Here is a 1,153,433-nt window from a genome sequence, read left to right as displayed (position 1 = left end):
GGGGTGCCAGATGGGAATTTATGGTTCAGCATGGGTATGGGTATTGGGGTGCCTGGGGTAATTTTAAGGTTCAGGGTGCGTTTGGGGGACAAGGGGGAAATTTATGGTTCAGCATGGGTATGGTTTTTGGGGTGCCAGGGGTAATTTAAGGTTCAGGGCGGGTATGCGTTTTGGGGCTCCAGGGGGGTGATTTTAGGGTTCAGGGTGGTATTGTTTTTTGGGGTGCCAGGGGGTAATTTTAGGGTGTGGGGTGGGTATGGGTTTTGGGGTGCCAGGGGTAATTATAGATTTCAGGGAGGGTATGGGTTTTAGGGTGTGAGGGGGCTAATTTTAGGGTTCAGCGTGGGTATGTGTTTTGGTGTGCCAGGGGTAATTTTAAGATTCAGGGCGAGTATGGGTTTTGGGGGGCAATGCATCAAACTAACAAAAATGTGTGCTTTAATTGTTGTCCAGTTTCAAATGCAGAATTCACCACATTTTTTCTCAGCTTGACCTGAGCATTAACCGATCCTGATTATCTGCCATTTTAGCTCCGCCCCATTGATTTACATTAGCCACGCCCCTTCATCTGCCATGTCAGCCCCCCCCCCGAAATTTAGACCTAGTTGCGCCCCTGTTCTCACCCGTACAAAAATAATAACTTTTGAGAAGCTTTCCGACACACAGCGTTCCCATGAACTCTGAATTCGACCTTCAGTTTTGATCAACAAAAACTGCAATAAGCGTTGGGACTCTATTTCCCCGTTCAAGCAATAATTCTTTTGAATTGGATATTTTTTAATATTGACCCTTTTTTGGCACGATCAATTCTTTGCTTAACGTAAAAACTATTCTTAGAGAACAGAAGCTTCAACTTCTATTTCTAAACACATCTAGAGACATAACAACTTACATCAGCCTCTAGCACATTCATTGCGATGCATTTATATGTGATGATTTATCTCGCCCTTCTTCTGTTTCAGAGATATTTCATGTGTAATTCTTTTTTGCATAATCGTTCATTGATTTCATATGCAATAATTTTTGAATGATTTCTATGCTTCAAAAACGTACAGTGCCTAAAATTTCACGTATTACAATATACGCCTATTTCGAATGCATTTATGTATTTTGGGGTGGGCAATGTTACACATGCATCTAATTGCTCTAGTTTTAGTAATTTGATGGACATGAAAACGTGGAGTGGGTGTTGCGTGTTTATCTAGGTTCCTGATCGATACTGTGACCTTATGCCCCTATTCGGCTATAAATCCATTTATTCCCTATATTGGCATAACCGTTCAAGTGCGATATTCAGAAAGTCATCTCTGGCCTCACACGAACAGAGCCACATTCCAGCATAGTTCTCTGCCACTTCCTTTGCAACCAATTAGTGCAATGACAGAGCAGAAGTCACTATCTGATATTCCTAGATTAACACTCTGAGTTCTTAAACAAGATAAAAACTCAGCAAACCTGGAAATGCCCGCTTGCTGTGTTTTGATTAGTAATGGAACTCTAATGAGCAACTGATAGCTATCACTTCCTAGTGACATCTTTAATTGACGTCTTATGTCCAACAAACTTGCGTCAAACCAGGCACCTGTCAGGTATAAATATTACCAACGTTGCCTTAAGCAATTGCTCGTTGCCTGTTGCTAGCTGTCTGCAAGACCCCGTGTTGGTGAAGCTAGCACCCTGTCGCTGCAGCCTGCTGCTCCGCTGCTGTTGGTGAAGCTACTGATACCATTATCGCTGCTAAAGCGCGAACGATGGTGTGGTGAGCTTAGGAGCTGAACAGCCGTCCCTCTGCGAAGAGCCCAGCAGATTCCAAGCTGCCCGCGGACGCTGTCCCCCCTCCTTCCTCGACGCGCTGAAGAGAGACGCTGCATTTCTTCTGCTGAGAAATCCAGCTCCAGCGTTTCCGGTCTGCCCTCGCGGGTGACTGGGATACCGAGTGCCCCCTGAAGGAAATACCAGACTTCCATCATTCTATTCAGAGGTATGGTGTTGACTAAACCCTTAGATGAGAATTCTTGAAGCAAACCTTGGCAAAACCAACTTAACTTACAGCTACTTACTTGCTCCCCTTCCACGTGTTAGGCTTAGGTCAGGCACACTGGGGTAGGCGTAGTTAGAAGCACCAGTTGAGTATTTTAGCCTAATGTATATATGACTGTATATATGTTTTATTACTTTTAAATCATTGTATGGCTAAGAAACTATATCAATGCTTTTACAGTATCATTTCGCAATCCTTATCTTACTGTACGTACTTTTTATAATAACAAGTCTTGCAATTGTGGCAATACATTTCTCTTGTACGAGAAGAAAGACTGTTCAATAAATGTTAACCCTTTATTGACAAACGCCCGTCTCTCTATTCTCTACATATTGTGAAAGTAAACTGCACTAACCTAACTGAGTGAAATACATGTCTATTGTTTCACACGACCCTAGAGATCGACTCTTGATCTGAGGAGCAAAGTTGTCATGTTGCACGGTTGTTGGAAAGCTGAATCCTTTCTTGTCTGTGCCAAGGAAGCTGATCACTTCCTATGCAGAGAAGGAAGTTTCCAGTGACCTCTGAGCTAGTTGGTAACACACCCAATTAAGTTTAGCATAGTCAGTGGAGGCCTGGAATATCCGCAGTTCCACGTCGATACTACTGTTTTTGTTATTCCAATGCACAGGGCCTAGTGGGAAACTAGGAACTACACTACAATCCAACACCGTTTTTTAGCTCACTGCACCATCCCAGCTCAGAACCTGGCTATATGCAAATTAGTCTGTTCCTGTCCCATTGCATGATGGGAACAGGGCAAACCAAACTACCAAGCCAATTCTTACACTGGGAAGGAAACAAGCTACCGGGGACCGGTTTCTGGCATTTCAGCCGTCGTCGGCCCGGCTTGCTTGAATCCTGATGGTGCAATGAGCAAGGGACTCACATCTGAGTATACCCTTCCACGCTTAGGGTGGACAAAATATTTAACAACAAGGGGTGGTGATGGACAGAGTCTCTGAATTAAGCAGAATACTCGCACCCAGTCAAGAGATCAGGGCTAGATCCAACACCGTTTTTTAGCTCACTGCACCATCCCAGCTCAGAACCTGGCTATATGCAAATTAGTCTGTTCCTGTCCCAGTGCATGATGGGAACAGGGCAAACCAAACTACCAAGCCAATTCTTACACTGCGAAGGAAACAAGCTACCGGGGACCGGTTTCTGGCATTTCAGCCGTCGTCGGCCCGGCTTGCTTGAATCCTGATGGTGCAATGAGCAAGGGACTCACATCAGAGTATACCCTTCCACGCTTAGGGTGGACAAAATATTTAACAACAAGGGGTGGTGATGGACAGAGTCTCTGAATTAAGCAGAATACTCTCACCCAGTCAAGGGATCAGGGCTAGATCCAACACCGTTTTTTAGCTCACTGCACCATCCCAGCTCAGAACCTGGCTATATGCAAATTAGTCTGTTCCTGTCCCAGTGCATGATGGGAACAGGGCAAACCAAACTACCAAGCCAATTCTTACACTGGGAAGGAAACAAGCTACCGGGGACCGGTTTCTGGCATTTCAGCCGTCGTCGGCCCGGCTTGCTTGAATCTTGATGGTGCAATGAGATAGGGACTCACATCTGAGTATACCCTTCCACGCTTAGGGTGGACAAAATATTTACCAACAAGGGGTGGTGATAGACAGAGTCTCTGAATTAAGCAGAATACTCACACCCAGTCAAGAGATCAGGGCTAGATCCAACACCGTTTTTTAGCTCACTGCACCATCCCAGCTCAGAACCTGGCTATATGCAAATTAGTCTGTTCCTGTCCCAGTGCATGATGGGAACAGGGCAAACCAAACTACCAAGCCAATTCTTACACTGGGAAGGAAACAAGCTACCAGGGACCGGTTTCTAGCATTTCAGCCGTTGTCCGCCCGGCTTGCTTGAATCCTGATGGTGCAATGAGCAAGGGACACACATCTGAGTATACCCTTCCACGCTTAGGGTGGACAAAATATTTAACAACAAGGGGTGGTGATGGACAGAGTCTCTGAATTAAGCAGAATACTCTCACCCAGTCAAGAGATCAGGGCTAGATCAAACACCGTTTTTTAGCTCACTGCACCATCCCAGCTCAGAACCTGGCTATATGCAAATTAGTCTGTTCCTGTCCCAATGCATGATGGGAACAGGGCAAACCAAACTACCAAGCCAATTCTTACACTGGGAAGGAAACAAGCTACCGGGGACCGGTTTCTGGCATTTCAGCCGTCGCCGGCCCGGCTTGCTTGAATCTTGATGGTGCAATGAGCAAGGGACTCACATCTGAGTATACCCTTCCACGCTTAGGGTGGACAAAATATTTAACAACAAGGGGTGGTGATGGACAAAGTCTCTGAATTAAGCAGAAAACTTAAGGTGATCATTTTGTTATACGCGTAATTGCCACATACAATTCATTGTTAGCATTTCAGTCAATTGAAATCTAGCCCAAGTGGGCGTTTTATGCTAATCGCTGGTTGCGCATTCAGCCAGCAGATTCATGTGTGAGTTGTGAATAAACCATTTCAATTCAATCTTGCGCCAGCGTATTCAATACCAACCGACTCTGAAACCCCATTAAACTCCAATCAGGAGAGGAGACCACGTAAGGGCTTTCAGGACTTTTATGCTAAATTGTACGCTGAGGAGAATAAAGATCCGATTGACATAATCGAGAATGATATCTCCAGATATTTGAACGAGATTAATCTTCAAACACTTTCCACAAACTCTATCGATATATTAGAACTAACTCCTACTTGGGAAGAGATACAGAAATCTCTTAAGTCCCTCCCCGATTGCAAACCTATGTTTTTTTCAGTGAATTTCAAAGGTTTTTTAAATGCTAATTTTAAAATGTATCAATTATTGTCTTTTTCGTGTTATTATACGTATGTTCTATATTTTTAACAATACTTAAATTTTAATTTTGATTTATGTATTATTATATACTATATTTTGATTTTTTAAATAATTCTGGCCTTTTTTTGTGTTTTAAAGGTGCGCGCACGGTGTTCGCATGCATGCGCGCATGCTGTTCGCACGCATGTGCGCACGTTGCACGCACTCCGCGAAAACATTTTCATTCCAAAAAGTAATTTCTGTAAATGTAATGTGCATAATAACCCGAGACATTCTGTGACATAACTGTAAAAATAGTATTTTTGACTTTTAAGAACCGTATATTAGCTTTAAAACCATTTACAAAAATCGGGTAAAACGTCATTCATATGCTACTCGTGCGTGCCCCGGTCGTGCAATGTGCGCGCACCCTGCGCGCACGTAAAGTCATGTGACTTGAAAACAACACTTTTGATTGGTTTATAGTCGTTTCTTTTCCAAATCTTCAAAAACACCACTCTCTTCCCTCACAATCTGTTTCACTTTCCTGGGAGAAGAATCTACAGTGTTTTCTTCGTGCTTTGAAAATGGCAGAACAGCAATCTTCAGACTTTGATGTGGAGTTTTTGCCTGAACAGCCTAAAGAAAAGAAAACAAAAGAGTCTTTTGTATGGAAGTTTTTTACTTACCCAGAATGCCAAAAAAGGTAAATACCTCCAAGGTTACTTGTAAAATCTGTGGCACCATCCTTTCAAGAGGTGATGCCACTAAACATTATTTGTTCAGCATTGCGAGTATGACTTGTAATCTCAAAAATCTACATCCCAACAACTATGCTCGGGATTCTATACAACACATCAGGGACAATCCTGCAGCTGCTGTCCCCAGCACATCTTCAACTGCTCCAGATATCCGACAGGATTTTGCGTTCTTACACATACGTTGCAACTGTTGCAACAAAGTTTTATGCTATGGAGAGCAAAGCATTGATTTAATTGTGCAAAGAAGAGGCAGCACAGATGCTCCCGCCGTAAAAAAAAATCTTTTATTATTATTGTTCCTGTCCCTGTTGAGCAGTTTTTGGTTACCTGTTCACTTTTTTGTTACAGAAAATCCCCCAAAAATATAAAATTGTTAAAAAAACACAAAAAAATGTAAAACAAAAAAAAACAGTTCTTCTAAGAACTAACTTCACTTCTCCAAGAAGAGCTATATTTCTTATATACTGTGTCATATGATTGTGTACTGTATAAATGAATGACTGAAATGACTGAGTGATGGGGAGGAGGGGACTGAGGGAATGAGTGAGGAAAGGGGAGTATGGTGAGTGAGGAAAGGGGAGTCAAAGAGTGACTGAAAGAAGGGGACTAAGGGTAGGTGAGTGAGGTAAGGGGAGTAAAGAGTAAGGGAAGTAAGGAAAGGAGATTGAGGGAGGGGGTGTGAGAGAAGGGGAGCGGGGAGGGAGACAGGGAAGGGGAGTAAGGGATGGCGAGGGGGAAGTAGAGCAGGGTAAGGAGAGTGAAGGTAAGGGAAGTGGAGTGACGGTGAGGGAAGGGGTTTGAGGATGAGAAAAAGGGGGTAAGGGAAAGTGAGAGAATGGGAGTGAGGAAGACAGAAGGGAGTGAGGGGATGGAGGGAGTTAGGGAAGGGGAGTGAGCGAAGAGGAGTAAGGAATGGAGTGAGGGAAGCGAGGGGGAGTGAGGGAAAGGGAGCGGGAAAGGGAAGAGGTGTGAGATACAGACAGGAGGAAGTGGAGTGGAGGAAGGGGAGTGACGGTGAGTGAAGGGCAGTGACAGTTAGGGAAGGGGGATGAGGGTGAGGGAAGGGGAATGAGGGAGAAGGAAGAAAATTAAGAGAAAGGGAAAGTGAGTGGGAGAGTGTAGGAGTGATAGAAAGAGAGAGGAAAGGAGATTAAGGGTAAGGGAGAGAGAGGGAGAGCAAGGAACTGAGAAGGAGTGAGGCAGTGAGAGTGAGGGAGACAGGGAGAGAAACATGGATAAAAAAGTGAGGGAGGGAGTGAACGAAGGGGATTAAGTGAGGAAAAAGGAGTGAAGGAAGGGGAGTGAGGGAAGGGGAGTGAGGGAAAAGTAGTGAGAGTGAGTGAAAGGCAGTAACAGTGAGAGAAGGGGTATGAGGGTGAGGAAAAGGGAATGAGAGAGAAGGAAGGAGATTAAGAGAGAGGAAAGGGGACTGAAGGATAAAGTAGGATCGAAGGAAACAGAAAGGGAATGAGAGGAAGGGTGAGGGAGAGAGAGGGAGAGAGTAAGAGAGAAAGAGAGGGAGAGCGAGTGACTGAGAGGGAGTGAGGCCGTTAGACTGAGTGAGACAGAGGGAGAGAGAAATGAGTGAAGGGGAGTAGGGGAGTAAACAAAAGGGAGTGAGGAAAGGGAAGTGAGGGAAGGGGACTGATGGATGGAGTGAGGGAAAGAGAGTGAGGTGGAGTGAGGGAATGGGAGCAGGAGAAAGGGAATGAGAGTGAGGCACAGAGAGGAGAACATAAAGTGAGGGAAGAGGAGTGAGATTGAGTGAAGGGCAGTGACAGTGAGGGAAGGGCTATGAGGGTAAGGGAAGGGGAGTGAGGGAAAAAGAAGCACATTAAGAGAGAGGAAAAAGGAGTGACTGAGTGAGATGGATTTATGGAAAGAGAGAGGAAAGAAAAGAAAAAGTGGTGGAGAGAGAGGGAGACAGTGAGAGAGAGAAAGAGAGGGAAAGTGAGGGACAGTGAGGGAGTGAGGCAGTTATAGTGACAGAGACAGAGGAAGAAACTTAGAGACGGATGGAGGAAAGGGGAGTGAGGGAGGGAATAAAGGAAGGGGAGTGAGAGAAGGGGAGTGAGTGAAGGCGATCGAGGGATGGTGTGAAGGAAAGAGGGGGGGAGTGAGAAGAGAGTGAGGGATAGAGCAAGATAAGGGTAGTGATGGAGGAAGAAAGGAAAGAGAAGTGAGAGACAGGGAGGGGAAAGAGGGAGCAGGAGAAGGTGAGTGAGGGTGAGGGAAGGGTACTGATGGTGAGAGAAGGAGTGTAAAGGTGAATGAAGGGGAGTAAGGAGAGTGAGAGAAGGGGAGTAAGAAGAGTAAAGGAAGGGGAGTAAGGGAGAGAGTAAAGAAAGGGAAAGAGGGAAAGAGAAGTAAGAGAGTGATGAAAAAGTAGTTTTGGTTTGTCATACTTACCTTATAAGTAATGACAAGTTAATACTACATTTTTTATAAATATAGTATCTGTGGAAGAGAAGAAAAATTGAGTTATAATATATATTTCACAATACAAAATAATTTGTACAATATGTTATGTATCTTATTTTGCTGTTCTCAGAATATATTGAATTTCACTGAAAACAGTGAGTTCAATAGTACTCATCATATAACAGTGGGCAAAAAAAAGACAACCAATAAGATTGTCTTTAAACAACCCATTCAACATTTTCATTAATACTGTAAAGATTAGAAAAAAACATATCTTAAATGTTTTTTTCGAACAGCAATTTCTTACGTAAATATAGGACATCTCCAACAATCACAAAGTAACAAAACATTATTACTTCTTTTTTATACACTCTAAATAAAGTTATGTACAAACATATGCTAACAACATTTACCCGAAATAGTCATTTTTTGATCCAGATACTTTTCCGCATGGCCAAATAGTATGTGTAAAATCCTCAGTTTAGAAGTTACTTAATAGTACTCTTAAGCTTCTCTTTCCCAACCTTCTGAATCAAAAGCACCAACATCTTTTGTACCATCTAACAATGGTTATACCTCCACCCGATGCTATTGATCATGCAATGGAACCTTAAACAACTAGCATACTATCAGAATCTCAACATAATCTGGTATGCCGATGACACTCTGCTCATCCTTTATCTTAGGAAAGGAGCTGTATACCATTAAAAGAAACCTCTACAAGGGAATAAAAAATGTCACCAACATCGACAACAACTACAACAAATCTAAAACACCTCTGCCTCACTGATGATCAACATCTCCTGTGATAGCCACATCGCCCACTATCTGATACACTTACACTACCTCTACGTCAACTACAATAATTTTTTTAACTTGATTACCCTCACTCACAAAGTACATTTCAACACCAGACTACCCTTTCTTAATAGCAGTAATTTTCCAAGCCCAAATATTTTCCCTAAAATTTTGGTTGTAAAAACACTAGGTAAGAATTTGGTAAGTCATAAGGCAAACGTTGTTTAAAAATCAATTGAGTATCATTACAATGAGTCCAGCCTATTGTACATTTTAAATAAGCTGTGTAATGTCCTGATGTTGTAGAAGGACCATCATGGAAAATAATTGCTACAGTTACAAAAGTTTTTCCTGATATTGATAGTTGAGAAGGCACAATTTATTTTATTAAAGTTGTCAGTTTTCTTCCATCAGGTCTGCATCGTTGCAGCATTACAATTACATACTGTCCATATCTTTGTATAAATAATGTTGATAACATTTGTGAGCTACATTGGGTACAGACCATGTTTTGATTTGCTTTTCTAACTAGATTATTAAAAGACACTGATTTGCAGTCTGGTAAAGTCAAATATATAAATCTTTCAGTGTCTATGTTAGTACTACTTGAGAACGAACAATTGTCACAGTCATGTTGCCATTTATAACAAATGCCAAAAAGATCTTTAATATCTATACCTTCATCTTGCAATACAACAAGCATATACATTAGAAATTCCTGACACTCTTGCTGAATATTCTGTGAAAATTGATTTAAACCAGAACATATGTCTAAAATATTTCGAATATCAGAAACACTTTCTATTTTAGTTTGATCACTACTACATTTCTCAAACACAGAATTCAACAAAGAACAAAATCTTTTGTCCCGATTTTCAACAATTTGTTGTTGTAAAGTTTCAAGAAAAAAAACAACATTAACCACTACATTAACATAGCAGTTGACACCAGAACTGTTTTCAAACTGAAAACCAACAACCTCTTCAATAGTATCCTTTTTCTTTTTCCTTACTATCACTGGTTCATCTAGTTTTTTTCTTTTCTCTACAACCTCGCTACAATTTTACTCATATCTTCTTTCTCGACCTACCACACACTTTTCAAATAAAGGATATTGAGGTAAATTGGGAGTATGTTCTCTTCTTAACCTATAATACTCTTTTACACAATTTACATCTGCACTAATCTTTGTCTCATCAAAATCAATAAAGTATAATCCAGATAAAGTTCTGACTTGAGATAAAGCAACATATGCCATACCCTCTTTAAACACAGTACTTTCAATATTCACCAAAGCACTATCTACACTTAAACCTTGCGATATATGAATAGTCACCGCACTTTCTGGTGTCTTCATGTGTAACTGTTTTAAATACTGGTTGTCCTTTCACAGGAGTTAGTTGTAGTAGATCTCCAAAAACTATGACGTGTTTGCCTCCAAAAAAACACATCATACTCTTTTTTAAGGATTTGTTGCATTCTTAAATGCACAAAGGCAAGCATTAAATTTGATACCATGCTTACCTCATCAATAATGAGAAGTTTGATTATTTTTTCAAGACTCTAGAAACTTCACAACAAGCTTCTCCAGATAGCTTGTGGTATTCTAATTTATTTTCATGCTCTACTGGCAGCATCAATAAACGATGTAAAGTAATCCCTTTAATGTTATGGTCTGCCAACCCAGTTGGAGCAGTAACAACACAAGAGAGTGACAACTCAGTTCTTTTCTGTGGATACGTTGCAATTCCTTTAATTAGAAAACTTTTTCCAGTTCCTGCTTCTCCACTCACATACAGTCGGACAGGTTTAAATGACGTACATGAGCACTCTTTTTTCTCATGATATAAACCATTCTCAATCTGCTCTGTCACTTGATCATATATTTGTTTTTGCTCAACATTTAGTTGTTTTTCCAATTCTTCTAAGTGTATTACATCCTCTTGAGCTTGTTGCATTGCTCTTTCCACCTCATCCATGGCAGTTACTGCTTCATTTTGGATAATTGGTTCTCCTAGTGGACCCCGACTCAACGAAGCAGAACTTTGACTGTCTTGAGAACTGTCTCTAGCAATCTCTGCTGCAATTGTAGTTTCTTGCTGTATTTCGTCGTTCAACATTTTCAGATAATTAGTAAAAACCGGACATTCTATAGTATTTTTTGTTGCGTTGAATGAATCTTCATAACTGTGAAAATCTCCTAGTAGTTTCAGTTCTGTACACCATGCCTTAAAGAGTTGCAAAAGAGCTAAATAGAAAAATTACCTTTTGTCAGGAGTTTCGCAACTCAGTTTTCGGTGATTATTCAAATGTCCTTTTCTTTGTTTCACTAAACATCCTTCAGATCCAATCACAGCATATACTCCTTTATTGTTATCTTCTGTAATATTCCTCTTAAAAGTATAGCTTTGCAGTACTTCATAAAGACAAACGTTCTCAAGATGATTACTTCTATTTGGATAGTATGTATCCAACATATTTGTCTTCAAAATATGTGTACTGTCTGTTTCTCTCTCTGCTAAATACTCAATTTCTTGTACATATTTCAAAACTCGGTTACGTGTTCTTGCAAGACCTAAGCTCACCCAAATGATTGTTCTAGATTTGGAGTATAGAGTGGACTTGCAGATGATAAGCGATCTGAACATTCATCAATCAATCAATCATGTCACTTGTATAGCGCGCTACTCACCCGGAAGGGTCTCAAGGCGCTTGGGGGAAGGGGGCCGCTACTGCTCGAACAGCCAGGTCTTGAGTTGTCTCCTGAAGGCGAGGTGGTCCTGGGTCAGCCGAAGGTGGATGGGGAGGGAGTTCCATGTCTTGGCCACCAGGTAGGAGAAGGATCTGCCTCCGGCGGTGGCTCTTCGGATGCGTGGTACGGCGGCGAGGGCGAGGCTAGCGGATCGTAGCTGGCGGGTGGGCGTGTGGAAGGTCAGGTGGTCGTTGAGGAACTTGTGGCCCAGGTTGTGGAGAGACTTGTGTGCGTGGGTGAGGAGCCTGAACGTGATCCTCTTGTTGATGGGGAGCCAGTGCAGGTTCCTCAGGTGGCCGGAGATGTGGCAGCGTCGAGGGATGTCTAGGATGAGTTGGGCAGAGGCGTTCTGGATGCGTTGTAGTCTTTTCTGTAGCTTGGCTGTGGTTCCGGCGTAGAGGGTGTTTCCGTAGTCTAGCCGGCTGGTAACGAGGGCCTGGGTGACCTTCTTCCTGGTTTCGGTCGGGATCCATCGGAAGATCTTGCGGAGCATGCGGAGGGTGTGAAAGCATAAAGAGGAGACGGCGTTGACTTGTCTGGTCATGAAGAGGGAGGAGTCCAGGATGAAGCCCAGGTTGCGTGCATGGTCTGTCGGCATGGGGGCGGTGCCCAGGGCAGGGGGCCACCAGGAGTCGTCCCAGGCGGAGGGTGATGGTCCAAGGATGAGGACTTCCGTCTTGTCTGAGTTCAGTTTCAAGCGGCTGTTCTTCATCCACTCGGCGACGTCTTTCATCCATTCATGGAGGCTGGTTCTGGTGGTGTCGGAAACTCTGGTGAGGGAGAGGATCAGCTGGGTGTCGTCGGCGTAGGAGATGATGTTGGGTTGTGTCGGCGTGCGATGGCTGCGAGGGGTCTCATGTAGACGTTGAAGAGGGTGGAGCTGAGTGATGATCCTTGCGGGACGCCGCAGAGGACTTTGGTGGCCTCGGAATGAAACGGGGGAGGCGGACTCTCTGTGTTCTTCCAGCTAGGAATGAGATGATCCACTTCAGTGCCTTCTCTTGGATGCCGGTGATGCTGAGGCGCTGGACTAGGGTGCAGTGGCAGACAGTGTCGAACGCGGCAGAGAGGTCCAGGAGGATGAGTGCTGTTTCCCCGTTGTCGAGAAGGGCTCGGATGTCGTCCGTGGCTGCGATGAGGGCGGTCTCGGTGCTGTGGTTGGCTCTGAAACCGGACTGCGAGGGGTCGAGGGATCCGTTCGTCTCAAGGAAGGTGGCAAGCTGTCTGTTGGCGATCTTCTCGATGACTTTGGCAGGAAAAGGGAGGAGCGAGATGGGGTGGAAGTTCTTGAGGTCGCTGGGGTCCGCTGTTGGTTTCTTCAGTAGGGCGCTGAGCTCGGCATGCTCCCATTTCTCGATGAGACAACATCTTCAAACTGTAGCTGTACAATTTCTTACTGGGGCTCTTTTCATGAGAAATTTCTTCACATATTTCCTTTAGTACCGTCTTATCAGATTTAGTAATGTAAGACGTTACATATCAAGCTACAGCAATGGAGTTGTCTGCAACATATTGAATATCCATGTTAGCATTGCACATGGACAAAATGACTAGGTTATAGTCATTTATGTATTTTGACTCTTCATTTCTTCTTAAGTTGTAGGTATTTTTCGGTGATTTTCTTGTGACAGTATGTCGCAAAGAAGATATAAAATTGTTCACTTTTCCTTTTGATATTACTGGACGTGGAAATCCAAAACTACATTTTGTGTAGAACTTATCCTTAGATTTGTACTTTCGGTGCCAGTATTTTCCACAACGATGGGTTTGAAACCGTAAGAATTGATGTCTTAAATTCTTTTGTTCTGTACTTTTTGGTACGGCACATGTAGAATATTGTTCAATAAAACTCATCACTGTATCATCTGAATCTGTTCCAAATTTGGGGGCATCTTTGATCCATAGCATAATATGTATGTGAGGAGCACCTCTTCCTTGATACTCCTTTCTCCAAACAAAATCCAGAACCTCTCCAAGAGGAGGATTTTTTTTGTTTGTGTTAAAAGACATCATAGCTTCAAATCTATTATTGAAATACCTTCATACATTAACTGGATCCAAAGAGCACTGTTCTCCAGGTGTCTTGTATTCTATATTTTCTATGTTTGCATTTGCCTCTCGAAGAAATTGAAGTAAATCTTCCCAAGCATACTCAGCACAGCTTAGAGTAAGGAACCATGTAGGAGTTCCTAAGTTTCTTAGCATACATTTCAATTCCCCATGACGACGGCACCAATACTCATTAGTACCACGCTAACATGCCATGAGATTAATTAGCTGAGATTCCAAAACTGTATCTTTCTGTTGGAATTTATCCATAAAGTCCTTTGCCGAAACATTTTGCAGATGTACTCCACTTTTTAGTGTATGGTTCACTGCATAAGAAAGTCCAGACAAGTCACTCTCAAACAGAAGATGAAACAAATATGGAATACATTGGCGAAACCTTGGATCTTCTGCATATAATCTTGATGTCCGGTATTCAGATGCAGGAATCTGCACAGGTCGGTCATCATATCGTCCAGCTTTGCCTGTTGGAAATAACTGAGGGAAACAAAGAGCTTCCAAGCTTTCTTCCCATACACTAAGGGGACTTCCTTTCGCTTCTTTCATTTGGAATAACTCAATAGTATTCCCCATCACTTCTTTAGAGTGAAGTGGATGCACACTATAATGTTCATGAATTTCTTCAGTTCTGGACACATCCACTTTTTCAATTTGTCCACTTGACAAATCACTGTCCTCTTCTACAGTTGTTTCCTCTTCTCCTACATATACATTTTTATAGTATTGATTATTTTTTTACCAAATACAACGTTGCCTTTTTCACTTTCCTAACATTCACTAATTCTTGCCAGATCTTCTTGCTCTTCGTAGGAACGCCATTAACTAGAATAACTAGAGGTTCCTCTTCCACATTTTCTAAACCAATTGTTTCAATATTTTTCTTTAAATCTAGAGGCAAATATACAACTCTTCCCTTTAATCCTCTCTGTAAATCTGAAGGAGGCAATTTCCCTGTCTTAGGCTCCATGCGAACAATAGCCTGAAATGGATGCACACATTCAATAAGAATAGACTCATAACTATTTAAACCCACCAGTTCAGATGGAATATTTTCCAACTCAAGATTATTATGTACAGCTCTAGCAGGCATTTTGTTTTCATTTAATATATTATAACAATATTTACAAATACGTTGATCAGAACCAAAATCAAAACAATTCTCTACCAACAAATAAGATGCAAATTCCTTCTACTGATTATTATTCTCCTTTTCACTTTTTAAATATAGATCAACTAACCTGGTCTGATTTTTATAATGAATTTGTCTACAACAAATAAAATAAAAGTTTGACCTTTCACCTGAAATGACCTTAAACCTTGTAATTTCTTGCTCAAAATTTTCTGTACTAAAATTCTGTACATTTTCTTCCACATTTCCTTCTATTAATGTATCAGTTTCTGCACTGTCTTCTTCAGGACCAAAGTAACTAACCTCAATTTCTTCACAAATGTTGATTACATCTAATACAGATCCATGCAAAAGAGCACTGTTTAACTGTTTTAGCTTAAGTGCTGGACTTTTTGCATAATACAACCTTCTCACTAATTTCCTCACTTGAGTATGATGCACGGCTAACATCTTTTCTCTCACTCTGCAAGGGTCTAATTCTTGCAACATCTTAATCTTTTGTTTAACACTTTTCTTAGTATATAAGTATATAAGTATGGGCGGAAAATCCGTTACGCTCGCGGATTTTGCGGATTTTCGGTAAATTCGCAATCCGCGAGATTTGCGAATTTCCCGCAAAATCCGCCTATTCGCACGCAGCGGATTTTTTTTTTCTTGGTGATACAATTTTGCGGCTCGCGGCGTTTATCATCGTTTGCCGAGTTGTTTTTCTCGATATTTTGCGAGTGCTGCGCCATTTTGGATCTTGTTGTGGGATCCCGCGGGAATTTGGCAAGCGCGATTACGTAATCGCGGCTTGCCAACTTTTGCAGCGAGCGTTTGTCAACGCGAGTACGCCGAGATCACGTCTCGCGGTACTTCGCAATTGCGAGCTTTGAGATGCGGCGAGCAGCAACAATCTCGCACACGCGAAAATATAAAATTTGCAATTCTGCACAAGAAATCCACCAGCAAGCAGCATAAACCTTCTTGAAATGATGATTTTTATCTGAATAACTCCTTAGGTTGACATTTGCCTGCACTTTTTTAGCGAGGAGTCCATTTTGGGAAGGGGGGGAGGGGGGTGGGAGGAAGGAAGTGCCCCACAGTCTTCAACTTCCTGTTCCTGTCCAGCAGGCTCCTCCCAGTGCTTTGTCCATCTCCTGGTCACTTTTCATTTGGATCTGGAGCTGGAAGGATTACTTTTTGTGGATGCTGCTGGATAATTGGATTTGAGGCCTTTTTGACTTTCTTTGGATCACTTTTGGATTAGAAATGTTACAAGTAAGTTTGTTTGGAGCATTACAGTTGCTGCAACTACAATTTTGGAATTTTCGATTTTTGGGCTGTTTTGGGGCCTTTTGCCCAGGGGTACTCAGTGGTGGGTGGACTGAGTCTTTCTGTGGGGTGTCTTGAACTTAAACATCATGGAGGGCATGGATGGATTGGGATTGTGCAGATTTTTCAGTGATTTTCGTTTTTTGGGGCTGTACTTGTGGCCTTTTCACCAGGGGTATTTGAGTCTAGCATGGGCCTAGTCTTTCTGTGGGGTGTCTTGAACTTAAACATCATGGAGGGCATGGATGGAATGGGATTGTGCTGATTTTTCAGTTATTTTCATTTTTTGGGGCTGTACTTGTGGCCTTTTCACCAGGGGTATTGAGTCTAGCATGGGCCTAGTCTTTTTGTGGGGTGTCTTGAACTTAAACATCATGGAGGGCATGGATGGAATGGGATTGTGCTGATTTTTCAGTGATTTTCGATTTTGGGGGGTGTTCATGGGGAGGGACAGGCCATGTGGCTGGGGGCCATTTTGAGTGCTGCTACGGGCCCTGGCCATGTGCAGGGAGGCAAGTGGCCATTTTGAATGTAGGTATTGTTGTTAGGCCTGCAACCATTTTGCCTACTTTTCAACCTTTATGCCCAGGGGTAGTGAGTCTTGCATGGGCCTAGTCTTTCTGTGGGGTGTCTTGAATTTAAACATCATGGAGGGCATGGATGGAATGGGATTGTGCTGATTTTTCAGTGATTTTCGTTTTTGGGGGCTGTACTTGTGGCCTTTTCACCAGGGGTATTGAGTCTAGCATGGGCCTAGTCTTTTTGTTGGGCGTCTTGAACTTAAACATCATGGATGGCATGGATGGAATGGGATTGTGCTGATTTTTCAGTGTTTTTCGATTTTTGGGGGTGTTCATGGGGAGGGACAGGCCATGTGGCTGGGGGCCATTTTGAGTGCTGCTACAGGCCCTGGCCATGTGCTGGGAGGCAAGTGGCCATTTTGAATGCAGGCATTGTTGTTAGGCCTGCAACCATTTTGCCTACTTTTCAACCTTTATGCCCAGGGGTAGTGAGTCTTGCATGGGCCTAGTCTTTCTGTGGGGTGTCTTGAATTTAAACATCATGGAGGGCATGGATGGAATGGGATTGTGCAGATTTTTCAGTGATTTTCGTTTTTGGAGGCTGTACTTGTGGCCTTTTCACCAGGGGTATTTGAGTCTAGCATGGGCTTAGTCTTTCTGTGGGGTGTCTTGAACTTAAACATCATGTAGGGCATGGATGGAATGGGATTGTGCTGATTTTGCAGTGTTTTTCGATTTTTGGGGGTGTTCATGGGGAGGGACAGGCCATGTGGCTGGGGGCCATTTTGAGTGCTGCTACAGGCCCTGGCCATGTGCTGGGAGGCAAGTGGCCATTTTGAATGTAGGCATTGTTGTTAGGCCTGCAACCATTTTGCCTAATTTTCAACCTTTATGCCCAGGGGTAGTGAGTCTTGCATGGGCCTAGTCTTTATGTAGGTTGTCTTGAATTTAAACATCATGGAGGGCATGGATGGAATGGGATTGTGCTGATTTTTCAGTGATTTTCGGTTTTGGGGGCTGTACTTGTGGCCTTTTCACCAGGGGTATTGAGTCTAGCATGGGCCTAGTCTTTTTGTTGGGTGTCTTGAACTTAAACATCATGGATGGCATGGATGGAATGGGATTGTGCTGATTTTTCAGTGTTTTTCGATTTTTGGGGGTGTTCATGGGGAGGGACAGGCCATGTGGCTGGGGGCCATTTTGAGTGCTGCTACAGGCCCTGGCCATGTGCTGGGAGGCAAGTGGCCATTTTGAATGCAGGCATTGTTGTTAGGCCTGCAACCATTTTGCCTACTTTTCAACCTTTATGCCCAGGGGTAGTGAGTCTTGCATGGGCCTAGTCTTTCTGTGGGGTGTCTTGAATTTAAACATCATGGAGGGCATGGATGGAATGGGATTGTGCTGATTTTTCAGTGATTTTCGTTTTTTGGGGCTGTACTTGTGGCCTTTTCACCAGGGGTATTGAGTCTTGCATGGGCCTAGTCTTTCTGTGGGGTGTCTTGAACTTAAACATCATGGAGGGCATGGATGGAATGGGATTGTGCTGATTTTGCAGTGTTTTTTGATTTTTGGGGGTGTTCATGGGGAGGGACACGCCATGTGGCTGGGGCCATTTTGAGTGCTGCTACAGGCCCTGGCCATGTGCTGGGAGGCAAGTAGCCATTTTGAATGTAGGCATTGTTGTTAGGCCTGCAACCATTTTGCCTACCTTTCAACCTTTATGCCCACGGGTAGTGAGTCTTGCATGGGCCTAGTCTTTCTGTGGGGTGTCTTGAACTTAAACATCATGGAGGGCATGGATGGAATGGGATTGTGCTGATTTTTCAGTGATTTTCGTTTTTTGGGGCTGTACTTGTGGCCTTTTCACCAGGGGTATTGAGTCTAGCATGGGCCTAGTCTTTTTGTGGGGTGTCTTGAACTTAAACATCATGGAGGGCATGGATGGAATGGGATTGTGCTGATTTTTCAGTGTTTTTCGATTTTTGGGGGTGTTCATGGGGAGGGACAGGCCATGTGGCTGGGGGCCATTTTGAGTGCTGCTACAGGCCCTGGCCATGTGCAGGGAGGCAAGTGGCCATTTTGAATGCAGGCATTGTTGTTAGGCCAGCAACCATTTTGCCTACTTTTCAACCTTTATGCCCAGGGGTAGTGAGTCTTGCATGGGCCTAGTCTTTCTGTGGGGTGTCTTGAATTTAAACATCACGGAGGGCATGGATGGAATGGGATTGTGCTGATTTTTCAGTGATTTTCGTTTTTGGGGGCTGTACTTGTGGCCTGTTCACCAGGGGTATTGAGTCTAGCATGGGCCTAGTATTTTTGTGGGGTGTCTTGAACTTAAACATCATGGATGGCATGGATGGAATGGGATTGTGCTGATTTTTCAGTGTTTTTCGATTTTTGGGGGTGTTCATGGGGAGGGACAGGCCATGTGGCTGGGGGCCATTTTGAGTGCTGCTACAGGCCCTGGCCATGTGCAGGGAGGCAAGTGGCCATTTTGAATGCAGGCATTGTTGTTAGGCCTGCAACCATTTTGCCTACTTTTCAACCTTTATGCCCAGGGGTAGTGAGTCTTGCATGGCCCTAGTCTTTCTGTGGGGTGTCTTGAATTTAAACATCATGGAGGGCATGGATGGAATGGGATTGTGCAGATTTTTCAGTGATTTTCGTTTTTGGGGGCTGTACTTGTGGCCTTTTCACAAGGGGTATTTGAGTCTAGCATGGGCCTAGTCTTTCTGTGGGGTGTCTTGAACTTAAACATCATGGAGGGCATGGATGGAATGGGATTGTGCTGATTTTTCAGTGATTTTCGTTTTTGGGGGCTGTACTTGTGGCCTTTTCACCAGGGGTATTTGAGTCTAGCATGGGCCTAGTCTTTCTGTGGGGTGTCTTGAACTTAAACATCATGGAGGGCATGGATGGAATGGGATGGTGCTGATTTTTCTGGGTTTTTTTTCGATTTTTTTGGGTGTATAACTGAACTGATGTTCCTCTGTCTTCCATTGTTTTTAGGTGCACAAGACTCAAGAGAACCACCAGTGCCAGGAAGAAGTCCTGCAGCGGTGTGTGTGTGCAGCATAACGTCACGTCTGGCCTCAGACAACTCTACAATTCGTGCAACTGCGGCCTGCTGTCTGACCTGCTCTGAAGAAGATGGCCCCAAAAAAAGGTCTCCGTAGCTCCTCTAGCAAGAAAGTTGCTAGTAAGGAGCAGAAGAAGCAAGTTACCAAGGAGGCTGGTGTGCCAACCGTCACGTTTTTTGGGAGCAAAAAAAAAAGTACGCCTGCAGCAGCAGGATCTGCTGGGGACCAAGCTGGGAGCAGCACCCCCGCTCCATTGGGTTCAGTGCCTCCACCACCACGCCAACTTAAGTCAAAGCCCTTGAGTGCTTCAGAGGCAGTCAGTGTACTTCTCCAATCACCATCGACCAGTGATGTTGGCTCATCGCAAGAAAGTAGCAGCAATGTCCCTGAATCAACACAGGTTGTTGTAACTCATCTGACAAGTGTTGAACAACCACAGCCGCAACAACAACATGTGCAAGTAGTACAAGCCCAAGTACATGTGGAAGGAGAGGCAACGCAAGGAGATGCGCAAGCAGAGGTGCATGGAGGGTCCCAAGTGCCCTCAATAGTTGTTCCTCCCGAAGTAGGGGCACATCAGGAAATTGACAATCAGATCGAGGTATCATTTGAGGAAGCCACTCCTCCTGATGATCATTCATTGTCTTTCACATCCCTAGCAAGGAAAAGATCAAGGGGGGTGTCTACATCTTCTTCAAGCCCACCTCCTAATGATGATCTGGATGACGATTGGGTACCACCACGGCAGCCTGAGAGTGAGGCACACCATGATCTGACTAAGATACCTAAGCGTAAAAGGAAGGTCGTCGAAAAACTCATAGCTATGGAGTGTGATGAGGCTCCACAAGAAGTGACGCATACTGCTGCTGATGAAGCCTCTCATGACGACGACCCAGTCATCATAAAGGTCACTGCAGCCCCAGCGGGCATGCAGCAAAGAGACATTTTGACCCTATCCCGAGAAGCTGCTGAGCGTGATGATGATGTCGACGAGGAGTCAATGGAAACACAACAATCATTGGATTTGGAGTTAACTAGTACACCAACACCTACCGCTTCCATATTTCTTCCTCGCAAGAAGGGACTTCCATCCACCTCGACCTCAATTAGTGGTGGTGAAAGTGCAAAACGTACTGAAGTTTGGCAATCCACATCCTCCACTTCATCTGGCATTAGCAGCAGGACCACCACCACCAGTATCGCCGCCTCCTCCGGCCCCCAAAGACATTTCAAGTCTCCAGTTTGGGACTTCTTTAGTGTTTGCCCAAGAATGGAAAACGTAGCCATTCGTAGCATTTGTAAGCTTCGAGTTAGTCGTGGTAAGTTTGGTACCAACTATGGTACCGGAGGCCAGAGAGGTCATCTTAGGAGAGCGCACCCTGTCCAATGATTTGCGCACCTAGAGGCGGTCAAGGAAGCCCGAATTGCACGTAATGAAAACATTGATTTTTCATCTGATGATGACGAGGAGGAAGAAGACGATTCAAACACTTCACTTACACCCAGTACCCCTGTCAGCAGCACACCCCATGTGAGCCACACTAAGAGTGTGGGAGAGAGTGAGACATCAATGCGGAAAAGTTCATCAGCGAGCGTAACTGGGTCGAAGATATCATCATCATCCCGTAAATCCTTGGTCCAGGGCAACATTAAAAAGATGTTGTTTACAGAAGCGCAATATGAACGCAACCACCCACTGACGCGTCTGTATAACACTAAGCTGGCTAAAAGGCTAGCTCTGGACCTTCTCCCTTTTTCTTTTGTAGAAGGGGTTGGTTTTCTAGAATTAGTGGCAGCGCTCTGCCCTAAATGGAAGGTTCCTAGCCGGTTCTATTTTGCCTGATTTGCGGTTCCAGCACTACATGGTGGATGACGATTGGGTACCACCACGGCAGCCTGAGAGTGAGGCACACCATGATCTGACTAAGATACCTAAGCGTAAAAGGAAGGTCGTCGAAAAACTCATAGCTATGGAGTGTGATGAGGCTCCACAAGAAGTGACGCATACTGCTGCTGATGAAGCCTCTCATGACGACGACCCAGTCATCATAAAGGTCACTGCAGCCCCAGCGGGCATGCAGCAAAGAGACATTTTGACCCTATCCCGAGAAGCTGCTGAGCGTGATGATGATGTCGACGAGGAGTCAATGGAAACACAACAATCATTGGATTTGGAGTTAACTAGTACACCAACACCTACCGCTTCCATATTTCTTCCTCGCAAGAAGGGACTTCCATCCACCTCGACCTCAATTAGTGGTGGTGAAAGTGCAAAACGTACTGAAGTTTGGCAATCCACATCCTCCACTTCATCTGGCATTAGCAGCAGGACCACCACCACCAGTATCGCCGCCTCCTCCGGCCCCCAAAGACATTTCAAGTCTCCAGTTTGGGACTTCTTTAGTGTTTGCCCAAGAATGGAAAACGTAGCCATTCGTAGCATTTGTAAGCTTCGAGTTAGTCGTGGTAAGTTTGGTACCAACTATGGTACCGGAGGCCAGAGAGGTCATCTTAGGAGAGCGCACCCTGTCCAATGATTTGCGCACCTAGAGGCGGTCAAGGAAGCCCGAATTGCACGTAATGAAAACATTGATTTTTCATCTGATGATGACGAGGAGGAAGAAGACGATTCAAACACTTCACTTACACCCAGTACCCCTGTCAGCAGCACACCCCATGTGAGCCACACTAAGAGTGTGGGAGAGAGTGAGACATCAATGCGGAAAAGTTCATCAGCGAGCGTAACTGGGTCGAAGATATCATCATCATCCCGTAAATCCTTGGTCCAGGGCAACATTAAAAAGATGTTGTTTACAGAAGCGCAATATGAACGCAACCACCCACTGACGCGTCTGTATAACACTAAGCTGGCTAAAAGGCTAGCTCTGGACCTTCTCCCTTTTTCTTTTGTAGAAGGGGTTGGTTTTCTAGAATTAGTGGCAGCGCTCTGCCCTAAATGGAAGGTTCCTAGCCGGTTCTATTTTGCCTGATTTGCGGTTCCAGCACTACATGAAGATGTTCTGAAGGTGATTGGGGCAGCTTTGTACAAGAGTGCTGTTCACACTATACATCTGACAACAGACATGTGGACCAGTGGCGCAGGCGCTGATTACATGTGCATCACTGCACACTGGGTCTCTTTTTCAGGGGCTAAAGCAAAGCTAAACGCAGGTGTTGACGCGGACATTGTTTTTAAAGCTGCTCGGAAACATGCAACACTAGCCATGTTTGGTTTGGAGAAACGTCACACAGCAGAAAACATTTTGGATGTCTTTAACACAAAGGTCCTTAAGTGGCTGTCCCCCAAAAAACGCCAGGTTGGTTATGTTTCCACGGACAATGGCGCCAATATAGTTAAGGCCATGAGGCTGGGTCAGTATTTCAGAGTGCCGTGTTTGGCGCACTGTATAAACCTGGTTGTCCAAAAATTCTTGGGTAATAAAGACAGTGCAGCGTACAGAGTATTGGACACCTGCCGAAAAATGTGCAACCATTTCAGCCATTCTTTTAAGGCCCGGAAGCAGCTGAGGAGCCTGCTATATCAACGTCAAATGCCAGTGAAAGCACTCATCCAGGAGGTGGTAACACGTTGGAACTCAACCTTCTACATGCTTGAGCGTCTGTATGAGCAGTATACGGTACTCGATCAATATTTCTTAACAGAGGGTACAGCTCAGGAGGACCTGAGGATGGGTGCGGCGCAATGGAACATAGTTCAAAGCCTGACACGCATGCTTCGTCCTTTTGAGTTCTTCACGCGTGTCAGCAAGGAGGACTGTAATTTGGGAAAAGCTATTCCATTGTTGTACATGCTGGAGCACCAACTGAAGGAGGTGTGTTCTGTGTTTGAAAAAGATGTAAAAAACCAAGACTCTTTTGTTCTGGCTAAGAAATTATTAGAGCTCCTACAAGGTGATGAACGTCTTAAAATGATCCACTCAGAACAGCATTACATTTGTGCTACTATTCTGGATCCACGCTACAAAAAGGCGCTGGCAGGCCAAGCATTCTTTCCTTTTGATGATGAACATGTTCCAAAGTACAAACGTTGGCTAGCCTTGTCAGCCAAGAGGTTTGAAAGAGAACGGCAGAAAATTGAAGGAAATGGCAGTACATCAGCATCAGCAGGCCATCCCCAGTCAAAACAATCCACTTCTGCACCTGTGGCTGTGGCACAAGTGACCTCTCAGCCGTTAAAGACACCGGCAACCGGATCATCTGCACCAGACACAACAGAAACATTGGAGGCTGAAGAGGATTGGCTAGCTCGGCTTGGGTTTGGTTCTCAAAAGGTCAGAGGCACAGCAACAGCTAAGCAAAGTGGAGGAACCTTGGATGAGGACCTTGAGTCGATGGTGAAGGACTATCTGAATGACTCAACAGAGGTCTATATTAATGCTGACCCATTGGCGTATTAGCATGGGAAACAAAGAATTGTGGCCACAGCTCACCAACCTGGCTTTAATCTACTTGTCTTGCCCACTCGCAAGCGTGTCTTCTGAACGTGTTTTCAGTGCTGCTGGTGGCATTGTAACTTCCAAACGGAGCCGCCTCTCGCCCAAAAATGTGGAGAGGTTAACAATGATCAAGATGAATCAGCACCTCATACCACCAGATTTCAGAGTACGAGAAAGCGCGCCGGATGAAGACGAGGTGGCCAGCAACATAGATGAGGGAATTTCTACTCTGTCAGGTGACACTGAGCTCACCCTGCCTGAATTCGCAGAGTTTGTTGACGAAGCCTTATTCTTATTCCTGGACCGTGATACCGAGCCCTGAAAATGAGACAACGAATCAATAACTTTCTTTTTCGTCCTTATTCACTTTTATTCCTGTGTGTCTGTCTTTCTTTGTTGTGCACAGTTAATATATTTCAAACTTTAATCAGAAAATCACAAAAACAAGCCCATCAGCAGAACTGTCTTCACTTGTTTGCTAATTGATTTGAAGGTGCCACAGTCTGCATTCCTCTGGTTCACAAGTTCAGAAGAACATGCTCCTCTATCCTCCTCCTCCAGACCCCTATTTCCATCAAAGCAGAGGGCTGGTTTACGCCCAATGAAGAAAGACTCAGCACTTGTTGGGGTGTTGTTCTACCTCTTTGCAGGTGAGTTGACGGCTCTGGGACCATTGTTGGGAAGCTCTAATACCGGATAAAAGTGGTTTGGACCAAATCCGTGGCGCAATTTTTTTAGTGTTTTTGCTGACTTGCTTGCCTTTGAGGTGCTCTTAGGGGGGGGTTCCGTCTGTTTGTGGGTGAGTTTCGGGGTCTGTCAGCACTGCTGGGACACTCTAATCTTGATTGCATTTGCTTTTCAGGAAATCCGTGGTGTTAACCCCGACTTATGGCCTAGCTACGCAGCGCGTTTGGACCGAAGGCCGAGAAATATTGTAAGTAGGAGATGTTGCTTTTGGCCTGTTTGGGGGTGTTATGCTTTTTGGCGGGTGGGTTGGCGGGTCTTGGGGCATTCCTGGGAAGGTCTAATACCGGGTAGAAGTGGTTGGGACAAAATCCACGGCGATTTTTTTTGTTGCTATTTCTGACATTTTGCTCAATGTAGTGTTTTCGGGGGCCTGTTTGGGGGGCTTTCTGGTGTTTGTGGGTGAGTTTCGGGGTCTGGGAGCACTGCTGGGACACTCTAATCTTGATTGCATTTGCTTTTCAGGAAATCCGTGGTGGCAAACCGGACCTATGGCCTAGCTACGCAGCGCGTTTGGACCGAAGGCCGAGAAATATTGTAAGTAGGAGATGTTGCTTTTGGCCTGTTTGGGGGTGTTATGCTTTTTGGCGGGTGGGTTGGCGGGTCTTGGGACATTCCTGGGAAGGTCTAATACCGGGTAGAAGTGGTTGGGACAAAATCCAGGCCGATTTTTTTTTGTGCTATTTCTGACATTTTGCTCAATGTAGCGTTTTCGGGGGCCTGTTTGGGGGGCTTCCTGGTGTTTGTGGGTGAGTTTCGGGGTCTGGGAGCACTGCTGGGACACTCTAATCTTGATTGCATTTGCTTTTCAGGAAATCCGTGGTGGCAAACCGGACCTATGGCCTAGCTACGCAGCGCGTTTGGACCGAAGGCCGAGAAATATTGCAAGTAGATGTTGATTTGGGCCTGTTTGGGGGTGTTATGCTTTTTGGCGGGTGGGTTGGCGGGTCTTGGGGCATTCCTGGAAAGGTCTAATACCGGATAGAAATGGTTGGGACAAATCCACGCCGTTTTTTTTGTTGCTATTTCTGACATTTTGCTCAATGTAGCGTTTTCGGGGCCTGTTTGGGGGGCTTCCTGGTGTTTGTGGGTGAGTTTCGGGGTCTGGGCGCACTGCTGGCTATATATACTTTACTTTGCAAGAGGTTTGAAGCAAATCCATGGTGGCAGAGGGGAGTTAGGGCCTAGCTGCAGAGCGCGCGCAGAGTGATTTGGGAAATTTGGAAAAAAATGACGGTCCCCATTTTTGTACTTTTGCTCTTTGGCTGTTTGGGGGCTTCTACTCGTTTTCTCCTGGGTTGACGGCTCTGGGGCCATTGCTGGGAAGCTCTAATACCGGATAAAAGTGGTTTGGACAAAATCCACGCCGATTTTTTGTTGTTGCTATTTCTGACATTTTGCTCAATGTAGCGTTTTCGGGGGCCTGTTTGGGGGGCTTCCTGGTGTTTGTGGGTGAGTTTCGGGGTCTGGGAGCACTGCTGGGACACTCTAATCTTGATTGCATTTGCTTTTCAGGAAATCCGTGGTGGCAAACCGGACCTATGGCCTAGCTACGCAGCGCGTTTGGACCGAAGGCCGAGAAATATTGCAAGTATGAGATTTTGCTTTGGCCTGTTTGGGGGTGTTATGCTTTTTGGCGGGTGGGTTGGCGGGTCTTGGGGCATTCCTGGGAAGGTCTAATACCGGGTAGAAGTGGTTGGGACAAAATCCTCGCGGAAAAGCCGTTTGGCACTTTTTGTAACTTAGGGTTCGTTAGGGTTAGCCCTAGCAGCAGGATTGCATGTGTTTCGGGGTGTTCTAGATTTTTGCAAGTGAGTTCTGGGGTCTTAGAGCACTCGTGAGAATGTGTAATTTTGGTTGCAAGTCATTTGAAGAAAATCCATGGTGGGAAAGGGGGGATTTGGCATAGTTAAAGAAAGCCTTTGCCACTATTCTTAACTTAGGGTTCGTTAGGGTTAGCAGTATTTCTATTGCATGTGTTTGGGTGGGGGGGTTTTCGAGTCTTGGAGCGATGCTGGCTATGGATACTTTTGCTTGGTTGCTTGCAAGTGGTTTGAATGCAATCCACGGTGGGTCAGGGGGTACTTGGGCCTACTTTTACTTTCAAAGTACGTTTTGTCACCAGTTTTCTGCTAGGCCTCGTTTTTTGAGATTTGATTGGGGGTCTTCTACATTTTTGCGACTGGCTTTAGTAAGGGTCTGGGTGGGAGCACTGCTGGGAAGATCTAATTTTGTTCTAAAACACAGTTTACAGTACACCTAGCTTGAGGGGAAAGATCCGCTACATTAATTTGCCCATACTTATTTATCCTTCAAAAGGTGACTCAGACAGAGTACGCACTTTCAAAAATATTGTACTGTCTACTAGGAAAATCAAAGTGTGACTTTTTGCACTCCACAGCCTACATACCTTATATTTATTTATCAGTGGTGTTGTAATATTATATCACTTCCTGTTTTTCGTTGAATATTTACAGGCCGGGTTTCAGTCTGTGCAATGGGGAAAAAAGGATGGAGTCAGGCTTCACATTAGCGAGCCACAATTCAGCATCAGGCAGGCAGTGGACAGGGTGTCTTCTGGTCACCAACATTGATGGACGAAGCGTCAGCTGCAATGGAGGAGTGCCGCTAATGAGAGGATTTTTTTTCTGCATGCAACTTACTTACCAAATTCAACAGGACAACTACAACAACATACAGATACAGTATCCTTTGTGTTTTTCTCTGACTGTGACTGCATTTCTTGGATCTCTCTCTGCTTCTAAATTGATCCCTTAACACATCACTTAGTCCACTCCACTATCACATCTGCACCACACATAGTCATTTGTAAGTGCTCCTACGTAATTCGCAAGTCGCAGCACGACCTAGCCCGTAGAGGACTGGGATGGCCCCAATGATGAAGCATGTCACCAAGGGGCAACCCTGGTGAGTGAGGGGACACCTAGAAAAAGAGCAATTTCTCCTTTTCAATCTACTATACCTTCCAGACCAACCCCATTGAGTGTTGTGAATGGATTTATAGTGACCAGCAAGGCATTCAGGTATCTGGCAACAGAGACCTTATGTTGAATATAGTTATCAATAATTCCACACACGCCCTGTACTGTCGCATTCTTTCTTCCACAGTTGTCGAAAGTACTACTTACTTTTCACTGACATGCATGCAGTAGTGCATGCACTTTCAAAGATTGATGGATAGGTTTGTACCCAAAGATTTGTTTATGTTCACAATTGTTTGTCCATGCTGTGCTATTTTTTCTTGTCTCCAACAACCTTTCCCAAAAACCCCCATACCCATCCATTTTTCAAACCCTAACCCTCTTCCCCCGGGCTATGTGGTTTTGATTGATGTGTGACTAAATTACAGCAATAAATCCACACACTTGCTGGGGAGGATAAGGTGATAGCAACAGGCTGGTGAAGAAATCCGAGGATATATTCTTACTCTGCTTGACAAAGACCCATGGCTAATGTCAAAGAACTTCAACCAAATTAGTTATACTTTACCATTTGTTAGGCTACAATGTGGCACTGTTCTAGTGTACTTCTGTCACCTGCTATATTCTCTATTGTACCGTTGTATTGCTCAGGAGGACAAACCAGATTTCATTTTCTTTTTTTTCATAGGCATGCAACTGCCACTGTGTCACACCACTAGTACCACCGCTATGAGGAAATTTTATCCGCCCAGGATTGCCAACCTTATTCGCTGTTTCCCGTGGAGCCAGCCCTGGGCCTAGCCCTACTTGCAAACAGAAATTACAGGTAAGATAGGCGTTTGGTTGGAGGTAGTATAATGGAGTATTAGGAGAGACGAGAGATTGGATTGACGGTAGTACTACTAAAGTCCTAGGACTATTCAGGAAAACAAACTTACTGTTAAACCCCCACCCACCAGACTCAAAAGCAGTAAAAAACAGGTATGGTCAGATAACGTTTCAAAAAGTATATTTTTATAGCCCTAACAAAATAATCTCCCGCAAGACCCTCCCTAACCCCAACGATTGTCCTTCAAAAGTCCCCAAAAAACCCAACTCCCAATTCCCACCCCCCAAAGGTCTCTAAAAAAAAGGGGAAAGGGACACTATGGCAGGGTGCTTTTGGGTTTAGCAGCCAGGGCATCATGCTCCTTGCGGAGGGTGGCAAGTTCGAAGCGGAGGCCCTCCACCGAGTTCTTATAGTTATGGACCTCCTGCTCCAGGTAGGACAGTCTGAGGGATAAGCGGCGCCGGTGTGCCTTGCAAATCCTGTGAGGGGCAGCTGCTTTCTTTACTGCTTGGCGGTGGCGTTTGGCTTTGGTAGCCCGGCTCCGTACCGCTGGAGCACTGTGCTGGCTGGCAGCCCGCACGGAGGAGGATGCAGCTGTCCCAGTGGACGTTGTTGTTGTACCAGACTGCGTCTCCTCCTCCTCCAGGGCCACCAGCCGTCGATATTCAGCGACAGTGGCATCCAGCCTCCGTTGACGGGCCATTCGAGCCAGCTCCTTCCTCCTTGATGGTGTCTTGGATTTGGAAGGAGTAACTACATGAAGAAAGAAAGACATAGTCTGTAACCAATGCTCCTTAAGATTAACACAAAATGATTGAGCAGAAAGTTGTCACAGTACAAGTAGCAAATTGAAAGCACAGTACATAACTATTGAGGACAGTATCTATGTAACCTCTGACTTCTTCATCCTTGCTCTAACATTAGTGGGAGTTTAAGGAACAAATTCTACGAGCACTATGGACTTCCATTACAGTCGACTATGACAGTACACCACTCTTATTCTTCTTCTTCTCTCTTGTTTAGGAAAATTGGTACGTTATCTTATGCAAGCCGGCATAATGCCAGCGCAGTGAACTTGCACCCGAGAAAAACAGACGCACACCATGGTGAGTGAGACAGACTTGCGTTACTGTACCGGTCCAGTACATGCAGGTGGTGAAGCTCTTACTTTTCTATTACGGGTGGCACTGAGAATACTCTGTTAAAAGGGATACTGCTTAATTAATTTAGCTTTCACCCTACAATGCAAATGAGTATTAGAAAAGGAAAATGAAGAAGCTAAATTATCTGATTATCTATCACTTCACATGGGATGTATTTGATGACATATGGGATGACTTTAGGTGCTTTGCTTATTATTGAGTGAACAGTGATACCCCCACACATGAATGACGTACTACTACTAAACTAAAGTTATTAAGAGAGGTAGGGAGTGTCCACCGTAATAACCGGATATATGCTGTGCTTGCAGTTGCAATACAAACTACTGCTACTATTCATGGTAGTATTTGGACAACGTTACAACTTCTTTTCCTTGCCTTTCCTACACTAGAACGGACGTGCGGGTGCGGTGTTACATGCTCTTCAAAGTAACACGTAGTTCATCCAGTGACTGTCTACTCTCTCTAGATACACATATGCTATCTAATAGTCAGATAGTACCATGAATGATCCAGGCATCCATCCATTCAAAGTATATGCAGTTTCTGTCTCACCCACCCAGGCTGTTCTCCTTCCACCCATCCTTGCTTCATCATTCACCCACCCATGCACCATACCATATTCTTTCCTTGCCAGCCACCTCGGGGACCAAGCAAACACATATCATTCTTCTTTGCCAGTCATCATTACATTTCTCGTCCTTCCACACTTACTTACACCCTTCTTTCGCTTTCCGTTCATCCCATCCATCAAGTTCACCTCAGATCTGATTGGGATTCTACTCGCCAAAAACTTCACAGCTAAGTCGAAGTACATTTAGAGGAGGCTACTACCTGGTTTATTTATAATACACCCGTGCAGAAAGCACACTCTGCAGTCTTCAATCTTAATGACTAAGGAATGTATAGCTTACCTCTGCCCGCCACCACCGTGTGAACCCTCACAGGCATGTCCTTGTCCGGCACTTGCAGCGCCTCCTCCCCAGAGTTGTCCTCCTCGTCCAATGCCACCACCACCTCCGCGCTGGCCCCGTCTCCAGATGTTCCACATACAAAGTACATTTAATAATGTTAGAATACACCACTCACTACTATATAATATTTGGTCTAGGAGTGTTATGGCAGAGTTTTTGGCTTTATTTAGCAGTGATATAGATCATTAATCTTGCTCGCATCTAGTATAGGTATTCTTAGCCTGTGTTGGCCCTTTTAAGCCCTTTTTCCAGACCTAGAAGAGGATAGCTGCTTAATATGCCTTTATTCTTGACTTTAACCTGTCTATTGCCTATTGGCTTTGACATATTAGACACATTGGTATGGTTTATGTAGGTATTCTGACAGAGCTAAGGAGCATTTCACCCCTTTCAGGCCTACAGGCCTAGAGCTAGAGGGACTCCATCTTGATGAAGCTGAGAGGCTTTTCAGGGCAAAGGCAAAGTTTATAGTTAAGGCTGTTGTTCGCTTGGAGAGAACCGGTTCAGGCTGGCCCTTATCGAAGGAATGTATTTTTCCCCACTCCGAAGACACAACTTCAGGCTGGCCAGCTGGGAACGTGTCCTTGGTACGGGGAGGTACAAGAATTTGGTGGGCGGCAGGTTACTGGCCGTAACTTTCCATGAAAGGACAAGCTTCCATATTAGCGAGCTACAGGAGAGGAGGAGTGTTCATTCCAGCTTGTGTGCAGTTCAGTTCAGTTTTGGAGTGCAGTGCAGCGTGGTGCTCAGAACAGCTTGGAGCACAGAACAGCTTGCAGAGAGAGAGAGGATGTCTGCTGGAGCTGCAGAATAGAGTGCAGTTCTTAAATGGAGAAAGAAGGCAGACGATTGCTGAAGATGAGGAGAGAGAAAGCAGTGCAGAGAGCATCAAAGAAGGCTGTCAGCTGGAGCAATTGGACCAGAGGCGTGGTGATGTGGTGAAGGAGGGAGAGACAGAGAGAGCCCTAATCCCACCAGAGGCAGAGAGAGAGCCCTAATCCCACCAGAGGCAGAGAGAGAAATCTTCCTTCTAATAGGTGAGGTAGTCTGAACCAATCACACTTACATCTTAATCTTATCTTTATTCCCTAGGCTTTTGCATAGCTAATCTTTTCCCTTTCAGCAGAGTGTTCCTGTTCTCTTTCAGCGGTGTGTTCTACCTATAGTCTTTGTCAGTTCTGTGTAAAGGTTTATATTGTACTACTAATAAATGACCCCATTAATTAGTGATGCCTGAGTTCTTTTATGATAAAGTTATCCTGGCTTCAAGCCAGTTGCTGTTGAGCCACTGATGGATCAAAAAGGGGGGTAGGAGCGCTTAAATCAAGAGATAACTCAGTCACCTAGTGTGTATTTCCTATTCTTGCTCACTGAAGGTAAATGTATCTCCTAGGTGATTACTAGGCACGTGAATGGATGAGTAATCCCAATCAGGTAAGTGGTGATCACATAAATAGGGAGTGAGTGGACCTATGATGCCAAGAATAGGGGACGCATTATATTAATTGGCTAACTCCTAATATTATTGTAGTAGCAGACCCTTAGTGAAGAGACTTCCCAATATATATATATATGTATAGGTGTTCATAGGAATGTGGTCGTCGTTGATATGCGGCGTTAGTGAGAACACTGGGTGGGAGACCAGTGTAGATACCCACTAGATTGTGGCTTGAGTAAGTGAGAGCACTAGGTGGTCGAACTAGTGTGTAGTTTCGCAGGATTGCGAACAGTTTGGAAAAGGGAGCATTGGGTTCTGCAGGCCCATGTGTAGTCGCACCGGATTGTGCGCAATATCTGCCCTAGGGTAGACCGGTCTGGGTCTGAGTGGCCGCGAGACCAACTGATGTGAATAAGTGTGTTGTAGGGTATGGATATCCCTAGTAATCAGTGAGTATTCTTGGTATCCCTATAGATTTAGTGGTGTTCTCAATAATATGAGCTTGTATATTGCGAGTTCCCCATCTTCAGGTAGGTACCAGGTGCCTGGATAGGTGGTCCTGAGGAGGGAAGGTGAGTACGTTCTGGCTGGGTTGGAGGGGCCCCTGGGGGCTGATCCCACCTACTCAGAAAATCCAGCCATTACATTTTGGCGTAGTCGGACAGTTTACGAAGCCTGTGTGCCTGGCCATGTGCTTAGATTGTTTCCCATGTGTTGTGAGTGAGTGCCATGAACGCCATAACATCTGGCGTAGTCGAACGGTTTACCTATCCTGTGTGATCTGGCCATGTGCTTAGATTGTTTCCCATGTGTTCTGAGGGAGTGCCCTGAACGCCGGTTCCATCTGGCGTAATGTTGCAGTTTATGTAGCCTGTTAGACCTATAGGCTTGAACAGTGGCAGCGTGAGGAGATTGCATTACATCATGGCATTTGGCTTATTCAGGGTGGAAGGAATGGTTTTCATCTTGGTGTTTAAACTGTCAGAGTTGAAGGATGGCATTACATGAGGAAGCCAGTTACATCTTTGTGATGGTCCAATTGTATAAATGTGTGTAAAAAGTGCTTTTAAATTGCCCATTAAATTGCTTGCTGCATCTGCTTATGCTGTGCAATGTGAAATGTGTTCATTTTAATATGATCTGTGGAGTTCTTTGAATATAGCTCCTTGTAAATATGACTTGTGAATAGCGCCATATTATTGTGGCTTATGAGGTGCATGTTCTCATGTTGATCTGCTGTGTTGCTTGTGAATGGTGCTTTGATATATTCCTTGTGAAAAGCGTGTCGTTTTTTGAGTTTGTTTACTGTCTTGTAAATATGGCTTTTGAATAGCGCCATTTTAATGTGGTTTGTGAGGTGCATGTTCTTATGTTGATTTGCTGTGTTCCTTGTGCATTGCGCCTTGGAAATGTTGTTTGTGAAAAGCTTGTCTTGTAAATATGGCTTGTGAATAGCGCCATGTGGTCATGGCTTGGACAGGGCATGTTCTCATTACGTTTGGCAGGAGAGAGCTGGATCTCTCTCGGGTGCTTGGGGATAACGTTTTTGAAAATATGTGTACGTGTCATCTGTAAACGTGAAGAAATGTGATCATGATTTTCCCATGTATCCATGGACGTTGGGAAATGATTGTGCTTGAGCTGCCAAAGGGTTAATATCTTGAGTTGAGATGGCAGTCTTTATTTTTTTTTTATTTTTTTTTTTTTACATGCTGTCAACATGCATGGTTATCTGACCTGACTATAAAAGTCAGTAGATTATTTTAAGGATTATTTGATGGTTTGATTTTGACTTTTTTTTTGATTCCTTGGTCTGCCTATGTGTTTTGTCAGTTTCTTGACGGAAAGGTACCATCTTGTGCTTTGCAAAGGGTTTTGTTCATTTCACATTCTTTTTGAAATGCGTCTACGAATTTGTGTGGGTTTGCCTTGGAACTGATGTGGTTATAAATCAACCAGTCGGATTATGGAGAAAGCTGTGTTCTTTTAAAATGAGTGAAATGTTAAAAAGATGGCCCGTTAGAGTGCACGCTACGGAGCTGTTTTCATTAATTATTTCTTTGAGGGTTTCCATCTAGACAGGAATGTGCTGCTTGCAGTGCTCACAGGTTCAGGATAATAAATCTTGCCCGACAGTGCGTGGTAACATGTGCTTTTAATTAGTGGAATGCAACCATGTGCCTTTGAAAAAAATGTTAAAATGTAACATTATTATTTTCCCAAATGTGAATTAAAATGTATGCTTTTTTAAATGTGTCAGCAAAACATTACATTAAAATACAATGTTGAAATGTATCTGCATTTTATGTTGTTTTCCCAAATGCAGAATGTATAATTTTGTGTGCAAAACTGAGTTGCCCCTTTCTAAATAAGTGCCCATATTTTAAATGTCTTGCCTTTAGCTGAATTAGTTAGACAAAAGTCTTTTTAAACAACTGGAGCTTTTTTAATTGGCAGTACACTGTAACAGAATTGTTTTTTTTTTTTAAATGTTAGCTTCCGTTAGTTTGAGAATCAGGCCTGAGAACAGCCAAAAGGAATTTGTTTGTCGACCTTGGCAGACCAGCTGGTTTGTGCAGACGAGTTTTTTTCTTTTCCCTTCATTCTGCTGGTTTCGATCACGTCCCTGTTCGTTATGATTGGCTACAATCCAATTTTCTTCCGCGGACGGCTTGTTTATTTAAGGGTGGGGCTGGTTTAGAGAGGCTCATCATATGGCAGTGTTCCAAAGTAGCGTCATACTGTAGCCTGGCTCCTGCTCTGAAGGGAGGGGGCTGGCTTGATGAGGATTAGGGTATGTTAGGCCCTGCTGATAATGTTATTAAAAGTTAAATTTTGAATGTTTTTCATTAATTAGGATATTTTCTTTTCAATAATGAAAGGCACCCGGGGTGCTTTTTAAATGGAAAATTTTATTTTGCAAGAATAATGATACTTGTTCTCTTGTTCCTAGGATTGCTGTGGTTGTGGTTCTGCGTGGGTCCGTCCCCCTTCCACTTCCTTTTCTTGTTTTAGCTTTTTACTTTCATGTTATTATTTTAGTTTATTATTTTTGGATGATGGAATCAGACCAGACCAGACCAGACCGGGTGATGGATGGCCGCATTGGAGGAAGTGTCCGGATACCGAAGATGCAGGGTGGTGGCCTACACTGAATAATTTGGACTGTGTTACTAATTCCTTGGCCTGCGTTTTTTTATTGACATCATTACGAGCAGGCCCCACTTTAAAAAAAAAAAAAACAGAATAACACAAATATGTTTTATTTGGGACAGAATTATACATGTATTTTGATGCATAATCCCTTGGACAAGCAGGCCCCACTTTTAAAGCAAAAAACATGTCACCTATTATAGTTTTTCTGTTTTCTTCAAAACAGTTTTTGCCAATGAAGGACTTTTTTGAATGGTGGCGCACACATGTATTCCACTGTATGATTTAAGCTTGATGTTACACCAGCTATCTTGTAGAAATGGGGTTGTTGTTTTGTTTTTTACTGTTCTTATATTTTCACCTTGATTGATCAAAGGGTGGTTACCTCACATTTTGGATTGTTCTGGGAGGTGTGTCTTTTAGTATGATTATGTGTTAATGTTTATCCAGACCTTGCAACAGTTTGTCATGTCTACTTCTCAGATTTCACTTTAAATTGACAAATGTCAGTAGGTAGGCCTCATTTAGGAACATTGTTATTTTCATCCCACAAACAAGCCCCTACACCAATAGTTTCATGAGTCATCATTAGCTTAAGTTGCCTATAGTAGGTAGGGCTCATTTAGGCCCTTTCTTGTTTTCTCATTAGAAGTTGAAACACATTTAGTTCTTAAGTTGACAATAGTAGGTAGGCCTCATTTAGCCTTAAGTTGTCCGAAGTAGGCCCCATTTAGGCCCCTTGCTGTTTTCATTCAACACATAAGTCCCTATATCACTAGATTTTACCAGTTATCACTAGGAGTTGAGGCACATTTAGTTTGAGGATGCTTTGGTTAGTTTCTGTTGTTATCAGATCCAATCTCAGATATGTTTCAGCATTCAAGTCAAGGGTGCTTTGATTTGTTTTTAGGTTTCTATTCCCTACAATTGAGTTTCAGGTGGAATTTCCTTAAGTTGTCATTGTTTTTAGGGAGTTTTTTAGGTTTTGATTTGTTGATAGATTGTGTTGATGTTTGTTTATCTGGATGTTATTGTTTGTAAGATGTTCGCAAGATAGGGATCTAAGGGTGGATGGCAGAGTATTTAGCAGTGATATAGATCTTAATCTTGCTCACATCTAGGATGTGTATTTTTAGCCTATGTTGGATAGATTATGTTGATGTTTGTTTAGATGGTTGTTGTTGTTTATTGATGCTCGCAAGATAAGGATCTAGGGGTGCAATGTTATGGCAGAGTTTTTGGCTTTATTTAGCAGTGATATAGATCATTAATCTTGCTCGCATCTAGTATAGGTATTCTTAGCCTGTGTTGGCCCTTTTAAGCCCTTTTTCCAGACCTAGAAGAGGATAGCTGCTTAATATGCCTTTATTCTTGACTTTAACCTGTCTATTGCCTATTGGCTTTGACATATTAGACACATTGGTATGGTTTATGTAGGTATTCTGACAGAGCTAAGGAGCATTTCACCCCTTTCAGGCCTACAGGCCTAGAGCTAGAGGGACTCCATCTTGATGAAGCTGAGAGGCTTTTCAGGGCAAAGGCAAAGTTTATAGTTAAGGCTGTTGTTCGCTTGGAGAGAACCGGTTCAGGCTGGCCCTTATCGAAGGAATGTATTTTTCCCCACTCCGAAGACACAACTTCAGGCTGGCCAGCTGGGAACGTGTCCTTGGTACGGGGAGGTACAAGAATTTGGTGGGCGGCAGGTTACTGGCCGTAACTTTCCATGAAAGGACAAGCTTCCATATTAGCGAGCTACAGGAGAGGAGGAGTGTTCATTCCAGCTTGTGTGCAGTTCAGTTCAGTTTTGGAGTGCAGTGCAGCGTGGTGCTCAGAACAGCTTGGAGCACAGAACAGCTTGCAGAGAGAGAGAGGATGTCTGCTGGAGCTGCAGAATAGAGTGCAGTTCTTAAATGGAGAAAGAAGGCAGACGATTGCTGAAGATGAGGAGAGAGAAAGCAGTGCAGAGAGCATCAAAGAAGGCTGTCAGCTGGAGCAATTGGACCAGAGGCGTGGTGATGTGGTGAAGGAGGGAGAGACAGAGAGAGCCCTAATCCCACCAGAGGCAGAGAGAGAGCCCTAATCCCACCAGAGGCAGAGAGAGAAATCTTCCTTCTAATAGGTGAGGTAGTCTGAACCAATCACACTTACATCTTAATCTTATCTTTATTCCCTAGGCTTTTGCATAGCTAATCTTTTCCCTTTCAGCAGAGTGTTCCTGTTCTCTTTCAGCGGTGTGTTCTACCTATAGTCTTTGTCAGTTCTGTGTAAAGGTTTATATTGTACTACTAATAAATGACCCCATTAATTAGTGATGCCTGAGTTCTTTTATGATAAAGTTATCCTGGCTTCAAGCCAGTTGCTGTTGAGCCACTGATGGATCAAAAAGGGGGGTAGGAGCGCTTAAATCAAGAGATAACTCAGTCACCTAGTGTGTATTTCCTATTCTTGCTCACTGAAGGTAAATGTATCTCCTAGGTGATTACTAGGCACGTGAATGGATGAGTAATCCCAATCAGGTAAGTGGTGATCACATAAATAGGGAGTGAGTGGACCTATGATGCCAAGAATAGGGGACGCATTATATTAATTGGCTAACTCCTAATATTATTGTAGTAGCAGACCCTTAGTGAAGAGACTTCCCAATATATATATATATGTATAGGTGTTCATAGGAATGTGGTCGTCGTTGATATGCGGCGTTAGTGAGAACACTGGGTGGGAGACCAGTGTAGATACCCACTAGATTGTGGCTTGAGTAAGTGAGAGCACTAGGTGGTCGAACTAGTGTGTAGTTTCGCAGGATTGCGAACAGTTTGGAAAAGGGAGCATTGGGTTCTGCAGGCCCATGTGTAGTCGCACCGGATTGTGCGCAATATCTGCCCTAGGGTAGACCGGTCTGGGTCTGAGTGGCCGCGAGACCAACTGATGTGAATAAGTGTGTTGTAGGGTATGGATATCCCTAGTAATCAGTGAGTATTCTTAGTATCCCTATAGATTTAGTGGTGTTCTCAATAATATGAGCTTGTATATTGCGAGTTCCCCATCTTCAGGTAGGTACCAGGTGCCTGGATAGGTGGTCCTGAGGAGGGAAGGTGAGTACGTTCTGGCTGGGTTGGAGGGGCCCCTGGGGGCTGATCCCACCTACTCAGAAAATCCAGCCATTACATTTTGGCGTAGTCGGACAGTTTACGAAGCCTGTGTGCCTGGCCATGTGCTTAGATTGTTTCCCATGTGTTGTGAGTGAGTGCCATGAACGCCATAACATCTGGCGTAGTCGAACGGTTTACCTATCCTGTGTGATCTGGCCATGTGCTTAGATTGTTTCCCATGTGTTCTGAGGGAGTGCCCTGAACGCCGGTTCCATCTGGCGTAATGTTGCAGTTTATGTAGCCTGTTAGACCTATAGGCTTGAACAGTGGCAGCGTGAGGAGATTGCATTACATCATGGCATTTGGCTTATTCAGGGTGGAAGGAATGGTTTTCATCTTGGTGTTTAAACTGTCAGAGTTGAAGGATGGCATTACATGAGGAAGCCAGTTACATCTTTGTGATGGTCCAATTGTATAAATGTGTGTAAAAAGTGCTTTTAAATTGCCCATTAAATTGCTTGCTGCATCTGCTTATGCTGTGCAATGTGAAATGTGTTCATTTTAATATGATCTGTGGAGTTCTTTGAATATAGCTCCTTGTAAATATGACTTGTGAATAGCGCCATATTATTGTGGCTTATGAGGTGCATGTTCTCATGTTGATCTGCTGTGTTGCTTGTGAATGGTGCTTTGATATATTCCTTGTGAAAAGCGTGTCGTTTTTTGAGTTTGTTTACTGTCTTGTAAATATGGCTTTTGAATAGCGCCATTTTAATGTGGTTTGTGAGGTGCATGTTCTTATGTTGATTTGCTGTGTTCCTTGTGCATTGCGCCTTGGAAATGTTGTTTGTGAAAAGCTTGTCTTGTAAATATGGCTTGTGAATAGCGCCATGTGGTCATGGCTTGGACAGGGCATGTTCTCATTACGTTTGGCAGGAGAGAGCTGGATCTCTCTCGGGTGCTTGGGGATAAAGTTTTTGAAAATATGTGTACGTGTCATCTGTAAACGTGAAGAAATGTGATCATGATTTTCCCATGTATCCATGGACGTTGGGAAATGATTGTGCTTGAGCTGCCAAAGGGTTAATATCTTGAGTTGAGATGGCAGTCTTTATTTTTTTTTATTTATTTTTTTTTACATGCTGTCAACATGCATGGTTATCTGACCTGACTATAAAAGTCAGTAGATTATTTTAAGGATTATTTGATGGTTTGATTTTGACTTTTTTTTTGATTCCTTGGTCTGCCTATGTGTTTTGTCAGTTTCTTGACGGAAAGGTACCATCTTGTGCTTTGCAAAGGGTTTTGTTCATTTCACATTCTTTTTGAAATGCGTCTACGAATTTGTGTGGGTTTGCCTTGGAACTGATGTGGTTATAAATCAACCAGTCGGATTATGGAGAAAGCTGCGTTCTTTTAAAATGAGTGAAATGTTAAAAAGATGGCCCGTTAGAGTGCACGCTACGGAGCTGTTTTCATTAATTATTTCTTTGAGGGTTTCCATCTAGACAGGAATGTGCTGCTTGCAGTGCTCACAGGTTCAGGATAATAAATCTTGCCCGACAGTGCGTGGTAACATGTGCTTTTAATTAGTGGAATGCAACCATGTGCCTTTGAAAAAAATGTTAAAATGTAACATTATTATTTTCCCAAATGTGAATTAAAATGTATGCTTTTTTAAATGTGTCAGCAAAACATTACATTAAAATACAATGTTGAAATGTATCTGCATTTTATGTTGTTTTCCCAAATGCAGAATGTATAATTTTGTGTGCAAAACTGAGTTGCCCCTTTCTAAATAAGTGCCCATATTTTAAATGTCTTGCCTTTAGCTGAATTAGTTAGACAAAAGTCTTTTTAAACAACTGGAGCTTTTTTAATTGGCAGTACACTGTAACAGAATTGGTTTTTTTTTTTAAATGTTAGCTTCCGTTAGTTTGAGAATCAGGCCTGAGAACAGCCAAAAGGAATTTGTTTGTCGACCTTGGCAGACCAGCTGGTTTGTGCAGACGAGTTTTTTTCTTTTCCCTTCATTCTGCTGGTTTCGATCACGTCCCTGTTCGTTATGATTGGCTACAATCCAATTTTCTTCCGCGGACGGCTTGTTTATTTAAGGGTGGGGCTGGTTTAGAGAGGCTCATCATATGGCAGTGTTCCAAAGTAGCGTCATACTGTAGCCTGGCTCCTGCTCTGAAGGGAGGGGGCTGGCTTGATGAGGATTAGGGTATGTTAGGCCCTGCTGATAATGTTATTAAAAGTTAAATTTTGAATGTTTTTCATTAATTAGGATATTTTCTTTTCAATAATGAAAGGCACCCGGGGTGCTTTTTAAATGGAAAATTTTATTTTGCAAGAATAATGATACTTGTTCTCTTGTTCCTAGGATTGCTGTGGTTGTGGTTCTGCGTGGGTCCGTCCCCCTTCCACTTCCTTTTCTTGTTTTAGCTTTTTACTTTCATGTTATTATTTTAGTTTATTATTTTTGGATGATGGAATCAGACCAGACCAGACCAGACCGGGTGATGGATGGCCGCATTGGAGGAAGTGTCCGGATACCGAAGATGCAGGGTGGTGGCCTACACTGAATAATTTGGACTGTGTTACTAATTCCTTGGCCTGCGTCTTTTTATTGACATCATTACCAGCAGGCCCCACTTTAAAAAAAAAAAAAAACAGAATAACACAAATATGTTTTATTTGGGACAGAATTATACATGTATTTTGATGCATAATCCCTTGGACAAGCAGGCCCCACTTTTAAAGCAAAAAACATGTCACCTATTATAGTTTTTCTGTTTTCTTCAAAACAGTTTTTGCCAATGAAGGACTTTTTTGAATGGTGGCGCACACATGTATTCCACTGTATGATTTAAGCTTGATGTTACACCAGCTATCTTGTAGAAATGGGGTTGTTGTTTTGTTTTTTACTGTTCTTATATTTTCACCTTGATTGATCAAAGGGTGGTTACCTCACATTTTGGATTGTTCTGGGAGGTGTGTCTTTTAGTATGATTATGTGTTAATGTTTATCCAGACCTTGCAACAGTTTGTCATGTCTACTTCTCAGATTTCACTTTAAATTGACAAATGTCAGTAGGTAGGCCTCATTTAGGAACATTGTTATTTTCATCCCACAAACAAGCCCCTACACCAATAGTTTCATGAGTCATCATTAGCTTAAGTTGCCTATAGTAGGTAGGGCTCATTTAGGCCCTTTCTTGTTTTCTCATTAGAAGTTGAAACACATTTAGTTCTTAAGTTGACAATAGTAGGTAGGCCTCATTTAGCCTTAAGTTGTCCGAAGTAGGCCCCATTTAGGCCCCTTGCTGTTTTCATTCAACACATAAGTCCCTATATCACTAGATTTTACCAGTTATCACTAGGAGTTGAGGCACATTTAGTTTGAGGATGCTTTGGTTAGTTTCTGTTGTTATCAGATCCAATCTCAGATATGTTTCAGCATTCAAGTCAAGGGTGCTTTGATTTGTTTTTAGGTTTCTATTCCCTACAATTGAGTTTCAGGTGGAATTTCCTTAAGTTGTCATTGTTTTTAGGGAGTTTTTTAGGTTTTGATTTGTTGATAGATTGTGTTGATGTTTGTTTATCTGGATGTTATTGTTTGTAAGATGTTCGCAAGATAGGGATCTAAGGGTGGATGGCAGAGTATTTAGCAGTGATATAGATCTTAATCTTGCTCACATCTAGGATGTGTATTTTTAGCCTATGTTGGATAGATTATGTTGATGTTTGTTTAGATGGTTGTTGTTGTTTATTGATGCTCGCAAGATAAGGATCTAGGGGTGCAATGTTATGGCAGAGTTTTTGGCTTTATTTAGCAGTGATATAGATCATTAATCTTGCTCGCATCTAGTATAGGTATTCTTAGCCTGTGTTGGCCCTTTTAAGCCCTTTTTCCAGACCTAGAAGAGGATAGCTGCTTAATATGCCTTTATTCTTGACTTTAACCTGTCTATTGCCTATTGGCTTTGACATATTAGACACATTGGTATGGTTTATGTAGGTATTCTGACAGAGCTAAGGAGCATTTCACCCCTTTCAGGCCTACAGGCCTAGAGCTAGAGGGACTCCATCTTGATGAAGCTGAGAGGCTTTTCAGGGCAAAGGCAAAGTTTATAGTTAAGGCTGTTGTTCGCTTGGAGAGAACCGGTTCAGGCTGGCCCTTATCGAAGGAATGTATTTTTCCCCACTCCGAAGACACAACTTCAGGCTGGCCAGCTGGGAACGTGTCCTTGGTACGGGGAGGTACAAGAATTTGGTGGGCGGCAGGTTACTGGCCGTAACTTTCCATGAAAGGACAAGCTTCCATATTAGCGAGCTACAGGAGAGGAGGAGTGTTCATTCCAGCTTGTGTGCAGTTCAGTTCAGTTTTGGAGTGCAGTGCAGCGTGGTGCTCAGAACAGCTTGGAGCACAGAACAGCTTGCAGAGAGAGAGAGGATGTCTGCTGGAGCTGCAGAATAGAGTGCAGTTCTTAAATGGAGAAAGAAGGCAGACGATTGCTGAAGATGAGGAGAGAGAAAGCAGTGCAGAGAGCATCAAAGAAGGCTGTCAGCTGGAGCAATTGGACCAGAGGCGTGGTGATGTGGTGAAGGAGGGAGAGACAGAGAGAGCCCTAATCCCACCAGAGGCAGAGAGAGAGCCCTAATCCCACCAGAGGCAGAGAGAGAAATCTTCCTTCTAATAGGTGAGGTAGTCTGAACCAATCACACTTACATCTTAATCTTATCTTTATTCCCTAGGCTTTTGCATAGCTAATCTTTTCCCTTTCAGCGGAGTGTTCCTGTTCTCTTTCAGCGGTGTGTTCTACCTATAGTCTTTGTCAGTTCTGTGTAAAGGTTTATATTGTACTACTAATAAATGACCCCATTAATTAGTGATGCCTGAGTTCTTTTATGATAAAGTTATCCTGGCTTCAAGCCAGTTGCTGTTGAGCCACTGATGGATCAAAAAGGGGGGTAGGAGCGCTTAAATCAAGAGATAACTCAGTCACCTAGTGTGTATTTCCTATTCTTGCTCACTGAAGGTAAATGTATCTCCTAGGTGATTACTAGGCACGTGAATGGATGAGTAATCCCAATCAGGTAAGTGGTGATCACATAAATAGGAAGTGAGTGGACCTATGATGCCAAGAATAGGGGACGCATGATATTAATTGGCTAACTCCTAATATTATTGTAGTAGCAGACCCTTAGTGAAGAGACTTCCCAATATATATATATATATGTATAGGTGTTCATAGGAATGTGGTCGTCGTTGATATGCGGCGTTAGTGAGAACACTGGGTGGGAGACCAGTGTAGATACCCACTAGATTGTGGCTTGAGTAAGTGAGAGCACTAGGTGGTCGAACTAGTGTGTAGTTTCGCAGGATTGCGAACAGTTTGGAAAAGGGAGCATTGGGTTCTGCAGGCCCATGTGTAGTCGCACCGGATTGTGCGCAATATCTGCCCTAGGGTAGACCGGTCTGGGTCTGAGTGGCCGCGAGACCAACTGATGTAAATAAGTGTGGTGTAGGGTATGGATATCCCTAGTAATCAGTGAGTATTCTTAGTATCCCTATAGATTTAGTGGTGTTCTCAATAATATGAGCTTGTATATTGCGAGTTCCCCATCTTCAGGTAGGTACCAGGTGCCTGGATAGGTGGTCCTGAGGAGGGAAGGTGAGTACGTTCTGGCTGGGTTGGAGGGGCCCCTGGGGGCTGATCCCACCTACTCAGAAAATCCAGCCATTACAAGGAGGAAGGAAATAATGTGAAAATAACAGTATACAATTTAATAATTTATGACTGTGTATTCTAAAGTAAAAATGTCCCTTTTTCCAGGGAAGGCTGTTGTCTTGCTGCACTTTTTGGCACAACTGATGAATGTTTGCTTTTTACTTTTTAACACGCACCACTTTTTCTCCTAACAGACAGAAGCTTGACTTCTAAGAACACGAGCAGGATCAAGTTCAAACCAGGTGAGAGCTCGGCTCGACCACAAGAAATGTGTCCAATTAATCGTCAGCACTAAGCACTTTTCCATTTTCAGTTACACGTTCACTTTTATGACAAACTTGATTTTAATAAATGTGTTTACTTTTAATAAAGCTTTTAAACTTAAATAGACTCTGTGGTTTTTGGTCCTCCAGACTAGAGTGGATGAGCTAAAGGTTTTGGAATTTTTGCAAGCATGAGTCCGTGCCTCTGCCATCGGTGACTTTGGGAGCTAAATGACTCTGCCACACTATCTAGTCAGTAAGGAGATTGGGGGTTCAACTACAAAGTCTGTTATCACTGAGGTATGTGGAAAGTCTAACAGAACCTATTATAATTGATAAGCTAAGCAATGCATTATTTAGTGTCCATAGTTCTGTTTGTGCAGATTTGTCCCTGCAACAGTAGTAGAATGGATTGTCCTCCTATCGAAACCAAAAGTAAAGTAGTATCTTATTCTTTCTTGGTGGTCATTCACCTTTTTATTGTTGGCAATGGTCAAAGCATAAACATTTAGAATACTTGAAAAGACATTATGGACAATCCCAGAGGACTGCACTCAGTGCATAGAGCTATTGCTGACTAGAATGGGAGTCCAATGGAAATGCCAAATGTGCAATCTTAGTTAGCTACACAGACAGACTAATAAGAATAATCTAGTAATACCACACGGAGTCATAGTCGAGGCAGGATAAGAATTTAGATCCTGTCTACAAGAAGATCAAAGACGATTTAGAAAAAATCGAATGAGGAACGCTAGGAAAAAATAAGTACTCTATATTAAAATTAAAACTTACTGGGGCCAGCAAAGGAGCCCTCGCCTGCCCGGTCCTGGCCTGCATCGTCAACAGCACCCTCCTCCTCCTCCTCCTGTGTCCTCCTCTTGCCCCTGGGGGAAGCTGATGTACAACATGAAAGAAAGAAAAACAGAAAACATGGATGATATTTCTCAACCAAATCAAACATTTCAAAAGAACTAACAAAATATTTTTGCGAAATAGCAAATAGGGAACGACTCCACGGGATATATTATTGACCAATCTCATGTGGTCGACTACGTTATTACTTTAGTATTGCTTGATTTGCGGACCGTCGAATTGGAAACTACCCTATGTACCTCACTAAACAAAGTACTAAAAAGGTTTGCCTAGGATTGGCAGGCAGCAGTCCGCAGCACGCAAAGTGACAGCCAAAGTCCATCGTGATTGAAGATCAGCGACAACACTAAAGTTTCCTACTACATTAACCAGTCATTAAAATACTCAAACTATTAATCCACCACCACTATTTCTTCTTATCACCATGTGTACAAAGGAAGGACTGGACTTGAGTCTGTAGGGGCTGATTTAGAAGCCCCTTGCGGCTCTTTTGCTCCATTGTTGCGTGACTTTTGTGACGCAGCGACAGCACAAAAGAGGTGCAATGGTGTGGCGTATATCAACAACGTGACGCATATGGGAGATGAATCACGTTGTAAAGCCCTGCACCAATAGGGGGCGTTCCGGCGCAAGGGAGGGCGTTCCTGCGCAGGAACGCATCCTAAAAGTGGCTGAGGGAAATCTACAAGATTTCAATCAGTCACTTTGATGACAATGATGCGTGACTCAAACCCTGCGCCTGCTTGAAGCAGACGTACGGCTTGACGCAGCATGACAATGATGCGTGACTCAAACCCTGCGCCTGCTTGAAGCAGACGTACGGCTTGACGCAGCATTGGGGAGAAAGTGCACCCCAGAGCATTGATGGAGCTGCACCATCGTTGCGACGCAACTCCAGCCCAGCAATGCGCCGCCTTTACGGCACAGATGCGTAACGCTTTGGTGACGTTTTGGGCCCATGGTGCGCCGCATTGTAAATATGGCGCACCATGGGTGATGGTGGCGTGACGCACAATTACTGGCGCATCCCTGCTACTTTGCAGGGATGCGCCGGTAATTAAAAATCAGAACCTTAGTGTGTAGCTTTACGCAGTTCTTTAAACTACACTCATACATAATTTCACAGGCCAATGAAATGAACACAAAATCTAAAACAAATAAGCATAGTAGCGACACTACTGAGAAGAAGGAGAGCAGTGTACCTGAAATGCACAGAAGATTTTGAAATATAATTTACCTACAATGTAATGAGCAGCATTATTGCTCTTGGTAAAAAACAAAAATTTGCAATATAATAACACAGCAGGAGAAAACATAGTAGTAAAGAAATAGCTACTACTACTCACCAAGCCCGGGGATCTCAAGGCCAAGGAGGTCGAGCAGATCTCGCTCACGGGTCAGGACATCCGTCCAGCGGTGGGTGGCCTGGTTGTAGGTGCGCCAGAACCGAGAGTGGTGGTAAATGGCCTGGCACACCTTCTCCCACCGCTTCTGGCGCTCCCGGACCCCGTACCCGGCACTGATCTTGCCACCTCCCATGATGGTCCTGGGGAGGCGGCGCTGAACATAAAAAATGAGTTGGCCCAACTCCTCCGGGGTAAAGATCTCCCTGGGTATGACCTCCTCCCCCCTCAAACGCCCACACGGGAGCCGGACACGGGGTGCGGGACCCTTCCCCTTCTCGGGATGCTTCCCGGCTCCCTTCACCATGGTCTGGGCGGAAAGGAATAAAGAAAATAGAATAGGGAAGAGAAGAAAAGAAAAGAGTTTAAAAAAGTAGTTTAAAATTAACCAAAAGTAGCAGTAAACACAAAAATATAGGGCTAGAAAAATAGAGGGATAGATAATAAGTAAAATAGATAAAAAAAACTTCAAACAAGCAAAGGATGGCAGAGATTGACAGAGGATACAAAGACCATGCCCAGAACCATAGCAATGAATGAGAAACAAGATGGCCGCGCCCGTTCATGACCGCGTGGGTAAGTTCGCGCGAGATTTTCCTTGCGAACACGCGCGAAACTGTACTGGCAAGCCGCAGACTTTGCGAGATTACACTTCGCGCCCGGAAACGGAAATACGTCAGGCAAACAAGATGGCCGCGCCCTTGAACGACCGCGAGGGTAACTTCGCGCCTTGCGCTACGAGCGGCTCGCAAAAACGCACAAAACCTTGCCAACTAACACGCCGCAAAAAAACAAATTGCATATTCGCACAAATTTGCGGCTTCCTGATCCGATCTCGTGCATGTTCGCGCCCCGCGAATCCCGCGAAATTGCAGAAAAACAAGTTTTTCAAAACTGAAAGCACTCAGCAGGGGCAAGAGTTCAAACTCATCATTAGTAACAATTCCCTGTAGTGCCTTCTGACTGGGGCCCCTCCAGAATTCAGTTGCTAGTTGCAACAATTGTATGACCCTGCTCTGACCCTCACAGCAGGCTCATAGAATAGCTACAAGTAGGCCACAAAGGTCCTGGGAAAAAAAATGCACTGCAACAGAAAGCAAATTACAGATAAGGAAGCAGGTGCCAGACTGGAATTTTAAAACAGTGACACATTAATAAACTAACCCCAAATTAATTCATGTCAGTTGAAGCAGGGCTGGTGTGCTTGCGTTTCCCCCCATAATCTACAGTGATGATGAACCAGAGGGTGGCATTGATGTAACAGAGGGTTGCAGTGGTGAAACAGAGGGTGCTGGGAACCTGTGATGATGAACCAGACGTAGAAACAACATAATCGCGACCGTTGCGTGCCGAAATGTAAGTTCGCAATTGCGAACTGGTACGAAACCCTTGCGAACTGGCAGAAATCCTTGCGAACACAAAAAAAAAAATCCGCAAATTCACTAGAATTCGCGGATTTTGCGGATTGCGAGTTCGTAAATCCGCAAAATTCGCGAACGCGAGATTCGCAAAATTCACCCATACTTATTAGTATACTTACGTAAGAAATTGCGAAAAAAATCAATTGAATCCTGTCGTACACTAAAAATACTACTACAATTCCAAGTGTACACTGGACCCTTAGGACGTCTCCCTAAAACTTCATCAGCTAACACCTGTTCTGCATTTCTAGGGACAATTTTCTCTTTTTCAATCGGACAACCATTCTTAACCTCATAAGCCCAACCACTGGTGTCAACTGCATGCAACAAATCATTACTCTGAAGGTAACTCTCTTTTCTATTTTTTCGTCTTTTACTATACACAATTTCTTTACCACATAGTTTCCCATCATTTTTCTTTTTTGTCTGGTTTTTGTTTGTAGTTACAGATAAAAAAATTCTCCAGATTCTCCACACTTTTTTAGTTTGTGTTATTTTCCTTATAAAATTCTTTGTTGTCTTACCAGGAGCTTTCTTCTTTTTCTCCAAACATTGTTGATTAGATAAATCTTGTACTTGTTTATATGTTTTTCTTTTCTCAGTCTTTGAAGGCATGATGGTTTTTCTTTCTGTAGATAATTAAGATCTGTTTTGAAGAAAAAAAATGTTACATTTTTTTTTACAATTATAGACCACTACTAGCATACTACATAGCAACTAGAAGCACTATATATAGTAAAGTCTGGTTCACTCCATAAGTAAGTTTAAGGCACAGCAGCAGTGTTCGGGTAGTGTAGGAAATAATGCAGGGAGTATTGTTTCAGGGTTTAGGGCAGTGCAGTGGTGTTTCAACATTATAGGGGCATTCGCTGAGAATGGTGTTTCAGGGTTTAGAGCAGTGCAGTAAGGTTGAAAGAGTAGCAGGTTTTGCTAGGGATGGTTTTTCAGGGTTTAGGACAGTGCAGTGGCGTTAGGGCAGTGTAGGGGATCATGGTGGGTCTGGTATTTCTGAGTTTAAAGCACTGTAGTTATGTTTGTGCAGTGTATGGTATCATGCTGGGGCTAGGAACATAAAGCACAGCGTGCACTAAAGCCTAACTCACTCCATGAGTACATGTATTCCCATGTCTGCAAACACATGCACCGAGCAACTGATTCTGTCACAATATTCCCAAAAACACACTGACTCACATTCTGATTCTACACAAATAAAAATATCCCTTGCAATTCACTGAAATGATTACTACGTGCTACTGAGAGAGTTGCTATGGCATTTCTACAGCACACCCAGGATCTTTACTACACAGCATGGAGACAATTTGGGAATTAAGAGGCCTGGCACACATACTGCATAGGACTTTCTAGCACTACATGTCCTAAAGCCTGACTCACTTCATGAGTACATGTATTCCCATATTTTTAAACACATCAACTAAGCAAATTATTCTGCCACAATTTTCTGAAAGGAATACTGACTCACAGTGTGATCTTAGACAAATGACAGTTCCCCTTGCAATTCAGTAAAATGATTACTACAGTGAAAGAGAGTCTTGCTGGGAGTGCTTTTTCAGGGTTTAGAAAACTACAGTAGTATTCACCCAGTGTAGGGGGTAAAGCAGGCGGTGTTTTTTCAGAGTTTAAGGCACAGCAGCAGTGTTCGGGCAGTGTAGGAGATCATGCAGGGAGTGGTGTTTCAGGGTTTAGGGCAGTGCAGTGGTGTTTCAACATTATAGGGGCATTCATTGAGAATGGTGTTTCAGGGTTTAGAGCGGTGCAGTAGTGTTGAAAGAGTTTAGCAGGTTTTGCTAGGGATGGTGTTTCAGGGTTTAGGACAGTGCAGTGGTGTTAGGGCATTGTAGGGGGTCATGGTGGGTCTGGTATTTCTAAGTTTAGAGCACTGTAGTTATATTTGGGCAGTGTATGGTATCATGCAGGGCTAGGAATATAAAGCACAGCATGTCCTAAAGCCTAACTCACTCCATGAGTACATGTATTCCTATGTCTGCAAACAAGCTAGCAAGCAAGTGATTATGTCACAATATTCCCAAAAACACACTGACTCACATTCTGATTCTACACAAATAAAAATACCCCTTGCAATTCACTGAAATGATTACTACATGCTACAGAGAGAGTTGCTATGGCATTTCTACAGCCCACCCAGGATCTGTACTACACAGCACGGAGACTATTTGGGAATTAAGAGGCCTGACACACATACTGCATAGGACTTTTTAGCACTACATGTCCTAAAGCCTGACTCACTTCATGAGTACATGTATTCCCATATTTTCAACTAAGCAAAATGTTCTGCCACAATTTCCTGAAATGAATACTGACTCACATGGTGATCTTAGACAAATGACAATATCCCTTGCATTTCAGTAAAATGATTACTACGGTAAAAGAGGGTCTTGCTGGGAGTGCTGTGTCAGGGTTTAGAAAACTACAGTAGTATTCACCCAGTGTAGGGGGTATAGCAGGGGGAGTTTTGTCAGAGTTTTAGGCACAGCAGCAGTGTTCGGGCAGTGTAGGAGATCATGCAGGGAGTGCTGTTTCAGAGTTTAGCGCAGTGCAGTGGTGTTTCAACATTATAGGGGCATTCGTTTAGAATGGTGTTTCAGAGTTTAGAGTGGTGCAGTAGTATTGATGGTGGGACTGGTATTTCTGAGTTTAGAGCACTGTAGATATATTTGGGCAGTGTATGGTATCATGCATGGGCTAGGAATATAAAGCACAGCATGTCCTAAAGCCTACCTCACTCCATGAGTACATGTATTCCCATGTCTGCAAACACATGCACCGAGCAAGTGATTCTGTCACAATATTCCCAAAAACACACTGACTCACATTCTGATTCTACACAAATAAAAATATCCCTTGCAATTCACTGAAATGATTACTACATGCTACGGAGAGAGTTGCTATGGCATTTCTACAGCCCACCCAGGATCTTTACTACACAGCATGAAGACTATTTGGGAATTAAGAGGCCTGACACACATACTGCATAGGACTTTCTAGCACTACATGTCCTAAAGCCTGACTCACTTCATGAGTACATGTATTCCCATATTTTTAAACACATCAACTAAGAAAATGATTCTGCCACAATTTTCTCAAATGAATACTGACTCACAGTGTGATCTTAGACAAATGACAGTATCCCTTGCAATTCACTGAAATGATTACTATCTGCTACTGAAAGATTTTCTATGGCATTTGTGCAGCACACCCAGAATGTTTACTAGACTGCAAGGAGACTATCTGAGAATTCTATCCCTGATATACAAGTGTGTAAGTGGTTAGACCACTTCATGTACACAATCTACATTTTTAACAACAGCACTGTACTGCATCTCCTCAAACACATTAACATACCAAATGCTCCTATCACAATGTTTTTCCCAAAGCAGACAAATTCAGAATCAGTCTATACAAATAAACTCCTGCTTTCACATTAGAAACATTTTACTTATTAACTTAAAGTGCACAACATAGATCCCCTTACAAATTTACAACTCACCTTTAAAAATGCTTTTGTAGATTTAGAACAGTGTCAATCATACACCAGATGATTTTCTTAAGCAGAATCTTTGAATTGTGTACCAGTCACTGGAACCATAGAATAGCGTTGCTTCCCTCTCATTTTCCACACATATTCATGTAGATAACCAATGAAAATTCTTCCCACACAAATTCAAAACCAAACTAACATTTTAATTGGTTATACATTTCTACACTTTCAAACTCACATAATGTTAAACCTTCCACCACTGCTCTCTCTGCCTGTTACCGTGGTAACACTCCATAGAACACCTAACTGCACACACAGGTGAAAAGTTAATCACAAAATGTTGCAAACCAAACGAGCAAGGGTGTTTGATTTCTCAATATGCCAGCTTATCTCCTGTGCAATGTTCCTTTCAATGACTTTTTCTCAACCATTAGCATTTCTCCTTTTAAAAAAACAGTAGCATGCACCTTCGTTTTCAATGTTGAATTTTCAGAAACCACCAATCATTTCTTTTTTCAAGTGCACTAAATCTCATTTACATTTTTTTTCTAAACTCCTACTTTTCAAACTGCCATTTCATTTCCAGAGCCCATCTGAGTACAACCAGATCTCCCTTCAAAATTCTTAGAGTGTGGGTTTTAGTACACAGCTTTATTTCCTGGACTGAAAGGTATGCAGCAATAGATTCTTTTTCAACCTTGATTTACCAAATGTGGATATTTTGTGGATTGGCCAGAGAGGATTGAGATGTCACCAATTGATGCCATTGGTAAATTCCTTTTTGCATCTCCCACACCCTGACCTCATAATTGTGCACTGTGGTGGCAATGACCTAGGCACTTTGACTGGGGTAGGTCTGGAAATGCTTTTAAAGGACACCTTCGGGTAATTGATGTCACTTTTAGCATAAACTGCCTTTGTATATTCTAATATATGTCAAAGGCAAAAATGGAACTGGTCCAACTAATATTGTCCACAGATTGAGAAAGCAATGAAACATGTGAATAAGTCTGTTTAGCTTTCCTCAGAGACTAGGGAAGGGGTTCTATATACCACAACAACTTGCGTTACAACATGCAAGGCATTTATAGAGGAGACGGTGTACATTTCACAGATGAGGGGAACAGAGTCTTCCTCTTGAACTTTAGACACTGCATCAGTACTTACTTGTAGGTACAAAAAACACTCAATGAACACAACGGCTCTTTTTAGAGCCAACCAACATCTAAACACTCAAACTTGTTATTTACCTGTATTTTTTTTGTCTTTTTTTTGCCGACGTACGCGCACAGTGCGCGTACAGGTGCGTGCACCTTGAGCGGACCCCGCGATTTAAAAAAAATATGTTTTTTTGGCCTTCGGGGTCCTTCAAGGACCCCCTGAGAAGGCCTAGGTGGTCAGGGAGTCTCTACCCTGCTCCCTTTTCACGTTCTCCACTTTTGTTTTAGGCTCTCTTCTGCCTCGGAGACACAAAATGGCGGCCAACACTTCCTGGTTTTGACCGATTGGAATTTTGACAGACGTCTAACAGCAAATCAGAATTCCATTCGCGCACAACCGATACGCGCAAGGTGCTCGCAGGGTGCGCGCTCCTAGATATATATATATTTTTTTCTTTTGATTTTCTCAGGAACTACTGGAGGGATTAAGCAAAAGCATGATCTGCAAATCAGACTCTACCATTTTGCCAAATTTCTTGTAATTCCGTTCAGCAATTCGGGCTGTAGCCGTGTCTAATCGTCCTATGGAAAATAACATGGGGAAAACAAGTTTCAGGGAAGGAGTGGAGCAGACAGGGCCATCTTCTTTGAGAAATTCATGAAGATTCATCAACCGGCGCCAAAGTTATTCCCAATAGAATGTTGCGGATTTCCTATGGAAACTAGGGGCCAGATGTAGGTAAAATAGATTTACCGATTTTTAATTACCGAATTTTACCAATTCGGTAATTAAAAATCGGTAAATCTAAGGGGTGGATATGTAGGTATTCCAGATGTGCTGGAATACCGATTCGGAAGAATTCGGTATTTACCGATTCGGTAAATACCGAATCGGTAATGCCCATTAATTCCTATGGGCTTTGAAGCCCATAGGAATGAATGGGCATTACCGATTCGGTATTTACCGAATCGGTAAATACCGATTTTCACAAGGGTGCAGGCGGTGTCACTTTGACACCCTCTGGCACCCCCAAAACAGGCTCGGGTGCCATGTGGCAGGCATACATGCCCTAAGGGCAGGTCTGCCTGTCACATGGCATAGGTGTGCATGCACACATGTGCATGCACACCGGAATCGGTATTTTACCATCAAATTGTATTTGATGGTAAAATACCAATTCGGTAAGGACTCTGAAGAGTCCCACCTACATCTGGGTGCCTCAGATTCTGTAAAATTACCGAATTTTTATTTTACGGAATCAGTAAAATTACCAAATCGGTAATTTTACCGATTCGGTAAAATAATGCCCCCTACATACCTGTCACCCATTTACCGATTGGTAACGGCCAAAATCGGCCGTTACCGCTTGGTAAATGGCCTCAAACGGCCACCTACTTCTGGCCCTAGGTCCTAACTATAACTACCTACTGGCCACCACCAGTAGTTTATATATATATATATATATATATATTACCTACTGGAGGTCACCAGTAGGTAGTTATAGTTAGGATCTACTTTCCATAGGAAATCTGCAACATTCTATTGGGAATAACTTTGGCGCCGGTGGACGAATCTTCGTGAATTTCTCAAAGTTCGTGGCCCGCTCCGCTCCACTCCTTCCCTGAAAATGTGGGGGGTATTCGTCAAGCGGGGGCCGAGATAAAAGGGGGGTCCCAAAACGTGTTTTCCCCATGTTAATTTCCATAGGGCGGTCAAACTCACTTTTAGCCCAAACGGCTGAATGGATTTGCACCAAACTTGGCAAAATTGTAGGGACTGGTAGCCCGATGTGCCTTTGCTATGTCTCAAGATATGCGCTCCAGTGGATTTTGAGTAATTTAGGTTAAAAGAAATATATATATCTATGGCCATGCCCCGGTACGCGCACCGGGGAGCGCAGCGGGAGCGACACGCGAGGTGCACACGGAAAGCTGATTGGCTCTCGGGTGTCTGTAAACATTCGAAACAGTCCGGACCGGCCGCCATCTTGTGTCTCGGTAGGATAGAGACACAAGAGGTGGAAAAAAAAAAGGGGGAAAATGACCATAAGGGGGCAAGGTAGACCCCCCTGACCTCCTGGGTTTGATGTGGGGGCTATAAAAGGGCCCCGCGGAGCAATATATATATATATATTTTTTATTTGCGCGGGGGGAGCGCCCGGTACGCGCACCGGGGAGCGGACCGGGGAGCGGCCCTTGGAAAAAGAAGAATGACAGAGTTTTTAAAAAATGTAGCCTTTTTTTTATAAATTGGAGGTAGTTCTAAAAAGGACAGTTTTTTTTCTTCTGTTTGTTGTTTTATATTTTTTTTATTGTTTTTTTGAAAAATTTTTACTTTTTTGGGATTTTCTGAACAGTTTTATATTTTTTTTGTATTTTTCATGGGGAGAAACGAAAAAACAGGGAATTGAAAATGGCTCAACTGGAGCAAAAAAAAAAAAAGACAAAATTAGTGTTTTTTGGGGCATTTGTGGTTGTCCCCAGCAAGGACGATGAGCTTTATGCTCAGTTCGTAGGTAGAGTGTGGTCTCTTGAACACAAAGGACGCGCACTTTCAACTAGTACCACAATTGGTTTTATCTTTCATTCAGTTGTTTTAGTTACGTGTTTCAAAGGAAAAGTTTTCACACATTTTTGTGTTCATGGTTATTATTTTTATTCATGAAGCATTCTTTTTAGAAATTGTTGTCATATCCAATACGAAGTTCATTTGCAAACAATAGTAATTAGCGACTTTACATTATGCCCAATGCATTTCGGGTTTTCAAGGAAAACCCTTCGTCAGGGGCCTGTGGCAAACGAAAAACATACAAGACCTTAGCATTCAAAAAGAAAATCGTGAGATTCAAGCAAAACATTGTAATTCATTACTAGCATCTTCATAAACTGTATGGTATTACATAGCATCAATCATTAGTCCAATAATATGAAAAAACAGATTTCGTGTAATCAAAAGGAACAGAGGTGGAGAAAAAGGGACGGAAATGAGAGTGACAGGCTTTACCTAATGGACGCAAAGCTCAACGGGAAACTGTGAAGAGGAACTGCGTGGTAACTTACGGTTTAGTAACAGTCGCGGGACTCTCAGTCAAGAATTCCGAACGCGGAAGCGAGCGGGTACTGGGTTAGCCTATCGGGTGGGGTTTTGTAGTGTGGTGTAGTGACGGGGTCACGTGCTGATGGGATTGCGGAAGTAAACATAACTTTCAAAAAGAATGTAGTGAAAAAATATAGCGTGAAAAATGAATATATAAAAATTATGATTCTGGACACGTTCCAAACTCGAACGTAAAATTCTAAACATAAGTGTTGTAGGAAGACACAAAGTCTGACAATGAGAGTTTTTGAAAGGTTAATTTCAAGGTCATTTATTTTACAAACCTCCACAAACTTATTTATTGCAGTCTGGAGACCCACCTGTGTTTTTGCCAAAATCAGAGTATCATCGGCAAAAATTAAAAGGGGGAACCTAGTCCCACCCAAAACTGGCGCATCTGTCGGGGTAGATGAAAGAAACTGCACTACTTGGTTAATAAAGAGTAGAAACAAGGTTGGTGCCAAGACACAACCTTGTCGTACTCCACGGGTCACTGGGAAGGGCTCCGTCGCCTGGCCCTGGCTGCCCCATCTAACTCTGGCAAAGTTAGATTCATGTAGCCTGATGGTAAGCTCAAGCAATTCGGGCGGCATTCCCATTCTCCTTAGGGCTACCCACATCTTCTCTCTGGGGACCAAGTCGAAAGCAGATTTAAGATCCACGAACGCTGCGTATATAGTGCCTTCGCCTAAATGCACTGTCTTCCAATAGATCATAATACATCTGAGCACTTGGTCGACAGTGCTTATACTGGCCCTGAAGCCAGCTTGCAGCGGGGATAGGATATTTTCTTCACTCATCCAGAACTGAATTCTACCCAGCAACATTCTAGCAATTACTTTCTGCAGGGCATCGATAAGACTTATAGGGCGGTAGTTCCCCGTGAGGGTCTTATCACCTTTTTTAAATACAGGGAGGATTTCAGCCCCTTTCCAGGAGTCTGGTACTCTAGCGCCTCTGGCGATAGCATTAGCTAGAGTGGTTATATAAGGAACCTAATTTTCTATATCATGCTTAAAGAGATCCGCAGGGACGCAGTCCATACCAGGTGCTTTGCCAGTTTGGACCTGCTTTAATGCAATCTCTATCTCGTTTTCTTTAAAAACTATGCTCTCACAAATAGCTACAGGAGTAGGAGGCAGGTTACTCTCCCCTACATTGGGCCTTCCTGCCACCATGCCACAGAACTGGGCCGAAAAATATTCAACCCAGTCCTCGGCTGAAACATGGTTAACTGGGGTTTGCAAGTCCCATGACCCTCCCCACTTCACTACCTGCCAAAATTTAAGCTGGTTGGTGGACAGGTTAGCCTCATAAATTTCCAGCCAGCGTTGGTCATCCCATGCTGTCCTTGCTTGCTTTAGTACTTTCTTGTATTTGGCCCTCTCTATTTTGATGTCCAATGTTACCCTGGTTTTAATAACAGCTATCAAAGAACTGTGTGCCTCATGGCAGATCTTGTCATACCATTTGGCACCCAGGGATTTCCTATCAGTTTTCGACAAGCCACCCGGTTTTATAAAGAAGGATTTGAGTTTAGCAAAAAGGGACTCATGGATTGAGCTAATTTGCTCCAATGACCCCACATTATCCAGTAGTGGCTTCACTTTTTTAGTCGCTGCTGCTACTTCTAGTGATATTCTTTCAATGGTGCCAGGAACTTCCAAAACCCGGCCCCAGCGTACCCTACGACAGTCGTTAGTGAGGACTGCCTCGGCTATGATATAATTTGTTACATTTTTTCTGAGCAAGCCGCCATCCACTTTCAGGTTTATTGATAGGGGATTGTGATCACTTTCTGGTCTATCGATTATTTCCATATCCCCTAGTAGGCTCCAAAACTCCATTTTAATTAGGAAATAATCTATGCGGCTGGTACTGTAGCCGTTATCAAAAGTGGCGTTTTACACCTTATCAGATATAGACCTCCCATTTACTGCCCTCAAGTCCCACTCCAAACATAAACCGAGCCACTGCAAAACGGCCTCAGTAACCTTTTTGGTTGGTGATATGGCCAGGCTGGGAATATTCCATAGCTGGTCTGCCTTGCCATAGCAACTGTCTTCCAAAGTAGGTAGAGGTTCAAACGTGCAGTTTAAATCCCCTGCCACTGTTACGCACTTGTCTCTACCAATATTATTCAATAGGAGTTCTAAGTCCTCAATAATTCCGGGACTCTTACCTCCTGGTTGACCCCTTGCATATATATTAATTAAATACAAGTCCCAATAATTTGCCCTGCTAAGTTTAAGTCCCTGTAAGTCGGCATTTGGGACAGATAACTCATGGGTCCTATAGCATAGTGATTGTTTAATCCACATAACAAGCCCCCCAGACGGGCAACCCTTTGGCCCTTTATGTGCTGTTTTATAAAAGTTCAAATAACCAAGACGAAAAACTGCGTCAATTGACCAACTTTCTTGAAATACAACAATATCAAATTGCTCTATAAAGGCCCCCCATTCTGTCAGGTCCATTTTCCCCTTCAGCCCCGCAATGTTCCAGGATAATATCCTAAGTGTATTTACAAGAACTACTGGTGTCTCATCAAGTGAAGCAACATTCCCCCCACTTTTCTCATATAGTAAAGAGCTACTTATGCATTCATCTACCGAATTTGTTGCATTAGGGCTGTTTCTTATCTGATCTCCCAAAAAAGCTTCTACGTTATTTCTTGGGCTTTCGGTGCTACTGTCCATCACCTGAGTGCATAAGGAATGAGGGGACATTACTCCAATGGACAATCTGGGCACCCTATTATCGTGTTCCGCTAACCCCCTATTAAGTCAGTCGACACCGTCCAGCCCACATAATGGTGCAAAGCGATTCGAGAGTTGGGGCAAAAACATAGGGTAAGTAGCCACTTCTGGGGGATGTCTTCCTCTAAATCTAATGTTTTGGTTAGGATGGTTTTGTCGGGGATAATCTCTCACTAAACTAAGTTTAGGGTAGAAATAGTGCAGGGACACAGTTTGGACATCACCCACTCTTCTGAATCTTGGTTCCCTGCAGATAAAATCCGCTACCCATGGCTCCCTAAAACTAATGACAACACAGTCCCCTTCAAGGTCTTTTTTACTAAATCCCACCCAGTAACTCTCCTGACATTAAGGATTTCTGTTTTAGACATTGGTGGAAGAGGTCGGTTCTTATTTAACCAAAAATTTACTTTATTATGTAATTCTCTATGAGTTTCCACCTTTCCCTCTCCCAATGGAGCCACTCCAGTTAGAATTACAGTATAGGGCAGTGACTCGGGAGGGAGATTCACACATTGTTTTCTAGGCGGAACAGTTTTCCTGGCCTGAGTGTTTTGATCTATTGGGCGGGTAGGTTTGGGTAAACCTCTGGAGGTGGGCTGTGAATTGTTAACTAAATCTACCTTACGTGATATAGTCATCTCAGAAGTCTGCTTATATTTATCGGTGGCAGGCTTCTGCTGGGGGCTCTCAAGGAAGAAGATACAGGTTTGGCCGTTTTCCACTTGTCCCCATTAGTCAACGCTTTTTGCTGTGCGTACGTTAGTTCAGACCCCTCGGGGGTAGTAGATTGTTGTAACTTTTTCAAAATGCCCACATTTTCCCTTACTAAGGTTTCCATGAGGTCCATTTTAACGTTTAATAGCCTAGTCCGTTCAAATAGGGGCAAAAGAAGAGATTTAATCAACACCTCGATTTTATCCAAAAGGATACCTTCTGCATCATTTTCTGTGTTTTTGTTATTCACTGGGGGGTTTGAAAGCTGGACTGATGTGCTGTTTGGGGGAGAAATTGTGTTATTGGTTCTCTGAACCTTTTTGTTGCCCCCCTTCTGTGACGAATCTTCCCGTTTCCTTTTATAGATTTATGTGTGTTTGTGTTCTCCAAGTTTGGAGGTCGGGTTTCGGACTCAGGGCTTAAAACAATGCTAGAGGAAGCCGAAACATCGGTCTCAATATTGGCTAAGTTGTGGTATAAAGAACTACCTTCCGATGTGGAATCTAGGACGATTTTATCAGCACCCCCCTCCAACTCCAACTCCTGGTCAACAGGCGCAGTATCTGTAGCTGTAACATTACTGACAGTGGAATCCAATTGTGTTAGGGGAACCGGGGAAACAGCCTCACGAATTTTCCCCAGTGAAGAGCGCTTACCCGTGACTAAGTCAAGCGATAAGCGTTTTTCTGCGAGTTCAATTTCTTTTTCTAGAATACATGTAGTACGTTAAAAAAAATTGATCAATGGTGCCTGTGAAAACTCCATTTGTGGTGGATACTTGGACCTGTCTTTCCTTACCAGAACGTAGGGGCATTATGTTAATGTATACTTGCCCACGCTTCTGGCAGACAGAATAATAATGAAACAATATACAATATAACAAACAACCACTATGTACCCAAAGTTTATACCGATGAACATAGAAGTGAAGTGAAAGGGGGGTGGCCCGACCCGACCTCGACCGGCCTCGGACGGCCACAGACGGCCCCACCCTTGTCCCGGGCTTCTCCCGGTCGCTCCCGCGCAGCGGGACTGGTAAAGTGCTGTTATAAGGTTGGAGCCTGAGGGGAGGCGCAGGCAGGGAGAGCGGCCCAGGTGCTGCAAATTCGGGCTGGCGGGCGGGCGCTCCTGGGAGTTGGAGTCCTGAGCCCGCTGCACGCTCGCAGCCCTGCCTACAAACCCTCTTCCTTGAAACAAGGTCCAAAGTACTCCAAATCCAATGACTTCTGATCCGGCGATGCACCCCCCGCGAGCAGTAGCAGGGAAAATCCTAGGTCCACAGCAGATACGATGAAAATTACAGCAGAGCGTCCCGAGTTGTTTGAGAGGGCTGGGCTTTTTAAACTCGTTCAGTGGAGAGGCGCAGACAGGGAGAGCGGCCCAGGTGCTGCAAATTCGGGCTGGCGGGCGGGCGCTCCTGGGAGTTGGAGTCCCGAGCCCGCTGCACGCTCGTAGCCCTGCCTATAAACCCTCTTCCTTGAAACAAGGTCCAAAGTACTCCAAATCCGATGACTTCTGATCCGGCGATGCACCCCCGAGCAGTAGCAGGGAAAATCCTAGGTCCACGGCAGATATGATAAAAATTACAGCAGAGCCCCCCTAGAAAGTTCTATGCCACAGATTAGGCAAGTCACCTTTTTTCTTCCCCTCTGGGATCGAAAAAAACTCCCATACAATGTGTGGTCTTGGTTGGTATGGGGTAATGTGTTCTTCAAGCCATCTTCTCCTCCCCTCCTCCTCCTCCTCCTCCTCTTCCTCCTCTTGTTGACCACCAATGTAATCTTGTGGTGGTCCTCTTGGTGGTTGTGGTGGTGGTGGTGGTGCAGATGCTCCAGCTGCTGCTGCTACTGTAGCAATTTCAAAGTACAAAATATACCTCAAAGATTGCAAAACAGGTCTTCCTAAGTCAAAGGACAAAGTCAGAATAAGGAAAAAAAGTGGGGTCTTTTATCATTTGAAAAAAAAAAAGGCCTGAACCAATGAGAAGTGTTATTTTCAGGTCACAAGACCAGGGATTTCATCATTATGAAACCAAAACTGTTCTGCACCAATAAAAAGTGTTATTTTCAGGTCACATGACCGACGAGCTAACGCGACGCGCCCCCGGCAACGCCCGGGTGCGCGCCCCGGGTTGCGTCGCGTAAGCGCGTCAGATGATTATGTTGCGCGATCGTATTCGCTCGAGTGCTTCCGGGTGCGCTTACGCCGTGTGTATCATGCGGACGCGGCTACGCGATACGTCACGATCATGTTTTCGTTCGCGACATTGGCGCTAACGGGACGCTTCCCGGTTCGCGCACCGGGGCGCTTCAAAAGACTACGCTCTCCGGAGCGCTCACCGGGGCGCGCCCCGGGAGCGCTCCAGGGTTAAAAAAAAAAAATTGTTATAAATACAAATAAAATATAGGATTCATTCATTTTAAAAAATATTACATTTCATAGCTATAGACATTTGCTATTAACAACATTTTGAAATTCAAAGAAAAAAACATAGGTTTGGGGCCTTATATATAGTTAGGAATTAGCATTTAAAAAACCTATGAATTTCACTGAAAAAACCATAGGTTTCACACAAGTTATAGTAAGGAATTAGCAATTAAAAAACCTATGAAATTCACTGAAAAAACCATAGGTTTCACATCCGTTATAGTTAGGAATTAGCATTTAAAAAACCTATTAAATTCACTGAAAAAACCATAGGTTTCACACCAGTTATAGTTAGCTGGAAATTTTACTGACATAAAGCCATTGAAATTCCACGTTATAGTTAGTTGGACTAGCTATAACTTGCGCGCCTGCAATGCACTGGTGATGACGTCACATATTACATCACTCATGACATGGTCAGTGACATCACTCATGACATCACTGATGACACCATCCTTGTGACAGAGTGACAGACCTCCTTTCAGTGTAATGTAATCCTTAAAACACATATTCGAAAATAGAAATTAACATTTTCAAAAAAATGGAGATACCCATACCAGTTACAACAACCAATTCAGTAATTCCACCATCTATATACACATTCTCTCATTCACCAACAGTTCTATATAGTCACTCATACATATACTCACTCATCATATGTAGTGATACACTTATACATCCTGTTACACACCGACAGTCATCCAAAAGTTACTCACACACATACTCACACATGCAAATAAACTATTGAACATCCATTTATTTTCCTATACAACTATACACACACTCCCACCTTACTTCTAAGGAAAATTACACATACTTACTCTCTTAAACAATCACTTATAGAAACACATACTTGTTTAAACAGGAACTCTTACAATCTCTCACTCTCACATATACTCACTTATATACATTAATACTCACATATACTAGATTAAAACATATGTCGTTACTGATAAAGACACTAGTGAGACAGTTATTCACTCACTAACACACATATATACACACACATCCACCCATGCATTCCTGCACATATGCTTTCTTCAAAAGACATAGAAACAGTGAGTCAATCATTGATGCATCTATGTGCTAAGTAACACCCCCACCAAACCATACAGACACTCATACTGATACTAAAAAAAACATCTAATAACCCATATACACACACATGTAGCTACTCACCAACCCATGCAGCCACTTATACACAAAGTGAAACACTGATACAAACATTTTAATATTTAAACAATACTCGCTAACAATAAGCCAGTTAACCACTGCTGATGAAGTCACATATTACATCATTCATGACATGATCAGTGACATCACTGATGAGATCACTGATGACATCTCAAATGACATCACTGATGACATCATCCAGTGAATGTGGTTTGCTTTGATATTTAAATATGTATTATAAATACACTACTTTGCATTGAAGAATGAGTGGATATATAAATATAAATGTGTGAATGGTGGATTTAGTAACAGTGTAATTGATTGTTTCCTTGACTAATTTGTAGAGTCTCACTATATATAATGTGTAGTTACTGCACTGTGTGAAAGTCTTTATTGCTTTGTCTTAATTGCTATGTTAAAGTCTATATTTGTTATTGGTTTCTTAACTGAGTATTTGTATGGGTAAATGAATGTCTATGTGGTTTGGTGGGGGGTGTGTGATTGCCCAAAAATGTGTGAATAGTTCATTCAGTAGGTATATGAGGTTAAGACTACATGTTATAACAGTTTTTTCAGTGAGTGTACATGTTAATGGGTGTGGTGGTGATGAAAAATTTCTCACAATGGTACATCTCCATTAAACTTGAAAAAAAGCAGTGTATATTACAATTATATCTAATTAGGTGAGCCTAAGACTTAGTGATTGTATGAGTCACTGTATGGATAACTGTATATTTCTAATAGTGATTTTATAACACACTAAGTGTGAGTTACTATCTATATGAATAGATGAAGTGGTGTTTGTATAAGTGTGTAGGTGAGTAAATGTAAGTATGATCCATTGTTTGCATAAGTCAGTAAGATGTCTTTATAAGTGAATACAATGTGTGCTGGTGTGTAATGTTGAAATAGGTGAGATAGTGTTCTGTTAATTATTCACTGCATATAACACTGAATCTATAGGTAAGTGATTAGATGTGTGTATAGATCTATGAATCACTGAGTGGATGTTTAGAAATTTCTATTGGGGTGTCAATGGTTTCAAATATGGCACTTTCTATTTTACATTGAGTGATGAAATATTATACTAGTGTGTAATGAGGTGTATTTCATTGTCACATGGATGATGTCATCAGTGATGTCATTTGAGATGTCATCAGTGATGTCATCAGTGATGTCACTGACGATGTCATGAATGATGTAATATGTGACATCATCAGCAGTGGATTGCGGGCGCATGAGTTATAGTGAGTACAACTAACTATAACGGGGGAATTTCAATGGTTTTGTATGAGTAAAATGTCCAGTTAACTATAACTGGTGTGAAACCTATCTATGGTTTTTTCAGTGAATTTCAAAGGTTTTTTAAATGCTAATTCCTAATTATAACGTGTGTGAAACCTATGTTTTTTTTGTGAATTTCAAAGGTTTTTTAAATGCTAATTCCTAACTATAACGTGTGTGAAACCTATGGTATTTTTCAGTGAATTTCAAAGTTTTTTTAAATGCTAATTTTTAAATGTATCAATTATTGTCTTTTTTTTGTTATTATACAAATGTTCTATATTTTTAACAATACTTACATTTAAATTTTGATTTATGTATTATTATTTACTAATTTTTGATTTTTTAAATAATTCTGGCCTTTTTTTGTGTTTTAAAGGTGCGTGAACGGTGTTCGCATGCATGCACGCATGGAGTTCGCACGCATGCGCACCCGATGTTCGCATGCATGCGCGCACGTTGCACGCACTCTGCGAAAAAAAATTCATTCCAAAAAGTCATTTCTGTAAATGTAATGTACATAATAACCCTAGACATTCTGTGACATAACTGTAAAAATAGTATTTTTGACTTTTAAGAACTGTATATTAGCTTTAAAAGCATTTACGAAAATCTGATAAAACGTCATTCATATGCTACTCATGCGTGCCCCAGTCGTGCAACGTGCGCGCACCCTGCGCGCACGTAAAGTCATGTGACTTGAAAATAACACTTTTGGGTTTATAGTAGTTTCTTTTTCAAATCTTTAAAAACCCCACCCACTTCCCTCACAATGTGTTTCACTTTCCTGGGAGAAGCATCTACAGTGTTATCTTTGTGCTTTGAAAATGGCAGAACAGCAATCTTCAGACTCTGATGTGGAGTTTTTGCCTGAACAGCCTAAACAAAAGAGTCTTTTGTATGGAAGTTTTTACTTACCCAGAAGGCCAAAAAAAGGTAAATGCCTCCAAGGTTACTTGTAAAATCTGTGGCACCATCCTTTCTAGAGGTGATGCCTCCAAACATTATTCATTCAGCATTGCGAGTATGACTCGTCATCTCAAAAATCTACTTCCCAACAACTATTCTTGGGCATCTACACTGGATATTGGATATTGGATAGGTATTTATATAGCGCAAACGTTCGCTCCGGAAGGAGCATCATGGCGCTGACAAACCAATGACCAAATCACAAAGAAGGTAGTGGGGGGCTAGATGGCTGCTTTGGTCCAGTCATCAGAAAGATTAAAAATCCACGTTTTGAGATGTTTCCTAAACGGCTTTTCAAGCGTCTGAAGTCTGAGATGCCTTGGCATGCTGTTCCAGGCTCTGATAGCCAGGGAACTAAGTGTTTTACCGCCTTTAGACTTCAGATTGAATTTGGAGGGGGTCATGAGGTTTTCTTGCGAGGATCTGAGAGAGCGGCCCGGTGTGTAGTGGGGGAAACGGCTTGACAAATATGTTGGACCGGATTTGTTGAAGGCTCGGAAAGCTACAATGAGAATTTTAAAGAGTATTCTCTTATGCAAGGGGAGCCAATGTAAGGATTTAAGAGCAGAGGAGATTGAGGATTTGCGTGGGAGTTTAAGGACAAGGCGCGCAGCAGTGTGTAGGACGCCTTGAAGTTTCAGTCGGGTGGACTTTTTGGTCCCTGCCAGGAGGCTGTTACAGCAGTCCACTCGAGAAAGTATGAGGGCTACCGCGATGGTCTTTCTGGAGTCGAGCGGGAGGAAGTCAAAGAACTTTCTCAGGGACTTTATGATGCCGAAGCATTTACCTGCTACGGTCGTGGCGTGGGTATCGAAAGAGAGATCGGAATCAAAAATAACTCCGAGGTTTCTGGCTGATGAAACTGTCTGAGGTGGGGCAGCGGAATTATCGGGCCACCACAGGGCGGGGCAAAAAGAAGCGTTCTTACCAATGGGCAGGATCTCAGTTTTATTCGAGTTGCAGCAGAGGTGGTTGGCGTCCATCCATTGAAAGACCGCTGTGAGACAGTGCTTAAGATTGAGTTCGGCCGTGTTTGAATTGTCGTCGATAGGGATGACAAGCTGGGTATCGTCGGCATAAGACGTGACGGTTATGCCGAACGATTCTATGAGGGTAAGCAGAGGGATGAGATATATATTAAAAAGGAGGGGACTCAGAATGGAGCCCTGAGGAACTCCACAGGAGACCATTTTTTCTTTTGAATGGAAGGGACCCAGTGTGACAGTTTGAGACCTGTTGCAAAGGAAAGAACTAATCCAGGCTAGGGCCGAGTTTGTAACGCCGATGTCCTTGAGTCTGTTAAGCAGAATGGAGTGAGAAATGGTATCGAATGCTGCCGTGAGGTCAAGAAGGATTAGGATGGCCTTCTTCCTTTGATCTTGGAGGGTTTTAATGGTATCGGTCAGCTCGATCAAGGCGGTTTCGGTAGAATGTTTAGACCGGAAACCGGATTGTTGGGGGTGAAGGAGGTTGTGAGTGTCAAGAAAGGACTTGAGCTCCTTGTGGACTAACTGTTCAGTTATTTTGCCTAGTGCAGGTAATAAGGTGATGGGCCGGAGGTTAGTTAGGTCGGAGGGGGGTTTGTTTGCCTTTTTCATGAGAGGTTTAACCACCCCTTTTTTCCAAGAGAGGGGAACAGAACCAGTTTTGAGGGAGAGGTTGACTATTTCATTAATGATAGGATTGACTTCATCAATGATGATATGGAGGATCTTGGGGGGACAAGGGTCAGAGGGGGAGCCCGATTTGCATGACAGGATCGCTTCTCTGGTCTGAGTCAAGGTCACCGGGGTAAAGTGGTAGAGACTGTTAGCAATTGGGCGAGGTTGGTTTAGATCCAAGATTGAGTGCACAGGGGGGGAGGGGGGAAGGTTTTATGGATGGAGGAGATTTTTTCATCAAAGTAGTCAGAAATCTTGTCACACAGCTCTTGGGAAGGGGGGATTTCTGGTTGAAGAGCTTTAGGTTTGGTGAAAGATTTTACTATGGAAAAGAGGGTTTTTTGTTTTTGACTGGCCTCTTTAATGGCGTTTACATAGTATGTTCTTTTTGCTGATTTGATTGTTGAAAGATAATTTTTCCTCTGTAGGATGTAGTAGTTACGATCAACACTGTCGTAAGATCTACGCCATTTGCGTTCAGCTTTCCTGCAGAGTAGGTGAGCGGCTGTTAGATCAGGCGTGTACCAGGGGGCTTTAATTTTCGATTTCTTTAGGGTATTGCCTTTGTTATTCGGAGGGCATCGTTTTGAGATTTCGTGAGAGAGCCAGTTGTTGAGACATACTGCATCAGTATCGATGTTACCAGAGGAGGAAGGGGTAGTGGTAGGAGAGAAGGGATAGGAACTGAAACTTTTCTCAACAGTTTTCCAATTAATAGAGTGAATGGGTTGGCGAGTGCGTTTTATGCAGGTAGGCGGAGGATCGCATGAAATGTGAAAGGGGATCAAACAGTGGTCAGTCCATATTTGGGGGGTGGGGGACAAGGTGGTGATGGACGGGAAATTGGAACAGACACCATCCAAAGTGTGACCAAGGGAATGAGTAGGCAATTTAACGGTTTGTTGCAGCTTAAAGATGTCTAGTGTCTGCAGAAAATTTCTAGTAAGGGGGTCGAAAGATTTTTCGAGATGTAGATTAAAGTCGCCTAAGAGGGTGAAATGGGGGTAGCGGAGTAAGAAGTGTCCGAGGGCTTCGTGAAGGGAGTCAAGGAACTTCGCGGCATTGCCGGGTGGGCGGTAGATCAAACCCCCGGAGAAGGAAAGGGTTTGACTAAGTTTAATGGAGAAACCTAGCCCCTCTGTATCCGTGAGAGGGTCGAGGCAGAAGGTGTGGCAGCTAAAGGAGTTCCTCAGGATGAATGCAACACCTCCTCCTCTACCTTTCTGTCTGTCCTGTCTGTGAAAGGAGTAGCCAGGGGGGAGGGCGATGGCTATGTCTGGGTTACTGTCTTCAGTAAGCCAGGTCTCGGTGATAAAGAGACAATCTAGGTCATGGTCAATGATGAGGTCGTGGATATCCTGACTATGTTTACACAATGACCTAGCATTTACCAAACCGCCTGTAAAGTGCGGACTGTTGGGGGAGGTTGGCTGTTTGGAGGCGAAGTTGAGAGTCCAGCGACAATTGTTACAGCTGGTGGAGCCGAATACATTAGCAAGATCAAGCTTGCAGGGGCAGTCAGATCTACCTTGGAGTTTGAGGAGGACGTTGGGAGCATACCTGATGGTTGGAGTAATTTGGGCAGGGGTTCCTGCGCCTGGCGCGGTCTTGGCGCGGACGGGCGCAGACGGGCTTGCCTTAGGTGCGCCTTCGGCGGGCAAACGGCGCTCCCGCTGCGCTCGTCCGCTGCGCGTCCTATGCATGCACATTTGTAGAGAAAGGAATGGGGCGTGGCCTAAAAAGGGGGCGGAGTCAGCGCGCACGCCGCTGGCGATGGCGGCTGCTGGCAGAGAGCAGAGAGGGGCGCGACCAGCTAGAAATCAGCTGTGCGCACGGTGAGTGTGAGCGCTAATTAGTGCCTTGTTATTTTAAAAACACATAGGATTTAGTGACACCACACAGAGCAACAAATGAAGGAAAATGAGCAGTTTTAAAACAAAAGAGTACCTCCAGCTCCCGGCTTCCGCCTCAGGACTGGGTCAAAGGTTTACTGGCTGTCGCTTGTAGTCAGCGGGTTAAGTACGCTGATCAGGGGGCGTGGCCTAAAAAGGGGGCGGAGTCAGCGCGCACGCCGCTGGCGATGGCGGCTGCTGGCAGAGAGCAGAGAGGGGCGCGACCAGCTAGAAATCAGCTGTGCGCACGGTGAGTGTGAGCGCTAATTAGTGCCTTGTTATTTTAAAAACACATAGGATTTAGTGACACCACACAGAGCAACAAATGAAGGAAAATGAGCAGTTTTAAAACAAAAGAGTACCTCCAGCTCCCGGCTTCCGCCTCAGGACTGGGTCAAAGGTTTACACAACACGTGTATCAACAAGGAGAGAGGGCATCTACACAACACATCAGGAACAATCCTGCAGCTGCTGTCCCCAGCACATCTTCTACGGGCGCATCTCCATCTTCAACTGCTCCAGATATCCGGCCGGATTTTGCGGACTTACACATGCGTTGCAACTATTGCAACAAAGTTTTATGATATGGAGAGCAAAGCATTGATTTAATTGTGGCAAAGAAGAGGCAGCACAGATGCTCCCGCCGTAAAAATGTTTCTTTTATTATTTTTGTTCCTGTTCCTGTTGAGCAGTTTTTGTTTACCTGTTTGCTTTTTTGTTACAGAAAATCCCCCAAAAATATAAAATTGTTCAAAAAACACAATTTTTTCTTTTTTTAAAGAGAAAAAAAACGTTCTTCTAATAACTAACTTCACTTCTCCAAGAAGAGCTATATTTCTTATATACTGTGTCATACTTTTTTTGAATTAATGTGTAGTGTATAAATGAATGACTGAAATGACTGAGTGAATGGGAGGAGGGGACTGAGGGAATGAGTGAGGACAGGAGAGCATGGTGAGACCGGAAAGGGGAGTCAAAGAGTGACTGAAAGAAGGGGACTAAGGGTAGTAGAGTGAGGTAAGGGGAGTAAAAGAGTAAGGGAAGGGCAGTAAGGAAAGGGGAGTGAGAGAGGGGGAGTGAGAGAAGGCGAGCGGGGGACGGAGACAGGGAAGGGGTGTAAGGGACGGAGAAGGAGAGTAGAGCAGGGTAAGGGGAGTGAAGGTAAGGGAAGTGGAGTGACGGTGAGAGAAGGGGTATGAGGATGAGAAAAAGAGGGTGTCTGACTTCTCAATATACCAGCTTATCCTGTGCAATGTTCCTTTCAATGATTTTTTCCCAACCATTAGCATTTCTCCTTTTAAAAAACAGCAGTAGCATGCACCGTAGTTTTCAATGTTAAATTTTCAGAAACCACCAATCATTTCTATTTTTTCAAGTGCACTGAATCTCATCTACATTTTTTTTAAACTCCTACTTTTCAAACTGCCATTTCATTTCCAGAGCCCATCTGAGTACAACCAGATCTCCCTTCAAAATGCTTAGAGTGTGGATTGTAGGACACAGCTATATTTTCTGGAATGAAAGGTATGCAGCAAATAGATGCTTTCTCAACCTTGATTTACCAAATGTGGATATTATGTGGATTGGCCAGAGAGGATTGAGATGTCACCAATTGATGCCATTGGTAAAATCCTTTTTGCATCTCCCACACCCTGACCTCATAATCGTGCACTGTGTTGGTGATGACCTAGGCACTTTGACTGGGGTAGGTCTGGAAATGCTTTTAAAGGACACCTTTGGGCAATTGATGTCACTTTTTCCACAAACTGCCTTTGTATATTCTAATATATGCCAAAGGCAAAAATGGAACTGGTCCAACCAATATTGTCCGCAGATTGAGAAAGCAAGGAAACATGTGAATAAGTCTGTTTCTGCTTTCCTCAGAGACTATGGTATGGGTTCTATATACCACAACAACTTGCGTTACAACATGCAAGGCATTTATAGAGGAGACAGTGTACATTTCACAGATAAGGGGAACAGAGTCTTCCTCTTGAACTTTAGACTCTTCATCGGTACTTACTTGTAGGTAAAAAAAAACACTCAATGAACACAACGGCTCTATTTAGAGCCAACCAACATCTAAACCCTCAAACTTGTTATTTACCTGTATTTTTTTTGCCGACGTACGCGCACCGTGCGCGTATGAGTGCGTGCACCGTGCGCGCACTCTGCGATTTTTTCAACAAAAATATTTTTTTTTTTGCCCTTCGGGTCCTTCAGGGACCCCCTGAGAAGGCCTAGGGGGTCAGGGGGTCTCTACCCTGCCCCCTTTTCACGTTCTCCACTTTTGTTTTTGGCTCTCTTATGCCTCGGAGACACAAAATGGCGGCCAACACTTCCTGGTTTCGACCGATTGGAATGTTGACAGACGTCTAACAGCAAATCAGAATTCCGCTCGCGCACACCCGATACGCGCACCATACGCACATGGGTACGCGCACGGTGCATGCTCCTAGATATATGTATTTTTTTCTTTTGATTTTCTCAGGAACTACTGGAGGGATTTAACGCCATTTAAGCAAAAGCGTGATTTGCGAATCAGACTCTACCATTTTGACAAATTTCTGGTAATTGCGTTCAGCAGTTCGGGCTGTTGCCGTGTGTAACGACTGGATTTTTGGGCCAGATGGGATCAGCTCCTGAGAGCCCCTCCAACCCAGCCAGAACGTAACCACCTCCCTCCTCAGGACCATCTATCCAGGCACCTGGGTACCTACCTGAGGATGGGGAACTCGCAATATACAAGCTCATATCATCAGAAACACCACTAAATCTATAGGGATACTAAGAATAGTCACTGATTACTAAGGACATCCATGCCCTACACCACACTCATACCTCATAGTCTCGCGACCACATGGGTCCAGACTAATCTACCCTGGGGCAGTTCTGATTATCTACCATTACACACTGATTACCCTCAGTGCTCACTCGACACGCAATCTGGCGTGCCATACACACTGAGCTGCAGCCTGAGTGCTCACTCACTTACAATCCGATCTGCAATCCGGCAGATCTAAACACTGGTCTCCTTCCCAGTGCTCTCATTTACACACGATCTACAATCCGGCAGATCTAAACACTGGTCTCCTTCCCAGTGCTCTCATTAACGCCACTTACCAATGACGACCACTTTACTATGAATATCTTCAGCTCTCTGTCTCTATGTTGGGAAGTCTCTCTCACTATTCACTAAGGGTTTGCTACTACAATAATATTATGGGATGGCCAAATTACCTGGTATAAACTTTATCCCTTAGTTGCAGGTCTCCTATTTCCCTAATTATTCAACTATCACTTACCTGATCAGGGGTAACATCTGTTCAAACAGTAATACCTGACTAGGAGACAAGGTTACCTCCACTGTATGGGGACAAAAGATATACACACTATGTGATTGAGTTATTCCATGATTTAAGCGCTCCTACTCCCTTTTGATCCGTCAGTTGCTCAACAGCAACTGGTTAGAAGAAAGGCTAGCTTTATCATAAAAATAAGTCATACGCACTAGTTCACTAAGAACTGGGGTCTCTTTATTTTAACAATGATGAAATACACATACACAAATCTGCGGGGTCTCTATGACTAACAGGAACTTTAACACACCGCTGAAAGAAAAGGATTAGATATACAGGGACAATGTCATCTGTGGGGACAGGAACTTGTAACACACCGCTGAAAGAAAAGGATTAGACATACAATAGCCTAGGGAATAAGGACAAGATTAAGGTGTAAGTGTAAAGGGGACTAGTTTAGACTACCTCACCTATTAGAAGGAAGATTTATCTCTGACTCTGGTGGGATCAGGGCTCTCTCTGTCTCTCCCTCCGTCACCACAGCTACACGCCTCTGGTTCAATTGCTCCAGCTGACAGCCTTAGCTCCTCCATCTGCTTTGATGCTCTCTGACAAACTGGCAGTCCCAGCTGATAGTCACTGCTCTCTCTTCATCTTCAGCAATCATCTGCCTTCTTTCTCCATTCCAGAACTGCACTGCATTCTGCAGCTCCAGCAGACATCCTGCTCTCTCCTCTGCAAGAACCAAACTGAACTGACCACTCCTCCTCTCCTGCAGTTCGCAAATATGGATTCCTCTCCCCTCATGGAAATTTCCAACAGAGGGCTGCCTCCCACCGAATTCCTGTGCCAGCTCCAGAGCTCTTTGCGCAACCACAGTGGCCAGCTGCTTGTTACGTCTGGGCCCAAGAGACAAACACATTCTTCCGATAAGAAGCAGTCCTGACTGGTTTCCCCCTAGCAGTCAACAGCCTTAACTATAAACTTTACCTTTACCCCTGAAGCCTCTCAGCTCCATCAAAATGGAGTCCCTCTAGTTCTGGACCTTTTAGGCCTGAGAAGGATGAAATAACCCTTAGCTCTGTCAGAGTACCTACATAAACCATACCAATGTGTAATATAAAGTCAGGACCACAGGATCCAACCTCTACTATAAGCAAAAATGACAGGCCAAAGCCAATAGGCAATAGATGGCCTCTTCTAGATCTGAAAGAAAGGGCTTAAAAGGGCCAACACAAGCTAGGAATACATATCCTAGATGTGAGCAAGATTAAAGTCTTTATCACTCCCAAAATAGGGCCAAAAAGCCTGTCAATTCACTGTGTCTAATCATCCTATGGAAAATAATATGGGGAAAACACGTTTTGAGACCCCCTTTTTTCTCAGCCCCCACTTGACAAATCCACCCAAAACTGTCAGGGAAGGAGCGGAGCAGAGCGGGCCATCTTCTTTAGAAATTCGCGAAGATTCATCAACCAGCGCCAAAGTTATTCCCAATAGAATGTTGCGGATTTCCTACGGAAACTAGGTCCTAACTATAACTACCTACTGGCGATCGCCAGTAGGTAATATATATATATATTTGTACACACTCGCTGGTCACTGGCACACAATCATGTACACACTCACAAACTTGCTCACACACTTATATATCCAGTCACATATCCACCCAGATATTCATGCATTCACTCACATACCCAATCAGGTACGTATGCACCCACTTATAGACTCATTCAGAGAGTGATGCACACATGTACAGATCCACTCAAAGACTCATGCACCTACTTAGAGACCTACTCATGCGTACAGTCTCACACTGGCTTTGAGATGTTTATACCTATTCACTCGCCCACCTGGACACTCATGCATCTGCTCACAGACCCACTCAGATACTCGTGCACCCACTTAAAGACTCCCTTAGAGAGTCACACACCCATGTACAGACCCACTCAGAACCACACACCCACTTACAGACCTCTCACACATTCACATATGTTCTCACAGACCCACTGAGACACTCATATACCCACTTACAGATCCACTCAGACACTCATACAATCAATCAATCAATCAATGCCATTTGTAGAGCGCACTACCTACCCGTAGGGTCTCGAGGCGCTTGGGGGGGGGGGGTGCCGCTACTGCTCGAACAGCCAGGTCTTGAGCTTCTTCCTGAAGGAGAGGTGGTCTTGGGTCAGGCGCAGGTCGGCCGGGAGGGAGTTCCAGGTCTTGGCGGCCAGGTAGGAGAAGGACCTTCCTCCTGTAGTGGCTCTGCGGATGCGTGGGACGGCGGCGAGGGCGTGGCTGGCGGAGCGGAGGTGGCGTTTGGGAGCGTAGAAGTTGATTCGGTTGTTGAGGTAGCTCGGACCTTGGTTGTGGAGAGCTTTGTGTGCGTGGGTAAGGAGGCGGAAGGTGATTCTCTTGTTGACCGGGAGCCAGTGCAGGTCTCTTAGGTGTCCGGAGATGTGGCTGTGTCGTGGGATGTCGAGGATGAGTCTGGCTGAGGCGTTCTGGATGCGCTGGAGTCTCTTCTGGATCTTGGCGGTGGTTCCGGCGTAGAGTGCGTTGCCGTAGTCCAGTCGGCTGGTAACGAGGGCCTAGGTGACGGTCTTCCTGGTCTCTGTGGGGATCCACCAGAAGATCTTCCGAAGCATGCGCAGGATGTTGAAGCACGACGAGGAGACGGCGTTGACTTGCCTGGCCATGGAGAGGGAGGAGTCCAGGATGAAACCCAGGTTGCGTGCGTGGTCCGTCGGTTTGGGTGCGGTGCCCAGGGCGGGGGGCCACCAGGAGTCGTCCCAGGCGGAGGGCGAGGAGCCCAGGATGAGGACCTCTGTCTTATCTGAGTTCAGTTTCAGGCGGCTCGTCGTCATCCACTCGGCTACCTCTCTCATCCCTTCGTGCAGGTTGGCTCTGGCGGCGGCTGGGTCATTGGTCAGGGAGAGGATCAGCTGGGTGTCATCGGCGTAGGAAATTATGTTGAGGTTGTGTTGGCGTGCGATGGCCGCGAGGGGGCTCATGTAGACGTTGAAGTGAGTCGGGCTCAGTGAGGATCCTTGAGGGACGCCGCAGATGACTTTGGTGGCCTCTGACTTGTACGGTGGTAGGCGGACTCTTTGTGTTCTTCCGTCGAGAAAGGAGACGATCCATTCCAGCGCCTTCTCCTGGATTCCGACGTTGCTGAGGCGCTGCACTAGGGTGCAGTGGCAGACCGTGTCGAAAGCCGCGGAGAGGTCTAGGAGGATGAGGGCCGCTGTTTCTCCGTTGTCCATCAGGGCTCGGATGTCGTCAGTGGCGGCGATGAGGGCGGTCTCGGTGCTGTGGTTGGCACGGAATCCGGACTGCGATGGGTCGAGGGATCCATTCGTCTCGAGGAAGGCGGCCAGCTGTTTGTTGACGGTCTTCTCGATGACTTTGGCTGGGAACGGGAGGAGAGAGATGGGGCGGTAATTCTTGAGTTCGGTGGGGTCTGCCGTAGGTTTCTTGAGTAGAGCGCTGAGTTCAGCGTGCTTCCAGCTCTCGGGGAAGGTGGCGGTGTCGAATGAGGAGTTGATGATGTCCCGCAGGTGGGGTGCGATGACAGCGTCGGCTTTGTTGAAGACGTGGTGAGGGCAGGGGTCGGTCGGAGATCCGGAGTGGACGGAGTTCATCGTGTGGACGGTGTCTTCGGTGTTGACTGGGGTCCAGGCGTGGAGGGTGGTGGTGGGCGGTGTTGCTGCGGTCGTGGCGTGCGTCGGTTGAGTGCTGAAGCTGTAGTGTATGTCCGCGATCTTGTTGTGGAAGTAGGAGGCGAGGGAGTTGCAGAGGTCTTGCGATGGGGTGATGTCGTTGTTTCCGGCGTTGGGGTTGGAGAGCTCTTTCACAATGTTGAAGAGTTCCTTGCAGTTGTGTGCGTTGTTGTCCAGTCGGTTCTTGAAAGCCGTTTTCTTGGCGATGCGGATCAGTTGGTGGTGTTTCCGGGTGGCGAGCTTGAGGGTGGTCCTGTTGTCCGGCGTGGGTTCCTTTCTCCAGGCTTTCTCAAGGGCTCTGCAGTTCTTCTTGGAGCTCTTGAGTTCGTCGGTGAACCATGGGGCTCTCTTACTGCCGGGTCTGCTGGGCGGGATCCTCAGAGGGGCGAGTTCGTCTGCGCATTTGCTGATCCACTTTGAGAGGTTGACGGCGGCCTGGCTGGGGTTCGCTGAGCTGGTCGGGGGGTGCTGGCTCAGGGAAGCGGTGAGCTGGTCGGCTGTGATCTTGTTCCAGCTTCTTCGGGCAACCTGTTGCTGGTGGTGGTGGATCGTCGTTCTTCTGAAGGTGAAGTGGATGCATCTGTGATCCGTCCAGTGGAGTTCTGTGGCGTGGCTGAAGGCGATGTCTTTGCTGGATGAGAAGATGGCGTCGAGTGTGTGTCCGGCGAGGTGGGTGGGGGTGGACATCAGCTGCTTGAGTCCAAGGTTGGCGAGGTTGTCGAGCATGGTGCTGGTGTTGCAGTCGTTGTTGTTCTCCAGGTGGAAGTTGAAGTCCCCCAGGAGGATGTAGTCAGCGGAGGGGAGGGCGTGCGGGCTGACGAAGTCGGCGATGTCCTCGCTGAATTGAGTGCATGGTCCCGGAGGTCGGTAGATCAGGGTGCCTCTGAGGGTGGTCTTCGGGTCGGTGTGGATCTGGAAATGCAGGTGTTCGGCGGAGGGTGGGGTGTTGTCGGTGCTGGTCGTGATGCGGATGGTGTTCTTGTGGATGATGGCGATGCCTCCTCCCACCTGGTTGGAGTTGCGGTCCCTCCGGGTGATCTTGTAACCTTCTGGGATGGCGATGGCGATGTCGGGCGCTGAGGAGGCGTTCATCCAGGTCTCCGTGATGAAGGCAACGTCAGGAGCTATGGTGTCGAGGAGGTTCCAGAGTTCGATGGCGTGTCTGTGGACGGAGCGGGTGTTGAGCAGGATGCACTTGAGGTGGTTGCTGCTGGTGTTCGGCATGGGAGGTGCTGGTGTCGGGCAGGTCCGGATGCAGGTGAACTTGCAGGCGTTGCAGCTGAAGGGTCCGTGGACGCGTCGTGGGGTGGCTCTGCAGCATCCCGGGGCTCGGCCGGTGTTGAGTGCGATGAGGGTGAAGGCGTTGTACGTCAGGCGGGTCCGTCGGGGTACTTGTGGGCCAGGGGACCTGGCACTGGGCGCGGTCCAGGCGCGGACGGGCATAGACGGGCTTACCTTTGGCGCGCCTTCGGCGCACAATCGGCGCGCCCGCTGCGAGTGACCGCTGCGCGTGACCGCTGCGCGTTCGCATGGTCGCCATATATGGCGAAGTGCGCGGGTGGGCGGAGCAGCTGGGAGGCGGGAGCGGGGAGGGAACAGAAGGAAAAAAGGGGCGGGGTCAGCGGTGATGGCGGGAAGCGGGGAGCGGGGAGGGAAGACGGAGGGCGGGTAAAAACGGGCAATACGGCGGAAAACAACAGTTATGGCATACACAATTACATACAATTACAATTCCACAATAACAACTAGCAACAGTACAAACAGCACCAGGGGCACAGGGAGAAGAGCGCTAAGCACGGACCCCGCCGCTCGAAGGAGGGGGCGTGGTCACGAAGCGGCAGTCGGGCAGCGAGGCACACTGAAGGGGGAGGCACACGCAGCAGCTGGTGGCCGTGCGGCGCGGGAGTGTCCCAGGGCTAGGACACCCACACTCACATCCATACAGTCACTCCCTCACTCAGTCACAGACCCTCTCAGAGACTTACTGACTCAATCAGTCACTCATACACTCAGAATCCCAATCAGATATACACACACACACTCACCTTGACTCAAGGTTCGTGCATCCACTTACAGCCCCACCAAAACACTCACAGTCCAAGTCAAAGACCCACTCAGACACTCATGCATGTGCCAATTCACTCACCCACTCAGAGACTTATGCTCTCACTCACAGACCTATTGGGACCCTCCTACACCCACTCACAGATCAACTCAGACACTCATACATCTACTCACGGACCCACTAAAGTACTCATACACCCATATAGTCACTCATACAGCTACTAATAGACCCCCTCAAAGACTTGCACCCAGTCAGTTTTACGCTCAGAGATTCAAGTACGCACTCATGGTCACACTCAGAGACCCATGCACCCACTGACAGAACCACTCAGACACTCACGCTTCCAGTCATAGGCCTAATGAGCGACTCATGTATTCACTCACAGATCTACTCAGACATTCATGCACCCACTCACTCAGAAACCAACGTAGACAATCATGTATCCACTCCCAGATCCAGTGAGTCAGATACTTACTTACAAATGGACAAAGGCACTCATGTACTTACTCACAGATTGAGAGAGAGACTTACCCAACCCATCACAAACCCATTGTGACACTGATGTACCTATTCATAGATGTACTGAGGCAGTCATGCATTTTGTTATAGAAGTATTGATAGGCTGATGGACAGTCTCACAGATGCTCTCAAATACTTATACAGTGAATGAGAGACTTAGTGATACAGGGATGCATGCATTCATAGATTACACTGAAAAAGTTTTTTACTGTCTTATAGAGCTATTTCGGGAGTTGTAACTGCTATTATACAGTCATTTAGATAGTAATGTGTTTAGTGTGTTGGTTCTAATCCATTTTTCAGTTATAAGTTTTAAATGTGGTGGCGGCTATTGAATGTCAGCATTTGTTTTGTTATTTCGTGACATATTCGCAGTGACCGCAGCTACTAATATCATTGCATCACCCTGTGTCAACGCAAATACAGAAATTTGGTTTAAAAGATTGTTTTTATACAAACTCTGCAAAAATATGACTTTAAACAGTGCATTAATAAACCCCTAGTGGCTAAAATACTGTAAAATGTGTGCATATATGTATTTTGTACCCCCTAAAAAAGGTGTGATCATCGCGGTTACCGGATTCATCACGACTCTCGGTGTAAATGTGAAAGTTGAGTTTAAGAAGAAGAAGAACAACAACAAACAAAGGTGGAAAGGGTCTAAGGGGGATATGAGATTAAAGACCTGAAGACACCCTACCCCTATTGAACTAATGAAAACACACCAAGGGGTGCTAAGGTCTATAGTGGCCAAAAAATGTCTAAGGTGTACTCAATGGATAGAAGTATAGAAGTATAGACTGTAAGTATGGGATAGCAGAGCAAAAGTAAACCCATCAGCCCACCTATTGGCGGAACTTCATCATCTGGGATTTTGAAAAAACAGCCTGGTATCCACTAGGTGTCTCACCTAGAGGGAAATGTGAGTACAACTACTAGTGTATGGTACACCAGTGATGGAAATCTGGGTAGCAGTGTGTGAAGGGCTGTGGGAAGTGAGAAAAGTTGCAGTGTTAAAATCATATGTGCTATTTAGAAAGTGGTGAGATAAAATTGACTAGCATGGTGCCTAATAAACCTTTATTCAGACGGTCACCATGGTGACAAGAGTAAAAGCAGAGTGTGAATGGATGAGAACAAATATTACCATCCTTAGATGAATCAATCGGTCGACATGTTTCAGCCTAGAAAGGCTTTCTTCAGGACCTAATACAACACTACTGCAACTGTGATAGTGAAAAAGTATCTTAATAAATGCACGTACCATGCCAAAAACAATAACCTACCAGCCCTGTGTGTAAATATTGGTAGGAGATGAAGTCATGGTGTGTAGAAACCATCCGCTCCTGTAACACAAAGACAGTATGTACAAACAAACAAGTACCCATATTGTAAGTACTGACAATATCATGTGAATGATGAGACATAAAGACCACTGAGACATTGCTCTATTATTGTTAATTGATTAGTTGATTAATCACTCACCCAAAATTTTGCTTGGGGATGGCCTCACCTCGCCTGGCGCTCGCTCAGGTCAATGAGGCCCCGCTCTAATAAGAAATGAAAAAGGAGAAACACCACCATAACCACCAATTATGCTGGAAGCCAATTCCTTTCTTAGACCACTCGGTGTTTAAAAAGGCAAAAGTAGCAGAACTTTAGTATTCGCTGACCAAATTTCCAATGTTAAGATGTTTATAGGATGAAAATCTTTAAATTTCAAAGGACAGCTTACCTATAAGCTAGTTATGCAAACTAGTCCAGTACATAGGCTCACTATTCAGTTTCATAATGAGCAGGCAAGGACGGAAGGAGTGTCAAATCCGCACATGCCTACAACAAATAAGTTCAAGGAGCTATATATGATGTTAATTCTCAAGTTTATTGCAAGAGTATATATATAGCTACAAACATAAAGTAGAGAAATGACAAGCATTCCAAATAGTATAAAGTATAAAGTCACTCATAGAATCAAATTAACCTCGCTGGGAACGACAGCAAGATAGCAGCGAAAGAGCTCTTACACACTCACCTATCCGTCGGTACCTCAATTCCCTACTGAGTCGAGGGGAAGTAACTCGACGGACAGGGAGGTCTATCTAAATATCGGAGCGGCGGACCCAATAGTAAACATTAATTAACTCGGGTCATCTCTGAGAATGAAGAGCTAGTGCCCGCCTCACTGGTGGAACGATATGTGCAGGGACTGCAATATAAGTCAGGTAGTGTGATAGGGTGATAGCGTATTTAGGCAGTGCTGGTTGGTCGGTGCACTAGCCAATGGTATCAAGGGTCATGTCTTAAACAACCCAGCATTGTCGTCAGTGACATACAACAATGTTGTTGTTGATATATAGCAGTTGGAATATACATCATAATGTGGCATCTAACATCACGTCTTCTGTAAAAAAGAGTGAAAAAATACGAAGGCTTCGGTATGAGCCAGACAGCGCATCTGGAAGAGACTAAAAGATGATAGGTTGGAACCCCGGCCTATAGTATCGAGCAATATGTCTCTTCCTCCAATAGAAAAGCCCCGGCAACGTCCCGTGTTTACTGGAGTTACCTCTATCTATAGCACTCTATTCGCGTTTAAATTGTAGGAAAGGTCTTGGCTTTTGTAAAACAAAAAAGATTAAATAGGATTAAATATGTGTACATCTAAGTGTCCGGAGAGCACTTGACGATGCTAGTCTGAAAAACAAGGTGTTGGTCTGAAAAACAAACAAGACCGAATCCTAGGCTAGTCCGGTCGGGTGAACAGATGGTCAGTGATTGGTCGAAAACGTGTATCTGTCAGCCTCATTGGCCACAGCGCCAGCCAATAAAGACGCAAGTTTGGCCATAATCAGCAATAGAAAACTCAGATCGTGGTAATGAGCAAAACGCCACACTCGAGTCCGTAGTCCAATATCCGATAACAGACCGTGCATAGAATATCGAGACCGGGTGTTTCGAAAAAAACGAACACATATGTGATGTTCATACACACAAAGGGCGGAATTGCCGTACATGTAAGGTGGGGTTTTTCGTGTAAAAAACACATCCAAAGAGGCATAGAATGTACTAGCAGGTAGAAGTGAACTGCTTGGAAGTACTAGTACTCTTATTATATTAAATGTGTGTACACTCTCACTCAGGGACGGTTCGGCGTACAATTAGAAAGATGTAAATAAAGTGGAGAATGTCAAGACATGTGAGACTTGTAGCCTGATAGACAACTAAATTAATTATTATGACCGTTGTCTATGGGGGATTAACAGGCAGTCTACTAGACTCTCTAGATATGAAAGCATGGGATTTCATCGTTCAGCCCTCCCGTCACGCAATTCAGCTTGAAAATCCACTTCTGTTCCTTGACAAACAGATAGAGTGAAACATCACTGATGTGTGGTGGAATGAAAGGTTTTTCAATCACTATCCACTTCAAGTCATCAACATTGTGTTTCATAGTGAGAAAGTGGTTTGTTAGACGTGTTGCCTGGCGGTTGCACCTGATGGTGCTCTTGTGTTCCAGTATCCTGAGCTTAACCTTTCTCGTGGTCATCCCTATATAGCGGAGTGAACAAGGGCAAGAAATCATATATATAACCCTTTCACTGTTACAATTGGTGTGATGTTTCAAAATCCAGGGACGTGCTGTGCCAATGTCCACTGTTAGGGTTTTCTCAGTTTGGGGACATACAGAACAGCAGCCGCAGGGATAGTGACCCTGAACTGGTGGAAGATTCCATAGGGTGTTGGTGGACTCCTGTGGAAACGTTCGCGGTCTGGTATTTACCAAGCCATCACGAAGATTTTGATTCCGCCTGAAGGCAAACATTGGGCAGGGTATTGAAACTCCAGCAGTATTTAAAATCCGCCAATGTTTTCTGATTATTTTTTGTACTTGAGTCGAAGCTGTACTAAAGGTGGTTACAAAAGTTAAGTTCTCCAGAGGAGGTTTTTTGACTGGTGGGGCAAGTAGGGCGTCGCAGTGATTATTGGAAGCCCTCTTTCTTGCCTTGCGTATGATGGAATAAGGGTAGTTCCGCTTCCTCAACTTGATGCTCAGATCTTTCGATAGGTCAACGTTGTCACACATTTCAGTACAATTTCTACGTACCCTAAGGAACTGGCCAAAAGGCAAGTTTTCCCGAAGGGAACGTGGGTGGTGAATTTGGAATTGGAGCAACAAATTTCGTTCCATGGGTTTGCGATAAAGTCTGCTGGCCAAATGGCCATCTTTTGGAAAAATAAGTAAATCCAAAAAGGGGAGCTCTGTCTTACTGTATTCAAGAGTGAATTTAAGGAATTGATTTTGGGCATTAAGCCAGGTCTGGAATGCAAGTATCGATGTAGTATCCCCGCGCGATATCACCAGGATATCGTCGATATATCTTTTCCACGATATCATTTGTGTGGGAAAAGGGTTATTGTGATCCAATATCGACTGTGTCTCAAACTGGTGAACATAGAGATTCACCAAACTGGGGGCGAAAACGCTCCCCATTGAGGTACCAGATGTTTGCAGGTATAGTGAGTCCTCAAACTGGAAGAAATTCTCGGTCATGGCCATCCTGGCCAGCTCCATGATAAAATTGGCCGGGGTTATACTTGCAAGATCTTAAGATTCTAGCAGATTTCTTACTGTGAGCAAAGTTTCTTCCTGAGGAATACTGGTATAGAGCGATTCCACATCGAAACTGACCAATAGGTCAGTTTCGATATTGAAATCAGCCTCAGGCAAAAGGCTCAATACGTCCTTTGTATCTTGTAGATAAGTGGGCATAGCGCTCACCAAAGGTCTCAAGAAAAAATCCACAAAAGAAGAAAGAGGCTCTAGTAGGGATCCAATGCCAGATATGATTGGTCGCCCAGGAGGAGGTCTAGTTGGGTTGTGAATTTTGGGTAGGGCGTAAAAATATGGAGTCACTGGATGGATGGAAATAAGAAATGAAGCTTCTTGTGGTGTGATCCAGCCCTCCGCATTGGCTTCCTCTACTAGGTTCTTAATCTCAGCTGTAAGTCTGGTAGTGGGATCTTCAGTTAGTAAGGTGTAGGAGTTGGAATCACTTAACTGTCTTAAGCATTCTGCTCGATAGGAGGTGGTATTGAGAATCACGATCGCTCCCCCCTTGTCGGCTGGTTTGATAGTAATAAGGCTGTCTTTGGACAAGGTGTTTACTGCCAATCTTTCAGCCTTGGATAAATTCTGAAAAGTGTCATGCTTTGATAGATTCAAAGAACTGATCTCATGAGTCACTGCTTTCTCAAAGGCACCAACCATTAGAGGTACTTGTTGAGGTAGCGGGGTGAAGGTAGATTTCTTCCTCAGACTGGTGTTCACATCTTGCTGTTCGTGATCTGCACTTTGATCCGAAAAATAAAAGTGCAATCGCACTTTTCTGAAGAATTTTTAAATTTCAGTTCTTAGTTGGAAAGCGTCACCACTGTAGGTAGGGACAAAACCAAGTCCTTTATTTAGAACTCGGTGCTCTGTGGGATTAAGTGTGCACAAGCTTAAGTTAACTACCAAGTCATCCGTACTGCCTGGGGTGATCATTGTTGGCCCCGTCGATTGCGAGGTGGGGCAGGTACCTGCTCGTCTGCCCACTGTACTGTCAACTGTCCCCTCCGTCTGCCTCGATTCCAGCCACGGCCCTGCCCTAAAAAAGCCTGGCCGTCAAAGAATGGTTGAGGTTGAGGATGGTATTGTGCCATGGGGTATGGAAATTGTGGATAGCCCCATGGTGCTGGGGGCCACGAGGGACCTCGTTGAAAACGATTACCTTGTCTTGCCCTTCTGCGGTTTGGCCGATTGCATTGACCTCTTCCTCTCAACTGTGTTGTATCACCCGTGCCTGGATCTGATGTATTTGAATCAGAATCTGAGGAGGATGTAGAATAATTGGATCCATACCTTTTTCCTTTTTTAGTAAAAGCAGGTGGTGTATAATTGTCACTGGTATATGGATACATTTTCTCAAAAGAAAATTTGTGCAAACAGTTTAAACAGTTTCTTAGAAAAATTACTAGAAAAAATGTGTGCAAATATGTTTCTAAAGCAGTGATATGGTTAGTAATGCGTATATTGTAATAGAATGAATTTTTTAAGTTAACATTTTTTAATGTGGTGGAGGTTGTTGAATGTCTGCTTTTGTTTTGTGACTTTGCGACGTCATCGCGTTCATCACAACATTATTGTGGATTTCGAGGATTAAAAAAATAATTTCTTGACAAGAAAATTAACAATATTTTGGCTTCTTGGCTGGCTCAAAAAGAGCCTTTGGTTTTTTTTGTTGTTTTTTTGTTGTCCTCATTTGCCACCTAGGTTTTGTTTTTATGGTGAGATCAAGAAGTATGCAAGCGAGATGCTGTCTCAGTTTTTAGTATCTGGCAGGGACCTATCTGGACTATCGAATCTCAACCCTCAGCAATACCGCTTCAACCACCTGTGATCACCAAACAGAAACCAATAGAAAAGTGGAAATTGCTGCCACAATGGATCGGTTGATAACCGGAATCCGGCCACGCCCCGATTTGGGTCTTGGTAGCGTAATCATTGGACCCGGGGAAAAAAAAAAAACCCAGACACTCAATGAGCCCAATTCAGTAGCTGCCAAAACGCTCTTTTGTTTGAGTTACCAGACCTACCCAGGTCTAATTAGGAAACCATCAGTGCAGAGGTGTACCAGTCATCAATGGTCGGAGGTAGAGGGTCTTTCCATTTTCTACATATCTCCCTTCTGGCAAGCAAGATAGAATAAAAAACTAATTTCTTTGCCAAACTTTGGACCCCATCCAAGATACCAAAAATCACAAGAGGGAGGTCAAGAACTATATTCGAGTCCAGAGATGATGACAGAGTTCTTCTTATGGCCTCCCAAAATCGGGACAAGTAGGGGCATTCGAAGAACATATGGGAGCCAGAAGCAGCCACCAGGCCACACTTAGGACATGCCACTACGCTCCCCTGAGTGAATTTCGAAAGCCTAAGAGGGGAATAATAAGCTCTATGGATTGTAAAGAGGTGGTTTCTGCGTAGCCAAGCCGGTTTAATAACATCCCATAACATTCTGCATGATGAACTCCAAAGATCTTGTAGATTACGATCGCTCATAAGTGGAGACCAAAGCTCGTCTGGTAGTGAAAAAACGCCATCCATTTCTTCCAGGATCAAATTATACCATGATGAAATTTCCTTCCTGACGGGAGGTTTGTCTACCAAAAGAGATATTAGATAGCTATGCCCTCCTAGGGGAAGTTTGTTTGCTCGGGTTGGCCAGGAAGTATATCCACGGGACCAGCTGGATATTTGCATATACTTAAACCTAGCGAAATTTGGGCCAACAGTGTTTCTCAGGCACTCCCAAGGGAGCGATTCCTCATCCAAAAATAAATCGCCCCATACTACTACTCCAGCTTCTTTAATCGGGACCGCAAGACTGTCCCTCAACCAAACCGGCCTCTCAGGAAGCTCCCATAGCTGGGTCCTACTACCGTAGTACCCTATTTTAATAGCTTTGGTTAGCTGTGCCCCCATTTTAGCCATCCCCTGTAAGATCTTCAATTTGATTTTTTTGAAGAACTTAGGGTTCCCAAATTTAAACAAAAAACCTGATTGACTGACACCCTCTTCTTTAAGCAAAGTGGAGTACAAAAACCCTACCCCATACTCAAATGGATTCTTTAAGAGCATTCTGGCATGGGACAGCTGGAACGCCCATGTATACGTCTGGAGGTCTGGGGCTACGCCTCCTTAGCTTCTTCCAGGAGATCCTCGGAAGATTCTTACTCCAAATGAAAGAACTAATGTCAGCCTGTAGTTTTTTTATTAAGGATGGATAAAAGTATAACAGAATAGTATTAAATAAAAAGGAAATCTTGGGTAGAATAGACATTTCGATTAAATTAGCCCTTCCCAGTAACGATAAGGGGAGTTGTGCCCATAACTGCAGCAGTTTACGGCATTCCTTTGCAACAGCTACAAAGTTTATATTGGCAATCTGATTAATGTCCTTAACAATATTAAGGCCTAGATATCGCATCTTATTACCAGGACGAATTGCAATACTAAGTGGAATCTGATCTACATTCCATACCATCATCTCCGTCTTGGAGGGATTGACCTCATACCCGGAGACCTCCCCAAATTCTGAAGCCACCTTGAGAACTGCCGGGAGCGCCGTATGTAGCTCTGACGTAAACACAAGAATATTGTCGGCGTACAGGGCCACCTTTCTCTCCCATCCTTCATACATGAACGATCTGATGTTCACATTGTCCCTTAAGCACTGGGCAAATGGTTCAATTTAGAAGTCGAATAACAATGGGGAGAGAGGGCAGCCCTGCCGTGTTCCCCTCGAGATGTTCAGTGGCTCAGTTAGAGCACCGTTAACCAAAATACAGGCGTTGGGGCTCCGATATAAAAGGCCAATTGCCCGCCGCAGTCTCCCACCAATATTGAACTTTGCCAAGGCCTCCGACAGGTATACCCAGTTGACCCTGTCGAAGGCCTTGGTAGCATCCAACGTAAGGACCGCTAAGGGAAGGGACCCCAGTAGAGCTATATCAATCGCCCCAATCAGATCATAAGTTGGTTCGTATAACTGTCGACCCTTCACGAAACCCTTCTGGTCAGAATGTAAGATCTCAGGGGCCACGACTGCGAGTCTCTTGGTGAGTACTGTGGCGAAGATTTTGTAATCCACATTAAGGATCGATATAGGTCTATACGAACCACATGATGTGGGCAGCTTCCCTGGCTTTAAAATCAACGTTATAGAGGCACTATCCCAGGATACTGGAGGACGAGTACCATCCTGTAAGATTTGATTAAATAGTACTGTCAGGAAGAAGACTAGTTCTTGCTCCAATACTCTGTAGATTTCGGCTGGCAGACCATCTGGCCCCACCGCCTTCCCCTTCTTCGCATTTTGGATGGCCTTTCTGACTTCTTCCTCTGAGATTTTACTAACAAGGAACTCACTCTGCTCAGTAGATAGAGCCGGAAGGAAGGACGATTTGTTTCAGCCATTCCTTGATATGCTCAGGGTGAGAGATTTTATCCTCCTGATAGATGGATTGAAAAAACTCTTTAAAGGTCTGTCTTATATCAGAGTCTGAGGACAGTGGAACATTATTGACCATAATCGAATCTATGTTATTACGGACCTGGTCTGTTTTGGCTTTCCATGCCAATAATTCGCCTGCACCTTCACCATATTGAATGTGGGCGATCTTACTGGCCTACCATCTTTCTTGAATTTGCTGATTTAAGACTGAACTTAGTTGGCCTTTTAAAGAAAGTAACTTGCTATGGAGAGGCGCCAGAATAGCATCCGGTGAAGCCAAATTGGCATCAATATTGAGCTGAGTTTTAACTATATCTGCTTCGACAGAGGCCACCGCCTCCCTATACTCCCTCCTTCTATGGGACACCTAATATGTAATGAGACCTCTCAAAAATGCTTTTATAGAGTCCCATACAACTCCATTGTCGGCCGAACCCACATTTACCTTAAGGAAATGCTGAACTTCGATTTTAAGGAACAAGACTTCATCGGCATGAGAGAGTAAGGAGCGATCAAAAGTCCAACTCCTAGCTGGTACATTGAGAGACAATGAAAGCTCCAACACCACAGCCGAATGGTCAGATAAGTGTATAGGAAGATATTGAATATTCTTTACAGCTTCAACTAAAATATGGCTTATTAACACAAAATCAATCCGAGATTGATGGTGGTACTTGTAGTTTCTAAATGAAACACCCTGCTGTCTACCTGACCTTTCCCTCCAAATGCCCACATACCCGAACTGTTTCATTGCATTAAGCAAGAAAGCCCTGGATTTTGAGGGGATCCGGGAGCGATTGTTTTGTGACTTGTCCAGAATTGGATTGAGTACAATATTAAAATCCCCAGCAAATAGGGGGGTCGTCTTGATTCAGGCCATAATAACCCACAAATGTAAGTTGGACACCCGATATAATAAGTAAGGCGATAACCCATCTGCCACCTGAGTCCACCTTTAAAGATATACCATCTTGATTTTAACTGTCTTTTAAAAATCAGGGACACACCCCTATTGTTCGTAGATTGGGAAGTAGAGAATGCAAAGTCAAGCCACCTATTTTTCTTTACCAACACATCTATTTCAGACTGGATCAAGTGGGTCTCCTGGAGGATAATGACCTGTGCGTCCGTATCTCGAAGATACTGAAACAACTTTCTTGCCCTAGGTTTAATCCGTAGGCCATTAATATTCCAGGAAAATACTTTTAAATTCGCCATAGAGAAAGACCCAGACCATGACTTTTCCCAGATAGGTGCAAAGGATGCCGTTATACTGTTCTAACCAAAACAGGCTCAACTGCGAGTCATAGAGCACCAACTGATCGTTACAATAAGAAAAAATACTAAAATGACAAATGAGGGACTTTTTTTTTAGCCCCACCCTAACCCCCCCCTCTTACCCCGCACCCTCCCCACCTCCCATGGAGATCCCTTGGTGTATCTAACCAGAACAAATCCAGTAGATGGCACCCCACTACAAACCCCCGCTAGTCCACCCGAAACCTAAACCTAAACCAAAACCAAAATTAGTACCCTCGTGACCTACTTATGTTTGAAAACTACAATGTGTATATAATTGTATTTTTTTTGTAGATTATCTTTATTACTTGTGATTTTTTTTTCCCGTTCTTATCCTTATTTTCTACATCTTCCTTCAATAGCTATATTCCTCCTCTCTGCATGCCTCTTCTTTATGCTATTCACTGCATATAGTATGAGTCACTCACTAATAGGTGGCCATAAGGGGAAGAAAAAAGAGGAAAAGACCCAACCCTAATTTCTAACTAGGTCCCAGTCAGCTTTACCTATACAGCAGAAGCCTTATTGCCCAGCTCCAACAAAAGCTCATCAGCCGCCTGAACTGTCCTGATATTAAACATTTTGTTATTATGCATCACTTTTAACCCTTTAATTGCTGCCGTCGGCCATTGGCCGACGGCAGCACTACCTCCCCAGTGCTGCCGTCGGCCAATGGCCGACGCGGCCCCGCCCGCGCATGGAAAAGCCGCGGTTAACGGGTTAATGCAGCAGGAAACGTCAGCTGTGCTGTTGCTCCTAACTTCCTAAAGGCCTCTAAGCGCCTACCAAACTCCCACTGCTTCTCAAGTGTAACCCAGATCCGACCTTATAAGGAAAGAGAACCCCTTCCCCGATAGGGACTTCTCTTTCAGGGCCAGATTAAGAATTTGCTCCTTAAGGGCATACGTGTGGAAATTGACCAGAATTTTGCGAGGTTTAGACCTTTGTGGATTCCGTCTAAAAGGATCTCTGTGGACCCTATGAATGTCAGTGGCCTGCTCCTCCAATGAACGATCTAGGCTTAGCGAGTCTTGCAATATATGAGTGACAAACTGTTTAAGCTCTGATCCTTTTGACCCTTCGGGCACATTAAGAATACAAATGTTGCTTCGTCTAGCATTGTTCTCCAACACCTCCATCCTATCCAAAAGGGCCTGATCTTCTTTCCTAAGTTTGACAATATCCTCCTCAACTTTATCCACATGGAGAGACAACACTGCCATATTTTCTTCCAATTTCCCAGTTCTTGATGCCAGACCATCAATTTTACTATCAAGGGATTCGCAGTATTTCCTTATTTCAGCCTGATTAACAGAGGACTCTTCAAATCCCCTTTTTATGTCCTGAGACAGAGTGGAAAACATTGCCAACAAGGTCGCGGCTGAAATGCCAGAGGTAGAGTCCCCTAACAGCGGAATAGAGGAGGTTAGCAAAGCACCCTGCTGTATGGTATCCAGGAGCGGGCACTCTTCCTCGTCATCCCCCCTCTCTGATTCCAATTTATCTGTAGGATCCTTAGCCCCTCCTACTGCCAACCCTTCATTGCTGCTTTCAAAAATCAAAGGATCTACCCCAAGGCTAACAGGTAATCTTTGCTCTAACTGCGCTCCCACCTCCAGAGACTTTGCCACACCCGAGCTGCTGGAAGCCCTCTCATCCTGTGTCTCAGATTCTAGCATTACCGGTGAGCTATCTGCTGCGAGATGAAAAACTACAGTCTCGGGGGACTGGGCAGGCTCAGGAGTACCAAGAGGGGGTAGTGTAGGTGCCGGGATGGAGGCTAAAGCAGAGTCCGGGAACGGGGTCAAGGCAATAGCAGGGGCGTGGTTGGGGGCTAAGACTAAGGCTGTATTATCTGCCGCAGCAACTGCCCCATTATTAAGGGCAGCCATACCCTGGGTTTCTGAGAGGTGCAACATCTGAGGTATAGCCTTAAAGTACGAACATAAAGATGGCGTAATTTTGGAACCTACTTCTAATTAAGTATTAAGATTTTTCTTAGCCTTAGCCTTTATTATAATGCCATTTGAGCGTGTGCGTTTAGACTTGACCTCTGTTGAAAGGAAAGAAGAGGGTTCCTTAACATTTAAGGGTGCAAATTTATTTGAGGTGACACCCACTTGTGTCTTAACCGGCGTCTTCTCCCTTTTCCGAGTGTTATCCCCCTTAGCTTTACCTTTAATCCGGTGGGGGAAAGGTTTGAGACTGACTGTTCCATCGGCACTCTCCTTGCCGCTCCCGGATCCCTCCGTGACCTCCTCCCCCGCCACTGTCTCGAAGGGAACTCCTCACCACATTGATCCCTCACAGAGACACTGCAGGAAGCGCGCACTAGATTGCGTGCCCTCCTGCCCCTCCTCAGCTCCAGGGCGGCTGAGGACCACTGCCGCAGAACCAGCGGAAAGCCAACGTAGCCTGGTGGATTACAAGCCGCCTCGGCTCCACTGCAAGATTCGGCACCGATTACGCTGACAAACACCGCTGAAACACCGCCAAGACATCCAGGCATAGAGACTGAAGAAAGACTCCCGTCCGGGGGATACAACGAGGAGATCAGAAAAATGCTCAAATATACCGCTTATCCTCTGAAACGTAGCTTTTTAAGAGTAATCCTCATGATCCGACCGTTGTAGGGTGTATATGCTCATAAGCACTCAGTCGCATCACGGAGCACCAGGGCAGCTCAGCCGTCTGCCGCCATGTTCTCCTCCAGCTGCTCTATACCGAAAAGAGCCTTTGTGTTGATAGTGTGTATAAGACAGCTACAGATAAGAGTTGGTAACTACAGGAGTTGTGGAGCAGAATAGATGTATTAGTATTGGTAATTTTGTAAAAGAGATTAGAAAGTTTAACGCAGTTTCTACAGTGCAACCAAACTGAGTTTGAATATGTTGTCGACGCACTCACTACTTAAATCAAAGTCGTAATGTTGATTTGTACATTAAAACTGAAAAGGATAATAATATTAAGTGGCAAAAATTTGCTGTTTATTTAATTGTAGATGGATGATTTGGCTTGTCCACCCGACAATGATGCTATAATAAGTTAGAGGTAAACAAAAGGCCTGCTGGGGAAGTATACAACAACTTTGAAATAGTACCTGTTCCAGAAGTCTGTATGAAATACTTCAACATCATTTATACAGAAATAATGTCAGTGAAAACATAGAAGAATGAAAATTTACTGACAATGGATGTGAAGGATGTTTGGACAGACATAACAAAGGAAGTTTAATCAACCATTGAAAGCTAAGTTGCCAAACTACAGACAAAAGAGTTTTTTTTCTATTTAGCCTTGTCAAGTTGTTCAAGCCATGGTGAGTTGAAAGCGAGCGAGCTACTTGGAGAATTTGACTGTTATGAAGACTCATTCAATGTTGTGAAAGATGGCATTGAATTCTCTGTGTTTCCAGTGTATCTTCAAATGTTGAGAGATGAGACTGAACAAGGAGAAACAATTGCGGCTGAGATAGCAAGAGATAGGTCTCAGAGCAGTGACAGTTCAGCATCTGGAAGTCAAGACCCTTTTGGACAGCCAATCATTCAAAATGAGCTGCGATAGCCATGACCGAAGTGGAGAATGCACTGCTGGAAGCAAGACAGGAAGTAGAACAACTAATGCAGCAATAATATACAGATTAGAAGACATTTTTGATGAAGTAAAAGGTAAAATAGAACATGGATTTCTGCATGAGAAAAAGAGTGTGCTTGTTCTACATATAAACCAGTTCTATTGCACATAAATGGTTAAGCTGGAACTGGGAAAAGGTTTTTGATTAAAGTACTGACATGTTATCTACAGAAGACAACAGGTTGCAATTTGTCATGTATAGTTACAGTACCAACAGGTTTAACTGCACATAATATTAAAGGAGCTACGCTTCATCGATTATTAATGCTGCCTGTTGAACACAGCAAAATTAGAATACAACAAATTCTCAGGTGATGCTTGTCATGCAGTGGCAAGAGTATTAAATAAATTAAAGCTACTAATTATTGATTAATCCAGCATGGTATGTAACCTAATGCTAGCATTTATCCATTTAAGAATGCAGCAAATATTATAAACTGGCTACGACGTGCTTTTTGGAGGAAAACACTAAGGGCCTTATTACGAAGTCAGGCAAACTCACGTCCGCCCGACACCATTGCAGAGTCAGGACCGGCCAAGCTCAGGTCGGCAGTCCTGACCGCAGCATTACAATGCTACCACACATAGTGCGGTAACATTCTCCCATTTCTCTATGGGAGACTGTGCTGCAGCTGTAAACCGCCATAGCACAAGCTCCCATAGAGAACTGGGAGAATCTGTTCAACCCTGCACCATGTGGCAGCTACCTCTAGGTGCCCACCACATGGTGCCGGGAAAAACAGGGGGGTACCATAGATGCCTTCTTGGATCCAAACTAGAGGCCGTAGAGAGAAGGGGGCCTTCTCTCTACGACAGGCTTGTTGTCAGAAAGCCCGACATGGAAAGCCTGTTGGAAACCGACTTCATAATCTCTACGGCGGAAACGCCATCCATAGGGATTATGACCAGGCGTCCAATTGGCCGATTGGCTCCTTTAGCCTCTCGTAATCGAGCCAGAATGACCGGCCGGTTTTACTTTATACCGCCAGCATCGTAATGCAGCAGTCAACTTGTGAAACCCGCAATGAGACTCAGAAAGCCTCCGACCTGTGGTCAGAAGTTTTCCGAGCTTCATCGTAATGAGGCCCTTAATAGTCTTTTGAGACCGGCCACAACTAACTCTAGTCAAAGGACAACCTGTATTCAAGACAATACTACATAATTAAACTAGTAATTCACTAGGAAGTATTGGAAATGTAAACATTTGGAAAAACTTTGAATATAAAGAGTTAATCAGATATGCAATATGGAGATGTAGTAAAGGACGTTAGAGTGGGAGTTCTCACAAATGAAGGACAGAGAGCAATACCAACCTGTCTCATCAAAAATCTGTTTCCAACTGTTTCAGCTGCATAAGTAATGCATAATTCTGTTAAGGAATAGAAGTCTATTATTTGTTTGATGCCAATTCTTGAGGAGTGTAGTAAATTCAATGAACAATTATTGCAACTGGAAAAGAAGAGATAATCGAAATTGGAGCAAATGATAAAATGGAACATCAAGGCGTTACAACAATGCTACTAACAGCAATACTGCAATCAAAATTGGATAGTTTGGACAAGACTGTGTCATAAAAACTGCAGGATTAGAAAATCAGTTAGGTATCTGTAAAAATTGTCACATAATCTTACGTCATAATTTAAATGTTAAGGAAGGGCTAGTGAATGGCGCAATGGGTAAAAGTTATGAAATGTATTAATTATCGAAACAGAAATGACATGGGATACTTAGCCATAAAAATTGATGATGGTGAAGTTAAGCAGATTAGTAGATGCATTGTACATTTCCTACTCATGAAAGACTTGTATGTCCAGTGAAAGCAGTTCTTTAGCGTATGCAGTAAATATCCACAAATCACTAGGTTTAAGTGTAGATACAGCTCGCATTAATATTGTAGTAGTATATTCAAAGAGGGAATGTCATATGTTGCTTTGTCATGAATGAGAACATTATCTGGTTTATTTCTGATTGATTTGATGAGAAGAAAGTAAGTACTAATGTGAGCTGGGTAAGGGAGTGTAATCGGTTAAGAGCTCTATATGCTCCTCATTTAGGCCAGTATCCTGTGTTTGAAAAGCCAATAATATGTCCAAAGTGCTACCCATGAAGTCCTCCAATAATGCAGGCACTCCCCTGCACTCGTGCAATCACTCAGGTACTACCCAGGTACTCCTCCAATTACCCAGGCACTACCCATGCATTCATGAAATTACTTAGGCACTACCCATGTACTACCATGTACTCATCCATGTACTCACGGACTACTCCTGCAGTTATGCATTCACCCAAGCAGTACTGATGCACTTTTTCAATCACCCTGGTACTATGCATCTACTTATTGAACCACCTAGGCAGTACCTATGCACTCATGCAATCTCACAGGCACTACCCGTTCACTCCTCCATTCAATCAGGCAGTACACATGCAGTCCTCCAATCACTCAGGCACTACCCATGCATGCACTCATTCAATCATTCAGGTACTACCCATGCACTCATCCATGTACTCCGGCAGTACCCTTGCACTTATGCAATCACCCAGGTACTACCCATGCACTCCTCATATCATCCAGGCACTACCCATGCACTCCGCCATGTACCCAGGCACTACCCATGTACTCCTGCAATCCCCCAGGCACTACTCATTCATTCCTCCAATCACCCAGATACTACCCATGCACTCATGCAATCACTCAGGCACTACTCATGCATTCATCTATATATGTAGGCACTACCCCTGCACTCATGCCATCACTGAGGCAGTGCACATGCACTCCTCCAATCATCCATGCATTACCCATGCACTCATAGAATCAGCCGCACACTACCCATGCACTTCTCCAAACACAAAGACTATACCCCTGCACTCAATGAATCACCCAAGCACTATCCATGCAGTCCTCCAATCATGCATGCGCTCCCCCTGCACTCATGCAATCACCCAGGTACTACCCAAGCACTCCTTCAATCACCCAGGCACTCCCCATGCACTCCTCCAATCACCTAGGCACTAACCATGCACTCCTCCAAACAGACAGGCACTACCCCTGCTCTCATGCAATCACCCAAGCACTACCCATGTAGTCCTCCAATCATGCAGACACCCCCTGCACTCATGCAATCACTCAGGTACTACCAATGCACTCCTCCAATCACTCATGCACTACCGATGCACTCATGCAATAACTCAGGCACTATCCATGCACTCATCTATGCACTCAGGCACTACCCCTGTACTCATGTAATCACTTCAGCAGTACACATGCATTCCTCCAATCACCCAGGCACTACCCATGTAGTCCTTCAATCATGTAGGCCCTTCCCCGTACTCCTCCAATTACCCAGGCACTATCCTTGCAGTCATCCAATCACCCAGGAACTACCCATGCACTCCTTCATGCACTGAGGCACTATGTATGCACTCCTTCTATCACCCAGTCACTACATCTGCACTCATGCAATCACTCAGACACTACCCATGCACTCCATCAATGACCCAGGCAGTACCCATGCACTCATCCATGCACTCAGGCACTACGCATGCACTTGTGCAATCTCACAGGCTCTACCCATGCACTCCTCCATTCACTCAGGCAGTATACATGCACTCCTCCAATCATCGAGGCACTGCCCATGCACTGATTCAATCATCCAGGCAGTACCCATGCACTCATCCATGCACTCAGGCAGTACCCCTGCACTCATGCACTCACCCAGGTACTACCCATGCACTCCTCGTATCACCCAAGCACTACCCATGCACTCATCCATGTACCCAGCCATTACCGACACACTCCTCCAATCACCCAGGCACTACCCATGCACTTGTCCATGCACCCAGCCACTACTCATGCACTATTCCAATCAGCCAGACACTATCCATGCACTCCTCAAATCACCCTGGTACTACTCATGCAATCACTCAGGCACTACCTATGCACTCATCTAATAATCCAGGCATTACCCCTGCACTCAAGCAATCACCCAGGCACTACCAATGCTCTCCTCTAATCACTCAGGCACTACCTGTGCACTACTCCAATCTCCCACACATTACCCCTGCACCCATGCAAACTCCTAGGCACTACCCATTCACTCCTCCAACCACCCAGGCAATACTCATGCAACCACCCAGGTGCTACCCATGCACTCCTCCAACCACCCAGGCAATACTCATGCAACCACCCAGGTGCTACCCATGCACTCCTCCAATCACCCAGGCACTACCCATGCAGTCATGCAATCAATCAGGTACTACCCATGCACCCATCCATGCACTCAGGCATTACCCCTGCACTCATGCAATCACTCAGGCAGTACACATGCACTCCTCCAATCACCCAGGCACTACCCATGCACTCATGCAATCACTCACTCACTACCCATGCACTCCTACATATATTACACTTGCCGCAATTCATACACATAGATGTTTGTCTATTTTTAACCAAATAGGCGATTCTAACAAGAACCATTTTTTTCTACTTTTTTTCTTGATTTTTTTTTTAGGGGAACGCTTTTTAATATTTTATTGGTGTTTTCTTTAAAAAAAATTGAAAACATCAACAGAATGAACTTGGAAAACTTTTCAAAAACATTTTGCAATTAAAAACTCATTAAAAAAAATGTAACAACAGTGGTTTTTCACAGCAACCACAATAGCATCAATAGATTGCTCTCTGTAACTAAGAATTTTTTTGCATTTCTTGCACCGCTGCTCAAGTCCAGCAAACTCAGGTATTATTTGGGCTCTTTGGGTTGTAGTTGCAGAACCTGACAAGGTGCTAGGCCCTGTGACTTGATCATCTTGCAAACTTTGTTTTTGTAGCTCGCAACAATGTTGCTCTTGCGCAAGACAACGTGAATGCATTGTCTGCAGGTGTTTTAGCATAGATGTCGTGCCACAGGAGTATATATCTTTTTCAGATCTACGAGAGAGGACCTTTTCACATATAGTGCTGCAGGGGCTCTTAGAAGGAGCAAAACAACTGCAAGCCCTAGTTAACATTCAAATGGTTCTTTACAGAGATGTGAAACGTTCAGGTGCGGCTGTGTGTGTATCTGGAATCTATGTTACCTTGGGCTGCCACACCAGATGGGAGGAGGGGGGCTGAAGTGCTGTGAATTTAATGGGGGTTGCGCGCTCTTTCTTCACTTTCTTTCAACTGTGAATTATAGTTTTGTAAATATTTTTGATATACTGAATGAATGGTATATTAAATATGTTTAAAACAGACAGTAATTATTTGAGTGATTTGGAAGCATTTCCATGTATTATGTAAAGTTGGTTTGGAGATTAAAAAATTGTATTAGCAGAGACACAGATAATGCAGGTAGAGAGAGAAATGGCAGATTACATATGATACTGTCGTCATAAAGTGCTAATGCTTAAGGTATTCATAAAATTTCTGTCGGAGGATAAAATTACAGTGTGGTTTGTGGCCGAGGGCTGCACTTGTGGGGGTGGGGTGAGAGGGAGAGGGGGCCGAGTACAATAAAATGAGAACTTGTGACCATGAGGTTGTAGACAGGTTCGTGCAGGATATGCCTTCATACATTGAGGTAGCAGACCGAGTATACATAGATCTCTCTCCCTCCTGCTGTCTGACTCTATCTTTATCTCCCTCCTGCTTTCCGTCTCTGTTGGCTTGTGTTATCTTAGTGTGTGTCTGTCTGTCTGTGTCTGCCTTCAGTCCGGGCAGAGGAAGTTTACTCTGCAGGCACACACAGATAGTCGCATCAAAGTACTTGGCAGGTTTTCAAAAAACTATTCATATAATTGAGATGCTTTTTTGAAGCGCTAGTGAATGTCTACTTTCACAATTACCGCTCGCGCGGCTCCACAGAGCAGAGGGTTTGTCGTATTTCACTTTTTAGTGCCTTTGCTTTTCCACTCTGTTCTCTGGTGGCTGGCGGAGAAGTGTTTGTTATAGTGGAGATGAAAGGGTGATAAGTAGTGAAATACGACATAGCGTCTGGTCTGTAGAAGCGGGGGAGCAGTGATTATCAGTGTGAGTGAAGCGCAACTGCGGCGGTGCTTGGTAACAGTAATAAATTATTTTCTTACCAGAGGTACGATTGTTTGCATTGTCCGCGACCCGCTAAGAAAGGCTTGACGGGCTGTCACAGGCCTGCGGGTTGCAGTATGAGTAACTCAGGTCGACAAAAGAAAACATGAACTTAGTACAGCTGAGGTTACGTGAAACACATGAATACACTTTCAGTATATAATAATTTCAGTTCAGAATATGGATTAAAAGGGAGAACGTGTATATTTGAAATGTTTATTCAGTAATGCAATGCTTTCAAGCGAAGTTTCTTATCTAATACGAGTAAAGATATTGTAAGAAACAAAGTAATCGGGATAGTCACTAGTCCATAGAATACAAACGGTGCAAGCATAGTATGATGTAAAATGAATACAGTTTACCAAAACTTATTCTACACCCTCCTGAGGAAGTATATTAAATTTTAATAAATTTAAGAAGGTGTCTTGACTTTAAGTTCAGCAACCATATATGAAAATGCTAGTGGTTAGACATCACCTCATTAACAATCAGCTCTCTGCATGCGAAGCACTATCAACTTTGTGTTATGCTATTGTGTAAGGAAATAAAAAACGCGCCAAAAGCGACAAGTTGGCTGGAGCTGCATGTATGTTATCTGTTGGAACGTTCGAAAATCAGTGTTGAGAACAACTACTGTATTGACATATCTTTTGAAGGTTTCAGTACTCGATGTGAGATACAGCTCAAAAAGCAAGGCTAATTAGTGTAATAACATATTTTTCTCGTATGAATCCAAAATATTTCAGTAGATGGAAAACTAAAGCAGCAGATGTGTGTCAGGCGCAAATAAGCAGCAGAAAGGGAAAATGGCGTTTAAACTTATAAAAAACTCATGCTAACTTTACACATTAATCAGGGCACATGTAGTATATATTACCCTGCTTTGCTCCGAGTACGTTTCAAATAAGATAAGATAAGATAAGCAACTGAATTGTTGAAATTAGAGTTTAATGAAAAGTTTAGTTTGAAATCGAGTAGGTGAGGAAAAAAAATTTAGTCCACATAAAACACGAAATTCTGACCAGCACGAAATTGTAATGTCCACTGTTAGTAAAGCCAATAGGTCTGTTTATCTAAAAAAAGAAGTCCAAAAAAACGTGAAAAAGATAGGGAGGGAAAAAGAAATTTAGACGTCAATGGCTTGCATAAGAGTCATCCAACAACTGAGTAGGCGAAATAAGCAGCTACCGCTTCTAAAAGGAAGTCACTGTTATCATCCGAAAACAAGTCAGCCATCCAATTGAAAAGAGGAAAAGAACATACATGCTCTTCAATTACCGGAGCCTCTAGTACCATCAGAGGACAACTCGGTGGGTGTTCAATGTAGCTGTGTGCCAAAAAATCTTGCGCCGCTGCAAATACATTCCAGTGACCCAGAACTCCATGTATCGCTGCAAAGGCCATAATCCCTCCGTCGGAACAAAGCTGTTCATGATCAATTAACGGATTCATGAGATGATTGTAATTCACTTCAGGAGATACCAAGTTGCAGAGACATATGTCCAGGGCCCACATGAAATCACAGCTCAGGCAATTAAATACAGGCTGCACACAGGTGAAGTAGGAAAATCGAAATGATAATCCATATGATGCACTCAAAGTCGCGAGTGGCAGGATGCCATAGTAGTCAAGCATCCTCTGGCGAAACAGTTCTAAGTGCTGCGGCTCGTTTGCGAAGACAGGACGGACATCCATTTTGTAATAAACAAAATAGGAACACAAAAGCAGCTGCCACTGGTAGTAGAATAGGAAGTCCACAAAAATAGGTCGGCGACTATGGAGTGAAGAGTAGCAGAATGACTTCAAATAATTTCTGGCAAAGAAGTCACTAAACCATTGCTTAGTAGTTATAAAAAAATAGGCCTGCCCTGAAGTGGAGGATGCGTTAAAGATTATGGGAGTCACCTCAGCAAATTGTAAAGGAAGGTCACTATTTCATAAGGTATGCACTTCTCTGCGAATGTTAGCTAACTGAAAGAGATATGTTTGTGAACAGATGCTAGGGTAACTTGTTTTTGTGACAATAAGGCTCTTGTTCATGTCTTGTGATTGAACTTTGAATTCAAGGCCGGAATTCGCGGCCAGATGGAAACATCAAGGTTTCCATGCGGGGGTGGATAAACTACATTCTTACAGGGAAGCATATGCAGAGTGACTATTAAAGCGTAAGCTTTGTCGTTTAAAAACTCATAACAGTTCTCATTGCGTGAAAATAAATAACCACTGTTGAACAATAAGGTAAAAGTCGGCATTATAGCAGGCACTGGTGTATCTTTGAAAACACATGCAACATTACAGCGGTTCTAGTTAAATAAGTCATGCAATTGGAAGTGCCTGGATGTGAACGACTAATCCATGTTTCAGTACACTCATCTCTATACAGATATAGGGGCAGATTAACATGCTCCGTGCGCCACTTTTGCGTCACTTTTCCCATGTTAAAAGTGACGCTAAAGTGGCGTAAGGGGCTTGTAAATCTGTCCGACATTTTTTTGCCGTCTCTAAGGCATTTGTAAGTGAAAGGGAGCGACTTGGTTTTATGCCAGTAGGAGGTAATGAGCCGCTCGTATCTATTTATGTGAAAAAAATTTATGGAATTTGAACACTGAAAAAACGCGAAAGATAGACTAATTAATTAGTGCATTAGCCATGTTGCAGCTGCAGCTTCTGATACTAAAAAGGGAAAAGTGTCTAGGCGTTGAATGTGAAACACCAAAAAAGAAGCGTGTGTCATGGAAAGCAAACGTGGTTTGAAAGTGAAATGTAAAGGTCTAAAGAGAGAGGAGATATTAAGATAGTTTCAGGGCTTTAAGTTGGCCGGGTCTCTTCAGGTCTCAGCACAGGCAGTTTCTTAACGGTAGGCTCGCTGTCTATCGGGCTCCACTTTTGAGCCCTGGCATAGGCAGACTGTTTTTTTTTGCCGGCCTGTAGTGACAGCCTGCTGTTGCAGTAGTGCAAGAAAAAGTGGCACAGAAAAAACAGAGGCCAATACAGACACGTTCAGAAACTGTAGGTAGATTATGTGTTGTATTGATATTTTTGACACTGCCTAGTTGTGAGTAGAGAAGTGACGCAATGAAATCATGGTAGGTGAGTCTAGTAAAGGAAGAGAGATCCTTTAAAGAGAGTTATTTTTAGTGTGGATTTCACTTCTTTTAATGAAAGGCAGGTACAAGAATATTGTTGTGGTGTTACCCGGACGGTAAGTTGAAGTTTTCAGAAAATTATTGAGAGGTCATAATTTATGTTTACTTAACTTGTGCAGCTATGAATCTGTGTCAAAGGTAATAGTCCTATGTTGCTGTAGGTATGATGTTACCTGTTGTACCATACCTTCATGCAATGATATGGAGGGCAAAATTTACAGTGTGGTTTGTGGCCGAGGGCTGCACTGGTGGGTGAGAGGTCAGAGGGGAAAGGGTTGGGGCTAAAGGGAAACAAAGAGTTGTGACTATGAGGTTATGCAGAAGTTCCTGCAAGAGATACGTTCATGCACTAAGTTAGTTGAGTCAGCATACATATATCTGTGTTGCTGCTTTCCTTTTCCCAACATACTGTTTTTGTGCTGCTTACTTCATATATTTTAGTGTGTCCGGCTCGCCCTTTGTATCTCTGTCTATTGTGCAGTTTTTCTCCATGTTGCCTACCCTCTGATTTCTACCCTTCCTGTCTCTCATACATTTTGTTTTTTTTCAGTTCTTGTTCTCCCTCACTCTGTGTCGTATTCTTTCTGTTTGGCTTGCTCTTCCTCTCTTTGTTGTCCTTTTTAGTATTTTTTTCCCTTCTGTCATTCTTTTCCTTTCTGGCCTGAATCCACTCTTGCCTTCCCTCTCCCTTGTGATATCTCTCTCCTTCCCGTGCTCGTTTTGTATCTATCTCTGTCTCCTGCTCTCACTTTTTGTGCTGCATTGTCTCTATGGTGATGTATATCTCTCTCCCTCCTATTCACCCTCCTTCTCTCCATCTCTCTTTCTCTTCTGCTCTGCTTGTCTATCTCTGTGTTCCTTATGCTCTCTCTCTTCCTTTTGTACTGTTTGCCTGCTCTCCTCTCTGTCCCTGTGCCTCCTGCCGTTTGTCTCCTTTGTGCCCTGTCTGTTGTTTCTACTCTGTGACTCCTTGTCCATGTTAATCTTTTTCTTTTTTGTACCTTCCCTCTCTTTCTTGACTTTTCTCTGCTCCTGTTATTTTTCTGTCTCTCCATTTGTGCTTTCAATGCTGGTCTGTCTCTGCATGTTCCTCTCTCTGCTACTGTCTCTCTCTCTCCTGTGCTCTGTATCCCTCCTGTCCTGTGTCTCTTTTCTGCTCTACATCTGTCTCCATCTCTGTCATTAGTTTTGTGCAACCAGTGATTGTTAAAATGTAGGAAAGAAAACAAATCACTATAATTAGCAGAATCTAAATATAAAACTTGAAAGCAAATTATTCACCCAAAACTATTTAAAAAGAGGCTTTAATCACAGTGTGATGTTGGTGTTCCATGGTGATTTATTTTGGCAAGTAAGATGGGTAACAGATATGCTAAGTAAGATTGTCTAGCAGTGCAAATCATAAATATTGTATGTAGTATCCTGGAAATGTGTGGGAGATTACACTGTAAATGAAGTTTGATTTAAAATAACTCTCTGTGTTAAAAATTTGGTTATTTGATGTGTTTAAAAAACAATTATTGAATTTAGTTAGGCATTAGGATATCCAATGGTAGAGAATCTTAGGGAATATATCTGTTAGGCTTGTTGGTTGCTACAATGGGTGTATGCTGTGTAATAAATATGTCTGTAATATGTTAATTACATTTCAGTATTTCTCTTTTTTATAGTGTTTGGTGCTGAAAAGCAACAACCTGTCTTCTACTTGATAGACTTTTCAACAATCACATTCTTTTTTTCAGGTGAGTTGGTATTTTTTAAAGGCAATTTTTTTGGGTGCAGATTAAAATAGTAAGCAAGATTTTTTAGAATATTTGCAAAGTTTCTCTTTTGCTGGATGATTTTATCTTCTATTTTTGCCATGTCTGTATCTGGTAGCACTAGATATGTATATTGACATAGTTTTCCACTGTCTGTTGACACTATCTTTTTATGGGCCTGGTCCATGTGTTCTTTTCTATGCAGCTCTCGTTCATCTATCCTTTGATTGTAAGAGTTTGCTGTTTGCGTGGATTAATTCTTGCAAAGTCTTCATTATTTCTCTAAGTCATGCTGTATCATCTGTGTGCAGTCGTTTTTCTTCATTTACAGAGGTGTATTGTGATATGGCTGTTGCTGTGATGGGCATCTTTTCTGCATATCTGTGACTGTACTATCTGTCTGCACCATTTTACATGCATTTGCAGAGGTCTATTATGATGAGGTTCCTCATGGTTAGCATGAAATTTTGTATATGCTATGAAAATCACATACTGAGTATGCTGTTGAAAAATAAAAGCAACTGTCTCTGTGGGAAGTAGTAATCTGTTAAGTGAATGTTATGATTTCTACATTGTGAGCCTCCCCTTCAGACTGTATATAGTTTGAATAGCAGTTTGTACTGGTGAACTCAGAAAATGGATCCCTAAAAATACATTGCAAAGTTTATCAACAGTTTTAATATCCAGAAAACCTAAAAACAAATTTCACAGTAAGATGTCTTTTTACAGCAGTAATTATTTAAAAAAATAAAAAGGAATAGTGTTAATGTCTAGGCTCATACAGCCTGATTCATCAAAGACCCGTTTTGCGAGTCTTTAATAGCGATTCATAAGGAATCGCTATTACAGACTCGCAAAACGGGATTCATGTAGGAATCGCAAAAAAAATGCGATTCCTACACATTCCTTATTTGCGATTAGCAAATTGCTAATCGCAAACTTAGAAAAATGCTTTTAAAATCATTTTTCTAAGTTTTCGCTATTTACCACGAGGTTTGACCTCGCGGTAAATAGCGGCCCGAAATTGCGATTTCGCAATTTGAAAATGGATGATGAATTGCATTTAAGGAATCTCAAATAGAGATTCCTTAAATGTGATTCCTCGCAAATTTGCGAATTCGCTATTACCGATTTTTGCATTTGGGATGATGAATCCCAAATGCAAATATTGCGCTCGCAAAGGGCCAGATTCTGAGAATACATGTTTTCATGAAGTGTATAAGAGATTATAATCCAAAAAATTTAAAGCACTAGGATCAACTACAGTGCTTGAAAATCAGTGTACTGTTTGTATGCCTGAAAAATTTGAATCTGAAAATGCGTCTATAATGCTGACACAGCTATGGACTGTCATAAATTTAGACCCAACATTCACTATAGGATTTCCTACTCTGTTCAGAGACTGTTTCTTTGTCTTTATTCTACTTATAAAATGAACCATTGTTTATAATTTGTATGTTATATGCTAGTAGAGGTCTATAATATTTGTTATCTTTTTTCTTAACAGATTGTCATTTTTATCAGAAACATAAATCAGTATGCCGACCAGAAATGAAAATAGAAAGCTGTATAAACGGACATACCATTTGAAGAGGAAAGAATTAGAATAATTATCTAATCAACAAAGGACAGAAGAAAAGCAAGGATTTCATAAAAAAGTTGTGTCAAAGGAAAAGTACATTGGATAATCTTCAAAAGGAAAAACAGTTATCAGTATCTACAAGGAGAAATGCGAGAAAAAAGCAAAATGTTTCTGAAATCAGCAGTGAGGAAAATATGTACAGTAAAAGACGTACTAATCAGTTTGCGGAAATCAGGAAGCGTATGTTTTATAACAGAGTAGTTTTGAATTTATTAAAAAAGGAAAAAGTTTCTAAAAGGAAATCTGCTTTTTTTAAGACGAAAAAATATATAGAGGATGTTGTTGAGCGCGCGCTTGAGACAAATTTTTTTAATTTATTTTAGTAATTAATAGAATAAATACACTGAATAAGGCAATCAGAGTTTTAAAAGCTAAGAGTTTTCAAAACTCCTCGAAGCACATGTTACCAGTTGCCTCTCTAATTTTATTGAGTCCTATTGCTACTTGGAACCTAATCAGGCCGGCTTCAGGCCTTCATTCTCTATTGAAGCCGTCATCCTAGCTGTCCTCGACACGCTGAGGAGAAATGCCGACTCAGGGACCCCCCCAAGCCTTCGTCCTCCTGGACCTCTCGGCCGCGTTCGACACGGTTGACCACAACATCTTGCTCAACCGTGTCGAACAGGCTGGCATCCAGGATTCTGCCCTCAGCTGGATCCGGTCTTTCTTGTCTGACAGAACGCAAGACGTCCGGCTGGGCCCCTACACAGCATCCAAGACCTCCACAACCTGCAGAGTCCCACAGGGCTCCTCCCTGTCACCTTTACTGTACAATCTGTACATCCGGCCCCTACTCCTCTCACTCCGTAACTGGGACATTACAGTTTATAACTATGCCGACGATCTGCAGATCATTTTTCCACTCAACTCCCCCAACGCGATAGACAACTTTAACTCGGCCATGCTTCATATCCAAGATTGGATGAATTCCAACCAATTGAAGCTGAACCCCGGGAAAACTGAGCTTCTTCTCCCGGGCTCCAGCCTCTCCTTCTGGGGAACCCAGTTCTGGCCTACCGAACTGGGCCTCCCACCGACCCCCTCCACCTCTGTAAAAAGCCTCGGCATAATTATCGACGCCAAACTCTCCCTCCGACCCCATATCGGCTCTGTGATTTCATCCTGCTCCTTCCAACTCAGAAAGATCCAGAAGGTCAGCCACCTGCTTTCCCCGCCTGCCCTGATTCAAGTTATCATGTCTCTTGTGCTCTCCCGCTTGGACTTTTCAAACGGCATTTATCACGGACTTCCCAAAACCCTCCTCCACCGCCTTCAGGTGGTCCAAAACCAGGCAGCCCGGATCATTTTTAAATCTCCAAAATGGCAATCTGCCAAACCCCTGATGCACAAACTCCACTGGCTACTAATTGAACAAAGGGTGGCCTTCAAGTTGGGCTGCCTCACGTTCAAAGCCCTCAACTGCCCCAGCCCTGCCTTCCTGACTTCCCTTATCACTCCCTACTGTCCAAACCGCAATCTTCGCTCTGCTCATCTTAAATCACTTGTCACACCCAAAACTAGAACCAACAAATTTGGTGGATGAAGGTTTGCCTTTTTGGCTCCGAAGCTCTGGAACTCCCTTCCCCTGATCATCAAATCAAGCAGCTCCCTCCTTCATTTTAGGAAGCTGCTCAAAACTTTTCTCTTTCCCCGTCCCTGCTAACCCTGCATGAAACCTCAGTCTGTGAACCTTTGTCCTATAGCGCCAGGAAACTCATGGTATCAGCGCGCTTTACAAATTCCATTTAATAATAATAATAACAATAAGAGTAAATGGAAGAGACACATAAATAGAAGTCATTTTTGTAAAGTGTTTTCTGGGAAATGGATGCATACTTCAACTTCTGAGCCATTTTTTAATGAAGAGAGTTACTTTCAAAGTAACGATTTGTTGCATGTAGTTGACACCAGTGGTCGAGCATATGAGGTGAAGGATGGTTGTGCTATTGAGAAAGAGAAAATTGTGGTTAGAAATGCAGAAGAGGTGATAGCTGGGTAAGTTTTAGAGGGACGTCCTAATGTTCCTGTTTACAGTTGGAATTGTAGTAGTATTTGCAGTGTACAACAGGATTCAATTGATTTCTTTCGCAATTTCTTACGTAAGTACACTAAGGAAAGTCTAAAAAAAAAAATTGTAATGTTGCAAGAATTAGACCATTGCAGAGTGAGAGAAAAACTAGGTCTGCAAGGCCATTCTCTGGCTTGTCTTTCTAAAGAAATATGCCAGAGTGTGTTTCATCACTTCAGGATGTTAGCAGTGCATCATACGAAAATGAGAAAATTAGTGAGAAAGTTGTATTATGCAAAAAGTCCAGCACTTAAACAGTTAAATAGTGCTCTTTTGCATGGATGTGAATTAGATGTTAAGAAGATTTGTGCAGAAATTGAGTTAAGTTATTTTGGTCCAGATGAAGACAATGCAGAAACTGATATAGTTATAGAAGGAAATGTGTTAGAAAATGTCGGAAATTTTAATACTGAAAATTTTGAACAGGAAATAACAAAGTTTAAGGTCATTGCAGGTGAAAAACCAAATTTTCCTTGTGTGTGTTGTCGACGCATTCATTACAAAAATCAAACTGGGTTAGTTGATTTATATTTAAAAAGTAAAGATGGAAATAATAGTCAGTGGAAAGATTTTGCGACTTATTTGTTGGTAGAAAACTATTTTGATTTGGGTTTTGAGCAACGTATTTGTAAGTATTGTAATAATAAATTAAATGAAAATAGAATGTCTGCTAGAGCTGTACATAATAATCTTGAGTTGATAACTATTCCATCCGAACTGATGGATTTAAATACTTTTGAGACTATTCTGATTCAATGTGTACATCTTTTTCAGGCTATTGTTTGTATGGAGCCTAAGACTGGCAAATTAAATCCTTCAGATTTACAAAGAGGATTAAAGGGTAGAGTTGTATATTTGCCACTTGATTTAAAAAAAAATATGGAGACAATTGGTGTTGAAAATGTAGAAGAGGAACCTCTAGTTATTCTAGTTAATGGTGTACCTACAAAGAGTAAGAAAATCTGGCAAGATTTAGTGCATGTTAGAAAAGTCAAAAAGGCAACTTTGTATTTAGTCAAAAACAATAAATACTATAAAAATGTATACGTAGAAGAAGAGGAAGTAAGTGAAGAAGAGGACAATGATTTGTCTATTGGACAAATTGAAAAAGTCGACTTATCCAGAAGTGAAGAAATTTATGAACATTACAGTGTTCATCCACTGCATTCCAAAGAAGCAATAGGGAATGCTATTGAATTATTTCAGATGAAAAAAGCAAAAGGAAGTGCTATTAGTGTATGGGAAGAAAGTTTGGAAGGTCGTTGTTTCCCACAGTTGTTCCCTACAGGTGAAGGTACACGATATGATGATCGACCTATGCAGATTCCTGCATCTGAGTACCGGACAACAAGATTATATGCAGAAGATCCGAGATTTCATCAATGTATTCCATATTTGTTTCATCTTCTGTTTGAGAGTGACTTATCTGGTCTTTCTTATGCAGTAAACCATATCTTAAAAAGTGGAGTGCATCTGCAATATGTTTCAGCAAAGGAATTTATGGATAAAGTGCAACAGAAAGACAGTGTTTTGAATTCACACCTAATTAATTTAATGGCATGTCAGCGTGGTACTAATGAGTATTGGTACCGTCGTCATGGAGATTTGAAATACATGCTTAGAAACTTAGGAGCACCTACATGGTTTTTAACTCTAAGCTGTGCAGAGTATGCTTGGGAAGATTTACTTGAATTTCTTCGGGAGGTGAATGCAAACATGGAAAATATAAACTACAAGACACCTGGAAAACTGTGTTCGTTGGATCCGGTTAATGTTTGCAGATATTTTAATCATAGATTTGAAGCTATGATGTCTTTTATTACAAACAAGAAAAATCCACCTCTTGGTGAAGTTCTGGATTTCTTTTGGAGAAAAGAGTATCAAGCGAGAGGTGCTCCTCATATTCATATGCTATTATGGATCAAGGATGCTCCCAAATTTGGAACAGACTCGGATGAGACTGTACTGTCTTTTATTGAACAATATGCCACTTGTGACATACCTAATAGTACAACTGATAAGGACTTAAGAGGAAAAGTGTTACGCTTTCAAAGCCATCGTTGTGGAAAATATTGTCGGCAAAAATTCAAATCAAAGAATAAATTCTACACAAAATGTCGTTTTGGATTTGCACGACCGGTACTTTCAAAAGGAAGAGTCAACAATTTTATGTCTTCTTTGCGACATAATATCACAAGAAGATCACCTAAAAATACCTATAATTTAAAAAAGAGGTGAAGAGTCCAAATATATAAATGACTATAACCCAGTCATTTTGTCCATGTGGAATGCTAACATAGATATACAATATGTTGCAGACAACTCTATTGCTGTGGTTCGATATGTAACGTCTTACATCACCAAATCTGAAAAGACGGAACTGAAGGAGATGTGGGAAGACATTTTTCATGAAAAGAGCCTAAGCAAGAAATTGTATAGGTACAGTTTAAAGATGTTATCTCATCGAGAAATTGGAGCATATGAATGTTGTGATCGATTATCATCAGCAAGTCTTTATGCAAAATCAAGAACTATTCTGTGGGTGAGTTTGGGTCTTGCAGGAACACGAAACCGTGTTCTGAAACCTGTGCAAGAAATTGAATATTTAGCACAGAAAGAACCAAACAGTACAGACATTCTGAAAACAAATATGTTGGATACATACTATCCAAATAGAAGTACTCTGCTTGAAAACATTTGTGTTTATGAAATACTTCAAAACTACAGTTTTAAAAGGAATATTACAGAGAATATTGATAAAGGTGTACACGCTGTAATTGGACATGAAGGATGTCTGGTCAAACAAAGAAAAGGACACTTGATTAATCACCGAAAACTGAGTTGCGAAACACCTGACAAAAGAGAATTGTACTATTTAGCTCTTTTGCAACTCTTTAAACTATGGCGTACAGAAGAGGAACTACTTGGTGACTTTGATAGTTATGAAGATTCATTTAACGCATCTAAAAGTAGTATAGAATGTCCTGTTTTCAGTAATTGTCTCCAAATGTTGAATGACGAAATAGAGCAAGAAGCAACAATTGCAGCGGAGATTGCTAGAGACAGTTCACAAGATAGTCAAAGTTTGGCTTTGTTAAGTCAAGATCCACTGGGACAACCAATTATCCAAAATGAAGCAGCCACTGCCATGGATGAGGTGGAAAGAGCAATGCAGCAAGGTCAAGAGGAAGTAATAAACTTAGAAAAATTGGAGAAGCAACTTAATCTTGAGCAAAGACAGATATAGGATGAAGTGACAGAGCACATTGAGCATGGCTTTCGTCATGAGAAAAAAGAATGCTCATGTATGTCATTTGAACCTATTCGACTATATGTAAGTGGAGAAGCTGGAACTGGTAAAAGTTTCCTAATTAAAGGAATTACTACATATCTACAGCAAAGAACTCAGTCAACACTGTCTTATGTTGTTACTGCTCCAACTGGATTGGCAGCACATAATATTAAAGGTATTACTTTACATCGTTTACTGATGCTGTCAGTTGAACATGAAAATAAATTACAATATCACAAGCTATCTGGAGAAGCTTGTAGTGAAGTTTCTAGAGTCCTTAAAAAATGAAACTTCTCATTATTGATGAGGTAAGCATGGTATCCAATTTAATGCTTGCTTTTGTGCATTTAAGAATGCAACAGATACTTAAAACAGAGTATGATGTGTTATTTGGAGGCAAACAAGTCATAGTTTTTGGAGATCTTCTGCAGCTAACTCCTGTGAAAGGACAACCTGTATTTGAAACTGTTACGCATGAAGAGACCAGAAAGTGCCTGGGCAGTATTGGAAATGTTAATATATGGTCACATTTCAAATATACTGAACTGATTCAAAATATGCGACAGGCAAAGGATACTAAATATGGATATATTCTGCAAGATATAAGGATTGGAAAACTAACTGAAGATGCGAAAGAAACTCTACAAGCACGATTACTTTCCAAGTTGTTTCCTAATGAAGATAATGTACCTGAGAAAATATATAGTAAAGAGGTAGCAGATAAGTCAGTCATATGCTTGAGGCCAACTCTCAAAGAATGTTCGGTTTTCAATGACAAAATGTTGAAGTTAGAAAATCAAGAAATTAAAAAACTGGAAGCTAGAGATAAAACAGAGCATGAAGGTAGTACTATTGTTTTGTCTCAAAAGTAGAAGTTAAAATTGGATTCTCTTCAGAAATCTAAATCTAAAACTGCTGGCTTAGAAAAGAATCAGTATGTATGTTTAAATTGTCGGATTATTTTACGGAGAAATTTACATGTAGAAAGAGGTTTGGTGAATGGAGCAATGGGTAATGTTGTTGGTTTTGTGAATTACCCAAATAGAGATGAGATTGAGTTTTTAAGAATCAAATTTGATGGAATTGAGGAAGTTCAACAATTCAGTCGGTGTTCAACTCGTTTTTTGCTTTTGAAAGACTTATATGTCCGTCGGAAGCAATTTCCAATTTGTTTGGCATATGCAGTGACTATTCACAAATCTCAAGGTTTAAGTGTAGATTGTGCTTTGTTAAATATTGGAAGCACTGTATTCAAAGAGGGTATGGCGTATGTTGCTTTATCTCGAGTTAGAACTTTATGTGGACTTTATCTAATTGATTTTGATGAGACAAAGATTAGTGCAGATTTAAATTGTGTGAAGGAGTATACTAGGTTAAGAAGAGAATATGCTCCAAGTTTACCTCAATATCCTTTAATTCAAAAGTGTATGGTTGGTCAGAAAAGGAGAAATGAGGAAAAATGTACTGAAGTAGTAGAGAAACGAAGAAAAAAAGATGTGGCTGTCATTGGTAGCAGTAAGAAAAAGGTTAGTATTGTAGAGATTGTTGGATTTAAATTTGAAAACAGGTCTGGTGTCAACTGCTATGCAAATGTAGTGGTTAATGTTGTTTTTTTTCAAAAAAATTTACAGCAACAGATTGTTGAAAATTGGGAGCAAACATTTTGTTGTTCGTTAAATTCTGTCTTCGAAAAATGTAGCAGTGGTAATAGTGAAGTAGCAAGTGTTTCAGAACTAAGGAATGTTTTAGACATATGTGCAGGACTAAATCAATTTTCTCAGAATATTCAGCAAGATTGTCAGGAATTTATTATGTATATGCTTACAGTTTTGGAAGATGAAGGTGTAGATATTGATAGTCTGTTTGGCCTTTCTTATAAATGGGAACATAATTGCGATAATTGTTCATTTTCAAGTAGTACTGATATACACCCTGAAAGATTTATATATTTAACATTACCAGACTGTAATGCAGTGTCCTTTAATAAACTAGTTAAAGATGCGCATCAGAACATGGTCTTCTCTCAATGTAATTCTGAAATGTTATCAACATTATTTATCCACAGATATGGACAGTATGTAATTTTAATGTTTCAACGATGCAGAGCTAATGGGAGTAAATTGTCAACTTTAATTAAAAATTTTGTGGCTTCTCAAATATCTATTTCTAGAAGAACATTTGTAACTGTAGCCATTATTTTTCATGAAGGGCCTTCAACATCATCAGGACATTACACAGCTTATTTGAAGTCTCCAACAGGCTGGACGCTCTGCAATGATAGTCAATTGACTTTTAAGAAACGTTTGCCTTTTGACTTAACTAATTCTTATCTGCTATTTTTGCAACCATAATTTCAATAAAATTACTTGGTGTAGGAAGATTAATACTGTAAAGATATGAAACTCTGTTGTTTAGAAATATCATGTGACTGAGGGTGTGCAAATCTAGAAATGAACTTGTATTTGGCATAGTGATAGTATCAGGTATAAGTTTACTTAATGTTTGATGGTACAGAACACGTTGGAATTTTTACTCGAAAGGTTGAGGAAAGAAAGGATAAGACTATGATTAAGTAATTTGAGAAAATAACTACTTAACTCATAATATTTTGACACGCGGAAAAGTATGAGACAACAAAATGTGTACTTGAGATAAATGTTTTTAGAACATACTTGGACGGAAGTTTGTTGAGAGGTATTTAAAAAATAACGAATTAACTGATACTATTTGGCCACGCGGAAAAGTATGAGAGAAGAAAATGTGTACTTGAGATAAATGTTTAAGAACATACTTGCATGGAACTTTGTTGAGAGGTATTTAAAAATAAGTAGTATGGTTTAATTAGTTTGTAACTGTGGAAGATGTACTGTGCTTTCTCAAGAAATTGCGAATTAGAGAAAAACATTTAAGACATGTTTTTTCAGGTATTTATATTATGTATAGAGATCTTGTACGGGTTTTTTAAACACAATCATTTAGATTGTGGTTTTTTCCCCGCTGTTACATGATGATTACTATTGAAATCACTGTTTATAGTGAAAATCAATATATTCTGAGGACAGCAAAAATAAACAATGTAATATGTTGTCTAAATTATTTTGTTACATTGGATTTAGAAATATGTATTATAACAGATTTGTTTATTGTCTTCCACAGATATTACATTTATAAGGTAAGTACAACTAATAACATCCGAGAGTTTCCTCTGCCTCTCTCTTATCCTTATTCCTTTGATCCCCTTCCTTTGTCAGTGCTGTTTAGTCACTCTTATTCCCTTTAAATTATCCACATTTTGGGGGCGTGGCCAAGATGGCGGGCTGAGAGGACGCACTCGCCGTGAGCTCCCGAGCCCCTGGAAACCCTGCACCGCTCAACGCCGCTGATCTCCCCCAGATCGAGCGGAAAACGCACCCGGTGCTCCCCGTGGTGGTGTAGAATAGCCTGCGAGCCCTGGCTGCCCTGCCGCGGCGGCGGTTTTGCTCGAGAGCCGGCCGAAGCGGTGGCCGCCGAGAGACCTGCAGGAGGCCCGAGAGTCGCAAGACTTGAGGACTTGGTGTTCCGGCGTGGTGGTCCTGCGACTAAGGGCGGGCTGCCAATTTGCACGCGACCCGGCGCCCAGTTGGGGGCCGAGTCGGCTTTCATCAGCGGAGCGGAGCTGCGTAGACGGAGGAAGCGGAGGCGGAGCCGGCCTACAGCAACTACGCAAGTCCCGGGATCGGGAGGGCCTGCGCCACGTGGCCAATCCGGGTCCCCGCCTCTGGGCGCTGCGGAGTGGGGTTGGGCTTTCGGCGCACTTGAACGCTTTGGCGACCTCCGGCTCCGGCTGCCGCGCGCCTTGCGAGCCTAGCCCTTTACTGTGCGCCCTCCGTGTGGACCCGCGAGGGGGGCCTGCCAGGATCCCCGGGCGTTAGCTCCCTGGCCTGGTACGGGTGGCCATTTTGAAGAGTGCGGAGCGGCTGCCCGGCCTCGTACGAGGGCTCCTTGCTTGACGCGCTTCCACCCCGGTGGCTGTGTGTCCGGCCGGCCTCTGCTGCTCACCGGATCCGACCTGTGGCGCCTACTCACCGAAGCTGCAGACCCCGGTGCTTCCCACCTTTCCGTGATGTCGAACGCCAGGGGGCAGAGGAGAGGCAACCGAACTTTGCCGGACATGCTGGGACGCGGCGCCCCGAGACAGGTCAGGACCCAGCCCGCCCCGAGCCCCCCAACCAACTCAAGGGGCGCCGATGGTGGAGAACCCCCGGTGACTCGGTCGTTCCTGGAGTCCCTATTCAGCTCCTTGAGGGAGGACTTTCAGGCCTTGAAGCAGGAGGTAGCCGGGGAGGTTCGGGAGGTCCGAAGAGAGGTGGACTCCCTGGGAGAACGAGTCAACACGGTGGGGGCGGCTGGCCATTCCAGAGACGAGGAGATCACCCATTTGCAACAGGAGGTCCTGCGGCTGCGGGACCAACAGATCGAGCTACAGGCCCACGCCGAGGACCTTGAAAACCGGTCCAGGCGGAACAACATCAGGGTCCGGGGTGTTCCGTCCAACGAGGAAGGTGAGGACGTGGCTGCCTATTTGGGAGCCCTGTTCCGCAAAATCCTGGGAGAGTCCGAAGACTTCCAGATTTGGATCGACAGGGCGCACAGGGTCGGCCGCCCTCGCAGAGCTACGGCGCCTCCCCCGGACATTTTGGCTTTCCTGCCGGACTTCCCCTTGAAAGAGCGGATTCTCCGCGAGGCGCGGCGGCAGCAGCCTTTCCGCTTCAGAGATCACCCGGTGGCCCTCTATCAGGATTTATCCACGATCACATTGCAGAAGAGGAAGACCTTTAAGATCGCCACGGACTTCCTAAGGGAGCACGAAACGCAGTACTCGTGGGGGCATCCCTTCCGTTTGATTTTTCGATGGAATGGTACATTGCACCAGCTCCGGTCCCTCCAGGATGTCTGCGGGGTACTGGGGATCACTGCGTCGGACACGGACACCCCGGCGCCTCGCTGCAGGCGGAGCACTCGAGACGGCTGGCAACTGGTCGGGGAGAGGCGATCCCCTCCACCTGCGAGGCCTGACTCGCCCACGATTCGAGCGGAAATGTCCAGCGCCATCCAGGAGGCCTCCAGGACAACGTCGAACAGCGATGTGGCCTTGACGGCCTGAACTTACTCCGGGGGGAGTCTACATTAGCCCATCTTCATCGCAGGTGCGGGGGTTCTGGGGGTGGGGGGTGGCGGGGGTGCTGGTGGTGGTGGCTGGACGTCCACTAGAACGACTTTCCACGGCCTTGTCCGCTAAGGACCAGACTGGGACAATGAAATTTTTTGAGTGGTTTGGGGATTGGGGGGTGGGAAGGGGAGTTGGACGGGGAAGTTCGGGGTCTGGGGGTTTGCCGGGGGGGAGGAAGGGAGGAGTGTGGAGTTGGGAGTTGGGTGGTCCGGGGGGAGAGGGTTCACACAGTTGGGGAGTTTTGGGGCTTGGGGACTGTACTGTGCCGTGGGGTGGTTTGCTTTCTCTGTGCAATGGAGCCGCTTGCTACGGCCTCTGCGTTCTGTTCGGTGGCCCTCGCCCGCCTTCATGTGCGTTTCTGGTGTTCCTCTCATTGATGGCTCTTAAAATTGTTACTTTGAATGTGAAGGGGCTGAACAATCCGGTCAAACGACGAGCTGTACTGTCTCTGTTAGAGGATTCCCAGGCCGACATCTGCCTACTGCAGGAGACCCACCTGCTGGCCAAGGATTGTCCCAGGCTGCACACCCCTAAGTTCCCCACGCAGCTCTTCTCTTCCAGTGCCTCCAAAACAGCAGGGGGGCGCTCCTGATATCCAGAAGGTTCAGGGGGGAAGTTTTGCAGAAGGTAGCGGAGCAGAAAGGGAGGCTCTTGGCGGATAGGATCAAGGTAGGGGGTTTAGTGTTTACTATAGGCTCCATATACGACCCCAATGACCATCAGGACCAGTTTCTACACAGGGCACTGGAAGATGTGGCATCCACGCCTGACAGGCACATTGTCCTTGGGGGGGACCTGAATGTGGTCTTTGACGCATCTCTGGACAGGTCGGTGCAGAGGCGCCAACAATCGGGGGAGCTTTCGGGCTCGGTTCGTACTCGATTGGAGGAGCTTGATATGCACGACATGTGGCGCCGTCTCCACCACGCAACCCGCGCATACTCCTACTTCTCCCACGCCCATAAGTCATACGTGAGGCTGGATCATCTTTTAGTGACGGGCCCGATGTTTGAACTGGCCTCGTGCGCCGACATGGGGGTCCTATCTCTCTCCGACCATGCACCAGTGGAGGGCACCTTCCGTCTGCCTCCAATGGCGCACTCGAGGGGGGTCTGGCGTCTCAGGGACACTTTACTGCATAGGCAATCGATGGTGAAACAGATCCGTGCATCCATAGCGGACTTTCAGCACGTTAACGACAACGACGACACCACTCGCGCGACGCAATGGGCTGCCCTGAAAGCTGTGCTCCGTGGCGAATTTATCGCCATCTCCTCGGCGGAGAACAAAGATCATCAGCTCATGAGGGACGAGCTGACCCGCCAGTTGCGGGAGCTAGAGCAGGTGCATCATCGGACAGGTGCCCCCCGGGTCTGGAGGCAATTGAAGGCCGCCAGGAAACTCATGTCCGCACTTGACACGGACAGAGCGGAGTACGCAGTGCTTCGCTTGAAGCACAAGTACTACACCTGCGGGGACAGGTGCGGCCGGCTTCTGGCGCATAAGCTCAGGGTGCAACACCAACAGCACCGGGTGAAGGAGTTAGTTGCCCCCGCTGTAGGGTCAGTCACGGAGGACGGACAGATCGCGGATGTTTTCCGTGATTACTACGCTGATCTCTACGCCGGCGTTCCCCCTCCGCGCGGGCTGAAACGGAATACCTAGAGTCGGTGTCGCTCCCGTCACTGACGCCGGATCAGGCCCAATATCTGGAGCGGGAGATTCGGATTGAGGAGGTGGTCACGGCGATCTCCCGGCTCAAGAACGGGAAGGCCCCGGGACCTGACGGTTTTATCCCTCTCTTCTACAAAACCTTTTGCCAGGAACTCGCGCCACTTTTGACGCGCCTCTTTAATACGTTCTCGGAGCCGGGTGCTATCCCCCCAGAATTCCTTCAGGTTACGGTGTCTGTGATTCCGAAACCGGGCAAGGACCGAACTGCCTGCGGGTCCTACCGCCCGATCTCACTCTTAAACACGGACCTGAAGATTTTCACCAGCATTCTGGCGGCACGTCTGGCACTCCACCTCCCGGGCATGGTTGACCCGGATCAGGCCGGGTTTGCACCAGGCCGGCAGACCGTCGATAATACAAAAAGGGTGACCCATATCCTGGAGAAGGCCTCACGGATACCCGGGGAACGCATGCTCCTCTCCATCGACGCGGAGAAGGCGTTTGACAGAGTGCAGTGGCCTTATTTGGAGAAGGTCCTGGGCAAATTTGGCATCGGCGAGAAGTTCAGGCACCTGGTATTCAATTGCTATCGCTTCCCATCCGCGGTAGTGCGGGTGAACGGGTGCAGCTCCCGGCACTTCCCCATAGAGCGTGGTACCAGGCAAGGGTGCCCACTGTCCCCTTTGCTTTTCGCTCTTTATATGGAGCCGTTCGCGCAAAGGGTTCGCCAGAATCCCGACGTCATAGGTGTCCGGATGGGAGAGTTCCATCATGCTCTCAGTCTCTATGCCGACGATGTAATCCTGACACTCGACGATCCGCGGAGATCTTTACCTGCATGTATAGCAGAGCTGGACCTCTTTGCGACAGTAGCGGGCTTCAAGGTGAACCTTGGAAAGTCTGCGGCCCTTGACATTTCGCTGTCTAACGCCACCAGGGCTGACTTACAGAGGCTATTCCCTCTGAGCTGGTCTGGGGAACGGATTCCGTATTTGGGGATTCTTCTGGCACCCTCTCTCCCCGCTATGGTCACGGCCAACTACGCGGCTTTCAGTGCGAAGATCAAGGAGGAACTGACCCGTTGGGATAGGGGCACGCTGTTGCTGCTGGGCAGAGTAGCCGCAGTGAAGATGACCCTCCTGCCACAGGTCTTGTACCTGTTTCGGGCGCTCCCGTTACAACCCCCCCAAGGGATGGCTAGCGGAGACTCAGTCTGCTATCACACGCTTCGTATGGCAGGGCCGTAAGCCTAGGATCAAAAGAACCATTGCCACACTGGCGCCGGAGTCTGGTGGCCTGGGGATACCGGACCTGCAGAAGTACTTTCAGGCTGCTCAGTTGCGTTATTTGGTGGAGTGGAGCCGGTGGGAGTCGGACAAACACTGGCTGTTTCAAGACCAGGCGGTGGCGGGCAGAACGCTACAGGAGGTACCCTTCCTGAAGAAGGCCCACCGCCCTCCTAACCTCTATGCCTCCTTCATGACACGGGTCCCGCTCCATGTGTGGGACTCTGTAGCCATCAAGCACGACCTCACCACTTTTCCCTCTCCCTTCACGCCAATAGTTAGTAACCCGGACTTTGGCCCGGGTATGGAGCCGGGAGCCTATGACCATTGGCGAGCGGCCCGCTGCTTCGCTCTGTTTCATCTGTATGGCCCGGAGGGTGTCGTTTCCTTCCAGGACTTGCGACGGGATTATGGCCTCCCCGAGACGGAACGAATGCGATATATGCAGGCGCGTCACTGGGCGCTTCAGCCTCAGGTGCGAGCGACTGCGGATCAAACGATCATGGCATATGAGCGTTGGCTAGTGACTCGCTCCTCGGACGCCAAGCTTATTTCTGACTTGTACAGGATGTTGCAGCCTCCCCCCTTTCACATCTACAACCCAGGGAGGGAGCGGTGGGAACGGGAACTTGGCCGAGTGCTCAGCCACACTGAATGGGACCATATCTCCTACCGAGCGCGTCACTCCGCCTATCACACCGGACTCACGGAGACCTTCACCAAAATCACAACTTATTGGTATCGCACCCCTGAGAAATTGCATGACATGGACCACTCGATACCCGGGACATGCTGGCGCAACTACGGCCAGATTGGCACACTCACTCATGTACTGTGGGACTGTCCCCTGCTGGCTCCTTACTGGGAAGAGGTCCTTAATGAGGTTGACAAGTGCTTTGGGATAGAATTACCCCGCCTCCCCGCCTATGTCCTACTAGGCTTGCCGAATGGTTTAATGTACCCTCTGCGATCTAAGAGAGGTAGACAGACAGCGATAGCCCTGGGGTCAGCAGTACAGAACATACTCATACACTGGCGCACTACCACGCTTCCCAATGTTGTCGGTTGGTTACACAGATTGTGGTATGTCCTGGGCATGGAGAAGTTGTCCCTGGTGGTGGCGGGGGACTTGGACACTTTTGAGGAGCTGTGGGCGCCATTCCATACTTTGTTAAGTTCAGAATTCAAGGAAATCACTTGCACTAGGTTTCTTAGACTGCTACGGCTGACGCCACCGCCAGATCCGCCTGATTAGGTGGCCCATGTAGGCAACTGATGGAAGGAGGGGGCCCCAAGCTGCCACAGGGAAAGAGCGAGTGGTTGACGGCACAGTACAGGGGGTGGGGGGGGCTCGGGAGGTTGGGGGGGCAGTTGGTCGGGGGGTGGGAAGGAGTGGTTCCCCTTTTTTCTTTTTCCCCCTTTGTTCCCACCCACAGGTGCGCTGGCTGTGAGACTCTGGCACGAATGTGCCCGCCGCATTGAAAGTACTGCCTTTAAGCATCTATTGTATTGTGCACATTAGCTTTTAGATGCACCTGTGGTTGTTTGTCTGTTATGTTGTTTCCTTCTTTTTCCCTGCTGCAATAAAATACTTTAAACCTAAATTATCCACATTTTGCGTTGTTTAATTTTCTATCCTGTTTCTCTTACATCTTTTCTGTCACTATTTCATTCAGTGTATCTATCTCTTCAGTTTGTTACTTCCATTGTCTCATGGTGACTTACCTTTATTGACCCTGTATCACCTTTGTTTCTTGAATCTTAATTCCTTTGTTTTACCGTACCTTAATATTTGTTCCCTTACTCTGCTTTCATTAATTATGCTCAATTCCTAAACTTAAATCTATAGTTTACTTCCCTTACCCTACTTCATTTCTATTTATCTGTCTCTTGCAGTCCTTGTCTCTTCTACCCCGTTCATCTTCTGTTACTCACCCTTTTTCACTCTGTTTCTCTTACTGTTCTTCCTTTATTTTATATATCTCCTTAAGACATTCCCGTACTCTTAGTCTGTTTCTTTAAGAGACTGTTTATTTCATGTACTATCACTGATCATACTCTCATTTTCTCTCTCACTTTACTTTGGTTTAGACAGTCATTCCTTCAGTGCTATTATCTTTTTCAATTAATTATCTTACTCATTGATTTATATACTACACATTCTGTCTCTGTCTCTCACCCTCCCTCAGTCTTTTTTTCTTTCACTTTCTGTTTCATTCACTTCTACTTTGTTTTGTTTTATGAAATGTACATTATAACCTTATTTTTACTTTTCTTCCACAGATATTATGTTTTTAAAGAAATTTAGTTTTACTTTGTTACTATTTCTTAGGTAAGTATAAAAAAACAAACTTTTCCATCACTGTGTTATTTCTTTGTCTATCCTGGTCATACCAGTGTCATCTTTTATGTGAGCACTTCCACGCAGGATTGGCTGCACTGTCACAAGCAGCGCCTTAAAAGTGATTTTATGAAATCAGCAACATTTCACTGAGTCAGTTCACCAACGCTGATATATGAAAACATCGGAGGTAAATGATGTGTGTTAAAGAACTTTGGGGCATATTATCAAAGGGGTTTATCTCCGTTTTTTTGGCTTTAAAAAACAAAAAAGCAGAGATAAAATTATCTCGCTATTACCTAGCTGTTGCAAACACCAGTTAGCGACATCTAGTAGGAGATAGCGACCATCTTGGGCCCCACTTTGCTTGTCAGTGATATTTATCAGTAATGACATGCAAAGTGGGCGTGCCAAGATGTTAGCGACTGGAAACAGTTGGTAACATTGCTATCTCCAATTATCCACTTTTGGAGATATTTGCGCTAAGCGTGAACATCTCCAAAAGCTAACACCTGCCTCTGAGCAGTTCTTAGCTATGTTACTCAATGGTAGGTGGATAACATGACTAAGAGCAATAGCTTGATAATGCATGAATGTCGCTGACTTTACAGCAATAATCATGCATTTCGACCGATTTTTAATGCTTAGCACAGTGGTTCCCAAACCTTTTTGAACTGTGGCTCCTTTGACCTAATCTGCAGTTGGCCGTGGCTCCCCACCATTTTTTTTACCGGTGGGTGGCTGGTATGTACCTCCTGTTATCTTCCTTAAAGTAATTGGGACCCATTCTTTCACTTATCCAACCATCCGTTCACGCATTCTGCCTTCCGCTGTCTCATCTATCCACCCTTTCACTTCACTCATCTATCCATCCTTTTGTCCATGTACCCCCATTCACTAACTTATCAATGCTTACATTCACTGTTTCACTCATCCATCCATTCACCATTTCACTTATCAATTAATCCATCCACCCATTCACTTGCCCATCATCTACCCTTTCATTCATCCATTCATCTATCCTTTCACACACCCATCCACCAATTCACTCACCCATCAGGTGCCCTTTCACTCTTCTTTCCATCCTTTAACACACCCATCCATTCTTTTACCCATCCATCCACCGTTCGTCCCATACATCCATCTATTTACCTTTTCTCTCATCCATACTTCCACTCATTCGCTTATCTATCCATCCTTTCTTTCATTATCAATCCATTCACCTTTTATTCATCCATTTATCCTTTCAGTAATCCATCCAACGATTCGGACATTGCATACTTATTTACTCACCCACCTTTTCACATTATGAGCTGAGCCTTTGTCTGCAGAGTTGCAGGGAGAACAGGCCTATCAAGAATGAACTACAGCAAGGGGTGGGGTGCGGTGAGGGAGAGTTCACTATGCTGCTGCACATAGGCAGACTGAAAACGTAGAAGTCATGAGTCACACATGATGTACAGTGCCAGGATGTGAGGTTATTGTTAAATGGTGTTGTTTCCAGGGCTTTAAGAGGTGTTAAAAAAATGGGGGGGTCTCTTCAAAGGGGGTGTTGGATGTAATTCAGAGGGCAGTTTAAAACACGTAGGCTAAAAATTTGCGCTTAGCATAGTATTGCGTCCAACTGGTGTTATGTTGTTTCTGTCATTCAATGCAGATATATAACATAGCAAGTATTTTTTCACCAACAACAAGCCATGACTATTGGATTTGTCAATGGTTGCTAGTTTCTAAAAATAAAAAAGCAGCAACCATGGCATTGTTGAATATAATATTGTAAATACTTATGTTAAAAAATGATGAGACGTTAACCTGTTCTTTTAAACTTATTTCACAGGCTTCTTTAAATGAAGTGTTCTCTAACATTGTAGCGTGGGCGTTTTACTTTTTTATACCTAACACAATCCCTTCTGTACGCTGAGGCAGGAGGAGCGCCACATGCTTGACATCCTTGAGTGCCCTATTCAAATTCAGTAAGTGTCAATCAGCTCGATGCAGAACTTCAATGGGCGGGAGGGGCTGCTCCTGTGCTCCTGTAGGAGTGCGAGGCCGCTCCAGCAGTGGGAGTGAGGCCTCTCAGAGGGGAGCAGCGCTGCCCCCTGTGATGGCCACAATTACAGATAACAGGGTAGGGACGTCCGTGGAATTTACGGACGGTTAGTCACCCTAGACTGTGCGTGGCGCCCCTGGCACCTCATTACGGCGCACTGGGAAGCCGCGGTGCACAGTTTGGGAACTACAGACTTAGGAGATAAACCTTCATAATAGCAAGGCTCCTAAGCGATAAAAATCGCCGCTGCTCGGCGATAAAAATATCGTCGCTAAACCAACATAGCGATAATTATCGCTAGTTGTTGGGAATATGCCCCGAAGATCGCACAGTTGACTTTCGCCGGCTATCGCCAGAATTTTCCGCGGTGTTAGTGCGTTAATATCAATGCGAACACATATGTGACAGTAAATCCTGTAACAGCCGGTGGCAGTTAACATTACCGCGTGAAAACAAGCTTTAGTTTTACGCACTAATGTGTGTCTTGTAATTAGGGGATGGGGTGGATTCAGTTTTATTTTCCACACCCCCATGTTAACGCTGCCGAATGCTTGATCAGAGCAGGCTTTGGCAGTCCTACGATAAACAAGTCTATTCCACCTCTTTTTCTCACAACGCCTGTCTTCGTGATCGGGTCTTTTCTCCTCCAACCACATTTACCATGTGGTTTGATGTACACCCACTTTGCATGTCATTAACTTTCAGTGCGGCAGACATGCAAAGTGTTCTTACGGCAGGAGTTGTTTTGCCGTTTTCAATAAGGTGCTGGGGAATATTTACAAGGATAGGCAAAACAATATCGCCGCTTTTATCTGCAGAAAACTGCAGATATAGCGGAGATAACGTCCTTGATAATATGCTCTATGAATTGCAATCGAACCTAATGTTAGATATAAAGAGATCTAACATAGATTTCGATTGCAATTCATAGAACATATTATGAAGGCCATTATTGTCGTTTTATCGGCAGTGTCCTGCCGATGAAACCGACGATAATGTATGACGTCTCCTTCATAATATGCCCCGAGTATCGTTGCTTTTTTGCATAATACTCCTGAAAAAAAGCGTTGATACTTCAGCTTGTGAATAGTGCACTTTTTGGTACAATCAGTTAGTTCTGAAAAAAACTTTTTTTTTTTTTGTAATTTATTTTTGAGAAGTTTTATATTGTTTTTGATTTTTAAAACTGGAACCGAAATTTTGAACTGTAAAACTGTGAAACAGGAACAAAATAAATTGAAAAAAATCATCTTCTTTCGAAGCATTGATGATCATTATTTCTTTTTTCAATAAGAGTGAGGCTCTGCTCTCCGTACACAATAATTTCTGAACACAAGTTGCATTTCATATGCACCGATGAGAAATATGGTCTCAAGTCCATCTGTGCACTGGATGGTGATGCAGGTCGTCCTCCACTGATGTGCTGGCCACAGCTAATGGTAGTTGTGTTGCCAGAGCTCTTGTAGATGCCTGTGCAAATTTCTCAGGATGCACTTGTCTCACATGCCTCATCATCGTATGTATGGAAAAGAAATACTTTTTCGAAAGATTTCCTCTTGAAAGAACTGCGTTACATATTGTGCAAGTAACCTTGGGCGCATTCACTTTTTTTGTTCCTTAGGAAAAGTAAAAAATTGCCAGATGAAAGATTCCTTCCTTTTTGTTAAAGGTAGCCGATAATTTTCTTCAGATTCAGACGATGAATTCTGTGCGGCAGCCATTTCACCAAAGTCTTCGGAAAGATGTAAAACGTTCCTCTCCCTTCAGAGTAAAAAAGATAGTGAGGGAAGTGGGTGGGGTCCGGGAAAATTCCAGAACAGAAACTACTATGAACCAATTGGAAGTGTTGTTTCGAGTCACATGACTTGACATGCGCGCATTAGGACGTATACGCGGTGACAGTACCCGGTCTTGTACGTCATTTGGAAGTATCGGTCTAATTTACTGAAGTTTGAAAACGTGAAAAGGTGGAAAGGTAAACACACCCTGATCTAGTACACCTTCTCAGGGGGCTCCAAGAAGAACATTGTTAAAGTATAAAACCTTTTTTATTCTTAAAAAAATACCGGGGTGCGCGCACCCGGTCGCGCACGAAAGTTTAAAAAGGCGTTCGGCTCCATGTAGTGAAAAGTTTCAAAACGTTAAAAAGAAGGCAAGGTACAGTCTCCTTGACCTACTACAACTTCTCTGGGGGGTCTATGAAGAAACTCAATGGGTCGAAAAATCCAATGTTTTCCCGAAATATAGCGGGGTGCGCGCACCCGGTCGCGCACAAAAGTTTACAAAGGCTGTAAAAGGGTGCAAAGACAACCAGTGACCAAAGACCCTTTTGTGTTGCCCGGCGGTGTCGCCTCAATGACCCACCAATATTAATCAATGAAGAAGCAGGCGCTGGAGACTGAAAGGCAGGAAACGAGGGTTTATTCTCTCCGGAGGAGAACACATCAATTCGGACAGCAAGTATCGTCACGAGGTGCTCTAACCGCATCTCTGAGGCCTGGCCTCTTATACACAGGTTTATGATCTTCATTGCACGTAACACATTCTTGCAACACTTTGATATGTGAAAGAACATCCTCGGAATCTCCCCTTCAGGCCCGTTCCCACATACATTTACAGTTGAATTCCCCACCCCGGTCACAACAGGTGATGATTATCGCGCAGCTGGACATTCCGCCGATTCACGGAATGTCTGGAGTTTGATCAGATCTCATAGAGTGGGGGCCTTTGATCGGCTCGAGGGTCTTTTGATGGGGAGGGGAGGTTTCCTACTGTACGGGGTAATAAACAGTATCCGCAGGGCCAGGTGGTGGCTTGGGAACAAGGAAGACAGACGGGCACAGGAAAAAGGGGGGTTTGCATCAAAGGGCCTGAGACTATGAAAGGAATGAAGGGAGGTGTCGCGCTGGGAACAGGATGGGATTCTGAGGCAGATCTGTGCTGAAGAGGGGTTTATGACCCAAGGCATGTGAGAGCGAGGGGGTTGTCAGCGTGCGGGGGATGCCTGCGAGGTCAGGAGAGTGAGAGAGAGAGACGTGCTGGCTATCAGCGAGGGACAGGGAGGCCATGGTGCTTAAAATGGCTGCCGCCTACGCGCACGAATGAGCTTGAAAGGGGCAAGATGGCGCCGATAATGTTGACGTTTGCAGTCTAATCTTTAACAGTCCTCCCTTTTCAACATATCTTAGCCAATTTGCTTACTCAATGTCAATCTTCATCAAATTCCTAACCTCGGCATCATATAATGCTCTCATACGTTCGTTTCCAAAGTCCACAGTCTTAGGGCAAATACAATTCACGCATAATGTACACAGGGGTGGCAGACATTGAATTCCTAAGCATATTACAACTACAGGAATCAGGATAATGGTGAATAGTCTCCAGCCCCAGTTCTTAAAGGTGTTCCAGAACCAACCACCAAGCGACCATTCTTCTTGTTCTTGGTGGACTTTTGAAGAGAGTCTATGAAGATGTTCGATGGCTTTGTACACTGAGGGTGAGTTGTCCGGTATGTACGTACAGCAGCTGGACCCAATAATGCGGCATGCTCCACCACGGTCCGCAAGAACCACATCTAGGACAAGGCGGTTCTGGAGGGCCACCAAGCGGACCGCTTGAAGTTCGGCGGTGTTGTTAGCAAGGATACCAGCCGTGATGTTCATTGTTGTCTCAACTGCTTGAGTCAGATGTCGGATGGCACGGCTGTTTGCCATCGGGCCCCAGAGGGGGACAAGTCCCTTCATAGCATCGAGGAACTGCGCTCCTGTTGAGTCGGCTTGTTCAATGTCCTTGGCTCGTTTTTGTCTGTGATGATTTGCTGGTGCCACATAAGTCGGAGGAAGGATGAAGGAAATGAAACAGGTGCCCCCCCAGCCTTTGGGGAGCCAGGTGTAAGCCTTCGTGCCGCAGACGAAATACATGTTTGGGGATGCCACAAAGGAAGGTGGGTCGGTGGAGTCCAGAGTTCTGGTAAACCGGCAAGCACTGTGGCCTACCAGCTGAGTCCCAAGCCCTTCTATGCACATGTGGCCTGTGACGTTGATGACTGACAGGGCCACAGTCAGAGTGGCAGCCGTTCGTTTTCGCAGGTAGGAGAAGGTGGTTCTGGTTGGATTATTGAACACCTGCATTTCAATTTGCTCTTTAGCAGGAATGTCCAAGTGGATTGTGTTGTTGGTGGTCTGCGGGCAGAAGTGTGTCTTTGTTCTGTTCCGCCAGACCCCGTGGTAGAAATGCGTTACGGTTTTGCTGGAGGTGACATTGTCCTTAAAGCTTTCTTGCAGAAGGATCAGCCAAGCAAGACAGGAGCCGTGAACTGAGAAAGGGGAAGGGATGAATGGTATTGAGTGTCCAGTGGCGTGGGGTAGCAACCCACAGATCCAACAGTTGGTGGCATTGGTGGCAAGGTTGTGCTGGTGAAGTAGTTGTACGAAAGAGTTATTCCAAAATTCCTTTCGCCTCTCTCTGAGTTGGGGAGAGAGCGAAATCAAATAATGTTCCTTCATGGTGGTAGGCTGAGCAGTAGTCAGGAATGTTTCGTGAGCAGGTGTGTTTTCTTCCACAATCCAGAGTGTGGTCATGAGGAGAAAGCAGAAAAGGATTGTGATGAAGAGTGCAATTGTCTTTGAGCTGTGGAGTCTGTCTGCTCTTGGGTTTCTGTAGTGGGTATTTCCTGTTGCTTCCATCATCTTCTTATCTGGTGCTTCCATCATCTTCTTATCTGGCGCTTCCATCATCTTCAAGGTGCTTGGTGATGGGTAGAACCACAGACTTCGTTTAGCTTCTTTCCCGGTAACCTTTGGTTGTGTGTAGGTCACCGTTCTGAGAGTCAACTTAGTCCGTGGCCTACTTAGCCGAAGCTCCCTCCTTTCGGCGCAGGAAATACCCTTCTCTGGATGGCACAGTGGGATCAGAGAATTTTGAGAGTTCAAGTGCTTCGGTATCAGGATAGCAGGCTAGTGGCGGTCGGTCCTTGTTCAGGAGCTCTTCTTGGTTGTCGATGTGTTCTGTCGTGGCCAGGGTCGAGGAGATCTTCTTACAGTGGTGTGCATGCACCCAGTTGCGTTTTCCCTCCACTCGAAGTGCTGTTCGGGTGGTGATGAGGACTTGCCAGGGGCCCGTCCACCGGGGTTCCAGACTCTTGGCACGCTGGAAGTTCCGGATCAGAACGAACTCCCCAGGTTGGATGGTGTGTCCGGGACCCCTGGAAGCGTCAGGGATGGCATGCAGCACCTGTTGATTGATAACAGACAGTGTTTTATTCAACTGGCATAAGTAATCAGACATTAGGACGTCCGGGACGTCATGAATGGAAGTTGGTTTCGGTGCAGACCAGACATTCATAGGCCGGCCGAATATAACCTCGTATGGTGTCAAGTGGTGTTTGGTAGGAGTGGAACGCATTGAGAGCAAGGCCAGTGGGAGTGCGTCTGGCCATTTCAGTCCTGTGGTAGCCACTATTTTGGCCAATTTAAGTTTCAGTGTGGCATTATGTCGTTCAACTAGTCCAGCAGATTGGGGGTGGAAGACTGCGTGGAACTTTTGTTTTACCCCCAACCCCTTCAAGATAAGTTGGATAACTTCGGCTACGAAGTGGGGGCCGTTGTCGCTCCACAAAATTCGACAAAGGCCGTAACGGGGGAAAAACTCCTTTAATAGTACTTTTGCAGTGGCCGTAGCAGTGTTGTCACGGGTTGGGTATGCTTCCACCCATTTGCTAAATGCGCATACCACAACAAGTACGTATTTCAGGCCTTGGCATCTGTCTAGTTGAATATAGTCCATCTGCAGGACTTCAAATGGGTGACTTGGGACCCCAAACCCTCCCCGGGGTACTGCAGTTCCTTTCCCGGGGTTGTGTTGGAGGCATATCATGCATTGTTGGACCAGACGTTTGGCGGAGTCTGAAATTTTATCATTGTGCCAAACTCTGGAGACAAGTTCAATCATGGGGGCTGATCCTATGTGAGCAGGGGAGTGTGCCATAGTCAGTATGGGAATCAGGTACGAGTCAGGTAGCAGCCATTTGTTTGCGTCTTTTGTCCGCCAGCAGCCTTCGTCATCTTTTAATCCCACCCGTGTCCATTCAGTGAGTTTGTTTTGTGTGCTAGCCATTTGAATGTCTCTAATAGTATCCCTAGCGTCAGCCCATTTTTCTGCTTGTGACCTGGTCACGTACATATGTGTTGTCGTCCTACTTTCAGCTGTCGTTCGGGCAGTGATGTCAGCTTGTGCATTTCCCTGTCCTATAATATCTGTCACCCTTTTGTGTGCCTGGCACTTGATGACTGCAAGCCTTTTGGGGAGAAGGACGGCTTCGATCAAGGCGGAGACTAGATCCCCGTGCAAAATGGGGGTGCTGTGTGAGGTCAAGAATCCCCTCTCCCTCCAAAGGAGCTCAAAATGGTGAACCACCCCAAAGGCATACTGGCTGTCGGTGTAAATGTTCGCTGTGGTTCCTGCTGCTAAATGCAGGCTCGTGTTAGGGCAATCAGTTCCGCTGCCTGGGCAGATCGTTGCGTGATGCGGGCTGTCTCGACTACAGTTTGAGCCGTGGTGACTGCATAGGCAGCTGAAGTGGTGCCATCGGGGAGTTTGATGCAAGAACCGTCCACCCACAGCTCTCCGTCAGGGTCGGGAAAAGCCGTGTCTCTGAGGTCAACCCTACTTCTAGTCTGTTCGTCCGTAAGAGTCACGCAGTCATGTACAGGGTGCACATTGGGATCGTTCTCTGGTAAGGGTAACAGAGTTGCCGGGTTCAGTGTGGTGCATCTTTTCAGGGTGATATGGGGTGCGAGCAAAGTCAGTTCGTATCCAGTCAGTCGTGCACTCGTCAGGTGTTGCGTCTTGGTTTGGTTTAGGAGGGTGTCAACTGCATGGGGTACCAATACTGTGAGGGAATTCGAGAGCACGATCCCCTCACTCTGTCGGATAGAGATCGCAGCAGCAGCTACAGCTCGAAGGCAGGCAGGCAGGGCTCTGGCTACAGGGTCAAGAGTGGCAGAGAAGTAAGCGCACGGTCGTTGCTTTGAGCCGATGGACTGGGTCAGGACAGATAAAGCACACCCCTCCCTTTCATGAGTGTAAAGGGAGAAGGGCTTTGTATAATCGGGGGTACCTAACACAGGGGCCGAACAGAGGGCATCTCGTAGTTGCGCGAAGGAGGTCTGACACTCAGAGGCCCAAGGGAGTGGGAAAGGGAAGTCCTTAGCTAGCAGTGAAAGCAGTGGTTTTACTATGAGGCTAAAGTTGGGTAACCACTGTCGGCAGAAGGAGGTGAGGCCTAGTAAGGAGCGAACCTGTTTCTGAGTCTTAGGGATAGGAGTTTCGAGAATGGTTTGGATCCGGTCAGGAGTCAGTTTCCTTCCGTCTTTGGACAAAAGGTGGCCTAGGTAAGTGACCTGGGGTTGGCAGAATTGCAACTTCTTCTTGGAGACCTTGTGGCCATTTTCTGCAAGGAAGGGCAGGAGTTGAATGGTGACTGTGACAGCTAATGGAGCGGTGTCGGCTGCCAAAAGGATGTCATCGACATATTGCACTAACACCACTCCATCGGGTAACTGGACTTGATCCAGTTGTCTCTTGAGGGCTTGGCTGTAGATGCTAGGGCTTTCTGTGTAGCCCTGGGGTGCTCGGCAGAACCTATATGAGCGGGCCTTTAGGGTGAAACCGAAGAGATATCAGCTGTCTGGGTGGATGGGGATGGAAAAGAATGCGTTTTTGAGGTCAATGACAGTGAAGGTGGTGGCAGTGGAGGGAATCAAGGTCAGGATGGTGGTGATGTCCGAGACCACAGGGTACTGGGGTACCACCACTTTGTTGATCTCTCGAAGGTCAATGATAAAGCGGTATGCTTTCTCATCTCCTTCTCCCTGCTTCTTGATGATGGGCAAGATTGGGCTGTTGCAAACGTTCTAACCACTTCCTCTACCACTCCTGCGTCTATCAGTGACTGAATAATCTCTACCAATGCCTTCTCGCCCTCGGGCGATATCCGATATTGTGGAAGTTTTGGGAGTGTTGCGTCTGGTCGGACAGTAATGTGCACTGGGTCAATCATCATGCGCCCTACGTCCGAGTCCGTTTTGGCCCACAGATACGGAGGCAGTGTGTCAAGCAGGGAAGTGTCAGCGTTGGTGATGGAAAACATGTGTCTGGGAGGGCAATGTCTAAGCAGAACGGGATTGTCGTAAAGAAAAACTCGGACTCCGTCTTGGGAACATCTAATTGTCGCTCTGAAGTGTTTCAATAAGTCAAGTCCCATAATTGCGTCAGGGCTATTGGAGGAAAGCAAAAACATGGTGTCAGTGGTGTTGCTTTCTAAGTCGAAGAGGATCGGGGCGGACAAAGGGTTAGTGGAGGGCGTTCCATCGAAACCTGTCGATGTTATCAGTGAGCCAGAAAAGGGTGCCCTTGGAATCAGTCGTTTTGATAACGCGCTACGTGTTGCGCCAGTGTCTACCAGAAATGGAGACTTTGTACCCAGGACCTTAGCAGTGACGTAAGGGCCTTGCTGGTCAACATAGAGCTCGACTGGATCCCTCCCTTGCCCCGGGCAGTCCTATGCAAAGTCGTGGACGTCATCGTAGTCAGATTGCTGGCATTGGTTCTGTCTGGGTCGGTCAAATGTATTTGGTCTGCCTGATCTATCGTTAGTCGTGTCATTTGGGGGCCCTCGCTGTTGTCCCCTATTTCTCGGTCCGCTTGCTATGTCTCTGGGGTCTTTATTTTTGATTATTTCCAACAGAACTGGGCACTGAGATTTCCAATGGCCCGTTCCTTTACAGAAAGCACACTGGTCCTCTCTAATGTCTGTACGTCCGACATGGGGAGTGAAAGTGCGGTCCCTGGGAGGTGTAGTCTTAGGGACGTTCGTCTGATAGCTTCCCCGGTTTTGGTCTCGTCCTATAGTCACCCCTTGCAGTTGGGCAATCATCACCCTCTCTTTTAAGTCCTTCTTCTTTTTCTCTGTTGCCCTGTCGTTTTCATTTTTCTGATGTTCATAATATTGGGCCATCTGGAGGATAGCCGTAGGTTTGGAGGCCGCCCAACTACTCTCGCTGGCCTGTAGTTTCTGGGAGACCTCTGGTGTCAGACCCTTAACGTAATTCTGGACAAACAGATGGTGTCCGGTTGCAGTGGTCAAGTCCTGGCCGCTGTAATCGGAGAACACCGTTTCGAACCGGGAGAAGTAGTCTGATACATCCTCCTGAGGTTTCTGGCGGCAGGCCGTTACTATCGACCAGTCCACTTTCTTTTCTGGGATCAGGGTTTTTAATTTCTGTACGATTTTATCTGGGAGGTCTAAAATGGCTTTCAAAGGCTTTTGTCCGGGTTCTCGTTGTCTATCTATGCCATCGAGTTGTGACCAGTTATGTCCAAACAGCTCAGAGTGGTCGACTTTCCGGATTTGTTTCCACACATCAGCTGGTAGACATAACCCGAAAAACAAGTCGATGTCAGCCAGGGTCATAATCGTTGATCCTAGGGCTGTACCCAACTCAGTATAGAAGGCAGTGGGGTTTTTACGTAGGTCAGGCAGAGATTTTCGGAATGTCAGAATCTCTTGCCGGTCCCATGGTTGGTAGACCCAATTGTACACTACCCTTCCTTTTGCATCTTTGTTGTTTGCGTCATCGTGAGTCCCTTCACCTCGTGGAGGAACCCAGTAAGGGGCAGCCTCTCGTATCGGCATCATGGCGTTAGATTGTTCAGTTTGTGGTTTGGTCACTACGGATGCCGTGGGTTCGATTGTCGGTTTCCGTTCAGTGAGGTGGCGGAAAACCTCAAGCGTACGCGTAAGGAGGTCCGTCACATCACTCTCACTCTCATCCCCGATATCGACCTTCCGGTACAGAGTCGTTAGGCCCTGGGGACCTTTGTCTCGATATCGGTCCTCTTATGCGTTCAAGACGTGGTAACACAGTTGTACAGTAAAGTGTCGTCTGTGACTCCCTGTATAAGAGTTAAACACATCCGTGATGGACTCTTCATCTTCCCCCTTCTCTACCAGTATCCTTGCTATCTTGTCAACCCCTGCTCGCTCATTTTTGCTTAGTCTGTGTGTTCTTGCAGAACCAACCCTTCGGGCCTCGGGGTCGCCTAACGTTGTCGTTTGCGTAGCATCTAATGCAAGGAGTTCGGCCGGCACAGAGGCCATGGGGGCCGAAGCTGTGGCGCTACTCTCGCTTGTACCTGGGGGTGGTGGGTGCTGTGCTAAGGGTTGGGAAGGGGCATATGGAGGGGGCATGTAGATGATCGGAGGACCTAGCAGCAGATCATCGTTGGCTCGTTGTTTCGAGGGTAATTCAGGGTAGAGTGTGGAGGGCGTTCTAACCGGACACTGGCTTGACGTTTCTATTTCTAGTTTCTGTTTGGCTTCCTCTCTTTCTTTTATCTCTTTTTCTAGTTTCTGAGCCGCTAGGTGGGCTGCATTCCGCAGCTCCTTTCCCAACCTACTCTCAGTTCTCTTTTTACGTTGTTCAGTTTCTTTGCGCCACATGCCGAAGCTATCAAGCATAGTGGGCGTCGTCTTGTTTTTACCAAGGGCTGTTTCTAGTGCGTTTATTTTATCGTCATCAAAGGATCCTATCAGTGGCCACTGATTTTCTCGATCCTTTTTCGTATATTTATGCCACAGCTTGCTATAGGCTATAGCGATCAATCCATGCTTCATGAACATGTCCTTATTAGGGGTGCCTTCCAGCGGAGCCGGATGGTTCATCTCTAATAAGCGGTCTGGGCTAAACAGGCTACTAACCAGTGGGGAGAAGACAGGCATGACGGATTACAATGGGGATAATAGTCAGCACTACCTATCTTATCACTGCGTGCAAAGACTGGACAGAATATTTCTATTCTACGTTGTTTGCAGGCAGTGAATACCTCAAGAACCAATAGCGGGCAATCAGTGTTTGGTCAATAAATAAAAAATAGAAAATGGTCAATGGGGAGAATAAGTAGGCCCGCAAAGGTCTGCGTCACCTACCCTTTCACTATCTGCAAAGAGGGGACCTACTCTTTCCTGTTTGCAGACAGAGAATCTCCAGAAAACGATCCGTAACAGTTAATCAATGGGGAGGGGCAATTGATCAGTGGGGGAGAAAGATAGGTCCAACGGACGCGTACCTATCCTTCACTGTTTGTAAAGGGAGAGCCTGTTGTTTCTCCGTTTGCAGACAGCGAATCTCCAAATAAATTAACAAAAAGTAATACTAGTATTTTTCATCAATTATCAATCATTTCGCAATTTGTCGTGTTTACACGACCTTACCCGGACCGCATGGACAGTTTCTTGTCTTCCGAATCCAGCGCCCGATCGTCCTCTTCTCTTCGTACTCCTCGTGGCACTCCTGATGGTTCCCAGTCAGGACCGTAGATCACTCGAGAGAGGTCCGTTCGGAACCAGTGAAGTTCGGATGATCGGCTGTCAGACGAGGGTCTATCGGACAGGGTACCTTCCGATCGTTGCAGTCGTTCACTCTGTCATCAGGACCTCTCCCACTGGATCCACAAGTCGCTGATGGGCCCCACGCTTGGGACGCCAATTGTAAAAGGGTGCAAAGACAACCAGTGACCAAAGACCCTTTTGTGTTGCCCGGCGGTGTCGCCTCAATGACCCACCAATATTAATCAATGAAGAAGCAGGCGCTGGAGACTGAAAAGCAGGAAACGAGGGTTTATTCTCTCCGGAGGAGAACACATCAATTCGGACAGCAAGTATCGTCACGAGGTGCTCTAACCGCATCTCTGACGCCTGGCCTCTTATACACAGGTTTATGATCTTTATTGCACGTAACACATTCTTGCAACACTTTGATATGTGAAAGAACATCCTCGGAATCTCCCCTTCAGGCCCGTTCCCACATACATTTACAGTTGAATTCCCCACCCCGGTCACAACAGGTGATGATTATCGCGCAGCTGGACATTCCGCCGATTCACGGAATGTGTGGAGTTTGATCGGATCTCATAGAGTGGGGGCCTTTGATCGGCTCGAGGGTCTTTTGATGGGGAGGGGAGGTTTCCTACTGTACGGGGTAATAAACAGTATCCACAGGGCCAGGTGGTGGCTTGGGAACAAGGAAGACAACGGGCACAGGAAAAAGGGGGGTTTGCATCAAAGGGCCTGAGACTATGAAAGGAATGAAGGGAGGTGTCGCGCTGGGAACAGGATGGGATTCTGAGGCAGATCTGTGCTGAAGAGGGGTTTATGACCCAAGGCATGTGAGAGCGAGGGGGTTGTCAGCGTGCGGGGGATGCCTGCGAGGTCAGGAGAGAGAGAGAGAGAGACGCGCTGGCTATCAGCGAGGGACAGGGAGGCCATGGTGCACGAATGAGCTTGAAAGGGGCAAGATGGCGCCGATAATGTTGACGTTTGCAGTCTAATCTTTAACAGTGCGTTCTCCTCCATTTACTGACAAATTTCAAAACGTTCAAAATAAGGCAAGGTAGAGACTCCCTAATCCACTAGAGCTTTACAAGGAGTCCCTAAACAACTCTGCCAGTCAAGAAAACTGTTTTTTTCAGATAAAAACATTTGCTGAAATTTATTGATAAAACTATAGGTTGCAGTCACGATATAGTTAACAATTAGCATTTAAAAAACCTATGAAATTCACTGAAAAAACCATAGGTTTTAAACACGTTAAAGTTAGGAAGTTGCATTTAAAAAACCTATGAAATTCACTGAAAAAACCATAGGTTTTACACACTTTATAGTTAGGAAATAGCATTTACAAAACCTATGAAATTCACTGAAAAAACCATAGGTTTAACACATGTTATAGTTAGCTGGACATTTCACTCATATAAAACCATTGAAATTCCTCCATTATAGTTACTTCATCTAACTATAACTCGCGCGCCCACAATGTACTGCTGATGACTTCACATATTACATCACTTATGACATGGTCAGTGACATCACTCATGACATCACTGATAACATCTAAAATGACATCACCTATGACATCATTTTTGTAGAAGAGTGACAGACCTTTACTCACCCTAATATAATCTTTATTACACATACTCAAAAATAGAAAATAATATTTTAAATACAATAAGCATACCAATGCCACTTAGAACACACCTATTTAGTAATTTGAAAACATATATACACAATCACTTATTCATCAACAGACATATACAGTCACTCACATATTAAATACAGTGACTCATATATGTATTCAGTCATCATATGTTCTTATACATTGATACATCCAAATCATCCTGTTACACACTGACACTCAACCAAAGAGTTACTCACACATAACGTATATGTATTAATTTAAAACATATGTTCTTAGTCAGAAAAACACTATTAAAAACGTAATTTATTCACTTACACATTAATATATACATTCATACAGAAAACAAAGAAATGATAACCTATATATCTACTACCCACATACAGTTATTCACCTATACAGTGTAGGACATATGCTGCCTACAACATATAGAAACAGTATGTCATTCATGCATGTATGCAGTATGTAAGATCTCCTAATGTGGCATATTAACGCTTAGACACTCAGAAACTCTAACTAATAATCAAACAAACAATAACCTATATAGACATAATGTATCAGTCATATAGCTACTCACCAACACATGCAGCCACTTAAACAGAAACTGACAGACTGACACAGATATGTATATATTTAAACATTACTCATTAACCCATGTACTCATTAAGATATACTTAATCAGTCAGTTATACAATCTATTTTTCACCAAAAAAGCAACCATTTATACACTTATATACTCAATTCTTGTTCCACCAACCTTCAGATATGCATATATGAAATATATTTAATTTTCAGAACTAACCCATTTAATAGATGATGTCATCAGTGATGTAATATGTGAAGTCATCAGCAGTGCATTGCGGGTGCGCGAGTTATAGTTAGCTGAAGTAACTATAACGGGGGAATTTCAATGGTTTTATATGAGTGAAATGTCCAGCTAACTATAACATGTGTCAAACCTATGGTATTTTCATGGAATTTCATAGGTTTTGTATTTGCTATTTCCTAACTATAACGTGTGTAAAACCTATGGTTTTTTTAGTGAATATATATATATATATATATATATATATTACCTACTGGCTATCGCCAGTAGGTATATATAGTTAGGATTAATTCCCTATGGGATTTCTGAAAATTCTATGTCTAATAACTTTGGCGTTTGTGGACGGAATCGGCTGAAATTTTCAGGAAAATGGCACATTTTGTTTCTGAGCAGCCCCTGAAAATTTGGTGGGGTTTCGTCAAGGGGGGGCTGAGAAAAAAGGGGGGTCCCAAAACGCGTTTTTTGCATTGAGTTTTCCATAGGGCGGTTGGACTCACTTTTAGCTCGAACGGCTGAATGGATTTGCACGAAACTTGGCAAAATTGTAGGGACTGTTAGCCCGATGTGCCTTTGCTAGGTCTCAATATATGTGCTTCAGTGGATTTTGAGAAATTAACGTTTAAATCAAGATATATATCTGTAACAGCGCTCCGGGCAGCGATCCGGTCCGCTTACTTTTCGCGTTTCGGAACTTTGCGTGCAGAAAGCTGATTGGCTCTCCGGTGTCTGTCAACATTCTAAACAGTCCGGAGCGGCCGCCATCTTGTCTCTCGGTAGGATCGAGAGAGAAGAAGAGGTGAAAAATGAAAGGGGAATTTAATGAAAGGGGGCAAGGTATCCCCCTCTTGACCCCCTAGGAATGTTGTTGGGGTTATTAAAGGGTCCCGTGGGGAAAAGAAAAAAAAAATGATTTTTCACGGTAGAAGCGCTTCACGGGCCGCGAACTGGGCCGCAAACTGGTAGCGAAACGGGAATTCGCCATTTTGTGCTTCGTTTTAATTGTTTAGAGATAAAAATTATCGCCGCACATCGGCCACAATGCATGAGTATCGTTGAAAAGTCAGCGATATTCATGTATTATCCAGCAAATGCTCTTAGCCGTGTTATCCACCTTCCATTGGATAACATGGTTAAAAACTGCTCTGTGCGTGAGCTTTTTTTTTTTTTTTTTGTTGCGTGACGTTTGTTAACGTTCGATTCGATGGAAATCAGGAAGTGTTGACCACCATTTTGTCACTGCGAGTAAATATTTTGTTATAAATGAATCCTTATTGAAAAACATTGTCTGCGCCATCTTGCCTTTTTGTCCAATGCCACAATTTTGTCGTGCACGGCAGCCATTTTAGATGCCTTGACCAGGCCCACTCTCTGCACGCCGCCGATCCTCAGCATGGCTTCCCACCCTCGCAAGCATCTCCCCCACGCACTGGTCATCCCCGCTCTGTCTCTCATGCATGGGCCATATACTTCCCCCCATCTGCGCTGCTCTTCTCTGAGAATCACACCCTGTGCCCTCCCGACACCTCTCTTTCACCCTATTCACTACCGCACCCTCTGACACTCCTCTTCCTCTGTGTCCGATTGTCCAGGCCGGACCTAGGCTATCACCTACCCCTGCGGATGTAGTTTATGGTCCCAGCTGTAGAGAATTCAGACATGCCAACCCTCCCGATTCAGGCGTGTGACTACTGATTTCAGTGCTAGTCTCCCGCCTCCCGATTTCTGCAAGCAAAAACTCGGGGGCATATTACCAACATCTAGCGATAATTTTTGTCTCTTATTTGTTTAGAGACAAAAATTATCGCCGCACATCGGCGATTTTTATCGCAGATAAACCTTGCTATTATCGCAGAAAAGTCAGCGATATTCATGTATTATCGAGCAAATGCTCTTAGCCATGTTATCCACCTCCCACTGGATAACATGGCTAAGAACTGCTCAGGGCAGGTGTTAGATTTTGGAGATATTCGCGCTTAGCGCGAATATCTCCAAAAGTTGGTAATAGGAGATAGCGATGTTAGGGACTGTTTCCAGTCGCTAACATCTTGGCACGCCCGCTTTGCATGTCATTAGTGATAAGTATCACTGACAAGCAAAGCGGGGCCCAAGATGGTCGCTATCTCCTTTTAGCTGTCACTAACTGGTGTTAGCGACAGCTTGGTAATAGGGAGATATTTTTATCTCCGCTTTCTTGGCTTTTAAAGCCAAAAAAGCGGAGATAAACCCCCTTGATAATATGCCCCACGATTCCTTGGGGGTTTCATCTGACAGGGCTTGGTATTGTGTTACATGGTAATTTTTCCAGGAAACGTCAGAGGGTCGATGCAGGGGTTCTAGAAGAGGTGATAAACCATTTAAGCCTCATGAACAAGCGCATGGTCTTTTAAAGATTTGTGAAGTACTCGGGGCGGCGGTGTGTGTGTGCCCTCTTTCAGGAGCGGGCGGGGGGGCACTGCCAGCAACTTGCCAGGTCAGGTAGTGTTCAACACGTGCATCACCCTTTCTCTGCCTGCTATTGCGCTCCATGCTTCGGAAAGGTAAGAAAAAGAACGTGCATTTGAGTTTGAAATGTCCGATCCTGCAGCAGCACACTTCCAAAGCCCACACATGACAATAACCCGATTCAAGGCCCCATTCACCCGTTTTAAAAAAAATAGATAACACTCCAACAAAGTAAGATTATAAAACTTTATTAACTATTAACTATAACGAACGGAACAAAAACTAAAAACATTTAAACATTTTTCAACACAAAAAGCAACAATGGTTAGAAGCTGTCTTTTGTGCGAATAGTTCCAAGGCAGCACAACGTGCAGAGTTCTGGACGGCACCCAGGTGATGTCGCCTGGGTGCCGCACTGGTTTTGGGATCCTACAATGCAGCACAGAAAAACAGCGTGGGGCGTCCCGGGTGGTGCGGGGGGAGGCCTCGTCAGTAGCGGTCTGTTGTGCGAATAGTCCCAAGGCAGCAGAACGCGTTGAGATGTTGATGGGACTGTGTCCAGTGTCACATGGCTGACACAACATGTACGACAGGCACCCAGGTGATGTCCAGTAAACTGCCGCACTGGTTTTGGTATCCTACAATGCTGCTCCGAAAATTGGCGTGCGGCGGCCCGGGGGTGGGGGAGGCGGCGTGAACGGGCCTCCCCAGGTGGCGGCCATCTAGCTGAGTTGCGCTCGCTCTTGCGGCTACAGCGTCTCGCTCACCATGTTGTTGAGTTGCTTCCACTCTTGCAGTGCAGCGATAGGCGGCTGCCACATGGCTCTTAAAATGGCGGACGGCTCCTCGGTTTTGGGCCTGGTCCACTGAAATGGCCCTGGGACACCTTGGAACTCGGACGCTTGCCTGCTAGGGCTTGGGCTCCATTCTCGAAAAGCGTCCCCTCAGCCGTGAAGATTCTACAAAAGTTTTGGGGGCCCCCGACTCCCGCAGGCTTCCGGTGGGGAGCGGCTGCCATGATTGCTCGCGGAATGACCACGACGGAGCCACGAGATGGTGGTGCTCTCATGCTGACGCCAGTTTCAGTCTGAATGATCCAGAAACAAGGTGGGGCTTTCATCGTTTGGGAAAAAAAAATGTTCTAAACCAATGAAAAGTGTTATTTTTAGGTCATATGACCAAGCCTTCCATCTTTAGGAAACCAAAAGTAAAATGAACCAATGAAAAGTTTTATAAACAAGTCACATGACCTGTTATGCGGCATAGGGCTACAAAAAGCGTAGAAAATCCGTTGGCACGTGAGGCGGCGTCAGTAGCGGACCGATGTGCGAATAGGCCGAAGGCAGCACAACGCGCCGAGATCCGCATGGCACCGAGGTGGTGTCCAGCAAATTGCCGCACTGGTGTGGCCATCCTACAATGCAGCGCCGAAAGACGGCGTGTCCAGCTGAGTTGCGGTCACTGTTGCGGTACAGTGACTCGAACGCGCCGAGATCCGGATGGCACCGAGGTGGTGTCCAGCAAATTGCCGCACTGGTGTGGCCATCCTACAATGCTGCGCCGAAAGACGGCGTGTCCAGCTGAATTGCGGTCACTGTTGCGGTACAGTGACTCGAACGCGCCGAGATCCGGATGGCACCGAGGTGGTGTCCAGCAAATTGCCGCACTGGTGTGGCCATCCTACAATGCTGCGCCGAAAGACGGCGTGTCCAGCTGAGTTGCGGTCACTGTTGCGGTACAGTGAGTCGAACGCGCCGAGATCTGGATGGCCCCGATGTTGTGTCCAGCAAGTTGCCGCACTGGTGTGGCCATCCTACAATGCTGCGCCGAAAGTCGGCGTGGGGTGCCCCGTTGGCTTATGAGGTGATGTCAGTAGTGGACCGATGTGTGAATAGGTCGGAACCAGCACAAGGCGCCAAGATCCGAACGGCAAGTCCTGGATGTTGAGTGCCTCAGTTGAGAGTTCTGAGCAGTGCTTGTAAGACTATCTGAAGTTTATTATAAGAATCAGAGTAAGTTGAAGACTGTCTGAAGCTTATTTGCACCTTTTGCAGCTTCACTATTGCCCAAGGTGGTGTTCAGCGGAACTTTTTTCCTTTTCCTTTCTGCTTCTTTTCCTACAATCCGTTTCATCTGAAGACACGACCAGGTCCCTGAATGTGTGTAGGGGGACGCTATTGAGTGAATGAAAATGGCGGCTTGTCCAGCTGAATTGCGGTCACTGTTGCGGTACAGTGAGTCGAACGCGCCGAGATCCAGGACCGATGTGTGAATAGGTCGGAACCAGCACAAGGCGCCAAGATTCGAATGGCAAGTCCTGGATGTTGAGTGCCTCAGTTGAGATTTCTGAGCAGTGCTTGTAAGATTGTCTGAAGCTTATTTGCATCTGCTGCAGCTTCACTATTGCCCTTGTGTGGCCAAAGGTCGCACATGACATAGGCGGCCGGCTCCCGAGGTCCGGCGGAACTTTTTGCCTTTTCCTTTCTGCTTCTTTTCCTACAATCCGTTTCATCTGAAGACACGACCAGGTCCCTGAATGTGTGCAGGGGGACGCTATTGATTGAATGAAAATGGCGGCTTGACACAAAGCTGACTCAAGCGTTACTGTTGATGCTATACAGACAAAAATTGGTTTTCAGTTTGTACATTCTTCATGTTTTTTTTTTCCATCCAAGTCTGATTAAGAGTTTGTAGAAAAATGGCTTCAGATTTTCCACATACTACTCTTCAACATTCTTCCTAAATGTAACAATGTGAAACTCACTAGGAGAACGGCTGTTTCTGTTTCCTTTCAAAATGCTGGCAACAATATTTTCTGAATGGAAGACACCATCTTGTAGCATAAAGGGCCGAAAGGGGTTCTGGTCTGGCCGATGGTTGGTGGAGACATTTTGACTATATCTTGGACCTGCCCGGCCTCGCCCAAAATGGCGCCGGTATAAATGGGACTCGTAACTCCTTGCCCGCAAATGTATATCTAGAAAATGTTATTGTAAGTGGCCCTGTCCTATTTTAATTACAAAATGTATGTCCACCGATTCCGCAACTGTTAGACACCTTAGTTCTTGCAACCTAATGGCCCGCTCGTTACGTTCCTCTACAGTGTAAATGTCTCCTCATCATATACGATTTCAGTTTGCTCCGTGGCCGGCCCACGTGGTTATAGGCCCGTATTTGTATACTGACATTTTCACAATAAAGGTTTTTAAAACAAAACACGGTAGTAGTATTTACATTGGTAAAGTTTTTACTTTTAGTCACTGTTTTCGAATCAGTAAAAGGCAAGTGAAATAAAGCAGTCCAATTACATGACGGATAAAAGGTATAATATGTAGGAACGCAGTAAAGATAAATGGTCAAGGGCAGTTGTGTTTTTCATGTCTGCAACATAAAGTGATCGATAAGAATCTGATAATCAGGCGTATCGGCGACTAAGACAGCAGGCCGAATCTCTTTTACTCAACGGTTCCGTCATGGAAGGAAGAAACGCCCTTTTTCTCGAAAAAGGAATATATTTTACTTGCAAGACAGTTGTAAATTTTCCGGGAAAGTACATTAGCCTGGAATATTATAACATATGTTTGAAAAAAAAATATTCGAAAACAATAAAAAGCGTAATTTTTAGGTCATATGACCAAGCTTTTCATCATTAAATTAACAAAAGTAAAATGAACCAATGAAAAGTTTTATTAACAAGTCACATGACCTGTTATGCTTACGTTACGCGCTGCGCGCTGCGCCTCGGATCACTTCCGGGTGCGCTAACGCGGCGTGTCATATAACGCATTACGCGACAACGTAGGTCAAGAATATAGTCAAAATGTCTCCACCAACCAGCGTTCAGAACACAACCCCTTTCAGCAGTCCAAAAAGTTCTGTTAAATGACAACAGAGGGGACAGGCAACAAGAACCATCAGTCAAAGAGGGGAGGGCAAGTTCTTCTCTTCCGGGTCATGTTGGGGCGCTACCGGAACTGATCGAATTGGTAGTCTACAGTGTTTCTGAATGTTTCAGACTAAAGCTGGCGTCAGCATGAGACCACTACCATCTCGTAGCTCCGTCGTGGCCATTCCACGAGCAATCATGGCAGTCGCTCCCCATCAGAAGCCTGCGGGAGTCGGAGGCCCCCAAGACTTTTGTAGAATCTTCACGGCTGAGGGGACGCTTTTCGAGAATGGGACCCAAGCCCTATCAGGGAAGCGTCCGAGTTCCAATGTGTCCCAGGGCCATTTTAGTGGACCAGGCCCAAAACCGAAGAGCCGGCCGCCATTTTGAGAGCCATGTGGCAGCCGCCTATCGCTGCACCGCAAGAGCGGGAGCAACTCAACTACATGGTGAGCGAGACGCTGTAGTCGCAAGAGCGGGCGGTAAACAGCTGAATGGCGGAAGAGGTACAGTGTAGCAAAAGCGGGCGGAATGGCAACTAAAACGGTAAAGGGGCGCCCCACAACAGCTTGTCTTCAGGTGAAACGGATTGTGGGACAAGGTCCAGAATTGAAGAGTCATCAAAAGGCAAAAAGTTCCGCCGGACCCCGGGAGCCGGCCGCCTATGTCGGGGGCGATCTCAGGCTACACCAGTGCTATAAGACTTGGGGAGGGTGTCGGAGCCAAGCGTCTTATCCGAGTCCATGGCCATCACACCGCCCCTCAGGGCCTCCGTCAAGCTGTTTAGGAAGGTAACATATCACATTGTTTTCTAATGCAGTCAGGTCCACAAACGACACTCACTTACTTTGAGAATAGTGAAGCTGCAGTAGGTGGAAATAAGCTTCAGACAGTGTTACAAGCACTGCTCAGAACTCTTAACTATGGCACCCAACATCCAGAACTTATGCTATTTGAGAATGGCAGTGACATCGAAGCAACTCAGGGACCAAAACCATTAACGTACTTTCACGTATGAAAATCTTACTTGGGGAGGGGGCAGGAGCGAAGCGCCCCCTCCCAGTCAGCGCCACCACACCGTATGTTGAAAATTTGAAGCCATCGTTCTACAAAGTCAACCAAACTTGGATTGAAAAATCTAGAAAAATGTACAAACTGAAAACCAGTTTTGGTCTGCTTAGCATCAGTAGCAACGCTTGAGTCAGCTTTGTGTCAAGCCGCCATTTTGATTCAACAAAGCACAGGCATTGAAAAAGGCTCAAACTCAGAACTCTGAACTATGGCACCCAACATCCAGGAGCTTGCCATCCGGATCTTGGAGCCTTGTGCTGCTTTCGATCTATTCACACATCGGTCCACTACTGACATCATCTTATAAACCAACGTTATGTAAATAGTTTTTTAATAAAATGTTTTACCCTGTTTCTTTGCTGGTGTGTTGTCTATATTTTTAATATTTGCATAGGGTTTGTCATTATTTTGTGCGGGATGGGTGATGGAGCCGAGCTGTCTTGCAGCCCTCATGGTGTGGAGCTCAGTTCATCTCACTATTTTCGTATTTCTCATGAAGGGTTGTTCCTAATATTTCTATTTTAGCGAGGTCAAAAAGAGATCCAATTAGTGGCCTACTGATTTTGCTCGATTACTTTTATTTTTTTACACGATTTTTCACTATCTGCAAAGACTAAACAGAGTATTGCGACTTTGTGCTTGTTTGTAAATAGAGAATGATCCAAAGAGAACCAATTCTAAAACAGTAAATGCTTGGACAACAGTCAATCAAATGGAGAGACAAGCAGGCACGACGGATTACAACGGGGGCAAAGGCTTGCGTTAACTACCGTTCACTATCTGCAAAGAGAGAGTACTACTAAGACAAAAGAGGGGAGGGGGGGGTGCAGCGTTCAAAGCACATCAGCGTGCATAAATACGAAAATGTTTTTATCTATCACGTACTTGACATTTTAAAGCTTTTCATATTTGCTATTAAAAAACCAATGAAATTTACAGAAAAAACCATAGGTTATAGTGGATATATAGTTAGGAATTTGCATTTACAAAACCTTGAAAATTCAATGAAAAAACCATTGGTTTTAGGCCATATATAGTTAGGGATTTGCATTTACAAAACCTTATTTTACTCGCATAAAACCATTGAAATTCCATATATAGTTATAAGCGCTAACTATATATCGCGCACCCGCAATCCACTGCTGATGATGTCACATATTACATCATTCATGACATGGTTAGTGACATCACTGATGACATCACTGATGACATCTCAAATGACATCACTGATGACATCACTGAAAACATCTCATTTGACATGACTGATAACATCACTGATGATATCATTCATGTGATAATACGATGAACCTCTTCAGACTCTAATATAACCTTAGATACAATCAGTGTAAACAGACACTCACAGACTGTCACTCATCCATGGAGTTACTCACACACCTAGTCAGTCATGCAAAGAATCAATCACACCTCCATTTCCTCAACTATACAGTTATACAAACTTTACTTATTCAAACATATACTAACACATATTTACTCTATTATACAATCCCTGATACAAGTTCACAATGATCCATACAGCCACTCACACATTCACTGGCTCTTATGCACAGTTATTTATATATGTCAACTCTCACATGTACTGTGTTTTACATATGTACTTACTTTGACATGTAGCACTGAGATATCAATTCACTCACCAATGCACTCATGCACACAGTCAACCGCCCATACAGCTGTTTCCACATGCACTTTTGAAACCATACATCTAGTGAATCAACTGCTCACACATCTATGCACAGAGTCATACACCTCCCAGCCACCCACACACACACTCAGTATCCAATACAAATACTTGGGCAACCAATCAATAACCCATATAGTTACTCATATAGCTACTTATCAACACATGCAACAGTTTACAGAACAACAGACATAATGATGCACAAATTAAGACAGTTTAGTCACTAACCCATGCACTCAGTGAGACACATTTAATCACTCACTCATACAGTCAGTCATGCACCTACTAAATCCTTCATCCAGACACTTATATATCCACTCATTCTTCAATATGTAAGAGATATTTTAACTTTACAGAAACATACAGTCACTGGATGTTGTCATCAGTGATGTCATCAGTGATGTCATTTGAGATGTCATCAGTGATGTCATCAGTGATGTCACTAACCATGTCATGAATGATGTAATATGTGACATCATCAGCAGTGGATTGCGGGTGCGCAATATATAGTTAGCGCTTATAACTATATATGGAATTTCAATGGTTTTATGCGAGTAAAATAAGGTTTTGTAAATGCAAATCCCTAACTATATATGGCCTAAAACCAATGGTTTTTTCATTGAATTTTCAAGGTTTTGTAAATGCAAATTCCTAACTATATATCCACTATAACCTATGTTTTTTTCTGTGAATATATATATATGTATATATATATATATATATATATATATATATATATATATATATATATATATATATATATATATATATATATATATATATATATATATATATGTATGTATGAATGGAAAAGTTCAGTTCAAATTCCTCCCAGCTATTCAGCTGTTTAAACAAAGACCAACGAGTCCCAAAGTTTTTGGCAAAAGGGTTTATATCTGCAAACTCAGCAGCGCAGTAGATGACGCGTTTCGGGCAAAAGCCCTTGATCACATCAGATTTAAATTCCCACAATGCCCTCTTTAAATGATGTGAATACATCATGTGACTAGTGAAACTAGATAACATACTACTAGTAAAACTACTTGTTTGAAAAGGGGTACATGGTTGTATTATTAGGTTGTTCCTATGTCTTTGATACATTTTAATAACCAAGTTAACATAATACCTGCATGAATGCTGGTTAATTCAAAATTAGCTTATAGTCCAATATGAGTTATACTCCATAAAGTGCATATTATTTCCTTGCTGTTTGTATGTGCAAAATATCGCCACTCATAAATACATTACTATAAATATAAATATGAATATAAATAAACATATAAATATCATAGTACAAAATTTCATATAGATTAAAAGTAATAATGTACATACTTAAAAATCTCATATAAAATCAGTATTATATTGTGGTACAAATTATGGTACCACCTCAATGTGCAAAATAGTCGCATTTGTAAACATAACTACAGATGTGCAAATCATGCCAATAAATAGGAGGCTCATTGGACCTAAACCTTTAAGTTCATAATTTAGTTCTATGAACATGTTTTTCAGTGTATCAAACTGGGGACATCTATGTTTGATGGCAACCCCTATATTATAGTAGTACATGTTCTACCTAAGGAAAAAAAATGTTTTCTTTTCATATTAAAGTGAAAAGTGCAACCAGTATAGTTCAGGAATAGTAATACTTTTATCCTAGAACTATAAACCGTGATAAGAAAAAGAAGAAACAGGGAAGGGAGTGAAGTTTATTTAAATCAAATGACGGACTAAATTAAAACACTGTGAGTGATTAGGACGGGGGACGGTCATACCAATAGGAGCTAAATTTGTAATATTATAAAGTTTGTGGGGTCAGAGTAAACAGAAGACCTTCAACATGATAGACAGGAAGTTTACAGAAAATGATAAAGGTCTTCCGTAGTATTTAATCTGATTGGTACCTTAGTGTCTAGCTCAAGGATCATTCTAGACTCCAATTGCCGGAGCAATTTGTCCCTGTGACCTCCCCTTCTGGGTCTTGGAACTGAGGTCAGGACAAAGTAGCTAGGACACTGCAAATCATTTGCATGTACACTTTTAAAGTGTCTTGCCACGGGATATGAACTGTCGTTATTTACGATTGCACGTAAATGCTGCAATATTCTGGCGTGCACCGGAAGCCTGGTACTACCCACGTATCTCAGGCCACAGGTACATGCCAGAACATAAACAGCATACTCTGTTTTGCAACCGTAGTTCCCTCTGATTGGCAATGGAACAGGGCTGAATGGAGTAGTGTAAGTCTGGGTGTTAACCCCAAACTTGCATGCCCTGCAACTGGTACACTTGTAAAACCCCAATTTAGGTGGAAGACAGGATTTCTTTTTTGGTAGTTCTGGAAATGGGTTAGACACATGCGTACGTAAGGAGGGTCCCCTCCGAAACGTAATATTGGGAGAGTCCGGCAGTTGTGGTGATAAAACTGCATCCGTCAAAAGTATCGGCCAGCTTTTTGTGAGAATTGATCTAATCTTTCTCTCCTGCTGGCTAAATGCAGTTATGAACCTAATGGAAGATTCAGCCGAATCTTCCTTGCCTTCTGATGGTGAGTTCACTGGTTTAAATAGTGACTCCCTCTCTCTTTAGTTCATTTTGTCTACCGCTCTCTTTAAAATAGTGTCCTTGTATCCCCTGGCTCTGAATCTGACCAATGCCTCTAAGATACACACTGACAGCTCTTCCTCGCTACTGCAGATTCTTTTTAAACGCAGTAATTCCCCGTACGGAATGTTGTCTATGACATGACGGGGATGGGCACTTGAGGCATGGAGGGTTGTGTTCCCTGATGTGTCCTTTCTGTGTAGGGTGGTTGCGATTTTTCCTGCTTTATGAAAGACCTTTACATCTAAAAAATTCACAGATTCCTTGCTAATGTGATGAGTGAATTTAAGATTTTCCTGGTTATTATTCAATCTACAGATGAATTCTTTCACACTCGCTTCATCTCCCTTCCAGATTAAAAACACATTGTCTATAAAACGAACCCACATCCCTACATGTTTTGAGAACATAGCATGGTGTTCTCCCATGAGGACCCGCTTCTCCCACCAGCCAACGTGCAAGCACGCATAGCTGGGGGAAAAGCAGGCCCCCATGGCCACACCTCTCTTTTGCACAAAGATCTCTCTACCAAACATAAAATAGTTATTATAAAGACTCCATGTTACAAATTCGATTATCATCTTGTTATGGTTGTAACATTCCACTGGCCTGGTGCTTAAAAAATACCCCAACGCTTTGAGTCCTGTTTGGTGGTCTATACTGGTATAAAGTCCTTCAATATCTAAAGTTACCAGCAAGCTGTCTTGTGTCCAAGCCATGTCCTTTAGTTTTTGTAAGAAATGCCCTGTGTCCCTTATGTATGTTGGTAGACCTGAAACAAGGGACTGTAGGAAATAGTCAGTATATTGGGCCAAATGTTCCGCTACACTGTCTATGGCCGATATTATTGGCCGACCTGGGACTGGTATTTTACCTTTGTGGACCTTAGGTATTAAGTAAAACCTAGGCATCACCGGCTCTTCGACATTGAGAAATTTGAATTCCTCTAAAGAGATCTGTCCTTCTCTTTTGTATTTATAAAGAAGTTTTTGCAGTTTCTCTTTTGCTTGGTCATACCTTTTCAAATTTGTCTTTTGATAGCATACTTCATCCGACAGTTGTCGATTGGCTTCCTCAATATATTGGGTTTGGGGCCAGATGACGATATTACCCCCCTTATCGGATGTACAGACAATAATTTGATGGTCATTTCTTAGTTTGGTAATCAGTGCCCAGTATTGTTTTTCCTTAGATTCCTTGGTTCTTTTACGGTGTTTCACCTGGTGGTAAAGTTTTTTCAGATCTGCCGTTACTACTTCATGAAAAGAGTCAATCGCATCTTTTGGCATAGTTGGAATAAAATTTGAGGCGGGTTTAAATGGGCTCGCCCCTGCTCCCATTTGGTGTATTTCCGCTTCCCTCAATTCTTGCTGGGTTGAGGGACTGGCATCATTATTGCTGGTGGGGTCCCCTAATTGATGTAGGGTAAGAAGTCCTCTAACATCACGGGCTTCTAATCCTGCTAAAGGGGCACTTGTTTTTGTAATTCCAGTCTCTTGTAATCCTTCCTTGATGTTAATGAATTTCCGCAGTTTAAGTTTGCGGATGTATCGGAACACATCCATTCGGGTTGAAGTGTAATTGAAATCTGTTATGGGGCAGTATGAAAGACCCAAGCTCAAGAGTTGTTGTTCCGCCGTTGTTAATACTACCGTGGATAAATTAATTATAGTATTATCCTTTGTTTTATTCACTTCTTGTTGCGCCAGTACTGCTTTTTCTTTTTGTTGTTGTTTTGATTTCCACTTTTTCCGGCGCTCTTTGCGGCGTCTGTTGATCCTTGCCCTTTTTGTGGCTGAGCTACTTGGGCTTTGACTCTGGTTCTTCCTAAAGGATTGTGGTGGCAGGATTTGGATATATCGAGGGTCTGGCGACCCTGTCGAACGCCCGCTGCACAAGCGGCGGAAGCACGCCATCCTTGCATTTTTTTATATATATATATATATATGTACATATATATATATATATATATATATATCTCACCGAATCTCCTCCTCTCACAAAGAAGCAGAGGCCACACAGGGGAGACAGTGGAAGCTCTCTTTAATGAATCTGCGGCATTATGCATTTCGGCCAGGCGGCCTTCCTCAGATGCCCTGCAATGTTCAGGCGACTGCAACAAACACTACTTATATGTCCTGCTGGCCCTTATTGGTCAGAGTTCGCCCTGCCCCCTTAAAATGGTCATGTGCTCACCACTCGCCGCCGGTAAGGACTACGAGTCCCAGAATCCCCTTCTCTGGTTCGTGTTGCACGGGGACAATTCCATGTGGTTAGGCAAAGTTCAGGCAGTTCGTGATATGCTGACAATCCATTTCCCGTGACTGTAGATCAAAGGAAGCTTCCTCCGGTCCCCAAACGTTCTTGCCATCCAGCGTTCAGTGTCCACAGGGTTGGGGAAGATATGACAGTTCGATCTCCCCTCCGTGAAGTCACGGACTTGTTACAGCTGCCCTTGTGATGTCTGTGCTGTGTGGCGCGATCCGGGTCTCCCAATAACTTGGACAAAGAAAAAACTTGCCGGAGCACGTTTTATCACCAGTATGACCCGGGCCAACCTTGAAGAACGGGACCTCTGTAGCGCGTTCCTGGCATCCGCGCGTGATATCTCACCGAATCTCCTCCTCTCACAAAGAAGCAGAGGCCACACAGGGGAGACAGTGGAAGCTCTCTTTAATGAATCTGCGGCATTATGCATTTCGGCCTGGCGGCCTTCCTCAGATGCCCTGCAATGTTCAGGTGACTGCAACAAACACTACTTATATGTCCTGCTGGCCCTTATTGGTCAGAGTTCGCCCTGCCCCCTTAAAATGGTCATGTGCTCACCACTCGCCGCCGGTAAGGACTACGAGTCCCAGAATCCCCTTCTCTGGTTCGTGTTGCACGGGGACAATTCCATGTGGTTAGGCAAAGTTCAGGCAGTTCGTGATATGCTGACAATCCATTTCCCGTGACTGTAGATCAAAGGAAGCTTCCTCCGGTCCCCAAACGTTCTTGCCATCCAGCGTTCAGTGTCCACAGGGTTGGGGAAGATATGACAGTTCGATCTCCCCTCCGTGAAGTCACGGACTTGTTACAGCTGCCCTTGTGATGTCTGTGCTGTGTGGCGCGATCCGGGTCTCCCAATAACTTGGACAAAGAAAAAACTTGCCGGAGCACGTTTTATCACCAGTATGACCCGGGCCAACCTTGAAGAACGGGACCTCTGTAGCGCGTTCCTGGCATCCGCGCGTGATATCTCACCGAATCTCCTCCTCTCACAAAGAAGCAGAGGCCACACAGGGGAGACAGTGGAAGCTCTCTTTAATGAATCTGCGGCATTATGCATTTCGGCCTGGCGGCCTTCCTCAGATGCCCTGCAATGTTCAGGCGACTGCAACAAACACTACTTATATGTCCTGCTGGCCCTTATTGGTCAGAGTTCGCCCTGCCCCCTTAAAATGGTCATGTGCTCACCACTCGCCGCCGGTAAGGACTACGAGTCCCAGAATCCCCTTCTCTGGTTCGTGTTGCACGGGGACAATTCCATGTGGTTAGGCAAAGTTCAGGCAGTTCGTGATATGCTGACAATCCATTTCCCGTGACTGTAGATCAAAGGAAGCTTCCTCCGGTCCCCAAACGTTCTTGCCATCCAGCGTTCAGTGTCCACAGGGTTGGGGAAGATATGACAGTTCGATCTCCCCTCCGTGAAGTCACGGACTTGTTACAGCTGCCCTTGTGATGTCTGTGCTGTGTGGCGCGATCCGGGTCTCCCAATAACTTGGACAAAGAAAAAACTTGCCGGAGCACGTTTTATCACCAGTATGACCCGGGCCAACCTTGAAGAACGGGACCTCTGTAGCGCGTTCCTGGCATCCGCGCGTGATATCTCACCGAATCTCCTCCTCTCACAAAGAAGCAGAGGCCACACAGGGGAGACAGTGGAAGCTCTCTTTAATGAATCTGCGGCATTATGCATTTCGGCCTGGCGGCCTTCCTCAGATGCCCTGCAATGTTCAGGCGACTGCAACAAACACTACTTATATGTCCTGCTGGCCCTTATTGGTCAGAGTTCGCCCTGCCCCCTTAAAATGGTCATGTGCTCACCACTCGCCGCCGGTAAGGACTACGAGTCCCAGAATCCCCTTCTCTGGTTCGTGTTGCACGGGGACAATTCCATGTGGTTAGGCAAAGTTCAGGCAGTTCGTGATATGCTGACAATCCATTTCCCGTGACTGTAGATCAAAGGAAGCTTCCTCCGGTCCCCAAACGTTCTTGCCATCCAGCGTTCAGTGTCCACAGGGTTGGGGAAGATATGACAGTTCGATCTCCCCTCCGTGAAGTCACGGACTTGTTACAGCTGCCCTTGTGATGTCTGTGCTGTGTGGAGCGATCCGGGTCTCCCAATAACTTGGACAAAGAAAAAACTTGCCGGAGCACGTTTTATCACCAGTATGACCCGGGCCAACCTTGAAGAACGGGACCTCTGTAGCGCGTTCCTGGCATCCGCGCGTGATATCTCACCAAATCTCCTCCTCTCACAAAGAAGCAGAGGCCACACAGGGGAGACAGTGGAAGCTCTCTTTAATGAATCTGCGGCATTATGCATTTCGGCCTGGCGGCCTTCCTCAGATGCCCTGCAATGTTCAGGCGACTGCAACAAACACTACTTATATGTCCTGCTGGCCCTTATTGGTCAGAGTTCGCCCTGCCCCCTTAAAATGGTCATGTGCTCACCACTCGCCGCCGGTAAGGACTACGAGTCCCAGAATCCCCTTCTCTGGTTCGTGTTGCATGGGGACAATTCCATGTGGTTAGGCAAAGTTCAGGCAGTTCGTGATATGCTGACAATCCATTTCCCGTGACTGTAGATCAAAGGAAGCTTCCTCCGGTCCCCAAACGTTCTTGCCATCCAGCGTTCAGTGTCCACAGGGTTGGGGAAGATATGACAGTTTTCGATCTCCCCTCCGTGAAGTCACGGACTTGTTACAGCTGCCCTTGTGATGTCTGTGCTGTGTGGCGCGATCCGGGTCTCCCAATAACTTGGACAAAGAAAAAACTTGCCGGAGCACGTTTTATCACCAGTATGACCCGGGCCAACCTTGAAGAACGGGACCTCTGTAGCGCGTTCCTGGCATCCGCGCGTGATATCTCACCGAATCTCCTCCTCTCACAAAGAAGCAGAGGCCACACAGGGGAGACAGTGGAAGCGCTCTTTAATGAATCTGCGGCATTATGCATTTCGGCCTGGCGGCCTTCCTCAGATGCCCTGCAATGTTCAGGCGACTGCAACAAACACTACTTATATGTCCTTATATGTATATATATATATATATATATATATATATATATATATATATATATATATATATATATATATATATATATATATATATATATATATATTGTCGCTCCAGGTTGTCCACCTCTTGAGTAGCACACGAGCAGCAGCTTAATTGTAATGTAAATGCTATTTCCTAACTATAACGTGTGTAAAACCTATGGTTTTTTCAGTGAATATATATATATATATATATATATCTATATATCTATATATATATATATATATATATATATATATATATCTATATATATATATATATATATATATATATATATATATATATATATATATATATATATATATATATATATATATATATCCAAATCCTGGCACCACAATCCTTTAGGAAGAACCAGAGTCAAAGCCCAAGTAGATTTTCAAGTGCTTAAAGATTTATTTTTGGCAGAAAAACAACCCTACGCGTTTCGAGGTACGCCTACCTCTTGCTCACGGGTGGAGTGTAATTCAAAGCGCCAAACTTTTAAAGTGACAGAATCATGTTTGCACATATCACGTGGTAATTGACATGAAGACAGACTAACGTGGTTACTTTGTTGCTACTGCTTTACATTTTGTTACAGCACGTATTTAGAAGTGACATATTTGGCCCATAAACAATGCGATAATTCCTATGTTCATTATGATGCCTCAAATTAAGATTAAACAATCAATATATATTTCAACCAAGACTGATAATGTCTCACACTTGGCGAATATGATGTTATTGAGATCAGTGTCATTCAAAAGTCTTTGCCAGCCAAACATTAAAGCCTTCAAGATACTCATGTGTATTCTACACCATAGCGATCCGATCTGGCAATTTTTTAAACCATGATTCATGGTTGCAACAAAGTCTGTAACGCCCCAGTGGGCATAAACAGTAGGAAATGATGTGCAGATCTTATTTAACACATTCTTCATCGAGCCCCAGTGGGCAGGCATCCATAATCTGTAACAAAAGGAAAACGTGTATATTTCAGTATTAGTGTCTTTAATAACAAATATTAATGTGATTTGCTTGTGCAAAAAAATAACTCAGTTAAAAGTTCGCAGATATTCTCAGCAGGTGGTGACAAGTGATTATTTAAAAAAGCGCACATTGATGTGTTTCAAATGCAGGCACAATATGCAAAAACAGTTCACAAAATTGAAGAATATATCATTGCATTCAATCATATAGATGTATTGCTAACTCTTCTCCGAGGTTATGGCCCCCTGGTTGGATTGTGTTGTACTTAATTATGTATTTGGACTCCAGTTTTCTCAAGTCTAGCCATCTGTTGCCGCTGTTTTTTTACGAAATAGTGAACTGATAAGTACACCCTCTTTAACTGTCAAATTGCCAGATCGGATCGCTATGGTGTAGAATACACATGAGTATCTTGAAGGCTTTAATGTTTGGCTGGCAAAGACTTTTGAATGACACTGATCTCAATAACAACATATTCGCCAAGTGTGAGACATTATCAGTCTTGGTTGAAATATATATTGATTGTTTAATCTTAATTTGAGGCATCATAATGAACATAGGAATTATCGCATTGTTTATGGGCCAAATATGTCACTTCTAAATACGTGCTGTAACAAAATGTAAAGCAGTAGCAACAAAGTAACCACGTTAGTCTGTCTTCATGTCAATTACCACGTGATATGTGCAAACATGATTCTGTCACTTTAAAAGTTTGGCGCTTTGAATTACACTCCACCCCTGAGCAAGAGGTAGGTGTACCTCGAAACGCGTAGGGTTGTTTTTCTGCCAAAAATAAATCTTTAAGCACTTGAAAATCTACTTGGGCTTTGACTCTGGTTCTTCCTAAAGGATTGTGGTGCCAGGATTTGGATATATCGAGGGTCTGGCGACCCTGTCGAACGCCCGCTGCACAAGCGGCGGAAGCACGCCATCCTTGCATTTTTTTATATATATATATATATATATATATATATATATATATATATATATATATATATATATATATATATATATATATATATATATATGTATATTGTCGCTCCAGGTTGTCCACCTCTTGAGTAGCACACGAGCAGCAGCTTAATTTATGTGTAGGTGAGGAGGGGGATCGGCTTGCAGATGCCGCTCCGTAATGGATCTGCCCGACGCGTTTTGAAGCTCCATCTGCTTCTCTTCAGGGGCTTTAACGGAAGCGGTGTGCGCACCCGCTGACGCACTTCTCCAATTTCCATATGACACACCCGCCGATGGGAGGCTCCAATGAGACTGTGCATTATGGGAAGTGTGGTGCGGAAAGCACACAATCAAGTCCTGTATGGACCCCACAAGTGGGCCCGTCCTCGATCCCATGTACGGCTGCTGTTTCACTTCCGTGACCCCCAAGGGTAACGGGGCGGTGCATACTCCGCGGCTGGACTGCCGCGTGTAAATTGTCGCTCCAGGTTGTCCACCTCTTGAGTAGTATATATATATATATATATATATATATATATATATATATACAAACAAAGATCCAAGCCGAAGAAAGAATCATAGGGACATAGTGGGGATCCAGGTAGGTGATTTAATATCAATAAAGCATAGGCATGACGCGTTTTATCTTAGATGACTTCTTCAGATGCCTGCTACCAAACAGAGTTTGCTGCCACTGCTCTGTAAGTACTCCCATATGTTCTACCATTGGTGGTTGTCCTGGTAGGGCGGAACAGAGTCACTCAGGATAATGTAGCTGCTTCGGCAAACTACAGATCCCAGCATGCCCCTCTCACAGCATGCCGGGGGAATTCTGCTCTCATTCCCTTGTTTCCAATTGTTGGGTCCTAGACATCATTATGAACACGGTGCAGAACCAGTGGCAATCTCGGCTTGCAGATGAAAAACTACCCGCTGGGTCCCTAAAAACACCTCAGCCGCAAGTATCCATGCTGGGGCAGTCCTGGAACTTCGGATAACGTGACCCTTGGTTTCTCCGTGTGATTACACGAACTGCTAGCTGAAACTGAGCTGTTCCTCAGTGCAGGTGCGGTGAAACAGAGAACTTCCAGTACCCTGGATATACCAAGTAGCAAGGGTGGAATGGTGCCCTGATTGTCTCTGTCCGCTTTGCAAGGCGGGTCCTCTAGCGCGTCACGGGGCGACGCGCTCAATATGCAAATAAAGATCCAAGCCGAAGAAAGAATCAGAGGGACACAGCGGGGATCCAGGTAGGTGATTTAATATCAGTAAAGCATAGGAATGACGCGTTTCGTCTTAAATTACTTCTTCAGATGCCTACTACCAAACAGAGTTTGCTGCCACTGCTCTGTAAGTACTCCCATATGTTCTACCATTGGTGGTTGTCCTGGTAGGGAGGAACAGAGTCACTCAGGATAATGTAGCTGCATCGGCAAACTGCAGATCCCAACATGCCCCTCTCACAGCATGCCGGGTGGAATTCTGCTCTCATTCCCTTGTTTCCAATTGTTGGGTCCTGGACATCATTATGAACACGGTGCAGAACCAGTGGCAAACTCGGCTTGCAAATGAAAAACCACCCGCTGGGTCCCCAAAAACACCTCAGCTGCAAGTATCCACGCTGGGGCAGTCCTGGAACTTCGGATACCGTGACCCTTGGTTTCTCTGTGTGATTACACGAACTGCTAGCTGCAGCGGAGCTGTTCCTCAGTGCAGGTGCAGTGGAACAGAGAACTTCCAGTACCCTGGATATACGAAGTTGCAAGGATGCAATGGTGCCCTGATTGTCTCTGTCCACTTTGCAAGGCGGGTCCCTCTAGCGCGTCATGGGCCGACGCGCTAAATATGCAAACAAAGATCCAAGCCGAAGAAAGAATCAGCGGGACACAGTGGGGATCCAGGTAGGAGATTTAATATAAGTAAAGCATAGGCATGACGCGTTTCGTCTTCAATGACTTCTTCAGATGCCTGCTACCAAACAGAGTTTGCAGCCACTGTCTGTAAGGACTCCCATATGTTCTACCATCGGTGGTTGTCCTGGTAGGGCGGAACAGAGTCACTCAGGATAATGTAGCTGCGCCAGCAAACTCCCACCATGCCCCTCTCAAAGCATGCCGGGTGGAATTCTGCTCTCATTCCGTTGTTTCCAATTGTTGGGTCCTGGACATCATTATGAACACGGTGCAGAACCAGTGGCAAACTTGGCTTGCAGATGAAAAACCACCCGCTGGGTCCCCAAAAACGCCTCAGCCGCAAGTATCCACGCTGGGGCAGTCCTGGAACTTCGGATACAGTGACCCTTGGTTTCTCTATGTGATTACTAAACTGCTAGCTACAGCGGAGCTGTTCCTCAGTGCAGGTGCGGTGGAACAGAGAACTTCCCATGAGGCACAGGGTCCAACTGATTTGCATATGGCCATGTCTGAACCTGGGTGGCAGAGTGGGCTAAAGAACGGTGATGGATTAAACCCAGATCTGTTGACTGAGTGTGAGTGTTTGATTGGTTCAGATGCTCCTTCCATCACCACCCCCTTTTGTACCGCTTTGTATGCCATAAGTTGGCAGGGTATGCTCAGTCGTGAGTCCCTTGCTCACTTTGCCACTGGATTCAAGCAAGCCTGGCTGAAGACGGCTGTAATGCCAGAAACCGGTCCTAGGAAGCTTGTTTCCGGTCCAGGGAAGGCATGGCTTGGCATTTCGGGCTGGACTGTTCCCATGAGGCACAGGGTCAGACTGATTTGCATATGGCCATGTCTGAACTGGGGTGGCAGAGTGGGCTAAAGAACGGTGATGGATTAAACCCAGATCTGTTGACTGGGTGTGAGTGTTTGATTGGTTCAGATGCTCCGTCCATCACCACCCCCTTTTGTACCGCTTTGTTCGCCATAAGTTGGCAAGGTATGCTCAGACGTGAGTCCCTTGCTCACTTTGTCACTGGATTCAAGCAAGCCTGTCTGAAGACGGATGTAATGCCAGAAACCGGTCCTAGGAAGCTTGTTTCCGGTCCAGGGAAGGCATGGCTTGGCAGTTCGGGCTGGACTGTTCCCATGAGGCACAGGGTCAGACTGATTTGCATATGGCCATGTCTGAACTGGGGTGACAGAGTGGGCTAAAGAACGGTGATGGATTAAACACAGATCTGTTGGCTGGGTGTGAGTGTTTGATTGGTTCAGATGCTCTGTCCATCACCACCCCCTTTTGTACCGCTTTGTTCGCCATAAGTTGGCAGGGTACACTCAGACATGAGTCCCTTGCTCACCTTGCCACTGGATTCAAGCAAGCCTGGCTGAAGGCGGCTGTAATGCCAGAAACCGGTCCTGGGAAGCTTGTTTCCGGTCCAGGGAAGGCATGGCTGGGGAATTGTATGTTAACAACATTGACATGCGAACCTAAGACCCTCCCCCCCACTCAAAGGGAACCAGAGCCAATGTTGATGGTTCTAGCAGCTGCCTGCGACTAGGACTTGGTGAAATTGTTTGTTAGGACCTGTTCTGCAGACAACAGCCGACATTTTGAATTTGTCATGCTGGCTTCTGTGTCTCACAGACCCTCCACCCATGGCACATTAATGGTGACCCATTGTCTATACCTGGAAGTATTTGAATACATGTGGGCTTTTGACACTATTTCTCTATCACCCAGGGAAACAAGTGTCACATCTGCCTGTCCCTAAACATAACTGGGACTACCTCCTTCCCTACCACATACTTGACAACCCTTGTGTCTGCCCACAGGTAGAGGGGTGTGCCCTTATGGGACATTTGGTGTCGCCCTTGTTGTGTCCATATTAGTAGCACTCTGTACATTGGGGTGCAACCATCCTTGTATTATGGTTAAGGAACTCATTTTCAGAATCAGACTGGAACTGGTTACCTCTACTCCCATGGGAATTATTTTTGGGGCCTTTTGAGAAATCCTCGCTTTTAGTTTTTTTCTCCTCCCACTTACTTCTGTTGAAAACCCTGACCACCTATGTGGGTGTCACCCCCCATATACCTTCTTGGAGACTCTGGTGCTATCCCAAAGGTCCGCCTCCTCAGCAAGCTATCTGAGGAAAGTACCTTATGGGACATTTGGTTGTCTAACAGGGCTTGAATGAGGGGACCGTGCTGTATTTTGGCCCCATGGGATGTCAGAAAACCTCTCTCTTGCCAGAGGACACCGAAGTCGTGAACGACTCCGAATGCGTACTGTGAATCTGTGTATATGTTTACTTTCAGGTTCTTGGCTCGTATACAGGCTTGGGTCAGAGCAATGAGCTCTGCTGCTTGGGCTGACAGGGTGTCAATTCGATGTGTTTCTATGACTTCAGTATCAGTGGTCACTGCATATGCGGCCACTAACTCTCCTGTGCTTGTTCTCATACATGAAACATCCACATAAAGTGTCAGGTCTGGGTCGGGCAATGCAATGTCTGTCAAGTCTTGTCTTGGTTTCGTCACTGTGTTAACTACTTCCACACCGTCATGTGGTACAGGGTCTGCTGTGCTTGAAGGTAAAAGTGTTGCAGGGTTCAATATATTACAACGTCTGATCTCTATGTGTGGCTGAAACAATGTCAGTTCGTATTCTGTCAGTCTTGCTATGGTCAGGTGTTGTGTCTGTGTCCGGTTCAGGAGAACTTCCACTGAGTGTGGAACCTGTACTGTCAGGGGATGTCCTAACACTATGGAATCGCTTTGTCTGATTGCTAGAGCTGTTGCTGCAACAGATTTTAGGCACGCAGGCAGAGCCTGGGCCACTGGGTCCAGTGTACTAGAAAAGTAAGCACAAGACTTGTGTTTTCCTGCCTGATCTTGTGTGAGAACAGATAATGCTGTGCCATCGCGTTCAGTGACAAAAAGTGTAAAAGGTTTACTGTAATATGGTGTCGCTAGAACAGGTGCTTGACATAGAGCTTTCTTCAGTTCATCAAAAGCAAGTGTATGTTCCTGAGTCCAGGGGAGGACAGTCGCAGTCGCTGCCTCCTGTGTAGTTAACTGTATGAGTGGTTTGGCTAGATGTGCGTACTGAGGAATCCATTGTCCTGTGGAACCCTGCTGGATCTTTATCATGACAGGGCAGTAATTTTTTCATTTCCAACAATTCCATTTTCGTTAAGGGCGTGTAAACGTATACTCGTTCAATCTCACCCCCTGTAGTTCTAACGGGATGAACCTCTCGTAGGGGATTCTGTCTGTCTATGTAAAATGTCTTTCTTTCTCAGTGAGGGGCAGGAATCATGTGTGGGGTCAGGAAAGTCAAGTATTTATGTCGTTGATCTAGAATGACATTAATTAATTCGGTGCCCAGGCCTCTCCATCTTTCTAGGAGTAAATCGTCCAATAATTTATACAAGGGACCTGGATCAGAATGCTGACTCTCGTACAGTGTGATGAGATGTTGAATTATGTACATACCAGCTAGACGCTGTTCTTCTGGGGGAAGACTCAAAAATGTTTGTGCTACTATATCATCCTTATATATGTTAGAATTACAAGCCCATTGAACTGCTGACCGGGCTAGTTCCTGTTCGTGTATAGTACTAAGTTCGCTACTCCCTACTCGTTTTTTCAGTGCATGTTCAGTGGCTTGGAATATGTGTTCAAGGGAATATCGTTCTGGTATTGGAGAGAGGGAACATTTCTTGTATTCTAGGCGTATGGGTCTATCAAACGGTCTTGCCCTTCCTACGTAATGTATTTTACTTGTGTCCTCTGTTTCTATATCATCGTCCTCTGAGACTTCGTCGTCCCCTTTCTCGGCTTCCCTCTCGGCTTGTTCTCTCTTGTGTATCTCAAGAATTTCTTTACGAATTTTCTTGTACATTGCTTCTACACAACTCTGTTTATCATGTTTACCGATCGCTATGTTGTCACTCCAAGTTATCATACCTTTAGTTACTTCTTCATTTGGCTGGTCCCGTTCCCTGATCAAACAATTAATCAAAAACTGTAAGAGCATACGTTGTAGCTCCACTTTTCTATGTGCCATGGCCTCGTGTATACTTTCAGGTCCCTCCCCCGTTCTGATGAAGTGGTATATTTTATCTAAGTGGCCTCTCATGTCTGGTAAAGTAATCAAATAGTCTGCAACGCGTCTTAATCGTATTGAGTATATGAGCATTGGACCCTCACCTGGTACTGGATCATATATACAATCAGTAAGGAACTGTCTAAGGGTTGCGTATGTCGCTGGTTTTGGCGTGTGTTGTAGTGCTAAATCTCGTAGTGATGATCGTTTTAATGGTGGTGGGGTGGAGGGGCCTCCTCCCGCTGCTCCTAGACTTGAGTCGCCTAGGCTTGAATCGGCTTTTACTGGCAGCGCTGTCGCTGTCAGCGTTGTCGCTGGTAATGCGAGTTGATCTTGTACTACGGGTGCTGTGTGAAAAGGATTGGTAGAGTCGGTGGCAGGAGGATTAGGAGGAGGATTAGTAGGAGGTGTATTTACATTTACATATTCTGGAGCAGCGTTATCTAAATAGGAGGAAAGAAAAATGTCCGCTGCGGTCTGTTTATGACTACGGAGTTTAGTCGGGATCAGTGGTGGCGGCAAGTTACTGGGTACTTCCAGGGTCACTTTAGGTAGGCCCTCGGCGAGGAGGGGATACAAGCCTGTAATAAGGGCATTTCTTTGTCTGTCTAATTGTTCTGCTTTTACCCGTTCACCTTCTTCTAGTAGTTCCTTTTCTTTGGCTTTTTCTGATGCTTCCCTACTTCTCTCTGCCTTCTGAATTTCTTTCTCTGTTCTTCTATGCGCTTCCTTACGCCACAACTCTATGGCATTTTTCTGGGATTGTCTAGCTTTCTTTTTCCACAGCGCTTCCTCTACTCTCATGATGCAATCAGCATCCCATGTCCCTGAGACAGGCCATCTATATTTCTCTTCCAGACCCTTCGTGTAATCTACCCATAAATCTAAGTACAGTATGGCATCTAGGCCATGTTTGTGATACATAAAATGTCCGGGAGTGTCCCTAGGCGGGACAGGAACTGCCTCTTCGAGTATCCCTTTCCTGGTTCCTATCTGACGTAATTTCGAAAACAGCGGCATGTTTAAACTAGCTTGAACGAAAACACAATAGGCACAATAATAGACTGCAAACAATCATTCATACCACGACATTAAAACACGACACGACATTAAAACATTAGAAACAGACACTAACTAGTACATAGAATAACACAATTTAAAAAATCCTAAAATACATAACTATACTGGATGCACTGCTAGAACAGTACAGTCATACCGGTCTCATAAAGAGACATGTCATACCGCATCCACCTAAATGGACACGTCTTTACCGGGTCTGTGTACCCAGACCCGTCTTGACCGGGCTCAAATAAATGAACCCGTCTATATGCGTTCCCAACAACGGTACTCACCGGGAAGCAAAACTGAAGGCCTCGGAAACTCGATACAGGACTAGACTGCTACGGCTTCTTGCTGCGGAACAGGTGGGCCTCTGGATACCTCAGACCTTGCTCTCTCGTCTTCAGCTCTGGTCGGGATGGTCCGCAATCCTCACCGCCTCGTGCGGATGCCTGGTCGCAGTCTCCGTCTCCTCCGGGAAGCACCCCTTACATCGGATACATCGCATACATCGCATCGCGCTGACATTGCAACGCGGCAATTACATCGTGCCCGTCATTACCTTGCATGTCATTAGGACGCATGCAAGTACATCGCATTAGCTGATACATCGTTAGCGATGACATCGAATTGACTGGGAAGCGAGCGAATAACATGACAGTGTTATTTTAAGCATCCTTACTTACCAAAAAAGCAGCGTAAAAACGGTGCATATTTGGAAATATGATTACAAAACAATGTTTATTTAAGCATCATTAGAAGAATGTTTATTTAAGCACAATGCCATAAACTGACGTGCAACAGAGGGTAATTTCAATAGACATTAAAAACGCCGAGCATAAACAGAAACAAGCAAAGCGGTGCATATTTGGAAATGTGTTTATTTAAAAACGATGTTTATTTGTTTTTTTAAGCATCATTGACATCGCATTCATATTTAAGCATCATTGTAAAGAACACTGACGGAGGTAATTTCCAATAACAATGTTTATTTAAGCATCATTAGAAGAATGTTTATTTAAGCAATATGCGCACAAGCAATATGCGCACAATCACATAAACTTACTTACCAAAAAAGCGTAAAGCGAGCACATTAAAAACGGGAAGCAGCGAGCACATGAAAAACGGGAAGCATAAACAGAAACAAGCAAAGCGGTGCATATTTGGAAATATGTTTATTTCAATAAGCAAAACATCAACGTCAGTCACTGCAACAACATGTGGTCTAACGGAAACATAGACTGACTTTGGTGCTGACAGACACGGTTCGTGCCTGCAATCCTCCACTCATAACAACATTATATACTTCTTTTTTTTCATATACTTATTTTTTACAACAAAATTTGATGGGAACTTTATTTATCACGCACATTCCACCTCCTTTTTTGAAGATGCGGTTCGGGTCAAGGTGTGCGACATCCCCTCATATCAGTATATCTGGTGGGTGCATGGGTGGCATGGGTGGATGGATGGGTGGATGGGTGGATGGATGGATGGGTGGGTGGGTGGGATGGGTGGATGGATGGTAGTGGATTGGATGGATGGGTCAGTGGATGGATGGATGGATGGGTGGGTGGGTGGGTGGATGGATGGATTGGTGGGTAGATGGATGGATGGGTGGGTGGGATGGGTGGATGGATGGATGGATGGATGGATGGATGCATGGGTTGGTGGTCACATGGGTGGGTGGATGGGTGGATGGGTGGATGGATGGATGGATGGATGCATGGGTTGGTGGTGACATGGGTGGGTTGTGACATGGGTGGGTGGATGGATGAGTGGGTGGATGGGTGGGTGGATGGATGCATGGGTTGGTGGTGACATGGGTGGGTGGATGGATTGGTGGATGGATGGATGGATGGATGGATGCATAGGTTGGTGGTGACATGGGTGGGTGGGTGGATGGATGGGTGGGTGGATGGGTGGATGGATGGATGGATGGATGCATGGGTTAGTGGTGACATGGGTGGGTGGATGGGTGGGTGGATGGATGGATGGGTGGGTGGATGGGTGGATGGATGGATGGATGCATGGGTTGGTGGTGACATGGGTGGGTGGATGGATGGGTGTGTGGATGGGTGGGTGGATGGATGGATGGGTGGGTGGATGGGTGGATGGATGGATGGGTGGATGCATGGGTTGGTGGTGACATGGGTGGGTGGATGGATGGGTGGGTGGGTGGATGGATGGGTGCATGGATGGATGGGTGGGTGGGTGGATGGGTGGATGGATGGATGCATGGGTTGATGGTGACATGGGTGGGTGGACGGATAGGTGGGTGGATGGGTGGATGGATGGATGGATAGGTGGGTGGATGGGTGGATGGATGGATGGATGGATGCATGGGTTGGTGGTGACATAGGTGGGTGGATGGATGGGTGGGTGGGTGGATGGATGGGTGGATGGATGGATGGATGCATGGGTTGGTGGTGACATGGGTGGGTGGATGGATGGGTGGGTCGGTGGATGGGTGGGTGGATGGATGGATGGGTGGCTGGGATGGGTGGATGGGTGGGTGGGATGGGTGGATGGATGGATGGGTGGGTGGATGGTTGGTGGGTGGATGGTTGGCCAAAATACGTTAATGTTCCCCTCCTTGACCCAGGCTCACAACCGCATCCACAGGTTCTGTTCACAGTCACACGTGTTAAGCTGGGCGAGTGTCAACAAAGGCTGCTACTATGGCCCACCTTTCTAAAGGCCCCATCATTAGAGCATCCTCTCCAGCCAAATATTTGAACCTAAGCAGACCTTCATCTTCGTCCCAACATGGGGATGTGTGACAGATCAATGTCTAATAGAGCCCCTGGGGTGTTTCAGTGTCCTGGCTATTTGAACTTTCCAGGTGTGTTATTTCCTTCAGTTAAAAGTGGGTGAAGGATAGGATAACTGGTTTCTTGTACAAGTGGCACAAATTTACTGTCAATCCATGAATACTGTAAATAAAATCAGGTTCAGGCATTTTCCCCTCCAGGTAACAAAATGTAGTTGATTGATCAGGTGGAACTATAATCTGTAAGAAAGAGCAGACAGAAGTCACATGCACATTTGGCACTTTGTAAGTTATATATGCTCCTGGTAGGGAAGAAAAAAGGTGTCTGGCGGATAACTTTCACTCGTACAAAAAGAGAAAGCTGGTTGATGAGGAGTTAGAACTCTCACGGAAGAGGAGGGAGATGAGTTTACCTTGCACACGTACTAGTTGTAACCAACATTATAGAGGTGAGGAAGAAGAAGACCTCCAGACAATAGTCAAGATAAGGACCCTTGGGTGCCACAACAACCCTTCAAAATTAAATGTTTTTGTCATTGCAGGTCCTATGTTAAATGGCTGGCTTAGATCAGCAGGATGCCTACTTCACAATTCTGAAATGTACACTACTTCTGCAGTTCTTTTCTTTGACTTCTTCCCCTAAGGAGGGTGGAAACTGTATTTCACTTCCATCTGTCTACTACCCTGTGCTGCTTCATCAAATGCTGATCCCCATAGTGTCTTTCTTCACACCAGTGGGTGAGCCCGATTTTGTGTCTCAGCGATATCTTGTAGATGTCTCAGCATTGGATGCCTCTCATGAGTCAGCTGGATATGGCAGTGAGAATCTTCTGACAAGACTGAAGTGATGTTAGCTGAAGACAGAGAGAAGGTGTAGTATTTGACCCTGTGGCTGGAGGAGAAATTACAGTCCTGTCCTAAACCACTCCAAGTGGTGCGCAACCTTGGTTTAATGTTTGACTCACCTGTCTGTTTTGTTATCGAAACACTGCCCTCACATCGGCCTCTTTATTTCAACTTAACCAACTATTTATGGTTTTGTTGTGCTTCACATTACCTCGCCATAGCATAGCTGTGACTGCCTTGGTTGTCTCATGGCTAGATTAGGGAAGGCACTTCTGACTGAGCGTTCATAAAGGCTTGTGCCTCACCTACAGGCAAGCCAGAAGATGAAGATCATTACCGACCTACTATCCATCATTCTCTCTCTCCCGAATCAAGAGGTACTGTAATGGCAGATACCCTAAGTGAAATGCCTTCCCTATGGAACTGAGCAATACATTGAACTACTTTATTTTTCAGAAAAAGCTGAAAGCCTGATTATTATGAAAGTATACTTCAGCTTCAACACCCACTTTCTCCTTCTTGGTTTTCATACTATGGAACCAGCTGTGTCACGGTATCATTTGTGAGGTGCATGTCAGACACTCATACAGAATTCAAACAAAATAAAAAATTACTCGGTCTCGATTTTCCTGTGAATTTTAAAAATCTCTTTATCCCTGTGGACTTTCTGGGCTTCATTACTAACAACAACAGGGCTACAATTCTAAAACTCAGGGAAAACATCCAAAACTTAAATTCGATCTTCTCATCGCACATTGCCAATAATAATAGGTCTATGTACCTCCTTGGTTCAGGAAACATTTCCAAACATAATTCTGATTTCAAAGCATGCTGAAGCAGCTGCTGGAGTCACATCAAATGCTAATAGTGTTGCTTCCCTCGATATTGTAAAAGCAAAAGGTGTTATTGATGATCCTGCTCAGCCTGGGCTCATGTGTGCCTGCAATAAACCAGGATCCCATTAACACCTCATTGACACCCCTGGAGTAGAGGCCGACAGCATGTGTGGTGAGAAATAACCAGAAGTGCGAGGCAGTGATGTGATGGAGCTCATCAGATGTTGATCCCACTCAAGAGGCCAAGTTCCACCTTATTTTGTTGGGTGCAGAGATTACTAAAGGAGGTCAGGGTACAAACCGTCTTTGGTGGACCATGTTTCACAAAGATTGAAAGCACTGCCTGTGTGAGAAAGCTGAGAAGTGAAAACGCAAAATGATATAATAATCTGTCACTCCTGGAGATGGGTCAACAGAGTACCACAAATGAATTTTATCTAGGAACTCCCCAGCTGTCTACGTTAGTGAGGAACTGCTGTGCACAATTTGTGTGGTTTTGTTGGATTTTATTGTTCAGAGATATTTATTAGTTTGAAGTATAAAAAAATACAATGAATACAGTACAAAAAATATTACCATAACCTTAAGGAATGAGAGAAATTACATGTGAAATATGTGAACATCAACTCACTTCAATATTTTGAACCATATCAATCATTAATTAGAAATGGTCTGGAACTGTGCGATACCACGGAATGAAGTGGTGACGGTAACCGGGGCCCCTCTTGAGAACACATCGCGTTGTCATGTCGCGTGATGTTAAATCGCCGATGTGACACGCGATCCAATGGAATTGCCGCATTTGCGGCGCAAATGCTTGCGACGAAATAATGGCCGCTGTAACGGCCGATGCGATGTCGTGGCTGCGATGTAAAGTGCCGCGATGCGATTGCGCGCAATGGTTTGTCATACAACCGTCTCCTCCGTGGGCCTGAGGGAGTTAGCAGGAAAACCCGCGGATGTGCACAGAATGGGTACGTCACGGCTGTAGAAGGGGTCAGGGGGCTGCGCTTACATCGCCGGCGCGTGGGGAAGGGGACTAGTCCGTATTCGGGCGCCAGAATTATGTGGTAAATAAAATTACCTGGACATTTTCTATACATTAATAACAATAAGGATAGCTCATATAATGAGAGGCAGAGTCCGTGCTATCTGAGTCAAAAGGGCTTTATTTCAATGGCTCGAGCCAGGGGAGAATGTGGTTCCATCACCACTAAGGTTCAGGAAGGGATATCTAACGTTTTATTAACATCACACATTATATATAGTAAAACCACATAATTGCAATGAATGCGGTAGGCGTAACACTCCAGGCGGAGCAAGTGAAAAGAGAGAGATAAGAACACATAGGCGTAAAAGAAGGCGTGTAAAGAGGCGTACACGTGGGTGTTCACTTGATGAGTCATAGGAGTGTCATAGGTGGGTGGATGCATAGAGGAGATCTGCAGGGTCAGCAGAAACCGTTACCCTACATGTGCGCGCAACTGATCGTGACGTGAAATTGATGAGTAACTGGGGAGAGCTGGGGGGTTGACTTTAGCACTAGAAGAGGAGCCTGGAGTCTGAGATGTCAGAACGACCTGCACTTTTGGCATATCTGATATCTTGTGTTTGGAGGATGTATTGTCTGAAGTAAAGGTCTCTCGAGCAGAAGTCGCTCATCACTAACTGCTAGTGTGTGCATATATTTCTTCGTGCATTGCGTGGGGGCCATGGGCCTACTATAGCAATGGGTTCAGTAAATCACTTGCATGGAGACAGGAAGGCTAGGCCCTATGCTCTGCAGGCGGAAAGTGTTTATCTATTTCACTAGACTGGAATGTGTTTTTGCGGAGGCTGAGCAGATAACTGTAGGCAAAATACCGTCTTGGCAGGCAGGCAGGCCAGGCCGGGCACCTCTCAGCTGGGCAAGGAGTAAGGGAGAGGTCAGGGATGCATACCTAAACTACAGCTTTCAGAGACAGAAGAGGCTCGGAGCCTGAATTCAGGGCCTGGCTCGGCTGGGCCACAAAAACGTGTGCTTCGCGATATTTAAACGTGTACCATGTAAATGCATTGGCAACGTAGGCCTTAGTGTAGAATTAACGTTTCATTCATGGAAGGCCTAATAACTGACATGCTAACATTAGACGAAAATGCAGGGGCATCATTATGAGATGTAAAGGAAGGGAATTACATGATAACATGGACATACATGGGACATAGGTACGTGGATAGGGTGCGCCTCTTTACACGCCTTCTTTTACGCCTATGTGTTCTTATCTCTCTCTTTTCACTTGCTCCGCCTGGAGTGTTACGCCTACCGTATTCTTTGCAATTATGTGGTTTTACTATATATAATGTGTGATGTTAATAAAACGTTAGATATCCCTTCCTGAACCTTAGTGGTGATGGAACCAGATTCTCCCCTGGCTCGAGCCATTGAAATAAAGCCCTTTTGACTCAGATAGCACGGACTCTGCCTCTCATTATATGAGCTATCCTTATTGTTATTAATGTATAGAAAAATGTCCAGGTAATTTTATTTACCACAGAAGGCATGGCTGGGGAATTGTATGTTAACAACATTGACATGCGAACCTAAGACCCTCCCCCCACTCAAAGGGAACCAGAGCCAATGTTGATGGTTCTAGCAGCTGCCTGCGACTAGGACTTGGTGAAATTGTTTGTTAGGACCTGTTCTGCAGACAACAGCTGACATTTTGAATTTGTCATGCTGGCTTCTGTGTCTCACAGACCCGCCACCCATGGCACATTAATGGTGACCCATTGTCTATACCTGGAAGTATTTGAATACATGTGTGCTTTTGACACTATTTCTCTATCACCCAGGGAAACAAGTGTCACATCTGCCTGTCCCTAAACATAACTGGGACTACCTCCTTCCCTACCATATACTTGACAACCCTTGTGTCTGCCCACAGGTAGAGGGATGTGCCCTTATGGGACATTTGGTGTCGCCCTTGTTGTGTCCATATTAGTAGCACTCTATACATTGGGGTGCAACCATCCTTGTATTATGGTTAAGGAACTCATTTTTAGAATCAGACTGGAAATGGTTACCTCTACTCCCATGGGAATTATTTCTGGGGCCTTTTGAGAAATCCTCGCTTTTAGTTTTTTTCTCCTCCCACTTACTTCTGTTGAAAACCCTGACCACCTATGTGGGTGTCACCCCCCATATACCTTCTTGGAGACTCTGGTGCTATCCCAAAGGTCCGCCTCCTCAGCAAGCTATCTGAGGAAAGTCAACTTACTGCCAACTTAGGGGCCGATCACGATGGCGGACGGACTGGAGTCCGTCCGCCATCGTGGTGGTGACCGGGACCATCTGCAATACATGCGGCGGTTCCACACACCACATTAGGATGTGACTGCCATCATGGTGGTCGCATCTTGCTTTTTTAACATTGCAGCAGCTCCTGCTGACAGCAGCACCCGCCTCAATGTTAAAGATGCATGTTATGCATTACAGTGCACTATGTGGCAGGCGCCACACAGTGCCTGCCACTTAGTGCACCGAAATGTAGGGGGTACCATGGGTACCCCCCCAGTGGTACTCCTAGTGCACATACACCCCCCATTGGGGGCCTGCAATGGGCCCCGAGCAGGATCTCCACCAGCCTTTTCATGACGGTGTCGCTGTCATGGAAAGGCTGGCTCACAGCCTGCATCACAACATGGTGAACGGTGTCTGCTAGGCACCACCACCTATTTTATGCATGCAGACCTCTCCGCCAGGCAATCGGTCTGATTGCCTGTGGCGGTTCTGTGGCGAACAGTCTTTCCGTCCGCCATGGTCGCAGTCTGGATCCCCCGCCATCGTAATGTGGCGGGGGAAATTAGCGGTCTGATGGCGGAAGGACCGCCACCGCATGGCTGGGGGTGGCAGTCCTTTCGCAGTCGGAATGACCCCCTAAGTGCAGGGGCAACAATGGAAAACTGTTGGAAACTAGGTTTCTGTTGTAGTAGCCCCCTCCTTTTTGCCTTGTATTTGATCAACTTTGACTGATGTGTACTGGGTTCCTGCTAACCAGGTACCCTGTACCAGTATTCTTTCCCTAAAAATTTACAATTATTTCCCCCAATTAGCAAAACATTTAGCACTCTTATAAGTCCCTAGTAAGTGGTACCCCTGGTACCTGGGGCCTGAGGTACTAAAGAGGGTCCATAAGAGCTAAAGCATGAATTATGCCAACCTAAAGAACCCCTCACCTAGCAAGTCTGCCATTGCAGCCTGTGTGTCTTGGTGCAGACAAAAGTGAAAGTAGGGTTGTGTATTAATACCCAGGTATTAATTACTAGGTGTTTATATATATATTCAAATAGTTTTATCATTACACAGAAATCTTTTTTTAAGTGCTGCAACACACGGTTATGGACGAGATGCAAGGGAAAAAGGGGTAATGGGTGGGGAAGTGTATCAATACCCAGATGTCACTTTAAACACCTACAAATTAATTACTGGGGGTTTAAATATATTATAATGTGATTTCATCTTAATACTTACATTTTTTGAAGGTCTTGTAAAACTCACATTTAGGGATGAGATGAAAGGAAATTAGGAAATATTAATGCCAGAGTATTCATTTTAAAAGCTGTGTATTAATAGGCTTTAAACTAAAGCTGGGTGGAGTTCGCAGAGTTATGCTACAAAGTGACAAAATAAATCTGCAGCGATACGCAGAGTTCCGTGAGCGGCGGAGAGCGTTAGGGTCATGCCGTGCTCAGTGATTTTGGGTGCCAGGTGTTTGCCCCTCTCTGTAACATCATTGCGAACAGCACCATGAACAGCGCAAGAGGGTGCAGCTTCCCTTCTGCTGCTCGAGTAGATTTTCTACTCGAGCTGCAGCTTCTCAGCGAGAAGGGAAGATTTCTCAACGCGAGTGGTCACGATCTGCCGCGACCACTCGCATTGAGAAATCTGACCGTCCGTGTTGTGTAATCACGCCTGGAGGTTGATTTTCCTCGCTCGAGCTTGCCAACTAGACCTTGGCGGCACAAGCGAGGAAAAATTCTTGCTGGAAGGTGGATTTTCCTCGTTCGCCAACTTGACCTTGATGAGCACAAATGAAGAAAGAAAAACTCTGCAAACGGAGCGGAGTTCACCAATCAGGGTTACTTTAAACTGTATTTATAAATTTAAATATTTTTTTAAGTACTACAACACTCGCCATTAGGGACCGAATGCAATAAAAATAGGGGTAATGGGTAGAGCAGTGTATGCATACCATGGTATTAATTTAAATACCAGAGTATTAATATTACTAGGTCTTTACATATATTTACATTTACTTTTATCATTAAACTTAAATTATTTTGCAAAAGTACTTCTACACTCAGCTTTAGGAACTGGATGTAGGAGATACAGTGGTAATGGGTGGGGTAGTGTACTAATATCGAGGCATTATTTTGAATACTAGTGTATTAATTTTGCGGATATATCTCAATTAAATATTATATATAAATAAATATCATATATAAATATTGTTTGAAACTGCTTCAAAACTCACCTTTGGGGCGGGATGTTAGGCACATAGGAGTAATGGATGATTAAGGGTATTAATACCAAAGTATTCATTTTAATACGGGAGTATTTATTAGTAAGTGTTAACATGAACTTAAATTTAATTTTATCATTAAATTTACACTTTTTTTAACTGTAGCACTCCCCTTTAGGGAAAGCATGCAAAGTAATGGGCAGGGAATTAATTGTAATACCTGTGCACTTATTTTGGGAAATTAAAATATATTTAAATGTAATATTATGTATAAATATTTTTTTGAACCGGCTCCAACACTCACCATTAGCGAACTGGTGTAAAGTATTTATGGGTAATCAGCGATGTGATGGATTAATACCCATGTATTATTTGTAATGCCAGAGTATCGATTCCTAGATTAAAATGTAATTTTTTTAAACTACTACTACACTCACCATTAGGGAAGTGATGCAAGGTATATAGGGGTGATGGATGGGTAAGTGGATTAATAACCTGGTATTCATTTTAGTTCCAGTCTATTAATTTTTGGAAATTAAATATATTTAAATGTAATATTATTTATAAATGTAAATATTCTTGGAACTTGCTCCAATACACCCTGCAGGAACGTAATGTTTGGTATATATTGGTAATGGGTGGGACAGTACATTAATACCCATGTGTTACATTTAATACCTAAGTGTTAAGTACTAGCTGTATAAAAACACATTTATCATTCCAATTAAATATTTTTTTAAAGTGCTGCTACAATCACCTTTAGGGACAGGATGCAAGGTATATGGGGTAATGGGCGAGGTAGTGTATTAATAACTAGGTGATAATTTTAATGTCAGAGTATTCATTTTTACAAACAAACTGAAATTTATTTTAACACTGTAAAATAAACACAACCATGAGATTTTAAGCAGACATTTTAAAAGACACATATTTCAATTTTAGATCACAATTATTATGAATAAATGATTACTATGATACACTTTATTTTATAGAAAACTCCATGTTTTTATCATTTTAAAATTAATTTACAAATAGTTGAAAAAGTGACAATTTGGAAAAATAGAAATAAATATATGTTTTTTTCAGAAAAAAAACAAGATTTTTTGGCAATAAATAACATTTTCTAACAATCTGTTGGAAGTTGTTTCCCATGGTTTTACATTAGTTCCAACAGTGAAAATTGTCATTTTTCACTTGGAACACAATGTCAGACTCTCTTTCTCAGCTCTCACCTCCTTTGCGCCGGGAAACCCTTTGTGGGTATCTGTGCGCATTATAAGTGCAAAAAATAAATAAATAAATAAATAAATTTCTCAGGGATGACGAGGAAATGGACCTTGTCCTTGCATATAGATAATGATACACTCAAGAAAGTATGAAGTAAAACCACCATAATATATTTTTCAAAAAGTGTGCTACAATAGGTAGACAACTATAAAATAAAACTTTTACTAATGAAACCAGAACTGTGAGCACCACAAATATTTCTATTATTGTTAACACATTGAGGCCGATTATGATGTGGCCCGTACAGGCTGCATCATAATAGGCATCTTAGTTTCCTTTCCGACTGCCTCATTTGGATGGAGAGAGTCGTAAAGGATACCAGCCGGTCATTCTGGCAGGGTTCCGACAGGCTTGGAGAGCCCATCTGCCAGTTGGAAGCCGGCTATTAATCTCAAGGGCGGGCCTTTCCACCCTTGACATTACAATGTTAAGCTGAATTTATAGAGCGCACTGACGCCGGAGGTTTCCTGGCACTAAAATTGAGTTTGGGGTAGGACTGAAAGCTAGTAAGAGATCGAGAAGAGCCAGGCCTTTAAGCTCTTTCTGAAACTCAGCAAGGTGTCAGAGGTTTTGATATGTAGGGGGATGGAGTTCCATAGCTTGGGTGCCAGGAAGCTGAATCTCCGGACACCCAGTCTTTTTAACTTGATCGCTGGGATGGTGAGAAGGTGGAGATGGGCAGAACGGAGGTTGCGAGTCGGACAGTGTGGAGTAATGAGGGATTTCAGGAAGGCCGGGCATTTGGTGTGCCGGGCTTTGTAGATTAGGCATCCAATTTTGAAGGCAGCCCTTTGTTCAATGGGCAGCCAGTGCAGCTTGGCCAGGAGGGGTCTAGCAGATTGCCATTTAGGGACTTTACAGATGAGTCTTGCTGCCTGGTTCTGCACCATCTGGAGGCGGTGAAGCAGGGACCTGGGTAGGCCCCAGTGAAGGGAGTTGGAGAAGTCGAGGCAGGAGAGGACGAGGGAAATGACGATTTGCACCAGGGCCTCGTGGGAAAGCAGATGAGAAATTTTTCGGATTTTACGTATCTGGAACATGCTGGCAGAGATGATGGCTCCGACGTGGGTTTTAAGGGAGAGGTCATTGTCAATGGTGACGCCCAGACTTTTTACTGCACTTGACGGAGTAGGGGCAGTGCCCAGCTCGACTGGCCAGAATTGAGGTCCCCAGTGTGCCGAGCTAGTGCCAGGCAGGATGAGTTCCGTTTTTTCCGGATTTAATTTAAGCTGGTTAGAGATCATCCACTGTTGGATGTGCAGCATTACTGCCTGGAAGTTAGATGCGGCATCCGGGGTGTCTAAAGGAAAGATAATCTGCATGTCGTCTGCGTAATTGAGGACAGTGCAGTTCCAGTTACTGAGTGAGTGAATTAACGGGCGGATGTATAAATTAAAAAGTAAGGGAGAGAGGGAGGATCCCTGGGGAACTCCACAGGTGGTGGGTACCTGGGTTGCAGTGAAGGGGCCTAGATGGACTGTTTGCACTCTGCCAGAAAGGAAGGACTTAATCCAATCCCGTGCAGTGCCCTGGATGCCTGCTTGTCCGACACAGTGGAGAAGGATGTCATGGTCCACCGTGTCGAACGCGGCTGAGAGATCCAGAAGGACAAGTGCCTGTGGGGACCCCCTGTCGGCATTCTCCCGAAGAGTGTCAATGACTTTTAGGATAACTGCCTCGGTAGAGTGAGCTGGCCTGAAGCCTGCCTGGTTAGGTACCAGGAAACCAGAGCTTTCTATAAATGCCGACAAGCAAGTTGTCACATGGGCCTCCAGCAGTTTAGAGGTGTAAGGTAGAAGGGAGATGGGCCTTTAATTGGCAGAATTGGCAGGGTCGGCTCCGGCTTTTTTTAGGAGGGGAACCAGTATGGCCTGTTTTAACGTAGAGGGGACCGTACCAGTACCTAGGGAGGTGTTCAGGAGGGGAAGGATGCTGTCGGGTAAAGCTGAGAAGACTGCCCTAAGGACCGGGGGGGCAACAGTCCTTGGGAGAACCCGATTTAATGCGAGTAGTGAGCTCAGTAAGAGTACTGGAAGTGATAGCTGGGAACTGAGAAAAGGTGCAGGGGTTGAGAGGGGAAGAGTCAGAGGAACTAGAGGGAGTGGAAGGAGAGATGGCGTTCTTGATGTCAGCGATTTTCTGAATGAAATAAGTATTAAGCGCATTACAAGTGTCTTGGGTTGGAGCCTGGGAGGGAAGTAGATCGGAAGAGAAATCATTCATGATTTTAAAGATTTCTTTGGATTTGTTACAGGCTGAGTCGATTCTTTCAGAGATGTGTGAGGCCTTAGCTTTAATAATAGCATTTTTATATTTGTTGCGGGCCCTCACGTACTCTGTGCGGTTCTCCGTGGAGTAACCCCGTCTCCATTTGCGTTCAAGGTGGCGTAACTTCAATTTTTGAGCTTTAAGTTCCTCCGAGAACCAGCGATGGGAATTGCCATACCTAATGTGAGCGAATCTGGTGAGGGGGGCAAATTTTTAGCTGGCCGCTTGCAGCCAGGTGGTAATTACATCTTCCATAGAGTCGATATCAGATGCTAGGTTAATGGTGGGACGGGTGTTGGCTACACAGTCGAGAAACCCCTGGGAGTCATAGGAGTTCCATTTACGACATTGTCCACCAGGAAGGGTAGGGGCCTTAATGCTCCCTTTGATGGTGATGGTAACCTCTATCAGGTGATGATCTGACCAGAGACAGGGGGAGATATTAGGGCGAGACAGAGCAAGGTTGTGGGTCCAGACGTGATCAAGAATGTGGCCTTTGATGTGGGTAGGTAAGGTGATGTGTTGTCTAAGGTTTAGACTGGTCAGGGTTTCAAAAAGCTCCGTAGCATGAGGCCCTGCAAGGTCGTTGTCGTACCAGTAATTGAAGTCGCCAAATATGGCGATTCTCGAGTTGTGAGTGAGCAGGTCAGCTACCTGTTCACTCAAGGATAAAGGAAAGGATGGCATCGAGAGGGGGGGACGATAGAGTAATACAAGTGCGAGAGCACCACCTTCAGTTTCTAGGCTGATAACTATGTTATCTGTCCCAGGTAAGGTAAGTGAAGCGGAAGTGAGAAATCTGAATTTTTTATGAATAATAGCCACTACACCGCCTCCAGGGCGGTTCAAAGGGCGATTGACATTGAGGATGTAATAGTCTGGTGGAAGGGCGGCTAGGATGTCCAGATGGGAGTCCGGGGTGAGCCATGTCTCGGTCAGTAGCAAAGCATCGGGTCTATCCGTAGTGAGCAGGAGGAATAGGTCGAGCTGGTGTTTCACCATGGAGCGAGTGTTGAGATAAAGCACTCGGTGATGTGTATCAGTGCTTGATGCCTGTGGGAGCGCTGTAGAGTGGGGGTGGCTGGTCCTGTGGACAGTTCGGGTATGGGGTCCCGGTGGAAATTTAGAGATGTCCAGCAGCGCAGTGCGTTCAGACACACCTGGCGGTAGCAGAGGGGTAGGATGCTGCAATTCCCTGAGGAAAAAACAGAACAAGGTGGCTGAACAGGATTATTCACAAAACCATGGGGAATGGTTTTGTGAATAATCCTGTCCAGCCACCTTGTTCTGTTTTTTCCTCTTGTTGAGATCCGGGCTGGTCAGATGTAGGATCCGATACCTTCACTGTTTCACAGCAATTCCCTGAGTGCAGTTGCTGAGTAGGAGATGAATTGGCCAGGGTTCCTGGCCCCTGGGCCCGGGCGGGCGCAGACGGGCGAAGACGGGCTTGCTTTGGCGCGCCTTCGGCGGGCCGCCGGCGCGCCCGCTGCGCCCGTCCGCTGCGCCTCCAGGGTAAGAGCTCCATTTTGTAGTGGCCTAGGGCGGGAGGGTGGGAGGGGCCTAGCGCTAGACTGGTGTCCCTGTCCCAGCTCCTCACGCAAGATGGCGACCCCCCAGGCAGCGTCCAATCGGCTGCTGGAGGTAAGGTCAGGCAGGGATGGCAACTCAATCAGCCCTGAGATAACCGAGAAAGTTCCGGTTATGGGGAGCAATATAACCGCTAGAGGTGCGGCGATATGAAGGCAGATCGGGGACAATTAAATCAATGAGTCGAGCTAGTTGTGCAAACAAGTTTTAAAATACTGCGAGTATAAAAACAGCACAGCAATTAGACAGAGTCCCGGCTTTCCACCTCAGGACGAGTTTAACATTCACCTACACACACAATTTCAATCATTGAGGTGAGGGAGTGAGAGCTTTTTGTAGTTGCCGAGGGCGGGAGGGTGGGAGGGGCCTAGCGCTAGACTGGTGTCCCTGTCCCAGCTCCTCACGCAAGATGGCGACCCCCCAGGCAGCATCCAATCAGCTGCTGGAGGTAAGGTCAGGCAGGGATGGCAACTCAATCAGCCCTGAGATAACCGAGAAAGTTACGGTTATGGGGAGCAATATAACCGCTAGAGGTGCGGCGATATGAAGGCAGATCGGGGAAAATTAAATCAATGAGTCGAGCTAGTTGTGCAAACAAGTTTTAAAATACTGCGAATATAAAAACAGCACAGCAATTAGACAGAGTCCCGGCTTTCCGCTTCAGGACGAGTTTAACATTCACCTACACACACAATTTCAATCATTGAGGTGAGGGAGTGAGAGCTTTTTGTAGTGGCCGAGGGCGGGAGGGTGGGAGGGGCCTAGCGCTAGACTGGTGTCCCTGTCCCAGCTCCTCACGCAAGATGGCGACCCCCCAGGCAGCGTCCAATCGGCTGCTGGAGGTAAGTTCAGGCAGGGATGGCAACTCAATCAGCCCTGAGATAAACGAGAAAGTTCCGGTTATGGGGAGCAATATAACCGCTAGAGGTGCGGCGATATGAAGGCAGATCGGGGACAATTAAATCAATGAGTCGAGCTAGTTGTGCAAACAAGTTTTAAAATACGGCGAGTATAAAAACAGCACAGCAATTAGACAGAGTCCCAGCTTTCCGCCTCAGGACGAGTTTAACATTCACCTACACACACAATTTCAATCATCGTTTCCGACATGGTTACCATGACAGCCTGTCCGACATGGAAACCATGTTGTAAAGCGTGCATGGGGGCCCTCAGCAGGACCTTTGGTGCACGACCTCCGGTTGGATGTTGATCCCTGCACCTTGTGGCAGGCACTTTGAGGTGCATGCCACGGGGTCCAGGAATTAATCGCACCTCCCATTTCACTAAGAAAGCATGCATTATGGCTGTAATGCATGCTCCCATAATAAAATATAGGAATGCAACCAAACAGTTTTTGGTTGCATCTTAATGCGGCAGTCGGTACCACCGACTGGGTGTCAGTCGGTCCCAGTACCGAGTTGGTGTCAGGCGGAAGGAATTCCACCTGACATCGAAATCAGGCCTTTTAAGGTAATAGCTGCTATGTATCATAAAAATCTTTTTCTGAACACTGAGAGCACAATGGGGTTATACCTCTAGATTTAATACTCATAAGATTAATAACTACATTGAAAGCCTTATTGCTCTAGTAAGATTGCCTCTTATGTTTGAATGCATTGTAAATGTATCCATCTGAAAAATTCATTAAATAGTACCTGATGGAAAAGAAAACAAATGAAAAGATTATGTTAGTAACTTTGCATATTATGCAGAACAATAGCTTTAGCTTTGCGAACTTAGACATGTTTAGGAGTGTTTTTTTAACTGCCTGTAAGAAAGTGCCATGTTTTGCCTGGTATCTGATGCAACCTTGACTGAAGAGTCATGGGTTCCTGCTACCCAGGTCCCCAGTACCAGTGTTATTTAAAAAACAAAGTAAATACCTACTTGTTTCACAATTGGCATGGCCCTTAACACCTCTGTAAGTCCCTAGTAAGTAGTACCCATTGCAGTCTGTGTGAAATAGTGCACTTCAAGACGAAAACTCTGCGTGCCATATCCTCTAATGCTGCATGGTAACATTTGTAAGACACCCCTACAGCAGGCCTTACAGACTTAAGGCAGGGTGCATTATATTTCATGTGAGGACATATCAGCATGGGCAGATGTGCCCCTGCCAGTACAAGTGAACAGAGATCTGCAGTTAAGTAACAAGCATTTATATTAATTTTAGTTACAGTAGTGAATGTATGACATATGGGGACTGGTTTGAGGTTGGATTTAGTAATGGGCCTTAAATTGGGTTAATGATGATCTCAATGTGGATGAGTGATGATTGTTTGCCCCCCCCCCCCCAGCACAGTATGTTTGATAGGTGCATGGTTGTAGGAGGACTGAAGGGAGAGCATATCCCTGTTGGATAAGTGACTGGCTACTCACTGGGGTCGGTCTAGATTTGGTTTGCAGCTCCACTTGGATTGAGGGGACCTTGTGTCAGCAGGGCTGTTGGCAATAGGGCATTTGAAGGTGGTAGAGTTCTGGTTTCAGTAGTTCTTTTATTGATTCTTACCTTCATGATCCAGTTTAGAAGCCATGTGTAGTAGTTTTTGGATGTCAGCCCTCAGACATAATTCTGTTTTAGGTTATCGAGCATTAACCAGAGTAGAGGTGCTGTCCGGTTGATTAGATGTATGAGAGTTTTTGGAGGGTGAGTGAAGATATTATCAATTTAGGGTAGTTATTCATTTTTATACTTATTAACTTCCCACCCTTCAACCCTACAAACCTCTCAACTTGCTACAACACCATACATGACAATTAGCAAATAAATTTAAATTATAAATAACTAAAAATTACAAACCATATTAATAAAATTAACAATTATACAGTTAACACAATTAAAATATAAACTAAAAGACATTAAAAAATATACTTTTACAGCTATAATATTATAAACGATATTAACTCAGATATTTTTGACGATATAATATACCCGGCAGTTTTTATTTTTGTAAACAATGGGCCAGATGTATCAAGCCTTTTTGCGTTCCCAAACGGGCTGATTTGCGGAATCTGCCCATTTATGAATGCAAAAATTGCTTTTCCGCTGTAACCAACCTAATTTTGCGATTCAGTAACCTGTTACCGAATTGCAAAATAAGTTTGCGATTCGGTATTAGGAAGGTGCGTGTTTAGGGCATCCCTTCCTAATACCGAATTGCATTGGTATGTAGGAATGTTTTGTGACCGCAATTGCGGTAGCAATACAGTCGCATTTTACCACCTACTTCAAGTAGGTGATAACCCATCTTGCAAATGGGAAGGGTTCCTCAAGGGACCCCTTTCCCTTTGTGAATGTTTGTCAAACCATTTTTAAGAGCAAGCAGTTGTCCCACGGACCACTGCCTGCTCTTACTAAAAAAAAACTAAAACTTTTCATTTTTCGTTTTGCAAAGCCTCTTGTTTTCCTTTAAGGAAAACGGGATGCTTTACAAAAAAAAAGATTGATTTATTTGAAAGCAATCACGGACATGGTGGTCTGCTGATCTCAGCAGGTCACCATCCCCGTGATTTTTGCAATTCCTATGGGGTTGCAAATTGCAACCTACATCATTATTATTCATAAGGTAGGTCATTTGCGAACCCCTAGGAATCACAAATGGTGTACTATACACCTTCATACATTGCATTTTGCTATTTGAAAATCAATATTTGTAGAGCTCAATATTTTGGATTCAATATTTTGTCCAAATACCGATTGAATGATGGGATGAGTACAGTGATGTTAGTGTAAATAGTAATGGTAGTTTAAGCATTGTATACAGATGAGGGTGCTATAGCAAGTTTGAGACCATGCAGAATCTTCTTGGTGGAGGTGACCTTGAGTACGGAGGATAGGGTTTTTTCCATTGGGCTTGACAGATGGTAAAAAATTATTAGATCTTATATTACCAATCCCTTATTTTTAGCAGAAATAGGAATCTAGGAAGAGTGTTTTTCTATTCAATTTGAGCATTTTAGTTAGTTATATTTTGCCGCGTTTCTGGTTAAATTAGGTGGAAAAATGATTCTGAACGAGTCGTGCCCAGCGGGAGATAGTAGGGGGTTCGACATAATGATGCAGGATGATTCCATGGGGAGGTCACTGAGCAGGGAGGAGCTATAGTGATGAGTAAGGGAGTAGTTGTAGGACCCTAATGGAAGAGGACTTGTTCCAAGATGTCTGCCCCTGAGTAGGGAGTGTATTCCTCTTTCTGTTTCTTTTAATGTCTATCCAAAGATTAGTGCGATGCTAGATCCTGGTAAATGCCAGTGAGGACTGAGCTCATGATCGTCCTTCTGGAATGAGCATAACACATTGGGCAAGGCTGAGCAATAAGGCATTAGAGATCTTGGCAAGGAAGGGTGATGCTGTGTTACCTATTTGGCACCAGTTTGGGGAGCCTTGGCACGGCTGCATACTGCCTTTCGAACATCAGCAGTCTAAGTCCTCAGCAGGGTCGACACCATAAGGGATCATCATGACCCATATCGGCTCCCTCATGCAAAGCGTAGCCCCACAGATGGTTATATTGAGCTATGAATTTCTCTCAGAGGAGTCACAGAAGGAAGGACCTGGGGCATTGCTGGTCTGGCGCCAATAGGATCGCAGATGCTAACATTTAACATCTGATCAACAAAGAGAGGGACACAAGGGCTTTTGGAAATGTCCAGCATATATGCCCAAGCCTATAGTGGAAGAGGAGGGTATACAGTTCCTTAGGTGAGTCAAGAGAGATACACTATATATCATTGTCACTGTGAGGCCTCAGATGATACGCGGAGGAGAAATCCTCCTTTTAGAACTAGGGCCCTCACACACCCAGCCTGCTAGGTGTCATGCTTCATCATATGGGCCTGCTCCTCGTCGGGTCATCGCTGCAATACCTGACGGGCACCCATAGAAGGGCTCTTTAGTGGAGATATTTTCTTTCTTGCCGTTTGGTTGGGTGGGGGTGAGGGACCTAAGAAGTGTAGATGTGGTGTAGTGAAAGTGAATAAAACAGATTGGGGAGTCCAAAAATGGCTTTTATTCAAGTTGGCTCTCAATCTGGTTAAAAAAGGGGAAGGAGTGGCGACTATCTGAAGTTATGGTTCAGGATAACTGCACTCTACTCTCAAACGGTCAACATGTTTCTTGCCAACATAGTCAGGGGAATCAGTGGCAATTCATGAGGACCTAGTGAAAAACTAGCTACACACCATGGAAGGTGCAAAATCTATCTAACACGTGTAAATTCTGTGGGTAAAAAGCTGCAAAGGATGACCTAAAGACAAGACAAATGTTAAAAACCACGGCAATGTCAATTGCAGCATAATAATTGTGACAACATATCTCTCTCTCAGTAACCATTTAGCAGTGACCCTTAATGTGTGCAAAAGTGGCAATACTAACACACAATAAGTGGTGTAAGGTGATACCGACATGTGGTGAGAGAACCACTCCAAGAGTGAGCCTTTACCAGAGACTATGGGCCACCCAGGCACTGGTGTTGCACTCTTTTGGATAGATAGATATAAGGCATCTTGGATTCTTTAGTAATGATAGTGGCAAGGAACGAAGTGGGGGTTTCAGTGATAGGAGTGTAATACCTTGCGTTGTTGAGTTGGCGTTGGCACTCAATGTCATAATCAGTAGTGGACAAGATCACTGTCGCCCCTCCCTTGTCAGCCTGCTTAATGGTAATGCTGGTGTCATCTTCAAGGGATCTGGCTGCTACTAGTTCAAGTGTTGAGAGGTTATGGAACAGGGTCCTCCTAGAGGTCTCTGACAGATCTTTGAGTGCTGCTTGCTCAAAAGCCAATTTTTCAGGAGGAATCATGCTTTTTTTAGGTGTGAAGGTAGATGGATTCCGTAACCCAGTGTCCTCTAGAATGATCTGGGGTTTGTCTTGAAAGAATGCTTTTAGACGGATTTTCCTGAAGACATTTTGTATCTCACAGTTGTCCCGGACTTTGTCAACACTGGGAATAGGGACATAACCTAGTCCTTTTTCTAGTACTGCCTTTTCCATCTGTGAGAGTGACCTATGTGAAAGGTTCACCACTAATGTATCATTCCCCTGGTCCTGCCTATGTTCTCTATTGTGTGTGGTGGTTGTTCTTGCCACTGAACTTGTTTCTGTATCCCTCTTTTTCACCTTGTTCCTCTGCCCCAGCCTCTGTCTAAGAAAGGAGGGTTACTTGCAGGGAAGAATTGGGGCTGACCTTGAGGGTAGAAGGTGATTTGTCAGAAAGGGGGGAGGGGAGGTAGGTAGGTACATTATAGTTGGGGTAGGCTGGGCGAAAGCCCCTTCTTTGGTTATTGCTGCCCCAGCTGCCAGTGCTTGAGTCACTGTTGGAGGAGCCTCTTCTGTTAGTATCTGAGCCCTCATCAGAGGAGTAACTGTTCTTAACTGATGTATTATCAGTTTTAAGATAGGGATATACCTTTTCCTTTTCGAATCTCTGTATATCTTTCTGTAGTTTAGCTATCTTTCGTTTCATTAGGTATTCTTTGTTATCTGCAATCTCATTGTTTATTTCAGCCAATTTGGATTTAAAAACGGATGTCTGAATAGTGACTTTAAGTGCGCTTTCTGCATTCTGTATCCTGACCAGTAAGGCATACGCTATCCTCTTTGCGGTATTGATGATTAATACAAGCAGGTCCCCAGTGCATTTCCATGCAACTAGAGATCACTCTTTTTTGAATATCGCCTCCTCCAGGAACAACCTGGGGAAAATATTAACTATGAGACCGGTAGGAGCAATGTTTGCTTGTAGGTACTCAGTCATCATTGCTCCATGAAGGGTGATTTTTAACCATTCCCTTTTCATAGTTGTTAGCAATGTCCAGTCTTCTGATTGGGTACCTGAGGCCGCACCGCCTTCCGCCCCTAGGAGGGAAGGCATCCTCAAAATCTCCGCTACCATCATAAAAGCTGAGTCCCTGGCTGTCCTGCATTTGGTAGGGGGTGCAGGGGTATGATCTACAAGAGACAGTAGGTGTGGTAAAAAGTATAAAAATGGGCCAAAAAAGGCAGATTGCCTCTCTGGTAACCTAATAATAAGTCCCACAGGGGCTACCCGTGCATACAATTGATCAATAAAGAGGGGGACAGAAGGGCTTTTGGAAAGGACCAGCATACATGCCCAAGCCTATTCTGGAAGAAGAGGGTCTGCAGTTCCTTAGGTGAGTCAAGAGAAGTATGGAGAGATACACTATATATCATTGTCACTGCGAGGTCTCCAATGATCCGCCAGGGCAGAAAGCCTCCTTTCGAAATTAGAGTCCTCACACACCCAGCCTGCTAGGTGTCATGCTTCATCATATGGGCCTGCTCCTCGTCGGGCTGGCGCGGCAAAACCCGAGGGGCACCAATAGAGGGGCACTTTAGCTGAGATCTTTTGTTCATTGCCATTTGGTGCAGTGGGGGTGAGGGACCTAAGAAGTGTAGCTGTGGTGTAGTGAAAGTGAAAATAACAGGTTGGGGAGTCCAAGAAATGGTTTATTCAAGTTGGCTCTCCACCTGGTTAAAAAAGGGGAAGGAGTGGCAACTATCTGAAGTTTTGGTTCAGGATAATTGCACTCTACTCTCAAAGGGTTGGCATATTTCTTGCCAAAATAGTCAGGCGAATCAGTGGCAATTCATCAGAATCTAGTGAAAACTATCTACACACCGTGGAAGGTAAAAAACCTACCTACCACGCTGCAAACTATGACCTAAAGACAAAACAAATTTTAAAAACCACAGCAATGTCAATGGCAGTATAACAATCGTGACAACATATCTCTCTCTCAGTATCTATTTAGTAGTGACCCTTAATGTGTGCAAAAGTGGCAATACAAACACACAAGAAGTGGTACAAGGTGATATCGACATGTGGTGAGAGAACCCCGCAATGTGGAGCTCTCTATTTAAAAATGTAAATTAAAATTATCAAAGAGGAATTAGCGGTAGCTACGAGTGGCAGAGGCCGGTGGGACGCATAGGGACGAACCTAAATATTCTAAGAGTTTCGCCTCAACAGTATCCGGTAGGTGTTGGAGACACATAAAGTATTGTGCCCTAGGGAAACATGTGGAATTGGGTATCTATCAGGTATAGGATGCTGAATACACAAAGTAACTTGACACCCCTGAAACAATAGCACGTTGCAGGTAAGCATGGGCGGAAAATCCGTTTCGCTCGCGGATTTTGCGGATTTTCGGTAAATTCGCAATCCGCGAGATTCGCGAATCTCCCGCAAAATCCGCAAATCCGCGAGCAGCGTATTTTATGGCTTGCTCGCACTGTTCGCGTGAGTTCGCGGCTTCCCAGTACAACTTCGCGCCCCGCGAATAAGCGCTAAATTGCAGAAATACGATCTTAGCAAAACTGAAACTACTTACCAGGTTCAAAAGTTCAGGCTCATCATTAGTAGCCATTTCCTGTAGTGCTTCCTGAGGGGCCCCTCCAGAGTTCAGTTGCCAGTTGCAACTATTATGTGACCCTGCTCTGAACCTCAGAATAGTTACACATATGCCACAAAGGTCCTGAATTACAGCTAAGGGAGACAAGCAGGAGCCAGGCTGGAAGTTCAAATCCATTATTCAGCCCCTAATTCATTATTGTCAGTTGGGGCAGGGCAGGTGTTGTAAATAATTTTGCAACAATGAAAGCACTTAGCAAGTGCAAAAGATCACTAATCAGGAAGCACTAAGGAAGCAGATATTCTGTGACACATTAATCAGCCCCAAATTAATTCAGGTCACTTGAGGCAGGGAAGGTGTGCTTTGCTTTGCCACAATAATGTACACTGACTGGACAACCAGAGGGTGCTGTGATGAAACAGAGGGTGGCATGGGTGGGCCAGAGGGTGGCATGAGTAGTCAGAGAGTGGCAGTGGTGACAGAGAGTGGCAGTGATGAAGAAGAGTGTCCCAAACAGGCTGGACACGTAGAAACAACAAGTTCATAAAACTTGCGACCCGACAGGTAAGTTCGCGTTTGCGAAATTGTACCAAACCATCGCGAACTGGCAGAAACCCGTGTGAACACAAAAAAAAAAATCCGCAAATTCGCGAGAATTCGCGGATTTCGCGGATTGCGAGTTCGCAAATCCACAAAATTCGCGAACGCGAGATTCGCAAAATTCGCCCATGCTTAGTTGCAGGTAAGAAGTCAGGAGAGCGCTGTCTGCTCTGGTGCACGTATTTCGGCATAGAGCAGGATAAAGGCCCCCCGGAGGCCCGAGCTACTAAGGGGCACGACACCGCCCACACCCGCCTGGCACCCGACTGGCGGACTGGGCCCTGCCACGCTCATGTGCTCACTAACGGCACTGCGGTAGCCCAGCTCCATGTCAGAAGGCGTGTCTGACATCACAGTCAGTTGCTTCACTAACTGAGAGCCTACCTTCCACGTCGCTGGAGGTCGGGTCGGATCTGCTCCTAAATCCAGGCATACTCACCATGAGTCCAACGATGTAGTCAGAAAGACCTGCCCCTCTTTGCCGGAACCGGGTGGTGGACTGCTGTCTCACTGAGACGCAGATATACTCACTGGTTAATGGTTAGCGGAGTGGCAGGCATCCGACACGCCTCAGCTTTGGCAGGTAGCTGATGCTTCAAAACCGGAAGTGGTTAATGTTGTGAAAATGGTGGTTATCTTGTAGTGTGCAAATAACCCTGTTCAGGTAATGTAATGAAATCACTACAGTTGACACTGGTTGGTCAATGGAGGCTGGTGGGGAAATAACCACTGGGATGCCTTTGAGATGCCATATCAAAAAAGGTAAAACAGTTGCATTACAGAAGGAGTAGTGCCGTTAAGCACAATGGTGGCTCCTGTGCAAGGTATGTGTAAAACTGGTGGTGCGTCATGGTCAAGAGGTCTGGTATACAGATCGGTCCTATATAACACCTAGTGATACAGTGATAGCCCATATGTGGCGTGTTATATCGACTGGAACGGTGTCTGGACACTAAGTGTGATGCTGAACACCTGTCTAATCAAGTTTTAGAAAGAGACCTCCAGGGAATGTCATCATTTAGTCAGTGTCTGTCAGTGGAGAGTCGGTGTACCCATCTCTGTTCTAGCTTGAACAATGCTCTCTTTACAGTTTGAGGGTGGGCCTCAAGTACCAACCAACGAAGGGCGTCTAGGGAAGTGTTGAATTCCTTGAAATGTGTGTACATCTTAGTGGTTACCTGTTGGCACGGAATATTGCTCTTATGCTCATAGATGTGCGTTTTGACCATCCTCATGTTGTTGCCTATGTACTTCATGTTGCAAGGGCAGGTTACCAGGTTGATGCAGTGGGTGGTATTGCAGTTAGTATATCTCCTCAGTTTCCATAAGAAGGTGTCCGAAAGGGTCATCTCTTTCGTGGGTGTGGTCTGATGACATACTGCGGATGAGCCACCAGGGTATAATGGCCCTTGACTGGCGGCAGATCCGAAAGAGATCTTTGTTCATTAATGCCCTGAGTCTTAGGCCTTGTGTGCACAAGAATGTATTCAAGATTTTGTGTTTGTTTAAAAGCGAACCTGGGTATTGGCATATGTAGGAGGATGTATGTCATTAATCGCATACTAATACCACACGTGCCATTACAATGCGGGTATTACTACACAATGTCAATGACAACGACATGTACTGCCCTTGAACTTTGACTGACTGACCATGCCAACGTCTACCAGACCAAGCTCGTAATCTTATGAGCTTAATCACCACGTGACACCCAACCCCTACAGCGCCAACAAGAACATACACTGATTCCTCTCACATGCGCTGTCCATGACAATGCCAACGAGTTAGAACCTTCCAAGTCACATGACAATGAACCGTATCCCCGTAATGTCATCCCTGTATCCCAGCTCTTTAGTAACATTCACTTACTCCACTGTAAGCTCAGCAACGTGCATGCGCTTATGTGTTTAACTACTTTGAGAAACCCAACCCTAGTGCGCTTGCGCCAGAACACACAGATGGCTCGGCAAACACAGCGAGTCTGCACTGTTTTCCATTTTCACCAAGCTACAGGTGAAATCATTTAACGGGCTATTTAAACCCAGCTAGCAACCCGACCCAGTCACTTGGGACACCGCAGAAGGACAACAGGTCCAAGGAGGATCCAGACCGACAATTTCGTGAGTAACCCCATTGCTACAGCGACGATTTGGGTAAGCAGTAGGCTCTTTCTCCCCACAGGTCTGATGCTAATTTCTCCCCTTCTCCCCCCTTCCCGAATGAAAATTCAGGGTCTCTTTCTCTGCCAGGTGACCCAAGGAGGCTTTAACAGCAACAAGCCAGTGTGAGAATAATGCAAAATACTTTCTTGTACCTCACCTCACAAGTTTTCGCTGTTTAGCCCACCACAAAACAACCGGTTTACGCTAAAACCCACCTCTGCCATACTTCTAGTATGACCACGTTTTAGTCGAATTTAGGTCGTGCACACACCTTAGAATTCGGCATTATGTTGTGTTTCTAGCTAAAAATGCTAATTGACTCTACCCTGTACGTTTGTCTGTGTCTTATATGTTATGTGTACGGTAAAGCAAGAGGGAATCCCCCTCTAACACATACCGCACCTTAGCGAGTGCGACACATTCTTTCCACAAACACTACCACTTAAATTAAGTATTATTTATTTCACATCACATACTCTTTGGTCCTGAGGAAAGCCAGTTTAAAAGACAAAGGCCTGGCTGAAACATGTAGACCACACAGGACGTAGGAGGACATAATCCATACTCCAGCACGTCCGTCTGCCTTTTAGAAGCTAACAGGGGCCAGTGATTAAAATCTTTCTTTACCCTTGGGTACTGGGACCCACTGTATAGCTTTTAACTTTCACTTAACTCACCCAAAACACTGCACACTCAGCAATTATACCAGCTCCGCTGTAACCAGGCGTCGCAGCAGACCCGGGACACATTCGGTGTCACTGTGGTGGGCCCGATGATGAAGCATGCCACCAACTAGGTTGGTGGGTGAGGGCTTCATGATCAAACCAAATGGTTTGCCCACAAACGTTTCTCTGTTGAGTCACCTCTCACAACTAAGCTAGTCCTTGTTGATAATTACAATGACAACAACATGCCATTACATCGCAAAATTTTAACACGAGTATGCCTTTACCACGCATGCCATTACAATGCAAAGGCATGCGTGGTAAAGCTATACTCATGGTTAAAGTTTGCAAGGTAAGTGACAACCCTACCCCTACACAACCCTCCCCAGACCCCCAGTCCTCTCCCTACAATAACACTACACTACCCTGCACGACCCCTCCGACACTACCCTAAAACACCACACTACAACACTACCCTTAACCCTAAAACACTACACTACACAAACACTACAACACTACCCTAAACCCTAAAACACTACACTACACAAGCACTACAACACTACCCTAATTCCTAAAACACTACTCAAACACTACAACACTATCCTAAATCCTAATGCACTACACTACTCAAACACTACAACACTACCCTAAACCCTTAAACAATACACTACAACACTACCCTAAACCACTAACCTACACAAACACTACAACACAACCCTAAACCGTAAAACACTACCCTACACAAACACTACAACACTACCCTACCCTAAAATACTACTCAAACACTACAACACTAGCCTAAAAATTACGATCAGGACCGCGTTGGAATTATCACTGGTTCCCCGGTGAGTCCAGCCTCCTGCCTCTTAAACCTATTCATATGCTCATTACCACTTTTGCGCTTTTTTTACGATACGCGTAATTTGTATAGATTTCAACCATCCCCGCACCTTTCTTCCCTCTCCCACAGATACTGCTTTCAGCCCACTCATACAGGTATGCCCTGCACCTTCCTGTTTTGGTCAGTCTCTTCCATTTCATGCTCCAGTGCTGCTATCTACACATTCTCCTTTCCAGTACCGACCACCATTTACGATAGTCGCCTTGCTGTCTATCTTATTTTGTCAATACCCCTGCTGTTCACCCACTATTCTGGGCATTTTATTCTCTATTTGTCAGCTTGCATGCTTCTCGATAGCCTGACCGCCGTAGATTAGCACTTAATCTATATGTTTCCGTTTCTTTTTCAGCAAACTCCTTCCTGTGTCCCAATCAGCGCTGTCACCTTTTCTTTGCTTTTTTCTTTCTCCGTTCTCTGCATCCCGTCACACTCTCTTTACATTTTTGTGCCCAACTCAAACTTAAGGTGGAATACTGCTGTTCACTATGTTGACACTGCAATCATCAGGAACTACATTACTTTATCATGATACGCTTATCCTCAAAGAGAATTGTTAGGACATGTTTTGATTTCCCAAGGTACCCTGCTCTTCGCATATTCCACGTCATCACAGGGCATTTGGATACAGTGATATCAACCCATACGCTATTCATTTATGCTTGTTTAAATTATGAAACAGTATGTTGGGAGACAATCAATCAACAAATGTGAAACTGGCCTTAAACACTATTAAGAGATACATATCCAGTTCCTATTTATCTCCTAAGGTACCCCACCAATCGCCGTTTCCTTGATACTAGTAGTATTTGTTCTCCATTTAACATATTGCTTCTGAATAAGAGATGGTTAATACTTGAATGACTTTGCATGTTAATGTGTTTAGGGACACTATACACCACGCACCACCTCCTTACAGTTGATAAATGGATTGATGACTCGTTTTCCTTTATCTTCCCCTTTTTCTCCCCAGGTCGAATTCTACCATGTAAATTTCATACTTGATGTATTCGTGATTTTCAGCATGTTATTTCCTTCCCACATAACACACACTAAGCATGGGCGGATTTTGCGGATCCACAATCCGCGATTTGCGGATTCGCCTATCCGCAATATCCACGAATTTGCGGATTCGCGGATTTTGCGGATTTTTTTAATGGGGGGGTCTTCTGTGCGAGTTCAAGTGCCTCTCGCGAAAGTCAAGGATACAAAGGCCTCTATCCAGCATCACATCTGATTTTGGACGGTAGATTTGGGAAGAAGGCACACCTGCCCAGCCTCGACGACGATCACGATTGTTTTTGGGCTGATGAATGAGTCACTGAATTTGAGCTTCAACTAGTTCCAGCGACCATGTGTGTGTTACTATGCAATCGCACCGATGTGCGCGGGGTCCCTTGAGTGAACTGTCCATCCATTATCTTCCTGTAACTATTTTAGGATGGCGCCGGCAAGCTGCCAGCGCCATACTAAAATAGTTGCTAAATTAGCTTCACTAATAGATAAAATAAAGCAGGTGCTCGAGCACCTGCTTTATTTTATCTTTTAGTGCTTCCTGTGCTTCCTGTAGAAGCTAACTTTGTAACTATTTTAGGATGGTGCAGGCAGCTTGCCGGCGCCTTCCTAAAATAGTTACAACAACAACTTCAAGCTTTAAGGCTTGAACTTTTGACCCCCGAATCCGGATTCGCGGATTTTCGGTAAATTCGCGGAAGTTCGCGGATTGCGGATTTACCAAAAATCCACGAAATCCGCAAGAGGAATGTATTTTGCGCTCACGCTTAACACACACCATGTGTTTTTTTCTTGTGTCGCTGCATTTGTTTGAATTGTAAGAATTTAAGTATTAGCAGCTCACCACCACACTGAAAACACTCACTTTGGATTTTTGTCTCACTCGGGTGCTCTCTCCTTTTAGGCACACACCAGTTCTACCCCCGTTCACCTTCTCTGGTTTCCACGTCTCTTCTATTGGCCCTGCAGCCAATCACCTCGTTCCATCACACCCTTCCACACTGGCCCTCTTTAGCCTTCCCCATTAGCAATTTCCCTTATTCACCCCCCCCCATTCCTTTTGTTTCACACTTTACTTTATCTCCCCAGCCCTGAAGAGTCACGGGTCTACCCCGGTATAGACGAAACACGTGTTGGCTGGTTTCTTGTGAAATAAAAATTCCCCTGTTGGTCAAGGGAGCTTCTCACCAAATTAATAAAAAAGAAATAAGATAATAACACTGGAGTTCGATCTTATCCTTTCATTGAACGACACAAGACATTACCTAACAACTATTTTAGGTTGTGTGCGCTTGACTTTGCTTGCACTACCCTACACAAACACTACAACACTACCCTATCCTAAAACACTACGCAAACACTACAACACTACCCTAAACCCTAAAACACTACACTACACAAACACTACAACACAACCCTAAACCCTAAAACACTACCCTACACAAACACTACAACACTACCATACCCTAAAACACTACTCAAACACTACAACACTAACCTAAACCCTAAAGCATTACACTACTACACTACCCTAAACCCTAAAAAACTACACTACTACACTACCCTAAATCCTAAAACACTCCACTATACAAACACTACAACAGTACACTACTCCCACCCCTACACTACCATAAACTCTAAAACACTACAACACTACTACCCTAAAGCACTACGCACACTACTTCCACCCCTACACTACCCTAAACCCTAAAGCACTACGACACTACCCATACTACTCCCACCCCTACACTACCCGTAACCCTAAAACACTACCCCTAGTACGACCCCCTACACTACCCAAACACCACTACACTACCCTAAACTCTAAAACACTACGACACTACAACACTACCCTAAACCACTACCCACAGTACTCCCTCCCCTACACTACCCCTAACCCTAAAACACTACGACACTACCCTAAACCACTACCCACACTACTCCCACCCCAAGCACAATCAGCCTTACCTCGTTCCAGCGTCCCCGTCTCTGCTCCCGGTTCTTGCTTCCTGCTTCACGGCGGTGCACGTCGTTGTGAGTAAACAGCCTCAGTTTCCTCACAACGACATGGATAGCCAATACATTACACGCATTGTAAAAGCGCATGCGATGTAATGTATGCGTAGTTTTTACTACGCATTGTAACATCGCATGCGTTGTAACGCATTCGATGTAATAGCAACGCGCAGTGAAAGTTGCGTTGTGATGGCTGTTATCCCTGTTGGGTCCCGGTGGTCAGAATCCCCCAGTGTTTTTAATGATGCCTTTGATGCGGGTGGAGTCTGCTGTAAAAGAAGTTATGCATGTAAGGGCATCTATAGGCTCTTTCGGGGTCATTTCCAACAATGCCTCATGGGGATTATTTCTAGCTCTCTTCATGGAGCTCATGACATGACGTGTGGGTATTCCCTCTGTCTTAGATTGGTTGCTAGGGATTGAGCCTCAGTCTTGTAGTCCACTATAGAACTACAATTTCTCCTAATGTGCAAAAATTGCCCAAAAGGCAAGTTATATTTGAGGGCTCTTGGGTGATGGCTAATGTACAGTAACACACTGTTTCTGTCCGTGGGCTCTTTGTAAAGGGTGGTGGACTGCTGTCTCACCCGGTTCTTGGTTAGTGGAGTGGCAGGCGTCCGACACGCCTCAGTTGTGGCAGGTAGCTGATGTATCAAGACCGGATGTGGTTAATGTTGTGAAAGTGGCGGCATCTTGTAGTGTTCAAATAACCCCGATCAGGTAATTAAATGGAAACACTACCGTGGGCACGGGTGGCTCAATGGAGGCTGGTGGGCAAATAAACACTGGGATGCCTTTGAGATGCCATATCAAAAAAGGTTACATTACAGATGGAGCAGTGCTGCCAAGCACAATGGTGCCTCATGTGCAAGGTATGTGTAAAACGGAGGGCGCGTCATGGTGAAGGGGTCATTCAACATCATTATAAATCGGGTTCCAGGAAAGATGAGAAACAGGGATCACCATGTACTGGGCCCAATAATGTTCCAAACTACCATGAATGGTGCTGTGTGACAGAGCTGCAAAGCTAAGTGTCGGTCTAAGGCAGGCAGGAGATGGCAGACCACATCTGCTCACTGCACATAGGGCCATCGACTGGTGGATTCTAGGACCTCATCAGTGATCTGTAAAGTAGGGGGGTGTCGGGAAACCACCTATGCTCAGGCAGTCGGAATAAACAGAAGTGTCGCTGGGGGTGGCAGCCAAGACTCCGGGGCTCTCTGGTTCATCCCTTCGGGGGTCCAATTCAGACCTCTCAATGGATGCCGTGGAGAGATTATCGACAATAAGGTACTGTTGTACAGATAATCTATTAAACTGCTGAGGAGTTAGTAGTTGGGTGATGAAAGTGTCAGGGTACAGAAGCCTGACTTAATGGGGATTTAATCTAAAAAGGTCATCCAGAACCCATGAACCTTGGTAAGGCTCAACCTTGTGGTGGCCATCTTACCCCACATCAGACCTTGAAGATGCTGCCTCTGCTGTCTACAGCTCCACCGGGCAGGATCTCCTAATCCACCTTGGAAAGATCCTTGAGGCTCTGCAGAGTGCAGGCATCACTATTAAGGTAAGCAAGTGCCAAATAGGGCAGGGCTCTTTTGTATACTTAGGCTACCCTTTCTGTGACCAACACTTGTTGAAAGTCCAGTCAGGACTCCAACGACAGCACCGACATTCAGTCGACAAGGGACATTAGCACCACAGAGGCCAGCACCAAGAGTGGCCCAGCTGTTCTGTTTTATTTCCTCTTACTGGTCCTGACTGACCCCAGTGCGTGCCTTGACAGACGAGTTTCAACTGACTAAAAACCTGCGCCACCTGAGCTGTTGGGCCCTCAAAAAATGACTGCTTCCCCATGCACCCAGGACCCTCACAATACAACCCCCCCCCCCCCCACCCCCTTTGTAGGGAGCTTCCGGACTTGTCCCCAAGTCTCCCCTTGCAGACTATTTCCAGGTGGCCACTCTTCCTTTCTAACATGTATTGCACAAGGTTACCAAAGCATCCAGCTTTTCTGCACCCACACTCACCAGGGCATATATGACCAACCTGCTGGCGAAACTTTGATCCTGGTCTCTCTACCATGTCACGACAAAAAGCGGTCACACAGAAATGCATTGCAAGTATCTGTAGGCAGTAAATATTCTTTCTCCCATAGGAAAGCATTAGGCATAAAGACGCATTGTATTGTGTTTGACTTACTTGCTAAAATTGATAACGTAAAAAAGGCCTTATCTTTATACGTGTGGTAAACAACTTTATATAAAAATGTGAGTTATTTTTCTAAACTGGTCTCAGATATATTTATGAATATATGTCTCATTTATTGCCTCTGTTAGTACAAAAAAAATTCTTAGCACTATCCTCTGATTACCCTAAACTGATCGCCCACACTGCCACAAGATAGAGCATGTAGTGTTCATCATTGGAGCCCTGTAGAGCAATAAGCGTCATCTTCACTCTACACAGACAGTGTACCTTACTTTGTTGCACTATACAGAGATCCAGCTTCCAACAATGCCACATCAAAACATGTATTGACTTGTAGATTAATAAACCCTCTTCACCAGGAGGAGAGAGCATGTCCGACATCAAAAGCACCAGCTGTGCCGCATCCAGCGCCGACCGACGTCTGTGTGGCACCTCCTCTGAGTCAATCAGAATAATCACCCCTTCTTCAATGGTGGTTTCCCATGTAATTTTCTGAGAACAATTTCTTGATTTGATGAAAAGAGAAAACCATGAGTAGACATTGTGTCCATGACTTGAGAGGAGCACTGAAGGGCTGGAAGTGTTTCATTTTGTACAAAGGATAAAGACCTGCCCTGGACAGCGATCATGACCTCTTCTATGGTGTGTCGTCAACCCCCAAGTAGTTATCCCGATGTCCTGGAACCCATCATTGTTTGGCTGTACTTTTGCTACCATGCCTGAAAACCTGAAACTTGAAATGTTTTCATGATCTGAACCCTTGAATGACCATGAAAAACCTACGAAGTACATTTGTAACTATTATTAGTCTTACTGTACCACTAATATACATCAACATGAAGTTTTTGAATTTGCTCCTTAATGCATAGGAGAAAAACTGTTACAAAATATAGATAAATTGATTGGCAATGCTCAGCCAATCCGAAGCGTATCAGGGAGGAACCTGTTGTGCCCCCAGCTATTTCATGCATACTGCACCAAAGGCAAGCCCGTCAGCGCCCATTCCGCGCCGGGATGCTGCCAGGTGCCAGGAACCTTGCTCATTTGACCATCCATAGGATAACTTATTTACTCAAGGAGTTATTGATGTTGCGCAGGGTAAATCATGTGTGTAAACCTCATTGCTGGCCTCTTTTGAGGGTTCTTGGCTGGACTGTCAATGTTGTTTCAGTTTCAGTTTATTTATTTTGCAGAGTTACTTAAAACCATTGCAATACAGGCAAAAATAAAACCATATATAAAATATTTGACCACAGTAATAAAATGTCATTATAATGGAAATGTGAAACACTACTGTTGCTTACAAGTTAAAAAATACTGATTTAGACATGCAGGAGCAACCTATGTAAGTTACCCAGTCACCTGCATCGATTGTGCTCCCCTGCGAAAATTAATAGTCCAAAGACTCCAATGCCCAAAAACTTTAGTGTCAGTTTGACATTTTTGCCTGGGCCGCTTCGAGAAATCTAACTAGTCTAGTGTTCAATTGTGGTGATGCTGGGTCAAAGCCGACTAAAACTGCCTGCCTCCTTGTCCGAATCCCCCTTTGATTTAAGGGGATTTTTAACAGTTGCCTCCTTTCTTGCAGCATATCGGTGCAAGAACAAATGGGGTGGATGTTGTCCCCTGGCCGTTTTTACACAGACTGCATACTGTTAATGTCTGCACCTTTTTCCAAGGTGGAAGATGCTGCGTGCCTGGCATCACTCCGAGTCATAGCTTTAGAAATTTTAATTTCACTGTTTTTGAATAGCCCAAGTTAAAGTATTGTTGCGGGGATAGGGTCTTGTACGTTTTCAAAGTCATCCAAGCATGCGCTCTGGCAGAAAAGCAGCTTTGTCCTCCACCAGTGACTGTTTTTTCAACAACTTCCACACTCATTTTTTTTAAATTGAATGGTGACACTGTGTACCCCATAAGGGCGATAAGTCTGTGTTTGCCAGTGCCTCCTGAAGGTACAGTCTTGCGGGCGAATTCTCCCTCTGTTGGAGATCTTGCCTCAGCAGGTGTTTTAATGTGTTAGGGTTTGGTATTCTGATTTTATTCCAACAGTTGATGTATATCTGGCCCAGGTTTGCTTTATCAGGCCAAACTCCAGTCGGAGTTGCGCCGGGGAGGTATAATTCGGGAGGCTGAACATAGTTCTGTATGCTTTTACAAGCGTTTTGTCCAGAAGATTGGTATCTCTCCCACGCAGTGCTTCGCTACCATGGGTAATACTAGGTAGGATTTTGGCCCGTGCTACCACTAAAAGAGGGCTCAGCGTAGGGCCCAGTAGTTTGGCTGATAGACTTTACATGGTTAAGGCAAGGATCATCCCTTTCCTTTTGATCTCTTCTTGTTGATGTGTAAATGATCCTTCTTTATTTAAGTAGACTCCCAGATACATATAAGTCTCCGCTGGTTCAATGTGTTTGTCGCCCAGATGCTATAGGTAGCTCTTTTTTCGTTTGCTGTTAATTGTCATGGTCCTGGATTTAGGTTTATTGAGAGGCTATTTTCTTCTACGTAGACTTGCAGACCATTAAGAAGATGTTGCAAGCCAACTACTGTATGGCTAAGTAGGACCATGTCGTCCGCGTATAGTAGATTGTACCATGAGGTGCCCCCTAGTCTGGGCGCGTGGGAATTACAGGTGTTAAGTGTCTGTGTTAAGTCTGCCATGAATAAGTTTAATAAGATAGGGGACAGCACGCAGCCCTCTTTAAGTCCTTTCTTTGTTTTAACTTTTCTTGAGAGATGGGACCCTGATCCTAATTTGACCTGTACCCAGGTATCGGTATGTAAAAGCATTATTATTGATAGAAGGGTGTTTAGGATGCCCCATCTGGCTAGCTTAGTCAACAATTTGAACCTCTCCATGTTGTCAAACGCGGCACTGAAGTCGATGAAACAGACATGCAACTGTGTTTTCCTCATTTTTGTCATGTCCGTTATCAAAGATATTGCCATGATGCTGGATATCGTGCCGTATTTTTTTCAGAATCCTTTCTGATTTAGCAGGATTATTTCATTATTTTCTGCTCAAGTTGTCAATTCCTCCAGCAGTGTTCCCGCAAAGTATTTGGCCTGATTATCGATCAGTGCTACTAACCAATAATTGGCTGGCAGGACCTTGCTGCCACTTTTATGGATCGGAATGATCGTTGAACCTTTCCATGAATCTGGGATAGTGCCTGGTCGTCTTCCAGGAATAGTGGATGAAGTATTTCTGCCCAATCTTCTGGCCTTTCTTTAAACACTGCTAGTGGAATTCCATTTGGGCCCAGCGCTCCTTCCTTTCCTCCCTTTCTGATCTGTTTCCTGATTATTAGCTGATCAGTGACGAGTGGACTTTCCTCATCATGATGGATTAAGTTGGGCGAATTTAGTGTGTCATTTGCACTTAATCGGATAGCAAAAACAACAGTTGATGGACAGAATGCAGAACAATGTCATACATTCACCACAGTACAGAGATCCTGACCTAAATCCATTGTTTTCTTGCTCATGACACCACCCCAGTTCAGACAAGGTAATATGCAAATCAGCCTTGACCCTGTGCCTCATGGGAACATTCCAGCCCGAACTGCCAAGCCATGTCTTCCCTAGACCAGGATCAAGCACACTAGGACCGGTTTCTGGCTATTAGCCATCTTCAGCCAGGAAAGCTTGACTCCAGTGGTGTGGAGAGCACAGGACTCACGTCTGAGCATACCCGTCCCACTCGGGGTGACGAATGCAAAAACAATAGTTGATGGACAGAATGCAGAACAATGTCATACATTCACCCCAGTACAGAGATCAGGGCCTAAATCCATCGTTTTTTTGCTCACCACACCAACCCAGTTCAGACATGGCCATATGCAAATCAGCCTTGACCCTTTGCCCCATGGTCTCGTGCTCACTACGCCACTGGAGTCAAGCTATCCTGGATGAAGACGGCTGATAGCCAGAAACTAGTCCTAGGATGCTTGATTCCGGTCCAGGTAAGACATGGCTTGGCAGTTCAGGCTGGACTGTTCCCATGAGGCACAGGGTCAAGACTGATTTGCATATGGACATGTCTGAACTGGGGTAGCTTGGGGGGCAAAATACCAATGAATTCAACCCAGATCTGTGACTGGGGTTGAATGTTTTGCCATTGTGCAACATTCCGTCCATCATCTTGTGTGTTTTACTGTTCACCCTATGTGTGAAGGGTATGCCCAGATGTGGGTCCCCTGCTCACTACGCCACTGGAGTCAATCTATCCTTGCTGAAGACGGCTGATAGCCAGAAACCGGTCCTAGGATGCTTGATTCCGGTCCAGGGAAGATGTGGCTTGGCAGTTCGGGATGGACAGTTCCCATGAGGCACAGGGTCAAGACTGATTTGCATATGGCCATGTCTGAACTGGGGTGGCTTGGTGGGCAAAATAACAATGGATTCAACCCAGATCTGTGACTGGGGGTGAATGTTTTGCCAATGTGCAACATTCCGTCCATCATCTTGTGTGTTTTGCTGTTCACCCTATGTGTGAAGAGTATGCCCAGACGTGGGTCCCATGCTCACTAAACCACTGGAGTCAAGCTATCCTGGCTGAAGACAACTGAAAGCCTGAAACCGGTCTTCGGATGCTTGATTCCGGTCCGGGAAAGATATGGCTTGGCAGTTCGGGCTGGACTGTTCCCATGAGGCACAGGGTCAAGACTGATTTGCATATGGACATGTCTGAACTGGGGTGGCTTGTGGGCAAAATAACAATGGATTCAACCCAGATCTGTGACTGGGGGTGAATGTTTTGCCATTGTGCAACATTCCGTCCATCATTTTGTGTGTTTTGCTGTTCACCCTATGTGGGAAGGGTATGCCTAGACGTGGGTCCCGTACTCACTAAACCACTGGAGTCAAGCTATCCTGGCTGAAGACGGCTGATAGCCAGAAACCGGTCCTAGGATGCTTGATTCCGGTCCAAGGAAGATATGGCTTGGCAGTTCAGGCTGGACTGTTCCCATGGGGCACAGGGTCAAGACTGATTTGCATATGGCCATGTCTGAACTGGGGTGGCATGGTGGGCAAAATAACAATGGATTCAACCCAGATCTGAGACTGGGGGTGAATGTTTTGCCATTGTGCAACATTCGGTCCATCATCTTGTTTGTTTTGTTGTTCACCCTATGTGGGAAGGGTATGCCCAGACGTGGGTCCTGTGCTCACTAAACCACTGGAGTCAAGCTATCCTGGCTGAAGACGGCTGATAGCCAGAAACCGGTCATAGGATGCCTGATTCTGGTCCAGGGAGACATGGCTTGGCAGTTCAGGCTGGACTGTTCCCATGAGGCACAGGGTCACAGGACCATTTGCATATGGCCATGTCTGAACTAGGGTGGCTTGGTGAGCAAAATAACGATGGTGTCAACCCAGATCTGTGACTGGGGTGAATATTTTACCATTGTGCAACATTCCATCCATCATCTTGTTTGTTTTGTTGTTCACCCTATGTGGCAAGGGTATGCCCAGACATGGGTCCCGTGCTCACTACGCCACTGGAGTCAAGCTATCCTGGCTGAAGACAACTGATAGCCAGAAACCTGTCCTAGGATGCTTGATTCCGGTCCAGGGAAGACTTGGCTTGGCAGTTCGGTCTGGACTGTTCCCATGAGGCACAGGTTCAAGGCTGATTTGCCTATATGGCCATGTCTGAACTGGGGTGGCTTGGATGGCAAAACAACGATGGATTCAACCCGGATCTGTGACTGGGGGTGAATGTTTTGCCATTGTGCAACATTCCGTCCATCATCTTGTGTGTTTTGCTGTTCACCCTATGTGGGAAGGATATGGCCAGACTTGGGTCCCGTGCTCACTAAACCACTGGAGTCAAGCTATCCTGTCTGAAGACGGCTGATAGCCAGAAACCGGTCCTAGGATGCTTGATTCCGGTCCAGGCAAGACATGGCTTGGTAGTTCAGGCTGGACTGTTCCCATGAGGCACAGGGTCAAGACTGATTTGCATATGGCCATGTCTGAACTGGGGTGGCTTGGTGGGCAAAATAACAATGGATTCAACCCAGATCTGAGACTGGGGGTGAATGTTTTGCCATTGTGCAACATTCGGTCCATCATCTTGTTTGTTTTGTTGTTCACCCTATGTGGGAAGGGTATGCCCAGACGTGGGTCCTGTGCTCACTAAACCACTGGAGTCAAGCTATCCTGGCTGAAGACGGCTGATAGCCAGAAACCGGTCCTAGGATGCCTGATTCTGGTCCAGGGAGACATGGCTTGGCAGTTCGGGCTGGACTGTTCCCATGAGGCACAGGGTCACATGGCCATTTGCATATGGCCATGTCTGAACTGGGGTGGCTTGGTGAGCAAAATAACGATGGTGTCAACCCAGATCTGTGACTGGGGTGAATATTTTACCATTGTGCAACATTCCGTCCATCATCTTGTTTGTTTTGTTGTTCACCCTATGTGGCAAGGGTATGCCCAGACATGGGTCCCGTGCTCACTACGCCACTGGAGTCAAGCTATCCTGGCTGAAGACAACTGATAGCCAGAAACCTGTCCTAGGATGCTTGATTCCGGTCCAGGGAAGACTTGGCTTGGCAGTTCGGTCTGGACTGTTCCCATGAGGCACAGGTTCAAGGCTGATTTGCATATGGCGATGTCTGAACTGGGGTGGCTTGGATGGCAAAACAACGATGGATTCAACCCGGATCTGTGACTGGGGGTGAATGTTTTGCCATTGTGCAACATTCCGTCCATCATCTTGTGTGTTTTGCTGTTCACCCTATGTGGGAATGTTATGGCCAGACTTGGGTCCCGTGCTCACTAAACCACTGGAGTCAAGCTATCCTGTCTGAAGACGGCTGATAGCCAGAAACCGGTCCTAGGATGCTTTATTCCGGTCCAGGCAAGACATGGCTTGGTAGTTCAGGCTGGAATGTTCCCATGAGGCACAGGGTCAAGACTGATTTGCATATGGTGGCGTGGTGGGCAAAATAACAATGGATTCAACCCAGATCTGAGACTGGGGGTGAATGTTTTGCCATTGTGCAACATTCGGTCCATCATCTTGTTTGTTTTGTTGTTCACCCTATGTGGGAAGGGTATGCCCAGACGTGGGTCCTGTGCTCACTAAACCACTGGAGTCAAGCTATCCTGGCTGAAGACGGCTGATAGCCAGAAACCGGTCCTAGGATGCCTGATTCTGGTCCAGGGAGACATGGCTTGGCAGTTCGGGCTGGACTGTTCCCATGAGGCACAGGGTCACATGGCCATTTGCATATGGCCATGTCTGAACTGGGGTGGCTTGGTCAGCAAAATAACGATGGATTAAACCCAGATCTGTAACTGGGGAGAATATTTTGCCATTGTGCAACATTCCATCCATCATATTGTGTGTTTTGTTGTTCGCCCTATGTGGCAAGGGTATGCCCAGACGTGGGTTCTGTGCTCATTACGCCATTGGAGTCAAGCTATCCTGGCTGAAGACAACTGATAGCCAGAAACCGGTCCTACGATGCTTGACTCTGGTCCAGGGAAGACATGGCTTGGCAGTTCGGGCAGGACTGTTCCATGAGGCACAGGGTCAAGACTGATTTGCAAATGGCATGTCTGAACTGGGGTGGCTTGGTGGGTAAAATAACGATGGATTCAACCCAGATCTGTGACTGGGGGTGAATGTTTTGCCATTGTGCAACATTCCGTCCATCATCTTGTGTGTTTTGCTGTTCACCCTATGTGGGAAGGGTATGGCTTGACGTGGGTCCCGTGCTCACTAAACCACTGGAGTCAAGCTATCCTGTCTGAAGACGGCTGATAGCCAGAAACCGGTCCTAGGATGCTTGATTCCGGTCCAGGGAAGACATGGCTTGGCAGTTCAGGCTGGACTGTTCCCATGAGGCACAGGGTCAAGACTGATTTGCATATGGTGGCTTGGTGGGCAAAATAACAATGGATTCAACCCAGATCTGAGACTGGGGGGGAATGTTTTGCCATTGTGCAACATTCGGTCCATCATCTTGTTTGTTTTGTTGTTCACCCTATGTGGGAAGGGTATGCCCAGACGTGGGTCCTGTGCTCACTAAACCACTGGAGTCAAGCTATCCTGGCTGAAGACGGCTGATAGCCAGAAACCGGTCCTAGGATGCCTGATTCTGGTCCAGGGAGACATGGCTTGGCAGTTCGGGCTGGACTGTTCCCATGAGGCACAGGGTCACATGGCCATTTGCATATGGCCATGTCTGAACTGGGGTGGCTTGGTCTGCAAAATAACGATGGATTAAACCCAGATCTGTAACTGGGGAGAATATTTTGCCATTGTGCAACATTCCATCCATCATATTGTGTGTTTTGTTGTTCGCCCTATGTGGCAAGGGTATGCCCAGACGTGGGTTCTGTGCTCATTACGCCATTGGAGTCAAGCTATCCTGGCTGAAGACAACTGATAGCCAGAAACCGGTCCTACGATGCTTGACTCTGGTCCAGGGAAGACATGGCTTGGCAGTTCGGGCAGGACTGTTCCATGAGGCACAGGGTCAAGACTGATTTGCAAATGGCATGTCTGAACTGGGGTGGCTTGGTGGGTAAAATAACGATGGATTCAACCCAGATCTGTGACTGGGGGTGAATGTTTTGCCATTGTGCAACATTCCGTCCATCATCTTGTGTGTTTTGCTGTTCACCCTATGTGGGAAGGGTATGGCTTGACGTGGGTCCCGTGCTCACTAAACCACTGGAGTCAAGCTATCCTGTCTGAGGACGGCTGATAGCCAGAAACCGGTCCTAGGATGCTTGATTCCGGTCCAGGGAAGACATGGCTTGGCAGTTCAGGCTGGACTGTTCCCATGAGGCACAGGGTCAAGACTGATTTGCATATGGTGGCTTGGTGGGCAAAATAACAATGGATTCAACCCAGATCTGAGACTGGGGGTGAATGTTTTGCCATTGTGCAACATTCGGTCCATCATCTTGTTTGTTTTGTTGTTCACCCTATGTGGGAAGGGTATGCCCAGACGTGGGTCCTGTGCTCACTAAACCACTGGAGTCAAGCTATCCTGGCTGAAGACGGCTGATAGCCAGAAACCGGTCCTAGGATGCCTGATTCTGGTCCAGGGAGACATGGCTTGGCAGTTCGGGCTGGACTGTTCCCATGAGGCACAGGGTCACATGGCCATTTGCATATGGCCATGTCTGAACTGGGGTGGCTTGGTCTGCAAAATAACGATGGATTAAACCCAGATCTGTAACTGGGGAGAATATTTTGCCATTGTGCAACATTCCATCCATCATATTGTGTGTTTTGTTGTTCGCCCTATGTGGCAAGGGTATGCCCAGACGTGGGTTCTGTGCTCATTACGCCATTGGAGTCAAGCTATCCTGGCTGAAGACAACTGATAGCCAGAAACCGGTCCTACGATGCTTGACTCTGGTCCAGGGAAGACATGGCTTGGCAGTTCGGGCAGGACTGTTCCATGAGGCACAGGGTCAAGACTGATTTGCAAATGGCATGTCTGAACTGGGGTGGCTTGGTGGGTAAAATAACGATGGATTCAACCCAGATCTGTGACTGGGGGTGAATGTTTTGCCATTGTGCAATATTCCGTCCATCATCTTGTGTGTTTTGCTGTTCACCCTATGTGGGAAGGGTATGGCTTGACGTGGGTCCCGTGCTCACTAAACCACTGGAGTCAAGCTATCCTGTCTGAAGACGGCTGATAGCCAGAAACTGGTCCTAGGATGCTTGATTCCGGTCCAGGGAAGACATGGCTTGGCAGTTCAGGCTGGACTGTTCCCATGAGGCACAGGGTCAAGACTGATTTGCATATGGCCATGTCTGAACTGAGGTGGCTTGGTGAGCAAAATAACGATGGATTAAACCCATATCTGGGACTGGGGGTGAATGTTTTGCCATTGTGCAACATTCCATCCATCATCTTGTGTGTTTTGCTTAATCGGATAGCGGCGGCGGAGCTGTCAGGGAAATTGTTGTTGCCTCTTTCCCTTCTTCTGATGTTTGTATAATGTCCGTCCGTGTCTGCTCTGCTCTACTCCGGTGTGGGCTGATTGTTGCTTTGGCTATTAAAGTGGGAGTTTAAGTAGCTTGCCCAGGTTTCCGCTATAATGTAGGAAGTAAGTATCCCATAATGCAGGTGTATGATAGTATTTACTGTTTTCCAGAAACGATCCATTGCATTATGCTTTATATTGTGCAAGAGTTTTTCCCAGAAGACCTGTTCGTTGTTATTGTTAATATTCCACTTTAGCTTCTTTAGTTGAGTTCTTTGTTGCCGCAGGGATAAGAGGAGCAGTGTGTTCCCTAGTTTGTGGCGTAGAGATCTTGTAGGTACGTTTATCATTCTCTTAAGTGCTTTTATTTGCACTCTTTGAACCTTGGTTATCTTTTTCTCTTATGTCTGCACCGGAAACCTCCTTGTTTTTTATATCCGTAACCTTTAAGTTGCTGAGGTTAGTTGTGAAGCATTCCCAGGTTTGTATCAGGTTCTTTCCAAGCAGTTGAACGAATAAAAGATTGATTGCCTTGTCTGTTAAGGATCCTATGCTTTCTGTCGTAAACTTGATCCTCTTGTAATTCGTTGTATAACTTGAGCCTAGATGGGGAGCAGGATGAATGCTAGTCGGAGCAATTGACGCTAGAAAGGTCTCTTGTGGACGGTGGTCGCTGTCCCCTTTGTCGCCCATTCTAAAGCCTGTTAAGTGGTGAAACAACGAGAGGATGACAAACGTGTAATCTAAAAGCGAGCTTATTAGTTCAGTATGGCAGCTTGCCACTGGAGGAGTATGACCGTCTGTTCTTCCATTGAGAGTCCTAAGATTTAGGTGTTCTAGTTCTTCCAGAAGGAGTCTGTTTACCCTGTTAGGCCTCCCATGCGTAAAGGATCCTTGTGTTGGTAAATTGTAATTTAACGATTCGAGGCAGACTTCCTTTGCTTTGGATTATCCCGTTAGATATAGATTCAAGTCCATCGATAGTATAAGATTTGGGGTTTTGGCGCTGCCTCGATAGGAAGTTATTTGATCTGTTAACTTTACTGAGTTGATTGCTATCCGTTTTGTGTGGATGTATACTTTAAACAGCGTTACTTCCTTTTGTGCCCAGGGAAAGAGTGAGTTTGACTGCTAAAGCTACATCTGTTTCCAGGCCAGTTGCCACTGCTTTTGATATGGATTTTGTTGAAATATAGGTTGCCAGCCCCCTGAAGAATGGCCCATTTTGCTATCCTTAACGGCCGGACAGTCAAAGCAAAGTAACCCGTGTATGTATAGTGTTTCCATGAGCCATGTTTCCTGTAGCATAATAATATCAAAGTTATTAAGATATTGCAGGAATTCTGTGTCTTGAATTTTTGACGCTGGGCTGTTAACGTTTCATGAGCAGAGACCTGTCGCTGGTTCTTTTTGTCTATTGTTGCCAGGGTCTATATGGTTATTTTGCCATTGAGTTGCTGTGGCAAGTTTTATGGTTCTTGTAATTATATCAGCGTTCCAGGAGTTTCGTCTGCGTGTCATTTCAGCCCTAGAAGATCCATGTTGTATGACTTGGTTGAAAGCCCTTCTCGGCGCTGAGTGGCCAAGTGCCCCTCTTAGTACAGAGGTTGAGGGCCTTGAGCATTCTTTGGCACCTGACCTTGGGCTCGAGTTTAGTAGTGGTGTTGGGTAGGCTGGAGGTTGGTAGGGGCTGATTTAGATGCGCCAGTCTTTTTAGGTGATATGGTGACTTAGTACTCTCTGGGCTAATGCGGCTGATTTCCATAATGCCCTTGTTATTTCTGGCTTGGCTGGATTATCTGCAGTGAGAAACTATTGCGAGTAGGTCTGTTGTATTCAGGTCTGCTAAAGTGGGTATGGCCCGAAGTAATTTTAGAACGATGTCTCTGTTCAGCAAATCGTGGCATCCTTTTGTAATATACTCTGGTTTGAGCAATGTGTATCTCGGGGCCAATGGCGGATCATTTGGGGGATAGGTTGTGATTTTGAGTGGCCATGTCCATTTTGCAGCGGGGTTTTGTTGTGTTAGCTGATGAGGCTCATTCTGATCTAATTGCACAACTGCACGATTGGCATTAAAATCTTTTTCCATGTTTGTTGTTGAAGTTGAGATTCCTGGTTGTTGCCAGGGGAGAGAAGCCTGAGGTTGTTGTTCTGGGGCTATCCTTTCTTCCTTCCCCTCCGTTGAGGTTGCCACTATCTGAGTTGTGCAGATCATTCTCATTGCTGTTTCATAATTTCCAGCTCGAGGGATGGTGGGAAGTTGCCCAGTTTCCTGCCGGGTAGGCTCCTGGTTACTATCTTTTGCTAGGGCCGTAATTGTATGATGATCGGCAAGCCCAGCATGCCAATTTGAGTTAGATCTGGTGGTTTGTAGAAAAGGTTTGGGAAATGAACTGTTGCCAGCTTTGTCCCTTTCAGACCCAGTGGCCACCTCAGCTTGCTTCAAAGACCTTTCCTCTGTTCCTGCTAGAGGCCCTCCATGGTTATAGGAACAGGAGGGTGCTGCTATGACTTGATGGATTTTTGTGTGAGACAGATTATCTTGCGTGTCCCCTTCCTTTAAAGCAATGATTGGACTCAGGCATTGTTTACTGAAAATTCTTTAAAACTGGTGGCGTTGTTTGGTATTCATTTTTGTCTCAACTGGAGTAACTGAAGCTGTCTTTGAAAGATCGCTGCTGCTGCCGATGGTGCTCGCTCTTTCTTGTGTGTCGGTTTTAGTGTTTTTACAGAACTGCTTTAAATTACTGTCCGCTGTCGGGAGTGCGGTGAAGTCGTCAGTGGGGAACTAACACTGGTAGAGCAGGTTGATTTGTTCTTCAACACATTGAGCGCAGTGGAAAGCATTGTCGGAAGAGTTGCTAGCTTGTCCACAATCTGGCTACACCCACATTGGAGTTATGTCTTTGTTTGTGCCCTTCTTATTAGTGCATTGAGTTCCCCCAGTTTTTCATCAATCCCTGATGTAAACACTGCCAGAGTGTTTAATAGTGAAAGCTGTATGTCCGTTGTGTCTGATTGGTATTGTAGTGTCTCCACTGACAGTTGCTTGTTTTTTTAGGAGGGAGGCCCAGAGGCTCCCATCCTGCAGATTTGTGTCCCCCGCTCCTTTGAGCCCACTTCCTTCTTTCCCCACGAGGGCTGATTGTCCGATAAAGGCGGGTGCAGGTGCTTTATCTTCTCCGTGAGAGGACCTGTCTGTTGGTCTGGGGAGTATGCTGCCAGCTTGTCCTCTCATTCCTCTGTTCCTAAATAGGATAAAACTGCCCTACCTTTATCCTGCTTCGGAGATTTTAGGTTGGCTGGCGGGCGTGTCATCTTATGACTGACTTGGCTGATGGCGCTAAGGTCACACTTAGCTGTATTAGTCAAATCTCCATTAGATATGTTTAAATCCTGGGATCCAATGGCGAATCCTTTGGCTGCCCATGGGGAGTGATGTTTGGCCAGCTTATCTTCTAGGCTGGATGCATCTGACCCGGACTGCTTGCTCCAGTTGATCTGTTGTCCTTTTTCCTTTGCCAGTGAGTGGCCTCCTCCTGTTAGGGTCGGCAGTGCATGTGCAGTCAGAGGTGCTCCTTATGTTATGATTGGAGTTGTTGCAATTATTGAGTTAGCTGCTGTTATTAAATTCTGAGCTTCTGCTTGCGGAGATTTCTGAAATTTCTGAGATCCTAGTGAGCCTATTGGACTATCAATGCATTTTTCAGCCCCTGCATAGGTCTGACACCTAGTCAAACACATCTTACACTAAAGCCAACGTCTGCAGCATTAACTGCCTGTCGCTGGTGAAACACCATGCGAAAATTTTCCACTTATCATCTCAAAGCTCTCTGGACATTCTGTTTCTAACAGAAACATGGCTTTCTAAAGACTCAGCTGCCATCGCTGCTTTGGCACTGCCCCCAGGCTTTGTGATGAAGAATGTAGACAGAGGGGGGGCGCAGGGGTGTATTGCTGTAATTCATAAAGACTGCTATACATGCACTCTGACCACTGCGCCCATTCAAGATTGTTAAAGCGCTATTTTTAAAATTGCTCTTTTGAGTAATTTTAGGGTCTTGGGCTTATTGATCTAATCCCCCCCAGAGTCCCACAAAATCTTTAGGGGGGCTCATTAATGCAGTAAGTAGCCTGACCCTACAGTCTGCCAACTTTACTATTATAGGTGATCTGAATTTACATCTGGATTCTAACACGAACCCTGATATTGATAAATTTTTGAATGATTTAGCTGCTTGCCAATTAAATCAATTGGTCTGTGGACCTTCGCACAAGACAGGACACTTGCTTGACCCTGTGCTTACCAACATTCAGCTAGCTGAGAATCCCACAGTAGCTCCAATGCTTTGGACTGTCCACCATCTAATAGTCTTCTCATTGTATTATAACAGCTTTAAAAATCTTTACCAGTCTAGAGCCATATATAAACGCCCCTGGCAGAAATTAGACCGTCAGTTCTTCCATAAAATTGTGGGGATGTCTCAGCCTACTCGTTCTTCGGATGTCGAATTGGCTTATGCTGACTTTGAAAAATGGGTTAATCAGGCATTATATAGGTGCATCCCTGCCAAACGGACTCATCCTTAGAAAGGCCATTCTCAGGAGTGGTTTGATTAATCTCTTGCTAAGGCCAGGAAGAATTGCAAAAAGCTTGAACGTCACTGGAGATGCTCATATTGCTCTATTGCCAAATCCGAATACATAGCCATGAGGAAAGCCTATCATAAACTGATCTGCAAAACCTGTGCTGCTTTCTTTCCTGATAAGATCAACTCTAGCAATAACCCCTCGAAAGCTATCTTCTCTCTACTAAAGGATATGGTGAAGGCCCCAGTGTTGAATGATAGTTCCATCACTTCTAATGACCAGTGTGAGGTGATGGTCACCTATTTTATTAATAAAGTGGTGGGCATCTATGATAGTTTCCGTGGGAACTGCGAAACTTCTGCGACACTGGAAGCAGAGTCTGTAGGTAGGTGGTTTAACTCTTTGGATACCCTCCCTTCCATGACCTTAGATGATCTTAAGGCCTTGATTACAAAGATTAAATCCGGGTCTCCTGCTGACCCTATTTAGCCTGATCTTGTAGTAAAATATTTGGACCGTCTGTTCCGGGATTGCCTGGAAATTATTAATCTTTGCCTATCCAATGCCCAGATCCCTAAAACCTGTAAGCATGCAAAGGTTATCCCTCTCCTGAAGAAACCCATATTGGATGCCATTTTTCTTCAAAATTGCAGAATCATATGTGAACAGCATTCTGATGCAGTATTTGGAATCTAATTCTATACTAGATCCCTCCCAGAATGGCTTCCATCCCAAACATAGTACAGAATCAGCTTTATTAGCTGTTGCAGAAGAACTTAGAGCCTCCATGGATGAGGGCAACTTGACTTCACTCATCCTGCTTGACCTTAGCGTGGCCTTCGATACAGTCTCACAAAGTTTTTTGCTCCATCGGCTACGTGAGATTGGTATCGGAGGCAGTGCCCTCTACTGGCTCTCTTCTTTTCTGAGTGACAGGTCAATTCAGGTCATTGCCCCTCCATTTCATTCATTGAAGTGATCTGTGCACAATGGAGTCCCACAGGGGTCGACTTTGAGTCCAAAATTATTTAACATTTATGTTCGTCCGCTGGCCAGCCCCTGTAACATACAGATGGTATCCTATGCGGACGATATGCAACTAATTTTTGCTTGTACCAAAGACTCCAGTCAAGACATGATTACATTTCAGGAGGATCTGGCAGCTATAGCTAGGTGGATGGAGGCAAATTGTCTCCAACTAAATTATTCCAAAACAGAGATTCTATTCCTCGGCAAAGATCCACATCGTTGGGGCAACAACTGGTGGCCATCCCCCCATGCAACAAACCACGGTGAAAAATCTTGGCGTAAGGATGGATACTGCACTCTCGTTTGAGGAAAATGCTAAGTCTGTGGCAGTGACCTTTTTTGGTATTCTGCGCGGACTCAGGCCCATTTTGGGTCTGTTGGACCCTCAAACACACCAACTAGTTATTCCAGCCACAATCATGTCTAGGTTAGATTATTGCAACAGCCTCCTGTTAGGGGCTTATAAATCTGTGATAAATAGGCTTCAACGTACTATGAATGCGGCAGCTCACAATCTATTTGCTCTACCAAAGTACAGTTCAGTTTCATGGGTATTGCTGCGTCTCCACTGGCTTCCCGTGGAGCAGAGTTAGGTTCAAAGCACTTTTTGTTATTCATAAAGTTCTGACGGGCTCCGGCCCAGTGATCCTCAATGACTTGGGCTACCACTATGTTCCATCCCGTGCTCTGCAGACCTTAATCTGATGCATGTGCCTCGCTTCTATAGAGCCAAAACTAGAGGCCGTTCCTTCAGGGTGTTGGCTCCTACCCTATGGAACGCATTGCCTCTCGCTATTAGGAGGATTTCTAATAATCTGATGTTTAGAAAGACAGTAAAGTGGCGTGGCTAAGATGGGGAGCATGTAAGACGTGACTCACTTGTCTCCCCGCTCCTGTCGACCTTCCCTTTTGGCCTGTGGATCCTTTGCGCTGAGTAAATCCCACATTTGTGACCATAAGGTAAAGGAGGGATTTTTGTCCTTCACATTTAGTATCAGTCTTGTTTGTGACAATTAATCCACAATTTAAAGGCACTAGATTACACACACTTGTGTGTTTTGCTGTTCACCCTATGTGGGAAGGATATGCCCAGACGTGGGTCCCGTGCTCACTAAGCCACTGGAGTCAAGCTATCCTGGCTGAAGACGGCTGATAGCCTGAAACCGGCCCTAGGATGCTTGATGCCGGTCCAGGGAAGACATGGTTTGGCACTTCAGGCTGGACTGTTCCCCTGAGGCACAGGGTCAAGACTGATTTGCATATGGCCGTGTCTGAACTGGGGTGGCTTGGTGAGCAAAATAACGATGGATTAAACCCAGATCTGTGACTGGGGGTGAATGTTTTGCCATTGGGCAACATTAAATCCATCATCTTGTGTGTTTTGCTGTTCACCCTATGTGGGAAGGGTATGCCCAGACGTGGGTCCCATGCTCACTATGCCACTGGAGTCAAGCTATCCTGGCTGAAGACGGCTGATAGCCAGAAACAGGTCCTAGGATGCTTGATTCCGGTCCAGGGAAGACATGGCTTGGCAGTTTGGGCTGGACTGTTCCCATGAGGCACAGGGTCAAGACTGATTTGTATATGGCCATGTCTGAACTGGGGCGGCTTGGTGAGCAAATAACGATGGATTAAACCCAGATCTGTGACTGGGGGTGAATGTTTTTCCATTGTGCAACATTCCGTCCATCATCCTGTGTGTTTTGCTGTTCACCCTATGTGGGAAGGGTATGCCCAGACGTGGGTCCCGTGCTCACTAAGCTACTGGCTTCAAGCTATACTGGCTGAAGACGGCTGATAGCTAGAAACCGGCCCTAGGATGCTTGATTCCGGTCCAGGGAAGACATGTCTTGGCAGTTCAGGCTGGACTGTTCCCATGAGGCACAGGGTCAAGACTGATTTGCATATGGCCATGTCTGAACTGGGGTGGCTTGGTGAGAAAAATAACGATGGATTAAACCCAGATCTGTGACTGGGGGTGAATGTTTTGCCATTGTGCAACATTCCGTCCATCATCTTGTGTGTTTTACTACATTACACACATACACAGACTGTGGAGGAACTGATGAACTGCCATTACAATTTTTCTGGACAATAATCAGTCAAGCCGTTAGCATTTGTCTATGTGTATGTTTATGGGCATGCAAAATAGCCACTGAACAAATCTTTCCCCCTGAGAAAACGCCATACATTTCTTTTTCTTTCGGCTGCTGGAGGCCTGTTTGGGGGGCCATAAAACTGCTCTGGAAAGTTCATATTGTGCAAGGAACTTGTATATTACTGGGTACAATTGGATTTCAGGGAGTTCTTGGATTACATTTATTGGTAAATTTATTGGTTGTATTTTGTGGTTAGAGTAGGGCTAGAGTGTGTTAGAGTAGAATAGAGTGGAGAACCACTGTAACGAATGGGGAAGTGTAGGTCAGCTGGCCCTGCTGGTTCCGTAGTAACCTACGGGCCGTATCGGTAGTGGATAAAGAGATAGAACTGGTGAATAGGCGCTTACCAAGATCTCTTATAACCTCCCATCTCTCTCACCCTTTAGGTAGAATTGGTCCTGTGGAAAATAGTGTTGACCTACTTGATAGTTCGGGAATACTGGACCTAGAATTACCAGACAGTGTGTCCAGTCATTTTCCCGAGCAACAGATACCTCTTCATCCCACTAACATAACTATGACTGCCGGGAGGCAAGTGCAATCTCGACAAATAGTGTTGAGGAGGTGAAAACGCTGGTCTCCCTTTAAGTTAATCTATTAATAGACCAGCTACTTGTGAGAGGCCAGGAGGGGTGGAGTACGTTAACCAAGGGTCGGGCGTAAAAAGAAAAGGTCAGTGTAGGAGAGTAGGGTCTGCTATCCTATGGTCACCCAAAATTTTTGCTTTTTGCTTCACTGGTTTATGACTTAATGTGGCTGTGGGCCTGCTAATCAGACCCACAGCCTGCTGTTCTCTCTCTAAATTAATGCCAATGCACTCTAGGTGCATTACGAATTGGATCTGGTTCACCTTATAGGCCCTTGTAACAGTGTACCCCAGGTACCCAGGGCATAGGTGTTTCCAAGGCCTACCAGGGGCTGCAGCATGTATTGTGCCACCCCTGGCCTGCCCTCCATATTTGACACAACTGGCTGATCAACCAGCTGGGGTAAGTTGGTGTAATCACCTCTTACTTAGATATAGTATACCTGTATCTAACCTATCTGGACACATGTTAACCTATCAGCCATTCCTATGGAAGGCCTCAACAATCCTGGAAACAAAACAAGTGATGGACAGAATGTGGATCAATGTCACACATTCACCCCAGTCCAAAGATCTGGGCCCAAATCCATCGTTTTTTTGCACTCCACACCACCCTGGGTTAGACAATGGCGATATGCAAATCAGCTCTGACCCTGTGCCCCATGGGAACAGTACAGTCCGAACTACAAAAGCCATGTCCTTCCCAGAACGGAATCAAGCATCCGAGGACCGGACCGGTTTCGAGGTAACACCTCTCATCAGCCCGGCTAGCTTAACTCCAGTGGTGTGGAGTGCCTGGGACCCACGTCTGAGCATCCCCAGCGCACTTATGGCGGTAATTGCAAACAAAACAAGTGATGGACAGAATGTGGATCAATGTCACACATTCACCCCAGTCCAAAGATCTGGGCCCAAATCCATCGTTTTTTTGCACTCCACACCACCCTGGGTTAGACAATGGCGATATGCAAATCAGCTCTGACCCTGTGCCCCATGGGAACAGTCCAGTCCGAACTACAAAAGCCATGTCCTTCCCAGAACGGAATCAAGCATCCGAGGACCGGACCGGTTTCGAGGTAACAAAACATGTCGAGTAAGGTGTCATTGGACTTGGAATCCTACCCCCTCGCCAATTCTGGCGACGGCGGTAGCATTCCACGCTTCTAGAGGGACACGACATGTACATAACCTGAACCCCGGTTAAAGTTAACTCGAGCCTCAGCATCACCAAATGGATGCTGCCACCACAGACACAAGTCTGACCTCCTGCTGCTGGGAGTCCTTCCAGCGAGGGAGGCTTGGACAAAGGGTTTCCTGCCTTGGGAGGTGCGAGCACCACCCCAGACAGGATTTTGTGTATTGGGTAGGACAGGGCTGAATAGAATGAGACATGCCTGGGGCACACAAGGTGTCCCTGTGCATAAGCCAGTCCAAACCGTGGCTAGGGCTTTCCAGCCCCAGTCCTGGTGCGGAGCTGGACAAAGGAAAGGGGGTGTAACCACCCCCCTTCTTGGTCCTACCCAGAGGAGGGACCTAGCAGGTGATCCGGCCCCAGATTTGGAATAAGAGTAGAAGCTGTGTCCCAAGACTTCAGATCATCCTGAACTCGACTTTAAACTAAGAAGAAAACTGGACTTCGACATTCTGCTGCACAGAAGACTGAAGAGCATCTCCCTTGTGGCCAAGGAGTGACCACCCTGTGAATACAGGCACCATCCAGCAACTCGACGTCTGCTTTGCTGCCGCCTTCTGCCGGAGCCCGAGACCAGAGCCCAACAAGACCCAGATTCCCAGACATCTCAGAGCCCGATCCACAGTCCCTGAAAAGAAGAGACCCGTGGAGGCACCGAGAGACGTGGGACCAGCCATCTTGGAAGATTCACGAGAAGCTGACTGCGCAGCACCCGAGGCACCCTCGATGCTGTGCTTTGGGGTTTGAGAAGCCCCACCACCGAGCAGCATCTGCACCGAAGATCAGCCCCCCAGCATCTCCACAATCTGCGTGGGGCCCTTTTGCATTTTGCCACTTGACGCGCCATCTCGGTCACTAGCCACGTGGCTAGCAGCCATCTTGGTGACGAAACCTACAATCAACACTGCTGGTCTGGTTGCTGCAGACTGGCCCTCACTTCCCTGAAAAGGAGCACCCGCTCTGACCTTGCTGGTCCGAGTGAGAAGCTTGCATCGTTTCCTGCATGGCTTGCATTAGCCAAGGACTGTTTGCTCCGATCAAGAAGACAACACCGCCATCAGCTAGAGCCTTTGTGGGACAGCTCATGACCGATGTCTGGACATCCTCGACCTCTTCGTGTCCACGTGGCTGCAGAGACAATCTTCACTTCTTTGTCTGTTTGCACCCGACATTGCCTGGTTCAACGGTAGTCACTCACTAGTGACTTTGAACATTGTCCCCTCTGCTTTCAGGTCTTCACCTCTTCAGATCCACCCTTGGATCCACCAGAACTCTCCATGACGACCCGCCTGCAGCATCTTCATCTACAGGCTCCATAGACCAGCGCGACCAAAACCCGACACACTTTGAGACATATGCACCCGCTTCCTGTGGTTGAGGTAACCCTGGCACTCCGGTGCTCCTGTGTAGCAATACACCTCTAGTGTCTATGTTCCAAGTTGCTAGGTTCTAGGTCATCCGGAAGGTTCCCTTTTCAGTAACTTTGTAACTTTTACGCACCATTGTCTTTGCATTGGTGCATGTGTGTGCTTTAAGCTCTGCACCCGAGTCCCGCGGGCCTTTCCCGACTTAGTCACTGCTAGTCCCGAACAGCTCCAGTGATTCCCTAGGCCTACTTCCTTTCCGATTGGTGGTACTTATACCACTATTTTAGTATATGGTTTAGGTGGCCCCTAGGGCTCATCCATATTGTGCAGCTTTTGTATATTTAAACAGTGTTTTGTTTTAACACATTTGCTTCTGCTCTCATAAAGAGTATAAGGGATACTTGTAGTAAATAAATATATATATATTTTCAATATATATCTGTGTGGTGTCCTTTCATTTGGTATTCAAGGGGATTGTATATGGTAAAACAGCTTGCTTCACATGCCTTTACAGAGTTTAGCCTAAGACTGCTTTGTCCACGCTACCTCTAGGATAGCTGGTCTATAAGGTTGACTTACAACCAATCATCATAAGGGTTGCTTGGTATGGTACAAGGTGATCACTAGAACTAGTGAGCATCATATACCTGGCCAACTTCTCACATTGGTGAGCAGCGGTTGGGATTTGAGCTTGCTGTTGTTTTACCATTACAATCTTTGAAAATATCATCTGAAAGATCACACAGGTACCTGCTAGGTACATATGAAACAAGACTAGTATACTTAAGTTCTACTGAACTTTGTTGTTGTAGCGGATAGGGAGTAGCACACCCTGACTACAACTACTAGATAGGTTTAGTAGGTAAACACCAGTGTAGGTAGATTGCAACATATCCACCCATACTAGAGCAATGTCTGGAGCAGAGGGGTCCACTGGTCCTGCCCCTGTTGAGAGTGACCCTCCAAAGGCACCATCCAAATTTGCTATGTTAAACTTTAAAGAATTAAGGCAGCTTTGTGCCGTAAGAGGTCTCAGGATGGGTCCAACCCCTACCACAGACCACCTTAGAGAGCTTTTAGACCAGTCTGAAGCTCTAAAGACCTCTAAAGCAGACCCCACAGGGAATGTGGAAGGAGGCTCTCCCACTGAAGATGATAATACTGACACCCCTGTCCCTGTTGTCCAGATAGATGAGGAAGACCAGATCACTGGAGATACTCAGCCTGAGGATGAGGAGGAGGAAGAGACAGAAGGGGAGAGCAGTGATTCTGATGATGTTAGAAATAGTCAGGTGCAAGCCAGCAGGGTTAGCCAGGCTAACTTAAGCCTATTTGGGACTGAGTCAGGGGTGAACCCACTCAGACCCCCAAGTGGACTTAACCAGGAGCAAAGGAGGAGAAGGAATCACTCAGGTGAATCCAACACCTCCCAAGCTTCTAGAGGTTCTCATGGTCACTCCAGAAGGGGGATGACTAGCCTTTAGAGAAGGGAACATGAGGCCGACATGAGAGAGGCTGAGCTTAGGATCCAGAAGCGAGAACTAGAAGTTGCCCTGGCCCAAGAGAAACTTGCTAGAGCAAGCCTAGAGAGAGTGGATTAGGATCCACTGGTGGCAGCATTATCCCTAAGGATAAAGACAGGTCCTATGACAATAGAAACCTGAGTAAGATTGTGCCCCCCTACAAAGCTGGGGATGACATCCACAAATGGATGACTGCACTTGAGAGAGCCTGCAGAGTACAACAGATCCCTCAGGAACAGTGGGCAGCAATCTTGTGGCTCTCCTTTGAAGGTAGAGGCCGAGACAGACTCCTCACAGTTAGTGATGGGGATTCTAGAAACTACCTGGTCCTGAAGAGTGCTCTGATAGATGGGTTAGGCTTAACCACTGAACAGTACAGGTTAATGTTCAGAGAGACCCAGAATACACAGACTCAGGACTGGTCTGAAATTGTTGAAAGTGCTACTAAGGCTCTGGAGGGCTGGTTGCTGGGAAGTAAGGTTACAGACTATACAGGATTGTATAATTTAATTATGAGAGAACAAATCTTAAATAATTGTCAGAACCAGCAGTTGCATCAACACCTGATTGACTCAGATCTGACCTCTCCCCGAGAATTGGGAAAGAAGGCAGACAAATGGGTTAGAACCAGGGTTAAGCAAAAAAAACAGAACCAGAACCAGGGTGGTGACCAAAAGAAAACAGACCAGAAGGGTGTGGAGCAGAAAGCTAAAGACCAGAAGTTTTCAACAGGGCCCCAAACTAATACTGAGTGTGGGTCCCAAACTTCCAAGAAGAAGAAGAAAGAAGGTCCAAGAAAACCCTGGTGTAGTACATGAACACTGCAGCCCCTAAGGCACCTGCACCCACTAGTACAGTCAGCAGTGTTGGTCCACAAACTAAGGGGGTAGTGGGTATCACCTTGGGAACTGAGGGAGAGTCTGGCCTAGTCAGAACCCCTACACAGGCTGTTCTGATTTGTGATGGGGACATAGATTTGCCCCCTACTGTAAGCCCCAGTAATCTGGGCAAGTACAGACAGACACCTTTGATTAACTACTTCGATGCTGATGACGGAACCGCTCCGTCATCAGCTGCGGTTGGGCTGTGCTGATGACGGAGCGGTTCCGTCATGGCCCGGCCGCCGCGCCTGCGCGGCGCTGATTTCGCGCCTGCGCTGCGCATTATATTAGGCGGGCGGGGCCATGACGGAACCGCTCCGTCACGAGCACAGCCCAACCACGGCAGGTGACGGAGCGGTTCTGTCACCAGCATGCGGCCGCCACGTGGCCGCCCCGCCCTCTTAGCGCTGCGGCGGAATAGCCGCCGCAGCGATGGGGTTAATGAAAACGTGGCTCTAGCATACAGGGACACATGTGCCAGTGTCACTATGGTGACACCTAGCTTTGTGGACCCTGGACAATACATACCAGGTGATAATTACCTGGTGACCAATGCCAGCAATGTCACTACTACACATAGTGTGGCAATGGTTAATTTCTCCTGGGGAGGGGTAACTGGCCTAAAAAGAGTTGTGGTTAGTGCAGATCTCCCAGTTGAATGTTTGTTGGGCAATGACCTGGAGAGCTCTCTATGGTCTGAAGTTGAGTACAGGACTCATGCAGAGATGTTAGGGATATCATCACATGTCCTTGCTGTGACTAGATCACAGGCCAAAAAGTGCTGCTCTAAACCTCAGGTCTTGGATCCTGGAACAATGGACCAAGCACCTTCAAAGAAGAAGAACAGGAGGGTAAAGGCTGTGCCTTCCCACCTGCCTACAAGTGAGGATCAGCCTTCCCAGGAAGATGATCTTGAGACCCCTGAAGGAACTGTCCCTGAAGAACTTGAACTTGATCAGGTTGAGTTTCTGGGGACAGGGGGACCTTCTATGGCAGACTTGGGGCAGGCTCAGTTAACCTGTCCTTCCCTTGAACCCCTCAGACAGCAGGCTGCTGCTGAGGCTGCTGGGAATGCTCAAGGTACCCATAGAGTATATTGGGATGATGGGCTCCTTTATTCAGAGGGTAGAGACCCCAAGCCTGGTACAACCAGGAGGTTGGTTATACCTCTGCAATTTAGGGGCTTCCTTCTAACCTTGGCCCATGATATTCCCTTAGGAGGACACCTAGGCCAGAATAAGACTTGGGACGGGCTTGTCCCTCACTTTCACTGGCCTCACATGTCTGAATACACCAAGGAGTTTTGTCGCTCCTGTGTAACCTGCCAAGCCAGTGGTGAAGCAGGTGGCACCACAAAGGCCCCCCTCATACCACTACCTGTGGTGGGGGTTCCCTTTGAAAGAGTGGGGACTGATATTGTAGGTCCAATGGATCCCCCTACAGAATCTGGGCACAGATTCATACTGGTGGTGGTGGACCATGCTACCAGGTACCCAGAGGCAATTCCCCTTAGGACCACAACAGCTCCTGTTGTGGCCAGGGCCTTACTTGGAGTTTTCTCCAAAGTGGGGTTTCCTAAGGAGGTAGTATCTGATAGAGGTACCAACTTCATGTCAGGATACTTAACAGCTATGTGGAAGGAATGTGGTGTCAACTACAAGTTTACCACTCCTTATCATCCACAATGTAATGGGCTTGTTGAAAGATTTAACAAGACCCTAAAGGTTATGATCAAAGGATTACCTGAAAAGCTCAGGCGGAGATGGGACATCCTTCTACCCTGCCTTCTGTTTGCTTACCGAGAGGTCCCACAAAAAAGGGTTGGCTTCAGCCCCTTTGAATTGTTGTTTGGGCACCCTGTAAGAGGACCCCTATGTCTGGTGAAGGAAGGATGGGAGTTACCTCTCAAAAAGCCTAAACAAGACATAGTGGACTATGTACTTGGTCTTCGCTCCAGGATGGCTGAGTATATGGAGAAGGCATCCAAAAACCTTGAGGCCAGCCAAGAATTACAAAAAGCTTGGCATGACCAAAAGGCTGTCTTGACTGAGTACCAGCCTGGACAGAAAGTATGTGTGTTGGAGCCAGTGGCCCCAGCAGCACTCCAAGACAAATGGTCTGGACCCCATACTATTGTTGAAAAGAAGGGAGAGGTTACCTACTTGGGGGACCTAGGAACTCCCAGGAGCCCCCACAGGGTGCTCCATGTCAACAGATTGAAGGCATGTGTTGACAGGGCAGACATGGGCTTGCTCATGGCTACAGATGAGGGGCAGGAGGAAGAGAGTGACCCTCTCCCAGACCTGTTAACTCAGAACCCTGAAGATGGCTCAGTTGATGGTGTGGCCTTAGATGGCAGCCTCACTGAACATCAGCAACATGACTGCAGACAAGTTTTACAGTCATATAGACATATCTTCTCCTTGACACCAAGTCAGACTAACTGGTGTACCCATGTGGTGGTCAGTCTTCCTGTGAAAAGCAAGATTTACCGGCAACCTGACCATGTCAGGGATGAAGGACCGGAATTTTGAACCCAGCGGCGTCAGGGAAAACGCCCGATGCCTTCGAGTTCCCCTGCCTTTGCAAACAGAGACACAGGACGCTTCTTGATGACGTCAAAGACCAAAGTTTATTGGCTGCAACCAGGAACAGAGGTCTACGAAGCACACACGGGTGGTTCGCTAGAGACTGCACAATTTCAATGAGCGGAGCATGGTCTTTTATGCCAAAAATCACATTCCAGGCTAGCATCGATTACATACAAACTAACCAATCAATTGGTGACATTGCAAACATATCGCATAATGACAATCCCACTTTCCGTTGTCCAGCCCACCAGAAATGACCAAGCACATTCCAATTTCTTGTTCGATCAGGCCGGACAAACCCATCATAAAACCTCAACCCAAATCAGTGATCATGTCGTAAAGGAAGGAGCAGAAACAGATTGGAAGCAAGATAGAAAGGTGGGTGCAGTGTACTGTAAACTTAGGCATGTCCTGCTCTTTGATCCTTATCTGACCAGCTGTTTAACAAGGAACTGGCTCAGCGAGGTCAGCCTCAGGCAAGGGAGTCAGTTCGGCCAGGTCATTCAGAAGTCAGCTAAGACGTACGTGTCCCAAGGACTCGCTTGGCCGTAATCATCGGCCTATGTGAGGGCAACCACACAAAATGGCTGCCGTTCACAAAATGGAACCCGAAGGTTCAAACGAAATCCCTAAATACATAGTGTTCTCATTGATCGATAAATGCGAAAACACTCGTACATACCGCACTCATGATTTGCGGTCCGCTGACACCAAGATCGTCTATTTCCGACAACCCTTATTGAACGGGTTCGGAACCACCGAACCTCAGACCCTCAAACTACGGAACCACAGGGACTGTATAAAGACTGAGGTGCAAAAGGTGCTGGAATTCGGTGTTATTGAGCCTTCAGAGAGCCCCTGGGCTAGCCCAGTGGTTCTGGTCCCCAAACCTCACACCAAAGATGGCAAGAGAGAGAGGAGGTTCTGTGTGGATTACAGAGGACTCAATGCTGTCACCAGGACAGATGCACACCCTATTCCAAGGTCAGATGAGCTCATAGACAAGTTGGCTTCTGCCAAATATTTGAGCACATTTGATCTGACAGCTGGCTACTGGCAAATCAGGTTAGCTGAGGAGTCTAAGGCCAAAACTGCATTTTCTACCCCAGGAGGACATTACCAATTTGTGGTGATGCCCTTTGGTTTGAAAAATGCAGGCTGCCACCTTCCAAAGGTTGGTGAATCAAGTCCTTACTGGGTTGGATGACGTTTGTGCAGCTTATCTTGATGATATTGCTGTCTTCAGCTCCACCTGGGAGGATCACCTGGTCCACCTGAAGGAAGTGCTGTTCTCTCTCTAAATTAATGCCAATGCACTCTAGGTGCATTACAAATTGGATCTGGTTCACCTTATAGGCCCCTGGAACAGTGTACCCCAGGTACCCAGGGCATAGGGGTTTCCAAGGCCTACCAGGGTCTGAAGCATGTATTATGCCACCCCTGGCCTGCCCTCCATATTTTACACAACTGGCTGATCAACCAGCTGGGGTAAGTTGGTGTAATCACCTCTTACTTGGATATAGTATACCTATATCTAACCTATCTGGACACATGTTAACCTATAAGCGACTCCTATGGAAGGCCTTGACAATCCTGGAGGCAGAGTGCTTGGTTTCATGTGAGATGGTGCTCTGGCATGAGCTGAGCCTGTTTGCAGCTGTCGGGAACAACTCCCTTAGCTGTTCCGGGATATTGCCATACCATATACATGCATATAGTGCATTATAATCCTCGCGGTTACTTGCTAACTTTGGTTTGGCTTTATCAAAACATGTCGAGTAAGGTGTCATACGACTTGGAATCCTACCCCCTCGCCAATTCTGGCGACGGGGGTAGCAATCCACCCTTCTAGAGGGACACGACATGTACATAACCTGAACCCTGGTTAAAGTTAACTCGAGCATCAGCATCACAAAATGGATGCTGCCACCACAGACACAAGTCTGACCTCCTGCTGCTGGGAGTCCTTCCAGCGAGGGAGGCTTGGACAAAGAGTTTCCTGCCTTGGGAGGTGCAAGCACCACTCCAGACAGGATTTTGTGTATTGGGTAGGACAGGGCTGAATAGAATGAGACATAACTGGGGCACACAAGGTGTCCCTGTGCATAAGCCAGTCCAAACCGGTGCTGGGGCTTTCCAGCCCCAGTCCTAGCGCGGAGCTGGACAAAGGAAAGGGGGTGTAACCACCCCCCTTCCTGGTCCCACCCAGAGGAGGGACCTAACAGGTGATCCGGCCCCAGATTTGGAATAAGAGTAGAAGCTGTGTCCCAAGACTTCAGATCATCCTGAACTCGACTTTAAACTAAGAAGAAAACTGGACTTCGACATTCTGCTGCACAGAAGACTGATGAGCATTTCCCTTGTGGCCAAGGAGGGACCACCCTGTGAATACAGGCACCATCCAGCAACTCGATGTCTGCTTTGCCGCCGCCGGAGCCCGAGCCCAGAGCCCAACAAGACCCAGATTCCCAGACATCTCAGAGCCCAATCCACAGTCCCTGAAAAGAAGAGACCCGTGGAGGCACCGAGAGATGTGGGACCGGCCATCTTGGAAGAGTCACAAGAAGCTGACTGCGCAGCACCCGAGGCACCCTCGATGCTGTGCTTTGGGGTTTGAGAAGCCCCACCACCGAGCAGCATCTGCACCGAAGATCAGCCCCCCAGCATCTCCACAATCTGCGTGGGGCCCTTTTCCATTTTGCCACTCGACGCACTATCCCAGTCACTAGCCACGTGGCTAGCGGGCATCTTGGCGACGAAACCTACAATCAACACCACTGGTCTGGTTGCTCCAGAGTGGCCCTTGCTCCCCTGAAAAGGAGCACCCGCTCTGACCTTGCTGGTCCGAGTGAGAAGCTTGCATTGATTCCTGCATGGCTTGCATTAGCCAAGGCCTGTTTGCTCCGATCAAGAAGCCGACACCGCCATCAGCTAGAGCCTTTGTGGGACAGCTCGTGACCGACGCCTGGACATCCTCGACCTCTTCGTGTCTACGTGGCTGCAGAGACAATCTCCACTTCTTCGCCTGTTTGCACCCGACATCGCCTGGTTCCATCCTGGTTCCACGGTAGTCACTGGCTAGTGACTTTGAACATTTTCCACTCTGCTTTCAGGTCTTCCCCTCTTCAGATCCACCCTTGGATCCACCGGAACTCTCCACGACGACCCGCCTGCAGCATCTTCATCTACAGGCTTCATAGACCAGCGTGATGAAACCCGACACACTTTGAGACATATGCACCTGCTTCCTGTAGGTGAGGTAACCCTGGCACTCCGGTACTCCTGTGTAGCAATACATCTCTAGTGTCTATGTTCCAAGTTGCTAGGTTCTAGGTCATCCGAAAGGTTCCCTTTTCAATAACTTTGTAACTTTTACGTACCATTGACTTTGCATTGGTGCATGTGGGTGCTTTAAGCGCTGCACCCAAGTCCCGCTGGCCTTTCCCGACTTAGTCACTGCTAGTCCCGAACAGCTCCAGCGATTCCCAAGGCCCTAGGCCTACTTCCTTTCCGGTTGGTGGTACTTATACCACTATTTTAGTATATGGTTTAGGTGGCCCCTGGGGCTCATCCATATTGTGCAGCTTTTGTATATTTAAACAGTGTTTTGTTTTAACGAATTTGCTTCTGTGCTCATAAAGATTACAGGGGATACTTGTAGTAAATAAATATATATATATTTTCAATATATATCTGTGTGGTGTCCTTTCATTTGGTATTCAAGGGGATTGTATATGGTAAAACAGCTTGCTTCACATGCCTTTACAGAGTTTAGCCTAAGACTGCTTTGTCCACGCTACCTCTAGGATAGCTGGTCTATAAGGTTGACTTACAACCAATCATCATAAGGGTTGCTTGGCATGGTACAAGGTGATCACTAGAAGTAGTGAGCATCATATACCAGGCCAACTTCTCACAGTCAGCTACTTGGAGGGAAGGCAAAAAGGGTAAGGGTGGAACCACATCCCAAGAATACACCAGTAACCCAGGGATTGACTAACAAAGATACAAAGTGATTTCTTGAATCCTTGCAGAATATGCTTAAAGACATTATGGATATCAAGTTAGGCCCAATCATCCAGCGGTTGGCCTCGATTGAAACTAGTATCTCTAAATTTACAAATAGTACCCCAAGGGGGGTGGAGATAGATTCTCTGATAGCTCCCTTAATCTGGGATGGTTCAAATTCAGCAACCCCATATACAATTGGTAAGGATAATGCAACCCTCCATCAAGGCAGCCGAGAAATAAAGTACGCTCCCAAATGGCCTCGTATAATGCTATTGACCCAGGTACAACTTCAGGTTCAGATGAAAGTTCAGGTGCTCGAAGTCAATAAGAGAGCAATATAAATGAGAATCAAAATTCAAAAGTACAAAATGGTGCCTTGAAGAATTCTCTGTACAGCTTGCCTGATATTCACTTACCACCAGAGTCAACCCCATACGTGGTGGTATTGGGAAATGTGCCGACCCTTCCTGAGGGTGGGAGGGAGGATTATACCCAATTGAAAAACAAGGTATTGCACTGGCTAACATACAATACGGCACTTGGTACAAGGGCAGAGAGATACACAAATATGTTAATGTTAATGTTAGTGAGTTTTCTAAAGCGCGCAAATTCCCTGGGGTGTCTTGGCGCTGAACTGGAACGCAAACCCTGAGGAGAGTTGGAAGGGGGTGGGAGTTAGTTTGAAAATAACCAAGTTTTCAATTCTTTTCTGAAGGAGAGGAGAGCGTTTGCCTCCCTCATGTGTGCAGGGAGTGTATTCCATAACTTGGCCATGCAGTAGGCATTACTACGCCCTCCCCAACTCGCAGTTCGGATCCTTGGTACCAGGATTAATCTGGCACTAGTAGATCTTAACTGTCTGCCTGGGTGGTACCATGAGAAGAGGTTTCTCAAAGGTGCCTGTCCTATCCTATTCACTGCTTTATATACAAGGCAGAGTACCTTAAACTTAATACGTTGCACCACAGCCAACCAATGGAGCTTCTGGATCTCCTCTTTGGTTGATTGGTATTTAGGTATGTTAAGTAAAAGCCTGGCTGAAGCATTCTGCACCATCTGAAGTTTTTTCAGATATTGTTTCTGTAGCCCAAGGTATAGGCCATTACAATAATCTAATTTTGAGAGCACCAAGATTGCTACAACTGTTTTGCTAAGATAATTGGGAATGTAAGGCATTACCTTCTTAAGTTTCCTTAGGAGATAGAAAGAGGCTGAGACTGTGGTGTTAGTTTGTTGAGAGTAGGAGATTTTGCTGACTATCAGCACTCCAAGATTTTTGGCCTTCTCTGCTGGATTTGGGGGCTGTCCAATTTCGGCCAGGCACCATAGTCCATCCCATTTTTGTTGAAGATTACCAAAGGTCGCCACTTCGGTTTTGTCCGAGTTCAGCTTTAGACAATGTCTTCCCATCCAGTAACTGATTTCCCTAATGCATTTTTGAAACTGCATTGCCGGGTATAATGTGTTTTAGTATGCCGCGACCACAATCTGGGTGTCTTCGTCAATTTGAAACCGAACTGTTGTATTAAGGGTGCTAGTTCTGATACGTAAACATTATACAAAGATGTACTTAGCGAAAAGCCCTGAGGGATCCTGCATGGCAATACGTATGGAGTTGCCTGAAACTGATCGAGGGACACTGTCTGTTTTCTACTCTTCAAGAACGATGATATCAAGGAAAGAGCATGGTCCTTGACCCCTATGTGTTCAAGACGTTGAAGCAATGTATCATGGTGCACGGTATCAAAGGCTGCTGACAAATCAAGGAGAATCAGCACAGCGGCGGCGCCCCTGTCCATCACTGCTCTGATCTCCTCGGTGGCCTTGATAAGAGATTTCTCTGTGCTATACCCTGGACGGAAACCAAACTGAGAAGGGTCAAGTAGTTAATTTCTTGAATGAACTGTGTAAGTTGGATGTTCATTATTTTCTCCACCATCTTTGCGGGGAAGCGGGCCTAGCAATCGGGCCATAGTTGCTGGTTATGGATGTATCTAGATATATTTCAAAACTGCTGGGAAAATGCCTGATAGAAACATATACCTGAATATGTTTGTTAATATTGGACTTACCTCTCCTGCTAAGTTTTTCAAAACTGCCCGGGGGCAGGGGTCTAATGGTGATCCTGATTTAATTTCCTGAATAAGTATTCCCAACAACTCACTAGATACTTGTGGGAAAGATAAAATCTTTTGGGTCTCAGTGATGGGGGGCACTTCGACTGACTTATTGGGGGTGGTAGAGAAGATGTTATATATATTGTTGACTTTATTCCTAAATGCACTGGCAATGGCATCCCATAAGGATTGACTGCTCTCTGATGATGAACTATTGAGTATGGTCATGAGCTTCTGTACCACCCGAAATAGCTCTTTTGCTGAATTTTTGGAATGTTCTATCTGTTGGGTAAAGAAGATCCATTTTTCGGTAGCTAGTAAGGTTTTGTAGTTGGCTAGTGCGTGTTTATAACTATTTTTTTCTTCTGCTTCGTAATTCACTCTCCAGCGCCTTTCCAGTCTGCATCATTTTTGTTTCTCTTGTTGCAGACCTTCCATAAACCATAGAGCTGAGGGTTGGTTACGATTCCCAGTGTTTTTACAGTTCGGCACTGTCACCATAAAGGCGTTATTGAGCCAATCTGTGTATTCCTGAACAGCCTGATCCACCTGTTTGCTCAAGCTTGGTTGTGCCTCTTCCAGTTGGAGTTCAAGCCTGATGATGTCTAACTTGTTCCATGCTTTGTAGGTTTTTCCTGTGCTTTAGCAACCCTGGCTTCTGGTGGGGTTTGGGAAGGATAATCAAATATGATTAAGGAAAGGTCTGACCAGACGATTGGATGCATATCGTTCACTATCATCCCTGGTACAGAAGAAAAAATACCATCAAAGGTAGGCCCTGCCACATGCGTGGGTTTGTGTACCAGTTGTGTGAGTCCCAACATGCCTAGAGTTTCAGTGAACATTGCTGGGTAAACCTCTTTGTAGAGAGGTAAGGTTCTAAGAGTGAGTCTAAATTAGTGATGAAATTTGTTCTAGAACCAGGAGGATGGTAAACTAGAGTGCCCTTAAAGATGTTTTTTGGGTTTGATTCTAACGAGAAGTTCAACCCTTTGTAGTGAGGATTATACGCTAGGGAGGAAGTGGCTCTCAGATGTTCATGGAAAATGACCGCAAGCCCGCCCCCCTCGCTTAATGGGTCTATCAAGTCTAGATGAGACAAAGCCCTGAGGGACTGCGCCCACAAAATCAGGATAAGACGCTGGGTCTGCCCATGTTTCTGTGAGGAATAACACATCCAAATTATATTGCAGGATGGTATCTGCAATTTCAACATTATGCTTTGCAAGTAATCTTACATTAATTAGACCACAGTGTATCTCTGTCCATCTGTGAGTCTGTATCTTTTTGAATTTTGGCCTTGTGTTAGCTGGAAAGCCTATTTTCATCATATGTTGATCAGGGAGCGTGAAACCACAGGAGCATATAAACTGATAGGGCCACAATCCTTTGTCCGTGATACATCTAGTGCATATAATATGGTGCGAAGGGTTAAATGGGTGGGTAGCTCTCGCAAATCCTTCAATGGTGACTGTGTCATCATTAATTTTAACCAACCCCACTTTGCATAAAGGATCTTGTTTTCCACTACTATTAACTCACCACATGTCGATAAATCGTCGATTATGGCCCTAACCCTAGGTTTTTTCTACAAACCCCATCCCATGGGGGAAACCTTCAGGCAAACACTCTAAATGGCCCAGATAACACTATCCTCAAGGAACGTGGGGCCAGATGTAGGTCGGCAAATACCGGTCGGTAACGGCCGATTTCGGCCGTTACGACCGGTATTTACAAATGGAGATGTAGGGCCTTAAAATGTACAGAATCGGTATATTTACCGAATCGGTAAAGTTACCGATTCGGTAATATACCGATTCCGTAAATTTACCGAATCGGTAAATCAATATGTAGGTGGCACAGAAAACAGTGCCACAGGCCCTTACCGATTCGTTATTTACCATGTAATTCTATTGCATGGTAAATAACGAATACCTGTGTACATGCACATCTGTGCATGTACGCCTGTTCCATGTGGCACAGAGACATGCCCTAAGGGCATGTATGTGTGTCACATGGCACACAGTCAAAATCAGGGGTGCAACAGGGTGTCAAAGTGACACCCTGTCACCCTTGCAAAATCGGTAATTTTACCGAATCGGTATTTACCGAATCTTACCGATTCGGTATTTTTACTGAACTTTTTACCTGCGTAGCAATTACCGAATAGTAAATACCGAATCGGTAAAATTCGGTATTTACCATTCGGTAATTTGCTATTACCTACATCTAGGCCGTGGTCATTAACCGGGCACCAGACATAAATTACTGGAATAATTCTGGACATGGTCCGTGGGATCCACCAATGTCCTGGTGTCCTAATTTTGAGTTAGCTAATCGTTTTGCTCCCCTGACAACCTTAGATGCCTGTGATTGACTTAGCCCTGAGCCTGTGCCATTGAATCAATTGACAATTACGTTACGACCGGTATTTACAAATGGAGATGTAGGGCCTTAAAATGTACAGAATCGGTATATTTACCGAATCGGTAAAGTTACCGATTCGGTAAAATACCGATTCCGTAAATTTACCGAATCGGTAAATCAATATGTAGGTGGCACAGAAAACAGTGCCACAGGCCCTTACCGATTCGTTATTTACCATGTAATTCTATTGCATGGTAAATAACGAATACCTGTGTACATGCACATCTGTGCATGTACGCCTGTTCCATGTGGCACAGAGACATGCCCTAAGGGCATGTATGTGTGTCACATGGCACACAGTCAAAATCAGGGGTGCAACAGGGTGTCAAAGTGACACCCTGTCACCCTTGCAAAATCGGTAATTTTACCGAATCGGTAATTACCGAATCGGTACTTACCGAATCTTACCGATTCGGTATTTTTACTGAATTTTTTACCTGCGTAGCAATTACCGAATAGTAAATACCGAATCGGTAAAATTCGGTATTTACCATTCGGTAGTTTGCTATTACCTACATCTTACTGGAATAATTCTGGACATGGTCCGTGGGATCCACCAATGTCCTGGTGTCCTAATTTTGAGTTAGCTAATCGTTTTGCTCCCCTGACAACCTTAGATGCCTGTGATTGACTTAGCCCTGAGCCTGTGCCATTGAATCAATTGACAATACATAACTTGATCTTAGTTTCTTTGAACATACCAGGTGTAAATACGAAATTAAATACTAACGTATGGCCAGAATTTAAAAAAAAACTCCCAAATTATTTGTGTACAGGAATCCTGGCACACCAAACCCTTCCATATTGATGGCTTTTCAATAATCGATACACAAGCAATACCCTCGCGAAATGGAAGGGCAAAGGGCGGCTTAGCAGTTTTACTTTTGGTTACATGCCCGTTAACCCCTGCATGCTGATGACGGCCTGGAGCCGTCATGACACACAGTGCTCGTGTGCCAATAACGGCTCCCGGCCGTCAGGACCGCACCCGCGATCGGAATGTGCCGCACAGGTGCAGAATCGCGGCAGCATGCAAGGGGTTAAACCTAAAGAAAGCTTATATCAACTCACCCTATTTCCAATTGTTGTTGTTCTACTCTAATGATTCTCAGTGCTTTGTGGTAATTCATTTTTAGAATAATGTTTTCGACAACACAAGAGACCAAGTAATTACATCACTAGAGAAAGAGCTTGATATCTTCTTGAACCAGGTTAAGAGTGATTGCGTAGATGGGATGTGGTGGTGTAGATGGGAAATTATGTGGATATGCATCTAGGGATGGCGGAAGTTATACACATTTTCTACATAATGCTTACGGTGAAACAACAAATAGGACAATTAATAAATATAACCTAGAAGTGGTGGATCAGTCGCTATTGGAGGGCTTTTTGGAGTTCCCAAACTTCGTAGGGCATGATCAATGCTCAATTATTGACCACATATTAATCTTGGCACATGGCCAAAATCAAATAGTAAAAATGGAGGTTAAAAAGACCTGTCTAAGCGACCACTATCCATTAATTCTAACTGTCAGACTATATGAAATATCCCAGGCAGGGCCATGCCTAGCACCAACCATAACAACACAGGGAGAAAATGGCATTTCGATTAAATGGTCTGGTATAAATCCTAATGTATTTGTGGAGAAATTACTGTCCGATTGTAATAATGATACAGAAATATGTAATAGGGAGGATTCAACAAACAAGCGGATCATTAGGGCTTTCTGTAACATTACTTCTGTAATTTACCTGGGATTAAAAAAAAGAGAAATAAGAAAAGGAAGAAAACAGTTAGCTTGTTTGACTTGGAGTGTACGGAAGCAAACCAGCAATTAAGAAATGCTCTGAAAATGAAACCTAGAGACAAAGAACAGGTCAAAAACCGTAGGATGATATATAAGCAGACCATGGATAGGAGAAAGGGGGAGATCCAAAATGAGGCGTGGGAAAAACTGATGCAGGCTGCAGCTACAAGGGATTCATCACTTTTTAGGAAAACAATAAATCACCCCTACTTTAAAGATATCTGTGCCATAAAAATTGAAAGTTTAGTACAGCCCCAAGACTTGAAAAGTCACTCCACAAAAGTTTTTAATACAGATATGGAACTTTGCATTTTATCATTAAATAGTGGTCCCAATGGGACGTCGGAACAAACGGATATAAATGAGAATTTTATAACTATTGACACCCCCTATATGGATCCTATTACTCTTGAAAAGGTTACGCTGGCCCTGGAAAAAAGTGCAAACGGAAAGCAGCCGGAGTTGATGGGGTCCATACAGATATTTTTAAATTTAAGATACGTTTTTGGGCCCCTATACTACAAAAAATATTTAATACTATCTCTGAGGGCCTGATACGAGAACATGGACTGAAAGTATTATTGTCCCGATATTTAAGAAGGGTAACACGAGTGATGCAAAATATTATCGCCTGATTTCTCTCCTTGATAGAACTTCTAAGTTGATGGGCAGGATACTTTTGGAAAGGCTGGAACTGTGGATAGGTGAACAAAATATTCTTACTGAAACAAAATACGGCTTCCGCAAGAAATAGGGACAATAGAACAATGCATCAACTTGCATGTGCTGATTGGCAAATACACGATTGCAAAAAAGGGCCACTTACATCTTTGCTTTCTTGACCTCACCAGCGCTTTTGATTTGGCTAATCATTCTAAGCTGTGGCAAACACTAATTCATATGGGCGCACCAAATGAAATTGTTGTATATATCTCACAAATTTATAGTCGCTTGAGCGCCAGAGTACGCCATGGGCTAGATGGAGAGGGTACAACAAGCTTTAGGGTAACCCGGGGCATCAGACAGGGATGCGTGCTTGCCCCTCTTCTTTTTTCACTGTACATTAATGGGGTTAACGAGGAGATACAATAATGTATTTCCGACGCACCAAAAGTTGGTAAACGTTGCATTCCAAATTTTACTTTATGCGGATGGCGCAGTTCTTTTATCAAGAACTGCAAACGGGTTTCAGCTTCTCATAGAAAAATTTGCAGAATTCATGTCATAAAAAGATTTGGTGCTAAATCTGAAAAAAACATTAACAATGGTGTGTGGGCAAGGAAGAGTAAAAACAAAGGTTCGTCATGTAAATAATGTCCCTATTGAATCAACAAACTCTTTTGTATACTTAGGCCTGTTTTTTACAGCGAGTGGATGCTGGAGAGCCCACATCGAACAATGTAAACAAAAAATCACTAGAACGATCAAAGCTCTTTTTAGATTTTCCACAAAGATGGGCAACAAACCAATCCGAGACAATATGACACTATACAAGAGTAAGTGTATTAGTGGTACGTGCTTTGGTGCAGCCCTATGGAAGGAGACACATGGTACGGGCCTTCAAATTCAAGAAAATGCTTTTTTCCAAAGGCTGTTAGCGGTACCTAACTCAACCCCTACCTATAGTGTTAACAGAGAATTGGGGGCTGCGTACATCTGTGATTTGATAAGTACCATAAGCTTAAATACTTGGCACATGATATGGGGTAAAGAAGGCACGAAGTTTACAGAGGATGTCATAAAGGACTCCATTGCACTAGACTATGGGAAGAAAATCCCATGGCTGATATATATAAAAAAAACTCCTAAATGAATGTACCAAACATTGATCTGGATAACCAAATACAAGAGTATGACAAAAAAATTTTGAAGACTAATTTGATCCACTCACATACATGGTTGAGGGAAGTCAATGCTAATACGAAATCTATGGCAAAGGAGTATTATGATAGAACCTTAGGGACGTGGGAAAAAAATTATTTAATACTGGTCACAAAAATAACACATAGATTCTACCTTACAAGATTACGTATGGGACTGGCCCATTTATTAATAGCTTTTCCAAAAATGGGAAAGTGGAATCGCAATTTGCCAAAGTGCCCACATGACAGTATATCAAACTAAACAAACTTTACATTTCATCCTTTTTGTGTGATTTTTATAGAAGGATTAGGAAAGATTATTTACGCCCTCTGTTCTGAAGAGAGAGGCTATTTTCATATAAACTTGCCTTTGAATATATATATGTGGTCTAGCAAACCTAAAAGTATGAAGTGCAGTGGTGGTTTTTATCCAGGAGGCAATTAAAATAAGACATAGAAATGCCACTTGGAGGCTTTTTTATATGAGGAAATTGGGTCGCAAAATGATGTATGATGAATAATGGGAATAAAGCTGATAATCTGATTTTTAGACTGATATCATGTGGGAAAATATTTGTAATTTGGTGGTTATTGCACAATGACACTTTACATTCTTTACGACTATTGATCTCTGGGACTGTTTTATTTAAAAAAAATGTGTTTGGTCACTCTTACTATAGTCTCCTGTATAGTACTGTACTAAAACTAGAAAACTGTATATATTATGTAAATGGCATAGTTCGAAGACTGTACCTGTAGGTTTTTAATTTAGATCTGTTATTTTAAATGAATTTTATGGATTTTATGATGTGCTCATGATTTTAGTATACTTTTTGTTTTTAAACCCAAAAAAGTTTTTTGACTTTGACTTTGACAGGGCAGAACACGTGGCAGTTAGGGTGAACACGCTAATTACATTGGGGGTGACCGCACTGGCTGCCTCCTGGCCAATAGGCTTAGGGCCCAAAGACAGCAGACAAGGGTCTCCTCTCTACAGGGGAATGGACAGAGGGAGTTCACTGGGGACCAGGAGATAGCGTGCACCTTCAGGGAGTTTTATGAAAATCTGTACATAGCTGACACCACATCTGAACACGAAACCACAGATTATCTTCAGTCCGTTACTATGACCACACTAACCCCAGACGAGGCAGCGGCACTGTATGCCCCCATACGAGTCGAGGAAGTGGTCACAGTAATATCGTGTCTCAAGGTGCTCAAGTCCCCCGTCCCAGACGGGTTTCCTGCTCTTTTTTATAAGACCTATTGCCATATTCTAGCCCCGATGTTGACGAGACTGTTCAATTCTTTTGGGAGTGCAAACCCGATCCCCAAAACGATGTCAGTGGCAGCCATTTAAGCATGGGCGAATTTTGCAAATCTCGCGTTTGCGAATTTTGTGGATTTGCGAACTCGCAATCCACAAAATCCGCGAATTCTCGCGAATTTGCGGATTTTTTTTTTGTGTTCGCGCGGGTTTCTGCCAGTTCGCGAGGGTTTTGTACAATTTCGCAAAACGCGAACTTACCTGTCGGGTCGCAAGTTTCGCGAACTTGTTGTTTCTACGTGTCCAGCCTGTTTGGGACACTCTTCTTCATCACTGCCACTCTTTGTCACCACTGCCACTCTCTGACTACTCATGCCACCCTCTGGCCCACCCATGCCACCCTCTGTTTCATCACAGCACCCTCTGGTTGTCCAGTCAGTGTACATTATTGTGGCAACGCAAGCACACCTTCCCTGCCTCAAGTGACCTGAATTAATTTGGGGCTGATTAATGTGTCACAGAATATTTTTTTAGCTGGCACCTGCTTCCTTAGTGCTTCCTGATTAGTGATCTTTTGCACTTGCTAAGTGCTTTCATTGTTGCAAAATTAGTTACAACACCTGCCCTGCCCCAACTGACAATAATGAATTAGGGGCTGATTAATGGATTTGAACTTCCAGCCTGGCTCCTGCTTGTCTCCCTTAGCTGTAATTCAGGACCTTTGTGGCATATGTGTAACTATTCTGAGGTTCAGAGCAGGGTCACATAATAGTTGCAACTGGCAACTGAACTCTGGAGGGGCCCCTCAGGAAGCACTACAGGAAATGGCTACTAATGATGAGCCTGAACTTTTGAACCTGGTAAGTAGTTTCAGTTTTGCTAAAATCGTATTTCTGCAATTTAGCGCTTATTCGCGGGGCGCGAAGTTGTACTGCGAAGCCGCGAACTCACGCGAACAGTGCAAGCAAAATCCGCTGCTCGCGGATTTGCGGATTTTGCGGGAGATTCGCGAATCTCACGGATTGCGAATTTACCGAAAATCCGCAAAATCCGCGAGCGAAACGGATTTTCCGCCCATGCTTACAGCCATTGTGGTTCTGCCTAATCCGGGTAATGTTAGGCAACAATGTGGCTCATATCGCCCCTATATCTTTACTCAATTTAGATTTTAAATGTTTTACCTGAATACTCGCTACACAACTAGGCCCCTGCATGCTACATCTGATCGAGCCAGACCAGGCAGGATTTATTCAATCCCGCCAATGCGCAGATAATAGAAAGTGGGTACTCCACCTTATAGACAAGGCCCATCAAACACAAATGGACGCACTTTTGTTGACAGTCGATGCCGAAAAAGCGTTTGATCTGGTGGATTAGGGCGTCCTTAGTCATATGATGTCCAAGGTCAGTTTGGGAGAGAAATTCAGGGAGTGGGTGAGCTGCTGCTACAACAGACCATCAGTGTCCATTAGAGCAAACAGCATCTCCTCACGACCATTTGCCATTAAAAGGGGCACAAGGTGGGGTTGCTTGTTATCCCCCTTGTTGTTCATCCTCCATATTGAGCCCCTGGCACAAAGGGTTAGGGACAACCCTAACATTAGAGGGATTCCATTTGGGGGAGGAAACACATCCGATCAGAATATATGCAGACAATGTGATTGCTGAGTTGATGGAACCAAAGGAATCACTCCCTGCATTTTTGGAAGAATTGGACTTATTCTGCAGTGCTTCAGGTTTCCAGGTTAATGTCGGAAAACTGCTGATATTGAATTTAAACCCAGCATCTGCCACTCTCAACCCCAGGGAGGGATGGCTATCCGGAATTCAAATAGTGGATTCTATTTCATACTTGGGCCTGGATTTAGAGGCAGCAGTGCTCCAAACGACTCAGCTGAACTACGTCAGGCAAGCCAGGCGATCGAAAAAAGATCTGGGCGCCTGGAGTAAACGCCAGCTGTTGCTACTTGAGAGAATAGTGGCGGTCAAAATGTCCCTTTTACCAAAGGCACTCTACCTGTTCCAAACCCTGCCGGTATTGCCTCCCCCAGGAGCGATTGCCTCACTACAACGGGACATTAATCAGTTTGTCTGGGTAGGGGCACAACCACGGATGAGTAAGGTTTTAGGACACATGCGGCCCGAAGTTGGAGGATTGGGAATACCAGACCTCCTCAGCTATTATAAGGCAGCACAGTTGAGGTATCTAGTGGAATGGGCATGGCCAGAATCTGAAAAAAGATGGCTTTTTCAGAATAGAGCACTTGCTGGGATTCCTCTCTGGAAGGTCCCCTTTTTAAAGAAGGCCCAACGCCCAAGCGGATTGATGGGGTCACCAATTACTAAATCCGTGATGACAGTTTGAGAGTGGGTGGCAACAGCAAAGAACCTTACTACCTTTCCATCTCCCCTGACTTCCTGTCGCTCGATGGGTCATCTATTTGACATATCAGGAATACATCCATTTTCTCAAATGGAGCTTAAGTATGGAATTCCCGAATCCGAGAGATTGAGATACCTGCAATTGCGACATTGGGTGCTTCAGAAGGGAGTTAGGGAGCAAGGGGCTCGCCAACTGACCAAATATGAAAAGTGGCTAATTACCAAACTTACCGATAAAGGACTGATATCCTACATGTATGACATGATTAGACATAGCCCACAACCACAGGCCACACTGTGTCAAGGGAGGTGGGGGAAAGAACTGGGTGGGGAACTTACGCAGAAAGATTGGGAAGGAATATATTGTTGAGCAAAACACACAGCTCAGAATGTAACCAGCATAGAAAGCACCATGAAAATAGCCACTTATTGGTATCCCACACCTATGCGCCTACATAGAGGTAATCCACAATGGAACCCTACTTGCTGGCGTGGCTGGGACAACGAGGGAACATTGTTACACATTTTGTAGGATTGCCCATTGTTGTCTAACTATAGGACTAAAGTTCTCGTTGAGATAGACAACTTTTTTGACACACAGATCCAGAGGCTTCCTGTTTGTGTCATCTTGGGCCTCTCCAACCCGGTCACATTCCCACTTAAAAGCATGAGAGGATGCCAGATGGGGTTGGCATTGGGGGCAGCGTTGCAAAATATACTGCCACATTAGGGTTCCTCCATCCCTCCCACACATACAGGCTGGCTTCATAGGCTCTGGCATATTTAATGGATGGAACAAATTTCGGCTACCCTGAATAACACCAATGACTCTTTTTAGAAGGTATGGAGCCCATTCCTAACACTGCTCTCGTCTGAGTTCAATGAAATTACCCAGCCCAAATATCTAAGAGGGTTGCGCCTTTCGAACTTATGGAAAGTACAAACATGATCTCTCATTGTTTAATAAGTGATGTAACATATGCAGAATTCGGACTAGCTCAAAGCATTACAGAGACTACCGGTGGGGGGGAGGTTTACGTATTTGGTTTATTACAGAGGCAGAACTTTCACTGGTGTTTTCTACCTATTGTTGTACAACGGATTTATCTATGGCAATCCCTGTGCTGGTGATGTGCTTCTTTCTGTTCCAGGACTGTATGTGCATTGTACCTCTTATTGCATTGTATTATTTAGGCCTCTGTATTGTTTTCTAATTTTGAAAATGCTAATAAACACATTTAAACATAGAAAGCATAGATAGCAGTAAAGACATGGCTGTTCCAGTAACTTTTCATCTTGCTCTTTTTCTTCTCCTGCACTTCAGCGCTGGGACGTCTCTTCGCTGGGACAGCCATGCACTCTACAAATCGCATACCATAACATAAAATGTAATGTGAAAACACTGTACATTGTGTACTGAGTATGCCAACTACTGTGTTGAAATTTGTAATTCCACCCCTCTCCATACCACACCACACAATGGAATACCAACTCCACTCCACTAGCATAAAACCACTCACTATATTATACACAGTGCCACTCTACCTGGTTCTATGACAAAATATTGACCCCACATATATCGAGGGACATAACTATTGAGTCTAAAATATCTAAAAGAATAATATTGTTTGCCTATACTTATACTGACAAAAATATTGAAAAAAAATATCGTTGTACACTAATATCGATTACACAAATAGCTTTTTTAACTTATATATATTTAAAAATAGTAAACAATAAATATATTTACATATAACAGTAATAAAACATCATTTAAATATATTTAAATAATTTAAAAGTATATATAAATATTTTACTTAATTTAAAAAACACACATAAGTATGTATATTTAATTACACATACATAATATCAAACTATTATGAAAATAATAATGTTAAATTATATTATAATTTACTTATTTTTTTAAAGTTAATTTTATACATATACACACACACATAAAACATATACACAAACAACTGAACACCATAACACAAACTGATTTTTTTCTAAAATATACCAATTTAACTAAACATAATAAATAAACATCATATAAAAATTACAATTCACTAAAACTATATTACACATCACAAACATTAATTAAAAATAATATGATTTAAAATACACAAACAAATTATATGGCCTTATTCTGAGTCTGGTGGTCCACGAACCGCCAGGCTCACTGTGGCGGTCTCCCAACCATCCTATTACGACTAGGGCTGTCAGGCCGAAATATGCTTGGCAGGACCGCAGCATATTACGAGTTTCCTCACCGCTACACTTTTCATGGAACTGAGGCCGCCATGAAAAGTGTAGCTGTGAGGAAAAAGTGCCTCACGCCATGTGGATGCACACAGATGGGCATAATATGCGCCACCCTATGTGCATGGCCTGCAGCAGTCCATGCCGTGCAGGTACTGATTTTGACATTCCCCTTGCTGTGCCTATTTCATAGCCACCGCCATGGGAAGGCCAAAAAAAGCCAGACAGACATGAGAAAACTCCTGATCTGGTGTGCGGTTCCTACACAGGCTTGGTGGTACGGAAGCGGGGTGGTCCTGCACCCCCAAACTAAGAAAAAGGCCTATAACAATATAACCAAAAATATAAAATTGTAGGAATAATACATATACTATTCCCTCTAAAATCTCTGCAACAGTTGAGAAATTGTTGGCGTAAGGAGGGCCAAAATTTGCTATTCCCACTTCGGTCAAAGCAACAGTAGGAAAGCGTTGCAGTGACTGGAGTGGGAATAGTACATTCTACCCCTCCTTAATCCAACAGTAGGGAAAGGGTTGGACTCAGAAAGGGTAACACTTACTATTCCCACTCCAGTTGGTGCAACAGTAGGGAAAGTGTGTCATTGCAGAGGGGTTCAATATACTATTCTCACACCAGCCTGTGCAAAAGTAGGGAAAGTGTTTGATTGAAGAGGGATAAAACTTACCATTCCCACTGTATGTGCAACAGTAGAGAAAGCGCTGGATAGGGGAGGGGTAACATTTACTATTCCCCATACAGTCTCTGCAACAGTAGAGAGAGAGTAGTTCAATTCAAACAAATACAATATTTTAACAAATACATTAAATAACAACAAATATAAATATTTAAATCGAAAATATATATATAATTCTTTTAATGAAAAAATTACATAGTTATTAAAAAATGTATTAAATATTTTACATGGAGGAAAAATACCACACTATATTTTCACAGTTATAACAAACACATTTGCTATCTAAAATTAAAAAAATGGCAATCAATACATAACAAAAACATTTTTTAAACAATAGCTTTTGTTACATTTATTACTTAAATAAGTTCCTACCCAATACTGTTATATTCGATATCGGTACCCTAATGTAGGTCCAGGGAACATTGTACACTTTCCCTACATCAGCTCCCGTCATTTCATATGATCGAGCCTTTTAAGGACAGACATATCTCCAAATAAGGAAAGACTGCCTTGTATGGACAGAACGCCTTATAAGGTCTGCAGCCTTTTATGGACATAAACTTTCCCCTAGTTCATGACGAGGGTGGGTTTTGCCCGATCGATACTGCTAAGGCGTCATCCTTAGCACATATGAATAATTAATGAGTACACTTTCCAGGAGGTACACTTCACCTCTCCCACCGACACACAATGTTTAATCGCCAAACATCATCCTCATACTGAACAATGGGTAACACATGCACATAGACTGTATAAATACAGCACCTCTTGCTAAAAGTAAGCAGGAGGGAAGCGAGACTTCAAGGCCGACACACTGACCAGAGACGCTGGGGCTCCAGCATGACATTGCTCCAGCTGACAGCGGTCTGACAATCCCTCGGGCATAGGTGGAAAAGGATGAGGCTAGCTTGAACCCCGCCCATTATGTGCAATATTAACTTCTGTTCGTTTATTCAGATGCGATTCTTGTAGTAACGCAATATGTACACTGTGCCTCTCTAAATATGCAAAGAATTGACAAATTTTTGGGGGAGTATTGAGCCCACGTATATTCCAAGTTATACAGTTATACGTCTCACCCATCAAGTAGTTTTGACAATATAAGGTGTACTTAAGGATAAGACATTCTGCATTTTGTAGGTTCTGTGTCTAGACCTTTGCTACTCTCCATGCGTCCAATCACAAATACAAGAACATGAATAACAATGAAACAGAAGGCAGCCCCAAATTGCCAAAGCCATGCTCCTACAATACAACCAACTCAGCACCATAAATTAAAAAGAAAAAAAGGAGGAAAAGAAAAAGAACGTCCAACATGGTCAAACGGGTTTTACCCATCGGGGGACGTAGCAGCACATACCACTCCCAGGTGAGATAGGGAGGGGGCCGCCTTCACGAAGCAGTGTGTTCCAATATGTAGAACAAATATTGAAGTCCAGTATAGCTGACAAACAAAATTGGCAGAGTGGCCGCTGGCCAATAACAACATTTCAACAATGCAGCCGTATCCTCTAAGTGCATGTAGCCTAAACTACCAGATCGCGTTCGATCTGCAAAGAGCGAAAACAATAAAAGAACCACAGTGGTCGCAACCATTCCGTATGTATGAAACCCATCCGGTAGAAACAGAACAATTATTACTTGCAGCAATATGTAACTCCACATGAACCCTGGTTCATGCGACACCACCCAAAAAGGGTCCAATCAAGCCAGACCATCTGGCAAACAGGCCTCACATGAACAACATCAGACATACGCGCCATATTGCGTGGTCACCACAGCATCTTGAAATGCAAAAGCACAGCTATTAAAAGTGAGGGTATTATTCATCAATGTCTGAGGTCTGATCATGTGTTCTCTATCCACGCTTCTGGGATCTGGCAAAACCCATTGCCAGCTTAGGGTTCACAAAGATCTTTCCCTTGCCCTCCGTGCCCTTTATGTAGTCGCAAAAAACACAGTTGATGGACAGAATGTAGAACAATGTCATACATTCACCCCAGTACAAGGATCTGGGCCTAAATCCATCGTTTTTTTGCACTCCACACCACCCTGGGTTAGACACTGGCTATATGCAAATCAGCTCTGACCCTGTGCCTCATGGGAACAGTCCAGTCCGAACTACCAAGCCATGTCTTTCCCAGACCGGAATCAAGCATCCAAGGACCGGTTTCTGGCTATCAGCCTTCATCAGCCTCGATAGCTTGACTCCAGTGGTGTGGAGAGCCTGGGACTCACGTCTGAGTATACCCAGCACACTCGGGGTGAAAATTGCAAAAAACACAGTTGATGGACAGAATGTAGAACAATGTCATACATTCACCCCAGTACAAGGATCTGGGCCTAAATCCATCGTTTTTTTGCGCTCCACACCACCCTGGGTTAGACACTGGCTATATGCAAATCAGCTCTGACCCTGTGCCTCAAGGGAACAGTCCAGTCCGAACTACCAAGCCATGTCTTTCCCAGACCGGAATCAAGCATCCAAGGACCGGTTTCTGGCTATCAGCCTTCATCGGCCTCGATAGCTTGACTCCAGTGGTGTGGAGAGCCTGGGACTCACGTCTGAGTATACCCAGCACACTCGGGGTGAAAATTGCAAAAAACACAGTTGATGGACAGAATGTAGAACAATGTCATACATTCACCCCAGTACAAGGATCTGGGCCTAAATCCATCGTTTTTTTGCACTCCACACCACCCTGGGTTAGACACTGGCTATATGCAAATCAGCTCTGACCCTGTGCCTCATGGGAACAGTCCAGTCTGAACTACCAAGCCATGTCTTTCCCAGACCGGAATCAAGCATCCAAGGACCGGTTTCTGGCTATCAGCCTTCATCAGCCTTGATAGCTTGACTCCAGTGGTGTGGAGAGCCTGGGACTCACGTCTGAGTATACCCAGCACACTCGGGGTGAAAATTGCAAAAAACACAGTTGATGGACAGAATGTAGAACAATGTCATACATTCACCCCAGTACAAGGATCTGGGCCTAAATCCATCGTTTTTTTGCGCTCCACACCACCCTGGGTTAGACACTGGCTATATGCAAATCAGCTCTGACCCTGTGCCTCAAGGGAACAGTCCAGTCCGAACTACCAAGCCATGTCTTTCCCAGACCGGAATCAAGCATCCAAGGACCGGTTTCTGGCTATCAGCCTTCATCGGCCTCGATAGCTTGACTCCAGTGGTGTGGAGAGCCTGGGACTCACGTCTGAGTATACCCAGCACACTCGGGGTGAAAATTGCAAAAAACACAGTTGATGGACAGAATGTAGAACAATGTCATACATTCACCCCAGTACAAGGATCTGGGCCTAAATCCATCGTTTTTTTGCACTCCACACCACCCTGGGTTAGACACTGGCTATATGCAAATCAGCTCTGACCCTGTGCCTCATGGGAACAGTCCAGTCTGAACTACCAAGCCATGTCTTTCCCAGACCGGAATCAAGCATCCAAGGACCGGTTTCTGGCTATCAGCCTTCATCAGCCTTGATAGCTTGACTCCAGTGGTGTGGAGAGCCTGGGACTCACGTCTGAGTATACCCAGCACACTCGGGGTGAAAATTTAAAAAAACACAGTTGATGGACAGAATGTAGAACAATGTCATACATTCACCCCAGTACAAGGATCTGGGCCTAAATCCATCGTTTTTTTGCACTCCACACCACCCTGGGTTAGACACTGGCTATATGCAAATCAGCTCTGACCCTGTGCCTCATGGGAACAGTCCAGTCCGAACTACCAAGCCATGTCTTTCCCAGACCGGAATCAAGCATCCAAGGACCGGTTTCTGGCTATCAGCCTTCATCAGCCTCGATAGCTTGACTCCAGTGGTGTGGAGAGCCTGGGACTCACGTCTGAGTATACCCAGCACACTCGGGGTGAAAATTGCACGTGAGTCCCAGGCTCTCCACAGTCGGAATGGACTGTTCCCATGAGGCACAGGGTCAGAGCTGATTTGCATATACCCAGTGTCTAACCCAGGGTGGTGTGGAGTGCAAAAAAACGATGGATTTAGGCCCAGATCCTTGTACTGGGGTGAATGTATGACATTGTTCTACATTCTGTCCATCAACTGTGTTTTTTGCAACTTTATGTAGTCGAGCAGGGTACAGCATAGTGTATGGGATTTGCTCCTTCATTAACAGTTTCTTGACCCCTTGAAACTCTTTGCGCACTGCTTGAACTGTGGCTGTAAAGTCTGGGTAGAACGACAATACATTGCCTTGATAGCTGATGGTGCCTTTCTGACGGGTGAAACGCAATTCTGCGTCTCGATCCCTGAAATTCAGCAAGCGGGCAATGATAGGCTTGGGTGGTGCACCTGGTGGTGGGCACGCTGCCGAAGATCTATGAGCACGCTCAACAAAGCTTTTCAGAGCCACAAATATCACAAAAAATATTCTCCGCATATTCTTCTAGTCTTCCCACATTTGTAGACTCTGGTAAACCTAAAAGTCCCACATTATTGCGCCTAGAGCGCGCGTAAATGTCCTCATTTTTGTCGCGAATCAGTGACAGAATTTTTTCAATGTCGGTAGTTTTGGCAGCTACTTGTTGCAGGCCATTCTCAGCGTCTGTAATCCGCTGTTCCGCCTCGCTAATCCTGACTGCCTGCTTGTCTAGTTTGGAGGAGATGTGATCCATGCAGTCGTTCAATGCTTCTATTTTACCATCAATAGACTGCAGGCTGGCTTGAAAAGCAGATAATGTTTTTTCTAGGGCGGATGGGGCCTGCGCAGCAGTATCTAGCTCTGAATCAGAAGCCATGGTAAGCCGTGGTCTGCGAGGATTTACCACCCCTGCCCAGTTCAAAAATCAGGCACGGTTGGTTTTTGTCTGGGTTGCCCATATTGACTAGTTGCGACTGGCTATGAGGCGCAAACCGCGAGCGGGGGCCCCATGGATATACAAGTGGATCTCTCCCCATCAGCGTCGAGTAATCAGATGCCTTTTACCTATAAATTGTCACTTTCAGTAGAGTTTGTATGCCTGGCAGTGTGCTGCGCACTTAGTTGCTGTATAGAGACCCGTGGCACTTTTCCACCATTTACGATCGATGCCTACTTTGCACATTAACCCCCAGCCACTCTTGTGATCCCTGCGCTGCTAATAGAAGCCACTCACCGGTGTGCTGGAGTTCCATTTTCAAACATGTGGAGCACCACCTTGCATGCAATATGTCCAGGGAGAGTGTCCCGACATGAGGCCCTGACCGCAGCCGCCTCCGCTCAGGCCGATGCACACACAGCACCCATGCACAGGTCGGGACGTTCAACTGACTCCTCCACGGTGGTCGGTGGTCACGCAGTGCGCAGCGTGCTTACCGGTGAGTAGCTCACCCACAACCCCGACTGCAGTCTCCGACACCGCCTCCCTCAGTGCAGTGGTATCCACAAATTCGTTTCTCCATCCATCGGGCATTTATTCATATAGCCGCGGGGCCGCCATCTTGAATGTGGTCTCTCACTGCAATGTCCACCGCTGTGCACAACGTTCACCTTCTGCGCCCACAGACAGCATATGCCGGTTGCTCAGGTGATCCGCAAGCCCCTCCACCTGGAAAATAACGCCAATGGTCACATATGGAGCAGGATAATGTGAGGATGATAGTGGCGGCCGGCAGAGCTACACTACAGTGCGGCCATTTTGCCGCGCGAAAAGCCACGCCCCTCTTCACAAGTATTCTTGCCGCACAACTGGGTCCCCTTATGCCAGGTATCATTGACCCTGACCAGGCGGGGTTCATTCATCACAGACAATGCAGGGACAAAACAAAAGGAATCTTACACAAGATCAACACGGCCGACCACTAGGACATACAGGCCCTCTTCCTCACGGTCGATGCTGAGAAAGCATTCAACGGTGTAAACTGGCACTACTCAAAGCAGACTCTCTCTCACTTTGGTATGGAGCTATCGCTTCTGAACCTGCGTGGCAAGCTGTTACAGCTCATCCATGGAGACAGTCAGAGTGAATGGCATTACCCAATCACCTTTCCCCATTAGCAGGGGCACCAGGCAAAGATGCCCCTGGTCACCCCATATATTTGCCCTCTTTATGGAGCCCCTAGCCCTACAGATTTGAGATAACACGGAGATCTCTGGAATTCCATTTGGAGAGAAAAGGCACACAATCAGCCTCTATGCAGAAAATGTATTGGCCTCTTTTGTCAACCCTAGTACATCCCTCCCGGCCTTTCTCGAGGACCTATCCACGTTTAGCTTGGCCTCTGGGCTTTGCATTAACGTAAACAAATCACAGGCCCTCGCCCTATCAACTACTCGTAATCGTTTGTCCCATCTCAAAAAACGGTTTGCTATACAGTAGGCCACAGGTTCGCTGCCCTACGGAGGGATCCAACTTTCTCCCACGACATCGCAAACCATCACCATAAATTTCAGCAATCTCCTTCGACAAACGAGAGATTTAATTGGCTGGAAACGCCATCATCTCTCTTTACTATGGTGTATCTCTGCCATCAACTTGACCATCCTACCGAGGATCCTGTATCTCTTTCAAGCGCTAATAGTCAACCCCCCCCAGGGGGATGCTCACCACCTTGCAGAGGGAATTGAATGGTTTTGTGTGGCTTGGAGTCTGACCTCAAATGAGCAGGGAACTGAGCTATCTCGGCCCTGATGAGGGGGGACTGGGGATGCCCAATCTGCAGCTTTGCTTCAAGCTACGCCGGTGCGCTACATGGTGGAGTAGAGTAGGGACAAGTCTGAAAAGCACTGGCTTATCTTCCCCATTGAAAGTACCATTTCTCAAGAGAGAGAATAGGCCATGCAGCCTACAAAAGTCTCCCATTACGAAGACAACTATTGAAGTGTGGGACTGAGTAGCATGCAGGCGATAGCTCACCATATTCCCCTCCCCCATGACACCCCTGTTCGACAATGGTGACTTCTCTCCGGGAATGAAAGGGGGGTCTTTCGAGGCCTGGCATCAGACACCATGCTGTGCGGCAGGCCATTTATTTGATGAGGATGGGATCATCCCCTTCCAACAATTACGCCAACAATACAATCTTCCTGAAAATGAAAGACTTCATTACCTCCAAATATGGCACTGGCTCCTACACCCTTCTAACCTCCCTCTGGTTGTTAGACATCTCACACCATATGATAAATTGCTGGTTACCAAAACCACGGATAGATGTTTGATCTCCCAGCTTTACACCTTATTGCGCCAGCCCGCTCCACAGCAGACCACACCGAAACAAAGACGGTGGAAAGGAGAACTAGGGAGGGAGCTATCTTCCACAGAGTGGTGTGAGATCTACTAGAGGGCATGTCACACAGCCCGGAACACACCTAGCATAGAGACTGCTACCAAAATAGCCACGTACTGGTACCGGACACCAGTGCGCCTTAACAGAGGCAACCTGGAGCGGAGTCCAGACTCCTGGAAGAGGTGTGGTACCGCCGCAGGAATGCTGCTTCACTTGCTCTGGGACTGCCCGGCCCTCACAGCATAGTGGACTCAGATTTTAAATGACATTGATCTACACTTCGATATCCAGATACCCCGGTTCCCCGCCTACACGATCCTGGGCCTGCCGAACCCGCGAACCTACCCACTCAAATCTTGCATGGATCGGCAGATAGGGCTGATACTGAGATCTACACTTCAGAACATTGTCACGCATTGGGGGACTCAAAACATACCCACACAACAGGGATGGTTACACAGATTATGGTACACCCTGGGGATGGAGAGGTTGTCCACCACCCTCACGACTTCTAAGACATTTTACAGGGAAATATGGCCTCCATTTATTTTCCTACGATCCACAGAATTCAGAGAGCTCACCTGTCCCAAATATGTGCGCACTCTCTGACTAGCCAAACTCATCCCATACCCGACTCCGGGAAATGGGTAGGAGACCAGGATGTTCTCCATAACCGCTGATACATTTTGCACTTTTTACAAGTACTGGAGGGGGGTAGTGGGAGGGGGGAGGATCTTTGGGGTGGTTTTCAGTTTAGTTTATTTGTTTGTTTCTTTAAAACACCCGCATAATGAGTACTGTGATGCTCCTTTGTTTGGTTCACACTGGTGACGTGAGTAGAATGTACTGTCGCTTACACGCTGGGCTAATATTTTCTTGATGCATGTGAGTAAGAAAGAGTTAAACCATAAAAACTAGTTTATGAATGGACATTACTCTTTCTATTGGTACAGCACAGCATTACATGCTGCAAACTACCAATGTAGTTAGGTGGGTGCTGGGCAGGTGTTTTTAGGTCGAGCTGATGTGGCATTCATGCGAAGCATGAATGCATCAGCTCGACAACTTATGCTGCCCGTATTTAGGAAAGTGGACAGCAATCAGACGCGCGCTTTCCCATTGTCAGATTTCACCTCAGGAGCGCGCGTCTGAGCTGCGCTTGCGCGGAGCAAAGCCCTTGCTCACACACAGACACAGGCAGCCCCCACCCCTCTGCATGCACGCACGCACACACACACACAGGCGCGCGCATGCACACGCAGGCACACGGCACACATACAGGCACACGGCACACTATCCCCCACCTCGCATTCTCTCTCAATCACACACAGTCACGCATGCGCACACACATTCCCTTGCGCGCACACGCGCGCACACACTCCCCCCCTTCCCTCCCCTCCCCTCCCCCACAGGCATACACACAGGCACGCACGGACTTCACATCAGCCCTGGGCCCCACTCACCGACTGCGCTCTTCCGGCGGGGCTCCTCTCGCGCTCCGCTCCTCACGGCGCGTCTCCTCTTCTAAATCGGGGCTCCCTCAGGTCAGAAGAGCTCCGCAACAAGTGCCACACTCCTCCTTCTCCCCGGCCCCCTCCTGGGGACCCGGGCTACCCCGGACCGGCAGGGCGCTCCATGCGCCGGCAGCTCGCGGACCTCGGGAGGCGGGACTTCCAGTCGGCCGCGAGCAGATTGGCCGGCCGGCCAAGAGCTTCCGGGTCGACGCGGGCAGCGCGGCGGCACCCTATAATATGAACTTGTCCTAGAAAGTGTTTACATTTCGCCTATGCAAAAACAACAGGTGATGGACCGAATGAGGATCAATGTCACACATTCAACCCAGTCAAAAGATCTGGGTCCTAATCCATCGTTTTTTTGCACTCCACACCACCCTGGGTTAGACAATGGCGATATGCAAATCAGCTCTGACCCTGTGCCCCATGGGAACAGTCCAGTCCGAACTACAAATTTCGCCTATGAACACGGGATCAGGAAACAAAACCCTGGCATACTTAAAGAAACTGGAATAGGCGGGAAAACAAGTCCTCCTTTGAAATGAAAATGGTTTGTTTTAGTTTCACAGAAACACTGGTGAAAGCAGAAACTATATCAGACTTTCTTCTCAAAGCTGTACTTATTTCAAGAGGGCACACGAAGAATCCCAAACATGTTGCGTCTCTTGGGTTTGTTTTAAATACAGAAACGCCACCTGATAAGACACTTGAACGTGATATAGATGAACAGTAACATACTCCTTAGAGTTACTTGGAAAGACCCACTGTGTGAACACAGAAACCCCACCAAAACTGAAATAAAGGTTTACAAAAGAAACAGTATTTTGATTGCTAGGCTTCCTGCGTGTTGGTGCTTCTGTTTACAAGGAGATGGCTGCTTTAACCTCATCTTTGATCACCATCAGCCTCACTATTAAACTACCGGGCATGTATCCCAGCTTGAATTATTTTCGTGGCACTTCTCTTCTCTCTGTAGTCTGTCTTCAGCCTCTATTACTCTAGTTGAGCCCTCCCTGGCTATCGACTTTTGGCCTGTGACCTCATCCCAGGCAACTATTGGTTCTTAGGTCCTCCCATATGTGTTAGTTGGGAGCTTTGCCCCATCCCCCATCAGTCGACATAGCCACCCCAGCTGTTTAGCTTTTTCCACAGTCCTTCATTTTGGCTTGAGTTGTTCCCATTGTTTGGGTTGCTGCTGTTAAGCTTCTCCCACTGTTGATTAATTGTGGTGGACTGTTGCCTTATTTTTTTTTTTTTGGTGAGGGGGGCTCAGCTGCACAACCATTCAACAACAACTGGTTCAAATATGTTCTCTCAATGTTTCAAGCTTTTTTACAAATGTCACAAAAAAATGTTTAATATTTCACTTCTGTTCTTGGATTTTCGTCACAATAAAATACACTGAACATAATCTTCACAAAAGTTATTTACAAAAGTTTAAGGTATTGCCATTAAAAATTACAATAACTTTTATTTAAGTATTGATTATAAAAAAATAAATAAAAGCCATTGTTATTTGTAATATCAATACATCTAAGTCACGTAAATACAAAACATGTTGCATTACAAATGCTATAGGTGTCACATTTGCAAAAGATATAACTATTGGCATTGTAAATGACAAAGCTATTAATTTTGCTATTTTCAAAACCAACACATAAATAAAAAATGTGTCATTTACAATACCAATAGCTCAAACTTTCCTAATGCGAGACCTATTGCATTGCAAATGCTTGTTATTTAGTAGGGGGTGAACACATGTGCCTCTGGGTCATGTAATTGAGTTGAGTGGGTGCATAATATGAAAGCCGAAAACCAGGGATCAATCCTGGCTTCCGTACTTAAACACATGGTGTGAAGAGGGCCATTATTTTATTTTGCAAAACCTGTTTTATCTTGATATCAGATTTGACAGCACCGTTCAATACGTAAGTTAAGGATTCACACTGTACACGTGCAATATCATGTAACAACATAACAATTTTGCATATAATTGATAAACCTGTATTTAAAAAGTAAAAAAAAATAAAACAAACTATTATTATTCTTACATGGTGTTTGTGAGATTGTTTAGATTTAATCAATTTTAAGGCCACATCCCGTTCAAAGGGTATTACTACAGAGACAGATAACAGATTAAAGGAGGGCTGAAACAGATAAGCTCCACAGAAGGCTGTCAACTGATGAATATAAGAGTTAAGGAGGGAGGCAGATGAACAGAACAGTTGCTTGAGTGGTAGTGCCAGTGAAGCTTGCTTGTAATCAAACAGGCAGGATAGCAGACAGACATACATGCACAAATATATATGTTTATTTGGAACTGCCAATGCAGAATGCCATGTCAGGCAAACAAGGCAGCAACGCAGCAAAGCCTGATCCAAGTTTAACAGGAAGTTATATTACTGTGTCTGCAATAATGATGCTGTTAAAATAACAGTAAAAGGCAATTTCTCACAGATGCATATGCTCTTGTCTATAGGGAAATCATACGGTAGCCTGGCAGGATGCTCGTCTGGGGAAAAGTTAGTCAATCATGGAGTGGTTAAGATCACCATACGCTTTTAGGAAACCCCTTTCACTGCATGCTGCCTGCCATTTTAAACATAGTCCATCTTCAATTCTGTATTTCATCCTACATAAATGAAACATCACCTGTGTCTTTCCCTACCACCTTTGGATCCTGGCATTAATAACCAAAGTTAGTGGATTTGACACACACGAAAAAAAAGATACTTGTGAGAAGGCCAACAATATCTGGGTTAGTGATTTGACAGTGGACATTATTAGGTATACATGGAATTCGGAGTTATCGATTAGGGGGTTGACATTGGGGAATTGGGGGGGGGTCGTGGGTAAGCAGTAATGTGGAACTTGAAGAAAACAATAAAAATAGACCACCATGCACTGGTTGGATAACAATAGACAGTATTTGGTACAGTGGGTCCTAGACATATTACTCATGGTCTACGGTGAGACTCCATCAGCTGCTTCAGCCTGCCATGCTCAGACCTCAAACACCAAGAAACACAAAGCAGCAACACAATGTAAAATAGGCAAGAGACACAAATCATCAACTCCTTAATGTAAAAAGGGCAAGACAAAATGTGATGTACAAAGTTGAAAATACTATGCATGTTTATGAAATGAGGTTGTGTAAATTTAAAAAAATACGTCATCTATTTCATGTAGCTTCTCCCTCCCACGCTCAACCCTAAAAAAACGAGCAACCCTTAAGGTCCAAGTTATTCAAGAGGACCTGGTTTGGGCACAGAGAGTATGGTATCCAGAATTCCTGGGATTGAGCATCTGTCCTCTGATCAGGCTGCCTTCTCGAGGGGGCCTGCTATCGCAATAGCAGGGCTGGATTCACCACTCGGGCCTTTACACCTTCCATGTTCATGCATGGAGATTGAGCGGAGATGGCTGAACACTTGATCTTACTCCAGAGGTGGTTGATGTCATCTTGACAGCCAGGCATCCCTCGACTAAAACTGTATAAGCCTGTTGTTGGGACAGATTTATCACTTGGTGCGGTACTCCAATCAGTTGGAGAAGTGTGGCTCACTGGTTAGAGGAGGCATACCTTGAAGCAGAGGTCAGACCCGGGACCAGGGTTCAATTCCCGACGCGGCAGGGTCTGGAGCCCAATTGTCCACGGCCTCGATAATTCTCACTTCGGTGCCCACTCTAATCACGGGTTCACACTCTGCAACTCTGGGCATTAAGCTTGCTTAATCTCCACAACGGCCCCCCCCCGCGGTGGGATGCCTGGCTTTTACCTTGGGGATGCCTAGTATAGGTTATCTCACAGGGAAAAGCCAGGACGGGTTCCCAATGCAAATGCCGAGATGCCCTAGGGTAAGTCGAGCGCTATATAAGAACATACATACATACATACTCCAATCCAAGAGAGTGCTGACCTTCTACAAAGATCATACCAAAGATCACCAGGTGGGTCATCCACTCTTTGTGGAGTTCACTAGAGTGAAAATAGGCAAGGCTGCACAGAAGAGAACAATCTCCAATTGGATTGTGCTCTGCGTTAAGATCTGCAACGCACAGGCCAAAAAGCAACCTCCGAAAGGACTGTGTTCATTCCACCAGAGACAAAGGTACTGCCACTGCATTAGCACACAGAGTCCCTTTCCTGGAGATTTGCCAGATGGCTATGTGGGCGTCCCACCATAAATTCACAAAGCATAACTGACTGGACAGTCAGATTCGCCAAGAGATGGCGTTTTGCCTGCTAGGTCCTGCAAGACTTTTGACCACCTGCTTAAAGGTGATAGAGCGCGCAGGTCACCCAACTAGAATTTATACAGATACTCCCCTGGGTCCATAATTTCCAAAATCATATACTTTAACCATTGTTTGGGTAACTCACGCTCTACTACCAGTATATTATGATTTCTATTACTGATTCCTATACCAGTATCCTACAAATCTTTGACACTAGATACCTTTACACAATGGATCAGGGGGGTGAGTCAAAAGTAAGGCACTCAAATATCATAACATTTGCAATTATATAATAACCACAGAGTCAGGGTAGGTTTAATCACTTTATCTAATCATCATCATCACCATATGTCATGAGCCAAAGGTTGAAAGTGATAAGACTATCAATAACTAAAATCAGAAATAGCTTATAGCTATGAATAAGATAAAGTATGCTAAGCATTTAAAACTTAAAGTAAAGGGAAGGAAAAATAAGGAACATGCTAATTTTAGAAAACCAATCTTTTCATATCTTGATTAAAGGAGGATAAAGAAAGGGAACATACTAAACCAAAAGACTTTTGCAATACACTAACAGTTTGAAAAAAGAGAAATACAACTATGTAATTCGAGAATTTGGTTTCAGCACAGTTAAACTATAGGGAAGGTAAGAGTTGGAACATTCTATAGATTCAACTTATTTCCTGAAGGGAGGGTGAGAAAAGGGAACATATACTATATAGAAACAATTTTAGCATTGACTAAAGTTGGGTTGAAAATTGAAACATGCTAATGGTCAGTAATACATGGATATCTCATTTACCCAGGGACGGGAAAGAAAAGGAACATATGCAATCAAGCTTTGCAAATTCAGCATGGGGAGAAGAGGAATGCAAATTTATCTACAAACCCACACAGACTTATATTTACCTAGGATAGAGTGAAGGCCAACCTTGGCCACGGGTCAGATGGAAAAGACAGGAGGAACCCCAAGGACTTCAGTCCCAGTAGGCGAGCAGGTGCCGCTCATGGACAATCAGGACAGGATAACCCCAGGATTTGGATCAGGACCGGTTCACCAAAGGTTAAGACCAACACCCGCAGATTCTGTTGCAACGCCTGCGCTACTCCCTCTCTGCAAGGAATCTGCCAAAACCCCGATTGGGTTATAAATTTTATCAGAAAAGTGCTTCGCCAGCACTTTCACTTCCCAAAAACCCCGATTGGGTTCTCGAACCTCCCAACAGAGTGCTCCGCAGCTCTCTGCTTTCATTCACCTATTGAGTGCGTTGGGTCAGTGACAGGTCAGCTATTCAGACAAGTCGGACAATTTCTCTAGCTAAACCTACGCTAATTATACAGTTTTTCAGGTCAGTGTACCACCCCCCAATGTTGCAAGTGTAAGGATCCCCAATTTTGATTGGGCAAAGGAGGAGGACAGGTCATCACACCACCTATTTTCTAAACTTTCTCAGGCTCTTTATTCAGATTCTGTTCACGCCCCTTAAATTCCAGGTTCTCATGACATATGCCTTTGGTTAACTATGGTGAATATAGCATTGAATACAATTGTAACAATGTTCAGTACAGTTCAGCTTCTTCTAGCTGGGTCACAGTTCGGGTTCCCAAGCACATCTTGGCTGTTGCTGCCATCTGGCTGGGTTCCAATGCTGCGAAGTTCATTTTCCCTCCTTGTCTGTCATGCGTAGAAGGGACTTCCAAAATGAAGTAGTAAGCACCTCCCAGGCCCAAAGAGTACGATACATGAAAAGTAAAAGGAAACAATTTAGAACATAGTAATAAATGATTACACTGTATACCATGAATCTCTATACTATACCCATTACTTCAATATAAACTATAGCATTAGTATTAAGCAAAATGAACAGCTTAGCGAAAGCAGCAATGCAAGCTTCTCGCATGTGAAAAAATATAACAACCATTTTAGCACTAGTGCGCAGATGCGAAAGGGTTCCCTCCTGAACAGCGAGCACGTCATGTCACATGGGTATGACTGACGCATGCGCAGTAGAAATTCCCGCGTAGCAGCAGCCATTTTATATGCAAGAGTATTAGGATTAGAAAACACATAAGCAAGCTTCACTCGGACACCCAAATGGGGAAAGAATAAGGGACAAATTAGTAAGACAAACATGTTGATTACATAGTTAGGGTTATTCGAGGTTCATGTGTATGATCAAATAGCTTTACGTGCGAATCCTTGCTCCATCAAAGGGACTGCTTTGGTATGGATTCAAAAGGTGAAAAACCTGCTGAAAGATGTCTATTAGAAAAACAAGTTACCTACCTTCGGGAAAGCTCTTTTTGGCTGAGACTATCTAGCTGCAGATTCCTCACCTACCTTTCCTGTTCTGCAGTTGGACTCTATCCATTAGAAAGATCCAAGTCTCGGAATCTGGACACTGGTCACACTAAATTACTTTTGAGTTCTGTGTCTGGAGAAGTGGACAGTCTCATAAGCAATTGATGTCAGTATGCAGAGTGACCTCTATATAGGGTCAAAACGCCACAGGAGTATAACCCATAGACCAAGTTGAGATCTGGGTGAGTACAAGAAAATTATCAACACTATCTCAACTGGATTCAGTAGAAATTGGTATATATGTATGTACCATACATTACACAGAGGGAACAAAAGAGAGAGACTCCAAATTATTTGTTGAATGTGCTCATGGCATCATATATTTTGAAACAAGAGTTAAACATGACAGTTATATCAGCACTGCTTTAGCATAAATGCATAGGCAACCCTAAAGGACTTAGTGCACGTTGTGCTCGTGACTAGAGGTGACGGCGCAAGTGACAAGTGAAGAACATAGCGTGAAAAAGTGATTCAAATATATAGAAGATGATTCGTTCAATACAATGATTTTCTTGAATGAATTAAACACGATTCAGAGCAATTCCATGAACCAGAGAAGGATGTGCACCATAAGTTGCACTGGTAAAAATGAACTTGGCAATTTCTCCAATACTAGGGCCTACAAAACTGGTTTTATAAGTATCCTGCTGATATCTGCAGGATCCCCCACTCCTGGAAAACCTAGGAAAGACTTTAGGTGTTTTGACTATATCAAAATATTGCAGATCCTCATTTTACAGAGCTCCTAGCACAAAAGTCGATTTTGGGAAGCACTTTACTGCAATGTGGAGAGTAAAATGTGCAGTTTCACTAACCCCGGGCATATAAAACCTTTTTATAAGGCTTCTCCTTATAAGTACCTGACCCCCCACCCCTTGATCCCCAGGCCCAAACAGTGTCGTTTTTTCATTTTCAAGTTCCCCAAACACGAAAGTCGAGTTTGGACACATTTTGCATTTTAAACCAGTCCTGCAACACAGGGCTGCTTTTGAACTGACCTCGGGCTCCAGCAGTGCACACATGCAAGTACAGAAAAGGCTGCTTGCCTGTAAACTGCCCTGCCCTATTTTATACTAGGGACTTAAAAGGTAGTTTCAATCCCCCTGCCCTATATGTACTAGGGCCTTAGAGGGGAGGTCATACCAATCATTCCAGCAGAAGCCAATGGAGAAACCTTTAATACCTGGCAAATTATGTTGACGATGCCGAACCAAAATACCTCACCTTTCAAATAAATAGCAGACATTTTCATCCATTTTGCGATTTCTTTGTTATATCTCGGACATTGTCATTTAACACTTTTTAACTGTGACTGGCTGGCTTTAAAGCTGCCACTGCCCACAAAAGAGACTTAACTAGTCTCTTTCTGTGATTTCTGCTCAATGTGGATGAGGACATTTAAGACTTAAAATAATTTCCTAAAGAGTAGCACAGAAAACCCAAATCGACAAATTCTCACCCACTAATTCATCCCAAGTAGTGCATGGTTAAATGCATAGGTGTCTTGTAAGAGGTTAAAATAGGAAATATAGTTTCCAAAAATGTATCGATTTTATTATCATTAACACCATGGGTGAAGATACAACTGCCCTGTATAGATTTATAAACTGCAGGGATTTAAAATTATCAGAGAATATGTAATCCACATACCTATTAATCTGGTTTCAGTCCTGAGTCTGACCATGCTACAACTGCAGTGAACTGAAAATTGACAGATTGATTACAACGTAAGTCACAATTTTGAAAACGATTGTGTAGGTGCACTATACTGCTCAGTGGTGCTACAAGTAAACCAGTAGCACCAACCCAGCTTCACCTGGGAGAAGTTCATTCGAAAAAATAAAATAAAGTATCTATAACAAAGGTGGGCCAAAACAAGTACAGAAAACCAGAAGAGTAAGTAGGCAGCTCAAATCAGAGAGAGAGAGAGAGAGAGAGATGTAGAAAATGCTTACATCTCCAAATAAAGAATGAAAATTATCTATACTGGACAGTCTGGGAAACTTATGGTGCCCTTCATTCTTTCAGGCCTCCATTCAGGGTGTGGCCTAAAATATGTACGGCTTCAATTTGCACCAGTATTCTGGAGATGATTTAAATGAGCAGCATTATTATTTAAATATTGTGTTGTTGCAGCATTTCTGAGTGAAGCAGTTTGTGGGACATTTAATATGGCCTGCACTTTAAGACAACACAGAACACCAGTAATACTTATGCAGCTGCTCCGTTAATTTATTGTCCTTCCAGATGTACCAGTAGGTCTTCCATCTATCATCATGTTATAAGCAGGCCAATGGAATTATGCGGAAGGAGGTGACCAAATTATGCGGCAGGTTTTAGTAAAATATGCCGCAAGAATGGCAAATTATGCAGAATATTGAGGCACATTGTGTAACAGTATTACTCCATTATTTTCTCATTTCTAAAACTCGGTAACACTGGCTGTTGGCTGTACCTCATTAGTGCCATTTTAATACATGGATATAGCAATAAACAAGAAAAATGTGACAAGTCCAGCTTTGTGTAGGGCCTTTCGCTACAAGTCAACAAGTGTTGCTGCAGTATTAGTAACTTTTGAACCTTTTGAGCCACACGCAATTTTTTGGGGTTACAATCTGCATATTATGCAGCAGATAGTATGTGTCAAACGCTGCTAATATATAACTACACGAAAACCGCTGTTGCCACACAATCGCTTAATTCCAGCAGCCCTGGTTATAAGAGACCAACCATCCAAACTGGTGTTTGTTCTTGCCATTGGTAGAATCAAAAGATTAAATGATACATCCATGGTTAGCATAAATCGGAAAAGCAGATTTAAAATGGGCTAGACTTAAAGTGATAAACCACCCGTGTGAGCAGACAGGGTGATAAACAACCTTGAAACAAGAAGACATAAAACACACTGTATGATGCCAACACACAAATGTGAGAAAGTTCACTGCAGCTCATCCTTGTCCAATTTATTGTACCCTTTTCCAGTATCCATGCAATGAACTTGGGTAACTTTTTAAAACCAAAATGCAACGTTCACTCCAATGCAAAGCTAGCACTTCTCATCTCAGAGTAAAACTGTTTAAACTTACACAGACGCCACACACAGAGCTCTGTTTAAACAAATCTGATTACATGGCTGAATACCATATTCAGGGACCATTGTTTAAGATAAAGTTGTATGGCAGGGTTCCCTTGCATCCATGTCCCGGCAAAACCTTCACAAGTTTACTGTCCTCTCTACCCCATGCTACTTCGCTCCTATGCACGTCACTCAATACCTACTTGGTACCCCATCAAGACAAAAACGCTTGCAAAATCTACTCTCAAGGAAACTGTGGTTTCAGGCCTAATAACATTACAGTAAAAGTTAAACAATTACTTCCTGAACACTGCAAAAGGGGGTGGGGTCGCACACCACTCACTCACCAGCGGGATCGCCCCTAAGGACTATGGTCAGTGTAGTTTAGTATTCCGCAATGTATCTTTCTTCGCCATCCCTGGACACGTCTTTCGGGGTATTTACCCCTCATCAGCAGGGAATAGGCCATCTTCTTATCTTCTGGGGTTGCCGGTGGCTGCCAAATATTGCCAGGTCTAGTACCACACAGGCGCGCAGGTGCGGGGTCCCAGGCTCGTCAGCCCAACAGCTCGAGGGAGCTTTAAACATTTCAAAAGGGGGTGGGGTCGCACACCACTCACTCACCAGCGGGATCGCCCCTAAGGACTATGGTCAGTGTAGTTTAGTATTCCGCGATGTATCTTTCTTCGCCATCCCTGGACACGTGTTTCGGGGTATTTACCCCTCATCAGCAGGGAATAGGCCATCTTCTTATCTTCTGGGGTTGCCGGTGGCTGCCAAATATTGCCAGGTCTAGTACCACACAGGCGCGCAGGTGCGGGGTCCCAGGCTCGTCAGCCCAACAGCTCGAGGGAGCTTTAAACATTTCAAAAGGGGGTGGGGTCGCACACCACTCACTCACCAGCGGGATCGCCCCTAAGGACTATGGTCAGTGTAGTTTAGTATTCCGCGATGTATCTTTCTTCGCCATCCCTGGACACGTGTTTCGGGGTATTTACCCCTCATCAGCAGGGAATAGGCCATCTTCTTATCTTCTGGGGTTGCCGGTGGCTGCCAAATATTGCCAGGTCTAGTACCACACAGGCGCGCAGGTGCGGGGTCCCAGGCTCGTCAGCCCAACAGCTCGAGGGAGCTTTAAACATTTCAAAAGGGGGTGGGGTCGCACACCACTCACTCACCAGCGGGATCGCCCCTAAGGACTATGGTCAGTGTAGTTTAGTATTCCGCGATGTATCTTTCTTCGCCATCCCTGGACACGTGTTTCGGGGTATTTACCCCTCATCAGCAGGGAATAGGCCATCTTCTTATCTTCTGGGGTTGCCGGTGGCTGCCAAATATTGCCAGGTCTAGTACCACACAGGTGCGCAGGTGCGGGGTCCCAGGCTCGTCAGCCCAACAGCTCGAGGGTGCTTTAAACATTTCAAAAGGGGGTGGGGTCGCACACCACTCACTCACCAGCGGGATCGCCCCTAAGGACTATGGTCAGTGTAGTTTAGTATTCCGCGATGTATCTTTCTTCGCCATCCCTGGACACGTGTTTCGGGGTATTTACCCCTCATCAGCAGGGAATAGGCCATCTTCTTATCTTCTGGGGTTGCCGGTGGCTGCCAAATATTGCCAGGTCTAGTACCACACAGGCGCGCAGGTGCGGGGTCCGAGGCTCGTCAGCCCAACAGCTCGAGGGAGCTTTAAACATTTCAAAAGGGGGTGGGGTCGCACACCACTCACTCACCAGCGGGATCGCCCCTAAGGACTATGGTCAGTGTAGTTTAGTATTCTGCGATGTATCTTTCTTCGCCATCCCTGGACACGTGTTTCGGGGTATTTACCCCTCATCAGCAGGGAATAGGCCATCTTCTTATCTTCTGGGGTTGCCGGTGGCTGCCAAATATTGCCAGGTCTAGTACCACACAGGCGCGCAGGTGCGGGGTCCCAGGCTCGTCAGCCCAACAGCTCGAGGGAGCTTTAAACATTTCAAAAGGGGGTGGGGTCGCACACCACTCACTCACCAGCGGGATCGCCCCTAAGGACTATGGTCAGTGTAGTTTAGTATTCCGCGATGTATCTTTCTTCGCCATCCCTGGACACGTGTTTCGGGGTATTTACCCCTCATCAGCAGGGAATAGGCCATCTTCTTATCTTCTGGGGTTGCCGGTGGCTGCCAAATATTGCCAGGTCTAGTACCACACAGGCGCGCAGGTGCGGGGTCCCAGGCTCGTCAGCCCAACAGCTCGAGGGAGCTTTAAACATTTCAAAAGGGGGTAGGGTCGCACACCACTCACTCACCAGCGGGATCGCCCCTAAGGACTATGGTCAGTGTAGTTTAGTATTCCGCGATGTATCTTTCTTCGCCATCCCTGGACACGTGTTTCGGGGTATTTACCCCTCATCAGCAGAGAATGGGCCATCTTCTTATCTTCTGGGGTTGCCGGTGGCTGCCAAATATTGCCAGGTCTAGTACCACACAGGCGCGCAGGTGCGGGGTCCCAGGCTCGTCAACCCAACAGCTCGAGGGAGCTTTAAACATTTCAAAAGGGGGTGGGGTCGCACACCACTCACTCACCAGCGGGATCGCCCCTAAGGACTATGGTCAGTGTAGTTTAGTATTCCGCGATGTATCTTTCTTCGCCATCCCTGGACACGTGTTTCGGGGTATTTACCCCTCATCAGCAGGGAATAGGCCATCTTCTTATCTTCTGGGGTTGCCGGTGGCTGCCAAATATTGCCAGGTCTAGTACCACACAGGCGCGCAGGTGCGGGGTCCGAGGCTCGTCAGCCCAACAGCTCGAGGGAGCTTTAAACATTTCAAAAGGGGGTGGGGTCGCACACCACTCACTCACCAGCGGGATCGCCCCTAAGGACTATGGTCAGTGTAGTTTAGTATTCCGCGATGTATCTTTCTTCGCCATCCCTGGACACGTGTTTCGGGGTATTTACCCCTCATCAGCAGGGAATAGGCCATCTTCTTATCTTCTGGGGTTGCCGGTGGCTGCCAAATATTGCCAGGTCTAGTACCACACAGGCGCGCAGGTGCGGGGTCCCAGGCTCGTCAGCCCAACAGCTCGAGGGAGCTTTAAACATTTCAAAAGGGGGTGGGGTCGCACACCACTCACTCACCAGCGGGATCGCCCCTAAGGACTATGGTCAGTGTAGTTTAGTATTCCGCGATGTATCTTTCTTCGCCATCCCTGGACACGTGTTTCGGGGTATTTACCCCTCATCAGCAGGGAATAGGCCATCTTCTTATCTTCTGGGGTTGCCGGTGGCTGCCAAATATTGCCAGGTCTAGTACCACACAGGCGCGCAGGTGCGGGGTCCCAGGCTCGTCAGCCCAACAGCTCGAGGGAGCTTTAAACATTTCAAAAAGGGGTAGGGTCGCACACCACTCACTCACCAGCGGGATCGACCCTAAGGACTATGGTCAGTGTAGTTTAGTATTCCGCGATGTATCTTTCTTTGCCATCCCTGGACACGTGTTTCGGGGTATTTACCCCTCATCAGCAGGGAATAGGCCATCTTCTTATCTTCTGGGGTTGCCGGTGGCTGCCAAATATTGCCAGGTCTAGTACCACACAGGCGCGCAGGTGCGGGGTCCCAGGCTCGTCAGCCCAACAGCTCGAGGGAGCTTTAAACATTTCAAAAGGGGGTGGGGTCGCACACCACTCACTCACCAGCGGGATCGCCCCTAAGGACTATGGTCAGTGTAGTTTAGTATTCCGCGATGTATCTTTCTTCGCCATCCCTGGACACGTGTTTCGGGGTATTTACCCCTCTTCAGCAGGGAATAGGCCATCTTCTTATCTTCTGGGGTTGCCGGTGGCTGCCAAATATTGCCAGGTCTAGTACCACACAGGCGCGCAGGTGCGGGGTCCCAGGCTCGTCAGCCCAACAGCTCGAGGGAGCTTTAAACATTTCAAAAGGGGGTGGGGTCGCACACCACTCACTCACCAGCGGGATCGCCCCTAAGGACTATGGTCAGTGTAGTTTAGTATTCCGCGATGTATCTTTCTTCGCCATCCCTGGACACGTGTTTCGGGGTATTTACCCCTCATCAGCAGGGAATAGGCCATCTTCTTATCTTCTGGGGTTGCCGGTGGCTGCCAAATATTGCCAGGTCTAGTACCACACAGGCGCGCAGGTGCGGGGTCCCAGGCTCGTCAGCCCAACAGCTCGAGGGAGCTTTAAACATTTCAAAAGGGGGTGGGGTCGCACACCACTCACTCACCAGCGGGATCGCCCCTAAGGACTATGGTCAGTGTAGTTTAGTATTCCGCGATGTATCTTTCTTCGCCATCCCTGGACACGTGTTTCGGGGTATTTACCCCTCATCAGCAGGGAATAGGCCATCTTCTTATCTTCTGGGGTTGCCGGTGGCTGCCAAATATTGCCAGGTCTAGTACCACACAGGCGCGCAGGTGCGGGGTCCCAGGCTCGTCAGCCCAACAGCTCGAGGGAGCTTTAAACATTTCAAAAGGGGGTGGGGTCGCACACCACTCACTCACCAGCGGGATCGCCCCTAAGGACTATGGTCAGTGTAGTTTAGTATTCCGCGATGTATCTTTCTTCGCCATCCCTGGACACGTGCTTCGGGGTATTTACCCCTCATCAGCAGGGAATAGGCCATCTTCTTATCTTCTGGGGTTGCCGGTGGCTGCCAAATATTGCCAGGTCTAGTACCACACAGGTGCGCAGGTGCGGGGTCCCAGGCTCGTCAGCCCAACAGCTCGAGGGAGCTTTAAACATTTCAAAAGGGGGTGGGGTCGCACACCACTCACTCACCAGCGGGATCGCCCCTAAGGACTATGGTCAGTGTAGTTTAGTATTCCGCGATGTATCTTTCTTCGCCATCCCTGGACACGTGTTTCGGGGTATTTACCCCTCATCAGCAGGGAATAGGCCATCTTCTTATCTTCTGGGGTTGCCGGTGGCTGCCAAATATTGCCAGGTCTAGTACCACACAGGCCCGCAGGTGCGGGGTCCGAGGCTCGTCAGCCCAACGGCTCGAGGGAGCTTTAAACATTTCAAAAGGGGGTGGGGTCGCACACCACTCACTCACCAGCGGGATCGCCCCTAAGGACTATGGTCAGTGTAGTTTAATATTCCGCAATGTATCTTTCTTCGCCATCCCTGGACACGTGTTTCGGGGTATTTACCCCTCATCAGCAGGGAATAGGCCATCTTCTTATCTTCTGGGGTTGCCGGTGGCTGCCAAATATTGCCAGGTCTAGTACCACACAGGCGCGCAGGTGCGGGGTCCCAGGCTCGTCAGCCCAACAGCTCGAGGGAGCTTTAAACATTTCAAAAGGGGGTGGGGTCGCACACCACTCACTCACCAGCGGGATCGCCCCTAAGGACTATGGTCAGTGTAGTTTAGTATTCCGCGATGTATCTTTCTTCGCCATCCCTGGACACGTGTTTCGGGGTATTTACCCCTCATCAGCAGGGAATAGGCCAACTTCTTATCTTCTGGGGTTGCCGGTGGCTGCCAAATATTGCCAGGTCTAGTACCACACAGGCGCGCAGGTGCGGGGTCCCAGGCTCGTCAGCCCAACAGCTCGAGGGAGCTTTAAACATTTCAAAAGGGGGTGGGGTCGCACACCACTCACTCACCAGCGGGATCGCCCCTAAGGACTATGGTCAGTGTAGTTTAGTATTCCGCGATGTATCTTTCTTCGCCATCCCTGGACACGTGTTTCGGGGTATTTACCCCTCATCAGCAGGGAATAGGCCATCTTCTTATCTTCTGGGGTTGCCGGTGGCTGCCAAATATTGCCAGGTCTAGTACCACACAGGCGCGCAGGTGCGGGGTCCCAGGCTCGTCAGCCCAACAGCTCGAGGGAGCTTTAAACATTTCAAAAGGGGGTAGGGTCGCACACCACTCACTCACCAGCGGGATCGCCCCTAAGGACTATGGTCAGTGTAGTTTAGTATTCCGCGATGTATCTTTCTTCGCCATCCCTGGACACGTGTTTCGGGGTATTTACCCCTCATCAGCAGAGAATAGGCCATCTTCTTATCTTCTGGGGTTGCCGGTGGCTGCCAAATATTGCCAGGTCTAGTACCACACAGGCGCGCAGGTGCGGGGTCCCAGGCTCGTCAGCCCAACAGCTCGAGGGAGCTTTAAACATTTCAAAAGGGGGTGGGGTCGCACACCACTCACTCACCAGCGGGATCGCCCCTAAGGACTATGGTCAGTGTAGTTTAGTATTCCGCGATGTATCTTTCTTCGCCATCCCTGGACACGTGTTTCGGGGTATTTACCCCTCATCAGCAGGGAATATGCCATCTTCTTATCTTCTGGGGTTGCCGGTGGCTGCCAAATATTGCCAGGTCTAGTACCACACAGGCGCGCAGGTGCGGGGTCCGAGGCTCGTCAGCCCAACAGCTCGAGGGAGCTTTAAACATTTCAAAAGGGGGTGGGGTTGCACACCACTCACTCACCAGCGGGATCGCCCCTAAGGACTATGGTCAGTGTAGTTTAGTATTCCGCGATGTATCTTTCTTCGCCATCCCTGGACACGTGTTTTGGGGTATTTACCCCTCACCAGCAGGGAATAGGCCATCTTCTTATCTTCTGGGGTTGCCGGTGGCTGCCAAATATTGCCAGGTCTAGTACCACACAGGCGCGCAGGTGCGGGGTCCCAGGCTCGTCAGCCCAACAGCTCGAGGGAGCTTTAAACATTTCAAAAGGGGGTGGGGTCGCACACCACTCACTCACCAGCGGGATCGCCCCTAAGGACTATGGTCAGTGTAGTTTAGTATTCCGCGATGTATTTTTCTTCGCCATCCCTGGACACGTGTTTCGGGGTATTTACCCCTCATCAGCAGGGAATAGGCCATCTTCTTATCTTCTGGGGTTGCCGGTGGCTGCCAAATATTGCCAGGTCTAGTACCACACAGGCGCGCAGGTGCGGGGTCCCAGGCTCGTCAGCCCAACAGCTCGAGGGAGCTTTAAACATTTCAAAAGGGGGTGGGGTCGCACACCACTCACTCACCAGCGGGATCGCCCCTAAGGACTATGGTCAGTGTAGTTTAGTATTCCGCGATGTATCTTTCTTCGCCATCCCTGGACACGTCTTTCGGGGTATTTACCCCTCATCAGCAGGGAATAGGCCATCTTCTTATCTTCTGGGGTTGCCGGTGGCTGCCAAATATTGCCAGGTCTAGTACCACACAGGCGCGCAGGTGCGGGGTCCCAGGCTCGTCAGCCCAACAGCTCGAGGGAGCTTTAAACATTTCAAAAGGGGGTGGGGTCGCACACCACTCACTCACCAGCGGGATCGCCCCTAAGGACTATGGTCAGTGTAGTTTAGTATTCCGCGATGTATCTTTCTTCGCCATCCCTGGACACGTCTTTCGGGGTATTTACCCCTCATCAGCAGGGAATAGGCCATCTTCTTATCTTCTGGGGTTGCCGGTGGCTGCCAAATATTGCCAGGTCTAGTACCACACAGGCGCGCAGGTGCGGGGTCCCAGGCTCGTCAGCCCAACAGCTCGAGGGAGCTTTAAACATTTCAAAAGGGGGTGGGGTCGCACACCACTCACTCACCAGCGGGATCGCCCCTAAGGACTATGGTCAGTGTAGTTTAGTATTCCGCGATGTATCTTTCTTCGCCATCCCTGGACACGTCTTTCGGGGTATTTACCCCTCATCAGCAGGGAATAGGCCATCTTCTTATCTTCTGGGGTTGCCGGTGGCTGCCAAATATTGCCAGGTCTAGTACCACACAGGCGCGCAGGTGCGGGGTCCCAGGCTCGTCAGCCCAACAGCTCGAGGGAGCTTTAAACATTTCAAAAGGGGGTGGGGTCGCACACCACTCACTCACCAGCGGGATCGCCCCTAAGGACTATGGTCAGTGTAGTTTAGTATTCCGCGATGTATCTTTCTTCGCCATCCCTGGACACGTGTTTCGGGGTATTTACCCCTCATCAGCAGGGAATAGGCCATCTTCTTATCTTCTGGGGTTGCCGGTGGCTGCCAAATATTGCCAGGTCTAGTACCACACAGGCGCGCAGGTGCGGGGTCCCAGGCTCGTCAGCCCAACAGCTCGAGGGAGCTTTAAACATTTCAAAAGGGGGTGGGGTCGCACACCACTCACTCACCAGCGGGATCGCCCCTAAGGACTATGGTCAGTGTAGTTTAGTATTCCGCGATGTATCTTTCTTCGCCATCCCTGGACACGTGTTTCGGGGTATTTACCCCTCTTCAGCAGGGAATAGGCCATCTTCTAATCTTCTGGGGTTGCCGGTGGCTGCCAAATATTGCCAGGTCTAGTACCACACAGGCGCGCAGGTGTGGGGTCCCAGGCTCGTCAGCCCAACAGCTCGAGGGAGCTTTAAACATTTCAAAAGGGGGTGGGGTCGCACACCACTCACTCACCAGCGGGATCGCCCCTAAGGACTATGGTCAGTGTAGTTTAGTATTCCGCGATGTATCTTTCTTCGCCATCCCTGGACACGTCTTTCGGGGTATTTACCCCTCATCAGCAGGGAATAGGCTATCTTCTTATCTTCTGGGGTTGCCGGTGGCTGCCAAATATTGCCAGGTCTAGTACCACACAGGCGCGCAGGTGCGGGGTCCCAAGCGCGTCAGCCCAACAGCTCGAGGGAGCTTTAAACATTTCAAAAGGGGGTGGGGTCGCACACCACTCACTCACCAGCGGGATCGCCCCTAAGGACTATGGTCAGTGTAGTTTAGTATTCCGCGATGTATCTTTCTTCGCCATCCCTGGACACGTCTTTCGGGGTATTTACCCCTCATCAGCAGGGAATAGGCCATCTTCTTATCTTCTGGGGTTGCCGGTGGCTGCCAAATATTGCCAGGTCTAGTACCACACAGGCGCGCAGGTGCGGGGTCCCAGGCTCGTCAGCCCAACAGCTCGAGGGAGCTTTAAACATTTCAAAAGGGGGTGGGGTCGCACACCACTCACTCACCAGAGGGATCGCCCCTAAGGACTATGGTCAGTGTAGTTTAGTATTCCGTGATGTATCTTTCTTCGCCATCCCTGGACACGTGTTTCGGGGTATTTACCCCTCATCAGCAGGGAATAGGCCATCTTCTTATCTTCTGGGGTTGCCGGTGGCTGCCAAATATTGCCAGGTCTAGTACCACACAGGCGCGCAGGTGCGGGGTCCCAGGCTCGTCAGCCCAACAGCTCGAGGGAGCTTTAAACATTTCAAAAGGGGGTGGGGTCGCACACCACTCACTCACCAGCGGGATCGCCCCTAAGGACTATGGTCAGTGTAGTTTAGTATTCCGCGATGTATCTTTCTTCGCCATCCCTGGACACGTGTTTCGGGGTATTTACCCCTCATCAGCAGGGAATAGGCCATCTTCTTATCTTCTGGGGTTGCCGGTGGCTGCCAAATATTGCCAGGTCTAGTACCACACAGGCGCGCAGGTGCGGGGTCCCAGGCTCGTCAGCCCAACAGCTCGAGGGAGCTTTAAACATTTCAAAAGGGGGTGGGGTCGCACACCACTCACTCACCAGCGGGATCGCCCCTAAGGACTATGGTCAGTGTAGTTTAGTATTCCGCGATGTATCTTTCTTCGCAATCCCTGGACACGTCTTTCGGGGTATTTACCCCTCTTCAGCAGGGAATAGGCCATCTTCTTATCTTCTGGGGTTGCCGGTGGCTGCCAAATATTGCCAGGTCTAGTACCACACAGGCGCGCAGGTGCGGGGTCCCAGGCTCGTCAGCCCAACAGCTCGAGGGAGCTTTAAACATTTCAAAAGGGGGTGGGGTCGCACACCACTCACTCACCAGCGGGATTGCCCCTAAGGACTATGGTCAGTGTAGTTTAGTATTCCGCGATGTACCTTTCTTCGCCATCCCTGGACACGTGTTTCGGGGTATTTACCCCTCATCAGCAGGGAATAGGCCAACTTCTTATCTTCTGGGGTTGCCGGTGGCTGCCAAATATTGCCAGGTCTAGTACCACACAGGCGCGCAGGTGCGGGGTCCCAGGCTCGTCAGCCCAACAGCTCGAGGGAGCTTTAAACATTTCAAAAGGGGGTGGGGTCGCACACCACTCACTCACCAGCGGGATCGCCCCTAAGGACTATGGTCAGTGTAGTTTAGTATTCCGCGATGTATCTTTCTTCGCCATCCCTGGACACGTGTTTCGGGGTATTTACCCCTCATCAGCAGGGAATAGGCCATCTTCTTATCTTCTGGGGTTGCCGGTGGCTGCCAAATATTGCCAGGTCTAGTACCACACAGGCGCGCAGGTGCGGGGTCCCAGGCTCGTCAGCCCAACAGCTCGAGGGAGCTTTAAACATTTCAAAAGGGGGTAGGGTCGCACACCACTCACTCACCAGCGGGATCGCCCCTAAGGACTATGGTCAGTGTAGTTTAGTATTCCGCGATGTATCTTTCTTCGCCATCCCTGGACACGTGTTTCGGGGTATTTACCCCTCATCAGCAGAGAATAGGCCATCTTCTTATCTTCTGGGGTTGCCGGTGGCTGCCAAATATTGCCAGGTCTAGTACCACACAGGCGCGCAGGTGCGGGGTCCCAGGCTCGTCAGCCCAACAGCTCGAGGGAGCTTTAAACATTTCAAAAGGGGGTGGGGTCGCACACCACTCACTCACCAGCGGTATCGTCCCTAAGGACTATGGTCAGTGTAGTTTAGTATTCCGCGATGTATCTTTCTTCGCCATCCCTGGACACGTGTTTCGGGGTATTTACCCCTCATCAGCAGGGAATAGGCCATCTTCTTATCTTCTGGGGTTGCCGGTGGCTGCCAAATATTGCCAGGTCTAGTACCACACAGGCGCGCAGGTGCGGGGTCCGAGGCTCGTCAGCCCAACAGCTCGAGGGAGCTTTAAACATTTCAAAAGGGGGTGGGGTCACACACCACTCACTCACCAGCGGGATCGCCCCTAAGGACGATGGTCAGTGTAGTTTAGTATTCCGCGATGTATCTTTCTTCGCCATCCCTGGACACGTGTTTCGGGGTATTTACCCCTCATCAGCAGGGAATAGGCCATCTTCTTATCTTCTGGGGTTGCCGGTGGCTGCCAAATATTGCCAGGTCTAGTACCACACAGGTGCGCAGGTGCGGGGTCCCAGGCTCGTCAGCCCAACAGCTCGAGGGCGCTTTAAACATTTCAAAAGGGGGTGGGGTCGCACACCACTCACTCACCAGCGGGATCGCCCCTAAGGACTATGGTCAGTGTAGTTTAGTATTCCGCGATGTATCTTTCTTCGCCATCCCTGGACACGTGTTTCGGGGTATTTACCCCTCATCAGCAGGGAATAGGCCATCTTCTTATCTTCTGGGGTTGCCGGTGGCTGCCAAATATTGCCAGGTCTAGTACCACACAGGTGCGCAGATTGGGGTACCGTGGGACGTCAGGAATCCCCTCTCCCTCCACAGGAGCCCAAAATGGTGGACCACTCCGAAGGCATACTGGCTGTCCGTATATACGTTCGCGGTGGTCCCTGCGGCTATGATGCATGCTCGGGTGAGGGCTATCAGCTCTGCTGCCTGGGCAGATCGTTGTGTGATGCAGGCTGTCTCAACTACTGTTTGGGCTGTCGTTACTGCATAGGCAGCTGAAGTGGTGCCATCTGGGAGTTTGATGCATGAGCCGTCTACCCATAGCTCTCCATCGGGGTCAGGAAAAGCAGTGTCTCGGAGGTCAACCCTACTCCTAGTCTGTTCGTCTGTGAGGGTCACACAGTCGTGTAGGGGAGGAACGTCGGGGTCGTTTTCGGGCAGTGGTAACAATGTGGCAGGATTCAGAGTCGTGCATCTCTTTAGTGTGATGTGGGGTGCAAGCAGAGTCAACTCGTACCCTGTCAGTCGTGCGCTAGTCAGGTGTTGGGTCTTTGTCTGGTTCAAAAGGGTGTCAACTGCATGGGGCACTAATACAGTGAGGGAGTTGGAAAGTACGATTCCCTCGCTCTGACGGATGGAGACAGCAGCGGCAGCTACTGCTCGGAGGCAGGCAGGTAAGGCTCTGGCTACAGGATCAAGAGTGGCGGAGAAGTAGGCACAAGGGCGCTGCTTAGGGCCAATCGATTGAGTCAGGACAGACAATGCGCATCTCTCCCTTTCGTGGGTGAAGAGGGAGAAGGGTTTGGAGTAATCCGGCGTTCCGAGGACGGGTGCTGAGCAGAGTGCATCCCGTAATTCCTTAAAGGAGGCTTGACACTCAGTGGTCCAAGGAAGCGGGGAGGGGACATCTTTGGTCAGCAGGGCAAGTAATGGTTTCACAATGAGGCTGTAATTAGGCAACCACTGTCTGCAAAAAGAGGTTAGGCCAACCAAAGAGCGGACCTGCTTTTGTGTTTTTGGGATGGGGGTGTCTAGGATGGTTTGGATTCGGTCAGGGGTAAGTTTCCTACCTTCCTTGGACAGAAGATGGCCTAGGTAAGTTACTTGTGGCTGGCAGAACTGTAGCTTCTTTTTGGAGACTTTATGGCCATTTTCTGCAAGGAAGTGTAGGAGTTGGACGGTGGCTGTCGTTGCAAGCGGGGTGGTGTCGGCCGCCAAAAGGATATCATCGACATATTGGATCAACACCACTCCCTCTGGTAGCTGGAAGGCATCCAGCTGTCTTTTGAGAGCCTGGCTGTAAATGCTGGGACTTTCAGTGTACCCCTGGGGAGCTCTACAAAATCGGTACGAGCGAGATTTTAAGGTGAAGCCAAAAAGATAACGGCTGTCTGGATGGATGGGGATAGAGAAAAATGCGTTTTTAAGGTCGATAACAGAGAAGGTGGTGGCAGTGGACGGGATGAGGGTCAGAATGGTGGTGATATCAGAGACCACAGGATATTGGGGTACAACCACTTTGTTAATCTCTCGTAAGTCGATGATGAAGCGGTACGCTTTCTCATCTCCTTCACCTTGCTTCTTAACAATAGGTAGGATTGGGCTGTTGCAGACGTTGCTAACCACTTCTTCAACCACTCCTGCATCTACCAGAGACTGAATGATCGCTACCAGTGCCTTCTCACCCTCTGGGGATATCCGATATTGCGGGAGTTTCGGGAGCATAGCGTCCTGTCGTACAGTTATGTGAATAGGGTCAATCATCATTCGCCCCACATCAGAGTCATTTTTGGCCCACAGGTACGGAGGCAGGGTGTCAAGCAGAGACAGGTCAGCGTTAGTTATGCAGCACATGTGTCGTGGGGGACGGGATCTGGGCATGTCTGGGTTGTCGTACAGAATGACTCGTATTCCATCTGGGGAACACCTAATGGTAGCTCGAAAATGTTTCAGTAAGTCAATGCCCATAATGGCGTCAGGGGAGTTGGAGGAGAGTAGAAATGTCGCGTCAGCAGTGTTGCTTTCTAGGTCAAAGGTAATAGGTACGGACAGGGGGTTAGTGGAGGGCGTCCCATCGAATCCTATCGACGTTATGTGTGAGCCAGACAAGGGTGCCCTTGGAATCAGTCGTTTTGATAACACACTACGTGTCGCCCCAGTGTCTACCAAGAATGGAGACTCTGTACCCAAGACCTTAGCGGTGACATAAGGACCTTGCTGGTCAACACAGAGCTCGACTGGATCCCTCCCTTGCCCCTGGCAGTCCTATGCAAAATCGGGGGCATTTTCACCTTCGGATAGCTGATATTGATTCTGTCGGGGACGGTCAAATGTATTCAGTCTTCCTGATCTGTCATTGTTAGTGTCGTTGGAGTTCCCTCGTCCCTGTACTCTATTCCTCGGACCACCTGCCACATCCCTGGAATCCCTATTTCTATTAATCTCTAGCAAAACCGGACACTGGGTTTTCCAATGGCCGAACCCTTTGCAGAAGGCGCATTGGTCATTGCTAATGTCTCTTCGTCCAGTGTGAGATGTCGGGGTGTGATCCTTAGGAGGTAGATCTCTGGGGGCGTTTGATTGGTAGTTCCCCCTTTGATGTTCCCGTCCTAGCGCTATACCCTGTATCTGGGCTATCATTACCCTTTCCTTCAAATCTTTCTTCTTTTTCTCGGACGCCCTATCATTCTCATTCTTTTGGTGCTCGTAATACTGAGCCATCTGAAGGATAGCTGCGGGTTTGGAGGCCCCCCAACTACTCTCACTCGTCTGTAGTTTTTGGGAGACTTCTTGAGTCAGTCCTTTTACATAATTTTGCACAAACAGGTGCTGTCCGGTTGCGGTGGTCATGTCCTGGCCACTGTAGTCGGAGAACACTGTCTCAAATCGGGAGAAGTATTCTGACACATCTTCCTGGGGTTTCTGTCGACAGGCCGTGACTATCGACCAGTCTACTTTTCTTTCCGGGACCAGTGTTTTTAATTTCTGAACTATTTTATCTGGGAGTTCCAGTATGTCCTTCACTGGTTTACTCCCTGGCTCTCGCTGTCTGTCTAGTTTACCGAGTTGGTCCCAGGTATGTCCGAACAGATCCGTGTGGTCAGACTTCCGGATTTGCTTCCACACGTCAGCTGGCAGACATAGCCCAAAGAACAAGTCAATATCTGCTATAGTCATTATTGTCGAACCCAAGGCTGTACCCAATTCGGTATAAAATGCTGTCGGGTTCTTTCTTAAGTCGGGCAGGGTTTGCTTAAAGGTTAGGATATCTTGTCGGTCCCATGGTTGGTATACCCAATTGTACACAACCCTCCCCTTCGCATTTTCATTATTAATATCATCGCTCGTTCCCTGGCCCCGTGGCGGGATCCAGTAAGGAGCCGCTTCTCTGATAGGCATCATAGTATTGGCTACTTCTGCCGAGGTTGTTTCAGGGACCGTAACCTTGGCTTCTGGTTTCTGTTCTGTAAGGTGGCGGAAGACCTCAAGCATCTGCATGAAGAGTTCCGTCGCCTCACGTTCAGTCCCATCTCCAACATCAATTTTCCTATACAGTGTTGTTAATTTAGCGGGTCCCTTACTCTGATACCTATCTTCATACGCGTTCAGGGTGTAGTAGCTGAATCGCAGGATGAAATGCCGTCTGTGACTGTCGGCATGTGAATTATATACGCTCATTGTATAATCTTCGCTCTCCCTTCGTTCTACTAATGTTTTTGCTATTTTGTCGATCCCATCCCGCTCATCTTTGCTCAACCTATTTAGTCTGGCCGATGATTGTTTGCTAGACTCGGGGTCGTCTGATGAGGTTGTTAATGTGGCTGGTGCAAAGGCCGTGAGGGCTGGTGCACTAGCGCTGAGATCGCTTTCGCTCACACTCGGAGCGTGAAAGCTTTGTCGGCAGGGGGCATATGGAGGGGGCATGTAGATGGTTGGGGGACCTAGTAGTAGCTCGTCGTTCGCTCGTTGTTTGGAGGGCAATTCAGGGTAGAGCGCAGAGGGGGTCCTAACAGGACATTGGCCTGTCGACCCTGATTCTTGGTTTTGCATAGTATCTTTCCTTTCTTTTATTTTTTCTTCTAGTTGCTTTGCAGCTAGGTGGGCTGCTTTTCGTAATTCCTTCCCTATTTTTGCTTCTTCTCTTTTCTTTCGTTGTTCCGTTTCTTTGCGCCACATGCCGATACTGTCGAGCATAGTGGGCGTGGTCTTATTCTTCTGGAGCGCTATTTCTAATGTTTTTATTTTATTTTCGTCAAAGGAACCTATCAGTGGCCACTGACTTTCAAGGTTCTTTTTCGTATATTTATGCCATAGTTTAGTGTAAGCTATAGCGACTAGTCCATACTTAGTGAACATGTCCTTATTAGGGGTGCCCTCCAGTGGAGCTGGATGGTTCATCTCTAATAAGCGGTCCGGGCTAAACAGGCTACCAACCAGTGGGGAGAAGACAGGCATGACGGATTACAACGGGGACAAAAGTCTGCACTACCTATCTTATCACGGCGGACAAAGACTAGACAGAATATTTCTATTCTACGTTGTTTGGAGGCCGTGAATACCTCAAAAGAACCAATACCGAATAATCGGCCAATCAAACAATCCAGTGGGGAGAATAAGTGGGCACGAAAAATTATCGTTACCCACTCTTTCTCTACCTGCAAAGAGAGGCCTTGTTCTTCCCTGTTTGCAGACAAAGAATCTCCAGACAATAATCCACGAACGATAGTTCGGGAAACAGTGGGGGAGGAAGATAGGTACGACGGATTACAATGGGGACAAAAGTCTGCGTTACCTATCCTTCACTGCTTGCAAAGAGAGAGCCTGTTTGTTTTTCCCCGTTTGCAGACAGTGAATCTCCAGAGGGTTTCAACAAAGCGTAATACTAGTATTATCCAAACAAAAACAATTTCCTCAATTCGTCGTGTTTACACGACCTTACCCGGACCGCATGGACGGTTTCCTGTCCTCTGGATCCAGCGCCCGATCGTCCTCTCTCCTTCGTGTTGTTCGCGGCACTCCTGATGGTTCCCAGTCAGGACCGTAGATCACTCGAGAGAGGTCTGTTCAGAACTAGTGAAGGTCGGATGATCGGCTGTCAGACGAGGGTCTATCGGACACGAGCTCTTCCCGATCGTTGCAGTCGTTCACTCTGTCATCGGGACCTCTCCCACTGGATCCACGTGTCGCTGATGGGCCCCACGTTGGGCTCCAATTTGTAGAAAAAGGTAGGGCTAGGACCTTTCTCAAGATTTGCCCGGCGCTAACCGCCCTTGTACCATTCGAGTTTACCAAGCAACGAGGCAGGCGCCGGAGACCAGAAGGCAGGAAACAGAAGTTTATTCCGACGGAGCAGAACACATCAGATCAGACAACAAGGTATCATGTCGAGGTGCTCTAACAGCCTCTCGGAGGCCTGGCCTCTTATACACTGGTTTATGGCATGTGACCTTCTTTTAATACAATCTGATCTTTGTGAGGCAAGAAAAAGACATCCCCGTAATCCTAGTGTCAATCCCACCCCCATATACCTTCACAATAGAGGTTCTCAACCTGCTGATAAGAGGAGGGGACCATCACGCAGCTGAGTGTTCCGTCGAGTCTTAGGATGTGTGCGCCTGATCATATCACAGGGGGTGGGGAGGCCTGGATCAATAGAGGGCCCTTTGAAGGAGAGTGACCTCATACAATAAAGGGTAGTAAATGATATCTCCCGGCTTAGGCAATGGCCTCGGACCTGTGTGGACAGTCGGACACGGGGTGAGGGGCTATCAATGGAGTGGTATTCATGCCGCGTGGACAATCCAGCGCAGGAGGGAGGTTTGTCAACAGAGGGGCATTCATGGGAGGAGAGGAGGTGTTGGTCAGGCGCTGGCGTGACTCCCAAGGACAGGGTCATGCAGAAGGGTCATGCTCATAAGGAGGAGGAGGGAGGGGGAGCCAGGGTGCGCGGAAGATGCTTGCTGGGTCAGAGGGATGTGCTGGCGATCGATCGTGGACAGGGAGACCAGGATATCTAAAGGAAAATGGCTGCCATGCACGTAGTACATAGGTGACCTAGAATAGCCGCCGTGCATGTAGTACATAGGTGACAAGCTGGCGCAGATAATGTTCAGATCGCAAATTTAAAATTCCACAAGTGTAGTTTAGTATTCCGCGATGTATCTTTCTTCGCCATCCCTGGACACGTGTTTCGGGGTATTTACCCCTCATCAGCAGGGAATAGGCCATCTTCTTATCTTCTGGGGTTGCCGGTGGCTGCCAAATATTGCCAGGTCTAGTACCACACAGGCGCGCAGGTGCGGGGTCCCAGGCTCGTCAGCCCAACAGCTCGAGGGAGCTTTAAACATTTCAAAAGGGGGTAGGGTCGCACACCACTCACTCACCAGCGGGATCGCCCCTGAGGACTATGGTCAGTGTAGTTTAGTATTCCGCGATGTATCTTTCTTCGCCATCCCTGGACACATGTTTCGGGGTATTTACCCCTCATCAGCAGGGAATAGGCCATCTTCTTATCTTCTGGGGTTGCCGGTGGCTGCCAAATATTGCCAGGTCTAGTACCACACAGGCGCGCAGGTGCGGGGTCCCAGGCTCGTCAGCCCAACAGCTCGAGGGAGCTTTAAACATTTCAAAAGGGGGTGGGGTCGCACACCACTCACTCACCAGCGGGATCGCCCCTAAGGACTATGGTCAGTGTAGTTTAGTATTCCGCGATGTATCTTTCTTCGCCATCCCTGGACACGTGTTTCGGGGTATTTACCCCTCATCAGCAGGGAATAGGCCATCGTCTTATCTTCTGGGGTTGCCGGTGGCTGCCAAATATTGCCAGGTCTAGTACCACACAGGCGCGCAGGTGCGGGGTCCCAGGCTCGTCAGCCCAACAGCTCGAGGGAGCTTTAAACATTTCAAAAGGGGGTGGGGTCGCACACCACTCACTCACCAGCGGGATCGCCCCTAAGGACTATGGTCAGTGTAGTTTAGTATTCCGCGATGTATCTTTCTTCGCCATCCCTGGACACGTCTTTCGGGGTATTTACCCCTCATCAGCAGGGAATAGGCCATCTTCTTATCTTCTGGGGTTGCCGGTGGCTGCCAAATATTGCCAGGTCTAGTACCACACAGGCGCGCAGGTGCGGGGTCCCAGGCTCGTCAGCCCAACAGCTCGAGGGAGCTTTAAACATTTCAAAAGGGGGTGGGGTCGCACACCACTCACTCACCAGCGGGATCGCCCCTAAGGACTATGGTCAGTGTAGTTTAGTATTCTGCGATGTATCTTTCTTCGCCATCCCTGGACACGTCTTTCGGGGTATTTACCCCTCATCAGCAGGGAATAGGCCATCTTCTTATCTTCTGGGGTTGCCGGTGGCTGCCAAATATTGCCAGGTCTAGTACCACACAGGCGCGCAGGTGCGGGGTCCCAGGCTCGTCAGCCCAACAGCTCGAGGGAGCTTTAAACATTTCAAAAGGGGGTGGGGTCGCACACCACTCACTCACCAGTGGGATCGCCCCTAAGGACTATGGTCAGTGTAGTTTAGTATTCCGCGATGTATCTTTCTTCGCCATCCCTGGACACGTGTTTCGGGGTATTTACCCCTCATCAGCAGGGAATAGGCCATCTTCTTATCTTCTGGGGTTGCCGGTGGCTGCCAAATATTGCCAGGTCTAGTACCACACAGGCGCGCAGGTGCGGGGTCCCAGGCTCGTCAGCCCAACAGCTCGAGGGAGCTTTAAACATTTCAAAAGGGGGTGGGGTCGCACACCACTCACTCACCAGCGGGATCGCCCCTAAGGACTATGGTCAGTGTAGTTTAGTATTCCGCGATGTATCTTTCTTCGCCATCCCTGGACACGTGTTTCGGGGTATTTACCCCTCATCAGCAGGGAATAGGCCATCTTCTTATCTTCTGGGGTTGCCGGTGGCTGCCAAATATTGCCAGGTCTAGTACCACACAGGCGCGCAGGTGCGGGGTCCCAGGCTCGTCAGCCCAACAGCTCGAGGGAGCTTTAAACATTTCAAAAGGGGGTAGGGTCGCACACCACTCACTCACCAGCGGGATCGCCCCTAAGGACTATGGTCAGTGTAGTTTAGTATTCCGCGATGTATCTTTCTTCGCCATCCCTGGACACGTGTTTCGGGGTATTTACCCCTCATCAGCAGAGAATAGGCCATCTTCTTATCTTCTGGGGTTGCCGGTGGCTGCCAAATATTGCCAGGTCTAGTACCACACAGGCGCGCAGGTGCGGGGTCCCAGGCTCGTCAGCCCAACAGCTCGAGGGAGCTTTAAACATTTCAAAAGGGGGTGGGGTCGCACACCACTCACTCACCAGCGGGATCGCCCCTAAGGACTATGGTCAGTGTAGTTTAGTATTCCGCGATGTATCTTTCTTCGCCATCCCTGGACACGTGTTTCGGGGTATTTACCCCTCATCAGCAGGGAATAGGCCATCTTCTTATCTTCTGGGGTTGCCGGTGGCTGCCAAATATTGCCAGGTCTAGTACCACACAGGCGCGCAGGTGTGGGGTCCCAGGCTCGTCAGCCCAACAGCTCGAGGGAGCTTTAAACATTTCAAAAGGGGGTAGGGTCGCACACCACTCACTCACCAGCGGGATCGCCCCTGAGGACTATGGTCAGTGTAGTTTAGTATTCCGCGATGTATCTTTCTTCGCCATCCCTGGACACGTGTTTCGGGGTATTTACCCCTCCTCAGCAGGGAATAGGCCATCTTCTTATCTTCTGGGGTTGCCGGTGGCTGCCAAATATTGCCAGGTCTAGTACCACACAGGCGCGCAGGTGCGGGGTCCCAGGCTCGTCAGCCCAACAGCTCGAGGGAGCTTTAAACATTTCAAAAGGGGGTGGGGTCGCACACCACTCACTCACCAGCGGGATCGCCCCTAAGGACTATGGTCAGTGTAGTTTAGTATTCCGCGATGTATCTTTCTTCGCCATCCCTGGACACGTGTTTCGGGGTATTTACCCCTCATCAGCAGGGAATAGGCCATCTTCTTATCTTCTGGGGTTGCCGGTGGCTGCCAAATATTGCCAGGTCTAGTACCACACAGGCGCGCAGGTGCGGGGTCCCAGGCTCGTCAGCCCAACAGCTCGAGGGAGCTTTAAACATTTCAAAAGGGGGTGGGGTCGCACACCACTCACTCACCAGCGGGATCGCCCCTAAGGACTATGGTCAGTGTAGTTTAGTATTCCGCGATGTATCTTTCTTCGCCATCCCTGGACACGTCTTTCGGGGTATTTACCCCTCATCAGCAGGGAATAGGCCATCTTCTTATCTTCTGGGGTTGCCGGTGGCTGCCAAATATTGCCAGGTCTAGTACCACACAGGCGCGCAGGTGCGGGGTCCCAGGCTCGTCAGCCCAACAGCTCGAGGGAGCTTTAAACATTTCAAAAGGGGGTGGGGTCGCACACCACTCACTCACCAGCGGGATCGCCCCTAAGGACTATGGTCAGTGTAGTTTAGTATTCTGCGATGTATCTTTCTTCGCCATCCCTGGACACGTCTTTCGGGGTATTTACCCCTCATCAGCAGGGAATAGGCCATCTTCTTATCTTCTGGGGTTGCCGGTGGCTGCCAAATATTGCCAGGTCTAGTACCACACAGGCGCGCAGGTGCGGGGTCCCAGGCTCGTCAGCCCAACAGCTCGAGGGAGCTTTAAACATTTCAAAAGGGGGTGGGGTCGCACACCACTCACTCACCAGCGGGATCGCCCCTAAGGACTATGGTCAGTGTAGTTTAGTATTCCGCGATGTATCTTTCTTCGCCATCCCTGGACACGTGTTTCGGGGTATTTACCCCTCATCAGCAGGGAATAGGCCATCTTCTTATCTTCTGGGGTTGCCGGTGGCTGCCAAATATTGCCAGGTCTAGTACCACACAGGCGCGCAGGTGCGGGGTCCCAGGCTCGTCAGCCCAACAGCTCGAGGGAGCTTTAAACATTTCAAAAGGGGGTGGGGTCGCACACCACTCACTCACCAGCGGGATCGCCCCTAAGGACTATGGTCAGTGTAGTTTAGTATTCCGCGATGTATCTTTCTTCGCCATCCCTGGACACGTGTTTCGGGGTATTTACCCCTCATCAGCAGGGAATAGGCCATCTTCTTATCTTCTGGAGTTGCCGGTGGCTGCCAAATATTGCCAGGTCTAGTACCACACAGGCGCGCAGGTGCGGGGTCCCAGGCTCGTCAGCCCAACAGCTCGAGGGAGCTTTAAACATTTCAAAAGGGGGTAGGGTCGCACACCACTCACTCACCAGCGGGATCGCCCCTAAGGACTATGGTCAGTGTAGTTTAGTATTCCGCGATGTATCTTTCTTCGCCATCCCTGGACACGTGTTTCGGGGTATTTACCCCTCATCAGCAGAGAATAGGCCATCTTCTTATCTTCTGGGGTTGCCGGTGGCTGCCAAATATTGCCAGGTCTAGTACCACACAGGCGCGCAGGTGCGGGGTCCCAGGCTCGTCAGCCCAACAGCTCGAGGGAGCTTTAAACATTTCAAAAGGGGGTGGGGTCGCACACCACTCACTCACCAGCGGGATCGCCCCTAAGGACTATGGTCAGTGTAGTTTAGTATTCCGCGATGTATCTTTCTTCGCCATCCCTGGACACGTGTTTCGGGGTATTTACCCCTCATCAGCAGGGAATAGGCCATCTTCTTATCTTCTGGGGTTGCCGGTGGCTGCCAAATATTGCCAGGTCTAGTACCACACAGGCGCGCAGGTGCGGGGTCCGAGGCTCGTCAGCCCAACAGCTCGAGGGAGCTTTAAACATTTCAAAAGGGGGTGGGGTCGCACACCACTCACTCACCAGCGGGATCGCCCCTAAGGACTATGGTCAGTGTAGTTTAGTATTCCGCGATGTATCTTTCTTCGCCATCCCTGGACACGTGTTTCGGGGTATTTACCCCTCATCAGCAGGGAATAGGCCATCTTCTTATCTTCTGGGGTTGCCGGTGGCTGCCAAATATTGCCAGGTCTAGTACCACACAGGCGCGCAGGTGCGGGGTCCCAGGCTCGTCAGCCCAACAGCTCGAGGGTGCTTTAAACATTTCAAAAGGGGGTGGGGTCGCACACCACTCACTCACCAGCGGGATCGCCCCTAAGGACTATGGTCAGTGTAGTTTAGTATTCCGCGATGTATCTTTCTTCGCCATCCCTGGACACGTGTTTCGGGGTATTTACCCCTCATCAGCAGGGAATAGGCCATCTTCTTATCTTCTGGGGTTGCCGGTGGCTGCCAAATATTGCCAGGTCTAGTACCACACAGGCGCGCAGGTGCGGGGTCCCAGGCTCGTCAGCCCAACAGCTCGAGGGAGCTTTAAACATTTCAAAAGGGGGTAGGGTCGCACACCACTCACTCACCAGCGGGATCACCCCTGAGGACTATGGTCAGTGTAGTTTAGTATTCCGCGATGTATCTTTCTTCACCATCCCTGGACACGTGTTTCGGGGTATTTACCCCTCATCAGCAGGGAATAGGCCATCTTCTTATCTTCTGGGGTTGCCGGTGGCTGCCAAATATTGCCAGGTCTAGTACCACACAGGCGCGCAGGTGCGGGGTCCCAGGCTCGTCAGCCCAACAGCTCGAGGGAGCTTTAAACATTTCAAAAGGGGGTGGGGTCGCACACCACTCACTCACCAGCGGGATCGCCCCTAAGGACTATGGTCAGTGTAGTTTAGTATTCCGCGATGTATCTTTCTTCGCCATCCCTGGACACGTGTTTCGGGGTATTTACCCCTCATCAGCAGGGAATAGGCCATCTTCTTATCTTCTGGGGTTGCCGGTGGCTGCCAAATATTGCCAGGTCTAGTACCACACAGGCGCGCAGGTGCGGGGTCCCAGGCTCGTCAGCCCAACAGCTCGAGGGAGCTTTAAACATTTCAAAAGGGGGTGGGGTCGCACACCACTCACTCACCAGCGGGATCGCCCCTAAGGACTATGGTCAGTGTAGTTTAGTATTCCGCGATGTATCTTTCTTCGCCATCCCTGGACACGTCTTTCGGGGTATTTACCCCTAATCAGCAGGGAATAGGCCATCTTCTTATCTTCTGGGGTTGCCGGTGGCTGCCAAATATTGGCAGGTCTAGTACCACACAGGCGCGCAGGTGCGGGGTCCCAGGCTCGGCAGCCCAACAGCTCGAGGGAGCTTTAAACATTTCAAAAGGGGGTGGGGTCGCACACCACTCACTCACCAGCGGGATCGCCCCTAAGGACTATGGTCAGTGTAGTTTAGTATTCTGCGATGTATCTTTCTTCGCCATCCCTGGACACGTCTTTCGGGGTATTTACCCCTCATCAGCAGGGAATAGGCCATCTTCTTATCTTCTGGGGTTGCCGGTGGCTGCCAAATATTGCCAGGTCTAGTACCACACAGGCGCGCAGGTGCGGGGTCCCAGGCTCGTCAGCCCAACAGCTCGAGGGAGCTTTAAACATTTCAAAAGGGGGTGGGGTCGCACACCACTCACTCACCAGCGGGATCGCCCCTAAGGACTATGGTCAGTGTAGTTTAGTATTCCGCGATGTATCTTTCTTCGCCATCCCTGGACACGTGTTTCGGGGTATTTACCCCTCATCAGCAGGGAATAGGCCATCTTCTTATCTTCTGGGGTTGCCGGTGGCTGCCAAATATTGCCAGGTCTAGTACGACACAGGCGCGCAGGTGCGGGGTCCCAGGCTCGTCAGCCCAACAGCTCGAGGGAGCTTTAAACATTTCAAAAGGGGGTGGGGTCGCACACCACTCACTCACCAGCGGGATCGCCCCTAAGGACTATGGTCAGTGTAGTTTAGTATTCCGCGATGTATCTTTCTTCGCCATCCCTGGACACGTGTTTCGGGGTATTTACCCCTCATCAGCAGGGAATAGGCCATCTTCTTATCTTCTGGGGTTGCCGGTGGCTGCCAAATATTGCCAGGTCTAGTACCACACAGGCGCGCAGGTGCGGGGTCCCAGGCTCGTCAGCCCAACAGCTCGAGGGAGCTTTAAACATTTCAAAAGGGGGTAGGGTCGCACACCACTCACTCACCAGCGGGATCGCCCCTAAGGACTATGGTCAGTGTAGTTTAGTATTCCGCGATGTATCTTTCTTCGCCATCCCTGGACACGTGTTTCGGGGTATTTACCCCTCATCAGCAGAGAATAGGCCATCTTCTTATCTTCTGGGGTTGCCGGTGGCTGCCAAATATTGCCAGGTCTAGTACCACACAGGCGCGCAGGTGCGGGGTCCCAGGCTCGTCAGCCCAACAGCTCGAGGGAGCTTTAAACATTTCAAAAGGGGGTGGGGTCGCACACCACTCACTCACCAGCGGGATCGCCCCTAAGGACTATGGTCAGTGTAGTTTAGTATTCCGCGATGTATCTTTCTTCGCCATCCCTGGACACGTGTTTCGGGGTATTTACCCCTCATCAGTAGGGAATAGGCCATCTTCTTATCTTCTGGGGTTGCCGGTGGCTGCCAAATATTGCCAGGTCTAGTACCACACAGGCGCGCAGGTGCGGGGTCCCAGGCTCGTCAGCCCAACAGCTCGAGGGAGCTTTAAACATTTCAAAAGGGGGTAGGGTCGCACACCACTCACTCACCAGCGGGATCGCCCCTGAGGACTATGGTCAGTGTAGTTTAGTATTCCGCGATGTATCTTTCTTCGCCATCCCTGGACACGTGTTTCGGGGTATTTACCCCTCATCAGCAGGGAATAGGCCATCTTCTTATCTTCTGGGGTTGCCGGTGGCTGCCAAATATTGCCAGGTCTAGTACCACACAGGCGCGCAGGTGCGGGGTCCCAGGCTCGTCAGCCCAACAGCTCGAGGGAGCTTTAAACATTTCAAAAGGGGGTGGGGTCGCACACCACTCACTCACCAGCGGGATCGCCCCTAAGGACTATGGTCAGTGTAGTTTAGTATTCCGCGATGTATCTTTCTTCGCCATCCCTGGACACGTCTTTCGGGGTATTTACCCCTCATCAGCAGGGAATAGGCCATCTTCTTATCTTCTGGGGTTGCCGGTGGCTGCCAAATATTGCCAGGTCTAGTACCACACAGGCGCGCAGGTGCGGGGTCCCAGGCTCGTCAGCCCAACAGCTCGAGGGAGCTTTAAACATTTCAAAAGGGGGTGGGGTCGCACACCACTCACTCACCAGCGGGATCGCCCCTAAGGACTATGGTCAGTGTAGTTTAGTATTCCGCGATGTATCTTTCTTCGCCATCCCTGGACACGTCTTTCGGGGTATTTACCCCTCATCAGCAGGGAATAGGCCATCTTCTTATCTTCTGGGGTTGCCGGTGGCTGCCAAATATTGCCAGGTCTAGTACCACACAGGCGCGCAGGTGCGGGGTCCCAGGCTCGTCAGCCCAACAGCTCGAGGGTGCTTTAAACATTTCAAAAGGGGGTGGGGTCGCACACCACTCACTCACCAGCGGGATCGCCCCTAAGGACTATGGTCAGTGTAGTTTAGTATTCCGCGATGTATCTTTCTTCGCCATCCCTGGACACGTGTTTCGGGGTATTTACCCCTCATCAGCAGGGAATAGGCCATCTTCTTATCTTCTGGGGTTGCCGGTGGCTGCCAAATATTGCCAGGTCTAGTACCACACAGGTGCGCAGGTGCGGGGTCCCAGGCTCGTCAGCCCAACAGCTCGAGGGAGCTTTAAACATTTCAAAAGGGGGTAGGGTCGCACACCACTCACTCACCAGCGGGATCACCCCTGAGGACTATGGTCAGTGTAGTTTAGTATTCCGCGATGTATCTTTCTTCGCCATCCCTGGACACGTGTTTCGGGGTATTTACCCCTCATCAGCAGGGAATAGGCCATCTTCTTATCTTCTGGGGTTGCCGGTGGCTGCCAAATATTGCCAGGTCTAGTACCACACAGGCGCGCAGGTGCGGGGTCCCAGGCTCGTCAGCCCAACAGCTCGAGGGAGCTTTAAACATTTCAAAAGGGGGTGGGGTCGCACACCACTCACTCACCAGCGGGATCGCCCCTAAGGACTATGGTCAGTGTAGTTTAGTATTCCGCGATGTATCTTTCTTCGCCATCCCTGGACACGTGTTTCGGGGTATTTACCCCTCATCAGCAGGGAATAGGCCATCTTCTTATCTTCTGGGGTTGCCGGTGGCTGCCAAATATTGCCAGGTCTAGTACCACACAGGCGCGCAGGTGCGGGGTCCCAGGCTCGTCAGCCCAACAGCTCGAGGGAGCTTTAAACATTTCAAAAGGGGGTGGGGTCGCACACCACTCACTCACCAGCGGGATCGCCCCTAAGGACTATGGTCAGTGTAGTTTAGTATTCCGCGATGTATCTTTCTTCGCCATCCCTGGACACGTCTTTCGGGGTATTTACCCCTAATCAGCAGGGAATAGGCCATCTTCTTATCTTCTGGGGTTGCCGGTGGCTGCCAAATATTGGCAGGTCTAGTACCACACAGGCGCGCAGGTGCGGGGTCCCAGGCTCGGCAGCCCAACAGCTCGAGGGAGCTTTAAACATTTCAAAAGGGGGTAGGGTCGCACACCACTCACTCACCAGCGGGATCGCCCCTAAGGACTATGGTCAGTGTAGTTTAGTATTCTGCGATGTATCTTTCTTCGCCATCCCTGGACACGTCTTTCGGGGTATTTACCCCTCATCAGCAGGGAATAGGCCATCTTCTTATCTTCTGGGGTTGCCGGTGGCTGCCAAATATTGCCAGGTCTAGTACCACACAGGCGCGCAGGTGCGGGGTCCCAGGCTCGTCAGCCCAACAGCTCGAGGGAGCTTTAAACATTTCAAAAGGGGGTGGGGTCGCACACCACTCACTCACCAGCGGGATCGCCCCTAAGGACTATGGTCAGTGTAGTTTAGTATTCCGCGATGTATCTTTCTTCGCCATCCCTGGACACGTGTTTCGGGGTATTTACCCCTCATCAGCAGGGAATAGGCCATCTTCTTATCTTCTGGGGTTGCCGGTGGCTGCCAAATATTGCCAGGTCTAGTACGACACAGGCGCGCAGGTGCGGGGTCCCAGGCTCGTCAGCCCAACAGCTCGAGGGAGCTTTAAACATTTCAAAAGGGGGTGGGGTCGCACACCACTCACTCACCAGCGGGATCGCCCCTAAGGACTATGGTCAGTGTAGTTTAGTATTCCGCGATGTATCTTTCTTCGCCATCCCTGGACACGTGTTTCGGGGTATTTACCCCTCATCAGCAGGGAATAGGCCATCTTCTTATCTTCTGGGGTTGCCGGTGGCTGCCAAATATTGCCAGGTCTAGTACCACACAGGCGCGCAGGTGCGGGGTCCCAGGCTCGTCAGCCCAACAGCTCGAGGGAGCTTTAAACATTTCAAAAGGGGGTAGGGTCGCACACCACTCACTCACCAGCGGGATCGCCCCTAAGGACTATGGTCAGTGTAGTTTAGTATTCCGCGATGTATCTTTCTTCGCCATCCCTGGACACGTGTTTCGGGGTATTTACCCCTCATCAGCAGAGAATAGGCCATCTTCTTATCTTCTGGGGTTGCCGGTGGCTGCCAAATATTGCCAGGTCTAGTACCACACAGGCGCGCAGGTGCGGGGTCCCAGGCTCGTCAGCCCAACAGCTCGAGGGAGCTTTAAACATTTCAAAAGGGGGTGGGGTCGCACACCACTCACTCACCAGCGGGATCGCCCCTAAGGACTATGGTCAGTGTAGTTTAGTATTCCGCGATGTATCTTTCTTCGCCATCCCTGGACACGTGTTTCGGGGTATTTACCCCTCATCAGTAGGGAATAGGCCATCTTCTTATCTTCTGGGGTTGCCGGTGGCTGCCAAATATTGCCAGGTCTAGTACCACACAGGCGCGCAGGTGCGGGGTCCCAGGCTCGTCAGCCCAACAGCTCGAGGGAGCTTTAAACATTTCAAAAGGGGGTAGGGTCGCACACCACTCACTCACCAGCGGGATCGCCCCTGAGGACTATGGTCAGTGTAGTTTAGTATTCCGCGATGTATCTTTCTTCGCCATCCCTGGACACGTGTTTCGGGGTATTTACCCCTCATCAGCAGGGAATAGGCCATCTTCTTATCTTCTGGGGTTGCCGGTGGCTGCCAAATATTGCCAGGTCTAGTACCACACAGGCGCGCAGGTGCGGGGTCCCAGGCTCGTCAGCCCAACAGCTCGAGGGAGCTTTAAACATTTCAAAAGGGGGTGGGGTCGCACACCACTCACTCACCAGCGGGATCGCCCCTAAGGACTATGGTCAGTGTAGTTTAGTATTCCGCGATGTATCTTTCTTCGCCATCCCTGGACACGTGTTTCGGGGTATTTACCCCTCATCAGCAGGGAATAGGCCATCTTCTTATCTTCTGGGGTTGCCGGTGGCTGCCAAATATTGCCAGGTCTAGTACCACACAGGCGCGCAGGTGCGGGGTCCCAGGCTCGTCAGCCCAACAGCTCGAGGGAGCTTTAAACATTTCAAAAGGGGGTGGGGTCGCACACCACTCACTCACCAGCGGGATCGCCCCTAAGGACTATGGTCAGTGTAGTTTAGTATTCCGCGATGTATCTTTCTTCGCCATCCCTGGACACGTCTTTCGGGGTATTTACCCCTCATCAGCAGGGAATAGGCCATCTTCTTATCTTCTGGGGTTGCCGGTGGCTGCCAAATATTGCCAGGTCTAGTACCACACAGGCGCGCAGGTGCGGGGTCCCAGGCTCGTCAGCCCAACAGCTCGAGGGAGCTTTAAACATTTCAAAAGGGGGTGGGGTCGCACACCACTCACTCACCAGCGGGATCGCCCCTAAGGACTATGGTCAGTGTAGTTTAGTATTCTGCGATGTATCTTTCTTCGCCATCCCTGGACACGTCTTTCGGGGTATTTACCCCTCATCAGCAGGGAATAGGCCATCTTCTTATCTTCTGGGGTTGCCGGTGGCTGCCAAATATTGCCAGGTCTAGTACCACACAGGCGCGCAGGTGCGGGGTCCCAGGCTCGTCAGCCCAACAGCTCGAGGGAGCTTTAAACATTTCAAAAGGGGGTGGGGTCGCACACCACTCACTCACCAGCGGGATCGCCCCTAAGGACTATGGTCAGTGTAGTTTAGTATTCCGCGATGTATCTTTCTTCGCCATCCCTGGACACGTGTTTCGGGGTTTTTACCCCTCATCAGCAGGGAATAGGCCATCTTCTTATCTTCTGGGGTTGCCGGTGGCTGCCAAATATTGCCAGGTCTAGTACCACACAGGCGCGCAGGTGCGGGGTCCCAGGCTCGTCAGCCCAACAGCTCGAGGGAGCTTTAAACATTTCAAAAGGGGGTGGGGTCGCACACCACTCACTCACCAGCGGGATCGCCCCTAAGGACTATGGTCAGTGTAGTTTAGTATTCCGCGATGTATCTTTCTTCGCCATCCCTGGACACGTGTTTCGGGGTATTTACCCCTCATCAGCAGGGAATAGGCCATCTTCTTATCTTCTGGAGTTGCCGGTGGCTGCCAAATATTGCCAGGTCTAGTACCACACAGGCGCGCAGGTGCGGGGTCCCAGGCTCGTCAGCCCAACAGCTCGAGGGAGCTTTAAACATTTCAAAAGGGGGTAGGGTCGCACACCACTCACTCACCAGCGGGATCGCCCCTAAGGACTATGGTCAGTGTAGTTTAGTATTCCGCGATGTATCTTTCTTCGCCATCCCTGGACACGTGTTTCGGGGTATTTACCCCTCATCAGCAGAGAATAGGCCATCTTCTTATCTTCTGGGGTTGCCGGTGGCTGCCAAATATTGCCAGGTCTAGTACCACACAGGCGCGCAGGTGCGGGGTCCCAGGCTCGTCAGCCCAACAGCTCGAGGGAGCTTTAAACATTTCAAAAGGGGGTGGGGTCGCACACCACTCACTCACCAGCGGGATCACCCCTAAGGACTATGGTCAGTGTAGTTTAGTATTCCGCGATGTATCTTTCTTCGCCATCCCTGGACACGTGTTTCGGGGTATTTACCCCTCATCAGCAGGGAATAGGCCATCTTCTTATCTTCTGGGGTTGCCGGTGGCTGCCAAATATTGCCAGGTCTAGTACCACACAGGCGCGCAGGTGCGGGGTCCGAGGCTCGTCAGCCCAACAGCTCGAGGGAGCTTTAAACATTTCAAAAGGGGGTGGGGTCGCACACCACTCACTCACCAGCGGGATCGCCCCTAAGGACTATGGTCAGTGTAGTTTAGTATTCCGCGATGTATCTTTCTTCGCCATCCCTGGACACGTGTTTCGGGGTATTTACCCCTCATCAGCAGGGAATAGGCCATCTTCTTATCTTCTGGGGTTGCCGGTGGCTGCCAAATATTGCCAGGTCTAGTACCACACAGGTGCTCAGGTGCGGGGTCCCAGGCTCGTCAGCCCAACAGCTCGAGGGAGCTTTAAACATTTCAAAAGGGGGTGGGGTCGCACACCACTCACTCACCAGCGGGATCGCCCCTAAGGACTATGGTCAGTGTAGTTTAGTATTCTGCGATGTATCTTTCCTCGCCATCCATGGACACGTGTTTCGGGGTATTTACCCCTCATCAGCAGGGAATAGGCCATCTTCTTATCTTCTGGGGTTGCCGGTGGCTGCCAAATATTGCCAGGTCTAGTACCACACAGGCGCGCAGGTGCGGGGTCCCAGGCTCGTCAGCCCAACAGCTCGATGGTGCTTTAAACATTTCAAAAGGGGGTGGGGTCGCACACCACTCACTCACCAGCGGGATCGCCCCTAAGGACTATGGTCAGTGTAGTTTAGTATTCCGCGATGTATCTTTCTTCGCCATCCCTGGACACGTGTTTCGGGGTATTTACCCCTCATCAGCAGGGAATAGGCCATCTTCTTATCTTCTGGGGTTGCCGGTGGCTGCCAAATATTGCCAGGTCTAGTACCACACAGGCGCGCAGGTGCGGGGTCCCAGGCTCGTCAGCCCAACAGCTCGAGGGAGCTTTAAACATTTCAAAAGGGGGTAGGGTCGCACACCACTCACTCACCAGCGGGATCGCCCCTGAGGACTATGGTCAGTGTAGTTTAGTATTCCGCGATGTATCTTTCTTCGCCATCCCTCGACACGTGTTTCGGGGTATTTACCCCTCATCAGCAGGGAATAGGCCATCTTCTTATCTTCTGGGGTTGCCGGTGGCTGCCAAATATTGCCAGGTCTAGTACCACACAGGCGCGCAGGTGCGGGGTCCCAGGCTCGTCAGCCCAACAGCTCGAGGGAGCTTTAAACATTTCAAAAGGGGGTGGGGTCGCACACCACTCACTCACCAGCGGGATCGCCCCTAAGGACTATGGTCAGTGTAGTTTAGTATTCCGCGATGTATCTTTCTTCGCCATCCCTGGACACGTGTTTCGGGGTATTTACCCCTCATCAGCAGGGAATAGGCCATCTTCTTATCTTCTGGGGTTGCCGGTGGCTGCCAAATATTGCCAGGTCTAGTACCACACAGGCGCGCAGGTGCGGGGTCCCAGGCTCGTCAGCCCAACAGCTCGAGGGAGCTTTAAACATTTCAAAAGGGGGTGGGGTCGCACACCACTCACTCACCAGCGGGATCGCCCCTAAGGACTATGGTCAGTGTAGTTTAGTATTCCGCGATGTATCTTTCTTCGCCATCCCTGGACACGTCTTTCGGGGTATTTACCCCTAATCAGCAGGGAATAGGCCATCTTCTTATCTTCTGGGGTTGCCGGTGGCTGCCAAATATTGCCAGGTCTAGTACCACACAGGCGCGCAGGTGCGGGGTCCCAGGCTCTGCAGCCCAACAGCTCGAGGGAGCTTTAAACATTTCAAAAGGGGGTGGGGTCGCACACCACTCACTCACCAGCGGGATCGCCCCTAAGGACTATGGTCAGTGTAGTTTAGTATTCTGCGATGTATCTTTCTTCGCCATCCCTGGACACGTCTTTCGGGGTATTTACCCCTCATCAGCAGGGAATAGGCCATCTTCTTATCTTCTGGGGTTGCCGGTGGCTGCCAAATATTGCCAGGTCTAGTACCACACAGGCGCGCAGGTGCGGGGTCCCAGGCTCGTCAGCCCAACAGCTCGAGGGAGCTTTAAACATTTCAAAAGGGGGTGGGGTCGCACACCACTCACTCACCAGCGGGATCGCCCCTAAGGACTATGGTCAGTGTAGTTTAGTATTCCGCGATGTATCTTTCTTCGCCATCCCTGGACACGTGTTTCGGGGTATTTACCCCTCATCAGCAGGGAATAGGCCATCTTCTTATCTTCTGGGGTTGCCGGTGGCGGCCAAATATTGCCAGGTCTAGTACCACACAGGCGCGCAGGTGCGGGGTCCCAGGCTCGTCAGCCCAACAGCTCGAGGGAGCTTTAAACATTTCAAAAGGGGGTGGGGTCGCACACCACTCACTCACCAGCGGGATCGCCCCTAAGGACTATGGTCAGTGTAGTTTAGTATTCCGCGATGTATCTTTCTTCGCCATCCCTGGACACGTGTTTCGGGGTATTTACCCCTCATCAGCAGGGAATAGGCCATCTTCTTATCTTCTGGGGTTGCCGGTGGCTGCCAAATATTGCCAGGTCTAGTACCACACAGGCGCGCAGGTGCGGGGTCCCAGGCTCGTCAGCCCAACAGCTCGAGGGAGCTTTAAACATTTCAAAAGGGGGTGGGGTCGCACACCACTCACTCACCAGCGGGATCGCCCCTAAGGACTATGGTCAGTGTAGTTTAGTATTCCGCGATGTATCTTTCTTCGCCATCCCTGGACACGTGTTTCGGGGTATTTACCCCTCTTCAGCAGGGAATAGGCCATCTTCTTATCTTCTGGGGTTGCCGGTGGCTGCCAAATATTGCCAGGTCTAGTACCACACAGGCGCGCAGGTGCGGGGTCCCAGGCTCGTCAGCCCAACAGCTCGAGGGAGCTTTAAACATTTCAAAAGGGGGTGGGGTCGCACACCACTCACTCACCAGCGGGATCGCCCCTAAGGACTATGGTCAGTGTAGTTTAGTATTCCGCGATGTATCTTTCTTCGCCATCCCTGGACACGTGTTTCGGGGTATTTACCCCTCATCAGCAGCCAATAGGCCATCTTCTTATCTTCTGGGGTTGCCGGTGGCTGCCAAATGTTGCCAGGTCTAGTACCACACAGGCGCGCAGGTGCGGGGTCCCAGGCTCGTCAGCCCAACAGCTCGAGGGAGCTTTAAACATTTCAAAAGGGGGTGGGGTCGCACACCACTCACTCACCAGCGGGATCGCCCCTAAGGACTATGGTCAGTGTAGTTTAGTATTCCGCGATGTATCTTTCTTCGCCATCCCTGGACACGTGTTTCGGGGTATTTACCCCTCATCAGCAGGGAATAGGCCATCTTCTTATCTTCTGGGGTTGCCGGTGGCTGCCAAATATTGCCAGGTCTAGTACCACACAGGCGCGCAGGTGCGGGGTCCCAGGCTCGTCAGCCCAACAGCTCGAGGGAGCTTTAAACATTTCAAAAGGGGGTGGGGTCGCACACCACTCACTCACCAGCGGGATCGCCCCTAAGGAGTATGGTCAGTGTAGTTTAGTATTCCGCGATGTATCTTTCTTCGCCATCCCTGGACACGTGTTTGGGGGTATTTACCCCTCTTCAGCAGGGAATAGGCCATCTTCTTATCTTCTGGGGTTGCCGGTGGCTGCCAAATATTGCCAGGTCTAGTACCACACAGGCGCGCAGGTGCGGGGTCCCAGGCTCGTCAGCCCAACAGCTCGAGGGAGCTTTAAACATTTCAAAAGGGGGTGGGGTCGCACACCACTCACTCACCAGCGGGATTGCCCCTAAGGACTATGGTCAGTGTAGTTTAGTATTCCGCGATGTACCTTTCTTCGCCATCCCTGGACACGTGTTTCGGGGTATTTACCCCTCATCAGCAGGGAATAGGCCATCTTCTTATCTTCTGGGGTTGCCGGTGGCTGCCAAATATTGCCAGGTCTAGTACCACACAGGCGCGCAGGTGCGGGGTCCCAGGCTCGTCAGCCCAACAGCTCGAGGGAGCTTTAAACATTTCAAAAGGGGGTGGGGTCGCACACCACTCACTCACCAGCGGGATCGCCCCTAAGGACTATGGTCAGTGTAGTTTAGTATTCCACGATGTATCTTTCTTCGCCATCCCTGGACACGTGTTTCGGGGTATTTACCCCTCATCAGCAGGGAATAGGCCATCTTCTTATCTTCTGGGGTAGCCGGTGGCTGCCAAATATTGCCAGGTCTAGTACCACACAGGCGCGCAGGTGCGGGGTCCCAGGCTCGTCAGCCCAACAGCTCGAGGGAGCTTTAAACATTTCAAAAGGGGGTGGGGTCGCACACCACTCACTCACCAGCGGGATCGCCCCTAAGGACTATGGTCAGTGTAGTTTAGTATTCCGCGATGTATCTTTCTTCGCCATCCCTGGACACGTGTTTCGGGGTATTTACCCCTCATCAGCAGGGAATAGGCCATCTTCTTATCTTCTGGGGTTGCCGGTGGCTGCCAAATATTGCCAGGTCTAGTACCACACAGGCGCGCAGGTGCGGGGTCCCAGGCTCGTCAGCCCAACAGCTCAAGGGAGCTTTAAACATTTCAAAAGGGGGTGGGGTCGCACACCACTCACTCACCAGCGGGATCGCCCCTAAGGACTATGGTCAGTGTAGTTTAGTATTCCGCGATGTATCTTTCTTCGCCATCCCTGGACACGTGTTTCAGGGTATTTACCCCTCATCAGCAGGGATTAGGCCATCTTCTTATCTTCTGGGGTTGCCGGTGGCTGCCAAATATTGCCAGGTCTCGTACCACACAGGCGCGCAGGTGCGGGGTCCCAGGCTCGTCAGCCCAACAGCTCGAGGGAGCTTTAAACATTTCAAAAGGGGGTGGGGTCGCACACCACTCACTCACCAGCGGAATCGCCCCTAAGGACTATGGTCAGTGTAGTTTAGTATTCCGCGATGTATCTTTCTTCGCCATCCCTGGTGTTAGACGGACCGGGAGGGTCGGCCGAGGATAGAGGGAGAGGTCTCCGGGGAGAGCCGTCTCCAGCGATCGTACAGACAAGTAACTTCCCCCCCACAGACGTACACCACACAGGATAAGGTTCAACGATACTTTATAAGCAATTCTTTAAGTACGGTAAAATGGTACAAGGAGGTCTGGACTCAGGGGTCCCCTCGGTTCTGGTCTCTGGATTGGGAAAAGGGTAGCGGGACAGTCTTGTTACCAATCTGGTAGATGAAATAGCTCACAATCCTTGAGCTCGGCGTTCTAGATGATCGGGCCGCGGCGGAGCCAGCAGGTCCCGGGGTGCTTGAAGGTAGCGACGGTCCGCGGCGGAGCCAGCAATTCCCGATGAAGGTGGTGATTACAAACGGTCCGCGGCCACGCCAGCAGGTCCCGACGACGATGAAGGTTTCAGAAGGTTGCGGCAGCGCCAGCAGGCAGGACGATAGTTCGCAAGGCAGGGCTACGGCAGCGCCAGTAGTCCGTCAAGGATGAGTTCTTCACTGCGTCTCTCGACTCCAGGATACAACTGCCTTCCTGCTCTGGAGCTGCCCCAGTTATAGGTCTGGCCCCCTTTGATGTCCGGACCCTCGCACTTGGAGGTCGGGAGGTCCGGGATGAGGGAGTCCAGACACCCAGCAGGGGGGTGGAGCCAGCGCCTGGGGGAGCTGGGGGCGATCGACACCTGGCGGGGGAGAGCCATCGACACCTCTTTCTCCCATTGACCTGCCAAGTAGTCCGCTCACCTCCTGGGTGGATGGTGGTGCTGGGATGTCGGGGCCCGGCCAGGCCCAGGGTTAGGGTCGATCGGAGGCCACGCGGCCTCGTGGTGCTGTGTCCAAGATGGCGCCCAGGCCGGGCGAGAGGGCCGGTAGGGAATCGGGCCCATGAGGTGGAGATGTTCAGGGGCAGGGGTCCCATAGGAGACGGGAAACGGGTAGTTGTTGCGTGTAACACCTGAGGAGCCGGGCTCGGGCCTGGTCGTGCGGGGAGGGTCCAAGCCCTTCATGGGGCCTGTCCAACATGCGTCCCCCCCAGCTGAAGGCGGGGAGAGTCACCCATCCTCTTGGGGACTCTCCTCGTCGAGGCGGAAAAAGCGTGACAGGCCATCTGCGTTGGCGTGGTCTTGCCCGGGTCGATGTTCCACAGTGAAGTCCATCCCCTGCAGGGAGATGGACCAACGTAGTAGTTTCGGGTTTTCCCCCCGCATCTGCATTAGCCACTGCAGGGGCCGATGATCAGTCTGTACCCGGAAGTGGGTGCCGAAGAGATAGGGCCGGAGCTTTTTGAGGGCCCACACCACGGCGAAGGCCTCCCTCTCGATGGTGCTCCAGCGTTGTTCTCGGGCCAGGAGTCGCCTGCTGATGAAAGCCACTGGCTGGTCCAGTCCTTCGGGGTTCAACTGGGAAAGGACTGCCCCAATGCCATGGTCGGAGGCATCCGTCTGGACGATAAATTCCCGACTGTAGTCGGGGGCCTGGAGCACAGGGGCGGAGCACATGGCGGCCTTCAGCTTCTCGAAGGCCGCTTGACAGTCTGGGGTCCAGTTGACCTTCTTTGGTTGGTTTTTGGATGTGAGTTCCGTGAGGGGCCCCACAATGCTGCCATAGTCTCTCACGAACCGCCGGTAGTAGCCTGTGAGTCCCAAAAAGGCGCGGACCTCGGTCTGGGTGATGGGGGGCTGCCAAGACTGGATGGCAGCGATCTTGAGTTGCAGAGGGGCCACCAGACCGCTTCCCACCTGGTGCCCGAGATAGGTCACGGACCCCTGGCCAATTTGGCATTTGCTGGCCTTGATCGTGAGGCCAGCTCGTTGGAGGGCCTGTAGCACCTCTCGGAGGTGGTGGAGGTGGTCGGACCAGTGGTGGCTGTACACAGCGATATCGTCCAGGTAGGCGGCGCTGAATTCTTCAAGCCCCGCCAGGACCTGGTTAACTAGCCGCTGAAACGTTGCTGGGGCATTCTTCATGCCGAATGGCATGACCTTGAAGTGATAGTGGCCATCAGGGGTGGAGAATGCAGATCGTTCTTGGGCCCGGGGTGTGAGACCGATCTGCCAGTAGCCCGCCGTCAGGTCGAAGATGCTGAGGTAGCGGGCAGCTCCCATGCGGTCGATTAGTTCATCTGCCCGGGGGATGGGGTGTGCGTCTGTTCTGGTGACCGCATTCAAGCCCCGGTAGTCGACGCAGAACCGGAGTTCCGGCGTGGTGCCGGGGGCGGCCGCTTTGGGGACCAGTACCACTGGGCTGGCCCAGGGGCTGTTGGAGGGCTCGATGACCCCGAGCGTGAGCATCCTGGCCACCTCCTCTTGGATGCAGGCCCGTACCCGATCTGGTACGCGGTAGGCCCGATGGCGGATAGGAGGACTGTCTCCAGTGTCCACGTCGTGTACGCACCAGGGGGTGACCCCTGGGGTGAGGGAGAACAGGGTGGCGAACTGCAGCAGGAGGTCTCGGCATCCTTGGCGCTGTTCCAGGGTGAGGGCCTCCGAGAGTCGGACCCCGTCCACGGAGCCGTCCTTCTCCCGAGTCCGTAGGAGGTCAGGGAGGGGTTCGGAGTCCTCCTCGGCTCCATTGTCTGTTGCCATCAGGAGGCTGAGTTCTGAACGCACAAAATGGGGTTTCAGCCTATTAGCGTGGAGGACCCGGAGAGGGTTCCGTGAAGATTCCATATCGATGAGATAGGTGACAGGGCTCTTGCGCTCGATTACTTTGAAGGGCCCCGTCCACTTGTCTTGCAGGGCGCATGGTTCGGTGGGGGACATTACCCATACTTGTTGGCCGGGTTCAAATTCGATGGAGGAGGCATTTTGATCGTACCACCTTTTCATGTCCTCCTGACTGGCCTCCAAGTTTGCTTTTGCCATCTCTCTGAATCGTCTGGTCTGGTTGCCGAGGGTTAGGAGGTACTTGAATGCATCTGGAAGGTTCTTTAGAGGGGGCATTTCCCAGCCTTCTTTGACTAGGCTGAGCGGCCCTCGTACCGGGTGTCCATACAAGAGTTCAAACGGGCTGAAGCTGAGGGACTTCTGGGGGACTTCTCGGTAGGCAAAGAGAAGGCACGGTAGTAGCACATCCCACTGGCGACAGAGGGGCTCTTCCAACCCCCCAATCATCCCTTTGAGCGTGCGGTTGAACCGCTCAACGAGTCCGTTTCCTTGAGGGTGATAGGGGGTCGTGAATCGGTAGGTGACCCCACACTGTTGCCAGAGGGACTTCATGTATTTTGAAATAAAGTTTGTGCCCCGGTCGCTGACGACTTCTCGGGGGAAGCCCACACGGGAGAAGATCCCCATCAGGGCCCGGCCGACTACCGGGGCTGTCACAGTTCGCAGGGGTACAGCCTCGGGGTAGCGGGTGGCGTGGTCCACCAGTACTAGGATGAACCGATGTCCTTGTGCTGTACGGGGGTCCAGGGGCCCCACAATGTCTATCCCCACCCTCTCGAACGGGGTGGTGACCACTGGAAAAGGTTGCAGGGGGGCTTTCAGCTTGCGGCCGCTCTTCCCACTGGCCTGGCACGTGGGGCAAGATCGGCAGTGCTGGAGTACATCGTTCCTCATCTTGGGCCAGAAAAAGTGGGTCACCAGGCGACTGTAGGTTTTATCCTGACCCAGGTGGCCAGCCAGGGGGACATCGTGGGCCAGGTTTAGCAAGAAGTCTCTAAAGCGGAGGGGCACCACTAGCACTCGACTGGCCCCTAACTCCGCGATTCTCTGTTCGTTGTACAACAGGTCATTGTCCCAATAGACCCAATGGGTTCCGGAGGTATCCCCTGCGCTCTGAGCGAGGGCTTGTTGGCGGAGTCCCTCGAGGGAGGGACAGGTCTTCTGCTCTTGGCGAAACTGTTCCTGGGTGGGCCCCCCCTCTTGACGCCACTGATCCAGGCCGGGAAGGTCCTGAGGCTGAACGAGCCCCTCTGGAGTTTGTTCTGGGGGGACGGCACGGTCGGTGTCTTCTACTGGAGCGACCGGGGGAGGAGGTGCCGGCCATCCAGGTTCTTCGGGTCGGGGGATGACACGGGCAGCCATGGACCGGGTGGTTACGCACGCCCAGTCCGGGATGCCCAACATCCCCAGGTGCTCTCTCCTCTCTACGGCGGCCCACGGGGAACTTTCAAGATCATTCCCCAGGAGACAGTCTACGGGGGCGTCATCTCGGACCGTCACTTTCAACATGCCGGAGACTCCTCCCCACTCGAAGGGGACGCAAGCCATCCGACACAGACTCTCCGAATTGTCGGCTGAGCGGACAGGGCAGAGAATGTTCGGCAGGATCTGTTCTGGGGTCACCAGGTGACAGCGGACGGCTGTTACACTGGCCCCGGTGTCACGTAGGGCTTCGGCCCGGCGTCCATTAATGTTCACCCATTGACTGTACTTCCGGGTGTTGGCGGGTAGGGGGACCCGCGGGACCATGTCTCTTCCCCCTAGGCATGCTAGAACCATGGCGGCTGGTTCCCATTCTTGGTGTTCTTGCTCACATTCCTCATGTTCTTCGGAGATTTGTTCTTCCCCCAGGGCGGCGGCAGCCATCTGGCGGGGTCTCGGAGTCTGGCTCTGTGGACAATTTGGGTCGTTTGCGTAGTGGCCGACTCGCTGGCATCGGTGACACGTGACATTGGCTCTGTATTCCCGGCCGCGCCGGGGTGTTGCCCCGGTTGGCCGGGGGTGGGGTGCTGGTAGCGGGGGCGGCCGGGGCGTTGTCTCTTCCTCGTCCTTGGCCCCCTCCTCCTCCTCGGGGACGGTGCTGACCGTGGTGGTTCCAGTTCTGTTCATGGGACCCATTTCGGCCCACTCAGGTGATTTCCCACCGGTCAGCCTCGGCGGCGAGTTGCCGTGGATCAGTCAATTTACTGTCGAGGAGGTGCTGCCTGAGCTCGACGAAGCAGTTGTTTGATAGATGCTCCCATACCATGAGATTGAAGAGTTGCTCGTAAGTCGTTACGTTGCTTCCCTTGATCCAACCCTCGAAGGCCCGGCTGAAATAGTTCACGTATTCCACCCAAGTTGTACCCGGGATCCGGGTGCAGTCTCGGAACCTCTGGCGGTACATTTCGGGTGTGAGCCCATAGCGGGTGAGGAGGGCAGCTTTCATGTGGTCATAGGAGGTCATCAGATGGTCTGGGAGCTGTAGCAGGGCATCGCGGCCTTCATTGAGGAACCTCCCCCATAGACCGGCTCCCCAGTCGCTTCGATCGATCCGGTGGGAGGTCATAGCGATCTCATAGGCCTTGAACCATTGCTGTATGTCGTCATCTCGGAAATATTCTCGAACGACATCCTTGGGGATGTGTACCTTTTTTTCTGTTGCCCCCGGGGTGCGCGGTTGCTCGGGCACCCCTAATTCTTTGTTCTGCTTGCGTAAGTCTATCTCAGCTAGTTTGCGCTCATGTTCATACGCCAGTCTCTTCTCCTCGAGCTCTCTTTGTCTCTGTTTCTCTTCCCGTTCTTCTCGGAGCCGCAGATGTTCCAGGTTCAGTTTTTGTTCGGCTAACTTGAGTTCGCCATCCATTTTGAGCCGGGCCATTTCTAGTTCATGTAATCGGGTTCTTTCTCGTTCTTCGATCTCATCTTGCGAGAGACCCGTTCTTCGGTCCTCGGGAGCCGTGGTGTCTTTTTCTGCTGCTGCGACATTTTGGTCCGGGGGTCTGACGGCCCCGGTTTCTGCCCAAGACTCAATGGCGTGCTTGAAATCGTCTTTAGTACTCAGACCGGTGGTAGCAATACCTAGTTCAATGCAGAATTGTTTCAACTCACGATGGCTGTATTCTTCCAATTTCTCCATCTGGAATTTCTCGGTGGATCCGCTTTCTTTGGTTGTCATTGTGATTTCGTCGTGGGGTGAGCTACTCTCTGTACGATTACGCGGTGATTCGGATCGCACCGCTGGCCACCAATGTTAGACGGACCGGGAGGGTCGGCCGAGGATAGAGGGAGAGGTCCCCGGGGAGAGCCGTCTCCAGCGATCGTACAGACAAGTAACTTCCCCCCCACAGACGTACACCACACAGGATAAGGTTCAACGATACTTTATAAGCAATTCTTTAAGTACGGTAAAATGGTACAAGGAGGTCTGGACTCAGGGGTCCCCTCGATTCTGGTCTCTGGATTGGGAAAAGGGTAGCGGGACAGTCTTGTTACCAATCTGGTAGATGAAATAGCTCACAATCCTCGAGCTCGGCGTTCTAGATGATCGGGCCGCGGCGGAGCCAGCAGGTCCCGGGGTGCTTGAAGGTAGCGACGGTCCGCGGCGGAGCCAGCAGGTCCCGATGAAGGTGGTGATTACAAACGGTCCGCGGCCACGCCAGCAGGTCCCGACGACGATGAAGGTTTCAGAAGGTTGCGGCACCGCCAGCAGGCAGGACGATAGTTCGCAAGGCATGGCTACGGCAGCGCCAGTAGTCTGTCAAGGATGAGTTCTTCACTGCGTCTCTCGACTCCAGGATACAACTGCCTTCCTGCTCTGGAGCTGCCCCAGTTATAGGTCTGGCCCCCTTTGATGTCCGGACCCTCGCACTTGGAGGTCGGGAGGTCCGGGATGAGGGAGTCCAGACACCCAGCAGGGGGGTGGAGCCAGCGCCTGGGAGAGCTGGGGGCGATCGGCACCTGGCGGGGGAGAGCCATCGACACCTCTTTCTCCCATTGACCTGCCAAGTAGTCCGCTCACCTCCTGGGTGGATGGTGGTGCCGGGATGTCGGGGCCTGGCCAGGCCCAGGGTTAGGGTCGATCGGAGGCCACGCGACCTCGTGGTGCTGTGTCCAAGATGGCGCCCAGGCCGGGCGAGAGGGCCGGTAGGGAATCGGGCCCATGAGGTGGAGATGTTCAGGGGCAGGGGTCCCATAGGAGACGGGAAACGGGTAGTTGTTGCGTGTAACACCTGAGGAGCCGGGCTCGGGCCTGGTCGTGCGGGGAGGGAGCAAGCCCTTCATGGGGCCTGTCCAACACCTGGACACGTGTTTCGGGGTATTTACCCCTCATCAGCAAGGAATAGGCCATCTTCTTATCTTCTGGGGGTGCCGGTGGCTGCCAAATATTGCCAGGTCTAGTACCACACAGCCGCGCAGGTGCGGGGTCCCAGGCTCGTCAGCCCAACAGCTCGAGGGAGCTTTAAACATTTCAAAAGGGGGTGGGGTCGCACACCACTCACTCACCAGCGGGATCGCCCCTAAGGACTATGGTCAGTGTAGTTTAGTATTCCGCGATGTATCTTTCTTCGCCATCCCTGGACACGTGTTTCGGGGTATTTACCCCTCATCAGCAGGGAATAGGCCATCTTCTTATCTTCTGGGGTTGCCGGTGGCTGCCAAATATTGCCAGGTCTAGTACCACACAGGCGCGCAGGTGCGGGGTCCCAGGCTCGTCAGCCCAACAGCTCGAGGGAGCTTTAAACATTTCAAAAGGGGGTGGGGTCGCACACCACTCACTCACCAGCGGGATCGCCCCTAAGGACTATGGTCAGTGTAGTTTAGTATTCCGCGATGTATCTTTCTTCGCCATCCCTGGACACGTGTTTCGGGGTATTTACCCCTCATCAGCAGGGAATAGGCCATCTTCTTATCTTCTGGGGTTGCCGGTGGCTGCCAAATATTGCCAGGTCTAGTACCACACAGGCGCGCAGGTGCGGGGTCCCAGGATCGTCAGCCCAACAGCTCGAGGGAGCTTTAAACATTTCAAAAGGGGGTGGGGTCGCACACCACTCACTCACCAGCGGGATCGCCCCTAAGGACTATGGTCAGTGTAGTTTTGTATTCCGCGATGTATCTTTCTTCGCCATCCCTGGACACGTGTTTCGGGGAATTTACCCCTCATCAGCAGGGAATAGGCCATCTTCTTATCTTCTGGGGTTGCCGGTGGCTGCCAAATATTGCCAGGTCTAGTACCACACAGGCGCGCAGGTGCGGGGTCCCAGGCTCGTCAGCCCAACAGCTCGAGGGAGCTTTAAACATTTCAAAAGGGGGTGGGGTCGCACACCACTCACTCACCAGCGGGATCGCCCCTAAGGACTATGGTCAGTGTAGTTTAGTATTCCGCGATGTATCTTTCTTCGCCATCCCTGGACACGTGTTTCGGGGTATTTACCCCTCATCAGCAGGGAATAGGCCATCTTCTTATCTTCTGGGGTTGCCGGTGGCTGCCAAATATTGCCAGGTCTAGTACCACACAGGCGCGCAGTTGCGGGGTCCCAGGCTCGTCAGCCCAACAGCTCGAGGGAGCTTTAAACATTTCAAAAGGGGGTGGGGTCGCACACCACTCACTCACCAGCGGGATCGCCCCTAAGGACTATGGTCAGTGTAGTTTAGTATTCCGCGATGTATCTTTCTTCGCCATCCCTGGACACGTGTTTCGGGGTATTTACCCCTCATCAGCAGGGAATAGGCCATCTTCTTATCTTCTGGGGTTGCCGGTGGCTGCCAAATATTGCCAGGTCTAGTACCACAAAGGCGCGCAGGTGCGGGGTCCCAGGCTCGTCAGCCCAACAGCTCGAGGGAGCTTTAAACATTTCAAAAGGGGGTGGGGTCGCACACCACTCACTCACCAGCGGGATCGCCCCTAAGGACTATGGTCAGTGTAGTTTAGTATTCCGCGATGTATCTTTCTTCGCCATCCCTGGACACGTGTTTCGGGGTATTTACCCCTCATCAGCAGGGAATAGGCCATCTTCTTATCTTCTGGGGTTGCCGGTGGCTGCCAAATATTGCCAGGTCTAGTACCACACAGGCGCGCAGGTGCGGGGTCCCAGGCTTGCCAGCCCAACAGCTCGAGGGAGCTTTAAACATTTCAAAAGGAGGTGGGGTCGCACACCACTCACTCACCAGCGGGATCGCCCCTAAGGACTATGGTCAGTGTAGTTTAGTATTCCGCGACGTATCTTTCTTCGCCATCCCTGGACACGTGTTTCGGGGGATTTATCCCTCATCAGCAGGGAATAGGCCATCTTCTTATCTTCTGGGGTTGCCGGTGGCTGCCAAATATTGCCAGGTCTAGTACCACACAGGCGCGCAGGTGCGGGGTCCCAGGCTCGTCAGCCCAACAGCTCGAGGGAGCTTTAAACATTTCAAAAGGGGGTGGGGTCGCACACCACTCACTCACCAGCGGGATAGCCCCTAAGGACTATGGTCAGTGTAGTTTAGTATTCCGCGATGTATCTTTCTTCGCCATCCCTTGACACGTGTTTCGGGGTATTTACCCCTCATCAGCAGGGAATAGGCCATCTTCTTATCTTCTGGGGTTGCCGGTGGCTGCCAAATATTGCCAGGTCTAGTACCACACAGGCGCGCAGGTGCGGGGTCCCAGGCTCGTCAGCCCAACAGCTCGAGGGAGCTTTAAACATTTCAAAAGGGGGTGGGGTCGCACACCACTCACTCATCAGCGGGATCGCCCCTAAGGACTATGGTCAGTGTAGTTTAGAATTCCGCGATATTCCGCCATCGGCGACCCCAGAACACTGCCTATCCCTGCTGACGAGGGTTGAAAACCCGAAACACGTGTCCAGGGATGGCGAAGACAGCGAAGATAGCAAGATCGAAAGATGATGCAACGCGAACACTCTACTACAATGACCAGAGTCCTTAGGGGCAACTTCCGCCGGTGTGTGAGTAGTGTGCGACCCCACCCCCTTTTTGTAACTTAAAGCTCCCTTGAGCAGCGGGCTGACGAGCCTGGGATCCCGCACCTACGCGCCGGAGTGGTACTATACCTGGCAGATATTGGCAGCCATCGGCGACCCCAGAACACTGCCTATCCCTGCTGACGAGGGTTGAAAACCCGAAACACGTGTCCAGGGATGGCGAAGGCAGCGAAGATAGCAAGATCGAAAGATGATGCATCGCGAACACTCTACTACAATGACCAGAGTCCTTAGGGGCAACTTCCGCCGGTGTGTGAGTAGTGTGCGACCCCACCCCCTTTTTGTAACTTAAAGCTCCCTTGAGCAGCGGGCTGATGAGCCTGGGATCCCGCACCTACGCGCCGGAGTGGTACTATACCTGGCAGATATTGGCAGCCATCAGCGACCCCAGAACACTGCCTATCCCTGCTGATGAGGTTGAAAACCCGAAACACGTGTCCAGGGATGGCAAAGACAGCGAAGATAGCAAGATCGAAAGATGATGCATCGCGAACACTCTACTACAATGACCAGAGTCCTTAGGGGCAACTTCCGCCGGTGTGTGAGTAGTGTGCGACCCCACCCCCTTTTTGTAACTTAAAGCTCCCTTGAGCAGCGGGCTGACGAGCCTGGGATCCCACACCTACGCGCCGGAGTGGTACTATACCTGGCAGATATTGGCAGCCATCGGCGACCCCAGAACACTGTCTATCCCTGCTGACGAGGGTTGAAAACCCGAAATACGTGTTCAGGGATGGCGAAGACAGCGAAGATAGCAAGATCGAAAGATGATGCATCGCGAACACTCTACTACAATGACCAGAGTCCTTAGGGGCAACTTCCGCCGGTGTGTGAGTAGTGTGCGACCCCACCCCCTTTTTGTAACTTAAAGCTCCCTTGAGCAGCGGGCTGACGAGCCTGGGATCCCGCACCTACGCGCCGGAGTGGTACTATACCTGGCAGATATTGGCAGCCATCGGCGACCCCAGAACACTGCCTATCCCTGCTGACGAGGGTTGAAAACCCGAAACACGTGTCCAGGGATGGCGAAGACAGCGAAGATAGCAAGATCGAAAGATGATGCATCGCAAACACTCTACTACAATGACCAGAGTCCTTAGGGGCAACTTCCGCCGGTGTGTGAGTAGTGTGCGACCCCACCCCCTTTTTGTAACTTAAAGCTCCCTTGAGCAGCGGGCTGACGAGCCTGGGATCCCGCCCCTACGCGCCGGAGTGGTACTATACCTGGCAGATATTGGCAGCCATCGGCGACCCCAGAACACTGCCTATCCCTGCTGACGAGGGTTGAAAACCCGAAACACGTGTCCAGGGATGGCGAAGACAGCGAAGATAGCAAGATCGAAAGATGATGCATCGCGAACACTCTACTACAATGACCAGAGTCCTTAGGGGCAACTTCCGCCGGTGTGTGAGTAGTGTGCGACCCCACCCCCTTTTTGTAACTTAAAGCTCCCTTGAGCAGCGGGCTGATGAGCCTGGGATCCCGCACCTACGCGCCGGAGTGGTACTATACCTGGCAGATATTGGCAGCCATCGGCGACCCCAGAACACTGCCTATCCCTGCTGATGAGGGTTGAAAACCCGAAACACGTGTCCAGGGATGGCGAAGACAGTGAAGATAGCAAGATCGAAAGATGATGCATTGCGAACACTCTACTACAATGACCAGAGTCCTTAGGGGCAACTTCCGCCGGTGTGTGAGTAGTGTGCGACCCCACCCCCTTTTTGTAACTTAAAGCTCCCTTGAGCAGCGGGCTGACGAGCCTGGGATCCCGCACCTACGCGCCGGAGTGGTACTATACCTGGCAGATATTGGCAGCCATCGGCGATCCCAGAACACTGCCTATCCCTGCTGACGAGGGTTGAAAACTCGAAACACGTGTCCAGGGATGGCGAAGACAGCGAAGATAGCAAGATCGAAAGATGATGCATCGCGAACACTCTACTACAATGACCAGAGTCCTTAGGGGCAACTTCCGCCGGTGTGTGAGTAGTGTGCGACCCCACCCCCTTTTTGTAACTTAAAGCTCCCTTGAGCAGCGGGCTGATGAGCCTGGGATCCCGCACCTACGCGCCGGAGTGGTACTATACCTGGCAGATATTGGCAGCCATCGGCGACCCCAGAACACTGCCTATCCCTGCTGACGAGGGTTGAAAACCCGAAACACGTGTCCAGGGATGGCGAAGACAGCGAAGATAGCAAGATCGAAAGATGATGCATCGCGAACACTCTACTACAATGACCAGAGTCCTTAGGGGCAACTTCCGCCGGTGTGTGAGTAGTGTGCGACCCCACCCCCTTTTTGTAACTTAAAGCTCCCTTGAGCAGCGGGCTGACGAGCCTGGGATCCCGCACCTACGCGCCGGAGTGGTACTATACCTGGCAGATATTGGCAGCCATCGGCGACCCCAGAACACTGCCTATCCCTGCTGACGAGGGTTGAAAACCCGAAACACGTGTCCAGGGATGGCGAAGACAGCGAAGATAGCAAGATCGAAAGATGATGCATCGCGAACACTCTACTACAATGACCAGAGTCCTTAGGGGCAACTTCCGCCGGTGTGTGAGTAGTGTGCGACCCCACCCCCTGTTTGTAACTTAAAGCTCCCTTGAGCAGCGGGCTGACGAGCCTGGGATCCCGCACCTACGCGCCGGAGTGGTACTATACCTGGCAGATATTGGCAGCCATCGGCGACCCCAGAACACTGCCTATTCCTGCTGACGAGGGTTGAAAACCCGAAACACGTGTCCAGGGATGGCGAAGACAGCGAAGATAGCAAGATCGAAAGATGATGCATCGCGAACACTCTACTACAATGACCAGAGTCCTTAGGGGCAACTTCCACCGGTGTGTGAGTAGTGTGCGACCCCACCCCCTTTTTGTACTTCCTGAACACTGTACTGTATGGAATAAACCAAAAATTCCCCAATCCTCTTTACAATTTGATTTGATTGGTAAATGTGTACAGCGCACGAATGCCCGGGGGCGTCTTGGCGCTAGAGTTGGTAGTCCAAGGGGTCCTGTTAAAATATACTGGCTGCCTAATTAGTAAAGAAGCAAAATGTCCAGGAATGCATCATTTCAATTATAATTTCAATGTTATATATGTCACATGCGTGAACACTTAATTATAGTGCCCGTAGGGATTCACAAACAACAATCCAATTGTATCAAAAATATAGATTATTTTAATTTTCAATGATTAGATAGCTTTCTTTGACAATAAAAGTCTGGCAACAAAAACTACTACCAAAATGGTTATAAAAGGTACTGTGGTAGTAAAAGAACACCTTTCGCATATAATGTGGGTAAACAATAGAACCACATACAAGTGAACTAACACAATGAAATTCACAGATTATATTTAGGTGAATTTTACAATTTTTTGCAAAAAAGGCGTGCGTCGACATTTCGGTCCTCGTTGGTCACACCGATCCATAGGACCATCTTCAGGACAGAATAGTTGCACAGGAATATCTAATATAAACATAATAACACAAGCATAAATCAAACCCTAGGGTACAAGGAGAATTATGCAGTCAGCCCAACGCAAAAAGACAACACAGTGAAAACAGCATGACCAGCTTCATGCAGAAAGCTATATCGAACCAAAATCAAAGGTCAGAAACCCAGACAACCAACACCAAGTGGAACTACCATAGATCAAGTCCCCAAAAGCATGCCTGAACCGAGTGCTATTTATCCAAGACCTAATTCTAAGAGTGTACAAAAAATCTAAGAGTGTACAATAAATCCAAAATAAAATTACTCACATGTCCATTTACTAGGACCAACTGATAATCTAATGAGAAATATATAAAGCAATAACACCATAATTAGTCGATGGTGCTGAATAGTACTACAGGCACCGTGTACTAGTTAGAGTGTTACTCAAGGTAAATACACGCCAGACTGGTCGCTCTAAATAACAATAAAGATAATAAAGAGGAACTTCGTTAGCACGTAGTGCTGTACGCTATAACACCATAATTTAGCAATACACCCAAACGTGAGACATTGTTTTAAACTTACGTATCAGAAAGCCACCATATAACCTGTGGGAAATTACGAATCCACATTAATGACACATTGGGGTATACAATGTATAATATTGTGTCAAAAACTACATAACATGGAGTGTACTTACTTTAGCAGCAAACAACAACCGGTAAAACTCAGTCCGTGTTGATCCGGGTACACAGTCTCGGAATCACTAACCCGATACACAAGCCGTGATTAAGACGCCGTTTGTTAATGACATCACACAGTCAACTAACGTGGCGGCCATCTTAGAATGGACCACAAGATGACAGAAACCCATCCACGTATAAGGTTATATGCAAGAATCCGATAAGTTATACAAAAATAAATAAACAAAATGAAATAAAGATATCCACATGTAAGGTTTTATGCAAGAACCAAATAAAATGTACACAAATAAAAATAAATATAGCAACGACTAATGTATGGACAACAAAAGTCATCAAATCAAGCCAGGCACTTAACCCCTTCGATGCTTGTGACAAGGTCAACTCGTCATGGGTGTTACCTGCGCTGTGCTTATGATGAGTTGACCTTGTCACAAACAATGGGATTTTGAAAATTGCAGCGCAGCACGGGAATACACAGTAGCAATGATGTGGTTAAGATAGTACAACAGTTAGTCTACATAACTGTCCACATGATACTAGTTGGGACACACAGCCGTGTGTATAGCTGGATAAGTAAACCAACCAAGGTTATCAATACAGTTTAAAAAGGTAAAGAACCCTCATGTGAGCATGGCAGCTCAACAAAACCATGTAGCTAAGACTCTTCCAGCCATCCTAATGAAAGGTAATCTAGAGGTGCACCAAATTGTCATGGATTAACTGAGAGTGGCCAAAGTATGCCATTCAATAAAGGCATTCAACCCATTGTCAACAGTATTACACAACCAAATCCATTTATTCTCCTTTTGAGTGAGCAACTTGTCCACATTTTGTCTTCTCCTTGTACCCTTTACAACCTCAATGACAAACCACTTCATATCAGAAGGCCCATGTGACATGCTGTTATAATGTTCAACAAGCGGAGCAGTACTCACATTGCACCTAATACGCGATTGATGTTGTGTGATGCGTTTTATTATCTCTTGTGTTGTCTTGCCAATGTAGTTAAGGGCACAAGGGCACTGGATGCAGTAGACTACATTTTTTGTCATGCAATTAGAATGATGTTTCAATGTTATTTGCCTCCCATTTATGCAGCAAGTCTTTATGACCTGAGTGGTTGCACATGTCATACATCCACCACATGGAAAATGTCCCACGATAGGTCCTAAGCCCTAAAGGGTGGTTAAGGTATTGATCTTAGGCTCGACGTAGGCTTTTACAAGATGGTTACGCAGGTTTCTGCCCCTCTTAAATGCAAAGCGCGGGATAGATAATTGCGGCTCTACTTTTCTAATCAGATGCCAATTGCGTCTGATGATTTTCGTGATTTGTGTTGATTCTGTACCATAGGTCATGACACATGTGATGGGTTGTGTACTGTCAGTGTTCCTGCTGTCAATTTTAGTTTTTTGCAATAAGGCTTGCCGATCATAAAACCATGCACGCTTCATGGCATGTTTAACCAGTCGAAATGGGTACGATCGCATTACAAGTTTTTCTTGTAATATCTTGGCCTCTCTGAAATAATCCTCCCTTTTGGTACAATTCCTCCGAATACGGCGAAACTGACCAAAAGGGAGATTATCGCGTAGATTACGGGGGTGGTGGCTACTGTACTTTAAAAGGGTATTCATTGCCGTGGGTTTTGTATACAGATTCATGGCTAGAACCCCTTCATCATGTGTGATCTTTAAATCCAAAAAATTGACAACATCAGGACTGTTTTCCAAAGTGAACTGCAAATTAGCTTCATTCTGATTTAGCCAAGAATGGAACTCCTCTAATTTGTCTTGAGTTCCCTGCCAGACTATGCATACATCATCGATGTATCGAAGGTATCTGCAAAGATTGGAAAGGAAAGGATTGTTGTTATAAATTACTCTTTCCTCGAAATCAGCCACAAACAGATTCGCTATATTGGGGGCAAAAATTGCGCCCATTGCCACGCCCTTCAGTTGCACGTAAAAGTCATTATTAAAGAGAAAATAATTCTCTTCCAAAGCAATTTTCGCACATTCTGTGATAAACCATGTAGGGACTTGGTGAGGCCGTGTGCGCGTCTCTAATGTGTTGAAAATCACTTGTAGGGCTTCTCCTTGGGGTATGCTAGTGTAGAGACTTTCGATGTCCATCGTAGCCAAGATGTTACATGAAAGGCTAAAATGGACACCTTCAAGTTTTATAATTACGTCTCTACTGTCTTGAGTGAATGACTTGGTTTCACACACAAATGGTTTTAGGAAATAGTCAACGTATTCTGCCAGTGGTTGAAGCACCGACTGGCAGCCCGCCACAAAGGTCTTCCCGGCGGTTGTTGGCTGTTTTTGTGTATTTTTGGTGGTAGCGTATAAAACGCTGGAATGCTCAAGTCATCTTTATTTAGGTATTCGAATTCTTTTTTACTAAGCCATTGCCCCTCGTAGCCCACAGTTGTCAATGTCAGAATTAGTTTGCGGATTCTAGGGGTTGGTGTTTGTGAATCCCTATGGCCACTATAATTAAGTGTTCACACATGTGACATATATAACTTTGAAATTATAATTGAAATGATTCCTTCCTGGACATTTTGCTTCTATTGTTTAGGATACCCAGTCCCGGGAGGATTATTGGGTGGCTCTGTTCTATTGCTAATTAGTAAAGAGCCTTGTTTCTAGTGCCCTTCTAAAAGACATAAGCGACGTGCTGCTCTTTATAGCGATGGAAAGAAGGTTCCAGGTTTTAACTGTCCCTAGGAGGAAGCTTCTTCCACTCCACCAAAGCTGCTTGAACTTCGGTGTTTGTAACAGTTTTGAATGGCCTGATCTTAGACTTCTGGCCGGCACATACCAGTTTAGATTAGTCCTCAAAAACTGAGGCCCTATGCCGTATAGAGCTTTATAGGCCAGACACTGTGATTTGAATTGAATCCTTTTGTCCACAGGCATCCAATGGAGGGCTCTCAATCTGTGTGAGATTGGCTCATACCTGGGAATATGCAGTACTAATCTGGCTGCTGCATTCTGCAGTCACTGCAGTTTTAGTAAGTAATTGATTTGGATCGCCATATGTAAGGCCTTGCCATAGTCCAATCTGGATAGGGCCAGTGCAGTAACTAGTGTTTTTAGTGCATCAGGGGGGGATAAATGGACTAATACTTCTTATCATTTAGAAAATTTACCAGATGGTGGAGGATAATTTGTTAATCTGACTAATAAATGCCAGATTGTCATCGAAGATGAACCCCAGATTTTTTACCTTTGGCACTGGTATTGGGCAGTCGACCAAACTGGCAGGCCACCATTTTACAAATAAACATTCAAGTAACTAGCAAAATATGCACGAGGTATCAAGCCTTAGCTCGAGGAAATATATAACGAGGTACATCTGAATACTGCTATTAAATGGAATGTGTAATGTACTGTCTTGCAAAGTTTACTAGACACCCCACGGAGCACATGTGGCTGGCTGAGTGTTATATCTGATCTGATGTGGAAAGCATTATTGATGCATTGTACAAGTGACTCAAGGGGGCATAGCGCCTAGCAGAAGGATGAAAGAGGTGTAGGAGATCTCACTGCAATAAGCTGTTGGCTAGGATTAAGTCAGCATGTCACTTATTGTTCTGTGCCATAGAAAGCCATAAACACAGAACTCTCTTTTGAGCAAGACGCAGAGGTGGCTCCTCTGCAATGGCGGAGGAGTGCCATCCCCCTGCCAGGGAGCCAGCAAATGAAAAATAATGTGATGTTGTAGCATCTTTTTATTTTTCATTTGCTAGCTCTGAGTGCTATAGGGAAGGGTGGGGCTGAGGCCTGGGAGGGGTAAGGACGAGTGCTATTTGCACCCCCTAAGTGCTCATGTGTGTGTTAGCCAGACATCACAGGCTGGCAAAACACACATGCGCACTTAGGTTTCTCCAACCTGGCTACATTGAACAGCCAGGCTGGAGAAACCTCACAGACTCCCTGGTCTGAGCGGAGCATCTTTCCAGCCCGCTCAGGCCAATCACTGCGCTGCTCTGCAGCATGGGGATTTGAGGTGAGTCTGTCCCAGGGGCTGCTGGGAGCAGGAAGAGGACAGGAGGCGCGACGCGGGCAGGGGCCGGCGACTTCAAGTAAGTTCTTTTTATTTAAATATATTCTTACTAACCCCCAACCCACGCGCCGCCCCGCGCTCCCCCTCCACCCGCACCCCTGCCCTTTGTTTGTGGCAGCCACCACTGGCAAGAAGCAAAGACTGGAGATTGAAAAAAAATTTAACAAACATATCTGCCATTTATCAAAAATGCATAATGTGTCTTACCAAAGATAAGTGCACATTCAGAGTGCTGATAAAGCGCTCTCCTTGTTCTTGTTTAAACATGGTACTCTGAGGCCCTTAAGAACCCACTACAAATAACACAGGGACCCCTTCAGTCCCAGACACTCCCGTCCTCTTATCTTATGTGAAAAAGATAGCAGGACTCTCAGAATAAGTCCAGAATCAAAGACTACCTGCTCCATATCGCAACCGAACCTTAAACTCACAAATGTTGCTAAGCGCCCCTTAGCCCTACCATGTGGGAAGGCCATGGCACCTGCCTGAAAACAGTTAATGTACAGATTTAAGGCAACCATACGAATATGATAGTGCTACTAGATAAGCATTAAGAATCTGAAAGAACCAATGCAACAAAGACTGTTTATCAAAAATACAAAATTATCATTTATTACATTCTTAACAATTAGGTGACCTGTAGTATTCATAGATTCACTTTCATGTCCTTCAATCAAACTCACATACACACTAAATGCAGGTTAAAAACATTATTGGAATGGTACACAAAAATGGTAAGTTGACACAATGTATAAGAAATAGATTCAATTGAAAACTAAATGGCACAAATTCAAATGACTGGTGGTGTACTACGCGTGTTTCGGAACACCAAGGGTGCCTTCATCAGGAAGAGGGCCACAGTAGAACATATGATGCATCTACTATTGGTGGTTACATACTAACCAGTCGTGTTTAAGGGTCAATAGAAACAATACAATTCTTGATATGTAATCACAATTGCCCAAAACTTTGGTTAGGATGAGAAAGCAAAGAAAACACTGTCGATATATCATTCAGTGTTAATTTATGTTTGTCCTCTGTGTTTTCCAAAAATATGCTGTATGCCTGGCTTGGCAATGGGGATAGTAATTCGTCGTGACTGATGAAGACAGACTAACATGGTGATGTACAAAATGCAATGAATGATTATTACATCTTTAATTCCATTGTTTGCTATAATTCGATACGTTTGAGACGGCTGGGTAAATATCGTTATGGATGAAATGCAAGGATTGATTTCGGCCCGTGTGGAGCCACCGGAAATGGGGTTCCTACTCTCAGCTAGTCTGCCTGGAAACTAGACCAGCCTGAAAACATTACACCAAATGATAAAGGACAACCCCTCCTGGTCTCCTGGAAGCGCACAATCTCAAAAGATTGGCACAAATCTGGACACTTCTCATCTGCTAACAATGACCTCAATACTGCAACGTTCCAGGTCAAATTACTCGTAATCAAATCAAATTCCTTGTAGGTTGAAATTACTCTTGGAGGACTTCTGAGGGACCCTATCCTGTTTCAGCATCTTTATTATACTTGTTTCCTCGGACTCACCCTTTCTCACAAACTGCCTGATGATGATCCATCTCTTCACAATTTGGTCAATCAATATCTGCTAAGGCATCAAATGAATTATATGTAGGAATAGAAAAAGAAGCCCAAGTAGCACACCCCTATCCGCCATTGTGAATGTCATTGCTGCACTCCACCCTAATTGTTTGCAAGCTTAAGTGGGGCCCAATTGGCTTGAGGGTTAGACCAAATATGGAGAGTTAAAATTAACAATGATGCAATCCCATTTGCAATCCACCGGCCCAGTGTCAATCCAACCTACCCTTCCTGACATCAAAATGTTCTTACCCAGTGTGGGCGGGGAACTTCTATGCCGACCCAGCCAGATGATGTTTTTGCTGAACAGCTCTTCATAGGACTCCTTTCGTCTTTCCTTTAGCTAGGGACCCCTGAAAGAATAATTACATATGGACATGCCAGAGGAGATAGACCTATTACTTGCATCAGGAAGTTCCTTCCTTTCACCATTCAATCCAGCTCTTTCCCCCGACCTTTCTAGTATGACTTCATGGTTGGTTTCTTTGACCCTGCCCTGAGGATGTGGTTTAACTTGGATGTTTTTGCTATTTAAGTCCACCATTGCAGTACCTTGATTATGGTTTGTGATGGGGATAAATGAGCTGCGAGGGGGATGTCTCCTCAGATTTTGCTCTAATATTCCTGAGCAACCTGACACATTAGTTGCATCCTTATCTAAGCGAGGCTAGACCAATTCCGACTCACCCTTCATGTTTTTAAGTTCCAGTAAGGCGCGGTCTAGATCAAACAATCCAGACCATATTGGGCGCAATTCCTACTGCAGAAGAGGTGGCATTTTCTCCAAAATCCCTCAAACTAAAAACATTTAACCCCCAAGTCATCCTTATTGGGATCCATCCCCATCTGGGAAGGGTCACTCTCTGTTAAGGCTGGGACAATATTTGAGCCCTTTCATATCTGAGTGCCCTGGATAACTTTTTTGCTAATTTTAGGTTTAGTGGATCGCTTAGAATGCTTTGAATCCCTAAAGATGGGAGCTCTCTGATGAGTATGGGCTTAGTGACAATGGAATAGAATCAGAAGTTTGCGCCTGGGACACAAATTGAAATTATCATGACTAATTTGTGCAGGAGTTGAGGTACAAGAAGAAACACGGACGTTACTTTTAGTGCTTAGCCCCACAGCTGTCGAGAGGGACAGTCTTCTTTACGTATGATCTATTTCCGAGTTGATAGCCATCATTGCATGCTGTAACATTTTATCAAGTGAAGTAGGAGCAGGGGCAGAATGAACCGTATTCAACCCCCCACCTAATAACGTCTTACCCATCTTGTCACTTGAAGCTGTTTGAATCTCAGGAATCCAAAAACTGTGCTCAGGATTTCAAACAATCAAGAACCCAATGAGCTAAGCAAGGTGGCCCAGCCCAGCCTCCTCCAAGAATAGACGGGCACAGAGGGGCCCTTTCTTGGCCTCTTTATTGCCAATTTTATGTTTCTCCAACAGCTTGCTGCTCACGTCATGGCCGGAGAAACTGGGGATGTGGTACCCACCCTAGCGATGCAACTGTATTGCTTCGCCCTCCCAAATAATAGAGAATACCGCCCTCCCACACGGAGGCTGAAACATGACGAAGCAATAAAAACAAACCTTATTTGGAAAGGGATTTCACTCCTATAAAATTAAACACATCAAAAGACTGTTTTCAGAATAGGGCATGGGGTTTTATTTGTGCAACACTCTAACAAAAACGCTTTCCCAGACGGCAAATGAACAACATTCAAATGTATATAGATATATATGTATGTGCAATCAATAATGTCACACTTATAAATATGCAAGTGTAACTGTTAAATGTGTGGATAATAATATGAAATGAAATGCAAGCAGATAACAATATGGAACGAAATACAAGCAAATAATACTGGCCGTCCGCTGCAGAAATCAGAAAGACATATGCACTAAATACATCAGATGATTACAATCACTGAAGACTTGGATGTGCACACAGACACTCACACGTCACTTTGAAAACACCTCAGATGATTATAACCACTGGAGACTTGAATGTGCACACAGACACTCACATATCACAAAGTCAATACTCAAAGAATAAAACACCTCACCGGCGGCAAACACTGTATCTTAGCCCAATCCAGACTGGGGGATTCACAGCTGGGGTTAAGAACCTCAGCAAACTAGGTTCCTGCACTGAAGACGCATCCGTCGTTCAGGCCCAAATCCCAGTTTCCAAGTCAACAAACCCCAGCTTTATAATCTTAAAGCACACTAGAAGGTTCCGAGAGGCCCTCCTCAGCGCCAAGGAAACTTACTGGAGTTGGCCACTCTCCATGCAAGCATTCCAGAGGAAAATGGCTTCTCACGTTCCTTCTGCGCTCTGACGTGTTCCAGATTTTATCTCAACAAAGCTTACGAAAGTCTCCAGCAGTACAGTCAACAATCTCCAAAAGCAAAACAACCTTGAACGTGAATAACTCAAACAACCTCAATAATCTGGGGGCCTGCCTGTGCACAAAGCTCAAGCTACACAGAGTCAGAATTCAAGATGGCATGAAGTCATGTCAAAGCCAATAGTAAGAACTTCAAAATACTTCCCGATGTATAACACAATGCACATTTGTGCACCACTTCCTATAGCACTGCACACTTCCTCTCCCAATGTACACCATAATTCAAATTTGAGCACCACTGCTTATATTCAATTCAATTCAAAGAAACTTTATTTCGGTTAGTTTTAACCATAAAAGCACATAGTGATACATAAGCAGTTTTTAAACAATTCATTGGTAATTATATATGCTAAAATACATCGTCTAAAATTCAGAGGGGAGAAGACAATATGTTAAAACTATAAAACTTTAAATTATTTTCAAGTGTTTAAAAATTAAGATAGCGTTTGCTGAACCAGTTAATTCTCGAGTCACTACAAATATATACATATGAGCCATGCTTAGGTAAGCAGTTTCCTTCGGGTAATCCACATAGAAAACAAAAACTTGGTTACAGCGGACACTATCACTGGATTTGTATCAGACTTAAAAATCCTGAAGAAAGCTAGATAATTCCTGATGCCCAAGTTGTTGCACAGCTGTATTATCCACTTTCTCCGTATGGATGAGTAGGCTGGACAGAAGAAGGTGACGTGGAGAATTGTTTCATCTTCTGTTCTAGGTGTACAGGACCCCCCGTCCACCTATCAGTCATAGAGTAAAGGGGCAGTGTTCCAAATCTAAACTGTAAGTACAGCTTCTTTGCTAGAGTGGGTTGGATTACGTCTATTTCTGGTTCAAAGCTGTAGAGTGACTTATGATTCAGGAAGACGCCAGTCAAGCTCGTTGGTGTAACTGAGCAGAACGTCTTCCTGAGGTTAAAGTCCTTTATAGTGTTGGACAATGTTTTCTTGGAAATAGCTGAGCAGGACGCCTCAGGGTTTGACCATAGGTTTTCGTATCCAATCAGAGCGAAGACTGGCTGAAAAACGCAGCCATGGAATCTTACCTGCTCCTGAGGAAGCCAGCACCACCTTTAGTTCCTCCTTGTAGCTTTCCAGCTCAGGGGTGCTCCACAGCCTCCTCCAATAAAGGAGTGGGCGTGAGGCGATGGCATCAGCGATGGAGCTAATATTCAAATCCAGCCTGAGTGGAACAAGTGGAGTGTTTCTGGGCAAGGTTAAAATTTGCCTAATAAAATTATTTTCTGTAGTGGTTAGCTCTGTAGAAGGGACGTGCCCCCAAAGTTCCGCCCCGTAAAGGGATGATGATCTTGCTTGAACTTTAAAAATTTCGAGTGGGGCACTAACAATTTTGTAAGCACAGTTTTTTTGGACTTTTAAGATCCCCCCAGTTGTCTGAATTAATTTTAAGTTGGCCTTGGCCATTTGTGCGCCCCGCCCCATTCTATCGTTTAGGGTTAAACATAAATAGTCAAAAGTTCGGACTCTTTCTAGTGGTCTACCTTCCATCATAGGATGGGGACAATTAGTGGTATTGGCATTAAATACGATATACTTAGTCTTATCAATGTTGACTGCCAGATTTCTTTGGTTACAAAATTTGGTGAACTGATTTAAGACCCTCTGCATGCCCATGGGGGATTTTGAAAGCAGCAAGGTATCGTCTGCAAACATTAGTGTGGGAAATCTCTGTGAGGCCAATTTCGGGGAATCGTTGTCTTTAATGGATAGTAGATCTTCTATAAGCCTGTTGAGTAAGAGGGAAAAGAGGGTTGGGGCAAGCACACATCCCTGCCTGACCCCCTTTTCAACCGGAAAGGGCCCAATTAGTTGACTGTACTTTCCAAAACGTACTCTGGCAAAAGTGCCGTTGTGGAGGAGTTTAAATTGGTAGCATAGATATGGTGGTACCCCCATGGATAGTAAAATAGACCAAAGTTGGTTTCGATCCACCAAGTCGAATGCTGACTTTAGGTCCACGAACGGTAAGTATAAGCTTCCCCGGTCCAGAACAACGTGCTTCCAGTAAAGGACCTGGAGCCGAAATATTTGATCGGTTGTGGATGTTTTGGCCCTCGACCCTGCCTGAGGGGGGGTCAAAATGTTGTTATCATTGACCACTGCTTATAACACTGCACTTCAAGACCAAGAAGTGCATTCCACATCTCTCTCTCTCTCATGCTTTCAAATGCACATCCAACATGTTCTGTTCCTGGCAAGGCTGTTCTAATCTGTGAAAGCTTTCTCACTAATTAAAACTACAATTAGACATGAAAGAAATCTTCAAGGAAAAAGGCATATGCAGGGAATATGATGTTGTCCATTCAAAAAAGGAGTAAAAAAAAACACCAAGTGTCAATTAAAATAATGGTAGTCAAAAGTCATCATGTGGTTTCAATACATGTGAGTGTCTCTAGCACTACAGCGACCAAAGTCACTGCAGCAGGAATACAGCATGGAAAAATACTCTGTGGCAGTGAACGAGGGCCCAGTTCTGTGGGACGCCTCTGGCAATTATATGGTACTCTGATGCCTAGGGGCTCACATCACCGCTTAGGAAGCTGGGAGATGTGGTACCCACCCCAACAATGCTGCCAAACTTCCAGCAACAGGAAAACAGCAGGGCAAAACACTCTATGGCAGTGAGCAAGGGTCCAGCGCTGCGGGACGCCTCTGTCGATTTTGTGGCACTCCCGTGCCTAGTGGCTCACGTACATTATTTCATAAAATCAGGAGATAAACCACTGTGGGATGTTCTAGTACACTCTTGTGTGTGCCAATGTATGTCTCCCACGCACTCCATGCACAAATCCCTTAGAGCAGCAACCTCAAACAAATTATTCAGATTTTCTCAAAGCACCTTTGACAAAGTCACAATCATCTCTACCTCTTTTTACCATTTCCATGGTTCCTCTCTGAGCCTGGGAAGTTCTTTGTAAATAAAAGAAGATCAAATTTACTCCAAGGCACATGCATATAAGCTCCTCCATGCACTTATCTCAAAGGGCAGTCACTTCAGCCTCAGACACACTCAGACTCGCATCTCCTTCATCTCTGCCTACTGTCTTTTTCTTTTGTACTCCAGCCCCTTCTGTGTTTGACCACTTGCCCTTCAATCTCTTTAGTTTTCCACATTACTTTGTGCATTTTATAATTTTTTTAATATGCACCTTTAAACTTAGTACACTCATGTCTTTGATCTCCTCATTGGTCATGACCTTTCTGAATTTGTGTTTGCTTGTGTTTCTTCTTATTTAGATTAATATTGTATTCCGCAGCCAATTCTGCCAATTTCTTATGCACCTCATGGGCCTCCCTAGGAACTTCTTTGTTGAGATATCACAACTCTACCTCATTGTAAGTGTTCAATATCTCTGGATCAATTGTACCCTTCAAGACCTGTTTGAATTCTACTCTTCATTTTAATGCATACATTTCTTTCAGTGCTGGCTCTCTCTGGTGAGGCTTTGATTTTATGTCTGCAACAGCAGCAACTGTAGGTGCCACAGTTGCACTGGTGGATGGACCTGACATAAATGGAGATGCTTCTTCTGAAGGTGCACTTGGCCAATAGATACACTTTGATTCTCAGTTGAACTGGGGCTCTGATCCTCCTGTGTCTGGCCTGTGTGGTGCTGATGACTCAGGAGGAGGCACAACCTGATATGGTGGTGATCTTGAAGTTATTAAATCATCTAAGAACTCTTCCTCTTCATCCTCATCTGATTCTGTGTCTCTTTCAGCCTGTTTTCCTTTAGTCGGGGTCTCTTTTTTTCCGTTACCTCTCTTGCATTCTCTTGCACAATAGTGTGGTAAACACCCACACCATCAATCTTACCTTCACTTCATGCTTGCTCAATTGAGTTCCACTTTCCAACTAGCCAATTAGTCATAGGGAGGCATACCTTCAGGTGATGTTTTTTAGGTCGAGGACCGTAGGCTGCGCTTGCGCAGTCTCAGTCAGAGATTTAATGATTCTTAGTAGGGGGGCTTGAACCCGCCCCTCTTTTCCATTGGCTGGCCTCGTAAATGCTGGCCAGCCATTGGAGGAGAGGGGCGTCACTCCCTTTAAGCCCCATCTTTTTCGGATTCGGGGGCGTGTTTTTTGCGTTCTTTCTATCTGTGACGTCATCCGTCACTCAACAAAAAACACGCTTATATTCCGAAAATGTCAGAGCCCCTTGCATCCATCCGCTTGCTTCGTTGGCCATTCTTCTTCATTTTAGGTTAAATTTGAATAGTCTGTAGTGTACACACTGCTGGGCACACTCCAAAACGGTAGCTTGCAAATCGAGCCGCAATTACTCAATGGAATACAAACTTTGCCTATGCCGTCAGGACGAATTGCTGCGAAGAACGCCGAAAAGTTGCGTCGCTATCTGGGAACCAAACACTATACAGTCGTATTTCTGCATTCCACTTCTTATCAAATATGCTGCTGAGGAGTGTAGTCCCATGCAATGTCACGTGAATGCCAAGGATGACAGATGCACGGTTCGCTTCCGGTCACGTGGGTAGTCAGAATGTTGGGAGTGTATTGGTAGTCTCCGATGTCGCACGCACCTTAACCTTCTGTGATGCGCGTGCGCGGTGTTCCAGTTGTTGGTGGCTGTCTCTTGCTCTGCTCCACCCCGGGAACTGCTTAGACGGGCTGCCGCCATCTTCGGAGAGGATTGTAGGGACCGCATGCAGGTAGTGGACTGCTCGTCTTTGCGGTAGTGGCGCTCGCTTACTTTGCTGCTCCTTTCAAGAGCCAAGGAAGGTAAACAAACCATATCAGCTGGCTGTAAGGGACGCTCATCCTTGCGGTAGTGGTGCTCGCTTACTTTGCTGTTCCTTTCAAGTGCCAAGGAAAGTAAACAAACCATATCAGCTGGCTGTAGACAGCAATTTTTGAGAGGCAGTGGAGTCTGCGCTTCGGCGTTGAGTTTTGACAAAGCAGCCTATGTATGTAAGAACAACAAAATCGGCTTCTTGAAGAGCCCCTTATTTTAGTGGATGCACAAGGCAGTGGAAGAGGGTAGTAGATGCTCAGGAGAGGATACGTGTTATTTTACGGCTTTGGTTTTCAGTCACTACAAAGAAATCACACGAGTTTAGGTAGTTAAGAAACACTAAAACCCTGAGCTTTCTAAGTACTTTGTTTGTCGTATGCAAAGCTGCCATTTCGCAGTCACTGGGGTGTGCTGCTCCCTTGTGTGTGTGGCGCTCTGTGTGTGTGTGGCACTCTGTGTGTGTGGGGGCTCTGTGTGTGTGTGGGGGGCTCTGTGTGTGTGTGGGGCTCTGTGTGTGTGTGTGTGTGTGTGTGTGTGTGGCTCGCTGTTTGTGCATGTGTGGAGCTCTATGTGTGTGTGTGGGGCTCTGTGTGTGTGTGGGGGGGCTCTGTGTGTGGGGCTCTGTGTGTGTGTGTGGGGGGCTCTGTGAGTGTGTGGGGGGCTCTGTGTGTGTGGGGGGGCTTTGTGTGTGTGTGGGGGGGCCTCTGTGTGTGTGTGTGGGGCTCTGTGTGTGTGTGGGGGGCTCTGTGTGTGTGTGTGGGGCTCTGTGTGTGTGTGGCTCTCTGTGTGTGTGTGGCTCTCTGTGTGTGTGTGGCTTTCTGTGTGTGTGGCTCGGTGTCCGCGAATACTCTCTACTACTCTCTAATGCTCACATATTGCCATTGTAAATGACAATACCATTTATTTATGTTTTTTTTTAAAAATGAAAAAAATGTCATGAGCAATGCCAATAGCTCTACCTTTATTAACGCCGAGTCCATTGCATTGTAAATGCTTGTTTCCCCTTACAGGATAAGGAGTCACAACTTTGTAAACAACTACCCAATCTCGGTGTGGCACCAAATGCCACGATCATGGACCACAGCATGACACACAACACAACTCACTTTGTGATTATGCACATGAATAAGTAATAACAATAGCCTTTGTCTGCTTTACTTAAACTGGGAAACGAAAATTCTATCTTTTATAAAGAAATCGCACAAACAGAAAAAGCTGGTTCTTGACCAGTGGTAGCCTACTTCCAGTTAATATGTTTACTCCTATACATTAAGAAGTAAACAATGCCAACTAAAATGAATACACATTCACTATTAGTCATTTAGTAAAACTCTATTGTGGTGTGAATGTGGCCTCGCACAATTGACACCTCATCTTAGCAGGCAAGTACCAACACTAACTTTATATATAAAGATCTTGGAACTTCTACGAAATCCAAAAAACAAACTTTAAACCTTAGCAACAAGCGTATGAATAGCAATAAATGTATCCAAAAACATGAATGAACAGTCGCAATTTCTTGATCAATGTAAAGCCCTCTTGGACACAGCTTGGACATTGCATATACACACCTCAGAAATAAGGCAAAAAGCATACATGTTCGCAATTTCAAGCAATTAATCCATGAATCACTATACATGCATTCAATTAGCAAGTGTGAACACCTGCAAATAACACAGCACCTTCATTGCAACCCCAAATATGATTTTGACATCATAGACATAGTTTAAAATTAAGCCCAAAGCATCAAAATCCCAATAATCAATGTCCCTGCAGTTCCACAAATCAAAGTTGCATAACCAAAGTGCTCACAACCTGCATCTCCATACATTTTGCATTGACATCAAAACCCAAACTACAAAACCCACAATGCATTGCTCAAAAGGTGAAATACAATGCTTTCAACAACACGCTCTAACATGATGCATACTCCTCCTTCTACTCATTTCTCCTTAATTCACAGATCAGTTTTAGGAACACCGGAATGCTGCATTAATCCGAACAGGACCTTTGGAGTTCAAGTGTGTAGAGAAATCAGAGACATTTTTGTAACGGAAGCTGAACCATAAATGCTCTTCCAAATTGAGTTAACCTATCCAGATCCAGGAATACCCATCCAAGTCAAGTCTGTACCATCCTCTGCTACTTGATGATTTATGTAGCACTTTTACCCTGGTTTTCAATCTTCAGGGCTACTGATGAACCGGGAGCAGTTTGAATTCCCCTTAGTATTTTGTTGCTCCACAAATGGACTTTGTACATTTGTAAATTCAATATCAAATAACATTTCAGAATCTAATGTAAAGCACATTTCGTTTAACAACAAAGACTGACAAGTATTAAAATGAAAACGATGAATGTTTATTAAAGGTTTAAAGGTAGTAAAGACATTAAAATCAATGCAAATAGTCAGTCAGACAATCCTTTGTCACATAAAAGTATGAAGCTCAGAATAAAATGCAAATCATGAAATAGCTAGTGAATAGGCTATAAATCAGATACAGTCCGACAGAGTATTGCCTGCTAAAGAGCAAGCGAAATAGTACCCAACATCTTCTGGCTCATTTTATAGGATAAAGTACAGTAAGCTGTATACATTTGACGTAAATGTGCAAACGGCCAGATACCCCTCCCAGTCATATTAAAGAAAGAATAATACTGTTTGAAATCACGTGTCAGCACTATCCCACAGCCTTTTGCAATTTAGTTCCCATTCCCAGTTCTCCTGTGACACTTTATGATTAGTACAAGACCTGCTACAAATCAAAGTTCATTTCTTATGAAAATCAAATGTGGCCCTGATGGGTGAAATCTTGAGATAGCATTCACTTGTTAACACAGCATGAGAATGAAGCATGAGTACATGAGAGAATGGCATAGTGTTTCAAAACATTTGCAATTTAAAAAATGTGTGCTGAGTGCATGTTGGGGAAAGGACAGAGAGATTACTGCACATAGGAAAATATTAGCAAAAGGCAGCAACAATCATTTTGAAATCGAGGCCTACATTATTAATGTTAATGTTCAAATAAACATAGTTACTCAGCGAAATATCTCACATTTGTTAGGCTAATCATACCCTGTTAACAGAGTTATGCATTTTTTTTAAAGCCGCTACTCCAAATACGGGTCCCAGGATTCAAAGAAAAAACCTTGACTGGAGCATGTCATGCATGGATCTGGGAAACTTGGTACCTATGCCTAAGTTTACCAGGCTCACAAGTTGTTGTTTGCGACTTACATGGCTGCTGAAAAAAAACTGCAAGCAAGGGAATGCATATTCATTCCTTAATAGAACTGAAAATTCTTCTTCAACAATCCTAGAGAATTTTTGATTCTCTTGTATTCATTATCTATGACGTATTAAGTAACATGGGGTGCCTGGTAGTATTGATGGAGCAAGGATTCACACATTAAGCGACTTGCTTGTAATCATGAACCTCGAATAACCCTAATTAACTAATCAACCTGTTTGTGTCATTAACTTGCTCCTTGAAATGACATTGTGGGTGTCCCAGTGAAGCTTGCCTATGTGTTTACTAATAGTAATACACTTGCCATTAAAATGGTCGCTGCTAAGTGGGAAATTAGTCTGCGCATGCGTCGGTCAAACCCATGTGACGTGACGTACTCGTAGTTCTGGTGGGAATTTGTTGCTCATGCGCAATACAGCTGATATGCCCGCTTTGTGTTCTCACATGCTCTGAGCTTGCATTGCCGCTTTTGCAAAGTTGTTTGTTCTGCACTTACTCATAACGCTATAGTTATTATAAAGTTAGGGATATAGTATAGCCATTCATGGTATACAGTGTAATCTTTTATTATGGTGTTCTAAATTGTTTTCGCTTGCTTTTCATGTACCGTATTCTTTGGGCCTGGGAGGTGCTTACTACCCCTTTTTGGAAGCCCGTATGGTATCAGTCACGTGATGGGGGAAAAGAAAATCATGCAGCAGTGGAACCCAGCCAGCTGGCAGCCACGGCCAAGATGCTCCTGGGAACCTGAACTCCAGCCTAGCTGAAGAAGCTGAACTGTACTAGAATTTGTTACATTTATAATAACTGCTGTATACCCCATTGTTCACTGTAAAACATATGTCAAGGGAAGCTGGAATTTAAGGGGTGGGTACGAAAACTGAATATTAAGCCTGAGAAAGTCTAAAATCTAGGTGGTGGACCTCATCCAGCACGGTCGCTCCCCCCATGCTCCCTGATCCCAGCTCCTGTTGACGATCTGGCCGGCTGGTGGTACCGCTTCGAGACTACAGAGCTGTAACTGCTTATTTATTTAATTTTGCCTCGCGTTGTGTTTATTTATTTAATTCCGCCTCGCGCTGCATTTATTTATTTAATTCCGCCTCGCGCTGCATTTATTTATTTAATTCCGCCTCGCGCTGTGTCTGTTTAATTAATTCCGCCTCGCGCTGCATTTATTTATTTATTTCAGCCTCGCGCTGTGTTTGTTTATTGAATTTAGCCTTTAGCCCCCGGTGCCCTGTGACCCTCCATCTTGTTGTGTGTCCCCTGGCCCGCCCCTCCTCCCTGCTACCGCCTCCCAGCTGCTGACCCTCCCACCCACGAACAGAGTGCTCCCTACCTGCATTTAATTAATTAATTCCGCCTCGCGCTGCATTTATTTATTTATTTCAGCCTCGCGCTGTGTTTGTTTATTGAATTTAGCCTTTAGCCCCCGGTGCCCTGTGACCCTCCATCTTGTTGTGTGTCCCCTGGCCCGCCCCTCCTCCCTGCTACCGCCTCCCAGCTGCTGACCCTCCCACGCTCCGCCCCCTCCACCATCCATTTATGGCCAATGCCCCCACGCGCAGCGTCCACGCGCTACGGCCGCGCCGAAGGTGCGCCAAAGGTAAGCCCGTCTACGCCCGTCCGCGCCTGGACCGCGCCCAGTGCCAGACCCCCTGCCCCTCGCGCTGCCCAGCCCTCCCGCATTACCTACGATGCCGCCTCCCTCCTAGCCCTTAACCCTGGTCGCGGCCCCAACTGCGTCCAAGCCGCTCCCGGACACACCCATGGACGTTTCTCTTGCTACTCCTGCAAATTCAGCGGCACCGACAACATCCCCGCTACAACCAAACCACAGATTCCCGACCCCAATCACCTACAATGCATCCTGCTCAACACCCGATCGGTCCACAGGCACGCCATTGACCTATGGAACCTACTAGACACCATCTCTCCAGACGTCGCCTTCCTAACGGAAACATGGATGAACGCTTCCTCCGCACCAAACATCACCATTGCCATCCCTGAAGACTATAAGATCACTCGCAAAGACCGTACCAGCCACACAGGAGGAGGAATCGCTATCGTCCATAAGAAATCCATCCGCATCTCAACCAGCTCTGACGCCAACCTCGCCAACTCTGAACACCTTCACTTCCAGATCCACATCGACCCCAAAACAACACTCAGAGGCACTCTCCTCTACAGACCACCAGGACCCCGCGCAAAATTCAGTGAAGACATCACAGACTTCATCTCTCCACACGCGCTCCCCTCCAAAGACTATATTCTTCTAGGAGACCTCAACTTTCACATTGAAAAGATCAACGACCGCAACACCGCCACCCTCGTGGACAACATCGCCAACCTCGGACTTAAACAACTAGTCACTTCACCCACCCACATCGCAGGGCACACACTCGACCCCATCTTCACATCCAGCAATCATGTCTCCTTCAGCCACACTACGGAGCTCCTTTGGACCGACCACAGCTGCGTTCACTTCACCTACAACAAGCCAAAACCCATCAACCGCTCCCAACCTACCCTGCAAAGAAACTGGAACAAAATCACCACGGACCAAATCTCCGCATCGCTCCTTCGAAACTCCCCAGCCCTCTCTTCTAACGTCAACGAAGCTGCCGCCAACCTCACCCTATTGTTATCCAACACCGCCGACACCTTAGCTCCACTGAAAAAAACGTCAAAGCAAACCTGGCAGCAAGAAAGCCTCTTGGTTCAACGATGATCTCAAGAAGTCCAAGAAAATCTGCCGCTCCCTTGAAAAGGCCTGGAAAAAAGACCCAACCACCAGCACCAAGGACGCCTTCAAAAGCGCCACCCGCATACACCACCAACTGATCCGAAAAGCCAAGAAAACAGCATTCAAGGATCGACTAGATAACAACGCCCACAACAGCAAGGAACTTTTCAACATCGTCAAGGAATTTTCCAATCCCTCGGCCAACTCCAACGACATCACCCCCTCTCAAACCCTCTGCGACTCCCTAGCCTCTTTTTTCCACAACAAGATTGCAGACATCCACAACAGCTTTAACAACCAACCCGGAATCCAATCCACCCCACCACCTGCTGATCACCTTCCCCCCGTGAACACCCTTAACGCCTGGAACCCAATCTCCACTGAAGACACCATCCGCCTGATGAATTCCATCCACTCAGGATCCCCCACAGACCCATGTCCTCACCACATCTTCAACAAAGCAGACTCTGTCATAGCACCGCACCTCCGAGACGTCATCAACTTCTCCTTCAACTCCGCTACCTTCCCAGAAGACTGGAAACACGCTGAACTCACCGCCCTTCTGAAAAAACCCACAGCGGACCCCACCGAACTCAAAAATTACCGCCCCATCTCACTTCTTCCATTCCCGGCCAAAGTCATCGAGAAAGCCGTCAACAACCAGCTCGCCGCCTTCCTCGAAGCCAATAAATCCCTCGACCCCTCACAATCTGGCTTCCGAGCAAAACACAGCACTGAGACCGCCCTCATCGCAGCAACAGACGACATTCGAACTCTACTGGACAATGGAGACACAGTCGCCCTCATCCTCCTCGACCTCTCTGCAGCATTCGATACAGTCTGCCACAACACCCTTCTACAACGCCTCAATAACATCGGAATTCAAGGAAAAGCACTTGAATGGATCACCTCGTTCCTCACCGGAAGAACCCAGAGAGTCCGCCTTCCTCCTTTCAAGTCCGAGGCCTCTGAAGTCATCTGCGGCGTACCTCAAGGATCCTCACTCAGTCCCACACTCTTCAACGTTTACATGAGCCCCCTCGCGGCCATCGCACGCCAACACAACCTCAACATCATCTCTTACGCGGACGACACTCAACTGATCCTTTCCCTCACCAATGATCCCAACACCGCCAAAACTAACCTACACGAAGGAATGAAAGAAGTTGCCGAATGGATGAAACAAAGCCGTCTGAAACTGAACTCAGACAAAACAGAAGTCCTCATCTTAGGTACATCCCCCTCCGCTTGGGACGACTCCTGGTGGCCGGAAGCCCTCGGAAAAGCACCCATCCCGACAGACCACGCACAGAACCTTGGAGTCATCCTGGATTCTTCACTCTCAATGAACAGACAAGTCAGCGCCGTATCCTCTTCCTGTTTCAACATTCTTCGCATGCTCAGAAAAACATTTCGCTGGATCCCCTCCGAAACTAGGAAAACAGTCACCCACGCTCTGGTCACGAGCCGACTGGACTACGGAAACACCCTCTACGCAGGTACCACCGCTAAACTCCAGAAGAAACTCCAACGAATCCAAAACGCCTCAGCCAGGCTCATATTAGACATCCCACGCAACAAACACATCTCTGGTCACCTTAAAGACCTCCACTGGCTACCCGTCAATAAGAGAATCACTTTCCGACTGCTTACCCACGCACACAAATCACTCTACGATATCGGACCAGATTGCCTCAACTCTCGACTGTCCTTCTACACCCCCTCCCGCCAACTTCGTTCTTCCAGCCAAGCCCTCGCCACTGTACCCCGCATCAACAAGACCACCATGGGAGGCAGATCCTTTTCATACCTGGCTGCTAAAACATGGAACTCACTCCCCGCTTACCTTCGCCTCACCCAGAACCACCTAGCGTTCAGAAAGCAGCTTAAAACATGGATATTTGACAAATAATCCTCCTCCCCTTCTCAAGCGCCTTGAAACCCTCTGGGTATGTAGTGCGCTATACAAATTTGTTGACTTGACTTGACTTGACTCAACCTCCTCCTTTGTCCAATCAAAATTGGGGATCCTTACACTTGCAACATTGGTGGGTGGTACACTGACCCGAAAAACAGTATAACTAGCCTAGGTTTAGCTAGAGAAATTGTCCGAATAGCTGACCTGTCACTGGCCCAACGCACTCTATAGGTGACTGAACTCAGAGAGCTGAGAAGCACTCTGTTGGGAGTTTCGAGAAACCCATTCGGGGTTTATGCAGACTTAAAGTGCTGGCGAAGCACTTTGCTGGGAGTTTCGAGAACCCAATCGAGGTTATTGGCAGATTCCTTTCAGAGAGGGAGTAGCGCAGGTGTTGCAACCGAAGCTGCAGGTGTTGGTCGTACCCTTTGGTGAACCCGGTCCTGATCCAAATTCTGGGGTTATCCTGTCCTGACTGTCCAAAAGCTGTACCTGCTCGCCTACTGGCATCTAAGTCCTTGAGGGTCCTTTCCCGTCTTTCCAAACTGACCCGTTGCCAGGGTTGGTTTTCACTCTATCGTAGGTAAATATAAAGTCTGTGTGGGTGATTGTTTATCTAAACTTGCATTCCTAACGTCTCAAATAATTGTAAAGCATAATTGCATATGTTCCTTTTCTCCCCTGCCCCTTTATAAATAAACTTCACGCATTTCTTGTCTATTAGCATGTTCCACTTTTCTACCTACCTTTTAGTCAAATGCTAAATTGTTTTCTTATATAGTTTGTGTTCCATTCTTACCCCCCTATAGAGAATAAGCACATCTGGATAAATCAAATTGCATAAGTTTCATTTCCTCTGAACCGTTAGGGAATTTCGAAAGTCTACTTTCATTAGCATGTTCCCTTTCTTTACCCGCCTTTAGTAGAGTTGTGAAAGTCTGTTGATCCAAAATAGCATGTTCCCTATTTTCTCCTTCCCTTCATTTTTCGATTTCTAAATGATTGGTATTCTCTGCCTTATCCATAGCTATACGCTATTTCTAATTCTAGTTATAGACAGTCTTATCTGTGTGAACTTATTGCTCATGACATATGATGATGATAATGATTAGATAAAGGTTTTCAAAACTTCTTGAGTCTGTGGTTATTATAAAGAGTGCAAATATTTTCAATTGTATTTTGTATTGTGTTGTCTACTTATTTTACAGCTAGCTCCTTGATCCATTGTGGTCTTAGGTACCTGTGACGAGGATTGGTAAGTCAGGTACATTAGAAATAAATAGAAAGGAATAGGGTTACTGGTAGTAGAGTGTAGGTTACCCGATTAAATAAAAGTGTAATAAATATATTTTGGGCCCAAGTGCATATTTGGTAATAAAATTAGTCGGGTGACCCGCGCGCTCTATCAGTATGAGGACGCAGCTCTCGATAGTTGTTGGGCATTGATCTTTGTGGAAATGAAGCAAAATGGTTTTTGTGCATTTAAAACTGTATCGATCACATCAGTTGCTAAAAACATACACTTTAAGCCTTTCGTTTAAATACAGAAGTTTCATGCGTTAACATAAACAGTAAGCTTAACACTCGTTTTTATAGGTAGAGCTTTCTCAATGAAATGCTGTAAATCACACAGCTCGTATTCCAATAGCACTGTCTGCGGGAATGTTTTATTTACTCTTCATCTTTCACAATGTTACCACTTTATTGAAACTCTGTATCCTTTTCTCTCTCGGGATTCTTGAGCTGCTTGTCCTTCGTCGCTTTCAACAGCATCTTGTCGCGTCCAGTTCTATTCCGAGTCCTTCCTTTATGGCTGTGTCGTGGCAACCACACTCGGTGATAACCCGTGGCTAGGGCCTGGTTACTTTTCCCTGCAGTGATCACCGCGAAAGTTGTTGCACAGCTGGGTGACAGCTTGAGATGCGCGAAGGTGCCCAGGGATGTGTTTCACTATGAACAGCCAACAGGAAGAAGCAGACAGGACCATATATGTGGGCAACTTAGACTGCAAAGTAAAGGAGGAAACGCTGTTCGAGCTCTTCCTGCAGGTTCAGTAGTATTTTGAAGGGTTAAAAAGGGTCGCGGGTAGTAGAATTCTTAAGTATTTTCATGCTGTGCACGAGTAGCTTTACCTTATCTTTCCCTACGTTCGTGTTGTCTTTTACCCGCAGAGCTCTTTTAGTACTACATATACCAACATGCAATAGGAAAGGAAACTTGAGGTCTGTGGCCGGTCATATGTTACCCATTACATATCCTTTTCAACCCCCTCTCTCCCCCCCCAACTTTGAACAAAAGCGAAATATTTTAGGTTGCTCCTGTGCTGGTTTTAATATTGTGCTGGTTTTAATATCATGCATCAATGGAAGTTGTGTGCAAATTATTAGTGGAAACGTTTTTGACTTTGGTGTCACGCTTATCTTCCAATGGGACAACCGAGTAATTGTATTGTATACAGCAGGACTAAGACCTTTAGCGGCCCTAAGCTCAAAAAATATTTTGGTGTGTTCATATAGATCTCATTCAAATTATAACTCATAGTAAACCGTAAAATACAATTTTTATTTTTCTAAATGAAACAAAACTTACATTAAGATGGAAAATAATGTTTATTTTTGTTCCGCTTATAGTTAGGTTCAGCTGCACATTTTGCAGTTTTGCACAATATGACCCATGGTAAATACGGCAGTGGAAAATGTCTGTGGTGCCCCCCTTTCGCTTGATGCTCTAAGCACGGGCTATTTTTGTTTAGTGGTAAATCCAGCCGTGGAATATAGTGAAGGCCTTTAGTGTAGTTAGTCAAGCAGTTGCGAATTACTGCATGAGGTGATGTAACTCTTACGTGGTAACATGAGACCCTATGGCAGGGGCCTCCAAACCGGTCCTGGAGGGCCAGATCCATGCCAGATTTTTAAAATTACTGCATGTATCTCAATGGGGATATCCAAAAAATCTTGCATGGATCCGGCCCTCCAGGACCGCTTTGGAGACCCCTGCCCTATGGTCAATGTCATGCTATGGGAGATGGGTTTGGTTGCCTATGTGAAATGTCAGGGTTACTAGTCACTTAACCGGGCAGAGGTGCATACTGAAAACTAAAATCTTTCAAATTGGTTAGAGTGGGTCTCCCTCTGCCGTAGACTCTAAGAGGCTCTCTATTGAAAGCTAAAGAACACAGTGGGTTTAAGCTCTGGTGGTTTATAATCCAGTAAATACTGTTGAAGTAGCACACATATTCACAATCTGAAATGGACAGGGATTCTATCCAAGTCAGCATGTAAACAGTTAAGTTGACATGGGGCCAGTTGCAGTTTTGGTTTCCAGGTAATGGCACTACAGGTGGACCAGTAGTATTTAATAACATAGCGTGGGAGTACTTACTGGTTCCTTGAGTGAGTATTTTTACCCTTTCATGGCGCTAATTGGTGTCTCGCATTGGTGTGATTTTTGCTTCTCTGTAATTATAGCAAAGGCTACTGTTGGATTTGGGGGTCTCTAGTTGGCACAGGTAGGTACTTGTGACAAATAAGGACCCTTGCCTGTAGTCAGGATAAGGTGATTACGCTCCTAAAATAACCCCTGCTCACCCCCTTGGTAGCTTGGCAGGAGCAGACAGGCTTATCTCAGAGGCAGTGTGTTAAGCATTTGTGACCACATACAGTAACCAAGTTACAATACTACAAATGGACACCACACAGGTTTTGTATAAAAAAATAAGTATAATTTATATAGAGTTACCACAAGACCATAAACGACAAAAATACACAATACTGTTACTTTAAGATGGTAGATTTAGCTTAGTTCAGTTCAGTTCTTAAGATGCAACACTTTGCGTCAATGTACTGTACGATGCGTTGCGCTTCCACAACAAGCAATGTTGCAGCGATGGAAATGCAGTGAAGTTCGTGTGCAAAGAAATAAAGATGACTCTCTTTCCTTGATGTGACATGCTTCCTGGGGGATGCGACGTCTGCGGCAACGTTGGTCCTCTTCTCCGGCGATGCGAGATACTTTACAAGATGCGAGCCGTGACTGGCCCTGCGACAAGCTTCTCAGCGATGCAGCGGCGTCTGTGGCGACGTCGATCCTCTCTACTGGCGATGCGAGTTGCTTCCACAACGATGCGGGCCGCGACAGGCCCTGCGACACGCTTCTCAGAGATGCGGCGGCGTGTGCGGCAACGTCGGTCCTTCTCTCTTGTGACATGCTTCCTGGTGATGCGTCTGCGGCGACGTCGATTCTCTTCTCCAGTGATGCCGGGCGCTTCGTGTTGTGCAGCGGCGGTTCTGGGACACGCTTCTCGAACTTGAGTCGCGCTTCCAGCTCCTTGCAACACGCAAATCCCCCACAAAGTCCAGCACAGCTGCAGGCACTTCAGGAAGACTTTTAGGAAGCTGGTTTGTGAAGTCTGTTGTCCCTGAGACTTCAGGAGGAGGCAAGCTGTTTTCCAAACCCTTGGAGATCCTTCACAAGTTGAAAGTAAAGCACACACAGTTCTTTCTCCTTTCTTTGGCAGTCTGGCAACCACTGCAGGTCAATCCTCCAAGCAGCACTTCAGCTCAGGGATATTCTCTCCTCAGTTTCTTCAGGTTCCTCTCCTCAGCAAAGGTTTCTTCTTGTAGTCCAAAGTTATCGAATTTCATGGAATCAGGGTCCCAATACTTATAACCCAAAATCCTTTGTTCTCTGAGGGGAGAGGGGCCTTTGCCCAGTCCAAACCAGTTCTGAAGCACTCTGTTCACCAGACTTTTCCTTTCCTTTCACAGTGCAGGGCAGGCACATCAGACGCCCACAGGAGGTGGAGCCAGCATTGTGGAAGGCAAGTACAGTCCTGGAGCACTTTGTTTACAGGGCTCCTTCTCTTCTTTCAGTGCAGGGCAGAGACATCAGCCACTCCCCAGGGGGTGGAGCCAGCATTGTGGAAGGCAGGCACAGCCCTATTCAAGGTCCAGGTGCAACTCCTCCCTCCCATCTAGATGCAGATCTCTCTATTCACCACTGGGATGACTCATCCTGTCTCTTGGAATCCCCCAGCCCTGTTACTCACAAAACACGACAAAGGAATACACAAACTAGCAGAGGCAGGCTTGAAAGGTTAGGCAATCAAATACCTACTTTCTAAAAGTGGTATTTGCAAACACAGAATGTTAAAACCAACTTCACTAAAAGATGTATTTTATCATTCTGAGTTCAGGCATACTAAACTCGAATTTCTACCATGTTCTCTGAGACAGTTAGGATTATAAACATGTAATAATCTAACAGCCCTTTCTGGCCTATGGAGAACAGGTAGCCTTGCAATAGTGAAAAACGAAAATGGCTGTAATTCACTATTAGGACATGCCACACACATCAGGGCTTGTCCTACCTTATACTTACAATGCATCATGCCCTTGGGTTTACCATAGGGGTGACTGATATAAAGAAAAGGGAAGGCTTAGGGATCGGTAAGTGGGTGCACTTGCCCCATCAGCATGACAGTACCAGACTTCACGCAGGCTTTGCAATGGCAGACCTTGGACACATTTTTCAAGGCTGCTTCTGTGGGTGGCACAACCAGTACTGCAGGCCCATTAGCAGCCTTTGTATTTACATGCCCTGGGCACACTCGGTGCACTGTACAAGTGCTCTGACAAGTAAACCAAATAGCCAAACATGGAACCACTGATTAATACATCAATTTACAACCGGGAGCACTTGCACTGTGGCAGATAAACTTGAAGGGAGGGTTTTTAGATCAGGGATTATTCCAGGCGCTCAGCTTATATACGTAATGTGGTGTACTTCTGAAAAGGGTGGTGTGTATTGTGCTGCTAGGCAAGGTGATAAGCCCTATAACCCCTTGATTTAGTGCAGGCTAAACCTACACAAAACAAACAAAGACCAAGCGCCTAGGCACACAAAAAAGACAATCACATCAATGTAGACACTGGTGTACATAAAACACAGCGTATTCTCCAGATGGAAGGAGCAATCTTGAACAGATATTAATAGATGGGTCAGTGTTTTATTTCTTTGCCAGACTCTATATACAGCGAACAAGCCAGCCGACACGTGTTTCGTCGCGTCAAGGAGAATTACTCAGCAACTTCTTCAGGGCTGTACACACACAAATTTGGTCTGGGTAGTCGCTCAGCCGGTGATAAATCTAAACCGGCTGGGCTAAATCAATCCAGGCAATGTGGTATATCCAGGTTCATCAGTGTGAGAGTAAAAACAAATCTAAACAACAAGGGCTCTACCTTAGATGCAATCGCATAAATAATGGGACCCTCTCTATATTTAAGTTAATGACCAGGGAAAAGAGAGAAAAACATCAATATAAACGTACAGAGATTCCCCCGTGGTCAATTCTTCCTTACATGACAAAGTTCATCGAATTAATCTGTTAACCTTCTTAATGACATAGGTAAGGCAACATCAATACTTTCATTTTATATAGTTTATTTATTTTCATTTTCTATAGTGTATCAAAAGATATATATATATTTTTTCTTTTTGAAATCATTTCTTGTGTATACATCAAGTTCATAAATATCAATTACAATTCAGTTCATTTAAAATTTTAGTGCAAAATACCATGATCTTAACAGTGTTACTAAAGTTTCAATCATTTATATAATACAAAACAATACACCCTTCCTATCACACATCAACCAACAAACACACTTACACATTCATACATTCTTCACATTTATTCCAATCCCAACAAAAAAACTGATTCTAAGGTTGAGGTGACACAGATGTAATTTGTGTCTTGTCCACGCCAGGTCTACGCGCGTTTCCGTGGGTTAAGACAACCTTCCTCAGGACCAGATGAGAAAGAGTTTTATTCTCTCTTCCACATGTGTGTGCAGGGTACCTGAAATTACAAACAAAATTTAATGTACCTATGACTTGGCCTAGAATAGAGGGACAGATGATTTAATCGCCAACGCTTAGTTTAACAATTACATTTATACATTAGCTGTGAAACACCACATTACACCAAGGATAGCTGATTGTGGGGCTAAGTGCTTATTTTGAAAGTTTATCAAGCTTTTTCTTTATTGCGGATAGAAGCAGACCGCGTTTAACTCGCAGGCATTTTCCTGGCCAATGCTGGTTCTCTGCTCATTGAAGCACCAAGTGGCACGATCCTGTTAAATTATTGGACATACTTGTAGCCACGCACGATATACTCCACTGTGTACATTCTTACAGTGAGTACCCGGCTGGGTCCACTGTGAGTACGCTTAATCTTTTCCTCTCACGTATGGTTGGCACCCACTCCACCACGAGCCCATGATTGAATGCTCTAAGATGTCCCACACCGTCCCTGTCCTGACGAAACCCTCCATCCTGTAAAGGGTCGAAACGCCGTCGACGCTCATTGGGAATGAACCTTTTAAACAATGCCTATGAATTGAATAGCCATTGTATATATTATTGAATATTGTTTGTATGGTCGTTCTCCCATTTCCTTGTAAATACACCTCTGTTGAAACCATGTACTTAATTGTCACTTGCTGTCACTTTTAGTGTGCTTTCACCACTCTTTCGGTTCACACTTTACACCTGGGACTACTTTTTCAAAAAGCTTTCACATTAATGTAAATTATAATATAAGGTTAACTATATATTCTTTGAAATTGTGTAAGAATAACAACTGATGGTTTTTGAAATCGGTGTTATGAGTTTTTGTTTTTCCTTCTTGCACCCTCGAACCTTCATACTATTATCAGACATTGTTCAGTAAGTATCGAATATACTGTCAATTGTTCCACTGGAACCAATGTTCTTTTGATATAAAAATGTTTCCATGCTTTCGGCACTGTGCCTTCCTCAAGGGATTGGCGACAAATCTGATGCATCCAAGGGAACAGCTGCATTGCAGATTCCGGTAGTTGGCTGGCTACCCCACGTTGGTGAACTGGTGCAGGAGAAGATTGAGAACAAGAAAGAATTCGGTCCCTCATATTGTTCTCCAGTTGCTGTGCTTGGCGTGGAGGGTACAAGAACAGTCAGTTTACCTCCACTTCCTGGGCGGAAGGAAAACTGGTACATCTCAATTGACAATGTCAAACTACACAGAGTGGCCGATTCTTCTTGGTATGTCACCTGCGGTCGTTTGTCCAGCTATGCTGCGAAACTTTTGGCTCCAACACCTGTGGCCGGACCTGATATTGCCATTGAGATTCCTACAGTTGCAGATCCTTTATTGAATCCTCCAGCTGATAGTCCAGTCCGTGAGACTGAATACACTTATCCTGCTGATTTGTCCATGCCTGATTTAAAGACCTGTGTCGCTAAACGATCACAGTTTTCATTTGACAGTACCTCTACCACATCAAAATCTAAAGTTTCGATTTTTGCTGTATGGTTTAAGAAACATTTTTTAATTCCTCTCTGGATTTACATTTGGCTGGTGCTTTTTTCAATTTTTTTATTCATGTTCATTGGATTTGTGGTGTATTTTTTTGAATGGACACTATGTTAAAGAAAGATCTTCAATTAGAATGATTGATGGAACTTTGGCACCCCACTCCTCATCACACAGAATGAAAAGAGACCAGACATTTGTTAACATCACTGCTTGGCAGGTCATAGATGGGATTGTATTGGATGCTGTAAAATTCCACATACATGGACCCACAGAGGTTATTAATGTCCCTAATGTACTTTGTGTATCTATGGGGGATGTGGTTAAGCAGAACATTTGCTCTGATGATTGGGACGTCCAAGCCGTAGAGGCTCTATTTTCTGATTTGAAATATTATGCTGCCTTTGATGCTGAAGATTTGTACCTAGATTCTGCTAATTATTCCGATTTATATTGTTATCAGCACTATGGAAATCTCTTTCTACATAAGGCTAACACATTTAGAAACGTGGGTAATTACACTCAATGGGAACACTGTCCTGCTCCTGTTGAAGGCAGCTCCAAAACACTTTTGAAATGTTTTTCCTATTTCACTGATTTTGATCAAACAAACCCTGAGGCATTTTATTTTAAATTGACTGAGAAGTCCTCTTCCAAAGTTAGACTTACCCACACGAAATTGCTTTATTCAAAGTCCTTTATTGACCAATTGGCTGTTGGGGGCTATGAATTGTGGAAAGATACAATTGATCTTAAATCTGCTTTTGGTTCTAAAAATTGGCAAGTGCAAGTCACTGAGGCTTTGCATCGTGCATGTCCCATCCCGAACCATATGTTGTTTCTGAACGCTACTATTTCACAAACCACATGCTTTGGATTGGCTACGTCTAAAAAAGTTAAAGGCTCCCTTTTTTCCTGATTTGGGTGAATACCCCCATTGGAATAATTACACTAGTAGTTCCCTTAGTGATTTACAGGCCCTGTTGCAAAACTCGTCCTTTAATATTACTGGTCTGAATCCCGAAGGCTGGCTGCTGTGACAAAAAAGTGCAGACTCCTGCCAGCATCGTTTTCTAGGTTTGACCCCTAGTTATATTGTGGTTAGAATAGATCCCCGTTTTCTGAGTGACCATACTGTCACTATCAATTCTCTAGGCAAGCTATGCCAGAGCTGGCTCCAGCACTCCACCTTAGCATCAGCGAAATTGCATTTGTCCAATTATCTGACACTGTTGACCTGAATGACTTTGTGAAAGGTCCTGCACAGGGCAGGTCCAAAAGGTGGATTTATGCTATGAGGTCTGGAAACTATCACAAATTGAAGCTGCTTCTAGACTGAGAGCTATTGATAAAGCTAATTTAGAAAAGTGCTTGCAGTCGTAGACCATAGCATTAACAGACTTTCATCCCGAATTTACACATTAGATAATATTGTTTCTTCTGTTGTTGATATTGTGCAAGAAGATGTCGCAGTTTTGTACCATGGCCAAAATCAATTGCGTTCTGTTATGCAGTTTGCATGGACTTTACAAGCGTTAAAATCTGGAATAGTGCCTTGGGATTACATGAACACGACCTCGTTATTTATGCCTTTTAATTTGACTGTTAAACAACAATTTATGTCAATGAAATATGCCACATTTTCTCTGTTGCATATTGAAAAGTTGGAACCATTACCATTTTCTGTGATCGAATCAAATTCTGCTGTTTGGATTACAAATGGGTTAATAACTCTCCCTTTCCCTCTGTTTAAATGTGAAGCCTGCATGAGACATTATGCCATAGGCAGATTTGAACCCCTAGGTAGTGCATTTCTCCATGAAGTTTGGAATCTTCCGTTTACATATAGATGTGTGAGGGAGGGTAAAGAAGTTTATTTGAGAGGGAAAGATTGCACATCTACACCCGATCACTCATTAGTCTGTAGAAATATACAATTGCACGGTTCGTGCAACCTGAATGCGCCAAATTTGGCTTGTATTTTAAAAGGCATGCCTGGTCCGGCTATCATACCTACTTTCACATTGTTAGCAAACGGTAGTTATTTGTTATTAAATAATGAAGATTGCTGTGGAATGCTTGCGGGAATTCCTTACATCGTTACAGTTTCCCAACGTGTTGTTTGCTGTAAGAATGCCTGTGTCCTCCTCCACATGGGAGGCCCGATGTATCCATCTGACCTTCTATTCCGACCTTGAAAGCAGAGTTCAACAAGATGAGTCGAATAAGGGCTCTATTGTCCCAAAAAGAAGTTGCCCTTACTTCTGCACGTTAAACATTTGTCCTTCACGTCGCTAACATACAAACTGAGGTGCATGCCTTATTAAATATGGACCTGCCCCTGCATTTTGGTGCTTTGATTCACACAATCTTTAATGCCTCATCCACTACATGCTTGGCTCACTTTTTTAAAGTAGTAAGTTATGGCCTTGTAACTTTGTTCCAAACTATATTTGGTGTGATGCTGGAATCTTTTTCATTCTGTTCTTTCCAGCCTGTTTAGTGGTTTCCCGTTAGTTCTCGCTTCGGGAGCCAGCGTGCTACTGTTGGTTTTCTTGCTGAAAAATGGTTGCAAATCCTGTGCCACTCGACAACCAGCTCCGGCTGCTGCAGCTTTGTAACCGGATGCTTGAATACTATGGATAGCTACCTCTGGCTACTTTGAGTGTGGCGTACGGTTTATCCTTCCTTTTTTTTTTTACTTTACATGTGTACAGCCAGTTTACCACTGCCTGGATTGCAATTTTGAGTGAGCCCTGGATTTGTGTCTATGCAATACTGTGTCTCCTAACCCGGATTATGATTTACTAATGAGCCCCTTAGTTGCTCATGAACTAGACTGTGCTGGAGTTGTAACTCCAACGAATCCAAAATGCCTCAGCCAGGATCATATTAGACATCCCGCGTAACGAACACATCTCTAATCACCTGAAAAACCTCCACTGGCTGCCCGTCAATAATAGGATCACTTTCCGACTTCTAACCCACGCACACAAATCTCTCTACGATATCGGACCAGAATGCCTCAACTCACGACTGTCCTTCTACACCCCCTCCCGCCAACTACGCTCTTCCAACCATGCCCTCGCCACTGTACCTCGCATCAACAAGACCACCATGGGAGGTAGATCCTTCTCATACCTAGCAGCTAAAACATGGAACTCACTCCCCACTTACCTTCGCCTTACCCAGAACCACCTAGCATTCAGAAAACAACTCAAAACGTGGTTATTTGACAAGTAATCCTCCTTCCCTCCCTAAGCGCCTTGAGACCCTCTGGGTATGTAGTGCGCTATATAAATTCTTTGACTTGACTTGACTTGATTATGGCCTTCGCGGCAGCACTTGGGGTCTTAGGCAATTGGGATATATGGACTGCTGCCCTTGACTTTTTAACACACAGTTATCTATCAGACCACCCGAGTTGTCCTCTGATGGGAGTAGAGGCTCCGGCTGTTGAAGAACATGTGTGTTCCTTTCCATTCAAAAATTGGATGGCTGAAATGTTCACGGATGGTAACAACGACTTCCTGTTGGAGGCAGTTGCGACATACTGTGCATACACGTTGTTGGACTGAAGCGGCACTCTTTCTGCTTCATAGACACGTACTGGATTTGTGGCTTCAAACAATATATTCTTTCTCTCCACTTTCTTATATGTCAGAGTCACCAAGAGAGTTTTTACAAATTTTTTTTAATGAATTTTGTTTTGGATTTCTACTCCCAATTGACATGTTTGGCAAATTTACTGAACTTGGATCTGTCTCATTCGAACTTGAACTCTGTGTTATATAATGTTTGCCCCCTTTATTGTGCGTTCTCCAATCAAGGGAGGGTGTAGTGAGGCCTGAACCTAGTTGTGTTCCCTGTAATGTTAGCATGAGCTTATTAGAAGTTTAAATGCCATTTTACCTTTCTGCCGCTTTTGCACACAACACTACATATAATTGTTGTTGTAAGTTAGGCTGCGTGAAATGCTTTACATGAGAGAGGCTTGTTTTCGACATCCCTAGACTTACATTGTGGCCTTAGTCTGCACAGTGAGTGCTGAAGCAGTCAAGGTTATCATAACATAGAAACTGTTGTTCGCACTGATCGGCTAATGGTCTTAGACACAACAAATGGCAGCTGCAGGCCAGCCGAGATCCTGGCGCCTTTATCACACTGCAGTCATGATTTTACACACTAGGAAGATTTTCGGTTTCCAGAAATGCAGAGAGCATTGGCTGATCCCGATGTGATACACACTTGCTGAGCTGAGAGGTAATGGGGTCCCCCAAGCAAGCTCAAGAGACCTTCTTTAATTTATAAAACATAGGGGCATATGTAGGTAAATTACATTTTGCGATTCTCAAATAGCGATTTTTAAGGAATATCTATTTGAGAATTGCAAAATGGAATGTAGGTAAAAAATCACAATTTCTTTGCGAATTGCTAAAATTCCTTAATTGCGATTTAGCAAATTGTGAATCTCAATTAAGGAATGAATGTTCCATTCATTCCTATGGGCAAAGAGGCCCATAGGAATGAATGCGGATACATTCTCAAATTGCGATTTTTCTCATAGAAAATCACAATTCGAGAATCGCAATTCCAAGGGTGCCAGAGTGTCCAAAGGACACCTGTTGCACCCCTGGAATGCGCATGTAAGTACATGTGGCGCACGTACATGCCCTAAGTCCCTGTACATGCCCTAAGGCATGTCTGTGTGCCACATGGCACTTTGAATTTTAAAAACATTTTATTTTACAGGAATTCGCAAAATACCATCTACTTGGAGTAGGTGGTATTTTGAGATTCTGTAAGCCCAAATCGCTATTTAAAATGCACCCCTACATAGCATTTCGGAATTCGCAAAATTGCGATTCCTTAAATGCTTGAGCAAAATAAGGAATCGCAATTTTTGCGATTCCTTATTTTACTGTGTGCCACCCACATACCAAAACGCCGTTTGCGAATCGCAAACGCCTACCTACATATACCCCATAGTTCCTATCTGGGGGGAGGGTGATTCACTAGGTGCTATTATACCTGTTTTCACCATCAGTGTAATATGATTTTTCCTTTTGTGTTTCATGGAATTGTAACAATGCTGCTCACATTATTTTTAATAATGTGTCTGCTTATGTTACCAAAGATACTGCACCTTGGAGCACGTTGTTAAAATAAATATTTTAACTATACTCGTGTCTCTTTTTAGGGCGAGCCTGGAATTAGCATCCGAAGGATGCGTCCAGGTGGAGAACTATAGCTAGCTGACTCGGGGGAATGAAGGACAAGAAAGTGCCACGCGCTTCTCTCCGGCTGGATTTCACTGCGTGCACGCGCACCCACACTCACGCATGCGCACATACACAGCCACACGCATACATAGCACTCACGCATGCGCACATACACAGCCACACGCATACACAGACACACACCCCCCCACCCCCCCCCGTCGCCGCCGCACCTACACACACACTAGCGCACCTACACGCACACACAGAGACTGCCCCACACACACACACACCAGCGCACACAGACACACGCGCGTACACCCCCCCCCCTCCCCTCCCCTCCCACTCACCTGGCTCTTTCGGCGTGTTCCGTGTCCCCTCTGCAGCGCTGGTCGGGCACTCACCGGGCGGGCGGGACTTCCTGCCGGATTGCAGGCCCCGCCCCCGTCTCGGCCAAAAGTGCCTGACTTCCGGTTTTCACGGAGCAGGGCTGCGGCTGTGATTTCCTTCGGGGGCAAGATCTGACGGAGCACTCCACCCCCCCCCCCCCCTCCAGGTCACCGCTTGCTTGTCTTTTGGGGAGTAGAAGTTGTTTCAAGTGATTTCACTTTGTTACCTGGCATCTGCCTCGTTGCGTGAGCATCGCGCACGTACCAGAAGTTCACCTCACATATGCAGCCATGTCAGGAGTTCTTCGAATGTATGGCAGTACCCAGCAGGAGCGTAGGAATCCCGAGCACATTAAACCTCCAGTAGAAGTTGTTTCAAGTGATTTCACTTTGTTACCTGGCATCTGCCTCGTTGCGTGAGCATCGCGCACGTACCAGAAGTTCACCTCACATATGCAGCCATGTCAGGAGTTCTTCGAATGTATGGCAGTACCCAGCAGGAGCGTAGGAATCCCGAGCACATTAAACCTCCAACGCGGCTTACACAGCTCGCACAAATTATCGGTGTGATTTTAAATGAATATACAGTTTTCAAATCCAACTCAAACACAGAGTTATTTTTTCATAAATGGTTGAAAAATGCACTGACCGCCGCGTGAATACAAAAGCCACAACAAATATTCGTCTTCTTTTGGCAATGCGATCCACAATTAGTCCACGAGATTTAGAATAATTCATAGTCCAGACGGTAGTAAACTCCAGATAAACAGTAAACATTTTAAATTCTAGCTGTCCGTTGGCCGCCTGGGCAGCCTGGACGAGCGTCTAGGGCTTGTGTTGCTGCTGTTTACCTTCCCAGATATAGATAGGAAGTTAATTATTCAACCGAGGCGTAAGGCATTCTAGAGCTTGGCGTGATCTGCAAGGCTGCCCCCAACAGCATCCCCCTGGAACCCCTGCTTTCAAAACGGACACGCTATGCTTGCACCTTAAATAAAACAAATGCTTTTTTTTAATCTCCTATTTATTTTGTATCCCTTGGCTCCCTTAACTCAACATAATTATTGTTTCTTGTTGTGTTCTGAGGAGGCGCGCGCTGTGCTCCTGCTGAGGTCGGGCACTGGCTGTGGGGCATCCATTCTGGTTTTAAAACTCCCCCTTCACTCGTCCTCTCTTTTCCTTTCACTCCCTCCCCTCTAAAGAACCGACACGGTGCACAGTTTACTTTATCTGGCAATCATTTGTGTTGCTTATGTTTTATCTCGGGATCCCCGCCACTGGTTTTATTTATTTATTGTCCCACTCTGGAACAGACCGTGCACGACTCCCGCCCTGTCCTCCCATCGCCCGCCTAACTGCACCCCAACCCAAAGGGCCTCGGAAGGATGCAAGGCCCCTGCATGACGACCACCCAATTCATGCAAATCTCCCTTCCTGCAAGCCACCACCCCTTGAGTACTTTGGCCAAAGTTGCCGAAATGTGCCCCCACCCTCTTTTGCTGCCACACTCGAGCGTGCTTTTATCCCCCTCTACTTTCTACCTCAGTAAACCCTGGCTGGTGTAGGGACACACTGGCACGCATGCACTTCTAAGTACGTGCAGCTTGTGACTGAAGACACACAGCATGTAAGTATTCACGACACAGGGCTAATGGCCAGCTCAATAAGCGCTGCTGCTCGGCCGCCCAGCACGGCTAATACAAACCATCCCCTTCCCCCCAACACCCCAATTGTACCAGCACCCCCATCTACAACCACGTGGTGCCAGGGTGCATTGAAACATCACAGCACTGCATCGTTGCCCCATCTGCTTGCACCTCAAAGCTCACGGCTGTGGGGCATCCATTCTGGTTTTAAAACGCCCCCTTCAGTCGTCCTCTCTTTTCCTTTCACTCCCTCCCCTCTAAAGAACCGACAAAATGCGCAGTTTACTTTATCTGGCATGCATTTGCGTTGCTTATGTTTTGTATCGGGATCCCCGCCACTGGTTTTATTTATTTTTTGGCCCACTCTGAAACAGACAGTGCACGACTCCCGCCCTGTCCTCCCATCGCCCGCCGAACTGCACCCCAACCCAAACGGCCTCGAAAGGATGAGAGGCCCCTGCAGCGACCACCCTCTTACTGCAATGTCTCTCCTGCAAGCAGCCCCCCCTCCCGCGCACCGCCCCCCCATTCCTCCACCTCCATTAAAACTCTGCATCCCAGGACGCCACCCCCCACCAACGCCCCTCCTGTACCCATCCCCTTTCTGCCTCCTCCCGAGCCATACGAACCCCGTGGAACAGCATACCCTCTACACCTGGTCCCCCTGGCCACGCTCCCTCCATGCCTTCATTTATTTTATTCTATTTATTGCCGAGGATAATTGTCTATGCGGCACCCCTGCATCCGTTGCCCTTGGCCATCCCGCATCCTCCACTGCAATCCCCCCTTCCCAACAGCGCCTAACCCCACGCCATGTGTGTGTGTGTGTAAATGGGGGGTGGGGTCCCACCGCCCGCAGAACTACACTCCAACCAGCCCCAGAAGGATGAAAGGCCTCTGCATGACGACCACCAAATTAATGCAAATCTCCCTTCCTGCAAGCCACCCCCCCTTGCTCCTGCGCACCACGTCTCTAACCACTCTACTGCCCTCATTCTACCGCTCTACCGCCCTCACTCTACCACCCTCACTCTACCACCCTCACTCTACCGCTCTACTGCCCTCACGCCCTCAATCTACCGCCCTCACTCTACTGCCCTCATGCCCTCGCTCTACCACTCTACCGCCCTCACACCCTCACTATTCTGCCCTCACTCTACTTCTCTACTGCCCTCACTCTACTGCCCTCACACCTTCACTCTACCGCACTCACTCTACCACTCTACCGCCCTCACTCTACTGCACTCACTCTACCGCCTTGAATCTACCGCCCTGACTCTACCACTCTACTGCCCTCACTCTACCACTCTACTGCCCTCACTCTACCACTCTACCACCCTCACTCTACCTCTCTACCGCCCTCGCTCTACCACTCTACCGCCCTCTCTCTACCGCCCTAACTCTACCACTCTACCGCCCTCACTCTACCGCCCTCACTCTACCGCCCTCACTCTACCGCCCTCACTCTACCACTCTACCGCCCTCACTCTACCGCCCTCACTCTACCGCCCTCACTCTACCTCCCTCACTCTACCTCCCTCACTCTACCTCCCTCACTCTACCTCCCTCACTCTACCACCCTCACGCCACCACTCTACCGCCCTCAATCTACCGCCCTCAATCTACCGCCCTCAATCTACCGCCCTCAATCTACCGCCCTCACTCTACCTCCCTCACGCCCTCACTCTACCACCCTCTCCACCACCCTCACACCCTCACTCTACCGCCCTCAATCTACCACTCTACTGCTGTCATGCCCCGACTCTCTACGCCCTCTCTACTGCCCTCACGCCTTCACTCTACCGCCCTCACTCTACCACACTCACTCTTCCGCCCTCACTCTACCACTCTACCGCCCTCACTCTACCACTCTACCGCCCTCATGCCCTCACTCTACCGCCCACACTTTACCACTCTACCGCCCTCACTCTACCAGCCACACTATACCGCCCTCACTCTACCACCCTCACTCTACCACTCTAATGCCCTCGCTCTACCGCCCTCGCTCTACCGCCCTCACTCTACCACCCTCACTCTACCGCCCTCACTCTACCGCCCTCAGTATCACCAGCTGAGCGGTGAGCTTCACAATATTATTTGGTTGATGTGACTATGTTTTCCTTATTGCTGTAGATTTTGACATATGACATTACATTGGTAGGTTTTTCCTCTCATTCTGTCATTTGTTGATAGACCTTCTGGTGCAACACAGCCACATATAGGTATGTGCAATCCTTCTCAAACGGTCACATAAAATGGCGTCATCACAACCTGCACGCAGTATGAGTGAGTCGGACACAGTTAATGAGCACCCGCAACATGGGAGACTATATGATTTGTCATATACAATGGCAAAATAGATACTGTCACTAAAACGAGGGTAATACAGACCCTCTCTTAGACTCACTGGATCACCAGCACTCTCTTAAGATGACGTTATAGGAGCACTATCGACACAAATGTGTTGGGCTGCACATGTCCACAACATTGTTAATATACTTATGTCTCACAAAGTGGAAGCTGAGAGAATCTTTTGTAATAAATATAATAGCATCTTTATGTTTACTGTTCGCATATTAGATGCTCCATTGCCATCTATTTGTGTTTTTCAGCCCTGAGGATTCGCAATAGCGATGAAACACGTGTCGGCTGGCTGTTTCACTCAATAAAGGACTCCACCGGACTACTCTCCCACTGGAGATTCCTACATCTCTCTGTCGCTTTGTACATCACTTATTTGTCTGAATGTCACTGAACATTGTTTTACTCCTGAGTGCATTGGGTATACTTGTAATTCATGTTATTTGGTAGTTTTCTACCAAACATTGAGTGGTTCTAGGGCTCTCCACTCACCCAGTTGCACCACCTTACTTGCCAAGTCATTATCGGTGTATTCACTTTAGGTTGTGCACCCAGTGTCCTTTTTCTGACTAAAAGCCTCCTGTTTTTTCATCTACCAGCCACACTATACCGACCTCACTCTACCACCCTCACTCTACCACTATAATGCCCTCGCTCTACCGCCCTCGCTCTACCGCCCTCGCTCTACCGCCCTCACTCTACCGCCCTCACTCTACCGCCCTCACTCTACCGCCCTCACTCTACCGCCCTCACTCTACCGCCCTCACTCTACCGCCCTCACTCTACCGCCCTCACTCTACCGCTCAACCGCCCTCACTCTACCGCTCAACCGCCCTCACTCTACCACTCGACCACCCTCACTCACTCTAACGCCCTCACTCACTCTATGTATCTATCGCCCTCCCTCACTCTATCTGTCTATCGCCTTACCTCCACATTCTCTAACTCCCTGTTCTCTTCTCCTGTGATGATCTTTCTGCTATCTTTCATCCGCCTCCTTCTCTAACTCCCTTTTCTTTTCTCCTGTGCTGATCTGCTGTTCTTTCACCCCGCCTCCTTCTCTAACTCCCTGTTCTCTTCTCCTGTGCTAATATGCTCCCACTTCCTTCCTTAACTCCCTGTTCTCTTCTCCTGTGCCGATCTGCTGCTCTCTTCCACATCACCTCCTTATTTAACTCCCTGTTCTCTTCTCCTGTACTGATCTGCGGTTCTTTTCCACCGCCTCCTTCTGTGACTCCCGGTTCTCTTCTCCTGTGCCGATCTGCTGTTCTCTTCCACCCCGCCTCCTTCTTTAACTTCCTGTTCTCTTCTCATGTGCTGATCTGCTGCTCTCATCCACCCACCTCCTTCTTTAACTACCTGTTCTCTTCTCTTGTGCTGATCTGCTGTGTTCTTCCACCCCACCTCCTTCTCTACCTCCCTGTTCTCTTCTCCCGTGCTGTTCTGCCGCTCTCTTCCACCCCACCACCTTCTCTAACTCCCTGTTCTCTTCTTCTGTGCTGATCTGTTCCTCTTTTCCACCCACCTCCTTCTCTAACTCCCTATTCGCTTCTCTTGTGCTGATCAGCTGCTCTCTTCCACCCTGCCTCCTTCTCTAACTCCCTGTTCTCTTCTCCTGTGCCGATCTGCTGTTCTCTTCCACCCGCCTCCTTCTTTAACTCCCTGTTATCTTCTCTTGTGCTGATTTGCTGCTCTTTTCCACCGCCTCCTTTTTAAACTCCCTGTTCTCTTCTGCTGATCTGCTGCTCTCTTCCACCCGCCTCATTCTTTAACTTCCTGTTCTCTTCTCCTGTGCTGATCTGCTGCTCTCTTCCACCCGCCTCCTTCTTTAAATCCCTGTGTTCTTCTCCTGCTGATCTGCTGCTCTCTTCCACCCGCCTCTCTCTCTAACTCCCTGTTCTCTTCTCCTGTGCCGATCTGCTGTTCTCTTCCACTCGCCTCCTTCTTTAACTTCCTGCTGATCTGCTGCTCTCTTCCACCCCACCTCCTTCTTTAACTCCATGTTCTTTTCTCCCGTGCTGATCACTGCTCTCTTTCACCCCGCCCGCCCCCTTCTCCAACTCCCTGTTCTCTTCTCCCATGCTGATCTGCTGCTCTCTTCCACCCACCTCCTTCTTTAACTTCCTGTTCTCTTCTGCTGTGCTGATCTGCTGCTCTCTTCCACAGTATTTAAAAAAAATAAAAGCCATTGTTATTTGTAATATCGATACATCTAAGTCACGTAAATACAAAACATGTTGCATTACAAATGCTATAGGTGACACATTTGCAAAAGTTAAAAGTATTGGCATTGTAAATGACAAAGCCATTAATTTCGCTATTTTCAAAACCAACACATAAATAAAAGATTTGTCATCTACAAGACCAATAGCTCAAACTTTCCTAATGCGAGACCTATTGCATTGCAAATGCTTGTTTACTTCTGTTGTGGACTGGTTTGAGAGTATAACGAATGAGTGTATTCACTTCTCACCATTCCTGAGTTTATCCTAGGGCGCATGTTCTGGGTTGTCTAATCATTGGTTGCTTTGCTATAGGACGAAGAGCTAATGTGACACTGATGCTAGCTGGTTGGGGTTTTCTAGGCACTAAGGTGAGTTTTTGGTACAACAAAAGAGGAGATTTCCGGTCAAATAGATGTGTGTGCTGTACTAGAAACTAAAGAAAAAGTGGGATCATATGGCAACCACAAGAAATAACACTAGGCTGAGAAACTCCAATCAGCCCACCCTTATGGCGGAATATCATCATGTGGGATACAGATAGTAAATCCAAACCTCACCCAACCCATCAGTCGATGGAGCAGAGATGGATATCTGAGGTGGAACTCTAGCCACAGTGTTGTTCAAGTGGTGCTGATGATGTGCAGTGCTGTGAGGATGTGTGTGAAAATCTAAAATTGGCTACTAGTGCAAGAAATCTAGTTTGATAAAGATTGTCCTAGTGTCAAAATTAAATTACGCCTAATAGTCTGAAAATATAACTATATTCTGGCGCTGTGCAAGGAGGTCAACATGTTTCAGCCGAGTGGAACATACTGTCCGGCTTTCTTCGGGACCCAGAATGAATAGCTACTGCAAATAGTGAAAAATAAGAAAAAAGGAAAAGTGTTACTGTGCATAAAAATGTTCAATTACTCCTACCAGGAACTTGGGTCCCCAATGTAATCTGGTGGGAATTAATCAGTTGTCCTTTCCTAGAAGGGAAAGGAGACAGTGCACAAAGTACATGGTAAGGTTGCATACATATATCCCAAAATGGCATAAAGAGGCAGTACAGACAACACACACAAAAACGAAGAGAAACCTTTCTTCGTTATACAGAAGGCTATAGTCCTTCTGTTTCTCAAATTCTATTCGATTAGATAGTTTTATTGGATATCTTACTCACCCAGCATTATGTGAGAGATAACCTCACCTCGCCCGGCAACCGCTCGGGAATATGAGGCCCCGCTCTGTTGTGCAAAAATGAGAAAATAAGGACACAGTCAATACCTTGTTTGTTGTGTCCAGCTAAATTGCTATATCATTTTTACTTTAAAATACCCAGTTGTTACTTTAAGACCTACCCTCTATGATCAAGGGGGCTGAACCTTAGCAATGAGGTCACTAGTGGCATAAAATGATCTGCCTCCTTAACGATCAGAAATTTAAATTCAAAATGATAGAAATCGCTATGCCTCTATGTTCGTAGAAATGAAGAGCAAATTTGCTCAAAAAATAGCTGGCTGGAAACCTCGAAGCTTTCTTCGTGTAAGCCAATATCTTCGAGAAAGCCCCGGACCTACTTATCCGTCGGTACCCCTCTCTGACATCCGAGAGGAAGTGGAGGTACCGTAGGGCACGTCGTCGCGCTCTTTATAGTGCGCTTGATTAGATAATAGCCCCAATTAAGATGTTAATTGATGGTCAATGATCGCAGCGCAGCTAACGATGCGTTCGCGTGGAAATAGGGCCACTGATTTATCCGCGCATGCGCTATGGTTCTGTTCGTTTGCGCATGCGCGCCTGTCGTCCAGAATAAGCACTAATCTTGCGCTATTGCGTATAAGCTTAAAGTGATATTGACAATGTCTTAAACACGCTGTATACAGCATTCAATTGCTAAAAAAACTGCGGAATTCAAGCGAAGTCCCCGTTCTTCATATTGCTAGTCACACGAGAATATATATAAGCCTCGTATGTTGTAATCAAGCTTGTCTACATACGAGACACTATTTTGGCATTTACCGTGAGACTACAAAGGCACAACCGCCCTGATCTAACTGCACATGTGCTACGGTCCTGGTCGTTTGCGCTTGTGCGAAAGTCGTAAGCACTGATCTTGCGCTCATGCATATAAGCTAACAGTGATATTAACACATAACGCTGTATTGGACACACTAAATGCCGCATTCAGTTGCAAAGGAATTGCGGAACTAAAGCAGATACCCGTTCCTTACATTGCTAGTCACATGAGAATGCATTTACAGTCTTGTGTGGTGTAAGCACACGTGTCTACATAGGGGACACTATTTTGGCATTTCATTCACCTGGATACCAACAGTGTGTTTATAAAAAGGCCTAATGTCTGGGCCTAGAGCACGCCGATGTAGTGCTGTATGCAGGGAAACATTGGTGCGGATGTGAGGGCCTGAGAGGCGGGACTCCACAGGTACTAGTATGAACAAGATCCATAAGAGGACTCCTCGGGATCATTGCACCTAACAATGTCAACTGCCCCAAGCAACTGCACGGTTACTAGAACTGCATGAGTCCTAACTTTACAGTACTTTCCTCCGAGCGAGGGGAACATGAGCTGCTGTTGGTGATGGACTTGGTACTACTCTTACAAGCAGTGCTTACCATCCTCAGGAGAGTACCGGGTCCATGCTTGGCCGTACTCGTGCAGCACTGTGGCAACCTTCTGCCAGGATGGGGAATGGGTCATTTTATTTTTCAGCAATGCTTTGAAGCCGGAAGGTGAGGGGTTGGAGTTGACGCACTGCTGTCACTCGCGACTTTGCTAGCGGGTCTGGCTGATGCGAAGAACATAGCGCAATCTTTCCTCACTGGTGTTCGGGTGGCGCCAACTCTGGTGCAAGTGATGCAAAGCACACTCTGTGCTGAGCCCCAGCTGGTGATCAGGCATCGCTGACTCTGGTTCACATGATGTGAAGCACACTACGCGCTGATCCCAGGTGGTGATCGAGTAGTGCAGACTTTCACAAACACAGAGAACTTGATCTCACAAGATAGGTGAAGGTTCTCCCAGAATGGGCCTCCGTAATAGTGAAGGAAAAGCACAGCAAAGTCTTTGATGGCCATTAGACTGCGACAACAGGGGGCAAGCCACCAAGCCTTAGGAGAACTATATAGTTTCAAGGGTATAGAGACTGTCCAGTCCTTCTCGCTCCAGGCAAGAAGCAACAGGCCAACACAGCAAAGCTAGTAGCAAAGTGGCAGTACCTCCTACAGCAATGCACACAGCAAGCATTAGGCCAACATAGCAATGCAGTTGCAGAGTGGCAGTCCCTCCTGTCAGCGCAGCAGGCCTTCTTCCTGGCAGAATGTCCTTGGTTCCATTAGAGTTCTGAGTATATGGTGTCAGAGGTCCAGTGCTTATTCCTAAATGTGCCTTTGTTGTTGGGGAGACATCACAGAGGCCTTTGAAGATCGCAAAGTCCTTGCCTTTCTTGGCCTGACTCCAAACGCACCACAGGGAGGCATACCGCTCTTTGTGTAGGGACAGGCACAGACCTATTCAGGTGCAAGTGTCAGCTCCTCCCTCCCAGTCTACCTCAGGAAGGCCCATCAGCTTGGTGATAGACCATCAGGATGTAAATGTCACACCGAAACTCTCTTGGGTGAATGTCTAGAGGAATATACAAAGCCCAGCTGTCACCCTGACCCAGACTGTGTATTCAGACACAGGCAGAGGCATAGTATGGTTAAAGTAAGAAAATGGCAACTTTCTAAAAGTGGCATTTTCTGAAATTAAATGTAAAAACGAACTTTACTAAAAAAAATGTGTTTTTTAAATTGAGAGTCCAGAGACGCCACTTTCCAATTTTCTATCTGCTCCATCCCGATGGGATGGAGTTTTAAGTCAATCGCATTGTTAACCTATGGGAGAGATAGGCGTGGCAGTAGTGAAAAACTGATTTCACAGTTTTTCGCTATCAAAGTACATGTCCTACTTGTTAAATACACTGCATCCTTCCCTTGGGACTTTCTAGGGCCTACCTTAAGGGTTACTTATATGTTCTAAAAGGGAGGGTGTGGGCCTGGCAAGTAGTTTAACTTGCCAGGTAGAAATGGCAGTTTATAAAGGCGCACAGACAGGCTCTGCAATGTCAGTCCGGAGCCATGATTAAGGGACTACTGAGTGGGTGGCGCAATTAGTGCTGCAGGCCCACTAGTAGCATTTAATTTACATTCCCTGGGCACATATAGTGCACTTTACTAGATAATTACAAGTAAATTAAATATGCCAAATGTAGATAGGCCAATCTTACTATGTTTACAGTACAGAGTATATACACTTTAGCACTGGTTAGCAGTGGTAAAGTGCCCAGAATCCGAACGCCAGAAAAAATGAAGTCAGCAAAGGAGGAGGTCTGGAGGCAGAAAGTCTGGGGAAATCACACCAAGAATGCCAGCTCTAACATACATACATCGCACTGTAGAAGGTAGCAAAAAGCTCAGCCAGTGCACAGCTTTCAAAAGCAAAAGGAACAAACGATGGATGGAATGCTGAACAATGCAAACATTCACCCCTCCAGTCACAAAGATCTGGGTTTCATCCATTGTTCTTTTGCTCACCACCCCACCCCACTTTGGACCCAGCCATATGCAAATCATTCTTGACCCTGTTCCTTCTGGGAACAGTCCAGCCCAAACTGCCAAGCCTGGTCCTTCCTTGACCGGAAACAAGCATCCTGGAAACGGTTTCTGGGCATCACCCCTCATCTGCCAAGCTAGTTTGAATCCAGTGGTGCAGTGAGCATGGGACCCATGTCTGGGCATACCCTTCCCACTTAGGGCAACGAAAGGAACACCTGATGGGCAGAATGCTGCCCAAACCAGTCCCCGTATGCTCACATTTAAGCCCAAATTTCAGAAAAAGAAAGTTGCAGCCATTATTGCAAAATATGCCACTAACTCCGAGAACCCTCCTCCAGAACAGCAGTTGGGCGCTGACTCTCATTAGAGCAGCAGAAGTCACCATAGTACAGCAGAATCTCCAGAAGTTTCTGGCAGAGAGAGCAACTGATACGGTCATTACAGTTGAAAATCCCAGATAGGTGTATAGTCCTCCAGATAGTTTATATGAGTTGAATACAAAAAAAGTGAGGGTGACATATAGTGCACAAGTAGAGCAATTTTCCGGGAGAATTTAGCTTTTTCTTAGAACATCTTTTTAGTGCCTCTTACTTTTTGACATCCCCACAGGGTGATGATGTCATACTTCCTTCACCTTTCCTTGAAGAAGTCAAACAGGCTTATGCAACAGAAGGGGCTCTTGCACATGCCCCGGCTTAATACTGCATTTGTGTTGTTTGGGATATGGACTCTTCTTATCACATAATACCTATAAGGTCAAGCCCGCAAGTGGAACCACAACACTCCATAAAACTGGATGCAAAAGCACCTGTTCGAGAAATACTCCACCAGTTGGAGTACCAGGGACTAATTGAGCTCTGTGTCTTTTAGATGAATAATCCCTTTTTCCTGTTTTAAAAACAGATCATTCATATTCTATAGTTTTCGACCATAGACATTTAAATAGTCATGCACTTAATTTTGGTATCTAAAATACACACAGTACATTACCAATTAACAATATAGTCCGTAAAAATTACAAAACAACCTTGGATATATCCAGTGGTTTTTACTGCCAAAATCTATCTCCTGAAAGCAGAGATTGGACAGCGTTTTATACTCTTGGATTTAAGTGCTGCTTTACTCATTTAGCAATGGGCTATAAGAACAGTCCAGGATTGTTTGCTGCCCGTATTATGTAAATTCTGTATGATATTGACCTGGATGCTTTATCCTATGTAATGGATTGCATAATTGTAGGATTCATTGCCTTTGGCTACTAGTTCAACTTTAAGAAATCTCATATCTCATTTCTAAGTGTCCTTTTCTTAGAATATGAACTTGCACACTAGGGTATAAGCCTTGCCTCTCACTTTTTGGAGAAATGTGCAGAAATGCAACCTCCAAATCCGTTACAGAAACTACAATCCTTGTTCGGATTCCTTAATTATGGCAGAACATTCATTCCTGAATATGCCCAGCCATTAAATCATTACATGAATTAAATCACTCTGATTGTTTTAGTTCGCTAATGACACACAGAAACACTCAGATCCTTACAATCTGACTTACTTGCTACACGTCACCTACATACACATGTGAATACTACTAACCTAGTCATCCGGGTCTTGCCGGCGGCACTTGGGTGCACTGATATTACCTTTAAAGAAGGTGAAACTGTGCCGATGACTTATAAATAGTAGTTGAGACTGCTACTATTGCTGCAATTACTCATTCTCAAACAAGAATAGATTACGATATCTTGACTGCCGTTAACCCCTTGCATGCTGATGACGAACCCCAGCCGTCATGCACTACGGTGCTCCCGTGCTGATGACGGCTGGGGTTCGTCATGGCCCGCCCCTGTTCATTTGTTTACCGCACAGCGGCGGAAACGGGCCAGCAGCGAAGGGGTTAATGCTAATATTGAGGGCATCCCATACCTAGTAAATATACATACCACTTAAATGAACAAAATATCCCTTTTGTAACTATTCCAGGAGTTGGCAATTGATTGATTCCCGACCAAAACCACAGACTAGCTTTAGTGATAGCTGCGCATGAAGGTGTTACCTCTGCGCAAGCTGGTTTGGCGGCCACACATCCTTGCTACTGCATTGTTATTGGTGGCACAGCTTATACCAACAGGCCAAAAAATATGTATCCTTTGTTGCGGCATTTGTCCACAAATTAAAGCCTCCACTGTGACCCACCCACTGCAAAAACCTGTTCATTTTTAATAAGCCTTTTGGTATTTTTTTTAAATCATTTTAGTCCTCCTATTTCAGATACTACATTCAAATGTATTTTATTTGCAGTGTATTCTTGTGCCAGATTCCTCTGGGTTTGGCAACAGTGTTCGGCTCACCCCAGCACTGTTATTAAAGACATGCCTGTCTTTATCAGGACACATGCATGCGGTACATTTCTACTCAGACCAGAGCCTGGATTTTGCTTATAAATCTTATCTGGATACTACGGCTTCTCTGGGTGTACAGGTGCATTATTCTTCTCCATATAGGCCAGAGGGCAATTCTGAATATCAGGGCCTGGAGTAACCAAAACCTGCACGATGCACAACATAAGTCCCTGAGGCTTCAAAGTTTCACAGATTTAAAACATTATTATTCATGCTTGTAAACTAATTCAAACACAAGTGAAAAGCAACAAACTTGTATTATTCATAATTCTGATAATACAATGTAAATCACGACCAAATTAAATCAGTCCTTTTTGATCCATGATGCAGTGTCTTTCAAACACATAATTTCCATATACCAAGAACTTAAAACACAAAGTTGAAAAATACATCCTAATGCATTTCTGGTTGAACCAACCCTTCTTCAGGGGACCTTCATAACAATAATGTAGTGTAGGTGATGTTTTAAGAAGTCCTCCGTGTGAACCTACAACAAAACATAAGCAATTAAAAAAATATCAGAAGTTGTAAATAAAAAACATAATTCTTTAGGATTTGCACAAGACTGGTAAAAGGTGCTCCCAGTTTCATTTTCAGTAAGTAAGGTTCTCCCAAAATGATGCATGCCGAATGTGATTTTGTGAGACGGGTAGTCACTCCATTCCTCAATCGTTAAGAAAAAGACAAGGGGAGCTGATAAACAAGATACCAAGATTAAACGCGTTTATCACCCAGTGAGATTGAACCAGGACAGCATGACATTCTTACCCGGATGAAAATGAACCTTAGTAACAAGGTCTCTCTGAAAAAGAACAACAAGTACGACAAACATGTGAGACCCAATACAAATCGGTCTAAAGTGGTAAACAGACGCTTGAGTGTGTAGTGCTGAGGTTTACCAACAAGACATGAATCAAAGCCCCATTGCTGCAAAACATGAGGCAGAGCGAGACAACAGTTATCCGACTTCAATACTGATTAGTTGCGATAAAAGTTTGACAAGGAAAGCGAACTAAGGATGCTCACCTATATGTCTATCTACGGATCTCCTCTTCTACTTCCGACTCTTGCGGCCATCCGCGTGCGTGATGTCGAGCATACGTCTGATGCCGCTTAAGAAGCGAAATTCAGCCTAATGAGCCTGAAAAAACAGGGTAACTTTATTGTTTGCCTGACCGTGAACAAATGTAGAAGAAATTATTGCTGATCACAAGTCACTGCAATTGCGGATCTAAAAGAGTAAGGCTGTACGTACTCTGTATGGAGACCAGTGAACCTATACCCTAGCGGAGAGTATCAACACATTGAATTGTGACAACATAAAATATATGCTGGCGAACAGCCGTCTGGTGTATGTGGTCAAAAATTATAAACCATCAGCAATGGGTGCATTACCGAAGTATAAAACATTAATAGAGACCCAAAACGAAAGTGTGGTGACAATTATGTGATAAGAGTGCTAATAAAAAGCTAATGGGCGAGCTGGTGCATAATCGTTCCTGCAGACGAGCAAAAGTGCAGTAGTGAATGTTGAACACAAAAACACTAATGCGATGGAAATAAACAAGAGAAATGTGCAGGTGCAAATCATGTACAAGCTGGTATAGTGATGCAATTGATTCCAAAGTAGAAAAGTACAGACACATTTACATGGTTACGTCAAGTATTTTCATAAGAAGCATAACAGTTCGTAATGATCCTGTAGACCTCCCGGAATGACCTTACCCAAACATTTGATCCAAAAGTTCTCTCTACGAGCCAAAGCTGTGTGGTAATCTATACCTCGAGTCAGATCTATTTTTTCAAGAATGGTAAATCTTATCTGGGGAATGGTGTGTGATGTGTTCACCCAGTGAGCGGCTAAACAAGAATTAAGGTTTCTGTTGCGAATCATGCTTTCATGTTCAATTATGCGTGTTTTTATCTTCCTTGATGTTCTGCTCACATAAACAAGCCAACATGGGCATTGGATAGCATAAATGACGCCTTAAGTGTTGCAGTCTGATATATGTCTTAATGGAATTTTTTCCCGGTGTGAGGGTGAGCGAAAGTGTTACCACACTGTCCACAATTCCAACATTTTCTCATTCCTTTGTGATTCTGTGTTTCAGAAAGGTGTCTGGGTTTGAGTATTTCCCTCAAGTTCTTGGATCAGTTGTGCGGGAACACAGGTTTTTCTTGAAACTATGTGGCAAAGTCAACTTCCTGTTCAATGATTTTCCAACGTTTTCTGATAATGGTTTTGATTTTAGGGGATTGCACTGAATGCTTAAAAACAAAGACCTCACGTGTACTTGTGAGTTTACTCGTCTTTCGTAACAGCTCTTCACGTTTTTTCTGTGCTACTGTGTTTTATCGCTTCTGTCAGCATGTCCTCTGGATAACCTCTCTCCTTATATCTGTCGAATTGTTCCTTTATCAGTAGATCGCTCTGTTTGTTCTGTTATTATTCTTTTGATTCTAATAAATTGCGACACCGGTAGGTGTTTCTTGAGAGAAAATGGATGCACGCTTGAAAAATGTAACGTGTTCTTTACATCAGTGAGTTTTCTGTACACCGCTGTTGTCAAGTCTGTCTCAGTCTTTTGAATTTCAATGTCTAAAAATGAATTTTTTTAGACTGGATGTTATGGGTAAACTGTATTCTGGGATTGCAAAGACTCAGTTCATGAATACATTCTTCCAATGCTTGTTGGGTTCCTCTACAGATGACTAGTATATCATCTATGTAACGTAGAAATGTTATTGTGTTTTCACACCATCTTGGGTCCTGTAAAATTTGCGTGTCCTCGAAATGCGCCATGAAGGTGTTGGCATAAGACGGTGCCCCGGGAAATCCCATAGATGTACCTGTTTTTTGCTAATAGTGGTCTCCACACAGAGTACGTACAGCCTTACTCTTTTAGATCTGCAATCATTTTTTCTACATTTGTTCACTGTCAGGCGTACAATATAGTTTCCCCGTTTTTTCAGGCTCATTAGGCTGAATTTTGCTTCTTAAGCGTCAAAGACATACGCTCGTCGTCACGCACGCGGATAGCGGCGAGAGTTGGAAGTAGAGGAGGAGATCCGTAGATAGACGTTTAGGTGAGCATCCTTAGCTCGCTTCCCTTGTCAAACTTTTATCGCAACTAATCAGTATTGAAGTCGGATAACTGTTGTCTCTCTATGCCTCATGTTTTCCAGCAACAAGACTTTGATTGTCTTGTTGGTAAGCCTCGGCACTACACACTCAACCGTCTGTTTACCCATTTTAGACCCATTTGTATTGGGTCTCACATGTTTGTGGTACTTTTTGTGCTTTTTCATAGAAACCTTGTTACTAAGGTTAATTTTCATCCTGGTCAGTGTCATGCTGTCCCGGTTCAATCTCACTGGGTGATAAATGCGTTTAATCTTGGTATCTTGTTTATCAGCTCCCCTTGTCTTTTTATTAATGATTGAGGAATGGAGTGACTACCCGTCTCACATTATCACATTCGGCTTGGTGCATGCGGCATTTTGGGAGCACCTTTCACCAGACTCGTGCAAATCATAAAGAATGATGTTTTGAAGGGCGCTAGAGAGCGCGCAAGCAGTATGGCCGCACTACTGTGAGGCTCCTGCTTCCTGGGATCAATATCCTTTTATTTATCCTCTGTAAATAAAAGGAAAAAATCGCGGAAACTTCGGAAAACAATAGGTCTAGTTTCCCTACCAACTCGGTGTGAAGCGGGAAGCAATCGGAGACCTACAGCCTTCTAGCTGCACATCGACAGCTATGACCGCGCTAGGCACCGTAACAGAGGAGAGCCGCGGTCCGGCTGCCACGGACAGGAAACACCGAGGCCTTCCACGCGGCTGCTAGGCCGCGCTTCCCACTATCGCCAGAAGAGGGGTACTCGGGGCCGTAGAGCGGTGCCCCATACATGGCGGCATAAGTCTAGTGTGCGAGACCGGCAGAAGAAGGTGAGAGCCCCCGAGGATGCCGTGGGCAACGAGACCCCGTCACAAGAGACCACTGCCGGGAAAAGAATGACTGTATTTGCGCAAGTAGGCCATTACTGGGGAATGCGCAGGCTGAACACCATAAGCGGCAATTAGTGCTGGGGGCTTGAATACCACGATCAGGTAATCGGAAGCCCTGAGGATCTGCAGCGTCGAGCCAGGTGTCGTGAGGGGGGAGAGGCTAGTGCTACGAGGGACCGCATACCCGGAGCGAGCTGGAATTCGAACCCCCCCCCACCCCTCATCACCCCCTCCCCCCCCTCCCCACCCCCCTTGGCGTGGCATTGTGTATGGGCCATAGTGAGACGATTAGGAAGTGAGAGGCACCGAGGGTGGTACTGCCGACCAAATGAAAAATGGGAATGTAGAAGGCACCTCTGAGGACTATAAATAACATTTGCGGAGCGGTGGGAAACGCGGTGCAACAAGTGACCACCCCCCCCCGCTGGAGACCGTAGCCTGTGGTGGTGGCATTGAGGAACCTAGTGACTGCCGGTGGACGTGGAAGCCCCCCCATTGCGAGCTGCGAGTTCTGCTACAAGGTCGAGTGCACTGCGGATGTGGTATCCAAGGAGGATCAGAGAACAGTGATTGCACCTGTCACGCCAAGGAAGGATATAGGAGGTGGGCCACATAACCGCAACAGGGCTGCGAGGGTGCATAACGGCTGCAGTGCAGGTGTGCAGAATAGCGACGGGGAGCAGCAGCCCTCCTGCTAGGAAGCCTTGCGCAAAGCACAGGGGCACGACACGCATACACGAAGTGACTGCAAACAAGTTGGAGCTGGCATCGCCACACTAAAGGGTAACGGGAGACCCTGCTTGGGACTATCTGGAGTGCCCACCCCGGGGCCCACACTTTTATTGAACTATGGGCAGACCTGATGCCAGGCAGCCTAAATTAAACTTTGATGCAGGGAAAAAAGGAAATAAACCTGCCTCAGAGGATCATGAGTTGCAATAGGGGGGTTCACCCAATAAAGTCACTGGGACCTGGGTACGTATATTGCTGAGAGAGAGGGGTCCCAGTAAACAGACAGAGAAATATTCACAAACCATCAAGAAAAATCAATTGACAACAGTCTGCTAACATTGTTTTTATTTACAATGTAGCTGAGCCACTTATTCTGGCAATTGAAGTAACATTTGTAACTTTTATAAAGTGCCCAGAAAAAAGGGGAAGGGGAAATAGTGCAGTGAGTGTAGGAAGGGTAAGTGACATAAAAACAAAGCCAAAGGCTACAATCAAAGATTCTTAGGCTAATTCTAATTGTCAATGACCATAAGTTCAAAATCATTATTACAACATAGCATGCTTCATTTATCATTATTACAACATAGCATGCTTCATCATGTTGTAATAATGTTTTTGAACTTATGGTCATTGACAATTTGAATTAGCCTAAGAATCTTTGATTGATTGTAGCCTTTGGCTTTCTTTTTATGTCACTTACCCTTCCTACACTCACTGCACTATTTCCCCTTCCCCTTTTTTGTGGGCACTTTATAAAAGTTACAAATGTTACTTCAATTGCCTGAATAAGTGGCTCAGCTACATTGTAAATAAAAACAATGTTAGCAGACTGTTGCCAGAGGATCATGAGCAGGAGACTGTGGCACAAACCAGTGGAAGTCCTAACTCACAGGCGTTCGACATAAATAACATTTTGCAAGAGATCCGTCAAGGGTTTGCAACAGTGGTGGACAAGGTAGACCGAATGTCGTCCAGGATGGATGCAATCGCACGCAAGTTGGACGGACACGAAGACCGTATCAAAAAGATGGAACGTCGCATATCTGATGTCGATGTCACTGCCGGCATACGACGAAGCTCACAAGAATGGACAAACTCCTGTGCACAATAGCAGCCAAGAATAAAGACTTGGAAACGCCGCAATAACATCCGCATCATAGGAATACCGAAGTCGACGAACACTGGTCATATGGAGGACTATATTGAGAAGTTGCTGCTGGCAACTATTGGCCGGGATGCATTTTCCTCGCAGTTCATAATAGAAAGAGCGCACAGATCACTCTGGCCGAGACCAGCGCCTGGTCACCCACTGCGTCCCATCATTGCAAGATTACTGAATTACCGTTATCGGGATGTGGCCCTCAGGGCAGCACGGAACAAACAGTTGTTGACATAAGATGGGAACACCTTCTCCATATACCCAGATTTTACACCTTATATACAGGAGGAGAGGCGCAAGTTTATGGACGTAAAGCGGAAACTGCGAACGGCTCAAATTGATAATGCACTCCTGTATCCAGCAAAACTCAGAGTGACGCATCAAGGGAAACAAAGTTTTTTCACGAATCCGCAACAAGTGGAAGACTTTCTCCGATTGGTGAAGAGGGCGAACAGGGGAGGAGGTGGCCAGGAGGTACCACAGCGACAGGATCGGGGTGATGACGATGAGGATATGGAATAAATGCTATTCAGGGATGCTCTTATAAATGATAGTGTGGACTCTGGCGGTCTGGTTTATCACAAAGCTTGAACTGTCTAACCGGAGGTGAGACCTTTCCAATTGACTCATTTTCATGTAAATTATCGAATCCCAGGCTCCGTTCCCCCAAGCCGGGGCCTGCCGTAACATCACGGTGAGGCTTGAGGGGAGCGGAGAGACTGCGTGGCTGTCTGGTTGTGTACCCCAAAGGGTATTCCTCCACGAAGGACCATTATACATTGGGTGAAAGGGTTTTGACATGGTGGTTAATGCTGCTGGGAGGTGGGGAGGGGGTGTGGGTTATGGATTCTGGCAAGTTTCGGTTGCTTCAGTGGGTGGGGGAGGGAGGGCACTGAGTTTGAATGTTTGAATATACGTTTGGGGATGGGTAGCGGGAATGGTTGGAAGGTACACATGATGGTCATGCTCTATGACTGTTTATTCTTCACAGGTAGTTATAGATTTGGTTTTTGGTGGAATTGGTGTGCACATTGCATGGTCACTATCATTATATGTGTGGCGCGTCTAGGGACTGGGCGTCGCTATTGTATGGAGAATTACAGGGATAGTAATCTCCCGGGCCCATGCACTCTGCTGCTGTGGATGAGCTGAATGTTATTACATGGAATGTGAGGGGGTTGGGAGATCCGCTCAAGAAGCGCCAAGTGCTTTCTTATCTGGACAGGCACCAGGCCCATATGGCGTTATTACAGGAGACTCACTTTAACCCGCAACACACCAACACCTTTGCTAGTAAATGGGCGGAGCACAGGGTATTCTCCTCCTATTCCTCGTATGCGAGAGGCACAGCTATTCTTATAAAAAAGCGTACGCCATTCACATTAGCAGGAGCAAGGTGGGATACACCGGGGAGATATTGCCTACTCTGGGGAAGATTGGGACTGATTCGGTCACTCTAGCCAGTTGCTATGGACCAAATATAGATGATCCATGGTTCTATACAGAGTTATGGGCCAAAATAATAGACATTGGGTCCAATCACATAATTGGGGTGGCGACTTTAATGTTGCACGCAATCCAGATGTTGATGGATCGCACCCTGCCCCCCATCACTATACCAAGGCACGTACTGTAGTACACACCACACTCCTGGAGTACAATTTAATAGATGCCTGGAGACATTTGCATCCCCACGACCTGGAGGGTACCCATTTTACTGCGCATGCAGCATCGTGGGCGTGCCTAGATTAAATATATTCCTTTCTGTGGGACTGTGCTCTGCGATCTCAAGGGTGCAACACCTGGCCAGGACTTACTCAGACCACGCACCTGTAAAGCTTACCTTGTCCTCTGCGGATTTTGGCCCATCGCGGAATAGCTGGAGATTGCAACCTACCATATTACTGGACACTGTGTTCCAGGAGGAGCTTAGGGAGGAGGTGCAGGATTTTTTTGCACGAAACAAGGATTCTGTTGACAATGTAGAGATTATATGGGAGGCGTTTAAGGTCACATTGAGAGGTTTTTGCATGGGGAAAGGGGCTGGTGTACTTAAAGACATTGTGAACACTCTGCATACACTTGAGACTGAGTTAAAATCGTTGGAGACGTCACTGGCTCTCAAACCAGATGGTGTTATTCAATCGAAGTTTAGGGAGAAGCTTACAGAGTATACAGATGTGGCCCGTAGAGAATTGCAATTTCGGGGGAGGCAGTGGACAGCCCGCCGATCTGGCGAGGAGGCGAGCCCGGGTAAGGCACTCGCTGAAACAATTAGACGTGCACGGGGCTCCAATGTGGTGCTGGAGTTGGAAGGGTTGGATGGGCTGATGTACAGGGACACTACAAACATACGGAATGCCTTCACAGCACATTATACTAAATTATACACAACTACACTGACGGATGAGCTTGATTTAGATACCTACTTGGGAGATGTTTCCTTGGGGTGGCTGAGTGACGTGCAGCGACAATTTTTAAGTGCCCCGTTTGAACTAGATGAGGTGAGGGAGGCAATTATGCATATGCAATCCGGGAAAGCCACAGGGACAGACGGCATTCCAGTAGAGTTTTATAAAACTTACATAGACCTGATTGCCCCCATACTACGGGAAGTATATGAGGATGCGCTGGAAGTGGGACATCTCCCTCCCTCTATGAGAGAAGCCCTCATCACCTCTCTATTAAAACCGGGAAAGCCACCACAGCAATGTGATTCTTATAGGCCCCTGTCACTGCTCAACTGTGATGTGAAAATCCTTGCTAAGCTCATAGCCACGCGTCTCAATCTCCTTATGGAAAACTTAATCTTGCCCGACCAGTCGGGCTTTGTACCCGGTAGAGCGACGTCCCACAACCTGAGAACATTTTTTACGGTCATGAATAATGTCTCGTCGGAACTACCTTTGGCTGCTATTTTTTTAGACACCACAAAGGCTTTCAATTCTATTGAATGGGACTTAGTCTTTGGAGTGATGTCGCACATGGGATTTCGTCCCATTTTTCTCTCCTGGATAAAACTATTATACTGCTCACCAGTGGCCAAGGTAACCATTAATGGTAAAGTTTCCCAGGGGTTTTTGGTTACAAGAGGCACGAGGCAGAGCTGCCCCCTGTCACCATTACGTTTCGCGATAGCTGTGGAACCGCTGGCGGCAAAACTACGACAACATCATAAGGATAAAGCATTGCGGTGCAATATGAGACCGATATTGGTCTCTCTATACCCTGATGATATCGCGCTCTATATTCGTGATCCCCAGCAGAACCTGAGCCCCGTCCTTAGGGAATTCATAATTTTTGGGGGACTCTTGGGTGTTCAAATAAATTGGAGCAAATCTTGTATTTTTTCCCTTACTGATGCGACAACTAGATTTCCACTGGATTACCCGATAGCATGGTGTGAGGATGAGCTGAAATACTTAGGTATTCGCATAACAAGAGATGGAGACGACTGATGCGTCTTAATTCTGGGACCGCTATGGTCCGCAGCACTGATAACATATCACGTTGGATCCCTCTCCCCCTATCCATGGCGGGGCGAGCGTCTCTGATTTAACATGGTGATATTACCCCAACTACTTTACCTATTTCTAAATATCCCGTATCATCCCGGAGCATATTTCTTTAAACAGTTGCGGTCCTAACTAACACGCTTGGTGTGTGGGGGGAAATAACCTGAGGCTCCAGTGGAGTGTTCTCACTAGGCCGTATTCCAAAGGGGGGTTTGGCATCCCTAATTTCGAATTATACTACTGCAGCACGCAGGCGCATTACGCATATTTTTGGGTACACCAACCACAATATATACCTCAGGTGGCTGCGGACCATTGGCTTGCTCTGCCGGTTCCAATTGACGGTGCACTGTATGCACCACTTACTGGTAGAGACAAGACACCAACTACAGTGACTTGCACGGTTGCTGCTTGGGCACATATAGGCAAGATATTAGATGTGCCTATGCTTTACTCACCACTTCTGCCGCTAGTGTATCACCCGACCATGCCCCTCCTCCAGGAGGCTCTTTTCCATAGGTTTCTGGAACCCACAGAGATTAGGACCTGGGGGGACTTATAGCATGAGGGAAAATTTCGCACACTGGAACACATATTTCAGGGTATACAGCAGACGCCACTAGACACCTTCCTGTACATTCGCCTCTGACAGGGACTCCGCTCTATTACCCCAGATTTTCCTACAGAGCCCCAGGCCCTAGCATCGCTACAGCTGATACTTCAGGACGCAACAACCAAGCGTCTGGTATCTGTCATGTATAGGACAGTGCACGCGCAGAGAGAGGAGACAGCTGCACCAGCAAGGACTAGATGGAACCACGAACTGGGCATAGAACTGACGGACAGGCAGTGGGAATTCTGCTCACAACAGACTGAACTGGTCTCGGCAAGTAGTAGACTTAGATTGATTCACTATAAGTTCCTTCACAGACTATACTACACTCCAGCTCATATGCACAGATACAAACTAAGGGACACTGACACATGTGACCGATGCCGAGCCCCTGGAGTCTACTTCTTACACCTTGCTTGGGAGTGTGCTGGAGTGCAGTTATACTGGTTGCAGGTTTTTGCTGCACTATCCAAAATGATAAATGTCCACGTAGAGCCTTCACCAGTGCTTGCCCTGTTGGGTTACGTTGAACCGTTACAGGCGGTGCACCGCAAATTTGTAGCCCTGGCACTGTTACTGGCCAAGAGGAGAGTGGCATGTAGATGGGGCAGAGGAAGAGCTCCCAAATTCAAGGTGTGGATTGACGACCTAATTTAATGTCAAGAACAACTTGCGATTTATGCAGAGATTCTACCTGTAGCGTCCAGACCTGGTGATATATGGGCCCCGTTGCAGTGCTATTTACTGTCCCACACTCGGACGAGCCCCCGGAGGGATGCAGGACCTGAACCCATAACGTAGAACACTGTGATTACACGCTTACACTGTACATGGGGTTGCATGGAGGAATGAGGTGCTGGGGTAGTGAGTGGATGAGGAGCTACTTGCAGACCTTTGCGGTGCTCCACTATGCTTGCGTGGAAATGGAGCAAGACCCCTAATGTATTGTGAGAGGCAATACTATATGTTTCTTGTTTTACTTCTGCTTATGACCCCTAATTGTCAGACTTGATCTCGTACATACCCCCTAGATATTTTGCTTTAACAATGCCATCTGGTTCTTTATGCCTATGTTGTACAGGAAGACTTTTGAACCATAGGGAACTTGTTGACCACTATTTTGATGGACTGAAATCATTTGCAACTGCCTAATGACATATACTGTATCTGATGTTGACTTGTACAAATTGTGTATGAGTACATGTGTAGCATGTTGAGTTTAAGAAAATCAATAAAAATAATAAAAAAAATGATCATTTGTATTTACAACTTCTGATATTTTATTAATTGCTTATGTTTTGTTGTAGTTCCACACTGAAGACTTCTCAAAAGATCACCTCGACTACATTGTTGTTGACTCAACCCAAAATGCATTGGGATTTATTTTTCAACTTCGTGTGTTAAGTTCTTGTTATATGGAAATTATGTGTTTGAAAGACACTGCATCATGGATCAAAAAGGACTGATTTAAGTTGGTTGTTATTTACATTGTATTGTCAGAATTATGAATAATACAAGTTTGTTGCTTTTCACTTGTGTTTGAATTTGGTTACAAGCATGAATAATAATGTTTTAAATCTGCTAAAATGTGAAGCCTTAAGGACTTATGTTGTGCATCGCACAGGTTTTGTTTACCCCAGGCCTTGATATTCAGTTGTTCTTAGTGAGGGGTTGGGGCTATACCCAATAACGGGATAGCACGCAGAAACATTTTTTGATAAAGAGTTAGAATTGTTCAAGCTTTTCACAAACATTACCAATATAGGTCCACCCAAACACAAAGCAGTGTTTAAGGCAGTTCTTAACAGCTATAGTATTAGGCACAGAGCATAGTTGGATCTACCATCTTTATGGTGTTCAGAGAGTTTTGAACAACCTCCCTAAAACATCTATGGGTGGCCAGACCCAATGTCGGGCCCTTTCTGGCGTCAACATGTACATTCCCCACTTTGTCAGCCCAGACATTGTGGCACAAGCCACACCCTTTGTCGTGACAAGCAGTTCAAGACATCTATCACTGCAGCAATCGAGGAGAAACCTGTACCTCTCGGCTGGATTCCTAGAATTGGGGGCTATATAGAAAGAAAGTGGCGTGGAAGCATTCGGACCATCATTCTGAGCACCAGTGCCAGTCCTTGGCATTCAAAGTACGAGAAGTGTAAGCTTGCCACTCCTTCCTGGTTCCAAAGACAATCGGCTTATCTCTATTAATCATATTGTTACATCATGTGGCTGATTGTTAAGGGTAGGCCACAGGAGCCATTGGTAGTTCCTTAACTCCTCTTGCTACTATACAGGAAATTCCTCTACAGCTAGTGAGCTCCACGGAAGAGATTTCACCCCAGCTGATTAATGGCCACTTTCTTCCTGAACGCTCTGCTACAGAACTGGCCGACAGGGTTCTGGCCTCCACTCTACTTCACATAAGCTAAAAAGAGGCTCGTCCCTCGTGAACATTTCAGATGTTTTACTACCAGTTGGAATTTTTGTGATAAAGTTCCTTATGGCCTATTCGGCCCTAAGGAGATCCTGCAGATACCATATGTGCGAAAAGTTTCTATGGGGGATGTAATAGTAAATGGGTTACATTCTGATGATTGAGATGTTAAAACAGTAAACTCCATGCTGTCTGATCTGGAGTATTATATTGTTTTTGAACCAGGGAACTTGTACTTAAACTATGATAACTATGCTGAAATTCTCTGGTATCATTATTATGAACATCATTATTTGCCTCCAGCTTATGTTCAATGCGCACTTTTTAATTACACACAATAGGAACATTGGCCAACTCCCCCACATGGGAAAGCTAAAGCATACTAAGATAAATTTACATATTATACAAGATATGACTCGTCAGGCCTACCATTCTTTGATTTCACACTTGTCGGTGCACCACCAAAAAAAAACATGCTTACACAAACTAAACTCATATATTCGTACTTATTTGTTACATAGTTGGCTATTAAGGGCTTTGATTATTGGAAGGATACATGAAGTCAATTTGGGGTACCAAACCTTGACAACTTCAGGGGACGGAATATGTTTTCAAGTCTGTTTAATCTCATCCCAAATGTGTTTTACAGACCACATGTCTCGGATTTACTAAGATTAAAGAAATGAATGCACCCTCTATTCCTTCCATCACCCAGCTTGAGAATTGGCAAACGGTCCATGAATCACGCTAAGAACAGCTCAACAGTATGTTGCAAAATGGTGCATTTAATGCCACACTTTCAGATCCTCATAGGTGGTTATTGTGGCCGCTGGAAATAAATGGTTGTCAAGCATTTTTTATGAATTCCATACCAAGGTTTAAAGCTAGCAGACGTGACCCTTGTTATTCCTAATCGCTACACTCACAACCTATTCAATGGGGAAGTTTTGTCAACAATGGTTAGAGCACTCTACACTATCTGCAGCGTAACAACATCTTTCTCTCCTATTGGAGGACATGGACCTATCCGATTTTCTATTTGGTCCTCAGTGTACACGTTCAAAAAAGATTAATTTATACTACATATATTGAAATTTGGAAATTGTTACAAATGGAAGCTGCTGCACGTTTAAGACCAATTGATCAAAATAATTTGGATAAGTGCTTGCTGTTGATAATGGTAATAATACGTTGTCTTCTTGCATTTACAATCTGAATAACATTGTGTCATCTGTTATCGATATCATGCAAACTTACATGTCTACCGTTTACCATGCAAAGAATCTGCTTAGGTCCAACATGCAGTTTAGCTGGATCTTTCAGACCCTTAAAAATGGTTGTGTCTCTTGGTGTTACCTTAATTCCAGCGACCTATTCATACCTTTCAATCTAAAACATAAACAACGGCTCATGTCGAAAAATACGCAACCTACAAAATGTTACATCTTGAGAAGAAACACCTTTGGCTGTATGGTAATACATGGCATTGCCATTGTCAACATTTCAATTCACAGCTTCCATGGAACATTTCCCTGTCGATAGATATGAGCCCCTAGGAGGCAGATTCAATAATGAATTATGGTCACTCCCATTTTCTTACCACTGTAAACGTGCCATCAAAGAGGTCTTTATTACTGGAAAGGACTGCAATTCAACTGGTGGACATTCACTCATCTTTAAACAAATTACCAATCCCCCTGCATGCAATGTTTTGGTAAACAAGAAACTGGTGTGGGAGCACACTGCTTCACCTCCCAGCAGAGTCGCCCCTGGGCATCATGGTAGATGCAGTTCAGATCGACAAGCGAGTACACTTGGAAAGTCTTGAGTGTTTCACCAGGTGGGTGCAGATTAGTGCTGGCCATCTCTGGACACGTGTTTCTGGATTATTATCCGTCATCAGCAGAGATTAGGCAAAATTATTTGGGGTTGCTGAGCAGGCTGCCGTATTCTTGGAACGCAGTATCTCTCCAGGCGCGCAGGTGCCTCTCCACGAGCTCGTCAGCTCAAAGCGGCTCGAGGGAGCCTTTAAGTAAGAAACTGGTGTGGGAGCACACTGCTTCACCTCCCAGCAGAGTCGCCCCTGGGCATCATGGTAGATGCAGTTCAGATCGACAAGCGAGTACACTTGGAAAGTCTTGAGTGTTTCACCAGGTGGGTGCAGATTAGTGCTGGCCATCTCTGGACACGTGTTTCTGGATTATTATCCGTCATCAGCAGAGATTAGGGGATACAGGGATGGCGAAGACAGCGAAGATAGCAAGATCGAAAGATGATGCATCGCGAACACTCTACTACAATGACCAGAGTCCTCAGGGGCAACTTCCGCCAGTGTGTGAGTAGTGTGCGACCCCACCCCTCTTTGTTTTGGTAAAAAATTTCACCTGTAATCTCCAAGGCATACCAGCCACTTTACTCCCACTAATTACAGTTGTTTCAAATGGAAGTTATTTAAGGTTAAATGAGCAAGACTGCTGCGGGATGCACCCTGGGATTCCATACATTTCATCAGTTTCCCAGATAGTGACCTGCTGTAACAACATCCTCTTTCACCCCACGCCCCCTCAAGGGGATGTAGATAGTTAATTGCGGCCTTCCATTCCAACTTTGAAGGCTGATTTGTAACATGCTAAGCAGGATCAAAGTGCTTTTGTTTAAAAAGGGAGTTGCATCTACTAGAGAAAACTTTGAATTACAAGTCAAAAGGGTATTCAGTGAGTACAGTCCTTGTGAAACACTAACCTCTCATTACAGCGAGTAAGTCCATTGCATTTTTAATGCATCCAATGCTGTCAGCCTTTCACACTTTTTTACAGTTGTGGGTTTTAACTTAGTCAGTTCTTTCTTTCGAATCACTTTTTGGAGTAATGCCAGCTTTTATTTATTCCCTCTTTTCATTTTGGTGTTATTTTCGTTTCTCCACAATGAATGTTGAACTTCAAGGGCTTGTGTGTGCTTGCTTCCTGATTGAAGTCTTAGGATCATCAAAGACTTCACCTACAACACCTGGACTCCATTGTTGGGAGTCCTGAACCTGCCATGTGGTGCCTATGCCAGTTCTGGGCCACTGGAGGTATTTGCTGCGCTGCAACTAAAAGAAAATTGAAATAAGCAACCAGGATGTCTGGGGGGGTTGTTTTGATTAGAGTTGTGATAATCCTTAGACCATTAATTCCAAAGTGTTTAAGCTTTATTTCCCTTATTTTTGATATTCCAACAGACATTCATAAATAAATAGAGCATGTCTTTTCAAAGAAACGCCACATTAGTAAATCGCACAATTCAAAAATGTTTGATATAGAACTATATTCAACATTTCCATAGTTCAAAACATTTTTTTTGTGAGAAATAAGAATAATAATTGGAACGTTTTTGCAAACAAATAATAACAAATCAGTATTCACACCCTGAAATTAAACCAGTCCTACATTCATATTAACTAACGCTGGGCAAAGCAATACGCTAAGTTTGCATAGTTTGCAAAGCTTGCGCCACTACGCGAACTGCACGTAGCACAGTGCAAACATGCGTAGCGTAGTGCAGTGGTAATTTTTGCTTGCTCGCGGTCCTCAATGTCAAGTTGGCGACCACAAGCAAGCAAAATGACATCCCCGCGAGACTTTTTCCTCGGTCAGGATCAGCACCATCAAGTTGCCGATCGCGAGCATGGAAAATAAACCTCCCGGCGAGATTCTCAACGCGGGGAGGTCAGGTTTTTCATTGCGAGTGGTCACGTATGCTCGCGACCGCTCAGAATGAGAAACTACCAGTCCGCATTGAGAAAGCTGCTGCTCGAGTAAAAATCTACTCGAGCGGCAGAAAACTACAGCTCGCACTGTGCAAGATGCCGTTTTCAATGATAGCACAGTTCCGGATGCTTGTCCACACTGTGCAATCATTGAAAACGGCATCTTGCACAGTGCGAACAGGCTACTATGCAGTTCGCGTAGTGTAATGCGTAGCTCGCGTAGTTAAGCGTAGCGCTACTTCGTGAACTACGCTCAGTCCTAATATTAACACCAGACGGACAGTTACTCATTTTCAAAACACACGTTTCCTGTCCTGCCTGTGAGAGGATGGGGATACCTAACCTACTGGTGGGTGTTGTCAGAAGCTACTGAAGGAAATATTATTCAACATTCCTAATGACACACCCCATCAACTGTCCCCCATACTCAAAGCCAACGCATTTCGAATCCCTAACATATCCAGGATTCTCTTCAGGACTTGGACTTGAACTTGGTATTTTGGCTCTTAATTGTGGTGTGGGGTTGTTCCACAGGAACTGATGTCCAGAAACGTTGATTCAAATCTTATATTGTGATCAAAGCTTCAAATGTATGTGACGTGTGGGACAACTCAGTGTTGTCAGTCCATTATCTTAAAATTGAAAAAAGCCATAATTGATGCGGACGCTTTTAAACAACAGCTGTTCCCAAATTGTATCTGTTTCCTGTAATTCTTTCTCTATACTGTGGGAAATATCAATCCAAATGCTACTCTGCTTCCAAACCGGCAGCAACTGCAAGAAAAGCATTCCTGATGCAGTCACTGCCACCGCCTACACTAAGTGAGCACCAACCTTGATTACACCACAGCGCTGGTTCCATCAATTGCGTCATATCTAGCTTCCAGTTACAATGCTTTTTAAGTCGATGAGACGAGGCAGTGGCCAGAGATGCCACCAACATTGTGACTGACCATGACATAAACTGACCCTTGCAATTTAGATCTTCTACCAACTGATGTGCATATTTATGCCTGTTGCTCCAAGAAATCTCTCTGGTGCCTCTGTAGGCTCCTGTCAACTTGTTTATTGTTTGCATTTCTTGGACATTGACATATGTCATTGAAGCAGTCACCGGCACCAGGTGTCGCTGAGTTTCAAGATTGTAATGAGTACTTGAAAGGTCGGCTGAACCAGTCGTTTTAAATATGTACAGAACAGTGACTTGGTTCCTGTATGCATGTCATGCTGTATATGAAACCAACAATGCCAATAAAATTGGTTTGCAATGAAACATAGACAAGTAGTTGGCTCTAGAGCTTGTTGATGTGTACCAGCTTTTCCAGCTCTCTTCCATGGCATAGATAAACTTAAGGACAGACAAATCATGTTACACTGACATGAAACTGTCAAGCCTGTGACTCAACACTTTTTAGTTTCCATTTAGCATGCTAAAGCAAGTTGAGGAATAGAGCTATGTAACCTTCCCAAGCAAAACATTATCTAACCTCCAGAAGGGGCACTTCTGTGGGTCTTGCCCAGTGTTTCTGTACCCAAATGACAAACTGAAGGCAAACCAAACCTAACTGTTCAGGACACATGGCACCAGAAAGTCATGAAGTAACAGTTAAACGGAGCCTACATGTTCTATCATTTGGATTTGAATGAAGAGTATCTATCCCCAAGATGAACTATAAGAAGATCAGTTATACAGCAAGTTTTAGCACTGCGTTCTGTTTTGATACAAGTGTCTCATTTTCGGCATCTCATCTCTTCCTGAAGTGTTAAAGGAAGAAATTAGGCATGTTATCCAAGGAATACCCAACTGCCTTAACTAAGTTAGCAATGCCCTATACTTCGTCAAGTTAAGTGAAGAAGACAGCTAAACCTTTATTGAAAGTCTGCCAAGCCCTTCACAACACCCATCTCAAACTTAAAAAGGCAAAATTACACTTTTGACAAACTCTTTGAAATTCTATGTCCACATCTTTTCACAACAAAACGGGCAGCCTGCCCCAAACAAGATCTCTGCCCTATCACTGCCCCCTCTGCCAGAAAAGTTATCTTTCCTTCCTTCATTCCTGTGATTAGCCAGTTACTGCTCATGGTAAACACATGATTTTGTAGCAGGCGGTGCACCGTTGCCAGATTTGACACAAAAGTAGGGTGTTCTTAAATAGCCCAAGAAATGCCAACTCCATTTTAAAGCATTCGTGCTAAATTCACAGAAGCTGAGAACTTTGACGTTTCTCTAACCACTGAATTGGTGATTGATGCTAGACGTACTGGTCTAAGAGCCATTTTGACACAGAAACACTGACCCTAAAGCCCTATGACTAGTATTTGCTTATGCCAGTGATAGCCTAATGGACCTGGAACAGGTCTATAAGGGAAGACTTGTAGTATGGTCCTGCAGGCACTTGTATCTGCTCTTTATGGGAACTCCTTTACTGTTATCACAAAAAGTTACTCACTGTATTTACGAACTCCAGCATTAAAATGCCATTCAGGAGAGAGAGATGAGCAATTTGTTGACAAGATTTAAAGTTTAAAAAATATCATTGCCTTAGTAAGAACAAAAACCACCCTGACTTTGTTTCCAGGTTTACTCTCGCCATTTCACAGAGCACATCGGTGGCTGTGAAATACCTTTGCAGTCAAAACCAAGTGCACTGAGGAAAAGAGATGTAATCCAAGCGTCACTGAATAATCCTATGCTGTGTGCAGTAGCTCACTTTCTTGAAACACCAAGATAGAGGATTCTAGCATGCGCATACAAATCACATTGAGAAAGCTATCTTCAAGACCTCAAGGCTTTTTCTGCATGTTAGGAATGGATTTCCTTAACAACATTACAAAGGACTAATACTAAGATGAGCATACTTGATTATTCCTTACTCTCAACAAGATCACAAGGTTGATCTGACGTACTAAGTAATCGCAGCATGGTAGCCACCAAGACAATGTAATGAGAAAGTGTGGTTCCCTTTGCTCAATGAACTGTTGGAAAAGAAAGTATGCCAGGGTCAGTCTAGACAAAGGTTTTTCAGTGGAACCTTGACAAATGTTGGAATTTCAACTAACCTGTGGAATGATGTAGCAATCTATTTCTTTGAGCGTGTTGCAACAGGACAATACCTACCGTAGCCTCTTATTAGTTCTCATGCTTTTCTGAAGTGATTGTTGTTTTAAGAACCATGTCTGATGTGGTCATCCTAGAACTAGACAATATTGTCTCTGTTTTTTGCATTTCATCAGTAGTGACAAAGTCAGACAATGGTCACATCTTTTGTGAAGTAGAGTTTAATGATTTTGCCGCAGGACTGGAGATTAAGCATTGGACAATAACACCGCTTTGGCCTCAAACTAAGTGGTTAGTTTCCCATTTCGAGGCTACCTTCAAAAAAGTGCTTCAGATCGCCATGGACACGCACTAGCTAATCTCTCCAACTTTTTGTCAGACTCTGTATGATTGAAGAAACACTCCTTATGGAACGATATGTGTTTCACTAGCTGAACTCTTGTTTGGAAGAAACATTTGCATGAAAATGCCACCTCTTACAACTTGATCCTCAGATAACATTGGGAGTGCAACTCAGAAAGAGAATAGGGTACTATACGTTAACAGGCTGTCTACCTCTCCCTTCAAATATTTACCAATGAAGATGCTTCTGAAATCTAAAGAAACCCACAACGGTGGCTTCGACGCCCCCAGCCTCTGTTGTTAAGGACACTAAAGGATTTATTATCCTATTTAGGTGAGACCATCATACCATCACTCACAGCTCTTTCTCTTTTTTAACCATGACTGGTGATCCCTTTGAACTCTTGCCTGTTGAAGAATGGCCCACTCCTTATGACAGTTGTGAGTAAAACTGAGTTGCTGACTTGCACACTGAGTGGGGCCGATGCTGATTCTGCTAATTAAATGTTGTTCAATATTATACTCTTCTCCCATTTTAGAAACTCTCCCTTTTTCTGCTTCCTCGCTTGCTTTTTCTTCTGTTCATTATGGCTCTTGTTACATCATGCTATGTTTGCTACCCATCTCTTCCAATTGCTTTTGTCGGGCAAGAAGAAATGTTAAGGCTCCTGCCTCATTACTTTTATGGACTGATTGAAATTTACTTATAAGTTATGGCGAGAAGTTTTAACTTGGCCTTTCTTATCTGACTATTGCGTCATATGCAGTGCATGACAATGTGATTCTGATGTGCAAATAAGAGGAGATATGTCAGGAAGGTCCATAGGATGAGGAATTAGATTATTGTTGCTGTTGGTACTCTGAAAAGGATTCTGCACCTGCCAATCAGACCAGACTTTTCTGACATAGTTTGATAAGAATAGTAACACTAAATGTTTAAGACTACAGAACTGTTAAATACACAGATTCTTGTGGTTATGAATACTGGTCTTTGACTACCAATGTATCCCAGCAGCAACTTCCATTGTAAAATAGCCAGATCTACTGTTGTTTCAATGTTTGTTGTTAAATGACCCTGCATACCCAGTTGATAAAGGCCTTTACTTGTTCTTAATCACGTCAGTCCCTTTTAAACCTAGGAACAGTGCCCACTTGAAAAAGCATCAAGAGCACATTTTTGAGAGTTATATGTACCTCATAACCATCAGTCTTGTATTCAGCTACTTCTGGGTCAGAAAGTGCTGTTAGTCAGTTGCAAGGAGGAACTTGCAAGAAGGAACTTGCAAGATGGAGAGCATCATAGGAGTCAGGCTCTGAATTAAACACAGTATATTTGTTGTTTAGCTGGGAAGAAGTGCCCATTGTGAGATTGATTGTTACTGTAAGGTATGTAGCTTATCTTTAATGTACATTTTATTTTAAAACAATGCATTGAGAAATCACGGTCTCCTTTACCTTGGAACTTCTTTCAGGCTGGACCTTTAACCAAAGTAAGAATATGCAAGGATAAAGAGGGAAAGCCCAAGTCATTTGGATTTGTCTGCTTTAAGCACCGCGACTCTGTGACATATGCTATAGCCCTTCTCAATGAAATACGCTTGTATGGACGACCCATTAAGCTTCAATACCAAATTGGTAAGCTTTAATTATGACTGGAAGAAATGTGTATGTAACATACAAGGTCTTATGAACAAAGACTTGCATGTAATGTTTTAACATATTAAATGAGAAGACTAAAAGGAATATGAAAATGTGAGCAGGTATCAATTACGTATTTGCAATAATGTCACATTGGGCTTAATAAAATATTAATACAACTTCCTAAATGGTTAAAGTTTTTTCACAGATTTGAATTACAACAAGACATTGCATAGGGACTATACAATTTAAATAGACCTACTCACCCCAGGAGTACTTGGATATCTACCTAAACAGAGGCTTAGAAGGTATGAGTTAGACCATATCATACTATTAATGTAGAAAATGGCCACACAATTTTAAAATTGGTCCAAACTGGTGTGTAATTTACAGATAATTGTGAGGAACATAACACCTATGCTTAATTTTTGTATTCAGACTAATTTCTCTACCACTACCAATAGATCTGTTACAGCAGATTGAAAACAACATTAAGACTTTATTAAAGGGATACGAATGAGGTTGAATGCCGTACATTTGCACATGTCTAATGCAGCTGGCGGACTGTAGCTCCCACATATAGAGTTATACCGGCTGGCTTATCAGTTGTCCAATGCAAAATATGGTTGTAAGACACATGGGAAAACTCTGGCATGGGTAAATACTGTGCAACATATTTTGAAATCAAAAGGTGACCTAAATGGCGTATATACAAACCAACTGCATATACAGGCAGACCATAACACAATATTACATTCCTCTCATTACTCCTGGAATAAGGCACACAAAATGTTGAAAGTATCGGGGTCCATACATGCAGAAGCTCTGATATGGAAAATGCAACACTGTGGATTAGTGACAAGGAAAGTGGATGGTCCGTATGGAAAGAGTGGAGAATTAATCTCGTAGGCTTTAGTAAGTAATCTAATTGAACTTCACTTTACTTCTTTGACAAAATTCTCTCTAATTTTATCACTTCACTTTACTTCTTTGACAAAATTCTCTCTAATTTTATCACTGTATTAGACCGATGTTAAAGATGAACAAGAACACACTAACTGAATCCCCTATTTTCAGAAATAGTTATACATTTTCTAGAGACCATGCTAAAGCATAGTATGCTTTGTGGAAAATAAGGTTAGCAATCGACAGAAAAAGATGCTAAGGAACTAATAATGGAGAAACACAACAAATGCATCTGTGAGGCAAGGCTAAAACGTAGCTACTTTAAAGCCCTCTAGTGAAGGTATTGGTTACAAACCAGACTGTTCGAAGCACATGTCACCAAACTCCAAGTGCTGGAGATTTGAAACCATGAACTCTGACATTGTATAAATAATATGGCAATCCAAGACACTTGATTTTTAGTGGATTTCTGTTTGGAACTCAATGACCATGGGCATTAATGGTGCTGAACTCTAACTACTAAATGATATGTCCGATCTACCCTTATCGAACCACTATGTGAAACGATGGCTTGCCACTGCTTTATTAATAGCTAAGAATGGTCTACCTTGCTACTGGAAGACCACAAATATGAATCGCATAAAAAATGGTTGGAGCACCTGTATATGATGGTCACATATGAAAAAAACACATATAAAGCAAATGAACAATTTCCCCAACTTGAAAAAATATAGGGGAGATATGTAGTCCCTGAATGATTCCTTACCAGCCGATTGTAAATGGTGGCTTTCTATTTGCTTTGGCATTCAAACTGTATGATCGCCTTTTTAATAGATTTTTTAGATTAGATTTTATAATTAACTTTTATATGCATACATTGTGACACTATTGCCATAGTTTCTTATGATTGGATAGCATTTTATTCTACATATATCTGAGGAGTGGGTGTCATGTGTCTTAGTTGGGCGTTGGGAGAGAAACTTCCATTTCTTTTTTATTTCACACAATGACTTTTGAGACCCATTTGCGTGCGTGAAATGCAAATGTGTGTCACAATACACACACACCCTAGACACTTAGAAAACGCATAGTAGGAGTATGCTATCTAGATATTGTTTTGTATGCTCTCCTATATACATTGTTTTAGCAAGATGTGGAACTGTTCATTCTATTCACTATCATTATATTGCTAATTAGACTTATCTGCTTCTGTCTATTGAACATTGCAGCACATAGGTTGTATACAAGAATCATGATGGTTCAATAAATACTGATAAATGCCTTCTGTGTATTACTTTTATAATTCTTTGTAGAAAGAGAACATGAGTGACTGAGCAAAAGGATTCTAGATCTGTTGCCATGATCCCTGGGTAGGCTCAAGGTTCTCAAGTTCTGTGTTTGCCAAGCCCATTGCTATCTGTCTACATCTAGGGGGTATATGGTGACATTGAGAGCTAGCTGGTCTCTAGGACTACATATCTTGTGGGGGTGCATGAAATCAGTCTGGTACCATCCCTATGTTTATTTTGCCCAGCACATGGACAGTTCCTTTGGGGAAGTGGGTAACTACACAACAGAAGTATACTCCTATGGTAGATTGTGACATAAAAGACTAAAGTCTGAAAGTAAAATCTTTGACCAGGACGAACCTGGTTGGTGTATTCGAACTGCATTCGATTGTGGTCCACGTCCAATTGCGCCTGGGTTCCCGTCTAGCATGACCATTGACTATCATTGGCACTTGATGCTTCATGGCACTTTTCCTACTTAAAACTTTAAAAATGAATATCTCTATTTTCCCCTCATTGGAAATTTTTTTTGTGTGTCATTTGATTATAACTAGTTGGAGTCACCCAGATTAAAAAAAAAAGAAGCTTACTATAGACCAGGCTTTCGCCTCCGTATTTCAAGATGAGGGGCAACCTGTTCAGTTGTTTTTGAAGTACTGTACAGGTAAAACTGGCCTGGTAATTTGAGTGAGAACTAAAATCGTTGAACCCGCACAACTTTTACCCATGGATTTTTCGACACTAAACATTCCCTTATTTTTTTTTTATTTTTTTTTTATTTTTTTTTTGTCCTCATTTGCCATTACCCCCATGCAAGAAGCCACCAACCACCACTGTGTGTCGATATAGCCAAGCCCCCAGATTGAGATTAGAGCTCGGGCCAAGACACAGAAAACGTATTGGCGGTAGAAGGGAACCAGCACAGAACAGGGCGACCTGCAATACTCCATCAAGGTGTATTACCACCTGTTGGACCTCGATGTAACCGAGGGGGGCCCTTGCCATAGGTCCATGGAGCAGAAAAAAAGGCATAATCATAGGACCCGGGAAAAAAAAAAGAAATCCTACCTCCATTGTATTTGATGTTTGATGTTTGATGTTTGTTGGTTTTTGTATAGCGCACATACACTCCATGGAGCATCTTGGCGCTGCTGATTTCACTGCAAAGATGAAATATTTGGGGATGGTAGCTGAGCTATAGATGTCCTTAGATTAGAGTCTTACATTTTGCATCAGATAATCCGTAAATCCATGTTTTTAGAAGTTTTTTATAGATTTTTTCTGATGGTGATGCTCTAAGTTTAGCTGGAAGGGCATTCCAGGCCTTGGCGCCTAGGACTGCTAGGGATTTGCCACCCTTGGTGGTCAGTCGAAACTTGGGTATGGTCATTAGATTAGCAGTGGCTGATCTAAGTTCCCTATTTGGGAGGTATCTGTGAAATTTGGTTGACAGATATTTGGGTCCGCATTTATGAAAGCCTCTGTATGTGATCAGAAGGACTTTGAATAGTATCCGTTTTTGGATGGGGAGCCAGTGCAACGCATTCAGAGCAGCTGATGTGGATGATCTCCTAGGCCATCTTAAGACAAGCCGGGCCGCCGCATTTTGAATCATTTGCAGTTTGTGCAGGGTAGATTTAGCTGCTCCTGCGTACAAACTGTTGCAGTAATCGATTCTCAATGTTATGAGAGCGATTGCAACCGTACGGCGGGCGGCCAGTGGGAGGTAGTCAAAAAAATTTCTGAGGCCCTTGATTATGTTGAAACAGATACCGGCTACTTCTTTGGATTGCTGTTTAAAGGACAGCATATCGTCAAATTTTATACCTAAGTTGCGTGTGGCACTGATGGTATTGGGAGGGGCTTCTGCGTCTGATGGCCAGCATGTAAGAGGGGAAAAGATGTTATTTTTCCCGAAGGGCAGGATCTGTTTTCGCAGAGTTGCACTTTAGATGGTTATTGTGCATCCATCCAAAAGTCGCAGTTAGGCAGTCTTTCAGTATCTGTTCAGCCTTTCCTGTATCTTCATCTAAGACCAGGACCAATTGGGTATCGTCTGCATATGCAACCGTGGTTACATTATGCGTGGCAATTAGGTTGATCAGGGGTGCCATGTACAGATTGAACAAGGTTGGGCTCAAGCTAGAGCCCTGGGGCACCACTGACCTAACCTCCTTCTCCTCTGAGTAGAAGTGTCCCAATTTGGTTATTTGTTTTCTGTGGAGCAGAAAATTTGTGAACCATTTCAACACTGTGCCCCCAATGCCTGCCTCAGCTAGGCGATGTAGTAATATGGTGTGGGACACCGTGTCGAATGCTGCAGATAAATCCAGGAGAATCAGGACTGCCTTCTTCCCCTGGTCAAGAGCCGCTCTAATGGTTTCTGTCGTTGACAGGAGTGCTGTTTCTGTAGAGTGATTGGCTCTGAAACCTGCCTGGTTTGGGTGTAATATATTGTTTGTTTCCAGAAATGATGAGAGTTGTTTATTTACCAGGGTTTCGGCACATTTACATAACGCTGGGAGTTGTGAGATGGGTCTCAGATTAGTTAAGACGGATGGATCGTGTAGTGGTTTTTTTTGTAGGGGTTTTACTATCGCCCTCTTCCATGTGCTGGGGATTTCCCCCGACTGGAGTGAGGCGTTTATGATGGAATTAATCATGGGGTTGACCTCACTTTTGATTTCATGGACTAGTGCCGGAGGGCAGGGATCCAGTGGTGATCCTGATTTAATTTTTGACATAGTATGGGATGTCTCATGCAGATCGATTGTAGTAAAAGAATTCCATCTAATTTTATCTGGGCTGGTTTCTACAGCTGAATTGTCGGTGTTTTCACTTCAGGAAAGTGTTTTATGATGTTAACTATTTTTTGTTCAAAATAATCTGCGATTTCATTGCAGAAACTCTGTGATGGAGGTATTTCCTGTGACAAAAACCCTGGATCTCGGAAACTCTTTACCACATGAAAGATCTCTTTTTGGTTATTCTGAGATGTATCTATTTTGTTAGTGAAATAGTTTATTTTATTTTGTTTGATTTGAGCATGATATTTTCGTCTGGCTGTTTTATACTTGTCTTGGTCCTCTTTTTTTATAATATTTACGCCATGTACGTTCTAGCTTGCGTACTGCGCGTAGTGTCTCTTTGAGGTCTTTAGTATACCAGGGGGCAGAGACTTTCCGTTGTTTAGGTTTTGATTTGGTTGCTCCTCCCGAGGTTATTTTCTCCCCTATTTTTCTCATCCATTTTTCATAGTTGAGATTATCCGAAAACACATTCTCAGTGGTCAGAGGTTTGTTTTCTTTAACCCATATGGGTAGATCCGGATATTCGATTATTTTTGTCCAACAGGGAGTTGGTTTCTGAGGTCTGGGTCCATTTGGTTGGGTTCTGTTGGCTTCCCTTGTTGTAAGGTGAAATGGTATAAAGCTATGGTCAGTCCACGTCTGAAGCAAAGGGTTAGTACCTTGATAGTCTCAAGGTTAGAGCAGACACAGTCTAAGGTATGGCCAGCTATATGTGTGGGAGCTTTCGTGAGAATCTTAAGTCCAAGCACCTGCATGATATCTTTAAAGCATTGTGCATTTGGGTCTGTCATATTATCAAGGTGAATGTTTATGTCTCCCAGTAGTGTGAAATTAGCTGCTTTAAGCGTCAAAGCAGTAATTACCTCCCCCATGCTATTCAGAAAATTGTCCATTGGTCCTGGGGGGCGGTAGATTAGTGCTCCAGAGAACATGAAGGAGTCATGGGCCTGTATATTGAAGGCTAAACTTTCTGCACCTTTAATATCCTGTAACTCGGAGATGCTGCATGTGAGTGTCTCACGGTGTATTATAGCAATTCCCCCTCCTCTATGTATCGGTCTGTCGAGTTTTTGTATGTTATAACCAGGTGGTAGTGCGCAGGTAATATCAGGATTTGACCATTCTCTTAACCATGTTTCTGTGATCATAAGGCAATCCAGATTGTTCTCTGCGAGTAGGTCATATATGTGCAGGGCATTTTTGCACATGGATCGTGCATTTATTAGTCCACCTGTAATAGTTTTATATATACTTTTAGGGGAGGTCTTAACATAAGGTTGTAATGTGAGTTTACACTTCATACATATAATAGGTCCTTGCCATTTAGAAACCTCTATGAAATGGTTGCATTGTTTAGAGGTGTGATTAAGAGACAGAAGTTTATCTCTGGTTACCTGTTCAGATGGCATTTTGAGCAGGTACAGCAGCCCCCAGCCCGTCCTTAGCACGGACGGGCGCAGACGGGCTGGACTTTGGCTCGACTTCGGCGCGCTTCCGGCACGCCCGCTGATCGCGTCCGCTGCGCGGAGGGATCACCGTATGCTTTTATACACGAGGCTGGGAAGTCTAGAGCGCTGGGGCAGTGACTACGCCCAATATGTCTGCCAAGAATGCTGCCTCTCACTCAGCACCTTAGTCGGCTGGGTTTGGGGCAATTCTAGTGTGTTTTGGCTGTCTGAGTACAGCGTTTTTCAAAGGACAGTGCTCCTGGTGAATTTACAAGCACATGTAGCGGAGCAAATTATATTTTTAAAAATAAAACGAACACTTTTAAAAACGGGCAAACAATTCTAAATAAAAGTATTGTATCTGGGTTTTGTATCGCGCCAACTCACTGACAGGTCTCAAAGCGCATCTGACCAAGTACAGGAACAAGAAACAAGATGGAAGAGAGTGGAAATATCGACCTATCTTACGGGGATGTAAACGCGTCCTTGAAAAGTAAGGTTTTCAGGGATTTCCTAAAGCGAAGGAGATTAGATTCTCTACGAAGCACCTCCGGTAGCTTGTTCCAGATGGTGGGAGCTTGGACTGAAAAAGATCTGCCTCCTTTAGTTGCCAGTTTAAATCGTGGGCAGGATAGCAGGAAGGAGTCAGAGGATTGCAGGGCGCGCTTAGGTTCATACATTTCAAGCCTGTCTTTTATATAGGCTGGCGCCTGTCCATGAATTGCTCTATGGCAGATGCACATGCTCTTAAATTCGACTCTTTGCTTCATAGGGAGCCAAAGTAGTCTATAAAGCAAGGGGGAGGCGTGAGTCCGCCTGGGTACTCCGAATATCAGACGGGCTGCGTCATTCAAGATGACCTGAAGACGATTGATGGAATTTTTTAGGAGACCTAGGTATAACGTGTTACCGTAGTCGATTCTGGACACTATTGTGGCTGAAACAATAGTTCGAAGCATGTTCATTGAGAGTAGGGGGACGAGCTTACGTAGCTGCCTGATCAGGTTGGTACAGGAGCCAACCACAGCGGACACTTGGTTGGTCATCGAGAGTTCCTGATCGATTTTCATACCAAGGCTCTTTACACTGGGGCACGGTTTTGGGGTAGGTCCAAGTTCTTGTGGCCAGAACAAATCGTTCCAGGGGGAAGTAGAGGTTGAAACTACAAGGACTTCCGTTTTGTCTGGATTGATTTTTAATAGGTTGGACGACATCCAATTTACTGTGAACCGTAGTATATTTTGGGCCATGGACTGAGCCGATGTTGTGTTGTCGATACTCAGCAGCAGCTGAGTATCATCGGCGTAGTTAAAAACTTTACAGCCCATGTTTGCCAAGGATTCTATCAGTGGCTGTAGGTATAGATTAAATAAAAGTGGAGAAAGCGCGGACCCTTGCGGAACTCCACAAACTAAGGCGCCCACTTCGGAGACTTGATCTGCTAGCTGGATCCTCTGCGTCCTCCCTGATAGAAAGGCCGTTAGCCATTGGAGAGCTTGTTCTCTTATCCCAGACCTGGCTAGTCTGTCCAGGAGCAGTGCATGGCTGACCGTATCAAACGCCGCTGAAAGGTCTAATAATATCAGGGCGCTTGGTTTTTTACTGTCAGCCATGCATCTGAGCTCATCCACTGACAGCATTACTAGTTCCGTGCTATGGTGGGCACGAAACCCAGCTTGCCACTCCTGGAGATGATGGTGAGATTCCAGAAGGGGTGACAATGATTTTAACACATGCTGTTCTAGTACTTTTGATAGAAATGGCAGCTGGGAAATTGGCCTGTAGTTCTTCAGGCTAGTTGGATCTGCCCCAGGTTTTTTTATCAGGGGTCTGACGCGTGCCTCTTTAAAGGTGGTTGGTAGTGATCCAGTAGCTAAAGAATTGTTTAGGAGGTCTAGAATCTGAACCTCTAGAATCGGAATTGCTAGTCGAAAAATATCGGGCGGGCAGGGGTCGGCGGGGGAACCTGACTTGGTAGATGCTACTAGTTGTCTTAGGGTGGTGGAGTCAATTTCAGGAAATCTAGTGATGATAGGGGTTGAGGGGTTTAATGGGGGCAATGGCGTGGTGTGTATATTTAAATTGTCTTTCTTGATATCTGACAGTATAGTCGCTACTTTTTCAAGAAAGTATCCTTGAAAAGTGTCACAATCAATCAATGTATCTGCCTTTTCCTCCTTCTTGCTTAGCTCTTTCAGTATTTGGAAGGTTTCTTTCTGGATGTTTGTGGCATTGGTCATGCGTGTTTTATAATAGTCCTTCTTGGCTAAGACGATAAGCTTATTATACAGTTGAAACGATGTTCTGTATAATTCCCGATCAGTGTCCTTTTTGGATTTCCTCCAGCATCTTTCAAGATAGCGGAGCTTTCGTTTTTGATCTCGTAGGCTTTGGGTAAACCAGGGGGCTCCTTTTTCTGCACCCTTTATTTTTTGTGTTTTTTCAGGGGCTATCTCATCAATTGATTGCCTGAGGGTGGTTATTACCGTGTCATAGTTTAGATCTAGGTCAGTACCATCTAATGGGATTATGGATTTCTGTTTACATTTGGACAGGGCTTTGGTCAGGGTTTCAGGGTTGACTTTTTTCCATTGGCGCACTTTTTTAGTTTTTAATGGGAGTTTAGCCTGAGGATTGTTTTGTGGTATATCATACAGGATTAGGTGGTGGTCCGACCAGATACAGGGTGTAATATTTGTGAGGACCGTCTTTGGTATAGAGGACCAAATGAGGTCAAGAATGTGACCTTTTATGTGGGTTGGGGCTTCCACTAATTGTGCCAGTCCAATAGCGGTCATGGAAGTCTGCAGTTTCTGAGCTGATAAATCTTTATCCCTTTTATCCCAGTGAACATTAAAATCATCAGTCACCAGAATGTTTTTGTAACGTGTGCATAGATCCGATATTATAGGGAAAAAGAGATCGTTGAACATTGGAGTACTTTGGGGTGGGCAATAGACTGTTAAGATGATAAAACAGGAATTGTTCATGGTGATTTTTATCCCCAATAGATCAACGGCATTTATGGTCTCAGCTAGGATTTTGGTCACTGTGAGCTGTTTTTTAAAGATCGTTGCTACACCACCGCCTCGGGCCCCATCTGGTCGGTTATGCCAGATCATATCATACCCGCTAGGGAGAGCGGGTATGATGTCCGGGGAAGAGGTATCACTCAACCAGGTTTCGGTGAGTGTCAAAATGTCCATGGTCTCGTCCTGTAAAAGGGTGAAAATTTCCAGGTGGTGTTTCTGTAAAGACCTAGTATTGAGGGTAGCTAGCTTTAGAGGGGGTGAGAGGCTAAAATTCTTAGGGCTGGGGATATAGAGGATATTGTTTTCCTTGAGAGCGACACATATGGTAGGAGACAGACTGTACCTGTCAGAGTTCAGTGCTAGAAGCTCATTTGTGGTGTAAGTGATACGTGTGCCAGAGCCCCTAAGCCCTGAGCCCGATCGAGCGCGGACGGGCGCAGATGGGCAGGACTCTGGCACGACTCCGGCGCAGGTCCGGCGCGTCCCCTGTTCGCGTCCGCTGCGCGGAGCCATCACTGTCTGTTTTTATAGCGCTGTCAATCGCGTCACCAGCCCAGCCCGGCCCAAGATGGCCGCCAAAACCGGCGCCCTGCCCTCGGCATCAACACTCAGCCGAGAGCAGGACCGGAGCTACAGGGAGGGGGTGAGAATGAATCTAAGGCGCTACTAAGCGCAGGGGGTCTCAGCACACCTATTTAGCTCAGGTGTGAGCGGATAAAAAAACGAGTGCAAGACAAGTAAAATCAGCATTTAAAATTCAAGGAAAGATAGGAGACCTTCCGGCTTCCGCCTCAGGAGGGAGAAAATGCGTGCTTGTGTCGGTATTACCTTTTGTACCAAAAGATCCCAAAAAGCAAGTTTTTTACTGCTACAAGATCTGTCCAAGTCCACCCTGGAAACTTCATATAGGGACGTCAACCACCCCGCATATGTTGGAGGTGTTACAACCACTGAGAACCTGCAAATCTGTCTCCTTGCCATGAGAGTTGCATAGAAAAGAAAAGATCTGGCCTGCCTGTAGATGTTTTCATCAGTCCCAAAGATGATTAGGGGAAGAGTAATGCTAAGTGAGGTTTTAAGAATAGAGCACAGGGCATCCTTCACTTTCTCCCAAAAATGACTAATGGCGGTGGCAGTCTTTAAACATATGCACATCCGAAGCTTCGGGCAGGTCACATTTATTACACTTTTTTCCTGGCTGGAATTTTGCTAGCTTCTGGGGGGAGAGATATGCTCGATGTAAAGTAAACAGGTGGTTTCCCCTCAGCCTTGCTGGTTTCACAATCTTGTGTAAAAGGCTGAATGAATCCAACCACTTGTGCTCACATTGGGCGCCCACCTCCCCTCCCCATAACTGCTCGGGAAGTTTTAACTCTCCATCTATCTCTTCCAGGATCGCCCAATACCAACAAGAGACCTCCTTGCCTCCCCCTGTCCTTGTCACCAATAGATTTTCCAAGTTTCTGATTTTACCCAGGGGGACCCCCTTCCTACTCAGCGCCTGAGCCCAGCTAGTCAGTTGCATATGATTGAATCTGGAGAGGCCTGGCCCAACTCTCTCCCGCAGCTCCTCCCAAGATACCATTGAGCCACCTGCCAGCAAGTCTCCCCATTTCAAGATTTCAGCATCCTTTATCGGGCTGCCAGTCTGTCTTTAAGACAAGGTGGAGTACCTGGCGAGTCCCACAAAGGTGCTAAATTGGAAAAATAGCTAAGCCCTATATGTTTCCTAATTATATACCAGCTTCTGGCCAATGATTAGAGAATTTTTAATTTTACTTTAAAAAAAAAATTCTGGTCCCCAAACTTGAAAAGAAAGCCGTCAGCTGGAAGATCGGCGCCTTCTAGCATGGCTCAGAACATCTCTCCCCTAGAGCTATCTGATGGTATTTTTAAAAGCATTCTAGAGTAAGATAACTGAAACGCCCAGGCATAGTATTGCAGGTCTGGTAGCGTTAGCCCTCCCTTTTCCCTCCTTCTCCTCAATTTCTTCCAGGCCAATCTAGTGGCTCCATACTTCCAGATAAAGGAATTTATCTCTTGTTGGCATTTAGCTATTTGCTTAATATCTAAAGCCAGAGGGATGGAATTAAACCGAAAAGTGTATTTGGACAGGATAGACATTTTTACTAAATTTGTATTCCCAAAGATGGATAAAGGGAGGTGATTCCATGCCTTTAGCTGTTTCTGACATTCTTTGTATACTCGCTCCAGATTATGAGCGGCCGTTTTACTAACATCTTGGATGATTCTAATACCAAGATACCGCATGGAGGTTGCAACCTCCAAATGTGTGCTGGTAGTGTTTCAGGCCATGATTTCTGTTTTGTTAGCATTTATCTCATATCCGGAAATCTTGCCAAACTCCTCTGCCCTCTTGATCACTATAGGAAAAGCCAGGTCTAAGTCAGATGTCAATATGAGAATATAATCTGCAAATAGAGCTACCCGCTTATCCCACCCTTCAAAGCTAAATGATGGTATGTTAGCCTCCTCTCTAAGAATCTGAGCGAAGGGCTCGATATAGATATTAAAGAGGAGGGGGGAAAGCAGGCAGCCCTGCCTTGTTCCCCTTGTAATTTTGAAGGGCTCTGTGTTGTGTTCCTTTAAGTATCGTGTTCTCGTGTAGTAGCACGAGGAATGTTTTGTTTAGAATTATTACTCGTGCCATAGCTTCAGGATTGTAGGTTGCATTGCATGCTTATTTTTTTTTTATTTATTTTTTTTAAAACCTTTATTTGAAAAATCAAGGCACACAGCTATTTAGCCTTACATCCCGGTGGCTAGGCAGCAATCTTGGAAGAAGGATATGTGGTGTACACAGTACATATTGCAAAATCGTATCCGGTTTAATTTTATGTTGTGATAACGATAAACCGACAAAGTAACAAATCTAAAGAAACACCAAAACCAGTGTGAATAGGCAAGGAAGAAGTACAGAAATGCGACATTACCCAACGCAGGAGAAGGCAGGGCCATATGCCCATAGGGTGTAATTAAGCAGTACAAATTGGACGACAACGGGGGGAAAGAGAACCAGGATGACAATGAAGTGACAAGTACGTTGGAAATAAGGGCTAGGGGGAGATTCGTATATCCAATGGGGCAGTGTCGGGAGGTAGACAGATATCACCCCTATATTCATTCCAGGCCCCCCAGACCGTACTCCACTTCCTGGGCTTGCCCCTGGCCACATACACCGTTTTCTCGCGAACCATACACCAATCCATGTTGGTCTTCTACAATTCCACAGAGGGGGGCGACGGGGCTCTCCACTTCTGAGCGATGTCACGTTTCGCCACCATACTCCCCAGGGTGACCCATTGGGTTTGAGCGTTGTTGTAGTCTGTGGGGCCCCACACATTCAGCAGACAACGCCGGGCCTCCGCCGGCAAATCCACACCAGTCGCCTCACGCATCACCGCATGGACACGCCTCCAATAAGAAGCTATGGCATGGCATTCCCAAATAATGTGCATGAATGTGGCCAGTTCTCCACATCCACGCCTACAAAGACCATCCACTGAAAGTCCCATATGAATCAACCGGGGGCCGGTTACATACACTCTATGAAGAATTTTCAATTGGACCAGGCGTAATCTAGCTGGGATTGCCACTTCCATGGGAGAAGACACCGCACACTGCCAATCCTCATCGTCCAATTCGACTCCATCACGCACCCACTGGTCCCTCACACTCAACAGAAGATCCGTTCGGACATTAATCAATTTTTTGTAGACCAATGAAATGGCACTGTCCGGCATATAACCATCCAAGACCCTGTCTTCCAATGGGGACGATTCAGGGACTTTCTCACCCACCGGCAACACCGCCGTAAGGGCGTGTCGCAGCTGGGCATATCTAAAGAATGCCGTCCAGCTGAAACTCCGTTTGTAAAGCGGCGAAAGACTTTATTTCGCCCCTAGCCATCATGTCCTCCACCTTAGAAATGCCAATAAGGTCCCACCGATCAAACCCCTTAGTGTGCCTCAGTTTGCCCAGTAGGTCTGAGTCATAAAGCGGAGTGGCCAATGTAAGCCTTCCCTGCCACCCCTGCGCCTTCGTGATAGCCCTCCATATATGCACGGCTGTCCTAGTGGGACCTGTCATTCCTCCATCCAGAGATCTCGAATATAGCGCTCTGTAGTAGTTCCCACCGTTGAGGAGCCACCGATCCATGGCATACCCAGGGCTATCAGCCGGTCCATAGAAACCATGATTAAGGGCGGCCAACTGGGAGGCCCAGCAGTACCGTCGGATATCCGGCAGGGCGGTGCCGCCATCGTACCAGGGGAGCGTCAATTTGGTTATAGCAATGCGTGGCCTACCTTCCCAGAGGAGGGTTCGCTGCAAACCTTCAACCTCTCTAAAATACCCAGAGGGGACTGGGTCCTGAGTGTTCTGGAGCGCATACAAGAATCTGGGCAGAGACATCACCTTAAACAATGCCGCACGTCCGAGTAGGGAAAGTGGCAGCTTGCGCCACCCCTCCACGTCGCCCCGAAGGCGTGCAAGAGGGGAAAGCAAGTTATTTGCATACCGTGTCCGGGCATCGGTGGAAATATAAATGCCCAGGTATTTAAACCCCTGCCTCGCGATCTGTATGGCGCAGCCCCTGGGAAGACGCGGAGTCTCACCACTCAATACGTAAAGGTGAGATTTGGACCAGTTAATAACCAGGCCAGAGTATCTGCCGAAAGTATGCAGCACGTCGCAAGCCACAATCAGGGATTTACAGGGAGAGGTGAGGTAGAGCAAAATGTTGTCCGCGTATAAAGACAAGCGGTCCTCGAAGCCAGACGACCACTTCATCCCACTAATGTCAGGGTGGGTCCGTAACCAAGCGGCAAGGGGCTCAAGCGCCAATGCAAATAGCAGAGGTGACAGGGGGCAACCCTGCCTGGTACCTCTTCACAAGGCAAAAGATGCGGACACTCGGCCATTGACCGTGGCGTTGGCCAATGGATTAGCGTATAGGAGCCTGACCCATCTGATAAATTCAGGGCCAAACCCAAACTTCGTCAGCACCGCCCACAGGTAATTCCATTCCAGGGGGTCGAAAGCCATTGTCGCGTCCAAAGAGGCCAAGATGGACGGCTCCCGGAGCGTACCGACCCTTGCCATGACCGCATGGAGTCTCCTAAGGTTGAGGGCAGTGTTGCGATGAGGAATAAAGCCCGATTGGTCCGGGTGGACCAAATCGGTAATTGCACCCACCAACCGATTGGCCAATAATTTAGCCAGGATCTTAGGCTCAGCGTTCAACAAGGAGATTGGGCGATATGACCGGCAAAGGTCTCTGGGTTTCCCGTCCTTGTGGATGACCACAATGGTGGCCAATCGTTGGTCCCGGGGGAGTTCACCCATCTCTCGTGCCTCAAGGAACATGTTCCGCAAAGGCAAAGCAATGGTGTCAGCCTTAATTTTATAAAGCTCCACCGGGAGGCCATTGGGACCGGGAGCCTTGCCAGACCTTAGAGAGCGTATCGCAAGCGCGACCTCGTCCGCCGTTATACCCCTATCCATGTCGTCGCGTTCGGTGTCCGACAAACACGGGAGGTCAATCCCTTCAAGGAGGGCGGCAGAGTCTGCCTCGGTCATATCAGAAGCCGAGGTATACACGGACTCAAAATAATCGGCGAAGACCGTGACTATAGCACTGGGGTCAGTGACAGCCAGACCGTCTCCCCCAGCACCTCAGGAACCACCCGGGAGGCCATCTCCTTCTTGTCAAGCCACGCAATAAGCTTGCCTGCCTTGTCCCTGACGTCATAGAGGCATGTTTATTTTCAATGTACTTTCCAGCTCCTTCGGTTGTTCCTTGGTCAGTTTGAGCAGTTCGCTGCGCTGCTGCTGAAGGAAGGACTGGAAGGATGCTGCTTGCTGGATTGATGTTCACTTTCAATAAATACTTTAATCGTATGGATTTGGAGTATTACTTAACAAAGTGGCGACGAGGGGACATCAATCTACATGAAGAACCCATTATTTTAATGTTATTTAAATTTCGTGTTTCACGTAATTGATTTTCAACCTTTCTGACTTTCCCGGCTCGACCAACTGATCTTGATTTTCAACCCTTCGCATATTTGAATGGTCGGATTGCTTTGCGGTAAGACTTTTCCATATTTTTGGATGTTTTACTTACGTCGCGCCTGAGGTGCATCTTTTAATCTTCAGGGCGCGCGCCGACTAATCACTCGCAACGCTCCAGGTCGTTTGGAATGTGGTGATCTGTGACGCTCCTTCATTGTGTACGCTCAGCGCTCCTGCGCGATTGCGTATATACGCGAGGTCACGTAAGGGATCAATATGTGCCGCCATCTTGGATTTTACAGCGATCATAGGAAAATAGTCGGAGAAGCAGTCGGAAAGGGTCAGAGCCTTTAAGTCAGAAGTAGCCATCCATTAATTCGGTTATTTTCTGAATATTCAAAGCGCATTTGGGAGCAGGTATTTCTTCAGTCAAGTACAATTACGGTACAATATTTTTATTTCAGTGGTTTTCTTCAGTGACTATTATTTGTACCTGAATTTCTTATTGTGTTTTGTCATTTTACTTTGATTTCAACCTGGCATCACAACAAAATTACACAATTCAACCCCCTCAACCATTTTGGTGCTCTGTAGTTGAGCCAACAATGAAATGGCTAGAATGGAAAGCTTAATTTGTGAATTTCATGAAGGCTATTGATTTGGATGGTAAAATATCTGCAGAGAGGAAATTATATATATATATATATATATATATATATATATATATATATATATATCACCACCCCCTTTTGTACCGCTTTTGGCCGCCATAAGTGTGGCAGAGTATGCTCAGACGTGAGTCCCTTGCTCACTTTGCCAATGGATTCAAGCAAACCGGGCTGAAGATGGCTGGAATGCCAGAAACCGGTCATCGGAAGCTTGTTTCCGGTCCAGGGAAGACATGGCTTGGCAGTTCGGGCTGGACTGTTCCCATGAGGCACAGGGTCAGACTGATTTTCATATAGCCATGTCTGAACTGGGGTGGCAGAGTGGGCTAAAGAACGGTGATGGATTAAACCCAGATCTTTTGACTGGGTGTGAGTGTTTGATTGATTCAGATGCTCCGTCCATCACCACCCCCTTTTGTACCGCTTTTGGCCGCCATAAGTGTGGCAGGGTATGCTCAGACTTGAGTCCCTTGCTCACTTTGCCAATGGATTCAAGCAAGCCGGGCTGAAGACGGCTGGAATGCCAGAAACCGGTCATCGGAAGCTTGTTTCCGGTCCAGGGAAGACATGGCTTGGCAGTTCGGGCTGGACTGTTCCCATGAGGCACAGGGTCAGACTGATTTGCATATAGCCATGTCTGAACTGGGGTGGCAGAGTGGGCTAAAGAACGGTGATGGATTAAATCCAGATCTTTTGACTGGGTGTGAGTGTTTGATTGATTCAGATGCTCCGTCCATCACCACCCACTTTTGTACCGCCCAGGAAGATAAGCTTGATACCATCGTACATGAGCAAATTGGTTCACTGTCCACAGGCCTAAACTTGCTTTGTGCGGACCATGCCAAAACAGTGGATATTGTTAAGGAACAGGGGGCAACTCTGGCTTATTTGGTGCCCAAAGAGAAGCAGATGGACTCTGACGTTAAACCGCTCCAGACGCAGGTGGCCACCTTGATGGACAGGGTGGAGGACGCGGAAGGCAGGGCGCGCAGAAATAATGTCCGCGTCATTGTCCTTCCGGAACGAAACGAGGAGCCGGACTCGGTTGCGTTTATGGAACAATGGTTCAAGGACAACATCACGACTGAGAGCTTGTTTCGCAATATTGCATAGAAAGGGCGTACAGAATCCCAACAGGTCGCCCGAGGCCCGGAGTCCCCCCGAGGATCCTGATTGTTAAATTTTTGAACTTTCGCGATCGTGACATCTTGCTGTAGAAAGCTAGAACGGCCGCACCGATCAACTTTGAAAACACCCGGATCTCGCTATTCCCGGATTACACCGTGATGGTACAAAAACAGAGCGCTTCCTTCCTGGCAGTGAAACGACGTCTCCGGGATTTACAACTCCAATATGCACTCCTGTTTCCTGCTAGTCTCAAAATCATACACAACCAGAAATCTTATTTCTTTGAGAGCCCGGGCGATGTCGAGGACTGGCTGGAAGTAATGGAACTTATTAGTGCAGAGGAGCGGACCCTACTGGCAGAGGAAAGGCCGAGTTCATTGGCGGCCCCTTCGCCCAGGCATAGAGACCGGAAACAACAGAGGGCCGAAGACACCGTGAGGGTCACTTCGCATCAAGCCCAACAGACCCAGCAGCGGGCGGTGCTGGCCACAGCAACTTTCACGAATGCGGCGAGATCGCCACATCACTCCTCATCGGCTGCAGAGGACACTATTGGTTCGGACTCCTAGGATAGTGTGGCCCTGTTTCCCTAGGCAACGCCACAACTGATAGTGAACTTGTATGGTTGATGAACTCACTCACGTATCGTAGACCTCTTTTTTTCCTATTTGTTCTGTTTCTTGTGGTACATTATGCTATGTCTGCGCTGCTCCCCCGCCCCACACGGCATGTGTTTGTTTTGTTTTTTTCCCTTTTATTCTCCTGTTAAGAGGCGATCAGATTATGCTCTTGTGTGGTAGAAGCTCGTTTTAGCAATTGTTTCTTTCGAACTTCCATGAGTAAGGCAATGCCACAACCCCCCATATGACGAAGGCGTGCTGAAAGTTTCTTGTATTTCCTGCTGGATATGTTTCTTTGCATTATTCATTTATTGCAGATTTTCCTAATTATGTTAGACCAGTTTGCGGGAGTTGTGGTCCAATGCTAGTTCTTGGTTGGACCTAGTATTATGGGGGTAGAGCTGGGTCGCGGTCTACGATGGATTGCTATTCTGAAGCTAGACAACTGTAGTTGTATGCTGTGCCATTTATGTCTGTTCTATCTATTGTTTACATGCATACACCGGGAAGGGATAAACTCATCACGTGGAACGTAAGGGGGATGGGTACGACTCATAAGAGGCACAGGATTCATGCACAATTACAGCGCTGCAAGGCACATATAGTCCATATCCAGGAATCACATTTGTTAGAATGCGAGGTTGCAAAGCTTAAAAAGAAGTGGAGGGGTCAAGTGTTTTCCACTGGGTATTCCAACTATGCTCGGGGTGCCACGATTTGGTCAGACACGGTGTACCCTTTATCGCACAAGATCAACGAATCAATAAAAACAGCAGACATGCATTTGTAAAGGGGGTTCTGGATGGCCACTTGGTAGTGCTAGACACTTTTTATGCCCCCAACTATGAGCAGGACCAATTCTGGCCCACACTGAGCCCTTGCTGGTTGGGAAGAATACCCCTGGCTCCTGGGTGGCGACTGCAATGTAGTCCTGGATGTGGTACTGGATAGATCACCCCCCCCACTGCAGGGCACCACGGTTCTGAAACGGGCAGATGCTTTCTCCAACTGGTTGCTGGGATGGGACCTCAGAGATGTGTGGCGAATGGGATACCCCTTTGATAGGGAATACTCCTACTATTCGAGGGTGCACGATCTCCATACGAGAATAGACCGATTCCTCTACACTGGTAGGGTAGCCATGCAAGTACTAGACTCCACTTTTCTTCCAAAGACGCTCTCTGACCACAACCCCCTGGAAACCACTATCACATGGGGCAGGGTCCCTACACCAGTCCCTACCTGGCGGCTCTGTCCGCAACTGCTGGAAGACCAGGTTTTCCGTCGTACCCTCTCCGATACTGCAGTCCATTACTTCGCGGAAAACAGCCATACTGCTTCTAATGCACTAATAGAATGGGACGCGTTCAAGGTGGTGGTGAGGGGCAGGGCCATAGGTACAACAGTAGGGGCACGTCAGGAGCTTCATAAGTCGCTTGTTGAGGTGGAAGATCGTATGGGCACTCTGGAAAGGGCCGTACTCTCAGACGAGGGACAAAAGGAGACCCTGCAGGAGGCACGCATACGGCACACGGAACTACTGGAGTCACTGATAGTGATAGATCATACAGCGTTTACACAGCGTATACATAGCGAGTCGGACAGAGCAGGAGCCTTGCTGGCCCGAATATTGCGCGACGCTCCCCCTTCTGTGGTAATTCCCCGTATTGTGACAGCTACGGGCAATGTGCTCACTGCGCAAGGAGACATAAACACAGTGTTCCGGGATTATTATGCCACCTTGTATGGTCCTCCGGCTGACCAGGTAGCCACGCACATAGAAGACTTTCTGTCGGAGGTAACATACCCGACGATTCCGGAACCGACCCGTAAGAGTCTGACAGGTCATATTGCCGCACATGAGATCAAACAAGCTATGAAAGACCTGCCTCGCAACAAAACGCCTGGTGTTGACGGTCTACCCATAGAGTTCTATGATGCATATGCGGAAACACTGGTGCCGCAGCTGGCGACTCTCTACAGGGGGTTATGGAAAAGGGGCTCGCTACCTCTCACGTCGGCGCAAGCCCTGGTTATCGCGCTTCCAAAACCGGGTCAGGATCTCACCGATATGGCAAATTATCGCCCGCTGTCGTTATTAACCAGTACTAGGAAAAACAGGGGGGGGGGGTCGTGCCCAAATTAACCTCATGTACATGAGCACATGACATCAAAAAGATGTATATAAATACAGAGAGGCACAGAGGGATCGATTCAGTATTTATTTATAATCCAGGTTAAATTAAAAGCCTTGATATATCCAAAAATGAATTTTATGAAGTATAGAATACACAAATTCAGATCACATATATAGCTATATCAAACAACTAGGTGGAGCACAAAAAACAAGCAACAAATGAATATATACAACGAGAGTACCTTCACTTGTACTCAAACTTTCCATATAATACAACATATACATCACATATATATATTTACAGTCAAATTGCACAACATATACATCACATATATATATTTGCACTCAAATTGCACAAAGAACACAGCCCTACAAAAGACAAAAAAACAAAAAATATTTAAAAAAACACTTATATGTCTATGCGCGCATTCCTGAATTTCAATGCTACACTACCAGGTAGTCCTATGTATCAGCGCCTAGGGAAACTAATTACCCCAACATGATTATTTCAACTGGCGCTTATGCTGTAGTATAGCACAAATTAACAATTGAAACGGACTCCTCCACAGAATGTCTGTCATTATTAACCAGGGAATATAACATTTTGAGTAAGGTACTTGCGAACAAATAGTCCCCCACTTATCAAAATTGATACACAGCGACGAGACTGATTTTTTACCTGCCCGGAGTACATCTCTCAACATCAGAAAGCTGCACTATTCATTGACTGAAGCCCCACGGACCTGCCCAGATGCAGGCTGTATTTCCATGGATTTACGTCAAGCGTTTGATTCCATACAGTGGGAGTACATGTTTCGGGCGCTGAGGAAATTCAGGATTCCGGAGGATTACATTAAATGGGTGCGTATACTATATGATGCCCCTACGGCACACACCAGAACAGGAGGTCATATCTCGGCGGCCTATACTATTCATAAGGGCACACGCCAGGGGTGCCCGTTGTCCCCCCTCCTCTTTATCTTTGCACTCGAACCTCTGGCCATACAGCTGCGCCGCGATTTTGCAGAGCAGGGAATCCGATTGGGTAACACTACACACTTATTCTCGGCATACGCCGATGACATTTTGTTATAAATGTCTGACCTCCGTTCGCCATTAGCTCCGATATTTGCAAAGTTCCGCAGATTTGAACGCGTATCAGGGTTGGCTTTAAACACCTCTAAATCACATGCATTTTTCTTTACGGACAGGGACAACATTGAAGACCTGGACATTGGGGACTCTCTGATTCAGGTCACTCCCATGACCTTCCGCTATCTGGGCGTTCAAATATACCGGACACCTGCGGATATGCTGGATGGTAACCTGCATAAGGCAATTAGGGTGTTGAAAGCAAATATTGCATTCTAGACAGCATTACCATTATCTGTCCCGGGTAGGGCTGCTATAGCGAAAATGGTTGTCTTGCCCCGTTTGATTTACTATTTTATGAACCTACCTATATTGGTTCCACAGCGCACTTTTGCATTACTGAACATGCTATTAACCGATCGCATCTGGGGTACGGGCAGGAAACGCATTAGCCTTAAAAAACTTCAGGTTGGCACTACGGCGGGCGGTTTGGGAGTGCCGGACTATCGTGCCTATTACTATGTGTGTCAACTGCACTGGTGGTCCTACTGGACGGCTGGACATAACCTACAAGAAATTGACTTCACTCCAGCTGATGTTGATAATGGTAGGTTGCACGTCCTTTTATTGCCGGGAGCTAGGACTCCTGAGATCCCCCCCCCCCTTATTGCAGATGGCCTTACGTTGCTGGAAGGCGGCGCTCAGGTATACGCACCTGGGTGGCAACTACTCTGGGAACACCCCATTGCTGGGGATTCCCCTGGCCAGAGGCAGACTGACAAAGCACACTTTGTCCCCCTGGTTAGAGGTGGGTGTGAGTACAGTGGCTGACCTGTTCGGTGACGAAGCGCTAATGGACCATAACACATTTGTACAGTGCACCGGTGCCCCTGCTTCCCTGTTCCTTACACATACGGCATTGATCAGATTTGTTAATAAATATTGGGCCCCTCAGAGAGCACCTTGCCCTGACAATGAACTGATCAAGATGGTGTATTATATGGGAGGTGGGAGACACTTGGTGAATTGGTTATACACTGGCATTAGCCACACATACGAGAGTCCCCCTACATGCATTGAAGGCTCAATGGGAGGTGGAATTGGGAAGAGAACTCTCGAACAGGGACTGGGCCATTATGCTAGAACACCCCAGAAAAATCCCTAGGAATGCTCGATTTAAGTTTATACAGACGATGATTTTTCACCGAGCAGATCTCACTCCACATAGGCTGGATAGAATGTTTCCCCAGACTCAACACCACTTCCCGCGCTGCCTGATGGGGGGGGCAGGATTCCAACACATGGTATGGGACTGCCCTAAACTGAGAACCTACTGGGAATCAGTGAGGCACTTACTGGATTCTTCCACACACATTGCTCTCACTGATACAGCGGCGGAATGCATACTAGGGCTTCATGCCCGGATCACCACTAACGAGGTGCAATACCGCTTTATAAATTTGGCGTGTATAATAGCCATTCGAAACATAACTAGGAAGTGGAAATCCCGTAGTCCCCAGGAAGCACATACCTGGCAGGGGGAGGTGCACCGTTGGGCCGCAGCAGAGGGCGCAACACTCCGCAGAGAAGAATCCAGGGGACTAAGGAAGACACCGATCTCCCTCGACTGGGAGGTGATGTTGGAAGGTCTGCGAGCGCAAGAAGTGGCATTGTTTTGAGTGATGTTGCGACTGCCCTGAAGAGTTCTTACGGCGGCTAAAGGGTATACCGCACATTTACCTTGTGGCGTGCTAGTGAGAGTTCTCCTACTCTGTTCACCTTTATGACAATGCCCGCCCTTTAGTAGTTCCGGCAGCATTTCTCTATTAGCAGCATCGACCGCGACCTTGGGGTGGGGGGTAGTTGGGGGTTTTGTAGGGGGCTGTTCACCTTTTGTTTTTTCCTCCCTTTTTCTCTTTTTCATTTTCTCCTTTCTCCCTCCCCTCCCCCCCTTTTTATGGAACCCTATTTTCCTTCCAGTGATGACTCAGTTGAAGGTATGTTTAGTATAACTCTGTCCTGCACTATGCTTCCCCCTATATTACTCATCACGGCTGACTGTGACAGGATATAGTTTATTGTATTTGTAGGGAAGCCTTGTTCCTTGACTCATGAAACCTGTTATCACTATTGTACTACAAATGGGTGTATTATGTCATCAGCAGTTTTTGTAATGCATGGACTCTTTACGATGTGGAAACCAATAAAAGAATGTTACAACAAAAAAAAACCTCTAAACACTCTGAAACCTCTTATGGCCGAGCCGCTTATACGAACATCTCCATGGCATAGCATTGCCATTGATATAATGGGACCTATTGGATCTCAGAACAAATATGTGGTTTCTGTTATTGATCTATATTCAAGGTGTCCCATTTTGAGGGTGTTTTGAGAAAATCAATTCTGAGATTGCTGTACAGTGTTTGGACGATATTGTTGTTGAAGAGGGGCTTCCTGCACTTTTGGTAAGTGATAACGGGGTGCAATTTACTTCTAGATGTACTAAAGAGTATTTTGAGAGAGTAGGGATAAGGCACTGTACCACTTCTCTCTATAACCCAAGTGGAAATGGAATGATTGAACGTTTTAATAGGCTTTTAAAGAACGCTATACAGTCTGCCATTAGTAATAATTGCAATTGGGAGGAACAACTGTTTAAAACTGTCTGGATGTACAGAACTACTCCGCATGAATCCGGATTGGTTGTTTAATAATAATCAGCCTAGCGTATCTATGGACATGGTAAGGTCCAGAATTGAAAGCAAACATCTGAAAATCAAAGAAGTTTATGATTTGAAACATAACACCAAATTTTGTGACATCAGTGTCGGTTCATGGGTTAAGGTTAAGAAACCTTGGAAGGTAAAGAAAGGTGAGTCAATTCTCGGAACCTTTAAAGATCACTAAGATTTTCCGTAATGCTGTACAACTGAGTGATGGTAAGGTATGGAATCTGAAACGTATTGCTGTACTTAAGAGTGATATTCACTTATATAATAACCATGACAATTCAGGTTTGTCAAGAAGCTCATCTCAATATTTCTATATTGATGATGATGTTGCTCCTATTGACAATAGGGGTTCTGCAAATGCTATGGATAACTCTTGTGATATTGATTGTTCTCAGAGTAATCCTAGTGGTGTTGATCATCCTACCGAGGTGTCTCTGGATATTGGCGTGTGAGAACATCCTGCTGAGGATCCTTCCTCTGGGAAGAGCAGGATGGGTGACACAGGGGTCGGTACTGAGATTTCTGAAATGGTGGATGCAGCAATATTACTAATGGTGTCTCTGGGAATAGTAATGTGGTTAATGACCGCACAGTTCGTACTCGTACCAAACCAAAATGGTTAAAAGATTTTATTTGTGATAATGAGTCATCTTAATTTTATCTTATTGTGTTTTTGTTTTGTTATTTTGTATTATAAGGAGGAAGATGTGTTGTGTTCCTTTAAGTATCGTGTTCTCGTGCAGTAGCACGAGGGATGTTTTGTTCAGAATTATTACTCATGCCGTAGCATGAGGATTGTAGGTTGCATTGCATGTTTATTTTGAATGTACATTCCAGCTCCTACGGTTGTTCCATGGTCAGTTTGAGCAGTTCGCTGCGCTGCTGCTGAAGGAAGGACTTGAAGGAAGCTGCTCCCTGGATTGATGTTCACTTTCAATAAATACTTTAATCGTATGGATTTGGAGTATTACTTCACACTCTGTCAAGGAGTTATTTACAGAAAGCCTAGCAGTCGGAGCTTTGTATATAAGCGATATCATGCAGCAGAAATTATCAGGCAAGTTAAATTTCCTCATGACCGCGGCCAAATAGGCCCAATTGAACCTATCAAAGGCCTTCGTCGCGTCCAGCGTAAGGGCGGCCAGAGGGAGAGAGAAAGTAGTAGCGATATTGATAGCCCCTACTAGATCTTGCGTGTGGTCTGCTAGGTGTCTGCCTTTAATAAAGCCCTTTTGACCTTCATGTATAATCGAGCTTGCCAACCCCCCAACCTAGCAGCCATAATAGCAGTGAAGATTTTATAATCGCTGTTTAGGAGCGAAATTGGGCGAAATGACCCACATTCTTTCAGATCTTTCTCTGGCTTAGGAATTAGGACCACCGTAGCGTCGTTCCCAGACTTTGGAGGATCCTTTCCCCCCAAGAGAATGCTATTAAAGACAGTAGCCAAGCCTGGGGCGATCTCAACACTAAGGGCCCGGTAACGTTCCCCGGGTAGACCGTCGGGGCCGGCCGCCTTCTCCCGCTTCACTTGCCCTATTACCCTGCTAATCTCTTCCGCAGAGATCTCTCCATCCAAAGTCTTGCTTTGCTCCGGTGAAAGCTTTGGAGTGGAAATTGATTCTAGCCAGGCATCTCTCGCTACCTTATCCTCACACGCATCCTCTTTGTAAATGGCCTGAAAAAAGTCCTGGAACGTACATCCTATTTCCGATTTTGTGAGCCGAGGAGCTGCTTCCCCCTCCACCCTAATCTCCCTAATATAATTTCGAGCTTGGTCGGCTTTGGTTTTCCAGGTGAGGATTTTACCAGCCGCCTCCCCAAACTCGAAATGAGAGTTTTTGCTTGCCTCCCACCTCCTAGCAACCCTTGCCTGTAATAGATTTTTTTGTTGAGATTTTAGTAAACCAAGTCTTTCTTGATCCGCACCCGAGCCAATATGTGCGCCCAATTTGTTTTCAATACCTTTCATTTCAACCTCCAATTCTCAATACTTTCCCTAAACTTCTTTCTTCTGTACGACGATCGACTTGTAATGCAACCCCTACAAAAAGCTTTCAATGCATCCCACACAGTGGGAACATCAGCTGTATCTAAATTGGCCTCCAAAAAATGCTGGGTCTCTGATCGGAGAAAGATGGCTTCATTCTCCTCTAGTAAGATGGTACGATCAAAAGACCAGTTTGTTAGTGGCCTGATTTTAGAGTAAATGAAATGGCTGAATGATCGAAAAGATGTGAGGGGAGATAGGTAATGTCCATCAGTAAGTCTTTAAGACTATAGCTGAATAGAGCAAAGTCGATCCTTGACAGATGTTTATATTTGAAGTTTCTGAAAGAAACCCCCAGCTTAGCCCCTGCCCTTTCCCTCCAAATATCTGCGAGGCCTAGTTGAGTCATTATTGTTAGAAGGCCTTGCCTAGATTTAGAAAGGACGCAGGCTCTAGAGTTAGCAGATTCATCCAATTTTGGGTTCAGCACGATATTAAAATCACCAGCCCAGATTACGGGGTCGTGAAAGGCTACTAAGTGGTCGCGTATAGTATTCATATAGGAGGGATCATCCTGGTTTGGGCCGTAGTACCCAACCAGGGTATATGGAAGGCCATCCAGCACAACCCTTAACAGGAGCCACCTACCGCTCTTGTCTTCCCTATACTCCACGATTTGTGCTTTGGCCTGCTTCTTAAAAATCCAAAGGACCCCTCTGATATGTGCTGATTGGTCTGTACCCAAAAAAATGTCTATCAATTTTTCTTTTCTTAAAATCTCTACTGTTTCAGATTTAAGGAGGTGTGACTCCTGTATGACTATGACCTGTGCCGGGTAGTCCCTCAAATATTGAATTTTTTTTACTCTTCTACCCCTAGTGCGCAGGCCATTGACATTCCAGGATAAAAATGTTATCTGCGTCATTCTGTAACAACCCCCTTCACTGCCCCATCCAGATTCCCTGAGGCTCTGTTATCTTTTTTTTTTTTATTCTTTTTAGCGCATAACATTAAAGGTATCTGGCCTTGGTAACTCAACCCCCAGTCGGTGCACAAATCTATTTAGTTTAGAATATTACGAGGGCTCAGACCCATGTGGATTTTTTTCCTTTTTACCCCTACCACCCTGTGTGACACCCCCCCCCCCGGGAAAACCCCACCCAACTTACACTGGACTGATGTATCGCCAGTTTTGCATCCTCTAGCCCCCTCCCCTTCCTCCTCTTCCCCCTCTACTGCCAAACTGAGTCGCAAGTTGTGCTTAGATGATTCCAATTGATTTCCCCCCCTGTGTCCCATCAATGCCCTTTTACCATCCCCCTACTTTCTTATTTTAGTTTTTAATTCATTTTTTTTTCTTTTCTTTATCTTTTTTTATTCCAAATATTATAATTATTTCCTTTTTTTTATTTTTCTACTCTTAACACTTAGTACAACCTTTTATTCTTTAAACACTGGGGACTATACTGTTAATTCTTCTTTTACCTCACTCACTAGCAGGGAGTGTCAGCTCGTATCCCCTAAGGGTTTCCTGCCCCCCCCCCGTGTAAGATCCCTTAACGATTCCAACATCTCGTCAGCCTCAAGAGGAAATTTAAGATTATACATCTTGTTATTATACATAACTTGCAAGAAGGCAGGAAACCTCATCTGCACTGTCGCACCCAAGGCTCTGAATTTTTCCATCCTTTGCCCTAGTTCCCGCTGCCGATCCAAGGTGGTCTTTGATAGATCTGAGCGGGCCTTTTAGCGTCTTATCTTTTAGGGCCAAGTTTAGGATTTTTTCCTTAAGTGCGTAGGTAAGAAAGTTGACCAGGATTTTTCTGGGCTTAGCCTTGCCAGGCTTTAGACAAAATGCGTCCCTATGAATCCTTTGGATGTCTTTCTCCAGGGTGTCCAGCGTCTCCTCCAAATTTAGTGTGTTCTTTACTAGGCCCACAATGAAAGACTTGATATTACTCCTCTCTTTCCCCTCAGGAATCTTCAGGAGTCGGAGGTTGTTTCTCCTAGAATAGTTCTCCAAGGACTCCACCCTCTCCCGAATCGCATCCCCTTCTCTTCTCAGAGATTGGTTTTTTAATTCAGCAGATCCTAAATTTGCCTTCAGCTCCTCCACAGATCCTTCAAGGGACTCTGTCCTTTCATTCAGGCGATCTACTTTCCTTTCCAGGACATCATATGCAGCCCTAATCTCGGTTTGGTTCTCTGCGGAAACCATAAATCCCTGCCTTATGTCTGCCTTCAAGGAGGTTAGCAACGTCTCAATCGAGGAACAGACCCCCCCGCCACCCCCACCCCCCAGAACCACCAGCTTCTGGAGGTACAGGGATTTCTAACATTGGAACCTCACCTGACTCACATAACTCAATCAAAACAGGTACCGGGGTCGCAGCTACATCCGGGGGTACTATGGTATCAGGAGCCTGAAAATCCTGTGCATACTGAAGGCTGGCTACCTCGGCTGACTCGACTACCTCAACTGACCCAACTGCCTCCGCCATCTGGACTGTGCTTTCTGACTTATCTGCCTTGTCTACGGGAGAGCCCGTGCGGGCCAGAGGTGAAGCTGACATATGAGAGGCTTTATTCATGATAAACTGCCTGCTTGAATCTAAGTGCCCAGAGAGGTTTGCTTGAACAGAGGGGTTACTTTGATGGGATTGATGAATATTCAAAACCTGGGGCAGTACTTTGAAAAATGAGCGCAGGGAGGGAGTAATGCGAGATGATTGAATATCTCCTTGTCCCTTCTTAGCAGCTGCTCTTTGAAGCCTATTCGACTCAGTGACAGTAACACCCCCACATCTCCTGGGGCGTCTGCCTTAAGCTGCTCTTCTCAACTACCGCAGCTGACTCAGCTACAGCTCCTGCCCCCCTTACAGAAGCCCCCTTTCGCTACCACACTCTATCAGTGAAGCTTGGGGACAATGGCTACTCTTACTGCCCCTACCCCTTACTCATTTTGATTTACTTTTGGCAATTTTCTTTCCTCTATTCAAATTTGGGCTCTTAATCTTATTTGGCATGCACCCGTCTCCTGTTTCAGACTCAACCCGACCTGGCCCACACTCGCCGTTACTCACGGAGTCTCCAGCCTCTCCAGCCTCTCCATCTGTCTCCTCCTGACTGGCTTCAACGCCGACGGTAGCACACTCCTCCGCCGCCGCCGGAAACGCTGCAGAAGCAGAAGGAGCCGGGGAAGCAGCCGCTATGGGGAAGAAGGCGCATATACCCAGTGCTCCCGCAGCCTTGCCTCGGTCCTCGCCGCTTGCACTAATGCCTCCAGCACCCCCCCCGGAGGAGACCGCGGGCCGCCGCTCTGGGCAACTTCTCAGCACCACGGCTGCACACTGCCAATGCTGCGGCAGGGAGAGTCTGTGAGCGGGAGCGGGAACCTGACCCATTCCCCTGAAGCACATCCGCGGGCAGACTGGAGCACAGCAAGGTATGCTTAATTAAGCACTGTTTTCCTCGCGCATCATCTGTTTAGAGAGGCAGCATCGAGCAGGGGAGAAAGGTGGAGGGGTCTGCCGAGGGCACGCGCTGCCGCTCAACACGCGGGCGCCATGTTCTCCAACAACATCCCCTTATTAAACTCACACTCTAGCAGCTAAATATGTTTTTGGGATATTTCTTGTAGATTCCTCAAACAGGCCCAAGGTTTTTGAAGTTAAAAAAAATACCTGTGAACTAATCAGGCTAGCCATAGTTACAAAGTTTCCATCTCAGATTTTGTATAATATATGGGCTGTTCACATGTTGTAGAGTGTTTTTAAATGCCATTTTGCGATTCATATTAGTGCTTGTGCTCATCATTGTGGTAGAATACATTAACATAAGCAAAAACGGAAAGTGAAGACTAACCTTAACAATATTTTTTTATTTTTGTTTTCAGGAAGCTCACACTTGACAGACCAGACTAGTCCTTACCAGGGTATAGGGAACAGCACAAGCCAAGACCCTTCCATCTACAGGTATATGTTAACTTCGAGGCTAGCCTTTCTATACAATTCAGCTTGAAACTATTTTTAAGAACCATGCTATTAAATTACCACCCAAAAATGTCCTACTGACTTTACCTTTCAGTTGAATAGCACTTGTTAGTTGATTCCTTCATATTGATTGAATTCTGGACACTCATTCATACATAGTTCATATGTACAAACAGAAGTATTTGATATCGACAGAGATTAAACTATATCGCCTGTTTGAAAAGTATAAATATTTCTGGGAAGGGATGATTTGTTATTAGTGATAAGTTTGTGTATTTTAGTACTCTTAAGTTTATTGTGGAATACAAGAAATAGAACTCCAGGATGAGCCAAACGTTGCAGTAAGTAACAGGTTTATCAGTGAACACCTCACCCATCAACTGCCTCAGTGCAACTGCTAAAATGAACGCTGTACACATTCCAAGCTATACATTCTCATCCATACTGTTCCCTTTCAGAACAGAGAAGTTATAGCATCAGACTCCTCTCTTTTTAATAACTTGAAGCTAATACATGTTTAAACTAAATGCACATATTATATACCAACTTGAACCAGTAATTTATATACAGAATATTCCTATCTCATAACCAAACAGAACAAATGCATGTGACTAATTTCCTATTAATTTGTAACATAGTCTTAAAGGTATCCTTTTCCAATATTGTTTTCTTTGATTCACTGTTTAAATCATTGGTTATGGGAGGGTTCATTCCTGCCTTCTGATGACATCTCACATCTGTCATATAAGTTTCATTCTTCTGAGAATCTAGAAACTCAACTCCACTTTAGTCCCAGATCCTTCCATCTGCTGTCTTCAGCGTATTCCTGAATAACTTGATAACGTTTTGAGCTTTTGCAAACATTGAACACTTTACATGGCCAACAGTAGCTATAATTTTGATGTTTTTCTTCACCTCAAAATTTCTCTTTAATTGTTTTTGAATCCCTATCACCCGATCTGTTCTTTCTTCAGTCTCATTAAACTTGTTGACACCTTTGTTCCAATCCAACCATCTGGGTCATAAAATGGTGTTAGATCTTCTTTTAAATAGTTCAAAAGGGCTCTTCCCCATTGATGAATGAAGAGAATGGAAAGGGGCGACCACTCGGTCCCCCCGAACGTATGGTTGGGTGCCCCGATCCTCCCGGAAAACCATTTTGGGCGGGGGGCGTGTCTCGGCTGGTATGCCCGAAGCGGCGTAGCCGGGGCGCGCCTTTTCCCGCCCAAGAGGGGTTGTCTAGACACCTACACCGATGACCACGCCCAGTAGGCGTACCGGAGGAGGGTACACGCCCTCCCGCAGAAGAATAAATAGAGCGGGAATCCGAAGAAGCGTCCTCTTGTTCCTGTGCTCTGAAGGCTGCACCCACTCGTTGCTCGTGAGCCCTCGACGGAACAAGCAGCAATTTTGAGAACTTGTAATCTTGTGGTTTCTCTTTCAGTTATTTGGAGTTCGAAGAGTTCAGGACCTCGTTGATCGACTAGGAGCGGATACTCGAAACCATGGCTGGCAAGAAAGCAGAAAAGGGTTCCGAGACGGATAAGGTGCTACGCCTGTTGTCGAACCGGATGGCTTGCATGGACCGGAAACTCGGACAAGTCCAATCGATCGGTCGAGGTTTGGCGGAGGTCAAGAAATAACTAGCTGCACTGAGCAATCCCGGTAACCCTAAGAAGGTAATAGGCCCGGCCTTGCCTGGAATCGTCCCCGAGGGTAGAGGGAAGCGGGTCAAGAAGAGGGCGGTTTCAGGGGAGGGTCCGGTCCCAGAGGTACCCTTAACCGCCCCTATCGCACCGGCAGACAACCCGGTACCAATCCCAGATGCGGGTCAGCCGATCCCGGTAGTGATTACCCCCGCTAACGATGAGGAAATGCCTCCCGAATTGGCCACCCAGTTGGCTGCATGGCTCAGTAGAAAGGCAGGAGGGGCAGTGGCACCTGGAGACACGGCCGAAGAGGCCAAGCTACTAATCCAGCAATTGCGGCAGTCGAGAGAGGCCGCAAAGGCGAATGTTCCTCTTGTTTCCCCACAGGTGGCACCAGTGGGACCTGCAGTTGGTCACGAGAAAACGGCGGGAACAACGACCGAACCGGGTAAGCTCACTTTGCCAATGGTGGGGGAGGGTTCATTACCCTCAAGGCGGGAAAAGGTGGCACAGCACATCCCTATGGCCACAAAAGAGTTAATATGGGGAGACAAATATGTCAATATGTTTTCATTATTAACTGACCATCGCGAGATGGAATATGCTAAAACCCAGAAATATTTGTGGCACCCGAGCGTGTGGCGCGCCAAGATGGCGGAATTCAGGGTGGATGAGACGGTAACAAATTGGGTTAAGGCCTTTTCTATATTTACTGCAGTTATGGGGGAACGTAAACCCGAGGTGTTAACTGAACTGTCTTGCTATCAAAATCGTATTATGGATTTTTATGCAATGTACGAGGGAGAGGAATGGAAAGGTTATGACATGAAATTCCGAAAAGCAAAAGAATATGATGCTTCTCTGACATGGGACTTCCTCGACTCGGTGTCATGGCACAAGCAGCTCCTGCCAGGGGCGACAGGTACATCCTCGCCGGGCGGGAGTGGGTCGGGGGTCGTCCGCCAAAAGCCCGCGGTGCCCTTTCGAGCGGGCGCCGGTGGGGATCACCAGCAGAAAAACGGCGGGAATGACGGCAAGCGGGGGGTCTGTTGGGGCTTCAATCGAGGCAACTGTAACAGACCGCAAGGAACATGTAGGTTCAAGCATGTGTGTGCGGGCTGTGGGAATTCCTCACACCCGGAGAGTTCATGTAGATCAAAGAATAGCGGGACAGGAGGAAAAGGAGGGTCCAAGCAGGAATAAGGTAGAACGTTGTGACCAATTGCCTACACACGTTGATCTCATGGCTATGACTCCTTGGTTGAACAAATACCCTGATCATGTCTCCGCTGGGGTGTTGAGGAAGGGATTCTTACACGGCTTCCACATCCCGGCGGGGGATTTTCGAGGGGACTCCTTTTGTAAAAACCAGTTATCGGTGCAACACAACCCAAGTGTGGTAGAGAAGAAAATTGCGAAAGAAGTCGGCTTAGGGCGAGAGGCAGGGCCTTTTCATCGCCCGCCGGTGGCGGAATTCATCTGTTCCCCGTTAGGGGTTGTCCCGAAGAAAGACCCAGGGGAGTTTAGGCTTATTCATAACCTGTCTGCTCCAAGGGGTTCCTCGGTGAACGAGGCCATTAACCCAGAAGCTTGTTCGGTGCGGTACGCATCGTTCGATGAGGCCGTGGCCATGCTGAATCGCCTGGGCCCCGGGGCGCTGATGGCGAAATCTGATATCGAGTCGGCGTTCCGGTTGCTCCCGGTACACCCGCAGGATCAGCGTCTGCTAGGTTTTGCATTCCAAGGGAGTTATTACATGGATAAATGCATGCCTATGGGTTGCTCCATTTCTTGTGCCTATTTTGAAATGTTCAGTTGTTTTTTAGAATGGGCATTCACCGAGGCCACAGGGCATAGGCATGTTGTGCACTATCTTGATGACTTCCTGTTCTTGGGAGCAGCCGGCGATACGAAATGTGCGCAGGCGCTGCACGACTTCTGCATCCTCATGAGGGAGTTTGGAGTCCCATTGGCACCAGGTAAGACGGTTGGACCATCTACTTCACTGGAGTTTCTGGGAATTGAGCTCGATTCTGTGGAGGGATGTTTCCGTTTGCCGATGGCAAAGGTGGCCAAGTTTAGGGCTTCCTTGAAGCTATGCCTGGGTAAGGAGAAAGTGACCCTGCACCAGTTGCAACAAACAGTGGGCCAGCTTAACTTTGCCTTGAGAGTGATACCAATGGCCTGCCCCTTCTCACGCTCTATTGCACAAGCTATGGTTGGTCTCAAAGAAGGACACCACCGTACGAGACTGTCTGCAGAGGTTCGCCAGGATATGCGCATTTGGTTGGCATTTCTGGCGGACTTCAACGGTCGAGTCGTGTGGAACAAGCCGCCAGCGTCTTCAGATGAACTAGGTCTGTGGACTGACTCAGCGGGGAGTGTGGGATTTGGCGCCATCTTTGGTAATCGATGGTCGGCGCAAACATGGCCGACGTGGTGGCACTCCAGCGGTCTCACAGGTAACATTGGGTTCCTGGAGCTATTCCCCATTTGGGTTGCTCTGATGGCATGGCCAGACGATTTCAGGGACCGCTCAGTGGTGTTTTGGTCAGATAATATGATTGTTGTCGAATGCATTAACCAACAGGCAGCACGCTGCAAATGGATCTTGAGATTGTTGAAAGAAGTTGTGCTGCTTTGCATGAGACTGAATGTACAGTTCAGGGCGAAACATGTGCCGGGTGTACTGAATCATGCGGCTGATGCACTCTCTCGTTCACATATGCAGGCGTTCAGGGGTTATTTACCTACAGCGGACCTAGCGGCGGCACCATTCCCCGAAGCACTTTGGCTAATCGGTGCCCCGGATTACAAGACCTCGTGGCAGCAAGCTTAGCCCCCAGGACAAGGACTGCATACGAAGGAGCGTTTCGTTCCTATTGCACGTTTTTGGGTCCGACAGGGAATCGGAACTGGGGTCAGGAGGAATCCTTCCTGGGGTTCCTGGTAGCACTGCACAGAGAAGGCCGATCAGCGGCAACGGCCAATAGGCATAGGGCGGCCATTTCATTCATGGCGCGGGTGCATGGCATAAAAGACCCAACGGGTTCCTTTTTAGTGAAGAAAGCCCTTCACGGCTAGCAGCGCCTCGAGGGTCGCAAGCAAGACGCAAGGCGCCCGATTGGCTTAGATAGGCTGTCTCTACTTGTAGCGAAACTAGACGAGACATGCTCCTGCCATTTCGAAGCAGTTCTGTTCCGGGCAGCTTTCGCATTAGCGTTCCATGGGGCTATGCGGGTGAGCGAACTGGTCGCAAGGAATAAGAAAGACGTTGAGGGAGGCTTGTGCAGGGATCACGTCCAAATGAGGGGTGATTCGATGGTGGTCGCGATAGCCAGGTCCAAGACCGACCAAGGGGCTATGGGAAATAGTGTTGTCATGCAGCGCGCGCGAGGGTCCCCACGTGCCCGATAAAGTGTATAGAGGAATACTTGGCACTAAGGGCGGCTACATGGGGGGGGGGAAGTTTGCTGAGCCACAAGGATGGCACCCCACTGACGAGGTTTCAGTTCCAGAGGGTGCTAGCACTGACAATCGCTGCTGCGGGCATGGACCCGTGCGATTTTGGGACCCACTCCTTTAGGATAGGGGCTGCTACTGAGGCTACAGCCAGGGGTCAGAGTGCGGATGAAGTGAAACAGTTGGGACGATGGTCCTCGAATTGCTTCAAAAGATATGTGCGATTGCACATGTTGTAAAGATCAATTGACATGCACTCACGCTTCTTGTCTTTTGTTTTAATTACAGTTTCGCGAGCCTGTCACGCGGGGCGGAATTCGCAGTCGACCCAGTACCAGGAGACCAGCGGTCATGGATCACCGTCTAGAGAGAGAGTGGTATGGGTCGTGGGCCACTCATACGTGAGGCGGCCGGGGACGTATTCAATATTTACAACAAGGGGTGGTGAGGGACAGAGTCTCTGAATTAAGCAGAAAGCTCTCACCCAGTCAAGAGATCAGGGCTAGATCCAACACCGTTTTTTAGCTCACTGCACCATCCCAGTTTCAGAACCTGGCTGTATGCAAATTAGTCTGTTCCTGTCCCAGTGCATGATGGGAACAGGGCAAACCAAACTACAAAAGCCAATTCTTACACTGGGAAGGAAACAAGCTCCCGGGGACCGGTTTCTGGCATTACAGCCGTCTTCGGCCCGGTTTGCTTGAATCCTGATGGTGCAATGAGCAAGGGTCTCACATCTGAGAATACCCTTCCACGCTTAGGGTGGACAAAAATATTTACAAGGGGTGGTGAGGGACAGAGTCTCTGAATTAAGCAGAAAGCTCTCACCCAGTCAAGAGATCAGGGCTAGATCCAACACCGTTTTTTAGCTCACTGCACCATCCCAGTTTCAGAACCTGGCTGTATGCAAATTAGTCTGTTCCTGTCCCAGTGCATGATGGGAACAGGGCAAACCAAACTACAAAAGCCAATTCTTACACTGGGAAGGAAACAAGCTCCCGGGGACCGGTTTCTGGCATTACAGCTGTCTTCGGCCCGGTTTGCTTGAATCCTGATGGTGCAATGAGCAAGGGTCTCACATCTGAGAATACCCTTCCACGCTTAGGGTGGACAAAAATATTTACAACAAGGGGTGGTGAGGGACAGAGTCTCTGAATTAAGCAGAAAGCTCTCACCCAGTCAAGAGATCAGGGCTAGATCCAACACCGTTTTTTAGCTCACTGCACCATCCCAGTTTCAGAACCTGGCTGTATGCAAATTAGTCTGTTCCTGTCCCAGTGCATGATGGGAACAGGGCAAACCAAACTACAAAAGCCAATTCTTACACTGGGAAGGAAACAAGCTCCCGGGGACCGGTTTCTGGCATTACAGCCGTCTTCGGCCCGGTTTGCTTGAATCCTGATGGTGCAATGAGCAAGGGTCTCACATCTGAGAATACCCTTCCACGCTTAGGGTGGACAAAAATATTTACAACAAGGGGTGGTGAGGGACAGAGTCTCTGAATTAAGCAGAAAGCTCTCACCCAGTCAAGAGATCAGGGCTAGATCCAACACCGTTTTTTAGCTCACTGCACCATCCCAGTTTCAGAACCTGGCTGTATGCAAATTAGTCTGTTCCTGTCCCAGTGCATGATGGGAACAGGGCAAACCAAACTACTGGGTAAGAGTGGTCTGTTTAATTCAGACACTCTGTTCATCACCACCCCCTTTTCTAAATCGTTTTTGGCCACTATAGGTGTGGCAGGGTATACTCAGACATGAGTCCCTTTCTCACTGCTCCATCAGGATTCAAGCAAGCCGGGCCGAAGAAGGCTGAAATGCCAGAAACCGGTCCCCGGTAGCTTGTCTCCTTTCTGGTGAAGAATTGGCTTGGTAGTTTAGTCTGCCCTGTTCCCATGATGCACTGGGCCAGGGACAGACTGATTTGCATATAGCCAGGTTCTGAGCTGGGATGGGGCAGTGAGATAAATAACGGTGATGGATCAAGCCCTGATCTTTGGACTGGGTAAGAGTGGTCTGTTTAATTCAGACACTCTGTTCATCACCACCCCCTTTTCTAAATCGTTTTTGGCCACTATAGGTGTGGCAGGGTATACTCAGACATGAGTCCCTTTCTCACTGCTCCATCAGGATTCAAGCAAGCCGGGCCGAAGAAGGCTGAAATGCCAGAAACCGGTCCCCGGTAGCTTGTCTCCTTTCTGGTGAAGAATTGGCTTGGTAGTTTAGTCTGCCCTGTTCCCATGATGCACTGGGCCAGGGACAGACTGATTTGCATATAGCCAGGTTCTGAGCTGGGATGGGGCAGTGAGATAAATAACGGTGATGGATCAAGCCCTGATCTTTGGACTGGGTAAGAGTGGTCTGTTTAATTCAGACACTCTGTTCATCACCACCCCCTTTTCTAAATCGTTTTTGGCCACTATAGGTGTGGCAGGGTATACTCAGACATGAGTCCCTTTCTCACTGCTCCATCAGGATTCAAGCAAGCCGGGCCGAAGAAGGCTGAAATGCCAGAAACCGGTCCCCGGTAGCTTGTCTCCTTTCTGGTGAAGAATTGGCTTGGTAGTTTAGTCTGCCCTGTTCCCATGATGCACTGGGCCAGGGACAGACTGATTTGCATATAGCCAGGTTCTGAGCTGGGATGGGGCAGTGAGATAAATAACGGTGATGGATCAAGCCCTGATCTTTGGACTGGGTAAGAGTGGTCTGTTTAATTCAGACACTCTGTTCATCACCACCCTGTTACATCCTGTCTTTCCTTTTCTTATTAATTATTTATTTATGCTTGTATGACATCACTCTGTTCTACTGATGTCTTCCCTGCATGTTATGTTATGATTCCAACCTCACCTGTATTCTAGAAGGTTTAAGTGTAATGAAGCAGTTGTACCTTGGATTTTGATCTGTGTACTTGCTGATGCTGTGCTGGACATTAAACCTACTCATTTTCTACAAATGCTTCCTGATTGATTTCAACATATTTTGGCGACGAGGGAAAAAAACATTCTACACTCCTGTCATCTCACCAGCACAGGTACAGAGTGTCTATTTTAAAAAAAAAAACTTTCTTCTAAATGTGCTCTGATTGCACCAGCGGCAGCTTTTAAGTTACAAAACTTATCATATGCGCTTTAATAGCACCTGCGGCTGTATTATTTTATTATTGTTGTGGATTACCCTGGATTTCACCTATTTTTACTATTCCTGTGCTCGTCCTGTCTTCCTGAAGAAAAAGACAACGTTTTGACTACATCGTGTTTCTTTGAAACTATTATCTGCGCACTCCTTCAAACCCCGTGTTCCTGTGACTTTCCCACCGCTAACTACTTAATTTTGTACCTTTCGTATATTTTTGAACGGTCACCGCCATCTGCATCATTCAATTCCTGCACGAGCAGCGCTGCCATCGCTCGCAAGCAGCTGTTCTCCTCGAGTCTTCTTGTGATCCGTTACCAAGGATACGAGTTGTTTACAAGACATTACCTCGCACGCTTTCCTACGCGAGTTATTTCATCGTCTTCATAACAACGCGTCGTCACGCATATGCGCAGCGCGTCATAACGTCGGCGGCCATTTTGTGTTGCCTAGGATACAGAAACCAACATTACACGGAGCTCCGACTACGAGGCACAATTTACTGTTATTTCGAATATTTTGGACACAGATTTTCACACGGCAAGATTACTAACTAATATTTCATTCACATTTTAACTTATTTTAGCTTATTACATAGGAACAGGATTTTTCTTTTATTTTTTTATTTTTCATATATCGTTTTCTTACAGCCTATTTATAATGCTTCATTTTATCTGATATTGTTAATTGAAGTACTTTAGCTGCTTTTACAAATTGTTTTATTATCTATTATTACATTTAAGTATGCAGTTCGACCCCCCAGCGAAATTTCTACAAACTAAGGGTGACCCTCCTATGCCATGGGTAAGATGGAAGGAGGAGTTTATTACATATATGAAGGCAATTGATGGGGAACGCATGGGAGCAGAAAGGAAGAAAAGTATTTTCCTTCATTGTTTAGGATCAGAAGGTCAGGTTATCTTTAGGTCTTTACCTCAAGTTACAGTACAAAACGATGGTAGTGGTGACAATTTAAATGTGTATAACGAAGCCTTATTACGTATAGAGAAAAGATTTAAACCTGTCACCAGCATTGCCCTTAATCGATTTAAATTTTATACAAGAGAACAAAAGTCTGATGAAAACTTTGATGATTTCCTTACAGGTTTGAGATCACTATCTATACATTGTAATTTTGGGATGTTAACAGATGAAATGATCAGAGATCAAATCATAGTGCATGTTAAAAATAAAAAAATACAGGAGAGATTGTGGGTGTTGGGTAATCCCACGTTAGCTGAGGCCATTTCAGAAGCTAAAGCTTTAGAACAATCTGAGAAATGGATGGAGGTTGTTAAAGATAATGCTAGTAAGAAAGCTACAGAAGAGGAAATATGCAATGTTAAACTCAGGAACGATAATCATATGCAACAAACCTATCAACGTCCTCAACCTTCACGTTTTCAACAAAATTACAGAGGAGGTTTCAATAGAAATTTTCAGGGAACTTTTGGTAGTACGTCTGTGTGTTATAGATGTGGAAATAGATCACATTTGGCTTCCTTCCCTGGATGTCCTGCTCTCAATAAGGAATGTAGAAATTGTGGTAGAATGGGACATTTCACCAGTGTTTGCAAAGACGTCAAACGAAATACCACACCCTCTAAGGGAGCAGTTTCTGTTCTCACTTGTAATGAAACCACTCACAATAGCAATTCACAAGATTCATTACAGGTAACAGACATGATAGACAAGGGTTTTGTTGTCTCAATAATTGATATGGTTCCGGCGCACATTAAAAAATCACCAAATGCTGATTTCATTGTATGTCAAGTTAAGTTATCCTTAATGGTAGACTCAGGATCACCATGGACTATTATGACAGAACAGTATTTGTTTGAAAAGTTAAGTGACCATCTTAGTATTAGTAAGTTAGAACAACCAGACATTATGGCTGTTAGTTTTGAAGGACACCATATCGAAGTTGAAGGTTATTTTGAAGTGTCCATACATTTTAAGCACAGATCTGCTGACATAAAGCTTTACATTGCAAAAAAAGGTGTTAATGTCCTGGGTTGGCGTGACCAATATAAGCTAGGTATTATACTTAATCCAAGAGCTAAGGAACCAGTTATGTTATGTGATGATGCACTTTATAACGAAGTAGCCACAGTGGAAGATAATTTTAAGATTGATGGTGAAGAACAAAAACTTGTCAACTCTTTTAAAAATGTTTTTTGTGACAAATTGGGGAGGTTAAAGAGTTTCTCACACAAGATCGTTTTAAAAGACAATGCTATACCGGTGAAACAAAAAATAAGGGGTGTACCTATTAGTGTGAGACAAGAACTAAAAGACATGTTAAAAGAATTGTCAGATGAGGGAATAATTGAAACTATTGAGTCAGCGGAGTGGGTTTCCCCCATAGTTTTAGTCCGCAAGCCTGATCAAAAATTAAGAGTGTGTGTAGACCTCAGGGCCCTAAATGCTAATATTGTCATAGACTGTCACCCTTTACCCAATATCAACGAAGTAGTATCAATGTTTGAAGGTGCAAAAATATTTTCAACGTTAGATTTGCGTTCAGCGTACCATCAGATTGAACTTAAAGAGGAATCTAAGAAACTGACAGCATTTATTACACCATTTGGTTTATATCAATACACTAGAATGCCTTTTGGGCTGGCGTCAGCCGCGTCAGTTTTCCAAAGAGTCATGTTTATGATTTTCAGAGATTTAGATGAATACGTTAAGTGCTTTCAGGACGATATTCTGATTTTTTCAAGGAATGAAAATGACCATGTAGGACATCTCTATGAAGTTTGCAAAAGGTTAGAAGATCATGGTCTTACCTTAAAAGCCCACAAATGTAAACTGTTCCAACGTTCAGTTGAATATCTAGGACATACCTTATCTGGAGATGGAATTATTCCCAAGAAAAATAATGTTGATGCCATACTCAAAGCACCATCACCTGTTAATAGAGATCAATTACTGTCATTCACAGGAATGTGTGAATACTATAGCAAATTTGTGCAAGGTTTTGCTACCAAAATGGAACCGCTGCGAAGTTTGTTGAGACAGAATGTGATGTATGTCTGGTCTAAGGAACAACAGGAGGCTTTTGAGTTAATAAAAAGGGATATTGTCAATGCCCCCACGTTGAAACCTTTCAGGATGAAGAAAGAATGTGTTATAACTGTAGATGCGAGTCTATATGGACTAGGGGGTGTTCTGTCACAGAGAGAAGGAAAAGAGGAGTGGAACGTAGCCTTTGCTTCTCGCACACTAAATGACTGTGAAAGGAGGTATGCAGTGATCGAGAGGGAGCTTCTTGCATGTGTGTGGGCTGTTGAACATTTTCGTTTGTATGTCTGGGGCTGTAGATTTATTCTGCGAACGGATCATAAGCCGTTAGTTAATATTCTATCTACTGGTGGTGGATGGAATTCGACTGCCAGAATTGCAAGATTGTCATCCAAGTTACAGGAGTATAATTTCAGTACGGAATATGTCCCAGGAAAAAAAAATGTCACCGCGGATTTTCTTTCTCGACTTCCATGTAAACAAGATGGTGTTGATGTCATTAGAGAGTTTGATTTTTCTGTATCTATTACTGATGTATTGGGTGATCAGTTTCAAGAGATTACTGAGGAGATGTGGAATAAGTGCATTAGTGAAGACGATAAGTGGAGCACCCTCAAAAAATTTGTGATGGAGGGTTGGCCCAAGAAAAATGTGATTATGGAGGAGTTATTGCCTTTTGCTAAGGTTGCAGATGAGTTGGAAATGGAGAATGATTTTTTGTTTAAAGCTGGCAAATGTGTTCCACCGCAGGGTATACATGACATGATTCTCAAATTGGCTCACAAGACACACCCAGGTATATCGTCCATGAAGAGATTGATAAGGACCTTTTTTTGGTGGCCAGGAATGGATGCGTTCATTGACAGAACTTTAAGGGAATGTACTGAGTGTATATCTAGTGAAAAGATGCTTAGAACTAATGTTCCACCTTTAAAGGTGACAAAATGGCCAGAGGTGCCTTGGAAAAAATTAGCTTTCGACATTGCGGGACCTTTCAAGAACTTACCAGAGAATTCACGTTTTGCATTGGTGTTAATTGATTTCCATTCAAAGTGGCCAGAGGTGAAGTTTGTTCCCTCTGCCACCACTAATGCTGTTATTTTGTTTTTCAAGGAGATTTTTGCTCGAGAAGGCTGCCCTTCTATTCTTGTAACGGACAATGGTGTCCAGTTGAAATCATTAGAGATGGAAAACTTTCTGAAGGGACATGGTATTGTGCACAAATGTACATCTTTGTATGAACCGCATGAAAATGGTCAAGTAGAAAGGTTCAATAGGGTGTTGAAATCTTATGTTGCTGATGTCATTAATACACGTGGAGAATGGTTGAGTGAGTTGAGAGAGAGGTTGTGGGTTTATCGAATTACGCCTCATTCCACGACTGGAATTAGTCCTTTCAAATTATTGAAGGGTAGAGATCCAGCCTCCAAAATTTGTCCATGGTGGCTTATGGATAAATGTCAAGACAAATTATCAACTAGGGAATGTGTACATGATACGGCTAAAAGAGTCGAAGAGAAACAGAACAAGACCATGTGTTGGTACAACAAAAAATGGAATGTCAAAATGCATGATTTTGTTGTAGGGGATTGGGTGCGAATTAAGAAACCTGGTTTAATGACTAAAGGTTCCTCTAAGTTTGGTAGACCTATACAAGTAAAAAAAGTGTTCTCTAATTCTGTTATTACTCAGGATGGTAAGTTATGGAACACTAAAAGAATTGCAAAATGTAACCATGCTGCTCATGGTGCCTGTGCTAAGAATTTACCGTGTTCTGATATTTCAGGGCAGGGTAATCAAGACACCATCGCCTCAAGGATCAAACGTGATGTGCGGGTTACCAATAGACCTTTGAAATATAGAGATAAGAAAAGGAAAGACAGGATGTAACACATCCCCCTTTTCCATAACAAAGATACACTAAACATAGTCTCTATATTTCAAAGGTCTATTGTTTAATTCAGACACTCTGTTCATCACCACCCCCTTTTCTAAATCGTTTTTGGCCACTATAGGTGTGGCAGGGTATACTCAGACATGACTCCCTTTCTCACTGCTCCATCAGGATTCAAGCAAGCCGGGCCGAAGAAGGCTGAAATGCCAGAAACCGGTCCCCGGTAGCTTGTCTCCTTTCTGGTGAAGAATTGGCTTGGTAGTTTAGTCTGCCCTGTTCCCATGATGCACTGGGCCAGGGACAGACTGATTTGCATATAGCCAGGTTCTGAGCTGGGATGGGGCAGTGAGATAAATAACGGTGATGGATCAAGCCCTGATCTTTGGACTGGGTAAGAGTGGTCTGTTTAATTCAGACACTCTGTTCATCACCACCCCCTTTTCTAAATCGTTTTTGGCCACTATAGGTGTGGCAGGGTATACTCAGACATGAGTCCCTTTCTCACTGCTCCATCAGGATTCAAGCAAGCCGGGCCGAAGAAGGCTGAAATGCCAGAAACCGGTCCCCGGCAGCTTGTCTCCTTTCTGGTGAAGAATTGGCTTGGTAGTTTAGTCTGCCCTGTTCCCATGATGCACTGGGCCAGGGACAGACTGATTTGCATATAGCCAGGTTCTGAGCTGGGATGGGGCAGTGAGATAAATAACGGTGATGGATCAAGCCCTGATCTTTGGACTGGGTAAGAGTGGTCTGTTTAATTCAGACACTCTGTTCATCACCACCCCCTTTTCTAAATCGTTTTTGGCCACTATAGGTGTGGCAGGGTATACTCAGACATGAGTCCCTTTCTCACTGCTCCATCAGGATTCAAGCAAGCCGGGCCGAAGAAGGCTGAAATGCCAGAAACCGGTCCCCGGTAGCTTGTCTCCTTTCTGGTGAAGAATTGGCTTGGTAGTTTAGTCTGCCCTGTTCCCATGATGCACTGGGCCAGGGACAGACTGATTTGCATATAGCCAGGTTCTGAGCTGGGATGGGGCAGTGAGATAAATAACGGTGCTGGATCAAGCCCTGATCTTTGGACTGGGTAAGAGTGGTCTGTTTAATTCAGACACTCTGTTCATCACCACCCCCTTTTCTAAATCGTTTTTGGCCACTATGGGTGTGGCAGGGTATACTCAGACATGAGTCCCTTTCTCTCTGCTCCATCAGGATTCAAGCAAGCCGGGCCGAAGAAGGCTGAAATGCCAGAAACCGGTCCCCGGTAGCTTGTCTCCTTTCTGGTGAAGAATTGGCTTGGTAGTTTAGTCTGCCCTGTTCCCATGATGCACTGGGCCAGGGACAGACTGATTTGCATATAGCCAGGTTCTGAGCTGGGATGGGGCAGTGAGATAAATAACGGTGATGGATCAAGCCCTGATCTTTGGACTGGGTAAGAGTGGTCTGTTTAATTCAGACACTCTGTTCATCACCACCCCCTTTTCTAAATCGTTTTTGGCCACTATAGGTGTGGCAGGGTATACTCAGACATGAGTCCCTTTCTCACTGCTCCATCAGGATTCAAGCAAGCCGGGCCGAAGAAGACTGAAATGCTAGAAACCGGTCCCCGGTAGCTTGTCTCCTTTCTGGTGAAGAATTGGCTTGGTAGTTTAGTCTGCCCTGTTCCCATGATGCACTGGGCCAGGGACAGACTGATTTGCATATAGCCAGGTTCTGAGCTGGGATGGGGCAGTGAGATAAATAACGGTGATGGATCAAGCCCTGATCTTTGGACTGGGTAAGAGTGGTCTGTTTAATTCAGACACTCTGTTCATCACCACCCCCTTTTCTAAATCGTGGACGTATTCAAAGCAGGTGACGTGACTCACGCAGCTGGGGAATACGGGTACGGAGTGGCCTTCCACGGGAAGAGCGGGCTCTGTTTTGACCAATTCGAGTCATATGTTGAGGGTCTCTTAGGGCGGCAAAGGTCACCGCCATCTGTAGTCATAGTACACCTGGGGGGCAATGACTTGGTGACATTGGGTAGACGAGTGTTGTTTGAACAAATTTTGTCTGCTGTTAGCTGGTTGGCTAAAAGAGTCCCGGGGTGCACGATTGCCTGGTCCCACATGATTCCCAGGAAGGTATGGCGGGGGGACCTTTCGGTGTCAGCACTGAACCATTCGGTGAAGAGGGTTAACAAAAAAAATGGTAGATTGTTTCGCTCTTCGCAGTTGCATAGCATTCCTCATGGGTGTATTCGGGGTGATCACATGTATCTAAATGATGGGGTTCACCTATCCCGGGAGGGGAATGATTTACTCATAGGAGACTTTGTAGCATGGCTAAGGGGTTTGAGGAAGCATGACCTTTAGGAGGAGTTGGGGGGGCCGGATAGTCGGTCAACTATCCGGCCTGTGGCGGTAAGGTCATGATCGGTGAGCAGTAATTTCAAGGTCCCTAGAGGGGGGCGCCACCCAGAATGGATGGGAGCGCCCGGGGGGAGGCGGCCATTGGCCCCTCCCACGGGGAGGCGGCACCCACTAAGGATGGGTCGCCTAAGGGGAGACGGCCATAGGCCCCTCCCAGGGGAGGAGGCGGCTATATGCCCCTCCTACTAATTTCCCGGGGGCCGGATATCGGCAACGGCAGATAGAGTGTGGGGATGGGGGGGGAGTCCACGCTGTCCTTCCTACAGGTACCTCACACGGGAACTCGGACGACCTTTAAGATGGCGTCGAGTGAAAAGGGGCCCCCACCACGACAAGGAAAGTTACAGTTGGCAATGAGGGTAGAGTCCTCTGCGCATGCGCCACTCACACCGTGAGGGCGAGAGCCCTTAATGCTAGGATGTACAATTTTAATTTAGAATGTATGCATTTGCAGGATGTTAGACTCGGCTAGGAAACCTTTGTATTAGAGATCTGTTAAGGTTAGCCAAAGAACATGTCTTCATCGAAATGTAATAAATGTAAAATTGTACGTGATTATAAAACTTTTATTTAATGTTTTAAATTTTGTTTCATATTTTAATAAATACGGCCGGGAGGGTGACTCCCTCCCGCCTTCCAAAAGTTCAAGCCTGCGTCCGACTTCCCATCCTTGGGGATTGTGTTGGGAGGGGGTGACGGGCATCCCGGCCATATGGAAAGGGGCGACCACTCGGTCCCCCCGAACGTATGGTTGGGTGCCCCGATCCTCCCGGGAAACCATTTTGGGCGGGGGGCGTGTCTCGGCTGGTATGCCCGAAGCGGCGTAGCCGGGGCGCGCCTTTTCCCGCCCAAGAGGGGTTGTCCTAGACACCTACACCGATGACCACGCCCAGTAGGCGTACCGGAGGAGGGTACACGCCCTCCCGCAGAACAATAAATAGAGCGGGAATCCGAAGAAGCGTCCTCTTGTTCCTGTGCTCTGAAGGCTGCACCCACTTGTTGCTCGTGAGCCCTCGACGGAAATAGTTCAAAAGGGCTCTTCCCCATTGATGAATGAAGAGAAGTGATATGCTGTGATTTTTTTGTTGTAGTTCTATCGAATGAAGAGAATTACTCCTGGCTAATTGAATATTTTCCTAGAGTTTAATTAAATCTCCCAATAGCTCTGTTTGTTTCAGGAAGATAAATTTAACTCTTTTTTATGACAAATGCCACAAGATACAAAATATGCACTTATTTCTTTTGAGCAAAATCGAAGTCCGTTACCAGACAAAATAAACTTCAGAAGGATCTCTCTTTGGAGTATTTCTTTAAAATCTTTTAAAATACTAGCAGATGAAATGTCTCGAACATTGCTGATTTCAATCCATCAACACTACTAAATAAGCATGAGAAAAAGAGCAAATGTGTGTTGACGGTCACAAGGGTGAGCCCGATGCCTTGCGGCTAGCACGCTACAGCCCCACCCCCTCATTAGGTCACATGAACATCGAGCCGCCTTCCGCAAAATCACTTCTGTGTCAGGATTGCCGGAATTGGCACCCTAGACGCGATGAGGTCGGGTGCATGATTTTTTGGCAGAGCATCTCCAGCCCTCTATGCTGCCAGGACCAAACCCATGCTGCTTGGACAGATCATGATGGGGAGCAGAGGAAGCAGGTGAAGCAGCCAGGTGCCTTGCCTAGGTAAGGAGTTCTCCTGTGCTTGAGAAATCATCGCAGTCGACCATCCCTGCCCTGCTGAAGGTGCCTCAATAGGCCATCCCATTTTCTTTTTTTCTAAAATGATAGCAGCCGCCAGCCTAGTCAGTATAAAATCTACAGGCTTTAAAAAGCCTAAACAGCCATTCACTCCCGGATAACTATGGTCAACAAAGGGTTAATTTAAGATCACCCCCAGTTAGTTGAGTGGACAAAGGCATGTTGCAAATAGTTTTGAGGGGTGCAGGAGTTGCTCTGCTTTGAGTCCATTTTTGGTAAATAGGAGGGCAAAGAGGAAAGCTGCACAAACATGTATCCGTTGTGGTAAGGAGGGAGAAGAAGTCGGCAAAGAAAGGGGGTGTAGTGGATAAATGGAGCAGCTCTCCCCAGCCCTGTCGACAAGTAAGTCCTCTCCTCCTGCTCTGGGTTACATCAGGATCCGCCTTAGATCCAGCTGCCACCGGGGGTGACTCGGTGTCTGAATCTGTCTCAACTCTTGAGTCTGGAAGTACTCGGATGATGTTCAGAATAGATTACCATGGCACTACTACCAGTCCACAACATACCAGGGGTAGAGGAAAGTTGGTAATAGCCTCAGTGGGCACCGGACCAGGGGCGGTCACTGGACAAGGGGCAAGCGTGGCAGAGAAGACCTAGAAGGACTATCCCTTATTTGTGAGAAATTATAAACCATCATTGGAGGAAGTAAGCAATCTGTCAGAGGAACAGGGTATAGGTAAGGAAATTGTTTGTGCCCCCACGGTTAGCACAGCAATGGCTCCAATGTTGAATGTAACAGCACGAAGTGCAGAGTCAAATTTGGAGTCGGAAGTCGTAAAAATTCCAGCCCTCTCCCAAGTTACAGATATTCCAGGACCCATGAGTTTACTTCAGGAAGACACACCTCAAAACCCTCAGGGGATGGAGAACGCTAGTGATGTGGCTCAAATTTAACAGCAAGTCAATGAAGCTCGGCAATCTAGTTGTAGCCATTCCTCGAAGCATCAGTTCCAGCAGCTTTTTTAAACTATTCTAGCTGAGATCAGAGAATGCAAAAATTCACAGGCCCAGGAAATGACTTCAGTCCACTTAAGTATAGATAGAATTGAGGATATGGTACAACAAATTCCATAGCGAATTAAAGAACAGGAGCAGCGAGTGTCTGATATGGAGGACCACTCCTCTAGCTGGGATAATGAGATTGCTACTCTTCGAAAGAAACTACAGGGTGGAAATCGATAAAATGGAGAACTATGCGATACGTTCTAATCTCTGCTTTACAGGGATTATAGAAGATAACAAACATCTAAACAGTCAATCTAACCCTCTTCTATTTATGGAAACCATGATTAAAGAACATATTCTCCAGAATCAACATAGACATAATGTTTTCTTAAAGGAAGCTGTGGCTATGGCTTTTTAAGATCTCGCAGCCAACAATCTCCTAACGAACACCTTCAATTTCTTGGTGTTGTTGAGGCTGTTGTACCTAGGTACTTTTTAGAGTACTATATCTTTGTAACCGCTTTTTTTTCTTATTATTTTTTCCCCTAAATTAGAATCTGGCCCATTTGCTAGGGGTGTATATCAGGTCCTGCTTTTCGTTTCTAATCAGTGTTTTTTTGTACACCACATAAGGAGGAGTTCTAGTATGATGTTAAGAAAGTGGTAAGAATATGTATTACTGCTAGACTGCAGCATTTCTATGTCCTTAACCAGATAAAAAGTGAATAGCTCCGATATGAAGTAATCCACTGATAAGTACTACCTAAATGGCAGGCGCAAATTAGGTGGCGTCTTTTTTGTTTGCTCAAGCACTTTTTTGTAATTGTCTGCACTTCGACTTTTGCACTTTATGTTTTTTTGCACTTTTATACTTTTGCACTTTGTAGAGAGCAGTATCTTTTCTCTGCCATAGACCAGTATTCGGTCATCAACCAGCGGCTGCTTTGTAGCTTCATCTTCTAGACTGAAAGTAGATTTTTTAGTTGCTTTAAAAAAAAAAATCTTGAACAACACTTTAGGCCAAGTTATAGTTTATTGATAAGAAAGTGGTAAGAATGTATAGTATAGTATTGCTAGATTGCAGCATTTTTATGCATTGCTTATATATATTTTTGCTCTTTGACTTTCACACTTTATGTACTTTTGTGCTTTATATACTTCTGCATTTTAGAAACAGCAGCATCTTTTCTATAGTCCCAAATTCAGTCATAGATAAACAGCTGCATTTTAACTCCATCATAGAGATTAAAACTAGGTTTCTTACCTGCTTTTGTTTTCTTTTGTGTACAGTGCATGAGAAGAAGTTATAGTACGTTGTTAAGAAAGTGGTAAGAATGTACAATACTACTAGATTGCAGCATTGTTATGCACTTCTGCGCTTATATCTATTTTTGGACTTTGTAGACAGCAGCACTTTGACTTTTGCACTTTGTGTACTTTTACGCTTTATATACTTTTGCATTTTGGAAACAGCAGCATCCTTTTTATAGAACCAAATTCGGTCATAGATCAATAGCTGCATTGTAGCTCCATCTTATAGATTGAAACTAGGTTTCGTTCCTGCATTTTTTTTCTTTTGTGTACAGTGTGTAACGAGTCAGTTATTGTATGATGTTAAGAAGGTGGTAAGAATGTTTAATACTACTAGATTGCAGCATGTTTATGTCCTCGGACAGCTAAAATGACAATACTATCTATATGATAGACACTAATCAGTATCTGTCTTTGTCTGCAAAAGCATGTTTTTCAAATTGTCAGCACTTTGACTTTTGCACTTTATGCCAATGCACAGATGGGTAATAGCTAGCTGGCATGATTAGAACCATGAGTCACCTTGAGGCACAAGCACATAGCACTTTAAGGCGACCTCAATGATGGTGAAAAGTGATAATTAAAACTTACAGAAGGGGTTGGGATCACAAGCATGTGGGCATGCGCCAGGTTAAGTCACAAATGTTTTTGGGGGCGGGCTGAGGAGGAGAGTTAAGGGCTATTCCTCCTCTTTGTATGGGGCAAGGGAGGGGGCCAGGAGCGGGCGGGATGGGTACTTGAGGGTTGCAGGTAAAAAAGAGCAAGCTGAAAGCAGGTTGGGAAGGGGTAAGCTTTAAGAGCATGAGTAGAAGTCTAGGGTAATTGCTAAGCCCGGCAATGTTGGAACGAAGGGTTAAGGATCAAGTTCAGGGACCCAACGGTTGGAAGGTTATTTCAAAGGCAACAAGGGGGTCAGGAACAAAAATTGCATAATGAGTGGTGGTAGGTTCAAACTAGGGAAACCGCACAAAGGATAAAGATAATCTCATGTAATGAAAATGGTCTCTTAAATGCGCGTAAAAGTCGGTCACTGTTAAAATGGCTAGTATCTTTCTCTCCTGAGGTACTATTTCTGCAGGAAATGCATTTTAAGTCTGTTACCCCCAAATTTTCATTGCCAAGGAAGTTTTCTCATGTGTATTTTGCTTCAGCCAATGTGGAAGCTCAGGGAGTAGGTATTTTTTTTGCAAATACGTTGGACTGGGAGGTGAGAGGGGATGAGGAAGTGAGATAGATCTGGATTGATGTCAAAGTTGCTGGGGTCCTACTTAGTTTTTTTAACTATTATGGCTCAGTTTACAATAATACTAAAGCCTTACTACATATCTATGATCTGCTAATAAATGCTCAAGGTTCTGTAGTTATGGGGGGGTACTTCAACTTTATACAAGATTTAAGATTAAATACCTCAAATAAGACCAAGCAACAATTAAAACCAAAGGCCTCGAATTTTATTAAGATCATAAAGAAGGACTTTGCCTACCTAGATCCATGGTGACCAGATTACATGGGCCTCTCCCCATATACATATAACTCTGCAAGGTTTAAAACACCTTCATGCTTGAATTCTACCTGGTGGGTAAGCTCTTAGGAAGAGGAGAGTCGAAGATTATTACCAATTCTTTTGCAGACCACTCTATAGTCTCCCTAGTCATAATAGCAGCGACACCTCAAAAGAAAATCTCAGATGGTAGTTCAATAAATATCTGCATATGAACCACATTTGGATTGCAGAAATGCATACATTTATACAGCAGAATAGCATTAATACTGCCCCAAGTTTTATGGTATGGGAAGCTTTTAAGGCCTCTTTTCGGGGTCAGGTTATCTCTTATGAGCTAGGCTGAATAAGCAGAGGGCACAGAGATAGAAATGTTACAAAACATGGTAGAACGAGACAGGAATAAATGTAATTTTGCAATATCAAGAGACTATGATAAGGCATTGAAGCAAGAATTGGTGAGAGCAAAGGATCAATTAAGAATATTTTTGATTCTAGAAGATATTACGGGGAGTAAGGCATGTCAACAGAAAACATACAAAGAAAGCCAGCATGTAAGTAAAGTTTTAGCATGGTCTTCTAAAATGCAGCAGAACAGTCAAATGATTACACTAACAAGAGACCCTCTCTTTGCAAGCACAGTGGAAAATAAGAACAAGATAGCAGAAATATTTATTTGTCATTTTAAACAAATCTAGGCTGAATTTCAGATTATTGACCCACAGCAGATAGATCACTAGGGATAATAGTATAGCCTTGAATAAGCCCATAGATCCTGCAGAACACACGGAAACACTGAAAGTTATGGCTAGTGCTAAGGCTAGTGCGAGCGACGGTATTCTTGTGGAAATATATACCGTGTTTTTACAGAGCTTTCCCCATTTTTAACATTGCTGTTCAACCAAATTAGGGAGGGGATCCCTATTACCAAAAGATTTAAGTGGCAGTGGTGATGAGTATTCTTTAAAAAAATAAAGAACCATGTGACCTTAATTCATATCACCCAATAAGCTCATTGAATTAAGATTATAAGCTTTTTATGAAAGTCTGGGCAAATAGGATTGCTCCAAGTGCTCAACAAGTGGTCCATGCTGATTAAACAGATTTCTTGCCAGTCAGATCAATGGCTGCTAATACCCTATTTTTGTTGCAGGCCATAGACTATTTTTCAGTCAACAAGGACCAGGCTGCAATTTTAATGATGGACGCAGAAAAGCTGTTTGAACTTTTTGACTGGCAGACCCTATTTTATATTTTGGGGAAGTTTGGTTTCCCATCCCAATTGATAACAATGTTAAGGGAAGTAACTAAGGGGGCTGAAGCAAAGATAATTATTAATACAGAGCAGGTGGGTGAGGTTGAGATTAGACGGGGCATCCATCAGGGTTGCCCATTATTCCAACTCCTGTTCTATCTCTTTTTATTGAGCCACTTGCAATTAAAATCCATTCTAACACTTCAATATTAGCCCCTATAAGGGGGATGGTAAAAATGTAACGTTTTGTGGATGATATAATTTTATACCTTAAAGCAGTGTGTGCAAATATACAGACAGTGCTGGATGGAAATCAGACTTTCACAGTTTTAGGTGGGTACAAAGTCAACCAGTCGAAATCATAGCTGCTGTTGTTTAACCCTGCAGATGCCCACCTCCCATCAGGGATGCAGATTTCACCACAAAGGCCCTTAAGATATCTTGGGTTATATGTAACAAGCGATTATACACAGTTGTTCCTCCTAAACAATGTGAATACCCTCACAAAAGGAGTGCTGGATACATACTTTAGGAAATTAGATACAATTATTTGCCATTTTTTGTAGGCAAAAAAACAAGCGTGTGTAAAACTTTCCACCGTCAACTAGATACAGAGGACGGAGGATTAGCACTACCAACTTTCCTACATATCACCAGGCAGCTTTGGTCAATCAGTCAATACAATTAGCAGCAACTCCTTCAAAGTATGATCATTTTCTTTTCAATCATATGTTAAAAGAAAGCACAATTAAACTACATGCTTTTCTTCAGACAATAAAACTGCCTAAGAAAACAATATATCATGTTTTAACGACAATAGTTTCAAGTACCCATTTATTTTTCAAGGCAATCAATGTTCCAGTATCCCATGCACTTTCTTCTTTCCAAGACTGCCTGTTCTGGGGTCTGCAGTACTCTCGAGGGACCCTCCAGTCCTGGAGCGATCTAGGCTTTCGAAAGCTAGGGGTCTTTTACAATCTCAACAACTTGATAACATGGGAACTGCTATTACAGCAATTGTGGAGCCAAATTTAAGCACTATGGCTTAGTGATATCCAAATGACCAGTTTCCTCAAAAATAATTATATGATGATTAATGATACAGCGAGAACCATATTAAGATGTATCGATGATAAGGTAGTGGGTGGTATAGGAAACTAGTACTGCCTGATTCGTCAAAGTATGAATATTAAATGTGTGGGGACGTTGCTTTGTTGTGTGGCGTTTTTAGGCTCCGATTGCATTTTCCCGATTCATGCCCTTGTATAGGTACAATTCTCGTTGCCCTTATATAGGCATAGCAATCAAGCCCTTATTTAGGCATAGCCATGCTAACCAAATTACAGGCAGGGCTACTTCCATCCGTTCACCAAACGTCACAACGGTTTCTTCGAAAACCGGCTTAAGCACTTAGAGAACTTCCCCTTGCTTGAATATTGATTTCTCTTAAGAACTCAGTTTCTTTACAATGAACAACTATTCCCCAGGGGTTCATTTAGGACATTCATATGCCTGACTTTACGTCAAACTATGGCATTCCTAAACACATTCAAGGTATGAATATACCTTCACTTGCTATAGCAAGATACGGTGGTTTGGAGCAGTTTGAAGACCTACTTGCCCGACGAAGCTCGCTACAGCAAGTGCCGAAGAAAGCGGACTCTCCAGCTGACGTACTGATCAGGAAGCTGCCTTTCTCCTGCCGAGAATCCAGCTCCAGTGTTTCTGGCTCCCCTTTCGGGGTGTTGGTAAATTGAGCCCCTGAGACAGAGATACCAGATCTCCTTCATTCTAACAAGGTATGGAGCTAATTAGAACCTAGAGAAACCTTTGGTAGATTCTTGGCAAAACTAAACCTATGCTAAACAAGACTTACTTCTTCCCTGGTACTAGACTTAGACTTAGGTTAGGTACATTGGGGTAGGCGTATTTTAGAAGCACCAGTTGAGTATTTTAGTCTGTTATTTATGTATGTATTTTTATATGGCTTAGAAACCATACAATGCTCTTACAGTATTATTTCATATTACTGTTTACGCTGTACGCATTATACTTTGCATTCTGCATAACAATTGTAACAGTTCACTTCTCTTGCATGAGAAAGAAGACTGTTCAATAAACCCTTTTTTATTGAAAACGCCTGTCTCTCTATTTCTCTGCAACTCTGTTGAAATGAAGCATGCACGATTGACTAAGTGAAATACTTATCTATTGTTTCCACTACTCCGAGAGATATATTCTTATTCTTGGGAAACAAAGTTGTCATGTTTATACGGTTGTCAGAAACTAATCCCTTCTTGTGTATAGAAAGTTTCTAGTGACCTCTGAGTTAGCTGGCACACACACAATTAAGTTTAGTATATTAGATAGAGACCTAGTTGACCTAAGCCCTACGTCAAATCTATAGGATATATTATTCCAATGCGCAGAGCCTATTGGGAATATAGGAACTACATTACATGGCGCCCAACGTTTGGTAAGGCACTAATTTAATGCTAGATACTAAAGTAACTCAGTCGTGCTTTTCTTAGAGACCCCTTTTTCCATAATACTCCAGTAGACGTATGGAGTTGGTAAAGGGATAATATCCGCCATAGCGGAGTAGGACATAAATCCTATGTATTCGTTTTTGGCTTTTTCTACGTTGAAGCATACAGTGTTCCAAAATATTGTGCGCCTTATCTTTGTTTCCTTGAAACTTGCTTTGCAAACTTTCAGTCAACAAAATGTCCCTCGATAATAATACAGAGTTCGGTGGAGCTACAGGCGACAACGCCGTACAATCTTTACAGGTCTCCAAGAGACCGACGAAGATGCTATAAGCATTCCTGAAAATTTAAGGAAAGCCATCACTATAAAACTCATACGAAAGGGCCTCTCAGCAAGAGGTGGTAGGGTCGTTTTTGTGATAGAGGCACATGAATATCATCAGACAGAGGTATTCTATTCATGGATAATCTACCCTGAAGCAGATCCAAGAAAAAAAGTGTTTCACTTTTTCACAAAGAAGATAAACCACCAGAGGAAAACATTCCTTTCGAGGATATAGAAATTCCACTAACATACCAAGAGCATGCGCTCTGGTTTAAAGGCGCCCTAAAACATATAAATCACATTACCAGGCTTGGTCCACTAGGTAGACAAGGAGCAACAGTGGAGGCAAACAGAAAAAAATGGAGGAGAGACTCAAGCCAATGATGCCAGGTCTAACAAACACCACTAGATAAGTTGTTTGATGTTCTCCATGTATAAGCCCCAAAATATCAGTTGACACATCTTCCCAAGGATGACTTGGCAACTTTCTACATACATGGGGCATTTAATTAGATTTTCATATTTTGTTACTAAGTGTGCATTCTACACACTACCCAAAATCTGTTTAATTTCCTTAATCCATTCCTAGCCACCAAAAATTGGTTGGCAAACATTTCTTGGTGTTATACTATCCCCAGATGTTCTACATGTGCTTGCTATATGAGTCTTATCCTCAAACTAGTAGGTGGAACAACATGTCTCTGTTTATGGACAGCTCATAATTTAATAAAGACCAATTTTTTCCATGTTCTCAAACGTACCACTTTGTAATGCTTTCATAACTTCTGTTTTAGTTAACTCATTGATGAAATTACTATTCCATCCATCTTCTGTTATTACATACATTATCTCGCATGCATTCTCCTCTTCTTCTTCTCCCACATCTTCCATACAATAATCTTGACTCTTGAGCAGGAAAGACAATCTGTTGATAAATGTTTTACCCCTGGAATATACTCTACAGAGAAAACAATTTCCTGAAGAGCTATGAGCCATCACTTGATTTTTGTTGATATAAAATATATTTCTTTCTACTTGAAAACCTCTACCAAAGGCTTGTGATCAGTGTTGACACCAAACACTGTGATCCATATGTAATAATGGAACTTCTTTAAAGCCGAAAAATTGTTAAAGTTTCCCTTTCTATTATGGAATAATTTTTCTCAGATTCAAGAAAGACCTGGAGGAACAAGCAATCAATCTTTTGGTGCCTTAACATCGTTGATGCTAACTCTAAAGAGTTTGGGGTAGTTTTAATCCAGTCATAATGCATGTCTCTTCACCTGGGATATAAAGACTGTAAACAGGGTGCATGTCTTAACTCCGGAGTCCAACTCTAATTGATATGAAGAGCTCCGCTCCTATTATTTGCCTTTCTTTAACAAAGATCTTAAGTTCATGGATTATTTTTCTGCTAGTTTTTTATGAATCTTCCATCATATTCCACCTTCCCAAGCAAAGAACTTATTCCTTCTTTAGACTTTGGTTCTTTTCATTTTATTATAGTGTTTACCATTTCCAGTTTGGATTTAACTCCTTCACTCGTTATAGATGCCCTATATACCTGCTCAGTTCATAATCTTTATTTCGATCATACGGATCATAAAAGACATTCACGATATATCTGAAGTAAAAACGAAGAAAACCATTTGAAAAAGTGAGACGTTCATTAAGGCCTCAGCGATTATCATTACACAATAGCATACAAATGGTTTGTGTGAGATCAGAAAAGATATAAAAATTATCAGTAAAAAAGTAACTCATAAAACCATTGTGTACTTAGTCTTCTTATATTACAATTGAATTTGCAGATAACTCAATTTTATGTAAAAAAATAGTCATGACGATAAAAGAAAATAATATTCCTAGCCTTTGGAACAAGGGGAGGGATACGCATGGGAGTTTATGTAACTATAACTATCAAATGCGTAAATTCCTAAACAGGACTAAGTCACTACAATTAGCCATTGCTACGGCTCACCCGTTCGTAACTATGACTAGGTGTTGGGCTGATTTTTACCAGGGGGTTGTCTGGGGCAGCTTCTTTTCTTACTGTGAGCTACTACTTTGCATTGCCGCCAACATCTTAAGGAATTTGGCGTGGATTCACCATATCCAACTTAAAAATTTGGCGATGGTTATCAGCCAGAGCTTATTGGTATTTAACTTCATTAGTCTTAGCACTAGACCTTGTGCCCAGATGAATACATAAAGGTTTTAACCATTTGACCCGAGGATCCTTATAAGTGGGACATGCAAAAGGATGTGTGGGACTATCTCCAACTGTTCTATACATAAATGGCATTTGCTCTCTGTGGTGTGCCCTATATAACTGACTTCATTCACCCCAAATCGACCTTTATCCTTCTTCAACGTCAAACCAGCTTAGATTAATCTCCTCAGTACTAACTAAACTCTAGTATCATGTTTTTTCATGGCGTTACCAAAAACTAACACATCATCCTGGTGCACTGTACACCACTTATATCCTTTAAAACTCAGTAATTATATGCCTGTAGCCTGAGGCAGCTGACACCAGGCCAAAAGGCATTCTAATAAATTCAAAAGTTCCCATGGGCTTTCTAAAAGCTGTGAATTCTTGCGACATTCTATCTATATCAACTTGGTGATACGCAGAGGTGAGATCAAGCGTTATGAAAACTTTTGGCCCCCCCAAATTTGAAATCATTTCTTCTCCGTTTGGAAGAGGAAATTTGCACACTACTACTTCTCGATTTAATGCTCTCAGTTCTATACATAAACTCAAATCTCCATTTTGTTTTTTAGCCACAACTATGGGTGCCATCCACTCAGTAGTTCCACAACTATCTAGGACACCTGACTCTAACTATCTTCTCAAATCACTATCTACCTACCCGTTTCTTTAGCCCCAAAGGAATTTGTCTTACTTTAGGAGTAACTGGGATCACACCCTTCTTTAATCTTTTGCGATATTTATAACCTTTCATCCTTTCATACAGCCAAAGAAATTATTAAATAAATCATTAAATTCGGGCACTAAATCACCTGCTTTTGTGTTCAGCGACTTGAATTTGTACCTGTGGTTTGGCATCGGGGTTAAGAATCACACCTAACAAACTCTGATGTGGACAACCAAATAGATCATACCCTTTCTTGGAAACTTCTTGCTGAATATCCTTGCATCCATCAAAGCTACAGCGGAGGTCGCTCCTTTTCCTACCTCGCTGCCAAGACTTTGAACAATCTTCCCCTTTATCTCCAAACAGCATCCTCACTCACAGGATTTAGAAATGGGCTCAAAACATGGCTCTTCGACCGATAGCAGCAGGAACACAGCACCTGAATACCCTCATAGGTGATTAGACGTGCTCTATAAGTCCTTACTGATTGATTGATTGAATCTCCTTCCCAACTCAAGGCATGATTCAAAACTCCCCAACATTTTTATGAGCTCTTCTCCATACCCTACCTAAGAGAACCACATCCCTTATACGCAACTTAGTGGGTTTTCCAAAATACATTCATATGTTTTTCTCGAAATGACAGTAAGGTGTGAACTTGAGTCAAATCTCACGGGTAACACTACTTCATCTTCCTTCGCCAGCTCACTGGGATGCTCCTCACTTTCTCTAGACTCACCGACTTGCAATACAATTTCTTTTGAAAACTCTTTAATTTCTTTCCTCTGATCTTTCTATATTCTACTTCTGCAACGATTTGAAAAACAACCCATTCTTCCACAGATATTGCAATATAAATTCAATACCTGGCACTCGTTTGCATTTACCCTGTGGCCACGTCCACCACATTTAAAACATTCTCCAGTGAACTTCATGCGTGTGTCTTTTACAGGTTCTTTCCTTCTGACTTCACATAAGACTTCCTCAAGTTTTTCAGTCACCATACTAAGTTTATCTTTGGAATTGTGTAATCAGACACACATTTAAGCATTTGTTCTACTTTTTGGGATATCATGATTACTTCCTCTAAAGGCGGTTCATCTTTTAACCAAAGCTATTCCCTGATTTTATCACTTACACATTTCAACACAAATTGGTCCTGGATCCTTTCTTCCACTGTTGCCCCAAACTTCTACTTTGCTGCCAATTGCCTGAGAGTGGTGATATATTCCTCAACCATCTCTTCTTCATCTTGAGTCCGTAACCCAAATTGATACATCTCCATATAGTACTTACCTTTGTAAGATGTAAATCCATTTTTAATACACATGACTCCTATTTATTCAAATCCCTTTGATCATTTGCATTTAACACTGGTATATTTTTCAAAATGTCCAGCCAATCACCTCCTAGAAAATGCATCAGTAAGGAGTACTTCTGTTCCACACTCAAACTTGTTCCACATGCCCTGGCATACTGCCCAAGCATCTTTGTCCATTTGCTCCACCTCACCAGTGGTTCCCCAAGACTACTTAAAAAGAATGGAGATGGAGTAATGTTCTGCATTTTCTTTTGAGGTAACACTCCTATAGGTTGTGGTTTTTAGGTTTGGGGGTTCTCTCTCTTCCAGAGTTAAAAACCAACACTGTATTTAACTGATCTTATATATAATATGTTCGTTTCTCATAGAACATCAACCCTCAAAACCATTGAACCACAAAACCAAAACTCATTATTTCACACCATATACTAAAGTAAATCTAAATATTACAAAATGTTTCCCAGCTTCTTCAAATTGAGTGTGCCTACAACTGTAGATAGGCTTTTAAAGACAATGGTAATCGCCTCAGATGTGCCCATCACCGGGAATTCTTCAACACCTTCTCCTCATCGGTTCAGGCCATCACTTAATTTATGTGATGTCAAATTATTTCTTTCTCTTCTCTGTTTTTGCAATAGACTTCCAGGTATATTATCCCAACTTGCCGGAATGGCTGACTGATGTGCTTGATGTTGCTTTCAGTAGTCAATAGAGCTTGTTAATATGCGTCAGACTCCTGTTGTCTCTATGTGTAGTAGAGCTTGTTACATGAACGTGACGTGTCACCAATGCTGCACAAGCCTGTTGTTTCTACAAGCGGTGGAGAATGCGACGATGAATGACCAATCCTCCCCACCAACGTGAGGGATGGAATCGCTGGCGCAGCCAGGCCTAAGCGCATTTTGTTTCACGGTGGAACACAAACGCAGTTCAGCACTCACCATCTTTACGGCTTAAATCGGCCTGTATGAACACCTACAACTCCTGCAGCACTCTTCGACACTCCTTGGACTTTGAAAAATATACTTGCATGCAATCTTTTCACCCCCCTGTGATATAATTTTCTCTGCAACACTTTTTTTTCCAAAGTCTCCTCTTACTCAACAGATCTCAATGTTGAGGTGTTTTCCATAATACATCACATGGGTTCCTCATTTGCCAGTGTGGAATTCAAGAAATGCCACTCCAGAAGGAGCTAAACATTGCCGTAAGTATCTGATTTGCTTGTGCAAAGCTCATCTATCAACTGTCTTAGTACAACTGCTAAAACGAACACTGTACACATTCCAAGTTACACATTCTAATCATATTGCTCCCTTTTAGAACATAGAAGATATTGATACCTTTATAGTAGGTAGTGTTACAGAGATGATCACTTCACTTGCAAATTAGATTTTTCATCCATATATCATATAGAATTCACTGTGAGGTTGAAGAAGATACAATCTTTTAGGAGGAAGGTGGGAGGAAAAGTAGGCTGAAGGTAGCCTGCCTTCACACTTCTTCTTTCCATCAGCTTGCATTCTGCTGAACAATGTGTCAAGGATGGAGTGTCCTGTTCGTGTTTGAGTGTGAACTCCTGGAGACCTGCAAAGAGTTTTAGTTTCAAAACCACTGCTTATTTCTCAAAGGACTGAATTAACAGTTAAAGGAGCTGACTATGTTTTCATAGATGGGTTCTCTAAAAACTGCTGCAATATTTACTTGTGTTTGATCCGCTCATACTAGGCATAGTGCTGCATCACCTGCAGCTTTTTAAGAATTGCCTCCAGCAAATCAGATTCCTGTTCATATTTACAATGTGGTTCTGACCTTCATAACTTTGAAAAGGGAGTCCTGTTTAACCCCTTCGATGCTGATGACGAGCTCAGCTCGTCATCAGCCACGGTGGTCGTGTGCTGATGACGAGCTGAGCTCGTCATGTAACATCGATATTTACACTTTTCAGCACAGCGGAAAAATAACCACCGCAGCGATGCGGTTAAGGACAGGAACATCTGATTTGCTCCTCCAGTATGAAAAAACTGATTGTCTTTAAAAACAACAACAAAAAAGTGCATATTTTAACCTTGGCAGGTTATCCTTGTTTGCCTGGATAGTTTGGTATGGGGACCCTGAGGCAAGACTTCTATGTCTGTGTCGGCCGGTTTAACATGTTCATTTTTGGGATCTCAGACTCAAATATGTTTAGGACGGGTTTGCCAAAAAAGTGCCAAATCTTCACACATAGGAGAACTCCTTAATGGATACATATTTACTACTTTTTAGATCCTACAAACATTGGCAGTAGTAGCCTTGGAAAAGTAGGACAGTCTCAGGTTCCAGAGATATGATTATAGACTCCAGGCCATGGAGGGCCATTATCAGCACCATGCCCCCTGTGGGACTTACCTCCTGTGACATGACATCATCCCTGCTGTTCGTGTGCATGTGTGATCTCACTGGACCCACCAAGGATATAGCCCTTAACCATACCCCTCCTGGCTCCAAAACACCAATTGCAATACGAAACATTGAATTTATATGATCACCTGTGTCCCGCACCTTATGCTACATAGGTATGACCACCAGACCAGTGAAAATCAGGATCATGGAACACCGCCGTGGAATTTGCTTCAAAAAGACCACAATTATGATGAGTGCCCTGAGCTTTAACCACACGTGATGATGTGCGGTGGACCATTCTAGAAGCACTCCCCTATGTGAGCAAACAGTCCATATTTAGGAAGGAACAAAACAAAATTTCTGTTTGGCCACCCATTTAATTGCCCTGAATGTTGACATATTCTGGAGTGAAGTGGGCAACTCATCCGCAACCTGCCTTCCTTGACCCTTGGGCCCATGCCTGGCATGCCTACACACCCCTTGTGACTGAGGACCTCCCTAGTCCTGTTATGTTATGTTATGTTACTATTTGTTTTGTAGAGCGCTCAGCTGCTCCAAAGAGCGTCCTGTGGCCTACCTCCCCCCGTTTGCTCATGTGTTTGGTAATGAACCTTGAAATGTTTTCATTGAGTTATTTGGGCCCCCCACCTCTGGCATTACCATGCGTGAGATCAACAATTGGCTTTAATATTGACTTATCCTGGCTATCTGCATCCAGAGTACATGCCTCCTTTGAGGTGATGCCCTCTAAATGTCTGCTATGTCAGGAAGCAGTACCTCTATTGGTATGACTTCTTCCAGTGCACTATATAGGGGACAAGCACCTGTTGCCTACCAATGCAGCCACTCCCCCACCTACCCGAGCAAGCTCTTGGATACATTAAGAATCTTCATCCTTTGCCCCGTTCCAAGATGGCATCCACACTTAGTGGTATCTTCCCCAGAGATTTGAACATATCACTTCGGTCACTGCATTCCCAGTGCCTCTATTAATGTGATGCCCCATGTCTAGTTTTTAAGCTGCACCCTTTTTTGGCATGCATACATTCAGTGCACTATGTGCGACACATCACCAGTTGCCTACCTGTGCAGCCATCGCTAAATTGGTATTTTATCCATGTTGTGATTTCTACAGCTCCTCAGTTGTGTGTCACTTGCTTTGTTTATTGTGTGCCTGTCATGCCATTCTGCACCTACACCGATATGCACTGTGGCATGATTTTATCCCACTTCTTATACTTATTAAAGTTGTGCTAGTGAACACCAGTTATGTATCTTCATCATATATTACTGTACTGATGTACATTTCTTTGTTGTTCTTGTTTGGATTTCAGACATTCCCAAGTATACTTTACTGTGAGGATTTGGTTGTGTGATTAGGATCATTTTTGCTAATGCTACACATATCCCCATCACAAGTAGTTTAGGTTTTATTTGTCGGTCCTGAAGAATTGCACAGCTCCACAGCGACACTTGAGGCAAGAAACATATTGACCTACACATACAAACTATTTTATGAGCTGGATAGGACCATTACTTCCACATTCAGCAACCCATTGCCTTTTAATCATAACAAGTGAACTCACTGATTAAACTTAATTAGGTATCTCTTAGTAATAATAAAATTCATAATTAACATTGTACCAATCTACACCTAGAGACCTAGAGCACCCCCACCCTACACTCACATCGGCATCTCGGGCTCAAAAGAACTCTGGCTATGAACCCCACTAGGGGCCCATTGGGCATTGCAGTACCGGCCCCATGGCAGATGCCGTTTGATGAAGCATGACACCCATTTGGTGTGCGAGGGCTCTTTCTTCTGAGCAGTTAGATCCACTGGTCTGTTGTTTCGGCTTCCCTGACCTAGAATTTCTTTCACCCCCTCCCCTTCCCGCAGGAACTGCATGCCTTTTGTATTACATAGTCTCAGGGTCCTGGGCATACTACTGAAAATCAAGCACCCAAAATGTGATGGAACAAATGCTTGCAAATAGTAAAACTACTGGCAAACACTCAGAGTAGTATTTCAAACCAATGTTTTTCATTTTGGATTTAGCAGACAGAATAAAGACTGACAGGGTGGGGGAGGTCCTTGCTGCCTTTACTTCACCCACAAAATGTAGAGATGTCCATCAGTCCAGCGGATATCTCTGTACATTGGCAGAAGCTGCCTTCATGGCCATTCCTTTCAATGTAGCAGATGTTTTAATGGGCAAATATGTCAAACATGACAGCTGGGCATCAAACCTTTCCAGAGGTTTTCATTTTTCAAAAACAAATTCCCAAAGGAGGACTTTGTTTCTGAAGAAAAAAAGTAATGCCCCTTACACCATGGAGTTTACTTCCATGGTGGGTGAGGAGCCTTTTTCTTTTTTTGACTGTCCCTCACTTCCAGGATATACATGGCCATGATGGACAGGAAAAAACTAACAAAAAAAAGCCATCTGACCATCCATACCTAATAGAGTGGACCGACTTCAAACAACACCTATTCTTTGGGCAGCTGGGGGAAGATTTACACTGATGGGGTACATTTTGCACATAATCCACAAAAAACTTGTGAATCGCTAGACTCAAAATTTGGCAGGCGACCCTTGAGTTCCGCAGACAGGCTCCATCACCATTGCAATGGAATACCTGTCTGCTAAACTCTAAATTAGCCACCGAATGCAAATCAGTACTTACCTGCTCCTCATGGTAACAGTCCATCCCAAACCTTTGTTACCTCTCACATTCACCCTGTGGCCGATTGCTTTTTAATTGGGAACTTTAAGATTCACGCCCCCCTTAATGACACTGACTAACCTACACCTCTGCCTTGCCCAAAAGTGGGAATACATCCTTCTGAGATTATATCGCAGAGATCAAAGTTATTTCAATTAGCACCACACAAACCGTTCACATCAGATCCTCTTTGGTCTATTTGCAATTCAGGAATCCAGATAAGCCTGTAAAGCTGCAATATTTTTTATGTTTGGAAGTTGGAAATTAAAATGATTTCTGAGGTAGTGAAAATGCAATGTTTATTAAATATTTATAAGTAAAAAATGTAAGTAGTACTAGTTTTGAACCATGAGTATTCTTTGAAGTAGCCAATGCTTTCCTGGTTCGTACACATTCTTATCAATAGAATTGTGTTTTAAACCTTAAAACCCCTTCTCTGAGTATATCCCTGCAACAGTCTGCCTTCTTGAAGCATGCCACAGTTTAATTTGCTGATTTGTGCATATCTATCTGTAAACATTGCGTGATTCGTGCAGTTGCTCGAAATTGTTTGTCTTGGGGGGTACTCGACTAATGTCAAGTTTTATTGCACAGTTACTTAAAACTATTTGCAATATAACAAAGTACAAAAAGGAAATAATTTATTGACTATTATGACCAATTTCTTTCCATGGGAAAACAGGTAAAGTATGGAGATAATATAAAAGTTAATAAATTAATTGTGTTTAAAACATTATGACGGAAGTGTCCCTTCGTTTGTGCGCAGCGAGTCTGTTTTCATGCAGTTAACTTGATAATTTTCTTTAACAAGTCTGGAACGCACATCCTTCATATATCTCCCGATTCTAGCCAGGTCGGTTGGTAAGGTGCAAGAATATAGAGCCACGACGGCTTCTTTTACTGTTCGGATACCTTTACGTAACCATATTGGCTTTAGTAGCTTTTGTCGAGATTGTAGCAGACCCGAGCAGCAGCACAGCAGATGTAGTAATGATTCTGTTTTAAAATTTCAGATTCTGCACCTGATTTGTTGTTCAAGTGCTTTCAAACCCGGATTTAGTTATTTTATTGGGAGAAGTACTAGTCTGGCCCTTTGAATGTTTTTAGGGCCTTTCTCCCCAGTGCTTGTAGAAGATATCGCTGGGATGTGTGCGCCATGTATGTTGCAATCAGCCCAGAGTGACCTCTTCCACTTTCAAAATGAGCTAGGTCAGTTTCTCTTGACAGTTGGGAACATTGTTTATTAATTGCCCTTTTGATAATCGGGTAGGTTATGCCTTCCTGGCCCAATTTTGTGTTGCCAAATCTAAAAGTTCTACTGCTTCCTGCAGATAGGCCTGCCATGGGTTAGGAGGACCATCATAAATGGGTTTTAGCATCAATGAGGAAGGTACAGGAATAAGTAATAATGTGTATGTGCACTGCTGAGTAATAAATGCCAATACAATTTGTTTAAAATATATAAATAAACTAATAAATGGGTTTTAGCATGCTCTTCAGGTTTCCATCCGGAGCATTGAGTACTAGATGGTGATATTTTGCATGCGCTCCTAGGTATTCTTTACTCTGTTGCACCGGGCCGAATTCCAGACGAATCCCGCTGTTGCGGGTGTATTTCGGTAGTTTAAATATGAGTTTGTATGCCCGGCATTGTGCTTTTTCCATCATTGTGCTCATTTTGCCTTGGAATGCCTGCTGGGCATAAGCCGCGACTGCCCTCATTTTAGATTGGAACATCTTTTTAATTGGGATAGTGGTTGGCTCTGCATTTTCTCATGTAGCTTGCACAAAGCACAGATTTTGGAATCCACTATAGATTTCATTTTTTGTAAATGCACAGTGGCTTTGCCTGAGTCGCACAGCCAGCACCAAAGGTAATTGTAACACTTTGAAACAGTTATTGTCTCTTTGACCACATGCCATTTAAGGAGTGTTTTTTTTATACAACTCCCAAAAATCAATACTTTGGTCTTTTCTGGATTTATCGTTAGTTCATTGATCAGGTTGTAGGCATTTAGAGCATCAAGACCCCTTTGTAATCCTGTTTTGTGTGATCCATCACCGCTTGGTAATCCGAGTTTTGTAGAATTTGAATTTTGTTGACACCCATTTTTGGGACTGCGAGTTTGGCATTTTGGAGCCTCTTGCCCAGGTCTGTTGTATATAAGTTAAAAAGTGTTTGGGGCAAGTACACATCCCTGTTTTAGTCCCCGACTTGTAAAACACTTTTTTGTTGTAATGTTGTTTACTAATTTTACTTTGATCCAGGTATTGCTGTATAATGAGATAATGGCATTAAGGAGGACAGGTGGAATTTGCAAATTATGCAATTTGGACCAAAGCTTACAACGTTGCACCTCCTCAAAAGCTGCTGAATAGTATATAAAACAGGCATAGACTGGTTTCTTATCTTTGACGTTGGCTTGCTGACCTAGATATGATACGGTCGTGATGTTATCGATTGTCGAACAGCCTTTGCGGAAACCTGTATGATAGGCTGGAAGGATTTTGTTCTCTTCAAAACATCTGGTTAGTTCTGTCAACAGGGTATTTGCGTAAACTTTCCCTTCGATGTCCAGCCAGGCTATTAGTCTGTAGTTCTTTGGTTCTGTGTTGTCGCCCTTCTCGTATATGGGTTGTAAGATAGACCCGCGCCACGAGTCTGGCACCTTGCCCTGTAGTCAGCATTTGATGAATAAGTCTGAAAGGACTCGTCCCCCAGTATGTTTGATCTTCCCTAAACATCGTGACTAGCAGGACATTAGGTCCTGGTGCCCCATCTTTCCTTATCTTTTTAACTTCTTTTTCAACAGCTGTTATGTCTTGGTGGCTCGTGGCTACGTTTGTGGGTTCCGCATCGTTGTTTATGCTCTCTATGAAGACGTCCATGGTACTTCCGAGCTCATTGCAACCTTCCTTTTCCATGAAGATTGCTGACACGTGTCTAACCCAAGCGTCGGCGTGTACGCGTTACTCCGGACTACTTTATTGTTATCCAACTATGTATTGCCAAAGTTGTCGATGTTTGTAAGGTTTTGTTAGCTCATGGATTTTGATCAATTCTTCATCTAGCCTGTTTTGTTTGAGCGTCCATAGCAATTGTTAACGCACTTTGTGCAGTTCGTTGCACTTGTCCCAGCGTATTTTTTTCGAACCTCTGATCTTATGTGCTCTTTTTGCCTTGTTTAGGTTGTGAGTTATATCCCTCTGTTTTTTGTTATTATACATAGATTGTGTAGTGGTCTTCTCCTTAGGATTAGGCTCAGCTTTCTTCAAACATGTTCTCAGGGCAGGGGTCCACTCTGACCAATTTTCCCTATTGGGCACAACACCCATGTTGTTCCCTGTGCGGTTTTCTTTCCAGGGCTAAGAGCTGTCTTTCCTTGCGTTTTTCTTTTCCTTTTTGTTGCAGGGAAGGACGCTCTTCCTGACATCATGTTTTGCCTTTTTTATTTTTTTTATTCTACTTTCCCTTTTTTGTTTTATTACTTAATTGTTTTAATTATTTGTTTGTTTGATTGTTTGTTTAATTGGCGCCCTATCTCAAAGACCAAGTCGGAAGTAGAATTTCAGAATTCCACGAATAGCGACGAGACGGCAACCCAAGCTCCAAGGGCTAACTCCTGTTGGTAAAGTAGAAGCACTGCTGGGGAAGTTCTCCCATGCCTAACCAGGTATCGCACCAAGGCTGCGCCCGCCCCCGCTCCTCTTGCTCATTTACTTGCTGTAGTGCTGCAAACATTTTCCTGGCGTTTTCCTAGCCGTTTTTCTGGACCAAGCCCAGGTCCTGAATGGCTCTCTCAGCATTCTCAGCACTCTCCTTCAGCTTGGTCGCTCTCCCTAGCCCTCGCTCCGCCACTGAGTACAGGCAAGAAGGTGAAGCAGGAGTCAATGGTCTGCAGCGCTAGGTGCTAGCGGGGATGTCAAGCCGCAAGCCTTCCGCCTTCTGCCGTGACGCATGGCCGCTCGACCACCCGCTACAAACACTTGCTGCAATCTCATTCTGCAAGGGAGCAGCAATGCTGGTGATCTTGATGGCGGCCGCGGCAGCAAGGACAGCTGCAGCAGAACCACGGCTGAGCAGCTGAGCTGACGAAGGGCTGAAGTGCTAAAAAAGCAGCAGAAGGACAAAGAGGGCCGCGGGCGAAAGGCAACGGTGCCAACCGCAACTGCGGTGAGTAGAAACTCCTCCTCTTCTGTCCACTACTCTATAGGTACTTGTTAGAACTGGGGGTCTCTAGTTGGCAGAGGTAAGTACCACTGTCCAAATAGGGACCCTTGCTTCTAGTCAGGGTAAGGAGGAAACCCTCTGAGATAACCCCTGCTCACCCTCTAGGTAGCTTGGCATGAGCAGTCAAGGCTAATCAGAAGGCAATGTGTAAAGTGTTTGTACCAACACTCACAGTAACACAGTGAAAACACCACAAACTGACTCCACAACAGTTTAGAAAAATAAAGGTATTTAATCTAAACTACACAAGACCAAAACGACAAAAATCCATCATACACAGTTCAAGAATATGGTTGCAAAAGAGTTTTTTAGGTTGCGATAAAATAATCCACAGTTGCATGAAAAGTTCACAGTTGCGACACGTTTAGCCAACAGTACCTATAGTTGCGGCAAAGTTCCAAAAGCAGAAGCTGGTGCGGTGGAAAACAAGCGATGCGTTGCTCCTGAGACCTTGGGAAGGTGATGCGACAACCCTGCTGCGGCAGCGGGCGGGTTGCAACGAATCCGGTCTGTATGGGGTGAAAGGCCACTTATATGGATTCCGGTGCCTAGGTTCCGTAGGAAGTTTGTTCTTGCAAAGGCACGATGCAACAATCTCGTAGGGGCTGCGACGATGCGCGATCCAGCAGCGATCTCGCAGCTCCTCGATGCGATGGCTCTGCGACGATGTTCGCAGTGACGTGATGCGGTCCGCAAGCAAGCGGTGCGGCGATCTCACCCAGCGACGACAGTCTCTGTGATGACACTCGCAGCAATAGTAGTCTTCCCGCACCGGTCTGGTGCGTCCCGCAAACGAAGGATGCAACGACTCTGGCAGCAGCAACAGGCGCTGCGACGATCTCGGCCTTCGTAGGGGCGGGAATTTCCTTGCACTGTCGGGGATGCGCTCCGCAGCGAGCGATGCAATAACTTTTCTGTAGTAAAGTCTTTAAATCTTGGTTTCCAGCTTCCCAGCACAGGTACAACTTCCAGAGGCACCACACATGGGCCACGCACTCCAGGAAGGACAGAACTCTCTCACTAGAGCTCAGGGGAAGCTGGGGTGAAGTCCTTTTGTTCCTGGGACTTCAAAACAGGGAGCCAGCTCTTCTCAGGCCCTTGGAGAATCCTACAAGCAAGGGGGACACATCACAAAGCAAAGTCCTTCCCCTTTCCTTGTCAGCAAAGCAACAGCAGGGCAATCCAGCAGAGCAACAGCTGGACAATCTTCCTTCTTCAGTTTCAGCTTTCTCCTTGGCAGAGGTTCCTTCTTGATTCCACGATGATCTAATTTTCTGTTGTCAGAAGTCCTGTACTTATACCCCTAAAAGTCTTTGTTCTCTTTGTGCAAGAGGCCCCGAACCCAGTCTGAACCAGTTCTGGGTGTTCCTTGAGCACTTTGTTTTCTTGGCTTCTCCTTTTCTTTCAGAGTGAGGGGCAGGGTCGTCAGCCGCCCACAGGAGGTGGAGCCAGCATTGTGGAAGGCAGGCACAGCCCTATTCAGGCCCAGGTGCTATCTCCTCCCACCACTCAAGTTGCAAATGCAGTCATTCAGCCTAGGGCTGACTCAGCCAGCCTCCTGGGGAATCCCCAGCCCCTGTCACTCTCAAACCAGCCAGTCAATACACAAACAGGCCAAGGCACACAGAAAGGTCAGATTAGAGAACAGCAACTTGCTGTTCTCAAACACAGGACTTAAAAACAACCTTTCCTAAAAGATGCGTTATTAAATTCTGAGTTCAGGTATACCAGACTTTTATGTCCTATCTTGTTCCTATGGGAAGATATGCTGGTAGCCACTGGAGCCAGAATCCCCCATGTTAGCCTATAGAGCAAGATAGCCTTACAATAGTGAAAAACGAAAATGGCTGTAATTCACTACCAGAGCATGTCACCTGCACCAGTACATGCTCTACCTTTCACATACACTGCACCCTGCCTAGGGGGGTACCTAGGGCCTTCCATAGGGGCGACAAATATGCACAAAAAGGGAAGGGTTAGGCCTGGTCAGTGGCATTTCTATTTAGCCGTACTAACCCATCTTAACCCTATAAATATAACCTGTACCCCAAAACCCAAACCTATCCCTAAACCCTAAAAATACCCCTGTACCCCAAAACTCAATCCTAGGCCTGAAACCTATAAATACCCCTGTACCTCAAAACCCAAACCTACCCCTGAACCCTAAAAATACCCCTGTACCCCAAACCCAAACATAGCCCTGAACCCTAAAAATACCACTGTACCCCAAAACCCAAACCTACCCCTGAACCCTAAAAATACCCCTGTACCCCAAACCCAAACATAGCCTGAACCCTAAAAATACCACTGTACCCCAAAACCCAAACCTACCCCTGAACCCTAAAATACCCCTGTTCTCCAAAACCCAAAGCTAGCCCTGAACCCTTAAAATACCCCTGTACCCCAAAACCCATACCTACCCCTGAACCCTAAAACTAACCCTGTACCCCAAAACCCAAACCTACCCCTGAACCCTAAAATACCCCTGTACCCCAAAACCCAAACCTAGCCCTGAACCATTAAAATACCCCTGTACCCCAAGACCCAAACCTACCCCTGAACCCTAAAAATACCCCTATACCCCAAAACCCAAACCTATATCTGAACCCTTAAAATACCCAACCACCCCAAAACATACACCTCAGTACAACAAAACATATACCCCTATACCCATACTTACCTTATCCAAACATAAAAAAACATGCTTTTACCATTCATGCATTTACAACAAATTTCGTTGTAAATGTATGCGTGGTAAAAGCATATAAAATGTAATGCCATGCGTTATAATGGCATTGCGGAGTCATGGTACTTTCGTAATGAAAGTATGCGGAGTGATGGTATACGGAAAGAAAGTTGCGGAATAATGGGTGTTTACCCTCCCCCGGTAAGTACATTAGTGGCACGGCAGCCCACATCTCCAGCAACATACTCATATTTTTTCACCACCCATTTGAAATGCACAGGTCTCTCTCATTGATGGCCAGCACCGACATACACTTTTAGACACACCTCCCGCCACAAGTTCTAGAATTGCGAACTTTAGAGCTGGGGAGCTAAGTTCGAATCTCCGCATCAGCTCAACATCCTGTGATTCCAGGCAAATCGCTTTGTCTCCCCGTGCCTACCATAAATTAATGTGTTCTTCTGTAATGTAAATTGTGCTCATGCCATGTTGTCGAGTTCGCGCTATAAAATATTGCAAGGAAAAATAAAGTAGGGAAACTAGAGTTCACAAACTACTGAACGCGCACTCTTAAGTGCATCAGCAGTGCACTGTGAATCGGAGCGTTTCACAGGCCTGGCACAGATAAGAAATGCTATCAAAAACAAAATCCTACAAAACAATATACTACTGGCCGGCAGCAATTCATACCCGTACAACGTCGGTACGGGCTGCTAGTATATATATATATATATAATAGCAACAGTCTGCCGGTTACCCAACATCAACCACAGGGCTTGAAAAGAACAAGCAAATTGTAGGACCCAATATATTTTAGTGGCCAGTTGAGGATTGGATGGTCCACTAAAACCAGGGTTGAGGAAACATACAAGATGTACCCAAATATCTACACTTTAATCAATCTTCAAAATACTGCAGTCAAAGATAGATGGTTGAACTATAGGAGAGACTAAGGGGGATTGATAAAGCTTCAGCCGAACGGAGACATCAGACCCCCCCCCTTTCTCAGCAACACACTACTTATTACAACTAGCACAAGTAAGGAGCCTACAATGTATTCATGACAAATGTTCACAAGTTAAAACAGGGTGATATAGAAGAAGAGGACTCTCTAAAGAACAAAATGATACATTGGATTATGCGGAAATGTTTATCCATTATAAGACCAGACATAATTAAAGCTGAACGTCTTCGGTCTAAAGCTGGGAATCTGGATGACGTACAACTAACTCTCCAATTTAATGCATTGTAGATGGCTTAATTGCCCTGGACCTACGCACACACTCTTCAATAAAATCTAGACTAAGGTTTAAGTTACACAAAACTACCCATGAGAAGAACAATAAACAAGACACCAATCAGGAGCCATGCTGCCCTGTACATTCCTGTCCGGATACTGACAACCTGGAAACAATAGACTGGCTGGCTAGGTGGGATAATATTAATGATAAGAGTAGATCCATGCAAAACAACTTAGAAATTTTGAGTTTCCCTATAGTGGCTGACCAACTGGAGACACAAGAAACCCATGTACCCAATAGAACTCCATCTGGTACCAAAGTCAAACATTCTCTTGACCCGAATCTTGAGGTATCTCCACAATATGTTATGATGATATCTTGGGATGTAGCTGGGTTAAAATAAAAATGTTTAGACCCGTATTGGCAGAAATATATAGGAAAATTCGACCTCTGCCTATTCCAAGAAATTTGGGTAATGGCATCCCCTCACAAATCTGGGTACAGGACATTTAGTGTTGGTGCGATACCTTAAAATAAAAAGAGAGATCTTTGGGTGGGTTGGTAAAATGGGTAAAGATCAACCTAAACATAACCATAGAGGTTATGAGTATTGCTTCTCCAGATATTCTAGGGCTGAAATTGAAAATAGAATGTACTTGGGTGTTTATAATACCTATATTAGACAGAATACTTTATATAGAATCACCACTGGTTCATCTCTTAGATGGGGTTTTTGAACTTATAGAGCCAGATACATTCACTTTCTGGGGTTGGGGGGGTACTTTAATTGCAGATGTGAACCCAAATCAAGGTTATAAACAATCATTGAGGCCAAAGACCTGGCTAGAGGAATTGCTCCTCTAAATACAAACTCCTTGGTGTCGTGCTCAACAGCGGCCATACAACTAGTCCACTTTACTATAGAACGAGGGCTGAGGGCAAGTAATGGTCGGTGCCCCGCAGATAGCCGAAGCTCCCATTACTTTAAAAGGGGTACAACCAAATCTAGAATAGACTATGGGCCAAATGTACAAAGATTTGGAATTGTGACTCGCAAATTGCGAAAAATATCAAGTCGCAATTTGCTAGCCACAATTCTAAATATACAACAGTGTCAGAGGCACTGTTAGCGATTCCAAATAGAGTAGCAAAATGTGAGGCTCATCACTATTGATGAGGCACTCACATTTTGCGACCCCATTGAGAATGGCTGGCCCTCCCAGGGATGGTGGCCTGCTGGGATCAGCAGACCACAATGTCTGGGACTGCTTTTAAATAATACAGCTTTTTTAAAAGAAAACGGGATGCATTTAAAAAAAAATAATAATCATCTAACGTTTTCATTTTAATTTTTAAGGGCCCTCAAATATTTTCGCATGCATTTGCAAAGGGGTCCCCTGGGGTCCCCATCCCATTTGCGACGGCATTACCACTTACTTCAAGTAGATGCTAAATTGGGACTGTTTTGAGACCACAATTGCGGTCGCAAAACAGTCACACATAGGGCTCAGAGTCGCAATTAGGAAGGGATGCCCTTGAAACGCCCCTTCCTGATTGCGAGTCACAAACAATATTTAGCAAGTCGCAAATAAATTGCCACTCACTAAATAGCTTTTGTACATGGCCCTGTAGGGTTTTTCCATGCGCAAACGGGTCGCAGACCAGTTTGTGCATGCAAAAACGGGTCCTACATCTGGCCCTATATTATGGTGAGCACAGCCTACTGAGGATACATAAATGAATTTAAGGTGGACAATAGAGAAGAAAGTGATCGCCTTCCACTATGTTTATCTATGACAGGGAGACTGATTGGCACATATAACGCTGACATAGGACATATGCCCTCACAATTGTTGGTCAGTAACAACTATAACATAATGAAGAGGGCAGGAGTGGGAAAATATTTAATGACCTTGCATTGTCGCAGTCCCTATGACTATATACCAAACAATGTGCAACAATGGGTCAACATAGGAGTGCAGCAAACTATGTGACTATGCGTGAAAAGGGAACACTATCCCTGAATCCCAAGTATCCTTGGTGGAAAAAGTGTTCCCATCAGATACCCGTCCTGTACCGCCCTACATCACTTGGGATCCTTCACCCGAAGGAAGTGGAAAAAACCACTTGGGATTAGGTAGAGTGTAACCTAATCAAAATTGTGAAGTGTGTGGGTTTGAACTGAGTGTAGGTATCAGGGGGTACAAAGAATTAATTAACTTATAGCAGTGCATGAAGTGCTCAATGTGGCAACTGAGAGTGTATAAATTAATATTGGGTTGTGGGAGTGGAAAAAATGAAGTTTAATAAAGTCCTACCCACACCCAAGGTTAAAAAACAGTGCAAGTAGTGGTAACAAATAACTACTAAGATGGTAACTAGGTCGACATGTTTCTGCAGTAAATTGGTTCAAGAGATACCAGTCTGCTTCTTCAGGACCTTCTTATTGTTTAAATGCAACTGCTGTTTTCGAATTATAAGTGTGTAAAAAGAATCATATCACCCAAATTGAGGGGAATGCGTTCTCCACCTCACCCGGCAACAGCTCAGGTACAAATGGAGCACCGCTCTGTCCGTCGGTACTCCTCGCCTTCCTCTAGGCTGACTTGTGGGAGGTGACCCACAAGTCAGCCTAGAGGAAGGCGAGGAGTACCGACGGACAGAGCGGTGCTCCATTTGTACCTGAGCTGTTGCCGGGTGAGGTGGAGAACGCATTCCCCTCAATTTGGGTGATATGATTCTTTTTACACACTTATAATTCGAAAACAGCAGTTGCATTTAAACAATAAGAAGGTCCTGAAGAAGCAGACTGGTATCTCTTGAACCAATTTACTGCAGAAACATGTCGACCTAGTTACCATCTTAGTAGTTATTTGTTACCACTACTTGCACTGTTTTTTAACCTTGGGTGTGGGTAGGACTTTATTAAACTTCATTTTTTCCACTCCCACAACCCAATATTAATTTATACACTCTTAGTTGCCACATTGAGCACTTCATGCACTGCTATAAGTTAATTAATTCTTTGTACCCCCTGATACCTACACTCAGTTCAAACCCACACACTTCACAATTTTGATTAGGTTACACTCTACCTAATCCCAAGTGGTTTTTTCCACTTCCTTCGGGTGAAGGATCCCAAGTGATGTAGGGCGGTACAGGACGGGTATCTGATGGGAACACTTTTTCCACCAAGGATACTTGGGATTCAGGGATAGTGTTCCCTTTTCACGCATAGTCACATAGTTTGCTGCACTCCTATGTTGACCCATTGTTGCACATTGTTTGGTATATGGTCAGTAACAACTCCAAAGCAGTCAAATGGTCCACTATTATTGATAAAACTGAGCCCCTCGCCTGCATCTATAATGTTGTCTGTGATGCCCTTACCCCCTATAGTGATGTACGCCTGGACTCTTTACCCATAGCACAAGTTCACCATTGTTTGGCTGACAGCTTAAAGGCTTTTCTGTCAAAGCCCCAAATAACCAGCTCACAATCCAGGAATTAAGATCAAGTCCACCACCCCTTGTTACAACTAGGAACTCTCTTTAGATAAAGGAGGACTACTAGTGGTCTTAATACTAAGAATATGGTGCAAATTAGTAAATTTAGGATAGAATATAAATAAAAGGGTACAAAAGAGAGCCTCAAAGAGCTGGGATGATACTATTGGGCTTGCACTGCAGCTAGAACAAAAGATCAGTTCTCCTTTGGAGAATAATTGAACATGGACACAAAAAGAGCAGGACTTACACTGAACATTACCTAGACCCAAGCACTTGGTACGGACACTTTTCTTATCTGTATTCAAGGACCTCTGTGCCTTGTGTTAATGTTTCTTTCCCATAACTTATTAATGCTACCCTTCAGTTTAGCAAAGAAGAGACTAGAATGGCTATGGACACTATCAAATTTAGAAAAGCTCCAGAACCAGCCAAAATACCGGGTTTTTTCTTGAAGCATGATCCAGAAATATGGGTACCATATGTTAATCTTTTAAGTAACGCAGTGGCATCAGGGGCACCTATTCCAGAAACTAGGAAGGGGCAGAAATTGCCCCCATCCACAAGAAGGGCAGTAAAGACGATCTGGCCAATTATAGCCCCATAAGCCTAATAGACACCCTCCATAAAGTTTATGTGAAACAGGTGCTGAACAAATTAAATGAGTGGATAGTAGAGAAAGATATCCTCTCACCATGTCAGGCGGGCTTCAGGACTAAGACAATTAGGATAGATCAGGACTTTAGACTATCATGCATAGCTTGGAAGTACATCAAACTAAAGGCTGGGCACTTGTATGTTGCATTTATAGATTTGAAAACTGTGTTTAATTTGATACCAAGAGAACTCCCGTGGGAATCTTTACGATGGGGAGTACCACAGGAGATCCTGATATAGATAGTCCAGCTCCACGAAGATATCGCTGTCAAAGTGCATTTGTGGGATTGGGGGAGTGGGACTCAGAGACTATTCCTGTTATGAGAGGAGTGAGACAGGGCTGTGTTCTGGCCCCCCCCCCTCTGTTTCTATTATATGTGAATGACTTAGTCTAGTACTTATAAAATTGCATGCTTGACTCGCCGAAGTTAAGAGGGGCCCACATATGTGCATTTATGTTTGCAGATGATAGTTCTTGCTGTCCCTTGGCTACAAAGATTATTAAAGAGTTTTAGCCATTACTGCAGATCCAAAGGACTCAAAGTAAACACCAGCAAGACTAAATAAAATCAGACCACAAAAATGTGTAAAAAATGAAATAGTGCTAGATTGCATGCAGTTAGAGCTTGTAACTAACTTTACTTACCTTGACATAATTGACTCAAAATTGTCATGGAAACTATATATAAATGAGGCTAAGACAGTCCTACTCCAAAAAATCATACCAATTGTAAAAAAAAAAAAACAAGCCACTGAGATCAAGGCAATTTCCCCGGCATTGGTGGTCTATAGACATAGAGCCCAAGCAGCAGCTCTTTATGGGTCTGAACTATGGGGCGGGGAAGACCTGAATCCATTAATCGTTGGGGAAAATGAAGTGATCCTAACATCTCTTCCCCAAAATACTCCTTTGATCCCCTTGTTTTATAACATTGGCATCAAAAGGTTGGAGCATTATGCCACACTGAGACCTCTGCTATACTGGACTAGAGTTTGGGTTTACAGAAGAATTAAAATCATACAGACAAGGTTTGTGAGAGTTATTGGAATGTGATGGCCATCTTACTTTTCCTTTGTTTAGCCACCTGCGAAACTGGTTTCTCAAGTTGGGTTTGAATAGATTCTGGACAGATCCTAGCTTGCTGACTGCAGATTCGAAAAATGATCTAAAGTGCATATATTGGTATTTTATTTTGAACAAGGCCACATTGGATTAATCCATGGGACAACTCACCACACAATTCCTCTCTTTTAAATTGACACCAAGTTTTAAACCTCTCTTGGATGAAATTCCACGTGAAGTAGCTAATACCTTCTATTTGAAATTTCGTTATGAAACTCTCCTGATTAAGTCATTTATAGTCAAGTGGTCATCTGACCAAGCAGCAGGGAAGGAATCTAAATGCACCTTATGCTCGTTAGGTGCTGAAGGAGATATTGCACATATTTTATTTTTCTGCCACAGAATATGATAGCTTCAGAAGGAAATGGATAAAGCCACTGTGCATGTGGTTGATACCTAGGAAAGTTTTGGAGGCCCTAAGAATACTGGAAACAGATAGCACATGATTAATTGTATTTGGTGTTAGTAGATTTGTACTTACCATGAGCTATTTAAAAAGAGAGGATTACAATTTTAATGTTTGTCGATTATACTGGGTCAGACTGATTTGCATATGGCCATGTCTGAACTGGGGTGGTGTGGAGTGCAAAAAAACGATGGATTTAGTCCCAGATCTCTGTACTGGGGTGAATGTATGACATTGGTCTGCATTCTGTCCATCAACTGTGGTTTTTGCATTTGTCACCCAGAGTGGGACGGGTATGCTCAGACGTTAGTTCCATGCACTCCACACCACTGGATTCAAGCAAGCCGGGCTGAAGGCTGCTGGAATGCCAGAAACCGGTCCTCGGAAGCTGGTTTCCGGTCCAGGGAAGGCATGGCTTGGCAGTTCGGGCTGGACTGTTCCCATGAGGCACAGGGTCAGACTGATTTGCATATGGCCATGTCTGAACTGGGGTGGTGTGGAGTGCAAAAAACGATGGATTTAGGCCCAGATCTCTGTACTGGGGTGAATGTATGACATTGTTCTGCATTCTGTCCATCAACTGTGGTTTTTGCAATTGTAGATTATACTGTGTCATATTGATTGACCGTTTTATATTAATATTATATTTTCATATAATGCTGAAATTAGTTGTTTTACAAATGGTTTTAAATAATTTTAAACTCTTGATGACATACCACTGCCTCCATCTTACTCTTCTGTTCACATGCATGGATAGTAATTCTTGGTTGTCAAAATATCATGCTACCCAGAGCCAGCAATTCAGCTGCTGACTGTTACTAATAGAATTACATCTGGGCAGTCATAGAGAAGAATTGCATTTCACATGTTTCGACCTTCAGATAGTTCTGAGCTCTCATGTTTGGCACCAACTATATGGTTCCAGCAGATCTCAAGCCAATCAAGTGTTTAATGGCAATGAACAGTGACGATCTCAAAGTACTGGGATGGCCTGTCTCCTTACAAAGACTTTGCTTCACTGTGAAACACAGACTTAAACTTCAGCACACAAAGACAGATAAATTTGGACATCTTCAATGTTGGAGTAGGGTTCCACATAGACAGATCTTGGCGAGGCATCTGTTGAAATAGGATTAACCCCCTGCATGGTGAAGTGAACATGCTGTTTCTCCCCCGAGTACTCCTGGTGCACAATATCAGAATTATTTTGGACCTAGTGCACAGACCAATCGTGTGCATGTTGTGACCCAGACAATCCTGTTTAGTGAGACCCACAGCTTGGCACTGCGTTCCAGAGAAGTGCACCATGCATACCCCTGAGCTGACAGGAGACTCCTGTCGGTTTCCTGGAAAATCTATATTAAGAGGTGGTAGCAACGTACCCCAATGTATCTTGTGCTATGTTGTCCCCAGTACAACATAGCACAAGATGGAGATTGTGGTATAGCCTCCCCAGACAAGGAAATGTATTGCTGCTATTCCTAGGTTAGAAGGAATAGCCCAGAATCTCAAGTGTGGGAGGGTGAAGGCAGGGCTATTTTACAAATGAAACCGTAACTATTCAGTGGAGGACCTGCCATAGAGATCTCTTGTTGAGTACTGCCATGAAGTCTAATAGTCGGTAGGGGGAGGTGTTCATTCTTTTCAGATGTAAATGGAATCTTTCAGGCATGGCCTACCCATTTGCCTTCCCCTAAGTGCTACTTCCAAAAGAGCTATTGACACTCATAAGTAAAGCTTCAAACTTCATTGAGCTGCTGTTGCGGGCGCTTCAGTTGGAGACACCCCTTTGAGTTACCTGATGAGAAGAGCTGCACTGCAGATAAAGACTTCAAAAACACAAAGAAGAGGACTGCCCCAAACTACATTGTGGGCTTTGATAGTGAGATCCATATTCTATATCTGCAAAATAACTATAAAAATGTGAACTAAACCCATTGGGTTCCACTGCATTTAGTGACCTATGAGGTGTAGGATTGCAGAGAGGGAACTTTGGATCTGCCTGTGAGCATTGGAGATCCTGGCCTGCTGAGAGAGGGGAAGGATCGCTTGACAAATGCAGAGAGACAAGTGGCAGGAAGAAGCCCAGACACTGGGGCCAAGAGTGTTGGGACAGACCCAGAAATCACAAAAGTCCATCGGGAGTGTAAGTGGTGCTAACCTTACTTTGCAGTGAATCTCCCAGCCTTATAAAACCTAAGCTCAGGTCACCCATTGTTAGAACTGGAATCTTTGCAGTGGGTTTCACTTGTATTTTTTGTCTTTGCCTCCTGTGATTTTGCTGTGTATTGGACTTCGTTTTGCTGGTCTAGATGCTTTGGGCACTTTGCCACTGCTGTTCAGTGCCAAAGTGCAAGTGCGCTCTGTAAATTCTTCTAATGGCTTGGGGATTCCATGATTGGCATAGTTGATTTACTATTCACTCCCTTGTACAGTGTACTGCATGTGATCAGGGCCTGTAAGTCAAATGCTGCTAGGAGGCCTGCAGCACTGATTGTGCCACCCACATAAGCAGCATGTAAATGTAACTCGGATCTGCCACTGCAGTGTCTGTGAACAGTTTGGTTCTGCCATGTCGACGTGGCAAGTGCACCCACTTGCCAGGCCCTAACCTTCCCTTTTCTTACTTGTGAGTCACCACCAAGATAGACCCATGGTACCCCTGTCGGCAGGGTGCAATGGGTGTGAAAGGTAGGTCATGCCCTGATGTGTGCAGCATGTCCTGATAGTAAAATAATGTCAATTTAATTTTTCACTATTGAAAGGCTATTTGTCCCATAGGATAGAATGGGAGTTCATTTATAACATCTTATACATCCAATTTCCCATTGGGACAAGATGGGAAGATAAAGTTTAGTATGCCTGAACTCAAAATGTAAAGATGCATCTTTTAGTGAGGATGATTCTTACATTCTGTGTTTGAAAAAAACACTTTTAGAAAGTAGGTATTTTCTTGCTTAGCCTTCCTGTGTACCTCTGCTGGTTTGTGGATTCCCTGTCTGGCTTTGGAGTGGCAGGGCTGGGGATGTGCATTCTGTTCAGACAGCCACTTGGGGGTAGGGGGTGTTTGGGTGTGTCCTGCCTTTTCAGGGTGAGTCAGAGCTGGGCTGATTAGACCCAGGATGCATTCAAATTGGGGGGGGGGGAGACATTTCTTTCAAACCTGAATGGGCCTGGTCTGCCTTTGACAATGCTGTCTCCACCTCCTGCCAGGAAGTGGACAGACTGGTTTTGGCTGGGCAAAGAGCTTCTCTGCTACCAGAGAATGAAGGATTTTGTACTATAGACTGGGGTCCAGATCCATGAACCTTAGAACATTTTTGCAATTCAAGAGCAACCTTTGCCAAGGAAAAGAGCTGGAGAAACGGATAAGTACTGCCCCTTTTTTGTGTGTTTTCTGGGGTTGGCCTGCAGTAGCTGTTTCTGCCAAAGAAAGGACAAGGACTTTGCTGTGTCACCTGCTTGAGGAAGATCTCAAAGGGCTTGAAGTAGAGCTTGCCACCTGTTTTTGAAGTCTCAGGGATACAAAGACTTCACCCCCAGCTCCCCTGATCTTCCTTGCTGAGAGTTCTGACCTGCCAGGAGGTGCCTGCCGCTGTTCTGTGCCTCTGGAGATTGTTCCTGTTGATGGGAGCTGGAAAAGCAATGCAACTAAGAGAAGCGCTACGCATCCGCACTTGTTTCAGATGCATCGCCGAAGAAACTGACGCAGCGCATGCCCGCAGCTCAAGAAATCGCCACATCAAGTGCACTGATCTGCGAAGGCTGAGATCACCGCACTGATACCGACGCGGGCCGTACTATGTGGCTGCACTAACCATTGCAATTTCCCGAAGCTGACACGCATCGCATCGCGGCACCAGGTCTGTCGCATCGCTGAGGGACGTGGTAAGACACCGACTCATCACCTCCACACACAGTAAGAAACTAATGCATCACCTCCTTTCTGATAAGGAACCGACGCATCACCTCCCCTGCGCAGCAGTAAGGAACTGACGCATCACCTCCCCCAGAGCAAGGAACCGATGTATTACCTTCCCTGTGTGTAAGGAACCTACGCATCCCCTTCCCTGCGACCCTTTCTGTTTGTGCGCGTGGCGCATCCAAGGTACTTTGTGTGAAAAGTGTTGCATCTGCAATTTGCTTTGAACAGAACTGTTTCTACCTTTTGAAAGACCTATTTTGATTACTGTATTGTGAATTTATGTTGTTTTGGTCTTGTTTTGGTTTAGATAAAGATAACTTATTTTCCGAAAGTGGTGAGGTGTCCATTTGTAGTGATTTCACTGTATTACTGTATGTGTGCAAAAATGCTTTACACACTGCCTCTGAGATAAAGCTGTCTGCTCGTGCCAAGCTACCAAGAGGGTGAGCAGGGGTTATCTGAAAAGTGTATCCCCCTTACCGTAACTAGGAAGAAGGGTCCCTACTTGCACAAAAAGGTGCAAACCATTGTCAGAGACCCCCATTTTGAACACCCGTTTATCCTGCAAGTCATGCGATTGCTATTGTGACAATCCACATAAGTGTTCTGAAGCTGCAAGCGATCATCACCTGGGGTTTCCTGCAGCTTGAGAAGATGAACTTACCCATATACATACGTGCACTGTAGCATTTTAATAAATAACTATTTACTATGTGGCTTTGATATCAGTTTGAAGACCACTAAAATCTAGAGATGTTTACATATGTTTTAAGTGTGCTGTGGGTATGTACCCCCATATTTTACAGTTGACATTTACTGAACTTTTATTAAAGCTTAGCTTCATTCTGAGGGTGGCACTACAAAATGAGGAGGTTTAAAACAAGTGAAGTCCTCCCCTCTTGGTGTTGCTTGTATCACACTGTTGAGGACTTCCCACAAGAAGACCCTGGTAACTGTTCATTAGTCATTATCTTTGAGTTCCTGTTTTATTACATGTTCTCCTGCTTATTCCCTTGCATTGAGAGAAAATAAATATGTGTAACAATTGTCTAGATTTTAGAATTACATGCTCCAGCTGATCAAGGGTGAAACTCTGGTTCATTGAAACAGTAATTTCCTTGCATGGTTTCTGATTATTCGAAAGCCATTTAGTTTTTTTACACGTTAGTTTAATGGTATCTCGATGTTGTCTTTTCTTTTAAAACCTGCCTAGCAACCATTGACTGAGATACTTAGTTATAAGCGCCTGATACAATCCCTCTGCCAAAAAAAAGATGTTCTACACATTAATCCACTTACACACCAGTAGTAGAATCCCTAGATAGATCCAAGGCAGCTGCCGAGCAGCACACTTACTTACTTAGAGAACCCGAAGAAGTTGGGGGAGCCCCTGCAGCCAACTGAAGACCTCTGGACATGTGCTCATTGCATCTGAACATAAAATTCCAAGTAGGGCCAGGAACCATTGAACTCTCAATCAATCAATCAATCATTTGTAATGCACCCTACATACCCGTGAGGGCTGAGGGTGAGGGGGGGGGAGGCTGCTACTGATCAAAGAGCCAGGTCTTGAGTGAAGGTCAGCAGGTCTTGGGTGTGTCGTAGGCTCAGCGGTAGGGTGTTCCATGTTTTGGCTGTGAGGTGGGAGAAGGATCTCCCGTCAGTGGTAGTTCTTGGGATGCGCGGAACGGTGGCAAGTGCGAGGTCTGCGGATCGTAGCTGGCGGTTGGGATGTAGAAGGAGAGTCGGCTGTTGAGGTAGGCAGAGCCAGTATTGTGGAGTGCCTTGTGTGCGTGGATGAGGAGTTGAAGGATATCATTTTGTTGACGGGGAGCCAGTGCAGATTTCTCAGGTGGGGGGTGATGTGGCTGTGGCGTGGTATGTCGAGGATCAGTCGTGCCGAGGCGTTTTGGATGCGTTGTAGTTATTTGATGAGTTTGGTCGGGGCTCCCTCGTAGAGGGCGTTTCCGTAGTCCGTCTCACTAGTGCTTCATGCTATGAAAGAAAATGGGTTGGGACTAAGTCATAACTTTAAAGACTCGGTTCTACAGCATTTATAAGGCTAGACCTATGGTTCACAACCATGTTTGTGCATTCCATAGAGATCCTGCACCTGCGCTGTTAAATCTGATACGTTTCTTTGTAGATATTTCCATAGTAAATGTGAGCCTGGAAATTCTCTTGGTGCAGGCCTTCCCAACAACAAAATCCAAAGGCTAGAAAGGATGAAAATTAAGCTTCTCTCAACCCCTCCGATCAGTTCACTGGCTTCTAATCTTGACCTCTCCATCCCTGAAATCAGTATGACATTTTCTCCCTGCTACACAGATGCTTAAGCATGAAACCCCCAAGTAACTAAAGGACAGGAATAAACACACTTACCCACATCTTGCATTCCCCACTTTAGCCTCTTGAACTTTGCTATTAACAATAAAAAAGGGCAGAGACGAGTGCTTCTCCTCACTTGGCCTCTCATAATCTGCAATAGACCACCACTGATGATCATCATTTGGTCGGCACTTTAAGCCCATCTTTCTTTGAGACCACACCTTTTTCACTCAGACTTCAATTTCTGCTGCACCTCCATGGTCAATTTCTGCTGCGTCTGCTTTATAAATCATGCATTTTACCACTTGTAAACTGACAGCAAGATTCTTGCTGCCACAGTAGTGCCTAGCATTTTTTTGTTCGCATATTTGAAAGCGTTGAAGGTATTGGTTGCACCAAATAAGCAGTTGAGTGACTGCAGTACATGAATTAGGTGTCAGTAAAGGCTGTGATAATACGTTGTTAAAAATATGGTTTATGGAAGTCTTGCTAACAATTAAAAATACAAGTGGCAATCTGTTAATGAGACAGCATGATTGTGGTCAGACAGGACAGATTTACCATTTGTTAAGTGTTCGGGTGGTGTTTTCGCGAGAGTGAGACTCCAGTGCATACTGGTACTTGCAGTATTTAACATCACTATTAGTAATAATGGAGCCCAGTGAAACCTCAATGTATCGTGCTAAGTGCAATCTTTCATACAGCAGTCTTTAACCAATCTTCTTAATTTGATGTAAGTATCACTTGCACATAAGCAATCAACCACTTATTTGTACAATCCTAATCTAAATGTACTACTAACCCCTAAACACTATCTATTCTATGCACATATCCTCAAATACATTCCCATGGTGAACATAGCTGCTACTTAACCATGCACATCACCCTTATGGCTATGGCATTATTAACAACAAATCACCAACCCTTCAAATCACCAAACACAACAGCAGCAGTATTGCTACTGTCCAAAAAAACATCCACATCTAGACCTCAAAATTCTCTAACCCAAAAACATTACCTCCAATTCCACTGAAAGCTTCAACCAGAATACCCACACACCCAGTATACCCTCATGCTTCTGTTCCTCCTTCCATACTAGATTACACCTCCCCCTCAAGCCCCTGTCACATCAAGTTATGAGATACAACAACTAAAATGCTTACTCTTCAAAACAATATCCAAAAGCAATAACCGCTTCAACATTTGATCTACTCCCCAGACCTCACCTTCATTACAGAAACCTGAATCACTGAAGATGCCACATCCCACAGACATTCTACTTGAATTTGGCATCTTCATCAAAAACTGTATTTGGAAAATTGGAGGATGCCTATCAGTCATCGATAAAAAAAAAAAAAACCTGTAACAATAGGACATATTAAAAACTTCACCATTGACGGCTGAAAATCCATGCTGACAAGATATCACTCCTCTCCAACTCTCACATATTCCTTCTTATTTGTTCATCTTGATATATAGACCACAACTTAGCAAAGTAAACTTTAAAGATGAAACAGTTACCAAGAGCCATCTGAAATACCCAAACCCTCTCATTGTAAGAGACCTCAACATGCGGTTTGGCCAGAACAAAATTACCCACAACCAACCTTGAGGTCTCCAGCAAATTGTTCCTTGCCTACCTAACATTGCTGGGCGGATGTTGGATGTCCTATTTTCTCCCCAGTGACAGGCCACAGTGACAGATGGCTCCCCTAGTAAGCTGGAGTGACAGTAGCTTTATTACATACAGGATCATCACAACTATCATCAAAAACAACAGCTCTTCAAAGGCTCTAACAAACACTCATCCATACAAAAGGAAGAAAATAGACCTCCAAACACTCACCTTGCACCTTGAAAGAGCCCCAATAAAATGCAAACTCAAGACCTACGCACTTTCTACAATTGAATCTCCACGGCATTAGACACACCAATACAACATCAATAGTTAACCACAAACAAAGTGATTAGCAAATACATCAAAGGGATGAAAACAGAACTTATTGCAACGCAAATGGAGAAAATCCAAAGATGAAAAATACAACCTCCTATTACGCCAGTATCGCCAAGCCTACAGAAAATCCATTTGAGCCACGAAAGGAAAACACTGGTCCACATGAATAGTTGAAGCAGACTTTCCCTCTAAGGAACTCTATAAGATTCTAGAAGAATTCTGCAATCCAGTGGACTAAATTACAAAAACACTATAATTTGAAGCCACCTTCAACAGAATCACCTTGGTATTGATCTGAAAAATGTAAAAGAAAATTACTTTAAGGAGACCCAAATAAAATCATCCCAACATTTGACCCAGTTGGCATAAAAAGAAACCATATCAAATTTTCACAGCTAAATGCTTTAAATCAGAAATAGGAGTCTCTCAACATTATTATTGCATGCAGCCAATCAGGATCACCTTCAGACCAGGTACCTCCATAAATTGTTAAAGGTAGCCTTAGCAGAACCGGTGTAGGGGTGGTACCTAGAACCTTACTCAACAAGTTCTTGGACTAGGTTTGTTCCTACCTGAACTGAAAACCTCCGGAATTAGACCACTCCTCAAAAAGAAAACCTTGCTGCATAAGACCCAGCAAACTATAAACCAATAACAAATTGCCCATTCATAGGTACAATGTTAGAAAGAGCAGTGTTCACCAAACTTTCAAAATTTATGAAGAAAATGCCTTGATGTCAGACCAGGAATCCGCTTCAGAACAGGCATATCCATTTAAGATGACCTAAAATTCGCAGTGCACAATAATGCACTGGCTTCCCTAATGCTTTTGGACTGTTCAGTCAGTGGGTTTTGCCCACCATACTCTACTCAAAGACCATCATATCGGGACTTGTGAATATGCCCTAAAAGGGATTGCTTCTTAGCTCAGAGACAGATAATTGTCTTTCAGTGATCCATCATACTCTCAGGTTCAGGTTTTAAAGTCTTTATTTCGATATCAAAATCATAAAAGACAACATTTAAATCATATTTAAGACATTTAGGATTATAAACAGCATAGTAATGGTCATTTATAATGACATTTTTAAAATAGCAGCACCATTAACATAAAAAGTTATTAAACATTCAAAAAGTACAAAGACAAACCTGACCATAGCATATTTAAAAGTTAAAAAAAGAATATGCAAAAACATTCCTCATATAATATACATTTTCCTGAGTTAAGTTAAAAAGAAATGGTTAAGCTTTTATGAACAAATTGAGAAGCCCTATTGAAGGTTTTGTCTGCTTCTTGCCCTAATGGCCCAAGCCGACCCTAGGAATTTGGCTGTGCTCACCACAATCACCTCTGAGGTATTGGTTTTTAGAACCCAGATAGCCTCTGAAGACCTTCTAAAAGGGAGGCGCTGAAACAGGGGTTTTAACCATTTTGTTTGTAGCACTAAATAGATAGGGCAGGCAAACAAAAATGACCCTCGGTTTCTTTGTGACTTGGACACCAACTACTAAATTCAGTTGCGCCATTCACCCATTTTTTTGTGAAGGAATTCAATGGCAAAGCTCCTACCCGAAACTGATGGTAAAGTTTCTTGTCCAGCGGTTTGGTGATGATATCCCAATAGGTCTCACGGGAGGGATCCAATTTAATGGTCCGAAACCTTCCCGTTAGACCAACGGAGCTGGAAGCCGTTACTAGCAATTGACGGACCGAGGCCCAGTATAATGCCTTGAATTCCTGTTTGGAGGGAAAGGCGTTGGTACTTGGAGATATCCACAGGTGTTCCAGTCCCATTTCAACCAGGATGGTTTTTACCGTTTTCAGCCAAGTGATTCTCCCAGATCCCCAGATTGACCTAACTTCAGCCAATTCTTTGGCAAAAAGAGTAAGGTCGGGGGATGTCCATATACGCCTCCAAAAGGCCACCAGTCTAAATCTTGCCATCTCATTAATTGAATTGCATCCCAGATCTAGGCATAGGGGTATGGAAGGGGATGATTGGGGTAGCCCAATCAGGCTCCTTAAAAACTTACACTGGATTCTGAATAGGCTAGAGAGATCCTAGTATCCCCAGAGATCAGCTCCATATAGAAATGCGGTGTTGATCTTAGTATCATAGATCTTTAACGCTGGGGTGACCCGTTTTGTAATTGATCTCCTTTGCTCATTCAAAAGACAGCCGGTAAGTCGGGCAAATTTAAGCTGTTGGGCACCAACCTGATCTTTCCATCCCAGACGACGGTCCAAGGTAACCCCCAGGTACGTCATGGTCTCAACTTGTTCCAAGTTGACTCCACTCATACTTACGGAGCTCCGGACAAAATGCCTCCTATTAAGGACCATAAACTTGGTTTTGCCCACATTTACCTTAAGGTCATTGATGGCACAGAACTCCTCGAAGCGGTCCAGCGCCCGCTGCAGACCACTACGTGTTTTTGAGAGGAGTAGGGTGTCGTCGGCAAAGATAAGCATTGGAAACCTTGTCCCTGCTAGCAAAGGGGCGTCAGTGGGAGTGTCTGCAAAGAATTTGACCACTTGATCAATGAATAGCAGGAAGAGTGTTGGCGCCAGGACACATCCCTGACGAACACCACGGGTCACGGGGAAGGGTTTCGTCACTTGTCCCTGGCCTCCCCACCTCACCCTTGCATAGTTGTCCTCATGCATTTTAACTATCAGATCAAGTAGTTCCCTTTGTAAACCTAAGTCCCTCAGGACGCACCACAATTTATCCCTCGGCACTAGATCGAAAGTGGGCTTCAGATCGATAAATGCGGCAAAGATGGTTCCACCGCCGAGCAAGACCACCTTCCAGTAGATCAGACAAAATCTGAACACCTGGTCGATGGTGCTCGTACCTGATCTGAAGCCCGCTTGCATGGGAGATAGTATGTCCTCTAGTTCAATCCAGCCTTGAACTCTACTCAAAACCATGCGTGCAATGATTTTTTGGAGGGAGTCGATAAGACTAATCGGGCGATAATTGCCCGGATTAGACCTATCGCCTTTTTTGTGGATTGGGAGTATCTCCGCACCCTTCCGCAACTTAGGGATTCTTGCCCCTTTAGCTATTGCATTTGCGATCTTTGTTATGTATTGCACCCATAGGGCGGGGTTGGCTTTGAACAGATCAGCAGGGATTAAATCCATCCCTGGTGCTTTCCCCCGCTGAGTCAAGCCAAGTGCTAGCTCTACCTCGGTTTCCGAGAAAATGAGTTTCTCCCCACAAATAGGTGGCGAGGGCACCTCATCCAATTTAGAAGGGGGTTCAGAGGTTTCAGCACTAAATTGGGCCGAATAATGGGTCACCCAAGCTTCAGGGGGTACATGGTTTGTGGGAATGCGTGAATCAGAGTCCTTGCCCCATTTCACTAAATCCCAGAACTTGGTCAGATTATTCGAAGTGGAGGCATCCAAAAGATCGGGCCAGTACATATCCTCCCACTCCCGTTTAGCTTCCCACTGAATTTTCTTATATTGCACCCTAGCTGCCTTAACAGCACACATGTTCCGGGACTTAACCGCTTTGACAAGGTGTCTATGGGCCTCCCTGCACTTTTTATTGTACCATTTCTGACGGGGGCGTTTTGTTTGGCGGTTCCCTTCTGGTCTGGTAGAGAAAGAAGGAGCTTAACCTGATTAAAACAACACTCATGAAGATCGATGACAGTGTTTTCAGAGCTACTCCCAGCGAATCATCAAGCATTATTTCATTAAACATGTTAGAGACCACAGTCTCAACGCTCACCTGTAAAGTCTCGTCCCCCGCTAGCCTGTACCATTTTAACCTCCTTCGGTCATTAGTCAGAATAACGTCCCCTATCCGGGCGGTGTCTGGTTCCTTCAATCTCTTCATTCCCGGCAGCCTTAGTTTAAGTGTCAGGGGGTTATGATCACTTTCTGGGCGGGGTACCACTTCCATATCTACCAACAGAGGCCAGTGTTCCAGCTTTAACAAGAAATAATCAATCCGGCTTTTCCTTAGTCCATTGTCAAAGGTGTAGTTGGCACCTAAATCTGATCTTGTGCGACCATTTATAGCCCTTAGCCCCCGGGTAAGACACAGAGCCATCCAGTTCAGGGCTGCCTCAGTCGCTTTAACAGTTTTATTTAGCATCAAATCTGGAATATTCCAAGCTGCGTCTTCTACGGAGCCCCAGCTGTCCCCGGCTACGTAAAGCGGCTCAAAAGTACAATTTAAATCTCCTGCCAGGAGGATGAAGTTTTCTCTGCCCAGTCCAGCAAGATAATGGTCCACTACATCCAACACAACAGGGCAGCGACCCCCAGGAAAACCTCGTGCATATATATTAATAACAATCAGGTCCCGATGGCCATCTTTGCTCAGTTTAATTACCAGGAGGTCCGGGTTGTCTACAAGTATCTCAGTTGGGTGATATCCTGATGACTGCTTCACCCAAATCAGCAAACCCCCTGAAGCTCGCCCTTTACCAACCCTGATAGCTGGTTTGAAAAAGTTTACAAAACCTGCCCTATGAATTGGATCAGGTGCCCAAGTTTCCTGTAGCAGAATAATATCAAATTTGTCCACAAACTCCAACCAGTCTTCTGAGTGCATGCGTCCCATAACCCCTGCAATATTCCAGGACACTATGTTAAATATTTCAGATGAGGGAGCTGCTAGGAGGATCATTGATGCTGATACAGCCGGGGTCGCTAATATACACCCTGTTCTTACACTATTCTCATTGCTGTCAACATTATCCAAGGTTTCCCCCACCCGCATAACCTCTATTGAGTCATCAGCAGCTGTTACAGCATGTTCCTCGGTTGCTGGTGCCCCCTGAGTTGCTTCTACCTTATTTGTAAAGGGAGCGACCCCCTGACTTGGCATCGCTTCCACATACCCACGGTCTACAGCAGACTTAATTTTTCTATTCCCTATAAAAAGTCAGTCTATGGCCTCAAGGTCGGAAAGGGGCCCAAAATGGTTACAAGTGGGGGATATTGCTGGGGGTGTGGTGTTCTTGCTATAGGGTACCTCCTAACTGGGGGTCTCCTGTGAGTGGGGCCTAATGGAAAGTTACTCTGTCTTTGGGGGTAGAAATATGCAAGCCCCAGAGTTTGTACATCCCCCTGCCTAGCAAACCTGGCTTCCCTTCGAATAGTGTCCACCACCCAAGGATCCTTAAACAATATTAATATACAGTCACCCTCCAAGTCTTTGGTGCCGTATCCCACCCAATCGACTCTCCATACAAACAGAATTTCAGTGGGAGATGATGGTGGCAGGGGACGGTTTTTATTCAACCAGAATATCACCTTATTGCGTAAATCCCCATATGACTCCTTAGTACCTGCTTTTAACGGGGCAACACCAGTTAATACTATTGTGCATTGGGTTGCCTCCGTGGGTAGGTCAGCGCGGGGAATGGTATACCTAATTTGTTTCCTACCAATTGGGGTTTTGGTGCTCCGGTGATTAGCTGTTTGCCCTGGGGGTGGCTGTAAGGAAGTGCTAGCGTTGGGTTTTGCTGGATCAACAGACCGAGCTACTTGGGACCTATCTGGGTGAGGATTGTCAGTGACCTTCTTTTTAAGAGCCTGTGACAAGGTGCCCTCAGCTACCGTGCTGAGATTATCTCTAGGTCTCCCCCCCGCTAACGATTTCTTGTTAGCTACCCCTGTTGGTACTGGGTTGGTGGGTTTACTAATGGTAGCATAGTTTGAAGATTTTGTCTTAGATACCGGCTGTGTTAGAACCCCTCCCGCTGGACTGGAAGTAGTTAACTTTTGTAGCAAGCTCAGATTTGTGCTCACTACTGTCTCCAGAGCATCTATTTTGGAGGTCATCAGCCTAGTACGCTCCAAAACAGGGAGCAGGAGGGTTTTAATCATAGCTTCCATTTTTACCAGTAAGACTTCATCACTATTGAGGCACATTGGGCAGGGATTATATGACCACAGGGTAGTTAAGGCAGGGCATAGCACACTAGGGAATGCAGGAGGTATTTGTGAGTCAGGGGGATGCGCAAGAGCGGAGGCAACATTACTGGGTGGATCATTAAGTTTGGGCATCTTATGATCTCTCCCTCCCTGATGACTCGAATCCTGTTTTCTTTTTCGGGATGTTGTTCCTAATCCCAAGGGATCATCCTCTACTATGAGGTTCGAGACAGCATTAGTAGGTGAGTGTAAAGTTTCCAAACTAAAGTCGTTTTCCCCACTATTCTGACTTTGATCCCCACCACTTGACTGAGTATCGTCCAAGATTTGGTCAACATTAACCAAAGAAGCTGAAGGGCCCACCCCCTCGCCATCCATGTGAACTATTGCCTCAGTAGTAACAGAGTATACACAATTTGTTGCTGCATGAGCAGCAGGACTGGTAATTGTTGCCATCCCACCCACCGAAGAGCGCTTACCGCTAACAAGGTCTAGGGAGAGACGTTTTTCCACCATCGCTATTTCTTTTTCCAATATCCCTGTTGCTCGGGTGATAAAGGCATCCAGTGGGCCCGAGACAACTCCCTTCATTGTTTGAATTTGGACTGTACGATCTTTGCCTGATCTTAAAGTCCTGTTACCAACTACTTATGCCTGTTTTAACTATAGTATATCTCCCACAGTGATGGTATGGAGTACTAGTGACTCTATAGAACTCACACGGTGTGAGTAAAGTATCTTCTACCGAATCACAATTTACCGGGGGTTCGTTCCTTAATTTGAGAGTAAGTGAGGTCAGGCAGAGGTGGAGGGCCCAGCCCGACCTCAACCGTCCTCGAACGGCCTCAAAAGGCCCGCTCTTTGCCCGGTCTTCGCCCCGAGCTCCGTCCCGCTGCGCGAGAAAGCGAGACTGCATATATCCTCCCAGGCGGATGGGCATTGCCGCTGCGGGAAGAGGCTACAGGTGTTGTAGATCGCCTCGCAGTCCCGCAGCGGTGTGGGCGGGTCCGGTTCAAGCAGCAGCCGTGGAGCGGGTGCCGCGACAGGAGGACAACAAGGCAGAAGCCGGCAAAGTTCCAACACAAGATGCGCCCAGTCAGGTAAGGAAAGCAGCAGAGCCCCAGCACTGAGTAGCACCCGCGCAGCGGGTGCTGCGAAATTTTATCAGGGAGCCAGGTGGGGGGGCGTTGCCGCTGCGGGAAGAGGCTACAGGTGTTGTAGATCGCCTCGCAGTCCCGCAGCGGTGTGGGCGGTGTGGTCAGGTCCGGTTCAAGCAGCAGCCGTGGAGCGGGTGCCGCGACCGGAGGACAACAAGGCAGAAGCCGGCAAAGTTCCAACACAAGATGCGCCCAATCAGGTCAGGAAAGCAGCAGAGCCCCAGCACTGAGTAGCACCCGCGCAGCGAGTGCTGCGAAATTTTATCAGGGAGCCAGGCGGGGGGGCGTTGCCGCTGCGGGAAGAGGCTACAGGTGTTGTAGATTGCCTCGCAGTCCCGCAGCGGTGTGAGCGGTGTGGGCGGGTCCGGTTCAAGCAGCAGCCGTGGAGTGGGTGCCGCGACTGGAGGACAACAAGGCAGAAGCCGGCAAAGTTCCAACACAAGATACGCCCAGTCAGGTCAGGAAAGCAGCAGAGCCCCAGCACATTCAACATCTACCTAACTCCCTTACCAAAATGGATTGCTTCTTACCTCGGAGACAGACATTTTTGTTTCAGTGGCCCATCATACTCCCACTTTCATTCAACATCTACCTAACTCCCTTACCAAACCTCATTAAACCATTCAGCCTTTCCTGTTCAAACAATGCAGATGACACTTAAATCATTGTAAAAATGGATGGGCCAGAAGACTTCTACAAAACTAAACTTGATGACTGCCTTCATGCAATAAATACATGGATGGTGAGTTACCACCTAATGCTTAACATGGCAAAGACCGAGATCAAGACCTGTGGACAATGGCAAAAAAAGCCTACCAAACAGAGGGCCCAAGCAAATTAAGGCCCCTCCAGCAACATTATAGGGCCAGATGTACAAAGGTTTTTTGCTTGTGCAAATGGGGTTTAGACCCGTTTGTGCCAGCAAAAAAACCTGTGGGCCATGTACTAGTCCTATTTTGTGAGTCACAAATTGCAAAATAGGACTAGCAACTCGCTATTAGGAAGGGGCATTCCAAGGGCATCCATTCCTAATAGCGACTCCTTAAACTATGTAAGAATATTTTGCGACCGCAATTGCAGTTGCAAAACACTCAGAGTTTACCACCCTTCTCACAAACGGGAAGGGATCCATTTGTGAATGCATGGGAAAATCTTTTATAAGGGCTGCCCTTAAAAAATGAAACTGAAAAGTTTCTCATTTTTATTTTTTAAATGCACCCCGTTTTCCTTTAAGGAAAACGGGCTGAATTTATTTAAAATAAAAGCTGCTTTGGCTAAAACCAGTCCCAGACATGGAGGTCTGCTGATCCCAGCAGGCCACCATCCTTGGGAGTGCCAGCAATTACCAATGGGGTTGCAAGAGGCATGCAATTTGCGAGCCTATTGGGAATCCCAAACAGTGTCTCAGATACTGTTGTGCATCCCAATTAGCGAGTCGATAATTGTGAGTCTCAAATGCAACGCAATTTGCGACTCACTAATTGGGGGGTCGTACATCTGGCCCTAAGTGAAATAAGAAACTAGGGATAACAATGGATTAAGAACCATCCTTGACACTGCATCTCAACAAGGTATCAAGTAGCACCTTCTTCACAATGAGACTACTAAGTCACATCTTCCATTACCTTGGATACCAACTAGGCATGAGCGGAAAATCCGTTCCGCTCGCGGATTTCGCGGATTTTCGGTAAATCCGCGATCCGCGAATTTACTGAAAATCCGCAAGATCGGCGAGCGGCGGATTTCGGGGGCAAAAGTTCAAGTCTGTTGAACTTTTAACTATTTTAGGATGGCGTCGGCAAGCTGCCAGCGCCATCCTAAAATAGTTACTAAGTTAGCTTCAACAGGAAGCACTAATAGATAAAATAAAGCAGGTGCTCGAGCACCTGCTTTATTTTATCTATTAGTGCCCTGATGAAGCTAATTTAGTAACTATTTTAGGATGGCGCTGGCAGCTTGCTGGCGCCATCCTAAAATATTTACAGCACAGGATGATGTGTGTTTTGTCGAGGCTGGGTAGGTGTGCGCTCTCCCCATATCTATTGTCGAAAATTAGCTATGATGCTTGATGGAGGCCTTTGCATAAATGACTTACACTAGCTCAATCCCTGTGCAGTTCCTGTGACCACGAGCTTCTCTGATCCGTGCCTGTCCTTTTATACACACACACAAGAGGCATGTGAACTCGCATATGAGCCCCGTCCCTTTGGCCCCTCCACACACGCTAGTGGTGTGTGCACCGTCTTCACGCCCTTTACCCACTTGATGGACAGGTCACTTGAGGGACCCCGGCGCTCTTTGGCGTGATTGCAAAGTTAATCATCCCCCCCAAAAATGTGTGTTTTGTCGAGGCTGGGTAGGTGTGCGCTCTCCCCATATCTATCGATGCTTGATGGAGGCCTTTGCATAATTGACTTTTACGAACTCAATCTCTGTGCAGTTCCTGTGACCACGAGCTTCTCTGATTCGTGCCCGTCCTTTTATACACAGTCACACACAAGAGGCAGGTGAACTCGCACATAAGCCCCGTCCCTTTGGCCACTCCCCACACACTAGTGGTGTGTGCACCGTCCTCGCGCCCTTTACCCACTTGATGTACCGGTCACTCGAGGGACCCCGGCGCTCTTTGGTGTGATGGCAAAGTTATTATTCAGCACCCCCAAAAATGTGTGTTTTGTCGAGGCTGGGTGGGTGTGCTCTCTACCCATATCTATCGTCGATAATTAGCTTTGATGCTTGATGGAGGCCTTTGCATAATTGACTTTCACAAGCTCAATCCCTGTGCAGTTCCTGTGACCACGGGCTTCTCTGATCCGTGCCTGTCCTTTTATGCACACAAGAGGCATGTGAATTCGCATATAAGCCTCGCCCGTTTGGCCCTGCCCCTCACACTAGCGATGTGCACCGTTTTCCCGCCCGGCCATTACCCACTAAATCCGCAAAATCCCCGAATTCACAAATCCGCGGATTTTGTGGATCGCAAATTCGCAAATTCGCGAATTGCGAATTCGCAAAATTCACCCATGCCTAATACCAACAAAAACTATAAGCTATCTCATACTCATAAAGCTCTAAACTTCACTATGCCACCTGCATATACCTCAACGCAACCACACACAGAATACAACTTATCAAATATATGCTGCAAGACCTACACTACTAGATCCTCTTGCACTTGCTTAAGACAGTGTCTGCTGAGGGTATTCAAAGTCAAAGTAAAAAAACTACTTTATTCAGTGAGATTATATAACCATAAAACATGCTAATCAAGGGGAGTCAATACAAGCTGCAGCTGGTTGTCACAATTAAACAATAAAAATTAAAACATTTCATAAACATTCAGTATGACACAACGTATTATACTTCAAAAGTAATACATATACCAAGAGACCGGATGCCTAAAATGCAAAGCGCAGATATATCAAATAAATAGAAAAGTGCAAGGTGCAAAATCCTAACAGGATGCAAACATGTCATACAGGTGAGTAAAGTGCATGAAACTATTAAACCTAAAACAACAGGGTATGTAAAAGGCTATGATTAATGATCAAAGTTTTCGTATTGCAGAGCATCCAAAAAAGCATATGCGTTTCTTTTCCTTATTGCTAATAGTATAAACAGATTAACAGCATTAATAACTTTTTCATTGCATAGGCCACATATAAAGTTAAAAGCATGTTTGTAATGGAAAAGCGTGTTAGATAAAAACTGAGGTTCTAAAATAATTTTTCGAATATCTTTATAAAAGCTACAAAAACGGATAAAAATGCAACGTGGATTGAGGTGTTTTACCATCACATGGGCAATAGGGGAGTTTATGGCACCACTTTTCCCTTTTAGGGAAGGCTGTTAAATAGTGAAGCGTGCCTAATCGAAGTCGTGTTAAGTAAAATCTGTGTTGTAAATTCCTGACCTGTGTTAAGTACATTGGTACACCCATTACAGTTATCATTTCACAGTAAATAATAACACTATGCATTTGGCTAGCTTCAGCCTCCCTTACGCATTCTGCAGACTTCATGTATCTTAGCTTTAGATCTCTTTTGCTAAAATCTTGGATAACTAGAGTTCTTTCTATCAGTATCTATCTTACAGAATTTCAAAAAGGTATAGATATGCTCCAACCAAGGGATTTTCTGAGGGTATTATCCATTAACCAGTACTGTACCAGACCGTAAAGCAGCCATCACCAATTGAACAGGCGTGGAATAACTAAAAAGGTCTGCTACATAGTGCTGACAAATTGAAGTATTCTAAACTAGTCTACCGCTTCAGGTCCTGACTAACTATATACTGTGACCACTTCTTTTACATCTCACAATGACCATCAAATATGAGATGATGGTAACACATCCATCCCAGGAGTTATCCCCACAATTTCCCTTTCCAGCTATGAGTATGCAGAGGCTTAAACATGTAAACAAAATATCTCCGATTGAACAACCCAGAGCAGTGTTCAGCTAAGTGGAATAGGATCACAAGAAATACCATAAAGAAATCTGCTGTTCGCTTACTGAAAACTATAAATAGTGCATCTGTCCTTCATGCCTTTTCATCCACCTCACTTCTAAGTGTTGCATCCCATAGTATGATTACTGCACCTGAGTAGTCTTCACACATGACAAGGAAATACTTCAAAAGCAAAGACGACACCCTTCCAGGCCCACACCTTACACGGTGCAACATGCTGCCCATTTAGGCAAGCATTTCAGATCCCAGATAGAGATAATAAGCTCTATATATGTTGCAGTACAATACATGCATTATATATATGTTTCCCCGCTTTTACCAATCATCAGATGATTTTGGTTTTTGTACAGCTGCCTTGTTTGGTGCAATCTGGTGTGAACATGGTCTAATTTACTGTTGACCAGTTCTTATACTGCGGACAGCTATTACTGCCAATATACATCTATGATCTGGCCCCTTTCCTGAACTGCAGCATACGATTTGGATTATCAATGTACTTGAGCAAAAAACCAACCTACTACAATTTCATTGCAACAAACCAGTATGGGCCCCTTTCTAGACTACCTATATGATCTTAATTCATGCAGAAACAGGAATTTGCACATAAATAGCGTGGGACAAAATACCGAAGGAGTAATTTTCCCTGTTTACCTTTTGAAGAAAAGCATAGAAAATTGGGACTGGGAAAACTGATTATGGGAATCTGTGCACATGTTCCTCATTCTGAGTAGGAAATCTCTGAATCTGGTGGTAGTTCTGGACCAGGTAAATATCTCATCCTAATGGGCTAGAATTTAGACATCCCAGAGTTCTCGCAATAGTAGTACCAGTAGAAATAGTGGTGGGAAAAATACTGCCTGTTATGAGTTGAACCCTGCAGGTTCACTAAGAATTAAAGAATTACTGCTGAAATTTGGTAATTTCAGGTCATATTTCCCCTGGCAATTCCTCATTTCCCCCCATACTTTTACACTGATTTCATTTGTTTGCAGCAGCCAAAATCTCTGGGTGTAAATAAAGAAATCTGATATTCCTGCAGATGGCACCATTTCAAGGGTCTGGTTTCTACTGTTTGCTGTCAGTGTGTGATGTTCATTAGTTTGCCACAGAGTTGGTGTATAAAACTTACTTAAGGCTCCAATACAATGTCGGGACACCGTCGCGGTCTAGACCTGCTCAAACATAGGCCGTTGTTTCTGACTTTGCAATTTGGATATGACCGCCCATAGGGCAGTTTGAAACATCCATTTTACCTTGGCAGCTTGTGAGGCAGGCGAAAAAAGCCCTGAAACACAAGCTGCCCTAGTAATTTGGATGCCACATGGTGCAGGGATGTTTAGTGGGGCACCAAACTCACTTTCTGACACCCTTTCCATGTTTGAAACGCCATCATGGAAAGGCTGTTGGAACCTCAAAACTAGAGGAGTGTTCCTACAGTGGCCGTATAATTCAATAATGTGTATACATCTCTAAGTAATCATAAGAGGCAGTGACAGAGGTTAGAATGCAAACCAAGTTCATTTAGAAAAATATTTATTTATTCTTTTTTTCAAAAAAAATTTTCCTTAAATATAAATTCATCTAAATATTATTATTCAACAAAAGAAACCTTTTTTAAATTAATAGGTAATACATAGATTAATTGAGAGATTTCATAAAGGGCACAAGACAGTCATAAAAACAACAACAAATTAACAGGACCCCTGAAAAGCAATCATGCACCACACCTCACTCACGTGCTACCAATCATTCTACATTCATACCACATACAAGAATGGAGAAGGAACTGGATTCCAAATAGCAAGATGACTGTGCTAATATGGTCCAAGGGCACCAAGGTGTAATTGTTGGCCCTTGTAGCGGGTCTACGCGCGTTTCGGTGGGCGAGCCACCTTCATCAGGACCTTCTTGACCAAAAAGTGAAGATCTCAGGGGATCAAACAAGAGGGGTTTTGGCGAGTGAAAGAGATCAGCTATCACAAGATCGAGTTTTCTTTTAAGAGTTAGAGGCTAAGGTCACATAGGTTGCATCATTTCCATAATGTCAGGTCCGACGTGCTAGGTGACCCTCAAAACTTCATCTTAGTGTTTTGGAAAACAATTACTGGTTTGAAGGCGAAATGGGCAAGATGTTGACGTATCGGTGGGGATTCTAAGAGGATACTCTTATCTCATAAAGACAAGGAGAGGGTTCCAGTCCACGTAGAGGGTAAACTTTTGCGTAGATTCAAACTTTTTTAGTAAAGGTGGGTTATAACAAATGTATAGTTAATCCAGGAAAGGATTTGAAGTTGATTAGTCACCTCCGCCCTTAGTGTCCGGTTGGTAGCATCCCAGCCTCTCTGCGTGTCCGGGACCCTCCGTCCAAGGCTGTTGGAACCTGCCATTGTAATCCTGATGGTAGAACCGGGGTGGATTAGAATTTTGCTTCTCTTCTGACGGGCTCTGTGACCCCCATTGAGGAGCAGAATCCCCCAGCAGGATTCCCTCCGACCTCTTTCATCGTAATCAGGCAGTCAAAGGGAAACCCTTGATGTCTGGCAGAAAGCCTCTGACATCAACATCGAAATCAGGCTCTTTGTAGTTGTTGGATGTCTTCATAAACTTGCGTTTGGAAATCTGCAACCCCTTGGCAGCAGCACATGTTCTCTGTTAATCATAAGTAAATCTAACAAAGTATGTAGCCATTTTCCAATTGGAGAAACGTCAGATTATTTTTGTCTAGTTCACTACAATAGCATTAAAGTGAGCACATTTCTTAGCATCTGTAGTAGACGGAGTTAAAAATGTAAAACTTATTTTGCTTTTGTTTGTTTTGCTAAGCAGATGGATAGAGCATTCTGTTTTAGGTATAAGACCAATTTAAAAGTATGAAGACCGTATTATTTATACTGCCTGTTGAACCTTTAAAAGAATATTTTACATGTTCCTTGCTTCCACAGTAATGAATGGCCGTCTGACAATTTTGCGTTTCCGCCTTTCTATGGAACACAGGACGCTCCCTATTTCTACCCACCCCCTTTCTTTTTCCAAGGAGTGGTAAGTCTGTTCTCTTTACAAATGTTAAGTTTCTAAGTTGTAAACACGGTCATATGCTACAGAGAACAATACATTTCACACCTGCATACTACTGCTAAGACACTCTTAGTCGAACATGGATGTGGGCCCATTGTCCCCACACATAGAGCCGAATTCACAAAGATAACTTACACTTTGAGTAAGTTTAACGTTTTTAGTACGTTTACTACTTTTCGGTATTCACAAACTGAACTTTTGTAATAACTTGCAATTTGTAGTAAGTCCAGCGCTACACATAACCAATCACTGGTATTGCAAAACCCTTCCATTGAAAAAAGAAAATGAAGATAGGGACCCCTTAGGAAATAATGTTAATTAACAAATGAGTCAATGTTAAAAATATATAAAATAATGCATATTTATAATTTAATACTAAAATATTTAAACTATTTTGAATAGAAAAAATAACGTAACAATAACTGTTTACATTGTTCTAATGTTTACAAATGTTACATTTATTGGTACATTATTTTTTAAATTCACACAAGTTATTAAATATTTTATAATAAAATATGTACTATTTTTAGTTTTGTTACTACAAAGTGCATGTTGTGAATGCTAAAAAGTCGCAAAGTTAGTCAAAAGTACAGTTGTCAAATCAGGCCCATATAGTGCAGGGTACACTTCATTAAGATGTGTGTGTCAAAAAACCAAATAATATAGTCCATTTTCCGTATATTTTTCTCTTCATCATAGGTGAAGAAATAAAAAGGGGGAACAGTCTCTTTACACTTCAGAAATATTTAAACCAACATTTAAGTGAAATTTCTTTAGCTGGTTGAGGATTTGTTGGCTTTTATGATGACCCAACCCTTATTTTTAGATGCAGTAAACACATTTTGGAGGGACTAAGAAAAGAGGTAGTGAGCATAATGTTGTACTGGACCTGCACATCCTGGAAATATGTAAGAAAAGTAATGGTGGGGCCTATAATCATTCTTGAAGCCTCATGGCTTGTCTGCCATTAGCACATCAGGGGTCTGGAGGGGGTCTTGAGCACAGTTTTTCCAAGCACAGAAGACCTCATACCAGGTGACCCTCTTCAGTGACTTTTCTTCACCTGCCTTTCTCATTTATTTAACTAAGGGAGAGAGTTCAGGCATACATTTCGCTGCTATGATTGTGTCTGCGGCCCAGCTAAGTATCACAGGTATTGTGTTCGCATAATTACATTAAAATGTTTTACTTCAAGCCTGATATTCATCAATATGTCAATGGCGAGGTCAATTGTGTTTTCTTTAAAACTGTTACTCTGGGTGCTGATAAACTGTGTCCGACCTCTGGCTAGTTGCACCATTGCGGAAACTCTAGAACTACCCAGGTCCTACATCTAAACTTGTCTCTTGGGATTACTCTTGCCCTGCAGTTCCAAATTGGATATGTATTACTAGCTCTCTGCCGACAGACAATGTAATTTGGGGCTTGAGCTTACATTCGTGGAAAGGACATTGCAATCTATTGCATGTGTGATGGAGGTCAATGTCTGCTTCCTGGGAAGCCTAGCTAGGCTCTTGAGAGACCAGATCTGTGCAGAATGTTAGTGGCCAGGCAATTTACGCTAGTAGTGCAAATGGTCCAAATACGACGAGAACAAGAAGGGCCTATGGTAGGTAAGCAAGAGCATTTTAATGCCCCCAAACCACTTTAGTGGCTTGCCCCAGGCCACGCAGCAGCTATCGTAGTGCGCCACAAGTGTTTGCAATGAGTTGTTGTTTATTGTTGCCTCTTGTACTATTGCCAGTTATCACAGGGCACTAGTTGTGGTTAGAACATTTACCCACATCCACACTGGTGACTAGTGGCTTGCTTTGCGAGGTAATAGAAGGATAAACTGCCCGCTATGTTGTTATTGAGAGGACTACCTTTGGAATGAGGAATAAACGATGCCTGTGAATCAGAGCTTATTCTTGATATGATCATTACATTAAGTTGGCAACAAACAATTCCTGGTCCCACAATCCCTATGTCACCTGCTTTGCTTGATTGTTCTGTTTTATCGTCATTCCTGACTACCGGTCATCGCAACTAACCAGTGGTTCCATCATCTCAGCTCCAGTTTTGTCAAGTTGCCTTGATGGAGTAGTTCTTCTGCGCTACTGATAGCTCAGCCAACACCAATTTGCATTCATTGATTTCCCAGCAAACTCTTTGGATCCTTTGATTGCAACGCTCTCATAAGTCGGTGCCTGTTGATATGCCTGTCAGATGCAGTTCCTCTGCTTGCCCACCTCATTTCTTCCATTGCATATTGGCTCTGATGATGATTTGTTTGAGCTGCAGTCTGTTCAATGCTTCTTCATTAACCAGAGATATTTTTGTGTATCAGTCTGGTTACGTGATTGCTTCGTTCTACTCATTTAGCTTTTTCTAGTCCGCTTGATAGCTGTGTTTATACTAGCATTTTGTTTTTCGTTCACAGCAAATTGGTTTACTCATGCTGTTTATTTCGTACTTTACCCAAACTCTCCATTATTACAATTAGTTTAAGCAAATGATTATTCTGATGTTCTTACTGCAAAGTTGGAAAGTATTTAAAGAAATATTGAATACTGCTTTTCGTTCTTTGCACAATTTTGGGAACAGTTCCCCAGTATCACTATAGGAACCATACAAGGGAGAGCCACCTATTAAATTGTATGGATTTGTTTCTTCAATAATTATTTATGAGCTGTTGTTGCAGGGCCGGACTTGGAACCCAAAGCAGCCCTTGCAATTTTGAAGGGCCAGCCCTCCTCCCCCACCCAGGGAGAGGGCAGGAGTGGGGGATGGGAAGGGGTGCAAGTGTAAAGCACTGCTGCTTTTGTTATTGTGGGCTGATATTTCAGAAATGCTGCAAAACCGTCCCCCAGTAACAAAAATCCTGCTCTCACTTTGCAAAACTGTCTCTCACCCTTCCAGCAGCCTGGAAAAGTGCCTGATGCCCACCATGGCCAGTCCAGTCCTGTATTGATGGCTTAAGGTTTCATCCTGAAAGAAAGAAAGAAAAAATACCTGATGGAGGATGGGTTTGAAGAGCAGGCTGGATTTCAGCATTTACCCCTGTTCCTCAGTCACAAGAACCAGCCCATGTAGCAGCAGTCAAAGACCTTGATGAATTTCAGGTTGCTATCAAATACCGTGACTTGCGGTTATACTCAATCAAGCTTAGTCGTGGATATAGACAAATTATTTTCCTGGGAACAGCAACCCAATGAATCTATTGATTAGTACATTGCTGCACTTCTCCTTCTTGGGGTGCCCTTTGAGTTAATCACAGAAGCTGTTGAATTGAAAGGAGACCAGCTAACCAACAGGAGTGATGACGAGAGTACTGGAAGAATTTTTAGGCTTCAATAATCCAAGTTTGGCTGTGGCTAATGAGCTAGCCAAAAGTGTAGGATTTACTAAAATATATGCTAAAGAATTGCGCTCTGGTACTGAATTATTATCTGGTAGCAGTGTAAATGTTGATAAGCTACGAGAGTAGAAACATAGCCAGATAGCAAATACCAACAAAATTGAAAGAAGCATTTTTTTTATAGGTGCAGAAGTACTTAACATTTGGCGAATTTTATAAAAATGCTCATTCTTAAAAGTTTATTGTAAACATTGTGCTTGTACAGGACATTTTGCTTTTGTTTGTAAGGCTACTAGGAAATTTACTGTAAGTGCCATTGACACCTTAGTTTTTTAAATCTTCACAGACACCCATTGATGAATGTAACAAGTCGATTCCCAATAACGGTGACACTGATATTGCTGATCTAGATGATGATTAAATAGTGTATAGGTGTTAATGTTTCCATTGATGGTGTTCAGATAAATCTTCTAGATTCTAATTTCAAAATTTCAATAATGACACCACCTTTTTTGTAAGTAGCCTAAATATTTGGATCTGCTTATTACCTAGAGATTCACATTATAGGCCATGAGGCGTCAGGCAATGGGGGGGCGTGGCTTGGGTGCGGATGGGTGAAGCGGAGTGAGCTAAAGGTTCCGTATCTGATCCCAAAATAAATCCTGTTAATGCTCCTGAAAGTAGCGGAATTCGAGCAGCAGACTTGGGAACCCAAGGGTCGTAACACCCGGACGACACCGTGAGGCCAGGAGACCCCAGTGTAGTCCAGGAGCAGCCTGAACAGCCTGCATACTCTGAGGGCCTGTGACAACAAGATGGCGACGGAGAGGAGCCGGTGAAGACGAGCTAGACCAGCAACGCAGTAATCACGACTGCGACCGGGCCCAGCCAGGGGTGCTGACTAATCGGAGGTGCGGAGCAGTGGTTCGGACGCATTAGCGTAGCCACCGGTAAATAGAGTATGTCGACCACTGCAAGGAAACGGAGGACCCTGACGGCTGAAGTCTTTAAGATGGCGGATGGTAGCTGTCAGCAGCCGTCTGACTTGGGAACCCGAGCCGGCTGTGGGGAGAAAACGAGTGGCGTGGGCGAACTGGAGGCGGCTCTACGGCGGAGAGCTGCTCCAGTACCTGCATAGTGCCTCTGAGACCGGGAGCAAATTTGTGTTGGGTGCCCACCGGCAACTGCAACGACCAAGACCAGCTCGACAGGCCGGCGGGAGCGCGAAGAAGCCCTGAACGATACCAACTGGCCGGTGTGGAGATCGAGGTCCTGCAGGCGGCGTAACGAGGTGGCCGACCAAAGGAGACACGCGAGTCCCGGTAAGTGGGGTGGATCGGGCCTGCACTCAGCACTGCGGAGGTGGGGGCAGGTCGGTGAAGCCGCTAGGACCAGGGAAGGGATAACCACCTGAGGGGGTTGAGCATTGCGTGTATATAGCGGCGGAACGAGCATTGAGGGCTCAAGAATCACGGCGCAAGCTCCGAACGCACCACAGACAGTGAATAAACAACTAGAAGCTGGGAATCAGAGGGAAGACCCACAGGAGGCTAAGGGAAGTGCGGCACCCGAACACTGGAACGGCGGCACCCAATGCGCACTGTAGAAGGGGGAATACACTGAGGTGCACTGCGTGAGCTCTGCAGCCCTGGAGACGCGGGACAGGCTAGAATCAGAGTGCCTAATATTTTCCCAGGACTGACCAAGGGGTGTTAGTGTTTTGACTGGGTAATAGTTACGGCAGCCCATCAGTACACCCACATAAGGGTACCACCGCACTATTGAGAAGGAGCAGCCACGGCAGCTGGGGCCTACCGGTTCTGAGCCACTTGAACCTTCGCTAACAGGCACTCTAGATAGGGGTCCGTACGCTGAAAAGCGAGCGCATACTGGATAGTGGCCTACCTGAACGATTAGAATGAAACCAAAACCCAAGTCAGGGGAAGCCGCAAGGCAGGACGATAACCAAGGCGCTACCGGTGGATCGGAAGAAGCACTGCCTGAAGGTGGGCTGCGTCAATGCCTTGACATGATTCTGGAAGCCATAGCGACGATGAAAGAGACTATACATCAAGACATAGCGCAAGTTGCGACGGGATTGGGACTCCTCCGTGCGGACCACACAAAATTAGTGGACAGTGTAAAAGATAATGAATCAGCCATCCAAGAACTGAAACCAGCGCAAAATGTCATGGAAAAACAGCTAAAGGATGCATTGGGACGCCTGGTAATGCTAGAGAAGAGGGCAGAGGACTCAAAAAGTAGAAACTGCCGAAATAATATACGCGTGGTGGGCCTGCCGGAAAAAATATAGGGGGCTTACATGATTACGTACTTAGAGAACTGGCTCAGAACAGAGGTAGCCCCGGAAGGCCTCTCTAATTTCTTCACACTAAAAAGAGCACACAGAGTACCTGCTCAACAGCCGCGACCTGGCCGTCCACCAAGGCCAGTGGTGGCCAAGCTCCTCCATTACAAAGACAGGGATATACTGATCCAAAAAGCGCGGTCTGCGGGGCCCTTCAAGGTCGACAATAGCACAGTTACAATATTCCCAGATTACACCCAGGATATACAGAGATGCAGGGCCTCCTATCTAGCAGTCAAAAAGGAACTCCGGGAGGAGGGGATCCATTATTCCTTAATCTTCCCAGCAAAATTGAGTGGTGGTTACGAGGACAATCTTCCCTATGCTCCCCCGTCCGAAAAGGACATCGAATTAGCTATCAAGGGCATGCGCTCTTCTGGCGCGATGGGTCCGGATGAGGTCCCTATTTCTGTTTTAAAACATCAGAGTGAAATATGGAGTAAAATCCTTTACCCAGTGTTTAAATTTAGTTTTATTAGTGGAACAGTTCCTCCATCTTGGAAAGGGAGCATACTGGTCCCTCTTTTTAAAAAAGGGGCTAGAGACCTACCTCAAAACTACCGCCAAATCGCTCTATTAGATGCTATTGGCAAGGTCTTTGCAAAATGTCTTCTTAATTTAATTAACAATTGGGTGTCTAAGGCCGAAATTCTACCCTATGAACAAACCGGTTTTAGGCAAAGGCACGGTACCCTAGATAATCTGACTGCACTCCAGGTTATAACGGAGAAATATGTCAAGGTTTGTGGAGGGCGAGTTTATGGCGCATTTATCGATTTCTCCACAGCTTTCGACAAAGTGGATAGAACATTGCTGTGGGGAAAGTTATTCGATTTAGGGATGCCATCAACTTTTATCAGATTAGTCTGTGCATTGCATTCAGATACCTGGTGCAGAGTGTTGTTGAGTGGGGAAAGAGGACTGTCTAGAATTATCTCCACAGCTAATGGGTTAAAGCAAGGCTGCCTATTGGCTCCTTTCCTGTTTTCCCTATATATAGCTGATCTACCCCAGGTTCTTTCTGCAAGTACAGGTATTGTTCCGAACTTGGGGGGCTCCCCAATCGTATGTCTTATGTATGCTGATGACATTTTGATTCTTGACCTAACGCCTAAAGGGTTGAATAATCACCTGCATGCTTTGTACAATTATGCAGGAAAGCATCATCTGCTGATAAATATTGCAAAAAGTAAAGTGATGTGTTTGACGGGTAGGAAGAATTCTAAATATGCGAACTTTCATTGGGCCGTGGGGGGCCAAAAGTTGGAAGTAGTGCAATCTTATACTTTTCTTGGCAAAATTGTTACGAGCAACTTAAGTGAAAAAGCTCACATAGCTAATAACACCCGGAAAGCTATTGTCCAGGGAAAGAGTTTGGTTTCACTATATAAGGCCACAGGCAGAAGACATTTCTCGATACTGCTGAAGTTATATCGAGCAAAAATTCCTGCCTCTTTACTTTACGGAATGGAGTTAACATGAAAAGCTTGAGTTTCTTGAACTCCTCTGAAGGTAAAATCTTACGTAGCCTTTTATCTGTCAACACAGCTAGTTCAACAGCTGCTCTTAGACAGGAATTCGGATTACGTAGCAGCTGGGATCAAGGTCTAGCGGGGAGTGTGCGCTGGGTCTTTAGCCTGGCAAAGGGTGAGCCTGGCACATCAAGACATCTTATAAAAACTGAGCTGCTGGGAAATTTTAATGATTACTCTTTAATTCTAAAAAAATGTAGATGTGCTGTGAGCCAATTACAACTAGATGAAGCTGTTTTGTTTTCTTTATCTGCATATCAGTTGAAAACCCTCCTGAAGTCCGCATCTTGGGAATTAGGGTTTAGACTGGATAGAGAAACTCATATTTTAAAAAATGGCACTACTCCAGGTATTGATTCCTGTCTGGTGAGGAATGCGCAACCTTATGTTTTTTGGAACATTCCTCATGGAGTCAGGCGTCTATTGTTTTTACTAAGGCAGAACTTACTTCCTTTGAAATCTCTCTTATCCAGATGGTATGGTTCATCAGCCTTATGTGATCTCTGCAATATGAAAAATAAGGACTTGCTCCATGTCATCTTTGTTTGCCCAGCTCTAATGTCGCACAGGCGAAAGTGGCTAAGACCCATCTGCCTCCAATTGAATTTTCTGTCTGCTACTGCTTTTATTGCAGCTATGAACAATCCCCCTAATGAAATGTTCTATTTTAAATTGTATAACTTTTTAAAATGTTTTTTGACTCTGTATTAGGTGGTTGTCTCGACGTCCAGTTCACTCTGTATTTTTATTCATTATTCTATGTAATGTAATATCACTTATTCAAGATTTTATGGAATGTAATGCTATGTCTTTTATGTGGATCTCATGAGAGTTCCGTAATCATAAATAAAAATAAACTTGAAACTTGAGTGGTGGTAAATGGCACAACCCAGTTCTTCATGACACCGGATGAGGCATGGACGTGGCTCGAGTCAGTCAGATTAGCTTTATTCGATTTTTGATTTAAAATCATAAAAGCAACAGTATAGCATAAATAAATACATCAGATTTCATTACATATCAATTGTTAAAAACATGATTGAATTAATAAGACAAGTCGGCTAATCCATATAAAACAATTCCCTGTCAAAAGAAGCACTTAAAAAAATAAAAAGGAATCGTACATTAAGTGCAATATAGTGGGGTAGGGATCTGGGGAAAATCATCTAGTAAGCTATGGGCAATTAGATGCACGGAGTCCCCCGCCCCAAGCATTGTAGTTCTTTACTGCTGTTCTTGGTAGCTGGGTAGGTGGAATGTTCGGATAAAAGTCATGTAAGTCCCAGATACGAATTGGGCCATCCCCCTCTTTATACTTGCAGGATCGTAAATAAGGGACTATTTTCCTGTGCTTGAATCTAATTAGCACCAAGTCCCCTGGAATGGTTTTTTGCAAAGTGCCCAACCACCCCACCCTCCTAACGCTTAGGATCCCCCCATCTAGGTCAGGAGGCAGGGGTCTTTTGGTCTGTAACCAAAACATAGCCGTATGTAATAGATCTTGAGGTGTTTCAAGTTTTACGCACTTTAGTGGAGGGATCCCAGAGACAACGGTCACATAAGGGGCGGCTTCAGGGGGTAAATTAATTTGTGGCATTCTAACAGGTTCAGGTTTAGCCTCAATGTGGTTTGTTTGTACAAACGGTATAGTTTGAGAATGCACATTCCTGCGGGTATTCAGTTTGGGTTTTTCCAGGACAGTGAGGGGAATAGGAGGGTCTGATAATACTGGTTTGGTTCCTGATGGAATGTGTGTTTTTATTATCAGTTCAATGCTAGATATCCTGTCCCCCAGGTCGTTAATTTTTGCCACCAGTGGTGAAATTAGGGAGGTTAATAAATGCTCAAGCTGAGCCAATAAAGTTAGTTGAGGGGGTGGTGGGCAGTTTTCCATTTTTCCATGCTCAATATCCCCCGACACAGAGCTAAGGTTTGAGTGGGGCTGAGAGGGACTGGAGCATAGTTTTTGTGTTTTGGCTGGCTTCCCGTTGACAATAGCATCATCATTCTTTCTCTTAGGGTTGAGCCCACCCGGTAATGCTTTGGCTGGAGATTGAGGTTTATTAGAGCAAAGGGGTGGCATCTGTAGGGTGGCGGTTTCATCATATGGATTGGTGGCTATGCCTTTAGTAGGTAACAAGTCAGGAATATATTTAGTTCCACACAGGGCATTGAGCTCCTCCCAGATAGACATGGTATGATGCAAATCACCAAGGTGGATGGATGGAAATGATAAGGGAAATCACAGTACCTCTTTGGTGGAAATGACCAGGGGGGGTGGCCCGTCCTGTCCTCCTCGTGCCTCTGAGGGCCGTAGAGGGCCCGCCCTTTGCCCGGGCTTAGCCCGGCGCAGTCCCGCGCGCGTCCCGCGACGCGGAGGGAGCCTCGTCCTTTATCAGCGCCTCCGGGCGCGCAGCAACCGGAAATGACCCTCACAGGCTGCTGGGAGCTGTAGTCTGCCGGCGGCCGTGCAGGTGGAGAGCAACGGCGGCGTGCAGCACTCACAGCATGTGGGCCCCAGCAGCAGCGACGGAGTGTGCCCGGTGAGTCCCTCCTGCTCCGTGACTCTGGTCCTGGACTGTGTCCTCGAGTCATATAGAAAGGGCACAGATCGTCAAACTCAAAGACACTCCGATCCACCCAAATCCTCCCAGGTGCGCAAATCCCAACTGCTTCGGAAAAGAAATAAAAACCTGCAGAAGCAACAGCTGGTTCAGATGGCGAAGGACAGACAAGGGGAATTGGCGGCTACGACGGATATGACGGGATCACAAGGACCGACCTCGGAAGGGGGAGCAGACTCTGAGGAAGATGAAGGGAAATCCGATACAGAGATTTCAGAAACGGACAGCGGCAGAGGACCTGTGGTCACACCGGGAACGGCAGATGGAATGCTAGACGAATAACCTGTTTTGTTGCACTATGCAGATTGATGGTCCACAAGGAACTGCCTAGTATTACACTTGTGCCTGGCTCTAATGCGCTATAAATGCTGACAAAATGCCACTATATGGGATCCAGGGTAGCGGGGCTGATGCGCGGGCTGCTGCTTGTCGTCGCCAGAGCAACCTCTCACAGCCCTTAAGGCAACCTGCAGTGACTACTGTGGGATAGTATTGTGTGTATTGTTGTAAAGTTTGAAAGGGGACTAATAGCCTGATATTGGGTCCTGTTCTGGGGGGGGGGGGGTTGCGGGTGTTAATTGGGAAGTTGAGAATTGGGGTTTCAGCAGTTTCGGTGTGGGCAGGCGCGACATGAAGGAGAAAATGAGGGACAATCTCAATGGGGACATTACCCGAGTTAAAGTGTATCACATGGAACGTACATGGACTACATTCCATGTCCAGCCGCCATAAGGTGCATGCGTATTTGGTACGACGCGGGATCCAGATAGCGCTGCTTCAGGAGACCCATCTTACCAAAGCGGAGTGTACTGCCTTACAGCGGCGATGGCGAGGCCAGGTGTTTGGTACGACCTACTCTGCGTTTGCCAGAGGAGTCTTAGTGTGGGTGAGGGCGGGGGTCCCTTTCCAGGCCACGAATCATGTTGTTGACCCAGAAGGCAGGTATGTAGCAGTAGAGGGGAAATTGTATGGACGAGAAGTAGTGCTCTGTAGTGTTTATGCCCCAAATACTGATCAGGCCCGCTTCCTAGATAAAATATCAGGGGCACTAGCACACTATCTGGCTGGTCAAGTGATACTGGGGGGGATTTCAATTCAATCACGACTGGTTGATTTCCTGGTCCGTAGGCTTGCTGTGCAGAGATCGGATTGGCAACAAAGGTGGGAATTAACTGACATATGATGAGGGCACCACCCCGATGATAGGGACTATTCCTTCTTTTCAGCACTCCATGAACTACATGTTAGGATTGACACCATCTTGTGTAGCCACGCGATAGCTTCTTGGCAACACACTCAAAATACTTAGCTAGAACCATTTCTGATTACAATCTCCAACTGGTGTCCCTTAAATGGCAACGTATGAGGGCCGCGGTCCCCACCTGGCGATTGCGCCCGGGAACCCTTGAAGATCAGGTTTTCTGCACAGAAATTCAGGAGGGCATTGAACACTACTTCGCTGAGAATCGAGGAACAGCATCTACCAGAGCAGTAGAATGGGATGCATTTAAGGTAGTGGTGAGAGGGCTGTGCATTAGTAAATAATGAGCCAACTAATATGCTAGAATACTTTGTTTCAGAAATGTTATTGCAGAATAATGGGACTGAAGGCAAAGTATAAGTTGCTGAAAAATGAATTGATATTTTAGAATGACTATAACTAGGAACAATTAAAATTCGTTGAAACCTGGTGCACAGCAGCAAGTCTTACCTACCTTAGACAAGAAACATTGCATAGATTGTTGTCTTTTTTCTAGGACCCCGATCAATATTGTGACCTCATGCCCCTATACGGCTATAATCAATACATATCCCTATAATGGCATAACAATCAGAGCCATATTTCAGTAACTCGTCTCTGCAGTTCATGACAGTCCATGACACAGCAGAAGCCACTTCCTTAGATTCATAGATAGCACACCAAGTTCTTTCGACATCTTAAACCCCCAGCAACCTGGGAAAGCCCTGCTTGCTTTGTTTTGATTAGTAATAGAACTCCTGCAAGCACTGTAAGAACGACCAGTTCTTAGTGACATCTTTATTGACGTCTTATGTCCAAAAACGTACGTCAAACTCGGCACCTTTCAGGTATAAATATACCAACGTTGCCTTAAGCAAGCACACAGTGGTGGTGAATACAGGAGCAGAACAGCTGTCCCCTTGCAGAGCCCAGCAGATGCTAGAAGCCCACGGACGCTGCCCCTCCTCCTTGACGCGCTGAGAAAGAAGCTGTCTTTTCTCCTGCCGAGAAAATCCAGCTCCGGCGTTTCCAGCCTACCCTTGCGGGTGACTGGGATATCGGGTCCTGAGAGGAGATACCAGACCTCTTGCATTCTATTCCAGAGGTACTGTGCTGACTAAACCCTTAGAGAGAATTCTTGAAACAAACTCTTGGCAAAACCAACTTAACTTAAACTGCTACTTACTCCCTCCCTTGTATTAGGCTTAGGTCAGGTACACTGGGGTAGGCGTAGTTAGAAGCACCAATTGAGGTCGTTAGCCAATGTATATATGGATGTATATATTTTATTCATTTTAACTATCTTATGGCTAAGAAACCATATCAATGCTTTTACAGTATTATTTCGTAATACTCCTTTTACTGTACGCACTTTTCATAATAACAACTCTTGCAATTGTGACAATTCATTTTTTCTTGCATGAGAAGGAAGACTGCTCAATAAATAATATCTTTTATTGAAAACGCCCGTCTCTCTATTCTCTGCATCCTGGTGAAAGTAAATCTGCACAACTGACTGAGTGAAATAGCTGTCTATTGTTTCACACGACTCTAGAGATTGACTCTTATTCTGAGGAGCAAAGTTGTCATGTTTGTGCGGTTGTCGGAAGCTGAATCCCTTCTTGTCTGAGCCAGGGAAGCTGATCACTTCCTATTCAGTCAAGAAAGTTTCCAGTGACCTCTGAGCTAGCTGGAGCAAACCTAAATTAAGTCTAACATAGTCAGTAGAGACCTAGAAGACCGCAGTCCTACGTCTACTCTGCTGTTTATGTTATTCCAATGCGCAGGGCCTATAGGGAAAATAGGAACTATACTACATCGCGCCCAACGTTTGGTAAGGCGATAAAACTAACGCAAGACGTTAGAGTAACTCAGTCGTGCTTTTTCACACAGACCCTTTCTCCCCTAAATACTCCAATAGACGTCTGGAGTGGGTGAAAGGTTAAAATCCGCCGGAACTTAGTAGGAAGAGATTCCTATGTAAAGTTTCTGGTTTAGTCAACGTTGAAGGATACAGTGTTCCAAAATATTGTGCACCTAGTCTTTGTTTCCTTGGAAACCTGCTCTGCAAACCTTCATTAATACAATGTCAGAAAATGGCAATAACAACGGAACCAATGAAGTCGCGGTAGACTCGAATCAGCAGGGTCCCGATGTTACAGGAATTAATGAACCGGGTGCGATTATCATCCCGGCAAACATAAGAAAATCTATAACTTCAAAACTTATAGAAAACGGACTGACATCACGAGGTTGTACAGTCATTTTCGTGATAGAGGCACACGAATATCGGCAGACAGAGGTATTCTATTCTTGGATAAACTTTCCAGCGGCAAACGTTACAACACACGAGTTTCACTATTACAAAATAGAGGAACCACCGGAAGAGTACGCTCCTTTCGAGGAGATTGAAATCCCATTAAAATACCAAGAGCACCTGCTCTGCTTTAAAGGCGCCCTAAAACATAATGATCACATCACCAGGCTCGGTCCACTAGGTAGACCGGGAGCAATGTGGCCGGTTCTAGCCAGCTACACACCACATTCTGACATTGATAAAATGTCAAGAGAAGAACTTTTAGCACAGCTAAATTTACTGAATAAAATACATAGACAGTTAGTCCAATATGTAATGCGGACTGCAACAGTCCAAACAGCTGTTAATGTTCCACAGCTGACCCCTCATCAGGGGAATACAAATAAAATTCCACCACAGAACATACAATCAAGTCTTGGAAAAACTCCAGCAAAACGGGAACAGATTCCTTTCTGGTTAGCACAGAAAATTACTCAAATAGAGGCAGTATTCCCAAATACTACCCCTATTGAGAAACACAGAATTCTTACTATCTGCCTTCCAATGGGGGTCGCACCACATGTGGAGGACTGTGACACTTGGGGTACAGTCTTTGCTTGAATTTACACAAAAACTCATGGTGTTCCGTCCATGGCGGTAATACCGGATGTGCTGAAACAAATTCAGAATGAATACGGTCCAGAACCTGCTTTAACTCTTGGTATGAAATTACTGAAAGACTTCAAGCAGGTCTCGGCTTTATTACTAGCCAACATAAAAGGAGAAGCAGCATCTGTGGTGATCCGCCAGAAATTGAAAGAAACAGATAGAACAGATCAACCAATTGAGCTTGCCAGAATTATAGAAAAATGCTATGAAGAATTAGGTAGCGATAGTTTGGGTGGGAAACCTGTAAAACCCCAAATACTCGAAAATCCTGAAAAATTATTTATTAAAAATAATCTAAACACTCCTAAAAAGAGCTGGGATGGAAATAAACAGTCCACTCCCAAAGGAAAAGTTTTCCAGTCCAGAGGAAGGTCTCCTCGACGGAGGGAAAAAAAACTCCGACTCGAGAACAACAGTCTCCCCAGAGGGAACACTCTGAGAAAAGATACAACCTTAGAAATAGGGATAAATTGAAAAAGCCTGATAGATATCAAAGTATTGATACACGTCCCTCTCGATCTTTTTCGCAGAAATCGGAAAGAAGAGGACGGTCAGATCCAAGGGAAGAGCACACCAAGTCCAAAGACAAGGAACCTGCTCAAAGTAAAAAATTACAATTCCCAAGGAAGAAGGTAGCCAGTATTAGAGTAATCGAACATGCCAAGAATACTGAGGACACAGCTGAAAAACGGAGAGTGGGCTCAGACAATGCTAGACAGCGCAGCAGAAATCAGCATAGCTCGCAAGATCCTGATGAGTCATCTGGAGACAGTGGACACGAATAAATACATTCAGGTAGAAACTGCAGACACCAGAGTTAGCGAACCTCATAAGATATACGAAATAACACTGCGTATAGAGGGAGATAAGACTAGAAAAATAAGGGGTCTATTTTGGGATAACCTCTCAAAAGGCTATGACATCCTGTTAGCCGAGAAAGATTGGCCCCCAGAGTTTGTCAGGGAGTGCCCTCATGGCGAAGAAATGATTATGCCTGCCTTCTCAAATCACATTCCAATTCACACTAAATATATATGTGCAAGGAAATGGGCAGTAGCCCAGGCACCAGCATTATATAAGAATCATGTAGGATGGGATGAGGACTCTCCTTCTCACAAAATCCAGTTAAAAAGTCAACTGACTGCACAAACGCAGTACCCAATTAAGCAAGAAGCTAAAAAACGGGTCAGGGAGATTTTAGATCCACTTGAATACCAAGGGGTAATTGCAACATGCACCTCTCAAATGAACAATCCTTTGTTTCCTGTCTCCAAACCGGACGATTCGTATCGTCTAGTCTTGGACTACAGACACCTTAACTCATGTTGCAAAACATTTGCAGTACAAAATTCGCACAGTGCGGCACTAATGAATAACATAGTTCGCAAAAAGTACAAAACGACATTAGACATATCTAATGGGTTCTTTTGCCAAAATATTGCACCAGAAAGCAGGTACTTAACCGCTTTCTCAATAATGGGGCCACAGAAAAATTTCTGTAGGCTCCCACAGGGATTCAAGAACAGCCCAGGACTATTCTCAGCCAGAGTAACAGAGTTACTACAAATATATGATGATGAGGCATTATCTTATGTCGATGACATCTATCTCACAGACGACTTGGATACTCACTTGAAAAGGGTGAACACCATAATACTTGGGTTCGCAGCAGAGGGTTACTAATTCAACTTTAAAAAGTCGACAATTGCCCATCTAACAGTCTTATTTTTAGGATACGAATTATCAAATGAAGAAAAAAGCCTAGCGGACAACTTCTTAGAGAAATGCGCTGTACTCCAAGCACCAAAAACGCTGAAGAACTTACAATCGATTCTAGGCTTCCTGAATTTTGAAAGAACATACATTCTAAGCTACGCAGAGAGGATTAAACCTCTCTACGAATTAATTAAACCTGATTTTAAACCAATCAACTGGACTCAAAAACACACGGAAATTTTGAGATCACTGCAAACAGACATGTTAGCAAAAACAAAATTAGAAACACGTGACAATACACGCAACCTTGTAATCCGGGTCATCCCAGGAAGATGCGGATTCACGTACCTGACCTCTAATGAGAGAGAAACGGTACCAATGGCTTACAAATCACATTTGTACACACAAGCAGAAAAAACATTCAGTCTCACAGAAAATACTGTGAAGGCAGTGCAAATTGCTATAGCGAAAGAACGAGCACTAGCACAAGGCAAAAGGATCACTGTTCTCACAGCAGAATACGCCTTCGAGGCACTATTCAGCCCAGTAAACCTGCCTACAGTGTCACTCGATCCGAAATGGATACAGTGGGAAAATTCTCTTGCTGCAGAAGACGTGAAATACTATTTTGCCCCGCACATGAGAAAACTGAATGATTTAAAATATGAAAAAGAATATCCTATGCCTATCAAAATTCTCCCTCTAGAACAGTACTCCTGTATAATCTATACAGACAGATTTGTACAGCATTACAATGTAGAGGATAAATCCTACGATGCAGCCTGCGCGATTGTTAAAGGTCGCTGGCTCTGCTGTAAATTCAGACCGAAAATAACAAAAACTGAATCACTGAGAAAAAATGTTCGGCTCAGCGAGCTGAAATCAGATCTTTAAAGATGGCGCTTGAAAATGCCGAACGTGAATTCCCGACACTAATTGTGTGCGATTCGCATTTTTGCGTGAATTCTTACAATAATGATTTGCAGAGCTGGGTTCAAAATGATTATAAGGATGACACACAGGTGCCACAATCAAGCATAAAATGCTTTGGAAACAAGTAGTTCTTTTACAGAAAGAACTACAAAAGACTCTTGTGATACACACTCTTAGTCATCAACGTGATGGCGTTCACATTGCAGGGAATCCATTGGCTAATACAGCCATAGCGGAAGCATCTAAACCGGCTTCCGTAGCCACAAAAAAGCGTTCAGAAAAATACATAGACGGGGAAACCATGCTGGCAGTAAAAACTTCTTCAAAAGGCAACTGTGCAGCATTACCTGGGAACTATCCACTCAATTATACATATGTAATTGATGCAAACTCCGTTCCTTTTGCTCGAATCCCTGGAGTGGGGGATAGGGTAATTCCAAACACGAATCAGATAAAATTATTATTAGCAGATGCACACATGGGTGAAGGTCCAAGGCACAAACAGATGAAGGAATCTCTGACCGAATTACAATCCGTATACTGGTGGCCGGGGATGAGCCTGCACCATTATAAATTTGTAAAGAGCTGTCCAGACTGCGACAGAGACCGCAGTAACGAGTCAAGCGGAGTAATGCTATGGCCATTTATGAAGGTAGCATAAAGCTATCTACACATGCAATCCAGCGTCCTATTAATTGTTTAAGACTACATTCACTTTAAAAATGTGGCCCCAGTGCTCGGCTGACGCCAAAACTGTTATAAAAGATTTGCGAGTCTTTATCGGCACATACGCAATTGCCATGCTTCATTCTGACCAGGGTCCTGCTTTTAGCTCTCGAGCTTATAAGGAGGCCATGACCAGCATGGGCATTGGATTGCGATTCTCTTGTCCCTTCCATCCTGAGGGAAACAGCGTAGTGTTAAGAAAAAAACGAGACATAAAGCAATCTATAACGGAAAAGGTATTAGGTTCGGGTGATGGGTGGGTCAAACATTTAATAAATGTCCAACGTAGTCTTAACAACTTGCCAAGAAATTCTCTAAAAGGTTTCAGCCCGTACGAACTATTGTTCGGAACTAGAATGCATGTTCAGGACTTAGATAGTATTGCTTCAGCGGTAGAAGATAAGAATAAAGACTTTGACATCAAAGATCGTTTGGCTGTTTTACAGGACTTAAATGAAACGAGAAAAGCCCTGAGCAACATAAAGTTGAAACAACAGCCAACCACCACTGAAGACACACCACCTGTCCCAGCAAGACCTGTCTGGATTCCAAAGATTGGGGATCTGGTCATAGAGAAAGTAGCGGTGAAGAAGGAATTTGGGCCTTCTTACAGAAAAGCAGTACCTGTCTTAGCGATCAATGGAACAAGATCAGTAGTACTACCGCCCCTTGCTGGTAAAAAGGAGAACAGAGTTGTATCAATCGACCTGGTAAAACCACAATCATGTGGCCTATAATCAATAGCAGGCCCAGTGGACTCCCAAGAAGTAACAGAATACCCAAATTTGCAAGTATCCAAGAGGTTCAAACTGAAAGACTAATCACATTTGATAAGCCTGCAGTGAATAAAAAAGGACTATGCCGAAATGCCATGGAACTTGTGCCTCTTGAAACACAAATTGAAACAGTTCGTCATGAAACACCAGTCTACAATGATGTGGCATCAGAATGTGCTAATGAAAGCCAAATGGGAAAAACAATTCCAACAATCGACAGAACTGCATCTGGCTACTTCATCAATTTTGACAACTTTTCTAAAGATCAAAGCGACCCTGAAGTGACGCCAGAAACAAAGACTTTTGAAGAAAAAGCAACAGAACTCTTTCATCAACTCAAAGAAACCTATCTTATTTCTCCATGGTTAGAATTTTGGATTGGGCTAGGTGTATTTTTCCTCATCATGGTACTTTGTTTGGGAAAATTCATTGAGGGGAAAATACAGTTCAATGGACATAGCAAGTCAGAACATCAACTTAGTTATTAAACCTCACAAATCAGCTCACGTCGAGAAAAGAGACCTATCATCAGTAAATGTCACAGCCATTCCAATACCCGACGGGGTAGTTTGGGACAAGACAGACTATGAAATATAAGGCCCGGTCGAGATCTTGAAATATCCTCACCAGTTTAAGGTTTCATTAAGTGACTTTGTAAAACCAAGTACATTCTCTGATGATTGGGACTTTAAAAGTATAAATTATATGATGTCGGATTTAGTGTTGTCAGGAGAATTTACAGAACATGATTATTTACAAGGTTCATCTAATTATGAACAGATGTACTGTTTTTCACATTACGCAGACCACTATTTACATAAATCTGCTCAACCTAGAAATGTTTTTAAATATAACCAATGGGAACATTGTGCTACTCCACCTAAAAGCAGTTCAAAAACATTCTATGAGAAATTCCAATACTTCTCAGGGTTTAACACGAGTAATGCAGAAACATTTTATTATAAACTGTTGGATAAAACAGGGACGAAAACCATGCTGACTAATACTAAATTGATATATTCAGAAGCATTTTATGAAAAAATGATTACATTTGGTTTTGAATTCTGGAAAAATAACATTGAAACAAAAACCATCTGGGGTACAAAAGATTGGCAGGTACAAGGCATAGAAGCATTATTTCGAGCCTGCATGATCCCAGAACAAATAATGTTCTTGAATGACACAATTCAACAAACAACCTGTCTTGGTCTAGCCAAGATTAAAGACCTTAACAAACCGTCTATTCCAAAGCCAATACCTGATAATGCAACCACAGATATTGAATTAGACGTATCCCAAATTTTAAATGAAAACAGAACACATCCTGATTGGAAAAAGTGGTTAATCTGGCCTAAAGACACGAATAACTGTCAAGATAGATTCCTGAACAAAATACAGGGGTTAAAAATGTCCAGACCAGACCCTAGATACTCCCAGAGACAACATCCAGGGATAGTAACAACATACAGTGTAGGGAAACTATGCCTTGAATGGCTACAAACATCCACACTGGCACAAATTAAGCAACACTTGTCTTTACTTAAAGATGGTGCTGACTTGCGCGATTTCATTATGGGACCACACAAACAGCGTCAAAAACGTTTCATAGCGGCCAGCATATATGTGGCATACAACGAGGCTTGGAAAGAAACTCAAATTGAAACAGCTGAGAAAATACGAGAAATTGATCGTATTAATTTGGAAAAATCACTTTCTGTTGTAGACAATGGGTTAATTACTCTGTCTTCCAGAATATATTCACTGGACAGTATTGTACCATCTGCATTTGATATAATAGACCAGGACTTGCTAATGTTAAAACATGGCCAGTCCCAATTGCGTTCAATTATACAGCTAGGCTGGACGTTGCAAAATCTTCGTTCAGGCTATGTGCCATGGCGTTTAATCAACACAACGTCATTGTTTTCCATCTTTAACCTTACTGATAAACAAATCCAATTCCAATTCCAAAAATTCTTTATTTCGGCCACATGGGCCATAAAAGATGCGGTAAAAATACATACAGATAAGACACAATATATACAATAAAAACCAACTGGACCTGCAATGTTAAAAGATACAAGGTAATATGAATTAACCAGACATTTTCTTCCTTATTACCCATGCTGCCATTAAGAATTTAGACACCGCAAAGACGATGTGGCCCAGGGTGCTGGTTTTCATAATCCTGTAGGCCTGTAAATAGTTTCTGAAGCCCAGGTTCCGACACAGAGGAGCTAACCAGCGCCTCCTCGGGCTCCGATAGGCATGGCAACAGAACATTATGTGCAAGTCGTCTTCATCCTTGGCTTTACAGCATGAGCAAAGCTTGTCACCCCCTAGCGACCATTTATAAGTAAAGACTTTAGTAGGGAGCGTGCCAAACCTCCATTGCAGGAACAGTTTCCTCGCCAGAAGAGGATAGATAAAATCCATAAAAGGTTCAAAAACATAAGAATTTTTGGATACTAAGAAACGTCCCGTCAAGGTGCCACTATTGTAAGCATTGTCCATATCAGCAAGGCTTTTGTTCTTGTAGAGCTGTGCGAGGGTTTTGCGCGAAATCCTTCTACAGCCCAGAGCTGGATCATCCCATAGATCTGGCAATTTCAGGCTAGACAGTTCCGACTTGATGAATGCCAGCCAAGGGATCTTACCATTTACATCCAGCCTCATGACGTTTATAAGGTCCTGCCTGTAGTGATACAATTCCTCTGTGGACCATAACCGGTGCCAGAACTTCACAGGTTTTGACCGTAGGTCCTCAGCAATTGATGGAAGGCCCAGGTCGAGTCTTAGGGGGAGGAGTGGAGTGCCTTGCGGGAGAGCAAGTAAGCGTCTGAGGAAACAATTTTCCACCCCTGCCATGACCTTCCCAGCTTTGTGTCCCCACAGCTCACTGCCGTAAGAGGCAGCTGCCTTCACCTGGGTCCTGTACGTTTCCAGGGCCGGACTAACAGGCTTGAAGGTGGACTTGTTGGACACCCTCAAGAGTGCGCCCGATAGCTGGGAAAGTTTCAACCTGGATTTTGCTACCTGGGAGTCCCATGTCAGGTTTTCTTGAAGTGATACCCCCAGATATATAAAGGTCGAGACCCTTTCAAGGCTAGTTTCCCCCAGTTTTGGATTGGGTCTGGTTTTGGTGGGAGGGTTGAAGATCATGAACTTGGTTTTTTGCGTGTTCACCTCCAACCCATGTTGTCGACAGAAGTGGCCAAAACCATCCACAATCCTCTGGATCCCCATAGGGGATTTGGAAAGAAGGAGGGTATCATCGGCAAACATTATTGCCGGAACCCTCCTTCCTGCCAGAACCGGGGCGTCATTGTCCCCAACAGCGTCGAGATGTTGGATGACGCTGTTAATGTACAGACAGAACAGTGTCGGAGCCAACACACAGCCCTGTCTGACACCTCGGGAGACCGGGAATTTACCCGAGGGCTTGCCATCCCTCCCACACCTCACTTGCGCAAAGTTGTTCTCATGCAGCCTAATGATGATTCTAAGGAGGTGGGGGGGGAACTCCTAGCTTCTGCAGAACCTCCCATAACTTCCCCCTCGGGACTAGGTCGAAGGCTGACCTCAGGTCCACGAAGACCATGTACAATCGACCTCCCTCTAGCGTGACCGTCTTCCAATACAGGAGAAGGAGGCGAAAAATTTGGTCCATGGTCGACGTGTTCTTCCTGAAGCCAGCCTGGAGGGGGCTCATGATGTCATTATCCTCGACCCAGTCTAGGAGATGGTCCAAGATGAGGCGCGCAAAGAGCTTTTGGGACACAAACAAATCAGTTTGGCACAGAAAGGAGCAGACTATACAATCCTGAGCATCGAAAAACTTGAGAGATTACCATTGACCATGTCAGAAAGACCTGTCATTGAATGGATAATACACGGGATTATCACAATTCAGATAACAACTTTCCAATTTACAAATTGCCTTGAGTATATACCGGCAGGCCAGTATGAAAAGTTGGGTAAAGGATACATTAAGTCATCATGGAAATTACCTTATACACACACATGTTATAGTGACAACAACAAAAATGTATTTCTTAGTGGTAATGAGTGTAAACATTCACTAAGCGGTATACTTTTGTGCCAAGGTATTAACTTACATGGGGCCTGTGAGGGTACTTCAAACAACCTTTCATGCCACCAGCATAGCACACCTGCAGCACAAATAGAGCCATTCTTTAGGCAACTTTCTAACGGGAGTTACGTTCTAATAACGGATCACAGCTGTTGTGGCTTGGTGCCAGGGAAAGCATATCTCTTAAGCGTGAGTTCCATGGTCACTTGCTGTATGCAAGCATTGTATCCGAACGGCCCTGGAGACTCAGTGGCTCAGATTTGGCCTAGTTTGAATATCTCTTCTATACGAATTGATACTTTAAGCAGAATGAAGTCTGTGCTTTTGCAGACAACAGTGCCCATCTCGTCATCAAAAGAGACGTATGATATCCAAGTTGCAAGGACGGCGGCAGAGATACATGAATTTTTATCAACAAATTGCCCGGTGCATTTCACAGAAATGCTTAGCCAACTCCTAAATATGTCGAATGCCAGTGGTATCTCGAATGTATTTAAGACCGTTTTTTCGGGACTGTTAACACCATTTGAAGCGGTCCTGGGTATCTTTCCAAATTTTGTACATTCGATTTTTGGCGGCGTACCACTACTTTTGGGACTCGTAGCAGGTATTTTATTTTTGACTCTCCTGCTCCGATATGGCAAACCAAACCGCAGACATGACTGCGGCACGGATGGAAGAAACAATCCTAGTAATACGCTACCAGGACCGCATAACTAAAGTCCTTAGGATAGCCCGGCTACGAGATCTGAATATGACCTGGCTTCTTTCATTCAGACCTATATGGCAGACCTGCATCTTACCTGTGCTTCGATGTATGCTATGCGGAGAGGAATGCGTGTTAGACACCTGTCTTGCACTACCATCAGCAATACCAATGGACGTCGATACTTTGCTAAGTCCAGTAACGGCTCACGCATCGTGTTGTCCCCAGCGTTTACCAATCCTGATGACGGCATTCGTTGAGACACCTGCACTACGACTAGGTGGTGGCAGTGAAGCAAGAAATGAAAGAAACATCACCCAGGTACGACCTTCTGTGAGCATTGCTGATCCTGAAATCAATGATAGCAATCATTCTGACAACTGCCAGGTTACAGCATAATTGAACTTGGTCGAACTGTCACCTGAATATGTAGACCAATTCTTTGCGAGCCTGTCTGAAATGATGTTCTCCCCTGAATAGAAACAATAACCTTTTGGGAAACAATCCGGCACACAGCGTTCCCATGAACTCTGAATTCGGCCTTCAGCTTTGATAAACAAAAGCTACTGAGAAGCGTTTTGAACTATTTTTTTCCCCGCTCACCATGAAATTATTTTTTTCCCAAAAATTTCCAAAATATTTACCTTTGTTTCTGGCACACGTCCTTTGCTTAAAGTAGAACTATTCATAAAGAACAGAGCTTCTATTTTTAGTAGATCTAGAGACAAAAAATTTCCTTAGCCTCTAGCACATTTTACAGCAATTGTATTTATATGTGATGAAATAGTCTCGCCCTTCTTTTCTGTATTTAGAGACTTTTCATGTGTAATTCTTCGCAGAATCGTTCAAATGATTACATATGCAATATTTTTTTAATGATTACTATGCTTGATAACGTACAGTACCAATTCATTTCCATGTATTTCATATACACCATTTCAAATACAGAATGTATTTTGGGGTGGGTAGGAATTCACGTGCTTCTTATTGCTTTCGTTTTTAGTAATTTGATGGACATAAATTTGTGGAGTGGGTGTTGTGTTTTATCTAGGACCCCGATCCATATTGTAACCTCATGCCCCTATACGGCTATAATCAATACATATCCCTATAATGGCATAACGATCAGAGCCATATTTCAGTAACCCGTCTCTGCAGTTCATGACAGTCCATGACACAGCAGAAGACACTTCCTTAGATTCCTAGATAGCACACCGAGTTCTTTCGACATCTCAAACCCCCAGCAACCTGGGAAAGCCCTGCTTGCTTTGTTTTGATTAGTAATAGAACTCCTGCGAGCACTGTAAGAACGACCAGTTCTTAGTGACATCTTTATTGACGTCTTATGTCCAAAAACTTACGTCAAACTCTGCACCTTTCAGGTATAAATATACCAACATTGCCTTAAGCAAGCACACGGTGGTGGTGAATACAGGAGCAGAACAGCTGTCTCCTTGCAGAGCCCAGCAGATGCGAGAAGCCCACGGACGCTGCCCCTCCTCCTTGACGCGCTGAGAAAGACGCTGTCTTTTCTCCTGCCGAGAAAATCCAGCTCCGGCGTTTCCTGCCTACCCTTGCGGGTGACTGGGATATCGGGTCCTGAGAGGAGATACCAGACCTCCTGCATTCTATTCCAGAGGTACGGTGCTGACTAAACCCTTAGAGAGAATTCTTGAAACAAACTCTTGGCAAAACCAACTTAACTTAAATTGCTACTTACTCCCTCCCTTGTATTAGGCTTAGGTCAGGTACCCTGGGGTAGGCGTAGTTAGAAGCACCAGTTGAGGTCATTAGCCAATGTATATATGAATGTATATATTTTATTCATTTTAACTATCTTATGGCTAAGAAACCATATCCATCCTTTTACAGTAATATTTTGTAATACTCCTTTTACTGTACGCACTTTTCATAATAACAAGTCTTGCAATTGTGGCAATTAATTTCTCTTGCATGAGAAGGAAGACTGCTCAATAAATAATATCTTTTATTGAATACGCCCATCTCTCTATTCTCTGCATCCTGGTGAAAGTAAATCTGCACAACTGACTGAGTGAAATATCTGTCTATTGTTTCACACGACTCTAGAGATTGACTCTTATTCTGAGGAGCAAAGTTGTCATGTTTATGCGGTTGTCGGAAGCTGAATCCCTTCTTGTCTGAGCCAGGGAAGCTGATCGCTTCCTATTCAGTCAAGAAAGTTTCCAGTGACCTCTGAGCTAGCAGGCGCAAACCGAAATTAAGTCTAACATAGTCAGTAGGGACCTAGAAGACCGCAGTCCTACGTCTACACTGCTGTTTATGTTATTCCAATGCGCAGGGCCTATAGGGAAAATATGAACTACACTACAAGATGAGCTTGTTACTACTGAGAAAGACCTACATGTCGTTAATCATTAAGCATGGGCGAATTTTGCGAATCTCGTGTTCGTGAATTTTGCGGATTTGCGAACTCGCAATCCGCAAAAATCCGCAAATTCTCGCGAATTTGCGGATTTTTTTTGTGTTCGCGCGGGTTTCTACCAATTCGTGAGGGTTTTGTACAATTTCGCAAACGCGAACTTACCTGTCGGGTCGTAAGTTTTGCGAACTTGTTGTTTCTACGTGTCCAGCCTGTTTGGGACACTCTTCTTCATCACTGCCACCCTCTGTCACCACTGCCACTCTCTGACTACTCATGCCACCCTCTGGCGCACCCATGCCACCCTCTGTTTCATCACAGCACCCTCTGGTTGTCCAGTGTACATTATTGTGGCAAAGCAAAGCACACCTTCCCTGCCTCAAGTGACCTGAATTAATTTGGGGCTGATTAATGTGTCACAGAATATTTTTTTAGCTGGTACCTGCTTCCTTAGTGCTTCCTGATTAGTGATCTTTTGCACTTGCTAAGTGCTTTCATTGTTGCAAAATTAGTTACAACACCTGCCCTGCCCCAACTGACAATAATTTTTTAGGGGCTGATTAATGTGTCACTGTTGGATTTGAACTTCCAGCCTGGCTCCTGCTTGTCTCCCATAGCTGTAATTCAGGACCTTTGTGGCATATGTGTAACTATTCTGAGGGTCAGAGCAGGGGCACATAATAGTTGCAAGTAGGCAACAGAACTCTGGAGGGGCCCCTCAGGAAGCACTACAGGAAATGGCTACTAATGATGAGCTTGAACTTTTGAACCTGGTAAGTAGTTTCAGTTTTGCTAAGATCGTATTTCTGCAATTTAGCGCTTATTCGCGGGGCGCGAAGTTGAACTGGGAAGCCGCGAACTCACGCGAACAGTGCGAGCAAGCCATAAAATCCGCTGCTCGCGGATTTGCGGATTTCGCAGGAAATTCGCGAATCTCGTGGATTGCGAATTTACCGAAAATCCGCAAAATCCGCGAGCGGAACGGATTTTCCGCCCATACTTAGTAATCATAGACTCCTGAATGAAAGTTGCAATATTTTGGATACTTTTCATGAAGCATTTTCTATTAAGTTGGGCATTTGTAAGGAGGCACCAATACTATTAAGGAAAAGGATAATTGTATTCCTGTAAAACATCTGTGAAATGCACCTTTAGATGTGTCAAAGTATTTGTCCTCTGCCTTCAAACCTGTGGTCAATGATGATATAATTGAGCCCATCAACTCTGCATTATGTGCTGCTACCTTAGTGTCAGTATGAAATTAAAATGGGAGTTTAGGGGTTTGCTTGACCTGAAATCAGTTAATCAAGCTGTTTGGGTTGATAACATTTCATTTTCTCAGATTGAAGATTTGTGGAATAAATTGACCAATTTTTCAAATTTATCATGCAATCTACATATCAGATTGAGCTTCCTAATGATGGTTGGCACCTTATGGCTTTTATTACTGCAGCTAGTCTATACCAATATTGTCACAGGCTGTTCAGACTTGCTGCTACAAAAAAGTTTTTCTGAGGTTAGCTTCTAACCTATCTGAGAATCTAGGTGTTTGGTCGCATTTCAAGGTAATCTACTTGATCAGTTAAGACTTAACATGACCACATACTTCAGAAGGTGCTGACGACTCTGAACAAGGCTGTAGCAACCCTTAGCAAGGATAAGTATGACTTTGGAAATAAGAAATTGATTCGACTATTAGGCTATTAAGGGAATTCACCCCCCCCCCCTCCCATTACTGAATTTGGTGGATGCCATACCTCAGACTGAATCCTCAGAGAACAAACCCAAATCTTATCTTGGTTTGTGTGAATTGTACCCAACATTAATGCATGGGTTGAAAGGGAGGGAGTGGAACAGACTACATCTTTAGGCCAAATACCCCAGGCGAAAAGACAATAGTTAGGAGCCAAGACGGCTGCTTGTATGAATGTGCACAACTGTAGGGTCTAATAGATCGCTTCTGCACGAATTTTACTACCATATATGTAGGCTTTGTACAGCCACACTAAATTTACAAGAATGTATGTACGATGATATGAAATCTTTAATCAAATTTGTTAAAAAAAATAATAATGTATGCATGGGTTTGCTTGTAATTAGGTACCATTGAGGGAATTCTTAAGAAAATGTCTAAGCTGGTGTGGTTTGTCCCAAGAAGAAAGTGATAAAGGCTTGGCAGCCATTCAAGGTCAGATGGCTAGACACCAGATGTTCAGTCAAAGAAAAAGAGTTACTAACATTTAAGTGGGCTGTTATTAAATTTTGTTTCTTTGTGTGGGTCAGAGTGTTCATGCTATGCACTGATCATCACCAACTAGTTAACATTTTGAATAGAAAAGCTTAAAGAAAAACCACAGCTGTAATTGCTAGGTTGAGTACAAAATTATTAGGATATCATTTCAGTGTTAGACATTCCAGGAAATATAACCGCCATGTCAGACATTTTTCTCGCTCTTAATCTCGGTGTGAAAGTGAGGAATTTGATGATGCAATAGTGTTCTTTAGGCTGCTACTGACCTCTGTGATACCAGCAGTAAAAGGATTTAAACTGTTTCACCTTCTAAATGGTTGGAGATGTTAAACAATGATGCAAGGTTGAAGAGTTGTTTTGAAGTACTGTGTGGAAAGCTGCAAAACCCCCACACATGGACATCTCCAGGAAAAGATGCAAGGGTATTGTGGACAGGCACAAGCACTACTCGGAGGTCCCGCAAATTAATACCAGAGAAAATGTTGCCGCGCCATGTTGCAGGGATTCTGCGAAGTCACAGAACTATGATTGGGACCATGGAACCTTAGTAAGCAGGGACTTGAGTTATCCTGCTATCTTGGTACCCATGAGCCTGGCACTGACTGATTATAGTGTCTCACTTGCTACCCTTCTCACTCACAGATGAACAAGTGATTAGAGACCCTGGAACACAACACTCTTAACCCTCTCAGGAATCGTGGTGACAGGACACCACCTTTTACTCTCACACTCGTACTTGTCCGCAATAAGATCGGATCAACACAAAAAAAGTTTAAAATATTTATTTTAACTACCTTGCGCTAGTATGCCACAATAAGTAAGAAGATGCCTAAGATCTTGGACGAGCTGGCAATTTTCCTAGGTATATTCCCAATTATAGCAAGCAGGCGATCCAAAGCCTGTCAGCTTAGGGATGGCTCACAAGAGCCTTTTATCCGTCAAAGTGGGTAGAAACACACTGCTTGAACGTTACCCGCGCCATTAGCCCATAGCGTCCTGGTAGTTCTGGTTCAGTTTTTGACTCAAAGTTCATATTATTCTTCAGCAAATGTTGTCTTTCGAAATTGTATCTCTAGACACCAGTATTTCGGGATTCCTTCATCATCAGTAGAGAATATTTAGGGGTTGCTGGGGAATACTGCCTAAGTGCCCTAAAGTAATAAGCCAAACCAAAGTCCTGTTAGACTCATTCACCAACACTTATAGTTTTGCTTTGAAAGGGTGAAAACTCAATTAGTAACTTGTATCATAGTCAATGTTATTGAAAAAGGGTACAGGACGCAATATCTTCTATCATGATGACTTTCAAATTTTTAGTATAAGTTTAATATACATTTCAGTATGTATCCAAATTAGTGCAGAAGACTCTGTACTCAGACAAATGAACAAATATATATACAACATAGAACAAGACACTGACCAGATCCCATGGGTCTGTTCATTTATATTATCTCCTGACAAATCATAACCTGTTTTGAAAGTAACTTGGGGAGAGGATGTCAACATTTCAAACTGTTGGTGTTCAGGTCTTATCAGAAATGGGGTCGTCTGACTAAAGTTTCCTAGAAACCATGGAATCTTGGGACATTCAATAAGGCCTCCTGCAACCAATAGCTCTAAGAATACTGCAAGACAGAGTCTACAATGGATGCCAGGCCGCTTGGTTAGTCAGACAGTTCCTCTGGGGTAAACAAATTATTCTGAAGAAGTGCACCTTTGTATTTTGTGGAGAGAGTTGTCACACCTATACATACAAGAGTATCCCTAGACAAAGCCATCAATGAGACTCTCTAAGACACCACTGTGTATAAAAGGACCTCAGACACCACCACCATAGTACACTTCTGGACATGTGGATACTCTAAGAGGAAGGACTGCTGTGCTGCAGGACTGCCACTCTGCTGGAATGCACAGTTGTTTTGCTGTGTTGACCTGTGGACCTCTTGCCTTGGTGAGGACTAGACCTGCATCTCTTGAACCCAGAAGCAAGACTGACTCCCAGTGTTAGTTGTCTGGCCTCCGGATCTGTAGCCTCAGTGATAAAACAGGCTTCCAAACACCTTGCACCTGCCATCTGTGAATCTACTCTGCCACATAGTGACCCCTAGTCCTGGACCTTTGGAAGTGGGCCTTCGGTGCTTGCCAGAAACTATGCATCTTCTTTGCTGAGCGACACTTTAACAAGCAGAACCAATGCATTGACTTGGTTGAGTGGCACATCCCTGAACAGAACTGATGCATCGCCGCTGCAGCATGGATGGTACCCTTTGCAAAGACCGGCATCGTCTACTGCAATCCTCGGAACTGACAAATCACCCAGTGGTGCATGCCCAGCCCAGGTCCTCACATCTCTAGTCGACAACAGTTCTGACAATGATTGTGGACTCCGCATCGCTGCCCCTCAGAACCAACGCTTTGCCAACTTCCCGCCACATCCCCGATGTGGAACTGTACATCCCAGGCCCTGTTGACGGGATCCGCAGCCTCACCACATATCGGACCCGGATTATCGCTTTGGCTACACAGCGCATCTTCGACATGGATCCATGCAACCTTCTGCAAACAGGATTGAAGATAGTTCAGCGGGGCTAAATGGTTCCCTCTAGCCGGTCTGCACTCCATCATGGTTGGCCTAAACTTGTGGCTTTGTTCTGGTCTGGCACAACTGGATCTCCCCAATTGGCACTTGGTACTTTTTGGCACTTTTTTCACTACAATTGTTAAAATTAAATATCTCCAGTTCTATTCATTAGATTTTTGTCATTTTGGTATTGTTTTATTTATTAACACCTACTGTATATTTCGAAATTTCTTGTGGGCTCCTTTTGTGGTGGATTTTCACTGTTTTACTGTTTGAAGTGTTGCACGAATACTTTACATAATGTCTCTGAGTTAGGCCTGACTGCTCTGTGCCAAGCTACCAAGGAGATGAGCAGAGGTCAATTTAGGGTTTGCTTGTGACTGACAAGGGCGGTGGTTGGCGATTGACCAGGGCTTACACCTCAGTCAACCAACAACCCGAATTCTTACAGGCACTATGTACAGATCACCTGCTTTGCAGCATGCCAGTGCTCCATTTGACAGCTGCCCTGCACATACTCTAGTAAGTGTTTGATCCCGCCCTGCTAGCAGCATTTTAATATCACATGCTTACTTTGTGATTTCCTTTCAGCACACGCTATGAAGAACGGGGGGTCGTCCATGTTCAGACACATTCTGACTGTTATAATTTACTGTTATAGGGAAGAAATGTAGAAAAAGAATTAGTACTTATACACAGGAAACTTGTTCTAGGTAGACAGGGAACACAGGAAACTTGTTCTAGCTACACAAGTTTCAGCAAGTGGAAACTGTGGGACTGTGGCTTTCTCCAAAGCAAGTCCACACCTGTTGTGCCCACATAGATTTAGACCTGCTGGAGCACCCTTACCCAAGATTGTGCATAAGCATAAACCCACCTTAGAAAGAAGCTTATAATTGTTGGTTGGTATAGCACTCATCATACAACCTAATGGCAATGGCGTCACAGTTACAATGTCTGCCTGAGGTGTCCGAGACAAGAGGTGTCCAGAATAAGCTTCACACTCCTGATTTTCCCCAGGGGTCCGGTTTAGTGAAAAACACCTGCAGCAAATTAGGATGTCTCTATAATGATCTAGCAAATTACTGCAGTGGCATAAACATTCACACATCTGGAAGCTCTGGGAGACAGGGAAGTGGAGACTATGACGGCTTTTATAGCTGGGCCTGCAAGCTCAGGTCAGTGGACTCCACAACTGCTTTCGCCTCCCTGGCTATGAGTGCCAGTTAAAAGGACAGCAGTCAGGTTTTTTGTGTTTTCTGTCAATTCTGTTCCCTCTGCAGATAGTTTCCTCTTATGCAGGGCTCTTTTCCTTTGTTTCCTTGTAGTCCTGTGATAGTCTCCGGCTGGCATTCCTCAATTGCTTTGACTCATTTACTGAAGATTCTAAGGCAGAACTCCCTCTTGACTGATGCCCTCCCCCTGCCCATCTTCTTGCTACATACTAGGAGCTGGGGGGATAGTTACAGCACTTCCCTTACCCAATCTTTGTAAGCACAAATCTTTAGTTTTGGGCTTTGGAGTGAATGATTATTATTGATCTGATTGTAATGTGTTTTATACTTTCGATACAGAAACCCAAAGGTCCACTGGTTCTGTGTGAAGTCTGGTGACATGCTGAGCTGCATTGCCATCAGGGCATCACCTATGTTTCTGCTGCCTGATACCTCTTTTCCTTGCACTAGTGTTCTCTTCATGAGTGTTACAGGTCAATCTGAGATACTGTTCTCTTCATGAGTGTTACAGGTCACATCAACGGTGTCCTGTCTTACTTAGGGAGAGAGGCTGATTATCTTCTCTCCTGAGAAACCCCAACGAGCCTCAACGTATGACGATTTGCCACGCCATATCATAGTGGTCCTCATGGGGCTAGAGGTGAGTCTATTATAGGCAGTGGATCAGGCCATTGATAAAATTCAAGATGAATTAAGCACCTCCGCTTTCCAGACCAGTACTACCACCACCACTTTTATTTCCCCCACAGCTATCAGAAATATCTTGGCCCTGGGCGGTGGAATGAGTGTACTTGGGGGTGCAGGATATAGTAGCAATAGAGGAATGGCCCCATCAGAGAAATATCGTGGTGATACTCACATCTCTTCTACATTCATTCCCCATTGTAACCTACTTTTTTTTCCTGCCCACAGTATTTACGACTTGTTTAGGCAAAGTCTCTTTTTTGCCATGTGTCGGCTGCAGCTATCCCTTTGGTCAATAAATATTCTTGCTTTCAGAATTGTAGCTGGTTTCTGAAAGATTTTAAGACTATATTTAGCAAGAGGCAAGCCAAATAGGGTGCTTCTGTGGGGTTATTAACGATTAAGCAATGCCCCTGCGATTTGGTTTCAGATATCAACTGTTGGTTGAGATAGCCTGGATGGGTAAGGGAAGGTGCTGTTGCTGTCTATTATTGCATTTGAGAAGAAATAAGATTCTCCAGCTCGGGTGTAAATTGCCATAAATCTTTGAATGAATTGAGTGATTTATAGGTGTAGATAGAATCTTAACAGAAAACGTGGCACTTGGAAAAATTAAGAACATAAAAAAAATTCAGATTAATCCAAAAGAATGGAGTCCCGAATCTCCCCATGTAACATCTCAGGAGGAACCCATGCACATTGATAAATTAAGAATGAGAGACAGAGAAAAAGATAAATAGGACTGTCTCTATTGTGTAGGAGGAGGGCGCTTTTTATGTAACTGCCCAAAAAAACGAGGAAACCGCTAAGCTCAACATTGAATGGAAATAGCCCTAGTACTAATAAGTGGTTTGTTTATTAGAAGACTTCTTACTACATGGGTGTACAATTAACAACACCAATTTTCGAAAAGAAAGCTAATACAGTAAACCCTTATTAATGTAAATGAATCCAAAATAGATGTATTGGACATTTGTTCATCATAATCTAAGATATTCGATTCATATAATCATAAGGTGAGTATAATTGATCCAATCCTGTGCAGGGCTTAAGAGGTAATCCACGAACACCTTCCATTGAAAAATAATTTTTATTGATGTTAAAGAAATTCCCAATAAGCAAAGGAGCCAACATGTGTTTCATCTGTACACATCTGTACTCAGATTTTCTCAAGGCACAGAATCAATGTTGTAGGCAGAAGATACACTACACAACGGACAACTAGTGCAATTGAAAACCTGGTGTCAACTCAAAACGTTCATATATTGGGTCTGGCTTTCCCAATACACCCACTGAGGTGAAATGTACACTGGTATTCGTGATCTGCTGCTAGAAGGCCCACAGAAAATAGTCGCTAGTACAAACAGAAGTATCGCTGCAACCGTATCAGATAAACACACAGTTGCTTGTGGCCATAGAAGGCAATGGACGTATCATGGTCGGGCCTTTTGTTACTTTTTAACCACTCCACAATCATGTGCCTTACTAACGGGCATTACAGCTTGCTGATTTAGTGAAGGATACCACTGCGGTTGACATATAATAGCTTTCTTTACACTAGCGGCAATATTCTTTGGACCTTTTCGCAGTTGGTCATGAACAACCGTGTGTTTATTTGATACGGTTGCAGCGATTCTTCTTTTTGTACTAGAGACTATTTTCGGTGGACCTTCTTGCAGCAGATCACGAATACCAGCTTCCTGTTGAGAAATTTCCCGCAGCTCATATATATTCTATACAAGAAGTGTTTTTGACATGGGTTCCGGGGAACTTATAGAAAATTCCTGGGATCCATGTCATCAGAAAAAAGGGGCAAGTATTGATTCACCTGAGAAAGTTTTGAGGTTTTTGTCCAATCAAAGGACAACTTCCCGACACTTTATGATGTCACCACCCCAGAGTGTGCTGTTTGTACATGCTGCTGATCAGGCCTATTGATACTAAACCCTTCGGTGTTACCCAGGAATCTAGATTGGCAGATATTAGTGTCCAAAGACCAAACCACTCATCTCTTCCAATTGGGGTCTGATGAATTAAAAGAACCATTGCGTATCATGGGATCTAATATATCCACACTAGTGTGTTCAAATCCTTTATCTTGGCAATACCAAGACAGGAAGTTTGTTGCACTGTTTTATTCAGAAAAATCATTTGGTGTTGTATGAGGCTTGCTCAAAATAAGGCCTCAGTTCCATGACCGTGCCAATATTTTGTTCCCCATAGATTTTGTGTATATGGTGTTCTGCCAAAAGTCGAAAACCTTCTACAGACAGTTGGGAAATAAAGAAAGCAGATTATATCAGCTTGGTGTTTGTTAGCATATTTTTCTTTGCAGGGGTAGGTGCAAGCGTATAATAATAAGAGGCAGTGACTGATGTTAAAACCTGAAAAATAAGCAAACGTTTATGCAAATGTTTTTTATTTTTTATTTTTGGAAAACCTTTATTTAAAGTCAAGGCACACAGCTATTCAGCCTTACATCCCAGAGGCTAGGCAGCATTATAAGAGACGGATATATAGTGTACACAATACAGGTGGAAAAATCGTGTCAGGTTTAATTTTATAATACGGTAACAATAAACCTATAAGATAACAACCTAAAGAAACACTAAGAAAAGGTAAAGAGGCAAGGAAAAGTACGAAAGCGACAATACCCAGTTCCAGGGGGTGGGCAGGGTCATAAGCCCACAAAGTGCGACTAAACCATGTAAATTAAACGACCACGGGGGGAAAAGAGTCAGGATGTCAGTGAAATAACAAGTAGGTTGGAAGTGAGGGCTAGGGGGAAAGTCGAGCTTCCAGTGGGTCAGCGTCAGGAGGTAGGCAGATATCACCTCTATATTCATTCCATGCCCCCCAAACCGTTCTCCACCTCCTGGGCTTACCCCTGGCCACATAAACCGTCTTCTCACGGACCATGCACCAATCCATATTGGTCTTCCATAGTTCCACAGAGGGGGGCGAAGGGGCCCCACACTTCTGGGCTATGTCCCGCTTCGCCACCATATTCCCCAGGGTAACCCATTGGGTTTGAGCATTATTGTAATCTGTGGGGCCCCACACATTCAACAGGCAACGCCGGGCCTCCGCCGGCAAAGCCACACCAGTCACCGCACGCATCACCGCATGGACTCGCCTCCAATAAGAGGCTATAGCGTGGCACTCCCAGATGATGTGCATGAATGTGGCTAGTTCTCCACATCCACGCCTACAAAGACCATCCACTGAGAGTCCCATATGGATCAGTCTGGGGCCAGTCACGTAGACTCTATGGAGAATCTTCAGTTGACCAGACGTAATCTAGCTGGAATTGCCACCTCCTTAGGAGAAGACACCGCACACTGCCAGTCCTCATCATCAAGTTCCACACCATCACGCACCCATTGTTCCCTCACCCCCGACAGTAGGTCCGCGCGGACATTGATCAGTTTTTTGTAAATCAATGAAATGGCACTGTCCGGCATATGGCAGTCCAGTACCCTGTCCTCCAGCGGGGACGATTCAGGGACCTTCTCTCCCACCGGCAGCATCGCCATAATAGCGTGTCGCAATTGGGCATATCTAAAGTATTCTGTCGCCCCCAGTTGAAACTCCGTTTGTAAGGCGGCAAAAGACTTTGTCTCGCCCCTGGCCATCATGTCATCCACTTTAGAAATACCAATGAGGTCCCACCGATCAAACCCCTTTGTATGCCACAGTTTGCCCAGCAAGTCAGAGTCATAAAGCGGAGTAGCCAATGTAAGCCTGCCCTGCCACCCCTGCGCCTTCGTGACGGCCCTCCAAATATGTACAGCTGTCTTAGTGGGACCTGTCATGCCTCCATCCAGAGATCTCGAATATAGCGCTCTGTAGTACTTCCCATCGTCGAGGAGCCACCGAACCATGGCGTACCCCGTATTATCAGCCGATCCGTAGAAACCGTGGTTAAGGGCGGCCAACTGGGAGGCCCAGTAATGCCGCCGGATATCCGGCAAAGCTATACCGCCGTCGTACCAAGGGAGCGTTAATTTGGTGATAGCAATCCGCGGCCTCCCCTCCCAAAGGAGGGTCCGCTGCAACCCTTCAATCTCCCTAAAGTTCCCGGAGGGAACAGGGTCCTGTGTGTTCTGGAGCGCGTACAAGAATCTGGGCAGGGACATCATCTTAAACAACGCCGCACGCCCGAGCAGGGACAGCGGCAACTTGCGCCACCCCTCCACATCGCGCCGAAGGCGTGCAAGAGGGGGAAGCAAATTATTGGAGTATCGCGTCCGGGCATCGGTTGAAATATAAATGCCCAGGTATTTGAACCCCTGCCTCGAGATTTGTATAGCGCAACCCCTGGGAAGACGCGGAGTTTCCCCGTTCAGTACATAAAGGTGAGATTTAGACCGGGTTTATAACCAGGCCCGAATATCTACCGAAAGTATACAGAACATCACAGGCCACAATCAAGGATTTACAAGGGGAGGTGAGGTAGAGCAGAATGTCGTCCGCGTATAATGACACGTGGTCCTCAAAACCGGGTGACCACTTCATCCCACAAATATCTGGGTGGGTCCGTAACCAAGCGGCAAGAGGTTCAAGCGCCAATGCAAAAAGCAGCGGCTACAAAGGACATCCCTGTCTGGTGCCCCTTCGCAAAGCAAAAGAAGCTGACACTCGCCCGTTGACTGTGACGTTGGCCATTGGGTTAGCATATAGAAGTCTGACCCATCTGATAAATTCAGGGCCAAACCCGAACTTCATCAGTACTGCCCACAGGTAATTCCACTCAAGGGAATCAAATGCCATTGTCGCATCCAAAGAAGCCAGGACGGACGGCTCCCGGAGTGTGTTGACCCTTGCCATGACCGCATGGAGTCTCCTGAGGTTGAGGGCAGTGTTACGATGAGGTATAAAACCCGATTTGTCCGGGTGAACCAGGTCGGCAATCACACCCACCAACCGGTTGGCCAATAACTTAGCCAGGATTTTAGGCTCGGCATTCAACAGGGAGATCGGGCGATATGACCGGCAAAGGTCTCTAGGCTTCCCATCTTTATGAATGACCACAATAGTGGCCAGTCGCTGGTCCGGAGGGAGCTCGCGCGCCTCCAGGAACATGTTCCGCAAAGGCAAAGCAATGGCATCAGCCTTTATTTTGTAAAGCTCTACCGGAAGTCCGTTGGGGCCGGGAGCTTTGCCAGACCTTAAGGAGCGTATCGCCAGCGCCACCTCGTCCACTGTAATACCTCTGTCTATGTCGTCACGTTCAGTATCAGACAAGCAAGGAAGTTCAATCCCTGCAAGGAGAGAGGCAGAGTCCGCCTCAGTCATATCAGAGGCCGATGTGTATACCGACTCAAAGTAGTCGGCAAAGACCATAACTATAGCACTGGGGTCAGTGACAACCAGTCCGTCTTCACCCTTCACCTCGGGAACCACTCGGGAAGCCATCTCCTTGTCAAGCTACGCTATAAGATTGCCTGCCTTATCCCCTACATCATAGATCCTCCCCTGCTGTTCTCTGCCCATCACCTTGGCTGCGTCGGTAACAGTGGCTCGGTACTCCGCCTGCTTGAGTGAGAGAGCATGTAACAGGGCAGGCGCCGGATCGGTCTCCAACTGGGAACCAAGATCCTCAATCTCTGACTCCAGCCGCACCACATCCTCATCCCTGCGTCTGCGCGCCTCGGCTATTAAGGAAAAGGCCTCTCCTCTCAGGACAGTTTTAAAGGCCTCCCATAGAGACGAGGCCGACGTCACAGAGCCTGTATTTTCGGAAAAATAAAGGTCAATGGCTTTAGCCAGGAGGTCTCGAGTCTTGGGGTTACGGAAATACCACGGATTGACCGGCGCTACTCTAGAGGCCACTACGAAGTCAAAATCAAAGGACACCCAGACCGGGGAATGGTCCGATATGCCCCTGGCCATCAAGCGGGCCTCCGAGACGGCTGAGGCATGGCCAGCCAAAGCCAGTATGTAGTCCATCCTGGAAAGGCTGCAGTGCGCTCCCGAGTGAAAGGAGTATTGCTGCTGAGCGGGATGGAGAAGTCTCCAGCAGTCGACAAGCCCCATGGTGCCCATGGTGTTCAAAAAATCGGGAAGCCAGGAATGCGAGCTGCGAAGATCTCTGAATGGAATACGGTCTAGGGTCCCAGACCCAACTGCATTGAAGTCCCCACCAACTATAGGCAAGCCCTCCGGCAAGCCCAAAATGGCGCCCCGAGATCTTGAAAAGTCGTCGTTTGTAAGCCAGGGGGGACATAAACAGAAACCAAAACCAGGGTACGTCCCTCCCACCGGCCCGTGACTGCGACGTAGCGTCCCCTCTCGTCGACCACACTAGTCTCCACCTCAAACGGGAGAGACATGCGCACCATGATCCCCGCCCCTCGGGACCCCGAGGAGAACCCCGAGTGTGCCACCATTTTAAAGCCTTTTCTGTTGAGTGCGTGGCATGTATTGCCAATGAGATGAGTTTCTTGTAACAAAATAACATCAGGCATGCATCTTTTAAACATTTGCAACACGACCCCTCGCTTAATGCGATCACCCAGCCCATTAACATTCCAACTCAGAACATTTAGCTTCTTACCCCCCATCGTCGATGTACAGGCCCCCGCCCCCCCCCCCACAGGGATCAGCCGCTATAGCATATTCAACAGAAGAATAATCACCTTGCCATGGGAAAGAAAAGAAAAAGAAAAGACACAAGAAACAGTTATCCCAACCACCCCCCACCCTGCACCCCTGCATTAGACTAAAAAGCCCCCCCAACTAGCAGTGTGCCTGTCGCCCCAAAAAACTAATCTACGAAAAGCCCCTGGAGGAGTAAGGAGTCAGCCTATCCCCCCCCGTATCCCCTGTTCCCTGAGAAAGAATGTCAACAAAACACAATAGTCCGTGACTAACAGCCTGAGCAGACTCATCGTCCGAAGACGGTCCGAAGGGACCTCTCACTCCTGAAGATCGGGGCCACCCGACGCCCCTTCCGACTGCGCCTTGGGCGCGCTCCGGCGTTGGGGCAAAGTGTCCAGCCAGTCCCCAGCCGCTTCTGGCATGTCGAAGAACAATGCTCGGCCATCATGTTCGATACGCAGTTTCGCTGGGAATAGCATTGAGTACTTCATCCCCACCTCTCTCAGCCTACGCTTCACGCCCATGAAACTTTGCCTACGCTTCTGCACCGCTTGGGTGAAGTCTGGGAAAAATGTCGAGCGACTTGACTCTGTCGTTAGTTTTGCCGAGATCGGCCCTGATCAAATTGATCTCAATGGCCAGCGTGTCAACCTTATTTGTTAACACCTCATGTTGCTTATGCATCTCAGCCTTGATGCCCGCAATGGCTCCCATGACGTCCCGGAGGGTTGGATCTGAGTCATCCGGCGACACGTCTCGCTGCATGTCTTTAGGCCGTCCTGTGACTCCGGGCGATCCCTTTGGGAGGGCGTAGCGATCGGAGATAGTGGGTTGAGAAAGGGACGTTTTCCTGCTGACTCTAGGTTTTCCTTTGTCTGGGTCTCCTCTGCCCGCCATGTTGGGCAAGAGGGTCTCTCAATCAGGAATACTCCCCGGTCGTCGTTGAGGCCCCAAGTTGGTAGGCGTTAGCATCCGCCCCCACCGCTCATCCAACACTTCAATCTACAGGATGACCTGGCCGATGCCTCAGGACGGGGCGGCCTTCCTCTCCCCAGACTGCCACCTTGTAGCAGCGCTGCAATCGCCCACGTAATTCCGGGCTATGATGGCGTCGTCGTCCCCAACCTTCAACACGGTGTAACTTCACCTAGAAGACTCAGATCTTCGATCGGAGAACGAGTCCAGCGTCAGCAGCAGTTCAACAGCATGTTCCCACTACTGTAGGACAGGATAGGCGACAGGATTAATTCGGAGGATCTCGGAGCTCCGAGCTCACGCGGCCATCTTGGTTGCCCGCGAAGCTCCTCCTCCCTATGCAAATGTTTTTGAACTACCTTTTGGTGGTGTTTGGCAGTGTTCCCATTGAGTTTAATTGTAAACAGCACCTGGGATACTAGCTTTGTGTAAGAAATGGTGACTATAATGTTGATAACCGAACATGTCGCCAAAGTTAGATGTGCCGTCCTACAATTTGTGCAGTCTCAAGGTTCCAATCATCAGAGAAAGTACTAGAGTTGATATAATTTAACAAAATGTTAAAGGAATATGGAATTTATAACAGTTCATACACATCATACGATACCCTGTCCCATACTATTCCTTCCAGAACGAGAACTGCTTTAATGTTCACCAGGGACAGGACACTAAGCTCACGGTGCAATGATGCATGAGGTTTCAAAACCAAGTTCACAAGTTGTACTGCAGAGCGTCCTGGTAGATAATGTCTGTTCAGAAGTAGGAAAAAGACTGTTACCAAAAAAATCCAAAGGAACAGGAAAAGTAATCCAATTGTAATCGAGAGATGTAACCAAGGAGCAACAAAGCAGGTCTTTTTCAGTCAAAGATAGAGGGCATACACTCGTAGCTTGAAAGGCGATGGTGGCAGCTCAGGTTCACTTGAATCCAATGAGAAGTCATCATAATGCACGAAGTAGCCAGTTGCCGTCTGGTCTATTTTTGGCAGCTCAGCAGGTTTTGTAGAACTGGGAGATGAACCGATCTGTGGCATTTTCACATAGACGCCGTAAATTTTCCAAATTGAGATTTCTCTACTCGTTGATTGTACAGTTATACTTGTTTCAACAGGAAGAAGAAATAATTCCTTGTTGTTTACAGCTTCTCTTTGGAGAGGGAAGTCTTCCGTAGTTATTAAAGCTTCTATCTGAACTTCCTAAACGGTAGTGAGAGGTGTGCGGCAGCAACTCAGGAGCCAACGCGGCCTACTGTTGAGAATCGGCCACATAGTGTGGTTTGATCAGATCAATGGAGGTAAACCTTTTGTTTCTGTGACCGAAAGGGGCAGAAGAAGTATAGTTATAGTACATACAACAGCCAGGACAGGGACAGATACAGGTACTCTTTAAGATGGGCCAAATTCTTTCTTGTCCACAACTATTTCTGTGACCAGGTTCACAATCTTTTTGGGACTCTAGTAGCTCTTTCCGGTATGACCTTCACTTCTCCAGTGGTGGTGCGTTTTACTTGGATGCTGTTTTGAGTGCCCCGGAATTCATTGAGTTCCTGTAAAACAGCCAAACATTCATTGATGTCAGATGGTGATTCCGCCACCACTGCACTGACATTATTGAGGTCTGGTGCCCACATTCTCACACCAAACAAGAGTTCATAAGGAATACGTTCCCTCAAGGATTTTCTTGGCATGCTCTTAAGTGCCTACTAGACCCCATATAGGTGGTTGACCCAGCTGCCACCTGAGCCTAATACCCTTGCTGTCCAGGACTGCTTTGAGTCACAGTTTTTCCTCCCAACTAACACATTTTTCTCTGGATAGTAGGGGAGGAGGACAGCAAATTTCCCATGGCTTCTTTGGAAACCCAAGAGCTTAACGGCAGGCCCCGGTTAGAATGCAGTGTGCCAATTTCCAATGTCCTGATGGAGACTCTCAAATCCTTTAAAACAGTTTGAGCGTCATCGAGCGCTGCAGCCAAACCCACAGGAATTTAGAGCATTTATCCACTGTCACAAAGATGTACTTTTAAGCCCCATCTGAGTTTAAGGGGCTGCAGAGATCCAAATAAACAAATGTCGGAGGCTTGTCTGAGATCAATAGAGGTGTCTGAGGTGGACGTGCTGTTGTTGAGCTTTTCTTATTTTGACAGATGTCACATTCAGGGACAAAGTCCTTGGTCTATTTTGCTACACCTGGCCTCCAATAGCGCTGCTTCAGTCATGAGGCTGTGTGTGCTGAACCCAGCCCCTCATATGCGGCTAGTATCAATCCCAATCTGCGATCAGTGTTTGGTATTACTCTATACTCCACTCCTGGAATCTGAGCCGATGGAATGTTTTGTACATCTAACTTGCACGAGTACTTGAGCGGAAAGCGTTTCAGCAGGTGCATCTCATTGCAAGCAGCATTGACAGTCTCCATGATGTCTCTGTCTAATTTTGTACTAGAACGAGTGATTGCAGCAACAGCAGCAGTGCGGACTGTTCCCCTAGCGCCTTCATCAGCCATGGAACTCCCTTCAACGTGAACGCTAACACGTTGATGAAGCTTGTGCTTGATTGTACAACCCTTGGAATCTTGAAATCCATTCTGGCCAAATAGTAAAGGTATTCATTATTCGACTGGACACAGTGGTATGATTCGCACATGGTATGATTCGCACACTAAGTGTTGGGAATTCGGGATCCATACTTTGAAGCACCAGTATTAGGGCTTATAGTTTGGCCAGCTGCACTGTACAATCCCCTAGGGACTATGTGTGTGTGTTTTTTCAGGACGGAACTTTCCGTCATGCATGTGCCCCTTTACGATTGCGTATGCCGAAGAATATTGGCATCTTTTCCCTACGGCAGGCTGAGCAAATCAGGCAGTATGGATGATCTAATAATTATCAATCTAAAGTCATTATTTCATTCGGTCAGAAGATATTCTTGTTGGTACCGCTGGAATGCTTGTGTTTCAAATGTAGAATCAAATCTGTAGTCTACATCTGTGACAGTGAGAGAGTTAGCTCATTGAATCCATCTTGGATGTAAAGCTTTGGTGCTTGAACACTTGCTTTAGTACCGGACTCTACGGTCATTACAGAGGTAACGATAATTATTCCCTTATACTGAGCTAGTGCTCTCTCACTACCACAGTCTTTACTGTTGTGAGAATTTTCTCAAGGGGTGCAAAATGCATTTCAGCATTTGTGTACAAATGCGATTTGTATGCAATGGGTACTGTATCACCTTAATTGAAAGTGATCTAGGTGTACCCGGTGGGTCGAGCGACTATGCGGATCACCAGATTAGTTGTGTTTACACATGTGTGCAAATGTTTGGAAGCGATCATATCAGCTTGTACGGGACGTAAAATGTTTGTGTGTTCCTGTGTTCAATGGTTGATTAAAAAACATGTCTTATCAAGTCGTAGACCGGTTTTACTCTTTCTGCGCAAGTCAAAATGTATGTTCTGCCAAAATTTAGAAATCCTAAAATGGATTGTAGTCTTTTCAGAGTCATTGGAGGTTGGAGCAGGCTCACATTTTCCAAAAGAATGTGCAGCTAGGCTTTTTCCTTCACTTGACAAGAAACAGGGCATTGAGGAGGGCAGTTTTTTATTTAAATTTGTAACCCAGGTGAGCGAACCCAAGAATTATGTGGATCACTTTAGCCAAGTATGCCACTAATTCATCATCCGTCAGATAAATGTAATCTACTTAAGACAATGCCTCCTCTTCAAAATGTTAAAGTCATCTGTTAACCTGGTTGAGAAAAGGTCAGGGTTGTTCTTTATACCCTTGAGGTAAACGGAAAAATTGAAGCTGTGAAACTACCTCTGAGAGTGCTGTCCGATATCTGCTTCCAGGCGGTATATTCTGCCAGAACAATCCATTTTGGATATCTAATATTGTGTTGTATTTTTTCCACACAATGTTTTTCATTAGTGCAGTGCTATGTGCATTCTGTACTGCAAATGTCCATCTGGAAGTGTTTCAAATGTCTGTAGTCTAAGACTAGACAGTATGAATTGTACGGTTCCATTACCAGAAACAAGGGATTATTCATGGACAAGGTGCAATTTTCTACTACACCCTGGTATTCAAGATGTTCTAGGATTTCCCGAACTTGTTTTTTAGCTTTATTAGGTACTCTGTGGTTGAGGAACTGATTTTAATGGGATTTTGTCATCAGGAAACTCCTCATCCCACCCAACGCGATTGCGGTAAAATGCAGGAGCTAGCGCTAATGCCCACTTCATTGGTGTATCAATGTGTAACTGATTCTGGAATGAAGTCCGAGAAAGCAGCCTGAATACACTAAGTGGCTGAGATCAATTCAAGCATTCCATCCCTCACCTTGTTGTTTTTGCAAGGAGCATGTTTGGCTATGACAAGAACTGAACCTCTCAAATACTGGAGCCTTATAGAGATTATAGAGATTATTATGATATTGTCAATAAGAAAGGAGCGTATACATTACCTGCAAGCAGATCCTACAGTTGAACCATTCGCTTCAGGCAAAGGTGAAGATTCCTCGTGGACACATTTATCCAATGAATACCAAAGATCAGGTCCTGAAAGAATTTCCTGGGGGAAATATTAGTAAGGGATTTATAAGTCATACTACTTTTCCTGCAGGATATCCTACCTTTTTATCCTGAAGCCTGGAGTAGAGTACCAGCCTTACTTAAACTATTGTGAATTAACGATTGTATATTAAATGAGATCACTGTTTGATTGCTAGACCAACTCCAAGGTGCCATTTTGACAGAGCATGATTTAAGAGGAGCATATAATCTTTTCCACATCCACGAAGAAGATGAATGGAAAATCTTCTTCAAAAAACATTATTAGCATTTTGAATATCTACTGACGCCCTTTGCTTTCTCTAACGCCCTTGCAGCTTTCCTACACTTCATTAATTATATTTTTGGGGGATTTGCTACACTCTTTAGTAATATCCAACTGGATGACATACTCATCCTCTCCAGCTCTCTTGATAAGCGATACTTGTCATCTGAGTTCTTATTATCAGTTGGTGCTTCAATCTTTCAATCTGGCTTTGTTTTACTCGAGGGATGTTGTGTGCTGGTGATCCTGACATGACAAGATGAGACGCTACTCCCCCATTGGTGAAGGACTTCAAGGAACTTGAAAATTTTACCAATTTCTGTGTAACCCATCATTGCTTTGGTGTAGATTGGTCCTTACCTTACAAATCAGTGATGTCCTCATCCTACATCGGTCCTTGGAGAAAGTAGACCCCTTGTGTGCTGCTTGGAACAATACTCTCTGCTGTGTGTTCCTGAAGATAATTTCATTGATAAGGGAACAGGATATACAATGAAGGTTTGTGTATGATGAAACTACCATGCGCAGCAATCCACTTTCCAGTGAGGGTGTTCCTGAAGTAGGATGACCCACTTGGTAGTTTCAGACCATCCCAGTGTCCTCTATCTTGTGGCATTCATCCAGCCTTTGAGAAGACCTTCTTTTCTTGTGAAGGGCTCCTCTTGCAGATAAACATGCTTTGATCACCATATGGTGTGATGGAGTGTTAGGAGGGAATATCTGTACATACAGATTCACATATGGTGTCCATTAGTCCCTAGTTGGCTCTCCTTTTCACCCAAACCTTCTTTAATCAGTGACTATTGAAGTAATTGAGTACTAAAGGTCCTATGACTGTAGACATAATACCATGATATACAGCAAATCACGCTCCCCATGTTATTTAATGGTCCATCATAATATCTGTGCCAGAAAGCCATCAGAATGTATGCTATTGTATGCCAAGTTGCTGTCGCTATATGTCCCTCTATCATCACCAGGTTGCAATTTAATATATATATATATATAATATATGTATACATATGCCTTACAAGTGAAAATAATTGTGTCCTGTTAAACATTTTTCTGAAGCACGTGTTTCAATAAGTTAAAGTTAGGGCATTTATGATTATGGTGCAAAGGTCAGATCTCATTTCTTGAATACTGGTTCTTCAGTTAGATCAGACCCCAAGTAACTATTGCCTCACAATATAGCCTATACAATGAGATTGTGCTCCAACTCTACTTCAATAGCTAGGTTTTTAACCATAGCCCATGGAAGAACATTATGGCATAAACCACATAAGCAGAGGCATATTACATAATATGCTATGTATTACCATTGCTGAGGGTGGAGGTTGCTTTGCTCTTTTGACTCATGCCCCTCCCTATATTCAGCAGTGGGAATGAGTGGAGAAGTGTGGCTCAATGGTTAGAGCGGCAGACCTTGATGCAGAGTGCTGGCCAGGGACCAGGGTTCGATTCCCGCCTCGGCGGGATCGGGCTTAAATTCCTCTGACCGGATATTCTCGCCTCAGTGCCGAATCTAAGCATGGGCCCCACGCTACAACTGTGGGCAATAGCTTGCTTAGTCTCCACAACGGCCCCCGATACACAAGGGATGCCTGGTTTCACCATGGGATGCCCAGGAGTGGACACCTCACAAGGAAAAGCCAGGAGGGTTTCCCTTGTGGTAGGAGTACAAGCGCCGGGATGCGTACGGGTTACTGTTCGCGCTATACAAATACAACACATTTACATTTACATTTACTTGTACAGTAGAACACACTGCCGCTCCCAAAGGAGCATCCTTGTGCTAAGCTGCAATAAATGTGGCTGCATACGCTCAGTCGATCTTGGGGAGAGTGCATCAGAGAATGAGTCAATATCACAAAGCATCAGGGATGCCAAAAACTCAAGTCTTGTAATGAATAACATAATACGCCCTGCATCCTTGAGGGTTGCTCAGTAAGAGACCTTTATTCTCTTTAAGGTGGCCATGAATAGGCAGTCGGAGGCAACAACATTTCTGTAGTATGCCACTCTGAACAACAAGTGCAGCCACTCTGCTCTGCGACAGTTATGCCGAGACACATGTTCTGTGCTTATTGTGCTATACAATTCAGGCTATACCTCACTGATGAGGCATGACATTGTCAGACCTGGTTTCGAATTGCTCGTTTTCCTGTTCAGAAGGCACCTCATGTGGCCTTTTTTCAGCTGGCCTGCTCCTATTGGAGTATGATCAAGGCTTATTTGCATATGTCTGGTCAGAGTTTGAAATGGCAAAGCAAGCAAATAATTATGGTTTAAGCAGCTGCCACTGTCTGAGACTTTTGCAGGCATTCCAGCCGTCAATGTTGTGCTTTCTGAATTCTCTAAACTATCTTCATAATCTTAGAGATAATGCACTGGTACTCTGGCTACTGACCTTGCAGCTATACACATCAGTGAGCATGAAGAAAGAGGATTCTAAGTGCAACCCAGAATGATTTGTATTTCTACTCTTGCATCTCTTTATTACTCATGGGCGCCCTAGGCCAGACAAAGGAACCTACCAAAAAGTCTATTGTTTCATCTTAGTACCAGTTTACACCTGAAAACTATCATTTAAAACCAAAAGATTACTATTGTATTGGAAAGGTGTGATGTTTTTGTGTAACATTGTGTTCTGTTTCCAGTTAGAAGCCATTGTTTTGTTGAAAAGTTCAGATTATGCAGCAGATAGTGAATTATGTGGCAAGTATAGTAAATCCATAATTATGTGGAAAACGCAGCGGATGCAGAATTGCATTATTTTAGTGGCTCTATTCCTAGCTTATCAGCTCACCTTTAATTTTAGTGATCTTGCCTGCCACCACCCTGAATCGCTTTGGTCTACTTGCATTAATATTTTACTACAAAAAACTTTACATGTAAATTTGCCCCGTTTCCCTGTATGCCACATTGCATTTCACCTGCTTCTACTACATATTACTTCTTATTATGCCAATATGCAACCCTCATAGATGTCCCTCTTTCCACATTTATGCCTGAAAATCCAAATGTCCATGTAAAAATGTAAGTTTAAAATTGAAAAGCAAGCGCTGCTCACAATGTCATTGTTTTTGTGACGCCTAGCTCCAGTTAGTTACTCTAGTTTAAATATTGTGGTATTTGCAAATGTATATTTAAATTATGCACACAGTATGTTTTACTGTTGCATACTGAACAATGTTGCAAACGACCTGGGTAAATGTCAAAGACAATGGCTGAAAGGGATGGGGATATTGTTTTTCTTCATAATCCTATTTCAGTGTGGTTATTTAAACTGTTTTTCAGATACAAACGTTATCATTTTTTCTACTTTAGGCGCAAACTGGTTTTACTCCTCATTGCGGGACAGTGGCCCAACAGCCTTATCTCCAGATGGTACCACCGCCTTCTGCCATGTGGCCCACGCCCCCTTACGCAAATGCGGCTCTCGATATTGTAGGCGGGCCGACTTCTACTGTGCATCAAACCCAGAGAGGACATGAATTCCAACCACCTGCCCACAACAATCGCAAAAGGAAAAGGAAGCTGCAAGTCATTGAAAACGAAGGTGACAGCAGTGTGGAGAAGAAAAGGCGCGAGAATGCCGGAACATATCACCAAAAGCATAGGAAGTTTAAAGGAAAGAAACGCTACGGAAAATGATTAAATCCGATTTATTTTATAGTTTTCTTGTATTGCACTACTTTACCCAAAAATTTACCCCCACCCATTCTTGCTTTCTACGACTCTTCTGTGTCCTTGTTAAACGTCCAGTCTGTTTTTCCAAATTAATGCGAGCATTATGATTATTTATATATATTTTGTTTCCCAAATAAAGAATTGATTAAGCAAACACTCCGTAATTTTTAGATATTTTAATTTCAAGTCTTTACATAGTGTATAGTACCATTATACATTTGAGGGCCTACGTTTCACAATGGGTGCAGGGCCAGAGCTGTGGCTAAAACAGAACAAAATAATGTGCAGCTATTTTGTTGGCCATTGACATACAGGTGAATACATATAGAGTATAACGCATGCACCTTAAAATGAAAGGAAAACGCAAGTTGAAGTAATCGCTAGGAAATGCATTCTTTTATGTTATGAACTCAGTTGGCTAATGAGATCATTACAGATGTCGGTGTGTGTAACATGATAAACGCACAACTATTGTAGCGCAAGTGTGGCAAAAGGTTTCTGAACTCTTATTCTCCTTACAACTCTAACAGTACTGGGCCTTTTACGATTAGACAATCTCCAGCATTTCCATTTAACACAGAGGCAATAATCCTCTGATGAATCTTTCTCCACCGATAGGAGGGGTGGAAATTAGGGTCACCAAAACATCATGTTCGCTGTTAATGAGGTGACATCTAACTTACACGTTTGAAATCAGGTTTAAGTACACCACTCTCAAAACGATGCTGTAGAAATAAAATATTGAAATAGGAAAGCTCAACCTCCTAAGAAGTTGTCATACTAGAATTATGCAGACCAAAAGTGCTGCTACAGCTACACAGAATAATGGAAGCAGAGCATGATATTATGTATAGATTGCTGATTCTCCCTACAGCACATTTAAATCATGAGAAAAATAGCACAGCTTCAATGGAAGAAGCACCTAGACTCAATAAGGCTCAGACCGATATCAAATTAATTTGGTTATTATATTAAAGGTGCAAAATTCATGTCAATCAGCAGTCTTTTAAGTAATCCGGTCAAAATGATCTCAGCTTCCAATATAATGCTAAACATTTAGACCAAGCTTCAAAGAATGATTATCAAATAAATCAATTTACAGAGTTACAGAGTCCCACTACCATCAAGGGCAGAAGTATTGCTCATTTGTCTAACAGCTCACAAAGTAAAAGATGATTCTCGAAAATCATCAAAAATCGATCAGCATAACGTTCTGATCTCAAAGTAGGAAAAATCTGAGTAGTGCCTGTTCATCAAGAAGCAAAAATCAAGTGTTTTTTCGTTGCCGCTCACTTGGGGTTTCTTCTTTTATAAAGTCTCTGTAATCGTTCTAGTGATGTAGCATCGCACTTCTGTTGGAAGACTGGTATGTGCTTAGATTCACATAATGTTACCTAGGACATTTGCAACTACAAGATGGATTCCCATGCTAGTCATGAGAAACAAGGGATGTGCCCTGGACACATGTGTAATGGTGTTTAGGCTAGATGCAGAGGAGCTGGGAAGGGAGGAGGGAGAGGGCATTGGATCGGTTATTTTCCTTTTGTTTAGAATGTTTTTAAAATGGCTGTTCCTCGCTGCTGGCCTCGGGGTTGAAGGCAAACTGCTGTGCGCTATCTTACATATGCTCATCTCTCTGCCGGCCATTGGTTGTAGGCAAATAGCTGTGTAATTGGCATCACGGTCTTCAATAAACTGAATTGTTCCATAAAGTCCACATTAGCCTTACAATGGGAAAAAGGATACAACGTTTAGGCCTTTAGTAGCAGCTGGAAAGCTGGTTCCCACAAGAACATTTCACTGTGAATGTTAAATAAACATTTAGGAACATGGAGTGTTTCACATGTACTTGAACAAATAAGGCAGCAGTTTACTAAGCTGCAAAATCACCATTGCATTAGGCCAATGAATGAGTCCGCATTAGAGAAAGAGCACATTTTAAATGAAATAAGCTCTAAATTAATATCAAATATAATGCAATAAAATCGTTTTATATAGAAAATAAAGTAGAACTTTCATCAAGTATTATCACTTGAAAAAGCCTAGGTGTAACGATAGCGAACTACAATTTTCCTCCACTTTCACATGAGGATATCATTTTTAAAGTTCATATTACAAAAATCGTTTTGAACTTTTTATAAACTATAGAATCGCTAGTAATATCAGTTTAAATTTCAAGTTCCTAACTAGTATTTTCAGTTTTGCACCGACTTTTCTACATGACGCATTCTAATTGAAATCAATAGAAACACTAGGCCATTTTATCAATAGCACATTATTTCATCAGGAAATGCCAATAAACAACATTTTCATAAGTCTTCTTATGAGTGCAACTATTTTATACGTATTGGTATTGTGTTGTGTATATGTTTCTTCATTTTTCATTTCAAAGTACTCTTTTACGGTGCTTCCACTACACTTATCTCCATTTCGAGCATTACTGTGTTTAACGCGGCAAAGTACACTTTCAGCTTTTTGTGTCTTAAATCTGTAAATGTGTCATATTTTATATTTTTTTTAAACCTTGCTTCATCACTACTGAATCCTGGTTTGTGCACTGGGGAATAGTGGCATGTGTATTTATTGTGCCTCAAGGTCATACTGTGACTGTGAATATGCAACTCCTTATTTTAAAAAGTATAACTAATGTATATTTTTAGCAGTACGCAATCTGACTGTGGGACACCCCCGCGCCGCACGGCCACCAGCTGCTGCGTGTGCCCCTTGCCTGCCCTCTGCCTCGCTGCTGCCTCGTTTGCCGGTTGCCGGCTGGCGCCGCTGCGGTTGTTTTTGCCCTTGTCTTGTCTAAAATTTGTGCCTGTTTTGTATAACTTTGTTTTTTTCCTTGTTTTGTCAAGAATTTGTGCCCGTTCAGTTTAATTTTTATTTCCCCCGTGTTGTGGTTTCCTTCCTTGTTGTCCGCCGCCCTCCGCCCTCCCTTCCCGCCACCGCCGCTTTTCCCCGCCCCTTTTTCTTTTCTGTACCCTCCCCGCTCCCGCCTCCCAGCTGCTCCGCCCACCCACGCACTTCGCCTTAAATGGCGACCGTGCGAACGCGCAGTGGTCACGCGCAGCGGGCGCGCCGATTGTGCGCCGAAGGCGCGCCAAAGGTAAGCCCGTCTACGCCCGTCCGCGCCTGGACCGCGCCCAGTGCGGACCGCGCCCAGTGCCAGGACCCCTGGCCCACGAAGACCCCGACCGACCCGCCTGACGTACTCCGCCGCCACCCTCACCGCTCTCAACACCGGCCGACTCCCAGAATGCCATCAAGCCACTCCACGACGTACCCACGGACCCTTCAGCTGCCACGCCTGCAAGTTCACCTGCATCCGGACCTGCCTCGCACCAGCACCCACCAAGCCGAACACCAGCAGCACCCACCTCAAGTGCATCCTGCTCAACACCCGCTCCGTCCACAGACACGCCATCAAACTCTGGAACCTTCTAGACACCACAGCCCCTGACGTTGCCTTCCTCACGGAGACCTGGATGAACGCCTCTTCAGCTCCCGACATCGCCATCGCCATCCCAGAGGGCTACAAGATCGTCCGGAGGGACCGAAACGCCAACCAGATGGGAGGAGGCATCGCCATCATCCACAGGAGCACCATCCGTCTCACGACCAGCACCGACAACTCCCTGACCACTGCCGAACACCTGCATTTCCAGATCCACACCAACCCGAACTCCACCCTCAGAGGCACCCTGATCTACCGACCCCCTGGTCCACGCACACAATTCAGCGAGGACATCGCCGACTTCGTCAGCCCACATGCCCTCCCCTCCGCTGACTACATCCTCCTGGGAGACCTCAACTTCCATCTGGAGAACAACAACGACCGCAACACCAGCACCCTGCTCGACAACCTCGCCAACCTGGGACTCAAGCAACTGGTGTCCACCCCCACCCACCTCGCCGGACACACACTCGACGCTGTCTTCTCATCCAGCAAGGACATCGACTTCAGCCACACCACAGAGCTTCAATGGACGGACCACAGCTGCGTCCACTTCACCTTCAAGAAAACAACGACCCACCACCACCAGCAACAGGCCGCCCGCAGAAGCTGGAACAAGATCACAGCAGACCAGCTCGCCACCTCCCTGAGTCAGCACCCTCCTGCCAGCTCAGCGAACCCCAGCCAGGCCGCCGACAACCTCACGAAGTGGATCAGCAACTGCGCGGACGAACTCGCCCCTCTGAGGACCCCGCCCAGCAGACCCGGCAGCAAGAAAGCCCCATGGTTCACCGACGAACTCAAGAGCTCCAAGAAGAACTGCCGAGCCCTCGAGAGTCTGGAGAAGGGAACCGACACCGGACAACAGGACCTCCTTCAAACTTGCCACCCGGAAACACCACCAGCTGATCCGCGCCGCCAAGAAAACAGCATTCAAGGACCGGTTGGACAAGAACGCACACAACTGCAAGGAACTCTTCAACATCGTGAAAGAGCTTTCCAACCCCAGCGCAGGAAACAACGACATCACCCCATCGCAAGACCTCTGCAACTCCCTCGCTTCATACTTCCACAACAAGATCGCGGACATACACAACAGCTCCAACAACCAACCAACGCACACCATGACCGAACAACCACCCCCCACCACCACCCTCCACGCCTGGACCCCGATCAGCACCGAAGACACCATCCGCACGATGAACTCCATCCACTCCGGATCACCGACCGACCCCTGCCCTCACCACGTCTTCAACAAGGCCGACGCTGTCATCGCACCCCACCTGCGAGACATCATCAACACATCCTTCGACACCACCATCTTCCCTGAGAGCTGGAAACACGCCGAACTCAGCGCTCTACTCAAGAAACCAACAGCGGACCCCACCGACCTCAAGAATAACCGCCCCATCTCGCTCCTCCCGTTTCCAGCCAAAGTCATCGAGAAGACCGTCAACAAGCAGATGGCCGCTTTCCTCGAGACGAACGGATCCCTCGACCCCTCACAGTCCGGCTTCCGAGCCAACCACAGCACCGAGACCTCCCTCATCGCCGCCACCGATGACATCCGAGCCCTGATGGACAACGGAGAAACAGCGGCCCTCATCCTCCTAGACCTCTCCGCGGCATTCGACACGGTCTGCCACCGCACCCTAGTACGGCGCCTCAGCAACGTCGGAATCCAGGACAAGGCGCTGGAATGGATCATCTCCTTCCTCGACAGAAGAACACAGAGAGTCCGCCTACCACCGTACAAGTCAGAGGCCACCGAAGTCATCTGCGGCGTCCCCCACGGATCATCTCTGAGCCCCACCCTCTTCAACGTCTACATGAGCCCCCTCGCGGCCATCGTACGCAAACACAACCTCAGCATAATCTCCTACGCCGACGACACCCAGCTGATCCTCTCCCTGACCAACGACCCCGCCGCCGCCAGAGCCAACCTGCACGAAGGGATGAAAGAGGTAGCCGAGTGGATGACGACCAGCCGCCTGAAACTGAACTCGGACAAGACGGAGGTCCTCATCCTGGGCTCCTCTCCCTCCGCCTGGGACGACTCCTGGTGGCCTCCCGCCCTGGGCACCGCACCCAAACCGACAGACCATGCACGCAACCTGGGCTTCATCCTGGACTCCTCCCTCTCCATGACCAGGCAAGTCAACAACGTCTCCTCGGCATGCTTCAACATCCTACGCATGCTACGGAAGATCTTCTGGTGGATCCCCACCGAGACCAGGAAGACCGTCACCCAGGCCCTCGTCACCAGCCGACTGGACTACGGCAACGCCCTCTACGCCGGTACCACCGCCAAGCTCCAGAAGAGACTCCAGCGGATCCAGAACGCCTCAGCCAGACTCATCCTCGACATCCCACGAACCAGCCACATCTCCGGACATCTGAGAGACCTTCACTGGCTCCCCGTCAACAAAAGAATCACCTTCCGCCTCCTCACCCACGCACACAAAGCCCTACACGACCAAGGCCCGAGCTACCTCAACAGCCGAGTCAACTTCTACGCTCCCAAACGCCACCTCCGATCAGCCAACCACGCCCTCGCCGCCGTCCCCCGCATCCGAAGAGCGACTACAGGAGGAAGGTCCTTCTCCTACCTGGCCGCCAAGACCTGGAACTCCCTCCCTCCCAATCACCTGCGCCTGACCCAAGACCACCTCTCCTTCAGGAAGAAGCTGAAAACCTGGCTGTTCGAGCAGTAGCGGCTCCCCCCACCCCCCCACCCCCCCCCCCCCCCCCCCCCCCCCAGCGCCTTGAGACCCTACGGGTATGTAGCGCGCTTTATAAGTGTCACGGATTGACTGTACCTAGCGCATACATTTTTAAAATAAGTTTCCATTAGAATAACACTCTCCTGAGCGCAGCTGATGACACCCTCGCATTACTCCATCAATTAAAGTCATATATAACCATACGCTGCAATTTTCTCCTGACAGTATTCAGATTTCACCAGAAAGGCTTGAGGTATTCAATCAGGATAAAAAAATATGAATTCAAATGCACTTTGTCCTGACCTCCACAAAATAGAGGTTCATTCCATGTTTAATAAGACTCCTAACTCCTTGAGGGCTAAGGATGAGATGGTCACATCCTAAGCACCATTCAGGCTGGCTGTACTGAGGACGAGGCTATTTTATCCTTAGCACACTACAATTCATCGATTTTATTGATTACCTTTCTATTTTATCCAATGTTGTCAGTCAATTCTGGACTAAGATGCCTTATGTCGTTTTTTGCACTTTAAAAGTAACTACTCAACTCTTATCTTACATGTGTAGATTTCTTACTATATTTAGTAGGTGCCCTCGGGTGCTACACACAGGACAAGTGGCAATTATAGAAACAAATCAGTAATAATTATGTTTGATGGCTCGTGCCCTTTGGTAATGAAGCATTGTCATCTGAGCTCACATATCTGATCCTGACCTGCAGGGTCACTGGATGTTAGATCAGCAGTGGTGTGGTCGGGCGGCAGGCTTCCATGGTGCTCCTCCAGTCACACTGTAAGGCTTTCAGAATCTGGCAGCAGGTCTTGAGTGCCCCTGGGTTTTAGCAGTGGAATTGTTGCTCTTCTTCCTCTGATCCTGGCCCAATCCTTTTTCATGGCTGCATGTTTTCTTGGGGTGACTGGCCTTACCCTTCACCACGGTTGCCCTTCTGGCATACAGGTGGTTGTGAACAGTGACACACCGGGTGACACCCCCTTCTCACTGCACAGGACGGCAGCCCTTATCTAGTCACAGTGATGCATCAGGTCGATGGTCTTCAATTTTCTCTGTGGCTCCCACCTGGCATATAGGGGTTGCGAGCAGTTCCAATAAGGGGTCGGCGCTCCTTATGTCAAGGTGTTCAGGGCGACAGCCCTTCTCTTGAGTACCAGTGCGGGCAGGCGAATGAAACACAAGCTTGCTTCCAGCCATCAGGAGCATCCTTAAATTTCCCGCCAGCTGGGGGCAGACTTAGATCTTCATTACAATGCCAGTGGGACCAACACCAATTGCATGTCGGTGTCAGTCCCACCAACATCTGAAGCAGTGGTCAGACATCCGCATTACAATGCGGCCAGTCCGACTGCATGAGTGAGGGACCGACTGCTGCAGTTCCAATGGGCTCAAAGAGCCTGTCGACCCAGCGGTCAGAATGTAATCCCTACAATGAGGACGGTGCCTGCTCAGGCACTGCCATAGAGATTATGATGGCCCTTTCTGATGGCCTTTCAATGGCTGTCCAAACGCTATTAAAAGGCAATCGGAAACTGACTTTGGAGGCACCTAGCAGGGCTCCTTTCCCTCAGCGGCCTCTGCTATGAAGCCTGTGCCTGGCACAGGGTGCAGGAATGTTTAAAAATGCCTTTTGGCTTTGGGTCTTGTGCTGTGGCCCTCTTCTGGGCTGTAGCACAAGCCTCAATGCAAAAAGGCATGTTTCTGCCCACCTCCACGGTGGTGGCATCCTAATTTGGCAGTTGGGACCACTGACCAACTGTTGATTTGTTACTTCACCGCAACAGGAATCTGACCGGCATCGTAATTGGGCCCTTAGTGTTTTCTCATGTTTGGTCGGAAATTAAAAATGGTCATGCCAGACGGGAGCAAACACATGCTTCACTGCCGGCAGTAGAGTGGGCAGTGTAACTACTGTGTCCAGGGTTGGGCTTCCTAAGACACAGTAAGTGAGCCGGCCTCTGGAGATGGGGTCCCTGGGGCCATTTAAGGCTCAGTGAGGGGGGCTGTAAAACCCCTCCCTTTTAATGTTATGGCCTGTGGTGTGGTGTCCCCAATATCTTTTTAAGTCTTGGGTTGGGGGGTTGTGCTACCCCCTTTCCTATTTTTGCATTTGGCCCAGTGGGATGGGGCCCAAGGGGGCCTATGTAGACTCAGAGAGTTGACCCTAGCGGATGAGGTTCCGGGGGCCACCACTGGCCCCCTCTCCTTATATATACTTGGCTCTAGCGGATGGGAGACCCTTAATAGTTTGAGAACAGAGGCCCTACTGACACCCCCTCCCGATATAAATATTGAAAAGTGGCAGTAAGAATTTATTTATTATTTTACAGCGATCCCGCTGAAAATTTACCATATCTTTTTTTATTTGGCCCCAAGGTTGTCCCTCTACGTCATGCTGCCACCCGACCCCTTTATGCAATTTTTTCTTTTAAACTTCAAGACAGGGGCATAAGACCCTGAGTCCTCTAATGGCTGCCAGCAACATTTTTCTCATGTTGCTGTTAGCCAATTAGAGTGCTTGCTCCAGTGGTATCGAGATTGGCCCAGGGAGGATTTCTTCCCTTGGCCCTATCGGAATGCTTTAATAGGCACACTACCCGTGGTCCGTTTACTTTTCTTATCGCCTTCCTACTCACTCCCAAAACAGGCACGTGTCTCACCACGCGGATCGTCTGGCCTCCCATTTGGTTAGCCAGCATTTGCTTATCCAATTGGTAATTTCCAGTGAAATCAATTAATTTTAGCCCTTGGACCACCTAAGTGGACCTCCATGTGGTAAGCACTATTGTGCTTACCTCTACAGTTTTTTGTTACCTGCGGGATCTATTTTACTGCTGTGAACGATCAACAGGCATTGGTCTCAGTCATATATTATTTGTGCAAGGGACATAATACAAAGGTAGATGCTGCTCTGCAGGTTTCCAGTTAGCGCATAGATACAGAAGTTTAAAAACTGGTGAATTTAAATAAGAGGTATTAAAAACTAACAGTTTAAAAAGGCCAGAAAATAAGCATAGGTAATGTGCAAACCTCAAAATGCCATAATATTGTGTTCAAAGAGGCAAAATGGGTTAAAGGCTAAGTGTTGACATAGCTTTCTAATTCTAATAAACATCTCCTTCGTTTAACAGCCCAAAGAAATGAGGCTACACAGAAACATACAAAAGGATCATAAAGCTTCTTAAGATAGAACAGGGCGACGTAGCACTGCTTAAAACCATGCTGCATTAAAAGAGGTCTAATTATCTGGCTCTCTGCTCCTTTTAAAAATGGCAAAAGAAGGAAAGGTGAAGGTTGGACTGGGCTGATAATTGCATGGGCAGGTTGTCCGGTCACTATGAGCGTATTGTTTTGAGAGAAAGCCTGGCATTTTTTAGGATTAAATTTAAGCAGAACCTTAAAAGAATAAACCTAGGCTGCAGATTCCTTACAGCATCCAGATAAAAATATTCATCATCTGGCACTAGTGGAATCGAGTAATAGGTCTTCACAGTAGTTTTTAGCTGCTCAGACTCCTCCCTTTCAAATGCTAGCTTTGCCAAAATAGTGCCTTTAACCTCTTCTTAGGGAGCACGGTACATGAGATGGGGTTTACGTACAGCTCAGGGACTCCTAGTGAGTACAAAGTCGTTTTAACGTACTCTAACCAGGGGATCGTATGAGCTTTGTCCAGTGAGAGGCAATTTAATATGATAGTCTGGTTAAGATCCTCTGTGTCCCTATTCCATACTGAGTGCCACAGCATGATCGGTGCCACTCTCCCCATGTCAGACACATAGGGCATATACAGTTCTTAGTGAGTGACATGATTTGAGAATTAAAGAGGGAGGGAGGGAGGCCATCCTTTTTTTTTAATTCTCCAGCTTCTGTAAGGAGTCGGTTAGTGCTGTGCCCCAAACCCATGCCCCATACGTAGCTGCCGAGATTGTTTTAGCAATGTAGATCTTTGTTATTATTGTTAGGGATTTTGAACCAAGTTTTTTAACAAAACCAGCGACTGCCGCCACAGTGTGCTCCAATGTTTGGGCCCTACTACCCACCATGTGAGACCAGGTTTGTCTGAAAATCACTAGGTATGAGAAGGTCTCCACAACAGCTAATTTCTGAGTTCCAGTGTGGAACAACAGAATTTATTTGGAGGTGGTAGCCCTGACCCTAAGATAAATGTTTTTGACTCATTGGCCTTAAGGTCCATAGATGACAAAGCCTACATAGGTGTCAACTAGTGAAGTACCAGGTTTTAAAGAACCCAGCGGTGCCAGGGAGAACACCCACAGACTTAGAGTCCTTCCTGTTTCAGACTACAGAAACACAGAGTCTTCTAGGTGAAGTCAAAGATCGTATTTATTGGCTGCAGCCAGTAACAGGTATCCTAGAAGTACAACAGCATGTATGTTCTCAGGAGACTGCTCAAATTTACAAAGCCAGTCTTCTCTTTTTATACAAAATAATATGCTTCAGGCAAACATTCCTTATTTTACAGTTGACCATACACATATTTTCACTACAAAGAAAAAGCAGAGTCATGATGACAAGCCCACATTTCAGTTTGTCCAGTCCACAATAAATTACCCGGCAAGGCCCAGAACTTTCATCAGATATCGACGGACCCCCAATAAAAACGGGCACCTCCTCCTCGTAAAGCAGGTCATAAAGAAGAAACAGGGACAGGTGTGTGTAAGATTAGGCATAGTTTGTGTGCGATGAACGGTTTATGACATGTTGTGCCTTGATACTAATCTCATTCGGCCACTGGGAAAAGAACTGGCCGAACAGGTTTGGCTTCAGGCAGTGGACTCAGCTCGCCCAGGTCACAGAGGAGTCAGCGAAGGTATGCGTGTCCTTCAGATCGAATTTAGCCTTAGTCATTTGGCTATGTGAGGGCAATCACAAAATGGCAGCCGCTCACAAAATGGAACCCGAGGGTTCAGGACGAAAACTTCGAGTTCAGGGTGATTTTGTCACTCGAGCATGACGAAAATGCTTATGCATAGTATTTAAGTAATTACCGGTCTGCTAGTACCAACATCGTCATGATACGACGATGTTTATGACACGAGTCCAGAATTTTCAGTACCACAGACCTCCTTTTGCCCTTACATAGGCAATAACCTATACTCACGCTAATCTGAGTCCAGGTCTATATTCATAAAGTCATTGAGATGTTGCTGTAGCATCATCCTATTACTTAGTTCGTTTCTTGATACAGGTTTCCTTACACACGATGTAGCACAGAGGCCACATATTGCAGGAGCACACTGTATACACAGACAGAACAGGAAAAGAATGGCTAAGATCATCCCAATGACTATCAGAATCTTCCATCCCCAGGCAGATATCAGTTCCCAGAACCACCCCATCAAGGACCAGTCCCCTTCATCCACGTGAATGGATTCAGAGATCTTATGCAGTTTGGAGATGGCTTGGTATACTGTCGGAGCGTTGTCTGGGATAAAAATGCAGCAACTTGACTGGATCACTTTACATACCCCACCTCGGTCTGCAAGTATGACATCTAACGCGACTCTGTTCTGAAGAGTCATAAGGCGATCCGACTGGAGCTCAGCAGTCAAATTACTAAGGGCACCGGCAGTTTCAACTATAGTGGATTCAACCACCCTTGTCAATTGCCTTATGTTCCTGCTGTTCACCATAGGCCCCCAAAACGGCAGAAACCCCTTTACAAAATCTCCGAATTCTTGTCCTGCAGTGTCTTCTTTACTGATGACACCTCTAACTATCCTTGTCCTATGGTAATCTGTTGCGGCCGTGTAGTTGGGAGGCAACAGGAACGAGACAAAACATGTGCCCGAGAAGTCAGGGAGCAACCATGTATAGGCCCTGTCATGGCAGATAAAATAAGTACCCTTAGCTGCTAGGAACGAAGGGGAATTTCGAGATGCAAAAACATATGCTTCAGTGCAGACGCTTTTCCCTAGCTGAGCTCTGGGATTTTTGCCATTACCTTGCAGACATAGGTGACCCTGATGGGGTACAATCCAAATCGAGGAGGATCTCTTTGCTCGCTGGTTCTCACTCAAAGCAACTCCATATTTTGTTATATTCCACCTAAGGTAAGCTTGCAACTCATCTTTAGGAATCGTTCTGTACGAGTCAATTGTTCTGCTCATATTTGCAATTCCTACTACCAATGCTTTGTTGCTTGAGTTACTTTTCGTGGAACGTGGGGGATATGGTTCGATGGCAAATATGAACATCGTCTGAAACGCCCACAAAGAACCATTGTAGCTAAATGGTAAGACCAAGTATGGGATACCCTTATCTGTCGTATGCGGCATAAGACCACACACCCAGCAGTTAGTTGTGTTTACTACTAATTGGTGTAACAGTTGAACGAAAGAGTTATTAATAAACTCTAATCTTCTAGAGGACTCATGTTCAGGCAGAGGGTGAAAAGAGTGCGAGGAAACAGTAGGAGGAGGTATGGGCTGTGTAGTGGGTGCAAATGTCACCTGAAAAGGGAATAAAACATATCCTATTAAAAACATCATTACACCAGGCAACATGAAAATACAAAATATCAAAGATCTTTTCTTCGTCATCAATATACATATTTTGTCTTTAAAGTTAATTTGTTTGGCAGGTCTCTCCATCTTAAACTCCATCCTCTCTAATTTGCTGCCCGCGGTGGTAGGGTGTTCTATGCTAAAGAGTGCTTCTGTCAGTCCAGGGCAACTCCCTTAGACCGACCAGAACTGTCGACCTAACGTCTTCAGCTGCACTCCAAAGACTTGGGCAACCGCGACCCTAGCAGCAGAACTGGATGGCGGTTCGAAAAACAAAAATGAGCAAGTTTCTCAGATGAGAGAGCTGCACAATCAAAAAGTAAAAAGAAATATTTTATTTGTCCATAGTCGTAGTTCTCGGCCTCAAATTGTAACGGTTTCTTCCAGGTGCTGTCTGGTCTTGGAATAAAAGTTCAGGCTCTGTAGTGTTCAATCGACTTGACGGAGGCACAGCTTCTTGCAAAATGTTGTCGCTTTCCTGTTCAGAAATTGTTCCTTTTACACGTGCATCGCTAAAAGGTAGAAAACGAGGCACAGTCTCAGTTTCAGAGTCAGCGATCCCCTCCTGGACCACGCGGTTGTACGGAAGAGGCAGTGGGACCCTCTTACAATGAATGCCGTGGATCCAGTGTTTCTTCTCTTCCACTCGAACAGCTGATCTTGTTGAGAGAAGGACTAGATGAGGGCCGGTCCACCGGGGCTGGTCATTCTTTGTTCGCTGAAAATGTTTAATCAACACCCAGGATCCAGGATCAATCGGATGTTCTGGAGCTTCAGAGGCCTGAGGTAGAGTGTCGTGGACCTGTTAGTGTAAAACACGCAATTTAGCCGTCGATTCATGCAAATAATCAAGCAGTACAGGGTATTCGATCTCGCTAAACCTGATTGGCCTTGGCACTCCCCATATGTTGGCCGGGCGGCCGAACACCATTTCATAGGGACTAAGTCCCATTCGCGAGTGAACAGTCATTCTCATTGATAGGAGTGCCAAGGGCAGAGCGTCAGGCCATTTATGACCAGTGCTCGCTTGAATCTTGGCCAGTTTCAGTTTTAGCGTGCCATTATAGCACTCTACTAGTCCAGCTGATTGGGGGTGATTTGCAGCGTGGAATTTTTATTGAATGCCTAGCCCTTCACACACTTTCTTCATCACTCGACCCACAAATTCACTCCCATTATCACTCCAAACCATTCTCGGCATTCCAAATCTGGGGAAGAATTATTTGACAAGGGCTTTAGCTGTGGATAAGGCAGTATTGTCCTTTAAGGGATATGCTTCGACCCATCTTGAAAAGGCACAAACAACAACGAGTACGTATTTCAAATTGTTGCACCTTTCCATGTGGATGAAATCTAGCTGCAAAACCTCGAACGGATACATTGGAGGCGCAAAATGAACAGCTGGAGTTGTGGTTCCCATACCGGGGCGTATTTCAAACACACCATACAGTTCTTCACCAAGTTCTCTGCGCACTTTGGAATTCCTGCGTCCTGCCAAACCGGAGCCAACAACTTGCAAATCCCTTTTACGCTAATATGTGCCATTCCATGAGCCATTGTCACCACTGCAAGCACATACGCATCGGGTAACAACCATTTCTGATGCTCTGACAAATCAGTCCAGCAACCAGTTGCATCCAGGTTACCCGTACTTTCTCTCCAGACACTCAACTCTTTCTCTGTAGCTTCAGCTTGAATGGATTTCACGCTCTCAATCATATCTTCACACATACCAACGTCACCAACCCATCTTGCAGGGCCTGCAACATACATTCGACTCATTACATTCCTTGCAGTTTCTTTCGCAACTTCATCTGCAAACGCATTTCCACGACCAACATCATCCGTAACCTTTTTGTGTGCACTGCATTTCACATTGTAACGGCAAGGTCAGTGACTCAAGAAGCTCATTCACCAACTGACCATGCTGGATCTTAGCACCATACGAAGTCAGGAACCCACGTTCTTTCCACAATCGTCCAAAACTGTGAGCCACACCAAATGCATACTGGCAGTCCGTGTACACATTCACTCGTTTCCCTTTCGCCAACACACACGCTCTTGTAAGTGCAATCAACTCTGCTGCTTGCGCTGAATTGTGTGGGATACGTGCAGCTTCAACAATCGTATGCAAAGTCGTCACAGCATATGCTGCAGTCGTATCACCATTCGGCAACTTAAAACACGAACCATCAACCCACAAAGTACCGTCACATTCTGGAAGAGGAGTATCCCTAAGGTCTACTCTCCCTTTCGTCTCTTCTTCGGTTCTCAGAAAACAGTCATGCGGTTCTTCACTATCATCATCTGTCTCAACTGAAATCGACAACAATGTGGCTGGGTTTGACGTATTGCACCTCTTTATGTGTACATGACTCGCTAACAGTGTCAGCTCATAACCTGACAATCGAGCACTAGTTAAGTGCTGTGTCTTTATTCTGTTCAACAGAGTATCCCCTGCATGCGGGACCATCACAATTAACATGTTATTCATCACTAACCCAGCAGACTGTCGAATAGAAACAGCTGCTGCCGCAGTGGCTCTCAAGCAACTTGGCAATGCCTTAGCTACCGGGTCCAAAGTCGACGAAAAGTACGCACATGGACACTGTTTGTCTCCAAACGATTGTGTCAACACTGACAATGCACAACCTTCTTTCTCATGGACATACAATGTAAAGGGCTTACTGTAGTCGGGGGTACCCAACACAGGAGCCGAACACAATGCATCACGCAATTCGGAAAAACTTTTCTGACAATCTTCAGACCACGGGATGGGATTCGGTGTATCTTTACAAGTTAATGCCACCAAAGGTTTGGCCAATAAGGAAAAATTCGGTATCCATTGCCTACAATATGATGTAATGCCCAAGAAAGCATGCACTTCTCTCTGTGTCCTTGGCACACTCAATTTTGCAATTGCCTGAATTCTTTCTGGGGTCAGTTTCCTTCCCTCCTTCGATAAGAGATGACCTAAGTAGGTCACTTCTTGTCGACAATATTGCAGTTTTGAAAGAGAGACTTTGTGATGCAGATCACACAAATGACGCAACAACGACAATGTTGCTTCTTTACAAATCTCCTCAGTATCTGCAGCGATTAGTAAATCGTCGACGTACTGAATAAGGGTAGCGCCGTCAGGTAAAACAATTGTATCAAGCTGTGTTTTTAAAGCCTGACTGTATATTGATGGACTTTCACAGTAGCCCTGAGGAGCGTGTTTGAAGCGGAAGCTTCGGCCTCCTAAACTGAAGCCAAAAATATCCCTACTCTCCTCGGCAATCGGGATGCTGAAGAAAGCATTCTTCAAGTCAATCACCGAGAACCAAGTTGCGGAAGCTGGAATCATAGTCAATAGGGCAGTGATATCAGGGACAACTGGAAACTGTGGCACAACTATTTTATTGACCTCCCTAAGATCAATCACAAACCTGTAAACAGGTGGCTGAGAAGGATCAGTACGCTTCAAAACCGGCAAAACCGGACTATTACAAACGTTGCCCCTTGTCTCTTCAATTACATCCTTTTCAATCAGACCATAAATGATCGCTAACAACGCCTTTTCACCTTCACTAGAGATCTTGTATTGGGGAATACGTGGCATTTTAACATTGGCTTTCAATGTTACAACATATGGCGCTATTTCCAAGAGACCCACATCATTAGGTCCAGTAGCCCAAAGAATATCCGGAAGAGAAGACAATTCTGTCGGAAATTTATCCTTCGACAAATACATCGGAGAAACCACTCTCTTACCCAGTACAAAGTCGCATACAATCTTTTCAACAGATCCAATCCCAACAAATTTTCACCACAACCTGTTGTAAGAATAAGGGGTGCTTCGGATTCACAAGGTCCAACAGAAAGGGACATGGGATTAGAAATCGGGTTCCTAACCGGGGCGCCAGAAAAACCTACTAAAATGTTCATTTTGCCAGACAAAGGTGCGCCGGGGAGTTTTGAGTGCATAATAGAACTCTTTGTAGCACCAGTATCCAACAGAAAAGGCTCTGACACACCTGATGTAATCACCTCAACATAAGGTCCACTCTGATCTACTGGAACTGAAACAACTCCCTCTCTTTGTCCATGGCTGACCTAGCAATCATCACCTTCCATATTCTCATTTTCTGCATAGTAGTCATCAGCATAGTACTGAGCCGTCCTACCAAACGCGTTATTCTGCTGGTCGAAACTATTCATCGAATTCTGAGGCGGGAAGGAACGAGCGTTCTGGGGGAAATTTCCACGTCCCCTAAATCTAGGAGCTTGTTGAACACCTCGACCTCTTGCACCAGAAGCACCATTCGTACGCTGTAACAAAACCGGGCAACTACTCTTGAAATGACCCTCTTCTTTGCAATACGCACACTGATTGGGTCCATACGGTAAACGTTGTTGAGAAGACTCGTGTCTTTGCGAGTTCCTCGAATATTGCTGAGGTTGCTGATAATCGTGCTGATTACTAGTACGTGGTGGATAGGCTTGCTGTAGAAGAACTTTAGTTTTCAATTCCTTAGTCTTTTTATCCGCTTTCTCGAACTCATCTTTGCGCCTATTTTCATAGTACTGGGCCGTAGCTAAAATCTGTGCTGACGTGGAAACAGCCCAAGCACTCTCAGAATCCTTCAACTTGTTACACAGTTCAGGAAGCAAATTATGTACAAATTTGTCAACAAACAATCTCTGACCACCCTCTGTAGCCATATCCTGACCACTATGATCTACGAAAGTCTCTTAAAACCGCGTGAAAAATTCAGACACAGTCTCATCTTTCTTCTGTTTGCACGCAGACAACTTGTCCCAATTAACACGCAATTCGGTCATTAAAGTCTTCATATACCTAATAATCTTACCAGGAAGTTCTGCTACTAAAGGCTCGGGCTTAGCACCACCAACTTGTCTGCCATCAGCAGCGGCAATATTAACCCATGTGTCGCCTAATTCTTGATCATGATCCGCATGACGAATCTTTCCTCATAAAGGCTGTGTAACAACATTTCCAAACAACATGTCTATATCGGCTAAATTCATGATGCAGGAGCCTGCAGTCTGTGATAATTCTTTGTAATATCCTGCAGGATTTTTACGGGGATCAGGCAATGTCTGTTTAAGAGCCAAAACTTCAGCTTGCTTCCATGGAACATGTACCCACACACGCTGAAAATGTAGCGGAATGGCGGGATTAGCATTTGCGTCCCCTTCCCTCCAAACTGGGGGAACCTCTCTCATGGGATATTGTCTTGCCTTCTTTTCAACAGAAAAATCGGACTCAAACAACGACTGGGAAATACTCTCACTCCTAAACGATAATAATGTTGCAACTGCTTTCTTAACATCAGAACCTACAATTGTGCCTTTTGCAAACTCGAACCGTACACGATACAACTCAGACATTTTGGGTTCTAAATTATTTTCCTCCAATTCCTCGCAAAGGAAAACACATTTTCTCAAAAAACGTATCTGTTTCGATGCTTCCCATTGATGGAAGACATCCATAATAGATTCTAAGTCATATCGTATCGGGTCTGTAACCCATTTATGTGCCAAACGATCCAATATCTCTTTCTCTCTAAAATCAGGCAACTGATTGCATGCCTGTCTACGCTCTGTGGCAGGGGACATACCCAATTGTCCCAACCAAGGAGAAAAGAAACCAGAAAAGGCAGCAGTCATTCGCTGTCTGGTAGAAGGAGAAGAAGAAAGAATAAGGGAAGACAGAACAACAGTAGGAGAATCAAGAGTTGGAGCAGGAGGAGCATTAAGAACAGACGTAGAAGTAGCAGGCAAAGGCAAAGTTGGCGGCCCCTGAGGAGGCTGCGCCAAAGGAACGGTAACCAACGGAAAAGGAGCTGGTTGTGGAGGAATCACAGGTGGCACAACAATCGGAGGTTGTACGGCCATAACTAGTGGCGGAGGTGCCGTAGCATTTTGTGCATAAGGGGGCGGCGAGCTCAACATGTGTGACATTAAAGGATCTTTTTCAAGTTCTTTTGCCCCCTGTTTAATCATCTTGCTGAAGAGGCGGCAAAACTGGATAACATTTATCAATCGCCATTTTAAGTTGCCTGTGCAACTGCTCACTTGCCTGTTCTTCTTCATTATCCTTAAATTGGGTAGCAGCTTGCATTATCGAGATACCCCTTTCTCTCTTATTTCTCTTTGCTAATTTAATTTCCTTCTGTTTGGCTTCCTTACGCCATAAGCAGAAAGAGACAAACATCGCCGGCCGGGCTTTCTTCTTAAAAAGTTTAACCTCTAGATTATCCAAAATCTCTGTGTCAAAACTACCATATTGGGGCCATTTTAAAACACCATCCTTTCTGGTGTATCGGATCCATACTTTGTTATATGTGATAGGGCCTACGCCATGTTTTACATATAATTCATAGGTCGGAGTTCCAATCAGAGGAACCGGACACAAGTCCTCCAACCAGGAATCCCTATTACAACCAAGACAAAACAAATTTCCAAGTCTGCTAAGACCAGGCATCTTCGCTCTCTAGTCTAGCTTCAAACTTCAAAGGATTATCGAATACGATAGTCTCGTGAATACACGAGTCCTTCGGCTTTGGCACTTGCAAGTTCTAAATCAAAGCGATCCCATGGGAATACCAAACTAAGAACCAAACTAAGGACTGGGAGACGCTCCACTTATACTTAACTGGGGTATGGATTACGTCACCAGAAGACTCGTCTATGGTTTCGCTCTACCAATCATCAAGGGTCCAAAACAGGGCGATAGTCGGGGCAGCAGTCCTTCGTAGCAGTCGGGAGGCGGGGAACCTCGCAGCAAAGACTTTCGGACCACGTCGACATACAGGGGTCAATGAAGTGGCGGCCTTCCTCCAGAATTTTCACACGAAGCTCCTCACGAACCTCTGGCTTGGATTGGTACCGCTGGTACCGCCCCACGTTGGGCGCCAACTGAAGTACCGGGTTTTTAAGAACCCAGCGGTGCCAGGGAGAACACCCAAAGACTTCGAGTCCTTCCTGTTTCAGACTACAGAAACACAGAGTCTTCTAGGTGAAGTCAAAGATCGTATTTATTGGCTGCAGCCAGTAACAGGTATCCTAGAAGTACAACAGCATGTATGTTCTCAGGAGACTACTCAAATTTACAAAGCCAGTCTTCTCTTTTTATACAAAAAAATATGCTTCAGGCAAACATTCCTTATTTTACAGTTGACCATACACATATTGTCACTACAAAGAAAAAGCAGAGTTATGATGACAAGCCCACATTTCAGTTTGTCCAGTCCACAATAAATTAACCGGCAAGGCCCAGAACTTTCATCAGATATCGACGGACCCCCAATAAAAACGGGCACCTCCTCCTCGTAAAGCAGGTCATAAAGAAGAAACAGGGACAGGTGTGTGTAAGATTAGGCATGGTTTGTGTGCGATGAACGGTTTATGACATGTTGTGCCTTGATACTAATCTCATTCGGCCACTGGGAAAAGAACTGGCCGAACAGGTTTGGCTTCAGGCAGTGGACTCAGCTCGCCCAGGTCACAGAGGAGTCAGCGAAGGTATACGTGTCCTTCAGATCGAATTTAGCCTCAGTCATTTGGCTATGTGAGCGCAATCACAAAATGGCTGCCGCTCACAAAATGGAACCCGAGGGTTCAGGACGAAAACTTCGATTTCAGGGTGATTTCGTCACTCGAGCATGACGAAAATGCTTATGCATAGTATTTAAGTCATTACCGGTCTGCTAGTACCTAAATTGTCATGATACGACAATGTTTATGACACGAGTCCAGAATTTTCAGTACCACACTAGGCATTGCAATGCTACACCTGTCCTGGCTATCACGGCGGCGTTGGCCGCGTAAGCCAGGGTTGGTAATGTTTCAAGACTCCTGGTGCACTCCCTGTCCATTCCATAACGGACAGAGGCTGTTGCCTCTGAATACATATGCCGCATAACAACAAGCAGCCTGGGATCTATGCCCATCACGGCCATGTATATATATATATATATATATATATATATATATATATATATATATATATATATCCTTTCTTCTTTTTAGTATATTTGGAGATAATCAAGCTTAAGTTTAGACATTGGTCAATAATGTATCTACCCTTCTGGAATCCATATTATGAAGGCATCAAGACGTTGTTTTCTCTTGCCTAGTCTTCTTACTTATTAAGTAAAACACACCCCAGAAGTTTTGCAGTGGAATCCAGAAGGTAAATAGGGCGATAATTCTGGGCATTTGATTTGACCCCTTTTTTTAGATATTGGCACTATAATGCTGGTCTCCATGATGGAGGTGGGCCAGAATTGGAGATTTCGTTAAATATGTTGGTTAGCATAGGGGCCTATAGGTCTTGGTGTTCTAGGAAGAAATCGATCGGGCCTCATCTGGCCCTGGTGCTTTGGCACAGCTGCATTTAATGAGTGCAAGGGGGATTTCCTCCAGGTTAAAGGTTATAGGCTTGGGGGGGGCACTGAGGTGATGAGGCGTTCATCCTCTAGGGCAATCACGCTTCCAAAAATCTCCACAAAATGTGTCCACCATGTGTCTCCATCCACCGTCTTCCAAAAATCCCTGCTACTATTAAGGGATGCAGGTTTAGCCAGATTTTCCCATGCCTCATCTATTAGCTCGGCTTCCCGTGTTTTACAAGCTTCCTTATAGACCAATTGCAACTCCTTGATCTGTGGTTGGTTTCTGGGCAATGCTTTCAGAGCCCCACAAAGGTTCTTTAGGGCCAAGGTACAAGTCTTGTTGAACCATTGTGTTTCCGGACTTACCCTATTAGTTTTACTCTCAAACATCGCTAGTTTTGTTTCCTAAAGGATTTCATGAAATTATTAATTAGCAAGCGGCAATGGGTATATGTTTTATATTATATGTTGTACGTTAGAGAGGCTGGGACGCTCAGGCGTATATGTCCCACGGAAAACTATACAACAAGCAGCTAAGCCACGTGCGCTGGGACCCCTGTATGAACAAAAGCGTTGAGCAATACATGTTATTCGCCATATGCTGTAAATGTGAAATATACCAATAAAAATATATATTAAAAAAAAGAATATCTGATTGAGTAGCCAAGTCCAAAAAATGTGTAATCAGATTCAGTTTATTAGTCATAACTTCCTGGATAATTTTGGTCTTGTCTATATTATCCCATTTCAGCTGGTAGCCGTTTAGCCTGGCCAGAATTGGTTTTGTGGCCCTCTCCACTTGGCGGGGAGGATTTCATGTCCAGAAAACTCAAGTAATAATGCTGAATTGTCACTAAAGTTTGACGATATGGTGTCTTTGTGGTAAAGGTGTCCCTGGCAGTTAGTGGTTGCAACTATAAAATCTAGTGTGGAATTGTGCCCCGAAAGAAAGTTTTTTCCAAACCTCCCACGTCTACTTTGTTATATATTTCCAAATTCCTTGAGGTTAAGAACCTATTTAAAGTGTTCCCATAATCATGGTGCATTAAATGGACTAATGGGTCTCCCTCCATGTCAACCAAGCCACATACCGTGCCCTATGAGTTAGGGCATGTTTGAGAGTTAAAGTATAACCTAAACATATGATATGGAGTTCTTTGCACAAAAAAGACCATGTGAATTTCTCCAGTTCTATGTCCAGTGAGTCTATAACAGCCCCATGCTGTCACCAAAATTGCTATTATAGTAATTTATTAATGTCCAACACTGGTGGCGACCTCCTTCAAGGGTCAAAAGATAAAAAATACGGCGAGGGGTTTTCATTTTTAATAACCTTAATATATAGCGTGTTTGAAATTAGGGTTACTAGACCCCCTTTTGGTCTTCCAGCCAGGGAGGGAACTGCAAAGTTTTGGAAGGATCCATAACCATTTATTAATATTGGGTCCAAGTCCCACGTCTCTTGAAGACATATTAGGTCTCAGTCCTTCCATAGCGCTAACCACTTCTCCTTGTCCAGCTTTGATGCAAGGCTTGCCACATTCCACGTGGATAAATATATCCCCCTCTTTTGTTGAGCCCTCTGGTTTACTGGAGACGATGCTCCTGGGTGTTACTAGTAGTTAAATTATCATCTAGTGTCCCCTAGGTGATTTTGTTTGGCCTCCAGGGAAATGTGTGACAGAAGTGTATGAGTGCTCGTTAGTGGGGGGTTAAAAAGCCTGATTCTTCGAGTAGTCCGTCGAATGCCTCAAGATCGCAAAGGGGGGTAAATCTATTGTATGTCTCAAGTCTCTGCCTTAGTCTGAAATGTCTGAAGGGATCCCTTAATGGGAAGAAAGGAGGGCCTGGGGGATTACTCAGCAATCTCAAACTACGTGGGGGCGGGCGTGGTATGGCACTGTAAAATCTCCCTAAGGGATAAACAGAGATCTGTGTATCGATCAAAGGGAGGTCTGTAAAGGCTCTCAACAGGCTTCTTACAATGTACTGGTTGTTAAAATGAACAACAACACAGTCTCCATTGATATCTATGGGAGAAGGGCCCACCCAACCCACCCTTCTAGCCATAATTATCTGTTTATCCAAGCTAGTGCCCCACTGGCCTTGACTTTTAAGATTGATATTGAACCAATATACTTTATTCAGTAACTGCTCTGTATTTACCCTTTGGCCCCTGTTTAAAGGGGGGACATTGGCCAGAACTAAAACGTAAGAGAGCGCTGCAGGGGATAGGACTAGTGCCTACCAGCATATTCTCTGAGGTCATTGTTCTTCCCGGCCCCACCCTTCTCCACCTCCCAATGTTGGTACATTGACTTTGATAACCCGGTTGGATGTTGTGTTTTGTAGTTATACAGTGTTGATTATTTCTGTATGCGGAGGGAGAAGTGGAGGGGAGGGAATATGATGAAGTTGTAGGTGGTAACGTAGTATCTGAGCAAGGGGCCTGGGTTACCAGCCTTAAGTTTCTTTCTCTCCCATCTGAGCTCACTGCTGGATCCCCCGAAAGCCTGGGTGCGCTTTCAACTATAAGAGGGTGGGATGAACATATGAGGGCCACCTTTGGTGGAAGAAACGCGCCCATTAATAAGGAGCTCTATATTTTCCTCATTTTTACCCAGTCTACAGTTTATGCGCTTAAGTAAGGATCTGACCATCTGTCCCAATTTAAGTATCATGTCCTCACATACCCCTGACATAGAAGTTTTCCCCACAGGGAGCGCTGCAGATATTGTTGCGTCCTGGCGGGTCTTCTTTGCTCATGTGGTCCTTGTCATTCTGGGATGCTGTTTCACTGCATTCCGCTTCCTCATGACCACTGGTATAATAATCGACTCATTGGACCTGGGGGAATCTGTTTGGGGTGGCGCGATCCATATCACAGTTGCGGGCCAATTAGGGGTAGCACTGAGATCAGGCTCATCTATTAGTTGGGTCTGGGGGGGTAAAAGAGATGGTGATAGTGGCCCAGATCTTTTGCCTTCCTCAAATGATAACCAGCGCTCTGTAAGCTTAATTTTGTGTGATAGGGCACTTGCGGCCCTAACTAAGAAGGAGTCAAGAATGTTTGCGATTGTGATTGCGTCCCCTGTTACTCGTGATGCAGCTTTGCGCTTACCCATCTTTGGTGTCCCCTGCCCCAATGGTTATTTGAGGCAGCTCTGAGTCCTTATTTTTTAAGTCCCCGAGTAGCAGGAGTTAGGGGGGTGGCCCAGCCTCTTCCGGATTCACACAGGCGTGGGCGGGCCCGCCCTTGACCCGGGCGTGTCCCAGCGTGCGTTCTGTGCCATGGGTGTGCGATGTGCTATTTGAGGTGGGGAGGGTGGACAGAAGCAGGAAGCAGGAACCACTGGCTGGTGGGGATGGAAATTGTAGTCCACTCCCCGGCGGTGCCTCTCGGTGCACAGCTCTTCCCCACGGCTTCCCTTGCACTGTGGCAAGGTCCAGCTCTTCCCGCGGACCACCTCAGGTCAACAGCAAACAGGCAGGTGAGTACAAAGACTCAGGTGTGCGATGCGCTATTTGAGGTGGGGGGGGCGGGCGGAAGCAGGAAGCTGGAACCAGTGGCCGGCGGCAATGGGAATTGTAGTCCACTCCCCAGCGGTGCCTCTTAGTGCACAGCTCTTCCCCACAGCTTCCCTTGGCACAGCAGCGATGTCTAGCTCTTCCCGTGGACCCCCTCAGGTCAACAGCAAACAGGCAGGTGAGTACAAAGACTGGTGCGTGATGCGCTATTTGAGGTGGGGAGGGCGGACGGAAGCAGGAAGCAGAAACCGGTGGCCGGGGTAGATGGGAATTGTAGTCCACTCTTGGCAGTGCGTCTTGGAGCACGGCTCTTCCCCACGGCTTCCCTTGGCACGGTGGCAATGTCCAGCTCTTCCTGTGGACCCCCATAGGTCAACAGCAACATGCAGTTGAGTACAAAGACTTAGGTGCGCGATACACTATTTGAGGTGGGGAGGGAGGGCTGGCGGAAGCAGGAATCGGGGGAGATGGGAATTGTAGTCCACTCCCCGGCGGTCCCTCTCGGTGCTCGGCTCTTCCCCATGGCTTCCCTTGGCATGGCGGTAATGTCCAGCTGAGACGGCCAGTCAAACCCTCATGCGCAGTGAAGGGAGTGCACGCCACTCCCCCACCACATTGTCATCATCAGAACCCGCCCCCAAGACTAGTCAGAGTCCTGGGTGCTGGTCCAGGGGATTAAAATAAAACTATAATAAAAATGGGTTCAAAACCGGTTTTATTATCGTTTTATTTGCTGGTGATGGCGGGGTGGGGGACAGCGCTCTTCCACCCTAATGGTGTGGCCGCTGCTGTCGCAGATCCCACTAGATGGATGATCCCAACAAAGCTGAAGTAAATTTGCATTTTTTGGGAAAGGTTTGTGAAGATTTGTCAATGGGCGCAAAAGTAAGTATCAAACCAAACTAGCATTGGCAAAGTCATAGGTTTTTTCCTTTGAAAATTCTATTTGTTTTGTTGATGTTTGGTTATACATGCTACAGAGTAGTGCGAGCTGCTGTACAACATGGCTTAAAAGCCTTCTGATGTGGTCAACCCCGGCCATGTCATAGTGCTTTTTAATAAAACTTTAAGCCACATTATACAGCAGCAAGTGCTACTGTGCAACGTGTTTTAAAAATGAAAGTGCCCCAGTGTAATATAAGTGGTGCTCATGTAAAGCACCCCAATACCTTTGGGTTTTAACCTGAAAATGTCATCCACTATTCTTCTGGCTCAAACGTTTTATGCACCACCTGGGTAATCCTGGTGTAGAGGAAGAATGTTATCCTACGGTTGACGAAAGACCGCGGAGGGGCATTAAAAAGTAAGAGTAACAAGCTTGGCATCTGACTCACCCCATTGGTAACCTCTTCTAGTGTTTACATGCAGTCACTCTTCTCCACCTCTGAATCCCTTTTTTGTAGAAATAATGCAATCTGCCTGTTTATAAACTCTGACACTACAACCTCTTCCTCTACTTTCTTAATATGGACCCCACGGTCTATGATTTTAACCCCTTGCGCACTGGCTGAATTTTTTTGCTGGGCGGGCGAAATAGAGAGCGGGAGGGATTCGGGCGGCCTCTGGGGGCCATCCTGAGCACCAGAGGGGTTAAAGCTGCTTACAAGCACAGCAACATAAGCAAAACCAGACATCCAATGTCCAGAAATTTATGTTAGAGGGTTAAACATTAAGCAAGGTGGTCTTGTTGCCTCTATTGGGTCTAATGTTTGGCTGGTATTCACCCAGATAGCCATTTGGCTCAATGGTTGATTGTGCTTACTCAGATCATGCTTTCTTTAAGTTTTGTAGTACACGCAGAAAGTTTTTTGTTTGTAGTTCTTTACTTTATTGATAATTGTTTCAAGGTTTGTGGTATGAGCTGATGTCATGTTGACCCCCTTCTAAATCCCTTACTTAATCACTGTAGTTCCCCTCATGCCCCCCTACATCAGAGTGTGGCACGGATATCACTGGGTCTGGTTGATCACAGCATTCTGGGAACGGGCCAGCCTCATGTTTTGCTCAAATGACCACTGGGAATGTGAAAGGGCCTTAGCACTCAAAAGACAAGACTCATATGAACGCTTCAGACATCATGTCCTCAAGTTAAAAAACAAAAAGCCATAAGACGCAGACAACGTTGGCTGTGTCATAGCACTTAAAAAAAACCTTTAAGGCATTTTGTAAAGCAGCTATAGCTGCTGTGCCACATGTTTTAAAAATGAAAGTGTCCCTGTATAATGTAAGTGGTGCTCATTTAAAGCATTCCAAAACCTTTGGGATGAGTTTGTGCTACATTAAAGCTCCCAATAAATTAAGTAAATAAAAATGAAGGTCCCTTAAAGGAAATTAAAAAGATGTGAGGGAGGTGGGTAGTGGCCACGAGGAACGTCGGGGGCCGGGAGAAGGATGTGATAGGTTAACACCTGTGTTGTTTCAAACTACGGTGGAGGGTGGTGTGTTTACATGACAAGGCGGGCCACTCTGATACCTTTGGGTCATGTTTAAACTAAAATGCATACTTAAAGGGGGAAATATTGAGTGGAGACAGCTGACCAAGGCTACCGAAAGAAGGCACACAGGATTGGGGGTGTAGGAGCAGCAATGGGAGAAATAACCGGGGCCATGGGGAGGAAGCTGGGATAGAGGATAGATGATTTAACACAGGCTTGTTAAATGTCCTGGTGCAGGTAGATGACAAATATGAGCACTCATATGAAGGTCTTGTTCGTTAATGCTAAACAAAAGCATCTTCTGAGTTAGTTGGCAGTGGAAGCACACTGGCCAGTAGCCATTGGCTAGTGACCGGAAGGTGCACTTGGTCCAAGTTCCAGCCACGACGTGCAGATAACCTGCTGGCCAATGAGAATGAAGTAAATTGGAGCAATGTTGGAATCAATGAATGGTAAGTTCTGGTAAGTATTGGGCTGGTTCTAAGCCTCTTTTAAGATTTTGTTTACATTAAATACAAAAGACTTACCAAGCACTGGGCAGGCAAAACCTAAAAATGCCTTGTTTATGATAAGCTACCCTAACTATAACTACCCATATATAAATAATTTCTCAAATCCATCTCTCATTTGCTTACCCAAGGTATGCCAACTACTTGGACCTGGAGCAGTATAGTTCCTGGGCGACTTTCCATGACTGGACCCGTCACTAGCTTATAAAGTCTCTCTCCATAATAAAACTGTGACATTCACAATACGAATGAGACGCACAGGCCAATGTTTATTAGTTCAAAAACAGAAATGCAGAAGCTGGATCATCAATTGGGTTAGCATATAGATCATATTACAAATAACTTGACCTCTCCCATGTTTTTATTTTATATTGATTCCCTTGACAAAGCTTCCCTAGAATTGGCTCCCGTACTGTGCCGGTTCTTTTATATGCGGAAGATGCTGTTATTTTGGGACTAACGGCAAATGACAGCCAAAGCTTATTCATGGTTTTAGTGATTTTATGACCAATTTAAGTCTAAAGGTGAACTATCATATATAATGACATGCAGTCCTAAATGCACAAAATCTGAAAAACATTCTATTGGTGGGACACCAGTTGTGAAAGTATCCAATTTTAACTACCTGGGTATTTCAATTAGTGCAAAATGTTCATGAAAACCCTTCATTAATCAGGGTATATTAAAGAAGGGGTCTGACTGTGACGCAATATTTAGATTTGCAAAAAAGAAATAGGGCACAAACCGATTAAGGAAATGATCCAGTTGTGAACTAGTAAGTGCCTATCTCTTGCTGTTTATGGAGCAGGAGTGTGGGGTTTTACAGCCTCTAAGAAATTACAGACAGTAGAAAACAATTTTTTAGCCCAGACTTTTAGCTTTACCCAAATACACGTAAAGTTTTAGCTCACACACGAAAAGGGAGGTTTGGTTTTTATAGAAGAACTGATACATATAGCAGCTTTCTTTTTGTGGATAAAGCTTTGGAGCACCCAGAGGGCTGGCTTCTCCAAGGAAGTCCTGAAAGACTGTTTGAATCTTGATAATAGGAATGCCCTCCCATGGCTGGCCTATGGTTAAAAAAAAGTATTTGACTCCCTAGATTTGAATATGCTATATAACTTCCCTGAAAATATAGGATCACAGACTAAGGACATAGTGAAGAGGTGTGGATCAAATGTCTCTTGGATCAAGTACCATTATGAATTGTACGAAAATATCTAATGTCTCTGGCACTGAACCATACCTAAAATGGGTTGTCAAACCACAGCACAGGTTCTACTTGACTAGGTTGAGGCTAAATGTAATGCATCATTTAGTTGCTTTTCCTCTGGCTGGCTCATGGGTTGCCTCTTTAGGTTTCGCCTAAGTGAAAGCTGCGCAAGCAGCTTTTCACGCAGGTGAAAACCTAATGAAAACTAGAGTGGCTTGGGAATCCGCCACTCTGTTCCATTGGCTAGCTCCATTATTGGAGGCTAGCCATTGGAATAGAGATCTGTCTGTCATGGCCGGACCAGATTCGTGGGCGTTCCCGCGATTTCTTCCCTCTCCACCCTTTTCTCATCGTCATCGCGGCCGTGGGCGGGGTTTATTTTTTGTTGTTGTCCAGGTTTGTTTTGGCCATTCCGCGGCCGACCGCCAACGGAGGACGCCTTCCCGACCCACCTCCCGCTGTCTGTTCCCGCCCCCCCCACCCCCCCACCCGTCCGTGTGCTCCACGTTTTTCCTGCGGCCAGGAGGAACAATTCAGACGGAGCCTGAAGGGCTCTCAGGGCGCACATTACCGTGTATTCTACTGGCCCAGGCCGCCTACACCGAATGCCACTGGCAGCACAGTTTGCAAGGCCACTTGTCTGCACTGAGAGGAACTTACATCACTCATACAGGCCCCCCCTCCCGCTGTTCGTGTCCCCGTTCCCGCCCCCCCTCCCGTTGTCCGTTCCCGCCCCCCCTCCCGCTGTCTGTGTGCCTGCCCGCCCCCCTCCCGCTGTCCGTGTGCCTGCCCGCCAACCTCCCGCTGGAGGAGCCTCCTGTTGTTTTAAAAGAAAATAGACTTATAACGCATCTTGTGACTTTGATACTCATGTTATCTAGCCCTGAACGATGAAAGGCTGAAAGGCTGAGTCGTCATGTGTGACTCACGCGCTGTGACACAAACAACTAAAGTGTGTTAAACCACCGAGCTTTCCGCATCCCATGGTCCGAGAAATCAAATGAGTATTTCATGCTTGAAATAATTAAAGCTGAGAAAACAACTGGAAATGAAAAATTATGTGTATTAAGAACACTGCATTGGTCACGAATACGTCAGAATTATCCGGTATGTTTAGGCAATGCAGAGTGCATGGGGAGTGCAGAGTGCAGAGTGCATAGGGAGTGCAGAGTGCAGAGTGCATAGGGAGTGCAGAGTGCATAGGGAGTGCATAGGGAGTGCAGAGTGCATAGGGAGTGCAGAGTGCATAGGGAGTTCAGAGTGCATAGGGAGCGCAGAGTGCATAGGGAGCGCAGAGTGCATAGGGAGCGCAGAGTGCATAGGGAGCTCAGAGTGCATAGGGAGTGCAGAGTGCATAGGGAGTGCAGAGTGCATAGGGAGCGCAGAGTGCAGAGTGCATAGGTAGTGCAGAGTGCATAGGGAGTGCAGAGTGCATAAGGAGTGCAGAGTTCATAGGGAGTGTAGAGTGCATAGGGAGTGCGGAGTGCAGAGTGCATAGGGAATGCAGAGTGCATAGGGAGTGCAGAGTGCATAGGGAGTGCAGAGTGCATAGGGAGTGCAGAGTGCAGAGTGCATAGGGAGTGCAGAGTGCATAGGGAGTGGAGAGTGCATAGGGAGTGGAGAGTGCATAGGGAGTGCAGAGTGCATAGGGAGTGCAGAGTGCATAGGGAGTGCAGAGTTCATAGGGAGTGCAGAGTGCATAGGGAGTGCAGAGTGCATAGGGAGTGCAGAGTGCATAGGGAGTGCAGAGTGCATAGGGAGTGCAGAGTGCATAGGGAGTGCAGAGTGCACAGTGAGTGCAGAGTGAGTAGGGAGTGCTAGGGAGTGCTAGAGAGTGCAGAGTGCAGAGTGAGTAGGGGGTGCTAGGGAGTGCAGAGTGCATAGGGAGTGCAGAGTGCATAGGGAGTGCAGAGTGCATAGGGAGTGCAGAGTGAAGAGTGCATAGGGAGTGCAGAGTACATAGGGAGTGCAGAGTGCATAGGGAGTGCAGAGTGAGTAGGGAGTGCTAGAGAGTGCAGAGTGAGTAGGGAGTGCTAGGGAGTGCAAAGTGAGTAGGGAGTGCTAGGGAGTGCAGAGTGAGTAGGGAGTGCTAGGGAGTGCTAGAGAGTGCAGAGTGAGTAGGGAGTGCTAGAGAGTGCGGAGTGAGTAGGGAGTTCTGGGAGTGCTAGAGAGTGCAGAGTGAGTAGGGAGTGCTAGAGAGTGCAGAGTGACTGCAGAGAATAAGCTAATGGCAATGTAAATGACAATGCCATTTATTTATATGTTTTCATAACCAACACATAAATACAAAGTTTGTCATTTACAATGCCAATAACTCTAACTTTTCCAAAGGCGAAACCATTGCATTGTAAATGCTTGTTTTTTAAATGTCCCTGATACTGTTTGAAGTCAATCGACTGCTCACTTTATGCAATTTTGCACTGTGTATCATCCTTTAAGGGTTCGTTTTTTATGTCCTATTCTCCTGCAAAAGCACTTTAGTTTATACAAAGAAGGTTTAGAATATATTCAGTCCTTAACCTCTCCAGAAATTCGTATGGCCACACTTATTTTTATCACTGCTGCTGTGTTTTTAATATAGTCTGTATCAGTAATCTGTCGATTTGATCATTTTATCTGTTATCAATTGTGACTGTATTTAATCTCTGTGCTTTTATGGCCAACCTTTGGGCGAATAAAGCTTTTTGACTGAATGACTGAATTGGGTAAAGTTCAGAAGAAAATCCAGCATAGATTCATTTATATAGAATTGAAAAGTAAAGCTCCCAGCAGTGAAAACACGGGTCCTTTTTATAGGACTTTAGACAAAGGATTTCATACATTCACTACACAAGAACATGGCTTCCAGTATGTGCACCAATGGGGAACAAGCAAGAAGCTCCTGTTATAATACTAATGTATTAGATTTAGAGGTTCTCAGAGTCTATTCAGGTAACTTGAGTTGATACAAAGTCTATAATGCAGACTAGGACAGCTAAATTGTCCTTGATTAAGTACATCACATTCAGTAAGAAAGGTAAACCCGCAGTCCTTAAGTGCAAAGCTCACACACATTTCTTTATTACAGTAAAGAATACAGCAGCGGCAAGATGGAAGACAGCATATAATTTGCTTATGTTAGCATAAGCTTTATCTCTAATACATTAAACACCATGATTCAAAAAAGCAGCCCCCACTATCCCCACCCCCTCCCTCATTAATTCTACATCATCAAAGCTAAGACTTTATTGCAATACAGCTTTCATCAGTTTTGGATTCTTTTCTTAGAACTCCTTCATGGTATCCTCCATGGTATCAGAGAGTTTGCTTTGCTTTTCTTCAACCTTTACATCAAGTCTCTTTCACTTCTTTCCTCTTGTTACTGGCAGCTTCTCGATCCCACAATATAACCCACCATTTGATTACATTTCTTGCAGAATTCTAGAAAGAAAAGCACACATACAATGCCGATTAGTATAACCAAAAGAGGAGTTAGAAGCATTTTTAGTATTCTTCCACCTACACTTCCAAATAATTGACCTGTTTTAGGTAATGCCTTTTCTTTGATAAACGACCTTTACAACGCGGTTGTTACACCGTGTTATGTTTACATCGCTGTCATTACAATGCAAGTCGTTACGACTTGCGGTGGATGGCCCTATACACTAAGGAATAGTATTTACTGGTCCAACACCTTCCCTACTGTTATAGAGGTTGGAGTTGGAATAGTAAATCATACTATTCCTAAGTCCAGTGCCCTCCAGCACAAGTTGTTGTAACGATGTAACGTTCGGTGGTCTAACGACTGCTTTGTAACGTCACATATTCCTTTTCTTTAGACCCAAATACAGGGCCTAATCCTTCCCAGGCACCTGACTCTTCCAATTCAGTTAATTCATGCGTAACATTAGTCAACTGTTAAGGTGGTTATCTATCCTAGGGATGTAAGCACAACATTCTCTAGCATGAATTACCTTGCAAAACTGCGGCTCCCTCTGCAAGAAGCATGTCTAGTGAAAGTCTATTTTGAATAATCATAGCAAGCAATTCTATCAGTTAGTGCATATGCGGTGTTAGTGAAAAGCCTGTCACCGAGATTGATAATTTCTTGATATTTACATCATTTAAAGTAACTCTTACAGATGGTATTAGTATTCGGAAGATGTCGCTATGCATCTGTATAAAGCGGTGTCTCCTTTGTTTTATATAGCAATCAATCTGTAAATCTACTTCATTAGTGTGGTTGATTCTGGGTAAACCTAATGCTGCATAGCAACTACCTACCCAGTTTTTTGGCAGCTGAAAGTAAGCTGACTTACCACACATATTTAATACTTACCTCTAGTTTAGCAAAAGGTTCCTTTAACTAAATACCTGTGCTCACATTCGCTCTGTCAGACTACTTCAACAGTCTTGATCCCTTCTTGTCTGCTCAGCATGCACAAAGTTACTTTCTTGAAGCAGTCAACACTATCTCAAGGAGTGAATCTTGTAGATTTTCTTTAACCTTCCCCTTTTCAAATTCTGGCTTCACTCTTGTATTTTCTTTCTCTTTGCCTTGCCTTATTCTTTTGTTTAGCTCTAGTAATAGTACTCGAGTTAGTCACAGGAATAAAGAATGTCATCATATACTCACAATATCAAAGTAGAGAGGCAATGTCCCACAACTAGTCCAAAGGCTAATGGAGTGATGCTCTGAAATGTATATGCTGAACACTATAGAATTTTGGACATTTTGAAGTATACTGTATTGGAATATTTGCTGTGCCAATAGAGACTTTACCAACTGACATGCTTTAAACTGATTTATGAATAGCTACAACTACCCTATTGTCACTCCCCTATCTCAGAATCTGTCACAAGTTTTATTTCATGTCAACCAGAGGCTTAATGGCTCTATAGTCCTCTGACTATTAACCTATCTATCTATTTGTCCCCTTTGACTTTTCCAACAGCTTGCTCAAATTGAGCCCTTTTCATTTTGTCTTGAGCTCAAGGAAGTTCGTCAATATCAGACAGACACTTGTCAGATTCAATGTCGGTTTTGGCAAAGAAAGTCCAATCAGAACTCAAATACTTGCAATTTACTCCCTCTTCTTCACTTTTTTTGCTTGGCTCTGGTTGGCAATATCTTGTGGATTCAGAAGTTCATGTTCCTCTAACTTACTGTTATAATGTCTCTCTCTCTCCCTTTCCCTCCCCACTTGGTACAACTCTGCCCACCCCTTTCCCTGTTTTCTAGTGGACTCGCCCTTGAGAGACTACCTTAGAATGTTGGTGATGCACTGTCAGTTTGAGGAGAGTGGACGGCCAGTAAAGAAGTTGCTAAGTACTTACCTCCTTTCTTGGTGAATACTTCTAACACTGACGACTATGTACTGTGTAGGGGGCTGTTTTGGCCATTTCCCCTTTGTGTGCTCTCTCCATCTGCAGCCGTGGGAGTGCGCAGGGAAGAGGAAGGCAGTCAAATAACATCGAGTCTATGGAACTGACCTGCAGTGGAGGTGATACCATTGTGTGGTCCTGCCTGCCTTCCCTCACCGGTGCGATCGATGATTACTTCTTTGGTGCTCCAAATGTGGTTAGTGTGCCAATCGCTCATCTGTCATTGAGGGATATGCTCCTTGTCTTGTCTTGAAATCCCACTGTTCACCTGCTTCAGAAAACGTGTCCTGAGCCTCACCGCTCCATCACTGTTGTGAGTACAGAGATCCTGACTGCCGGACAGTTTTCCCACCCCTCCGGTTCACAGCTCATGGTTTGTTTCTTTGCCCAGCTGTCTGTATCCTGCATTTCCTAACACGCCACCGACATTTCAACAGCTGTGCACCAGAACCCTCTGGTGCTTGACAGTATTGCCATATGCTGCGAGGAGTTTGCTTGGGCAGCAGTCAGCCGACCCTTCGTTCCCCTCAGAGCAGGTGAGTCTGGTGGTGTACATCCTGTCCTCTTGTGCTGGCCAAGATTTTACTTCAGTGGAGGTGGGTTGAGGAGGTATCGTCGTCATCGGCAGCCTTCCTGTAGATTCCTCTCAGCTCAAGCTTCCTGCATGGCGTACGTTGGAGACACTAATCTCTCCTGACGTGTGCACACAGTGGCCTTCCGTGTCGGTGTGCAGGTGTCAGGCGGAGCCGCATTCCTTTCAAAATATTGAAGCCAGCTGGAGGGGCGTACTCACCTTCACTGAATTCACTGTTGGTGAGGAATCAGTGCTTTACCTCAAACTTCTACGGCTACTTCCTGGCATGTGTTATCTGGTGATTTGTGAAACATTCATATACAACCTCAAGCACTGATTTACATGCCTGGGATTAACGGGTGATAATAATCAGCCCAGTGTGGGACAGCACTCCCTTTGTGACGATTTGTATGGCGAGACGATAGACGGGTCTTCAGGTGACGTGATTGATACCTTAGTTAAGTATAAGTGGGTCGCTCCCACTCCTTTGTTTTTGGTTCCTTAGGTCTTTGATTTGGTTCTTGCAAGCGCCAAAGCTGAGGGACTCGCACATTTGCGAGACTATCGTTTTTGGTAATCCCTTGAAGTTTGAAGCTAGATTAGTGAGCGACGATGCCTGGTTTTAGCAAACTTGGAAAGATATTTTGTTGTGGTTGTAAGAGGGATTCCCGATTGGAGGACTCGTGTCCGATACCTCCGGTTGGAAATCCGACTTATGAGCTCTATTCTAAACATGGCGTGGGCCCCATTACGTATAATGAATTATGGGTCCGTTATACTAGGAAAGACATTGTCCTAAAATGGCCCCAACATGGTAGCTATGACACTGAGATTTTAAATAATTTGGAAACTGCACTATTTAGGAAGAAAGCCCGGCCAGCAATGTTTGACAGTTTAAAGATAATGAAGAAGATCAAGCGATTGAGAAGATGCATAGGCAACATAATATGGCCGTCGATAAATGTTATCCGGCTTTGCCACCTCTTCTACAAAGTGCAACGAAGGACCCCCAAAAGGATCCTTTCATGTCACATATGTTGAGATTACCACCCCCTTATGTGCAAAGTGCTACGGCACCTCCTCAACCTGTAGCTGTTCAGCCTCCTGTTGTTTCATAGCCACCAGCCCCTCTTCAGCTGGTTCCTCCTCCTCTGGCGCAGCCTTCTCTAGGGCCGCCGACTTTGCTATCAGTTCCGCCTCAAACTCCTGTGTTGTCTTCTGTACTTGCGTCTTCTTCAGCTACTACTCCTATGTTTGTTTTATCTCAGCCTGCTTTGCCTCCTGTCCTTATGACAGCTTCTCCTTCTGTTCGACGGAAAATGACTGATACTGTTGTTGGTCTTTTGTCTCCTTTCTTTGGGTCATTGAGTGTGACCCCTGTTTCAGCACCTAAACAATTACGTAGCTAGCTTCCTGGTCCCGAAGAGCGGGCAGTGTTAGATCTTATGGATCGTAGATGGGCTTCGAATGCTTCGAGATATAATCTAGAGTCAGTTATGGATGTCTTCCAGCAATGGGAAGCACCGAAGCAAAGGTATGTCTTCAATACTATGTGTACTTTCCTCCGTGAGGAATTGGAAGATAGTGAGTTGGATCAGATCCCATTGGAGTTACTTAACGTACAGTCCGAGTTTGCGAAAGGGACGATAGTGGGTCCTGATGTCAAGAAAGCAGTTGCGACGTTGCTTGCGTTTAGGAGCGAATTTCCTTTTCAGCCACTGTTTGAGCCTGATTCTTCGGTTAGGAGAAAAGTGAGACAGTACCCTATGAGAGAGGTTCCTCCGGTGTGGAAAGAGGCAGTTGTGGCTAATCCTGATCAGGGTATCTTAGCTGCACCGGCTCATTTTCAACGTGTGTGGGTACATGTCCCATGGAAGAGAGCTGATGTTTTGGCCCTTAAACAGACACTACCTGATCCTCGTAAGAATCCTGCAGGGTATTACAAGGAATTGTCACAGACAGCTGACGCATGCATCATGAATTTAGCTGACATAGACATGTTGTTTGGTAATGTGGTTCCTCAGCCTTTGTGGGCGAAGATTCACCATGAGGATCATGCGCAAGAGTTAGGTGACACCTGGGCTAATATTACTGCTGCAGATGGTCAACAGGGTGGTGGAGCTAAACCTGAGGCTTTAGTTGCGGATTTACCTGGCAGACGTATTACTCGTATGAAGACAATGATGCCTGCTATGCGAGTGAATTGGGATAAGTTAGCAGCTTGTAAGCAAAAGAAAGATGAAAGTGTGTCTGACTTCTTCACTAGGTTCGAAGAGACTTTTATAGATCACAGTGGTCAAGATATGAGAACAGAAGGTGGCCAAAGGTTGTTCGTAGATAAGTTTGTTCATAATTTGCTTCCCGAATTGTGTAATAAGTTGAAGGATTCTGAGAGTTCATGGGCTGTTTCTTCGTCGGCTCAGATTTTGGCTACTGCACAGTACTACGAGAATAGGGATAAAGATGAGAAAGACAAAGCAGAGAAAAAGACTAAAGATTTAAAGACGAAGGTTCTTTTGCAACAGGCGTATCCGCCTCGTTATAATCAGCGCGAGTCTCAGCAGCCTCAGCAATTTCAGAGAGGTTCGCAGAGACCCGAGTCTTCTTAGCAGCGAATTCCAGTTGGCCCTAATTAGTGTCCATATTGCAAGGAAGAAGAGCATTTCAAGTATAGTTGTCCGGTTCTGTTGCAGCGTACGAATGGTGCTTCTGGTGTGAGAGGTCGAGGTGTTCAGCAAGCACCTAGAGGTAGGGGACGTGGTGTGTTCCCCCCGAATGGACGTTCCTTTCCTCCACAGAATACTATGAATTGCTTTGATCAACAGAATGTTGCGTCTGGTAGGTCGACTCAGTACTATGCTGACGACTACTATGTTGAGAGTGAGAATGTTGACGTTAATGATTGCTAGGACAGCCATAGACAAAGAGAGGGAGTAATGTCGGTTCCAGTAGACCAGAGTGGACCTTATATTGCAGTAGTTACATCAGGTGTGATAGAGCCTTTTCTTTTGGATACTGGTGCAGCGAAGAGTTCTATCATGCACTCTAAACTCCCTGGCGCACCTTTGTCTGGCTTAACAAATGTTTCGGTAGGATTCTCTGGCGCCCCAGTTCGTAATCCGGTTTCTAGTCCTTTGTCTCTTTATATAGGGCCTTGTGAATTGGAAGCACCCCTCATTTTAACGACAGGTTGTGGTGAAAATTTGTTGGGTCTGGATTTGTTGAAGATATTATATGCTACATTGCATTGTTCTCCTTCTGGAGTACAGCTTACATTGGGTAAGAGAGTGATCTCTCCGATGTATTTGTCTAAAGATCGGCTTTCACTGGAATTGTGTTCTCTCCCTGATACTCTTTGGGCTAATGGTCCTAATGACGTGGGTCTTTTGGAGATTCCATCTTATGTTGTGACGCTGAAAGTGAATGCTAAATTGCCACGTATTCCACAATATAGGATTTCTAGTGATGGTGAAAGAGCTCTTTTAGCGATTATTTATGATCTGATTGAGAAAGGTGTGATTGAAGAAACGAGACATAATGTGTGTAACAGTCCTGTTTTGCCTGTTCTGAAGTGTACTGACTCTTCTCAGCCGCCTGTGTATAGGTTTGTGATTGACCTTCGAGAAGTGAATAAGATTGTTGTGCCACAGTTTCCGGTTGTTCCAGATAATACTGCTTTGTTGACTATGATTCCTGCTTCAGCTACCTGGTTTTCGGTGATAGATCTGAAGAATGCTTTCTTCAGTATCCCGATTGTCGAGGAGAGTAGAGATATTTTTGGCTTCTCTTTAGGAGGCCGAAGCTTCCGGTTTAAACGCGCTCCTCAAGGTTATTGTGAAAGTGCCTCCATCTATAGTCAGGCTTTGAAAACACAGCTTGATGCGATTGTTTTGCCTGCTGGTGCTGCTCTTCTTCAGTATGTGGATGACTTGTTAGTTGCTGCTGATGATGAGGAGACTTGTAAAGAAGCTACTCTTTCGTTGTTGCGACATTTTTCTGACCTCCTTCATAAAGTGTCACTTTCGAAGTTGCAGTATTATCGCCAAGAAGTGACCTACTTAGGTCATCTCTTGTCGGAGGGAAGAAGGTTGACCCCAGAACAAATTCAAGCGATTGCGCAAATGATTGTTCCAACCACACAGAGAGAAGTGCGTGCTTTCTTGGGTATTTCCTCGTACTGTAGGCAATGGATTCCGAATTGCTCATTACTTGGGAAACCTCTGTTAGCACTTACCCTCAAGGTTACTCCGAATCCTCTTCCTTGGTCTGACGAATGTCAGAAAAGTTTTTCCGAATTACGTGATGCATTGTGTTCGGCTCCGGTGTTGGGTACCCCCGACTACAGTAAGCCTTTCACACTCTATGTCCATGAGAGAGAGGAATGTGCATTGTCAGTCCTGACACAACAATTCGGCGATGAACAGCGTCCATGTGCATATTTCTCGTCGACTTTGGATCCGGTAGCTAGAGCGTTGCCGAGTTGTTTGAGAGCTACAGCAGCAGCAGCTGTTTCTATTCGATGGTCTGCTGGTTTGGTAATGGATTATACGTTGATTGTGATGGTTCCACATGCAGTGGATACTTTATTAAACAGGACGAAAACTCAGCACTTGACTAGTGCACGATTGTCAGGTTATGAGTTGACGCTTTTGGCGAGTCATGTGCATATAAAGCGATGCAACACGATGAATCCAGCTACGTTGTTGCAGATTTCTGTAGAGACAGATGTTCAGGAACAGCATGATTGCTTTCTCAGGACAGAGGAAGAAACGAAGGGTAGAATTGATTTGAAAGATACTCCTCTTGCAAAGTCTGATGGTACCTTATGGTTGGATGATTCATGCTTTAAACTTCCGAATGGTGATACGACTGCAGCATATGCGGTTACGACTTTGCATATGATTGTTGAAGCTGCACGTATACCACACAATTCAGCTCAAGCAGCAGAGTTGATTGCATTGACAAGAGTGTGTGTGTTGTCAAAAGGAAAGAGAGTGACTGTGTATACCGATAGCCAGTATGCGTTTGGTGTGGCCCATAGTTTTGGGCGTTTGTGGAAGGAGCGTGGGTTCCTCACTCTCATGGTACGAAGATTCAGCATGGTCAGTTGGTGAATGAACTTCTTGAGTCACTTACGTTGCCGACGCAAGTTGCGATCGTGAAATGCAGCGCACATAAGAAGGTTACCAATGACGTTGGTCGTGGTAATGCATTTGCGGAGGAAGTTGCAAAAGAGACGGCGAAAGATGTGATGAGTCGAATGTATGTTGCGGCTCCAGCGAGATGGGTTCCGGATAGAGGAATGTGCGAAGACACAATAGAGAGTGTGAAGTCAATAGAGGCCGAAGCTACTGAGAAAGAATTGAGTGTATGGAGAGAGAGTACGGGAAAGTTGGATGCGACTGGTTGTTGGGTTGAGTTGTCAGAGCATCGTCGATGGTTGTTACCTGATGCGTATGTGCTTGGAGTGGTTACGATGGCGTATGGAATGGCTCACATAAGTGTGAAAGGGATTTGTAAGTTGTTGGCTCCAGTATGGCAGAATGCTGGAATTCCTAAGTGTGCAGAGAATCTGGTTAAGAATTGCATGGTTTGTCTGATGTATAATCCTGGCAAGGGAACCCCAACTCCGGCTGGTCACTTTGCGCCTCCGACGTATCCGTTCGAGGTGTTGCAAATGGATTTTATCCAAATGGAAAGATGCAATAATTTAAAGTACGTCCTTGTGGTTGTTTGTGCCTTTTCGAGATGGGTAGAGGCATACCCCCTGAAAGATAATACAGCCTTGTCCACTGCCAAAGCCCTACTCAAGGAATATTTCCCTAGATTTGGATTGCCAAGGATGGTGTGGAGTGATAACGGAAGTGAATTTGTGGGTCAAGTCATGAAGAGAGTGTGTGAAGGTCTGGGCATTAAGCCGATATTTCATGCTGCAAATCACCCCCAATCAGCTGGTCTGGTTGAATGCTACAATGGCACTCTGAAGCTGAAATTAGCCAAGATTCAGGCGAGTTCTGGTCTCCAATGGCCCGATGCTTTGCTGTTGGCACTTTTGTCAACTAGAACTACAGTACATTCTCGAGTAGGTCTTAGTCCTTACGAGATAATTTTTGGTCGCCCGGCTAACGTATGGGGAGTGCCGAGGCCGACAAAGTTTAGCGAGATTGAACATCCTGTGCTGATTGACTATTTGTATGACTTGACGGCTAAATTGCGTGTCTTACACCAACAGGTTTACGATACACTTCCACAAGCATCTGAAGATCCAGAACACACCATTGACCCTGGTTCATGGGTGCTTGTACGCAACTTCCAGAGGACGAAGAATGATCTGCCCCGCTGGACTGGACCTTACCAGGTGCTTCTGTCAACGCGTACTGCAGAAAGGTTTCACGGCAAGAAGAACTGGATCCACGGCGTACATTGTCCAGGAGGGTGTTGTTGATTCAGAGACTGAGACTGTGCCAAGATTCGTTCCATTCAGTGACGCACGTTTGATTGGGACAAGCTCTGAGCATGAGGACAACAATATTTTGCAAGCAGCTGTGCCTCCATCTTTGAGACTAGACACCACTGAGCCCGAGTTGTTGTTTCGTGATCAGAAATTGCCTGGTAAAGGCCGCTATAATCTACGACAGAGAAACAATGGACAAATAAAAAATGAATTCTTTTTTGCTTTTGAAAACTGCGTTCTCTCATCCAAAAAGCTGTTTTTTTGCCTATTTTTCTTTTTAGAACCGCCATCCGGGTTCAGCTGTAGGGTCGTGGTATAAAGCCTTGGAGTGTCAAGCTGTGTAGACACAAGGTCGACGGTTCTGGTTTGTTCTAGGGCATTCCCTGGACTAACAGACGTACACCTGAGTGAAGAGAACCACCTGCCGCGAACAGCACGGTTAGAGGACAGAGTTTTTTGAGATCGAGAGAACTGTTGTAGAAATGAACTTTAAGAGAAAAATGTGTAGATTGATGCGTAGAAAATGTTTTTTGATAACGTGTCTTTTAATGCTACTTAGCATGACGATGTTTTTGGTGGGATATGTTGTTTTTTCTTTCCAAGTGACGTTTGCACCCACCACACAACCTATGTCTTTTCCTACTACTACTTCTTTGCATTCTTTTCATCCTTTGCCTGAACATGAATCTATTAGAAGATCAGAGTTTGTTAATAATTCTTTTGTGCAACTTCTGCATCCGCATCAGTTGGTAGTGAACACCACTAATTGTTGGGTGTGTGGGCTTATGCCTCATACTACGGATAAAGGTATCCCTTATTTGGTCTTGCCATTCAGCTATAATGGGTCTGTGTGGGCATAGAGGAGGATGTTTATTTATGCCCATGAAGTCTATCCTTTGCGTTCTATGAAAGATAGTCCGAGTAATAGTGCTCTAGTGAAGGGAATAGAGGATATGATTAGAGGTATCGATTCCTATGAGACTATTCCTAAAGATGAGACACTAGCTTATATTGGATGGAACGTGACTGGATATGGTGTTAGTCTGAGTGAAAAGCAGTGAAGGAAAAGGTAATCTCCGATTTGGATCGTACCCCATCGTGGTCATTTTTGTCTGCAAGGTAATGGCAAGAATCCGAGAGCTCAGTTAGGGAAGAGTGTTTGTACTGAGATGTATGTTTTTGCGTCCCAGACTTCCCCACCGTTTTTAGCAGCTAAGGGTACGTATTTTGTTTGCTATGATAGAGCATGTACATGGTTGCCCCCTGATTTTTCGGGAACATGTTATGTTTCATATCTGTTGCCCCCTACGTATACTGCAGCCGCAGATTACCACAGAACGAGAGTAGCTAGAGGTGTCTTCAGTAAGGAAGATACTGCAGGACAAGAAGTGGGAGACTTTCTTAAGGGTTTCCTGCCGTTTTGGGGACCTATGGCTAACAGTAGGAACATACGGCAATTGACGAGAGTGGTTCAGTCCACCATAGTTGAGACTGCCGGTGCCCTTAGCAACTTGACTGCGAGCTCAAATCGGATCGTCTTATGATGTTGCAGAATAGAGTTGCGTTAGATGTCATACTTGCAGATAGAGGAGGGGTATGCAAATTGATCCAATCGAGCTGCTGCGTTTTCATTCCAGACAATGCTCCGACTGTACCAGGCCATTTCCAAGCTACATAAGATCTCCGAGTCTGTACATGTGGACGAAGGAGATTGGTCGTTGATGGGATGGTTTTGGGGATTGTTATTCACTTGGGAGTGGAAAATTCTGATGATCATTGGGATGGCTTTAGCGATTCTTTTCCTGTTCTGTCTTTGTGCACAGTGTGCTCCAGCTATATGTGGCCTTTGTGCTACTATGTGTGCAAGGAGATCTGTCTCGAGAGAGATACTAAGTAATAGGATTATGCTCCAGCAACATCTTGATGATCTGATGAATATAGACCTAGATTCAGATTGACGTGAGTTTAGGTTATTGCCTATGTAAGGGCAAAAGGAGGGTCTGAGGTTCCGTGAATTCTGAACCGATTTTATAAAGGTCATGGTTTTGTTACGAATTTGATAGTAGCGAACCGGTACTAGCGAGTGCGGCAAGTACGAGTGTTTTCGTCATGTTAGACCGATGGATTCACTATGTACTTAGGGATTTCGTTCTGAACCCTTGGGTTCCATTTTGTGCATAGCAGCCATTTTGTGGTTGCCCTCACATAGGCCGATGACTATGGCTGAACGAGTCTTTGGTACACGTACACTTTAGCTGACTTCTGAATGACCTGAGTGAACTGACCTCGTTGCCTGAAGCTGACCTTGCTAAGCCAGTTCCTTGCCCGGTAGCTGATCAAGATTAAGGATCAGAGCATAGGACATTGTAAAGTTTGGTATGCACACACACACCCCTTATCCTACTTCTCATCTGTTTATGTTCCTTCTTTTATGGTCTATTTATGATATGGGTTCTGGTCTTTTATTATGGGTTTGTCCGGCCTGTTCGAGAAAGAATGTTGGGCTTTCCTGTGTAATTGATGGTGAGCTGGACAACTGAAAAGTGGATTTGTCGTCATGCGATACCTTTTGTAATGATGCTTATGATTGGACAAACTGTAAATAGTGGGTGTTTGTCCGGAATGTGATTTTCAGCATAAAAGACGATGTCTCACTCTACGAAAATTGAGCAGTCTCTGACAAACATACTTGTGTTGTACTTCGTGGACTTCTGTTCCTGGTTGCAGCCAATACATTTGATCTTTGACGTCACCGAGAAGTATCCTGTGTCTCTGTATTCTAAGACAGGTGAACCTGAAGACTTTGGGCGTGCCCCTGGCGCCGCTGGGTTCTAAAACCCGGTTCTTCACCTTTCTGCGTTGGTTTTTGTGCTTGGGGGTCAGAGTAACTGTTAGGGACTACATTTGTGTCATTTTTGCTGTGACCTCAGCCTACTTCCGCCCATTCTTGCCATCTAAAAAGATTTTGGCCAGCGCCTATTTCCCCTTACTGCACGATGCGGCGAGCATGAGTCAACCCCTGTCTTTCCTAAATAAGAATGGAGAGCCTGAGATGTGCTGGAAGGACTTGGTCAATTTGTTTAAATCGTAATGAATTGCCATGGGGGGGATGTTTCTCACTATGGTGAAAACAGCATATCCTTATACAGAATTTGGAGGTATAAGTCCCGAAAATGTATGAAACATTGCCTGAACCTGAAAATGAGGGAGAAGGAGGAGTAGAGGCTATAGACATTTTTGCCAGTACCGTGCTCAAACTGGAAATGCATTTTGGGGACAAAATTAACGTGGTGTTAGAATGACACAGGTTCTTCTGTAGGTCGCAAGGGAAACAAGAGACAGTAACTAATTAGATTGCAGCACTGACATGTCTAAGCCAATTATGCGATTTTGGCAACCTCACAGATTCCCTTTAAGATACCAGCTAGTACGTTTCACAAAGAACATGCGCATACAGGAACAACTGTTAGCTAAGAACCCCAGCCTCGGGGAGGCAGTTGCCATTGCTCAGTCAGTAGAACACATTGCCAAGTGCATCAAAGAAATGAAATCTTCTACTGATCTTGTAGCCAATGTACAGGACAGTGAAGAAAAAAGGGAAAAAATTGCAAAGGCATGGGGAAGGAAGCTTTGCACAACAAATCTCCAATAAATGAAAGGAATATTAATGTTTCAGGTGTGGCAGCAGCAATCACTTAGCCAACAACACCAAATGCCCAGCCAAAAGTTTCACATGTTAGAAGTGCAACAGAAGGGGTCATTTCCCAAGAGTGTGCAGAGAAGGTGACGCCAAAAATAGAGAAGGTGGGGGTAAAGGAAGTGATAAGTGTCATTCCCAATTAAAAGAAATATGTCTTTCAGCTAAAGGACATGATAGGAAGTATAAACGTAATCTATCCCAAATGCGATGTACTGCTCAATAGAAAAGCTGTCTCCATGTAGGCTGATTACTCTATTGAACCACACTGATTTTGTGAGCATGGACAGGCAAGGAGGTATCACATTAATGAATCCTGACATCTCGCCTACAGGCTACACCAAAGAACCAATACCCCTTGTTGGAATCAAAGAAATGCACATTGAGTTCAAGGGGAGGAGCACAGTGGGGAAGGTTTACATTGTGAAGACAGGATCTAATCTGTTGGGATGGCAACACCAGAAAGAGCTAGGCATAATACTGGATCCCAATAACCAAATTCAAGTGCTCTTGACAAATAACATCCAATCTGGTACTAGTAAATGTGAGTAGTTCCATGAATTATTTGTGGGAAAACTAGGCCTTCTCCATGATTTCCAGCACAAGATCAAACTCAAAACCAATGCCAGACCCACCGTGCACAAGGGAGCCTTTCGAGAAGGAATTGAACAGATTGTGCAGTATGGGACTCATACAACCTATTGAAACGTCTGAGTGGTTGGCACAAATTGTATTCGCGTCTAAGGCCCAGGTAGAAGGTATTCATTTGTGTGGGGACTTGCGGAGTCTTAACGAAAACATTTGGGTCCAATGATACCCACTTCCTAACATCAACAAAATGCTCAGTACCATGGGACAGGCGAAATACTATAGTCTCATCGATCTCTCCATGGACTTCCACCAAGTAGATGTCCACCCCGACTCTAGGCCACTCACTGCATTCATAACCCCACGTGCAGCATGCATGTTCAAAAGGATGCCGCTCGGCCTGGTATCCGCCGCAGCGGTCTTCCAGAAGATCATGCACCAAATCCTGAAGGACGTGGATCATACCATGTGCTTCAGGACGACATCCTGGTGTACGGACTAACCACTGAGGCCCACAACCAAACACTCAGGGTCGTCTTCAAGAAGTTGATGGATGCGGGGTTGACTGTGCAGAAATCCGAGTGTCAAATCCGTGTGACGTCGGTAGATTACCTTGGGCACTCCATTTCTGAGAATGGGTTTAGGGCTTATGCCAAAGCACAACTTGCTGAGTGCAAGGCTGAGAGTAACTACTCGGTCATTGAGAAGGAGGCTGTGGAATGCTTCTGGTGGTGAAACACGTTAAGTTCTTTCTTTGGGGTTTGAGTTTTACAATCTGCACTGACCACAAGCCCTTCATGTTCATATGTACTGTCAAAGGCATGGAACACAGTACACCCCGCATATGCAAATGGTTACTGGACCTTGAAAACTTCTGTTTCAAGGTGGAGTATGTCCCAGGTGGTGATAACAAAATTACAGATAATCTGTCCAGAACACCGTTGCAAGGGGAACCACCAGAGGAAATGCTAGATAGTCCTATCATGGCCATAATGGACCCTGCCCTAATGGAAGAAGAATGGGAAAAAGGCATGGAAGAAGATAGAGGGTTAGGCAGGCTAAAGGAGATAATGGTGGAAGGGTGGTCCAGCAAGCGCAGTGAAGTCGAAGAAGAGATCAGAGACTTCTGGGAAGTCAGGTTCGAACTGAGCACTATAGGAGACAAAGTGTACCGCCAGAATAGAATTGTACCTCCGGAAGGACTGAGGAAGAGAATCGTGGAATTGGCACAAGAGGGTTACCTGGGGCAGAGCATGACAAAAAACAGAAATACAGTGAATTTCTGGTTCCCCAGGATGGACACTATGGTAGAACAACAGGTGAAGGACTGTCACAGTTGTGCCAAAAGTGACAAATCTAAGTCCACATGCAAAGCCCAGTTGTCACCTGTCAAAGTACCTCTCAAACCATGGAGTAAACTTACCATGGACATATTTGTATGTTTAGAGCTAACAAAGGTCCTAAGCTTTTGGTAGATATAGTGTGTAATAATAAGCACAGACTTAAAATGAAGACTATGTATCTTTTACTCCAATGTCCAGCCGGACAAGGAGGTTTTTATTTCAAAGATTTTGGTGAATATATACAGGATTTGGGAAGTAGAGCAAGCCACAGTTAACTGGGCACAAGCCTGTACCGAGTCAGGGGGAAAAGAAAAGACAATACATGGGGGGAAGGATAGAATAACAGGCAAACAAGGTGGAGAAAAACGGTGGCTTATGGTACAATGAAATATTGCATAAGCTCAGAACCGACAGTAACTGCAACACATATTGCAATATTGAAAAGGGAAGCAGTACTGCGCAAACTGTCGACGTTACGTTTCGATCCCTGTCTCCAAAAATTAAATTGGGATCATCTTCAGGACTACAATGAATATTTTGCCTGAGTGTATTTTAAACAAGCCTGTAAGGTCGAACAGGAGAGAGGAAAAGGGGGAGAGACAAGTTATCTCAGAGGGGAATTATATACATATTTACAACATGTCAATTACATTTCTCTACGGTGCAACTTTTTCTAAAGTTAAAAAGTGCAATGGACGCAGTGCAAACTGTCACAAAAGGGCACGGGTGGCGATGTGCTCATTTTTTGTGTGTGGTTCGTTGTGGCGTGTCGAGGACCATGCGACTGAAATATGTTGATAATGCACTTGTGATGAGAGTGGAAAAAAGCGTGAAAAATACGCTTGTGATAGTGCTGGCGGCGAGGTGACTGTTGGGACTGGTGATGCGTGAATTCGGTGCAGCGTGGTTGTGATAAAAACCGGCAGTACACAAGAATCGTTTCGGCAGTAAACAGGAGTGTGCGGTAATCGAAGTGTTTGCTCAACCCTTTAATTGAGAACAGGTACAAAGGATCCCCTGAAAAGTTGCAATACTGTGAAAAACAAGTCCAATATTTGGGACACCGCATTTAGAAGGGAGTCAGATGAGTGTCCCATGAGTGTATTGAAACAATCCTTTGCATAAAATTCCTGACAACACAGACAGAAGTACAAATGTTTTTGGGCATGGTTGTTTATTGCAGTGAATGGATCCCAAACTTCTCCTAGTGGCGAAGCCTTTACTGAGGCTGACGTACACTGATATCAATGACCTGGTACCAAGGGGTGTCAAAAGTGTGGAAGCCATCCACAAGCTCAATAACCTGCTTTGCAGCGCACCTGTTCCTGGAATGGCAGGTTACACCAAAGAGTTCATTCTCTTTTACCATGAGCGAGATCAGTGTGCTTAATCTGTGTTGACCAGGATGCATGGAGAAGTCAAACGTCCAATTGGCTACTTTTCACCAACCCATGTTCCCATAGCTGCAGAATTGCCTGGTTGTCTCAAAGTGGATGCAGTGGCCAGTTTGAGTATTCAGCAAACAGAGGGTATGGCGATGGGCCATATACTATACTTCATTGAGATTCTCATGACTCACACCCACATTCACACATCCGAACAACAGCCGCTTAACCTTCTAGGTGAGAAACATTCTGGTAGTAAACAAAATATGTCTATAAGCATGTGTAATACCTAGAACCCAGCTTCTTAATTGCCAACCCCACATAGAGATGATGAGGGGGAGTTTGATCATTACTGCCTAAGAGTTATCGAGTTAAGCACAAAGCCAAGACCAGACATTCTGAATGTTCTCCTTCCTGAATCTAACCATACAATGTTTGTCGACAGCTCCTGAGAACCTCATATGCTGTATGCTCCTTAAGCGGGTCTTGGAAGTATCCTACCTGTGCCATGTAACCTCTGCACAAGTAGCAGAGTTTATTACCCTCACGCAAGCCTGTTGTATTCCAGGTGGCTCACAAGTGACCACTCACACTGACAGCCAGTATGGATTCAGTGGTGTTTGATCAGCAGTGGTTAAATACAGGGATTATGACTTCTTCTGGCTCTCCTTTTAAAAATGGTCTGTAGGTCTCAAGTTTGTTGGAAGCCCTTCGATTGCCAAGATATCACCATGGTGAAGTGTGCTGCCCACAAGAATGGAATTGATTTAATCACAAGAGGCAACAACTAGGTGGATGAGATTGCTTGATACTGCACACCTGAGTCTAGCTCCTTCCACATGGATGAGCCATGCAGTGTTGAATTCTTCCCAACTTGTCATTGAAAAATGTACACACCTTTAATGAGCTGAGGTAACTGCAACATAATGAAGAAATTGAGATCGGGATGTGAGAAAAGATGGCATGTGTGATGGATGTTAATGAAATTTGGGTATCCAATGATGGAAACCTGTGCTTCCGGATTCCATACGACCTGCTATGATTAGCCATGCATTGACCAACACAAGTGGGTAGAGATGGGATGGTGTTCACATTCAGACAATTCTGTTATAATCCACACAATTGTGCAATGGCAGAATATTTATGCACAATGGCAGATGCTATATGACTTTAGGGTTAGATAAAAGTTTTCATTGTACACCAGCAGCTCAGGCATTTTTTAAAGACCAAATGAAACTATCAAATGAAAATTGACCAAAACTTGTGCGTCCACATTACTCCAATGGCTTAAGGGACTTCCTCTGGTATTAATGAGTATTCAAAGCAAGACATGCAAACTAATAGGATTGTCTCCTAATGAGGTGTTGATAGGGAGAGCCATGCAAATTCCTACTATTCTGGCTCTTGCTCTCGTGAATTTCACAGATAATATGGTTCTGTGTTGGTCAATTAATGGCTGTCTTACATTCTGTCCAAAGATCATTTGGAATCTCAACTTCAAACTACACATCTAAGTCTACCCTTTGAAATGGTCACTATCTGCTCTCTCTGTATATGCCATTTGTAGGGATTTTCCCTCAGTCTGGGGAGTGAAATAGATCTGGCCTAGACCAGAGGACATGTACATATGTTCCTCACTGTACATCTCTCAAGGAAAAGTCCTTTAACACATTCTTATTGGCTCCTCCCTCATCACAAACTTTCTTCTACTTTGCTTTGACTCTTTCTTTCTTTGACCACAACTTCCTACATTTTTCCAGTTCACTCTAATCTCTGATATTCTCAAATAACGCCCTTACATGCATCTTAATACCCTCCTTTTTAGCAGCTTCAGTTCCTTGTCACCCATCATCTTCCTGGCATTCTTTCATAGATTCTTTCTCTGGGCAGATCAAATCCACATTCTACTGCCACTTACTCTTTTTGCAGATATGCCTTGTGCGCCACCCTTGTAGCTTCCTTACTCACGTAAAGTAATTGACTCTCATTGTAATGTCCTACAAAGTCCATCCCTACATTGCCCTTTCCAATTTTTTTTAATTCATTTTTCAATTGTGTGACATTGTCTCAGAGGAGTCTTTCCCTTTCCTTGTAAGATGATTTGTAGAGTCAAAATAGTCATGGCACCTCCTGCGACAGGAGTTGTCAAAGCCTAAACAGGGGCTGAATTTGCAGTCTTAATGCAATTTGGGAATGCTCTAGCTTTCAGTAGGGGCATAGTATCTGCTCCATTCTCTGTACCTGCCTGGGCTGCAGAGATTTGTGCCAGTGCTACATTATACAGGGGTGGTCTTATTCTCAGACGTTTGTCTATGAAACTTCCTCCTTACTCTCTACTTCTGCCTCATTTTTTGGGTTCTCTTTATCAATAGGCTTTTCCTCCTCTTTGTTTTCCACTCGCTATCAACGGGTACGTTTCTAAAGTTCGGTCACTTCCATTTCTTCTGCCCCCTATCAACCTGCATACCAATCCAGGAATAAGCATTATCACTGCCATTGAATAAAAATGTATTTCTTTTCGTTAGCAACCTGCTTCACAGCCTGAAACTGCGTGGGTCTAGGCTGGGTTCTCAAATCGTACATCCTCCTTCTCAAATGTTCTATTCTTGAAATGTGGAAAGTACTGCTCAGCGGTAATCATAATTCCCCATCCTCTGATCCCTTGCTGTATATTTGTGCCCATGCACGTGTGTAACCACCTCATTGCTGCCATTTCCCTAGTTGGTGTGCCTTTGGGTGGAATTTATTTTCCTTATTTATATCTTACCTTTTCAAAAAGGAATTCCCCATCAGTCACTCCTTGTCCCAATTTCATGCACTGTCTATGATATTGAATTCACGTTCTGCCTACCAATACCATAGCGCCTTTTTCAAAGGTCACCCTATCGCAGCGCAACTTCAATGTTCACCAGCTAGTCCCTGTGTGGCCCCTTATGATCCAAGCACCAGTGTGCTGCCAGGTTCTCCTGAATTACTTCTCCTATAGACATTGTTTGTCTGCTTCTTCTAAACAGACATTTCTACAGAGTAAGAATACTACCTACTTTTTCACCACAGCAGACTCTCATGGGAGCTTGCTGCACCTAGTGTGCTCACTCCCATGAACTAAGAAATTAAGGACCCCTGAGCTTGTTAATACACTCACACAAGACTAATGGTACGTTTCTTTCTTGGTGTGACTGATAGCGCCAAACAGTACATCTCACTTGCAGACAACAATTCAACATCTGGCACTAAAGTAACGCTTTTGAATTTTGTCATATACATAAACGATTCACACACTCATTCTCAAAAGTTGAAAAACACCGTCGATAACACACTAACTGCCATAAGCACAAGTCCAAGAGCTAGCGTCATATAGTAGTTGAATTCAAAATCCATCCATTGCGTTTCATCCCGCCCATCCGACCACAAAGCCCAGCATGCACCACTTTGTGCCTCACTTCTCATTCACTCTTTGCATGTATATAAATCCCTATTAATACTCATGTAGATCTCTCCAGAGTACCATGACAGTCACTTCGTCTTCGGGAATCAGGATTGGGTTGGGTCTGGGGCAGTTTGAATCTGAGGGCAAAACCTCCTGATCCATGAAGATGCGTTAATTGCTTTTATAGCCAATTTACCATCCCAACAGCCACAACTCAAACCATCACTCATACATGAGAACTGTGCAACAACCTCTATGACTTTTTCTACGAAATAAACACTAAGATCTATAGCAACTTTAAACACCAGTCACTCCCATCAACTTTCCTTGCCTGATATCCTCATTAACCAAAGACTACCAACAGAAAGCATGGACCCCTTTATCCATCCCGGACACAGCAGCAATAATGAAGACAGTCCACTCAGGGACAGCTATAGACCCTTGCACCACCATATCTACAACTTGGAAAGAGAAACGATCAGCGCGGCATTCACTTCCATCATTAACATCTCCCGCAAGGCAGCCACCTTCCCATATCTTTGAAAACACGCTGAAGTCACAGCCCTCCTCTAAAACCCTCAGTCCACTGCTCCCCTTCTTAGCCAAAGTCATTGAGAACACCATCAACAGACAACTCTCAGTCTTTCTAGAACTCCACAAACTGCTGGATGATTTACAATCAGGATTCCGAAATTGTCACAGCACCAAAACAGCCGTCATTGTCCACCATCCTTGACCGTGGACAGATTGCCGCCCTCCTCCTAAAGCTCTCTGCTGCTTTCTACACCGTCTCCAATCACCAGACTGCACACAGGAGGAATACAAGGGCCAGCACTTCATTGGATAGGTTCCTTACTCTCCAGAAAAACACAACAAGTAAGGCTCTCGACGTTCACATTAAAACCCAAGGATGTCATCTGCTGGGTCTCACAGGGATCATCACTCAGTACCATACTTTTTAAGATGATTAAAAACAAAAAAAGCACCTAACCTCAATAACTCCTCATTATAACATACCCTTTAATGTTGATAGAGGGATCTGTGTGCAACACTGAATGGCACCCACCATCACAATGCTAATACCCAAAAGAACTTTGAAAAGTATACATCAACGCACAGGTGCACAACACAAATTTAGGCAACAAGATAGATCCTAACTCTAATAAGACACAGGAGTAGTGTTTCTTAATTTTGATTATTTTTTATTCCAAAAGACGTGATAGGCAAGGGTTGAACAGCCGACGCGTTTCGTCCACTAGGGACTTCTTCAGGGCTGTCGTGAAAAAACAAACATATAGACATACAATTTAAAAACAAGGTCAAATGCTCTGCTGAACATTTTAAGATAGACACTGGATAAGTCACATAGACGTTTCAATTTTGTACAGTCAAGTGTTGTAGATACATCTGCATGAAAAATTCAGGAGCTACTAACAACAATCGAATCTCTGTATTTTGTACTGTATACAAAAATAGAATATACATAGAATTACATACAAAATGGTTTTTCATAAAACTTGTTTGTGATGTACTCCACTCTAGACAAGAAAGTTTACTGATTTCTATGTTTCATAAGTTCCATGGAGTTTTGTACCCAAAATATTGTTATATCGAGAAAAAGAGGGCGAAATAATTAATTAGGAATCAGATAAGACATATTTAAAGGGAAAAAATGCAACGGATGAAAGAAAGACAGTAAATATGAAGGAGAAAAAGGGGCAAAGACATGTAAAGGGCGCAAGCTTTGAAAGCGCCTTGAAGTTAACGTGTAATATTCATGGCCTATATAGACACAAAGAAACTTCAGAGTGTGTACCGGAGAGAGAGGCAAGGAAATAGTACCCCTCAAAATGGTCCTCGAAATGAAAAAAAAGGAGAAATTTACTAGATTCAGTGCTAACTGATGATAATATATACAGTGGCCTTTGGAGCGATGAGGTCCATAATGGCATCTGTGAAGGAAGGTCGGGGGCTGGGTGCCTGTAGATGTAGGGTGCCATGGAGTGTGGTGTTGAGGTTGGTCTGGATCTGAAAGTGGAGGTGTTCCATGGTCGTGGTTGGGTTGTTGGATTGTCTGGTTAGTCAGCGCATGCTTTTGTGTGCAATGGTGATACCTCCTCCTGGGTTGTCACGGCTGATCTTGTAGACGTGGGGGATGACGATGATGATGTCCGGTCCAGAGCAGGGGTTGGTCCAGGTTTCTGTGAGGAAAGAGATGTCAGGAGAGGTGGCGTCTTCTGTGGCCTGTTAGTGGTGGGACCGTACGTTGAGAAGGATGCAGTTGAGGCGGACTGGTGCACTGTCGGTCGCCTGGCAGGTGAGGAAAGCTGGTTTGATGGAATGGCTGAAGGTGCGGTTGCAGTTTCAGTAGGCAAAGACTCCATGAGTCTTCTTCGGTGATGCTAGGTGGCAGTCGACTTGTCATCCTGGGTTGAGGGTGAGAATTGTGCTTGTGTCATAGCAGTCGGGGAATCCGAGAGGCAGAGTCCCTGGAGCTGGTCATGGTTCAGGTGCAGCAGACACCAATAAGTAGTGCTGTGGGGGGCTGGACAGCTGGTAAAGAGGAAAACGCGGGAGCCGGAAAAGGACAATTGAGGGGGCTGGGCCTCGGGGTATCTGAGCAAGGGAGAGAGCAGCAAAATTCGAAAAACAGGGAATAAATCCAGAGAAAGCAATAGAAAAACAAAAGCCAGAGGCATAAGATAAAAGAAAAGCAGAGAGAAAAACGGGGAGAGGGACAGAATACAGCAACAGAGGGAAAAGAGGGCAGTCAAGAGGCAGAGCATCGACGCTCTACATCTGGACCATCATGAATGAGGTGCAGGTGGGAGCCTGCTGGTGGAGGAGGGCCTCGAACTACTGAAATCCCGGTCAGTGGCACTAGCAGCAGCAGGAGAGAATCGCAGCAGCGCCTACCAGACTGCGCTGCGCTGTGGAAGGAGCAAGTCCACTAAGGATAGTGGCCTTGACTGGACTCTGGCTTATTATGTCTCTCACATTGACAAAACTGTAAAATTCTCACAGACACAGGCCAATGTTTAAAAGTTCACTTCAAGAATATACAATAGAAATAGAGAAGCTGGATCATCAATCAGGTAAGCATATAAATCAAGTACCAAGAACCTAGTAAAGGTCAGAAGAAACTCCAGCATAAATGTGCCTTTTAAAGTGGGAAAAAGTGCAGCTCCCAACAGTGAAAACACAAGTTCTTCTATAGTACTGAGACAAAGGATTTCATACATTCACTACAAAAGAACATGGTTCCAGGAAAGGCATTAATACGGAAAAAGCAAGAAGAAACATTTTATAACAAAATACATTCTAAGAAGATTGTCTCATAATACTACTGTCTTAAATTCAGAGGTTCTCAGAATCTATTCCAGTAAAGTGAGTTGATACAAAATATGTAATGAGGACTGGGACAGCCATGTAGTCCTTGAGTGCAAGTACATCAAGGTCACTAGTGTTATGTTCCTGAAGGTCCGCCCCCGATGTCCCAAGGGCTGGACGTGTTGGTCATGTGACCTCCCTATAATAAAAAGAGGTCGAGCACGTGCGAGGGCGTTCAGAGAGAGACGCGCCGACCGAGCAAGCAAACTTATTCCCAGTGTCCGGCTGAGTTTATTCTAGGGCCACGTGTCAGGCCTAGTTAGGATTAGATGCCCCTGAGTGCAGGTCCCAGAAAGATCTCCCTAGGGCCATCCTGTCCCCATCACCCGACACAACAATTGGCGACGAGGGTGGTTGTCGATCCCTCGCTCGGGGTGTGGGTGTGTGTCCCTCTTGGGGTGAGGCGGCTGCGGGCTCTCCCACGTGCCTGCGGTGCTCGTGCCTTGCCACCACACACCCCCCCGCTCTGCTCGCCTGGAGGAACGACTCTGATCCCTGGCTCTCGACAGGTGAGCAGCGCTGGCTTGCACCTTCCTGCGGCGCACAGGAGTCTGATTGGTCGCGCGAGGTGCTCCCTCTGCGGACCCTCCACGCCCGGTGCCGCACCGTGCTGGGCTGCATGTGCGTGAATCGCACCGCGGTGCGCCTGGCGGGGCGCTCCGGTCGGCGCCCGATCCTGCTGCACTGATCGGGGTGCCTCCTCGGATCATCTCCGGGCTGCCCACGGACATACTCCTGAGCGTCCAGGGCGATGGCTACCATTCCGCCCATTGAACCGTTTGTGGTGGAGGGTGCGCCCTCCACTCTCGCACCGAAGTGGAAGGAATGGGTGGACAGGCTCTTAATATTCTTCGAAGCCACCAAGGTCCATAAGGAACAGAAGCGCGCCATGATTCTCCATCTTGGTGGCAAGGACATCCACTCCATTGCCCGAACCCTCACGGAGGCAACTCCCAAAACCCATCACACACTAATCAATGCACTCAACGCGCACTTCGAACCAATGGCCAACCAAGACTATGAACGATTCATTTTTCGACAAGCGCGGCAACTACCAGATGAGTCGCTGGACGCCTACCACTCCCGGCTAAAGAAATTAGCACTAACGTGTGGATTTCAGGACGTCACAGAAGAGATCAGAGGCCAGATAATACAGGGATGCGCCTCTGCCAAACTACGCGAGAGAATACTGGAGGAGTCGGGGAAACCTCTCCCAGACATTCTCACGCTGGGTCGCACAAAGGAGCTGTCCAAGGCCAGGGCAGCCCACATGGAAGCAGCTCTACAAGCCAACATGAAAATGGAGCCGGTTAATAAACTACAAGTCCGCCCACAGCCCAAATGGGCAAAGCGAACAACAACTCCGCAGGGCGGAGCTTCAGTGCAGTCATGTGGTTACTGTGGAGGCCCAAGACATCCGGCGCCAGAATGCCCAGCACGGGGCAAGAGATGCTCCGGTTGCGGGAAAATGAATCACTTTGAAAAAGTGTGCCGGTCCAAAAAATTCAGCAAGCCTCGCCAGACAATACATACGGTGGCTGAGCCCGAAGGCGCGGAAGGAGGACCCAGCAACAGTGATATGGACGACGACGAGGAGGAGCGATCCGTACACAAGGTGCACATGATCGGCACTGCCACCAGACGCACCAGGACACTACCACAGTGCGCCATACAGGTGGCTGATCAGGACATCATGGCGACAGTGGACACGGGCGCCTCGATAAATCTCATGAGTGCATCCCTCTACGGAGACATGGCTACTCCTCCCAGCCTCCGCTCCACTCCGATCACCGTCTTTGCCTACGGTCAGGACGTTCCCCTCCGAATCCGGGGAAAATTTAAAGCAGCGGTCCGACACGGAGACAAAATCACGCGAGCCAACATCTTCGTGTCGGAAGAAGGTCAAGGTATGCTCCTGAGTTGTCGGACGGCAGAGGACCTGGGGGTGGTTTCATTTGCGTTTGGGGTGCATGAGGAATCGGTGCAGCAACTGATTGCAGACTTTTCTGACCTATTTGAAGGGATTGGCTGTTTCAAGGGTCGGGAAATACACCTGCATGTGGACCCCACGGTTCAACCGGTGGCCATGCGACACCGTCGTGTTGCGTTCCATTTGAGACCACTGGTTGAGGAAGAACTACAGAAGCTGGAAGCAGCGGGGATAATTGAGAAGGTGTCCGGCCCCACCCCCTGGGTATCGCCCATCGTGGTCACAAGGAAGCCAAAGCAGCCTGGAGCGGTCCGGATCTGCGTGGACATGCGCCTACCCAATGCGGCCATCAAAAGGGAACGACACATCACCCCCACGATCGATGACCTGATCGGAGAGATGGCCGGGGCCAGGTGGTTCTCCAAGTTGGATCTCCGGGCGGGGTACCATCAACTGGTACTGGACAAAGAGTCCCGGAACATCACGACGTTCTCCACCCACATCGGACTGCGCAGGTACACCAGGTTGAGTTTTGGGATATCCAGCGCTGCCGAGGTTTTCCAGAATGTTATCCAGGAACTAATTGCTGGCATACCGGGGGTGATCAATGTCAGTGATGATATCATGGTGCACGCAAGAACAATCCCTGAACACAACCAACGCTTGGCGCAGGTGTTCCGCAGGCTCCGCAGTGCTGGCCTCACTCTGCACCGAGACAAATGCGAATTTCTTCAGACCAAATTAGGGTTCTTCGGATATGTGTTCTCAGCCGACGGCGTCAACCCTGATCCCGACAAGGTCAAAGACATCAAGGACGCACCTCCGCCCACCACTGTCACAGAGGTCCGAAGCTTTCTCGGGATGGTAAATTACTGTGGCCGCTTCATAAGGGACTTAGCCAACCTGACCCTCCCTCTGTGCGAATTAACCAAAGACTCCACCCCATGGAACTGGGGACCTGAGCAGGAAAGGGCATTTCAAGACATTAAGAGCGCACTTTCCAGCAACACCACATTGGCATTCTTTGACCCAAGACACTCCACTCTCATTGCAGTAGATGCCGGACCGGCGGGACTGGGGGCCGTTCTGATGCAGAGAGCCCGAGATGAGGTAGACTGGGCCCCTGTTGCTTTTGCCAGCCGGTCCCTTACGGACACAGAACAAAGATATTCCCAAATCGAGAAAGAGGCCATCGCAATACATTGGGGATGTCGGCACTTCCACTTGTACGTATATGGCAAGCCTTTCACAGTGGTGACGGACCACAAGCCGCTGTTGGCTCTGTTTTCAGGCACCTCCTCCAAGTCACCCCCTAGAATTGAAAAGTGGATCTTGCAACTGCAAAAATATAACTGCGCCATCGAGTACCAGCCAGGGGCAAGGAATCCGGCGGACTACCTATCACGACACCCTAGGCCTGCAACACCGGAGGAGATGGATGAGGCAGAAGAGACGGAGGCCTATGTACAGTGGGTCGTGGCCAGATCATGCCCGCGCCCCATATCCTTGGAAGAGGTCGTGAGCATCACGGCTCAGGATGCCTGCATACAGCGGGCCAAGGATCTGCTCCGAACGGCCAACTGGCAGAGAGCCAAGGAGAGCTGGAAAGTACTCACACCAGAGGCCCAGAAAATCATGGACAGTCTGTACCACGTGAGGGCTGAACTAAATGAAGACGCGGCGGGGTGCCTCCTGCGAGGGCATCGCCTGGTAATCCCGACGGCTTTGACAGGACGAGTGGTTCAACTGGCACACGTAGGGCACCAGGGGATGGTCAAGACGAAGGCCCGGCTGCGGACAAAGGTATGGTTCCCGCTCATGGATGACATGGTGGAGAGCGTGGTGCGAACGTGCACGGCCTGTCAAGTCACGGGCGACAGCCCCCGTGAGGCCCCCATCATTGTGGAACCCAGGCCACGAGGCCCCTGGGAGAGAGTCAGTATGGATTTTGGTAGCCTTCCGGATGGAAGACACACGCTGGTAATGATAGACGACCACTCAAAATATCCTGAGGTCGAAATTGTCACCAGCACCAGTGCAGACTGTGTTATCCCCAAAATAGAAAAAATCATTGCCACTCATGGAGCCATGAGGGAACTCAGAACAGACAATGGACCGCCATTCCAGGGTCAAGACTTTGCTGAATATCTCTCGTCTCTGGGAACACGTCACAGGCGCATCACACCGAGGTGGCCTCAAGCCAACGGGGAGGCCGAGAGATTTATGAGGACTTTGAACAAGGTCATCCGCATTGCTCATGACAAGGGGCAGTCAGTGGAAATGGCCATTTTCACGTTCCTCCGAAGTTACCGCCAGACCCCGCACTCCACAACTGGGTTAGCTCCCGCACATCTCCTCCTAGGAAGGGTAATAACTGACTCTATTCCACACCACCCCCACTGGGCACCTGCAATAATAGATGAACACGCAGTGGAGAAGAAAAGAAATTCTGCATATGACAAAATCAGTAAGAAACGCCGGGCTGTGGCCCCCCACTTCAAAAGAGGCGACATGGTGCTTATCAGAAATCGTGCAACTGGTGGCAAGTTCAAACTTAACTACGAAAAGCGACCATGGCGAGTCATTGGGGTAAGAGGCACCCGCATCACAGCCACTCGAGGACGAGACAGGGTGACTCGCAATGTGTCTCATTTCAAACTGTATCATCCTTCAAGCATTGAGCCAAGGCGCCAGCAAGGCGGCGAACAAACCGAAACTGCAACTATATTGCCGACCGGTGAATCAACATATCGGCACGAGGTTAGGCCAAGTATCGAGCATCAGGTTTCTAGCGAAGAAGTGGGAGGTGACGCGGAGGCCCTGGATGAGGCCCCAGATCCGGAGGGGGCAGACAGAGAGGCGCCAAGACACGAAGTGGAGGTTGGAACGGAACTGATGACTCATCGGGGGTCCCAACGCCAGCTACGTGACAATCCCACCCCCTCCGGCTGACTGAGAGATTACTTTACGTAAGACTGTTCCCATTTACATATACGCACGTGAGTTTTGAACTGAATGCACTGGCATCTAAAAGACGCTGAAGGCCTCGGTCCTAATGTTCCTGAGTGAGAAAAGTTATGGTTGAATTGTGTTTTAATGTTTGCAGTCGTTTTGGTTTTTTCCTTATTTTTAGGAGGAATGTTATGTTCCTGAAGGTCCGCCCCCGATGTCCCGAGGGCTGGACGTGTTGGTCATGTGACCTCCCTATAATAAAAAGAGGTCGAGCACGTGCGAGGGCGTTCAGAGAGAGACGCGCCGACCGAGCAAGCAAACTTATTCCCAGTGTCCGGCTGAGTTTATTCTAGGGCCACGTGTCAGGCCTAGTTAGGATTAGATGCCCCTGAGTGCAGGTCCCAGAAAGATCTCCCTAGGGCCATCCTGTCCCCATCACCCTACACAACAACTAGGACTGGGAAAGACTCAATCTTCAGTGGAAAGCTCACAATTCTTTATTGTAGTAAGCAGCAGTGGTCACGTGGTATATTACGACTTCATTGATAGGAGACAGCATGAATGTGGCTTACATTAGCATAAGCTCGATCTTTAATACATTAATCGCTATGATTCAGAAATATATAACGTGAGCAGCAGTGGGAAAAAGACAGCGCTGACAGACTTCCGTGTGCTGCAATGTAAACGCTTTAAAGAAACACTGTCTGGGTAAAACAAGTTCAGCTCGGAATTCTGCTGCTTCTGTCTCGGAATTCTGCTGCTTCTGTCTGCATGTGTAAGGAGGCGATTGCTTTCTGAAGACGGTCACAGTGCAGGACTGTACACACTGCCATGGGTTTTTAAATATTGCACAACGCATGGAGTGGCCGGCAGCCATGTGGTTGGGTTAATCTGCTGCCTGTCATGTATGGGCGTGAGGCAGGAGAAGGGGCGGGACAAACCAGGTGACAGTGGCACTAGGAAGCAGCACTGTGACACCTGAACACAGAGGGTAGCCACTGTTTATGATCTGGCTGTCCAAGAACCGGTTCCCCTCCCAGATGTCACGAGGCCCCGCTCCCTGCCCAGCAGCTTGTGAGCGGACTCTGCGTCCTGGGACCACTCCAGTTTGCTGTCGTTTAGGAACGAGTTTGGGAGTGCAGAGATGTTGAACGCTGTGTTCGGAAGGGACCGCTTCTCCTACGAAAGGGTGCACGCACAGGAGAAGGTAGGGGAAGAACTTTAACTATTGCAAGTTGTATTTGTGCAGCTTTCTTGGAGTGAAACTGTTTGCTGGGTGTCGGATGGCAGCATGTAACAGTGCCCGCCTCCTCGCAGCTACCTGCAATCGATATTATGGTTTCTAAGTAATCCTGTTTCTGTAAAGTTTCATTGAAATGCCGCCCCCGTGCTGTCTGTTGCTCCATGTGCGTGGTTCCCGGGCGGAGTAGGAAGACGATACAAGCAGTTCAGAGGGATGCAGCGGCTGTCTAGTTTCGAAACTCTAATAATAAGCACCGGCAGCCTCACTGTGATGCAGGCGTTTGTTTACACGCGTGACTGAGGGGAGGAGCTGAGTCATCACTCACTGCTCAGCTCTCACAGTTTTAAATCATGCTAATAAAACCCTCGCCTCTGTTAGCCAAACAGAGAATGGTATAAAATAAAGGTCTCTCATAAAGCTGCTTTAATATCATCTGTGCTTGTAGGTGACACAGCGGCTTATTTTTTAGTTGAATAATGTAAGAAATTGCATTTGCCCCCCTTTCCTCTGTTTTGGTAGTAAAAAAAAAAAAACAACCATTCATTAGGATACAGAGGGCCCCTCACACACACCTCTGGGTTCCGGTGCCACTGCGCCTGCTGCATTATTTGTATCTATATCCCTGTGGCGCATCTTTGCTCATGGCACCCGACGCAGTTGTGACTTGCTCCCGTACTTGCGTTTGCTTGGCTGAAAAGGCTGTCATGCACTATAAGGTTACGGAAGGGATTCTGAACAAGGTGCTTTGCATGTACTTTCTTGGGGCAATCTGTTGACAGAACAGCTTATGCGCAGCAATAAAGGGCATCTTATATATTTGTTGTATTAGTTTATTGGTCACTTCAGCAGTGGAAAGCAGATTTCCCTCTCTCCTGACTTAAGCTCATCTTCTGCCCCATTACACTAATGTGGGACCAGCCGCTGTTGAGCGAGAGGGTACAGCACAGACACTGACAACTTGAAATGGGAACAAGCATTTACAATGCAATGGTTTCGCCTTTGGAAAAGTTAGAGCTATTGGCATTGCTCATGACATTTCTTTTTTTTTTTTTACTTATAAATAAATGGCATTGTTATTTACATTGCAATAGGTCTCACATTTGTTGGAGTTGGAGCTACTGGCATTGTAAATGGCAATGTTTTTTATTCATGCTTTTTTGTTTGCAGTGGAGTGATTTTTTTTAAGTGCACACTATACCATATTATAAGCTTTTATAGCAACTATACAGTAAAGCTATAGCTATTTTAACGTAAAAGGGTGTAAATGGATGAATACAAATACAAAAAAGAATCTTAAACTGTATGGTGGAATGTATAGCAGGTGACAGAGACTACCGATCACAACATACGTACTTTAAGTGATTGTGGGTACCATATGTAACGAGATGCATCCATAAGATTTGAACACTTTTAAGAGGCACAGTCAAGTATTTTGGAAAAACGGCAAAGAGAAGAGCAGCAGTTAAAGCGATATAGAAATAAAGAAGAAAGAAGAAACTGTGTAGAAAATAAGAAAGAAATATCTTAATCTCGCATATATTAGCATCAGCCCTAATAAATCATCCAAGCTCCCTCTTCATTGATCTGGCCTGTTGAATTTGGGACTTTTAAGCTGCAGGGAGTGCCACTGTCCTGGGAAAAAGTGGCTTTGATACTTGATGTTAGGCTGGAACATATTGAACAGGAGAGCAGCAATAAGAGAAACCACAGGAAAGCACATGCAGCAGGTATTATCCACGACCAATGCAATACAAAGAGGAATCAAATGCTTTCTTAAAAAGAACCCGGAGCTCACCCTTTACATGACGTCTACCTCGTGTGTATCGTTAAGAAGAGATGCTAACAATATGATGTTTGGATAGTCAAGTCCAAGGATGACTAGCCTCCACCAGGGCTTTATAATTTAGGCTCCATGTGATCGCCCTCCTCAAACTATTAATGGGTCTGCATCCTATGGAGAAGTTTCTTTGTAATTGCTTACTGTATACTGGTCTCAGCAAGAGCAAGTCACAAGCATACCCTTAATGCTCAAAGTCTGCCTTGGGGCCAGCAATGATGAAAACTATGCGTTTAATCCCATGGCCCCTGGTCATCAGGAGGTTCGGGCTCTCTCTCTCAAGCAGCAGCACATTTTGTTAGTTCTTCTATTGTCCGGGCATCTGGTGTATATGTTGCACTTTATAAAATCACTAACATAAGAGAAATGATCATGAGTTCTTGAGTTCTATGTAAATGTTAGGGCCTTGTCATATTCCTACAATATGGCCTGCAGGATGACTGGGCAAATGTAAATGCCCAAGTCTTATGTTAAAGAGTTGAAAAGAAAAAACTTGACGCCTACAGCCGTGTCATTTGGTAGACATGTGTGTATCTAGTAGACAGAAATGCTCATAGGCACATGTATAAATGTAAGCGGCATGCATCCAACATTCCTAAGAGCGATCGATTAAGTAGTCTCACATCAATAGTACTTTTCTAATCTTGCAGCGGAACAGATCCTCGCCTTTTGCAAAGCTGCTGCTCAAGGTAGAGAACGCATCTATTGCCTGGGTTGCAACGCTGCCAACTCGGAGTTAGAACTAGATCACAGCCCCTAACCAGGGCGCACGGAGGACAAATACAAGGTTATAACTATTGCCACATGGTTAAAATCAATAAAACCGCCATCCTTTCACTGAGCGGCTGCTTTGGAACAAGAACAAACATTATGTTCTTGCTACTGAACACAAACAAAATGTAGCCGAGTAATTTCATGCAAGAGGCTTAAGAAATGTGCTTGTATGGAGCATAAGCCCGCAGTTTGGGTGGATCTGTAAACAATGCAGAGTGCCTTGAAGGCCTTTGGCCATTAGGAGTTAGAGAAGCGCTTGAAGGACTGGTGTGAAGCATTCCAATGCACCAGGAGCTGGCCTGCATCCAAAGGCCAGATCCTTTGCAGTTGTCAGAGCTGGGAGGGGGTGCTGCTCCCTGGAGACCATTTGCATCGACACAACAAGGGTGATGGTGGGCTATAACTTGTCAGAAACTTAAGGAAGGGATAACCTATCAAACAATAGATGCCACTTAGAAAGACTTTTTTGGGGTTTTATTCACTTCAGAGATCAGGGAAAGACTGGAGTCCATAATTACTCCCAGATTTCGTACTTAAGTTCATACTGATGGCAGTGGGTCAAACCCCTGATGCCAGGTTATTTTTGGTTTGTAATTCTCCTGTTCTCTAGTGGTTGGGATGCACATTTTGGAGGAGTTAAGTTGGTCTGAATCCACCGACTGACAGCTCGGAGGAAATGGTCAGGCCCCGAGAAGTCCATATCCACCCTATGTCACCATCTGAATTATGCATGCGTCCTTGCAGCAGGTACCGTTGAAGAACTCCGTGAGGTCCAGTCGGTTGTGAACTAGAGATTTGGGAGAACTGGTGATATGATTGAATCTTGAAATATGTCAGAGCTGAAAAGAGCCAAGGAAACAGGGGGACGACGGTGGCCCTGCTGAGCGGGCAGGAGGAGAACCAATAGCCACTGGTCTCAATAGTAGGGTCTGGTGGTGCACTCTGCTAATGATGCTGGGCACGTGCACCAATAATGCAGCCACTCCATCTCTGCCCACTGACATTCAATCCCGACGGATTCAGTGCCTCAGAACATACCACACTGCTGTTCAATATTCTACTCAGAGCCACACAAAGCAACCGTCAAATAACGCCCTTGAGCTACAACAAGGTACCCGAGCTAGAACAAAGGTACCCGAGCTAGAACAAAGTCACTGCACTGTGATAAGACCACGCACTGCAACGCACACACCGGAGGGCGATGAGCCCTGAGCCAGGCACACCCGCCACAAGCCAGTGAGCTAAAACAATCACCACCCCGTGAAGGGTACTTATTGTCGAACAAACCTAATTGTGTGTGAGAAAAAGTCCCCGCCCCAAGCTGCAGGAATCACAGACGTCACGTAGAAGAAGGCAAAGTCGCGCAGACCTAGCCCTCAGCTGAACAAGCAGGCCCGGTGCGCGCTGCAGGGGCCAACGCACCGGGCACTCTAAATGGCTTTTCTCGCCCCATCTCTCGATGGGCGTGCATAACAAGAGCCCGCCCCTGCTTCCACACATCCTTTTGTACCAGGGGAAAACCCGTTTGCCTCCACCCTCGCCCCTAGTGAAGTTACTCGGGCTGCTGGAGACTCCCCTCTCCAGGGCCAAACCTCAGTTCTCGAAGCCCCAGTCAGGTACACCTGGAGGGAGTTTGCAGCTCCCCACCCTCCCTACACGTATTCGTTCCATTGACTGCACCTCTTAATTTGCGAACGAGGTATGCAGTCGGCCATTCTGACCCAACCACCTATCGGGTCTTCCGCGTGCCCTCTGGCTCTTTTGTGATGACCGCTTCCCTCCCAATTCTACATTATAATAGAAGCCCCTCCCTCGCCCCCAGCACCGGGGCCTTCACGGGCAAACATCTGGATGGCTCTAAACAAAGAGGGGCGCAAGAGGTGGAGACATGGCCGGAAGTCATCAAATACCACAGCAGGGAACTCAAACACCACCCTGGCCATCAGAAGAGCACACACAAACACACCACTCGTCACCCAGAGCTTCTGGCAACGCCCCAAATGTACTCAAGTACCGACGGTCACTCCAGTCCATGCACATAGTTAACTCCAGAGGGAGAGACGCACGTTCCCACCCCAGGTTCGTACCAAAGGTGCCATGGGCCTTAATGCAAGCAAGGGAAGTGGACCGTGTGTCCCAAGTTTGCATGCAAAAACAGCTATATCTGGGCAGAAATATATAGTTCGTGTATTGTGCGCCTTGGAGCAAGGAAAGAAATGGGCCCCTGGCTAGGGTGACCAGATTTTTAAAGCCAAAAACCGGGACATTTTCCAAAAATAGGTGGTTTACACTTTTACTTCAACCCGGGCACACAGTGACAGTGCCCCTTAGCAGAAAATTACAGAAGAGGCAGTAAGAACACACATAAAATGCAATTTGTAAAGCCAGTAGCAGGCCTGTTAATTAAATTACTTTTTTATAACAGCTGCTAACCATCCCTGCTTTGCAAAACAAAAATATACCTCCCACTTCAGCCGACCCTCTCTACAAACTGGGACTGAACTTAATTTCTTGAAATCTGCCAGGACAGCTGGCGAAAAAAAACGGGACTGTCCGGGCAAATCCGGGACGCCTGGTGGTCAGCCTACCCATGGCTGCAGTCTGGGTTATAACATGGGAGCAATAACCGGGGTTCAGTGGGTCTCTGGGACCCCTGGTAGGTACCGCACCCGTGGAAGGTACGCCCCCGTGTCTGGGCTGTAATGGGCCCTCTTGGCGTTCGCCGGTGCCACTGCACCTACTATACTACCGATACATTCCTTCCAACTCTACAATAAGTGTGAGAGCGTTGAAAGGGGGCGGGTTGTAGTATTCTAAAAAGGCAATGATTTGGATTGGAACATTGAGAAACAGGACACAAACAACTTGTAGCACGCAGACTCCCGCGCCCTCCGAGAACGGGCGGTGCGGCCAGCAGATGCCCCATGGACAGGCAATGTTGAGGCAGAGAACAACTCACAGCCCAGGAAACACGCAGAGGTAATGCGTGACAGGCGGGAGCGCCACAACTAACCACCCCCCACGAACAGTACCTACACATAAGATGCCTTGCTCTCATAACCTGCCCCCTCGCACAGGTGGGTCTTACCCAAAGCTCTTCCCGGAACCAGGCTTATTTCCTTCTTCCAACACCTGCCCCAGTGTCTGTACTCGCACTGTCTCCTAAACGACGCAGACGTTTGCGGGGGATAGTGGGACCTAATTCCCGGTGATTCGCCTTGCCTGTACTTATCCCACATACCCAACGAGGCAGACTTTTCGTTCCACAAAACCTGTGCTTCCGGTTCTAGTGCTCACCCCCTCCACTACTTACCCCTATTTAGTGCATCATTCCGGGTTCAACCCATACCGCACCCCCCAAAAAAGTGCATACAACTCACCGTTCTCACAGCTGTGATTTGTTAAAAGCGCTTCCATCAGATCCCCTCGCGCTTCACTCTGACGGTGACTTATCTTTTTTTTTTTTTTTGGGGAGGGTTTTCCCCAGCTAGATGGAAATCCTTCCCAGTTCAAAGCCTCATTCCTGCTTTCAGACCACTAACCCCTGCCTGCTGCGCTTCCTGCATTAGGGTCATTGGCGTAGTTGAAAATGGCAGCTGCAAGCCGCTGCGGATATGCCGTACCCACAATATCATGTGCCAGTCCAGAGAGACAGGATTGCTGATGCAACAACCAAACAGGTAAACATCAAGCAATAAGAGCGTCAGGTGTGTTCGAGAGCTACCCCTGCATCTCTTGTTGCAGCTGTGAGAATCGGTCATCTTCCCCGCCGGCCCATCAGCCCTTCCATACCCCGCCTGCACACTTCATTAGAGCAAAGGTGTTCCTAAAGGCATCTCACGTACACGGATGATGGAGTTCAACTCGGGCGCAGTCACTTGCTTGGCTCGTTCAATGGCTCCCAAAACCTGCTGCTGGTGCTCTTGTGAAAGGTATGGCAACACCTGTGCGCAGATTCCATTTAATCGCTTAACGATTTCAGCCTGCTTGTGCATTTCAATGTTTAGCCGTAGGACATCTCATAGTACATAACATAGTGACGCTGCATTTCGGACTTCTCGCTGGCCAGTTTATCACACTCCAACTTCAAGCTGTGATATTGTGCTTGGAGAAGTTGGAACTCATCTTTTATCCGGTCGCAGGAGTCGGAGGTGGTGAACTTCAGCTGCTGTGGCAGGTGAGACGAGCCCGAGTGCCGGCTTTGTGGAAACATCATGTCCGTCGGGCGGTGTCCGGGAGGGGGGTCGGCGTCTCCCCGCGGCTCCCCTGGCGCTCTCCCCGGCTGGCCTCGCTCGCTGTCCCCCGCCTCCGCTCTCCGCCTCTCACTGCGGCGCAGCAGCTCCCGTAATGGCGGCAAGGAGTATTACAAGTAGGCAACGGGTACCAGGGAGTACACCACAGTACTGTAAAAACCAAAGTGAATTCCAAAGAACGGAGGATTGTCTCAGTATTGCAGAGTACGAGAAAGTATCGCTAGAGTACCAGAGGTTCGGGCCGCGGAGTGTCTCGGCTGTATCACAGAGTGCACGCATGGCGAGTAATGCCGCCGTGCAAGCAGAGCGCCACTAAGGACCAGGAAGTAGCGCTGACTGGCACGAGGCACCATGCAGGAGCGCAGTTAGAACCGCGCCGATCTCATGCTCACTAAAGTCGAGGCAGATAGCTTTGGCGCTCACTCATTCTGCGCGACGCCTTCCTTCTCCCCCCCCACTCGATTCTTCCTGTACCTGGAGTACCAGAGGAAGCTACGGGATACCACAATTTGTGAGGACACGGGGGGGGGGCGGGAGAGGACGAGGGGGGCGGGAGGGGGGCGGAAAAGGACACGGACGTCGGGAGGGAGGCGGGAACGTGCACAGGACAGGGAGGGGGGACGGCAGGAGGAGGGACACAAGGCAGGACAGCAGCAAGCACGGCCCGGCAGGACCAGATTCGGGGGCGTTCCCGGCTTTTGGCTGACGTATAATGACGTAGCCAAAAGCCAAAGATTCTCGGGAACGCCCCCAAATCTGGTCCGGCCATGACGGACGCCTCTCTGTTCCAATGGCTAGCCTCCATTTATGGAGCTAGCCAATGAAGCAGAGGGGCGTGTTCAAGTCACCCATACTAGAAACTACAGATTTCTCTGGAGGCGGAGCTTACAGCTCCATTCCCCAGCGAAACCTAAAAAGGCCGCTTTATTGAAGCAAGGTCACATTATGAACTTAAACATTCCTAGGCAATGTGCCTTACAAAACTAGCAACCTCACTATACATCAAACGTCACCTATCAATCAATCACTCAACATCTTTATTCAGTCATATTAAAAAATAACCATAAAAGCACATACAAATGGATCTATAAAAAGATGTTATTGCTAAATATTATCATTCAAAATTCCGAATATTTCTTCACAAACCTAAGCTGAGATGAAAGTGTATAAAAGATATAAAAAAAAGAGATAAAAGTATATAAAAACATTTTATATCATGGGTCTACTTACGTTGAGATTGCTAATCAAACTCAATTTACTTCATGCCACCCCCTTCCTTTTTCTCATGCAAGCCCATAAGAAAGTTGCTACAGAGAAGTAAACCAAAGGACCTGAGAGTGTTTTTAAAAAATATGGTGCTACCCTACACTGCTTAAAGCCCATATTCTTTGAAATTGTGCTGATTGTGTGGAGGGAGTCCTGGCAGACGCAATATCACCGTACCTTCACTTCCTGTGGCCCGAGTTTGGTGGCCATTTTGGGGGTAGCGCTCTAGTCTTCGGCGGACTCCGGCTGTCATAAGGGATCAGCTTGGTGCAGCCGCGACAGAAAGCTGCTAACTGAGACATGAGCAGCACGTAAGTTGATGGATGCGTGGTGACAGACTACAGCCCTTGTTATTCGAGCTGACCTGGCCATAATACCGGGAAAGGGGATATCGACACGACCCAGGGAAGCCACCAACAGCCATACCCTGCCAGACAAAACACCTCAGCCAGCACAAGGGGATAGAAGTAAGGGAGAGCTGAAAAGTGGCTTCCTCAACGTCAGATCCCTCCCCAAACATGCAACCGAGATACAACTACTAATAGAGTCCCGCAACCTGGGTGTCCTGTTTCTAACTGAAACATTGACGGTAGCTGGGCTCCAGTCAGAGCTGGGTCCGGCATGCCCAGTGGGGTACAAGGTCTTCCACAACCCCAGGCTTAAGGAACGAGGGGGGAAACTGGAGTCATTTTCAGGGAAGAACTGAACATCGCTATGTTAGACATTGACAAAGTATCTTGTGCAGAACTCCTTGGATTCTCAATAAAACATGACTCAGGTCACTGCCTTACAGGCTTGTATGCTACAGGCCACCAGGGGCCGGTAATGCCATGCAACAGCAGGAAATGATTGGAGTTATTAATAACATGACAATTACTCATAACAGATTACTAGTGTTGGGGGATTTTAACCTATGGACCAATGGCAAACTAGACACAGCTTTCCACAACATCACACAATCCTGTGCCAATTTAGGGCTAAAACAATGGGTAACCACTCCCACACACAGGGAAGGCAACATCTTAGACCTAATTTTCGCAGAAGAGGACCTTGTATCCATGGGAAAAACCCTACCAGTGGGATGGTCAGATCACTATTTAGTAACATTCAACGTCCATACTCTGAGTAACGCAAGGCCTAGGGCCAAACAGGTCAGAACCTTTATCAGCCGTGACTGGAAAGGACAATTAAAAAAAGGGGAAAGAGGGGACGCCCTTTTTCAGCTAGAAGCCCTTTTTAACCCGGAGAATGACATTACAGGGAACTATTGTTCGCTCTGTGAACATGTGACCATGAAAATTGATCAAATTGCCCCTCTGAAAGTAATCAGGAAAAGAGGCAACCCTTCCGCGCCCTGGTACACGGAAAAACTGAAAAATCTGAAAAAGGCGGAAAGACACTGGAGGAGGGACTACACAGAACAGAATAGACTACTCTGGAGGCTGTCAATAACAAAATATAAAAAAGTGATTGCCACAGCCAAAGCAGAACACTTTGCAGCCATTATTTTGAAAAGCACAAATAAGTCACAAGACATTTTTAACATAGTGAGAGAAATGTACCACCCGAATGTCGCCAGCAGCAACATCAAACCTTCCCAGGAGCTATTCGATGGTCTGGCCTCCTCCTTCCGGGATAAAATCATAAAAATAGTAGAGAGTATGGAGGACTCTCCCACATCCATAGCACAGCATCAGAGCACTGGGGACAGCGGGATTAGAGAGAAGGAAAGGATAGGCACTCACCACCAAGGGCCGTCCTGGACAAATTTGAAATACCCCAGAAAAAGAGTTTGCTCAAATAGCACTCAGTATCTCCTCTTGATCCCCGCTGGATCCTCTACCCCACAAAGTTGTAAAGGAATTGGGGGCTGAATTCTTTCCCTTACTCCGTCAACTATGTGGCCAATCCCTCTGCACAGGCATTGTCCCAATGGAATGGAAGTAGGCGGTTATTACACCCCTGCTAAAGAAACCAAATCTTGACCCCAGCTGCCACAAGAATTACCGACCCATCTCGCTCCTGCCGTATCCAATACAGATCACGGAACGGCTGGTCAATAGGTCCTATCCCTATTCCTGGAGATAAACAACATCCTAGAAGAGGAGCAATTTGGGTTTAGACCAGCCCATGGGACCGAGTCAGCTCTGTTGATGGTCCTGGACAACCTGCGAATGAGGGCGGACAGGGTTGATTCAGAAATTCTAATTCTGCTGGACCTGTCCGCCGCGTTAGACACAGTGAGCCATGACATCCTACTGACAAGGCTGGAAACCTTTGGAGTAAAAGGAACGGCGCTCAACTGGCTGCGCTCGTACCTGGCAGATAGATGACAGGCAGTGGCACTCCCTCCATACCAGTCTGAACTTGCCAAAGTCCCACATAAGGTCCCACAGGGGTCCGCCATCAGTCCCATCCTTTTTAATGCCTTACATGCAACCCCTGATGGGCATAATCAAGGCTTATGATATCAGCGTGATCAACTATGTGGATGACACGCAGCTGATGATCTCCCTCGATGGTGCCCATGCAGACTCACTTGAGACCTTTCACACCTGCATGAAGGAAATGGCAACATGGCTAAAAAGAAACTCGCTACAATTTAATAGCAGAAAAACAGAGATCATGCAATGTAAAGTGGGGAGAATTGCCAGAAGCCTGCCTGCAGACTTCTGGCCTTTGTTCTCAGATGGACCACAGACACCAGTACAAACGGTGCGGAATCTGGGGGTCAGCTGCAATGAGAACTTAAACCTGGAGACCAACGTCAATAAACAGGTGAGCAGCTGCTTCACCTTAATGCGGGGCCTCCGAAAGCTGCTGCCTCTTCTTCCAGCACAGACTAGAGCAACTGTAGTCAGGAGCACCATTCTTAGCCGCCTGGATTACTGCAACGGTCTGCTACTGGAATCTCCTGCATATCTGATTTCCAGACTTCAGAGTATCCAGGCGGCAGCAGCTAAACTGGCACTCTCACGAGCCCGCCGATCCTCCACTACTTTAGCACTGGCCGACCTACACTGGCTGCCTGTGCCTCAGAGGATCCTCTTTAAATCTCTATGTACTGTTTTTAAAGCAGTACACGGTCAGGGTCCTAAATCTCTACAAAACAAGTTCCAATGGTATGAGCCCCCACGGGCCCTTCGCTCCTCATCTACTAACCTTATCAGAATACCCAGAATCAGGAAAGCAACCCAGGGTGGCAGAGCCTTTAGCATAGCAGCAGCTCACCTCTGGAATAGCCTTCCAATTGTGATTAGGAAAACCAGTGAATTGTTGCCTTTCCGCAAAAAGGTCAAGACCTGGCTCTTCCTTAAAGTATAACTACCCTAGGAGCAACAGTATCTTCCCTCCATCCTTGCCCCTATGCTGTTCACTTCTTAGTTGCACCTTCTTCCTAAGCGCCAGGATGCCCGTAGGGTTGCAGCGCACTCTATAAATGATATAAATAAATACATAAATAAGTAGGCCTTCCGTTCACTCTCGTAGAGCCTGCAAAATAAAAACCAAATGCAGTTCGGTTTGAGGTGATACGTTATCACACGGGCACAAGCTAAGATTGGAGTGGTTATACGTTTTTTCAGGATAGCCAAGCATTAGGGGAATCAAGTTGGTGCGGAATCTTAAAGTAAGAATCAATGTTGTGAGCTGTTTATGTTGACTAGGTAAGAGAAATCTGCCTCCATTAGTGGTGGGTTAAGGTAATAAACCTGTGCTACATGTTTCACTTTATGGTATTTCCTACGCGTATATTCAGCCATCACCATAAACATAGCAATAACTTTTTGCTTGGACACCCTCTTACAGACCAGAGGATCTTTAAAAAGTTCATGAAGACCTATCTCTTTTAAAACTGTCTCCACATAGCTTAGCCACTTAGATCTTTTCCATTTATCCATCTCTATGCAGCTCTTAATTATCATGTCACCTCTAATTTTCCTACCTCCACCTCTAATTTTCCCCCACTTGTCAACCAACTTGACTGTCACTTTATCTCTACCCTACAACCTGATCCAATTGTGCTTGTCCAACGGTAAGCCCTAACTTACCACCTTCCGCAAGTATAAACTTACTGCCACCCTCCCCTTCAAACTGCTTGATCCAAACCAACAGCAATAAAACTGATTCAGCCCCTGAAAACCTGTGGGCTAACTGCCCATCCAGCATCTGCTCATCAGTGACACAAACTTATCTACCCCCTTGTTTGTGCACCTGTTTCACCATGGACCTCTAAACGAAATCCACCCCACCCCACCAAACCTTAATAAAGAGCTGTTCATATACAATAAACAAACCTCAGCCCTACCTTACTTTCCCGCTCAACCCCAACGCCAGGAGAGGGATCATGTGTATGCGACTGCTGGCACTACCAATTATGGACTTTGGGAGGACCGGGTTTTATTGTTATGCAATGGTTTTAATTAACTTATGCAATAAATAAATACAAAATAAAAAATAAATAAAGAGCAGTGGGCTCTTTGTTGAGCTACCTGCCACTGTGTTACCTAAAGACAAAATGGTGGCTGATAACCCAAAATAACCCCCTTATCTCAACATGCAGCAACATATCAGCAAGGCAACAAAGGGAGCGAACTTCCAGATCAATACTCTGAGGAAACTTAAACCCTTCTCCCAGCCAAAGACTTCCAAACCGCAGTACAAGCACTAGTCATCCCTCGAATTGAATACGGCAGCATCGCCCTCTGCGGACTCCCACTAACTACAACCGCTCCCCTGAGAGCTTCTCTAAACGCTGCAGCGAGACTCATCACTGGGTCAAAAAAGCACTCCCATATTACCCCTGACTTGAAATCCCTGAACTGGCTGCCTTTTGAAGCCAGAATACATCTGAAAATCGCCTGCATGACACACAAGGCTGTACACCTAAACTCACCTGGATACCTCGCTCAGAAACTGACAATCTCTGGCGGAGTTAGAAACACTAGAGGCACAAACAATCTTCTGCTGAAACCTCGAAGATTCCGGAAGGAAAAAACATATAAGCGCTCCTTCTCAGGAATGGCGCCTAGGATCTGGAACTCACTCCCGCCCGAAACCAAGCTTATCTCTTCCACTACACTCTTTAAAAATGAAGTAAAAGCTATCCTCATGGCTAAATACACTTGAGCTTTTATCTCAAACACTGTTAACACTCTGCATCGATTTGTACTACATGTTTGACCCCTTTGATTATTTGTATTAGCTGTCTTATTACTCACATGATTGGCTTTGTAGCCACCTGGTTGTACTGTTTGACCTATTGATTTATCTGTCTGACTATACTCCCTCATGTACTACTCTTTGTAAAGCGCACTGATATCTGCGAAGATCTTGTCCGCACTATATAAAACTTTCAAAATAAATAAATAAATAATATTTGCCAACCGCTCTTCCCTACCAATTGTAGCCCAAAGCGTGGACAGTCTGCTTGTTCTGTGTCACCTCACCCACCTCACTTGCCACATCTACACTGTTGTAAATTCTGTCTAACATGGAACATGTTTCGAGAAAAAACTGCCTACTAAAACGGGCACGTGTTTGCTCCGGTTTGTGCTCATGTATTGAGTACAGATTACGCTTGCTCATGCTTTCCCCAGGCTGTAGCCACCAGCGCTTAGCAAAATGTAAAAATATGGGCTAATGTTGGATGAAAATAGGTACATTAACCTTTAGCACATAATACTCCCATATTTTGTTCCCCATAAAGGTGAAAATTATCTGTAAAAAGTGACCCCATACCAGGGACAAATGTTACTTGTATTCAGGTTTTTTCCTCCATTTTTTTCGACGTCGTTCTAAATGAACTTCTTTTACTGAAACCTCTTATGATCAATAAACTTTTCTTTAATCTTTCTAAGTAAATAAATTATTATCTTATATAAAAATGTACGTTTTTTTAGCTAGATTTAATTTAATGTGAAGTGCAAAGTAATTGACATTATTATGATTGCACTAGAATCTTTAATTTTTTATTTTTTTACAGCATGAATCTTATCATTCAATCAATCAATCAAACATTTGTAAAGCGCTCTACTAACCCGTGAGGGTTTCAAGGCGCTGGGGGAGCAGCTACTGATCAAAAAGCTAGGTCTTGAGGCATCTCCTGAAGGTCAGCAGGTCCTGGGTCTGTCGTAGGTCGATGGTTCCATGTCTTGGCGGCGAGTTGGGAGAAGGATCTGCCGCCGGTGGTTGTTTGGTGTATGCGTGGAATGGTAGCAAGAGCGAGATCCGCAGAGCGGAGCTGGCGGTTGGGGGTGTCGAAGGTGAGTCACTTGTTGAGGTATGCTGGTCCGGTGTTGTGGAGTGTTTTGTGAGCGTGGGTGAGGAGCTTGAAGGTGATCCTCTTGTTGACGGGGAGCCAGTGCAGGTCCTTTAGGTGTGCGGTGATGTAGCTGTGGCAGGGGATGTCGAGGATGAGGCGTGTGTAGGCATTTTGTATACGTTGGAGTCTCTTCTGAAGTTTGGCCGTGGTTCACGTGTAGAGGGCGTTGCCGTATTCCAGCCTGCTGGTGATGAGGTCCTGGGTGACCGTCCTTCTGGTTTCGGTGGGGATCAATCTGTAGCTCTTGTGAAGTATACCAAGGATGTTGAAGCTGGAGGAGAAGACGGTGTTGACTTGTTGGGTCATTGACAAAGAAGAGTCCAGGATGAACCCCAGGTTGCATGCTTCGTCGGTGGGTGTCGGTGCGGTTTCCAGCGAGGTTGGCCACCAGGAGTCGTCCCAGGTGGAGCGGGTTGAGCTAAGGATGAGGACCTCAGTCTTATTCGAATTCAGTTTCAGGCAACTGCTCTTCATACATCCGGCGACAGCCTTCATCCCAGCGTGGAAGTTGGTTTTGGCGGTGGTGGGGTCTTTGGTGAGGGAGAGGATCAGTTGGGTGTCGGCATATGAGACTATGTTGAGGTCGTGTGATAGGACGATGTTGGCGAGCTGTGTCATGTAGGCGTTGAAGAGAGTCGGGCTGAGGAATGATCCTTGGGGTACACCGCATGTGATCTTGGTGGCTTTGGATCGGAATGGAGGAAGGCAGACTCTCTGGGTTCTGTCGGTGAGGAAGGAGGTGATCCAGTCCAGGGCTTTGTCGCGGACCCCCGTGTTGTAGAGGTGTTTGCGTAGGGTGTGGTGGCAGACGGTGTTGAAGGCAACCGAGAAGTCCAGGAGGATGAGGGCCGTGGTTTTGCCATTGTCCGGCCCTGATGTTGTTGGTGGCGGTGATGAGGGCGGTTTCGGTGCTGTGGTTGCTGCTGAATCCCGATTGGGATGATTACAGTTGTTCTCTTCGAGGATTTGGGTTAGTTGTCTCTTGACAATCTTCTCGATGACTTTCGCCGGGAACGGGAGCAGGGAGATGGGGTGGAAGTTCTTGAGGTCCTTTGGGTCTGCCTTGGGATTCTTGAGGAGGGCGTTGATCTCAGCGTGTTTCCAGCTCTCCGGGAAGGTGGTGGTCTCGAAGGAGCTGTTGATGATCATACGGAGTTGGGGTGCGATGATAGAGCTCGCTTTGTTGTAGATGTGGTGGGGCAGGGGTCTGATGGTGAGCCGGAGTGGATGGTGTTCATGGTCATGATGGTGTCTTCGTACGTTGACGTGGTTCCAGGAGATCATACGGCCGGTGTGACTGGGGGGCGGTGAGTCTGGGGTGTTGGCAGCTGTCAGTGAGCTCTGAGTATTAAAGCTGTCATGGATGTCTGCGATCTTGCAGTGGAAGAAGGTAACTAGAGAGTCGCAGAGGTCTTGTGATGGCTGGATGTCGTTGGAGCTGGAGCTGGGGTTGGCGAAATCGTTCACAATGTTGAAGAGCTCTTTGCTATTGTGTGCGCTGTTGTCGATGCGTTCCTTGAAGGAGGTCCTTTTGGCCATTCAAATGAGTTGATGGTGTCTGCAGCTGGCGTTCTTGAGGGCTGCATGGTTATCCGGTGTTTGCTTGTGGCGCCATTTCTTCTCTAGACTCCACAGGTCTGCTTGGATGTCTGGAGGTTGGCGGTAAACCAGATGGCTCTTCTGTCGGTGCGTCTGTGTGAGGGTTTCTTGATCGGGGCGAGAGTGTTGGCACAGTCATTGATCTATTGCTTGAGGTTGCGGGCAGCTGTGTCGGTGTGGTCCGTCTCGGGCGAGGGTGGCGATTAGCTGGTCTTCGTGACCTTGTTCCAGCTGCGGTGGGGAATTTTCTTGGCTGGTGGTTGTGTGCAGTGGTTTTCTTGAAGGAGAAGTGGATGCAGCAGTGTTTGGTCCAGTGGAGTTCGGTTGTGTGGCTGATGGAGATGTGGTTGCTGGCGAAGAAAATGGGGTCAAGTGTGTGTCCGGAAGTAGGTGGGTGTCTTGACGAGCTGTCTGAGGCCGAGGTTGGCGAGGTTGTCCAGAAGTGTGGTGGAGTTGCTGTCGTTGGTGTTCTTGAGGTGGAAGTTCAGGTCTCCGAGGAGGATGTAGTCTGTGGAGGCCAGGGCGTGCACGCTGACGCCGTCTGTGATGGAGTCGATGAACGGAGCCCAGGTGTGGAAACTAGCAGTAATCGCTGTTAGTATGAGCTGAAGCCATTTTAGTTAGCCATGTGCTTGCCATGTGCTTCTCCCGTCATCACAGTTGCCTGCCCTTGTATTTCGCTTGAGTCATCAGTTATAGTTAACTCTTGCAGCACTGAGCCAGAGCCTTGTGCATGCTCAGAAAGGCCTGTAGCTGCCAGAATGCATCTGTCTTAGTGTCACTTTCTGAAAGAACAGCTGCAACGGTACAAATCTAGCAGAGTTTTACGCTCAGCTACTCTCAGCCAACTGGTCATTCCTCGCACAAAAACGGTATCTTGGGGTGATCGACGCTTTCTGGTGGCTGCCCCGAAGCTCTGGAACACTCTACCCCTAAACATCAGGGAGAGCTCCTCCCTCCTTTAATTCCGCAAGCTCCTAAAAACTTGGCTGTTCGATCAATGATTGATACTTTCTCACGTTATCCATCACAAATAACTGGTTTTACTAGCGCCAAGACGCCTAAGGGTATATGATGCGCTTTATAAATATCAAAAATAAATAAATAAATAAATATAACTGTCAGGCTATTTCATCTGATGTAAGGGTTTTTATTACTCCTCCCACTCTGTTGACTAAGTAGTTTCCAGTTGTCCATATATGTGAATAGCTCTTCTTATGTGTACTTGTACCGCCTCTTTTTGACTCTTCATGCTTATTTAGCTATAAACTGGCCTTAAAAGGCCCATGGTTTCTGTACTCCTTGGACTACCTCCTACAGTGGTCTGTGGGTACTGTATTGATGTAGTCTTCCTCATGAGAGGTTAATAAATCTATTTTCTTTGTTATTACAGCTTTAGTGCCAATCTCTATTTTCTTAGTCTATGGACTTAAGGACAAAGAAGGGCGAACCCCTGCACCCGTGGACCCCTGAAAAGGCTCACCTCCTCACGGGCCCAGGGAGTCTGTACACAAGGGTTCCTCGGAGGGTGGTATTGGGATCAATGTGGACCCGGAAGTGCAGGTGTTCGGCGGTGCTGAGGGTGTCTTCGGTGTTGGTCGAGATTCTGAGGGTGTTTCGGTGGACGATGGCGATTCCTCCTCCCGGTCTGTTGGTGCGGTCCCTGCGGGTGATCTTGTAGCCATCCGGGATGACTATGGCAACATCGGGTGCCAATGCGGAGTTCGTTCAGATCTCTGTCAGGAGAGCGACGTCTGGGGAGGATGAGTCCAGTAGGTCCCAGAGTTCGACGGCGTGCCTGTGGACGGAGAAAGTGTTGAGCAGTATGCATCTGAGGTGGTTGTGGCCTGCCTTGGTGGGGGGGCAGGGCATGCTGGTGTATGCTGGCTGGTGAAGCTGCAGCTACGGCAGGTGAAGGGTCCGTGGGTGAGTTTCGGGCTGGCCTGGAAATAGTTCGATGATCGGCTGGTGTTGAGTTCGCTGAGGGTGTTGGCGTCATAGCAGAGTCGGGCGACATAGCATTTGTGGGGGCCAGGAGGCCTGGTCCTGGGCGTGGTCCCAGCGTGGACAGGCTTGCCTTAGGCGTGCCCGCTGTGCGTGGTTGCCATATGTAGGGGAGGGGGGCGGGAGCAGAGGCAGGGAGGCAGAAGAGGCTGGGTCAGGCAGGGCTGCAGTGGCAGGAACAGTGGAGAGGCAGAGCGACAGCAAGGGCACAATAAGCAGGCAGTAAGTACAGTTAACACGAGTATCAAAATGAAAAAACTGTGAGCACGTGGAAAACAGATGCAGGGCAATCACTAGGGTACAATCAGGCCGCAATTAGAGCGAAAAGAATACCAGTACGCAAGCGGAATCAGGGGGGAGAAATCAGGCAGTAATTAGAGGGAAAAGAATACCAGTACACAGGCAGAATCAGGGGGGAGAAATCAGGAGAGCCTACAGAGACGCTGCGGCGCAGGGCTGGCTGCTGACTCCTGGCTCGAACTCTGCACGGGTGGAGGGCTCGGCTGTGAGCACTGACGTCAACCAGGCGGCGCTGCTGGGGAGAGTGCGGGCCTTGGCCTAAGGTCAAGGAATCACCTATCAAACAGGTTACTGGTTGCTTTTTGTTTGACACCTGCGTAACATCATTTACAAAATGACTTATGGCGCATCCCCTTCACACACATGCTGCAACACTGCTTATCTATTTTTATTTACTTTCAGGACAACATTGTTTCCATTTATAACTCCCTAGAATCCAGTGGTGCTTCAAGTCCATCTGTCCAGTTCACAGTTGTTTCTGGAACGACATTGGGCTTGCAGACATTTTTAACTGGATCCAGTCTTCTCATTCGAGATCATATTATGTATTTAATAAAGGTGTTTAAAGCTGGTTCACCTCCTAGGTCTTATCCTGTTTGTATTTCATGACTGGTAGTCCCTCTTCTGGCACCTGTGATTTGCACGTTGGCTGATTTTTATTTTGCTTTGGGTCTGGTTCTCCTTGACTAGAAAAAAAATAGCCTTGCTGAAGAAGCCTTTCTTTACTGTGGCCACTTTAAGCAACTATAGACCTGTATCTTTGTTACCTTCTACCGCCAAGATAGATAGCGGAGAGAGAAGTCAATGCCAAATCTCTTATTTCACCACAAAGAATATATTGCTAGATTTGTTTTAAGCAGATTTCAGCCTTTTTTTATGATCTGGCTTAACAGTGCAGCTGTCGCCAGACCATAATATGAGCATTACTGGAGAGGGGCTTTGTCTCCGCTCACATGCTGTGAGGCAGGAGAATAATTTGATTGGGCAGAAGTTGTGTGCGTCCACAAAAAATGGCATTACCTTGATGCAGCTAAGATTGTTGTGTTTATTATACTCAGTTTATACACAGGCTAGAGGAGAATACTGAGCTGGTACATAGTAACATTACAGCTGTTGCTGACTTACCAGAAAACCGGGGTGGTAGTGCTGGGTGGATCTCCCTCGGTCTGGTCATCCTCCTGGTGGTTGAATTCTTTTGGCCATTCTCCTGTCACCTCTATACAGTGCAAAACTTGGTTGTCCACTCGATTACAAATTATCATTTACATTTCAAGTGCCCACGGTTTCTGCCACATGTTGTTTCACCTGAAAGTTGTGACTAAAATTCTTACTTTTGTGCATGACCATGTTTACTTCAACATTCTTCATCTGTTGTTGGCATGTGACTTAGTTATACTCTAGCCCTATTGTAGGGGATTATTGCTTCAACAGCCCCACCTCTCCAATTGGTCTGAAACATTGCATTACACTTTCTGTTGAAACTTCTTCCTAAATATTCTTTTTGTCTCCGAATGCTTCATTTGCTGCTGATTCACAAAATTTCTGATGCAAACTTCTAACTACTGATTCACCACTTGTACAATATTTCCTAATCGCAAGACCAAACCAGCTGGCAAAAGAGGTGCTTTAGTCATTCAAGATAAAGACAACTATCTAGAAGTAGGTCATCGGCAAGGAAATTACCAAACATACTATCGAAAATTGACTGGCGATCAAACCTGTGAGATTTAGGATAATCTTTTTATGGTAATACTAGAGTAATTTGCCTGAGGTTTGATTGGTTCAAAAGAGCTACAATTATTAAAGAAAAACTCTCCCAGCACCCCAGTACTTTATCTCCTTCAAAAGACCCTTAAAGATCACCAAAACAGGAAAATGCATAGTGTGTGGTTGTGAAGCCCTAATTGAAACAATATCTAAATACATGGACTCATTTCTCCAGCCCTTTGTACACAATGGACTTAATCAAGAAAATGGAAAGGTTCCCCTTTGACAGCACTACACAACAGCTAGTAACACTAGACAAAATTTCCTTACACACTAACATACCAGCAGAAGAAGCATTAATGCTCATAGAATTGTATCTTAAAAACATTAAAAAGCACATCACATGCCTACCAACTTCATTCTGTCTCTGGCCAGAACAACACTAAAAAATGTGTTTTTTCTTTTCAACAAATAGTTCTTCCATCAAATAAAAGAGACTGCCGTGGGATGTTCCTTTGCCCCGAGGCAGCTGTTCTATGTATGGCCCAGTTTGAACAAAAATGTATTTTCACCGTCAATCTATTTATAAACAATATCCTCATATCAAAAATCTATTGATGATATCTTCTGTATATGGACAGGCACAGATACAGAGCTCTCCTGTCAGCTAAATCACCAGTTTAGGAAATTCTGATGGTACTCTAGGAGGCTGGCATATAGACTTCAGTTTCCCCAGCTTCTGCTGCAAACACTCCAGTTCTTTCAAGGCTAGGGACGTGGGTCTAGCAGGCACTACGTAAGCCATCAAGGGCACCAGTCCCCCCAGCCCCCTTTCCCTGCAGGAGCGGTAATCAAGCTGCTTTAGCTTGCCATTAATAGCGCACAATCACCCTTGGGAGGCAGGATCCAGGACCTTCTCCCAGGGTGGCTATCCATCATGTCTTACAGATGAGTACTCAAAATCATTCAGCGTAGGTCAGTTGTACACTTTGTTTCTGCTCTGCTGAAACCTCCCTCCACATCAGGTCGAATCTCAAAGGAGGAGCTGTCCATTCTTTTGTATGAAGTTTGATCTTTACTCTCCGAAGGAGCCATCAACACTGTTCTAGATAGACTTGGAAAAAGTGGAGAGTTGCTACTTTCGCTATTTTGTTGTGCTGAAACCCATCTCGAAGCTACACGCTCTGAATGCATTCCTCCAAAAAGACAAATTCAAAATGTTCATGCCAGCCCAGATTTTGTCTGCCTGGGCTACTGGATGGTGTCCTTGAACCTGCAGCACTTGTATTTTCTTATACCCATTCTGCAGTCCAACAGACATTTTGTGCCGTTCATGGTACGGCAGGAGCATTTTCAGTTTGCTGTTCTCCTCTTCATTCTCACCAGTGCCCCTCTAGTGTGGACTTTAGTGATGACGTTGTTGGCCCCTCATCTTTGGTGGTCGGGGTTATCAGTCGTCCCCTACCTTGAGACCTAGCTGTTAAATGTTATGTTATGTTAATTGTTTTTATACCGCGCACAGATGCCCCAGCAAAGGGGCGTCCTGGCGCAATAAGAGGGTGAACACAACACAGCATTAAGAAGAGACTCAATCAAGAATTTTAAGCGAAGAGAAAAGTTTTAATGGCCCATCTAAACTGGAGATGCTCATCCAGTGCTCGAATCTCAGCGGGAAGGGAGTTCCACAACTTCGCGGCCACTACTCGAAAGGAGCGGCCGCAATTTCGACTCAGCCTGAAGCGTGGAACCACCGACAAATTCTGACCCATCGATCTCAAGGAACGTGCAGGAACATAAGGGGTCAAAAGGTTCGCCAAGATTTGAGGAGCCCTGCCTTTTAATATTTTAAAAGCAAGGCATAGCACCTTAAACTTGATCCTCTGGTCGACGGGCAGCCAGTGGAACGATTGCCGTGTACTGGAGACCGAACATCGCCTAGGCAGACCCACCACCACTCTGGCTGCAGCATTTTGCACTCGCTGCAGCCGTGTGAGTTCAGCCTGGTTAATTCCGGCCAGCAGTGCACTGGCATAATCTAGCCTCGATAATACTGAGGCCCGAACCACTAGCTGTCTGGTAGGGGCGTCGAAAAATTTGAGTATTGGATGGAGGCCCCTAATAATACCATAGCAAGAGGCTGCCACTCTCTTGGTATGGTTCGTGAAAGTAAGTGTCGGGTCCAGCCATACCCCAAGATTTTTTAATTCCAATGCAGGGGAAGGGGTCACTCCCAATTCCGAAGGCCACCAGTTGTCATTCCACCGTTCTGCCTGCTTTCCTACTACCATGACCTCTGTCTTCTTAGTATTCAATTGGAGACAGTTCAGATTCATCCAATTGGCCACGGCACGTATACCCTCACAAATCCTGAGGGCCTCCACATCAGAGTCCCCCCTCAACGTGACCGCCAGCTGCGTGTCATCCGCGTACGAGACCATTGTTAGGCCCCAGCGCTTGACTACCGCAGTCAGCGGTCTAACGTACAAGTTGAATAAGGTGGGGCTCAAAGATGATCCCTGTGGGACCCCCAGTGTTAGTGGGTACGAAGCAGATTTACCAGGTGGAATAGCGACCTGGAATGATCTATCGGTGAGGAAAGACCGGAACCAACACAAGGCGGCCCCTCTAACTCCCGCTTCTTCAAGCCGCTGCAAAAGGATCCCGTGAGAAACCGTGTCGAACGCGGCACTCAGATCTAATAAAAGGAGTGCCGCTGTCCGACCGGTATCCAGCACGGAGCGCAGATGTTCAGCCATAAACAGCAAGGCAGTTTCCGTGCTGTGGCCCGCACGGAACCCATTAAAGGCGCCTCATGACAGTCAGTAGTATACCACATACAGACAACGGCAAACCTCCTGACATTGCTGGGGTTGGCGATCAATGAGCCGCTGTCACACTTGCATATGAGTGCTCTGCAATGGAATTCGAAGTTCCTATGGCCCAGTACCAAAGATAGCTGTCTGATGCCATTCAGATTCCGGAAGAACCTGGACACGATGTGCAGTGGTGACTGCCAACCGCAGCTTGTCTTGTGACAGGCTCCTCTCCCATCCCCACTCGGAGGTGACGGTGGTGACGGATGTGTCATTGCTGGGATGCGGAGGCCATCTGGGGATGGAAATTTGAGGACTCTGGTCTCCAATGAACCCAGGCTCCATGTCCATCTGTTGGAGTTGCAGGTCATTCATCTGACATTGAAGGCCTTCCTGCCATTCATTAAGGGGTGGCTGTTATAGGTTCTCACATGCAACACCACTGCCATATGTTACTGCAACAAGCTGGGCAGAGTAGTATCCTTGATCTAGTGTCAAGAGGCTCTGAACCTCTAGAGTTGACTGAAATGTCAGGGCAATTTTCCTGATTGTAGTACTCCTGCAAGGATCTTTTAATGCCAGGGTGGACGAGCTTTGCTGGTGACAGCTGGCAGCTTATATATAGCCTCTATATCTGGAAGTGGCGCAGGGCAGCTTCCAGCAGTGGGGGGCAGCCTGGCTAGATCTTTTTGCCACTGTCGTACATGCAGTCTCTAAAGTTTTGCTTGTTCCCATTATAGCACTCTCTAGGAGATGTATTCTGGCTGGAATTAAGCACGGAACTCCTGCACGCCATCTTGCCCCTGCCTCTCTTGCCCAAAGTTCCGAAAAACATTAGGAATGGCCATGCCCAATCACCATAGTGGCTCCAGATGGAGCCAGGAGAGTATGGTACACTGAACCGCTGGGCATGAGCTTTTGCTGTCCGATCAGGCTAAAGCTTTGGGAGGATCTTCTGTTGCAGCAGCAGGGCAGGGTCCTTCACCTAAACCTGCATAATCAACACCTCCATGCATGGAGATTGAGAGGCGGCAGTTGACTGCATTTGATCTGCTACTCAAAGTTGTGGATATCATTTTTGCTGCCAGGTGCCCTTCCAAAAAGTCGATTAACGCCAGGTGCTGGGGCAAATTTGCTGTCTAGTGTGGAATCTGCAAGACAGATCCCTTACAAACCAAACTTTCATATATTTTACTGTTTGTTTTGTCTTTGGCCCAGCAAACCATGCCGTGGGCATCCTTAAAGATTATTTGTTGGCTCTTTTGGTCTTTTTGTGTTTACCGTGCCAACAGTCCCTTTTTAAATAACCTATTTCAATGAAGTTTATTTAAGGTTTTGACATAAACATGTTCCCTCCCAAAAATAGTTTGTGATGCTAGAATCAGACCTGAAATTGGTATTGACATTTCTCATGTCTATGCCCTTTGAACTGATGCGCAGTGGCTTGCTGCATCTTCTGGCCTTAAAGACTGTCTTCCTCATTGCAATTTCTATAGCTAATTGCATGAGTGATCTTTAGCACTTGTGCAATCGCCCTACACCACTTTTTTCTTGATAAACTGGTGGGGAGGATTCGGGCGGCCTTCTTTCCAAAAGGCCTGACTCCTTTTCACGTTGGATAGCCATCACTCTTCCAGACTCCATTAGTTGGTCCCCAAAAGGGCTTTAAACTTTTACATCAATCGCACCAAGGACCTCTCGTGGACGATCAACTTGTGGGGTTTTCTGTGGTGAAGAAATGGTAAGCTGTGCAGAAGAGTACTGTGTTTAGGTGGATAGTCCTCTTCTTTAAGATCTGCTACACACTGGTAAAAAAATTGGATCTCCCGAATGACTAAGAGCCCATTCTACCAGGAGTAAGGTTGCTGTCACTGCATTGGCAAGCGAAGGGCTTGTCCTTAATATCTGCCAGGCTGCAATGGGATTATTGGTGCACATGTCATGATGCACTACTGCCTTGACAACCAGGTCCGCCAAGAAGGGCATTTCACCCATTTGGTCCTACAAGACTTTTTGGTATGAGTCCACTCCGCAGACCATCCACCTTTAGAAGGTACTGCTTTTGGTACCTAGTCTAAAAGTGAGAAATCTTCTGTTAGAAGTTTCCATCAGAGGAACCTATCTATCTAACAGCACATTCATCACTGCCCTCCCACCTCCCTGTTCTATGCACTGACCCCTTTTTAACATCTAACAAGCACTGGCAATGCCAATAAGTATGGCTTTAAATGAATGTCGTAGGATAATGTGAGAAACAATGGCTCCTGTGGGCAAATGAGACTTAATTCTGATAAAGATAACCTCTGTTACCACACAGGGAGGAGAGGACACACCGCCGGGATCGTCAGTACATCAAGCAGTATCACTAAGAGCCAGCATCGACTGAGCCAAATATCCTTGACTGAATAGAAGTCCTTTTACCTACATCGCCAGCCATATCTATACCAGGAGCGCCATTGTGTGTTTCCTGTCCTGTGCCTCTCCTCCAGCACATCGATATCGAGTATCATATGGATCTGCAAACCGACTTTAAACTCGTTTGCCTGCTTACTTCACACCCTCAGCAGGGGTCCCAGCCGGGATCCCTGTAAGTTCTTTATTTCACCTACTTCACTGTGCCACACTTGCACGCTTCATAAGCAAGGCAAACCCTTAACAGGTGCCCCCCATTGAACAGTCCTGAAGAGACCTGATACCCTAATCAGGTCGAAACGTCGTCGATAGAGATAAAGGGACAGACTTTCTGCAACAGTTGTTTATACATTTCAACTGCTGTACTTAAATTGTTTATACTGATAATTAGGTTGCCTTTTTCCAACTGATATGTACACTTGAAACCTTATGTTATCTACACATTATTATGTTTCACCTTAGCAGTTTAGGTTCTTTTTTTTTGTAAAATTCCCTTGGGACACGCCATTTATTTATTTTTGACATTTTTAAAGCGCACTGTTACCCGAAGGTGTCCTGGCGCTAACTGATCGCTGGTGAGCGTGAGCAGGGCAATTAACGTGTAAAAAGCCATGTCTTAAGGGCTTTCCTGAATGAGAGCAAATCGGGGATCTGTCTGAGGCTCGAAAGGCAGCGCATTCCATGCCTTGGTTGTTCCCAGAGAAAGACTTCTACCTCCCCAGCGGACTTTCCTTACCCTAGGGACTACAGCCAGCCCCTGCTCAGCTGACCTTAGAGATAGCACTGGCTTGTACCACTGAAAGAGAGGGGTCATGCATTTGGGGCCCAGGCCGTGCAACGCCTTGAAAATCACGCAGAGTGACTTAAAAACAATTCTTTTACGAACTGGTAGCCAGTGTAACTTTACAAGGTCCTGAGCTACTGAGGCGAACTTGGGGGTACCCGTAATTAGACGTGCTGCTGCATTCTGCAGGATTTGAAGTTTATCTAATAGCCCCTGTTGGGCATTCAGCAGCAAACCGTTGCAGTAGTCTAGCCGGGACATCACCAGTCCTGTCACTACTGTCTTCTTGTGTTCCACCGGAAGAAATGGCAGGACTTTTTCGGATAGTTTTGAGCACATAATGGGTAGCTGAGGACAGTGCATTGATTTGTGGCCTGAAGGACAGAGAGTCATCCATCAGTACACCCAGGTTTTTTACCTTCGAAATCGGAGAGGGGGGAGACCCCATTTCCTCTGGCCATCAACGAGGGGACCAGAAGTTATCTCTTGACCCAAACAGCAACACTTCTGTCTTTGCAGAATTGAGCTTAAGGCAGTTTCCTGCCATCCAGTTGCTCACCTCCCGCATGTAGCATCTAAACCTATCTGCTGTGCTGTCCAATTCTCCCGGGCGCAGCGACACCACAATCTGTGTGTCGTCGGCGTAGGAAGTAAGATTGAATCCGAAGGATCTAATCACTGGAGCCAGGGTAGAGACATACACATTAAAAAGAGTCTGGCTCAAGGACAACCCCTGTGGAACTCCGCAGGGGAGCACAAATGGCTCTGATTCGAAGTCCCCCAAGGCCACCGACTGAGTCCTGCTGGATAGACAGGCTTGCAAGATTTCGAGTGCCTTTCCTTGAATCCCACTGCCCCTCAAACGGTTCACCAATAATTTGTGGTGGACCGTATCGAAGGCCGCGGATAGGTCCAGCAGGATCAGGGCGGCTCTACCCCCTGCATCCTTCACCCTACTTATGTCTTCGGCTGATTTAATCAGTGCTGATTCCATGCTATGTCCCGCCCTAAATCCATGTTGGGAAGGATCCAGCCTCTCTCCTGTCCCCAGGAAGGTGCTAAGCTGTTTGTTTAGTATGCCCTCCATGATTTTGGCTGGGAGGGGTAACCTGGCAATGGGACGAAAGTTGTTCAAGTCGGTTACGTCTAGGTTGTTTTTTTTTTAGAAGGGGCAGGATGGACGCTTGTTTCCAGCATAGGGGAAATTCACCCTTGTCCAGCATGGCATTGAACAGTGGGGGTGAGCCCCGAGGCGATGATAGAGGGAGCAAATTTGGCAATCGTGGCTGGGCAGGGGTCATGAGGGGAGCCTGATTTTATCCTCGTTAGCCAATTTGATACCTCCTCCTCACTGATGGGGGTGAAGTTCTCTAGTATATCAAATTTCCTGTTGGTCTCAGGATGTGTTTCTGGGGTAGATGTATCAGAGGCGTTGGTCATGATTTGGATGTCCAGAGAGTAGAAGATCTTCGCAACCTTACCCAGAAAGTATTTGGCTAAGTCTTCGCATAGTTGGTGACAAGGTGGTATATCTACTGGTTTGGGGGCTGCCAAGGAGGACATTGTGCAAAATAATTCCTTTGGGGAGTTGCTAGCTTCCTTAATACGTTTAGTGAAGAACTCACATTTCGCCAGGCGGATCATCTCCTTGTAAACTCTCAGCTCTGTATTGAATAGTTTTTTATCCTTCTCCCTGTAATTTTTTCGCCACGATCTTTCCAATTTTTTGCAGAGAGTTTTGTGGTCCCTGATTTGTTCTGAGAACCAAGGGGCGGAGGGGTTTGCGCGGGTAGAATGATAGATAATTGGGGGCCCTAGTTGCATACAGGCGGCCTCCAGCCCGCTCGTATAGGCTGTGGCTGCTTCCTCCACATTTCTTGTAAGGGGCAGGGAAGAGGTTTTCAAAAGGCCCTCCAATGTCTTACCATCTATGCTTTTCCATTTCCTAATCTTTTTGGGAGGAATTTTGGCCTTACTGGGTTTAGGGGGGGGGGGGGGGGGGGGGGGGGGGGCTAGGATAATGTTAAAATGGACTGCGGCGTGATCCGACCAGGAGACCGGCTGAACTGCCGTGACCTCTAGGTTGGGATGGTTGGAGAATATGCCATCTAGGGTGTGTCCTGCCCTGTGAGTTGGGCCAGAGACCTTTTGTTTTAGCTCCACCCTGTGAAGCAGTTCTAAGAGATCCTGAGTGTCCGAGTCTAAGGCATTCTCAAGGTGAAAGTTAAAATTAAAATCCCCTAGTAACGTGAAGGTATTGGCGCAGATAGCTTCTTCTAACAGGCTACTCAAAGCTGAGAGGAAAGGTGCTTTAGCCCCGGGAGGCCTGTAGAGTAGGCAGCCTCTAAGGGTTTGATGGTCGGAGAGGATGAAGTTGAAGACTAGCGCTTCGTCTAAGTCAGTTGCGCCAGGCTGAACCATCCCTCTGAGTGATTTATGGTAGATAATAGCCAGTCCTCCGCCTCTCTTCCTTTCTCTGTTCTGCGTCCATCACCTTTTTGATTGCATATGTGTTTATAATGCTACGGAAATTTTGTGTAAACTGTTGATATTATATTTTACATAAATAACTAATACATTCGCATTGTGTATATACAGCTTCCTTTTTTTGACATCTATATCAATCACCCTTATTGCCATTGTGCAATATCTTTATCAGAATTAAGTCTCATTTGCCCACAGGTGCCATTGTTTCTTGTAAAAAGCCTTCACCCAGGCTCCAAGTGAGTAGGGTTCCCTTGTTTGCTTTCCCAGTATGGTATTGTGAAGCATTACAAGGAAATGGTGTGGGAATTGATATGCATTTATGTGGAAGCAGAAAACGGTAGAATAATATTGGGGTAGGTTAAAAGGTCAGTTGACTGTTGCACTGTAAAGCCAGACTTAAAATCCATGTAGATTAAGGACTTCCCTCCTCCCACCTGTGCTCTCCCAGTGAAAAACAACATGAATGATTTAGTTATCTAAGACATTTTAATAGCATTGCAAAGTCATGTGTGTGTCCCTGAAAGTTCAATCTCAGGTAGCTGTATAAATAAACAAAAGCATCACAGCTGTGTGGTGGGCAAGCACTTTTTTGTGTGGAAGCACACTACTTCTGCATAACCAAAGCATGTACTCCTGGCTCTCAGCATGTGGGTGGAGCCAAAGCCCCTCTCCTGGTGATTCTCACATAATTGTCCAGTGGCAGTTGTACTGTGAAGCAAGGCCATAAAAAGATCTGAAATTAGAGGTCTGGACACTGGTGCCTACAATTGTGTTATGCTCCCCGTCTGATCGTGTGGAGAGTGTCAATCAAGTAACTGACATCAGAGTGCAGGGGTGGCGCTTATATGAAGCTCCGCTCTGTCGTTTCCACAGCTGTACAGGGCCAGTGTGGAGCCGCACGGCAACGCCTAGCTGTGTGCTGGACTATTGCTGAAAAATCTTTCAGATCCAGTTTGGTACCTGCGGAATATTCCAAAGGTGAGGTATCTGCAGGTAGATAGAGCATCGACCAGAAAAAGCGTTAATGAATGCAAGTAACTAGTTCTTCAGGGCATAGGCATGCAAGAGTATTTAAAAAGTACTCTCGTAGTACTACTTTCCGTACTCAGAAATGTTTCTTTGCATCAGCTTTAGAATGTTCCCAGAGGATGGGTACGCAGATGGCAATTGAGAATTTGGTGACTACCCACAAAGTAACAACTTTGCCAGTGTTCAAAACCATTATCAATGATTTATTACCCTGTCTTTTCATGCACACCCATGTGTCACATAAAAGTAGGCATTGTTCAATAGCAATCCCCATCTGAAAAGTATTTTGTTCCATTTAGAGGAAAAGGTAACACAATTACATTTAAAAATGTCTGCAATATTACTCTTCCTGATGTTCATTTGGACACACATCATGTCACATTAATCTTCTCAGACGCTTTCATGTTACTACACTTGATACTACATATGTTTAAAATGTGATTTATTGCTATACCAAAATGTTTACCGATGACATCGGCTTTGTCATTTGATTTATTGTTTTCTTCTGTTGTTATTTTTGTATGTCTATTCCGTATGTCCTTCATTTGATGTACTGTATGTATTGCTTCATTTGGAAACAACCAATCAAAACTTTTGAAAAGAAAAAAAAATGTCTGCAATATTTACTCCTGTTGAATACCTTCCCTGCTGATAATATGAAGCAGAGAGCATGGAGGATTGTTAGTGGGTGTATAAAATAAATCTACTGTTTTTGTAGATGACCCAACAAAGATATGGGAATGTTGTTAATCTCTTGAAATGAGAAAGTCCTTTAAAATTATAGGCTTAGTCTGTGATGTAAAGATTGACCATTTTTTAAAGATGTTCGGTGTTGGATTTAGCCCTTTTTGCAGGGTCATTCCTGAACTTTTTGCCTCTCTCCTATATTTTTTCTGACCTGTTGTTGGCTATTTTGTGACTCTGGGCACTTTACCACTGCTGAACAGTGCTTAAGTGCACTATTGTAAATTAATGTATGCATTAATTGGTGATTCCATGATTGACTATTTGGTTTACTTGTCAGACCCTAGTACAGTGCACTGAGTGTGCCCAGGGCGTGTAAATCCAAATGCTTCTAGTGGGCTTGCAGCACTGGTTGTGCCACCCACAGAAGCGGCCTTGTAAATATGTTTCTAAGGTCTCCCATTGCAGAGCCTGCGTGCAGTCTGGTACTGTCATGCTGACTGGGCAAGTGCATCCACTTGCCAGTCCCTAAACCTTCCCTTGACTTTATATTAGTCACCCCCATGGTAGGCCCACAGGCAGGGTGCATTGTAAGTATAAGGTAGGACAAGCCCTGATGTGTGTGGCATGTCCTAATAGTGAATTACAGCCATTTTCGTTTTTTCACTATTGCAAGGCTACCTGTTCTGCATAGGCCAGAATGGGCTGCTAGATTATTACATGTTTATAATCCTAACGGACTCGGAGAACATGGTTGAAATTCCAGTTTAGTATGGCTGGACTCAGAATAATAAAATACATCTTTTAGTGAAGTTTATTTTAATATTCTGTGTTTGCAAATACCACTTTTAGAAAGAAGGTATTTTCTTAATTAACCATTTAAGCCTGCCTCTGCTAGGTTGTGTTTTCCTTGTCTGGAGTTTGAGAGACAGGGCTGGGGGATTCCAGGAGACAGAATGAGTCAGCCCAGTGGTGAATAGTGAGATCTGCATCTAGATTGGAGGGAGGAGTTGCACCTGGGCTCTGAATAGGACTGTGCCCGCCTCCCACAGTGCTGGCTCCACCCCCTGTGGTGCGTCTGATGTCTCTGCCCTGCGCACTGAAAGAAGAGAAGGAAGACTGTCAACAAAGTGCTCCAGGGCTGTACTTGACTTCCACAATGCTGGCTCTACCTCCTGTGGGCGTCTGATGTGCCTGCCCTGCACTGTGAAAGGAAAGGAGAAGTCTGGTAAACAGAGTGCTTCAGAACTGGTTTTGACTGGGCACAGGCCCCTCTCCCCTCAGAGAACAAAGGATTTTGGGGTATAAGTATTGGGATCCTGATCCCAAGAAATTAGATCACTTCTGGACTTACAAGACAAAACCTCTGCTGAGGAGAAGGAACCTGAAGAAACTGAGGAGAGACTATTCCCAAGCTGAAGTGCTGCTTGGGGGATTGGCCTGCAGTGGTTGCCAAAGGGAGGAGAAAGAACTTTGTTGATTTTTCTTTCAACCTGTTCAAAGATCTCCAAGGGCTTGAAAGAGAGCTTGCCCCCTGACCGAAGTCCCAGGACCAGTGGACTTCACCAGCCTTTGTGAATTGCTGCTGGAAACAAGTGGCTATAGAGGCAGGGAGCTGTGACCAACTCTCACGACCGGCCCGGTGTCCTGTAGGCACCGCATCAAGCAACGTCCGCCTCTAACAACGCAAGCTCTGCACTCACCGACTCCGTCCTGACGCCGTCACCGAGCCGTAGCCTGCACCGCAACTGATGGACACGGCGACGTGCAACGCCTCGCTACACCGAATCGAACTGGTCTGACCGACGCGGTCACTGCTGCTGACTTCAAGTCCTGTGACCGCATCGGAGTTGGGCACCGCCTCGCAAGCTTCGCGACGCACCGCCCGACTCGCACCGCTGTCCGGATTGATCGACGCCAGCTCCCAAACTCCAGCTCGTTCGCTGCACCGCAAGCTGCAAGCACTGCATCGAAGCACCGTCTCGCCCTGCAACGCAAGCCTTGGATCCACCGACTCTGTCAACGGGCCGCTGCCTCCACCGCATTGAGGGACAACACGTCCTGCAATGCTTCCTTCCTGCACCGCGACGATCACCGGAACCGGCTCTCACATCCGTGCCGGCCTCCTCAAGTAAAAGGTACTGTGACTGAGTCTGTCGACATTTGAGTGGGTCCGTACCGTCGCGGTCCACTGGATTTGCTAGACTCTGTGTTATTTTCAACAACACTGTAGCCAGACCAGGCTACCGATTCGTACAGAAACCTTGATTTAAGCCTTTTAACCGGAACTCTTGAAATCTAATAGTACTGTGGATTCTTTTTGTCGTTTATTGGCCTTGTGGTAACTCTATAAAAAATATACTTATTTTTGATATAAAACCTTGTGTGGTGTCCATTTGTAGTGTTGTCACTGGGTTACTGTATGTGGTCACAAATGCTTAACTTACACCGCCTCTGAAATAAGTCTTGACTTCTCGCACCACGCTACCTAGAGGGTGAGCAGGGGTTATTTTAGGAGTGTAATCCCCCTTACTCTGACTAGAAGAGAGGGTCCCTATTTGTCACAAGTACCTACCTGTGCCAACTAGAGACCCCCAATTCTAACATTCTGGAATTTAGGCCCTTCAGATTTTGTGTGCCTGTTCTTGTTTTAGGTCGAGCAGACCTAAAAAGCAGGCGAAGCCTGCTTGTCTGCGAAGACATCTTTTGCTGGCGTGTCTGGGGGAATGTGAGACAGCGTTCAAGCACGAGCTTCGCTGTCTCAGATTCCTCCTCGAGGGCGCGCACGTCGCCGTGCTATCCCCTGCCTCGCATTCTCTCTCATTCACACACAGTCACGCATGCGCACACACATTCCCTCGGGAACACACATTCCCTCGCGCACACACGCTCACACACATACACAGCCCCGCCGCACGCGCACGCACACACACACACATGGCTCCCCGTGCCCTCACCCTCGCAGCTCAGCAACAAGGGAAGCCCCACTCATCGGCTTCCTTGGTGCGGCGGCTCTCCTCTCATCGGCAGCTGCAGGGCCCGGCAGCAGGACTCTTCCTCCCTCCTTCGGCACCGGGGCACCGGGTAGGCTCCTGCCTGCTCCGGTGCTCAAAACGGCTGCGGCTCTTCCGTGGGAGGCGGGGTAGGCTCCGCCCTCCTACTTCCTGTTTCCGGTTGTCCCGCCCGGCCTGCCTGACTTCCTGGTCTCAGGCCGGTGGCGCGAGCTCTGGACGGACTGCAGCACGCGCTCTCGCGAACATTTCACACTCAGTACCCCTCACGCACACACATGTAAAGCAGTCAGACCAATAAATAATGTAACAGCTCTCCACATGATGGAGGAGGCAGCTGGTATGAATGCAAGGCCAGGATCTGGACAGAAGCTTCCTGTGTCTGACATGCTTTTCCCTAAATCCCTGCTATATCTGCAGATTATGAGGCGAGACGCATTTAAACAACTCCACCTGGGAATCATACGAGGCAACAGAGCGGCAAGACATTTCCGTGACTCCCGTACATGCTCGGACGACTCTCTCTATTGTCTCCTATGGGTTTTTCCATGTGTTTATCTACTCTCGGGGAGATAGCGGCACAAGCCCAGGATCATGTTTATTAGTTAAGTTAAAACAGTCTTGGCTGCAGCTTAACGAGTGAAGCAGCTGAGTTCAAGGCGCCCACGTAACTCACGCGCGTCCGTCAGAGGTGCGCGTGGCGCGCTGAAGGTAGCGCGTGCCAGTCTGAGGTCACGCGGGAGCGGGGCTAGACTGTAGATGTAGATAACACAAGAGTCTAGCCGTAGCGGACAACGAGAACTATGTCACGAGGACTACTTTTAGCCAGTGCGGAGTTTTAAGCCAACTGCGCTAGGTATTCTGGGACTTGTAGGCCTGTACTAAGAATGGAAAAGAAGTATTGCTAGTCTCAGAATGCTTAGTATAGTTGTTTGAAATACTAGACTGCCTGAAAGGCACTTTGATAGCATGTTCAAGTGGTGACACCACAATTTACATCGATTATTCGTCCCAGCATGCACAACTGTGGGGCTCCTCTTCTTGCTTCACATTGCGCCACTTCTTTTATTATGTGTGATCTATCATTCAGCGGAAGTGGCATGGTTACATGGGATATACTGCAAAATTAAATAGCCGCACCCCGCCCCCCCCCCAATCAGCACACTCTCACCATAAATTAGGTGGGATTTAGAAAAATATGGGCTTTAACTGAGCGGTCGACTCGCTTCATGTCCAGTTCCATTATTTGAGGCGATTGTTTGACAAACCTTATTTGCTGTCTTCGAGGTGGCACAGGGACCGCCCTGCCTTCCCTCGTGGATCTACAGCTGTGAGGGGCTGTTTTTCTACAAAGTATGTCGAAATCACAACGCCCGATGAAGGCCGCACTACCAAAGGAGCCTGTGATGCAAATGGACTTGTAAGTACCAGCAGAACAGTTATGCGTGTGTGGGGGAGTGGGTGTGAGGGTAAGAGGTTTACTTGATATAAGGGGATGCCCACCCACGTTTTGGGTCCATGCTTCCTTGTTGGGGAGGGATGTGTGTTATGTTGGGAGTTATATGCTGGTGCGTTGTGGTGGTCCGGTTTATGCAGGAGTAAGTCATCCAGTCCTAGTTTTTTCTCTCCCATAGTGGGAATTGTAGTCCTGTTTATCCAATTATAAAATCAGAACTATAAGTCCAAGACTGCAGTGCAGGTTGCATTAGAGTGAAGGGTAGAAGCAGGGGCACTGGAATTTCATGAAAGCACCAAATTATGCAGCAAGAAAAGTCACATTACGCAGCATAATGCAACACAATTTTAATAGTATTACTTCATTATGTTTTATTGTTTACACATGGTAATACTGCCTGGGCAAACATTTTACCCCTTTATACCAATTTAACTACTGAAATAAGCCACTGAATGATGACTGTTAACCTTTGAGAAGGGGCTTCCACTCCGCTTTTGATCCGCTTGAACCGGAATATATATATATATATATATATATATATATATATATATATATATATATATATATATATATATATATATATATATATATATATATATATATATATTCGGCAGATTATGCAGCAGATGATGGGTTATATGGTAAATCCATAACTATACCTACACAATATTAAAGTGTAAAAATGATAAAAACATTAATGAAGTAAATCCATCACAAACTGTGCTGCATCATTTGCGTTATTTTTTTGGCTGCATAATTTACTTACCACCTAATTACGACTGCCGCATAATTGTGGTGGTCCTGCCTTAAAAACACGCCTACCATGCCGCCTTATTCGAACACTGTTGCAGGTTTTTTAAAGAAGGGTGATCAAAGTCGGAGAAGGCCCTCGGTCAAGGCAAGGGTCATAAGTCTTCTGCTCGTCCTATTAAGGGGAGGAAAAAGTGTTCTCTGAACCACAATTCTAGCTGCAAAAAACGGTACCCTGGATAATTTTCTGATAACCTATGTAAAAAATGTAAATAATTATTTTTGAAAATTACATGTGCATCTCTCCACTGGCTTCCTCCTACGCCGCGCAGTCGCATATTGAGGCTTACCTAGCCCTGGTTTTATCCTTTGCTTTCTGGTAATATTGTTTTTGCCAATTTAAATGCAGGACTACAGACCCCAGAATGCACCGTAACCAGACTGAATGAGCCCTTAATGTGACAATGGAGATCCACTTTATTTGTTGCTTAGGCTAGCCAACGCTTTCAGAAATGGAACAAAGCGTATCATTTATGAGATGTTAATCTATTTTTGTGTTCTATCGATTCCGCCTTGCTGAGGCCTATGGGCGTGCCAAGGTTGCCCTGCCGTTGCAGGCGTTTGTGTTCACGGAGGTGTCAACGTTAATCCTAGTTCTTTCTGTGGCTTGTTCCAGTTTTTAGGTCGAGCAGACCTAAAAAGCATGCGAAGCATGCTTTGTCTGCGAAGACATCTTTTAATGGCGTGTCTGGGGGAATGTGAGACAGCGATCTTAGTTCGAGCAGACCTAAAAAGCATGCGAAGCATGCTTTGTCTGCGAAGACATCTTTTGCTGGCGTGTCTGGGGGAATGTGAGACAGCGATTGCTCACGCGTATCGCTGTCTCAGATTCCTCCTCGAGGGCCCGCACGTCGCCGTGCTAGCCCCTGCCTCGCATTCTCTCTCATTCACACACAGTCACACATGCTCACACACATTCCCTCGCGCACACACATTCCCTCGCGCACACCCGCTCACACACATACACAGCCCCCCCTCCCCCCCGCCGCACGCGCGCGCACACACACACACATGGCTCCCCCCGCCCTCGCAGCTCAGCAACGGGGCGAAGCCCCACTCACCGGCTTCCTTGGTGCGGCGGCTCTGCTCTCATCGGCAGCTGCAGGGCCTGGCAGCAGGACTCTTCCTCCCTCCTTCGGCACCGGGGCGCAGGGTAGGCTCCTGCCTACTCCGGTGCTCAAAACCGCCGCGGCTCTTCCGTGGGAGGCGGGGTAGGCTCCCGCCCTCCTACTTCCTGTTTCCGGTTGTCCCAAGCGGCCTGCCTGACTTCCTGGTCGCAGGCTGGTGGCGCGAGCTCTGGACGGACTGCAACACGCGCTCTCGTGAACATTTCCCTGCCCTCGCAGTTGTTGTAAGGTAAGAGAAAACTGCAATCCGAGTGCTCAGCCTTTCTCTTTAAGGCCTGCTAAACGAAGTGTCTTGCCTTTGCCGGTTGAGCTGTGAGTTTAGTGACTGATCAAAATGGGTGATTTGCTAAGTGCGGGTCTGTCTTACAGAGGTAAAATAAACATTTCCTTTCAGGCTGGATAGGGAAATCGAGTGTTTTTAAAAGACAAAAGAAAGTTACATTTTGGTCAATGGTTTGAAAAAAAGGGAGCTAGTTCTGTTAATGTTTTGGACAGTTAACCTGCTATAAAGAGCAAAGCGAAGCAAACTAGTTCGGTGCAGACTCAGCCTACCACATCAATGCGTCCTTTTACTTAACACTATTACATTCTTTGTGAGCACTGAGATGTGAGTACACCTCTCAACATAGCAGACCGCAATGAATTTAGGGTTGTACCAAAGGTAGTGTGTGTGTTAGGTGTGGAAAACTCACTTGGGCTCAGGTTAATATAGGCTTTTTTTTATTTTAAGTGGCCAAGGCTTATTGCATTTGTACGTGTCACTGCGTTGGGATCTGGCGAGTCCCCTCACTGTATTTTCAAGGTAATTATCTGCAGCGCTAGGAGTACGTTACTAAGGTAGAATGTGTAAATACAAAACTGGCTGTTCGTACAAGTGCATATGCTATACATGTGTGGTCACATGCGTATAGGTGAAGTTGTATTTATGTAGGGGTTTCTGATCAGACCAACGAACATAGCTTCATTCTGTACTTTGCGTACAACAGTTTTACATGCATGCTAGTACACGGAACAACTAACAATGTGGAGTTTTCTGTACAATACAAAATTATAAACTTGTGTGTGCATGCTAGTAGCTCCTACAGTATGGAGACCATGTTTGTGTGCGCGAGGGTATATGTTTACTAAAAAAACAATTGGACACATTTGCGGTCATGCTTTTGTTACACAGTTTGTGCGTCTTGGTGCATACTTAAAAGGAAATACTTGTTTCGAGTGTGCAAACTGTGTGTGTATAACCATCAGAGTGCATTTGTTTGTTTCGGGGTATATTTTCTTGTAAGTGGCTTACGTTTCTACTAGTGTGCAATTAGGCGCGACAAGCACTTTGAAGATTGACTTTGGAGTCTGTGAAAGGCACTGGAACGACCGCACTAGACGTTCAGGATGGACATGTTTTACCTCCGGAGTTTTGATGTTCGTTTCCACCTTTTGAGTGCTGTGTGGCTGCTAGTGTCTTGATGTAGTAGCTCTCCATTGGTGGTGATCCCTGTGATGCAGTGAGTTGTTAGGTCGAGCGACCGATCTCAATGCGACATCCACCACCACATCCACTACATCCACCACCCCATCCACCACTACCAGCACCACCGCATCCACCACCGCATCCACCACAGCCACTGCATCCACCACATCCACCACATCCACCACCACATCCACCGCATCCATCACCACATCCACTGCATCCACCACCACATCCACCACATCCACCATCACCACCACATCCACCATCACATCCACCACTACTATAATATCCACCACCACCATCACATCCACCACCTCCACCACCACCACATCCACCACCACATCCACCATCACCTCCACATCCACCATGACATCCACTGCCACATCTACCACCATCACATCCACCACCGCCACATCCACCAGCACCACCACATCCACCACCGCATCCACCACCACCGCATCCACCACCACCGCATCCACCACCACTTCCACCACCACCGCATCCACCACCACCACCACCACCACCACCACCACTACCACTACACCCACCACCCCATCCACCACCAACGCATCCACCACCACCACCGCATCCACCATCACCACATCCACCACCACCGCATCCACCACCACATCCACCATCACCACCACATCCACCACCACCACCACATCCACCATTACCTCCACATCCACCATGACATCCACCGCCACATCCACCACCACCACATCCATCACCACCACCACATCCATCACCACCACCGCATCCACCACCACCACCACTCCCACCACCACTACATCCACCACCACATCCACCACCACCACATCCACCACCACCACCACATCCACCACATCCACCACCACATCCACCATCACCCCATCCACCACCACCACCACCACCACATCCACCACCACCACCACATCCACCACCACATCCACCATCACCTCCACATCCACTATGACATCCATCGCCACATCCACCACCACATTCACCACATCCACCACCGCCACATCCACCACCACCACCACATCCACCACCACTTCCACCACCACCGCATCCACCATCGCATCCACAACCACCACCACCACTACATCCACCACCACATCCACCACCGCATCCACCACCACCACTGCATCCACCACCACATACACCGCATCCACCACCACCGCATCCACCACCACATCCACCATCACCACCACATCCACCATCACATCCACCACCACCACCACATCCACCATCACCACATCCACCATCTCCTCCACATCCACCATGACATCCACCACCACCACATCCACCACATCCACAACCACCACCACACCCACCACCACTATATCCACCACCACATCCAATACAACCACCACCCCATCCACCACTACCACCACCACCGCATCCACCACCACCTCCGCATCCACCGCATCCACCACCACCACATCCACCGCATCCACCACCACATCCACCATCACATCCACCACCACCACATCCACCACCACCACATCCACCATGACATCCACATCCACCATGACATCCACGACATCCACCACCACCGCATATACCACCACCACCACACCCACCACCACTACATCCACCACCACATCCACTACAACCAACACCCCATCCACCACTACCACCACCACCGCATCCACCACCGCATCCACCACATCCACCGCATCCACCAACACATCCACCGCATCCACCAACACATCCACCGCATCTACCACCACATCCACCATCACCACCACATCCACCACCACCACCACATCCACCACCACATCTACCATCACCTCCACATCCACCGCATCCACCACCACCGCATCCACCACCACATCCACCATCACATCCACCACCACCACATCCACCACCACCACATCCACCATCACCTCCACATCCACCGACATCCACCACATCCACCACCACTGCATATACCACCACCACCACACCCACCACCACTACATCCACCACCACATCCACTACAACCAACATCCCATCCACCACTACCACCACCACCGCATCCACCACAGCCAACGCATCCACCACATCCACCAACACATCCACCGCATCCACCACCACAACCACCATCACCACCACATCCACCACCACCACCACATCCACCATCACCTCCACCACCACCACCACATCCACCATCACCTCCACATCCACCATGACCTCCACCACCACCACATCCACCACATCCACCACCACCGCATCCACCACCACCGCATCCACCACCACCACCACACCCACCACCACTACATCCGCCACCACATCCAATACAACCACCACCCCATCCACCACAACCACCACCCCATCCACCACTACCACCACCACTGCATCCACCACCACCTCCGCATCCACCGCATCCACCACCACCACATCCACCGCATTCACCACCACATCCACCATCACCACCACATCCACCATCACATCCACCATCACATCCACCACCACCACCACATCCACATCCACCATCACCTCCACATCCACCATAACATCCACCACCACATCCACCACCACCACCACATCCACATCCACCATCACCTCCACATCCACCATAACATCCACCACCACATCCAGCACCACATCCACCACCGCCACATCCACCACATCCACCACATCCACCACATCCACCACCACCATCACATCCACCACCACCACCACATCCACCACCACCTCCACATCCACCATGACATCCACCGCCACATCCACCACCATCACATCCACCACTGCCACATCCACCAGAACCACCACATCCTCCACCACTTCCACCACCACCACATCCACCACCACTTCCACCACCACCGCATCCACCACCACCGCATCCACCACCACTTCCACCACCACCGCATCCACCACCACCACCACATCCACCACCACTACATCCACAACACCATCCACCACCACCACCACCACCGCATCCACCATCACCACATCCACCACCACCGCATCCACCACCATCACCACCACATCCACCACCACCACATCCACCATTACCTCCACATCCACCATGACATCCACCGCCACATCCACCACCACCACATCCAACACCTCCGCATCCATCACCACCACCGCATCCACCACCACCACCACTCCCACCACCACCACATCCACCATCACCTCCACATCCACCATGACATCCACCGCCACATCCACCACCACATTCACCACATCCACCACCATCACATCCACCACCGCCACATCCACCACCACCACCACATCCACCACCACTTCCACCACCACCACCTCATCCACCACCACCACCGCATCCACCACCACATCCACCGCATCCACCACCACCGCATCCACCACCACATCCACCCTCACCACCACATCCACCATCACATCCACCACCACCACCGCCACCACATCCACCATCACCTCCACCACCACCACCACATCCACCATCACCTCCACATCCACCATGACATCCACCACCACCACATCCACCACATCCACCACCACCGCATCCACCACCACCGCATCCACCACCACCACCACACCCACCACCACTACATCCACCACCACATCCAATACAACCACCACCCCATCCACCACAACCACCACCCCATCCACCACTACCACCACCACTGCATCCACCACCACCTCCGCATCCACCGCATCCACCACCACCACATCCACCGCATTCACCACCACATCCACCATCACCACCACATCCACCATCACATCCACCATCACATCCACCACCACCACCACATCCACATCCACCATCACCTCCACATCCACCATAACATCCACCACCACATCCAGCACCACATCCACCACCGCCACATCCACCACATCCACCACATCCACCACATCCACCACATCCACCACATCCACCACCACCACATCCACCACCACCGCATCCACCACCACATCCAGCACCGCATCCACATCCACCACTTCCACCGCATCCACCACTTCCACCGCATCCACCACCACATCCACCACTTCCACCACATCCACCACCACATCCACCACCACATCCACCACCTCATCCACCACCTCATCCACCACCGCATCTACCACCACCACATCCACCATACCCACCACCATCACTTCCACCACCACATCCACCACATCCACAACCACCACCACCACATCCACCACCACTTTCACCACATCCACCACCACCACATCCACCACATCACCACCACCTCCACCACATCCACCACCACATCCACCCCCATATCCACCATCACCACCACCACCACCACATCCACCACCACCATATCCCCCGATCCACCACCACCACATCTATATGTATGTGGCTCTGTGTGTGTTTAGGTGCAAATGCAATGTTCTTGCATTTTCGTCACAATAAAATACACTAACATAATCTTCACAAAAGTTATTTACAAACGTTTAAGCTATTGCCATTATAAATTACAATAACTTTTATTTAAGTATTAATTATTTACAAAATTAAAAGCCATTGTTATTTGTAATATCAATACATCTAAGTCACGTAAATACAACACACATTGCATTACAAATGCTATAGGTGTCACATTTGCAAAAGTTAAAACTATTGACATTGTAACTGACAAAGCTATTAATTTTGCTACTTTCAAAACCAACACATAAATAAAAAAAGTGTCATTTACAATACCAATAGCTCAAACTTTCCTAATGCGAGACCTATTGCATTTCCAATGCTTGTTATTTAAAGCTAGTTAGGTAGCTAAAATGGGACAGTGGCAGTGCTATTTAGACAACAGATAAAGGACACAGCTTGAAAACACTCGACTTGTTAATCCTCCTTGCAGGGCCGGACTGGCCGTAGCGGGCACCGGGCAAGCCCCCAGTGCGCTGCACGGGTGGGGGACCGGTTTGGAGCCCCTGGGGGTCGTTTTTGTTACAGGAACGTTTTTGCGGCATAGCTGCAAAATCGGCCCTGTAACAAAATCGGCCGAAAACCGGCCCTGGCAAAGAGCTCGGCGGCACACACAACCCCCCAGGGGCCGAGCACTTTGCCAGGGTGATTTTGCTTCCCAGTCCGGCCCTGGCTCCTTGTGATAAGACCAGCCGCTGCCGCTCTGCGGGAAAGTTTGCTCGAGCTGTCTCCTTCACTAATCCCAACCTCTAGGTCTTGTCTATCTCTCCTACCTCCAGCGAGCTGTCTCCTTCACTAATCAGTTACGGTGTCAAATGCCTATATTTTTTAACCTGTACTTTCAATGATAATATTCAAGGAATATTTTTAGGTTAACAAGGCTTTTGCTTAAAAGCACCATTCCGCTTACAATTGATCGTAATTCACACTTTTTACTGCACCCTTTTGAGACATTGCTTATTTCATATAAATATTTTATAAGTGCCTGTTTCATATTTAGCCCTAATTTTATATCCTGTGAACTCGCATTAAAGGTACTGGAGTAATTCTTTATCATTTTTCTTTTTTTCACTGTTTTAACTCAGGCCGTGTTTAGCTGGGTTTCCATGCTCCCGTTGGATTGGTGTTAATCTTGAATTGCTTTCAGTCTTCAAAACCAACACTCGCCCTTACCTTTTCACCATTCCTTTTAAATTCTGCATATTTTATAGAAAATTAATGTTTTGAGGTTAACCAGGACACGCACCACAGCTGTTGTAGTGGACAAGCAATTGAAGCCCAAGTGATTGTGATATTCTCAGAGCAATAAAAGGCAAATGATACATTCAGCAAGTGAATTTTTTTGTGAGAATAAGAGAGCGGTATGGTATTTGGGAACAGCAGTTGTTTCATTATGTCCTGAGGAACAGTATTTCTCTGTGAATGTCCGTTCCAGTACAAAATGCCCAGCTTTGCCAAACTACTCGCAGAAATAAAGTTAGCTGTTGACATCTGTTTCTGAAGTGATTGTTTTTCACGCGCTCTGCAGGTCACCATTTGCCAGCATGCGGCCGCTAGCGCTTGCATACCTATCACTCCCCCCTCTCCTACTTCCCCTCCCACCTCCCAAACATCATAGAGCCGTGAAGACTTGTTTTAGGTCTCGTTTTATTCTTTCTAGCATGCCGCATTAACATTCGTTTTATTATATAAACAGGCACACACAAAGAGAGTTGCACAAACATAACTGCTAAGGTTGCACTACAAGTTATGTGCAGGGCTTTAATACTTCGTTGGTAGTCTTTCTTTTTTGCGTGCCGCATTAACACACGTTGCCTTACATGAAGAGTCTGGCACACACACAGAGAGTTACATAAGCATAACTGCACACATACACATATGCACAGCATCACTCCGCACCACCACTGCATTACTCAGCAACACCACATCATCACTCAGGGCCAAGAATGCATCACTCAGCACCACCACAGTGTCACTCAGTGCCACCACAGCATCACTCAGCGCCTTCACAGAATCACTCAGCGCCGTCACAGCATTACTCAGCACACAACAATATCGCTCAGGCCACCACAGCATCACTCAGCAACACCACATCATCACTCAGGGCCAAGAATGCATCACTCAACACCACCACGGCATCACTCAGCACCACCAGAGCATCACTCAGCACCACCACAGCATCACTCTGCACCACTACAGCATCACTCTGCACCACTACAGCATCACTCTGCAACACCACATCATCATTCTGCACCACCACAGCATCACTCAGCAACACCACATCATCACTCAGCAACACCACATCATCACTCGGGGCCAAGAATGCATCACTCAGCACCACCACAGCATCTCTCAGCATCACCACAGCATCACTCTGCACCACCGCAGCATCACTCTGCACCACCACAGCATCACTCTGCACCACCACAGCATCACTCTGCACCACCACAGCATCACTCTGCACCAACACAGCATCAGTCTGCACCACCACAGCATCACTCTGCACCACCACAGCATCACTCAGCAACACCACATCATCACTCAGCGCCACCACAGCGCTACTCAGCGCCACCACAGCGCTACTCAGCCCCACCACAGCATCACTCAGAGCCACCACAGCATCACTCAGAGCCACCACAGCATCACTCAGTGTCACCACAGCATCACTCAGTGTCACCACAGCATCACTCAGCACCACCACAGGATCGCTCAGCAGCATCACAGGATCGCTCAGCAGCACCACAGCATCGCTCAGTACCACCACAGCATCGCTCTGCACCACCACAGCATCACTCTGCACCACCACAGCATCACTCTGAACCACCACAGCATCACTCTGCACCACCACAGCATCACTCTGCACCACCACAGCATCACTCTGCACCACCACAGCATCACTCTGCACCACCATAGCATCACTCTGCACCACCACAGCATCACTCTGCACCACCACAGCATCACTCTGCACCACCACAGCATCACTCTGCACCACCACAGCATCACTCTGCAACACCACATCATCACTCAGGGCCAAGAATGCATCACTCAGCACCACCACAGCGTCACTCAGCGCCACCACAGCGCTACTCAGCGCCACCACAGCGTAAACTCAGCGCCACCACAGCATCACTGAGAGCCACCACAGCATCACTCAAAGCCACCACAGCATCACTCAGTGCCACCACAGCATTACTCAGCACCACCACAGGATCACTCAGCACCACCACAGGATCGCTCAGCACTACCACAGCATCGCTCAGCACCACCACAGCTTCAATAAGCACCACCACAGCATCACTCTGCACCACCACAGCACCACCAGAGCATCACCACAGCATCACTCTGCACCACCACAGCATCACTCTGCACCACAACAGCATCACTCAGCAACACCACAGCATCACTCTGCACCACAGCATCACTCTGCACCACAACAGCATCACTCAGCAACACCACAGCATCACTCAGGGTCAAGAATGCATCACTCAACACCACCACAGGATAACTCAGCCCCATTACAGCATCACTCAGCACCACCACAGTACCACCATAGCATCACTCAGCACCACCAGAGCATCACTCAGCACCATCACAGCATAACTCAGCGCAACCACAGCATCACTCAGCGCAACCACAGCATCACTCAGCGCAACCACAGCATCACTCAGCGCAACCACAGCATCACTCAGCGCAACCACAGCATCACTCAGCACCACCGCAGCATCACTGGTTCAAATATGTTCTCTCAATGTTTCAAGCTTTATTACAAATGTCACAAAAAGATGTTCATATTTCACTTCTGTTCTTAGATGTTCGTCACAATAAAATACACTGAACATAATCTTCACAAAATTTATTTACAAAAGTTTAAGCTATTGCCATTATAAATTACAATACCTTTTATTTAAGTATTAATTATTTAAAAAAATTCAAAGCCATTGTTATTTGTAATATCAATACATCTAAGTCACGTAAATACAACACATATTGCATTACAAATGCAATAGGTGTCACATTTGCGAAAGTTATAACTATTGGCATTGTAAATGACAAAAATATTAATTTCGCAATTTTCAAAACCAACACATAAATAAAAAATGTGTCATTTACAATACCAATAGCTCAAACTTTCCTAATGCGAGACCTATTGCATTGCAAATGCTTGTTTAGACTTTTGTTACAGAATGTGTGCAAAATAGTGTCAAGTCTTTTTTTAAACCAACACAATGAAATGGTAATAAATGAAAACACATTGTTAAAATGTGCAAAACGTCTGAAGTGATATGCATTGTCCTTAATCGAAGTGCCCTTTTACTATATTCGTAACTATGTAATTCTCCCATAATCTAATATATGTACGTAGCATTTGTGATAGGCGTTCAGCACCAGGAAGTGTCACAGGACACTAGATATGTCACAGCCTTTGTTCGGGGCAGCTTTGCAGGTGAACATTAGATTGTCATTCAACGCATCAAAAGTCGTCCCATTCCTGGGGTAGTGTTTGGGGAAATGACACTGTGTCTAGGGTGGAAAACATTTACTGCTCTAGCAGTGGCTTTTTAAAATAAATTATTCGCCCAGTCTAGTGACCAGGGAGTTGTTATCAACAAATAACATCTCACCTAGACAAGCTCCTTTGTTATTGTATTATTATCCAAGCTGATGGATATAATGTGCTATGGATAGCAGAAAAACAGAGAGCATGTGTCACACATACTGTTTTAACACATTGCATTTAAACATTGCAGGCCCCATTTCATACAAAAATAATTCCTCCAGTAGGTTTATTCCTATATTTGGAGTAAATGTACATATTTTGTGTGATCCTCTCACAGTTTCAGGGCTACACCTGTGAAGGTTCCACAGTTGCAGTTTTTCAGAACTACACAAATGTTTACCCATTGATGGATGACTCAACATAGATGGGGTAGTTCACACATGCGTAAGTACGTAGATAAAGTGAATTTTCACTTTAAAACTTCCTCCTTTTTTGTATTTCACAAGAAAAATATGGTTCCCCTGGTTAGATCCCTTCCCTAAGGGGGGACCCAGGGAGAGCCAGGCGCGAGCCGGTCTCTTCCTGGGTAGGTTCGCGCGAGGATCATGAAGCAGGTGGAACTGATTAGCGGAGGGGATAAAAGGGGAGACAGGCTGGCGGTTAGGAACTGCGTGGCGGGAGGCTAGAAGGGAGGTTTGTTTTGCGGCGCGTGTTTGGTGTACCTTGGTTTTCTCTGGCCACATGGAGGAAGCGGCGGAGGTCAGGAGGGCCGTGCAGATACTCTGCGAGGTAGGGCGCGTGGACCTGCTGCGGCCGGGTGTCCCGGCGGAGGCGTGGGTCGGAATGGCCCGCCCACCTCGCAAGGCTTCGGAGGGCGTCTCCAGGGCTGTGGAGGCGTGTTTATCCCCGGGCCCGGAGGAAGAGGAAGACGGAGAGGCGGCCATGCCGCCGGACGGGCCCATGCTCGTTGTGCCTGCCGATGCTGTGGAGCTCCCGCCGGGTGACCCGGGCGCCCTCCAGCAGGTATGTGACTTACCATTCTTTAGTGCTGGTCCTCGTGGGGCGCCCGGGGGGAGGCGGGGGCGTTCTGTGGGCCGGCAGGCTCCGCGCTCAGGCGGACCGGCCTCGGGGAAGTCAGGGAAGCCGCAGGCGGGCCCAAGACCGAAGCGGGGGCGGAGCCTGGATTTCCATGGGCACTCGCTGACCTCTCCCCCTGCTGTGATGCCTGTAGACTCCCCAATTACGGTGCCCCATTTGCCGGAGGGGGTTTCCCCTTACCTGTGGCTGAATGGCCAATGTTTCCTGCTCTCTCCTGCCACGCCGGGGCCTGGTCCTGCCCCCCCCGCGATTTTGGCCCCCCACATATGGGTGACGCCGCCGCTGGGCCACGCACTGCCGCGCTGCCGGCTCAACCCCCCCTGAGGCTTCCACCCCTGCCCCTGCCGTGGTTTCAGTGGGCACTGCCCCTAGCTTGCTGCCCCCCCCGGCCTCCAAGTCTGCAGCCGCCGGTGTGCCTGGCCCCCGGTCTGCCACCCCCACGCCCTTGGCTCCTGGTGAGAGGGGTTTGTTACACAAGGGGGCGCCCCTGTATCCAGGGCAAGCCTTGTTCCCGGTCCCCAGGGGGCAGCCAGGTGGCCTCCAGGGTGGTCATACGACTGGGTCGGGTGGTGTCCATGGTCTGGCGTCGGTGAGCCGTCCCTTGGGGGGAGATTGCGGTTCAGCTTTCGGGGAGCATGTTGTTGCGAACACTTCATTGTCTGGCTTGAGCGGCCGCAGTTTTCAAGCTGCGCCTCCGGCTGGGCGGCTGTTGGCAGTTTCTACGGGCCCGGGAACTGTCCCCACGGCTGTTTCCAGTGGTGGGCTTTCAAGGGAGTTATCTGGAGCGGATAACTCTTCTACAGCTTTCGGTACACACAGCTTTCAGAACATTGACTGGCAGTTTTATGATGGGGGTATTGGTGATGGGGCTATGCCCAGTGGCAGCGCGCAAGTCGCATTTTCTGATGAAGTTTTCTGTGGGAGTTTTCATGATGATGATTTGAAAGAAGGGGAATTGAGAGACAAAGATGTTGGGCTTTTGGCAGCACGGGCCCAGGGGGGTGGGTTGGGGCAACCCACTGTTTCTCGTGTTTTGCAGGCGTCTCGTGCGGACCATGCAGCAGTACGAGGGGCAGTGAGGTCTGGACCTACTCAAGGGGATCGAGTGGCTGTTCAACCGCAGGCGGAGCAGCTGCCAAGAGGTAAGGATGGGTGGTGGTCTGTGTGGCAACCCAGGGAGAGTCTCCCTGTTAAAAGTACGAGATCTATTGGTACGGGTGATGGGGTTGTGGTTGAGCGAGTCGCTCGGGCACCGAGGCTTGAGCGGCCTGTACTTTCGAATGTTTCTACTGTGCAAGTTGCAAAAGAAGTTTCTACAGCAGGGGATGGCGGGGTGGTTGCCACACGGGTCACGGAGGATAGTATCCTACCGAAAAAGTTGCCTTATTCTGGGGTGGGGATGCCCTTGGGGTCCCATTTGTCTGAGAAAACAAAGAATCTGATATGGTCTGGGGCATTTGTGGATGTTTTTCGGCTTCTACATAGGGATGTCCAGGCAAAAGAAGGGTCCAAAGAGGAGGAATTAGAATTGGCTCGGAGGCCTCGTGTTCCGAAGTCCATAGAGAATTGGACTTCGGCCTTTCTTATTTATGCCAGCGTTTATTGCCAACGTCATCCAGAGAAGGCAATAGACATGTTTAAATATGCAGATGTCATACGCAAGGCTCACAGTTATTTTGGCGGCTTTGCATGGTTGTCTTATGATGACGAATTCAGGGCGCGCATGAGCGCTTTTCCTGATCGTTCGTGGGGTGAGGTCGATTCCGAGTTATGGCTGCAATGGATGGCATCGGCAAATCCACCTGCTACGACCCACACGGCTAGCGGGCAGCTAGTGTATTATCGGCCCTTTTCAGCTCGCCCCGCTCAGTCTGGGGCGGGGGTTTGGGGCAGAGGTCAATCGGCCGCCTCTGGCACATGCTGGCATTTTAACAGGGGTTCCTGTAACAGACCAGCTTGCAGGTACAAACATGAGTGTTCGCAGTGTGGGGGGAAGCATGCGCTCACCCAGTGTTTTCCCGGACAACGATTTGGTGATCAGGGAAGAGGTTCAGGGGGTAGGGGACAGCCGCAACAGTCTGTTTACAAGGGCTCCTACTCCTATTAGGCAGGAGGTTCTCGATCTCTGGCTGGTGGATTACCCGGATTTTGAGGCTGCTAAGATTTTGTCTTGGGGTTTCAAGATCGGGTTCCGGATTGGGTATCAGGGACCCAGGGTGGGCAGGTGGTCGGACAATTTGAAGTCGGCAAAGGAGAGTCCCCATGTTGTGCGGAAAAAGCTGGATGCCGAGCTTGCGGCGGGTAGGATTGCGGGTCCTTTTGTGAATTGTCCTCTGCCTGACTTGATTGTATCACCCCTGGGAGTGGTGCCCAAGAAGGCGGAAGGGGAGTTTCGTCTTATACATCACCTGTCCTGGCCCGAGGGTGCATCCATTAATGATTTTATTGATCCAGCTGACTCAACTGTCAATTATGCTTCGGTGGACGATGCCTTACGGCTCGTGCGCACGGCTGGTGTTGGGGCTTTGCTGGCAAAGAGCGACATTCAGTCGGCTTTCCGGCTCTTGCCCATCCATCCTTGGGATTTCAGTCTGTTGGGAATGCATTTTGATGGTAGTTTCTACGTGGATCGGGTGTTGCCCATGGGATGTTCAGTGTCATGCTCCCTTTTTGAAACATTCAGTACCTTTCTGCAGTGGCGCTTCACTTTTGTTAGTGGCCACGTTTTGGTCTGTCATTACCTTGATGATTTTCTTTTCATTGGGGAAGGTCGCTCTGGGCAGTGTCAGTCGGCTTTGAACATCTTCCAGGCTCTGGCTGAGGAATTGGGTGTTCCCTTGGCGCCGGACAAGACAGAAGGTCCCTGTACGTCCCTGACTTTCTTGGGGATTGAAATTGATACTCTGTCTATGGTGGCGAGATTGCCTGAGGCTAAAGTGAAGGAAATGTCTGATTTCATACATCTGGTGTTGGGGGAGCGGAAAGTCGTTTTGCGGACGGTCCAGAAGCTTTTGGGGTACCTCAATTTTGCTTGCCGGGTTGTTCGGGCGGGCAGGACGTTCTGCAGACGTTTGGGTCTTTCCATGTCCGGCGCCAGCCTTCCCCATCACCGGGTGCGTGTCACCACCGCTGTGCGTGCCGATTTGACTGTCTGGCTTCGTTTTCTGCAGGAGTTCAATGGCGTGTCCTTGTTTTTTGCGGATGAGGACATGGTGTGGCAAGTACAGTTGTTCACTGATGCGTCGGGGGCTCACGGCTTCGGTGTATTTTGGGAAGGTCGATGGTGCGCGGCCGGCTGGCCGGCGCACTGGAAGGAACAGGGTCGCAGCATAGCGTTTCTGGAGCTCTTCCCGCTGCTGGTTGCTTTGTATCTATGGGGGGCTGAGTTTCAGAATCGCTCAGTCTTGTTCCATGTGGACAATTTGGCAGTAGTACACCTTGTCAATCACCAAAAGGCTCGCGACTTGCGGGTTTTGCGGCTCCTGCGCGCATTCATGCTGCGGTGTCTGCAATTAAATATTGTCTTTAAAGCACGGCATGTTCCTGGTACTTCTAATTGCATCGCTGACTCTTTGTCTCGCTTTCAGTGGTCCGAGTTCCGCAAGTTAGCTCCTGGGGCGGACCTGGAACCGACAGCGATCCCACAGTACGTATGGGACCTGGGGGATTGAGGGTTCACCAATTGGTGGAAAATTCTGTGGCTGACTCCACACGGCGGGGTTATGTGAAGGCCTGGAATGAGTTTCTGCAGTTCGGTAAGGATTTGATGGGTTCGACCAGGGATGGTTGGTCTGATGAACAATGCATCTTGCAGTTTGTTTTACATTTGGCGGACAAAGGCCTATCGCCCACTACTATTTCTGGCAAATTGGCTGGGGTTTCTTTTTATGGGCAGCTTTGGTGGGGGAGGGATCCGGTTGGGGGGGTGTTGGTTCGTAAAGTGTTGAAGGGTTTGGCTAGGCTTCGGGCTGGTGGTCAGCGGCTCCGGCAGCCAGTGACTTTTGAGTTGCTCCAGATGCTGTTGCCGGAATTGGAGGTGTGTTGCCATGATGCTTTTGAGTGTGCCAAATTTCGTTTGTGTTTTGTTTGGTTGTTTTTTGGGGCATTTCGGGCATCAGAGTTGCTGGAGTTAAGGGGCAGGGTAGGTATGACCAGTGGTGAGGTGGTATTGGAAAGTGACAGAGTGCGGCTGTGGCTGCGGGCATCCAAGACCGACCAGATGGGGAGGGGTAAGTGGGTGTTCCTTGGCAGGAGTGGTGTCTCTGCATGTTGCCCGGTGGGGGAATGGGAAGTGTTTGTGTCATCCCAACATTTTCTCCAGGGGCCCATATTTTGTCATGCTGATGGTAGTCCCATAGTTGCATCTCAATTGTTGGCTGTATTGCGCAAGGTTTTGTTGCGCTTGGGGAAGGATCCTGTTCCATTTGGTACCCATTCATTCAGAATTGGTGCGGCAACGGAGGCCGCTCGGTTGGGGTGGGACTGGTCCCAGATTCGTCGCATTGGTCGTTGGCGTTCCAAGTGCTGTGAAAAATATGTGAGAAAATAGTGCAATTTTGCTTGTCTAACATTTCTTTTTCTCCTAGGTCCTTGGCCATCAGTCGCTGGATCCAAACGGAGGGTGTGGATACTGGGGCACTCTTTTGTAAAACGGGCAGCTTTAGCCGCTGCCAGTCAGCTCTGTGGGAGATCACTTGGTCTAAACAGCATGACACACGAAGTCTCCTGGCATGGAACAGGGGGCATGCGCTGGAGTGGGCTTTTTCCCGCCTTGGCTGCTTTGGTTTCTCAGTGTTTGGGGGGCCCTCCGGATCTCCTGGTGCTACATTTGGGCGAGAATGATTTGGTTTCTCTCTCTGGGTTGACTTTGTTAAAACTAATGAAGCAAGACTTGGAAATCATCAAAACCACATGGGTGAGCACCATGCTGGTATGGACCGAGTTCGTGCCTCGTTTGCAATGGCGTGGGGCAAGGGACCATTCCGCCCTGGAAAAGGCTAGAAGGAAAGTGAACAGGACGATGCGACTTTTTTGTCACCATTTGGGTATCTACTGTTTGAATCATTATCATTTGAAAGTCTCTGAACATCATTTATTTTGTGAGGACGGTGTGCATCTATCTGCGTTGGGCATCTCTTTTTACCTTCTGGAACTCAGGGATTTGATTAGCAAAGTTCTTCAGGTGCAGTTGTGGTGTGCTCCTTCCTTTCCAATTTTAGGTGGGGCAGGAAAACACTAAAGGTTTTCCTGGGTGGCGGGTTTTTGCTAGTGGGGGTGGGCAGCCTGGAGCGGGTTGGCCATCCTGAAGGGTAGATAGTTGGGTAGGTCTAGGGGTAGTAGGCAGGAGTTTGTTCGGGGTTTTGGGATTTAGGTTTCGTAGGCTCACTGTAGAGTTGCGTTATGTGAATAAATAAATAATGAATGTGTTATGAAATTTATGATGCACCTGTCCTAAAATAAAGTGGCCTTTCTTGCTCCTAAAGAGGTGTGGACAATGATTTCTTGCGCGAGGGGGGACCCAGGGAGAGCCAGGCGCGAGCCGGTCTCTTCCTCGGTAGGTTCGCGCGAGGATCATGAAGCAGGTGGAACTGATTAGCGGAGGGGATAAAAGGGGAGACAGGCTGGCGGTTAGGAACTGCGTGGCGGGAGGCTAGAAGGGAGGTTTGTTTTGCTACACCCACCCTCCCTCTTTTTTATTTATTTGTGGGTTTTATTTTGCGGTGCTCTAGGCGCTGTTTCGTTTCTGTAGGTTGCCACTGTTAGGATGGGTGCCTTTGTTCTTTTGGAGGTGGGTTTTTGCTAGTGGGGGTGGGCAGCCTGGAGCGGGTTGGCCATCCTGAAGGGTAGATAGTTGGGTAGGTCTAGGGGTAGTAGGCAGGAGTTTGTTCGGGGTTTTGGGATTTAGGTTTCGTAGGCTCACTGTAGAGTTGCGTTATGTGAATAAATAAATAATGAATGTGTTATGAAATTTATGATGCACCTGTCCTAAAATAAAGTGGCCTTTCTTGCTCCTAAAGAGGTGTGGACAATGATTTCTTGCGCGAGATAGCCCTCGCTAATTCTGGGGGTATTCCCTTCATGTATCCTCCCTGGACAGCAACTCATTCCTGCACTTGACGGGAGTAAATTTACAACCATATCCATGGTGATAAATACCTTATAAAAGTTAGTGACTCATTGGAAATCCACACCCTGATTTATTCCCATGTAGAGGTATACACCCTGCTGGAGTAATTTTACGTGTAAACAATTGCTCAGGTGTGTTTAGGCTTCTGCCAGTGACCTTTGCAGCTGTCCGCCCTACGCCTGTGTTGCCCTTCTTGACTCTAGGTTGGGGTCAGGCGCACCCTACCCTTGCTGATAATTGTGTCATGGAAAATATGCAACCGCCCCAAGCCGCCTTCATCCGAGTTCCTGGCGGGTTCAGGCGCCGCCCGGGCGTTTCCTTTCCGTTTGGTAACTCCTGCGAATTAAAGCTGGTGGAGGGTAAAAAGGTTGTTGGACTCTTTTTGGAAGAGACCACTTATCGTGCTAGAGGGTATATGTCCGAGACAAGAAAGCAGTCCAGAAGCACTGCACGTAGTGTTTTTTTTGGTGTCGATTTTCACGGGCGAAACTTTGAATGGAAATTTAGTGTCGTGCTTTTCTGAAACGGTGTCAAGCTGTCCCCGCAGATGCTGAGAATGAAGGCACCCAAACAATACTCCGGTGATCGCGTGACGCAGCAACTGCAAGCTGTTATAATTAAGGCCAGGTCTATTCACGGCATTTCACAGATGAGGCTTCAGAATTTCCATTTAACGAGAAAAAAATGAAAAGCTTTTTCACTTCTACCCCAAGGAAATCCATAGCGTGTCAGACTAGTAAGCATGGAATTGAGCACCCATAGACGTGAACATCTTCCACGACATTAAGAACTTCCAGTCAGGTACATCTTAAGGATTTTGGGGGCCCTGTGCCAAACATCTTTTGGGGGCCCGTGTTGGCAACAGCTTTGGATGTATGGTCCAATTTCAGCTCTTTCGTGCCCTCTTACGCCATGTCACTGACAGTGCACAGGCACATTGTTCCACATTTTAAACGTGTTTACATCTAATATTGAGGGACAGTGACCTGTTTTTAAAAATGTAACTTAGCAGTGGCTCACTAATATAATTGCAAATAATATCAGTGACCCCCTCCCATTTCTCCTATGAGCGGGACAGTTTTTTTTTTCTAAAAGAAACTTTTTTTATGGATGTTGTTCGAAACATCACCACAACATTCCTCTGCAAAATGTCTGGATTAGAGTCCAACATATCACACTCATTGAAAATAAATGAAAGGAAGGGGTATTTAAAATAATTTGTTGAAGAATTATTCTAGGTAATTGGGGCAAGACTCTTTGCAGAACAGAGCTGGCCCGATCAGGGCCCCCCTAAAAGGCAGGGGGCCTGGGGTAGAGCCCCCTTTTTCCCATGCCTTAAAACGTCTTCCAGAGAACAGAGAGATGGGAGAAACAGAGAATAGACCGGAAGAGAGAAAAAAATCCAGCAGAAAGAAAAATATAGGCAAATAAACAACGTCAGAGAAAGACATGGAGAAATGAGGGGAGAGTGGTCAGGGAGTGACACAGGGGAATAAGGATGAAAGGGACAGGTGCAGAAAGGCAGAGCGAGTCAGTGAAAGTCACAGAAAGAGAGCTAAAGAAAGAGGCAAAGAAAGACAAGATGAGAGAGATAAACACAGAGAAAGACAGAGAAATGGCTATAGACAGAAATCAAAGACAGGGAAAGCCAAACAAAGAGAGAGACAGGGAATAAAGAGAGACCGAGAGAAAAACAGAAAGAGGGAGAGATAGGCGAGAGGGTTACTGAGAAAGACAGACGGGCGGAGAAGTCATGGATAGGGGTGGATATGGAAAACAGACAGAGAAACATAGGGAGAAATAAAAACATGAAGAAACTGAGACAGACCGGGAGATAGAGATGTGGAGAAGCACAGGGCTTTAAGTGGGCTGGGTCTCACCGGGTCAGAGCGCCTGCAGTTTCTTTAAGAGGGCCTCGAAACGGGTCTCTATCGGGCTCTGTTTTGTGCCCTGGCAGTGCTGGCACAGGCGGTCCATTTTTTTCGGACTGCAGTGACAGCAGGCACATTGATGTGCACCTGCCCACACTGCTCTTCTCACTAGTTATGGCATGACTTCATGCCAGGTGAGCGTTGTAGGGTGAGTGAAATCCTTTAAAGAGAGTCGTTTTCTCTCTGGATTTTCCTTCTCTTTTTGAAACTCAGTAGCAGAAACATCGTCGTGGTGTCAGCAGGGCTTTAAGTGGAAGCTTTTTCAATATTATATACAAGCCATAGTTGCAGTCTATTATCATATGCAGCTAACAACCATTGACAAAGCCAATAGTCCTGGCTGGTTGAAGGTATGATGTTACTTGTTGATCAAATATCTGGATGCAATGACAGAAACAGCAAAATACAAGTCGAACGGCACACTATGCTAAGCACAGATTTTTAGCTTATGTTTTTTTAAGCCACAGCCCTAATTTCATTGGTCACGCCCCTTTGAGAGACCCCCCAGTTTTTCATCCCACTTAAAGCCCTGGAGAAGCAGAAAAAGTGCAGGAGCGGCAAAGAAAGATGGGTGAAGGTTTGGAGAGAGAGGGGATGAAAGAGACAGAGACTATGAGATACACGAATCGAGACAGAAATGCATAGAGAGAGCAGTGATAGTCAGGACAGACAGACAGACGGGGTGAGAGAGAGAGAGGAAACAAGGAGTGACAGAAAGAGACGGTTGATGGAGACACTTAAACAGACATGGAGAGAGAAAGAAAGGGAAGGACGGACACTGCGTTGAATCTAGCTACCCTCCCTGCCATCAGTCTGTCTACAGCTAGCCGTCTATCAGCACCTCTTTCTACCTCGATGTCTCCCTGTCTTTATTCCTCCATCTATGTCTGCGTCGATCAGTCTATCACTACTTCGTCTTCCGTAGTCCATCCATCTAGCTCTTTATTACCTGTCTGTATTTTGTCTATTTATACTTGTACCTTCTACCGCAGTATATCTACATACAGCTACCCATTTGTGTATGTTACCTATGCTTCTACCATTCTATACCTGTCTGTCTCTGTCTCTCTCGGTCCCTTTCTCTGTCCCTATGTGTTTCCCTTGCTCTCTCCATGCCTCCTCCTTTGGCCCCCACTCTGCATCTCTAGATCCTAATCTTTTTTAAGTCAGAAGTGTCCCTGCATCCCAAAGGAAGGAGCCCGTCCTGGACCCAGTCTGACTCTGCATCTGCTGGGACCAAGATGCGCTTTCTTGGAACAGCCATGCTTTAAATGGAAATATAGAAGTGCAGTTACTCATTATTTAGAGAACCTGTATGCTTCTAGGAAGTGGCGGTACTCCCCCAATAAATGCATTGAAATTGTGCTGAGAAGTGCAGGTACTTTGTCTTTCAAGTTAAAGTAGTGCAGGTACTCAATGCCAGACAAAACCTGCCCATTTAAAGTTCCTGGGACAACCTGACTCCTGCGCCTTCGGGAGACAGCAGCCTCAGCCTTTCTGAGAAGATCAAGTTGCATCGTCCCCTCTTAGCACCTGTCATGCTGGCACCAGGGCCGGACTGGAAACCCAAAGCAGCCCTTGCAATTTTGTAGGACCAGCCCCAGGAAGACGGGATGGGGGCGGTGCAAGTATGAAGCACTGCTGCTTTTGGCACTTGGAGTAGGGGGAGGGGGGCCATATTGCAGTACCGCTGCAAAATTGACCCCCACCCTTCCAGCCTCCTGGGCAAATGCCCGATTCTTGCTACGGCCGATCTGGCCCTGGCTGGCACGAGTTGTCCAACACAGACACGCGCATATCAAAAAACTAACCTACATTTCTAGTTAACCCTGTAGTTAAATCTTATTTTTGAGCCTTGCTTGTGTGTGTTTCCAGAGTCATGTGGCAAAGTGTGCATAAACCATAAGGTCAGGGCAGAAGTCCTAAAAAACAAGTGGGGGGACTAACCAAGTTAGGCAGTATGCAAGGGACCTCATGGCATGTGCCATGACAGCGTATGATGTCATGATCTGTGACATTGCACATGGGATCACAGGAAGTAGCATCACAAGAAGTGACATCAGATATTAAGATCTCACACATAAGTATATCATGAGTACATTTAAGGGCATTATGAGATTTAACAAATTAGATTTTGTGTCTAGGTTGTGCCAAAACAGTGGTGCAATTCTGACACAAAATCTCGTCCTCAACTAATAATTTTTTTTTATTTTTAAAACCCTGCCGCAAAGAAATTTGCGATTCAGAAAAGGGGGTGGTGATGAACAGAGTGTCTGAATTAAGCAGACCACTCTTACCCAGTCCAAAGATCAGGGGTAGCTTGTTTCCTTCCCAGTATAAGAATTGGCTTGGTAGTTTGGTTTGCCCTGTTCCCATCATGCACTGGGACAGGAACAGACTAATTTGCATGTAGCCAGGTTCTGAGCTGGGATGGTGCAGTGAGCTAAAAAACGGTGATGGATCAAGCCCTGATCTTTGGACTGGGTAAGAGTGGTCTGCTTAATTCAGACACCCTGTTCATCACCACCCCCTTTTCTGAATCATTTTGTCCACCATAAGCGTGGAAGGGTATACTCAGATGTGAGTCCCTTGCTCATTGCACCATCAGGATTCAAGCCAGCCGGGCCGAAGACGGCTGAAATGCCAGAAACCTGTCCCCGGTAGCTTGTTTCCTTCCCAGTATAAGAATTGGCTTGGTAGTTTGGTTTGCCCTGTTCCCATCATGCACTGGGACAGGAACAGACTAATTTGCATGTAGCCAGGTTCTGAGCTGGGATGGTGCAGTGAGCGAAAAATCGGTGATGGATCAAGCCCTGATCTTTGGACTGGGTAAGAGTGGTCTGCTTAATTCAGACACCCTGTTCATCACCACCCCCTTTTCTGAATCATTTTGTCCACCATAAGCGTGGAAGGGTATACTCAGATGTGAGTCCCTTGCTCATTGCACCATCAGGATTCAAGCAAGCCGGGCCGAAGACGGCTGAAGTGCCAGAAACCGGTCCCCGGTAGCTTGTTTCCTTCCCAGTATAAGAATTGGCTTGGTAGTTTGGTTTGCCCTGTTCCCATCATGCACTGGGACAGGAACAGACTAATTTGCATGTAGCCAGGTTCTGAGCTGGGATGGTGCAGTGAGCTAAAAAACGGTGATGGATCAAGCCCTGATCTTTGGACTGGGTAAGAGTGGTCTGCTTAATTCAGACACCCTGTTCATCACCACCCCCTTTTCTGAATCATTTTGTCCACCATAAGCGTGGAAGGGTATACTCAGATGTGAGTCCTTTGCTCATTGCACCATCAGGATTCAAGAAGCTGGGCCGAAGACGGCTGAAATGCCAGAAACCGGTCCCCGGTAGCTTGTTTCCTTCCCAGTATAAGAATTGGCGTGGTAGTTTGGTTTGCCCTGTTCCCATCATGCACTGGGACAGGTACAGACTAATTTGCATGTAGCCAGGTTCTGAGCTGGGATGGTGCAGTGAGCTAAAAAACGGTGATGGATCAAGCCCTGATCTTTGGACTGGGTAAGAGTGGTCTGCTTAATTCAGACACCCTGTTCATCACCACCCCCTTTTCTGAATCATTTTGTCCACCATAAGCGTGGAAGGGTATACTCAGATGTGAGTCCCTTGCTCATTGCACCATCAGGATTCAAGCAAGCCGGGCCGAAGACGGCTGAAATGCCAGAAACCGGTCCCCGGTAGCTTGTTTCCTTCCCAGTATAAGAATTGGCTTGGTAGTTTGGTTTGCCCTGTTCCCATCATGCACTGGGACAGGAACAGACTAATTTGCATGTAGCCAGGTTCTGAGCTGGGATGGTGCAGTGAGCTAAAAAACGGTGATTGATCAAGCCCTGATCTTTGGACTGTGTAAGAGTGGTCTGCTTAATTCAGACACCCTGTTCATCACAACCCCCTTTTCTGAATCATTTTGTCCACCATAAGCGTGGAAGGGTATACTCAGATGTGAGTCCCTTGCTCATTGCACCATCAGGATTCAAGCAAGCCGGGCCGAAGACGGCTGAAATGCCAGAAACCGTTCCCCGCTAGCTTGTTTCCTTCCCAGTATAAGAACTGGCTTGGTAGTTTGGTTTGCCCTGTTCCCATCATGCACTGGGACAGGAACAGACTAATTTGCATGTAGCCAGGTTCTGAGCTGGGATGGTGCACTGAGCTAAAAAACGGTGATGGATCAAGCCCTGATCTTTGGACTGGGTAAGAGTGGTCTGCTTAATTCAGACACCCTGTTCATCACCACCCCCTTTTCTGAAGCAAAGATATTTGCAGCAAGGAGAAACATGGTATTAGATCCGTTCTGCTTAATTGGCTGCAAAGTCTGCATTGTAATATATTTTATGCGGTTGAGGCATCTGCTACAGAGGTGCCCATTAAATTTCAGGGAATAAAATAGTAATGGTGAGATAACTCTGGATGTTAACTCATTTGTTGGAGAGTTCTGTATTTTGTGTAGTCCCAGATTTAAATCAAAGTAGTACAGAGGGTTAATATGTCTCCTGCAAAGCACATCATGTAACATGCAGATGGCAGATTTGTATTTTAATGTGGGTTACTGCTTTTAACACAGAGATCCTTTTGTGATTTGCAGTTCATAAATTGTAATCCTTCTAATATAGCACAGTGAGCTATGAAGGACATTTGACTCCTACATCTTGTAACCGTCGCTGTCTTACGTAACACATATTGTGCATTGATTTACACACTTACATGATTTATTGTCAATGTATACTGTGGATGTTACATGAAGCGCTGGGGCACCCTACATTGGGATGACTAGTACTATCAAAGAAATTAAATAGTGCTATTTAAATTGCTATTTTGAGTAAATACTGGGACAGTCCAACACATCTGACATTCTTACAGTGCATGCACTTACTTACATAAAGGGACTGAACAAAGTCAAAAACCTTACCTATGAAGAGATAACAAGCTGTGTGCTTTTGTTTCCCCTCCATTGCATTTGCATTTAAGGGTGAGGTTCCAGGCCATGTCAAGTCAGGATACTCAAATCAAAAGGAGGTCTGATGGCCCCTTAACTTTGGCCTTTAGCTTTGGCCCAGCTGGAGGAGACAATAACAAGCACTGGTAAATGCATTAGGTTTCGCCTGTATGAATGATAATAAGTTGTTTGTGCAGGCGAAACCTAAAAACGAAGGTATCCAACTTCATATATACGAGTTGACTACTGGTACTTGGTTAAGTACCTGAGCAACATAAAACCTGAAGAACAAATGCTAAAGCATTTTTTATATTCAATGAAAAAATAACCAATAGATTGTAGCGTGTCTAGTTCTTGCAATATGGGGAGGGAGTGATGTGAAGTCTTCACACGGGCTTGTGCAGGCACATTAATATAATTGCTCAAAACAAAGTCATAAAATTGAGTTCAAGAACTTAAGCCCACATATAATGTAGAGTGAGATTAATTGAATACTCCTTGGTGGTGTCACAATGAAAATATCAGGAATGTAGCACATCTGTTTTGATGCGTGCAGCCAGGGACAGTAAACCCCCCAAAAAAAGGTTACATACAACAGCGATGGACACAGTAATTCAGCTGCGGGAACTGATAAGAGCCACCTTTTAAGATAAATGGAATGCAAGACATTTACCAAGCACAGTGCAAGCACTTTGCTCGTGAAACCACATCATAAGCACAGCGCAAGCACTGTGCAGCCGAAACTTAAAAAGTACAAAATAATGAAGTCATAATATAAAAAAATCTGCTGCCTTACATCGCATAATTTATCTTTTCTTGCCGCATAATTTACTCAACCATGCAACCCAATTTGGCCCCTCTTTTGCCACTTAATTCCAGTGGCCCTGGCTATAATTCACAGCTTAATTACTTGAACTGACCAATTCAGGTGTAGCCAAAACTTCTATTTCTGCATTTTCAGTTTGTAAAGTGAATACAAAGAAAAGTGTCCCACAACAACTTCTATTGGCTGGTAAAACTTGTCGCAACAATCATACACTGAAGTGAATGGGGGTTGGGAGCACACTGCCTCACAGTCTCAGGACATTTCACCCCTTTGCATCCTGGTAAATGCAGTACACAGTTCAAACTTACTTCAAAATGACCTGGAGTTTTTCACCAAAGTTGGTGCAGACATTGCTGTATATCTCTAGACACGTGTTTCTGGGTTGAGCCCGTCTTCAGCAGACAGCAGCAGTATTAGAGAGCAAAGAAAAATCATCTGGGGTTGCTGGAAATGCTGCCAAGTTTCTCTCAGGTCACAGTACCACTCACAGGCACACAGGTGCATCTCCAAAGCTCTTCCGCTTGCTTGCTCAAGGGAGCCTTTTGAACAGAATGGCGGTTGGGTGCACACTGCCTCACAGTCCCAGCACAGTTCGCCCCTTTGCATCCTGGTTAATGCAGTACACAGTTCAAACTTACTTCAAAATTAGCTGGAGTTTTTCACCAAAGTTGGTGCAGACATTGCTGTATAACTCTAGACACGTGATTCTGGGTTGAGCCCGTCTTCAGTAGAGAGAAGCAGTATTAGAGAGCAAAGAAAAATCATCTGGGGTTGCTGGAAATGCTGCCAAGTTTCTCTCAGGTCACAGTACCACTCACAGGCACACAGGTGCATCTCCAAAGCTCGTCAGCTTGCTGGCCCAAGGGAGCCTTTTGAACAGAATAGGGGTTGGGAGCACACTGCCTCACAGTCCCAGCACAGTTCGTCCCTTTGCATCCTGGTAAATGCAGTATACAGTTCAAACTTACTTCAAAATTAGCTGGAGTTTTTCACCAAAGTTGGTGCAGACATTGCTGTATGTCTCTAGACACGTGTGCTCCCAATTCCCCATTTACACGCCATCCACATACAAGCAGGCAAAACTCCCTGCATCTTGGTGAGCGATCCCTGGCTGCTGCCCAATCCGACGTATGTCCTGCACCTTTTACCCAGGGTCTCAAATGCACCCTGATGAGGATTCACACACAATAAAATGTATACTGGCAACCTCAGTGCTTTCCTGTGTTGATTTCAAAATAATAGTGTCTGTGCACTGATTGTGTATATCTTCTGCATTATTCCCCACAACGACGACCAGAGCTTTACCGTCCTTCGGTCTCCGCAGCAACCAGGAAAGATGCTGAAAATGGACATATGGTGTCAATGACAGAGAGGGGGCGTGGTCTGAGCGCCGACCGGGATGGCTGTGTGAGCGTGCAGCTCTGCGCCGAGTCCCGACAACTATCCTGTTATCCCTGCCCCTGGTGCCCCCGGATGTGCGGATTTGCAGCACGCGGTGTTGCTTGAGCAGAGAGAAGAGTTTGGACACCAGAGGGGCCTCGGAGACAGTGTGAGGATCCGGTCCCGGAGCGCGGAGGAGCCGGGCCGAGGACAAAGGAAAATGGCGGCGTGAGAGGATCGAGAGGCCCAGGAGCTGACGCACCCAAGCTGAGCCGGTGCTTCGGCTGCTGCCCGGCAGAGCAAGCGGAGCGGGGGTTCGACGGGGGGTGCCCTCGGCGCCGGCTTGGAGAAGTGATATCGGAACCCTAAAGTTCGGTGAGTGCGGCGCCCCTCCCCCCTCCTCGACAAGGAGGCCCAGTGAACGACGGACTGTTCCTGGACGGCAACGCCGGCGACCAGCCGCGGCCGCACACCCGGGGAGCTGGCCGAGTTCTTGAGAGCGAAAGTCGAGTGAGAGCTAGGGCGGCCCTCTCAGGTTACCACAGCACACTTGTTTGGGCGGCCGCCGTGATCGGCTCTGGAAAGCGCCCGATTGCTCGTTTGGGGGTGTGCCGCGGGCTTGTTGCTTTGGACTGGAAGTTCCCTGGGCCTCTGTTGGAGTGCGGGTGGCCCCACGCAGCACACGGCCGTGGATCATCTGTGATAGCCTGTGGAAAGAAGTGTGCTCGTTGGGTGCGGAAAATCGTAAGAGAGGACATGGACGGCCCGTGATTGTGAGTGCGGAACTCCTGTGTTAATAAACACTGGTCTCCACTGGGCGGTGTCGGTGACCGGAGGGCCTGTGTTGAGGGCACTGGGAACTGGCGTGGCCTTTGGCGGTGGCCCGGGTGGCACGCATACCGCGGTCAAGATGGCCGCTCTTGGCGGCGGGCTGAACAAGCCACAAGGACGAGACGACGCGGCCGCTTTGGTCCAAGATGGCGGAACTCAAGCCCCATTTGAGGCATCGACGCAAGAACAGAGGCTGAACCAGCGCCTCGACACCATTCTGGAGGTGATCACCACGACGAAGGAATCGCTGCACCAAGATATAGCGCAGGTTGCAACGGGGCTGGGCCTACTGATAGCAGACCATGCCAAGCTCTCGGACAGGGTGAAAGCGAATGAACAATTGCTCCAGGAGTTGTGACCAGAGGTGGTGACCGCGGAGCACAAACTGACGGATATCCTCGGCCGTTTGGCGACTCTGGAACGACGGGCGGAGGATGCTGAAAGTCGTAACCAGAGGAATACCGTGAGGGTAGTGGGTCTTCCAGAAAAAATTGAAAAAGGTGACGCTGTGTCCTATATGGAGAACTGGTTTAAGACAGTTGTGGCACCGGAGGGTCTGTCTCCCTTCTTCTCCCTGGAGAGAGCGCATAGGGTCCCAGCCAAACCGCCCTTGGAGGGCCGGCCACCTCGGCCGATGGTGGTCAAATTGCTGCACTATAAGTACCGCGATTTGCTGATACAGAGGGCACGATCCCAGTGCCCCTTCCAAGTGGAAAATAACAAAGTTGCGGTCTTTCCGGATTATACGCAGGAAGTCCAGAGAAGTAGAGCATCCTTCTTGTCAGTAAAAAAGGAACTGAGAGACGAGGGGATTCAATACTCCTTGCTCTTCCCTGCCAAATTGAGAGTGATCCTTGATGACAAGACCCACTTCTTCCAGACTCCTGATGAGGCATGGTCGTGGCTTGAACTATACCGTGCAGGGACGGATCGCGTGCACAAAAGTGGAAGGGAACGGCAGAAGCCAGTCCCGATTAGAAAATCGCAGCGCATCCGTTCCCGGAACAAACTCAAGAAGGCCGTACGAGAAGCTCAGATGGCAGCTGACAGGAAGGGAGCGTTGGCTGCAACGGCGACCATCACAGGGTCGCAGCAGGAGAGAACATCGGGGGGGATCGGAATCGGAGGAGGAGGGAGAGAAATCCGGGGGAGACGACTCGGACACGGGGAGTGCAAAAGGACCAGCGGTCACACCGCAGACTTCGGATGGACTGTTTAACGAGTGAGGCTTAGGAGAACTGAGTAACTCCGAGGTACCTGTTGGTACAGGCTCTCCTGACTTTTAATGGACTATCAGGTATGGGGTTGTAAAAGCAGTGTGGGACGAAGGCGCAGAGTGGGAGCTCTGCCCGCCCTGGTTCGGCGCTCCATCAACCTCTTGTGGCCCTTAAGGCCTTCTGTGGTGGCGACCACAGATTAGAGTAATGTGTGGAATGTTGATGGTTTGGAACGGGGCTGAAGCTGGGTTATTAGGTCCTGTCCTGGGGAGTGGAGTTTGGGGAGTTGTGTGGGGTGTTTTGAAGGGGGGCTACAACTGCTGCGATGCGGGGAACAACTGTTTGTTAGTGATACTGTGCAGAAAAATACATCATGGGGACGTTACCTAATCTAAAATGCATAACATGGAATGTCCGAGGTCTTCGAACGATGATGAAACGTCATAAAGTGCATGCCTATTTGGTGAGACGGGGCGTACAGATAGCAATGCTTCAAGAAACTGATTTGACCAAGAAGGAATGCGGGGCCTTACAGAAGAGGTGGCGGGGTCAGGTGTTTGGGACGACATACTCAGCATTTGCCAGAGGGGTACTGATATGGATCAGAGCGGGGATACCATTCCAGGTGACGAATCAGCGGGTTGATCCTGAGGATAGATATGTAGCGGTTGAGGGACAGCTTTACGGCAGGGAGGTGGTCCTGTGTAGTGTATATGCCCCCAATTCCGATCAGGCCCGCTTTTTTGAGGATTTAACGAGCTCGCTGGCCTATTTTTTGGCTGGCCTTGTCTTACTGGGGGGCGATTTTAACTCAATCACTGATGTAGAGCTGGATAGATCACATCCGCCATTGGCCGACTTCCCAGTACGCAGGCTAGCGGTTCACCGGAAGGACTGGCAGGAGAGGTGGGGACTAGTAGATGTGTGGAGGGCACAGCACCCTGAGACTAGGGATTACTCCTACTTCTCCACAATACACGAATTACATGTTAGACTAGACTCGGTACTGTGTAGTGGCCCCTTGGCAGCTGTGGTGACTCATTCTGAATATTTGACCAGGACCATTTCGGATCATAACCCCTTATTGGTGTCAGTACAGTGGCGGCAGGCGAGGTCAGCGGTTCCATCATGGCGGCTGCGGCCTGACACACTGGAGGACCTGGTGTTTAGTGACACGGTTCAACAGGGAATTGACCGCTATTTTGAGGAGAATGAAGGCTCAGCCACGTCAAGGTCAATAGAATGGGATGCGATGAAAGTAGTGGTGAGAGGTGTATGCATGGGTAGATTTTCGAATGCGAGAACAGCAGTCTTGAATGATCTTGCGAAAGCGGAAGAGGTATTGAGGGGGCTGGAGAGGCAAAGACCTGAGCGACCGGATCTACAGGAACGACTGATGGAGGCTAAGGAACTGGTGGCGACTGAGACGGAACGGCTGCGGTGCTATGATTATAAGTTGTATGCTGTAAAGGTACATGAGGAACGAGATAAAGTGGGTACGCTCCTTGCCAGGCTTGCCGATCCAGAGCCTAGGGGGTGTCCGGTCATGGATGTAAGAACAGCAGAAGGGGACGTAGTCTACTCTCAATCAGCAGTCCCGGCGCGCTTTCAGTCCTATTACATGGGATTGTATGAATGCCAACTAGAGGCAGAGGTATCGGAGATAGGCGAATACCTGGACCTGATCCCGTTACCGGTGATGGATGGTGAGGAGGCGAAAGAACTGGGGGGTCCCATAACATTGGCAGAGATTAGGGTGGCAATTAAACAGATGGCACGGAATAAAACCCCAGGGGTGGACGGCCTACCAATAGAATTTTATGCCAAATTTGTTGATATACTAGCACCTAAACTATTGGTGGTGTATTCGGAGGCAAAGCAGGTGGGGCGCTTGCCTGAATCAATAAGGGAAGCACTGGTGGTACCGCTGCTGAAGCCAGGCAGAGATGCGTTGGATGTGACGTCCTACCGACCATTGTCTATGCTGACTGTGGACTATAAGATCCTGAGTCACATCCTGGCCACCAGGTTACTGCCACACATGACCGCATTAGTACATAGGGATCAAGCGGGATTCATCCCGACTAGGAGCACTTCGATGAATATACGTCGCCTGATCCGAATTATAGATGGCGCTGGGGCCTCGGCTCTTGACCCTGTGGTGTTAGCAGTTGATGTCGAAAAAGCTTTTGACAGCCTCGAGTGGGAGTACCTAGATGAGGTGTTGCTGAAATTCGGGATCGGGGAAGGTTTTCGGAGATGGACAAGAGTGCTTTACTCGTCGGCGAGGGCACGGGTGCGACTGGGGCCGAGTGTATCTTCGGCTTACCCTGTTTGTTGGGGCACGAGACAGGGCTGCTCACTGTCCCCCCTGTTGTTCGCTTTGGCGATGGAGCCGTTGGCGGCACAGGCACGGTCAGGCGCCATGTACAATGGGGTTGCGCAAGGGTCGGAATCACATTACATATCATTATATGCTGATGATCTGTTATTGTACCTAGCGGATACTGGACAATCCCTAGAAGGTGCAGTGGATATGCTGGCTAGATTCGGGCAGCTGTCAGGCTCTAGGGTGAATTGGACTAAGACCTGTGTATTCCCTGTCCCCCACTAGCGAGAGAGGTGGTGTGGGAACCCTCCTGTTTCACCTACTTGGGGGTGCGCATTTGCCATGAGGCTGCGCACCTCTTGGAGGGGAACGTGGGGCGTTGCATTCGCGCGCTGAAGGGTTGCATGGATTTTTGGGCCTCCCTCCCCCTGTCGGTGTTGGGCCGAGTGGCATTGTTGAAGATGGTGGCACTTCCGCGGCTGCTCTATTATTTTCGAACATTACCAATATGGATCCCACAGAGGATATTTAAAGAATTGAAGATGCTGGTGACTGGCTTCCTTTGGGGTCATGGACGGCGTAGGGTGGCACTGGGTACCCTAACTAGACCCAAGTCTGAAGGGGGGATGGCCGTCCCCGATTTTGAATTATACTACCTGGCGGCACAACTCCAGATATTAACGCAAAATATTGCTAGAGAATTCAGGGGTCCTGAACACGAACGTGGGATTGGCATCCAGAGGTGTGTCTTGTCATATATAGTCATGCAACAGAAACTGGATATGAGGGATCTTACGATAGAGGAAAAGACGCTTAAATTATGTTGGCATAGGAGTTTAAAAAGAGCGAAAAGAGACCGGCCGTATGCACCGGAGATACCTTTGGGAATGCTGACCGCGCTGCCTCATGGGGGCGATTGGTCCCAGTAATTGGAATGGGAGGAGTTGGGCTTGCAGGTGGTAGAGGATCTGTATATCGATGGGACGTTGGTTCCCTATCAGACCCTACAGGAGCAATTTGGCTTACCGGATGGAACTTTTCTACTGCACGCAGCAGTGGTGGCGGCGATGCAGAGACATTGGAAGGGAGGGCTAGCAGAGCCGGAAGTGACCATGGCATGCCAATATGTGGTGATGGCCGCTGGCACTGTCAAAGCAGTGACTTGCCTCCACGCTAGAATGCTGAATGAGGGACTGGTGCCACTGCTAGCACTGAAGTCGCGATGGGAGGACAGCATAGGCAAGCCCATACCGGACACAGTTTGGAGCCATGTGCTGCGACGGACGTGGAAGGGGACGAGGAACGCACGATTTCAGCAAGTGCATTTCTTCATTGTACATAGGGCGTACCTGACCCCGGAGAGGATAAAACTGTATTTCCAGGTGCGCGACGCAATGTGCCCGAGATGCTTGGCTCCCGAGGTTGATCTGGATCATCTGTTGTGGGGTTGTCCGAAACTAGGGACGTACTGGCCGGAAGTGGGGGAGCTCCTGAATGCAGTCACAGACAGGGAGGTGGACTTTGACATGGCGGCATGCCTGCTGCTCTGGTTCCCTCATACTAAGAGGACGAAAATCACGAGTAAATTTATTGACCTGGGACTCATGTTGGCCCAGAGGGAGATAACTTGGCACTGGAAGTCCAAAGAAGGCCCATCGGTAAGGAGATGGATGAATGAGCTGCTGAAATGGTCAGGCTGTGAAAGTATTATTAGAATGCGACAGGCTACTAGAACTGGCAATGAGAAATGCTTGGACATGGCGAGGGCTTGGGAGATGGTGGTCCAAGCACTGCGTGATTACATGACGGAAAATGAAGAGGAAGAGCAATGATAACATAGGGCTCCATGCAGGTTAAGTGATTGCAAGTGACTCCTGATAGGTAGCGCGCTCCAGCGTTAGTACGGATTCTGTATGCCCGCATCAGCAGCATTTGAGGGGAGGTGGGGGGTGTTTCGGGGAATACAGTTGAGCACCGTACATAGGTTAAGAGAATCAGTAGTTAGGACACAGGGCTGATCCACGATGAGAGGGGTTCCCTATGAAAGTAGGCAAGCACCACGGAAGTATCACTAGGGGGTTACGGGAGATGGCCTTTGGAAGGGTAGGGGGGGACTACATTGGTGTGGGTAGGAAATGTTGATGGTGTCCCAGTGTGAACTTTGGGTCTTGGTGCAAGGAGGGTGGGTTGTAGGGGGGTAAAAGCGGATACTAAATGGTGCAGCCGACCAGATACCTGAGAAGGGCAGACACTGAGGCATCTTCTTGAGAACGGACGACTTGGCGCGCCGCCCAGCCTCCGGGATGTGGGCTGAATGGCTGTGTACAGTATCAATGTCACTTTAACATTCGTGATGCCAGAAGTGTAATGGTTGGCCTATTCTGAGGTCTTGTCTATAATTCTGCAATAAAAAAAAATAAAAATAAAAAATGGTGTCAATGAGAAGAATAGTGATGTGCACCGAGTACCTGGCTTTGATGAAAGCTGCCTAGACCTCTGCTCAGCTGGGGAGGGGTATGCCTCAAGTGGCCGGCCCCTGTGCATAACTTAGTGAGTTGCATCAATAGGTACCTACAGGGCTTTAAGTGGGATGAAAAAACTGGGGGGTCTCTCAAAGGGGCGTGGTCAGTGTAATTAGGGTGTGGCTTAAAATCACGTAAGCAAAACATTTGTGCTTATCATAGTGTGCCGCCCAACTTGTATTTTGCTGTTTCTGTCATTGCATCCAGATATATGACACAACAAGTAACATCATACCTACAACAAGTCAGGACTATTGGCATTGTCAATGGTTGTTAGTTGCATAAGATAAATGAGCAGCAACTACGGCTTGAATATAATATTGAGAAAGCTTCCATTTAAGCCCTGATGACCCCATGACGATGTTGCTGCTCCTGAGTTTCAAATAGAGAAGGGAAATCCAGAGTCTCTTTAAAGGATTTCCCTTTCCCTACAACGCTCACCTGACATGACGTCATGCCATAACTTCTTCAGTAGTGAGAAATGAGCACAGTGAGCACGCGCACGTCGATGTGCCTGCTGTCAACGCAGTCCGGAAAAAATGGACCACCTGTGCCAGGGCACAAAACAGAGCCCGATAGAGACCCGTTTCGAGGCCTCTTTTAAACAAGCATTGGCACAGCCAATAGGTCTCGCCTTTGAGACCTTATAAGAATTTAGTTATGCACCACAATAGCCTTACTGCAACAGCATTCCCTGTTGCATGGCTAAACACTTATAAGGTCTTCAGGGATTGGTGAAACACAAAGGAGTAATGCTGTAACTTTGACGGAGTGTCTAAACTTATTTAACTAGTTATTATTTACACCTGCAGTTTAAACGATTTACCATGGTTTTAAACAAATGACAATTTTATTCAGACACACCACCATAGTGGTAATTGATCAGCTAGTAAGAAAAATAGGCCTAGGAAAAGCTTTAATTTTCCATTTATCTAATTTTTATTAAAAGCAAACCTTTAACATGTCTGACATTTAGGCATTTATTAATTCTTTATTTAGGAAAAATCTTAATACTTTATTTCAAAAATGATCATTTTATTTTAAAGCACGGAAAATATACATTTATTTTAAAGTTCAGTGGAAAGTTTAGCAAAGAACAGATAGTTCCAAATTCATTCTCTCCTAACATCCCTAACTAACGCCCTCATCTTATCCTTCAGTCCTGCAAAGTACACAAGAATGAATTCAAAGAATCTTACATCCAGGAATCGATCTGCAATCCGACAGCACTTCGAGATGAAATCGAAAGGAGCGATACTTCAACACAAAATCAGGGGTTTTCATACACTAATTTCCTAACTTAATCTATCTAAAAAGTATCTAACATCACCAACTCGGGTTCTGATTGGACAAATTTGGGGTAGATGAGCATTTCCTCATCATTACAGCATCATGTTCACGGTGAATCAGAAAATTAATAAAGAAGCATTGTTTTAAACAGTCTCTGGCCTAGTCACATCCTAGACTGGCAACTTTGCCATTCTTTCTCACGTTCAGAACACTTGAATGTCCATGTTTTGACAACCATCCTGACTTCTAGGGCAGAGTAGCCTTGAACTTCCCATCCGAGCACAGGTAGCTCACTCTCACTTGCAGGCTTTGGGCGCATGCGCAGTCCAGCACTCGCTCGCAGTTTACCAGAGCAGCCATGTTTTCACTAGGCCTCAGAGGCCACTTTTGGAACTATCATAGAAACAAACACAAATTCATGTTAAATATGGAACTAAAGCCCTTCTGTTTACCTCCCACCTTACTAATGTTTCCCCATTAGTTATTACCTAGCAGATAAGCCACATAAATGCGTTTTATAATTACATATCCGACGACTTTCTAGCACAAAAACGTGTACAATAAGCACATTCGTTGCATTTGTTTACATCTAAGCCGTGCATTCGTTCACATCACAATAACAATACAAATTAGTTAATTATATTGCTTCATGCAGGCAAATTAGTATTCTCACGTGTGTATATGAGTGCAACTTATACTATCGTTGATTATTTTACCACATCACATCATTAGCAAATGTTAACATTATAGATCATTGACTTCACGAGGGGTACACAAAATGTTGCTTTGCCATCTCGCTCTATCACTGGCGTTGTTTTGCGCAACTTTGCTCCAACTGTGGGCTTGCATAATGATTAGTAAATTGATGCAAAGCTTTGTGTCGCGCAAGCACAAAATAGTAAATAACCCCTAAGTGTCTTTGTCAATCAACTACACACAAGACATGTTGGCTTGTTATCACTGCAAACACCCATTCATGCTCTTGCCAAATTGGCCTTCCTTCTATGCCATGAGGCATTGAGGGAAGGAAAGCTGTACTTCGTCAGCCACAATGTATTTACTTGAAGGGGTTAAACTCAAGATTAGTGCCTTTAAAACCTTGTTTTTGAAAAAGTCAAAGTGGCTGACCTTTTCATTCTCAAACAAAAATCTTGTTAAAGACTTATCCTTTCTCATTCAAGGAAAGGCACAAAAGTGAAAAAGCTGCACTGTGGAGGCAAGTATGCTTCCTCTGATGCCTGCTGCACTCAGGAAGCGCACTTGAAATTCGAAGGAGTTTGAGCAGCAGGGCAGGATATCGGGAGCTTGCGTGAGAAGCCTCCACACCCCATGCCAGAAAGAAAGCCATTCTGAGCAGTAAACCTCCCCTGCCACTAGAGATACATTTTTAAGCAACTTGCCTCCTCGATACTGTAGAACTTTACGGATTTGACCGTGGCAGTGTACATAGCTCAGTGAAAACTGAGTAAGAATGCTGCTTCACCAGGAAAGCATGTGCCCCAGGAAAAATCAGTACAAAAGGGGGTGGTGATGGACAGAGCATCTGAACCAATCAAACACTCACATTCAGTCAACAGATCTGGGTTTAATCCATCACCGTTCTTTAGCCCACTCTGCCACCCCAGTTCAGAAATGGCCATATGCAAATCAGTCTGACCCTGTGCCTCATGGGAACAGTCCAGCCCGAACTGCCAAGCCATGCCTTCCCTGGACCGGATTCAAGCTTCCTAGGACCGGTTTCTGGCATTACAGCCATCTTCAGCCAGGCTTGCTTGAATCCAGTGGCAAAGTGAGCAAGGGACTCACGTCTGAGAAAACCCCGCCAACTTATGGCAAACAAAGCGGTACAAAAGGGGGTGGTGATGGACGGAGCATCTGAACCAACCAAACACTCACACCCAGTCAACAGATCTGGGTTTAATCCATCACCGTTCTTTAGCCCACCCTGCCACCCCAGTTCAGACATGGCCATATGCAAATCAGTCTGACCCTGTGCCTGATGGGAACAGTCCAGCCCGAACTGCCAAGCCATGCCTTCCCTGGACCAGATTCAAGCTTCCTAGGACTGGTTTCTGGCATTACAGCCGTCTTCAGCCAGGCTTGCTTGAATCCAGTGGCAAAGTGAGCAAGGGACTCACGTCTGAGCATACCTTGCCAACTTATGGCAAACAAAGCGGTACAAAAGGGGGTGGTGATGGAGGGAGCATCTGAACCAATCAAACACTCACCCAGTCAACAGATCTGGGTTTAATCCATCACCGTTCTTTAGCTCACTCTGCCACCCCAGTTCAGACATGGCCATATGCAAATCAGTCTGACCCTGTGCCTCATGGGAACAGTCCAGCCCGAACTGCCAAGCCATGCCTTCCCTGGAACGGAGTCAACCTTCCTAGGACCGGTTTCTGGCATTACAGCCATCTTCAGCCAGGCTTGCTTGAATCCAGTGGCAAAGTGAGCACAGGGTCACACTGATTTGCATATGGCCATGTCTGAATGGGGTGGCAGAGTGGGCTAAAGAACGGTGATGGATTAAACCCAAATCTGTTGACACACTCAACAGGGCACACCCTCGACCCCATATTAACTGCAGGAAACTCCATCACGTTCAGCCACACCTCCGAACTCCCATGGACGGCCCACTGTTGCATCCACTTCAGTTTCAAAGCAACCATCTCCTGCAGATGTCCACACCAGATCCCGCACAGGAATTGAAACAAGATCTCTGACAACCATCTTGCTGTATCACTCAGCAGCTCCGCTCCCACTGCCACAGATGACGACCCCACCAACTCCGTCCATACCCTACACAACTGGATCACAGACTGCACAAACACCATCGCCCCCACAAGAAAACTTCCAACCCTTATGCCAAGAAAGCCAGCTGGTTCTCCACCGAACTCCGGGAATCTAGAAAAACCTGCAGGTGCCTCAAAAAGCTATGGAAGAACTCCAAAACACCAGCAGGCCATGACTACTTCAAAGCAGCCACCACCGCGCACCACAATCTCATCAGATACTCAAGGAAGAAAGCACGCCAGGACAAAATCTCCACCCATACACACAACATCAATTAACTTTTCAGCATCAACAAAGAGTTCGCACACCCAACCGACATCCCACCATTGCAGGACCTCTGTCAAAGACTCAGCGCCTTCTTCCATCACAAAATCAAGACCATCTATGGCAACTTCGATGACAAAAACCCTCACAAGGCCCTCACCCCCAATGCTCCCCGTACCACGCATCTGACACTTGGCAGATGCACCGCCCTCAGCATTACAGACACCCTAGAGTCTATGATGACCACCCACTACGGGTCCCTCACAGACCCCTGCCCCCAACACATCTACCTCAGAGCCGCAGTTGAATCATCAACCGCTTCTTCGAGACCACCTCCTACCCCAACGACTGGAAACATGCAGAGATCAACCCTCTCCTGTAAATACCCTCGGCCGACCCCACTGACCTCAAGACCTTCAGACCGATATCCTTACTCCCATACCCGGCTAAAGTCATGGAAAAAGCAGTCAACAGCCAACTCCTCCCAATCAGGCTTCTGGAAGAACCACAGCACCAAAACCAGCCTCCTCGCTGCGACAGACAACATCATCCTCTTCGTGCTCGACAGAGGAGAGACAGTGGCCCTCAGCCTCCTGGACCTCTCAGCGGCCTTCGACAGCTTCTCACATCGTACCCTAGCCCTCAGACTCCACGATGCCGGAATCCGGAACAAGGCCCTTGACTCGATCCGCTCATTCCTCTTCAGTAGACTTCCCTTTCTTCTTGGAACCCACACCAACCACCTGCGGAGTCCCTAAAGGATCCTCCATCAGCCCCACCCTGTTCAACATCTACATAGCCCTGCTCACAGACATCATCAGATCATACGCAGACAACACCCAACTCATCCTCTCCCTCTCCAATGAACCCAACATCTCTAAACACAACTTTCAAGAAGGAATAGAAGCAGTCGCCATGTGGATGAAGAACAGCTGCCTACAATTCAACACAGACAAAACCGGAGTACTCATCTTGGGCCCACACCTCGATGCCTGGAACAACACTTGGTGGCCCCCCGCCCTCAGAAACCCTCCCTTCCCCATGACCACGCACGCAACCTCGGAATCATCCTGGACTCCAAACTCAAATTAGATCACCATATCAACCCTGTCACCTCTTCTTGCTACCACACCCTCCGCCTTCTCCGTAAGACCTTCAACTGGATTCCCCTCGAACACAGGAAAACCGTCACCCACATCTCATCAGCAGCAGACTGGACTACGGCAATGCAATCTACGTCGGGATCAACAAGAACCTCATTCGCAAACTCCAATTCGCCGCCGCCAGACTAGTCCTCAACCTACCGCGCCACTGCCCCATCAGCCAACACCTACGAACACTATACTGGCTCCCTGTCGAGAAGAGATTCACCTTCAAGGTTCTCACCCACGCCCACAAGGCCCTACACTACATCGGACCCACCTACATGAACCACCGTCTCCCATTTCACGCACCCCAAAGATCCCTCCACTTAACCCAGCTCTCCCTTGCAACAGTACCACGCATCAAGAAGACCAGAACAGGAGGATGTCCTTCTCCCTCTTTGTGGCCAAGGTATGGCACTCCCTCCCTCTCCACCTACGGCTGACCCCAACACTCCCTAAGTCTCTGAAGGACCTCAAGGCGTGGCTCTTTGACGAAACATCATGGCCTTTTGAGTGTGGAAAGTGTGGATTCGGCCAGAACAATTCTATTATTAGCTTTTCTTAGTCAAGAAGATAGTGGCAATGGATTTACTACATCATGCCCTGCAGGGTGTACAGACACCGTGGTAGCATAATCATATTCACCTGGGCTACACTACCCATCAGTGTCACAGCCAGTGTCTTCCAAAACTGAACCACCGGTCTTAGCGCATCTACCACCCTACTAATATTGAGGTTCATAAAGTCTAGCTCTGTGTATGCAATCCTAATACCCAAATAGCACACATTCTCAATCTCCCTGGGTAGACCCACCACCGGCAGCCAACTCACCTGCACCTTTCTCAAAGTGCCCAGGGAGTTGATGTGTCATCCCTAGACTTCACCAAATTCAGTAATTGCGTACAACAATATGGAAACAGAATACTCCTGCTGGCGCAAATAAACTAAAGTGTTATACGCATAAAGAGAGATCACATGGTTGGTCTCTCCCACAGTGATGCCCCAAGGGCCTAGTACCTGCTGTAGTTTACTGGCCAGAGGCTCCATTGCTAATTCAAACAGCAGTGGAAACAAGGGGCAGCCCTGTTGTGTACCTCTGTACAGGGGGAACCCATCATAGACCGTCCTGTCTGTACTCACTCTTGCCCGCAGGACTGTGTCCAAGCGCTTCACCCATTGAATGTATTTGTCGCCTAGACACACTTTCAATAAAACCAACCACAAGGAACACCAGGCCACTGAATCGACTGCCTGTTCTATATCCAACTAATCCAAGGAGTACTCATCGTCTGATAGACATGGGACATGGTACACATGGGAAAGTCTTCTCAATTTACATATGGTGTTTCTTCTCTGAATGAACCCACATTGATTCATATGTATAAGTGACAGGAGATATCCCTGTAGACGGATAGTCAAGATTTTGCTAAGTATCTAAATGTCTATATTTTACATAGAGAGGAGACAGTAAGAGGAGACCACCGTCTGGTCCTTATCCATCTTAGGAATAACAACCACCGTTGCATCCCTCATGGAGGCCGGGAGCCGACCCCTTTTCAAGGCCTCATTATACAACTCAAGTAGCTTGTCTGCCAGTGTATCCACATTCCTATGATAAAATTCTGCTGGCAGTCCATCACTCCCTGGGGCCTTTGTCGTCATTAAGCCACATATAGCTGTGAGAATCTCCGCTATGTATAAGGCATCATCCAAGATCTTGCCTTTTCTCTCTGTGAAATAAGGCATCTCCACCTCTGCCAAATAAATCTGCCCGGTCCCCATTCTCACATTCGGCAATGCTGAGTATTTTGTGTAGGTGAGTTATAAATGTATCATTGATTTTTCGCTGCATGCTTGCAAACACTCCCCTGCCGTCCTTGACCGAGAATATTTGGGGTATGTTGAACTTTAGTTTTTACCAGTTGGGAAATCATCCCTCCTGCCTTATCCCCCTCCGCATGTAGCCTCTGAGGATAGGCAGTATAGGCAAACCTCTCAAGCCTCTGACAGTTATGTAGAAGGTCTCTCTTACACTGCTGCCAGTCAGGTAGTTAACTGGGATCTGCGTACAAAGCATTTCCGATATTACGCAGGTTGTCCTCGTGTCTACCTAAGGTCTGTTATACTTGTGTCTTGACTCCATATGTGGTTTTTAAGCACTGCCTACAAAGAACCACCTTCATGGCATCCTAGTCTGTGGCTCTACTCCACGCATTGCCCCAGTTTTCATCAAAATATTGTGTCAGTGTGTCGGTCACCATAGTCACAAACACAGGATCTTTGAGTGCCTCCACCCTGAGCTGCCAAAGTGGAATCGCCGGCCCTTGCCCCCCAAACGTGTAACCCACCAACAGCAAGGAGTGATTGGACAGATATTGGGACAAGTAGGACACCTCCATCACACCCTACACCAGAGTAGTTGAAATGAAGCAGTAATCCGAATGACTATAGGTCCCAACAGCATGCATAAAGCAGGAGTATGTCCTTTCTCTTGAGTGTCTGACCCTTCAAAGGTCTGCCAGCCCAAGTCCCATCAGTGGGTCCTCCATTTCCCCAGTCATCGCTGGTTTAGTATTTAATTTCGGGGGATACTGCTCAATCGCACAATTCAGGACACAGTTGCAATCACCTGCCATAATAAGATCTGCTGCAAGGTACTCCGTTGCTGCGGCTGTTAGTTGGCCATGAAAGTCCAGGCAGTCAGTATTATGAGTGTAAACATTCAGCAAACAAAGATCCATCCCATCCAGTGTCCTGAATAGGATCAGTATATCTACCTTATAACTGAGATATTAAAATGGGACCCCCGGAGCTATCCAAATCATTGGCCCCCTCGTGAATACAGAGTAGGAAATGGCATAGAGCTGTCCTCTCCATCTCTTCCGTAGCTGTGCTGTACAATTCCCCCAAATGTGTGTATCTTGTATGATGGCGATGAAAATTCCATACCTTCACGTATATGCATGCACTCTGCCCCGCTTATCCACCTGACCCAGAACTCTGACATTCCATTTCAACATTTTCAGCGCATTGCTAACCATTATATCTGGTGTTTCTGACAACCGTCTCACCCATCTCCATCCATACAACTGACTTGAAGAGTGGCACAAACTAACCACATCACATATAGCTCACAACCTACCTCCCTCCAACCCCCCAGACAGCACATACAAATTACCCACACTGCAACTAGCAGGCTGGGAGAAAGCATCCACCGCCCCAACCCTTCATACAAGAAAAGCATCCCACAAAAAAATGTGTGCTTTGCGAGAGGTTCTCCAACCAGAAGGAGCCACAAGGCCTATCAGGCACTCAAACGCCCCCCATAGACCAAGGCTCTCGCTTCTACCCTGCCAGCATGATGAACTTTTAGTATACTATTGACACATCCTAGTGCTTACATATCAACCCTGCCGGGGCTAATACTAGTGAGATTTACAGTACGGCGTATCAGTGCAGACATCATGAAAGTACAATGCAAGCAAACAGGACCAGTCTGACCTCCAAATCAAAAATTAACGAGCAAGTAGTGATCCACTTCTCCAAACCTCCAATAGTCCCCTCTCATATTCATCTCAGCATTAAGGCGGGCCCGCATCCGTGCTGTCACTGCCGGATCCAAGATCACTTCTCCGTTGCAGGAATGATTCCCTTGTGTCCAGCACCACTTCGGTGTTCATGAGGGTGTCATCAGGACACACAACAATCCAGCCTGACCACCTAGTTCTGTCCAAACTTCCTATTTGCACATTCCTCCTCCACCTCAGATATGCAGATTGTCTCACCAGATTCTGAGTGTTCCGTTTCCCACTGGAGTCGTTCTGAGGTTTATCTTCTGCAAGAGTAGCCACCCAGTCATTTGCCTCTACTGGCAAGAGAAAGAACAAAATCTTCCCCTCATTCTGCGCTCGTAGCTTTACGAGGTACATAAAGCTGTATTTCAAGGGGATGTCACTGACCCGTTTTTTAACAGACATTCATCAACCTAAGGAATTGCGATTTCTTAATAGTGGTTTTTAAGGGATCGCTATTAAGGAATCGCAATTCCTTATGCATGTAGGTTTTGCTAAAATATTAGCGATTCCTACACATTCCCTAATAGCGAATCGCAAATTATGATTTGCTATTAGCGAATGCTTTGCCTTTCATTTCTAGAGGCCCATAGGAATGAATGGGAAAGCATTCACAATTTGCGATTACCAAAGAGGTGATTGCAAATTGCAAATGCAATTTCAAGGTTGCTAGGGGGCCATAAGTCTCCCCTGATGCACCCCCAAAAACGGTATGTATGCACATGTGGCGCACACACATGCCCTAAGGGTATGTGTATGCGCCACATGGCACTTAGAAAAATGCTATTTTCTGCATTTTTCTAAGGAATTGCAAATTACCATCAACTTGAAGTTGATGGTAATTTGCGTTTCCTTAATGCAAAGTCGCATTCTGAAAATGCTTCTTGCATTGCATTTAGGGAATCGCAAATTGCGATTCACTAACTGCAAGCGCAAAAAAGGTAAACCGCTAAAAGTTGCAAACTGGCGGATTCGCAGAATCAGCCCATTTGCGATCGTTAAAAAGCTTGATGCAGGTGCCCCATAGTCCTTATGCAGGTCCTGTACTTTCTTAGTATATTCAGGAAAGAGTGAGATGTTCCTGGCTTCAAAGTGGGGTGGGCCCTGTACCTCAACATGTTGCAGGATATTATTGAGTCCTGAAAGTTGAACAGGCAGGCTATAGGGGATTTTGAGGGCGCCCCTGGGTACAGCGGAGGAGTCAATAGTAAAGAACTTACAAAAGTTTAGGGCGCAGTGTGTTTACAATCCAGACTTCAAGGAATATTTCTGTGGATTACCCTTCCACTTTTTCCGGGAACCCAATAAAGGTCAGGTTTTTCTAGCATGATCTACCCTCTGAGTCTTCAAGCTGATCCTCCAGGTGTTCTTTTACCCTGCACAGAGTCAATACCTGCTCCTTCAGGGCATTTACTTATTGATGGAATTCCGCTACATTGCCCTGGCGTGGTGACCCTCTCCGCCAATTTCCGGAGGTCGGCCCTCAGCAGGTTGACTCCTATTGCCATAGAATTGATTTTCATCATCATTTCATCACGGGTGCCCCTGATTTCAGCCATCAAATCTGCCAAAGTAGGGACCTGGTCCTGCACTGCTCCCGGCTGGCCACCTTGGCCCAAAGCAGCCTCTTCGGGGTGCAACATATGGATATAGTTCACTATTTTGTTTGGCTGTGTGAGCTTGGGATTCTTCTTCTTCACCATTTTGTGGTGCAAGTCACTACTGTATGCTCTGTAAGGGACTGCTCGGGCCACGCTGCCCGCGACAGGTGGTGAAGGGGTGTTTCATCTCTCACCTCGCAACACCCGACAGCTTGCCCCACGATGATGGCCAACTATGCCACCAGATTATCAATGACGTCCAAGTGCAGCAATGATCACGCGTGCACCAACGATGGAACGACCCCTGCGTGTCGGGCAGCAAAGAAGAACAACAATGGTGGGGGAGGCCTAATTACCCCTACCCATCCCCCGGCACGCCAGACATGACGTGTCCAGGGCCCCCTGTAAGGGTACTCCTCTTGGAGTCCCTCAGAAACAAGTGGGGGTGGGGAGGCGCCTAAATGCCACTAAGGGTTGGCCGCCCTCTGAAGTGGCCCCCTGCGGGGGCCGAGGGCAGTCGCAGTCTCCTCAGTCTGTGCAAACTGAGAAAGGGTTCACAGACATCAGGAGTCACAGATGTCTCAAGATCTTGGCTGATTTTGGTTAGCTGGCGGCAGCCTTTGCCATGAGTAGGTATTCGCCCATCTTGCTTGGTCAAGCCCCCTATGGCAGGATTTAGGAGAGAAAAAAAAGATTTCGCGATCTGAAAATGACACAAGAATTATTCTAAGCAGTATTAATTTTTTCCTCATAATAGGAAATCTGTGCCTGTTTCATGGAAGCATGAGCGGTTCTAAGAGCTAATTTATATATCTATGGACTTTTGCAACTTATAATGTCCACCTGCCATCCCAATTGCTAAATTTCAGCTTTCAAATTACTAAACATGTTAGCACTTTCTGATATACAACAATTTGTTTTCAGAAGGTGGGCATGGACTTCTAATCTTGAATATCTTTTGTATGAAGTTTGAGTTGTACAACAATGCTTTGCTGTGCTGCAATTTGAGCAGTCCTAGTTCCTGTCACTAGTGCCTTACCTTTTGCTGCTCCTCTTATCTTTGGGATGGTGCTTTCGAAGGGTCACCTTGTAACCAAACAAGAGAATAAATATGGACTTATTTAGGCGCAGATTTCTTTCACCAAGCAGTCTTATTATATTACTTGACCATGGATTCTCAAAGTACGTGCATAAATACATACAAAATTTCAATTACTTGTGCCTCCAAAGTACCATAGTGTGTGTGTAACTTTACAAATTCTAAAGCTATCTTACTGAACTCATTGATATTAAAGGCACTAAGTATCCTGGGCAGTGGTGACCACTGTGAAGGCAAACTGGGCATGGGCCAGTAATGCGGGGGGCAGCGCAGGGGAGAAAAGTAGGGAAAAGAAAATATTACATACCTGCTGGCCGCTACCTCTGTGGTCTTCTGACCCCAAGATTATTATCATTTTAGTTTTCCCCATTGCAGCCTCTTTGGGGGCGGGGCTGCTCTCAGAGCAGGGGGAGGAGTGGTTTGCACTCCCCATGTGAGCATGAGTGCTTGCCCATCCCTCTTGGGCCGCCCAAAACAGTCATGTGCACATACCCTGTTCTTAATGCAGGCTGTATTGCAGCCTGCGTGGAGAAAATACCTACCCCTTCAGCCCCTGGCTGAGTGGCGTGTCATGACTCTCAGACCATTCACAATGCTGTATTGCAGCATTGTGATGGCTGCATGGAGCTCTGGTGCTTCCTGTCTCCCCCGGGAAGCTAGAAAGAGGACATAGGAGAGGCGGCGGCTGGCCCGACTGCTGGCCGGGAGGTAAGTGATTTTTTTTTAAACCAAACCACCCCCACTCACCCTCCACTGCCCTTCCCCGCCCCACAGTTGCTTCCAGGTGGCAGCCACCACTGCTATTATCAACATGAGAACAGCGCCAGGATTGGTCTGAGCGCCTGGTTTGGCACTCACACAGGGATTGGGAGATTGTGTCTCCTCTCCACTTGGTTGTACAACTCGACTCTGGTTGGAGAAACTCAAAGTGCGCCTGTCAGTGTGGCCAGGCTGAGACAGCTCGCCAAACCCACGTGGGCACTTAGTGGCCACCATTCCTCCTCCCTGTTGCTGACTCCAGCAGGATGGCTCCACCCCTAAGATTTGGCTCAGTGACAGAGAAACAAAATAAAATAATAATAAACATATTTAATTGTCATATTCTGTGTGCACTGCTGAAAGAGCAGTGGGCTGACCCTCCTTAGCTTTAATGGAGGATCCGCCACTGATCCTGGGACCCTTCCCTTTGATGTGTGTGTGTTTGTGGTTATAAGTGTGATTCTAGCTGGAGCTCAGTGTACAGCTGATTTTCACTCTTTAGCTTCTGATGGGGATCCTGACTTTGGAGACGTTTCAGAGCTTTGGCCCTGATTTAGGGAAACATTTACAGGGAGTCTGTAATTGTCGATTAGACCTGGCATCTTTGGCGTGGTTTCCCCTGTCTTTTTGCCTCTGCCTCCTGTATTTTTGATGCTGTGCTGGATTTCGTTTTTGCTGGTTTAGATGCTTTGGGCACTTTGCCACTGCTGATCAGTGTCAAAGTGCAAGTGCTCCCTTTGTAAATTGTGTTTGTAATTGGTTATTCATGATTGGCATACTTGTATCACCTAGAAGTCCCTAGTAAAGTGCACTGAGTGTCCCAGGGCTGGTGATACAAATGCTACTAGTGGGTCTGCAGCACTGATTGTGCCACCCACATGAGTAGCTCGACAAAATGGTGTCTCAGGCCTGCTTCCGCAGTGCCTGTGTGCAGTCTGTGAACTAACTGCCTGGTAAGTGTCCCCACTGGCCAGGCCTAACCCTTCCCTTTCAGTGCACATTCACAACCCCTATGGAAGGCCCAGGGTACCCCCTTGGGCAGGGTGCAGTGTATGTGAGAGGCAGTACATATACTAGTGTAGGTAACAGATTGGTTCAGACCGGGCTCAGAACCCACCTGACAAAAGGAACAAAGACTTTTAGGGGTATAAGTACAGGACTCCAGACTACAGAAAATTAGATCATCCTGGAATCAAGAAGGAACTTCTGCCAAGGAGAAAGCTGAAACTGAAGAAGGAAGACTGTCCTGCTGTTGCTCTGCTGGACTGACCTGCTGTTGCTTTGCTGCCAAAGAGAGGGGAAGGACTTTGCTTTGTGCTGTGTCCCCTTGCTTGAAGGAATCTCCAAGGGCCTGAGAAGAGCTGGCTCCCTGTTAAGAAGTCCCAGGAACAAAAGGACTTCACCCCCGGCTTCCCTGAACTCTACTGAGAGAGTTCTGTCCTTCCTGAAGTGCTTGGCCCATGTGTGGTGCCTCTGGAAGTTGTACCTGTGTTGGGAAGCTGTAAATCAAACTTTTAAGGAACTATCTGCAAGTTTTATCGCATCCCCGGCATAGCGAGAAAATTCCCGCCGCTACGAAGACCGAGATCGTCGCAGCGCCTGGCACCGCTGCCTGAAGACGTCGCATCCTTCGTTTGCGGGAAGATTTCCATCGCTGCGAACATCGTCGCAGAGCCTGTCGCTGCTGGGTGAGATCACCGCATCACGTTGCTGCGAGAATCATCGCAGAGCCATCACATCACGGAACTGCGAGTGAAAGATCGCCGCTGAGCCGCGCATCGTCGCCCCAGAGATAGTCTCAGTCCCTAAAGATCGTCGCATCGTGCCTTTGTGAGCATTTTCCTAGGAACCTCCGCACCGGAATCCATACAAGGTATCGCCTCCCTCCCCATACAGACCGGATGCGTTGCAACACGCCCGCTAAGTCCAGCGTTGTTGTCGCATCGCCTCCCCAGGGTCTCAGGAGTGACGCATCACTTGTTTTCCACCACACCAGCTTCTGTTTTAGAACTTTGTCGCATTTAAAGGTACTGTTGGCTAAACATTACGCAACTGTGAACTTTTCACGCAACTGTGGATTATTTTATCACTAAACCTAAGAACTCTTTTGAAACCATATTCTTGAATTGTGTATGTTGGATTTTTGTCGTTTTGGTCTTGTGTAGTTTAGATTAAAAACCTTTATTTTTTTAAACTGTTGTGGAGTCAGTTTGTGGTGTTTTCACTGTCTTACTGTGAGTGTTGGTACAAATACTTTACACATTGCCTTCGATAAGCTTTAACTGCTCGTGCCAAGCTACCCAGAGGGTGAGCAGAGGTTATCTAAGAGTGTTTCCTCCTTACCCTGACTAGTCAAGTCAAGTCAAGTCAAAGAATTTATATAGCGCTCTACATACCCAGAGGGTCTCAAGGCGCTTGAGGAGGGGAGGGGAATTACTTGTCAAATATCCACGTTTTAAGTTTCTTTCTGAATGCTAGGTGATTCTGAGTAAGGCGAAGGTGAGTGGGAAGGGAGTTCCAGGTTTTAGCAACCAGGTAGGAGAAGGATCTACCTCCCATGGTGGCTTTGTTGATGCGGGGTACAGTGGCAAGGGCTTGGTTGGATGATCGTAGCTGGCGGGAGGGGGAGTAGAAGGACAGTCGAGTGTTGAAGCATTCTGGTCCGATTTCGTAGAGTGCTTTGTGTTCGTGGGTTAGGAGCCGGAAGGTGATCCTCTTATTGACGGGTAGCCAGTGGAGGTTTTTCAGGTGACCAGAGATATGTTCTTTACGCGGGATGTCTAATATGAGCCTGGCTGAGGCGTTTTGGATTCGTTGGAGTTTTTTCTGGAGTTTAGCGGTAGTGCCGGCGTATAGGGTGTTTCCGTAGTCCAGTCGGCTCGTGACCAGGGCGTGGGTGACCGTTTTCCTAGTTTCGGTGGGGATCCAACTAAATGTTTTTTTGAGCATGCGAAGAATGTTGAAGCAGGATGAAGAGACGGCGTTGACTTGTTTGTACATCGAAAGTGAGGAATCCAGGATGACGCCCAGATTCCGTGCGTGGTCTGTCGGGATGGGTGCTTTTCCAAGGGCTTCTGGCCACCAAGAATCGTCCCATGCAGAGGGGGAGGTACCTAAGATAAGGACTTCTGTTTTATCAGAGTTCAGTTTCAGACGGCTATGTTTCATCCATTCGGCGACTTCTTTCATTCCTTCGTGTAGGTTAGTTTTGGCGGTGTGAGGGTCATTGGTGAGTGATAGGATCAGTTGAGTGTCATCCGCGTAGGAGATGATGTTGAGGTTGTGTTGGCGTGCGATGGTTGCGAGGGGGCTCATGTATACGTTGAAAAGGGTGGGGCTGAGTGAGGATCCTTGTGGAACGCCGCAGATGACTTCAGTGGCCTCTGACTTGAATGGTGGAAGGCGGACTCTCTGGGTTCTTCCGGTGAGGAACGAGGTGATCCATTCTAGTGCTTTTCCTTGGATTCCGATGTTTCTGAGGCGCTGTAGAAGGGTGTTATGACAGACTGTGTCGAAGGCTGCGGAGAGGTCGAGGAGGATGAGGGCGACTGTGTCTCCATTGTCCAGTAGGGTCCGAATGTCGTCTGTTGCTGCGATGAGTGCGGTTTCAGTGCTGTGTTTGGCTCGGAAGCCGGACTGTGAGGAGTCGAGGGAGTTGTTGGCTTCGAGGAAGGCGGCGAGCTGGTTGTTGACAGCTTTCTCGATGACTTTGGCCGGGAATGGGAGGAGCGAGATGGGACGGTAGTTTTTGAGTTCGGTGGGGTCCGCTGTGGGTTTTTTCAGAAGGGCGCTGAGTTCTGCGTGTTTCCAGCTTTCCGGGAAGGTGGCGGAGTTGAGGGAGCAGTTGATGACGTCTCTGAGGTGCGGTGCTATGATGGAGTCTGCTTTGTTGAAGATGTGGTGAGGGCATGGGTCTGTGGGGGATCCTGAGTGGATGGAGTTCATCAGGCGGATAGTGTCCTCAGTGGAGATTGGGTTCCAGTCATTAAGGATGTTCGAGGGTGGTGAAGGTCCAGCGGATGGTTGGGTGGATTGGTCTCCGGGTTTGTTGTCGAAGCTGTTGTGGATGTCTGCAATTTTGTTGTGGAAGAATGAGGCTAGGGAGTCGCAGAGGGTTTGAGAGGGGGTGATGTCGTTGGAGTTGGCCGAGGGATTGGTGAATTCCTTGACGATGTTGAAAAGTTCCTTGCTGTTGTGGGCGTTGCTATCTAGTCGGTCCTTGAAGGCGGTTTTCTTGGTTTTTCGGATCAGTTGGTGGTGTGTGCGAGTGGCGTTTTTGAAGGCTTCCTTGGTGATGGTGGTTGGGTCTTTTTTCCAGGCCTTCTCCAGGGAGCGGCAGAGTTTCTTGGATTTCTTAAGATCATCGTTGAACCAGGAGGCTTTCTTGCTGCCAAGTTTGATTTGTCGTTTTTTCAGTGGTGCTAGGATGTCGGCGCTGTTGGATAACCATAGGGTGAGGTTGGTGGCGGCTTGGTCTGGGTTTGAGGAGTGGGCTGGGGCGTTTTGAAGAACCGATGAGGAGATCTGGTCGATGGTGATTTTGTTCCAGTTTCTTTGTAGAGTTGGTTGGGGGTGGTTGTTGTGTTTGGGCTTGTTGTAGGTAAAGTGGACCCAGCTGTGGTCAGTCCAGAGGAGAGCCGTAGTGTGGCTGAAGGAGACATGGTTGCAGGAGGTGAAGATAGGGTCTAGTGTGTGACCTGCGATGTGGGTGGGGGAAGTGACCAGTTGTTTAAGTCCGAGGTTGGCGAGGTTGTCCAAAAGGGTGGTGGAGTTATGGTCGTTGTTCTTTTCAAGGTGAAAATTGAGGTCTCCCAGAAGGATGTAATCTTTGGATGGGAGGGCGTGTGGGGTGATGAAATCCGTGATGTCTTCACTAAATTGTGCGCGGGGTCCTGGAGGTCTGTAAAGGAGGGTGCCTCTGAGTGTGGTTTTGGGGTCGGTGTGGATCTGGAAGTGAAGGTGTTCAGAGTTGGCGAGATTGGCGTCAGAGCTGGTTGAGATGTGGATGGATTTTTTGTGGACGATAGCGATTCCTCCTCCTGTGTGGCCGGTACGGTCCTTGCGTATGATCTTATAGTCTTCTGGGATGGCAATGGTGATGTCTGGGGCGGAAGAGGTGTTCATCCATGTTTCTGTTAGGAAGGCGACGTCCGGAGAGATGGTGTCTAGTAGATTCCATAGGTCAATGGCGTGCCTGTGGACCGAACGGGTGTTGAGCAGGATGCATTGTAGGTTGTTGGGATCAGGAGTCTGTGGGGTGATCTTAGTGGAATAGATGTGGGTGCCGCTGAATTTGCAGGAGTAGCATGAGAAAGGTCCATGGGTGTGTCCAGGAGCGGCTTGGACGCAGTTGGGGGAGCGGCCGGGGTTAAGGGCTAGGAGGGTGGGGGCATCGTAGGTAATGCGGGATGGTTGGGCAATGCGAGGGACAGGGGGTATGGCGCTGGGCGCGGTCCAGGCGCGGACGGGCGTAGACGGGCTTACCTTTGGCGCACCTTCGGCGCGAATTGGGCACGGTCGCTGCGCGTGAACGCTGCGCGCGGGAGCTACTGTCATATATGGATAGTGGAGGGGGAGGGTCGAGGGCGGCTCAGCTGGGAGGCGGGGCGGGCTCCAGAGGGCGACCACAACAAACAAAATGGAGGCGGAGGGGTCAGCAGAGCGGAGCGCTTGGGGAGAAACGCGCAATACCAGCTACAGTTGCAATAGCGCTTTAAATATGCTAAAACAGTAAAGCGGCAAGCAGGGCAGACTGCAGGCAACAATTAGGAGGCAGTAAATCAGGTAAATGCGGAGCAACGATACCACAGGTCACCAGGGAAGCAGGGGAGCGACCACTCAGCTCGAGAAGCAAGGGTCCCAATTTGGACAGTGGTACCTACCTCTGCCAACTAGAGAACCCCAGTTCTAACATTGTCAGTATGTATCCTGGCTTGGATCTTGTAACGGAGAGAGCACTCCTTTTCCAGAATCCGAATCTAGGAATCGCTCAAGTAACTGGAGTAAAATATGTTAAAATTAGCTCGTCAGGTGGCCCCCTGTGAAGAACTAGGCCAGGGACATCTTAGGAATACCTATACACTGTGACTAGTAAGAATATTCACCAAGTGGATCTGAAAAAAAAATATTCTGCAATTAGTTTTTGTTTTCTAAGAGCTCTGAGTTTAATTCCAACCTGCGTTGGACTAGAAGCAACCCTTTCCAGGAGTAGTCCAGCATTAGGTAACGTCTGGAGAAAGCAAATTAATTTACTAGCACAGGGAAGTGGCCGTGCAGATAACAATAACAAACAATATTTTACCTCAAAATATATGGTGATTTCATGTTAAGTCTGTTTAGAGGGGAATAGTTATGGTTGTTTGAAGCCCCATTACGATGGGAGGCTCTGCAAGGAAATATACTTTGTTGTTTTTAATTTACTTCACAAACAGTTCAGCTTTACATCTAAGTAGCTTTTTCGAGCACGAGGTCATGCTAAGACTCCATTTGGTTGACCCCTCTGGGGCTTGGACTCCGAGTCACTTAGGTACCTGATGACGTCTGCAGCACGGAACGCCCAGACCCATCGAGATCCATCATCCATTGTGACTGCTGCAGCGTGACTCCCCTGTATCCATAGCAACCACCTGGGACCAAACTTCATCCTCTCTGCAAAAATGCGGTCATGGCTACCGCTGTGCGCCGCCGTGGACATTACGCGACCCAAAAAAACATAATAACGCCACAGGATCAACCGTTATGGAAAAAGGTTTCCCCACCCAAGGTAAGTAGGCAAGCGCTGTCCAGGATATGGATACACCTGATTGGTTCATTTGGCGTAAGCATCGACTGCTGTAAAAGTTTGTCTCTCCTTTGTGTGTTGTTTAGAGCAAATTCAACCTTACCTGGCACATTATTTAGATGCCATTTTATGAAACAGGATCGGCACTCCTACCGACTTTGGGATGCACGTCACTATGAACACCTAGGCACCCTTAGTACCAGGACTCCTAGAGAGAGCGTGAGTTCTATACACGGGCATGCCCTTTTGTTATTCCAATCCTCGGTAGCAATCAACACTAGCCCTTGGCCACAATATCTAATGTAGATGTCACATCAGCTCACATTTTAGTATCTCGCTACTGCGTAGTTCTGTAGTAGATGAGCTCGTGCTGTAGTAACTGCGCTCATGATATTTGGTGAAATATGAAAAATCTTCGTGTATTACAAACCAAGGGCGTCCTCAGGTTAAAACTTGTCATTTAAAATGCCATTGATTAGGAAGTCTACCGTACTTATGTAGGGGATAGTTCCGGTGCTTAATTTGAGCAGGCGCTGGCACTTAAATCTCAACACCAGCACTTATGGTCCAACCATATTGTGGTCCTGTTTGAATAATTTTGAGGTGACCTCATCAGAGTGTTTACAAATTCAAAATCTTTCAAAGAATAATAATACCTTCCACCCAGGCTATCCTTGTAGCTTTGAGTGGCCTGAAATAGTCCCCATTGTCACACTTCTGAGAGTGTGATGGTTAGTAGTTGTGTTGATACAGGCATTGGTGGCACTGGCAGGCGCAGTGAGTGGCACCAGCTGCACTGGCCTCCTGAGAAGGGCCTGGCACTTACCGTTTTTAATTTTTTTATTTTTTGCTTACAAAATTAAGCACCGGATAATAGCAGCTGATACAAATTCAGTATTTGAAAATTGGTGTAGGTTCCGGGACCATGATGTAAGCATTACTTGGCATGGATGTACAGACCTGACAGAAAGACGATATACGATCCACTAACTATTGAATAAAATGCAAGTGATTCCATGATCATATCTCCCCAATAATGATTAATAGATTGAAGGGTTGCAAGGCTGTATTTCGCCAACAAGCTGAAGTAGCTTAAGAATATTAGATTGATAGAGTTTTTCAGAGCTATTTTATTTAATGTCTGCACAATATATATTTCTCATAAGTTCCTTTATCGGACAGGAGCCACGTCGCCTTTGGCTCCAGACTAGTGTTATCTTTTACATTTGTGCAAGTAAATTGATGTATTTACACCGGCTTTTAATAAAAAGGAAATATGATTTTAAAGGTCGTGTGGGATATATACTCATCATCACCAGAAATTGCATTTAAAGTTTCACCCAGACAGGCGTTTTCTGAAATATCAAAGGACATGCACAAAGAAAGCATTTCTTACAAAGAGGAAACGGGGAAGATGATGCTGATTACACAGGCTTCGTCAGATCAATCTGGAGAATAAGAACCCTTCCCTGAACACACCACCAAGTACAATTGGAGAATGCACGAGAGAATCCAAGAATTTGCTTCCACTCCTGTATTACAACCATCTGTAATCAAGCTCTTCCATTACTGCATGCTCACACCTGCAGACCCCAAGACACCAGAGACATCAGCATGACCTGCCCGTCTCAAATGCTTCTACAGAGGGAATTGCCGCGGTGCACACAGATGATGGAACCCAGGAGAAGATACACCTCAGTGTAATGCACATTCTCCTGCAAGACCAGCAGAAAAAAAGATTCATGCATAGGGCAATTCTTCGTGATTACACCCAAAGGGAGTGTCCTCGAAGGTCAAGACTCTGCAAAGACATCATCAACAGCCTGTTACACCTGGATATGTCGCACATGACACCATGAAAGAGCAATGCACCATCACCAACCTGCTATGCCTATTGCTATGCTACATCACTGGGTCCCTCCATAGAGTCACCAACGACGCCATTGGTATATCTCACCATATGCCTTCAAGGCAATATGACAAGTCAGGGATTCACTCAAACCCCATGTCACATGCCATGTTACTTTCCACGAACACAGTTGGAAGAACCACAGACAGACTTGTATAACTTGTGATTTTCACTCACTTGGAGGGCTATCGATTGCTCATACCTCGCCATCAAAAGAACATATTGATAAAGATGTGACATATACTTTGTATGTGATGTTTGACTGCCCTTCACTGCTTATTCCAAAGACTTCCTAGTTTCCTGTCATGGAACGGCAGCCCTGGATTCAGTAGAGTCTTGGCGCAAATGCAGAACAACGACTCAGATGCAGGAAATGACTACGATTAGGTGGGCTGCACACACAGGCATGCAGGGCATATCATTTCGAACCACCACCCCAAACATACCTGGTTCCAGACTTCCTCAGCAGGTAAAAGTGACTAACTTTTGAAGCAAGGTTGATGATAACCTACTGCAATCCAACCACCAGTGTACAAAGGAAATACAAGACAGTATGTGCCCACTCTACATGGAACACTATTGAGTAAGCCATTGAGTGCTCAAAAGGAGATGAATGTTCTTATGCCAGGGACTCTGCTGGAGAAAGTCCACCTACTGAAGGCAGGTGATGTGTTGTAGGTCTACCTCATGCTCCAGTACATGTCTTTCAACAGTTGAATACGTATCTTGAACAGAGAACAACCCCTGCTAGGGTGAGTACCACAACGTCTTCAGCATGGTGTGTTCAAGTAACTGCTGCAGAAGTACAGCCATATGTCTCAGTTGAACGTAGGTCATACATACGGAAAAAACACAAGCTCTTTAGATATCTTTTTTTGTGTGAATCTGTTTTACTGGATTTTAGTATTAGTACAGCTTAAGTCATATGAAATAGCAAGCAGTGTTGGGCGTCACAATCAGCATATAAGGCACAGTAGTATCATATAATATTGTTACAGTTGTTGTTTGGATAATGTACAAAGTGGTCAAGCATGTGATTGACATACATGTACAGCCTGCGCTAGAAGACAGGCGAGGGGTGAGAGACAGAACGGGAAGGAGAGTCTGAAGGCATAATGACCACATCGCTGTCCACATATTGGGTGTCTTTCGGGGCATAAATGTTGGCGAATGTCCATTGTCGCACACATGTGCGGGTACTGTCCCATGAAGCCAGTGGGAGCACTGGCGCTCAGCTGTGAATGAGTGCCAATAAAAGATTCACTATTAACAACAGGAACTAGGAACTGTGCATACAAAAGAAAAGGGGTAAAAGAGATGAAAAGGAGGAATGTACTGTGTATGCAAACAAACATGTAGCCCGCAGCCCCCCCTTTTTGCACCCATAAGCGGCATGACTCATAGCTCTCGGGTTTAGCAGCGACTGGCTGTTACTCCATGTCTAGAGTGTGTGTCGGCTGAGTGTCACAGGCAGTTAGTGTCCGCCAGTAAGAGATCGGCGTGGCGCATACGCTGTTACTACCCACAGGACTAAGTGCTGCCAAAGACTGGCGTATCAGACAGGTCTGCGGTCAGCGTGCCCGGGCAGTGTTGCAGTGCGAGGTAGATTGTGTCTCAGTATGTGGCAATGGGGACCATAATCAATCCCAGCGTCTCCTCACGTTAATAGCGAGCCTTTCCGCTTTGGCCCACGCAAGCATAGAATAAGGCCAAGCTTGTATGCGCGGAGGGTCCTGCGCTTTCCATCTTTTACTGATCAGTCATTTGGCCACTATCAGTCCCTGATCTATAAATCTGGATGTGACCTTCGTTCTAGGGGTTCAGCGAAATTTGTGCAGTAAATATGTAAGCCAAGTTAAGGGCAGCTCCCTGTCGGTGCTCTCATGCAGTAGAGCGGCCACGTCCCTCCAGGATTCCCCCACCGTGGGGCAGTCCCAAAACATGTGTAGTAGACCGGCCCCTTCTTCTCTGCACCACGGGCACGCTGCATCTCCACGGTTAAAGTATTGATTGATTGTCGCAGGGGTGAGGTATGCTCTGTGGATGATATAAAGCTGTATCTGTCTGAAGCACATGTTCCTGGGAATGCGTGTGGGGCTCTCGAGCACTCTGGCCCATTCCTTATCTGTGAGCTGGCTACCTAGGTCCACTTACTACTTGTGGCAGAGTGTGACAAGGCTGAGTGCTGCGTGAGTTCGGAGTTCGGAACCAGCATGTCAAGTGCCTGCCTCACCCCATGACATGTAGATAATGAATGGTGAGATGTGTTCGCAGCTCTGCCGTGATATCTCCCCAATTTGCCATGAGTGAGGCCACCAGCACGCGGTGAGTGAGGAATTGCCCGGGCGGTAGCCCCTCCTTCCCCATGAGGTTTGTATAGGGTGTGAGTGCCCCGTCCTGGTATAGGTCCTCCAGGGTGTGGACACCTTTGTCATGCCATTCCCTAAGTATGAGTGCCGTCAGTACTGATTGCCTGCTGGGGGTGCCTTCTAGGGGTACCGCCGGTGCATATAGGGTTACGCTGCTCGTCAGAAACAAGTTTCTGCGAAACACCTGTAGGCCACTGCAAGTAGTAGAGGCTCTGGTGGACGTGGCCGTGCCCCAGAGTGAAACAACTGGACTATGTGCTCCAGGGGGTAAGGCGGCTGCGTAGTTGCTCTATCTGTGCAGTTGTGATCGAAGAGCCACCGCACTATCCACTGCAGTTGAGAGGCAAGGTAGTAGTGTAGGGACAGGGGGCACCCCTGGCGTGTGCCTCTCAGCAAGGGGAGGGAGTCCGAGATTGAGGGGCCTATCTTGACTCTCAGTGGGGTCAGAGTAGAGGAGGTGCACTAGGTGAATGAACTCTAGGCCTAGGTCAAATTTCTCGTATCCCACAACAAGTAAGGCCGCTCCAGGGAGTCGAAGGCCTTCTCTATGTCTAACATGAGGCAGCCTGCTCTGGGCCACTCCTCTACCACATAGGTGGGCACTCAGAAGAAGCAGCATAGATTGAGGGAAGTGTTGGGTGCTGACACGAAGACGTTTTGGTCCACGTGGACCAATCCTGGAACTGCCTGAGCTAGCCTGTCAGCCAGTACCTTTGCAAGGACTTTATAGTCTGTATTGAGCAGGGCCAGCGGTCTATAGGAACCCATCTCCTCTGGATCTCTGCCCGGCTGCAGTAAGGAAGCCAGATGCGCCTCGCGCATCGAGGGGGGGAGTTGCTGCGCATCTAGGGCCGCAGCTAATTCCGTATCAAGGCACTGCACCAGTGAGATCTGGTATGTGTTTGTAATATTCGGAAGGCAACCCGTCTGGCCCCGGGGCTTTCCCCGTCGCTAGGGACTAAATAGCTGCACCAATCTCCTCCTGTGATATCTGCTCTGTTACTGTGGGTAGCTGTAAGGGGTTAAGGAAGCGCGCCAGCTCCTTTTCATTGCAGCGACATTGGGACTGGTAAAGGCGGGCGTAGTGTTGCGTTAGGGCCTCATGTATATCTCGTTGTGTGGTTAGCAACTGACTTGCAGGAGAGCGGAGCGAACCTATTGGGGTGTGTGCGTGTTCTTGCCGGATCAACCGTGCTAATAGCCTGCCTGTCCTGTCTGCAATAGTGTTGGTGCGGGTTGTGTGCACAGTGTAATTGTGGCAGCGGAGTTGCTCCATGTATTCTGCGTGCTCAGAATGGAGCGCCTCTAGGCGCCGCGAGTCACGGCCTACCCCTTCGCCTGTGTTTTCCTAGCATATCAGCTGGGCTTCACTCTGTGCAAGGGAATCAGACAATTGTATGTGTATATTCCATGTTGCCTCTACACAATGGCCCCTGATTGTCACCTTAAACGCCTCCCATTCGACTAGTGCATCGCAGCTGTACCCTCATTTAATACAAAGTATTGCAGAATCGATGTCCCCAGCGATGACCTAAAAGCATGGTCTTCCAGTGCTTGCGACTGTAGGCGCCATGTGGGGACGGTGTGGCTCCCAGTGCAGTTGTAGAAACAAGGGGTTATGATCGGAATGGGTCTGCCCTAGATACTCTGTATTCTGAATCATTGGGAGCAGCACCGGTGAGGCCACTAACCGGTCGAGGCATACATGGAGACCGTGCACTGCTGAGTAATAAAAGTACATGTGGGTGGTGGGGTTTAAAAGCTGCCACACATCATGTAGAGCCCAGTGTGTCAGCCAACCAGAGAGGGCTTGCTTGTTGGATGCCAAGAGGGTTCTGTTAAGGGGGGGGGGGGACAACCTATCTAAGTCAACATCCAATACCCAGTTAAAATCCCCCCCAGAAGCCAGGGTATCCCAGTCCATTGATGCGCTACTGTAGATATGCGGGTGAAATAGGAGGCTTGATCTGAATTGGGGGCATAAGGGGAGCGCAAAAGTATCTCTTGACCATTCAAGCGCCCGTTTCACGAACGTGTACCTTCCATCTGGATCATTGACATGTCCTCACTAATGAACGGGATTCCTGCACGAACCCTTATCAGTGTGCCTCGCGTGTGTGCTGAGTACATGGTGCCGAATACTTGGCATCTTTTACACAAGTGCTCCAACTCAGGTTTGGACATGAGTGTTTCTTGGAGCATTGCTATTCCAGCCTTACGGCGTTGCAAGTATTAAAAGATATAGCGTCGCGTAGGTGTATGCATGCCGCATATGTTCCAGGTGACTACTTGTACCTGTGTCACGTCGGATTATTGTGTCGGTCTAAGTATTGATGGATGTGCCACTGAACTACGGAGCTGTATCGTGCGTGGGGTTTCATGCTAATCGTAAAAAACCCAAAACATAAGGCAGTGAATCGAACTTTGCTAACATTTGAGGCGAACGCCCGGGTGGGAATCCATGCCTAGATGGGAGCATTGCATATCCCTCCATGACGTGGATCCGTCACCCATGTGCCAACCCACGCACGGATGTATATCTACGCTGTTTGCGCACCTTGGTGAGTGTAGCCTTTATGAGGTGCGCACGCATGTAGCAGGTCAAAGCATTAGTGGTAACTCAAGAAGTGAAAAGAGAGTCATCCACAATTCAGTCAATTGCAATCTGAGAGTCTCTACTTGTGTGTGCAACAATCCAGTCTGCTGCTGCCGTGCTCATGATTTTATCTGCGGTCTGCGGTGTGACATCTGATGGCAGCATTCCGTCTGGCTCATCAGGTCTGGCAGTTGAAGATCCGCTAGCTGTGGTGGATTCAGAGGAGTCTGCTGCACTGCTCTCCTGGTACGTGTGGGTTCCCAGCGATGCTGCCACTTCCAGGGCGTTACGGCACTCTATACGATTTTGCTCTGGGTCCGGTGCATCCACTGCCATATTTGCGTTCCCTGCTTTTCTCTGATGTCCGCGACGGCCGGGTCCTCTGCGGCTGGGCTTGGATGTTTCTTTGTTGGAGGGTCGCGCCTCCGACCACAATCCCGAGCTGTCTCCCAGGTGTTTGCAGGCGTGTCGAAGAAGCAGGCTGTTCAGCCCGCCACCACCCTGAGCCTGGCAGATAACAGCATGGAGTACGGAGGTCCAAGGCGCTTAGATGACGTTTCACATCAGTGTAGGTGCTTCTCTGCCTCCGTACCTGCGCCGTATTGTCCGGGAACAACATGACTTGATTGTCGCCCACCTGCAGATTGGAGATTTTGCGAGTTTCACGCAGTGTTGTGTAGCATTTTAGGACCCTAGTGTAATTTTCCCGATTCATGCCCTTATATAGGTATAAATCACCTTATCGTTATATAGGCATAGAAATCACAACCATAATTAGACATAGCTCAGGCAGTCCAAATACGGCATGGCTACTTCCACTAGTTCCGAAAATCCACAACGATTTCTTGGAAAACTCGGCTTCAGTAGTTAGGGACCTCCCCTTGGTTGAATATTGATTTGTCCAAGAAATCATGGAGTTTTCAAAGAACTGAGACTCTTTGATGACGTTATTATGCCCACCTTTACGTCAAACTCGGCACCTTCAAGGTATAAATATGCCCACACTTGCCCTAGCAAACACACAGTGGTTTGGAGCAGTTCGACCATCTTCTTGTCCAACACATCCTGTCACAGCAAGTGCCGAAGGAAGCCGACCCTCCAGGAGACGCACTGAGAGAGACGCTGTCTTTTCTCTTGCCGAGAAATCCAACTCCACTGTTTCCAAGCTACCCTTGCGGGTTGTTGGGAAATCGAGTCCGGAGACCGAGAGATACCACACCCCCTTCATTCTAAACCAAGGTACGGAGCTGATTAGACCCTAAGAGAAATCTTGGATAGATTCTTGGCAAAAAAAGAATACTAAACTTATGCTACACCTCACTTACTTCTTCCCTCGTACTAGACGTAGGTTAGGTACATCGGGGTAGGCGTATTTTCGAAGCACCAGTTTAGTACATTTTAGTCTTTATTTATTGATTGTTTTTTTTTGGCTTAGAAACCATACCATGCTTTTACAGTATTATTTTATAATATTCTTCTTGCTGTACGCATTATACTTAACAGCCAGTATTACGATTGTAGCAGTTCATTTCTTCTGCATGAGAAAGAAGACTGTTCAATAAATACTTTTAATGAAAACACCCATCTCTCTATTTCTCTGCACCTCTGGTGAAACGAAGCATGCACGATTGACTGAGTAAAATATCTATCTACTGTTTCCACGACACTGAAGATCAGTTTTATCTTGGGGAAACAAAGTTGTCATGTTTATGCGGTTGTCAGAAACTAATCCCTTCTTGTTCATTCGAGAACGTTTCTAGTGACCTCTGAGCTAGCTGGCACTCACAATTAAGTCTAATACATTCAATAGAGACCTAGTAGACAAAAGTCCTATGTCAAATCTATAGGATATATTATTCCAATCCGTAGAGCCTAGTGGGAACATAGGAACTACACTACATGGCGCCCAATGTTTGGTAAGACACTAATGTAACGCTAGATACTAGAGTAACTCAGTCGTGCTTTTTACAGAGACCCCTTTTTCCCCGTAAAATACTCCAATAGACATCTGGAGTGGGTAAAGGATAAAATATCCGCCATAACTGAGTAGGACGAAAATCCTATGTATTAGTTTTTGGTTTGTTCAACATTGAAGGATACAGTGTTCCAAAATATTGTGTACCTTATCTTTCAACAAGCAAATCCAACAACACATGTGTTCCACTTCTATAAGATAGAGGAACCTCCAGCGGAATACGCTCCTTTTGAGGACGTTGAAATTCCATTAACATACCAAGAGCATCAGCTCTGGTCTAAAGGCGCCCTACAACATCAAAATCACATTACCAGGCTCGGTCCACTAGGTAGACCAGGAGCAACATGGCCTGTACTAGCCAGCTATACACCACATATTGACATTGAAAGAATGACAGGTCCAGAACTGTTAGCTCAGCTAAAACAATTAATTAAAATCCAAGTTCATGATCTTCAACCCCCCAAGGCACATCCGCCTAAGCCCCACATTGAATGGAACCCCACTAGAGCGAGTCAAGACCTTTATATACCTGGGGGTGACTCTGACCGAGCACTTTACATGGGACCATCAAGTCTCTAAATCCTCCCTGAGACTTGCACAGATTATGGGTGGCGTAGGCAGACTCCAAAGAGCCTCAACCTTTAAACCTGCTACCCCTGCCCTAGAGATATACAAAATACAGGTCAGGTCTGCAGCCTTGTATGCTGCTGAACTCTGGGGACACACTAATGCATGCAATTTACTGAAAGTCGAGCAGACCTTTATGCGACATCTGTTTGGACTTCCACAAAGTACGTCCCTCGTACCACTACGCTTGGATTTGGGCCTGGAACCCATTATTGATTTGGTGGCTGCACGAACTCTGCTCTATTGGAGAAGGCTCTGGTCTGTGCCGGAGCTTGAACCCTTTAGAGCAGAATTCAATACCATTTGGGGGCAGTTAAAAAGCAAGACCATACCCTGGCTGGTACATGTTAAGGCTCTCCTCCATCAAATTGGCCTACCCCAACTTTTGGGACACACCGGAGGACAGCTGCATGAGGATGCAAAGGACTGTACTGGTGGCAGCTGTAAAATTACATAACCTCAAAATGCTGTACTGTCCTACTTCCCTGGGCAGACTGTCCACTGAGTTCCTAATAACAAAAGCCGAATACAGGACGGAGGTGTTTCTGGACCTGGTGCAGCCTCCATTAGCAAGAAAACTATATATCCAACTGAGGCACCACCACCCTCCGCGCCTGTACTCCGATCAGCACCGAAGACACCATCCGTACGATGAACTCCATCCACTCCGGATCGCCGACCGACCCCTGCCCTCACCACGTCTTCAACAAGGCCGACACTGTCATCGCACCCCACCTGCGGGACATCATCAACACCTCCTTCAACACCGCTACCTTCCCGGAGAGCTGGAAGCACGCCGAACTCAGTGCCCTACTCAAGAAGCCATCAGCCGACCCCACCGACCTCAAGAACTACCGCCCCATCTCGCTGCTCCCGTTTCCTGCAAAAGTCATCGAGAAGACCGTCAACAAGCAGCTGGCCGCCTTCCTCGAGACGAATGGCGCCCTCAACCCCTCGCAGTCTGGCTTCCGGGCCAACCACAGCACCGAGACCGCCCTGATCGCAGCCACCGATGACATCCGAGCTCTGCTCGACAACGGAGATACAGCGGCCCTCATCCTCCTAGACCCCTCTGCGGCCTTCGACACTGTCTGCCACCGTACCCTAGTACAGCACCTCAGCAACGTCGGAGTCCAGGAGAAGGCACTGAAGTGGATCATCTCCTTCCTCGCCGGAAGGACACAGAGAGTCCGCCTCCCTCCGTTCAGATCTGAAGCCACCGAAGTCATCTGCGGCGTCCCTCAAGGCTCCTCGCTCAGTCCAACCCTCTTCAACGTCTACATGAGCCCCCTCGCAGACATCGCACGCCAGCACAACCTCAAAATCATCTCCTACGCCGACGACACCCAGCTGATCCTCTCCCTCACCAACGACCCCAACACCGCCAGAGCCAACCTACACAAAGGGATGAAAGAGGTAGCCGAATGGATGAAGAACAGCCGCCTGAAACTGAACTCGGACAAGACGGAAGTCCTCATCCTGGGATCCTCACCCTCCACCTGGGACGACTCCTGGTGGGCCCCCGCCCTAGGCGGCGCACCCAAACCTACAGACCATGCACGCAACCTGGGCTTCATCCTGGACTCCTCCCTCTCCATGACCAGGCAAGTCAACGCCGTCTCCTCGTCGTGCTTCAACATCCTGCGCATGCTACGTAAGATCTTCCGGTGGATCCCCACCGAGACCAGGAAGACGGTCACCCAGGCCCTCGTCACCAGCCGCCTGGACTACCGCAACGCCCTCTATGCCGGAACCACCGCCAAACTCCAGAAGAGACTCCAGCGGATCCAGAACGCCTCAGCACGACTCATCCTGGACATCCCCCGTCGCAGCCACATCTCCGGACACCTGAGAGACCTACACTGGCTCCCGGTCAACAAGAGAATCACCTTCCGACTCCTCACCCACGCACACAAAGCCCTACACAACCAAGGCCCAGGATACATCAACAGCCGCCTCAACTTCTACGCTCCCAAACGCCAGCTTCGATCGACCGGCCACGCCCTCGCCGTCCCCCGCATCCGAAGAGCCACCACAGGGGACCGGTCCTTCTTCTACCTCGCCGCCAAGACATGGAACTCCCTCCCGACCCACCTCCGCCTTACCCAGGACCACCTCGCCTTCAGGAAGCAACACAAGACCTGGCTGTTCGAGCAGTAGCGGACCCCCCTTCCCCAAGCACCTTGAGACCCTCTGGGTGAGTAGTGCGCTAAATAAATGCTCTGATTGATTGATTGATTGATTGATTGAGACACGGCTCTCTACCAATTGGGGCATTGATATCCAGATGGGCAAAAACGACGAAGGCCAACTGCCCTGCCTGTAATTACGGCAGGGAAGACATTGTACGCATCCTCTTTTTTTGTCCAGCATATAGTGAAATTCGGAAATGCTGGATCATCCCATTATGCAAAAACCTGGGTTTCAGACATTGTGTACATGCTTGTAGAGTTTTAACTTACGACACTGCCCCTCCCATTGTTTTTGCTGTCTCCCGGTTTTTACTCGGCATGTGGCGGAGAAGAACTGTTTTTATTCACAAGAAATAATGGACTACTGCTTTTTACCTTTTACCATTTCTTTGATAACCAAAGTTTAATAACTTTTTAATCCTAATGTTTTTATGTTTTTAATTTCTGTGCTTGTATATATTTTATTGCACTTTTATGGTCTTCGACCGAAATAAAGTTATCAAAGAATTAAAATACATAGACAATTGGTACAATATGTCATGCAGACTCTAACAGTCCAACCTGCTATAAGAATTCCACAGCACACCCCTCATCAGGGGAACACAAACAAAATTACACCACAGACTATACAATCAGTCATTGGTAAGTTACCCACAAAAAGGGAACAAATTCCATTCTGGTTAGCTCAAAAAATTACTCAGATCAAGGCAGTATTTCCTGATAGTACACGTCATGAGAAACACAGGATTCTAACAATCTGTTTACCAATGGGGATCGCACCACACATTGAGGACTGTGACACTTGGGGTACAGTCTTTGCTGCAATCTACACAAAAACACATGGTGTTCCGTCCATGGCGGTGATAACAGATGTCCTGAAACAGATTCAAAATGAATACGGGGCAGAGCCTGCTTTATATCTTGGTATGAAATTACTGAAAGATTTCAAACAGGTCTCAGCTATAATATTAGCTAATATTAAAGGTGAAGCAGCATCAGTAGCAATCCGCCAAAAACTAAAAGAACTTGATGTAACTGAGCAACCATACGAACTTGCCAGAATAATAAAAAAATCCTATGAAGAACTAGGTAGAGATAGTTTGGGAGGGAAACCAGTAAAACCTGAACTAACAGAACATCCTGAAAACGTTTTTATTAAAAACAATCTCACCACTCCTAAAAAGAAGTGGGAAAATACTAAATAGACACTTCCTAAAGAGAAGCGTTCTTTAATCAAGAGGTAGGTATCCTCAAAGGGAGCCCTCTGAAAAGAGGTACAACCTCAGAAATAGGGATAATTTTAAAAAAACCTGATAGATATCAAGATACTGATACACTTTCCTCTCGTACCTTTCAGACTTCATCACAGAAATCTGAAAGAAGAGGACGATCAGAACACAAGGAAGAACGCGTGAAGTCCAAAGACGATCAACACGTTCCAAAAAATAAGAAAACTCAATTCTCCAAAAAGAAGGTAGCAAATCTTAAAACCAGACATGCCGAGGATCTTGAGGACACAACTCAAGAACAGGTAGTGGGCCCAGACAATGCTGGACATTGCAGCAGAGGCTACAATAGCTTGCAGGATCCTGAAGGATCATCTGGAGACAGTGGACTTGAATGAATGCATTCAGGTTAAACTGCAGATACCAGGGTTAGAGTACCCCATAAGTTATATGAAGTAACACTCCGGATAGAGAGGGACATAACAGAAAAATAAGAGCACTCTTTTGGGAGAAACTCTCGAAGGGTTATGACATTCTTCTGGCTGAACAAGACTGGCCACCTGAATTTGTCAGGGAGTGCCCACATGGCAAAGAGATCATTATGCCAGCCTTCTCAAAACATATTCCTATTCATAAAAACTTATGCCAGAAAATAGGCTGTGGTCCAGGCTCCAGCATTATATAAAAATAATGTGGGATGGGGACTTTCCTCACCATAAGATCCAGTTAAAAAATCAACCAATTGCTCAGAGGCAGTATCCAGTTAAGCAAGAAGCTAAAAAAACAGGTCAGGGAGATCTTAGATCAACTTGAATGCCAAGGGGTGATTGAAACATGCCCCTCGTTAATGAACAATCCTTTGTTTCCTGTCTCCAAACCAGACAATACATATCGTCTAGTTTTGGACTACAGACATTTAAACTCTTGTTGCAAAACTTTTGCAGTACAAAATGCACACAGTGCAGCACTGATAAATAACATTGTGCACAAAAATATAAAATGGCATTAGATATTTCTAATGGTTTCTTCTGTCAAAACATTGCACCAGAAAGCAGGTATTTGACTGCTTTCTCAATAATGGGGAGATAACGGCACTTCTGTCGTCTCCCCCAGGGATTCAAGAACAGTCCAGGGTTATTTTCAGCCAGAGTAACAGAGTTACTACAAACGTATGATGATGAGGCATTATCTTATGTCGATGACATCTACCTTACAGACGATGATTTGGACAGGCACTTGAACAGGGTGAACACCACAATACTTGGATTTGCCTCTGAAGGGTACAAATTCAACTTTAAAAAATCAAGAATTGCCCACCTCAATGTCCTATTCTTGGGATACGAGCTTTCAAGTGAAGGCAAAAGCCTGAGTCTGCTGCGCTTGAGGACCCTGAGTTCAGATCCTCACTGGGCACTGCGGTCCTCGACTACTTTGAGATCAATGAGGGGTCTGCAAGCAGCGTTGTGATGGAATGGGACGCACACAAAGTAGCCATCCGGGGACACTGCATGGGGGCCTCGTGGAACATACGCAAAACGCTGTCCACCCCACTCACCCGTTTGGAAAATGAGCTCCTACAGTACGAGAGGGAGGGCGAAGGGACCGGGAAACACGCACGCACATTAAGTGGCCTGGGCGCTAAACATGCAACTCTTATGGAACAGCTGCGGTGTCATAACTACGCGGCGCTCACAGCTCGAACACACGCCAGGGCGGATAGGGCTGGCTGACTACTGGCCTAGTTGATTCAAAGGGAAGGCCGGGGTTCCCCAATAGGAGCTCTTCACACGGCGGAGGGGGAGGTGGTATACACATAGCGTGAGCTACACCGTGCTCTAGTTAGACACTAGGCACAATTATACAGGGCTCGCGGAACCGGTCCCAAACACGCGCTAGAAAGCTTCCTAGAATCGGTCACCTTGCCTGCGGTCTCGGAGGAACATCAGGGCGCCCTTAATGCACCCTTCACGCTGGAGGAGGTGGGAGATGCGATTAAGGCCTACAGAGACACACTGGCGCCCTTACTCCTTCACATGTATAACAAAGCAATTGATGAGGGCTCTCTCCCCCCGTCCATGCGGGAGGCCTTCCTCGTCTCATTGCCCAAGCTGGATAGAGATCCAACGGCACTGGGCTCATACAGGCCATTGGCTATGCCCAATGTCGACTACAAAATACTAGCGGAACTGCTCGCTGAAAGGCTAGGGCTGGTGGTTCCGCATATTATACATACTGATCAAAACGGGTTTGTGCCGGCGCGGCCCACTTCTTTGAATCTTAGGCGGTTCTTTCGTATAGCGGCTGAGGCAACAAAGAAATGGCCCAGAGCGGGATGCCTGGTACTCGACCTGGAAAAGGCTTCTGACTGCCTGGAATGGGGATATCTGGCCGAGGTGTTGATGCGCTTTGAGTTCGACGCGGACCTCCTACAAATGGTCGACCTCCTCTACAAAAGCCCTGTAGTAGGCGTGAGACTGGGCCCCTATATCTCTGATGCGGTGGCAGTGGCAGGGGCACTAGGCAATTTTGTCCCCTGTCACCACTACTGTTTGCGCTAGCAATAGAGCCTCTGGCGGCGGCAATGCGGCAGACCTTGGATGCGGGAATCCCCCTCGGAGACGCAATACACCAGGTTTCGCTTTATGTGGATGACCTGCTGGTATTTGTGCGAGACGTGAACTGCATACCGGCACAGCTAGCCCAACTGTGACAGGGAGGTCGTGGCCTCTCCTACATAGGCCCCACTCTGTGGAATTCACTCCCTTCAACTTTGAAATTAAACACTAACTTTCCGTCCTTTAAAAAGACTTTAAAAACGTATTTATTTCCTGCCTGCTAACTTATCAACAAATTGACACCATCACAGTCCATGAATCCTGATTAGGTTATTTTAGTAAGAGCACAAGCGCGGAGATACCCCTCAGGGGGTCGAGGCCTGCGCTATACAAGCAAATAAATAAAATAAAATAAACTGCTGGATCGGTTCGCAGAAATCTCTGGACTTCGGGTAAAGGTGGGCAAATCATGCTTATACGCGTTTGATAGCGGGGTGGAGGACCCAGAGTACTGCCTTGGGGGCATGAGGGTTCAGTGGCAGGCTGATACTTTTAAGTATCTGGGGATCCAGATCTATTGTCAACCAGCGGACCTGTTCGACGGAAATCTGGGACGGGCGGTGACAGCGCTCAGATCTCAGATAAACATTTGGTCCACGCTTCCGTTGGCAATCACGGGCAGAGTAGCCCTTGTCAAGATGGTTATGCTTCCCAGGCTCCTCTACTACTTTGTCAATCTGCCACTATTAATCCCGGCCCCCTTCTTCTCAAAGCTCAATGCGGTACTGTGGGACTTCATCTGGGGTGCGTCCCGGCATCGGCTAGCGCTCATGAAAGTGTTTCTGCAAACTGACAAAGGAGGACTAGCCGCCCCCTGTTTTGAGCACTACTACCTGGCTGCACAACTACAATGGGTTGCCCGCTGGTTGGCCGACAGGGGTAGGGAAGACACCGCAACAATTGAACCACCGTACTCCTTGTGCCGTGTCACCAAGCTCTTTCACCCGCTGACGGCGTCTGAGAAGCCCGCTCCGCTGCTACTGGCGGTGGCATGCAAATGTTTCCGCAGAGCCATGTTCCTCACTCGAAAGGTACTTCCGTATGCGCCTGCCATTCCTTTGGAGGGCTCCCCAGGGGGTGGAGGGACTATCACGCACCCCATGCTGGAGCAGTGGAGAGAGGCCGATATTCAGAAGCTGGTCGATTTCTTCAGAGATGGAGCACTAGTAGCCTACGAGACGCTGGTATCCGAGGATGGGCTGCCTACGGGGGGTTCCTGCTGCATCGCTCCCTCGTAGCACAGATGACAGATAGATGGGGAGAAATGGCGACAGAGCCTGAACAACATTTAACCATACAATATCTGCACGTTATGGGGAGGGGCAGGCACCTGGTACGTTGGTTTGCCGCATCGCTAAGAGCTCACACAGAGATCAGTTTTGCTCCTCTCAGGGGCAAGTGGGTGCGAGACTTGGATCGGGCACTGGCTAATAAGGAATGGGAGAGAGTACTTAAAAGCCTGGTACGCATTCCCCCAACATGCGCTTCCATCAGATACAACTCTTCAATCGTCCATAGAGCCTACCTTACACCCGAGCTAATCAATAGGTACTTCCACCGCTCAGACACGCCATGCCCCAGATGTGATGAGTTGGATGCAGGACTTGTCCACCTCTTATGGAACTGCCCTAAACTGGGTCGCAACATTCCCTTTAGCTGGCCTGAGTACGTCTTACACCACTTCAAGAGGTCGACCAAAGATAAAGCATCTCCCTGCTTCTTAGATCTAGGGTTGGTGGTGGCGAAACGTCTCCTCACGAGGCGATGGAATGCGCGCGAACCGCCTGCTGCGCAGGCAAGGGTCTCTTCCCTTCAGGCATGGGCCCAGGCGGAATGGATAGCCATACGGAGGGAGGAAACGACGGGGCTCCGAAAAGAACATTGGGAGTGCATGCTCAATGCCTTGCGGCTACCGGGGGGAGCCAGCGACCCAGTCACTGAAGTGACCCAGGTACATGACCTGAGAAGCTAGCACGCAACACGGGGTGCTTAACTGTCCGGATAACCTGTCACATAACCTTACTGTGTTTAGACGCGCAAGCTTGCGACACATACTTGCCCACAGATACAGTTACGCATGGGGATGGGCGTCTGGGAGGGGGGCGGGGGGGAGGAGGATCAGTACGATTGGATGTATGTGTTTTGCCGCTACTGTTTAAGTTTTCTCTTTGTATAAATGTTAGATTAATGTCATTTCTGTGCGCAAGTCCACAGTTAAAGGATCCACCTCATAACCATGCTAATGTGCATGGCAGAGCCAGCCAATAGTCATTGACAAATTGAGGGCGCCGAATCAGGCCCTACCTGTAATAGTCAGCCCTGAGCACATATACTTCATTTATGAGACACTGCCAGTGTGGCTGCATGATTTCACTTTATATTGAATTGTGATATCTGAATACTGAACCGGCATGGCCGAAATGTCATTATAACCTGATTTTTTTCTGTATTGCATCTTGAAACATATAAAATGCTAATAAATAGATTTGACAAAAAAAAAGTGAAGGCAAAAGCCTGGCTGCAAACTTTTTAGAAAAATGTGCGCTGCTCCAACCTCCAAAAACGCTGAAAAACTTACAGTCACTTCTAGGATTCCTGAATTTCGGAAGAACTTACATTCTAAATTACGCAGAAAGGGTTAAACCTCTCTACGAACTAATCAAACCTGATTTCAAACCAACTAATTGGACTCAAAAACACACAGAAATTTTGTGTTCAGTGCAAACAGACATGTTAGCAACAACACATTAACAGACACTCAAAAACGTATGCAACCTTGTAATCCAAAACATTCCATGAAGATTCGGATTCACATACCTAACCTTTAACGAAGGTGAAAATGTACCAATAGCTTACAAATTGTAATTGTAATTGTAATTGCATTTATATAGCGCTTACTACCCCTGACGAGGCGTCAAAGCGCTTTTTCTGCGAGTAGCACGCTACTCCGGGACCCATAGAGGATTAGTGTTGAATTAGTATAGTGAAACAAGCAAGTACATTTTAAGTGGTAGATAGGTTAGTCAGTTATTTGGATATGGAATGATAGCAGAAGGATAGAGGAGGTCAAATGTTTGTATTTAAATAGCGCTTGTTGACACAAGCTATTCAGGAAGCCTACAAAGGATTATTGTTGAATTAATATGGTGAAATATGAAGTAATTTCAGTGGTGGATATTAGTCAGTTACTTGGAGTGAGAAGGATAGCGGAGGGATAAATGGGGAAGAAAGATTTGCATTCATTTAGCACTTGTTACCCCTGATGGGTGTTGAATCGCTTTTCTGGTGAGTAGCACGCCACTCCGGAACCCATAAAGGATTACTGTTGAAAATTAGTATAGTAAAACAAAAATATGAAGTAATTTGAGTAGTGGATATGTTATTCAGTTATTTGGGTAGTCTATTAGTATAGTTTAATATGGAATTTGGGAAGTGAACATGTTAGTCTGTTAATTTTTATTGAAAAGGACAGTGGAGGGATTAAAGAGTGAAAGTTTTTTTTTTTTTTAGTTCTTAGCAATAGGAGGAGGCTTTTGGTTGAGTAAAAAGGGATTTTGGAGGGGTGAACTCAGAGGAAAGAGTTTAGAAAGGTTTGTTTTAGGGGATCGGTATAGTAAAAGAGGTGTCAGATGATGCAAGGAGGGGTAGAGTAGGAGAGAGTCCAGAAAGGGTTATTTTGGCAATCATAGTAGTGGTTTGGGATAAATGAGAGAGTGGATGTAGAGGATATATTGATAGATGTATAGGATGAGAGATAGGGTAGTTCATTGGAAGGAGTAGTAGAATAAGTTTGAGATGAGTCAGAAGGTTGGGCTAGAAGATATATTGAGCGAAGTATAGGCTGAGAAATAGGGTAGTGCATTGGAAATGCTAAATTAGAAGAAAGTGATAAAAATATAGATACATAATTACATTGAAAGTATATAGATACATAAAGGAGGTAAGTATATGTAGATTAAAGATATTGATAGAGGCACAGGATGAGAAAGAGGGTAGTGCATTGGATATGGTTTTTCAGGAGAAAAGTAACAGACACACCAATCCAAGTACATGGGAGGTACATAGATGCACAATGGAAGTATGTACATGTAGACCAAAGATGATTTTTATTTATTTATTATTATTATTTTTTCTCTCAACAACATAAATATTTTACATATTTATACAAAGTTATACACAAAGATAGGTACATATCTATAGTGGAAAAAAATACTTGTATACAGAGGGATATGCTGTAAATTTCTGTTTGCGTATGGCGCTTATGTGGGGAAGAGACAAATCTTGAGTAGTTTTCTGAAGATTAGGTGGTTGTCGGTGGACCTTATGGTGGGGGTAAAGAGTTCCATAGTTTGGCTGCTTAAACAGAAGGATGTGCCACCCATGGTTTTTTTCTTGTATGGTGGGATTTTGAGGCGAGTTGTCCTTTAGAGCGGAGGTTCCTTTGTTGAATGTGTTTGGTGATTTTATTCCTGATGAAGAGTGGTCCCATTCCATGTATTGCTTTGTGGGTGATACAAAGCAGCTTTAACGTGGATCTTCTGGCAACCGGTAACCAATGCAGGGCTTTCAAGGCAGGGGATATGTGGTCTCGCGGTTTGATATGCAAGAGTAGTCTGGCAGCCGAGTTCTGAATCCGTTGTAGTCTTTTCATGGTCGTTAAAGGTGATCCGTGGTAGAGGCTATTTACGTAATCGAGTTTGGACAGAACAAGGAAGATGGTAGCTTGGACCTTGTGTGGGAATCCCAAATGAGGGAAAATTCGTCTCAACATTTTTTAAGTAGCAAAGCTTGATCTTGCTAGTTTATCCACTTGTACATTCATCGACAGCTTGGAGCCCATGGTCATTCCGAGGTTTCTTACTTCCGTCAATACTTTAGGCAGTGATCCCAGTTCATCAGGCCATGCGGCAAGCGGGTTGTAATGTTTCCAATTGCCATACTTGAGTATTTCAGTTTTTGAAGCATTCAATTTGAGATCGCTCCAGGTTATCCACTGATCCACGGCTCTGAGACAGCTGAAAATTAGTGATTTTCCAATGTCTTTGGGGCATTCCAGTTGAAGGAGTATTTGCGTGTCATCTGCATAGTTATAGCACATGAGTACTGGTAATGACTTCATGTAGATGTTGAAAAGCATGGGCGAGATGATAGATCCTTGAGGGACCCCTGCTTTTGTGGAGTATGATTTGGACGAGAAAGGCGGGGTATGGATGACATTAGTTCTGTTTCGAAGGTAGGACGCTATCCAGTCTAAAGCAGTTCCCTCTATGCTGGCTTCATAGAGCCTTTGTTTCAGAGTGTCATGGTCAACCGTGTCAAAGGCAGCTGAGAGGTCCAAGAGGAGTAGCGCAGCAACCCCGTTGCGGTCAACTGTATTCTTTAGGTCATCCCAGATGGCAAGGAGGGCAGATTCAGTCCCTCTTCCTGGACAGAATCCTGTTTGGAAGTCTGAAAGTATGTCATTCTCTTCAATGAACTGTGTCATCTGGGCGAACACTGCTCTTTCTATCAGTTTGCCCAGGAACGGTCCATTTGTAATGGGTCTGTAGTTTTCAGGTTTCAGCGGGTTCAAGTTTGTTTTCTTCAGTAAAGGGTGTAAGTATGACTTTTTGAGTTCTTCTGGAAATATTCCAGTAGTTAAGGAATCGTTGATGAATCGTCTTACTGGAGTGGCAGCAGAGGTTGTTAAAAGAATGGCTGCCGGAAGGCCTGCGTGCTTTGACCAGGTCCATCATTTCATTGTGTGAGATGTGTTGGAAGGAACGGAGAGGCTTGATTATTCTTGGATTGTTGTTTTGCACAAAGGTTAGTGTTGGTGCTTTGTTTCTGTTTTAAGTATTATTCCAATATGTCTGCTTTGTCCGTGTAATGATTTGCCAGTTTGTCTGTGAAATCTTGAGTAACAGGATGAGTTCCTTCTAGGCAATCTGGTTTGCGAAATTCATTGAGTATTTTACAGAATTCTTTATTTGCACATTTAGCATTTTGAATTCTGTCTGAATAGTACCTTTTCTTAGCTTTTTTGATAGCCGACTTGTATAACCTGTTAATTTTCTGTAGGTGAAGTTTGTCTTGTTTGGCGTTTGTTTTGAGCCAGGTACATTGCAGCTCTCTAATTTGTTGTTTTATGTCTTTTATTTCTATGTTTCTCCAAGGCGCTTTTTTCTTTTGTTCTGTTGTGTAGTTTTGAGTGATATCTGAATGCCAAAAGCTTCCTGTAGCCACTCTCATAGATTTTGAACAGAATGTATGCTTTCCATGTATCTGCCTTACAAATATCACCTATTTGAGATATTGCCCAGGAAAGTCATGGACCCCCCAATTTTACGAGTAGAGTGCACCCTAGGGGTTGTAGGCGAGGTCCATTTAGCTTTGGCATAACATGTCTGAATGCATTTAATTATCCATCTTGAAAGGCTGCACTTGGATATGGGCTTTTCTGTGTGAGGAGGCGAAAAAGCAACAGAGTTGGTATAGTTTTATGGAACTCTTTAGTTCCGTCAATATAATATATTAGAGCTCTTTTAAAATACAGGGTATAATCAGCTCTTTCAGTAACTGAATCCGGTTGCAGAAAGAAAAACGGCTAAATCAACTGACTGAGGTGGAAAGATGGAACCCCTTTTGGAAGGAATTTTAGGTTTGTTCCAAGGACCGACTGTGTAGATGTGTTCAAGATTAATGCCTGGAGCTCACTGACAAGCCTAATTGAGGTAATGGCCACTTAAAAAGCTGCTTTACAAAACAAGAGTTGTAGGGAACAGCTATGCAAAGGTTCAAATTATGGACCCATAAGTTGTGAGAGTACAATATTGAGATTCCATGCAGGTGGAACTCTAGGTGGAATTACTCTTTTAAGGCCTTCATGAATGCCTTAACTTGTACCTTGAACAATGATAAATGTTGCATGTTCTGTTGATAGGCAGCAACTGCAGCTAAATGTAGACATATGGAAGTGCAAGTGAGGCCACATGTTTGCAAATGAAAAACAGTAGAAAACAAATATTTTCCACTTCAATGTGTAATATACTCTAATTGTAGGTCTCCAAGCTTCTTTAAGAAAGGTCATACTTTCAGGGGAAAGATTAAGGAAATCAAATTCTATGAGCTCAGTTGGATTTAGGTGCCCGATTTCTCCATGGTTCTGAGTGAGGTCAGGGTTGAGGGGGAAGCTTCTTGTTGGCAACTACAGAGATTTTGAGCAAGTGGGAGCTACTAGAATGAGGGCGAGAGATGTTTGCCTGAGCCTCCGAACCAGAACTAGAAGAGGGAGGGACAGAAAAGCTTAGGTAAATAGCGCTGACCGCTCATCCATTGAGCACCGCCTTTGGATAGTGGATGTGGGAACCTGGAGGAGAAGTCTGGGCATTCTGCGTAGTCTGCAGTTATGAACAGGTCTATCTGTGGAAAATCCCACTTGTGAAAGTATGGGAGAAGGATTTGTGGGTGGAGTTCCCACTTGTGGACTTGTTGCCACATCCTTCTGAGAAGGTCGGCAAAGTGGTTGTCCATCCCTGGGAGGGGTTTAAGACAGCAGATGGATGTTGTGAAGTATTACCCAACGACAAATCATCTGATATAGGCATGATAACTGTAGACAGTGCCCCGCTTCCTACCCCTGTTTTAGTAAATAGTACATGGTTGTCATGTCTGTCCGGACCAAAACAACCTTGCCTACCAGGGGAGTTAGAAATGCTTTCAATGCTAGGTGAACAGCTTGAAGCTCGAGGGAGTTGATGAAGACTCTGGTGATTGAAATCCCAGAGACCCTGAACTGTGAGATCCTGAAGGTGAGTACCCCATCCTGTAAAGGATGCATCTCCTATGAGAATGATATGGGGAACAGGGTCGAGATGTGGCCACCCCTTTGATAGGTTCTCTGTGTTCCACAACAGCAGAGAGCGATGAGTGCGGCTGCCCACCAACACTAGATTTTGTAGCCGACCCGGTGTCTGAGACTTATGGTATGCCAGACATTCTTGCAGGGCTCGCATATGAAGTCGAGCATGAATTTAAGTTGATTTATTCATGATTGATTACTTAAAATCTTTACATGTAAACCAGTTTGGTAATGCATAGTTTTAAAACTCACAAAAAGAATAAAAGTTGACTTAAGTACTGACGCAGGGTTAATATGATGCTTTACTGTTCCTTACAGCATTACCATTTGGACTTTAAGGCTGGCTAATTGCTGCTAATTATTTCAATTGTTTGTGGCAGGGCGGCCTTGATTGTGTCAGCAAATTTCCCCAATCAGGCTAGAGTTTGTGTTGTGTTGGTGGAGAAACACAGCTAAGAGACTTCTCAGCCGTGTCTGAGGACATCGGACCTAGGACCTGCAAAGTGGAGTTAGCAGACATTGTTCACTTGCCATCTTTGGACAGCCACACAGCAGATGAAACCAGGATTCGTGTTTGTAGCTGCACAGGCGACATGCAACCGAGTCATCCCGCAGGTCCCCAGATGGATTTAAGTCTGCGATGGGCAGTGCGAGATATCTCATGTAGGTAATTTTCTTTCATGCCTGAGTTGTCAATGCTTGCTCGAAGTATGGCTGAGCTTTGACCAAGATATAGGAGGCATCCAAGGAGGCGAGGTTTGATCTATGACGTAGACTTTCCATGTCCCTTTCAAATGAGATTTTCTTGACCTGTGAGTTCACAGTTTTTTTCCAAGCTGTTACGGAGATGTAAGAGTAATGCAGATTGCAGACTTCAATTTCGAGAAGGCTTGTGGCCACTGCCAGCTGTGCCTGCCATGGGGAGCCTACCTCTTCGAAGATGGTTTTGATTCCTGCATTTAGTGACAATGCTGTGGCACGCAGGGTACTGATGTAATATTTTATTAGGTCGCCTAAGCATTTAAAATCCAGGCAAGCTAGTCCCAGCTCCAGCCTCACCCTGGCTCTCCTGACCTGCCGGGAAAGTGTTAAAAAAATGTAAGCAGAGACTTGGAAATTCGTGAGGTACTTGTTCAGTGCACTGGGGAAAACCAGGAGACCATAGTTGAGATGGGGGAACTAGTTTGGGTCTCAAAACCTTTCATATGGGTTCCACGGTTGGACTGTAAATGTTGATTTAGTCATTTCAAACTGTGGATGATCCCATCTCTCTTGCTTTTGAGTTGTTTTAAGTGGGCCCCGTGTTTGGCACAGTCTGATAGCCAGACGCCAAAATATTTGTAACTCTTACATGATTGTATTTGCAGGTTGCCAAGTTGCAGTTGAGCTGTTTTCTTTTGTGGCTATTTCCCAAAGAGGACTATCTTGGTCTTCCCTTGGTTCACCAAATGTTTGTTTTGATTGTACCTATTGAGTACTATGACGGCTGTCTGTAAACCAAACCGTGAGTGCTCCATTGCTACAATATCATCTGTGTACTGGAGGATTTGGAGCTGCACCTCCCCTATCCTCAGTGTTAAGCTGGCACCTTGCAAGGCTTTGACCAGATCTGCTGTATGAAGTTAAAAGGTTAAAAAGAAGGGGGTGAGGATACAGCCTTGTTTGAGGCAGTTGTTGGCGCGATCGTAAATTCAGACCTATGGTCACAAAAACTCAATCTCTCAGTGACTGTACAGCTCAGCGAGTTGAACTACAGGCTTTCAAGATGGCGCTGGAAGATACTGATCGTGAATTCCCCACACTAATAGTGTGCGATTAGTATCACTGCTTTCAGTCTTATAATGAATACTTGCAGAACTGGGTTCAAAACGGGTTCAAAGACGCAAAAGGTGGCACAATCAAGCATAAATTGCTTTGGGAACAAGTAGTTCTATTACAGAAAGAACTACAAAAGACTCACATGATCCATACACTGACTCATCAGCGTGATGGCGTTCATGCTGTAGGGAATTCATTGGCTGATGAAGCCGCGAAGGCAGCTGTGCAAACGGCTTCCGTTGCTGCAATCACTCATTCAAAAACAGAAATAGACGGAGAAACAATGCTAGCTGTCAATGCCACAAGCAAAGGCTGCGGTTCAGCCTTACCTCTAAACTATCCACTCGAATATACATACTTAATTGATGATTTGATTCAAGAAGCACATATGGGAGAGGGTCTGATACATCAAGAGATCTCAAAATCTCTACTAGAATTAAAAGAGATGTACTGGTGGCCAGGGATGAGCGCCCACATTTACGAATTTGGAGTTATTTGCGATGTCTGCTACAGAGATCACAGCTTAGTGCGCCACCAGATACTGGACTACAGTCTAGCCAGCCCAGTACAGACACCATTGTTAACCAGCATTAGACTTTCTACACGTAGACGTCACCATGGATGAATGCGGTCCTACAACTATTAGGACAAGATTCATTTGGATGTGGCCTCAGCGCACGGCTGATGCTCGAACTGTTATAAAAGATTTGCGAGTATTAATTGGCACATACGCAATCGGCACGCTACATTCTGACCAGGGTCATGCGTTTAGCTCTAGAGCTTTCAAGGAGGCCATGGCCAATCTGGGCGTTGCATTGCGGTACTCAAGTCCATTCCATCCTGAAGGAAATTCTGTAGTGGAAAACAAAAACTGTGACATAAAGCAATCTATAACAGCTAGGGTATTATGTTCGGGTGACGGGTGGGTCAAACATCTAATAAGTGTCCAACGTAGTCGTAATAATCTGCCAAGAAATTCTCGGGGTGAAATCACTCCTTATGAAATCCTTTTTGGTACTAGAATGATGGTCGAGGACATCGATCGTCCTACTTCAGTGGTAGAACAAAAACCCTTTGATATCAAAGACCGTTTGGCTGTTTTGCAGGACTTAAATGAAACACGAAGAAGTCTAAGCAACACCTTACAGAAGCCAACGACCACTGAAGAAAAAACACCTGTCCCAGGAAGACCTGTCTGGATTCCAAAGATTGGGGATCTGGTCAGAGAAAAAATAGCGGATAAGAAGGAATTTGGGCCTTCCTACAGAAAACCAGTACCTGTGCTAGCAATCCACGGATTCAAGAACAGTGTTACTGTCGCCCCTTGCTGGAAGAAAGGAGAACCGGTTCATGTCAATCGACCTGGTCAAACCACATCATGTGGCCGATAATAAGTAATAGGCCCAGTGGACCCCAAAGAAGTAGCAGAAGACCAAATCTTGCTACTATCCAAGAGGTTCAAACTGAAAGACTAATCACCTTTGAAGAATCTACAGTGAGAAAAGAAGGACTATGCAACAAACCCAATGAACTTGTGCCTCTTGAAACCCAAATAACAGTCAAGAAACTCCGGTCTACAACGATGTAGCATTTGACTATACTAACATGTCAAGGGACCAAGCAGCTCCAGCGATTTCAAAAAATCTGGATGCAATACCAACAATTGACAGAACTTCCTCTGGCTATTTTATCAACTTTGATAACTTTTCTGAGGATCCCAGTGAGCCCGAAACAACAACAGCTATTAAAACTTTCAAGGAACAAGTAAAAAAAACTTTGTCACGAGCTTGCATATACATATCTGGTTTCACCATGGGATGAATTTTGGATTGTGTTGGGCATACTTTTTCTACTTCTATGGCTCATTCGTGTTTTAAGTTTGGGAAAGCCGATAGATGGAAAATATAGTAAAATGGACACAAGTAAGAACATCAACTTACTCCTGAAGCCACACAAATCATCTCATCGTGAACAAAGAGACCTGTCATCAGTAAATATCACAGCCGTTCCTCTGGTGGTATAGCTTGGGCTAGAACTGATTATGGCATTTATGATCCGGTTGAGCTGTTGAAGATTCCACATCAGTTTAAGGTTTCCTTGAGTGACTTTGTTTCACCCAGCACATTTTCTGATGATTGGGACTTTGAGACTGTTAATAACATGATGGCAGACTTAGAGATGTCAGCAAAACATGAATACTTAGAAGGTTCATCAGATTATGAACAAATGTATTGTTTTAATCATTTTGGTCACCATTATTTGCACAAATCTGCGAATCCAAGAAATGTTTTAACTTATAATTAATGGGAAGTTTGTCCGACGCCACCAAAGGGTAGCTCATAAACATTTTATGAAAAATGTCCATACTTCTCAGGCTTTAATGTCCCAAATCCAGAAACTTTTTACTTTAAAATGTTAATAAGACAGGAATGAAAAGTATGTTGACTAATAATAAGCAAATGTATTCTGCGGCCTTTTATGCTCAATTGTCCACATTAGGTTTTGACTTTTGGAAAGACAACATTGAGACAAAAAACTGTCTGGGGCACAAAAGACTGGCAGGTGCAAGGTTTAGACGCCTTAATTAGAGCCTGCATAATCCCAGAACATATAATGTTTTTAAATGTAACTGTTCAACAAACATCTTGTCTTGGCCTGGCTAAGATAAAAGATTTAAACAAACCGTCCATACCAAAGCCCACACCTGATAGTAATACCACTACAGATGAGGAGGTAGACGTAAACCACATTTTAAAACAGAGCAGAACTAATCCTAAATGGAAAAAATGGTTAATCTGACCCACAGACACGAATAACTGTCAAGAAGATTCCTGAACAAAACACAAGGGTTTACAGTAACTAAGCCAGATCCAAGATATGTCCAGCAACAACATCCAGGGATAATAACAACTTGCAGAGTAGGAAAACTGTGCCTTGAGTGGCTACAAAAATCTACACTCCCAGATATAAAACAACACTTAACTTTACTTAAAGATGGCATTGATTTGAGAGAATTCTTAATGGGACCTCGCAAACCACGTCATAAACGTTTCATGTACGCCGGTATATACGCTGCTTATAATGAGGCATGGAAAGCCACCAAATGGAAACTGCAGAACGAATACGGGAAATTGATTGTATTAATTTAGAGAAAGCTCTCTCTGTAGTTGACAATGGGTTAACAACTCTGTCATCCAGAATTTATTCTTTGGACCGCATTGTATCCTCTGCCGTAGACATAATGGAACAGGACTTGCTCATGTTACAACATGGCCAGTCTCAATTGCGTTTTATAATGCTGCTAGGCTGGACATTACAAAATCTGCGTTCAGGTTATGTGCCTTGGTGTCTAATCAACACCACGTCATTGTTTACTGAATTTAACCTTACAGATAAACAAATCTCGTTGGCACAGAGGGGGGCAGACTATACGGTGCTGAGCATAGAAAAACTGGAAAGATTACCATTAACCGTTTCTGAGAAACCAGCCGTTGAATGGATAATACATGGCACCATCACGATACCAGTGACAATTTTCCAGTTTCAGTATTGCTTGAAACACATACCAGCAGACCTGTATGAAAGGTTGGGTAAAGAATACATAAAGTTGACCTGGGATTTACCATACACACACAAATGTTGGAGTGGGGGAAAGGAAGTGTTTCCTACTGCTAAAAATTGCAACAACGCACCAAGCAGAACTCTTCTATGTCAGGGCATTAATTTGCATGGCGCCTGCGATGGTTCTTCAAACAACTTATCATGCCACCTGCAGGGTTCCCCAGCAGCAGTGATAGATCCAATTTTTAGGCAGCTTTCCAATGGGAGCTTCACAATGTTGAATGATCCCAGCTGTTGTGGAATGATGCCAGGAATAGCCTATCTTGTTAGTGTGTCAGCCAGGGTCACTTGTTGTATGCAAGTATTGTTTCCTAAAACTAAGACAGACGGGAAATCGCTGCTATGGCCTTCACTGAGCATCTCTTCTATACAAATTGATACTTTAAGCGGAATGAAAGCCATTCTTTTACAAAAAACTGTGCCACTGACCTCCTCCAGAGAGACGTATGATCTACAAGTTGCAAGGTCATCTGCGGAGATACATGCATTATTATCAACGAACTGCCCAATACATTTTGCAGAAAAGTTAGGTCATATTTTAAACATGTCTGATACCAGTGGTTTTGTACATGTATTTAAGACAATATTTTCGGGACTGTTAGCGCCCTTTAAAGCAGTCCTAGGCATTTTTCCAAACTTCGTGCACTCTGTGTTCGGCGGCCTGCCTCTCATCTTGGGACTCGTAGCAGGGATACTATTTTTATTTCTCCAGCTCTGGTATGGCAAGTCCGGTCACCAGCGAAACCCAGATTACCATGGAGAAAGCTCTTCTGACAATGCAGTATCGTGAACGCATAACACAGATTCTTGGCTTGGCTCGTTTGAAAGATCTGAATACCACATGGTTCCTACTATTCAGACCAATCTGGCAAGATGCCTGCTTTGTGGAGAGGAATGCGTGTTGGATATCTGTCTAACACTTCCATCAGCAATGCCAACGGATGTTGACCCCTTACTGGGTCCGATAGCGGCTCATGTATTGTGTTGCCCCCAACGGCTACCAATCTTAATGACGGCATTCATTGAGGTCTCACTGGCAATTCCAGCTGAGGGTGAGATACATGGACCAACAGGCACACAGGTACAATATACTGCGAACATTGCTAATGCGACTGACGCTGATGCTTCTCATCTATGTATGATTGATCTACTTAATGAAGTAGTTCAACTTTCATCTACTGTGGTAGACAATTTCTTTGCCAGCCTAGACGATTTAATGTTTTCTCCTGACACCAAGGATAACTTTTGAAAATTAGCACACAGCGTTCTATGAACTCTGAATTCGACCTTCGCTTTCTCAAAACAAAGCTTCTAACTTTGGAACTGTATTTTTCTACGATTTGATTTGTCATTTTCCCATTTTTTATTTTTTGGGCACAAAGTAAATCTTCTTAAAGTAGAACTATTCTTAGAGAACAACAACTCTTTGAATACTTCCTAGAAACAATATTGACCTTATCTACAAACAAAATAGTTGATATGGGATGGTCTTGACTTTTCTTCTGTAACTAAGAGCCATTTCATAAATGTAATTTTCTTGATTCATTCGGTTAGCATTGCCAATGTCATATTATATGCTTACAATGAAAGCATTGCTTTTGAATGCGTACTGTACAAATGCTCATTTTATGTGTACATAACCATTTTCAAATGCATTTTATGTGTTTTTGGGTGGGATTGTAAACACATGCTTTAGAAATGTTTAGTGCTTAAATTTATTAATGTCGAACATAATAAAGTGGAGTGTGTGTTGTATAGCATTTAGGACCCGAGTGTAATTTTCCCGATTCATGCCCTTATATAGGTATAAATCACCATATCCTTATATAGGCATAGAAATCACAACCATATTTAGACATAGCTCATGCAGTCCAAATACGGCATGGCTACTTCCACTAGTTCTGAAAATCCACAACAATTTCTTGGAAAACTCGGCTTCAGCAGTTAGAGACTACTCCTTGCTCGAATATTGATTTTTCCAAGAACTCATGGAGTTTTCAAAGAACTGAGACTCTTTGATGACGTTATTATGTCCACCTTTACGTCAAACTCGGCACCTTCAAGGTATAAATATGCCCACACTTGCCCTAGCAAACACACAGTGGTTTGGAGCAGTTCAACTATCTACTTGCCCGACGCATCCTGCTACAGCAATTGCTGAAGAAAGCCGACCCTCCAGGAGACACACTAAGAGAGACACTGTCTTTTCTCTTGCCGAGAAATCCAGCTCCAGTGTTTCCAAGTTGCCCTTGCGGGTTGTTGGGAAATCGAGTACGGAGACAGAGAGGTACCTGACCTCCTTCATTCTAAACCAAGGTACAGAGCTGATTAGACCCTACGAGAAATCTTGGATAGATTCTTGACAAAAAAGAATGTAAATGTAAATGTACATGTATTTATATAGAGCAAATCACCCACACCGCAGGTATCTAAGCGCTTGCTTAGGGAACCCGTCCTGGTATTCCCATGTGAGATACCCTGGCAGGGTATCCACAAGGTGAAAGCCAGGCATCCCGCCGCGAGGGGCCGTTGTGGAGATTACGCAAGCTATTGCCCAGAGTCGCAGAGTGTGAACCCGTGAGTCGAGTAGGCACCGGAGCGAGAATTATCGAGTCCGTGGAATTATTGAGCCCAAGCCCCGTCGAGGCGGGGAATTGAACCCTGGTCCAGGGCCGATCTCAGCTTCCGGGTCTGCCGCCTCTAACCCCTGAGCCACACTTCTACACTTCTGCTACACCTCACTTACTTCTTCCCTCGTACTAGACTTAGGTTAGGTACTTTGGGGTAGGCGTATTTTAGAAGCTCCAGTTGAGTACTTTTAGTCTTTATTTATTTATGTATGCATTTTATGGCTTAGAAACATACTTTTACAGTATTATTTTATAATACTCTTCTTGCTGTATGCATTATACTTTACAGCCAGTATTACAATTGTAGCAGTTCATTTCTTCTGGATGAGAAAGAAGACTGTTCAAAAAATACTTTTATTGAAAATGCCTGTCTCTCTATTTCTCTGCACCTCTGGTGAAACGAAGCATGCACGATTGACTGAGTAAAATATCTATCAAATGTTTCCATGACTCTGAAGATCAGTTTTATTTTGGGGAAACAAAGTTGTCATGTTTATGCAGTTGTCGGAAACTAATCCCTTCTTGTTAATTCGAGAAAGTTTCTAGTGACCTCCTAGCTAGCACTCACAATTAAGTCTAATATATTCGATAGAGACCTAGCAGACATAAGTCCTACGTCAAATCTATAGGATATATTATTCCAATGCGAAGAGCCTATTGGGAATATAGGAACTACACTACAACAGGACTGCGTCGCAGTCCCTGTAGTTCAAACGTTTAAAGAGAAATGGCCTTGGTCGGGCTCCAGGGGGTGGTCTGTGTGCCGGCACGCGATGCACGCATTCTACTACGAAGTGCGAAGATAGTTCACCCACAGGTAAAAGATCCCTCAGGTACTGCTTCACGTAAAGTTCCGGGGTCCGGCCCTCCAGAAGGCCCACCCAGACATTGTTGCAGCTGGAGCACTCTTCAGAGTCTTCAATTCGGTCTTCCAGCTCATGCACTCTGTCCAGGATGTCCTGTAGTGCTGCAGCTTGACTTTGGGCGACAGGCTTGAGTTCCAAAAGAGAGTATTTGTGTGATTGGACTTTCTCTGCCAGCTTATGGTGATCGGCTCGCAATAAAGTGAAGTCTGTGGTGACTTTGTCAATGCGTGTCTCAAGAGATGTCCTGGTTTGGTCCAATGCAACCCCAATTTTCTCGACGGCCGCTAGCACTGAATCCAGTTTAGCTGCTAGTGCAACACCAGAGATGTTAGCGTTTGCCTCATCTCCTGGAAGCAATGAGTGCTGGTCTACGTGGCCAGTTGCTGCATATTTAAACGGAGGCGTACCATGGCGAGCTTCTGGGTGGACAGCATTGACGTCTAGAGGATGGCATGTATGTGTCTGTGTGGGCTATGGTTATGGCCCATGGTTTGAAGCACCTGCAATATCTACTGGTTACTAAATGTTGAGCGTCAAAGTGCGCCTATGGCTCACGTTGCAGCCAATGTCACGCAGCACAAGCAGCACAGGTCTTGATTAGCTGGCTGCGTCACCGGGGCAAATGTCACAAGGTGGAATCGCTGCGGAGGACGTTGGGGGATGAGCCCCTCGACACCTGGAAGATTAACGTCAAGTCTACCCGAGTGGCTACATACTGAGGGGGCTGTGGTGGCAGCTCTACCATAATGGCCGCTCGCCGAAGAGACAGTGACGAGAGCCCAATTGGGTCAGTGGTTAAAGGTTCACTCCGTGGCGTGTCTTCTATGCCATGGAGTTACTGCCACTTTGCAAATGCGTGAGTAGTAGTAGAGTTGAGAGCAGTGGCACCTTAACACAGTGTCAGTTTCCGCAGCCCGGTGCGAATTATGTACAGCTCTCTTGGGCCGTGTCCATAACAGGAGGATTAAGGCCTTAGATGTGGGGGCCTTCAACCACAGCCGGCAGCCAGGCTCACAGTCTTGAGTGCTCAGCACCGCAGCATAGTGGGGACCACGATACGAACTCCGTAATCTAGGGCAGGGCGGTCTCTTAGGGAGCTGCGCGGACAGTGTTGAGCAGCGTCATTGATGAGAGCGTGAGGCGTGTAACTGAACTGGGGCCTGCCCGGCTTCTCTGTTGGGCTGAGAGGCTACTTTGAGTACAGCAGGAGGTTCAGTAGGCCACTGCTAAATAAGGTCCATACATAGGGCCTCGGTGTGGAGGGTGGTGAAAGTAGGTTGAAGGCCCAGGATGATGCAGCGGGGAGCAGGCGGCAAGTGGCCTACCTATTGCTGAGGCAGGGTCATCAGCAGCAGCTGCAACAGCATGTTTCATACTGGCTTCAGCAGGAGGCCTCCAGGAGTGATTCCGAGGATCAGGTGCACGCCACGCCACGTAGGTAGGCCGTCTAGGAATAGACACCGGTCACAACAGCATTCTTGGGCGCAGGTGCTGCAGAGCGTAGTGTTCCCTGGCATCAGGAAGCCAGGGGTGCTCTGATGAGGCGGCCATGCATCTCCGTGGCCTGCTGGGTCGTCCCAGCAGGCAGGCAGGCTTTTACAGGTGTAGATATGAGATGCAGCATCTTCCCACCCGCTATCTCAACCGCTTCGGCTGTCGGAGTAGGCACTTCACTTTCCGCTAGTGCAGGGAGGATGAGGCGGGCCCCGCGTCCCGCTGTGCTTGGCACTGACTTCAAGAGTGTGCCATCCCGGTGTTGGTCCTCACAGCAGGTAGGCCCTTTCAGAGTCGGGCCCTAGATGTGTTGTCTTCCTGCCCGCTATCCCGGCTGCCTCAGGAACTGGAGTCGGCTAGCTGATGCCCTCCGGCATCTGTAACAGCTGACTGCAGGGTGGATGTTGGGACCTCCCTGGCGTGGACTGCGCTCTGACTGAATTGCCCATGGTGGGATAGGCCACTGGGCTACACAGTTGGGTGGCGGGGGGGGAGATTCACGAGAGGCCGTTGAGTAACTTTAAGAATGCCAGCAGGGCAGTTGAGGCAGTAGGTGCTGTCTGGGGGTCTCCGGCAACGCCACAGAGATCACGGCAGCATCAACGGTAGGCTTGCGGCAGCCAGGCCTAAGCTCCATGTTTGGGTCCCCAGCGAGTAGACCGCAGGTCACCTGGTGGTTCCGTGGCTTTCGCGCATCTGCAGCTGGAACAAGAGGTATCAGCAGGGGCAGCAGGTCAGTACTTTGCCATTCCGCGCATTCGTTGGCTTGGATGCTTCAGATGCAGGAGCCTAGTCAGGAGAATAGAGGGATGTACTTTAGAGCACTAGCTGGTTGCGTCTGCAATGTTGGCTAGCTAGCCACACCCCCACAAGCTCTTTAGATATCTTAAGGAAGTATTTCAAACCCTTTGGATTATTCTAATTACTTTCAACAGATATTCAGCCTCAGCTCCCAAGGTTGCTAGATTGCATAGCAAAGCTATTAGATCCATGCATAATGTATTAGATCCATGCACATTCCTTTAACCTGCATATGAATTCCAAGACAGCGCAGAGGACATAGCATTGCGTAGACTAATAGGAACAGAGCATCACAGACACCATGATGTGAGGGGTGGTGATAGCAGCCAGTGCACCCTATACCAGCCAGCCATCATTTATAAAGGTGACCTCCCACTCTCACTTGTCAAGTACTCCGATCAAACCACTTTTGAATACCTGGTATCTGAACTCATAGTTCAGGGGGCCCCCCTTTTTTGGCTACATAATATTTATCATCCCCCTGGTGACCCTATGTCCTTCTTAGATGAACTATCTGACCTACTTTCCCAAACCTCGATTTCCTACTCCAATAACATTTTCCTCGGAGACTTCAATATGCTTGCTGTTTTTATTCACAGATACAAATATTAATATATATATTAATTTTTTTTATATACTGATTTTGAAAGTTTCGTATACAAATGCATTTTTTTAGGACTGCCTTTCTTTTTAAGATGTATTGTAAATGGTTTTAAGTAACTGTGCAATATAAATAAATAAATATATAGGTCAAAACTATCTGACCTTCTTTCCCAAACCTCGATTTCCTTCTCCAATAACATTTTCCTCGGAGACTTCAGTATTCACTGGAACAATAATAATGACCCTGCGGTTTTAACCCTCAATGACCTCCTCGACGTTACTGACTTGATCCAACTCTGCCATTCTCCTACACACGACAAAGGAGCTACGCTAGAATCCATCATCACTAGCAAAAATGTAGCCTCCCTCTCGCACATTGTCCCCATTGATTGGTCGGACCATCACCTCATCCTTTTCACAATCAACAGCTTTACTCCTCCCCTTCCACCAAAAACCTTAACCTTAAGAAATTAACCAGCAACCTCCACCTTATTCCTCCAAGCGAACTTGAGTCTAAACTGAAAGCTAAACTTCAACTTCCTCCTCCCTCACAAAATGCTATTGATATTACTGATAACTACAACAAAACAATCATCGAGGTCCTTGACCAAATTGCACCAGCCAAATTAAAACAGCAAAAAAACATCCCTTCCAAATCCTGGTTTAATGTTGAACTCAACAAGGAGAGACATGCACTTAGAAAGTCAGAGCGCTCTTGGAGACAACACCCCTCTCCCTCTAACCTCGCCCTCCTCAGATCTGCTAGAAGTACTTACAAAAAACACATCCTTAGTGAAAAGGCCTCTTTCTTCCTCGCTCAACTTGATCGAGCTAAGAATAGACCCAGGGAATTATTCAACATTATCAAAAAACAGTCTGCTACTGCCACCCCCAAGTTGACCGCTACCACCAAAAATTGTGAAGAAATTGCAAATTTATTTTCTGAAAAAATTTCAAAGATTGACGCTTCCTTTGCTTTAACTCCCCCCCGCAAGGTGTCTCACCCCTCCTTGTCATCTCACCCTTGCCGTCTCTCTCTCATCGCCCCTCTAGATCCCTCACCCCCTCCAGATCCTGCTCATCTCCCGGTCACCCCCCAGGATCTCTTCCACCCTAGCACACAGCCTAAAAACAATGCATCCTGGCTTCATTTTAGCCCAGTTACTGAGCTAGAAGTACTCAACATCATCCAGCTGGGCCAAATCTCACCCATCCTCAAAAAAGCTACAGCTGACCCTAACAACCTTAACAATCTACGCCCCTTCTCCAATCTACCTTTTCTTTCCAAAGCCCTAGAAAAAAGCGTCCTGCCCCAACTAGACAAACACATGAACTCATTTTGCCTTCTGGATGTATCACAGTCAGGCTTCCGAAAGGGTTGTAGTACTGAAACCGCAATGCTCAACATCGTTGATGACATCCATCACTCCCTCGACAAGGGTGAGGCTTCCCTTCTCATCCTTCTTGACCTTTCGCTGCCTTCGATACTGTTAACCACTCTGCCCTACTCAATACCCTCAAAGCTCGGTTTGGCCTCAATGGTCCTGTTCTCGAATGGTTCACTTCCTTCTTCCATCACAGATCCCAACAAATCAAAATCAGCAGTTGCCTCTCTAAACCTATGCCTGTCTCCCTGGGTGTTCCCCGGGGGTCTATTCCCTCTCCTTCTCTATTCAACCTCTTCATGGAGCCCCTCACCCTCATTCTAAAGAAAGCAGGTATCAATTGCCACCTCTATGCAGACGACACCCAACTTTACTTTAAAATTGAATTCCATTCAGACATTTTGCACCTCAACAATACCCTGACTAAGATCCAACAATGGTTCCATCACAATCACTTGAAACTCAACCCTAAAAAACTGAAGTCATTCTCTTTGCCCCTAAAAATAACCGGCTCCCCATTCAACACTGGCTCTCTGACCTTAATGCTCTCAACTGCTCCCTTTCCACCTCTTGCTCAGTCAAATCTCGCGGAATTAGCATTGACCAAAACATGAGCCTTTCCCCCACATAAAACACGCTGCCAAAGGAGCTCTCTTTTCACTACTACTCCTCAAAAAAATCAAGCCCTTCATCCCTGCTGATGACTTTAAATCTGTTGTTCAATCATTGGTACTCTCCAGATTAAACTATGGCAACGCTTTGCTCTTAGGTACACCTAAAGCCCACCTAGCCCCAATCAAGTCAGTCCTTAACCTCGCGACCAGGCTTATCTCTGATTCTAAGGGGTGCGAACACATCTTCCCCATCCTCAAAGATCTCCAATGGCTCCCTTGGATAGCAGATCCATCTACAAGAACGCCTGCATTACGCATAAAGCCTTGCATCCTCAAACCCCACTGTATTTCTCCCAAAAACGTCACAAAGCTGGGTGCTCCAGAGAATTAAGAAGCACCAATGCCCTCATGCTAGTCCCTCCCTTGGCTAACAAGAAATCTACCCAAGCACGTTCTTTCTCCTGTAATGCACCCACCGTTTGGAACTCTCTCCCCAAAGATCTATGTTGCAACCCCTCATATTTCAGCTTCAAAAAAGATCTCAAACGACACCTTCTCCTCAAATATTGGGGTCCTTAATCCTGTTACCTCCCTTGTGTTTAATAACCCGGCCCTTATGTTGTCATATTCCTCTCTGATTTTTACCTGACCTGCCACCCCCACTTATCTCCCCACATCTACCACTATCCTCCTTCCCTGTTTTTACTTGTACTCACCTCATTCCCCTTCATGTTATCCTCTCTCCTTTCTCCCTCCCTAGTCCCACCGTACCCCCATACCCTCTCCCCTCTATTTGGGCCTAGCACGCTTACACAGTCATCCAATTCCCAGTTGGCTCTAAATGTTACTGCCTATATCTTTGATATGATACTTATTGTTCTTGACTTTTTGCTCTCATATTTTGCTTTTCCTTTTTGTTCAAACTTACTATTGTATTATTCGATCTTGCCCTTCTCCTGCAAAGCGCTCTGATACCCTCGGGTCTAGCCAGCGCTATATAAAACTGTTTAAATAAATAAATACAATTATCAAATCACCACCAGGAAGTCTCAGTCTAACATTGTCAGAGGTGTATAGAAAACACCACTAACAAACTAGCCATTACTTATGTCTCACTATTACTGTTGAGTGCTACCTGTAAGTTGCTCTCTTCTGTGCAAGTCAGCCTATTAAATTAGAAGATTTTGCTTGCTTTAATTAGTACATGTTTACCAAAATTGAAAAGATTGTATTGGAGATGAAAATGTGTGTATTTTTAGAACTTTGTCCAGAAGCTGATGTTCTGAGAAAAATGGTTGATTGTGCAAACTATATTTAAAGTGGCTATGAGTGATAAAACATGTAGGGTTCAGGGAATCTTACTACTCATAATATTACCTTGATGCCCGGGGCTTTGCAGCTATGGCTATTTTGTATTATGTAGAGAATGCCTTTTACATTACTGTTTAAAGTCATGAATGATGCATTAAAGGTATTACTGCTGACAATGTTGCATGGATTGGCTACTAAGGTAATTGGATCTTATATGGTCACTCATGCACAGAACTATGCGGAGGAAACCAGAACCTCTGTGTATTGTGGTGTACCGAAAACCCACCTCAGTGCCTAGAACCCCAATCCGACTAGCATCAGTGTCTCATTTGTTCTCCGTGCTACAGCGAAGCTACCAATGATTAGACAACCCAGAACAAGCGACTTAGGAACCTCTCAGGAATAGTGGGAATCAAGAACACTCTTTCATTTATATTCTCATAAAAGTCTACAACGTGAGTAATCAGAGGCACAGTATAGTTTAAAATGTTTATTTTAACTACGTGCTCTAAGATGCAGTATCTTTGCCAACATAAGTAAAACGATGCATAAAATCAATACAATCAGCATTGTTACAATTCCATAAAATACAAAGCAAGAAATCATATTATAATGATAGTGGAACCAGGTCTATAGTGCCTTGTGTACGACCCTCTCCTTTCTAGACGCTAGCTATTATAATAATAGAAGATCTCTAGGTATAAACAGGGAACCCTATACCTCCAAAATCAGGTGAAGTGAATCACATCCCAGACAGCACAGCTCTTTGTGGATGAAAAGGTTTTCTCCAAGTGTCTCTCTCATGCATGCAATGCAATATTAAAAGCACCCAAGTTTCAGTGATGTGCAGCTGTGTGCCTTTTATGTCTAGAGCGTGGGCCGATCAACCTGAATGAAAAGCATACATTGTTATTTACCCTTGAACACTGCGTACAGACTTAGGTCACAGTGTAAGTCTAGAGATGTGAAAAACAGACCGTTCTCATGTGAAGGAAAACGAGCAGTTTGTCTTCGTAAGAACAGAGGCATGTAGTGTTGTGTGCAAAACCGGCAAAATGGCGTTTGAGCAACTAACCAACCTATGTCAACATAGAAATGTGTTGAAGCAGAAGCGTAGCTTCACTACAAACATAAGTTGCTCTTGTTACAAAAAAGGTTGGAGACCCCTGTACTAACTCATATCCCTTATATGCTGGGCCTGCCCTTCTATGGATACATACTGCCACAAATTTCCTTCACACAATCATAGATTGATGCTGTACTGTCACCATCTTATCCATTACCCATATATTTTTCTAAACTGTTTGGTACTATCTTGAACTGTCATGTGGGTCATACTGATTTCACTTTCTGTGACCACTGAGAGTCATGCAGTGCCTTCCACTATCCTGCTACATTTGGTTCCGTGCCGACTCATGCCTATCCTATAGGACTCCTTGCCTGTTAAAAACTCCACTCAGTGCACTCTATCTATGTCATCACAGTCAAACCTTTCCTGGCCATACTCACTCTTACCTCATGACCTGGTTTCCTGCAATCTCTCTGTCACCGCCATAGTGCCCATTCCCTATCTGTCCTCTTCCCTCTCACAGTATTATGTCTTGCGATTCATTGGACCTGTGCCTGTCCTTGAGCCTGACTACTGACCCTCAGTATATAGGTATCGTGCATGGGGTGAAAACTGAAAGGTCTGAGACACTATGTTATTAGATAGGAGCCAAGGGGTTCACATTACGAAAGTTATGAGATGGAATGTGGTGGGGTGTGCCCTAGAAGGTCAACCTGGCTGGCGCGTAAGCCAACCCATCCCAACTGGCTACTCTTAGCATACGCCTTCTATTTATCCGGTCCGGTAGTTTCCAGCCTCCATCTAAAGTGCATGTCTGTAGCGATGAGCTTTGGAGGGACTGGCACTGCTAGCTAGGATCGCACTCAGCTTTGCTCAGCAGATGCTGCCATCGCGCCTTATGGGCCAGAGCAAGACAATAGCCTATGGCTCCGGTCTGCTATAGACTTAATTGGAGGCGGTGCCAGTTAACACAGCAAGCGCATGCTGCATGTCATCTGGACCCGGGGAGCTTGGAGAGGGTTTTATGGCAGACTAAAGGGGGGGCATACTTTGACGGGGGACCCAAGAGCCTGCACCCACGGGAATGTTGAATAACCCGGTGCTCCCATCCTCTTGGGAAGACTTCCTTACCTGTCAGCTTGGTGGGAGTTACCATGGACAGTGGGAGCAGGCCCCCAGCCACCAGAGAACTGATTACCTAGCCTACCTGGATCCTCCGTGGCTGTGGCAGCCTGGCTGGTAAGTCTGGGCTTGAGAAGGATATGGAGAGCCCCAGAGACTTTAAATGCGCCCTTCAGGGCTATAGTAATGAGTCTTACAGGAGTGGGGCATACGCTCATTGGAGTTGGACTCGCATGATACCTAAGGGAGCGGGACCCTGAACTTTGAAGACTCCCTACTCCAGGAACTTGGGAGACCTGCCTGGTGGGGGATCTTTGCTGCTGGCCTGTACATCGCAGACATAGTACAGAGGGGATAGCTTAGCAGCTACAAGGGCGTGGGTTATAAAATGTGATGTTCTCTGTTTTCGGGTGGCCGTTGCCTCGAAAAATAGAAAAACAGAATTTATATATTCTGTCTAATAAGCAAATTAGTCCTTCTTTCTTGCGTGGGCTTAGAGTACACCACTTGTATATGTATTTTCTGTGTGGCTGATTTATTAACTGCTGTAGTATTCTAGTGATTACTGATGTTGCAGGTGTAATTTTTTTACTGCTGATATGCTCCATTTTTTAAACCATTTCACAGAAATATAATACGTCCATGCTTTTTTGAGCCACTTTGGACAACTTGAAGCACACCCAGAGATGTCTCAGTTTGTCTAATCTTGCATTCCCTATGAGTGTTTGCTTTTTCCAGGATGGTGTTACTTTTTTGGTAGACCCTGGGCAGCGGGACATGCTGTATTGAGGTATGGAATAGAAGCTCCGCCAATCCCCCCCATCTTTTCAAATGACTCCTGTTACTGTCCTTTTGAAATCGTTGATTTTGATTGATAAATAGGCTTAGTAGTCCCTCCTTGGTACTGCCTTGTCTGCGTTTGTAACCTCCCAAGAGGACTGGACTTTTTACTTGTGTTTTTACACGGTCTGCTTTATTAAAGCTCTGAGCACTATTTTCTGTAATTATCCAACACTATTCCACCCAGGACGTGCTTTCATACAACGCACCATGCCGCCAGCTTTTATATTTTGAATAGTAATGCATTTATTTAATTTACAGCGTGGTCCGCTTTAACTATATCGTCCGCGCTTATTTATTTGATTTACAGTGCGTTACACTTTCCCTTTAGTGGGTGCGCTTCTTTATTTAATTTACAGCGCGGTCCACTTTCACTTTAGTGGCCACGCTCCAGAACCTTTTAGTTTATTTATTTCTTTGGGGGGGAATGCACCCCATACAGCGATTTCACTTCAATTTGTTTGCTGCGCCCCTTTCTTTAGACACTGCTCACTATAACCTGAATAAGGCAGGCAGGGTCTAAAGAAAGGGGGGCAGCCACCATTAAAGTGGGCTAGCATTTGGGAGAGTTTAAACTATTGGCATTATGAATAATGATGCCTTTTATATGTGTGTTGCATTTAAAAACATATAAAAGAAAGGCATTGTCAATGCCAATCGCTTAAACTGTCGCAAATGCGAGACCTATTCAATTGAAAATGCTTGTTTTTTTCAGGCAGCAGATTACTTTTGTCTCCCTTCCCTCATAACTTACTTTCCCTTTTCTGGTTCTACAGGGCCGCGAGGTCATATAAATGACAATTGCCCTAACAAAACATTGTCATTTTCAACACCAAGAGCTCAAACTTTCAGAAATGCGAGACTGATTGTATTGCAAATGCTTGTTCTTTATAGAAGGAAGTCTAAAATACTGCTTATCAGAGCTATTGTCGAGTGCTGATTGTTCAAAGAAAAACTTTGTAAGAATATCAATTTTGAAAGTTGCGTATGTGTGTCTTTGCTATGTTAGTATTTTATTAATTGCTATATATGAGCGGGTTAGCAATGTATTTCAGGTTTTATTTGTATATTTTTCTTCTTTACTTCTTTTCTCTTCTGAATATCTTGCATTGGCTTGTGATCAGATTTTTGAGTGCAACTCCAAATGATTTTTTGGGGAACATAATGGTTGATACACATTGTAGTAGTCTGTCTAGTGATACACTTGCTGACCTTTTGGTTCTGTTCAGCAGTGACCACCTTAATGATCGAATTATATCGGCATCTTAATTTACAGCGGCTTATAAGAGACGTTATTGTGACTGTGGTATACAGTAATGTAAATCATGAAACCTCTAAAACACAAAAGTAGAATTTGCTTTGGGCGTACACTTTTACTTACAATCATAAATGTTCTTTTTCTTTCCTTTTTTCAGAAATACAACCCAGAGAATAATATTTCTTTTTTCAACAAAGTAACATATTCGTGGTACAGCAGGTATGATTCTCCGACCTTTTTGTATTTGTTGCTCGAATATACAGTGTTTTGGTTGGGCAAGTCTGAGTAGAAATGTGGTTGCAAAATTGTCATTCTAGTCTATACAAAGATGCAACCTTAAGCGTAACATTTAATAATTTTATTTATTTTAAAACATTCGATTTACATTTTATGTTATAAATCATGAAATAAACTCTGGGAGAACTTGAAATACAATATAGGAGACACTTTCATTTGTCCTCTCTCCTAGCATGATATGCTCTGGGTAAGATTATCCCTGTTGGTGCTCTATTGTTAGACCTACTCAATGAGGCCTTGTGGTACATTGAAAGGTAATGGCTTGACTAACCACTTGCTTGAGGGCCGGTGAAATTGAGTCTGTGGAAGATGGCTGAAGTGTGTCTATGTATGTAGGTGGTATTTATCTAGTGCTAACCTAGCCAAAAGACTACGAAGATGGTAGCGGGACTTAGATCATGAATCCTGCATGTCTTTGGACCAAAGTCTTGGAGTGTTCTAGAATCAAAAGTACTGAGATTAACAGCATGGACATGGAACAAAAACATTCCTGTTGCCAAAAACGAATTAAGAATCTGTTCACACAATAATACCGGAAAACTCATATCAATACATGCCACAATTTAGTGGTATAACCCATATAACATCTATAAATAGATTTTACTGAATAAACGCTAAAAGATGATAGAAAGATTTATTGGGCTTTCTCGTTGAAGAATTTTGTATTCAAGAGATATTTCCCAAACATTTGGTTGATTTTACTTCTGCTCAATTGGCTGTTAAGTGGGGCTTGATAATTTTTTTAAACTTTATTGAGTAAACTGTAATCCAATTTTTTTGGGCCAACCAGTTTCTTTGGTTCAGAAGTTGATGGTGGCAACTGAGGTTCTTGAAATGCGTGTTCACCAGGAAGACAGCTCACAGTTTGGGTTTCCTATTATTACTGCTGATTTGTGAGTCATGTCGCACATACATAGGTTGTTTACTGTTTAGCTTACATATCCTACCTTTAGTATTATTGGAGGCAGTTCTTTGGAACATCAATAGCAGAAACAAAGGTACAGAAGTGCAATTTTATATATGATCATCTATCAGCACCTAGCTACAAAAAATCTGAAAATCTGCAAAAGCTTTTCTCAAAACAACCCATTATTACATAGAGCAAGGCACTACTTGTAAGAGTTCAAATCAAACAAGCTGTAATAAATACAGGAGCTCAGTGCTGAGATTTTGAAAAATGAAACAAACATGAGTATATTTTACAAATCTCATCAGTCACAAGGTCTAGAGCACAAAGAATGTATGGCAATTAGACAACATATTATATGAAGAAAAACTTGAGTTATTTCTGTTATCCAGTGAGAAACAACCTTAAAAAGCAATATGAAAGCTAATGGGAAAATGACCTCTCTACATATTTCAGCAATAACAAATGAGCAACTATTAATATGAAGCTTGACTAGCTATTAAGCAGTCATTTTAGCCAAGAGGACCATTTGCTTTCAAAATTTTCCCAGGGCAGCAGCTCTACAAGGCATAACTACTGGACTCCAGAATAAAATTCTGGATTTACCTTTTGAGATAATTACATGCAGATGGATTGAATGTACCTCTACATATTTTAGGACTACTTTGATTCTACATGCCAATTAGAATACTCTTCTGTGATTTAAAAAAAACATGAGCACTGTCAGCTGGGCAGTCACTGAGAAAAAAAATTTGTATTGTTTAAAGGAGACGTAACCAGAAACTTTGCAGTGAAAACATACTTTTGTTCTTCAATAAATACATTTGTTTTGGTGATTTGTTTGTTGGATATATGTATTTGTGTGAATTCCAGTGAATGTTTGGGGAGTGTTTTGATTCACTCTACCCTTTTAGAGAGTGTTAGGGGTACCGTCGCTCAAAGTTGAATGACTAGATAGGGATTCTTTCATGTTTGTGGATTAAGTATCATATCTTTAAAGTATGGAACTTTAATTAAATGTTTTGTCTCCTGTCACATTGTACTAGTGAAAAACACAAAATTCCTCAGGGTGAACAAAAACATGCACACCTACACTTTTCTCTCCAATCAAACTAATCGACCACATACACTTACATACCTATCATTCAACCAGAGCATATATCTTTGTTTGGAACAACCTGGAACCTATATAGAGAAAAACATTAAACTCCTCAACTTCAGATGTAGCACTTACATATATATAATTTTATTAAAATAACAAATTTAGACAGTTAAAAAATACAATTTCTCTATACAACGGAATTTGCAATAGGTCAAACCCCCCCTAAAGAAAATAATTTAAAAACACATTACAATCATGGATGATATACAATTCATATCCAGTAGGAAGTATAAGCCAATATGATTAAAAACATCAATATCAGTGTATAATAATGTAATAGTTGGCTCTATCTAGACAACAGCATACAAACCCGTGTCGATTTGGTTTCCTTTTGTAGACGGATATTGATATTTTTAATCGTATTCGCATCTACTTTTTACTGAATATGAATTGTATATCATCCATGATTGTAATGTGTTTTTTTATTTTTCATTTATTTTATTAATATTATTGCATTTACATGCATATCTACATGAACAATAAACCTCTCCATCAGACGATAGATTGTATATATCAACTATTACGGCATACACGACAGACGTATCACAGCCTAGAAATTTTACTATACGGCAATTGACTTTACACTCATAACTCCCCTCCCATCGCCAACCTCCTCTGATCACATTTACAATCCATCCCATGCAACCCTTCCTATGCTTACGGGCTTGCTTCGGGGGCTGAGTCAGTTTGTGGATTCTCACAGATATTTCCCGAACGTCATTCCATTGTCCCCATTTTCTGTACCATTTTTTGGGACATCCTCTATGGGTGCCCTCGTAATGTGTTTTTACATTTTTTTCTTTAGGGGGGTTTGAGCTATTGCAAATTCCATTGTATAGAGAAATTTTATTTTTTAACTGTCTACATTTGTTATTTTAATAAAATTATATATTTGTAATCTCTACATCTGAATTTGAGGGGTTTTATTTTTTTCTCAATGTAGGTTCCAGGTTGTTCCAAACAAAGATATATGCTCTAGTAGAATGATGGGTATGTAAGTGTATGTGCTCAATTAGTTTGATTGGAGAGAAAAGTGTAGGTGTGCATGTTTTTGTTCACCCAGGGGAATTTTGTGTTTTTCACTGTTATTGAGTGCTCTGTTTCCTGGGACAGCTGAGCCACCTCTCTTATTTTTCACATTGTACTAGTGTGCAGGGCTCTTGATTATCTGTAGTCCACCTATCAAATATAAGGAACTGAGTCTGGTGTGACCTCCATTCACCAGAGCCCATCCAACCTACTACTCCTCCATTGTGGACCTTTATTGATTGCTGTGGTATAAACAGTAACTTCAAGGGGTTAACATTTGAAGGGTCTCTCCTTTCCTTTTCAGAAAACAAAGAGAATTTTTGTTTGCATGTGAGTGAACATGAACAAAAGAACCAATTGATGTATGGAAATCTGGGCAATGCAAACATTCACCCCCAGTCACAAGGCTCTGGGTTTAATCCTCCATTCTTTTTCTCACCGCACCACCCCAGTGTGGACCCAGCCATATGCAAATCAGTCTTGACACTGTTCCTTGTGAGAACAGTCCTGACCGAACTGCCAAGCCAGGTCCTCCCTGGACCGGAAACAAGCATCCTGGGACCGGTTTCAGGACATCACCCTTCTGCAGCCATGCTAGCTTGATTCCAGTGGTCGCTGGGTTAAGACTGATTTGTATATGGCTGGGTTCAAAACTGGAATGGCATGGGGAGCAAAAAAACAATGGATTTAGGCCCAGATCTCTGTACTGGGGTGAATGTATGACATTGTTCTGTATTCTGTCCATTAATTGTTCTTTTTGCATGTGAGTGAACATAAAGCCATGAAGTTTTCCCGGAATATGTTATTCTGAATGTATTTCTTTTGAAGGCAGCTTAGTAGGACAGCTCCAGTATGGTACACCAACCTATTCTTTCACTTTCATGAAGAAGTTGCTGCAGAGTGAAGGATTTTGATAATTCACTGAAGAATAGTATGTTTAGAGGTTACAGAGTTTTTCACCGATGTTAGTTGAATGCCTGTGGGCATGTATAGCTAACCAATCCATCCGTTTTTTTAACACAATATTTTGGTACACTGCCTGTGGAATAAGTCAATGTTTCAGTGTTGATTATTGTAATACAAATACAATTGTTTCACACCTGATGTAGAACATACGAGAAGGCACTAAACTGACTTGCTTAAAACCGTGTTTCACACTTACAAACCACTTGTGTTCCACGGTGGTCAATCAAAAGATGCACCTAAAATATTTCATGTTTACTGCATGAACGACTGGAAGGAACATTAGGCAACATGAGTGATCTCTGTAGAGTTCATGACATCTAACAATCTGTGTAAACCAGGTGCTGAGACACTAATGTATGATTGGTCATCCTAAATTATAGCACCTGTTTTTACACCCAAAGACTCTTTCTCTATGCCCAATTTTTCTGCTCCCTCTCTTTCTTCTCTCTCACTTTCGCTCTCATTCATACTCTCTCTCTACCTTTCTTTTGAACTGTAAAAAGTACTTTGAATGCTTCATCCTGCTGGATGGCTAAGTAGAGGACTTATCTCTGACACTGATGAAAAGACCCAAGCAGGTCGTAATCCTGATGAAGAGAAAAGCTAAATTACTTGGTGAAAATATTTTTTCTTCTGGTAGTTAAGATCTGTGCTGGGCAAAGAATCATTCCAATTTTTTTACACTTAGAATCGTATTTATGTTTTCTGGACAAATGCTTTGTAACCTAGGGGCCGATTCCGATTCGGGAAACGTGACCGTATGACGATTCGTATTCGTAGCGGTTTCCGTACGAATCGTAAAACTCCGTCCGAATCACGTAGTACGATGTGTAGGCCCGAAGTACGTATGAATCGTTGCGTACCGTACAAAATTCAAGTGTAAATCCGTATGACATAGACCCGCACGGTAAACCGTACAAATCGTAAACATGCCGTATGACCCCCAAGTACGACCCGGATCGGACACGTGAATGCGATTCGTACGGTAAACGTCGTGTATAGGCAATTCGTTCCGAGAGCCACACAATAGCAGACGCCCCGTATACCTAAATTCAAGGGCTGTACGCACGTACACGTACGAGCTTCGGGGGGTACGAACCGTACCCCTACGCACCGCACACCAGCAGTCAGGGGGGGTACGCACCATACCCCTATGCACCGTACCCCCATAATCCAAGGGTGTACGCGCTGTACCCGTACGCACCGTACCCCTGCAATGATGGGGTGTACGCACCGTACACGGGGGGTCCATTCCGTACGCATTTCGACCCGAAATCTGGTTTTACGGACGTTTAAAACTCCTGTAGCAAAAGAGTCGTACGGAGTGCTATCGACACGAATCGTACTCGTCGGGTCGGAAAATGCTGCTTCGGACAGTACGGATGTAGCGTACTGCGTGTTCTGAATACGATTCGTACGGATTAATGGTTTGTACGGGCTGTGGTACGATTCGTACGGAGAACTACATTGTGTACACATCGTACGTACGGTTACGGTTCTCCCTACGATTCGTGCTGGAAAAAGGCTATGTACGACGATTCGGACGGCTTTTTCCCGAATCGGAATCGGCCCCCCAGTGTCCAATTCACAAGGCATTTATAAGTGTATGATGCAGTACCCCTCTAGTACTACTTCACGTTCTCTTAAATTATTTTGAGAATCGTCCCCAAAACATGTAATATGTTAAATAAAATATTCAGGGGCAATTCATATACATTTAGTACAAAAGACTGTGCCTCAATATTACTCGTTTTTTAGTTATACGTTACAGGGGCCGATTCACAAAGGCATTTAGGAGTTCCTCTGTACACACTCTTAACTGCCTTTGTTAATCACCCCATAGTATTTTGGAATATTGATTTCAGAAGTACAACTTGGGTGTGCAATATATGCAATTGTAGTTAGCAGCGGTGTGCCTTTGCCCGTTCTGTACTTATAATTATCAAATTGTAATGAGAGTTTGATTTCTTATCATTTTCATTTCTGGACAGAATAATAACTCTAGGTTACAAACAGCCACTGGAAAGGGAGGACCTGTTTGAACTCGATGAAAATGATTCCTCTTACACTGTATGTCCTAACTTCGAAAAGCACTGGAGGAAAGAAGTCCTTAAGCAGACGGAGTCATCAAAGGTGATGTGTGACTAGCTTTTTCTAATCTGGTTCTTCCACAGTGTTTTTATGCAAGACAATCAAAACAACATAAATTCAGTGAATGTCTAACAAACTATTGTTTATTTGCATGTAGCAACTAGATGTCAATGTATATAATAAATAAATACATTTAAATTCATTAAAATATAAAGTATCACACATAAAGTAAATTCAAACGTGCAAACTGAGTGATATACTCTGCAGCTCAGGAACAAATAGAGAACACTGAAAAAATTGCTTCTTTACTAAATATTAAATGATCTGATTTTCACAGTTGTAAGGTGCATGAGGAGAGATTTAGAGGGGGGTGAAAGGGAAGCTACACTATACATGTATTCGAAAATTAGTTATATTTCTTGTCCGATGTGGCTGAATCGGGATATGATTTGCTCAGAAAGACTGGTTAGATACAAACAATTGATGAAGAGGTATTCTTTAGGTGCAGAATCGCATAAAAACAGCACGAGTACATACATACTCGATTGTTTCTGCAAAATTCATAGCTGCAGTTGTGATACTGTGCTACACAATATTATATTGATAAGCAATATATATTTATATTTATAGTATAAATAGGTAAGTATAGGTTTTATGTGCTTAACTCCACCTAATGTTCCTAATCTTCAGAGGACTTTGATGTGGAATTAAAAATATTAAATCTGTACTTACTTATAAGTAGATACCATGTCAATATTTAAATCATCAATATTTTGACTGCAATATTTTTTTGACATTTTATTGTAGTTTTTATTGTAGTCAATATTCTGATATACAGCCGATAGAGTGCATACAATCAATTCACCTTGAAGTTATATATACACACACACAACTATCACAAGGAAACAACTTGACAGAGATTTGGTAGATGTATTTTAAAATCTTCCAGTGGTTCTGCTGGTGGAATACTGTCACTAAAAGGTCGAACTCTCAGAACTTCAAAAATTGGGAAACAATACAATGCAAATGCACAAAACTACTTATTTATATCCTTTCCCAAGTTGTGAATTTCAAGGACCCATGATATCAAGAGTCTAAGAAAGAGAAGAGATTGCATTTTAACCCAAGCAATGTGTGTAAGAGTTAGATCACTTTAACAAACCGTCCTCAACCTTTCTTCACAAACACAGGAATGTCTGAAGTAGGAGGAGATAGACAAGGTAGAGTAGAGAAAAAATGAAAAAGCAACTTAGACATGCAATTTGACATGAGAATTTTGACAATGCCTCAAATTCAGTGTATATACAAACGTCCTGCTGTAATAGTTCTGCTATTATTTAAATCACTCTAGCAACACAATAGTGCTGCCCAAAACGTTTTTTGGTCTATGTTTTTATGTTTAGTCATTTGAAGCGCAACCAGTGACATAAAGTGCATCATGGCCCTGACAGTCATCTATCTAACCAAAGCACGTATCATATTATTCACAATAAACTGGGGGGAAATGTAGATATTGCCTGAATGAAAGATGATTTTCTGTCGCACAGATAGGCAGAGAAGAGGTGTGCTCATACTCTGTTTTATGAACTCTAATGTGGATGTCAGGAAAGAAAATGTGGCACCAAGGGTCCATGTTGAGGTATAGCATTTCAGTTTCTTGCAGACGAGCCAATTCTTTATATATCATTGTTCAAGGAAGAGACACTTGAATGTGATTTTCTGTTGAGGTGGTAGATAATGACAATCCCTGAGTATGACAGATATGTTTTCTCTGCTTCCCCATCAAAATACTCAACTTGCAGCAGCATTCTGGAAGTACAGGATTTGAAGGAAAAGGGTTTCTGAATAGGTCAGCAATATCACAATTGAAAAATTTAGCACTGCCTGCCCTAGAGAGTTAAAGATCATGGGAGAGAGAGGTCTAATGAGATACACTCCCAGTTTTTCAGACTCAGTCTTTAAATCTTCATATTCATTTTTACAATTACTGTGACTGTCCGGGACTACGTGGGGAACACAGTCAGGGACTTGGGCAAGGACTGGTAACTGGGTAGAAAACTTACACAAGAAGAGGAGTACAGCGCTGCCCAGGATCATACAGGGAGTCAGAGGAGAAAAAGGGATCCAAAGGGGAAGCCTGTACAAGTGAACAAGATGGGTAAGACTCAGAAAGGAAGGGCCCTCACAAGGCAATTTAGCATTCAGAATAACTACACCCAGGACGAATGTGCAAGACATATATATGAAACATTAACAATAAAGGGGGGTATGGGGTAAAGCACTCCGGAGCTCCACACAGTAGGACTGAAGCTCAGTAAGTTTCTTACCCACAATTGCTATTACAGATACTGACTGCAAATACCCACATGTAGGATATGCATGCAAAGGCAGGGTCTGTGGAGTTTATACCTTTGGTGATGTTAAAAAGGTAACTCAAAGACAATACTCACAGTGAACAACAAACACCACCTAGGTAGTCAGCTGTGCCCACGGATCCTAGCGATCAAACAGGAACATGCAAGGCAGTAACAGCTAGGGGGTGGAACTAAACACAAGCACAATAGGCAAGGGGCTAGCAAGGAGGAGTGCTTAACAGGAAAGGAAGAAAATCACAGGGCACACTTGGCAGACAGCAGGTAACAAACATACTAGGTAACAGAAGCAAGACAGCAGAATAGAAAGACAGCAAACTAGGAACTGGAACCAAGGAATTGGGAAGAAGGGCAGGGACTGGAAAGGGATATACAGAAGGAGAGACTACAAGGGTATAATAGAATAGTGCAGGTTAAGGAATCAAGAAAACAAAGTAGCATAGAAAGCAGTGCTGGGGCAGGAACAAGAATTGAGCAAAGGTTCAGGAGTCATGGTAGCACTGCAGGCAGTTCTGGTTCAGGAACACGGAATTACTAAAGCTTCAGGAGTCAAGGTAGCACTGCAGGCAGTGCTAGTTCAGGAACAGGGAAATTACTATAGCTCAGGGGTCAATGTAGCACTGAAGGCAGTGCTAGTTCGAGGAAACATGGAATAGCTACAGCTCAGGAAACCAGGAGTTAAGAGAGCACTGCAAGCAGTGCAAACCAGGAACAAGAAATAGCTGAAGCCCAGGAACAGGAACGAAGAATAACTATAGCTCAGGAACTCAGGAAACAAGAGCACTGCAGGCAGTGCTAATTCAGGTACAAGGAATAGCTATAGCTCAGAAACTCAGAAAACAAGGTAGCACTGCAATCAGTGCATATTCAGGAGAAGGGAAACTGCTGCAGTTCAAGAACAAGAAATACTAAGGCTCAGGGGTCAAGGTAGAACTGTAGGCAGTGCTAATTGAGGAACAAGGAAAACAGCAACAGATCTGGAACAAGGCATAACTAAAGCTCAGAAAACAAGAATAGCAAAAGCTCAGGGAGCACTAGAAACAAGGATTGGTCTCACCAGTAAACAGCTACAATGATGACCAACATTGGCCTGAAGGGAGTTGGGGCTTAAAAGAGCTCACAGTAATCATATGCATCAGATGTGAGCAGGCTAGCAGCAGCCAGCCCCAGGTGAGCTGAATTCCTCCACCCATCCTTGGCGTGCAGGGGTGGAGACTAAGCAGAGAGAAGGGAATTCTAGGTAATAGAGTTTCCAGCATAAGCAGACTGGCTTCCACAAAATCCGGCATGAATTGGGAATGGATGTCAATTCCCAAATGACGTCCAAATGCCTGGAAGTCAGGAAATGCATACAGGGGAGTATCTGGAGGCATATTAGAACATTGTAAAGCCCCAAAATTCGGCCCTCTTGTGGTGGGCATGAGAGTACAGGGAGTGAATCGTGACAGTTTCACTAAACTCTGCAGAAATTACTTGTACCATGCAAGTTATCAAGAAATGTTAAGGTTATTTTCATAGATAGAGAGATCAGGTATTTCACAACAAGTAAACAGGTTTCACACATCAATTGATTATGGCTGACTTCATAAGTAGTGGGATATCCTCAAATGAATCGTCTGAGATCAAGGTTTGAATGTTCATTCTTACTTCTTACCTCATTAGCTTAGGCATTTTCCATACATTCTCTTGCATCTCTTCAAACGTATTTGAAAAGCCTCTGTTTTTTAGCACAACTTTATAAAATTTCAAGCATATGTCTGTTTTCCAATCCTTTTTTTTTAAATTTGTTTTTTATTTTTATTTATTTTTTTGTCCCGTGGTATTGAGAAAGGATTAAGCAGATACAAACACAGGTCTGAGCAAGTTATACATATGAAATTATACAGTGTTAAAAAAAAATAGATAATACATTATTACTTTGACAACCACTCCTCAAATGGTGCCCAGTTCTTAGCAGCAGTTAGGCGTCTTTTCCTTCCTCTAAACGCCTGAACAGCAGTCTCTAATTTGAACCATGCCAACATCCTGGTCTTCCAGTGAGAAAAGGTGGGAGATTCAGGATTTATCCAAAGTGATGTAATGCAAAGTCTTAACATGGCCATAGCAATAAACAGAAAAGCGTGAAGATACCTTGTTCTTTGAGTGGCCATTGAATGTTCATATCCAGTAATTATCACTTCCGCAGAAATTTTGACAGGGGTTTGAGTTATCAAAGTGAGAAACGTTTCGGCTTGAGTAATGAAAATAGATAACTCCGGACAGGCATAAAACATATGAACACAATCTGCAGAAGAAAGTTTACATCTTGCACAGAAAGAACCTTTGCCCCCAGTAACAGCTCCCCATCTAACAAGTTTGGCAGGAGTATAGTAAAGATTAAACATAGACATGTAACTTTGGGTACGCAACGTACCTGAAACCAAAACAGACCTGGCTAAAGCCAACGGGAATTTTAAATCTACAGAAGACACTCCAAATTTAATCGCCCATTTGCTGTTCTGATCGGCTAGGTCGTCTGGGAGTTGAGTTAAAAAAGCCTGATATAGATTCCCTAATCTGTTTTTTTTTTTCGCACTAGTTCTAGTTTTAGAATTTTGTCAAACATTATTGGATGTAGGGGGAGGATTTTGTCAAAAAAACTTCTGATTTGCAAATACTTAAAAAAATGGTTAGACTGCAAATTAAACTTTTCCTTCAAAAAAGAAAATGAAGCCATTTGCCCAGAGTGGGCTAAGTCACCAATTTCCTTCAAACCGCCAGATATCCACGAGCCAGCCACCCCCTCTTGAAATATTGATGGAAGTAGACCAGAAGCATTAAATGGAGTATAGTAATTGAATTTGGAAATATGAAAATGACGGCGAACTTTCTGCCAGATTGTGAATAAGGCCCAGGATAGCTTAAATTTAGTCTTTTTGAAGTAGCTTGGTTCGAGAATGCGTGTTAATACTCCATTTGTAGCATCACCTAATGCTATTGTATATATTGAAGGTGAGAGATGTGCCTTGATTTCAGCTGAATCTCCTAATAAAGGCACGGAAAAATGCTGGATCATGGCTGCATAGTAATGATATATTAAGTTCGGGACTGACCAGCCGCCCCAGTCCTGTGGGAGGCAGGTCCACTTAGCAGCCCTTCTTGGTTTCCGATAGGACCATAAAAAACGCTGACAGATCCTCTCTGCTCTAGTTAAAGTTAACTTAGAAATTAAGAGTGGGATGGATCTAAAGAGATATAAGAATTTGGGGAGAACAAACATTTTCAAAATATTGCAGCAACCAAATAATGATGAATGGAGATGATCCAATCTCTCTAGCTTATTGTGAAGTAGATCAATGATAGAGGAATAATTTATTTCCAAAATCTGATCTACATCAGCAGTAATTCGGATACCGAGATATGTTGCCTCTGTAACTATAGGAACATGAGAAATTGGTGTAGCCGCGGATTGGACAATTTGGGTCTTGGCTATATTGAGCTTATACCCTGAAATTGAGCCGAATTGAACTGCTAGAGCTTCTAGTACCGGGAATGATCCAGCGACATTATCAGTTAGTACAACAATATCATCGGCGTAAGCCAATGCCTTATATTGAGTTCCATTAACTATAATAGGAGAAATGGTCTGAGACTTTTCAATCAATGAAAGAAAAGGATCAATAAATAAAGCAAAAAGAAGAGGAGAACAGGGACATCCCTGTCTAGTACCCCTGGTAATAGAAAAATAATCAGATTCATTCCCTGAGATACGTATTTTTGCAGTTGGAGATATATAAAGGGCTTGAAGAGCTTGAATAAACTCAGAGGTATAACCCTTCCAACGCAAAACGGCCCATAAATACCCCCAGGAGACCCTGTCGAACGCCTTTTCGGCGTCTAATAGGATCACTCCGAGGGGTGAATTTGTGACCTTGGCCCAGTCTAGCAAGGCAATGACGCGCCTAATATGATCGGTCGTGTCCCTACCAGGAATAAACCCATGTTGATGCAGGGATACCAGAGGGAGAATAGTGTGGGCTAATCGACATGCTAATATCCTTGAGTAGATTTTGCTATCTGTATTGATTAGCGCTATCGGACGATATGATGCAGGACTAGGCTCATCTTTGCCCTTTTTTTTAAAAAGGACAACTGTCGACTGGCACCAAGAATCAGGAACAGACCCAGCCTGGGCAAGCCTAAAGACCTCGAGCATTTGTTGCTTAAATAAATATGCAAAGGTTTTGTAAAACTCTAGATGAATGAGGTCAGGACCAGCAGCTTTACCATTAGAGAGAGATTTCATGGCAGATTTGACTTTCTCCCAGCTTATAGGTTCTGCCAGGATTTCATTCTGCTCAGTAGTAACCTTCTGAGTATCGATTGATTGAAAAAATTGATCCAGAGTAGCTTGCTGTTGCAGAGTTATATTAGGTTCCTCTGATAAAGAATCAAATAAAAATTAACAAAAGCATTCATTACACCACTATTAGTTTCTTGGATGACCCCTGATTCATCTCTGACCCTAATAATGCGACTGGCTACTGCCCTTTGTTGTAGGCGTTTTGCTAGGACCTTACCTGAGCTCTCACCATATTCATACATAGACGTTCGAAATTGATAGTATTTGGCCGCGATATCTTTATAAAAGGGTTCTAATAAGTTAGACTTTGCTATTGCAACTAATTTCTGACTAATTACCACATCTTGCCCCATACGGATGTTAGTGCTGAGATCACGCTCTGCTTGTTGGAGATTTTCTATTCTAGTTCTGTTCTGTTTTCCAGCGATATGGAGCAAATCTCTTCGTTTCGCCACGCAGAGCAGCCTTGAATGTGTCCCAGACAATACAAACTGAGGCAATGTCAGTATTAATTTCAAAAAATTCTAAAATCCAGGGAGTAAGTTGTTCTTTATAGAGTTGATCTAAGAGAAGTTTCCTGTCATAAGTCCATGATCTAATTTGGTTGACAGGTCGCTCCCATGGGAGAATAAAAATGATAGGATTATGATCAGATATGGTCCTAGGATGGGTTTCTATCATAGCCAGACCTGCCCCTTGGGCAGAAATAAAGACTAAATCAATACGAACCATTTTATTGTGGGGTATAGAATAAAAAGTATAGCCTTCTTTATCTGGGTAATGAAAATGCCAAAGGTCTATCAAACCATGTTCAATTGCAAGTGTTCGAAGGGCCTTATATACTTGAGGCTTTCGCCCTAGATAGGTGCTATGCATTAGGATATCAGTCTGACTGGGAATATTAATGTTGAAATCGCCACAGAACAGCATTGGGTGGGGCCAGCCAGCTAGTTCCACATTTAGATTTTTGAGCACCTGAGGGTCGTCAAGATTAGAAGCATATATTGAACAAACAGAAAACAAACGTCCATTAATCAATAACTCTACAACTAGCCACCTTCCTGAATTATCTTCCTTTACCCTTTTAACCCGCCCAATCCCAGTTTTTAAAATAATAGCCACACCCCTGTTCGTGGACGTTTGACGAGTACAAGCCACTGAATCATATCCTAAGAATCTCAGATGCCCACGCCTACTCCAAGGTATATGGGTTTCCTGTAGGCAAATTAGATCTACCTTCATCACCTGTAACATTTTATGAAAGATCCTGCGTTTCTTAGGATCATTTAATCCACAAACGTTCCACGTTGCACATATCAAACTAGGACTCACCATTGAATTTAATCATGGGCAACCAGCCTTGAGGAGCTATTGGACCTTTTATAGAGGAGATTATATCAATACAGATTACTTCAGAGAGAAATGAAGAAAAAAAATTAGCATCATCCTGCTGAATGCATTTTGAAAAATCAGACCATACATTACAATAAAGAATGTCAACACCACCACCTACCACCAGCAGAACCCCAGTCGCCCCATCCCCCCCTCCCACCCCAGCTAGGCCCTCCCGCCCACCCCCCCACACCCCCCTCCCGTCACCTCCCGAACAGAGCATCAGGACCGTAGTCCTTGCGATGGTTGAAAAGGCGTACCCCACACTCTACTGATCCCGTGGTAGACCCCTGTTTTGAAAATAGTGATGACCCAATAGCACCAGTAAAGAAAGATTCAAGTTTTACATAAATCAGTTAGGTCATCTTTAGAGCTAGGCTTTAGACTGCCATGATTCCGAAAACATAGAAAGACATTAGATAAACATGAACATTGCATAAGTCAGTCTATATTGAGTCCAGAAACTCCTTAGCAGGTATCTCCGATAGAAAAAACTTAGTTTGGCCCTTAACAATGACTTTTAGTTTTGCAGGGAAGAGCAAAAAGGCCTGGGCCCCTTTAGCCTGAAATGCTGATATCAGCTGTCGGAGATGCCAGCGGCGATCAACAGTTTCTGAACAAAAATCTGGACGAACAAAAAACGGAGAATTCTTAGCAGATCGTTTTTTGTTAGGTTTGGCAAGATCAAATATGCGCTCTCGGGCAAGGAACTTATTGAAACAAACAAGAATCGCACGAGGATAGGGATTATTAGTAGCAGAGGATTGCTTTTGGATGTTAAATGGGAACCTATGGGCTCTCTGTATCTCCAAGTTCCAATCCCATTGAGTGACATCTGGGAAGGCTTCCGTGAAAAGATCCACTACAAACTGTCGGCCATCTTCACCCTTTTTTTTTTCCTCTATACCCAGAATTCGAAGGTTATTCCTTCTGGTGCGATTCTCAAGATCTGAGTGTTTCCAAAGAATGTCCTTGCGCTGTTCTTTTATCTCTATTGCCAAGTCCCTCTGAACTGCTGTAGAGTCTTCGAGAGCAGAGATCCGTTCCTCTGCTTCAGCAAGCCTTGCAGTTGTCTCCGCACTGGTTTTAATCACTCGTCGCAAGGAGTTCTGCATTTTCCGACATACACCTTGAGTACGCATATTCTCCAACCTGGTTGCCTCTCTATGCATCATGATGGTTTGATATATTGTTATTAGAGAGACCTCTTCAGGAATAGCATCAGTACTGGGGGAAATGTCCTTGTTATTTATTGAAGGCTCTTCAGTTGATTTCTGCGAGTCCTGTTCAGTAAGCTGTAGAGATAGTTTAACAGCAGGGAGCTTGCGGACTGTGTCGGTGAATGTCGGGGCGTCTGAATCCCTTGTGGCGTCACTGAGATGCCAATCAGCAGAATCACTATCATAGTCTGACCACTGTTGCTCCAAATCCTCATCTTCCTCTCCACCAGAAATTGAGTGGTCAGAGACTGAGTAGAACTTATCGGTAGTCTCACTAGTTTCAGACCCCCTTGTATCTAAAGGGCGGTCAAGATTCTAAAGCAGATAGAGCCATACTCAGGGGGGGGACTACATTACCCAGAATGCCTTGTGCAGAATTGTGAACAGGGTTAGAGGGGTCAGAATCTGGATGCTGGATCTGCCCTGATACCAATGATGAAACAATATTGTCAACTGAATCATTTGAGGGGGAAGCCTGCTGCTGATCGGAGGGTGAGGTCAGTATTAAAGTCTCAGTAACAGTCTCAGTAACAGTTATTTTAACCCCCTCCTTACCGGGCTGGGCTTCCGCAGAGTTGTCAGTCAGAGTGAGATTTGACAATGGAGTGAGGACTGGAACCGGAGTTAGCGCTGAAGCCTTCGGTTTTGTGCCGAGTCGATCAAACAGCTCCGGCAGTGTCTCACCCTTTGCAGAGGGTGATTTCTGCGCCGGCACCGAACACACCTTCTGAACCTTCTGCACTGTGAGAGGGGCCGGGAGTTTCGCACCAGTTTCCTGATTGCTCCGGGTAACGCTACGAGCCTTAAGAGCCGCGGTGGCCGCTTTCGCATGCAATTTCGACGGCATGCTGCAGGGCGTCGTTGAAGCTGAGGAATCACGGCGAAAAACGGCAGCAGGTGATTCCCGTTGTATGCGCCCCGGAGAATGAGCCGAGTAAACGAGGACCAGTATAGTGAATGGTCCGCCGGACCCACAGAAGTTTTAGAGAGAGCCTGGCTCTGAGAAAATCCAGGCGGGAGGTGAAAGCCATAAAGCACAGAGCTGCTTTCTTTAATTATGCAATTTTTGAAATGCAGAAAGCGGTGAGGCTGTCGGCACAGCTAGCCAGAGGTCCGCCACGGGTCAGGAGAGTACAACGCCAGCTCACTCGGCCGAGGTCATCTTGCTCCCGATAACCGTCTGTTTTCCAATCCTGCTTGGCATTTGTTATCCTTTCTGCCCACTCCATTTCTAATTTTTGTTTTCCATCAACAGTACTAGAGCCGTCATGTCTTTAGTGTATGTGCTTATGGCCCCTCTCCCCTTCCATGTGCTGCACAGAAAAAATACTATGTCATTTTTCACTTCTCACACCATTACCTTTGAACGATTTTCTACAATATGCATTCAGAATCCCTGTATCTGTGAGCAGAGACAGGGTGTGTGACAGATATCACCCAGCTGTCCTACTGCACCTATATTTTTTGTCTCTGCCCAGCTTGTGCAGTCTCTTTCTAAAGCGATAGATTGCATGTCCGTATTAATTGGAAGAACCCATGATTGGATGCTATTGATCACTTTGCAAGAAAACATCACAGACCAGGTGCAGTCCTTTTCCTCAAATGGCCCAAGTCTCCCTACTGGTAAGAAAGTGAATTATTTTTTGGGGTGGATGGTAGTCTACCACAAGTGATAAAATCACTAACCTGTCAAAGGTTTCAGTAATTTAAACAGGATGACAGTTCCTCATAGCTACGGTACAAAGCAGACAGGCTTTACTTGAAGAAAATATGTGAAGCATTTAAAAGTAACAAAACAGTAAAAAAGTTAAAGAAATGAAAATCTCATTCCAATTTATAAACAGAGTTTTAAAAGGGAGAAAACTTTACTAATCAAAGTGGCTCCAAAAGTACATAAATCCAAAAAATGAAACCGGAGATACGATTTTTAACAATGTAAGCGGAAAAACTGCCAAGAAAAGTATGGCTTCCAATGGATGCAATGGTCACGGTAGACCTGGGCCAATATGCAATTTCAGGGGCCAACCGCGATGTGGCCAGATACACCAAGTGATTTGGTTCCAGTGGATAGTCTGGAAGTCAAAAAGTCAAAAAATTGGACTTTGTCACTTCACTGACAGAAAGATTTGTACATTTCTGCTACATCCCAAAGCAGAAAGGGACTTTCTCACATTTTGAAAAGAAAAGTACTCCCTGCTTTAGTTGATGATGCAACTGTTACTGCTGCCATGTAACTGAAGAAAATTACAAAAAACAATTTGATGGACAGTATGTAGATCAATGTCTTACATTCACCCCAGTACAAGGATCTGGGCCTAAATCCATCGTTTTTTGCACTCCACACCACCCTGGGTTAGATAATGGCTTTATGCAAATCAGCTCTGACCCTGTGCCCCATGGGAACAGTCCAGTCCGAACTACACAGCCATATCTTTCCCAGACCGGAATCAAGCATCCGAGGACCGGACCGGTTTCGAGGTAACACCTCTCATCAGCCCGGCTAGCTTGACTCCAGTGGTGTGGAGGCTCTGGGACTCACGTCTGAGCTACCCCAGTACACTCAGGGAGAAAATGACAAAAAACAATTTGATGGACAGAATGTAGATCAATGTCTTACATTCACCCCAGTACAAGGATCTGGGCCTAAATCCATCGTTTTTTGCACTCCACACCACCCTGGGTTAGATAATGGCTTTATGCAAATCAGCTCTGACCCTGTGCCCCATGGGAACAGTCCAGTCCGAACTACACAGCCATATCTTTCCCAGACCGGAATCAAGCATCCGAGGACCGGACCGGTTTCGAGGTAACACCTCTCATCAGCCCGGCTAGCTTGACTCCAGTGGTGTGGAGGCTCTGGGACCCACGTCTGAGCTACCCCAGTACACTCAGGGAGAAAATTACAAAAAACAATTTGATGGACAGAATGTAGATCAATGTCTTACATTCACGCCAGTACAAGGATCTGGGCCTAAATCCATCGTTTTTTGCACTCCACACCACCCTGGGTTAGATAATGGCTTTATGCAAATCAGCTCTGACCCTGTGCCCCATGGGAACAGTCCAGTCCGAACTACACAGCCATATCTTTCCCAGACCGGAATCAAGCATCCGAGGACCGGACCGGTTTCGAGGTAACACCTCTCATCAGCCCGGCTAGCTTGACTCCAGTGGTGTGGAGGCTCTGGGACCCACGTCTGAGCTACCCCAGTACACTCAGGGAGAAAATTACAAAAAACAATTTGATGGACAGAATGTAGATCAATGTCTTACATTCACCCCAGTACAAGGATCTGGGCCTAAATCAATCGTTTTTTGCACTCCACACCACCCTGGGTTAGATAATGGCTTTATGCAAATCAGCTCTGACCCTGTGCCCCATGGGAACAGTCCAGTCCAAACTACACAGCCATATCTTTCCCAGACCGGAATCAAGCATCCGAGGACCGGACCGGTTTCGAGGTAACACCTCTCATCAGCCAGGCACTCCACACCACTGGAGTCAAGCTAGCCGGGCTGATGAGAGGTGTTACCTCGAAACCGGTCCGGTCCTCGGATGCTTGATTCCGTTCTGGGAAGGACATGGCTTTTGTAATTCGGACTGGACTGTTCCCATGGGGCACAGGGTCAGAGCTGATTTGCATATCGCCATTGTCTAACCCAGGGTGGTGTGGAGTGCACAAAAACGATGGATTTGGGCCCAGATCTTTGGACTGGGTTGAATGTGTGACATTGATCCACATTCGGTCCATCACCTGTTTTGTTTGCCATGTAACTGAAGGTCGGAGACCTGAAGTAAGTTAGCCCCGCTGGCGCGCTTGAGATTTCTTGTGGAAATCTTTTAAAGTCCCAATGCAGAATGCGACTTAGTCATTATTCAGAAGTTCCGAGATCTCTGAGCTGGACGAAGATAAAATCCTGTCTGATCCTGTGGCACTGCCTGTCTGATACTTTTTCTGGCGGGCCCCTTTGGAGAAAACTTTTTCCAAAGTATTCAAACTTTCTTCTTGTTCCTAGACTGCCAGTACACTTGTAAAGCCCCGAGGACCTCAGAGGAAGGCTCATAGAGGCTTTCTATGTCAGACAGAACCAACAGCGAAGTCCAATCAGTTCCAGTTTTTTCTCAACAGCTGGCCACTTCAGGAAAAAGGCCTCTTACAACTTGCTGTTTTCTGGTAGCCACTGATGAGGTCAGTCAACTGTCACCTTCTTAGTTCTGGGTACAAGTGGGAGTAGGGCTTGCTCTTCCAGGTCCCCCCACGGGCCTCAAAAGCAGGCGCATTCCCTTTTCTGTTTCTACGGGTCGAGAGAGTGTTCTAAAGATGGTTCTTTGCGTGCCTCATTTATTACTGGCTCCAGCTAGTGGGTAAGTGGAGGGCCCGAACTCCTGGTTCTTCCCTAACCAATGGGGTAAAAGTTCCCATTCCCAACACTATCCACTTATGCAGCAGTTCTATTTCCTCTCTGCAAATCTTCCCACAGTGCACCTTAATCACAAAATCCAAGATGAGGAAACCCTTCCCCCCTTTGCATAGCCTGTGTGTCCAACCAGAGGTGTGGCCAGGCTAATAAGCATTTACCCCTCTGTGGTCAGTCAAACACGGTTCTCAGGTTAGCTTTCTTTCCACTAGGTTTAGTGCCAGCCTGACCTTGGGTCAAATGCTGGTGCCTTTCTAGGTGTCTCCTGACTTCTGCTTATGACAGGGCCGGCCCCTTTGAAGTTAATTAAGTTCCTTATCCCATCCTAACTGGTTTCCTGCCAGGGGAAATAAAATATGCTTACTCCCAGGCCATTGTCACTGTGCTGAGAGCAGTTGTCACACGTCATCAAGGTCAAGCACATAATTGCCAGTTGCTGGAGAGCTAATGTAAATTTAACCTACCAGGAGCTTCAGACAGTGTAAAGTTAACTTTCTAAAAGCTAGTTTTCCTAAATACGTATTAAAAGTCCAACTTCACAATTGAATTGAGCTTTTATTAAATATTAAAAAGGTCGGTTGAACTATTTCTCTAGCTGGTCCAAAACCCAAGATACAGAATTCATAATTTAATCTGTAATCCATCGTTTTTTCATTGGACAGCCAGGGCCTTCCACAGTGAAAATAGCTTTTGATTGCTTGTCACTGCTGGGACATGGTGATATTAAAGTTCTCCATTACTTATTTTTGAATACCATGCACACTACTTTGTGGGCTACTACTCCTACATAAGTGTAACTTGTTATTATTTAAAGGAAGGTTTTTCCACTGTCAAAAGAATTACTGGTTTGGAGTGCAGGTTTAAACGGCAGCATTCAGCCTACAATGGTACGCCTAAACAGGGCCAGCCGTATCCCAGATCTGGCCCAGAAATATCTGCCGGAACCTGGTTCCAGTGGGATCCTTCTGCTTTCCAGCATTGGGCCTGAAGCCATGTTTTCCTTCTACCAACTGGGATCAAGTGGAATCCCCCTGTTATCCAGCACTAGGCCTGAAGCCAAGTTTTCATTGTTCCACTAGTGTATAGCACAATAAGTGCTACAATCCACAGCTGACATTTAATTTTCAATGACATGGGTATGGTTTCTACACCATACACCCATGGTCTTATAAGAGAATTAAGTATGCCAATCAGGTATTAGCCAGTTTCTACATGTTTTAGGAGTCAGGGCACTACAGCTCGATTCCACTCTTCCTCTCTTATGGCACCTTCATATAACTCTGACACATTAGCTACAACACATCCATCATTCATATCATCCTCCTCATCCATACAGGAAAAGACAATCAATCAGCATTAATGTTACGATTTCCAGGCACATAATTCAAAACAAAATCATAACCTTGACGTCTGTACAGCCACTTGGCAATTCTTGCTGTTTCCTTGCCTGCTCCTTTGGTTGTAAACATATCTATTAACGGTCTGTGGTTCATTCTAACTTCAAAATTGGTGCCCCACGCATAGTTCTTTTAATAGTTGACTCTCCACCAACTTGCTACTGCTTCCTTTTCTATGACTGAATATGTGGCTTCTGCTCCTTTAAGGGTTCGTAAAGCAAATGCCACTACCTATTCCCTCTGCATCAACACAGCTCCTAAACCATAAGCACTGGCATCAACCAGGGGAGAGGATGTAGCCTTGTGGTTAGAGCTGTCGACCTCGAAGCTGGGGAACCAGGTTTGAGTCTCGGCAACGATGCTCAACATCCTGTGATTCCGGGCAAATCACTTAATCTTCCAGTGCCTAACACAAATAAATGTGTCAGTCTGTAACAAAACTGATGCTCGATGTCTCTGGTCTAGTTCGCGCTATATAAAACTCTTAAAAAAAAACCACAATTATGCTATGATCTTGTGGGTCAAAGGGTTTGATTGCCACAGCCTTGACTATTTGTTCTTTGATTTTCCTAAAGGCACTCTGGCATTTGTCCGTTCATTCGGATTTGACCCTCTTCTTCATTAGTGCCCTTAACACTTGAACTTTCTCTGAAAAATGCTGTACAGATTTTTTTTTAAACACAGCGAGTCCGAGGAACCAACATGATTGTTTTTTATTACTGGCTGAAGGTGCATTTTCAATGGCATCCAATAATTTCTTCTTTGGTTTCACACCCTCACCAGATAAAGTGTGACTTAACTAGTCAACCTGTTTGACACCAAAATTACTTTTGCTATCACTCCAGGTTAACCCTGCATCCTGCAACTTCCCTAGAGTCTTGTTCAATATATAGTCATGCTCTTCCAAGCTGCACCCCAAGCTGAGATGTCATCCTGGAAAACCATGACATTAGAGAGTTTTCCTAAAATGCTGTTCATCACTCTTTGGAAAACAGCAGAAGCAGACGCCAACCCGAAAGGCATCTATATAAATTGGAATGGGCCTTCCGGTGTTATGAACGAGGTAAGGTGCTTAGATGAAGGATATAGATGGATCAGGTGATATGCACTGGACATATCAATCAAAGAGAAATACATTGCATTATTCACAGAGGACACCATCTCATTTATGTTTGGTAACGAATGACAGTCATCCCTCATATTACGATTAAGACCCCTCAAGTCGACAATCATGTGCAAATTTCCATTCCATTTGCACGCGAACACTATGGGACTGAGCCACTCAGATGAGTTCAATCATTTGTACTTTACACAGTCTGTTTAATTCCTCTTTCAATTGCTCTCTCTCAGGACATTTCTCACTTTGTACATACTGGGAATACTTCCAGGTTTCAAATAAATGCGGTGTTCAAATTGGGTAAGATTCAAAACTTTGCTATTTTGCAACTAGGTGGGCATGGGGGAAGGTGGAGAGCTGCCTAATAGTGCTGGGACTATCTGCTGAGTAGCTGTGTGCTTTATAAATGTCTGTTCATTCATTCATTCAATTGAGTGGTAAGTCGTGAAGTAATACCAGGACTCCATAAGTGCACTGCCAGCAGTGTGTGTTCCATTGAAGCTAGTAGGCATTGACATTTTTGGTCAGTTTGTCCACCCCCCTTTTAACATCAGGGTACCAACATAGCTTGGATATGGTAGATCATGCACTAGGTAGCCAGAAGGGTTAACTCTGAAGAGCACAACTACTAAGATAGTAGGTATGGTAACCCTATGGTCGGAATTCCTAAGACACTTATTTCTAAACAAGGGCAATCTTTATCTCATGTTACATTAGGAAAATATGGGTGCTGGTGTAACCTAACACTTCTCCATTGCATACAACCTTCAATCTAATGGGTTTGTGGAAAGGTTTAACAAGACACTTAAGAGCAAGAGGGGAACATTTGGGCCTTCTCCTACCTTATCTCTTGTTTGCTGATATATAAATTCAACAGAAAGTTCCTTTGAACATCTGTTTGGGCATGCAGTGCAAGGCCCACTCACTTTAAATATGGGTTGCAAGGAATTTCAGAGTCATCTCAAAAGGTTACGTAATTGGTTCAGGGAGTTGATGGTGTGATAAATGAGTCAAACGAAGACAAAGCTTCAGGCAAGTCAAGAGCTAATGAAGGAATGGTGTAACCAGAAAGTGACACTGACTGGGTATCAGGAGCATCAGTAGGTGATGGTGCTCAAGCCCATTTGACAAAGCCCCATTGCTACCTGCTGTGAGAGCCATCGCCTTACACAAAGGCTATGTCTGAGGAACTGCAACAATATTATGTCTAAAACCATTCTGAAGTGTTCAACCGTGGATCTCCAGCCCCTGCATTGAAAAAAATTATGATTGTGGGATGCAGTCCCTATGCCCCAACTTTGATCTTCTTGACTAAGGATGGGAAAGCTCTGCAGAGTTCCCAATGACTATTGTGTGACAAGGCCTGGGGTCTGTGTGACAGCCAGTCTCCCATAGATGATTGGACATCACTTGTCACCAGCCTACACCTTCTGGTGTATGACCTACGGGGCTTTTAGTGCCTAGAAGCATTTATGCCTGTTAAGATAGGAAAGGAGAATGTCTGGCTGTGAGAGGTTCCGCCAGTCTCTTTGAGCTGTTCCCGTGTGCATTACACCAAGACTTTGCATGTATGAGCACCGCCCCCTAAACTAGAAGGTTGCCATGGGTCTCATTCCAGAGAACATAAACTGTGTTGCCATTGAAGCAGAGACCAATCGATGTGAAAGGCCACAACTGCTGAGGACAGATCACTTGCCAGACACAGCAGTTGCAACCTTTTTTCCCAGTTAGTGAACTGGCACAAAGGTTGCAACTGCTGTGTCTGGCTACCCATCTGCACTCTGCCAAAAATGTCATACCTCTTTACAGGACCTCCACACTGACTCCAACCAGCAATACTTGTTTCAAATGGAGGTCATTTCTGAAGCCCCCACACTGAGAAGTTACGGTTGCAAAGAGTTGAAGCATGAACTGTGCCTAGCCACAGCACTAGACCTGCAACAACCTTCATATAAGTAAAGCAGGGCCTAGCCTGCAAATGAAATGGGGTCTAAAAGTGGTGGAGGATTAAGGCAAGACCTTAAGACTTTTTTCCGAGTGAACATCTTTTTTGAGAACTGTTCAACTGAGTTGTGCATTTAACCAGTCAGGTAAACAGAAGTAATCTGCACCTATGCATAATTAATGCCTATACTCTAATCAACCTGGGGTACAGCAGACATTAGAGATCTCCTAAAATGGGTAGAGGGTACAGAGAGGGGGTTGGAGCATTTTACTGAAGATTCTAACTGAGATCGCAGCTGGTTAATTGCAGTCGTATTTTAATGTGTAATATTTTTTTTTGCTGTGAGATTACAGTACTTACTTTTTCTTAAAAGATAAGCATTGGGCTGAACAGTACATTATTGTGCTTGTTGGTTGACTCTTGAGTGTTAAGCTCTTGCCCCCATGGCAATATGTTGTATAGGATGGTAGGAGTATTGAAATCAGTTGCAGAAGTCAAAGGTAAAAGACTTTGGATTATGAAGAGACTATATTTGAGTCATAATAATATTGGTGGTAATGATGGAAATGTGAATGAACAAAGTAATGTATTTTTGAATATTGAAGTGCAGGAAGTGGATTGTATGTTAGACCTGGAGCTCTCTGAATTGCTGGGGCTTTCTTAACTTGAGAGAGCAACAGATTCCAGGAAAATTTGAAGATTTCATCATGGGCTGATGGTTTGTGTATGTGTGTGTGGGGGGAGATGTGTGGAATATATCTGTGTGGTAGAATTCCAACCCAGGATTCAAAACATCACCCTTACCATTCACATTTCAGCTTATGCATTTTTACTGTCACATTCTCACCACCATTCTACATTCCATACTCACATTCTACCATACATCCAGACACATGCCACATCGGCACAATAGCATAGAATGTGTGAACAGTTACAATCATTACTGGAATTTTCATTGATAAGTTGTTTATTTTTAAACATTGTCTTAGCTTCTCTGTAGACGTTGGATAATTGAAAACAATTTTTTGTTTGTGGTTTTTAGTGTTTGCTGGCCCTGTTAAGCAGTTTAAAGTCTCACCACAGTGCATCCGGTGATGGTGAAATTCATGGTGTTTGCCATAAAATATTACAAGCATCCATTTTTGACATGAAATGCCATATATAATGGAGTAGAGATGTGACATGGGTAGTCACCCCATGGATAAAGTGGTTGTGATAAAAACCTTACTATCAGAAACAGAATTCCTTGTTTTATTTTCAGTGCCCTCAAAGATGTATGCACATTCAGATAGAGACTTCTAGTGAAAGATTCCTCACCTTTTTAATATTCCCTAGGTGGCAGACTGGATCCAGAAATTTTTCAGCAGTACCGTTGCAGACTGTTAGGTGGTGCCATGCGGTTCCGATCTGATTACATTCCTCTCCGATAATGATGTGCAAAGCCTATGTAGGCTCCACTTCTGCATGCTGATGCCAGTTATTTTATTCCATGTCTCCTGACACAGCTCTAGAGCTTCCTCTCGTTACTCTGAGACACTTTGCCTCAATATCTTTCACAATATTGTGCAGTCAGTAAGGGATGTCTGCCCCTAGAATTATAGGGTTTAAGCCCTGCGTGGACCTGTCTGTGATAGATCCCCATCACGTGTGGCTGGGATCGAGTCATTACTCTAATGCCTGGGGTAACTGTGAGTCGATGAACCTGAAGTTCATCCTGGACCATGAGGCAAAACTGTACATTGCTCAGCATAAGAAGACTCCATTCAGAGACCAATCTAAGTCACAGTCCAAGTCCAAGGTTCATTCCCACTCCCGGATTCGCTGAAGCCACTTGTGAGGTTGGTCTTCGTTGCGATCCAGATAGTCTGGTAACTCAAAAAAGAAGCGGGCGGGTGCATCCGTCATTCAATTAGCAGTCTGAATGCAGACGCCAACGGGAATACAATCGAGGTGTTTCTCATCCGTATCAGAGATGAGAATCACCTCAATTGTATTCCCGTTGGCGTCTGCATTCAGACTGCCAATTGAATGACGAGGCACCCGCCCGTTGTTTCACTTCCCGTGAACTCTCACCTGAAACCCAGTTTATTTAACCCGACAACGCCGGGTTGGAATTATCACCGTCTACCCGAACCAGTTAAACTTACACCGCCTACAGCCCTGAAGAGAATGATAAAACAAAACAGACGCCAGTGCTAAGAACTTCAACTGAAAGCTGACAAGCTGAAAGAAATGGTTGTTATGAATATAGCATAAACAACTGCTTAAAGAATTGCAACATATGAATTTTAATGCTTCTATTTTGATTCCTCCACTTTTTAAACACAATTTTTCGTGCATGGAAATACAAAATTATTTATGTACAAAATATATACAAAGACAATTAACACAATGAAAATTAACGCTTACACACTTCAGACATTCTTGGCCGTTCATTCACCAAAAAACATTCACACTAACAAACCAACAATAATTGGTCTCTGTATCAGTGGAATTTTAGATATAAACTCAGGGAAGAAGTCCTTTTCGTTTTTCCCAATGTCAAAATATTTGCACAATGCAAATCAATAGAGTGTCCAAATCTCTTGCTATTCACTAACAGCCGTTGTGAAAAGGATGTTTTACATAACCCGAGACCAGGTTGGTCGACGCGTTTCAAACCCCGCCAAGTACCGGGGTTCTCCTCAGGACCAAAATTGACGCTGCAACAATAGAAAGACACAACTTTAGGACTATGACCTGACATAAGAGACTGGACCCCTGTGCTAAACACTAGCATCCTCATCCTACCTTGAATCCTTGTTCAGAAAGCCAAATTCATAAAGGTTGTATCTCCAATGGAAGTGCGCGCGGGGGCTAAGAAAGGGTGAAAGAACAAACACACGCTGCATTTAGTCATTGCAATCACCCGCTTTCTGTCAACCCTACATCTACCATCTCTGCGGTGAGGCTTACCCGCTCGAGTGATGGCGTCTCAGTCGCCGAAAAACTTTTGTCTGTCCGACCTCGTTGCTAGGGACATGAGGCGGCTGGATCTGATTCCTCCGCTGCGTGGAAGAAACGGGGGTGTGTCAGATAATTTGCTATACGATCGAATAGGCCCCCTACCCTATCTCCGCCAGTGGAAGCAGTTAAGGACATACCGGTTTCAGCAGTTTAGGCACTTCAAACGGGAAGGCTGGATGCTTCACCTTCTCTCGATCCGATGTGGTGAATGGCTCGGCAGTTACTTCCTGGTTAGTCTAAAAGTCCCGCGTGGTGGTTCTGGGAAATGTAGTTCGGCTCAGAAAGTACTGATGTCATAGATTCAGCATCTTGGTTTAGCAAAATGTGGCAATGGCGGAGGGGAGCCTCCGCTAAATGAAATGGGTTTGTGAATTTCATAGAGGCAGTGTATAAATCAAAATTCACAGCGCTGACATAACATTGCGTCCAAGTCTCCTCCTCGACATGTAGCATTGGCGGAGGGGAGCCTCCGCGGAATAAAATGGGTCTAGCTGCTAGGTTTGTATATTTCAGAAATTTCATTGAGGCCCCTCAACGCTGTGTTAAATTTCATAATTAACAGCGCTACACGCTGACATAACGTTGCGTCCAAGTCCCCTCCATGTGGGTCCCTTTCTATTTTAGAAAGGACTGTCCATCTCAGGTCTGTTTGATCATGTTTTTTACTCATCCAGTGGTTGACCAATGGGGCATTCTCAATTCCTCTCCGAATTCTTGATTTGTGCTATGTTATTTGGTGTCTCACTTCCTGCGTTGTTTTACCTATGTATACCATCGGGCAAGGGCAGACAATAGCGTAGACCACATTTCGGGTCTTACAGTTAGTGAAGGTTTCGTGTTTCCAGTGGATGTTGTCAAATGTGAAAACCGAGTCTTCTATTGTCTCATCACAGCACGTACAGGTACCGCACTTATGATGTCCTTTGGTTGGAGGTAATCCAAACAGGCTTCTCAATGTTGGAGCTTTTGCAATCGGGAGGGCGGCCCTCGCAATATGGTTAGCCACGCTTTTTTCTTTTTTGTAGGCAAATAATGGAGGTGCTGTGAAATCTTCATGAAGATCTTTCAGTAAATGCCAATTAGACGTTATTAGTTTTTTATGTAGGTTTTCTGCTGGGCAAAAGGTGGTGACACAAACCAATCTTTTGACATCTGGTTTGGTTTTCTTTTCAAGAAGTATCTCTCGTGGTATCCACCATGCTCTTTTTAGGGAGTTTTTGAGCAGTTTTTTTGGGTGCCTTCTCTGGATGAGACGATCCTTTAGAAGGCCAGCGTGTTCGAAATAATCCTCTCTTCCTGAACAATTTCGGCGAATCCTGAGAAATTGTCCGAACAGAAGGTTCTGTCTCAGACTGCGTGGGTGGTTGCTAGTAAAGTGTAAGGCTTTATTCCTGTCCGTCGGTTTGCGAAATAAGGTGGTACTTAAACCTCCTTCATGAGGCTGCAATTTAACATCCAGAAATGTGATAGATTCGTTAGATGCCGTGCACGTGAACTTGATGTCATTAGTCCTTGAATCAAGCCAACCAACGAATACAGTGAGTTCTTCGTGTCCTCCTCTCCAGATGAGGAACACGTCATCAATGTATTGTATATAACTTGATATGCAATTACAGTAGGGATTGGTATTGTATATAAATTTATCTTCAAATAGTCCCATGAACATCACTGCTAACTCTGGAGCAAAGGGGCATCCCATCGCTACCCCCTTTATTTGGTAAAAAAACTCAGAGTCGAAAGTGAAGCAAAACTGGCCAAGCCTAGGATAAAATCCGTCGGGACCCTCATTGGTCTTTCCCTGGTGTCCAAGAAGACTGTCAATGTCTCAAGAGCCTGTTCTTGCGGGATTTGGGTGTAAAGTGAAACAACGTCTAGTGTGACTAGAAGTTGCCTGTTGCAGTCAAACTGGATTGTCGCTATTTTATTGAGAAAGGCCGTAGTGTCTTTTAGATGAGCTGGAATAGTTTCTATAAACGGTTTCAAAAAGAAATCAATGTACTTCGCCACTGGTTCCATGAGAGACTCGCAACCAGAAACTATGGGGCGGCCTGGCGGGTTGAATTCATCTTTGTGCATTTTGGGCAGCACGTAAAACACCGGAGTCCTGGAGTTTTTGTTTTGTAAAAATGCCAGTTCTTTCGGCCCGACGATGCCCTGTTCAAAGCCTTTTTGGATCATATCAAAAAGCTGATTCTTTATTTCCATGGTAGGGTCCTTTCCGATGCGTCTATAGCATTTGTTATCATTTAATTGCCGGTGGACTTCTGTTTTATATTTATTGATGTCCCAAATCACGATTGCTCCTCCCTTATCGGCCTGCTTAACGACCACTGTTTTGTCATTTTTTATTGCCAGTAAGGCATCTTTTTCGGCTTTTGGTAAGTTGTACTTGACAAAACATTTCTTTTTTTCTATTGAAGATATTCCTGATAGCACAGTGCGCTCAAACGTCAGTACTTCCTTAGGGATTTTAGATCCTGTTGGACAAAACGTGGATTTTCTCTTAAGGCCAGTAACCTCCTCATGTTGTTCTTCTTGTGCTTCTTGAAAAAATGTTTTTAACCGAATTTTGCGGCAAAACTCTAGTGTCTCTAGCTTCATTTTGACGAAGTCTGTCGGTCTAGATGGAACAAAATTAAGACCTTTGGTCAAAATAGCCGTTTCTGCTGTTGTCAGGGTCCTGTCAGATAAGTTAAAAATAGGTGATTTGTTTAGTTCTTGTAAAATTGCCGATGAGTCCTCATCTCCCATGGCTGGGCAAAGCGGGTTCCTCCCCTGCCTCTCTGTTGGCCTCGCCCTAAAAAAGGCATTTGGTTTTGTTGTTGTTGCTGTTGTTGTTCAGGCTGATTGCCCTTTCTGTTCTGAAGAGACCTAGTAGTACTATCAGATTTACTCCCCGACGATGAAGTTGTATCCGAAAAAGTCAAGAATTTCTGGCGTGAGCGTCCTTGATTGTCTTGTAGGAATCTTCGTGAGTCAGAGCGTGTGTAAAAGTCCTTGTTCAAATAGGGATAGACGGACTCCAAAGAAAAGTTTTTTTTGTCTAGATCAAACTTGTTGGTTTTTTGTGTTACCGTGAAATCCTTGAATTCCAAGATTTCTTTGTCAATTTTCTCCAATAGTGTTTTAGAATCGGTGATCAATTGGTTGTGCTCGATTTCTCTCTGCAGAATTGCTTTCTCCTCTAGTTCCTTTAATGATATTCTATGTGCAGTCTCAATGGTGAGGACCATCAGGTCTCTACTGCATTTGGTTTCAATTCCGCTAAAACCTTTTTTGTACTCCGGGTCATCTGTGAACACTACTGGGATGTTGCGAATTTGGAGTCCTGATGGAATGGTCCCTGACCGTAAATGCTGCAATAAAAAATGCCCGTGGAGGTCAGTCCTTATTTGCTTTTTACGTAATCGAATTAATTTGTCCGACTCGTTTTGAGTATTTGCTGTAAGACTAAGTGCTGCCGATGCAAACACAGGGGGGTCTCTTATCAGATTCTGAATGTGTTCCTCACTATACGCAAGTGTGTCCTTTTCAGCCATCACACAGTTATGCACACAATAAACACTTAAATGCACACAGAAAAGAGGTGAAAAGTAAAATAACACCACAGACTAACCCCACACACAATTGTCCATCCATGGACCGAAAGACTTACCAAAAAACTGCTACCCTGTGGCAGCTACTTCTCTGCCCAACAGGACCTCGCGAGCTAACTGCCCGCTCTAAAGTCAAAAAACACAAAGGGCCTTGACTCACAACTCAGCAAGGCTGAGCCAAACTAGAATGATTAAACAAAACAGACGCCAGTGCTGAGAACTTCAATTGAAAGCTGACAAGCTGAAAGAAATGGTTGTTATGAATATAGCATAAACAACTACTTAAAGAATTGCAACATATGAATTTTAATGCTTCTTTTTTGATTCCTCCACTTTTTAAACACAATTTTTCGTGCATGGAAATACAAAATTATTTATGTACAAAATATATACAAAGACAATTAGTCATGAGCTAACGGCTCGCTTGACGAAACACGTGTCCGCTGGTTATGTGTTTTTTTTGTCTTGATATCACCCTTCCAGAACAGGAGGGCCTAACACATCTTAAAAGAACGACCTACATGTGTCTACCTTGTCTCATTACTTAAGACTTGCGCTTCATATTCTTGGCATGATGAAAACCTGCATGATTAACTCATTATAACATGTGCACAGGACTTGTGTATTATTCAATTTGTTGGGCCCTTGCCAACTCATACAGAGGTTCTTTGGGTCTCCTCTGACCGTGTTCCACCATTCTTATTTTTGTTGTCTTTACCCATACTAACCGCTACCAGCATAGGTGCCACTTTTTCTTGTACACTCCAAAACCCTACACAGAATCTTTAGCTGAACACCTTTTACCTGCCTTCACAGGTGGTTGATGTCATTGTGGCAGTAAGGCATCCCTAAACTAAAAAAGTGTGCCTGTGTTGTTATGTTATGAAGATTTGTAGAGCGCACTATCACCCCAGAGGGTATCTGTTGTTGGTACAGATTTGTGCCTTGATGTAGTGCTTGGCAGAAAGACCCCTTTTAGGCCAAGTTATTTGATGTGTATTTGTTTGGTTTGAACCAAGCTTGGCCAGGCGCAGTTAAAGGGTACCTTTCAGCTCCTTCAGCCCTCTTTTTTAAGTCTACTGTTATGGGATTCCTGGAAGGGTTACATTTGTTTCCTCCCTCTCCCTACGACATGCCACAGTGGGACCTTAACTTGGTCCTCACCTTTCTAATGTGCACTCTATTTAGGCTGCTTCAAAACTGTCCCTTGTGAATCCTCACCTTCAAGACAGTGTTCCTCATTGCCATACATCAGCGCGGCGTGAGTGAGTTTCAAGGCCTTAGGTCAACCTGACGTATACCTTCTTCCCAGACAAAGTGGTTCTGCAAAATGATATGACGCTGTTTCACTTTGGTCAAAATATCTACTTGCCTTGTTGTATGCTCTGTATCATCCCTTTAAGAAGGAGGAGACTCCATTGCTTGGACCCCAAAATAGTCCTGAGTGTTTGTATGGAATGTTCCAAAGTCTACCGGGTGGAGGATCAGTTCTTTGTGAGGTTCACTAGAGGGAAAAAAGGCAAGGCTCTGTAGAAGAGAACCATTTCCAGCTCAATTGTGCTCTGCATTAAGATCTGCTATGCACTGGCCAAAAAGCCACTTCCAGAATGACAGTGGGTTCATTCTACCCAGGCCAAAGTTCTGCCAATGTGTTAGTTCCTGTCCTGAACATTTGCCAGGTGGCTTTGTGGGCGTCCCTCCATACGTTTACAAAACACTATTGTCTGGAGAGTTAAGTCTGACAATATGGGCACTTTGCCTGCCTAGTTCTACAAGACTTTCTGTTTTGAGTTCATTTACAGTCCTCCTCCATTTAGGTACTGCTCTATTATCTATTGAAAAGGTAAGGAACATGAAGCTAGAAGTCTCTATCAGAACAAGTTACTTACCTCTTGTAGCGCTCTTTCTGGTAGAAGTTCTATCCAGCAACAGATTCCTAACAACCCTCTCCTCCTCCAAATTCTATGATTGGACTCTATCCATTAATAAGGTCCCAAATCTAGGAATCTGCACACTGGTCATACAAATTTTCATTTAGGGTTCTTGAGTGTGAACAGTCTTGAAAAGCAACTGAAAACAGCGCACAGGAGGGGCATGTATATAGGCTATGCATGTCATTTCTAGAGCAGAACTGCGTCAGAGCAGAGCCACATGGTGCCACATACCGGCATGCAGAGGTAATGGGCATACCTTCAATTTGATACTGCTTTAGAATCTATTGAAAAGGTGATTAGTCTGCAGCTAGAAGTCTCTATCGGAAGAACAAGTTACTTACCTTTAGTAACGCACATTCTGGTAGAGGCTCTATCTAGCCGCAGATTCCTCATGACCCTCCTATCCTCCCCATTTTTATTGGACTCTATCCTTTATTAAGATCACAAGTCTAGGAATCTTTACACTGGTCACACCAATGTGCAATTGGGATTCTGCTTCTGGGGGTGTGGACAGTCTCAAAAAGCAACTGAGGTCAGGACACAGCTTATATATGCTCTGCACGTCATTCCTAAAGTGGAACGGCTCGGAGCCACACGGTGCCACCTACTGGCATGCTGAGGTACCCAGCATACCTGCATATCCGGCTCACTTAGGGTTTCACACTGAAGTACTTGGTACTTGGCTGGACTGTTTCTATTAGAGCAGAGTTGAGACAGATTTGCATATGGCTGGGTCCAAACTGAGGTGGCAGGGTGCGTCGAGCATTCCAGCCATCACTTTTTTGTATACTTCAGTGCGAGGTGCTAAGTGAGAGAAGAATGCAGAGACATGGGTCTTGTGAACACTGTGCCACTGGAATCAAGGTATACCCTACTGATAACCCTAATAATGGCGCAACTGGTCTTGGATTTCTTGTGTTCCTGTTCAGGGAAGGCCTGGCAGTTCTGGCAGGACTGTTCCTATTGGAGCAGGGTTGAATTTGATTTGTATATGGCAAGGTCCAGTAGGTCTTACTTGGTTATCTTGACAAACCAGTTATAAAATCTGTAGGTCTGATTGTTTATAATGAAAAGTTATGATAAAGGCAGCAGGTCTGACATGTTCATCGTGAAAAGCATATGTTGAGGTTGATGAAAATGTAAGGGTATATCGGTTTTACACTGCATTAAAACCTATAGATGGGCATTTTGTTCAATGAAATCTCACACTTTACCATATTAGACAGGGGTTTTGATGTTAGTTACCTGATGTGACAAACCATGTCTGTGCAAAAATTGTACTGTTAAAATCCTTGTTAAACCTTCTTAAGAGAGATAATATTTTGCTTTGCCAAATATAATTTTGTATAGTATGTCATTTTATGACTGTATGGCTGATTGTCTTGTGGAAAAGTTTCTCTCAGTACAGTACGTCTCAGCTGGTTATAATGATAAACATTGATAACAACTACAGGCCTGATTGGTTCACTAAGAAAAAATATTTCTGTTGCCAGTGGTCTGATCTGTTTACTATGAAAGGTTATGATAAACACATTAGGCCTGACGTATTAATTGTGAAAAGTATATGTTAAAATCAACAGGCATTATAGGGTGGGTTGTTGTTTCTCTGCATTAAAGCCTCCAGATGTGTATTTTGTTACATGAAATGTTATAGATTAGCTTTCTTAGGAATGATTTTGTCATTGGTTTCTGCATCGAACAAGCCCTAGAGAGAGAAGATTTGCACCACAATAATTCTTGCTAGAATCTCTTTTAGCTGTTCGCCAGCATATTGTATTAAAAGATACATACGTCATATATATAAATATGTATCCACATAGATACATAGAGAGTCTTTGGGTCAGCTCTGTTCTGCCATCGGTCTAGCTGAGTGTCATTTGCACTCTGCTTCTATTCATGACAATGAATTGTAGATGTAGATGGCCCTGAAAATTAGTGTGTTTCAGTGCCAGGTGCTGGATGGCCAGTGCTTTAATTGTCAATTTTCTCTTTTTGTAGTAACCCTTTCATTTAATTGCTTGTCCTCTTTTTATTTTAAAGTTTCTTAAGAATATACTACCGCTCTCCAGGCAGTGCTAATGGGTTGCTTGTTTGCCACTCATTGCATCTGCAGTGTGCCGCATTCACCAAGGCCCCTTTCTCTAAACCAGGAGACCATTGTGGAATACTGTTGTACATAGTGTATCATTGTTTTACCATTTTAAGATAGCGGACTTGTTGGTCAAAAGTGCGGCGGCCATGCTTTCACTTTAAAACGACCATAGACTTTTAGCAATCCCTTTGCAATAGATGACTGAGTGCCTAAACCCATCAATGACAAAAAAAAGGCACTTTCATAAGCCAGACCTATTGGCATTGCCAATGCATCACCACCCCCTTTTGTACCGATCTGCTCTGCTGTCACAGCTGGTGCTGATCAGAATTTTCCTGAATGGTAGAACTTCAATGCCTAGCAGAGGGATACTCAACATCTTTATGATTTCCAGGTGTCTCTATCAGAGCAGGCACTACTAGTGGGTGTGCTGTGCAGTGTTCTGAATGTGTGACAACAGCAATTATCAACCGTAGTGAAATCTGCCAGAAAAAGCATCACAGCCTCAGGCTATATTTGTCTTCGTAGAAGGGGTATACCCAAATATACACCATTTATTGTCTTATTCTGTGCTCCTAAATGAGCCTGATTCATTCAATAGAGGGTTCTTTGCATACAAATTTGCAAGTAGGATTACGCTTCAGTAGAATGTTTCGTTAGTTGCATGTTAGTCACATGATATTAAAGCCTGCTACCGAGGGCTATACTGGTCATTAAGGACTCTTTTATTATTGGCCAATACCTTTGTCCGAGACCTCAAACATAAGTAGAGAGTCTTTAATGAAGGCACTGCCAGAGGCTGTAATGTTACTACTACATTCATTCCTCTGAGGTAGAATGTTCTAAATAAAACAGCAAGAAGCAGAAAGGTAAACAATTATTGACCTCCTACTAACCTGATTCCTCTCTTCTGTGACCACAATTGAAATGGTGGCGTGCTACAGGAGCAGTGACTTTGCAGAGATGTTTGCACCCATAGGCATAATGATATAATGACATTCCTTCTCTTGACCAAATATGCACGAGAACAGTCGGGTACAGCCTGGTGTTGGTACACTGAATGGCCACCTGTTATTATTTTTCTCTAGGACTGACTATGGGAAGAAAAAGAATATATGTACTCAAGAAGCGTAGCAAATTATGAATGATGTGTGTGTGTGTAGGTGTGTGCGTGCACAGGAAAGAGCAACCCCAGATACAACAGATTCACCGTGGGTGTGAAGAAGCTGCAGTTGGCATTTTTTCAAACCAACGATATCGCTGCCTATAATGCTAGTACCATGTCACTTCATCCTATATGTTAAAGAGAAAACCAGTTCAATTAAAATATTTAGTTGAAACCCCATTGTACCAAAAAATAAAATGGCTTGATGGTTTGAATAAAATCTTATGGCATCACAATTAGCAAGGGTGTGATTGATTTGAAACTGTGGTTAGGAACAAAGTTTAATGTTAATGTAAAGCTTACTCCCAAAGATAAGCATGTCATTAGGGTTAAGGCCACAAAAAGGGATACAATTAGAGTTCCATTAAGGATAAAGATTAAGGTTTGAGTGAGAGTCAGTTTAGTTTTTGAATGGAAAATGGATAGATTAGGGTATCAGTTACAGTTAGACTAGAGTCAAGGTAATGATTTGGCTTAAGATTCAGAACACTCAAAATTTGAGTTTTTGGAGTATGAGTCTATTGTTAAAGGTTGTCAGTGAAGTTTAGGGGTAGGTTAAAGTCTAGGATCAGGGTTGGGCCAGCATAAGGGTAGAGTCAAAGGTAGGTTTATGGTTGAGTGCATGTTTAGATTTGGATGTGGTTAGGGTAAGGTCAGGCTTATGGTTATGAATACTTTTTTAGTGAGGTAATGCCTGGTTTGGGGTTTTGATTTGGGTTAGCAACAAATAGGTAGATTAGTGATAGAGTGAATCTATTTGATGTATTTTATTGTAAGATTTCTAAATCCCAAAAGCATCTTAGCCCTGTACAATCAAATAACACAAGAGGAACAACAGTCAAACAAGCATTGGAAATGCAATAGGTCTCGCAGCATTAGAGTTAGTGCTTTTAGAATTGTTTATGGGTTTTTTTGTAAATCTTTAGCATTTTTGTTTCCTGTAGCCAATGCTAAAGAATTAAAAAAAAAAAAGCCATAAACATTTCTAAAAGCTCTAACTCAAATGCTCCGAGACCTATTGCACTGTGTGAGGGTGAGGGGTTGAGGGTGAGTGAGGGTGAGTGAGGGTGAGGGTGGGTGAGGGTGAGTGAGGGTGAGTGAGGGGTTGAGGGTGAGTGAGGGTGAGGGGTTGAGGGTGAGTGAGAGTGAGGGTGAGTGAGGGTGAGAGTGAGGGTGAGTGAGGGTGAGTGAGGGTGAGGGTGAGTGAGGGTGAGTGAGGGTGAGGGTGAGTGAGGGTGAGGGTGAGTGAGGGTGAGGTATTGAGGGTGAGTGAGGGTAGAGGGTGAGAGAGGGTGAGGGTGAGTGAGTGTGAGGTGTTGAGGGTGAGTGAGGGTGAGGCGTTGAGGGTGAGTGTGGGTGAGGGTGAGTGAGGGTGAGGTGTTGAAGGTGAGTGAGGGTGAGTGTGGGTGAGGGTGAGGGAGGGTGAGGGGTTTAAAATGTTACTCAACAAGTGATTAAATTGCATCCTAAAGTACGTAACAGCTTTTTACTAACAGAGCCCCTTCTATCACTCAGAGTAAAATATTTATTGAAAAGTTGCAATTTGCACTTAGCACAAAAAAGTCTGTGTGCACACTTATAATAAAAGGTGCCCCTCTTTTATTATGTGCATTCCGGTGATGATAAGGTTTTTTTCAAGCACAGACAAAAAGCCAGTCCACATTTCATCAATTTGGGGCATTCTAATCTGGAAGTGCGACCCTTCTGCCTTCGTTTCGAGGGATCTGTAAAATGGGCGTGGTTCAGCCGAGGGCCAGGCACCGAGGGAGAAGCGCCTCGTGGAGTCCGCGACCGTGAACCAAGTTGAAAGGATTAACTACAGCTGGAACCGGTGACCGCCAGAAAATCAAGGAGGCGAAAGACACCGGCCGATCAGCAGCGCGGAGCCGGTAACCGAAGGGGCAAGGTAAACGCAAGCTGAAAATACAAAGCATTAATGCAGGCGAGTGTCTCACTTGAAATAACTTTAAAACACCACTAATCCAAGCTGGTTACTCGTGCCAGAATCTATCAATGAATTTTGCCTGCAGCTGCCACAAATGAAAGTTTTAATATAAAACGTGTGGAACAGTGTTCAGGACACAAAGTTGATAGCGCAGCCAGAGGGGTGTTGCGAGAACCAAAAAGCTGGGCAAACCTGCTGAGAAGAAAAAAAGGAACTAAAAACTTGAATGAAAAGCTGACCATGGAGCAGAGAGAGGCAAAACGTAATGAGGCACTGCAATCAGTTTTTGATCAGGAAACGGATGGAAAAAGCAGAACGGAAAAGAAAACAGCCCTAAAAAAGACGGAGGGAAGAGAGGGGAGGGGGGAGGAGAAATGCGACACGGCGGGAAGGGGAGGGGGCGGAGCGGGTAAAATAAACAAACAAGACGGAGGGAAGAGAGGGGAGAGGGGAGGAGAAATGCGACACGGCGGGAAGGGGAGGGGGCGGAGCGGGTAAAACAAGACGGACGTGCACGCGCTTTTAAGCTCAATGCGCATGCGCATTGAGCTTAAAAGTCACGGGCACTGCAAGGAATCGCCACGATTCCTTGCAGTGGATAAAGAGTGGATAAGCCCCCATAGTCTCGCTTGCTCGATGCGCATGCGCATCGACAGGCGAGACCTAAAAAGGCCTAAGAACGGACAATAAGTGCTAGTTATATACAGAGATCCTAAAACACACAAAATAAGAAATAAACGGCAAGCACAGCAAAACTTCAAAAGCTATTGATACTAGAAAATGAAACTAATTGTTATAATTTTTTATGGAAATATCAAAGAATCATCCAATTTTAAAGTCATTGGCGAGTAATTTCAACATTGTAGTCATACCTCTTCATAGCTAATTCTAGACAGTTTAAATCTTGATCTCCAATCTCAAAATGTCAGCATTCTCTTACGTGCTTCTGAATTTTTCACGCATTCTGCTAGATGTCTTGAAGTTGCTAGGTGAACCACTTTGAAGGCCAGACTGGCTTACTTACAGTTCACATTTATGGTTGAGCTATTCCTTTAATGTTGTGTGGCCAGTAAGGTAGCGTTCAAAATTCACACCCATGTGTGTAGAGCGCATAATTAAACTCTAACCACATCTTTGTGAGGAGTTAGAGCCATATTTGGAATCTGGAGAATGGGATCCTCCGTTAAAATGTAATGGGTATCCCATCCACCATATTACGAGTGCTTTGGGCTATAATGTACTTGTAATACAGCTGACTGGATATCTGCCACATTTGTTACAGTGTTCTATCAGTCAAATCCTAAATATGACTATCAGTTCTCAAATGGCTTCACCTTACTACACCTTCATAGCATTGCCATGCATGCCCATTGTTTCCAGACCGATTTCTATTTTACTGACAGTATCTTAAAATTAGCCCCTAATAGGTGGTTATACAAAATCAGAACTATAGAGGTATTATGACTGAACCAGCCAGTCAGCGTCCCAATCAGCGTAGCTGTGGCATACACCAATAAGACTGTAGCTGTTAGGGAGACCACCTGGCACAGAGCTAACAGAGTACAGCTAGGAGATACATAAAGTTTGCGCCACTGTCCTAAGGTCTGCTGCTAGAATGAATGGGCAGTCTTTCCCCAGGAGAAACAGCTGAAAGTTAGCTGACTTTGCTATGGTCTTTATATGAAGATCTAGTGTATCCCAGGATCAAGGATAACAAGCATTGGCATAGCCAATAAGTCTCGTCTTTGGGAACTTATAAGTGTTTAGCCATGCAGCTTATCCTGGGTGTTGTGCGCTGTAAGCTATCTCAGGAGGAGTGAAGCCAGAGAGTGTGTGACAGGGCAGAACAATGGGCAAGCAGCAGGGAGGGTGGGGGGCAGGGTCGGCAACTTCAATGGAAAAGCACTGATGCTAAGGGGACGGGGAAACAAGCAGCGACAACAGGGAATCAACAACAAGTGAGGAGAGAAAATGAGGAGCAGGGAGTACTGAGGTGTGTCGAAAAAAGAAAGGCAGAGAACCCAGGCAACACACAACAAAATGTAAATACCTGTAAATGAACTGTATTCTTTCAGCAGTTACAAAAAGCTAAACTAAAGCACAATTTTGAGTAATTCTGAAGTGTGCTGGAAACAAAACAAATCAAGACTGTCTTGTGTGATAAATAAATAAGATATTCACAGAAACCTGATTTCCAAACATTATCATTATTTGTGCGCAATATACACGGGAAAACTGTATGTCCGAGTAAAGTTAGTGGCCACTTCAATAGAATATGCAGTGTCTATAAATAACATTGCAGTACCACACAATATGCTTCTGTTGAATTCAAAAATCTCCCCTCCTCATGTCCAATAATGTTAGGTTGGTTGCGAAAGTTTGTTTTGGTTCTAAAAAGATGGCGAACCATTGGTCTCCATACATCCCTTCGAAGAAGACTGCTAAACTGTATATAATATTCGTACCAATTCTCCATTCTTTGCAAGTTTGAGAACATTGGATTCCGAGCAGGCTAATATACAAGAACCATGGCTTCACAACTAGTTTGTAGCTTTGGAGTAACTTGGATTAATGAAAATAATAAGCCATCCCAAGCACTCCTACCTCTGTCTGAATCTAAAATGGAGGCGTGCTCTTCATGTGGTTTTCGGAGTTCGTTTCACTTGCCATCAAAAAGGAACAAACTTCATAGAGGCCGGTGTCAACTAACAATGCAGATACTTCTGCGCGAAGACAAGAACTGTTGGCTAATGCGAAGCCCGGATTCTGCCTTATATGAGGGATCGCCGTTGACTAAACATATCAGCCAAACCTTACAGTAAGGGACGTGTCTGAGGTTGCTTGCAGTTGCTGACCTGCAGTTACATTGTCACATGCCATTTCCAAGACATGAAATGCCTCATAATAACTGCGCTGGAAACCACAACTCAAAGCATGCCCAGCTGCTTTGGAGAAACAGGCTCTGGCTGACAACTGAAAATTATATTTGTTTGTAAATCACCTGGAAACCAGTACCACAAACATTACACCGGGCATAAATACAATGTATCGCTGAGAAAACTCAGGGGTTTTAAACTCACACTGATTCAGAACATGCTCGCAGCTACTTGCTACAAACTGTTAGCTGATGCGAAGGTGCATAAAGCAACAATGCAAAACACGCTGTAGGGCAAGGACGGGAGTGATGCACTGTATGCAGCTCTTTAAATTGAAATAATGGCAGAGCTGAGTCCCGAGCGGAACACTGGGAGGACAGACCACCTGTGGAGTGAAGAGAAAACTCCTGACTTGGCTCATCCTGGTGTGTGTGTGGGTGTCTGTTTGGGACGAAGTTGTGGTGGGGGGCGCTGAGCACTTGGATGTTCTTGGGAACTAACTAAACAAGTACAGTGAACTTTTCATCAAGCTAGTGAAAACACAAGCAGAGGCAGGCAAGCTAGAAATAGAATGCTTACAGAGTACCATAAATAACAGAAAAAGTAGGAGCACATGTAACAGGGGCAGTCCTTATGGGAGGTTACAAAAGTCCAAAGGGATGGACTGTTAAGCAAATGCACCAAACAAAAACATGCATTTATGAAGGGCAGTAATGGGAACCAATTAAAAAGATGGGAGGTGCTTGAATCCCATATTGTAGGTACAGAACATCCCGAAGAGACACCACATTCACAGTCTAGGCGAGGCCTAAAAACCAGCAATAACACCTGGGTGAAGAGTGCCGGTGGTTGAGTGTCCATGATTAAAAAGGTAGATTACTCACTCACTTTACCTTGAACAAGTGGAGTCATTATGTTTCTGCCTTCCAGTTTTAGTCAATGCTACGACTTTTCACTGCCAATAACATCAAGAAATTGCTTTAAGTTCTTGATAATATAGATAATAAGCATAAATATAGTTTTATATCATCAGGTGGTTTTAAAAAAATATCTAAAACCAGGTTTTAAAAAGGGCGCATATTATTAAAAATTAATACATTTTTCAACCAATTTTTTTTTTTAATTCCCAATTCAATGCAAGATGTAACAAGATCTAACTTCGATTAAACTATTTTCAGCAGAAAAGGATCTCTGAAATTGAATGCCTTTAAAATCTACTGACACAAAAGGGCATAGATCTGTCTGTCCACACCAGATGTTTTGCACAAGACACCGATGGGCAAGAGAGGGAGACACAGTTGTGCAAAGTAACAAACAGAACTCTTCCACTAGTGGAGGATAGAAATCACATGCTTATGGTCAGTGAAGTGAAAAGGATACTGTAGAAGGCAAAGGGTGATCTATCTGATGGTTGGTGGAGAGCTAGAGATATCATTTCTGAGCAAGAGAAACGAAATCCTGTGAGATGAACCTGGAAGGATTCGAAGATCCACTTAAAGACTAATGATTTGTGTTTTCTTAAACAAATGCAAGTAGAGAGCAGCTCATTAAACTTAATCTTCATCGACTAGCAGTAATAATTCCATTCATCCCCTTATGCCTCTGCACTACCAGATGTTCACAGAGAATTTCAGGGCTTCCCATATAACTTTGAACTTTTCATGGTAATCTGTTACTTTGTGTTTTCACAGGCTTCAAGAAGACAACATGGACTATTCAGATACTTCCATTCCAACAAACCATCTCTGCTCATCGCTTTATGGCAAACCTTTAAGATTCTGTTGATCGAAGTTGCATTGATGAAAGTTGCCGCAGATGTTTTAGCATTCATGAGTCCTCAAATACTTAAGTAGGTCTTATTCTGTTTCTTTAACACATTGCTTTGGCATACATAGTTTTACAGCTGAAAACGATTTCTTCTTTTTAGTACTGAAACTAGCTCTAATCAATAAAATACTTTCACTGTTTTGCCAGCGACAATTGCACACTACTTGTGCTCATAAAAGATGCTGACCACGCCTACACAGTGATTATTTGCTGTAGCAGCTGTATTTTGAACTAATGTGGCATGTGCACATTTTATTTGCATTGAAGTAAGAAGTATTATGCAATATTCTGATCGTAGTAACATGGTAGTATGAAAGAAAATTGTCTGTGCGGTGGTTCTGTGTATGGACGATGATGATACCCAATTGTAGAAAAATCGGTAAGACACAGATAGTAAATGCAGCGAAAATTAAGAACCAGATCAGATCAGGGACACATTGGTGTAGACAGCTACTCACTGGTTGAAAGGCAAGAGAGGGGCAGTTGTTAAGTATGTGTATGTTTGATTTTTAGTGGTGGCTTCTGGGAGTGTACTTGGACGTCAGAAGGGATGTAGTGACTCAAGATTTGACTGGGAATTAAATAAAGTTGGAAGGGGAAAGGCTGCTTTGATTTCTATTGAGAGAATTTTCACGGACTAAGCGTCCTTGGGGAAGGTGTGCTTAGTATGTTGGTAACTGAGAGAGCTAATGGGTAGTGTGGGCTGGATGTATTTGAATGCTAATGTGTGTAGTCTGTTTTGTGTCTTGAGTATTGTACTAATATATTGTATTGCTTGCAAAAACCTGAAGTCAATGATTTTTTTTAATCTGAAGTCTGAACTGCTGAAATCAACTCTGAAACAAGGATCCAAGTACTTCACATCAACAGGTACCTCGGGCAAACTAACCTATTTAACATCTGCCTTTGAGGCAGATGTTAAAATGCAAGCATTGTCAATGTAGATAGGTACGTCTTTAAAGGAATGTTGTATGGTAATGTGAAGCACCTCAAGTAAATCACATGGCAATAGATATGTATTAGTCTGGCAGTAAAGAGCTAAAGATTAATATTGGTGTAAGTTAAAAGGACAAATCCCAAATTTTTGGAGCATACAACCACCTAAGTTGAAAAGTAGTAGTATGCATGTGATTTGAAAGATGTAAACAATTTGACACGTAGGCATTAATAGTGCCATATCAATTGTAAATGCCAACACATACAATATACATTAAATGACCCCTAATAAACGATACAACAGCTGTAACACTTGGCTGGAACCCTTTTATTACAAACAAGGAACAAAAAGACCAAATCAATAGTGTGTCTTGACAATCTTCTAAAGTATAATGCTTATGAGTCAAATCAGAACTGGAAAATGTTTCATAGACACATTAAGCATAGCCGCTACAGCCAACATGTGTTTTGCCTCGATGACTTCTTCAGGGATATCAAGCCTGGAGCAGAATCTAGGGCCAGATGTAGGTAAGTAAATTTTACCGATTCATAAATACCGAATTTTACCGATTCGGTATTTATGAATCGGTAAAATAGAAGGGGGGAGATGTAGGGAAAATCGGTAATTGGATTACCGATTCTGTAAGAATCAGTATTTACTGAATCGGTAAATACCGATTCAGTAATGCCCATTGATTCCTATGGGCATTGAAGCCCATAGGAATCAATGGGCATTACCGAATCGGTATTTACCGATTCGGTAAATACCGAATTTTGCAAGGGTGCAGGGGGTGTCACTTTGACACCCTCTAGCACTCCGATTTAAGGCATGTGTGACATGTGGCACACAGACATGCCCTAAGGGCATGTCCGTCTGTCACATGCCATAGGTGTGCATGCACACATGAGCATGCACGCCTGGAATCAGTATTTTACCACCCAATTGGATTGGGTGGTAAAATACCGAATCGGTAAGGCCTGTGGGACTCAAAAGAGTCCCACCTACATCTCACATCTACATCTACATCTTACCGATTCGGTAAATTTACCGATTCGGTAAAATAGGCCACCTACATCTAGAAAAGCCATTTACCGTTCGGTAACTGTCGACCTACATCTGGCCCCTAGTACTTTGTGAAGCTGAAAAAAATGATGCCATCCAAACATTGCATTTACATCACAACATCTCACCATATTGCAAGTCTAAAATATGCCAATCTGAAGTAAGATACAAAGTCAATGACTCAAGCTGCAAAACATCTTTCTTGCAAAGAAGTAGGTGGTACCAAAGTTCTCTGCCACAAAGCCGAGTACTATAGACCAACTGCAAAAAAAGTTCAGGCGACGATGCACTGTCAAGCGAGACCTGAAAATCTATGTAGGTTAATGACCGCCGTCTTACCATCTGTGCAGCTGCCAGAGAAAAAAAATCATACATTTCAAAGTTATTTAAGACCCTGGAAGTTCTTACTTTGGCAGCCAGATAACTAAACAAAATTAACACAGTGCATTAAGTGCAAGGGGTTTTTTGTGGAAGCATACAACTTCTGCGCAATCAAAATGTACTCCTGGCTCCCAACATGTGGGCAGAGCCAAAGCACCTCCCTAGTGATGCTCACTTGATTTTCTTGTGACAGCTGCGCTGTCAAGCCAGACTATAATGAATCTGTTTTGTTCAATCCAAGTGAGGAAAGATCTCCTACATCCAATGGTGTGCGTGTTGCAGGCAAGTTTGTGTATTCTTTTACAAAAGATAAAGATAGGTTTTAAGTTGTGTCCTGGTCCCCATATTGAATATTCAGAATGAATGAAGAAGTGAATTTTAAAGTCTGGACACAGACAAAGAATAGGTTCTGTCTCCCGTTACAACTGTTGAAGTGGCCTCTTAAGGCCAAGTTGAGTTGCTTACACGGCACCTTCTTCCAAATAGGAAAATAATGCAGTTTCATTGATATGTGATCCCATTTCCTAAACCCTTATAGTAAAGTGATCACTGAATTTTGAACCAATTGTAATATTTCAAAGATTTTCACTCCATATATAGATACAGTTGCCATAGTCAACCCTTGGTTGTATTTAGACATTGGCCACTGTCACTTGTAGGTGGGAATCATTGTTAGGCAGGAATCTTGCACACAACTTTTAGGGAGGGCAGTGGAAGAAGAGCTGTGCATGTAACTCATAGGTGGGGTACGTGAAGGCAGCATTTTGTATAGATATTGCACTGCGTGGATTCCCACAGCTAATCCGGGGCCCCAGGGATTCCACTTCTGGCGATAGAGAGCCATGGGGAATACAATCCAGGAAAATGGCATGCCGCAGAACAATATGCACAGGAAATATGGAAAGGTGGTTCTGGACAAGTTTGATAATTCTTTGCCTGATGTGCGGGCGTCTGTTTTGTCCTTATATCCTAAATTAACAATTCCTGGGTTCCTTAGAGAAATCAACTTGAACAACTATCAGACATTATGGGTGTCCCTCTCGCTGACAGTTGCCAGAAATAAAATAGATGGAGTGTGAGGGCAGTCAAGCCCTGCCTTCAATGGCTGGCTGAAAGGAATTGGACTGAGACTGCATGAACACAGAGCAGTGGACATAGTCTGAGTCAGACAGGTCTGTAAGGCAATTGGGCAGTGCCCGAAGGGCTGATCTGACAGGTAAGAGTATCAACAGTCACTCATATCTTGAAAAACACTTATACAATGAGTCTTTTCAAGTTGAAAACTGCCCCAATTTGCATAAGTGGGCAGCCTTTATAGCTATCTAGTTTGCTAATTGGGGCATTTTTATTTTGGTACCCTGCCCTATGTTTTGCTTCAGTCTAACCATGGACATATGGAGAGTTTGCCGACAGCAGTTTCATAAAATAAGGTGACCCTGAAAAAGAGTACTTCTGAATAGAATAATTCTTGAATTTTGGGTGAGTGATTATCCTTGGGGAGACTGACTTGTAGGTGGGTCGTTTAAAATAGGAATAAGAGGAGTTGGGATGAGAGAGTGAGGAATGTGATCTGTGAGTCACTTTTTTTGCATTGTTTCCAAAATGTCAAAGGGAAGTAGTATAGAAAAAAATTAAGAAATCATGGACAGGAAATTCTTCTAGAGATGACTTAATTATACTCGTGATTGCATTAGAGTGAGCTGGGGACACAATCTATAGCAACGAAAGCTGTGTATAGATAGACCTTTTATTTATAATGTGGTCCTGCTCACTTGGCTGAGGAGGAGTAAACGTAACAGCACAGAAAAAAAGTACTATTGTATTGTCGTATCTAGCATATTTAATGTCTGAAATTCCTTTTTGCATGAAGAAGTCATGTACTCTTCTTGCAGAAAACCCCACCTGCACTGTTTAGCTTTCTTGCTCATAAATGTAAAGTCACATCTTGTTGTTCTGTAGGAACTTTGTTAGATCACTCCACATTTCCTTAAAGCTGTACGGTTGCCTCTGAAATTTTGACTTTTGGAGATTATTTTGAGTACTTTGAACGGAATAAGGGATATTAGATCAGTGCTACTGATAGATCTTACTCTGCAGTTTGAACTGGGCTTCCAGTTTGAAAATATCATCAAATTCCAACTCCTAGCATCTCTGGTTGTGTGACATCTCTCATTTCCTTGACAGGTACCTGATCACTTTCTGTGAAAACCCGTCAGCAGGTGTTGGGACAGGCTATGTGTTTGCCACCTCTCTTCTCCTCGTGGCTGTTTTGCAGACCTTGGTCCATCAGATGTACCAGCGCGTTAACATGCTGACTGCTGTCAAAATTAAAACTGCTGTCGTTGGAACAATCTACCAGAAGGTGAGAACGTCATACTGCCTCTAGTTTCCTGAGCACCCTGTCAGTGTTTATGAGGAAAATGGTCACAATGGAAAAGGGACTTTGGAAATGGAATATGGAGACGGGTAGCCTAAGTCTAGCCTAATAGGGTCTGTCAGAACTCCTTTCAGAGGACCATGGGGCAAGCAGGTGTTACTGGGCCCTGCCGTGGGGCGGAGGCCTTTTACTCCTGATGTCCTGGGGCCAGGCCTGCTATGGATCCAGAGCAAATGAGCAAGTTCTTCATCAGCACATGACTCTAATGCAATAGTGTTGTTTGAGCAGTCCAAGGTTCCCTCAAAGTAAATAGAGGTGGGGAACACAAGCTCGCAGCTCAATATACATGCAGCAACAGCATTATCCAGCCAAATACTCACCTTTATGAAAAAAGAGTATTTTTATTTTACCGCTATTAACTCAAAGGGAAATACGACCTAGTTTCCTGTGTCCCACTCCCTCCTTCCTCTAGCGATAGCCGTTAATCCCCGTTCACTCTAGGCAACATCCAGGGTAAGCTCCACTAGTAGTCTGAGTCTCAAGAGTCCACTACGACTCGGTATTAAAGTCAAAAGTGTTCCAGCGTCGAAGCTTTATCTCGCAACCAAGATTCCCCGGGGCTGGCAGGCCCGAAATCAACCTTACCTGCACCTGCAGTGTCGGAGCATCAGGAGTTCTTGAGCAGGCCCTCTCTGCAGGCACTGGAGTGGCTGGTTCAGCAGAGTTCACTGCACACGGCCGAAGCAGGCTGTGCTTGATGGTTCATGAGTTCTTTACACAGGTTTGTGCAACATCAGCAATCAGAGGTTCTTCGGGGCTGCTCCTGGCAGGGTAAGTCTTTGGTGCATCGCACAGTGCGGGTAAGTAGTACGAAGGTCATAATGCTGATCCTTTGTCATGGTGTAGGTGCGTAGGGGTGCCCAGAGGAGCCTCACTCCTCTGGTGAAGATCCCGACCAGTTCACACTTCTGTCTGGTCCGCTCTGGTTTACAGGGTGACCATATCTCTACTTCACATGGTCTTCGACCCGACTGGCACAGCAGATTCTTTGATGGCAGCCCCTCCTGGCAAACGGGGTTGCTAGCTCACCGACAGCCAATGGCTATAGCACATTCCACATGGCGGTCTGCCTACGCGGGCCCTTTCCGGCATACATGGTCCCTGGTCCCTCACCGCACACAGGCTCCAGCCCGATCGGCACAACGATGATCAGAGTTCACTTTGCGCTGGCCCCTCCTGGTGTACAGGTCTGTGACTTTGCACTACACATGTCCGATGACCCATTTGGCACAGTGATATCCCCGGCTCACTTCACGGCAGCCCTCATGTAGAATTCGGGGGTCACTGACTTTTTCCTGCACAAGAGGATTGACCCAATCGGTGCAGCAGCCATCTCATCACACCTTGCAAAGGAGTACACTCGACAGGATTCCCCAACTGGACCTCGTTCTCTCAACGCTGTCCTGTTCCTCACACTGGTCTTCGCAGGCATCCAAGAAGGCGCAAGTGCTCCAAGCTCGAGGTCAGGTGGTCTTGGAGTCCCTGGGAGATTTCCCCTCACCCAGCTGGGAGACTAGCAGGCTTTGGACCCAAGTCCTGGTCACAGGCAGAAGTCTTGAAGAGCTTCTCCTCTTCTCTCAGCCCGATGGGCTGCTTGACAATTGACAATTTGGGGGGTCTCAAGCTCCCCTTCTTATACTCCATTTCCAGACACCTATTGTGATTTAGAGTCTATCTTTAACATTTTTGTTGGGGATTTGCTTCTTTTTGAAGTGCCCACTCCTCTGTCCTCTCTACCTCCTGAAAGCAGTCTTTCACAGCAGGAGCGACTCCAATGCTGGTAGCCCTACAACACAGGTCAAGAGAGTGACTAGAGTTGACACCTGGATGTCAGCCACAGTGATATGTGTATCAAAAGGTTAGCCCATGGCCAAAGCCCTAATCTTTATGATTCTCTTACCATCCCAATCTCCTTCCTGAGATGTGCTCAGGCCCCTTCCTTGTGGCCTCTCTCTGAATCAAAGGCACCTTTTGCAGTTTACTGGGTGAGTCTGGCTCACTCTTCTTCAGTGTGTCCCACCCAAGTTACAGGAATGCAGCAATACACAAATCTGTCAGACATCAAAATCCCCCGCCATCAGGGAAGAGGACAGATCCAAGTAAGGACATCTAAAAGTGTCCCAGTAAGCCTACCAACTGGAATCAGCTGAAATAAGAGCAAGTAGATAATGAACACAATGAAGAAAAAGTGAATACATGTGTTGCAACACGTCCATCATTTGCAAATGCATCCTTATGTATTATTAAAACATGAACTGACGTCACAGGAAAATATTCAACTTTATCTTTCATTGGGAACCTCCGGCTCTCAGACCTCCATCTTGGGCTAGTCCATGTCGCTTCCCTGAAACTCATTGCATCAGTTTAACACGTGAAGAAACAGTCACGTTTTAAAAACTCCATGGCTGCTATGCGTTTTCCCCCCCTGTGCTGAAGAACCAAAATACCCATTGCCCAGCTCGTCATGAGTGTACGAGGAGGCTACACCATGACGAGCCCAGCTCGTCATGAGCGTGGAAGGGGTTAACATCTTTTGCCCAGCACTGAACTCTGCAGTCCATCGCCACCATTCTTGCCTGATGCCCCATGGGGATCTCCGAACAACCTGCTGTGTGACCGTGAGTGCTGGAATACTAGTGCAGTCTATGCAGTGAGGATGCTTAACCATGGTTTGAGCTTGGTGTCAGCAACATACTGTCTAAATATTCAAGAAGTGCACTCTCTTCTCCTGGAAACATGCAATCTTCAGTACTTTCTCAGCTCAGATGTGACAGAAATCGCTTTGTTCTGCCGGGACTCGTTTTGCATCTACTTTTTTCACAAAAGGCTAGATTTGAGCAAACAACTTTGAGCATCACACGATAGAAGTCCCAGCATCAGTGACCTGAGCTCCAAGAATTCCTTCCTCAAAATCTGAATATCTCTTGTTCCAGTGAGCTATATTGCCAACACCAACCAAGGCCTCTTGGGGCTTAGCTTGCACATTGAGCCTGATCTTTTCAGAATATCCATATTAACATTTTTGTATCAGCACTTCTTTGCAACCTTCACACAGCCCCATAATAAACACTTATAATGAAGCCACTGACTCCCCAGGGTTTAACCCATTTTATTTAGACTCGAAAGAGGATTAGAAAGTCCTAAAATAAAATAACGGGCAAATACATAGCTTTTTGAGCCATCGCTTTCCATTGTGAAAGGACAGTGTTACAGTGCCATCAAAAGGAGATAGTGTGACTGGGAATATTACATGTTGTGCCGTCTTTGAATTCCATTTTTAATTAGACCAATGAAACGTATAAAAACTGTATGAGTTTTTACATTTAGAGTGAAACAACAACATGTTTAATAGTGTTTGCATACTTTGCAGATTCTGATACAAAACAATGAGATATACTTACCTCACTCATCCCAATTTTCCCCTTCAATCACTTTTTGATTTCTAGGTAGTAAGTTTCAACAATGTTATACCTACTTGTATGAGGGCCTAAGTCATTTTTCTCCTCAGTGTTTTGTTAGTTCTTGTTTACATAGTTCCACACCACTAGTGGTATAGTGCCATGAACTTGACCTCACTACCTAAATGGAGGGCCAGCAATACCTCAGGGTGTCTTGGTTTACTTCTGTGAGTGGGTTACAAGAACCACAGTGTTTTGGGAGATTTAAAATAGTGTATTAGGCCCTGTCTCCTTCTTCTACTTACCTTTTAAATTCCTCACACTTGTAATCAGCGCATTGGCTCTTCGATGGAGTATGGCCTTGTTTTGCAGTCAGTGAAAAAATTAAGTTGAGATAAAATGAGCTACATTTTCTGTTTTTTCGAAATGGGACTTAATATCACCTCTTTGACAGTACTCAAGATTAACGCAGTTAGAGTGCTGTGCAAGAAAATCGACCTCCATGTGGTTTACAACAAAAGAAATCAGAGTTGTAAAAATATCTTACAGTTATGGAGGAGGCTAGGGAGGTGCAACATTGTAAGAGTATCTAGCTTTTTCCTCTCAAACATGTCTTCCAAGACCAACATTGTGGCCTCTTCCAGATCCTACAGTAATTTGCGGCATTTTAGCATATAAAGGTTGCCTTAGAAGAATCGACTGATGGTGGAGAAGATGTTAAAGATTGGAGCAAAGGGCAGTTTTGCAACATGCACACTAAACCTTCATAGAAAGTATAATGAGGGAAGATAACCATACAAGAAAAGAGACCAGCAAAGGCTGTCTCTCGGAAGTGCGACACGTGAAGGAGACGCCTAAGGATAATATCCTCCAAGTTGATTTAGCGGGTCACAGACCAACCAGGTGTAATTGGTTGTATGTATTCTTTCAAACCTACTTGTGTGACGAACCACGTAGAGGAAGAGCACTACATAGCAGTAATCCCAAAAAAGGTTTAAACACAGTGACCAGACCATTTTGGAGTTAGAACTGTAGAAAATGGCTGTATAGAACTATGTGAAAAAGGTCCCAATGTGACAGTTCAGAAAGCCTCTAGAGTTGTATTTTAGAGCTTCATGCCACCCCCGCCAGGAAACCTCAAAGATGCTGGGAGACATTCATTTAGCTTTCAACAAATGATAATAACGGTTTTAAACGCCTCTATGTTACTTATAAATTATTATTTATTTCGGTTGTTAATGAACACATTCTGAGTAATTGAATTCCTGAGCTACTTGGGAGTACTCTTCTGAACAGTCAACTTAAATCACAGCCCAATATAACTAGAACATTTGCAGCCCCATAGTGTCATTGAGCTGCTGCAACTGGCTAACAAGATTGTTTGTGCAGTTCATTCTGGAGGGTCAGGAAGGCAGACGAGCTGTCAAGTCATTTTTACTGACAACAAAAGAGAATTAAAAAAACAAGCAATCGAGCAGGTCCTGTTGGACATGTCCAGAAAATGGCAAGTCATGATGTCTGGTCAAGAGACCCCTTGTATAATCGTAAGTGGTAGAGATACAATATTGTGGAGGCAGTGGCGGCTGGTGACATTTGAAAGTGGTGGGGCAGAAACTCGGCAGCATACTGCACCGAGAAAATTTTGAAAAAATAGTGAAAAAATGGTGCCACCTTAATACCACTGGTACAGCACCTTTTGCAAATCCACACTTGTAGTTCAGTCCCTTCTGCAGAAACATGCTGCTACGAGCCAACTAACCCCACTTGTATGACTGTCGCCTAATGTGGCCATTTTCAAAACTTGCCAGCGACTGTGAAATCTCCCCACTTGACCAAATTCTGGGATCCTATCCAAAGCATTTTAATACACTGAGCATTATTTTGATTGATTGTTAGATTAAAGTGCACCTTGGATAAATTCAGTTTGGGATGTGCTCTAAATAGAAAAAACACTCTTGCGTATCAATTACTAAACAACAAGGTTGCTCCACTTAGCACAACATTGGCTTGTGTATACTGTACATGAAGAGCTGACATATCTAGGCTCACTCAAAGCATAATGTCAGGGCATGGGGGCCCATGTTTAAAAGCTTAATTTTAATATTTGTTAATGCCGGGAGGACAAACGAATGTAAAACAGAAGCATTCAAAAATAAAAAAAACAATTTGAAATAGTATATTTTTACATGATATTTGCTGTCATTTACATGCTAAAACCTTTGATGGCGAGACTCGTTGTTTTAGCTCTTAGAAGTCAGGCCACACTAATGGCTAGGCTCGACCCCATGAATTGCTGGCTAGCCCAGTTCTAATAGCCCCCAACACACTAATATTGGACTGTTCCAATTTGCCAACATGGGGCTAAATCCCCAAACATTTCATGTTACAGGATACACAGGTGTGTACATCCACCTTTGGCATCTAATAGTTCTGGAGATAGACAGGATCATTCAGACAGTCTTCTGGTTGAGAAGGACTCCTCTAGTAGCTGTGCAAATGGCATCAGACCCGTACTATACACATGAATGCTCGATGGGCCCATCCCAGAATACTAGTATTAGTCTTTAATCCATGAATACCCCTCACCCACTGATGTGCGGCCCACCTCTCCCTTCCATCTCAGCCTCATGTACTGTTTGTACGTTTATATGCATGCCTAGTTATGCGTTTGCCCTCTGTTAAAAAGTAACTGATCACATGTCTTCTGCTGCAGCAACTTTGTTTTTGGAACCCCCAAATGCACATTACAATGAAATCCAACTGATCACAGCTTCAAAAAAACAAGCCTTTATTGCTATCAAAATTATTTCATGTACAATGCTCAAATTATCAAATTATCAAATTGCGGCTGGCAAAATTCTAGTGCTAATATGCGGCATTATACAGATGACTTTCCGAAAGAAAAAAGCAGCCGGTAGTTTGCACGCACGTTGCCTTCAACCTTTACTTAACACTGTCGGCAGAAGACAGGCACATTCATTCTGAGAATCTGACACCTTCGGGTAAAGTTCGCGCTATATAAAATCGAATAAATAAATAAATAAATGTAGGCCTCGCTTTGCTTTGGTGCACTGAGAATGTGTATGTAGCCCGCAGTGTGTTCCACTGACAATGTTCTTCACAGCCCTCAGAGAGCACGACATTCAGTGCACTGATCCTTCGTGCGGCCATCAGACAGTGCACGGCGCAAACGTTTTGAGAGCACGGTGGCCGGGGCCTATTTTCTAGTGTTTTTTTTAATAGTGCTTTGGATACCCACACACATGCTATGCCTGAGGCCTGCTGCACTAAATGGGCCTGCACTGCAGGGCGACAGGTCGGACAGGAGAGAGGTTTCTTTTATGCATCCCCCCTTTTGTTACATTGCACAGCCCAGCAAAGCCCACGCAGCCTCCCTGAAACCCTGAGCGCGTGACAGCAAGTAGTTTATCTGTGTACATTTTGACCATTTGGTATTAAATTGGTCCGCTCTGTTTTACCCGGGCACTCCTCGCCAGTGCTTAGATAGTAATTACGCAGAAAAAGTAATTGAAAAGTTGGGTATTAGCACACACAAAACGGGCGCGCAAACATGTGTGCCTATGACGCCCCCACCCCCTTATTTCCGGCAGCCTGTACATTGGATTCCAAAGACACCCTCAGTGACGGAGGCTGCCATCTGCGCCAAGGTGCTCTGTGCCCGAATGTACACCTAGAGAATGAATCCATGTAAGGATGTCTGAAGGGTAGAGGCCTGGCTGGGTGGTCCTTGACAGGATGTGCAGGTCACAGCTGATGTCAGCAGCGAACACTTAGCCTGCCGCCGTCGTGCAGGACATATAGAACATTGTTTTTTTCACAAATTAGTCCCAGGACTACAAACGTGGGAGAAAAGTGCGAAAAGGGGGGAGACATTGAGACAAGTGCAACTAGAGTGTAAAATGTGAATTCTGGGGTGGTTGTACAGTGTACATACAAGTAGTACTGTAATAAGATAATAATGTTGCACTTACATTAATTTGCCATACGATACGACGAGTGAGTCAGGACAGGAGTCAGTCACCGTCACGCACTTGGATCAACTGGTCTGTCTCAGTGGTCACCTAGTCTGGAGTTCAACGTCGTCTTCTAGAACCTTCCTTCGACTTTCAGTTGCTCACGCGCGGTCACGTCACTGTAGCTTATGGCCAATCACCTCAACTTGGCTTGATATAGCCATATGTGATTGGCCATTACTGAACTAGCAGCAAACACCCAGGCGCGGCACCCCATGATCCTGACCCCTGCTCTACTCAGCCAATCCTGGCGCAGGCTTAACAGCGCCACTGCGCCAGGATTGGACTACGAGCAGGAGAAAAACTGCCCATATTGAAACCGGGGCCCCGGGTCCCTGCCATGTCTCTCAGTGCTACAGGGGGGGGGGGGCGAGGTTTATTCGGTACTACGCATGCGCAGGCCAGTCTCAATTATGAGCACTCCTGGCTGTTACATGCGTAGCTAGTCACCCTGACCCCGCTGCAGGTGCTTACGCTCTGGCTGCCTGCCTGTGTGCGCTGTCAATCACAATCACTCTCTGCCGCAGCCCCGCCCCCCACGGCCCACTTCCATACGCAATGCCCGATTCTGCTCGTCCCGGCCCTGTAGCGCTGTGCGCTCTGATTTATTGTAAACACAAAAGGAACTTTAAATAAAAATACTCATACTGTAAATATGTTGCTGGCACCAGCGGCGGGCGTCCATGGCTAGTGGGGCAACGCCCCAACGCCCCCAATGGACGCACCGCCACTGTGTGGAGGTGTTGGATAGATAATGTCAGTTTCCAGGAATCTAATACTTGCTCTCCTAAAATGTATTTATCATAGTTGCTGTAGCACATACTACCACATACCAAAAGACAGCTCTAAAAGGCAATGGTGTCAGGGTCTCTCCAAACAGGCAGGCTTGATGGTGGCCTGCATCTCGCCAATGTCAGATGATTGTGGGCAACCCAATAACTTTTCACCTCTTTTTGTCCCACAACTAATGACTGAACTGAATGCTTGTGTAGAGGGCGGGTCCACAGAAAGAAGCAGGCTTTAGTGCCTTTGAGGTTCTCTCTGAACACCATTTGAGAGGATCCCTCAGTTGCATTCAATTAGGAGAAAATGTAATTACAACGTGCGTTCACCTGTGAAGGACTCAACATGCACTATCATTTAAAGGATGAAGGGTAGTACAATGGTGAAGGAAGTTGTGTTGGACAACTGGGTGCTTCAGCTCTCTCAAAGTCCTAGTTGTGCCTAGTAGTGCTAGTTCTAAAGGTGACTTGGTTGTGCTTCAAGACAGATCCCCATCCTATAACTCAACTTGACGAACTTCTTGACAAGTTTGTGGCTGTCAATTTCTGCAGTAATCTCACATTTTGCAGAACATGATGCCATCAAACCAGATGTCTTGAGAGTAGAATCTTTCGGCCACGTATTTCCCTGGAACACGGTATGAATTTAATAGGATCTCATTTACCGCTTACAGCATGGCTTTAGCAATATGTTAACATCTTACAAGGGTATACATCTTACTAATAGTTGTTCATAGTACACCATAACATCGATTTCTGTAAAGCTCTAATGTTTTGAGTCCCCAAAATGTGTTTGTGGGAAATCCACCTTTTTTCGTGAGGTTTCCATTTTTTTTTAAAATGTAATGGACTAAGACAGCTGGCATTTTCGAACGGGGGAAGAAAAAGGGTGCTAAATCCCCCTCCTTGCTTATGCTTTTTCTCCTAAAGCATGGTAACTAATTGGCAAACACCAACTGGGGTCCTTGAAATTTTGGTAAATCCATGGTAACTGTGGAAAACCTTTCAGGTACAAGATTGCTTATATCGTGAGAGCCCGCAACAGCTCATGCATTCTCTCTCTCTCTCTCTCTCTCTCTCTCTCTCTCTCTCTCTCGCTCTCGCTCTCTCTCTATCTCTCTCTCGCTTTCCTTCCCTCCCTCCTTTCCTTCCTCCTCCCCTCCCTCTCCCTCCCCTCTCTCTCTCTCCCTCTCTCCCTCTCTCCCTCTTAGTTATAAATCCGTTTTTTAACATTAGGCAGATCTTTGTATATATTTATGGGAAAATATTCTTCACATCGCAGCATCAGGATCCCCTCTTATAAACCAGGGGGTGGGGGATATATTAGGTCATTATCACAGTTCCATTCTGCGTTCAGTTGCTAGCAGTGAGGGCACAACATTGGTTGCATTTTTTGACTGGCAGAAAGCACCTTTTACAGCTCTAAAATATCAATCCTGCTTGAAAAAAGCTAAACCCATCTTCTCCCTGAACAAGAGATGTTTTCTTTGCAGTCTTTGAACTTGGCAAATTCTTCAAGACGGCAGTACACCACAGGGGAGCTGGTGAACCTCATGTCCTCTGATGCTCAGCAACTCATGGACCTGACTGTGAACCTCAACCTCCTCTGGTCCGCGCCCTTCCAGATTCTAATGGCCATTGCGTTCCTCTGGCAGGAGCTCGGCGCCTCCGTGCTAGCGGGTGTTGCCGTACTTGTGCTGGTCATTCCTGTCAATGCATTTGTGGCATCCAGAGTAAAGCTACTCAAGGTAAGACACTGTTCTTTAAACCCTAATATAGCTGTTTGGCAAATTTAAGTGCATGATAAAAAGGCAAGGAAATTATGTTAGCCTCTTTCAATTGGCCGCTCTGAGGTAGTGGGCAGGTGGTGGTGGAGGACTGAGAATAAAAAGTAAAGGGCAATAGATAGGCAACTTATTTTGTCCTAAATTATATGAGAGATGCCACGAGTAATGCCACATATACCTGGAATGGCTGTTGGTGGGTATGATTGAGGAGCTGTGTAGAGATTATGCTGCTTGCATTTATTTTTTGACAGTATGCATGGCTTGCCTGAAATAAAAGGTACCAGGTGATATTCAATCAGATTAGAGTCCAAGGCGGACTGTGGAGGCCGAAGCTTTTCAGAAATTGTAGCTGTAATTAGTTTAAATTAATAGGTGTGTGTATATAAGATTTTTTTGGGTGTGATCCGATGACCCAGTAAAACATAGTATGACTTTAGGAGTCCTGAAATATTGAAAGTTCATATTAAAGAAGTGTGACTGCAAAACTCTGTTTTCTGACACAAAAATAGAACATTACCATTCTCTAAATCTTTGACTTCAATAATTGAAACCTAGGGAAAGCTCATCGACAAATATTACCGAAGAAAAACGTTTTTTCTGGTTTGCAAGATCAAAGATAAATAAAGAATCCCTTCTCATACAGAAAAGGACCATGTTGGCTTCTTAAACATGGATATCAAAAGATGTTTGAAGCCATGTAGCTGTTGTATAGCTGAAGGTGTGCATTAGGCTAAGGATATAAGATAGTTCTTAAATCTGGTTGTCTGGTGAGTCAGTCTCCCGTGATGTGAGCGTGATCAGAAGAGCATAGTCGACTGGACAGAATGATGAAACAGTGTGACTGTTTAGAATGTTTTATAGAGGCCGATGAAGACAAGGAAGTTGCTATTTGTGTAAAGAAAGTAAGGACGTTGCATTTAGGAAGATTTGAAATGTAGCTGCGGTGAATGTGGGAGTTTGTACCCCAAAGTAACTCATTGCCAGTTCTTTCATTGTCGGCATCTCCGTTTAGAACATTGTAAGTACAGGCACTTTTGGGCAATGTGAGAAGCTATTGGCAGCAAATGTGAAAATCTGGCACTAATGGGTGGTGTGTTAATTATTATGTATTCTAAAAAGCTGTCTATTTAGCCGATGTGGGATGGTGGCACTAGTGTAAGAATTGGCAGTAGCAGGAAGGGTGTTGTAAACACCGTTGAGCATTGTGAGGGTCTAGCATTGTTGGTGCAATCAGTGAACTTAAAAGTGGTGAGGCATAAATACGTACCACTAATTACCCTGAACTCTTGCATGAAGCATATGAGCTTGGCTCAGATTAGAATAGTTTAGGTGTTACTCCCACCCAACAAAATATTTTTTTTAAAACAGGCCAAATTGTGCATTTTAAAGCACAATGTTTCCTTAAATTTGGTATCAATCCAAAAGTCCTGAAATAGCACCAATTTAAGCGTCCAGTATTTTAAAAGTTTACCATCCCAAGGGCTTAATTCTCACCAACCCTGTCCCCCCGAAAACTTTGAAAACATTGTGGAAAAATTGAGTATTTTTCAAAATAATATTCCAAATGATTGGGTTAAGGGCTACATATGTCGGAGGCAGTTTTTTTTATTTTCATGAAGAAGACTAGGACTTTGATCCCCAAAGATTAGCTTGTCATTTTCATTAAGCACTCACATGTACTACTGCCACTCATGGACTGGCTCTGCCTTCCATGTCTATTTATTATCATTTCATCAAAGACCATGGGTGTTTATGATTTGGCAGGCATTTACACGACTACTCTACCAGGGATATTAAGAATTATGTCCAATATTGCCACAATAAGTTAAGGATGAGCACCATTGGACTGGTAGGCACACCCCTGTCAGGGATTCTCTTAGTCAATACCTACACTTTTGCCAACAAAGTCCACAATATGTCACAGAAAGGCCCATCTGGGAAATGTTTGTTGCCCCTTTTGCTTCCTGGAGTTTCTGATGCTTCTGTGGTCCCAAGGGAACATAGCCCAGTGTGAGGGAGCATGGAGCTTTGAGCAGTAGTGTCGGGTTCTATTGACGCCCTCATCCTCTGAGATTGAAGATGGGAAGTAACATCAAGTCATGTGCTTTGCTCAGACTTGACCTTGGTTGGCTAAACCATGGGGCTACAGCAGGAACACAGAGACTGAGAGGCGGAGCACCTAATGGAGACCTGTGGTAAAGCCAAAGGAAGCACTGGGACAGATCATGGTTGCAGAGGAGCGAGGCAGATGAATAAGATTGTTGACTGCGATACACCGTGTCTCCTATTTGAGAACAAGATTTTTTTAGTCTGAGGTTGTCTGTAAAGCTCAGGAAGAGGAGCGGACCCACTGTGCAAGTGTTTGTAGTATATGGGAGAATTAGGGCCCTGTTCTAGGGGGGGAAATGAAGTGTGAGTTGCAGGCGGAATCTCATGGAGTGCCTGCAAAGACACCACAAACCAGTCTAGCAGCTGGGCAGTTCTTCCACAGTCCTACCCTTCAGATCACTGAGCAACCCAGATGTAAGGAGGGAGAGTATGCACACATATTTTGAATAGCACAGTTGTGAAAAGTAGGACAGAAGAATGCACACAAATGGATGACAAAATTAACGGGAGGGAGATAGCAAGAAATGTATCTGGAGGGAGGGCTTAAGTTCCTGAAGTATATGAAGGATCAGAACAGACTCAGAGAAAAGGTAGTTTCTTCCATATGCTGGGGATATAGTGTGGGAAGGTTTGTTTTCTCATTAATGATCTCTTTCATCAGATGTGTTCTTTGTGTGGAGTGGTCTGATTTCTCAATTTCAATGACTTTGTGAATGACGCCATGCAATTTGAACTTGATGAAAGCCAATGACAGTCCAGGAGGGTGAGGATGAGAGTGTCGTAGTTATAGTAAGTACATTGTCTGTGTTGGTGTGGGCTTGAGCATGGAGGTCATCCTTTTAGTCGGATGAGATTAGAGTCCAGGAATAGAGTGTTGCTTCTGTCAATGTGCAAGAGGATATTAATTTTAATTGTGACTCACATCATGTGATTTGGGAGGAAGTGCTTGAAACAGCTTAGGAAGCTGATATGTATCAGTATAGCCTTTGTCTTTGTGCGCTTTTTGAAAGGCAGGCAAAGATAGACGAATAATCTGAGGAACACCCCTGTTGTTACAGGACGAAGCCAGCCAATTGTATGTTAATAAGTCCATCTTTGATGTGTGGATGTTAGCTTGCCTCGGTTCTTAAGGTTTCATTTCAGGTAGACAGCTGACATCCAGGATTGAGTACGTTTCAGAGAGCCTCTTCAGTGATGTACGGTGAATATTGATGTCTCTGAAAGATTCTTCTGCAGGACATTGGTGGTTGGTTGATTTTCACACAGGCCAGTAGGACTGCAGATGTTCCAAGCAGAGATTGAAGATCTTTAGGGAAAGAAAGTGATTATAAGGGACTCTGGAGATGACAGGGAGTAACAGTGAATTGAAAAAGCTCACCTGAACAAATTGCTGTTGGTTAGAAAGGAGAGGATGTAATTGGGTACTGCTGGACTGATGCCTATATGGGCCTAAGGGAAGGTGAGTAAGATTTGATAAGTGCCTCTGACATTAAGGAGAATCAGTTAGCATAGTTCACTTTTCTCCATGATCACCAAGGCCTCATTAACTACTGGAAGTGTGGCAGCTTCCATGCTCAGTGGGGAAGGAAGTTTTATTAATATGCCTGACTAAGATTATATTTGTTGTTGCATCTTGATTCCCAAGGGCTACTGCTTCTGTAAATGACATGGATGAAGAAACATAGGTCTGTGATGGGACCCTACGTGGTGAGGTCTTCAGTGTCTAGTTCAGGTGTTCTAGTAGGAAAAGGGTTTGACATGTATTTAGGAGTTTCTGCATCTGCTGACATGGAGATGGTAATAATATCCAATGAATCCAATGAGAGCATTTGGGGGCGGAGAGGCGGGATTTTCTAAGACAGAAGGAAATTTGTAGTTGTTATTTGAATTTTTGTCTAGCGCTATCCAGATAATGACTAGGTCTTTCAATGAGAAAGGTTAAGAATTTGTGCCATATGGGATACAGGGAGCCAAAGACCTCTGAATGTCATAGAGGAGTTTTGAGTAGTCACTGTTACAGTCTATTGTGGAGAGTGTGTTGACAAAGAGGAGCTTGGGTGTTTGTGGTAGTGTTAAAGGAATACTGTTTGGCAAATTCTTTGAAGTGAGTTTAACCAGTGTTTAAATGCATTGATCAATGTGTTGCCATCATTCTCAGTGTTAGAGACGGTCTTGATGACCATTGATTTTACATGTTCAGTGTGCAGTGTTGAAAGCCAAGTGGTCTTAAGGGGGAATGCATGGTATGCCAAGTATCAGTGAGTCTTATTAGGTGTCTAGCAGGTTTGAGATATTGCGTGTACAAGAATGTGTTTCATTTTTGCCCTTCTGGGTGCAGATGGTTAAATGGGAATAAATTAATACCTGGAGGATACTGTTAATTTAGTCAAAAATGGTATCAAGGTTGTTTGCAGGCTAAGGGTGTCAATATGAAAAATTTTAAAGAACCCGCAGGTGATTGCTGGAAGTCTGAGTTGTCCTTAATGTAATGGTGGAACTGGCAAAATGTGAAACTGTAAGGGGAGGTGGTCAGTCAAGTTTAGGAGAGAAATTTTAGTAAAGCAAAAGTGAGAATAGCAGAAAGGATTTTGTCCTGTTTTTTGTTAAGTTTGTGGATGGGTGTGGTTACATTGTAGGTGATATTAAGTGAGGAAGATATATCAAGCAGATATTCCATCATAGAACACATTTTATTCAGGTTTTATTCATGGTACAGCTTGGCCTGAAGGCCCATACATGAACAAGATTCAAAACAGGTTTGCTACATACCAATTTTTTAAAAAATAAAACAGAAGATGAACCAATATAAACCTAGGCACAGATAAGGTACCCCCCAGCTTCCCTTGCTTCACCAGAATGTAAAGGTATATTGTCGGGCTCATTGAAAGTGTCTGTACTAGAAGTGGCCTCGGCCATAAGTCTGAATTTCCTGCTCGAGGAGAGATGCAGGGGACTCTACGGCTGGAAGGTCTATACCCCTACATTCCGCCCATTGTTTCCATATTTTCAGGTGCTTCTGCGGGCAACCCCATTCCTGAAATACCACCATTTCCATTCCCATACATCTGTCCATAGCTCCACTTCACGTTCCCATGGGTGGTGGAGGGGACCCCTTCCATTGTTGGGCAATATCTCGCTTGGCTAGTGTAAGCCTCAGGAATAGGAGATGCTGTTTGTATCTTTTTCCTCCGATCTTGTCTGTGCTATGAAGGAGCACTACTTTGGGATCAAACAGGAGTTGCCAGGACAGCTCCCTGGCAAGTCAAGCCATTATCCCATGCCAGAAGGGCTGGAGAGTGCTACAGCTCCATACAGTGTGAAAAAAGGTACAGGCCTCCCTATTACATATAAGGCATGTGGGAGACAATATCACCCTCATATGCCAAAGATGAGACGTAGTATAATAGGCACGATGGATGTACTTAAAATGAGTCAAGCGGTAGCGGGTTGTAATGGCAGCACTTCCAGGACTCGCCAAAGCCTCCGTCCAGTCATCATCTGAAAGATCTGTAATGTCGCCCTCCCAGGTCTTTTGTAATGCAGTGTGGCACAGCTATGCGTAACTAAGGTTTGATAAATATGTCGGATTTTGTGGGCTCCTAAGTCTCCCATTAGTAGTCGTTCTTCAAATGGGTGGAATTCCGGGAAGGCTGTAAGTGTTTTGGTGTATCGTGTCAGTGCATGCTAAAATTGTAGGTACTTATAAACCTAACTACAATTGAGGTGGAATTCCTCCTCTAATTGCTGAAAGGATTTGAGTGCTGTTTCCTTTATTACATCTCTGAGTGCGGATAGTCCGATAAGGTCCCCAAGTGCGGAACCCAGATAATGCCTCTGCTTGTCGTATATGAGTTCCCTGCCACAGGGTGGGTCATCTGTGTTAGTCGTCCCTCCCAGCCCATCTGCCGGACCACACGTCTCTATATTTTGAGGAATACCTTCGTAGCTGGGGGTAGGTGACCCAAGCAGGTCCAACTATATAACAAATCAAGCAGTGTTTGATTATCTATCACACGTCTTTCCACTGTGAATGCAGGATCTATTTGGGGTTTATACCTTCATTCATTTATGTTGAGTAGGTGAGAGGTTAAATAGTAGGCGGATACGTCCGCTGCGGCTATCTCGCCGCAATAGGTGGATTGCATGCATGTCCGCAGGGTGACCCTGACAGCCCCACCACCCCATAGGAAGTTGGTAAGGGTAGCATGGACCTGTTTGAACCAAGATTGCGAGATATTGTAGGGATAATTCTGGAGTTGATATAGAATCCGCGGAAATGATACCATCGTGAAGATGGATGACATGCAGGGGTAGGGGAAAGGGGACCAAGCCTGAACCTCATCCCAGATTTTGGGTAAGAAGGGATTTTTGTTATGTGTCCAGGTTAGTGTCGGATTTAGTGATATGAATATGTCCAGGTTTTGGAAACCCCTGATGCATGCGTCAGCTGGGACGCCAATGTCCTCTTCCCTGATCCCCACAGACTGGAAACAGTACTGATTTGGTTGGGTTAGTTCAGAATCCCAATGTTTCCCCAAACACTTTAAGTATTTGCAGTATCCATCATAGATTTATTGTGGACAGTGAACTGCTTTAAAGTCATTTGTCAGGAAGTCATAACAGATGAGAGTGGTTAAGACTGTGAGTCAAATCTCAGTGATGACGATGTCATGTCAGCGACGTGTTTGTATGAAGAAGCACATTTAAATGAATAAAAGAGTAGGTGTTTGAGGCATTTGAGTTGATGTGGATGAGTTTGAATGGAATGCTTTTGTGAGATAAATGGGATTTAGGGAGTTTTGGTTTTGTATGGTTGGTTCATCTGGTAGTGCATGCAGCAGGAATCACAATCAGAATACAATGTCAGCGGATGCAATTGAAAAAGGCTGGAAGTTGTACAAGACAAAATACAGTGACAACCCCGAAGGCTCCCTGAATGCTCTAACCATACAAACATGTGTTAAGGAAATGGCGGATTTACTCTTTTTTATTTATTTATTTATTTATTTAATGCGATTTTATATAGCTCAAACATTACCCGAAGGTGTCAGAGCGCCTTACATAAGAACCAGTTGCCATACATAAGGACTTAGGATTACATGAGTTACATAAAAGATACAAACAGAAAAAATTGCAAATGTACAAGTTGTAAAGTCACACAAGGAAGAGATAGAAACAGGAAAAAATTGCAAATGTACAAGTTGTAAAGTCACTCAAGGAAGAGATGCACATGGATAAACTCTAAGAGTCACATAGGAATGGTAGAGAGTACAAAGGTCTACTACATATACTAGTGGTTAGAGTTATCTCTATATACATATATATATATATAAATAGTGGATTTTCTCAGGTCAAGACCCCCAAAAAAACCAGGAGAGCAGAGTTCCATTAAGTGGGGTCCGAGGGGGGACGCAGTCACAGCACCAAGGGAGGGCAGTAGAATGTCTGCTGTTTCGCAAGATGGTGGACCAAGGACCAGAGCGACAACAGGAGACGGTCCCAAAATGGCGGGGCGCACATGTGTTTCCAATCCAAAAGTTACGAGAGCCAAGTCTAAAGAAAACCAGGGAGCCAAACCAACGGAGTAAGAACAAGAAGGCGAGAGGAGCCAGACAGACAAAAGGGGGGCAGGCGGTATCCGAATCACAGCCGTGCTGTCCATGTGCACAGGTCCCGGGCATCGGTGGCAACAGTGTCGAATACATTATCCTTTACATCTATTTTTGTTCTTCTCCATGTACATGTTTCTTCACTGACAGCAATGATTTGCAGTGAATAAAAACTAAATTAGTTTTCTCAAATGTAACTTTGATTGTTTTCTTTCTTTTCACATAGAAACGGCATGTGAAGAGTAAAGACCAACGTGTGAAACTTCTTAACGAAATCTTCCATGGAATTAAGGTAGGAAATATATAAAAACGTTACTGTGAACTGCCTACACATCAACATTTGACCCCACCAAAATTCAAATGTTAAATGCAACATTGCAGTCTAAAAAATTTTGGCTGCGATGTATAGGTTTGTTGATGGTTTCCAAAGTTGTCCATGGAAAATACCTGTCAAAACAGAAATTAAAATCTATGGGACATAGGTGAAATTCTTCTGTTTTGAGACCTCATTCCAAGTGTTGGTGCAGACAGAAAAGAGAGCAAGACTGTCGACTGGAGATTCTTTGCTATTACGTAAGATGGCACAGAGAAAACCAACAACATCCACATGTTGTATGTCCTGAGATGAGCCTCTTGCAATCGGTCCTTCATTAAAATGACAAGAGCTTCCTGGTTGGTGAAATCCCAGTGAAAAGTCACGTTCCTGGGTCAATTTGATAGGCTTCTGGATGACCAACCAGGGGCGGCTACACACACAGTGCCCCAGCAGCGCAGCAGACATTTGTGCATGTTTTCTTCACCCTCCGGGTATTTTAGTATTACAGGAAGGCCACAGACGCTTGTGCATACCATTCTGTAATATTGGCACACATATGGCTCTGCCGTTATCTGAAGATTGCATTCCCTCATTTGCATGGGGGTGTGGCCTCATGCAAATGAGGAAACACTTGCATCGGTGCCTGCAACATATTGTGGACGCAGGCGCAAAGAGACAGTCAGGAGGTGCAATGAATGTGCACCACAAAAGGGTGGCTCACAGATAGGGTGGCTCAGATAGCAGCCCTCTGGTGAGTAGAAAGGAGGCCCCATGTACTCCTCAGACATCCCTCTAGAGGCAGTGCAGTCCCTCACTGCACCCACCTGCAGGAGGATCTCGCTACCTCTTTTGAAATGTAGGCCAGTGCCACCGTGACTGTGAAGGACAGAGGGGCTGCTTCAAGCAACCGCTCCTCCTTTCACTAATGCTCTGCCCCCAGGGCATGCATGAGTTTGCTGTTGTGCTGGGAGCAGTGCATTGATTGTAATAGGGTACACTGTCCCTGGTTAAAGGTGCACAATGGCACAAACAGGTACAGTGTGTCCTTTACATAATGTGGGCCCAGAAGTCCTAGAGTGGCTGTGTCGAGGGACACATTAATAACTTAACAGAGGAATTCACTGGAGGGGGAACAGCCTTAAGGGAGACCTCCACAAAGTTATCTGAGACTCTAAAGTGGTAAACAGTGTTGATTTCCCCTGAGCTTACTCAGCAAAAAGAGCTGATTGAACACAGGATGGAGGTGTTCATTTGGTATTCAACATAACAAAAAGTAAAGTACAAAGGGAGACAACATGTCTTTACACAAGTTGAGGTGGCTGCAGTGTTTTTGGACCAGAGGCGGAAAGAGGCTTCTATGGAGCCAAACAGCTGAAAATACTCTTGAGTTGTGATATTTGTTCTCTTTTTTTTTTTTTATTTCAAGGAAAATAGTTTTTTCCATTGCTAGGGTAGCTGTGAACTGTGAACAATAGGGTTCAGTAGATGTGTGGAGTAACATTTGTTTCGTTGTTGATTTCTCTTCTCTCCTCTACAGTCTTTCCCACACCTCCTGCCTGGTTGTAAAGTTTTGATTTTCTTCATCCAGTGGGATTGAGCAGTGTTGGTTTCTATGTGATCCAATTAGAATATTTTTACCAACTGATAAGTATTTTGTATACACTGGTTCCTCATAAAAATCAACTTATGCGATATGTCCTCTTATTTCATTTATTTTACCTGTATATTTAGGACACATGTTCTCTCCTCGACTTGCAGCTCCAATTGAAGTTCTTGCATGTACATTTGGCTTTTCTTTGTCCAATCAGTGCGTCGTACAACCCCCAACCACCCAGTTACAGCCAACAGCTAAAACTACAGAAAGTGTTTGGAGTTGTGGCACAGTGTCCATATAACAACCTGCTCCTCATTTTATTGTTCTGCCAGACTTTGTATATTTTCTTGGCCGGGAGTGTGCATGGTAATGCTTGGAAACATGAAAGGCCACATATCTTTTGATGTGTCTCCTCATCTCCTGCATGTCCCCACTTGCGTTGTTCCACTGGTTGGTCATTCCAAATAAAATTCTATTCAAAGCCAGGTGTCACTGCATCACTTGAGTTTGCAGGTAAATGAAAGGAGCATCTATTTTGTCGCTCACTGGGTTAGGATTAAGCATGTTTCAGCAGGTCATACTGTGGCTCAACAAAAGCAACGCCTGGACAATGAAGTGATTCAAGCCATGGTCAAGGCTGCACACAAATCACATTAGTGGTGCGCTACCTTCCTAAAGTCCCCAACTAGTGTGTTGATCTGCTACAAAGAAAAGCCCCAACAACAGCACCTGGCCTGAGAATTTTATGAATGTCAATACACAAATGAGAATGGCAACGCCCCTGTATCTGGTTTCCGTGGAGCTGTGGCACACTTGTAAAGAAAATGCTGTCTTTGGGGTTTGGTTTTCCCTTACATTTGGTTATAACTTTGAATCTAACTAAGGAATTGGATTTAGGCTCCAAAACTATATATTCACTGAGCAGTGTTGCTCATCCAGTATTTAGTGTCTTCTTGAGGCATCCCTGTGCATCTCTTTATAGAAAGACTTGTACAAAATGCTAAATCGTAGGCCGTCTCCCTTTGCTTGGTAAGAAATATATCTCTATGACTGTGGACAAAGTCTCTGTGTTGAACTCTGCTAAAGAATGTGTTTAAATGCCTGCCTGGAACACTGAGAACCTGCCTTTGCAAAGCAAGAGCCTGTGAGTAACTTGAAAATCTATTAGCCAGTACTGATTTGTATGAAGCGGAGTTCTTTGACAAAAGTTCACGTGTAGCTACGTATACTGGTAGGGACTGTGCTACGATAATTGATTACATTTTTTTATCGTTAGGTCTTCTTAAGTATGTGATTTTGTATAATGCTTTACCTATGCCTTCGAGTGACCACAACCCCGTGGGGATGGAGCTAGCAAATGGTTTTTCTCTCATGAATACTTCTGTCACACCACAGGCTGCTTTACCAGTTAAAGTTAAAGATCAGGGGAGGAGGATCAAATGGGGGAAGGTAGTTCCAGGTGATTTTTTCCTCTCTATAACATCAAAGGCTGCAGATGATTTAAACATCTGTGCCAATCCTCTCTCTAGTGGGGAGGATATATTAACGTCATATGAAGGCATTTGTCGGGTAGTGGCTGAGAATCTAACGTCTAAAGGGCAGCCTGATAAAAATAGACCGGCATTGGGCTGGTTTGATCATAACTGTAGTAAAGTTCATAACCTTCTTAAAAAGGCACTTAATGCTCGTCCGAGGGATAAAGTCCTAGTGGTACAGCTCAGAAAGGAGTATTCTAGGGTAGTTCAAGCCCGAAAAAATGAATTAAAACATGAAGCTTGGGCCGAGCTCATGGATAAAGCTACCCTAAAAAATAGCGCCAAGTTTTGGTCAATTATTAATACCCCCCTGTTTTCGCGTGATCAAAACACGGTTCTGGAGACTACTTACCTTTGCCACGCCGGCAGGGGCACGGAGCAGGAGAAGCCGCCACCGCCGAGAGTCACTTTGCCTCTAAGACCCGCGCCGCCGCTCCGGGAACCACAACACCCGGCAGGCCTCGCGGCGGCGCATAAGTGACGTGCTGAGAGAGCGCCGAGGGCGCCATAAAGCAGGACATACCCCGGCAGAGCGGGGGAGACTACTTACCTTTGCCACGCCGACAGGGGCACCGAGCAGGAGAAGCAGGAGAAGCCGCCACCGCCGAGAGTCACTTTGCCTCCAAGACCCGCGCCTGCGCTCCGGGAACCACAACACCCGGCAGGCCTCGCGGCGGCGCGTAAGTGACGTGCTGAGAGAGCGCCGAGGGCGCCATAAAGCAGGACATACCCTGGCAGAGCGGGGGAGACTACTTACCTTTGCCACGCCAACAGGGGCACCGAGCAGGAGAAGCAGGAGAAGCCGCCACCGCCGAGAGTCACTTTGCCTCCAAGACCCGCGCCGCCGCTCCGGGAACCACAACACCCGGCAGGCCTCGCGGCGGCGCGTAAGTAACGTGCTGAGAGAGCGCCGAGGGCGCCATAAAGCAGGACATACCCTGGCAGAGCGGGGGAGACTACTTACCTTTGCCACGCCAACAGGGGCACCGAGCAGGAGAAGCAGGAGAAGCCGCCACCGCCGAGAGTCACTTTGCCTCCAAGACCCGCGCCGCCGCTCCGGGAACCACAACACCCGGCAGGCCTCGCGGCGGCGCGTAAGTGACGTGCTGAGAGAGCGCAGAGGGCGCCATAAAGCAGAACACACCCCCGAGTCGCGGGACGCGAGCGGGACGCCCGGGGCGAAGCCTGGGCAAAGGGCGGGCCCTCTACGGCCCTCATCGGCAGGAAGAGGCAGGAGCAGGGCCAAGAACGCTGCCCAAAAACACCCAAGTAAGTCATATACTCTCCCAAACCCCTGTATGTACTTGGGATACCACATTGACTTAAAACCCGTTGGACCTGCACTGTTGTAGAACTGTACAACTGCATGAAAAATGTCTAAATCTAAAACATCAACAGTTCCTCTCAATACCATAGACAATTACATGGTTCAGAAAGTTGCCAAAATTAATCATCACAGGAGATCATCCCTGGGTTTGAGTTATTCGCCAGTCTTGCTTATTGACAACACGCCTCTACCTACTCCAGCTCTTGATATCAGTAACGAGGTGTTTCAGACCCCTGATAACAACCCACTGACCCAGCTTCTAGTAGCCATCGCTGAACTAGCTCCTGAAAGCAGACCAGATATTGACATTATTACTCTAGAAGAGGAGGCCCCTACACCGGTCCCAACTCCTAGAGTAACAAAGGGGGGGAAAAGAATATACCTAAACGGGGTGGTCTTCGTTCAAGCAAAAATCGCCCCGATGCTTCCCCACAGGGAAATAATGGAGATGACACCAGGAGTAATGTGGGAGGAAAGGTCCATCTGGATGAAGACCAATTTAAGAAGCTGCTGAATGCCATAGATAATAAAATTAAAACTATTACCAAACCGCTCCTAAGTAAAATAGACCAGCTTACAGAAGAGGTTAATAGGCTGGGGTACTTTTGCAAAAAACATTAGAAGAAAAATCAAATACTGCTCTGTTAAAACCAGCTACAGTTGACCCAAAATCTATTCAAATTGCTCTTGGGTCAGATTTATCTGCAAATACTTTCCGGAACACTATGAGGAGGCCAGCCCAAGGGGGGGAGGGATCGAGAGACCCAGACTCAGTTATCAATAATGAGGACCTTGCAGGGCCGAGCTCTAGAGGCACAAAAGATCTTGATAACCTAGAGAAGGGGCCTGTCGAATTAATAGTGGAAGCCTCTCCATTAATATTGGTCCTAGCAAATGTCCCTCAACTAGAACCAGGGCAAGTAGAGAACATCCCTTCTTTGATAAACAAATCACACCATTAGCTATCAAAGAACATGGCTTTTAAACCGGGAGGCAGGGACCAGTTGGCACAGGAAGTAGTTAAAGCTAGAAGAGTTGAATGGATCGGGGTGGTACCAAAAAATTCAAGGGGGATTGTGTGGTGCTACACTTCTCAGACCCAGAAGTTTTGCCAAACATTCTAGCTAACATATACCCCCCTCAGCGTAGATCTACTGAAATAGTGCCATTAACGTTGGATTTCTTCTATATAAAAAAAGGAAACATTCTAAATCCAACCTTGTTGAAAACGAAATGGAACCCTGTATTAAGAAAAGCCAAAATCCCTGAAAATAAAAATAATTGGGGCATCTCGATCAAAAATAGGTTCTCAGCCCTTTCGGGCCTAAGCCAATGTGATTGACTGGAAAAATCGTGGAGCTTAGGGAAAGCTAAGGTTGTAGAGGTTAACTACGGAAACAATAGTACTCTTACGAAATCAGGAACAGATTGTTGTGAGGGTAAGGTCCCCAACCATAGAGATCATACCTTCAGTACAGTAGTGAACAATTCACCAGTTGTTCTTACCAGTACTAATGGTGAGGAAACTATTTCTCCATCCCCCTTGCCCCCCTCTAACCAAAGCACACCTCTATATGAGGGGAATAATGAAGCGAAAGTTAGCATTAAGCTCATTTCATGGAATATAGCGGGTATCCATCACAAAATAGAGACTCCCGAATGGTGCGAGTTCATTGACCGTCATGATATCATCTTGCTGCAGGAAGCATGGTCAGTGGTACCAGTTTTTCGCCAGGGCTTTTTAAATTTTCATGTACCTGCGAAAAAGAATACTAAGGGACGCCCTTCTGGGGGCCTAATTATATGGATACGCCAATCTTTGCAATGCACCATCAAGCAGAGTCATATTATTAACAGTGACCTACTTCTTATTGTGCTCACCTGGGCTGATGGTTATAATCTGGCAATATATAATATCTATGCCAGGGGAACCCAAGGGGGCACATCTTCTGATGTGATAGGTGCCCTAGAAAATGATTTAGAGACGCTACCTACGCAGCACACTATCCTGGTGGGTGGAGACCTAAACACAACATTTGAACCATTAGGCTGTGAGGATAACGATCTGGCCCAAGAGGAAGATACCAAATGGGGAATTCCCCAATTAGACCTCCCGATAGTAAAAAAGTGGACAGAAGTAGCAATACAGGTTAAAAGTTTATGCCTATCCAGAGGACTGAGGGCAGCCAATTGCCGCACCTCTTCTGACCTACAGGGTAAGCACACCTTTGATAACTTAAGATCAAGTAGCAGGATAGATTATATCCTTATAGATGTCAGAGGTTGGCATAAAGTGGTCCATATGCAGGTGATTCCAAGGTTGGAGAGCGACCACAATCCTTTGTGCCTGCTCTTCAACATGGAACAAAGTGTAAACTCAATAAACCCGGCTAGGGATCTCACGTCTCTAGACGTTGTTTCATCTAATAATCTCCATCACATTAAATGGACAACTTTGGTAGACAACCCTGAGGATAGGCAAGCCCTAGAGGGGATAGTTATTGAAGAAGTAACCAGACTACAGGCTTTTATGAATGATATAAATTTTAATTCATTGATTGAAGTGTCACAGCCAAAGTTTTTTGCTAACATACAGAAGTTATTCTTTAAAAAAACCAAGAAGAGAAAGGGAGTTAGACCACCCATTAAGAGAGGATGGTATGACCAATCCTGTAGAATAGCGAGACAAAATCTCAGTGTAGCGCTGAGATCTAAAATAGGAGTTCTAAAGGCCAGGGACGAATACAGGAAAACACAAATTAAGGCAAAAAAATTGTGGGATGAGAACATATGGTTAGACCTGAAGAAAGCATGTGCTGATAAACATCAGAAAGAGTTTTGGGCCATTTTAAAGTGGGGCTCTGGGGGAATAGCTGATTGCCCGAAAAATCATGTAGCAAAGGAGGCCTGGGTGGACTTTTTTAAACCTCAATATGCAGACAATTTAGGTTCAAAAATTGACTCCACTCCAGCAAGGGTACTATATACCCACGAACTATTCACATTGAATGATGCAAATGAGGCAATGGATGGAGTGACCAGAGGAAGGGCACCAGGAATCGATGGAATACCGGCAGACGTGTTTTTATCGGACAGGGCCAGCTGGTGTAAATACTTTGTCTGGCTTGGTAATGCCATTGCACAAGGAGCGGAAATAATACCTGTCTACAAAAAAGGGGACAAGGCTTTACCAAGCAATTACAGGCCCATCAGCCTTATCGATTGTGCTCAAAAACTGATGGGCAGGATGATATAAAACAAAATACAAGCCTGGATAGTTGATAAGGATATCCTCTCCCCGTACCAAGCTGGTTTCCGCCCTTTAACCAGCTCTGTCGACCAGGTATTCCACTTTTTAACTATGTACTGGAAAAACGTAACCTTGCTAAATGGTCCCCTGTTTGCTGTTTTCGTTGACTTGAAGTCAGCTTTTGATTTAGTTCCCCGGCAAAAACTTTGGGTTGTTTTAAGGGATCTCGGAATAAGCCCTGAATTATTGACTTTGCTTGTAAGGATGCACGAGAACAACTATGCCCAGATTAGATGGGGTGCCCAGGGAGATGTCACGGAATCTTTCCCCGTGGAGAGAGGAGTGAGACAGGGCTGCGTCCTGGCCCCCACTTTATTCTCCCTCTACATTAATGGCATAGTTGACTTTTTGAAGCAATTTCCGACGGATGCCCCACTATTAGATGGGAAGCGAGTTCCAGTACTAATGTTCGCAGATGACACCTTGCTGGTCTCGCGGACCCCAAGCGGATTACAAAAGACAATAAACGCTTTTGGTGACTTCTATCGGATCCGAGGCCTGGAAATAAATACATCAAAGACTAAATTTATGAATCTGAATCCCGCCAAGAAATTTAAGGGGAAAATGATCTACAATGGGGCTTTTCTGGAGGAAGTGGACGCTTTTACCTACCTAGGCATCTCCCTAAATGCCAACATGAACTGGAGATCCCACATGGACTAGATCGAGGATATGGTCAGACTGCGTCCCCTCCTCTATTGGAGGCATATAAAAACTACTCCTGAGTTGAGCCATTACGCAGCTGCCCTTTTGGATGTTGCTAACTCTGATATGTTTCATGAAGTACTTTGGCTTAAAGAAGTAAGGAAATTACTCCAAAAACTGCACCTTGAGCATTTGTGGACTGCAGTAGACCCAGATGACTTTCCATCAAAGACTACATTGAAAAAAATGTACTGGGACATGATAAATAATGCTGTATTGATTTCCAACCAACCATCTGTGTTGACATCCCAGTTTCTGGAAGTTAAAACTATTCCAAAACTTGAACAGTACTGGGATTTGATCACCAACCTTTAGATAGGAAATTGTATTTTCAGCTTAGAATTGGCTCCTTACCCCTCAATGCCTTCACGGTCAAATGGTCTCCTGATAATGTAAATACCTGTTTTTACTGTAAAACACATGTAGAGGACATCCCACATTTTTTATTTGTATGCCCCTTATATGCTGCCCCAAGAAGCAGATGGTTGAAGCCAGCATGTAGAAATTTGGGGACAAGGAAATATTTAGAGGCCCTTAGGATTCTAAAATCAAATTGTGCCCCCAATCTTGTAATTGCTGTAGCTAAATATATGGGGTGGGCATGGATAATACGTATGCGCACTTTAAAACTCTAATTAATTAACTGAATGACAAAACTTATATTCTTAAACTTTGTGCTGTGACTTGATTTTATAAATGTACACTTTTATTGAGTTATTCGTCAACAAAATATAAATTCTATAAAATTTAATATGTATTTTAACATTCTAGACTAGTATTTATTCTGTTTAGCTCAGGGATATATGCTTTTATGACAGTGTTGTCGAATAAAGTACTTAAACTTGGAACTTAACATCTCTGAAGAAGACTGGCTTAGCCACTTTGAAAAAATCTATGGTAGTCACATGGAGCTAGAAATCTTTGAGGGCCCTGCTTCCGATCCCCCCCTGGTGCCGGTAAGGTTTGAGACAGTAGAGGTCGTTAAAGCGATTGAGAGTACGGCGGGTCGAAAGGCCCCAGGCCCGGATGGGGTTCCTTCTGATATGTATAAGGCGAATTTTTTGTACTGGGCGAATATCCTAACAAAGATTTTTAACGCCTCAGCCATTGCAGGTTTTCCTAAATCTTGGTCCAGATCAATCATAATCCCCGTGTTTGAGAAAGGTCAGAGGGGAGACCCAAGATGTTATAGGCCCATTTCATTGTTAGACTCCTCTATTAAAATCTTAGGGAAGGTTGTCTTGGCTAGAATAACATCCTGGGCCTCTGAGAACAACATATTGACAGACGTTCAATACGGCTTTAGAGCTGGGAGGAGCACGGAGGACCAATGCCTTAATCTTCACGTTATAATATCTAAGTACACGCGGGCGAAAAGGGGATCCATATTTCTGGGTTTTATGGACCGGTCCACAGCTTTTGATCTAGTCAATAGATCAAAGCTGTGGACCATGCTTTTGAAAATGGGCCTTGATTGTTCATTGGTGCATTTCCTAGCGGAGTTGCATAAAGATCTGAATGCCTCTATTAGGATGACAACTGAGGGGAAATGTACATCGAGTTTTAGGTCCTGTAGAGGGGTGCGTCAAGGCTGTATCCTGGCTCCAATGTTGTTCACGTTGTACGTGAACTCGCTGGAGGCTAACTTATCAGTTGCTACACAGGATATTCCGAGCATGGGGGGAACGCCAATTCCGGTGCTCCTCTATGCCGACGACGCGGTTTTGTTGGCCAGGACCCCGATCGCCCTGCAAAGGCTGCTTGATTCCTTTGGGAGTTTTATGAGCAGCCTAGATTTGGTGATTAATAGTGGTAAATCCCACACAATGTCAGTGGGTTGCTCCAAAAATAAAGATAAAACCTTTTTTTGTGGCAGTGAGGTTATCTCTAGTGTTAAGGTTTTCACCTATTTGGGGGTAGTGTTTGATCATAGGGGCACCTGGACTCCACAGCTACCATCTAAATCGAACGCTGTGAGAAGTTCTGCTGCCGCAGTATTGGGGTTCGCCAAAAGATTAGGGGGGAAACCCATAGTGGCGATCTTGGCAATTTATAAAGCCAAGACAGTCTCAATTGCAAGATATGGGGCAGGAATTTGGGGGTTTGTCAAACCTGACCGTATCCAAACTGAGGAAAATAAATTTTTGCCGTCTTTGCTGGGCCTACCACCCTCCACAGCCACATATTCTTTACATCTTGAGCTGGGATTGGGTTATATCACAGACATGATAAAATTAGCACCCATCCTGTTGTGGATTAAGCTCTGGCTAAACCCGAACCTTACCCTTAATCGTAAAATCATAAAAGATTGTCTTAAACTAGATCAATTGAGGGAAATTCAGTGGTTGTCCTATGTAGAGAGCTTGGTTGTGAAGCTAGGACGCCCTGAGATTTTTTCCAGCCCAGAATCCCTGTGTAAAGCTGATCTAGTGTGGGTTAAGACTAACTTTACCAGGCTTTGTGATGCCGAGCGTGAAGCGGATGAGTTATGTAAATCTTCAGTGAGGGCTCACGTAATGGTAACCACGTCATTAGAGTTGGCTCCTTATCTGTCTGTTGTGACAAATTTCTTCCACAGATGGTTACTGACAAAATTCCGTTTCAATCAAATTTATATGGTTCTATGGGACGTGAAAGGTTGGTGCAGGCCTGAGGACTCTACTCCATGTAAATGTGATGATCTGTCCTCCCAAGATACTGCGCATTTTTTGTTTTTTTGCCCCTGGTATTCTGAGCCCCGGAAACGGTTTGTAAAGCCAATAGTGAAAGAGGTGAACTTTTCCCAGTACAAACCTGCCTTAATTTTTCTCCAAATGATGGATTCCCCTGTAATTATGTACTGTGTCGCCAGCTTTTTGGCTGCCTCTGTAAGAATCAGGAGGTCGAGACTGGAGTCTGGACACCTAATGCTGAAAGCTAATCATTTTTTACTATGTAACTGAATATTGGATTGTTGGACTCGAAGGAAAATGTAAATGTGTAATCGTTTCTTTTATTGGGCTTTTTATTGGCATTACGAATGAAATTGTATTAATTAACTTTTTAACATGTTTTTAATTACTTGTATAAATGTATTGTATACTTTTATGATTTTAACTAATCAAATAAAGTGGTTTTGACTGACTGACTGAGTAACAATACCTTATGCTGCTGTGAGGCACTCAGAGTTGCTACGTCTGACTGAGACCAGTCTCAGCCTGTCTGCCCAGCCCAAAAGGATCTGATTTTCTCAAGAAGTGCACTTCAGAAGAAGTGCACTTTAGAACAAATCTTAATGCAAAGGATTGCCAGCTTCATTGTTCTTTGATGACCTTCACCTTATGTGAGTCCTTACTTCCTGATTCCACAACCCTGAATGTTTCACTCAACAGAGACATTCACATAATAATCAACACCGACATGAGTGTTCAAGTTCAAGTTCAGGAATTTGTATTGCGCACTACTCACCCAGAGGGTCTCAAGGCGCTTGGGGGAGGGGGTGCATTATTTATCGAATAGCCAGGTTTTAAGTTCCTTTCTGAAGGAAATGTGGTTCTGTGTAAGGCGGAGGTGAGTAGGGAGAGAATTCCAGGTCTTGGCCGCCAAGTAGGAGAAGGATCTTCCTCCCATGGTGGATCTGTGGATGCGCGGAACAGCGGCGAGGGCTTGATTGGAGGATCTTAGTTGGCGGGTGGGTGTGTAGAAGGACAGTCGTGTGTTGAGGCATTCGGGTCCTAGTTTGTAGAGGGCCTTGTGTGCGTGGGTGAGGAGACGGAACGTTATTCTCTTGTTGATGGGAAGCCAGTGGAGGTCTTTCAGGTGACCGGTAATGTGAGCTTGGCGAGGGATGTCCAATATGAGTCTGGCTGATGCGTTTTGGATGCGTTGGAGTTTTTTCTGTAATTTGGCTGTGGTTCCGGCATAGAGGGTGTTTCCATAGTCCAGTCGGCTAGTGACCAGTGCGTGGGTGACATTCTTTCTTGTTTCGGTGGGGATCCAACGGAAGATTTTTTTGAGCACACGAAGTACGTTGAAGCAAGAGAAAGAGATGGCGTTGACTTGTCTGGTAATCGAGAGGGAGGAGTCTAGGATGAAGCCTAGGTTACGTGCGTAGTCTGTGGGTATGGGTGCTGTGCCCAGGGCCGATGGCCACCATGAGTCGACCCAGGCAGAGGGGGATGAACCTAGGATGAGGACTTCCATTTTGTCTGAGTTAAGTTTTAGGCGGCTGTTTTTCATCCATTCGGCTACTTCTTTCATGCCTTCATGAAGATTGGTTTTGGCGGTGTTAGGGTCTTTGGTGAGGGAAAGTATCAGCTGGGTGTCGTCGGCGTAGGAGATGATGTTAAGGTTGTGTTGTCGCGCGATGGATGTGAGGGGACTCATGTAAACGTTGAAGAGGGTTGGACTGAGTGATGATCCTTGTGGTACTCCGCAGATGACTTCGGTGGCCTCTGATTTGAATGGGGGGAGTCGGACTCTCTGGGTTCTCCCGGTGAGGAACGAAATGATCCAGGCCAAGGCTTTTCCAGTCCAAGGCTTTTCCTTGTATGCCGATGTTGCTGAGGCGTTGTATGAGGGTGCTATGACAGACTGTGTCGAAGGCGTCAGAGAGGTCGGAGAGGTCGAGTAGGATGAGGGCAACTGTTTCTCCGTTGTCCAGTAGCGTTCGGATGTTGTCTGTCGCTGCAATGAGGGCGGTTTTGGTGCTGTGTTTGGCGCGAAAGCCGGACTGTGAGGTGTCGAGGGAGTTGTTGGATTCAAGGAAGGTGGCGAGCTAGCTATTGACGGCTTTCTCAATGACTTTGGCAGGGAATGGGAGGAGGGAGATGGGGCGGTAGTTCTTAAGTTCAGAGGGGTCTGCTGTGGGTTTCTTCAGGAGGGCGCTGAGTTCGGCGTGTTTCCAGCTTTCTGGGAAGGTAGCGGAGTTGAAGGAGCAGTTGATGATATCACGGAGATGGGGTGCGATGATGGAGTCTGCTTTGTTGAAGATGTGGTGGGGACAGGGGTCGGTTGGCGAACCTGAGTGGATGGAGTTCATTAGGCGGATGGTGTCTTCAGTGGTGATCGGGTTCCAGGCACTAAGGTTGTTAGAGGGAGGTTTAGGTTCAGAGGTGGGTGGAGTGGACTGTTCTTTGGAAATGTTCTCAAAGCTGTTATGTATGTCGGCGATTTTGTTGTAGAGGAAAGAGGATAACGAATCGCAGAGGTCTTGGGAGGGAGTAATGTCGTTTGAGCCTGCGGTGGGGTTGCTAAATTCTTTGACGATGTTGAATAGTTCCTTGCTGTTATGGGCGTTGTTGTCGAGTCGATCCTTGAATGCTGATTTCTTGGTGGATCGGATCAATTGGTGGTGTTTGCGGGTGGCTGTCTTGAAGGTGGTCAAGTTGTCAGTGGTTGGGTTTTTTCTCCATGTTTTCTCGAGAGTACGGCATAGTTTCTTGGATTTCTTAAGGTCATTGTTGAACCAGGGGGCCTTTTTGCTACCCTGTTTGGTTTGGTGGTTTTTCAAGGGTGCTAATTCGTCAACGCTGTGAGTGATCCATTGTTTGAGTTTGGTGGCAGCTTGGTTTGGGTCCGATGAGAGGGCGGGAGGGTTTGGTTGAGCGATGTGAGGAGTTGGTCGGTGGTGATTTTGTTCCAGTTTCTTCGCGGAATAGGTTGTGGGGGGTTGTGGGTCGAGGTAGTTTTGTAGCTGAAGTGAACACAGCTGTGGTCCGTCAAATGGAGAGCTGTGGTGTGATCGAAGGAGATGTGCTTGCTGGAGGTGAAGTTTGGGTCGAGCGTATGTCCGGCTACATGAGTGTGGGTGTCAACAAGTTGTTTGAGTCCGAGAGTGGCCAGGTTGTCCAGAAGGGTGGTGGTGTTGCTGTCGTTTTTCTTTTCCAGGTGGAAGTTGAGGTCTCCCAGTAGAATGTAGTTCTCGGAGGTGAGGGCATGTGGGCTGATGAAGTCAGTGATGTCTTCGCTGAATTGTTTACGGGTTCCTGGTGGTCTGTAGATGAGGGTGCTTCTAAGACCCACTCATTGGACCCACAATGGTCTGTCACCCACTGAAAGCTGCTGCAGCTGAGTAGAGCTATCCGATTGCATCCCATCTACCCCCTGCTGAGGTCCTGAAGATGTGTCAATAGGCCAGAACCCCCCATGATCGTCACTGAGTCTGTGCTGCAGCTGGCACCTGTGTCCAGCACCTGCTGACCATTAGTAACTGTTCCCAAGCAGCATGAGGGAGAGCTTGCATCAACTATGAAAGTCACCTGACATTCCATGTCTCTACTACCACCAAACTACAACTATGAAGGGATACCTGTTTACACTGCAACTTCTTGCCAATTAAACAGCTTGACTAGTGAGACAGTATGGGTAGTGGTGGCTACAAATGGGGACCACAATTGCGCCACAAAGAGCAAACTTGACTGTAACGCTACTGTGCAGCACACTCTGTGTATGAAAGCATGGCCTGCTCTTGTCTATAGCTTCATACTATTTATACCTGTTTCAGCAACTTTGCTAGCAACGTGCACTTATCTGGCAGAGCACACGAGAATTTTCGTATTCCGTATTGTAAATTACACAAAATAGCATATTATGTTAATATAAATAAAATATTTTTACTTAAAAGAATAACAGTGCTTTAACATTATATTTATTGTGATCGATACATGTGGTGCCTGGATTAAGGGCCTGATTTATATTTCGGCGGACGGGTTACTCCCTCACAACGGTGACAGATATCTTGTTCACCGAAATATAAATCCCCTAGGTCATTATGGGATTTATGTGTCTGTGGATGGAATATCCGTCACCGTTGTGAGGCAGTAACCTGTCCTCCAAAATATAAATCACACCCTAAATGTTCTGTCCCACTGTACTCCTCACCATCCTCTGTAATCTGTGAATGTAACAGCAAACTTGAAACATCCTGTAGATCTGATTGATAATAGCAAAGCAGTTGGGTGCATTAAAATGTTGAGTGACTCCACTCATATATTGTGCCAAGCTCTAGTTCTGGTTTTCCCTCAGAAGATTGAACACATCTCATGAAATAGGAAGCTCAAAACATGTACTAACCACTCTGTAAGCCCCTCCCTTCTCCTTTCTAATGTCAGTTACAGCATTGTGCCCAGATAAAGCAAGAAAGCCTATTCCATCTAGACGATTGCACAATGTCTGTAAAGAAGATTACAAGTAACTCTTCAAAGAAGTCAGTGTGAGCATAGTGTGCTCTGCTATGGCAGAGATCCTATCAGAACACGTACAGTGGTTCTATGGGTACGTTTACCCAACAGACGTTCGCTCTCTGTACCAAAACCAATGTATTATTATATTATCATAATAACCAGAATAATATTTATTAGTGCAGAAGGCACAGTGCAATACGGTGGTAAGTGTGTGATCATGTATACACCAAAGTCTCATCAAGTCTTTGTTTCTATAAAGTTTATAATTGACACCAGTGTGATTGTGTTGACGTTGCGATCCTGTATAAAGAAGCAGAGGGTACTCATCAGGACAGAGCCATCAGTCCAGTAACTGAAGAACCGGATTAACCCACTTACTGGGTCTCGGTGGCGGGGGAACCGCCCAAGCCTTCCATACCCTTCATACGCAGTAAAAGGAGACACAGGATCCTTCGTCTGCAGGAGGAACCCAGATTTATTCAAATAGCCTGGGCTATGGAACAGAGTCCCAAGCTTGTCAGAAAAAAGATAGAGGAGGCTGCTGCTTTACTCCGCAGCTTACAAGCCTTTTATACTTTTTCATCTCAGTCTTTTGGCTGTTAGTTCATTGTTCAATTAGAGCAGTGTTTGCAGTTGATAACCAGATCCAGACGACGTTTGTAGATGGTGACCTGGTCAAGGCTTGGTACACAAATCATTGTTCACTCGGCTTGATCAAGGCTCAGTCTTTCAGGTCATTGTTTAATCACCTTGATCAAAGCCTGGTCTTTCAGGTCATTGTTTAATCACCCTGATCAAGGCCCAGCAGTCAGACCATTGTCCAGATAACCTGATCACGGTGTCAAGGATGTTTACCAGGCTGGGAGCAGGAGATGGAAAACAAATCATTTACACAGGGTGTGAGTGTCTCATGGCTTTCAGTTGAACTGCAAGAACAGGGGGGTTGGGTGTGCGACAGTTCCTGGGCAGAAATGCAGGCTGTAAGATGCCTGTTGTCGTGTTAGTTAGATTTTCCTCAGGCATCAGCAGAAACGACCAGGTGGGTCGTGTGGAAGTGTTTGACATGAGATGGCAATGAAAAAGCAATAGAGTCTCGGTACAAATGATGCCGATCAGAAGAACACTTTTCCTCAGACCCTCCTTTTGCCATTGAGTGGCAAATACTTTAAGAAATGTCAATGTTCATAAGGCCATCGGTTTCTTGTAGACGAACAGCGTCACCAAGGTGGCCATGAAGCATTTACTATGTCGGAGACTGACATCTAGTTTCTGGATTCGGGTGTTTTGGACGGCTGCCATTGTGCTAAGCCAGGGACCTCTAGTGGCTGTCTGTGATTGGTGGTTGCTTCACTGGACGTAGGTGCCAAGGGCCTTATGGCGTACCTTAGTCTGCACACCAGCACTACTCTCAGCCGGGAAAGATCACAGCCCTACAGCCTATAGGTACTTGGCAAAGTCAAGGGCAAGCCTTCCCTTGGGGGCGCAAGTTGTATCGGTCGGAAGTAGGGACAGTATGGTCAGGAAACAATTTTTCTTGGTGTTGAGCAGAGTTAAGGGAGGGTTCCACTCTTCCTTTGAGTATGCTGTCACTCTCTGATTCCGTGGATGTAGAATGCAGTCTGGCATCGCCGAATGGAACAAACGTCGGGACTGTTTCTGTTTCTGTTTCTGAGTCTCCTTGTCCTTCCCTCACCCACTGATCATAGGGGAGGGGCAGAGGCACACGCCTGCAGTGCGACAAATGCACAGAATTCTTCTGATCTTCTACTTTCACTGCGGTGCGGGTGGCCAGTAACACCTGACGGGGCTGTGTCCAGCGGGGCTCGAGGCTCTTAGTCCGTTGAACATTTTTCACCAAGACCCAATCCCCAGGTTGGATGATGTGTCCTGGGCCCTCGCTCTTGTCAGGTATGGCCTCATGCACCTGGTGATAAAGAGTACGAAAGGTATTAGTCAGACTGTACAGATAATCAGGCAAAACAGAGTATTCAACGTCAGACAGTTTCTTAGGCCGCGGGACACCCCATACATTGGCAGACCTCCCGCACACAATCTCATGGGGAGATAGCCCTATCCTGGTGTGGGCCATTGTTCTTGTGGACAGTAGGGCTAAGGGCAGAGCATTAACCCAAGTGACACCTATTTCGGCTACTATTTTGACCATTTTAGATTTTAGGATGCCATTGTACACGTACACTAGACCTGCTGACTGGGGGTGGTTAGCTGCATGAAATTTTTGTTTTATACCCAATGCTGTACAGACATATTCCATAATTTGAGCCGTAAAGTGGGTCCCGTTGTCACTCCAGACCAAGCGGGGCAAACCGAATCGTGGGAGGTAAATCTTTTAATAGTACTTTGGTGGTAGTGATAGCGGTGCAGTCTTTGACGGGGTAGGCCTCCACCCATCGGCTGAAGGTACAGACCACTACCAGGACATATTTAAAATTGTTACATCTGTCCATCTGGATGTAATCCATTTGGAGGACTTCAAAAGGGAAGGCAGGAGGTGAGAATCCTCCCTTAGGAGTAACTGTGCCTTTTCCTGGGTTATACATTAGGCAAATCATGCATGTTTTGACCAGTTTGTCAGCATATGCTGGTATCTTAGAGTTGTACCATGTAGGTTCCAACCATTTACATATCCCTTTTGCACTGATGTGAGCAGGACCATGGGCCATCGTAACCACTGGTAGCACGTGACTGTCCGGTAACATCCATTGTCTTTCCATAGTCGTACGGACCCAGCAACCATCAATTCCCTCCTTTGCTAATTGCTCCTTTCACACCCGTAGTTCCTCAGGAGTAGTATGGGACTGAATATCAATCATACTCTGTACGGTGTTTTCAACCATGCCCTCGTCTGCCACCCACCTAGTGGGAACTCCTACATACATTCCTTCCGTTTTCTAAGAGCTGTTTGTCTGGCCGTCTGGTCAGTCAGGGCATTGCCTTTCCCAACATCATCTGTCACTTTCTTATGGGCCTTACATTTTACAATGGCCACCTTTCTGGGGAGTGTCAGGGTGTCTAACAATCGGTGAATTAGGGGGCCATGTTGAATCTTGGTCCCATGGGAAGTAAGGAAATTCCTTTCTTTCCATAACCTCCCGAAGGTGTGGGCTACCCCGAAGCAGTATTGGCTGTCAGTATAAATATTTACGGTCATCCCTTTGCTTACCTCACAGGCTCTAGGAGGGCCACTAATTCTGCTGCTTGAGCAGAGCACTGCGGAATCTGAGCTGTTTCTACTACTCGCCTAATGTCGTGAGGGCGTAGGCGGCTGAGGTGTTACCATCTGACCCTCTGAGACATGATCCGTCCACATACAGTGTACCTTCTGGTTCTGCTATCGGGGTATCCTGTAAGTCAACCCGTCCCTTCGTCTCCTCCTCTGTCCTAAATATGCAGTCATGTGGTCTAAGTGTGCATCCTGAGTATCCAGTGGGAGTAATGTGGCGGGGTTAAGTACAGTGCAACTTTTGATGTTAATGTGGCTGGAAAAGAGTGTCAGTTCATATCCTGTTTGTCGTGCGCTAGTGAGGTACTGTGTCTTGGTTTTATTAAGGAGGGTATCTACAGGATGGGGGACCATCAGAGTCAGGGGGAGTTCATGACGATCCCGCACTCTGACCGACGATGAGGGCGGCCGCAGCGGTCACCCGTAGGCATCCTGGGAGAGCCCTTGCAACAGGATCTAAGGTGGCTGAAAAATAGGTCCATGGCAGATGGTGACCTCCGAACATCTGGGTCAAGACAGCGCATGCACAGCCGTCTGTCTCATGTACAAAAAGAAAATAATTGTTTGTTATAATCAGAAGTAGCGAGTACTGGAGCAGTACACAGAGCCCTCTTTAAACTGTCTGATATGTTTTTAGTAGTGAGGGCAAGAAGAGGTTTGATCATGGCCGAAAAATTGGAAATCCACTGTCTACAGTATGAGATGAGGCCTATGAAGGCTCGCACCTGCTTTTGTGGTTCGTGGGGCCGTCAAAGCATTGATAATGGCTACACAATAAGCGGTGAGCTGCCTTCCCTCCTTCGAGAGGAGATGACCTAAATAGGTCACCTTCTCTTGACAAAACTGAAGCTTTTTCAAAGAGACTTTGTGATTATGGAGGGCAAGGTGGCGTAACAAACAGAGAGTAGCTTCTTTACATGCTGGGGCAGAATTTGCAGCAATGAGGAGGACATCTACATATTGTAATAGTGTGGAATTATCAGGGAGTTCCAAGGAATCTAGTTGACTTTTTATGGCTTGACTTTAGTACTGGGGCTCTCGGTGAAACCTTGAGGGGCGCAACAGAATCTAAAGCTGCGCCCACCAAGGGAGAAACCAACAAAAATGTCTGCTGTCTGGATGTATAGGAATGCTGAAAAAAGCATTCTTCAGGTCTATGACAGAAAAGTGCGTGGCGTCAGAAGGGACCATTGTTAAGAGGGCTGTAATGTCGGGGACAACAGGATATTGGGAGATTGTTATTTTGTTACGGGCTCTCAGGTCAATCACAAATCTGTATATTTTAGGGGAGAGAGCATCTCCATTGTTCTTTTTAAGAACGGGAATAATGGGACTGTTACAGCAATTGCCACGTGTCTCGTCCACTACGCCCTTGTCCATTAATTCAGATATTATTGTTAAAAGGGCTATTTCTCCTTCCGCGGGCAGTCGATACTGCCAGAGGCGGGGGAGAAATGCACCTGCCTGGATGCGTACCACATGAGGGGATATGTTGAGACACCCTACATCAGTGTCTGATGATGCCCAGAGGGAGGAATGTTAAGACTGCAACTCTGGTGGGAGGGGACCTGATAGATACATATAGGAAGCTGCGGTGGGGGAAATTGTTAGGGATACACTTTGGGGACTACATGATATGGTCGCATACAGAGCTGTCAGTAAATCCATGCCCAACAAGTTTTTACTGCAACCTGTAGTAAGGACCAAGGGAGCGTCAACATGTGCATGGCCAATATAGAGAGGAAGGGGTTCAGAGACAGGGCTGGTCACAGGTGTTCCTGCAAAACCGACAGAGACATTCATATTGCCAGAAAGGGGTGCCTCCAGGACTGACAGACGTGCAATAGAAGACCTGGTGGCCCCAGTATCCAAAAGAAAACTCTGATTGTTCCCCACAACTGACATTTGAACATACGGGCCCCTTTGATCCACTGGAATTTGCACTCTGGTAATACCCCTTTCCTGGCTGTCCTATTCTTGGTAGGATCCTGTCTCATCACCTTCATCATAATCATCATTGTAATAAGTGCGTGTTGCTTCGTACCCATCAAACCTATTGGCCGGGCGCTGCCTGATGGGAGCGTCATCCCTGGGGCTGCGTTCTTTATCCTGTGGATGGGGCGGGCCATGGTCCCTAGTCGGCCTCCCCTCCCTGGGAGCGCGAGGCCGAGTCTTCCCTGATCGGATGGTTTCAGCTAACACAGGACACTCATCTATCCAATGGCCGTACCCCTTACAATAAGCACACTGATCTGTTTGGAGGGCTCCCGTACGTTGAGGGCTGGAGGGGGTAGACTGGCGAGCCCTCGGAGGGGGTTGTGGTTGAGGTCTGAAATTCCCACGGGCATCAGGATCTCAGGGAGGGTAAGCCTGCTGCAGAAGTGCCTTAGTCTTAAGATCCCTAACCTTCTTACTTTCCTTGTCTCTATCTTCATTCTCCCTATTCTCGTGATATTGTGCCATAGCCAGGATACCAGTCATAGCTTGGGCAGACCAAGTACTTTCAACTTTCTTAAGCCTGGTGGAGATCTCAGGAAGCAAGTTGCTGACAAACGTATCGACAAATACTGGGCCAGAACCTGGGGTCCGGGGATCCAAACCACTATGTCCCTTGTATTCTGTCTCAAAACGGGTATAGAAGTCAGCCACATTCTAATCTTTTCGCTGCCTACAGGCGTTTATTTTATTCCAGTTAATGACAGTTTCCGGTAAGAGTGTTTTTATAAACGTTAATATTTTACCGGGCAAAGTCAGGATGGCAGCTTCTGGTTTAGTCCCTCCTACCCTTGCTTCTTCCATAGCCGCTAGGTCAGCCCATTTACCTCCCAACCCTACTTCATGGTCAGTATGTCGAATTTTGTCCCAAATTTCAGTGGGGACAACTGTACCAAAAAGTAAATCTATATCCTCAAGAACGAGAGTACCTGCAGATATAATCTGACCTAATTCTCTGTAAAAGGCAGCCGTATTCTTCCGGGGATCTGGTAATTGTCCTTTTAACTGCATTACTTCTGACCTTTTCCAAGGAACATGAACCCAAAGCCTGCGCCAGTGTGCCTCAACAGCCCCTCGGGATTTATTTTGGGCATTGGTAAGTGCGTTAACAAAGACAGGGGCCGCCTCTCTCATTGGAATAGCTGTTTCTAGAGGGGTGTTGGGAAAAGCGGTCATATCACGGTAAGCCATTAAAGAAGACATAGTGCCAAACATCCCCTCTCCCTGAACATCGCTTCTTTTTAATTGCGACCTAAGGTCCATTAATCAGGTAGGTATCTGCATGAGCGCATTCTCAAATTTTTGCATGACCAGGGTACACATGTATTCAGCCCAGGGGGTCTGTTCCATAATCGTCTACTGGGAAAAGGTGGACCATATTTCTTTAAAGGCATAAATATTCCCGTTATTTATCCAACATTCACACTTTTGCCTCTGTAGGTCATTTTCTCGAAGGGACGAAAAGCTGACTACAGAGCGCATGGAGGCCAGTCGGGGGGAATTCAACAATTTATATAAATCCTGCTTAACTGTAGACCACGGGATAGCAGGAAAAGGGTGTGTAGGGGTAAAGCCGCAGGGGTTGGGCGGATGGAGACTTGTTGTCATTCCCGCAGCGAGGACAGGGTTAGCGGGCGTGGTCGGTGTCATAGGAAAAATCGGGAGGGATGGTGTAACAGGGAGAACAGCAAGAGGGGCAGTGGGGGCAGGAGTGGGCGGTGGCGGGGGGACATGCGGGGTGTGAGGGGGCAGGGTACATTGGAGCATATGCAGGAGGGCTTTCTAGCATGGTATCAAGCAAGGAATCACCTTCTTCTCCCCCTTCCATATGGCCCTATACTTTCTCCTCACGAGCTTGATAACATTTTTGTACCCGGGCCCCATTCTCCCTATCGGCTATTTCTACTGATTTTGTCATTTGATTTGGTAAATTTTCTCTGCCGTGGTCGGCCATTGACATATGTTCTTGTTTTCTTTCTTAAGCCTTCTGCTTTTTAGCTCTCTGCTCTATCTCTTTCCTCCAAAATCAGACAGATTCAAACATAGACGGCTGCGTTTTTCTTTTCATTAATTGTTCCTCTAGGTTGGCGATAACTTGGGAATTAAAGGAGCCATAAAGTGGCCACTGTAATTCCGCATTACTTTGTTTCGTATATTTTACCCAGAATTAGGAAAACATTATGGCAGAAAGGCCATGTTTAACATACATCGTATTGCCAAGGGTCCCTTCTGGAGGAAGCGGACAAGCCGCCTTAAGCAGGGAGTCCTGCATACACATACAACAGCATAATATCTTGAACTTACTACTGACTGGCATGCTTGAAAACAGATAATAGACACCAGCAGGTTTTAAAACTCACCTCCCTTGCTTGGCTTTTGCAAAAGTCAATAACAGCAGAATCCTACAGAACAGGCACCAGCGGGTTTTAAAAACTCACCTTGCTTGCTTGGCTTTGGCAAAAGTCAATAACAGCTTGGCTTTTGCGAAAGTCAATAACAGAATTATACAGACTTGGTGGGTGATCAGTCCACCCTTACCTTACAGGGGTAGTTCTCTTCTGCAGACGTAGGGCTGTGTCCTGCTCCAGAAATTATTTGCTAGGGGACTCCAGCGAGAACGCGGTCATGTGGCCCAGACCGGGTGGGGAGAAACAGCGGGCGAGTTGTTCGGCTTACCGGATTGCAAGAATCCCTCGGGTAGGGTACCTCCGTGGGAGTCTCTCCGTGCACCTCCTCACATCCACCGGGCCTGACCTTCGTGCTCCTGGAGTCCCTGTTCAGGCGCTATTTGAAGAACCGGATAAACCCAATTACTGGGTCTCGGCAGCGGGGGAACCGCCCAAGCCTTCCATACCCTTCATATGTAGTAAAAGGAGACACAGGAGCCTTTATCTGCAGGAGGAACCCAGACTTATTCAAATAGCCCAGGCTCTGGAACAGAGTCCCAAGCTCATCAGAAACAAGACAGAGGAGGCTGCTGCTTTACTCCGCAGCTTACACGCCTTGTATACTTTTTCATCTCAGTCTTTTGGCTGTTAGTTCATTGTTCAATCAGGGCAGTGTTTGCAGTTGATAACCAGATCCAGACGACGTTTGTAGATGGTGACCTGGTCAAGGCTTGGTACACAAATCATTGTTCACTCAGCTTGATCAAGGCTCCATCTTTCAGGTCATTGTTTAATCACCCTGATCAATGCCCACCAGTCAGACCATTGTCCAGATAACCTGATCACGGTGTCAAGGATGTTTACCAGGCTGGGAGCAGGAGATGGAAAACAAACCATTTACACAGGGTGTGAGTGTCTCATGGCTTTCTGTTGAACTGCAAGAACAAGGGGGGTTGGGTGTGCGACAGTTCCTGGGCAGAAATGCAGGCTGCAAGATGGCTGTTGTCGTGTTAGTTAGATTTTCCTCAGGCATCAGCAGAAACGACCAGATGGGTCGTGTGGAAGTGTTTGACACGAGATGGCAATGAAAAAGCAATGGAGTCTCGGTATAAATGATGCCGATCAGAAGAACACTTTTCCTCATAACCTATAATTAAAAAGAAGAGAGCTCTTAGTCTAGTCTGTACAGACTTCTCACAATAGATAACGTACCCGTGTATGTTGAAACAAACCTTAAAAAAAATGGTGTAGACAATCCTATAAGTAGTACTTGCTTCTGTCAATAGGCAAATTATTGTTGGTCTTTAGCTACAAAAATTTGTAAACCTTATCTGACTCCATATATTCTTATGGTCTGGTCCATTAAATACTTTACCATCTTATTTCTAATTTGTTAGGTTATTCCCATGTACCATTGTGTCTAGGAGCATACTGCAATAAAGCCCTTATGTTAAGAGACCTGTGTGTCCAGGTCACATACCTCCTCTACATCAATCTAATCGCCATTATTAAGTGTGCTAAATAGTATTTATACTGAGGGGCCAATACGACACTTTTGGCACCAACCCGCACTTGGTCATATGTCTCTATTCTGAACATTTTCTATTATGAGTGCCAGTGTGTTTCAGATCTATTAAACAAGATACCCTTGATCATTCCTGTAATATCTCAGGTCTAGCTAATGAGCGTGCAGATGTGTGAAATATCCTGCTCTATGTTTAAAAGCACCACAAAGTCTGATGAGTAATATTCAACAAATCGGTGCACAAGTCTATTTTACTATTTTAGTCACCTGCTCTTGTGATATCTCGATCTATGCAGAGTTTGTCATTGCCAATGAAAAATCATTAGTCGCTTAAGAAAAAAACAACTAACCAGAGCCATGTGCCTATATTTCTGTCACCCTCATTTCTAATATCTCAGATAGATCTATGCAAAGTTATCAAGGAAGTGAATTTGCTCTAGCTTGTAATATTCTCAACCAGAATTAGGATACAAATTGGATTGATAATGATGAATATACAGGTTTGCTAAAAAGATAATTCTCAAATCTGTAAATTCAATTGAAGAGTTGCACTCCCACAGTATCGACTGCAAAATATCATGCTACAAAAATACTGTCAGCAGAACATTATGAGGTCAAAAATCTGATATCATCTGCAGGCACATCGTCAGGCAAGTATTTAAGTAAATATAAGGGTAGTTTAAGGGCTAGGCTGGGGTAATGGTTAGGTTCGTGGCTAGGGTTGAGCTTGGGACTCAGTGGGACGGTTGGGTTGCAGGGCAGGAATTTAGGTTATGGTTAGGAATATGGCTGTTGTTGAGGCTCAGGGCTAGTGTTGGTGTTTAGAGATATAATTCTGGCTAGAGCTAGGTGTGCTGTTTTGTATTTATAGTATGCGCTAAGCATTTTACCATTATAGTGGTAGAACAGTTTATATGTTCACTATTTTGGACAAAATATATGTACATCATAATATTTTTGCAGATGATAATGTGTCACACAAGTATTGAAGATGGATCAGGCAGAACGTTCCAACAATGGATTTCTAAGAGGTTTTCTTGCAGTGTATTGTATATGAAAAGATTTTGAGCTTTTTTATAATTACCTTAATTTCATGACTTGCCTGGGCAGAGTTATGTTCCATAAAGGATGTTTGGATTGTGCTTTCCCATAATAGCTCCCAAATGTCTATATAAAACATATTTTTTTTTAAATTTGCCTTTCAGAGTGCTTTAATCAGTTAGTGAAGTGATTTTGTTGGTCTCTCCTTCACATTTTAAATACAAGGGCAGCAGAACCATCTTAACTGTTGATTTAAAAGTATGGAATAGTTGCCCACACATATAATAAAAGCACACTAGCTTATACCCTTTGTTTTAAATTAACCCCTTACTAGATTTGTAATTATCATGCATTTGAGCGAATTATGTAATTGTAATTATTTTAATGTTTTACTGATTTAATATTATGTTTGCCTGTTACTTGCATTTGATCAACCATCTAAATCATATGAAACTTTTGATGAAATCTTCTGTACTATATTTCACGTCTTTGATTTATTGTTGGTTATATGTCCTGTGGCCTGGCACTAGTGAGTAAATAGTTTTAATATGTACAAAACACATGATTTGTAAAGATGTCACATTAAACATCCTATTCTTTTTTACCAGGATTTAGCAATCTGACTCGGTTTACCGAAATAACTTTAAATTGAGAAGTTACTTGAACTAAATATGTAATTTTCTGCATACAATTATTTCGAAAACACCTTCTAAATTAGTGGCTTCTTTTCTTCTACTATTTAGTTCTGCTACAAGTAATGAATCTTGCATGTTGACTGGATTATTAAATAAATACATAAATATTTAAAGGTTTTTATGGAGTGCGTTGTAGTGTTAAATAGAACTGGTGTGCTATAACTCTCCTTTTAGAAACGATTTTCTTCTTCTCACATGTTACAATTTCATTAAGAAAATGATCATTATTTTTTTCTTTTTCACTTTAGATTCTGAAACTTTATGCATGGGAACCTTCATATCAGAAACGGGTTACACAAATCAGAGAGAAGGAAATGGATGTGTTAAAACTTTCTGGTTACCTCACAACATTCTCTATGCTGACATTGACCTGTATACCTTTCATGGTAAGCACCATTGTGCAGCAAATCAAAACCTTTTTCAAATGTGGATTTTATTGTGACCATTATTTCACATGTTCTCTCAAATAAATAGCCCTTTTTAATTCTTTATTAAACTATGTGTAACATATAACCATGGAAAACATAGTCTAAACGATTTAGAATGTAAAAAAAAGCAAAGAATGAAAAATGTCCTAGCTAACAAGGAGAAAAGTTATAATTATATTAAGGACACAGAGGCGAGGATTATGCATATCTTTCTCCACTTTATTAAACCAGCAGCCTTCAAAGAACATATCGATTAAAAAACAGCATTAAATACATTTCCCAGTATATATATTTACTCAACGGACTGTTATATGATTGGACAATGGTTGTTATGGAGACCCATTCTCAGGTGGTTCATGGAAAATGTAGTTAATGCTGTAAATATATATAAGTATAAGTATGACGTCCCTTCCTGTTCCTCTTCTTTACTGGAGGAAGTTAACCCTGAACGCCTGCTCTACTCGAATTTCTGATCGTTACCTACGAACCCATGTTATCCCAATGACAGATTATCTTTGCATGAATGTATCCATTACCACTTTGCTCTAAGTATGATAAACATTAGAACAAAGCTAAATTATTTTTTTCCAATATCTTAAAACATTTAGCAACCCTACTTACGGTCAACAAATTATCATAGGGAGGGCAAGGTGAAAACTCCCTGATATCTCCGAGTGGGATAATCCTCGCCTCCGTGTCCTTAATAGAATTAAAACTTTTTTTCTTGTTAGCTAATAATTTTTTAATAATATGTCAGGACCGGAGGCGAGGATTATGCTTGTTCAAAGCTTACTTGCCACCTATTCAGCTGCATCCAAAATAGGTTTGCAGTAAAACTTCTTTAAAGTTGATTCAGATGACCAGTCTGCAATGTTTATAATGTCTTCTAATCAATCACCTACCTGGACGGCCATAGACGTGATGGCCACCCTCGTGGAGTGAGCCCCAAACCTTTGTACATTGACACCAGCTTCCACCATGATCCACTTTACCCACCTGGCAATGTATGGAGAGGATACCGCTTTGAAAGGTTTCTTTAGAGCAATCTATAGCGGTTTGAAACCTACCAGTCTAATTTCGGTTGACATATCCTTGTATGCTTTAATGCATCTCACTACACACAGTTTAGGATTATCACTAAATAGGATAGGATACCAACCTGATATTCGTATTTGTCCTCTTAGAGATGGTAAATGTAACATTCCCCGGTGTGAAAACCTTAGCTGATATATACAAAGCTCTCACATCCGAAGCCTTCTAGCATGAAATCAGGCATAACAAAATACCAATTTCACAGAAAGTTCCTTGCTTGAAAGGTACTAGTTATTTTGCCAACTCATGAGGAGCCTTAGGGCCACATTAACGTCCCATGGGGCGGAATACCTGGGTTCAAGCAGTCTAATCCCTTTCATCAGTTTACATACCCAGGGATGCTCTGCAACAGGCATATTGTCAATGGCATGTCCAGCCGCGATGGCTGACCCTAAGAAGTTGACGGTACGGAATGTCCTAGCTAACAAGGAGAAAAGTTACAATTATATTAAGGACACAGAGGCGAGGATTATGCATATCTTTCTCCACTTTATTAAACCAGCAGCCTTCAAAGAACATATCGATAAAAAACAGCATTAAATACATTTCCCATGAACGACCAGAGAATGGGTCTCCATAACAACCATTGTCTAATATTATAACAGTCCGTTGAGTATATATATTTACTCAGCGGAATGTTATATGATTGGACAATGGTTGTTATGGAGACCCATTCTCAGGTGGTTCATGGGAAATGTAGTTAATGCTGTAAATATATATAAGTATAAGTATGACGTCCCTTCCTGTTCCTCTTCTTTACTGGAGGAAGTTAACCTTGAACGCCTGCTCTAATCGAACCCATGTTATCCCAATGACTTCTCTCAACAACAGATTATCTTTGCATGAATGTATCCATTACCACTTTGCTCTAAGTATGATAAACATTAGAACAAAGCTAAATTATTTTGTTCCAATATCTTAAACCATTTAGCAACCTTACTTACGGTCAACAAATTATCATAGGGAGGGCAGGGTGAAAACTCCCTGATATCTCTGAGTGGGATAATCCTCGCCTCCGTGTCCTTAATAGAATTAAAACTTATTTTCTTGTTAGCTAATAATTTTTATTATAATATGTCAGGACCGGAGGCGAGGATTATGCATGTTCAAAGCTTACTTGCCACCTATTCAGCTGCATCCAAAATAGGTTTGCAGTAAAACTTCTTAAAAGTTAATTCAGATGACCAGTCTGCAGTGTTTAGAATGTCTTCTAATCAATCACCTACCTGGATGGCCATAGACGTGATGGCCACCCTCGTGGAGTGAGCCCCAAACCGTTGTACATTGACACCAGCTTCCACCATGATCCACTTTACCCACCTGGCAATGTATGGTGAGGATACCGCTTTGAAAGGTTTCTTTAGAGCAATCTATAGCGGTTTGTCACCTACCAGTCTAATTTCGGTTGACATATCCTTGTACGCTTTAATACATCTCACTACACACAGTTTAGGATTATCACTAAATAGGATAGGATACCAACCTGGTATTCGTATTTGTCCTCTTAGAGATGGTAAATGTAACACTCCCTGGTGTGAAAACCTTAGCTGACATATCCAAAGCTCTCACATCCGAAGCCTTCTAGCATGAAATCAGGCATAACAAAATATCAATTTCACAGAAAGTTCCTTGCTTGAAAGGTACTAGTTATCTTGCCAATTCATGAGGAGCCTTAGGACCACATTAAAGTCCCATGGGGCGGAATACCTGGGTTCAAGCAGTCTAATCCCTTTCATCAGTTTACATACCCAGGGATGCTCTGCAACAGGCATATTGTCAATGGCATGTCCAGCCGCAATGGCTGACCTTAAGAAGTTGACGGTGCGGAATGCCAGGCCTGATTGCACCACTTCTGCCAGAAACGTTAGGTTATGATTAATTTAGGCCCCAATGGGATCCAGATGTCTCTAAATAAACCAAACGATACCATTGTTTCCAAGTTGATGGATACCTCTTGATGGTGTATGTAGCCTATGCTTGTTGAATGAATTTTGCAGTATCTTCTGAGAGGTGATTACCTCTTCAGCGTTGCCAGAAATCCTCCATGCCATGAGGGTGTAATGGCCCTGCAGAACTAGCGGATGATGACAACCCTGGGGGCCCTGGAGGATCAAAGAGCATCTCTATCGGGAGATCTCATGATAGTTTTATCAGTGTCAGGAACGCCTGTGATTTCCAGATTGGTGCCACTAACACCAGCAATGCTGTCTGTCAGTTTGACAGTTCAGCTAGTCCTGGAGGAAAGTGTCATCTGCTACCACTTCCAGGTCCTGATTTCAGCTCACATACCGAGGTAACTGAAAATTCAGTCTGGATGCAAAGAGTTCCAAATCGCATGGACCCCATCTGTTCATCAAGGCCAGAAAGATCTTGCGATCTACTTGCCAATCGCTGCTGTTTACGAAATTCTAGTCTGCCACCCTGTTCGAGATCCCTAGAAGGTACTCTGCCATTACCAAGATCTGTATTTGTAGGGAGTAGTGCCCGAAGTTCTTTACTAATTCGGACAGGGCTCTCGAGCGAGTACTTCCCAAGCGGTCGATGTACTAGACTGCTGACACATTGTCCATCTGCAACAGGATGCAGCAGAATATCCTGTCTCTGGTGAGTACATTTATCGCAGAGGACCTGGCCAAGAGTTCCAGGCAATTGATGTGTCACTACATTTCCTCCTCCATCCATCAGCACCCCATAGTTATGTTGCACCATCCGACTCCCCAGCCTTTGAACATGTCCGATATGGTCCCGAAAATGTCTCTGCAATTCCAGGCCTCCATATGATTTATCCACCACTGTAGTTCCGACCTGGCTTCTGATGATGGGACATCAGTTCTGAATATGTGAGGCCTCTCCTGAGGTAATGGAAAATGATTGCAATAGAATGCATGTGTTTCTGTAGACCATAACATTTGCAGAGGTTGCACTACAACTCTGTAACTCACTGGAAAATCTTCCACTAGAGTACAGGTCATTGCGCAAATTGTCTAAATTGATTAAAGCTAAATAGAGACAATCTTTGGAAGATTTGGAGACAGTGCTATTTCGCTTTCACAAGGACTCATCCATCATAAAAAGGAAAGGCATAAAATCAGCAAACATTGCAAGTTTATTCCAGAGTAGGTATGACTTTAGAACAAAGTATCACATGCTTTCTCGAGCCACAGAAGGACATTATATATACACACAATTACATATATATATATGTTATAGTTAGGTGAAAATTTCAGTGACAAGATCATGTTTTAAATGAACAAAACCACTGAAATGTACCAGTTATAGTTATCTCCGGTTACTATAACTATATGGCTTATTAGCTTCATGCCCCTGTCCCATGGGACCGCGCAGGAGCAGCCTTTTGTTTTAAAAGTCATGGGGTGCCACAGTTCCAACCTGGGTAACCCCAGACCATTATTCTTTTTCGTGGCCCACTGGCTCCCTGCTCCTGCAGGACCCAGCATTAATATGTACTTTTCTAAATTGGCGTGCCCCACTGCTTACATGTGGTACGCCACAACTGGTCCCACATTGGGAGCTGCGGCGGAGGCCCGAAGCCCCGCAGCCCTACTGGCTTCCTTGATTGCATCCATCTCAGGTGCAGCGGGAGCCACCATTGCTCATACCCCTCAGGAGCAGTTTTCTTTTGCTCCCCCTGGGTTGGAGCAGTTCAGTGCTGTTCCCTGGCCAAAAGTGTGGGTAGGGAAATGTTTTGTTCTCCCACTAAGCGGAAGCAGTTTTGTTCTTCCGCCCAGTGGAAGAACAGTTGCACTTTCCCTTCCTGTGGACATGGAAATAGATGGTGTCCCAGGGGTTGGGGACTTTGGGACACAGTCACTGAGCTGGCCCCGTGGGATGGCTCACAGAGGGGAGCAGCACAGCCACCCTTCTCTTTATTTAAAACACGGCCCCTGGGTGTAGAGCCCCCAGGACCTCCATTTGGCTTGGGGAGGGGAGCTGCATGCCCCACACCTTTATTAAAATATTGGTTCCAGGGGATAGGGCCCCCTGGGCCACTTTAGGCTCAGGGAGGGGGTCACTTTCAATTATATGTCAGCCCTGGGTGATGGAGGCTAGGGGATGGAGGCTGTGCATCCCCTCACCTACTAACGTATACGTTGTGCCGTCCTGGGGCCGAGGGACACACGGGGAGGGAGATTTATGGAAACGTGCAGAAGCTTATGCTTTTTTTTATTTTAAAATGGATTTGCAGAAACATTTAACTAAAAAACAAAGATTTGGCCCACCACCAGGCCTATGAGATCAGGGTATCCCTATCACTTCTTGGTTGATATGGAGGCAGCCAATCAGATCTCAGCAGGAGATCTGTCAAGTCCACGGATCTTCTGCAGCATGATATATAAAAAATGTTAACCTTAATTTCTCCAAACAGATTTACACCAAAGTACAAAAAGCACTCTTCCTGAAGCAAGATCAACTTTCTGCCATATTTTGTGTAGTTCCGTTCAGCAGTTTGGGCTGTAGCTGTGGCGGAAGTTACTACGGAATAATAAAGGTGGAAAACGTATTCTGGGACCCCTCCCCCTATTTTTTACCTCGCCCCCACTTGGTAGATCAACACGAAATTTTCAATCCACAAACTTGTCAAAAATTAGCAGTTTTCTGAAATGTGTAAGCTCCTTGACAGTCAATGAAACTGATGGAGCGTGCAGGTCACCCGACTATAAATTTACCATACTCATCTTGGCCCATAATCAATAACACACCTTCCTAGTCAGGCAACCTATGCGCTAACTACCAGATATTTTATCCTACTAGGTCCTATGCCATCTGACTTACCAATTCTTGTCACTACTACCTATAACCTATTGGGTCAGGAAGTTAGCATAAAAGGTAAATAACGGTAAACAGCCGTTACAACGCAACTTTTACAACGCACTACCATTACAACGCTACTTTTACAACGCAGGATCCATTACATCGCCTGCCTTTACAGCGCATGACATTACATAGCAGATGCTATTACAACGCATCCCATTACAACGTAAGTATAGGTAAGTATATAATTTTATTTGATATTTTATTTAACATTATTTAATTAATATTAAAAATAAATAAATATATTAATTTATGTATTTTTATAAAATAAATTAAATATATTAATTTAAGTAATTAAAAAAAATAAGTATGAGTATAGGGTATTTTAAGGGTTCAGGGCTAGGTTTGGGTTATGGGGTACAGGGGTATTTTTAGGGTTCAGGGCTAGGTTTGGGTTATGGGGTACAGGGGTATTTTTAGGGTTCAGGGCTAGGTTTGGGTTATTGGGTACAGGGGTATTTTTAGGGTTCAGGGCTAGGTTTGGGTAAGGGGGTACAGGGGTGTTTTTAGGGTTCAGGGCTAGGTTTGGGTTATGGGGTACAGGGGTATTTTTAGGGTTCAGGGCTAGGTTTGGGTTTTGGGGTACAGGGGTATTTTTAGGGTTCAGGGCTAGGTTTGGGTTATGGTGTACAGGGGTATTTTTAGGGTTCAGGGCTAGGTTTGGGTTATGGGGTACAGGGGTATTTTTAGGGTTCAGGGCTAGGTTTGGGTTATGGGGTACAGGGGTATTTTTAGGGTTCAGGGCTAGGTTTGGGTTATGGGGTACAGGGGTATTTTTAGGGTTCAGGGCTAGGTTTGGCTTTTGGGGTACAGGGGTATTTTTAGGGTTCAGGGCTAGGTTTGGGTTTTGGGGTACAGGGGTATTTTTAGGGTTCAGGGCTAGGATTGTGTTATGGGGTACAGGGGTATTTTTAGGGTTCAGGGCTAGGTTTGGGTTATGGGGTACAGGGGTATTTTTAGGGTTCAGTGCTAGGTTTGGGTAATGGGGTACAGGGGTATTTTTAGGGTTCAGGGCTAGGTTTGGGTTATGGGGCACAGGGGTATTTTTAGGGTTCAGGGCTAGTTTTGGGTTGTGGGGGTACAGGGGTTTTTTAAGTGTTCAGTTTTTTAAAAAACAACTTTAAATAAATTAATTAAATTAAATTAATTAAATTAAATTAATTACAATTTATTAAAAAAAAGATATACTTACCTATACTTACGTTGTAATGGCATGCGTTGTAATAGCATCTGCTATGTAATGACATGCGTTGTAAAGGCATGCGTTGTAAAGGATCCTGCGTTGTAAAAATCGCGTTGTAATGGTATGCGATGTAAAAGTATGCGTTGTAACGTCATACATCCGTAAATAACATTTGCACTCATATAATAGCCACAGACTCAGGAAAGTTTTAAACTCTTTATCTAAATTTCATCAATAATCATGATCCAAAGATTGAAAGCAATAAGACTCTCAATAACGAGTATTAGAAATAATGTATAACTATACAAAAGATATATTATGCCAATCATTTAGTAATTCTTGAAGGGAAGGTAGAACAAGGAACATGCTATTTTATCAAACCAGTCACACAAATTTCCTAAGGGTGAGTAAAGAAAAAAGAAAATACAATATAAACACATACGCAACTTTGAGCATTCAACTATGGGGAAGGTAAAAATGGAACACGCTATTAAATCACATGACGATATTGATAATTTACTAAAGGACAGGTAAGGAAAAGGAACATGCTATTCAAGATTTCTCTAAGAAGATTTTAACCGTAGGGTGGGGAAGAAAAGGAAACATATATGTATAATCAAAACTTTTGCGTATAGGGAGGGTAAAGAGAAGGAGCAAAAAATATACGATGACAAACCCACACAGATTTATATTTACCTAAAATGGTGTGAAGACCAACCCTGGCCACGGGTCAGTTGAAAGACAGAAACCCCAAAATGTGCAGTGCCAGTAGGCCAGCAGGTGCAGATCAGAATCAGGACAGGAAAAACAGATTTAGATCAGGACAGGACCACCAAAGGTTAAGACCAGCACCCGCAGTTCAGTTGCAACGCCTGTGCTACTCCCTCCCTGCAGCTAACAGTCAGAACCCCGATTGGGTTATCGATTTCACCGACAAAGTGATTCGCCAGCACTTCAGCTTCCCAGAACCCCGATTGGGTCAGCGAATCGTCTGACAGAGTGCTCTGCAGCCCTCTGCTCTTAGTCACCTATTGAGTGCGTTGGGTCAGTGACAGGTCAGCTATTCGGACAAGTTGGACAAATTAACTAGCTACTAACTACCTACTCTAGATATACCATTTTCCAGGTCAGTGTACCACCCCCTAATGTTGCAAGTGTAAGGATCCCCAATTTTGATTGGTCCAAGAAGGAGGAGAGGTCATCACACCACACCAAATTTCAGACCTTTACCGTCTCTTATTCAAATTTCGTTCCCGCCCATCAAATTTCAGGTTCTCATGAAGTTTTTATTCCACCCAACAATGGATGTTCTATTGACCAATACATTGTTTAACATTGTATAATTCTGAGTTCATAAGTGCACTTTCCCAGGAGCATCTTCTAGCCAGTCAGCTCCTTGGCTATAGTCCAAAGGTCACTGTTCCCGAGACGTGAGAATTTTGCGCAGACTCAGTTTCAAGAAAGATGGAGTACAGCAGTACAAGCCAGGCCAGTTTTCAAACTGTAACATGAAATGAAAAAGAAACAGTTTTAAAACACAGAATAAATGAATACACTGTATACCATGTATTTCTACTCTATACCCATTACTTTATAATAAACTTTAGCATTAGGATTAGGCAGAACGAACAGCTTAGCAAAAGCAGCAGTGCAAGCTTCTCGCATGTGAGAACACAGAGCAGCCATATTAGCACTAGTGCGCAGATGCGACCGATTCCCTCCAAAATAAAACTACGTCATGTCACGTGGGTATGACAGACGCATGCGCAGTAGAAACATTCGTGTAGCAGCAGCCATTTTATATGCAAGCATATTAAGGTTTAGTAAACACATAAGCAAGCTTCTCTGGGACTCCCGATTTTGATGTAAATTGTGTAAAATTAGTAAAACAAACATGTTGGTTACATAATTAACGTTATTCGAGGTTCATGAATACGAGCAAGTCGCTTCTCATGCGAATCCTTGCTCCATCAAAACAATCACTAGACCTTGGCTGGGGGACATGGTTTCTTATCATTCATAAAAATGTGAACTCCAATACAAATCCAAAGGGTGATATTGGGGCTATGAGTATTAAGTATACAGTGGGTTTTGCTCAAATGAGGATAGTTAGTACCCCATCAGGAGTTGTCAAGACACAGATGGTGCTCACCTTTGCTGAAACAGGGAGGAGATAGTGTACTTGAGCCTATTCATGATGACTGTGGGTAATATTATAGAACTGAGTTTATACTCCTCATGCAGAGAATACTCTGTCAAAATGAGCTTCAGTTGTGAGGTAGAGGGATTTTCAGAAAGTAACTTTGTCGGGTGAGCAGCTGCAGAGCCAAATAGATGAGGCTGCTGGTAAACTATGCACTGGTTTCAGCTATTGTCAGCAGCAAACTCTGCCATGGTGTGTGTATTCCATTCAGAGAGGAGTAGGAGGTGGGTAAAGAAAGGAGTCTCAGTGCTTGAGTGGTTGGATCTGCAGTCCATAGGAGTATTGGTCAGCGAGCTCACCCAAGGGATTTCCACTTGCGTTCATGTAGTATGTGGCAGAAGAATGTTGTTTGACGTATGTATAAGTCCAGGAAGGTGTCTAGTTCAAACAGTCCCCATAAACACCATTTGTAAGCATTCTACTGTGCTCACTCCCTTCCCCTTCCCCCTCACCCAATACCATAACATCTATGAGGGTGAACGGCCTAAGTGTTAGGCCTCTCAGCCAAAAGAAACAGGAGTGTCACTGAACATAATGCACAGTGGTTATCAGGTCTCCCCTTTGAGAGCACTGTCGGGAATTGGTTGTTATTGTCTCGATAATGGAAGGTCATCACGGTTTCTACCCCAAGCACAGGTTTGAGTGAGGATCTGGGCTTGTGTCACAGATGTTGTCTGTTTTTGTGTTTCTCCCACAAAGATTGCGGTCTTGTGACTCCCTCCAGAATCTCCCTTTGCAATGTTGAGGCATCTTTGTGCGGTCTGTCAGGGAAGTGTGAGGGTGACATGAAGTCTGGTGGTGTGAGGTGTCCTTGTCTGATGGAGTCTGGTCATTCAGGTATCTTTCTAGGCATTCTGGGTCTGTAAATTCCCTAGTGTAGTCTTCATTGGTTAGCAACATGGTGGCAGGCTCCAGCTGTCCATAGTGTATCTCAATTTTTTAAGCCTTGCCCTCAGTGACAGAAGGTGTTTCCTTTTATGTTGTGTCTCATTTAAGAAGTCCTGAGAGGCATATTTAAGATCTCAAAGTACAAATACCCCTTTACATTTTGCTTCTTGGAGTAGCTGCTGTCCCTTTTGGTGCCGAAGTAAGCAGACCATTATTTTCCGCGAAGTATTCAATTTAGCCGGTTCCATGCTCATACTGTGTATGTCAGTTGGAATTGTAGCAGTGTGTCAAACAACAACCCTACGAGTTCCAGAGTAAAGATCTTTAGAAAGGCCATCATGTCCTCCTTTTCCATCTTTTCCCATATTCCCAAGAAGCAAATATTGTTCCTCCAAGTAATGTCTTTTAGTTCTGTTAGCTTTGCTTGCATTTTCCAGTAGCACTCTGTTCCCAGTCTATTGCTGCAGGAATCATGTGTTCAACCTTTGCTAGTGTTTCCTACATCGCCATGTTCACAGCAAATATTGCGCTATCTATATAAATCTGAATTGCATCGTGGCAGTTCACATCAAAGTCTACGCTCGCTCGTAGAAGAAGCCGACTTCTAGGAGTGCATTATTTGCTATGAAAATTGTTTGTCAATATGAATACAAACAGACACCGACTACGTGCATGAGTGCAGATTTTACTGCAAGCTGCTACAATATTATTCAAATCTGGATCCAATCTTTTAAACAGGATATCTCTGAATCATCAAATACCTAGAAATTACAGATAAAAGATATTCTCCATTCATATTGATTTTTGAGGGTCAGTCATTGCAAACTCCTATAGTCCTGAAGATGGTCGAATAGATGACAGCCCAGTGACCGAAACGTCGACAACTACACTTATTTTCTGTATAATGTTAATATAGACAATACTCATCTGTATTATTTCTGGGTCTGCCTCATTTCTATTTTGAAAAAAGTGTACACATTTGTCACTGATAAGTATAAAAAAACAACTATTTGATATATATAACTTCCTGTTACATTGTGTATTCAATGATCTAGTACCCCTGAGTATTACTATTTGGAAATATTATAACATTTATTTTTTCACTATACACCCGTGTTCTGATATGTTATTCTTTGATATATCCATCTGATATATGCTTGTATTTTCATATTTTATTAGAGAACTAAACTATATATGAGTTGTTTGTGCACAGATAAGTTACATTATTTCATAAGAAATCAATTTTCAAGCTTAGAAAAAGAGCTTGCTTTTAGTTAAAAGTCAAAATCAGTCCAAACTAACTGAATAAACAAATCCTTTGTAGGCACATTTACCTGTTCATATTATACTACTAAGCCGTCAAGGGTTGATTGGGTTACCCATTGTATTCTATATTCACACAATCAGGGCACTAAAGGGGGGCTGGTTGAGAGTGGGGCAAACAGCACCCGTGATGGGTACCTCTGTTATGACTTTTTGATCTACTGTCCCCGTGCAGCTGCTGGTTGTGGGCTAGGGGGGGTTGTTTTTACTGCCTGACCTACCCTGGGAGATGGCCATTGGATGGAGTGGATAAATGATCCAGTGCAAAGAAGGCCTAACTGGAGTGCAAGAGAAAGAGGGTTATGTAAGTGGAAACTGTGTCAGTGGCATTAGACTTGAAGGTCCAAATGAAGGAAGAATAAATGGAGAGACCAAATGGACTTGGTGGCAAGCAGTGAGGAAGACTTTAAGCATGGGCAAATTTTGCGAATTGGCAATTCGCGAATTTGCTGATTTGCCAATTGGCAATCCGCAAAAAGCGCGAATTCGCGCGAATTTGCGGATTTTTTTATTTTTGCGTGTTCGCGAGGCGCTTTGCGTGTTCGCGGGTGTTCGCGAGGCGCTTTGCAATTTCGCAGGGTTTTTTTTTGCCTGCTTAATCACTGCCACCCTCTCGTTTTTTATGCCCATCTGCCCTCTGTACCACTCGTTTCTGTGCCCTTCTGCCCCACTCATTTTTTGTCCCCTTCTGCCCTCTGTCCCACTTTTGTGCCCTTCTGCCCTCAGCTCCACTTTGAATGGCGCCGGCAAGCTGCCAGCGCCATAAAATATAAAATAGCTAGAAATAGCTTCAACAGGAAGCACTAATAGATAAAGTAAAGCAGGTGCTCCAGTTGAAGGTCAAATTAAGTTACACAATCATTAATCACCCCAAGTTTGGGGTGATTAATGATTGTGTAACTGAATTTGACCTTCAACTGGAGCACCTGCTTTACTTTATCTATTAGAGCTTCCTGTTGAAGCTGACTTTTGTAACTATTTTAGAAAGGCTCTGGCAGCTTGCCAGCGCCATTCTAAAAGAGTTACCAAAGTCAGCTTGAACTTTTGACCCAATCCGTTCCGTTCGCGGATTTTGCGGGAAATTCGCAAATCTCGCGGATTGCGAATTTACCGAAAATCTGCGAAATTTGCAAGCGGAACGGATTTTCCGCCCATGCTTAGAAGACTTTCATGGTAAGTACCCTAAGGCATTTCTGGCCCTTGAAGGGAGGATGGTTGGAGAAGGCACAATTGGCCCGAAACCAATCCCAGGATGCTTGATTACGGCCCTGGGAAGACCTGGCTTGGCAGTTCGGCTTGGACTGTTCCCATGAGACTGATTTGTATGTGTTTTGGTCTAAACTGGGGTGGCATGGTGAGCAAAAGAACAGTGGATTTACCCTAGTTCTGTTGATTGGGGGTGAATGTTTGATTTGCTCTGCATTCCGTCCGTCATCTGTGTGTCTTTTGCACTTTATGGTTTAAATGTCTTTATTACAATTCCATCATAGCAAAGAACGTAAGCGACATTGCCTGGGGAACACAGGGTGCTTTACATATATTTATCTAACTTCCCCTGAACTCCTCCCTCCCTCCACACCTGGACTGCTTAAAACAATTGCATCGTGCTTCCCCACCCAGCCATGTCCCAACTTAGGGTTTTGGAGTGGGAATCAGAGGGGTTTCTGAGAGGCGCAATAGGCGAAAATACTTGGGGCAGGTAAATTCACTGAATTCTGACATCAGGAGAATAAGAAATGGTTTCCGTAACTTGTGAAACACTGAGCTTTGATTCAACAGTGTTAGGTTAACTCGTTCCATTCCCATAATGTACCACAGTCTATGCAGCCATCCTTGGTATGTCAGGATGTGATTTGTACCACAGTGCAACAGTATGTTCTGAAGAGACGCTATTAGCACTAGCCCGATCTGCTTGCCTCTAGGGGATTTTAGTGGGAAAGTAAGAGCATTGGAAGGCCCAGAATGATATAGGCGGGGAATCTCAGGAGTTCCTTTTCCAGATCTGTGTCAATGTTCTAAAGGACCCTTGTTCAATATGGCTCTATTTTCGGGCAGTCCCATGAAATATGCGATAAGGTGCATGGGAGGCCACAATGACGCCAACAGTCCTGGGATTTGGACGGTGCAAACTTGCGAAGTCTGATAGGGGTAAGATACCAGTATGTTTTAATCTTTGTCAGTGTTTCAATCCTTGGTATGTTACGGGCTGTGTTTCTAGCACGATAGTGGATGTCTACCCATTCCTTCTGTGTCAATTCCTGCCTGATCCCAGACTCCCAACGGAGTTGACCTGCAGTTTTAGTAGGAGTGCTCGTGGGCATAGGAATTTATATAACTGTGTGATTAAATGTGAGTGCATAGGGGTTGAGAGCAGCCAGCGTTCATAGGGTGTGAGGTGTTGTGCCCCTGGAGAGACTGTCGGTTGCATCACCCAGTGGCGTATATGTGTGTAGTGCCAACGCTCACTTTCAGAAAGCCCTAGTTCTGCACGGAGGGACTCCAACGGGATCGGGCCCTCCGTGTCAAACAAATATCTGACTGATCTACATCCTGGTTGGTTCCATTGGTGGAACGCAGAATTGTTTAGGGCCAGGTTAAAATCATTGTACCCTACTATGGGGGTCAATGGGGAGGGGAAGGAAGTAAGATCTCTTTGAGACGCTACTTTATCCCAGCTATTGCGTACTGATTTGGTGATAGAGGACAGGTAGAGGTTACTGGGTCTGGTGTTTTTAGGGAGGAAGGGGGATCCTCTATAAAGGTTGTTCCGCCAGGGCCCTTTCCATGAACAACCAGTGTTTCTCCAACTCTGTGCAGGACCATTCTACAAAAATTCTCAACTGGGTAGCCTGGTAATATCATTTTAGATCTGGGACCCATAGCCCACCTTTGAGCAGATTGAGGTAGGTGATATCTCTGCAGAGGCAAGGGCGCTTATCTGCCCAAATGAAGCAGTTTACCTTTTCTTGGAGGGTGTGGAGTGTGACCCACAGGGGTTCTGCTGTGAGGGTTTGGAACATATATAAGATCTGGGCGAGGATCATCATTTTTACAGCCGCAACCCTCCCCAGCCAAGAGAGAGAATGGTGTCGCCACTGGTGAAAGTCACCGCATATTTGGTGGGTCAGGGCGCAGTAGTTAAGAATGGCTGTTGTGAGGATCATTGGGGCAACTTGAAGTCCCAGATAAGAGAGATGTGATGGGGCCCAACAGAGAGGGAATTTTTGCTTGAGGGTGTCTATCGTTTGGGGCTGTAGGGTGAGGCTCAAAGCCTGCCTTTTGCACTTTACAGAGTAGCAGAAAAGTTTATTCTCAGGGTTACTTATTCATTGTGGATGCTGTAAAGAAAGGACTACTTGATAATTACAAGTGGACAGGCAGCCAATCATACAGGTATTCTTCCTAAAACACTCCCCATTCAATCCCTCCTCCCCAAAATGATTGCAATTTCAAACTAAGTATCACATAGCATGAAAGTCAACTTAACTAACAGCTCTTGGTTGGTTGTTCAGCACCACGTGATTTAATCAAAGCAAATAGGTGAGCAGACATGGTTGATTCCACATAGGGTGTGGGTTAAGGATATTGCATGCATCCCACTGACTAGTTTTATTGCTTTTACTCACTGCTCATGTGCCCTTGACTCATTTGACATGCTCGGTATGTAATTAAACTTCCTATTGAAAACAGACGATGACATCGGTAAACCCCTGTACAATATGGAATATTCTATTTTGTATGCTATTGAGGGTGACCACATTTACAAACATCCTGGCGACGACCTCTATAAAATGATTATGTCCCGTGTGAAGGAGGTTGAAACTAATCAGTAGCAGACAGAGAGAGGGATTAGAGGAGTGTGTGATCAATACAGGACATTTATCCAATATTTATAGAAAAGGCAGATCCCTTATATGAACTCTTAGGGACCGTTGGAATGCAAACACCCCCTTCTGGGACGTCATTTGTTGAAAAGAAGGCAAACCCTGATAAGCAGTGAACAACTCTCTGTGCTAACTAATGGGACACTGTGATCTCATGTGTGTACCTACTTTGATTTTTGTGTGATTCATTTTGTGTCTTATTTTTGTATGCCATATATTTATTCATATTCATCTTTACAGTTCGTGGAGTGCTTAGTAACTAATTTCTGAAATAACACAAAGTAATTTTGAATGCATATTTTTTTATTCCTTCTATATTAATCAAAACTTGATTTATGACAACTGGGGTGCTTTCTTTTCTGATTTTGGTCTTTGGACCATATTGGTTGAATAGGTTTGTTGTCTATGTCAGTTCCCTGCTCCTTATACAATGGCTTTTACTCTTATTCGTGTCTGTCGCTGGACGATTGGTTCTTTATTATGTTTCTTTTTAGAAGAATTGTATCCTTCCACTGCTAACATTAGGGAACTGCATTTTCATTTGTGATTCAACCTTCCATGACAGTTCATATCTTCTCTTTCTCTCTCTCCTATCTAGTCATTGCCTCTACATCCTTCACATCCTCACTTTCTTTAAAGGGTTTCCACCTCCCTCCACAGTCACTCTTTCATCATCCATCCCTCCTCATACTGCTCATGTAGTATTATTTTATTTTTTAAATAAAATTGCTTTGGTTAGAGCCCACAGATGCACACTGCTACTAGCCTGCACTTCCCTCTCAAATCCTGCCACCCCCCACCCCCCCAGAGGCCGCGCACCTCCTGCTCAACTGAAGCTCCATAACTCCTCCTTGTAACACCCTCAACGCCTTTTTATTTACATATTTATTTTAATGTAAATGTTTTTCATGCAGCCGTTCTTAGGAGCGCATGTCTGCTCTCCTTGCTCTCTTCCTTTCTGGTGCTTCTCCCTGCCATCCCTACTCTGCCTTGCTGTTTTAATTCCCAATACAACCTTTGCTCCCCAGCAAGCTCCCTGTTTTTTTTTTATATTTAATTTTTCCAGAGGGCCTTCACCCTTCTTTATCTGCTCATCTCTACCGATTATTCTCTGTTGTTCCCCCGCCCAACTTTCTGGGTTTAAAAAAATATATGTTTACTTCTTTTTCGAAAGCCATGCCAGATGGAAAATGCTACTGGGAATATTTTTTTGTAAAAAATCCTGCTGGATGGCAACAACAGTGTACCCACTTTATTTACTAGGGTTCTGTGCCACGTTTGTTCACACGTCACACCAAAAGACCCAGAGCGCTCTTGCCCATACACCTATCCCTGAAGCCCAGCACATGCATGTGATGCCCACCCTCTTCCACAGACATCCTAAGCTTTGCTAGTAGGTCCCTGCTTAAGTGCTTCTCACTACTAGTTCTACCCTTCCATGTACTTGATTGGGTGGACAAGCTTTGCCAGCAAAATAAGTGCTTGATGTAGGAATAGCCCTGCAGACTGAACCATTCTTCTCAAACAGGCCTAAATCCATCACGTCCACCACTCACAGCTGAAAACCAACCAATTAAAACAAATCTGTGGGAGCCAAAAGTAAGTTTGCGATTAGTTCTACCCAGCCACTTCTAGCAGCAATCCCTTGCATTTAACCTGCGCACCCTTGTCTAATCAGGACTTCTTGAACCAAAAATATACTTGAACATCGTTGCACAGTGACTCTCAAAACGTCACCTTAAAAGCCTGCCTCCCCAACACCCTACAAGTCACTCGCTGCCTTTCTCTCCACCCCTGGGCCCTTAACCCCTTCGATGCTGATGACGAGCTGAGCTCGTCATCAGCCACGGGTGGCGTGTGCTGATGACGAGCTGAGCTCGTCATGTAACGCGGTTTTTCGAAATAAGCCGCACAGCGCATAAATCGCTGCAGCAGCGATGCGGTTAAAGAAGCTGTGGCAGGACATAACATCGGAATTGCCATAGGAACCATAAAAGTAGGATGCTGCTGTTGGAAGTGACTACCAGATATAAAATATTAGAACATTGGAATGTTGGGAGCTCCATTGAAAACAATGGAGTGCTCCGGGCTTATAATGGCTGGTATAAGCCTTGAGCTCCAACATTCCAATGTTTCGTTGTTCACAGCTCTGGCTGTGAACAAAGGCTTCAGGGAGCCTGAGGGGATTCCAATCCCCTCACGCACCCATAAGGCTTTATTCTTTTTTGTTAGAACATTCTGCCCTCTAGTGACAGAATGTTCTAATAGCCTTATAGCCCTTCGTAGCTGGGCTATACCGGCTGTTAAACTCCCTCTCCCTTGATAAAGGCCCTCGCCTTTGGCTCGGGCCTTTAGCGCTGGGAGGGCCTTTAACAGCCGGTATAGCCCTCTACGGCGGGCTATAAGGCTATAGTACAGCTTGTGGGATAAGAACGGTACAATCACACTTTCAGAAAGTTCTAGAACAGTGCTGTGCATCACACATCTCAGATATCTTCCCCCTAAAATTCAGGACTGTTAGCAGAAGATCTTCTTAACAGCTTTAGCTCCCTCAGGGAACAGGTTTTTCTCATAGATTTTCACGTGCATTTAAATGTGACTCAGAAAAGCTCCTGAATTTATCATCGCTAGTGCAACTGCTCTTTTATATTTTTTTATTGAAACTTTGTACTTTACTTCACTGTATTCTGTTATTTAAATGAGCCGGTACTCACTTGTACTGAGCACCTGCACTTCTTTAATTTTAAGGGTAGAGTACCTGCACTTCTCAGTGGGGGTTTAATACTTTAAATCGGAGAGCGCTGGCACTTCTTGGAAGCACACAGGTACTCTCGGGCAATGAGAACCTACGCTTTTAAAATGTCATTTCAAGTATTTATGTCCCCTTGAATTGCGATGTATAGACACCCATAACAAACAGTGGGAGACAACCACAAATCCGCCGCCACCGCCGAGAGTCACACGTACCCAGTGAAGCTCGCAGACATCATCGCCATTACCGCCGCCACCGCCAAGAGTCAAGGGGCACCGGACTCCGCGCCGCCGCTCCGGGAGACTTCAAATTCCGGCAGGCCTCGCGGCGGCGCGTGCTGAGTGACGCGGTAGCGCCCTGTGAGCGCCAAAACAACAGGATAAAGGAAGGAGAACCCCGGCAGAGCGGGGGAGACAACCACAAATCCGCCGCCACCGCCGAGAGTCACACGTACCCAGTGAAGCTCGCAGACATCATCGCCATTACCGCCGCCACCGCCAAGAGTCAAGGGGCACCGGACTCCGCGCCGCCGCTCCGGGAGACTTCAAATCCCGGCAGGCCTCGCGGCGGCGCGTGCTGAGTGACGCGGTAGCGCCCTGTGAGCGCCAAAACAACAGGATAAAGGAAGGAGAACCCCGGCAGAGCGGGGGAGACAACCACAAATCCGCCGCCACCGCCGAGAGTCACACGTACCCAGTGAAGCTCGCAGACATCATCGCCATTACCGCCGCCACCGCCAAGAGTCAAGGGGCACCGGACTCCGCGCCACCGCTCCGGGAGACTTCAAATCCCGGCAGGCCTCGCGGCGGCGCGTGCTGAGTGACGCGGTAGCGCCCTATGAGCGCCAAAACAACAGGATAAAGGAAGGAGAACCCCGCGTCGCGGGACGCCCGGGGCGAAGACCGGACAAAGGGCGGGCCCTCTACGGCCCTCATCGGCAGGAGGAGGCAGGGGCAGGGCCAGAAACTCTGCACGAGGCTCACGAGGCATCCTACTGACCAAGTAAGACTGTTTTGTTGGTGATACATAGTCCCCTGTGTGTTTGAGGAGTTCTGGCTCTTTGTTACAATCATCACTATGTCTAAAAAGGGATCTGCACCACCAGCTAACACAATGGAAAACTATTTGGTGCAAACAGTGAAAAAAATTAACCTACAGAGGAGAGAATCCCTGGGATTGAGTCAGTCACCTGACCTACACTGTTTGTCCCCTTCTCTAACCCCCTCACCTGAGGACTCAGTGTCCCTGCAGACTTTCTCTGATGCTTGTTTCAACTGTCCCACCACGCAGGAATCCGGCACCTTAAATGATAATGTATTGTCTGGTCCTGAGGTTCTTATAGTGGAGCTTGGAAATAAATCTGACAGTGATGTGGATCAGGAAATTCGTGCTGCCCCTACAGATGAAGATATTTCTATCACTGAACAAACTTCTCGGTTAGACTCTGGGAAAATTAAAAACCCGCCGAGGCGGGGGGGGACTAAGATCTGGGACCAGGAGGAAGAGGGTAAACACCCCAAAAGCAACCCATAAGGAAGTTGGAGGGGGAAGTGTTAAGCCTAATGTCAGCCATGATGAGGACTTGTTTGATAGAATTGCTGACTTAATAGATATGAAAATTAAATCCATTGTTAAACCATTACTTTCTAAAATTGACAAATTACAATCTGAAGTCAAAAAGCTGGGAGGGCAGATGAACAAATTAACAGAGGGTGTTGATAATGTCATGATGTTGGTGTCAAACCTGGGCAATAATAGTAGAGAAGTTGATGATCAAGAGGGGGAGAATACAGTTGACGCATTAAACAATCCACCACCCCAGCTTCCTGATCCAAAAACTAGTGGTTCTAATACTAATAGAGGGGACGGTCCTTTAACGGTTGAGATACCCCCTGCACATGCTCAGCCAACTGACCCTCTTCAATTTATAGTTGAAGCTTCTCCTGTTGTTTTAGTACTGGCAAATGTACCACCCTTAGAAGCCGGTACTGAAGAATCCCCTTCCTCTCTGTCTAATAAAGCCTTGCAGTGGCTTACAACTAACATGAGATTAGCCCCAGGGGGGAGGACAACAGCTGGCTCAAGAGATTAAACCCGCTAAAAGGGTTCCATGGCTAGGTAATCGCCCTAAAAAATTCAAGGGGGATTGCGTGGCAGTAAGCTTCTCACATTCAGGCGTGTTACCTAACATTCTCATTAACTTACTCCCACCCCAACGTAGGCAGGGTTCTGTTGTACCATTAACTTTGAAATTCTTTTATGGTGAGCAACAGAACGTTACATACCCTAAAACACCAGCCTTTGGATGGGATTCTAATTCTGATTTAAACTATAGATGGGGTCGTGAACATCATCGCAATACTGTAAATCAATCAGCACCCCTAGTTTATCAGAATCCTTTTGCTCAACCCCTCTTACTGTCTAATCGATTTGCACCCTTATCCTTTTTGGATCATAATGACTGACTTTTGTCAGAACATTCCGGACAGACAGGGAATAGTGTGCCTGTTCTCAGCATGCTTACCTGGAACATAGCAGGTATCAAGACTAAAGTAGGTAATGCAACTTGGCTAAACTTTATATCTAAGTATGATATCATTGCTTTGCAGGAAACCTGGGAAACAAATAATAGTTTTTCTCTTGATGGCTACAGTTATTTTTGTATTCCTGCTAGCACAGCAGGAAGAGCGAAGGGAGGCCTGTTAAGCCTCTTTAAACTTGACATCAAAGGTAGCCTTAAGAAATGTGACTCAGGATCTGAGCAATGTCTTATTGTTGAATTGTCTCGTGTGGAATCTCCCAACATTTTGTTTATTAATTTTTATAATTCCAACGCTGCTGACTGTACATCACATAGTCTAGGTAGATTGGATGATTTTCTGTCAGTCTATAGCGAAGATGTTAATGCATTTGAAATCATCTTCTTAGGGGATTTTAATATACACCCTTGCTCACTTATGTGTGTTTGAATGACACAGAATCCCCTCCTAATTGTGCATTGGTTCATCTTGAACATAATAAACAGGGGGGTTGTTTAGAGAACTTCCTCGCAAGATGGAACTTATACGAATCCAGTTGTGGGGAGGGGGGGGTTAGGGCCCCTACTTTTAAGGGCTCAGACAATGGCTCTATTATCGATTATATTTTTATTTCTGCATGTTTTTTATTCAAAGTTTTAATGTATAGAACTGTGGTATCCGCCTTTAGTGATCATGATCCAGTTTCCATGGACCTAGTAGCGTCTGAACTTTTAGGGCGAAACCATGGTCCTTGTTATGAAGAAAGAAAACTTAAAGTTAAGGACCAGGGACGGAGACTGAAATGGGATAGTATAATCCCAGAACCCTTTGTTCAAGAAGTCCTTTTAGAGGCTGAGGAGGAGGTCGGAGTGTGTTTGTCCAGTGACACTAATGATGGGGAAGTGATCCTCGCATTTAGTAGCATATGTAGCAAGATAAACGGCAGGCTCTCTGTGATTAGTAAACCCAAGTCGAAACCTCTTAAAAGATGGTTTGATCACAGATGCTCAAAAGCACATTCTGCATTGCTCAATGCTTTAAAAACCGTTCCAAAAGATCGTGACCTCATCAGTAATAGTAGAGCATTATATAAAAAGGCCATTGCAGAAAGGAAAAAACAGCTTAAAGATGAAGCCTGGACACAACTCACTGATCCAGCCACATTAAAAAATAGTGGAGAATTCTGGAGGATTGTCAACCAACCCCTACTCACAGGGGAGGATAACTCCCCCCTAGAAACTAATATCCCTGATGAGGGTTGGATTAAACACTTCAGAGACATCTACTCAGACCACTATAACGCTGAAAACAGGGCACAGGAAGCGAATATCATTCCAATAGGGAATCATTTACACTTTGAAGTTGAGGAAGTATTATCTGCTATTGATTGTACCCTGAATAAAAAGGCACCGGGACCAGATGGTGTTCCTGCTGATGCCTTTAAATGCTTCCCTAACTTCTGGTCAAGATTGCTTTGCAGGGTCTTTAATGCTTTAAACCGTGACAATATCCCCAAGTCATGGAAAACATCAATAATTATTCCTGTTTTTAAAAAAGGAAATAGGCAGGATCCTGCATGCTATAGGCCAATTTCACTGATAGATTCCTCAGTTAAGATCCTAGGGAGAGTCATATTAGTGAAATTGAACGAATGGGCCTCTGAGAACAACATCTTGAGTAATGTGCAATATGGGTTTAGACCCAAAAGAAGTACCCTGGATCAGTGTCTTAATCTCCACCTGCTGATCGAGAAATACACCAGGGCTAAGGATGGGTCCATGTACCTTGGGTTCATGGACCTCTCCTCTGCGTTTGATAGGGTCAACAGAACTAAGCTCTGGCTAAAAATTACTTGACATGGGCCTAGATAGATCCATAGTTAATTTATTGGCTGACCTTCATTCTGGCCTTACAGCTAAAATCAGAGTATCCACGAATGGAAGGTGCACAGATGTTTTTGCGTCTGAAAAGGGAGTCAGACAGGGTTGTATACTGGCACCACTGTTGTTCACGTTATATGTGAACGCCCTGGAGCCTGCCCTCAGGGGCGTTACAAGCGACATCCCACGTGCAGGGGAACAGGGAATACCAGTTCTCCTTTACGCGGACGACGCGGTTCTTCTTGCACGAACTGGGGTGGGGCTTCAACGACTCCTGGATGCTTTTGAATCCTTTATGGGCTCACTTGACCTGAAAATAAACGCGAAAAAATCACAGGTTATGCTCATGGGCATGGCCTCAAGGAAACCTTTTCATAAAACCTTTTTCTGTGGGCAGGAAAAGCTTGCACGCATCTCCTCTTTTCCCTACCTGGGGATCACCTTTGACGAGAAAGGTAGCTGGGGTCCTCATGTTAAAAGCAGAGCAGCCATGCTGGCCAGGACATCTGCTGCCCTCCATGGGTTTTCTAAAAAACTGGGGGGTAGGCCAATTGCAGCTGTCAGTAAAATATACAAAGCTAAATGCATCTCAGTTGCATCATATGGTGGCTCATTGTGAGGTCATAGGGGAGTGGAACCCATACAGACAATGGAAAACAAATTTTTTAGATCTGTTTTGGGTGTCCCACAGTCAACCCCGTCCTATACCGTTCATATGGAATTGGGGGAAGGCTACATCTCAGATCTGATTAGAATAGCACCTTTAATCGCCTGGCTTAGGATGTGGCTTAATACAGAAATTCCTCTAAATCATATCATAATGAGGGACTGTTTGACCCTAGATAACGTACACAGGATTAGGTGGTTGATGTATATTAAGGATAGTTTTTCGAGGTCGGGGAGGCCTGAACTTTACTCTGTTATTGACTCTATAACATCCAAAGACATTGTTTACACCAAAGTGGCAATGAAGGAGCTCCTATCCCTGGAGAGGGAAGAAACTGAGCTGAAGAAACCCTGTGTCAGGGCCAGTTTATTGTTGGCTCTACCCAACGGTCCTGACAGTTACCTTAATGTGGTGACCCATCCCTACCACAGGTTTATTTTAACTCGTTTTCGATTTAATTTGATACATTTTAACTTGGGTTTTTACCCCGTTTGGAGTACCCCTGAAAAGGCACCGCCCTGTTCTTGCGATCATTTCTCTGAGCAAAGTACTATGCACTTTATAATGTTCTGTAGTTATTACAATGAAGCTCGGAGATTGTTTCTCGTACCTATACTCAAGGAAGCAGGATTTATTTTAGTGAGACCTGCTCTTATTTATTTGCAAATGTTACAAACTCCCAGGATTATGTTTCATGTGGCTAGCTTCCTGGTGAGAGCTATAAGAAGCAGGAATATCAGACTTAAAAACACGTCTACCTCCCTTTGTAGTATAGTCCAGCACACTAGTTAGTCTGTCTGCTGGTGACCTTTGGGTCAGCATTTTTAGAAAGCACTGTAACAGGGTTAGTAGTTGCCCATTCTAAACATTCTGTTGGGGACATCCTTAGTAATTTTTAAACCGTTTTTTTTTTAAGCCTTCTTTGCACTTTAGCACCTTGCACTTTAGCACTTTGCACTTTGTATAAATTTTATAGTTATAAAATGTAACATGGTGCATGTTGGATTTTTAACATGTTAATCCTAAATTGTTTTTAACTGTTCTTAACGTATTTGTTGTCTGTAACTTTGTGTATATATTTGCCATTTGTCTTTGTATGATATTAAGTTATCGCAATAAAGTATTTTGACTGACTGACTGACAGTGCATCTTTTGTTTAAAAAAAATATGATATCGTGTTTCAAGTTATATTGGAAGTACAATTCTTTGCTCAATACTCTTTTTGTTTTTCAGGTGTCATTGGCTACTTTTGGAGTCTATTTTTATTTCGATAAAGACAATATTTTAACTGCATCAAAGGTGTTTACAACTATTTCTTTGTTTAACATTTTGCGGCTTCCTCTATTCGACTTACCTACAGTGATTTCTGCTGTGGTCCAGGTAAGGATTTATTTACCTTTCCTCGAGACAACATGCCAACATATTAGTATTTTTAACACCGGCTTATTGATTATACCTAAATGTCAGCCAAATGTTCCTATCCCTAGTAATTTGAATCACCTGTCCTTATTTAATATTGTTAATTAACCACAATAGCACCAGGATCCTTTCTTTTCTCACTATCTCGCAATAGGAAAACGAGGTTTCGAAAGTAAAACACAATTACTTTTAAGGTTAAGATTCTACTAAGTGTGAGCATGTTGTGGAAACTCAAATCACCAATTGGTGTTCAATAGGTTTCATTAGCATGATTTGTTTGTTATCAAAGTCTCTTAACCTTCAGAACGTTATAAAAATGTAGCAGTTATAATAATAACGAATACAGTTGAAATAATACAAGGTACTTAAAGAAAATCTTTAATCTTGAATGAATAAAATGTATAGAGTGCTTCATCAGAAGCGTCGCGGCGCTGCAGTAAATGATCAATCATAATCCAGTGTCTACCAAGAAAGGGAGGTTTTCAGACCGCTTTTAAAATAATTTTCTGTTGTGGACTTTCGCGGGTTGACCGGTCACTAATTCCAGAGCTTCGCAGCCAAATAAGAAAAGGAACGCCCTTCTCTTCTGCAGCTTGCGGGTGAGAGCTGCTGGTACTCCTAGGTAAAGGGCGCTCGCACAGTCCAACCTTGAGCTGACCAAAGAGTGTACTATCATTTTGCGAGTGAAACCTGGTAGCACTTTGAGAATCTTTATTAAAGATTCTAATAGGGCAAAGCAGGAGGCCATACTAGCTTAAATGTGGGGTTTGAAAGAGAGTCCTCAATCAAATTAGATCCCCCAAATGTCTTATGTAGTTGATGGGCAAGGGGGTTCCTAAATCCATCCAAGGTTTAAGGTGAAGAAACGCAAAATACTGCAAGGAAAATGAATTTTTACTTAGAAGATGTTTACTTTTCACGCCTGCTATTGGGCTTTCTGAGGGGTTGATGGAAACTAATAAACATGTAAAGTGAGAAAAATGTCAGAGCGAAAAAAGGATGCCACAGTTAAAATAGATATAAAACAAAACTGGGTAAATGCTCACAATACCAGCTCTAATGTGATATAGAGCTTATTGACTCCTCTTTTACACCTTGCTTAGAAGGTCATTTTGCCAGTACATTATAGAAGTAAAGCAATCTAGAGGCAGTGGTTAATTTCTAAAAACATAAGTGCCCGGGCCCTCGTCAGGAGGCAGCTTGCACCAGCCCATTTCTCCTGTTAGTGTTGCCTAAAACCGAACCAACTGCTAACCATGAAAGTGTGGAGAGGATGTAACGGCCAGAACTGTCAACTTCGGTGCTGGGGAACCAAGTTTGTGTCTCTGCGTTGGCTCAACATCCTGTGATCCTGTGATTCTGTGCAAATCACTAAATCTCCCCGTAAATGAATGTGTGCTTAACTGGTGCTCATGAGAAGCGCTTGTGTTGATGATTAAGTGCCGGTGCTGAGCACCGGAAACCCACCGGCTCAAATTAGGCTCTGCCTAGAGTTTGGATGAATGGCTGCCTTCAGTGTTAGACATCTAGAAGGAGCAGTATAGAATCTCTTTAACAGACAAAAGTGATGCTGTTATCAAACAATGCTCCAACTTCCATTGCCAGACCCCCGATTGATTGAAACTTTTCAGGAGTTTCTCTCCAGAACTCATTGTAAAACTTGCGGCTTTGTAACCAACATAGTTGTAAAATTATGTTATATGATTAATAACTTGATCCTCATTACAAAACTGAAATTCATATATATTATTTGGGGACAAAATCACACAAAGTTCAGTGCAGAGGGTCTGACTCTGAGCTATAGATCCTTGGTCAGCCCCATATGAGAATTGTATTAAACTCTTTTCCAGGGATGCTTGTAGCTTTCAGCACTGTATTGCCTACTTTCGTCTCACAAGAGCTTCTTCCAGTCTTCTTCCATCCTGGTACGTTTTACCCACTGCAGAGCTCCAGGTGCACTTACAATCATTGCATCTATGTGGCCGAAGTGATCGATAAACTAAACAGCAATTTGGGTGTCGGGCCTTCCTCAGGCACAATTGGTTCCTCTGCTCACCATAACCTTAGCCAAGATAAATATAAGATAGGTAAATTAACCCTCTGGCAGCGTACTTAGAGACAATGTGTAAAGTTAACTTAGAAGTAATGTGTAAAGTATTTATGCTGCACTTCAAACAATAATACAGTAAAAACACTACACAAGAAAAACCCACACCAATTTAGAAGAATATAGGAACATTTAATACATTATTTGACACTAAAATGACAAAAATCCAATTAGTAGAACCATAGATATACAGTTTTAGAGAGTTCAAATAAGTAAAGTGCCTAAAAGCACAAAGCGCCACTCACAGTTCTGCAAGTCACAAATTCAGGATGAAGGTGATGGAGCATGGGCTGGATACAGGGACCAGGTTAGTCCAGCTAAAAGAGTTATCTTCAAAGACCAGTGCGAACAGTTCCATTTGTGGTGGAAGTGACTGCGAGGAACAGGATGAGCATCGTGGATGGTTGTCGAAGTAGCGCGAAGAGCAGGCGGGGCGTCACAGATGTTCATCACTGTAGCACAAATATCCTGTGGGGCATTGGGGATGTTTCTTGCTAGATCTTAGCGTTGGCTGTCACTGCCAGCTGTCGATGCTGTAGCGCAAAGTGCAGTTCTCACATTGCCGGGCATCGCTGGTGGTCGATGTGGTGCGAAGAGTCAGGTTCAGCCTGACGAGGAGCTAAAAAAGCCAGATGATGAAGCATGACATCCTTCAGGGTGTGTTACGGCGACTAAGAGTGGGGATGAACTTCTGCCTCTTTTCTCTCTTTCACCCCCTTTTTCTTACCTCTCCTCTATTCTAGTCTTTTCCTTCTCTTTCAAATTGGGTGACATTTCCCTACCTGACATATGTATGGCAGTCACCTGGTCAATAACACACACATCTAATAAACACTTCTGTGTGGACGTCCTCGCTAGGGAACAGTCTATGGTTGGCCTGACAATCCAAAATACCTTATTTCAGACATCTGTATCCATGGTCGGACTAGTCATACTGGGCATCTGGTGTTTCCTTAGGAGGCTGAAATAGTGGGGGTGGGTCAGTTCTGTTACTGGGGGCTGTTTTTGTAGCAGTGCAGCGGTTTTAATAGCACTTGCTTCAGAATTCCTTGTATATTCAATAGTTTTCAGGCAAAAATAAAAGTGTCACAATACCTCTGGTGATTAATGTACCTGCTGGAGAGTGATTGAAGTTTTTTCTAGTGGCAATTTGAACTCATCTAATGTTAATGTTAATTGCATTTATAACGTGCTGCTGCTACCCAAAGGTGTCCTGGCGCTAAGGTGAAGACCTACCGGAGGCACAATGATTGTATATTATGCGACCTAGTTTGTAAAGCCTTCCTAAAGGCCATCAAGTTGGTCATGTGTCTCAGATGTAATGGGAGGGTATTACAAGCCTTAGCTGTGGTGGCAATGAGACTTCTGCCACCCCAGTTAGCTTTTTTCATCTGGGGCATTATCACTAATTTAGCATCAGATGACCTGAGTGCTCTTTTTGGTGAGTACCAACGGAAGTGTTGTTTTAGAAAGTCAGGCCCTGTTCCCTGCAGAGACTAGAACACCAAACAAAAGTCCTTGAACTGGGTACACTTCCTGACTGGCAGTCAGAGAAGTTTTTTGATTGATGCTGTGATTAATGCATTCTTAGGAGTGCCCGTAAGAAGTCTGCATTCTGCAGCATTTGTAATTTAGTCATTGATCCTTCTCGTAGCTTGAGGTAATGACTTTACAATAGTCATATCTGGACATTACTAATGCAGTGACCACCGTTTGATATGTTTCTTTGGGAAGTGGGGGCATTATTTTTTTATATGATCTGAGGATGAACGAAGTAGTGGATGCCACAGAGCTCACCTGGTCCTTGAAGCTAAGTGTGTCATCAATCCAAACTCCCAGGTTCTTCACTTTCCCGGTCGGGGATGGCAGTGGTCCTAGTGAGTTACGCCAACAGTCTGGAGTCCAGAAAATAGGGTTGTTGCCGAAGAGCACAACTTCAGTTTTACTGGAGTTTAGCTTTAGACATTTCTGTGCCATCCAATTTCCCACCGCGTTCATACAGTCCTGTAGTCTGGATGCGGTGACTTGCAGCAGCTCAGGTCGTATTGCCATCACGATTTGGGTGTCATCAGCATAGGATGTCAAACTAAAGCCAAAGGATTCAATGAGGGGGCCAAGAGAGGACACATAAATGATGAAAAGCGTCGGACTTAATGAGGATCCCTTAGGGACTCCACATGGTAAGGAGAATGCTTCTGCCTCAAATTTGTCCAGTTTGACCGTTTGGGTTATTTCAGAGAGAAAGGATTCAAGGAGTTTTTAGGCCGTACCCTTAACTCCTATCTCCTCTAAGCGGTACACCAAAAAGGTGTGATGGACCGTATCAAATGCCGCCGAGACGTCCAGCATGATCAGGGCGGCCCTACCTCCTTGATCGAGAGTGGACCTGATCTCTTCCGTCGACTTGATAAGCGCCGTTTCCGTGCTGTGACCCTCTCTAAATCCATATTGAGTAGGATCTAGTGCTTGAGATCGTTTTAGAAACTGGTTAAATTGGGCATTCATATTTCTCTCTATTATTTTTGCTGGAAGGGGCAATCTAGAATTGGGTCGGAAATGGTTTGGATCCTTGGCGTCTAGGTTGGATTTCTTCAATAATGGCAGAATGGAAGCCTGTTGCCAGTCTCTCTGGAAGGATCCTTCTTTGTACATTAGGTTAAAGATAGATGTGAGTTTGCCCGCCACTGTCTATGCAGCTAATTTTAGTGTCTCTATCGGGCATGGTTCTTACGGGGATCCTGACTTCACTTTAACAAGGAGATTATAGGTATTCCCTTCAGTGAGAGGGCTGAAGCTGTTGAGTTCAAAGTGATCTTTTTTTTCATTCATTGAGCAGGTGGGAGAGTCCGGTGACTTTCTATGTGATGAGTCCTAAGAATGTTAGAAAATTACATTAACTTTATCGAAAAATAATTTGGCTATATTATTACATAATTCTTGCCTCGCTGGCATAGCTTGGGTGCTAGGATGGGCTAGGGTATTAACTGTTTTGAACAGTGCTTTGGGAAAGTTTGTGGCCTTGTGAATTTTTTCTGTGAAATACTTTTGTTTGGTGCTTTGTGGCGGCTGTTTGTATTGAGCTAGACTTGATTTGTATTCCTTTTTGTCTTCGTCTTTGTATTCCTTCCTCCAATTCCTTTCCCAGTGTTTACAAATACGTTTTTGGTCCTTAAGCTCCTGTGAGTACCAAGGTGCGGAAGAACGTTGCCTGTGGAGGTGTACCCATTTTTTGGGGGCTAGCTTATTCCCTGCCTCGTCTAGCCACTTTGTTGAAGATTTAGTTGCATGGTCAAGGTCAGTAGGAAACGGGTTAACAGTTGAGGTTAGGAAGTGGTGTAGATCCTCAGCCACTATGCTTTTCAAGGCTCTTGTTTCCAGATATTTTGGGTTTTATACCCGAGTGGTTAGGAGTGGTAAGCTTAAAGAGTACTGCTGAGTGATTGGACCATGTTAGAGGGTGGAGATTCGTGAATGATAGCTGAGGGTTATTGGAAAAGATACCATCAAGAGTATGACCAGCATGATGGGTGGGTCCAGTTTCCAGTTGTTCTAGATTTACGCCCATCATTAGATCTAGAAGATTGGCTGTGTCTGGGTCTGAGTCTAACTCAAGATGGAAGTTAAAATCGCCTAAAACTCTGTATGACGAAGTTTTTAACCCTATTTCTAATAAGTTACCAGCTTGAGTTATGAAACGCTTTCTCAGGCCTAGGGGCCTATAGATGAGGGAGCCTCCAAAGGAGTCATGATGTGTAATATAGAGACAGAATTCCAGAGCTTCACATTCCTCATTCACTAGTGGATTAAAGGATGATGTGATTGTGTTGTGGTGTATGACCGCTAGTACGTCCCCTTTCTTCTGTACTCTATTATGTGAGTAGCAGAGATAGTCAGGTGGCGTGGCTTTCACCAGATCTGGACCGGAAGCGTCGTCCGTCCAGATCTCTGTAACAAAAGCAATCATTATCCCCTCGTCCTCCAGGAAGGAGGCACATTCAGTGCTATGCTTGACCAGGGACCTAGCATTAATGAGGACACAGTTCCAGTCAGTGCCTAAGGTGACTTTACCTGTCCTTTTCTGTTCCCCCTTTAGTGCGGCCACTGGTTGAGACGTTCCTGCTGGTATTTTGATGTTACAACCAGGACAAATCTTTAAGATTTGATTAGGCCTGTGTTCCGGGTGAAAACTATAGCAGTTCTGGTCTGCTTTGTTGGAGTTAAGAGGTTTCAGGTCATCACTGGAGTAAGAGAGAGTTATGGTTTTACCTGAAGTCGTTTGGGCAGTGGGCCTGGTGCTGAGCGCAGAACGAGTGCGGACAGGCGCAGGCGCGCCTTTGGGGTGCCGGCAGCGCGTCCGCTGCGCGTTCGTGCCAGCATCTACTTAAGTACCATTAGGGACATCAGAGGACTAACCCGCTGACCGGAATACTCCCAAAATGGCGGCTGTTAGAACTGGGGGTCTCTAGTTGGCAGAGGTAGGTACCACTGTCCAAATAGGGACCCTTGCTTCTAGTCGGGGTAAAAAGGAAACACTCTTTAGATAACCTCTGCTCACCCCCTTGGTAGCTTAGCACAAGCAGTCAGGCTTATCCAAAAGCAATGTGTAAAGTATTTGTACCAACAGTCACAGTAACACAGTGAAAACACCACAAACTGACTCCACAACAGTTTTAGAAAAATAAAGGTATTTAATCTAAAACTACACAAGACCAAAACGACAAAAATCCAACAAACACAGTTCAAGAATATGGTTGCAAAAGAGTTCTTAAGGTTGCGATAAAATAATCCACAGTTGCGTGAAAAGTTCACAGTTGCATCACGTTTAGCCAACAGTACCTTTTAAATGCGGCAAAGTTCCAAAGCAGAAGCTGGTGCGGAGGAAAACAAGTGATGCGTTGCTCCTTAGACCTTGGGGAGGCGTTTGCGACAGCCCCGCTGCAGCAGCGGGCGTGTTGCGACTAATCCAGTCTGTATGGGGAGGAAGGCCACTTGTATGGATTCCAGTGCGTAGGTTCCGAAGGAAGTTTGTTCACGCAAAGATACGATGTGATGATCTCGTAGGGGCTGCGGCGATCTCTGGGGCGACGATGCGCCATCCAGCGGTGATCTCTCTCTCGCAGCTCCTCGATGCGATGGCTCAGCGACGATGTTCGCAGCGACGTGATGCGGTCCGCAAGCAAGCGGTGCGGCGATGACAGGCCCTGCGACGATGCTCCCAGCGATGGCGATCTTCCCGCAAGCAAAGGGTGCGACGTCTTAGGCAGCAGCAACAGGGGCTGCGAGGATCTCAACCTCCGTAGCAGTGGGAAATTCCTAGCACTGCCGGGGATGCACTCCGCAGCAAGCGATGCGATAACTTTTCTGTAGGAGAGTCTTTAAAAGCGTGATTTCCAGCTTCCCAACACAGGTACAACTTCCAGAGGCACCACACATGGGCCAAGCACTCCAGGAAGGACAGAGCTCTCTCAGCAGAGCTCACAGAAGCTGGGGGTGAAGTCCTTTTGTTCCTGGGACTTCAAAACATGGAGCCAGCTCTTCTCAGGCCCTTGGAGATTCCTTCAAGCAAGGGGACACAGCCCAAAGCAAAGTCCTTCCCCTCTCCTTGGCAGCAAAGCAACTGCAGGGCAATCCAGCATAGCAACAGCAGGCCTATCTTCCTTCTTCAGTTTCAGCTTTCTCCTTGGCAGAGGTTCCTTCTTGGTTCCTTGAGCACTTTGTTTTCCTGGATTCACCTTTCCTTTCAGAGAGAGGGGCGGGATCATCAGCCGCCCAGCAGGAGGTGGAGCCAGCATTGTGGAAGGCAGGCACAGCCCTATTCAGGCCCAGGTGCTAGCTCCTCCCACCACTCAAGGTGCAAATGCAGTCATTCAGCCTATGGCTGACTCAGCCAGCCTCCTGAGGAATCCCCAGCCCCTGTCACTCTCAAATCAGACAGTCAATTCGCAAACAGGCCAAGGCACACCATTTTGGGGCTACTCATATGGGTGGCACAAGCAGTGCTGGAGGCCCACTAGTAGCATTTGTCATCACCAGACCTGGCACACCCAGTGCACTTTACTAGTGACTTTTAGGTGATACATATATGCCAATCATGTGTATCCTTTCACAATAATAATTTACACAGGGAGCACTTACACTCTGGCACTGATCAGCAGTGGCAGAGTGTCCAAAGCATCTAAACCAGCAAAAACTAAATCCAGCACAGCATCAAAAATACAGGAGGTAGAGGCACACCAAAGATGCCAGGTCTAACAGCGGTGGTCCCGCGCTGTAACTGCGGGGAACTTTGAGTTGTGGACTCTCTAGCTGATGAGTTCCACAGAGTGCAAATGCGCAGATTAAAATGATCAAAGACAGCATTTTAAAAAGCCACAAGTGCAGAGTTTAAAAAACAAGTAGTACAATTTTTAGAACCAGGAACAAAGTTGGTCTCTCCCAGCTCAATCCTCAGGAGGACTTCACCTGGTGCGCTCGCGCCAGCGTCTGCTTAAGTACCGTCAGGGGCTTCAGAGGACTAGCTCACTGACCAGAATACTCCCATAATGGCAGCGGTCCCGTGTTGTAACTGCGGGGGACTTTAAGTTGTGGACTCTCTAGCTGATGAGTTCCACAGAGTGCAAATGTGCAGATTCAAATTATCAAAGACAGGATTTTAAAAAGCAACAAGTGCAGAGTTTAAAAACAAATACTTCAATTTTTAGAACCAGGATCAAAGTTGGTCTCTTCCGGCTCGAGCGCAGGAGGACTTCACTTCTAAGATACTGCAGAGGGTGAATATGCCTGCCTCAAATGAAAGATTACAGAACAGTATTTTATGTCCATAGCTCAGTGGGTTATGTCTTTTGTTACAGAGATTATTTTTTATCTTTGCAGTTCATAAGTTACAATCATAATCTAGCACAGTGAGCTTTGAAGTGTCATCAAAGAGCTGCATGCAAACTACATGGTACAGATTAGAAAATTATGTTTTTCTCCAAGTCTTTCATTATCCTAATGTTGCTAAAATGGGTATGTTTCGGTAGAAACAAACTTTTATTAGTAAAGCCAACCCTAACCACTGTTATGTTCTGAATCTTGAGTTTGTGCTTGCCCAGACCAAGCACTTTAAAAAAATGCCTACCAGCATGGATTACATGAATCCTACACCTTGTAGTCATCTTCGTTTTATCTAACATTTTCTATACACTGATTTACACATGTATGATTCATTGTCCTTGTATTTGGGTGTGATGTAAAGTTCCCCTACACTGATAGGACAGTTGATATAAAACAAAAGAAATATATGTGAGAGAGGAACTATGGAGAGATGAGGGGCACTGTTGGAGGGCAATAGTGAGGGAATAATTGAAGGGCCCCAGCATAGATTGTTAAATCCAGGTGCACTGTAAGATCATTGTGTACTATGCTTTAAAAGCTTATACAATTGATTATATAATAAAATATGTGTTGTAGAACGTGCACATTTTGCACACAATTTCTTAGGGAGAGATCCCCCCTGCCCCCCCACCCCCCCAAAAAAACACACTCCTTGTAGTGTTCAGGCTTGTTTGATGCACTCACTATGTACCGTACGAAGCTGGTCTGATTAAATTTGCCGGGGCTGATTTGGGTTCCCCATCTGGCCTTGTCTGCATCATCCACACACTAGCCACCACTTGTAGAAGGGTACTGCTTTACAGTCTATGCAGAGCACGCGTAACTTTGCAGCACAAGCTACGAATAGAAAATGTTACTTACCATGTAAGCATCTGTTCATAACGTTTAGTAATGTAGATTCTCATGCGCCCACCCTCTTCCCCGGAAGCACGAGCCAATGATCACAGATCTCATCTCTTTACTTCTTAAGGTCCCTCTTTCAATACACATGTGCACTAAGCTCCTTCTGCCCACCGCTTCATCATAGTCTCACCCGCGGTGCGAAAAACAATGCCCATGCGCATTGCCAGCTAAGAGAGGAGTTACTATATACTTTTTAACCAGAAAGACTTCTATGAAGAACAACAACTTGCAAGCATCCGAGCCCAAAACTAGATGGCAGGAGCATGCAGAGCATGTGAAACTACAGCACAGCACACACACACAGAGGTTTACAAGGTAAGTAACATTTTCCTTTCCGGCATTTACTTGAACAATTCATTCCCTCAATGCAAATAGCTAGAACATGTGGTCTGTTTAGGGCAGGACTTAACCAGTCTGCCAGGTGGAAACGGGCAGGAATCACATTAAAAATTGGTGGGCAGAAGAAGTTTCTTCACTCGAAAAAAATGTTTTCCTGTAGAGAAAAAAGAACAGAACAATGTACAAGTGTTCACATCGGAAGCGACTTCCCTGTTTACTGAACTGCACCGTGTACAATTACACATGCGAAAAGATCCCTACCTGGTCCTGTGTCTGAATTCAGAAATGTTTTCCAGCAGTGCATATAAAAGCCTACTCTTTGAAACTGGGAAACGGACTGAACCAAAGAAGGCAAGGATTACAACGGAAACCTTTTGTAAATTTGGAAAATCCTTACATCTGCACCCATAACAGTTTATACATGTATGGGTGCCTATTTCTGAACAGCCGGGCTCTTCCAGAAAGCGCTTTACCACTTTATTGTAATCGTCCCTTCAGTATTGCTCAGAGGCTTCCTTTGTATTTAGTGATATTGCATTTTAGTAATTTTACAGTTGAGTGTAGGATGCAAAATATTTCTAATAAATACAACACTGCAGATACAAAATAAACCGTATCTTATGGGAAAGTCCATTAAGACTATACGCGATCTGTTGCGCAATTAAATTAAAAACAGTTAAACATCGGAAGGCGATTTTAACATTTCTAGCGGGTTCTCTAGGGCGTTTTCATTGATCAATGAAAACGCCCTAGAGAACCCGCTAGAAATGTTAAAATCGCCTTCCGATGTTTAACTGTTTTTAATTTAATTGTGCCGCAAGTAACCTGCAGGGGGTGGAAGAGGGCTGTTTGGCACACCGGGAACTGGAATCTCTTAAGTTGCTTCTTTCTGCGGTGCGTCGGCAGCTTTATGCTTCAGCTGCCAAGGTCACAGGCTAATATCCGTGACATTTGGGCGCATCTTAATTGAAAATGTGCACTTGTAATTAATCAGCTCCAATATTAATAGGCATGGCAATTCTATGAAACTGAGCGCGGACGGATTCTATAAATATGCCGAGCCAGTTCTTGGCAGGATCTGACATTTGATATGTCTGTATGCAAGGAACACAAACTTGTCGCAAACGGCGAACAGCAGACCCAAATAACTCATGTGATATAGGGCCATATGTATAAAAGTCCTCATTTGCGATTCTCAAATAGCGATTTTTTGAGAATCGCTATTTGAGAATCGCAAAATGCTACGTATGTAGGATTTACAATACATTGTGCGAATCCTACATATTCAGGGGCGTAACACAGGCCCACGCAGCCCCTGCAGTGCGGGGGGGCCCCCAAGCTCCTGGGGGCCCCCCTCAAGTTTCGTTACGTCATTGCGGTGAGGCAGTCTGGTGGAGCGCACACTTTTCAGAGCCAAACTCTTGGGGGTGTGGCTTGTCGACGCGGGGCACTGAGGGCCACAGTCTGCCTTGACGCTTGTAGGGATTTGCGGGGCTGCAGTGAAATTTGATGCAGCCAGGAAGCGCTGCTGATCGTGGCCCTGCCTGGCTGTGCAGAGGTAAGGACGAGGCACCGTCACAACCGAGCTTGACTGTGAGGAGGGGGTCTTCCGGGGCCCATGCTGAGTGTGCTGGCAGTTGGCGCCCGTGGATGCCGCCAGTCGGCCCACGCAAACAGGCAAGGTGCTGTAGAGCGGTGGTGCCGTCATGACTCAGATGATGCTTTGCGAGGGGAGATAGATTCAGAGTACCCTCGCTGTTTAGAAAGATTCTTTCTGAATGCATTCTTTCACTATGGCGTGTTAAGCATCCAACACTGCTCGGTCATCGTGCCGCATTGAATATTCACCCCAGTGCTTTAAATAATAATCTCCTACCGAGGCAGGCCGTGTAATGGGCATTTCCGGCTGCGAAAACACAATACATGTTATATCTCGGCTGCCAGAGCGGGAAAATCCTACAGTGCAGCACTGCCATTGAGTTTGAAGGCACAGTGTCCTGGCCTTTTAGGCAACAATCCCTGCCATATTTAAATGTAAACTCATGTTTGCAGACAAATTCAAGTATACGTCTACAGCGTGAATTAGTTGGGCCTCAAACAAAGTTGATGAGCCTGTTTCGAATTTAATTACAGGACCCAGTCACGTCATCTCTGAAGAGAAGCCCTTAAATTGATAGGGGTTTCGAAATACGTTGGCACCTTTTTCACCAACAGGGGAGCAGCTAGAGTGATAAATTAATTAAGCAATTGAGGGAAATTGTATTTATTCTGTTGTTTCTCTTTTGCTTCAATTCAAAATATCCCCGTTGGGTGGTACCCTGAGTTTGTCACATAGGGTTCTCCAAACATTGTTTTGTTGTTTACTGGCAGCAATTTTAATTCATTTGAATGTGTTTAAGTGTGGTGATTTTCAATTTATCAGTGTCTTTTTTTAAAATCACCTTTGAACTGTTTTTCTACTCCATTTGTTGTCTCCACTTGTCTCTAAATTGTGAAGTGTTGTCCTTCTTATCCTTGTGTAAAATGTCAATGTAGGAAATTAATGAACAAAAAACATGATTATTAAATGACTGGATCCTCTTACTAAGGATTTTGGTCCTAGTATGTAGAACTGTTGGCAGCACGATAAATTGTCAGCTAGGAACTTCTTTTTCTATATATTTTCTGGCCCAACCTAGCTGTGTGACATAGGGCCACCCTTTTTTACATGTATATAATGACTCTCGGGGAGGCGGCAGTCGAGTGATGAAGCGGGAGGCTGCACTGGTAAAGTCGACCACATCGCCATATTGTTACGTCCATCACTTTCCTAGTCAAGGAGGATTCCTAGGCCCAAGGGATGCCAGCATTCCTGGTTGGGACACCAGTGCTCCTGGTCAGGGCGGTGCAACAACCAGTGGCTTACACGTCTTTCCCTTTGGGAGACAAACTACCTTTTGTGGAGCCAATCATGTTGTTTTATGCTTCATGTTCACATGACTGCAGGCTCAAGCAAAAGGGCCCTCAGAGCTGGCTGGGGTGGTCAACTGGAACACCCCTCCTCGGGGACATTACAGACATTAACCACAATAATATCATGAAAGTGCACCCCTTTTCTCTTTTGTTCCAATGCTTTCTCTCCTTATTGATGTCTCTTTTCCTCTCTTTTTATGTTCCAAGTTACACCCTCTGCCCCTCTCACATTTTGCTCACTGCTGCAAACGCTTTCCCGCAGGTCCAAGCACTGCTCCCATTGCCAGCAGTGGAGTGCCTGTCTTAAGTAGCGGGCCAGCAGGGTGCAGAAATCATGGAAGAGGGAGATGCCAGTCTCTCAATGCCTCAGGATGTGAACAGCTACATTTAAATGTTCATTTGAAAGTATAAGTAATTGTTATGGCTGATAACATGCTAAATGTATTTCAAAGAGTGGGCTGCAGTACAGCGACCCTCGCCTGGCTGCACTCGCTGGGATGCTGGGCTGAGACAGTGTTGGGCAGCCACTTTTAGACAATGCTAGAACTTGTCATTTTATTGGGTAAACTTATAGGGGCTTTGAGCAAACTCTCTTAATGGATTGTCTGTTATTGTATCTTCCACATTCTTTTTCTGCCAACTACAGCATTCAGCTCGATGCAACGTATCAGCCTACTTTAGCCATTGGCTAACTTCACTGTGAGTGACTGCATTCTGCCCTTTCTCATCTACACTCAAAGTAGTTTCCTTCAGTAGAAGGAACTCCTTTGGAAATGTGAGGTTTTTGAGACCAAGAAATATTTTTGGTTTTAGACAATACTTATTTCCAGATTAACAAGAGCCCCGCAGCGTCCCCTCCTCAATAACGTTTTATCCATACTGTGACAAAAACAAGCCTTAGCCGTACCAAAAGGGTAGCCAATGCTGGTTTCTCTACAAGCGTGCAGAAAGTGACACTGAATGCTGGACTGATTAAGGCATGGGGTGGCAGTATAAAGGCAGAGTGGCTGTTGCAAAATCGGTAGGTTTAACAAAGATTTAATATTTTTGGCAATGTTACTTTTTTGTAACATAATGGGATGCAAATAGTTTTATTAAAAAGCTAAATTCATTCTTGGCCAGTACAGTTTGGACCTATAGCTTTGACATTGTTAGCACAGCACCATATCCCACCGAGCCATAGCGGCATGCATTGGTCTATGAAGCAGTTTAACGTTTTGTGATTGAAATGAAATTTGATGTGTCTGTTCTGTGGGAAAGCCAGAGATCCGGTTTAGTAAATGCTTGGTCAAGTCTATTAAATCTAACTTGTGTTATGCCTTCGATCAAAGAGAATTTCAGTTCTGAAAACAACTTTAGGAATAAGTGATTCTTTTCAAAAGATACTGAATGTTTAGAACATTGCTTTGTTCTTTCTCACATCACTACACTCATACTCCTTCTTTGCCACTCTCTCCCCTTGGTCACTGGCTTATTCGATCACTCCAGTGCCAACCTCATCATCCCACTCAGACTAAACATGCTGTAAGCCCTCTGTCATCAGCGGCCCAGCCCACCTCTTTCTCAAGACGTACCTCACCTCAATCCCTAACCTAGTCTTGGACTCCAGGACTTCCAGTCGGGGACCCAATGGAATCCGTCGTCCCACACATTACACTGCAGGTTACCCCAATGTAAGGTTCCCTAAAAGTAATGAGATCGTTCTTGGAACTGCACAGCAGCACTCCTTGACATGTAGTTTCTACTAATCAGTAGGAACTGTTTGTTTACGGACTACATAAATGTAGGATGGTGCCAGACTGATCCCATGCACCCCTGCAGGATATGTTGTCCCTTGGACTAGTTTGCTCACAGTGCCACAATTAGTCATCCTAAACCTAGACAGGGAGTGACCAGTTCTGGCTACTACTGAACATGACAACCCTGTTCCCCCAGGAATAGGGGTGACAGACTAGAATGCTTTGCTCAGTCACTTGTGCTTTCTTTCAATCAGAGAAATATACAAAGAATACACAAAAGGACGTTTTCCAATATTTATTGAACCATCGTGATTCTTGTATAGAATATGTGTTCTGCAATGATTAATAGACAAAGGCAGACAAAGTTATAATGAGTATCAAAACAGTGAATAAAATGAAGGGTTCCACCATCTTGTTGAGACACCTGATATAGGCATACATATACAGTATTATAACGACCTAAAGTACTCCTACAATGCAAACCCTAACCTACGTGTTTAGGGCGTGAGTGTATGATCTGTCTAGAAACAATATATATATATATGCATCCTTGCCTCGGGCCGTGATTGTGATCAGGCTGCCTATTTTTTGTATTCCACAGATAGCTGAATTGCCATATGGATGTGATAACACATTTGTATCACCCACATAAAGGCATTGCACATAATGCCAAGGCAGTGTGATAGTGTTCTCATGAAGTTCTTTTGTGTCAGCAACGTTGGTATTTCTTAGAAATTAGCCCAAGTGTCACAAATGCAAATGTGTGTCAAAAGTCGATATGACAAAGGGAAAGCAACTTTAGGAAAGAACGTTATGAATGTAAATTGGCACTATTTCCTACCAGGCCTACATCTGGCACATGACACCCTCAATGTCCTATTAACTCTCATATTAGCCTGAAGAAACACCAGCTCACCTATTCTCAGACCACTCACTTTCCAACACTCACTTTAACCCATCCACTTTAATGGCAGTCATTTAGTCCTCGTTCTCACATCTACTTCAATGATATATTTCTTGCTCACTGTTGAATACTCGCCGCAAGGCTGTACCCTAATCCACATGACTAGCTAGACTGTATTGATTTGTAACAAAATTGCATTTATGTAGCACTTACTAGACGAGGTGTTGAAACGCTTTTTCTCCACTTGCCCCAATGACATAGTTACAAGGTACCTAAACGCAAACTGTCAAGAGACTCAAACTCTTCTGTCCTGAAGAGGTCAGTCAGCATCTCCTCCACACCCAAGCTGTAGATTTCTCCTGCTAAGGCCTCCCTTAAGGCACATATGTAAACTCACCTGTGCTTTGGGTGGAATGTCCTGTACCCCAGGGCACCTAGAAATGTACAGGCACACCTTAATACCTTCAGGAGTGACAGGACACTGTCAGTGACGTAACATTAGCACCCGTAGCCCATGCTGAGTGGGCCCCCTCTGGCACTGTCCACGGGCAGCAGGTCGCTGGCCTAAGTGCTCCTGACTAGGTCCAGATTGTGGGGGCCCTCTCCAGGTACTTTGCAGGGGGGCCCCCTCAAGTTTTGTTACGCTACTGTACATATTCCTTAATTGCGAATCTCAAATTGCGATTCACAATTAAGGAATACCTCCCCATTCCTTCCTTTGGGCCTCGAGGCCCATAGTGAAGAATGGGAAGACATTCTCAATTTGCGATTAACAATTAGAGAATGGCAAATTAAGAATGCAATTTCAAGGGTACAAGGGTGTTAAAAGGTCACCCTGTTGCACCCCTGAAATAGGCATGGGTGCACATGTGGCGCACATACATGCCGTAAGGCCATTTATGTGCTTCACATTGCACTTTGAAAAATGCAAAAAAGTGAATTTTTCAAAGAAATCGCAAATTACCACCAACTTGAAGTTGGTGGTAATTTGCGATTCCTTAAGGCTAAATTACACGTTTTTGGTGCTTCTTACATTGCATTTAAGGAATCGCAAAATTTGCGATTTCTTAAATGCAATTGCAAAATAAGGAAACACAAATTTTGTGATTCCTTATTTTGCACACAGATTTGCCTCATACCGACCACTAAGCAAAATTGCGAATTTCGGCATTTGCAATCGCAATTTTGCTTGATACATATGGCCCATAGTCATTTAATATCATTTTCAACGAAGGTCGATATGCTGCATACACTTAGTTGTACTCATTGTGGCTCGATCCACAAAATATTTTCCTTTAATTGAGTAATTGTGTCTTACTCTTGATTTAACAGTAAGATACAGTCAGTGCTTAATCTGAGCCGGTGGCTGCAGGTGGATTCCACCTGCAGCATTTTTGAGCACTAGCATTTCATTGGACTTTGACCCAGAGCGAGAATGGCACAAACAACGCAAAAGAAGGAGGAAGAGAAAGATACGAAAATACTGTGACAAAGGGAGGAAGCAGGTATAAACAATGCCTGCTAGAGTGAGAGAAGGGACAGGGACTGTTTGGATTAAAGGGGCTAGGGTGGAGTGAAGACTACGCAGCTGCAGCCTTAGTATTCAGCATCTCAACCTTCGAAGCGACGACAGACGCATTTATTCTGTTACAGATTAGGCACTGAACATACTCCTACATTGAAAGAGTAAAACAGGCTGTTCATGTGAACAACTGTTGTGTATCTGGCCAATGGCTATTTAAGCAAAATGTTCCTCTTTGAGGTCGTGCTGATTAGAAATGCCATTCTCTGTAACATGACATAATTTAAAAACAGTTTCCCACACACCCCAACATTTTTAATGATTTTGACGTGCGGCAAACTTTTTTGGAGTTGTTGAATTGAAATATCAGGAATGTGATATCTGCGGGACCATTCTGTCAAAATAATGTATTTAATAATAATGATGGGCGCCTTGTATGGATAACTCAGATTGGCTCAACCAACCAAAATGGCTGCATTCTCGATCCAGTGGCAGGTGAGTGAAGCAGGCAGTCGGCATATTAGCCTGTGCCTGGCGAGATTTAAGGCATGGGTCTTATTGCCATAGGCTCTCCGGCGTTAAAAGCAGCTAATAAACCGGCAGCGTGAAATAATGCGTTTATATATTATTATCGTAGGCAGTAATATTTAAAAAAAATATCGTCTTTACTCCTGATTATTATGGTTCAATGGTAGTATTATTTTTTTTAATTTCTATTAGTATAAGTACTATTCATTCCCATGAAAGTTATAGTTATATGTTTAGGTTATCTTTATTGTGATTATTGTTCAGAACTATAACTGTTTTTTTGCTTACACACATTGTTTTGACGTAATAGTGTATTATGTACCATTTAATAGGACGTAATCTTAGAGGAAATTCTGTTTTTCAGACGAAGGTGTCTTTGGGCCGTCTAGAATCTTTTCTTTGTGGAGAAGAACTTGATGTTGAAAACATTCAGAGGGTCTACAATGGAGGTAAGCCTGTGCAACATAGTTCGTGCCACTACATGAGAAACAATGCTCTGTCTATTATCCTGTACAATTCCGGAACCTTTATGAACTATTATTTAATCAAATACTTTACATCCTCAATTGCATGCAATTTTAACATTGTGTCTGGATAGGAATTAGACAGTTAGAGTTTTTGATTATTAGGTTGGATGAAATTCCTCTGCCTCCTCAAGCCATTTCTTTTTAGATCTTGCCTAATAGATAATACGAAAACAGCAGTTGATGGACAGAATGCAGAACAATGTCATACATTCCCCCCAGTACAGAGATCTGGGCCTAAATCCATCGTTTTTTTTGCTGACCATGCCATTCCAGTTTGAACCCAGCCATATGCAAATTAGTCTTGACCCTGTGCCCCATGGGAACAGACCAGTCCGAACTGTCAAGCCAGGTCCTCCCTGGACTGGAAACAAGCATCTTAGGACCGGTTTCGGGCTTTCAGCCCTCATCAGCCAGGATAGCTTGATTCCAGTGGCATGGAGAGCACGGGACTCACATCCGAGCATACCCGTCCCTCTCGGGGTGACAAATACAAAAACAACAGTTGATGGACAGAATGCAGAACAATGTCATACATTCATCCTAGTTCAGAGATCTGGGCCTAAATCCATTGTTTAGGGCACAGGGTCAAGACTGATTTGCATATGGCTGGGTTCAAACTGGAATGGCATGGGGAGCAAAAAATTGATGGAGTAGCCAATGGGAGCAGTCCAGTATTATTAAGATAGGAGATATGTATTCGGCCGAACAAAGACACTTGTTTTTAGATCTACAGCAAAAATATGGATTGAGTGCTGGTTTTGAGCGGTACAAAAGGGGTGGTGGTGGACGGAGCATCTGAACCAATCAAACACTCACACCCAGTCAACAGATCTGGGTTTAATCCATCACCGTTCTTTAGCCCCCTCTGCCACCCCAGTTCAGACATGGCCATATGCAAATCAGTCTGACCCTGTGTGCCTCATGGGAACAGTCCAGCCCGAACTGCCAAGCCATGCCTTCCCTGGACCAGCAACAAACTTCCGAGGACCGGTTTCTGGCATTTCAGCCGTCTTCAGCCCGGCTTGCTTAAATCCAGTGGCAAAGTGAGCAAGGGACTCACGTCTGAGCATACCCTGCCAACTTATGGCGAACAAAGCGGTACAAAAGGTGTGGTGATGGACGGAGTGCTGGTTCTGTTCACGAAATTCTTAGCCCAAATTAGTGCCGAATTGTTCTTCTTAGGTAATATCCCCCATTTGGAAGCCGTTACCCACCGGAATTGTGGAATAAAGCATATCTATAAATCTTAGTGGACTCTATGCCGGATGATTTAGAGAAGGTAGAAGACAATTGGGCTAGGAAGCTGGGCGATGGAGATACAAACATTTATAGGTGAATCGCACTAGGAAAGTAATTTTTTTATCATCTAAACTGAAAGCCCAGCACTATAAAACAATCTTCAATCTTTACGTTACTCCGGCAAAGCTATTTGGGTGGGGCAAAAGGGCAGATGATAGATGCCCCAGGTGCGCACAAGGCCTAGTTGATATGATACACATGTTTTTTAGCTGTGCAAAATTGCAAACTTTAAAGCAAGAATGGTGGCTTCTTGCAGGGGGTGTTAGGAAAGCAATTTTCTATTACGCCACTTACGTTGCTTCTGGGCTATGGCAATAAAGCAGAAGTGGAGAAGTGTGGCTCACCGGTTAGAGGAGGCAGACCCAGAAGCAGAGGTCGGCCCGGGACCAGGGTTCAATTCCCGATGCAGCCGGGATTGGAGCCCAAATGTCCACGGACCTGATAAGTCTCGCTTCGGTGCCTACTTGAATCAGGGGTTCACGCTCTGCAACTCTGGGCAATAGCTTGCTCAATCTCCACTACGGCCCCTGCGGCGGGATGCCTGGCTTTCACCTTGGGGGTGACCAGCTGGGCTATCCCACAGGGAAAAACCAGGACGGGTTCCCAAAGCAAGCGCCGAGATACCCTTTGTGGTGATACGTGCGCTATATAAGAAACTACGTTACCATTTATTTACATTAACATTGAACATGACCCACATTAACTTTGTTTTTGTCTCAGCTGCAGTAGCTCGTCTCCTTATAGTAACTAGGTGGAAGGATCCTGGTTGGCATATATAACCCAGAAACAGCCCTATATAACTGTAAGGAGAGGCACCCTAAGAAAAGGGGTCAAAAGATCTGGTCCCCCTTGACCAAGCTGTTGGGGTGGGCAGAAATACTTCTAAAAAGTTTCCTACCTCCCCCAAAATTTCTGTATTCCTTTACCCATGAATAGCATTATAGTTGTTAATACACAAACTATTCGAATGTTTATTAAATGTCAATGTGATTGCAAGGAAATTAGGGTAATTTATGGGAATAATTTTGGGATTTAGTTTTTGTTTTTTGAAAACAGATTTTATTTGTCAAATAACAAATAAGATGCAGAGCTCTGTAACCCAGAAACTTCTGCACAATAAACTTACATCATCATGGCTTTGACAGTTAAAGAAAAGAAATGGAAGGAAATGTAAATAGACGGAAACAAAAAAATAAACGAAATAAACCCAACCACCCCCCTCCCGTCATACGTAATCCTCCCCAGAATAGCACGCCATGGGCAAAGCCCCCAGACCAACATGTAAAGCATATTAATACACCATTATTTTTGTTCTACAAGTAAAGGGAGTTTAAACGAAGTTTGGTACACCTTACGTAGGGACGAGCTCCAACAGCGGACCCAGATAGTCCATCCAGTGCTTCCAAATGTTGAAATGTTTTTGCGGGCAACCCAGCGCTTTGAAAATTGGGATCTCCAACCCCATGCAGAAACCAGGCCATTCTTCCACGCAGGCAGGGAAGGCGCTACAGATGCTTTCCACAACTTTCCAATGTCTCTTTTGGCCAAGGTAAAGCCCAATAACATAAGATGACGTTTACTCCAGTATTGGAACGTTCATAGATTCCCATAGCTTGTATTATTCCCCCTCGTCGTGATGGGAGTCCCCGGTAGATAAAAAATACCATAGAAATAGGTACAAAAAAAGGAAAAGGCCTAGGCCTCATCTAATGTGTAGCATATCCACCTCTTTTTGCAAAAGAGACTAAACAGAATGAACAGCCAATCAGAACAGCCTCACCCCATAGAACCTTCCTGAGAGCCTCAGAGCCTCAGATTTTCTACCGCATGTTGTGCAAGGGTGTCTCCACTGAGCTCTGCTCAGTTTTGTTCTTCTACAACAACTTTTTTCATCTCAACTCTTCAAGAATCTTCATCATGTCTGACAAGGAGAAGAAAGCTCTTTTCAAGGCTTGTGCCACCTGCTCCAAAAAGAGACTGTATGTGGAGGACGAACATGAAGACTGTATTTATTGTTTGTTTCCGGACCATAAAACCACTGACTGCAAGATCTGTCGGACCTTCTCAACTAGGACCTTGCGGGACCGTGAGGGACTTCTGCTCACTTGGCTTCAAAAATTGCAGTCTGGTACTGTCATGCTGGCTGGGCAAGTGCACCCACTTGCCAGCCTCAAAACCTTCCCTTTGCTTCATATTAGTCACCCCTATGGTAGACCCTAGGGCAGGGTGCATTGTAAGTGTAAGGTAGGACAAGCCCTGATGTGTGTGGCATGTCCTAATAGTGAATTACAGCCAATTTAGTTTTTCACCATTGTAAGGCTACCTGTTCTCCTAGGCCAAGATGGGCTGCTGGAATTATTACATCCTATAATCCCAGCAGGTTCAGGGAACATGGTAGAAAGTCAAGTTTAGTATGCCTGAACTCAGAATAATAAAATACTTCTTTTAGTAAAGTTTATTTTAATATCCTGGGTTTGCAAATGCTACTTTTAGAAAGCTAGCATTTGCTTGCCTAACCATTTCAGCCTGCCTCTGCTAGGATGTGTATCTGCTGTCTGGGTTGTGTGAGTGACAGGGCTGGGGGATGACAGGTGGTGAATGCAAGGATTACTAATATATAAAAAAACAAGGACCCCCTGATATGGATAAAGTTCCTGGGTCAGGGTAAACAATGTAAGTAAAGTAACGCACCCAGGCAAACAATATGACTACTGGCACAAGCTAGATGGTAAATAGAACAAAATTAATAATACATAACTGAATTAGCATATAAAGTACATTTTAATAAATTTCATAAAAGATGTCATGAGTGAAATCATTGACATAATGATAAAACATGATAAAAAATTATAAGTTCATTATCACATATGCATTGGTTTTATATAAGTAAGGATGGTTTCCTGTCTACGCGTTTCGACACGTTGAAGGTGTCTTCCTCAGGACTTTACCATCAGGATGCTGTACATAAATGAACAATCTTTAAAATGTTGTCTTTATGCTAAACAGTTGATAACACTGAATACAGTTTGCCAGATTCTAGAGGCCAGTGATTTGTTCAAATTCCATGATATACTGCATACCATTGGTTAAACATACCAATGAATATCATAGAGACATGTCTACAGTTGCATTAATGAAGAAACAGAACAGTTGACATCTCATCTAACATTTGTCATGACTGAAGAACATAGAGCAGAATAATTGACATGCTTACATTTGCATAAGTGAAGAGACAGTTGACATTTCATATAACATTTGTCCAGATTCAGAACACATAAATCAAAATAATAGGAATACCTTTCAGGTAGTAATCATCGGGGTAGAAAAAGAAAGAGAAAAATGGTGTTTATTTACTCATTATACGCGGGAAGCGTGAGAGTCAGCAGGACTTCTCCCCCGGCCCGTACGTCACGCAGGGAAGCTCGTTAAAGCGTACAGCCAGTACTGTCCGTGCCCCAGTGCCTGGATAAGGCACCCACAGTGTGTAAAAGTAGTTTAAGACAAACAAGGACTACAGACAAGTAATTTACAATTGAAAAGAACACTTGCCATTGTTTCCTATCTTGTGGCCAAAGCTAAAATGTTATCAGAGGTCTTGTAATATTTTGCCTGCATAGATATATATATATATTTTTACATAAAGTATTCATATTTTGGCATAACCAATGACTTGTTCCATTTGTGGGGGGATTAATGTATTTACTGTGTGTACCTACAAATGCTTAACCATAACACCTGAAGTTTAGCCTTGGCTGCTCACGCCACGCACCTAGAGGGTGAGCAAGGGTAATTCTGAAGGGGTCATCCTGCGCCCTGGCTTAGAGGAGAGGGTCCCTGCTTGTCACAAGTGAATACTTGCGCCAACCAGAGACCCCCAAATCTAACATTGCTGGCAGCGGTGAGGATTGCGAATTTGCATTTGTGGTTAACATACAGTGAATGATTGATCACCACATGGTGAGAGCAGACCTATAACGCAGCCACAGATTTCTGTTTTTTTAATTTTGTTGAGAAATCTCCCATTTTTGAAGCCATGCCTGGCTCACTCCCTGCTGGAAGAGCACCCTCTGAGATCTATGGAATTGAAGATGTAGATTGGGAACATAGGGGACTGGAGGGCTACTCAGTAGAGCAGTTGAAAGGCTACTGTGTAAAGTTCAGGGTTCCCCACGCTGGATTCAAAAGGAAAAACCAGAACATCAAGGCACTGAGAGCCTGGAAGGAGTCAAGAGAGCCACAGAATGCGGTGGAAGTCATACCACCAGATGGCATTGTGGATCCCAGCAGAGGCCTGTCACCAGAGGAGCTGGCAGACAGGGCAGCAGACAGGGCACATGCAATGGAGATGGCAAAGTTAACTGGACAAATGGAAATGGAGAAGCAAAAATTGGCAATGGAAGCACAACAGCGCCAAATGGATCGTGACATGAGTTTGAAGGAGTTGGAGATGAAAGAGAAAAGTTTGGAAACAACTTCTTCTGGTGGCAGCACAACGCCGGTGCAGGTAGAGTCCAGGGTGTACATACCCAAAGATGTGGTTAAGGAATACTTTCAGGGGTATGACATAGGACAGTGGTTTAGGGCCTATGAAGTAGCCATGTCCTCCCACCGGTCCCTGACAAGGATTGGGGAGCGGGGTTGTGGGGGAGGTTCCTTAGCGAAGGGCAGGACACCCTCCTAGATTTGCCCCCTGAAGAACGCAATTCCTATTCCCGCATGAAAGATGCCTTAATGACCAGGTTTGGGTTAACTCCTGAAATGTATAGACAGAGGTTCATGGATTGTACTAAACTTCCTGGGAGGACGCATGTGGAATATGTAACCTTTTTCTGCAGAGCACTGGATGGTTGGGTAAAGGGTAGTAAGGTGAATGATTTTCAAGGGCTCCTTGATTTAATGGCCTAGGAGCACTTGTCGCTTAATTGTTTTCCTGATTGACAGCAGGCTGTCCAACCCGAGCAAGCTTGCTGAGGAGGCGGACCGCTGGCTCAGTACCATGGTCCACAAGTGTCCAGTGGTGGACTCAGCCAGAGGTGGGCAGGGTCCCCAGCAGAAGAGTGGGAGGGGGGACAGGGGTAAACAGAAAGGGTTCCATAAAGGCCCCCAAAGTAATCCCCAAGGGAACCAGGGGAAAGGTTCTCAGCCTCCCACACCCCCGAAGCAGACCAGGGCCCTACAGCTAGACCTGAACCAAGAGGGCCCTTCAATTGTTACAGATGTGGTGACCCGGGTCACATTGCCACTGACCCTAAGTGTCGCCTGTTTGGTAAACCAGCACCCACTGGTGCTCCACCCCAGCAAATGGCTAGTGTTAATTTTGGGGAGGAAGTAGGAGTCCCAGGAGGTGGAGATCCTGTCCAGTTACCCCTAGTCTCTTTAGGAGACAGTGAAATGGTCCCTGAGAACTACCTGCCCACTAACACTAAGAAATATGGGCAGGTGGTGACCATCAATGGTAAGAAAGCAGAGGCTCTCAGAGATACAGGAGCCAGTGTGACTGCAGTGAGGCAGCACCTGGTGTCTCAAGAGCAGGTTGTACCCCATGCCTACTGTAGGGTTGTCAATGCTGACAACTCAAAGAGTCAATGTCCAATGGCTCAAGTTCCCTTTGAGTGGGGGGGTCTCTGGTACTCTGCAGGTTGTTGTGAGAACGTCCATGCCTGTAGACTGTTTGCTAGGGAATGATCTGGAGAACTCCCCTTGGGAAAAAGAGAGAAAACAGCTCACCTGAAGATGGTGGGCCTGCCTGACTGGGCGTGCGTGACCACCCGGTCACTGGCAGCCAGTAGGGGTGCTCAAGAGATCCTGGGGCCTGAAGGAGAGGCCCAGGAACCGGCCTTGGAGAGAAGACGCAGGGGGCGCGGAAAACCAACCCCTGGAGTTCCCACGGTCCAGGAGGAAGCAGAACTTGAGAGGGATGCCCTGGAGCCTACAGGGGAACAGATTGCTGAACTGGGGGACCTGCCTGAGCTGACCCATGGGCAGCAAGAAGGAGGCCCCCCCAGGGAGGAATTCTGCAGGGAGCAGAAAGAATGCCCTTCTCTCGTGGGTATGCGGCAGCAGGCTGCAGACCAGGCCAATGGTGTTCAGTCTGGAACACATTATGTGTACTGGGAGAATGACCTCCTATATTCTGAGCCTAAGGTTGCTGAACGTGGGTCAGCCCGTGCGCTGGTGGTACCCCAGAAGTTCAGAGCCTTCCTACTGGGGCTGGCTCATGATCTGCCTTCAGCAGGACATTTGGGGATGGACAAGACCTATGACAGGCTTGTCACCCACTTTTATTGGCCCCAAATGCACAGGAGCTCAGATGCTTACTGTAGGACCTGTCAGACTTGCCAGGCAAGTGGTTGGAGCGGAGGGAAGCACAAGGCTCCTCTGCAACCCTTCCCTGTGGTCAGTACTCCATTCCAGCGAGTGGGTATTGACATTGTTGGGCCTCTGGACCCCAAGACAGCCATGGGCAACAGGTTCATCCTGGTCTTGGTGGACCATGCCACCTGGTACCCTGAAGCCATCCCTCTGAGGACAGTGACGGCCCCGTGGTGGGACGGGCACTGATGGGAATTTTCTCACGAGTGGGATTCCCTCTAGAGGTGGTGAGTGACAGGGGCACCAATTTCATATCCAAGTATATGAAATCCCTTTGGCAAGAGTGTGGTGTAACATACAAGTTCACCACCCCGTTACCACCCTCAAGGAAATGGGTTGGTTGAGAAATTCAACCGAACCCTAAAAGGCATGATCATGGGCCTGGAAGGTCCAATGAGGCGTAAGTGGGACGTCCTCTTGCCATGCCTTCTCTTTGCATACCGTGAGGTGCCACAGAAGTCCCTAGGGTTCAGCCCCTTTGAACTGCTGTATGGCCAACCAGTGAGAGGACCTCTGAGTTTGGTAAAGGAAGGCTGGGAGCAATCTCCCAGGAAACCTCCCCAGAATGTATACAGTTACATGCTGGCCTTCAGAAACTAGACCAGGCGATTCAGGCAACTTGCTGAGGCAAATCTGGAAGCCAGCCAGGAAGAGATGAAGTAGTGGTACGACCAGAATGCCACTCTGGTAGAGCTTCAACCTGGACAAAAGGTGTGGGTCTTGGCCCCAGTGGAGCCTTGTGCACTTCAGGATAAGTGGACAGGTCCATTTGAGGTTGTGGAGCGCAAGAGTCCTGTCACCTACTTGGTGGACATGCAGTCTCCCAGGAACCCTTTGAGGGTCCTACATGTTAACCGCCTTAAGCCCCACTTGGAGAGGTCCGAAGTGGGCATGCTCTTGGCAACTGATGATGGGATGGAGGAGGAGACTGAGCCTCTTCCTGACCACTTGGTAGCCTCTGAGAAAGATGGGTCAGTGGATGGAGTTCACCTCTCACCCACCCTGACGCCTGAGCAACAGGATGACTGCCGCCAATTGCTGGGGCAGTTTCCAGATCTGTTCTCCCTGGTTCCTGGTGTCACAGATCGGTGCGACCATGATGTGGACACAGGAGACAGCTTACCTGTGAGGCACAAGGCCTATAGGGTAACTGACAGGGTCAGAGCCTGCATCAAGGAGTAGGTCTCCAAAATGCTTGCTCTAGGGGTGGTTGAGTCATCCAGCAGTCCTTGGGCCAGCCCAGTGGTCTTAGTCCCAAAGGCTGCCGAGCCGGGAGCCACATCTAAACTCCGGTTCTGTGTGGACTACAGAGGACTCAATTCAGTCACCAAGACTGACGCGCACCCCATCCCCAGAGCTGATGAGCTCATTGATCGGCTAGGGGCTGCACAGTTCCTCTGCACATTTGATTTAACGTCTGGGTACTGGCAGATCGCCTTGACTGATGGGGCAAAAGAGAGGTCAGCATCCTCCACACCAGATGGGCATTTCCAGTTCCGGGTTATGCCATTTGGAATGAAGAATGCCCCTGCCACCTTCCAGAGACTGGTCAACCAGGTGTTGGCGGGACTGGCTGAGTTCAGCGCCGCCTACCTGGATGACATTGCAGTGTTCAGCAGCACATGGGAAGAACACCTGCGACAGCTCTGGGAAGTGTTGATGGCACTGCGCAAGGCAGGCCTCACGGTCAAGGCAAGCAAGTGCCAGATCGGGCAGGGCTCAGTGGTATACTTGGGACACCAAGTGGGGAGTGGCAAGGTGGCCCCCTTGCAGCCCAAGATTGAGACCATCCTGGCTTGGGAACCCCCCAAGACCCAGACTGCGGTGAGAGCGTTCCGGGGGCTCACTGGGTACTACAGGAGGTTTGTCAAGGGATATGGCACCATTGGTGCCCCCTTGACAGAGCTGACTTCTAAGAAGCAGCCCAGGAAAGTGATCTGGACTGACACCTGTCAGAAGGCTTTTGACACCCTGAAAACTGCCATGTGCACGGCGCCCGTGCTCCTGGCCCCTGATTTCTCCAAGGAATTTCTAGCGCAAACAGGCGCTTCAGAGCATGGTGTAGGGGCTGTTCTCTCACAAATGACTGAGGAGGGCTGGAACCAACCTGTAGCCTTCATCAGTAGGAGGTTACTTCCACAGGAACAGAAGTGGAGTGCAATAGAGCGAGAAGCTTTTGCTGTGGTCTGGGAATTGACAAAGCTAAGACCCTACTTGTTTGGGTCTCACTTCCGGGTTCAGACAGACCACAGGCCCCTCAGATGGTTGATGCAAATGAGGGGTGAGAACCCAAAACTGTTGAGGTGGTCCATCTCCCTACAGGGTATAGACTGCACGGTGGAACACCGCCCTGGCACAGATCACGCCAATGCTGCCGCTCTGTCCAGGTTTTTCCACCTTAGTGATGAGGAACTCCCTGGGGAAGGGTAGTTCTCCCCAAATTTCAGCTGGAGGGGACACGTGTTAGACCTGGCACCTTGGCGTGAGTCTCCCTTCCACTTTTTGCTGATGTGCCTCAGATGTTTTTGCTGGTGTTCGCTGATCAGGGCACTGCACCACGGCCAATCCGTGCCGCAGTGCAAGTGCTCCCAATGTAAAATGTATATGTGATTGATTTCCATGATTGGCTCATTGGATTTACTGTCAGTCCCCAGTAAAGTGCACCAGGAGTGCCAGGGCTTGTAAAAGCCAATACTGCTAGTGGGCCTGCAGCGCTGGTTGCGCCACCCACAGAAGCAGCCTTTGAAAAGGTGTCTAGGGTCTGCCATTGCAGAACCTGTGTGCAGTCTGGTACTGTCATGCTAGCTGGGCAAGTGCACCCACTTGCCAGCCTCAAAACCTTCCCTTTGCTTCATATTAGTCACCTCTATGTTAGGCCCTAGGGCAGGGTGCATTGTAAGTGTAAGGTAGGACAAGCCCTGATGTGTGTGGCATGTCCTAATAGTGAATTACAGCCAATTTCGTTTTTCACTATTGTAAGGCAACCTGTTCTCTTAGGCCAAGATGGGCTGCTGGAATTATTACACCCTATAATCCCAGCAGGCTCAGGGAACATGGTAGAAAGTCAAGTTTAGTATGCCTGAACTCAGAATAATAAAATGCTTCTTTTAGTAAAGTTTATTTTAATATCCTGGGTTTGCAAATGCTACTTTTAGAAAGCTAGCATTTGCTTGCCTAACCATTTCAGCCCACCTCTGCTAGGATGTGTATCTGCTGTCTGGGTTGTGTGAGTGACAGGGCTGGGGGATGACAGGTGGTGAATGCAAGGATTACACCTTAGTGGGAGGTGGGAGTGCCCCTGGACTCTGAATAGGGCTGTGCTCTGCCACTACAATGCTGGCTCCACCTCCTGGGGAGCGACTGATGACTAAGCCCGACACCTGGCCCAGGAAGAGGGAGGACTGTCAACAGAGTACTCCTGGCTGCCCCTGTCATCACAATGCTGGCTCCACCTCCTGCGGAGCGTCTGATGTGCCTGCCCCTCACACTGAAAGGAAAAGCCAGGAACAGAACAACAGAGTGCTTCAAAACTGAAATAGGCTATGCAAAGGCCCCACTGGCCTTTTTTATTATTATTAAATGGAATTTGTAGAGCGCACTGACACCATGAGTTTCCTGGCGCTATAGGACAAAGGTGATCACAAACTGAGGTTTAGTGCAGGGTTAGCAGGGTGGGGGAAAGAGAAAAGTTTTGAGCAGCTTCCTAAAATGAAAGAGGGAGCTGCTCGATTTGATGGTCAAGGGAAGGGAATTCCAGAATTTCAGTGCCAAAAGGGCGAACCTTCGTCTGCCAAATTTGTTGGTTCTGGTTTTGGGTATGACGAGTGATTTAAGATGAGCAGAACGAAGATTGCGGTTTGGACAGTAGGGAGTGATGAGGGAAGTCAAAAAAGCAGGACTGGGGCAGTGGAGGGCTTTGAACGTGAGGCAGCCCAACTTGAAGGCCACCCTTTGTTCTATGGGTAGCCAGTGTAGTTTGTGCATCAGAGGTTTGGCAGATTGCCATTTTGGAGATTTAAAGATGATCCGGGCTGCCTGGTTTTGGACCACCTGAAGGCGGTGGAGAAGGGTTTTGGGAAGTCCGTGGTAAATACAGTTGGAAAAGTCCAGGCGGGAGAGCACAAGAGACATGATAACTTGAATCAGAGCAGGCGGGGGGAGCAAGTGACTGACCTTCCGGATCTTTCTGAGTTGGAAGGAACAGGATGAAATCACGGAGCCGATATGGGGTCGAAGGGAGAGTTCGGCATCAATAGTCACGCCAAGACTTTTTACAGAGGTAGAGGGGGTCGGTGGGAGGTCCAGTTCGGTGGGCCAGGACTGGGTTCCCCAGAAAAGAGGGGCTGGAGCCCGGGAGAAGAAGCTCGGTTTTCCCGGGGTTCAGTTTCAATTGGTTGGAATTCATCCAATCTTGAACATGGAGCATGACAGAGTGAAAGTTATCTATCGCATTGGGGGAGTTGAGTGGAAAAATGATCTGCAGATCGTCGGCATAATTATAAACTGTAATGTCCCAGTTACGGAGTGAGTGGAGTAGGGGCCGGAGGTACAGATTGAACAGTAAAGGTGACAGGGAGGAGCCCTGGGGGACTCCGCATGTTGTAGGGGTCTTGGGTGCTGTGTAGGGGCCCAGCCGAACGGCTTGGGTTCTACCAGACAAAAAAGACCGGATCCAGCTGAGGGCAGAGTCCTGGATGCCAGCCTGTTCGACACGGTTGAGCAAGACGTTGTGGTCAACCGTGTCGAACGCGGCCGAGAGGTCCAGGCGGACGAGGGCCTGGGGGGTCCCTGAGTCGGCATTTCTCCTCAGCGTGTCGAGGACAGTTAGGATGACGGCTTCAGTAGAAAATGAAGGCCTGAAGCCGGCCTGATTAGGCTCCAAGTAGCAAGATGTCTCAATAAAGTTGGAGAGGCATCTAGTAACATGTGCTTCGAGGAGTTTTGAGAAATAAGGCAAAAGCGATATGGGGCGATAATTGGAGAGTTCCGCTGAGTCCGCAGTTTTTTAGTAGCGGGACTAGGATGGCCTCTTTGAAGTATCTAGGGACAGTACCTGTGCTGAGCGAGCCATTCAAGAGAGGTCGGATGCATTCAGGTAAGGAATGACATACACTTCGCAGGACTGAGGGTGGGCAGCCGTCGTTCGGGGAACCTGATTTTATCCGGGACACAAGTTGTAATAGGGAGATAGGGTTGATGGGGTGAAATTCGGTGAAGACGGAAGGGTTGTTAAAGGGAGTTTCCGGGGTGGTAATCTGAGGGGCGGTGGAGATCGATGCCTTGATTTTATTAATTTTTTCGACAAAGAAGAGGTTGAGAGCGTCACAAGTTTCTTGAGTGGGGGTCTGACCTGGAAGGGTTCTATCGTCAGATGTCAGTTCGTTCATGATTTTGAAAATTTCTTTGGATTTGTTGTCCGAAGAAGAAATTCTGTCAGAGAAATGAGTAGATTTGGCTGAAACTATTGCAATTTTATAGTCTCTGCGGGCTGAGATGTATTGTGATCTGGCTGGTTCGGAGTAGTTGCGTCTCCATGCCCTTTCTAACTGACGTACCTTCAGTTTAAGTTTTTTGAGGTCGTCCGAGAACCATCTGTGGGAGTTGTGATGTCTGGTCGGGGGAAATTTGATTATGGGGGCACATTGGTCACTGGCTGACTGCAGCCAGAGGCAAATGTCACTTTCTAATTTATCAACGTTGGTACGCGAAATGGGGACAGGGCGGGTGTCTGAGAGAGTCGCAAGAAATCCTCTGGAGTCGTAGGCATTCCATTTGCGGGATAGACCACCGGCCATCAGTGGGGTGGGGGAATTGCCACTGATCGTGAGGGTGGTGTCTATTAAGTGGTGGTCTGACCAAGTACAGGGTGAGATGGAGGGGGAGAAAGAATAAGGTTTTGGGTCCATATTTGGTCTAGAATATGGCCCTTGATATGTGTAGGCGAAGTGATTTGTTGAGACAGGTTGAGACTGGTGAGGGCCTCGAAGACCTCCGAGGCGTGGGGCTCGGCGTTGATGTCATTAAACCAGTAATTAAGGTCGCCGAAAAGGGCGAATCTGGAATGAGAAGTGAGGAGGTTGATAAACTGATCGGACAAGGTGGCCGCGAAGGAAGGCATCGGTTAGGGGGGGGCGGTAAAGAAGAAGAACAGTTAAGGCCCCGCTATCCATTTTTAGGCTGAAGATAAGATTATCTACTCCCAGGTGTGAGATGGATGGAGTAGAGTTGGAGTTAAGGCGTTTGGAGATTATGGCCGCTACCCCACCCCCAGGGCGTTTTCCTGGCTGATCGGTGCGGAAGATGTAATAGTCTGGGGGGAGGGCAGCCAGAATGTCAGGGAGTGAGTCCGCAGTCAGCCAAGTTTCAGTGAGCAGGAGGACGTCGGGTTTTTCGTTGGAGAGAAGGATGAAAATATCGGCGTGATGTTTAGCCAAGGAGCGGGTGTTTAAATAGAGAACTCTGATGGTGGTATTGCTCTTGATAGGCTGGGTAGGGGGTGCGACCAGATTGGTGGGGTGCCGATCAGGTGAGGCGATACCGGTCATGAGGATGCGTCTGATAGTAGTGGGGGAGGGTGTAAGGTTGGGAAGCTGCAGATCCCTCAGGGAGTCGGCCGAATAAGTGATGGTATGGCCGGCCTGACTGGCCCCTGGGCCTGGTCTGGCGCGGACGGGCACAGACGGGCTTCCCATTGGCGCGCTGATGGCGCGCCCGCTGCGCTCGCCCGCTGCGCTTGCCCGCTGCGCGTTCGGGGAATGCACATTGATATAGTGTGTGATGGGCGTGGCCTCGTGAGAGTGGGCGTGGCCAAGGTCTTGGCGCGAGGATGGCGTCAATGTCGATCTCAACCAGCAGCGGCGCTAATATCCGCTGCGAGGGGGAATTTGTCAGAGTGCAGCAATGAAAAGTGCCCAAAAGTAAGTTGCTTGTGAGTAAAATTACACAGAATACAATGATTTTAAAACCAAATTAGCTAGCGTTTTCTCCCGGCTGTGCCTCAGAAGTGGTCAGAGTCCTATGGCGCGCTAGTTGTCAAGGCGGTTTAAATAGGTAGGCGGAGTGGGCGTGGCCTCGTGAGAGTGGGCGTGGCCAAGGTCTTGGCGAGAGGATGGCGTCAATGTCGATCTCAACCCGCAGCAGCGCTAATATCCGCTGCGCGGGGGAATTTGTCAGAGTGCAGCAATGAAAAGTGCCCAGAAGTAAGTTGCTTGTGAGTAAAATCACACAGAATACAGTGATTTTAAAAACAAATTAGCAAGCGTTTTCTCCCGGCTGTGCCTCAGGAGTGGTCAGAGTCCTATGGCGCGCTAGTTGTCAGCGCGGTTTAAATAGGTAGGTGGAGTGGGCGTGGTCTCGTGAGAGTGGGCGTGGCCAAGGTCTTGGGACGAGGATGGCGTCAATGTCGATCTCAACCCGCAACAGCGCTAATATCCGCTGCGCGGGGGAATTTGTCAGAGTACAGCAATGAAAAGTGCCCAGAAGTAAGTTGCTTGTGAGTAAAATTACACGGAATACAATGATTTTAAAAACAAATTAGCAAGCGTTTTCTCCCGGCTGTGCCTCAGGAGTGGTCAGAGTCCTATGGCGCGCTAGTTGTCAGCGCGGTTTAAATAGGTAGGCGGAGTGGGCGTGGCCTCGTGAGAGTGGGCGTGGCCAAGGTCTTGGCGCAAGGATGACGTCAATGCCGATCTCAACCCGCAGCAGCGCTAATATCCGCTGCACAGGGGAATTTGTCAGAGTGCAGCAATGAAAAGTGCCCAGAAGTAAGTTGCTTGTGAGTAAAATTACACAGAATACAATGATTTTAAAAACAAATTAGCAAGCGTTTTCTCCCGGCTGTGCCTCAGGAGTGGTCAGAGGCCTGAAAGAACAAAATACACTGAGTATATGTATAGGAGCCCTGCTCCCAAGAAACTAGATCCTGTTTCCCACAACGAACCTCTGCCCAACTAGAAGGAAGAAGAAGAAGCTGGAAGGACTGGCCTGCTGTCTGCCTTGCTAAGGAAGGAGAGGAAGAGACCTAAAGAGGACTTTGCTGACTTGTGCTTGAAACTTTCTCCAAGGGCTTGATTGAGCTTGCCCCCTGACCTGAACCCCAGGACTAGTGGGTTATCTGTACCTTGGCTCATCTGCGATTGAGCCGTGTGTTTCCTCCCGCCGGAGGCAAGACTACGCCCCCTCCTAGAATTGTGTCACTCGGGAGCTTGCCTGCCCTTTAACCCATTGAGAGCCTCGCTCTACCCAGAGCCGCTCACTGCCCTTTGGTTCAGGCCACTCCTCTGCCACTGTTCGCTACTGAAGGACTTGGAGTGTTCGTCTGCCCCCTCCCGCCGGAATCTTGGTCTCCCCGCACATCTATAGCCTGGACGGCCGCCCGTGTGCTGTGATCACACCCGGCCGCCCGCTGTGCCCTCTGACCTCTGGAAGAGACCACGCTGCATAACCAAAGGACTCGCCACCTCTACAGCCAGTATTGGAGGTCTTCGTGCCGCGCCAGCCCTCTGGAAGCCACCCGCCGTCCACAGACCCCAAGGTACGTCGGACCTCAGAAGCGCTCTATGACGCGTCCGCCTGCCGAAGAACCTGGCCCAGGAGCGGACGTCGCGCACTTCCCAGGACAAGCTGCACACTACGGGCTCGGGCCCACAACGTTTTCTTTCCCCGTTATTCACTGTGCACCTCCACCGTGCCCGGTACGCCAATCTGCCGCCTGGACCGCTGGTAGAGTTCGGCGCGTACCCGGGACAGCTTTCCCCCCCTCTTCGCATCAGCGTGCGAGTCGCAACAGCCCAGTATGACTCGTACCCGCCTCTAACATCAGCAGCGCTGTACGCGGCGTACCACAGGAAGCGTGAGAGTCAGCAGAACTTCGCTCTCCGGCCCGTACGACGCGCAGGAAAGCTCGTTAAAGCGTTCAGCCGGTACGGTCCGTGCCCCAGTGCCTGGATAAGGTGCCCACAGTGTGTAAAAGTAGTTTATGACAAACAAGGACTACAGAGAAGTAATTTACAATTGAGAAGAACACTTGCCATTGTTTCCTATCTTGTGCCCAAAGCTAAATCGTTATCAGAGGTCTTGTAATATTTTGCCTGCATAGATATATATATATATTTTTACATAAAGTATTCATATTGACTGGTGTCCATTTGTGGGGGGATTAATGTATTTACTGTGTGTACCTATAAATGCTTAACCATAACGCCTGAAGTTTAGCCTTGGCTGCTCATGCCACGTACCTAAAGGGTGAGCAAGGGTAATTCTGAAGGGGTCATCCTGTGCCCTGACTTAGAGGAGAGGGTCCCTGCTTGTCACAAGTGAATACTTGCGCCAACCAGAGACCCCTAAATCTAACAGTTTTCTATCCCAGGAAGCTCAGTAGCTTTGGGAATGGCTATCCAAAAGAAAATATCTCTCTCGGCGGGGCATCTTCCAGGCGCCCCCAACAAGACAGCAGACACACTCAGTTGCCTCAAGTCAGTGAGCCACGAGTGGGAATTAGACCAAGACACTCTGGAAAGGATTTTCAGTCTCTGGCGCACTACGTCCAAAGATCTCTTTGCCACCCCAGAGAACAAGAAATGCCGTCTCTACGCAAGGAGGGAGCACCATTCGGGATCATTGTGGAATGCGCTTTCGATGGCCTGGTTGGGCGCATTTGTTTATGCTTTTCCTCCGATCCCACTAATTCCCAGACTTCTCAGGAAGCTCAAGGGGGAACCCTGCAGGATGATTCTAGTGGCCCCGGCGTGGCCTCACCAGTTTTGGTTTACAGAGCTTCTCCTTCTCTCCCTGGATCGTCCATTTCACCTGCGCCCAATTCCTTCTCTGCTGTCAATGTCTCAGGGCCAAGTGGTACATCTGGATCGGAGCTCGCTTCAGTTGTCAGCGAGGCTTCTGAGCACCGAGAATTTCAGAATATGAGGGGCATATTATCAAACACGGAGTTAGAATTATCGCCGCTTTAGTGGCAGAAAACTGCAGCTAAAGCAGCGATAATGGGCTTGATAATATGCCCTTGAGAATTCCAACAGAAGACCATGTTGACACCAGAACATGAGCTTCTATTGGAATTCTCAAGGGCCTATTATCAAGCCCATTATCGCCACTTTAGCTGCAGTTTTCTGACGCTAAAGCGGCGATAATTTTAACTCAGTTTCTTGATAATCTGCCCCTAAATAGCTCGCCAGAGTGTAAAGAGGCGCTAGCACAAGCCCGAGCACCAAGTAGGAATAAAACGTATAGCGTGAAATGGAAACGTTTCTGACTTTGGTGCTGGCAAGAGAACATTCATCCTTACGCTTCTGCTCCTCATCAGATTTTGCCATACATTCTGACATTGGCTAAATCAGGTCTCGCTCCCTCCTCCATCAAGGTGCACCTAGCAACCATTTCTAGATTCAGACAAACTTCTTCTGGACCTTCACTCTGGTCAGCAAGGATCGTTAAACATTTTCTGAAGGGTCTTTTTAGAGGCCTTCACCACCTCTGTGGCAGCTTAACTTAGTCCTTACTCAACTCATGAGGCCACCTTCTGAACCAATTCATAGAGCGGACCTTAAGTTCCTCTCATGGAAAGTGGCCCTCCTTCTCTCATTGACATTGGCCAGGAGGGTAGGTGAACTGCATGCTCTTACTATCAAGGAACCGTGGTTGCAGTTTAAAAAGGAAACTTTTATTCTGAGGACGAATCCCAAATTTATCCTGAAGGTCCCTTCAGACTTTCATTTGAATGAACCAGTGATTCTCAAGTCCTTCTTTCCTCGACCTACTACTCCAGCGGAGAGGGCTCTTCATCGCTGGATGTTCAAAGGTGTTTGAAATTTTGTCTCCAGCGTACCAAAGTCTTCAGAAGATATACACAGCTCTTTGTTGCTTTCAGTGCCCCTCACAGGGGTTTCCCTCTTTCACAACAGGGGGTGGCATGATGGATTGCCAGCGCGATCCAATACTGTCACTAAGCTCCTGGTAAGCCCCAAGAAGGCCGAGTCCAGGCGCAATCTAAGAGATCCATTTCTTCTTCAGCTGCTCTCTTCGCAGGAGTGCCGATCAAGGACATTTGCAGGGCAGCCACATGGAGCAGTGCCCATACTTTCACGAAGCATTACTGCTTGGACTCCTCCGCGCGTAGTGATGCCACAGTGGGACAAGCAGTCCTGAGGAATCTCTTTCAAAAAGTGGTGAGCTTTCCCTACTAACCCTCCTTCCTTTTATTGGTTTTGCACATTTTGTAACTCATGATGTTTTACTGTCTATTTTTTTATATCTTGTATCTCTGATGACTGTACACATCTTACAAGATTTATTACAATGTATTATTACACAAAATGTGCTTTCTGACTGCTCGCTATTCTGATACAAGCTATGGGAATCTATGAAAGTTCCAATACTGGATAAAGAAAACAAGTTACTTACCTGTAACTTTGGTTCTCCTGTATTGGTAACGTTCATAGATTCCCATGCGCCCACCCTCCTCTCCTGGGAAAGCTCAACCTCTAGCATCTTCTGTTATACTGTTACACAACGGCTACGAACATTTGAGGCCCTGAGCCTCTCTCAGGAAGGTTCTATGGGGTGAGGCTGTTCTGATTGGCTGTTCATTCTGTTTAGTCTCTTTTGCAAAAAGAGGTGGATATGCTACAAAATGAGATGAGGCCTGGTATTTTTATGGTATTTTTTATTTACCTGGGAATCCCATCCCGACGAGGGGGAATGATCCAAGCTATGGGAATCTATGAAAGTTGCCAATACTGGAGAACCTAAGTTACAGGTAATTAACTTGTTTTCTTATATATGTTGCCCCCCACCCCGTCCATGATATGCAGGAGTACCAACTTTGGTGAGCAGGGAAGGTCCCAAACCAATACTTCCGACAGGCAGGCCACGACATTTCTCCAAAATTTGGCGAGAGCAGAGCAGTGCCAGACTATATGCATCAGAGTTCTCTCCTCCCACTCGCACCTAAGACACACAGGGGAGGCCACCAATCCCGCCTGCCAGAATCTAACTCTTTTAAAATACACCCAGTGAAGGTACTTGAACTGGATAAAGCGCAGGCGCGCCGCTATTGCAGCCCCCCGCGGGGGGGCCAGCACCTCTGTCCAGTCTTCTTCCTACAATGAACCTGAAACACTCTCCCAGGCCTCTCTGAGCCTCTGCAGTGTAGAGGAGCTATGCATGACTAGGGATTGATACATTTTAGAGATCTTGCAGTCCTGGAGATCTCCCATAAATACCTTCACCTGGACCGGGCTAAACTCAGGAAGGGACTCCAACCCTTCCAAGCTAGGGGAGATGGCATGCCGGAAATGAACGTATCTATAAAATTGGGTTCTCGTCATCTGGAAATCCTGCTGGAGCTCTTGGAAGGACCTCAGGACCTCTCCCCGCATTACTTCCCCCAGGATAGAAATCCCAATATTATCCCAGCCAAGAAACCCAGACAGAGTAGCCAGCTGTGGCAGTCACCCACTGTTCCAAAGGGGGGGTCTCTCTCGTTAATCTACCCCACCACCCCATCCTATGAAGTGCCTGCATCCAAACCTGAAACACAACCCTCGTGGCTGGCGGCAAAGAGTTGCGCAGCGGTGCTGAATATAATACAGCATGCAAGGTAGAATCCCCCATACACCTCCCTAAACAGCGTAGGCAGGGTCCTCCCTGTCCCTGTACCACCGTTGGTTTAATACGAGCAGGTGCGAGGCCATATAATAGGATTTAATATCAGAGGCAGTCAGTCCCCCGCAATACATAGATAGAAAACACATCCGTAGCACCACTCTAGCCACACCTCCTGCCCACTGAAACGGCCCTGAGGCTGCATTAACCTGTCGGAACCATTGGGAAGGGATCGGAAATAGTTGACTTTGCAACTGATACAATAAGCATGGGAGGAAGACCATTGTTAAAGATAGCCGATCAGCCAAATATGGACAAGGGCATATGGGACCATGTCGTAAGTTCCTCCCGCATGCGAGCCCAAACCGGGGCAAGATTTCTATCCCAAGCCAAGCCAAGCGAGTCCGACAAGAATACCCATAAATATTTCACACCCTCGTAGTGACCTACACCGCCGAAGCCCAATGATATAGGCCCGCCGCTGTCCCCAGTACCCACAAGGTGGACTTGCGGGGGTCCATAAATAACCCTGATGACGCCCCAAAAATATGCATAATGCGGAACAGCCTCAGTCCTGTCCTATTGACATATGTAAGAAAGAATAACACATCGTCTGCGTATAGAGCAATACGGTCCGAAAGTCCATGTGCCTATTCAAATCCCGCCACTTGTGCATCCATCCGCACCCAGGCAGCTAAGGGTTCCATGGCCAATGCAAACAGGTATGGCGACAGAGAATAACCCTGCCTGGTGCCACATCTGATGGAAAATGTGGAGGAAGTAGAGCCAGCCATGCGCACCGAAGCGGTCAAGTCAGTGTACAGTAAATTCAGGTCAGACAGGAAAGGTGGGCCGATATTCAGGCGGCGCAGAAACGCAAACAGGTAAGCCCAGCTAAGGGAATCAAATGCCCCATCCATATCCGCCAATAATAACGCCACCTGTACTTCTGCTACCAGAGCAGGTGCTATAGCTACATGCGCACGGCGAATATTTGAGGCATGAAACCCGCCTGGATGGGATGCACCAGAGTAGTAATATGGGACCAAAGGCGATTGACCAGGGCTTCAGCCAAAATCTTCGCCTACACATTCAGCAATAAAATATGGCGATACGGGGCGTGGCTAAGGCGGCGAACATGGCGGACGTAGCCTAGGTGAGCTCCGTCCCGCCGACCAGCTATCCTGCGATAATCCTTCATCTCCTCAACCCTAAGATGCCCAAAACCACCATATTTGGCTGTCGGAACTGGCTGCGGTGCTCTGACTACACTTTGAGCGCTGTGGCCGACTGCTGGGCGGAGGCTTGGGCTCCGGAGTGGTGCGGCCTGCTGCCACGCGCAAAGCCGGGACCTCAAGTTTGGAGTCGCGGGACGGGAGTGCGGCGCGGCCGGTGTGGCGGAGGAGCGGTGGCCGGCCCCGCACTTCCGGAGCCTCTGCGGACAAGGTGTGCTGTACGACACTGCGAGGGACTGGTGCAGAGGCCGACGTTGCGGCTGCGGGGTCCCCGCTCTTCAGTGCCGGCTAGGTGAGGGGTACGACGGCAGCTGGCCGAGCCGTCTGGGCTGAGGCTGACCACCGGCGCTTCCTTTGCGGCATACTGGGGCCTTTCGGTTCAAGGACACTGTGAGGCCACTGAAGAGACTCCCCTGAGGCGGGGGGCCGAGAATCTGCCAGCCGGTCGTGGAGTGGTGACCGCGGGTGGCAGCGGGCTGGTGCACGGAGGTCGGGGCGAGCTACCCCCGCAAAATGGCTATATCCTGTGGCCTGGCCCCGCGGTGACGGCCCTCGGAGCCGTGGTGGTGGGGCCCCTGAGGTGAAACCCACAGAACGGTGCGGTCCATGCTGCCCCGGCCCTGATAGTGGCCCATCTGCCGGACTTGGGTTGGAGAGGGGAACAAACCCATCGAGGTGCCACCGGCGCGAGGAGGTGATACGACGCCGGCGGAGACGCTAACTGACCTAGGGGTGGACATCTATTCCCCGATCACTACTCCCGTGACGCCCTGGACCTAGTACCTATATCTACAGGCAGCCATGACGAGGGGTGGCAACAGTGGGCACACTTCAAAGCAAGGCCCGATAGACAAATTCACGGGGCCGCCTGGGGGTGCCGGTGCAGCCGGGGGACCACCTACATCCGTCCCTGATAATGCCGCCCTCATGGCGGCGATAACTCAGTCCAGGGACATGTTAGATGCTAAAATAGGGGCGGTCGGAGCCTAATGTTACATTATTGCGCCAGGATCTGCGCAACGCTGTGGCTCGCATTACTGAAGCGGAGACAAGACTTACTGGAGTGGAAGACGATGTTGCGACCCTAAAAAAGAAGGTGGCCAACATGGAGGGGATCCAGAGGGGCCTTGCCCTGAGGGCTGAGGATGCAGAAGGGCGTGCTTGGAGAAACAATCTACGCTTTGTGGGATTTCCGGAGGGCTGTGAGAATGGCGACATGGAGGCCTTCCTGACCCGCTGGCTGGAGGGGTGGATCCCTCCGGAATCCCTATTGCGCTGTTTTATTGTAGAACTTGCGCACCGAGCACTGACCCAGAAGCCGCCGGTGGGGGAACGCCCTAGACCTGTGATAGCCAAGCTGCTCAACTATCACGACTGCGACACGATCCTGCGGCAAGCACGCATGAAGGAACCTCTGCTGTTTGAAAACCACAAAATCCTGAATTTTCCGGACTATACCAAGTTGGTACAGCAACAACGCCAATCCTTCACCGAGGCCAAGGCGCGACTGAGAGGCCTGAATATCCAGTATGCTTTGCTTTATCCGGCCCTCCTGCGGGTGGTGTTCCAGTCCAGGACCCAATTCTTTAATACCCCAGAAGAAGTCTTTGCCTGGACGGACAAGACGGTCCGGATCAGGGTGCACACTCCCCCAGGTCGGGATTCAGACACATCCTCCACTACTGGGCCCCCTCGGACCCCACGATGGTCGCGTAGCAGAAGTAATTGGAAATCCCGTCCTAAGAAGAATCCTCCTTCGGAGACTGGGGCGGCGGGGGCCGCTGAGGCTACAGACTCTCAAGATCCGGCATCTTAGTCACCGAGATGGGTGGGGATCTTTCAACCAGGATCCGGGGAGGAGAATACGCTCTTCCTGAACATGGACAACTTTTGCGGAATGCAGTCTAAGACTTCAGCTATACAAGTAACTTTGGGGGCTTTGGGGTTTGGGGATCCGGGTTGGAGGACGACATAGGAAGGGTGGACTCAACCCCTCAGTTCGGAAGGGTTTGTAAGTGGGTTAACTGCAGTTATGGGGATCCATTGGTGGGGTGGGCAGTCTGTCTCATGTTGGGGGCAGAAGTCATGCTGCACCGCGACAGATACTTAATCGTTCCTTGAAGTATGGGGTGGGGGTGGGGGTGGGCGGGGGGGAGTTCTGGGAAGTTGGTAGATGTTGGATTGGGGGGGGGACTGCACGGTTCGGATGCGATCGAGATGGTGACCGGAAGCATACGCTGATGGCATGCGTCATGGATGCTGGCTGCGAAGGGTCTATGATGTCGAACCTGGATAGAGGGGCCGCTGGGCCTGGGGCCACACTTCGGGTCCTTAGTTGGAACCTGAGGGGATGCTAGACAAGATCAAGCAGGGAGCGATTCTGAAACAGGCCAAAAGAGCGGGGGCGGATGTTGTTATGCTGCAGGAAACGCATCTTCTGGGGACTAAAACACTATGCCTTCAGCATTTTGGTTACAGTCAGGTTTTCCATGCAGGGTTTGCCAGGGGATCCAGAAGCGTGGCCATTTTAGTACACCGCAGGGTCCCATACGTGCACTCCACTCATTGGCAAGACCCACAAGGTAGACACATGTTTATTCAAGGTACGCTTGGAGAAGAGGATGTAGTGTTTGGCTGCGTGTATGCCCCACCCCCCTTGCAGTGGTCCCTGGTTGAAAAGATCTTGACTGTGTGGGCGACTATTCCAGATGTGTTGGCTAATATTGGGGGTGATTGGAATGATGTGATTGATCAGACGCGCGACAGGTACAGGCCTGGGGGGGACAGTAGTATTCGTGCATACCAAATTGCATGATATGGTCAGAAATCTGGGTTGGGTAGACACATGGAGATATATGCATGGCACACAGCGTGAATACACCTTCCTCTCGGCGGTACACCACTCATTTTCTAGGCTGGACTACATCTTTGTCCCCCTGGCTGCTCGGGTAGAGTGGAGGCTGCGGATATTTTGCCAAGGGGGCTGTCAGACCATTCTCCAGTGGCGGTCACTATGAGCTTGCTCCGGAGGCAACAGCTTTTTCGTTGGCGCCTGTCAGTGTGGCACCTACAACTTGGGGAATACCAGGCCCATATGCGAAAAGCCATAGCGCAGTACCTGGCTGAAAATAATGGGTCGGTGGCGACTAAGGCGGCGCTCTGGGAAGCCATGAAGCCCACATTGAGAGGCATAGATATAGCGTGGTGTGTGGCGGCCAAGAAACAGCGCAGGGAGACTCTTGATCATGCGGAGGTGGCCATACGGGATTTAGAGCAGCGTAGTAGTTCGGGTGGGGAGGACCGGGTACTGGAGCAACTGCTGCTCGCGCAACAGTCCTACGCCTCGCTGCTACTTGATGAGGCGTGGCAGATGTGGCTGGCGACCCGGAGCAGGGTGTACCAATGGGGGGACAAATCTGGGACGATGTTGCACAGGCTATGTCAGGGCCAGTTTCAAACCCAGACTCCTCCGAGAATACAGGATGAATCCAGCACCCTGATAACTGATCCCAGGTCGCTCTAGGAGGGTTTTGCAACCTACTATGCCGACCTGTACTCCCCGCATGAATGCATCAGTGAAGCTTTGATAGACAAGTTTATAGCAGATTTACCGCCTAGGGCACTAGCAGACGAAGCCCGCGATAGCCTGGATAAACCATTGACTGAGGAAGAGCTAGGAACCGCTCTTGGGGAACTTAATACGGGGAAGGCCCCTGGCCCCAACGGCTTCCCCAGTGAATTCTTTAAGAAATGTCATCTCCAGTCAGGAGCCCAGTACAGAGCGGTGGTGGAGGAGGCACAGGAACTGGGATGCATGCCCCAAGACTGGAGACATGCTGAGGTGGTAGTCTTTCATAAACCTGGCCGGACCCCTGAGTACTACGCGTCGTATCGCCCGATTTCCGTATTGAACGTGGAGGCCAAGGTGTTAGCTAATGCTCTGGCCAATAGGTTGCTGCCATACATTTCCGATCTCATACATCCAGACCAAGCCGGCTTTATGCCCAAGCGGGCGACGTGGCACAATATCAGGCGGGCCAACGTTGCGGTTGCAGCAATTCAGTCCTCCGGGGTGCAAGCGGCGCTTTTTTTGGCGGACATGGACAGGGCGTTCGACTCACTCAGCTGGACGTACCTCTTCTCACTGCTGCCGCGGCTGAACCTGGGGCCGGTGTTCCTGTCCTATGTGAAACTGCTCTATACTAATCTCACGGCCTCGGTTCGGATAGCGGGGGTGGCGTCCTCGACCTTTCCCATCCGGAGGGGCACCAGACAGGGCTGTCCACTCTCGCCTTACTTATTTGCCCTAGCCATGGAACCCCTGGCTGCCTGGGTCCGCATTGACGAGCAGATGAGGGGCTTTGAGTGGACTGGCGATCTGTCTGACCGCATCGCACTTTATCCGGACAACGTATTGTTTTTCCTCACGGACCTTAATAAGTCCGGGCCCCGCCTCATGCGCATTTTACAGATCTTCGGTGAGACGTCGGGCCTGTACATGAATCCACGTAAATCCACTCTCTGGGTGTTGGGAAGGGGTCCTCCGGTCGGAGACTGGGCCGCAGAGCTCCAGCAGGCCGCAAGAGGAATTAAATATCTAGGGGTGTTTCTTACCGAAATCCCAGCAGTTGCTTGGGAACGCAATGTGGTGCCAGTCTGGGAACGGACACAGGCAGACATTAAGGTGTGGTCCCGTATGCCGTTGACCATCTATGGCAGGTCGGCCATATTTAAGATGGTGGCCCTGCCCAGGCTGCTATATCAATTGCAGAACCATCAATACCTGATTCCGCACGTGTGGTTTAAGCGCGTAAACTCGGTCCTGGGACAGTTCCTCTGGGAGGGTGGCTCCGTCAGGGTGGCGCTGCGCACGTGTTTTCGATCCACATACGGGGGGGACTGGCGACTTCGGACGTACTTTCCTATTACCAGGCGTCCCATCTTCTCGTCCTAAATGACTGGTGGTATGGGGACAGGGGAGACCCGGCCTATGTGCTGGAGAGACTACTAATGGAACCTCACACACTACACACGTTGCTATATGCGCCAAAGATGCGCAGGGCCCTGCCGACGATGACGCAGGTTGTTTTCGATGTCTGGCAGCGGGCACTGAGGTGGATGGGTTGGTGGCGAACCTTGACCGAGGAGACTCCCCTCTGGCACAATGGCCGCCTCCCGGGCCCTGCTACCCTGGAGGGATTCGCGGGTTGGAATGCTATTGGCATTTCTAGGTTGGGTGATGTTATGGCTGAAACAACGCTTAAATCGTTTCAGGAGTTCAGAGTGGAGTTTGACATGCCTAGCACGCAATTTTTCCGCTACTTGCAATTTCGCCACGCCCTGACTCCGGATCTGGAGGGCTGACTTCACTTCCTGAGTTTAGCCCGCTGGAGGCCGGAGTCTTCATTGGGGAGTTGGATTCCCAAAAAATTTCTCGCATATATCAATCCCTGATCATACATTGCTCCTCTGACTTATTTTCACTCAAGGAGAAATGGGAGGAGAATGTGGGGCCCCTGGAGGAAGAGGATTGGAATGAGGTGCTGGCGAGTTCTCGAGGCGCGGCCATCTCGATTCGCCTCCGACTAATTCAATTTAAATACTTCCACAGAGTGTACTACATACGACAGAGGCTATGGAGGGCTGGACTCATGCATCCCCAGTGTGTACCCGGTGTGGGAACGAGGAAGGTACATTCCTTCATACAGTGTGGATTTGTGGGCGCCTGGAGAGGTTCTGGAGTGGTGTCTGGAGTGGTCTGGATGAGGCGCTTGGATGGGTGCTCCCGCGCACACCGCGCTTGGGCTTACTGCATGTGCTGGAGGGAGTGGGGGGCAATCTGTACAAGAGACATTTATTACTACTGGGACCAACAATAGCCAAGCGGGGCATAGCAAGGGCCTGGAAGGACCCGCAACCCCCATCACTTCTCGCTTGGAAGAGAGGTCTGGACTTCTGTATGGGGATAGAGAGGCCCATATTCCTGGCCCGCGGCTGCCCTAGCAAGCACTACAAGATATGGAAAAGGTGGGCCGACTACAGGGGACTTTGGCTAGAGCCCCCGGTAGAGCAGGATCCGGATCCAGACCTATGAATGAGTGCGATGACCGGACGGATGCGTGTGAATGTCTTGATCGACCGAATGCCGTGTGGGGGAGGGTCCTGGGTGGGTCAGGAGGGGGTGGGTAGTTGGGGGTGGAGTTAGGGGGCATCGGGTGGGGGGACTTGTTTCTTGTGATTGTTTTGCTCATGAAAGTAATGACGGATTGCTTTATTGTACAACTTTATTGATACCTGACAGATATCTCTGGGGTACAGAGATCTGTGGCTATTTATACGATCTGTCAATAAAATCTGTTTTGAAAAAAAAATAGGGCGATACGAGGCATGTTGGTCAGGGGGTAGGCCCGGCTTGTGGAATACCACCACCTCCGCGTGTCTCTAGTCCTGACAGTGCCGGTTTCTATGAATGAGCGTCAGGTCTCCGCCCCCTTTACATTTACAGCAATTCCAAATAAGCAATGCAAAATCTGACAAAATAAAGAAAAAAAAATACAAATCTTTTTAATTAAAATAATACTCACACTCACTTGTAAGGGGCAGTGTCTGCACCACTCAGCGTCACTACGATGTGGTTTGCTGATACCACACACTGACTAGTGTGCACCACGTCACGTGACTCACAAGGCATTCGCTTTGCCCTTCTTCTTTGCCAGCTGAAAACATCACAGCCCTGAGGGCTGTGATGTCATCAGCTCGGCAAAGACTAAGCATCAAGACACAGTCTCTACCCCCATTTAACGTGGAGGTAAAGTGAGCCCCGGGCGTTTCTAATGCAAGCCCTGTATCATTAAGCCTCCTCATCAATCAGGGAGTGGAGAGTATTGTCATCACACCCTTTCCTAACTTGATCAAAAACAGGACCTCTCATGTGAGAAATGTGAGGTCGTCACAGAGATTATTTGCAGTAATATTAGTTACCATTATTGATGTCAAAACTAGAATATAACATTTCCTTCATTAACCTTCTTGCTTTCTCAAATATGCTTGAAATTCACCATTTGCCCGCTCTTCTTCAAAATGTGCTGTGCTCGCTCACCTCAAGCCACTCGTCACAAACCTTTACGCCTCACCACTTTCGACGTCTCACCATCCACCACTGAATCCCGAGGCAGACCACCCTCAGAAAGTGGGACCCCAGCCGCAGAAAGTATTTCTTGAAATACTCACACGGGAAGCCATTAGGACCTGGAGCCTTCCCAGAGTTCAGATCCCCCAAGGCGGCTCCAAAATCCTCCTCTGTAAGGGGGAGGTCAAGCTCCTCACGTGCATCACTAGATAGTGCCTTGGGCAGAAGATCATCAAGAAAACGACAGATCACGTCCTCATCAAGGCACTCCCTGGGAGCATACAGCCCGGTATAGTATGCTACAAAGCTTTCAGCAATCTCAGAGGGATGTCCAAGAGGTTTCCCATCTAGGCCGACTATACCAGGGAGAGCCTGAGGACACAATGCTCCCTGACACAACCTGCGGAGCAATTTACTAGACCTATCCTCCCTCCTGCTCCAAGTCGCCAGCCATACCTGACTGGCCTCATCCAACAAAAGGTCTGCATGCGTCCGTTGTGCTAACAATAACTGACGATGAACCTGGCCAACCCGTCCCTCCTACTACGACTCTCCAGTTCTATAATGTTAGTTCTGACTTTAAAAGGGACTCCCTACGTTCTCTGCGGGCTGCAGAGCAAAAGGAAATATCAACAACCGATATGGTGGGTTTCATTGCCTCCCACAGGGGTTCGGGACCTATTGATTATAATGATTCACTTAGTCAATTATAATCTCCTACGTTTTTAGTATAGAACAACAACAACAAGTCTGCTCTACTATACTCAGTTTTCTTAGTACAGAGTGATAAATCTCCACCACGGTAAAGGAAATGCTTTTAATTCATTAATTCAATTTTGGCAGCTCATTTTTATACGCAACATATTATTTCAAAATAGGTAAAAGCAAAGTGGTTGCCCAAGAGGATCGTGCAAAGAAAAAGGGTGATTGGAGTGTGAAATAAGTGAGCAGAAAGGAAATTCACAATGGTAGACAAGAAACATTCACATTATTTAACAAGCAATACCGGACATATGATTTGCAGTATTGAGTCCCTGGCCAAACATGAAATTCTTTTTAAATAATTGTAATCAAAACATTATTACATCCAGACATATATGCCCAAAAATGTTTGCACTATATGAAAGCTAGGGTAATTGGTCCAAGGTATATGAAGGTAGCGTCGACGTTTCGACTCGTCTTATGCCCAATCAGTGATTTGAACCTGGGGAGTGCGAGTCTTCATCAGGACGGGAAAAACAGATGGGGGCAACCAAGGGATAATGATAGCCCTATGAAACATAGAGTCGGAATTACTAACCGTGGTGGACAAGGATTAATTAAAACATAGCCCATAGGTGGGCAGGGTCTTTGCTTACCCTTCAATGGAGAACAATGGGGAGGAGTCCTTAGGTAGAACTTCCAATCAAGTCTCCTATAAAACAAATTGTACCATAAAATTTCTAGATCTAATGAATAGCATTCATTTAACCTTACCAGTGTTAAGGAAGGAATTATTTACCTTAGTGTAAGATTCTCTCCTCACTTATATTTGGAGGGCACAATACTTCATGTTTGTATCAAGACGAAGTGATACCTACAAATAATTTATGGTAATATCATTACACAAATCACCCAAGGTGTAACATAAGGGGTAAGGGATTAATTTCCAAAGTTTTACCTTGGTCAAATTTCCACTAATCGAATTCTTATTTGGGAAGCTCCTGCTGATAATGTCAGGTAGCTTCTTGAAGGAGTTCCGAGAAGTATAGATAACCAAGCCTTAGTTTATTGCTTGTACGCCGTTAGAGGTAAGCTCCTACTAATGAATTCAGGTAGCTGTTGATAGGAGACACAAAAATAAGGTCTCACTTAATATTGCGGAGAAGGACTGTCGCTCGATCCGATAAACGGAGCAAATTTCTTCCTCAAAGCTTGTGCAGAATATTACTGCATATTACTTAGAATGTTTACCTTATTGCTGAATTATCAGCCCATACGCATAGCCCAGCCTCAGTTTAGCAAGGAGGCCGCCGGTAAACGAGCCGCGCTTCCGCGTTTGGATATATTCAGCCCATCTCTTACGAGTGGTAGTAGAGAGAGGACTGGCTCTTTGATTTTGGATACCGAGTCAAGGGTTTCAATTCTAATGATATTTTACCAACGTAAATAATAATCATTAAAATAATAGAAGTGCTACTAATTTCCTGTTTATAATTTATTTTTTTTGGTGTGAAATTTAGCCACGATAGAAAGTTGCGATTTTAGAGGAAACAAATATGATTAATATATTCCAGTGATTCCCCTATTGTATGAGCGCACGATGCCTATATTCTGAAATAGCAACAAGCCGTGTTGTGGACTTATTAATTATGTATATCAGAAGTGATCGTCATAGAGATAGAAAATGGACAATTCATTTCCTATTAACTCGTATGAGCATCCAAGTGCTTTATAAAGTTCTAAGTTAGTACCCTGTTGTATATGCACACGGTGCCTGTATTTAAACATATCCTGAAGTAGAGAAAAACGCGTTGCGGACGTACCAATTGTATGCATCAAAACCCCGATCATCATAGAGGTGGAAAACGGACAACTCTTTTTCTTTTAACTTATGCGTCTGCAGTATTACATACCTTAGTATATAGTGTTAAATGGACATATCTTTACAAAACATTTTGATAATCTCATATATACATTTAGTCAAATTTACTATAGGTGCATACTATTAAGATGGTCATGCATTTACACAACTGTACATAAACATAATGATACTCTCATATAGATTCAGCTACATTTGCTGTAGGGAATGAAATCATTGATCGGTACATAGTTTTCATGATATACTGTAATCACATAAAACATTTCGGAGACATCTGTTATACACAGATCGCCTGACACCAGACAAATTCTATGTTCTGCTTGAATCCTAAATTTTCATTCATGTTCCCAACAGTGCCACTTGTTTATTTATCTCCTCAAGTTCATTAAGGCCATTATTGACTGTATTAAGAGTGTATATCCACTTACACCCTCTTCTATTTAGGGTGTTTTGTAGATCACCTCCTCGTGGGTTTGCTGTTACTTTTTCGATGGCCCACCACCTCAAGCTGTTTTCTGAGTGTTCAAATTTACTGAAATGATCTACCAGTGGGGTTCCTTGAACTTTACAGCGTATCCAACTCAAGGGCTTCAATTCTAATGATATTTTACCAACGTAAATAATAATCATTAAAATAATAGAAGTGCTACTAATTTCCTGTTTATATATTTTTTTTTTTTTGTGAAATTTAGCCACGATAGAAAGTTGTGATTTTAGAGGAAACAAATATGATTAATATATTCCAGTGATTCCCCTATTGTATGAGCGCACGATGCCTATATTCTGAAATAGCAACAAGCCGTGTTGTGGACTTATTAATTATGTATATCAGAAGCGATCGTCATAGAGATAGAAAATGGACAATTCATTTCCTATTAACTCGTATGAGCATCCAAGTGCTTTAAAAAGTTCTAAGTTAGTACCCTGTTGTATATGCACACGGTGCCTGTATTTAAACATATCCTGAAGTAGAGAAAAACGCGTTGCGGACGTACCAATTGTATGCATCAAAACCCCGATCATCATAGAGGTGGAAAACGGACAACTCTTTTTCTTTTAACTTATGGGTCTGCAGTATTCCATACCTTAGTATATAGTGTTAAATGGACATATCTTTACAAAACATTTTGATAATCTCATATATACATTTAGTCAAATTTACTATAGGTGCATACTATTGAGATGGTCATGCATTTACACAACTGTACATAAACATAATGATACTCTCATATAGATTAAGTTACATTTGCTGTAGTGAATGAAATCATTGATCGGTACATAGTTTTCATGATATACTGTAATCACATAAAATATTTCGGAGACATCTGTTATACACAGATAGCCTGACACCAGACAAATTCTATGTTCTGCTTGAATCCTAAATTTTCATTCATGTTCCCAACAGTGCCACTTGTTTATTTATCTCCTCAAGTTCATTAAGGCCCTTATTGACTGTATTAAGAGTGTATATCCACTTACACTCTCTTCTATTTAAGGTGTTATGTAGATCACCTCCTCGTGGGTTTGCTGTTACTTTTTCGATGGCCCACCACCTCAAGCTGTTTTCTGAATGTTTAAATTTACCGAAATGATCTACCAGTGGGGCTCCTTGAACTTTACAGCGTATCCAACTCATGTGTTGCAAGATTCGGCATTTTATTTTCTGTGTGGTCTGGCCCACATACAGAAAACCACATGGGCACGTGATTGCATAAATTAACCATGAGGAATTGCAGTTGGTATGCTGCGTGAGTTTATATGTCTGTTCCTTGTGGTTGAACGTGTTACCTTCTATTGTGAGGGGGCAGACTTTGCTAGAACCACATTTCCTGTGGCCGATCACTGTTGGTGTACCCCACAATGTGGATTGGCTTAAGAACTGTTGTGTGGGTAACAATGATTTTTCTAGGTGATCGCGGATGTTCCTTCCCTTACGGAATGCGTGTAGTGGTGGTGGATTCCACCCCAGTTCGCTGCTGATCAGGTGCCAATGACGGTTCACACACTTTTTAATGGCATTGCTTTTCGTATTAAACGTCGTCACACAGACTAACCTTTCCTCCTTGGATTTTTGGTTAACACAAAGTAAGTGCTCTCGGTGATTATGCCATGCCCGTTTGCGGGCCTTTTTGAGTAATCGAGTGGGATACCCACGTTCACCCAATCTCGACATCAGAAGTGCCGATTCTTCTAGGTAGTCCTCCTTCTTAAAACAATTCCGACGCAACCTTAGGAATTGCCCAAAGGGCAGGTTGTCCCTGAGGTTGCGTGGATGGTGGCTGGTGTACCTAAGGAGGGTATTTCTTTCACTACTCTTTCTATACAAAGTAGTGTATAGTCTTCCTTCCTCTGTTTTGATTTGTACGTCCAAAAAGTTGATGGACATCGCATTTGATTCCAGAGTGAAATATATATATTTTGAACATTTGTTCACCCAGCCGTGAAAGTCTGTAAGTTCTGACTGTTTTCCTTGCCAAATCAAGAGAACATCGTCAATATACCTTACCCACCTTAAAATATTATTGCGGTAAGGATTATATTGATTCAGAATGTACGTGTTCTCATATTCGCTCATATAGATAATAGCAAGATTAGGGGCAAAACTTGCCCCCATCGCTACTCAATTTGTTTGGATATAATATTCATTCTGGAATACTAAAAAATTCTTGGTCATTGCAATTTTTTATAATTGAATGATAAATTCTGTGGGTACTCTGTGTTGTGCAGTTCTCATGTTGAGTACCCGTTCCATGCAGATCAATGCCTCCTTTTGGGGAATATTGGTGTATAACGACGCAATATCCATTGCGGCTAATATACACGTATTGCAATCATATTGGAAACCCTCCACCAATTGGATTGTATGCATGGTGTCTCTGACATATGTTGGAGTTGCAATGGCTATAGGCTTTAAAAATACATCTACGTATTTACACAGGGGTTCCAATAATGACCCACACCCAGAAATTATTGGTCTTCCCATGGGGTCTTCTAATCTTTTGTGTACCTTGGGGAGGGTATATATTGTCGGCGTTCTTGGATGCTTGTTGTTTAAAAAATCATACTCATGTTTATTGATGACTCCCTGTTCTAAGGCTCCTTGGGTCAGTTTCTGAATCGAGTCACTGATGGTTTTAGTAGGATCTTTTTTCAAGTGTAAATAGTTACCTTGTATTGCCAATTGGGAGATGATTTCAGATTTATATTTCTCCAGATTTTGTACAACAATAGCCCCGCCTTTATCGGCGGGTTTTATAACGATGTTACTGTTGTTCTTTAAAGATTGTAATGCAGTCTTCTCATCACGACTTATGTTATATGGAACATATTGTCGGATAGCCAGTGTTTCAACAACGTCTCTTAACACCACTTGCTCATAGGCCAATATTTTATTATCAGTCGAGTGTGTCGGGGGGTTAAACCTTGATGGTGGTCGTAAACCACTCCCCGAAAACACTGGGTTGTGAGGGATCTTTTGAAAGTAGTGTTTGAGACGAATCTTACCAAAGAATTGTTGTAATTCAATTTTGAGGTTAAAGTCATTTGGTATTGTAGTGGGGACAAAAGACAGTCTCTTAGACAGAACCTTTTGTTCTATCGGGGACAGTTGATAATCAGATATGTTGATTATTGGGTTTTCTGGTGCATTTATTACCATTTGTATTGCTGGCGTCTCGTATTGATTTCTCCATGGGAGTTCTGTTGGAAGTGAGTTTGTTTTCTCCTACGGCCTGTTCCCCTGTTCCAAGGGCGAGTTCTCGATCCCCTGGGTCTCCCCCAGGGGCGGCCTCTCGCAGACGAACCCCACCATTGGTCCTCTTCTAAAAAAGGTTGTTGTTCTGAATAATTCTGGGGAGGATTATTGATTGATGTACCTGTGCTTGTACTAGGGCGTTCTGAGTCACTGTCTGAGCCACTGCCCACAGAGGATCCAGAGAAGGTGTTATATCTCTTGTAACCCCCTCTGCCCCTACTCGACCAACCACCTCGTTGATCTTTTTCAAAATATCCTTCTTGCAGATACGGGTACATAGTTTTTCTATATCATAATATACCCAGGTCCATACCTTACGGGTTACCCCATTTTCCTTAATGGTTCCCACAGGGGTTCAGCCCCCTCCACCGAACCCACATTGAGCTCCAGGTAGCGGTTGATGGCTTGCTCAATGTGCACCTTATAATCCTCATGCTGTAGATTCCAGACCGAGAGGCGCCATCTGAAAGGCGGCCGCGCTGGACCCATCTGTATAGTTATACTTACCAGCGAGTGAACCGACAGACCCCGCGGCAGGATGGCGGCATCCACCACTCTGCCAGTCGCTGCCAGGGGCACAAATATATAGTCAGGTGGGAGTAGGAGTCATGCACTGCCGATAGGTATGTGTAACCCTGCTCATCTCCATGTAACCGACACCAAGGGTCTACCCAATCGAGCCCCGTCACCAGGGAACGCAATTTAGTGGACTGGGGAATATCAGGGCGCCCCCCCGGCCTCCATCTGTCTCTGGCCATATAAATAACATCGATCCAGTCACCCTGCACAATAGACAGACCAGACAGCATATCCGCCCATAAAGTCAGTAGTCTTTTGACCAGACCCCAGGAAAGCGGCAGAGGGGCACATACACAACCAAGCACCACCCGGTCATCATATACAGTACCCTGGAGAAAGAGATATCTCCCCTGGGTGTCCGTCCACGTTTTAGCATGTCGGTAAGGAACCATGCAATGAATCAGGACCGCCACCCCCGTGAACCCCTTATAAATCCACAATGGAATACCTGGGAATCACCATAGCATTGGAAACAAAGCGCTTTCGTCCCCATTAGGTGCGTCTCTTGTAACATAAGGATATCAGCCTGAGTACGTTTAGCCTGTTGGAGTGTAGCCCCTCTTTTGATTTTATTTAGTGCCCGCTGTCTATCCAATGGGACTACCATTTTAGACCCTAGTATCGACTATAGGTGAAAGGATAGCCCTCTGGCGTGTATGTGATGGCTTTGTGCAGGTAGGACATAGTTTGATCAGGAAACAACAACAACCCAACAGCCCACCCCCCACCCTATACCTCAAAACCGCTGAAGTATCTGTCAAGACGGAGGTGGCCTGCGGAACCCAATGGGAGTACCCGGTCCACCCCGGACAATGGATCCACAACTTACAGCCCATTGTCAGCAAGGGTTCTCTCTGTCAGACAAAATCCAGCAGAGGTACTGGCCCTCATTCGTGCTTCTCTTGTCTGAGCAGATAATGTCCAGGTCTCTCTGGACTGAAATTTCAGTGATGCCTATGATGCCAAGCATTCTGTTTAGGCATCGACCCAGTGCGGGAGGGGTCACTGCAGGATTGAGATCGACGTCTGGACCTGGAGCGCCTGCTCCCCTTGGGCTTTGGTTTAGGTGACTTACGCACCACCTCACTGGACGAGGAATCTGATTCCCTTCTGGGCGGTGTATGTCGACGTGTCCTCACCGTCTCATCCGTCCAATGAAAGACCTCTTCCGGTGAGTCAAAAAAATGAGTATGGGACTGCTAGATAACACACAGTCTGGCGGGTACAGCAAGGCATAAGGAAGCTTGAGGTCCTGAAGGAGGGCTTTAGCTGCCAGAAATGACTGCCTCTTCTGTTAATCCGGCCTCGTATAATCAGGAAACACCAGAATACGGGCATTGTCATACATCAACGAATGCTTGGCTCTGGCCTGTTTCAGGATGACATCCAGGTCATTATAATTCAATAGCTTGGCTATGACGGGCCTCGGCCGAGCCCCCAGCGTAGACTTTTGCATCAGGGCTCTGTTGGCTTAATCCACCACAAAACATTGAGACAGGGACTCTGAGGGGGAGCCATCCCTCCAACCATTGGGTAAGAAACTGCTCCATGTCCCCCCCTCACAGCCCTTGGGAAAGCCGACAAAGTGGCTCTGCCTTCAGCATCCTCCACTCGTGTCACCAGACCCCGCTGGGCGGTCTCCCAAGAAGCTATCTTTTTTTGGAGAGTGATGACCACATCCTCCACACCAGAAATTCTGGTCTCAGCCTCCGTAATGCGCACCACAGCGTTGCGCAGATCTTGCCGAAGCAGCATCACGTCAGAGCCCATGGCCCCAATTTTAGCATCTAGGGCGTCCCTGGATTGAGTCATGGCCTCCATGAGCGCTGCATTATCCGCATGCCCCCCTGTGCTCCTCCAGGCTCAGTCACAGTAGCCCCGGGCCAGTGAACTTGTCTAATTTGCTTTGTTTGGCAGAGCCACTCCTAGCTTTATCCTTCGTCATGACGACCTCTCAGCTGTGCAACTTCCGGGACCGCCCCACTCCAGCTCGCAGTGCGATTTCTATTAGGTGGTACAGTCTCCCACACCCAACACGACGGGGGGGGGCTCTCCATTTCTTTCAATGACAACCTCAGCAAGCGGACACAGTCAGGCTCTCCACGCACACAGTGCTCAAGATCCTCCCAGTCCAGCCACAGCGTCTCTCCACCAGCTGGTATCACCAGCGCCTTATGTGGGCAGGCATCCGTGTCCAAGGGGCTAGGACCTGAGGCTCCTACCCTCCAGGACCTCACAAGCTAGTGCGGCCCCTCTGCAGTGCAAGGTACGGCAAGGGGAAAGGGCAGGGAGCGAACCCCAGACCCCCCAACTCACAGGGCCCCCAGCCACCAAGCAGCATTCACCACACAGGCCCAGGCCCTTAAGCCTTCATGCCAGGCTACTGAAGAGCGCGCCTTGCCCCCTGCGGCCCGCGCATCCCGGTCCAGCCCACGGGGCTGTGGACAATCTCTCGCACAAAATTCTGCCTCGCCCGACTGTGCCTCTGCTAACACAGCCCCTCACTGTAAGGCTGGGGGGGTGCTCCTACCAACCGCGCTTTTCTTCCAGGGGACCCCAGCAGACAGCGTCTGGTCACCACCTCCGTCCGGGTCCAGAAGTGTCCCCACAAGCATTCAGGCAGATGCCCCCTCCTGGAAGCCCCCGCTACCCGGAATGGCTGCCGATGGGAGACCTCAACAAGGGGGAGGGGCAGAAGTGCAATGCCGCTGACCGGGTGCCAGATAACAATCTCGGAGGAGACCATCAAGCACCACACTAGCCTGGGTCCAGAAATGCCCCCACACATCCGTAGGCAAATGCCCCCCCCTCGACTTGCGTAACCCGAGAAGGCCGCAGATGCAGGACCGCAGTGAGGAGGAGGAGCGGGGCCGTACCGTCGCTCCCGGGTGCCAGGTAACAATCCTAGGTAAGGCCGCCAATCACCGCACGGGCCTGGGTCCTGAAAGGCCCCCACAAGTCCACTATCCAAGCCAACTCTGCTCGGCCCGATGTAGTCGCCGGAGGCAAAACCGCAGGCAGGGGGGAGAGGGGGTCAGAACAGCAGCGCTACTCACCAGGTGTCGGAAAACGTCCCCGGACAGCCTCAACCTCCCGAAGCCCCCAGCACGGCCAAACTTCCTGGCCAGGCACTCCACGAACGCCCTCTCCCACTCCTGGAAGCCTCGGAGCCGCCGCAAGCAGTCCTCTTTGCCGCAGCTGGCATCCACGAGGCCTCACCTCAGCTACGCTCAAAAGGTAGCCCCCTCCCACGCCATGCACAAGGCGCGTTTAAATCCCCGATTTTGAATGGAGAAGCAGGATAAATGCAGGATGATTGCTAAAGACTGAGCGGAACTTGCCTAGCACACGTCCATCATGATGGATCGCTATGCCACGCCCACCTAATTTTGGGATTTTTGACCAGGTCTAGTTTCATAAGAGTAAGTAATGCACCTCTAACTTTACTGCTTGAGGATGGGCTGCCCTTGATGCTAATGGAAGCCAAAACGTCTAGTCAGAAGTCCCCTTTGGTATCCCATGTCTCCTGTAAATTAATGATATCATATGAAGAGAGAAAGTCCATAAGTTCAGGATCTCCTGATTTGCCTTCAAACCGTGCTATATTCTAGCTCAGCACCTTGAGTGCTCTGGATGTTCTGCCCTTATTTTCAATGACTGGCTCGGGCACGCCTGGGTCTGGTCTCAGTCAGTCCTATCCCTTCAGCCCCCTCAGGGGTTCAAATTGGTTACACAATGGCATGGTGTGGTTCTGCGGCTCTGGCCACCCTTTTGGGGGAAGATAAAGGAATCTTTCTAGGTTACACATCCCTCGGGCCAATTATCTCTATAAAAGAAGACAGACAAGGGGGAGCAGAGTGATAGATCCATGGGGAAAAGGAGAAATGAGGCATCTCTCAAGAAGGACCCTACTCTCAACAAGTTATTGAAGTTCATCACCATACAATCCACTATCCCTGGTTTTGGGGCTATTCCTGATCCAGCCAATTCTCCAGAGTATCATCATTTCTTCAGACAGCCTCTTTGTACGGCTGTCTTAAGCCAATGAATCACTTTATATTTTGCTTGGAAGTATGTCTTTTTCATTTTGCTTCAGGAGAGGTACATTAGCCAAAACTAAAACTTAAGGAGTACAAGCCAGAGGTAGCTGAATAGTCATCACGTTAGGGTTAGAGGTCAAAGAGATTCCAGCTAACTTTTGAGCATTTTGCCTACCTTCACTTGGTTTCTGCTGTCTTGCGTAGCCATTTAATGATGAGGATTGCCATTCCTTTCCTATGGAATGCCCAGGACAGGAAGTCCATAGAGAAGGAGATAAAGACTCAGGTTAGCGAACACCGGGGATACTGTGAGTCCCTTGGGTGAACCGCTCCTCCTGAGGTAGATTAACTGAGGCCTTAATAGTTGAGCTAGGAAACGGTGTGGGTACAGAAGGGAGGTGTGCAGAAGGGAGGCCAGGCGGTTTCAAGGGAGCCAGGTGCGTCTGCAACTGCTTGAACCCTCCAGAGCAGAGACTCTTTGAACAAGGGTGTAACCGAAATCTAGAGCCACCAGTGATTTTCATGTTCCCCTCCCTTCCCTTTTACTTTAGATGAACCTGCAGCTATTGTGGAAGGCCCTCTGTATGTTTTTGACCTCGCCCTCTCTTCCCCTTCATTTCCAGGCCCTTTTGATTTACGGAAGGATTGTCCGGAGTGAGCTGGGAGGGTCTTGATCGATAAGTGTGGAAATTGAAGAACTTGATGTACATAAACAGCATTCATTTCCCTTTTTCCCACTCCTCTCCCTGCGCGTACCATGAATACCGTAAAGCATTAACTACATCCCACTGCCAGCAAAGGCCTGTACTCCTGTGTACATGACAGCCATTTTAGGCACCCTGGCCTTTTGCCCGCCTAAGATTAGGCTCACCGGCTTCCCTCCTGCGTGTATTCGAACTCTCTCTCGTGCATAAACCATGAAACCCTCTCCCTTTTGCGCGACCCTGCCCCGAAAGGCAGCCCTTCTGCTTGACCCACGCAAAACCCCCCATTTCCCTCTTGAAAAAGCATCCTTCGCCTCAGCTGACATAACCCCCACCCCAGCTGTATCTGACTGTCCCCGTTCTCTCATGTACGGGTCATAAGACCTCTCTCTCTCTGTGCGACTCTGTCCCTGCGCGCACCCTGACCCCCTCCTTCTCCCTCACATGGACAAGTCATAAACCTTCTTCTGCAAGACCCTGTCCTTGGGAGTCACGGCCGCGCCTGACCAACACCTCCTTTCCCTCCATGAATGCCCCTCTATTGACAAAGCACTCCCTCCGCGCTCGATTGTCCACGCGGCATGAATGCCACTCCTTTGATGACCCCTTCCCCGAGTCCGACTGACCACACATGTCCGAGGCCATCGCCTGAGCCAGAGGATACCATTTACTGCACTTTATTGTATGAAGTCACTCCCCTTCAAAGGACCCACTATTGATCCTGGTCTCCCCACCCCCTGGGCTACGATCAGGCGCACACATCCTAATAATCAGCGGAACATTCAGCTGCGTCATTGCCCCCTCTCCTATCAGCAGGTCAAGGGTCCCTATTGTGAACACATGTGGGGTAGGATTGACACGAGGATTATGGGGTTATCTTTTCTTTGTTTCACAATGTCCTGCTTGTAATGCCAAGTGTTTTGCAATGTATAAAAGACGGAGCCTCAGCTCACTTGTTAGAGCACCTCCCGATGACACCTTGTTTCGTGTCTGAAATGACTGGCTCTCCTCATGAGAAATAAACTCTGTTCTTGTGATTCCTGCTCCCAGCGCCCGTCTCTTTTTTTGGTAATTATTCAGAATGGAAACTAATAGGCGACTTGCGCCAGCAGCCTGGGCATCGATAGTAATGCGGGCTCCTGTTCCACAATTGGCGTCCCAACGCGGGGTCCATCAGTGACATAGGGTCCAATGAGAGAGATCCAGACGATGAGGTGAACATCTAAATGATCGGAGTATACCTGCCTTGAGAGGGCCCTCGTCCGGCTGCCGATTGAATGAACTTCACCAATTCCGAACGGACCTCTCTCGAGTGACCTACTGTCCTGACTGGAATCCCACAGGACTGCTGCGGTAAAATCATGGAGTAAGAGAACGATCGGGCGCTGGAAGGAGGAAGGCGAAGAACTGCCCACACGGTCCGGTCCGGGTAAGGTCGCGTAAATGCGACAAATTGCGAAATGATTGTTTTGGATAATACTAGTATTACGCTTTGTTGAAACCCTCTGGAGATTCACTGTCTGCAAACGGAGAAAACAACAGGCTCTCTCTCTGCAAGCAGTGAAGGATAGGTAACGCAGACTTTTGTCCCCATTGTAATCCGTCGTGCTTATCTTCCTCCCCCACTGTTTCCCGAACTACCGTTCGTGGATTATTGTCTGGAGATTCTCTGTCTGCAAACGGGGAGGAACAAGGTCTCTCTTTGCAGGTAGAGAAAGAGTAGGTAACGATAACTTTTCGTGCCCACTTATTCTCCCCACTGATTGTTTGATTGGCCGAACATTGATTGTTCGGTATTGGTTCGTTTGAGGTATTCACCGCCTGCAAACAACGGAGAATAGAAATATTCTGCCTAGTCTTTGCCCGCCGTGATAAGATAGGTAGTGCAGACTTTTGTCCCCGTTGTAATCCGTCATGCCTATCTTCTCCCCATTGGTTGGTAGCCTGTTTAGCCCGGACCATTTATTAGAGTCGAACCATCCAGCTCCACTGGAAGGCACACCTAATAAGGACCTGTTCATTAAGTGTGGACTAGTCGCTATAGCTTATAATAGGTTATGGCATAAAAATACAAGAAAAGGAGTTGAGCGAAATCAGTAGGCCACTGAGGAGTTATCAACTTCGCTAAAAATAAAATAAGAAACGTTGGAAATAACCCGTAATAAGAAACATAAAAATGGCGAGGGAAGACAAGTTTGACAGCAGGCAAGCCACGAGGTAACTAGGTTCCGTTGCCTATTCCTGCCCTAAACATGTCTGCCTCATTGCCCACCACGCCCAAATAACGGTCACATGAAATAGATACAAATCAATAGGTACCTACCCCCATTCCGGAAACTCCCGAAGTGCCACAGGTCCGCGGATACGCCCATCCGGTAGGCGAGGCCTCGAGGCATGCGGGGCTCGCCTGGACGCAGTCGGAAGGGGAGGCTGTGGGGCGGACGGCCCAGAAAACGGTGGTGGCCTCTCCTTCTCTCCTCTTCTGCTGCCCTGCGGGCCACGGGGGGGGGCTGTCTTGCCTCAGCCACCGACCACCCCCCCCCCCCCTCTGTCTCTCGCCTGGTCCGGCCCGCGAAGAAGGCCGAAGCCAAGAACAAGAACGGCGGCGCTTACATGTAGTCCCGCCACATGTCAACGCCTGGACAAGTGCAAGTAGTCCCGCCACATGCCGACGCCTGGATAGTTACAGGTAGTCCCGCCACATGTCAAATTCCTGGAGAGTTGAAGGTAGTCCCGCCACATGTCAAGAAGGGGGGGGGCTGTCTTGCCTCAGCCACCGACCACCCCCCCCCCCCGTCTTCAATAGCCGGCACGGCCAATATCGAAACGGCGGAGCCGAGGATCGGCGAGGGGTCGCTGGAAGGGGGAGGTGGCGCGAACGAGCCTCCCCCACCTCCCTCCAGGTGGAGGCTTCCAGCGACACCCCAACGCTCTTACTTAAAGAGGGTCCACATCGAAAAGCGGTCTTTTGCCCGGGGCGGGCACATGCCCCATGCTGTCTCTCCTCAACCTTGAAGATTCTATAAGAGCCGGGGGGCCCCCGACCCCTCTGCATGGGTGCCCCCGTCCCCCCTCATTGGGACCCGCGACATCGACACACTCCTGCCGGCGCCAGCCTCAGTTTGGAAATGGCTAAAACACAGCCAAAGTACAGACTTGTTCAGTTCCGGTGGAACACCAGAATGACCCGGTAGGAAACTTGTTGTTGCCCTCCCCACTCTTTGACTGATGGTCCATTTGTTAGACTGTTACCACATTGCGAAAAACATTTTGAACTGCCAACGGAAGGTTCTGGTCCAACCATGAGTCATTGGAGACATTCTGACTATACCGGAACCTGCCTGATCTCGCCCAAAATGGCGCCGATACACGAAACGGAACTTTCGAACTCCCTGTTCACCCGGATTGCTCGAATATTGATGCTCTGAGATATGTATGCATTTTTGGACAATGAAAGTCGATAAGATGGATAGTGATTATGTGCTTATAGAAGAAAAGCAATACCGATATTGATCACGTGTTTGGACAATGAACTGATTTAGGGTGGGTACTGATTATGAATGGGAACAATGAATTGGTGTAATTTAGACAGTGAACGAGCATCTGGATAATGAATTAATTTATTTTTTGACTGAATACTCGACATGCATCATGCTTGCTCTGTGGTAAAGTTTTATACGATTTTATTGCACTGCCGCACTTTATGCAATGAACTGCCACCAACTTTGTTCTTCCTATGTACAGTTCCAATCTGCTCCGTGGCCGGTCCACTGGGTTGTAGGCCTGTATTTATACATCAACACTTTTTTTATTAAAAGTATTTTGAAAAAGAAAGCATAGTTGTAGCGGTTGCATTAATGAGTTTTGGATCTTTTTCTACTGTGAGCGAAGAATAAGTATGATGAAAGCTGAAGGTAAAAAATAGCAAGCTACATTATGCGTCACAGGCAGCTGGAAAAATGTTTTAGACGCACTTGAAGCGACACCACAGAAATGCCACCTGACCGCCACCCTTGCGAAAGGGGTTGCGACCAAGTAACTCATGTAGATACGCAGATCGTCGATAATTATCTATCTGACCTTACTGGTCCCTCTGGGCTTAAACGCCGAGATGGTAAAGAAATGCACTACGTGGAGATAGGTCGAGTATGTGGTAGGTAAAAACATTTCCGGATTTGTGCGCGCTGATGTGGTTTGAATGCTGCACCCCCCCCCCCCCCCCCTCCTTCTTCTCCTCCCTTCTGCAGGTCACGTCGGAACCTTGGCTGAAGTATGGAAGGACGATGACCGAACCACCGATGAGAAAGGGAAGAAGGGAATATGAGCATGGTCCTTATGACAATAAGTTCTTAAAAAGACGTAGACTTGACATGACTGTATCTCCTCAGAACATAGCGACTGGGAGGATGGACTGACATAGAGACTTGACGGGTACTGTATGACGAAAATTGACTCGAAATAACACGTTAAAGAATGTAACTAGACGTTTTGACTAGGTAGGGAAAGGATGAAAGAGAAGTGCACGGGTAAGGGTTACCAAGACTGCACCAATCTGGGGAATTAGAAATGTTGCTGATGTTCAAAAATTTACTGCTTCCCCCTTCTCATACTCCTATAGATCTAGCCAAGCTGTCCGACTGTTCTCCCGATCAATACTTGCCGTTGCCTCAGCCCGGAGTACTTCCCACCAAAGGAAGGAACTGAAAAATGGTTTAAGATCCAACCATGGGTAAATAGCGCAACCAGGTTAATTTCTGATCGACTGATCGAGGTGTAAGTATTGGCAATTGAGAACGCTCGAAAAGATAACAGGCGAGAGGGAAAAGGGAGGGAAAGGTAGACAGAGCTAAGCACGTAGGTAAATAGGATAGTAAAAGATAAGTAGGATATAAAAACATATAGATCTCGTTGGCCAACTATTGTTTTATGTTTTTGTTGTGAATGTCTTATGTATGTAATACATGTACTGTCTTCCTTCGTCTGAGTGTGTGTGTGTGTGTACTGTAGGGGTTTGTGTTCTTTCTTTGTTTACGTCCCTCCGTTACCTAACCCCCTACTGTTCTGTGTTGTGAACGCACCAAATGACCTATTTTTGTACACGTCTCTCTCTCTCTCTCTCTCTCTCTCTCTCTCTCTCTCTCTCTCTCTCTCTCTCTCTCTCTCTCTCTCTCTCTCTCTCTCTCTCTCTCTCTCTCTCTCTCTGTCTCTCTGTCTCTCTGTCTCTCTGTCTCTCTGTCTCTCTCTCTCTCTGTCTCTCTCTCTCTCTCTCTATGTCCTGCGTGTACCAAATGGCTCGTTTAGATTGCGGACAACTCTCACTCTATGAGAGTCTCCTTATTTCATCTTCCTTCTTATGGTAAAATCGTGCCTCACAGGCACCAGTCTGATTGGGTAATTATTGAACACGAAGGTGTTCAGCGAAATTGACCAAAACTAAAATGATTGTACCTCGCCATATTACTACCTCTCCTTTCTGCAAAATAAATGAACTCGAATTGGCTGAGAAAGAAGGGACAGGTAAGACGACTAAGGTCCCCCAATCCGGCCTTTATAGGGGAACTGTATGTCAATGGCACCTTATTTTTCTGTTCATCAGAGACGAACGCCAACGTCCAGCTTGACCCCCAATGCCCAGATTACCCCACCCCTTTTGCACCCAAGCGCGAATGCCCGAAGCGTCCCCGCCCCATTGATAGACCCCAGCTGCTGTCCCAGGTATAAACATGATGACCATGAGTCCCTCGAGAAAGACTTGTTTTACCTGACTCTCGATGATAGCGCCCCCGCCCTGTTTGATAAGGTTAGCCAGCCCTGAGGGGAAATGTTCCGAAAATGTCGAACATGATGAAATGCACAGTTGATGGGAATATTATTTTGTCCTCACTTGAATTATAAATGGGACGATGAATAAACTTGGCATGAACTCAGTAGGAATGCCGACATATGCACTACTTGGTAATAGTCCTCTGACTGTGACCGATGAGCGTATCTCCCAAACGTGTAGAATTAAGGGAGGAATTCACATGCATAAATGTCTTCGTCTGTCAGTTCTCTAAAAACTTGTTTTGTACCTATTCAAAGATTCACGATCACCGGAGGAGGAGGGTCGGACGTGGCGTACAGCCTAGCTGCAGATCTTGAGACACGTGTGACCTCAACCAAGGGTGGAGCCGCAGAGCAACAAGATACGGGACGAGACAGCAATTTCAAACGTGGAAAATGAAGCTTGATGGGCTGCCCTGAAGCCCTCCGTCTGCTAAACCACGTGTGCCTGGAGTCTCCGTCCCCCTTCTTTGGGCCCGATTAATGGGCCTGCCTGCTTGTTATCCTTTGCTCCCTTGGTCCCTTTTGTGTGTCCCAGGAACTCTGACCCAACTCCACTCTCTCTCCTATCGACTATTTGAACCACACACCCACTCTTTTCCACGTGACTTATTGCCAAAAGGAAAGCCAAAAGGAAGAACTGCATTCAACTGGGAATAGGGTGTTGCCACGGAAATATGGGTGCCGAGCATAAGGCACCGCTGAACGGAATGTTTAGGGAACAGGACTGTGGTCTAACAGCAGAGGACTGACCGCACCCTGCAACGCGTAAGGATAGACCCGAGCTGGACCTATAGCTCCACCGCCGGTGCTCCACAGCACCAACGAAAGTACACGGACTAGAGCCTACCAGTGATGGCTCACTGCTAAAAGACACTGTGACGAAGAGATCTTGTATATTGAACTAAATTCCGCCCTCAACTGCTTGGTCGAGATGTTCATTGGTCACATTTTTTAGTCAGAAACATTTATGCTATGTAGTGCTTTGAAAATGATAGGAACTCGACGAAATGCAATCTCCTATGTGCCGCATTCTGCCAAACACCTCAACTGTCCATGATTATTTGCCATATGTTAGTATTGACAACTGCTAATTCTTTGACGGCACCTGTTTATATGTACCATCATCGATTACGAAAATGAACGCTGTAATGTAAAAAGGGGCGACTGTGGAAATTGAAGAACTTGATGTACATAAACAGCATTCATTTCCCTTTTTCCCACTCCTCTCCCTGCGCGTACCATGAATACCGTAAAGCATTAACTACATCCCACTGCCAGCAAAGGCCTGTACTCCTGTGTACATGACAGCCATTTTAGGCACCCTGGCCTTTTGCCCGCCTAAGATTAGGCTCACCGGCTTCCCTCCTGCGTGTATTCGAACTCTCTCTCGTGCATAAACCATGAAACCCTCTCCCTTTTGCGCGACCCTGCCCCGAAAGGCAGCCCTTCTGCTTGACCCACTCAAAACCCCCCATTTCCCTCTTGAAAAAGCATCCTTCGCCTCAGCTGACATAACCCCCACCCCAGCTGTATCTGACTGTCCCCGTTCTCTCATGTACGGGTCATAAGACCTCTCTCTCTCTGTGCGACTCTGTCCCTGCGCGCACCCTGACCCCCTCCTTCTCCCTCACATGGACAAGTCATAAACCTTCTTCTGCAAGACCCTGTCCTTGGGAGTCACGGCCGCGCCTGACCAACACCTCCTTTCCCTCCATGAATGCCCCTCTATTGACAAAGCACTCCCTCCGCGCTCGATTGTCCACGCGGCATGAATGCCACTCCTTTGATGACCCCTTCCCCGAGTCCGACTGACCACACATGTCCGAGGCCATCGCCTGAGCCAGAGGATACCATTTACTGCACTTTATTGTATGAAGTCACTCCCCTTCAAAGGACCCACTATTGATCCTGGTCTCCCCACCCCCTGGGCTACGATCAGGCGCACACATCCTAATAATCAGCAGAACATTCAGCTGCGTCATTGCCCCCTCTCCTATCAGCAGGTCAAGGGTCCCTATTGTGAACACATGTGGGGTAGGATTGACACGAGGATTATGGGGTTATCTTTTCTTTGTTTCACAATGTCCTGCTTGTAATGCCAAGTGTTTTGCAATGTATAAAAGACGGAGCCTCAGCTCACTTGTTAGAGCACCTCCCGATGACACCTTGTTTCGTGTCTGAAATGACTGGCTCTCCTCATGAGAAATAAACTCTGTTCTTGTGATTCCTGCTCCCAGCGCCCGTCTCTTTTTTTGGTAATTATTCAGAATGGAAACTAATAGGCGACTTGCGCTAGCCATCCGGGCATTGACACTAGCATGTCGCTCTCTTTTTCTACATAAGTGTGGCATTAATCTGAGCCACAGGATGGGAGGAGGGGTTAACTAGTGTCAGGAGCTTGTTATTGTGACAGCGTGACCACATCAGTGTGAATAGCGGCGAGATCTTGCAAACATGCAATATGGCCTGAGGCCTGATGGGTTTACACAACTTGTTCTTCAGCATTAGATATCTCCTCTGATAATGCACGCACTGCAAACAAGATAGAATGGTGGTAGTCTGTCAGCATTTTCCCCTTACATTAGTTAATTGCGCTTTCCTTTTACCCATGGTTCAGTCTATTAGAGCCCGGACCCCCCAGCATGTCCTCCGCCCCAACCTTATGCAATCCCACAATCAAAACTAGCCAATCTAAGAGTGTGGGTAAAACGGCCATGTTTAATAACCTTCAAAACATTCATAAACATGACGAGACATTTTTAAAATTCACATTTAAAAATTCAAATATTCATACTTTTAATATTTACAAGTATTATAACTGTTCATAACCACTGGTTATGCAATAACTACTTACTCCAGCACCATGGGGCCCTCTGGCTCGCATCCCCTATCTGAAAACCACGCAAGGCACAAACCACCTCCGTCCTTGAGCGGTGAGCCCCCAGCCCTCGGTCCTTGTCTGTCATTTAGGGGGCCCACCCCTCTACCACCAGGCTGCCAAGGAGGATTGTGTGACCTGGCGCCCTTGCCTCCCCAGCCGGTGTCCCCATTCTCCCTGCGGAGAGGTTACCGTCTCTCCCCTCAATGCTGGCTTCAGGAGTATGTAAGCAGGCCTCCCGTTAACCCTGCAAATCAATGTTCTGTGGCCTCTTTTCCGCCATTCCCCCTCATAACCTACCCCAAAACCACTAATCTCAGGGACGGGTGGGTGGGAGATCGATTCAGCTACACTAGTCCGCTGGCCAAGAGCGGGAAAAAGAGGAAGTACAGAGGTGGACCTAGGGGCTAAATAGCCCCCCCTGGCTCCGCCCCTAATTCACTCGGCTCCGGCCAGATGTGCATCATCCGTGACCCGGAAGCAGTTGTTCTGGCCAGTAGCCAACCGGGCTACTGGACCGGACTATGGGGGTGTGGCGTGGGTCCGGGGGGCCTGGTCCTAAGGGTGCACTCGCCGAGATCTCGCGCTTTTCAAAGGCTGTGGCTTGAGAATTCATGTGAAGGAAATAGCACTCTAAATAAAGCCCCACAGGAAAACAACGAGGTTAACAATGTGAGTCTTGCCCAAATTGTGGAGGAAACCAGCATGGCCAATGTATTTGGGATGACTTTGCAGCCAGCAGATAAGGATCTGCATCCCGACGTTTTGGTAGCCAGACATGAAATTAAAATACTGTTCCCTCCCAGCCAGGGAGCAGTCGGGTAACAATCAAGCTTAATAGAGCAGGACAAGCTTACTTTAATATCCTATAGGACCCAAGGTGGGTGGCCCTGCCCTGCCTCTTCCTGGCGCTTACGGGCATGCCCTTGGCCCATGCTATGCCCAGGTGTGGCCCGCACGCTTCCAGTGCAGTGGGACTCCCATGCACTTATTTAGGGCTCATTTACCAACAGGTGGAGTCCCAGCCAAAGATTCTGGGACTCGTGGTCCTCAGCAGTCGCTGTCCACGGTGGCTCTGTCCTTGGGATACAGCAAGGTAAAGAGGGTGCCAATGAGTGCAGCCCCCAGCAGCACATGTCCAAGGCTGAAGGTAGAAGCTGGCTCCAGCATTGAGACAGCACACAATAGGCAGTGCGTCCCCCAGCACAGCAGGACTCCCTTGTGCTTACGTAGCACTGATTAGTAACAGTTTGAGTCCCAGCAAAGGACTTGTGGTCCCCAGCGGTCACAGTCCGCTCTGTCCTTGGAATACAGCGAGGTAAAGAGGTTGCCATTGAGTGCACCCCCCAGCAGCACTTGTCCAGGGCTGATGGTAGAAGCTGGCCCTAACAGTGAAACAACACACAGTAGGCAGCACAAGATATGTGGGTCATTGTGAGACACAGCAGCACCCTAACATCAGCACACGGAAAAGTGAAGCCTCTCTAAACACACAAACCTATTTCAATCTGTTTTTACTGGTTTGGAAGTCGGAAGCATCTTTCACCATCACACCCAAGTGACCTTCCCATGGAATAATTGATGCCTGCCGAAAGTGTGCAACTTTTAAGTAGGGTCCCTTTTGGAAATTCACAGAATAGCTAAAATTGGGATACTACTTTGGTCTGACTTGACCTCGCAGCTGTTGCAAGACAATTATGTGAGAATCAACAGAAGAGGGATTTTAGCTCCACTCACATGTTGGGAGCCCAAAGTACATGTTTTGATTGCGCAGAATTAGTGTGCTTCCACAAAAAAGTAGTGGCCCGCCACGCATCTGTGATCATTGTGTTTATTTATCCAGCTGCCTGAGCTTGAACGTTCAGGGGCACTCACATGACATTGTTATACTTTTATAGAGTCTTGGATAACGAGATAATTTATGGTGTTTGTCTGTAGCAGCAGCGTAGATAGAAAGAGGAAATTTAGTAACCTACATGGAATTTTAGGTCTGATTTTGCAGTGCAGCTGTCACATGACCTTATGTGATCAGCCAAACAGAGCTTTCAGACACGTACTGCGAGAGGAGCTTAGGCTTCACACACATGTTGGTCACCATGAATACTGGATTTGTGTGCTTCCACAAAAAATACTGCACTTTTTGGCTTGCGGAAATGTTTGATATGGATTGTTAACAATCTACATTAAAGCCTACAAATAATTATTTTGCTACATGGAATCTTCCAGATTACCATAGTAGGGATGGGTTTTGATGTTGGCCATTCACTCTGACAAACCCTGGGAGATTCACTGTGATGTGTTCTGTTCAAAAAGTTGTATATTGTTTTACAAGTTGTATGTTTCTGCAAAGTTGTAATTCTATAACTATATGCATGACTGTTCCCAGTTAATGTGCGCATGGCTAGCCTAGTGTTGATGACAGTGTAAAGGCTTCTTCAGTTCATTGGAAAAAAGCATGGGTATGATCGGTTTATTATGAAACATTATGACATAGCCAGTAGCCCTGACCTACTTTTTATGAAAAGGATGGATTGTTATTACACAGTGCTAAAGCCTGTAGGCAGGTACTGTGTTACATAGATGTCACAGATTATTTTAGCAGGCAAGGGTTGTAGTGTTGGTGATCTACCCAAACAAACTGCACAGGTGGAATATATGCACTGTAATATTTCATATTAAGCTATCTTAGTAGAGATTGAATTTTCCTTTGCCAACTGAATTTTTCTGTATATCTGTACATTTATCACTGAATGCCATATAGTTGCCTGGTGGAAAGTGTACACTCAACGGGCCTAAGTTGGTTATGGTGAAAAACCAATGATAAAGACTATTTGTCTCATTGTTTATTATTAAAAGTTTTGACACAAGCAGTAGGCCTGACATTGATTGTGAAAAGCTTATGTTAACTTAATGGCCTTTAAGGGTGGATTGTTATTACTCTGAATTAAAGCCTTCAGATAGATTTTGTGTTACATGACATTTCATATATTACCTTCATAGCCAGGGGTTTTGATGTCGGTTACACCAACATCAAAACTGCAAGTCTTCTGAGTACAGAAGACTTGCACTGCGAGAATCCTGGTTTAAGCCATGTTGACCCCTTAGCTACTGGGCCTTCCTCCCCACCTCCGTGTTGAGCCCCTTTTTGTCTATTTGGGGTAGTTCCCCCTAGGGCTCCATAACGTTTCTTCCACATAAGGTATCTGAGCCAATTGCATAATTTTTTCCAACATCCTGGGGAGTCTAAAGATACCCAAAGTGTGTGGATTCCCCTGGAAGGTACTGAGTAATTAGCCAAAAAATAGCTGAGGTTTAAGGTTTTTGCAAAAAATGGGGGAAAAGTGCTGCAGAAGAAAGTGCCTGTTTTTTTCATACAAATGGCATCAATGAAACAGGTAGACATGAATTAGAAAAAAAAAATGTTAACACAGTTTTGTCATTTTCCTGGGATATAGCCCATTTTTAGGTCTCGCCTAGCGATGCAGCGCATGCGCTGCAAGCGTAAGCAAGATCTATTGTTGCCGCCTAGCTCAGCGATGCAGGACAGGATGGGTGCACGCGCTCTTGCAGACATGAGCTGCGAACGTGTACAGCGGCGTTAGCAGCGTCTCTTCTCGCGCTCCCCCACGCTTTCACTTTCTTGAGTGAGGGCGCCCGAACAGCCCATGTGCATGCTCACGGCGTCTTGCGCCGATCGCTGGAGCCACCTAGGCTCTGTAAACACATGTCAGACGTTGGAGCCACACGGGGCTCGGTAAGCCAATAATGCCCCCAAGTATTTTAAAACTCAGCCCCACTCACCGGGCTACTAGGGGACTTCTCTTACCCAGCACAGAGGGGCAGGCACCGACAATGTGCCTCGCGCCCCCTCCACACCAGCTCTCCTTACAGGACTCCTCTTGCGGCGGTCTGCGGGGTTGCTGCTCGCTCCGGCTGCCTCTTTCCTTGGGCCCCCTCCTGGGACCCGGGACTCGTCTTTTCCCTTGTTAATTATTGCGGCAGTCTCATTTACAGACCCCAGGCGGTGCTGCGTCCTCCTGTCGCCATCTCACTCAGGCGCCTCTGGTGCTGTGTAACATGTCGCTATTACTAAATGAGGCCAACGGCACTTTCCAGCAGCATTAGCATATTTAGTAGCACGTAAACTGCGGTACCAGGAGCTTTTTGATTTCTCTTACGACTGACAGCTTTTGCAGGTGAGTGCCGTGGAGGACGCTACTTATTAGATGGATAGATGTGCTGTACCCTTCAGCAATGGTAACATTGTAACTTCTTTCCACTATCAGAGCGTGGCGAATAGGTCTGTATTGAGCAACTCTGTACGCCGGGCATAGTATAATTAATGTGTCCAGGCTTTCTTTTCTAACTTACCACTTTTAAAGGCAAGGGTCCGGTAAGAGGTCGCAACTTATATTGTTGTATGTGCCGTGCACTCGAGTGTGAGGTGACGTGACTAGCTTCTCTACACCAGACAAGTGTAGCACTGCATCTTATATTTACTGGATTCACATGGTGAACGTTGAAGGGCTTACAATTCACTTTCCTCTTTAAATATCTAGCAGGCTTTGGCACAGGGAAATGTGTGTTAAAATCTGAGAAGTGTGTTCAAACCAAGGGCTGTGAACTTAATCGTGTTAACCGGGCATCCCTCTCTTTCGTTTTCTCTTCTTTCTTTCAACAACAGTCAGTGTTCACGTCTCATGCTCTGCAGCTGCCTCTCCCCCCGTAAGATTGCATAATGGAGCAGCTAGGGTGTTACAGCGGTGTGTAATGTGTGCTGGCACCAGTCTGGGGAGATGTGTTCGGAATGTGTTTACAGGACGCACTCAGGGCTACTACAGATTGCAGTCCTCTCATACGTGCTCCAGAGGGTAGGGGGGTGCAGGGATGGTGGCCTCTTACTGGAGCCCCGGACCTCGCTGTATTCTTGTTCTATAATAACGGCGGTAGCCGCCACACACATCACTGGTGGGAGTAGCTGTGTCCTGTCCTTTCTCTCTTGCAGTCCTAGCTCTCCACTGCTCTCTGCCCTGTCGCCTATTTCTGCCCATCTTTTTCGCTCATGCTCTGCCCCTGTTTTTTGTCCTAGACCTCTGCCTCTCCGCCTCTATGTCCTTTCATTACAGCAAAAAAAAAGATTTCATCAATAAAAATCAGAATGGAGTCGCTCTGTGCTTCAGCCAGGAAACACATTTTAAATGAGCAAGCTCCTAAGCAGGTAAATACATCTATGATTCTCTGTTTTATCTTTTTCTCACATATGTGACAATATTCTGCTTCAAGGTCTCAAGTATACATGTTGCACCACAATACAATTTTTAATATGTACAGTCTCAAAAATGTGTCACTGTCTCCATTACCCGACTTCTACCTCTACGTAAAAACAAAGGCCGTTTTGTGCGTCTGTGCGATAACATAAATGCCTTTGCAATCTGTTTAGAAATTATTTCCCACCACATTTTAGCGCGATTCTGCTTAATCTTGCGATCAACTTGGGAAGCTGGATTCACAAATGCGATTTTATTATTCCGTTTTCATTTTTAGGGATAAAAAAAATAACTATCCTAGCTATACCTCTGTACTTTCTCGTTAATCCTGTTATCAACTACAGCCAATCATATTCAGGCACTCTGGAAATGCAAGCATTTGCAATGCAATAGGTCTCACATTTAGGCAAGTTTAAGCTCTTGACATTGTAAATAACAATGCCTTTTATTTTTGTTTTTGTTTTAAAAACATAAATAAAAGGCATTGTCATTTACAATGCCAATAGCTTAAACTCGCGTAACTGCGAGACCTGTTGCATTGCAAATGCTTGTTCCTATTTGTTGTGCTTTCAACCTCCTTCCAGTTTGTGGTAGAAACTGATGTTAAACCCATGAGGAATCCAGGAAAGCTATACATTTCTGAAAACTAGCTGAAAATCTGAATTCAGCAAGGGGTCATTTGTGTGGCTGCTTAAATGTTTTTCTAGATAAAGTTTAAATGAAAAAATATTTAAATTATGTTGAAAAAAAGACAGCCATCTGTGCCTATTTATTTATTTTTACTGAGTTTTTCATTTAGCACAAGATTGACCCAGATTTGGGTATCAGAGAGCTTTTCATAGTACCAGTTGCGTTACATGAGGACACTCATTTTTGTTAGGCACGGGAGATTAAGTGATTTGCCCAGAATCACAGGATGTTTAGCGTCATTGCAGAGACTTTAACCCAGTTCCCTAGATTCAAGGTCGACCACCCTAGTTATGTTTTCATCTGTAACTTCTTACCATGGCAGATTTTTTAAAACAATGTACTGTTATGTCCACTGGACCCTTCTGGTTACTGGAATACATAGGACTTGTAGGTTCTAAAACAGCCAGAGGTACCCAGAGCCAACAACCAAGCTGCACCTTTCGATGGTATTTCATTGTCTACAGACTATACAGCAATTCATATGGTAAAATAGAGAATGGAAAAAGAGTATGAATGCCAACTCTACATTGTTGAAATATACACCAGATACTAAGTTTTGGAGCAGTGATTGTTTGTACAGCTTTGAATTTATGGGTACCCTTACTTGCATGTGTTTCAGGGTGCATTTTGTAAAGTGTTTTTTGTGTTGCACACTTACTTATATTTGAAATGCTCAAACATAGAGATATTCAATTGTTAATAATCAATATTCTACTATTCTGTATTAAACATGTTTCCCGAGAAAAATAGTACCCTACTTGTGTGGCTGGGTCGTGTGGCTGTGACACAAAACACCCCAAAACCTGACCTTGGAGACATCTCATCATATTTCACCCAGAGGAATGCATGGTTTTTTTACAAGGTGGCTAGCTATGGATTTTGGGCATCCGCTCAGCTGGTACCTTGGGAACAATATCAAACAAGCACATTTTTGAAAACTAGATACCCGGAGGAGTCCAGGGTGGGGTGACTTGTGTGGCTCTAACCAGGTATTTTCTACTCAGAATCCTGTGAAAAGCTCAAAAGTTGCTTAAAAAATAAATTTTCCTTTCATTTCTGTGAGGAAAGGTCCTGAAATCTGCAGGCAGTTGCCAATTTCCTACAACCAAAAATTCCCCCAACTCTCTTGAGAAAAGCTGTGCCTCACTTGTGCAGGTAGGCAAAGTGCACACAACACAAAAGAGTGCCAAACGCAACGTAGACACATCACATTTTTCAACTGAAAAACGCTGTTGTTTAAAAATAAATTTGGGTAGCTGTGGATTTTGGATCCCAGCTCCGCTGGCACCTAGGGAAACCTACCAAACCAGCACATTTATGAAAACTGAACACCCAGGGAAGTCGAGGGTGGGGTGACTTTCATGTCTCTGTCCACGTTTTGTTTACCCAGAATCCACTGTAAACCTCAAACAAAACACATTTTCCTTGCATTTCTGTGTGGAAAAGTCCTGGAATCTGCAGGCAGCCACAAATTTCCTACCATCCAGCAAACCCCTAGGACTCTCAATACAAATGGTACCTCACATCTGTGGGTGGGCCGAGTGCCAGCGACAGGGAAGAGCCCACAACGTATTGTGAAGGAATCAAAATGATCTCTCACAAAACAACCTGGTTTTGCAAGTGGGCTCCTTTGTTTTTGGTCTTCGTCTCGGCAGCCATCTAGGGAAACTTAACATACCCAGACATTTCTGAAAACAGACACCCGGGGAAGTCCAGGGAAGTGTGTCTTATGTGGATACCTCAATATTTCTTGCCCAGTATCTCCTGCAAACCTCAAATTTAGCTAAAAAGTCACATTTTCCGCACATTTGTGGATGGGAAAGTTGTAGGAATACAGGGCCGTCACAAAGTTCCTACCACCCAGCATTCCCTCAGGTCTCCTGATAAAAATGCTACTTCACTTGTGTGGGTGGGCCAAGTGCCTGCGACGGGAAAGGGCCCAAAACATATTATGGAGTCATCAAATTTATCTATCACAAAATGTCAATGTCAATGTCAAAAGTTTTTGTATAGCGCCATTTTCACCGTGAGGTCTCAAGGCGCTTGCAGCATAAGAAGCAGGGGGGAGAAAAACACTGAGAGGGCGTCAAACCAGAGGGAGCAGGTTACAAGCTAGGGAAAGAGCCAAGTTTTCAAGGCTTTACGGAATTGCTGATACTCCTCAATGGAGAGAAGGTGGGGAGGCAGCTTATTCCAATGGACAGGTGCAAGGAATGAAAAGGAGCGTTGCCCATGCCTAGAAGTTCGCACCCGAAGTTGCACTAGAAGAGACTTGAGGCTAGATCTTAAGACCCGCTTGGGAGCGTACCTGTTTAGTTTTTTTTTTAAGATACCTAGGCCCCTTTTTATTCAGTGCATTATGGGTTAAGCATAAGATCTTAAATTGACTTCTTTGCCGTATGGGCAGCCAATGTAGATTTTTCAGGCATGGGGCTGACGCTGTTCTGGGTGGAAGGTCCAGCACCAATCTTGCCGCCGTGTTCTGCAGAGTTTGTAATTTTGATAGCTGTTCCTCATTCAAGCTGTGGTACATGGCATTGCCATAATCGAGATGGCTGATGATCAGGCCCTGAACCAACGGCTTTCTGGCTTCAAGCGGAAGCCATCTAAAGATCTTTCTTAATCCACGCATTATACCATAGCAGGTGCCCGTCACCTTGGCTATATGATTTTTCAAGGAAAGAGCACTGTCCAAGATAATTCCCAGATTCCGGACTACAGGCTTAGGGGTAGGACAGGTCCCCAGCTCGGAAGGCCACCATTATGTTGACCAGAATCTGTCAGCTTTACCAAACAGAATGATTTCGGTCTTGCCCGCATTAAGTTGGAGTTTGTTCGATCGTATCCAGCTACTGATCTCAACCATGCACTTCTTAAAGCGCAGGCAGGTGTCAGCAGGGTCGGCTCCGCATGTGATCAGCAGCTGCGTATCATCCGCATATGACACCGTTCCAAAGCCGTAAGATTTAATTATTTTGGCTAAGGGTCTCAGATACAGATTAAAAAGCAGCGGGCTCAAGATCGAGCCTTGAGGCACGCCTATCGTTGCTGGGCGGCTCCGGGCTGCCATGGAGTCGACTCGAACGGTGCTGAGACGACCAGTGAGGTAGTCCTCAATCCAGCCCAGTGCCTCTCCACGGACACCAATCTCCCACAGCCGGTGTATCAAAATGCCGTGGGAGATGGTGTCAAATGCCGCGGAGAGATCAAGGAGGATGAGTATAGCTGAGTCGCCCCTATCCACCGTGAGTCTGATATTATCCACAATCTCCACCACAGCGGTCTCAGTACTGTGTGCAGCCCGGAAGCCAGACTGGGAGGGATCAAGGGCTCCACTGGCTTCTATGAAGGCTGTCAGTCGATTATTCACGAGAAGTTCTAACACCTTCCCAAAGAAAGGCAGCAGCGATATAGGCCGATAGTGAGAAGGTATAGCTGGAGCGTCAGATGGCTTCTTCAGAATAGGCTTTACTTGAGCCTGCTTCCACTTAGATGGAACTACAGCTTGCTCCAAGGAGGCATTAAAGATGGCTGTAAGAGGTTCGGCTAACAAGGGCATAATTTTTGTACATAGTCGTGGCGGGAAAGGGTCCGTCGGGGAGCCAGACTTTATTCTACTAAGGCCTTCGAGAGTCTCCTTGACCGTGATCGGCATGAATTTTGTCAAGTGAGTGCCTTGACTGTTGGTCGACTCGGATTGCGGCATCGCCAAATAAACTTCTGGGATTGATTGGTCCAGATCAGAGGAGGGAAAAGCCGCATATATCAAGTTAATATTTTCCTCAAAGAAGTCTGCCATTGACTCGACCCAACTTTGGGACGGGCTGAACACTGATAGTTCCGCCCGAGGAGATGTAAATTCCTTTAATATTTTGTATAATTCTCTACTTGAATTAGCTGAGGTATTTATCCGCTGTGTTAAGTACTCCTTCTTAGCCAGTTTTATTTTTTTCATATAATCTGAGTGGAGAATCTTATATTTAGCTCTGTCCTCCATGGTTTTAGTTTTACGCCAAATTCGCTCTGTCGCTCTGCAAGCCAATTTAGCTTTCTTAAGATTATCGGTAAACCACGGAGAGGCCACCGATTTGGTTTTAACAGTGGTTTCCGGAATTACCTGGTCTAGGGTTTGTAAAATGGAAAACTCCAGGTTGTCTACCCTTTGCTCTAGCGAGAGGAACAAATTATTTTGGTACTAAAAATGAGCCAAAAATACTTCTGGGGTAAGTTTCCTCCATGGGCGGATCCGCACTCTTGAACCATTCACAGAGGTGGTCGGAATTTTACCAGGGAGGTTAAACTTTAAAAGGTAGTGATCCGTCCAAATCATAGGTAGGGGGGCGGCCATACTTAGTGTACAAGAGCTCGTAAAAATTAAATCAAGAGTGTGGCCCGCCTCATGGGTGGGGCCGCTAACTCGCTGAGACAGACCAAGGCTGTCCATCGTCCTAATTAGATGATTTATCTCAGGATCAGCGGAAAGCTCTGCATGGTAATTAAAATCGCCTAGTAAAATAAAGTTTTCTGTGGTCAGTGCGTGGGTAACTATTGTTTCTAACAGTTTATTAACAAAACCTGTTTTCGTCCCCGGGGGTCTATATGCTAATGCAATCCGCCAATTGTCTGAACCGGACAGCTGTATATTCACGATCATAATTTCAAGTATGGGACAAGACAATGATTCAAGTACCTTGATCTTAAGAGGGTGTCTGGCTGCTATTGCTAAGCCCCCACCCCTTTTGCCCACCCTGTCCCGCCTTGAGACCGAGTATTCGGGGGGAAAGGCCACCACTACCTCAGAGGTCGCCTGGTTTTGCAATGGGGCACCTGCGATTTTGGCCCGGGCTCGGCAGCCATCTAGGGAAACCTAACCAAACCCAAATATTTCTGAAAACTAGACACCCGGGAGAGTCCAGGGAGGTGTGACTTATGTGGATCCCCCAACGTTTTCTTACCCAGAGTCCCCTGCAAAACTCTAATTTAGCTAGAAAGACACATTTTCATCACATTTGTGGGTGGGAAAGTTGTAGGATCACTGGGACAGCACACACTTCCTACCACACAGCGTTCCCCGGGTCCCCCCATAAAAATGCTCCCTCACTTGTGTGGGTGGGCCAAATACACACATATAAAGGGCCTTTTGGCCCACTCTGTTCTGTTAGTCTTTCTGAGTCTCATTTACACTTTGCTTCAATCCATAAAAGTGAACTGCACAGAGTAATGCTTCAGTCTGCATCTGTCATTGGCTCTTTTACCCTGTGAATGATGGCATTTTCTGGTCATGTGTACATCCACTTGAAAATGAGTGCACTTCAGTATCATGGCTGGTTTGCCAGTCCTTTCGTTTTTAGCTTTCAACTTTTATAGTTCCCTTTTCCTTTCTTGCTTCTCGTCTTTTATTTTAATGTCTCTTAAGAGGATACTACAGCTCTTCAGGCTCTTCAGGCAGCACTAACGGGTTGCTTGCTTATCCCTCATTTCATCTGCAGTGCACCTCATTCCACATGGCCACTTCCTCTCAACCAGGGGATCATTATGGAAAGCTGTTGTCATTTGTTTACCATTCCAAAATGGCAACAATAAATGTGGTCACAGTGTATGAACTTTAAACTAATGAGGGACTAATAACAACACCTCTGCAGGACAAACGCTAGCTGCTGTGTTTAATTTTATTATTGCAAACTTTTATCCACAATGTTTAGAAGGCAGCATGTTTTCTTTTTTAATACTCTTATTCTTTTAATTTATCTTGAATATGTTATTGAGTTTCTGTCGTTGTGTAAGAGGGTGAATGGGAGTATGAGTCATTGGGTGGTTGAATGGATGCAAGAGTGCAAAAAAAAAGAGTAACAGAGCGTTTGATGACATATTGAGTCGACACCTGTCAGTGACACAAAAGGCCCTTTCATTCATAAGCCAAACCTAATAGCAGTGTCAATGCTTCTTTGTTTCTTTGGTTGGCTCACTGTTAATATTTAAGTTTTTTTAAGCGCACAGCAGCTCGACTGGAGAATTGTCAATATTTTACAGAGGAAACCTGTATATTTCAGAGGCAAATGTTTCTTTAGCCTACACAAATTCCTTGTGTGGTATGTAATGTATTAGCTCATGCATAGCATGTAAAAGTGTGCTGGTGAATTTTTAACATGGCTGTAGATGATGTAAAATGCATATACTTTCGGGTCTAGTGCTTGCTATTAGTAAGTGAAGGTCGTATTTGCCTTGTAGATGGTATATCCTATTTACACCAACTTCCATATGCATTCTTATCAGCGGATTCTTTGAAAATGACACTAAAATCTTTATTATCAAGAGTAGAGGTCTGGGAAGAAAAGATGAAGCAATCGGATTACTAAATTGGTGCTTCAGTTCTTCATATTGAATGCTGAGTGTTCAGGTGTTTCTTAAAAAGTTAACAAACACAGTCCTCTTCACCGTGTTCCACCAAAAGAAAGACAGTTCAGAACTGCAAATGCTTAAGTCCAGTTCAGTTGGCAACATGTCTTGTCCACCTGGCAAGAACTCTGGGAACGGTGAGCCTTAATAAGATAAGATCCGGTGTACAATTTTCATACGGAGAGAAATATACATGTAGGGACTGTTTTGATATCAAAGTTTAAAAAAAATGCTTACGGTAATTCACCTTTTTTATTTTTCCGATAGGTCATGCCATAGGATTTGCTGGTGCATCTTTCCGCTGGGATTGCATTGGGTCCCCTGTGATAAAAGAGTAAGCAAATACTTTTCTCCCATTACATCTCAATGTGTGGTGCACTGTGGATTATAGGGTCCATGATGCCTTTATCAGTGGTAGTTGGCATCTATGGGGAGGGGAGGTAAGTAGCACGCGCCTTATTAAAATAATATATATTAAAAAAACTTTCCTGGACTCGGTGACGTAATCACTCCGGACCTCTTCTTTTGACACAGGAACTGGAAGCAGCGACTCCCTTGGTCAATCCTAGGGCTGCTCTCACCAGCATGAGAGCAGCCCTAGGATTGGTGGGAGCGGCCTCACTCGGCACGTCACAGCACTCTGGAGGCTTTGACTTGCTCTAACCTAGCTGTCTTAAGACAAGTCAAGACTTGAGTGCGCATGTGTCGCAGGCCGTTTCAAGACGGCCGGCCAAAAAGACACGCACACTTTAAACAGTGCCATACCAGCTCACCATCCTCCCTGCTGAGTGACATACTTCTGTTATTCAGCAGTGGCCCAGCCCCCATCCTGACGCTCAGCTCTGGTCGGGGGATGAAAAATAAAATGGTAACTAATTACCATTTCTTATTCATCTCTGGGGATTTTTAAGTGCGGCGACTCTCCTCCACTCAAATGGAGGAGCCGTCCCTGGTTATACTGGCCATCTATAGAAAGAAGGGTGATCCTATGGGGGTATTCTTCAAAGCCATATACAGAAAAACCTGTCATCCCTACAGAGGCATTCTTTAAAGCATACTGGTTGCAAATATCAAACTGCACAGTTACAGAAGTGGATCCTTCAAAAGTGGCTTTCTTTTGTGTAACATGAACATAACAGATGGCCTGTCGACAATTTGTCTTATTTTCAAACAGTAGGACATGTGTTAATATTTCAGATGTACTGTTTGAAAAGAAGGTGACAGCATTATATAAAATATGGCGAATCTGGGGCACCGACTGTTGTCTCCATGAAGTGCGCACATAATAGTCATTAATTAATCAGTGGAGCATATTCTTTGGAAACAACTCAAAATTTTTTACACAAATACAAATATTCAGTGATGCAGTCTAACAGTCTTGGCATGGTTACTTCAGCCCTATGATGACAATTCAATAAGGACTTCCTCATGGCTGAAACCATGTGTTTCTGTGCTGGTGTCACTGTTCACAGGTAATGTTAGAAACAGACTCGATTAACATTGCCATAGGTAAACGTATACACGGATCACAGCTAAAAAGCTATCTGTGCTTAAACTAACCCTTTGAGAATTACACATTATGCTGGTCATGGCCATTAAAGAGTGTTGCATTGTTAAGGGTCACTAGTTGTGCCAGTGTTGGGATGTAGGGATTCCATGCTGAGTAAAAACCCTCTATTTGACTTGCAGCCCTATTACAGCGCATTTTCCCAAAAGGGCTAGGTTAATTCAGTTTTCCTGTAGCTGGAGATTTTTAGTTGCCAAACGACCTTCATTGACATATCATTCATTGTGAGTATTTTATCTTTAAAATCGAGAGTTACATTTTGATACTGAATGTATACCATTTTATGGGACAAGTGTTTATCCCGTCGACCTTGTTGGGATCTGTGACCTAAATCCTGATTCCTCCAAAACAATTGAGACATGGTCCAAATTAGATGACTGTGTTTGTGACTATCATATATAACAACTGTCCATTTTTTCAGCGAAATATCCCTCCTTAAAAATGATTCATATTTATTTCTATCCTGAAATTCCCCTCACTTCATTGAAAGGGGATTTGTAAATTAACGCAAGTTTCTTTCTTCTATAAAATCTTTTTTCGGGGTATTTCCAAATTTTAGCTTGGTGTGATTGTTTGTGGCTGATTTTCAGATTAAGAATGGCACATTCATTGGTATTTCTACCACCTAGAAAAAGTATGGAATGTTTTACTTCATTATCAAGGTGCCCTTCTCCTATTGGCCAAGTCAACTGATTGCAAATCAAAGCTATTTTTCAAAGACTTAGCCATCTCAAAATGATATTCATATACTATGTTTTTGCCAAGTTCTGACTTTCTCAGACTATTGATATTTTGAGACTGGGGGTCAAATTAAAAGTGTAATTCCCAGCTCAGAGACACATCATGTGGCGATACCCATAGTAAAACTATATCATGCAGCTGCGATTAATAGACACCTAAGTGAGACCTTACACTTAGAAACCCAGGATTCAGTAAGGAAAAAACTCTGAAGCTGTCTCTCTCTGGAAGCTCCCTCCACCTTGTAAACTGATCTGATAACCACCAAATATTACATGATTTGCCACTTTTAAATATGTTTTTAATCAGTGGCTCCCAAGTGTGCAGAAATATATGTGCAATTTTAAATTTTCATGTACTACCCAAATCCATATGTTCCTGCCGCTCTATACAGTTACCCTTATAAGACCTACACCTCGGCTACAAAAGGTGAAACAGATATCATCACAAATATGCTTAGCTACTGAAGGCATGGCCTGATATGCACCCGCCATGGTGTTTGCCTTGGGGAAACACTCATGATTACTGTTAAGTGCATGATTTGCCAAGTTAAAGGACGGCATTGTATTTAGATGGCTAATTCAGAATGTCTGCAGTTTTAAAGGAAATGTTCCGATTTGTATACTGGATTAGGGATAATATCACCAGGTGAAATAGTTACCAATACCCTCAATGCCTCCATTGTTTCCACAAATACATATTCAAAGTTGTAAATCGGAAATGGTCATAAAATGTTCAAAACTTGCTGAGTGGCTTTGGATTGCAACCACATGTGCTGGGATGTGTGACTTTGAAAACACTATGACTCAACTACACACATTATGTGCTCAGGATTTGCTTTCATGTAAATAGAAATGCAAATCGCTCGGCTTGAGGACTTTGTTGTGTTAGGATGAAGACTAGTGCAGTACCTTCAGTATTCCCCTGCCCGCATAAAACCTACTTAATCTGTTTTTGCAGGTTTCGTAGCTGCTGGGAGTTAATGTGCTATGCCTCACTAATGTATCAGTGCACTGTTACCTGGTCCTGTCTGCACTCAGCGCAAGCTATTAGGAGATAAATGAGCATGGGCTTAATGCAAACTGATGCAAGAGATAATGAAATATAGAATCCTCCTTATCAAATTAAAGTAACAAGGTGAACTTTTCTCACAGTCATTATCTGCAAGCCATATTACAGATTTCAATTAAACATGACTGTCTGAGATCTGATCCTCAATGTCATTCTGTCATCCTGGATTTATGGATACTGGCTACGGCTTGACAATATCAGTAATGAAGTTCAGCATCATCAGCTTAAAGATTGTGATGATTTTTCCCTATCCTTTTGCGTTAAGAGAGGAATCCATATTTCATTTATTAATGTATAGCCATTGGCAGCAGATTAGGACTGTAGTGCCTCAATATCCTGAAAATATTTGGGTTCCAGGTGAATCTAAAGGGCTCCATGCAGACTCCAGATGTGTGCCTTTATGAGGTGAGTAAATTCCCTCCAGAAAAAAACACTCCTTTGACCAATCCATGCAATACTTAACAATGTTGTTTGTGACACATGTAGCAAACCTCATTAGAACAGTGATTTCACAAATGACCATTGGGATTCCTCTATCAAGAAGATATCATCTGCTGTTTGTAAGGCAGAAGTGTGTTGGTAGTGCTTAGCCTAACAGCACTCCCTGCCATAGGCTTCAACATCACATCAGAAGATTTAAGATCTGACTGGATTCCTTATTGAAGCCTTTTTTTCACATTCTACATGTTAATCAGTTCTAAAGCGTAACTGGATAAGTTTCAGATATGACTCGAGTCGAACTCTCACCGTTTACCATCACATGCTGATCTCGGTCGCTCTATATTGACATATCTGCAATGTGGCAAAATGATACATCCATTGCCTTCGTATTGACACCTTCAAGCACTTTATTCAGTACACAAAGCCTTGGAGGCTGGGTAGATTCAGTCATGCAACAAACAGATTAGCCTATTAAAACCTCAATCTTTATTTCTGATCTCAGCTATGAAACCTATAACAAAAAACAGCCTTTCATTGTACTTTACCATCTGTGATACTCAGAAATATTATGCTGCACCTAGGGCTCTGTGTAATGAAGGTCCTAAGAATGGTGCCTATAGAACGTTGTACACATCTCTACTGAAATACCCAAGTACCATTGTTAATGAACCTATTCTACAAGGCAGCGTTTAAGCAAACTTTAGATGTCCAGTACTGTTTCACAAGGGTGTAGCAGGAATGCACCGTTTAATGATGAATGTCAAAGTTTGAAGATTTCCCTGTCTCACAATCTTGTGAACATCGTTTTGGACCTGTAATCCTTGGTGTGGTTTCCCCCCAACTATTTGCCTTCTATCCAGCTGTTTTTGTTATTTTGCTATTTTGCTGACCTCATTTTTGCTGGTGTTAGGACTTTGTGCACTTTACCTCTGCTAATCAGTGCTAAGGTACTTGTGTTGTATATTGGTTTACAACCAATTGGCATGATTAATGTACTTGTAAGTCACTAGTAAAGTGGTACTACATGTACCCTGGGCCAGTAAAGTAAATGTTACTAGTGGGAATGCATTACTAAGTAGCCTTTAACACATGTATTACACCTGACAGTGCATCATGTGTGCAGCTTTAAACTACCAATTCGACCTGGCAAAATAAACCTTTTGCCAAGCCCAAATCTTCCTTTCTAATACATCTAAGTCACCCCTAGGGAATGCCTAAACAGCCCAAGGGGCAGTGTGAAGTGTATTTAAAAAGTTGGGCATGTACTTTTAAGTTTTACTTGTCCTGGTAGCGAAAACCATTTAAAATTATCTGTCAGCACTGCAAGGCCTACATCTCTCATAGAAATGCATTGGGTTACCTTTTTACTTTTAATAAGTGCTAACTTTCAATTGGGAACAAGCAGGAAAGTCGAGTTTTAGGAATTGTAATTTAAAAGCCTATTTAATGGTGAGGTCGGATTTTAAGTCACAATTCTGAAAATTCCACTTTTAGAAAGTTGGCCTATTCTGGTTCTAATCATTTTATACCTGCAGTCTGTATCCTGGGTCACATGACTAAGTGTAGCTTACAGCTGATCGTTGTGTTTTGCTACCCATACAGCGGGACAAAGGGGGAATAGTTGTTGGCAGGATGGGCCATCTCTGTCTGAGCACACTCACAGAGGATTTGACATTAGTCTTTTGTGTCCCCAGATAAGTTGGGGCCAGCGCAGGGAGGCAGGAAATTCCAAGCAACTCTGGGGTGGAACCCTCCAGAACCATCACCTATTTCAAAGTGGGCACCAGGTATAAATAATGGACCCTTGGACCCAACTCTTCAGTGGACCTCTGGGCCTATGGAAGACTCAGAAGAACTGCTGCGCTGCTCTGCAAGAAGGACTGCTACTCTGTTGCCCTCCTGCCTGAGTGAGAGGACTGGACATACATCTTGAACCCTGGACCACCAGACTGACTCCAAGGGCTAGTTGGCTGGCCTCCTGATCAGAACCTCAGGGACAGAAAAGGCTCCAACCACTTTGAACCGAGCACCTGGCCTCTACTGAGAGTCCTACTTCCCAAGTGGAGATACCTCAGTCCTGGACCCTTGGAAGTGGGCCTGAAGTCGCTTTGCCAGCCCGTCTATAGTCATGTCGGCAGAACCAACACAGCATGATGCATTTCCACGCATCTCTGCTATGGAATTGCTGCACTGCAACACATCACAACCCGCAGACTCCTCAGAGGGATGTATGTCATTACAATGCAGGCTTTAACACCGCGCTACCATTACGACGCAGCCATCACAACGCAAGTCGATAAAACGACTTACGCTGGAGGTGCTGGATTTAGGAATAGTATGATTTACTATTTCAACTCCAGACCACGTAACAGTAGGGAAGGTATGGAATAGTAAATCATGCTATTCCTTAGTATATAGAGCCATCCAGCGTTGTGATGGCTGCGTCGTAATGGTAGCGCGGTGTAAAGCCCGCGTTGTAATGGCTGTTTCCCCCTCAGAGCCACCACTGTGCGACACATCCTTGATGCAGGCCTTTGCATCGCAAGCCTCTTGTCAACGGCACCCTTGACAACGAAGCAGGACTTTGCATCACAGCTTGCATCACAGCCCTTCAGCTTCCTCAGAACCACTGGTGTACGGCGCATCTTCGACGCAGGACTTCACATTGTAAACCCCTCATCGATGGCATCCAAAATGACAAAGCAGGACTCTGCATCACAGCCCTGCAGCTTCCTCTAAACCACCTCTGCACAACAAATCCTCGCTCCGCAACCAGGAATTAAGGTACTTTCTTCAGTGGGCCTAACTTGGGCCCTGTTTTTGGCCCGCGCTCCATAGCGGTCAGCCTGAACTAGTGAATTTGGACCGGATTGAGATCTTGGAGGGCAGGTTACTCCGTCACAACAGTGACGGATATCCCATCTGCCGAAATATAAATCCTATAGGATATAATGAGATTTATATTTCGGCAGGCGGGATATCCGTCACTTTTGTGATGGATAAACCCGTCCACTGAGATCTAAATCAGGCCCTTTGTCCTGGTCCAGCGCTACCAGATAACCGCAGTTGCCGCTTTGTGCTTCTAGAGATTATTGTTACTTAAAACTTTGAAATAGCATATCTCTAGTTCTACGGATGGGATTTTTGTAATTTGGTCTCAAATAATGTATTACATTGTACTCTATTACTCTAAATTGGTGTTTGATTTTTCTTTTATTGTGTTTTGTTTTTATTACTGTTTGAAGTGCTACATAAATACTTTACACATTGCTTAGGAGTTAAGCCTGACTGCTTTGTGCCAGGTTACCAGAGTGTTAAGCGCAGGTCAATTTAGGGTTTTGCTTGTGTTTCACACTTACAGAAAATGTGGTAGCTGCTTGAGTAGGATTTCACCCCCCTCAACCGGTAACCCAATATCATACACATAGTCACTGTGTCCTTCTACTCTTTTGCTGAAAATGTAACCAATGTATCTGAGCACAGTTCATTTAATATGGTATTATGCTTCATCCAAAATGAAGTAACTTTAATGCCACTTGTCCAACAATATTCTGGCCCTAAAAGATGTTACAAATCTTCAGTTTATGTTCTCTGATTAACTCACTTGCACATACAAAAAATCTAAAAATGAGGTCACTGAAAATATTAAGCACAGTAGTGTTGTGATTTTATTTTATTTCGTTGTTTGGAGCTCGAATGCCCCGAGTCGTTTTGACGCTGTTTCTAATATTAGAATACTACAGTATGCTAAAAGATGTAGGTACTAGTTGTTAAAGAGCCAGGTTTTTAAGATTTTCTAAAGAAACATAGATTGGGACTGTCTTTTAATGTTAAGGGGGTGCAAGTTCCACAGTTAGCCTTTCCTACGATGAAACTGTTCCTGCCACAGTAAGCCCTTTTAGTTCTGGAGGCCACCACAATTTAGCAGCGGCTGATCTTACATTTCTCAAAGGAGTATACCAAGTGAAGCTGTCTCTCAAATGATCTGGGCCAACATTATATAGCGGCTTAAAAACAATACATAACAATTTAAATTTGATTATTTCATCAATTGAGAGCCATGTAGTTTGACCAATCACTGGAACACCGATTGATACTTGTGGATGACCACGAGTAATCTTGCAGAGGCATTTTATGGCATCTCTAGTTTCTGCAAAATGTTTCGTGGGATATTCAGAAATAATGCATTTCCATAATCCAGTCTGGATAGAGCGAGAGCAGTCATGACTGTCTTCCGGAGGTCAGATGGAATGAAAGGACAGATCTTCTTAATCATCCTTAGGATGAAAAAGATTGTCGAAACTAGGGCATTGATCTGATCTTTGAAGGTCAGTTTATCATCAAAGATAATCCCCAGATTCCTCACCTTTCCCACAGGCGATGGCAAGGATCCCATGTCCATGGGCCAACAAATGGATGACTAGAAAGAAGTGTCATTACCCAGTAGGAGAACCTCCGTTTTCCCAGAGTTAAGTTTTAGACAATTAGTCTTCTTCCAGTCATTAATATATGTCATGCAGGTGTTGAAATGTTCAGCTGTTTCTTCTGTGTTGCTGGAAACCAAGACAATTATCTGGGTATCATCAGCGTCCGAAACAACTGAAAAGCCAAAAGATCTAATAACCCTTGTCAATGGGGTAACACATAGATGGAAAAGAGTTGGGCTCAGCAAGGAACCCTGCAGTACCCCACATGGCAGCCTGAACCGGTCTGAAGTGTATTCTTTCATCACATCAAACCCCTCTTACCTGTTCCTGTCTGATACTCCTCTGAAACCCATCCTGCGCGAACACTAGACCGTCTTTGCCTGAACAGCGCACATGCGTGGTTCAAGCTAAGTCGTTATTCGTGCAAGTCGTTGTTCGTCTTGCATGTCTCCGTAACTCGTTGTTATGGAGTTCTTCTTGAGGCTGTTTCCCATTGTTCCCTATTTGAGAGGAGAGCTTTTAAGTACTTTGAGAGCAGCGCCTTTTATTCCAAGCTCAAAGAGCCGGTCATTTAGAACATTACGATTGACCATGTCGAAGGCCGCCGAGAGATCCAATAGGATCAAGGAGGCCTTCCCACTTCCGTCTAGAATAATCTTCCGATGCTACAATCAGGGCAGTCTTTTGCTATGTGCATCTCCATTGTCAAATTGAGATGTATCCTGGCATTTATTCACATTCATGAAGGACAGAGTTCAATGTTCAGCGCCTTTTCTAAGACTTTGGATGGAAATGACAGTTTGGAGATGGGCCTATAAATACTGGGCTGCAATGGGATCAAGTTAGGACTTTTTATTAAAGGGAGAATTGAGGCCATCTTCCATTCAACCTTAAAATATCCTGTTTTAATGATTTCGTTGACTATATTAGTCAGTTGGACACTTATAATTTCAGGCACAAGGTGGACTATCGTAGGAGGACAAGGGTCTAAGAGTGAGCCTGTTTAGTGGTCTTCACTAGTTTTTAAACCTGCTCCCTATCCAAAGGGTCCTGCTAGATTGTGTCAGGTTTTAAAAGATGTTTGCTTGTACTGTAGTTAAGATTATTCACAGACCTAATTCTCTGACTAAAGAACTTGTTATAAACAATGTAATGTCTGAGTAAGTACTTAAGCATGCTGTTGTCTTCATCGAATTTTGATTGTAAAGGAACACAAAGGGTTTCTAGAAGTCCCAGAATCTGAATGTTCTTGATGTTTAGTAGTCGTAGTAGTAATACATTTATTCAGTTACATAATATAACCATAAAAGTGCACATAAAAATATGTAAAACAGGTTTAGCATAGAATCATAATAAACTTTCAGCTCTTTAAAAATATTGTACATCCATTTCCGCTCTTTAAAAATTATTGTACATCACACATAAGCAGTCAATGTAGGTTTAGAGACACTGAACGTGGCCTATTAGGAGCATCAAAGAGTTACACTAAAGGAATTAAATAATATTGGACAATTAACGTTGAGTGCAAGTTAGCAAGCTTTCATCAGAATTTAAAGTTGAAGTGGAACATATTTAGGAAATAATGGTTGATGTGTGCAAAACATCTAGGCTTCAATCAGGGTTACAGGACTCAAGTGTGGCTCCTGCAATGTAATGGCCATAGGTTAAAGTGTCATCAAATAAACAATTCATCAAAAACATAAAAAGAAACCTGTGGAAGTACACATAATACAGAGGCAAGTACTGGAGAGCACATTACATAACAGTTATGTAGCCTGCCAGCTATGAGGGTGAGCGATTAAGGGTGGGGAGTCAGCTTGAAGTTTCTAGTCCTTCGCGACCATGCCCAATTTAAGAATTTCGAGATTGCAAAGACTATTGGTTTGTGTGTCTCTCTTGTGACTAAGGATACGCAGTGCCTCTAAACAGTGGCCTAAGACCAAGTTCTGACTGATTGAGGTAATCCAGTTAAGGTATGGTGGAGTATGCTTTGGACAGAAACATTTGAAGGAGTCATAGTTTCCCTGGTCGCTGATCAGATGGGGCAAACCCCTTTCACATCTTCAATCTTCATCCATTTGGTAGTCAGCGAGTTTAAGGGAAGCAAACCAATTCTGAAGTGAAAATACAGAGCTTTGTCTGTATAGGGATTGAACCTGTTCATACATATTTCAAATTGGGGAAAACACGTAAGTATTAGAAGTTTGTCAGTCATACCCTCTGGGTGAAAATCATGCCAGACCTCCGCAAGACTGTAGTCCCAATAAAGAGACTTGATCTTGGTGCCTATGTTTCTTGACATATTTTCTGGGTCTTCACATACTTCTACCTGATGTAAACCGAGGCACAGTTATGTGTCCGCCTTGAGCTAAGGCATGGAACAGTCCTTGTCAAGCATATTTACCTCTTTGATGGCCATTCCATAATAATTTTGCTCTGGGTTGTCCACAGTCTAATCCAATACTTTCAAATGTTAAGTTGGGCAATATGGTCCACCCTCTGAATGTTCAAATCCCATCTCAATGGAAGCATAGGGGTACTTCTAGGTAAATTTAATAATGACCTTAAAAACTTGTTTTCTGATCTTAGAAAAGGACTAGTGTCACGGTAGTCCCATAATTTCACTCCATATAAAGCCCTATCCAGTGCAACTGCTCTGTAGACCTTAATAACTGGAGAAAATGCCCTACTTAAGTCAGTGTACGTCTTCAGTGTTACTGCGGACCTTTGTTGAAGCAGGGGTTTACTTTTCTCTAACTGGGGGTTCAGAGATAATTTATCTTAGAGTCTGACTCCTAAGTAGTCAAAGCTCTTGATTTGCTGATCATTTTCCCATCAACCTCCATTTTGTTTTTAAAAGTGTGGTGGAGGTTCAGAGCCATGAACTTAGTCTTGCTCGCATTTATTTCTCTGTGTTTTCAGCAAGCCCTCAACCTCTTCTATGAGGAAGTCAATCTCGTCAAGGGCACTATTCGACCTTGCATGGTTGGGCTGTTCCCTAGCCTTTTCTGTTTTAGCTAAATTATCATTAGTTTTAATTTTCCCCATTACAGACCAAACAAATCACTTTTAGCCTAAAAAGCTAATGCTTGGCAAGACAGGTTAGGACCCAGAACCCTGGTAACATAAATCAGGGGATCTGTAATGGCACAACAATCAAATTGCTATTTGCGACAAACCCATCAGGGGAAGAGGGCTTAATTCAATACTAATTTTCTGGATGACTTTTTGTCAAAAGATACCACCCTAAGCCAACTTCACATGCTAGCATTATGCCAGAGCAAATAAATCAAGTGCATAATAACGAATTGTGTTCAGTGAGTCCCAAGAGTCCAGAAAATAACACAATAGCAAAAGGCTCCTCAGCGAATAATATGTCCAAACCAGGACTATCGCACAAATCTCTGCTCCTTTGTCTGGGAAATTGCAGCGGCTCGGAGGCAGTCAGACAAGAGACAATGGAGCGACTGGCGCACAAGGACCACTCCTTGATAAAACTGGTCACATCACTTCTCCACAGCTGTCAGACAGGGAGGAAACAGTCAGGGACCAGCAAAGCATGAAACAACCAAGAGCAACCAAGAGGTTGGGAGGTAGTCTTGTAACCAAAGAAGTGCCAACAGAAAGTGGTCCACTGATACCTAAGGGCTAAGGGCCCGATTCACAGAACTAACTTAAGACAAAATCCTAAACTTACTACTTTTGGTATTCACAGAAGTTAGGATTTTGTCTTAAGTTTGTCTTAAGACAGACTTAAGACAGACTTAAGTTAGGATTTTGTCTTAAGTCTGTCTTAAGTCTGTCTTAAGACAAACTTAAGACAAAATCCTAACTTCTGTGAATACCAAAAGTAGTAAGTTTAGGATTTTGTCTTAAGTTAGTTCTGTGAATCGGGCCCTAAGAGAGGTCAAGGACTGGATACCTCCTCCCAACTAGAAATCCACTATCTTACAAGTATCCATCCAGAACTGCGCTCTAGAAATCAAAAAATCCTTACTTGGCGAACACCACAGATTGCGGAAAGGACAACAAATCTTTTTATTATTTAACCCTCACACACCCTATTGGTGTCATGTTTCATCATCGGATTCACACTGACTCCTAAAGGTCAGGGTGGGCTCGACCATATTTCAGGGAGCTCTTAGGAGATGTAGGCCAGGGGGACTTAAAGATAAAAATCCTACTCCGTTCCCCAGGTATCCCTTTTATTAGCGGGACATAGTGAATATTATAAATAGTAAGAACTGGTCTTTTTTTTAATAATGGACCTATGACCCTAATAATCTGCCAACATGTTTCAGCCCGAAAATTGACCTCAAGGGTCCAGCATACCACAGGAGCAGAGTATTCAGGTCCTACAGACTATACTAAGGAGACAAGAGTGGCGATGTATGGCACCGGTTGCCCTCACTGAAAACTTTTTCAAGTTCGAGGAACAACTATATCTGCAAGTCATTGTGACTTCCATGGGCAGTACTTTTGCTTCCAGTATTGCCTGTCTCTATATGGGTCATCTAGAGGACGAAAACATCTGGTCAAATAACCCCTTCTATAACAACATACGAAAATGGCTCAGATATATTGACAACATTTTTGTCATCTGGCATGGAGATCAAGCTAGCATTACAGAATTTGTGACGTGGATCAATAATGTCAATCCCTAGTGGAGATTCATCAGCAACAACCAGTGTGTCTCCTTGCTGGATATTAACATAATTGCCAAGGATGGCAAATTAGAGAGCAAACTGTACAAGAAACCTACAGACCAGAATAGCCTGTTACACTTCGATAGTGCACAGCCTCGCTCAGGAATTCTGCTGTGTAGGTCCCTCAGGAGTAAAGTTGACTTCATCCCTCAACAAGTAGTGCACCAGGAGGCGCATTTGCAGAGTGGTGGAGAAAGCGGGGCGTGGCCTTTGAAGACCTCTTAGCAATCCCACTGTGTGGTACTTACTGGAGGTAACAGGAGGGGTTGTTCACCCTCAAGGATGTCCTTGGGGGCCAACTACATCTCCTATTACATCTACTAAGTCCCACACAGCAGGATTGCTGAGTTCTGATAGCAGACCATGCCGCCTTTGTCCACCAGTCTGCAAATGCGCCTCCGAGCACACTCTTGGTTGGGGGATGAAGTCCCCTTTGCTGCTGGGGGTTCTTAGGGGCCAACTAGCCTACCTGTTACCTCCAGTAAGCCCCACACAATGGGATTGCTGAGAGTTGATTGCAGGCCATGCCCCTTTTTACACCACTCTGCAAATGGACTAAAGTGGACTTCATCCCACAAGCAGCAGTGCGCCAGGAGGCGCATTAGCAGAGTGGTGGAGAAAGGAGGCGTAGCCTCTGACCACCTCTCAGCAATCCAGCTGTCTGGGGTAACAGGAGAGCTAGTTGGCCCCCCAGGGACCCTCAATAGGCAAATCTTTAGTAACAGTCAAGTGACTTATCGTCCACAAAAATCTCCCATATCAGAGCACTACGCAAATACAATAAGTCACTTGACTGTTACTGAGGATTCCCGTGTTAAACATTAGTGCACCAAATAAGAATGATTTGGAAGAATACGACACCAACTTTTTTTTCATTTTTCAACATCAAAAGAAAACTGTGGTGCACCTTGAGGACTGTATTTTTTTAAATGTGTCATGTGACAGCAAGGTTTTAAGCACGCACAAACACACTTTGCATGGAACTGTTTTCACCTGTGATCAAGGCTGTAAAAGCCGAAACGCGAAAGGACATGGAAATTAATTGCTGCTGTTTTGTGGAATAAACACCATGCTTTCTGGAATTGGGCTTTAGCTTTCCTGGTGTGATTGTGATTTATATAGCTTATTATTGTTTTTGGAATCTACAGGAAGAAATGAAGCACTTTAGCAAAGTCTGTAGAGTTAGGGGAAAGTATTTGTAATATTTTATATATGTTTTAAAAGGTTTAAAGAGTACTGTGGCACTTACTCAAAAATATCTATAAAGCACCATTGTACAAATGAAATAAAAATAATGATATATGACAAAAGACACTCTACAACAAGCCACTCCAGTGTATAACCCACCACTCCACTTTACAACATGCCACTTCACGCTACAAATTGACACACCACTCCACTATACGATCTGCCACTCCACTCCCCTCCACCCTAAAACACGCTACAACATGCCACTCTATAACACACAACTCCACTCTACTCTACAACACACCGCACCACTCTCAACACTCTACTCCATGTCCCTCAACTCTACCCACTCTGACATGCTATTCCACTCCACTCCGACACTCCACTCTACGATATGCCACTACACTCTATGACATGCCACTCCATGACACTCCACTCTATGACACGCTACTCCAGTCTACAACATCCCACTCAATTTTATTCCCCATTACTCTAAGACACTCTACAACATGCCACTCTATAAGACACCACTCCACTCTATTCTATGAAACTCCACTCTTCAACACTGCACTCTATGCCACTCCACTTTTGTGCCACTTTACTAAACTGCATGAAACTCAACAATGCACCAACTCACTCCACTCTGTGATACACTACTGTACGAAATGCCACTCCACCACACAATACACCACTCTGCTCTACAACACGGCAATTCATTCTGACACGCCACACCACCTGACTGTACGACACACCACCCCATTTTACACCACAACAGTCTATGTCACTCCACTCTACGCCACAAAACACTATGCCACAACTCTCTACGACACAACACTGTACTACTCTCTGGGCGTGGCTTCGAAGCCAACCAAGATGGCAGCTTGACAGAGGAGCTTCGGCTCTCATTTACCGAAACACCCTAATATCCATTATAATCTCTGACCCAGCTGAAGCTGAAATAGTGATGTAACGCATAAGGAATCTCCGATGTTAATGGTGAGCCGTGGCGTCACTCCGGAGCATTGCTGAACCGTCAGACTGAGACACCGATCGGGGAGGGCCTACGAGCACCAGCTGCTGCGTAATGCTCGGCCTGAAGCTGTGAGGGTGCCAAGATTGGCTGTGATAGACCCCCTTCCGCCATGGAAGGAGAACAGTGAGAAGGTAGAGGATCGCCGGTGGTGAGTGCCGCCCCCACATTGACCCCCGTTACTGCCCTTTAAGAAAATACAGCCTTTGCCAGGGTCTACTGGCATGGGTCGCGGGTGAGGGGCCGATTAATAAGAATGGAAAACAAGCACGAGGGCCGTTGCATCCGACAAGAGCCGGCTAAGAGTGACAGCTCGCATCAGGGCCCCCGACTAACACAACACAAGACGAGGGGAATATCGCTCGATAGAAAAACTCAAGGGAGAAAACTGGCCTGCTCGGTGGGGCTCCTGAGTCGTGTTGAGGGAGAGACAGCTGCACACGTTTGCGAGCACGGGAACAGTTCGTAAGTGGCTGGGGGCATTGCACATATCGAACGGGGAGATTCCTAGTGCCCACCTAATGACACCACTGTAGGGGCTGAGCTGGGGATGAACCCCATGATAGTAGTAGAACAAAGACCTTGCGCCACAAAGAAAACAAAACTTCCTCGCCAGGGATAAAAGATTGAATCGTTATTGCTGCACGTCATAGATAAAATGTCCCGTTGCACAGGACGTGTGGAGAGAAGCCTACAAGCTTAGATTGAAGCACCCGGCCATTCATTAAACAAGTTTTATTCCATACTGATCGTCAAGAAAGACCAGGCTGAAGCAGTACGCTGCAACCAGTATTGGAGACGAGCAGACAAAATTAAAAACAAGTGTTCACCTCCCGTAAGGGGTACACTGAGAATTGGACAGAGAATGCTACCCCACTGAGACCACCGGGAAAGACACACATCAAGGTTGTTAAAAGCTGCATAATCATACATCTGATTTGGGAGGAAGGGGAAGCGAAAGCACAACTTGACCCTGAAACATTGCAATGCGGAATAGAGGTGCCAATACAGTGAAGTGCTCCTGGATGAGGCCCAAAGGGCAGGCTAGAGCCCCAGACTAACAAAATGGACAAATATGCAGTCCCAAAACGAGCAACAAATACCCAGGAGCAATGGACAGACGAATCCGCAGAACCCTCCCTAAGTACAATAATGGCAGCCATTGCCGATCTGAAAGGGTCGATCGAACCCAAGCTTGATGTGGTGACCCTAGATGTAAACCTCCAATCGCAGACATACATAAAATCTCTGATAAAGTCACCACAGCAGAGACAAAGGTAACAAACCTCCAGAACAGCACAAAGTGTCTTGAAGAACAGATACTGACTCTCACGAAACAACAAGAGGTCATGGCGGCGAGGCTCGAAGACCAAGAAAGGAGGGCGCGGAGAAACAACACCAGGGTGGTTGGGGTCCCAGAAGGAGCAGAGGGGCAAGCGTAGATTTATTCTTGAAAGACGTAATACTACGCCAACTAAAACCAAAGATACTCTCCAACTATTTCACTATAGAACGGGTGCACAGAGCCCCTCTCCCCAAGCCAAAACCGGGAGCACCACCAAGAACGATAATAGCATGGATCCTCAATTTTCATGACAGAAATGCCATTTTACAAGCGGCATATGCTCATGGTGACCTGCACTATGGAAATGCAATAATCAGGTTCTTCCCAGACTTCATGTTGCAGGTTAAAAGACAAAGGCAGACCTTTGAGGTGGTCAAGAGGGAACTACGTGGCAAGGAGATCAGGTACATGATGTTGTTTCAAGTAAAACTTAGAGTGATTACAGAGTGTAAGACCTGGCACTTCAATACAGCAGAGGAAGCATGGGAATGGCTGGAGGGCTGGTGAACAGTGGTGCACAACCCGCAGCGCGACCAACGAAGAGGAAAGCAGAAAGATCAGCGCCAAGCCTACAGGAAGAAAGAACAAGCGCAGCGGAAAGAAATGGATACTACAGGACAGACTGGAACCTCGCGAAAGGAGCATGGCCAAAACTATCACATATGAACTGGAGACGACCGATGTGCTAGAACACTATTGTTAGTTTTATCCTTTGTGAAAAAGGGGAAAGGTTAAGCAACTGGGGGGTGGCCTACATCTTTGGAGAAGAGAGACACTCAAAAGAATATATTGTTAGCAGCAGAAACAGTACTGAGATTTATAAGACTTAGGGGGTGGGTGTAAATGAAATTGCTAACATACATCATCAGGCATTGGCCTACCCCGTATTAGAAAATCAATTTATAGGAGCGACAGGTGCTCTGCAAGTTTGGGAAGAGGGTGGTAAGTTAAGCCCACCTGGCAGGGTAACAGGGAGGGAAAGTTACACAGCTGGGGAACGTGGCGTTGTTGTAGCCAAAATGAAACTGTTTGTAGTTTGTTACAAAATTGTCAGGATGTTAGACAACTACAGTGTTTAATACATGAGATTGTATTTTTACTAACACGCTGGCCAATATAGAATTCATCGACTCCCATGGGCCACAGAAAGTGGGGTGCTAGGGTGCTGGTGCATCGAAATACAGACCTGGAATGTCAATGGTTTGGGCATTAGAATCAAGTGTTCAATAGTACTACAATACCTGAATAGGCACCCCAGACCTGGTGCTACTGCATGAAACACATTTGAAGGGTAACCAATATAAAGCTCTGGATAGATATGGGTACAAACTGATAGCACACGCTGGATACACATTGGGGTCGAGAGGGGTGGGAATACTGATGAGGACCACTCTCCCCTTAGCAATAAAGGAGATTAAGCATGACCCACTTGCGAGATACGTAGCACGCACCAGGACTTGGGAGGGAAGGGTCCAGAACATAGTCTCGACTTACGTACCACCAGCAATGCACACAGATTCACTGTCGGTATTGGGTGCCCTGCTCATTGACCTCCCGTGGGGAGTCTTATTATTAGGCGGTGAAATGAGTGCAACCATGGAACCTGAGAGGGATAGGTAATTCAAAGCGTCTGGGAGAAGAGGGGAAGAACCCCTGGTGGCGTTTGCCAAGGCCATGGGGCTGAGGGACCTATGCAAATGCATAAACAACAAGAAAGGCAATACCTTTTACTCAGCGGTACACAACAGCTACTCTCGCCTTGACTATATCCTGACACACACAGAACATACAGGGCTGTTCCAGAATACAACTATCAAAGCGTGTGGGATCTCAGACCACTCCGCAGTGGAGGTGATCTTTCAGGGTCCGCCAAGAGCAATGGTATTGCCACCTAGAATAGAGCCATGGGTCTTTAAGAACAAAGATCTAGTTGACCAAATAAGAGAGTGGACTCACCTCCATTTTCAGGAAGACAAGGGGTTGGTAGACTCCGCTTTCAGTTTATGGGAAGCATTCAAACCAGTGATACGTAGATACATACAAGCACTGCTTGGGGGCGGAAAAAGGAAAAAAAGATCCAATGGGACACCTTGGAGGCAGAGGTGGTTTATTGATTTATTTTATTTATTTATGCAATTTGTATAGCGCGCAAATACCCTGGGGTGTCTCGGCGCTGTAAGGTAACTGAAGAGTCGCTTAGATGGGAAGCTACTGATTGAAGAGCCAAGTTTTTACTTGTTTTCGAAATGTCAAAAGGGAGGGGCTGTTTTTAATGTGGAGGGAGAGAGTAGTCTATAGTCTGGCTGTGGCAACTGTGAAACGTCTGTCTCCCCAGGAAACTTTTTTGGTGCGGGGGATGGTGAGCAGATGAGCCGAGGATGAGCGCAAGGATCTTTTGGGAGTGTATGTGCGCAATACTTTTTTTAGGAACTCCGGCCCTGTATTGTTGATAGCTTTATATGCAATACACAATGCCTTGAATTTAGTACGGCTTCTGGCAGGTAGCCAGTGCAGTTGACGAATGATAGGGGATATTGATGTGAACTTAGGAGAGCGGGAAAGAATACTTGCTGACGCATTCTGGCTAAGCTGGCAGGGGAAGAAACCAACCCACCACTCATACACCAAATTAGGCTAAAACAGCAGGAAATGAGAAATCTAGCAGATGATGCGGCTAGGTCCCTAGCATTAGCATCGCAAAGGAGGCTGTACAACCTCAGAGATAAAGCTAATAGCGTGGCTAGAAAAGAGGGACAGAGAAAGGAAATACAGGATCCCAAAGGGGTAACACAGGCAACTGGGAAAAGCATAGAAAAGGCCTTTGCTGGTTATTACAAGGAAATATATACCTCCAAGCCCTCTAGAATGAAAGATGACTGCTGAGAACTACTAGTGAATGTTTGGCTCCCTACGCTGCTGGACGGTGACAGGGACGACATGAAAAAAGACATCACAATTGAAGAAACTGAGGGGGCCATAAGTGATTTACAGGACAGGCAGGCATCAGGATCTAACGGCCCGCTGGCCGTATTGTATAGGAACAGAGCGGAGGAGTGGCGCCATATTTATTGAAGATGTTTGAGGAGGCGGAGGACAGGGGACGCTTACCAGTGAACCAGCGAACAGATATGATAGTGGTGATTCCGAAGCCGGGTAAACCCCCGGAAGAATGTAACTCGTATAGGCCCATATCCTTCTTAAACTCCGAAACTAAAATCCTAGCCAAAGTCTTGGTGAGTCATATCTTAGGGGTTATTATGACACTGATACACCTGGATCAGTTTGGCTTTATGTCACACCAGAGTACAAGATTAAGCCTTAGGTGACTGTACGGAGTGATGTACCTGGTCAAGTCCCAACCAGAAAACGACACAGTACTACTTTCCCTAGATGCACATATGGCGTTTGACTGTATCGAATGGCACTATCTACTTGCAGTCATGGAGTGATTTGGATTTGGCCCCCGATACCAATCGTAGATCAAACTACTATATACAAAACCAATTGCCAGGGTAAGGGTAAATGGCTCAGTCTCTTGCTCTTTTGCCCTGCATAGAGGGACTAGGCAAGGGTGCCCACTATTCCCCACCTGTTAGCGCTGGCACTGAAGCCACTTGCTGCCTGGGTAAGAGGAGACCCATAGATAGCGGGGATACCTTGAGATGGGAACTTGGAAGTACGCATTTCGTTATACGCAGATGATATTTTGCTATAAGCTACCAGGCCCAGTTTCACAGTAAGCAGACTGTTGCAAATATTTAGATTATTTGGTGGCTGCTCAGGGTACCAAATTAACTGGGACAAGTCTAATCTATGTACGCTTGCGGGAGGGCCAGTGATACCATTGGAGGGGGAATCAAACTGCAAATTAAAGATACATTCAAATACTTAGATATTATGATTGGGAAATCAGAAACAGAGTTCCTGGATGACAACCTAACACCCTAACTGGAACGCCTTAAAAGGGACGTGGCACACTGGAGGGCCCTGCCAATCTCGCTAATTGGAAGGACGGTGCTCTTTTAAATGATGACACTGCTGCGCATGTTGTATGTCCTACAAAATACCCCATACAAGATATCAGGCAAGTTCTTTAGGGAAGTAGATAGCGAACTAAGGAAACTCCTATGGGATGGGGGAAGCGCTAGAATAGCATTATCCAAACTGCAGAGAGGTGTCTATGAGGGAGGCTTCAACCTCCCAGATATTGAAAAATACTATTGGGCATCCCAGTTAGTGTCAGTCAACGAGTGGATCTAGGTAGATAGGGATGACCTGGCGTATCGAGTGGACCATCTGGGGATGGGGCAGAAGGGCTACCCTTGGGCATTATACTGTAAAGCTCTTACCAAACACATGCCTCTGCATACACAAACAGTGCTCAACACTTGGGGTAAAGCTAATAACTTCCTGGGATGGAAACATAGACTGACACAAAGAATCCTTCTATGGGATAGCGATATACTACTTGAAGTAGGTACTCTACAGGGGTTTCACAAATGGAAACTGATAGATATAGTCCATCTGGGAGATGTATGGAGAGATTCGGCAATAATCTCATTTTAAGACCTGCAGAAAGAATACAAATTAGCAGACTCTGAAAGATATAAATACATCCAGCTGGGACACGCACTTCGAAGACATATTAGAGAAGGGGAAAACCTCCCAGATTATAGCCCCCTAGAGGACCGGCTTTTGCTTGACCCTATCCTGGGAAAAGCGACATCCTTAATATATAGAAAGATCATTAATAACGCACCTGATCCACTGAGGACTCTGCGAGAAGCCTGGGAAACAGATATTGGGTTATTGGAAGAGGATGATTGGTCCGAAGCAATACAAAGCCCGAGGGAGGTGGTGATTAGAGCGAGATTTAGGCTGATCCAATTACGGATTCTGCATAGATCCTACTGTACAGGAGTACTACTATGTAAACTGGGAAGGGCTCCAACAGACTTGTGTGTAAGGGGTTGCAACCAAAGAAGCAAATTCTTCTATACTATTTGGGAGTGCCCGGTTACACAGGTTATGACTGATGTCCGGGGGCAAGACATTCCACTAGAGGCCAGATTACACATACAGTGTGTGACAGATGACCAGGCGTGGCAAAAATATCAAAACAATGGCTGATGATAGCAGCAATGATAGCTAAAAGAAATATCGCTAGAACATGGAGGGCAAGTCTCCTCCCAAAAATAGAGCAATGGAGGACCGACTAAGAATCGTGTAGTGCTGCCGAAAAGGTTGTCTATGAAAGCAGAGGCTACCCACGAAAATGGGGGAAAATATGGGACCGCTGGGTGGAATTCAGATGGCCTTGAGAACCTGATGCGGGAGGGGACCAAGATTTGCGGGGATAAATGAGTCAAGTACCACCTGAAAAACACTCCATCAGAGTAAGCTTAGGAATGAAAGTTGTAATATTTGAAGACAGATTTGTAATGCCTGACGCAAAGTCCTGGCGCAAAGACCCGACTACAGACAACATGACTGCCCTCAAGCACGCCACCCGCAAACACCACCAGCTGATCCACGCCACCAAGAAGACAGAATTTAAGGAATGACTAGACTACAACGCACACAACAGCAAAGAACTCTTCAGCATCGTCAAAGCGCTCTCGAGCCCCAGCGCCAGAACCAGCGCCATCACCCCCTCGCAAGAACTCTGCGACTCACTCGCCTCGTTCTTCCACAGCAAGATCGCCAACATACACAACAGCTTCGGCACACAGCCCACGCACCCAACCACCGAACCGACGCCCCCCACCACCACCCTAGGCGCCTGGACCCCGGTCAGCACCGAAGACACCATCCAAACAATGAGCACCATCCACGCCGGATCACCAACAGACCCATGCCCCCACCACGTCTTCAACAAGGCTGCCTCCGTCATCGCACCCCAACTCCGAGACGTCATCAACTGCTCCTTCAACACCGCCACCTTCCCGGAGAGCTGGAAGCATGCCGAACTCAGCGCCCTCCTGAAAAAACCATCAGCAGACCCCACCGACCTCAAGAACTACCGCCCCATCTCGCTCTTCCCGTTTCCTGCTAAAGTCATCGAGAAAACCATCAACCGACAGCTTGCCGCCCTCATCGCAGCCACTGACGACATCCGAGCCCTGCTCGACAATGGGGAAACAGCGGCCCTCATCCTCCTGGACCTCTCCGCAGCGTTCGACACTGTCTGCCACCTCACCCTAGTTCAACGCCTCAGCAACATCGGAATCCAAGAGAAGGCACTGGAGTGGATCATCTCGTTCCTCGCCGGAAGAACCCAGAGAGTCCGCCTGCCCCCGTTCAGATCCGAGGCCACTGAAGTCATCTGCGGCGTACCACAAGGATCATCACTCAGCCCCAGCCTCTTCAACATCTACATGAGCCCCCACGCGGCCATCGCACGCCAACACAACCTCAACATCATCTCCTACGCCGACGACACTCAGCTGATCCTCTCCCTCACCAACGACCGAGCCACCGCCAGAACCAACCTTCACGAAGGGATGAAAGAAGTAGCCGAGTGGATGAAGAACAGCCGTTTGTAACTCAACTCAGACAAGACGGAAGTCCTCATCCTGGGACCATCTTCCTCCGCCTGGGACGACTCCTGGTGGCCCCCTGCCCTGGGCAGCGCACCCAAACCAACGGACCATGCACGCAACCTGGGCTTCATCCTGGACTCCTCCCTCTCGATGACCAGACAAGTCAACGCTGTCTCGTCCTCGTGCTTCAACATCCTACGCATGCTCCGGAAGATCTTCCAATGGATCCCCACCGAAACCAGAAAGACGGTCACACAGGCACTCGTCACCAGCCGACTATACTACGGAAACACCCTCTACACCGAAACCACAGCCAAACTACAGAAGAGACTCCAACGCATCCAGAACGCCTCCGCACGACTCATCCTGGACATCCCCAGTCACAGCCACATCTCCGGACACCTGAGAGACCTGCACTGGCTCCCCGTCAACAAAAGAATCACGTTCCGACTCCTCACCCACGCACACAAGGCCCTCCACGACCTGGTCCCCAGGTACCTCAACAACCGCCTGACCTTCTACACTCCCACCCGCCAACTTCGTTCGACCAGCCACGCCCTTGCCGCCGTTCCACACATCCGAAGAGCCACCATGGGAGGAAGATCCTTCTCCTACCTGGCAGCCAAGACATGGAACTCCCTCCCCATCCACCTCCGTCAGACCCAAGACCACCTCTCCTTCAGGAAGAAACTCAAGACCTGGCTGTTCGAGCAGTAGCAGACCCCCCTCCCCCAAGCGCCTTGAGACCCTCCGGGTGAGTAGCGTGCTATATAAATTTCTTGATTGATTGATTAATGCAAAAACCTGTGTGGCTCAACGACAATACTCCTGTAACCGAAACACTGTAGGTTCCATTTTATAAAAGTTTAACAAAAAGACTTTTAAAAACACAAAACACTGTACTACTCTCCACTCTCTGCCTTTCCACTGTATGTCATGCCACACCACTCTGACATGCCACTTCACTGTACGCTACTATACGACACTCCACTCTACTCTGTGACAAGCCATTCCACTCTGTGACATGCCACTTCAATCTACGACAAGCCATTCCTCTCTGTGACATGCCACTCCAATCTACGACAAGTCACTCCACTGTACAACACTCCTCACCACTTCACTGTATGACACGGCACTCCGCTGTACGAATATCACTCCACTGTACGACATGCCACTCCACTCAGTGCCATGCCACGCCACTCTACACCGCCCACTCTTCAACCTTCCACTCTAAGACACTCTATGACATGACCCTCTATGACAAGGCCATCCACTGTACTCTATGACATGGAACTCCACTCTATACCACTCTGCAACACTACTTCACTCTGTTCCCCTCCACTCTACGGCACTGTACAACACTACAATACTCCACTCCACTGTGCGACATTCCACTCCAGTCTAAACAAGCCACTCCACTCTATTCCACTCCAGTGTACGCCCCACTACTCTAATACACGCCACTCTATGACATGCCACTTCAATCTATGATGCCACTCCACTCTACAACAGTTTTCTCCACTCTATGCCCCTTTACTCCACTATGACATGCCATTCCACTTCACTGTACAACAAGCTGCTCCACTCTAAGACAAACAACTCCACTCAACTAAAAAATTCCACACTCCAACATGCCACTCCACTGTACAACATGCCACTCCACTCTACACCATGCCACTCCACTCTACACCACTCTACTCTATGCCTGTCCAGTCTATGCCACTCCAATCCACTCCACTCTATGGAGCTCTATACCACAACACCCTATGACACGGTATGACACTCCACTCTACTGCACTACACTCTGGCACTGCTCCACTGTATGACATGCCTCTCCCGTGTAGGACATACCACTCCACTCTGTGGCATTCCACTTTGCGACAATTCACTTTACCCCCTTCCATTCTAAGACCCTCTCTGAAAGTCCACTCTATGACATCTTACTCCACTCTACTCTACAACGCTCCACTCTTCGTCACTCCTGTCTATGCCACTCGACTCTACTCAGTGACACTCTACTGCACTCAATGACTTTCTATTCCCCACCACTCTAATGGCACTCTACTGCACTCTATGGCACTCCACTGTACAACACTCTACTCCACTCTAAGGCACTCTGCTCCACACGATACCACTTTACAACACTCTCTGGAACCCCTAGATTTTGAGTGGGGTACAAATTATAGCATAAAGTTATAACTATAGGTTTTGAATTTTTAATGTTTGTATACAAATAATAAATTAAGTTTTCCTAACTATAACTAATCTTAAACCTTTGTCTTTTTTCATTGAAAGACCAGAGGTTAAATTAACGTTATAGTTAGGGGAATAAGTCAGTGGCAATATTAATGTTTTGAACTAAAAAACAGAAATTCACATGTTATAGTCAACCTAGCTAACTATAACGTGCGCCTCCCCATGACCTCACATATTGCATCACTCATGACATGTTCTATGACATCATTGATGACATCTGAAATTATATCATTGAGGACATCACTGGTGACATCATCCAAAGTGTGAGTTAGTTTGTCTTCTAGTTTACATAGTGGAAGGTAGCTACCATATTAGTTTCTACCTAATATTGTACAGCCTGTTTCCAGCTAATGGGTGTAAGTGTTTACAAAAAGGCATGTGCTTCTAATGCATTATAGGTGTGTACAGGCATTGTACATGTTCTAAATCTTTGCATTGAAGAGTAACTCAGTGTGCAGATAACAGTTGACGACTTGTGTCCAGTATGTTTCACACATCAAATTAGGTTCTGCAGAAAAAGTTTCCAACAGGGCAATACATAAGATAATAAGCAGAGCTAACTATCACTTGTACACTTGCCATGAACGGGTTATGACCTCACATATTACATCACTCCTGCCCTGTTCTATGACTTAATTTATGACATCGCTGATGACATGTCAAATGACAGCATTGATGACATCACTGATAACATCATCCAAGTTTCTTTTTTTTTACATATTACTCTGTAAACTAGTATGGTATTAGAGAATTGGAAGTAAGTACAAAATAGCTCAGAATAATATGAAGCATCATTAATGTCATCACAAATACAACTTCTTTAGGAGTAGCAAGCACGTGTAATGTGCAACATTAACCCTATACCATACACCTCATGGGTAGCCTAGTTCACATTACTAATCAACCCCAGATATATGGGAAACCCTCATTACACACGGTGTTCAATATGTATATAACTGTTCAGTGAAACTCACTTTGTTCCAAAATGAATGCCACACTACAGGCAGCTTTTAGCTGTATCAAACCCCTCACAGTCACCACACCTACATTGAGAAATGAATAAGGTGGTACTGTAAGAAGTGTTTACTCCATGGAGAGAGTTTTCTCTGTACCACACTGTTTGCAGATAGTGAAACTCTCATGAAAAATACACCACAGAGTATTTAAAAAGTATCTATTTAGAACATAACCGAGGTCTGAACGTGCTAAAAAAGCATACTACCTGCATCCTTCATACTGTAGGGAAATCTTTACAGATAGCCCATCTTTTGAAGCTAAACAAGCACATATATATCGGCTAGTACCTGGTGCACACAGTCTTCTATGTTTACTACGTAGAATATTTGGCCTGTTGCAAACTTTTGCTGCAGAACCAAAAAACCTGTGGTGAACATACTGGACACAAGTTGTCAACTGTCATCTGCGCACAGAGTTACTCCCTGGTACAAAGATTTATAACGTGTTCAATACTTATGCATACCTATAGTGCATTAGAAGCACAAGCAATTTGGAAACACTTACACCCATTAGCTGGACACAGGCTGAAAACAAAATTAGGTAGAAAAGTAATATGGTAGTTACCTGTGACTATGTAAACTATAAAATTAACTAGCACACTCATTGGATGATGTCAGCAGTCATGTCATCAGTGATATCATAAACGATGTCATAGAACATGTCATGAGTTATGTAATATGTGAGGTCACAAACAGTTTATGGTGGGGCTCAAGTCATAGCTCTGCTAACTATAACTGGTGAATTTCTGTGTTTTCTTTTTGTTCAAAATGTTAATTTTGTCACTGAAATATTCACCTAACTATAACACATTGAAAAAAGTATTCTTAATTTGCCCCTAGCTTTTAATCCCATGAACAGCTATGCACCAATTTTGGTAATTTCTTGGCATAGTCATCTGACTTGCAGAACTGAGAGGGGGGGGTGAAAGAAAGTTTTTTTTTCTATTTTAACTCCCAACCAATGAGTGGATTTTCTCCAAACTTAGCATGCAAGTAGAAATGTTCTCACAAACTGTGCTTTGATTCATTTGGTGCAAATGTGTTCATTAGTTTTTTAGAACTAAGCATTAGTTGAAAAAAATGCTGATCGAGCTTTAAAAGATTAACACTTTTGTTTATCTGTGCTGTTAAAAATTGCTATTCAAAAAATTGTGAATCCTGTCAATCACATTTAAATTTGTTTTCAGATGGGATTGGCTAATGAAGAGAATGTTTTTGCCATCTTGAAATTTGTGATTTTGTTTTGAATAAAATAAACAGTTTGGGGGGAAAAAAGTACACATTTTTGGTCAGTGGAAAAAAATTCTATTGCACGGGAGGAACCATGAGAGGTGAAAAGTGACTATAAAAAAACAACTAAAGTTTAGTCTATCATAGTAAAATCATGATTTTGAAGAAAATCGCGATTCCACAGTCACCATTTTATGCCTGTGTGAAAGGCAATATTTTGTGTAGAAAATCATGATGATACACAATTTTTTTTAAATAAAAATGTTAAAAAAAATAAACATACAAACCTAAGATGAACCCAATTGCACAGATCTGAAGAACTTAAACATTGGGGGTAGGCTGCCTTCAGGGGGCTGGTCTAAGCTCGGCACACAACCCCTATAGTGCCTGACCTTTTGCTGTGTGCCGTAGGGTTGGGTCTCTAAGATTGTGGTGAACGCAGGACCTGCTCTACAGAAAACAACTTCTGTTCCCAGCTGAAGGGTGCCCGTCATGCATACAACACAAATTGGCACTGGAAAAAAAGATTAACTACTTATGATGGGATGGGACTGTCCCCTGTATGGTGAACGCATGTGTATCCCTATCCTGAATGGGCATGGGGGAAACTAATATTCTGACTTTTGTATAGGCCCTGGGATCACTCTTATCTAGCAGGCATGTAGAGGCCTAGGCCTATACCTGGTAATGAGGTGTCAAGAACCTGTTCTGTGACCTGGAGGTGTGCATCAGGGATGCCCACATTGTGGGCATTGTAAAACAGTGCATGTTCGGTGTGTATCACCTAATGTGATGTGGTAACCTACCATTTTATTTGTACCTATAGCATTATTTGATGTATTCCTCTGTGTTAAGAAGAGCTGAGCCTCCCAACTCCTTTTTTTATAAAATTATGCTGTTAGGTGAAATTAGCTTTTACATGAAGCCCAGAACCTTGTACCACCATCTCTTGTGTATGTTGAGTGTATGCTGCGCAGTTAGAGCTTAGTACTTGTATGGTAATAGAACTCTTTGTGTTGTATGAGTCTGAGTCCTGGGCAGATGGGGTCCATTATGGATGCCCCATTCTTTAGCATGGAACAGATAGAGGATGACATGAGAAATGAATTGTCTGCATTCCAGAAGCTGGAGGGTGTAGACCCAGACACTGAATTGAGGGAGGATGGAGATGTGGCTAACTTTATAAATTCATTGAGGACCTTGCTAGCAGAGGACTGCTGATAGTTCTTCTTAAGCACTGACAATTGGGGGATGGTAGGTGTGAGGGGTAGAAGCGGGGGCCAAGAAAAAGGGGGGGGGGGCCAAAACGGTGATTACTCATGTTAATACCCATAGGAAAGTTTAGGAAGCGAAACAAAACAAATGGGCAAATGGAATTCCCCAAATTTGGTTCAAAGTTAGAGCTTTTCTCAGAAAGCGTGCTTTTCATTATTTGGTGCAAATCCATTCACCTATTTCAATAAATTTACGTAGGTGCTTGTAGTAATCTAGAAGAGGTTAAAAAGTTAGGTATGTCTGGACTGTGGACTGGTAATGTTCAAATATTCTGTGATTGGCCAATTTAAAGGGGACTGGTCAACCTAATTGGATGGCCACAGCCTGAACAATACATTGTGGGAGTCACTACAGGACTCAGGGACATGGTCCCCGCATCCTGAAAATAAATTAAAAATGTATATAAGGGGACAGGATAGGCATACATTGACCCCAGAGGGGAATGTGGATGGTGGCTTGAATGCTTGGCTGCAACATGGACAACATGTGGCAGCCGTTACTTGACTCCGGGACATGGCCCTTGCACTCCTAGATTGTGAAGCAAAACATGCTGCTTCCGCACCGCTGAGAATTTTTCTCCCCCTATGGCTATTAGATATGAATCAAACAAGTTGATCCAATCCTTCCAGTGTATAACTGGATCGCCGATGTCATTTAGGAAGAAGGGGGGGGGTTCATAGAAGAAGCTGCCATATGGAAAGTTAGCAGCTATAAGCACCACTGCAACAGAAAGAGGTGGAAAGGGGACCTTCGAGGTCCTTACAGATGTTAAGATAATAGAAATATAGCTTACAGAAAACAGTGGATTTAGTTATGTAGAGGGGAAGGTCGTCACCCAGAAGGGGTAGATGTACTTCGTATATGGGATGTCACACCCTACACCGTAAAACTGACGGTAGGTACTTTGGATTGTGTACCCCGGAATACCCAGATATCACTGCTTCCCATCACCTGTAACTTGTAAAAATGCACAGTGTCACACTTCACTAATAAGGCAGGTGCCCTAAGAACTGAACCCCAAGGATAAAAAGAACGCCGAGGCCTATCGTCGTGAAATCACTCATACATAGGCCGCAGCTCAAGAATTATTGTCACACCTGTAAATTAGAATCATACACAGTACGGAATAAACCACGACAGGATATTGTATGCTGCCCCACAGTTCCTGAAATATAGATTATTCTTTTTTCTCTAGAGGGGGAAAGAAAGACAAAGCATTAGGTTGCAGGGGCACTGGGAGGCAGAATGGAACGAATTTATCGTGGGAATGTCTTGCAGAGGGTGAAAGGTTAGGAGGGGAGGGCAACCAAATAACGTCTAACGGGGACTGATAGAACTGGGGGACGTAGCAGTCTTAGGCAGTCTTATATGAGACCCAGCAGTCCCCACGTCACCCAAAAACCTTCTTACAAGGGACCCACAAAGTAATGGGAGTGCGGCAGTCTATTGGCAGTCTTACTTTGAAATGAGCAGTCTCCAAAATAAACAAGAACTAAATAGGATTGTGAGAGTAGCAGTCTCGCAACCTTCTTACTTGGATACCAGTAGTTCTCACTTCTTCCTTCTTACACAGGAGTAGCTTCGCAGGCCGATAATTGCTCTCTCTCACACTCTCCGCTCCTCACACCACAATGCTGCAGCACTTGGTTCACAGCACGAACAGAAAGTAGACTGGAGATAATTGTCCTCTCACAGAAGTTCAACCCCCGCTTGAAGTCAGGATCCAGTGTATGCCTCTGCACTGTGACACAGGGATGTTCCGGAAATAGGCCCCACAGGCGGCGCTGAGGTAGTTGGTACGTCAGAACAACCGCGCCGCTCTGAGGGAGACGCTGAAGACTCGACAAGCTGACAGGATTTACCGTCGGAACAGGAACTGCGCAGGCCGGGTCATCCACACAGAGGTATGAAGTCTCCCGTAGGTTGAATCTCGGATGAGGCGACAGCCCCCAATTGCGGAGTAACTGGCAGAGTCAATTGCGCTACCACAGATTTCTAGTCAGGGACCGGGAAGTAGGACCGGTGCTGAGGCGGCTGGTGCGCCGGGAATTTGTAGAGGAATGCACTGTCGAGATTATCACTAGAAGCCCCCTTGAAAATAACCACGCTGCCCCCTGAAGGAACAGGCGCGCGGACTGGTGCACTGACGAGGGCGCTCTGAGGGGAAACTGACGGGAGGCGCTCCGATGACAGGAACTTCTAACATGTGACAGCGCGAACTGGTGCACTGACGAGGGCGCTCTGAGGGGAACCTGACTGAAGGTGCTCCGATGACAGGAACCTCTGACGTGTGACAACCGCACTCCTAGAGGAATAGCGACTGGCTCGCCGAGGCACCAAATTTGACCAAAGTACCAAGTGAACTGGGCGCAGACCCGTGATCAATCGGAGGCACCCATGACACGGTCACTCCCAAGCAACACGTAAAGAACAGCAGGCACTGTGATCCGAACCGACAGCAGGGCTACACTCCCTTTGCCCTCATTTACTCACGGCACAGATTTCGAAGGTCGCTCTGCTCAGCTGGCACCTCATAAATAATTGTAGCACCACGCCGACTGTCATTCCGCCACTTCGACAGCTGAAATATCTGTTGAGGTCACTCATAGATGGACACAAGTGGCTTTATCACGGCTTTTCCTTCAGTAAAACTCCTGAAATCACAAGATGACAGACCTTCCTGAATCCTTCGGCCACCAGTCCGTCGAACAGAAATCACCAACTGAACTTTTCACTACTTTTTCACCACGCACGAACTTCACTGCATCACTCTTGCACAGGTTGGAGAGAGCACTGAAAGGGGAGGTGACAGCTGGGCCCCCTGCGCCAGGTTCTTCCCCTCGTCGCCAGTGTTGTAATGAAGACAAATGAACCAGCTGTAAGTAAACTCTTCTTTATTGTTGTCACCCTGCTCTCCTCACTGACAGGATTAGGTCAACATTCCAAGGATGACTGGGGGGAAGGTACCAAGAGGCTGGGGCCGGGAGGGGGGATGGAACGTACCATTTGTTGAGGATAGATAAACATACACTGGTTACAACAAAAACCTTGCTTAAAAGGGTGAGAAAAAGGAGCACATTTAAAGGGTGAAACCGATTTTAGTCACAATATGAATAAATTGTTGGTGGTACCATTCTAATTTTAGAAATTTTGGTGTGTTCTAATGTGATTGTAGCCTTGTTTGTGGGAAACATGTTAATTTCATGATTTTCTGTTAAATGTTATAGAAGGTGCTCCAGAAGTTCACACGCTTTTCCTCACCCAAGTGATAATAAAGCTTGATATTCTGAGTCAAATGTGTACCTCCAAGATCAGCAGCAGTCTGTCATTTAACTCCCTAGAAATCAACTGCTGTTTCCCATAGTGTTCAATAAATAACTGGATGGCCAAATTTCTGTATTTATATAATAAACGTGTGGCACACCTTAAGCCACCTTGATGGGATCAAAACTGTAAAACATAAAGCATTTCCTTTAGATATTAATAAAAAGAAGAGGTTCTTTTCATCATAGAAAATATGGTGAGTGCCTTGGAACAGTGGTTCTTGAACCTGTGGTCTGAAGACCCCTGGGATCCACGAAGCAAACTCTGGGTCTGTGACTTCTCATAAACTTGAGTAATATTAACAGAATAATAAAATGTATATACATAAAAAAAATAAAACTGAAAATTGAACATTTTAAACCGTTCTATAAATATAAAGCTATTTGAAATTGGAGGCTAAAAATTAAGTTAGTATCTGCAGAATTATAGGATGAAGAAGTGCTAGTGTATCAGGCAAAATGTAGGATGGATGATAAATGTGGCCTCAACTGAATTTAGAAAGGCTACAACCTTCCTATTAAAATGTTATTTTTTTATAATTGTGTTTTAATTAAATTAGATATTGTATCATTTGTGCATTTGTTTGATCAATGGTTGTTTCCATTTTATTTTGTATTTTTTTCCGGTTCAAATGATTGAAAATGCTTAGGCCGGGGCCCACCGCCTCCAGTAATGACTCAGTGGGTTTCCCGGTTTACCATATTGATTCAGTGGTGGTGCTAGTAATGATTTAGTTGGAGTCCACAGTAGACAAAAGGTTAGGAACCACTGCCCTAGAAGTCAAAAATGGTGGCAAACTTTCTAGGAGTTCTCAAATATTTTCATCATCTATTTCAGCATAGCATTCAGACATGCAGACTAAAAAATACTTTCAACACCAGCAGCAGTTAACTCTCTAATGATCAGCTGTATCTGCTGCATGAGATATATATATATATATATATATATATTAACACCTGCGTGCCAAAGTAAACAATGATTCCAACTAACCGGTAGCACGCCGCTTTAAAGCTATGCATGAAAACAATCCCAACTTTCTTAAATACTTTGTGACAGATGCCGTCCCAGCATTACGCTGAGGAGGCAATAGAGAGCGCAAATTGAGGCAATTGGAGACACGCATGATTATTGAGTTTGATAGTAAGGCACCTTCGGGATTGAATACTACTGAGGACCTTCATTATTTTTTATAAGGAGTTCTCCAAATGTTCCACTGTGGTCAAGTACATCTAATGCAACTTAGGCCATGTACCAAATATGTGACTGTATGAAAGTCTTGGCTTGAAGACTACGGGTTACTGTGTATATATAAATATGAATCGCAGCCTTGCTTATATGTTTTTTACCATCTAACGTACTATTGATTTTAAAATAAGGAAGAAATACCCCAAAAAGGAATTTTTTAAGATGTGATTTTTTTTAAATTATTTATCACTCCAGCTTTTTCAGTACTGTATTAATTGATTCAGCATTTAGCACTTTATTCTTGCACGGTTTGCACATGGCATATATTTGCACAGGTTTAACAGTACTGTATTGCGAAATTAGCACTATGTTGGTAAATGATGTGGTTTTAGTCATGTCTTAGTGGATTCACTGCATATTAAGATGGTTCCAAGGCAGACGATATAAATAATATAATAAGCTACCTGTTTGAGATGATTTTTTATTCATGTATTGTAAAGAGGTTTACATAGCGGTTATAGAGATGTATTTTTTTGTGAAACTTTAATTACAGGTGTTGTTAAATGGGGCATTTAAGCCCAGTAGTGGGTCAAAATAAGAAATGACTCCATGAAAAATAACGACAACCTGTTAAGCTCATGAGTTTGATATGAGTATTGTTATTGTTATGCCCTGGTTACATAAGCCGTGAGTTGGTACCGATGTTGCCCCAATGCATTGATGCTGTAAGTTCTCATGAATGTAAAAGTTCAATATGGTATCCTTTTAATATGTATTCATACTAATTATATTTTAATTATGCCTTTTTTAATTTTTTAATAGCAGGACAGCATTGAAAATGTTTATTGAGGACAAGCATAAATATTGCCTGGGACCCACATGCATTTTACACTGAAATAGACCGAGAGTCTTTTCTTTATGTCTGGTCGGGGTCAAGTTACACTTGGAGGTGGTGCAAATATAGTAAATGTAACGCTGTTTCTACATTTGATCAAGGCCAGTTTTGCCGGTCGAAACACGTAATGACTTTGTCTGTGAGCAAATAAAATTACTTACGCCAAGTACAAGTGGAGTTCGCGCCTACTTCATCGCCATCAGGAGGTTGAGGAAGGGAATCTTTCTTGAATGCAATATATATATATATATATATATATATATATATATATACACACAAACATACATATAGATACTTCTTGAGTTCATGTGGCCAGCTGTTTCTGTTTATAGTGTTCATCTAGAACTCCAACGGATACAGTATTGTCGTTCTGTCCCCTCCTACTCCCCGACTCAGGCTGCTCCATGTTTTTGAGGCACAAACCTCCAGTGAGGCTGGTGAATAGGAGTTCCTGCTATTCAACCGCCTTCCTGCTTGCACACAAACCTGCTGTATTTTACCGAGAGTGTAATGAGAGCTGAAAGTATTTATGATGTGGAGGAGCAGGGGGCCGACTTTATTTTTTGTAAATTAATGATATGTTTTAAAGGGCTACATTTGGGACAATTATTGTTGCATTTTCCAGGGCAAAAACTTGCTTGCGCTTTAGAGACTTTCAGGTACATGCATCAATATTGCATTTTGCGATTCCTTAATTGCGAAAAATAAGGAATCGCTATCAAGGAATTGCAAAATGCAATGCATCAAGAAATTGCTAAATAAATTGAGATTTCTTAATATTCCTTAATTGCGATTCACATTTAGCGTATCGCAATTAAGGAATCCTTCCCATTGATTCCTATGGGCCAAAAGGCCCATAGGAATCAATGGGAAGGCATTAACATTTTGCGATTTTCATTTTGCGAATCGCAATTTGTTAATGCATTTCAAGGGTGCTAAGGGGAGTCCAAAGGACCCCCCCCCGGGGCCCTTGAAATGTTTTTGTAAGTGCAAGTTTCACACACACATGTCCTAAGGACATGTGTGTGTAACATGACACTTTCAAAATGCATATTTGAGCATTTTTGAAAGATTTCGCAATTTAACACGAGGTTCAACCTCGTGTTAATTTGCTCCCCCTATTTGCGAATTCGCAATTTTTCAAACATTCATGCATTACATTTAAGGAATCGCAAAAATGCCATTCCTTAAATGCAATCGCATTTTCTGAAATCGCAAAAAATAGCGATTTCTTGTACTTTTGCATTGATGCATCCCAAATAGTGATTTTGGAATCGCAAACGGCCGAATTTTGCGATTCGCACCATTTGCGACTCCAAAATCGATTGATGCATGTGGCTGTTTGTTGCGAAATATATGTTTTATGATCTAGTATGAATTCAGTTATCTTTTCAGTCATAAGTGCCATTGTTCTAGCTACTCAAAGGCTTTTTCAACACTTTTCCACTTGTTAATCGCATTTATTTCATAATTGTATCCATGTTTTACCATGGAGCTCTATGCTGATTTACTTGAATGATATATACAAGGTTTAACCAGGGTTTGTTTTTTCTAAATTCACACAGTTTGAACCTGAAGATTGCAGAAGGCTCATTAGTTGCTGTTGTGGGGCAAGTTGGATCTGGAAAATCTTCTCTTTTGTCAGCTATTCTTGGTGAAATGGAGAAGCTGGAGGGGACTGTTCAAAGAAGGGTAATGCTCATTCTGTTTTTATTTACACTTGTACATAGAGTTCCACATCCTGCCATAAATACAGCCCATTTCTCAAACTAGTATTGGTGCTCTCATCTTCTGGTACTTTGCAAATTAGGTGCCTTATGAAACAGCTGTGCATTTTCATAGTAATTATTTGTTGACAGCTAATTATAGTTCAACCAATTACACTTAAGTGGGTAAAATTATTAATCTAATTTTATTAGACAGCTAATGACTTTTCGAGTTGTGCCTTAAAACACCAAGGTCAAGCAACGAGACATTTTGATGTGAATGATGCTAGTTGACATTTAACTTTTAGCTCTTTAAAACTATGTGATGGAAGTAGTAGCATTCAGTCCATAGTCTGAAACAATTCTACTGCATAAAATGGGTAAGTCTGTTTTCCTCCTCAATTGTTCAATGATTTATAGAGCAATTGCTTGAGATTTACATTCGGAATCTAAAGTAGTAGTACAGACAGTACTTAGTCAGGAACTCCACGTCGTGAAAGATGGAGACATTTTATGGCATCCATCGAAAGACAGGAAATTATCCCCTGAAAGCTGCTGATGGTTAGTCGAATCCGGATGTTATTAAAACAGGTATTTTTTTAATTTGCAGTTTTATAAAGCGCAATCTTGACCCAAAGATATGGGAGCGTTTTACATGAACACCAGTTACATTAGACAAGGTCACAGCCATGTCTTTTTTTCGGTTCTGGGAGATTAATTGATTTGCTCACAATCACAACCAACTCCGAGAGACTAATCTGATTGCCCAGTTCCAAAGTCAGCAGCTCTGCTGGCCCTAAAACTACATCCTCTTCCCTAATATTGTTGAGTTGATTAAGGAGATTGTTGCAGAAGCATCCAGTCTTTGTGCTAGACAAGTACATTCATTTAGGAAAATATCTGATATTACTCAACAGGGAAGCAGAAATTGTAAGGGTTTAAATACCAGCATTACAAATGTAAATTTTATTTCTGGAACAGTAGAATAGATCAGTAATTCGGAAATGCAGAGTAGACTTGAATGTGAAGTAAGAAAAAGAAAAAACACAAAGCAAGAAAATGCTAATGGTAGCTAAAGGAGGTAGCAATGAAACTAATGTTTGATGCTAAATGGAGATTGAAGAAAATGACGAAAGTGAACGAATACAGCAAATTGTTGGTCCAGTACATTTAGACATTAATGATCGAAGGTGTGAGAGGGTGTGTGATTGAGACCTGTCTACCATCCTTCCTATCAAGATATGCAACATACAATGAGGTGAGACAGATCTATAAGGTATGCAGATGTTAATTAATGTAATCAACCAATTTCGACCAACGGACTAACTCTACAAGTTTGATTAAATAAAAGAACAGAAACCCTCGCCCACTGTTGTGGCAGGTTTCATCATTTAGTTTTTGCTTCTCACTCCAAACTTGGGGGATGTGTTAGGGGCCTCCATCTGATTGGGTGTTCTTAGCATAATCTTATTGTGAAAGCCCCATGCACGAGGTACTAGTGGCTGTGGTTTTAGTTGGACCTATGAAATAAAAAGTGCTTTGAGGTAGAATCATACCCTATTTATTGGTGACTCCCTTTGGCAAAGTTAAAAGAAGAGGGCTGTTAATGGCCCTTAATGTTCACCTCTTCTCCCTTAACTGTCCGTCCGTGGTTCTACAGCACTGCGTCACTACTCCCTACCATGTAAACTCTCATCAACTTCCTTCTTTGAATGTGTGCAGGAAGCCTGCTACATTATAAAAGATGATATATACTACTTATGGGTGCTCCAGGGAAAGTCATTCACTCTGAATCTTAATATATATCTGTGAAAAGAGTAATGGAGAACAGACCACAGTTTATCAGTTTCATGTAGACACCTCTGTTTTCATTGTGCAAATTTCACACACAAGTGTTTGTGTCTTGACGCCATAACCAGGCTTCGTGCAGGCTTTATGCATATCCAAATATTTTAACCCTTAAGTCAGGGAGCACACTATGAGCCTTGTAGTGAACAGTTGGAGTTTTGACCACTAGTCTATTACTTAATTGCAAACAGGCATGTCCAGTACCAAATTTAGACCTCTGGCTGAAGTGGACAGGGGGTGGCAGTTTTAGTGCAGAACTGCTTCATGTGTACTCATTTTATCGTCATTGCTAAGCGTTTGCTTTCTTACCTTTCTGTAAATTAAGTAATGCCTGCTAGCATGGCCCGGATGTCTCTTCTACCTATGTCAAGCAAGGGGAAGATCATCCCTGTGCTTCTTCTTAGAGCTCATATTTGACCAGGTGGAATGTGGTGTGTGGGAAGATGTAGCTAATGCATCATCTGGTGTTTGCACTAGACCCCATCTTTGCCCAATGCCATGTTGAATGCATATTCTCAAAATGGCTTTACTTTCCAATTGTGTTTCTTAAATGTGAATATTTGTTTGTTCGCCAATGCTCTTCTTCACTCTGTTTTATTTTTACTGCTTTCAGCTCCACCTAGGGTGTGTTGCGTTTGTTTAATAATGGACGAAAATACAAGCGTATGATACCAGTCAGGCATAATATCACAATTGTGTCAGTGTGTCCTCAGGTCATCTTTCAGAAAACAATTGCCAATAGCATGTACTGGTAATTCTGTTTGTAAAGTGGATGCTGCACTAACCTGCATTTTTTAAAGTATTTATTAGAAAAGAAAAGAGACCCACTAGGAGTGGGATGCCAAAATCTGATTTGATGCCTTAGGATGTATTTGTTTAGGCCTGTAGTTTGCAAATCTATTGTTGTTCTTTTTGAAAAAGGGTCTTCTGTGATGTTGCTGATGGTGCATTTTCTCAATCAGGATCCATTTTACACCATCCTCCATTGATTCAATGAAGTGTAGTGTGTTGCCATTTTTGTGGTGCTATGTTTGCATCAAATGTTGCTGCAGTGTTCTGCTAGCCAGGGGTTCATTTTTCTAGTAGTCATTACAATGTGTTTCAACCTGCACAGGCAGATGATCAGGTAGATGGCATGCACACTGTAGCAGTTTTGTATATGACTATTGTTCTCAATATTGACTCCACATCTTGATACGGTTTCTCAAGGGATTCTCAGCGGTATAGATTAAGTGTGTTTCAGATCAGTGTACACACAGATTTGCTAGGCTTGGAAGAGAGGAAAATGCAATGACAACAATCAACCCAAGGGTGCATTTGCCCCCCCCCCCCCAAAACTAGGTATCAACATTTATAATATATTGATCTCACTCAGTTGTCTCCCCATTCATGGCAGAACTATGTGTGTTTTTGATCAAACATAATTACTCCTATGCTACTGGCACAAAACATCCGATATTTCAGGTGGATCTTCTACCTAGGTGGCTCACTTCTCCATAAGACCTCTATATGCAATAAAATGTGTACATTGATGTAATGTTTCCCTTCTTATGCATCAAAAGTTTGGAATTTCATTACCTTTTCTTACACAATAACAATATACGTCCTTGCCCTCATTCAAGAAATGAGCTGAAACATCGCCCTCTGAGGTGTCACCTTTTCCCCACCTCTCTTCAGCTTCCTACCATCCACTTCACACACCTCTAGCACACTTTTCAAATACCCCTTACAGGTACTATGCTTCAAGAAAGGATTTAATGTGCCTGGATAAACTATCTTGCAGTTGGGTTGACTATTTTACCATACATGCCTCTCTGAATGTGTAAAACACAGGGATCACTGCTACATTGACGAACCTGATTATGGTCTTGTTTCTCTGTAGAGACACTTCTCGCCTCATATGTGGCATAGTTGTGTGTGTTTTGTTTACAATCTAGCATATATTTGCACCTAAAATACTGTATAAATGAACAAAAAATGTAGCACTCCAAGTCTTCAGTTTCTAAGATGTTTACCATTCTAGTATTTCCAATAATTTCTAACTTACTTTAGTAGTCTCTTACAGGTCTTTTGCACAAATACAATTGCTTCCTTGTTTCATGATATTGAACATTTTACATTTACAAGTCTATTACTATCATCATTCACTGTAAACCGGTTTCTGTAATTGAGTTCTGTCAAACTGCTTCCAGTTGCCTACTGAGCTGTACTGAATCTTGCCTGGCAGAAGTTTCCCTTTTTTTCCAGATAAGACTTCACAGAATAACATCAAATTGAACAGACTCTGTTGTCTTAACATAAAGGATGTGGTATACAAGTAGTAACGTTGTTTGCAGGCAATACTTTGTGGGGTGGTAACAGTATCTAGGATGTCCTATCATTCCATTCAACTATCCAAATAACATTTTTCAAAACAATTTCTGCTATTGTAGGGCTCAGTGGCATATGTTTCGCAGCAAGCCTGGATACAGAATGCATTTTTGCAGCAGAATATTCTTTTTGGCTCATCTCTGAATAAACACTTTTATGAAAAGGTAATGGAAGCCTGCGCTTTACTACCAGATCTGGAGCAATTACCAAACGGAGATCAAACTGAAATTGGAGAGCGGGTGAGAGAAATACAGTTTTTGTTGAATGATAATGTAATCAACTTTTTGTGTTCAAGGAAAATTTGGAAATTCAAATGTATTTAGTTCTAAAAGCAATTCCAGTGATGTGTTTTGTGTGGTAAATAAATTGTTCAAGTCTATTGGGGGTTCAGAGGGGGTACTTCTGAATCTGCATACTTTTGATCCTCATGGCTTTGTATTATGCACCTATGTAACAAGCGTATGCTCTGTAGGTGCGTAAATACCTTGCTTCAACATACTTGCATATGCTCTGAGAGCGAGCATCTTCAATTCATATGCAGTTTGGGATACATTGCTGATTGGAGCATTGCTCCATTGTGGAAAGTAGCCTTGAAAGCCCCTGCATAACGGGAAATGATTCTCTGTCCCGGAAGGAACGTCAAGCAGTGGTTCCGGGAAACCTTCAGGTGTACGAACTTCCACCCATAGGAAGGGACCAAAAGAGCCCTTCTCCCCAAAAATAAGTGCTTGTGTACCCCACCGGCACTCATCACCACAAATGAATGGGTAGAGCCTGAAGGCTTCAGTCAACTCTGAATGAAAATGACATAAGAAAGATTCGATCATGGCAATTTTTACTCCACAACCAGCCATATGGTTCAACTTGTAGTTGTAAATTTTTTGGGAGGCAAGAAATTATGTCCAAGGTTAATGAAAAAGGAACATCCCCGTGAACTGCGGGGATATGACTATGATAGTTTTTGACCATAGCTATACTTGCCACCAATTTCTGTTCGTGTTTATGGTGTCTTCTCTCTCAGATCCTTAATCATTTTCAACCTTCATTGATAGCTTTGCATGATCCTTTACTCTGTCATTACTTTTAATCGTGATGTGCATTTGTTTGGCAAAATTATTTTGTAAATCCAATCACTGGTTTGTACATCATGCTTTACTGATTACTTACTGTTATGTTGTTGGCTAATTGAATTTCTGAATAACCTTGTTTTCTCTTGAGTTGAAGGTTAATATTGATAATATTTCTGAGATTGTGTCAGTAATAGTACAGTGTTTGTTCTATCGTTCTTCACTGGAATCACCTCTCTCAAGAAATATTTTAAAACAAATAATATTTTTTTCTTCAAAGGGTGTAAATTTAAGCGGGGGTCAGAAGCAGCGAGTAAGTCTAGCAAGAGCTGTTTACAGTGATGCCGACATCTACTTACTGGATGACCCGCTGTCAGCTGTAGATGTTCATGTTGGGAAGCACCTTTTTGAGAAACTGATTGGACCAACAGGACTTTTAAGAAATAAGGTATGGCTAATTGACCCCCTTTTACCACTTTACAGGAAACAATACACTTTTGAACCAAAAGCAACAACATCAGGGGAGATCAAATCATTTTGAGTGAAGTGTTTAAGCTTTTGTGGTCTGGTTTGCTGACCTAAGAGCCACATTATGTATAATGTATTTTGATACACAGTTAACAATATGGATAAGGAAATGTGATTATGTGTCTGAAAGGGGGTATTATTATCATCCAGCTCAGAAGAAGCAGTGTTGTTTTGTATCAGAAATATTTGTTTTACGCTTTTGACCTCTGATCATTCACAGCATGGGATCAAAGATTAAGTGTTACTGAATTGCAAGATACACTAGTCATTATGTTTTTTGCCTTTTAACACATTTTTAGACTCGTATTCTGGTAACACACAGCCTAACAGTCCTTCCCGAAACAGACCTTATTATTGTGATGGAAGAAGGCAGAATATCAATGATGGGGACTTATGAGGAGCTGCTTTACATGAAGAAAAACTTTGCAGAGTTAATTCAAACCTACAATAAAGAAAAAGGAAGCGAGCACACTCCTGAAACTAAAGGTAGGAGAAGCAGAGCCATAAAATCTAAACAAAAAATGTAATGGGGTGACTGTGAAAGGAAAGGGATTGAGTTGGTTTGGGACTATATAAATCACAGGCCTAGATTGACTATGATTCTGTGTAGGAGTTGCGTCACTTTTATGGCACATCCATAACACACACAAAATCAATTTGGCATTTACTAAGCCATGCAAATCCATTTTGTTTGTGTTGTTTAGTAGGTCCAAAGTACACAGTGCATTGTGCTCCCTTGCATTACCTTGCATTGGATAGGCATTACATATGTGGAGCATGGGCATTACCATGCATCCACCCATATATTTTGATGCAAACCTAGATGTACAAAGACTTGTAAACCGGGTTTGCTCCATAATAGTGTGTATACTGACAGAGGCTTAATGAGGAGAAATATCTTTATTTCTCCTTGATACTTCCTGTTTCTATGTATGCTGTATTCTGCTTCTAAGGATTGTTTTTGTGCAGGAAGGGGTACCTTCCTGCACAAAAAGAATCCTGCCCATAATGCAGGCCCCTTCGCAATGTGGGGGCAAGCGTGCCTGTGTCAACACTAGGCAGCACACACCGCAGAAGCACAAGCAGAGATCAGAAGTGCTCCGTATCTTTGTAAATATGGAGCATTTCTGTTTTCTCCCTTTCACACAATGCAGAACAGCAAGTTCCCTTGCTGCACCAATTTGCGTGAAATAATGCTAAATGTGCCCACCAGAGTGGAACCTTTAAATTCTGGCTTATGAGGGAGATACCTATTGTACAACATGTTATTGAGTGGCATACCATATGCATATCATGGTGATCTTTTCTGGCACTTGGAGCACATTGTGGTGTTTAATGACAAATTAGTAGGATCCCTAGGCATCATCATGGCATTGCCAGGCATATGTAGTGAGACCTGTGGAAAATCATGACATTCAGCTGCACATGGGAACGCACAGTGGTATATCATGACATCAACAGACATACAGGAATTCCTGGGCTACCTAGGCATGTGATGCTGATCACTGGACTGCCATATGATACAGTCTTTCACCACATGCATGAAGCACATCCTTGTGTTGACAAAGGGGTGGGGTGTGGTGTCTTAGATGGCGCATACTGGAATATGGAAGATATCTCCGGCAATTCTTGACATTTACAACTTGGGTATTATGTATGTTTCCATAACATCATGTCATTCTCTGAAATAAGAGGCATACTTCGGGAACATCATAGCTTAGACTGGTATACGACAGATTCTTGTTGCACATGAGGAAATTGGGTGGTCTGTGCATGGGATGGTTTTGGAATATCACAGCATAGATTGGTGATGCAGCAGCATTGATTTGACCCCCAGAATAGTTCATCTCTATCTCTTCTATGCCCCCCCACCCACAAAGTTAATTCCATGGGACCAGGGGCTGGAAGCAAGAGGGTTGCTTTTTAAGTTTTTGTGATCTAATGGACAGGGACTGCTAAATGCATCCATTCTGCAGTTGGTGGAAGTTGCCAATGGTCAATAGATTTCTGTAGAAAGTGGTAACTTTTATTAGGACTTCACTTAATGTTTATAGTAATGGTTGCTATTCTGTGTATAGGATAGCTTCACCTGGCTATGCAGTACGTTCCAAAGGTCTCCTGTTTCTAACTATGGGCATACTTAGGAAGATGTTAACCTCTAGGGTAAGTGCTTATATACATACAAGACACCCACATACCACCTGGTGGCAGAAACAAAATGTCAGATATCGCCTATGCAAGACTTGCTTTGTTACATTACTAAAGCATCTAGGCCAAGCTGTAACCCAAACAGCGTAAGCTATCGAACCATGAAAGTCCATGAGCTTCACACCTGCTGTCATTGGTGGTAGGGATCTGAAGAGGGTTGGACTGGCTGTGGCTGGGCGAGGCAAGCAAATGCAGGGGAGCCCCTCAATGCCCTTACCTAATTGAGAGGGACTAGGAACACTTGCAGTCGAGGATGGTTCTCTGCCTGTGGACCAACTGAATGCAAAGCCCTCAACCTGTGCACTTGCTACAAAGACTAATGGATCTCTGGCTCTGTGAAGACTGTACCTCTCACAGGGCATTGTTTGTCTCTGCTATGAATTACCTGCACAGCCCTTTAAACTTGGGCATTCCTGAGCAGTAGAGGTTTTAAAGAAATCTTACTGAGAGACCTGCTGCCATGTGTCTCTGTTGAGAAGAGGGGATATTATTAGCAAGTAAGAACATTGTGAAAATCGAACAGACTAGAGGGTAGCAGGATGTAGAGTGCTAAAGAGAAAAGGGAAGCCTCGTAAAAAGCATTGATTGCAGATTTGGAGGGAGTTGGGCAGTTTGCCCAAAAGAAAATATTATGTATGCTTTCAAGGATGGAATTTATGAAATAATATAGGAAGGTATTTGTAAGAGGATAGATTGATCATGTGTACATGTAAGAGGGAAGTAATGCTGTCCAAACTGCATTGTGCCCCAGAGTAAAGGATTTCAAGCAAGGCCTGCTTGCTTGTTGTCTGACTATCTTGTTCCTGTACGATGATATAAGACCATTCTGGATCTGTAAAATCCTGGTCAGCACACAGGATCCAGGCTTCCACTTTTTTAGCAGGTCAGTGCCCAGGTTGATATTCTTTCACACTGAAATGATGTATGTAGGGACACAATAAGTCATGTTTAAATGACCTCTTTTGATATTAGTGGTAAAATGGAGCTTGAGCTTTGTTAAGACTTTTAATTGGCTAGACCAAGAAAATGTCCATATCAGGTGTAGTGTTGTTCTTAATAGGAATAGTGTCTTCAATTGGGATTGTATTTTGTAGTTTTGATGGTGATATATAATTCACAAATGTATTTCATAGAGCATTATTTGAACGTTGTGTGTCAGAATATCCATCTCAAATATAGTGTACCTTCAAAGTACCATAGACTAAATATCAACTACAATATTATCCTAGATGTAAGTGTATATGGGTAAGTATTGATTTAGTATTTCTAACTCAACCTATGCATACTTTTAAAATATATATGCATTTAATAAGGATAGATTTATGTGGAGAAAAATTTTGTGAATCTGTACTTAAATTTAGTTAGTTAACTTATCCATAATTTGGTAATCAATACTAATATTACCATATTTTGGCAACCTATTATTTTATAACCCAACATGCAGGTGCCATGCTAATCGGCACATTTGCATTTTCATTGGAATATTGCAAGCGATACATTCCGGTGGCTTCCCCAGAAGGCTTTAATTGGGTAGTAGCTGTGAAACTCCTGGGTAGGTATCGACCAGCTAGGAGCCAATCAAAAGGCAGCATTTTGGTAGCAGAAAGCTGTCTGATTTGCAATATTAGTTATTGTCCTTTAAACTCTTCGTGTACCTTTTCTTGAAGCAGTCCAGAAGCTGCACAGCACATTATAGTAAGGCCATGTATCATATTGGTACAGTAAACGTCTGAGGCTGTTCTTAACTCAGTAGGTCTGAATCTAACATCATCTGTTTTAAGATGAGATCTTCCTGCTCATTGAGAAAAAAAGCTCTGTACATATATGTCATGCTTCATTGCAAATACAGACAGAAAATGATTGGTGTATTCTTATTGTTGGCGTATTCTTAATAAGGATCGACATAGAAGTTTCTATAGATTCACGATTCATGTACCTGTCATTAACAAATCACTGTTACCAACAATCTGGGGTCCCAACGGTTACCAATAAGCTGCCGAGAGAAGCAGTTTTGATTGTGAAGGATCATGGGACATATTGCAGTTAATGTATTTTTCTATTACCTTTGTATCTGTGTACTGAAAAATAAATTTCAGCCAATAATTGTGCTGTGCTTCACTCTGCCCCCCTCTTCTACTGGGGCAAACCACAGTACCAGAGAGTGTATCTGTTCGATTGTTGATGTTAGTCAGAATAGGGGTTCTTTCTCTTAAGCTTATCTTGTTCTTTATTGTACAGATAAAGTACAGATGTGCAATTAATATGTAGTTCATCTGTGTGTATATTTTATTTTCAACACGTTTAACACACCATTGCCCATAATGACGTGCTCAACTTTTCGTACAGCAGGTGGTCTGAAAGAAGTCCAGAAAATCCCAAGCCCCTCGAAGCAACACGAAGATCCTGTGCTCGTGAAACATGGGCAAGTACCGACCACAACACACAGATCCTTAAAGAAATGTTGTAGGTTTTGCTGTTTTGGTGCCATCAACACCACACTGTATCACACCTAGAACGTAAAAATATGCTTCTTAATGAAGTCAGTAACTTGATGCGGAACAGTGTGCAAAGTAAAGTATATGTGTTTATGCATTAAATCTTTTTATGAGTCTGCGTCATCTGATGGTCTAGCAAGAAGCAGGTGACATGCTATTGGCCTCACCGTAATGTACTCACAGTACACCAAAGTGCAAAAACACCAGCAGCTTAGATTTCAAAACGGGCTTTTTACAACCTGCACAGTCCTGTTCCAATATGCACCGCTGCTCTGGTAGGTCAAAGAGAAGGAAATGGAAAATGAAGAGACAACAAACAAAAAATCAATATTTCATGTATTACGGCTATCTCCTCCTCTCATTACGGCTATCTCCTCCTCTCTCTGGAGAGGACTGCGTCTACCCTTCCACAACTAGTCCCTACGCTCAGTATTAACCTTATCACCAGAAGAAGCCTCCAAAACTATCACAAGAAATAGTCAAGGCTACAAGTTGTCCAGAATCTAAAAGTAGTTGTTCCTGGCCGAATCTGCATGCAACACATGAATCTTCTCTATATCTCTATATGGAGTCGAACCGAAAAACGTACAGATGTGGAAAGCCCACACCCCATCATTTTCCATAGCCAACAGGTTCTTTGCTCTTGGCAGAGTGCAGGCACCTTAGTCCAAGCGTATGTTTTACATACAAAGAAGTAGGTCTACATCTGCTATGGCCAAGTCAGAAGGACACAGGTTGAGTTCGGAACTCGAGATAGCGAATCTTGATTTCGGGTGAATGGCCCCAACAGATTTAACCTAAATGCTATCAAGGGAAAATTATTCATTTTTGTTGCCTTTAACTGGCCTTACTTTTTTTCCTGCTAGGTATTATGTTAAGTAACAGCCTATGTCAGCTGCTCAAACTCAGCCCATTCTGCTCCATCTTTCGCCTTGGTAGCAGGTCAGCAAAAATATTGGAAACTGAACCTAGATCTCATAACCAGGATAAAATATAGACCTTCAGCACAAATCAGTGAGTCCCTTTGTGAATATAACCAGGGTTCCTCAAGGTTCTGACATCTGAGCTCAAGAACTTTTAACTCTAGGGCAGAGTCCCTTTGTGAATAGTCCCACAGCATTCATAGCAAATGCCCCTAAACCAGCAATGCCATCCTTTTAAAAAGTGACAATTGTTTGGCTTCTTGCCAGTTCAGAAGTGATAAGTTGGTTATTTTACTTTGCAGAAAGAGTTTTCTGTAGGGCTGAGAAAAGAAACAATTATTTTTTTTTTGTTTCTGGGTTTGTTGAGTTACCGTTCTTTAAGTCACAAGCAAGATAACATTTTACAAAACTATGAAGATATTTCCTCTATTTAGCAGAGCACCGGATTCGTGCAAAAAAGGACTTTGGCCCTCAGTAAAAGCTGCCTTGTCTTTTGGGTGATATTTATTAGGCCTGATAAACTCTGGCTCCATTGGGTCCGTTGTTATCCAGATTGATAAATATCCCAGTTATAAATCTGAAAAATTAGTGTTATGTTCAGGTTCTGCTTAGCAGACCAAAACCTGCATGTTGCATAATTATTCGATATTTTTAATCCAATACGTTTCGGCAGGTGTGACCTGTCGAAATTTATCGAGGAAAACTCTAATGTTATCTGCTAAACTCCTAAGTGCTTAATTTGTAAAACAATGAGTGCCGGTGCCTTAAGCTCTGTTCACAAGCCCTCCTCGTAGGTGCTATTAAATGCTATTACTGCTCTGTCTGGGTTGAAAGTGAATGCGTCAAAATCGTGTTTATACCCGTTTGATACAACATGCCCCAACCCAAGATACACGCTTAATAATGCTTATATAGATAGCAGACAAACATATTTCAATACCTTGGGGTATGAATCTTTCATCAGCAAGAGAACCTATTTAAGACAACCTGGGTAAAGCCATGACATCAATTCACTCCCAGATGTTGTTCTGGGACACACTCCCTCTGATGGTTACAGGCCGTGTGGTCTTGATTAAAATGGTACTTTTGCCAAAGCTTCTATACTACTTCACTAACCTGCCCTTATATATACCACCACCATTCTTCCGAAACCTTGAGGGAGCAATTCGGACTTTCATCTGCGGAAACTCCCATAACAGAGTGGCCCTTCGGAGGCTCTACCTACCGACAAATCAAAGAGGACTGGCACCGTCCAATCCAGAGCAGTTTTATCTTGCTGTGCAAGTGCAATGGGTGGCCAGGTGGTTCTCCAGGCGTCAACTAACTAACACAGCGCCATCTACCCGCCCTGGTCCTTCGCGCCCTCTTCACTTTGTTTCACTCGTAATAAGGAGAAGGCGCCAACCCCGCTGCTGCTCAATGTTGCATATCTCTGCTACTGCAGGTGCTTATACATCACATGGGACACAAAACCATATGCACCTGCTGCGCTAGAGCTACTGGGCACCCCCTGAGGTTCCTCAACCATTGTAGATCTGCTGAGAGGGTTTGAGGTATTCCAGATTGTGAAAGGCGCACAGCCGGGTAACCGTAGGGTATTGTAGGGTTGTTAGGTATTAGTTTTCCAGGCAATGGGGCGGGCGGTAATCCCTCGTAACCGCTCAAAGGTGGATCAGAAATCCACACAAGTGTACAAAAACAACAGAAGCCCCTGCTCTAGGAAGAAAGTAATTGGAACTCAATGGTTTCTGTTTGGGGTAACATTAGTAATAAAAGCACATCAACAATGTTACAAAGTCAAGACCGATGTATCCAGAAAGAAATTTATAATGGAGTAGAATCCTTGTTATGGAGAATACTTTATTGTTCCTCTTGTTGTGGCCAACACGTGTTTCATCGCAGGGAAACAAGCTGCGAATCTTCAGGGCCTTTTTCGATGAAAAGCCGGGATTTAGTGATGTGGCCAAAAACCCATGTGGGCGAGAGTGTGGCGAAGGCGCTTTAAGCGCGTAGTTTAGTTCGTACCTTATTGGGCTCGTAAGTGGGCCATAACCGGGAGGAGAAAAAGATTGCAGCTGTAACATTTGAACAGCAAAGACAGGCGGGTACACCTGGTTAGATTAGTTCCCCCTCTTGTTGTTCCCGGCGCCGTTTGTCGAAGGCCAATAAGGTACGAACTAAACTACGCGCTTAAAGCGCCTTCGCCACACTCTCGCCCACATGGGTTTTTGGCCACATCACTAAATCCCGGCTTTTCATCGAAAAAAGCCCTGAAGATTCGCAGCTTGTTTCCCTGCGATGAAACACGTGTTGGCCACAACAAGAGGAACAATAAAGTATTCTCCATAACAAGGATTCTACTCCATTATAAATTTCTTTCTGGATACATCGGTCTTGACTTTGTAACATTGTTGATGTGCTTTTATTACTAATGTTACCCCAAACAGAAACCATTGAGTTCCAATTACTTTCTTCCTAGAGCAGGGGCTTCTGTTGTTTTTGTTCCTCAACCATTGTGTTTCTGGAGCAACATCACTGGGAAGAAGGGGGGAATTATGACATCAGAGACATATTGTGAAGGTGCCGTAGCTGGTTGAAAGGGATAGACTCAGTGGCGTCACTAGGGTTGGTGTCACCCAGTGCGGGTAAAAGTGTCACCCCCTCACGACTGGCGGGAAAGACAGGCAGAGGGGTGTTAACGGGTACATGTGTGAGGGAAAGGGAGGAGTAGCGAAATGATTTGACACTGCCTAACATTCCTACATTATTGTCGACATCGGAGTGCAATGGCATGGGTGGAGCTGGGGTCGTGGTTGGCGGGGGGGAGGGGGGGTTGTTATGATAAAAAAAACGTACCTTACCGCCTGGTCCAGCTCTGCGCCGCCTCAACACTCCTGACCGGTCCTGGTCTGCCGTGATTTTTCAAAGCAGGCTTCAAGCAGCCTCCCTCCCTCGCGCCAATCACAACGCTGCAATGGCAGCAGGAGACCGGGGGTTGCTGCATGAAGTAACCCTCGGCTCAACCCAGAAAACAGAACATGCGCACTATTTGCAGCTGCGCTACCCTGGGCCTACCTGCAGGCTGTCAGTCAACTCTAAACTCCTGCCGCGTAGTCCAGGCTCGCAGCGTCAGTGAGCTGCAGCCGCGTTGTCCCACTAACCACGATCACCTGGGGTGACACCAATCACCTGGTGCGTGATTACTGTCACCCCAGGTGATGGTGTCACCCCATGCCGTCCCAACCCCCCGCACCCCCATAGGGACGCCACTGGATAGACTCCAACCGGGTCAGTTCCTATTGCATCGTGCAATCATAGCAACACTGAGCAAATACTGGAGAGACATGGCCCAGGTACCCCCAATGCACTTAACGATACAATACCTACATGTCATGGGGCTCGGCCGACACCTCACAAAATGGTTTGCCACATCCTAGGCATCCCACAGCGATAGCACTGTCACCCTTGCGGCAGAGTTGGGAGGGGGATCTTCAGCATCCTTTCACAGATTATGAGTGGGCCGCTGTATTAGAAGGTCGTATTAGTGTAACGTGGAACAGGCGCTTCCGATTGATACAATATTACATACCCTGAAACACTGTGCAGAGCGTACAGTACGTGTATATTACATATAAATCACAGGAGCAAAAGTCAAAAAGTGAAATCTTGTTTTATCGCTCCGGGGTTTGTACTGGAGAAACGATTGATTACTAAAAGATTGAAGGCCCCTGAACCCCGTAAGGTGCTGGCTTGGAAACACTCCTTGCAGGTATTGGCTAAAGCGGAAAGTGTTGCGCTGCAGGAGAAGACACACTTGGCCTTTGTAAAATCCCAATTGCAACATACTGGGACTCCATGTTGTGTGATTTGCAGAAGCAAAACACTGGCATTGATGATATATTGGCACCCATAACCACCATACAACTAGAATTAGATGACACAAGTTAACATATGCAATGTAATTATTATGCACAAATTAAGTCCACGTAAGAAACGAAATTATATACAGCAAAAGAGTGGCTAAAGACTAAAAAAGCGGAGAATTGTGATGTAAATGTCTGCTTTGTTTATTAAAACTAATAAAACCGATTTTAAAAAAAGAAATCAGGAAGTGCTGACAATGTCACACAGTGCACTGCATTCCCCACTTGTCTCATTCAGTTAGAGCCGCTGTTGTGGTATTGGGACCTCTGACCCACAATAATACAGGGGTTGCAATGCAGTGCGAGTGCAAGTGCTGGAATGTAGATATGCAGTCTTGTGCAGGTCTCCATTTCAGCTTTCGCTACTTTTCACAGGCCATTGTACTCAGGTTACCATTTTATTAATAGTATTGGCATGGATGATTTGCATACCTTTGTGAAAAAATGCTTTGGCGTGCAAATGCACGGGTTTTAAGAATCCCTTTTACAACAAATATTTAGACTGTTTGCATTGCAATGCAAAAAATCCACTGTAACAAGGCTCTTTGGTGCATGAGGTCAGTGGTTTAAATGCGCAGGTACTTTCCGGTACAGAGTATCTGCACTTCATTCATTTGAAATGGTGAGTAGCTGCACTTCACACCTCTCCTGCAACACATTTAATGGGGGAGTACTGGCACTTCTCAGGAGCAAAGAGGGACTCTAAATAGCGAGTACCAGCACTTTTATAACCCCATTTAAAGCACTGCACAAGCCCCCGAGTAATAATCACTTCTCATAGGTACCCACACATAGTTTTAGTCCCATTATACATTCCAGAAGCCCAGGTTTTTGTTATTTTCGTTCAGTATCAATGCTGAGCCGCAACTTTTATATTTGAATTTAGTAGGTGCTAAATTGAAAATTGTTGGCAGATGCGTTCATCACCACCATTTACTAGCAGTGAGTGAACTGAAGGATGTGTTTTTTGTATTTGTAGTGCACCACTAAGCCAAGCAAAACAGCCAGCAATGAAAAAAGAAACAATTGCAACTGGAAATGTAAGTAGCAAAGTTATGTTTGTTCATTTAACGCATAGGTGTGTGTGTTACTCCATCAAGTAATGACACGGTGCACCCCAGAATGTGAGATTGAATCTGTGTAGCAGTTAATATTTCAAAGGGGCTTCAGTGTACTGTGAATGTCAGCTACAAGAAAGAAATACATCTAAAACATGGAAACATATTCCAGAACATCCTGCTAGTTCTTTATGTATTTTATTCAGTTCCTCCTGAACAAGCATCAGATCATAAAACCGTGTAGGGTTTTTAATCCTAATTCTGCTTTTCTCAAAAGTGGTCTCCTACATAGGACAGTTTACATAAAAGAAATTATTGCTAGAGATGGGCTTTAAATATTATATCCTGGAGATGACATGGCTACAAGCATGCAACTTCAATTACTCTCTGCTTATGTAGAGACGTGTGCACCAGAATTAGCACCCTAAAGATGGTGTTTTCTTTGCCCTCTGACAAATAGAATGCTCTGTAATCAGACCTGATGTGGGCACTCCATAGGCATAATGCTTCTGTAGATCAGTGTGCACCAGAATAGGCACCCTAACCATAATGCATCATTGAACCTCGGACAAAGAGAGTGCTCTTAGACAGACCCTATGTGGGCCCTCTATGGCTGTTCCAAGTGAAGACTTGCAGCGTTCACCCCTTTCTGCAGTTTGCATGCATGCTTAGATGTTACACTTGAAAAGCCTGAGATTGTAGTAGTCTGTTGTGGATATAATGGGTGTATTTCCTAATGCTTGAGCAGGCCTGAACTCTGCAGAAGTTGTATTTATGAGGATCAGAGTAGGATCCTCATAGAATAATTGTATACACTGCATAATCTGTTAAGCTTTTGATTAAATAACATATACTTGAGGTCCACCAATTGCCTTGTTCCTTCACAAAAGTAATCTCACAAATTGCTACGGTGGCAGAACAGATGAAAGTAAGAGTTTGACGTTGTAGGTTTCTTATTGTGCTCCTAGGATTCCGCCTGAATCAGTGCTATTCGCTGCAGGAAAGTGGATTATTATTTGGGGTGGGCAAGTGTCATTCTCAAAGGATCAGGTCACACAAATGGAATCAGATAAACCTGTACTCAGTCCCTGGTGGCAATGTGAAAGGATGCAGTCAGGCTTAAATCAAAGGCAATATGTAAAGTATTTGAGCAGTGCATGCACAGTAGGAAGAAGTCACACAAAACACTATAAAACTCCACAACCAATTTTAAAATTAAAATTAACATTTCATTAATAAAATAAAACCAAAACCACAAAGATACAAAAGGGAAACTAGAGATCTGACTTTATAAAGATTTAATTGAAAATATCACCAAAAAGAGCAAAGTGCCAATGACAGTATTCAAAAGCAGTAGACTGGGACCTAGGTGCATTTTGAGGCCACATTCAACAAACAATTAGGAAGGGGCTAAGGGCAAGTTTACCGACCGACCAGATATAAGCCCCAAACTCAATATACAACAACAAATAATATCTGGGGGTCTGGGAAGAAGTCAGTAAGTTAAGCAAGAAGGACCACTATACCAAAAACATGCAAAACAGTATCAGTGAGAAATAGTAGTTAATAAATGGCCAAGTCAGGGCTCAAGAGTATGTGGAGAAAAATATTTTTCCCATCAGAAGCCACACTGTACCGCCCTTATTGTCATCATTTGGGTTCTCCTTACCCAGGAGACATAACGGCCAGAAAGTTGTTGTCGTGACCGAAATGTGATGCGAGGGCAGAACAGAAAGGTATATTAGTGGCTAATGAAAAAAGCAGTGTATGGTGATTAGAGTGAAAGGTGAGGGGTAATGATAAAATTAGGTGAATTGGGTGGAAAAAGAATTTTATTAATATCCCCCAATCCCTAAGATTAAAAGGCAGGTGTGGGTGCAGGTTTTAAATAATAACCGCACTTTTTAGTGGTCGACATGTTTCTGCATTCACAAGAAAAGAGTTTCTAATGCATTCTTCAGGACCTCGGAATTACACTACTGCTTTGTTAATACAAATTAGATAAATAATGAAAAAATATCACCTGGAAATCCAGGCGTACTCAACCGTATACTGTTAGTGCATAGTGGTAAGGGATCCGACATGTAAAACAAACAGACAGACAAACAAAGAAACAAATGGACACCAAATGTTATTCACATTGTTCCTGTTTATAATCATACTGAAAATACAATATGTTCACTCATACTAGGACACAGTCTCAAGTATACACTCACCCATATATGTTGGTTGAGAGGCTTCACCCCACCTGGCTGCAGCGCAGGTAAAAGGAGCACCGCTCTGGAGATAATCATAAGGTATTTATATTTATAGAGCGGTTTCATAATGTGAAAGAGAAATAAAATAAAGTAAAATAGAGTTTACTTAGAGACAAGAGGTGGTCTGAACCTCTTATATATCAAGTGGTGACAGACTTCTAGGCTGCCCGCCGTGATCTATCAAAATCAGAGAGGACGAATACCAAGTATCTCACGTTGTACAAAGAATAGTGTACGTGTACAATCGAGAAAAATGCGTGGCTTTGCATAGAGACGAGTTCGCCAATGGAGAAATACTCCGAATATATGCTCGTAGCAGGGACTCTTCTTAGATGCCAGCAAGTGATTAAGAACGGTAGTTAGCTTCTCAGGGCACCACAACGTATAAAGTATTGAGATCACGGAGAGCTCTTTAGAAGCGGAGAATGCTCCGTGTGAATGTTAGCAATACGAGAGAGTACCAGCACCTTAAGAGATGCCTCGTGATTAGCGCGATGAGCGCAAAGCCTTTAGTCTCTAAAGCGGAGTAGCCATTAAAAGCAATAGCTTCTCCGTGTGCGCGTTAAGAAAATAGTCAATGCGCGTTGAGAAGTGCGCACAGCCAAGGCACGCTCACCTTTCCGTCGGTGTCTCCGGGCAGTCTTCAGTACTGCTTGGGGGCGCACCGACCGCGGATCGCGGTGATGTTTTGTAAGATTGTGAAAAGCTCCCTGAACGTCACGTGACAAGAGGTGGTCACGTGGTGTCAGGGATTCTGGGAAATGTAGTTCGCTGCGCGTTTAGTACCAGTTAGTCAGTGAAACGGGGCCCAGATATATGTTCAGATACTTCACTCTAGGTGGTACACTAAATGGGATGAACAAAGTGTGACAGAATAAGTCCCTCGTGTGTTGTTGAACATTGGTGTTTGGCAGCAGGTAAACCCACTCCGTAAGGTTTTGGAATGACACTCTACAGGGCAACAATGTTGGACAATATCGAATAGGATATCTAACATGTAGAGACAGGAGTGTGTGGCAGTTGGAAACCTTACTCCGTAGGGTATTAGCGGGTGGTGTAGGATGACACTATACAGAGCGACAATCAGAGGGACATCCAGGGTATTGGCTCATTGAGGCCCTCCTTGTCGCTGTTGAGGCGATACACCCATTTTTGTTCGATTTTAAACAAGAACCGGCTAACATCCGCACATGAGTCAGGGATGTGCGGTTGTTCAAGGACTGTCCAGTAAAAATCCTCAGGACCATGACCCTTCTCCAAAAAATGTGCTGTGAGGCGGGTGGCTTGTTTTCGACAACGCACTGTACTTTTATGTTCTTGAATGCGTGTCCGTATCTTTCTGGTCGTCATGCCGACGTACTGTAATTGACATGGACATTTAATCAAGTAAATAAGATTACTGCTGTTGCAGTTCGTAAACTTGCTTTGTATCCATGGGCGGTTGGTGCCTATGTCAATCTCAGTAGACTTGTTGGTCTGGGGACAGACGGTACAAGTCCCACACGGATGGTGTCCAACCACAGGAGGTAGGTCCCATAAGGTACCCACTTGCCTCACCTCCTTGTTACGTGGGCGTGTGTGGACTAGTTGATCTTTTAAATTGGATCCTCTCTTGTAGGCAAACATAGGCTGGGCGATGTCGTCACCTCCAGTTTTAAGAATAGACCAGTGTTTTCTTATGATTTTTTGCAACTGGTTTGATCGACTGTTGAAGGTGTTAACGAAAGCAATGCGATCTGTCTTCTCTTTGGGAGGGAGGATTTCCAGTAGGGCCTCCCTGTTGTTATTGGAGGCTCTCTTTTTGGACTGGCGGATGATTTTTTTGGACAACTTACCTTTTGGCCAGTTTCTCAGGGTCCAGAGAAACTGCTCCAACAAGGAATCTTTTGAGACACATTCGAGAAACCTGGAGGCTCAACTGAAAGAGAAACACTATCCCAAAAAAATCATCCGCCAGTCCAAAAAGAGAGCCTCCAATAAATTAAAACTGGAGGTGACGACATCGCCCAGCCTATGTTTGCCTACAAGAGAGGACCCAATTTAAAAGATCAACTAGTCCACACACGCCCACGTAACAAGGAGGTGAGGCAAGTGGGTACCTTATCGGACCTACCTCCTGTGGTTGGACACCATCCGTGTGGGACTTGTACCGTCTGTCCCCAGACCAACAAGTCTACTGAGATTGACATAGGCACCAACCGCCCATGGATACAAAGCAAGTTTACGAACTGCAACAGCAGTAATCTTATTTACTTGATTAAATGTCCATGTCAATTACAGTACGTCGGCATGACGACCAGAAAGATACGGACACGCATTCAAGAACATAAAAGTACAGTGCGTTGTCGAAAACAAGCCACCCGCCTCACAGCACATTTTTTGGAGAAGAGTCATGGTCCTGAGGATTTTTACTGGACAGTCCTTGAACAACCGCACATCCCTGACTCATGTGCGGATGTTAGCCGGTTCTTGTTTAAAATCGAACAAAAATGGGTGTATCGCCTCAACAGCGACAAGGAGGGCCTCAATGAGCCAATACCCTGGATGTCCCTCTGATTGTCGCTCTGTATAGTGTCATCCTACACCACCCGCTAATACCCTACGGAGTAAGGTTTCCAACTGCCACACACTCCTGTCTCTACATGTTAGATATCCTATTCGATATTGTCCAACATTGTTGCCCTGTAGAGTGTCATTCCAAAACCTTACGGAGTGGGTTTACCTGCTGCCAAACACCAATGTTCAACAACACACGTGGGACTTATTCTGTCACACTTTGTTCATCCCATTTAGTGTACCACCTAGAGTGAAGTATCTGAACATATATCTGGGCCCCGTTTCACTGACTAACTGGTACTAAACGCGCAGCAAACTACATTTCCCAGAATCCCTGACACCACGTGACCACCTCTTGTCACGTGACGTTCAGGGAGCTTTTCACAATCTTACAAAACATCACCGCGATCCGCGGTCGGTGCCCCCCCAAGCAGTACTGAAGACTGCCCGGAGACACCGACGGAAAGGTGAGCGTGCCTTGGCTGTGCGCACTTCTCAACGCGCATTGACTATTTTCTTAACGCGCACACGAAGAAGCTATTGCTTTTAATGGCTACTCCGCTTTAGAGACTAAAGGCTTTGCGCTCATCGCGCTAATCACGAGGCATCTCTTAAGGTGCTGGTACTCTCTCGTATTGCTAACATTCACACGGAGCATTCTCCGCTTCTAAAGAGCTCTCCGTGATCTCAATACTTTATACGTTGTGGTGCCCTGAGAAGCTAACTACCGTTCTTAATCACTTGCTGGCATCTAAGAAGAGTCCCTGCTACGAGCATATATTCGGAGTATTTCTCCATTGGCGAACTCGTCTCTATGCAAAGCCACGCATTTTTCTCGATTGTACATGTACACTATTCTTTGTACAACGTGAGATACTTGGTATTCGTCCTCTCTGATTTTGATAGATCACGGCGGGCAGCCTAGAAGTCTGTCACCACTTGATATATAAGAGGTTCAGACCACCTCTTGTCTCTAAGTAAACTCTATTTTACTTTATTTTATTTCTCTTTCACATTATGAAACCGCTCTATAAATATAAATACCTTATGATTATCTCCAGAGCGGTGCTCCTTTTACCTGCGCTGCAGCCAGGTGGGGTGAAGCCTCTCAACCAACATATATGGGTGAGTGTATACTTGAGACTACGTCCTAGTACGAGTGAACATATTGTATTTTCAGTATGATTATAAACAGGAACAATGTGAATAACATTTGGTGTCCATTTGTTTCTTTGTTTGTCTGTCTGTTTGTTTTACATGTCGGATCCCTTACCACTATGCACTAACAGTATACGGTTGAGTACGCCTGGATTTCCAGGTGATATTTTTTCATTATTTATCTAATTTGTATTAACAAAGCAGTAGTGTAATTCCGAGGTCCTGAAGAATGCATTAGAAACTCTTTTCTTGTGAATGCAGAAACATGTCGACCACTAAAAAGTGCGGTTATTATTTAAAACCTGCACCCACACCTGCCTTTTAATCTTAGGGATTGGGGGATATTAATAAAATTCTTTTTCCACCCAATTCACCTAATTTTATCATTACCCCTCACCTTTCACTCTAATCACCATACACTGCTTTTTTCATTAGCCACTAATATACCTTTCTGTTCTGCCCTCACATCACATTTCGGTCACGACAACAACTTTCTGGCCGTTATGTCTCCTGGGTAAGGAGAACCCAAATGATGACAATAAGGGCGGTACAGTGTGGCTTCTGATGGGAAAAATATTTTTCTCCACATACTCTTGAGCCCTGACTTGGCCATTTATTAACTACTATTTCTCACTGATACTGTTTTGCATGTTTTTGGTATAGTGGTCCTTCTTGCTTAACTTACTGACTTCTTCCCAGACCCCCAGATATTATTTGTTGTTGTGCATTTTGAGGCCAACAGCGATGAAGCCCAGGCCGTGTGCAATAGATGAATTGGTTAAAACGTTTTCAGGTCCCAGTGCAGAAAGAGACTGTCACTTTTTTTAAAGAAAAATCCTCTCTTAGCGGGCCGCCACTGAATTTGTAGTTGCCACAGTGGAACTGAAGGCCAGATACTTGAAGCAGGTTGATCCCACTAGAGTTCTGGTTGTTTGGTGATTTCTAGCTAAAAATTCTCTATCTCCCAATGCAGAATAGACTTAGTGATTTTTTGGGAGATGATGGGAGCTATAAGCGGAACGAAACTGAAATTCAGTCCGATACCATGGAACTCTCAGTCCGATATCTTTTCACACATGTCCCCATGATGCTCTAGAGCTCTGGAGGAAACGTTTTTAAGTTTCCAAACTTTCTACTGGTGCCCACAGGAGTACACTTGAAAGGCTCCAATGGCATTAAAGGAGGGCCCTTTACAGAAGTATACAAACCTACAGTATCTGTTACTTTTCCTTATTCCTTTCATGCATAACTCTGCATGCTCATCTTGTAAGTCAGCTTCTAATACAATTTTTGCATGAGAGAAGTGGAAAGTTTTTCTTCTCCTTCTTGTCAGTTTGAAAGATGAGAGAAAAAAATGGGGTAACTGAAAACATGGTGATTGAACACACATTTGTTAGCATTTGTTGGGTAGTGGACTCTAGGCCCACATGACAAGGAATAACGACACACACTCAGGGTATGTGGTTACTGGAACTGGCCTTGAGCACGTGCACCCGGGCCTATTTATTAGCCGGGTCATGTCACTCGTGACGCCGGAGGTGGATGGGTGTGGGTGTGTGTGTCCACTCCCATAGGGGGAGTGGTTTTTAAACCAGTGCCTGTCGAGACACTAGAATGTGTCTCGCAGGACACAACAGCATTGACAATCAAAGTTAGTCTGTTTTTCTAGACCCTGTTACTACCCACTTAGTCTCTAATTTTACGTGTATTGATGTTTTATGCAATCAGGCATGTTGTGCATGTATTAGCGTACAATAGCCCTGCCACACATGACAAGGATAATGAACACTCAAATTAGCAAACATTTATAAGCACGCATCTACCATTTTGTCATCTGAAATGTTCAACATTTTCCTAAGTTCACACATTTCTGTGAATTTACAAGCTTGTCTTCAATTTAAAGTGCTGACTGAGCATCAATTTATTAATCAAATTGTGAATAATTCTCTGTCTCTAACCCCATATCACATCACTGAGTAAGCCTTAGAGGGTCTAGTACTACAATTGTGCATTAGGTGATCAGTTTTACGACTTCATAATAGGGTGGCCCCAGGAAAATGTAAATAAACCCAAAGGATGCCTAGTTATCTCTGTTTGCTCTGTGGCCCCTGAACAAGTTCCATCCATCAGTTTAGCAGCAGTATTTTATGAGTCTGACACTAAATTCATAGTCCACACATGTATTATTTAACCATGTTCCCTGTAGCTACCCACATGCATGGATAGCATGGTAATAGGAATGATTACAGGCCGTGGGCCCATGGACTATGGCCTTCAATGATATTAAGATGCGATGTTCTACTCTACTTGTAGAAACACACAAATCACCTCAGTAAAATATACTGGTGATCTAGCCTAAATTAACACTGACTAGCCCACCCTAATGTCTGAAACTTCCCTTACTCAACCATTTGGGGATAGAATACGGAATCTGATTCGGATATGCTGGTGGTCAAATACATTATCTGCCAGAAATGAACATGTATGTTGATGACTGACAACAGGCTTTTTGTCCACCCACAAACCAATGGGCTTGTTGAAAAGTTCAACAGAACCCTAAAAGGAATGATTATGAGCCGACCAAGGCCCATGAGGCGGAAATGGGAATGTCCTCCTGCCATGTCTTTTGTTTGTCCACAGGGAGGTACCCGGAAGAGGGTTGAACTTCAGTTTGGACACTTTGTGAAAGGACATCTCTGTTTGGTAAATGAGGACTGGTTGCAAGCTCCTGGAAGAGCCCCCTAGCATGTGGTCAGCTACATGCTGTTACTCCGTAAGCAGACAGCACGTTCTGGACGCTCACCCAGAAGAATGTAGAAACCAGCCATGAGGACAAGAAAAGCTTGTATGACCAGAATGCCATTCTGGTTGAGTTTCAGCCTGGCCAAAAAGTGGGGGCGATGGAGCCCATGAGACTCTGCAAGACCACTGGTCTGGGCCTTATGAGGTGAAGAAGCACAATGCTCAAGGACCTCAATGCTCCAAGGAACCCTTTCAGGGTCCTTCATATCAATCACCTCAAGCCCTGCTTTGAGAGATCTGAGCTTACCACCATGCTCTTGGATACTTATGATGGGGTGGAAGAGGAGAGTGAACATCTCCCCAACCTCCTTTCTTCCAAGGTCAGTGAAGGGTCTCAGTCTCTCCCCTACACTGACCTAAGACCAGTAGAGAGACTGCTGCCAGTTGCTGGGGCAGTTTGTGTCTTTGTTCTCACTTACCCCACGACTCACTACCTGGTGTAGCCATGATATTGAAACTGGGGACAGCACGCCTGTGAAGAACAACATTTATAGGTTGTCCGACATGGTGAGATCCAGCATTAAAGAGGAGGTCTCCAAGATGCTTGTGTTAGGGGTTATTGAGCCCTCAAACAGCCTTCGGTCTTGCGTAATTGGTATTGGTTGCCAAGGCTGCCCCTCCAGGTGTCTCACCGGAACTTGGGTTTTGTGTGGTATACTGTGGGCTCAATGTGGTCACCAAGACTGATGCACACCTCATCTCCATAGCTGATGAGCTAATAGATTGGCTAGGAGCTGCCAGACTCCTCAGGATGGGTACTGGCAGATTGCCTTGACCTAGGGGGCCAAAGAGAGGTCTGAGTTTTCTACCTCAGAAGGGCACTTCCAGATCTGGGTAATTCCCTTTGTGTTGAAAAACGCCCCTGTGAGACTGCCCTGCCAAGTGGTGCCAAGCCAACCCTGGACCCTTGGAATTGGGTTTGAAGTGCTGTTCCAGTAGATTCCATGCAGCACCATTGAGGCAAAGGAATCAGAACCAGCGCATCTCTTCAACTGCAGACTCATCGCCACAGTTAAGAGGATTGATGCATCGCCAGTTGTGCGAGGCATTGACCCCATTTCCGACGCATCTCCAACTTGGGTTGCTCAGAGCCAACACATCACCTGCATCCTGTGGATCGTCGACGACGCATTACCTCCTCTGCTCCTCGCATCTTGTCCTTGACAATGATGCAAACAAGGTACTTTGCAGTGGCCCAAGGCTGGTCCCTGTGTCTGACCCGCTCTCCTTCGCCGTCAGCCTGTTCTTTTGGATTCGAACCAGTCAAGCGCAACCAGATAACCGAGGTTGGCGCTTTATGATCTTAAGTACTACATTCCAATTTAATCTTTAAAAATTCATAACTCAGTTTCTATTAATTTGATTTTTGTCATTTTGGTCTGGTCGTGTTTTTTAAATAAGGTGCATTTTTCTAACCTGGTGCGATATCTTTTTGTGTGGTGTTTTCACTGTTTTACTGATACACAAATACTTTACACATTGCCTCTTAAGTTAAGCCTGCCAATTCTGTGCCAAGCTAACATGGAGTGAGCACAGGTTAATTTAGGGTGTGTTTGTGACTTACCCTGACTAGGAGTGTGGTTCTTGCTTGGACAGGGTGCATACCGCTGCCAACTAGAAACCCTGTTTCTATCATTAATCAATGAAACATTTAAAATTAGAGAGAGCAAGTGAGAGAGATTTAATTAATTTAACCTTAATTGCTAGGGTTGTTATTTTAATTACCTGCCTCTATTGAGTATTATTCGAGTGTGTTGCAGTACCAATGATTGGTCATGTGTGGTGCTTGACTTGCTGGTCTGGACTGGAGTGCATATACACCTATTTTGACACCTTTAAAAAGAATATTTGATAATTGCTATTTTCTTTCACAGTTTGGGGTGTTTTTTTTTGTATTAGCATGTCCTCCCAAAGGCACTCCTTAAATTTCTCTAGCCCCCTCCCACGTATTAACCATTTCCTCGTTTCAAGCCAGTCCCCCTTCCCCTCCCACATTTACTACTATACATACATGTATGGAAATGTTTGCACACTGGGCAGAAACCTCCACACAGAAGACAGTGGAGAAGCAGAGGTCTTGAGATGTAGGTTTGTGAATTGCATTTTGATGTAATACTACAGAATGCAGTTTGTCAATCAGGCCTTTAGAGTTTTACATTAAGACAAAAATGCTTAAAAACCTTCAAAACCTACACAGGAGTATTTTTATGAATTTGTTAATAATTCTTCCTCAAGTTGGCTCCTTCTACATTGCCATGCTGTTTCATATTTTCATGTGTGGAATGTCAGTCCATAGACACTTAACAAATGTCTCTCTCGTGGTTTTTACTCTGTAGTTTTTAAACAGCAGAGTTAATGTTCACCTCTGGAGGACTGCTGTTAATTTGAAAGTGAGCATGAAGTGAGTGCTAGATTCTATCACTCCCATTTTACAAGAGCATACATCAGCTATTGTTCCTGTGGTTAGCTACCTCTGCGGTGAAGGCTCTGATAGTTAGAATTCCAAACTGTAATTCAAATACAAAGATTGTTGTGTTGCAGGCTTAGTTTTATTGAGATAGGTATCTATGTCGAAGTATAATTTTAAGGTCAGATAACTCCATAATAAGGTTGCTTTTCTGGCAAGCACACCACTAATATCTAGAGGTGGGTGGAATGTTTCATTCCACCAGCGGAATTTGGCGACTCCGTGTTCCAGCCATATTTTGAGAATCGCTGCGTAGTGGAATAATTTTCCCCATGAGGCTCCAGAAATGTAAGCTGGCTAGCAAGGTTTGGCGTCCCTCCGTTCAATTTTCTAACATGGGTGCTCGCGGTCAGAGGGCTGCTTCTCGCGTAGATTTGCTGCTGCCGACTGGATTTTCTACTCGGGCTGTAGCGCAATCAACACAAATGACCTCATGCTCTTATGCACCACATAGTGCAGTTCACACTGATTTTTCAGTAATGCTCGAGCTACCGGCGCTAAATTGCAGCGTAGGCAGCATAACATGCACATTATTATCAAGGTCAACTCCCTTCACCTTTTGCGCATCACCTTAGCATGCACCAAAGATTATTGATCATCAAAAATTCACAATCTCCCAGTGGTATTTGACATCCTCTTGCATTACAAAATACCAGGTTGTGGTGGTGGTGTTGGTGTGTTTCAGTCCAGTTTTGGTGCTTCTTGGCTGTGCTAAGCCACTTGCATCGTACATGGACACATTCATGGTTATGCCCCTGAATCTGAGTTTGTCTTGGCCTATGGGGTTTGCGTGACCTGACTGCATGCTTTGGGATTGCTAGTGGGGGTTTATTGCTGCCATACTGGCTTGAATTTGGCAATAATCTCCTATTTGATGGTATAGCTTGCCTGTTTCTGCTGTTCATTCTTGTCTACAACCAACGTAAATGATTACTACAATTTGATTTACTATTTTAGAATCTAAGCATGGACTGTGTTTTCTGCTGTACATGGTCCACACTGGTTCAGTACATATTTGCACATTTAAAGCTGTGTTTGTGCATTCCTGTTCTTTACCTAGGGTGTGATAAGTAATTATTTTCAAATCTTTTTCTCCAACAAGCTGAAATCGTCTGTCATCATGAAATATCTTCAAGCTTTCGGTTGGATGTGGGTTGGTCTCACTGTAGCAGCCTATGTGGGGCAGAATGCTGTAGCTATTGGACAAAACCTTTGGCTTAGCACATGGGTCACAGAAGCAAAGCAAATGAAAGACCCTGCAGAATGGCCTCATTTAAGGGACAGTAGGCTTGGCGTCTATGGTCTTCTGGGATGTATTCAAGGTAAGCACTTGCACATTTTTAAATTGTGTGTCATGTGGCCGATTTCAACAGGCATGTTTTTCATGAAGTAAAATATAAATAACTGAAACAGATAACTGCTGAAGACAACTAAGGTACTGAACTTGCCAACTTCCTGCTCAGATCTGTGTGATCATGGATTGACCCCGGAAAGGGCTGTGGTGAGCCTTACACCATTTTGTGTTGAAACAAAGAGTGTAGTTAAGTCTTGAGTAAAAGTGATGACTCTTCTCCAGTACGGAATCCTGATATTTATACATTACGCGTTGTGTCTTGCTCTCCCAAAAGGAGGCAAGAGAGGAGAGCCATCTCTCATGTTGTGATTAAATGTTATTGAATGAGAAACATGCCTGTTTTGATGTGGCACCCCAACCACACCACCCATTATTGGCAAACTCATCCTTGATGGTAACCCAATCAAATGTGATACACCCCCCCTGGCAGAGACATCATCATCTTGCACAAATCCACCTCACTGTTCACCATACTCAATCATCCTCCCATCTCTTTTGAATTTCTCTGCACCTAACAAACACTCCTACCGACCTCACCTATCACTTGTCACCATTTACCTTGTTACAATATGCACGTATCAGAACGTTTGAAGTCAGATTCGCTGTTAACATAATCAACACAAACAACATCTACTCCAGGGATTTTAGTTTCAATTGTCCACACCATTATGAAAGTGACTCCTTCGAGGACATCATCTGCTCTCTTTATCTCATGTCACACAAAGCTCCTGTCTTCCTAATCTACCAGAAGATTTGAATGTACAGTTTAATGAGATTCACTGGGAAATATTTGTATCAATGTAATAGTAAAGGGTAAGCACATACCGTCACATAGTGCCTTTCTGTTATCTGAATGCTTGCTTAATACAAAGTCCATCTATTGGACCTTCTGAAGGCCTGTTCTTTCTAGCTGTAAATAGGTGTGACCATCCAATTTCCAAACACATTTTATATATGCTTGAATAGGGATCTTTTCAATACTGGAAAAATATAATAAAGGTTTGATTCTCATCTCACTCTATGCACACATCCTGAAACTATGTAACTCATATAATTAACTGTATAATCTCAGAATTTGCTAGTATCATTTATACTGATATGTTCTACATCTTTGTCTTCTTCAGGCCTCCTGGTGTGCTATGGGTCTTACGTACTGACCAGGGGAACAATATGTGCCTCCCGAGCGTTGCATCATCAGATGTTAGACAGCGTCTTGCACCTTCCGCTACAGTTCTTTGAAACAACACCTATGGGCCAAGTACTTAATCGCTTTACCAAGGTATCACAGAGAAATACATTTGTAAATATGCATGCACATAAACAAAGTTCTCTTCTTTTGTGTTTATATAAAAAAAACTCTTAGATTGCCGTCTCCATCTACATCTGAGAAGCATACTGAAATGAAGAATGGGATGAGTTTTAAACTTGAACTCGTACAAATAAAATAATCTAGTGCAACACTGAAAAGCTCTCAGCATGAGATAATACTGAAATCTGCGGATAAATGTTTTCTCTCAGGTAAACTGTGTGCCTGCCATTGTCCACATCTGTTGTGAAAGGAAATCTACCAGCTCTTGAATTCAAACAGAAGTGGAAATCCAAATTGTATTGAGTTTAGCAAGGGAAATATATGCTGATTGTATGGTCAAGTGTGTGGAAAGTGCTTATGTTTTTGACTAGAAATGTGTATATATGAGCGTGCAGATCACTCAAACACACTTTCTGGGACAGAACCAGCCAGAGACAAAGTACAGAGCTGTGGCGCCAGCGATGTTTTTGAGCAGTTGGACAATGGCAGCTAGATTTAGATAGAGGAACAGGCCCCCCACTTGTATGGTGTTTACGTGCATTTTGTTGTGTCAGGTGGTGAAAGCATCAAAGATGACACTGTGATAACTCCTACTCATGGTGTGTTACTAGAACTCATTGTACCTTCTCCCTTTTTCCCTTCTACTTCCATTTCTTTGTCTTTTCCTTTTCTTTTTTTTATTTTGCTTTTCGGTTTTTCTTACCTCTCTGGACTTCCTTCTGATGTCATCAGGACAAAATAAGGAATAAGGATATACTACAGATTAGTTTGAGCGGTGAGACATATTTTTGGTGTCTTCGCTGATGGGGATATCAATGATGCCCTAAAGCTATAAAATCTGTTCACCCAGGTTTGTATTTGTTGTATTATTTTGGGGAATAACCTGACATCTGTAACTGTGTCCTTATTCGAGATACTTGCTGGATTACACAAAGCTTGGCCACGGCTATGATCTATGCTGAGTGCTCCTTCGTCAAGTACACCAAGCATATACCAGGCAAATTACGGAAAAGTATTGCGCTCTCCATAGCAGAAATGTGTCCTGATGAGTATACCCTTGTATTGTGATGAGCACAACAGAGACAGACAGCTGCAGAAGGATGTGATTTGTAACTGCAGTTCTGTGATACACTGACAGCGGAACAGGCCAGCTTTCAAGATGGGGCAGAAAAGTGTACCCGCTCAGGCTTGTACTGTGCATGACTTCATCCAACTCCATAGGAGTTGCAATTGCTTTGGGGTGTGGGGGACGGGGGGTTTGGAGTCTTTTGTGTTTGATACCATAGAGCACCCTTGGGTGGTGTACCTGTTCTTCATAAGTTCCTCTGCAGTGCACCATCAGTTCACCTACTGACAGTCTATTTCGCCCTGTGCCCGTTTTGTAATATGCAAAAACAACAGGTGATGGACAGAATGCAGAACAGTGTCATACATTCACCCCAGTACAGAGATCTGGGCCTAAATCCATCGTTTTTTTGCTGACCATGCCATTCCAGTTTGAACCCAGCCATATGCAAATCAGTCTTGACCGTGTGTCCCCTGGGTACATTCCTGCCCGAACTGCCAAGCCAGGTCCTCCCTGGACTGGAAACAAGCATCCAAGGACCGGTTTCAGGCTTTCAGCCCTCATCATTGGATAGTTAGGGCTGGACTGTTCACATGAGGCACAGGGTCAAGGCTGAATTGCATATGTCCATGTCTGAACTGGGGTGGTGTGGAGTGCAAAAAAACGATGGATTTAGGCCCAGATCTCTGTACTGGGGTGAATGTATGACAATGCTCTGCATTCTGTCCATCAACTGTTGTTTTTGCATTTGTCACCCCGAGTGGGATGGGTATGCTCAGACGCGAGTCCCATGCTCTCCACACCACTGGAGTCAAGCTATCCTGGCTGAAGACGGCTGGTAGCCAGAAACCGGTCCTAGGATGCTTGATTCCAGTCCAGGAAAGACATGGCTTGGCAGTTCGGGCTGGACTGTTTCCATGAGGCACAGGGTCAAGGCTGATTTGCATATGGCCATGTCTTAACTGGGGTGTGTGGAGTGCAAAAAAATGATGCTTTTAGGCCCAATCTCTGTACTGGGGTGAATGTATGACATTGCTCTGCATTCTGTCCATCAACTGTTGTTTTTGCGTTTTGTAATATGGCTTGGGGAGAGGGTTAAAGGCATTCCATGTTTAGTGTAGGTCCTCACTACACTGAGAATGCATGGATGTAAAATAGGGGCTGCAACATCTGTAATAAAGAGCCCCCTCTGCAATACAAAAGCCCCCCTTGGGCAGAAATAATAGTCTCAAACCACCTTTGTTCCCTGGGTGTTAATGTAATATGGACCTTTTTTTCTGATGACTGGAGCATAAGGCTCCGGTGCTTTGTTGGAGGCAGGTTATACAGGGACATCTGAATGTCTGGTAGATGTAGCTTTGATCCTACTACTTGATCGTTCATCTCTCCTTCGAAGGGCCTGTAGGAATCAAGGGGCAAGTGAATCTGTACTTTCATGCCAATTGGGGTATTTACCAGCCGCCAATAAGATAGATTGAGTAGGACTTTATTTTTAGGTCAATTTTATGAAATGATCGCTCTTCTTTTGTTTTCAGGACATATATGTAATTGATGAGCGGTTTCATTACTACCTGCGCACCTGGTTAAACTGCATGCTGGATGTGATTGGAACTCTCCTTGTGATTGTGTGTGCTACACCGCTTTTCATTGTGGCAGCTGTTCCCTTGACCATCCTTTATCTAACCATCCAGGTAAGTGACTGTAGTTACTTTTCTACAAATAAGGCATGAGTAGGTGGTCAGAGTTAAATACTGTGACAAAGACAGGTGGGAAACCTGAGTGAACATTGAAGTAGACTGAATCTGATATTTTGGAATATTACAACTGCTGACCTATATAGATTGACTGAACTTTTGAAAAATCTTAGGAGATCTGGTGACATTTCATCTTCATTATTTACAGGTCTGAACCTTATACTAAGCTGAATAATGTTTATACATGTTTGTATGGGGTACGTGTATAGCATAAACCTAGCCAAAACGCAGATGAGCATTGTAAAATTTAAAGAAAGAGTCAATGTTATGTCCTTGTAGCAGCTATTGTAAGCAGTGTATTACTACTGATGGCTACTGCTGACCCACAAAAGGTATTGTTTGGCCTTGAGGGATACAGCATCCAAGAGACTGAAAATAATTTCCCCTGTCTACTCTTAATTTCTTCCTCCACATCCAATTGTTACAAAAACTCATATTGGGACCATGTGATTGTCTTACCTTCATAAAGCAACTAGCAGAGCAGAACAAGGACACCACTGTCCTCATTACTCTGCAACATATGTATATACATATGACCCTTTTTCTAAAAGATTATTGAGACTCTGTACCTTGTTGGTTAAATCCACCAGTCTGCTGGAGCCTAAATTCAAAAGGCAGCCTAGGAACTGTTAGTGCAGGAAGCTTTTACTCTCATTACCTTAATGTCAACAGGTTGTCAAATTGTCAGCTACCCAATGAGGACCATTGATTGGTGGCCAACTTACAAATTGGTAATCAAGTTCCAGTAAATCAGTCTCAAGAATATACTATGGAAATAATGTATGGCAATTTGGTAGACCGAACCTCCTGATAATGTTTAGTCAACAAGAATCATGCAAACTAAAAGCTCTGCCGTGGCTACACAGTACAAGAGTAAAAGAACCTGATGTTCTGAAAATAATCTAGGACCGTCTCTATTATACATTTAGAAATTAGCCCAGATTCTGTAAACTAACATCAGACACACCAAGACTCAGCTTTAGAGTATTGAATTTGTGTATTAAAGATCCAAAATCGATATACATAAGCAATATTTAAAAAAGCTCCGTCATAAATCTAATGGTTGGAAATATAAAATCTAGTTAAAGTAATTTAACCCGAAATATAAGAATCCACAAGAGGATGGTTTTGGTTAGCAATACAATCTCTACCACCTACAAAGCAGGAAGTTGGTTCTCAAAGGTTGTCTAATCATTGGCAAAGAGATCAAGTTAAAGTCTAGGAGCAAATCCATGGGCAAGAGGAAATGGAGCATAATTAGGAAAGTTCAAGTCTGATATCTCACCAAACTGCTGCAAATCGTCCGGCAAACAAGTTCCTCAGCAAGATCAAAAAGCAAAGGGGTATAATAGAAATAGTTCGGCAGGCAGGTAGAAGCTAAGTGAAAGTGCCAAAGGGCAGTCTGAGCTTAGACGTAAGCTCTCCTCAAAAGGTGCAAAAAGCATCTTGCCTCTCTTCCTCCTGAATGGTGAAGTTTTATAGTACATATTTGTCATCATGACATCAATGGTCAGTCCACAATGGTCTGATCGTCATGTGATCGTTCTTCTGTCTTGCCAGGTACAAATTGTTACTCCAACATAATGTGCCCACATAAGTCATGCCGAACGGATGTCTTCATCCTCACAGGTTAATAGTCAAAGAACTTATTCATCTCGTTACATTTTATGGATATAGGAAAAAGTCACCTTTTCAACATTCCAACACAAGGGGTAAAGATCTGTCCTTGTTATCATCAGGAATGTTGCATGATCAAAATCAAATAAAGCAACATTTGAGAAATGTATCAAAGTCCATTTTACAAGGCTATGAAATAATGCACCTATGGAGAAAAACATTTTAACGTGTTTAAATTTAACATTTAATCTTTTAGTATAGCAAACTACTAATTGAAATTAGACTTCATTAAATAAATCACATTTATCATATGGAAGCTTTTTTGCAATGTTGTCAGTAATTGGTACTCTGACATATTCAACTTCAACTATGGCGTACTGCCACTATTTTAGGAAAGTAGAAACATGTAAATTAATTGTTAAAGTCATTAAAATGAAATCATTCTTGAAAGCAAATGATCTTTATACAGTTAAGCACTTGTACTGAACATTTCAGACATCTATTATGTTTCATCTAGGAATTGCACTAAAGTCGAGTTTGTTAGGACTCTGCAATTACGTCAAATATTAATGCTAAATTATCAGCATCTTACATAATATTTCTTGCTAAATAATGTAAGGTAATCGGTTACTTAAGGATCTTAAATTCACTCATTGATTAATCCAACTGTTTCTTCTTAGTCAAGCAGGCTTTTAGGTTGCTGGCTTATCAACTTTTACTAAGCTTCTGTGTCGTTTTTGTAGCCATGTGAAATGTGCACATTTATTCTCAGTGTCATAATTCAGTGTGTGTGTTGTGTAAGGCAAGATCAGCTTTTACGCTTCCTCAGAACCAAACTTGGGTGACAATATACCACAACAGAACATTTATGTCTGACGATTTTATTACACCCAGTGTCTCTGCAATAATCTCCTGTGCATCTCTGTAATGCATTGAACAATCGACATCTATATTCAGCAACCTAACACAATATCTGGGACAACAGTTAACAAAGCCATAGACAACATTCTTACTCACCCCTAATTTCAGTGTAAACAACTTCCAAGACAGCATGCACAGAAACTATGGTAATACCTTCTTGGGTGCCGAGAACTCTAGCCTTGCATCTTGATAGACCATGACAAAGTCTTTTGACCAAATCAACTGATGTCACTGTACTTTTCTATACCTTGTTCCCCACCTCAAAACATTTATTTACACCCACCTGTTTCCTTTTCACAATATTCTCCATTACCTTTCTCGAGCTTTCCTCTACTTTAAATTTGTTATAGATTGTACTTGCCTCCTCGTCCACACACTCACCTTATGTAGTTTCCTTGTTACTTTCACTTGTGAGTTACTCAGATGATATCACAAAATGGTATTTTGGCAATGAACCCCATACTTTCCCCCTTGGATAGAGAGGGACTAGGCCCCATTTTGTACAACCATACTTTTAGAGACCCGATCTCCAAAAAAACCTCTCCAGATATTCAACCACCATATCTATGGAGACCGTATGCATGCACTCAACCTCAGTTCACCTTATGTGTTTCCACCACCGCAATAGCATGCTAGTACCCGCTGTCTTACCCCTAAATTGGATCTATAAAATCCATTGTTATATTTTCCCATGCTACAAGGGACCCTCCAGCAACAACAGATTTAGCATTCCCATTTATTTCTTTATCATCACTGTTGGCCATGCAACAACATATTTTACTAACACTTCAAGTACCCAATCTAATCCTGGTCTTCAGTTTTCCATCACTCTTCCTTTGCTCAAGGCCAGGGACCTGGACACCCACACATTTGCCTTAGGTGACAGGAGGTGACAGGTGGAGAAATCCAAGAAAGTAGTTTCATTGCAGTTTTATTGCGAGATTTATCGAAAAGGACGTAAAGGTTAAATGCACAGGACTGCTGTTGAGATGCTTATATGTCTTTCAATAATGGATGTAAGCATGCTGTCAATAAAATGTGCTGTTTGTATTGTTTTCCCATAGTGCTTTTGTGAGCCATCCCTCACTCTTAATACAGAAAATCACAACTTTAAAAAAAAATGCAAGTAGTGCCATTTGTTAACTTAGTGACAGAGCGAAAATTGCATGTTTTAAACATGCTAAGCAACTTAACAGGCTGGTTGTTTTCAACTATTTCCACTTTTATAAGCTTATTTGAGGCTCTAAGTTGAGATACATGTGATTTGTAATGGGCAAAAATGATTTCAGTGGACGGGAGTACATTGATGGCATTATAGCATCAGTCACCGCAAAGTGCATTGTGGTACATGCTGTAATGTTTGTGCTCACAAATATAAGTATTTGTCATCACATATCATAGCAGCCAGTTGCGGACATCTCTGTATGCATGTCTCTTTGTATTTGCAGAGGATAGTCCTCTGGTTTGGGGATTCTTAGAGTTCTTGTTTCCGTTTCTTGGGTCAAGCACTGCTCCAAGCTCTGGTACGTTCCAAATGGTATATACTGAGGGGCCTATTACGATGTTGTCTGTTTCCATTCCGACCAGCTGATTACAATACAGCCGACTGGAATTGAAACCGACCAGTCATTCCGGCTGGCTTCTGAAAGGCTCAAGGAGCCCGTCAGGCCGTCGGACCCGGTCCGTGATCCATATGGACAACGTTTTACGCAACCTGGATTACGATGCACGGTTTCCGTCAGGCTTCCCATGCCTGGTTTTCTGAAATGGAAAGCTGGTCAGAAACGTGTTTGGGGGCCCTGCACCTTGAGGTGCGTGCCACGAGGTGCAGGGATTAACACAATATCCAATTTCTCAATGGGAGCTTGTGTTGCAGCTGTTTTAGATGTGACCCCACCATGTGCACTTGCATCGTTATTAGGTGGTTGTGACCTCTGACATGAGGTCGGCTGGTCCCGTTTCTGCCACGGTGTCTCCGACCGACATCGTAATAGTCCCCTAAGCATCTATCATCAACAGACTGCTCTGACAGCGACACATGTGCGCGCCTGTGCATCACTAATTGCATAGCTACACAATGTGCTTTAAATTGATACAAGTCAATTAGGACACATAGCAGATTTTCCGTTGAAAATGAAATAATTACACACCGCATGTTCATTATTCAAGATTATTAGGAATGTACTTTTCTCTATGTGGCATAGTTACAAATGAAACAATGGCTAGGTTAATTCATGCACAGTAATGTAGCCAAAATATCAGCTTTGGCCATCAGACAGAATTAATTGCGAAAAAACCTGCCTTTGGTCAATAACCGTTGAAGACTCTAAAATACATGTATATAAATTGATATTAAGAATTGTAAATGATTTCCCTCATTTATGATGTTAAGGTTATACTTAGATCTACTGGGGGTATAAAGTTGCTCTATAAGTGTTAACCCAAATTAAGCACTCAGGTACACTTGACTTAGAAATGGCCATGGGTCTCAGGTCGGTGCTACCATTATTACATTGACTCCTAGTAAATTTTGTAAGTAATATGTAGGCAATCCATAAAAACCTCCACAAAAAGGCCATTAAAAATATCTTCAGCAAAATAGAACAAAGTATTCTATGTGATCTTCTGATACAATAAGGACATTACCTTATATGTTGAGTTCTATTTTATGTTGCAGTAGGCCCCACATAGTCAACATGGGTAAGGGCTGTAAGTCGCCTAGGAAAGACTGATTAGGTGGTCTACTTTCAAGCATCTCACTGACAAGTGACTAACAAATGTATTTTTGATATTAGGCCCTGCCTAGCATAGTGAAGTGCCCGGTCTCTGTGACCTGATGCATTTTTTTTAACAGGATAGGTCTACCACCTAAAGTGCCACCTGCATCCAAAGCAGTATTTAAAATATGGAATGAAGCTCTATTGGAAATTTGGGGGAGGAGGAAACTGCCACAAAAACTCTGCTCTTGCCGGGAGCATTTATACCACAATTGTCACTGAACTCAAATTATTGTCAGTTCTTCAGAAACATTTGACTTTGCTGAAGACTCCATTCTTCTGCCACCTACAGCTCAGAGAAAGATTGACACCATACCTGGTTTATCTTGAAAGCCTTCCAGAATTCAGTCCTATAGAGGCAAAAATTTACAATGTTAATGCTCCCTGACAAAGCACGCATATCTATAGAACATCGTTCCTGCACATGCCAAACACATTTCCAGAACCTAAAAAACTCTGCCTCATTCACAGTTTGCAGGAGAAGATGCTCTGTCGCAATGACAATGGAGTACCCTCTACAACAAACTGAGGTTCTGTATGCCTCATTTTGAGTTGGGCAGAACGTTAGTATGTTAGCAACAGAGACTTCTCAGTCTCTGCTGCTGAACTACTCATCCAAAATATTTTATTGACCCCCACAACATGAGAGAAGCTCCCATTGTGGTGGGTTCATTGCTGTTTATTTAAAAAAAAAGCCCACTTTGGGATTTTGAAAATAAGAAAAGGTATTGGAAGTGTGCTGTATGGCACCGTCCTGTTGATGGAGCCACGCAGCCCTTGCATTGACAGGAACCTCTGTGACAGCAGTTTCTGCCAGTGTAAGTTATGTCCAATGTGGCATGGACATCTCTAAATCCAGAGTACAGTTTCCCCTTCAGGGGGACGTAGTATTAATGGATTAAAATCTGTACTCCATGATCTAAGTCCGCCTCTAAGTCTGGCAGACTACGTTAATGTTTCAAAAGGCCATAACAAGTTCATCACAATACAGGTTAATACAATTCCAATATCTAAATCATGTGAACTAAACTAGAGGACAATTTCAGGCTCATGGGCAAATAAACATCTCAGACTTGCCTTGGATGTTAGAAGGGAAGAGAAAGCTTCTTAGCTTCTAACAGGTGCCTTCACTATTAGGGTGAATGCTGCCACTACGTTAAAAGGGCTCCTGATTTACAGACCTCCAGGCCCCTACACCCGCTTCACGGATAGCTTGGTGGAGAGTATTATGGAGGCTGCATTAGGGAGAGATAAATTCCTCGTACTGGGGGATTTGAACATGCATTTGGAAGACCCACTGGATAGGAATTACAGTCACTGCAGTTTGACTTGAGAGTAAAGGCCCCCAACCATCAGCAGGGCCACCTATTAGACCCTATATTTGCAAAGTGGGGGGGCAAGTGGAGGTAAATCCCCCGTCCCGATCCCCTGGTCGGACCACTTTTTTGTGCCCTTCGTGGTGCGAATTCCGGGAGCTAGTACCAAGGATCAGCCACTCTCCAACTATCCGAGCCGGAAATGGGCGAAATTCTCACAGGCAAAGTTTAATGAAGCTTTAACTAAAGGAGGGAGGCCAGGTGGGATGGATGCAGAAACTGCTAGGAGCCCCACTTTGTTTGAACAACAATGGGCGACGCTTACAGAAAACAGCCCCTTGGTACAATGAAGATTTGCGTCGAGCAAAGGCGGAATGCAAACGTCTCGAGAGGCAGTGGAGGGTGGCCTTTCTGAGCCAGGCTAAGCAGGAGTATAAAGCTAAGAGGAAGGCCTACCATGGACTTATTAGAAGGGCAAAGGTAGCCTACTTTGCAGGGAGAATTGGAGATGCGGAAAACTCCACAAAGGAACTGTTTAAAATTTACAGGGCAATTTCCTCATCCAAATCCTCCGCTGTGCCCATGGATTGCTTAGTAGATTCTTGTAATCGGATTGCGGAATTCTTTTCTGAAAAAGTGGCCAAGATTTACTCATCCTTTCCGGGAGAAATTAAAATAGGGTCGGAGTTTTTGGAGGTGGAGAGGGAAATCAGGGGATTGTTTGCTCTTGAGAATTTTACTACCCCTCCCCCGGAGGCACTAAGACAGATCTGCAGATCGATAAGGTCGGGCTCCCCTAGGGATCCGGCCTCACCGAAGCTGCTTACACAAAGCCTAGTGATCCTGGAGCCCTACATTAGGCATCTGCTAGATGTATCCTTTAGGACACATACAGTGCCGGAAGGATGGAAACAGGCGGTAGTGCTTCCCCTTCAGAAGAAGCCTAATATCAGCTACGAGAAAATGGAGAACCTTCGCCCAATCTCACTGCTACCCTATCTGGCTAAAATGGAGGAGAAGGTCGTGAACACCCAACTGATGAAGTATGTGGAGGAAGCCAATCTGCTACACTCTACACAGTTTGGGGTCAGACCTCGCCACTCTACCGAGTCGGCTCTGCTCATGGCTGTTGAGACCATCAGACAGGGGGTGGATGAGGGCCAAACTACGGCCCTGATCCTCCTAGATCTAAGCGCAGCCTTCGACACTTTAGCACATTGCTGCAGTGTCTGAATGAGGGTGGGATCTCGGGTGCTGCGCTTAAAATGGATCCAGTCCTTCCTGACGGACCGGGGCTTCCAGGTCAGGCAGGGGGACTGCTACTCTAGAGTGGTCAACTTGGGTCAGGGCGTACCGCAGGGTTCGTCCCTGAGCCCAACTCTATTTAATCTTTATGTGTCTCCGGTAGCAAGTATAGTTGAAGGCTATGGGTTGCGTATTGTTTCCTATGCTGATGACACGCAGCTGGTCATCTCCCTGTCGTGTGCGCCTGGTCTTGCTGCGGACAGCTTCAGAGCATGTATACAGGAGCTTGCCTCTTGGATGTCGACCAACTGCCTGAGGCTGAATGGCAGCAAGACGGAGGTGCTCGTGGTGGAGGGGGGCGTCTGTATGGTCATCGGCATAGTGGCACTCCTATCTGGGTCCGGTTCCCCCACCGTGTCAGCAAGCAAAAAATCTGGGTGTATGGCTCGATGCGGAATTAACATTTGTGCCCCAGATTAGTCGGGTGGTGGGGATGTGTTTTGGGGTCCTGAAAGGCCTACGGAAGGTGTTGGAACTCCTCCCAATGGAGGCTAGACGGACACTGGTGCAAGCCCTAGTTACCGCCCGACTGGATTATGGCAATCTCCTATATCTGGGTGCTACGGTGAGGAGCCTTGACCACCTTCAGGTGATACAAAATGCTGCGGCCCGGCTGGTCCTGAGGCTGCCTAAAAGATCTGACTCAAAGGCCGCGCTGCAGACACTTCACTGGCTCCCGGTGAGGAGACAATTTGAGTTCAAGGCTCTATGTACGTGCCACCGTATTATTGGTGGCAAGGCGCCTGAGCCATTACAGAGCCTTATTACTCTTTATAAGCCGACTCGAGCCCTCAGGTCCTCTGGCTCTTGTCTACTGGTGATTCCCAAGGTTAAAAAGGCACGTATAGGGGGGCAGATCCTTCCGGCTTCTTGCAGCCAGGAGCTGGAATAAGCTACTGCTGGATCTACGACTGAAACCGTCAGAGGCAAGGTTTAGGGGAAAACTTAAAACCCATTTATTTGTGCAGTAGACTGGCTCTGTGAGCTTTGCTGAGGGCTTGCTGTTTCCACTTACTACAGCGCAGGGACATGCCGGTGCGCGTAACAAGGCGCTTTATAAGCTTCCCTATTATTATTATTACACTTGTTATGGAGTTGTAGGGTTCTTCAGAGGTACTTAGTAGTGGCAAGGACTCTGTCTGAGATCATGCTACACACTAGTACCCTTACCTTACGTATAGCTTTGTGTGGCTAATTGGAGAGCAGGCCTCAACCACTTCAGAATATTGGAGAAACAGATCTTTGATCTTAGAGGCTATCCTTGTAAAGATAAATGTCTTTGGTGTGAACACCTGAGGGAGGCATGATGGCAGTCATGCAACACGGCCAAACTTGAGCATTTCTTTCCACCGAAGCCAGCCTGGAAGTTACGTATCTAATAGCAGGCTACAGACAAAAGTACTATTCGGACATGAGTCGAGAGAACAGCACTACACATGGAGGTGAACCTGCTGGATTAAGGAAGCAAGGAGACTCACCTCTGTGCACCCATTTGTCAAGGAAGTCCGGCATCTGCTGCATGTGGTTGATGGCAGTAGGAGCCAGGTTCGCAGTGACTGGAAGAGAAGTGGGCGGGCAGACACTGTCCAATGGGATAATGGCTCTGTTAGAAATTGGGTCTTTTATTGGCAGAGGTTCGCACTCTGTCCAAGTAGGGACCGAAATCCTAGCCAGAGTAAGCTAGATATTCACCAGTGCTCAGTCTCTCGTAGCTTGGCACAGAGCAGGCAGGCTTAACTTAAGAGGCAATGATTAAAGGGGGGAAGACATCTGGGGAGAGAATGCGAGGGGATCCCAAACTAAGCATGCAGTAATATGTTTGTTGGACCCGGCCCTTTGGGCAGGTTCACCCGAGACTTTTTGCTTTTTCCTAGCCTGTTTCTGTGACCTAGTGGTGGTGATTTTAGGCCTCTGCGCACTTTTTTACTGTGGTACAGTGTAAAGTGCTTGAGCTCTCTGTGTATGTGTGGTGAGTGACCAGCCCTCCCATAGGAATGAATGGGGAATATGTATGCCCATGGTAGTTCCTGATGTGTGGGGAGTGCAGGGGCGAGTTTGGTATGAGAGAACTCGTGAGACTGAATGCTGCGAAATGGTATATGCGGCATGATTGTGTCTAGTCTAGAAGTGCCACTTTTAGAAGTTGGCATATTTGTGTAATTTGTGTCTGGCGTGTGATTGGCTGGTGAGCCTGGGTCAGGAGTGCCTGGGCCTGCTTGTGGATTGACTGTCTGGTTTGGGCGTGACAGGGGCTGGAGAGCCCAGGAGGTTGTCTGAGTCAGCCCATGGATGAAAGGCAGCCTCTGCTGCCAGGGAAGTGGGAGGAGATGGCACCTGATAGTGAAGGGCTGTGCCTGCCTGACCACAATGCTGGCTCTACCCCCCAGCTGGGCGACTGTCACCTCTGTCCCTGATACTGAAGGGACTTCCCTATAACCAGCTCTAGCTGGTTCTAACACTGCCTACACAAAGACTTCAAAGACTTTTCTGTGTATAAGAAGGGGCTGTGTCCCCTTCCAAAGTGTTCTTGTTTTGGACTTGAACCTGCCCAGCCCCTGGACCTCTGATGGACTTTGCTGGACTTAAGGACCTTTACTTGTCCCTAGCGCTTGGAGTGCTTTGCTTTCACCCCTTGCACTTTAGTTCTGCCTTTAGCGCTAGGAGCGCTGTATTTTGCTGTTGTAGCACTTGGAAGCGCTTGATTTGCTATTTCTAGCGCATGGAGCGCTTTCAATTTCCTTTAGCGCCTGGGGAGCGCTTTATTTGTTGAAGCCGGTGCCCACCCGGCATTTGCCCCGCGGCCATGCCGCTAATCTTAACTTTTTAATGTATCTCGAGGGAGCCCACCCCTCGGATAATGGTTCCCCGCCTGCCTGCCTAAGCGGGGCCGCTGCGCTGCCCGTAGCGACCCGGAAGTCCTGCCCCCGCCCGGGGACGCGTGGAGCCCCGGAGGAGAAGTGTTGGCTGGTGCGTGGTCTGGAGGGAGCCCCGAGAGACGGTGGAGCATTGCTGTGGGGGGCGCGGGGCACATTGTCAGTGCCCGCCCCCGCCGCAAGACCGGGCTGCCAGTGGAAGGAGAAGCCTTCGTCCGCCTTTCCGGTCTCCCGAATTCCGAGGGAGACCGGAGATACCCAGGGCCCGTGATTGGGGCCGCTAGAACAGCGGAGAGAGAGCCGAGGAGAAGAGGCGGAGAGTGGTGATGGCCGCCCGGGCCCCCGTGATCTGGAGGGAGCCCCGGGAAGAGAGGAGGAAGCGTTGCCTGCTGCTGGGGCTCCCGTGTGCTGAGGGAGCCCCGGGGAGAGAGAGAGAGAGCGCCGGTGAAAGAGAGCCCCTCAGCGGAAGCCTGCAAGCGGGTGAGTGAGGCCGTCGTCTCTGTTTGGGGAAGAGGGGGAGGCGTCGGGGCACATTGCCGGTGCCCGCCCCCGTGTTGCTTGCTACAAGTCGGGGGCATTTCGCCAGAGCCTGAGAGGCTCCGACCGGGGCATAGTTATTTTAAGAGCCCTGGGAAGGCTCTTGGGGGCATTGCTTGGTGTTTGAGTCCTGAGAGGCTCCAAGTGCCCACATTGTGTTGCTAGCCAAGAGAGGCTCGTGAGGGCATTTTTTTTTTAGAGCCCTGAGAGGCTCCCTGCCCCATGATGTTTAGAGCCCAGTGAGGCTTGGAGGGCACAAGTGCTTCAGAGCCTGGGTGGCTCCTACAGTTGGCACAGTTTGCGCCTAAGGGTCAGTGAGGACCCTGTCGCAGTTTCTTTGATTCCCAGCTGCCCAGCAATTAGTGGGCAGCTGCACCGTTTAGGTCTTGGGATTGCCCAGGTGCCCAGCAAGTAGTGGGCACCTGCTACGTTTAGGCTTGTGCTTGGACTGGCGCTGCTTGGCAGCGCGCCCTGACATTTGGACACAGGGCGTCTGAGCCCCAGCAAGGCCATTTGGCCTAGGGACTGCCACAGAGGGTGGCTTATGTAAGTTTTGCCCAATTGTATGGTTATTGCACCTCTGAATGTGTTTTCTTGCAACATGTGTTATTCCTGCACCTCTGAATGTTTTTAGGCATCATGTGATTTTTGCGCTATTGTATTGTTCTGGCACCTCTGAATGTTTTTAGGCATCATGTGCCTTCCTTTTCCCTGCGCTGCACCTCTGAATGTTTTAGGCATCATGTGTCTTCTTGTGCTGCACCTCTGAATGTATTTTATTGCATCATATGCTTTGTTCTTAACACTGCTGAATGTGTAGGTTTATGCATCATGTGTTTCTCTTTACTACTCCTCTGAATGTATATTTATGCATCATGGGTAATGTGTTCTTTCCTAAACCCCTAAACGCTGTGTGATACTTAGGTGGTTGTCCTTAAACCTCTGAATGTTTTAGGCATCATGTGTTTCTCTTTATTACTCCGCTGAATGTGTTTCATGCATCATGGGTAAGGTGTTCTTGTTTATACCCCTAAATGTATTTTATTCTTAGGTGGTTGTTATTTTTAGTACAGGTGGTCCTAGTGAGGTCCTGGTTCCTGTTACCAGTGGATACTGGTTGTGATCTTTTGATTATCATTTTATTCTTTATTATTCTTTATTCTGAAAGTGCTATTTCTGATTATGACAGTGGCCCATGTGGCCCTGTCTTGTACATAATCCTTTGTGAATATTGCCCGTGCCAGTTGGCACCATGTATTTTGTGTGATACTATCTGATGTGTTTTTACAATACAAAAGTTATTTTATAATAACCTTGTGTGGAGTCCCGTTTGTGGTGTGCCTAGGATGTTGTTGCTGTGGTGTGCTGGCGCAAATGCTTTACACATTGCCTCCGAGTTTAGCCTTACTGCTTGTGCCAAGCTACCAAGGGGGTGAGCAGGGGTTATCTTGGCGTGTGACTTCCTTGCCCTGACTGGAATGGTGGTTTCTGCCTGGCTTTGGCGTCAGCCTTAGCCTACCAGAAATAGCCAGTTCTAACAATGTTGTACAGTCATTTCTTATCTAAATCAGTCTTGTGTAGTAAGTCATACTACTAAGACATTGCTATAGATTATGAATGGCATGTACAAAGAAATTAAATATCTGTTCTATCAATGTCTGTGGTCTAAATTATAGATCAAAGAAGGTTTAGGTGGATGAGGAGCTGAGAACTCTGGATGTAGACATTATTTGTCTACAACAAACACATTTAGAGGGGGCAAGGAGGGATATGTTAGAGACCCTTGGGTACACTTCATTGGTGTGTACCAGGCAGTGAACCACCACGAGGGGAGTGGCAATTGTGGCTTGAAGAAACATTTATGGATAAATTAGGGAGATGGGCAATAGTGGAATGCAAGGTTGCTGAGCTGTCTTTCACTATCTGCTCCATGTATGATTCTAATCTGGATGAATTGGCAGTTGTTTAACATTTTGAAGTGGAGCTGACTTCATGGCCTACTTCTCACATATTGTGTGGGCAACTTAACATCCATTTGCATCTTACGCAGAATCTTCCTAAGCCTGGCAGGTACATGGATCAGAAACCTAGGTTGAATATTGCAGGACAAATAGCAAAGAAGGGTTTTGACTTCTAAACTCAGCAAGGCTGAGCCAAATGAAACAAAAGAACAACACACTTGCCAAAGCTGAGAAAATAATTTTTCAAAAACAGTTATAAACAAGCATACATGAAAAATAGCATGGACGCTGGCTTTTCAAATTGCAACTTTTGCTTTTAATTTTTTCAGACTATTTTAGTTTTTAGTCGTTTTTCTTTTTGTGCACGGAAAATACAAAAACATGAAGAATTATATATACAATGATATACAGACATGAAACAAACAATTTAGTATGTACAGTGATTCAAACAACCTCTCATACACCACATTCTTGGCCAACCATTCATACTATGCCACATTCATACCAGTCCCGGGTCCTCTGTGTGAATTAACACTGAACTTCATTTGTCAATTTATTACCACCTATTTGGCTTTCCTCAATTTTTTGAAAAAGAACTGTGAAGAGTGTAAATAGAACAATCAAGATCGTCTTGTATATAATCACTTTTGACACCGGGACTGGTATGAATGTGGCATAGTATGAATGGTTGGCCAAGAATGTGGTGTATGCGAGGTTGTTTGAATCACTGTACATACTAAATTGTTTGTTTCATGTCTGTATATCATTGTATATATAATTCTTCACGTTTTTGTATTTTCCGTGCACAAAAAGAAAAACGACTAAAAACTAAAATAGTCTGAAAAAATTAAAAGCAAAAGTTGCAATTTGAAAAGCCAGCGTCCATGCTATTTTTCATGTATGCTTGTTTATAACTGTTTTTGAAAAATTATTTTCTCAGCTTTGGCAAGTGTGTTGTTCTTTTGAATATTGCAGGACAGCAGCTTATGAGGAATCGTTGACCTATTGAATGCATGTAGTCAAAGCCGTGGCATGAATGCTGGTATTAACAGAGAGTCTGGAGCCCTGATGGATAAGATAGCCAAAGAAATACCTCTAGCAGGAGTACCAGACCTCCGAACAGAAGCCTGTACAGTATCGCATTTAAAACGGACTGATAAAGAGAACAGGAGAGACATCACCACCAAGATGGAGAGCCGCCCCGGAGCCTCATAGTCTCTAGGCCAAAATCGGTAGCAGTGTCCTACATAAGCCCTGAGGAAGACCTTCTTTTAATCACCCAAGTCCAAACTCGAAGGTCGAAATGCGTTGGTACATCCTTCACTCACCTTCCCATCGCACAAGGCCAAGAGCATCGCCATAGCCTAAGAAATGAAAATGTTAAAAAACAATCAGGTTAACCAACTAATAGTGTTGTAAACACCGATAAGACATTTAAAAGCGCTCTCTGACCTACACCCCCTTTCCTTATACGACACATAAAGATAGTATCGAGGATAAGTAGTTAACATCCCGGTACATGAGTAGAATGTAGTAGGAACTTTTGATTTTTTCAAATGATTTATTAGTGCACCAATGTTTTCTAATTCATGCTCTGTATATAATTAGTGCACTTTCTTGTATTGATGTATTAATATGCAAAATGAAAATGCATGTATTCAATATCCACCTCCGAGCCTCTGGCTGAATGTCTATCCCCAATACTGTCCGTAGTGTGTGATGGATGTCCCTCCAATATTTTTGTACCTGCTGACAGTTCCACAGTATGTGAATGAATGTTCCCAATTCTCCGCACCCCCTTCTGCACTCTCTGCTTTCTCCCTGTCCCATACGCACCAAGCAGGGTCTCGTTACGTAGGTCCTGTGCAGTATTTTAAGCTGTACCAATCTCAGCCTGGCCTGGATTGCCACCATGCGCGGGGAAGAGACCGCCTCCTGCCAGTCCTCGTCATCAAGCTCTAAGGCATCTCCAAGCCATTTTTCTTTGTGGGTCAATAATGGATCCGCCATACTGTTAATCAACTTCCTATATATGAGGGAACTGTTTTTTTCTGGGAGATGCTTGTCCAGCACCCTATCCTCCAGGGGGGAGACCTCCGGAAGTGTTGTATCACTAGGGATCTGAGTAAGCAATGCATGGCGGACTTGGAGGTAGCGGTAATACTCAGTGTCTGTCAATTTGTACTGGGTTTTGAGTGACGCAAATGGTTGTACAGTTCCCTCACCCCAGATGTCTTTGATCCGCGAGATCCCTAAAAGGTCCCTTATCAAAACCTTTAGATTTCCAAAGGTTCCCCAGTTTCTCTGGATTCCACAGTGGAGTGGCTAGTGTGAGTTTATCCTCCCACTTCAGGTGCCTGTTAACTGTATGCCATATCTGGACTGCATGCGCTGTCGGTCCAGTCAGTGGGAATCTACGGGGTTTGGCGTATAAAGCCCTAGTATAATCTCCCCCTGGGAGCAGCCACCTGTCCATGGTGTATTCTGGATCTTCGGGATGGCCATTGATCCCGTGGTTGATGGCAGCAAGATGAGATGCCCAATAGTATTTCTTCAGGTCGGGAAGACTAATCCTCCCGTCGTACCAGTTAAGAGTCAACTTTGCGAACTCTTTGCGGGCCTGTAGTTATCTCTGGAAACTCTCAAGTTCTTTGAAGTAGGAAGTAGGGACTGGATCAATCGTATTTTGGGGTGTGTATAGGAAGCAAGGGAGTGCCATAATTTTAAAAAGAACCGCCCTTCCCAACATGGAAAGAGGAAGAGATTCCCAGTGTGCGACACCGTTCTTTAGTCTCTGCAAGGGTGGGTCTAAATTACTGGCTAAAACCTTCTTGTACAATCTGGATTGGGCAATTTCGTGTTATGACAGGCGGGTTGCCCCAAAGGACGTACACTACTGATTTGGTCCAGTTAACATTGAAGCCAGAGTATCTTAAGAATATTGCCAGCACATCTAGGAGCTTTATCAATGATGTTCTTTGATTAGTGAAGTAAAGCAGGATGTTGTCTGCATATAGGGATATCTTGTCCTCCCTGTCCAGTGACCACCACATTCTGCGGATGGTTCGGTCCTGCCTGACCCAGGCCACCAGCGGCTCCAATGCCAACGCAAATAGGAGCGGAGAAAGGGGGCAGCCCTGCTCAGCCGAAAGTGTGTGTATTTGCAGTTATTTACTACCACTCAGGCCAACGGTCCGGAGTAAGGAGGCGGACCCAACCCGTGAACACCAGACCAAATCCCAATTTACTTAGAACCGCAAATAGATAGGGCCACTCAACCATATCAAACGCCATGGTGGCGTCCAAAGATACTAAAGCTCCCGGCTCCTGTATAGCAGGTGTTCTACTCAGCACCCCATGTAGGCGTCGCAGGTTCAGGGCTGCGTTCCCATGAGGTATAAAGTCCGACTGATGTGGGTGGACCAGGGTGGTGATTATTTTAATCAGACGTGTCGCTAGCAATTTGGTAAGGACTTTGGGTTCCACATTTAAAAGCGATATTGGCCAATAAGATGTGCAGCTGGTTCTGGGTTTGACTTCTTTATGAATGACCGCAATGTTAGCCACTCGTTGGTCATATGGGAGCATTCCCTTCTTTCTACTCTCCGTAAACATAGAGCGGATGTAGGGGGCCAGCTTATTGGACTTCAGTTTATATAGTTCAATGGGAATCCCGTTGGGCCCTGTAGCTTTACCCGAATTCACACCCCTGATAGCCTGCGCCACCTCGTCATCCGTAAGTGGGGACTCCAGGTAGTCTCTGTTTTTGTCCGAGAGCATGGGAATTCCGATATCCCCAAGCATTTCACTATTTTCTACTTCCGAGAACCTGCCGGCCGTACTATATACCTCGCGATAATATTCTGCAAACGTGTTGGCTATGATCTGCGGATCTATTATGGGACTGAAATCTTTCACCTGCACTAGTCTTGATGCCCACTCCCATCTGTCTAGCCATGCTAGCAGTTTTCCGGCCTTGTCTCCATGCTCATAAATCCTGCCCTGGACCTCTCTACTCTGCGCCCTGGCCCTATCCCTAGCAATGCTGTGAAACTCATCTTGTCTTAACCTCAGGAGGTGAGGGCCTTCTGGGGTTACCAACTGGCCCAACTTCTCTTCTGAATTTAACACGTCCTCCTCCGCTCTTTCATGTTCCGCCTGTCTTTCCCTCTTTTTCCCTGCTATCAGGGAGAGCCTTTCCCCCTGAATGACTGTTTTATAGGCCTCCCATAGAGTCTGTGCGGACTCAACGGTGCCCTCATTCTCTTGAAAGTAATTATCAGTGGCCTTGGCGATGTTCTTCCGGGTAGTCGGATCCTTCAAATACCACAGGTTAATGGGGGCTCTTCTACCAACTCTTACGCGTTTCAATTCCATTCTCAGCCATAGATGTCGTGACTCCTGGATCGCGTGGGCCTGTGCCACCGGGACAAGGATATAGTCTATGCGTGACAAACTGCGGTGTACCCCAGATATGTGCGTGAACTGTAGTCTGCCTGGGTTGTGTGTTTGCCAGCCATCCGCCAGCCCCATTGTGTCTAAAAAGTTAGGCAGCCACCTCTGAGCGGGTCGGATTGTACGAGGCGGATGTCTGTCTAGCTCCCCGGCCATCACTGCACTGAAATCTCCTCCCATTATCAGAATTCCCAGTGGAAATGTCAAGAAAATCGAGCCCAGGTCTTTGAATGTTTCCGTCTGTAGGCCCGGTGGGACATATATGGTGACATATGTAGCTATCTTCCCTTCCCATTGGCCCGAAACTCCAATATACCTACCCCTTTTGCCTGACCATGTGGCCTATATTGGGAATGGGAACAAATTCTTAATTAGTATGCCCACACCTCTCGACCCGGAGGTAAATCCCTTGTGTGCCACCAGTTTATACCCTCCTCTATGTAAGGCCATGCACTTGTTTCCTATTAGGTGCGTTTCCTGTAAAAGGACCTCATCCGGGGCATGTCTTGTGATAAATTGGTTGACCATACCTTGCTTTATTTTGTCCTCAAGTCCATTCACATTCCAACTGAGGACTCTGACCCCCAATCCCTGTTTACCGGTCATCATTATGTCTCTGAATATGTCGCTCTTGCACTGCTCTTCTCGTAGATGGTGTCAAAGCAAACAAATCAAGGAACAATTCAACGTCAAAATAAAAGAACATTACACACCCCTCTCAATTTCGGTATTCAATGCCGCTGGATCTCACTCCTGCTCCTGTACCTCCTGCCCGATCCCTGCCTCGGTCACGTGTTCCAAACCCACCGGGGGGGCGACTGTCCAGCCAGTTAGCCCCTACTTCAGGATTGTCAAAAAAAACGCTCTCCCCTCAGCCTCCACCCTCAGATGTGCCGGGAACATCATGGCGTACTGAAGTCCGTTGTCCCTCATTTTCTTCTTGATGGCGAGGAAGTACCTGCGTTGTCTCTGTACCAACTGCGTGAAATTGGGAAAGAAAGAGCGGGTGTCATTCTCATAATGCAATGGGGTTGTCACTGGGGCCGCCTGCAGGATAGCATCTCTGTCTCTAAAGTTCAGGACCCTTGCAATCATCGGGCTTGGAGGCGCCACAGGCTTTGGTCTTCCGCCCGGTACCCTATGCGCACGTTCAATTGTGAAGAATTTACCCAGTCCCTTGGGCTTGAGGTGTGATAAGATAAGTTCCTCCAAGAATAGATCAGGGGCTGGCCCTTCCGATTTCTCGGGCACACCCAAAATGCAATTGTTATTTCGTCTGGATCTCCCTTTGTAATCATCCAACTTTTGTTGGGCCGTTTCACAGAAAGACCTACGGTCTCGTGCTTCCTGCTGGAGCTGTGACACATCATCAGTGAGACTGGTCATCTTAATGTCTAGAGATTTCACTTTCTCATTGACCTTGGTAAGATCCGCTCGGATGAGATTCACCGCTATGGAGACCATGTCCAGTTTATGTTCCAGGGACTCCATTTTGTGCCCTAAAGATGACTTAACCCCGTCTATGGCAGCCATGACATCATGCAAGGTGAGGTCCGAAGTGGGCCTGATGATTCTGCCCCCATTGTTAGGGCGTGACGCGGGTCTGTCGGTGAACCTTTGGGTAGGGTATAGCGATCCAATTTGTTAGTCTGGACATGCCGCATTCCCTTGGTCATCCTCGGCTGGGTCTTGTCTGTATCCGGTTTCTTTGCCATTCGTAGGCCTGGTGATCAGGTACACCAGTTGCGCCCGTACGAGGGATCTAATTGCTATGCACAGATGCAGGGAGAATGAGGGGGGTCCTCCGAGTGGCGGGCAGCCCGGCGAGGGTGAGCAGTCCGACTGAACTCGGTACGCCCAAGGCAATCATCTGTTGCAGCGTCAAATGGGGCCGCCTCCGACCACCCCAGGTCATCCAACCAAGCTTAGGGTCTCCGTAACCCTCAACCCCACCTCAACACGCAATGAACTGCCTGTGTCTCAGAGGGATGCCAATTTGGGGGGGGAGAAAGAAACCCCCACACCACTCAGGCACCCACCAGCAGGAATAGCACGTCCACCACCTCAGCACTGGCCCCGGTGTCGCCGCCTCCCTGCAAGCTCAGCTGTGATGGTACTCCTTGTGACTCTGGATTAGGTCTCAATCTCTCCCCGGTGCCTTTGCCAGCCAGCGGTCGCAATATATGTTTTTGTTGTACTTGCCAATGCTTGATTTACCAGATGCACTGATGTTGCTTATTACTTGCCAATGAATGTGCATTTGTTCAAATCATCAAAAGAACAACATGAGGTTTATTACTAACATGATTGTGCACTCGTGTAAACTGTCAAAAGGAGGTGTGCCTCAATTCGATATCTGTGTAAACTATCACAAGACTATAGTCAGCAGGTAAGTTATTCCATGTACTTCCACTCAGCCCAGAACTTGTGCGGCAATTACAAGACATATGCAGATGTGTAGGACGCTTCTTCTGCGCCAATTTAAAACCGTGTTGTCAGACCAGCCACTTGACTTCGTTGGATTTTCACGTGTTCGCCTGGCTCCAGTGTATTTCACCGGGCTCTTATCTGTTCTTGCTCCTGTTGAGTCCCGCAGGGCTCCAGCCCATCTCCTGTCCTTCTCAGCGAAGCCACAATCATACACGCCCTGCAATCGTCAGGCAGCCGGCCGGGACCTGCAGCAATCAGTTGTCCCGAACCTCGTCTGCAGTCCGGAGCTCCATAATCCAAGGGAGGGGCGGGGGTAAACAAGAGGCAACACCCCCAATCCACCGGTGGTCCCGCAGCGCTCTGACTCCGGCGATGCAGCACGGCAAGCACGGGCGCAGCAGCATTAATTAATTAATTGTGGGTTTGTAATGCGCTAGAATCGACTCCCGAAGGAGTATCTCTGCGCAGTAGACCGCTGGGAACCCGTCCTGCCTTTCCCTGTGGGATGGTCCCTACTGGGTATCTCCAATGTGAAACCAGGCATCCCCGGCATATGTGGGGGGCCGTTGTGGAGATGAGGCAAGCTAATGCCCAGAGTTGCCGAGTGTGATCCCTGCTTAGAGTAAGCACCGAGATGAGAATTATCGAGTCCGCTGACCCTGGTCCACGATCCTGCCGCGTCGGGAATTGAACCCTGGTCCCGGGCCGTCCTCTGCTCTCGGGTCTGCCGCCTCTAACCAGTGAGCCGCACCACTCCCCTGGGCCCTTCCTCACACCCGGCCTCATGATGAGTAAGTGCACGGGGGGGGCGCTTCTCTCCACTCCGTCTACTTGCAGCGGTCTCCACTGGTGCCAGACGTGACTGCGGGCGGCACTCACCGCCCGACCGCTGACTTCCGGCCCAGGCCACCCGAGTCAATCCCCTCACAAGGATCATGCTAGCCCCCGGCTCCACTTCCCCTGACAGACCCAATTCGGCGGGGAGAGGAATGGGAGCCTGAGGGACTATCATCTGTTTATGATTTAAGGCAAAAGCTTGTTTTTTAAGAACTGTTTAACCAGAATATTTTTTAAAAACTTACATTTAAGGAATTCAAGGCTGCATCCAAAATCTGGGTACAATTTAAGCAGAGACTGAGTATAGGGCAGTACATTTATTATACTCCCTTCAGGCGATCATCTATTTTCCTAACTGCTTTACATGACAAGAGTTGTCTCATCGGGCTGCAAGCAGGGATGGTTAGATTAGGGGATCTATTCAATCAGGAACACATGTATTTGTATGAGGAACTGCAACAGAAATTTGGGTTGACTAAATTGAGTTTTGTTTAAGTATTTGCAAATTAGAGATTTTGTGTTAGTAGACGGGGATAAATTGACATTAGAGCAGGTTCCACTCATTACTTGTTCGTTCACCTAAGGAGAGTAAAGGTCAGGCTTATTTATAAATCTCTAATTGATTTAATGCCAGACGATCTAGCAGAAAACTGGGACATGAGACTAGCTGTCAAAGAGATACATTTTCAGAAATCATTGAAGGTGGGCCAGGGATATTATTATCAGCAGGATTGAAGAGCCAAAACTATAAAACAGTATTCAATTTGTATTACATACCAGCTAAGATGTCTAGTTGGGTGAAAAAGACCTGATGCTAGATGTCTCCGATGTGGCAACAATGAAGCAGATTTAGCTCATATGTTTTGTAACTATGTAAAGTTAGAGGCCCCCCTGGAAAGAATGTGTCGGTATCTGAGGTTCACACTTAATTCACAGGTCTTGAACATGCCTCAGCTGATGTTGTTTGAAATCGACATGCGATTTGCTAAGGACAAGGGACAACTATAATAACTATATTTCATCTTCACGGTTACGGCGTTGGCTCGTGTATGTAAGCTACTGTTTGGCTCAATCCAGGTCACCCTCAATATCATGATTAGTTAACCAGACTTGTCTATGCATCACTTGAAGAGTAATCTATATCTGTGTAAGGGTCGTAAGGCGAGAAAGCCTGGAACCCTGGTCTAGGCACCTGTGGCCAACTGGATAGATAGAATTGACTCAAGAGGTGCACGGTTTTACCCTGTAGGAGTACTATAATGGGGTATTTAAAATCATAGAAAATCCAGCAAGGGATAATGTGATCATGTGGAGAGCCCATCAATTAAGGAAATGTTTTATGGGCTTTTGGATTAAGTAATTCATATTTATGTGGTTGCCTCTATATACATTCATGAATGGATTGTGGGTCGAGAAAAATTAACTTTGAGTGAAGAACCTATTCCGAAAATGTAAGCCGGCATTCTATATGTAATGGTAAATGTGTTAAATCATGTGTAATAGGAATAGCAGACGGATCTTCTGCAATGTTTTATTTATGTTGTTCATAACACAAAAAGCCAATAAAATGTTTTATAAAAAAGAAAGAAGAGATACCTTATTTCCTCTAACTCTCTCCACCTCCATAGACTGCCAAATCTAAATAGGCAGAGAACCTCTAGCACTGACTTAAGTCCATTCATTAATGTCATTAATTCATCCTTGTAGATAGTGTTTGTGGGATTGAGAGAAATGTGTGATAAGACGATCATTCTATGATTCTATCCTGTGATTTGGAAAATGCACAAGAATACCAAACACCTCTTAAAATAAGTATTTAGATTTTTTGCCTAAATTCATTTCTCATAGTGATACAAATATTATTTGTTTCACACTTCGGCCAACTGTCTTTTTATGCATAAGAATATACAAACTACAGTTATTGAATCCATTTGATGGCATGAATGGGGGAATACATAAAATCTTTAAAAGGTCTTCAGGGCTTAGGCCTGGAGTTATGGGGAAATAGCTATTAGTTCAATAAAGAGAGAATGTCCTTTAGGGATTGACTAAAATGGGTAAATATTTCTTGATAGAAGTGGAATTACTCCTTTACCAAAGCAGAGAGAATAACCTATGATTTGAGTAGAGAATTAGGTCCTTTGGCATTCTAATTTGAAAATCCAACTATTCAGCCACTGCTTGATCAAAAAAATTAAAGTCAGCAAAACAGCTCCATTTCAACTACTTTACTCCTCTTCAAAATTTGAAAGTTGCTCTTACTGCGCCTTTACTGAATGAGTGTCTTGACCCATTTCTAAGATGCTCAAGCTCCTAGCTAAGGTCCACCTGATGCTGCAGACTCTTTTTGAGCCACAGCAGGCCTTGTTTCAACAGGGTATACCTTGGTTGTCTATTTAAACTGTTAGGCATGTTTATCATCAGTAGCTACTTTTTCTTAGCCAAGATACATGCTTTAAGGCTTTAGGGATAGTGGATCAGTGTTGGCTGCTTATTTTACTTTATTGTCTGTCTTGCTTCTGACTGGTTGCGGAGATGCCAAAGGCCCTCAAGCAAATTGGTGTCTGATGCCTTATTGACCAAATTTGAATGAATAACTTTTTCCTGCAGCTCTCTTGTAAAAAGCGTCAGTCTTGTTTGGAGCCCCGATTTGCTGCTACCAAAATTCTTGTCAACTCCATTATTTCATTTTCTAAGCTCCTGACTAGGCAGGATGGCAGCCTTCCCACAGTTTGCAGTTCAAGTCAAGGTGTTTAACTTACAAGAATTTCCTTGAAGCATTTATTTCCACTCCGAACTAGCTATAATTGGAGGTCAGGGACGGGTCCTTTTCAGAAAGGACTTAACTTGATCATTCTGCTACCTAATGTGTGGACCTATGAGATCACCCCCAACATTGAAATATAATTAACTGCTGGTTGCTTACAAAACATGGGGAGGGGAGGGGGGTCATTCATGTCACTTGCAAGGGCTTTCTTGTACAACTCATTATATTTCTCCCATTACTACCATACTTTTCGCGGACATATTTGTTGACTTCAGACTAAGCTTCAATATTAACATAGGCTTTTTGGAGTTTTTTGAGTTTTCTATCCTGTCTAGTGCTTCCATTCCCTCTAACATATTTCCAGTATCACTTGTAAAGTGGTGGCCTACACTGTGGGAGTCTATCCTTGTGTACCCACCTACATCACTTGCCCACTTATATAGCCTTCCTTTATTTTTCAGCAGTCCACGTGGGCCAGGGTCTCTCCTATAGTATGTGCATTGTTACGTAACTAAAATCTTTAAAACGTTCTATCATTGTTACCTTGGCTTGCATGGTGAGGCTCATAAACCTAGTCTACCTGCCAGTAGGCACTTTTCAAACGTGTCTGAGATATGATTCCTCATAATCATAGTTGGGTCCTAATCACCCTTTGACCAATCTCTCTAATAAGGAATTGCTAGGTCACATGACGTAAAAGTGAGATGGGAATCCCTGCATCTGATCATGGCTCATTTAAATTAATATTTTTATTTTGTTCTATAAGGAAAAATACTAATCAATATTAACAGAGTATCGAAATTCCTTAGCTTTCATCTTTTTAATAGTTTTTTCAATTTTTATTTAATATTCATGAAAGTTATTTTACTATGCATGCTTTTTTTGTTTTATTAGCGATATTATATTGCTAGTTCACGACAAATCCGACGACTAGACGGAGCGTCGCGGTCCCCTGTAATTTCGCACTTCGGTGAATCTCTACTAGGAGCATCGACAATCCGAGCATATGGCCATCAGGAGAGATTTATCAATCAAAACAAAGATGTCGTCAATGAAAACCTGGTGTGCTACTACAACAACGTCATATCCAACAGGTAGATATCTGCTTTATGGCTACTCAACCTACTGTGCTAATAAGATTGCATTTTACTGTTATGCTACAATGTGTTTAGGAAAATGTCAGATTCAAGTAGCTAGGCCCCTTTAGACATATGCATTCTGCACAACAGAGTTCATTATGGATGGTAGAACGTAGGCAATTATGGGGTTAGACTTTACTTGGCCATGTTTTTTGTGAAATGCTTTTGTAACTTGGCCCCAAAACATCTACAATGAGAATATGCAGGGAAAATGTATATACCTTAATATAGAGAGAAAGGTTTGTGTCCTGTTTGCACTTTTACTCTTAAGGAGTTGCCCATTTTATACATTTGCAGTACTATTTCATGTACTCAATAATGGATTTGTGAATTGGCCCTCATTTTTTAAAACAAATTGTCGGTATACAGTTGAGAGAGTCTCTCTGACAGAGTGAGGCAGTGCTATGTAATGCTCCATAGTAACATTGCCGGCCAAAGGTCAATTACAAATATATTGATTGAATTCTGGCAGCGACTTGGAGTCCATTAACTCAATACTCTGAACTATTTTTATACACATCTTTTCCAAATGGTACGTCTAAGGCTGGAAATAATCTTTGTAAGGATATGTGGATCTTGAGGAGCTAATATGGAACTTATGTGCCAATTACATCAGGTGGTCAGAATTTCCGCAGTAGTATATTTAGAAAAAGGGGTGGAGTAGATGAGAGGGCGGTTACTGGAAATATTGTGACTACTCTGCTAGTAGAAATTATGAGGGCATTTACTCACATTCCTGACATTGGTACCCTAAATAAATACGTAAAACTACTCCACAAATTTGTGTGGTGCAAGTCTGCATTTATGGAAGGAAAGTTACCCAAACCTTGTTAAAGGGAGCACAATTGGAGGGCCATTATGATAGTGTTCTAGTTGAAGGCAGATTTCCGAAAGATGAGGCGGGCATATCACTAACTGCAAAATAATCTAAACTGAGAGATGGCACAGGTGCTTTGGGAGTGATAAAATGACTTTGGGTTTGTGAGCAGACAATGCCCGAAAGATTGCACAGAAATATTGTAAGTGCAAGATCCAGAATAGGCAAATTAGTTCATAGATGATAGATGGAGGCTTGAGGGAATTGTATAAGGGCCTGTTGTATAACCTAAACAAATATGCCTGGTGTCTACTTTTGAAGGGGAAGTGGTATCTTGTAAAGTTGACTGTTTGGTAGATGACTGTGTAGTATGTAGGAGGCACACTAATGGGAGTCTAGAACAAGGCTCTTGCAGGAGTCTGGCTTGTTTGACTAGTGCTTTGATTACATTCTTGCAATAAACAAAAAAGGGGGTGCCAGTGCTGATATGAATAGTTTAAATAAACAAATGACCAAACAGAACTTGAAAAATTATTCAAGAACGGGATTTACTACTTAATAGCTTTTTTTATTTTGACATTTTTGAAAAAAGAAACTTATATTTTTTACATCATCCAGAAGAGCATATTCAAAAAGGACACATAAAAATGGGGAAACTAACTACTAATCATCAGTCATTCAATACTACAGACATATCACAGGCATTCAAAGAGCATTCAAACACTTGGGGAAAGGGACTACAAAAACATATAATACAGTCTTTAAAATATGTACAGTCTATACTACAAAAGAAACAAGAAGCCACAATCTGCAACCACAGTTTTACAATAGTAACAAAAGAATACTTTCTGTAATGTACATTCCTGTATATTAAATTAGATCCTCAAAGGAAAACTTTTTAAACTAATGGTTCTCGGTAATGTACGAGCGGCAGGGAGAAATTAGTTTAATGATCCTGTTGCTCTCGCAGACACTGTGTGGCAGGAGCCTACGCGTTTCGAATCTCACTGATTCTCTTGGGATTCTCTTCAGGGCCTCATGTAGTATCTAAACAAAAAAAGAAAATATAAAGACAGAAAGACACGTCATGACACGGATTTAAAGCGTTTAATCAAAAGTAACAAGACCAAACATCAGGAAACCTGACTAAAGTGCCCAAACACATCCCTTACAGCTTACCACTAAGTGAGAACGCCAGGTTTTAGGGAAACATCGAGGTAATAGGTGAAATCTGTTGTCTGTATCTAGAATTGGAAAAGCATACATCAGAGTCAAACGGGTTGGATTACGAAAGAATGGAGTTCTTTTTAAGGTCAAAGGATCTTTTATATCTACTTGCCTCATGTACAGATCGTGTTGGTTATTATCTTTGAGTTGGAAACCAGAAGGGAGATCAATGAGAGAAAACGCCAGGGGCAATGGAAATATCTACCTGTTTGGAGAGATAGTAAAAGTCTTTTTAGACTTGGCTCAACTTGTCATTTGTTCAAATGACAAAGTTCAAAGCGGTTCTTACCAAACAAGGAAGGTCGTCGGTATCAGTGAGATGGGCGAGATGGAATATTCATTTGCAAGAGCCGTCTAAATAAACATAAGATGGAAGTTACTGCGCCGCACGAGGTGACGTATTTGTTGAGGTAACATGGCAGCAAATAAATCTCTTACCTAAGTCAGTGTGAGTCCGATGGTCAAGAGTGTAGTGAATATCACGGAAATGGAAATAATTTGGGATCTAAAAGAATAATAAAAATTCAATCAGAAAGGGAAGAATCATAATGGCCGGTTTCGGAAGGAGCTAAAGAGTAGTATGGCTTACCGCTTTTATTTGAATTTAGACGACAGGGACGGGTGAGGATGAACACGTCATTTAATTACCTAGAGCAGGGGTTTCATACAGAAACGTTAGCAGATTAAAGAAAAAGCGTGCACTCGAACTAGAATTTCTATTTAAAGGAACAAGACTCACCGCCCTATATGCTGACGAAGGCTTTTACGTTATAGGAGCGGTCTGTCAAATACCAACGCCAAGCAGCTTACTAGAGCAACAGAAAAATACGTATTAGCATTACACTAATCTTCAAGAGCTGAATTGATTACAAAGGGCGAGGACAAAGCACTTACTTCAGGTTTTAAGACGACCGTCGGACCGCTCGCGTTCTAGTCGACACTACCCCTGGGCGCATGCGTGTAGCAGGCCAGGGCGAGGTCTTTTCAGATTTTTATAGGGCGCAAGGGCGGCGGTGCCGCCTCTTAGTCATAGTGATGCGGAGGTTAGGACAAAAGTCCAGACCGGATTAGGGAGAGGCGCTAGGAGGTCAATTGTTCTAAAAAGGGCCAGGGTGCGGTAATAGCTCATTAATGTGCATAAACACACTGAAGTGTATAATTATAGTAACCTGAAGGCATAAACCGTTTCAATTTGTTACACGCCGGAATCGCTCACGGCTCCTAAATGAGGCAAGCAGGAATGTGTGTTGACAACAAGCACACAGATTATAAATGACACAACCCGGTGGCAATTCTGCACGTTATGTAAGACGGGAGACTTGTTTACCAGGGTGGTATATTACACTGCGAGGGGTCAGCAGAAAGCTTAGCGTAGCATGTGTGAACACGCTTAAGTTTTCACAGTTTAAAGATTTCACTCAATTCATTGAGACCAGACGTTGCTGTATCAAATTTTACAATGAGGAAGGCTTCTCTGCATTCTTGGCATAGAGAACTGTGGTTTTTGGGCGGAGCTTGCAAAGGTGTTATTTGATGAAGTTGAGGTTTATAGATTAAATTAGGGTAATCACATTTTGCTGTAAAACCAAAAGCCAAGAAATCAGGCAAAGAAGTCTTGGAGAATTAAGCCTGCAGTGATGAAAAGGAGGATCAGTTGGCTTTGACTGCAAGAGATAAGGGTAAATGGATGCCCTACTTCCTGTTCCTAGACATACATGCAGGGTGGCCCTCATCACATTCTGCATTGTGACCTCATTAACAGAAGCCTCAGTTCTGGAAGTAGGAGGGGCAGTGAAATAGAGATGCTTCTGCATGACGGTCCTTCCTGAGAGCTTACTGATAATGAGTGAAGGAAGCAAAAACATGCTTGGCCTCTGGTCAGTGATACAGTCCTTGAGTATGTTTGTGCTGTCAACTTAGAAGCAGTGATAAGCCTGATTTCTTCAAAATAGTGTCATGGATCAGTTATTTAAGCAGGCAAAGATCAGGTCAACGTCCGTCTTCGAGGACACGTTTAGAAGCACTCTGCAGATACCTCAGCTAAAATATACATCAATGCCTATGAGATAGACATATTTAAAAACATGCCAACAAAAAGTCTTATTACGTACAGTGAAATTAAGCTCCTATATAACAAAATTGTGTGTGTCCAACCCTGACCGGATGATGGAGAATCGTCAATTGCCCACAAGTGGAGTGAGGCAGTGAGTGAAAAAGATCATTAAAATCTTGGGTCATTACAAAAAATTAAATGGTTCTCTTTTGGGAAATTATTTATTTTCAATTTTCATTTATTTATTAGAAATGCATTTCTGAGAAATAGTTACATAGAAATCCAGCTATCATACTATACATCACATAATTAGGAGAACATTAAAATCATCAATTAAAATGTCATCAGTATCAAAGGAATAAAGTGCTAGAAAGACTAATTATAACCAGTTCATGACATGGGACATAGGTACAGGAAATGTCTCTGGGCAAGAAGGTGCCTGCAATGCCATATTTTTGGGGAAGGCTCCAACCAGTAGCATGTTTGAAATGGTGCTGGAGCGATCAACAGAACAGAAGTAGATTGCTAGGAGGAGAGCCAGGAATAGGTGGTTGCGCGTCAGTCTTGGTGACTGAATTGAGTCCTCTGTAGTCCACACAGAACCGGAGTTCGGGTGTGGCATCCGGCGCTGCAGCCTTCTGAACCAAGACCACTGGGCTGGCCCAAGGTATGCTGGAGGACTCAATCACCCTGAGAGCAAGCATCTTTGAGACCTCCTCTTTGAAGCAGTCCCTGACCCTGTCAGTCACCCTGTAAGCCTTGTGCTTCACAGGTGGACTGTCCCCTGCATCCACATCATGGACGCACCAATCAGTAATGCTAGGGACCAGGGAAAACAGGTCAGAGAACTGTCCCAACAACTGGCGGCTGTCATTCTGTTGTTCAGGGGTCAGAGTGGGTGAGAGGTTAACTCCATCCACTGACCCATCTTGCTATCTGGCTACCAGGAGGTCAGGAAGAGGCTCAGTCTCCTCCTCCATTCCATCATCTGTGGCCAGGAGCATGCCCACTTCGGACCTCTCCAAGTGGGGCTTAAGGCGGTTGGCATGCAGGACCCTCAAGGGGTTCCTGGGAGATTGCAAGTCCACCAAATAGAAAACTGGACTCTTGCGCTCCACAACCTCAAAGGGGCCGGTCCACTTATCCTTGAGCGCCCAAGGCTCCACGGGGGCCAAGACACACACCTTCTGACCAGGCTGAAGCTCAACCAGAGTGGGATTCTGATCATACCACCACTTCATCTCCTCCTGGCTAGCTTCCAGATTTGCCTCAGCAAGTGCTCTGAAACGCCTAGTCTGGTTCCTAAAGGCCAGCATGTAACTGTATACATTCTGGGGAGGTTTCCTGGGAGATTGCTCCCAGCCTTCCTTGGCCAGATTTAGAGATCCTCTGACTGGGTGGCCATACAGGAGCTCAAAGGGGCTGAACCCTAGAGACTTCTGTGGCACCTCACGGTATGCAAAGAGAAGGCATGGCAAGAGGACGTCCCACTTAGGCCTCATGGGTTCCTCAAGACCCATAATCATGCCTTTTAGGGTCTGGTTGAATCTCTCAACCAACCCATTTCCTTGGGAGCGGTAAGTGGTGGTGAATTTGTAGGTTACACCACACTCTTGCCAAAGGGATTTCATATACTTGGATATGAAATTGGTGCTCCTGTCAGACACCACCTCTAGAGGGAATCCCACTCTGGAGGAAATTCCGATCAGTACCTGTCCCACCACGGGGGCCGTCACTGTCCTCCGAGGGATGGCTTAAGGGTACCGGGTGGCACGGTCCACCAGGACCAGGATAAACCTGTTGCCCATGGCTGCCCTGGGGTCTAGTGGCCCCACAATGTCAATTCCCACTCGCTGGAATGGGGTACTGACTATGGGGAATGGCTGTAGAGGAGCCTTTTGCTTCCTCCCACTCTTACCACTTGCCTGGCAAGTTTGGCAGGTCCTACAGTGAGCATCTGAGCTCCTACGCATTTGGGGCCAATAAAAGTGGGTGCCAATCCTTTCAAAGGTCTTGTCCTGCCCCAAATGTCCTGCCAAGGGCACATCATGAGCCAGTCCCAGTAGGAAGACCCTGACCTTCTGGGGTACCACCAGCGGATGGGCTGACCCAGGTTCAGCAACCTTAGGCTCTGACTACAGGAGGTCATTCTACCAGTAAATGAAAAGTGTACCGGACTGATCACCATTGGCCTGGTCTGCAGCCTGCTGCCGCACACCCACGAGAGAAGGGCATTCTCTCTGCTCCCTTCAGAATTCCTCCCTGGAGGGGCCTTCTTCCTGTTGCCAATGGGTCAGCCCAGGCAGGTCCCCCAGTTCGGCTATCTGTTCCCCGGTAGGCTCTAGGGCATCCCCCTCAAGGTCTGCTTCCTCCTGGGCCGTGGGAACTCCAGGGGCCGGTTTCCCACGCCTCCTGCACCCTCCCTCTAAGGCCGGTTCCTGGGCCTCTCCCTCAGGCTCCAGGACCTCTTAAACACCCCTACTGGCTGCCATTGACCGGGTGGTCACGCACGCCCAGTCGGGTAAACCCACCATCCTCAGGTGAGTTGTCTTCTCCACCTTTTCCCAAGGGGAGCTATCCAAATCATTCCCTGGCATACAGTCTACAGGAATGGCAGTCCTCAAAGCAACCTGCAGTGTACCAGAGACCCCCCACTCAAAGGGAAACTGAGCTATTGGACAACGACTCTCTGTGTTGTCAGCTTTGACAACACGGCAGTAGGCATGGGGTACAACCTGCTCTTGAGACACCCGGTGCTGCCGGACTGCAGTCACACTGGCTCCTGTGTCCCTAGGAGCCTCCACCCTCTTACCATTGACGGTCGCCCACTGCCCATACTTCTGAGTATTGGGGGGCAGTTGGTTCTCAGGGACCATCTCACTGTCTCCTAGAGAGACTAGGGTCATCTGAACGGGGTCCCACCCACCTTGGACTTCTACCTCCTCCCCATAGGCTACACTAGCCATCTGCCGGGGTGGAGCACCAGTGGGTGCTGGTTTACCAAAAAGGCGACACTTGAGATCATTGGCAAAATGACCCAGCTCACCACACTTGTAACACTTTATGGGCCCTCTTTGAACAGGGGTACCTGTCGGGCCCCGGTCTGCTTCTGGGGTGGGGGAGGTTGAGAACCTTTTCCTTGGTTCCCTTGGGGACTACTTTGGGGCCTCTTCTGAAACTCCCTCTGTTTACCCTTGTCCCTCCCACTCTTCTGCTGGGGACCCTGCCCACCCTTGGCCGAGTCTCCCACTTGACCCTAGTGCTGACCCAGCGGTCTGCCTCCTCAGCAAGCTTCCTAGGGTTAGTCAGCTTGCTATCAATCAGGTGCTGGCATAGCTCAGGAAAACAATTACTAGACAAGTGCTCCCATGCAATTAAATCAAAGAGACCTTGAAAATCATTCACTTTGCTACCCTTCACACAACCATCCAGTGCTCTGCAAAAAAAAAGTCACATATTCAACTTGGGTGCTCCCAGGAATCTTAGTGCAACCCCATAACCTCTGTCTGTACAATTCAGAAGTTAACCCATACCTTGCCATCAAAGCTTCCTTCATGTGGGGGTAGGAATTATGAACTTCAGAAGGTAAATCTAACAGTGTGTCCCGCCCCTCACTGAGGAACCGCCCCCACAACCCCGCTCCCCGATCTCTCTCAGGGACACGGTGGGAGGACATGGCTACCTCATAGGCCTTGAACCACTGCCCTATGTCATCATTCTTGAAAAATTCCTTAACCACCTCCTTCGGGATGTACACCCTTGACTCTACCTGCACTGGCGATGTGCTGCCACCAGAGGGTTTAGGTGCTCTCAGGTCCATCTCCCTCATTTTCATCTTATGCTCCATCTGAATTTTTCTTTCTTCCAGAGCCATCTTTTTGCTTTCTATCTCCAATTGCCCATTGATTTTCAATCTTGCCAACTCCATTTCGTGTGCCCTGGATTCCTTCCTGTCTGCCAGCTCCTCTGGCGACAAGACTCTGCCAAGATCAACAATGCTCTCTGGTGGTTCTACTTCCACCGCATTCTCTGGTGCCCTTGATTCTTTCCAGGCCCTCAGCGCCTTTATGAAATGGGCCTTAACTTTACATCCTGATTGGGAGATTCTGAACTTTGCGCAGAAACCCTTCAACTGCTCCATTTTGTAGCTCTCAAGTCCTTCTTCTATGTTATCCATTCCAGAGATTACAGAGGATGCCTTTTCCGCAGGGAGTGAACCAGGCATGATTTAAAATAAAATGGAGTTCTCTCAGTAAAAAAAAAACCAATAAGTTTGTGGCTGCGTTATTGGTCTGAACTCACTACGTGGTGATCAAATAATTACTGTACATCAATCATAATTGCAAATTCAAAATCCTCACCGCTGCCTCCAATGTTAGAATTGGGGGTCTCTGGTTGGCATGGGTTAGCATTTGTGACAAGCGGAGACCCTCTCCTCTAGTCAGGGCAAGGGACTTACACCTAATAATAACCCCTGCTCACTCTATAGGTAGTGTGGTGCGAGCAGACAAGGCTAAACTTCAGGGCGTTTAGTTAGTTAAGCTTTTATGACCATACACAGTAATCAAATGACCCACCACAAAGGGACACCTGTCTAGCATTTGTAAAAATAAGTAGGCTTTATGTAAATATAAATTTCTATGCAGGCTTAAAACACAACCATAATAATGTTTTTAAAAGAATCAGCCACAAGATTGATTTAGGCAAAGTGTTCTCAAAACAAGCGTGCTTTCTTCTGTGGGGTGCGTTGCGCACTTTGTCCGACTCTCACAGGTTCACAAAAAGGCAGTCTATCATAAGAAGAGTTGCGGGCCCCTGGCCCGGGTGTTCTCACCGCAGTGCGCGTTGGGGAAAACAGTACCTCTTTCGTGATGTGGAGTCCGGTTCGCAGGCGGCGTTGGCGACGTGGCGATGGTGCAGGCGGCTCTTCTTTGAGGTGGGCCCTGGCTCAGGGATGTCTCTGAATGAGACGTAGAGCGGGGGACCTCGAGGAGCGGGCAGGCAGTCCAGAGTATGTAGGCGGGGGGGGCCGTACGAGCCGTGCCTTCGGGTTGTGGTTTATGAAGGAAGGCAGGCCGCACGCACTAGGCAGCCAGTACGGTTCGCACCGGCCGCCTCTCAGTGTGCGGCGCAGCCCCAGAGATGTTAAGTGCGTTGCGAGCGGGGGTGTGCGTGTCAGAGGTACGATTCGTCCCGAGCTCGGGGAGGTACTTGGTCTTGCTTCCAGTGGTGGGGAGTAGCAGCAATACGAGCAGTGAGGCTCGTTGAGGTAAAAGTATGGCAGAGTGTGGGCGGCCCAGCGGGTCATGCACAGAGTGGCTCGAAGCTCAGAGCAGCTTACACGAGGTGGGGGAGGCCAGGCCCCAGCGGTACGGCAAGGAGGGAGGGCGAGGTGCACTGGAGATCACGGCTTTCCAGCGATGAGGAAGACCAAAGTCAGCAGCAGACAGTGAAGGCAGGATCAGAGCCCAGTGGTCCTGGGTCTCAGTACAGGGGGAAAGCTCTGTTCCAAGCCCTTGGAGTTTGTTTAAAGCACAAGTTCTACAAAGTCTTTCTCAGTCTTTTCCTCTCCTTTCTCAGCAAGGCACCCACTGCAGGCCAGTCCCCCAGGTCAGGAACAGTCTTCCTCCTTCAGCTTCTCCAGGTCCTTCTAGTCGGGCAGAGGTTCTTCGTGGTCAAACAGGATCTGATTTCTTAGGAGCAGGGCTCCAACTTTTATACCCAAAATCCTTTGTTCTTTCAGGCCAGGGAGGCCTTTGCCTAATCCAGTCCAGACCCTGAGCACTTTGTTTTGCAGACTCGGGTTTCTCCTTTCAGTGAGCAGGGCAGGGACATCGGACGCTCCGCAGGAGGTGGAGCCAGCATTGTGGTGACAAGTACAGTCCGGGAGTACTCTGTTGACAGTCTTCCCCTCTCTCTTCACAAGGTGCAGGGCAGAGACATCAGCTGCTCCCCAGGGGGCGGAGCCAGAATTGAGGTGGCAGAGCACAACCCTATTCAGATTCAAGGGGCACTCCCCCCACCCATCCTGGTGTAATCTCTCTATTCACCACCTGTCAGCCCCAGCCTGTCTCCTGGAATTCCCCAACCCTGTCACACACAGAAACTAGACAGCAGATACACATCAGAGCAGAGACGGGCTGAAATGGTTAGGCAAGCAAATACTAACTTTCTAAAAGTAGTATTTGCAAACACAGGGTATTAAAATAAACTTTATTAAAATAAGTATTTTATTATTCTGAGTTCAGGCATACTAAACTTGACTTTCTACCATGTTCTCTGAGTCTGTTAGGATTATAGAGTGTAATAATTCCAGTAGCCCATTCTGGCCTATGGAGATCAGGTAGCCTTACAATAGTGAAAAACAAAAATGTCTGTAATTCACTATTAGGACATGCCACACACATCAGTGCTTTTCCTACCTTATGCTTACAATGCACCCTGCCCTTGGGCCTACCATAGGGGTGACTAATATGCAATTAAGGGAAGGTTTAGGGACTAGCAAGTAGGTGCGCTTGCGCAGTCAGCATGACAGTACCAGACTGCACGCAGGTTCTGCAATGGCAGACCTTAGAAACATTTTAAAGAGCTGCTTCTGTGGGTGGCACAACCAGTGCTGCAGGCCCACTAGCAGCATTTGTATTTACAAGCCCTGACACTCCTGGTGCACTTTACTGGGGTCTGACAGTAAACCAAATAAGCCAAACATGGAATCCAATCAATGTATACACTTGTCATAGGGAGCACTTGCACTGTGGCACTGATTGGCAGTGGCACAGTGCCCTGAGCAGCTAACACCAGCAAAACATATGAGGTACATCAGCAAAAAGTGAAAGGAAGACTCATGCCAAGGTGCCAGGTCTAACACTATGAATCTGGAATGCTACTGACATTTTCAGTAGTAGCTCCAAAACGTCAGGAGCTACGTGAAATCTGTAGCCACCATAGTCTCTTCACATTTTACACCTTTTCACCCTAATGCTATACACGTTTGAGACTTTGTTTATTTTGGATTATGTAATCCTCCAGTGGAGCAGGATTGCAAAATGCTCATGAGTGTAGGGTTCCTTGAGGTCAGATATCTTCTGGGCTCCTTCTGCAGCTGTGAACAAAAACTAACCAGGAAATATTGCCCCATGATTTTATAAATTTCTTCAAAAGCCTGAGCACCATCTCCCAGTCCTCTAGATTTGAACATTTTCTATTTCTAGCTTCTTCAGGATGCCGGATATCCTGATCATTTTTATAACCCCCATGTGGCTAGAGCCAGCTTTCAGATTACCAGGGCACAGAAAGAAGTTGTTGACAAGCTCAACCACTCACTCCCGACTGGGTGCAGTCAATTCCAGTCCCAACAGGTACTTCCACTGTGAATCCCTTCTTTGTCCATTAGCTCTCTTGAACTAAAAAGATGCCGCTCGTAGTCGTAGTGTGTGGGCTGCGGACCTTTGATTTGGCCTGATTGTGTTGCTGGGACTTTGCTGAGACTTCTACGCCATGCCGGGCAGCGGTGTGCTGACTGGCGGGACTGCGAGTTCCAGGATCCTTTGCGGGCTGATACCTGCCGCACCTGTGAACTCTTCCCGCCCCCACCTCCACCCGCTCCGAGCACATAAACGACTCACGGACCCCGCTTCACGGGAGCCGCTCGTAGTCATAGTGTGTGGGCTGCGGACCTTTGATTTGCCCGGATTGTGTTGTTGGGACTTTGCTGAGACTTCTATGCCCTACCGGGCAGCGGGACTTATGCGGTGTGCTGACTGGCGGTACTGCGAGCTCCAGGATCCTTTGCGGGCTGATACCTGCCGCACCTGTGAACTCTCCCGCCACCACCTCCACCCGCTCTGAGCACATAAACGACTCGCGGCCCCCGCTTCACGGGTGCCGCGCGTAGTCGTAGTGTGTGGGCTGCGGGCCTTTGATTTACCCTGATTGTGTTGCTGGGACTTTGCTGAGACTTCTACGCCGTGCCGGGCAGCGGGACTTCTGCGGTGTGCTGACTGGCGGGACTGCGAGCTCCAGGATCCTTTGCGGGCTGATACCTGCCGCACCTGTAAACTCTTCCTGCCCCCCCCCCTCCACCCACTCCTCGGTTATAATCACGCTCTCAGATGCGCATCGCGGGACGCGCACAGGACCAGCCGGGCCAAGGGCGGGCCCCTTCTAGCCCGTTACAGACCGTGTGAGGCCGGACCAGGCCCCCCCTCTAACTCCTCCTGCTATATGAACTGTTCATGAACTGAATGTATGCTCCATTTCTCTTTTTATAGACTTTAGATATATTTTAAAAAAAGCTTTGAATTGGGATTGTACATCGTGCTTACGCTAGTATCATGACAACACGAGGAAGCAGGAGCAAAACAGCCGCAGGAGGGGCTCAGCTAATAGGCCCCTTAGATAATTTCATTATTAGGGCAAACTCCTTCATAGATCAAGGTATCTCCCTTATGGAACGCAGAGTGTCCCAAGACTTAGCTCTGGCAAAAAGATTTTCCATGGGCCATTTCGCGACCGCTAGAACACCTGAGCAGGTTAGGGAGTCCGGCCCGATAGAAGTTTGTGCTGGTATGCATAGCCTACAAAATGTGGTGGATTTATCAGCATCACAACTGCTATCTGACTCTCAATTAAGTTTGGAACTGGAAAAGACCCCAGAATTAGCTATGATCACCACACCAGAGGAAACAAGACAGCTGAGGGGAAGGAGGGAGGGCGCAGCACGGAAAAAAAGGGAAAAAACAAAAATAACAAAGGTCAATGAGATACGTGAGTTACCCAAAAACCAGGGGGAGAAGTCAGACCAAACTACACAGAGAGGGAAAAAAATTAGGCATACTGAGCCTCCAAACCTCGTGTCAAATGAGATCTTGTGACATGGAAGTATAGAGGCATTGGTCAACTCGGCAGGGGGAAGCAATGATAACGAGGTTGATAGCCAACTTCTAATAAAAATGGGAGAGCTATTTAAATTCTATCTTTCCCCGATGGAAACTAGACTACTGCACATTGAAAAACAGTTAGTCGAACTGACTGCCCTTTCAAAAAATCCACCAAATCACAGGCTACCAAAGTTTGGGGAAACAAACCGATCATTAATAAACCAGTAGGTTTACAAGCAAAAAAAAACAGCTGCTGCAGGGGTAAATGTAAAATCGAAAACACCTACAGTAATAGAGAAGAAGAGTGTAGAAAAGCCCAAAGAATCCACTGCGCAGACCAGGCAGGAGAATAACACCCCTAAGGCACCCGCTCCAAATTCTAATAGAGACTGGAATAGGGGAGCTTCTGATGGTAGATTTGCTGATAACCTGCCCCCTGAAGTGAGCCATTTTGTGGTGGTGATGACTGGCGTCCCGGAGTTGGTAGACCCCACAGAGGAACCTAGCTGGTCATTAAAGAATAAGGTCCAACACTGGCTCAATACGAGCCGACCGCTACCACCTTATTGGTCGAGTAAGATACTAATGGTACGTAGGGCTCCCTGGGTGGGGCATGGAAGGAAATCAATTCAGGGTGACTGCGTTCTGGTTAATTTCGAGGATCCACGTACGGTGGATGATATTTGCTCATGGGGAACCCCAGGTAAAAATTAAGGTATAGAAACCAAACAACTCTCTTTTTTTTTATCTCCCTAGGAATCGTACTGGCCCAGTCTAGGAAGGGAATTGGCATAGAGTGGGCCATCGAGACCTGGGAGTAGACTGGGAGGAGTGGGGAGGCAATCTTACTAGAAACCCTACCAGGGAGGCAGCCTACAGGGATAGTTGGAGAGGAATCCCGACTATAAATAGGTACAGCTGCCTGGAGATGGTTGATTGACCATCACCGACAAAGGGACCTTCGATTGGCTGTCGGAAGAAAGTTGACCCCACCCCCCCAGCGGTCGGCCCTTTAGCTAATGAATCGCAATCGCTAAAAGTCATTTTTGGGAATATCGCGGGCCTTCGCCCTAAGGTTGAAGATGGAAGCGACCTGAATCTTCTGCAGAAGCATAACGTAATCTGCCTCCAGGAGACATGGTCTATGACCGAACTTCATCTGATAGAATATAAAACCTATTTCACCTCAGCATTACCAGGAATCGCGGGCAGGCCCAAAGGAGGACTGACTATTTTTATAGCCAACACAATACAAAGACTGAAAATAACCGTAGTGTAGCTGGCTGTAAATAACCAGCTTCTCTGCCTCTCCTTTAGCAACAAAGAGATTATCCTTCTGCTTAATTTCTATAACAACCTTTCGGAAGGACAGGTCTTGAAGGTCTTGCTTAACCTGCGAGATAAACTCTCTCAGCTGACACAGGATCTTGGAGACAGAGTAAGTTTAAGCATTGTTTGGGGGGGGATTTTAATCTGCATCCTTTTTCACGCAGTAGTAGTAACATTTGTTGGTTGGTGGATGAATATGACAGCCCCATCGTCCATTTTAAACATTCTAGCATGGGGTCGTACCTGAATGAAGTCCTCTCAGCGTTAGGTCTCATGATAGCTAATAAAGTGGCTCCGATTTCATATCGGCTCAAACCAACATTCTTGGGGAGGGGGCATGAAACAACAGTTGACTATGTTTTACTATCGAATGTTCTGGCCAATAGAGTCATGAGTTTTGATTTGTTAGTCAACACACTAAGCGATCATTCTGCCCTCAGCTTAGAACTCCATTTAACACACTCTCAGCCTTCCTCACAGACCATACTAAGTGCGCTAAGTCAGAACACTTTGCAACTAGACAGGACCAATGGATACTCCCTAAGATGGGAGAAGGTGCACCCGGGGGTAACTACCGAAAAGGTGATAAGGGCAGCCTATCCATTTATTCTTAAATGCTTAGACTTAGCAGCCTCAGAGGAGGAAGTTTTAAGTAATTTTGCGGTAATTCTAGTAAAAATAAATGAATTACTGACAGTAAAGATCCAAAGAGATCGACCCAGGAAAGTAGGGTGGTTCAACCATAGCTGTACGGCAGCCCACACAAAACTAAAAGTAGCATTGAATAAAACCAACAGAGACCAACAGGCAATAAGTAAGCTTCGAAAAGATTATAATATTGCACGAAAGAAGAGGAAGGGTGAATTAAAACAAGCCCTGTGGGACCAAATTCATAAAAGCTCCGCAGACAAAAACAGTGAGGCTTTTTGGAGAGTGGTAAAATCCCCCTTTCTAGTAGATGACAAAAACCTCCCAAGAATAGAAGTAGCTATCGAGGAATCAGTCTGGGTGGCCCATTTCTAAAAAAAATTCCAGAAAGGTCCAACATTAACAGGGACTGATGTAGCTTCCACTAGTATCCCCCCTGCGGTTTTATACCCTATCCCACTAGAATTTGACATTTCTAAGGTGCTTCAGGCATAAAATGCTAGTAAAAATGGGAAAGCCCTGGGACCTGACAGGGTTCCCGTAGATCTATTTAAACATAATACGGATCTGTGGGCCCCAATGTTGACCAGGGTGTTTAAGGCAGTAACGGAGAAGGGCCTGTTGGATTCCTGGACCAAATCCATCATGGTTCCAATATTTAAAAAAGGAGACCGGCAGGAGGTATCCTGCTATCGCCCGATCTCACTGCTGGATTCGCTGGGCAAGGTAGTGGGCAGAGTTGTGCTTGACCGTCTCCAGCAGGGGGCTGACGATGGTGGGGTCCTCTCCGACCTTCAATTCGGGTTTCGGGAGGGCTTTGATACAACAGAACAAGCCCTGAACCTATCAATGTTGCTGGGTAAATATGTTCACGCAAAGCGGGGAAAGTTATACATGGTTTACGTTGATTTGTCTGCTGCTTTTGATTGTGTCTGTCATGTAAAGCTCTGGTCTGTTCTGTCACAAATGGGAGTTGATGCTCCTCTTGTAGATTTTTTAAGGGAGTTATACTCGAAAGCCTCTGTGAGAGTACGATTTGGCATAAAAGGCGAATTATCTGTGTCGTTTGGAGTAGAGCGTGGAGTTCGTCAAAGTTGTGTCCTGGCCCCCTTTCTGTTTTCACTGTATACAAATGTTCTGGAGGTGGCAATGTTGGGGGGGGGGGCAGGATCCACCGCAAGTATGAAAACGTCCGATTCCCGCTCTGCTCTACGCGGATGATGCTGTGATATTGGCTCATACCCCACGCGAATTACAGAAGGCTCTGGACAGGTATGCAGACTTTATGGGGAGCTTAGATTTACATATAAATATAAAAAAGACTTACGTAATGGTAGCAGGCACAGGGAAAAAAGGGGTTAAAGACATATTCCTTAGCAAACAAAAACTCGAAACTACGGCCCAGTATCCCTATTTAGGCATCATAATTGATGATAAATTGAACTGGAAAGCCGCAGTTGAGGCAAGAAAACATCTTTTTATGAGAGCTATTGTAGCACTCATAAATGTTTCCCAAAAGCTGGGCAAAAGGTCTCCGTTAGAACTGCTAATAATCTATAACCGTAAATGTCAGGCAATAGCCCTGTATGGGGCGGGAGTGTGGGGGCATGCTAACATCAGGGCCTTGCAAGTGGCAGAGAACACATTTTTGAGATTCCTATTAGCGGCACCTAAATGCTTCTCCGCGTTCGCATGCCATACGGAACTGGGGATTCCGTACTTGGTGGATTTGGTAAAAATCCAACCACTCTCACTTTGGCGACGAATTTGGTTATCTGAAAAAAATCTACTAACTAAGCAAATCATGGCAGATTGTATGTCATTAGACCACTCACTGAAAAATAGTTGGCTCTTGTATGTGAGAAATGTTCTGGTTGACTTAGGGCTAGGGACCTATTATACTACACCTGAGATGATCCGTGAAATCTCGAGGAAGAATTTGAAAGTAAGGGCACTGGGCCATTTAGAAGAATTGCGAATTGCCAATGAAGCAACGAAAGCTTCTGTTCAACATTCAATTGCGGTTCAGACTACCCTGTCAATCCAGCCATATCTAACACACGACCTTAAGGTATTTGAGCGACTTCTTTTGACGAGATTCAGGCTAAACATCTTTCATCGACTAGTTGCTTTCCCAGTGAAAAATAGCGGGGACTCAATTCTTTTACCCTGCCCTTGCGATGAAATTTCAGAGCAGACAACTATACATACCATCCTGTTTTGTAAGTTTTATCACGGCCATCGTAAGCTTTGGTTGATACCTTTGCTAAAACTGTGGGGTATCGACGATGTCGCCCAGCTATTTTGCGATTGCAGTTTTTAGATTCCGAATGTACTTGTAACCACATCGTCAAGTTTCTGAAATGTATTTTTAAACATAGAACAAATTTGTGATAAGTCTTTTATCTGTGAAATGGATGATTTTTAGAATGCCTATGTATTAGATAGTATAGTTAGGGATCCCCAATGATGTTATAGATAACTGCGTTCAAAATGAATTGTAATGAGTTCTTTTTTTTTTTAATGGTGTGTAAAATATGTTTTGCATCTGTGATGCTGCTTTTATGGTTTTCTATTTTGCAAAACGAATAAAGAAAGAATTTAATACTAAAGAACACTGGTCTTGCCCTTGAGTAGTACATCCAAAGCTTGAGTTCAAGGGAAAGCAGAATCCACTCCTAACTAATTTCCCAGACACGCCTAGTAGCAGGCTTCCTGGCGTATCTTCTTTCAAGTCCATAGGTGCTCTGATTAGCTAGGAGTGGGAACTCTAAGGGATAGTAGTGCTTCAACTCTGGTTGTTGGACATCACTGTGCCTCTCAGTGTCAGACACCCACACGTGCTCCCATCTCACTATATCATACTCACCTTTGTAACACTTTCTCTGACTTGGGATACAACTATCCATTCAAGAAGGCATAATCTAGGTGTCAGGAGACCCCAACATTATGTGGACTGTCATCCAACATATTACAGTGAGGTAACTTGAGTCCCATCAGTAGAAAACCAGCTGAAGATGGGTCTTGTATGAAGCCTGAGTAGCTTTTGTTCCATAATTTTGATCTGGAGAAATTAAATTGCTTCCTCTGCTGGAAGGCAGCCTGGCAGAATCAATTTGAGGATCACCCAGATTTCAAGCTAAAGGGTCATCTTTGGGGCAAATGTACCATTAATCTATGTTAACCAACACATTGCTTTGTTTGCTATCACAGTGCTATGGTGATTTCCTTCTGTTCTTTCCTACGCAGACTTTGAAATATTTCATTTATATTCTAAGAGCACGCCTTGGTGAAATAGCTTTGCTGCGTCAGCATTATGGAGCACGTTACAAAAAAGGGGGTTGAACCCATGCAGTTGCGGGGACCTGGGCGCTATATGGTACATATGAAAAAAGGGGAGGGGCCCTTTCAGATTCTGAATCTTTTCGGAATATTGTAATTATTACTTGCCTTTTGACTGTACTTATTTTCTTTGACTTTACACTTCCTTGAGCACCACCCTGCCCTTCCCTTTCCTTCCTCTCCCCATTTGGGGCTATTTATTAAATGTGAATGTAATTTGGTATTAGTAGATATCTGGTGTTGAAAAATAAATGACAATACCTGTAAATTCCTTTTGATATTCTTGTTTGTTAGTCTACAGTAGTGTCAGTGTGTGTAGTATACAACACGCTTCTCTTACGGGGACCCCCCTTTTTTCATATGTACCAGCATTATGGAGCAAGCAGTACTTCTGATCCCTATTAGAGCTGATGGCAAATCCATATATATCTGCAAGTACTCACCTTTACATATTACACACCCAGAATTCGTTGGCTCCAATGCACTGTTATAGGTAACTTTGTTGATGGTTAAAGTATGCTTTTTTAGCATGCCTAAGGGATTCCTTTTGACACATCGAAGGTGCTACAACAGATTACGGAGACGTCCCTCAGGCCATAGTTTGAGGGCACTCATGCTATACTTCAGGTGAAATGTGACACCTGAATTTCATGCCATTTGCATTTTCAGACTCATGTACTGCACCCTCACAATGTCCATAGGCAATATACACTAGTACATTGTTTCCAATCAAAATAAGTTCTGGATTACACTTGCAATTGTGATTTATGTTACCTTCCAGGAGTTCGTAGTCTATTCTGTTTGAAAAATAAATGACCCTAAAACTGAACCCTTTCTAATAAACTCCACAAAGGTAGAGGGGTTTAATCATTTTTTAAATATTTGTAAGTCACAGAAACAACCTGCCTCAAAAAGTTGTTGAAAATTACCTGCAAAAATCTATTGCTAAATACCACTTCAACTTTAATAAAACCCAGAATGCCTGCTATTGAAAAATTAGTATATTAATGATTATTACTATTCTCTTTTCCAGGCACTTACAAATTTTGTACCATAATAATTTCTACGCTTCTGAAAAGCGTGATTTGTAGATGTATAGGGGAATGTGTATCAACTACAGTATAGTGGTGGAATTAATGATGTGCGAAATAGAATGGGGAGACGCGCTCTGATTTTCAAAACTATTTCAGAACTGCTCTCCTTCACGAATTCTGACATGTTTTGCATAACCTTCTTTCTTTTTGTACATTTCTACATTGGCAGTTGACTTGGGGAACATAATGGACATAGCTCTATTATGTACATATTTAACAACTTCATAAATGACACTGTTTTCCAACTGAAATAAACGGGTATACATCTCTCATCCAAATATGAAACAAAAAGAAAGAAAAGGAATGAAGGAAGATGATGAATAGGGAGAAATACATGCCTGGCCAATATCTTCCCAAATATCATGGTTATAGTGTACTAATAAATTGCCTGGACTAAGGTGTGTCAATAATATCAGAATTAGGAATCAGTCCTGTCCTGTGGATAATATCATCACAAACAGTAGCAGAAACAACATTTCCTATCTAAGTTTTTTATACTCCCGGTGGTCGAATCACCCCTCCAATGCATAGATTTCCCAACCTGGCCTTCCAGTTTTTCTTGGTTCCCTCTATCTTAAGGCTGATCTCATTAACTCAGGTAGGCTCAGCGGCTGATGGAGGTTTGGCAAGAGATACATTTCCTATGTGATGTATGAAAGGGCCCAAAATCACCTTAAATTGTGTTAGTTGGTTTTGCATGGTGTATTTTTGCCTCTCGTACATAGCTAGCTTAAATATTTCTGTTAATCATTACTTGTGCGGGGGTATGTTTGAGGAGGGCCAGTGATGGAGTATACAAATTTTAGGCACCATAAGAGCGGTGTACATCTATCTCCTCCAGCCAGATGTGTTATCCTCTGTGTTATTTGTGTCATGCAAAAGGGCTAATTTGGCCGATTCTATCAAGTGACATAGACTAGTGTCATGGAGTACTTGCAGTATGTGAACTAGGTCATAATCCAGTTCTGCACAATTCCAGCTTTATTTTCCAGGCTAACCTGGCTTTTTAGAGTTTACATGGGGATCAATACCAGTTATGAAGTACTTTGAAGTATGAATCCTTCAATTCAATTCAATTATTTTTCTTTTTTTTTTCATTCTGGCTTCCTGTTAAGTGCAGTCATAATGCTCAATGAGAGCTGACCAATCTTCATCCATGTAGTCTATTGCTAGCCTCACCTGCCAATGTAACTTAATCACGGATTTCGTAGAAGATGAGAACAGTGCATCGATTAAGATCTGATATTTGTTTGAGACCGTGCCCAGAGATATCCCCTGGGTGACTATATATTTGTGGATCAGTGGTTTAGGTATTTGTTGGGATCGGGCCCAAATTGACTTCTCAAGTAGGGTTTTATTTGGCAGTATCACCAGTGGTGAGAGCGGCATCCCACATGCCTCACAGACGTGTGAAATGGTTTAAGCCTATCCTCCTTGTAGAGATCATCTATGCTTGGCATCTTGCTGGCTTTCCACTTTGCTCAATTGACCAGCCAATCTAGGCGTTCATATTGGAGCATGTATTTTCTATAGAGCACATAATAGATAAGGGCATATTAAAGTTAAACTATAGTGTAAAGATATTCGGTCACCGTCATTCAAATTTTTGATACTCACTTGAGCTCTATAACGAAACGTATTGTTTGTTAAATTACACAATTTGAAAATACCATTAGGTTTTTAGTTGCGCATTGGTAACTTCTGCTTCAGGGTTTCTTAAATTAGAAAGTACATGGAAGTAAAAGCAACCATAAGAAACAAAGAGAATTGTTTCGGGAAACATTGAGAATTCCTATGAATAAGCTAAATAATACCTCTTGGCTCATCCAATCTTTTGTTCTATATTTGTTTTTGTTTGTTTACTTTTCATTGCATTTGTATTGCATTCTCTTTTGAATTATTTGATTTTCAAGAAGACCACGGTATTCTGTTCTTTGCCACAAATATATAACAACAGTTGAAAGGCACCAGCAGATTCAATGTGACTTGATTTTAATGCATCACAGTACATGCAATACATCAAGAAAGTGCTTATGTAAAAAGCACATGCTTATCAGCTATCCATTTTTACATTTTCATTATAAATATGGTATCCCAGGTAGATGAAAGTAGGAATTGACCAATCTGGGTTTAACTTGAGTCCAACCCCACAGCTTATTTCAATTATGAGTAATGTCTTATTGAACAACCCAGTTACTTTTAGTAAGTTCCATGGCCCACGTAGACCAAATGAAACATTTAATCCAGTTTCATACTGCGAGGTAGGGTATGGATGTAAAATAACTTCATGTAAATGTTTAATTTGAGTTCTTTTTTGTGTGCTTTATAAATTGAAAAATGGAATGAAGTTTCAGCTTGTTATGGCTTTTTCTCTTTTGTGTTGTATTTGGTTATTGCAGATGGCTGGCAGTCCGACTGGAGTTTCTTGGCAACCTGATGGTGTTCTTTGCTGCTCTGTTTGCAGTTCTGACTAGAGACACAATTACCTCCAGCATAGTTGGTTTATCAGTATCGTATGCCTTGAATGTAAGTATGTAATGGGATGACTACTAATAAACAGGATGCATGAACAAAGTGAGAAAGTTGTATTGTGAATTGCCCGTTCTGTAAATTTACTAGATGGCTTACTGGTGACCTAAAAATAAGAGGGTTGTGAAGCACCACTTCTGGTGACATCTCTTGATGCTTCCCAGCCTTCTCTCAACATCTGGGACTGAATTCACTGTAGTTACACAAAACGTTGTTTAATATAACTACAGTGAATTTTCCAGCATGTATGCTGGATACATATAAAAATACAATAAGGCATTGGATATTCATAAGGGAGTTATTGATGTGGAAAAGCTGGGTTAAGGCCTGAGATCAAGCATGATCCGCATTGGACAGGAACGGACAATAGATAGCCTGAATTCTGATCTTGGTCCAGACATGGGTTCTCTACTCACTGTGCCAAAGGGTACACTCTGTACTTCTCTAATGAGCCCAAACAAGGCTGGAACAAATATAGGATTGCTTGTTTTCTTGTTCAGAGGGAATGTTTTCCACGTGATTGCCAGTGTTTTATTCTTCTGCAAGCCTTCCACTATCACCTTCAGTTTTTGTACTTTGCATGCTATCTTGCATTTAAGTAAATTGCTTCAGAACAAATAGGATGTTTTACAACATGCATTGTTTTTTTATTGTAATACAATGTTACTCCATTTTTTTTAAAGATCACTCAAACATTAAATTTCTGGGTTCGTAAAGCTTGTGAAATAGAAACGAATGGTGTCGCTATTGAGAGAGTATGCGAGTATGCAGAAATGGAGAAGGAGGTAAGCATTTTTGAAAGGCTCACACTACTTTTCAGTTTTTATGCAAATACGTTTCTTCACTAAAACACCTTATTCTTTGCAACAATTAGTGGCATTTTTACAGATTAAAATTCTTTTCTGTAGTTACCACCTATGAGAACAGCCCCTCTTACATGTGTCCTTACTCTCTAGATTTTATTAACACTTAGTGAGTACTATTTAGTTAATTATTGTCTTGCTGAAGCAGGCACGACTTGTTGCATGGGTGGCCACTGCATTTTTATTCCATTTAATGCACACCGCGCTTTAGCTTTAAACCCCCCAAGCGAAAGCGTGATATGCCGCGATTACTAAAAAAGTAAATAAATAGAAAAAAAGGAGGACTGCCACAGCATTTATTCTCCATTTATTCACTTTTTATAACAATCACGGCATGCCACGCTTTAGCTTTAAACATCTGAAGCTAACGTGCAATGTGCTGCCATTGCTACAAAAGTCAATAAACAGAAAAAAAAGTGGGCGGATGCCGCCTTTGTTTTCTATATATTTAGTTTTGTAGCAATGGCATCAGTAGTTTTAAACATCTTAAGCTAAACCGTAGCATGCCCCGATTGCTCCAAAAGTAAATAAATAGAAAAAACATTGGCCAGTTCACAACTTTTTTTTTCTATTTATTTAATTATGTAGCAATCGCGGCACTCTGTGCTTTAGCTTTAAACATCTGATGCTAAAGCACAGTGTTACACAAATGGCTTTCAGCTATCTTTTCTTGTGCATGCACAGTGTTACATCTTCCTCTGTCTGCGCGCCAAAATTTCAGTGTTTGCCTCATAGATTTGAGCGGATTTGAGCAAGACAACAGCCGCAGCAGCAGGCCAAGCTCTACTGTGCTTCCTCTATGTGCCAGTGAGCCCTGTTTCTTGGGAATTAATAAGGTGGGCCTGGTCCTGGGATAAATTGTATTCTTAATTATTGCAGGATGCAGTACCTTATATGGCTAATTGGAGGTCCACAGGGACACCTAGTGACAGGCGAAGGTACTGCACCCGTTCCTTGCTTCATGGAATTTCTTTTATCAGTTATGCTGCTGCTAGTATATTTTTTGAGAAAAAAATTTCAAACAAACATTCTCATTTGCAATGCCAATAGCTTTAAATGTAACTAATGTGAGACTTTTTGTATTGCAAATGCTTGTTCAACTGTACTATCATATTAACTTGTGTTACCAAATGTTTATTTAATTTAATTTTACTTTAGATATTTGAAAAGTGCAGACCTCACTAGTGAGGAAGGTTGGCACTTTCTATTGTTATAAGGAGATATGTGTAAGGCTAGTGTGTTTAGCCCAATCCATTGTGGGGTAATTTCAGAGTTCAGTGGTAAACATACACATAATACAAAACATTTCAGGCAAAGGTAATCTTATGTAAAAATATTCTACATGTTAACATGTAGGTTGTTATGGGTGGGTCAGTTTTAAGTTGGTGGCAATAACATGTTAAAGAGGGAGGTGTTTAGTTCTTTCGTAAGTTGTTCCTGAGTATGAAAAAAGTCTTGTATACAAAGACATTCATTCCAGACTTTTTTTTCTATAATTTGCTACAGTTATTTCCTTGTCCATACCATATGAGCCTTTTAAACCCTGAATATTGCTAGAGTAGTCCTATATTTTGTGTGAAGATAATCAGGGATATGCACCATTTCTGTGAGGTTGTCTCTGGCTTTAATGGTTATTTAAAAGGGCTTGAATTTGATAATCTCCCGTATAGAGATTCCAGTGTAATTGATTTAAAGTAATGTAATGTCATTACATTTATATAGGTTGGTGATGAAGGAGTGGAATTGCTTGTAGTACAGCTTTCAGTGGAGCCTGGGAGGCCAGCAGAAGGGCTTTGCCTGAGCAGTGGAGTCAAAGTTGTTGAGAAGTAAAAACTTTTATTTCTGTGGAGGAGATGAAATGCATACCAAGTTGTCTGCACTTCCTTTGCACATGGTGATTGAAGGAACAACTTGTGTATATTTGGAGCACCTGATATTTAGTGCAAGACAGGGGAGAAGCTATTGAGGTTTATGGTGGAGAGCCATGCCTGGCTCTGGGATTGCTGCATGCTAACATTGAGGATGAACAGTATTTTGGTCCGGTTAGCTCTGGGGACATGGCAAACACCCAAGCTGGGATGGTGTCAATGCAGGACCTCGGCCACTGGATGTTGTCATGTGGTGAAATTAAAGGTATAGTTAAGTGCCTCAACATTTTGGTGAAAGGACATGTATCATAGGATGAGAAGGATCACAAGGATTTTATGTGGAGATTTATCAAGTAGTGTGAGTATAGCCACCAGGAATTTGGCAAAGAGGATTGCCTCAAAACAGGAATCTAAAAGATTCACATTTGAAAGAATTGACATCTGGCTTTGTGAAGCAAGGTTTAACTAGCTGAGGCTTCTGGTGGCGATATCTAATCAGGGCATTTGGGCCACTATTAAAGTTAGAAAGTCAATAATATAGAAAGTTTCAAACAGGTTAAAGTATCCGTGTGTAGCATAGTAACATGGTTTGGTTATGTGTTTTTTGGTGCAAAGATGACTGCAGAGGAATCTAAGAACAGAAGGCTAGGGGTTGAGAGTGGAAAAAGTTCATACCAGCTGTTGTTCTCGGTTGTTGAGAGACAACATTTTATTGAAGTGTGTAGGTGGTGAATCTGATTTTGTAACTGTTCCTGTTGTCTTAGTCCAGATATTGTTTAGGGCTGTTGTGAGAGTTTAGAATGAAAATGAAGGCATGATGGTCAGGCCAGTCAAGGGTGTGCAGATCTAAGCATTGGAGTCCAAGGGTCTAGATTGTCTAGTGGATTAGGGAGATTGTGTGTGCATCGTAATGATGTCACAGAATTTGTGAGTGTATGCATTTTTTTTTATTGATTCCATGATCCATCTTGCTGGCAGATTGAAATTCTGGAGGTAGATGGTTATAGTGCTGAGTGTGTATACAAATTCACAGAATTATGTGATGGAATTCTATACAATTTGGTTGTTCGATAAGGTGAATTGAAATGTGCTTGGGTGGAAAGAGGGCTAGATGGATAGACAGACATCGAGATGAGGAAGCAATGACAAGATTAATATTCACCATGGTGGATTTATTGATGGTAGCGAGATTGCTGCCAGATAAGTTAATCTGCAAGCAGTTTTGCAGGGATTTTGCAGTTGTCCAGAATGAACTCACTAAGACTAGGGAGGAGTGAAAGGATATGTTTCTTTCATGAAAAGTGTCCATGTTGTTGTTTATCATTTGGTCTACTGCACGTGCTCCATGGGTTGAGGAGATGTAGAAGAGCACGAAGAGAATAGCATGCTGTAATTACCTGTAAGATAGGTGAAGACTTGCAACATCATGTGATCAGGTTTTTCATCACTGCGTGGTCTACATTTGGATTAATCCTCACATCTGGATCCTAGTGGCTAATGCTCTCAGAAGGCTAGGATATATTCACATTCTGTCTTTAACCCACAGCAAAAGAGAGAAAGAAAGGTAGGAAATAGAGAAAGAAGGAAGAAGCGAGAGATAGGAAAACAGTGACAAGGGAAGGGATGAACGAAATTCTGAAACAGTGAGATAGAGTCAGGACATGAAGGTTGATAGAAAGAGGCACACTTAGTAAAATCCAGCATTCATCATCAATGATGGTTGGCTCCCAAATATAACTTTGGGCCCCTGCACTTTATTTAATTGTTTTTAATTTTTTTTACTTTTGCAAACTAAGCAATGGAGAGGGAGAGACTCATGCTTCAAATAATTGAATGTAAATTGCATGACTTCCCGGCAAAGGATACCTAAAGAGTCATGTCCTTCAGCATTGCTTATTTATTATGTATTTATTTATTTAAAGATTTGTAGAGCGCCTGGTGACCCGGAGGCATCCCCGCGCTATAAACCTGTAAGGTTGGCTGAGAGGGGAGAGGGGAGAGGGGGAAGAAAACCTATTTATTTAGGGAAAAGCAGAGTTTTCAGCTGCTTGCAGAAGCGCAAGTAGCAGGGTTCCAAACACAAACTACGGGGGAGCAAGTTCCAGCGGGTGGCCGCCTTTACTGAGAAGCGACGACCTCCGGTACGTGCCCTCCTAAACTTGGGGATATTCGCCAGTCGTTCATTGTCCGAGCGCAGAGATCTCGAGGCTTTGTACAGGGTAACCATGTCTCCCAGGATCGAGGGGCCTTGTCCACTGAGGAGCTTGTGCGCGATGCACATAACCTTGAACTCGATCCTCTCTTGCACTGGCAGCCAGTGAGGTGCCTTAAGTGCCGGTCTGGCGGAGGATCTGGAGGAAAGACCCATCAGCATCTGAGCAGCTGCATTTTGGGTTCGTTGCAGCTTGCCCAGAGTAGCTTCACGGGCTCCTAAATAGACAGCATTGCTGTAATCCAGTCGTGCAAGAACCAGTCCTTGAACCAGGAGTTTCCTGGAAGGAGGGGGGAGCAGAGGAAGGATCTTGCGGACTGACCGCATAAGTCCGAAACAGGTACCGGCTGTTTTGGTAGCCTGGGTTTTCATGGATAGGTCTGGTTCAAGCCAGACCCCCAGACTCTTAATTTCTTTCCTGGGGGTGGGCACCTCACCCATGGTATCGGGCCAAACGGATGGTGGAATTGTTGACCATTTCTTGCCCATCAGCATAACTTCTGTTTTGGACCCGCTGAGTTTGAGTGAGGAATCGCACATCCAGAGGTGGATTTTTTGGAGGCAGTGCAGAAGGTTATCTGGGCATTGGTCTAGATGTGAGAGCGAGACGACCAGTTGCGCGTCGTCCGTGTAGCTCACAATCTTAATGCCGAAGGGGGCAACTACATCCTCCAAAGGGGCCATGTAGGCATTAAAAAGGGTTGGACTCAGTGAGGAACCCTGGGGAACCCCACTTGTCAGAGGAAGAGAGTCAGAACGGGAGCTGCCATCCCAGACCTGAAACGAGCGGCCCGACAGGAATGACTCTAACCAGGCCAGCGCTGTGCCTGAGCCAGGCAATGCTGTTGCAAGAAATTCCTTCATACACTGTCACTCATTATAAACCTATGGTCACAGCTATCTAGCTGCTTCAATGTATTTCCTGTTGGGGTGATGTGTGTTTAATATATTGTTTCAGTTTGTATGATTTTTTAGCCATGCTTTGTTGAAAAACGAAAGATGTTTTTATAAAATCTTGCATGCTTTTAAATTATAACTCCCATCAACAGAGACATTATTCTCTCTCTCATAGGCTCCCTGGATTACATCTAGAAGGCCCCCTAAATCATGGCCGGATCAAGGAATTATACAGTTCACACATTATCAGACTCGCTACAGAAGAGATCTTGATCTTGCTCTAAGAGACATCACCTTTGAATTGTGTTCTAATGAGAAGGTATTGTACGTTTAAGAGTGCATGAGCCATGTGACTGAGTACATTGTTTGCTGAAGGCAAGTCTCCCTACCTTCCAGGAGATCATGGCATAGCCAGGTTATTCACTGTCATGTAACACCCTCAGAGTATCTGAGGTTTTTTTATGGAATCACTCTTCCTTCTGGGACCTTGCAATGTTGCTCTCTGTTGCAAGAGTCAGCTTCAAAGTTTCACTTGACATGGGACCACTAAACAGATGTGTGAACAACTCGTCTCGAAAGTTAGGGCGCGACAGCCAGATAGGCAATAAAATACTTGTTGTTAAAAAGACTAGAATTAAAATCAGAAGATAACATTGAGTATTGATTGTTTTCTTTTATCTATGAATCGAGTTAGCTCCTGATCCCTATATGGAAAACACAGAGGAGAAGTCTGAATCAGTCCCTTAAAAACTTTAGGTGGCAAGTTCAAAGGACACTGTTAAGGGCAAAGTAATTTTCTTGCTTCAGTTAACTAGGTCAACAGCTTGTCCTACAGTTAACTGTACTTGGCAATAAGAGTGGACTAGAACAATTGGCACTACCTGCTTCTGCTACCGTTATTGTCAATGTCTTTGCATGACATTCACAGCTAGCTATAAACATGTAATACAAACATGCATTGGGCATGGCCCTTAGGCTAAATGAACCTGCTACAGAAATATTTTTTGTATTCCTGAATAAATGAAGCACCTTCGATATTGACAGTGTAAAAACTATTTTCTTAGATACTTTGCCAAACTTCTAGAAAGTGGGATATCATCCCATAGTGGTAAGTGAAATCCAAACAAATTGAATTTATGGTGGTGGTATTGTCAGGGAGCTCTGGAAATTAAGGGCGTGCCCTTTTTAAACTGAAAATTGTGCAGTTAGCAAACTTAAACATGAGATTATCAAGATGGTGGGGCTACATGGGTGTTTAAAGGAATTTATCAGTTTCAAATATCCCATATGAGAGTACACAAAGTGCCCCACATTTTGAAGCATGCAAGCTATGATCTTTGTGGTCGCAATTGTTTAATATAGTTCACATTAAACTGTTTAGTATTAGTACCTTTGCCCATGGAAATGTCTTTACGACCATTAACTTCGTATTAATCTCTAAACATTGATCAATCGAAAGAGAATATAAGTTAAACACAGTATATTTTGAGACATTTTTAAGTGTAATTGTACATTGGCTGTGAAATATCGGTGAAATACTCAAAATGTGATTTGGCTTAAACACGAACGTAACATATTTGCTAGAATTTGTTGATTGTGTCTAAATTAAAAATATACAGCCCGAATCATCATCGGCATGTTTTGCGAGTCTGTAATAGCGAATAATAAGGAATTGCTATTACAGACTTGCAAAACGGGATTCATGTAGGAATCGCAAAATAAAAGGCGATTCCTACACATTCCTTATTTGCGATTAGCAGTTTGCTAATCGCAAATAAGGATGCGATTCCAAGGGTGCTAGGGGTGTCCCCTGCAATGTAAATTAGACTCATGTTGCGCACACACATGTCCAAAGGACATGTGTGTGTGTAACATACAACTGAGAAAAATGCACAAAAGTGCATTTTTCTCAGTTTTCGCTATTTACCACGAAGTCTGACTTCGCGGTAAATAGCGGGAAAAAATAGCGAATTCGCAATTTTATATTGGGTCATGAATAGCATTTAAGGAATCTCAAATTGAGATTCCTTAAATGCGATCGCAATTTGAGAAATCACAATTTTTTGCGATTTCTCAAATTGCGAGTACATGACCCAATGATGAATATCAAATGCCATTTTTGCGGGTGCAAACGGCCGAATTCGGCAATTCGCACCGTTTGCGCCCGCAAAAATGCTTCATGAATCTACCTGAAAGCCCTTTCTGTTTAAAAATGTAAAATATGTTAATGTTAAAAGAAAGGCTTAAAAATGTCCAAAACAAATCACCATGGGTTTGTTGGTCTCATGCCTCCTCACTGGCATCAGCATGATGCTACTTACTGAGGAGAATGTTGTTTATCAATGCCAGCGGTCAGATTTCTGCTTCATATACTAAAATCACTATATAAGTGTTGCATGGATGTAAATATCTATAGAATAAGGCTGCATGCCCCGGACATATTTGCTTCTCTGTGAAATAAAAAACGCCCTTCTCCATAATTGATCTAAAACACATATCCTCCTGGTAAAATATGCAAACGGAATGAAACTTTTTGCATAATAGTGAATTAAGATCTGGTATTTGGCCCTCAGATCTACATCCTCATAGTACGAGTTTTCATTTCTAGCTTTTGATGCTCAGACGTGTGACCTTCATTTGGTCTAAACTGGGTAATGGTAACGTTACATACCAAAACATGTATTTTGAATAATCTAAAAAAAAACTTCAAGACTCTTCCTGAATCTCGAAAAAGTTAGAGCTGAAAATCCTCCATTGGTTCCTAGCACAAAGAGCCCAAAACGAAATCTTCTGCACTCCATATAAAGCCTACAGGGAAATCTGTCTCAAATCAGACACACAAAAGGTGACAGGAGGAATGCTTGCACTAATTCAAACCACTGGCAATCGCTCGGGGTAGCAGTCCAGTCAGTTGTTCTTTTGCCCACCCATATCACCTCAGAATAGACAAAGCCATGTGCAAACCAGGCTTGGTGCTGCTCTGGTAGGAACAGTCCAGCCCTACATGCCAAGCCTGGCCCTCTCTGATCCAGAACACAAGCATCCCTAGACCAAGTCCAGCATGATTCGCCCTCTTCAGTTGGGTGTAGTTTAGTTTCAGTGGAAGAGTGACCAAGGGACCCATGTCTGGGCATATCATGTCTGGGCATATCAAAGACCTATTAGGGGTTTACATCAAACACAGAAGCCACTGGCAATTGTTCAGGGTAGCATTCTAACCCGTTGTTCCTTTGCCCACCAAGCCATCTCAAATTAGACCCAATGATATGCAAATCAGTCATGTCCCCATAGGACACAGGGTCAGCATTGATTTGCATAAGGCAAGACTTTTCTAGAGGATCACACTGGGCGAAAAGCGGTGGATTGTGATGCTACCTAGAGTAATTGCCAGTGGTAAGACTATTTAAAGATTTCCTTTTGTGTTATTGACATCTTTCCAAAATGTGTTCAAATTCTCCCCAGTATAATCCCTAAGGCATGCTTATATAACCTGTTTTTTATGCTGAAAGTCCTAAGGAAAAATTGCATAAGATGTCTATAGATTCAACTGGAATATCACCAAAGCCCCCACTAACTTTAGTATAGCTATATCTACTACCATAACTTGCAAAGGTAGACTATAACGTTATGAAATGGGCTCAAGGCCGTATGTCAGCACAACAACTGATGAATAAAAGTATCACGGGTATGGTGAAATATAGAATCAATTCAGTACATATTACCTATTAGTAATAATTATTATATTTTGTAACAATGCTGGAAGTAAACTGATAAAGAATCTTTTAGGAATGTGGGCTTTTAGGCGGATGATTTTAAAAGTTCTATGAATTAAAAAATGTTACATATTGATTTCAATATTGTAGGTGGGCATTGTAGGAAGAACTGGAGCTGGGAAATCAACACTCACAAACGGCCTATTCAGAATTGTCGAGCGAACAGGAGGCACAATTGTTATTGATGGAATTGACATAGCAACAATCGGACTGCATGATCTCCGCAGTAAACTGAACATTATTCCCCAGGTGAGGTTAAAAACTAGAATGCATTTTTGATCTTTTTTTTATAGATCTGTATTGTACTATTCAGACTGTGAGGAATTTGACTAATTCATACTGGAGACATCATTTATAACTCTAGAAGTACTGGGAAATCAAGTGTGTGCCCTTCATTGGGATCTTACCAGAAAGATCATGCCTCTCTGTAAGACACACCATCACTGAGGCCGGAAGCTTTAGTCATTGAAGGGAGTATTACTGGAGAGGACCTGTAAAAATCACCTAAATGAAAGACCAAAGTAGACCTACCAATCTTGCTAACTGACTCTGAGAGATCTTGCTGTTATTCAGCAACTTCCAAATTCCCTCTTGGTAGTCTGAATCTTCTTGTTTAATCAATATAGAGCTACTGACTCTGATGCTATCTTGAATCTCAAAAACTCAAACACTTTGTTTGGGCAAAGTTCAGTATTTGAGATGTTGATCGGAAAGCTCAAATTATGAAGAGTTTCTATGGGCCTAGACACCTGAGAGAATACAGACTGATGATGCTTGTCCATGAATATTGTGTTGTCGATTTAGATTATTAATCACATTCCCATCACCTTGGTGAAGCATCATGATGATTAGGTTAGTCTGAAGGGGAGAGCGGTAACATTTTAGGTTCCTTTGATCCCAGATAAATGGCAGGAACCTGCAATGAGGTTGAAATATTGGGATTCTGCGGCACACTCCTTGAGGTCCAGTCGTCTTGGTTAAGGATATCTAAGTGGACCCTTTCATTTTAAAATGAAGGTAGGGATCAAGGAATTCGGTTCTTTCATCTTTTATCACCATTTTGAATCCCTAGTTTTTTTGTGACTAAAATATATTGTTCAAAAACCTGTTTGGGTGTGGTGGGGGAGGGGGCAGAGGAATGTGGGATGTGGACAGTCTTTTTGCCAATTCATCAAAGAGGAAATTCAGGGGTTACAAAGCAATACCTAAAGCTTTATCCAGAGTATTGTAAACTCTGGTACCAATCACATGGTATATATTCCCCCCAGCATTATGGTGGTGACAGCCTCATCATAAATACCCTGAGCTTCCTGCTTTACAGTCGTTGTAAGCAGATGTGAAAAGCCAAAGGAAAAGCCTAATACATGCCCTTCAGGGTCTTGTGTACTCCACAGATTTCTAGGTGGGGCCTCTCTCTGTCAGTTGCCTGAGTAAATACGCAAATTATATTAGCGCTGGGAGACTGCCTGACTGAGAAGGGCTCATAAAAAAAAAAATTTGAAATTCAGGCCTATAATGAATGTTAGTGTTGGGCTGACAGGCTGTTTTCCCCTTGTGTGGCAGTGCTGTGAATGGTAGTTTTCAAATCCTTTGTTTTCAATGTACCACTTTGGGCCAGAAGCATTTTTTGAAGGCAGCTTATGGTGGATCGTGTACATTTCACTTGAGCTGATAGGGGCGTCGAGCTGCAGAGACCACAATAAGACAGTCACTGAAGAGGACTGCAGCACCTTAACCGCATCGCTGCGGCGGCTTTTCCCGCTGTGTGCAGCGGTTTTCAAAATAGCTCGCCATCAGCGCACGGCAGGTAAGCCTCATGACGAGCTGAGCTCGTCATCAGCGCGGAAGGGGTTAAGCTTGGAATGTTCTGGAGGTTAGGCAGGCTCTGTCTAATCCTGGGATGCCACATCTTCACTCCACCCCTGCCTCAACAGTATTCTGAGACATTTAAACATGGCACCTTTAAGTGGTCTATTAAAAGACCTTCTCTGGGAACATCAACTCTGTCCCCATTAGACACAGTAGTCTGATCCATTCCCACCAAATCTTCAATGGTGAGCCACTCGTGTGTTTGGTTCCAGAGGTCTGGCCTTCCTCCTTTGTTTCCATGTGCTTGGGCTTGGCCAGACTGGGAGCAATGTGAAGAGTTAATTAGCATATGCAGATTTCCTCCCCACCCAGGAATTAGGCCAAGTACTAGAAACTAACTCTATTGTGTACGGAGACTTTGATCCTCCTGTTGGTCAGCAGAGTAACTAACTTGGCCCAGTGAGGGGGGACAAAGGCTTGGATAGAGATATAGCTGAGCAAGGGAAATATAATTATTCTCAAAGTTCGTAAGTGGTACAGTTATTACAAATGTCTCGGCAGATTTGTACTTGGTGTACATGTTTACCCTAAAATTGATACCTGACCGGTATTTCAAAGTCTAATGTAGTACATCTGTGCAGAGGCAATGCAGTGAGCGCACAGCTTTTCCAGTCAAGCACTACAATCCTACACTATGAATGCCCACTCACATTATAAGGCCTACACTAGGTCAGCACCAATCGCTGAAGGGTCCTTTCTGCAACATGCGACCTGGACGTCGATACTGTGCTGCGCTAGATGGTATTGTCACAGGGGGTGTGCGTATGTTCGTGCTCACATGTTTGTGTGTAACCTAGACAGACCTACTTAGCCTAGTTTCACAGCAGTGGCATTATCTTAAAAGGTAGACACTAATGGTTGGCACCCTCAGTCAATTTCACAGAATTTACTGTGAGTGAAACACCGTTGACGAGACTTAATCTCAGTAAAGGTTCAAAACCAGGTAGTCAGAAACAGAAGAATCCAGGGGGAATAAATGCGTAGAATTCATTTCCTATACTGGAATATTACTGATTATGACTGATATTATATTTCTGATAGCATTTATGTGTAGTAAAATCCATGCTTTAAAATATGATCTACTTGAAACACAGAGCAGATCTTTTCTAGGAGACCCACAACCCACCTTGTTCTCTGATATGAGATATGATCCTTATAACCGAATCAGAAACGTTGACTTTCTCTCATAGTCCTAATCCATTTAGGGTTCACTCTGTGTATCTGTACGAAATTAAGTTATTAGTATTCAGGATGACTCCTACCAACTGGCTAAACATAATCTGTTTAAGTTAAAACACAGATCCAAGAGAATCTCTGCTCAATCCCTGGTTGGTATAGTACGAGCAGCAGACAGATTCCATAGAGGTGCATGTTAAGTTCAAGGAGTGTCAACAACTTTAAAATCAAGAAAAACAACAGAATACAATTTCCAAACTAATGTAGAATAATAGCGAAAAACATATTGAGCAAAAACACGCCAAGATCATTAAAACAGGGTATGTGAAATTTTGAACGTTTAAGCCAAAAGCACCTAGAAAAAGTAAAATGCCATTGAAAAATGACAGTTTGCAGTGGATTAGTACCGAAGTGCAATTTCAGGCTGACGGCAGTGGAGTAGAGGTCAAATGCGCTAACTGACCAAGGTTTTACCTTTCGTGTTCGTCCAACTGAGAAAGTTCCTTCTGGTGAGTCCTGCGGCCCCTGCTCTGTGGGACACACTTCTGGGAACTAGATCTCCTGGAGGGTCTAGTTCTCTGTTGTGAGCTGGGCCCTCATGGAGGCAACATTCCTTCTGATTTTTGTGCCTCTGATGCAGGTAAACAGGAGGCCAACCACTTGACTCTTGAAAGGCAGTTCCAGTGTCTGTATTCCTACAGAAGACCTTGAGTGAGCCCTATTCGTCCACTAGTAGTTTTCTTTCGTTGAAGGCCTTCTTCTTCTATAGAAGGTTCTTAGGCCAAGGAATGGTGGTCATTGAGGTGCCAAATTTAATCTGTGTACTAGTCAAAGAAATTCTGCAATCCCAAATCCTAACTATTTTCTCGCAGTGCCCCCCTTCACCTCCTTCTGCAGAACGTACTCTTAACCATACTTCCATTTTTCCAAGCAGAGCTAGGAAATCAAGATATTAATCCCATTTAGGCCTGTTCAGAAAAATGTCCAGCAAAGCCTACATAATTAATTATCTTTTGAGTTCTGTTTTACTGTAAGAGAGCAATACGATACAGTCTGTGCTGTTCTTATGGATTAGAGCCCTACCCTCTCAGGTAAAAAGGCACACTTTGTGGCTGACCTATGATTATATCTAATAGGTTTTTCCTAATGGCTGCTGCACATTTCTCTACCATTTGTTACTGTAGTATGTCCAACCTGCAGCCTTGCCAGAGCACAGTGGTCCTCCTGGCAGACATATTCATTTTGTCATATATGTGGAAACTGCAAATACACACCGCAGCCCACATATGGCATGTAACTCTCTATACCATGTGCACTTTGTTACATGCACCTGTAAGTGTTATCCTCATATTATTGCAAACATCTACTTAGTATGATTTGATATATGGTGGCAGCTGCTGGCAAATAAAGAAAGACTGCCTCGTCCCCTACTACTTCATTATTTGCCTCTAGGTCCAGTCTCCTGTCTGAGAGGACTACTTAAGGTTGCCCACCAAAGTAGTCCTCCTGGAAATTTAAGCTGGCTGATATCATGTCCCACTGAGGATTTTGAGATAATTGCAAGGATTACTGTTCATAGATGCTTATCTGAGGCAGGAGCTCCCCCTTAACACGGGTAGTTATAAACATGCTGTTTGAGAAGCCATAGATTTGCATCACGATGCTACTCAACTGAAGGTGCCTGGAAATATAAGTTTGCTCTCCACTGTAACTCAGGGAAAATCATCTGTTATAATATGCTATGTTATATCATGTTATTATGTATAGAGAGCATTGTTACCTCTAAGGCATCCTGCTGCTGACGTAAAGGCTAATATACACAAACAGCGCAAATTAATAATATTAATAATACGGCATTTTATATAGCGCGAACAGCTACCTCACGAGGAGGTGTCCCGGCGCTGAAAAGAACACAGTTAACCAAGAGGACTGAAGTGAAGATGCCTAGTGCGGTTGGGTAAAGAGACAGGTTTTTAGCAACTGCTTGAAGCAGATTTCAGAGGAGGCTTGCTGAATTGCTGGGGGCAAGGTGTTCCACAGTGTCGCAACATTTGCAGAAAAAGTTCGACCCCCCAGCCGAGCCCTTTTCACTCGTGGGGCGGCAAGCCGAACGCGGCAGTTGGAGCGTAGCGCACGGGCCTGGGAGTATCTCGGGAGCCGAGCTTTCAAGTATTTAAGGCAGGTGCCAAACAGAGATCTAAAGGCCAACATAAGTGCCTTGAATTTGATTCTGCTGGCAACTGGTAGCCAGTGAATTGATCGAAGATACGGATAGACTGAGTGCTTAAAAGGAATCCTCATTAACAGTCTCGCAGCCGCAGTTTGGACCAGCTGAAGTTTTTGAATTAGGTATTTTGGTAAGCCCAGATAGAGGCCATTGGCGTAATCCAGCCTAGATGTCACTGTGGCATGGATTACTGTTTTTCGGCAACTCTCTGGTAGAAGTCTCAGAATCTTGCGGAGATTACTCAGCTTACTCAAGCAGCAGCCGACTACTTGTTGGATGTGCGAGGTAACGGACAGCTGTCATCCCACCGCACTCCCAGATTTTTTGCGGTTAGGCTGGGTGAGGGGGCTTGTCCCATTTCCGCTGGCCACCATAACTCTGAGGGTGGAGGGAGGCCTTTCCCAAAAAAGATCACTTCCGTTTTATTAGCATTGAGCTTTAATTTATACGTATTCATCCAACAGGCCACATCTTGGAGACAGCCCTTGAAACTCGAGAAGGACTCCTCCGACACCACTGAATACGGAAATACCAATTGGGTGTCGTCGGCGTATGAAATTGAAAATGAAGCCAGGTCTTTAAGGCCTTCCTAAAATGAAATAAGTTAAGTATCTTGCACAAGGAGGGCGTAAAGAGTTCCAAAGAAGTGCTGCATTAAGAGAAAATTACGTGCCACCTTGTCTCATTCAGTTGTATTTGGTTATGCATCAGGAGAGTGAAATCTACACGCCAATATGTGACGACTAAACTTTTGCTGAAGATAAAGGGGACCATCTCCAATAAAAACCCTGTTACATTAGGTAGCCAAAGGAGTGTTTTACGAGCAGCAGGGGTAGAGGAAGGATCGTCCATTGTAGGGCCAACTTAGTGGCAATTATCTGGAGTTGATGCAACTTCTTTAGCAGTCCAGCTCTCGATCCAAGAAACTAAGAATTGCTACAATCAAAGTGATTGAAGATTGTCAGTTTACTGACAAGCAGCTGTGTAGAAAAGGGAAAGAAAGAATTTTCTGTAGAACTTGTAAAAAAGAAGCAAGTGGAGGATAAATGATTTACCTGACTCTACAAAGTCAATTTACTATCAAAATGAAAACCTAGATTCCATTCCACTCCAGTAGGAGTCCTAGGTACGAAGGCCAAACATTAGTACGGATGCTTACTGATGGAGAACACTTCAAGCTGAACAAAATTTCAATATTATTGCCATTAAATTTAAAAAAGGTCTGAGATAGCCAGGTGACTACTGCTGGCATGCATCATGAAAACCAGTGCAGGCTTTAGACACTGTGTTATGTAAATGTAAATGTAAATGTACATGTATTTATATAGCGCAAATCACTGACCGAGGTCGGTATCTAAGCGCTTGCTTAGGGAACCCGTCCTGGTATTCCCCTGTGAGATAACCCCGGCAGGGTATCCACAAGGTGAAAGCCAGGCAACCCGCCGCGAGGGGCCGTTGTGGAGAGTAAGCAAGCTATTGCCCAGAGTCGCAGAGTGTGAACCCGTGAGTCGAGAAGGCACCGGAGCGAGAATTATCGAGTCCGTGCAATTTTTTAGCCCAAGACCCGCCGAGGCGGGGAATTGAACCCTGGTCCAGGGCCTATCTCAGCTTCCGGGTCTGCCGCCTCTAACCCCTGAGCCACACTTCTCGCACTCACAAGTAATATCATTAAATAAAGGATGGAATATTTATTTACATTGTTATGCCACCGTTTTTTACACCTGCCCTTCCCTCTGTTTCAGGAACAGCTGAAGGTAGTCGTTTGACTTGGATTCCAATGTCACTTAAATGGCAAGTTAATTGTTTGCTATGAATTCTACTAACATGCAGGGTATAATGCTAAAAAGGGACAAATGTTTTAACATTGTATTATTCAATTTTTACAACAATAACTTTGCTAACAATAATGTTGACAGTGTGGTCACTGTTCAATTTACCCTAATGATGACAGTGACTCTCTCAATTGGGATTATTTATGTGGGACTATTCCTGTTTTATGTGATTTCAGCTTAATTTCTGTTGTAAAGCGCTCCGATACCCTCAGGTCTGGTCAGCGCTATATAAAACTTCTAAATAAATAAATAAATTGTTCAGTTATGTCTGGCCTTTTATTAAGTTAAAGCCCCTTGCTTTGCTAATGGTATTATATAGCAAAGCAAATGGCTTTAACTTAATCAAAGGTGAGACCTATTACATTTCCAATGCTTGTTTTTAAAGGAGCCCCAGTTTTATTGCAAGGAGATTGAACACTCTCTCTCCTGCTTTTGTTCGAGGATGCCGAGCTCCAGATAGTTTGAAAGGCAACTTCCAGTACCTTGAAGAAGTGGGTCACTCTTGCCACACTTGCACCCCTTTCCTCCCACTGGCCACCCCGTACCCTCTTACCTTGGAAATCTGCTTCAGCCGAGCTCCGTCCCTCTGCTCATTCAACTAAATAAGTTTTTAAAAGACAAAACGGGTCATATGAAGACAGCTGGAAGTTATATCTTAAAAGGAACAATAAAAAATATATAATCCAGTGCTCTTTTTCTTAAACATTTTTTCATTGACAGTTGGGTTTAAATGTTGAAAATGTCAGTGAACACCTAGGGGTTTCAAAGCCTCCTCGGGGGTAGTAAGCGCTACATAAATGCAAATAGAAGCCAATGTTTACAATTCATAGATGTCCCACTGATGGTGTGAGCATAAAACAAACTCTCTGAGATCTCTTAGGTTTGCCAATCCGCAAAGTTTTGCTAATCTGTTCAATTTTCTTCATTTGGGATGTGACACCGGCTGGGACATTTTTATGGGTAGTTCGGGGCCCGGGGGATGTCAGTGGGTCCAACAGAGTGTCTTGTCCTTACACGTCACCTTGTATAATGGACAGAAACTTAGATGCGCTTTCCATGCACTTTGCTCATGGGTTACAACTACTATTTTATTGCTGCTTTGTATAGCGCGCACTGTCAAAGGACATGAAAGTTATATTACACAGGGTCAGATTTATTTTTTTAGAAGATTACCCAAATTTCCCGGAATCACCGGATGTGTGGAGCTGACGCCGGGACTCGAAACCTAATTCTCCAGTTTTAAAGTTGGCAACTCTGGTTGTTAGGCCTTATCTCCTCTCCTAGTCGTTCTCTTTTCTGATTTAGCCCTTCTTTGTAATCAATCAATCACCTAGGAAGACACCCCCCCAGCGTCGAGAGTCCCATAACAAACATAGATCAGCAAATAATTTAATATAACGTATGTTTCCGCCTTAAACTAGAAAGAAAGGATTGTAAATACAATGACCAAATTGCACAATGGGGTGATTCAGGCGATTTACAAATTATATTAACATAATACAATGTGTTAACAGGAAACCTTTGCTCAAATCCGGGCTTCTCCCTGTACAAACAGGTGATCTTATGCTAAACGGTTTAATTCACTGTAGCTCATTACCATGACTGTCCAATTAAAAGCACCTTTAAGTAAGTTGGGCCAGAATATGCACCATACGAACCCCCCATTCAGATAATGCTTCACACAATGCATATTTGACCCCGGTATAATAGGAACAATGGCCATATATATTTCAGAACTGACCTGAATCATGGCGCTTGGTTCACTCATGGAAACATTGCAGGGCGTGTGTGTGTGTGTGTGTGTGTGTGTGTGTGTGTGGAAGGGAGGGGGGGGTCCAAATAAACGTTCTTAAATTCATGTTTAAAAAGTTTAGATTTATTAGAAAGTTCAGTTTAAAAAGTCAATCAATGTAGTGATATAATCTTCTGTGCTCATTTGAAACAATACCTAGAGAAACTTCAGTTTTCATTTTAAGAGTGTTTATCATATGTGTACAGGACACGTTTTGCGTGGATTTATGGCTTGTTCACCTCGGGAGGTCATGTTTTACAAATGCGGCGATGGTGCTTTCATTCACATCTTTGTCTAGGTAATAGTGTGTTTACTTCCCTCAGTTCTTTGGAGTTGTGTTTTGCACAGCCGGTTAGGAACTAGCGTAATGTCACCAGCCCGAATGCTATGCTTACACGTGAGTGCTAATGTGCATTTCTTTGGGTTTAGGCTGTATCCATGTTGCCGTGGAGTTTGTGGGGGAAGGGGGGAGGAAGGGTCTTGTGACTTTATAACTCTTGCTACGTATTATAGAAATTCTGATCACACATATGTGGCCAGTGTTTGCTTTGGACATCTGGCTAGCTAAGGCTTTCCATGGCACTGGCTGCCTGGTGGCTTTCTATGGTGCATGATGTAGGCTGTGTCAGATGTCAGGTCCCCCCTCCACCTCCCCACACAGAGTAGTCTTACCAGATCCAGTGCCCTCCTGAAAGTGGCGTCCAGCAGCATGAGCTTCCAAGGTTAGCAGATGGTATCCGGCAGCGGTGTGTAGATGTAGTAGGGGGCAAGAGCCATGCAGGCTTGCAGTACAGCGTGGCTGGTCTTCATCCTTGGAGTGCAGCGCTAGCCCGCTAGGCGACGGGCTTCAAGGAGCCTCTCAGCCTCTCACCCAAAAATACATAAAATGCATTTGAAATGGTTTGTAAGCGAAAAATGAGTATTGTACTGTACGTTTTATAAGCAGTGGTCTCATTCAAACAATGCATATAGTTTACATTTGAAATGCTGACTGAATGAATCACGAAAAGTTTACATTCATGAAATGGCTCTTAATACAGAAGAGAAGGTCGAGACCATTTCATCACATATTTATACAAGACTGTACATGTGCTAGAGGTTGAGTTCAAATATTGTCTCTAGATTCTTCCTTAAAAATAGAAATCTTGTACTCTAAGAATAGTTCTACTTTAAGCAGATTACTCTGTGCCCAAAAAAATTTAAATATTTTGGGAATGAGAGAAAAAATAATTTTGTTCCAGGAAAAAATAGTTTTAGATGTTCTGTTTATCAAAACTGAAGGCCGTATTCAAAGTTCAGGGAACGCTGTGTGCTCGTGTTTTCAAAAGTTATTCTCATTGTTAGGAGAGAACATTAACTCAGATAGGCTGGCAAAGAATTTGTCTACAACAGTAGGTGAAAGTTGGACCATGTTAGAAAAAGTAGAAATAGTGCATATGTGAGATGCATTGCCGTCATCGTTGTCTAGATCAGCAATGGTCATGGAATGTTGTACCTGTGTGCCGCTTTCATCTTGTACCTCACTGCCAGCATGTTGCTGTGAGGTCTCAACGAATGCAGTCATCAGAATTGGTAGCCGCTGGGGACAGCACGTTGCATGAGCCGTTACCGAACCAAGCAAAGTATCGACATCCATGGGTACTGCTGATGGGAGTGTGAGACAGACGTCTAACACGCATTCTTCTCCGCAGAGCAGGCATCGTAGAACAGGTAGGATGCAATCTTGCCAGATTGGTCTGAATGAAAGAAACCATGTGGTATTCAGATCTCTTAGCCGAGCCAAGCCGAGGACTTTGGTAATCCTATCTCTGTACCGCATTGCCAAGATCGTTTGTTCCATGGTAACCTGGGTATTGTTTGTGACTGGACTTGCCGTATCGGAGCAGAAGGAACAAAAATAAAATTCCTGCTACAAGTCCCAAGATGAGAGGCAGCCCGCCAAACAAAGAGTGCACGGAATTCGGGAAGATGCTCAGGACTGCTTCAAAGAGTGATAATAGTCCCGAAAAAATTGTCTTAAATGCATGTGCGATGCCACTGGTATCAGACATGTTTAAGATTTGACTTAACATTTCTACGAAATGCACGGGGCAATTTGTTGATAATAATGCATGCATCTCTGCTGACGTCCTTGCGACTTGCAGATCATACGTCTCCTTGGACGAGGTCAAAAGCACAGTTGTTTGTAAAAGAATGGCTTTCATTCTGCTTAAAGTATCAATTCGAATAGAAGAGATATTCAATGAAGGCCATATTGTTGCCTCCTTGTCTGGTTTGCTGTTGGAATACAATACTTGCATACAGCAAGTGACCCTGGATGTAACACTAACGAGATAGGCCGTTCCTGGCAACATGCCACAACAGCTGTGGTCACTTAACATAACGTAACTGCTGTTGGAAAGTTGTCTGAAAAAAGGCTATATTTATGTGGCTGGGGTGCCGTGCAGGTGGCATGAAAGGTCATTTGATGAACCCTTGCAGGCTCCATGCAAGGTAATTCCTTGACACAGAAGTGTACCACTTAGTGAGTTTTTACAATTGTTACCACTAAGAAATACCTCTTTTCCCCCCCACTCCAACATCTATGTGTGTAAGGTAAATTCCAGGTTGACTTGATGTACCCTTTACCCAACTTTTCATACAGGCCTGCTGGTATGTGCTTTAGGCAATATTGAAACTGAAATGTCGTTATTGGTATTGTAATGGTACCATGTATTATCCATTCAATGACAGGCTTTTCGGAAACTGTCAATGTTAATCTTTCTAGTTTTTCAATGCTCAGCACTGTATAGTCTGCTCCTCTTTGTGCCAAAGAGATTTGTTTATCTGTAAAGTTAAATATAGAAAATAATGACGTTGTGTTGATTAGACACCATGGCACGTAGCCTGAATGGAGATTTTGTAACGTCCAGCCTAACTGTACAATAGAACGTAATTGGGACTGGCCATGTTGTAACATTAGCATATCCTGTTCTATTTTATCAATAGCAGATGATACAATGCTGTCCAAAGAATACATTCTGAAGGACAGAGTTGTTAACCCATTGTCCACTACAGACCGTGTTTTTTTCCAAATTAATACGATCAATTTCTCGTATTTTTTCGTCAGTTTCAATTTGCGTTACTTTCTAAGCTTCGTTGTAAGCAGCATATAAACCGGCGTATATGAAACGTTTTTGACGCTGTTTGCGAGGTCCCAATAACAAATCTCGCAAGTCAACGCCTTCTTTAAGTAAAGTCAAGTGTTGCTTAATTTCAGGTAGTGTGGATTTCTGTAGCCATTCGAGGCATAGCTTCCCTACACTGTATGTTGTTTTTATCCCTGGATGTTGTCTCTGGGAATATCTTGGGTCTGGCCTGTTCTGTGTGAACCCCTGTGTTTTGTTCAGTAATCTATCTTGACAGTTATTAGTCTCTGTGGGCCAGATCAACCATTTTCTCTAATCAGGATTAGTTCTGTTTTGGTGTAAAATATGGGATACGTCTATCTCCTCATCTGTAGTGCTATTACTATCAGGTATGGGCTTTGGTATAGACGGCTTGTTTAAGTCCTTTTTCTTGGCTAGGCCAAGACAGGTTGTTTGTTGAATGGTGTCATTCGGGAACATTATTTGTTCTGGGATCATGCAGGCTCTGAATGATGATTCTAAACCATGTACCTGCCAGTCTTTTGTACCCCAGACCGTTTTTGTCTCAATGTTGTCTTTCCAAAATTCAAAACCAAATGTAGACAATTGTGCATAACATTTTGCAGAATAAATTAGTTTAGTATTTGTCAACATGTTTTTCCTTCCTGTCTTATTCTTAATTTTGAAATAAAACGTTTCTGGATCTGTGTTATTAAACCCTGAGAAATATGGGAATTTCTCATAAAATGTTTTCGAGCTGCCTTTTGACGGTGTCGGACAATGTTCCCATTGATTATAAGTAAAAACATTTCGAGGATTCACAGATTTATGCAAATAGTGATGCCCATAATGATTAAAGCAATACATTTCTTCATAATCTGATGAACCTTCTAAATAATCATGTTCTGTAAATTTTGCTGACATTTCTAAATCTGACATCATGTTATTAATAGTTTCAAAGTCCCAATCATCAGAGAAAGTGCTCGGGGAGACAAAGTCACTGAAATAAACCTTGAACTGGTGTGAATACTTCAAGAGTTCAACAGGGCCATAGATGTCGTAATCAGTAGCGTCCCATGCTACACCACCAGGTATAGGAATGGCTGTGATGTTTACTGATGACAGTTCTCTTTTTTCAATGTGAGAAGATTTTGAGGCTTTAGAACCAAGTTGATTTTCTGACTTGCTGTGTCCATTGTACTGTTTTTTCCATCAATCATTCTTCCCAAGCTTAAAACTAAAATGAGCCGGAGCAGGAGGAAAAGTACACCTAGCACAATCCACAATTCAATCCATGCTGAAATCAGATATGTTTCTCCAAGTTGATGAAAGAGTTGTTATTTTTATCTTTGAAAGTTTTGTTTGCTGGTTTTTCTTCATGTTCACTACGATCTTCAGAAAAGTCATCGAAATTGATGAAATAGCCAGAGGCAGTTCTGTCAATTGTTGGAATTGCATCATGATTCTTATTCATCTTTGTAGTTGCTTCTTCCTTTGTCATATTAGTATAGTAAGAGGCTACATCATTGTAGACAGGTGTTTCTTGACGAGCTGTTGCAATTTGGGTTTCGAGAGGCATTAGTTCCATGGCTTTGTTGCATAGTCCTTTTTTATTCACTGCAGGTTTATCAAATGTGATTAGTCTCTCAGTTTGAACCTCTTGAATTGTAGCAAGGTTTGGTCTTCTGCTACTTCTTGGGAGTCCACTGGGCCTACTAGTTATTATTGGCCATATGGTTGTGGTTTTACCAGGTCGATTGATACAACTCTGTTCTCCTTTTTACCAGCAAGGGGCGGGAGTACTACTGATCTTGTTCTGTGGATTGCTAAGACAGGTACTGTTTTTCTGTAAGAAGGCCCAAATTCCTTCTTCACCACAATCTTTTCTCTGACCAGATACCCAATCTTTGGAATCCAGACAGGTCTTGCTGGGACAGGTGGTTTTTCTTCAGTGGCCGTTGGCTTTTGCTTTGTGTTACTTAGACTTCTTCTTGTTTCATTTAAGTCCTGTAAAACAGCCAAACGATCTTTGATATCAAAGGCTTTTTGTTTCACCACTGAAGTCTGACGATCAAGGTCTTCGATCAACATTCTACTACCAAACAAAAGTTCATACGGAGTGATTCCACCCAGAGAATGTCTTGGCAGATTATTAAGACTACGTTGGACACTTATTAGATGTTTGACCCACCCATCACCTGAACCTAATACCCTTGCTGTTATAGATTGCTTTATGTCACTGTTTTTTCTCTCCAGTACCGCATTACCCTCAGGATGGAAGGGACTAGAGTACCGCAATGCAATGCCCAAGCTGACCATGGCCTCCTTGTAAGCCCGAGAGCTAAAAGCAGGACCCTGGTCAGAATGTAGCGTGCCAATTGCGTATGTGCCGATAAAGACTCGCAAATCTTTTATAACTGGTCTGGTTTCAGCCGAGTGCTGGGGCCACATCCAAATGAATCTCGTCCTAGTAGTTGTGGGTCCGTATTTGTCTGTAGGGACTGCGGGTAGATAGCCTAATGCTGTCTAACAGAGGTGTCTGTATCTGGCTGGCTGCTCTGTAATCAGGTGTCTGGGGCAGTTCATTACTGCGATCTCTGTTGCAGTCTGGGCAATTACTTTTAAATTCGTAGCTGTCCAAGCTAATTCCTGGCCACCAGTACATTAATTCCCGTATGGAATCTATGATCTTTTGATGTCTTAGACCCTCTCCCATGTGTGCTTCTTGAATCAAGAAAACTCTCTGCTTCCTGTTTGGAATTACTCCTTCCCCCACTCCAGGGATTCGAGCAAAAGTATGTATTTATTAGTGAGTGGATAGTGTAGAGGTAACGCCGCATAGTTGCCATCCATTGAGGCTTTTACTGCTAGTAGCGTTTCACCATCTATTCTTTTTTTAGAATGCTTGATTGTAGCTACGGAAGCCGTTTGCACAGCTGCCTTCGCGGCTTCATCAGCCAATGAATTCCCTGCAACGTGAACGCCATCACATTGATTACTCAGTGTATGGATCACGTGAGTCTTTTGTAGTTCTTTCTGCAAAAGAACTACTTGTTCCCATAGCATTTTATGCTTTATTGTGCCACCTTTAGCGTCTTTGAATCCGTTTGGAACCCAGTTCTGCAAGTATTCATTTTAAGACTGGACGCAGTAATACGAATCGCACACTATGAGTGTGGGGAATTCGCGATCGGTATTCTCAAGCGTCATCTTGAAAGCCTGTAGTTCAGCTCGCTGAGCTGTACAGTCTCCGAGTGATTGCATTTTAGTGACCATTGGTCTAAATTTGCCTTCATGCCAGCGACCTTTAACAGACGGCAAAATTGCCTCTGGGCCCCCATACTGGAGAAAGCGGTCAAATACCTGCTTTCTGGTGCAATGTTTTGACAGAAGAAACCATTTGAAATATCTAATGTTGTTTTATAGTTTTTTGCGCACAATGTTATTCAATAGTGCTGCACTGTGTGAATTTTGTACTGCAAATGTTTTGCAACAATGTTTAAGTGTCTGTAGTCCAATACTCGACGATATGAATTGTCTGGTTTGGAGACAGGAAACAAAGGATTGTTCATTTGTGAGGGGCATGTTTCAATAACCCCCTGGTATTCAAGTTGATCTAAGATCTCCCTGACTTGTTTTTTAGCTTCTTCTTAACAAGATACTGCCTTTGTGCAGTAGGTTGATTTTTTAACTGGATTTTATGGTGACTGGATTCCTTATCCTATCCTACATGATTTTTATATAATGCAAGGGCTTGGGCCACTGCCCATTTTCTAGCATATGTGTATTTCTTATGAATTGGAATGTGATTTGAGAAGGCAGGCATAATCATTTCTTCGCCATGTGGGCACTCCCTAACAAATTCTGGTGGCCAGTCTTTCTCAGCTAGAAGGATATCATAACCTTTAGATAGCTTCTCCCGAAAGAGACCTCTTATTTTCCTAATGTTTTCCCCTTCTATACATAATGTTATTTCATATAATTTATGGGGTACACTAACTCTGGTGTCTGCAGTTTCCACCTGAATGTTCTAATTCGTGTCCACTGTCTCCAGAAGATTCATCAAGATCTTGCGAGCTATGGTCACTTCTGCTGCACTGTCTAGCATTGTCTGGGCCCATTCTCCGTTCTTGAGTTGTGTCCTCAGGATCCTCGGCATGTTTTATGTTTATGCTTGCTACCTTCTTTTTAGAAAATTGTGATTGTTTACTTTGATGAGCTGGTTCCTTATCTTTTGACTTGATTTGCTCTTCTTTATGTTCTGACTGTCCACTTCTTTCCGATTTCTGTGAGGAAGTCTGAAAAGATCGAGAGGGACGTGTATCATTATCTTGATATCTGTCAGGTTTTCTCAAATTATCCCTATTTCTGAGGTTATATCTCTTTTCAGAGGGCTCCCTTCAGGGAGACTTGTCTCTCTATTGAGGAGATCTTCCTCTGGGTTGAGAATATTTTTCTCTAGGACGAGTGTGTTTATTACTCTCCCACTTCTTGTTTGGAGTAGTGAGATTATTCTTAATAAAAGTTTTTTCTGGATTTTCTGTTAGTTTTGGTTTTAGTGGTTTCCCAACCAAACTATCTCTACCTAATTCTTCATAGCAGTTTTCAATTATTCTGGCAAGTTCAAAAGGCTGGTCTGTTATTTCTGTTTCTTTTAATTTTTGGCGGATTGCCACAGATGCTGCTTCTCCTTTTATGTTGGCTAGTAATATAGCCGAGATTTGCTTAAAGTCTTTCAGTAATTTCATACCTAGATTTAAAGCAGGCTCTGGACCATATTCATTTTGAATCTGTCTTAGTACGTCTGGTATAACCGCCATAGACGGAACACCATGTGTTTTTGTGTTGATTGAAGCAAAGACTGTTCCCCAAGTGTCACAGTCTTCCGCATGTGGTGCGATCCCCATTGGTAAACAGATTGTCACAATTCTGTGTTTTTCATGAGGTGTACTATCAGGGAATACTGCCTCTATTTGAGTAATTTTTTGAGCCAACCAGAATGGAATTTGTTCCCGTTTTGTGGGTAATTTACCAATGACTGATTGTATAGTCTGTGGTGTAATTTTGTTTGAATTCCCCTGGCGAGGGGTGTGCTGTGGAATTTTTATAGTAGGTTGGACTGTTAACGTCCGCATGACATATTGGACCAATTGTGCATGTATTTTGATTAATTGTTTTAGCTGAACTAACAGTTCTCTGTCTGACATTTCTTCAATGTCAGGATGTGGTGTATAGCTGGCTAGAACTGGCCATGTAGCTCCTGGTCTACCTAGTGGACCGAGCCTGGTAATGTGATCTTGATGTTTTAGGGCTCCATTAAACCAGAGCTGATGCTCCTGGTAAGTTAGTGGAATTTCAGCGTCCTCGAAAGGAACGTATTCCGTTAGAGGTTTCTCTGTTTTGTAGTAGTGGAACTTGTGTGTCACAGCATTTGCTGCTGGAAAAGATATCCATGAATAGAATACCTCTGTCTGCCGATATTCATGTGCCTCTATTACAAATATAACTTTACCACCTCTTGATGATACCCCATTTTCTATAAGCTTTATAGTTATGGTTTTCCTTATATTTACCGGGATGAATATAGCATCCGGGTAATTTTGTTGGAGATCTGTGTCATCTAAGACTGCTTGAGCTGCTATTCTAGCTCTCCCTTTCGTCGTCACTCTCCGGCATTTTATTGACCGAAAGTTTGCAGAGCAAGTTTCAAGGAAACAAAGAATAGGTGTACAATATTTTGGAACACTGTATCCTTCAACATTGAGCAAACCAAAAATTAATACTCCTCCTACTAAGTTTTGGCAGATATTAACCTTTCACCCACTCCAGACGTCTATTGGAGTTTTTACGGGAAAAGGGTCTGTGTGAAAAGCATGACTCAGTTACTCTAGAATCTAGCGTTAAATTATCGCCTTACCAAACGTTGGGCGCCATGTAGTGTAGTTCCTATATTCTCAATAGGCTCTGCGCATTGGAATAACATAAACAATAGTTTAGACGTAGGACTGAAGTCGACTAGGTCTCTATTGAATATGTTAGACTTAATTTGTGAATGCCAGCTAGCTCAGAGGTCACTAAAAACGTTCTCGAATACACAAGAAGGGATTAGTTCTGACACCAATATAACATGACAACTTTGTTTCCCAAGAATACGGAATATATCTCCAGAGTCGTGGAAACAATAGATGGCTATTTCACTCAGTCAATCGTGCATGCTTAGTTTCACCAGAAGTGCAGAGACTGGCGTTTTCAATAAAAAGGTTATTTATTGAGCAGTCTTCTTTCTCATGCAAGAGAAGTGAATTGCTACAATCGCAATATTTGTCATAAAGTAAAGTGCTTACAGTAAAAAGAGTATTATGAAATAACACTGTAAAAGCATTTATATGGTTTCTAAGCCATAAGATACTTAAAATGGATAAAATACATACAATGATAAAAGATGACTAAACGTACTCAACTGGTGCTTCTAAGATAAGCTTACCACGGTGTACCTAACCTAAGCCTAGTACATGGGAAGGAGTAAGTGAGTTGTAGCTTGAGTTAAAATGGTTTCTGCCAAGAATCTATTCAAGAATACTCTAAGGGTCTAATCAGCTCTGTACCTTGTTTATAGAATGTAGGAGGTCTTGTATATCTCTCTCAGGACTAGATCTCCCAGGCCCCCGCAAGGGTATTCGGGAAACACCGGAGCTGGATTTCTCGGCAAGAGAAAAGACAGCGTCTCTCTCAGTGCATCAGCTGGAGGGTCGGCTTCCTTCGGCACTCGCTACAGCAGGGCGTCGGGCAAGTAGTTAGTCGATCTGCTCCAAACCACCGTGTGTTTTGCTAGGGCAGATGCTGGTATATTTATACCTGGAGGGTGCAGAGTTTGACGTAAGGTTGGACATTATACGTCACTAAGAACACGCAGTTCTTTTAGGACTCCAGGAGTTCCAGGACAAATCAATACAGAAGCAGGGGAAAGTCCCGGACTGCTGGAGGTTTGGTCTCTCCAAGAACTCGTTGTGATTTCTAGGAATCTGTGGAAGTAGCCTTGCCGTATTTGGACTACATTGGCTGTGTCTAAATATGGTTATGATTCTGATGCCTATATAAGGATATGATGAGTTATACCTATATAAGGGCATGAATCGGGAAAATTATACTAGAGCCCTAGATTCGTCTACAACATGATGTGAGGCAATGCTGTATAACACTATAGGAATTTAGCACCATAACATTTACGAATAATACACATTCATATCTCCGGCATCCCTCCCACACAGCTGGCACTGCGCAACCCACACACATTGCATATCAGCGCTACACAACACACTCGCACTCAGAACTGCGCAGCACTACACAGCCCAGCACCATCCCAGATGGCACATCACGGAAAACACTGCACAATCACCAGACGCCCACGCACAACTCAATCACACTACACAATCACCATACACGATTAACACACACACACACACACACACACACACACACATATATATATATATATATATATATATATATATATATATATATATATATATATATATATAAATAACTTGAACTATGCTTAAACCAGCATCACGCACATCATTACCAACACAGACCACCAGGGCTGCACGGACTTTTACAAATACACACGCCATGAGCCAAGCACCACATACAAGATTACCACTACACATTGCCAGTATTAGATAAACTGTCACACCACCCACCTACAAAACAACACTCATTACGAGCAGCACAAACACATGCGCACACAACACGACAAACACACCAGCAGCAATTTATTCACTCTCCCATCACCACAACCAAGTATGCAAACACACCCACTGGTTAACACACAAAGTGCAATACTAGCAGCAGAAGAGTACTTCACCGTAGACGCAAACTAAACTAAACATGCATGTTACACACGCACATACTAGTGATTGTTACGCAGCACCTAAACTATTTAATAAAGGTACGCTTGTGTGTGCGCATTGAAGGAAACCCATCGGGCATTAAAAGGAAAACCGCCGGCAAAGATACGCTTGTGTGTGCGCGTGTTGAAGGAAACCCGTCGGGCATTAAAATGAAAACTGCCAGATGAGTGCGCATTGAAGGAAGCCCGTCGGGCATTAAAATGAAACCGCCGGATAACAAAGCGCTATGAAAGCTTACACTTATTAGCTTGAAACATACAATGCAAAGCGAAACAATTTAATAACGATACGGTTGTGTGTGCACATTTAAACGAAAGCCGCCTGGAAAAAAGCGCTGTGAAGTAAAGCTTACAGCATGCAAAATGGCTAGTTGAAGCTGCCGCGATAACAAACGCATTCTATGTCTTAAAAAAATAAAGTGCAGCAAGCTTAAAATAAACCTACTGTGTCACGTCGTCTGTAAAAGATCCAATCCCGCAGGGCGTGGATAAAAGGAGACAGGATGGCAACAATTAGGGATTGACATGCCTTCAGTGCAATCATTGCACTGCCTTTGGCATAATTCGTGACGCAAAATGACACGCACGAATCAAAACTTAAGGAGGAGCTGGGACGAGGCTTCTGGAATCGTATTGATTCCAAGAAGTCTCTTATGACGAGAGCAGCGCATGCGCTGCTTACATTAGGCTGAGACCTAAAAAGGGACAAATGTTTTAATATTGTATTATTCAATTTTTACAACAATAACTTTGATAACAATAATGTTGACAGTGTGGTCACTGTTCAATTTACCCTAATGTGGACAGTGACTCCCTCAATTGGGATTATTCAGTTATTATTGTTGGGGACTTCAATGCCAAAATTGGCTTTCAGGCTTTTATAGTTGATTTTCACTGGTCAAATGCCTCTCCGAGGGGTTTTCCTGTTTTAAAAGATAACTGTGATAAACAGGTAATCTTCTTTCTGACTTAATATTTGATAGGAATTTACTGGATGTACATGAGGATGCAACCTCGTCTGGCACTCTCAATGCTTCTTTTGTTGGCAAGGTCAGCTCAACCATTATTGTCTATGTTTTTATTACTACTGGCCTAGGTAACAATTCATCTTCTTTTGTTAGACCATCCTGTTTTAGTCGCCATAATCCTCTACTTCTATCTTTCACGCTTTCTTGGCTCAAATTATGTTCTAATGTTATGTGCATTAAGATGAGGAAGTTATGAAAGTTTGGTATTGGGTAAATCCTCTTTCCCTTACAGGGAACCTTAACTTGAGGGATCTCTATAATTGTTTAGGTTCAATTCACAACATGGATCTTTCGGTCCTTGTGGCTTTTAATTGTATTTGTGACTCAGTTAACAGGTCACTATCAACAGACACTGATCCGCCTCTGGCCAACATAATAGATGGTTCAGCAGTTCATTTACTCGGGCTAATAGCAGACTGAGACAAGCACTAACTAAGACTCCCAAAAAACATGGAACAAGTAGCTGTGCGTAGATTACAGGACGAAGAGGCTGTTAGACTCAGGAAAAATAATTAAAGGATAAGGCATAAGATGACGTTCTTGACTCCAGCGTTGACAGGGACACCTGTTCCTCTTAAAAACGTATTAATTTGTTTTTATCCTAGCAAATGATTTAATTTTAGATTTACCTATTTCAGCACATACATGAGTCAAATATTTGTTTCCTTTATGAATTTTTGGGATTTTAGCACAAATAGTTTTTTTAAACTCTTTTTATTCAGATCTTTTACATTTCATAGCAAAATGAGTATAATTCTATTTATACTGTTTTGCAGAGTATTTTTTCTTTGCCAACACAGTGCATGTCTTTATCCGAAACATGATTATTCTGGTCTGGCGCAATCATTAAAATCTTGAAAAAAAGACAGATTAGAGAGGGACAAAAATGAAAAGCCTTCGATTCACATCTCCATCAATTTCGTACTGACTATCTCCTAGATCAATGCAATATTAGGAGCATCTCTTCAGTTATTAGATGGTGACCCAATTTTACAGTGTCAGGTTGGTGGTTATACTGGGTTATTCAGGAGATATGTTTTTTATGGGTCCCAAATATCTTTCGGTCTGTACGCTAGTGGGAGTAATTCTGCATATGTTAATGTCTGTTCTTGGAGCCATTCTTTAAACTTAGGAGATCTCCCTCTACCCCATCTACAGGCCACCTTTCTTTTGACCAGCAAAAATCCTAGCGCTGCATATTTCCTGCATGCATTTGTCATTTCATCTGTGCATCCCAATATGGCAGGGATAGGCGAGGCTTCCTTTTGGAATGATATAATGTGAGCCATCCCTTAAAACACCTGTAGCCAGTATTTATTGACTGCAGTACATTCCCAGGCCAAATGCAGAAAATCTGCTGCTTCTTTTCCACGTCTGACACATTGCCATTATCTCATAAGTGGAATTAGTGAATTTTTATTGTCGTGTAGTATAATCGATGCAGAAATTTATAATAAAATATTCACAGAAATGCGGCTAGTCTGTTGGCAGCATTATTACCATTGTCTGTCCAGCAGATTGTCCCCCAGCTTTGTTTCCCATTGTGTGCGAGCTTTTGTCTGTTTTTTTGTTAAGGAGTTTTGCACCTTATAGTATAAGCGTGAGACTGTGTGTTTGGGTTCTGTAGATTGTAACATGGTATAATAGGGGTAAAATGGATGGTTCATCTGGGAATGTAGGTGTAGTTGCCCTAACACTTTGTCTTAATCTCACAGATAAGAATAAGTCCATGGGTGTGGGCTCTGTATTGCTAAAGAATTGCTCCTGTGTCCTGAATTTCCCATCAATATAGAGGTCCCCCCATGTTTGTATCCAGGGTCTATTTAACATCTGGCTGCAGCCCTGTTCTTGAGTTACCTTTAGGTCTGGGTGACCGGGAAGAGGCAGCAATGGTGAGTATATATTTGGAGTGTCTGTTTTTTCGGCGATTCGCCGCTGTGCTGTTGTGGTGCACGCCTCTGTGGTGGGGTCTGAATCTCTAACCTTAGGTTTAATTGCTATCATTCATGTTAGTGGGACTGTATCAATATTTCCCTATTCAACTGCCAGGTGTGCCATGTACGGGGGAGAGTTTGAACCAATACACTGCAAAGTGTGCTTTTGCACATAAATAATATACTTCTAAGTCTGAAACCTCAAAACCTCCTTGAACATATGGTTGTGTCAGTATCTCCCATTTCAGTCTTGGTTGTTGCTAACTGTATAAATTGTGTCTTCAGAGCAATGAAAAAAGCACAACCTGGGTTGTAGGGAATGTTGACAAATAGATAAAGTATCTTTGGGAGAATTATCATTTTTATCAACAATGTTCTACCGGCCAGTGATAAGGGCATGGCTATCCATCTCGTGATGGTGTCTGTTAATGTCGTGAGTAACAATCCATCGTTGGGTCTTATCCTCTGCCCTGTTTTTTGTAATGTTGATGCCTGGATATTTTACTTCTGCTACACACCACTCTATTGGGTGGCCTAGTTTATATAGAGAGATGCATTCAGGGGGAATATCTGGGATTTATCCCAGTTTATATGTATCCCTGAGAACTCACCAAAGGTTATGAATTCCTGTAAAATGGGATTGAGATTGGTTTGTGGGTTCCTCATATAAAGTGTAACATCATCTGCATATAAGGAGATTATGGTCTGTCATGTGGGATAATAGATAGAGCGTTCCTGATGATGTTTTCGCAGTTTGGCAGCAGTGGTTCAATAGTGAGCACCAAAAAGGGGCAAGAGAGGGCCCCTTTGTTGTGTGCCCCGCAATATAGAGAAGGAGGGGGAACGTACTTCATTTATGAGGATGCTTACTCTCGGTTGGGTATATAATGACTTTACCCCGGAAGTTTGCCAGTATGCCCATTCTTTGTAGTATACCAATTAGGTAATCCCATTCAATGGAGTCGAATGCTTTAGTAGCATCTAGAAAGACTGCTACCGCTGCAAGGTCGAGGTCTATGTCTTGCATCACAGAAAACAGGGTACAGATGATATAGGACATGGCTCGCCCATGAATAAAAACTGCCTGCTCTGGAAATACCAGAGCCACCATAAGGAGGCCTAATTTATTTGACAGAACCTTAGCAAGGATTTTGGCATTGCAGTTGATGAGGAAGAGCAGCCTATACGATTCACATTTCAGTGCTGATTGTCCTGGGTTAAGCAGTAAAGTAATCACTGCTTCCCTCATGGAGGGAGGAAGGATACCAACTTCTCTAGCCTCCTCATCTACCTGTTTGAGAATGGGAACTAGGTGACCTGCATATGTTTTATAAAATTTGGCCAGGAGGCCGTCTAGTCCAGGGGTGCGACCAGAATTCATCTGCATTAACGCTGCACAGAGGAGCAGATAGAAACACTCCATGTGCACTGTATCCAAGAGCTACATCATCAAAATAAGTTGCTAGTGCAAAAGGATGTTTTCTCTTCGCAGTGTTGTGAATATTTGTACCAGGTCTGCTGTGTCTCTATGTATCTTGCCATTGGAATCCTGAATCTCTAATACATAGTTGGAAAAGTGGGGCTTCCAAATTTGTTTAGTCAGTGCTTTCCTGGGCCTTTATCCCTCCCCATACCTATGAGCCATGAAATATTTACCACGGAACAGATATTTTCTCTATCTGCCATTTCTTTATATTGCCATCCGTTTGTTCCAGAAGTCCGCTTGAGTATCGGCGGCCAGGGAGGAGGAAAGTTTATGTTCGAGCCCTTTTAGTTCTACTTCGATCTTGTTAAGTGTGTTACGTATGTCCCGTAGCACCCTAGTTCCTTTGGATATGCAGATCCCCTGCATTGTAACATTAGAGGCCTCCCATACAGTGGCTAATTGTGTGATCGATCCAATGTTACGCTGAAAGTAGTTAGTTATGTCCTGCCCTAGTTCCACCCTGAAGGCTGTGTCTAGCAGTGTTGTTGGGTTAACTCGCCAGGCAATATGAGGCATCCTAGCCTGAGGGGACGTCAATATCATTCGTACTGGGGAGTGATCTCAATATGTTTGCGCTTGATGTTCTATTTTAATGATCATGGGGCCATCCCTTTAGAGACTATATAGTAATCGAGCCTTGACCATGTTGTGTGCACCAAAGAGTGATAGATACCATCCTTGGTTTACGGGTGAAGGTATAGCCAAGCATCTACAAGATCATGGTCCGCTATAATAACTTGCATTTGATTTTGTGCTGCTGTGACCTGTTGTACTGGGGTTCAAGTGCTGTATTGAAATCTCCTCCCCAAAGTACATATGTAGAGCCAATGGCTAATATTTTTCTCCATAGTGTAGAGAAAAAGGTGGGATCGTCTATGTTTGGCCCACAATCAAATTATTATAGGGACGAAATGTGAGCACAGGCATCCCCATATAATGCAGTATCTACCTTGTTTGTCATGGCTGGCTCCCATTGGGACGTAAGGTGTGTTTTTTTTAACAGTATTGCTGTTCCCCTAGCCCTAGCATATGTAGAGTAAGATACAAAGTAACGGTGTTCTGTCTAACGGGATGCAAAGCTAGAAGTGTTGTGTGGGCCAAAATGTGTCTCCTGTAATAGGGCTATTTGAATGTTATGCCTGTCCAAATAGCCCACAACATGTCTGCATTTGCATGGGTTACTTACCCAGACCCTGGACATTCCAAGATTGAAAACGAATTTTTGGAGCATTTATGGCTTTTATCATATCTTCAGGAGAAGGACCCGATAAGCTATGAGGTAGTAGTGTTGCACCACTATCAATGTGTATGTATGCAGCTGTGATATGTGCCGAATTTCAGATTTTACTCTACTTTTCCGTACCCCCCCACACCCCCCCATCCACAACGACAACCCAAACTTGTCGGCATTTAGTCACCCACCCTTTTCCCAACAAGCCATGCAAATTGGCTCTAACAATTAAAAAAACGTTCAGAAAATAGGGAGGGTTCTCCTTATGAGTAGCACTAGGGGGGTAACACAACTCTCCTACCCCTCCTTAGCTCAGTGAGCTAGGAGGAGGGTGCCTGGGTGTGTTAGAAGACCAAATAATCATTGTCGGCGCAAATATTTACAGAAGCATATAGTTGGCCCAACCTTATTATTCTAAGCAGGGTGCTACTGCCTAGGAGTTGGATCCTTAATGATGCAGGTAGGTGTGTAGTATTGTATCTTTGATTACTGTTTCCTCCTAGTCTGTTTTCTCTCTTGTCCCGCTTCACAGCAGTCAGGATTGGTGTTATTCCGATGTTGGTGACATAGAGTGATTGGGCGACCTTATTGGGGTCAACTCTGATGCCCTCCGTTGGGTAAGTTTCAAAAAGTATTCTACTTGTTGCGGGTTCACAAAAACCTGTTGTTTCCCCTGATAGGTGACTCCGGGTACATTAAAGCGCAGTCAATCTGTGCATTCTTGAGTTTCTTTATCGCTTGTAAAAAGTTATTTCCTGCTTCTTGAACTGCGAGTGGAAATCTGGATATAATGTGAGAGCGTCTCCTTCGAATAGTAGTTGTGACTTCTCCCTGGCCATCCGGAGTTCCATGTCTCAGTCTCAGTAATTCAGCAGACATGCAACAATGGTCCCAGCGATTGCTCCTGGGGGAGGACGCAGCCCCAGCCAGCGATGCACTCTTTCTACCACTAGTTGTGGGGGGAAAACATTAGCTCCAAAAATGTATTGCAGTAAGTGTTCAACATAGTCATCTATGCACCCCGTATTGGTGCTCTTGAGCTCCCCTAGGATTCGAATCTTGCGTCTAGAACGTTCTGCTAAATCCTGTTTTTTCGCAACAATGACCATTAACAGCTTTTCCATCTGTGTTAGTTGTTCCGTCCTGCCTCCGAGGTGTCGCTAGCTCAGAAATCCTGTGTTCTGCTTCTGTGAATCGGCTGTCATGTTTTTCGAGTTTATTTGCTATAAGGTCCATGCGGGCTGACATCGAGTCCATTTTAGTTTCTTTGGAAGTAAGACTTTGCTTCATGGTGATTAGGAACGTTTTCATGTCTTCTTCATGGCTCTGTTGTGTAGGAGCGGGTTGATCCATCTCTGTTTGCTCCGCATCTTCCTGCTGTGTTCACGGCGCCTTGTGAGACTCAAAGAATAGCTTCGTTTGTTTCCTTTCTGTTCTGCCCATGACTGATCTGCGATGCAGCATTCCCGCACGTTAGATGTCCTACCTTAAATTGGGTTTCGATGATTCGCAGCGGTGTTGGCTTTAATGAGTCTGTTGGGGTGGAGGTACGAGGTTGTGTGCTGTGGGAGTTGTGCATAACCTTTTGTTGCTTTCTTAGGCACCCTGAAGCCAACCAGTGATCATGTGCTCCCTGCGTTCCACCTCTTGTTAATTATGCGTCCTCCCCAGGAGATCGGAGCTGACTGAAATCAGAGAAAAATTGTGAATAACCTTGTGGTGCTCTCTTGCACACCCTTGAAGCCGAGAGGTAATCAAGTGCTCCCTGCGTTCCACCTCTTTTTATTTATGCATCTTCCCCACGAAACAGTGGTTGTGAGAAATCAGAAAAAAATTGGCATCGCGCATGCAGGCCCATTAAGCGCTACTCTGGCAGAACATTGTGTTTTAGTGTCCATGTCCCTGCGCAAAATGCGATGCAGGACACGGAACGAAATTCGTTTTATTAATTTAATTGGTTACTTACCTGCAATCATCCATATTCCGGTGTTTATCACCCCCCATCCTGCCCCTCCCCCGCCCCGCCTGCCTGCCCCACCGGAACTCCCACCACGGACCGAGGCTGTAGGTGTGTCCGAACGTGAACAGGTGTTTTTTGAGAAATGCTGACCCCCCCATGCCATCTCTCACCTCGTGGTTACTGCTGCCCTCTTGTGGCTCCCAGGGTGGCTCAGCCGCTGTCTGGTGCTGCAGGCTTGATTTATCTAGGACCTAGTGGCCTCTCTGCGTATCTCGATGTGTAGCGGCCACACGGAACAGTCCAAGGCTTTATTTCAGGATCTCGATGTCATCACCAGGTGCCCGCCATGGTGGGCAGTCAAAATATCGAATTTAAAATATCGACCCACATTAATATCGGGTTTTTAAAATCGTAGGGACAGAATATCGAAGTCAAGAATATCGTTGGCCAGAATATCGATTCCAAGTTAAGTAATATTGATTTTTTAAATATCGAAGTAAGTAATATGGAAGTAAGTAATATTGAAGTAAGTAATATCGTAATCAAAAATATTGTTGTTAATAATATCGATTTTTTTTGTGTTATGTATTTTAGTATGTATTTTATATGTATTTGAAACATTTTTTAATGTATTTTTTATAAATTTTAAAATAAATGTTTAGAAATTAGTAATTTTGTTAAAGTAAATTTAGCTTTTTAGTATCAGAGCGGGTTGTGGGTTTATAGGGGAATAGGGTGGGAAGTAATTTAATTATAATTAATTAATTAATATGTTTTTATTAATTGGTATTGATGATTAATTAATCGATTATTAATTGGTAATTCATTTGTATTAATTAGTTTATTATATTAAATAGAATTAATTGATTAATAATTATTATTTATTGTTATTGTTAATTAATCTATTGTTAATTAATAATTAATTGGTGATTAATTTTTATTAAGTGATTATTGATAAATTAATTATGTGATTTTCTATGTATAGTGGGTTGTGGGTTTATAGGGGAATAAGGTGGGAAATAAATTAAATTAATTAATGAGATTGTTTTTATTCCTTGGTATTTATTATTAATTAATAGTTAATTACTTATTAATTGGTAATTGTCTTTTATTAATTAGTTAATTATAGTATTTAGAATTAATGTATTAATAGTTATTATTTATTGCTATTGTTAATTAATTTATTGTTAATTAATTATTAATTTGTGATTACTTATTAATTGGTAATTTATATGTATTAATTCGTAATGCTCTAATTATATTAACGTATTATTAATTGTTATAATTGATTAATTGATAGTTACATTAATTGTGTTTTTTGTATGTGTAGTGTGTTGTGTGTTAAAGGGGGAATAGTGTGGGATGTAATTTATTGTTATTTAAGTAAATATTAATTGTAATTTATTGGTATTTATTAATATTTGTTTGTAAATTACTTATCAATATGTTCTTTTTTTATCAAAAAAATATGTAGTTGATAAGTACATTAATTTAACCCTTTCGCTATCCAGCACTTTCCCTACTGTTGCACTATCTGGAGTGGGAATAGTAATTTTTACCCCTACGCTATCCAGCGCTTTCCCTACTGTTGCACTCACTGGAGTGTGAATAGTAATTTTTACTCCCACGCTATACAATTTTTTCCCTACTGTTGCACTCACTGGAGTGGGAATAGTAACTTTTACCCCTACGCTATCCAGCGTTTTCTTACTGTTGCACTCTCTGGAGTTGAAATAGTAATTGTTACCCCTACGCTATCCACCGCTTTCCCTACTGTGGCAATATGTGGAGTAAGTATATATATTAATTTATATGTATATATTTAATTAATTTTTAAATTATTTGTATTAGTTATTATTTTTTAAATATGTTTTAATGTTTATATCTATAGTTTTGTAAATCATATTTATTTTTTACTTATTTTTCCATTATTAATAAAACATTAAAAAACTCTATTTTTAACATCGATATTTATTACAACAATATTTTTTCCCGATATTATGTAGATAGGACTTTGATATTTTTTACGTCGATATTTCTGTGGCGATATTTTTGTAGGTCGATTTTCTGTCTTTCGATATTTTGTCATACAATCGCCTGCTGTGTAGTGCGCTTCATCCATGTTCTTCTGCAGCACCTTAGCCGTGCATCGGGAAGGATTTTTATGGATTTTTCCACCCAGGCCACGGGAGCCTCACTACAGTGCGGCCATCTTGTGTTTGCTACTCCTAGCGCCCCATTTTAGCACAAATTTTACATAGACATTTGTAATGATTGCTGGTTCAAAACATGTTAAATCCAGCACATTTTCCATTTAGGGCCATCATCTTGAGAAGGTTAAAGTTTTTCTCATTTGGGCGTATGTTTTGATAGCATATCTTGCTGAAATGACCTTCGTAATTCCAGTCAAACGTTTTTTATACATCTGCTCTCTTGTGTTTAATATAGGCAGGAGGTTTTTTCCACATATGATTACCTCATAGAATGCCAAGTGCATGCCTGTTGCCTGTTATGGAGCCAAGGTTGGCGGGTATTTTAACCCCTGCTCTCTAAAAGTTGAAGAGAACAAATATTGTCGCCAACTTTTATCTGTGCCTTGAAGTTTCCACACAATTTCTTGTCACAGAGAACTTGAAATTTCCTGTTTGACAGATAGAACCCTGCTCTCTCTGCTCCTGCTATGGATCACCCTCTGTATCAATCCTAGTACCATTCATTCTGAACAGATTGATCATTAAATACCTTTATCATTGGAGCCCAATAGTACATCAGGGTGGTTATCCTACATCATATTACTTTGAACAGAATTGGGCACACCAGCATTTTTTTTTACTGTCCCGAAATGTTAACACAAAAGGAAAGATCTGGGCTAAATCTGTCTTTTATCAATCTAGAAAACATATCAGAGAGCTTTTAGAGTTATCTAAACCGTTTGTCAAATTATTTATATATTTTTTTTTTATTTATCTTTATTCAAAAATTTTCCCCCCCCCCCCCACATTTTTCTTTTACATCCAATATGTTTAAAACAATACACAGTCGTTTACACCAAGTACAGATTTGTATCAATAAACAAGTAAACAGAATGATAATAACCGAAACATCAATAAGGATGCCCAACGTGTTTCAGGCAACCTTGAACAGTAGCAACAAAAAAAAAGACCGCTAAACTACAAAATATTGCATCTAATTTCTTCTTCATGACAGCTATTAAAGTTACTGATTTTCTCAGCTGCCATCAAGGACAGTTTTCCTACATTTCCAATTCTCAATAGGTAGCCAAATCTTACTCCCTAGAGCTTTTGCCTTCCTTCCTTTTCTGTCATATATGGCCCTTTCCAGGTTGTAAGTAGATAGTAATCTTGCTACCCACGTCTGGAATAACGGTGCTGTTTTCTCCTTCCATGCTTTAGCTACAATTATCCTAAATACCGCCGTGACCATGAATAGAAATTCTGGATAGATTGTATTTACATCTAGGCTTACGCCCAGGATTATAAGCTCCTCAGTTAAATTCGTTCGTATTCCCAAAGATTTATCCAGAAACTCTTCTATCGTCAATTTTAAAGTATACAATTGTGGGCAATTTGCAAACATATGAGTTATATTAGCCTCTGTGGAATTACATCTTGGGCACGTAATTCCAGAGGAGCCGCCCCAGCTGGCTATTCTGGCTGGTGTGTAATATAGTGAATATATTGTTTTATAGTGCTGAGTTTGAAGTGTCGCTGAACATAAAATAGTTCGACCATAATCTAAAGAGGTTTGTAAGTCTGCTGGTCTTGCCTTTATCTGTTCTCTCCATTTAATGCTGTATTTTTCTCTATCATCTACCTTGTAAGCTTGGAGCTCTGCATACAACTGTCTTATTGAACAAGCCTGGCTGCTTCCCAAGTATTCCATTATCCTGCAACACTTCATCCCTCCTGCACCCCCTGTTTTAGTGTGAAAATAGCTCCTCACTTGAAGGTATTTGAAGAAGTTATTACCAGTTATGCTATACCTTTGCTGTATATTTTGATATGATAGCATTACCCCCTCTGCGTCCAGTAGGTCCCCCAGTTTCTTAATCCCTTTCACCTCCCATTCACTCATAACTGTGTCATGAAAGATTTCCCTTGGGAGATCATTGTTCATATAAAGCCTTACATACCTGTTGTATCTTCCCAATCCCAGTTTTTTCCTTACTGCTTTCCAGACTTTATAGATCGCACTCAGAGTCTTAAATTTTGTGTGCTTAAAGTATGTGAAGTCCACTGTTGTCACTAAAGCATTTTCTGCCGCTTTACCTAGGAGAGCTTCATATACATTAGCCGGGCCCTTTCTTCCCACCTCCTCCTCCTGAGCACCTCCACCTAATAATCCTTTGGAATATTGTAGAGCCGTTGCCCAATAATAAAATCTAAAATCGGGTGCTCCCCAGCCTCCCCTTTCTCGTGATAGAGTTAAAAAACGGTATGCCCTACGTGTCTTCCCCTGTGCCCAAATTAATTTATTAATCGCTGATTCTATTTTATTAAACCATATACCTTCAAAAAAGAGTGGGATTGCCCTAAATAAATATAAGAATTTTGGAAAAGTAACCATTTTAACAAAATTGATTCTACCCAAGAGAGTCAAGTGTAGATTGTTGACCCTCTCCAAATTGGTTTTAACTTTGTCTAGTATAGGTTCCATATTCAGCTCTACTAGTTTTTCCAGATCTGCCGTCACCTTAACACCCAAGTATTTTGTATCTGCAACAACTCTTGCGTCTGCAAATGCAGTATGTCTATTCAAAACTATTTGTGTTTTCCCCCTATTTATCGAATAGCCTGACACCTCTCCGAATTTTCTTGCCTCCTGTTCTATTTCAGCTAGCGACTCCTCTGGTATAGGTGTTATAACAGCCACATCGTCCGCGTAAGCAAATATTTTGTATTCTTTTTCAAACAAAGAAACTGGCTTAATCCGCCTATTTTTTGTCAGCTTTCTCAGATAGGGATCTAGATAAATAGCAAATAGTAGAGGTGAGGCTGGACATCCCTGCCTGGTTCCCCGTCTGATCTGTACTGCGTTGGAGTATGACCTATTAATGCGTATCCTAGCGCTGGGATGTTTATATAGTGCCTGGATTGCAGTTATATATCTTCGACCAATCCCAGCCCACTCCATAGCCTTCCATAGATAGACCCAGGAGACCCTGTCAAAAGCCTTCTCAGCATCCAAAAATATAGCCGCGACAGGGTCCCCTGAGGCTGCTTCAGCGTCCAGAATTGTAATCAGCTGTCTGATATGTTCGGTAGTTCCTTTGCCGGGTATAAACCCATGCTGTGTAGGGGACACCACCTTCTCTATCACCTTACTTAATCTATTCGCCAATGCCTTAGAGAATATTTTTGCATCGGCATTGAGCAGTGTGATAGGTCTGTAAGAGCCCGGCTCAGTGGGTGGTTTATCTTTTTTTAATATGACAATTATATCAGCGCCCGCCCAAGATTTAGGAACTATTCTGCCTCCCTGTGCCAAGCTGCAAATTGACCAAATGTCTTTAGCTAATACCTCCCAAAAAGTTTTATAAAATTCTACCGGGATCTGATCCTGGCCAGTTGCTTTACCAGAGGGTAAGCTAAATATTGCATCCCTTATCTCCTGTACCGTTAGCTGCATATCCAATTTTTCCCTTTCTTCTACGCTCAATCCGTCTTGTAAACCTTCCCTTAAATACTCCAGGCTTTTCATCTCTATCTCTCCGTCAATTTTGTCCTGCTCATAAAGCCTCTCGTAAAATCTCCTGAACACCTCCTGTATCTCTTCAACTTTATTAACAATTACTCCATTATCATCCTTAATTTCTTTAATCTCTCCTGCAGCTAACGTTTGCCTAGTTCTTATCGCAAGCAAGTGCCCCACCCTCTTGTTGTATTCATAGCATTTTTCTTTATTCGCTAAGTATTTTCTTGCTGTTTTATGTGCCAAGGTGGCCCCTGTTTCCGCCTTTCGCTCCTCTATAGCCACTAATATCTGGTCAATGGGCTCTTGTCTCTCTATTGTAGCTACTAGCATTTTCTCCAGCTCGATCAATGTTCTAATTTCCTCTTCCTGTCAAATTATTTATATTAGTTAAAACAACAATCAAATTGGAACCATATCTGTTTTAAGTACATGAACAGTGGGATCATTATTTGTTAACTCGATTGAGGATGGTCCTCATTCAATATTACATGGTATTTTCTAACAGCAGAAAGACACATGACAGCAATATATTTTGTCCCTGTGATATTTCTCTTTGCAGTGTACTATGCATGCCATGTTTTGCAAATTTTATTTATTTCCCCATCAGAAATTTGAAGTTTCTTGTACCTACCTGTTTTTAAGCAAGTGAATTGTGCACAATGTAGGCCAACTCTTCTGTTTTTCACAGCTGTTTAATACCCCCTATCATGTATTGGTGTCAGTCGCTTTTTTCTGCCACTATTAAGATTCGTATGAGCAGTGATTGGTAAAACTTACTGTACATTTTTTCCATCAGTTTTTGTTTTATTAATGTTTTATGTGAGAGTTTTTATTGCTTTTATGGTTTGTATTTTAAACCAAATAAGGGTAAATTGAATTATAGCATGACATCAAGAGGAGCTGATTGTGGAAGGGACTGCCTTTATTGATCCTGGCGTAGGGTCCATCTGGCTCACTAAGCAGTGGGAATGAAGAAATCCCTGTACTGCCAAACAAGGTAGTGCAATCTTCATCATTTATCCCCTGTTGTAGTTACCACAGCACCTGAACCTGTATACCCGGGTGGTAGGCCCAACCGAAGCCTGTGTAAACATTTGCTTGTGGCACGGGTGCCCCACAATGGCACTGCGTTACAACAGCATTGGGCAAAGTGTGTGTTTGGGTTAGGACCAGTCCTGTTGACCAAGTGATCTGAGAGGTGCCCCTGGGGTGCCTTTTAAAGAATTGAGGTTGTCACCTTGAGGCGCTGTGTGCCAAAGATAGTATTTGGTGACTTCCGCTCTGAGGAACAATCACCTGTGGTCATCTTATTGTCTTGCTCAAGAAGGAGCACCAGAAACTCACTGGATTGCCGTAGTGAGCCACACCATTAGCAGAGATATACTGCCAGCTGCCCAAAAAGGCCACTGGCAAAAGCCTCCACTCCTACTGCAAACCCCTGAGTGATGCACTGCATGGCCAGCTGCTGCCTAATTAACCTGAAGACTGCTGTGTGCCATCTGGATGCTTCCTGCTACCTGTGAAGGCTGGCTGCTGCTAGAGGGATAACCGTAATATAGCACTGCTCTTACAAACTGGGTGTGAGACTAAAAGGACCTAGACCTGAAAGACTGAGTGCTAAGTCCAAGTCACCGGCCTGTCCTACTTCCCTACAGATCCTGAATATTGTCTGACATTTGCCTTTTGGATACCCAGCTTCAGCTCTTCCCTGGTACTAGCTAGCCTCAACCAGAGCGGTTTGCTCACAGGTGCTCCTTTCCTGGTCAGAGGGGTCTGGGTGACAGAACAAATATTGCTGAGCAACGATTAAGGGACCTCTGACATTGTCTTGCAGTGCTGGATGGATTGTGTGCCAGCCACAATAGCCTGTACAGTTCCTGCAAGATCTTGGTGTCTGCCCCTCTGCCTTTTGATTCTCCCACTGTTTTCACCTGTGGATCAGACAGGTGTCTGCAATCCTGATGTTCTGGGATTTGTCCCACACAACTTTGGAACTAATTTCCTGTAGCAAGAACCCCCATTGTCATGAGATTGATTTGAAAGGACCGTCAAAAGCTAATCTTAAACCAGGGAATAAGTCTACCTTTTTTATGTTGAGACTGCTCACATGCGTTGTCTGCAAGACCTACTTTCATCAATAAAATAACTCTATTCCCACCTCCTGCTTACCGTTAGTTCATTCCAGTGTCACTCTTGTTTGCAGCCTCCTGTCTTGTTCCTGCAGCAGATTCCTCACTTCCGTTCACGGCTGAGAAATACTGGTAAAGTACAATGTACTTAAGCTTGCCTTCTCCAGTATTAGGGGTGTCTTTCATAGATTCACATGCTTGAATATTCCCCGTCGTCGAAGTGGGAGTCCCACGGTACATAAAATAGCAGTAATATATGCATTTATAGATGAAAAAATTACATAATCATACATATATACATATAGAGCAATAAGACATAAAGATATCATAAAGTTAAGAAAGTACCATAGAACAGAATAGGCCCATAGCAGCCTACGGGAGAATTCACTTTAGTAACATATTAGAGTCATTTTAATGGTCCACATTCCAGCCAATCAGGCTACAGCACCCTCTAGATCCTTCTCCTTAGAAGCCCAAGTCCTCAGATTTTCTACCGCACGTCGTGTGAAGGGAGTCTCCCTGAGCTCTGCTCAGTTTTTTCTTCTTCATAGCTCATTCTACTTGACAAATGTCTTCCTCTAAGAAATCTTTATTTAGACAATGTTCATCCTGTGGCAAACTGAGACTGTTTCATGAAGATCCACACAGTGAATGCATTTACTGTCTCTATCCGGACCATGAAGTCAAGAACTGTAAGTACTGCCGTACTTTATCTAATAAAACTTTAAGAGACAGAGAGGCCCGTCTCCTTCTGTGGCAACAAAGGTTGAAGACATCTGACTCAGTGGTCTCGGAGGTTGAGAGTGTCTCTTCATTTCATTCCAAGGCCTCTCAGAAGCGTGGGTCTGAGACGGAGATGCCCTCTCCATTTCTCAAGAAAAGAAGACTTGCTGAAGTCTCTAAGAATGTCTCCCCACAGGACTTTCCTCCAACGCCTACGGAACCTGGTTCTCTGGCGTCATAGTCCAAAGCCGTGCCATCATCTTTAAAACCGGGCACTGGCTCGTCGACGGGCTCGTCGACGCGTCCGTCGACGACATCGACGATGACCAAATCAGTTGATGCAGTCTCTAAGTCGACGACGACATGTTCAATGACTTCAGGAACTATGTCGACGATGTCCATCTCGTCGACGACGACCCATGAGGTGAGACCCATTGCTTCCATCATTAAGATCTCGTCGACGACTGCCAAGACCTCCTCGTCGATGAAAAAGCCTCCGTCAACTCATCCATCTTTGTCGACGCGTACATCTTCGTTGACGAAAGCTACATCATCGTCGATGGGACCCAACCTGTCGAAGGGAACCTCTTCGTCGACAGTGCCAACTCCGTCGATGGTTGCATCCTCGTCGACGGTCCCACCTTCGTCGACAAGTAAAATTCTGACGACAGCATCCTCATTGACGGTGACATCTGCGTCGACGCTACCCTCTTCGTTGACGGCGTCGTCGAAGGCGAAAAAACCTTCGTCAACGAAGAATAAAGGGAAGTCACATCCGTCAGTGGCTACGGATTCTTCATCAGTAGACCCAGCGCTGACAATTCAGCCTCCTTCAGAATCTTCTGCCGCTTCGTTGACGAGCTCGTCAACTTCACACCATCCACTGGCCACAGCCACCACTTTCACAGTGGTCACCGCTTCAATGGTTAAAAGACGGGTACCTCTTCTGCATTTAAGTCCTGTAAAGAGTGGCTCTGCTCTTTCTGAACAATTGCTTCAGTCCGCGGAGAAGGACTCTAATGATGGCTCATATGTCGATGTTGCGTTTCGACCCACGTCTAACCCTTCTGATTTAACATTAAGTGCCAGGACTATGACGAGGAGGAAGAGGAAACCAAAGATGGGGCAGATCTTTTCCCCATAGAGCATTCTGAAACACCAATAACGGAACAGATGACACAAATACCACTGTCTTTAGTTTCTAATTTGCAGCACATGCTGGATGATTATAATCGCAGGTTTCCGCCATCTAGACCTGCTTCTCCAGCTCCGCATCCTCCTCCACAACCACAAGTTTCTTTACCTACAGTAACACCCAGATCACCAGTACGCCTTCAGCAGGATACTGATAATGAGGACCAGGACCCCCAAAACACGGATCAAGATGACAACGTCCTCGCTGATTGGGATGACTCAGGGCTCAAACACCTTCTTCTCCGCCAACATCGCCAAGAGCTTCGCCTCCAGTGGACATTGGCAGCTTTCACAACTTGACGATTCGTGCTGCCAAAAGGTTTCACCTCACTTTAGAAGTCCAACAGACAGACTATTTTTATATGATTTCAAGGCCACACCATCCCGATCATCGATCACATTTGGAAGGAAGGTCTCAAACTAATGGAGCGGCCTAATTCAATCCCGGCCGTTTTACCTAGACTTGATAAAAAATATAAAGCACACTCAAACTCTCCGCATTCCTCGTTTCTCAGCCAAAGGCAGATTCCGTCATAACACAGGCGGCTCAGAAAAGGTCTCGCAATCCTGCAACACCACTCACATCTCCCCCTGATCAAGAGGGCCGCAAATTGGATTCCATCGGGAAAAAGTTTACCACTATGGCGGCCACAACAGTTAGGGCGGCTAATTCCCTAGCAATTCTTGGACGGTATGACCGCCAGATGTGGTCCGCAATTGCAGCGTTAATTCCACAATTTCCGGAGTCCGACCGCGCGGAAGCGCAAGCCATTGCGCAGGACGGAGAGAAAATCTCTTCAGCGATCATTGACTGTGCTGTCGACATCTCATCTATGGGATTCAGGCATTTGGCGGGGGCGCTGTGTTGCGACGCCAAGGATGGCTAAAGTCAACTGCTTTTCGTCCAGAGGTTCAAGCATGAGTGCTTGATCTACCCTACGATGGCGATTCGCTCTTCGGCAAACATGTCGATGATGCTCTCGAATCCGTTAAAAAGGATACGGATACGGCCAAGGCTTTAGCAACCCTCCAATATAAGAAACAGCCGTATCGGTGAACACGTGGTAGGGGCGGCAGCTCTTCCACTTTTCGTGGCTCCAGCCAATATCGTTCCTATAACGACAATAGACAACGAAATAACCAGTCTCAAAGTCGCCAGACCAATTCAAAACCATACCAGAGAAAAACCACGTATAGAGGTGGTTCCAACGCTAAGAAACAGTGACAACCCCAGCGTAAAGTACACACCGTCTGTGAAAATTGGAGGTCGGATCTCCAAGTCCATCTTGAATTGGTCAAACATCACCTCCAACCATTGGGTCCTGGATGTGATCTCAAAGGGACATACTCTAGAATGTATAACATTTCCGATCCCCCGCCCACCTACTGGTCCGCCCCCACCTCATTACAAAGAACTATTGGCTCAAGTCAAATTAATGATCAAAAAAGGGGGTGTCGAAGTGGTACCGCAGGGGCAGCAGGGCAAAGGCTTTTACTCCCGCTTCTTTTTAATCAAGAAAAAGTCGGGAGAGTGGCGCCCTATTTTGGACTTGCGGGCCCTAAACAAATTCATCACAGCAAAAACATTTCAAATGTTAACACTACTCCAAATTTTAAATTACCTCAATCCCGGAGAATTCTTCCCCACTATCGACCTCCAGGACACATATTTTCATGTGCCAATTCACCACAAACACAGAAAATATCTTTGTTTCACAGTCGGACATCTGCACTTCCAGTTCAAAGTCCTGCCGTTCGGCCTTCGCTCAGCACCAAGGGTTTTTACAAAGATCATAGCTCCGGTAGCTGCTTTTCTGCGCCTTCAGGGCATCCAATTTTACCCTTACCTAGACGACTGTCTTATAAAGGCTCCGTCATACCAGGTGGCGAATCAGCACACTCAGGTCTGCAACTCTCTTTTTCGCACCTTGGGCCTTTCAGTCAATTGCCGAAAGTCACACTTTCGTCCATCACAGCAGCGAGATTTTCTAGGAGCCTTGCTAGATTATCAACTGGCAAAGGTGTTTGTCTCCCAGGAACGACAGGACCGCATTCTCAAAATGGTACTTTCCCTGCTGTCAAAACAGTACGTTTCTGTCAGAACGTTAAAATCAATCCCGGGCATGGCCTCCTCTTGCATACATCTGATTCCACATTGCAGACTACATATGAGAGTCGTGCAAGAGGAACTAGACAAGCAGTGGAAACAGATCTCGAGGTCGTTCAACGACAAGATTCACGCCGGCATTCAATCTGCACTGCAGTGGTGGTCTCACCCTCCAAACATCTCTATGGGACGACCTTTTCAAGAGACGACTCCGACAATGACGCTCACGACAGACGCGTCATTGGAGAGTTGGGGAGCACACCTCGAATGTTTGTCCGTCAAAGGAAAGTGGACTGCGCTCTAACGTACGTGGCTCATAAATTGCCTAGAACTTCTGGCAATTTTCCTTGCCCTAAAATCTTTCCAGAGGGTAGTGCAGGGCCAATCGCTGCTGGTGTAGACAGACAACACCACCAGAATGCACTACCTCAACAAACAGGGTGGCACGACGTCTCTTCTGCCCTCCAGGCAAGCACATGAAATATGGGACTGGGCGATTCACCATCAAGTCCATCTCTCAGCGATCAATGTGCCGGGTGTCTCCAATGTCCTAGCGGACTCACTCAGCAGGTCTCTCACAGACAATCACGAGTGGGAACTCAATCAACCAACTCTAGAGTTCATCTTCCGTCAGTGGGGCCAGCCACAGATGGATCTTTTTGCGACTGCCTCCAACAGGAAATGCCAACTCTTTGCAAGTCGTCATCCCCACAGAGAGTCGAGCGGGAATGCATTTTCGATCAATTGGTGGAACAAATTCATCTACGCTTTCCCTCCACTCCCTCTAGTTCCGCGCCTGTCACACAGGATGAGGCTTCAACCCTGTCATGTCATCCTAATAGCACCCAGGTGGCCATGGCGCCCATGGTTCACGGATCTTCTCCTGTTTTCTCAGAGTGATCCAATTCCGCTTCATCCTCTGCCTCACCTCCTGACAATGAAGCAAGGGCAAATCTGCCATCCAGATCCGGCGTATCTCCAGCTACATGCCTGGAACCTGAACACAATGAGTTTGCACGTCTAAACATCGACGCAGATTGCAGAGAAGTGCTGGCTCATGCTCGTGCTCCATCCACTATTAAAACCTATCAACTAAAGTGGAAGCGTTTCTGTGTCTGGTGTCACACTAAAGCCTTGGAGCCGATGACCGCCAAGCCTGAACAAATTCTGCCTTTTTTCCTGTCACTTGCAAAATCAGGACTTTCTCATTCCACCCTTAAAGTCTTCTTGGCGGCACTCTCCCGCTTCCGTCATGATGGTTCCACGTCATTGTATTCCTCTCGAATTATCCAACAGTTTTTCAAAGGCCTTTTTTGGATGTTTCCGCCCATTCGTCGCCCTCCGCCTTCTTGGCGCTTAAATTTGGTCCTATCTCAGCTCCTCCTACCTCCTTTCGAGCCCATCCATTCAGCGGGCTTAAAATTCCTCACGTGGAAGGTTGCTCTTCTACTCGCACTAACATCCTCCAGGCGAGTAAGTGACATTCAAGCATTTACGATCCAACCTCCTTTTCTTCAGTTTTCTAAAGAAGCGGTTACACTACGCACCAACCCAAAATTTATTCCTAAGGTTCCAAGTGATTTCCATCTTAATGAACCTGTCATCCTTAAGACATTTTTCCCTATTCCTCAATCTCCTGCAGAACATTCCCTGCATTCATTGGACTTAAACCGTTGTTTGAAATTCTACATTCAGCGCACTGCGCCTTTTCGAAAATCAGATCAGCTCTTCATGGCCTATGGCCCAATCTGCAAAGGACAGCCATTTACCAAACAATCCATCACTAGGTGGATTTCCTCTGACATTGCTTTTTGCCACCAACAGGCTGGAAAGCCCCTCTCTACTCCTGTACGAGCTCACTCCACAAGGGCGGTGTCAACTTTCACAACCCTCTTTGCGGGAGTGCCTCTACGCCACATCTGCAGAGCTGCAACGTGGTCGAGCAGACACACGTTTACGAAGCACTTCTGTCTCGGATCAGCAGACACCGCAGACGCGGCTGTGGGACAAGCGGTGCTACGGAATCTTTTCCAATAAGGTGAGCCTCTGTTGCTTCCCGCCTCCAGTCATAAAGGTTTTTCTCTTGAATCATAGTATGCACAGTTGTGTTATGTACTTTGCTTATGCTACCTTTATGACTCATGTTGTGCTTTACTGATTTCTATTCTTATTCAAGCATGTGAATCTATGAAAGACACCCCTAATACTGGAGAATAACGTAAGTTACTTACCTGTAAACTGTGGTTCTCCAGTATTGGCGTCTTTCATAGATTCACATGCGACCCGCCCTTCCACCCCTCAGAGGCTCTCTTCTCCTCATGCACTCGTGATCACTTTGTGCTACGAAAATCTGAGGACTTGGGCTTCTGAGGAGAAGGTTCTAGAGGGTGCTGTAGCCTGATTAGCTGGAATGTGGACCATTAAAATGACTCTAATATGTTACTAAAGTGAATTCTCCCTTAGGCTGCTATGGGCCTATTCTGTTCTTTGGTACTTTCTTAACTTTATGATATCTTTATATCTTATTGCTCTATATGTATGATTATGTAATTTTTTCATCTATATATGCATATATTACTTCTATTTTATGTACCTTGGGACTCCCACTTCGACGACGGGTAATATTCAAGCATGTGAATCTATGAAAGACACCAATACTGGAGAACCACAGTTTACAGGTAAGTAACCTATGTTCTTCTGTATCTCCTATTTGGGAGCACTTTGTTTTCTCATGCTTTTGGCCCTTCGCTGCTTGTTTTACCGTTTGCTTCCTTCGCTACTTGTTTTCATAGCGCTGATCACATTAAGTCAAAGTCAGAGCACTTTACATTCCAGAAAGGCAATCAGATCACTCTGCTTCAATATACAAAGACAGACGTCAGCCTTAGGGTTCATTTAGAAAGTGAGCTGTACACATACTACTTGTCGTAGGGAGCAGGCAGAGATGGTAGGCAGTAACAATGTACTGGGGAGAGGGTAGATGTTAGGCCTGTTACTGAATGCCGCCGGAAAAAGACCGCTTCAGAGGGTTCTGCCTGTTTAATCTCCACTCCACCCCTTCTGTGAATGTCTTCCCTACTGCACTGCTCACACCTGTTACATTTCAGTGCTCAGATCAAGAGACCTGTGGTGTACACCTCAAGCTGAAGACACTTGGGCTATTCTTAAGGTCACAAGTCATTTTTTGGCCAACCTCTCTCACTTTTAGGCCCTTTCCTGCGAGAGTCTGAGCAATGCCACGTACAACACAGCAGAATATGCTGCTCTCCGGGAGGTTGTCTATCCACCGGTAGGGATGTCACCCAGGGCACCAGAGGTCAGGGTCTCCCTGTGCCCTCAACTCTGAGATAAAGGCCCTGAAAGCAGAGGATTTTCTGGCAGGACAGGCCACCTCCGTCCCAGAAACACTTGCCTACTGTGGCTGGCTCCACCCAGCTGGTGACTGCTCCCTGCTGCAGTTTGTCACAACACATACTATCCTTGCCCATCTGCTCCAGCGTTAGGCGCTGATAACGTTACCACAGCATAGAGGACTGCATTTTCAAAGGCGACCTGCTGAGCCTGCCTTGAAGCAGGTGTCACACCACCCTATGCTTACGATCCTTTCTTCCACCCATAGAGCTCTGCACAGGTAGCACATCATACATGAAGAAGCACCTACCAGTCTATTGGATAGCAGGCATGTATTGCCTCTCTGCGTGTATCCGTGCCAGATGTCCCTCTTTCTGTAAGCTAAGAGGTGGAACCATATCTTTGAGGGCTCCAATAGGTTGGGTCACTCTCTGGTGCTCAGGAAATTAATAAAAGCTCCACCTCACAAGCTTTTATTTTGATCCAGGAAGATGGTTTAGTGAGTTAAGTGCCTGCCACTGGCCTCTCGGCTTGTCTTCAGCGCATACATTTGAAACTGAGCAAAAGCCATCTCAAGCTTCAGCCTCTTCAAAACACTACATGGAATACCATTAAGTCGGTTAAGAATAACAGCCTTCTTTACACCGCTGGGAAGTGGCAAAAATGCAATTGATAGCTCTATAGACAACGCCTATTCTTAGACTTTTCCATTATCTGCCACTCATCCAGTGCCCAAAAGCTCTTTTGTTTGTCTGCCACTCTTAGAATGGAAGAGCTCTGCGGTTCCCCCAAACAACCATTTACCATCACTACAGTACTGGCCTTGGGCTGGTCCTGGTTTCCCTGACAACATTAACAATACAACTCCAATCCATAATACTCACACCTCACAACATAATTACAATCCACATAATACCACTCAACACCACATAATTCCACTGCACCTAATTACACACTACTCGATACCACATAAATGCACCCAACATAAATCCACTCTATTCCACATAACAATCCACATAAAAACACTCCACACCATGCCACATAATTCCACTCAACATAGTTTCAACCTGTACCACACTGGACCATGCCACACTATTCAACTCCACACAAATCCATTCCACACCAAATAATTAAAAAAACAGACATCATTGTTCCACCCCACAACACAATTCTACCCCACGACATATAATTCCAATTTACTATACATAATTCAACATCATACCAAAAAATTAAACTCCACTACATAACACTCCAGAACACAAAATACGAGTCATCATAATTACCCTTCATTACACACAATCCCCCTCTACATAATTCCAGTACACTCGAAAACATATAGCTACTATCCACATAATACAACTGCACACCCTGCCATATAATTCTACTATACAAATCCACTCTACTTCACACAATTCCATGCCACACAATGCCATAACTAACAATTCCAATCGAACCCACATAATTCTCCTAAACTCCAATCCATAACATATAGGTAAAAGACATTTACATTTACAGTGCCAATATCTCTAACACTTTCTTTTTTTTAACACACAGATCCGAGGTTTAGCTCCTACCTATTCTTCTTTTTCGTCACCAAACAGATAAAGCTATCCACACAGATCCACGCCATACAATTCAACTTCACCACAATCCACACCACATAATTCGACACTAAACACATAATACAACTCAAAAACACAATTACTCAACCCACCGCATACATCTAATCCACACCACATAATTCCACACCGTGCCATAAAATTCAACAGCACACTCTATAATTAAACTCCATTACATACCACTTACAACACAAAAGACAATTCCACGTAATTACATCCCATAACACACAATCCCACTCTACATAATTCCAATACACTCAGTACTACATATGTACTATGCATATAATGCCACAGCACATATGCCACATAATTCCACTACACAAATCCAAACCACGCCAAACCACACAATTCCATGCGACACAATTACACAACTAACTAATCCAATCCAACACACATAATTCCACTACACACAACATCCATACATTTCATAACACATAGGGAAAAGACATTGCCATCTACAATGCCATTAGGTCTAACTCAAACAAATGTGAGACAATTGCATTTTCAATGCTTGTTTTGTAAATGAACTCCGAAACATGATTCTGCTGTTGTAGGATCAGGTTTATTCCTTTATAGGTTGTCTTTTCTGTATTGTGTTTTTGCATGAGATTTCTGGTTCAGAATTGCAAAGAGTTCACCTGTGTTCTTTTGAGTTGTTTGTGAATAACTCTGTGTTTTTTAACAGTATCTTGAGTGTAGTTTGGTAGCCCTGTCTTGACCATAAATGTTTTTGTGTAATTTTGATGCTAATTAAATATGTGTATGTTTCCATTTGTTTTTCTGTTTTACATATATTTACGTTTTGAGATGTTGTTCTTTTCTGTAAAATGATAATCATTGGAGTGTTTTTCTGTTTTGTAAAATGAGAACCCTAGTTGAACATTGGGATCTTTATTGCGACTGTGATGTTTGTGTTTTACTGCACCCGCAGTTAGCCTTTACACCACCACCTTTGGGCCAGGCCATAAATGCTCAATCAGCTTACCTGGAAAGTCAAAGCATCTTTAGAGGCCATCTTTCCATCACCGCTGAGTAACTAATGTAGTAGCTAGTGTTTTGGATTGTGAGGAGGACCTGTATTCCCATATCTCATGGTGCTAGATTGTCCCAGCAACTGCAAGGGCCGGGAGTAAAGCATGAGATCAGTTATGCTAACTTTTCTGTATTCTATTGCAATTGTTCATCATTCCTAATGTAGTCAACATGCTACTTTAATTCAAGTAGGGTCTGGTATAAGTTGGTATTCATTCTTGACTCTGTGTGCTACTGTTGTCTTGCTTGCATCTTGAGGACTACTTATGTGTGATGAGGTTCCTTATTGATTAAGGCTGGCTTGCCCCAGAGACCAAATGACCATGGTCACAACCAGCCGTTCCTCATTATTTCACCTTATTCTTCATGGTGACAGTGTGCTAGCCTCCTAATGTAGGGGCATGTATGTCAAGTTTTTGGGATGTGTTGAATTCTTGATAGTTGTTCTGTGAGTAACGGGCAGAGACTAATAGTGCTTTAGTAAGCAAAGAACACCCACTTCGTCAACTGGAGAAAGGCCTACAAACGCATTTAATGCAGTTCTCAAACGACTCCCCATCCTAAAGTTAGATTCATTATGCTTGCTTTCTACTCTTGTGACTTATGGTCACTTTATTGTATGTGAGGATAGTCATGAACATCTGCAGAAAATGATAAAAGCTAAGTGAAATTTTGAAAGTATTAATTGACATTTTGTGATAATCATTTTCTTTCTTTGGCTAGGACCCAGTTTTGTTTTCGGGAACCTTACAAATGAACCTGGATCCACTTGGAAAGCATTCTGATGCAGAACTCTGGGAAGCTTTGCAAATGTGTCACTTATACACCTTTGTTCAGTCACTCCCTTTGAGACTCAATCATGAGATATCAGAAGGAGGGGAAAACCTCAGGTAAAAGTTTATTCATAAGAATGGCTAAAAGTTGTGTGTATCAAAATGAATTACTTATGACGACCAGAGAACCCTGTGTAAGATGACACCAGAATCGCTTATCAGCGGTAGCTTTGTAAAAGATAAATGAGAGGTTCATAAAAAGACAATTCAGATATTACAGGATCTATGGACCAAATCATGCAGACAATACATTGCTGAGCCGACAATTAGTGTGAAAACTAAATACACTAGGGCACAGATTTATCAAAGGATAGCTATGCCATTGCGTCATGCAGGGTGATGCAAGGGCAACGTGTCCCTTAAGTTAGATTGTGAGCCCCTCTTTGGCTTTGGAAATCTGGAATAATGCAAGGTAGTGCATGCAAGTCATTGCCTCGCATTACTCTGCACCTAGAAAGAGAAAAACGCCTCTAGGGATTGCTTTTGTGCAGGAAGGTGTCCCTTGCTTCATGCACAAGGGTGCCTGCATTGGCACTAGGTAGCACAAAGAGCACCAGAGTAGATGTAGAAAGCAGAAATGCACCATATGTTAGTAAATATGCTGCATTCCTGCTCTCTCCATTTGTCGCAACCCAGAAAGTTGTCTTGTTGCATTGGTTTGCGTCAAATATTGATAAAACTGCCCCTAGATCACAACAGGAGCTGGAGATACATCACTACATTCTGTTACTAAGCTAACTAAAGTTACATATTTTACATCATAGGAACATTATTCTGATTTCACTGATATTGACTCAAATGTATGCATTAATGCACGAACCTGCACAAAATAGCTGCTAGCTTTACTTATAGGAGGCAAGGGCACATAACAAAGGGTGGTAAGTGTGGTAGCTGCCATCAGAGAGCTGTTGCTGCTGCTTCTAGTTTGCATAGCTGGCAAGTTTTCAGATTAATTAGGTGTGACATTTTCACAGACAGAACCGTGCGGTTACGAGTGACATTCAAGACCAAATGTGTGACACTTAAAGTGACACTTTCTCACAAGCAAAATCAATCAATGAAGACAAGGGAAACACGTAAATATTAGAAATTACATCCTTTTGAGCAACAAGAAACTCTAAGAAGTTCTTGAAACTGCTGGAAAGCACTATAAATGGAAGGGCACACTAACCTGCTCATGTGTGTCGAGGAGGTCTTCCTATAATTTAACTCAGCAAGCGCCCGGGTGGTAGCAGCAATTCCTTGAGGCCTGGCTGGGCAGGCAGAAAATTGAAATAATTAAAAACATCCTGCACCAACGTGACCCTCCTCCTGCAGCACTGTGAAAGTCAGGGAGTCTGCCCATGTGGGACCCGACCTGTGAGAGCCCAGGTGCCAGTGATTTTATTGTGGTGCAGAATTACATAGAAAGTTAGTGTGATCATTAACATTGCCCCAAAATTCATTTGTGTGATTCTCCGGCTGCAGAATGTGAAGTCACCAAAAGGTCGCTGACTCTGGGGGTGGCGCCAGTTCGCTATTGGAAAACAGCAACAGCCAGCGAAGATGCCACCCCCCTGATAATTCTAGCAGTTCAACTGACGTTCTGCAGGCCACCTCACAAAGCCAATTGCAGACTGAGGCAGCTACGGGTCTCAGCTGCTAATGCAGTGAGCTGAGCCCACTGTGACTAAGTTAATAATATGTCCAGTGGAGTGCAGTCCTGGCAAGTTGTAAAGCGCGCCTCCATAAGTTATTCGTAACAAAGCCGTCCTTACCTCGGCCTCATTAAGGGCCTCATTAGGATGGCGGGTGGACTTTGCCCGCCCGCCATCCTCGTGGTAATAGGGACCACCCGCCATAAGGGCGGGGGTCCCGTGAGGGGTATTAGGATGTGCCCGCCACAGTGGCGGGCACATCCTGTATTTTTAGCATTGTGGCGGGCGATGCTCTCTGCACCGCCCCCCACAATGCTAAAAATACATTTCATCATTTGCATTTACAAAGCGGCAGGCACCGCGCAGTGCCTGCAGTTTTGTAAATGCAAATGAAGGGACGTACCACAGGTAACCCCCGTGTTCACCCCCCTACTCTCCTTAACTCTGGGGGCCCGCATGGGGCTCCCAGAGTGAAGTCCGCCTGCCTTTCCGTGGCTTTGCCTTTCCGCCGCCCGACATCGTAATGGGCCCCTAGGAGTGGTTATCCTCTTTAATGTATAGTAAGTGCAGTTTATATCATCCTCGGCAACAGTGCTACCTCCTGTCCTCAAGCTCTACTTCTTGCACATGTAGCTGTTTCGGGAATGTTCGCTAAAAGTATTTCCAAAGTTTCTGCAGTCTCTTTCGTAAACTGAAATGGGTGCGAGGTTGAGGCACACTTGTACTACTGTTAAAATACACGCTCAATATACGCAGAGATGCCCATTGTCCCTGCACCCAGTAGATATCTCCTCAAAGCCTTGAGAGGGACACAGACAATTTATGACCTCTCCCCGGAGCTGTTTACCTGGTACTTTAGTACCTCCTGCATCTTTGCAGTGGTCAGCAAAGCCATGTTGTGCAGCTGTGGCTGTGTTCTGCCGGGAATCCACTGGCATGGTCTCTGCTCTCCTCCAGATTCACGACAACGATGCTTGTGCAGTGCTGGTGTCCCAGAGCCTGCACACCACAGGGAAGGGAGAATGAGCTGCGCTGGATTTTTGAGGGGCGTGCAGGGGTTGGGACCGCCCACTGGATGGGGCATTTGACATCTTAGAGATGTACAGGAGGAAATTGGGAAAGTGCAAGAAAGTGTGAGGATCGGCACGTACGTTTTAGGAATCGTGCAAAAAACAATATAGCATGCATACAAGTGGCCAAAAAGCTCAGATTTCCCAACAGCTTGGAATGTGGGGTGGATGCCACCACCAAGTTGGCTGAATTGTGTTCGTGATTCATTCACTTTATGTTTGCAAGCTTCAACATTTTTGCTTTCTTGAAGTAGTCCCCAAAGGGCCACATAAACATGTACAGCGTAAGGAAACTGTAGTTGGCCGGTGCTCCTGAGCGAAAAACAGACATGGTTCATCAAGAGCGCCAGCCAATGAGGAGCCACAAAAGAAGACCAACACAGGAGTGAACCAAAAAACAGCAGGCAGGATTACACTCCGTATGGTGATTACAGCAGGTCAGCATGCTCACTGCTTAGGCTTGACCTAAAAATGTATCTCTAGATTTTATTATATCTTGTGTTGCCCCTATTCTCCACCAAAACTGTTGACACTATCCTATCAGCTAATCTTAGATAAAGCATCTACTCAAGAAGGGGGGCGGTGTTGTCCTAAAAAAAAATATGAGGCAATGTGCCCCTACGGAGATCAGAAAGACAGCAGCTCAATTAGCATTATCAATTAAATAAGCCTTCTTCAGAAAAGTAAAAGTGAAAAACCATGAATATTTTACAAAACATTTAAAGTTCAATACAGAATGCAAATATAATAGTTTGTCAAAATGCATAATAAATATAGAGAAGTAGCTAAAGGCTCAGTGAAATGCAGCAGAAGGTATGACTTAAGAGTGAAGCCTCAGAGTAAAAATATTTTAAGACTTAAGCAAAACTCAGATTAACAAGGGTCTGCTTCTTTAAAGTTTGCAAAGCAACTCAATGCTAATCTCCAAATTGGACTTTTTTTAAATAAAAAAATACACAGCAAACATCACGTAGTTAGCATAAAATAAACGAAATATTGATAGATCCAAACAATCATAGTACATCAGTATGCAAGATTATTGAACTAAATAAAGTAATAAATCCATATTTTACCGAATGTCAACGGATATGACGGTACAAATCGAGTTACACAAAAAAATAATGACAAGCTTATAAAAGAATAGGCTTACCGAGGCACAAACAGGGAAGGCCTTGAACACTTACACTTGGAAGGAAAGCTTCCTCCGTAGTTCCTCGAGAAAGAGCATGTCCATTGTCAAAGCAGAGTATTTCATTAGTGCACATTTTTAGGTTTCGACCTGGCGAGGGCATGCAGTGACCCTCCCAGATCGAAAACTTTTGTCAACAGTATGGATGTTCGGACCGCCTCTGTTTCCCATTGGCTAGCTCCATAAATGGAGGCTAGCCATTGGGAGACAGAGGCTGTCAATCACGTTTTCTCGGGAAAACGCGATTCGGGGGCGTTTCTGGGTCTTTTTTTAAGCCCCGCCCCTTTTGCCGTGTGTCCCGGGCCGCGCTGTGATTGGCTGCAGGCCTGGGACACCCCCATGACGTCAGCCAATCACAGCAAGGCCCGGGACCTGACTTGTTATTGGTTTGCGGTTGGTGTGTTCTCTTGCAGGCTTGCTTCTCACTAATCATAAGGTAATGCATTTCACCCTCCACCACTAAATTAGTCAGTGGGTCTAATATATTCCCCTAGGGTGCCCCACGCGACGTATGTGTCTTTTCATCATTTTCACGTTAGCGGGTCGATTCACAATGGCCTGTGTTCATTCAGCCATCTGAAAGTGTGTTGAAGTAAGTGTCAGCTATAGAACCCGTCAGTGCAGAAAGCATTCCAAGCATATATGCTCCCGCCTCGAATCTCTTCTTCTCCTCGCCCTCGGCAAGCATGGCACTCTGGCCTTAATTTCTTGTGCTGCGTCATCGGACGCAAAATCATCCACATTATAAAAGCTTTCAAGAAGGCGGTAAAGTGAAAGGAACGAAGCTATAAGCGTTATCTCATCTTTATTGTTCCCAAGGTCTGCATTTTGTCTAGCAATGAATAAGAAGTATCCGTGTGTGCGCCCTGAAACAAAAGGGCTGTTCTCCTGGCTGGTTGGCTTGAACGCCGCGTGCCCTCTTCAAGGCCGCGCTTAATTGAAGGTATGGAGAAGGACGGACACAAACGAGGCAGATTGTCACATTCTTTGCGGCGCTCTCATCTGCAGTGGCGCCCCCACCGGCAGACTGGGAGAAATGCAAGAAGCATTCATATCAAGCGTCAATACTAGCGCCGACCCGTTGCAGGACACTACAGAATTGGCGCAATGAAATAAAACTCGACATTAGGACAGTGCGCCTTCTCAGCTGAGGGGCACTGATTGTGGCAGGCAGCATTTGAGAGTACTTACTGTGGCGTACAATGTCGGCGGATCAGTGTCTTATTTCACCCCCATGACCATCTCTCGACCGTGAAGGTGCTCCATTTGGACGCTGAAAGCCTTGTCGTCGTTCTCCTACTCGCCCTCTTCAGAGCCCCACTGATTTTCTTTATAGGCGATCTGCATTCTGTGGCCAAGGGCGTAGCTATCACTGGTGCAGCAGGTGCAGTGGCACCGGGGCTCAGAGGGGCCGTGGAACCCTGATAATCGCTGTAATTCCTAACCTGACAACATTTAAAGGGTAATTTTCCTTGCTAACATCCGGGCCCTAGGTGTCCTTGATAAAGTATGGCCAGAGGCAGGGGGCATTGGGGCAATTAGGAGACGTCGTGACCAGCCGGAAGTCCTGTCAGGGTGGGGCCTTAATGTGTCGTCAGTGTAAGTGAACTGTTCACTGTTTTTTAGGACCAAATAGATTCATTACTCTACAGATACATTATCCCCTGCTTCTTTATTTAGATCATTACACTTTGATTTTCTTGTAAAAAACTCGGTCCACTGTCTCCCTCCACACACATGGTTTGAACCAGTACACAGTATTTGAAGGCTTGAGGTGTGCATTTCAGTGGACATAACCTTTGCATTCACGCAAGCTAGTTTCATGACTATTCAGCGACGCCTAACTCCAAACAAGCATTAGCAAAACCAATAGTTCTCACCTTTGTGACCAATTGAATTTGCCAATGGTTTTTAGCCATGCTGCAAAGTATTCCCAATGGTGCACAGCATGGCTAAAGTAAACATTTAAAAAAACGTTTATGCATAATGCAGCATCAATTTATAGGCTAGCGTAGCATGCATGCACAACACTAAAAAAACAAGCTCTGGCGTTGCCAATAGGTTTCGCATTTGGAAAGTTGGAGCTATTGGTTTTGTAAATGACATTTTATATTTATATATTGTTATTGACAATGCCAATAACGATATATAAATATAAAATGTCATTTACAAAAACCAATAGCTCCAACTTTCCAAAGGCCAAACCGTTGCATTGTAAATGCTTTTTAAACATGCAATGAGAGGGAAATAAAAACTCACATGGATCAAGGGTACGTTCAGATTTAAGACGGAATCAGACGTAGCTTGTGCCTAGTTTGCCAATTCACAATAAAAATGCAGTCTTGTAAAATGCATTGTTTTAGTTTTAGATGCAAAAAGTTCATGTCAAGCAAAGAATATTTATTAATCGGAAATATCTTCTTCTCATGCGTGCATCAGTACTGGATGTAATGTTGCTACTGAATGCATCTAGTGGTGAATCTGTGAGGACTGCTGAGGCAAGCATGTCCAGTGCAATTTTCTGTGAGGAATGTATCAAAGGAGTGTGAATCATAGAATCACCATCTGCATGCACAGACCAATGGTTATTGTGGGTTCAGAATAGTTGGAACTGTTTCAGAAAATAACCATTTCTGATAAATCCCCTAAATTCCAGATATTTGCTGACTAGCTGTATTTTCTTTGTGAGTGTGTTCTGGAGTGTGCATGTCTGTGCAGAGAAGGACTGCACAGCAAATTATATTTTAGGTCTCGGGCCTAGCATACACTGCGCAAGCAGTGTCGCGCACCAGAGTCCTTTTCCTGGGGTTTTGAAAATGGACCTGGAAATTTCACGCAGCTCGTGCGTCTTATTTCCTAGGTCCTTTTTCATTGGCGTTTGTGTGCGTGTGTTTTTAAAACAGTACACGCAATAGGCCATGGGCGGTCGCATAGCTCCGCCCATGGCTTATTGGTGTCTGTTACGCGCACCAAAGTCCATATATCTTCAATAATCGCTGGCAGACGCGGCCCGATAATTGATGACATATGCTGGCAGTGGCACGCGCGCCCGCCCACTGTCCCCGACATGTCCGCTTGCTCGCTGCTGTGGGCCGCTCCGGTGTTCGGTCTCTGGTACTGCTCCTCAGCCTCTGCCCCCGTCACCAAAGTGTATCAGTACACTTGTCTGGGGGTGTGGGCGGCCCCAGGCCTCGGCCAGCCAGAGTCCCTTTGCAATGAAGTTAAGACTGTGGTTATCAAGAAGCATTCATGCAAAACAAAGGCAGCGCCTCCCCAAAAGCTTGGGGCTGGGGCACAAAGGCCTTTGAAACGGACACCGCCAAACAAACACAGGCCTGTTGGTGTGTCTTTGTGTACATGTACACAGGACTGTAGAGTACACAACCTGCCCGTAATACGCCCCGGGCAAGGACAAAGGGAGGTCTCTACCATCAAGCTGTCGTTGTCAGGCGACAGGCGGAAATCTAACTAGGCGACCAGGTTTAAAGGCCTAACCAGGAAGCCATGAGCTCAGACCGTGATCAGATTACCCTGTGAAGCAGCCAGGCTACCCCTGACCCCTAGAAGCATGCCACAATGGTCATCCCATGTAAATAATTTAATAGGCTGGGGAGTACATGGAAATCTCACAGCGAGTGAGGTAATTTGCTCCCTCGGAGGCCTAGGGTTGGCACTGGCAGTGCGCAAAGGTAAACAGAGCCCTGGAGACTATCTGCGGGCACAGGCATGCCACAAACTGCAATGCAACCCGGGGAAGAACTAAAGTCACCTTTAACAACGAAATGCATTTTGGAAGATGTAGTTTTGTGTCACTTACAACTGAACAATTTGGACTCGTGCACCTGAAAACAACGATGAGTAAAAGGAAAGCTCAGGACAGGTTAAGATGTCACCAAGACATTTGTGGACTTCAGAGTGAACTCTTAACAGGGTGTGCTGGCCTCACCCCTGACCATTTGGCAGCTGTTTACGGACAATCTTAAAAGCAGCTCGTTATCCGTGCCGCTTCCAATCTGGGGCGCATGGAGGCTAGTGCCAGCTCGCAATTTTTACTATTCCCAGGGCCCATTTGGGAAGGGAATTTTACAAAACTGTTGCAGATAGAGTGCCTCAAAATTCGGACACGGTTAAAATGGCATGGTGGATTAACGCACCTGCTGATGGGTACTTGCTTTCAAGCTGCGTGTCATAATTAGCATTATTAAAATGACTCCGTGCGCAATATGTGGCAGGTGGCTGCATCCCGCTGTGCAGTAGTCCACGCGGATATTGGCAGCTCTCAGCACAGTCAGAGTCCAGCGGGTAGATGGAGGGGGGTGTGGAGTGTGTGTAAGGGGTTAAGCGGATTAGACAGGTTATTGAACAATGGTCTGTCTGACCGCTAAGTACAACCCTATCATGAGATCCGAGCTGTGCAAGCTGTTGTAGAGAAACCCACTGCTGTGTCACCACCCATAGGGGGCGCTCATACAAGCTGTGAATAACAAACACACCATGTACTGCTCGTGGGATCTTGTTAAAGTTAATGGCTTGAGCAGGAAGATTCCAGTGATGTTGAAATTAGCTACAGAACGTGTGTGAAACGTTTTTTTTGTTTGTTTAAAATGTGTGTAGTTTAGAGCGTGTTTCGGTTTGTGAAGTGTGTTTAGGGTCTTCTTGTACACTTGTATATTGAAACTTTACAATTTGCGTGTGTACTGTATGTGTGCCGTTTTGCCTGTGCACGTGTGAATGTGACATGCCTTGTTTGATAATTTGATATATCCACGTGTGAGTGCATATGTCCTTATGCGAGGCGTGCAAATCACGTGTCTATGTAATTCCTGTGTATGTAATATGTGCGAGATGCATGCATGTCCCTGGGGTAATGTGTAACATTGATGTGAAAAAACTGATACCCTGTATGTCCTTGACACATGGTGCTTCAAAGTGCCTCTGTTTCCTCTGTACATAACCCCCATCTCTTAACGGTAAAGGAGTGTATGGTCTTGGGGTGGTGAAGCTCTCGCACTTAAATACACACACTCACTGCCCGAGAGAAGATTCCAAGGGCACTTAGTGTGTTCACACCACACTTCTTAAAATTATGATTACTGCAGCATCCCACTCTAAAAATGATTCATGTTCCAATGATGGCATTTGGGAGTCAGTGACGACAGGGGAGTCTAAGTCGGAGGGCACAAGGGCCCAGAGCCTGTCTAGGTCAAATGGAAAGGGTAGCTTGCCACCCAGGTCTGTAGCCAGTCAGCACTCATCTCCCCCAGATGCATAAAGGCTATGGTAAAAGGGGTGTTGTGTCTCCTTTAAAAGAACTTTGCCCATCCCCACCCTCTCAACCACACCTGCAATTATCTGTAGCTAACAGGCTGGCTCAGGAACTGAACATTCACTGCTGCCAAATGCGGGGGCCGGAGCTAAAATCCTGGCCAGGCAGACTCGACCTTTCATGAGCTCAATGAAGGTTAACTGTGTTTATAAATCAGTTATTTAAAGCGCGTAGAAACAGGTGAGGACTAGGGGCCGCAGAAACAAATGGATTCTAAGGGCATGTGAGCCCTCTGGTCCTATGAGCAATGCCCTGCAACGTGATTTTGCAATAGCAGCCAATCTCCCTTCATCCATTAAAGAAGTGCCACAAGCGCCGTGAATCACTGACAAGAGTTAGCACCTTTAGTTGTACCTGAGACAATCTTTCATTTTTTCATTTCAAAACTTTTATTCGATTAGCACTTAGCAAAATCATAAAAAGTACATCATAAAATTACAGTACATGTTTAAATCACAATATATAATACAAATAAAAACTGATTGACTTTAAAAACTATGGATAAAAACAATTATGACAGATTGTGTACAGAAAGGCATAAAATCATGAGAACGGTAGCTCAAACTGTACAGCGAATTTTCAAACATGATTTCAAAAAACAAGCTACGCATTTAGCAGCATTTTGTGAGTCTAACGACTGCAGGGCCAGATAAGCTGGACGACAAGTTCTCAGGCCCATTGCACGAAGAAGGGGGATTATCCAGCGCTTGCTGGGTTGTTCGTAGTATCGGCAGAACAAAGTTACATGTAATGTGGACTGAGATGATATTCCATCACACGGGCATTTAATCAAATCGTGGGACCAGTTTAATTCAGTGGGGAAGGTAACAAGACGAAAGAAAGAATTAAAACGAAACCTAGTTAAAACAAATTTTTCATACTTGGATAAGAAAAAAGTTAAATATGGTTGGATACCAAGAGAGGTCTGGACCATTAAAATTTGCACATTAGTTGGTTTAATTACTTCTTGAGAAAGACGCAAATCTCTGAGATGGTTTAAACAGAGATTTTTCAGGGCACTCCTGGAGATGTCTGATGTTGAAGTGGGCTCAGAGAAGTAAGATGTGCAGTTCAAATCCTTTAGAAAATTGGAGACATAAAAGAGCCAAGGAATTTTGCTCCAACAAGCCAAGGATAAACAGTCAGTTATTAATGAACGGGTTAAATGGCATTGCGGTTTATTCCAGATACGGTGCCATAAAAGGATCGGTTGACATCTGATGTTATCTATTAAATAGTCGATGCCCAGCTCGATGTGGCAACCGTAAATTGGGGCGCTTTGAGGAAGTGCCAAGATGTATTTTAAAAACCCGTTTTGGACCTTTTGTAGATCGTCTACGGGAGCGTAGCCCCAAACACCTGCGCCGTAAGTTGCTACGCTATGACATTTAGCGTGATAAATTTTAAGCGACTCGGTTGGGGCTGGTTTGCCCAATTTACTTGAAAAGGAAACAAGAGCAGAGGTTGCTCTCTGATAGAGTAGCTTTTTACTAGACACTGCTTGTTTCCAGGATAATTGGTCATCCATTAAAATACCTAAATAGGGATATTCCCTGGCGCGTTCCAATCTGACTTGTTCTATAAAAACAGGTTTAGGGTTCTTCGCCTTGGGCCCGAAATGCATAACAAATATTTTGCTTTTATTTACTTTCAACCCCAAGGAAAGCATAAACTGGCAGTATTTGTCTAGTTGCCTTTGTAGCTGTATTAATGTTCTTGCTAAGATGACTGAGTCGTCAGCATATAATAGAGCGGGAATAGGGCGGTGGTTGATAGATGGAAAGTCCTGGCTCCCTACTAGCATGGCCGATTCCAGCCCGTTGGTATACAGATTAAATAGGAAGGAAGCCAGGACACAGCTCTGTCTGACTCCTTTGGTTACTGGGAATGAAGGAGATAGTTCGCCGCCGATCCCATATCTCACACAAGCAGTAGCATCAGAGTAAAGCTCGCGGAGAAATGTTATAAGTGGGGGATCTACCCCAATTCACTGAGAATAGACCACAGCCTAGAATGTATCACGCAGTCGAATGCTGCGCTGAGATCGACATAAACTAAATACAAATTACCTCCTTTTGCCCCTATATACTTACCTATTAGGAGGGTGAGATTCAGTGCCTGTTCAACAGTGCCAAGTCCCTCCTGGAATCCGTACTGGAGATCGGTTAGGATGTTATTCTCCGACGTCCAATCCTGGAGACGTTCCAAGATTAGACAGCCTACGGCTTTCCACAAGGAGTCCAGGAGGGAGATAGGCCTGTAACAGGCTGGATTGTTGCGTTCACCCTTTTTAAAGATGGGGAGCAGAATGGAGGAGGACCAGGAATCTATTAGGCCTATCTTTGACACTGCTGCCATTACCTGGGTGGCGAGGGGTGACCAAAGTTCTACGTTACTTACAAAGATATCAAGTGGGACTCCGTCGGGGCCGGGGGCCTTACCAGTTTTGGAGGATGATAGTGCATTAATGACTTCATTTAGATCGAAGTAGAGGTCAATGGGATATATTGAGTCCTTGACACTGTCCTTACCCGTCTGAGCCACAGTTGTAACGTCGACGGTTGAACCACCGAATATCTTTGAGAAGTGAGCCACCCACTCGTCGGCCGTCACAGCCACATTTAAGTGTTGAGAGGCTGTGGCATCAACCAAAAAGGGTGATTTAACTGTGCACCAAAACAGGGAGCTGTCTTTACGTAGACAACTCTCGTGTAATTGGGCAGTCTTTCAAAGTCCCATGAAACCATGTGGAACAACTATGCCAGAACCGCTCTGTTGATCAAGGACCCCGCCTGCATCAGCTCCTATATCTCCCCCAGCGGCGGGGGCTGCTGATCTGGCTGCTCGATCCACTCCCGGAGCTGCAGGGAGACGTGGGCTCTACCGGCCGTGGGAACCCGCGCTTGTATTACTGTGCTTGTTTTTATTTCTTTTTGAAGCTCTTATTCTGGTATTTTCCAATGTGCAGCGGTCAGGCACAGGTCAGCCCATGGCATCGCCAGAAGGCGTTTCTTTGACCAGAGGATGTGGGCCCTGCTGGATGACTGCGCCTCGGGGTCCTGGGAGGTCTGTGGTTGCTGAATTTTGGCTTAGCCAAGGATCATGTCCCGTAAGTAACCTGGCGTGCACCCAACAGGGTGGTTCGTGTTCCACCGCGACCCATATTTAAGTTACAGAGTAAAGCACAGTGCAGCAATAGTAATGTACAAGTGATTAACCAGGGTCACACATGCTTGTCAGCTGGGCAGCCAGGATTAAGATGCAAAGCCCCAGAATCCACTTTCCATAATTTAGCAGATACACTTTGTTCCACCCACCCTTTTTGTTTCATTTTAGGTTCAGTTCACGTTGTTACAGGGTGCTCGACCAGCAGTGTGTCGCGCAGTGTGTTGTTTAGTTGTATGGATTTATTTTTTGACGTAGGTTAGGCCACATTTTTTCATAAACGTCACACACATTTAAGTTTCATGTTAGCGTGTTGTGAGTTAAGTTGTCACTTTTCACCTCGTCTCCGGTCACGTGTTGTCATTCAAACATTGCAGTTTTTGCCAAAGGGCGGTGGCCTGAAGGTAGGATCTCTGGTGGGCTGGTGGACCATGCTGGTCCGCATGCTAGGGGTTGCCCATCGGGTGCAGAGAGCCCCCTGTATTAAAACAGTTTGTTGAGGTGGGACCACCTTGCACTGTCGTCTGTGTTGCGTAGTTTTAAGCAGAGAAAAATATTGTTCATTAATTAACCCCCAATGCTGTGTTGTTTTTCTTTAATCTGTTAATTTGCAAAAAATGTACCTATAATATCCCAAAATGACTCTAGCTATTTCTAGGGCGACATAATATTTATCCTTGCACCAGTCCTAGCCTGCCCATGGAAGGTGTGGTGGTAGCTGCCGGCAGTAAAGTGCTACAGCACCATATCCAAAAGACAAACAAGAACAGGCAGAAACCACTACCATCGGCCTCTTATGTCGGTTTTGATTAATAAAATCGGTCCCTACTTCCAGTAGTCCGGTTCGCGTGAAGTCATAAGCCGCTCATTATTCAAATGGGAACTATCAATTCTGTGCATTGCATCTCCCACAAAGATGACCAATATGGGATGAAGGCAACTTTTTTGAAGTAGCCTGAAAGCACCACAAGTGCTATAAAACCAGCTAACGTGACTTCACCTTTGATGCTGAAGACAGAGTCCTTTCCGCTTGTGTTTGGCAGTGTTTGGGGAATGGTGGCAGAGAACTGTCTCAGGCAGGGCACACACCGCCTGTGAACCGGAGATGGGTGAGCCATTTACAGCTGGCAGTCACTATGGTCCTCCAGCAGCTGGTTTTAATTTGCAGTCCGCACCTCTGGGAGCAAGGTCAGAAAGGGGTGGGAATAAAGTTAAAAACTGTAAACTTAAGTTTAAGCACAAGCCCATGTAGAGGATGCCTTAGCCCATTTAGCTACCAAACTATCTGTCTGTGTGTCTGTGTATCTCTGTGTGTCTCAGTCTGTGTGTATGTGTCTCAGTCTCTATGTCTGCGTGTCTGTCTCTGTGTGTGTGTCTCTCTTTATGTACACGCCTCTGTCTCTGTGTGTGCGTTTCTGTCTTGTGTGAATATCTCTGTCTGCGTGTGTTTTTTGCTGTGTGCGCGTTTCTGTATCTGTGTCTGTGTGTGCATCTCTATGTGCGTTTTTCTGTCTCTCGGTGCACATCTCTGTCTCGGTGTGCGTGTCTCTATCTCCGTGTATTTTTCTGTGTGTGCATTTGTCTCTGTAAGTACGTCTCTTCTCTGTGTGTGCATCTGCGTTTCTATGTGCGTCTCTGTCTGTGTGCGCGTCTCTATACGTGTGTCAGTTTATATGTGTGCGGGACTGTCTGTGTTTTAAATGGGGAAGGATAGAGTGGTGCCTCTCTGGACCAGACATTCTGTGTTTGTGAGCATAGCCTGGAGTATTTCAGTCAGTCAGTCATAAAATCTTTATTCGGCTACAACCAGCAATAAAAGAGTGCATCATTTCATAATAAAAATATAGTACAAGGATCCAATGTAAATGCCGTAAACAAGGAAACAACTACAAGCATAACACGCATCAGCAAACACAATACATGATTGAGTTTCACCAACAATCGCTGTGGAAAAAATAAATAAGATAAAAAGTCATTTTCCAACAATGTTTCTTATGCGAGCTGCGGAAGAACTGTATTTATAAACCATTAGGCAAGTGAATTTATCATTAGAAAGCTGAAGATGACACAGGGCGGCCCGACATTTTCTAATATCTAGGAATTTTAACAATAGTTTTAAAAAGGCGCGTCTTTCATTAGTATACAATCTACAAAAAAACATAAATTGCAATATGCTTTGAACTGATTCTGAATCGCAGGGGCATACATCTAATTTGGCATCAGAATATACATTTCGTGGATATGAAACCAACAAATGAGAGATTCCAAACCTGAACCTCAGTATTTATTGTAGCGCTTTAACCGCGGCGGCAATTCTGCCGCGGTGCTGGCGTTCTATTAAGTGGACTGGGCTTCGACGGCCGTTGGCCTTCGCAGCACTGGGGAGGGAGTGCTCCCGTTAGCCAATGGCCGACGGGAGCACAGAAGGGGTTAGAAACAAATTGGCCGGGACCCAAAAACCGTTCATTGGGCAATGCGGAGAGCTTGACGTAGGGGTAGTGTGGTTGTGCCTGCTCATAGATATCAATGGTTTTGTTCTAGCCTTCTGTTTTAATTGTAATTTATTGATAAAGTGTTTCAGTAAACCAATGTGGAGTACGTTGGTATAGTCAAGGCCTAACAACACTAGAGCAGCAGAGGTAAGGTCAGTGATGGGAGTGTGCAAGGTGGGGAAACATCTTGTGTAGGCTTTTCATTTTAAAGATGCATTTTTGTCACTCCCTTAATCTGTGGATGGAGTGAAAGGTTGTAATCAGTTGTCATACCTAGATTCTTCACTTGTGTAGAGGTGTTGGGGGACATTTCAGTTTCCGTAGACAAGACAGTGATAGAATCATAATTATGCCATGCTCCACAAGTGAGTATTTTTATGTTTGAAGATTTAACATCTGATAACTTCTGTTGCATCCAGGGCCTCTATTACACATAGTGCCCGGTTCGACAATTTGCATGTGCACCCTTCTGGGCACTGAATTACAGAGGGAGCTACAAACACTTGTGCAACCACATCTGTAATACTAAAACCACTGCCACACATGTAGTGCCGGCAGTATGTTCAGAGGGTGTTCGCTCATTTGCATGAGGGTATGGTCCCATGCCAATGAGGGAATATCTTTGTCTCTCTGCCCACGCCCTATTACAGACATGGGTGCGGGGCACACAAACAGCCCTCTGGATGTTGCAAAGGGGGTCTAATGGACACTTCAGACATCCCGCTGCAGGCGGTTGCAGTTAATCACTGCACCCACCTGTAGTGGTATCTCTCTTACGCAGGGGCGGCTCGTTCCTCTATGGCGGAGGAGCATCACCCCACTGGCCGCAGAGGCAAACAAAAAACAAAATTATCTTAATGCAGATCTTTTGTTTCGGCCTCTGGCTGAGTCTTGAGGGCAAGGCAACAGCACTGCAGCAGGGGGAGCAGTGGTAGGCCCTGCCGTCAGTGCACATGATGGTTAGGCCAGCCTTCTTAGGACAGCCAAACCGCCATGCACACTGAAATCTCTCCAACCCAGCTCCGTTGCTGGGTGGAGAGATCAGCAGGCACAGGCTCCCAATGGAGCGCAAAACAAGACCGCTCCACCCAATCCCGACATTGCTCCTATGGTGAGAGCAACCTCTGGATTGACCGCAGGAAAAGCTGGGAACTTCATCTTGTTCCCAGGGAGAAGACCGGTGTGCTGAAGACTGGCAGGTTAACTTTAAAATGTTTTATACTTTCAGCCCCTCACAATGCTCCCCCCACACTGCCCCACAACATTTCCCTTACACCAGCAGCTACTGCTCTTGCCACTTTAAGTCCAGGTGCCACTTGTACAGTGAAATATAGTGCGGCTGCCTAAACCAGCCACTCTGTATTTCACTAATGTTCTGCCCAAAGGCAGTTGTGAATTTGTGCCAGCCCAGGGGCAAGTGCATTCATTGTGATAGGGTGCACTGTCCATGTTTGTGCCCGGCACACCTGATTAAAGATGAACTGTGGTAAAAACATGGACAGTGTCCCCATAACATAATGCAGGCCCTGGTGTCTTTTGCTAACAAACACTTAATTAATCCTCCCATTTCCAGTTTACATATTAGGAAGATCTGGGTGGCGTATGTCTAATTATAGCAAATAAGCTCAAAGTGCCGACACTTTATGGGAGAAGAACAGGAGAAATAAAATAGTAAGCAGGAGAGCATTAAAACTTTATAGATAGTGACTCTGTTAGTACAACCTGTTGCTCAGAAAGGAGAAGCAGTGATGATTTGTACTCTCTTTGCTAGACGGGTATTTAATGCATTTGAGAACAGGGACTTCAATTCCAGTGTGACTCACCTATAAAAACAATAATTTATGGTTACCAGTGTTAAATCCTCATGGGAGGTAAGTAAAGAGGACCTGTAGATGGTTAGAATCTACTGTGTTCTTGATGTCATTCTTGACCAGAGTAAGCACCTATTTTGTCTCTCTAGCAGGGGCTTATCTACAGGCCCACTGCACCTCCGGTGTATCACTTTTTTTGACGCACCACGGTACAATGGGCTTGCCCATATTTGCAAGGCCATCTGAAGTCACCCTGTGTGACTTTTCATGACCTTATAAGTGTTGGTCCCTTTCACACATTACTCTAAGTTCCATGAGTGTTGCTGTAGGTGTTCCCATGCAACATTCATGGAACTTGACGCATTCCCAGATTTACATCATTGTGTACAACTAGGAATGCGTCAGAATCCTATGCCTTCCCAAGGGAGGCGTGGGAATGCTAAAATAAGGAGAAATACATTTATTTGCATTCTGCAGCATGCATAGAAAGAGGAAAATGCCATAAATTATTGTTTGTGTGCAGTGAGATGCCCTTCCTGCACAAAAGCAATCATCCCTGTATCACAGGCACCCTTGAAAAATTATGCAAGGGTGTTGTTGTTATTATGATGCTTCCCTGTGCTTTGAAAACGATGCAGCATGGCACAGCTAAATGGCTTGCATCACCGCGCTACATAATTTTCTTGTAGATGAGTTGTGCAGGGTGAAAACTGGCCTGTGTATCAGAGGTTGCTGGAGGAAATCCAAGATTTGTATGAAATATGCCCCGATGTTGAACAAATTGAGGCATTCTTCCTTCTTTCCACCTCAAAGAGGCTCTTGCAGACCAAGCTACAGGGGATAAGTATTTGCAGTCCCATGGTTTACTCAATTAGCCTTTAGAATGTGCTTCTTGTCCGCATGTTCACATATAGGCTTTGTGCATACCTCTATTCTGAGCTAACTATGACATGTGTGTAAGCACTTATGTGTGCACTAACATTACAAAAAGTAAGTATGCGTTGTAATTATTCCAGTGTTGTGAAGTCACACTACATAAGAACAAATGAACTTGAAAATTAATGTGTTCCTCTATCTGACTTCACGAATTCCTTGTTTTGTATTTCGTCCTTTGCTATTGACGGTCCACCGAAAAAGCACAATAGCACCATGCTTTCTGAGCAATATTGCTTGTATTTTTATTCTATAATGAATATGTGCCATTTGTGGTGCAACATGAATATGTGAGAGTGTCTGAAGAAAAGTAACAAGAATTCTGCTAGGCCAGTTAGTCTGTTAGCGTTCGAGAGATTGCTAAATATTTGTGGTACCATTATGACAGTGCTTTGTTTGCTAAGTAAGTCAGAGTAAAGTCATCACTTTTGGTTCATAAAGTGGTAACTATTCAATTTCATCTTCACTTTTACAGTATTTTTTCGTTTATCTTCTCGTCTACAGTGTTGGGCAGAGGCAGCTTGTCTGTCTTGCTCGCGCGTGGCTACGGAAAACAAAAATTCTAATCCTGGATGAAGCCACAGCATCCATTGATATGGAGACAGATAACTTGGTACAGACCACAATCCGAAAGGAGTTCCAGGATTGTACGGTACTAACCATAGCTCACAGGTTGCACACAATCATGGATTCCGAAAGGTATGTTGTAATGTTAACTTTGGCAGTAGAAGGTTACCGCACTTCAGAATATTCTTAATGCAGTTCACTCATCAATTGTAAAAGTCCAGAAATGCAAAACAGTTTCTTCGTGTTAGTTTATCTTACTTTCCCAATCTGGCAAGATGGGCACTGTACATATCAATGTAATTTGTTCGGTAATCCTGATGGTTCTATCTTCTAATTTCGCGTTCTCTCAATGGTGGGTAAAGCCATGCTCATTTACCCAATGGCATACAATGACCTGCACATGCCACATCCGCCTAGCCCTTAAATCGAAGGGCTTTTTACCTTCGAAGGCCCAACCCATGCTATATCAATGATGGTGATAGGAGCTGAACTTTTTTGTGCCAACGGAGCAGGAAGTCCTGCCCATGCAACTACCAAATTCCTTAATCTCAGGACATGGATGGAGATGTGCTATTACAATTTAAATTAAAAGGATGCACAAGAAAGCTTGATACAAACATTACCTAAAAATCCCCGTAGGTTTACTCTTGAAGGGCTTTGTCTTGTTGAGTGGTTTGCTAGTGATGTCTTACAATGGTGTTTCGCAGGCTGGTCTTGACAATATGAAGTGATAGTTAACGTCAGTTCAATATTTGGAGCCAGAAGGTGGTTGTGGCAGGGTCGAAGTAGAGCTAAGGCTTGGGCTAAGGCTGTCCTCAACAAATGCATCGCCTAGTTTATTTTTTTAAAGCACAATCTCTCCAGGATAATGAGTTGTTTCTTCTAAAAGTGGAATCATAAAAATGTAGGTTAGCGGGATTGATTCCTGTTCAAAGCTTGAGCAATTGCTGCACTCTCTAGACAGGACAACGTCTGGAAGGTAGGCTACAGTTACTATGCAGTGGTTATCTTGGGAGTCATTACATTATGGGACTTTAGTCACGATTTATCACCTCACTGGTACACCTTTACTTCGGAGGTATATAGTTCATTTCTAAATGTATGTAATCTTAATGCACACACACACACACACACACACACACACACACACACAGACAGATGGTATTACAATTCCTTACTAAAACAACGCTTTCTATGTTTATTAACATGAAGTAAGATGTCCATCGCTGTGTGTGAGGTGAAGTTGGACCTGCCCTGCAGCCAACTCTTTGTTGCACACGGCTTTGGCATTATGCGGCATGTGTTTGGGTGCAGGGCCTGACCTGCAGCCAGACCTCCTACTGGTGCCCAACCTCCTGCAGGCATCCAACACCTGCCATGCACGATCAGGCCTTCAGCCAAACCTCCCCTGGGTCCAACCCCCTTACAGTGCACCGCCTTCGACAATCACATGCTGGGCAAAAGGCCTAATAATCTAATCTATTTTTTTACAGAGTTAATTTGGAGAGTTTGGGCATTATACTTTTGAGTAGAATAACATTATTTTGTTGTGTTTCATCTTTTGTTTTAGATTTTTGAGGGAGACATTGTGACTCCATTTTCCCCAATTCATATTCCATTTTTCTCAGATTATGTCTCTTATGACGGTGACTGAGGGAGAATCATTTAATCGCCAAGTTTTTGTATAGGACTGTCCTGGTGAGAGGAATAATAGCATTTCCTCTATATATAAGGATATGGCTGTAGTTATGAAGAATGACCCTTGTGGCATTGTGGGCAGGTTCATTTATCATAGCTTCAGATATTTATTCAGTCTCTCTTCCATGAAACAGACACAGATCACAGTGTATTCTTGATGAGTATGTTGCTGTTGCTTTGTCACTGTAACATGTTTCGCTCGCAGCTGTGGCCTTTATGACACAAATGTGGCTGCGCCATTATTGGAGACTATATATATGTGGTGAGCATGAAACTAAAGAAAATACCTTTCCTTCTCTTCTTTTTTGTACATAATATTCTGTGTGTGTGTAGATCATCATTCATCCACATTATTATTTGTGCCATTGATAATATATATATATTTTCTATTCTCACCCAGCATAGCAGCCGCTGTGCGATTGCACTTCTAATCCAGCCTTGTCACAATATCAATCCAAATAGCGCGTGTGCTCAAGTTGAAATTTAATTCATTTCAGTTCCAGCATGTTACAAATGGAATCATGTTTGCTATGCTGGGTGAGAATCGAATACTTTACAGGGTGACCTCTATCCCTGGCTTTGCACCGCAGTTCAGGGTCCCGGTGTAATGGAGGAAGTGGTCTTGGATATATATATATGTGAGAAGTTGGCCTGATATGTAGTGTTTCCAATTCTAGAACCACTGTGTATCAGTCCAAACAAACCCCAAAGATGTCAGGTTGTAAGTCAACCTTGTTAGACAAGCTATCCTAGTGGTAGCATGGACTAAGCAGCCTTAAAGGCTTAACTTAAGAGGTCGTGTTAAGCGAGCTGTTTTACCACATACAATCCTGTAATCAAATGAAAGGACACCACACAAGTATATATTGTAAAAATATATGTATTTATTTCTAAATTACTCCCCAGTACTCTTTATGAGGAAAGGGGCACAAGCGTTAAATCAAAAGCACAGTAAAACATATAAAGTTGCACAATTATGGATGAGGGCGGGTGGCCACTCAAACCATATACTAAAAAAATGGTATAAGGAACACTTATCGAACAATGGTTAGGCCTAGGGCCTAGAGATTCGCTGGGAGCAGTCTGGACTAGCAATGCTGAAATCGGGAGTAGCCCACAGGAGACGGGTGCAGCACGGAAAGTGCGGCTCGCACCAATGCAAAGTCAATGGTGCGTAAAAGTTGGATAAAGTGAATTAAAAGATACTTCCGCTGAACCTAGAGGAACAAAACTTTAGACACAGACCCTAGAGGTGTGTACCAGTGTAAGAACACCGGCGTTGCAAAGTTACCTCACCCACAGGCCGTGGGTGCACAGGGTCGAAGTGGCGTCGGGTTCTGTCACGCAGGTTCTTGGTGCTTGAAGCTGTTGCAGCTGCAGGCGCTGTGAAGCAGAAGTGTCTGGTGCGATCCAAGGGTGGATCGAAGTTGAAAAGTACCTGAAAGCAGAGGGGACAGAGTCTGGGTCACTCAGCAGTGACCAGGGTGGAACCAGGACGGAACCAGGCAATGTCGGGCGCAATCAGGTGGTTGTCGATAGGCTTCTCTCCGCTGTCACGTGGGCTCTGGGGCATCTGCGACGTCCAGGAGCAGGTCACGATCTGTCCCACGTAGGCTCTCGCCGTCAGCACCGTCGGCTTCAAGATTGCAGCAAACAGCACTTGGCAAAAGCAATCCACGCAGAACCGGGAGATTGCTTATCACTCGAACCAGGAGGGTCAGAGTGGGGGCTCCTTTTCACAGGAGCTGGCGCAGATCTGGAGCAACCAGAAAAGCAAGTCGTATTTCAAGTTTCGTCGGCACAGGGGCCACAAGCCAGCTGGCAAGTGACCGGGCCAACGCGTCAAGCGCACACAAGCAGAAGGGCCCCACGCAGCACTCGTCGAGTGTGGAGGGGTGAGCTTTGGTGCAAGTGGAGCTCGGGGTTGGGGCTTCTCAAACCCCGGTGCACAGCTTCGAGGATCACTCGTGGGCTGCACGGTCAGCGTCTCGTGGCCTTTTCAAGATGGCGTGCCCCACGCTTCCGGTCGCCTCCACTGGTCTCAGCTCTGCAGGGACTGTGGATCGGGCAGGGAGAAGGCAGGCAAGCTTGATCTCGTCGATCTCTGTCGCTCGAGTCCCGGCGGGGACTGCAACAAAGCAAGGGTCGAGGGCTGGATGGTACCTGTTTGCACAGGGTGGTCACTCCTTGACCACAAGGGAGATTCTTCAGTCTTCTCACGTCGTGTAGAAAGTCGAAGGGTCCAGAATTCGTTTCTTATGTTTCTTCAGGATGATCTGAGTTGCATTGGCACTGCTCCCCCTCTTATTCCAATCTGAGGGGTGGATCTCCTGCTAGGTCCCTCCCCTATGGGTGGGACCAGGAAGGGGGGTGGTTACACCCCCTTTCCTTTGTCCAGGTCTCACTGGAGCTGGGGCTGGGCTGCCCCAGAACCGGTTTGACCGGATTATGCAAGGGGAAGCCTTGTGCTCCCCAGGCACTGTCTGGTTTCATTCAAACCTCCCTGCTACAATCCACTATCTCCTGTCTGGGGTGGTGTCACACCTCCCTGTGACAGGAAATCCTTTGTCCAGGCCTCCTCTGCTGAGTTTCGGTCAGCAGCAGGAGGTCAGACATGTGTCTGTGGCAGAAGCATCCATTTTGTGGATCTGAGGCTCTTTTAAAAATCAACCGCGTTTTAGCAAAAGTAACATGTGTCCCCTCTAGAGGGGTGGAATGCTACCCCCGTCGCCAGGACTGGCGAGGGGGTAGTATTCCAAATCGTATGACACCTTACACGACATGTTTTGATAAAGCCAAACCAAAGTTGACATATAACCGCGAGGATTATAATGCACTTAATAGTATATGGTTTGGCATTATCCCGGAACAGCTAAGGGAATTGGTCCCGACAGCTGCAGACAGGCTCAGCTCATGCTAGAGCACCATCTCACATTAAACCACGCACTCTGCCTTCAGGATTGTTAAGGCCTGCCATAGGAGTGGCTCACAGGTTTATATGTGTCCAGATAGGTTTAGATATAGGCATACTATATCTAAGCAAGGGGTGATTACACCACCTTGCCCCAGCTGAGTGATCAGCCAGTTGTGTCAATTTTAGATAGCCAGCCAGGGGTGGCAAACGATATGCTGCAGCCCCTGGTAGGCCTTGGATGCACCTATGCCCTGGGCACCTATAGTGCTCTGTACAGGGGCTGATAAGGTGACCCAAGCCAATCTAGTTATGCACCTAGGGTACATGGAATCCATTTTACAGAGAGAGAAGATAGCCTGGGGCCCTGATTAGCAGGGAACCAGGCCAACTAAGTCGAAAACCAGCTAAACACAAGGCAACAAATCTGGGGTAACCATAGTCAGGTAGCCACCTTCCTACATAACCCCCCCCCCTAAACGAAAGGAGATAAGGCTATCCTTGGCCAGGTAAGCCTTTATTGCCTGAGTGGCCATATAAGGAAGTACCTGCACTAGCATGGGTACCCCTTGTCTCATGGTCCACTAAGCAGTCCCTCACCCTAGGGGTATTAGAGGGTCTCCACCATAGGGAATCACTACCTTGGGTGTGTTTATGCAAAGTTAAAGGCTGGTTTGGATATGGAGTATTGAAGTGAGGCTCCACTATTTTTGGGCTCAACTTCCTCCAATTATCTTCCACCATGTGTGCCTTTCTTTCTTCAACTGAGTTGCACTGAGCTCTCAGGGTCAACCTCTGGCTACCTAAAGCTGGAGGCTGGGTCCCTCTGTTTGGCTTGCTGGAGGGACAGTTCAGGTTTGGGCCCTTTGGGTCCCAGGTTTGGCTGTGCCCAACAGAATCCATCTGTGGGAGGTCCCTAACTGTTTTTAAGGGGGCTCCCTCAGGAGTTTTTAAAGTTTTCACCTTACTAGGCCTACTAGTTTTGGTGCCCCTAATCTGTTGATGGGGGTGCTTTATTTGACAGGGGGCCCTCTGGGTCTCACTGTCCTTCTTGTCCTCTGCAGCCCTGGGCTGACTGAGGCAAGGTAGAGAGGGGCAGGTTACCTGCTCCAGACTGGGTCCCACCTGAGAAGGGTCCACTGCCATCAGAGGCTCTGTCAGGCCAGGCCTAACAACCTCTGGGGCAGTTCCTTCATCAGGGGTAAGATCAGTTCCCTGAGGAGGCTGATCCTGTCCTAATGTCTGGTGAGGGGGAGATTTCTCTTCCTCCTCCATGCTCTCAGTTTGGGTGGAGTGATCCATCATTTCAGGCTTCACAACACACATATCTGTTTGAGTTTGGGCTGTGGCCATCACAGCCCCACCAACCTTTTCAGGAGGAGACTCAGTTTGGGTTTCTGCTGTTATCATAACAGGTTTGCTATTCTGTTTTGGAAGAGCTTCTGTTAAAGATGGGGCAGAGAGTTGCTCAGCCCTACCAACCTTTTCAGGAAGGACATCTTGGATTGGGGCTATAGCCAGTACAGCCCCACTAACCTTTCCATTGGAGTTTACCATTCTAGAATGGATTTCCTGTTCAACCTCAGCCCAGGCTGAGATTTCCAAATCATTACCCAGTAGACAGTCTACAGGCAAGTTTGGTGACACTGCCACTCTCTTTGGGCCAATGACACCTCCCCAGCTGAGACTTACTACTGCCATGGGATGATTTGTTTGGATGCCATCAATGTTTGTTACCTGGTATGTGGCACCTGGTAAAAGTTGCTTAGAGGGGACTATACAGTCAGCCACCATGGTGATGCTAGCCCCTGTGTCTCTAAAAGCTTCAACTTTCAAACCATTGATGATGGGTTCTTGTCTATATTTGCTCAAGGTATTTGGGCAAACAGAGAAGTTGGCAAACCCCATGCCAGTCTCATAAACAAGATCATTTGGGGATGGGGACCTGGATAGGCCAGGGTCCCCTTGGGCTCCAAAAGTAAACCCACCCAGATTCCTGGGTGTGCTCCCACTTCCTGGGGGATTACTGCTGACAGTAACAGGAGGTGTTGGAGCTGGCTTTGGAGGTATGTTTTCTTTATTGCCATTCTTGGGACAACAGCTGTCTGTTTTGTAATGCCCAACCTGTTTACAGGCATGGCAATAAGGCTTTTTGTCAGTTGATGAAGTGTCTTGGGACCCACCCCCCTTCTTGGAGTTTTGGGTCCCTGGGGAAGTGTTTTCTTTACTTTTATTCCCACCCTTATCTTGAGGCTTGGTAGACTCCTTCTTCTGGTTATTGTCCTGATTCTTAGGCCTAATCCTGGTTCTGACCCACTTATCTGCCCTCTTTCCCAATTCTTGGGGAGAGGTCAAATCTGAGTCCACCAGGTGCTGGTGTAAGAGCTGGTTCTGACAATTACTTAGGATCTGCTCCCTCATAATCAAATTATACAATCCTGTGAAGTCATGTACTTTGCTGCCATTTAGCCAACCCTCCAGAGCCTTAGTTGCACAATCAACAAAATCAGTCCAGTCCTGAGTCTGTGTCTTCTGGGTATCTCTGAACTTTAACCTGTACTGTTCAGTGGTTAAGCCAAACCCATCTATTAGGACACTCTTCAGGACTTTGTAATTGCTGGCATCCTCATGTCTGACAGTGAGGAGCCTATCTCTCCCTTTCTCTGAAAAGGAGTACCATAAGATTGCTGCCCACTGTTCCTCAGGAACCTGCTGTACCATGCAGGCTCTCTCCAGAGCAGTCATCCATTTGTGGATGTCATCCCCTTCCTGATAGGGGGGCACAATCTTTGTCAGGTTTCTACTATCATAGGACCTGGGTTTCTCTTTAGGAACTTTGCTGCCACCAGTGGCATCTAAGCCACACAATTTTCTTTCTCTTGCTAAAGCAAGTTTAGCTTGAGCCAAGGCTACCTCTTCCCTTTCTATTTGGAGTTGGACAGCCCTCATCCTGGCCCTATGCTCTTTTCTCTGGGAGGGAGTCATCCCTCTTTGAGATTCTCTTGAGGCACTAGAAAGATGAGAGTCCCTTGATTGAGATCTCACCCTCCTGTTACCTGGGAGAATTTGGTTATGAGATCTGGAGTGGTGCTGGCCCTCTCCATTCTCATGTAGGTCTAGATTGGCCTGGTTAAGCCTGGCCACCTGTACCTGGTTTCCCCTCTGATCCTGATCTTCAGGCTCTTCTAAATCAGAGCCTTCCTCTTCCTCTTCCTCCTCCTCTACTACATCTTCAGGAAGATCCTCATTCTCAGGGGAGTTTATCCCTTCACCTGTTTCTAAGGGAGCCTGACTCACCTTATCTAAGTCATCCTTTTCTAGGAGTGCTACTAGGGAAGGAATGGTAGGGCCTCTGCCCTTTTTTAGCCCCCTGGCTGTGCACAAGGCACTCAGGTCTTTGTGGCTAAGGTTGTCATATCTGGATGTTGTCCCTATAGGATCAACTACTACAGGAGCAGAGCCTGAGGCTCTATCTGTATCAGACATGACTGCTAGTGAGGTGTAAGTGATGCACTTACCTACACTAAGTGTTTTCCTACTGTACCTTGCTAGTGAGTTGTAGTCAGGGTGTGCTAATCCCTTTAATCTACAACTACTAAGTTCAGTAGAACTTAATATGCTAAGCTTTTGATTTATATGTACCTAGAGGTACTTGATGTGATCTTTCAATTTGATAAAGATTGCAATGGTAAAACAAACAGCAAGCTCAAATCCGCACCGCTGCACACCAATGTGAGAAGTTGGCCTGATATGTAGTGTTTCCAATTCTGGAACCACTGGGTATCAGTCCAAACAAACCCCAAAGATGTCAGGTTGTAAGTCAACCTTGTTAGACAAGCTATCCTAGTGGTAGCATGGACTAAGCAGCCTTAAAGGCTTAACTTAAGAGGTCGTGTTAAGCGAGCTGTTTTACCACATACAATCCTGTAATCAAATGAAAGGACACCACACAAGTATATATTGTAAAAATATATGTATTTATTTCTAAATTACTCCCCAGTACTCTTTATGAGGAAAGGGGCACAAGCGTTAAATCAAAAGCACAGTAAAACATATAAAGTTGCACAATTATGGATGAGGGCGGGTGGCCACTCAAACCATATACTAAAAAAATGGTATAAGGAACACTTATCGAACAATGGTTAGGCCTAGGGCCTAGAGATTCGCTGGGAGCAGTCTGGACTAGCAATGCTGAAATCGGGAGTAGCTCACAGGAGACGGGTGCAGCACGGAAAGTGCGGCTCGCACCAATGCAAAGTCAATGGTGCGTAAAAGTTGGATAAAGTGAATTAAAAGATACTTCCGCTGAACCTAGAGGAACAAAACTTTAGACACAGACCCTAGAGGTGTGTACCAGTGTAAGAACACCGGCGTTGCAAAGTTACCTCACCCACAGGCCGTGGGTGCACAGGGTCGAAGTGGCGTCGGGTTCTGTCACGCAGGTTCTTGGTGCTTGAAGCTGTTGCAGCTGCAGGCGCTGTGAAGCAGAAGTGTCCGGTGCGATCCAAGGGTGGATCGAAGTTGAAAAGTACCTGAAAGCAGAGGGGACAGAGTCTGGGTCACTCAGCAGTGACCAGGGTGGAACCAGGACGGAACCAGGCAATGTCGGGCGCAATCAGGTGGTTGTCGATAGGCTTCTCTCCGCTGTCACGTGGGCTCTGGGGCATCTGCGACGTCCAGGAGCAGGTCACGATCTGTCCCACGTAGGCTCTCGCCGTCAGCACCATCGGCTTCAAGATTGCAGCAAACAGCACTTGGCAAAAGCAATCCACGCAGAACCGGGAGATTGCTTATCACTCGAACCAGGAGGGTCAGAGTGGGGGCTCCTTTTCACAGGAGCTGGCGCAGATCTGGAGCAACCAGAAAAGCAAGTCGTATTTCAAGTTTCGTCGGCACAGGGGCCACAAGCCAGCTGGCAAGTGACCGGGCCAACGCGTCGAGCACACACAAGCAGAAGGGCCCCACGCAGCACTCGTCGAGTGTGGAGGGGTGAGCTTTGGTGCAAGTGGAGCTCGGGGTTGGGGCTTCTCAAACCCCGGTGCACAGCTTCGAGGATCACTCGTGGGCTGCACGGTCAGCGTCTCGTGGCCTTTTCAAGATGGCGTGCCCCACGCTTCCGGTCGCCTCCACTGGTCTCAGCTCTGCAGGGACTGTGGATCGGGCAGGGAGAAGGCAGGCAAGCTTGATCTCGTCGATCTCTGTCGCTCGAATCCCGGCGGGGACTGCAACAAAGCAAGGGTCGAGGGCTGGATGGTACCTGTTTGCACAGGGTGGTCACTCCTTGACCACAAGGGAGATTCTTCAGTCTTCTCACGTCGTGTAGAAAGTCGAAGGGTCCAGAATTCGTTTCTTATGTTTCTTCAGGATGATCTGAGTTGCATTGGCACTGCTCCCCCTCTTATTCCAATCTGAGGGGTGGATCTCCTGCTATGTCCCTCCCCTATGGGTGGGACCAGGAAGGGGGGTGGTTACACCCCCTTTCCTTTGTCCAGGTCTCACTGGAGCTGGGGCTGGGCTGCCCCAGAACCGGTTTGACCGGATTATGCAAGGGGAAGCCTTGTGCTCCCCAGGCACTGTCTGGTTTCATTCAAACCTCCCTGCTACAATCCACTATCTCCTGTCTGGGGTGGTGTCACACCTCCCTGTGACAGGAAATCCTTTGTCCAGGCCTCCTCTGCTGAGTTTCGGTCAGCAGCAGGAGGTCAGACATGTGTCTGTGGCAGAAGCATCCATTTTGTGGATCTGAGGCTCTTTTAAAAATCAACCGCGTTTTAGCAAAAGTAACATGTCGTCCCCTCTGGAGGGGTGGAATGCTACCCCCGTCGCCAGGACTGGCGAGGGGGTAGTATTCCAAATCGTATGACACCTTACACGACATGTTTTGATAAAGCCAAACCAAAGTTGACATATAACCGCGAGGATTATAATGCACTTAATAGTATATGGTTTGGCATTATCCCGGAACAGCTAAGGGAATTGGTCCCGACAGCTGCAGACAGGCTCAGCTCATGCTAGAGCACCATCTCACATTAAACCACGCACTCTGCCTTCAGGATTGTTAAGGCCTGCCATAGGAGTGGCTCACAGGTTTATATGTGTCCAGATAGGTTTAGATATAGGCATACTATATCTAAGCAAGGGGTGATTACACCACCTTGCCCCAGCTGAGTGATCAGCCAGTTGTGTCAATTTTAGATAGCCAGCCAGGGGTGGCAAAAGATATGCTGCAGCCCCTGGTAGGCCTTGGATGCACCTATGCCCTGGGCACCTATAGTGCTCTGTACAGGGGCTGATAAGGTGACCCAAGCCAATCTAGTTATGCACCTAGGGTACATGGAATCCATTTTACAGAGAGAGCAGATAGCCTGGGGCCCTGATTAGCAGGGAACCAGGCCAACTAAGTCGAAAACCAGCTAAACACAAGGCAAAAAATCTGGGGTAACCATAGTCAGGTAGCCACCTTCCTACAATATATATATATATATATATATATATATATATATATATATATATATATATATATATATATATATATATATATATATATATATATATATATATATACATATATATATATATATATATATACATACATATACATATACATATATACTTTCCAACACGGCCCACTTTCAAGCCCCTGGGCGCTCTATGGAGGTGCGTCTGAGGTACGGCAGAGCCTCGTTGTAAATGAATTCCGTCTCCTTTCCCCGTAGGGCATTCCTCGCGAAATCCACACCATTAATGTAGTTCAAGATGTTTTATTGATAACAGCCAAGCCAGCAGCACCAACTCTACGCGTTCCGGTATCTGCAGAGACCTTGCTCACAAAACTGCTTACATGAATGGTGTGGATTTGGATTTCTCTATTTTGACTCCGGGAGTGAGCGAGGAATGCCCTACGGGGAAAGGAGACGGAATATTTATATATATATATATATATATATATTGCATTCCTGTAATCTTTATACTTTAAAGAAACATCGGTTTGCATATATCATATAAACATCAATATTTTCAGTGGCCAACTTGTGTATACCCCTTTCACACGTAACAATGTCCTAGTCTATGCCTCTCGCACTTTGGCAGATTTTTATATCGCTGACCAAATTGGTGTCTTGACACAGTATCTTATGTTATAATTCTTAAACAGGACCTGTCTGATATATGTTACTTCACATTTTTTTCAAGCATGTCTTACACCAATTTATATTGAACTAAGTCATGTGATATAAATCGAACAATTAATAAACAAAGCAACGGGAACAAAACTTCTAAGGAACCCCGAATAGAAGGTTTAGTAAGAAGTTGGAAATATCCGAAGAATGGCCCAAAGTTATGCAGGTTATATTCTGCCTTTTGTTTTTTATAAAAAGATTGTGTAAATCCTCTTCCATATTCAATCCATTACTGAATTTTTAATCTAAGTTGACGATATATATATACTTTACAGTCATCGTAGGGCTTTTACCCTGTCCCCCCCTCTCATTGAATTGGGTATAGTATCAATCACAAAATAGGACATTTGGATCACATGGATTTTGGCACAGTGCCTAGCCACTGGGTAGGTCAAATCGATCTCAGGCCAAATGCCCAGATCGTGTTTTCTGAAGTGTGGATGAGAGAAGAGAAGCGTCCTTTACTGTGATGTAGGGACGTATGCAATCAAGGGCCCTCTACAGTCTCTATCAAACGAGTCTCATATTTGAAATCAGGAAGTGGCGAATGATGAGGCAGATGCCTAAAGTGAGAAGAATCTTGCGACATGGACTTTCAAGGTCTGTGAGCTGTTACGATGTGTCCTTTACTAGTCTCAGCTTTGACAGGTTCAGCATCAAAGGAAGTATAAGATTAGCATTTTCTCTGTTGAAGCACCAATATGTGATCTCCTTAATTGAAAGTATAGTTCTGGGCATTTCAACACTTGTCAGCATATACTTTCATCTTTTGCTTATGGCACAAGTCTGTTCAACAAAGTTCACTATCTGTTGTAGATCTTCTGTTGGGCCATTGTAGTAACTTGGTTGTCATAGCTCTCCTGAACATCAGGGTGGCAGGACTTTCGTTAAATTAGGAGTTAGCCGGTAAACTCGAGGAGCAGCATGGAGAGTGGGCTTCAGATCAAGCTTTACCAATGTAGCACGCTGGATGGTCTTTTTAAGTGTGCTCATAAAGCGTTCAACAAGGCCATTTTCTTGTGGCCAAAAAGTTGTGCTTTTCTGATGCTTCAGATTGAGATGATTAAGCAAGTCTCTGAATCCTCAACTATTGAAAGGTGGGCCATTGTCAGACTTTAGAATTCAAGGAACAGCCCATATTGCAAAAACATCATATAACCTCTTGATGACTCTTTCTTGAGTGGTCATGAGAGATCTTCTACCAATGGAAAACTGGAGTATTCATCGAGAACCTCCATCAGGTGATTTCCATTGACAAGAGAACCAAAGAAATTAACAGTGATTCTCTCCCATACATGTTTTGCTAAATCCGACATGTTCAAGATATTTTGAGTTGGTGTGGAAGAGAAGCAATTTCAGAAATGATAGGCCTTCAACTCTTTTACAACACTCTCTTCAAAATGAGGAAGCCAAACTTGAATTCACAAAGCTAGTTTAGTGGCAACAGTCCAATGATGTTCTTCATTAGCCACTTCATTTACTTTTTGTCGTAGACTCTCCTGTAAGACAATTCTCAAACCTCCTAAGATAATACCTTCTGGAGTAACGGACAGTTCTTCTTTCACATTTTGAACTTCAGATATTTGCTGTCACATGTGAAAGGTCGAATGTGCTGTTTCCAGGATTGATGTGCAATAATGTCTTCAAGTATCAACAGGTTACTATCTTTGCTTGTTGGAGTAGTGAATTGTTCCAATGAAAAAGCGTCAGGTGTACTGGGCATTACGATGAAGTTTATGTAGGTTTCAGCCACTTTCGAATGGGTACCATGACAATGTACTGGCAATCATGAAAAAGTAGTCAGCAGAGATTTGATCTTTACCTGGTCGGTACATAATTAGTGTAGTCCGATTCGTGTAGTCACAAGCACCAACGTTCAATTCTAGAAGGCATCTTGACTTTAAGGTTGCCAAAGATAGTAAGCAATGGTTCATGATCTGTTGAGTGAAAGGTTATCCATATAAGAATACGTGAACCTTTTCACAAGCCACATCACTGCTAAACTTTCTTAGGTTGTGAATAGGCATGTTCAGTTTGTGACAAACGTCTGCTTGCATATACCACAATATGCCTTTGAGCTTTTGCGGGCCACTGTGCTGAGCAAGGCTTGCGCCCAACCCGACCATACTTGCATCAACAACAACCTCTGTATGAAGCTTTGGATCAAAATTGGCCAATTCAGTGGCATTCTCAATTGCAGGCTTGATTGCCTTAAAACTTAGTTCACATTTGTGTGACCAGTAAAATGAACAAAGTCACATATGTATCTGGAACAGTAACTGGCCATGCCAAAGAATTAACATAACATAGTAAGCTCTTGTGGGGGAATTGGTGGATGACAAAGCTTGTTCTTTTTTTTAAAGTATTTTTTATTGGCATGTTTAAATGTTCTACATGCATAACATTAATGGTACCACAACAATATTACAATCAATTTACGCAGTGGCCATGTTAGGGCATGGCTAAGACACACCACACAACACCCTTAAGTCAAACCCAATAATAATAGAAGCTGATACCATACTGTCCATAACCACATAGAGCATCTTGCCAGCCAATATCAAACACGTGGCTGCCACTTAAAGGTTCTGTCCATGTTCCTAGTACGTGTTTCACCAGAGTTTGTTCTCAATAATTGACATATGAGAGTGTCCACCCACGAGTCAGGATATACGTATGAAATTTGTAAGTGCCGAAATGTTACTTCATTTGTTTAACAACAACCGGGATAAAAAAAGAAAAAAAACTGATGCTAAACCAATTCAAAGTAAACAATAATGAAACAAAAGGGACTTGTGCAGAGGGGTGAAGCTTTTCACAGCATTTATAACTTGCGTGGAGGGGAGGTATAGCATAGTGTAATTTCCCAAGGGAAGGCCAGGAATGCAGGGGGATGGGGGAAGGGGGCTTCCCAATATAGTCTGTACCGCCCCACCGTGACAGTAAATTATTAGGGTACAACCCCCACTACAATGATCGATTATATACAGACCAGCTCCCAGCACTATCCAATAGAAGCAGTGGGAATCGAAGTCTAGGAGTCCTCAGGGCAAGGCCCCTGCCCGGAGTCCAAACCCTTTCCCTCCGGAAGCTGGCCCCGCCATCACCTCCCTCCATTGGCCAGCAACCAAATGCTTTCTCATGCCCTTAGATTCCACCCAGCTGAGGGCCCTGCCTTCTGCTCCAGCCCCCATGATGACGTCCCTGCTCCAGGTCTCAATCGCTGGACCCCTCTGGGATTTCCATTCCATCACTATGCGACGTTCGCCAAACCCAGATTGAGATCCAGTAGCCTGTTCCCAACTTTACGCTTTGGTGGCCTGGGGAAGAGACCCAGAAGGCACGTCTACACCATGAAAGGCAGCTCTCTGCCCAGCACAGCAGCAAGTTTACTGAGCACCGCCCCCCAAAAAAGTCACAGGCCCGGACAATCCCATGTCATGTGGCCGAAATCCGCATCAGGGTATAAGCACCGGGGGCAGCCATGGATCTCCCCCCCATAAGTTATATTCAGGTGGTGAGGTGTCATGTAAGCCATGTGTGTGCAGTGGAACTGTATGTATTTGAGACGTGTATTGTGAGAGGCCTTCTAAGGATACTGCAAAACCCTCTGCCATCCTGCATCCGTGAGGGCCCTGTCTCCAATCCTGTCCCACTTTGCCCAAAGCCTGTCGAAGGGACGTATGGACGTTGATTGCAGGGGCACATAAAACCACTTCACTAGATGCCCCGCCGTCCCAAGCGTGAACAGGGCATGCAGAATAGGGCTCCGGTTCGTTTCTCCCCTCATTCCACAGCTGGACAAACGTACGCACCAAAGCCTCGTAGCACAGGAACTGACCCGGGGTAAACCACAGTCTTCCCGAAGTCTGTCAAACGGGGGCAGGGATTTGTCCAGAAAGCGTGAAAACTGCTGCAGATCACCTTGTGGCAAGCCCACAAGGGGCAACATAGGGGTGTACTTAACTAGACGCCGGTCTCTGCCTTGACATCGCCTCCAGGCCTGGAAGGCAGTGCGCTACAGCAAGGAGAAGTAAGGGGTGGGTGTCAATGGTATCAGCAATTTCGTCACTATTAAGCTAGGGAGATAATCTGGATATAACAAGAACGTGCCATCCTCATTTACACCCTCCATCCATTGTGCCAGCCATTGCAATTGACCAGCCAACATATAATGTTCAGAATTTGGTACTCCCAGGCCTCCTTCAGATGGGGAGCATTGCAACCTTGTAAGAGACACCCTAAGGTGCCCTTCTCCCCACACCAGGTCCCGTAGCAAGGTGTTTAGGGGCAAAACCAACTGCTGGGCATGAGTACAGGCAGGTTGACAAAGAAGTACAAGAAGCGCGGGAGCATGACCATTTTAGACAGAGAGACCCAGGATATCACAGGCAATTGCAACGTACGCCAAAAGTGGACACACATACGTAACCAGCGCAGCGCTCTGCCCAGATTGCCCTCCTTTAAGTCATCGAGCAAATGGAATACATTCATGCCCAGGTACTTAAACGAATTCTGGGCCCACAGTATGCCAACCCTCAACTTGTCTGGCCTAGGGATGGGGCCCGCAATTGAGAACAGATAAGTCTTTGCTTTCTTGACCCGTAATCCTGAAAGGCCTGCGAAGTCGTCCAAAATACTTAGAGCCGTGGAGGTGCCCTCCACTGCGTCCGACAGATATAAGAGGAGGTCGTCCACATATATTGAAACCTGGTGTGTCCGCCCTCTGACATCCAGTGCAATCCCGTTGCCTCCCTGGCGAGGGGTTCAATTGCCAAGTCGAATAGGAGAGGAGAAAGGGGACACCCCTGTCTGGTACCCCAGGAGACCTTATACTCTCTAGAAATTGTTCTGGCCTTTCTAAACTTTGCAGTAGGCGCTGCGTACTGAAGCCGCATCCACTGCACCCAAGCTTCTCCCAAACCCAAGCACATCATCGAACAGGTAGTCCCACCCCACCGTGTCAAAAGCTTTTTCCAGGTCAACAAAGAGCACTGCGACCTGTGTTTTGGACGGGGACTCAGCGTGGTAGAGAACCAAGTAGAGCCTGCCCAAATTGTATGGCATGTTACGGGGTGGGATAAACCCATTCTGATCAGAGTGTATTAGCGTCTTCATGTGCGGAATAAACCTACCGGCCAGCACTTTACTGAAGATCTTAAAATCCATGTTGAGCATGGAAAGGGGCCTATACTCCTTAACCCCCGCTCCTAGCATCTTAGATTTCAGAAGGGGGATCACCAAGGCTGCTCGCGTGGAACTAGGTAACTCCCCAGCTTCAAAAGAGTCTGCATACAGCCGAACCATGTGCGGCACAAGCAAGCCAGTGAAGCGTTGGTAGAATTTGGCCAGGAGGCCATCCGACCCCGGGGTCTTGCCAAGCGTCAACGCATAGATGGCGGCGTTAATCTCCTGCAGGGTTATAGGTTCCCTCAGGTCGTCCTCCTCTAACTGAAGCAGGGGTAGAGGCTCCAGGAACTCCCTTACCACCGATCGGGGGGCCATAGTCGGGCCACATATAGTTGTTCATAGAATGCCAGGAAGGCATTGTTGATCGCATCTAGGTCACACACCACCTCCCCGGTGTCTAAGCCAATTTATGAAATGGGGGATCCCCCTAGTTCTGGCTTAATTAACCGCGTCAATAGTCAGCCCACCTTACCTTCCTCTCTCTGCACCCTCTCCAAGTTATCCCTGTGATTATAACAGAGTAGCCGCCTAATTGCTTCATTATATTTCACTCTCGCTTCCTGCAATGCGACCCGGGGTGCGTCCTCAGACCCCTTAGCGTTACCTAAGCTGCGGATGCTACCTTCCCGGTCCAGTAGTTCCCGGCCAATTCTCTATAGGCTCCCGCTGCCTGCCCCATGCAGTGACGCCACACTACCACCTTGAACGCCTCCCATTAAATCTGTACAGAGGAAGCAGTGTTGGTGTTAGTGAGGAAATATTATTCTAAAAGTGTGTGCAGTAACGTGCCGAAAGAATCATCTTCAAGTAAGGCTGGGTTCAGCCTCCAAGTGGGAATCGGGGGGCATCAACCCAGGGGTTGATGAGTCATTACCAACGGACTGTGATCCGACAGGGTACATCCAAGGTATTCAGTGTGTTTAATAGTACTATTAAAGGCAGGGGAACACAAAAACAGATCTAGTCGAGTGTGCACTTGATGTACCGCGGAGAAGAAGGTGAACTTCTGGTGGCTCTTGTGCTGTAGCCGCCACATGTCTTCATATCCCCAGTGTGTGATCCACGCACTAAACCCAAGAGCTGTATGGCGTGACTGAGACCCCATTAAGCGAGGATGTGACCGGTCTGCAACAATGTCCGCCACACAGTTAAAGTCCCCCCAAGAACCAAGTTACCCCTCAAGCTATCTGCCAATACAGCCGAGAAAGAATCCAAGAAGCCTACCTGATCCTGGTTAGGTGTGTAAATGTTTCAACCTCCAAGTCTCCCCACTTCTCAAGTGGGTTAACTGCAGGAAAGCTATATTGATGTCCATGCATCGCAGATACGATTAAATGTTATGGAGCTTTGCAATATACCCCATCCCCCCAATATTCCACGTTGGAAAACTTATTACACTTTGAGTCCCTGCCATTCCCACTTAATATCGGTAAGCAACACTGAGAAGGGGAGCCCCCCCTCAACCCCTTCACTTATCTTGTGGCCTCCCACTTCTCTACAAACATAAAAGACCAAATAACCAACCAAAAGACCCGTATGGTCGTCAACTCTCCAACCCCAGGGCAGTCCGACAACGGTCGGCCGCCCAAATATCATGTGAAACTAACAATACTAAGTGAGGCCTTAACCTAGTACAGCTCTCAACCACGGTGAGCCCAACAGAATTAGCACAGGATGGGAGTGCATCAGCCCAAGGAGTAACGAATCAACATGGGTCTAGAACTAGCCAACATCGATCAGCAGCCCACTAAGAGACCCAATCACCTAAGCCAATCAAATGCATCAAAAAATGTCATCAGCGGTATTGGGCATCACCACTGGGAGCTTCACACTGTCGCTGAGGGAAGTGTCCATTCCGGTGCCATCTGTCTCTCATGAGGAGCCGGCCACCGCCTCCAGGGCAGGACTCTGACTCCGCATGAGTTCCGCCACAGCCTGCAATGCCTCCGCTCTCTCCGTCTGTGATGAAGTTGGTTTCTTTGACATCCCCCTACAAGGTCGACACCTCGGTGTTTCCCGTGCTCCACTGCCTTCCATTCGGGGACACCAGCACTCCTATCTCGAGGAGTCTCACGTTTATAGGTATCCAGCCAGTCCCATGCATCCTTAGGGTTGTCAAAATAATAGGTGCGCCCTTCCAACATGATGCGCAGTCGGGCCGGGAACTTCAGCGAGTACTGGAGGCCCTCATCTCTCAGTGCCCTCTTGACCTCTAAGTAGGAGGCCCACTTCTGCTGCACCTCCAGCGTGTAGTCTGGGAAGAGAGAGACCCTACTGCTGTCAACAGTGAAGGGGCCATCCGCTCGGGCCCTTTGCAGGAGGAGGTCCCTGCCTCGGAAGTGGAGCAGACGGGCCACCACTAGACGCGGGGCCTCCCAGGAGCCAAAGGCTTAGCTGGCACTCAATGAGCCCTCTCCAGTGTGTAGAAGGAGGATAGGCCCTCCGGCGCCATTGTACTCCTGAGCTAGCCCTCCAGAAATGATACTGTGTCATCGCCATCCGTCCTCTCCTGCAAGCCCAGGATTCTGATGTTATTCCTTCTGTTGCGCCCTTAACATCTTCCGCTCAGCGCTCCAACCAGCTCTCCCTATCCGTGAGGACCCCCCATCTGTTGCCCCAATGCCTTGTGGCCCGGTGCCAGTTCCCCGATGGTAGACTCCGTCTCCTTGACCCTGTCCGACAGCTTCTTGTGCTCCTCCTGCAGCAGGCCGAGTCCCACCGCAACAGTGCTGATATCCTGATGTAGAGTAGCTTTTGTATCCGCTATAGCCTCCAATATTTTGCTGAACTGCTGCTGTACTGGGTCATCCGGAGGAGGATGCAACTGTTCCTTTGCACTATCCTCCGGGTCCTGCTGGAGGGCCCCGGCCTTGCGACCCCTGGGCATGCCCATTATGCCCGGTCCCTACTAGCGCAGTTGAAGGACCACTTTCCAGCACTACTGGCGGAATACAGAGCGCCCTGCAAACAAAGGCCAGCGAAGGATCGTTCCTCAACAAGGCAGTCCTCACCTCGGGCTTCCAGGCTAGTCTGTTTGGGTCCCACCCACATCTAACAAGCCCCGCACCTCAAGCTGCATCTGGCAGCCTCCGGGCGGAGACCTGAGCACAGCCGCCCACACCTCGGCCGATAGCATGAGCCAGAGGGGCCGCCCGGGATCGGCGAAGCACACCAGCACAGTCCCCCCGTGAGGTGCCACCCACGCTCTCTCACCGCTGCGCTCCTGACTTCATCTACCAATGGTAGAGAGGGATCCACCTGGCGAACTCCAGCCTCGACCGGGGCTTGCCTCCAACCACTTCTTCCTGCACCAGGCCCGGCCTCGGGGGCCTCTGGCCACCTCTTCCGTCCCCACTCTTCATGTTAATACATGGGTCCAAGGGGCAGCCGTATCGTTCTTCCTAGGGGTTGGCTCCACATCCGAAGCAGCTCCCGTGCTTGCAGATGCTGTCTCTGCCCCAATTGTTGCGGCCTCCGCCCCTCACTGCACACTGCAGGCTTAGCTCCCAGGCGTCGGCGCCCGCAGCCCTCTTTCCTCGCCTGGGCATGCACCTCGGCACACCTGTGTCCCACGAGGACTCCGTGGATATGCAGGTTGACCCCGGCTACAGAGCTCTAGAGGATAAAAGAACGGGCCGATGCAGAGCTCTCAGCTCACGCGTCCGCCATTGTCCTCGGCCAAGCCACACCCCGACAAAGCTTGTACTTTACTGGAATTCTGCATCATACCCCAATTAGAAAAGATATGGGCAAAGAATTTGAGTTTTGTTTTGTGAAACTTTCATTTCTCAGCATTCAAAATTAAACCTGCATCAGCAAGTAAACAACACACTGAATGAGCTTTATTATGCTCCTTTTGGGTATTTTGTCATCCTTGTAATTGAAAGCATTCATGGCAGGTTGTATGATACGTGGAATGACATCTTGAAAAAGCTCAGCAGCAGCTGATAACCTACTGAATGTAAATGTTTATATCTGAACAAACCAATATGGATAGAGAAGGTAATAATTTACCTACAATGTTCTTTGAGTTCCAATTGATGATTTCCCTTGTTCAGATCAAAGCAAGAGAAGAGTTTGGCTCCATTTAGCTGAGTTATCATGTTGGCAATGTGCGGACCTAGGAGTTGTTCTCTTTCAAATGCCTTGTTGGCTTGACGCATATCAACACAGATGCGTGTAGCTCCTTCACTGTCCTTTTTGCGCATTACCACTATGGGCATAACCCAAGGAGTTCAACCAGTAAATCGCTCAGTGATATAACGCTTTATTAATGTCTCAAGCTCTTTCCAACAGCTTCTTTGAGATTAAATGCAATTGGTCTATGTCTTTGAGCACCAGGATTAATGTCCTCATTGATATTAAGTTGAACTTGCATGGTCCTATATTATCCTAATACATGAAACAATGATGGGAACTGATTTACTATTTCATGACGAGCATTCATGTTGTAGTTCACAGATATGAGTCCCAAATCAGCAGCAGTATTGCAACTGAGTAAACAGACACCTCTCGCAGTTACTTAAAGTACATAAATGGGTGCTTGTTATTTTGTCTTTTTATGTTTCATGATTGCAACGAATGAACCATGACTCTCTAATTGCATTGATGCAGCCCATGTATACATTTTAATCTTTGATGGTGTGAGACGGGGCAATGGAGACAGTTCATTGAATTGCTCCTCATGCATAAATATTTATCGACTCATCACTGTCATTAATAAACATTATGGAGCAACAGTTTACTTTTAGTGTAACTCTCATACAATGTTTGAATGACTTTTATGATTTTACTCTTCGACTTTCCTTTGACCCAAATTTTTCTTTGCATGCAGTCGGTCTGACATGCGCAAGGTTTTCTGAAGTAAACATCGAAATCGCACATCCGTCTTCCTCACTGCCTCTTGTAAATGAAACTGAAGTACTCTTGCACGACGATTTATATGACGGTCAACTTTGTTTAGTGTTGATATGTCTCAACTGCTGTTGCAACTTGGCTTTGTGGGTGTGCATAGATAGTCGCTTCTGGAACTTTTGGGTATCCTTATTGTTCTCTCGGTGTGACTCACTTAGCTTTCCCTTCACTTTGCAAACCATTACAAAATGGTTCTCCGTCCCACAGCCTTTGCATACCTGTCCAAAGGCAGACATTTACCTATGTGCAGAAATGAAAATCCACATCTAAAGCACAGTTTATTTTTTCTTTAAAGACATCACTTTGTGTCCATCAGCTTTAGGTTTCTGCTTACTTTTCATGTTCATGACTGACTGACTCTGGGCACCTCTGGCCTTCATGTCAGCAGCTTGTCAATCAGCCATGCCAGCCATGGGAACTCGCTCCAGACTAAGGGTTTCTCTCAGCATCTGAATGAATCTGACAGACATCCGTCGATAACTCTGAGATTTATAGCATCATTATCATTGAATTCAATAAATGTATAGTATTTGATGAGTATATCAAGTCTGTCAAGAAAATTTATGAATGTTTCACCAGTTTTCTGTCATTCTTGACTGAAAATATATATTTTATAATAGACATTTGGCATTGGATTTAATGCTTCTTTATTACCTGTTTCACTCATTCACTGCCAAGATTTTTGAGGCATTTGACAATCTTTTTGCTATCGGTTTCTTCCAGTGCATTGATGAAATCATCAAACGCTTCTATCCACGCCGTTCATCTGTCACCAATATTTAGCTTTTTAGCAGTATCATATGGAGGCAGTGGTTTTAGGATTGCAGCAGCATCATAACCTGTCGAGAGCGGAGCTCGGTCTGGTAGTGTCTGCTGCCCGCTTCTACTAACACCTTCACCATGCACTACCACCTGCTACAACCTGGGTCGTTATGCCTGCTCTGGCTATGAGGTACAAAGGGGGGTAGTGATGGACGGAGCATCTGAACCAATCAAACACTCACACCCAGTCAACAGATCTGGGTTTAATCCATCACCGTTCTTTAGCCCACTCTGCCACCCCAGTTCAGATATGGCCATATTTAAATCAGTCTGACCCTGTGCCTCATGGGAACAGTCCAGCCCGAACTACCAAGCCATGCCTTCCCTGGACCGGAAACAAGCTTCCGAGGACCGGGTTCTGGCATTTCAGCCGTCTTCAGCCCGGCTTGCTTGAATCCAGTGGCAAAGTGAGCAAGGGACTCACGTCTGAGCATACCCTGCCAACTTATGGCCAACAAAGCGGTACAAAAGGGGGTGGTGATGGACGGAGTATCTGAACCAATCAAACTCTCACACCCAGTCAACAGATCTGGGTTAAATCCATCACCGTTCTTTAGCCCACTCTGCCACCCCAGTTCAGACATGGCCATATGCAAATCAGTCTGACCCTGTGCCTCATGGGAACAGTCCAGCCCGAACTACCAAGCCATGCCTTCCCTGGACCGGAAACAAGCTTCCGAGGACTGGTTTCTGGCATTTCAGCCGTCTTCAGCCCGGCTTGCTTGAATCCAGTGGCAAAGTGAGCGAGGGACTCACGTCTGAGCATAGCCTGCCGACTTATGGCGAACAAAGTGATACAAAAGGGGGTAGTGATGGACGGAGCATCTGAACCAATCAAACACTCACACCCAGTCAACAGATCTGGGTTTAATCCATCACCGTTCTTAAGCCCACTCTGCCACCCCAGTTCAGACATGGCCATATGCAAATCAGTCTGACCCTGTGCCTCATGGGAATAGTCCAGCCCCATCTACCAAGCCATGCCTTCCCTGGACCGGAAACAAGCTTCCGAGGACTGGTTTCTGGCATTTCAGCCTTCTTCAGCCCAGCTTGCTTGAATCCAGTGGCAAAGTGATCAAGGGACTCACGTCTGAGCATACCCTGCCAACTTATGACAAACAAAGCGGTACAAAAGGGGGTGGTGATGGACGGTGTATCTGAACCAATCAAACACTCACACCTAGTCAACAGATCTGAGTTTAATCCATCACCGTTCTTTAGCCCACTCTGCCACCCCAGTTCAGACATGGCCATATGCATATCAGTCTGACCCTGTGCTCATGGAAACAGTCCAGCCCGAACTACCAACACATGCCTTTCCTGGACCGGAAACAAGCTTCCAAGGACCGGTGTCTGGCATTTCAGCCGTCTTCAGCCTGGCTTGCTTGAATCCAGTGGCAAATTGAGCAAGGGACTCACGTCTGAGCATACCCTGCCAACTTATGCCGAACAAAGCGGTACAAAAGGGGGTGGTGATGGACGGAGCATCTGAACCAATCAAACACTCACAACCAGTCAACAGATCTGGGTTTAATCCATCACCGTTCTCTAGCCCACTCTGCCACCCCAGTGCAGACATGGCCATATGCAAATCAGTCTGACCCTGTGCCTCATGGGAACATTCCAGCCCGAACATAGCTCTGGCTATGAGGCGCTGTCTTCTTCTTTAGCTGTGAGTAGCGGTTTTGTTTCTTGCACAGGTTCTTCATCCTTCTCACCTCTTTTGCATTGTATTTGTTTTCTCCTGCCTTTAGTATTTGCATTAGAAATGTTTTCATTTTTATTTTTAAGCGTTTCCTTGCTCTCGCCATCACTGCCTTTGGCACTTCTCCATACCTGATTGTCGCTGCCTTTAGCATTGTCGTACTATAGATTTAAAGCTCAGTGTTGCGTAGTGGTGCCATACTGTTTTTCATGGCCTTACTAGCAGGTTTCTGGCCAATGATTAGTAAACATCTCTGTGAGATTTTTGTTATCTTCAAAAACGTCACACTGGCTAGAGTGGCGCTATTGACTTCACATATATCAGATGTCGACCATGGCAAACTCTCTGAAAGAAAGGTGACGATCGTTACGTGTCGGCTATCTCGTCACCAGTTGAAGCATTCTCCCCAACCTGAGTAATCATAAATGAATACACTACACATGGAGCTTGGCATTACATGTTTTCATTCCTCTGCGTGTAACTGCCAACTCAACATTCCAAACATGAACTCTATTCATCACACCCGAACACTTACATCACAGTTCTACGGAGTCCATCAGGAACCAAAAACGGGTACCAGCATCGCTAATTTACAAGACACTACATGTGATAAGGTGAAATGAGTCTTAAGGTTATGATGACTTAATCTGCAGTTTTCAAATGTATGGAATGCCTGTTTTGTATATAATAGGTATACCACCCTCATTTTTTTCTGTCAGCCTTTGACAGTAAAGTAGATGTGTGATTCGTGTAAGTAAAAAAAATATTGAGAAGTGTATTTAAGCCAGGTTTCCATTACAATGAGGAAGTAAAGGTCCAGATGGTAACTGATATGTTAAAAAAGTTTGACAATGCATAGGTACATAAGCACACTTTAGTGGCTTGATGTTTAGTGATGAGTGACAGGCTCATACATTACATGGGTGAGCCATTTCGGAAAGCTTACTGGAACTTGAAATATTGAGCAGATTTCAAGGTGAGTGGCGATTCACAACGGTCTTGTCCATCAGTCGTGGGGTGGGTTTGTAGGTGTACTTTAAGAGAATTCGGGCCATGGGAGACATTACTGACATTGTGGAGGTGGTTCCTGTTTTAGTTCAATTTGGAAGTTCGGTAGGAGTTCAGTGTGTTGAACTGACGTAGACAAGACTGAATGTTGGTTATTTTACACACTTGGATAGGAGTTTATTTCCCAGTAACTTTAGGATTGTCAATGGATCTATCTGTGATGTGGATAATTGTACATAGAGTAAGTAATTCCTGTTCCTAAGATGCTAATTTACAATTTTGAGTAATAATGTTAGGAAGGAACTCCAGAATTAAGCTGGTCTTAGGGGGTGTACCTGATTACGGGATTTTGGGATGGATGTAGAACATTGTTAGTGCAATGTGTGGAGGATTTCTGGTCATTTAACCACGTTACCACAAACTTAGAATTTCAAGAATGTCCTTTGCTTTAAGAACACATCGTATTGAAGGTCTACTGCATCATTCTCAAGACAGCACCACTAAGGAAGCCATGCTCTTAGGTTTGGAATCTGCCATCCCTAGACTGTTGGTGCTATATCCTGAACCCAAGAAATGTTAGAAGGAAAGTAACATATACACCAACTTTGTCTGTGTGTGGTCCCAGATTTAGGAATTAATTACTCCTGTCTGTCAGAGTAGAACCCTCCCTTCTGCAGTTTAAGAATGAGTGGAAAATCTTCCAGGCAATTTCTTCTTCAGCCCATCTGAATATCCCTGGCACAGAGTCATTTCTCATGTATATTAATGTGTAGACTTCATCAAGCCACCAGATTTCATGTATATGCTTAGCTATGCAATGAATGTAACTTTTCTTGTACTCTTTCTCTAATCTTGTGTAGTCAATCCTGAATACTACGTAAATTCATGGTCTTTCTACTCCATGCTCTAAATATACCCCACAAACATAACATTCAACACGTACCAAATAATTCTCTGAGCTTCTTGTCATATTGTAAAGATTAAATATGGAATCCATTGGATATTTGTCTACCAATGGTCTAAATGACATATCACCTAGACATTTTCCAGTGGTTGCTAACACAAAATAATAATTTCCCCCTACAATAAATGCCTAATACTCAAGGATACAAATGTGATGGATGTTGTTGCATAACCTTTAGTATGCACAAAATACACATGAGCGACATAATTTGCATTGTATATGTATCTTGGTGGTGCAATGTGTGCATTATGTAGCAAGGAAGGATAACAACTTTGGCTTAACAAAGGTAATAAACACAGTGCATTGCATTTGTCCAGATGTTACGATATCCTCTGCAGTGAAAGTACTCTTTTAAAATATGGTTCGAGTGTTGATATATTATTTCTTCTAAAATTATACACACGAATTGATCATTGATCAAAAATTATGAATTTAGGATGTATGTTTCTGAAAAACAGATTACTGTACATTTGTGTTTATTTTTACAGGGTACTTGTTTTGGATTCAGGAAGGATTGTTGAGTTTGATACACCACAAAAGCTATGCCAGCAGGAAGGCGTTTTTTTCAACATGGTATCAGAAGCTGGAATAAGACCAGATGCAGCCTTAACAGTTGATTAACTGAAGATGCACTAACTTGCAGTAAAAAAAGCACTGACTTTAAACTATGTATATTTCAAAGTGTATATTTGGTAAAATATGTTATTGCTAAGAGGTTAAGGCATTCCAACGAGGAGGCAGATATTTTCTGCCATCTCTAAATAAGGGCAAGGGGGATTGCACAAATATACAAAATGCCACCAAATACCTCTTGTCTTAATAGCTACGAAAACGTCCTGTTTGAAAAACGTGCACTGTTTTTAGAAAATTTCTATTTTTAACACTCCAGCGAGTAATAAAGTTTAAACAACATATGTGTGATATGTTATACCTACAAAAAGATCTTAACATATTTGCATCATGACGCAAAATGGTGGGATCGCCATTCAAATTATTTTGGTGCTCATTTTGACACTGTGATAAAGTGGTAAGATTAAGGCGTTCCTTCTAATATATAAATTTTTATGCTCTTTTGTTACTTAACGGAAATAAATCTAAATTGCATATTAGGCTAAAATAATTGGAGGCACAATTCTCCTCCTACTTTGATTATCTTTAGGAAACTGGTGGGGGGTCACCATTTTGGCGGTTTTCATTCAATTGTGTTATCATCAATTCAGTATTTCTTTCCTTTTCTGGCAGTTTCTTTGTGTTATCTTTGGGAGTACTATTGTTTAGGCTCAAGTTACTAGCTAATTTCGTTTATTTAAAAGGTGTTCAACCGACACATTTGTGACGATGTTTGATGGTTGCTTGACAAACACCTCTAAAACAATAATGCAACGGCGCCACAGCTATAACTGAAATGGAGCCTTTTCAATCGGTACTAACGTCTAGGGTGGTCGACCTTGAATGGGGCACCAGGTTGGAGTCTCGGCAATGACGTTGAACATCCTGTGATTCTGGGCAAATCACTTAATCTCCCCGTGCCTTACAAAAAAAAAATGAATGTGTCCTCATGTAATGCAACTGGTTCTCTGTAAAGCGCTCTGATACCCAATACCGGGTCAAGTTCACGATATATAAAACTCCGTAAAAAAACAAAAAAAAACTACACATTCACAAAAGTGGCCAGGAAAGATGGATGTAACTGCTAACAGTTGGCCAACATTAAATTCGTAACATTGAGGCATCCATGAGAGTCTCTGATTTGAACATTTTCTTTATCATCTATGTTCACATTACTCCATAAAACCCTTGTGTTAATGAATAGTACTCAGTGAATTTCTGGCATGCTGGCAGTGGACATGGTGCCCTGCATTTAAAAAACTGTGGGATTCTAACTTACTTCCCGTATTTTACACCCTGAGGAATAAGGAATGGTTTCTCACTTGTGATACTAGTTCTCTCTCAGGGAAATCCTCATTGAAATCATAAGCATTAAATATTCCCGCCCAAATTCGGGAACTCCGGGCCCATTTCTTTCAACGTCATATTTATTTTGTCTTATTTCGGAATTACCAGGATGCCCATGTGACATAAATGTTAAATGTTTGCAGCCTGAGAACAGGATATATTGGCAATTATATTGAATTACTTTAAAATTTGGAAGAAAAAAGGTTTAGCCTTCAAAAAGTCACTTGAAAGATTAAAAAGTGACCTTTTAAAAATGTGCTTCACAAACTCTTTTTACTTCTTTCAAAGTAGAGGAAAGGAAAATGTATGGCAATATAGTGGTAGCACTGAAAACATTGAGAATAGGACACTGAGCCTTTAAGGGCACCTTGATCTCCATTGTCCCATAATGCCTTCTATCTGGCAGTTTACTGTGTTATTTTTAGCAAATGAATTACCAGACAGAGTTATGCTTATTTTATCTCTTCCCTAGGAGAGGAGGGAGTGTAGCTTATGATTCAATAGAGATTCCTCTGCGAGATAAGCAGTAAGAAACCATCCCTTCCTCTCAGGGGATCTCCATTGATAATCATAAGCACTGAATAAATTAGCAAGATCATCCTCTATAATGCTGTGTGGGAGGAGATAAAAGGGAATAGTATAATTTAATCAAACAAATTTCTCAGCGAGGCTGCCCCCCGACTTGGACATCTGACTTCGCATCAAAATTAAGACAATATTGTCTTGTAAAGGTGTAAACAAATCTCCAAGTTTCAGTTTTGCAAATCTAAAAATTGGAATGTTTCTAAGTAATGCAACAGAGCTGTTTTACTTCTAGTGGAATGGGCTCTAGGTCTTCCAGGAAGGGTTTTGTTGGCAATTTGATAAAGATTATGCAGGAGACAGTCCATCTAGACAAAGATTGTTTCGAATTGGCAAACCCTGTCCTTAAAGGACCATAGTTCATGAAAGGTTTCTTACATCGAGTGTATGGAGAGATCTCTCTGCAGGAGAGGAGGCATTCTGAAAACATTTTGGTATTAAAATAATCTGCTTGACATGAGAATCTAAGACGACTTTATGCAGGAATTTAGTATAGGTTCTCATCACCATCTTGTTAACTATGAAAAATTGTGTAAAAGTCATGGAAACGTAGGGCCTGTATCTCACTACCTCCATGAGCAGAAGTTATGGTGACCAAGGATCACTGATGGCAATAAGAGAATTGTAGAAATTTGCCTAACCAATCGATCGATAGAGCATTGCCCAGTGTACCTACTTGGTAAAACCTCGAGGCGAAGCTTGGGCATGATTTGTTTTCTCTGTCTGCGAAAAGATCTAATTGGAGAAAACTGTAGTCTGAGAAGATATTGTGTAGTACAGAGTTGTTTAATATAGCCTTATAGCCCGCCGTAGAGGGCTATACTGGCTATTAAAGGCCCTCTCCAGCGTTAAAGGCCGGACTTTATCAAGGGAGAGGGACTTTAATAGCCGGTATAGCCCAGCTACGAAGGGCTATAAGGCATTTAGAACATTCTGTCACTAGAGGGCAGAATGTTCTAACAAAACAAAAAAAAAAGCCTTATGGGTGCGTGAGGGGACTGGAATCCCCTCAGGCTCCCTGAAGCCTTTGTTCACAGCCAGAGCTGTGAACAAAGAAACATTGGAATGTTGGAGCTCCAGGCTTGTACCAGCCATTATAAGCCCGGAGCACTCCATTGTTTTCACTGGAGCTCCCAACATTCCAATGTTCCAATACCCATTTGTGATTTGCTTGAGCGTTCTGTTTCCTGGCAGCAAGATCGCTGTAATCTTGAGACTCCTGTATATTAGCCATTTCCAGATTGTTTGTGCTTCCCGGTAAAAGGATCTGGATCTTGTCCCTCTCTGCTTGTTCAGATAATGCATGGTTGTTGTATTGTCCTTCTGAATAGGGAAATAGTTACTAGATGTACTTCCCTTAGCTCCAGAAGATTGATGCAGTACAATTGGGCCTTCTGAGACCATGTGCCTTGTATCTGAAAATGATTCATATAAGCTCTCAACCTGTAAGGAAGGCATCCGCCGCTTGGGTTGGTACATCTTGATGGAAATTCATTTGAGCGGCACCTCCATCTGAGTGATTGCTTTGCATGAGTGATTAGCATCACTTTGTCCTTCCATATTCCTGAGAGTTGATCCCATTGATCTTCCACACATTGTTGGAGAGACACATGTAAAAACATGTATTGGGGAACAGATAAATGCACAATGCCATCAATCCCAGGAAAGACTAGACTTGGCTTACTCTTGGTTGGACTATTGATTTCAGATTAGGACATTCATGAAGGATAATCTTAATTTTCCTGACGTGAGCAGCCATACCGCCATGCATTTGGACCGAAAGTAAGAACTGTGTATTGTTCCCTTTCTATAGTGATTCTTGGGAATTTCCAATGTGTTTTGGCTATCGGGATGTGAAAACAGGCATCTTGTGGATCTATTGAATATAATCTGTCCTACCTGATGGAGTTGAAGGAAGATTTGATGAAGAGCCAACATTCATAATTGTTCTTTTCTTTAGGTCTAAAATGGGTCTGTACTCACTTTGCCTTCCTTTCTTTCTCACTAAGAAGTAACAATAACAAATTACTTTTCCACCATGTTTTTCAGCAGGAGTATGGAGACTTCTTGTTGCAGCTTTTTCTTTGGAAAAGGGATGATTTCTTTGGTGGAATGGATGGTGGAGGGCACTTGAATATATATGTGAAACAGTATCCATGCTCTACAACATTCAGAACCCATTTGTCAGTGGTTACACTTTCCTACTCTTATAGATACAAAGTAATACCTCCCCCTACCAAAGTTGTTAACAAAGAGGGGGAAGAGAGGACTCATTGTTTGCCACAAGTTGGTTTGGTGGCTTGTACAGAGGATTGCTGACCTCCTCTGCCACATGACTGATAAGCCTGTAGCTGTTGCGATGATTACTGTTGTTACCCTTGAATCCAATGAGCGATTTCAACCCTTTGGTGGAAGTACAGGGGGTCATAGGGCCTGTAGGAATGCCTCCTATCTTGTCACCATTTCTCTGATTCGACAGCCTTCAGATTGTCAAGCTTGAATTTCATTTGAAACATATCATCAGCATGAGAGCTGAATAAGGTATTACCTGAGAATGGCAGGTTAAGAATTCGGTGTTCAGCTTCAGGATTTAAGCCTGTTAGTCTCAGCCAAGAAGAGCACCGAAGCTCTAGTCCATGACAATAGCCCTGTGCTGCTATAATGGAGGAATCAGCTGCAGCACTGATGACCTAGTTCAACACCATCCTGTCTTAATTGCCAATTTCTTGGAAGTCCTGATGTTTATCTCGGGGAAAATCTTCCAAGAGATCTATCATGATGCCCTAGGAGACTGGTTGCAACTTTCATAGAACTGGCAGATGTCACACAGGCTTTTTCTCCCACCGAATCCAATTTTTGCTTTCTCTGTCAGGAGGGACAGTAGATGAAGTTGTGGCATGAAGCTTCCTCGCAGACAAGACAATGGGGGCCTCATTTATGAGGTTTTGCCATAGGGCAGCGCAGCAGGCCTTCCTGTCCTTTTCCCCTGCGCCGGCGCACAATGGGCTGCTGTGTGCCAGTGCAGGCACCTTTGCACCATGGGGATGATTATTGTTGTACAGGAAGGGAAACCTTTCTGTAAAAAAATAATCACAAGAGGCTTTTTCTTCTTTCTATGTGTGCTGCGGAATGCAGCACATGTAGAAAAAGGAAAAACGAGGAGAAATAAAGATATTTCTCCTCGTTGTGCCTCCCTTACGCCACCCCTGGAGAGGTGTAAGCTTTTGGCGCTGCCTCTGATTTACGATTTCTCGTAAATCTGGGACAGTGTCAAAAGGCCATGAATGTTGCTGGGAACGCCCTCAGCAACACCCCTTGCACGACCCTTTAATGCAAAACACTGCGTTAAAGGGACTGATATTTATCAGGCAGAATTAAGCCCAAAAAAGTGGCTTAGTGCTGCCTGATAAATATCATGCAGGCTTCTGCGCCATGGAACGTCACAAAAAGTCATGTTCAAGAGGCGCAAGGAGTCTCATAAATGAGGCCCTGAGAGTCTAATATAGGATCTGAGTGAAGAAAAGATTGATCCTGATCCAGAGGTGCACATTTCTTCTATAGATGTGATGGTGCAGCCTTCATAGCATCTGGATTTATAAACAGTTTCATATTTGGTTCTAAGAGACCTGGAACCAAAGGTAGTAAAGGTCGAGCTGTAGATCTTAAATGAAGTGTCTAAAAAATTACCAGCATTGATGTTGTAATACTCGGTAAATCAATATTTAATTTATAAGGTTCCTAATAAGTACCTCCGGGAAGGTATTGATGTAATCAACAGGAGATATTCTCACTGGATAATCTGTTGAGGTTGGCAACTAAATTCCAGAAGAAGATGTAGTTTGACAAGACCGTGAGGATCTCGATTTGGATGTTGAATATCTTCTTGAAAATAAATGTCTATGAGATCTTGGACAATGACTGTGGGCTCTTGCGCTTGACCTTGACCTTGACCTTGACCCACAACTTCGAGGTCTGGTATGAACGAGAGTGAGATTTAGAGTGCCTTGGTGTCGGTGCCAGTTGTACAGGAGACTGTGTTAGCAAACAAATTAGTTAGCTGGCAGTATTGGCAGTGGAGGTACTGCTGTGATTGCTGGTTGAGGAGAAGGAGGAGGAGGAAGCTCAGGTGGAGGAGGAGTGTATTACGATGGAGCCTGTGGTGATGTTGGTGAATTTGGAATGAGCACTGGAGAGGTCAGCCTGGATAGAGAATAGGCTCATGAGTACTCTGAGTCAGACTCTAATGGAAGCATCCGTGAAAACCACTCCGCTGTCTTTGTCAGAGGAGTTGTATGATCTATCAACATTGTATGGTGTCTCTACATTAATGAAAGTGGTCTCCTCCTCCACGTAATATGAGTCATTGACGTCGAACTAGCTCCTGAGGGCGAGCAAATAGGTGCTGCACCTCTTCTTGATGTCGAACAGGGACATTGGGGCATATTAGCAAGCGGCAGCAATAATTATCGCTGACCTCTGCTAGCGTGAGGAAATCTATCGCCTACTATCGCTGGCGATAATCTCCATGGTACCGTTGTATTAACAACACTTAACGCCATGGAGATAAAAATCCCAGCGATAGCGGGGATTATCGCTGTTTTCAATAAAATATTGCTGGTTTTTCAGCGATGTTCCATTGAAAATGGCGATAACATTGCTGATAGGGCAGACATTCTTAGCCATGTAATCACCTCCCATTGGATTACATGGCCAAGTACAGGTCACAAGCAGGCGTTAGGAAAGTAGCGTTAACTGTGGTTAGCATTAGAGATGCAAAGCTGGGCGTTATTGACAAGGGCGCAAAATCAGCAAAACACGCGATAGCATGTCTTTGCTGATAGGGCGAAGAAATTATCGCCGCTTTTTGGACGAAAACTGCAGCAAAAACGGCGATAATTTGAAACCGCCTGCCTTGTTAATATGCCCCATTGTTTTTGTACATTTTTCTCCTGTTGGATCTCTCTCTGTAGACATTCTTATGCATGGTATAGGGGCGCTGGCAGAGGAAACAAATTCTTCTTGTCCTTGAGAAGTCTCCCCAACCATGGAATATTGCCTTCTGCTGTGCTTCACTTAGCCATGGAGGCGAATCTTCCCTCTCTCCCTCAAAGTGTGCCTAGGGTCATGAGAGTCTAGCAAACAGAAGATACCTATCCTGTGCGTGTCTGTTTCTGCCATTTTTGTGCCACATTCAGTGCAGTTCACACAAAAAAGATTGTGTTTTGCAAAAAATCTGAAACATTTTGTGTCAAAAAATAGCTAAAAATACTTGAAGCCCTAAAACACATTGAGTGTATCACTTTTAAAGCAACAGATAAAATCATTTGAGAGAAAACCGCTTTTTAAAGGTTCAGCTCTCCTCCAGGATCCTGTCAGCATGAGCCAGAAATAAAGAACTGAGTAAACTGCCACCTACAGGGCATGATAGGGCACTGGAAGTTAAAGTGCCCATAAATGCGCAGTATCCTATTTTCAATGTTTTCAATGATACCACTTTTACACCTACATTGCCATATATTTCATATTCTCTTACTTTAAAAATAATTTGAAAAAGCTTGTGAAGGACATTTTTAAAAGGCAACATTTTAATCTTTTTAGTGACTTTTAAAGAGTTAAGCCTTTTTTCTTCCAAATGTTAAAGTAATTCAATATAATTTGCAATATAGCCTTTTTAACTGATGCACAATTTTGCGTGGCCATCCCCCTGGGAATGCGTTCCATGGGTGGAGGAGGAGCGTTCCTATGCATCAACCAATAGATTTAGTCTGGAAATGCATCAAAATGCTACGCCTCCACAGGGGAGGCACAATGAGGAGAAATATGTTTATTTCTCCTTGTTTTTTCCACTTTCTATGTGTCCTGTATTCTGCAGTACACATAGAAAGAGGATAAAGCCCAGAGGGATTGTTTTTGTGCAGGAAGGTGTCTCTTCATGCACAAAAACAAGCCTGTCTGCAATGCAGGCCACCTTGTACCATATAGGGCTGCCACCTAGACCTTTGGCCCTATGAAGTTCCAGAATGGGCGAGAGCGGCAGCTATGGGGACGCCCTAGCCCTCCGGACTTTTGCACAATCGGTATGTTGGAGGGTCAGAGTACTCTTTTCAATTTGTGGTGTCCAGACCAGCCTGTCACTAATGCGTACTCCCAAATAATCAAATGCCTTGACCTGCTCCAAGATTTGCGTGCCCAGCATTAGTTCACCTTTGTGGGATTTATAGGGGTTAAATGTCATGTATTTTGTTTTGGAGCAGTTTATTTCTAGCCCCCTGTCCTTACAGCCGTTGTCAAACTTATTCAAAATATTCTTAGTCCCCTTCAGGGTCCTGGCAATGAGTAACGTATCATCTGCGAAAAGCAGACAGGGCACTACACTACCTGTTACTTTTGGGGGGTCGCCACTGCAATTATACAGCTCTACTATTAACCCATTAATGTAGAGGGTGAATAATGTTGGGTCACGGACACCGCCTTGGCCTACACCTTTGCGAACCGGAATATTTTTTGAAAGACTACCATCAGAGTTCCACCTGACCTTTGCGTAAGTATATTAGTGCAAGCGGATCAAAATATTAAGTAGATATGATGGGAGTCCTAGTTCTCTTAAAGCTAGCCAAAGTTGGGTGCGATCTATAGAATCGAAGGCCGTTTTTAGGTACACAAACACGACATACGGGTGGCCTCCTCTAATGTTCACTTCCTTCCATATTAACAGAAGAAATCTAAAAACTTGGGGGCAGATGTACAAGCCCCTTGCGCCACTTTTGTGTCACTTTTAACATGGGAAAAGTTACGCAAAAATGGCGTAAGGGGCTTGTAAATCTGCCCCTTGGTCTGTGGTGCTTGTAGAGGCCCTAAATCGTGCCTGCAGATTTGACAAAACATTATTTTCCTCGATCCAGTTTTGGATCCTGGTTAGAATAATTTTAAAGAAAATGTTTTGGGAGACATCTTTAGGCCTGTAGTTTTCGGGGGACCCTTTGGCTCCCTGTTTGTAGATAGGGATGACTTTGGCGCCCCTCCAGGTCGCCAGAATTACACCGCAACACACAATGGCATTAAAAACCACTTGGAGCAGAGGTCCCCATATTATAGGTTCAGCCTTATACGTATCTCCCGGGAGAGTATCTAAACCCGGGGCTTTCCCACTCTGTAAAGATTTTATAGCTGAGGTACTTTCATCTAAGGTAATAGCAGTCTCCTCAGTTAGTGCGAAGTCTGGAGATCTCATTTGTGGGGCTGGATCGTGGGCTGCCCATGACCTGCATATAAATGCTTGAAATACTCTTCCCACATATGAGGCTGTATATGGAAGTCAGTTTCTGTTTCCAATTTAGATGACCCTTTTTTCAGAAGATGTCAGTACAAGTGGCTATTCTTCTCCTTCGATGCATCTACAAGTAAGTGCCGATTTCTTGACTCCCAGTCCATTTTTGCCTTGTCTTGTGTTAGTTTACACAGCTTCCTGCTGTTTTTAATATCTATAGGAGATTTTTACTTCACTGCCACAATTAGATCATCCTTGGCTTTTTTGCAAACCTTATTGAACCATGAAGCAGTTATCCGTGTGAGTAGATCTTTATTACACTGTTTATTAAAGAATGGTCTTATTGTGTTGGTCAATGGCAAGAATATGGCCATGGTGTCATCTATGCTGGTAGCGGTATTTTTCAAGTCGGGGAGAATCTGCCCAATCTCAGAGTATGTTTTGGGGACAACAGTTGGATCAGCCAGTATCAGCGGCCATTTAACTCTTTTATTGTTATTACTGGTGATTACTGGGGTGCTCTTGAGCCAGGGCTGTCCATATAATAGTGCTGGACCAGACAGGGTGAGTGCCAGGGCGTTATGGTCGATATCTTTCCAGATTAGTACAACCATATCTTTAACACTTGACCAGAGTTCAAGATCGACCAGAATATAGTCAATCCTGATCTTAGTTCCCCCTCTCTTGAACATATGGCATGCTTCTCTACCAGAACGTTTCCGACTGTTGCAGGCTCGGACCCCATAAGTAATAGTGAATGATAAGACCTGTTCTTGATGGGTGGATTCTGGAGCTTCGCAATCCCTATGGCTTTATCTATATTTAATATTTGCTCCTGTATGTAATCAACAGGTTCATACAGTATATTGAAGTCGCCTGCAACTATAAGCTGGTAGTTCCCCTTAGCTGTATCAAGATAATTGGTTAGAGTTGTTATTGTGCCGGATAACTTGTGGGGGCTACTGAAACGATTGTAGCTGTTAAATAACCTGACTTGGATAGTTCCTTTCAAAGAGATCAATTCCAGCCCAAGTATTTCCTCTGAACCAAGGTTTAAAACTTATATTTTACAGGCAAGCGTATTTTTAACCCAAATTAGAAGACCACCAACTGGGCAACCGACTGTAGACTGCTTAGCTTCATAGCTGTAAGTAGTGATCCCCGCCCTGTGAATCCGCCCTACTGGCCAGGTTTCCTGTAACAGGGATAGGTGGGAGTCATCCACTAGCTTACACCAATCAGGATCAATTAGCTTGGACTTTATGCCTGCAACATTCCAGGATAACATTTTCAAATCCTGTGGTTCTAACAGAGGTTCCTGGGTGTGTCCTATGATGTGTATTTCTCCCTCAGGCTCTAGTTGTTGATAGTGGTGACAATTCTTAATTATTGAGCTGCTTGGGACAATATCATTATTAATATCAATCTCAGGGGATTCTTTGACTGTGTTGCAGGTGGTTCCTCAAAGGTAATTAGTGGGGTAGTAGCTACTGTAAGTAGTCAGTCTTGGGAATCCAGGTCAGTCGTAGTTGATATCTATTTTATAGTTCCAGGAGGGGGACCTCCCGACACATAAAGGGCTTCTTTATGGGTGGCTTAGTGACCAGAGTGTTCCGCCCTCTGCATTCAAGGTGCCTATAAAAAAACCCAAGTGGAACAATGTCGATCCCTAGGCCTAACCTCTCATTTGTTAAGTACGACCCCCAACCAAGCAACTGGCTTGCTAAGATTGGAGATCTACAATGCATAATAATACAATCTCCAGCAAAAGACTTACATAACGGGCCAGCCCAGCTTACCTGCTTTAGGAACAAAATATCATCATAGTTGGTATTTGAATAATTTGTGTTATGTAGTAACCAGTTGCAGACTTTATTCTTTAACTGGTTCTGTGATTCTTTTTGATTTTCCTGCAGCGAGAGGACATTAGTAAGAATTGCCACGTACGGGCAACACCCGGGGGGGATGATGAAGAGTCGCCTTGTCGGTTGCAGCCTGCCATGTTCCCAGTAGAAGTTGCATATGAGGAACTAGGCCTGGTTAGGCTAGGGGGCGAGCTTACATTCCCCAGGTGTCTAGTACACAAGGGCCCTGGGTGCCTTTGTGATACTAAACTGGTGACAATTCTAGGGGGGCCATTGTTCGCCATACAAGTTAATGGATCGACGTCTATTTCTGAGGACCCCTTACCAAAGTTTGAAACCCCCCCTGGTGGTCTGCCTCCCTTTCCTTTTAGCCCCTGCCCCTGATGATATATCAACAACCAAAGTATAAATCCATTCCATAGCTGACTCCAGTTTAGTAAGTCTAGCTAGGATAGGTAAAAAGAATGTTGGCAATAGTTTCTTCTATACACAATGTTAGTACCACAATGATTTGCAGGGATAGTTCCTCAGGGTGGGGAGGCAAAATTGTATTAGAGCCGTGTATAGGGGGTTAGGTTATGTTAAAAGTATTTATTAACGGGGGCGTGGCCAGGATGGCGGCTCGATAGGACGTGTGGACAGAGGGCTCCCTGTTCCCGATCCCCCGACCGGGAGTATTAGCGGACCTTCATGCATTGAGCCCCCACAGCAGTAGGCAGCCGACAAGTGGGAAACTGACCGGGCGTCCCGGGCCCCCGCCGAGACCAGGTTGCGGAGGAGGAGGCCGTGGAAGGCGGGAGCGGGCCGCGGAGGCCTGAAGGTGCGAACGCCGCGAACCCGGCTCCGAGGCGGTGAGGGGCAGTCGGGCCGTTCGCGGCGCCTTGGTGGAAGGAGCTGTGCTGCCGAGAGTTCCGCCGGCAGATTCTGGGCTCAGGGCCGGAGCGGGCCCGGGGCGAGAGGCGGGCCCTTAGAAACCAGCCGGCGACACAGGGTGCCCCCGGGGCCGGCAGCCCAGATCACGCGAGGCCCCGGCTTGGGCCCAGACGCCGGAGGTGCCCGGGTGCCGCGCCCAGCGATCAGGGCCCTGACAGGGCCAAGGGCAAGGGGGCCTGTGTGGGGCCCTACAAAGGCGGCGCCTCTGCAGAGGGGGCCTACAACGGAGGCAGAGACACTGGGTGCCCCAGAGGCCGGCAACCCGAATCACGCGAGGCCCTGGCTTGGGCCTGGACACTGGAGGTGCTGGGGTTGCAGACTGAGCGGCCAGGGCCCGCATAGGACCCTTCAAAGGAGGCGCAGATACAACGGAGGCCCAGCAGAGTCAACGCATCTGAAGATGAGGCTCCCCGGGGTCCAGGGGCACGAGAGTCATTACAGGGCCCGGAGCGGTGCTGCCCTGGGTCGTGTGAGGGGCCCCGACGCCGGGCTGCATAGGGTCGCGATTAACAGCAGAGGACCCACATAAGAGGAGGTGAGAGAGGGTCTTCTCTGGAACGATTGGGAGAGGTCAAGGGGTACGGCGAACTGAGACGGCCCCCGTTATCACAAGATCCCCATTGACCCCTGGGTCCCGGAGAGGCGGGAAAGCTGAGGAATAAGGTCGCAGAAACGGCAACACACCAGAGAGAGATCCGAGAGCAGTGCCTGGGACCCCTTGGGGGCGCCCACGAGTGTCTACCACGCCTGGGGGTCGGCCTCGAGGCGGCGCGCTCCTGGCCCCTGGGTCCGGCGGTCGGGGGCCCGCGCTGAATACCGCCGCCATCTGACCGCACAACACTCCTTCCCCCCCCTTACGCACTTGTAGCGGACGAGCAGAAGCACAGTCGGGGACAGCGCCCGGACGGGGCGTTCCGGACCGGCAAAGGGGAAGAGGATGGCAGCTTCTAGCCGCAAGGGGAATCTCAACATATCTGAAATGTTGGCCAAAGGGACCCCTAAAGTTGATAAAAGCCGGGACAAACCGGCCCAAGTGCCTCCCCCGAAAGGTAAAGATCATGACGCGGGAGAGGCCCCAGCGACCAAAGCGTTCATGGAAGCCCTCTTCACCTCTCTTAAAGAGGATATCCAAACCTTCAGACAAGAAATGGCAGGGGAGTTCAAAGAACTCAGACGGGATGAGAGGGTGGCCGCGAATGAGCTCACGGGACAGGCCAGAGGTGTAGAGATAGAGCTCTTGCGGCAGGAAATCATTCGGCTCAACGAGCAACAAACGGACCTTCAATCTCACACAGAGGACCTGGAGAACCGTTCGAGGCGCAACAACATCAGGGTCAGAAATGTGCCATCCAAAGCGGAAGGGGACGATACCTTCAAACCCTGTTCCGGGCAGTGCTCGACGCTGACGACGAGCTTGAGATCCCCATTGATAGAGCCCACCGGGTGGGCCCGGCTCGTCGCTCTCAGGGTCTCCCGCCGGACATCTTAGCTTTCCTACCGGACTAGCCGCTTAAAGAACGCATACTAAAAGCGGCACGCCTCAAGCAACCTCTTCGCTTCCAAGGCCATGCAGTGGAACTGTTCCAGGACCTATCGGCCATTACCCTACAAAAGCGGAGGTCGTTCAAGGTGGCCACTGCCTTTCTTCGCAAGGAGGAGGTTCCCTACTCTTGGGGGCACCTGTTTCGACTGATATTCAGATGGAACGGGGCCTTACATCAGCTGCGATCCTTGCGCGACACCTGCGCCGTGCTGGGCATTCACCACGAGGAGGATAGACCGGAGGACGACGATGAGGGGCGGTCCGACAGGGCCTACTCCAGGTCCCCGCGAGCAACCAGCGATGGCTGGCAAAAAGTGAGACGGGACCGGCCCTCTAAGAAGAACCTCAAGCCCAACCCAGAGACAATGGCGCAGGAACAAGCAGCCGCGATTCAAGAGGTCTCCAAGGACACTGGCGCCGACTGCTGAGAAGGCAACGATGGTTACACTAAGCTAAGTTGGGGCGACAGGGTCGGGGGCGGGACGGGGAGTCTTGGGCTGCCACTGCCACACACCCACAAAGACGATCGTTCACCACAGGCCTGGACAGATTTTTAGAGGCCTGGGACAATGTTCAATGGTTTGGATTTCGGATTTGGTCCAGGGGGGGTAAAGGAGGGGGGGGGCCGAGGCGGGACGAGGGGAATGTTCTGGGGTTCTATCCGGGTGCGCTCCACTAGCGTAGACACAGGATTAGGTGGGGGGGCTGTCCGTCCATGGGTTTGTTGGCATAGAGGAGAGGATTACCCACATTCTCATGGCTGAGGAGGATCTCCAGATTTTCTCCCTCAATGTTAAAGGGCTAAACAACCCCATCAAGAGGAGAGCGGTGCTTTCTTATTTAGAACACTCGGGGGCGGCGGTGTGCCTCCTACAGGAGACACATCTACTAGCTAAAGATTGCCATCGCATGAGGTCCAGAGCGTTTCCAACTCAGATCTATTCATCCACTTCGGAGAAGAAAGCTGGGGTGGCCCTACTATTTGCTAAACACTTCAAGGGCAGGGTGGGGGACCAGGTAGCGGAGGTCAGAGGCAGGCTGCTAGCCCACAGGATTCACATAGGGAGCCTTTCACTGGTAGTGGGATCCATCTATGCGCCTAATACGAAACAGGAGACATTTCTCACGGGGGCACTCTCAGATGTTCTAAGCACTGGCTCACGACACATACTGATTGTTGGGGACATCAATTTGGTCATGGATGACGACAGGGACAGGTCGGGCAGGAGGTTTGGCGACTCGGGGGCATTATCCGCGGAAGGGAGGCGTTGGCTCACCGACCGGGGGTTCCTCGACACTTGGAGGGAGGCACATCAAACGGCACCGGGGTACACCTTCTATTCTCATGTACCACACATATGCTAGACTTGATCTCTTCATCAGCTCTGCGGATCTGGCCCCCTTGGCACGAGATATAGAGGTTGCCCCAGCCGCCCTATCTGACCACGACGCAGTGGTGCTGCGCCTGCAGGTACCTCGTCAGAGGGCTCACCGGGGCAATTGGCGTCTCCGCGAAACCTTACTCTCCAGCAAGGGAGTCACAGAGCAAATTAGCCAAAGCATCAAGGATTACTTAACCCAGAATGATTCCGGGGAGGTGGCGCTAATGACGGTGTGGGGAGCGCTCAAAGCGGTTGTGAGGGGGGAGCTGATTGCAATATCGGCAGTGGAAAACAAGGAACGGAAGGAACGCCGAAAGGAATTATCAGCGCAGGTGCTTGAGTTGGAACAAGTGCATAGTCGAACCGGGGCCCCTAGAATATGGCAAAAGCTAAAAGCGGCCAGGGCTCAGCTGGTGAGCCTGGATCTTGACCGGGCGGAATACGCTGCAATACGCCTTAAACATATGTACTATGTAGGGGGAGACAGGACGGGCCGTTTACTCGCCAACAAGCTCAAGGCGAAGACCGTCCGGGCCAAAATCCCGCTCATATGCGAGGAAGAGGGCCGAGAGCTCCGAGAGGATGACCTGATAGCTGAGGCATTTAAGTTGTTCTATGCTGCACTCTACGCGGCTGATCCCACCGGGGCTGCGGACGAGGGAGTCGCATACTTAGAGGGAGCCAACGTGACAGCCCTTAACGAGGCGAACGCCCTAGCATTGGACGCTCCTATCCGCTTAGAAGAGGTGATCTCCGCGATCGCACGCCTCAAGCCGCTAAAGGCGCCCGGCCCGGATGGATTCTCGGTGGGCTTTTATAAATCTTTCTGCCCCCTCCTGGCCCCGGTGCTTACTAGACTATTCAACTCCTTCCGAGGGCCGGGCTCGATCCCTCCAGAAATGCTGGAAGCAGCCATTATCGTTTTACCTAAACCAGGTAAGGACAAGACCAAGTGCGCGGCTTACCGGCCGATTTCCCTCTTAAACATAGACCTGAAACTTTTCACCGGGATCCTAGCGGCGAGACTGGGCCCATGTCTTCCCGGCATAATAGAACCGGATCAGGCAGGCTTCGTCCCCACCCGCCAAAGCTCGGATAATACCAAGCGCCTGTTGCATCTGATCGATAAGGCGTGTTTTAACGCCTCGGATGCAGCCCTTCTTTCGGTCGACGCTGAAAAAGCGTTCGACCGGGTGGATTGGAACCACCATGACCGCACGCTGGAGAGATTTGGAATGGGCGAGAGGTTCAGGGCATGGGTGGCAAGTTGCTACACCTCACCTCGAGCGACCGTTAAAGTAAATGGCACCAGCTCCACGCCGTTCACCATAGGCCGCCGCACGAGGCAGGGCTGCCCGCTCTCACTCCTACTATTCGCCCTCTACATAGAGCCTTTCGCCCAACGTGTGAGGGACAATCGGGCCATCAAGGGTGTTACTTTTGGGGGCGAGGAACATAAGATCAGCCTAAACGCAGACGACGTCTTGGTAGCAGTCAACGACTCCAAGATCTCGATACCGGTGTTCCTGGAAGAGACGGAGCGCTTTGGTGCGGTATCGGGCTTCAAAATGAATATCAGCAAATCTGTCGTTCTCCCCCTGGGGTGCAATACCCGCCATGCCAATAGGGGCTCGCTCGCCCTGAATGGGCTAGCCACGCGGGCTGCACTTCCGTGCCTAGGGATCAAACTCACGTCCAACACAGCTCAAACGGTGGAGCTAAACTATACTAAACTGCTTGCTAACATCCAAGAGGATGTCAGACGGTGGAAACAACAACCGCTCTCGTGGCTGGGTCGGGTGGCGGCGGTCAAGATGTCCCTGCTGCCAAAGGTGTTATATCTGTTTCAAACCATACCCATCACCCCGCCGATCGGCATGCTCAAGAAACTACAGGACACCATACAGCAATATGTATGGGCAGGCAAACGCCCCAGGATACGGCGTGATCTGCTCACACACGCTCCCACGGAAGGAGGACTGGGGGTTCCTGACCTGCGGCGGTACTTTCAGGCTACACAGATGCGGTACTTACTGGAGTGGTCCAGGCCAATGTCAGAGAAGCGATGGCTATTCCAAGACAGGGCCATGGCTGGAATGTCGCTTTGGAAGATCCCATTTCTGGCCCGAGCAGACAGACCAGCATACATTAAAAAGTCACCTATACCTAAAACACTGCTACAGGTCTGGGACGCGGTGGCAGTGGCGAAAGACCTCACGTCCTTCCCATCTCCGATGTCGCCACTGTTCGAAAACCCGGCATTTCCACCGGGAAGGGCCCATGGCTCCTTCCCACAGTGGAAACTGACCGATTGCAACTCGGCGGGCCACCTATTCGACACTGAAGGCTTTATGTCGCTAAGAGACATACAAGACGGGTACTCCATCAATAAACCACAAAAATACCAATATTTCCAGCTGAGGCACTGGCTCACTGGTTAAGACATCATGCCACACGTCGGTCGTGCTCTCAAACCTTACGAGAAATGGCTTCTCACCAAAACCTCGGATAAAAAGACGATCACGGACCTATACAAGATCTTAACCCCCCCTCAACCATCAACTAAATCCGCGGGACAGCAGCGATTGGAGAGGGAACTGGGACGGGAACTCTCACACAGGGAATGGCAGGACGTATATTACCGGGCGCATCATACGGCCCAGAATGTAGCCAGCCGGGAGGCAGCAGTCAAGGTGGCATATTACTGGCACTTGACACCGGAGCGCCTCCACAGGGGTAACCCCCGCTGCGACCCCCTGTGTTGGAGGGGCTGTGGGCACGTAGGGACCATGCTCCACCTGCTCTGGGACTGCCCGATGGTGCAAGAATACTGGGTGGAGGTCCTTCGGGATGTGGATGAATGCTTCGAAACGGAGATCCCCCGCTTCCCTGCATATGCCATCTTGGGACTGCCCAACAAGCTCACTTTCCCACTTAAATCTGTTCGAGGTCGCCAAATGGGATTGGCAATAGGTGCAGCTTCACAACATATTCTTTCTCTTTGGGGTTCCACTAGGAAACCTACTCACACGGGGTGGCTTCATCGTCTGTGGTATATGCTGGGTATGGAGAGGATACAGGCGTCCCTCACACAGACCTCGGATAGCTTTAAAGAAACATGGGCACCCCTGATATCCCTATTGTCCCAAGAATTCCGAGAGCTCACCTGCCCGAAATATCTTAGAGTCCTTAGACTGGTTGACAAATTCCATAAGTCGCATAGAGAGAAGACGTGAAAACTCAGTGGAGGACAAGCTGGTACACCACACACGCACATAGAATTACGCACCGGACAGAACGGGGAGGGGGGTGGGGGTCAGTTCTCTGGTTGGGGCAGGTGGGGTTAGGGAGGTTCCGAGGGAGGCAGAGCGTGGGGGGGGGGGGTTGGCTTTTGAAAGACAGTTGGCACGCCATGCAGGATTTCAGCCATCTGGTGCGGACTCATGGAACTTTGCTCCGAAAACGGCCTTCTGGTTGTCATTGAGGGGTTTCGGGGCAGCATTGCACTGGGGCTATGTCTATCTGTTTACCGCACTGTTTTATTTGATTGCAACTGTCAATAAAATACACTTGATCAAAAAAAAAAAAGTATTTATTATGCGCGTGTACACCAAACGGTTTCAGGGCTCTGAGAAGAAAAGGGGAGGTGGCATCGACAGGACAGTTAGCTTATTCATATGCCTGAGAAAACAGCCTGGTCTTGAGCTGTTTCCTGAACTGAGCAAGGAAAGTCACAGACCTCAATTCCACAGGAAGCGAGTTCCAAAATTGTGAGGCCAAGACCACAAATCTGAGTCCCCCATGTTTTTTGCGTTTAAATGCGGGAGTGTCACTAAGTTCAAATAGGAAGAACGCAGTTCCCGAGAAGAGATATAGCGCTGGATCCTTGAAGAGATGAATGCTGGGTCATTCCCGGCAAGGGCTTTAAAGATGGAACAACCCAGCTTAAAGGCACAGCGTTTAGCCACAGGAAGCCAATGGAGACTCTTAATCAGAGGTCTGACATGATGGTGTCTGGGCTGACGATAGATTAACCTGGCCGCTTGGTTTTGTACCAACTGCAAGCGATGTAGTTGATATATTGGAATGCCAATATAGAGTGAGTTGGCGTAATCAATTTGGAAGATTTACCAAGGCTAAAGTAACCAGAGTCAAGGCCTCAGTGATCAAGAAA

The 1,153,433-nt window shown here is 45.4% G+C and overlaps 2 protein-coding genes and 1 pseudogene across 4 annotated transcripts; 2 read left to right on the top strand and 1 right to left on the bottom strand.

Moving 5' to 3' along the window:
* Window positions 1-154,767: 154,767 nt before the first annotated feature.
* Window positions 154,768-177,059, bottom strand: LOC147696976 (uncharacterized; annotated as a pseudogene).
* Window positions 177,060-330,660: 153,601 nt separating this feature from the next.
* RBM11 (RNA binding motif protein 11) lies at window positions 330,661-526,755 on the top strand. Its single transcript, XM_086933265.1, has 5 exons — window positions 330,661-330,904; window positions 377,143-377,305; window positions 407,092-407,170; window positions 478,198-478,294; window positions 526,242-526,755. Exons 1-5 carry the CDS (start codon window positions 330,797-330,799, stop codon window positions 526,566-526,568), a joined length of 774 nt encoding a protein of 257 aa, XP_086789391.1. The 5' UTR covers window positions 330,661-330,796; the 3' UTR covers window positions 526,569-526,755.
* A 60,550-nt stretch (window positions 526,756-587,305) lies between these two features.
* LOC147696974 (multidrug resistance-associated protein 1-like) lies at window positions 587,306-1,134,643 on the top strand. 3 transcript variants are annotated; one of them, XM_086934056.1, is made up of 28 exons: window positions 587,306-587,727; window positions 720,182-720,243; window positions 726,377-726,518; window positions 762,986-763,143; window positions 767,686-767,863; window positions 777,646-777,900; window positions 785,884-785,949; window positions 812,740-812,877; window positions 837,377-837,523; window positions 855,797-855,881; window positions 917,592-917,658; window positions 953,126-953,252; window positions 957,547-957,723; window positions 958,832-958,999; window positions 959,379-959,565; window positions 963,634-963,709; window positions 969,608-969,668; window positions 982,030-982,249; window positions 983,406-983,560; window positions 986,192-986,347; window positions 1,011,101-1,011,300; window positions 1,033,134-1,033,260; window positions 1,033,947-1,034,048; window positions 1,039,279-1,039,422; window positions 1,042,967-1,043,125; window positions 1,089,042-1,089,208; window positions 1,107,279-1,107,473; window positions 1,134,220-1,134,643. In XM_086934056.1, the coding sequence occupies exons 1-28, from the start codon at window positions 587,665-587,667 to the stop codon at window positions 1,134,350-1,134,352; spliced, it is 3,915 nt and encodes a 1,304-aa protein (XP_086790182.1). In that variant the 5' UTR covers window positions 587,306-587,664; the 3' UTR covers window positions 1,134,353-1,134,643. The 3 variants fall into 3 exon arrangements, 2 of the variants coding, with proteins under 2 accessions (XP_086790182.1, XP_086790184.1); XR_015299277.1 differs by having other exon boundaries at window positions 587,463-587,727; window positions 1,107,279-1,107,582; window positions 1,134,190-1,134,643; XM_086934058.1 differs by lacking the exon at window positions 726,377-726,518 and having other exon boundaries at window positions 587,663-587,727.
* Window positions 1,134,644-1,153,433: the final 18,790 nt, after the last annotated feature.

This window comes from Lissotriton vulgaris, chromosome 8 (assembly GCF_964263255.1).
Source record: "Lissotriton vulgaris chromosome 8, aLisVul1.2, whole genome shotgun sequence".
Taxonomy (NCBI): domain Eukaryota; kingdom Metazoa; phylum Chordata; class Amphibia; order Caudata; family Salamandridae; genus Lissotriton; species Lissotriton vulgaris.
Note: the sequence above shows the minus strand (reverse complement) of the source record. Positions and strands in the feature narration are given on the sequence as shown.

Coding starts and splice junctions, on each gene's coding strand:
- RBM11 (XM_086933265.1), top strand. CDS start 330,797: ATGTGTTTCACTATGAACAGCCAACAGGAAGAAGCAGACAGGACCATA. Junction 407,171..478,197: donor CAAGACCCTTCCATCTACAG/GTATATGTTAAC, acceptor TTGCTTCCACAG/TAATGAATGGCCGTCTGACA. Junction 478,295..526,241: donor CTTTCTTTTTCCAAGGAGTG/GTAAGTCTGTTC, acceptor TTTCTACTTTAG/GCGCAAACTGGTTTTACTCC.
- LOC147696974 (XM_086934056.1), top strand. CDS start 587,665: ATGTTGAACGCTGTGTTCGGAAGGGACCGCTTCTCCTACGAAAGGGTG. Junction 982,250..983,405: donor TCTTCTGGGATGTATTCAAG/GTAAGCACTTGC, acceptor TGTCTTCTTCAG/GCCTCCTGGTGTGCTATGGG. Junction 986,348..1,011,100: donor TCCTTTATCTAACCATCCAG/GTAAGTGACTGT, acceptor TTGTTTTATTAG/CGATATTATATTGCTAGTTC.